General features: G+C 34.2%; 1 protein-coding gene, 2 long non-coding RNA genes and 1 pseudogene across 7 annotated transcripts; 3 read left to right on the forward strand and 1 right to left on the reverse strand.

Annotated features, from left to right (window-relative positions):
- Window positions 1–23132: 23132 nt before the first annotated feature.
- On the reverse strand, window positions 23133–806708 carry FSTL5 (follistatin like 5). 4 transcript variants are annotated; one of them, XM_055276292.2, is made up of 16 exons: window positions 806253–806707; window positions 754303–754444; window positions 678935–678965; window positions 558668–558916; window positions 418197–418393; window positions 398196–398316; window positions 295219–295385; window positions 223618–223738; window positions 179101–179262; window positions 174753–174887; window positions 148963–148989; window positions 138259–138377; window positions 119172–119321; window positions 96679–96786; window positions 92787–92911; window positions 23133–25670 (listed from the first exon to the last, which is right to left on the reverse strand). In XM_055276292.2, the coding sequence occupies exons 2-16, from the start codon at window positions 754426–754428 to the stop codon at window positions 24968–24970; spliced, it is 2541 nt and encodes an 846-aa protein (XP_055132267.1). In that variant the 5' UTR covers window positions 754429–754444; window positions 806253–806707; the 3' UTR covers window positions 23133–24967. The 4 variants fall into 4 exon arrangements, with proteins under 4 accessions (XP_055132267.1, XP_055132266.1, XP_055132269.1 ...); XM_055276291.2 differs by having other exon boundaries at window positions 678935–678968; window positions 806253–806706; XM_055276294.2 differs by lacking the exon at window positions 148963–148989 and having other exon boundaries at window positions 806253–806708.
- Window positions 189496–256769, forward strand: LOC134736514 (uncharacterized). The gene is made up of 4 exons (XR_010120588.1): window positions 189496–189558; window positions 208735–208905; window positions 252154–252223; window positions 252924–256769. It is a non-coding gene; the product is annotated as an uncharacterized lncRNA (long non-coding RNA).
- Window positions 806709–954954: 148246 nt separating the features above from the next.
- Window positions 954955–960521, forward strand: LOC129480169 (bifunctional methylenetetrahydrofolate dehydrogenase/cyclohydrolase, mitochondrial-like; annotated as a pseudogene).
- Window positions 960522–1094126: 133605 nt separating this feature from the next.
- LOC129480341 (uncharacterized) lies at window positions 1094127–1098002 on the forward strand. Of its 2 annotated transcripts, none has more exons than XR_008656999.2 (3): window positions 1094127–1094234; window positions 1097377–1097446; window positions 1097864–1098002. It is a non-coding gene; the product is annotated as an uncharacterized lncRNA (long non-coding RNA). The 2 variants fall into 2 exon arrangements; XR_008656998.1 differs by lacking the exon at window positions 1094127–1094234 and adding an exon at window positions 1094273–1094406.
- The last annotated feature ends 55431 nt before the right edge of the window (window positions 1098003–1153433 follow it).

Here is a 1153433-nt window from a genome sequence, read left to right on the forward strand (position 1 = left end):
TTTATTTGTAGTTGCCATTCAAGAATTCTATTATTTGTATTGAGATGAGGAAGCCCAAGCCAGAATCTCATCTTGACTTTCTATTTTCCTTGAGCCATTTCCTAATCCATTTGCAATATTAGCCAGGATACTGGTAAGAAACAAATATTTCTTAGTATAATTTGAAAAAAAAATTGCACCATTTAACAAAGTGTGGGCAGGGTTTAAAACAGCTTGAAGAGATGGACAGTTCTCTAGCTGTAGCAACATTAGGGCGCTGTCACTAATACTGGGCCTATAGGAGGAAGGCAAGGTGCATTTACTGGAATTTAAGAGACAGCTGAATGGAGAAGCCTTTCTGGCTTAAGTTATGTACTTTGATGGAGTTATTGAACCATGTCACAGCACTGCAGTAGACAGGGAGCCAGGGAAATAATGCTGACTTGACTTTCTTTCTGCCTTCGCTATCGTATTCTGGTTCCTCACAGTGGATACCAGAGGGCTGAGCGCTCACTGATGTATTCCATGTGGGTCATCTCTGAAGGGCACAGCATCTGGGAAGATAAGGAGTGATGGGTGCCAAGAGCAGGTATTCACCTACACTTTCTTAGAATTTTTGAATCTTTCCTCTGCCCTTTTTATCACATTATTTCATGTACTCTTTACATGTAAACAATTGGCTCTATTGAGTGCTAACCTTCTTGTTTAAATGCATTTGAGACATCACCAAGTACAGTCTTGGGACCTGTTTTCATAGAGTTATTTGATATTCTTCAGTAATGAGTCTCATCCAGTGCCAAGCAGCTGGCTAATAATTATCTTTCAAAAAGGGAATAAATGACAAGTACAATCACTGTGTCCAAAAATTATGGATACTGCAGAGAAACTTCTGAAAGTTTTTCCAGAGGCTTCTGTCTCTGTGTAACTCTTTATGGTTGACACTTAAAATGTCACAGAACAAATACGAATTTTTATTAATATCTTCAGAACATCCTTTTTATATGTTACTTGACACATAAGTCCTCAAATTATATCCAGTTTAAGCACATAATTTTACCAAAGTCCAAATAATTTTATTTCTTGATAAAAATGAGGACAGATTTTAAAATAACCTTTTTTTCTTTTATCTTTAATAGTCTATCTTAGTAGGTCATGTGTCTTCTCAAATTGAAAAATCATTTCTCTTTGTACCTTAAGTCATCAATACAATTTGTCAGAGTACAGGTGGTGACTGCCATGATCTTTCCTGACAGAGTACTCCTCTTCATGCAGTATTATCATTAAATCACTATCATTATCATTAATGATAATGATTATTACCATTGAAGTAGAATTCACCTATTGCTAGAATGGCATACTAAGGTATTTTGCTTTTTTTCCCAAATAAATGTAAACTTTCTAATTACCTTTTGTAGTAGAGTGGAAAAGCAAGCATTAGCAGGATTAATGACAGTATATTCTACTCCTCTGGTTTGCTGAACTTCTACTTCTCTCATGATTAAAAGCATGGACTCTGGAACCAGACATTGTAGATTCAAAATCCAGCTTCACCTCTTATTAGCTGTGTGACTTTGGCCAAATTCTTTAATCTCTCTGTGCTTTATTTTTTTTTAATCAGTAAAGTGAGCTTTAATAGTATGTACTTCATAGGGTTTTTGTGAGCATAAAAAGTTAAAACATGTAATAGGGAGCCTGGAAACATAAAAGAATAAGTGTTTGCTATTATTCTTATACCCAAAACTTTGGTATATACTATTCCTTTAATTGGAAGTCATATTTCCTGAGATCAATCTGAAAGTCAATACAGTTTAAGATTTTCCATTGCTTTTAGCTTAGGTAAAAAGGATTGGGGTGCCTATTAATCTTACCACTTAAACCTGAGAGAGGGGCAAGCACCCTATACATCAGCGAGATTTTAGCATTTAGCCGTAATTTCCACATGACTGTATTATAATCATCGCCATGCCACTCAGAACAGATATCATGCTAAACATTTGTAACTTTCCCGTGATTATCTTTGACCTTTAACTACTACAGCCCTACATCTGTCAAATGTTACAACAAGTGCCTTGTCTCACAATTTAGAAATAATGGCATAAACCACAGAACCAGAAGTTTCATCCATGGTATTTGTGCAAACTATGTTGTCTCAATCTTTTCCGGAGAAGTTACCAGTAACCAGGGGAATGCAATAATTCTTTCTTTTATAAATTGTAATGTAATCTAATGAGCCAGACCTGTAAGAGATGAGTGTAATTGTCATACTCCACTGGGAATCCTACTTCTCATGATATATCTTAATATCTGAATCAAAGGAGATCATCAGTCCAACCAAGCATTGCATTCTTCTTCACCACCTCCATTCCTTTTATCACCCTGGAATTTTTCTACTGAGATTCGCCCTAAATGGTCTATAGTTTCCATAGCAATTCATCTAAACTATACATACATAAGTTAGTGCACTCAAGATATGTGACAGAGACAATCATTATTCTTCATAAGAAATGGTGGTACTTGGTCTTGTAAAAATAAGGAATGTTGAGAATTATTAAATATAATGTTGGGCCAGGCATGGTGGCTCATCCTGTGATCCCAGTACTTTGAGAGGTTGAGGCAGGAGGATCCCTGAGGCCAGGAGTTTCAGACCAGCTTGGTCAACATAATGAGAGACCCTGTCTTTACAAAATAGAAAAAAAAAAAAAAAGAAGAAATCGTGGTACAAAGTTCTAAAACTTAAAAATTCTCATCTCCTTGAGGAAGTAATAACATGAGAATTACATCAGATCTCCAGGATGCTCAACTAAACCATCCAGACTCAGCCATATATTTATCAAATTATTTTGTAATGACATGTTTGTGCTGTGATTTCTAAAAATTCAGTAAAAGATGGAAAGTCATATTAGTGCGTAATGATTTTAATGAACTATGACTATGACATTTGCATTTAGAAGACATTCAGTGACTCTAAGTTGAATTGACAGTGGTATGACAATCTTGATAAAGAGATTATTAGTGACTGGAAAAAAGTGCCAAGGCTAGCTTTGTGAAATGTCATGCCTTCTCTATGTTTTTAACTTAGCAGCAGTACATTTGTGTGTATATGTGTCTCCCTTCTTCTATCCCTTTCCTTGTGGAGCCCTGTGCATTGGTTGACCGAAGAAGGGTGACAGAATCACCTGGTAAGGGGTAAATAACAAAGCACAGAAAGTAGAAATGGGAATTGGCTGAAGCACAGCTTTTGAAACCACCATGAATACAATGGGGGTGGGGCAGGGAGTCAAAGTGAAAGAGTTAAGAGACAAGAATAACAGAAGTTTCTCTTCCTGTCTCCTTGCCTCTCTCCCACTAGAAAGCAAGCTCTGTTAAGGGAGATCTTTTGTTCCCATACAAGCAGCCATATGGATTTTGTTCCTATACAACCAGCACCTAGAGCAGAGCCTAACAATAGCTACTTAGTAAATATTTCACAAGTGAAAGAACAAAAGAACAAAAGTAGCACAGAAAAAGCAGAATTTGAAGATTAGAGTATCGATGTAGCTAAGTAAATTGAGAATTCTTCTGCTAGAATTGTCCGGTTGCTAATACAGGCAATGTCCATCATTCCTATAGTAAATATGTATTAATTTGGGGAAAGCTTCACTCTATAAGGCACAATAAAATCACACTCATATAATACCTTCTTATCAACTTCCCAAACTAACAGTGCTGCAAAACACAAATGTAAATGATTGAAGTGATAAAGTTAAAACATCATCAAACAACATTGTAAAAATATTTGTTTAATTTGGTTGTTTATTCCTTGCTGGATGAGTAACTTCTTATGGACAGCAGTATCTCATTCATCTTTGTTCCCTGGTAGTTGGCATTATCTGATTCAGAGTAGCCATGCATTTATTAATTTAATTGAACTGAATCCCAAGAAACATTCTCAGCAAAACATACATCCTGGAAGATCAAATAAGGCCTCTCCTAATCTGTGAAAACAAAGGAAGACAGCGTTGTTACATTGTTAAATCTTCTGTAAAACAGGAAACATTAGGAAATTCTTCCTCTGGTTTTAAAGAACAGTTGCACTGACACCAATTTGATTTTTTTAATGTTTTGCTTTATATAATCCCATCACTTGAGGCTTACACTGCAAATCTGTCTTGTCAGACAACTGTTGCCACCCACTGCCTGTCAGCTTCTCAGAGGATGGTGGCTTTGTCAGGGAAAAAGCATTTATACCTCTGATGATTCAATCAATTGATTTAGGAAAGCACCACTTCTAAAAGAGCACAGCTTCCAGACAATAAGAAAACCTTGTACTCCAGTCCCTTGGGCTACAATTTGATTTGTGTTGAAAAGTGTTATCAGTATGATCCAACTGAGACTGGGGAGACTAGTACATTAGGCAACACAGCAGACATACATATTTTAAACAAAACAGTAACAGTGGGAGGTAAGATAATATATAGAAACATGGGATCTTAAAGTGTTCTAATATATTTCAACAATAAGTAAATAATTCTGAGGGGATTATGGTCTAATCAGCTTTACGCAGATAAGTAGTGGTAAGAATAAGACTGTGAATTAGAAGTCATATGTCCTATGTGTTAGATTAAAAGAATAGTTTCCTCTAAATTAAAGGCTTTCAAACTAGAACCTTGAGAAGTCTGGTGCTGTTCAGTATGGTAGACACTAGTGTCATGTAATTGAGACTAAATTTTAAATTAATTAAATAAAATTTTAAATTCCATTCCTCAGTCACCTTAACCACATTTCAAATTTCCAATAACCATACTAGATGTTGGCTAAATACAGGATAGGGAAGGCATAAAACTTTCCCATCAGTGCCGAAGGCAATTTTGAGCATCACAACTCTAAGATTTTGTTTGCCAGTGACTGCCGCTTTCGATTTCACACTCATCTCAAAGTATTAAGTAATTCTGCACGTTCCTTGAACCTCATGTATTTGATTTCCACATAGAATTTCACATAAAAATGATTTTAAAATAATGTAATATCACAGCAACTGTTTGACTTTGTTTCTTTTTCTTCCCAGATGTTCCCATAATCCTGCTTATAAATGATCTATTCTGCATTAGTTGATTATTTATGGTATGTTGTTACATTGGTTTTCTAGGGCAGCTATAACAAAATAACACAAACTGAGTAGTTTAAAACAACAGAAATACAGTCTCAAAGTTCTGGAGGATGGAAATCTGAAAGGAAGGTGTTAACAGGGCCATGCTGCCTCTGAAACCTGTAGGGGGATAATTTATTCTATGCCTGCTCCTAGTTTCCAGTAGTTCTCAGCAATCCTTGGCATTCTTCGGCTGGTAGCTGTAACACTTTAATCGCACCGCCGCCTCCCTTATCATATGGTCTTCTTTTCTCTTTTGTCTGTACCTCTTCATCTCTTGTTTATAAGGACACTAGTCATATTGGATTAAGGGCCCACCCCACTAGTATGACCTCAACTTAACGAACCATACCTTCTTCAATGACCCTATTTTCAAATAAGATGACATTCTGAGGTACTGGGGATTAGAACTTTACATACCTTTTTGAGAGGACAAAATTCAACCCACAAGAGTTACTTACAAAATTTCTTATAGACTTTTATATATATATATATATATATGGGCGTGTGTACACGTATGTGTGTGTATATGAAAATATAATAAATATACATATATATATTTCCACATAGTGAAACACATCCAGAGTTAAATCACAAAATAAGAATCTGTAGAACTTGATCATAAAACAGATTTGCCATAATTAGCAAGTGTATTATTTATCCATATTACTCATAAAAACTGACATTAGTTCGGGCGCTGTAGCTCATACCTGTAATCCCAGCACTTTAGGAGGCCGAGGTGGGCAGATCACTTGAGGTCAGGATTTTGAGACCAGCCTGGCCAACACGGTGAAATATTGTCTCTACTAAAAATACAGAAATTAACCAGATGTGGTGGCTGGCACCTTTAATCCCAGCTACTCGGGAGGCTGAGGTAGGAGAATCTCTTGAACCCAGGAGGCAGAGGTGGCAGTGAGCCGAGATCGCGCCACTGCACTCCAGTCTGGGCAACAGAGCCAGGCTCAGTCTCAAAACAAACAAACAAACAAAACCTGACGTGAATATAAATATAGTACTCTGTTTCCATATCAATACAAATGTTAAAAATATTTTAAAATAAATATAGACTCAGGGAATTATAAAACATATGTGGTAATGACCTGTGTACTCTTCACCCAACCTCCATCAATGTTAACATCTTGCATAGATAGCACAATATCAAAACCCAGAAATTACTAGAAATTCAAAATATAGAGTTTATTCAGATTTCAGCAGTTATCCATGAGCTCGTGTGTATGTGTGTTGCATGCTCATGGAGCTCTGTGCAATTTTATTATATGTGCTCTCCATTAATCAGGATACTTAATGGTACTGCCACAGGACTTCCATATGCTTCTTCCTTTATAGACACGTCCTCTCCACCCTGCCCCCAACCCAGCAACCACCATTCTGTCCCTGTCTCTGTAGTTCTGTGACTTAACAAATGTTATATAAACAGATTCATGCAATATGTATCACTTTGTAATTGGCTTTCTTCATTCATCTTAATTTTCCTGAAGTTCATCCAAGTTGTGTGTGTCAATAGTTTGTTCCTTTCTATTGCTGAGGAGGATTCCATGATTTGGATGTTCCACTGTTTGTATAACCATTCACCCATTGATGAACATTTTAAGAGTGTCCTGTTTTTGGCAATTATGAATAAGGCTGCTATGAACATTTATGTATAAGTGACTGTATGTAAAAAACTTTCAGGCTGGGCGCAGTGGCTCACACCTGTATTCTCAGCACTTTGGGAGGCTGAGGCAGGCCGATCACGAGGTCAGAAGTTCAAGACCAGCCTGGCCAACATAGTGAAACCCTGACTCTACTAAAAATACAAAAAATTTAGCCGGGCATGGTAGCGTGTGCCTGTAGTGCCAGCTACTCGGGAGGCTGAGGCAGGAGAATTGCTTGAACCCGGGAGGCGGAGGTTGCAGTGAGCCGAGATCGCGCCATTACACACCAACCTAGGCAACAGTGTGAGATGCAGTCTCAAAAAACAAACAAACAAAGAAACAAACAAACAAAAACTTTCAGTTCTCTGGGATATTTGCCAACAGTGCAATTCCTGGGTCATATGTTAAGACTATTTTTAGTCTTAAGAGAAACTGTCAAACTCTTTTCTGAAGTTGCTGTACCGTTTTACATCCAAACTAATAATGTTTTGAGTCACCTAGTTTTGACACATTGTTGACAGCATTTGTGGTGTTACCACCATCTTTAAATTTAGTTATTCTGATAGGTGTGAGGTGTGTACTGATATCTTATTGTGCTTTTAATGTATTTTTCTTTTTCTTTTTTTTTTTTTTTTGAGACGGGGTTTTGCTCTGTCACCCAGGCTGGAGTGCAGGGTCGCAATCAGGGCTTACTATGGCCTTGAACTCTTGGGTTCAAGCAATCCAGTTGCCTCAGCCTCCCATGTCACTGGGAGTACATGCATGTGTAACCATGCCCAGCTAACTTTTTAAAAATTATTGCTTGTAGAAACAGTGTCTTACTATGCTGCCCAAACTGGTCTTGAACTCCTGGGCTCGAGATCCTCCTGCTTTGTCTCTTCATGTATTTTGCTTATTTTCTAATTGTATTGAGTGATTTATTAATATTGAATTTTAAGAGCTTTTTACGACTTCTACATGAGTCCTTTGTCAGATGTGGGATTCGAAAATATTTTCTCCTAGTCTATAATTTGTATTTTCATCTTAGGGTCTTTTACTGAGCAAAATGATTTACTTTAATAGGTTTAATTTATCAAATTTCTGTTTACAGATCATACTTTTGGTGCTAAGTCTAAGAAACCTCTACCTTGTCCCAGGCCCTAAATATTTTTCCTATCTTTTTAGAAGTTTTATATTTAATACATTATTCATTTTGAGTTAGTTTTTATAAGGTGTCAGATTTGGATTCAGGTTTATTTTTTGCCAATAATTGTAGAATTGCTTCAACACCAATTTTTGAAAATACTATCCCCCTAAATTGAGTTGTTTTTTTTACCCTCTGTCAACAAATAATTCTAGTTCTCTGTTCTGTTTCATTGATCTATGTGGTTATTCTTCCAGCACTACTACACTGGTTTGATTACTCTGGCTCCAAAATAAGCCATCATATTGTGTAGAATAGTTCCTCCCCCTTTATTCTTTTAGTTTTCGAGTGTTTTGTCTATCCTAGAGAATTTCTATAGAAATTTTAGAGTAGGTTTGTCTGTGCCTACAAAAATCTTGCTGAGATTTAAGAATTGCATTAAGCTCACAAACCGATGTAAGAATTGATATCTTTACTATGTTTTGCCTTCCAGTCAGTCAACACAGTATGCTTCTCCAAGTATTTAGGGATTCTTTGATTTCTTTCTTAAATATTGTGCGATTTTCATCACAGAGATCCTGTATATATTTTCAGTTAAATTTATACCTAATATTTAATCTTCTTTGGAACACTTATAAATGGTTTGCATTTGAAATTTATTTGCACTTTTACATAAGAATGTATTTGATTTATGTGTGTTGATCTTGTATCTCATGACCATATTGAATTAACTTATTAGTTCTAGAAACTTTCTTTGTAGATTCCTTGGAAGTGTTTAATAGAACATCATGACATCTGCAAATAGGAAGAGTTTTATTCTGTTTCAATCTGTATGCCTTTCATTTATTTTTCTTACCTAATTGCTTTCTATACATCTTCCAATAATATGTTGACTGATGGTAAGGGCAGACATCCTTGCTTTCTTCACTGTTTTAGAGATAAGGCATTTAGCCTTTTACCAACTGTATGATGTTAGGTATAGAATTTTGTAGATTCTCTTTATTAAATTGTGTTCAGAGCCTGTACTGAGAGTTATGAGAAATTTTGTCCATTTTTGTCTATGTAAGTTAATATGATTATTTGCACAATGACTCTTGACTGACTTTTACACTCTGAACCTGCCATACCTATGGAATAAAGTCCACTAAATCATGGTGTATTATTCCTTGTGTACATTGCTGGGTTGAAAAGGCAAAAAATAACTAACTAAATAAATAAAATAAAAAGTTGAGATTTAAATTCATGCCAGATTTTGTTCTGAATGTTTTCATTGTTGCTTCATTTTGTTTTTCTTTGCCTTTGATTTTGGCCCAAGTATAATTCTGATTTCTCATAAAATGGGGCCAGTGGAAGGCATTATGCATTACTGCATAGTGAAAGACATTATGTGAAATTGTTGTTAACCCTTTGATTATTTGGTAAAATTCTCCATTGAAAACATTTTGGCCTGGAGATTGGAGATGGCTTTTACAGGATTTTTTAAATTATGAATTCATTTTTTTTCTTTTTAAAAACATGTATTTTAGGTTCAGGGGTACACGTGCAGGTTTGTTATATAGGAAAACTTATATCATGCAAGAGCTTGTTGTACAGATTATTTTGTCACCCAGGTACTAAGCCTAGTACCTAATAGTTATTGTTTCTACTTCTCTTTCCTTCCACCCTCCACCCTTAAGTAGGACCCAGTGTCTGTTGTTCACTTCTTTGTATTCGTGAGTTCTCATCATTTAGCTCCCTCTTATAAGTGAGAACATGTGGTATTTGGTTTTCGGTTCCGGTGTTAGTTTACTAAGAATGATGGTGAATATCCCTGATACACATCAATGCACAAATCCTGAGTAAGGCCAGGGGTGGTGGCCTGTAATCCTAGCACTTTGGAGGCCAAGGCGGGCAGAACATGAGGTCAGGAGTTCGAGACCATCCTGGCCAACATGGTGAAACCCTGTCTCTACTAAAAATACAAAAGTTAGCTGGGCCTGGTGGTACGTGCCTGTAATCTCAGCTACTCGGGATGCTGAGGTGGGATAATCGCTTGAACCTGGGAGGCGGAGGTTGCAATGAGCTGAGATCCCTCCACTATACTCCAGCCTGGGTGACAGAGCGAGACTCCATTAATAAAAAAATCCTCAGTAAAATGCTGGCAAACTGGATTCAGCAGCACATCGAAAAGCTTATCCACCATGGTCAAGTCAGCTTCATCCCCGAGATGCAAGGCTGGTTATACAAAAATTTTTTAAAAAATTAGCGGGGCATGGTGGTGCATGCCTTTGGTCCCAGCTACTCAAGAGGCTGAGCTGGGAGGATTTCTTGAGTCCAGGAAGCAGGAAGTGAAGGCTGCAGTTAGCTGTGATTGGGCCACTGCACTCAGCATGGATGACACAGTGAGACTCTGTCTTAAAAAATAAAAATGAAAATACAAAATAAATTTAAATATTGATGTGTTCAAATATTGATGTGTACAGTTTAATGTATTTTCATTTTTCTACCTAATTACCTTGGCTAGAACATTCATTACAATGTTGAATAGAAGTGGCAAATGTGAACATTCTTGTGTTATTCCTGATCTTAGGTTTCAAGCACGAAATAATTCACTACTAAATATTATGTTAGCCATGAGTTATTCATACATGCTGTTTATCGTATTGAAGAATTCAAATATTTTTGTCATGAAGGGTTAATTTTCAATTATGAGCTGTTATCAGTTCTTTATCCAAATACAGCTTACACAACTTATTTTTTCTATTGTATATTACACCTCTTTATATTATAGAACTAAAAATAAAATTGAAAACATATTATATGTGAAATTGCTTTTTGAATGTGAGAAAGGAGAATGCATATATATTTATACTGTCTTTTATAATTGCAGAATAACCATTACCAGCCTTTTTAAAAATATACATTCAAATTACTCTCTGAGGTCCCATACTTTTAGACTAAAGAGCCTTTAGAATTTATTTTCTGTCAAGCCTGAAATCAATACATTCTGTTTTGTTTCTCTGAGAATATCTTCTTTTGCTTTCCTTTAAAAAGAGTTTTGCTGGATATAAAATTATGAGTTAATAGTTATTTTCTTTCAGTATGTGATTCCACTGCCTTATGGACTGCACTGTATATGATCATGCATCCACTGTTAATGTTGTTGCTGTATGTATAACTAACAATCATTTCTCTCTTGCTGTTAGGATGATTTTCTCTTTATCATTCGATTTTAACATTTTTACCATGACATGTCTTGGTGTGGATATCTTGGCATTTATTTTATTTTTATTGAGCTTCTTGCCTGTATATGTTAATATTTTCTATAAGATTTGTGAAATTTTCTGCTGTTATATCTTAAAATCTTCTGTCTTCTCTTTCTGTATTCCCTTTATACAGTTTGGTGTGCTTAATGATGTTCTACATTTATATTAGGCTCTGTTCTTAGGCCTTTATTCTCTTCTGTCTTGTCTTTACATCAAATAATCACTATGCATCAATTTTCAAGTTCATGGATTCTATCTTCTGTCAATGTTAATCTACTGTTGAGCCTCTCTAATGAATTTTTTGTTCCAGTTTCTATATTTTTCAACTTAACAATCTTCACAATTTCACTTTTTTCCTTTTTAATTTCCATCTCTTTATTCATATTCTCCTTTGATAAGACATTGTCATTATACCTTCCTTTATTTCATTAAGCATTTTTTCCTTTAGTTTCCTGAACATATTTATAATGACTGCTTTGAAGTCCTTTCTGTTCAATGCAACAGCTGAGCTCTCTCACAAGCTGTTCTGCTGTTTGCTTTTTTTTGCATTTCCAATGTATTTATTTATTTTGTTAAAAGTAGTATGTGTTAGATAACTTAGTTTGGAAAATCTGAATACCCCTAAATAGAGCTTATTGTTGCTGGCTTGTTTACTTGTTTAGTGATTTAGCTAGATTATTGTAGTGAAATATAATCCTCCCATACCGTTAAGCCTTTAATGTCACTACTTACTTGGTGTGGCCTTTAGTATTTTTATAATCATTATAAAATGAGATTGGTTCTAGCAGGGCTCTCTTTGGCTATTTGTTTGTATGAATTCTCTGTTAAGTTGTCTCTCTGTGTCGCCGTAGCATCCAGTTGTTACACTCCACTGACAGTTTACTGAATTTGCTATTATTTTTAACAATGCCTTGGAGTACAAATTACTCCACAGTCTGGTCAAATTAAATGCTTGCCCCTCTGCAAGTATAGTGTTTGATGCCTATGTTTGTGGTTTATTGTGACACCAGGAGGGCTCTTCCTAACTGTCTCTTTCCCTGATTCTCTCTGGTAAACTAGTTAGCTTACAACTTACCTTGTTGCTGTCATGGAGCTGTTAGCCTTTACTTAATTGCTTACAATCAAAATCTTCATATTTTTCAGGAATGCCATTAGGCTTGAATTTCCTCATACTTTGTTTCAAACACTCTGTTCTTTTGAGGCTAATTTTGCAGATCTCTGCTCTTATATTCTGCTTGTCCTCCTGGGAAAAATACCTGGCTACTGTTCTGGAAGTAAAGGTGGGGAAAGTGATCCACTTTTCTCTGGGTGACACTCATGTTTGAAGAGCAGGACACTGAACTTGGATTGTAGACACTGGTATTCTTGAATTTCCTCTCCTTTCATTAACCTCTAGCTTTCAAGTAAGCTATAGCATGGCTAATCAAGGTCTCAGTATTTTCTCTTTGTCTTGAATCACATAAATGCTCTGCTCTTCAAGTGGGCTGCTATGAACTTGGAGTTTTATGGTTCAACATATCAGGTACTACTGGTTTCATGACATACAATTTAAGTAAAATAGTAAGTTTGTCCAAAATGGCCAAGCATTTAGTCTCTACTTGCACCCAGTAGCAAAGAAGAAGGTACATTTTATTTAAATAAATCTTTCTGGCAGAAGATGATGTGAATATACTCCAAAGCACAGAAGAACTTGCTAGAAGCTCTTCCAGTAGCACTAGGAGTATTTGTTTAATAGTGTAGTAGCTGGGCACCTGATATTGTCAGTTGGACCTTTTTATCAATCAAATTACTACCTCATTCTATTAAAAATGAAATATTCTGTTAACAATGCTTATTTTAAAATTTTGTAACAGTATGCTCTGAACTTTAAATTTCCTTACCTTAATTTCTATAAGTGACCTTCCTTCATACTTTACTCACTTCTCCCACACTCTTCTGTTTTATGTATAATTCTCCTAGACTTTGACTAATAAACTTAGCTATACTTGATTCTTACAAATTAAAAGAATAGATAAAAATAACAGGTTTATAAACAAAAATCTTAGGAGGATTTTAAAATAATAAATGTTTTAAAGAGCAAAAGTTCAATTAAGAAACTTTCTGAGATAATTAAAAAAATTCTAAGTGACATACATCAGAACTAAAACCGTAATAAATACATTTATTTTTCCATTATAATTGTCTTTAAAGCAGTATGATTTTTGTGGTTGATGATTCTCAGTCCAAATAACTATAACTAATAATATTAGCAAAAATAGAAAATTGGCCAATAATGGATGGTGAGATTAGATAGAATTGGATAATGCAATGTACAATTTATGCATAATACATTAGAGTAAGATAATTCAAAGATAAAGATGTCATGTCAGATAGTGTGGGAAGCAGAAATTCATCAAACAATTAAAAACAGTTTCAATAAAATTGTAGTTATTTTCAGCATTGAATAGTATACTTCTTATTTGATGAATTAATCTCAAGACAGAAATATGAATTATCATCCTATATTGCTGTAGGTTATCATAAATACAAAATTCTTTTTTCATATAAGCATGCTTCTTGTGTTACTAATATGTAAAGAACATGCTGCCTCTATAAATAACTAAAAGACTATGTATATTAATTTAGAGTTTAATAATATATGAAAGAGATTAATTTTTAACATAACAAACATCATGTTTACATAAGCAATTACATTTACATTGAAATGACAAATATTTAAAAAAGACATTATCTATTCAAATATTCATTATGTGTCTATTAGCTCTAATACATTAGAGAATTAGGGAATATTAAATAGAAAACACCTGCCTGAATGTTTCTACTTTTAATTATCACAGTTTAATAACATTCAAGGCATGCAATTTGCCACGATTTGAGAATCTCAAAAAGTTAAACATAGAGGACAAAAAAAAAGAGGGCAAGAGTTGAAAAAATAGTAATTCAATCATCTCTCATATATTTAGTGACTGCCTAATGTGTACCTCCTACATACAGAGCCTTGTTCTAGATGTGGTATAAATGAAACAGACAAACATCCCTTCTTATTAAATTGCATTATTTGTATGTGTTGAATGGGGTGATGTAGGTAATAAACAAAATTAAACCTATAACATGTTAAGTGTCTATAAAATATGGAAATGAATAAGCAGCACGGTTGAATAGGCACATTTTGGATATTGTGGAAGGTGATTTCCAATTTTGCATAAGGTAATAGGAACTCTCACTGGGAAGCAGACACTTGAAGAAGGTAAACAGACCATTCATGAGGATATCTGGGGAATGTGTATTTGCACTGGAAGAAACAGCAAATGTAAAAGCCCAAGTCAGGAGTATGTATGTTCCTTTAAGAGAAGAGAAGGGAAGTTATATGACTGCAAAGAAATGAGTGAGGGAGAAAGGTGCAAGAAAGGTGATCAGGTGTTTGGAGAGCTAACGGGATGCTACACTATATAGTTCCATGTAGAGTTTTTCGTTTTGTTTTGTTTTGAGATGGAGTCCTGCTCTGTCGCCCATGCTGGAGTGCAGTGGTGAGATCTCGACCCACTACAACCACCGCTTCCTGGGTTCAAGCGATTATCCTGCCTCAGCCTCTGTAGTAGCTGGGATTACAGGCGCCTGCAACCAAGCCCAGCTGTTTTTTTTTTCAATTTTAATTTTAATTTTTTTATTTTTAGTAGAGACAGGATTTCACCACGTTGGTCAGGCTGGTCTCGTGATCCACTCCTGGCCTCAGGTGATCCCCTCCTGGCCTCAGGTGATCCGCCCACCTCGGACTGCCAAAGTGTTGGGATTACAGGCGTGAGCCACCACGCCCAGCCTAGACAATGTTAAGAGGGTTTTATAACCAGAGAAGTAGGCCCAGAAAAATGGAGACTCCCCATCTCCTACCTTGTCCTACTCGTAAAACTAGAGCGTCACTTCAAGAGTAGAGGGGAATGATCTTCACTACCAGCTCAAGAGCTGTGGCCAAGATATTTTGCAGATAATAATAACAGAGGGGGAAGTAAGTCATAAGAAAAGAAAAATCAAGAGATTATTTTTATAAAAACACTGAGTTAACTCAGATTATTCTTATAACAACTTTTATTTGAAACAGAAGGTGAAGAAATTCAAGCCTACGATGATCTCTTTAAAACGGTAGATATTTTGGTGGTAGTCAAGTGAAAAGAAGCTGGTAGCTCTATGTGGGCAAGAAGTTTAATCTTAGGGCAGCTAATTTGCCAGAGATGAGCAGAAAAAGAGACAGCGAAATAAAGCAAGGTCAGAACAAATCTGTAAGGCAGAGACCAAAACGATATCTGCAAAGGAGTCTGAATTTAACTGGAGCATACTGTGGAAAAACTAGTTTCCCAGATAATAATAACATCTGGGATAACAGTAAAATTCTTGAAACCAATAACAAATTCAGTCAGCAATTAGTGGAGACAAACAGGTGGGTGTAATGTGAAAGAGGCAGACAGGTTAACAGAAAGATCAGGCAAACTAATAGTCAAAGAAAGTCCTTCTAAAAATAATGTCATCCCAGGATTATTATACACATGCCCAGTGCTGTACTTATTGAGGTGTGATATCAAGGTTTCACAAGGTGTGGGATTTATATTTCACTACAGTAGTCCAGCTAAGTCACTAAACAAATAAACAGGGATGCAATAGTAACAAAAGGAATAGGAAGAGACAATATTCAGAGTTGCCACAATGTCTTATCGAAAATGACCTGATTTTAACAAAAAATATGATATATGCAAAGAAACAAAAAAATGTGTCCCATAGAAGGTAAAAAAATCATGCACCCCAAATGACCTATTAGAGGGTCCAGTTGTTACATTTAATAGGCAAAGGCTTCAAAGAAACCATTATAAAAGTGTTCAAAGAATTAATTGAAATTGTTTAAAGACTAAAGGAAGATGAAAGGCCAATGACTTATCAAAAATATAATATCTGTAAAAAAGGTTGAATTGATATAAAGAAACAAATATAATTCTGGGTTTTAAAGTCATAATAAAAAAGAAGAAATTTTTCCTGGAGTTGTTCAACAGAAGATTTGAACTGCTAGAAGACAGAATCAATGCCCTTGAAGGTAGCTGGATAAAAAATCTAAAATCCAAAAGAAATAATTATTTTAAAAATGCAATAAGCTTCAGAGAAATGTGGGATACTGCTAATTATACTACCATACATATAACTAATTACCATAGAAGAGGAAGAAATGAAAGGGAAAGGAACAAAAAATGTATTAAAAATTATAATGGCTGACCACTGCCCAAACTTAATAAAAAATAATATTCTAAACATTGAAAATGCTCAATGATCCCCAGTTACATAAACTAGAAGAGATCAAAACCCAGACATGTCATAGTAAAAATATTAAAAGACAAAAACAAATAGACTTTTTTTTTTTTTTTTTGAGATAGGATCTCATTCGGTTGCCCAGGCTGGAGTGCAGTGGCACAATCTTGGCTCACTGGCAACCTCCACCTCTCAGGCTCAAGCAATTCTCCTACCTCAGCTTCCAAGTACAAGTAGCTGGGATTACAGGCACTTGTCACCTGGCTATTTTTTTTTATTTGTAATAGAGACAGGGTTTCTCTATGTTGGCCAGGCTGGTCTCCAACTCCTGACTTCAAATGATCCACCCGCCTTGGCCTCCCAAAGTGCTGGGTTTGCAGGCGTGAGGTACCACGCCCTGTCAAATAGACAATTTTGAAAGTAGCAAGATATTCACACGTCACATTTATGGGAATCTCCGTAAGAATTCTAGCATATTATCATCAAAAACAATGAAGTCTAATAGGTAATGGGATGACATATTCTAATTGGTAAAACAAAAAAATTCAATCAAAAATCTAATGTCTGGAAAATTCATCTTTTATAAATGAAGGTGAAATGAAGACCTTACCAGAAAAACAAAAATTGAGACAATTTCTCGGTAGCAAATCTACCTTATAAGAATGCTAAACAAATTTCTTTAGTGACCATAGGAAAAATGTGAATACACACACACATGCACACACACACACACAGGTGCACACAAAGTACCAACAATGATAATTATGCAATTAAGAAGACATTATAAATGCTTATATCTTCTCTTTTTCTCTTTTAACTGAAATAAAATAATTTGTTTTAAAATGTGTATTTTATTGCAGACCTACCACAAAATTATATATTTGACAATGAAAGCAAATGGAGGTCCCTGTATTGCAATGAGAAAAAGCATTAAATCCACAGAAACCTATAAAGACAAAGAGAAATAGTAAATAAGAACATTTTTGTAACAATAAATATATGTACTTCTCCTTTTTTCTCTTATTTTTAAAAAACAAAACATTATATGAAGTAATAATTAGGATTAGGCATTTTTTGAATATAACAAAAATAGCACAAAATAAGGAAACAGTAGTGAAAGTTACATAGGACTGACAATTCTGTATCTCCCTAGAATTTAGTTAGTATAAATCTGAAGTTCATTCTAATCAGTTAAGATTTATATGGTAAACCCCAGAGCAACAACTACAAAAACAATTTTTAAAAAGTGAAAATATCATTAAAAGAATTGAAATATTACCCCAGGAAATATTCACTAATTCCAAAGAAAGCAGTAAATGAGGGATAGAGAAACAGGATACACATGAGACCTATAAAAAATAGCATAGAAGATTTAAATCCAACTATAGCAATAATACATTTAATGTGAATAGGGTAAACAATCCAATCAAAATACAGATATAGTCTGATGAGAGTATAGAGAGATCCAAATATATGGTGTTTAAAGGAGACAAATTTCAGATTGAAAATTCAAATAGATAATAAAGGAAGGAAAAAATTATGCAAAAAGCTTCTGTAAGAAAGCTGGAGTAGCTCTGGTAATGTCAGACAAATTAGACTTAATAAAAAAAAAGTGTTACTAAAGTGTATCTCTTTAAAAGTTAAGTGCTGTACATTTTCACAGTGAAATGGTTCACTGCCCCTCCCGCAGCAGTGAGAGTCTTACTCTCGTTTGGCAGCAATATATTGACGTGTGTTTTCCTGATGAAGAGTGGAGTATTTGCCATCACCTCCTCAGAGGAAACAGGTTTTGCTTTTACTCCTCCTAGAAGCAATGGAACCTTGCCTGTTCCCTGGGGGTGAGACAGATGACTGCCCCTACATTAGCTACCTAACATTTTTGCTTCTCAGGATAGAAGATTAAGGGCAAGGGGACAAGACCCATCTCCCCAAAGCAGCTGATCCCCACTTGCACACCACACCACCAACGAAGCTAGCCATTTCTGGTCTCCCACCCTGCCTTTTCTGAGCACACGGTGAAGATCTGTGGAAAACATTTTGTGAGTATAAACTCTTCTTGTGTCTGAGGCCCCTAGTCTTTCCAAACTGATAAGCTAGCCTAGATAGGACCTTGAAGAAGTTTTTAAAATGTTGGCTGATTTTATTTTACATACAATTATGTAGGCCACTTCTTTCTCCTGTGCTATGCCAACGGTGAAATTATTCCTTGTCCCTCATTGGAAATTAGTTTACTTGGTGAACTTCTAACCCCAGCTGTCTATGAGGCTCAAGTAATAATATGATTTTGTGGATTTTCCAGCTTTTTCTGCTACAGTGTGTGTGTATGGGGGAGGGGATGGCTTTCTTTGCAGCTTTGTTCTTTCTAAGCAATGTGAGGATTTTCATATTATTTTTGCGGAATAGTGTTAGCACTTTCGTTATTTAGAGAATCTGCAGATTGTACAGATCTCAGTTTGGTTCCATCTTGAAAGGGCTATTTGTGAATATTTTTTACATATACATGCTTATATATTTGTTCACATATGTATTACTTGTTAAGTAATTGGAATTTTTCTGTTTATTCTAATGAATTGAGACTGATTTCTACAGTTTCCCTTTATTGAATTTGTGTTTGTAATTGATTTAAAATATATTTTAGTACTTGTGAAATATATCAGGGAAGCGATTTTAATGCATATACATGTGTATGTATGTGTATATTTATTTATTAGAGCTTAGTATTACATTATTGAGAGTTTGTATATAAGTAAACATCCTAATTTACTTGATCTTATAGCGTCTCCAGAGTGAAGGTCCACTGACTTTGTGTTTCTTTGATTTCTCCTTACATCTTGGTAGTCTGTATTTTTATCTATTTGGATGCTATGAGAGATGTGAGATTCTGTGATCCATAGGCATATTCGGCAAATATACACAGGAATCCTATATTATAATAATTTTTATGTAACTCACTATCATGGTTCTAGATTTAATAGACATTCCAAAATACTAATGGGATATGTTTGAATATTCAAACTTCATCCTCCAATGTCCCTGGATGTATTTTCACTTTTGTATGCTCAAATTAAAACACACACACACACACACACACGCACACTCAATGAGGTATTTACTTGCTTTAAAGTGGAAAACTGCATGGCATATAGCAGATTTGCACCGAAGTGGATGAATTAAAAATGATATTTCTATCAGCAAGCAACTTTTAAAAATGCTATAAAATTAACATGCTGTGTGTTAGTAACTTATCAAAATATTCACTCTTGCTCAACTTAATTATCCTACAGAATAATAATTGTTTGAAGATAATGTTTATTAATAAAGAGAAAATGATAAATTATACTTTATAAGGTCAAATGTTGATTTTTTGGCTAGTCTTTGTTAATAGTTCTGAAAGGACAGAAACTGAAGAGCAGAAGTAGTTTAAAAGCAGGTGGATGAGCAGAGTCATACCAGAGTATGTCAATATTTAACCTTTTTTTTTTTTTCTTTTGAGAGTCTCGCTCTGTCACTAGGCTGGAGTGCAGTGGCACAATCTCTGCTCACTGCAACCTCCGCCTTCCAGGTTCAAACGATTCTCCTGCCTCAGCTTCCCGAGTAGCTGGGATTACAGGCATGCACCACCGTGACCAGCTAATTTTTGTATTTTTAGTAGAGACGGAGGTGTTACCATGTTGGGCAGGATGGTCTTGATCTGTTGACCTCGTGATCTGCCTGCCTCGGCCTCCCAAAGTGCTGGAAATATAGGCGTGAGCCACTGCGCCCGGCCATATTTAACCATTTTTAAAGAGCTGTATTTTCTCACCTATCTGCCTTGATTATCATGAGATATTTTATTTGGACTATGTAACTTTGAACAAGTTTATGGGTCCAGGTGTAAAATAACACTGTTAGTTTTAATAGAAATACAAAAAGTATCTTGAATAATGAATATTTGAATAATTATTGAATATTTGAATAACTGAGTAATTGTCCACTTAAATAATGTGGACATTTTTCCAATTGAAATATCAATATTCTTTTGACACTGAGGTGATTTTAATTCTTCTTCTAAAAAGGAGGAAAACGTGTATTTAGAGACAGTCTTTCAATAAATTTACAAAACATCAAAACAGAATATGTTTGGTATTTTGGTGTGTTCTTTGTCAATTTCAGCCAAACTTAATTACAGCCCTGAAAACAAGTCCCAAAATAGAGAATTTTATTATTGGTAAACTCTAGTATAAAAGAACAACTGTTAAAACTTTTCCACTTCACCAACTGTAGCTGTAAATTACTGTAAAATAGCTGTGCAGTATCCACTAAATACCACAGAGACAGGTTCATTTTGCTGCTGAATTTTGCTGAAAAGCTAAGTGCTTTTCCATTTACTAACAGGACTATGCAATTTACAAAGGCAAACAAACAAAAAGCTATGCTCATATGGTGAAGATTTAGTCTTCTAGAAAGATGGGAAAATTTACCATGACTTAAGACAGCAGATGAGAATTTCTATAGCATGAATTTCAGAATACATTTCTGCCTCTGAAGTTTCTCAGAAGTAAACGATATTAGACTGTGATTGAAAGAAAAGTAAACATAGATATTTGGCAGGTGCTGCCTTTGTTCTCTTTGCTCATTCATAAAAGAACATGCTAAATGTAGCAAGTGAAACTAGAAGGGACCCTTAAGAGTTCTTAAAATTGCAACATTGGGTTGTACATTTTTATTTCATTTTATTGGTTTCCATAAATAGTGAAAACATCATACAAAGATGTTTTCCTGAATATCAATATGGTTCTTAATTTTTTCTGTCTTCAAATATTTACACAATATAATAATTTGTCTGATAGTATCAAACATATTGTTTTATCATGTAAATATCTTGATTAGTAAAATTCAACTGAATTAATTTATTTCATAAAATAAAATTCTGTGAATACCTTTTGAGTGGGAATCAGATCACAAATATTTTACGTGCTTCAACTTTACATGGATATAATTAGCCAGAAGGTAGAATGACCCCTAAAAATTACATTATTTGCTATATATTATGACACTTCCCTGGGAGTATATCCATTGCCTTATATTTCCATTTAGTTTGTTCCTTATCCAGATCTTCATTCTGTCGCCCCAATTTAGTTCTCCTTTAAGGCTTTCATATTTCTATCAATGGTGTCATATTTTAGTCTTATCATTTGTGTCCCTTTTATGATCCATATTTATTCAGTTGCCACTTCAGGTATGGTTCCTTAACAAGTCTTATTTTTTAAAATATGCTTTCAATTTAATTGTCGTGCATTAAAGGTCATAAACTCACCTTTTTTCAAAAGTTATCTAAGTAATTCCATTTCCCCCAATTTCCCTATTCTTCAGTTAAATTTTCATTCCACTAAAAAGATCATAAATTTTAAAAATACTGTTTTCACTATCATTTCTCTTTTTGGAAGTTTGTTATTCAGTATCTACAGAAGCAGTGAAAGATTATAGTTAGGTCTCTATTGCCTAAATTAATTCCAAGTTTTTAAACTAGTTTCAATTTTTACCTCTCTCCCTTAAAAACTGTTTATGACCTACTTTCTTGTCTTACCTATATCAACAATTTTAAATTAAATCATTTACTTCTTTCTTTCAGTTTTGCTCAGTGACCTCCCCATATGGTATTTCCATACTTGCTTTCATACCTTTACTCATTCCATGCCTGTCATTGCCATAATTTCATTTTTTTTTTTTTTTTTTGTCTGTTAACAATCTACTCTTTGGGGCCAGGTGCAGTGGCTCATGCCTGCAATCCCAGCACTTTGGGAGGCCGAGGCTGTTGGATCACGAGGTCAAGAGACCGAGACTATCCTGGCCAACATGGTGAAACCCTGTCTCTACGAAAAATTCAAAAATTAGGCATGGTGGCAAGCGCCTATAATCCTAGCTACTCGGGAGGCTGGGGCAGGAGAATCACTTGAACCCGGGAGGTGGAGGTTGCAGTGAGCCGAGATTGCGCCACTGCACTCCAGCCTGTCAACAGAGCGAGACTCTGTCTCAAAAAAAAAGAAAAAACAAAAACAAACGAACAAAAAAAATCTACTCTTTGGGGTTATAGCTTCTTTTTAAAGCAGTTTACTCATCATTTTACCCTAGTTTTTCTTCACTTTCACTTTTTACACACACATTATTGCTAATATGAGTATTTACAGTACACTTCAATCACGGTGTGCATAAGATCATACTGATTCCCTGTATGCTATTTCTTACTCAACCTTTTACCCTGTCTTTGAAGAAATATCTACTTCAGATATAATTGTAACATAAATATTCATCTGATTTTTTAAAGCTCACAAATATCAGTATTTTAACAATCCGAATGTTTTTAAAAAGTGACTCAATAGTTGTATGATTAAGGCTATAAGGTCATGGAAAGAACAGCCTACTCTTTTGAGTATAATTTTGATATTCCAGTCGTATATTTTCATTGAATACACAAGAAAAGAAGGGATTCTATAGAAATAGACATCATGTAAAGAATATATGCCTTGCTGTAAACATTGAATAATCAAAGGATATCCAATTTAGATTTTATATTAAAAGACAAACTAACTTCTCTTTCCTTGATTGATCTCAGTTTACTTTACCTTCACCTGATCTCATCACTTTCAGAATAATGCAGAGCACCACACTATATATGAAGCATTGGGAGAAAGTTTTTAAAAACGGTATGCATAGTAAATCATTGACTGAACTCTCAAGGGTTAAAATGTAAGAGGTTTATTCTCCTTTTATCAAGCAACGTCTACAGACAGAGCATCCACATGGTGTAAGCTACAAAAGAAGGATGTATGCGACAGACTTACATGAAATCATTAAGTCACAGACACTTTATATGGTTCATGTTCACAAGGAAGAAAATTGCTAAAAAGTAAAGCAGATTCAATAAGTAGAAACATAAGCTGATTTTTGTTGCTTATTAAATCTACCTCGCATAATGTTTCTGCTAAGAAGAAATCTACTGTATCACACAGCTCAGGATGCTATATACACATATTACACACTATAAAATTTCAGGTTTCTAAGCAGTTTTACACAATTTAAACTTGAGTAAAATTTGTATATTTAAAAAAGACCTTATTGGATTACCTTAAGTAAATGGAGGTCATTTCAACAGCCCATTAACATTTTTTTGCAACAATAAAAACAAAAATAAGTACAAAGATTTTCAAAACATGTAAGCTATTACTTTAAGCCTGGATAATTATCTGCTTATTTTAATAAACCAGCTCTCTAATTTTAATCTACTTCTGCTGGCCTTCTCGTTTCCTCTTAAAACAAAACAGAAGCAACAATTTTTACTTCTCTACAGTGTCTCAAGTAGGAGGATTAGTTAGGTTTCAAACTACAGCACATAGTGAGAAGGTGCTTGTAGGATTACAAGGAGATGAACAAAAGAAATCATTTGGGGAAATTTTTTAGAATAAAGGTTTTTGATACGTTATATTTAAATAGCAAAAACAATGGAGAACTACATTTTTACTTACCACTGTCAGGCTACCCCTTTATTCCCAACTTATATTACTAATTCTTCTAAGCCACTAATACCGCATCAATTCTCTTGCCAGTTTTCTTTTCCTAGGTGTTAATTTCCCTATATATGGTTTACTCTAGCAGACAAAAGTAATGTTTCTTTTTTAGAACCAAAAGTTCCTGAAGATGAGACATTGGACTATATGAAAAGAAACAATCTATTAATAAATAATCTATTCTGCTAGTAATAAACATCTGTAGGCAGTTGACATCCCAGACAAACTTGCATTAAAAATATAATGCACTCTAGTGATTGAAAGCAAAATGAGTAGATTGCAAATATTTTGACTGTAATTATTTTTCCTCCCTTCCTCCCCACTTTCTATAGCATGCTGCAGATTATACAGTAAATGTCAAGTAGAGTTTGACACCTGTATACAACCTAAGGCCAACTTATGCCTTCAACTGATAGTTCATTGAGGGTTAAACAAAAGACTGAAGGCAGGATTTGGTTCAAGAGATGTTTTTTAACAAGAGATTTATAGTTATGAGGGCATTTAGTATGCAGGTTTTAGTCTTCCTTTTCCTCCTGTGACATTCCCTTCAAGGCACAAAATATTATAAACAGTGGACAGGACCGAATATTTTGAATTAAGAATTTTAAGATTCCACAACATCTTTTATTTCTTGTTTAATCATACCAAAATGACAGAGAAAAAAATAAACTACCCTCAAAATGAAATAATGCTTTATGTCATCTGAAATTCCCTGCAGTTTTGGTTTTTTAAATGATTTAAATCCTACTTTATTGTTTAAAGCATAATTTACACATATGATTCTTGTGACTGATGTGATTTCTCATTAAATATTGTGCTGAGTATTTCTAATTAACCAATATAATTAGTTGTGTATGTCTTAGTCAAAAACAATTTATTTTATTTGGGCCAACCAAGTAAATTTTGTTTGACTAGGATATAAACTTGAAAAGTTAAGTTGTAAATTTAAACAATGGATTAAGTGCAATGTATTGTAAAACGCTTCATTCAGTAATTGTATCATAGGGTTTTTAGGCATCTCCAACCCAAATGACTGTATTTCCTTTCTCAACTTCAGTGATCTCACAGTTTAATTTATTGAGTCGTCCATCTAGGATGAAGAGAGAGTCCTTGGAAGGTGTCATCAGGTATTGACCAAACAAGCCACTGTCCTGGATTTGCCTGTTTTTCCGGTTCCAAGGCCATTCTTCTGCCTTGAGTGGTTCCTTGAGACTCTTTATCATCTTGACCTTCCCAGAAGAGAGCTCCACAAAGAGCACATCAGTTTGTGTGCTTGAACTACCGTAGATGTTATATTGGTGGGCTTCAGTAAAGGATGGTTGAAATGCCAGATCAGATATGTGCAGATTTGTGTGAATATCAAAAGCCTCCTGTATTTCTCCTCTGATGGTAATGTACTGAACCCTTACAAGACCTTTCACATCATTAATGCTGACAAGGTAGTGGCCATCTGGAGAGACATATGGAGTGCCCGTCACATCACTATTGAACCCAATGGCTGAGTCAGTTACACCGTCCACCATGACCTGTGGGGAAACTGCTCCGGTGCTGTCAGGTTTGCAGCCAATGAAGTAGTAGCCTCCCAAGTGTGTATATGCCAATGACTGAGGAACACATTTATAGTCCTTCAAGTTAATTGTCTTGATGTATGACATGGTTTCAAGATCAATTTTTTGTAGTGCAGCTTCATCTTTATGAAGAATAAATCCAAACCTGAAAAAAATGAAAATCAGAGTTTAACAGGAATCAATGGAGTTTTTAGCCATAAGAAAAAAAACTAGATACAGGTGGAAAGGTCCATCACAAGCCCAGGCTCTAATTGTCAGGAGAGGCAGCAATTTGTGTTACAATTGTCTAGAAATAATCTGTAGATTGTGCCACTCTCCTTCTTTCTCTAGGTCATTCTTTCATTACATCCAAATCATCATAACTCATGCTGTAGAAACAAAAATAATTAAAAGCATACATCTAGTTAATTGCAGCAACAAATTTTGCTTTTAACATAGTGGAAAGAAGAAGTATACATTATTCTGTAAGTTTCTAGACCATGTGATATTAAATAAGCTTGGTTAACTATTGTCAAACCCAGCAACGGTAAAAGGCTTGAATATATATCGGTTTCACTCATTTCATTTACTTCTTATATTGTTTTTTGGACATTAAATAAATCTGACATTCATCATTATTTAGATAAATTTAAGTATAACATTTTTCAACCTTTGATGTTTATATTGCTATTTTTAATGATACGCCTGCATTTTATTTGTTATCCTATACTGAATAATGAAGAACTTTATTTTTATATTAAAGCCAATTAAACAATTTTTGTTTGTTTTGTTGACCTTAAATTAGTTCAGAGCTTTTCGAAGCATATTTGCTAAATATTGCTTGAGAATTATCAGAGATACCTGTGGCGAGTATAAATATATTTTTAAACTCACCTAGAACACAAGCAACTTTCTAGCAAAAATAAGTTAAGAAAGATACAATGAGATAGAAACTATTAAACAAAATTATATCCAAAGTAGTTATTGGCCAATAGAATTGTAAAGGACTTTTATTTATGTTTGCATTAACAATATTGATTGTCACCTTCTAATAGTTCTAAAAGCTCATAATAAAAATAAGAGAAATATTTTTCCATTCACTGTGTTCATAATACAATGAAATTACTTTATTATGAGTATTAAGATAAAGCAAAACAAAAACTCTAAAGAGAGCCAATTATGTTATCATCACCTGTGTAATTATCTTTATGCTAATTATCACAAATAATTATCACACGTAGTTTTATTTATGTAAAAAAAATGACCATTTCCACACATAGTACAAAATATGGTGCAATCAGAGTAATATCTCTTTAAAATTTTAAATGTAAGCATTTAGCAAGCTCAAAAATATAAATAAACTTACATATTAAATATCATAGAAAAATAAAATATTCTCAAAATCAGTCCTGTTTTGCAATTGCAGAAGAAAGGGGGTGCCTACACACAGATGTTTTATGAAAATAGACATAAAATTGTAATTGCTTCCATTCTTCTTACATTAAATATAGTTGACAAACCATATTATAATTTTAGCTATATTTAAAATTTATGAGACTATTTGCTGTCATTGGAGAGAGTACAAATTCTTCTATATGAATGAAAATTCGCAATGTATAGCTACTCCTTTATAAAGCTTTCTTAAATATTTGTTCAACAACTACTAAATGCAAGACACTGGGAATATATTGCAGATCAACATAACTCTCCCTGTCTCCAATGAGTCTAGACATTTTGAGTGATAAAAAAGTGAAACAGGGCTAGTGAATAAAGCTTGATTATAGCATTCTGCTATACTATTACCTAATTTTGTAACTATTTCTTGTTCCATGTATTTGAAATGGCATAAAGCAATATATTTGAAAATAATATTTTCAGTGTATTTCTGAATGATGCCCACCACTTGTAGCTTATTTGCTGTTTATCTTTTCTGTGTCCTTAATAAATGTGTTTGTGTCCTTTCAGTAAACCCAGCTCATACCATACCCATTCAGGATAAATTTCAGTCTTGATTATGATGGTATGAAGAAACATTCATACTGTTGATAATTACTTATAAATATTTTCATTAAAATATTAATGCCTTGTGTATAAACATAGTGTAGTTTTAAAATCCTATCTGAATCATAAGGAATAAAAAAGCTTCAAACTGTCAACTGAGTCCCATATTTCTGTGTCTCTGCATCAAAAAATCATAAACATCATAAGTATCACTATGTAATCTCAGATTTGTCTGAAAAAATAATTAACTCCATTTACTATAAACATATAATTTTTTCTACTAATGGACAACCATTAAGGATGTATAGGTGTGTAAATATATTGGTATTATTTGCAAAATTATGAATTATGTTGAAAAATATCTTTCTGTTATAAATTGTACATGAGCTCAGAGGAAAAGCAGTACTAGGCTCACTGAATAAAAGCAATAAGCCAATCAAGCTTTGGCATTTCAGCTCTCCTCTTAACCTTGAGTCTTCTAGTCCCTTTGGGCTAGATTTTCAAATGCTAATGAGGAAGAATGAGACGAGCTCTCTTTACTCCTGAACAATTTTAACTTTGATACTACCGAATGTACTCAAGTTTTCTGTGATACAATCTAGCTACTTTTGGAAGTAATTAAAAATTTAAAAAAAGATGGTCCAGTTAAAAATGCAGAAGATCTTTGTGGGGTGATAAAATTACATCTATTTTGGCATCTGCACCGTATGCTCCTTTAGGGCTGGAGATGTAGCTACATAAGCAGATGCATGAGAATGCCTGCAATTTTTCACCACTGATTTATTGATTAGGAAGTGGTGTCTCTAATTCAAAATTTCCCCAGTACAGATTGATATTCAGAAGTCTCCCACTGTTCATTAGTCTCTGATTAATATTTACGAGGCTCTCAACTTTCGTGCCTGCTTAGTATAATAAAATCCTGCACAGTATTAGGCCTAACATAGTTTGTCTAGTATTTGTCAGAATGTGTACAGAAAGTTGCAGACTGAGAAATAAGAATTAAAATTGACTCTCAAAATTACTGCTTTTTTTAGGAAATTAATGCCAATAGAAAAGCGTGGGCCCTCAGCATAGCATGGTATGGATTGTCAAATTTCGTGAAAAGAGTTATAGTTATTTCTTTTTCCAAATCATTTTCTCTTTCTGAATGTCTAATCAATGTAGTTTATTATAAAGTTCATAAAAAGGCTCAACTTTAATTACTGCTTTCATGATTTAAGCTAAGATCCTGAAATGATACATTTGAAGAGACTTGTTTTGGATAAAGTTAGGGCTTTCATTCCAAGCTAACTTATTTTCATGATCCAGATTTTCAAAATAATAGACCTTACGTAAATGTGACCTTATGTAAAGTCCTTGACTTCCACGAGTTCCAATTCCTTCATCAGCAGGAAGAGGATAAAAGTACTACCTTGCTCTGAGGATGACAGTAAATGTATGTATACTACCAGGCATGCAGTAGATTCTCAATAAATAGAAATTGCCAGTCCTTTACACCGTGAGTAGCATTATTTTCCAATTATTAATCACATAAAACATTTTCTGTGGGATAACAGATTATTATAACCCAAGGATGAGAAAAACAACACAAACTTATTATCAATTTTTCTGTGCAGGTAATATTCTCACAATGTTAAAAATAAATAGTGTTACCCAAGTGTGTCTATAATTTTCCATTAATGTGTATTAGAGAGATCACATTGACAATAAAAATACATGTTTTTATTCTTGCTCTCACTTGTACCAACAGTGTCTATGTCCAGTCCACATATTGGTTTATCACCAAATATCTCACATTGTTAAAAATAAAGACAGCCTAGCTCACTCTACCTCCACCTTCACTAGAGGCACTGCTTCAGTACTTACTGAGAACATGGAGCAGTAGGCTATGGCATACTAGGTGAACCTGAGCTCTGCACAGATGATGGGATTTAAAATAGATCCTCGGCTTACCCAAGAATTTTTGCTAAAAGTCACAGAAAATTTTGTGGCTTACTTTAGGACCTGGATATCAAAGGACGTGGAGAGGCTGCAGTCAGCGTTTATGTCACAGCAATTCAGGAGACTTGTAAGAGAAGTTATTTGGCCGAGGAAGGAAGAGAACAGTATTTAGGGATGCATGGTTGAAAACCACAAAGCCTGATAGAGTCAGTGCTTGAAGGTCTCCATATCCCCCAAAGCCAGGCAGCAATTCTTGCAATTGAGTAATGGATGATTTCCCATGTCCTTTACTCAATCCCTGGTCACACAGTCTCATAAAACAAGGTTCCAGGCATTGTCACCTGAGCACTTGCCATGTTACAATGCTCCTATTCTCTTTTCAAATTAGTCGCCTGAGATGCTACTGAAGAAATCTCATGATTGCAAGCAACTCCCTGTGTAAATTTGTCATGGTCACCACCAAGAGCAATGTCCCCATATGGTCCCAGATACATTAAAGCTCGTAAGTAAAGAACACTGTAAGATTTGCAGAATAACAATTATTCTATCTCCTGGCTTAACATAGCACTGGCTGTCTCCAGAGTCCTTAGAACTTCTCATCTCAACAGTTCTTCTTACTACCGACTTTCAATGTTTAACCACTGAGGCTCAATCTCCATACAAATAGCTGGGAAAGGACCAAATGCTTCCTCCCCATTCCTACATGATCTTCTTCCTCAAACCCCATCATCTACACCGCCTCAGATTTCAAAACAAGGCTTCGCACGTGCATTAATTGTTGCAAATGAAAAGTAGTGAGGAGTGATTGGGTGTGTTTGAGGAATGGGTTACCCAAACACTCTATCCTGTTATAAAAACCAACTGTGCTGCAATTCACATCTAAAACAAAAGCATTTTGAAAGCTGTTCCGATGTCCCAATTATTAAAGTCATACTCTTCGAAAAAAAATTCCAGAACCACAGAATTTGAACAGCCATAGGAATTTGTATTATGGGAATTTTACTTGTGAAGACTTAAATCCAAAACACATGATTAAGTGGTTAGTGTTTTATAAATAAGTGTGGGTCATATTATTAATATCTAGCTTTTCTAATTGGATTATACATGTCATGTTTTCTAACTGAAAGGTAAGAAATGCTGAACATATAAGATGCTACAATCATATTTCTTCCCCTACACATAATTAATAAGTAAACCCACTCAAAATATGCTGTTTCAATGACATCTTCCATTATGTTATAGCTGACACAGTATTTTCATGGACATAAACCATAAATCTGACATGAGCTATCATTCATTTATGAATAAATGAACATAAGGGAATTTATATTTAGTTTTTTCTATTATCCCACACCAACCCTTGTAAGAAAAGATTGAATGCCCTTCCTACTCAAGTACCAGAGGATTCAGTTTTTATCTGAACATCATCACATAAATAGTTCAGTAAAACATACCTGTTTATAAAGGGTGGTCACATTCATGTTTGTGAGAGGGGAAGCAGAGAGAACTAGAATTGCCACATTTAGTAAAGATTTATTACAAGAGCAAGGACAGTTTCTGAATGGTCCTAATGCTTAGATGTGTTTCAGAAATGATAGCACTTTGAAGTTTTCTGTTTCCAAAGCATAGGTTAAAAGATAAAATAAACCACAGGCTGTTCTCCCACCTGAATAAGTACATTATAGAAATTCTAAATTAAACATTTTAGCTATATTACTTCTTCCCTAAATTTCACTTTTAGACTTTTTTCCTTAAAAAACTAGAATGTGCTTCTGAACATAGAAGTCCTTATTTTCTTTCAGTATTCTATTTATTCTGATATGCAGGGAGTCTAATTGTTCTAGGCAAAATCAAAACCTAAATCCATAATTTAATTTTAGTACATTCAAAGTGTCCAATTGCTTAACAGGATTAGTATTGCAGTATAAAGGTCTATTACTTCTAGTGAGTGATTGGGACATATGGCAAAATCAGATTTTTAAATTTTAATTTATTTTTTTTGAGACAGGGTTTCACTCTGTTGCCCAGGCTGGAGTTCAGTGGCCTGATCTTAGGTAACTGCAGCCTCTGACTCCTGGGCTCAAGGGAATCCCTGCCTCAGACTCCTGAGTAGCTGGGACTACAGGTATATACCACATGCCTTGCTAGTTTTCATATTTTTTGTAGAGGTGGGTCTTGCTGTGTTGCCAAGGCTAGCCTTGAACTCCTGGATTCAAAGGATCCTCCCACCTTGGCCTCCCAGTGTGCTGAGATTATAGAAATAAACCACTGTACCCAGCTAAAATCTATGTACATCATATATATTGTAGATTGTATTTCAAATATTAAAGCCCTCTAACTCTTTTTCAGGAGATTAAGAGCTTAGGACACAAAACTGACAACTATGTCTTAAGGTGGCATTTTATAAAATTGGTTGTTCTTCCTAATTTGGGATTGAAAAAATAACCTGAAGATCTGAAAAGAGTAGCTTCCCTAAAGTCACTCATTTTTTAGATTAATGTGCGTTTTATGCAGGAGTTGATAAATGGGTCAGAGGTGGCATAAAAGAAACAGAGTAAGCAATTAGAAGAGCAAGAAAATGTTGATGAAGTACAGAGGTAGAAATAGAAAAGTAAGATGAAACAAAGGGAAAAGCAAGGCCGGGCGCAGTGGCTCACACCTGTAATCCCAGCACATTGGGATGCTGAGGTGGATGGATCACTTGAGGCCAGGCATTCAAAACCAGCCTGGCCAACATGGCAAAAACCTGTCTCTACTAAAAATACAAAAATTAGCCAGGTATGGTGGTGTGCACCTGTAGTCCCAGCTACTTGGGAGGCTGCAGTGGGAGAATTACTTGAACCCAGGAGGCAGAGGTTGCAGTGAGTGAAGATCAAGCCACTGCACTCCAGCCTGGGCAAAAGAGTGAGAATCTGTCTCAAAAAAAGAAAAGGAAAAGCAGTTTTAAAATCTTAATTAATCAAAAAATATTACCAACGTGTTCATTTTATACATGCAAGAGAGAAATAGTAACTGAAAAAAAATTTTATGAAGAAACAGGTTTTGCATGAGTTGGATTCTAAATACCATATGACCAAATTCAATAGTTATTCACAATCTACTATGTATGTACACTGTGAAAAACACTATGAAGGAAATGGAGAGAAAATAAATGGTCTTTATCCTTAAGGTAAACTACAGTCAGGCAGAAGGGTGCTTATATTCCTATGCCCTGACTTTCGAAGGGTGTTTCCGGAACCTCTTCAAAGATGGGAGAAGGGATGGATGTAGCTACATCCGGGCTTCAGCTAGTAAATTACATTTTTGTTATGTTAGGCTTTCATTTGAAGAGAGAGTTTATATTGGTCTAGATGCCAGAAGGAAAGGGCAAATTCTAATTGGAATAGATCAAGAGGGGCACAATAAAGTGACTATTTTCAGAGAAGTGTCAACTGACCACAAGGGATAATGCAGTAATATGAGGAGAGTAACAATGAAGCTGTTACCACTGCTGGTCCCGGAAGAAAGGAGCTATTTGCAAATGTGTGCTTCCTGAGGAGCTGTGAATTCTGATCTGAGGAAACCACTGCTCTCCTATAAATGAGCAGACAAGGAGCCGATGGTGGGGGCTAGTACTCTGGTCCCATTCCTTGCAATCTCCAGTCAGGCCTCTCATTTTCCAAACCAACAAGAAACCATATTAGCGAGAGTTTTGGGATGGAGGGCAAGGTGCAGAGGAGTGGCAAGTGTACCTGGGGATGGAAATGCAAAACAGCAGTCCCAGAGTTCCTTAGCCAAAGAATGTGAAAAACTCAAGTCTAGTGAATGTATAGAGCTACATGGAGTGAGGACGTGACATGTATATTTAATTTCTAATAGGGTTCATTTGACAGCTGATAAAGAAAAATTGTATCAACTTTGCAAGTGGGGAACATAAATTGTTCTAACTTTTGTTTTTACCTGAAATGAATATTTAGGTAACATTTTCTTACTTCTGGTAAAATTTTAGAAAATACTTCTTAACATTTAATTATAGGTAAAGTACCCTTTTTTTTTTTTTTTGAGACAGAGTCTCACTCTGTCGCCCAGGCTGGAGTGCAGTGGCGCAATCTCTGCTCACTGCAACCTCCACCTTCTGGGTTCAAGTGATTCTCCTGCCTCAGCCTCCCAAGTAGCTGAGATCACAGACGCGTGCCACCGTGCCCAGCTAATTTTTTGCATTTTTAATAGAGATGGGGTTTCACCATGTTAGCCAGGATGGTCTGTATCCCCTGGCCTGGTGATTTGCATGCCTCAGCCTCCCAAAGTGCAGGGATTACATGCGTGAGCCACCACACCTGGCCAATACACGTAATTTTAATAACCATGTAGTAAAGGTTACACACATGATCAATACTAGTTAATGTATTATTATTTTCCAATTACCCTTTACAATTTCTCCAGACACATTAAAACTGCATGAGTAATTATTGCTTACCAGACCGTGTAATATACATAAAATAGATTGTAATATATGTTTAGAAATTTAGCTGGATTTGCTATTTTTAAAAAAGTTTATATTTTGGTTTGCCTGTTTTGGGGTATGTGCAAATTAGGGAAAATAAAGTCAAAGTTGTGTTTTGCTTTTAGGGTCTTCAAATTGTCTCTAAATAAACATTTGGAAGCATTTTAGCCTTTGACTCCTATGTTTTCCTTGAGCTATTCAATTAATGGTTGCATTTATTTAACTATTATTGATTTAAGAAGAAATAGCCTTTTTGTAGATACCAAATTTTAAATCAAAGACAAGAGATGAATCCTGAAGGGATTTAAATAGCAAACAGATTCTAGAAGCAGGTATTCTAAAAACCTGACAGTGAACAAATTCTCCAGGTCAAGGCCTATCATCGAAATTATATTTCAGAACTAAAAATACAATACTAACCAATATAACAATAAAAGATGAAGATATTTAGCAGATTAGAAATTGCAAACATAGGGGCAAAGAAGATATAATAGAATATAGGTAACACTAGAAAATTAACTGTAAACCTACTGTTAAACTAAATAATTTGAAATGTCAAGGGGCACAAAATAATATAAAATTAATATATTTTATACATACTAACAAAAACTAATCAAGAGAGAGAATTGGAAAAATGACTGATTAATATTAGCAACTAAAAAGGTAAAATATCTATGAACACACAGAAGCAGAAATAAATTTTTCTTTCTATTGCAATTAAAAATGACTGAAATAAATAGAAATCTATCACATTCCTTTAAAATATGCTAAAACTCAATCTATAAATTTAATATACTCTTTCAAAATATTAACATTTTATAATTAGATTGGCTGATTCTAAAATCTAAAATTAAAATGCTAATGCTGTTTAACTTGGTAAACTGACTGTAAATTTTATGGAAACCCTACCATAAAAGACAGCCGATAGGTTTTGAGAAAAAAAACTGTGGGAGATTTTTTCTCCTGTATATTTATATGTATTATACAGGTGCTAGAAGGAAATCAGTGAAGAATTTATTTATTAAGAAAGAGAAAGACCAATGAAATAAATAGACTGTTCAGAAATATACTACATGTATATGGGCTGCAAGTGGAAAGTAATGGACTATTCATAAAATCAGGACAAATACAAAGCTACCTCAAGAGAGAGACAAACAGTTGAACTAATACCTTAAATACTAGATTGTTGTAATAATGGCCTCCAATTAATCCTACCTGCCAGTATCAATGCCCTTGGGTAGTCCTCTCCCACACTGACCCTAGACTTGGCCATGTGACTTGTTTATGCCCACGGGACATCAGCAAACAGGAGGAAGCAGAGACTTGACTAGTTAGGGCTTTCCCTCTTAGAGTACTGCAGTCACTTTCTGAAGAATGTTGTATAGGATCATTGATCATAAAAAAAAAAAAACACTGAGAGAGAAGCCCACCCACCCCAGATATCCTAGCTGAGCTCAGCCATCAACCAATCCAAAAGTGACCAAAGTTACATGAACGCACACGATTGATTAAGTAAAATATGGCAGGCCACACTATAGATTTCTGTGGATGATTATAAAGCAGTAGACTAAATATAAACAGAGCAACAAGAATATTTCTTTAAAATGTAGGATTGAAAGAAAATAAGTAAGACACAGCTGGGTGCAGTGGCTCATGCCTGCAATCCCAGCACTTTGGGAAGCCGAGGAACTCAGATGACCTGAGGTCAGGAGTTCAAGACCAGCCTAGCCAACATGGTGAAACTCCATCTCTACTAAAAATACAAAAAAAAAAAAAAAAAAAAAAATTAGCTGGACGTGGTGGCATGTGCCTGTAATCCCAGCTACTCAGGAAGCAGAGGCAGGAGAATGGCTTGAACCTGGGAGGCAGAGGTTGCAGTGAGCTGAGATCACACCACTGCACTCCAGCCTGGGTGACAGAACAAGACTCTGTCTTAAAAAAAAAAAAAAAAAAAAGAAAAGAAGTAAGATGCAATATGGGATATAGGCCATATTATCATTTATATAAATTAAAACTGTAAAAAAAAAAACACAGCAAACACAAACAAGCCAAAAAGCTATACCTATTTGATAAGAAAAACACAAAGCAAAGGATACTTTAAACATGAGAGTTGTTGACTACACAGTTTGGAGAAGGAAAATTAAAGTGTGGAATAGAAATAAAGACAATTGATAAACTAATAAAAGAAGGATCTTGTCCATATAAATAATTGTGGTATTCTGGGAACTAGGGAGTATAATGAATTAATTCAACTCTCTTTACTCTCTTCTACCCCAAATCAAAAGATCAGTTACTTATCTTGAGGATGGGAGTAGCACTTTACAAGTGTAGAAACTGTGCAGGTGAAAGGCAGGGGATAAAAGGGAGATTTTTCAAAATACGTAACTTCTGTTGTATGCCTTTAACAATGTGAATATCTTACCCATTCAACAAATTTTGTTCTAGGTCAAAAACACAAAGAAAACTATTCGATGATATTTTCCTAAATACAATATAAATTTCCTGATTTTATATAGTCCTTGTACATGTATATATACATGCACATAAAAACCTCTACATACATGCACATACATGCACATACATACTACACTCCATTGTTATAAATTTAAACACTGTAGTGGTGTTTTAACAAGACAGAAAATATTGGTGGAATAGAATAAAGATTTTAGAAGCAAACATACCATATGTATAAAATTAATAATAGAATAAAGGTAGCATTTTATATCAGTAGGGAAATATAGGCTATATATTATAGTGGGTTGAGCTAAACACTGTATAATCTAGAGTATTGAGGCAATTTAATATTAAAACACATGTATATATATTTTTTAACATAAAATGATATCTATATAGATGAAAAAATTGAAGTGAAGAATAAAATTATATACAGTATTTGACGATTGGTATTAATAGTATTATAATGCTATTAGAAACAACATACATATTGAAGAAGAGACTTTTTAAAGCAAGATGAAAGTCATATAAGTTAAAAGCATAAAGCTTGACAAAGGTGACTATATTAAAAATAAACAATGGTTAAGGTAATCTAACAAATGAGAGAAAATATGACAGAAAAGATCAATATTCTGACTATAAAATGAATTATTAATAGTCAAAACAAGAAACTGAAAAGGAAATGCAACAAATGGCTATTACTCATATAAGGGAGGAATTAATGACCTATAAACATCAGAAGATTCACAAGCTTCTAAATAATCAGATGAATGTAAATTAAATTCCTCAAAAGATATCTGTATTTCACCATTTAATTGGCAACAACAATAAAGTGTGTTAAGATCTGAGACTGCTAAGGATGTCAACAAATATAATCTCTCATATAGTACTGGTAGAAACGTAATTGTTTTAGGTTTTCTGGATAACGATTTGGCATTCTTTCATAAAAGTTAAGTTGTGACTCTGCTTTAATAAAGCAATAATGTCCCTCAGTATTTCCCCTTAATAAATGCTCATAAATGGCCACAAAGTAGCACGCACAAGGATATTTATGGCAGCACTGGTTGCAACAAGAAAATGTAGAAATATTCAAATGTAAAACAATGGAGAAATGCTTAAACTATGAACCTTCCACCAAATGAAATTCCACGCTGCAGTTGTAAAAATGATAGTGTATTAGTACTGACACAGAGATATCTCCAAAATTATTCATTTTAAGTGGAATATATTCCAGATATAAAAAATACTGCATATTTTAATGCTCTTTTATGTAATTGCTTCAGTAAATAATCTGAGAGATTACTCAACAACCTGCTGCATCGTCCTAAAGAGAAACAGCTACGAGCCCTTATAAAAGGAGACTTTACTTATTACCATATATACTTCTGCATTGTTTGGATATTGCTTCTATGCATCAAAATATATAAAGAAAATCCTCAACTTTTCAACTTCATTATGTTTTAACTAAATGAAATTGTATCAGTTAGTCTCATTTTAATTTCACAAATTAGAAGTACATAATTTTAAAGACTGCTCAATGGAATTGGCACTTTCTTATATTCCTAATGGCAGTGTAACTTGCATGTACAAAATAATTAGTAATTAGCATGAAGAGTCTTCCACATATGTCTGCCCCTTGTGATACTAACTCACTTCTGGTCAACTATTCTGAGGAAATAACAATAAATATGAATAAAGCTTTATGCATGAATACATTTTAACATTGTTATGTTGTAGGAAACATTTTAAGCAATTTAAAAGCCCAGACATAAATGAATATTTATGTAAATGACAAATGATATAGCCACTTGGTGCAATAGAATACACATGTTAAAAAATGTTTATAAAACACTAATTTAAGATTCAATAAATTATATAAACATAGCACAATATTGTATGAATGGTATAATTAAGCCGTTAAAAATAAAATAAGCAAAGTCTGTGAATGGACTGAAGAGATACATGCTCAGAGGTTAACTGTGGTTATGGAAAACTGCATTAAACTTGTTTTGTTATGTTTTACAGCAGACCCCTGAACAACATAGGGGATAGTGGCACTGATGTCATGAATGGTCAAAAACCTGCTCATAACTTTTCACTCCCCAGAAATGTAATTACTAAGAGCCTACTGCTGACCTGAAGCCTTACCGTAACACAAACAATTAACACATATTTTGTATGTTATATAAACTGTATAATTTATTCTTACAATAAAGTAAGCTAGAGGAAAGAAAATGTTATTTAGAAAATCATAATGAAGAAAAAATACACTTACAGTACTGTACTATATTTTTCATTGCCATGAGTTTGCATCATCTGTTTACAAGATGAATACTCTGTCTAACATGGCAGGCAACCACATCTGTAGACCTCCATCTACGGTACATATCAAGCAAACCAACTTTTTCTTTTAATATCATGACTTAATTCTGATCCTTGGGAGCATTTCCACATCACTTAGTGGTACTTTGTTTGTGTCTAATAATGTTATTCAAAGTTTATGGCATTGCATCGAACATGGTCAAAAATACTTGAGCACCGTGAGTGATCACTTTCTACGGTGATACAAAATTTACTGGAGAGACGAACTGCTCACGTGGAGTGGAGATAATTGCGTTTTATGAGGATACCTGCAACACTTTAGCTCACTACAAGAGCAATAGGAGGTAGCTATTAAGTAGTACAGTATGTACTACAGTTAATTTAATGCAGTTATAATTTAATATTGGTTTGTATACATTTCTCTGGACTGTGAATGGCACTATGTACAGTATGTAAGCGATTGTGTGAATAAGTTTGGATAAATGTTAACCTCTTATAATAGATTTGTTTATATTTAATAATAGTAAATAATAAAATAGACTAGTATCTAAATATATGCTTCATAATATACACAACTTTTATTTCATTTCTTCATACTTCTAGACTACACGGTTGTTCTCAGAATATTTTCAAATTGTCCAAATCTCCAAAATAAACGTCAATATATTTATGAAAAAAATCAGTGAACCCATGGAGTTCAAACCTATATTATTCAGGTCAACTGCATTTTGTCTTGTTTAGTTTACATTTGCAGTCTTTGTTCAGTGGATATAAATTACTTTTGTACTGAGAAAAAATATATAGATAGGTACATAAACAGATGAGTAGATAGAAATATAAAAATATATATGAGTTCTAGATAAAATTTCAGATAGTTCTCATAAGAATTGCTTATCATCATTTTAATCTTAAATATACATTTCTAAGAATCCAGATATATGTACAGACTGTACTTGATGCTTCAGTAAAAAGATTCATCCATATGAAGACCCATCTTCAAGGAAGTACAGGACCAAGATAGACATGATGAATCATTTAAAAAACACCAGGATATGTTTAGATATAAAACTTAATAAAAATATTTGTAAATAAAAAGATTCCTTATAGTATAAATGAATCAATGAGGTAATGATAGAACTATAAGTAAATAGTATAAGAAAGGGCATAGTTACTAAATATTACATACAGAACCATTGACAGTGTTATAATCTATTGTATAATATCATAAAAAAATTTTTGTAGTACAATGACACTAAATGTTTGCCAGGATAAAATGCTTGCAGCTATTATTTTAGTAAATAGAAGTATACATGAGAAAATAATTCTATGGTAAAATTGGAATAAATTATTTCTCCTCTTAGGACATTATGTTATTATGTTAACCAGAGATAATTTTTTATACTTCCCTAAACTGTCCTGTCTTTGAAAATCTGTTTTGAATTCCAACCCAGCATTAACTAATTATTTTTCACAACTTCTGTACTCAGAACGACACCTTTGATAATTGTCTTGACTCTCATTTTCAACAATATTTGATGATTTCCATGTTGAATTTTATCATGTGCAATTTAGTGACTGAACTTTAGAATTTAACATTGAATGTGGTTTTATTGCAAAGTTATGAAAAGGTATAGTTATTTTAGAGATTGAAGTAAGCATACAAAATACAAAGGTGAGGACAAACCGGGTTGAAGTAGTTGAATTTTATAGCTACTTTGATTCTTCTTGAAAACTTAATCTTACTAAATTTAGTAGCCTTTCTCTGATGACTACTTTTTAAATTAACACAGTGATGCTATACAGAAACATGTTGAGAAATTTTATGAGGAAGAAAGTAGAAATAGAAAAGCCAAAGTATGTTGATGATACTTATATTGTAAGTCTACCTCAATACTGTAATTTCATTGGTTTGGTTTTTGTGTGTATAATGGTGATTATGCTAAATCCAAGAATACTCAGAGAATAAATTAGTTTTAAGAATCTCAGTGTTTTAAATCATAACATTTCTACAAATGGAAAAGCACATATACCTAGTTGTTTATTTTTTATTTATTTATTTGAGAGGGAGTCTTGCTCTATCACCCAGGATGGACTGCAGTGGCCCGATCTCGGCTCACTGCAAGCTCCGCCTCCCGGGTTCACGCTATTCTCCTGTTTCAGCCTCCGTAGTAGCTGGGACTACAGGCGACTGCCAACACGCCCGGCTAATTTTTTTTGTATTTTTTAGTAGAGACGGGGTTTCACCGTGTTAGCCAGGATGGTCTCCATCTCCTGACCTCGTGATCCGCCCACCTCGGCCTCCCAAAGTGCTGGGATTACAGGCATGAGCCATAGCGCCCGGCCTATACCTAGACTGTTTATAATAGCAAACTGAAAATTGGTTGCAGTTCACTTGGATGGAAATTATATTGCTGTTACATGTTTAAAATATGTAATTAATGCTAATTAAACAATAATGAAAGATTTTTCTTATTTTGCTAATTGATTTTAAATTTCTTATAATTATTAGATTTGATCTTTTCATTTAGCCAAAGGATTTGTAAAGTGCTTTTCATATCTCTATATGACCATCAGTCAATTAAATGTAGATGAAAAGCACAAAGGAACTGTTACCAGAAGGATCTAGCTAGAGGGATCTAGCTAACACTTTTGATGGAAGCCTGGCAGAAAAGAAAATGAAACACAAACGCACACACTTCAGATGCATCATTTGCAACATAAAGCAATCATTTAATAAATTATGTGTAAAACATTTTTAGAGTTATTTCAAATAAAAATGAATGTTAATTATTACTAATAATCTGAATTAATAATAATATAAATTATTCATCACTTTAGACTAATTCCTCCCTTGAATGATCTACATAGCTGAGCTCTACTGGATAATACTCAAAATATTAGGAGCTGAGCAGTGCATTTTTGAAACAATGCCCCATTGTTTTTTTTTCAGAATATATTTGTAGCATCTATAGATTATGTAACTCCTTTTGCTTTGAGTGATGGGATGCAGTAAGGTTTGTTTCTGTAAGGAAATTACTCAGGTTCTCTTTGCTTATATTCTCAATCTAGTGTTCTTCCTTGTGTTGGCTATACATACACTACACACTCCCCGTGCACTGTTAGGTCCTTGGACTTGGTCTGATCTGCTATCACTTTTCTAGCAATTGCACCACCTTTTATAGAGCCTTGAAGATGTAGATTAAAATCCCACCTATGCCATCTACTATGCAATCATAGGCAAGTGATTTAGCTCTTCTTTGAACCCCACTTGTTTTTCTGATAACATCAAAATAGTAATTAGTTACTTCCCAGAACTATTTATTTTTTTTTGAAACGGAGTTTTGCTCTGTTGCCCAGGCTGTAGTGCAGTGGTGCGATCTCAGCTCACCGCAACCTCTGCCTCCCGGGTTCACGCCATTCTCCTGCCTCAGCCTCCTGAGTAGCTGGGACTACAGGCACCTGCCACCACGCCCGGCTAATTTTTTTTTTTTTTGTATTTTTAGTAGAGACGGGGTTTCACCGTGTTAGCCAGGATGGTCTCAATCTTCTGACCTCGTGATTCGCCTGCCTCGGCCTCCCAAAGTGCTGGGATTACAGGCGTGAGCCACTGCGCCCGGCCCCCAGAACTATTAATATGGTTACTAACAGTCAAAATATTGACTCAAAGCTTTAAATACTTGAACACCATAAAAATCACTACCATTTTTCTTAATTCTTCCTACAGGATTTCCTGATTTACAAACTTCTTAGGCACTAGAATTTCTTGCTGCCTTCACAAGACTAATGCTGTTTTCTTTGTGTGTGTTTGTTTTCTAATGAAAAAACAAGAGGAACATTTTAAAAAATTAAAAAGTCTGAAAAGACTTTTAAAAATTTAAAGAACTACCAATTAATCTAGTAGATATGACCTACTTTATCACTATGGAAATATATCCAAAGGAGGCTAGTTTCTTGCATTTCCTTCCTACAGTGTTCACCAGAATTTTTTCTGCTTTTATTCTATTGTTGATCTGTGTTTGAGAATAGAATTTATTCTACCTTTTGTTCTCTTATAAGAAAAATAATTCAGGTCTTGTAATAGAAAATTGCACATATGTCTTCTCCAGCAAGAGGGATATGTATAACCTATATAGGAGCCAAAGAATTTTTCAATGGTCTAGTTATTGGAAAAATCATATGCCAAAAATATGGTTAAAGCAAAAGCACATCACTACTCATTCCATTTTTAAAAAATCTACAGATTTCACTAAATGACACCAGCAAAAACAATCCGGTAGTGAACGTCAAGGGTCTATCTCTGCACACAAATGGAACAAAGACTGCCAGAGTCAATTTTGTTGGAATCTGGGAAAATAGTCAAAGGTTGACAGCAAAGAAGCCTATACTGAGTCAAGAAAAAGGCTAATTAAGCACGTAAAGTGAACTCTGTGCCATTTCAATTTAGCCTAGCCTTGCCTCATCCCGTTTCCTGAGTGCTAGCAGTCTTGAAAATAGAAGCCCACATTCCCAGCATGGTTACCTGATTTCAGAGTTCGCAGAGTGGAACTTGTTCCCAAGTGATTGTGTTTGTGCATTTTTACTAGTCTTGAAGTTCCCTGAAGTAATAATGCAAGGTACTTGCCTCTGTTTTGCTCATCAAAATAGAACTCTCTTAATGAGGATAAACAGCTAAGCAGAGGGTGTTACTGAAAAAATATCAAGAGGCAAATGAAAAAGCGATTGAAGCCTTGGTCAATTGATTACAAGTGGGCCAATCAGTAGACACATTGGAAGCCCTGACAAAAAATTCTCAGGAGAGGATTATTTTGAAAAATGAAAGCTTTGAGAATTCTTAATGTATAGTGGGGATCCCAGATAAACGAGGCAGGACACATGTTCAATGAGACCTAGAAGATCCTAAGCTTTTATCTCCCAATATCCTGTAGACTCATGTAAACAGGAAGTAAAGGCTAAGGAAGTGTTCTAAGTTTTCCACTAACAGTTGAAAGAATGCCTCAACATAGGGCCAATCCTGTGTTGGCCAGCAGAGCAGATGACTTTTTTGTTTTATTTATTTGTTGGCTTTCAGGCATTTAGAAAATCTTTGTTAAACCACAAGCTGGTCAAAAGCTAAAGAAACTAAGATTTAAGTGACAGTATGTAACAATAAAAAAAAATTTACAAAAGTGTTTGAGAAAAGTGACTAAAAAACAAAAAAAACCCAAACAACAATGATAACTCACAGAAAATAACAATAAACTTTAAGAAGGGGAAAATTATTTCTAGTGTTTCTACATTATATATTAAATATGTTGAGTTTAAAACAAAAAGTTATGCAATATATAAAAAAAAAACTAGGAAAGTCTGGACCACACCCAGGAAAAAAAAGAAATTAACAAAAACTTTCTGAGGAAGAACAAACATTGGAATTACAAGACAAAAACTGACTCAGCTTTTTAAAAATTTGCTCATAGCTGGGGGCAGTGGCTCATGCCTGTAATCCCAGAACTTTAGGAGGCCAAGGTGGGTAGATCACCTGTGGTCAGGAGTTCAAGACCAACCTGACCGACATGGGGAAACCCTGTCTCTACTAAAAATACAAAAAAATTAGCTAGGTGTGGTGGCGAGCACCTGTAATCCCAACTACTTGGGAGGCTGTGGCAGGAGAATTGCTTGAACCTGGGAGGCAGAAGTTGCAATGAGCCGAGATCATGCCACTGCACTCCGGCCTGGACAACAAGAGTGAAACTTTGTCTCAAAAAAAAAAGAGAAAATATTGCTCATAGAGCTAAAGAAAAATACGGATCAAAGAACAACAACAACAACAACAAAAAGCTAAAGGAAACTAGGAGAATGATATATAAACAAATAAAAATTAACAAAGAATTATAAATATAAAAATGAGTAAAACAAAAATTCTGGAGGTGAAAATTATAATTGGAATGAAATATTTACTGAAAGGTTTCAGTAGCAGATATGAGCAGGCAGAAGAAATAATCAGCAAATTTGCAGAGGTAAATGAAATTACTCTGAAGACCAGGAAGAAGAAAAATAAATGGATCCTAAAAGACCTATGAAACACTAACAAGTGTACTAAAATACCAGTTACGCAGTTTTCCAAAAAGAGAGGAGAGATCACAGAAAATGTATTTGAAGAAATAATGGCCAACACTTTCCAAATTTACTAACGTACATGAATCTATTCATCTAAGAACTTTAAACATTCCAAGAAGAATAAATGCAAAGAGAGCCACATGATAACATTTTATAACCAAACTGTTAAAGACAAAGAATCACCAAAGCACCACAAAAGAAGTGACTCATCATGAACAAAGGATCCTAAATAAGATTAACAACACATTTATCATCAAAGGCCAGAGATCAATGGGATGATAGTTTCAAAGTGCTGAAAGAAAAGATCTGTCAACCAAGAATTCCATATCTCACAAAACCAACCTTCAAAAATTAAGGTGAAATCAAGACATTCTCAGATTTTAAAAATCTGAGAGAATTCACATTACTAGACTTACCAGATAAGAAATTCTTAAAGCTGTCCTGAAGACTGAAGTGAAAAGACACTAGATAGAATTTGGACAAAATCCTATAAAAACAGAAACTCCCAAACTTATATAATTCATGTAAAGCAATAAGAATATTTAAAAACACATGTAAATCTAATTACATGGGTAAAAAATGAAGTCAATGTTACTGTGTTTTAGTTTTATTATGTTGTGTTTTGCTTTCATTTGCCTCAAAGTACTTTCAAACTTCCTTTTGATTTTTTCTTTGACTCATTTTTTACTGAGTGTATTAATTTCTACTTATTTGTGAATCGTCCAGCTTTCCTTCTGTTAGTGATTTCTATTTTCATTCCATTGTTTATGAAGAAGATACTTTGTGTAATTACAATCTGTTAAAATTTATCGAGACTTGCACTATAGTGTAATAAGTGTTCTATCCTGGAGAATGTTCCATATTTTCTTGAGAAAAATGTATATTCTGCTGTTTTGGGGATGAAATTTTCTAAATTTGTCTGTTAGGTCTGGTTAGTTTATAGTGTCATTCAAGTCTCCTATTTCTTTATTAAAAAACAGTCTGGAGTTTTGATCTATTATCAAAAACAAGAGTATTGAAGTCTCTATTCCTGCTGAACTGTCTATTTCACCTTTCAATGCTGTCAATATTTGCTTCACATATTTTAGTACCCTTTAACAGTTTTGACTTAAAATGTGTTTTGTCTGGTATTAGCACAGCCATACCATCTCTTTTGTGGTTACTATTTGCATGGAATATCTTTTTCCGTCTTTTCCTTCTCAACCTATTTATGTCTTTACATCTAATGTCAGTCTCCTATACGTAGAATAGGGTGGATAGTGTGTTTAATTTTAATCCATTTTGTGCATACCTGCGTTTTTTAAGGTTCCAGAACAAGTACATAACTGCCTATTACAGTGTTCAATTCGTTTATATTCATTGTTTTTTATACGTCTAATGCCATTTTTGTTTCTCCTTTCACCTCCAGTACTGTCTTTTTTGTAGTAAATTCCTGGAATTGGGGCAAAGGGGAATGGGAAGTAATTGCTAATCTGATGCAGGTTCTCCTTTGGAGGTAAGCAAAGCATTTTGAAACTAGACAGAGATGATGGTTGTCTAATACTGTGAATGTATTATTGTTACGAATTGTACACTTTAAAATTTTTGATTTCGGATTTCAGGCTTAGCAACAATGCCCTCCAGAAAGAATCTCCTTGAAGAAGGAGGCCACATGATGGTCTAGCAGATACACTATATTATTTAGCAAGATGGCCAAGTAGATGCATACAGGAAGTGCTGCTCCCACAAAAAGAGAGATTTCAACTACATCAACATAATTTGAACAGATCTTTAAAGAGAGAACACTGAATGAAGATGGGGAAGAGATGCAATTGCCGATCCTGAAGAGGTAGGAAGCTAGAAACCTAGCATGAGATGCCTGAACACTATGGCTAGTTCCCCTCCCCAACACTGCCTGGAAAAGGGGTGAGTGAAGGAAATGGAGGATTGCCTACTCTCACTGTGGACCTCTGGAATCCTAGCTGCAGGGAACCCACACCCCCACAGACCTATGAGCTGGCAAGGGGATCTCCCTGGAGATTAGATGGGGAGACAGTTGAAGCAGGCATAGAGCCAGGAACATTTTGGCGTAGGTCAGCTCTAGCAGAGCCTGTCCATAAGTGGTCAACTGCCAGGGCTGACCATCTATCTCGGAGAGGCTCTGGCCCCAGCTAACCTCCAGGGAGAAAGTAGGGCCTGCTTCCCCATGGGACTGGGACACATCTAACCCACAGGCCCAACTACCCTCCAGCCCTCCCTGGGTCCTGGCTGCCTCATAGGAACATGCATATAGTGCAGCCTCCACTGCCCAGCCTGAGTGCTTTGCTCCACCTGAATGTGTTCCATCAGCTTGGGAAACCTTCAGATTTCACAACACACGAAGAACCCAGTCCCAAGCAACCAGGGGGGGTAACCATGAGGAGGTCCTAGTGCCACAGAGCTGTGGCCTGTGGCTCAGAAGGGCCTCACTCAGAGCTCTGCTTGACACTTGAATGAAAGAAGAGCGCACACTCTCAGAAAACTGAGAGGACTGAGTCACACAGGTTTGTGGGCCGGTGTGGGACCTAACTGTCCCTCCCTCCACAGGGTTGTTTGGTAACAGTTTGGCATTGGAGGTAGCTTTCCCAAGGCCCATGAACAGACCTGGTGAGAAGGTCACCTCTCTTCTCCTCACACCACAGAACACAACTTCAAATGCAAAGACATACAAAGGAACCATGTGACTGAGTAAGAACCTATCTACTGCCCATTGCTCTCAATCAGCACTTATTGGATCACAGCCTAAACTTCAACACCAAAAATCACTTTACTAATTCCCCCTCCTGCAAAACGAAGAACAAGAATTCTACAATCAATGAAGACCCAATACAGACCTTTAGTCCTCTGAAAACTTTCAGAAATGATGTCAAAAGATGATACTCAATTTAAACCACAATTAAAGAAATACCAGCCCCCCAAATGAGAAACAATAAGCTCAAGAATGCTGGCAATTCACAGTCATAGTATCCCCTTATCTCCAAATGAGCTCACTAGCTCCCTAGCAATAATTCTGACCTATTCTGAATTGCCTAAAATGACATATATGGAATTCAGAATACAGATGGCAAGAATGCTCATTGAGATCAAGGAGAAAGTTAAAACTCTGTCCAAGGTAGCCAATCAATACAGTAAAATAACTCAAGAGTTAAAAGAGAAAATTTCTCTTCTAAGAAGTACCCAAACTGAGCTTCTTGAGCTAAAAAATTCACTACAAGAATTGTATAATACAATCAGAAGTATTAGCAGCAGAAGTTGAGGAAAGAATCTCAGACCGTGAAGACCAGTTTGTCAAATCAACTTGGTCAGATAAAAATAAAAAAGAATTAACAAAGATGAACAAAACCTCTGAGAAATATGGGATTATGTGAAAAGGCCATATCCATGACACATCAGCATTCTTGAGAGAATAGGAGAAAGAATAAATAACTTATATTTGAGGATATAGTTCATGAAAATTTCCCTAATCTCACTAGAGAGGTCAACATGCAAACCTAAGGAATACAGAGAATCCTAAACAGATACTACACAAGATGACTATTTTCAACGCACATAGCCATGAGATTCACCAAGGTCAATGCAAAAGAAAAAACTCTTAAAGGCAGCTAGAGAGAAAGGCCAGGAGACCTACAGAGAGAACTTTATCAGGCTAGCAGCAGACCACACAGCAGAAACCTTATAAGCTAGAAGAGACTGGGGCCTGTTTTCAGTGTTCTTAAAGAAAAGAAATTTCAATCAAGAATTTCATATCCTGCCAATCTAAGCTTCTTAAATGGAGGAGAAATAAAACCTTTCCCTGACAGCAAATGCTGAGGGAATTTTTTTTTTTTTTTGAGATGGAGTTCTTGCTCTGTCACTAGGTGGAGTCCAGTGGCATGATCTTGGCCCACTACAAACTCTGCCTCCCACATCACCTCATGATCCACCCACCTTGGCCTCCCAAAGTGCTGGGATTACAGGGGTGAGCCACCGCACGCAGCCAGGAATATGTTTAACTAGAAACCATATGATCAGCTCAACAGAGGCAGAGGAAGCTTTCAATAAGATCTAACATCCCTTCATGATTAAAAACCCTCAACAGACTAGGCATCAAAGGAACATACCTAGAAATAACAAGTGCCATTTATGACAAAGCATAGCCAATATCATACTGAATGGGCAAAAGCTCAAACCATCCCCTTTGAGAAGTGGAACAAGACAAGAATGCCCACTCTCAGCACTGGCATTTAACATAGTACTAGAAGTCCTAGCCAGAGCAATCAGGCAAGAGAAAGAAAAGAAAGGAATAAAAGGCATCCAAATAGGAAAATAATTCAAACTAACTCTCTTCACTGATGATGTGATTCTACAGATAGAAAATTCTAATATCTCTGCTAAAAGGCTCCTAGAATTGATAAACAGCTTTATTAAGGTTTCATGTTACAAAATCAATGTACAAAAATCAGTAGCATTTCCATACACTAACAACATCCAGGCTGAGAGTGAAATCAAGAGCACAGTTTCACTTACAATAGCCAAAAGGAAAATGAAATCTAGTAATACAGCTACACAAGGAGGGTGAAAGACCTCTACAAAGAGAACTAGAAAACACTGCTGAAAGAAATCAGAGATGGCACAAATTAATAGAAATACATTACATGCTCGTGGATGGGAAGAATCAATGTCATAAAAATGGACTTACTACCCAAAGCAATTTACAAATGCAATGCTATTCCAATCAAACTACCAGTATCAGTCTTCACAGAATTAGAAATAAACTAATCTAAAATTCATATAGAACCAAAAAGAGCCCAAAGAGCCAAAGCAATCTCAAGCAAAAGACCAAAGCTGGAGGCATCACACTACCTGACTTCACACTGGGAACTGAACAATGAGAACACTTGGACACAGGGCGGGGAACATCACACACCAGGGCCTGTCGTGGGGTAGGGGATGGGGGAGGGATAGCATTAGGAGAAATATCTAATGTAAATGATGAGTTAATGGGTGCAGCAAACCAACATGGCACATGTATACATATGTAACAAACCTGCAGGTTGTGCACATGTACCCTAGAACTTTATAATTTAAAACAAAAGAAAAACACAGTAGACAAAATAGTTTGGTACTGGCACTAAAACAGACACATAGATCAATGGAAGACAACAGACTATTCAGAAATAAACCCACACTCCTACAACCACCTGATCTTCAACAAGGCCAAGAAAACAAAAAAGCAACGTGGAAAGGACTTGCTATTCAATATACAGTGCTGGGATAACTGCTAGCCATCTGCAGAAGATTGAAGCTGGATCCCTAACTTTCACCATATGCAAAAATTAATTCAAAATGGATCGAAGATTTAAATGTAAGGCCTCAAATTATAAAAATCCTGGACAACAACCTAGGAAATACTCTTCTCAACATTGGCCTTGACAAAGAATTTTTGGCTAAGTCCCCAAAGGCAATTGCGATAAAAACAAAAACAAACAACTGGGACCATTTTAAACTAAAGAGCTTCTGTAGAGCAAAATAAACTATCAACAGAATAAATAGAAAACCTACAGAATGGGAGAAGATCACTCAACCTATGCATTTGACAAAGGCCTAATATTCAGAATCTATAGGAAACTTAAACAAATCGACAGGACAAAAAACATTAAAAAATGGGCAAAGGACATGAATAGACACTATTCAAAAAAAAAAAAAAAAAAAAGACACACAAGTGGCCAAGAAGCATATGAAAAAAATGTGCAGCATCGTTAATCATCACAGAAATGCAAATCAAATCCATAATGAGATATCATCTACCAGTCAGAATGGCTATTATTAAAAAGCCAAGAAACAACAGATGCCGGCAACGTTGTGGAGAAAAAGGCATGCTTATACGCTTTTTATGGGAATGTAAATTAGTCCAGCCACTGTGGAAAGCAGTATGGCAATTTCTCAAAAGACTTAAAACAGAGCTACCATTTTATCCAGCAATCCCATTACTGAGCATATACTCAAAAGAAAACAAATCAGTCATACCAAAAAGACATGAACTCATATGTTTATTACGGTGCTATTTATAATAGCTAAGACTTGAAAGCTACCCAGGTGTTCATCAATGACAGATTGGATAAAGTAAACGTGGTAAATACGAACCATGGAATACTATGCAGACATAAAATACAATGAAATCATGTCCTTTGCAGCAACATAGATGTAGCTGGAGGCCATAATCCTAAACAAATTAATCCAGAAACAGAAAACCAAATACTGCATGTTCTCATCTGTAAGTGGTAACTAAGCATTTCACGTGGACATAAATACAGGAGCAATAGGCACTGATGAACACTAAAGGGTGGAGGGCAGGAGAGTGGGTTAGAAAAACTACCTACTGGGTACCATGCTAGCTACAGGTGACAGGATCCCACTCTCCAAACCTCAGTATTACTCAATATTCCCATGTAAAATATCTGCTGCAGATATACCCCTTGTATCTAAAATAAAACGTTGAAATAAAAATAAATAAAATGTTTAATTTTGTTAGGTGAATTTCACTTCAATATAAAAAATTAAAGTAAATAATTTAATTTTAAATATTAATTAATGATTGAGCTAAAACTAATTCACAGCAAAAACAAGTAGAAATCAACGTTCAATTCTAACTCAAGATAACACTGATGATGTAGAATCCTGTCTCTGTCTTGTGGCACATTTGAATAGTAGTTTTACCACATCTTCAATCCACCCTTAATTTTAATTAATAGATTAAAAAACCATCATCCGTAGAAGACCATAATAGTCATTAGGAGCAGAAAAAAAACGAGACAAAATATTATTCATACAATTTAGATCATTCACCTGAAATAAGTTAAAATAAATTAAAATGTGTGCCATCAGAGATCCTCTGAGTCTACCAGCGTCAGAAGGTCATGTCTCTAGAATCTTTGGCGTAATTTTAGGATTGAATTCAAAGGGGCTATTTATTTAGCATTAGAATATCAGTCTGGTGTCGTGAATCTTTTTATCCTTAACAATTTACATAGGAAAATCAATGTAGGTCCAACCTAGATGAATGTATTTATCATTTAAGCCCATTAAAAAGGTTAAAAAATTACAGGTAGAGAATCAACAAAAGCGAGAAAGGATTCAGAAAAACATAAAAGATGAGAATAACAACAACAAACCAGCAATCCCAAAAGCAAATTAACTGGCAGTTCATTTCCTTCTGCATTTGGAAAAAAAATTAACAGACTTATTTTCTTTTTTAAAACAATGATATGAATTCTAAAGTCAAAAGAGAATATTCTGATTCAGGTTTCTAATGATTCTTTGTATGGTGAAAACACATGTTCTGGAGTTAGGTCTGGCTTTGAGTCCTGGTCTCCTATGTCTTAGTTTGTGACGTATTGAATAAGTGACTTTATCTGAACTTTAGTGCTTTTCTTTGTTTCTTTCTTAATAGTGTTTCTTTGATCCTTTCTACTAACGCATAACCAGTGAAAACTGGGGAAAGATATGTTTGAAATCTGATATATTGTAGGTGCTTAGTAAATTATAGCTATTATCATTAAGAGGAATGGTATGATGTCAAGAAAATACATTAAAATTACAAAAATACAAATATCACTCACCAGCTTATTCTTTTCAAAACTTTAAATCATTTCACTGAGAAAATAAGATAAATAAATATATTTAAGAGTTACAATATACAATGCTGCCTCTCCCTCCCCCCACTTGGGCCAGCATTGTTTGTCTCTTCACTTTCTTTTTTCTTTCTCTTTTTTTTGAGATGGAGCTTCGCTCTGTCGCCAAGGCTGGAGTGCAATGGTGCAATCTCGGCTCACTGCAACCTCCGCCTCCTGGGTTCAAGCGATTCTCTTGCCTCAGCTTCCTGAGTGGCTTGGGTTACAGGCACCCACCATCATGCCTGGATAATTTCTGTAGATTTGTAAAGATGGTGTTTCACCATGTTGGCTAGGCTGGTCTCGAACTCCTAATCCCAGGTGATCCACCTGCGTCAACCTTCCAAAGTGCTGAGATTTCAGGCGTGAGTCACCATGCTCGGCCGTCTCTTCACTTTTGAGCCTCACTTAGCTGCTTTGGCTTTAAAATAATTTCTCACCTTTTATCTACTCAAAAAGAAATATGTTGTATTATAGGGGATATATATATATATATATAGAGAGAGAGAGAGAGAGAGAAAGAGAGAGAGAGAAAACATATATATAGGGGAGATATATATATGTATGATATATATACACATATATATCATATATATGATATACACACATATGTATATCATATATATATAAACATAGCTGAAATGTAAGGTGACATTACTGCAAATTAGTATGAAATAATACATATAAATCATTTTATGGATGGCATGATTACAAGAGGGAGTAGTGCACTCAGGTTACATTAACAGGAAGAGTTATTGGTTGTTGTGCAAAATTAGCTAGAGTTAAAGCAAACAAACAAAAACAGTCAAATATCTATTTCATATGCTACTTCAGAATTAGGCTACACATATATATATCATACATATAGAGGACATATATATATAGCGTTTCAAAGCACCAGCTGTTATTTGACATTGTTCTTTAATTTATGTCTACAACGGGTAAGTGAGTGATGATAGCCTGCGCAGATCATTTCTTTATTCACAGCATTCAGATTTTTTAAAATGCCATATGGAGAAATATTTCAGCATAGTCAATATATAAGACAATGTTTACTCTAATTCCACATCTTTATTCATTGATGAGCTTTTTGAGGCCAATTCATCAACCTATATAGATGGAATGGCAAGTGTTTTCCCTAAAGAACAATGATCTATTGCAACACATAATTTTATCAGTATTATCCCAAGTGAAAAATTAAAAAGCTCCATGTGATAGAAGGGTCACCAAATGCTGTTCTTTTTCTCTGATGAGTATGAAAGGTTAAATGTATTGTCAGATTGCCATGGCTCATCAGAATAAACAATTTAGACAATTGACAGAGCCAATGACCTTTCATTCAACTTCTTTAATTTATTTGTGCCATTAACAACTTTAAAATAGTCATAATATATCTTTCACGAGCTTTTTCTGTTTGTTGTGTTTATATCTATGCAAGATTTTCTTTCCCTATTATTTGGCTATTTTATTTTAAATATGAATAAAATCATTACTTGCTCTGTTATCATGAGAGCTTCAGATACGTACAATATATTAATCCACCAGCACATTTTTCTGAATTAATTTCTGTAAGTTTTAAAAATACTCTGCATGAGCCAGGCATGGTGGCTCATGCCTGTGATCCCAGCACTTTGGGAGGCCCAGGCGGGCGGATCACAAGGTCAAGAGATGGATACCATCCTGGCTAACATGGTGAAACCCCATCTCTACTAAAAATAACAAAAAATTAGCCGGGTGTGGTGGCGGGCGCCTGTAGTCCCAGCTACTCAGGAGGCTGAGGCAGGAGAATGGCATGAACCCGGGAGGCGGAGCTTGCAGTGAGCCAAGATCGTGCCACCACACTCCAGCCTGGGTGACAGAGCGAGACTCCCTCTCAAAAAAAAAAAAAAGAAAGATTCTTCATGAAACCATTACCCATTATTGGTGCAATTTCTACTCTGCATAAATAAATTGACCATATTCCAAAAGAACCTCATCTCTACCTATCTCTTTTCTATTAATCTTTGTGTATAGCTCACATTTAATACAATGTTTATTATTAAAAGTGTCTTGGGTTTTTATTTAGAAGACTGGTGATATTTATATTAATTTGTCTATGGTAAAACTGGGTTTATGTCATTAGTTTATATGTTATTTAGTTTAAAGTCACATATGCAGTATGCTATGCTAAAATCTCTGCATTCAACAGCCTCTTTTTATGTTGCTTATTTAACAAGCAGAAATAACGCTATTTTATACTTCAACAGTAGCCTAATTCTGAAGTAGCATATGAAATAGATATTTAACTGTTTTTGTTTGTTTGCTTTAACTCTAGCTAATTTTGCACAACAACCAATAACTCTTCCTGTTAATGCAACCTGAGTGCACTACTCCCTCTTGTAATCATGCCATCCATAAAATGATTTATATGTATTATTTCATACTAATTTGCAGTAATGTCACCTTACATTTCAGCTAAGTTTATAAAGTTGCTATCTTATTTAATATGTTTTATTATTTCTTGGCATTTACAATTTCTCTTTTCATAGTGTCCTCTTTAAAAACCAGCCTAAATACTAGAAATAGGTCATTGAATGTGAAATGTCATTATGCTTGAGGAATTTACAGTTGATTAAGAATTAAGATTTGGGCCCGGGGGCCAGGTAACCTGCCTTCAAATCCTACAAAATACTAAATATGTATCCCTCAGGGATCTAGTTTCCTCATCTGTAAGATAAGAATATAAATAACATTTACTCATGGGGGTCTTATGCAAATGAAATTAGTTAAATCACATAACACAAATAAAACAGCATCTTGCACATACTTCCACATTTGTTTGTTAAATAAACACTTAAAAGGGATGCTAATGGATACGTAAATCACTTTAGCACCATGTACTTGGTGTTAGGATTAGTCATGAAGTTCCATTGGAAAATGAACAATTTACACAGACTGACGGAGATTATGAAAGTCTTTCTGGAGGAAATTAAGTACAGCAGGTCCTTCAATAAGGTTGTTTAGTTCAACATCGTTTCATTATAAAATTGATGAGAAAAAAAATCAATTCCCAGCCGGGACTACTATGTGAAGCTTACAAGTGCTCCCATTGTCTGGGTGGGTTTAGCTCAGTTCATCTATTTTCCTCCTGCAGCCCAGTGATGCATACATTAGGTTCACTGGTGTGTTTACACGGCGCCAGTTTGAGTGTGAGTGTGGGTGAATGTGTATGAGTGTGCCCTGCCATGGGATGGCATCCTGTCCATGGCTGGTTCCTCCCTTGCACTCCAAGCTGCCAGGATAATCTCTGTCCACCATGACCCTGAACTTGAATTAGTGGGTTAGAAAATAAATAAATGAATGAATATAAATTACTGACAAACAAAAATTTGTAAACAGATGATAATCATACAAATGCACGACAATAAATGATACAGTACAAAAGCACTCAGAGAGCCCACCATATTTGTTACTGCTTGTTTTTGACTGCAAGGTGGGAAGTGGTGCTCCTTATAATTTTTGCTCTGCAAATATTTATTTCTTGATTTAAACCACCACCATTATGACAGTGATCACTCACTAATTCACCAAAAGTTTGATAAATAGTTATATTGCTCTTTTCTATTAATCTTTATGTATAGCTCACATTTAATACAAAATATTTATTATTAAAAGTGTCTTGGGTTTTTATTTAGAAGACTGGTGATGTTCACATTACTTTGTCTATGGTAAAACTGGGTTTACATCATTAGTTTATATGTTATTTAGTTTAAAGTCACAATTTCCAAGAACCTACTCATGATGGTAAGGACTCATTATTGAAAAATATTAGTCAGATAAAGACAGGACAAAACCCATCCAAATGTTGGGAACAAAATAGGCAATATGGTCTGTAATATCAAATACAAGTTCCCTTACATTATACAAGTGAAATGTGTGTAGCAAAGATGTATTTCATTCTTGTTTTTAAGCTCCTTGAAATATAAGTCTTCGGCTAGCCCATCTGCAGTACTTGTAGTCTCTAACACAGAGCTTTAATATTAGAGTCATTCATCATCTCATGCATTATTCCTAAAACAGCTTCCTAAACATCTTAAACACACTTCTCAATCACATTTCAATCTATTTCATGTAGAGCTTCCAGGATAACCTATAATACACACATAATCCCTCAAAAGAAGGACAGACTGAAGAACTTCAGTTGTTGTTTTTTACCAAAGGCATTGAAGTCATCATCTCTCTTCTGGCACTAGTCATATTTTTTCATAGTTTATGTCCTCTTTATTATTTGCCCAGCCTTTGTAATCATTTAAGTCATTTTTCTTCTGTCTAAATCATACATATTTGCCAAATAGTTGCAACAAACATGATTTTCCTAACAATTACATATGTATTTTTGCATAGCATTTTAAAAATAAGGACATTAAAAAAATGTAGTGGGATAAGCAGGCAAAGCACCAGCTAAAACAGAAAGAAAAAAGGAAGAAAATACTCCTAAGGAAAAGAGAGAAGTTTCTGAATACTGTTTCTGACTACCATGTCCTTAAGGAATCTCTGTCCTGAGGTCTTGTCCTTAGATTTTGACTTCCACGTTACCTTACAGTTTGCCAACCCCCCTTGTTCTGAGAATCTAATCTCCACAATCAGTAATGACACTTTCCTAATGAAAATTAGATTATATCACATCTCTGGTCAAAACTTCTAATGGCATTCACCTCACTCAGAATAAATTGCAACTGGCCCTGTCTCTCCAAACTCATCTCCTAACTTTAAAGATGAGATTCATAGGTTCAGGAATCACGGGGTGGAAATAGGAGTGGCCCCAGTCACTATTATACCAGTGACCCATTAGCAGAATTTCCTATTTCTGCAACTTTATGTTCTGCTGGCCTAGAGGTCTTCATTGAAGAGGGAGGAATGTTTCCACCGGAAGACACAACAATCATTCAGCTGAAGAGGAAGTTAAAACTCTCACGAGGCCAGTTTGAGTTCCTCATGCCTCTGAATCAACAGGCAAAGAAGAGAGTTATGGTGCTGGCTGGGGTGATTGAGTTTGATCACCAACAGGAAACTGCTACTCTGCAATGGAGGTAAGAAAGAGTATGTCTGGAACAAAGAGGGCCTCTTGGGGCATCTCTTAGTATTACAGTAGCCTATGATTAAGGTCAACAGAAAACTACAATTTATTCCCGATAGGACTACTAACGATACAGACTCTCCAGGAATCAAAGTTTGGGTAACCCCACCAGGTAAAGAACCACAACCAGCTAAGGTGCTTACTGAAGGAAAAGGGGATACAGAATGAGTAGTGGTAGAAGGTAGTTATAAATACTAGCTACGGCCATGTGACTAGTTACAACAACCAGGACTAGCAATTGTCATAAGTATCTCCCCCTTAGTTTGTTAAGAAAATGTATGTGTATGTAAGGTGTGCATGTGTGTGAGTGTGTGTGTGTATGTTAAGCAAATATCTTTAAATATCTTTTGATTTAAAGAGAGGGTTGTTTTCTTTCCTCTCTTATTTCCTTATCATGCAACATAAGATATATTGACTTTATTATAATATTAAGTATTTAAGTGTTGTCAATTTTATATCACAGTATTTGAGTTAAGGAATATCAAGGGGAAGAGTAAAAGCCAATACCTGATAATAAATCTCTTCATATAGTCATATATTCGATACCATATATATGCTGTATATGCAATATTTTATATATATATGGCATATATATTTTCATGTATTGAGTATATCAATACCATTCATATTGAATATATTCAATACCATATATATGCCTTATACATAATATTATATAGATGGCATATGTATTTCATGTATTGAATATATGAATATTGAATATATAAATATGTGAAGAGATTTATTATATCTATTATATAGGCCATAACATATATATTATGTGTATGGTATTACATATAAATAAATATATACATATATATATGGTATTGGTTCTGTTTCTCTAGAGAAACAAGATTAATATAGTTGGCATTACCTAATTTCATATTTCATTCTCTATTAATATCTATAAATTTCTATTGTAAAGGATTATTACAGAAAGTGTATATGTTATAAAGAAAGTACTCAGTAGAGGCTGGGCACAGTGGCTCACACCTGTAATCCCAGCACTTTGGGAGGCTGAGGCAGGCGGATCATGAGGTCAGGAGATCCAGACCATCCTGGCTAACACGGTGAAACACCATCTCTACTAAAAATACAAAAACATTAGCCAGGCATGGTGGCATGTGCCTGTAGTCCCAGCTACTCGGGAGGCTGAGACAAGAGAATGTTGTGAACCGGGGAGGTGGAGCTTGCAGTGAGCCAAGATCCTGCCACTGCACTCCAGCCTGGGCAACAGAGCAAGACTCCGTCTCGCAAAAAAAAAAAAAAAAAAGAAAGTACTCAGTAGCTAGCCTAGCACAAAATAATGTGCGTGTATCAAGGACATTATCTCTTCTTCTAAGGTAAGGTTACTACATTTTCACATTTTCAGTTCTACACAAGATAGTTGTATCAGGTGAGTTGGAACTTTGTTATTGCCTTTATTTGGAGATTAGGATTTAAGGAGATGTGCATGGGTTCCAAGTTCAAAAAGAGTGGACCTGTGATGGTTAATTTTATGTGTTGACTTGACTGGAACACAGGATCCCCAGATAGCGGATTGAATATTATTTCTGGGTATGTCTGTGAGAGTGTTTGTGAAAGATTCACATTTGAATTGGTGGACTGGATGAGGCAGATGGCTCTCCCTAATGTGGGTGGGCATCGTCCAATCTGTTGAGGGCTTGAATAGAACAAAAAGGAGGAGGGAGCTTAAATTTGCTTTCAGCCTGACTGCATGAGCTGGGGTATTGGTTTTCTACTGCCGTAAATGCTCTTGATTCTCAAATCTTTAGAAAATGGCTGGAACGTACACCATCAGCTTTCTAGCTCACAGGCTTTCAAACTATACCATCAACTTCTCTCAGTCTCCAGCTTGCAGACAGCAGATTGTGGGACTTTTCAGCCTTCATAATTGCATAAGCCAATACCTTATAATAAATCTCTTTATATATTCATATATTCAATACCTTATATGTGCTATGTATATTATATATGGCATATATATTTTCATGTATTGAATATACAATATATGAAGAGATTTATTATGTATATTATATAGGTCATAATATATATATGGTATTGTATATATGGTATTGGTTCTGTTTCTTTAGAGAAGCCAGACTAATATAGTTGGCATTACATAATTTCCATATTTCATTTTTTATTAATATCTATAAATTTCTGTTGTAAAGGATTGTTTAGAACACTGTAAATGTTATAAATTAAGTACACAGTAGATTGCCTAGCACAAAATAATGTGGGTGTCTGTGTGTTAAAAAAATGTCTTTCGATGTGAAGAGCGTCTACTATTACTGCTATTGATATTTTAATGAGAGTCATTATATTTCTGAACAGAAAAACAGTTTTTTCTCTTGAGCTAGTGAGAATCTTTTTAAAAGTCCAGAACCAATTTTCTTATTTTGATTACCTTTGAATATCTCGGAAACTAGGAAGTTTTGGAATGATCATAGAGAAGGTGATGATGGTGCCAAGAGATCTAAAAGCATGGAAGTGCTAGCATATCTCAGAGACCCTGAGCATCTATGCTGGACCTTAGGGCTGTCTGTATTGCTAACACTTGGTTTCTTCTAGCAGACTGTGTGCAGCAACAACAAAAACAGCAAGTGCTTTAAGCATTCCCTGCAGGACACCTAAATACTACTCTTCAAAGTACCCTAGGGAGTTTGCTTTATTTTTCTGAGATAAATCATACCTCAATGCATCACATTTCTTCCTTAGGAAGAGAATACAAAAGAAGTCAGCGTTGCTCTGGAATGGGCCTATGGACTGAAAACACATTACAGCATAGTACAACCCGATCACAGCTTCACTTATCTATTTGGAATTGCACTTATTACCTAGTATCTGTTAAAGCTGTTTATGGAGACCACAAGAAAGAAATAATTTTTATGCTTTTTTTAGTTTGCTATAAATTCAGAAACAATTTTGCTTGAACAGCTGATCTGTGAATTAATAATGAGAGACTATAACTTTTTTTCACTACACTATGTCAAGTACTTCCTTTATGTTTAAAAATTGATGAGACTTAAAACTCCCATTTCTTTACAGGAAACAGATTTCAAAAGCATATGGGACAATCACCGTTTCCCTCATATGGAAAGTTCTTTCCAAGTTCATGACTTGACTAGTAAAAATAAATAAATAAAAAGTTAGTGTTGAGTTTAGTATAAAATATTATGATCCTTCTTTAAAGGTTTCCTGGAAATAGTCTTCTAAAATATCCTGTGAAGAGTAATTTTTAGTAAAACACATTGTGATTTATCTCAGAAATGCTGGCTATCAAAAGTAACAACTGACTGAGTCTTTAATGAGAAAAATCTTCTCAATTGCTTTCATTGACTATATGTGTTTGAATTTTAGATGTTTTAAAATTTTTCTTTATGTTTTTTGAAATGGGATAATTCTCTGATAATTCTCTTATGCATTTCAGTTTTCTTCATATCTTTTTTTTGGCATGATAGCTCACTATTTTTCTTTTCTTAAAGTTAATTATGGACTTTGTTTAGGCCTACTATATTTTTCATTCAGTATTAACTTGAATTTCCGGAGACTGAGATATTAGTGAAACAAAGCACTGTGCATTTCATCATTGAGATAATTGGATAGATATAGACCACAATGAAAATACCTTCTTCCAGGGTGATGTATTAGTCCTGCAAATGAAATAACAGCAGTTCATCCAAAGCCAACTTGAAAGTGGCTTGAGGCAGTGGACAAGGCTTGATCTTTCCTAATATTTTTATTTTATTTTATTTTATTTATTTTATTTTATTTTTTGAGACGGAGTCTCACTCTGTCGCCCAGGCTGGAGTGCAGTGGCACAATCTGGGCTCACTGCAAGCTCTGCCTCCTGGGTTCAAGCTACTCTCCTGCCTCAGCCTCCCAAGTAGTTGGGACTACAGGTGCCCGCCACCACACCCAGCATTTTTAATTTTTTTTATTTTTAGTAGAGATGGGGTTTCACTGTGTTGGCCAGGATGGTCTCGATCTCCTGGCCTCGTGATCTGCCTGCCTCGGCCTCCCAAAGTGCTGAGATTACAGGCCTGAGCCACCACGCCTGGCACTTTCCTAGTATTTTATATTGCTTATCATCACATTGCTATACACACATATATGTATATTCCATATATATATCCCATATATGTATATCTCATATATATACATCCCATATGTATATCCCATATATACATCTCATATATATATCCCATATACATATCCCATATATATATATCCCATATATATATCCCATATATATACCACATATATATCCCATATATATATATCCCACATATATATCCCATATATATATCCCACATATATATATCCCATATATATATCATATATATACCATATATATATCCCATATATATATCCCATATATATATCCCATACATATATCCCATATATATATCCCATATATATATCCCATACATATATCCCATATATATCCCATATATATATCCCATATATGTATCCCATATATATATCCCATATATATATCCTGTATATATATCCCGTATATATATCCCATATATTTATATCCCATATACATATATCCCATATATTTATCCCATATACATATATCCCATATATATATCCCATATACATATATCCCATATATATCCCATATACATATATCCCATACATATATCCCATTTATATATCCCATATATATATCCCATATATATCCCATATATATATATCCTATATATATATCCCATATATATATCCCATATATATATATCCTATATATATATCCCATATATATATCCCATATATATATATCCCATATATATATCCCATATATAGATATCCCACATATATATCCCATATATAGATATCCCATATATATATCCCATATACATATATCCCATACATATATCCCATATATATATCCCATTTATATATCCCATATATATATCCCATATATATATCCCATATATATATATCCCACATATATATCCCATATATATATATCCCATATATATATCCCATATATAGATATCCCACATATATATCCCATATATATATCCCATATACAGATATCCCATATAGATATCCCATATATATATATCCCATATATATATCCCATATATATCTCTCTCTCTATCCAGAAAATCTACCATCTTGATTTAATGTCCAAGTTTTCCATATTTAGATATTAGCCATACCTAGGTATGTTAGATGCCAGATCCAAAGAATATGGGTATGTCTGTCTCTGGCAGAATGTCAACAGAACAGGTTTATAGAGCCTAGGATTTATTTATACTTAAGGGTACACTTGGCAGTATGGTGAATAGAGCTATATTTTAGATATAGTAGATTTTTGAATGATTCATGTATCACATTTTCATAGCTATTTTTTGCCCAAGAAATTCCTATTCTGAAGAATTGTTGCCTCCTTTACGAGAATGATTAACAGTTAGTAGTTCTTGTGCACTACCACAAGTCATTAGAGAGAAGAATAGCACAGAAAGCTGGATGTTCTGGTCTGAGGCAATCTTAAGACCCTGGAGTTTGCTTTGGAGCTGGAGTGACTTTGGAGATGATCTGGTTCAATCCCCTCACTTTACAGATGAAAACCTTGAAACCCAGTGAGATTAAAGGATATACCTGAAATCACACAGCTCACTTATTGAAGAGCTTGGATTAGATCCTATGCTCCCAAATTCTGTTCTCTCTCTTTTTCTCTATCAGGAGTGAGGCAACCACTTCTCTCTCAGGAGTGAGGGTAGAGCTTAAAGGTGCTGTAAGGATTTTTTTTTTTAATTTTAAATTGGTACATAGAAAAAAAGGACAGATTATTTGGGAGTTTATCAAAGGTTTTAAACTTCAAAAAGCATTGGAAAAAATGCTTAATGAAAAAAATGAACATCTTCTAGTTGATATCTCAATCCATACTACTTGCTTAATATTATTTATACTGTGTAATTCATAAACATTTTTGTATCTGCATATTATTCATTATATATAATGATTAAATTTTTGAATTAATTATATGTAGCTATTCTATTCAAATAAAACTTATTTAACAATAATTGTTTGCTAGTTATTGCACTGTGTGAACAGTTGAACAAATTCTAATACCTAACCTCTAGAATCTCAATATCTAAACAAGTGCAAAGATAAACAGTATGATAAATGCTTCAATAGCTGTAATCATAGTAAGTCTTGAGAATATAAGAAAGAGTCAGGGTAATATACATGCCGCTAGGCAATGGTACAGGAGAAATCTGGAAAGATTCTCAGAACTAACAGACATGATTCAGTGTGAATTTTAAACAAAAGACAGAGCTTGTAAGCAGATAGCAGATAGGAAGATGAGTGTTTTGGTACAGAAATTATTCAGAGTCCACTTCTGCCACTTGCCCCTCCTCCTCTCAAAGCTCGAGGGAATAAATCATCTAATAGAAGACAATTTTTTTTTTTTTTTGAGATGGTGTCTCACTCTGTTGCCCAGGCTCGAGTGCAGTGGCACAATCTGGCTGACTGCAACCTCTGCCTCTCGGGTTCAAGTGATTCTCCTGCCTCAGCCTCCCGAGTAACTGTGAAGAAAAGTAAAACAACCTTACTTTGTCTGATCTCTTGCTATGAGTGACTTTAAAATAATTTTACGTAATATTTATTTGTTTACCTAATGGTCTCTAGCCACACTTAAAAAGTTTGCCAACTATCTCAGAGAAAACAACAAAATATGGTTTTCTAAAATACACATATTTTTTACCAAAGATCATTTAAATATAAATTATATCAACACTATGACAACAGATTTTAATGGTCTAAAACAATTGTTGAGCTTAAAATGTAAATAATATATTATCTAATATAGAAAACCAAATGTTACTAATATGCAGATATTAGAAGTGTACAAAATAGAATTTAGCTAGAGTTAGAGAACTTCTACATTAGACACTAATGTTTCATAATAGAAGTTAACTTTACAGTTTCATCCAGATGTTAATAAATTTCCTTAGAAAAGGCTCTCCCTTTTTATTCTTACTTTTAATTTAGTATAATTAAATTTATTTTATTAAACTTTTGCTGAATTTTAACTTCTGTAGCAGCCATATTATATGCTATGTCAGCCATGGGAATGAACTCAACAGAACTTCTCCTCTGGGGAGCTTAATTTGACAAGGGTCCCATACCTTTGCTTTGAAACCTATAGCTGCATTTGTGAAATGACCTTGTTTTTCACAAGCTGCTCTGAGCCAGTGGCTGAATCTAGCGCTGATACTAAAGCAGAGATGATGTGAGGATTCACTGCATAAGGATTTTGGTTCTGGAGCTTCCAACAGCATTGCTAAGTATTCCTTAGACTCTATGTCAGTCTAAGATGCCTTCATCCAAACTAACTTCCTTTGTTACCATCTTTTTCACTCAGGGTCAGACCAGCACCATGGTCAGACAAATTCCTGAGAATTCTTCAGCTCCCTCTCCATTTTTTTCTCAAAAAGGTGTGCCCCTAAATAAACTGCTTGAAATCAGCTTGGTGTCTGCTTCTTAATGGACTCAGAATAAAACACACATATATAAATGATACGTAAAGACAATGTCTGATAACAATTAGCCATATTATTATGAATGTGACAAATGGTACACAGAAACAACAAATTATTATTATTATTATTATTACTTTTTTTTTTGAGACGGAGTCTCGCTCTGTCGCCCAGGCTGGAGTGCAGTGGCGCAATCTTGGCTCACTGCAAGCTCCGCCTCCCCGGTTCACGCCATTCTCCTGCCTCAGCCTCTCCGAGTAGCTGGGACTACAGGCGCCCGCCACCACGCCCGGCTAATTTTTTGTATTTTTTTTAGTAGAGACGGGGTTTCACCGTGGTCTCGATCTCCTGACCTCGTGATCCGCCCGCCTCGGCCTCCCAAAGTGCTGGGATTACAACAAATTATTTTTAATCAAGAAGTTGAGGAGGCAGAGCGAGGTGGCTGAATAGAAGCCTTCACCAGTTGTCTTCCCTACAGGAACACCAAACTGAACAACTATCAATACAAAATACCACCCTTATAAAAGTCAAAAATCAGATGAGTAATCACTCTACCTATTTTTAACTTCTTATCACTAAAAGAGGCACTGAAGAGGATAGGAAAGACAGTCTGGAAATCCAAGGCAGCTCCTCCCTTATCCCATAGCAGCAGCCACATGGCACAGAGAAAGAATCAGTGTTCTTGGGAAAGGAGAGTGCAGTGGTTTTAGGACTTTGCAATGGAACTCAGTGCTGCTCTGTCAGAGCAGAAAGCAACATCAAGCAGAACTCACATGCTACCTATGGAGGGAGCATCGAACCCAGTATTTCATCCATTCCAGGGGTCAGAACTTGAGTTTCCACAAATCTCACCCCCATGGGCTAAAGGGCTCTGGGGTCCTAAATAAATTGAAAGGCAGTCTAGGTCACAAGGACTGCAATTCTTGGGCAAGTCTGGGTGCTGCGTTGGGCTCAGAGCCAGCAGAATAGGGTGGCTGGTGACCTAGTGAGACACTGGCCTAGGCGGCCTAGGGAGTGGTTGCACCACCCCTCCCTCAACCCCAGGCAGTGCAGCTTGCAGCTTCCGGACAGACTCCTTCCCTCTAATTAAGGCGAGGAGAAAGAAAATTAAAAAGGACTTTGTCTTGTAACTTGGATACCAGCTCAGCCAGAGTAGGATAGGGCAATAGGCAGAGCTCTCAGGCCCCCATTCCAGGCCCTAGTTCCTGGATGACATTTCTAGACACACCCTGGGCCAGAAGGGAAACCACTGCTTTAAATGGAAGAACCCAGTCTGGGCAAGACTCATCACCTGCTGACTAAAGAGCCATTGAGTCCTGAATAATCAGGAGTGATACCCGCACAGTACTCACCATGGGCTCAGAGTGACACTCACAGATGTGCTGGCTTCAAGTGTGACCAAGCACATTCCCAGCTGTGGTGCCCAAAGGGAGAGACTCCTTATGCTTGAGAAAAGGAGAGGAAAAAGTAAACAGGACTTAGTTTTGCTGCTTGGGGACCAGCTCCGCCACAGTGGAGCAGAGCACCAAGCAGGCTCTTGAGGTTTGGATTCTAGGTTTTGGCCCTTGGATGACATTTAGGACCTACCCTGGGCCAGGGAGGAGCCCACTGCTGTGAAGTAAGAGTCCCAGGCCTAGCAGCACTTACCACAAGCTTACTGAAGCGCTCTTGGGATTGAGTGTAGCCAGGCAGTGCTCACTGCAGGCCTGGGGCAGTGGGGACCACAGGGAGAACAGTGAAAATGGGAGGGAAGACTGGAAAGGGCTTTGTGTGTGTGTGTGGCTTGGGTGGCAGCTTAGTCGCAGTAGAATAGGGCACCAAGCAGATTCCTAAAGTTTTCCACTCTAGACCCCGGCTCTCAGATGATATCTCTGGACCTGCCCAGGGCTGGGGGAAACTCACTGCCCTGAAGGAAGGATATAAGCCTTGTTGGCTTTCCCACCTGCTGATTGTAGAGCCCAAGGGCCTTGAGCAAACATAGGTGCTAACTAGGCAGTGCTTACCACAGGCCTTGGGCAAGATCCACTAATGTGCTGGCTTCAGCTCTAACCTAGCCTGTCTCAGTGGTGTTGGCCACAGGGGTGTTTGTATCACCCCTCCCCTCGCTCCATTGAGTTCAGCACAGAAAGACTTTGTTTGGAAGAATGTAAGGAAGAAAGAAAGAGTCTCTGCCTGGTAATCAGACAATTCTTCAGGACCTTATCTAAGACCATCAAGGCAGTAACTTTCTGAGTCTGCAGGAGCCACAGTGTTACTGAGCTTAGAGTTCTCTCTAATGCAGATATGGCTGCAGAGAACAAAAACTTAGATTACAACACAGCAGTCCCTTTTAACATCTGGAAAGCCTTCCCAAGAAGGATAGTACGAAGATCCCAGACTGTAAAAACTACAACATATAAAACTCTTTAATGGCCAGACACTGCATTGAATGTTCAATGCCCAGAACATCGGCAAGCATCAATACCACACAGGAAAAAAATGTTCTAATCCAACAAACTAAATAAGTCACCTGGGACCACTCCTGAAGAGACAGAGATGTGACCTTTCAGACACATCATTCAAAATAGCTCTTTTGAGGAAACTGAGTGAAACTCAGGATATCACAGAGAAGGAATTCAGAATCCTATCAGGTAAATTTAACAAAGAGATTGAAATAATTAAAATAAGTCAAGCAGGAATTCTGGAGCTTAAAAATGCAAATGACATACTGAAGAAGGCATCAAAGTCTCTTAATAGCAGAAGTCACCAAGCAGAAGAAAGAATTAGTGAGCTTGAAGACAGGCTATTTGAAAATACACAGAGGAGCAAAAAGAAAAAAAAAATGTAAAGAATGAAGCATATCTACGAGATCTAGAAAATATCCTCAAAGGGCAAATCTAAGAGTTATTGGCATTAAAGAGTAGGTAGAGAGAGAGATACAGTTAGAAAGTTTATTCAAAGCCATCATAACAGAGAACTTTCCAAATCTAGAAAGAGATATCCACATTCAAGTCAAAAAGGTTGTAGAACACCAAGCAGATTTAACCCAAATAAGACTATCTCTAGACATTTAATAATCCAACTCCTGGCCAGGTGTGGTGGCTCATGCCTGTAATCCCAGCACTTTGGGAGGCCGAAGCAAGTGGATCACGAGGTCAGGAGATCGAGACCATCCTGGCTAACATGCTGAAACCCCGTCTCTACTAAAAATATAAAAAATTAGCTGGGCATGGTAGTGGGCACCTGTAGTCCCTGCTATTTGGGAAGCTGAGGCAGGAGAATGGCGTGAACCTGGGAGGTGGAGCTTGCAGTGAACCAAGATCGGGCTCCTGCATTCCAGCCTGAGTGACAGAGCGAGACTCCATCAGAAAAAAAAAAAAAAAAAAAAAAAAAAAAAAAAAAAAAAAAATCCAACTCCCAAAGGAAAAGGATAAATAAAAGATTCTAAAATGAGCAAGAGAAAAGAAACAAATAATGTACAATGGAGCTCCAATACAGTGACAGCAGACTTTTCAGTGGAAACCTTATAGGCTAAGTGAGAGTGGCATGACATATTTAATAGTGCTAAAGAAAAAAAATGCTTTATCCTAGAATAGTATATGTAGTAGAAATACCCTTCAAACATGGAGAAATAGAATTTCCCAGATAATAAAAAGCTGAAGGATTTAATCAACATCAGACCTGCCCTACAAAAAATGTTAAAGATAGTTATCTGATCTGAAATAGAAGGATGTTAATAAGAAATCATCTGAAGGAACAAGCTATACTGTAATAGTAAGTACACAGAGAAACACAAAATTTGGTAACAGAGTAATTGTCGTGTATAAACTACTCATATCTTGATTAGAAAGACTAAAAAATGAACCTATCAAAATAATAAGCACAACAACTTTTCAAGACATAGTACAATGAGATGTAAATAGAAAAAACAAAAAGTTTTTTAAAAAAGGAAAGCAAAGTTAAAATGTAAGGCTTTACTAGCTTTCTCTATGATTGTTAGTTTGATTATTTATGTAGTCAGTATTAAATAGCTATCAGTTTAAAATAATGAGTTAAAAGATATTATTTGTAAGCCTCATGGTAACCTCAAATAAAAAAAATACAACAGATAAACAGAAAGTAAAAATCAAGAAATGAAAACATACTACTAGAAAAAAATCACCTTCACTTAAAAGAAGACAGAAAGGGAGAAAGAAGAAAGAGAAGACCACAAAATAACCAGAAAACAACAATAAAATGGCAGAAGTAAGTTCTTGTCAACAGTAACGTTGAATGTAAATGGACTAAACTCTTCAATCAAAAGACATAAGGTGGTTGAATGGATAAAGAAAACAAGAGTCAACAATCTATTACCTACAACAGACACATTTCACCTATAAAAACACACATAGACTGAAAATAAAGGGATGAAAAAAGATATTTTATGCCAATGGAAACCAATAAAAGAACAGCAGTAGCTAAACTTATGACAGATAGAATAGATTTCAAAACAAAAACTATAAAAGACAAAGAAGATTATTATATAATAATAAAGGGGGTAATTCAGCAAGAGCATTTAATAATTGTAAATATATATGTATCCAATAGTTAAGCACCCAGATATATAAAGCAAATATTATTAGATCTAAAAAGAGAAATAGACCCTAATAATAGCTGGAGACTTCAACACTGTGCTTTCAGCATTGGACAGATCATCCAGACAGAAAGTCAACAAAAATACACTGGCCTTATCTGTAATATAGGCCAAACCACCGTATAAATATTTATAGAACATTTTATCCAATGGCTTCAGAATACACATTTTTCTCCTCAGCACATGGATCATTCTTAAGGAGAGACTATATGTTAAGTCACAAATGAGTCTTAAAACGTTAAAAAAACTGATATAATATCAAACATCTTCTCTGACCACAATGGAATAAAATTCAAAATATAGAGAGACTATATGTTAAGTCACAAAGGAGTCTTAAAACGTTAAAAAAACTGATATTATATCAAACATCTTCTATGACCACAATCGAATAAAATTCAAAATCAATAACAAGAGGAATTCTGAAAACTAAATAAACACATAAAAATTGAACAATATAGCGAGTCAATGAAGAAATTAAGAATGAAATTAAAAACATTTTTGGATCAAATGATAATGAAAACACAACATACTCAAATCCACAATGTGAACCGTACTAAGAGGGAAGTATATAGTTATAAGCGCCTATATCAAAAAAGGTAGCAAAACTTCAAATAAACTAATGATGCATCTTAAAGAACTAGAAAAGCAGGAACAAACTTAATCCAAAATTAGTAGAATAGAAATAACAAAGATCAGAGCAGAAATAAATTGAAACAAAAAATAGAAAAGATCAATGAAATGACAATTTTTTTTTTTGAAATATAAATAAAAGTAACAAATCTTTAGCCAGACTAGGGAAAAAAAAGATAAGACTCAAATAAATATTATCAGAGATTTATAAAACAGCAGACATTAGAATTGATGGCACAGAAATCCAAAGGATCACTGGGGGCTACTGTGAGCAACTATATGCCAATATACTAGAAAACTTAAAAGAAACGGATACATTCCTGGATACTTACAATCTACCAAGATTGAACAATGAATAAATTCAAACCTGAATATACTAATAACAAGCAATAAGACCAAAGCTGTAATAAATAGTCTTTGAGCAAAGAAAAGCCCAGGACCCAATGGCTTCACTGTTAAATTTTACCAAACATTGAAAGAAGTAATACCAACCGTACTCAAACTTTTCCAATCAATAGATGAGAAAATAATTCTAAACTCATTCTATAAGGCCGGCATCATCCTGTTACCAAAACCAGACAAAGAAACATTAAAAAAAAAACTATAGGCGAATATCCCTGATGAACATTGATGTAAAAATCCTCAATGAAATATGAGCAAACTAAGTTCAGTAATAAATTTAAAAGGTATTTAACATGACCAAGTGTGATTTATCCCAGAAATATGTAAGTCAATCAGTGTGATACATCATGTCAGTGGAATGAAGGACAAAAATTATATGATCATGTAATTGATGCTGAAAAAGTTTTTGATAAAATTCAATATCCCTTTATGATAAAAACCTTCAAAAAACTGGTTTTAGAGGGAACATACTTCAACATAATAAAAGCCACATACAACAGACCCACAGCTAGCATCATACTGAGTGGGGAAACACTTAAATAAAGCCTTTCCTCTAAGAGCTGAAACACAACAGGAATGCCCACTTTCACCACTGTTATTCAATACAGTACTAGATTTTCTAGCTAAAGCAATCAAACAAGAGAAAGAAATAAAGGACATTCAAATTACAAAGGAAAAAGTCAAATTATCCTTGTATGCAGATGATATAATCTTATATTTGGTAAACCTAAAGATTCCACAGCAAACTATTAGAACTGATAAACAAATTCAGTAAAGTTGCAGGATAAAAAAGTCAACATACAAAATCAGTAGCATTTTTATGTGCCAACAGCAAACAATCTGAAAAAGAAATCAAGAAAATTATCCCATATATAATAGCTACAAATAAAATTAAATATCTAGGAATTAATGAAAGAAATGAAAGATCTCAACAATGAAAACTGTAAAGCACTGATGAAAGAAATTGAAGAGGGCAGAAAAAATAAAAAGATAGTCCATGTTCATGGATTGAGAGAATCAATAGTTTTTAAATCTCCAAACTACCTAAAGCAATCTACAAATTCAGTGCAATCACTATTAAAATACCAATGACATTCTTCTCAGAAATAGAAAAAAAAAAAAACCCTAAAATGTATATGGAACCACAAATATCCCAGAATAGCCAAAGCAATCCTGAGCAAAGAGAACAAAACTGGAGGAGTCACATTAACTGGCTTCAAATTATACTACAGAGCTGTAGTAACCAAAACAGCATGGTACTGGCATAAAACAGACACATAGACCAATGGAACAGAATAGAGAATCCAGAAACAAATCCATACACATATATATAGTAAAGTCATTTTCAACAAAGGTGCCAAGAACATACATTCAGGAAATAACAGTTTCTTCAATAAATGGTGCTTGGAAAACTGGATATCCATATGCAGAAGAATAAAATTAGACCCCCATCTCTTGCCATACACAAAAATCAAATCAAAATGGATTAGAGGCTTAAATGTGAGACCTCAAAATATAAAACTACTACAATAAAACATTGAGGAAACTCAATGGGGTTGAGTTTGGACTAGGCAAATTGGACTAGGCAAAGATTTTTTGTATCTGATAAGCACAGGCAACCAAAGGAAAAATGAACAAATGGGATCACATCAAATTAAAAAGCTTCTGCACAGTAAAGGAAACAATCAACAAAGTGAAGAGACAATGTATTGAATGGGAGAAATATTTGCAAACCACCCATCTGACAAGCGGTTAATAACTAGGACATATAAGAAGCTCAAAAAACTCCATAAGAAAAAAAAAATCTAATAATCCAGTTAAAACTAACTGGGCAAAAGATGTGAATATGCATTTCTCAAAAGAAGACATACAAATGGCAAGTAGGAGTATAACAGGTGCTAACAATGATCATCAGAGAAACGCAAATCAACACTGCAATGAGATATCATCTCGCTCCAGTTAAAATGGCTTTTATTCAAAAGACAGGCAATAACTAATGCTGATAAGTATGGGAAGAAAAGGGAACCCTTGTAGACAGGTAGTGGCAATGCCAATTTGAAAATCCACTGTGGGGAATAGTTTGGAAGTCCCTCAAGAAAACTAAAAGTAGAGTTACCATATTATCCAGAAATCCCATTGCTAGGTATATAACCCCCCTAAAAGGAAATCAGTATTTTGAAGAGATACCTACACTCCTATGTTTTTTGCAACACTGTTCACAATAACCAAGATTTGGAAGCAAGCTAAGTGCTCATCACCAGACAAATGGTTAAAGAAAATGTACATATACACAATGAAGTACTAATCAGTTATAAAAAAATGAGATATTGTGATTTGCAATAACATGGTTGTAACTGGAGGTCATTACGTTAAGTGAAATAAGACAGGCACAGAAAGACAAACATCACATGTTCTCATTTATTTGTGGGAGCTAAAATTTCAAACAATTAAACTAATGCAGATAGAGACTAGAATAATGGTTAACAGAGGCTGAAAAGTGTAACTGGGGAGGGGAAGAAGGATAAGTGGGGATGGTTAGTGGATACACAAATATAGTTAGAATGAATAAAATCTAGTATTTGATAGCACAACAGGGTGACTACAGTCAACAATCATTTCTTGCACATTTAAAGTAACTAAAAGAGTATAACTGGATTGTTTGTAACACAAAAAAGGACAAATGCTTGAGGTGATGGATACCTCATTTACCCTGATGTGATTATTATGCAGTGTATGAATGCATCTCCTGTAATCCATATATATGTATATATTATATACGTAATTACATATATAAAAACATATTCACAAAAATTTAAAATATTTTTGTAAAAAGAGTTGAGTCTTCTTAGTAAGCAATCAAAACCAGATGGTCCCTTGGCAACTCTCAAAAACACTAGTCAGATTTGTCAATAAATGTAGCACTTATAATTCTACCACAAAGAAACAACTGGACTGCCCCCCAAAGAACCAAAACTTTTTTTAAAGTTTATTTTATTTTATTATAAAGTAAGTACACCATGCTTTTTCATTTAAACCAGCCTTTATACGTGTTATTTTCTCTACCTGTAAGTTTCCTCACATTTCTTGCCTTGATTTGCTGACAATCTATTACTGTGCAAATTTTTGTGGTTGTCATAGAGTAAAAATTTTCCAAGAGAACCAAGCAAAAGATACTTATTCTTTTAAAGGAGGCCAAATATTTAAGAGATTGCTGTGTGGTCACCAATTCAGGCAGGGGACACAGCAGAATACTTCCAGTTGGAGGGGTGATTTTACTAGCCCTCAAGTCCCCGTAAAAGCACCCAACTACTCATGGTAGCCTTTAAATAGGATAAAAATCTAAACACATTTTTCTTCCTCCCCTTCTCAGGAGATTTACATACTTTACTAGTTTCTTCTAACTTTTAGGGAGGTTTTGGCTGTTGCTTGCTTGCTTGCCTGCGCAATGTGTGAAAACCGTAATCATTCCCGAGTATTTATTGGTGAATTAATGTTCAATTTTCTTGGCAAACCATCCCTTGACATTTTCATGTGCCAAGTTTTACTTTCTTCCATTTATCCAACATCCATTTTGTGCATCATTGCTTCGGCTGCATTTCTTCTGACTTCTCCAGAATAGGGTCACCTTCACTTCAGTATCAAGTGTCATTGACACATGTATTATAACACAACATAAGGTATCAAACTCTGTTTATGTATTAAGCCATTTTAATAGTGAGGGACAGTATTCATTAAAATGTAGGTATTTGTAATATCTGTATCAAAACCCTTCATCTATGCCTATGTCCCATCTATGCCTGCAGATGGTCAGATTGAGCCTGTCACAACTTTGGAACATCTATGTCATTCAGAATAATTATGATTATCAGCTCTTGCTTGCAACAGAGAAAACAAAAGAAAAATTTTAGTAGTTTTAAGATTGCAGGGGAAAGTTTTCAAAGAAGTTAGCAAGTAACTTCTACTGAGTATATTCAATAATTCCTTCACTTAACATTCTGAATTTGTACCATATACCAGGCAATAAACTATGTATTGGGAATAACAATATAATGATTGTAATTTTGTTATTAAGGGATTTATTCTCATAATGAAGACATATGTCAACAAGTGTTTGAAAAAATGAGTTCTGCTATTATAAAAACTTGCATATAATTACATTAAAATAGAAATTGGAGGCATTGGAATAGGTTCAACAGAGGAGGCAAGGCTAGGAGAAGAGACATTGAAGCATTAAGAGAGCCTGGCATGGTAGAGGCACTGTGAGCAGTTTGGTGGAAGGAGAGATCACTGTGAGTTTGACAGTAGGAGGTAACAGCTAACGAGGGTGGGAAAAAAGAAAGAAAATAAAACAACGGGCAGGGCGTGGTGGCTCACGTCTGTAATCCCAGCACTTTGGGAGGCTGAGGCCGGTGAATCACGAGGTCAGGAGATCGAGACCATCCTGGCTAACGCGGTGAAACCCCGTCTCTACGGAAAAATACAAAAAATTAGCCGGGCGTGGTGGTGGGCACCTGTAGTCCCAGCTACTCGGGAGGCTGAGGCAGGAGAATGGCGTGAAACTGGGAGGCAGAGCTTGCAGTGAGCAGAGATGGCGCCACTGCACTCCAGCCTGGTGACAGAACGAGACTCCGTCTCAAAAAAAAACAACAACAACAACAACAACAAAAAAACGAGGTCAGGAAAGGTCTTAATCCCATGAAAGTATCTTGTTATTTCTTTTAAAGAGAATGGACACTTTATCATATTTGAAGCAATGACTTAATTACAAATGCAATATGAGCAATAAGGCAATTCAACAAATTAAAATGTACATGTTGGTGTTGGTGATAGAATTGTCAGCATTTGGGAATTTTCTGAATGTGAGAAGTGAGATGGTGGATAGGTTTTCCACATGGAAGCAGAAGTCACTTTGGTAGCTTGGCATAGAGAAAAAGGAAGTTCCTGAAGTCGTCAAGAGGATTTCCTTAAAAGGGGTGGCTTGGATGCTGTGAGATAACAAGAAGTAAGAAGACTCAGGAGTGATACAATTGAGACGGAAGACTTACTCCTTTGAAGAGGATGCTTTTGTCTTTTTCTCATGTTGGTGGAGGATTAATGGTCTATAAATGACAGTGTAGGCAAAGATGGGCAAGGCAAACAATTCCTCCCCTCATTCCCGCACAAGTCAAAGCTGTTTAGAAAAGACTACCAAGCATATGTGCAAAAAGAAGCCTTCGATAAGAAGAATGAATTTCATTAAAGGCAGGAAGGGTGAAGAAATATACTGGGAAAAGGCTATGGTTGTAAAGAAATTTAAATAGCTGTCTATAAAAGTGAGATAATGTTGAGCCATCTGAAGTGATTCTCTGCCTATGAGCCCATCTGGCCATTTGAGGTTTTCCTATTTATCTGTAAGTGGGCCAAAGCCTATTCTTACTATTTTTTTCTTTTATGTGTTTCATGTACTAGAGAGAAAATAAAAACTGCTACTTAGAAATAAGTGAGCAGCTCATTGTACTAGATGCACTCATAGTGAAAACGAATATCCCACTCAACAAAAGTATTTTATCTAAAATATGTTGCCTTTTAATTTTCCCTTTTATCTCTTGCTGATGATTTAAAAAGCTGCCCAATTAGCTTCTCATACAGCTACAGAATTCTGTTTTTACAATTTCTCATGATAAAAGTATTTATAAAATTCTAAAGAACACCTGAAATTATTTTCAGTTCTACAACTCATAAAACTAAATGAACAAAATATAATTGAATTGAACTAAAGTATATCAATACTGTACAAGGATTCAAAATTAAAATTAAATTGATGAATCAAATGTAATGAAGTAACTATGACATTGCAAATGATTAATTTTTTTACAAACTACTATATATGAAGTAACATTTTGAAAGAGATAAGCAATATAATCTGATATAATAGATTAGAAATGAAAATATATTTTATAGTTATTATTTTCCCTTATAGTAAAAATGTAAGTATAGGTTATATCCCTTCTAAAGTCTATGCTGGTATTATATGAAAGTGAGTACAAATATTGATGATTATAGCTTTTTTTTTTTAACACATTGACAACTGTAAGGGACATTCTTAGATGATACTGAAAATAATGAATGAGCGTGCTTATTTTCTCCTGGAAATAATATAAGCATTGAAAATATCAGAACATAGTAACTACTTAATTATTATGAAACACATAATCAATATAATTTTATTCAGTTGGTGTCTTGTAAAATGACATAATATTAATTGCACATTAATAACAGACAGATCTCAAAAGCCTGTCCATTATTTCAGAAATATATCTTACCAAATAATAGTTTCAACATGCCTCCACAGAACAAACAAACAAATGGTGGCTATGTAAACGAAGGGAAGGCAAATTTTAAGTGCTGGTGAGTGTGTATGTTTGGTGTTTGTGGATGAGTGAGTTGGAGGCATGTAGTACCCACAGCAGAGCAAAGTGCCTTAAAAGACTTACATGTAGCACTCCAACCAGACTACGGTTTGTTTCTCAGCTCCGCAATTCAATAACCATGTATTCTTGTGTGAACCATTTTAATTTATCTGAGTCTGTTTTCTAATTCATAAAATAGACTGCTATGATTAATATGGTTGTTATGATTAAAAACGGGCTAAAATATGCAAAGAATAAGCATCATCATCATTACAAACACAGATAAAACACTTAATTATGACTAGTTATTTGTGAAGTGATATTAAAAGTATCTGACCATTGATAGGTAACAAGCATCAAGAATTAGAATCTTTGACAATTTGGTATACATTTGCTTAAGATGAGCCGTGATTATTTAATACACACACACACACACACCACACGCACACGTGTGCCTTTCTACAAATATATGTATATACAGAGTGATTTGAAATCAACTGATACTTTCAGATTTTTTTATGCAAAATTAAGTTATATAGACATCAAGTTACAGAGGTACATTTTTGTGCATCTAAGAATTATTTCAGGTAGTTCCCCAAGTGAATGGACAAAGTGAGTGGGGTCTGAGTTAAGCATTTTCTCATCCCTTGGTCAGGCACATTTTCTATAAGTAATTGAGAATAGAGTATTGCCATATCTAGAAGTTGCAGGGTCTGACAGAAGCAGATAATGCCAAACAATACAACATCTGATAATATTACTAGAGTCACAGAGAAGAATAAGGTGACTTTACAGGTCACCTCACAATGAAATGCTACTATTTATTTTTCCCTTTTGAGCAGAAAAAAGAATAACCTTAATCCTCTACAAAAGGCACTAAAAGTGAACATATCATCATTAAACATGTAAGAGATTCACCAACATACAGGGCTTAGTTTCATTAATTTTTGTACAGAACATAATGAGACCAATATCACATATCTGGACTTGATGGAGTATTTTTTCCTCCTACACCACTGTGTCCAAACTTTTGGCTTCCCTGGGCCACAATGGAAGAAGCAGCATTGTCCGGGGGCACACATAAAATACACTAACACTAATGACAGCTGATGAGCCAAAAAAGAAAAAAAAAAAGGTCTGTGCATAATTTTTGTGATATCTACCAAAACAGATAAGCAAAAAAGTCCCGCATTCAAAGGGTTAGACACCTACAGAACGTCTCTGACAACTCCATTTTCCAGAAGAATGTGGTTCTGTCTTACTCTCCTCATGCTTTCCTGACTTTCCTAATGAACACCTACTATGATTCTGACTTGGTCGTTCTGTTGGTAGTACTGACCTGCTTCTGGATTTGCTAGATAATCACACATCTCAATGACTTCTTATTTTAGATATTCTTGTTTTTACTACATTTTCCTTTTGGCCTTGAGGAAATAAAGGTCTCCATCACAGGTATGATTTCAACCCCCGATGCTGTTTTTCCTCAAAGTGCTGAGATAAATTACATTATAGGATTGATGTTTACATTTTAGACCAGTGGCACCCATTGAGCATGATAGAAATCATTGTGAAGTCCATTACTAATTTATTTTGCATGCATATTGATATTCCTATTAAATTGCCTAATAAATTTTGAGTGTCTAAACATTTACCTACCTGATACTTATAAGGTAATAAGCATACAAGTTTATTATTTGGTTACTGACATTCAGAAAAAATCCTCCAGCATTCCATTTAATAGTCATTTTATTTAGAAACCTTCCATAGCATCTTTGTTACAGGATGTTTTTTCTCTAAATATTTCTGGTAAGATATAAGGCACTCAGTGGCACTAAGGCACATCCCAGGAGTAGTGTGAAGCATCAGTGCTCATGATCGACAAACAAACAAAAACTATCCTACATTTTGAATCTCTTCCACGTTTTGTTTGCTGAAGACTGTGATTTGCTTTCTCTACAACACCAATATTAAAACTCCAAATTAAACTGAATGGACAAGACTTCCTGAGCCTTATAAATTACTTAATAAGCATATTTAATGTCAACTGGAGATGATATTGCCCTTCATTGTTACAATTTAATAAAATTCAGTTTACAAAAAAGCATTATAATTTGTGCAGAAATATCAGCTATGAGGTGGTTGAGATTCCAACTTACAAACTTCACCAATTAACAAATATTTCTGTAAACAGGTTAAAGCTAAATAAAAACTGAGAAGACTAATGAAACATTTCCTTCAATATACATGGCTTTGAACCGGGGAAAATTTCACTGAGTTAAGTCTCTAGGGCATCTTCAGAATTGTGTGAAAGACAAATTTTGAACAAGCAATTTAGGAGATTTAAAATAGAATCTACTTGAGGAAAAAATAGGTTCTCTAAACCCTAGAAGAATTTTATTACTCCCAGGGTTCAAGGTTTTTTGAATCATAAGTTTCCGTCAAATCCTAAGTGAAATAAAATGTTTCCCTTTGAGGAAAGTCCTAGTAAACTTTCTCTTCTTGGTAGCACTGTTACAATAAAACAGTGAATCCCCTGAGCCGACTACGGCCAGTTAAGCCATGGACGCAACCTTGACCTTTTGCAAACATAAGCACAACTTAATGAGGGCTATTCGCTAACACAAGTGAAACTTAACTTGAGCTAGTTCTTGCAAATGCTTTCTTATATTAAAGAAAAGTGAAACTTCAGCTTAACCAACTAATTTATAGTTACTAACTAATTTATAGTTATACAACTAGGGACTTTCAATGGAATAGACCAAAAAGGTAACTAAATAATTGTAACCAATCAAGTATTTGCTTTGCTTTGCTTCCAGTTCACTGTATAAAAGGTTTTTTTGTTTTTGATTCCCTCAGCAGAGGCCAAAAACCACCTTCAGTTTGGTGCCTCCTAATTCATCGTTTGCTCAAATACACTCTTTAAAGATTTCATTGTGCCTTAGTTTACCTTTTAAAAGCATTTATAGAAAATGTGAATTTGTATGTGCCATAGAGACGGATGCCCAGATTAAGTAAGCCAGTGGCCCCATCAATAACTGTTACAATTTAAAAGACACTGAAAAAACTTCTAAAACTGCAATCTTAGTTAGTTACTTTTGAGGTAACTCAAGTGCCACAAATATCTTCAAAATGAACTACCATCATATGATGTTATTCAGGTGGCTGATAACTGGCAATTCTCTGTGTCCACAACACCTAACGTCATGGCGAAGTTTTCAGTAAGATAAAAATTAGGACTTGGCTCAGTGTAAGTTTTTCTTTTATGAAGAATTACCATACTAGCCAGACATTCAGAGAAACTTTCCTAAGTGCATTATTTTTCAATGAAAATTCACTGAGGGCTAATTATTATAACCACTATAGGAAAAATACTATGACGAGAATTCATCATCCCAAGGGAAGAGGAAAATAGCATTTGTAATCACTCATTGTGTGCCAGGAACTGTACAAGAGGATGCAATCAAACCAAACAAGTGTAATGTGGATAATATGCATGCTTTAGAAATATGAAAAACTAATCTTAGACTCTTTCTCTTGTAAATAATAGGAAATCCATTCCAAACTCCTTAAAGCCAGATGGAATTTGGGGCTCACCGGTGGACATTCTGGAGTTAGGACTAGCTAAATCATAGCTGAATTTTGGTCTACAGTAATGTAATCATAACTTATTTTTTTCTTAATCTGGAGGAAAAAATAATGGCTCCTGCATTTTCAATGTTAGCTTCAAAGTCAGGCTTCATGTGCTGTGAAAATAGCTATTCAGCTCTAGATTGCCATCTTTTGAGGATTTAGGGCAGTAAACACAAAAAGCAAGTCTCTTTCCAAAAGTCCCAATAAAAGTCTCACTGCAACATACGGTCTCTGAATAGAGTACGTGCCCATGGCTGAACTACACATTGTGTCCAGAGAGAACTCAAGGGCAAATTTGCCTAGGATTATGTCAAGCGCTCTCCTTCTTCATCTGATAAGTGAAAAAACTTATGCAAAAGACACAGACCTGCAAAGAGGGAGGGTGAATCCTTAGCATACTGATTTTTTTAAAGCTTATTCCACAGTTTAATTTACTTGGAATCACACTGTAGTAAGTGGCAGAACATGAATTTGGATCTATGTCCTTATTACTCCAAAGTATGAGTTTAAGAAAAATATTTTATTTTTAAACTTTTATTAAACTGTAATAATATTTATATAGCACTGTAGCAAAATTAGACAAAATCTGTATGTCATTTCCCATTGGAGCCTGGAATTGTGTCTGGTTTTTGAAAAGTTAGTATTTAATGCAATCTTATTGAATAAATGAAGTGTATTTACAACTGACATAAGGTTGAATGCCTTCAACACAAAGTAAATTCTGAGGGCGGTGCTGTCTTAAATTACTAGAGGAGCAGGAAAAGTTGCATGAATTAAGAGTGATATTGAGTTTGGCTAGGAGATTGATAACAATTAAGAGGATCTAAATCAGAATTGGAAAGGGCACTGTAGACAAAATGAGTAATTATGTGAAAGCAGGAAAGTATAGGGGCTACTCAGGTTCTTCTTGGCTGGACCATATGATGTGTGCATATCAACATTAGGATATAAGGCTGCTGGAGGAGGGAGCTTCAATGTAGTTTGGACATGATCTATAAGCAACAAGAAAAAAATCTTTTATTTTTAAACTTTCAAAAAACTATAATATAATTTATATAGCACTGTAGCAAAATAAGACAAAAATCTGAGTTTTTTTTCTTTCCTTTGGAGTATTATATCATTCTAGATATAACATAGAAAGAGGAATCTAGTGGTTCTCTGTTTGGTGAACAGAGTAGAGAACTGTATGGAGAAAATGATAAATATGGAAAACAGGAAAGAGTAAATTGTGTTTAGAAGTTGAGAGGCAAGGGGCCTCACCTTAGGGCTGTGTCTGTGAGACTGGGGAGGAACAGATTAATGAACAGACTTTATGAAGTTAGACATGAGCAGACAGCAAAAATTACTGCAGGGTCTGCAGGGACTACTGACACACTATATTTTTTTCTCTCTCCCTTCTGAAATCATTTATCTTTGGAAGGGGAAAATCAAACTGATCTAAGAGATATTAAATACTGCGTTGAAGGTCTCAAAGGAGGTGGAAATCTAGTTTCCAGCCTAGGTCTGTGTGGTCTCAAATTCTCACTTCTGCTTGTATCTCATACAAATGAAAAATAACGAAAATTCAAAATGCCAAGAGAACCTCAATTAGGGAAATTTCAGCAAATTTTATGAACAGTGTCTTTAAGGTAGACGTTGAAGGATTTATTAATATTGGGGAGAGGATAAAGAAACAAAGTTTTCTGCAAGTAAATACAGATAGGCACAAAAATGTGGTGTAGATCTGTTATGAGGAGTTGAGTTTTGTTGTAGTAATAGCACGTAAATGGGAGAAAAGGGAGTGTTGCAAAGGTTGGCTTGGGATAACTTGTAGAGTACATCAGTCATTAGGTTTTACCCCAACAATGAGGAAATAACTTGAATTCTAGAATGTATTGAGTGGTAAGTCTAAATTTGGACTGAATTGAGTTTATAGCTGGTTCCAATACATACGAAATGATTCACCATTTGTAGAATAGGAATAAAAATTTATGTTGCTGCTAGTTTTAAATGAGACAGAGCATAAAAATTGCTTAGCTGAGTATCTGGTGTAGAGTAAGTACTCAATGTTTGTTAATCACTATTAACATATATAATAACCTTAGCAATAAGTACAAAATCTACAATTGAGCAATACAACCTGAAAGCATGGAAGTGGTATGGTAAACTTGAACTTGACTTATAAATTCAGACTTTAAAATCTATATTAAAGTAAGGAAATTAGAGAGAAACACTTTAAATGATTATTGTGCACAGGGCAAAAGGAAAGTTAGAGATTATTACTGAAACTCTATGTTGGACCATACGAATAAATGGTAGTATAGTGCCTCTACCTTTAGTCAGTTTCTCATATTTCTAGTTCACTTTTCTTTAAAATTGTCATTCATTTCTTACTACAATTCATATTCTTGACTTATAAAATCACTGTTTACCATAATAAAAAAGTGAATCTCTTTGAATTATTTACATTATAGACTTAAAATAAAAAATGAATTTTTTAATCTTTTACTTGCATATAGTTAGAAAAATTGTTTCCCCAATGAATTTGAAATTTTAACAATGAATTTATTAATAAGAACAAATATTGTTTATTCTCCTTCTATAAACCAAATATTATGATAGTCCAAAAACTGTTTTCAAGTATTTAAAAATATTAAAATATGTTAAAACAGATAATTTCACATTTATCTGTTAAAATTGATCTGTTAGTGGTAGAAACATCAAAAGGATTATCAACACATCATTTTCATCCATGACAGATGACAATTTAGATATAATACAGTTTCTCCACATATCTACTAATTTGCTGGATTTCCCTGTTATGGTTCATTTTAAAAGCTCAATATCATCCTTTACATGTACTTCATTTTTGTTTGAACCATATCTGAAAGAACTCTAAAACCTGACATTTTACTGCATTATTTCTTGTTCAAAAGGAAAAGCAAGAAATAAAACATCGTACCAGAAAAAGTAAATGTGAAAAAGTAATCATACCTGAATTAAATAAAATAAAAATTTAATTTAATTTAAATGAAAAGAGGAATGTGATTGTCTGAATATTATCTGTTTGACTCAAAATAACCGGTAATTTCTTTATTGTACGTGGATAGCTACATTATAGATATATCAAGAGATTTACAACTCAACTAAAATGCTACAAAATATTAACTCAGTTGGATTCACAATGAATATTTTTTACAGCATCTGATCATTGTGAAGATACAGCATATCAGTGCCAATACTGATGCCCACCCAAAACTGCCTGCACAGCCACCACCACTAATTTTACATTTAAATTAATCTTGCTTTTATGGCCAAACAAAATAAAAAAGTGATGTGTATATAAAATAAGCATTTAGCCACATTCTGAGAAAATTTCCAAAATGTTTTACCATTATTTGAGGCATATATTCTCAAAGACAAAGTTATTTATTTAATGGTATTGCTTTGTTAAGCCACAGTAGAATGCTTTAAGAGTTTCTGTTAAGTTATATACTCCTGTATTTGAAGTTTTATCATTTTAATAACAGTTGCATCAAGAAAAATTTCATAAATTCATAAAATGCTATAATAAAATATATAATGTGCCTTTCTTTTGACAGAAAAATAATATATCCACTTAATGATACAAAGAATTAAAAACGTCAATGTACATTATCTTTTTCTTCACCAAAATTTTATGAGAACCAGCTAATGCTATATATGATTGATTCAAAATATTGCAGTCTACTATATTAAATATATGTATTAATAGGCCATGCAATGCACACTTTCAATTCATGGAGGAAAATGCTTAAATTCTCACAATGAGCTCTGCCCCTCTCTTGTGGTGTATTCATTACGTCGTATCTTAACTTCTGACATATTTCTTTATGCATTTTAATTCATATTTGGGAGTGTTTTTACTAACAAGCAAACAGAGTAATCTCTGCAACCACATAATTGACTTGTTTAGGGTAAAGTAAGTGTGATTTACCATTATCAGCAAGCCGAAAATCATATGTAAGAAATAAAAAAAAAAGTACCTATATATGCATATACATTCTCTTATATTTGTATACCATAGCTGTCTCTTAAGAGAATACTGGATCCTGTGAGATGGACAACCCTGTTTTACTGAACACTTTGATGAGTTAGCATAAGGACCTCTGAGAGAAGAAGCAAGAGCTATTTTACTTTGCATAATAAAACTCAAGAGTCAAATCTGCAATGTGGAGTGTTTCTAAATTATGTGTTATTAGTGCTCCATTGATTTCTTCAGTAAAAATTTGTGGTAGAATATGTCTGTTTAGGGTCTTTATTAAATTCTAGAGCTTAGAGTCTACCAATAATACCTGTAAAAACTCTTCCTTTTTAAAATAGTTACATATACACATATTAAAAATAACTTGTTCTTTAAATCCAATCTCATTCACCCATACATCAAAAACATTACATAGCAAATGTGGGCTAGCAACATGACTAATAAAACATTCTGTGAAAAGAGGTACAGGTCTATTTTGTTCATCCACTTTGGACACAAGACTCCTTTCTTAACAAGTGTCAGAACAGAGCATAGTTAACACAGAACAAAGACCAAGAAGGGAAGCAGACAGGGTTCTCTAACTCAAGAACATAAAGGTAACACAATGAATAGCACTCTGTTTTTTCTATCTAAGCATTTTACACTCAATGTATGTCCTGTATTAATATGCTAAAGAGGATTGAAAGTATTGCTTAAAATAAAAGCCAATCAGGCAACCACAATGAAAAAAAAAGAGTGGCATTATAGATCAAAGCTTGACAGGTATAATGTGTTTACTTCATTAGAAATAAGATTAAGAAAATTATCCAGTGTTTATGGAGATGAAGCTCTGCACCCACGTAAGAATGCTGGCTGGTTTGCTAAAAATGGTTTTCACATGTATACACATAGGTATATATAAAAGTATATGCACATACTTTGTTTGACAAACAATTTATGAATATCTTCTGTTTTCAGATAGTGAAGTAGTTCTGGGGATCTAAGGATCCCATGAGATAATAGGTTCTGAAAATATAGAGTTTGTGTTTGTTTGGAGTGGAGAGGGGGAGTAAAAAAGGTAAGAGAAACTGTGGAAAGGGAAGGTCACAGTTTCAGAACTTATGCATATTTCAATATTCACTTTTTGAAAGAGTGTAGACAGAGTTGGCTCCTGGGATATTTGGAATTCTTTGTTAGTTTATTTCTCTTTGTGGGAGGAATTAGCATGTGAGGATGAAAGGAGTTAAAAATACACCTCATTGAATTGTGACTTCTGTGAGATTTTCATCTACAAAACATTTTTTGAAACAATTTTAATTGCAGTTCATCATCCCAAGATTTTACTTTTCTCTAAATGCCATGGAACAACAGGTATTTTCAATTTCTGCTGTGCTAGGATTTCAATGTAACCACAGCATTTTAGTGCTAAAATTGTGTCTCCATACACCTGGCCTGTCCATGAATCAAGTCATAAGATGAGTTGTCTTGATATATGGTTAGCCATATATATAATTTTTGCTTTAACAGATTTGATAAAATATGGGGGAGAATGATATACTTTAACTTTCACTTTCACAGAATGTTTATTTTTCCCTTGGAGGAGCTTTAAGGAAACATATATCAAACTCAACCCCTTCTTAATCATTTCCTTGCTGTAATTCATGCCAAAATGAGTGCTATAGACCACTCTCCAGACTGTCGGAGCGGTGTCTGATACTTATTCTCTCATCTTACTTCATCTGTGTAGCAGAGCCATAGCCATTGGCTGTGCAGGGATTACTACTGATCAGAAAGAAGATAAATCCTTAGCCCCTTACTACCCCCATTTGGCTCCAAGTACTCTTACACTCTTAGCACTTATTTCACTGTTGAGGATCCCAAAGGAGTGCCTTCCAGCTACCCTTGTCCTTTCCAGTCCATTCAAATTGAAGAGTAACACTGAGGTTCACTTCATTGAATTCCTGATTTACCCTATGATATTCAAGTCCAAACCAATATCATCTTAGGGTGTGGTGCTGGGGAGGGGAGGCATGTTATAAAGAAACTTTTTGAACACTAGTTGTTTGTTTACTTGTTTCATTTAGCAGGTCAGGTCGTGCCAAATGAAGCAAGCTAACAGAGGAGGAAAAAGTTGTGGGAACTGGCATTTTCAGGATTTTATATAAATGCCTGTTGCTTAAAGTCTCCCTGTCAGTGTGATTTACAAATATCTCTATTCATCTTATTGCTTATCATGTAATCACTGACTGAAATAAATACACCTGCATGCACACATACACACATATCCTTCCAAGTACAAACATTCATTTTAAGACACTACATAATCAACCAATCAACCCCTAGACAAAAATGGCAATAACAAGTATATCAATTTCCTAACTGCTGCATTTTCCTCTCAAGAAATTAGAGCAATTTTAAGATTGATTTCTATAAAAATATAACCCAAAAAATGAGAAAAGTGGTTTGAAATTCCAAAGAATATAATCAAATGGTAGTTTGGGTTGGGGGGGATAGTTTCAAGAGTAGGTAAGCCTTTCAATACATCTCAAATAACATCACCCAAGTTTATGCCTTCTCTTATTACTCACAGGACTAGTCCTGGAGTGGATATATAAATCATAAGTCATCTCCTTGAATTTACTCTAAGTGCCCTGTGTGCCAATTGACATCAGCATGTTTCAGCTAGATTGGATTAAATCTGTTTGTACTTGAACTCTAACTGGGAGAGATAGGAGAAGAAATGGGAAAGGAATGATTTGCAGGTGCTACAAAGTGCAGGTTATAATACATCTTTTTTTTTCATCAAATGGCACTTGTTTTAAATTGTATCAAAGGTATTATTTTAGTCAGTGAGAACTTTAAAGGATTTCTACTTATAACACCAAATAACCCAAATGTTAGCTGTTCCCTTGCAATCTAAGTGAAGATATCTTGCTGTTAGTTATTCTCTTGCCAACACATCTTATTTGTGTGATGTCAAAAGCTCTAGGAAAGACTTCTGGTAATTCTTGCATTTGTGGTAGATTACACTTTCTGGCCTTCCTGGTATCCTGCACTCAGATTTCTCACATTTCCCTGCTCTGCACCACGTTGGTCTCCATGTAGTTCTCACTTTCATCCCCCTTCTGCTCCAAACAAATAATTCTCAGGAAGGATTAATGAAGATTTTTTGAGGGAGGTTTCATGGAAAACTTCCATGGAAATTACTCATTGCCTAATGTCTGCTACCTTCTTAGCTTCTCCTCTTCTTTTCTTGATTCTCCTTACCTTTCTAGAATCTTCACATATAAAAGAAAATATAACATGTAACTGCCAGACCTATTGATCTTAATTTATTATGCAAATTCTAGTTGCACCTGCACAGCAAGCTACAATGTTCATACATAAGAAATTGATATTTAAATTTTTCTCTCTTCAGAATGGCAGCAAAAATAAAACAATTGATTATGTAAATCCTCATGCTTTATGAGAATTACTTGTTTTGAAGTTTAACACAAGCATTTTGAAAACTGTTTCACCAAATCTCCTATGCATTAGCCATGTAAATTTTAAAAAGTTAACAATAGTAGAATTACAATATTATTCAAATATTCAAGTGTATCTATTTACATGTAATGATACTGTAATTTCAATTTAATATGACAACTGAGTTGTATAACTTATTTTTTTGGATACAAATTACACATAGAATAATGAAATGTTGCTTTATATTTGTTTATAATTGATTTTAGAAGGTAATGTATTATCATTTCAAATTTTATTAGACATAATTGACTATTATGAGAATTACATTCATCTTCATTTTTTTTTTTTTTGAGACGGAGTCTCACTCTGTTGCCCAGGCTAGAGTGCAGTGGCAGGATCTTGGCTTACTGCAAGCTCCACCCTCCTGGGTTCATGGCATTCTCCTGCCTCTGCCTCCTGAGTAGCTGGGACTACCTACAGGCGCCCGCCACCACGCCCGGCTAATTTTTTTGTATTTTCAGTAGATACGAGGTTTCACTGTGTTAGCCAGGATGGTCTCGATCTCCTGACCTCGTGATCTGCCCACCTTGGCCTCCCAAAGTGCTGGGATTACAGGCATGAGCCACTGGGCCCGGCCCATTCATCTTCATTTTTAAAAACCACTTTTAATTTTACCTATCTGTATATTTTTATTTATAAAAATAAAAATCTAAATTGAAATTCATCCTATAACAAATTTATATTTCTTATGTCATTCCAAAATATACTCCTTTTGCACTACATAATCTCTTCAACTTTAAAACTATGGTTTCCATAATTTATTAATTTCTTGCTTAAGTTTAAATTTTTTAAAGAAAAATTTTTACTAACTTCAAGTCTGAGAATATGTCTTAAATGGTATTCTTAAATTCTTCAGTCATGATTTACTTTATGACATTGCATGCTTATCTGATATGCTTAAAGACTAAAGAAGCTGGAAAATTACAGGGACAGAACAGAAAAACTGGAGGAAAAATGAGACGAAGCCAGGCAGGCAAAAGTACAGACTTTTAGGAAAATTGTAAATAATGAACGGGGAGCCAGTCTCCCAGTGGGGATTACGAAGTCTGGACAACAACTAGTGAGCAACTGAATACTCAAACATTATTTTATTCTAGTCCTTAAGATGAAATGAAGTAAGTTGGTTAAGGTCACCAGAATCAATGGTGAATGGTGCTGCTGGGATATTCAGGCTTAGATCTGTCTGACAGCAGATGTAAATTCTTATTACTGTAGTTACTGTTTCCACAAATTTGTGTACTCTGAACACAGCATTTGCTTAATGGTGATAATGTGTTGGAGGCTGAGAAATCCATATATAGGAAACACAGTTCTTCCCTCAGTACCAGATAGTCTGGTTTAGGAAATAGTGTAGCACTTTCTTCCTTCTTTACTTCCATTCCTATGAGAAACATAAATTAAGTGTCCATGGTTTTTAGGCACTAAGAATAAAAAAGCCTGACACTTGTCAAGAAGCTTTTCAGACACTGAAGACATAAATTATTTGAAATAAGTGTACCAGCATGAGAGAAAAGCAGATTAATGTGATGTAGAGTCAGAGAAAGAAAACTAATATTAATTCAACACATGTTTCAGACCCTCTGCCTGGCATGGAAACATCTACTGAGCCCAACAGTTAGAAAGCAGTGTCAAATTCTGAAAAACACAATTCATAACGATTCAATCTCAGCAGCACATATTTAACTACATGCTGAATTTGCTTAGAAATATACTATACGGGCTGGGTACAGTGACTCACACCTGTCATCCCAGCACTTTGGGAGGCCAAGGTGGGTGGATCACCTGAGGTCAGGAGTTCAAGACCAGCCTGACCAAGATGGTGAAACTCCATCTCTACTAAAAATACAAAAATTAGCTGGATATGGTGGAGGGCGCCTGTAATCCCAGCTACTATGGAGGCTGAGACAGGAGAATTGCTTGAACCCGGGAGGGAGAGATTGCTGTGAGCTGAGATCCTGCCAATGCACTCCAGCCTGGGTGACAGAGGGAGACTCTGTCTCAAAAAAAAAAAAGAAAAAGAAAAAGAAATATACTATATGAAATTCATAGGAGAAAAGACCATATTCATCGCTCAGGTGTTCCTGATGTGGAATAAATCCTCATTATGTTAAAACTACCTTACGTAGTTAACAGTTTATTTTTGGAAACGCATGTTAATTTTCACTTCTCGCATTCACTGTAGTAAAATGAGTAATTACTTCGAACTGCACCAAGAAATTTGATGATCATTCATGTTCATTAAAATGGGATTCTACATGCAGGTAGAATTGCTATAATTTAATTTTTATTCTTACTAAATTACTCAAAATTAAATACATATAAATAAAGTAGTGACAAAATACCCATGCATTTCACTGCATATTCCTCAAAGGAATATAAAGATGCTTAAAAATATCCTCAATTATACTTTCCACTCTTTTTCATAATATATAGAACTAAAATAAATATGTGCCTTATAGTTCTTCACAATATTTAGATGTTTTTCGAATTAATATTAGCTCCAACTCCAGCTCTGAGGTAATCATTTAGAACCCAAAGAGATGCTATGGTCTGACAACATATAAATTATATCTACAAACACAGAATTACAAATAGCACTTACTGCATGCCACCAAAGTCTATCCTCTTGACCGCGGTAGGTATTTTAACATAATGATAACTTTACATATTATAGGGTGAAGACACTCCCAACTATACACAATTATACCTAGTAGTGTCATACACACTAAAATTTTTCTCAAAGAAATTGTATTAACAGTACATTTTTAAAAAATAAGCAAGGTTGATAATAGCATATTAAATACAGTAATAGGGAATAGGCAAGTGAGATAAAAACAAAGGTTATGTATCTAATTATTGGTTATTAATACTTTGTCAATAACTTGAAAACTACAAAAGAATATTTATTAGTCATAACACCCAATGCCAATTAAATTAAATTTTATCCTCATCAAATATGTATACAAACTTCATATATTTTTCAGATAGCATCTTAAGTGGTACCATTTCAGTTCAACTCTGATTTTTAAGTCCCTGAGTATTACAATCAGAACCTAAAAAACTGTTAATTTTATCAGATATTCTGTAGTTTCAATAATTTGTTTTCCACAAAAATGTGTAATAATAATAATAATTACTATTATTATTTCTTGACAGGGTCTGGCTCTGTTGCTGAGGTTGGAGCACAAATTGTGACCTCAGCGCACTGCAGTCTCCACCTCTCAGGATCGAGCAATCCTCCAGCCTCACCCTCATGAGCAGCTGGGGATACAGACATGCACCACCATGTCAGCTAATTTTTGTAATTTTAATAGAGACAGGGCTTTGCCATGTTGCCCAGGCTGGTTTCAAACTCCTGTACTCAAGCTACACCCCCGCCTTAGCCTTCCACAATGCTGGGATTACAGGGGAGAGCCACCATGCCCGGCCTGCACCTTATGTTATTTAATCCCTTTTTTACTGAGCACATAATAGGCATTCTGAAAATAATGGCTAATTGATTGACAAATACATCAAACTTTGAAAATACACTTGGCTTTGCAAGGAATAGTTTATTCTATCTTTGACTATGAGTTATAATTCTGATTTATTAATCCCCCTTTTTATTTTTGCAAAGTTGAATTATGCAGTCTTTCGTAATTCTCACAACTGCAATTTTTAGATGATATAATTTTTAACTTAAATAAGGAAACAAATAGGCACAATAATCCAATAATGGCTCATATAACATAGCTGGAGCAGTTCCCACACATCAGAATTCACTTGAGTAAAAGGACAAAATGTTTGTTTCAGATTCATTTTTAACATTGCTAAGCAAATATTTTTAAATTGTTTCAATAGATTTTAAAGATACATAATACTAAATATCATGATATGCCAACATTCTCCTCATTTTAGCATTTAAACCTCTTCTATAAAGCTTTGCAGTATTATAACCAGAAGTTAATGCTACTTTTTCGCCTCTTGTAAATACATCAAGAGATAAAACACACTAATATCTTTTCTCAAAGTGCAGACCTCAAACATTTCATTTCAACTTCTTGTATTTCCTAATACAATTTTATATTAATTACAATATGATCAAAAAATGATGAGAGTGAACAAAATATTTATATTGAATATATTTCTATGACTGTGGCTGCTTCTCCATACCAAGTTTCAGTTAACATTCTCTCCATTTGAGAAGTGATTTTATCTTTTAAATTATTTATCTTTGGGGGAAATGCCAGCATTTTGTAAGAGCCCGGTAAGAAAAATCTTAATGACAATTTGCAAAAACATCGTTAAAGTGATTTTTAAAAATAAAACTGTATTTTCACAAATTCACACCTCTGCTAGGCATAAAGAGAAACATTTTATGGGAAATTCATCACTAATGTTGATAAAGTTTCAGTAAGCCGATATGACAAAGCTAAAGCAAGTGCAATTGTACATGTGTATTTGTTTTATATCAAAGTTTCTTTATGATTTCACATGGCTTTCTATTATAACAGGAGAGAAATCTTTAAAAAGTTGATCACTCAACTTAGCACTTACCTCATATGGGTGATAATGAGTGTTGTGGTGGGAATGAAAAAATCATCCACTCTGTCAAATTGCTTTCCCACTGGTTGGGTGTGGATCGTGTGGTGAGGCACATTCCCACTGGCCAGGGTAATTACCTAAAGAGAACACACCTTGGTTAGACCTCAACAATGCAGTCACTTCATAGTATAAGCTTTAATTTTATTTAGAGATGAAATAAATGTTTCTGGTAGTTGTTCGCATAGACTTTATGCCATCCTCAAAATTAATATATTATTACTACTGACTAAGTTAAAGTGATTCTCCCTCAAGACTAAAACTTCTCCTTTGGTTTTTATGACAAGATTTTATTTTATCATTTTTACTTTTAGAGTTAGTTTGTTTTTCCTAAAGGGTAATTTTTCTTCATTTAAATGAATATACTTTCATTGAGTTCCATCGCAATCCCTCCTGGCTGGGGCCCACTTCCTGAACTATAGCAAAATGGAAGGCCTCTATTTCAAGTTATTTCCTGGGAATATTTTCTTCTCTAATTATTGTGCATTTGATAAGACATTAATTATATTCCAATTGTGAAATTTGTGGATTACAGACTCATTATAATTTTTAAAGCAGTATTTTGACATTTTTTGTAAGACACATATGACTTTTAAAAGTAAAATAAATAAATTATGATAAATCTTTGAGAATCCACGTGAGGACACTAATTGGAAAATATTGTCATATATCTAAAATTATGACACCTAGTCTCTATTAATTATAAATATCTCAGAAAATACATATTTTGCTTTCGTATTTGACAAAGATGTATGGATAAAATTATAATAAAAATTAAAACACAAAGAAAAAGATAAGTAGAATTTTCTGATCCTTGAGAACACGCTTCAGCATCGATTTCTCTTCCAGCCTAATCTTTTAACATGATGGCATGGGAAACACTACAGCCACAATGAGGGCTTGCCCATGTTTTTGGTTTTGTGAATTCAGTTTCTCCAAAGGAAGCATATCTTAACTTCCACTTCCTTTGTGAATGTTTCCTGATAATCTTTTGGGAGACAATTATCCATGAATATGTTGACATTTTTGCAGAGTCAGGTCTTTCATAGCAAAGAGCATTGGCAAACTTGGTTTAAGTCTAATGGCATAGCAAAAATGCCTTGGAGACTAGTGATAGTGTCTTGCTCATGAGAGATTTAGAGAATTATCTCCTTTGAACCATTTACTGACATTCAAGGGAATTGATCTACTCTTCTTCCAGGGGAAGATTTTCATACATTCTGGAGTAATGATGATTATCTCTTCAGACAGAGGATAGGCTGATATGCTAGCAGCCTAAGAAAACGTAGAGACTTATAATTCTAGGGTCCCACTTCTTTCATGCAACTGTGCTGAACATTCAGGGTAGCATTAGGCTCTCCATGTGACCCAAAGTTGATTAGGGCTGGGGCATAAACACTAACATGATCCATGAGTGAGAAATGGCTTATTCTCTGATCCAGAGATCTTGTGTTTCCTATCATATTGTTTGCCAATCAATGAATCAATCAATCTACCTATCTATCTAATCAAGCTTATATCTATATTCATATAACATGCACACATATAAACCTTATGTAAATAAATCTTCTTGTGTATACCTTTTTAAAGCATACTTCTCAATTCCTACACTTTATTTTATATTTTCAGTTGTGACATTTACCTTCCACTCCCACCTGGCAAATATTTTTATAATTTACCATATTCTATCAGCACAAAATATGTTTTATTAGGCATCCAGAGAAAAATAAAGAACCCATTTTTAGATGGTTGAATAATGTGTGGGAACAATACCTCCAGAAGGCTTTTTTCTGTGTACAATGTCAAAAGAATTTGTCTAAACTATTTTGTGGCAGAATTGCAACACTGGGAAAGTTGTTAATCTATCCAAGTAGCATGAATCAAAGGGGAGAGGAAGGGATCAATTCTGAAGAAAATTGTATAATAAAAATATATGCAGCTTTAGTTTTCTAAAAGAAAGACATGAAAAAATTAAACTTTTATGTTATACTAATCTTAAAGCTAATAGTGTATTAAAATAATTTATAAGAATATTTTCTAAAAAATCATATATATTGACCTGTTTTATTTGTCTTGCAAAGAGTATACTTAAATACAAAATCTCAATTAACAAGCACCTATTACCATATTGTGACAGATGATTCTAAAAGTTGCCCACTGTGAAGATTGTGTTTTTTCAATCAAGAGATTGGCTCTATCACTCCATCCTCTTGAATGTGGGCAGGCAATGTGACTTGCTTTGATGAATATGATGTAGCAAAATTGGCTTTATATGCATTTTGAAGCCCATACCTCAGCTGGTCTTGTAGCTTCCACTTTTGTAAACTAAAACCATTATGCTGTGAAGATGCAGTGTGAGCGTCACATGCAGGGGACACAAGGCACCCAGCTGAGCACTACCACCATGCGATAGACATGAGGGTGAGGCCATTCTGAACCTTCCACCTCTAGCCAAGTTATCAGGTAACTGGAGCCCATGAGTGCTCCCAGATCACATCAGCAGAGCTGCCCAGGTAGCCAACTCACAGAATTGTGAGTCATCCTTTAATTTTAAGACCTCACATTCTGAGAGTGGATTGATTTGCAAAATAAATAACTAAAATACTATAATATTTTTTCAATGTTTCAAATGACACATATTTCTAGTGAATATAAAATGATCCATCATTATGCTAGCTATATTAAAATATTCTATTTACATTAAACTGTCATTTGTAAGTTAAATATTGCAATACTGAAAATAACTCAGAAACATTAAAAGTCTTGGTAGTGACAACTGATTAAAATACAATTATTTCATTTAAAAGAATTTATTGGCTGGGCGCGGTGGCTCACGCCTGTAATCCCAGCACTTTGGGAGGCCGAGGCAGGCGGATCACGAGGTCAGGAGATTGAGACCATCCTGGCTAACACAGTGAAACCCCGTCTCTACTAAAAATACAAAAATTAGCCGGGCATGGTGGCGGGCTCCTGTAGTCCCAGCTACTCAGGAGGCTGAGTCAGGAGAATGGCGTGAACCCGGGAGGCGGAGCTTGCAGTGAGCCGAGATTGCTTCACTGCACTCCAGCCTGGGCGACAGAGCAAGACTCCGTCTCTAAAAATAAATAAATAAATAAATAAATAAAATAAAATAAAAGAATTTATTTTAAAATGTCCAAAAGTTAATAATTTGGGGTCTTGTTATGTGAGGGATATTCAAGGCAGTAGCAAAATCGCAAAGCATTTTGAAAAATACTGTAATATAAAGCACATTTCCAGGGCCAAAAACTCCTTCCCATTCCCTTTCTGTTTCTGCTTAAACTTATAAAAGTCTAAGGACTGCTCCAAAGGGTCATGACCAAAATGCAGATTTTTTTTTCTGTATCTGTGAAGTTCTCACATAAACAACTTCAAGGCAGAGGCAAAAGCCATAAGAATAACACCATTCTTCCTTTAGAAATAAGCCTCTCCCAGATAACAGAATATTATCTGATTAGAGAAAAATGGAGATGGCCTTGAAGCTTTTGCTGTCGAATTCTCTTTGTCTCTATTTATTGTACATGCCTTACCAAAATTGTTGAAAAGTAAATTATGACTTTCTTTTCCTCCTAATGGCATCAGCTTTGTCACTATAGGTTATTCTTTTCGCATATAAATATAACCTTTAATACATATTACCTACGATTTTTCCCAGTCCAAAAGTACATGAGTGCCAACATTTTTTGCCCTTTTCTGTGCCTATCTAGCTATGATTAAAGCTGTAGTCCTCAGACGGAAAAATATCATTGTTAAATCATCACAAATATCCAATAAAATGTTGAAAGCTTTTAAGATTGTTATTTTCTCTAATATACTGAGATGTACTTACCTGTAGTGTTGGTGATGTCTTCTCCAAGGTACCCCAGCTTAGCACCCAGACCTGATCATGTGATTTGTCATAGTGTAATTTAACTGGGACAGGGTCTGTGCTCACTGCCTACAATAAAGAAGAATTGAAAAAAATGTTTTAGACTAAACTATTAGTTTAAAGCTAGGCCAGAAATTATGAAGATTCTAATTTAGATGTGAGATTAAAAATTTAATTTGCCAAATATATAATTTCCTAAGCCCTTATTTGATATTTGAAAATATCATTCTTTATTCATACACATTCATATACATTAATAAAGTGTTATCTTTCTAATTTTTTATCATATACAATTATGATCACAATTATCATATACATGATAAACATTTTGTTTATCATTTGAACAACTGTACACAGCTTTCAGTTCATTCATTACCTATGCACATTGTGAGGTGGGGAGAAGCTATTTAGAAACTCAAGATATAAAAGATTAATATACTCATTTTAATTAAGTGTTGAATACAGGTGGGAACTATGTTTATACCATTAGATTTATTTTATCCTAATTCTGGTTACGAGATTTTACTATCTGTAATGTTAAAATTCCAACAATCTGATATATGGCTGTAATTCTAACGAATGATCAGCTAATTAAGTTTCCTTAATGAGAAATTCAAAACCACAGGAGAAAAAACAAAAGAATTCTTTTTTTTATGCACCATGCTTGGTATGAAAACGTGTTTTTCTGCTAATATTTATAATATTTAGCATTTATTTAAAACAACATTCTCAGAAAACAAATTGATGCCAGGAAGTTATTTCACTCACCTTAATTTTATGCTATTCATATTACATGCTAACACCATTTAAAATTAATTTCCAGGAGTAGGTACTTATATATTTTCTAACTATGTAACATAAAACAAATTGTATCCAGTAAAGCAAACTTTATCCAATAGTGAAAGCATTCCCAAAGCTCTATTAAATATCCTTAGAGAATTTTCATTTTTTAAATTTTTTCTTTTTATTGCTATTATTATTATTATTATTATACTTTAAGTTCTAGGGTACATGTGCACAACGTGCGGGTTTGTTACATATGTATATATGCGCCATGTTGGTGTGCTGCACCCATTAACTCATCATTTACATTAGGTATATCTCCTAATGCTATCCCTCCCCCCTTCCCCCACCTCACGACAGGCCCAGGTGTGTGATATTCCCCACCCTGTGTCCAAGTGTTCTCATTGTTCAATTCCCACCTATGAGTGAGGGATGAAGCTAGAAACCATCATCCTTAGAGAATTTTCTAAGTACTTATCCATAATGCAATATTCTTCTCAGCGCATTAGTAACAGGCAAACTATAGTTGTGGTTGGAAATATGGAAATGCGTATTTTAAATTAAATGTTAACAATTAAGTCTCACTAAGGCATCTCTTTTCTAAAATAATGCCCTTCATTTTGCCTATTTAAAATTCTCAGTATTCTTGGGTTACTGGAATAATTATTAGATTTCGGAGGAAACTCAAACATTTTTTATATTAGTGTCTTTACCCCTTTTTTCCTCGCTAAGAGAGTCAGTATACTGTTTTGGGATCAGATGGGCAGCAATATCCTCAGGGAAGGTAGCTCACTTGGCAAGCACCACAGATCCAAGGAAATGACTGATTCTATTTCCTTTTGACTGATACTGAGTTTCCCAGCCTCTTCAGAGGCGAAGAGTGGTCACATTGCATATTCTAGTTTCTGTATTGTAAAGATTAATATGATGCATGATTCTGAGAATAATACTCCGTTCCATCAACAGAGATAACAGAAGGCTTCCTTCCACCACACGTTCTCTTATTTCCCACTTTCAATGCTGTCCTATGAGGATATTAAGCCTCTAGTTTCCAAAGTCATTTTGAGGCCATGAAGCTATTAGGTTAAGAGGAAAAGGCCGGCGCGGTGGCTCACGCATGTAATCCCAGCACTTCAGGAGGCTGAGGAGGGCGGATCAGGAGGTCAGGAGGTCGAGACCACGGTGAAACCCCGTCTCTACTAAAAATACAAAAAAAAAAAAAAAAAAAAAATTAGCCAGGAGCTGTGGTGGGCGCCTGTAGTCCCAGCTACTCGGGAGCTGAGGCAGGAGAATGGCGTGAACCTGGGAGGCGGAGCTTGCAGTGAGCCGAGATCACGCCACTGCACTCCAGCCTGGGCGACAGAGCAAGACTCCGTCTCAAAAAAAAAAAAAAAAAAAAAAGAGGAAAACCCAATACTTTGAGGGTGCAGAGGAGAAAAATAAAAGGAAACTGAATTCTTTATAACCTTGAGTTGCGACACAAACATAGAACAACTATTCCCAGACTTGATGTTATTTAGGTAATTAGCTTTATTGCTTAAGAAACAGTTAATCTGGATTCTGTTAATTGTGTTAGAATGTCAGATGTTTCATTTAAATTTTTTCATGTACTAATCAATAATTTCAGTGCATATATAGCCCTAAAAAGTCATCATTAATCAATACACTAATGACAAAGCCATAAGATTCCTTTGATTTTTCATATTTTTCCCTTTCTATATTAATCTGTGTGTGAATGTAATAGCCTATTCTGCATGCAGCTTTAAACGGAATAATCTTTAGATCTTTAAAATGTTAAAGATAAGATAGCTCAACACAAATGACAAAAGCAACAGTAAAAAAAAAATCTCATTGTTATTTAATTGTAAGACTATATCAAAGGTCTGTAAGTAACTGCAAGGATCTGGGAACAATTTGAATGAAAATTTCCAGTTTGCCAGCTCTCACAAATTGCTTTTCTTTTAACCAGGCCTTTCATAAGTATTATCTTAAGACATTCTACAAACCATAGGTTAGGCTAACACCCACATTTAATGGGATAAGGAAACTGAGAATCAGTCTTGTTGGTGGTCGTCCAGCCAATAACAAGGACACCTGGGATCTGATAGTCTGTGTTCCTTTCCAATATGGGAACCTCTCTGCATATGAAAGACACTCCCTCTTAGTTGATTGTTTATTCCTGGGAATGTGTGCATATGTTGCTGTCTTATTTATGCCTCATGTATAAAAAACATTGCTTTGGGTCTTTTTCCTCTATTGGAGGTTAACAAGAAACCCCAGGGGCTCAAATATGTGTCGTCATCTCTGCAAGTAATACAATCCTAATGGAGAATCACTGAAAGTCAGTATAGATCATGTTTATGAGCATTTATTCTGAAGCCAATTTCAAACTTTAACTCTTTCACTTACATTAAAATAATAATGACAACAACAATAATAATAGTACCTTGGGAAGTTACTAAATTTTTCTGTGGCTCAGGATTTTTCTACAATAAAATGGAGACTGTAATAATACCTACTTCAAAGGGTTATTGTGAGTATTAGGTGAGATAGTAAGGTACTCAGGGTGTGCCTGGTGAATATTAGGTACCATGGAAATACCACTCATACTACTACTACTACCATTAGAAACAGTAATTGAGCTAGATGTTTTAGTGACTCTTAGCATCATAATGTTTCAAGGTTAGATGTGCAATATCTTTATATAGTAAGTGAAAGAACTGAGACCTAGAAGAGAAAATAAACCCGTTTGTGTCCTTGAAGAATTTACAGACTAGAGAGTGAAAAGAGCACTTAAAATAACTTGATGTGTGTCACAAAAAAAAATAAATAAAAATAAAAAAATAAGGACCATGCACTACAAAAGCTCAGAGGAAGAAGTACAATGCAGGATAAAATATAAGGAAAAGAGGTAAGGCTTTCATTGGGCCTTAAAGAATGAATATTTTCATGACTGGGAAGATAATATTTTTAAAAGTTAACTTATGGAAATATTTTACAGGAAGTGTCAGAAGGCAGTTCATGATGAACTGCCTTCAAATAAATTAGGATATACGTATTTGGAGGAAAAAAATATTAGCCAATTTTCAAAATAACTTTGGACTTTGAAAAATGTCTGCTCAACGATTTCCAAAAGTTTTGAACATTTTGTTTCAGTATTTCAAAAGTTTTGCACTAAATTCAGTTATTTTGCTGTCTGGTTATAAAAGTTCACCAGAACTGAAAATGATATGCAGATCAAAATAAAAAAGTAATATAACATACTTTATTTGGAAAAATTGTAATTTTTAAGAAAATTTATTTATAAGTTTTGAAGTATAAAATAACACATTTTATATAGGAAACATTTATATGATTTTCATCAACAGAATCATATATTAATGATAAAAATATTTCCAAATGACTATCTTCAGGATAATACTTCCATGACCCAATTTTCAGTCAGAAAAGCAGGTATGTTACTATTAATACCATCAGCTTTGGCAAGGGAATAAATAATGCGCCGGATTTTACAAAATACCTGCTCGTATGCTCTTGAAGTTGACTTTAAAGAATCAGTAAATTTAGACCAGTTGGTTTTTATAGAACAGAAGGGCAATATTTTTGACACTTACAAAATTTTGTTTTTGCCACAAGACAACTTCTGAACTTCTTTGTCACAAGAGTTGAAATAGTTCTCCACATGTTACACAAAGGATTGCAAAGATTCTGTCATCCTTGACTGCTGTCTTCCTCCCATACTTCACATCCTCAGGAAATGCAATTGAATCTACCTTCTAAATGATGATCCCTTTGCAATATCTCTACTATCCCCATGAACACAGTCACCATTATCATTATCACGTGGTGCTGACTTCTTACCTTATACTCATCAGTCTTTCTCATAAATTTGTCTGAGTGATTTTTTTTTTCATTCTTTAAGCATCAGACAAGTCATGACAGTAATCAGCTCCAAACTCTCAGTTTTTGGAAGAGACAAATTGTGTGTTGGATTTTACAAAATACCTGCTAGGATACTCTTGAAATTTACAGGCCCTTCTAATTTCTTTTAGAGTGACAGCTGAAAGTCATTATAATGACCACCTGGCCTTACCTGAACTGACGCCTGGCCAGTCTTCTCTAGCCTTGTCACCGACTACACTTTCCTTGATGTCTCTGATACAGAATCTCCTGGCCTCCTTTGCTGTTCATCCAACATGTCAGCCATGCTTCTGCCTTTTGGAGGGTCTTTCCTTGAAAAGTTCTTCCCTAGAATCCCAATGCCTGCTTCCTCAACATCTTTGCTCATAATTCGCTTTCTCAGCATGGCCAGCTTTATCACTCTATTTAATAATCAAACCCTCCTTCCCTGTGTGCATACCTCTTCTCCTCAGCTTTCCCAAGCTCTCCTGTCCTTGCTCCGCAGTTTTACATTTTCCAAAAGCACTTACCACCTTACATACGGCATAATTTGTATTTTAGTATGTTTATTTCTTATTGTCTGACTCCATCTAATAGATTCTATGCTCCCAAAAATTAAGCTTTTTGTGTTTGTTTAGGTCAATGATATAAACCATGCACTTAGAATAATACTTAGTGAAATAGTATTCTCAATTTAAAATTAATAAACTTCTAAGTCTACTTAATTGTAAAAAGTAAGTGGCAAAATTTTGTAGCATGGCAACTAATTATTATTATTAAGATCATGATCATTATTATTTTCTTAAAAAATTTCTCCTCTGATGTTGAAATTGAGATTATTATTTTATTTAACAAAAATAATTGTACTCCTGCACTCGGCTTATACAACCTGGCTCTTTTAATGAGGTGTTTTACAGATACCTTATTTGTACGAGACACAAATTTTAAAAACTTAATTTCATAACAATCTTTTTGTTGAAGTATGCACTACTGTTATTCCTTTTATACGGATAAAAATAAACAGAAGACTAAGAGTACCATTGTTGATCCCTTCATATTGTAAAATTCCCACTTTATTCTCAAGACACTAGAGTTCACTCTATGTTACCTGACCATCCAACATACAGATAAATTCAGGCCTTCAATATTGGTCTTTATAGTAGCTTTTTATTAAATAAAATAAGATTTTTTTTAAGATTAAAAAATTGTGAACAGATATCATAGGATTTTCTTCCTGTAACTAGTCACCTGTAAGTTCTCTGGGTTTCACATGCTCCACTTTGGAGACCACTGGTGTGCACATTTTTTGTTTATGCAGTCACCATTCATTTAATTTAGGAAGAATGACATGAAGTAAATGCATTATTCAGGAATATGCAATTACAAAAAAGCATTAGTTATGTGCTCATATTTTATTTCAAAATTAACCATGATGCTCATTTATTGCTTACTGTAACTTACATAAAAAAAATAAAGATGGGATCTTCCTAGTTCCCCAGGCTGGCCTCCAACTTCTGGTCACAAGCAATCCTCCCACCTCAGTTTCCCAAGTAGCTACAGACAAGTGCCACCACAACCAGCAGTATAATTTACACTTGACTACTCAAATTTATTTTGCTAGAAAAGTTGTTTTCAAACTGTCTTGAGAAGTCTATGGGAATGAGACTTACTTGTAGCTGGCAATTCGAACCCCCATCATAATAGAACAAAGAGGATCAGTTTGCATCTATTGAATGATTCTGTAAGATTTTATTTAAGTGATAGCTTCCAATTATATATTGGAAATTTCTCTCCTACATAATAATCACTAAAAGAAATGTTTTTCACACAGTAGCCTTTGCTTAGCCTGGTGATATTGAGATTACTAATTTACAATCCCTCTTCTGCAGTTTTATTGAATTACTAAACACTTTCCAAAAATGTTTCGAATAATAATTTTTAAAATTTTACTCAATAAATAGTAGTGATTTATATATTGAAGTTCTAGAATCTACATTTCTTAGTTTCTCATACAAGTACTGTTTTCAGTGTTATATTGTCATGATGAATGAACTTTTTACCTTATTGCTTTGTATGTTAACATAAAATATATAGTGAAATAATAAAAAAGTTGTTTGTTGTAGCTTTATACACATATTGATAAAAGCAATTTTTGTTTATCACTTTTAAAACATTGTTGAAAGATTCTCAATTTACTTACATTGTGAGATTTTTTATTTCTTTTGTTGCTATCTAAATTTAATTCCCTCACAATCCCAACATACATAGTATTAAAAAATTCATCAGTGCTTGTTGAGTGGGTGCATATACAGCAAAGTTAAAACACATGATACCCTAGTCATGGACCAGTTGTATCAACTTCTAAATATGAAATACTGATAATAGCACCAAAGATACACAGAACTTGCGTTTTGGTCTTGACATGAAGGAACAGTGAAGCACAGCTTGTTTATCAGTCTGACAAGGAAAGTACCAGCTGGCTAATTAAGTGAACCTAATTTAAAATAATGATGCAGTTCTCAAGATAATACGCTAATGGCTGAAGGAGACTGCTGATGATACTTAAGAATACTCCCGAGGTGTTACAATAAACCCCTTCTGCATCCAAGCAGAACTTGATGGTACTCCATAGACCACAAAATGAGGTCAGTTGTTTACTAGCTAATCTTTTATACTACACAACATCACCTGTATGACATTCTTACAAAAACTTTGATGGTGAGAAAAGCAATAATTGAAACAATTTGACATTTAAAGCAACATCAAGTTTATAGATTCCATTAAAAAAAGTGACGCTTACTTTTTAGCTGCAGATAAAAATGATATTGATGTATTCGCTGAAAACAAATACACCAATGTTCTCCTAATGCTAATAATTTATTATAGTTTTAAAAATCTTATATTGTCATAAAATATTTCTCATTTTAATAATAATATGTAATATTCAGTTTAAATTTTAAAGAATGTTTAGGTCCAAAATACACATTTAATACCAGTCCACACAATCAAATACATGCAAAAATCAGAAATATCATTTCATGGATGAGGATATCATGAAATACTAGGGGATCAGTTGGACTGGACTGAAAAAGAAAACTTCAAAGTTTCAATTTCAATAAGTGTAACATTATTTTCTTTACCGTTATCTTTTTCAAGAAGGCATTTTGATTTTTGGACTTCACTGCTTCACTTCTATATCCATACTATGTATAATGTGTACCATTTTTTATAATGTTTGGGAAATAATTAACTAAATTTTGATTACAATTAGTATTCTTAGTTGCCTCTGTATAATATACTCAGATTAGAAAAAAATAGGTAAATAAAAGCACATCATACAGTAAGGAAGTAAAACATCATTTGGATACAAAAAAGTCTAACTGTGAATCTGGGCTCAGTTGACAAAAGTGGTCAAATTTTGAATCGATGCTTTACTTTTTACAAAATTAACTTTGTATTTTTCAGTTCACTATAAATGTAAATGTGTGATGTCTTTATACACTTAGGTTACTAGGATGATTAATTTATAAAACAGAAGGCAATATCTTTGTCGGTAAAACTGACCATTTTACATGTTGTTTCAAATTAGAAAAAACCTCAAGAGAATTTAAAATTCTAAAAGATGAATTATTTTCAAGTATAAAAATGGAGTCATTAGCATATTCATAATTCAACTTTAAGCATGTACTCTGAGGACTAAAATTCACATACTCGTAAGGTAATGTTAAGACAAATATAAGGATGTGTTATTACACCCAGCAGGTAGGAGAGTTATGGAACTCATTATCTACAGAGGCGCACAGGCTGAAATTATACATGGCTGCAAAAAAGAGAGCTTAGGTAAATTCAAAAATAGCAAAATTTACATTTTTTAAAAGATAAATGTATGTATTTTGGTAGCATATATATAAAACTTGAGGTAGATATCTACAGTCAACAACATGCCTCAAAAAGTAGTTTCCCTCTCAGAAAGAATACTACATAGATGTACCCAGTATGGAAATTTTCATTCCATATACTCAGGTGATCACTAAATTTCTATAGAATAGTTTGTCCACAATAGCCCACATAATTGCAGTTGTTATTTCACTCTCCTTCTCTCTAGCAAGGTATTTAATAGCTCTCATAATTGAAAACACTTTTTTATAATTGACAGGTACTAATCAACCCCATCATACACCTCTCCAGAGATGAGTGAGTGACCCCCACTACATACTACTGCCTCTGTGTTTTGCTCCAAGGATTAAGTGCCTACATTTTTTTTTTTTTTACAATAGGAACATATTTGATATGCTGCTTTTGGATCTGTTCTCCTGATGGAGGGCAGCTATATAAAGTGAGGCAATAAGGCTGATAAAGGACGGCATGGAACAGAATGTCTCAAGAGAAGATTAGGATTTGTCTTTGATAGTAGAATATCTGAGAACATACAGTGACTATTAGAAAAACCTGAATTATAGCAGCAGGTCTACACTGGCTTTTTAGATTGCTGCCAGCAAGCATATTCCTCAGGATAGTTGAGAATGTACTGTTATTCCTAGAGCATGTGGAGAGAAAAAATGGGAAATCAACTGCTAAGTTAATGAAGATACACATTTTTAGATTAACAAGATAATTGTTTTTTGTTTCAGTATTCCTAAGTCAGTTCATTTGGTCAGTCATAAAATCATTTTTTCTTGATTTCTTCTTGTGTGTCATTAACTTATATTTTCTCTTTAATTTGGCCTCTCATACTCTTTTTAAATTTTACTAGCATGATTTTAACTTAATATTTTCTTAGTTGATTTTATTATCTGTAAGAGTGTGTGTATATCTCTTCTTTCATTCAATTCTGATAGTATTAATTATGACTTTTGTTCTTGTTCTTTGCCAAAATTCCCAGATTTATCTATTTCATTAGTATTTTTTTCATTTTTTAAAACTTTGGTAGATAAATTTAACATGAAGTTTACCATCTTAACCATTTTAAGTGTACTGAAATATGTTCATAATTCTGTGTAATCATCATCCTTATGAATCTCCATAATTCTTTTTACCTTGTAAAATGGAAACATTATAGTCATTAAACAATAATTCCTCAATTCTGCCTCTTCCTAGCCCTGGAAACTACTACTCTACTTTCAGTGTCCATTATTTTCACTACTCTAATTACCTCATGTAAATGGAATCACACAGTTTTTGTCTTATTATGACTGACTTATTTCACTTAGCATAATGTCCTCAGATTACACTCATGTTGTAGCATCTTTCAGAATTTCTTTCTCTTGTAAGGCTGTACAATATTCCATTGCATGTATAAGGCACATTTTATCTATTCATCTGTCAACAGACACTTGAGTTACTTCCACATGATAATTCTATTTTTAACTTTTTAAATAACCACTAAACTGTCTTTCAAAGCAGCTCCACCATTTTATATTCCCAACAATAATGCACAAGGGTTTCAATCTCTCCAATCCCTTGCCAAAACTTATTTTTTGTTTGATAGTAGCCATCCTAATGGGTATGAGGTGACATCTCATTGCAGTTTTGACTTACATTTCCCTAATGATTACTGATATTGGTCATCTTTTTATATGCATATTGGCTATGCATATAAAAATGCATATAAAAAAGCCTCCCGAGTGGCTGTGACTACAGGCACCTACCACCATGCCTGGCTACTTTTTTTGTTTATGTTTAGCAGAGACAGAGGTTCACCGTGTTAGCCAGGATGGTCTCCATCTCCTGACTCTGTGATCCGCCCGCCTCAGCCTCCCAAAGTGCTGGGATTACATTTGCCCACTTTTGAATCCAGTTTTAGTTATTTTTGTGGTTGAGTTTTAGGAGTTCTCTATATACATTGGATAGTAATTCCTTAACAGATATATGATTTGCATATATCTTCTGCTATTCTGTGGGTTGTCCTTTTGCTTTTCACTCTGTTCATATTATCTTTGAATGAATAATTTTTAAAAAACTTTATTAAGTCCAATTTATGCAATTTTTCTTTGGTTGCTTGTGCCTTTGTTGTCACATCTTAGACATCCTTGCCAAATCCAATATCATAAAGCTTTTGCTCTCTCTTCTAACAGTTTAAATTTTGCACCCAAAATTTAGGTCTTTCATTAATTTTGTGTTTGTTTTTATTTATGGTGTTATGTAAAGTTCCAACTTCATTCTTTTGCATGTGGACATCCAGTTTTCCCAGCATCACTTGTAGAGAGACTGCCATTGCCCCACTGAATGGTCTTGGCACTCTTATGAAAAACATTTGACTATGTATGTTTATTTATGAACTTTCTATTCCATTCCATTATTCTGTATGCCTGTCTTTATGCTAGTACTACACAATTCTGATTATTGTAGCCTTTGCATTAACTTTTGACATAAGAAAATGAGAGTACTCCAGCTTTGTTCTTCTTTTTCAAGATTATGTTTGCTATTTAGGGTCCCTTAAGATTCCATATGAATTTTAGGATGGGCTTCTCTATTTCCGAAAAAAAAAAAAAGTCTTAGGATTTTGATAAGAATTTCACTGAATCTCTAGATTGCTTTGAGTAGTACTGACATCTAAACAATATTGAGTCTTTCAATTCATGAACATGTGATGTTTTCCCATTTATATACCTCCTTTAATTTCTTTCAGCAATATTTTGTAATTTCCCTTGTATGCCTTTCACCTTCTTTATTAATCTCTATGTATTTTATTATTTATTATGCTATTGTGTCTGGAATTGGTGGGTTCTTGGTCTCACTGACTTCAAGAATTAAGCCGCGGACCCTTAGCAGGACACAAAGGTTCTCCAAGTCCCGACCAGAGTAGCTAGATACAGTGTCAATTGGTGCATTCACAAACCCTGAGACACAGGGTGCTGATTGGTGGGTTTACAAACCTTGACCTAGATACAGAGTGCCGATTGGTGTATTTACAATCCCTTAGCTAGCCATAAAGGTTCTCCAGGTCCCCACCAGACTCAGAAGCCCAGCTGGCTTCACTCAGTGGATCCTGCACTGGGGCTGCTGGTGGAGCTGCCTGCCAGTCCTGCGCCGTGCACTCGCACTTCTCAACCCTTGGGTGGTCAATGGGACTGGGCACCGTGGAGCAGGGGGAGGCGCTCGTCGGGGAGGCTCGGGCTGTACAGGGGCCCACGGCGGGCAGCGGACGCTCAGGCATGGCGGGCTGCAGGCCCCGCGAGGGAGGCAGCTAAGGCCCCGCGAGAAGTCGAGCACAGCAGCTGCTGCCCCAGGTGCTAAGCCCCTCGTTGCCCGGGGCTGGCGGAGCCGGCTGGCCGCTCCGAGTGTGGGGCCTGCCGAGCCCACACCCACCTGGAACTCGCGCTGGCCCGCAAGCTCCGCGCACAGCCCTGGTTCCCGCCCGCGCCTCTCTCTCCACACCTCCCCGCAAGCTGAGGGAGCCGGCTCCGGCCTTGGCTTCCACAGTGCAGCAGCGGGCTGAAGGGCTCCTCAAGCACGGCCAGAGTGGGGGCCAAGGCCGAGGAGGTGCCGAGAGCGAGCGAGGGCCATAAGAGCTGCCAGCATGCTGTCACCTCTCACTATGACAAGTTGAACTGTTTCTATAATTCTATTTGCAATTTGTTTATTATTAGTGTATAGAAATGCAACAGATTTATGCATGTTCCTTTCTATCCTGATACTTTATTCAATTCATTCATTAGTTCTAATAGTGTTTTTGTGTAATTTTTAGAGTTTTCTACATGTAAGATCATGCCATCTGCAAATAATTTTGCTTATTCCTTTTTAACTTGGAAGGCTTTTATTCATCTTTCTAGCCTAATTGTTCTGGCTAGAGGCCCAATACGATGTTAAGTAGCAGTGGCAAAAGTGGGCATCCTTGTCTTTTTCCTGAACTTAGAGGAGAAGCTCAGTCTTTCATCACTGAGTTTTTCCCACATGGGTTTTATATGTTGCAATAGTTTCTTCCCATTCCTCATTTTTTGAGTATTTTTATTATGAAAGAGTGTTAAATTTTATCACATGCTTTTTTGCATCAATTAAGAATGTCATTTAATTTTTCTCTTTCATTTTGTTAAGGTTGTTTATTACAATGATCTATTTTTATATGTTGAATCATCGTTGCATTCCAGTAATAAATCCTACTTGGTCAGGGGTATGATGTAGTTATGTGCTGCTGAACTTGGTTCGCTAATATTTAGTTGTGTATTTTTACATCAGTGTTCATAAGGCATCTTGAGCTGTGGATGTGTTTTCTTGTAGTGTTTGTCTGGCTTTAGTATCACGGCAATGCTTGCTTCATAGAATGGGTTAAGCAGAATTTAATTCTCTTCAATATTTTTCATAAGGTTTGAGAAATATGGGTGTTATTTCTGTTTGAATGTTTGGTAAAATTCGGCAGTGACATCATCAGGTTTAGTGTTATTCATTGAGCTATTTTTGATTACTGATTCAATTTTCTTAAAATTTGTAAGTATATTTATTTTTTCTATTTTATTATAATTTAGTCTTGCTGCATTTTGTGTTTCCATAAATTTGTCCATTTTATGTAGGTTATCTAATTTGACAACATACAATTTAATTGTTCATGGTACTCTCTTATAATCCTTTGCATTATCTATAGCATTGGTATAATAGTAATGGCCCCACATTCATTTTTGATTTTATTAATTAAAATCTCTTTTTCTTATCCCATCTAGCTAATAGCTTGTCAATTTTCTTGATCTTTTTTTTTTCTTTTTTTTGAGACGGAGTCTTGCTCTGTTGCCCAGGCTGGAGTGTGCAGTGGTGTGATCTTGGCTCACTGCCAGCTCTGACTCCCGGGTTCATGCCATTCCCCTGCCTCAGCCTCCCGAGTAGCTGGGACTACAGGTGCCCACCACCACGCCAGGCTAATTTTTTTGTATTTTTAATAGAGACAGGGTTTCACCGTGTTAGCCAGGATGGTCTCGATCTCCTGACCTTGCAATCTGCCCGTGTTGGCCTCCCAAAGTGCTGGGATTACAGGTGTGAGCCACTGCACCAGGCCATTTTCTTGATATTTTTAAAGAACTAACTTTTGGTTTCAATAGTATTCTCTATTCTCTATTTTATCTTTTTTCTAATTTTTATCAGTTCCTTCTTTCTGCTAGCTCTGACTTTTGTTCTTTTTCTTTTTCTTTCAGTTTTTTAAGTTGTAAAGATAGGTTGTTGATTTGAGATATTTCTTGATTTTTTTAAATGTAAGTATTTATCATTCTAAATTCCACTCCCCCCGCATCCTTCAGCACTGGTTTTGCTATGTCCCATAAGTTTTGTTCTGTTGTACTTTTATTTTCATTTGCCTCTAAGTATTTTCTAATTTTCCTCGTGATTTTTTTGATTGATTGTTTAAGGTTGTTTTAGTTTCCACAATTTAAAAAAAATTCCAATTTTACTTCTACTATGGATTTCTACTTCCACACCATTATGCTTACATAATTTTTATTATAGTTAATTTATTTTATTTTTTTGAGATGGAGTCTCACTCTCACCAGGCTGGAGTGCAGTGGCATGATCTCGGCTCACTGCAACCTCCGCCTCCCGGGTTCAAGCAACTTTCCTGCCTCAGCCTCCCGAGTAGCTGGGATTACAGGAGTGTACCAACACGCCTGGCTAATTTTTGTATTTTTAGTAGAGACAAGGTTTCACCATGTTGGCCAGGATCGTCTCGATCTCTTGATCTAGTGATCCACCTGCCTTGGCCTCCCAAAGTGCTGGGATTATAGCCATGAGCCACCGTGCCTGGCCGTGTCTAACTTTTAAAATCTATTGAGACTTAATTTCTGGCCTAACATATCATTTATCCTGGAAAATGTTCCATGAGCTCTTGAAAGAAAAAAATATATATGCTATTGTCATTGGATAGGGTATTCTGTATTTGTCTGTTAAATCTGTTGTTTTTTTGTGATAAGTCCTCTACTCCCTTTATTATCTTCTGTCTGGTATTTCTATCAATTACTGACAGTGAGGAATTGATGCTTTCAATTATCATTGTAGAACTCTCTATTTCTCAATTCTGTCAGCTTTTGTTTCATATGCTTTGATGATTTAGTATTAACTATGTGCATGTTTATAATTTTTAAATCTACTTGCTGTATTGCTGTATTGATTTTTTTATTAATAAATTATCTCCCTCTTTGTCTCCTGTAATTTTTTTTCCTGGGACAGAGTCCTATTCTGTCTCCCAGGCTGGAGTGCAGTGGCACAACCAAAGCTCAGTGCTGCTTTGACTTCCAGGCTCAAGTGATGCTCCCACATCACTCAGCTTCCCAAGTATGTGGGACTACAGGTGTGTGCCACCACACCCAGCAAATTAAAAAATATGTATATAGAGAGACACCATCTCACTATGTTGTCCAGGTAGGTCTTGAACTCCTGGGGCCACACACTGCCCCTGTCCTGGCCTCTCAAAGTGCTGGTAGTAGAAGTGTGAGCCACCACACCAGGCCCTTGTGACTTTTTAAGTCTATGGAGACATATATTAGTATAGTTACCTCTCCCTTTTGGTTACTCAGTGCATGGACTATCTTTTTCAATCCCTGATCTTTCAAACTTTTAGTGTGATTATACCTAAAGTGAGCCTCTTGTAGACAGTATATAGTTTGATCCTGTTTTTAATCCATTCTGTCGATCTCTGTCTTTTGATTGAATAATGTAAGCCATTTATATTTAAAGTACTTAGTGATAAGAAGGCACTTCCTTTTGTTATTTTGCTATATGTCTTCTGTATGCCTTACAGATTTCCCCTGTCATTCCCTGCATTATTGTCTTCATTCATGTTTAGTTATTTTTTTGTAATGAAATGTTTAAATTTCTCATTTTCTTTTGTCTATATTCTGCAGCTATTTTCTTTGTGGTTAGCAAGGGGATTACACTTAATATCCTAAAGTTATAGCAGTTCTATAATAGCTAAACTTCAATAACATACAAAACTCTGCTCCTTTAACAGCTCCATTCTGATCTCTTTCAGTGGTTTATGTCACAAATTACATTTTTGTACACCATGTGCCAAAAAAATAAATAATTCTTTCAAATGCATTATTTTCTTAAATTACGTAGAAAACAAAAAGGATTTTTGCAAATCAAAGTTACAATAATAATAACTTTTAGACTAATAATATTTATGCATTACTCTCATATGAGGCAAGAAACAAAAAGTGAAGTTACCAAATTTTATTATAATCATATTAGATTTTGTGATTGTCCATGTATTTGCTTTTATAAAGATCTTTATTTCTTCATATGACTTCAAATTATTGTGTAGTGGTTTTTTTTTCTTTTTTTGAGATGGACGGAGACTCGCTCTCCCACTCAGGCTGGAGTGCAGTGGCACGATCTCGGCTCACTGCGACCTCTGCCTCCCAGGTTCAAGTGATTCTCCTGCCTCAGCCACCTAAGTAGCTGGGACTACAGGTGCCCGCCACCACGCCTGGCTAATTGTTTGTATTTTTGGTAGAGATGGGGTTTCACCATGTTGGCCAGGATGGCCTCAATCTCCTGACCTCATGATCCACCCACCTCAGCCTCCCAAAGTGCTGGGATTACAGGCATGAGTCACCATGCCCGGCCTGTGTAGTGTTTTGGTTTATTCATATGTTTGTTTCATTTACTTTGCTGGGCTACCTTGAACATTTCTTACAGGACAAGTCTAATTATAGCAAGAAAACTCAACTATTGTGTATCTGGGAATGTCTTAATTTCTACTTCACTTTTGAAGGAAAATTTTTGTGGGATATAGGATCCTTGATTGACTTTTTTTTTTTTTTGTCTTGTAGTACTCCGAATGTATGGATCCACTACCTTCTGGCCTCCATAGTTTCTAGTGATAAATCTGATAGCAATCTTATTGAGGATACACAATATGTGTAGAGTTGTTTCCCTCTTGCTGCTTTCATAATTCTTTCTTTGGCTTTGGCTTTTGAAAGTATAATTCCAATGTGTCTTGATGTTGGTCACTTTTGTTTATCTTACTTGGACTTTGTTGATCTTCATGGATGTTTATATTCATGTTTTTCTTCAAATTTGGAAAGTTTTTAGCCATTATTTCTCCAAATACTCTGTTGGCCATTTCTCTCTCTCTTCTCCTTCTGGGACTGTCACAGTGCATATGTTGGTACACTTGACTGAGTCTCACAGGTCCGTTAGACTTGGTTCACTCCTCTTCAGTTGTTTTTCTTTCTAGTCCTCAGACTCAATAATTCAATTGTCCTATCTTCAAGTTAGTTATTTTTCTGTCTGCTGAAATCTGCTTTGGAATACCTCTGGTACATTTTTCATTTCAATTATTGTACTTTTCATCCTTCAAATTTTTAAATATTTCTTATTCTTTTCTAATATTTCCATTTTGTTTTTACATTATTTCCTCAACTCTTTTTCATCTTTAGTACTTTGAGCACCTTTAAGATAGTTGTTTTAATGTTTTTATCTAGTAAATTTGCCTCAGGTCTTGTTCAGGAATACATTCTGTTGATTCTGTTTTCCTTTTCTTTTTATTTTTTTGAGAAGGAGTCTCGCTCTCTTTCCCAGGCTGGAGTGCAGTGGTGTAGTCTCTGTTCACGGCAAGCTCCTCCTCCTGGGTTCACGCCATTCTCCTATCTCAGCCTCCCAAGTAGATAGGACTACAGTTGCCTGCCACCACGCCCAGCAAATTTTTTTATTTTTTTTTGTATTTTTAGTAGAGACGGGGTTCCACCATGTTAGCCAGGATGGTCTTGATCTCCTGACCTCGTGATCTGCCCGCCTCGGCCTCCCAAAGTGCTGAGATTACAGGCAAGTCTGTTTTCTTTAAATGACCATACTTTATCCTGTTTCTTTGTACACTTTGTGACTTTTTTTTTTTGAAAACTAAGCATTCAAATCTAATAATTGTGATAATTCTAGAGATCAGATTCTTCCCCTTCCTCATGTTTGCTGTTTTTTTTTTTTTTTTTTTTTTTTTTTTTGAGACAGAGTTTTGTTCTTGTTGCCCAGGCTGGAGTGCAATGGTGTGATATCGGCTCACCGCAGCCTCCACCTCCTGAGTTCAAGTGATTCTCCTGCCTGAGCCTCCCGAGTAGCCGGGATTACAGGCATGCACCACCACTCCTGGCTAATTTTGTATTTTTAGTAGAGACAGGGTTTCTCCATGTTGGTTAGGTTGGTCTCGAACTCCCGACCTCAGGTGACCCACCCACCTTGGCCTCCCAAAGTGTTAGGATTACAGGTGTGAGCCATATATACATGCCCAGCCACTGCTGTTTTTTTAATTGCAATTTTTGCTTTTGTTTATTATTGTAGGTTATCTCTGTTCCAAAGTTCAGCCTAATGCAAACTTAAAGTCTTCTAAGGTATTTTTCTGAGCCTTTCTCTGGGCACCAACTGGTCACTTTCTAATTTTTCTCCTATATTCACTTGTTTTTGAATAAACTAGTATTTAATATCTGGTTCTAAAATGAAGAACTAGAGAAAAATGAAAGAGGAGTATAAACAGACTCTAGGCCTTTAGATGTCCTAGAAGTCACTTTTGCCAAAGGAAGAGGAGCTTGCAACAATGGGCAAGGTGTGGCAACAATGGGCAAGGTGTGACAGCAATGTTCACCCACCTCTGTCTGTAGCTCTGAAATCAGAAGTGTCAATCAACAATCAAAGAACAGATACCCCAAATGTAAAGGACAGCACCTTTTTGCTTACCCTGGCTCCTGCATTCTGCATGCAAGCTTCTCCTGTTTTTGTTGTTTTTGATAGTTAATATTTTAATAGGTCATATGTTTATCAATTCCCTTGCTCACTATCGCATCAAATTTACAGCTAATTTTCCTGATTCCTGAAGTAAACAATTTGTTTCCATGTTGTTTCCATTTACATTGGTGATAAAGTATATGTTTTGTGTGTCTGACACAATAAACAAATCATGCCCTAGTTTTATAATTATTTTTTAAATTTCCACTTAGTCTTTTTGTAATATTTTACTTTATTTTGGTATTCATCATTTCTACTGAGAAATTTGCTGCCATCTCATAGTAATTTATCTGCCTTTTTAAGATCTTCCTCTTTGAAGTGACACAGCCAAAAGGCAAAAGGAAGATCTTAAAAAGGCAGATAAATTACTGCCTTTTTATAGTTTTTTTTTTTTCCATTTGAGTTTCAGTGTTGTCCTAAATCTGAGGGTTTACATAAGTGATTCTATATTGTTTTATATTATATAAATTATTAATTATTATAGTTTATTACACTTTATGCAATTATTATTCATTTTGACCAAAATATTAACTTCTCCCTTTTCTTTCCATTATCTACTTTAGGAAATATTATTGCACATGTTAGTCCTGACTTTATATCTTAATTTCTGATTTATATTTTCCTTCTCTTTTCCTAAATACACTGCATTATTTGATTGACTGCATTATTTGTAATTCAGGTCTATCTCTGAACTTATTGAATTATCCTCCTCTTTTAAACTATTGTTTAACATATATGTATCAATTTTAATTTTAATAATTCACTTTTAATTTTTAGAAGATATATTTTGGCTTTTTCAATTTTAGGAATTTATTAAAGAAATACAGGGTTAGTATAAAACTTGAAAGTAAAATAATAACAAAATGATCATCAATGTAAAATACAGAAAAAGTCTCAATAGTGTAAACATTTTGCCTCTCTCTAATTTCATCAGTAGATTAAATGTAATATTAGTTAAAAACTTAGCAGGAATGTATAGAAATTCACCACTGATAGTCACATATGCTGTTTTTGGAAGTTAAATATAATATAATCATTTGGAAAATGATGCACCTTGGATAGCTTCATATGCATACACACACATAAACTCACATGTAATATTTGGTCTCACATTTCAACTCATATATGTATATACCAAAAGAATTGCATATTTTGCACACAAAAATAAAGTGTACAAAATTGTAGCAAGTAGTATTATTCACCATAGTACAAATTTAAATACACCTTAAATGTCTGTTAGCAGTAGAATGTATAAATACAATTCTGATACTCAAATATAGTAAATTATAATTATTTATGATAGTTCCTCTATAAATCATCACTAACACCAAAGTACTGAATACTGATTTCATGAAGGAAGTGAAAAGTTATGATCTGTTGAGCTTTTGTTCATATTATTTTAATAAACCAATCAATACATCACCTTGCTTTATGTATGTATATGTTTAAAGACACCTTATTTAATATACATTGTTAACTGATGAAGATGGAACTCATGGCCAACAGCATTACAACTCATGCCTTAACAAAACTTACTGTTAGGTGAATCACAACCTTCTTGTACTTGGGAACTCTAGACAGCACTTCAACACTATGTGTGGAGGCCATTTTAAACAGCAAAATTGTCAAAAGCACCAATTTTTTTTAAAGGTGTTAAATTGAGCATGGAAAGAATATTCATTTATAGTATGAAAGTTAAAACAAGAAGGCAGAATATCTTCTTGTTCAAATACAGAGAGGCATGTGTATATTTAGTAATAAAAAAGTTTTCACATCTAGGTATGCCCACAAATGACCATAAAATGCCATGGTTATAAATAAATTTAAGCAAGTAGGTAACTACAAATACAGAATCCACAATGAGAATCAACTGTAATCAGTTTCTCCACAGCAATAAAAGAAAGAATTACCCTAGCAACAGCTACAAACAAAATGATCTTGCAATCATAATGTAAAGCACAAATAGCCAGATTCAGATCGTGAATATCATATATATCCATTTATGCTCAAAATCAGCCAATAGTTACATGCGGTAATAGAAATCTACATAATAATTTCCTTCAAATAGGTAGTATCTAGAAGGAGTAATATAAATAATTATTATTATAATAACATGGTCATAAGGAGAACACATTTGGACTGTGCCCCAATTTATCAACCTATAAAAATGTGTTTAGATACTAAGTTGAAAAATCTCCACAATCATGATTGTATCATATTATTATCTGCTTTAGCATTTTGTGAAGTCTTTTAAGTTCCCTTAGTATTTCATAGTAATAATAAGCATTTTGAAAAATAATACAGTTTATGTAATTATTACTATATCACTTGAACATTTTATTATTAATATTTTCTATTAATTTTAAATGTTTCACCATTATTTGAAGGTGAAATTATATGAATAATAAGTGATGTTAGCTCTTTCCACTTTTGAACATCACTTAGATAATTTATATTCAGTGAGTATAGTTCTCTAGTTTGAAAACTCAATTTAAAAATCAGCCTGGTTATTTCTAAAATATATTTCCAATTTTAATCCACCAGCAAGGAGTTTTGATAATTGCAAACTGAATGCTTGTAATTTGTGTTGGCCTATGTTGAAGTTGAAATAAAAAGCCAATCTAGTCAAAATCCAACAGTCTCAAAAACCAGAAACAAAAGAAGTGAAATATACAGCAAAATTTTTTCTCACAATAAATACCAGACCATTAGATTGTATATTCATAATAAATGTGTAACCTCAGGGCCTTAGGGTTTTCTGTTAGAATAACTATTCATCCTTTTACTCATGGTTGTACTGCTCATTCTCATATTAGAAATTGAACCATTAGGCCAGTTATTCACTGTCAGTTTATAAATCTGGAAGTGCCAGCTCTTCATTGAAATATTTTTCATGTTTGTATTTGTGAAATAAGAAACACAAAATAAGCATTTGTTAAATAAATACAGAATATATGGATGAAATGCTACATGGGCGAGTGAATGGATCGATGGATCGATGGACGGATGGATGGATGGATGGTTGGATGGATGGATGGATGAATGGATTCATGTGAAGTTGTTAATGACTTTTAGAATGTGTAGTCCTACTTTGAACATGTTAACACTTTTTGTAGTGCTAGACAGAAATCAAAATTAGAGGGTTAATTTCAAACCAATATTGACTGAAAACATTCTCTGTAAATGAAAAGAATGTTTTGGGTCCAGTTTCCCTAGAAATTTTGATTGGAAACAGGCATATAGCACTTCCACATGCCAGGGTCTACTATAAATGCTTTACATGCATTATTCATCTAATTCTTAAAATAACTTTGTAAGATACATATATTTATTATTCCCATTTGACAGATTATACATATCTCATAAAGTTAGTTAACTTAATTTCCTCTGAGCTGAGAAGGAAAAGATAAAAATAATTAAGGGACTAGACTGTAAAGTCAGACTGACTGGACACCAACCCTGCACTTCACCTTGGTTGTTGTGCAACTGATTTCAGGTACAGCATGGGCTGCAACAGTCAGTGGCTCAAACTTGAGTATGAATTCAGAGAATTGTGAAAGCATGACCATGACAATGTTTATTAGAGATTGCTTTCTCTTTCTCTAACCTACTTACATATTATTTATTGTACTACTACCAAGCAAATTCTACTAGGTTACTATCATCTAATGAAGCCTACAATTGTCTTCGTCTTTGTTAAGAATAGAATAAGGAGGCCTCAATTCCGGTTCTGTAATGATAAGCAGGAATGTCTTAATTGGCCTTTGCCTGCTCTGACTGTGCCTTCCTTGCTCTAGACAGAATAAGCAGCTGGGAGGGAGATTTGTGTGGAGCTAGGCAGGTTAATATTACGAAGTGTTCATGGATCTAATTTTTGAAAACAAAAAAAATAAATTATCTCCTGAATTCATTAGGCTTAAGGAACAGAATGAGAGAAGAGTTTGCAGAAAATACATAAATTTTCTAGTTATCCAGGTAAGGAAACACATTATCAGTGACAAGATACCTGGTAAAGATTACTACAATGCTATAAATATTTTTTAAAGATTTACTTTTTCAAAAGTAGTAATTATTCATACCTGAACAACTTTTTGGGACTGCACATCAACAATAAGGACTCTGTCCAAAGTTGGCTGTGCAACATAAATGAACTTGTCTTTGACATTAACAGCTGATGCCCACACACACCTCTGAACTTCATCTCCCTCAGCCTTGGGACAGACTTCATCCTGTAATTTAGGAAAGAGAAAACGAAATTTATATCTTAAATTATAACACATGCCTGACAATATCATGGGTAAAATTAATGTTTCATACTTTACTACTTTCAGCATCAAATGTTAAATATATATATAAAGTTTAATTAATAGACCATATTTCAGTTCATTAAATGTATATAGAAAGCAATGTAAATGAGATTTCTTTAAAATAAATTTTATGTTCTTAGTTACTTATTTTTCTAGTAAAATGCAGTTCTTTCATTTTTTTTGCTACTTGGTTATAACTCAGCAACTTCAAGAAGTCCAACATCTTTCCCCAAATTTTCCCAGTCTCAAGTTTCTTTAACAGAATTAATGTCACACTAAAGTATATTCCGAGTTTTACACAACATTGGTGGCTGTCCTCATGGCAAATTCATAGTTTTGTTAAGAGTCATATAATCTTCTGGAAAAGATTGCAGCATTCTTTAATTTGTAGTAAATCAGAGGCTTAGATAAATAATAATAAGGTAGTTATTCACAGTAGTTATTTTATTTTTCAATCAAGGTCAAATTGTATAAAATCTTTCAATATTCCCAAAGCTTCTTATTCTGCTTCCTTACCCTAGAACTGCCTTCTGGTTGAAGATTGCATACTTTGTGTTAGATGACCATAAATGAGGCCAAAAAAGCCCCTCTATTTCCTCTTTTTCTTCATATTGTCAAAAAATGATCGTGGAGGAGATACACAAGCCCTTGTGATTTATCCTGGGAGTCACAGCATAAGTAAAAGCATATGAAATGTTTTCAGGTTTTCTTTTATTCACTGTTCTATTACAGTTAGAAAAACCACTAATAAGAGAGACTGGTTAAAATGTACATAAAATGTATGTGCAGGCAGGGCATGGTGGCTCACACCTGTAATCCCAGCACTTTGGGAGGCTGAGGCGGGCGGATCACGAGGTCAGGATATCGATCCTGGCTAACACGGTGAAACCCCATCTCTACTAAAAATACAAAAAAATTAGTTGGGTGTGGTGGTGGGTGCCTGTAGTCTCAGTAACTTGGGAGGCCGAGGCAGGAGAATGGCGTGAACCCAGGAGGCAGATCTTGCAGTGAGCCAAGATCGCGCCACTGCACTCCAGCCTGGGTGAAGAGCAAGACTCCATCTCAAAAAAAAAAAAAAAAAAAGTGCAGTAAAAAAGAGTTATTTACATAATAATAATGTAATGATAAACAATTATTCCAGTATTTCATTTGATTTTTTGTCTGACAATTAACGTCTAATTTCATTTATTTGTATACTACAGTTGTTATCTCTAAGCTAATTTAGAAGAACATTATTTTTTCTAATTTATATAAAACCATTAGTTTTTCAGCAGAGATACCATTCATATGTATTTAATAATCATAAGACAAAAATCAACCACACTTTCATTATCAGTATCACTAAGCGTTTATTTTTAAAGATAATACTGATGGCAGATATACCACATTTGACATTGAGTAACCACACTGAACAACTAAAAATGTAACCTTTCTCAGGCTGCATAACCATTATAGGTGGTTTTCCTTTTTGCATAAAATTTGGAAATTAATGTAAATACCAAAGCACTTTGCAATGAGACATCCAGTGTGTGGCCTGCTGTTTATGTTCTCCAAATGTCAGATCTAATTCAGGAAGGCTCTGGAGTGTCCATTAATTTTTAAGATCTGGTTCAGTATTGCATGGTTTAGAAACATAAAACAATAGTGTTCTCTTCTAAACAGCACAGATTGTTCTAAGCTTCTAAGGCATAAGCGGAAAGACTGAAAATAAAGCACACGTATGGTGTTTCAGGTAGTCCTGGAATTATGAAATTAATTCTATGTACCATGGCCATTACAGGTGACTACTCGGGAGGTCAACCTGAGTAAAGTCCTTGGCACTCTTAAGGAGGTAGCCCAAAGGCAGAAGTCTGTCTTCACTACATGCTTAGAATGCAGTATTACACTTTCATTCACCAATTCCTACTGACACACTGTTTTCTAAGTCAACCTTTTCTTCAGAAATATACTGAATGTCAAGGACAAGAATCTATTTTGCGAGAAACAAACACTAGATAAAATATGTTACTTGAGAGGCATGAAGAAGTGGGAAAAAAGTGGGAACTAAGGTTGGTGAAAGGCTCTGAATACAGGGAAATTGTTTACAAATTCTTCGCCATTGTGTAAAACCTGCCAAAGTAATGAAAAGTGTGAGTGACCTGACACATAACTGTCAGCCAAACAACTGCTGAAACACGAAAGATTTCCATCCCTTTGTTTGCTACAGAACTATTCAACAGTAAAATAAACTGCTCTGCTGGGAATTATTTTCTATTTGGATGCTGTCCCTATAAGACATCCTTGACCAGACTTACAATCATTTATACAAAGCCATTAAAAGTTTACTGACAGTCATCCTGGATTTTCTTTGCTTTGCTTTATGCTATTATTTCTGATTATATTATATTATTTCTCACTTTACAATAGCACTCTTTTATTTTCTCAGATTAATATTTATTTCTATGGAAGAAAAATAGTAGAGGAATGTTTTTAAACATGAATTAGAGATTTAATGGGACAAAAAGGAGACACAGAATCCAGAGATGAAAAATAAGATTAAGATAATACATACTGATGAGGAAAGCTGCCAGGGATTATATCAAACAGTATTATTAAATCACTTTTACAGAAGTGTATACTAACATTTAGAGTGAATAGAATTAATAAGATATTAAACTAACGGAGATGAGAGTCCGGGAAAAGACCATTCTAATTTATAATTAGAATTTATTTCTTTTGGATCTTTTCCATATTTAATCACATATTTCCTACATATGTATTATACTTTCCCAAAATGTTAAGGAGCACAAGTTATATCACTACTGATGGTATAAATTTTAATTAGCAATTTAAATAATGTTACCAATATCTGATTTGCTAAGCCAAAGTAAATCAAACAAAATCATATATACACTTGTCTTCTACTAGGATGTTGCCATTTTTATTTATTAGACTAATTACCTATTAAAAATACTTTGCCCTAAAATCTTTAAATTCCAATCTTTCCTTCATTCTTCTTCCTATTCTCCTTCTCAGGTCATCCTGCATCATTCCTAAAGACAAATATTTCTCACAAACGCGTCTATTTCCCTTGCTTTCACCTCAATAAGTTGCTGTCAGAACTACCTCCTCTCATCCTTCTATCTAATCTTAAAAGATGTGTCCATTACTCCTTACTTTCAGAAAGATCTGCCCTAAATTTCTCTTATAATTTTAACTGTTCAAGTATTCAAACATTCACATTGCCCCATAAATTTAAGAAATACTTCATAAAACAGCTTCAATTGAATTAATATTTCCATTTCAATCATCCATCTAATTATCTTTAGACTTTTGAGCAAGCTTTCTGGAACATTACTTCCATTTTCCAACCTTTCGCTCTAAACTAACCATGCTTCACACTGGCTTTCATGACATCATCCCTTTTAAAAGATATATTTTCAAAGTCACCAGTGGCCTCAGAATTTCCAATTATTATCCTTTATTCCTCATTGGAAAGCATTTATTGAGAGCTTACTATGTGAAGAATATTGTGCAAAGCTATTTGAAAATTAAAAACATGAATAGGAGAGAATGCTCGCTTTCAAGTTGCCTGTAATTTCTCCCACATTTAGCTGTTTCAGACACTTGATTTGTCATAAAAGGTTCTTTCATTCTTGCAAGGCAGAGATTGGCAAATAATGGTCCCCCAGGCCAAATTTGGCCCACTGCCTAATTTGATATGATCCAGAAACTAGGAATGTTTTCTTTATCTTTTAATGGTTGAAAAAAAATAAGAAAAAAGAGTACAATTTCATGACAAGCAAACATTATATGAGATTCAAATTTACAGAAATGACGGTGTATTGTAACTCAACTACACCTATTCATTTAAATATTATGGCATCTTTCATGTTATAGTGACAGACATATGTCCTGAAAAGTCTAAGGTATTTACTTACTATCTGGCCATTTGCAGAAAAAAAAAGTTGCTGATCCCATTTTAGTATACATTCTGATCTTAGTTATCATTTTTATCCTATTATTTAAATTCTTTCTGCCTGTGGCAGCTCCTTTATCTTCAGTTCCCTAGATATAGCTTCAGAAAAGCCAAGGCTCAGACTTTAGTTTTCTGCTGTAATTCCTTTACATTAAATTCCTCTGAAAACTCATCCATTCTAATTGCCTAATTACTATCACGGTCAGGTAACAACCAGACACTAATCTATGGCTTTGTCATTCACCAGGCTTTTCTCCGCTGTCACCTTCTAGGAAAATTGTTGAACAGGCAGTTTCAAAGAGAGAGATAATATAGAACAAAAAAGTATACTATCTTAAAGGAGGCATTAAAGTTGATCCAAAACTTAATGAAATAAATAAACCAAAGAAAGAATGAAATACTTGCATACGTGAACACGAAGAAAGTGATTTGTACTACAAAAGTTTTAGAAAACTGAGTAGTTCTATAAAATAGGAGACTATTGAATAGTAACATAACAAAGTAAAATTCACAATAAAAATATTCCAAACATATTGAACATACGTATAGTTTATATGTCAAATATCTTGTCTTTTAGAAAAAAAAAGTATGGACTTTGGAAGATACGAAACTAAAGCACTGAAAGAGCCATTAATTAAATGCTAATGAGGCCGGCAGCAGCAGCTCACGCCTGTAATCACAGCACTTTGGGAGGCCAAGGCAGGCGGATCACTTGAGTTCAGGAGTTCAAGACCAGCCTAGCCAACATGGTGAAACCCCATCTCTACCAAAAATGGAAATACAAAAATTAGCTGGGCATGGTGGTGCACGCCTGTAATCCCAGGCACTCAGGAGGCTGAGGCAGGAGAATGGCTTGAACCCAGGAGGCAGAGGTTGCAGTGAGCCGAGATCGCAGCACCGCACTCCAGCCTCGGCGACAGAATAAGACTCCATCTCAAAAAAAAAAAAAAAAAAAAAGTAAATATCTGATTCTCTGCATAATTTGGATTACCAATGCATTCTGTAATTTATGTGAATAAAAACAAACTGTCGCTGGTATTATGAAGAACGCAGAAATACAAATGTGATAAATAAGGTGGCCTAACATGTATACATCCAACTTGGGTTCCAAATTAGGGAGCCTTGGAGATCCACCCATGTTTGTTATGTAGACACTGCTAGACAAGTACTGAAAGAAAACAGATGTTGAGACAAAGGAGGCGAGAGAGGGTTTGGTGTCTTAATATGTCATTAAATAAAGGCATTTAAGTCTGAAAACTTGTGGAAACACCGCAGGCCTGGGTCTCTCACTGATCTAGTTAGTAGTTATGAAAAATAAACATATTTTAGTAGTTTTGCATTGTTTTACTTTTATGCTTCTCTACCAATCACGTTCCTAATACAGGCAGAGAGTCCCTACCCACTTGTTGTAACTGAAAATTGAATTGGGATGTTCTCTGGGTTGCCAATGTGTGTAAATTAACCACTCTCTCTGCTCCTTCCTGCCACAAACAATGTATAAGATTGCATCATAGGAAATAGAAAGAGCCGTCAACACAATCTTCTGTTTTCTACAGAGTTTCTTTTAATTACTCTTTCCTAGTGCCCCCTCTTTTGTAAAAAAAATAATTAATACATTTTGGTGTGAATTTTAATTAATTAATTACAAATGTATAACTTTTATATCCATTGTTCATCAACAAATGTCCTGTCCATTAGCTAGAGCACTCTACTTAATATTTCATGAAAAGCAAAGATTTTCCACAGCTATTGAAAAGCACCCTAAAATACTTTGTCAAATTATTTTCAATCTATATTTGGCAGCCAGATTTCCAACACCTACATAATTCATTCCTAACTTTGAGGTGTTTCACTGATTTTTTTCTTGTCTGAATTTTCACAGAATTTTTATTTTGTGACATATAATTTGGCAATGAATCATATATTTCCAATTAAAATGTTAGCCTTTGCTATTCCTGTATTTCTACATTTCCCAAACATAATGCTGAAGGTACAATATTTGCTTAGTAAATACGTGTTTAAATATCACTTATAATAGCCAAAAAGAAAAAATAGTCAAGAAGTGGTGTATGTTACTCAATCACGATGTTAAACACTATGCAATGTCATGCAGAATCATTGAGAAACTGAATTCTAGAGTAGTACTAATCAAAATGTGGTCTGTAAACTGCTGCCAGTTGGCATACAATTTGCTACCAAGCTGAGGATTGCATAGAAATTGAAAATAACCATTTAGAACCTTTTATAGCAATTTGACATTGCCATAATATCCCTGTATGTGATCAGTAGACCTATCTACTTTAACAGTATTTAAACCAGTTTGGGTATTGTCAAATTTGCCTGGAGGATTTCATGTAGTGAAAACTACCTACTGGTTTTACAAGAGAAAAACAGAATGAGCAAAAATCAGTGATTTTTTTTTCTCCCACAGAGTTTAAGAAGCACTGATTTCATGCTTTTTTATTCTAGCGCTCTCTCTCTTTCAGTATTTCTTTAAGTATATATTTTTAACTGAAGCTGTCACAATCTGAGTCTATTGCTGGAAATTTTAAAAGTGAATAATAAAATACTTGGAGAAATAATGTTCAGTTTATCAAATGCAAGGAATATAAATAATTATTCTGAATGAGGATTTATTCAGTTTGTCATAAATCAAGGCAAATACAACACAGTTACTTTTGTACTGAATTAGAATATTCAGGTTTAGATTCCTAAGATATATTTACAGTCACGTAGAAATATTTATCTCTATACACACATGATCAAGGTTGAACTATTCGTGAATACGCTAGATAAAAAGTTCCTTTCAATATTGCTTTGCAATATTGGAAAAAATCTTACAAAAATACATTAAACGATTTGTTAGCATTGAATAGCCTCCTAATTTGACCATTTTTTAAAGCACTGAGGATAAAATACTTTCATAATTTTTAATTGAGATTACTGCTTATAACCAAAGCAATACTTTTTTTCTAAAATGAGATATATTAAATTTATCCCATTCAATTTCCAATTTCGTTTATAAATATCATAAGTAGTCTTTCTCATATTAGTCAGAGCATAGGTAGTCATGGTAACTTGGGGGCTCTATTTGCCTAATTTGTGCTACATTGACACACCATTATGTAGCATGATTTTGCTTTAGGATATCAAAGGTCCAAAGGCTACATTACAGAAATTTTTATTCTTTCTTTTAATACATTATGTCTTTCAGCAATACAATAAAAACAAAGCTGATGACACTATGCTATCAAAAGCTGAGCATTGTTTTCTCTTTATAGATAGTATATTAGAGAGGTTAAGAAAAACAGGCTTTGAGGACAAAGAGATCTCAATGTAGTGTCCAAGGGTGCACTTATACTATCTGTGCAAGTAGACCTGTTGAGGCTTGTTAACTCATTGGTAAATTGGGTATAATAATATTACCTATCACATGGAGTTATTGTGAGAAGTAAATAAAATCATATTTGAAAAGATCAAGTGATCAATAAAAGTTACCACTTATTTTCATCTAGGAAATTATCGATGTGCTACATTTAACAAAAACTGTAACAGTCTACATGTTTTTGATGCAAACTTTTTTTAAAATTCTACCAAATGTTTTGGAAGGAAGTTTGCTGTGCATGTTCAAGAGATTCAGAGAGCTACTTTAAATGTGGCATGATTATTGCATATAGGGCAAGGAGAATTTTATTCTCTCTATCTGGCGTTTGGCAGTTCCGTGACTGAGCAAATCACTTGATCTTTCTCATTTCTTTACCTGAAAATCGAGAGGATTAAATCAGAAGTTTCTCAATTTTTTTCACAAAAAAATTATTTGAATTATTTCAACTCTGCTTAAATGTAAAATGTTATAGTGGTTTATAAAAATATTGAATTAGATAAGAAAAGCTGGTTTAAAAAGACACAACTGTAGGGTGTTAAATTTCAAACGCTTACCAAATATAAAAACCAAATTCTAGATGCTTCTTGAGTGCAGGACTAGACGATTGCTTTTCTGGCTTTTATAGTTACTGTAAAGGAGCTGAAATCCTAGCTAGGGGGAAGGTCCAGGGGCCATTAGACACTGAGAACAGGAGAGACACCCAACTTAATGTCTGTTGGGAAAGGCATACATTTGAATAGTAGGGAAAGCAAATTAAATATCAAGAAAAGATCTAGAGTTAGGTCCAAAAAATAGAAAATAGAGCTTGACAAAAAGGTGTTGGAATTGAAAGCCAATATTAAAGCATTAAAGAAATAGGACAACTACTATATGGATATCAGTAATTGCAAACTGTATGAACAATGAGGGTTTATGGATGAAACTAATTTAAACCCAGTATGGATAAGTTGGAATCAAAGAATTAGATGTGTTTAAACTTTCCTCAATATGATGAATATTAGAGTTGTATAGGAGCAGTGATATTCTTTCTTTAACTTGTGGCACACAGCACAATTAGTAGGTTGGTTAGTGAGGGAAAAAAATTAAAACTAAAGAAAATAATTACCACATAACACATGAAGTTAACTGACCCCCAACTGTTGATTAATAAATTCTTATCATTGAAAAATCAATAAAATATTTGTTTTAAATGCCAAAAGTACATATCTTTCTGTACAATTTTTCTGATAATAGATATTCAGCCTTTTTATTAAACTTTGAAAAGAGGGAGTTTGGGATACTTTGTTAATGCAGCTTTTAAAACATGGCCACAGGAATTAAAATGCAGAATTTTTTTTGTACTTCAGTGTCCTATCTTGTAGAATTCATTTTCGCAGCCTGATTTTTCATTTAGTGGGTATTTTTTATTTCAAAATCTGCATTATATTTGGTTTATTCATATAAGTAGAAAACAGAGACGTGAATTCTGTTGAAATAAAAATTCTAGTTTTTAAAAGACATTTTATATGAATTCTAGTTGGATTTAATTCACTCCGATCCTCTGAATTTCTAATATTATTGTGGAATAAATTTCATTATTCCTTGTCATTACAAATCCATAAAAAAATCGAAAACAAACTTTTAAGGAAAAGCATCGTACAGTTTGAAGATGGAACATCCGATATAATACAAGTTCTCCTTTCTCCCCCTTAGGTGTTTCTTTCTCCTTTTAGTAATGACACATGAGTTCTGATAACACATGTTGTACAATTTCTATTTTTGGGAACCTTAGTTGAAGAGTGAGACAGGTTTTATTAATTACTTTTCTAGATATGCATATTTAGGCTTTCCTTGTGATTATCTCACTCTGTCTACTAACTAAAAAATGTTGACATGGAAGGATAAATCAGGTGGATTTTGCGACTGCTGGATTATCCACATTTGATTCAGTACAGTATATCACTTAGGAATTAAACTTTTTTTTTTCCTCTGACACATTATCTCACAATACAGATGGTGTTTAGTTCTTCCATCTTTCCATACTGTCTAGCACAGAAGTGCCTTATATGGAACAAAGGGTTAATAGGTTTGCAAGACTACTATTGACTGAAAAAATTACTCTGAAATGCAATCAATTTATCTTTAAAAACTATAAATGTTTTACAGAGATAATTATATGTGTTTAATTTTTAAGCATTACTGTAATTCACACATAAATTTGTTCTACATAAGAATGACTACAAAGAGCTTTGCATTTGATTTCTTACAGTTATGTGGTAAAATAATATTGGACAAAGAATTGTTATACATGTATACTATTGCTATGTTTTATCAATTAAAGGAAAAGCATAAAAACGATTTGTTTTTTAAAAAGCATCTTTTTAAATCTCTAGAAATAACTGTTACTTAAAGACTTTGGCTCTGTACCTACCTTCATTTTATATGAAAACAGAAATAAAAGCCACGTTATCTTTGTCCATTACATTTATAATTATATATTTATTATCATATTTTATAAAATATTACATTTTATCTGAGCTCTTTTTTTTACTGAAAATTTAAATAGGGTTCCAGGCCACATTATCCATTTTAGGAAAATTTTTCAGAGTAAGAACTTGAAAACAATATTGAGAATTCACAAAACCTGAGCTGGTGATTTAGTTCAAGGTCAATCCTTAGAAATATATACAGATTATATAATCAGTATGCTATTATTTAATTCTATCTTTTAATTTTTCAAGTAAGTTCAAAAGGCTATTGTGAAATTATATTAGCTACTGTTTAGTGAAAGATCACAGATTACAGAGTTAAGTTTTGAATGTAAATGATACTAGATATATAGATTTTTAAACATGTAATCTCATTCTCCTTTGCTCCTATCATAAGGAGTTAATTTTTCACTTTAAAATAGAGATGGGATAGAACTGATCGGTTCTTTTTCAGGATGGAAGCAGTAAAACTTAGGAGCGAGCCAACAGGCTGGGCATGGTGGCTCATGCCTGTAATCCCAGCACTTTGGGAAACTGAGGTGGGCAAATCACCTGAGGTCAGGAGTTCAAGATCTGCCTGGTCAACATGGTGAAACTCCGTCTCTACTAAAAATACAGAAATTAACTGGGCATGGTGGGATGCACTTGTAATTACAATGCACTGTAATTACAGCTACTGTGGAGGCTGAGGCAGGAGACTGGCTTGAACCCGGGAGGCAGAGGTTGCAGTGAGTCGAGAACATGCCACTGCACTCCAGCCTGGACAACAGAGCGAGACTCTGTCTCAAAATAAAAAGAAAAAAAAAGAGAGAGAGAGAACCAACAAATAGATCCCATTCCCCATTCCGGCAGAAACACTTTGGTAGAGTTTTCAGGCAATATAGTTATGCTGCCAGTAGTTGCACCCTTCAAATGTGTTTTAAGTTACATTTTCTTTAAAGCTGTACAAATGAGATTTATAATAGGATTACACAATATGCAGTCACATGCCAATTTCATCTCGCTTTTACCCTTCTATATCTTTAAGACAGCCTAGTTTCCTGATCTTTTGAAAAATATTTAAATTAGGAGAAATTCAGGAGTATTATTTCCTTTTTTTTTGTCCTCAGTGTACATCTGTCTGTAAGAGCAACCATTACACTTGAGTGTGCTTAAAATTTATGTATCTGTTATGTTATTATTTTCTCTCCCCTGCCTATCACAATGCTTGACACAAAGCAAATTCCAAATATGGATAAACAAGTAAACAAACCTCAGTGCATGAGTGATAATTTGGAAGTCAATATTAAATGGGTCAAATTTAGATCTCATCTGTAAAGTACTGTAGAGGTACTATGAAATGTTTATTTTAAAATATAGCCAGAAACATAAATGTTATGTATATCTATTATTAACTTCTAGTATAACTTTCTGTTAACATGTATATATGCATATATATGTAATATGTATTTACATGAAAATAGCAGCTGCTTTAATTCTGCTGTTTTCTAAAATTAAAAAATAGATAGCATAGCTCATGGTACAACTATGTTGTTGTTTGGCAAGTTCTAGATGAAATATTGACTCTGCCATTAATTTGCCAAACAACCCATCATATGTCCTCTAAAATTGGATCAACAACATTTTGAAAATAAGTGACTAACACAGAAAAAACGAGTTATATGGGCAATAAGTTGGCAGCTTAAGTACTTAAAATATGAATGATAATTTTGAAGTTTAAGCTATTTTCATTGTAATTCTTATTATATAATTCTTTCTTAATTTCCATGTAGACAACATGGTATATAAAATAATTATATAGTACATGGAGAAACGTAAATATATTTTTAAATACTGAAGAGTTAATTTTTAATATTTACCAATACAAACATTTAGTAAAATAAAATTGAAACACAATTTCCTGTAGTATGTTCTCCTTCCCTCACCACCTCTAAACTGGTATTTGTGACTTTTTTAAAATATGAAAAAAAAAAAAATTTTAAAGAAATGGATGTCTTCACTGTTAAATTGAAATTGTGACAACTGTTCTTGAAATATCAAAAGTAAACAATGAGAAATGAAGCCAGTGTTCAGAAACTTACAGTTAAATGAAAAGTTTTAGAAATGTTGAGAAAAATAAAAGATAAAGATTTAATCATTAAAATTGTAAATCTAATCCATGAGTATGCAAAATAATTATATATATTTCAATATATTTAGAAAGAAAAAGTTATTAGAATTGTATAAGCAAAATTATTCTCTCATAGAAGAACACCAACAGATATTTAATATTGATAATTCAAGAAATATCATCACTACCCTTTTTTAGTGATTAAATGTAGCAATTAATTGTATGAGCTGGAACTAGACATAGGGGGACATGAAGGAATAATCTATATTTTATAATAAAATCTTTTGTTTTATATTTGCCATGAAAATATATTATCTTGAAAAAATAGGTACTTTTCTGTGTTAAAATAAATCTTAGATGAAAAGACTAAGTATTCTTTAAGACACATCTAATATGATAGATTTGTGTGATTTTGTAAATCTCAAGTAAAAGGTTTTGATGTTTAAATATATTTGTATCAATCTTTTTTCCATCAAAATCTTCGATTTTACCTTTAAGAAATTTCTATTGAAAAATCTAAATAATCTTAAACACGTTTATTTGTAAAGTGTGCGGAATGCACTTTTACATGTGTATAAGTGAGTCCTTATTAGTCATATAAAAATGTTGTCAATGGATTGTCTGAGACACACAACATTCTGATCGCATTCATCCAAATACCTTGGCTACTTGTTATCGATAATCTCTTGAAAGGACTTCATATGCTGCTTGGCCCACTTAATAATGCTGTAAAACTCCATTACATTTATAAGCTTTTCACTGTTGTTACCCCCAATTTTAGGCTTACATATAAAGCTTAACAGAAACACAAAGCGAGAATTATAAAACAGTGTGATTACTAAGGAAGCTTTTTTTTTTTTTTTTTTTTTGAGACGGAGTCTCGCTCTGTCGCCCAGGCTGGAGTGCAGTGGCGCCATCTCGGCTCACTGCAAGCTCTGCCTCCCGGGAGGCAGAACTAAGGAAGCTTTATAAGACTTCTTTACATCTACGATGTCAAGCACCGATTTCTTAAATTCATTTCTTTTTAAATCTACAGAATAATCTTCTAAGGAATAGTTAGAAGTAGTTTACATTCCTCTCTTCAGGAAGCTCTTTGCAGGATATCATTGTAACCACAAAGGGACTAAAGCTCACATTTTTATCACTGTATAACTCTCTGTAAGTTAAGCCATGTTTGAAAAGAGACACCCTGAGAAAAAAAATAAGTGGGGAAACATTTTGATTCCCTTTCTGAAAGACAGTGGTGTTGTATTCAAAAGGTTACTCACTGGCTTCACGGGGAAATGAATTGTTTGCATCAGGTAGAGAGGCTGGTATTTCAAATGACTATTTTTGAGGACCAGGTTTGCAGAAGTACAACTGGACTAGAACCAGAACAAGGGAACTGATGAACACCCTGAAGGCTGCTTTGTTTGAGATAAAGGGCAACAACAGCAGAGAAAGAAATGTGGACCATTGAGTTTCCCAATTTCTAATCTCAGTTTCAATTTCTTGAAACGTAAGTATTCTGGACATTACAAACAACCTGTTCCTAAGCAAGAATTCTTTTCTAACAGACTGGTAACAGTAGTTTATAAAGGTAAAATAATTTTGGTTTGTGGAAACGCCAAACCTGGATAACAGACATTTTAGAGGAGACTTACATCAGACAGACTCCCTGTATAAAGTATAATGAGTTCAGTTATACAGTTCAGTATCATTTAAGTTAGCATTAAAACCAGGAATAGGCTGGCTGGCTGAGGTGTCTCATGGCTATAATCCTAGAGCTTCAGAGGTTAAGTCAGGAGAATCTCTTGAGCCCAGGAATTAGAGACAAGCCTGGGCAACCTTGCGAGGCCCCGTCTCTACAAATAATTGAAAAAAATCAATCAGATTCAGTGGCATGCACTTGTAATTTCAGCTACCCACAAGGCTAAGGTAGAAGGATCACTTGAGCCCAGGAACTCGAGACTGCAGTGAGCTATGAATGCATCACTGCACTCCAACCTGGGCGAAAGAGTGAGATCCTGTTTCAAGAAAACAAAACAACAACAACAACAACAACAACAGATCAATAATAGATCTTTCAGGTTCCACAGTATAAGACATGTGCATAAGACACATGGTTTTCTTTAAAGTTATTTTAGGACCCATTAAATAATAAGTAATACTATGGCATATGTGAAGAGCAGCAGCTAGATCTGTAACAAGCAAAGAAGGTGACTGAATGAAAAAGTATCAAAAGTATCAAAAAGAATAAAAGAGTGATAGATAAGGATGGAACAGTAGTAGAAAACCAGAAGAGTAACAAAGTTGGTAATATTGGGAAAGCTTGTTTTTGAGCCTGTAATTTTAAACATTTTTCCAAACTCCTTTTCAGTTTGACTTCTGAATCCATAAGTCTGAAATAGAATTCTATTTGCTTGAAGTTCACACACAAGATGAAACCACGTGTACAACTAGGATAAATATAGAAATAATCGTATCTAGTAAAGCTACATAACAAGATGGAATAAAAGATGAAAAATAGCTAAAAGTTTGTTGTATATATCCTCACCAACTCACTATCAAAAGCTGAAACTTAATGTAATCTGACATTGCACCAAAATTGAGTTTTTATTTACAGCAAGCAAATTCCATTTTCTGAGAGATTTGATTCTATACTCTAAATATATCAGGTCTTATCTAAACTTTATTGATCAATAAGTTATATTGGGAAGTACACTGCTACTCTCTCTTAATGTCAACCATGAATTTGAAAAATATTATATTCATATTTAATCCCTTTTCAGGGGAAAAATGATTCCAAAAGACTCATTTCCACCACTGGTACTCAAGAAATCTGCCTTCTAAAATGAAACACATTAGCGTTTTTTCTGTACTAAAAACTCATATACAGTGCATTTACACAGGAACTTTTCACTGTGTGATCCTGAATTAATAGATCCATGAGGTTAGAGTTACTCTGAAACAATTCAATGATAAAGTACTCTATGAAACATTTTTCACAAACACATTCAGAGAAGAATATTGTTTCATGGCAATTGTAAATTAAGGAGAAATGTTAAGGTGGAGAGAGAAGCAGATGTATACATTTTTAAACTTAGAGAATGCATAAAACAATGAATAGCTAAGGCTCAAAGCAATGGAATTTTTGTTAAATTCATTTAACAAATGTTTCTTGGCCTGTCATATGTAAGACATTGTACCGAGCATGTTGAGAATACAAACACTAATCAAACTTAACCCTTGACTACAAGAGATAGGAAGATGTGATGGTTGATTTATATGTCAGCATGGCTAGCCTATGGTGCCCAGTTGTTTGGTCAAACACTCATCTAGATTTTGCTGTGAAGATGCTTGTGAGGTGATTAGCATTTATAATTAGTTGACTTTAAGTAAACAGATTACCCTCCATAATGCTTATGGGCCTCCTCTAATCAGCTGAAAGGAATTAAGAGCAAAGACTAAGGTTTTTTCAAAAAGAAGGAATTCTACCTTAAGACTTCAACATAGAAATCCTGCTTGAGTTTCCAGCCTGCTCTATGAATTTAAGATTCAAGACTACGACTTCAACTCCTGTGTAAGTTTCCAGACTGATGGCCTCACCAGTAGATTTTGGACTTAAGACTGCAACATCAACTCTTACCTGAATTTCCTGCTGTCTGGCAAACCCTAGCCATTTTGGACTTGACATATCCCACTTGCAGTTGTGTGAGCCAATTACTTAAAATAAAACTCTCTATATAGGAGATAGATAGAGAAAAAGATAGAGATAGAGATAGAGATAGATCAAAAGAAAGAAATAGAGGGAAACGTAGCGATAGAGGTAGTGGTAGCAGTAGAGGTACAGACAGATAGAGATAGAAGTGGAGAGCTTATTGATTCCGTTTTTCTGGATAAATATTTTCTGATTGCATAATATTCAACAAATTTCTCATGAAATTACTTTGTAATTAGAAATATATTCTTAAGAGAATGTAGCACCAAATAGCTTCCACCCCTGAATTGCCATCTATTTTGTTTTTAAATGTAGAAAATATTACCTTCATGTAAAAATTATTTAGTTCAACACTTATTCTCAAAGCATAACATGATCAATGCACTTCTCATTCTATTGCTGTATACTTGTATGTACATGACAGTATTTGTGTATATATATTCCAATTATTTAAGCTTATTTTTTTACATTAAGGAATGAAAAATGACAGAGTAATATAAAATGAGTTTAATTTACTCTAGCCTTTTTTCATATATATGGCATATAATAATTACATAAGAAATATCTTTCTTTTATGTCATGAGTGTTTCTCCATATGTTCTGTATTTAAAAATCATAAGCAGAAATTGGTTATAACAATTCCCTTTTTAAATATTATTCTTGGTTCTTTACAAAATGTTGGTCGCCTTAAATTTTGAGCTGTATTTTAATTTCAACATCCAATGCAGTAAAAATGTCATAAATATTTTCAAAACCAAAATACTATTTGATAGTTTTCTCCTTTCTTAAAAATGCAAACATGCTTTTCTTTTTAATCCTTTCATTACTCTTCCCTAAGAGTATAGAAACCTTTATAAACATTTTAATGTAGTATAGGAATGCAAACTTTCTATCCTTGCATGTATTTTTATGTTGAAGTATATGTTTCTAGAATAACTTCATATTCTATAACATTTATCTCACATGCAATATGACTGTAGATTTCCAGGGGCTGTGATTTAAAAATCTGATATAGCAGATTAGTTATTAGTAACTAGTTATCTCTGCTTTGTCACTGTTGGTGTATGTTTGTGGATAAGGGTTCATTGTTTGAAGAAAATAAGTTAAAGTTGTCATCACTGATATTTGGTTTCTATTTCCTCTTTAATATTTAATTTCCTATCAGAAAATTATACACAGTTTGTATATATAATTTTTCTCTATTAATATATTATGTATATTTATTTCTCTATGTATGCATACATAAACATATATGTATACATATAGAGCTGTATACATCACATTGCTTTGTCCTACATCTCTGTCTCTATGTATGTATATATACATATACATATATATGTATACATAGATAAATATACATATTTAATTGGATACATAGAGAAATAATATGTGTATGCATAGAGAAATAAATATACACAATTCTACATTGTTTTTCTTTAGTTGTTTTAGGAGGACATCTGAGTATTATAAAGCTTTAAAGAGAGAGAAATGCAGGTAAATAATGCTCAGATCCTTGTTGCCCTGACATGTTGCAAAACTGTCACATCAAATTTTCGCTTGTTTTTTAACTTGAGATTCCAAGTGATTAAATTAACTCACCCAGAGCTGTCAAGAAATGTTCTGGGAAAGCATGCTCTTTAAGACTTGAGTCACATAGTAATGAAGCATTTACTGATACCCTGAAATAGCACACATGTGGTGCAGGAAGAATATTCTTTGTCTCTAAATTTGCAAATCAAATTCCTGAAGTGATAGTTTTGTGATGAAGAGTATGGATTTCACAGCCTATCTTATTAGTATTAGTAATTGAAGTTTCAAATTCTGTGATATAGCCAAGAAATGTGTGTCATTAGCTGCAAAACTGCTAGTCCTGTAGAAATCAGAGAGAAACTCTCTTACAAAATTATTTTGCTCTGATTTAAATAATAATATTTATATTGAACACCACACTACCTATATCTGCATATTCGTCCATATTTCTTATTCAGAATATTTTTGTAAAAATTTGAGTGTGGCCTAAATTATTTCTTTTATCAGCAATAATTTGTTTTTATTCATGTGCTTACGTATTACACACATATATGCACATAAACACAACTTATTCAAAGACTCACTTAATAATGATAATGTAAGATTATAAAAGAATATAGGGCGGGGTGAAGTGGCTCTTGCCTCCAATCCCAGAACTTTGGGAGGCCGAGGAGGGTGGATCACGAGGTCAGGAGTTCGAGATCAGCCTGGCCAATATGGTGAAACCACGTCTCTATGAAAAATACAGAAATTAGCCGGGCTTGGAGGCACATGCCTGTAGTCCCAGCTACTTGGGAGGCTGAGGCAGGAGAATTGCTTGAACCCAGGAGGCGGAGGTTGCAGTGAGCCGAGATTGCACCATTGCACTCCAGTCTGGGTGACAGAGCAAGACTTTGTCTTAAAATAAAATAAAATAAAATAAAATAAAATAAAATAAAATAAAATTCCATGTGCAATTTAAGATTTTTTGCATGTATAATTAAGTTATAACTTAACCAAAATGGTAAGAATTCTACTTAATAATTTAGCCTATGGCTGAAATATTTTTAAATAAAAGGACATTATATTTCTTTGTCCTACATAATATCCAGGAGGAAACTGACCTATATTATCTCCTCTCATAATGTTTTTCCTTCTTTTCATTCTAGGGCATAGATTTAAGGTATAAATTATTGTCTCCATGTATTAGTATATGACAGCAACACTGCCTACTGGTAGGCTGAAATCAAGATTTGAAAAAAATTTGATATTTTCCCTCATTTATCTGAATTGTCCATTCCAATGAGACCTCATGAAGAATGAGATGAAGAATAAAAACGGTTTTACATTTATAAAGCACCTAATATACACCAGCTTCCCACCAGATTATTTACAGGATATTTTATTTTCTTTTCTTAAATATTACCTACAAATACAGGAGGTATTCTAAATTGGAGAGCAGGCAAAGCTATTGCAGGTCGTGTTCATCCCTGGTATTTCACTTTTCTTACCTTCATTTTAATTACAAGCAAATTCTTAGGAATACATAATATATTATTTTCCTCCTCAGATATAAAACCTAAAAAGAATAACACCGAATATCATGGGTTTCATAATTTTCTTCCAACACGAGTCTCATATATGTATAGGTTTTGTTATATTTCCAAAATGTAATTCTACTTAACAAAATTTCTGCATGAAACGTCAAAGGAACTTTTTAGATACTTGCCTGAAATCCAAGGAGCTTTTCACTAGGCTTAATGTGCCTCTGAAATTCACATTCTATGGGTTGTATCACTTTGATTCCATCTTCATAAAAAACATAGAACATGTTCCCAATTCCCAGACCTTAGGAATAAAAACACATTTAAATGTTCACAATATAATTATCATAAACCTTTACAACCAAAATTCAGTGCCTCTCATATCTTTAGCAGGAGACCAATTTTCGAAGTTGTGTAATGTTAATAAAGCAAACCATATGGGACCCTTACTGTATACTCACACCACTTTGTGATATTATGCAGACATTACACTTCTTTCTTCCTGAGCTGCAATTTAGTGGTTTCTTTAATATAATTAAATAAATGTTTCATAGTTTAAAACAATTATAAATAGGGATATAAACTCTTGATACATAGATTATGTTGGATACCTTCCCCACTTAATGTACATGTTGATTAAGGAGTAAAAGTACTTTCTGAAGAATCAAATTTATTTTCCTACTTTTATTAGAGTTCACTAGGAAAAATTTAATTTCTTTGCAGGAGTTTGGTTTATATAAAGATTTTTAGGAAGAAAAAGACCAAATGCCCTAGATTTTGTAGAATATAAATTTTCTTAAACTAATTTTTGTCAAAATAATTCTAAATAGAGGTCTTACATATTAGTTTTAATATTGGCAATTTGGGAGGTCTATTTCTATACTTTAAAACAAATTAAGGTCTTTGAAAAATCTTAATTTAATGTTCAAATTATACTTTTCTTTTTCACACCACAGATCTGGATGTGTGGTATCTCAGAAATTCATCTCCCCCACTTTCTAAATCCATGTGTAAATGGGTGCAGGAGGCTAGTTTGAAACCTGTGTAGGTTAACCAAAGCCTGAGCTTTGGAACTTCCACATACTCATGAGCACCTGTTCTCTTTGTTTCCTCTGCTTCTCCCCTGTTCCAATGTGGCCAGCCCTGAGCTCTTGCAATCTTTCCTTTTCTGGTCCTCGCCTATATAGCTCTTTTGACCTGTTGTATTGGTTTACACAGTCAAATTTATTCAATATAATATAATTATATTATATTATATTATATTATATTATATTATATATCTTACATAATTCAGTGACAACATTCTCTCTTTAAAAGATAGCAATAATATTAAAATCTTGATGGGAAAATCAAACCATTGTTGCTTACAATGTTTACATTCTAAAAACATCTGTAAAGAGAAAGATGATTTATTTAAATCAAAAATAATTTTCTAAGCATTATTAATTTTTTTCAATTGTGATCTCCTGCAAGGTTTAGCCTGGGCTTTCCATCTATTGAGAATCACAAAAACAGTTTGTTGGTTTGCAAAAAATACGTGTTTATTGAACTTAAGTCATATTTAATCTTACATCTTATACGTTTCTAGGGAATAAAAAGTCAACAACTTTTCCCATATAACTATGTATCCATATATTCCTAAGATTTAGATAAAAATGCATACAAACTAAACTATTACTTCATTCATGTTTATATATAGTGTGCATACAATTTTTCTTTTAGCACATGAAATTATTTATAATAATACATATCTACTTTAAATGACTCCAGGTTGTTTGATACATCTTATTATTTTATAAATAATTCTCAGTACTTCTATTTTAATAGATGTAATCTTTAATAGTTAATTATCCATTATAATTCCAGAGAGCAATATATAAAGATGGAATATTCCTGAACAGTAGCAGAAGTGGCAAGAACTAAACTCAAGTCACGTTTTTTATAAAATAAAATTTAGTAGTTGTCAGCTATTATTTATAATCATAGTTGTGTTTAAAGGAATATAAGCATTACATGCACAAAAGAGAAAGCCGAAACAAAGCACATATTTATGCAAAAGCTTTTTGATTTGTATCAGCAAAGCCTCCATGTAAACATCAACATATCAATAACTATCAATTTAACATTATTGGTTTCTGAATACTGTTGTTGAAACTTATGAACATAACAAAGCCGTATGTGGTGTCTGATTTTCATTTGTGTCTGTTACATACTATATTTGATTTTTATTACTAAGCTCTTAACATTTTTCAGTGAATATGACTACCCTTCTTTAACTTCGCCAAAATACTGTTCAACGATTATGAATTTGAATGTGTTTGGGCCTGACAACTACTTTAAGTCCAGATTGTTGGTCATGTTTCTTGAAATATTTCCTTCCCTTACCACTATGTATACTATTCTACACAGAAAAGAGTCAGTGAGATTCCACTATGATTTGTTGCACTGGTGGAAGTTGTGAGCTATATTTTCCACTAAATACCACTTAATCCATTCAAATCACTCTTTCAAGTTCTAGAGCCTATTTTCTTGCTCTTTTTTTTTTTTTTTTTGAGAAGGAGTCTCGCTCTGTTGCCCAGGCTGGAGGGCAGTGGCACGATCTCGGCTCACTGCAAGCTCTGTCCCCTGGGTTCGTGCCATTCTCCTGCCTCAGCCTCCCGAGTAGCTGGGACTACAGGCGCCTGCCACCACGCCCGACCAATTTTTTGTATTTTTGGTAGATACGGGGTTTCACTGTGTTAGCCAGGATGGTCTCGATCTCCTGACCTCGTGATCTGCCCGCTTCGGCCTCCCAAAGTGCTGGGATTACAGGCCTGAGCCACTGCGCCTGGCCTTTTCTTGCTTTTTAAAATATGAATTACACATGAACATTTTTACAAAGCATAAACTACTTTCCAGGTTGCAAGTTACTGAAGAAATACAGATATTATTAGTCAAGATTTAGTTTTTTTGACTCTTTTCAGTGAGACTATAACTTCTTAGTGCTTATGAAACAGTAATGCCAACAAATTACTAAATACAACTAGATTAATTAAAATAGCAATTATAAAATAAATGCCTATATATTGGTAACTCAGCTTATGAAATAAAACTTGTCCACTACCTTTAATGCTGTCTGTGAGTCCCCCTCATTGATAAGACTAGATATTTTGCCATTTACATTTTTGCAAGGCATTATTTTCTTCCTCAAAAGTTTTAATTAGAATTTTTGCAGCAGAATTTATGATCTGAACATATGACCTGATGTGTTTCTCTTTCAATTTGCTGCTTTGATATTGTGCACATATAAATTTATTAAGATTATCCTCAGCAAAGAGGAATATAAACGACCTGATGAGGGAGATGTTGGAAACTGAAGACACAAGGCACATTTTCATTTGGGATATTCATTAGCTTTATGTGTAAAAAGAAAATAATATATTTGTATAGATTTTTACTAACTACTAAATTTATATATATTATATTTTTTGACAAGTGTAGGGATAAGAAAATATGACAAAGAGGGATGATAAATTCGATTCTCCGCATTCAGACAGATCAGAGGCAAATAATAGCTATAGCACTTACTCTTTCACTGTGAGAATGTTAGACAGTGTGATAATTTCCCCATATTGAATTAAAAGATAATAATTATACTACGTCATGCAGCTGTTGTAAGATTTCAATTAGGTAGAGAATGTAAAATATTTAGCAGAGTAACTTGCACACAGCAAGATTTCAAAGAAATGGTAACTTATTTATTTATTTATTTTTTTGCAGATTTCTATTCCTTATAACACTACTGAAAAAAGCAAATAGTGACATGGTGTATAACCAGAATTTGATAACTATTCTCATTTCTCCTCAAACCCATGCTGTGGAATATAGTGCTAAATTTTAATTTTCTATGATATAAAATATTAAGTTCTGTTTTCCCAGAATCCTTGAGCCAGCTAAAAGATCAACTTTATTTTCTAGTAAAGCATTTCTTAAATTTGGCATATATGCATGTGTGATACACATGTGTGTGCATAGATATAATTATGTATGATTTCAACCAATGCCATTTATAATGCAAACAAATATTCTATTACATTATAACATTTGCCCTACTAATTAGTGTGTGAAGTTAATAATGAAGATTTCCATTCAGTGTTTTTCAGTACACCTTTGGAAGTTAAGGAGATTGTATACTTACTCAAAAGGACTGGTTTTAGATAATATCACTCTGGCCAATATACATAGTGGTCAGATGGTAACCACTTCCTGGATTAACAGGGCCTAAAAAAGAGCTTGACACACTCACTGCCAAAAACCTTTCTAGCAAGAATGAAAGGATAAACAAGTCTTGTTCTAGTTGAACATAATATAAAGACTTTATTGAGGTGCAATGGTATGATTTTGGGCCAAGCCCAAACTGTTTTCCTAATACTACTAAGATGTCATTCACATTTTTTCTTTTATTATTATTATTTTTAATGTAGGGTTTAGTTTTCAACAGGCTGCATGATGTAGAATGTTATGTGAGATATACAACAATTCAATGCAGAAGCAGATGTAAGAATCCAGCATCTTCTATTAAGCCTGAAAGTTAAAGGATTTGCAAAATGTAAACAATGTTTTACCTTCTATCTGTTTGAAAACATAGCTTTAAAAAGATAATATGCTATTTATGGCTCCATGTAATGGGTTTATTAGGGCTATTTTAACAAGTTAATAAATGCATATTTTAAAAATTTTGATTTCCATTTCTAATACTAAATATTAATAGATAGAGATACCCCTCTCCCCCACCAAACACAAAGTTCTTTAAGTTCTCAATATTTAAGTTTGTAAAGGGGTCCTGAGTCTCAAAAAGTTTGAGTAGTGGTGATCATTACTTCTCCCTTCATGAATGCATTGTGGTGAAGTATATTACAAACATTATTGACTTCAGTGAAAGATTCTACACTACTCTAGACACGGTAAAGATCGGGAACATGTGCAGATTGTTGTTTTTTTTTTTTTCCTTTTTCAAGCTCTGGTGAAGGCAGGCACAAGCGCTTAGTCTTTTTTGGGTTGATTGTTAATCTAACAGAGTATAGTGACTCTAGAAGTTATCCATAATTTGTTTGTTCCTTGAGAGCTTTCTTTCTGCTTTTTCTTTCTATACACAGAAAAGACATAAGCAAGAATTACTCCTGCAGTCGTAATTACAAGACAGAAATATTTCCCAGAGGATTTTCTAATCAATAGTGTACCCTTAAATACATGAAATGGACTGAGAAAAAAATGGATATAATGCACATTCTTATCTCAATCCTTTGGGAATGGGAACCACTCAAGAACAGTAGTGTATTGTGAAATATAGTTATACTACTTATTATATACAGTGGATATATACTATGTAATTTACACTAGCAATACAATTTGATTAATTTCTGATTATTGGATGCATGTTTATGTGCATCATAAAAAAGATTTTGTGATGTTTTTCTTCCTCTGACTTAATTGTCGTTAGTTTTGCATTCATATTATAGTCCATGAGAAGTAATAAGTGTATGATATAGTGATTTGGTAGCCAATCAAAGGTGTTTCAATAAATGATGGTGTTATACAAAATCCTTTGTTTGTTAATATTATCCTTTCTACTTTCAAGTGACCCTAAAGGTATGCATATTTTTGAAATATAGAAGAAATCTCCCATCTTTAGATAAAGAATAATATAGGCAAGAATAAATTGTCTGCATTGCATTTCTCACTGAATAACTCAACACGGATAGATTTTTGGTTCATGAATGTTCTCATTCACTATATCCTGACTTTGGAGATAAAACTGTCGCTGTACACAGAGCAAAATCATACCATTGCACCTCAATAAAGTCTTTATATTACATTCAACTAGAACAAGACTTGCTTGTCCTTTCATTCTTGCTAGAAAGTTTTTTGGGAGTGAGTGTGTCAAGCTCTTTTTTGGGCCCTGTTAATCCAAGAAATGGGTACCATCTGACCACTATGTATATTGGCCAGAGTGATATTATCTAAAACCAGTCGTTTTGAGTAAGTATACAATCTCCTTAACTTCCAAAGGTGTACTGAAAAACACCTAATGGAAATCTTCATTATTAACTTCACACACTAATTAGCAGGGCAAATGTTATAATGTAGTAGAATATTTGTTTGCATTATAAATGGCATTGGTTGAAATCATACATAATTATATCTATGCACACACATGTGTATCACACATGCATATATATAATTTAAGCCAATGTCATTATATACTTGTATGTACATGTGCACATGTATAGATATCGCTACAAATGGATATCTCTTGCAAGATCACATTTTTGATTAAAAAATTGTAAAATGATTTAAAAAGCTTAGATTGACGTAAGTTTTTAGCAGACCTGTTAGTGAACTGGCCAGTAGAAATAACAACAGATTGATTGTGATTTAATTTAATTGCATCATGTACTAGCCATTAGAAAGCAGTCTTCCCCTCCCGCCAATGCTATGACTAAATCTCATGTATTCAGAAGACTTATTCTGTGAAAAGTCTTTTTCTTTTTATTTATTTTATATTATTACTTTTATAGGCCCTGTTATTTCAGGACAGGATATTGCTCTGTCACTCGGTTTGGACAGTGGTGTGGGTGGCATAGAGGGCAGTGGAGTGATCACTGCAGCCTTGCGCTCCAGAGCTCAGGCGATCCTCCCACCCCAGTCTTCTGAGTAGCTGGGATTACAGGCATGAGCCATCACGCCTGGTTAATTTTTTTTTTTAATTTTTTGTAGAGACAGGTTTTTACTATGTTTCCTAGGCTGTTCTCAAACTCCTGGCCTCAAGCAATCCTCCCTCTTCGGCCCCCAAATTGCTAGGATTAAAGGTATCAGCCACCACATCCTGACCTTTTTCATTTTAAATATTATTTCAGTATTATTTTAAGGTAGTAATTAATTTATTTTTTTTTTTTGTTTCCATAGGTTTTTTGGGAACAGGTGGTATTTGGTTACGAGTAAGTTCCTTAGTGGCGATTTGTAAGATTTTGGTGAACCCATCTCCCGAGCAGTATACACTAAACCCAGTTTGTAGTCTTTTATTTTTTTCTGTAAAAAAATAGTTATACCAGAGGTTTTTGAACCACACTTAGTAGCTGTATATTCTTCTGTATTTCCCAACCTCCCTGGCAGTGTACATTTTTTGTGGATAATGAAATTTTAAATAATTTTAGGCTGAAGAAGCTAAGCTGGGCTGTTTTTAAATCTGTTTTCCCCCAACTGGATGACATTGGAAACCTTGTATTACAGATTATGAAATCATGAAGTGTAATGTAGTATTAACTTTGTTGTATAATTTCACTACATTTCTATTTGTATTTTTTTTGGTTTGGTGTTAGTTAGCCCAACTAAATAGTGATTTATTTTAAATGTTTCTATAACATATTTTTGTGTGAATAGATACATAAATATTTAGAAAGAATAAAAAAGGTAATTTTCCTGAATATGAAACTTTTTTCTGCTTTTAAATTATTCAAATATCATATGAAGCTGGTGTTTCCCAAAGTATGTTATACTGATCCTGGAGATATTCATCAAAATAATTCATGTGCTAACAAATTTTAAAAATCCCATGTTATGTACTGACTCATCCTAAATCTCTCCTTGGAAATTAAAACTAGCATATGTAAAATTTATATAAATCCTTCAGTGAATCAAACAATTTAAATTAGTATAATTCATTGCCTATATAATCCAAAACATATATTATAAACTTTGACCTCATAACATCATCTAATTGCCTACAAAATAAACATTAGAAAATACTTTATTAAATTATATTTAATTATAAATATCATAAATATACTGAAAATGAAAACCAATCATACTGAATATTTTAATGTGTATGTAAAAATATATTAATGCATGTATATTTAAATGTATTATATCTATTATTTAATATATAGTAAAACTACTTTTCAGTATGAATGGTTCAGGCTTGAACCTTCTAGATTAAAAGTTTCTTTAGAGCAGATATTAGATCTTATTCATCTATGAATTTCCAATGTTTTCAATGTGTTTTAATAGGCTCTTTAAAATATTTGTCAACAAATAAGTGAGATATTTCCTCTATTAATATTGTCATTTTATACTCCTGTAAAATATAAAGATGAGTAGAAAAGCTGAAAGTGGAGCCCAGAGAAGTAGAGGACATTGCATTCCAAGTTTATATATTGATGAGATTGGTAAGATAATACATATTAAATTCAGTTAAATTTATTTAGATTATAAACTCTTCACTAGATTGTGATGCTCATGTTTTAAAAAATGATTTTATAATTATTAATATAAAAATAACATAGGTTTAATATTTATAGGTGAGTTAAATGGCATTATGAGAGAAATTATCATTTCAACTCTTTCCATTATTGGCCTTAAATGACCTACATTCTAAGGTTTTATAATTGGTTCTCTCTGAGATAAATTTTTCTTGGCTATGGTAAAGAGGTAAATATATAAATATAAAACACTGCTAGAATGAAAATAAAAGGGTATCTCAGAAATATGTAGCTCATATTTGTTTTATTCTAAATTGTAAAAATGGAGAGACAATTTCCTTAGAAAGTTTAGTTACCTATAATTTTAATTATTTGTATGAAATACTTATACCCAATGATGGGGTTCAGTGATTCCTCAAGCCGGTCTATTTTCTCTGGTCACGATTATTACTATTAGTACATGCAATCATTTTTATTGCAATGCCTTGCCAATAATTGTGGCATTATGAAAATAACTTACAGATGTCTAAGAATCAAAATCAAATGTGCTGTCTTTAATCTATTTTTAAAATGTTTCCTATTACAAGAAACAACAAGTACTCTTATGATAACTGTATGTAGAAAAAAAGACTCTAATAATTTACCCAAAGACACACACTTGTTTTATGTGACTTAAAGTACCTGTAAAATGTACCATATATCTATTTTTGTCAAGCACATTTTATGTGTCAAATGAAATCGTGACGCATAAGAACATTATTCTTGATGGAGAACAATTACTGAGGGTATAAATTTCCAAAAACTAACAGAATACATTTTTAAATAGAAAATAATCTGGTTTTATATAATGAATTTCATGATGATTTTAATTAATCTGATAGCTTCTATTCTATACTTTTGAGGGTAGCCTGGAGTATTGTAATTATTATGTATTTAAAAATTACTACAAACTAATAATGTTCATGGTGGTTACCAAAGTTAATATATAAGAAAGAGTTGTTCCACATACTTTAAGTTGATTTACATAGCACAGATTTGTGAGGTGAGTGCCAACTCTATTTCAAATATTGTATTGGAAGCATCTGGCTTAGCAAGGTAAAATAACTCATCCAAATTTTCCCAGCAATTAACCATCAGAGCCAGATCTGTAGTACTTGGTTCAGACTCGTTAAGTGTTATTCCTTCCATTACAATGATAAAATAAAATCAATTTTTTCAAATGCTCAGAGAAATCTTGCCCAAAGAGAAGACAATGTAACGAAATGTTGTTTAATAGATATTATCACACTTGCAATCCCATTACTTTGGGAGGCTGAGGCAGGCAGATCACCTGAGATCAGGAGTTCGTGACCAGCCTGGCCAACATGGCGAAACCCTGTCTCTACTAAAAATACAAAAATTAGCCGAGCGTGGTGGCCCACTCCTGTAACCACAGCTAATTGGGAGGCTAAGGCAGGAGAATTGCTTGAACCCGGGAGGCGGAGGTTGCAGTGCGCCGAGATCGCACCTTTGAACTCCAGCCTCGGCAACAAAAGTGAAACTCCATCTCAAATAAACAAATATATAAATAAGTAAGTCCTGATATGTCAAGGCTACTTTCATTAATGAGTCAATTATGTACATTTAAAGGTGAAATATTTGAAATGGAATAAAAATAGAGGGTATAGTTATACCAGAACTTCTTTAATAAACCCAGGTTTTAATGGAGCTCATACAAAAGATTTAAGGAGCAACGGGATCTAAGAGAGAGAGAAAAAAAAAAATAAGTGGACTGCTTCATCCTTGAGCGCAGAACTGAGATGGTTAAATTCCAGAATTACTTGAGGCTTTGAGACTGGCTTTCACAGGGTACAGTGACTTGGGTTCCTACAGGAAGCTATAAACAGGGAAGAGAAATTTTGTCTAAGGTGGGTTGTGAAGACAATTTTTGGCCATTGCTCACCAGGAGTGTAATGATGGCTTTTAGACATTTTTCTCTTAAGAATTTCATTTAACCACAATTGATGGACTATTTCAGTACCTGGGCAAACTCATTCTTCCCAGCCTTTGTGACTAAATGAGGAAAACCAGTAACAATTGCAATAATATATGAAAATGGATACTGTTTATTGAGTGCTGTTAATAACTAAAGAACTGAAAACAACCCTACTGAGTATTAGCAACTACTATACTCCTTTTTGAGATAAGAAGATCGTGCAGGGTAACTTGCCCTATTGTTTGTTTGTAAACTTGAGGACTACATTTGAATCCAGGCCCTTCAAGTATGTAACTCAGATTTTAATATAATTTATTATATACCCTTGATAAGGCACAGTTTTTATAAATATTCTTACTCTGCATTAATCAGAGTTTATTATGTAAATTATGTTGAACTGAGATTGCTTTTATTTCTTTGGTGTAATTTTATACTCTTAAAGTATTTCAATATATCACAATGACATTTTCTGGCTATGTATCAATATTTAATCAAGCTGATGAGAAGTGATAAATATGTGTAATGGTAGCAGGCTTACACAAAAATATTGAAATACCATCAATTAAAATATTGAATCAAAATGAAAAAGAAGGTAATTAATGATACAAAAGATAATCAACAAATCTAATAATAATCAAGCAAAATTGTCACAACATAAAAATAATTCAACTTAGTACCTTCTTCTCTCCATAATATGTTAGCTACTGCAGCATGTTGAAAGAAAAAGAAGAAAAAGAAAAATGAGTAAAGAGAGCTTTTGCTATATGGTAATATAAATATTATTAAAGATGTCAAATATCTGTGATAGAATGTGTATATAAACGTAGTGAAATCAATTCAGTGAGCTACTTTAAATTAACAAAACAATAGCATGTTGGAATTAGCTAATAATGCTTTGTACATTTTTTGATATAGCCAATTCTTATTTGGAATACAGATTTTGTTATTAAACAAAGAACATTTTACTCTGCATTGAAAAGAATAGGAAGTTTAAGTTAATTTAATTGAAATGTATTTTTAGAGCAAGCATTAGTAGTTAAAACTATTAGGTTGACAGTTTAAGTTACTAATAGAAAAAGTTATATTCTTAAATTTTGCAATCATCACAATATATAATATTTTTACATAATATGAAATATTCCTGAACAAGAAGAGTGCTTGTAAATCCGAGATCTTGAACAACAAATTGGCCTATTTTGAAGGAGTATATGTTTTTACTGTTTTAAAACAGACAGAAAATAGATCTAAGTATACTTTGCTTCTTTTAGTACATACTGAATTGTTCTTGAGCCACAGGTTTTAAAAATATTATATAGCGAGTTAATCAGTAAAGAGCTAATATATTAAGATAGAAATTAAGAAAAAAATCCAGTTGAAACTATTCTGAAGGAAATGCCTGCCTCTTTAATAATTCAAAGTTACAATAACACTGTATGTTCATAAAGCAAAATCATAAAAGTGTAACTAATAGAAAATCTCATACACAGCAGTTACTTCCAGTATTTTGACCATATTAAAACTTAATGACTTTTTTTTTTCAACTGAACCCACATGTGTATGTTTTAGAGCCAAGAATGAAGTCTAGCACTTCTCACTATGGCTTAAGGCCCAAGTCATGCAGTTTTCAGCATCTGCTATATTTCTTTAAAAAATTAATTATTAATGGTAAACATTTGCAATTTTTAGTTTTTTAATTCCTTAGTGACGTTTATTCAAACATAAATACATGATACATGCATTCCTGTAGTACATTTTGTGCTGCCGTTCTTATGCCTGCAGTGCACTTTGAACAAATACAAAAAAAGTATAACTTTCAATTATGAGATGAATAAGTTCTGAACATGTAATGTACAATGTGGGTGGTGATGGATGTGTTAATGATTGTGATAATCATTACATAATATATACATCATCTTTTTATCTTAAACATATTCAATCTTTGTCAACTAAATATGTTATAAAATGATAAGACAAATCTTATTCTCAAGGAGAGGTTATAGACATAGGAGGAAAGAGAACCTTGAAAACAAATTAAATACAAACATGTAATAAATGAGAGGAAAGAAGCAAATTTCAAATTCAGCAAATGTGGACAAGACAGAATGATCATCTATGAGAAGAGGTTGGGTACTGGAGGGATAGCTTCATTGAGATGGTGCTGAACAAGAAATGTAATATTACCAAAACTTAGAAGAGTGCTGTGTGGTGTAGGGGGCTAGGGAGGTTATTCCACACATGAGGAAAAAAGAAAATATGTTCAAGGTATACCAACTGGAAGCATCAGAACATACTGAAAGAATGTGTCAAGTAATTTGGTATATTCGGCGGGTAAGACTTGTTTAAAAAAATAAAGCTGCAGAACTTATTCATGATAAAATCAAGTAAGTCTGCACACACAATGCAAAAGAAGTGGATATTTCGTAGTTTTAAGAAAGGTTGAACTATGATTAGACTTATAATTCTTTCTCTGGCCTATAAAAAAATCACAAAGCATGTGTATCCTTATATCTCCACCCACTCACTTGGTGAGTACCAATTGAGTACCTAGCATGTGTTAGATGTATTCAGCACTCACATACACAGGTTAGAACAGGCAATCTCTGTGCCCATAGAGCCTATATTCTAATTGGGGCGACAAAAAGTAATCAAATGATGACAGAAAAAAATTCAAAGTTACGAATTTAGTGTATTATAGAAGAGAAAAACATAGTAATGTGAATGCATTTGTTGGGTGGATTAGACATTGTTAAACAGGGAGAACTTCTCTGATTATGATCAAGGTAAAGTCTGAGAAATGAGTAAGAATAAATGAAGTGAAGGGTGTGATTCAATTTCCAGATAGAAAAAAAGCATGTGAAAAATTCTAGTGGCATATCAAAACACCGTTATTTTAAAGGAGTAAGGACATTAGAACTAAGGACAGAGACATTTTTAAGATTGGCAGTCATTTAGGAATAAATACCAAAAAATACAGACTTTGTAATACTAATGTCAGATAAGATAAAATTCAAGGCACTACATACTGAATTTAAAATTATATAAGATAAAACATAGTATTAAAATAGGAGACAGAAACTGTTAAGTTTGGATGTAAAATAAATAAATCCACAATCTCGGTCTGTTTCTTTAACATCTCACTCTCAATATTTGAAAAATGAAGAAAAATAAAGACAAAGTTTTAACAATACAATTATCAAGATTGAATTACTGTGTTTATAATGATTGTTTTACTACACCAACAGAAAGCATTTTCCAATTTTATTGACAGATCTTCAAGGGTGGCCACAAAGTAAACCACAAAACAAAAAGCCTCGCTCTACTCTGTAAGTCTGTTCCAATAAGCAGAGATTGTTTCTGCATTTTCAGACAAGTAAACATGCAAATATACAAATCTTCACACCCCAAAATTCATCAATAAATTGAATATTTTTAAAAACCAAATATAACCACAATTTATATAAAACGTATCAAAAAAAATTAACCATGTGGGCCCAAAGAGTTTTAGACAAACGATAATGCACGGACTGAACTGAAGCACTACTGAACCAAACAAGACAGAAAGAGAGGGAGAGGAGAGAGAGAGAGAGAGAGAGACAGAGGAAGAGGAGGAGGAGGAGACAGAGGGCCTTTTGATGGGTGGAGGGGAGTAGGGAGAGGATCAGGAAAAATAACTAATGGGTACTTGGCTTAATACCAGGGTGATTCCTCAAAGACCTAAAAAAAAAGAAATACCATTTGACACAGCAATCCCATTACTGGGTATATACCCAAATGTATATAAATGTGTATAAATCATTCCATTATAAAGACACATGCACACATATATTCACTGCAGCACTATTCACAATAGCAAAGATAAGGAATCAACCTAAATGCCCATCAATGGTAGATTGGGTAAAGAAAATGTGGAATATATACACCATGGAATATTATGCAGCCATTAAAAATAATGGGATCATGTCCTTTGCAGGAACTTGAAAGGAGATAGAGGCCATTATCTTTAGCAAACTAATGCAGGAACAGAAAAAGAAATACCACATGTTCTCACTTATAAGTGGGAGCTAAATGGTGAGAACACATGGAAACATAAGAGAACACACTGAGGCCTGTTGGAGTGTGGTGGATAGGAGGAGGGAGAATATCAAGAAAAATAAGTAATGGGCACTAGGTTAGTACTTGCATAATGAAGTAATCTGTACCCTCATGACACACATTTACCTGTGTAACAAATCTCAACATGTACCCTGAACTTAAAATTTTAACAAAAAGAAATTAATTAAATACATGATATTAGTTTGTCAGTTAAGGACCGTCAATATAATTTAACCAAACAAAAATGCAATCAGATAAAATACATAGCATATTACTAGGTATAATATAAATTATCTTAGTAAACTAATAAACTAGGAATAGAGGGTTATTTAAATTAATAAAAAACTAACATATACCAGAATAATAAATAAGTGACCATCAACGGATGATTGGATAAATAAAGTATTACACACACACACACGCACACACACACATACACAGACACACACACCATGGAATACTACTCAGCCATAAAAAGAAATGAAATCTTGTCTTTTGCAGTAACATGGACGGAACCATAGGCCAGTATCCTAAATGAAATAACCCAGAAACAGAAATTTAAATATTGAATGTTCTCACTTACAAGTGAGAGCTAGAAAATGGGTACACATGGACATAAAAAAGAAATAATAGACATTAGTGGGAGGGTTGGAAGTGGGTGAGGAATGAAAAATGACATATAGGGTTCAATGTTTACTATTCAGGTGATGGTTACACTAAAAGCCTAGACTTCACCACTAGGCAATAGATCCATGTAACAAAACTGCACTTGTACTCCCTAAATCTATAAAAGTGAATTCTTTAAATAGATAAATTAATAAATGGAGAATCAAAATACTGAATTGTGATTGCTATTTAAAATTAATTTTTGATAGGTTGATCAATTCATTAATCTAAGAAACAAATATAAATTGCATAAATAGCATAAATAGAAGACAATCAAAATTTGAAAGTAAAATCAGTCACAAAATATTAAAGTAAAAGTACAAATTAAGTTATAAGATCAATTATTTAGCAAGCTACAAGATAAATATCCAATTTCTATATTTTTCTTCTGTAAGAATAAGATGCAAAATAAAATTTTGTTTGCAATAGCTTCAAAGCATAATACATTGATGGTTTACTAGAATATAGAAAAGTGTAGCAAATTAAATGTAACAGCCACTAAAAATAAACTAGATGGGAATATAAACTATTCCTAGATGAAGGTAATGAATACTATGTAGAGAAAATGTATTGCACAGTTACTTAACTTAAAAATTACATATATTGTTATTATCTGTTTAAAACATATTCGATTTTATATACAAAGTTAGAATGTATATTAAATTTAAAAAACCCTCAAATTTAATTGCCCTTGTATAATAATACATTATCTTTTTGTTTGCTTCTTTGTTTGTTTGGGGGTTGTTTTCGTTGTCTGTTGCCCAGGCTGGAGTGGAATGGTGAGATCTCAGCTCACTGCAACCTCCATGTACTGCGTTCAAGAGAGTCTCCTGCCTCAGCCTCCCGAGGAGCTGGGATTACAGGCTCCCACCACCATACCCAGCTATTTTTTTGTTGTTGTTATATTTTTAGTAGAGACGGGGTTTCACCATGTTGCTCAGGCTGGTCTCGAACTCCTGACCTCAGGTGATCCACCCACCTTGGCCTCCCAGAGTGCTGGGATTACAAGCATATAGTGCATTTTTTCATGTCTTTTCACTATTTTTCTGATTTTCATATAAATGCTTACATAATGGAAATGTGTCTGATAAAATATATAAATATGTAATATATAAATATAATTTTGCATTCCTTTTATTCATTTGTTATAACATGCCTAATCCAGTCTTTATACATGGTTTCAAATACAGTTTCATCATATGAATTTCTGCCCTTTAAAAATATTATGATTTACTTCTTTATTAATTCTAACCTAGTACCAATATCAGAGGCTAGCATAAGTAATATAAGCTCAAAAAATATCATTGACCTTTATCAGTCATACAGGTGTGTGTATGCGTGTGTGTGTGTGTGTGTGTGTGTGTATGTGATTACTGTGATGACCATCCCACTAAGTAGTTATTTCCAGTAGTGTATGTTCCTGCAAGAGGTATGAGAGCCTTTAAAACATTTGATATATGCCAGGTTGATTTCCAAAAGATTGTTGCCAGCACCACCAGCAATCTGTGAAATTATTCATTTCAAACACTTCAGGTGAACTATTATTGTATGCATGTGTGTGTGTGCATGACTGTGTGAACAAGCTTACTAAATGTGAATATATATATAATATATATAAATTAAAAACATAATGTATTATATATTATATTCTCATATATATATATATTAGTTTGGTTACCAGTGATATTGAATATATTTGGAAATATTTGGAGAAAACTTTTACCTTCTGCTTATGTCCTCAGCTCGTTATTTCTATTAGGGTATTGCCATATATATATTTTACATTTTTAACAGCTGCTTATATATTGGAATGGCTTTGTCTCACCACATTAATTTATCCTTCAGGCAATATAAACAGCTACATATAAGAAATTCAGGCTTAAATATGCCACTACTGAGATATATATATGTGTGTGAATTTATTATACGTAAATATATATATTTTTTACATATTTTTATCAATGTCCTTAGTATGTGTGTGTATATATACACACACTAAGTATAAATGTATAGTGACTTTATATGTAATTTATTATATATTTACATATATACAAATATATTTACATATAATACATTATATATTTTTTTCATATAATAAATTATATACTTTATATAATAAATTATATATACACACACTAAGTATATATGTATAGCGAATTTATTATGTTTTTACATATATATATATATATATATACACACACACATACACAGACACACACACACACACACACAATTTTTTTTCCTCAACGTCCTTAGTACACCACATAGGGGCTTCCATGATATGTCCCTGTCATCCTCAACTCACATTCCAACCATCAAGACTTTTTGAATCTCTTTATTTTAAGGGATATCCTTCCCAGAAATCTCCACCTAGCTTTCTCTCCAGTAAGACCCACGCTCTGTCGCCCAGGCTGGAGTGCAGTGGTGTGATCTCTGCTCAATGCAACCTCCACCTTCCAAGTTCAAGCGATTCTTGTGCCTCAGCCTCCTGAGTAGCTGGGATTACAGGTGTGCACCACCACACCTGGCTAATTTTTATATTTTTCATAGAGATAGGGTTTCACTGTGTTGGCCAGATTGGTCTCGAACTCTTGATCTCAGGTAATCTGCCTGCCTCAGCTTCCCAAAATGTTGGTATTACAGGCATGAGCCACCGTGCCTGGTCAACCCAGCTTAGTTTTTAAACTATAGTTAGTCTGTCTGGAGCCAAGACTTTGGACAAAATAACTTTTCCTTTCACACGTGGAGCCCTGTGAAACAACTAATGTACTCAATATACAATACAAATTATCTGCTTTGATATCTTTTATTCATAATTGAACAATAAAACCCTCAAAGTTATAAACCACTTAATTTAACATGTATTCACTACATAACTGAAATGTAAAGTTTTTTTCAAAGATAATATACACCTTATAATGAAAATGTGCTCAGTGGAATAGATGCCTGACAGGAGTGACTGAAACCTTTATTAGTGCTTTTTAGTAAATTGCCTTATTTCCTATGTTAGGATCTTACACTTATTTTCAGAGTGATAGATCTCATATTAAATATGCTACCTCTATAAAGAAACGTATGTGGAGAGTTGAATCATGTTATATAAGCAACAGCAATAAGGTAGTTACCTACATAACATCATTCTGTACTATTGCAGAGCTACTTTTCTTGGCTATTCATGTGTAAATTGCCTGAATTTTATATTGAATAATTTTTTTTGTTCGTCCTTCTCCTTGTCTGAAAGTTTCAGGTTTTCACCATTGCAAATCATTTTTTCATAAAGTGAATTTATATAATGATGACATTTAAATTAGAAGTCTTATTGACTGCTTTCTTTTTGGATTTAAGAAACTGACTTAACTTCAGCAGGTAAATAAAAAAGGGCAACCTTAAAATAAAAAATGTGGATAAAGTGTAATCTGTAAAAACGTATGGTTAGTTCTATGGTAGTTGAAATTTCTTTGAATATACATATGGAGAATGAACTAAGACACTTAACCTATGCTATTTTTAGGCTAGAAACAACATTTGATATGTCAAGTACATTGCTGGCCATATGCCAAATTTAAAGCCACTTTCAAATGAACCTGTCATTCTTTGGAAATTAATTGAAGATTGTTTCCTCCTGTGACCACACAGGGTTTTAACCTAATGTCTAACATAAGCTGATTAGGCTGCAGTGCCCAGCTTACATTAGGGCATGTAATACAGAAATTAGCCAGAAAACTGTGACCTTAATTTTGAAAAAGTGATGAGATGGGATAATCAGATTCTTTTGGGAGGTAACTGGAATCAAGAAATGACACTTGAAAAGCAGAGATCAGAGAGAACAGGAGCTTTAAGAATGCATAGCAAAAGGCACGATAGGGTGGTATAGTCAGGACTATGATAACTTGTGACTTAAGAAGGTATGTCATGGAAGAAGAGTCCACGCGACCCAGGAGACAGGCAAGAAAAGTCAGAAGTTGTCTAACTATGTAATGCAGATTTCTGGGTTCTGAATGTGGATGCATCTCTGACTGCTTCACACTGCCAGTTTAAAGTTCACCTTAGTTTTCAAATAATCTATTACTTAATCAAACAATATAAGTCTACTCCTGACAATCAAATTAGTCTCATTGAATCCACGACAAGGTAAGAATTGTTGCTAAGTCAAAAGATTAAAGCCACCGCAAAAATAAAAAAAAATAAAAACAACATCCATCTTTCCTTCAAACCAAGTAAACAAAGTATGCAGTGGTTATGTCATAGTGTGTAACAAATTGTCTCAAACTTAGTGGCTTAAAACAATAAACATTTATGGTCTTTGCGAATGTAGCTTGGCTGGGAGGGTTCTTGCTCAGGGTATTTCATAAGGTTACATTCATCTGAAGGCTTGTCCTGTGCTGGAAGATCCACTTCTTAAGGGGCTCATTTATATGGCTGGCAATTTGGTTCTGCTTGTTAGCAGGAGGCCTCAGTTTTTTTATTCCCTGGACTTCTGCCCAAGGCTGCCTAAGTGTCCTCACATTGTGTCAATGGGTTTCTCCCAGAATGTGTGATCCAAAAAATCAAGGCAGAGGCCATAATGCCCTTTATGACCTGGCATTGGATGACACTCACCTTCACCTCCACCCTGCTTTATGTGTGATAGAGACATTTACTGTTTCAATGTGGGAAGAGATTGCAAGGGTGTGTATTGCAGGAGATGACGGTAACTAGTTAATCTTGGACACCATAGTCTTAGAGTGGCGTGGTGGCTCACGCGTGTAGTCCCAGCACTTTGGGAGGCCGAGGCGAACAGATCACGAGGTCAGGAGATTGAGACCATCCTGGCTAACCTGGTGAAACCCCATCTCTACTAAAAATACAAAAAATTAGCCAGGCGTGGTGGTGGGCACCTGTAGTCCCAGCTACTCGGGAGGCTGAGGCAGGAGAATGGCCTGAACCCAGGAGGTGGAGCTTGCAGTGAGCCGAGATCGCTCCACTGCACTCCAGCCTGGGTGACAGAGCGAGACTCCATCTCAAAACAAAAACAAAAACAAAAACAAAACCCGAAATTTCTAATAAGAAAACATAAAAACTTTTCTAGCTAACATCCACCTAGCCAGATTGGCAACACGTAAGCTTCTAATTGTATATACATACTAAGCCCACCACTGTCAGAAAGTGACTTGATTTTGACAATTCTTCACACAAATGAGTGTGATTTTTTTACATAATAAATGATAAACAATGACATAATAAAATAATTGTGAGTAATTAGCTACAGATAAATAGGGAAGAAACATTGCCTTCTGATCACTCACACTGTATCATTTTAAGTATGTGGCAAGCAAAGTTACTTCTTCTTTTGGTTTAACTTCCCCATTTAGAAAATTTACCATACGGAGAAGACAAAAATAAAATGATTATAATATATATTAAGTGCCTCGCACATAATCAGTTGTTCAATAGATGTTGGTTTTGCAGCCATATATATCCTAGGTGGAACTCAAGATGATCATACACATAAAGTTAAATTAACAGAAAAGTATCCAAAATAAAACATTGCAAAAAAAGTATACCTTAACCTTTAGTTAGGGCTGTATGAGAACTCTCCTTATCATTGCAGAGAACAGAATCATTAGAGAAGTAGAAGACTACTTAGATATTAATTAGCATATGTTCAAGAAAAAAAGATGGTAAAGCTTTAAAGCTTTCTTTAAAGTTGCTGTAATATACCACAACATTTTTTAAAGGGCATTATTTCTAATAATTGTATTCCTACTACATATTCTGAGCTCCTCACTGTTTAATATTTATTTAAGTGTATTTGAAATATATAATATATATAAGGTTAATATATAAATATAATTGTATTTATAATATAAAATAAAATAGCCCATATTTGAAGGAAATTGACTACTTTAAAACAATATTTATTATCAGGATAAAAATTGCTAGATATTTTGTGAGGGAAATTATAAATTATAACAAAAAACATCAAAGACATCGTATATGCTGCTGTATATAGGCATTCTGGGTAAATACATAGTTTATAATTCAACTAAATTGTCTTATCTTTAAAGACATACAGGAGCAAAGATATCCTATACTCTACCATACCAACTAATTAGATGTGGTTGGAACAAAGTAAAAACTAACCCTAGAACTGAAGTTTTCTTTAAAACTATCTAAGTAGTCTTCTACTTCTCTAATGATTCTGTTCTCTGCAATGATAAGGAGAGTTCTCATACAGCCCTAACTAAAGGTTAAGGTATATTTTTTTTGCAATGTTTTATTTTGGATACTTTTCTATTAATTTAACTTTATGTGTATGATCATCTTGAGTTCCGCCTAGGATACATATGGCTGCAAAACCAACATCTATTGAACAACTGATTATGTGCCAGGCACTTAATATATATTATAATCATTTAAAGTACTTTAAATATATCTTAGTTCTTGAACAGGTTTGTGATAGAGCACCCAGAAATCTGAGTTATGCAGTAAGAATTTTGATATCAAAAATTGAAGAATTACAAAACAATAATTTCTTTCATAAACAAAGTTTAAGCATGGCAGAATTTAGGATCTTGAATTAAAATGTATCCTGGTGGTCCCAAGAAGATGGATTAATTGTAGAATTAATTTGCTATTTTATTTATTTGTTAAGTCATCCTGTTGAATTGGAATATTTGGCACTGGCCAACTCATCTTTAGCCTGGGGTGTCTCTGAATCTTTTATCCTTGGATATTTTTTCCTTCTCTGTGATTTAATTTTGAATGTAGCACTTACTCAAAAAACATTAATCTCCTTGCTTTACTTGCATTAATAGGAGGGATGGCAGCTTCTGCTTAAAATGACATAATAAGCTCTAGATGTTTTCATCCCAACTCTTCAGTGTTACCACTTACAGTATCTGTTCTCCTAAAACATTTGATGGATAGGCTTCTAGTTAGTATAATTTACCTATCTTGCTAGATGAATTAAGTGAAACTCATGGTGATTTGAATATTACAAATCAGTTCAATATATTTAAAGAGAGAGGAAAATATTGAAATTATAAAAATGTCTCAAGTCGTCCACAGTGGTTTTTATTCCTGTAATTACTCACATGCATCTTACATTAATATTAATACATTAAATCATCTGGTCGTAATGCTCCCTGATTTTAAATCTCTATTCTGTGAGAAGCGTTAAGTCTTCTTTATATGTTTAAGTGCCTGTAAATCAGTTTGAGAACCACAATTTTTCTCCTTAGTTTAGAAGGAAAAATTAAAGCATAGAAAAGGAGCATTAATATCTAAGCCTGGTTAAAGAAAAACAGGTGGCCGGGCGCAGTGGCTCACGCCTGTAATGCCGGCAGTTTGAGAAGCCGAGGCGGGCAGATCACAAGGTCAGGAGATCAAGACCATCCTGGCTAACATGGTGAAACTCTGTCTCTACTAAAAATACAAAAAAATTAGCCAGGCTTGGTGGCGGGTGCCTGTAGTCCCAGCTACTTGGGAGGCTGAGGCAGGAGAATGGCGTGAACCTGGAAGGCGGAGGTTGCAGTGAGCTGAGATCGCGCCACTGCACTCCAGCCTGGGTGACAGAGCAAGACTCCATTCCAAAAAAAAAAAAAAAAAAAAAAAGAAAAGAAAAACAGGTTATGAATTTGGAGTTACTACCCACATTATTTTATCACTTCTTGTCTTCTTTCTTTGAAACATTATTGCTCCTACTAGGGGCTGTCTCACTAACTCAAATTGTTACAATGGAGAAACACATGCTGGAATATGACAAATATGCCTGTTCTCCCCTAGTCCTACATTCTCTCTCTCTCCCCTTCGTTTCAGTCCCCACCCCCATACAAGAAGGTTACTATATTAATAAGACAGAGCTATGCCAGCTGTTCTTCCTTCCATTGTCAACACTGAAACAAGGGCAGAACAAACAATAGATAGCAGCTGCAGTTATTGGCACAGAGAAAAAGAGAATGGGGTCAAAGATGCTCAGCAGAGAAGTGACAGAGATAGCAAGAAAATTAGGCCAAGTAGCAGCAGTGTAGCCAACTGTGGCTGTGGTAAGAATGAACGTAGGCACTGAAATGTGACAGCATTTCCAGCTGACACCTTCTGATATCACATAGACTCCACACACATGTAAACTTTAATTACTGCTCACTCTTGAAAATAAAATGTGGTCAAGCAAGACTTTGAGAATAGGATATAGAAAGGCTTTTCCTCCTATATTATATAATGTTGATAAAATACATAAATATTTACTAATAAAATATACATTTTACTAATAAAAATATATTTTGCGTATATATAACTAATAAAATATATATTACATACATATATAATTTTTTTACTAACATTTCCTGAAAATTTATCTTTCCCACACTTACCCTACAAGACAGTCAGCAAAGAAAAATTATCAGATTTTTATAAAATTATAGATATTATGTTCTTGGAGAATCTTTTTCAAACTGGAGGATGAAATGTTTCATGTGAATTTGACATTGTAAAATAATACCTAGATACAAGAATAAACAGTCAAATAGTAGATTGCCATACTGCTAATAAAAGTATAAGTGATTCCTAAAATATTTGAGGTTTAAAATATTTTAACATTAAATATAAATAAAAAATATCTCATTTATTATGTTTTATAAAAGAGTCCTATATCTAGAATATTGTGCTATTATTTTTGCCCATTTGAATAACTTTTATCCACTATTTAATACACTTGAGAAAATTTTAAAGCTAATAATCATCAACCTGGAATAATAACAATAATGATAACTAGAAGAAACATTTATGGAGCCCTCATTATGTGCTAGACATTGCCAAGTATTTTAGAACACTGGATCCACTAAAATTTCACTTTTATAAACGTCTCTAATGGAGTTAATTTCTATAATAGCTTAATATACAAAAGCAAAATAAAGCAAGCATGTGTTAAAAAATATAAGAGAGTAATCAAATAGGGTATAGTAAGATAATAATGTTCTATAAGTAAATTGACAAGCAGAACATCTACTTCTTTTAAGTACTACACAAAGTATTTTCAGGTTAGGCTCTGTAGCCAAAATTGTCTTTCTGGCCAAACCTGTACCAATCTTATGTATATATAGGCAGGAAGGAAATGATGTTCTGTGAACCACAAAGGCATGAAAAATGGACAGCAGATTGTCGTCTGTCTATTATAATAAGTTATTTCCAGTGTCAGTTTTGCTCCAATTTAATGCTTATAATTTAATAGGCATAAGAGGCCTAAGGCATAATTTAGTCTTTATTTTGATATAATTATATACTATGAAAAATAAGATTTTGTGAATGCACTGGTTTTATTCCTGGAAGTTCACATAGGCTGATAAGCCAAGTAACACTATCTTTTAGGAAATTCTATTATGCGAAATAATATTCAATAGATGGATAAAGGAAGATAATTGAAAACCTATATTAACTGAGTTCCAGCAGCATGGTGTAATGAATTTCCACAATACATATTTCCCCTTAAGATTAAATAGTAAACTACAAGACAATTTGTCTTATAAACTTGGCTGGGAATTGGAATTTGAATTAAACCTACCTTGGTAATAAATAAAATACTCAAATGCCTACTATATGTAAAAAATAAAATCCAGCATAAAATGATTATTGTGGTGTCTCCAGGATAAAAACTAAATAATGAATATGTAGAAAATAACTTTTACCTTTGAAGGGTAAACCAAAAATAAAATTCTAAGGTCCTCAATCATCTGAATAGACTTCCTCCTCAGCCAGGACTCTTAAAGTTTAACCTGAGAGGCTGTTTCAGGCCATGATGGGAAGTGGGGATGGAACATGCCTCATTATACCTCTCTGGCATTAATGTCAACACAGACTTTAAGTCTGGTAAGAAACATTTTACATCCTATTATTTCTGAAGCTTGCTAGCTTCAGAATAGAAACAGTCCTTTCTATTTACCCCAAGTCTTCAGACAAACTCAACCAGAAAATGTTTAAATTTACCTATATATCCTGGAAGCCCACCCCCATCACCACAAGTTTGAATTGTCCTGCTTTTCTGGACCAAATCAATGTATTTCTTGAATGTGTTTGATTGATGTCTCATGCCTCCCTAGAAGGTAAAAAACCAAGCTGTATCCTGGCCACTCAGGGCACATCTTCTCATGACCTCCTGAGGGCTGTGTCACAGCCATGGTCACTTATATTTAGATTAGAATAAATATCTACAAATAGAGTTTGACTCTTTTCATTGACAGAAGAAATATAACTTGTCTTTTCTAATTTGTCTTTTTTTCATGCATACACTTCAATGTCTTTCTTAATCAGATTCTATGTCACAATACATTCTTGTCTAGTATAGTAAATATTTTTTATGATGATATATTACACAAAGTTAACCAGACCTAGCAGGTATTAATATTCCCCGGCCCGGGCATGGTGGCTCACGCCTGTAATCCCAGCACTTTGGGAGGCCGAGACGGGCGGATCACAAGGTCAGGAGATCGAGACCATCCTGGCTAACATGGTGAAACCCCATCTCTACTAAAAATACAAAAATTAGCCGGAGGTGGTGGCAGATGCCTGTAATACCAGCTACTCGGTAGGCTGAGGCAGGGAGAGGCAGGCTGAGGCAGGTTCAGCCTCTTGAACCTGGGAGAGGGAGGTTGCAGTAAGCTGAGATCGTGCCACTGCACTCTAGCCTGGGCAACAGAACGAGACTCCGTCTCAAAAAAAAAAAAAAAAAAAAATGACCTGGATCTTTCCTAGGTTTGATATTCTCTTAAATCTCCAGCTATGAAAGTGTCACTACAACCATCAAAGATCAGCTCTATGTTCATTACCTCAATAGAGACTACTTGTTCCTGTGTCTGCAGTCTCATCACGCTTCGCTTATGTGCATATTAACAGCAATTATTTTATTCCTATATATTATTGTTACCCTTCATTCCTACCTGCACTCAACTTTCTTTCTGAAAGAAGGACTTCAAGACTTTCTAAAATTAGAGAATTGATATATTCAGTGTTGACCACATGCTAGCAACATGTTTCTTTGTTCTTCAAGAAACACTTAAAAGGTGAAAGCATGAATGAACAAACCCATTGTTCTCTGCAGAACTTTTCTTCTCCTAACAATAAAAGTTCTATGTAAATGTCTTTTTTCTAATGTACAGTTAAGAAATAGTTAAGTTAGGGGTAATACTCCTTTGGTGTTCACATACTTTGTACGGTAACTAGCTTCACACACATTTGAATTACAGAAGTCAAATTATAGCCATTTCAAAGTGTATGCATGAAATTAAATCAGTTTGGTTCAATACAAACATTCAATTCAAATACGAAAAAATTAAAAAAATATTCCATCCATGGGAGGTTCTTCCTAAACAGTTTCTGGATGTATGGGAATTCAATGTGACTCTAATGGCTGGCCCTCAAGGCATAGGAAAAATTAACTCTAACAGATAATGCCAAAATGCTTTCCAAAGGGCAGTAAAACGAACACTACTGCTGGTAATGTATGACAATTCCTATTTTTTCATATCTCACCAAGTCTTGGTAATATGCAACTTTCTAACTTTTGGTATTATAGTGGATGTGAAATAGCATTCTCTATTATTTTAGGTATTTCTCTACTATTTAAAGGTATGTTTTCTTTATAATTAATGAGAATTAGCATCTTTACATAATTCATAGTGATACTTCATTTTTCCTTGTCTTTGAAATGCCTTCTTAAACCTATAGGCTAGTTTTGCGGGGGTTGACTTTATTTATTTATGATAATGAGTTTCTGTCAATTATTTGTGTTGACAATAACTTTAGGCAAATTTTTAGGATTACAACTTCTTAATCTTAATCATACAGGGTCCTCTGGTGTTTTATTCTGCTTTGTGAAACATAACTCTGAAATTACATTTTGACATTAATATTAGTATAATTATAATTTGTATGATAATGGCTGAACTATGTATATTATACACACACAGAATCCTTACTTTATAGCAAGAAATTATATTTATAAACACATTTTGACTTATTAAGGCATATTTGAGATAAAAGTAGAAATATTTTATTCATTAATAATCTGATTCTATTAAAATTACACTATTGTAGAATATTTCCAAAGGATGTATTATTCTTTATACCAGAGTTGAGTATGACCATATGTATTAAACAGACAGTACATCAATTTAGGGGAAAGATATTCAAATGGGCATACCATTTTACTGCATGAGATAGAAAAGTATCTTTTAATAAATTTCATATTTAACAACATTTCATGTTTAACAAATATAAAATGCACATATAGTTGGGATATAAAGCAAAAAAGGAGGAAGAACAATAATCAAACTGTCTGATTTACTCTATCTGACTTATTCAGACACAGTCAGCCTTTACCAGAAATCAGGTATTTGGGTAAACAGAGGACAATAGGAAACACAGTTGTATGATCTGGGCTGTTGGCACACAGTTAATACAAATATATGGCATAAATTAGACTTCACAAAACTTTGAGAAAACACCCCACTTCAGCCCCTTACCCCAGAGTTTGGGCATTTCAAAGATATATTTGTTTTGCTAACTCTTTGCACATTTATGCCATTATCTGACCGAATTCCTGCAACAGAGAACACTAAGAGAATCATAAAGTGATGATAATTCTACTTTTGTTAAACTTAAGAACACAGTTATTTGGTAAAGGATTAACTATATTTGAAGCCTTAGGAATTATAAAACCTCGAAGAGAGTCCTAACATTTTCTCCTAAACACAAGCAATACGACGTTAGTATGTACATATTTTTAAGTTCAATAGAGATTGTATACTCAGCACTGTCACTATATGTAAGTGTATTCAGTCCACATGCCTAAAGTCATATAAATAAAATTTCATCATCATTGTCAACTTATCCTAAAATAAATTAGTCACATTGGCATTGTGTAATATGAGATAGGAGGTCCATTGAAGGTATATAATGCCTTGCAGAGAAAATTTAGGCAATAGATCAAAATAAGAAAGCATTACTTCTTATTTTGTTGTGTAGACAATAAAGATGCCCAGTAGTTTATGGTTGCTGAAAACCTGTCAATTTTAGTGACATTCAGATCACATAGTATCTTGTTAGATAATAAAGGTCTGCTTTTGTGCAAAAAGTGGCAACGTGTTAGAAACAGATCTATTTAATGATATTGAAGAGTATTATTTTAAAAATATAGTCTTCAGATACAGAAGTCACAAGACAGGTATTTTCAGTATGTTCTGGGTCAAAAGATGAAAAGACTTATAGAACAAGTTACCTCACAGGGTGTGACAATGACATTGGCCAAATTGAGAAGCATGAATATTGGAATTTATTATGAATAATGAAAGCTTATAAAATAATAAATGCTTATCAAGCATGGCTAACTTCGACATGACTCTTCATCTTAAGACATTTTATTTCATAATAACTTTATTGCTATATAAATGTTATATCAAATATTAAACAAGTAATTTGGGGCTTTTCAAAAAGAAATACAAACTGTTAATTTCTGCTTTAAGTTATAATTAGTATATATCCTCTATTGAATTATATTTAATAAAATATATGAAAATTAATATTTTTTATTCATTGCTTTATTTTTTCCATAAATATTTGTTTTTATTTGGTTCTATTTGACTCTAGCTCTTAGCTCATCACTATCAGGATAAAATCCTACCCGCTGTGATGTCTGCACTTTATGAATTTTCGCTGTACGTTATTATTCTATCTATCTCACAGTTACTGAGTGTAAAAACAAAGCAATTATTAATCTGATTACTGCTGCACCTAATATCGGTTGAGTCTAGAAATAATTACTAATTGATGACTTTTGCATTTGGCTTCATTTATAGCTCTTTATAGACTATATTATTCAACTGTTTATATTGTCTTCCTAGCCTCTGTAGAGATTAATAAGATCCTACATAAGTGATCTCATTAAATCTATGTAACCTGCCTTTTGAGGTAAGTATTTCCTCATTCTATAGAAATAGAAAGTAAATGAAGACTAAAGAGGTTAATTAATTTGTTTATGTTATCAGAATCTATTCTATTTCTAAAGTTTATGATAGTCATATTCATACTATCTTTATAGGTAAAAAGACCATGTTTTAATCTATGTTAAGACCCTTTCTTCTACTTCTAAAATAGGAAGATACCTCATAACTATTCATATGTTTTTCAATTTTTTTTTCAAGATAGTTGGAAACAAATGGCTGGATTTTACAATATTGCTAAATCTTAGTATTAGCAATTATGCTTATTTCATTTTAATAATAATTATTAACTTACATAAATAGTATATGTTTATATTTTATTTATTCAAATAATCTTGTAGACTTTAACCATTTGAAATGTGTTTTTAAAAAATCTTCAAATTGTTTTATTTTATCATAAATTATGAACCATCAAAATATTAATTTTTTGACATACAGCCAATTAATGTTAATTTATTGGAGCTAATTCTAAAGTAAGAATTATTGTAATAAGGTAATATTTCCAACTGCTTGTGACAATAATTTAAAAATGGTGTATCTAGCCTTATAGTATATGTATTATATTTAGACTATAAAATTCTATTATAATATATTTAGACATACTCTGATACTCTCAAATAGCTGGATTAATCATATTCCTTACTAAAATCATAGCAAGATGTGAGTCAATCTGTTCTTAGCACTTAATGCAGCCTGTAGCTTAAAAGCTTCCTATAGAAGCTTATGTTCACATCACTTTTTATTTAACTTCATATTGAGGATGAATCTTTATTACCTGGGAATTGACTTCCCTTGGGAATGAAAATGTGTCAAGTGCTTATGCTATGTACAAGACGTTTTCAAATAAATAATGTGTTACCTCTATCTAAATCCCTTCACATAATTTATATCTTCTCCTACTCCCTGTTGTGAGCAACCACACAATCCCCTATGGTCCACTTCTACTGTTCTTTGCATTTAAATCCTCCCTGTATATCACTCTATTAAATCTTAGTTATGAAAACCTAACTCTAATGTAACTGTAGAGTATATTATTTTGAAGCACAATTTTTTTGTAGTTCAATTTCTCACATGAGAAAACTTCCAGTGATATTTGTTGACAAAGTTAGACACTGTAAATCAAAGTTTCCCACTTCAAAGATTAGGGTAGAAGCAAAACACAAACTCCTTGGCCATATGATGCTTTGCATGAATTGTTCTCTCAATAGTATCATATTTCTGGCAAATGTAGTGTAGGAAAAAATGTGATTGTTACTACTATGAGCTCTATTATGTAGAAAATAGCTGGATGATTACTCCAAAGCTGTATCCAGACAAAGTAAGTCTTTGTTGTGTTACTTACACCCAAAGTTACAAATCTTTCCCCATGTTTATTGCTGTCTACATGGGATTCAATACCTCTCTTCTCTGCATCTTTCAAAAACAGAAGAAAAGTGCATTACAGAATAATTCTCAAATATATAATAGAAGTATAAATTGACTCAATGTAAAGGGAGACTGAAGTGTAGCTTCTTTGATTGTGACAAAAGTGAACTCTAGAAAAAGATTTTGAAACTTATTTAAAGTATCTTAATATATACACTAAATAATAAAATGTATATTCAATCAGTGGAGTCCATTTTTTAAATGTTAAGAGAGATAATATTTAATATTTGAATGCATAAAAATGGATGCCCCTACATACTCATATCTGCCTATAGCTATGCTATCAATATTTACATGCATTATTATAAAACTCTGATTTCTAGCAATTATTGGGTTTTCTAGGCTTTTGAGAAATAGATTTTTGTCAATGTTTCTGGCAATAAGAAGTTATTTTTAGAAAACAAATGTGAGTCAGAGGAAGGGCTGCTTTATGTCTTGCGCTCTGACAAGTGCTTTATATGTAATATCGAAACAGAAATCTCTCGATGTATTAGTATTTATTTCATATTAAAGATAAGAAAACTAAAGCCCAGAGAGGTCATGTAGTACCCCCACATCAGAGAGGTGTTGGGTGATTCCAACCCACATTTTGCAAAATTTATACTCTTCTGTTACAACAATTTGCTTTTTCATTTAAAAATTATATCCTATCACTACTGAAAACAATTCCTGAAATTATTTTTGGTAGATTTATACAAGTCAATAATTTCCTAATATGTGCAAATAAGAAAAGTATATTTATTACTAATGGGTCTTTGATTGGTTCTTTTGGCATTTTTGAAAATATCTTTCCAGACACAAAATAATAGCGGGGGACTTCAACCCTCCACTGACAACATTAGAAAGACCATTGCAGCAGAAAACTGAAAAAGAAATTATGGACTTAAAATTGACAGCTGACCAATGGGACCTAATACATAGCTACAGAATACTCCACCAAATCACCACAGAATATACATTCTTCTCTTTTGCTCATGGATTGCCCACATGCTTTGCCATAACACAAGTATTAATAAATGCAAAAAAATCAAAATAATATCAAGCACTCTCTCAAACCACATTGCAAAGAAAATAGAAATCAATACCAAGAAGATCTCTCAAAACAACAGAAATACAGAGAAATTTAAAAACTTGCTTCTGAACAACTCTTGAGTGAACAATAAAATTAACGCAGAAATAAAAAAAATCTTTGAAATTAATGAAAATAGAGACACAATTTAAAATCTTTGGGATGCTGCTTAAGCAGTGTTAAGAGAAAAGTTCATAGTGGTAAATACCTGCATCAAGAGGTTAGAAAGACCTCAAGTTAGCAATCCAACATCAGAAATAGAACTAGGAAAAAAAAAAAAAAGCAATCCAATTCCAAACCTAATAGAAGAAAATAACTAGAATGAGAGAAGAACTGAACAAAATTGAGAACTAAAAGTCCTTACAAAAGATTAATGAAAGCAAGAGTTTGTTTTTTAAAAGAATAAAAAAGATTGACCACTAGCTAGGTTAATGAAGGAAAAAAAAAGAGAAGATCCAAGTGAGTGCAATCAGAAATGACAGAGACGACATTACAAATGATCCCTCAGAAATGCAAAAGATCCGCAGAGACTATTATGAACACCTCTATGCACACGAATTAGAAAATCAAGATGAAATGTATAAATTCCTGGAAACACATAACCCTTTAAGATTCAACAAGAAGGAAAGTGAAAACCTGACTAGAGCAGTAAGTTTGGACATTGAATAAGTAAGTAATACAAAATGTACCGAACAAAAAGAGCCCCGGACCAGAAGAATGAACAGCCAAATTCTACCAGACATACAAAAAAGCACTGATACCAATCCTACTGAAACTATTCAAAAAAATTGAGGAGGAGGGTTTCTCTCTAACTTATTCTATGTAGCCACCATCATCCTGATACCAAAATCTCACACAGACACAACAACAACAACAAAAAAGAAAACTTCAGGATAATATCCCTGATGAACACAAATCCAAAAATCCTCAATAAAGTACTAGAAAATTGAATCCAGTAGAACACCAAAAAGTTAATTCATCATGATCAAGTGTGCTTTATTCCTGGATTCAAGGGTGGTTCAACATATGCAAATCAACAAATGTAATTCACCACATAAACATAATTAAAAACAAAGACCATATAATCTCTCAATAGATGCAGAAAAAGCCTTTGATAAAATCCAATATTCATTCATGGTAAAACCTCAACAGAGTAGGCATCAAAGGAACATACCTTAAAATAATAAGAACCACCTTCTGACAAACCCACAGCCAACATCATACTGAATGGGCACAAGCTGGAAGCATTTCTCTTGAGAACTGGAACAAGAAAGGAATGCCCACTCTCACTACTCCTATTCGACATAGTACTGGAAGTCCTACCCAGAGCAACCAGGCAATAGAAAGAATTAAAGACATCTAAATAGGAAAAGAAGAAGTCAAAGTATCTCTCTTTGCTGGGAATATGATCCTACATATAAAAAACCCTACTAATGCTGCAAAAAGCTTCATGAAACTGACAAATTCAGTAAAGTTTCAGGATACAAAATCAATGTACAAAAACTAGCAACATTTCTATATACCAATACCACTGTAGTTGAGAACCAAATTGAAAACACAATTCCGTTTATAATAGCTAAAAATATATGTAATACATAGGAATTTATTTAACCAATGATGTGAAAGATCTCTACAAGGATAACTACAAAACACTGCTGAAAGAAATCAGAGATGACACAAATGAATGGAAAAGTATTTCATGCTCATGTACTGTAAGAATCAATATTGTTAAAATGGCCATAGTATCCAAAGCAATTTACAGATTAAAAGATGTCCCTACCAAAATACCAATGTCATATCTCACAGTATTAGAAAAATCTATCCTCAAATTCATTTGGAACCAAAAGAGAGTATGAGTAGCCAAAGCAATCCTAAGCAAAAAGAACAAATCCATAGGCATCATACTATACTTCATACTATTCTACAGGGAGACAGTAACCAAAACAGCATGGCACTGGTATAAAAACAGACACATAGAGCAATGGAACGAAACAGATACCTCAGAAATAAACTCATACGCTTACAACCATCTTATCTTTGACAAAATAGACAAAAAAAGCAACAGGGAAAGGACTATCTATTCAATAAATGGTCCTGGGATAACTGGCTAGCCACATGCAGAAGAATGAAACTATACCACTACCTCTTACCATACATACAAATTAACTCAAGGTAGGTTGAAGATTTCAGTGTAAGACCTTAAATTATAAAAATCCTAAAACTAAACGTGGGAAATACCCTTCTCGACATTGGTTTTGGCAGAGAATTTATGGCTAAGTCCCCAAAAGCAATCGCAACAGAATAATAATTGACATGAGTGCCTGATTAAACCAAAGAGCTTCTGTACAGCAAAAGAAATTACTAACAAAGCAAACAGACAGCCTACAGAATGGGAGAAAATATATGTAAACTACGCAAGCAGTTAAGTCTAATATCCAGAATCTACAAGGATCTTAAATCAACAAGCAAAAATCAAATAATCCAATTTAAAAATGGGCAAAGCATAAGAACAGACACTTATCGAAAGAAGCCATACAGTCAGCAAACATATGAAAAATGCTCCACGTCACCACTCTGATTTGCATCAGAAAAATGGAAATCAAAACTGCTGTGAGATATCATCGCACACCACTCAGAATGGCTATTACTAAAAAGTCAAAAAACAGTAGATGCTGGCAAGGCTATGGAGAAAAGCGAATGCCTATTATCCTGTTGGTGGGAGGGCAAACTTGTTTAGCCACTGTGGTTAGCAGTTTGGAGATTTCTCAAAGAACTTAAAACAGACATACTATTTGACCCAGCAATCCCATTACTGGGTTTAGATTCAAAATAAAATATATCATTCTACGGAAAAGACACATGCACTTGCATGTTTGTTGCAGCACTATTCACAGTAGTAAAGACATGGAATCAATCTAGGTGCCTATCAATGGTGGGCTGGTTAAAGAAAATGTGGTACATATACATCATGGAATACTACACGGCCATAAAGAAGAATGAAATCATAGTCTTTGAAACAAAATGAATGGAGCTGGAGGCCATTATCCTAAGTGAATTAATGCAAGAACAGAAAACCAAATACCACATGTTCTCACTTATAAGTAGGAGCTAAACATTGAATACACATAGACATAAAGATGGGAAAAACAGACACTGGGGACTACTAAAGGAGCGAAGTATGAAAGGAGGCATGGGCTGAAAGACAATCTACTGGCTACTATGCTCACTACCTGGATGATGTGATCACTTGTACCCCAAACCCCAGCATCAAGCAATATACCCATGTAACACACCTGCACATGCACTCTTCATAATAAAATTTGAAATTATTGAAAAAGTAAAAATAATAAATAAAGAAAATATCTAGCATTCCAAAATACAAATGTGCCGTGTATATCTAATATTGGTCTTTTCCCATGAAATTACTAGAAAAGAACCTAGATCCACAATCCTTAAGATGGGGGTTACAAAAGGTGGTAATTTTCACTAATATGAAATCCACCTGATTTTGGTTTCCTTTTGTTATGCAGAATTCTGTTAACTATTAGGAGGCATCCCAAGGGAAACTGTCTTCTATCAAGTAGACATTATTACGTTTTCTGTTTATACTTTTCCGTAGTTGCTAATATTCTACTCGGTTTACTTATTTAGTATTGTCCTGATTTTAATTACATGCATTATTATTTTTTAAATGGGCACTTTTACTTCAACAAGATTAAACATTGTTGAAAATTTAATCCTGTTAAATCTTCTCCTAAAATTTTCCTAGAATTCACACACTAAAAGGATGTATGATTTGTTGACTAAGGGAGCTTTGGCTAGGTGTTTTACTGTTGTAACTAGGGAAATACATGAAAAAGTACATGACAAACATTAAAATAAAGTAAGAATATGGAGTTGATATTAAAATCTGTTTCACAAACATCATCATAAGGACAAAGAAAACAAACATTTTTAATTACTTGTCACTTCAAATTAATTTTTAACAGAAAGTGAATTACAAGTTAGTATTGGCTATACCACATAAAAGGAGTAGAGTAAAGGAATTATGGTGGACCTCATGCAGGCCATTAAATCCAGCTTTTTTTCTCTTTTTTCTACCTAAAGACTTTCCTTTTTAAATATTTCTTTGTAATGATGGTTGTTCTAACCAGACAAAATGAAGATAATGATGTATTAGTAGTTGGGACCTGGGTAAGGTCCTTCTTTCTCAATGGATCCGCTCACATCAATATGCACCAAGTGACTTAAGAAGGAATAGGAAGAATCCTGGCTGGGTCAATGCTTTAACCTTGTTCAAACACCGCATTCAGAAAAATGGGCCTGTTAAGTTGGAGGGTCCAATAATATCAGACTCTTGCAAAACATATATTAATAACAGCGTAACAAGTCAGATTGAAGAGCAGAGAACAAGGGGAGCAGTCATTTCAAGAACATCCAGACCCTATCCCAAAACAGCCATACTGTGGCATGTGTGGACCAAGGGAAGAAAACGGCTGTTTGTTTGCTTGCAAAGAATGCACTTGATAAATGCTATAATAGCAGTTTGAGTTCCAAACAATTCAGCTATCATAAAAAGCAATCCATCCTCAGCATCCCCACCCTATCTCTATCCCTTTTGCCAAGTAATGAAACAAAATAAAAGAGAACAAGACATTTTGGGTATAACACCAGGAGACAATCAGACAACATGGACCATGACGGAAAAGGATTTTTAGCACTAAACCAAGAACGGCAACAGTGTAGTTTTTGTGTCAGGGGCAGTGAGTGCCTTAGAGTGGCAGTTACCACTGAACCTTCTGTAGAGAAGGATGCTGTACAGGTCTTAATCCAGTGACTGCAATGTAACTGACAGGAAAACAAATATAGTAATTTATTCTACCTAGAAGATACACGATGGATACATTTGGGGGCCTTGAATTCCCCACATTTAATTGAGGAGAGGGATTTTGCAAGAGATATAAATTCCTCCAAGAGCAAATGGGAAGACAGGACCTGAAACACCATATGTACACTTGCAAAAAAATAAAATCTAGTGTTGTAATGAAAATTTCACAACTTTTTTTCATCTTTAAATCTGCTTTTAGTATTTCAAGATTTCTATCCTTCCTACATATAAAATCTATTTGTTATAATGCATTGTGCAATTCACAGTTTTCTGGTGCCTTTACTTTTAAAAAAAAGCTGTAAAAATGTATGTTGAATATGGTGTGTGTGTGCTGTGGGGTGGTTCAATACATACGGGTTTTTCTAGCAGAGTCTTCCACAAAAAGAGAAGAGATGTCTTCATCCACTCCTGCTTCATTCTTTGCGATACAAGTGTATGCTCCAGTATCTTCATAGCGCACATTGCTTATGTGAACCTCACTGCCATTTGCTGAAAAAAGAAGGGAAATGCAACTTGTAAACTACAATTTCAGTTTTGGAACAGTGCTTTCTGATTACTCAGTCAAACAGTTCTCTTGGCTTGTCCTAATTAAACTGTGTCTCTTCCTACTTTCATACTTTGAAGGCATGCCAAATTATTCCAGAAGCATTCAAGTGTTCATAAACTGTGCTGTCATTCTATAAGAGAGCCCAAGACCCTATATCAAATGCATATTTTACGTTTTGTGTCATTTCCTATATTCTACATTGTATATGAGGTATTTCATATTGATAAGTATAATTTCATTTATATATTTACTTATAATATTCAGAACGTACATTCCCCTAAGCTTTTTTCAGAAATCTAATAATAGCAATATGATTAGTTTGCAGGAAAATATATATGAAAGACGTTTTCATAGAGTAATTAATTGAGCTAAATCATGCAGGTATACTATTGCCATTCATCAAACATTATTATTATTATTGTGAGATAGAGTCTCACTCTGTCACCCACGCTGGAGTACAGTGGCGCGATCTCAGCTCACTGCAACCTCTACCTCTCAGGTTCAAGCAATTCTCCTGCCTCAGCTTCCCGAGTAGCTGGGACTACAGGCCCACGCTGCCACCTCTGGCTAATTTTTTGTATCTTTAGTAGAGATGGGGTTTCACCATGCTTGCCAGGCTGGTCTCAAACTCCTGACCTCAGGTTATCTGCCTGCCTTGGCCTACCAAAGGGCTGGCATTACAGGTGTGAGCCACCGCACCCGGCAGTTGAGTGTTTGTTATAGTCATTTGTTTAAGTTTCTCTTTCTTTTCTTTTCTTTTTCTTTGTTTTTCTTTCTTTTTCTTTCTGTGTGTTTGTGTGTGTGCATGCCTGTGCGTGTGCTGTGTGTGTGTTTGTGTACATATTTGTGTCTGTGTGTTCCATGTTGTTCAGTTACAAGAACCACACATGCAGTAGAATGGGACATGACTATCTGTGACAGGTAGAAGGCAACGTAATCAGTGTGGTTTGGGAAAACAAGGGTAGAAAACCAATAAGAAAACAGCTTGATTGCCATCGCTAGGAGCCAGTAGCTCTCAAGGGATGTGAGATATGGAGAGGCAGTGGATGTGGATGTTGGAGAGACATAATCATTTGAATAACTTGAACTTGTTTCTTTATTTGCAAATGCTTACTACACACCCTCATTCCCTGCATCATGCATTGAGAATCACTACTCCAAAAAAGGGGTTGACAGGTTTTTATTTTGTTGCAACAGGCCAGGTGTAAATAATTTAGGTTTTGCGGGCCACACAATTTCTGTGGCAACTACTCACCTCTGCCATAGCAGCATTAAAGCAGCCAGGCAATATGTTTTGAAAAATGAGTGTAACTCTATTCTAAACACAAACCAACAATAACGAAAAAAAAAAAGCAAAAACAAAAACAAAAAAACCCCACCTTTATTTAAAAAAACAGACAGATATCTAGATATGGTCTGTGGGTCTTAGTTTATAGGAACCTGCTCTAAAGATAGGTAGTAAACAATGTATTTACATTTGCTTCACCTTGTTTTATATAAGATATGGCCTCCTCCAAAATCATATCTTTTTTTTTTTTTTTTCAGGATCCACACACATAACAGCCTAAATTCTCTGGGTTTTGTTTTGAAATACCAAATAAATTTCTTCCTTCTTTAAATGCTGTCTCCCAATATTTTTACATGTTCTCCTAACCTATATGATCCATTGTCTTTCCTTCTCTTCCTATGTAATCTAGCATTCTTAGACGTTACCACTCTATTGCCAGAACTACCAATGCCTTTATCTATTTAGCATCCTGACACATCTGCTTTCCTAACCTCTAGAACTAGAATAAGCTAACCCATCTCTGTATCTGGTGTCCCTGCACCTAGTTCTTTGAGTAAGTTATGAGACTATTGCATAAGCGAGTTTATAATTTTCAGATTCACAGTTTTCAATTCCTAGGACATTCAAAACTACTTGCTATTCATTTCACTTGACCTTTCCAGTTAGATGCCTTTCATATCCGCCTCTACTTTTACCTCAAATCTTTATATACTTTGTTTGATGTTTCCCATCATAATACGAACTTCACTCTCAGCAAGTGATCTTGCTCTTTCAATCCTGTGGTAAATAGAAGTGATCAGGAAGCAACCTCAAAACTTTCTGTTCCTAGTTTCACCTCGATTTACTTCTCACAGGAAATTTTCTGTTTCTTTCAAAGGCAAATCTCCCCTTATTTCTTATTGATTTCTATGACTCTTCCTGCAGCCTTCATCCTTCTCATTTCTCCCTGCTGATACTTTCTCAGATTGATGAATTATCCAAGAAATATCTCCATCATTTCTAAGCCTCCCCACCAGGAGCTACTACTACCTTCTATTTTTTTTTCCTTTCAGAATCTGGTCAAAAGAGATTTTCATATTTCTTGTCTCCTTTTCGTTTCTAAACACCCTGAAAACTGATTGTTACTGATACTGTTTTTCTAAATGTCGCAAGAACATGCTCATCACCTGAAGTAAGCACTTATCAATGCCTTTTATTGACCTTTCTATGCATTTGCCATTGTTGAACTCTTTATTTTTAACTTTCTCTTCTTCCATACTATCACCTAGTCTCCTGTCTCTTGATGAATTTTAGTCTCTTTCTATTATTTTCTTCACTTGCCTGTTAATAAAATATTTGTGCTTTCTTGGGATTTTACTCTCTCTAATTCACATATTATCCCAGCCATTGCCATAGATATTAAATTACTGTCTGGACTTGGACTTCACACATAAACACTAAACAAGCACCTCATGAATAAGGAGATAATTAAGCAGTTATTAAGCCACATGGAGTTTTATACCCTTATGTGCGTAGAATTATCTCTTCTCTCCTTTTATTTTTTGTCATATTCTCTTAAAACTTCAACTATTTTTCCCTGTTGTAAAAATTTACAGTAATTTCTTTGCAAGCACCTCCTCTTTTTAAATGTTGAATCTGGAGTGTAACAACTTCAAAAATTTGTTGTCGTGTATATTCCTGAAAGCAAAATTTCGATATACTTTTATAATATGGTCTATTGCTATTAAATGGGCAAGAGACAAAGTCAGAAGCTATTTAGACTTTTATTCATTTCATTTCTGTTAATAAGTCTTCTCCTCTCAGATTATAGACCTCTTGAGGTAATCACTAGATATGTGTGCAAATGTGTCTGACCTATGTATGCACATTAGTGATTTCTAGGATTAAAGTTTTTAAAGTTTAAGGACACTTTCACAGACATGTCTCTATTGACTTGTAAGAATAAGTAGAAGTTTTAAAAAGTTTTATTTAAAAATGTACAATGATTATATATATCCACTGTTAAAGTGGAATAATAATAGAACTCTATGTAATAAAGTGACAACATATGTTCATGTTTAATAGTATAAAGAAAATTAAAGTCATAAAATAAGAACTATAATGCCCATGAAGAAGACACTCCCGTAAAATGAGTGTTGTGTGTTACCCCTAACAATGAAAAAAAGGTTTGTGGTTTATTTTTAATGCTAGCATAATTAATATATTATATGCAACTGCTTTTGGACTATTTAAATTATTTGACCTTACAAATCTTGCCTGGTTTTGTTTATTTTCCACATATTTGGGATTATTATTATCTAATATATAGTAATTTATTCATGTCTATGCATTAGAATATTAGAATATGTACAATATTTTATATATTAGAATGTAATGCAAACGTTAAAAAATGTAAATGGAAAACATTTAGTAACTTTTTGATATTTTTCTCCCTTCATTTACAAAATATGCTAAAAAATCCACTAAAAATTCTGTATTGAAATCCTCCATAATACATATTCAAGGTATTATTTAAACATTTAAAAAGTAACTTCAGAAATGAATTTGTATAAAAGAATCTAATTATTCTGCTCAGCATAACTGCTATAATTCACAGGACAAGTATTTTAAAGATACATAATTTAATATTTTACTTATCACCAAAATAATGACATAATTAATCATTATGACAAGACTATTATTAAAAACATTAAAATGTTAAAAGAATCTTTCCCATATAATTCCTTAGATATAAGCTTTTTTTCATATTCATGACATTCTGTTGCCACCAACACTCATTTTTCTTTTATTTTCCAAATAACATTATAAATTTTAGTATAAATTATCAGCATGGTCATTTAAGATAAAAAAATGCAAGTAAAAAGCACCTTGAAGCGTGAGTTGTTTGGACAGCTTTGGTGTAATATCAATTCCATTCTTCAACCAGCCAAGCTGAGGCTGTGGTATGCCCTCTGCATGGCACCTAAGACTGGCAGTTACCCCAGGCTCTCTAGCCTGACTCTCTGGATACACCCGGATGACTGGAGGAACTAAAGGAAAAAATGAAAGAGAAAGTGAATTAGTGATTCACATTTTCTATTTAATTTTCCAAAAGAAACAAAAATTGCAATAAGATAAATAATAAATTATATATTTTAATGATGCTATACATTTCTACAGATTGTAGTTTCCAAATAGCATTATCCACTGAAATGTACCAGTGTTACCTGTATAAAAACTATTCTGGGATTTTGCTAGGGAAAACATAAGATGAGCCTGGAATATCTGGTTTCAGAAATTAAAGAAGTCCTCAAAGAATGATGAGGCATACCAAAAACATACAGAAACCAGTTAAAAGAGACTCTGATTTGCTAAATATGGGACAATTTGAGCACTGAAATAATTAGTAATTACAAGGGAATATAAGGATTTAAATAAAACTATGAATTCAGTTATATAAATAAATGAATGAGTATATGATGGAAGGAAAATACAATCTTTTTATTATAGCCTGTTAGAAAATTAATAATTCTATTTACAACAGTATCAAAAAATAAAATATTTAGAAATAAAGTTCACCAAAGAGATGCAAAACTTTCATACTAAATACTATGAAATTTTGTTGAAAGAATTTAAAGAAGACCTAAATAAATCTGAAGACACCTTGTATTCCTGGATTGAAAGAATTGATTGGTAACATGGTACAAACTGGTAAAGGCTATTGGTAAGGTGATCATACTCCCAAGTTGACAAAGACAAGTAAAAGAAAAACAAAGGTACAGTGTAATCCTTATCAAAGTTCTAACTGCAATTTTTGAGAAATTAAAAAACTTATCCTCAGATAAATGTGAAATTACAGGAGACCCCCAAGTGGTGAAAAAAAATCTTGAAAAAGTACAAAGTTGGAGGGCTCATACCTGCTTATTTCAAAACATACAATGAAGCTACAGTAATCAAAGCAATGCAATCCTGACACAAAGATGGAGCAGACTTGAGAGTGCAGAAATAAACCTACATTTATGGTCATTTTTTTTTTCAATCATTCTGCGACAATTGGAAAACCACATGCAAGAAAATAAGCCTGAACTCCTACCTCATACCATAAACAAAATTGAATTCAAAATAAATCAAAGACTTAAATGTAGGAGTTAAAACAATAAACTATCAGAAGAAAACATGAGTAAATGTTTCTGATCTAGAAATGGACAATGGTTTCTTCTAGATATGACCCCAAAGCACAAGCAACAACAAAAACAAAATACATATGTTAGATTTTGTAGTGCATCAAATGACACTATAAAAAAGTATAAATACAACTCACAAAATAGGAAAAGATATTTGAAAATTCTGATAGTATCCAGAATATATAAAGAACTGTTACAAATCAGCAGCTAAAAAGCCAACAATGCAATTAAAATTTGGGACAAAAAAACGGAATAATCATTTATCTACTGAAGATGTATAAATGGCTAATGAAGCACATGAAAAGATTAAAAAATTAAAAAAAATCAAAAAGAGGGAAATGCAAATCAAAACCACTACATGATACCACTTCACACCCTCTAGAATGGCTATTTAAACAGATAAACAAAAATCAGAAAATCACATGTTGTTGATTGAGTACATGGAGAAACTGGAACTCTTGCGCATTGCTGGTGGGAATATAAAATGATGCAGCCATGCAATATGTGGGGGAAAATACTAATGCATTCTACAACATGAATATTGGAGGTATTATGGTAAGTTAGAGGAATCTGACACAAATGTTTACACATTATATTAATCCATTTATAAAACGTTCACAATGGGCAAATCCATGGCGACAGAAAGCAGATTGGTTGTTGCTAGGGACTGAGGAAAGGGAGGAATGAGAAATGACTGCTTAATGGATATGAGGTTTATTTGAGGGTGACAAAAATGTTCTAGGCTTAGATAGTGGTGATGGTTACACAACATTGTAAATATGTTATGAGCTGCTGTGTGGTACATTTTGACACAGTTAAATGGCATGTGGATTTTACCTGAATAAAAAAGAAAGGAAAGGCAAAGGAGGCTAATGAAGCACTCTAGACTAAAAAAGGTGAGTTATAAGAAATAAATAAAACATGCAAATCAAGATTGGGTCCTGGACTCAGAAAAATAAGTTATAAAGTATGTTACTAAGAGAATTGACAAAATTTAAATATGGTCCCTGTATTAGATATTGAGATACTACTAATGTTACATTTCCTGATTTGATAATTGCACTTTGATTAGGTAAAATAATTTTCTTTATAAAAGTCACTCACTGAATTAACTAGTGATGAATACAATCTCAGAATTTTTTCAATTTTATATATATATTTAATCATTGATATTAAAATAAGATGTCTTAAATACAACATTGGGCATAATTATAGAAAGACTCAATAATTAAAAGTGAGATGTGGATTAATTGATAACTTTCTGTTTCTAGTAATGTTGAAAAAATGATAGATTGATTCTGATTATCTTCCTGACTAGAACTTAAAATCCTGGAAAAGTTTACAGAAAGCATTTTCAGAAATCATAAGTAACTTAGGGATATAATGAGGAATGGCAGAATCAGTACAGAAGAAACTTTAAGGCTCATGGAAGTGAGCTACAGCTGTTTCTCCCTCAAGAATAGTTCTCAAACCAGGTGAAGATTCTGAAGTCAGAGTTGATTACTAATCAAAGGTATTTTCTGTCTCTCTCTGCCATGTATGTACACATATGCATGTGTGTGCACACGTAATTTAAAAAATAATAAGACAACTTGAGAGGTTTTGTATTTTTTTCTTTTAGCCATTAATTCAGTGTGTATTTCTTTAAGATCTGGCGCTGTTGCTACATTGAATCAAATATAGTAATTTATCTCTTCTACCTTACCAGACTCCAAAACTTCTGGGAAGCCAGGATTATGTACTTATTTTTGGTTTACAAATACATGCCAATATCAGAGAATCAGCTGATTCTGGTAGGCAGCCTCAACTAAAGTAAATGGGCTTAGTATTGTGGTCCCACAATAATTGTGGCTGGAGATTCTGGCATAGTAACTCTTTCTCTGTACTGGGTTACTAGTTGTGTTGCATTTAAGTGGCCACAAAATGTCCAAAGATTTATTGCAGAATCTCTGGTACCCCCCAGTGCCTGACAGTCATAGATGGAATACCTCTCTTAAAGAACCTATTATCTTTATAATTAAAATAATTTCGAAAATGGTTTATGAAATCAAATTTGCTGAATGCAACAAAATATCTCAAGGCTTTCCTCAAGAAAATACAAACTTAACCAATGAAAATAAAAACAACAGTCAAGTTTTAAAAAGCCACAAAATTCTGGTAACTGGAGTTATTACTCGTCTATGCTTCCTGTGTTTAAAGAGTTGATAGCTAAACTTAAAAATTTAGGAAGCTATAAAACATAATGTTGTAATTAAAATAAATCAACTAGAAATGCTATAATATTTTTAAATGACAAAAATTGAAATTATAAACTCAATCTTTGTATTTAACTCCAGATTAGATACAGCTGAAGAAGAAAAGAGATAATAGAAAGTTAAGTCAGAAAAAAATCATAACCACAATAAAGCACAGAGGTATAAAATATAGAAAATACAGATGAGAGAGTAAATGAATATAGAATAGATTAAGAATACTATAAATATACATATACTATATATATGTATATATATAAAACTGAAGTAAGAGAGCAATATTTGAAGAGATAACCATTGTGATATTCTCAGTTCTGTGTAAGACATCAAATCAGTGATTCTGAAAGCCTAAATATGATGAACTTTCTTAAAAAAGGTGATACATAGACATTACAGTAAAACTATAGAATACCAAAGAAAAAAAGACAAATCATAAAAAGCAACCCCAAGAAACAAAATGGCATACCAAGAAAGTCAGAATGAGAGCTAAATTCTTACAGAAATGGTAAAAACTAAAGAGAACAAATTATAGACAGCTTATGCCAACACGTAACTTTAAATAAAATGAACAGATTTCTGGAAACGCAAGCATCTAGCAGAACCTACACAAAAAGTAGTACAAAATCTATAAAGTCTTATAACATTTAAATACATTTAATTTATTTAAAAACTTTAAATCAAAGAAAACTTTAGAACTTTTCCAAAATAAAGTAAAAAATAACACCAATTTTATACAAGCTTTTCTAGAAAATAAAATGGGGCTGGAGGCATCTCTTTGGTAGTGTTAAAATATCTCTATCAGTGTTGACACTCCTGTCTTCAAAAGGTAGAGACTAATTATTCTCACTTTACACATGGGACCTGTGGGCTGGATTTAATGATGTGCTGTTAATGAACAGAGCTGTGGCAAAGTAATGGTGCATAATATCCAGCATTAGGTCATAAAAGGTATTGCAATATTTTCATTGTTCTCTTGCTCTTGCAGAATTCAGCTGCCATGTCATAAGATACTCAATCAGTCTTATGGGGATGCCTATATGCCAAGGGGGCAGATGCCCCATGACAACAGCCAGCAAAAAACTAAGGCCTCCTACCAATAGCCATGTGAGTGGGTAATCTTGGCAATAGCTATGCCAGCCCCAATCAAGCTTTCAGATGACTACAGCTCCGACCAATATATTGATTGAAATCTCAGAAAAGAGAAAATCTCAGAAAAGAGATTGTGCCAGGATCACCTAGCTAAGCTGTTCTCAAATTATTTGATTATTTCATTTCTCTGTTTATTATTGCATATCTCGATTTTCCTATTATCTCAAAGAGCATAAATGTTTCTTGTTTTAGGCCACTAATATTTTAGATAATTTATTATGCAGCATAGATAACTAATAAAATCCCTAGCTTCTTTTTATGAAGTCAGCATAAACTTAATACCAAAATGTGACAAGGCATTAGAAGAAAGAATAATTAGTGGTCAGTGTCACTCATGAAAATAGATGAAAAATTCCCATATAAAATATTATCAAACAAAATTTATCAGAATACTAAAATGGTAATATACCATATATATTGAGTTAATTATAGACATTCAAAAAATCACTGAATGTAATTCATCATATTAACAGTTTAAAGAAGTAAAATTGTATGATATTTTCCAAAACTGCAGAAAAGTCATTTACCTTTAGAAAACAAAAAAAAGAAAATATTTTCTTTAGTATGATAAGGGTTATCTTAAGCACTTGTAGATAACATAGAGTAAATTAAAATACAAAAGATTCTTTAGATGAACTGTGATAATAAGTGAATTTGGTATGTTTGCATGATACAAGTTTGCATATTTGTAAATACCAGTAACAAAATATTTCAAATATTTTAAGATTAATAAAGCAACAAATATATTTATCTATACATATATTTAACATGTGCTCAAACCCTTTGTGAAACATTCTGAAACATTATTTAAAATGTTATTGATAAAAATGAAATAAGACTAAAATCAATGGAGTAATAAACCATGTTGATGGTACATTTAGTTATTATTGCCTCTAGTTACAATTATATTAATTTTAGCCATCAAATCTTTTTTCATTTGCATGCCCATTCCACAAAATTGGTAAAACCCTCTTTGTAGAAACAATCTAAATACGGTACCACTTACCAAAATGCTCACTTTTGTTCATTTAATTAGTCATATATTGATTACTTAATATCTGTGATAAACCGTAAACTGTTAGGTTGACACAGATGGGCAACATGTTTTGTACTCTCAAAGTATGTGCTTTTCAATAATGAAAACCAGGAAACAATAATTGTAACAGAACACTTTATGTCCTGTAATAGAGTTGAAAGAGGTGTGGTACCTACAGAAAAATGGGAGTTATCAACACAAAGTTCTTTAAAGGAAAATGACCTGAATTTTGAAGTGTTTCAGCATATGAACAATGCTGAATTTTTTTGTATTTTTCCAATGAGTGTATACTTCTTGAAATTGAGTTATGTCATAGGTAGTTAGATATATGTCACATGCAATTGTATGGACAATTATCCAGTTTACCACCGAAAATGCTGTGAGAGAAATCCTGCATTCATTCAGTAAATATACATGTATCAATTATCTACAAGTGCCAGGCATTCCAAGAACATTATAATTGCCATTATAATGTACTAAGCTTTGTGGGAAATGATTCAGGAATTACGCAATGATGGACTATTAATTGTATAATTTTCAAGTGATCATGCTATGTAAATTTTTGAGGTTAGATGAGAATTTGACTATATTAGAACAAATGATATAGACATTTTAATTCCAATATCAAAAAGCATACTGTCCTTTCCAAGAAAAATTAACATGCTATCTTTAATATAAATATTAAATCTATTCACACTGAAAGCAAATAGTTCTGGACAGCTGAATTTTCTTAATTGTAGAGAGTGGTACATTTCCATACTTACTATTGAGAATCATATTGTTTTTATGAAAGTGTTTCTCAAGTGAATTCTAGATCTCAGATTTGGAAAATTCCCTGAAAAGGAAAATGTGTTTATTTGTTGTCATTTAGACATTCTGACTGAGACAAATGATGATTTTGGGTCTTCATTTTGCTACTTAATAGTGCTGTGATCTTGAGTTCGTTTTCAAACATTTTTGAGTCTTTGTTTTCTTATATGTAAGAACCTTAAAATCAAAAGAATTATAAAAATAAAGAGTTGTATATTGCAAAGCAATATATATTGTAAAACAATGTATATCATAGAGCAATATATAATATGATGTATGTGATTAATAATAGGCTCTTTGAGAGAAGAGGTTTTGCCTTATTTAATCATTAAATTCCCTGCTGTAGCTGAGTGACTGGTGTAATTAAGACCATGTGGAAGAGTTCCACAGGATGTATGTTGCAGGCTTATCACACTAATTCTTATCTCACATTTACAATTTAGCATTTGCTACTTAAAATGGCCATGAGAGTGTATGTAACATACGTTGTACTTAATAAGAATATGACTTGGTAAATAAACAAGAGGACTCCAGTTCTCTGTCAAAGAAGTTTCTGCAGGAGATATCAAAAGACAAGAACAGGAAATAAAAGTTTTGTTCACCTGGACCATTTGCTCTCTGGTTAATGCATGTATTTTGAACTACCTGATATCCTTTTCTTTCAGCCATCAGAATGCCAATAAAAAACTTTAAGGTCCAAAACCAATCTGAGACTCTATTTGGTGATTAAAATACGTGCAAAGTTAATTTCACCACTCTTATTTTTTAGTGTCTGGAGGATCCATTGTATATATAAATTTCATTGACTATTGAATAAGTGTCAATCCTCCAGATTTACTAAAACTATAAAAGTAATGCAAACCAAGACTAGTTAAAGCCACCACGTCAGGACTACAGCCAACCACCCTACTGGCCTGTTACTTCCCTTTCCCAGCTATACTCTGGGAATATTAAACTAGCTTCATATTAACTACACAGAGCAAAATGAGGCAGGGGAGGGTGTCTTCAGAAAGGCCCAGTAACCCTTAGTGTCCATAGTTGAGACTGTATCCTGTACATCGCCTTTAATATTTTTAGAAGCAGAAAAATAATAGACTTTCAAAGCTCTAAGTACAAAAAGAAATCTGCTGCACCCTTCCTGCCATTCCTCATTCAAAAGTATTACAACATACACAAGCTTGCACAGTGACAAGGAGTAAAACCAAGTTCTGATTTTATTCTTTTCCTTGAGGACTACTTAAATGAATTTTTTTGAAATACTAAATAGACTTTCAAAAATGATTCTCCTAGTATATCTCCTGCTTTCCTGGTGACATAAAGCAGATGTTTAGGCTCTCCTGATGTATCTAGAACAGAGTAGTTATTGCAGCATTTTATTTTATTGAAGGTTAAAACAAATAACTTTTTAAAGAGATATGTTAATGTACTTATGGCAAACCCACATCACTGTAAGGGGTGGAGTAAAAACACTCTTTAAAATATTTAGACTAATATGACTAATCTCTAATCTCTTAACAACTAGAGTTAGGAGATGAGCTTTTTAAAAAAGACATACAGGGAATCAGAATAGATATTAATAACAACTCTCAATAAATATTTAATAAGACAAAGTTTATCTTGCCACAGGATTTGGAAGGATCAATTCTTCTTGCAACAGTCTTTGGAGTAGCAAAAAATTGAGAGAGCCTAAATCTGAGAATTAGTTTGGAAGGAAGCACATCAATCACCTCAATAAGAGCAATAGATGACACATTATTCATACTGGAAAATATACATATTATATGGGCCACTTATATTGTCACTGATACTCCCCAAAGGAAACCTTTTTAGATGAGATGTTCAATTTCCTCCTGCATTCCAAGCTACTTCTACTTTATTGATGTACTTATGAAGGGACAGAAAGAAAACTAGTGAATAATAATTTTGGTCACATGAAATGTTAATTCTCATATAGTTTATATACATGAAAAAATAATACTTTCATGTAATTGGCATGTGTCTCACTTAGTTTATTAGTGATTTTCTGAAAAGTGTCTCTTAACTCACATAGAATTGAAGGATAAGTGATTGTCATAACAACTATTTAACCTCAGTGACAAGCTACACATTTAAAAGTAGCTTACTTTTCCCAGGATACATATTATGAAATATAAATGAGGATTGATGGCAGCCTGAATTAAAAAGTCAATAATCCTCCAGAGAACATTTCAAACCATTTGTTACAGTCATTTTTAGTTAGGAAGTGCAGTCTATAAACTTGTCTTTTTCTTTCTATTGGCAACACATGAAAAAAAGAAACTGATAAAGACTACCAAAGTATTGTCACATTGGATTTAGGATCCAATTTGCATGGACTACCATGAAAAGCTTTAAATAGGCTCCTAATATTTTATGAAAAAGGTGATATTTAAAGATAAGCTTGTATACACTAAATAATTCCATATGATATTTGATGTCTTGCTAATATAGCTCAGGAAATGCCTTCAACTTAAATAGTTTAAACTAATTGGGTTACTTTATATAATAATATCCAATACAATCATATAATATAAACATCAAATAATATAATATTATGTATAAATACAGAAACATCATAAAAAGTTGACATTACATTTTACAATTTATTCTACAAAAATGTAATCAAATAAACTTCTATTACCTAAAATAGAAGGAGATACAAAAGGATGTAAATATATATATTTTATTTAAAAATTAGGTAAAGTATAAAATTTGATTTGTTTATTTTTGAGTTTTAAGATAATAATATATAGCTATTCACTGAGCAACTCCTGAGCACAGTACATTGTGCTGGCAACTTTCTCCATCACTCACTTGCTCTCTTTTCTATATTACACATCCAATGAGTGATAGGTTCAAGTTGAAATTAGCCGAGTGCAGCATCGAAAAAAGAATACATTCTTAGCTTAAATTGTCTCATATGGTCCTAATAATATATGTCTTTATAAAAGTATCTACTGGAATTTGACTACTTGGCATCCACATTAAATTATGAATTAGATTGTTAGCTATAACATATAAGGCATATTAGAGATCCTGGAAAAAATTGTATTTTAAAAGTAAAGGTCAAATAAATTAGTGCATTTATAGTATTTCAGAGCAGTATTAATAATGCATCTCAAATATATGTAACTTTTCAAGGAAACTGAACTATTGCTCAGTTTAAAAATGACATCACCATTTAAATAAATCAAACTAATAAAATTTTATTTAGTTCATCTGATGGTTCATAAAGCATCAAATGTAAATAATCAGATACTATATACACATGACCAATTGCTCTAAGAATACGTAAGACTGGTACAGTTTAATGTTACACAAATTTAGAAATGAAGGTGAGGTTCTGATACTTAAAAAAATAGAAATGAAAAATGGAGGAAACTAAATAAAATAAAGTGTATTTACATTTACACAGGTTTTTCTTTCTGGAAACTCTGGTGTTTATATGGAATCCTTCTAAACATTTATCATCCGAAAACCATGATGTGTTTTATGATGATAGTAGGAAAAAAAAAAGGAAGGGTAGATAGATATATTTCTCAAAGGCCCATAGCAACTTAACTGCATTAGACTAGACCAGTACTTCTCTCTACAATAGGAAGGATCTAATAGAATTCATTTAATGTAATGATGCTTCTAATCCAATATTAGAAAGATTCTAATGTGAAAAAAAAATCTCTGTAAGGCTAAGTCTTACTTTTTTCTCATTCTTCATACTTTCATACACTGATCTTTCTTTAGAAGTTTCTGCATTATTGCCGCAGACTATGGAGACAGCATAACCTGGCTGCTTTAGAAGCCTGAATTTAGTCAAGAGGCAGAGATCACTGACCCAATACAGTGACTTCATTCTAACTGAAAGCAAAAATGAATTTAAGGTGAATCGTCAGGTCACTGGTAAGTAAACAACTAAGCACTGATTATTTTTTCCTTTTTCTTGATGCTATTATCTTGTATTCTTTTGAAGAATTCTATCATGGCTCTTCCACAAATTATCCACACAGCTGCAACTGTTAGAAAAGGTTCTAAGAAAGCTTGAGAGTAAGAATATAAATGTCTCTGAAGTAGTGCTGACTCACAGCGGCAGCTGGATTGTTCTGTTTGTATTATGACTTCCTTTGTCATTAAAGCAACTTTCCTATGAAAAATTACAGACTCGGTTTAATAAATATTTTAAATGCTACTGAGCTTGTCCAATACCTTTTGTCTCTGACATTATTAAAGCCATCAATTTCTCTTTAACTTTGTCCCAAAGCAGTCTTTTTATATTCATGACTTTCACACTGCCTCTTGTCAATATTACAGAACTCTCTGATCACATTACTGCAGTCTTCATGAAAGTGTAGAGGATGCAACAAATGTTGGAGGCAAAATATAAATGAAGAGCAACATTCTTAGGGTCATAAACTTCGGTGAATTTTTTTTATTGGGTCTTCCTATTTATCATACGACATTGTAAGAAATTACAATGCTTTAACCTATTTTGAAAGAGACAGTTCATCCGAGTTTAATCAACTTAGATGTAGTCTATTAATCTTTAAAGTTAGTGGCCTTTTTAATCCTCAATTTCAAAGTCTCAAAAGTCACCATTTTAAGAAATGCTCTCTGAAACACAAAAGAAAATATAACAAAAGTGTTTAAGATGATAATACATAAGATGTTGTTTCTCTAAACCTAAAGAAAAGAAAGAATAAATGAGAAAAAAACATAGCCTGGCACATGCTGGAGGCTGGTTTCTTTTTGACAGATTTTATTTAATTTTATTTAATGTATATCTAATTTAGAGATCAGGAGTTCTCAAAGTGATTATTTGAGGCAGGAGTTGTGTAGCTGATACGTTACAGTAACCTCCTCCTAAGCAGAAAATTTGAATGCATCTCTAATACTTTCTGCTATGCTGTAAGGGATAAAATATCCCATTTCTGAGTCTTGATTTCTCCATCTGTAAAATTTGAAACTCTTCTGAGGATTAAATGGATTACAGGAAACACTCTCTGGTAAATTCCCAGCCCATTGCTAGGCACGAGTCAGCAAGCAAAGGTTTTTGTCCACTCACATTCACGTTTTGTTGTTTTTGAAAATATGAGGGGTTTTTTTGCTGGCTACACAGAGAATGTCTAAGACTTTTAATAAGAGGAACAGAAAATGTGTTTAATTTCACTTGTCAATACCAACTGATTAGTAGAAATGAACTTCTTAGAGATGGGAATTGAACCTGCCTAAGCCCATGAACTGGTTCAACACGCAAGAAAACTATAATTGATCAGCAATGTCTGTCAAGACTAGAGGGAGGGAAGTGGAAGCATGACGTATTCCAAACTGGGTTAATGTTCCAGATGTAAATGTAAACCCTATCTAAATACAATGTAGGAATAGATTTATTCAAAGCTGTATCTAAACATATTTTAAACAGATCGAACACCTTCTCAGCTCTTTTTTACTCACATTTGCACCTCAATAGTGTGTGTGTATATATATATACACCCTGTAAATAGGCAATTTTTGCAACTAGAAGGTAATGAAAGCATTGCATTAGGACTTAAACATAAAGAAAACATTTGTCTTTCAATATTATATTAAAATGTGTTGCAAAATATATATTATTCTGGGAGCTTTTGTTTATAACTTTTCTTACAGCTAGTTCTCTAGCTAGCCTTATCTTCTACCACCATTTGTGTAAGAAACAGAAGAATTTTAACAACATGTAAGACTATAAAATATAATATGCCTTGCATCAGACAGGATTACTCAAGAGGAAGATTTTGATTATAAGCTATAACTGACTAGCTATGTGATTTTGGGATACTCACTCCAAATCTATGAGTGCTTGTTTATTCATTTGTAAAATGAACATAATGAGGAAAGAAGAAGAGAACACTTTAAAATATAAAACACTATGCAGATAGAAATCAATTCATGACAATATTGTTGAAGATCTTTTCAACAGAGTAGATGATAAAAATTACTAATATTAGATAATTTTGCTCAGGAAGTTTTATTGCAAACTAATATATGTAAAAAGGCAAAAAAAAACCCACTAAGATTTAGCGGGTTATAGTCATCCATATTTATACAAACTTAGTTCGTATTTCTCTGTAAGAGATTATATATATATATGTGTATATATATATATGTGTGTATATATATATATATATATTATCCTGGATTAAGTTCATTTTATCAAAATGAAGTAATTTCTTTAGAAACTACCTAATTTGTCTTAGAACAATTTTTATATAAACTGATAAACTGAGAGTTATAAATATAGTTTCCTAATTTCAGAATGAGCTTCTTAATGGGAATTGTAAATGAACTCTACTTGTATTTGGAAGTTCTCATGTAATACTGAGCTACAAAATTAATTTGATAAAGTCATGTGGATAATTAATTTTTGAAAAAGCACTCTTAAATAAAGCAATAGTACCCTTTTTTGAGTATCATCACTTTATACTTTAACCAACAACTTTCAAAAGAAATCTCTAAATTACAAAACTACAAATAAAAGAGCAGCCTTAAAAATTATGTATAAATCATAAGCCTAAAACTTACTAAACAAAGATAAAATATTTCTGCACCTTCTTTACACAATTTGTTATGTAATTTTTTCTCATTTTTTATTAGTAAGTATGCTAGAATTTTTAATCTTCAGTCTTCAAATCTATAAAAAATTTCATGACAAACATACTAAACTGTCTAACTCCAAATACAGAAGAGTTATGCTGTTATTTTACACTTAGTAAAATTAAAAATGTTTAGAATATTCCCTAACTTGACAGGCATTAGCATAGATAATTTTGGGAGAATAAATTGCTACAAAATTTTAGCATAGCAATATAGCATTATCTACCCATTTTTAAATTCATGTGATTTTTAAAGTAATGATTCTTCTTTGATTAAGCTAATCTAAAGAAATTAAAGCACCAGTATGTAAGTACAAGGATGATTATGTACACACTTGCATATAAGAGTAACTTGTGAAATCTGAGTGATCAATATTAAAATTGATGATCAGATTATATCATACTATCATACTGTGAAATTTTATTAAACAAAAAATGAGCTAAGTTACATATATTGCATATATTGCCCAAAAATAAATCTAAGATATCTTAAATGAGAAAAATCCTGAGTAACTTATAGAGAATAAGCCCATATTTGAGAAACTAACGCGTGCATATGTGTTATATGTGCGCATATAAGTTATATAGACTGAACCTTAAGGTTCAGTCATGCGTCGCTTAAAGATGGTGATGTTTTTTGAGAATGTGTCCTTAGGAGATAAGCCCATATGTTCCTCTGCAAATAAACAAACTCTTTTACATACATACCATAGAATACTATACAGTAATAAAAGCTATGAACTGTGGATATTTGCAACAATGCAGATGGATATCCAGATAATTATGCTGAGTGAAAAACGTTTTATAAAACAATCCCAGAAGGATATACAGTGTATGACTCCATTTATATAATATTCTTGAAATAATAAACTATCAAAAGGAAGAACAGATTAGTGGTTGTCAGCAGTTAATGAGTTGGTGGGAGTAGGAGAGAGCTCAATGTGGCTCCAAAAGGGTGTCACTAGGGCCTTTGTGGTGATGAAACTCTTCTGCAACTTGACTGTTATCAATGTCAATATGTCGATCTAATGTGCTACAGTTTTACAGGATCTTTCTGCACTGTTACTTAAAATTACATAAGAATTTACAGTTATCTCAAAATTAAAAAGTGTAATTAAATATTTTTGGTCTACTTTAAAGAAACATAATTTATATCAGTAGTAAAGAGAAGTCCACACTGAGTAGCTCAAAGAAAAATGCCACCCCACTGGAACTCTCAAAATGTTACTCTAACTTTCTCACTCAATCCTCTGCTCCTGGTCCCTAGATATTCTCTGCGTCCACACAGCTCTGGTTCCCTCTGATTGTATTTAATATAGTTCACTGCTTTTCCACACTATTAGTGGAAAAGTGGCTGCTGGCACCAACAATTCATAGAGGTCATCTCTCAATATGCCACCTTCTAGTTAAAAATAGCATGCTTCCTATAAGTTTATTTGAAAGCAATGAAGTCACTATCTAGCCCAATTAGAAAACTGGTAGCCCTCTGTGACTTTTCACTCTAACTCATTAGTAACTCTCCCAACCAACCCCAATCCAGTTATTTATGGCAACATATTTATTATCAATTTATCTCAGTTTTTCACCTTTTTCTTCCTTCAGTTTAGGCCTTCACTATTTCTAGCCTCTGTGCAAAACCTGTGAACTGCTCTTCTTCTCAACAGCCCTGCACAAATCCATTCTTCATTCTTCATACTGCTGACAAACTTATTTTAAAATTGAATGTATGATGTTGCAACTAATCTAATTAAAATCCTTTACTGCATTCCCCATTTTTCAGATTAATATGCAAACTACTCAACCTAAAATATCCTTCATTACCTGGTCTGTATTAGCCTCTCAAGATTTACATATGGTGAATCTCTTCGTAAAAACCTGCATTGATGTTTCTAATCTATATCCTCTCCTTTTTTCTCTTCTTAATTAGACTCCACTTTCTAATAACTCTTAACTTTCTGATGACTCCTAAAATAACTCCTGTTTCCTTCTATTTCCTTCCATCCTCCTCCCTGTTCTTTCTTCTCCTTTGCTTTCTCCTTCTATTTCTTCTCTCTTTCCTTTTCTTCTTTTTTCTTACTTTCCTTCATTGTCCTTTATCTCTTTATTCATCCTCTACTCTTTCCACTTTTTAAATGTACATTTTAGTTTTAAAATTGTCACTTCTAATTTCATTATTTTTGAACAGACAATGCATTCACATGGTTGAAAAGCTAAAACATACAAAAAGTACACTGTGAAAAGTCTCCCTTTCATTTCTATCTTCCTGTTTTCTACTTCTCTCTCTTCCTATAAGCAAATTAACAACTGTTAATGGTTTCTCATGCATTTGGAAGGAGATTTTATGTATAAACTTATAAATACAATTATGCATAATAAATATATAATATGCATGTATAATGTAGTCATGCCTTACTTAATGAAGGTGATACGTTCTGAGAAATGTATTGGTAGGTGATGTCGTCACCATGGGAAGCTCATACTGTACTTACACAAACCTAGATGCTATAGCATATTTACACACCTAAGCTATATGGTATAGCCTATTGCTCCCAGGCTACAAACCTGTACAGTATCTTACTGTACTGAATACTGTAGGCCAAGCTTGTCCAATCTGCAGCCTCCAGGCCACATGTGACCCAAGACAGCTTTCAATGCAGCCCAACACAAATTTGTAAACTTTCTTAAAACATTATGAGGTTTTTTGTGTGATTTTTTTTTCTTTTAGCTCATCAGCCATCATTAGTGTTAATGTAGTTTACATGTAGCCCAAGACAATTCTTCTTCCATCGTGGCCCAAGGAAGCCAAAAGATTGGACACCCCTGCTGTAGGCAATTGTAACAGGATGGTATTTATATACCTAAACATTTAAAAGGTGAAGTAAAATTAAGATCTAATATAAAAGATGGCACTCCTGTATAGCGCACTTACCATGAATGAAGCTTATCGGATTAGATGTTGCTGAGTCAATGAGTATGTGGTGAGTGAATATAGAGGCCTAAGACATTATTATACACCACTGTACACTATAAACACTGAACACTCAGGCTATATTAGATTTATAAAAAAATTTTCTGGGCTCACGCTTGTAATCCCAGCACTTTGGGAGGCCGAGGTGGGCGGATCACGAGGTCAGGATATCGAGACCACGGTGAAACTCCGTCTCTACTAAAAATACAAAAAAAATTAGCCGGGCGTGGTGGCGGGCGCCTGTAGTCCAGCTACTCGGAGAGGCTGAGGCAGGAGAACGGCGTGAACCCGGGAGGCGGAGCTTGCAGTGAGCCGAGATTGAGCCACTGCACTCCAGCCTAGGCGACAGAGCAAGACTCCATCTCAAAAAAAAAAAAATTTTCTTTCTTCAATAATAAATTATCCTTAGCTTACTGTAACTTCGTTACTTTTTAAACTTTTTAATTTTTTCAACTTTTTGACTCTGTAATAACACTTAGCTTCAAATATACATTGTACAACTGTACGAATTTTTTATATTTTTATTTTATAAGATTTTTTCTGTTTATAGAATTTTTTAATTTTAATTTTTCCCTTTTAAACATTTTTGTTAAAAATTAAGACACAAACCCACACATTAGTCGAGCCCTACACAGGGTCAGGGAACCTGTGTAGGTCCTGTCTTTATCTATATCACTGTCTTCCGCCTCCACATCTTGTCTCACTGGAAGGTCTTTCAGGGGCAATAACACACATGGAGTTGTCATCTCCTGTGACAACAATGCCTTCTTCTAGAATACCTACTGAACGACCTGCCTAAGGCTGTTTCACCGTTAACATTTTTTTAATTAATAGAAGAAGTACACTCTAAAATGACACTAAAATGTGTAGTAAACATATAAGCCAGTAACATAGTCATTTATTATTATTATTATCAAGTATTATGTAGTATACATAATTGTATATGCTATACATTTGTATTACTGGTAGCACAGTAGAATTTTTACAGCAGCATCAACACAGATGTGAGTAATGCATTGTATTGTGACATTACAATAGCTATGACATCCCTAGGGAACAGGAATATTTCAGCTCCATTATAAACATATAAGACCACTATCTTACATGTGGTTCATCATTGACAGAAATGTTGTTATGCAGTACATGACTGTATTTTAGATGATAGATAGATAGATAGATAGATAGATAGATAGATAGATAGATGATAGACAGATAGATATTTGTTACAGGAATTTGACCTTACAGAATTCAACTGCAGGAGCTGGAAAAAGTATCTCTGTGAGACTCTTATCTTCCTGTCTGATTTTGGAGCTTGAAGTTCACAGAACTGGCAGTCAAAATGGGAAGATAAATGGAAAGTGAGAGAATAGGTAAATCCACAGAAAGAGAGAGTAGATTTGTGATTTCCAGGAACTGCATGGTTTGAGATGAATGCCCAGTGGCTGTTAATTGGCTCAGCGTTATTTTTTGGGTTGGTGAAAATGTTATCGAGTTAAGAGAGTGGTGAGGATTGTAAAACTCTGAGGATATTCCAAAAAACACTAAATTGTGCACTTTAACAGGGAATTTAATGGGGTAAAAATTGTAGCTCAAAAAACTGAACAATAATAACAAGGCAAAAAAAAAAGGAAGAAAAGTGTATACAGTATGTTTTCATTAGTGTGAAGAAAAAGCAAAAAATCATAGTAGCTTGTATATGTCTCAACTTGGCTAGGCTGAACTATATTCCCCAGAATTATTTTTCTTCTACATTTCCAGTTAGGGTGGGTCATATTTAATTTTGTTCAAAGATTGGAGGGCAGAAGAAAAATTAAAGCCACTTTGAGTGCTGGGGCACAGTCACTATGTAACCTGGTAACCCACACATATTGTTGCAAAGGTAAGGCATGTGTTGTAGGTGTGGAACAATAGTCTGCAATTGTTCCACTTGCCCTCAGCTTGGCCAATTCCTGGGCATGGCATGCACTGGTTCTGTCCAATGGGAGCCAGAATGTCGGGACACCCACCTTACTGAGAGTGGAGGCGATGAGAATGGACTTGGGTACTAAGCCAATCTCATGGACTCCAGTTCATGCTCATGGGTTTGCAATTTATCTTGCTCTTCCCCACTGGACGTTCATTTTCCCTCCTCTAATTCTTTCAGTTTTGTTCTATTGATCTATGTCTATGCTGTGTCAGTATCACACCACTATCATTACTGTCACTTTGTAGGAAGTTTTGAAATTGGGAAGTGTGAGTTCCCCACGTTTGTTCTTCACATGCAGGATGATTTTGACGATTCCAGATCCTTTGAATTTCCTCATAAATTTTAGGATTAGCCTGTCAATTTCTGACAGCTGCGATTTTCATAGAAACTGCACTGAATCTGCCCATCGATTTGGGGAGTATTGCCATCTTAATAAAATTAAGTATTGAAATTTATCAACATAGTATGTTTTTTCATTGATTTAGGTCTTCTATAATTTATTTCTATAATTCTTCTATAATTTATAATTTGTATGGCTTTCAGTATAGAAGTCTTCTGCTTATTTGGTTAAGTTTACTCTTAATTACCTATTTTTTGATACTAATATAAATGGATTTTTTTCTTAATATTGTTTTTGGATTGGTCATTGCTAGTGTATGCAAATCTATTTGATTTTTTTAACCTTGTTTATTGTGGCAAAATACCCATAATATAAAATGTACCCTGTTACTGCTTTTAAGTATACAGTGCATTGGTATTAAACACATTCATAATGTGCAACCACCACTATCACCCATCTCCATAACTCTTGCTATTGAAATTCCATAACTACTACACAATAACTACTTTTTGCCTCTATGATTTTAGACTCCTGAAAGTACCTCATATACATAGAATTATACAATATTTATCATTTTGTAGTTGGCTTATTTCACTTAGCATAATGTCCTCCAGGTTCATACATGTTGTAGCATATTGCATAATGGTCTTCCTTTTTAAGTCTGAAGCATGTAACAACAACATGAGCCCTAGATTAGCAGCAATATGTGTGGGCTACAAGGTCACATGGTGGCTGTGTCCCCACATTCAAAAGTGGCTTTTGATTTCTTTCTGCCCTCCAAACCATGAACAATATTACATATGACTCACCCTAACTGGAAACATATTTTATGGACATACCACATTTTACTTCTCCGTTTATTATCAACAAACACTTGGGTTGCTTCCATATTTTAGCTATTGTAAATAATACTCTTATGAATATGTGTGTAGACATATTACTTTGAGATCTTTTTTTGAAAACTTCTGGCTATATATCCAGAAGTGGAACTGCTTTATCGTATGGCAATTCTATTGCTATTTTTTTTTAGAAATGAACATACTGTTTTCTACAGAAGTGCTAATATTTTACATTCTCACTTAGAGTGAATAAGGGCTCCAAATTCTCCACATTCTGACCATTTGTTATTTTCCCAGGCTTTGTTTGTTTGATAGTGGTCATTGTACTTCAAAGTTGGCTCTAATTCATGTCAGCCTCCATTTCTGTGCCTCACTATTTAGGCTGTGCTTCTTTATCATTATTTCTGCTTTTGTCAATCTTACTGCTTCCTCCATGGTACCTATTAATGCTGTGGCATATACGTCCCTGCAACAAATAATCTAATCACACCGTAGAAGTCAATGGATATTACCACTGCTCTCTACTCCTATCTTTTCTGTAGTCTTATTTCTCCCCAACAATTTGGCCAGAAAGTGCACAGATTGTTCTTGTCAGTTATACTAAGGCAAATTTGGAAAAGTTATGGTATGATTTATAATTATTGGGAATAACATTACTATAATCTAAATTGGTTAGAAGTGCCAACCTGTTTTGAAAGTTTTCTAAGTAGTAGCGCATTACTATATGCAATTAAGCCAAAATGAAAAGAAAAAACAACACAAAAATTGTCATAGTAGGGTGCTAAAAAGAAGATATGCAAATGCTTATGCGTTAAAAATTATCTGCATATTATAATAAAAGGAACAAAAATAAAAATATGTCCCTCATCCACCACAGTGATATTTATTGTCTAGACATTTTATAGACATTTGATATTAATTTTCTTCAGAGTGAAAAATATATTTGTATTCAAATTTACATTACTCAGATAAATCGCAGCCAGCCTAATTAATTCTACAACAATACTTGATGTATATTATCAGAACCATCACATTATAAATTATATGTGTATATATGCATGTATATATATATATGTACACATGCATGTGCACACACAAACATTTTTAACACAGTTCCAGTATATGACCTGATCCTATAATAACATAATAATAATCATAACAATAAGGAATCATTAGCTTTGGAATTGTATTCCTATACATATGAAAGTGTTAAGTTTTCTTAAGGAGAAACTGCAGTTTTTAGTTTTATCAATAGATGGCACTACTATTTACCATATCTTTTGCTAAAATATAACAATATTTGCTGAAATATATTAATTGATAACCAATATAATTTATTTAATTAACTCATAATTAATTTATTAATTTTTATTCCTAAAAATTTACTTTCAATAAACAATTTACTATTTCCTTGACATAGTAATGTATCACCTGTAAATATTCACTTTTGAAATGACACTTATAATCTTTAATCTTTTATTAATACATGATAATTACTGTTAAATGCATTTTTATTACTTATAAACTTTTAGATACTTCCTAAGACATATTATTATTATTATTTAATGCCGTCTAACTCAGAGTAGCATTTGTAGGGGAGATGCCTATTGCGGGTGTCAAGAATGGTGTTATCACTAGGTGTTCTGCTTGCATATTATTTGTTTTTATTCTAAAAATTCACTGGCGTTAAATCAAAAAATGAGCTGGAGGAAACTTCCAATTCAATAGCATAAATTATCTATAATAGTGACAGAACACTGATAGTCACAAATGATATATTTTTCTATTGATAATATTTTATAAAAATATGATGCACAAAATTATATGTATTTTGTTATAAAATACACTCCCAAATCGCTATCACAGAAGCCACAGAACAGGGAACCTTCTACTTATCCTCTGGCAAAGTTTACTTAAAACGATTTGTGTTAGCTGAAAATGTGGGGCCGAAAGCAAAGAATTCATAAGTGCCTCTCAGACCTCTTTATTAACAGCAAACTAATCAAAACCCTCCAATCTATACAGATTTCTGGGATTCATTTGACATATCTTGTGTCATCATCATTATATTTATTATAATTAGCCATAAGAACATCTTTTTGCATTTGATTAATATGAAATTTTTGACTGGCATTAAATTCTTAGAAGTAGGTTTGCTTAGTAAATGTCAAGTAAATGGAAATCCACATAAACTTACTGTAATCTCAATAAATATATTGAAATAAATACATATATATGTTTTTGAGGGAAAAAATGCTAGTTGCATTAACACATTTTTCTCTGTGATCCTCATATATAATTATTTATCTTACATGAGTGGCAGTCTTGATTATTAAAAGAAAATTTAAGCAGGCCAGAAATGAAATCTTGGTGCCTTTTCAAGCTGTTTTCCTTTTGCAATATGCACACAGCTTGCTGTTTGCCCGCCACTTAAATTTCAAAAATCCCATGTGGGTCAGAATAATATCTTCGCTATGGCATGAAAACACTTAATTGTTAACCTATTCTAAGATTAGCCTGAGTGCTGATTTCCTTCTTGTGAGGGTAATATAACTTGAGACATAAATGCAATGGTTTCATGTAGAATGGCCAAATTCCACCTATCCACAAACCATTTAATTAATCATTTCAGTATATATATTTTTTAAATTCCAGTTTAATAAACAAAGTAGATCATTAAAAATTTGTTTACTGTCTACTATTCACAAAATCAAACCTATGAAATAAAACAAAAATTTCTGAGATATGGCTATTATTCATTGGAAATCTAATTATTAAGACTACATATACATTAAAAACCTGATAAAGGTGACATGATTATCAAATTAATTACTACTAATGGAAAAGTATCTAGTAATGCAAGATGTCTGAGGTGGAATAGATTCCTGTGAACTGCAATGTTCATTGGTATCTTGAGGTAAAACATGGAACATAAATTGGGCCTTCAAAAATGACCTGACTTAGGCCAGAGAAAGTGAAACACACATGCCAATACTTGTTCCCTGATAACTTTAAGAACTAGTGTGCTATAATAGCAAATGAAATAATTAATGTAGCACATAGACAACTTACAAAATGGGAGAAAGTATTCACAAACTAGACAACTAACGGAAGACTAATATTCAGAATTTACAAGAAACTCAAACCAATTGGCTAGAAAAAAAAATCATCCATTAAAAAGTGGACAAATGACACAAACAGACATTTTTTTAAAAGACATACAAATGGCCAACAAACATACATTTTAAAATGTTCATCATCAGGGAAATGGGAATTAAGACCACAATGAGACACTAACCCCAGTCAAAATGGCCATTATTAAAAAGTCCCCCCCCCCAAAAAAAAAAAAAACAGTAGATGTTGGCACAAATGCAGTGAAAAGTGAACACTTATACACTGTTGGTAAGAATGTACATTAGTACAACCTCTATGGAAAACTGTGGCGATTTCTCAAAGAACTAAATGTAGATCTGTCATTCAACCCAGCGATCCTACTCCTAGATATATACCCAAAGAAAAACAGGTCATCGTATAAAAAAGACATCCGCACACATATGTTCATCATAAGACAATTCACAATTGCAAAGATATGGAACCAATCTAAGTGTCCATCAACCAATGACGAGATAAAGAAAATATCATAATATATATAAAATAATATATATTATATATAATACATTAATATGATATTATATATTATATATAATTATATATTATATTTTCTTTATCTCGTCATTGGTTGATGGACACTTAGATTGGTTCCATATCTTTGCAATTGTGAATTGTGTTATATATATATATATATAAATATACACATACACACCGTGGAATGCTCCTCAGCGATTAAAAAAAAACACATAATAATGTCTTTTGCAGCAATTTGGATGAAACTGTAAGCAGTTATCCTAAGTGAAGTAACTCAGAAATGGAAAACAAATACCACATGTTTTTACTTATAAGTGGAAGCTAAGCATAGCATTCTATGGCGTATATGTACCGCATTTTCTTTATCCAATACACAGTTGATGGGCAGCTAGATTGATTCCACGTCTTTACTATTGTGAATAGTGCTGTAATGAACTTCGGGCTGCATATATCGTTTGATAGAACAATTTATTTTCTCTTGGGTGTATACCCAGTAATGGAATCTCTGGACTGAATGGTAGTTCAGGTTTTAGTTCTTTGAGAAATCGCCAAACTGTTCTCCACAGTGGCTGTACTAATTGACATTCCCACCAGCAGTGTGTAAGTATTCCTGTCTCTGCAGCCTTGCCAGCATCTGTTGTTTTTAGACTTTTTAACAAAGGCCATTCTAACTAGTGTGAGATGGTATCTCATTGTGGTTCTGATTTGCATTTCTCTGATGATTAGTGATGACGAACATATTTTCGTATCTCATGGAGGGAAGGAGGGAGTAGCAAAAATCAAGGAAATGAATTACAATAATTACTCATAAGTATAAGAAAGCATTAAAAGGTATTAATCTGGAGAACTCATAAAAGCCTAGGTATAGCATGTGGAAATGTATTCAATATATTCCCAGCGCACCTGAGGCAGAAAATTATTTTCTGAATTACTATTACATAAGATGATCTGTTTTACTGTTAATTTATAAAACATTCTTCCCATTTGGTCAAGTTTAAAAATGACACAGATGTCAATGAATGAAATCAGATTTACTATATATTACATGACACAATAAAGTATGCTAAATAACATAAAGATTAATTAGATAATTCCAGTCATAACTTGTGATCACTGCCTGAATCATCTGAAGCTATTGTTTTGAGCTTTAGAAATGTCATTGTACTATTTTAAATAGAACTACAATTTAAACATAATATGGAAGAAATAATCATAAATTATACATAATAAAGATCTGAGAAAGCATCTAGCAGAAAAGCAACACAGAGAAAGAGATTAAATTCATTAATTTAAATAAAGTAAAATTTATTTTTAAAACATATGGATTAACAAGTACACATGCAAATTGCAAAAGGTGCTTAAAATCTAATTAAGCTATCTTGAGAGTGTCCTCATGTTAAATCTTTAAGCTCAAATAAGCCTCATTATCACATTAACCTTCTTTCCACTCTCTTGTTATACAAGTGTCATTACATTAATTAGTCATTATACCGTTTTTTTAAGTGCTGGCCACCTCATGAGCGTTTTGTAACATTACCTAGTACTTGTATACACAGAAGTAATCTATGATATATCACTCCTAGTCCAGTAAACCACACCATGCTAATTTAAATATCTATGTGTAGATATAACCAGATTATAATTTTATGAAGAAAACAACTTTGTAATATCAAAAACAAGATGCAGTACATTCAATTACCTATGTAAAAGAATTCTAGCTGAATGAATTTAAGTCTAAGTCAATCATAGGTGAATACAAAATAATAGTATCTGAGAATGAGTCACCTGAGATTTGCTCCTACAAACAAGAGAATCTATACATGTCTTTGATTCACGTAGAGGACTGTTTTTCCCTTCAACCCTTACAAATGATGTTCTGTTTTATTGCTAACTTAATTTCTAAAACGATCTTCCCATTTGGTCAAAGTAGGAAGAGGAAAGAATCATCGGCTTGGTGTGTTTTTAGAAAGATTGAGCACATGGAACTCATCCTTTCTCACGTGTTGGATCTGCCTGAAAAGAGGATGCGTTCTATTCTGCTCTCTTGGTAATACAAGATCAGCAGTGTTGGCTCTGTCTCCGTGTGCTGAAGTCTAGGGTTGCCCAGCAATGCCCATGACTTGGTAAATTTTGGAGTCCATATTTGCCATATATCTCAACCACCTTCTCTAGGCAGCTTTGCCCACAATGCAGGTAATATTTTGTCCTTTATGTCAATCAGTATTGCATCTTTCTCTTAATTGGTGCTGAAGACAAGGAACAGGAGGAAGAAGAGAGTGGTGTTCTTTACCATCTCCTACATGTGCAACATCTGATGCTTTGAGAACTCTCTAGAATCTTACAAAGAATAAAGCGCAGTTGACACAGTAACACCAGGAGGAATCAAAGCTTTTGAAATGGCTTCAGCGGGTAACTTAGCCCTGATGGTATATGCCTTAGAGCTGATCTTTTTGATTGTAGGGAAGTTAGCTTTTATATGCTGCAGCCTCCGCAGGTAGCTTTGGGTCTTAAGCTTTATTAAATATGGCATAATTTAGTGTTATCCTATTGGGTAACTTTTCCCCATAAATGAATAGCTGTGTTTAGGCAGGCAGAGTTATGTCTAACAAATACACACATTAGGAAGCAGGTCACCCTATGTAGGAGCTGTCATTATTCAGCTTTGAATTGCACAGATCAAGTTTGGTCTGGTTTAAAAATCAAGGCTAAGGCAGAGATAATTATTTTATGTATCAGTAAATGGCTTTTGCTATGTTTCTTAACTAGGTCTGTAAGCAGTTTTGTTGTTGTTTACCTAATGCATAGGCAGCTAATTTCCATTAGTAATACAAAGCACAAATATAGGTTATTACTCTAAATTATTAATAGCAGCTATAGTTAAGCAGTACTAAACTGACTAACAAAATTACATGTACTGTCTTTACTTATATAGAAGGAATCTTGCAGGGTTAACTTTCTATAAAGAGAGGCTTGTTCAAAGGTAGCAAGTACCCTAGTTCTGTCATTTATCTATTTTCTTATCATGGCATTCTACAATGTGTCTTCACCCAAAGAAAGACTATATATTGTATTATATTTCATTACACTCTCAACCTCCTGGGCTCAAGCCTCCTTAGTATCTGGGACTACAGAAACATACGTGTGCATTACCATGCCTGGATAATTTTTGGTAGAGATGAGATTTCACTATGTTACTTAGGCTGGTATCAAACTAGCCTCAATGTTCCCTCCTCGGCCTCCCAAAGTGCTAGGATTACAAGCATGAGCAATTAATGAACAAATACAATGTAAAAAGCCATGGCTGCCATAAACATTTCTTGGTATCCAAGATCTGGGCCCAAGGATTACCTGTTTCAAATACCAGAATTACATCATGGAAGTTGTGAAGGCCACCATTAAGCCAAGGAATGTCTCAAACCATTACACCAAGAAAAAAGCGTCTTATTTTAGAGAAATCAATTTCAACGGTGGGGTAGAAAAACAACTCAAAGGAGGTGTTGCCAATTTGAAGCCTAAGACAGCAATTACATTTCTGTTCCTCCACTGTCTCTGTCTCTGAGAATTGGGTTTGCTCAAGATACCAAGTAGCAACTGAAGTGATTTGAAAACATACACCTTTGATTTTCCATCACAACATAAATAGTAGAAAATGAAAGGAAAATGCAGAAAGAAAGACTGATTACGCTGCATGAAGTTTATTTAAGAGGACATCTTGGAGGACATAGCAGCCAGATATGAAAAGGAAAATGAGATCTTTAAGTCCAACACACAAACACACACACACACACACACACACACACCACAGAGTGGCTCCAAGGACTAAACTATTTTAAGGACAGTATCCTTAGACAATGAGGAAACGTTTTAGTTGTCTAGTGAATAAACCTTAGCTGGGGCCTAGCAATCTAACAACAGAAGAACGTGAAAAACCTCAGGGAGTAGAAAGAATGGATACGTCAAAGCTTTCCAGAACCAGGAGCTAATGAGAATTATCTATTCATCTACTCATGTGCATTTAGAAATGCTGCCTCTTTAATATATACCCTTGTTTTTTTGTAACAATACAGTGGAATGTATCCTTATTTCAAAGACATTAATACAGGAAGAAAAATAGTGTGTAAAGAGTATGTTAGGCTATGTGCAGTTTTGTAGAAGGTGAAAAAACTGTGCTGTGGAAAAGACTGGGCAGGACAGTGAGTGAGTGAAGAGCTGGGTGGGGGCATAGTTAAAATTTTAAATAGTGTAGTCTGGGTAAGCTTCATTGAAAACGTGACATTTAAGCAGAGTTGAAAGAGTTTGAAACTGAGACTTATGGAGATCTGGCGAAGCATCTTCTGGGCAGGGGAAATAGCCAAGTGTAAATGCTCGTTATGTACAAGGTCCAAAAGGAAGTGTACATTGAATGCAGCTGGATTATACTTTCTTTTCTGAAAAGGAAAGAGAAATAGGGTAGGAAGATACCACAAAAACTAAGAAATCAGAACATTTACGGTTATTTAGGGGATTCAAAGTCTGGCTTTTAATCTGAGAGACATTGGGAGCCAATAGGATTTTAAGTAGAGGAGGGATGTGACTTGACTTCATAAGCATGAAGTTGCGGACACATAAAAATAAAAATAAATAAGAAAAATTCCTAATAGTTCAGAGATCTTTATCAAGTGTTTACAAACATCGTGGATAAAATTGTGTAAGAAAGACAAAGAACACTAAAATTCTCATGGCATCTCTGAATGTATTTCAAAGTAGCAGTTATTGCAGGTGAGCCTGCAGCTATGCTCTGGACCTAAAGGCATATGACCAGGAAATCTACGGAGTTAAGACTCAAAGGGAGCCCGGTGTGGTGATTCATGCCTGTAATTCCAGCACGTTGGGAGGCTGAGGCGGACGGATCACGAGGTCAAGAGATTGAGACCATCCTGGCCAACATGGTGCAACACTGTCTCTACTAAAAATACAAAAATCAGCCAGGCGTGGTGGTGGGCGCCTGTAGTCCCAGCTACTACTCGGGAGGCTGAGGCAGGAGAATCGCTTGAGGCGGAGGTTTCAGTGAGCCGAAATCGCGCCACTGCACTCTAGCCTGTGCGACAGAGCAAGACACCGTTTCAAAAAAAATAGACTCTAAGGGGAGACACAGCCAAGACGAAACATAGTAAAAAGAATCTGGGGAAGAAAGTAATGGATTATGTCAAGGCACAGGTTAGATGTTGCTCTAATGGGAGAAAAGCCCCTAGGTGGGATCTGCCAAATCACTAAGGAAAAGGTGGAAAATATTTGAATAGTGGATGGTTTTGGCAGACAGAGATCATATTTTCATATCTCTCACTGTGACAAACCCCACAGAAAAATATAGAGGAGAATACACGAGAACAAAAATGTTTGGGCCAGAAAGGAGAGAGAAATAAAAAGGAAGGAAGACAAATTTCTAGCAGACCGCCCTCCCAAAGGAAAAAAAAGAAAAAAGTCCACATCAAAAAGAAGGCTAAACTGTTACAAAGTGACTGAATTCTCACAAAACAAAGAATGGAACAATTAAGAAAAATAGAGCATTAGAAGGAGAGGGAAAATGTAACAAAAAACTGAATACTGTGCAAGATTGAGAACATTTATGAATAGAGGAAATAATACATTATCGACCTCTTCGTGAGGTATATGTCAGCAGGATCCCCTGGAGGATACAGTCTTCAGAAACATTAATCTCAATTTTAGATTCAGAGTCAGCTAAAGAATATATGGCAACTGAAGCAATGTGGAGCCTTGGTGAGATCTCTGTGGAGTGCATTTCGTAAACACAGGTAATTCTGTTGTGGTGCTGGGTCCAAAATTGCCTGTTCCCAAGAGGCATCATGAGTATGTTTTATGTTTTCTCAGAGAAGTGACTCTGTGCATAATTTTTCCTTCCTCCAAAAGGCTTCTGAGCATTGTGATCTTGTGACAAAATCAGGCTAGAGACACAATAAGCATATCTCCTCTTCTTTTTTAAATACACAACTAGCTCTCTTGCAGTAGAATGCACTGACTATGGGCCAGCCATGGTGGCTCGCACCTGTAATCCCAGCACTTTGTGAGGACGAGGCAGGTGGATCACCCGGGGTCAGGAGTTCAAGACCATCAAGACCAGCCTGGCCAATATGGTGAAACCTCGCCTCTACTAAAAATACAAAAATTATCCAGGCATGTTGGCAGACACCTGTAATCCCAGCTACTTGGGAGGCTGAGGCAGGAGAACCGTTTGAACCTGGGAGTTGGAGGTTGCAGTGAGCCTGAGATTGTGCCACTGCACTCCAGCCTGGGTGATAGAGTGAGACTCCATCTCAAAAAAAAAAAAAAAAAAAGAAAGAAAAAAAAGAAAAAAAAAAGAAAAGAGAGAGCGAGAAAAAGAAAAAGAAGAAGAATGCACTGATTATGACCCCTGACAAATAGGCAAAAGTGCTGTTGGCTGCCACAAGGCCTTCCTTATAAAACCTCGCACACCTTCCTTCACATGTTCTGGTGTCTTCCAAACAGATACAGAAGACTCACTGTAGGGCTCCAAGGCTTTAGGGAAGTGAGGCTAAAATGATTTGTGGTGGGAATCTTTTTCCCTCTAATTTTTATAGTTACCAGAAAATAAGATTACATACATAGATATCATAGCAATATAAATTTTCTAGAAAATTTTTAAAGCTTATAACTTCTATACTTTATCTCATGTACAGGTAACAAGTAGTGCACAGACTGGAGCAAGAACATGGAATAGCATTGTCTTATGTGATACTGTGACCTCAAGAGAGAAGATGTCTGCATCACTGGGTGACTGAATGAAACAGAACTCTACCAACCCACAATCAGACTGTAAGAGAAGTGAGAAATAAACTTGACAAATAAAGGTAGGATATGGTTTAAACTGCTACAATAAAGTAAGAAAAAACATAGAGCATCAAAAAGACATAAATCCTGATATTTAATCAAAAAGTGATACAGTGGCTTGATGGTGTGGTTCTGGGGTAAGCTATTATAACAAAGAGACCCTTAGAAGGGTGGCCTAAACAAGATGTAAGTAAACCAGCCCTTATAGACGGTCAAAGGACAGTTTAGTAATTAGATCTTATTGCATAACTTAGTGTATTTGTTTCCTAATGCTGCCTTAAGAAATATCACAAATTTGGTCAGGCGTGGTGGCCCACGCCTGTAATCCCAGCATTTTGGGAAGCTGAGTCAAGCGAATTGCTTGAGTCAAAGAGTTTCAGGCCAGCCTGGTGAACATGGCAAAAACCCATCTCTACTAAAAATACAAAAATTAGCCAAGTGTGCTAGCACATGCCTGTAGTCCCTGCTACCTGGGAGACTGAGGTGGGAGGATTGCTTGAGCTCAGAAGGTGGAGCTTGCAGTGAGCCTTGATTTCACAACTGTCCTTGATTCCAGCCTAGGTGACAGACTAAAACCCTGTCAAAAAAAAAAGAGAGAAAGAGAGAAAAGAAAATAAAGCCAGGCACGGTGGCTCACACCTGTAATCCCAGCACTTTGGGAGGCCAAGGAGGGTGGATCACCTGAGGTCGGGAGTTCACGACCAGCCTGACCAACATGGAGAAACCCTGTCTCTATTAAAAGTACAAAATCAGCCAGGCATGGTGTCGCATGCCTGTAATCCCAGCTACTCCAGGGGAGGAAGCAGGAGAATCACTTGAACCTGGGAGGAGGAGATTGCAGTGAGCCGAGATCGTGCCATTGCACTCCAGCCTGGGCAACAAGAGCAAAACTCCATCTCAAAAAAAAAAGAAAGAAATAAAGAAAGAAAATGAAAAAAGACACATAGAAAAGAAGAAAAGGAAAGAAAGAAAACAAAAGGAAAAAAAGAAAAGACAGAAAAGAAAGGAATAAAAGACCACAAATTTAGTGGCTTAAGGCAACACAGACTTATTCTCTTACATTCTGGAGGCCAGAAGACCAAAATCAGTTTCACTGAACTAAAGTCAAGGTGTGAGTAGAGTCAGTTGGGTTTGGAGAGTCCAAGGGATAATCCATGTTCATGCATTTTCTGGCTTCTTGAAGATGTCTGCATTTATTGGCTGATGACTCATTCATCAAGTCACTCCAACCTTTTGCTCTGTTATCACATATCCTGCTTCCTTCTTTTACCTTCTTGCCTTCATCTGATGAGGACCCTTATAATTATATCTAGCACCAACCTGGATAACTTTCCTATCTCAAGATCCTTAAATGATATACATGTGCAAGCCCCCCCTTTGCCATATAAGGTAATATTCACATATTCCAGAAATTAGGATGTGGATATCTTTTGGAGAGACTATTCACCTGACCACACCCAGGCACCTTCTATCTTTTTCTTCTAATACAAAACATGACTTTCCTTTTTATTTTTTTTTAAATTTATTTCTTTTTAATTTTACTTTAAGTTCTGGGATACATGTGCAGGACATGCAGGTTTGTTACATAGGTATACACGTGCAAGCGTGGTTTGCTGCACCTATCAACCTGTAATCTAGATTTTAAGCTGCATATGCATTAGGTATTTGTCCTAATGGTCTCCCTCCCCTTGCCCCCAAGCCCTGACAGGTCCCAGTGTGTAATATTCCCCTCCCTGTGTCCATGTGTTCTCATTATTCAACTCCCAGTTATGAGTGAGAATATACGGTGTTTGGTTTTCTGTTCCTGTGTTAGTTTGCTAAGAATGATGGCTTCCAGCATCATCCATGTCCCTGCAAAAGACATGAACTCATCCTTTTATACGGCTGCATAGTATTCCATGGTGTGTATGTGCCACGTTTTTCATTGATGGGCATTTGGGTTGGTTGAAGTCTTTGCTATTGTAAATAGTGCTCCAATAAACAGACATGTGCATGTGCCTTTATAGTAAAATGATTTATAATCCTTTTGGTACATGCAGTAATGGGATCACTGGGTCAAATGGTATTTCCAGTTCTCGATCTTTGAGGAATTGCCACACTGTCTTCCACAATGGTTGAACAACTAATTTACACTCCTACCAACATGTAAAAGCATTTCTATTTCTCCACAGCCTTGCCAGCATCTGTTGTTTCCTGACTTTTTAATAATTGCCATTCTGACTGGCATGAGATGGTGTCTTGTTGTGGTTTTGATTTGTATTTCTCTAATGACCAGTGATGATGAGCTTTTTTCAAAAGTTTTTTGGCCACATAAATGCTTTGTTTTGTGAAGTGTCTGTTAATATACTTTGCCCACTTTTTGATGGGGTTGTTTTTTTTCTTGTAAATTTTTTTAAATTCCTTGTAGATTCTGGGTATGAGACTTTTGTCAGGTAAGAAGATTGCAAAAATGTTCTCCCATTCTGTAGGTTGGCTGTTCACTTTGATGAGTTTATTTTGCTGTACAGAAACTCTTCAGTTTAATTAGACCCCTATGTCAATTTTGGCTTTTTTTGCAATTACTTTTGGTGTTTTAGTTATGAAGTCTTTGCCCATGCCTATGTCTTGAATGGTATTGTCCAGGTTTTCTTTTTTTTCTTTTTTTTTTTTTTTTTTGTGAGACCGAGTCTCACTCTGTTGCCCAGGCTGGAGTGCAGTGGTGCATCTTGGTTCACTGAAACCTCTGCCCCCCCGGATTCAAACGAATCTCCTGCCTCAGCCTCCCGAGTGGCTGGGATTACAGGCACCTGCCACTGCGCCTGGCTAATTTTTGTATTTTTAGTAGAGACAGGGTTTCACCATCTTGGCCAGGCTGGTCATGAACTCCTGACCTTGTGATCAACCCACCTTGGTCTCCCGAAGTGCTGGGATTACGGGCGTGAGCCACTGCGCCCGGCTGCCTAGGTTTTCTTCCAGTGTTTTTATGGTTTTGGATTTCACATTTAAATCTTTAATCCATCTTGAGTTAATCAGGCAAGCGAAATAAATAAAGGTATTCAAATAGGAAGAAAGGAAGTCATATTGTCTCTGTTTGGAGATGACATGATTGTATATTTTGAAAACCCCATTGACTCAGCCCCAAAACTCCTTAAGCTGATAAGAAACTTCAACAAAGTCTCAGAATACAAAATCAATGTGCAAAAATCACAACCATTCCTATATACCAACAACAGACAAATAGAGAGCCAAATCATGAGTGAAATCCCATTCACCATTGCTACAAAGAGAATAAAATACCTAGGAATACAACATACAAGGGACGTGAAGGACCTCTTCAAGGAGAACTACAAACCACTCCTCAAGGAAATGAGGACACAAACAAATGGAAAAACATTCCATGCTCATAGATAGGAAGAATCAATATCATGAAAATGGCCATACTGCCCAAAGTAATTGATAGATTCAATGCTATTCCCGTCAAGTTACCATTGACTTTCTTCACAGAATTAGAAAAAAATACTTTAAATTTCATATGGAACCACAAAAGAGCCCATATAGCCAAGACAATCTTAAGCAAAAAGAACAAAGCTGGAGCCATCACGCTATCTGACTTCAAACTACACTACAAGGCTACAGTAACCAAAACAGCATGGTGCTGGTACCAAAAACAAATATATAGACCAATGGAACAGAACAGAGACCTCAGAAATAACACCACACATCTACAACCATCTGATCTTCGACAAATCTGACAAAAACAAGCAATCGGGAAATGATTCCCTATTTAATAAATGGTGCTGGGAAAACTGGCTAGCCATATGCAGAAAATAGAAAATGGATCCCTTTCTTAACACATTAGACTCTCCTTTTTCAAATTTAAAATAGCTCCTCCAACTATCATCATCACACTCATTTTTCAACAAACAAAAAGAGAAATAGATGACATATATCTTTTTTATTATCACAATTGAGATATGAAAAACAATAGTTACCTTCTCAATCCATTGGCCAAAAATTTGTCATAGAAAAAAGTTTCAAGGAGGACTGAGGAAGGTAATCTTTAGGTAGGTGTCCATAGGCTGGCTAATATTGAGCTTCAATTACTGAGGAAAACTATCAAAATTATGTGGTAAACCACAAATAGTCTTTTCTCCATACATAGTGACAAAATTAACATTTTTATGAGAAGTTATGATCCAGTCATATAAGTTCTTTAAATTTGCGCAATTGTTATAGGAAATATATATCTTAGGACAGCCAAAAATAATGCTTCTTTTTAGAACAGGGATTCATTCTCCTTTCTTGTTCTAGTGAGTATTTGCTATGGTTTTTTGGCAGAATTATGTACCAGACTCAGAGAACAAAATAGGTATTACTCAAAATTTCTAAATTTATTGTATGTAGAGCTGATGCTGTCAATATTAGTCATGTGTACTAACTTTCAGAACTTTTTACAAATGAGGGTCTTAAGAAAACTTTCCTCTAACCCATACAACTTCAAGGCCTTTAAGAAAAATGACATGATAGAGAAGGTTATGGTGGAAAACTTATAACTTAAAACTTGTAAGCCATCTGCCGTAGATAAACAGAACAAATATGAAATGAGTGTTATGAAACATTGGAAAACCAGCAGCAAAGGATGGCAATCCTTGAAAGAAGAGAAGAAAAAAGACAAAAAAAATAAAAAAGATGAGTTGTATAATTGTATTGGCTTTCTTCTTGGGGCATCCATTGACATTGATGCAGAAAGAGAGAACTGAAGGGTCTCACTGAACTAAGGATAAGAGAAGGTGGAATTCACAAAAAGTTGCCAGCTGGAATTTGTAGAGAAGAACAGCATAAAGTAGAGAACTCTGCAGAGATAGCTATGGGAATCTAAATACAGATCTGCTGAGGCTTTGGCTTAATGCGAAGGATGAAACTATTCAAAATCAGGGAAAATTTTATGACTAAGGAAACAACTACTATCAGGGAGCTTACACTTAAAATCTACAAGAGCTTACACGAAGATAGGTATCATATGAGTTAGATTAACCAGAGTGGAGAGACTTAACTGAATAAAGCAGATGGGGGAGACTTCATAAAACATCCCCTACCGCATATCAGAAGGACAGTGAAATAAATCCCACTGTAAAGGCTACTCTAGACAGACACAAATATAGTTTTTTTTTTCTTTTTTAAAGTCTCAAAAAGATTAAATTGATGCCTAAACAAAACTCAACGCTTTGGCAAATCTATCCTCTCAACAATGTTCAGCATTCAATAAAAAATTAACAGATGTGAGAAGGAGTGGAAAATATGACTCATGCAGGAAAAATGTCGGTGAATAGGAAGAGACAATAAATTTCAGACATGATAAAATTTGCAAGCAGGGACTTTAAGTAGCCACTATAAATAGGTTTAAAGATTTAAAGGAAAACACAAATACAATGAAAGAATAAGTAAAAATTATTTTTTAAATAGAATTTATGTCATTGAAAAATATAATATCTAAAATAAATTTAGGAAAAAGAACTCTGGTAGAGAATAACAGCTGATTAGACATACAGATAAAAGAAAAAAAAATGTGACCTTAAAGTCAGAGCATAAAAACTATTGAAAGTAAAATACAATAAGTACAAATGTTGAAGAGACATAGAGAAAAAAATGAACATAACTCAGTGATTTATGGGAAAATATCAAGCAGACACACATACCTATATTTTGAGTCCAAATGGATGGAGAAAACAGAAATCTATTTGAAAAAAATAATGGCCAAATGTTTATTCAAAGGTTTTAAAAATATATATCCCAAAGTCCAAGTAGCTGAGTTATCTCTAGCAGAAAAAAATCCAAGTAAAGAAAAGCTAACCAAGGCTTACCATATATAAATTGCTGATACCCAATGATAAAGAGAAACTCTTAAAAGCAGTCAGATAAATGAAAAAACAAAGTCTAGAAATACTAGAAATATAGCAGATGTCCTGTTAGAAACCATGCAAGTGCAAGCCAGAAGACAATAGAACATCTATAAATTGTTGAAAGAAAAAAACAAAGACTGTCTACTTAGAATCTAATATCCAACAGAAATATTATTTAATTTGAGAAAAGTAAAAATACCTTCACACAAACAATGGCCAAGAAAATGTATCAGGGGCAGACTTGAACTTCAGATTATTAAAGCATGTTTATTAGGGTAAATGAAAATTCAGAAATTCAGTTTTACATGAAAGAATGAGGAGGATCAGAAATGCAAATGTTTTGTTCTCTTGCCTAATTTTAAAAACTTCTTTGAAAGATATTTAACTTTTAAAGCAAAAATGGAACAATATACTGTGTGTTTTATAACATACGTAGAAGTTAAATGCTTGATAATATTATTACAAAGGATGAAAATGGCAGAGACCAAGGCGTGCTGTTTTAAGGTTCTTTATACATGAAGTGGTAAAACACTATTTAAAAATACATGACAATATGTTAAGTTTCATATTGTATGTGTGGCTTATAGAAATATTTAACAAAATTTTTTAAAAAGATATAACTAATAAGTCAGTAGTAGAGATAAAATGGAATTCTAAATGTTATGGAATACACCAGAAGTCAGTATAAAAAGAAAGAATGAATGAGGCTGGGCACGGTGGCTCACACTCGTAATCCCAGCACTTTGGGAAGCCGAAGTGGGCAGATCACCTGAGGTCAGGAGTTTGAGACCAACCTGGCCAACATGGTGAAACCCCCTCTCCATTAAAATACAAAAATTAGCTGGGCATTGTGGCAGGCACCTGTGATCGCAGCTACTTGGGAGGCTGAAACAGGAGAATTGCTTGAACCTGAGAGGCAGAGATTGCAGTGAGCCAAGATTGTGCCACTGCACTCCAGCCTGAGTGATGGCGCAAGACTGTTTCAAAAAAGAAAAGAAAAGAAAAGAAAAGAAAGAAGGAAGGAAGGAAGGAAGGAAGGAAGAAAGAAAGAAGGAAAAAAAGAAAGAGAGAAAGAAAGAGAAAGAAAGAAAGAAAGAAAGAAAGAAAGAAAGAAAGAAAGAAAGGAAGAAAGGAAGAAAGAAAGAAAGAAAGAAAGAAAGAAAGAAAGAAAGAAAGAAAGAAAGAAAGAAAGAAAGAAAGAAAGAAAAAACATGGATGTGATCATTTGAAATGAATTGCAAAACTCAGTGAGAATAAGCCCAGGATACAAATGTTTAAGTTACCCCAAAGTCATACATTTTCAAGGACTTCTTTCCCTCAAAGTGGCCATAATAAAGAATCAGGGAAAAACTTGGTTCTTTGGACTTTGCATGTAGTTTAAACTTTTGGACTTTCTTTGGACTTTAAATTATAAGGGCAGAAGAATTTAATTTTGGATATTAATTACTTTGGACTAATTTTTTGGAACTTTAATCTCTTCAGTTTTATTTCTCTCTGGGAATTTAATAATTAGAACATTTGTATATTAATTTTTGAACATGTCTATATTCTTGCTATTCAATAATTGAAGTATCTTGACGTCATGATTTAATCACAGAGCCTCTGAAGAACTCTATTGAACAGTGTAACTGAACATAATTTAACATGAGAAACAGCATATAGAGGGAATTTTGAGGCTTTTAAGTTAATGAATTAATGTACTGTTTTATTATAGTTCAAAGTCTTCTGTAAACAAACATAGTGCCCACTAGTAGTTCTTAGAGGAAGCTACAATAGAGCAGCCATTTTTATTAAGTTAAGAACTTTAAATTTATTTAAAATATGAATATCTCCAAAAGCAGCTCTGAGAAAAGACCCTAGGTTCAACAAGTTTTGATTTGAGAAGTGATCCCAGGAGGCACAGTGTGAAAATGGGAAAAGTTAGACAATGGAAAGGAAAACTACAATAAAAGGTAGGAGAAGAAGGGGGACGCATTCATGAGATTCATAACTATGGAAAAAAAGGACTGGATTCTAGTGTGGACCCCTTGAACAATTTGAATGCCTCTCAGGAGCTTCCCATTGAGTGAGTGGGTAGCTGTGCTTCTTAACCACTGATCTGTGTCCCTTATTGGTTAATGATGATTCCCAAGGACATCAACTCCCTGGCAAATTAGGGCTGCCTTGAGTGTAGTTGATAAAGATTCTTGTGCAGTTAGGTTGGGGCAAAAGTAATTGCAGTTTTGCCATTAAAAGTAAGTGCAAAAAAAAGCAATTATTTTTCACTAACCTAACTAATAAGTAAAATCTTCAGGAACAGTGGCAGAGAGACAAGCTTTCGCAGTAAGTAGCTATCAAGGGATATTCACCATAGACGAGGAGGCCTGTGTGGGCTATGGTGCAAGACATGATTACGGTCTGCTGTGGGGCCTCATGAGGCAAAAGCCTGAAATGATACATGGCCAATATCACCCCCCAAGCAAGAGCCAATCTCCTAGATGACAATCAACTGAAAGTTTTAAATCAAAATTAAAAGAATAAAGAGCTGAAGAATATGAAGAAGGGAAACATATTCCCACCTGTCATCTTTTTAGGAGAGAAACTGTAGTTCTCAAAGTTTATCTTCAGAGTTACCAGGAAGGTTTGTTAGAACACACGTTGTTCTATGCCCTACTTAGAGCTTCTGATTTGTAGCCACAGATGAGACCTGACAATTTGCCTTTAAAACATGTTGCTGTTGCTCCTTGTGCATGAACCACAGTTTGACAATCACTGAGCTAGGGTAACCCTCTAGCTTCTCACTCTCTCATTTATTAACTCACAGTGGGAGGGGAGGAGAGGGTGAAGGAGATCTCTTCCTGCTTTGTAGATCTCACTGTCTCACTTTCTACATCTCTCTGCAGTCTGGCCAAGTTTAGCTAGGAAGGTTTACCACACCCAGTGCAGAGATTCCAGTGTTCCCTATGACCAAATGAGGAAGCTGAATTATATGATGCAAGAAAGAAAGCTATTGTTGTCCCAGACTTAAGATGGGTTTTCTAAATAATAGCTTTGTCAGTAATGAAGGTCATGCTTTGTATCTGTATGTCTGGCTCTTGTGTCTTTCTTACAGATGTTTCCAAACTTTGAAGGACAAAAATTGGGGTGTTCTATGTAGACATCTTGTAAAACCAACAAACAACAACCATTTTATGCAGAAGTTTTCTCATTTCAATAGAAAACACATCCGCACAATATTATGTATGAGGGCTTAAATAATTTGAATGGGAGAGAAGTAACAGTGTACGTATAGTTTTACTGTGAATATGGACAAGCTTTCTGCCCAGAAGGGAGTGTAAACAATGATGACTTTTAAAAATTTCAAACATTCTGTATCATAAGCTTAAGATCTAAAGACGATTTGCTTTATGTAAAAAGAGAAAGAAAAGCGTGAAATGAAATCCACTGGTAGAGTCAAGCTACTTTGATTTATATATAATATTTCTTCAGACAATGGCACAGAAGCACTTTCATATATCAACAATCTAATTTTGCATTGTTTGAAAAGGAACAGGGCTATAGATAGACTTTTATTTGGCTTACGCTCTAGGATATTTAAATAGACTTTGAACTTCAAAAAGACTCTTTTACAAATTCCAATAACTTGTGGTATTTTCTGGGCTTGTTATGGTAATCAATGACATATTTTGTTTTTATTACGAATTGACAAATTGTTAAGATAAGTATTTTAAATTCTGAAAGCCTGATTTTCTAAAGGTCTTTTTAACCTTTTCTAAAAGTGAATGAAAAATATAAGATGAGTTAAACCAGTTTTAGAGATTTGTTGAATTCCATAAATGTGCTATTTGGTAGATAATTTGCATTTTCTTGCATTTTTGTTGTATTTTTATCCAGTATTATTCCTGTTTCCAACAACAACTACTGTTTGTTGTTGTTGACTTACAACACTTGAGTAATCCCAAGTTTGTTATACTTCTTGACATAAAAAACATGCATTTAAAGTTCTTATGCCAAATACAAAACACCATAAAACCAAAGGAGAGGAACACACCAAAAAAGAGACAGTACCAATTTTAGGGCTGTGGTTTTTTAACTGATCCCACCATTTCTAGATATGTTATTATAAAGTGTCATTATTCTATTTTTTGTTTGGCAAAATATTTTGATATATCAGAAACTTTGTAAATAAGGTGGCTAGTTACCTACTCGATATTTATTTTCCCCTTTCTTCTAGTTAACATAATCTTTATATTGCTGTGGGTGGCAATACATCACAGTCAGAGAAATATATTGTTCCATGTCTTTGCATTAATGGAGGATCAGTGGAAGTTATCACTGGTGCTTTCATTAAAACTTTTTTAAAAAGTTCTGTCTCAGCCAGGTGCAGTGGCTCATGCCTGTAATCCCAGCACTTTGGGAGGCGGAAGCGGGTGAATCACGTGGTCAGGAGTTCAAGACTAGCCTGGTTAAGATGGTGAAACCTGTCTCTACTAAAAATAAAAAATAAAAATAAATTAAAAAATAGCCAGGCATGGTAGCGGGCACCTATAATCCCAGCTATTGGGGAGGCTGAGGCAGAGAACTGCTTGAACCCCGGGGGGTGGAGGTTGCAGGGAGCCAAGATGGCACCACTGCACTCCAGCCTGGGCAACAGAGAAAGACTCCATCTAAAAAATAACTAAATAAATAAAAATTATTTCTCATGTGTCAGGTGTCATTTTCCCCTTCCCCCCTCTTCCTGTTTCCCTGTTGAAAGGTCTACAGAATTTCCACAGCCATTTTGAAGTCACAGGATGAGACTGAGGGTGGAACCTGTGTGCTAATCATAATAGAGGAAGCTTACGATATTGATGACATTATAGATCTGCCATCCCCAAACTGCCCTATCTTGTCTTATTTTACGTGTTAGAAGAATACACTTGTATCTCCTTTGAGCCCCTGTCCTTTTGGGTCTATGTTATAGCAGTTAAAAGTTAATCCCTCACTGTTAAATATAAAATGAACTTTGAAACACACTTTTTGCCTTCCCATGTTGATATAAATGCAGCAGAACAAATTTTTGACCAATGACAGTTGAATTTGATAAATCAGTGTTATTTTATACCTTATTTCTCCTTGTGGTTAAGACTAGAACTGGCAAATTAGATTAGGACATTTGGGCTGCTTAAAACCCTAGCAAACCTTAGTGGTCCACACAGTCCTTTATATAGACTTGACCTAACTAGAAACATTTTTTTAGAAACTGAAATTGCCAGGTGCTTTGAGAAAATGCTTTGAGGTATTGCATATCTTCCTCTCTAGTACCGCATTCTAGTAATATTTGATCCTTGGGAACACCAGTCAATTTTCATGTCACATTTATCATGTCCTTTCTTGTGTCCTTATCTCACACTTAGTCTGTAGTCTACTGTAATCACTTCCTTGTAAACTTATTTAACTTCTTCTTTCCTAAATATTCCCCCACTTACTCACCTGACAAACAAAACACTCGCTAAATCAGAATCTTTTTTTCTCTCATGGCCACTTTACAGTCAACCACAACAGAAAGAAAACATACTTCATGAATACTCCAAGCTCTCCCCAACATACCAACTACATATTATTATTTCAATCACCCTCCTGCATTGCAAGACAATTATTCAACATGTCTTCCCCTCCTCAAACCACTAAAGCCATTACAAACTCTTCACTTTCAACCAGTGGTATTATTCATTTCCCTGAAGAAACTTTAGGTGATGCAAAAAGGACATCATCATGCTCCTACACTGTGAATCTTTTCCCAAACAGTCTGTCTTTCTCCCTGTTTCAACAGAGGAACTATTCATCTTCCAAAGATCAGTCTGTCCTTCTGTGAATTAGATCACATCAATTTTAAATTTAATTGATTTGTTACTATAATTATCCTTTTGGTCTTATAAACTATCTGCTTTTAATCTTTACTAGATTATTCCCATCAGCATAAAAGATGATCATATCTATAACTTTTATAAAATTCACTCCCTTGAATGCAGGCGCTTTGCAGCTATTGCAAAGTTCTCTCTTTACTTTCAGCAAATGTTCTCCTTTAAAAGAGTTAATGATAGAAGTGTTCTTGATTTTTTCACTTTCTTTCTCTCTTGAATTGACTATAATCATAGTTTTATCACCAATACTTGGCAAAAGCCGGTCTTGGAAAGGTTATTAATTGCACACAAGTACCGAAATCTAGTGCTTAAATTATACTCCTCATCTTGTTTGCCTTCTCAGCAATGATAATATCATTGGTTTTCTCTCCAAACCCCATCCCTTTCTGAAAATCTTTATACCAAGAAAGTCAGAGCAATTTAAATGTTATGGGACGTAATGGAAAGAAACTGGTTTTGCTCTCTGTGAGATATTGGTTCAGGGACCCTTGTACCTCAAAAAGGAAAAGCATTGGAGTTCAGCACAAGCAATCACTGCTAATATTGAATTCCCCTTGATTAATTCATAATGCCAAGTCTGATGGGGAGCACTCTGTTTCTGAGACCTCATTATTTCTTTATGTCCATATTCCATCTTTAGAAAAACCCGAGATCAGAGAGTAAGCAATTCATTCACGGGAGGGTATGAAACAGGGAAGCTGCCTTTCACCAGTGCTGCTCAATGCAACCTTGCAACACAAAGCACGCAGTTTGGCTCAAAGTCTCCGTCGTGGGTTTCCCAGCTGGAGCATGGCAAATGAATAAGTTACGTAAGAAACCTACATCAGACATGAATGAAGAGCAGCAGCTCCTGAAGAGCAGCCGTTTAGAATAGTTGACACACTTTACCACGTATCACAATTTCCTGAGAAGCTTTTCAAAATGCAAATTTCAAGTCAGACTTCCTGACAGTGCTGGTGAAGTCCAGGGTTCTGCACCTGTGATCTTTTCTTTTATGTGATTCTGATGCAGGTGGGGAACATGCACCATACACTCTAAAAACTACTAAGAACTCTTACATGGAAGATCTAGGACTGGGAGTGAGGATAAGAGATAAAAGACAGAATTAATTGCTAGCCAAAAATGAAATTGGAGACTCTCTCTCCCTGATGCTAAAAAAAAAAAAAAAAAAAAGGCAGGGCATTAATCTTGTTGAACAGGCAAACAGTCAGTAAGCAATTACCACAAAATAGAAGGTGAGGACCAGACGTGCAAGAACAATTTCCTCATGGATGCAGCATTTACATAGAGGGAGGAGCATCCTCAGCACAGACTTGTCCTACTCTCTCAAGACTGTGTATCAGCAGGTACAATTACTTTTTATATGAAAGTCCATCTCCAAACATCTGAGGCCACTGGAAACACCATGAATCAACTTTGCATCTTGCCTGCTTTCTTCTCTGGTTTCATTGAAAGTTGGGTTCAAAGACTTGATTATGTCTAGATACAAACTGTATTTTCACCAGAAACCAAGAACTAGATCTGCTCCCCTGGAGTGTCAACAATAGTCAAATCAGATTACCCAATATTTTCAAACTTTTTGGCACATTTTATTAATTGATTGCCAGTACACATACTTCTCATCACAGGGTCCTCCTTCTCAGTCTTCTCCACTTGTTAACTTTAGATCCAAGGCTCAATCCTCTGACTTCATATCCATTTATACTTATTTCTAAAGTGACCTAATTAAGCTCAGATTTATGACTTTCAATGCAACTTAAACATATTGATATTATCTGAACATACAACTTTGGGCTTTCATGTTCCTCAATTGAATACTTGAAATTTTCATCAATAATATAATTATATTTAAGTTAAAATACTAAAATTTCATCTTACCCAATCCCAAAATGTGTTCCTTCTTCAAAGTAGTAAATGGCACACCCATAGAGTAGACCTGTTTCCTTCAAATTCCTTAGCATCATTTTTTAACTCTCTCTCACACTCACATGCTATTCGTCCGTGATACTGACAGAAGTACTTTTAAAATATATTCCAAATGTGACCACTTCTTTATAACTCCACCATTAAGACTATATTTTAAGCTACCACTATCTCTTACTTGGACACTAAAATAGTCTTTAAACTATTTATTTATTTTAAAACAAATCAGAATGTGCTACTGTATATACTAAACACTTCGATAGCTTCCCCTTACACTTAGAATGGAAATCCAAATATTTACCTAAGTCCACAGGGCTGCATGTGATCTGCCCCAAGGCGACCTCTGCAAGCTCATTATCTGCCACTCTCCTCTAAATTCATGCCCATCACACTAGCCTTCTTGCTGTTCCTACAGAAAGCCATAAAAGTTTCTGCCTCCTTTTTATAAATCGTAGAGTATATTAACATATATATTACAATAAATTATGGAAATGAAATATTTACTAATAAGTCATATGTGCAATCCTGTATTAATGCTAGTAAATAACTAAAATTTGAATTAAATCAGGAAAAAAGAAAAGCTCTGATTGTAGGCGTGATATCAGCCCACCTGGTCAACATTCATAGATAGACATTAAATTAACCATCAAGAGTATAAAACTTGCCATACATGAATAACAGTAGTCTATATCATTAAAACAATCAATTAAATAGATGATCTGCTTAAAATTTTTGTTTCTAAAATTTATGCTTGCCTAATTGTTAATATTCTAAACTAAAAAATAATGTAAATGTCTTGTGTTCTAATTTTCCAATTAAAATGAGTTACTCTAATACTTTATAACAAAAATAGTACTAATTTATAGTGCTTATTCACTTGGAAATTTTGTGTGATTTTTTTTACTTAAAAAACTTTTACATTATCAGTTGAGCCTCAAAACTTGAAATATTATTAGTACCTTGTATAAACTCAAAAAATTGAAGGCCTCCCTTCCTAGCAAACTGTGGTGTTCTTTGAATAGTTAGGGTAACAAAAATCACTTCTTACCGTTCACTTGGAAGATGTGAGTCTGATAGACTTGTTCATAGCCATCTGCATAGCAGGTGTAATTGCCCATGTGAGTTGTGGTAACCTTAGTAATATACAAGGACCCATCATCTCCAAAGTCCTATTAAAAATAAAATGAAACAGGTATTTGCATTTTGAATTAATTGTAACAATTTCAATTTTTAAAAGGTGTATTCAGGTACAAAACAAATAGACTCAAATATTGTCTTAAAATTATCAAAATGAGCATTGTTGGATGTATAAGCATAAAGGATCTGTAATTATAATTTTCTAACAATATGTTTTGTTTAAAAAGCATCATCTCACTCATAAACATAGCTTTTGAATATTTATTTGAAATGCATGTTTAATATATAAAGTAACTTAATTTCCACATACGTGTTCTAATTTAGTTCCCATTTTTAAGATTAGAACAGGCCAGGCACGGTGGCTCACGCCTGTAATCCCAGCACTTTGAGAGGCCAAGGCATGTGGATCACTTGATGTCAGGAGTTCAAGACCAGCCTGGCCAACACGGTGAAGTCATGTCTCTACTAAAAATACGTAAATTAGCTGTGTGTGGGGGCACACACCTGTAGTCCCAGTTACTCGGGAGGCTGAGGCAGGAAAATTGCTTGAACCTGGGAGGCAGGGGTTGCAGTGACTTGAGAATGTGCCACTGCACTCCAGCCTGGGCGACAGAGTGAGACTCTGTCTCTAAATAAATAAATAATTACAAATTAAAAAATAAAAAAAGATTAGCACAGCTATAATGTGTTTTCTTCTTATTTATGGCTAAAACAAATAACTGCATTCTTCACACTGGTAGTTATCTACTACTTGTATATTATTTAATTATATATTTACCAATAAAAATAATTATTAAAGCAGTGTGATCTCAGTGATAACATTTATAGCCATAACATAGAATAGCATTTATTTTCCAAGCCCAGATACCATCAACACATTTGAATAAAATAACCATACCACTTCAAAATAGTGGAGATAAATGCATAACCATTTTGAAAAAAAAGAAAGGGAAAAAAAACTTGCACCATTAAAATCAAATCCATGAAGCACCTCCAGAACAGCAAAGACCAGAAAATTTTCTCTTCTATTATGGTAATGAAAATTCTGGCAAAAATTGCCAAAATCAATTTTTTTCAGAATTCTGGAAATAAAGAAAGGTTCACAATAGCCCACAGAGTATTTATTCGAAAAGTTGCTGACTCTTAGTAAGAATGGCAAAATTTATGTGGCATTTTAACTTTACTTCCTCAATACCTCTCCACAGCTTCATGGTGGCCTTGAACCAGCCTCCTTAAAACTATGCCAGCTATGAAAATCATCATCCTAGAAGACACTGGAAGGGAAAGAGCAGGTCTGAAGATCCTCTAAGACCTTATCCTGAGAGAATTGTACCCGTTGGATAGATTAGCAGCTCCTCGAAAACGTACATTTTCATGACTTCTTTTTATTTGAGCTTTCCGCAACACTTAAAGCTCACTCTGTGTAAAGAGCCCTATCCCTAATGACTTTTTTTTTCTTTTTTTTTTCAGACAGGGTTCCCAGGCTCTGGAGTGCAGTGGCATGATCTTGGCTCACTGCAATCTCTGCCTCCCAGGTTCAATCAATTCTCCTGCCTCAGCCACCTGAGTAGCTGGGACCACAGGAGCGCTCCATCACACACGGTTAATTGCTGGGTTTTGTTTGTTTGTTTGTGTTTTGAGATGGAGTTTCACTCTTGTTGCCCAAGCTGGAGTGCAATGGCACAATCTCATCTCACTGCAACCTCTGCTTCCCGGGTTCCAGCGATTCTCCTGCCTCAGCCTCCTGAGTAGCTGGGATTACAGGTGCTACAGGCTTGTGCCACCAAATCCAGCCAATTTTTTTGTATTTTTAGTAGAAACAGGGTTTTACCATGTTAGCCAGGCTGGTCTCGAACTTCTGACCTCAGGTGATCAGGCCGCCTCAGCCTCCCTCCCAAAGTGCTGAGATTACAGGCGTGAGCCATTGTGCCTAGATAATTTTTGTATTTTTAGCAGACACAGGTTTTCACTATGTTGGCCGGGCTGGTTTCAAACTCCTGGCCTCAGGTGACCCTCCTGCCTCAGCCACCCGAAGTGCTGGGATTATAGTAATCAGCCACCACACCTGCCCCCTAAAGTCTTTATTGAAAGGAAAAAACAGCAGTTGTTTAACATTACAACTTTCTGCAACAGAGATACTAGTTGTAGATAACAATAGTTTGACTAAAAAACATTACAAGATAAACCTGAGGAATGGGCTCTCCGTAGAGAAGTTTGAAGAGTTCCACATATTCCTAGGAGTCTAGAAGGCCACACAAATGTGCAGGACTGTGTGCATGCTCAGTAGAGATGTGTGAATCCCTATTCTCTCATCTCTAGCTGCATATAAGACTCTACACAAGCAGAAATTGAAGGCTAAGACAGAGTTGTGAACTATATAGGAACACTCATACTGTAACACAAAACAGAGATAGAAAACCTCAACAAAGCCTGGGAGACTTACTGATGCAAGTCATTTAATTAAATCCCTGTTCAATCATTAGCTCACCACTAAGAGTGAATCCCAACAGCCATGTACAACATACCAAAGAAAAATAGGTAAATTCAACTTCATAAAAATTAAAATCTTTTGCTGCTCAAAAGACATCAAGAAAGTAAAGAGATACCCTACAGAAGAGAGGAAATATCTGAAGAAAATTTATCTGATAAAGATCTTCTATTCAGAATATATAAAGAGTAATTACAATTCAACAATCAAAAAGCAAATAGGCTGGGCATGGTAGCTCACACCTGTAATCCCAACACTTTGGGGGCCAAGGTGGGCAGATCATCTGAGGTCAAGAGTTCGAGACCAGCCCGGCCAACATGCGGAAACCCCGTCTCTACTAAAAATACAAAAATTAGCTGGGCATGGTAGCACATGCCTGTAATCCCAGCTACTCAGCAGGCTGAGGCATGAGAATTGCTTGAACCCTAGAGGTGGAGGTTGCAGTGAGCCGAAATTGTGCCACTGCACTCCAGCCTGGGTGACAGAGTGAGACTCCATCTCAAAACAAAACAAAACAAATAGTCTGATTAAAGTAATGGGTAGAGGATTCAAACGAACATTTCTCAAAAGATTTACAAATGAACAATAAGCACATAAAAGCACATTCAGCATTACTAGTCACTAAGGATATGCAAATAAAAACCTCAGTGAGATACTACTTCATATGCTCTACATTGGTTAAAATAAAAAAGAGACAATTGCAAGTGTTGGAGAGGATGTGGAAAATTTGGAACCTTCACACATTGCTAGTGAGATTAAATGGTGCCTCTGCTTTGGATAACAGTTTGGCCACTCCTCAAAAAGCTAAACTAAGTTACTTAGGACTAGCAATTCATTCTTATGTACATACCCCAAAGAACTGAAAACATGTCTAATACAAACTGTATGCAAATGTGCATAGCTATATACTATTGTATGCAAATGTATGCAAATGTGCATAGCTATATTTATTACTCATAAAAGGCAAAAAGTGAAAACAACCCAAATGTCTATCAATGGATGAATGGATAAATAAAATGTAGTATATATATACAATGGAGTATTATTTGACAATAAAAAGGAATAAAGTACCGATATATACTGCAACATGAATAAAACTTTCTTTTCAGCCTTAGGGCCTTTGCATAAATCTTGAAATTAATATGCTAAGTGAAAGAAGCCAGACACAAAAAGCCACAAATTATACGAGTCTAATTATATGACATGTCCAGAATGACCATATCCATAGACATAGAAGACAGATTTGTGGTAACCAGGGACTGAGGGGATGGGGGAGTGGGAAATAACTGCTAATAAGTCTGAAGTCCTTTTTGGAGGGATGAAAATATTCTAAACTTCGACAGCCATGATGGCTGCACAATTTTGCTAATATACTAGAAAGCATTGAGTTGCACACTTTGAATGGGTTAATTTTATGGTTTGTGGTGAATATCCGAGTAAAGCTGTTGTTAAAATCCATATGCAATACTTAAATACAAAAAAAATGCCATAATAAAACTATATATATTCTTCGTTAATGAAATCTTCACTGAGTATGAAAAAAGTTAGAAATTAGAAATCAGAAAAGAAAGAATAATTGACATATTTATATGAAGAAGAAACACTCTTGCATTCCATACCATTGCAATCAGTAACAGAAAGCTAACTAACCACAGATTATCAAGACAAAACTCAATGCATTTAATCTTTATTTATAGAGCAATTATCTGTACGCCAGACACTACTGTAAACACTTCACAAAAATGGATACGTTTCATCTGTATATTAAACCTAAAAAACAAGATCTATTAATATTCTCTCACTTTTATTTATTTATTTATTTATTTATTTATTTATTTTTATTATGTATATCTACTTTTATTATACTTTAGGGTTTTAGGGTTTTTTATTTTTTATTATTATACTTTAGGTTTTAGGGTACATGTGCACAATGTGCAGGTTTGTTACATATGTATCCATGTGCCATGTTGTTTTGCTGCACCCATTAACTCGTCATTTAGCATTAGGTATATCTCCTAATGCTGGCCCTCCCCCCTCCCCCCACCCCACAACAGTGAGAGTGCATGTGCCATAGAAGAAATGCTGGGTAGATCCACTGAAGTTTGAGTCAAAAGAAAACATTGTAAAACATGTCAACCCCTGTATTTCTTCCTTTTCTCAGCTACAGAGAATGAGGATATGAGGTGCTGGTACAGAAAATTCTTTTTATTACCATTATTATTATTATCATTATTATACTTTAAGTTCTGGGGTACATATGCAGAATGTACAGATTTGTTACAAAGGTATACACGTGCCATGGCGGTTTGCTGCACCCATCAACTCGTCATCTATATTAGGTATTTCTCCTAATGCTATCCCTCCCCTAGCCCCCTACCCCCTGACAGACCCCAATGTGTGATGTTCCCCGCCCTGTGTCCATGTATTCTATTGTTCAACTCCCACTTATGAGTGAGAACATGCAGTGTTTAGTTTTCTGTTCTTGTGTTAGTTTGCTGAGAATGATGGTTTCCAGCTTCATCCATGTCCCTGCAAAGGACATGAACTCATCCTTTTTTATGGCTGCATAGTATTCCATGGTGTATATGTGCCACATTTTCTTTATCCAGTCTATCATTGATGGGCATTTGGGTTGGTTCCAAGCCTTTGCTATTGTGAATACTGCTGCAATAAACATACGTGAGCATGTGTGTTTATGGTAGAATGATTTATAATCCTTTGGGTACAACCCAGTAATGGGATTGCTGGGTCAAATGGTATTTCTGGTTCTAGATCCTTGAGGAATTGTCACACTGTCTTCCACAATGGTTGAACTAATTTACACTCCCACCAACAGTGTAAAAGCATTCCTATTTCTCCATATCCTCTCCAGCTTTTTAAGTTGTAATTGGCAAATTTTGCATATACTTTACTATAAATAGTCTTAAAGATTTTTTCCCATATATTTCCTCTGAGAATTTACCTTCTAAGAGTTTTTTGTTCATTGCCTCTTCCCAATTTTAATTTTGGGTTTAGAATTTTTCATGTTTATTTCTAAATTTTTAAAGTGTTGCTCAGTTTTTAATTTTATATACAATATTTATCAATAAAAACCAAGCATTTATCTTCACTTCATTTTTGAAAAATGTAAATAATTGTGTCAGCATCTTTTGGTAAAGAAACTGTTTTCCCTCTGAATTGTGATTTTTAAAAAATATTTATATCTTTAAAATATGATAGTATCCACTGACTTACCAATGTTCACATAATAGTACTCCAAAAGCGTATCTTATAATATTTCTGGCTTTACCTATATTTACGCTAGGTGAATTTCTGTTAAAAATAGCTTCCCTCAAACTGATATCCAGTACGGATTTATTGAAAACAAGAACATGATTATGGAGCTATTGAATCTGACCTTGAAAATGATAAAAATCTTCTGACAGAGAAAAAAAGATCAGAGAAGAGAAGAGAGAAAGAGATAAATGGGGGAAGAGGAGAAGGAGGAGGAGGAGTCAAGGAAGAAGGGATGAGGAGAGGGGAGGGAGAAGGGGAGGAAAGGGAGGGAAGGGGAAACGTACTGTACACTCTGGCTGTCATATGGTTTAACTGAACATTTCCTTAATAACTCTCAATAAAATAGAAATCCTCAATATCATTATATAAGATCAATCATACCACATTTCTACAGCTCCCAGAGGAAACTGTCATGGTGCCACTCTCACTGATTTAATGAGAGAAAGCCTTATGAGCTACACAATAGGAGAGGATTTGGAGCTTGAACCTCCACAAAAAGTAACTATTGATACAAACTCCATAATATAACTTCAGCCTTCACCACAGGCTACCGTTAAAAACAGGGCTCATACAGACAGAACACTGTTAAGGAATTGAAATGCTAAATAAAAAGACAAAAGGCTGTACCCCACGTGAACAGTAAGCAGATATTTGACATGTTGTAGAGTATAATGGGGGGAAAGCCAAACTTTTGTAGAAATTAGTTGATAAAGATTAGAGTTAAGAGTATTTTTAGAAAGATTTTGAGCAAAAAGTAATTACCGATGGCCAGAAAAATAACAGCAAGATATCTAGTCTGCATAGCATAGATATAAACACAGGGCAAGAACGGGTAAAACTCATTACAACCAGAAAATATCATGGAGATCAGATCACAACAAAGAATTCTTTCACTGGACAAGAATAATTAAAAACAATAGTGAAAATTCTGAATATATGTGAATGGCATTTGTGATTGTTTATATTCAAATATGCAAAACTGTATATTCGTATTTTAATGTATGTTTTCAGATAATTCTTTTAAAATTTCTTTAAAACCTGAAATAAACCTTTTCCATATGTTCTATGTAGCTACCTAGAGAATATAGTCTTTCCCTTTCTAGTATAATCAAGATTCCTTCACCCGATGATGTAAAAATTGTCCAAGACTACAACTTTTAAAGTGTTTTATTGAAATATGTGTTATTCCGTAACACCAAATCTCTTTTAGTTAGAATGCCCTTCTTTCTAAATTACCATATCTAAATTACCATTACCATTTCTAAGGTATATTTGTTGGTTCATGTTTTTATCTCTTTCCTCTAAATGGAATTAAAATATTCCAGCCAAAATTTTCTTTAATAAACAATTTTATAAACACCTTTTCAGGCAGCTTTTTGAATGAGCTAGACTTTAACTAATATCCTCTTATCATTTTGAACAAAGCATAGATGTTTTCAATATATTTAAAATAAAACAGCATATTTCAGTATATTTAAAATAAATAATAAATGTTTATTGAGCATGTAAATATGTCAAGTGCTATGCTGAACAATTTAAATGAAACATGAAATTTTATCATTTAAACAACTTTGTAAAAAAGGTCCCATCATTAATCCCATTTTGCAGATAAGAAAACTAAAATATACCAATGTTGAGTAACTTGGTTGAGGTCACCAAACAAGGTGAGGGGTCTCAGATTAGCATCCAAATAGACTGCAGAATTCAGCTGTTCTTGTTATATAATTCTTAACATATTCTCTTTTTTTTAGGGTTCTCCATTAATCTTAACCAAGCCTCAAAATTATGTTTTGAGTTTTGTTATATGTATAAAGACATATCAAACCTACTCTTTACCTTCATCCTGATACAGCATTTCTGATCTTTTATTTTCTCAGCAGTTTTCTAATCTTAAATAGATCAAAACAAATGTATGATGTTGAGGCTCAGCCATGGTTGAGAGTTATGGCCCTAGAACAGACACTCTGAATTCGGGGACAAAATCTTGCACTTATTCTGAACCCCTGTTACACCTTTATAATCTTACTGCCAATGGACACTCCATAAATATTTCCTCAGAGATTAAATCTTTATGAGCCTCTACACCATTACAGAGTTGCCTTAAGGCATTGATGTCTGGAAAGAGTTGATAGGAAAAAACCACAAAATCATTTATTTTGTTGAGTTGATTGCTTATATATTTTTCAAGGTAGTGCAAATGGGAACTTTGGAAAAAAGAACATCTGTAGCACATATGTAAAACTGCGAAAATTTTTCTGGCAACTACCAATTGATTATAATCAATTATGTAAGAGTAACAAAACATTTAACAACCTATAGATGATGAGCACTGATTAATCAGAATGTACAAGGCAGTAAAAACCAGGTATTGATTATATCAGCACATAACAGCTGAATTTCTGGCCTATATTTAACCACAGGTTTTTAACCATATTGTTTAGATTGCTTCAATATACAAGATGTTTCATCTGTTATAAAGTAGTAAATTTTAGCCGGTGGAGCCAAGATGGCCGAATAGGAACAGCTCCGGTCTCCAGCTCCCAGCCTGAGTGACACAGAAGACGGGTGATTTCTGCATTTCTGCTTGAGGTACCAGTTTCATCTCACTAGGGAGTGCCAAACAGTGGGTGCAGGACAGTCGGTGAAGCGCACTGTGCGCGAGCCGAAGCAGGGCCAGGCATTGCCTCACTCGGGAAGTGCAAGGGGTCAGGGAGTTCCCTTTCCTAGTCAAAGAAAGGGGTAACAGACGGCACCTGGAATATCGGGTCAGTCCCAGCCCAATACTGCCCTTTCCAACTGGCCTGGAAAACGGCACACTAGGAGACTGTGTCCCGCACCTGGCTCGGAGGGTCCTATGCCCACGGAGTCTCACTGATTGCTAGCACAGCAGTCTGAGATCAAGCTGCAAGGTGGCAGCGAGGCTGGGGGAGGGGCGCCTGCCCTTGCCCAGGCTTGCTTAGGTAAACAAAGCAGCCAGGAAGCTCGAACTGGGTGGAGCCCTCCACAGCTCAAGGAGCCCTGCCTGCCTCTGTAGGCTCCACCTCTGGGGGCAGGGCACAGACAAACAAAAAGTCAGCAGGAACCTCCTCAGAATTAAATGTCCCTGTCTGACTGACAGCTTTGAAGAGAGTAGTGGTTCTCCCAGCACGCAGCTGGAGATCTGAGAACAGACAGACTGCCTCCTAAAGTGGGTCCCTCACCCCTGAGCAGCCTAACTGGGAGGCACCCCCCCAGTAGGGACAGACTGACACCTCACTCGGCCGGGTACTCCTCTAAGACAAAACTTCCAGAGGAACTATCAGACAGCTGAATTTGTGGTCTCACGAAAATCCGCTGTTCTGCAGCCACCGCTGCTGATACCCAGCCAAACAGGGTCTAGAGTGGACCTCTAGTAAACCCCAACAGACCTGCAGCTGAGGGTCCTGTCTGGTAGAAGGAAAACTAACAAACAGAAAGGACATCCACACCAAAAACCCATCTGTACATCACCATCATCAAAGACCAAAAGTAGATAAAACCACAAAGATGGGGAAAAAACAGAGCAGAAAAGCTGGAAACGCTAAAAAGCAGAGCACCTCTCCTCCTCCAAAGGAATGCAGTTCCTCACCAGCAACGGAACAAAGCTGGATGGAGGATGACTTTGATGAGTTGAGAGAAGAAGGCGTCAGACGATCAAACTACTCTGAGATACGGGAGGAAATTCAAAACAATAGCAAAGAAGTTAAAAACTTTGAAAAAAAATTAGAAGAATGGATAACCAGAATAACCAATGGAGAGAAGGGCTTAAAGGATCTGATGGAGCTGAAAGCCAAGTTTCGAGAACTACGCGAAGATTGCAGAAGCCTCAGTAGCAGATGCGATCAACTGGAAGAAAGGGTATCGCTGATGGAAGACGAAATGAATGAAATGAAGCGAGAAGGGAAGTCTAGAGAAAAAAGAATAAAAAGAAATGAAGAAAGCCTCCAAGAAATTTGGGACTATGTGAAAAGACCAAACCTACGTCTGATTGGTGTACCTGAAAATGACGGGGAGAATGGAACCAAGTTGGAAAACACTCTGCAAGATATTATCCAGGAGAACTTCCCCAATCTAGCAAGGCAGGCCAACATTCAGATTCAGGAAATACAGAGAATGCCACAAAGATACTCCTTGAGAAGAGCAACTCCAAGACACATAATTATCAGATTCACCAAAGTTGAAATGAAGGAAAAAATGTTAAGGGCAGCCAGAGAGAAAGGTCGGGTTACTCACAAAGGGAAGCCCATCAGACTAACAGCTGATCTCTCGGCAGAAACTCTATAAGCCAGAAGAGAGTGGGGGCCGATATTCAACATTCTTAAAGAAAAGAATTTTCAACCCAGAATTTCATATCCAGCCAAATTAAGCTTCATAAGTGAAGGAGAAATAAAATACTTTACAGACAAGCAAACGCTGAGTGATTTTGTCACCACCAGGCCTGCCCTAAAAGAGCTCCTGAAGGAAGCACTAAACATCGAAAGGAACAACCGGTACCAGCCACTGCAAAAACATGCCAAATTGTAAAGACCATCGAGGCTAGGAAGAAACTGCATCAACTAACGAGCAAAATAACCAACTAACATCATAATGACAGGATCAGATTCACACATAACAATATTCACGTTAAATGTAAATGGGCTAAATGCTCCAATTAAAAGACACAGACTGGCAAACTGGATAAGGAGTCAGGACCCATCAGTGTGCTGTATTCAGGAAACCCATCTCACGTGCAGAGACACACATAGACTCAAAATAAAGGGATGGAGGAAGATCTATCAAGCAAATGGAAAATAAAAAAAGGCAGGGGTTGCAATCCTAGTCTCTGATAAAATAGCCTTTAAACCAACAAAGATCAAAAGAGACAAAGAAGGCCATTACATAATGGTAAAGGGATCAATTCAACAAGAAGAGCTAACTATCCTAAATATATATGCACCCAACACAGGAGCACCCAGATTCATAAAGCAAGTTCTGAGTGACCTACAAAGGGACTTAAACTCCCACACAATAATAATGGGAGATTTTAACACCCCACTGTCAACACTAGACAGATCAACGAGACAGAAAGTTAACAAGGATATCCAGGAATCGAACTCAGCTCTACACAAAGTGGACCTAATAGACATCTACAGAACTCTCCACCTCAAATCAACAGAATATACATTTTTTTCAGCACCACACCACACCTATTCCAAAATTGACCACATAGTTGGAAGTAAAGCTCTCCTCAGCAAATGTAAAAGAACAGAAATTATAACAAACTGTCTCTCAGACCACAGTGCAATCAAACTAGAACTCAGGATTAAGAAACTCCCTCAAAACCGCTCAACTACATGGAAACTGAACAACCTGCTCCTGAATGACTATTGGGTACATCATGAAATGAAGGCAGAAATAAAGATGTTCTTTGAAACCAACGAGAACAAAGACACAACATACCAGAATCTCTGGGACACATTCAAAGCAGTGTGTAGAGGGAAATTTATAGCACTAAATGCCCACAAGAGAAAGCAGGAAAGATCCAAAATTGACACCCTAACATCACAATTAAAAGAACTAGAAAAGCAAGAGCAAACACACTCAAAAGCTAGCAGAAGGCTAGAAATAACCAAAATCAGAGCAGAACTGAAGGAAATAGAGACACAAAAAACCCTTCAAAAAATTAATGAATCCAGGAGCTGGTTTTTTGAAAAGATCAACAAAATTGATAGACCACTAGCAAGACTAATAAAGAAGAAAAGAGAGAAGAATCAAATAGATGCAATAAAAAATGAAAAAGGGGATATCACCACCGATCCCATAGAAATACAATCTACCATCAGAGAATACTACAAACACCTCTACGCAAATAAACTAGAAAATCTAGAAGAAATGGATAAATTCCTTGACAAATACACCCTCCCAAGACTAAATCAGGAAGAAGTTGAATCTCTGAATAGACCAATAACAGGTTCTGAAATTGTGGCAATAATCAATAGCTTACCAACCAAAAAGAGTCCAGGACCTGATGGATTCACAGCCGAATTCTACCAGAGGTACAAGGAAGAACTGGTACCATTCCTTCTGAAACTATTCCAATCGATAGAAAAAGAGGGAATCCTCCCTAACACATTTTATGAAGCCAGCATCGTCCTGATACCAAAGCCTGGCAGAGACATAACCAAAAAAGAGAATTTCAGACCAATATCCTTGATGAACATTGATGCAAAAATCCTCAATAAAATACTGGCAAACCGAATCCAGCAGCACATCCAAAAGCTTATCCACCATGATCAAGTGGGCTTCATCCCTGGGATGCAAGGCTGGTTCAACATATGCAAATCAATAAATGTAATCCAGCATATAAACAGAACCAAAGACAAAAACCACATGATTATCTCAATAGATGCAGAAAAGGCCTTTGACAAAATTCAACAACCCTTCATGCTAAAAACTCTCAATAAATTAGGTATTGATGGGACGTATCTCAAAATAATAAGAGCTATCTACGACAAACCCACAGCCAATATCATACTGAATGGGCAAAAACTGGAAGCATTCCCTCTGAAAACTGGCACAAGACAGGGATGTCCTCTCTCACCACTCCTATTCAACATAGTGCTGGAAGTTCTGGCCAGAGCAATCAGGCAGGAGAAGGAAATAAAGGGTATTCAATTAGGAAGAGAGGAAGTCAAATTGTCCCTGTTTGCAGATGACATGATTGTATATCTAGAAAACCCCATTGTCTCAGCCCAAAATCTCCTTAAGCTGATTAGCAACTTCAGCAAAGTTTCAGGATACAAAATCAATGTACAAAAATCACAAGCATTCTTGTACACCAATCACAGACAAACAGAGAGCCAACTCATGAGTGAACTCCCATTCACAATTGCTTCAAAGAGAATAAAATACCTGGGAATCCAACTTACAAGGGATGTAAAGGACCTCTTCAAGGGGAACTACAAACCACTGCTCAATGAAATAAAAGAGGATACAAACAAATGGAAGAACATTCCATGCTCATGGGTAGGAAGAATCAATGTCGTGAAAATGGCCATACTGCCTAAGGTAATTTATAGATTCAATACCATCCCCATCAAGCTACCAATGACTTTCTTCACAGAATTGGAAAAAACTACTTTAAAGTTCATATGGAACCAAAAAAGAGCCCGCATCGCCAAGTCAATCCTAAGCCAAAAGAACAAAGCTGGAGGCATCACCCTACCTGACTTCAAACTATACTACAAGGCTACAGTAACCAAAACAGCATGGTACTAGTACCACAACAGAGACATAGATCAATGGAACAGAACAGAGCCCTCAGAAATGATGCCGCATATCTACAACTATCTGATCTTTGACAAACCTGACAAAAACAAGCAATGGGGAAAGGATTCCCTATTTAATAAATGGTGCTGGGAAAACTGGCTAGCCATATGTAGAAAGCTGAAACTGGATCCCTTCCTTACACCTTATACAAAAATTAATTCAAGAAGGCTTAAAGACTTAAATGTTAGACCTAAAACCATTAAAATCCTACAAGAAAACCTAGGCAATACCATTCAGGACATAGGCGTGGGCAAGGACTTCATGTCTAAAACACCAAAAGCAACGGCAACAAAAGCCAAAATTGACAACTGGGATCTAATTAAACTAAAGAGCTTCTGCACAGCAAAAGAAACTACCATCAGAGTGAACAGGCAACCTACAGAATGGGAGAAAATTTTTGCAACCTACTCATCTGACAAAGGGCTAATATCCAGAATCTACAATGAACTCAAACATATTTACAAGAAAAAAACAAACAACCCCATCAAAAAGTGGGCAAAGGACATGAACAGACACTTCTCAAAAGAAGACATTTATGCAGCCAAAAAACACATGCAAAAATGCTCATCATCACTGGCCATCAGAGAAATGCAAATCAAAACCACAGTGAGATACCATCTCACACCAGTTAGAATGGCCATCATTCAAAAGTCAGGAAACAACAGGTGCTGGAGAGGATGTGGAGAAATAGGAACACTTTTACACTGTTGGTGGGACTGTAAACTAGTTCAACCATTGTGGAAGTCAGTGTGGCGATTCCTCAGTGATCTAGAACTAGAAATACCATTTGACCCAGCCATCCCATTGTTGGGTATATACCCAAAGGACTATAAATCATGCTGCTATAAAGACACATGCACACGTATGTTTATTGCGGCACTATTCACAATAGCAAAGAGTTGGAACCAACCCAAATGTCCAACAACGATAGACTGGATTAAGAAAATGTGGCACATATACACCATGGAATACTATGCAGCCATAAAAAAGGATGAGTTCATATCCTTTGTAGGGACATGGATGAAACTGGAAAACATCATTCTCAGTAAACTATCACAAGGACAAAAAAACAAACACCACATGTTCTCACTCATAAGTGGGAATTGAACAATGAGAACTCATGGACACAGGAAGGGGAACATCACACTCTGGGGACTGTTGTGGGGTTGGGGGAGGGGGGAGGGACAGCATTAGGAGATATACCTAATGCTGGATGACGAGTTAATGGGTGCAGGAAATCAACTTGGCACATGGATACATACGTAACAAACCTGCACATTGTGCACATGTACCCTAAAACCTAAAGTATAATTAAAAAAAAAAAAAAAGAAAGAAAAACCTAAATCCACAGGAAAACAAGAATGTTGGTAACAGCATCATTCACAATAGCCAGAGAGTGGAAACCATTTAAATGTCCATCAGCTAATGAATGGATAAACAAAATGTGGTGTTTCCTTACAATGAAATATTATTTGGCAATAAAAAAAGAAATATACATGTTACAACAACAACAACAACAAAAAAATAAAGTAGTAAATTTTAAATGTTAGCCCACTTTCTTTTTCATATTATGTTCCTCCTAAATTGTATGGTACCAATATTATTTGCACTTTAAATACAGTTTTCTGTATAAAATATGTTTTGATATACACTGACATTAAAGTAACTTATTTTCAAATTCTGAGTTTTCCAGTATATGCATTTACTTTGCAATACTGTAAAAGCTATTTTCCTAGCTTTTTATGTATACAAATATATTTTCATAAAATAACAATAAAATAAATTTAAGCAAACTTCTACATATTGAGATTGACTAAAGCAATATTATCTCACAGTAGACAAGATTTTCTAGAAACGATGGATTTTTCTCGGTAGCCTATTTACTGACATACTTAATATAGAATCAGTAAATAACACTGTGAAAATAATAAATTAAATAATATGTTTAATTTGGTAAATACATCATTTTAAAAACTGCTTTCCCTAAAGTAAATCGTTTTATGAATCAATTTAAAATTGATTTAAATATGCAATAGAAAAGAAATGTCAACTAACATGGATTGAAACTATGGTTTAAAATTATTAAGCAAACAAAAATAAAACAGCTGCATTCTCTGGTACAAAAGCAAAAACAAAATGATGAGAACTTTGTGTAAAAATATTATTAGATAATAAATGTAAAATAATTAAATTAATTATATTTTATTAAACTTTAGAAAATAATCCTGCAAAAAGGTTCTAATATCTTCAAATTAATTAATATGTTCTCTTCTTGACCACACTTCTCAGAATTCCTTATTGTTAGTGTAATAATTTAGGAATAACTACATCTCAGAATAATCAGGGAAAAGGGGAACATTAATGAAAATCCCTACAAGTTCTAAATGGTTGTTGAGGTTCACGAAGTTTTATAAATGTGGTTTGGAATACAATGTAATTCGTTAAAAGTAAAAGGGTCTTAGAAATATGGAAGTTTCCACAGTCACTCTTGAAAAAGTTTTGAATGGAGTAAAATGAACTGCAGGTATTTCTCCTGTTAGAATAAAAAGAAGACATATCCTTTGCCCACTTTTTGGTGGGGTAGTTTGTTTTTTTCTTGTAAATTTGTTTGAGTTCTTTGTAGATTCTGGATATTAGCCCTTTGTCAGATGAGTAGGTTGCAAAAATTTTCTCCCATTCTGTAGGTTGCCTGTTCACTCTGACGGTAGTTTCTTTTGCTGTGCAGAAGCTGTTTAGTTTAATTAGATCCCATTTGTCAATTTTGGCTTTTGTTGCCATTGCTTTTGGTGTTTTAGACATGAAGTCCTTGCCCATGCCTATGTCCTGAATGGTATTGCCTAGGTTTTCTTGTAGGGTTTTTATGGTTTTAGGTCTAACATTTAAGTCTTTAATCCATCTTAAATTAATCTTTGTATTAGGTGTAAGGAAGGGATCCAGTTTCACCTTTCTACATATGGCTAGCCAGTTTTCCCCAGAACCATTTGTTAAATAGGGAATCCTTTCCCCATATCTTGTTTTTGTCAGGTTTGTCAAAGATCAGATAGTTGTAAGCTGGAAACCATCATTCTCGGCAAACTATCGCAAGGACAAAAAACTAAACACCGCATGTTCTCACTCATAGGTGGGAACTGAACAATGACAACACTTGGACACAGGAAGGGGAACATCACACACCGGGGCCTGTTGTGGGGTGGGAGGAGTGGGGAGGGATAGCATTAGGAGATATACCTAATATAAATGACGAGTTAATGGGTGCAGCACACCAACATGGCACATGTATACATATGTAACAAACCTGCACATTGTGCCCATGTACCCTAGAACTTAAAATATAATAAAAATATATATAGAGAAAATAATAAATAAATAAATACAAAGAAAAAGAATAAAAAGAAGACAAGCAGAAGAAGCCTATGGCCGTTGCCTGAGTAGATACTTGTACAATATGTAGACCCAATGCAATAGGTTATGGAGTGTTTATAGGTTATGAAAAGCTACACAAAAGGGGTAAGAGGTGTCTCTCAAATTCTAGTGTGGAGAAGGTAAAGGAAAGTAGATTAGGCAAAATGAGAATAGTAGCATTTGTAACAACAGCTATAAGAGATCACAAAAAGATCACAAATACAACATACAACATGAAGAATATTCATTGAGGACATGATAACAGTTTATTGAAAGGGGGTATTAAAGAGTATCTTACTCAGTGGAAAAACATGAATAGAACTCAATATTTTAAAGGTATCAATTATTCCTAAATTAATCCAAAATCTCAACACAATTTAAATTAATAAAAATCAACTAGTTGGCTGGGCACAATAGCTCATGGCTGTAATCCCAGCACTTTAGGAGGTCGAGGCAGGTAGACCAACTGAGGTCAGGAGTTTGAGACCAGCCTGGCCAACATGGCAGAACTCCATCTCTACTAAAAATACAAAAATTAGCTGGGTGTGGTGGCGTGCACCTGTAATCGCAGCTACTTGGGAGGCTGAGACAGGAGAATAGCTTGAACCCAGAAGGCAGAGGTTGCAGTGAGCCAAAATTGCTCCACTACACTCCAGCCTCAGTGACAGAGTGAGATGCTGTCTCAAAACAAACAAACAAACCAAAAAAACCCCACATTTTTGAGGAAATTGAAAGTGATTTAGATTTGTAAGACAGTGTAATAGAGCATGAAAAGCCAAGACAATCCTGAAATAGAGAAAACAAAGATGATTTCCCTCTACCATATATCAAGACTCATCTACAAGATTAAAACTAAGATGAAGTGGTGTATTAAGATAAAGTGTCTCTGGAAACAACCAATATTCTCAGCTCTCCCTTCTTTCTCTGTCCCAAGAAATAGATAAATGACAAGTATATATATGATAGATAGCCATGTCACATTTATGATATATGACAGACATGGCATGGCAAATTAGTAGAGAAAGATTGGTCTATTAAGTATACAGGGCTGAAGCAACCAGGTAAGTTTAGCCATATAGAAAATTCTAAACTGGACTTCTACCTCACAGAATACACAAAAATCAAGAGCAAAGGAAACAGTACATATATGTAAAGACAGAACTTTAAATATTTTCGTATAAAATGTAAGAAAATATCTTTATAATCTCACATATTTGGATATTGGATGACATTTTAAATTGAGAGACAAAATGAAGAAACATTTTAAAAGTAATTTACAAATTAAACTATGTCAAAATTAAGAATTCTTATTTGTAAAAATACATTATCAAAACAATGAAACTACAAGCCATAATTGGACAAAGCAACTCATTATCTGTAACTGATAAAGGGGAAAACAAAAGACTAACAATTCAATAGAAAAATGGAGATGTGAAAAGTCATGTCCTGAAAATGAAATCAGAAATATCACTTATGTTTGTAAAAAGATGTTCAATATCACTACTAATCATTAAAATTAAATTTACTGCAACAACGAAGACACCATTTAAACATCTGTTAGATTTACAAAACTAAAATGCCTAATCCCCAGTGCTGACTGACATGCAGAGCAATGAAAAGTCTCATAAACTCAGTGAAATTGTAAATTGGCAAAACCAATCTGTAAAATATAAACTCAAATATGAGCATATTCTACAACTCAGAGATATGCGTGTACACACATAAATTTGCTATAGTAATGTTTATAGCATCATTTTTAATAATAAAAATCTGGAAATAACACCAAGTACAACAGATTAATCACACAACACAATCATGGTGAATAACAAAAACACTGCTTTTATAAAACCACTATTCCAAGTGTTTTAAATACATACAGAAAACCACTATTCCAAGTGTTTTAAATACATACAGAAAACCACTATTCCAAGTGTTTTAAATATATGCAGAGTCAGATTTGCCATGAAGCTAATAACATCCAGGTTTATTAAGAGCTCCTCATTTGGACAAGCCCTTTCCAAAGATCTGATAGCAGCTTTGCAATGTGTGTGTATGGCCATATATTTCTGTAAAATTTGCAAATATACTTAAGATTTGCTGTAATTTATTTTCTCTTTGGAAATAAATATCCATTTACATAGCTAACTGTTATTTATAATTTGTATTCTTTCTCCAAAATGTAGGTGACATTGTGCACATGTACTCCAGAACTTAAAGTATAATAATATAAAAATAAAATAAAAATAAAATTCAAGATGACCCATATAACCTTGAATCATTCCTATCTATATTATTTACAAATTGACAATGCCATATTTTACACATAAAGAAACAAATTTCAGAAAGTTTAAGTAACTTCCCTATGAAGGTTATTAAGTTCACAGTACAAAATTCAAAACTAGGTCACCTAGCTCTACATTTCAGGCTCTGAAATTCCATATTTACATAGCTACAGACATCAACATGAATGAATCCCCAAGCACAATGTCAATAAACACACACACACACACACACATAGACACACAGACACAAACACTATGCCTCCATTTATGTAGCATCCAAAAACAGTCAAAAATAAGCTGTATGTCTTAGGGATGTATACATTTATGGTAAAAATATGAAGAGCAGCAAAAAAAGGGTTAACATATAATTCACAGTAGGAGTCATGCACAGGAGAAGAAGGAGAGCGTAATGAAGAGAAGCCTACAGGAGGCTTCAGATTCATTGGTAAGGGCATATTTTCTAAATGGTTACAAAGTCTAGATGTATCTTTTTTTTTTTTAATTGTAAGTGACCTACATAAACCACCGGGTTTGTATAATACTGAAATGCAATAAAAACTGAGTTAGTAAAAAAATCAAAGTAAGCTTTACATAAGTATCTCAAAGTAAATAGCTTCCCCTATGTATATGCAGAATATCCCAGTTTCTTGTTTCCTAAATCAACTCGGATTGTACTTCTTAAAAATTGATGCAAAAAAATCTCATTTAGATTTTAAACTATATTAGTCATGTTTTGAAAGCGAATACAATTTTATTTTGGTTTCATCCAAAATATTCATAATCGAATGGCCCAAAAAACCTAAAATCCTGATAACTCTTGTATCATTAGTAAAGGAATACACATTCCAGACTTCTGGCCTTATCTTAGGATATAAATGGAAAGAGTTTCTATCCAAACAATGAGATGAAGCTAAATAATCTACACAATAATTTCTTTCTGGAATCCATCTGAGTGCTAACTTTGCAGATCAACTGACTATCCTCAAATCCCAGGAACCCTGGGGCCTCTAGAAAGAGACAAGACACTGGCAATTATTCACCTACACTAGGGCATTGGAAGAAAACAAGGCACCATACAAGTAGGTACAAAAAAAAATCAACTAATTTTTAAAAAATAGCTTAAAAGCTGAACTTGCACAAGTTGTGAGAGTATAAAACCCTGGGAGCACAGACATAGAGAACAGTCACTTTTGCAGCCTCTTCTTAATGGACTTCACAATTTGCTCTTCAGAAAGACTGGGGGCAGGAGAGGCATTCCTCATGATACAGGCCTGGTGTTGAGTAACAGCTGATGCTGAGGTGAGAAACAAAAGAAAACAAAACAAAAAAACAATTCTTACCTGCATCCTTTCCCCTAGTGACATAAAGTCTCAAATTGCTGGAAAAAAAAATAGGCAGCCAATCCTGTCCCTTTCAAAACACAGGTGAAAACCCACTGAGTTTTTAAAAAAGAGAAAGACCCTGCTTGTTCCAGAAAATTTAAAAAACCCTTACCAATGTGAACAAGGTAGGAACACTGAGAAAATTCTGTTCAACAGGCTTAGAGGCATATAACTACCTAAGGTTGATACTGAGTGAAAAAATGTATAATACCCCCTTGTCCCACACCACCCATTCTTGCAAAGAACCAACAAACAAGCAACAGCAAACAACCCGTGGTAGAGGGACAAGAGCATGAAAAACAACTTCTCACGGGTGCAGGCTCACAGGGAACACTTAAAACTGAGGATAGACCAGGCACAATCAAGAATTTTATCAATTAATACAGCTCCCACCACAAGCACAAAGTAACACTAAAGGAATATGTACATTGTAATCATAGTGGCTAACAAAACCAAAACAAGCTTAACTTCTCAATAAAGATCTCCCAGAAAAAGAGGTATGCCTACTTCCAGGCATAAACACTTTAAACTTTGTCCCCACTACCTTGCACAGAATATGTACATTTCAACTAAAAATTATGAGACACACAAAATAGTAAGAAAAAATCATAGGCTGTTAAGAGACAAAACCATCAATGGAACTAATCTCAAATATAATCCTATTGTTGAAAAAATTAGAAAGTGGATTTAAAATAACTAAGATTAATATGTTAATATTTCCAGTGGAAAGACCTGAAGAAATCCATGAATGGATGAGTAATGTTAGCAGAGAAATGGAAAAAGCAAAAAAGTGTTGACGGACATGCTATAAATAAATAAGACACACACAGAAAAAAACGAAAACAAAAAGCGTGTGCGTGTGCATGCACACAAACACAGAAAGAGAGAGTGAAAGAGAGAGAGAGAGAGGGAGAGAGAGGATTAATGCATTAATGCCCTTGGAAGACTTATCAGTAGTCCTTACACATTGAAGAAAAGACTCAGTGAACCTGAATATAGGTGAATGGACATTATTGAAACTGAAACACAAAGGGCAAATTAGTAGGAAAAAAATAGAACAGGGTATCCAAAAGAAATCAGTCAATATCAGTCTAAAATATGTACAATGGGAATCACCAGAAGAGGGAAAATAGAGATTAGAATATTTGAGATTAGAGATTAGAAATTCTTAAATTCTTAAAAAATAATTAATATTTTAAAAAGCCAGAAATGTATTTATACTACAGGGGACCAAAGATAAAGAGAAATGTTTGATTTCCAGAAAAAAGACACACATTACACACAGAAGGGCAAATGTAAAAATTATGACAGGCTTCTTATCAGAAGTTTTGGAAGTCATAAGACAATAAAAACTGACATCTTTAAACTGCTGGGGTATGGATGAAGCAGGGGGTGGGGAGAATTAAGGAACTGTCAGCCCAGAATGTCATATACAGCAAAAGTACCTTTGTAGTATGAGAGAAAATCAAATTTTGTTCAGCCGAAAACTGAGAATTCATTAACAGCAAATCTGCATTGTAAGAAATCCTACAGGAAACTCTTCAGGAAGAAGGAATGTAATACCAGAAAGAAAGTTGGATGTGTACAAATAAATAATGATTTCACTTTTTGGTATATTTATAATTTACTATATTAAACAAAAAAGGTAGTTGTGTACCTATATCAATGTGAAAGTAAAATGCGTAACAACAACAGGAAAAAAGATGAGAGGAAGTATTTGAGGGTACAGAGCTCTAAGGAGCTGACATGTCACTTCATGTGCAACAGTATATGAAAATAAATAGTAATTATACACACACACATTGGTGTACCTTGGAGTTATTGCAGGTGCAGTTTCAGACCATTGCAATCAAGTGAATATGGCAATAAAGAGACCCACACAACTTTTTTTTTTGGTTTCCCAGTGCATATAAAAAGTTACGTTTGCACTATATTATAGTTTATTAAGTGTGCAATAGCATTACGTTTAAAAATAAGGATGGAGTCCCAATAGGATAGGATTGGTAGTGGCTTTATAACAAGAGGAAGAGTTCTCTCTTTCTGTATTTTTCTCTACTTGCAAGCAGCAAGGAAAAGCCATGTGCAAACACAAAGAAAACATGGCTTTCTGCCATCCAGAAAAAGAACCCTCCCCAGAATCTTGATATGATGGCACCCTAATCTGAGATTTCCAGCCTACAGAACTGAGAGAAAATAAAGTTCTGTTATTAAAGCCACCAAGTCTGTGTTAGTTTGTTATGCAGCTCAAGCTAAGATAATACATTTGTTTTTTAAAATATTTTTCAGTGTAGGGAAGAATGAGAGAATTGCACTTAAATTGGGTAATATACACAACATGGATGACAGCGGAGAATCCAGAATCATATTCAAGAGATAGAACGTCTCCGAGACAATAACCAAAGTGTCAACGTACCTGAAACATAACCAAAGTGTCAACATACCTGAAAAGGTGTCAACATACCTGAAAAATATTGCTTCTAATTTAGAAGAAGCAACGATATGCCCCAAAGATTAAGAAAAATCAGGATGTGGGGCAACAATGTCAGTTCCCCAGTACAATGCATTCTTTACCTGGCTAAGGGAAATTGGATCACTCGGTCATCTACAGCCTTTGTAAAAACTAATCAATCAATTAATTAATTGTACAGAAATAGATCAATAACAAATAAATTCAATTTTAAAAATAATCAGATTCTGATGTCATTAAACCTTCAAATCATAAAACTAACCAACTCTTGATATTTGTGCTCCAATAATTTAATTTCTCATTATTTTCTCTATAGTATTTGCTTCTTACTTTCAATGTTCATTTTGATAATCATCTTTTCAACATGTTATTGGGTTGATTTTAATACTCAGTTCTCTTAATAGATATTTTAAGGGTCATGGAATAAATTATAAGTACATTATTATGCAAAAAACTACTCTTAGCACTGTTATCATGGATCATCAGTTTTGAATCAGAAGAACTCTGGGGTCCTGAATAAAGCAAGCACATTATTAAGGAACCAATCAATCAGAAGATAAAAACCACACAGTAACTTGAACATAAACATTTCAAATAAAAATAAATTATTAACTATAACAGAGAGTTGGAATGATGGAAAATTATCTACTAAAGAGTGAAGGACACTCTAAAAAATATAAAAATAACAGATATACAGCAAACCACCACCCCTTGGAATGACATAGTACTCCCAAGGAACAGGCTCTTCTCTAGCACTATTGAGATCTAGACTTCTTTGATGAGAGTGGGCATATCTATGACTCACTGGGTAGTAGAGAAAGTCACTGGGGTTACAAAACCACCCAAGGTGGTACAGGAGGACATTTTTAACGGGAGATGCCCTGTTGGAAACCCTTCAATGAGAAGCCACTCATCGTGTTATTGGGTAAATCTGCCCATGGGGACTGCTGTGAGCTGCTTCTTATCAAGCACTGTTGGAGTCTAGGGACTGCCTAGGTTTCATGTTCTGCTGGAGCCTGAGCATTGAGGAAGTTGCTCACAGTGTGGGAGCCTGCCTAAAAGAACACAGCAGAACCAGAAAGAGAAACTCCTTTCCTCATCCATGGTTAAATAGGTGAAATATTTACAGAATCTATGCTTACATATTATTGTATAGGAGTTATTTCAAGGTGATTTAGAGGATAGAGGCAATGCATTATAACCAGTACCTAAATTTTCAATATATGGCAGGGAAAATGCCAAGCTAAGAAAACAAATGGTCAGCTATGTGGTTTACTGCAGGCCACATGTTTTGCTCTGTACTCATTTTATATCTTACTGACCCACCAATAAGAAGGGGACAGAAAAGGGATTAGCATACAGACAATAAATTCAGAAGTATGCCAGAGCTGGTTACAGGAGTGTTTTCGATTTGTGAAAATGTATTTATTCACATGACTGTATTATTTTTATACTTAAATAAAAACTTGTAAAGTACAACATGCCATAGCATATAGCCTTCCACAGTATCCATGAACTGAGCCATGTTGATACACTTATTTCTTTATAGTGTAATTGACTATTTAATTGCAATGATTTAATTACATATAATTTTATTTATAGGCCCTAAAGATATGTAGATCTTAAATACATGTTTGTTAAAAAAAAATTGAAGAGCATATCTATTGTGGAAGTTAACACTTGCAAGCTTTCAAAATACTTTTTTTTTCCAAAAAACATCTTAGAGTTTCTCAGTTTGCCTGTAAATGAACACAATTGCCATAATAACTGCTATGAGGAAACTGCCTCCAAGATTATTAATTATTTTATGGTAAAAACAAATAACCTCTATTTCATTACTAAGTTCTTGTCCTTGCATGAAAGTTACTCGTTGGAGATCCAACTCTTCCCCAAATGACTGAAAATTGAAATGTGTTCACCCTTCAGTGGAGAATCATTTCCTGTCTTCGAAGACAAGTCTTTTCAACAGCGTTGTGAACAAATGAATTACCTTTTGTGGTAGACTGATTTCATTGATGGTCTTAATTGCTTTTCTAAACCATGTCATTTGTTCTGTAACTTTCTGGTCTTTTTTTTTGACTATGTGCTGCACTGTGTTAATTTGTCTGGCTAAAGAGGTATTAGCAAATTTAATGCAAGCAGAGACTTGGAAAAAGAAAAGTGTCCATTTCTCCTTGTTCTATTGTTGCATGACATGGCCTGCTCTCTCTTGGATGATTGCCATCAACATGAAAATCAATTCAGACTAGCTTACTGGAAGATGAGACACCACGTGGAGTACAGTGAAGGTATCTCGGCTGAGGTCATCCAAGACTAGCTGGCTCACAGATTACCCATCAGTTTAGGAATGAGTAAATGAGTAAACCCGGCCAAGATCAGTGAAGTTCAATCCAGATCAGCAGAACCTCTAAGCTGACCCCCAAATTTTCCAGAAGTAATGATTATCTGTGATTTTTTTTTTTTTTGGATAGAGTCTCACTCTGTTGCCAGGCTGGAGTGCAGTGGCGCGATCCCGGCTCACTGCAACCTCCGCCTGCCGGTTTAGGTGATTCCCCTGCTTCAGCCTCCCGAGTAGCTGGGACTACAGGCATGATTTTTTTTTTGTATTTTAGTACAGACGGGGTTTCACCATGTTGGCCAGGATGGTCTCAGTCCCCTGACCTCGTGATCAGCCCGCCTCAGCCTCCCAAAGGGCTGGGATTTCAGGCATGAGTCACCGCGCCGGGCCCGATTATCTGTGATTTTAAGTCACTAAATTTTGAAGTAATGTGTCATGTATGTAGCAAAAACTAGCGTACATTTTTTTACCTTGAGCTGAGTTTTCTTTCTCACTTGATCACTTTTTAAAAGTTAATTTTGTATTAAATTTTGTTTTGTTTTCTTGAGAAATAATGTTCAGAGCAATTCACAGGAGTCATTGCATTGGAAAATTGAATTAAGAACAGATTCTGAGATGGTCAATTGGATTTCTGAATATCTGGAGACCATTTTTCTTCATACCAGCAATGGGAGACTGTGAATCTAAATTGCATTACAAGCAAAATACAGAATATGATGTACCATAAACTCTTAGGATTATATGGGAAGAGATAAAAATTTAAATTTAAAACTTTATAAATGTTGAGTCCACCAAATGACATAATTGGTTAAAAAATAAGAGTTAAGGAAGTACTACTAGTTATTCAATCTCCTCATTAGGAGAGGTAGCAAGGGTTAAATGAAATGATTTGAAGATTATTCAGAAATGTTTTACAACAAAAAAAGGTGATAACTCAATAATGTATACATACTGACAGTTGGTTTCACAAACTGCGCTGACCCACAAGTTATTAGTAATATAATGAGTCTGAAGACTGTCAATTAGGTAATAATGATAAACAGCTGCAAAAAACTACTGTCCATGTTCTCCATTATTATGAAAATGTAGAGAAAAAAATCTTAAGACTTGATGATTAGTCCATAAACGTGTTATATATGAGGAATATATTGCTAAATTTTATAATTCTTTTTTTCTGTGTGCAGCTAGATGACACTGCTGTTGTTGACCCAGCTGCCTTTTTTAAGTCAAGAGAGAATTGGGAGTTTTGCTGTGCTAATTGCAACACATGACAGCTGAAATATATATACTATAAAACCATGACTTCTTTTCATATTTATGTTATCTGCCTGTTTCTGAGATAAAAATAGCTAAAAGTTTAAAAAATGTAGAGTATTAAAAACTTTCTCTAAGACAATTTGCTTTTTGTCAGAAAACGTTTATTGAGCACCTGTTCTTTACTGGTCACTAATAAAGACTGCATGGCTGTATTTTCAGATATCCTATGGGAACGGATAATTTTCTTTTAACTAATCACAGACAGAAAGATAGAATTGGTTTCGAGAACCTGAATAAAGCCAGCTGGTTCTTGTGCCGCTTCTGATCTTAAATCAGTCAACTCACCAGTTCAATCTATGCTTATGTCAAACAAAAGTTATCTATAGTATTCACTGGATGCAGAATATTTGTCATCGTTAAATGTTTATTTTCCTATTCTTTCTTTATGTTTCCTTAAGCTATAGTGGATGAAATTCTATAACCACATGTGCATAATGTTTTTTCCATCAATACTGTGCTTCTTAAAGAAGTGTTGTTGTTGCTTTTGTTACCTTTATAACAATTTAAATGCAAGTACTTAAGTTATCAAGTATTTGAAAATAAATACTTGGATCTGAAACTCAGCTTTGATACTGACTTATTTTAAGAAATTGGAGAAATTTGTTCTCTTTTTCTAAGCTTCAAGTTCCAAATATGCCCAATGGGAATTAAAACATCTGCTCACTCTACCTCACAAGTAGATATCAGGAGCAAATTAAATGATATTTTGGAAAATGCTTTGTAAATTACAATAAAATGTGAAGCAGAAGACTCTTAATCGTAAGGAATATATAACTTGTATATCAGCACATCTAATTTTACATATATTAAAAATTTTTAAATGGGAATAAATTTTTAAAGTAACAAGGGGTACCATTTTATAATTGCTTCTAACAGTTCACCTCAGTACCAATGATCAACATGTTTTCTTTAATGTGACTGGTAAATTTAAGATGTTCTGGAGTTCTTTTATAAGTGAAAGTTGATATTCTTGCTTGCACATGAAAGAACTATTTCTTTAATTGTCTTTTTTTGGGAGAAATAGGCTCAGAAACCTTCTTTGTTAAGAAAAATGTGTAAAAAGAGTAATTGCAAATAAGTTATATTTCATAATTCGGAAATTTTCTACATATTTCTAAAATTACAAAAAATGATAAAGAAAAATCATGACTATGAATCTTTAAAAAATAATATAATAGGTTTCTAGAGTAAATGCAGTATAATTTACAATAATGTAAATATCTATAAAAATATTTTACACCTCAGCTTAACATTTGAAGGAGAAAAGAGGATATATGGTGTAATAACAGAAATGTCATATAAGAGTTTTTAATTTCACATTAAAAAACATATCTGATGACTCCCTAGACTTCTCTCCTGCAAGTAGGCTCCACCCAAAGTGGTCTCTGTCAAATCTTTCAACTGGCCACAATCTTTTCCAAATTGGAGTTTTCATACCCGTTGCCTGGTATATACATTCCAGAATATCTTCTATGTCCTTGTGATATTACATTAAATCTCCTGTTGCATAACATAAATTAGGTCCCTTTTGTGTATTTTATCATATTAACCTATAATTTTATTCTATTTTTAATATAATAATATTAACTTTTACATTTTGTGTGATTATTTGTTCATTGTCTCGAAGGCCTTATACATGAAGGTAGATGCTGTTTAGTTCACTGTGTTATTCTCAGCATGCAGCACAATGCCTGGAACATACACAGTGTTCAATGGGCATTTGAATGAATTAATGAATACATTAATTATAATGTCTTATTGTTTTAGCTCACAGGGATTTATTTGGAAAAAGCATTCTAAAAACATTTAAAAATACATAATGCTGAAAACAAGCCTATTTTTATCTTTGACTAGATTTATTACTAAGTGATATATCAATAAGTTTTACAATTTAGATTTATCAGACTTCCTTGGATAACACCTCCATAGATGTGTGTGATTATTTGTATTATTATGTAATATTATGCTGTAGCATTCCAATTTCCAAACCAACAAATACATGTAAACACTTAAATTATTTATTTCATTGGATTATGTAGCAAAAATTTTATTTAGAGATGATTATCAAATTAAATTTGATTTTAATATCTCACACTGCTAATTTTCAGATTAAATCAGTTCAAATTGTCAAGAACTATGAATGTTCTAATTTTTTTTTTTTCTTTTAAGCTAATAATTTATCCTGACACAGTTTCATGAATACTGGAAGAAGACATGAGATTCATGGATCAGAGACAAGGTATAGCAAGCAGCATGAGCTTCATACTTGTATCATTATTTTTGTCCCCTAAGTCCCTTTAGGGCAACGCAAAGCAGCTCAGGTGAATGCTGCCGACAGTAAACAAACCTGTCCTCTGTTCCACAGGGAGATACTATTTCTGTTTTCAGAGACTGTTTGCTACACATATATTCTCGTAAATATGGTTCAGAACTAAAACTGTCACTGCTCTGCTCAAGAGACATGCAAAAACATGAGGGACTCAGGGAAATTTATCTCCTAATGTACTCTTCTGACATTAATGTAAATTTTGTAGTTTATACTTTGGAATAATCACTTTATTCATTTTATCTGAGTATTACGTGTATGTTTCAATTAAAAATTTTTAATTTCAATAGAGTAAATTTGAACCTGCTAAATACTGTACTACAGAAATTTTATACTGGATTATTGAAACTCTTCTTGCTACTAAAAAAAAGGATAACAATATGAGGTTTAAAAAATTGAATGTTGGCTTTACTTCTTTCAGATTATATTTCTACAATCATGTTGCACACATTTGTAAAGTGCCCTGTTGTATGTGTAAAAATTAAGAATCCTGTAAATCACAAGTCTTTATTATAGAATCTTTAAGCTAGCAACAGTGATAAAGATGACTTAGTCAAAAATGGCACACCATGTATAGCAATGAAAATCAATTATATCGCTTTTTCATTCCCAGCAGGTGTTGACAGCCTAAGAAGGAAACTGATTCTATCCCTTTGCTATAGCAAAGTTATAGCTTAACTTCGCTTTAAATTTGAGAAACCTGTGGTGATTGCATGACCAAGGCCAATATATAAAACCCAGGTTTCTAAGATCTAATGCAAGACTGAGCTGAACAAGAAAGTGGGGAGCATCATTTCAGCACAGGCAACACTTTCCTTCTCTTGTGGAAACCTAAATTAGAAATCAAATGAAGAGATGTTGAAATTGAAAACTAGGACTCTGCTGCAAATTTCTTTCTTCAAATGATAAAGGGAGCCTGCTGACACATTGATATGAAATTGTTAACATACTTAAATCGATTTCCTCTGTAATTTTTTTTTTTTATATTTTGGTTGTAGATGAAGTTTTTCTGTGGAGATTTTATGTGCTGTAATTTATATCTGGTAATTTCGGGTGCAGATACAACAAAAAATCGACTATGCTAGATCTAGATTCCCAAAGCTATTATATCTAATTTTCACAGACCCTTTTCTCACTCATTAGGCAAAATGGCCACCACAATTAAATTTAAGCTTATAGAAGATGGATATATAATTAATGGCAACATTACTCAATTCAGCATTCTTCATTTTATCAGAGAATAAACTGAGACACAGATGATCTGTATAATTTGCCCAAGGTCTCAGAGGAAGTGAGGACAAGAAAAGAAAAGATACACACATATATATATATGTAACTTCCTGAATCAGTAGATTATGTCATTTATTACATAAAGGACTCTTTTTACCTGCAATTTTACATTAATTTATCAAGAAAATCGAGATATTTTTATTTTCTTTTCATGTCTTCATTCATCTATTATGTACACACCTAACAAATATTAATTTATAAACTTCTACATGCACTCTTATAGTAAAGCCTTATCACTAAATAGCTAAAATTTAGCAATGTGTTATATGTTTTCATTTATGCATGAAGTTTTAACATCAATTCCTAAATATTTATATAATATATAATACCTATTTGGGAATAAACACTATTCAAGGCACTGTATATAGAAGTGAACCAACTAACCAATGAGTTGCCTCCATCAGGAAACATATTCCAGGGAGGAGCATCATACAGTGAACACATAGAAATGCTAATTTTGTAGTGTAACAATTATGGTAGGAAAAAATAGGGTAGGAATGTTACCTTAGATGCAATGGTGATAAAAGGTCTCTCTATCAGGAGGGAACTTTCTAACAGAAATATAAATGTTGAAAAGAAAACAGCCATGTGAGGAGTCAGAAAGCAAAGACCTCGGGAAGGCCCTCCAAACTCTAAGCCCCAAAAGGAGCAAATGAAAAGGTCAGAGCTGCTGTAGTTAAAACTGCAGATGTCATGTGCACTTAATTCAGGGCTGGATGAGTTCATCTGAGGAAGTGAAGAGGGGTAAGGCCAAAGCCTCCAAAACCCAGTGGTTGTTACTGGAGGATCTACTGGCAAAAGCCAGAGAGCAGAAATTATAGCAGCCATGTGTGGGAAGCCAAGAGAGAAAAGAGTTTCTTTACATTGTGTTCTTTATAATAATTAACAACTTATATTGCAGAATTTCAACTAATTGCAAAACAAGTGAAGAAAATAGTCATTCAAAGAACAAAGTTGAATTTTAACATTACTTTAGAATAAAGAGAAAGCAATAAGATAAAACATAGAGGAAACGAATTATGCATTAATGAATGGAAGTATTGTACTCATATGAATAAATAAAAATTTATTCCTACTAATGTAGTTTAATAGCAAAGTAATAAAATAACAAAGATTTATTTCAAACAGATTATCCATTGTTGTGTTGTTCACTCAAGGAAAATAAAGTTAGCGGCAGTTTAGAGGTCTAGAAAAGTCAGATTTCTGTGTTCTTGCATTTCAACACAACTATTCTGTGACAAGAATAAATTAATTTGGTGCTTCAAATCCACACTATTAAATTCAACTATTGTGCTCTGACATTCGTTAGCCTCCATTAACACGTTAAAATAGACTTGTTATATAATTTTCTAAATTATTTTAACAGAGACAAAAAGTCATGTAATTCACTTGGGGATGAGAAGTATTAAGGACCAAGTTCCTTCATTAGTGTATTACTTCAGTGAGGCCATGTGACGCTATAAAATGTCAGAAGAAATTTCTTTTGTGGACTGAGAAGCTGGTTAACATGAAGTTTAGGGATTGGTAGTTGTAGGGAACAGTATTGAAGTGGGATACACAATAGAAACAATTATGTGATTCTTGTCTCAGAATTACCTTCTAAAAATAGGGACCTCAGTGGTATCAATTATGTTACAAGATTGAATGATTTAATTTGCATAAAATACAAATGTGTCTGTGAATGTAAATGTAATATAATGGTATATTAGTGCTCTTTTTTTACTAGTTTAACAGTTGTATCTTAAGGTAGGTCGAATACTGGAATTCAAACAAGCTTGGAACTAAATTAGATAGTAACAGATCTTTTAGCCACCTCAGAGGGTGGCTAATATGTAATGAACCCCAAAGATAATCACAGCATTTCTTGGAATCTAGGACTAATACATGATAATTCACTAATGTGGCACCTCACATAATGCTTCCAACATTTAACAATGATAGCGGCTAGGCGCAGTGGTTCACGCCTGTAATCCCAGCAATTTGGGAGGCTGACGTGGGTGAATCACGAAGTCAAGAGATTGAGACCATCCTGGCCAACATGGTGAAACCTTGTCTCTACTAAAAATACAAAAATTAGCTGGGCATGGTGGCACATGCCTGTAGTCACAGCTCTCGGGAGGCTGATGCAGGAGAATTGCTTGAACACAGGAGGCGGAGGTTGCAGGGAGCCGAGATGGTGCCACTGCACTCCAGCCTGGCAACAGAGCGAGTCTCCATTTCAAAAAAAAAAAATAATAATAATTGTCTAATCATTTAATAAGTACTCAATAGTTGGTAAGGCTGATGATGGTTAGAGAAAGGCAGGAAGAGGGCGATTAGATAGTGTAGGATGGGAGTGCAGGACCAGGAGACAGGGAGACAGAAGAAAAAAATCTCCAATGACTTCTTCAAATATCATCCACCATAAGAAAATACTTCAGTGAACCCAAACAAAAAAGTCTCGTTTCATTTCAAATCTATTCACCTGATCTTTTAAGGACCACTTTCCCTCAGCATCTTTTAAATTATGAATTACACATTGTGTAAAATTTCTGTAACAAATTTGGTTTGTGACTGACTAAATTTATAATTATATGAAAGCAAAAAAAAGTACCTAAATCTAAAAGTCATGTTTGACATTTATTTTCTGCTAAACACTTTGAAACAAACTATGCAAAATGAATTTCTAATATGGTTTAATTATATACATCATTGATGAAATCATGTTATGTTTATTTTATTTTGAATCACTATATATTACATTTCCAAATACTTTTTACGTTTGAAGATATACAATTTCTGAGGGTTTAAATAACAAAAACAATAAGCTTAGAATAGATTATTTCTATTTAAAATACTTTCTTTTACAATTTATTTAATCTCCCTAAAGTAGGGGGTTCATAGTGCAGTTTTATCTTGGACAGTTCTAAACTCTTCTGTCATATTTTGAAACTCTTGTTTAATAATTATTGTATTTCAGAATTACAAAAAACAAACTGATATAATTGGTATGAATGCTAAAGCTTATGTTTCTGTATGAATTCAGATAAAATTTTCAATGTTGTTCTAGTATGAACCAAATACCTGATGTTTAACAATTGAATGATTCTGAGAAGATAAGTTGAGCTCCTTGAATCTGTTTCCTTATTTTCAAAATAAGATTAATAAAACTTCCTTCATTTTAAATAAATAACTTGCAGTCAGTAAATCTTCTAATATACTGCCTGTCACAAAACAGGCCTTCATTGGATCAGAAGTATGAAAAGTAGTTTAGCAGAGTGGCAAAAGAAGCAAGGATTCTGAAATCAGAACAACCTTAGAGAGAACTGGAATTCATATACATGTACTTACTGTATATGTCTCAAAAATTAATTGACTTCATTGATTATTAAGAGGAAAAATGCTTATGTTGCATGATACATGCACGTGAGGTCTCCAGTACATTGCAAGTAATCACTATAATTTACAATTTGCAATTACATAATTTACAATTATATTCCAACTATCTATGCTCATTAATATATTTTCTATCTATATCTTACAGCAACTTATTACTATATTCCAAACACTATACAAAGCATTGTAATTAAAATAATTTTATTCTCAAGGATTAAGTGTTCACAATTAAAAAATAATAAACAACTTTTTGAAAAGGAGAGTTTCAATTTAATATATGAACGCTTAATTATCTATTGCTATCTCTTATGGAACCTCAAATAGAAAAATTCATTGAGATGATAGATACTGTAATCAAGCAACAAAGATGAAGTGATCAGGCAGAACATGTAAAGAAATAAAAGCCTTTGGCTGGGCGCGGTGGCTCATGCCTGTAATCCCAGCACTTTGGGAGGCCAAAGCGGGCGGATCACGAGGTTAGGAGATCCAGACCATCCTGGCTAACATGGTGAAACCCAGTCTCTACTAAAAATACAAAAACTTAGCAGGGCGTGGTGGCGGGCACCTGTAGTCCCAGCTACTCGGGAGTGCAAGGCAGGAGAATGGCGTGAACCCAGGAGGCAGAGCTTGCAGTGGGCAGAGATTGCGCCACTGCACTCCAGCCTGGGCGACAGAGGGAGACTCTGTCTCAAAAAAAAAAAAAAAAAAGAGAGAGAGAGAAAAAGAAAAAGAAATATAGGCCTTCTAAATAAGTATGTAACTTCTTCCTCCAGATTTATGTACAACTCTACAAATACACACACATGCGTGTACACACACACACACACACACACACACAAACTGCATTTATCAAATGGTATAACTGTATCTAGGGTGAAAAAATTATAACTTTTTTCTCCTTAAATATTAAAATGTTTAAACATGAAAAAGATTTAAAGAGTTTTATTTCCCACAAAAACATGAATTGTTTGATTGTGGGCGTATCACCCTCTGCAGCATGGTATGAAATATGAAAGTTAAATGTTAAATGCTAAAATGACAATGAGATTGAATTCTTCTCACTAGATAAAATAAACATTAGAACTTATTCACAAGTATTCTTCATTATTCACAGGGTTGTTATATTTACACTATTATTATATTTCTGACACTATCAATATTTTCTATAAAATATAAAGCCCTAATAGGCTAATGTAACAATCTATTTTTAAAATGTAACACAATTCATTTTTCTTCTGCCAAAAGTTATTTTATTATGTCACACCCTTTAAAATTACTTGGATTCCACTTGCTACTCAGCAACACATTCTTTAATTTTTCCTAGCAAAATGATTTACAAAAGAGCAACACTTGCTCTTTCTTTTCTGAGTGTTTTTTTTTTTTTCTTTTTCTTTCTTTTTTTCTCTTTTTTTGAGATGGAGTTTTGCTCTTGTCACCCAGGCTGTAGTGCGATGGCACGATCTCCACTCACTGCAATCTCTGCCTCCTGGGTTCAAGCGATTCTCCTGCCTCAGCCTCCCGAGTAGCTGGGAATTCAGGCCCTCGCCAACACGCCCAGCTAATCTTTTTGTATTTTTAGAGATGGGGTTTCACCATGTTGGCCAGGCTGGTCTCAAACTCCTCACCTCAGGTGATCCACCCGCCTTGGCCTCCCAAGGTGCTGAGGAACGTGGAAACACCGGATTGGCTTAGTCTTCCAGCCTACATCTTTCTCTCGTTTTGGATGCTTCCTGCCTTTGAACACCAGACTCCAGGTTCTTCAGCTATTGGATTCTTGCACCTTTGGCTGCACTGTCAGCTTCTCTGCTTTTGAGGTTTTGGGACTCGGACTGGCTTCCTTGCTCCTCAGCTAGCAGACAGCCCATTATGGGACTTCACCTTGTGATTGTGTGAGTCAATACTTCTGAATAAACTCCCCTTTATATATGCATGAATCCTATTATCCCTGTCCCTCTAGAGAATCCTGACTAATACAGAAGGGAATAACACAGATTGCGGCCTATTGGGGGTGGGGGTGGGGTGGAGTGGGGTGAAGAGGACCAGGATAAATAGGTAGCATGCAGAGCTTAATACATCGATGACGAGTGGATAGGTGCAGCAAACCACCCTGACACATGTTTACCTATGTAACAAACCTGCACATCCTGCACAGGTACCCCGGAACTTAACATTAAATTACATTAAAAAAAAAAAAAGAAACCAGAGTAACTATAATATATAGTTCTTGTTGTTTAGTATCCAATTACAAATCAATCAGACACGCAAACAGGAAAATGTGTGCAAACTCAGGAGAAAAAGAACAAAATATCTGTCAATAAAAACTTAACTTTTGATGATTTAGCTATTGCAATAAGTACCAAAAGACTTTAAATAAAGTATTACAAATAGGTTCAAGGACTTAAAGGAAATATAGTCATAAAGAACAGATAGATGATTCAGCTGAAAAATAAATAATAAATAAATAAAATAAACTCACATTTATATAAATTCATATATACAAACTCATATATAGCTAGATAAATTCTGGAGCTTAAAAGTCAATTAGGGAACTTAAATATCCTTGGACGTATTTAGCGTGATTGGTGATGTCACAAAGATATGTCAGTAAACATCAAGGTAGATAAATAGAAATTATGCCACAAATAAATTATTCTTACAAAGAGAAAAAGTACTAAAGAAAAGTTAATGGGGTGCTGGAGACCAGAGGAAAAATATAAAGTGACAAAACTTATGCAGTTATAATACCAAAGGAGAAAAAGATAAAATAGAGATAGAAAAATCATTCTTGGTCCCAAGTTTTAAGGAAGACATCAACTTATAGACCCAAGAAGCTGAAGGAAATTGAAACTGGATAAACAGTAAGAAAATCATACCTAGGCACACCATAATCAAACTACTGAAATTAAAGGATGAGGAGAAAATATTTAAAACAGCCAGAAGGAAATAAAAACGACACATTGCATATAGTGAACAATAATGAGATTGACCACCACATTCCCATTAGGGAGAAACAAAAAAGACCCAAGAATGATGAAATGACATCTTTAAATCATGCATAGAAAGGAAAGAAAAACAGCAATTATAGAATTATATATCCAGTGAAAATATTTGTTGCAGATGAAGGTAAAATAAAGACATGTTTAGATAAAACAGAATTTACTGTCAGCTGGCCTGCACTTTAAGAAATGCTACCAGAGGCCAGGCGCAGTGGCTTACATCTGTAATCCCAGCACTGTGGGAGGCCAAGATGGGCAGGTCACCTGAGGTCAGGATTTCGAAACCAACCTGACCACTATGGAGAAACCTCATTTCTACTAAAAATGCAAAAAATTAGCCGGGCACGGTGGCGGGCGCCTGTAATCCCAGCTACTCGTGAAGCTGAGGTAGGAGAATCACTTGAACGCGGGGGGTGGAGGTTGAGATGAGCAGAGATCACGCCATTGCACTCCAGCCTAGGCAACAAGAGTGAAACTTCGTCTCAAAAAAAAAAAAAAAAAGTGCTAACAGAGTTCTTCAGGATGAAAGCAAATGGCACCAAGTGATAATTTAGATATACAGAAATGAATAAAGACACTCAAAATGGTAAATATGTAGGTAAATATAAATTATAAATATTAAAATGATGAATATAACAGAAAGATCTAATGATTTAAAATTACAAATATATGAAAACCTTTAATAATAGAGATTCAAGATATATGAAGCAAAAACTGACAGAACCTCAGGGAGAAATAGATTCATAACCATAATCAATAATTGGTATCACTCCTCCCTCTAGAATAACACAAGTAATAGAGGAAAAGAAAAAAGAAACACAGTAGGAATATAAAATATCAGAACGACACTCTCAACCAGTTTGACCAGTATACCCCAAAACTGGAGAAAACATACTCTTCCAAAGTCACATGGGACATTCACAAGGTGTACCATATGGAGGCCATAAAATAATTCCAGTGCATTAATGAAATTAAATCTTGCAAAGGGTATTTTCTGATCACTGAAGAATTCAATGAAAAGTTATTTCCAGAAAACTATCTGAAAAGTCTCTAAATATTAGGGATATGGGGATGCAAAGACTACACACACACACACACACACACACAAACACAAAATTTGCCCAAAGAAGAAATCAATTACAAGTGAAGTTAGAAAATATGTCAAACTAAATAATCACTGAAATATAAGATTTCAAAATATTTAAGCAGCAGCTAATACAGTACATACAAATTTAAAAGGTTACAGGAAAGCAAGAGAAATTTAACCTAAACTAGCTAAGATCTCCTCTCAACAAAGTTTTAGAACAAATCAGCAAGTTAAACCCATGATAAATAGAAGAAGAAATAACAATGACAATAGAAGAAACCAACAAAATAGAATAAAGACAGAAAAGTTAACAAAGCAAAATTTATTTACTTGAAAAGGTTGTTAAAATTGGTAACCTCCCCTAAGATTCATAAAGGAAACATTAAGACAATTGGAATTATCAATATCAAGCGAGGCGCAATGGCTCACACCTGTAATCCCAGCACTTTGGGAGGCCAAGGCAGGTGGATCACCTGAGGTCAGGAGTTAGAGAACAGCCTGACCAACATGGTGAGACCCTGTCTCTTCTAAAAAAAAAAAAAAAAAAAAAAAAAAAAAAAAAATAGCTGGCTGTGGTGGTGCATGTCAGTATTCCCAGCTACTCGGGAGGCTGAGTCAGGAGAATCCTTGAACCCAGGAGGTGGAGGTTTCAGTGAGCCAAGATCACACCACTGCACTCCAGCCTGGTGACAAGCACGAAGCTCCCTCTCAAAAAAATAAAATAAAATAAAATAAAAATACTAGTATTAGAATTGAGATAGGCGCGATTACTACATATGCTAAAAACATTAGAAGTTGATAATGAATTCATGGTATAAACACTCACATCAATACATTTGTAAACAGGAATTCAGAAAAATGGGCAAATTGTTTGAAAAGTTCAAGTTAAACCAATAAACATGAGATTAAATACAAAATCTTAACAGCCTTTTATCTCTTAAATAAATTGTATTTATTATCAAAATATTTCCCCACAAAAATTTCAGAGGTTTACACTGGTGAATCCTGGAAAGGTTAAGAAATTAATTCATACCAGTGTTACACAACTTTTTTTTGTAAAACAGAGGAAGAAGGGCCACCTCTGAACGTATGCTATGAAGCCAGTGAAACCTTGATATAAAAACATAACAAACACATTACTACAATAGAAAATTATTCTATTCTTCATGAATAACTCTCCTGAATACAGAAAAAAAGTCATTAATAAAATACTAACAATTGAAAGCACCAAAAGATGTAAGTAAATAAATATATTTATTTATTTATTTACATATTTTTAATATATATATATATATATAATGACCAAGTGGAGTTACCGTTCGGGTGGAAAGTTAGTTTAATCCTTGAAAATTGTACAATTTAACCTTCTAAGTTAAGAGAATGATTTAACTACACTAGCAGATGAAGGCAAACAATTCGATAATGGTGTTTCATTGATATAATCTGTTGTGTAATTCAATATATTATAAAAACAAAAAGCTGGCCAAAAAGTTTAGAAAATTTTTACTAAAGAATCAGTTCCAGGTATACTCCACATTACTTAAACCTGAGTATACATGTGTGTATTCAAGTAGTATAATTGGTACTCCCCACCCCTCACATTGTGATGCTTGACATTTCTGTGAAGGACATCAGAATAATCTGTAAATACAAAGCTGGGAAGAAACGTGAGGCTTTCTTATTTTTATCCAGGAAACCAAGGTTGCCTTGTATTATAAAAATAATCAACTACAGTGAAAGACAAGAAAAGTCATAAACTATCTCAATAACTGCTGAAAAAATTACAATTTTGATAGAAAAGAATCATTGATGATAACATTCTAGCACACCCGGAATAAAATAAACATCTTTTATCTGCCAACAAGTATATTCAAAACATCTAAAGTATACATCATACTTCAGGGACAAACTCTGAAAGCTTACTTTTGAGATATGTAAGAAAAGAAAAGTTTCCATTAACATCACTTTCATTCAATATTGTACTGGATTTTCCAGGTGGTACAATAAGTCAAGGAAAACAAACAAAAGTATGGAGACAGGCAAGAAACAACCATATTAGTATTGGCAGATGTTATCACTAGTTAAAAACACATGTTCACTGCAATTTTTATTTCAACATTTATGTTGAATTAGATTACATACATTATCCTATATTTTAATTTTTTTAAATGGAATATTTGTACTATAAAATATTTTATGATTATTGTCAATATTATTTATAATTTTCATATTGGTTAAACAATTTTCCTATTTGTTAGAATTTTATTATACAATGAAGTGATATATTTTCAATGGAGTCAGTCCCTATGTAATTTTTGATAACATTTTACTCTAGATTAATTTTAGGTTTAGATTTTATCAGTGATTTTTTTTCCTGTGACACATTGCTTATGAAAGAAAAAATTAAATTATGGTGTTGTATTTACTATCTAAAACTATTTCTGGCATGATATGATACTTCAAATCAGTGATAAATATCTATTTATTTCTACTTAAAAAGCCTACCACTTTTTCATTAAGTAGCATCCATACTTTACAGAAGAGTTGTGTGAAATATCTTGCATTTTTTATTCAAAATATTTTAATTTAACATACTTGAAATATTTGACGTAGTAAAACTTCCAGGACTTGCTTATAAATTTGATAATTTATTAATTCTTTTTAAAGAAATGTATATAGTTCTTAGCAGTTAAATTTGCAAGGCAAACTTTAGAACACCATATTAATGAATGTATGAAAGTAAAAATTTCCAATACTATTTATATACTGTTTTTCATAAGACAAAGACAATGGAGAAAAATGCTTCCACATAAGAAAAAAGATAGCTATAACCAATTAAGAAATTACATTTGAAGCAATTAGTAAAGAATAACAGCAGCCACTTTATTTATAGTCTGAATTTTGCTTGCCTACCAAATAGCAGTGTGGACCTCTACACTGTTCTGCCCTAACATTCCTTTATTATTACGATTTCTTATATCATAGAAATACATGCCAAATTTGAAAACCTAAGTGACTTCTGATTCCAAAGACCAAACAGGATGACCTTTTCTTGACATTTTAATTTTTCCCTTTATGTATGTAACCATAGATAATAATTTAATTTGATTTTAAGAATTAGAGTTTAGGATATCTTCTGAATAATAATTTAGGGAATAATTTGAGAACACACAAAATTATGTAAACTTAAAATTTGACAATTTCGATTAAATGCATATTTATCATTCATAATATAAATTTATTAAAAGTTCCTTTCTATTATAGAGCTACAGATTATAGGTGTATTTTTTTAATTATGATACTAAAATCTATCATACATCATTGTAAATTTATTATGTTTTTATGCTCCTTATATTAAAAACCTTAAAATACTCCATTTCAAAATAGAAAACCTTATACTGTTTGAGAAAAAAAATCTTATCTACCACTCTGCAATAAGTTAAGCATCTAGAATGAGGAAGAACGATACTATTCCAAGATTAAAATAAGTATTATATTTACTAATATATTTTTGCATTTTAGTGCATATATTTTTATCTTTATCAATCAGTATATGTTTTGTAGATACGGTTGAATTTGGACATATTTGCTGTATGCCAAACTTTAGTTCCAGATTCTATGCAGAAGTCCTACCGGAAGCAGCAGAGAAGCCAGTGTTACGGTGAACAGTATGTAAACCCTTTTTGGGGGACCATTTTGTCCAGCATCAACAGCAACTGAACTAGGTGTTGTATTAGGAAATACCAGTTTGCCATTCTAGGATTCTATAATGGTTAATAGCATACAGTATTTGTCACTAATGGGATAACAGAACAAAATATCTATCATATGGAACAATAGCACTCAAAAAGTTCCTTTTAATCACATGCAAATTTATAGTCAATAAGTTAACGATGTTTCTATAGGTACTAGTTTAATATCAGTATTTCACTGTACAAGCTTACTTTGCTTTATTATGCTTTACAGATATTACAATTTTTACAAACAAAAAGGTTCTGGTAACTCAGCCTTGAGCAAGTTTATAGGCACCATTTTTCCTACAGTATGTGTCACATTTTGGTAAGTCTCACAATATTTCAAACTTTTTTGTTATTATTATATTATGGTGATTGTGATCAGTTATCTTTGATGTTAATATTGTCATTGTTTTCGGTTGCCATGAACTACACGCCTAAAAGGTGGCAAACAATTGATAAAAATTGTGTGTGTGTGTTCTTAATTGATAAATGTGTGCTTCACTGACTGGCCAATACTTCATCTCTCTCACTATCCTCAGGCCTCCCTATTCCCTAAGACACAACAATTTTAAAACTAGGCCAACAATAGCCTTACAATCTAAGTGTTTAAGTGAAAGGAAGAGTCACACACCTCTCATTTTAAATCAAAAACTAGAAATGATGAAGGTAAGTGGGAGAGGCATGTTGAAAGGCGAAACAGGTCAAAAGCTAGGGTTCTTGTGCCCAACATCCAAGTTTTAAATGCAAAGGAAAAGTTCTTGAAGGAAATTAAAAGTGCAATTTCAATAAACACACCAAAAATAACAAGGCGAAACAGGTTTATTGATGATATAGAGAAAGTTTGAGTGGTCTGGATAGAAGATCAAACCACCCACAACATTCCCTTAAGACAAGACTAATCCAGAGAAAGGCTCTAAATGTCTTCAATTTTATGGAGGCTGAGACGTAAGAAAGCACAGAGAAAATTTGGAAGCTTTTCTTCTGTAAGAAAGAGGTTAGTTCATGCAGTTTAAGGAAAAAAGCCACCTCCATAATGTAAAAGTGCATGGTGACGCAAATGCTGATGTAGAAGCTGCAGCAAGTTATCCAGAAGAGCTAGCTAAGATCATTGATGAAGCTGGCTACACTACACAAAATATTTTTAATGTAGACAAAACAGTCGTATGTTGGACGAAAATATCATTTAGGACTTGTAGTTAGAGAGAAGACAATGTCTGTCTTTAAAGCTTTAAAAAACATGCCGATTCTCTTGTTAAGGGCTAATGCACTCAGTGACTTTGAATTGAAGCCAATGCTTATTTATCATTCTGAAAATCCTAAGGCCCTAAGAATTATTCTAAATCTACTCTGCCTGTGCTTCTTAAATGGAGCAACAGCCTGGATCATAGCACATCTGTTTAAAGCATGGCTTACTGAATATTTTAAGCCCACTATTGAGACATACTGCTCATAAAAAAAAAAAACAAAAAAGCAAAAAAAACTATTCCTTCCAAAATATTACTGCTCATTGACAATGCACCTAGTCATCCAGGAGCTCTGATGGGGATGTGCAAGGATATGAATCTTGCTTTTATGATTGTGATCACCACATTCATTCTGCAACACATGGATCAACAATAATTTTTCATTTCTAGTCTTATTATTTAAGAAACAAATTTTGTATGGCTACAGCTGCCACAGGAACATCTGGGCATGATAAATTGAAAATCTCTTGGAAAGGATTCACCATTCTTGATGCCGTTAAGAACATTCATGATTTATGCCAGGAGGTCAAATATTTATATTAACAGGAGTTTGGAAGAAGTTGAATCCAATCCTCATGGATGGCTTCAAAGGGTTCAAGACTTACAGATGTGAAGCAAATAGCAAAACTAGTATGAGAAGTGAAGCCTGAAGATGTGAATGAGTTGCTACAGTTGCACTATAAAAGTTGAACAGATTAATTGCTTTTTATGGATGAGCAAACAAAGATGTTTCCTGAGATGCAACCTACTGGGGAGGATGCACGAAAATTGTTTAAATGACAAAAAATGAGTTAGAAGATTATGTAAACTTAGTTGATAAAGGGTTTAAGATAATTGACTTCAATTGTGAAAGAAATTCTACTGTGTGTAAAATACTATGAAACAGTATCATATGCTGCAGAGAAATCTTTCAAAAAGAGTCGATTGCTGCAGCAAACTTCATTGTCGTCTTATTTTACGAAATTGCCACAGCCACCCCAATTTTCAGCTTCTACCACTCTGCTCAGTCAGCAGCCTTCAACACTGAGGCAAGAGCCTCCACTAGCAAAAAGAGTATGATTTATGAAGCTCAGATGATTGTCAGTCACTTTAGAAATAACATACTTTTAATTCAGGCATTTACATTTATATTTTATACATAATGCCATCATACTTAATACACTTAATAGAATACATTATAGTATAAATATAACTTTTATATGCACTGGGACACCAAAATAATTTGTGTGACTCTCTTTATTGCAATATTTGCTTTAATGTGATGGTCTATAACCAAACCTTTAAGATCTCCAAGGTATGCCTGAAAGTCCAGAAAATGTGTTTTTGTTAGATACCTTTTTACAAAAGTACAGAAGTTCAAAAATCTTAACGGTTTATTACAGAATATTAACTTCTAATAATTCACCATATATTTATACCCATTACTACATTGCATAAGTCAAAAGTAGTGTACAATCCGATAATTTTCCATATGATAATTTTGAATATCATGAAATATTTTTCTGGAATATTAAAGTGAAAGTTGACTAAAATAAAAGCATTTTAGTCTATATATTAAAAAATCATATAATTTTACATCTGATATAAAATTATTAAGAAGAATTTTGATTTATACTGTCACGGTCATACAGACATAGACTTTGAAATAATTTTATGATAGTAACATATGCCAATATAACTCATTTTTCGTTTAAATCCAATACACATAAAAGAATTAGCCATGAATGGAAACATTCCCACACAGACAAAATAGTACAATTTCGGAACCAAAAAATCTAGCTTTTAATTCTTGCTTTACCTCTTGCTTTCCTTTTTGTTAAATAAGTCCCTGAGCCTCAGTTTTCTCAGATACAAATGGGGAAAGATGCCCCTTTCCATACAACATTTGTATGATAATTAAATGAACAAATTAATATAGCACACATTCACACTGTGTCTGGCATGTGATAGGCACTCAAAAATGTTAATTCTCTTCCCCATAAGTTTCTAATATTTTTATACAGACTTAATTGAAAAATCTATAATCTCTATATTTTTACTTGTGTAGATTATTCTAGTTAATTATTCTAGTTAATTATTCTAGAATAATTCTAGAAAATTATTCTAAAAAGCAAGAAAAAATTGAAATTAAAGTTTCAGTGGGGTCCTGATTAGTCTAAAGGTCTTAGATGGATATGTTACACTCCAACCAGAAATATGACAGCCTTGATAAAAACTGCTTAAAGGAAACACACAAATTGCAGCTCCACTTTTAAAATTATGTCTAAAATTTAATATAAAAATTAATATATAAAACATAATATCGGAGTATAATTATTTTACTTTCTCAGATTAACCAAAGATGAATGATAGTCATATTACTTTTAATGTGCAGAGAGATGCCAAAAAGGACATCTGAGATCACTTTAGCCCGTTAAGTGTAACATTAAATCCCAGTGAAATTTAGGTTTGAATTTTACAATGCATCTCAATCTGAAACCTCCATTACTAATTGGTAATTTATTCCTTTTAACTTCCTATCAGGTTGGCCCTGCCAATCTTATTCCCTTGATCACAATTTTTCACTTGCTCATTTCTAACGTCAAGATTCAGACTACTAATGGACAGCCATGAAATTCTGCTGCCTGCTGTACTTTGAAAGTCACTGATCTCCAGGAATAATAAAGGTCTGTATATTTTATTAACTGGCTAGCATATTCAACTCTATAATATTTATTAACAACTTTCTATACATTTATAATTTTGGTATTTATTATAGGGTTATAATTTCTCAAAGAGCCTGAGATTTAGTGGAGGAGCTAAAGCAACACATCTATAGGTATGTGTTAGACAAAGTAGAAAGGAATGACATCAATTATTACTTAAAACTAAGTTTGCTTTGTCCCTGAAAAGCAGTGATTTTCATGGTACACACAGGCAGCAGAACCCTGTGGCTGTCCAACATAAGTCTCATCACAAGCTGTTTCTGCTTCCTTCATGTTTTGACTGACCTACTACTACATACCACTCTAACTCCAGCTCTGTTTTCTGTTCCAAGTTACAATGAACATTTCCAAACATAATTTTACTAGTAAGGAAGAGTAAAAACACAAGAGACAAAATGAAAATCAATGAAGTTATAGTAAATTAAATATATATTTTTTTTTTTGAGAAGGAGTTTTTCTCTTGTCACCCCGGCTGGAGTGTGATGGCGTGATCTCGGTTCACTGCAACCTCTGCCTCCTGGGTTCAAGCGATTCTCCTGTCTCAGCCTCCCTAGTAGCTGGGATTACAGGCGCCGGCCACCATACCTGGCTAAGTTTTTGCATTTTTTAGTACGGACAGAGTTTCACCATGTTGGCCAAGCTGGTCCTGAACTCCTGACCTCAGGTAATCCACCCGCCTCGGCCTCTGAAAATGCTGGGATTACAAGTGTGAGCCACCGCGCCTGGCCCATAAAATGTTTTTAATGAAAGAAGCATCTTGAAGGGAAGAAAATGGGATTTTTTTCTCCCCAAGCCATATCTATATATGTTTTTCGCCCAGTCAGTTCACACCAAAATTATTATCAGCCCAAAATTATTGGGCTCCTGGCCAAATACTCATGTGTGAACCTTTAGGCCTGACTGTGGGAAATTACAAAGGCTTTACCTGGCAGGTCTCAGAGGGGAAAACTATCCTTGAACGACAGAGTTGGTGCACAGCCAGTGCGAAGCCGTCTATGATGGGACTTGCAGTCAGAGGCTCAAGACCTCCTGGCCGGCCATTCTCTTATGCATACTTCATTCCTAGCCCAGGGGCCTATGGTGGAGTCTTTCCTCAGACACCGCAGCCGAGGCCTCTTAATGGGGGAATCGGGGAGAACTAGGAGACACTTTCCTCCGCTAGGTTTCAGTAGTTTTTCTTTCCTAGCCCTTACTCCTTCTTCCCCTCCCCTTCCCGCCCCTCCGCTCCAGGTCCATAAAACTGCGGGGCCTTTCTGGCCTTTCTGGTCAACTTCACTGTGCAGTGAGGTGACTCACCATGTTTGTGCTAATCCAGCTCACCCTTTAGTGGTGCTGTTTCATGTGGCAAAATGAACAGTGGGGTGAGTTACTGCCAGCTCTCATTTAGCCTCTGGCTCATATTTTCGTACTAAGTGATCACGGTCTTGACTGTTGCTTTCGTTTTGGTTTGTGTTTTCTATCAGCTACTATGGCACCTGGCAGTACAGCTCTCTCCAGGTCAGCTCAAGCCCTTGAAATTATGGGCTTTTATGAGCCTTTCTTGTTTGTGAAGCAGAGACAGCAATAATTTTCTCATTATAAGTATAACAAATGATATATGTGGATTTCCTAAGATAAAACTGGCACTGTAATTTCAAAACCACAATTGTAACTGGAAATTTGAAGGATCAGAAAAAGAGTTAATGACAGTGATTGGCTATATCAATAACTTTAAATATTGGTTAAGTATGTCTCCACAAAGATGAATAATAAATATTATGACTTCAAACTCAATTGCCTCAAAAGTCAACATATGTGTAGGAAAACTATATTACGATTCCAACAGAAAACCAATTAACAAAATTATTCTATTTCTACCAATGGTGCTATCATTCTTTAAGTCACATGGCCCCAAAATATTTACTTGTATTTTGTGCCTGCTTTTGTCCTCATCTGTTGACAGAACTTTGCTTTATATGAACTTGTCATAGAAACAAATTCTTTCTTATAACTTTTATCTGTTTTCTTAACAGGAATCTGACACAAATGCTCTTCTGCGTTTTTCCAATATTCTCATAATGTAATTGTTCAATAATAGATAATCAAGCAAAATATAAGCAAATTAATTCATTATATGCCATGTTAATTGATTCAATGTACCTGGCAATTTTTTGTATTGATTTAGGTTCAAGAAAATTTATTCTTCACTGGTGCCTTATACCAAGATCCACTACAGCAATGTAATTGTTGATTCTATGCCCTGAGAATAATATTTGCCCATTTCCACCTTCATAACAAAGTCCCTAAAATTAGAGTTTTCTCATATTCCTTTAGAATTATTCTACCTCTTCTTGTCTTTCAAGAATAAAGTTTGAATTTCTTCAATAAATTAAGAAAATGTGGCACATATACACCATGGAATACTATGCAGCCATAAAAAATGATGAGTTCATGTCCTTTGTAGGGACATGGATGAAACTGGAAAACATCATTCTCAGTAAACTATCGCAAGGACAAAAAACCAAACACCACATGTTCTCACTCACAGGTGGGAATTGAACAATGAGAACACATGGACACAGGAAGGGGAACATCACACTCCGGGGACAGTTGTGGGGTGGGGGGAGGGGGGAGGGACAGCATTAGGAGATAGACCTAATGCTAATGACGAGTTAATGGTTGCAGCACACCAACATGGCACATGGATACATATGTAACAAACCTGCACATTGTGCACATGTACCCTAAAACTTAAAAGTATAATAATAATAAAAAAAATGGTTTAGTCCCCAGTTCATAATCTGTTCTTCTATTAACAATTCATGTGGCCGGGAACGATCATGCCTGTAATCCTAGCATTTTGGGAGGCCAAGGCACATGGATCACCTGGGGTCACAAGTTCGAGAGCAGCCTGGCCAACATGGCAAAAACCCATTTCTACTAAAAATACAAAAATTAGCCAGGAATGGTGGCAGGCACCTGTAATTCCAGCTACTTAGGAGGGTGAGGCAAGAGAGTCACTTGAACCCAGGGGGCAGAGGTTGCAGTGAGCCTAGATCACACCATTTCACTCCAGACTAGGAGAGATAGACTCTGTCTCTAAATAAATAAATAAATAATTCAGATGTCACATAACACTAATTTGGCACTTGATGCTATATTATTAAATTCATTTGTATGACTAGTATTCAGGGTGCCATGGAACTTCTTTTGACACACAAATTACTACAAAATTTTGACTGGACAACACTAATAAGTGAAAAGGTTTAAACTACATTTTTATTATTTATTTAAGAAAAATAGTTTCAAATTTGCACAAGTACTTAAATGGAGTTGGTAATTAAGGACAGTTTACAAGAAATTCTAGTATATTATTTATGTGGGAACTCAGGTAAAGCATTTTCCTACCATTTCTCATTTAAAGTTCCTTCAGTTTAGAAGTACACTGAAGCTATATTTGGTTCATGTAAAATTTATCTTAGCATACAGAAAGATCAACTCCAAATTTAACAATTATTTTCAATTGAGTGACTTTTCCACTGCACAGAAGTAATTTTTTAAGAGAAAAATAGATTCAGCCAGGCACGGTGGCTCATACCTGTAATCCCAGCACTTTGGGACGCTGAGGCAGGCGAATCACGAGGTCAGGAGTTCGAGACCAGCCTGACCAACACGGTGAAACCCCGTCTCTACTAAAAATACAAAAAATTAGTTGGGTGTGGTGGCGGGCACCTCTAATCCCATCTACTTGGGAGGCTGAGGCAGGAGAATCTCTTGAACCCTGGTGGCAGAGGTTACAATGAGCAGAGATCACGCCACTGTGTTCCAGCCCTGGTGACAGACTGAGACTCTGCCCCAAAAATCAAAACAAAACAAAACAAAAAGAGAAAAATAGATTCAAGTTAACATGGGGGCAATAATACTTTTAGACATTGGTGTGTAGTTTTTCAAAGTCCTAAAAATATGTATCATTTAATGGCCAATAACATGGCTAAGTAAATAACCTGGCCACATACAACTTTCTGTAATTGCAATTATATTCTATTGACTATTCTACAATTATAGCTTGTGCATTTAACTCTGTGAATTTATGTCAAGAAAACACATATTCTCTAAAACTAATAGTCTGAGTTAAAAGAAAGAGTTTTTTATTGACTTCTGTGTTGTTTAGAAGGTGAGTATTACATATTCCTATGAAATATGTATTGGAGTTATATACACTATTTCTAATTTGCTTACAAGTTGATTTGTTAGTATTTTCATTAATAAAATATTCAAATAAAATAGGTTAAACTCTTAGAAAATAAACAAGGGAATTTAAACGAGGACCAAAGAAATGGAGTAAAAGTTCTTATGAGGGACAGAAAACCAAATCTTATTAAATTTTCACTAGCTACCTAGTATTATTCTAAAGATGTATGTTTCATTTAATATATCTTTTGTTCACAAATTTCTAAGGCAAGTGGCTAGAATGAATTTTGTTTTCCTTATAAGTAAGAAGGTTGTTATTTAGAGTGATTGTTTCTTTTGCCAACATCCTGTTACCTAGCAAATGATAGCACAATGTTTCTAAAATAGGTATTTCATAGGTGCATATCTCTTTTAGGCCTGGGATCACCTTGAAGTCTCTAAATTTATTAAAATAGCAAAAATATTTAGCATCCCTCAAAACTGTTCCCAATACTTAATTTTATTACTAAATTATATAGCTTCCCCCCCACTTTTTTTTTGTTTTTGTTTTTCCTGTGTCTTTAATGCTTTTTATTATTATTATTATTATTAATTATCATTATTATTATCATTATCATTATTATTATACTTTACATTTTAGGGTACATGTGCACAACAAGACCGAGTCGCACTCTGTCCTCTGTCACCAGCTTGGAGTGCGGTGGCGCGATCTCGGCTCACGGCAACCTCTGCCTCCCGGGTTCAAGTGATTCTCCTGCTTCAGCCTCCCGAGTAGCTGAGACTACAGGCACACACCACCACCCCCAGCTAATTTTTGTATTTTTAGTAGAGACAGGGTTTCACCATGTTGGCCAGGATGGTCTCGATCTCTTGACCTCGTGATCTGCCTGCCTTGGCCTCCCAAAGTGCTGGGATTACAGATGTGAGCCACCGTGCCCAGCCTAGCTTCCCCTTTTATTCAGTTAAATTACAGGAAGCATAAAGTATATCTTTCTAAAATATCATGCTAGAGTGTTTAGTAACTATATGTATGGAGCTGAAAACATTGTTGAAATTAAATTTTAAAACAGTAAAAACACAAACGCAAAGCAAATATTAAATGAGCATGAGACAACAGTTTATTTAATTCATTAATCAGAACACTAGCAAGATAATAAAGCTAGTTCAAAGTCTTTCTGAGGAGCAGAGATGTATGTAATTTGAAAAAGATATGCTAAAATAAGTTTGTTATGTTAAACACAAAGCTGGTTAAGGTCCTACAGGGCAATGTAACAATTATTTTGGAGTTACCTTTCTATAGAATAGGATCATTTAAATCTCTGTTGGACAACGTATACACAAATCAACATTCTTATTCACAGAATCTGTTCCCTAATCAAAAGTTAATGTCCAAACAAAGCTATATCCCTGGACAATTAAATAATTTCTGGATGGGAATGTTAGACCATGCTCCAATATGACTTTGAAAGCTTTGTCACCCATTTGTTCATTTCCAAGTGGTGATGTTTTCTTAGTAACATTTGCAGGTGAACAGGAGAGATAATAATACAAAACCTTCAAGTATCAAGACCTCCTTTCCTAAAGAAAGGGAGAGACATTATTTAGAGTTGTTGACTTTAAGGCATTAGCCAAAAGACAGCCCTCTATTTGCTCTAACCTAAGCTATAAATCAATCATCCAGCAACCTCACTATTGAATTTGTATCCAAAGGAAGTGAAATCAGTATCTTGACAAGATATCTGCACCCTCAATGTTTATTACAGCATTAGTCACAATAGCCAAGGTATGGAAACCAACAAAATATCCATCAACCGACAAATGGATAAAGAAAATATAGTATAAATATTAAATGATAGGTTATCCAATCTTAAAAAACAGGAACACCTCCTGTTTGTGACAATATACATGAACCTGGAAGACATTATGCTAAGAGAAATTATTCAGATACAAAAAGACAAGTATGCCATGATTTTACGTATATGTGGAATGTAAAAAAGCTGAACCAATAATGAGAGAGAGTAGAATGGTGGTTGTCAGGAACTGGGGATGAGAAAAATGGGAAGACATTGTTCAAAGGGTATAAAGTTTCTATTACACAGGATGATTGAATTATTGAGATCCAATGAACAGATTGGTGACTATAGGTAATGTTTTATTGTATACTTGAAATTGTTAAGAGAATATGCTAATTATCATCATCACACACACAAAATGGTAACTCTGTGAGGTAATGGATATGTTAATTAGCTTGATTGTGATAATTCTTTCACAATACATATGTGTATCAAAATATCACATTGTATGTCATAAATGTATACTACAATTTTTATTTGTCAATTATACCTCAATAAAGCTGAAAAAAAAATCTTGTCATTGAAACTATGTTTGTCTCAGTTTGTTTTTCTCCTAAAAATCGTATCTACCGGCCAGGTGCAGCGGCTCACCCCTGTAATTCCAGAAATTTGGGAGGCCGAGGCGGGCGGATCACAAGGTCAGGAGTTCAAGACCAGCCTGGCCAAGATGTTGAAACCCTATCTCTATTAAAAATACAAAACAAATTATCCAGGCATGGTGGCAGGCGCCTGTAATCCCAGCTACTCAGGAGGCTGAGGCAGAGAGTTGCTTTAACCTGGGAGGCGTAGGTTGCAGTGAGCCGAGATGGCATCACTGCACTCCAGCCTGGGCGATAGAGTGATACTCTGTCTCAAAACAAACAAACAAACAAAATTTTATCTACCTGCTACACAAAATGTCAATCCACTGAAAATTAGCTTCATTTTTGTTGTTGGAGTTGTTTCTTGTTATAAATTTAACAGAAAATCCATCTAGCAAATCTAACATCATATAATACAAAATATTTCCCACACCATAAACTTATACATATCTGTTGACTCTTTGTAAATACTCATTGATAAAGTTGTTTAAAACATCTATTCAAGTTAACTCATTGGAATTAACTACAGCATGGTAGAATAGAAATAAGTAAAAGAGGGATGGCTATCTTTCTTATGAACAACTAATGATTCATTATGTTTAGACAAAAGTTGTAACAAAATCATATTGCATTTTCTCCATTGAAAGAAATGTTATGCATCATGAAAATATCAGTACAAAGATGCTTGAATATTGGCTATAATTTGAGAACATTTACTAGATATATCCACTGTAAATACAATTCATATTCAAGAGTGAAAAGCAGTAATTTGTAAACAGTTGCCAACAAACATGTTTCTAATACAACTTTGATTTCACATACCTCTGCATCAACAAATTCCTTAACTGGGAAAAACAATCCTTTTTTCTGTTAATTGTGTTTTTGTTCCCTTGTGTAATTTTAGTAGCATATGTAGTTAGGGAGAAAAGATATGATAGTATCCAATGTCTTCCAAAAGTCTGGTAATTGACAGCAAAAAAAAACCACAAAAAAACAAAATCCTTGAAGGAAAGGTAAAATTGGATGTCATTATATAACTTATTTTTTCTTCTGATTAATCACTTCTAATAGTTTTAAATTTCTGTCTCAAAGCATTAAAACACTCAGAATTATCCTGTTAATGGTGTATATGGATACTATTAAAGAACACAAAAATCTATGAAACTGTTTCTTTGTCAAACCATACCCAAAGGAGCAACATAAGGCAAATAAGAATCAAATATAACTGTTAGTAATTAGGTGTCTTTCTATATTAAATATTATCCATAATCTCTTGCCCTTTTGATCGTGTAAGAAGATTTTGACTTTTTGAATTCTGGCAGTTGTTAAGCAATTAAACCACTATAATTTTCCTCTTAGTCCTGAAAAAAAAAAAAAATTTGGAGCAGATACATCTCTTCCAATCTAGATACTATTAAAAATGTGAGGTAGAAAGCTAACTGTAATTAAAGGGTAATGAAAAGTCTATTGTGAGATGGTTATTATGAACTTGATGGGATTGGCAAGATCACTTTGCATAAGCTACCTATCCTTCCCATGGTGCTTGCTGTTCTGTGCTATGGAACCGAAAAATTGCTTAAAACGTTATAGGTATATTATTTAAATAAATAATTACATTTTCATCTAAATATATGACCCAAGTGTCTAGAGGAAGATAAGCTATAAAAACATAAATTATTATTGCAATTATACAGTTAAAAATCAATTTAAATGGATTTTGAGAAGACAGTGGAGTACAAAGCACCAGGAACCTGTCTCTACACCTAGACAATAATTGCACTGGCAGCCTCTGTCTGATGTAACTGTTTTTAAATTCTAGAGTCTATAGAAGGCTTGGAAAGCAATTCGAGATGAATTTCAGTCAATTTCAGCTATTATTGTCATAGCAGCCACCCATTCCCTGGCAGGCAGCTGAACATTTCTACTAGCAGCAGCGTGCACACAGCTTGCAGGAGCCATGGCTGGGAAAGGGGATCCTGTCATTGAAATATTGGGGATTTGTACTCTGATTGGTGCTTCTGATCCCACAGGTTCAGATGAAGAAGTAGATGGCCACTGTTCCCTCCATGTTGCAAGCTCCTCCTTCCTCAGCTAAAGTGACTTGCAGAGAATTTAAAGGGTCAGTGCCCTTTCCCTCCCTGCTTCCTTCATTTTCTTCTTTTTTACCTTTTTGGAACAAGACTTTAAAGAATTTTCAAAGGAAATTTACATACAGAGAAAACTAGAAAGTGACTGGATGTGCCTAGGAGAATGCACAAGCTCAGAAAAATTCTTAGAAAATCTTAAATTTATATTTCAGACAGATATTTGGCACACAGATAGCCTACAACAATAAATAAATCTAAAACAATAAATACATCAAAAAGAAGAAAATTCTGGGGAAGAAAGAGAATCTGATTTTGAGTTACAGTATTAGATTTAACTATCTAGTTTCCTATAAAAATTTAACATGTATATGAAGAAATGGGAAAGCCTGGTTCATTCAAAGGAAAAGAGTAAATCAACAGAAACTGTCCCTGAAGAAGACCTGATATAAGATCTATTCAACAAAGATTTTAGACAGTTGCTTTCTAGTTTCTCAAAGAACTAAGAAAGATGTGAAGAACGTGAAGAAAACCATGTATAAACAAACATCCATAAAGAATTAGGAAGCCTAAATAGAAACCAGAAAAAAATTCTGGAGCTGAATATACAGCAACTAAAATGAAAAGTTCACTAGTGGGATTCAAATGCAGATTTTAACAGGAAGAAAAAAGAATCAGTGAACTTGAACCTAAGATAGTAGTAAATCATGAAGCCTCAGGAACACAAAGAAACATGATTGAACAAAATTGAACCAAGTCTACGTGATTTGCAGAATACCATCAAGAGTTCCAACATATGCATTGTGGGTTCTCCAGAAGGAGAAGAAGAAGCAGAGAAAATATTTGAAAAAATAATGGCTGAAAACTCTCCCAATCTAATAAAAGACATGAATCTGAACATGCAAGATTCTCCACAAACTCCAAGTAAGATGAGCTCAAAGAGACACATACCTAGACACATTACAATCAAACCTTTAAGAGCCAAAGAAAGAGAGAATTTTGAAAACAGCAAGAGAGCAGCAATGAATCACATACAAGAGATCCTTAGTATAATTGTTTTCAGCGATTTTTATCAGGAACATTGGAGGCCAGAAGGTGGTAGGCTAATATATTCAAAGTGCTAAAAGAAATAAGCTGCCAACCAGTAATCCCATATCTGGCTTAGCTCCTTCAAACTAAGAGAGAATTAAGGCATTCTCACATAAACAAAATCTGTGGGAATTTGACACCTGTTCACCTGCCCTGCTAGAAATACCTAAGGGAGCTCTGCAGGGTGAAAAAAGGTTACTAGACAGTAACTGAAAGCTATATAAAGAAATAAGAATCTCAATAAAGGTAAATGCAAGGACATTCTACATGATAAAAGCTAAATTATCATAACTTTGGTTTGTAACTCCACATTTCGTTTTCCATACATCTTACCGAGACTACTTCATGTGAACTAAATATGAGTTTATATTTTGGGGTACGGAATGTAAAAAGATGTAATTTTATGACATCAACAACCAAAAGTGTAGGTGGAGCTGTTAAAGGAGCAGAATTTTGTATGTTATTGAAGTTGGTAGATATCCAAATTAGAGGGGTTTTTTTGTTTTGTGTGTGTGTGTGTGTGTGAGTGTGTGTGTGTGTGTGTGAGAGTGTGTGTGTGTGTGTGTGTGTTTTGAGACGGAGTCTCACTCTGTTGCTAGCCTGGAATGCAGTGGTGCGATCTCCGCTGACTGTAACCTCCGCCTCCCAGGTTCAAGCGGTTCTCCTACCTCAGCCTCCCAAGTAGCTGGGAATACAGTTATATGCCCCCACGCCCAGTTAATTTTTGTAATTTTAGTAGAGACGTGGCTTCACCGTGTTAGCCAGGATGGTCTCGATCTCCTGACCTCGTGATCTGCCCGCCTTGGTCTCCCAAAGTGCTGGGATTACAGGCATAAGCCACTGCGCCTGGCCCAAATTAGAGACTTTTAAGTTGAGGATGTTAAATGGAATTCCTACGGTATCAACAAGGAAATACTATTGTATATATATATAAGAAAATGAAAAAATAATTTAAACTTTTCACTACAAAATATCAACTACCCACAAAAAAGATAGTAATGCAAGAAATGACACACAAAAAAGCTCTAAGGCATATAGAAAACAAATAGCAAAATGAAAGAAATATAGTTTCTCCTTACCGGTATTTTTTTTCAACTTTACAAAGATATAGTTAAAAATAAAAAAATTTATATATTTAAGAGATGCAGCTTGATGATTTGACATACGTATACATTGTGAAATATTGCCACAATCAAGTTAACTAACATATCCATTACCTCACATGGCTACTATTTTTTTTTGTGTGTGTAGTGAGATCACATAAAGCCTCTTAAATTTTGTGAAGACACTCTTAGCAAATTTTAAGTATACAATACAATATTGTTAACTGTAAGAATATTGTTCTGGCAATATACAAAAATGATTTCCAGAACTTATCTTGCATAAGTAAAATTTTGTACCCCTTTACTATGTAAGTATTACTTTAAATGGAAATGAATTAAATTTCCAATCAAAAGACAAATATTGGCAAAAGTACAAAATCATGATAACTATATGCCTTCTATAAGAGACTCACTTTAGAAAGACACAAATACATTGAAATGAAAATATGAAAGAAGATATGCTAATAGTAACCAAAATACAGCAAGATGGATATACTAATGTCAGACAAAACAGACATTAAATTTATAAAGGTTATGATATCTAAGGAAGAAAATTATATTTTAGTAAAAGTTTCAATACAATAAGGAGATATAATTAAACACTCACATTTTGATAAGACAGGGATGAATCTTGAGGATATCATGCTAAGTGAAATAAGTACCCAAAGAGAAATACTGTATAATTTTACTCATATGAACTACTCAGAGTATGCAAAATTAGACAGAAAGCAGCATGGTGGTTGACAGGAGTGGAGAGGAAGATAGAATGGGGCATTCGTGTTTCATGGATATAAAGCTTCAGTTTTACAAGATGGAAAGAATTATGGAGATGAATTCTGGAGATGGTTGTGTAACATTATGAATGTATTTAACAACACTGTCCTCTATAGTTAAAATGATGACGTGGTAGATTTTATGCTATGTGTATTCAACCACAATTTAAAAATTGGAAAAAATCAATTTAAACCTCATCTTGTGTATGGGTATAAACATGTTGGTTTATATAAGTCTTGTTTTGCTAAATACATGAGTTAATATTTTTTTAAATGGCAATTTACAATGTTTGAAAAGCATTAAGTATTCATTAAGTGCTATTATTGTGTTATAAGTTTTAAATATAAATGTACAGTTCAATACTCAGATGCAAAAATGAGTTTATTTCTCATATTCAAGCCCATTCTTGTGCCATTATCTTAGCTTATTCTTAGACATAAGAAGGGACTTTGAACTTCACTGAATGTACCTTTCTCTCTCAAGTCTGTGGTTCCCTTTACCGGAAACACTCTTTCACCTGGCTGTCACCTAAACTGAAAGACCAGTGTGTTCTTAGAAGTGTCCTATGGCCTTCAGCATTTATATTTGACTTCCCTTTCTGATTATTTCATAGTGTATATGTTTCTGAAATTATTTTATATTGCATTATTAAATGTAACGGAGTTTTTTTTTTCGCTTTTCAGTCAGTAAGATTTTAAAGACTGGAATATTATCTCTTACAGTTGTATCTTTAGTATTTAGCTGAATGTCCAGAAAAACATAGCAGTTAAATCAATATTTGTTAAATGCATGAAGATTAAACAATGATCATGTATGTACTTCCCCTCATCTTTTTCTTGCCTACTCTATTGCATATGATGGGAGATTAAATTGAAAGTGTAGTAAAAAATCAATACGCTTAATGAAAACTGTTATTAAAGAAATTGAATCTAGAAATTTTTGAGCTGTGCTAGGTTTAAACGATTGATTGCCAGTAAACATCAGTTGATTGATAATTCTGCATGTGGCTACTGTAAGAAAATAAAATCTTCAGCAAAATTTTAAATAAGATAGTCCACAAAAATTCAACAATGCATAATTGCAAATACAGGAACCACCATTACGTGACTTGTTATTTGCACATTTAAAAAATATTGAGTACCTACTATGTGTCAGTACAGTGCAAACATCATAACACAAAGTTGAATTGGTAAAGGTCCTTTGCATAGAGTTTGTAGTCCAGAGAAGAAAAATGAGAACAGTAATAGTTTTATTCTAATGCAACAAGTACTCTAGTTTTTAGATGAAGAACTTTAAAAAGAAAAAGAGCAAGTTCAGGCACAAGAGGCGTTTGTTTACTTTTGAAGGACACACTGGATTTAGGTAGATAAAAATGACAAGAGAAGGTTTTTCAGTAGAGAAGGAGAGAAGAATGTATTCAAGAACAGTAGTAATGGCTGGGCACGGTGGCTCAAGCCTGTAATCCCAGCACTTTGGGAGGCCAAGGAGGGCAGATCAGATGAGGTCAGGAGTTCAAGGCCAGCCTGGCCAATGTGGTGAAACTCTATCTCTACTAAAAATACAAAATTAGCTGAGTGTGGTGGCCCATGTCTGTAATCCTAGCTACTCTGGAGGCTGAGGCAGGAGAATCGCTTGAACTCGGGAGGTGGAAGTTGTAGCGAGCCGAGGCTGTACCATTGCACTCCGGCCAGGGCAACAAGAATGAAACTCTGTCACAAAAAAAAATAAATAAATAAAAAATAAAAAGAAAAAAAGAACAGTAGTAATAAAACAATGGAATCAGAGAACAGCTTGTGTTATGGAGAACTTGTAGTAAAGTGTGAACATGGGAGAATAGTAGGAAGAATTAATAGAGAAATAAGTTTTCTAGAATAAGCTAAAGACTTTATTTTTTTCTCAGAAAGTTAGAAGAAGCCATTAAGGGATTTTAAAGGGAAAGTGAAATGGTCCCATGTAAATTTTATGAAGACCTCTCTGGTTATAATATGAAGTGCAGGTTGAAAGTGAAGGAGCAGTCTCAATGGGCAAGGATAAAGTTTGAAGGTGAGAAATGACAGTCCTTAAACTAAGGCAGCTACAGTGGAAATAAGAGGACATAATGAATTTGAGATAAATGAAAAAGTTAAATTCACAAGGTTTTGTGACAGATTAGATTTGAGGAAAAAATGAGGGTTAAAACTTAGCCAGACTTGGTTTTCTAGCTATACCTACGTTAACTAAGAAACACTGCAAGTACATAGGTTTTAAGATAAAAATGTTTCTAGTAATTTTGCATATTCAAATAAAAAAATTTGAGACTCAAAAGGCAAATTGCAAGTAGAAAAACTTAACTTTGGAATTTCTCAGGGTAAACATACCAGTTGCAGCCATGAGCTTAGAAAGATAATGCCAAAAAAAAATTAAAAACACATGCTTTATACATTTAAAAATAAATATGAATAGATGTTTAGCCATTATTTAAAGAAAGTCATGGTAAAATTATGTTTCTATGTTAATATTCCTTATGAACATGTAAATAATATTTAAAAAATAATTTTAGAAACTAAACTTAAAATTACCAGTTACACAGGCTTCTTTGTAAATATTTCTGCCACTCACTTACACGTGGACATTGTATTTTTATGTATTGTTATCTTCACCAATAAGTTCCAAAATAATATGAATAAGACATTTAAAAATACATTTTAAATTACTGATTTTAAGACTTGTTTGTGAAGTGAATTGCAATATGCAGTACTCTAATAAATCAGCAGTAAAAAGTTATTTAGAAAGAATATTCATTTTAAAACAGTGCACTGTTTGACAATACTTATGATTACATGCCATGTCTCTAATTTAATAATTACTATTGAACCTACATGACCTGTGTTAATTTTTTGTATTTAGGAAGAAAATTAATGCACATTGCATGTTTTATATTTGTGAAAGAAATCCAACTTCCTCAGCTATGCCAATGCTCCCTGCTTTATTTGGCTTAGAAGCTTTTGAATCATAAATATTCTGATTCCACTTGGATTTTAAGAGCCACAATGTCCTCAGGCCTATATTAAAAATGAATCAGTGATAAAAATTATGTGGTGAATGATGTATTCTATTAAAAATATTAAATTTCTAAGTTTTTAGAAGTGGAATAAGAAGTGCATTATTAATAGTCTGGAGAAGAAAAAAGTCAATAGCTGTATTTTTAAATATCTGAGTTTGATGGTATCCTCTAATGCACACTATATTAAAAAATAACACTTTAGCTTTCTAAAATGTTAAAAAACAGTTTTGCAGATTAAATTATTTTTATCAACGATATAAAATTTGGGTTCTGTTAGCAATGAATAGCCTAAAGGGCAAAAACCCTTTCTCATATATATATATATAAAATACAGATATAAAATATATCGTATATAATGTATATCATATATAATATATATCATGTATAATATATATCTCATATATTATATATATTTTTTCTAGCACTCTATAATATATATCTCATATACTATATATATTTATGCATGTGTATACACTTTGTACTTTTAAGTAGAAAAGTTTTATTTTCTCACTGCTTTAAATATTAAAAATTCAGCAGTTTAGTTAGAAGCCTCAACTATTAAAATCTCTCATTCTCTGAAATCTAGACATGATTTGAGTATATTACTTATACTTTTGAAGTATAGTACATATTCTGAAACCTTTTTTATAAGATATAATATTCTCTATTAAGAATGTAATGATATCTAAAATCCAGACATATTATGAAAATTGTATTATGTTTTGATATATTTTCTCCCATTGCTAATTTTGCTAGCTAGGCACTGCAGAAAATCTTTTTACAAACAAACAAATAATATGGCAAGCTGCCACACCTGCAATTGAATTCTGGTTGAATTAAAATCATAATTTCAGTTGTTTATTATCTGTCTGTGTTTTTCTTTTCAAAAGAATACTTTCCTTTAAATAGAGATCAACTGTATATGCTATGAGCCACTCCACGTAAGTTGCAGAAAGAGAATTACCATACAAATGATGATCTTTTAATCAGGTTAGTATTGTTTTTATTATTACTATTTTTATTTATTTTTGCAATTGAGTTGTATAAGTTCTTTATTTTAATAGTAACCTTTTATTAGATATAGAGTTTGCAAATATTTTCTCTACTTCCATACGTTGCCTTTCCACTTTATTGATTGTTTCCTTTGTTATGCAGAAACTATTTAGTTTGATGTATTCCCATTTACCTATTTTTGCTTTTGTTGCCTGTGCTTTTGGTGTCATATTCAAGAAATCACTGCCAAGACCAATGCCATGAGGCTTTTCCACTATGTTTTCATTTAGGAATTTTACAGTGACAGGTCTTTATTTAGTATTTATTTCATTTTGAGTTGACTTTTGTATAAGGTGTAAGACAAAAGTCCAACCTGATTCTTTTGCATGTGAATATCCAGTCCTCTCAACAAGATTTGTTGAAGAGATGATACTTTCTCCACTGTGTATTTTTGGTACCGTTCTAGAAGATCAATTGAACATCTATGCACAGACCCTGTATATTGTTCCATAGGTCAATATATCTGTCTTTATGCTGGTGCCATGCTGTTTTAATTAATGTAGCTTAGTAGTAAGTTTTGAAATAAGGAAATGAAATACTTTAGTTTTGTTTCTTCTTTTTCAGTGTTACTTTGGCTATTCAGGGTTCTTGTGGTTCCATATAAATTTCAGGATTGTTGTTTTTATTTCTGTAAAAAATATGCCAAGATTTTGGTAAGGATTAAACTGGTTCTGTACATTGCTTTGGATAATGTGGATTAATTTCTTTTTAGATAATTGATAATGAATAGATTCGCTCAAATCAGCAACTGATATATGTTGATTTGGTATCTTTCAACTAGACTGAATTCATTTGTTACTTCTAATTTGTTGGGGGATGTGATGCGGGTGTAGTTTTTAGGGTTTTCTACACATATGATCATGTCTTCTGCAAACACACATATTTTACTTTTTCCTTTACAATTTGGATGCCTTTTAATTCTTTTACTTGCCTGATTGATCTGGCTAAGACTTCCAGTACTATGTGGAATAGAAATGTTGAGAGTTGCATTCTTACCCTGTTCCTACTCATAGAAAAATAGCTTTACTTTTCAATACTCAGTATGATGTTAGGGGTGGGATTTTTATATGTGACTTCATTGTGTTAATTCCCTCTATACCTAGTTTTTTGAGAGTTTTTATGGTGAAAGAGCATTGCATTCTGTCAAGTGCCTTTTCTGTATGTCAACAACAGCCACAAACACACACACACAAAAACAATTAAAAAGGAGTAAAATAATTGAATAGACATTTCTCTAAAAAAGACATACAAATGTCCAACAGGTTTATGAAAAAATGTTCAACATCACTAATCATCAGCAGAACTCAAGTCCCAGGCACAGTGCGATATCACCTCACATGTTAGAATGGATATCTATCTGCCTATCTATCTGTCTATCTATCTATCTATCTATCTATCTATCTATCTATCTATCTATCATCTATCTATCTATCTATAGATAGATAACACTTGTTATCATGTGCGTGTGTGTGTGTGCATGTATGTGTGTTTTCAAGGATATGCACACTGTTGGGAATGTAAAATTGTGTGTCCACTATAGAAAACAGTATGGTGGTTCCACAAAAAATTAAAAGTGGAACTACAATGTGATCCAACAATCCCACTTCCAGCATATCTAAAATAATTGAAATCATTATCTCAAAGAGATACCTGCACACACATGTTATTGTAGCATTATTCACCATAGTCAACAAAGGAGATAACATAAATGTCCATCAACAGATGAATGGATATATATATATATATATATAAAATATATTATATATAATAAAATAATTCAGTCTGAAAAAATAAGAGAATATCTTGCCATAATTGACAATATAGATGAACATAGAGGATATAATGCTGAGGGTAATCAGCCAGTTATAGAATATAAATTCCATTTATACGAGAAATCTAAAAAAATTAAAGTCATAGAAAGAGAGTAGAATGGTGGTTTCCAGGGGCTGCGGGAAGGGAAAACGGGGAGTTGTTCTTAACGGGTATAAGGTTTCAGTGATACAAGATAAATAAGTTTTAGAGATCTGCTATAAAACATCATGCTGATAGTTGACATATTGTATTGTGCACTTCAAAATGTGTTAATGATACAGGAGTGATGGGAAGGGAAAAGCATGGTCCCTTTAAATGATGCGGAAAGGGGGAAGGGAAGCGCTGGGTAGAGGAAGGTATGGTCCCTGGCTAGGGCTCCACTCCTATGGACCTAGATGAGGACAGGCATTTTTGTTTTCCTGCCCGAATGTAGTATTTCCCAAAACCACCTGGCCTGCTACGCCGCCATCCTGTACCTATAAAAACCCCCTAGATTCCAGCAGGCAGACACACAGGCAGCTGGACGCAGAGAGGAACACACTGACAGGTACCAGCATGCTAGCAGCCACCGACTGGCAGAAGGACACAGAGTTTGGCTGAGGCAATTGGAGGAGAGCCCGGGCCGCCAAATGACCGACTCCAGGGGAAAACCATCTCCCTTCTGGCTCCCCCATCTGCTGAGAGCTGCTTCCACTCAATAAAACCTTGCACTCATTCTCCAAGCCCATGTGTGAGCCTATTCTTCCAGTACACCAAGGCAAGAATCTCAGGATACAGAAAGCTCTCTGTCCTTGCAACAAGGTAAAGGGTCTAATTGAGCTGGTTAACACAAGCCGCCTATAGACTGCAAAATGAAAGAGCAAAACTAAAAGAGCATCCTGTAACACATGCCTACTGGGGATTCAGCTGTAAGCATTCACCCCTAGACACTGCCAGGGGATTGGAGCCCCACAGCCTGCCCATCTGTATGCTCCCGTAGAGGTTTGAGCAGTGGGGCATGAAGAAGTGAGCCACAGCCCCGTCGCACACCCTGTTAAGTGGACAAGGGAACTTCTCCCGTTTCATGAGAGGACAGAAATTATGTTAAGTATTCTTATCTCAATTTTTAAAAAAGAAAGAAGAAGTGAATCGGGGAGACAAATATCTCTTCAGCACTTCTTTCATGAATTTACTGATTCTCATGGTTCTAAAAATGGCAACTAGTACACAATAACTTTCTATAAGACAGGAATAAATCCAAGATTTGTCAGGTCTACTGTTTACACAATTTGGGTTTGGTCCTCTTTAAGAAAAATAATGCAAAACTATGAATACAAAATTGCTAGTGCCCCTCCTGTGACATGTACAATCTATGCACTGAAGGGCCCTAAATCTAGGTTCTATTAGCAATATTAAAAAGCTGCCTGTCTTATGGTATTAGAGACATGATTTCTTGGAAAGTGAGGGTCTAAATTCACACATGCCACATCTTTTTCAGTTACTAATTGGCCCCTTAATGTGTACATAACAGTACATTTTATGGACAAAAACTAAGAAGAACATGTTCTTTGGGCAATGGTTCAGATCTTCTATAACTTATGGAAAATTTCAATAAGCACAGAGAAATCAACAGGTGCAGGCTGGTGAGCACAGGTAAAATATAGCTACTAGTGTCAGATATGCAAATAACAAAATTTCTAATGCAAACTATATTGACCTGTTAACAGCAGACAACTACGCAACTGAACACCTGAACCAGATGTTCAGATTACTAGAGGCAAAAATTTGGTCTAATTCAAACCCTTAAAACCTATATAATGAGAAAGATAATTCAGGATCTTGTAATTTACGTGTGGACCCAGCATTTCAATTTTAAATTAGTATGCCTGCAAATTTCCTTTTCTCAAACTGTTTATGAAACTGATGTTTATACTTCTTTTTAAGACGGTTGAGGTTCTTATGAAACCTGTTTTATTTTTCTTCCTTGACAGCAGAATTAAACTCAATCCTTACAAAAAGAAATGTTCAGCATAAAAACACATCAATCTGAATGTCAATAAACAAATAAATAAAGCATAATTAAGAAAAGGCCTATAAAAGCAAAACAAACAACAAACAAACTGAAGGCTGCTTCAGTTTACCAAAGGTATAAAAATGATATGCAGAGTTAGTTAAATTTGAAATACAATAGATAATCATATCTAATCAATTCAGCAAAACAATAAAAAAGAAATTTTATACTCTCTTAGATGACCTTATATAGAGTAGTAAACATTGCTTGTTGTCACCAAATAGTCATTCTTCTGTTCTTCCTTTGTAACAGAATGCTGAGTAGTGTGCCTAGCTAAATGATTATATTTACTAGCCTCCCTGCTATGATTTTTGTAGTTATTGCATGCCAGAGATCTATAAATGGTTGTGGGATATCCAGGAAGACTCTTTACAAGAGCAGCAATAAGTGTCGTTTATCTTTCACCTGCTTTATACTGCTATGGAACTGGAATACAGATTTATGGAATATAGTTTGATGGCTGGAGCTCCAGCAGCCTGCTTGAACCCTGAGATTACCTTGTGGATGGAAGCCATGGTCTTGGAATGCTAGAGAAAAAGATAAGCGATTGAGATCCACGTGCTTTATGGAGCAAAAATAATGAAAGCTGTATACAGTATATTTTATTAAATAGTAAAGTCTTAGAACTTTTACTTATTTTCCCCCAATCTATTCTACTCTGTGCTGGAAGCTAATAGTAACACAGTTTAGATAGATGGAGAGAAGAAAATACTAAGTGGAACAATGAGAAAACAATAGAAATGTACAAACATAATAGATAAAATTCACATGGTATCTTCACAGTTCAAACATTTGATCCCAGTAGTATAAGCCACATTATCATTTGTAGGAAAGTCACTTAAAATACACAGTATTCAAACCATTGAGTTTCATGTAAATAAAGTGCCAAACTTACCAAATATAGCATTAGAAAAATTCAATTAATGTTGAATTTCAGATCAACAAAGTGATTTTTGTAAAAGTGTATAATACAATAAAAATATTTATAGTATATCTGAAATTCAAATTTACCTGGGAGTTCTGTATTTTGTCTAGCAACCCTACCTGTAAAGTGGTTGAGTTATAATAATATAAATTACACAATGCTTTCTTCAAAGAAATAATATTTTGGGGAGCTTTACATTTGGTATCAAACATGATCAACAATGCCATATTGAATAGAATAAATGACATATATTTCATTGAACAAACGGTATACCACTGAATTTTATGACAACCTCCTTACTACAAATGAAGAAAATAAAGTTTAAATTTATTTTATAAATCCATTGTAGGCATGTAGCTAAGAAGTGGCAAAACTAATATTGAAATCTAGTTTAATATGACATAATTTGACTTAGGTGTTGAATTTAGACTGGACTATATATAAGTTACTTAACGGTGAGCAACTCTAGATATTATAAATATAATGTGGACAATAATGTCTAAAATGTTTAGACCTAGTTTCTCTCAAGTAAAAACAAACAAAGCAAAACCAATTCTGCTATGCAACTCCTTCCTGACAACTTTCTCGGTCACGTTAACACATCCAAAACAGTTCCACATTTCAACTTCTCTTTTTCTTTCACCCCTGACTGCCAATCCTGACAACCAATTCTATTTTATTTCCTCTCCAGGTTTCTCTCAATACTCTATATTTGTCTTTATGCCCGCCTCAGCTTGCTTAATTCAGTTTCCTTTACCAAAGGAACTCACAAACCAAGAACCAAATCAAAATAAGGCATTTAGCTTTTTCAGAAATGTGGGCATACAGAGGATCCAGGACACAGATACAGGCAGATTCATCCAGCTGAGTGAATATAATGGCAGATTTTTTGAACAGGGATTAATAAAAGATTCCTAATCAAGAGAAAAGATAGCATGATTCCTAAACCTTCCTTGAAATGAAAAAAAAAAAAGAAATTCTTCCATTTCTCCATTTACAGTGGCTATTATAACTAGATAAAATTTGGTTCCAGCGTTTCCTGTGAATTCCCAATCTTTCTTGGTACTATATGTAACCTAATAGTAAATTCCTATTTTTTTAGGTAGGTTCAGGGTATATGTACTCCTTGAAACATATATAAGGAGGAAGAGAAGAAAGGGGAAGGGAGGGGAAGAAAGGGAAAGAAAGAGAAGAGAAAATGCAGATGTCGTTTCATAGAAAACTTGCAATGTGCCTCATACGGTGTTAACAGGTTTAAAGGGTTTTTTCTCATTAATTCTCACCAAAAAATATAAGTTAATGTTACTGTTATCTTCATTTTACAGATAAGGTGCTGAGGCAGAGAGGGTTTAAATAATTTTCTTGATATCACATCGTTCCTATGTGACTGAAGATTAACTGGAATCCAGACAGTTTGAATCCACAGCCCATGTTGCAAACCAATGTCATAATGGCTCCTGTAGTTTGGTGGTATGCTTTTACTCATTTGATGCAAAATATAAAACAGACAAGACGAAAATCTTCAAACATCAATTGAATATCAATTAGTCCCACACATAATAGCACAGTATAGCAAATCTAGCTGTAACATATAAGGGTTAGAATTATTTGGGACGTATTTTCCAAAGAGCACCAGAAAACTGGATTACCTCACTTGCACACAGTGGTTAAACTCCTGCTCTTGAGGCGATCGGGCTACGTAAAAATCCCAGCACTTGATACCACTTAGTTCAGTGACCTTGGGTAAACAGTTAAGTATCTCTTTTATTATCAGTTTTCAGTGGGTCATGCCTGTAAACCCAGAGCTTTGAGGCCAAAGCAGGAGGATCACTTGAGGCTAGGATTCCGAGACCAGCCTGGCCAGCCCAGAAACCCCGTCTCTACAAAAAATTTAAAAAATAGTTAGGTGCAGTGGCTCACATCTGTAGTCCTAGCTACTTGGGAGGTTGAGGTGGGAGGATCACTTGAGCCCAGGAGTTCAAGGCTACAGTGAGCTGTGATTCTACCACTGCACACCAGCCTGGACAACGAGCCAGACTATCTATAGGACAAACAAACAAGCAAACAAAAATTCACTCACGTAAATGGGCATAAGATTCTCTGCTTCATAGAGTTGTTGTTCTTAGGGCTAGTGAGATAATGAGGTAATGAGATCATGAGGTAATACTAACCCATCATATTAAAGAAATAAAATTATATATGCAATGCATGAAAAGAGTACATGTATACACACGGGATTTCTTCTGCACTCAAGAATTAAATAAAAATATATTTTAATTAAATACAGCGAATATAAAAATGAGGGGATATAAGAAATGAAGGGCAGTTATGTTTTTAAAATACAGCTATATTATTTTAATTGTTTGCAATTAAAATGTATTTATGTGTTGTCTAGGTGACTATACATTTAATCCTACCTAATATACATATTCAAAAGTCAGAGAGGATATTGCAAATTGTCACTGCTTTCCTTTGACATGAAAGGCACTTATTAATTTAACTTTATATAATTTGATGGGAATTAAATTCATTTTTGTAAAAATAGATAATGTACTTATAGGGTATATACACTGACTCACATATGACCTTTTTGAAAGTCTTTCAACACATCAGAAATCCATATCTAACAATGAAAAACTCATCTTATGCAAATAGAATTATAGATATTTCTTAATGCAATTAAACCCCAAAATGAATTAGACAACATTCTTAGTGGCAAACAACAGAACCCATTCCAGGTAGTTTTAAGCAGGCAAGAAATTTAATAAAGACTATTAGGAAGCTTGTAGAACATTCAAGAGAGCAGAGTATCACGCTTGGGGTCTAAAATGCCAGCAAAGATGCCCAAGGCACATACTGAAATAGGCCTATTGGAGACCCCATTGTAGCTGAACACTGAAAAACTCCAGAGCTTTTGTCACCGTTGTCCTTGAAAATAGTGTCCTCTGTCACAGGAAGAATGGTGGAGAGAATAAATTTTGTAGAACACCTGCATTTTCCTGTTCTTATTCATGAAATGGAATCTTGTTCATTGGTTTCTGTGTTACAGCCTTATTTACATATCTGCTCCCTAACTACAAGGAGGGCTAAACAAATAAGATTTTTTATTTCCAACTTAGCCAGCAAAAATAATAGGGTAAGAACTGCCAAAACATTGAAGGGCTATTCAAAAGGTGTTGGGTAACCAGAAAACACATCAGACATCCATTAGACAGTGCTGAAAAATGAATAAATAAATACATATATGTTGTTTATTTACACAGTGAAGTCCTTATTAGCAAATTTTAAGCATAAATAAGTATCAAATGAAAGACAGTTTAACTGATATTTTACATTTGTCACATTACTAGTTATATTGATAAATGCATCAAAATGTATTTTCATAATTTGACTGTTGAAACTATAGTACTTAAACAAAAACACCAAGAATATATTGGAAATTTGAATAAATATTCCTCTTTGAAAGATATCTTTGCACGCTGCTGTTTTAATTTTGAGAAGCTGATAGTTCTATGTACACTATAGATTAGGAATGTTTGTTCAGCTTAACTAAATATGGCTCAAAATGAAACTGAAACCTTCTAAATACTGAAAACATTTTTAAAATTCTCAAAATATATCTGTTCTATAAAGTTTATACAAAATAACTTTATCCAATAAAATGTATTTGTGCAAGAACTTATCTAATATTTATGTATATTTTAGAGATCTGACATATCCAGTGATCATTTTTCCAAAAATTTTGAATTTCTGAAACAGAGTGAAGTATTAGGATGGAAACAAAAGAATTTCTCAGATCCATGTACAAGAATGTGTCCACTTTTGCAAGTTGTCCAGAGAATATCAATCATAGCATATACTTTCAAATTATTCTTGAAATAATTTAAATGAGTTTAAAATTATGGTTTTCAGACCACAGCACCCTCAAATACACTGGGCCTATTAAAAACAATAGTGGCTTAAGAGTATGGATGGCAGTAAAAAAAAGAAAAGATAAAGTGTAGAAATGACAACCCACAAAGCAAATCCACAATGATGCTGTCAAGGGCTTTGTCTCTCAAAGTATCTTAAATGCACCTGAGATATGTGCTCAATGTTCTTGGCATCTTAGAGAATTAAGTATTATTCTCCAGATAGTCTTTAAGAAAAGTTTCCACATATATGCAAACTTAGAAAAGCTCCATCAAAATAAAAAATGATAAAAATTGAAGAAACTCTGTGTTTTTTATTTATTCTAGGACATTAAACAAAAACGTTAGGAAAATGTAACCAATAGGAGTTTGGGCTTGCATCTCAGGCCTGTGTTTTAGGGGTTCTCTATGAAGTGGCCAAGAATAAGAGGAAAGGTGATGGCTTTCTTGAATGAGGATAAAAAATATGAAAGAGAACACAAAACTTCAAAATCACTAAAGCAAGGGATTGCCCCACCTCATTTCCACAGATACCCCATAAGCACACAATTTTTACTTTTATCTTGTAGGATAATGTTCACTTTTTGATGCTCACTCTAAACAGATGGCATGGAAGGAACAGGTGATTGTCCTTGAGTTTGTTTCTGTTTTGGTTGCACTTTTGAAGCTGTACTTTCTTGAATTAAGTTTAAATTCTGAATTTCTAAAAATGAACCTGAGTAGAAAAACATGTTCTTTCATGCTAGGAAAATATTTTTTTGCTTTGATTAATATTTCTTGTTTCGAATACACTATGACATGTTGAAAGCAGAAAGTGACTTTATTGTCTTTTGATTTTTCACAAGCTATAGGCTGCTTCTCAACCATGAGAGCATTAAATAGATATATTGATAATTATAGATATTCTGACAGTCAGATTTTGACATGCAAATATTATTTTCAGAGATGATTAACTAAGAGTAGTAGAGTACAAAGGCTTCTGAGAGCTTTTTTTCTTTCTTGACCGACTCATTTATTGAGAAGCTATCCAGCTCTTACTCAATAATAGCATAGAAGACTTCATGGGAGTTGGTATAGTCCCTATTGGCCCAGTGAACACACGACCCCAGATTGACCAATCAGAGTATTACATTCCTGTACTTACTGTAATTATTTCAGTGAAAGCCACGTGATGCCAGTCATACAAATCTGTGATCTTTCTAGAATGTGTTTCATAGGTATTGGAACATTATTAGTAAGTAACCATGTGAAGTATTAGTTTTTAAAATCCTTTCTTATTGAAAATTAATATATGCACATGTTAGAAATGCAAAAAGTTAAAAAGAATATCTATTAGAAGTAAGTCTAATTCTATCCTGATCCTATCCTTATCCTTAGAACCAACACTGTGAATTATTTCATACAGTTTTAGAAATTTTCTATAAATTAACAGCATATATTTTTAGATGCATAGAAGTGTTCTGTAAGATAATAGGATATTTTAACATAAACACATATAAATATTATATTTTCATGTTAGCACATATAAATCCCCCTCACTCATTTCTAATGGCTATAGATTCCTATTACATACAAACAAACATACACACATCCATACAATCACATTTCCTATTGATGGCATTTTAATTTTTCCTTTTACAAAATTGTGAAGGTGAACAATTTCATACATATGTACTTGAACACACATACAGGTATATTAATAGGAATAAATCCCATATGTGGATTTATAGAATAAAAATATTTACATATTAAAACTTAATAGATATTTCCTGTAAAGATTTTGTACCAATTTATTTTCTCACCAATACATTGCCACAAAACCATTTTACTATACCAATACAAATGATTTGGATAATTCCAAAGGACCTATAGTGCACCTCTCATCCAGTAGATTAGATATAGCAATGTTCCAATAATTCTCTTTTACTCTACATCCAATATTCATTAAGCTCCCCTGACATCACGAAGTCTAGAGTATATCACATGAAATATATACATTATAAAGCAACTCTATTTATGTACTCACATTGATGTCTTCCAAATCTAAATTATTTAGAATAATATTGTTCCTTTTCCAGATAATGGGAGGTCTCAGGGTTCCTTGAATGGCACAGCTCAGAACAGCACTTTGTCCCACAGTTGCTGCAGTGATGCTTAGTTTCTGATCTTCTGGCAGACTCAACTGGATCACTTCTGTAAAGACGAAGTGTCATTAATGTTGATGAGCATGTAGTTTTGTAAGGTTAATAGTATAAAGTTTCTGAATACTAGTAATTAAGGTTTTTAATTTGAATAAAAGGGAAAAAAGCTTATGATGAAACGAAAAAAGAGAAAATTGTTTCCAATAAAAGGTCAGAATGACATTTCAATTTAATTGATTGGCAAGCATCTTCATGAGGCACAGAACTATTAAGCATGAAATGAATATCAGAAGTAGAGTTATAATAAGCCTGGCAGATTGCACCCAAAAGAGAGATAAATTATTTAACTGCCAAATCGACATGTAGTGTGTCATCGTCATTGAATAAAAATGATGCTGTTTATTCACTGATAGATTTATATTGTAGGTTAGGTGAGATCACTGCTGGCTGCAGTAGACAGTAAAATGCATCTTTTTGCTGGGAAACCTATTGACTCTGAAGGCGTAAGATTTGTTTGGGAAGTTGAAGAAGTAAAAATCTGAAGTTCACTGACCAAACAGCAATTAAGTAAAATTCCATCAGCTGTCTTTACCAGGTCGCATTGGTATTGCTAGTTATTTCATGATTCTTAAAGGTAAATATCATATTTTAACTAACCAGTGTGCACATTTCTGCTGATAATTTCTGCCAAAGTACACATTTCTGTCTGTTGCTGGACAACATTATTTGAAATCTGGATCCGGCTGTCCTTTTTGGTTTTCAGATAATCCTTACCAATTAGGAGAATTATCAACTGTATCATTGTCAATTTTCATGAGAGATGACTAAGATAATGTCTGCCAATTCTGCATCCATGTAAAAACTGCCCTTTTGTTTCCTGCTGACATTCACAGACATGAAGTTTTCTACATTATGATTTGAGTCTTGTATTTTGACTTTGCTCACAGTCTTGACCACGTTAGGAATACCACAAATGAAACACCACAAATTCTGACTTAAATGTCAATATAGAGGAGTGAAATAATTGTCCTTTGTTCCCTTGTTAAAGTTGTGATATTTGTCACTGGGATTGAGTGAGGAAAGTGGTGTCCTAACTTGTAATAAATATGATCATGTGCAATGGCTGCACTCTTCTTGAGAAAGCCCCTCCCTCCCTCTCAGCATTCTACCACTTTGTCTCTATTTCTTAATCCTGTCTTCCCCTTGAGATGCTAAACAAGTGAGTTTTATAGAACAAAAATATCCAGTAAAGAGTTATTTGGTTTTTGGTATCATCACAAATTGCAATGCCAAACATGGCATATGTGTTTGGATTAAGGTCTGGATTAAACATATAATCCACCACCCGCTCAACACACACACGTTAAATGTTGAGTGATCTGTGGTGTTTTCACCACTGGCTGACACTAATTATCTGACAAAATGAAACAGAAATATACTCACACTCCTATTCTGTTATATAGCATCTAATCTCTAAACCTAAAGTCACTCTTATTTAAGTTATCATTGTTTTGTGTTGTCAAAGTGAACAGGAATGCTCTTGAAATTGGAAAAGCCTAGTAGAGAAAGCCTCAGCCCAAACTCATTGTTTGGTTTGTTACATCACCCAAAATAGAGACAATAACCCGACAGAAATGGATAACAAACATCTTGTCCATTTCTTTGTGTGAAGAGTCTAACCTTGAATCAGATTTATCCATATTCCCATTTATTTCAATGTTTCCTGAATAATAAGAACATAGGGAAGGCCAGGTACGGTGGCTCACGCCTGTAATTTCAGCATCTTGGGAGGCAGAGGCAGGCGGACCACTTGAAGTGAGGAGTTCGAGCCTGGCCAACATGATGAAACCCCGTCTCTACTAAAAATAGAAAAAAAAGCCAGGCATTGTGGCTCATGCCTGTAGTCCCAGCTACTTGGGAGGCTGAGGCAGGAGAATCTCTTGAACCCAGGAGGCAGAGGTTGCAGTGAGCCAAGGTCATGCCACTGTACTCCAGCCTGTGCGTCACAGTGAGAATTCGTCTCAAAAAAAAAGGGAATATTTTCAGTCTGTTTTAGATTAATATATATATTCTGTCATATACATATGACATGTCTCTGTTATATATCACATATGTGTACACATATAAAACCTCACATACACACACAGAAACATAAACACACACATACACTCAAAAGGAGACATATATATACATAAATAAGTTTAAAATTTTTCAATTAATTCGAAACACTAAAAGTTGAAATCTGCAGATACAGTGTTTATGTCTTCGTTTAATGTTACAAAATTACAGAAAGTGAGAACATTATAAAAGTAATGGCATCATGTACAGTATCATGTAAGAATTATTAATAATTTCCCATTTACATTCCTGAATTTCAGCTTCTGGTTCCTCATTAAATTACAGAGGAGATAATGGGACATCTGGTTCTAAAAACAGCATGTAAACATTGGCTATTCTGCCACTTAGAAATACAATTGCTACTAAGTTACCCTGGAATCTCTTCACTAACCCTTCCGCATCTGTTATTAGGTCCCAGGCCATTTGAATTAGTTGTGCTTTTTATAGTTATACATTACAATGGTAATTAGATAATATAATCATCTTAGAACAAATGCTGAGATTTGGCATAACATTATGTGGGCAATCTTTCTAAAATGTATTTTTTTAGAAGATGTGTAATTAGAATAAAGAATTACTATTCACTAGGAATATTAACATGCACAGAAAAACTTACTTTTTAATTTTATGCCTACATTTTAAAATAACTTCAAATATATTTCTTGGTAATACTTATTATTAAATAACTATATATTTGATAATTTCTTAGATTTGTTTTCTGCATATTTCATGCTGTATGTTTCAGCTCTTCCCTACTATGTTGTATAGAAAAAATACACCAAGACAATTATGTTCACTGGTTACATCTCAAAATCAAATGGCCTTTTCCTGAAATAAATTTAGCAGCACAATTTATTTTAGCTACAGAATTGCCATGCCCATCTTTATTTGTCTTGTGATAGTTATTAAGAAGCACAGATTAGCACAGATTTAATATTGCGAGTTAAAAATGTTAAACATTTTTATTCTTAAATTATATCAAGGATGTTTCAATGTTGAGTGAAATGCTTATAAAATGCCAAAATTATAAGTTTTGTAGATACATGATCATTATTTCTAGAAATGCATTAATATGTAAAACAACAGCTATGAATCAAGCTGTAATCCAATTTAAAAATGATTTTTATATCTCTTATTGTAAATTGCCTCTGAGTGTGTGTGTACATTTTAGTGACTACAGTTGCTACTTCAAAAACAAGGATTTTGAAACAAAATTTGAAAACAATCTTTTATTAACTATGGTTAATTCATGTTTTCTTGGATATACATTAATAATGACTTGTTTCATTTTATAGCATTCTATATGCAAACAGCTTATGCTAGTTATGTACAGAAACTATCTTTGCAACAAATAGCACCAATCATTTTATACCCCTCTGCATCCTTTCTGCTCTAATAACCTCAACATGTATCATGTGTCCAGAGTCACCTGGTGCCCTAGCAAAAGGTAAAAACATATAGGCTAAGTATAACATATGGTACTGAGTGTTTTGACACACTTCAGCATTTCTTTCATCTATAAACTCTGCCTCCTCTTGGAAGCCCTCTCAAGTATTTAAGGCAAAATTTTAATGATTTTTTTTCTGCTCTCACATTATGAAGACTATTACTACCTTTTTAATTCAGCTTTTGTTTTTGATTACTTAGGGAAGTTAAGAGGCAAGTAAAATACTTTCACACTGTGAATCCTTCTCTATGCTTTCTCATTTTTACAACTTGGCTTAGAGAAAAACTAAGAGCTTGCTTTAAAGGAATGAAATATTTGAAGTGTCTGCTAGAAGAATCTGAAGCCAAAGACACAAGTATAGTTTAGCACAACTTGCAGCATGATTAGTGGGTATTTATGAGGCATTGATTTCAATAGCAACTAGGTCCTACCAGTAATAATATAAATTTGGGTAAAAATATGTCATATTTTTTAAGTTTTATTTTAAGTTCAGGGATACATGTATGGGTTTGCTACATAGGTCAGTGTGTGTCATGGGGATTTGTTGTACAGATTATTTCATTACCTAGGTATTAAGCCAAGTACTCATTAGTTATTTTTCCTGAACCTCTCCTTCCTCCCATCCTCCATGCTCTAATAGGCCCCAGTGTGTGTTGTTCCCATCTATGTGTCCATGTATTCTCATCATTTAGCTCCCACTTATAAGTGAGAATATGTGGTATTTGGTTTTCTGTTCCTGCATTAATTCACTAAGGATTATGGTCTCCAGCTCCATTCATGTCCTGGCAAAGAACATGATCTTGTTCTTTTTTTATGGCTTCATAGTATCCCATACTGTATATGTACCACATTTTCTTTATCCAGTGTATCATTAATGGGGATTTAGGCTGATTCCATGTCTTTGGTATTATGAATAGTGCTGCAATGAACTTCAATTCGTGTGCATGTGTCTTTGTAATAGGATAATTAATATTGTATTGTAATAGGATAATTAATATTGTAATGGGATTGCTGGGTCAGTGAGAGTGTAAATTAGTTGAACCATTGTGGAAGACAGTATGGCAATTCCTCAAAGACGTAATATTATGTGATTTTAACACATATAGAAAAAAATGAAATATTATGAATATTTGTGAAACACTAGTTTAAAAAGGATGATTTTAGGAATCTTGACTAAAGATATCTTTTAAAATCGTAAGAAGAGCAAGCTTTCCATAACCAAGATTCTGCTTTTCTAAATATCGACATCTTTGATTTCCCTAACTATAGACTTAGGTTAAATATTTCACTAAATCTGTTTAAACACTAGACTCAAAATCTTATTATCCTCATCATGCCTATAATTTCTATTATAGGAATGAAGCCTAGAATAAATTTTGTCAGTAATGTTTCCTAATAACGGGTACTTTACCTCTCTCTATGTCAGTAAAGAAATTGCTAATTAAATGCAGATAGTAATACAATATTAAGCTAGAAATAGATCAAAAAAGAAAATCACTTAGAAACTGTAAATGGAATAAATTAGTTATTCTCATAATAAGATAACCACAATTACTTAATAACAAGGTTTTTAACAACAAGGAAATTCTGATGGCATATTTTGTCAGGAAATAGGTGATTTCAAAATAAATGGTAATGCTTACATAATTTAGACACGCCAAGATATTCACACATTTATTATGATGAAATGCTTAGAATCTTCGAGACTAAATGTCTACCTGTTAAATATTATATGCTTTTATTATAATTGGTCTTATAAAATTAAAACAAAACAAAATTTAAAAGATCTAGAAACTTCGTTTTGGTAACAACAGACTGGATAAATTAGACTAATACATTCACAGAAGTTACACCACAGCAAACAAACACATAAACAGCATGAACTAAATACAAATAATTTATTCTTAAAAGCATTAGAGAAATATCAGAATAGTGAGGAACTGCTCAGTCTATATTCTGAAGAGAACTGTAACTCAGAGATGAGATTACACCTGGAATTGCACATTCTGTTGAGGATTTTTTTCATTTTGAAGAGATAACAGCAATACTTAGATGTTCTTATGTGGCTTATTGTCTTCCAGGCATAACGGATAGGGAAAATAGTGGAGAGTGTCCATCTCTGTGCTAAGACTTTAAGGTGCCACCATCTGAAACTGAATATATGGACTGCAGCATGCTGTTACCTAGACGTCTTACACAAATTCTCTCTAGAGTAAGTTAATATCATTATAGTCATCCAATCCTTGTTATAAACAATTTTGTATTTACAATACCCAGAAAACTATAACTATAATATGGCCCACCAAAAGAGAAGACAGCATGATGAGAAGGAGCAGAAACAACACATAACACTAAAAATAATCCAATAAGATTGTAAGATGTATTATGTCTATGAAAATAAAATTCCAGGTTAGAAATTTTTACCATAAAAAATAGAACTATAAACATTACAAGTTTGTGAAAAATCAAGTAGAAATTATAAAAGTAAAAGCTATCCTATCTGAAATTAATAATTAAATGTATGTACTTAAGGTCAGATTAGACACAGCAAAAAAGAGAAATAGTAAGCTAGAAAAGAGATTAAATGAAACTTTACTGAATAAAAAGCAAAAACCAGATAAGGTTAATGAAACCAGGGTTCTTTTGAATCCCAGAATGAGAAAGTAGAAAAAAATGGAGGAGAAGTAATATTTGAACAAATAGCAGCTGACAGTTTTCCATAAATGTAAAAGATACCAATCAATAGATGGAAGAAGCACATCAAATTTCAAGCAAAGCGAACAAAATACTAGGCTAATTCACACTGAGTCACTGTATTCGTCCATTTTCACGCTGATGATAAAGACATACCTGAGACTGGGAAGAAAAAGAGGCTTAACTGGACTTACAGTTCCACAGATTCTGAGGCTGGGGAGGCCTCAGAAACATGGCAGGAGGTGAAGGGCACTTCTTACATGGCAGCGGAAGGAGAAAAATGAGGAAGAAGCAAAGCGGCCGCTCCTGGTAAACCCATTAGATCTCTTGAGACTTACTCACTATCAAGAGAATAGCACAGGAAAGATCGGCCCCCATGATTCAGTTACCTTCCCCTGGGTCCCTCCTACAACACATGAGAATTCTGGGAAATAGAATTCAAGATGAGATTTGGGTAGGGACACAGCCAAATCATATCATTCCTCCTCTGGACCCTCCAAATCTCATGTCCTCACATTTCAAAACCAATCATGCCTTCCCAACAGTCCCCCAAAGTCTTATTTCAGTATTAACCCAAAAGTCCACAGTCCAAAGTCTCATCTGAGACAAGGCAAGTCCCTTTCTCCTATGAGCCTTTAAAATCAAAACAAGCTAGTTACTTCCTAGATACAATGTGGACGCAGGTATTGGGTAAATGGAGCCATTCCAAATGGGAGATACTGGCCAAAACAAAGGAGTTACATGGCCCATACAAGTCCAAAATCCAGGGGGGCAGTCACATTTTAAAGCTCCAAAATGATCTCCTTTGACTCCAGGTCTCACTTCCAGGTCATCTGATGCAAGAACCCATGGTCTGGTCAGCTCAGCCCCTGTGGCTTTGCAGGGTACAGCCTCCCTCCCAGCTGCTTTCACAGGCTGGCATTGAATGTCTGTGGCTTTTCTAGGTGCATGTTGCAAGCTGTCAGTGGAGCTACCATTCTGAGGTCTGGAGGACAGTGACTCTCCTCCTACAGCTTCACTAGGCAGTGGCCCAGTAGGGACTCTGTGTGGGGGCTCCAACCCCACATTTTTCCTTCCACACTGCCCTAGCAGAAGTTCTCCATGAGGGCCCTGCCCCTGCAGCAAACTTATGCCTGGGCATCCGGGCATTTCCACGCAGCCTTTAAAATCTAGGCAGAGGTTCCCCAATCCCAATTCCTGACTTCTGTGCACCCGCAGGCTCAACACCATGTGGAAACTGCCAAGGCTTGTGGCTTCCACTCTCTGAATCCACAGCCCAAGCTGTACATTGGCCCCTTTCAGCCATGGCTGGAGGGGGTGAGACGCAGGGCATCAAGTCCCTAGGCTGCTCAAAGCACAGAGTCCCAGGGCTTGGCCCAGGAAACCACATGTTCCTCCTGGGCCTCTGGCCCTGTTACGGGAGGGGCTGCGGTGAAGGTCTCTGGCATGGCCTGGAGACATTTTCCCAATTGTCTTGGGGAAAAACATCATGCTCCTTGCTACTTATGCAAATTTCTGCAGCTGGCTTGAATTTCTCCCAAGAAAATGTATTTTTCTTTTCTATCTCATAGTCAGGCTGCAAATTTTCCAAACTGTATGCTCTGTTTCCCTTTTAAAATGGAATATTTTAATAGCACCCAAATCACCTTTTGAAGGTTTTGCTGCTTAGAAATTTCTTCTGCCAGATTGTCTAAATCATCTCTCCCAAGTTCAAAGTTTCACAAATCTCTAGGGCAGGGTCAAAATGCTGCCAGTCTCTTTGCTAAAACATAACAAGAGTCACCTTTTTTCCAGTTCCCAACAAGTTCCTCATCTCCATCTGAGACCACCTCAGCCTGGATATTATTGTTCATATCACCATCAGCATTTTTGTCAAAGCCATTCAACAAGTCTCTAGGAGGTTCCGAACTTTCTCACATTTTCCTGTCTTTTTCTGAGCCCTCCAAACTGTTCTAACGTCTGCCTGATACCCAGTGCCAGTCACTTCCACATTTTCAGGTATCTTTTCAGCAATGCCCCATTCTACTGGTACCAATTTACCTTATTAGTTAGTTTACATGCTGCTGATAAAGACGGAACTAAGACTGGGAATAAAAAGAAGTTTAATTGGACTTATAATTCCACATGTCTGGGGAGGTCTCAGAATCATTGTGGGAGGTGAAAGGCACTTCTTACATGGCAGCGCAAGAGAAAAAGAGGAAGAAGCAAAAGCGGAAACTCCTGATAAACCCATCAGATCTCATGAGACTTACTCATTATCACAAGAATAACAGGGGTAAGACTGGCCCCCACGATTCAATTACCTCCCCCTGGGTCCCTCCCACAACACATGGGAATTCTGGGAGATACAATTAAAGTTGAGATTTAGGTGCAGACACAGCTAAACCATGTCAGTCACTTAACAATGAAATTAAAGGAAATTAGGAACACTCAATTTACCAATGTAACAAACCTGCACACGTACCCCTGAACCTGAACCTAAAGTAAAAGTTTTTTTTTTTTTTTTTTTAAAGACTATCAAAGACAGAGAGAAATCTTTTCTGTTGTTGTTTTGCTCTGAGACAGTCTCACTCCTTCGCCCAGGCTGGAGTGCAGTGGCATGACCTCCGCTCACTGCAAGCTCCGCCTCCCAGGTTCACGCCATTCTCTTCCCTCAGCCTCCGGAGTAGCTGGGACTACAGGCGCCCACTACCACGCCTGGCTAATTTTTTGTATTTTTAGTAAAGATGGGGTTTCACCGTGTTAGCCAGGATGGTCTCAATCTCCTGACCTTGTGATCCGCCCGCCTCGGCCTTCCAAAGTGCTGGGATTACAGGCGTGAACCACTGCACCCGGCCCAGAGAGAAATCTTGAAATTTTGTGAATTAAAAGATACAGCCTGCCTATATGGTAAGGAGAGTTAGACACATAACTGATTTCATCAGCAAAAGTAGAAACAAGAAAGCAGTAGGATGATATATTGGAAATTATGCAACAAAATAAAAACTGATCTTAGAATTTTATAGAAATATACAAATATTATAATAAAATTAACATATTTACAAAAAATAGAAGAATGAACATGCATGTCTAGGAAACTTGCCTTAAAGTAAATTCTAAATATGTTTTTCAGACAGAAGAAAAATGATTCTAGATGAACACTCATAGATGCAAGGAGTGGACAGCAAAAAAATAAAATAAAAAAGAAGATGAAGAAGAAGAAAAAGCATTTAAACATGAATGTTAAAGTTGAACAGTAAACTTTGATAGTTCAAGAAAGCCAGATAATATAAAATAATATTTCCATAACATTGGGTAGAGAAAGATTTTGTTAACAAGACACAAAAGAATTCACCATAAAGAAAGTGACTTATAACTTTGACTACATTATAATTTAAAATATCTATTCCTCAAAAGATATTATTAAAAGACCAAAAACACAAGCCACCAAGTGGAAGATAATTGCCACCCACAAAACTGACAAAAATCTTATATTTCAAATAAATTATTCTACACATCACTAAGAAAAATTTAAACAACTCATTAACAAAACAATCAAGAAATCAATAAAAGACTTGAAAAAGTGCTTTATGAATTAGTCTATATGGCTAAGAAAAACCTGAAAATTGCTGAACTATCTATGCAATTAGGAAGATGAAAATTTAAGCCTAAACCCTTCAGATTGGCTTGAATTTAAAAGTCTAATGAGAATAACTGTTGAGAAAAATACAAAGCAACATAAATTCTTATATACCATGAACAAGAGCGTAAATGTATACATAAACTTGCTCCTGTAGTAAAGGAAGCCTCATCTAGCAAACTTTTCTGGCCGACCCATTTCCAAGGACCAAGTTAGCCATATCCCGTGCAGAAGCTTAGAGTTATGACATAGAAAAGGCAGAGAGTTTAGCTGTTATAAAGAGATAACAGAAGTAAGAACACATAATTTTTTAAGACACCTTTAATATACAGGACAGAGAAGAAAAGAGAAGACCCTTATATGGGGAGAGAACAGTATGATAACAAATAGGATAAAAGAATCTGGAGTTTATTCTAAGGAAAAGGGGCCAGTAGAAAGAAAAGTTCTGAATATAAAATTGAGAATATAATTATTTCTGCCAAAAGTTCTGAAAGTAATTAGGAGAACTTATAATCACAAATATAAATAAAAGCAAAGCATTTAGCTACTAGGGCAAAATGGTAGTTTCTTCCTATGCTATTAGTGAGATTGAGAAATTATAGAAATATATGAATAAAAGACTTTTCAATGAAAGCTTTTCTGTAAAACAACGCAGAAAAAATTCTTGTGCAGAATTCAAATTTTGTTTTTTATTCTCATATTCTTTTTCTATAATAAGGACAGTACAATACTACAGACAAAACTATATTTTGATATTAATTCAAGCAGTGTTACATATTGACAATAGTGAATCTCATTTTCTTTTTTAATTCATGACTTTGACATTCTTTTAGTGGTCTTATAAATGTACAATTATCTTTCAAGGGTTCTGTTAACTTTCATTTAATTTCTCTCCTTCAAATGAATTATATAAAGTTGAATTTTAAACTAAAATAATAAAGGTTGAGTCTATTTATTCAGTGATATGTGTGACATACACAACTTGGAAAACAATTCTTTTTTATGCAGAATAGTTTCCATGTGAAGCCTGACCTAACAAAAACTGTACTAACAGAAAGAATTGGGTGGCCACTCAAAGTAGTCAAGTTAATTTTAACTTTATGACTTTGAAAAATTCAAGGATGCAGATAACAGAATGACTTTAACATTCTAAGTACATTCTAAGTACATTGTAGGTAACATTATAAGGTTGGAATAGTAAGGTATTGACATTGCAAGATTTGTTATATTAAGTTTAAAATCTCATTACAAGTGAGTTACTCCTTGTAGGACATAGGTAAAAGAAAATAATTGTGAGTATTAACTGAATACATATCATTTACTAAGCATTTTTCAAAGTATTTGATTCATTTAATTTTCCTACCTGCCCTGTGAAGTACATACTGATTCTGATTTTTATTTTTATTTTTCTACCTGTTTATTTCTCTCATGTGAGGAAGAGATAATTAAAGCTTTATTAGCCATCTTGTGATCATGAATGGGAACATTCTCAACACATTAGAGATGAAAAATGCAAAGATGGAGGGACTTCAAGTCCTTCATTATAATAGGTGAGAAAGGAGAAAACAATCATTTTAAAAAGATTCAGGCATTGAATACATATATTAACAAAGATGAAAGATTTGGAAACCAATCATCTAATCTTTCACTTTAGAAAATTAAATAAAAAGAGGAAATTAAATCCAAAGTATGCAGGGTAAAAGAAAGAATGAAAATTAGAACATGAAAAAAATAAAATTGAAAACGAAAAATCAATACAGAAAATCAATGAAAACAAAAGTTGGTTATTTGAAAGATAAAACCAATAAGCCTCAAACCAGAGTAACTCAGAAAAAAGAAACTAGGCAAAATTACCAACATCAGAAATAAAATACAGTATTATTACAGATCCCATAGACATTTAAAGGATAATAAAAGTTACACAAAAAATTCTGTGCCCACAAATTTGATAACCTAGATTAAACAGACCAATTCTTTGTAAATTACAATCTGCTAAAACTCATTTAAGTAGAAACAGGCAATCTGAATAGGTTTATACCTATGAAAGAAATCACATTACTTATTAATCACCTTCCCAAGCAGAACGTAACAGGCCCAGATGGATTCACTGATGAATTCTACCACACATTTAAGGGAGAAATTGTATCAGTCCTCTACAATCTCTTTCACAAGACAGCAGAAGAAATACTTTCTAACTCATTCTCTGAGACCATTATTACCCTAATACCAAAACCAGACAATAGCATTACAAGAAAAGAAAGCTGCATAAAAATATCTCTTCTAGGCATAGATGCAAAAATTCTCAACAAAATATTAGCTAATAGAATCCAACAACATACAAAAATGATTATACACTATGAGACATTGATGTTTGTCTCAGGTATGCAAGAATGGGTCAACATTTAAAAATCAATTAAACGTACTCATCACATCAACAAGCTAAAGAGGAAAACAAAACATGTACAAGATTTATATAAAAAATTTTAAAGCTTGGATGAATTTATTAAAGAAGTAAATAAAGAGGCTGAGTGCAGTGGCTCACGCCTGTAATCCCAGCACTTTGGGAGGCTGAGGTGGGTGGATCACCTGAGGTCAGGAGTTCGAGACCAGCCTGACCAACATGGTGAAACCCCGTCTCTACTAAAAATACAAAAGTTAGCCGGGTGTGGTGGTGCGCGCCTGTAATCCCAGCTACTCAGGAGGCTGAGGCAGAAGAATTGCTTGAATCTGGGAGGCGGAGGTTTCAGTGAGCTGAGATTATGCCACGGCACTCCAGCCTAGGTGACAGAGCGAGACTCTGTCTCAAAAAAAAAAAAAAAGAAAAAAGAAACAAATGAAGAGACAATCCATGCTCATGAAAACAAAAACTAAGTATTATCAAGATGTCAGTTTTTCTCCGCTTCATCTATAAATTTAATGCAATCCCAGTCAAAATTCCAGCAAGTCTTTTTGTGGATATCAACAAACGAATCCTGAGGTGTCTAGAGAGGCGAAAGATCAAGATGAACCAATGTTGAAGGAGAAAAACAGTAGTAGAAGACTGATACTACCTGACTTCAAGAGTTGCTATAAAGCTACAATAATCAAGACAGTGTGTCACTGGTGAAAGAATAGACAAATAGATTAATGGAGCAGAACAGAGAGGACAGAAATAGACCCAAATAAATGTAGTGAACTGATCTCTGACAAAGAGAAATGACAATGCAAGGTAGAAAAGTAAAATTTTAAACAAATTGTTCTGAAACAAATGGACGTTCACATTTAAAAAAAAAATGACACTAGACAAAAGCCCTACACATTCAGAGAAACTAACTAAAACTACATCACAGACTTAAATATGAAACAAAAAACTATAAAAATCCTAGATGATAACTGGAGAAAACTAAATGACCTTAGGTTTGGTGATGACCATATTTTACATACACAAAATAATATTGGTTTATTTTTCATAGATACAATACATAGATACAATAACAAGAGGAAAACCAAGACCATTTATAAACCTTAGGTAAGATAAATCATAAGGTGTTTATACTTTGGTTATATTATTACATGTAAATTAAGTGTCCTTAAGGTTGTATATAAATATATGTACACAAGAAAAAAAGACATCAAACATAATGATGAGCACTCTTTTACTTACAAAAATATCAACTAAATGTTAAAAAAGTCAGGTATTTTTTCCTGTATGATTTATTGGTGTAAATACTATGTTTGATTTGAAAAAAAAAGACATTATATTCTAAATTTGTGAAATATTGAATGCATGAAATACAGAATTAACTTACCATCTTTAATACATTTTTAAAGTTTTGGTATTTTCACCTACTAATGAAATTCAATGTGGTAGATTGGGAAGAGAAATTGCGTATACATATGAAGGAAGGTATCTAATCAGAAGAGTTCACAGTGAATTTTCATTTGTCAGTCAGGATAAAGCAATCAGTTAATCAATACCCATTACCTATATGTTAACAAATGTGTTCAGTGCCATGTTGAAAAGCTATTACAGATATAAGAGAAGAATATTAACCTGTGTGCATTTCTTCAACTTATCTCAAGGAAACTCCAGGACATTAATGTTGGAGTCAATCAAATGACACATTATTTGCTCTGTCTTTAATGAACTGAACATTTTTCATGATGTTTTAGATTACAGTCAGTCAGAGCTAAATTAATGAACTAATCTCTCCCTGTGGTGTAATAGAATTTGGGCCTTATAGACTAAAAAGACTTTAATATTGTTTGCCTAATTAAAACAATTCAGCTAAAAGAGATTGCTATTTGCCTAATAACACACTGCTACTACCGATAAAACTGAAACTAGGATCCAGAGAATTTGCCTTCACTATGAAGTTTTACAGTGAGTGTCCCTTTAGCAGGTTACAGCAAACAGATGTAAAATATAGGGAACTGAACACTGGCTGTTCATTTTGGCAATTCTTCACAGGGTCCAAAGACTGGGCCTTAGCTATGCAAATCTAGAAACAAATTTAACAATTCATCCAGAATTAATTAGGCTACTGGGGATTAACTCAGCTAATCAAAATCACAGGATACCTTTGTTTATAATGGAATATCAATTTATTCATTTACAATGGGAAAAGCATCAGGTTTGGTAACGAATGTCAGCTGTGAGCCTGGGAATCTTCTTTCTAATGCACAGGTCAAAAGCTTCACAAGATAGATGAACAGAAAATTACAAAAAAGAGAGTCGGCTATTCTCAAGGCAGTCAAGCTCTAATCAGTTAATGAATTGCCCTTTTCAAGTCTAAAGACATTTCTGCCTAGAGAGCCTTTCTTTTCTTGTCACTTTCAAGTTTATTGACAAATTCTTAGCTCCTTTTTCTGCATTGTGCGTATCATCGTATGTGTGCAACTAGAGCACTAACTCAGGTAGATTGTAGAAGAGTTAAGTGTATTAGAACCTTCTTTACATCAGTAAATGTTCCCATGGACCTAGGCTTGACAAACTATGCCCGTGGACCAAATCTGTTCTGCCACCTGTTTTTGAAAATAAAGTTGTATTGGAACACAGCCATACCCACTTCTTACTGTATTGCCTCTGTTGCTGTCTATAACTGCGTTCAGCTCTATATATGCGGAGCTGAGCAGTTGCTGCTAAGACCTATGGTATGCAATGCCTAAAATATTTACTCTCTGAGTTTTTACGAAAAGTTGCCTATTCATTGAAACATTACTTTGCTGCTTTTACATTCCTTAGACACATGCAAGTTTTAAACATATGATCTGCTTATTTCTGCTCATTCTCTTGGTTCAGAACATTAAACCTAAGATAATTACATAGAGAGTGCATGAAAATCGCTCTCATTTAGACATGAGTGAGTTCATAAACTACTCCACCACTTAAAAAAAAAAAAATCTTTGAGCCTTCTGCAAATAATGACACAGGATGAATTTCTACAACTATAACAGTTGCTATACCCAGAATCCAAAACAACATGTAAAAGTAAGTCCTGTTTGTCTCATCTAAGTGGAATTTCTAGTCCGTGACAGTAGCCTCCTACCAGGTCTGACTTCCTAAATCTGGCATGTAGAAGAATTATCATTCCTTCTCTCTTCTTAACATCCAATCAAAATATGAATTCCCAGGGCACATTCTCAGCCAGAAGGAAAGCAATCTGATTATCCCATGTAAATCATTCACAGTACTAATCTGTGAACAAGTTTGATTCTCCAAGAGAGTATTTACATTTTAATAGGGAACATTTTAATTCAAATAGATCTTTAACCAGTAAACTGCTTACACAGAAATGCTTTTGAGAAGGAAACCTACCAAGTAATTATTGTCAACTCTTTGCCACTACTTTCTCTCCAAGAAATCAGAGGGACCTAGATCTGACCAAGACTGCCTAATGTCTCCCTCTGCCTGACTCAACTTCAGAGAGGTTTGCTCCTCTGACCTCCCAGAGTATTTAGTTTATAAAATTCGTAATTATAAAAACTTTCTGTGCCCCTTTAACATATAAATCTTCACCCAGCCTCTTGACAGTTTACGACCCAAGAATATCTTTCTCGAAGTGCTGGGAGTCAGCAAAGAAAACAACGCCCCATCTCAGCCTCTGTGAGAGCACAGGAGCCTAACTTCAGTAAGTGCCAGTTAACAAACACAATTAGAAATGAGCTTTTTGCTTTTGTTTTTTTGCAGGAAGAATGGCCAAATTTTGCGTTTCTCCAACATTCATTTAATTCATGCTTAAGAAAGAGTTTACAAAGTATTAATGAGACGACCAGTAACATTTACTTATGATTTATAATTCTAGAGATACGTAGAATTGAAGAAAAATACAAATTATCCTCTCTTTATTTTCACCTGTCCCAAAGTAAAAAGCCATAAACATAAAATTTTCTCTCGATTTTATCTAAGAAATTAAAAAAACCCAAAAAGCTAAAAAAAGAAAAAGTAAGGTGTTGATTGATTTAATGTAATTTTTTAATTAAAAACTGAACATTTCTTAAGCCTACAATTGTTGCCATACAGTGATCATTTTATATCACTTATAAGGCCAGGAATGCATCTTTTCTACAAATGAATAGACTTTTAATTACTCTAAATATGTACTTCTCTTACCATCATCTAGACATAATTTTTAAAAAATATCACTGCCTTGAAACTGCAGGTCTTTAAAAATCCTATGTAATACAGTACAGTTGGAAGATTTCCATGAAATTAAATGCTATACAAATGCCTGAGAACTCAGGTTTTGGGCAATTTATCTTTATCATTAAAACAAGGAAGACATGTGAACAATTATACAGTTAACTCAGTGGGAAAAATGCTCTGTACGTTTATTGCTAAAAATAATGTACTGATTTAAATTACATGGATTGAAAATATATTTATATAAATTATAATGCACATGATTCTGCCTGTACCTATTTCAGATTTTCTATGGGACATTTGATTATTTAGAAGAGGAGTTCAGTACAATAAATTTGGGCATCGCCATTTTGTGGCTTTTTTTTACATGTAAAAGTTTTCAAACTTTTATGTTAATTCAATAGCTGTAGTAAGTTACTCAATTTTGTAAGTATTTTACTATGGTAATCTATCCTGCTCATTTGAAGTAATTTTGTGAACTGTATTTATTAGAAAAATTAAATACCTTTCTTCCTTAAATAAGCTACTGAGAGAAATCCAAAATGATTTTAGTAATCCTTGAGTAACAAAAATCTAAACTAATTATAGCATCTTGTAAAAAACAAATCAAACAGTTATTTTCGGTTAAGTAGGCAAAAGAATGAGTACAACTCACATGCAGATCCATTCTAGCCTCTGACAGTATATTAATTTCTTTTTGTAATAAATAAATGTTAACAAAGTATAGTTCTAGTGTCAAATGTCACTATTTGTATATTTAAGCCTGAGTTTGTAGTATTAATTTTGTGATATGAAGTACATAATTTATTTTACCAGACAGAATTTGTTTACATTTTTAAATGATTATTTTTAAGGATACATTTTTATATTCATATTAAATTATTAGTAATACAAATGCTTAAAATTTGTTTTAAATGTTACAGTGCATGTAGAATTGACAGGATATTTCAATATAAATTCATAAAATGTCAATAAAAAAGCCTTCAAAACTTTGTAATCTGTCTCGTTTAAAATTAAGGCCATTTTAAGACACAGTCAAACACTGTATTACGTATAAAATTGTTAATAAGAGTGACTTTATTTGGGCTAGGTACTATTCACTATACCATTAAAGGAAACAGAGGGGTTACTGCAAAATAAAAACAATACAGATTTTCACTATTAATAGAGGTGTTTTTAAAAACATTTTGATAATATACTTAAAAAAGTATTTTAGTAAGAAGCTTTAAAAGCACAGATATATAGATGTATAAACATATTAAAAGCACAAATATATACACATATATGTGTAAGAAGCTAAAATTTAATGTTTTAAAGCATTTACATTGTAATGAAAAGAAAATATTTGCCAAGAAAGCCTAAGTGGGAAAGAATAGAAATGAGGGGGAAAAAAAGGGAAGATTTGATACAGCAGATTCAATGCAAGTTATGTACAGAAAAAAAGACAGGAAAATGTCTTGTGGAGAATCACATCACCCATTGGTTTCTTTTCCCCATTGCTGCCCTGGTCTTTGATGTAAAACATACTAAAAATAATACATTGTCTGCATCACTTTTATATTTACATCCCTTCTTGGCAGAAAAGAAGAAAAACACTCCAAGACTCAACAGTCAGAACTGCAAAGTCTATCAACATATTTTGGATGTTCTGCAGTCCCACTGAGGCATGACACTGCAGTCATATGGCTATGTCACACTGCAAAGTGTCTCCCTCATGGGCTTGTTTGATTGGGACATTGCACATTTAAGAGGTACATAGTGACTATGCTAGGAGTTAAGGTCTGTAACTTAACATTTTATCAGGAAAAATGTAACAAAGGCTGTCAATGTGCAGTAGGCACAAAGAGAAATGAAGAAGATGCTTTTCAGTCAAGACATACCCTACTCTGTTTAGCAGAGAGTTGCATCTAAATTCTGTACCCGGAAGAACTCTCCTGGGCTTTCATGTGCAGTGTTGCCACACTTCTGGGGCTCCACTGGGGACGGAGACCCTCTCTTCCACACAGAGGTCTTATGGATCAGTATCTGAGATTGGCTTTATAATCTGAATTGACTCAGTTGAGATATCAGTTACAAAACTAATAGCATACCAATAGACATAAAGGCAAAAAACAAGAATATAGATAAAGCAGGATACTTCATAAGCATTTCAATTCACCAGATGGGTATGACTCTAATAGGAATCCTTTGAATCACGTCAATAAAAACTAAAAAACATAACAATGATCAGTGATTATTTAACTACTCATTCTCATTAAGAAATATCACACAAAATTATGTGAGAACATATTTCACTAGTGTTATTCTTTCTATAAAAATGATAAATACATGTCCTTTGTAGGGACATGGATGAAACTGGAAAACATCATTCTCAGTAAAGTATCGCAAGGACAAAAAACCAAACACCGCACGTTCTCACTCATAGGTGGGAATTGAACAATGAGAACACATGGACACAGGAAGGGGAACATCACACTCCGGGGACTGTTGTGGGGTGGGAGGAGGGGGGAGGGACAGCATTAGGAGATATACCTAATGCTAAATGACGAGTTAATGGGTGCAGCAAACATGGCACATGGATACACATATGTAACAAACCTACACATTGTGCACATGTACCCTAAAACCTAAAGTATAATAATAAAAAATTAAAAAAAGGAATATTATTCAGCCTTAAAAAAAAGATAAATACATACATTTGTTATTTTATCTTTGAATTTGGGCTATAAAAAGTGTAACATCATATTTTCTACTAATAAATGTATATCAGCTTATATTCTATTTATTTTCAAAGTCATAATACAAATGAACACACCTAACACAATATTTATCTAAAATTGCTTAATTATCAATTTAATATTATATAACTCAGATATTAAGTTCACCATTTTGTTAATATAAAAACCTAAGAACATACTGAGTTCAGAGAAATTATCTTTATATAATTCATTTTTTTATTTATCAAAATTCTCATTTAGTAGTTTTAAAAAACAGAGAATTACTGTATTATCATGAAATCATAAATTTGGATGCCTTAATTTCCTCAGGAGTTCAAATTTTAAAACTCTAGTTAGACAAGAAACTATATTTTTCTCCTGAAGGCATGCTTTATAATTAGATTTTAATACATTACTAAGAAATACTTCTGTAATGTGCTTTAAAGGAAAATTTTTATTTTACTTAAACCTGGAACCATAATATAATTTATGCTAATGAATGCTATCTGATAGAAATTTTCTAAAAATTGTTAATGTATGTCTTATATGCATAATAAAAGTCATATTTTTGTAGAAAAAGAAATATTACAAAAGATGTACTAGATTTTAACTGCATGAATTATTATTATAAATGAGATATTACCTTGCAATGTGGCATATTACCCAATATAAACTAATTTGTATGATAGAATTGTAGGAAACTAATCACATCAGATAAGTGCAAGCTGGCTTCTAGTATAATTCTGAATTTGTATTCTATCACTTGCTAGCTACAGAATGTTAGTTTCATCATCTGGAAAGTAAAGGTAATGGTAATAGCTGTATCATAGAAACCTTGATTAAGTAACATAAAATGTTTAGTAGGTATTCCACAAATGAAAGTTATGAATATGATTAAACTACTGAACATTACCAATCCAAGTAATTCCAGTCTTATGGTATGATATCTTATTTGCTTAAAACAAACTTAAATGCCCATCAATGATAGACTGGATAGAGAAAACGTGGCACATACACACCATGAAATACTATGCAGTCATCAAAAAGGATGAGTTCATGTTCTTTGCAGGGACATGGATGAAGCCAGAAGCCATCATTCTCAGCAAACTGACGAAAGAACAGAAAATCAAACACCACATGTTCTCACTCATAAGTGAGAGTTGAACAATGAGAACACATGGACACAGGGAGGGGAACATCACACACCAGGGCCTGTTGGGAGGTGAGGGGCTAGGGGAGGGATAGCATTAGGAGAAATACCTAATGTGGATGATGGGTTGATGGGTGCAGTAAACCACCATGGCACGTGTATACCTATGTAACAGACCTGCACGTTCTGCATATGTATCCCAGAACTTAAAGTATAATAAATTTTTAAAAAATAATAAAATAAATAAATAAATAAGTCTCCTAAAAAAACAAACTTACAGTTATTCACTTCACTATTTGGAAAATACATACACATACGCACACACACATACACACAGAGTAATACACAAAAATAATTGCTTTCCTTGAGATCAATGTAGTTTTTAAGGTTATTTTCAGGTTTTCCAAGAATATCAATAACCATACATCAATGCATTCACCTTTTATTCCACATATTAATTTCAACATTAAACATTTAAAATACTTTTTAATATTTAAACTATATTAAGTTAGCCATATTTTAAAACATTTAAAATAAACTGTTTAAAATAACAATATATTTTTAGTGAATGAATCTATATGTACAATTCCCCTTTCTTCATGTACAATGCAATTTTATAAATGTTAAAACATCCCTTAAATTAAAATAAACGATTGACCCCAATTTAGGGAATTTATATGTAACTGACATTGCATTTTGATCATAAAATTACAAAATGCTCTTTTGAAACTACAGAATTTTTTTTTTTGAGAAATATTTGGTCATTTATAGCATTTAATTTGCATATATTTCCAAATAAAGAAAGAATACAATGAGACAGAAAGAGTGCCCGAGAGAGAGAGAGAGAGAGAGAGAGGGTATGAGTCAGAGAGAGGCAGATAGAAACAAAGAGAAAGAAGTTAGAAGAGTAAAACAAAACAAGAATAAATAAAGCATGGCATCTCAGGGAAAAATGCATAATCTAAGACTGAAATCAATAGGTACTGCTTTATAATATGTTGTTTTTATTCCTTTTTAATGGCCATAATTTAATTAACAAGTATTGAGTGTCTGCCTGTTTGTGTGTATCACACATTTGGAAATCTTACTCCTTCTCTTCATCATCGTATTAGTAGTATTGGAAAATCACAGCACACACAAAAAATTAACTACAAAGTTTCAAGGATATCAATACTAAACTCTGGCCCATGTTGCTTCTGTGTGAGAACTGAAAGCGTGTTCCCCTTCTCTAAAGAGCTAACATTACAATTTGCACTTTAGTTTTCTCAACACTAAGAAGACTGCAATTAAAATGTACTCTTTAGGAATTTTCAGGTATATAATCTATTGTTATTAACTACAATTATGTTGTAAAATAAATAGATCAAACTTATCTCACTAACTAAAATTGTGTATTTTTTGACCAACACCTCTCCAGTCTCACCACAAAAAATGTGAATTAATGCATATATCTATTAGCTTCATTTTGCCATTCCACACTGTATACATAGTCTAAATATGCCACACACCGTAGATATATATATATATATTTTATTTGTCAATTATAACATATGAATTAATTAAAAATATTAACCCCTCAAAAGAAAACTGCAATGGAATGATGAAAAAATAATAAACCAAAACTTCATTTTTCATAAGCTGGTTGGTAAATATAAATATCTGTGATGAATGCAATAATATACATATAAATATGTATATTCTATGATATATTTTTATGTAGCATATATGATACTTATATAATATATAAATGTACAAACACATATGTGTGTATGTATATATATACAGCCCACACACTTGGAAATAAACCCCAGTGATCAGGCTCACAGAGTCCACACTTATAGAAAACAATTAAATTAATTAAAGGTGTGCTTTTTCCCTCATCAGGAAAAACAGAATAGTGTCAAAATTTTTTTTGACACTTTTGCTTGAGAAATGAGACAAAAGAAGAGTGAAATAATCTTTTTGGTTTTTAAGGCCCACATTCTTTCAAGTTTTGTTTTCAGCATTACTACTGCTGTTGATAACAGAACCTACACAAATAAATTACTGAAAATATAGAAAGAGAATATTACAATTAAAAGAGTCAAGTTGGATTTCAGATGGAGCTCTATCATCACTTTTGATCGACAGAAAGAAGAGCATGCATTTATCGCAGCTGCAGATATATTTTCAAAATAAACTGCAAACTCAGTGAAAGTGGAAAAAGTTTCAGCATGATGAAAAGTGAGAAATGGGAAAGCAGCAATACAGGATGAGATTTAATTTAGATAAATGTAGGGCAATACACAGAAGGAATGCCAAAAGAAAGAAACAAGTTGAAGAGTATTGTTAAGAGAACATCATTTGGTGATTTACTGTAGATTATTTTGGGAGAGAATTTTGATACCTGAGAATGAAGTAAATGCTAAATAAAACATTAGTTCTAGCACATGAAGGGGTATTAATATATTTTTATCTATATACCTAGGGTCCATTTTTATCAAACGACAATATCATTAAAAACAAACAATAGTAATTATAATAGCAAAAATGTATTAAACACTACGTATGTGCTAGATGTATTAAATTTTTTATCTTAGTATTGAACACTTTAGTAAATATTGAAGCAAGTAGTCTTATTATCCCTATTTTATTGATGGAGAATTAGATTTTAAAGATCTTAAGTAATTTTTCAAGGTTGTATAATTATAAAGGGGATCATGGATGATGCAAAATTGGAAAACTTATAGGGTAAAACTTAAAGAAAAAATATAAAATAAATATTGCAAAAGCATTGGAAATTAATACATAGGAATAAATAGTTTCATTGAAACATAATGTTCACAAGTGACAATGATAGCTAACATGCATTGAGTATCTACTATAAGCTACATACTATTTTTTCATGCTTTGCAGGTTTTGACTTATTTAATAATCAAAAATGATATGAATTAAGATTATTATTCTACTTTAATATTAGGGAATCTGAAGCAGGAAAAAAAAGTACGTAACTTACCTAAGGTCACATAACTATTAAGTGGTAAAGCTGGGATTCAAATTCCACACTTGCCACTCCAGCCGTATGAATATGTGCTAGTTATTCCTACACTATGTTGGCTCTTGTATTGGAAAAAAGGAAGAAATATGGCAGAATACAAGTATAGAAATAATACAAAAATAGAATTATTGAAAATATGTGCTTGGTACACAGTATAATTGTTAATAGGCATTTATTGAATACATAGAAAATAACTTATGTGAATTAGGTAAAATTTGAGATAGACATCTCATTGAGAAACTAAAACTAATAGCCAGTATGATCTCTTTCTTCATTCAGTTGACAATATTAATTGATCACCTACTATGTGCTAGGTACTCTTCTGACATGTGTAATCAATTTTTGAAACAATGAAGCGTCATGCCCTCACAGAGCTTATATGCCAAAAAGTACAAAACAATATTAAACTGAGTCTCGAACATTTGCACCTTTATTCTTAATTGTATTCTTCCACTTATTTTTAAATCAAAACATAATTTCATGATGTAAAGTCAAAGCCATTATTATGCCAAAGATAATTAAAAGATGCAATTTTATCTTTAAAGACGTTTGTTTACATAATTATTTGTTTATAGAAGAAAATCATATGCTAAAAATGAATATAACCCAAGCCTCAGTTTAAGTACCTAGTGCTTTTAAATTGAAATTAATTTGACTTAACAGGATACAAAGGGCTATGTCATATATTTTGCTTGTTACATTGCATCCTGAGCTCTGAATCTACTTACTGAGATCAGTGTTGGGTTCACCTAATCATCTTGTCTCAATCTAAGCTATTCTTTTTTGCTTCCCTTATGCATTTCCTCACTCCTACAACCTTTCCATCTCCCTATTCAGCTTTAGGTCCACTAATGTTAGATTGACTTATTATTTAATATGTTTAATAAAGGGTTATCCCAAAGCACTTGAGATAAAGTGACAACAACTTTAACTTTTCTCTTTTTTGTTCGTTTGTTTTTGTCTTTCTCCCACTGCTAGCTTTCTTTGGAAGAACAAGGATGTGGTATACACATTCATTTCCCGAATGATATGATTTATGCCACCTTTCTTAAGAGATTAGAGTTTGCTCTTATGTTGTGTTTTTTTTTTTTAATTTCTATTACATAAGGAATAATTTAGGGAAATAATTATAGTAAAATATATTTTTTCATATGCCCTTCTAAATTTTCCCTGTGAGAAAATATCTGGAAAACATTTTGTCAAGTAACAAATTTATGAAAGATTAAGTAAACATTTCAGAACACACAATAACAGTAGCATTATGGAGGCTTAAAAATATATGGCACATTAAAAGACTGAAACTAGCAAGATTTAAATGAATTCCATGTTTTCTATTCTTTACTGTTTGTAGGTTCCTTTTTGGCATTAAAGGAAAACATAATAAATCATTCAGTTCAGTGAAGTGTAACACTGCAAATGGTAATGATGTGAAGATGCAGTCTAGAAATCAAACTGAATTACAGAGTCAAAGCAAAAGTTTCATTACATGAGAGAGTAGCTATGGAAATCAATTAATGAAGCAGATAAATTTAATCCTGGGTCATGTGAATTCAGAAAAATAGCCTCTGAGTGTGCATGTGAGTGTGTGATTTGAATATAATCTTATAATACAGAAATTATTAAACTAAATATGTTTAAATACTGTGACTGAAAACAGACATCTTAGATCACCATTGGTTTTTGTTTTGCTTTGTTTTCTCTGTTATAAAAGGGAAATCAAAACAAAAAACTACATCACTGAAAAATTGAGAAATATAAAATCTAATTAGGAAACAAGTTAGCAGGCATAACTAGCATTGTGTCAATTTTTTTCTAGCTATTTTTTAACAGGATGGATGTTTGTAGGTCTCAAATATGTTTGTGATTATTTTCCATGATTGTAATTAGGGGTATACTAAACATATATATGGCATTGACACTGACGAATAAGAGGCAGTACAAGGGATACTCCAAGGTCTGCCCATGTCAGTTTCCTAATAGCCCTGGCAATAACCAGGATTTACATAAACTTTGAAATCCTATTCATAATCATCATTAAAAAATATCTGTAACATATTGTAAGGAATATATATAGTTTATTTAAATATTTATCTTTAAGAGTAATAAATATAATCCAATAGGGTATATGCTTATATTTTCCCCTCATATTATCTCACCTAAATTTAATTTAATAAAATAGATAAATTGAAAGGTTAAATTTTAGAATATTTTAAGACTTCGTATATGTTGTCAAGTTGCTTTACAAAAGAAAAATCATTGTGGGAAGGTGTTATGTTTAGTCGTGTATCACTTAATGACAGCAATACTTTCTTAGAAATGCAACATTAGGTAATTTCATCTTTGTGTGAACATCACAGAGTATACAACCTAGATGGTACAGACTACTATACACCTACAGTATAGTTACACAAACCTAGATGGTACAGACTACTATACACCTACAGTAGATGGTATAGTCAATTGCTACTAAGCTACAAACCAGTATAGCATGTTACAGTAATGAGTAGCATTGTGGGCAATTGTAACACAATGGACAGCATTTGTGTATCTAAATATTTCTAAACACAGAAAAGGTGTGATACAAATATGGCTTAAAATATTAAAAAATGGTTCACTTGTATGGGAAAATTACCACGAAAGGAGCTTGCCCGACAGAAAGTTGCTCTGGGTAAGTCAGTAAGTGAGTGGTGAGTGTATGTGAAGGCCTAGGACATTCCTGTATGCTACCATAGATTTTATAACCACCGTACACTTAGGTTACACAAAGTTAATTAAAACTTTCTTTCTTCGACAATAAATTAGCCCTATCTCACTGTAACTTTTTACTTTGTGAACTTTTAAATTTTTTAAAACTTTTTGCCTCTTTTGTAATAACACAACTTAAAAGACAAACACATTGTACAGCCACACAACCATATCTTCTTTCTTTATGTCTTTAACCTATAAGCATTTTTCTAATTTTAAAATGTTTTATTATTATTTTTAAAATTCAGAAAACTTTTTGTTAAAAAAGAAGAAACAAACACACACATTAGCCTTGGTCTACATAGGAACAGGAACATTATCACCATCTTCCCACCTTCCATGTTCACATCTTGTCCCACTGGAAGCTCTTCAAGGGCAAAAACCGGTATAGAGCTGTCATCTCCTATGAGAACAATGCCTTCTTTGACCTAAAAGACCTGGATGAGGCTGTTTTACATTAACTTTTCTTTTTCTTTTTTTTTTGTTTTTGTTTTTTGAGATGGAGTATCACTTTGTTGCCCAGGCTGGGGTGCAATGGCATGATCTCAGCTCACTGCAACCTCCTCCTCCCAGGTTCAAGTGATTCTTCTGCTTTAGCTTCCCAAGTAGCTAGGATTACAGGCATATGCCACCACGCCTGGCTAATTTTTGTATTTTAAGTAGAGATGGGGATTCACCATATTGGCCAGGCTGTTCTCAAACTCCTGACCTCGTGATCCACCCACCTCCGCCTCCCAGTGTGCTGGGATTACAGGTGTGAGCCACCGTGCCCGGCCAACTTTTCTTTTTTAATAAGCAGAAGAAGTACACTCTAAAATAAAAATGAAAAGTATAGTAAATACACAAATCAGTAATATAGTTATTTATTATCTTTATCAAGGGTTATGTACTGTACATAACTATATGTGCTATATTTTTCTATGATGGTCAGCACAGTAGATTTATTTACATCAATGTCACCACAAACATATGAGTAATGTGTTGTGATGCACAACAAGGGTCTAGAAATTTTTTGGCTCCATGGTAATCTTAAGGAACCACCTGTGTCCATGCAGTCCATCATTTACCAAAACACTGTTATGTGGTGCATGATTGGATATTAACATATATAAAATACATAATACATAATATATCATTATATATGTGATTTTGGAGTTGGTATTATTTATTTTTCCCTAGGAAGGACAGTATTAATCAAATTTATTACTTTTTTCACATTAGCATTTTAATAATTTTATAAATTACTGTATATAACTTTTATAATACTTGAGAAAAAAACAGAACTATATTTAAAAATCCTCTATGTAAAAGTCCACAACCCTCTACCAAAATATTTTGATATATATGTATAATAATTATATGAAAGAATCTAAATTTTGCTAAATGTATGTGCGTGAGTATAAATCATTGTATCATTACATGCATGCATATAATATAAAACTTACATGAATAAAATTTTATCTACAGGTTAGTAACTTTTTAAAATTAATTATATTTTTTCCATAGGTTATTGGGGAACAGGTGGTGTTTGGTTACATGAGTAAGTTCTTTAGCGGTGATTTGCGAGATTTTTGTGCAGCCATCACACAAGCAGAGTACACTGCACCCAATTTGTGGTCTTTTATCCCTCACCTCCTTCCCAGCCTTTCCCCCTGAGTCCCTGAAGTCCACTGTGTCTTTCTTATGCCTTTGCATCCTCATAGCTTAGCTCCCACTTATGAGTGAAAACATACGATGTTTGGCTTTTCATTCCGGAGTTACTCCACTTGCAATAATAGTCTCCAATCTCATCCAGGTTGCTGTGAATGCCATTAATTCATTCCTTACTGTGGCTGAGTAGTATACATGTACACATGGTATACAGTAGTATTGCATGGTATACTACAATTTCTTTATCCACTCATTGATTGATGGGCATTTAGGTTGGTTCCATGTTTTTGCAATTGCCAATTGTTCTGCTATAAACATGTGTGTGCAAGTATCTTTTTGTATAATGACTTCTTTTGATCTGGGTAGATACCCAGTAGTGGGATTTCTGGATCAAATGGTAGTTCTACTTTTATATCTTTAAGGAATTTCCACACTGTTTTCCTTAGTGATTGTACTAATTTACATTCCCACCAGCAGTTTAGAAGTATTCCGTGTTCACTACATTCACGCCAGCATCTGTTATTTTTTGATTACGGTCAGGTCATTCTTGCCGGAGTTAGGTTGAATAGCATTGTGGTTTTAATTTGCATTTGCCTGATCATTAGTGATGTTGAGCATTTTTTCATGTTTGTTGTCCATTTGCATAACTTCTTTTGAGAACCCCTATTCATGTCCTTAGCCCACTTTTTGATGTGATTATTTTTTTGTGTTGATTTGTTTGAGTTCCTTGTAGATTCTGGATATTAGTCCTTTGTCGGATGCATAGTTTGCAAAGATTTTCTCCCACTCTGTGGGTTGTCTGTTTACTCTGTTGACTGTTCCTTTTGCCTTGCAAAAGCTCTTTAGTATAATTAGGTCCCAGCAATTATATTTGTTTTTATTGCATTTGCTTGGTCATGAAATCCTTGCCTAAGCCAATGTCTAGCAGGGTTTTTCCAATGTTATCTTGTAGAATTTTTATAGTTTCAGGTCTTAGAATTTAAGTCCTTGATCCACCTTGAGTTGATTTTTGTATAAGGTGAGAGATGAAGATCCAGTTTCATTCTCCTACATGTGGCTGGACAATTATCCCAGCACTATTTGTTGAATAGGTCTTTTTCCTTTTTTATTTTTTTGTTTGCTTTGTCAAAGATCAGTTGGCTGTAAGTATTTGGGTTGATTACTGGGTTATTTATTCTGTTCCATTGGTCTTTATGCCTATTTTTATACCAGTAACATGCTGTTTTGATGACTATGGCCTAACAGTAAAGTCTGAAATCAGGTAATGTGGTGTCTCCAGATATGTTCTTTTTGTTTAGTCTTGCTTTGTTTATGCCAGCACTTTTTTGGTTCCATATGAATGTTAGGATTGTTTTTTCTAGTTCTGTGAAGAATGATGGTGGTATTTTGATGTGAATTGCATTGAATTTGTAGATTGCTATTGGCAGTATGGTCATTTTCACAATATTGATTCTACCCATCCATGAGCATGGGATGTGTTTTGATTTGTTTGTGTCATCCGTGATTTCTTTCAGTGGTGTTCTGTAGTTTTCCTTGTAGATGTCTTTCACTTTCTTGGTTAGGTATATTCCTGAGTGTTTTATTTATTTTATTTTTTATTTTATGCAGCTATTGTAAAAGGTGTTGAGTTCTTGTTTTGATTCTCAGCTTGGTCGCTATTGGTATATAGAAGAGATACCGATTAGCGTACATTAATTTTGTATCCGGACACTTGGCTGAATTCTTTTGTTGGTTCTAGAAGCATTTGGAGGAGCCTTTAGAGTTTTCTAGGTAAACAATCATATCATTAGCAAACAATGACTGTTTGACTTCCTCTTTACCAATTTGGATCCCTTTTATTTCTTTCTCTTATCTGATTGCTTTGCCTTGGAATTCTAGTACTATGTTGAAGAGGAGTGGTGAGAGTGGGCATCCTTGTGTTGTTCCAGTACTCAGAATGCTTTCAACCTTTCCCCATTTGGCTGTGGGTTTGTCATAGTTGGCTTTTATTACATTGAGGTGTGTCCCTTGTATGCCCATTTTGCTGACAGTTTTAATCATAAAGAAATGCTAGATTTTGTCAAATGGTTTTTCTGCAGCTATTGAGATGGTCATGTAATTTTTGTTTTTAATCTGTTTATGTGTTTTATCACATTTATTGACTTGTGTATGTGAAACCGTCCCTGTATCCCTGGTATGAAACCCACTTGATCATGATGGATTAACTTTTTGATATGTTTTTGGATTTGGTTAGCTATATTTTGTTAAAAATTTTAGCATCTATGTTCATCAGGGATATTGGGCCGTAGTTTTCTTTTTTGGTTGTCTTCTCCTGGTTTTGGTATTAGGGTGATATTGGCTTCATAGAATGATTTAGAAGGGGTTCCCTCTTTCTTCTTTGACATATATTTGTATCATTGTCAATAGTTCTTTGTCCTCTTTTGATAACTGCATTGTATTACCTTCTGTAGAGGCGAAATATTTATAATTTATTTAGTCAGTATCATATTTTTGGTATTTTTCTCATTTCCATCTCTATTAGATTTTATTCTACCTAAATTGTAACTTATGTGCAATAGGCACACTTTTAAAATAAAATTATTTTTTAGATTAAATTCCTAAAAATAGAATATGTGAAACAAATTTTGTGTCAAATTTAATAATTTAATTTATATTTGAAATGTGACCTGTTAAAACGAATTTAAAATTTTAATTTAACAAACTGGACAATGATCCTATGTTTCTCTGGCTCCTGCCAACATTGTGTATTATCATGAAACAACAAACACACCACACACACACACACACACACACATTTTGTCAATTAAATAAGTGAAAAATTGTGCCTCATTGTTTTAAATTGCATTTTCATTACTATTTAAAATAAAAGATTTGAAACAAACTAAATATACAATGATATAATAATGGTTAAATAATTTATGTTACATTCATGATGATTTAAGAACAATGTCTAGTGACATTTATTTATGTGCCCTAAAAGTCAGAAATAATTTTGTGATTCATTTATACTATGCAGCCATATTTAATAAAATGCAATTCACTTAACATATGTGTTTCAGGATACAGTCCATTGGCGCTCTTCTCATATAAGGCCCATCTTTATAATATTTCTTTAATTACTTTATTCTCCTGTTCAATATTTTTATTATTTATATGCATATATTTTCATACCTTTATTTTTTAATTGACAAAAAATGTATCTTTTTAAATTTATTATGTTTTTTGCATAACAAACTACCTTAAAACTTGTGACTTATGGAGACAGATATATCCACTCATGAATGTCTAGGTCAGTATTTCAGCCTCACTTCAACTAGACAATTATTTCACTTTAAACTTTTTCACTTTGTAGCATTTTGTTGGTAAATACACTAGGCTGGAAGGTCTGGGAAAGCCTCACTCACATCTTAATGCGGGCCCATGTGTCACCTCAGTGCTCTTCCAATGAGCCATTCTCTCTACCTTGGGCCTCCTCACAACAGAGTGATCTTTCAGTATTTGGACCTCTTACACCTTGCTTATTGTGCAAGAAGAATATCAACAGAGGGAAAATGTTATGGTTAGAATGTGTTCCCCAAAACTCACATGTTGGAAACCTAATCCACAGTGCAACAGTGCTGGAAGGTGGGGCCTAATGGGAGGTGGCTCAGTCATGAGGGCAGAGACCTCATGAATGAATTAATGCTGGTATAAAAAGGCTTACGGAAGTGAGTTCCTTCTTTTCTGCTCTTCTGCCACATGTAGACACAGTAAAATGCCATAAGGAGAGACTGGCACCTTGATCTTTTGCAGCGTCCTAAACTGTGAGAAATAAATTACTGTTCTTTATAAATCACCCAATCTGTGACTTTTGTTTTTGTTTTGCTTTGTTTTAAGAGACAGAGTCTCCCTCTGTCACTCAGGGTGGAATGCGGAGGAGTGATCACTGCTCACTGCAACCTATAGCTCCTGTGCTCAAGTGATCCTGCCACCTCAGCCTCTGTGGTAGCTGGGACCACAGGTGAGCGCCACCACACCCAGCTAATATATTTAATTTTTATAGAGATGGAATCTTGCCTTGTTGCCCAGGCTTGTCTCAGGCTCCTGTCTTCAAGTGATCCTCCTGCCTTGGCCTTTCAAAGTGCTGGTATTACAGGCATGAGCCACCTTGCCTCCTGGCCCAGTCCGTGATACTCTGTTATAACAGCACAAAATAGATGAAAACAAAACTGCAGTTCTCTAAAGGCTTGGCATTAGTAGCTATACAGAATCATTTCTACCACATTTTGTGGGTCAGAGCCAGTCACAGAGCCAGCCCTTATTCAATGGAAAAAGAAATACACTACACCTCTGGAAAGGAAGGTTGGCAAAGAGATTAGGGCCATTTATATTTCACCATATCTTTAAAAAGTGTGTTATGGTTTCTCATTTATAGAAATATTAATACATGCTTACAATTCCACAGAATTTTAAATTTCCTATTATAGTTACTATGTTTTCATGGATAAGTTAATAGAAAATATTTAATTATATTCTTTATATAATGAATGGCATCTTTCATTATGTTTTCTAATGTTTATTGCCAGAATCAGGACTACTACTGCTTGTTTATTCCCCTTGAAACCAACAGCCTTCTCAATTATAATCCTTTTTAATTGGAATTTTAGGTTTTCAAAATATGCAATTACATCATTTGCAAATAATAATTGACTTTTTCTGCCCTTGTTTCTTACTGATTTTATTAGCCCTATTATGGTTAGTTAATTTCAAAACAAACAAATTACTTGAAGTCATGAATTACTTCATTTCATGCAGCACTAAGTTTTGTTGGGAAGCATTTATGTTGCTATACACAGCTGTACATATTCTGCTTATACAACATCCTTTTTGGTATTTTGTAAGTGAAGACTATGGAAAGAGGGAGGTACTATTTTATGTAGGAAAAAGAAATGTTTGCTTAAGAAAGCCCTCTTCACTTTCCTGGGATAGAAGGACAGATTATTCTTTTTCCATGTTTAATAAACTCTATACAGAACAAACTCTATTAGAGAAAGCATTTTTTTCTTTATAAGGAGATGACTTTTGCTCAGTTCTATAGAAAGGGCTTTTAGTTTCTATTGCTGCATAATCCAGGACAGTAGGCAATAGTCATATGTGATCATTGAGCACTTGAAATGTGGTTGGTTTGAATTGTGATGTGCTGTGAGCATATAATAAATACTTAACTTTATAGACAATATAAAAAGATTATTTAAATTATTATACTAATCATATACTAAGTAATTTTTGATATGTGGGATTCGTAAAATGCATTTTAAATTTAATCTCACACATTCTGTTTTACCTTTTTAATATGGCTATTAGAAAATCAAAAATTACACTTGTGGATTTCAGTATAGTTTTATTTGACAGCACTATTTTAGAGGACCTTTTTTTACTGAGATTAAATTCAGATAACATACAATTTATGACCTTAACGTATACAACTTAGTGCATTAAGTATATTCACAATGCTGTGAAACCACCACCTTACTCTGGTTTCAAAAATTCTGTATAACTTTAGAAGAACACCTTGTATCCATTAAGCAACTACTTGCTATTTTCCAATTCCCTCATCAACTGACAACTACTAATCAGCTTTATGTCACTATCGATTTACCTATTATGGATATTCCATATAAAAGAAATCATCCAATATATGACCTTTTTGTCTTTGTTGTTTCACTTGTCATACTTTCAAGATTCATCCAAGTTGTAATAGGTATTCGTATTTCATTTGTTTTCATGTCTGGATAATATTTCACTCTGCGTTTATACCACAATTCCTTTTTCCATTTATTGATGGGTGGAAATTTGGGTTACATCCAGATTTTGGCTGGAACATACATAAACAAGTATTTACTTGAGTTCCTGTTTTTAATTCTTTGGAGTAGAAGCCAAATGCTGGGGCATATGGTAAATCTATGTTTAACAAACTACCAAACTTCTTTCTACCCTACCAACAGCAGGAGGGTTCCAATTTTCTACCTCCTTGTCTGTACCTGTTATGTTCTGTTTTCTTCTTGTATTTAACTTGTTAGATAATATTTTATTTTATTTTTATTGAGGTAAAATATACATATAAAATTGACCATCTTGTGAAGTTGTGCATTATTTTGGTTTTGAATTGAACTTTAATAGCAAATAATGCTCAGCATATTTTTATATGCTTGTTGACTATTTGCATGTCTTCTTTAGGTAAATTTCTATTCAACTATTCAAGTCACTTGCCCATGTTTTCATTGAATTGGTTGTCTTTCTGTTGTTGAGCTGCAAGAATTCTTTGTATATTCTAGACACAAAACTCTTATCAGACATATGATTTCTAAATATTTTCCCTTTCTGCAGGTTGTCTTAATAACATTGGATCATTAAAGGATTTTTAGGTTTTTATAACTTTTATTTTAAGTTCAGGGGTACAAGTGCAGGTTTGTTACATAAGTAAAGTTGTGTCATTGGGGGTTGTCGTACAGATTATTTCATTGCCCTCGTGTTTAACCTAGTACCCATTAGTTATTTTGCCTGACCATCTCCCTCTTCTCACCCTCCACCCTATGAAGAGCCCCAGTGTGTGTTATTACTTCTATGTTTCCATGTATTCTAATTATTAGCTCCCACTTATAAATGAGAACATGGAGTATTTGGTTTTCTGTTCCTGCATCAGTTTGCTAAGAATAGTGGCCTCTAGCTACATCCATGTCCCTGCAAACACATGATTTCATTCTTTTATATGGCTGCATAGTATTCCGTGGTGTTTATGTACCACATTTTCTTTACCCAGTCTATCAAATTCCAATTTATCTATTTTTTTCTTTTATCGTTCATGCTTTTTATGTAAAATCATATAATACATTGTGAAATTTAAGGTCAGGAATATTTTCCCCTATGTTTTCTTATAAAAATTCTATAGATTTAACTTTATTATTCAGTTCATTCACTCACTTTGAGTCAAATTTTGAATAGGTAGGGTATTCAACTTCATTCTTCCACATGTGCCTATCCAGTTGTCCCAGAAATATTTATTGAGACCATTATTTCTCTTATTGAATACTCTTGGCTCACATGTTCAAAATCAATTGGCCATAGATATTTCAGTTCATTCTAAACTTTTAATTCTATTGCATTGTTCTACATGCCTATCTTTCTACCTGTGCCACACTCGATTGTTATATTTTTTCAGTTTTGAAATTGAAGCATGTGAATCTTCCCAATTTGTTTTTCTTTTCAACATTCTTTTGGTTATTGGTGGAATGTTGACATTCCATATGAATTTGAATAATTTTCTAGAAAAAAGGGCATTGAGATTTTGATAGGAATTCCACTTAATCTGCAGATTAGTTTGGGCACTATTGCCATCTTAACAATATTGAAGTCTTCCAATTTATAAACAGCGGATGTCGTTTCCATTTACTTACATCTTTAATTTCTTTTGGCAGTGTTTTTTAGTTCTAAGCATACAAGTCTTTTAGCTCCTTGTATAAAACTATTTCCTAGATATTTTATTCTTTTAGATACTATCATAAATGGAATTCTCTTTATTTCCTTTGAGGACTGCTCACTGGTGATGTATAGAAGCACCACTAATTTTTGTGTGTTGATCTTTTGTCCTGCATCTATGCTGATTTTTTTAGTATCTCTAGCAGTTGTGTGTGTGTGTGTGTGAGTGTGCATTCTTTAGACTATATATATGTACACATATATGTATATACACAATATGTATACTCAAAGTAAATATATACGTACATACAAAAATACATATATATAATCAAATCACTAAAAATTAGAGAAATAGTTATTTCCTTTTGTATGTTTTTTTTTCTTGACTAACTGTTTTCATGTATGACTTGCAGTATAATGTTGACTAGCAGTTGCAAAAGTGGGCATAATTGTCTCTTTTCCGACGTTAGGAGAAAAGCTTTCAATCATTTACAATTGAGTATGATGTTAACTGTGGGGTTTTCATAAATATTCTTTATCACATTAAAGAAGCTATCATTCATTCTTATTTTGCTGGGTATTTTTCTCATAAAAGTGTGTTGAATTTTATCAAATGCTTTTTCCACGTCTACTGAGATATGGAGATCGTGTGTGTGTGTGTGTGTGTGTGTGTGTGTATTTTCCCTTAATTCTACTAGTGTAATGTATGACATTGATTTATTCTTTTACTTGTATTGCCTTTTATGGGTTAAATTATCTCCCGTCAAAATTCATAGGTTTGGGCCCTAACCCTTAGTGCCTTTACAAAAGGTGTTTTTACAAAAGTAAGTTAAAATTAAGTTATTAGAATGTGCCCTAATCTAATCTGATTGGTGTCCTTATAAAAGAGGATACTAGGACACACAAAAAGATACCCTGGGTGGATGTTTCCAGGGGGACAACCCTATGAGGAGGTATCAAGAGGGCAGTCACCTGTATGTGAAGTACAGGGACCTCAGGGGAAATCAACACTGTTTGTTTCTTTTTATTATTTATTTATTTATTTATTTATTTTTGTGACAGAGTCTTGCTCTGTCTCCAGGGTAGAGTGCAGTGGTGCTATCTCGGCTCACTGCAACCTCCAACTCCCTAGTTCAAGTGATTCTCCTGCCTCAGCCTTACAAGTAGCTAGGATTACAGACATGCACCACCACACCTGGCTAATTTTTGTATTTTTGGTAGAGAAGGGGTTTCACCATGTTGGCCAGGAAGGTCTCGATCTCCTGACCTCGTGATCTGCCTGCCTTGTCCTCCCAAAGTGCTGGGATTACAGGTGTGAGCCACTACGCCCAGCCACTTGTATCTTAATATTAGACATCTGGCCTCCAGAATTGTGACACAATTTTTGTTTATTTTTTTTTATCATCCAGTGTATAGTATTTTGTCATGGCAGCTCTAACAAACCTTGACCACCTCTGGATTCATGTAATAAATCTCACTTGTTCATGGTGTACAAACATGCTGTTGAATTTGGTTAGCTACCATTTTCTTAAAGATTTCCGTGCCTACATTCATAAGGAATATTAAATTGTAGTTGTCTTTTCTTTTGATATCTTTATCTGGCTTTTTTTATCAGAATAATTCTAGTCTTATAGAAAATATTATGATGTGTTTCCTCTTATATTTTTGTAAGATTTTGAGTAGTTTTGGTGATAATTTTTCTTGTAAGATTGGGGAGAATTTTTCTTTTAAAGTTTGGGAGAATCCAACAATGAAAGCATCTGGTGTTGGCATTTCTTTGTTGGTAGATTTATGATAACTGACACAATATATTTTCTTGTTACAGACCTATTACAATTTTGTTTCCTCTTGAGTCAGTTTTAGTAATTTGTGTGTTTCTAGAAATTTGTTCATTTCATCTAGATCGTCTATTTTGTTGATAAACAAATGTTGATAGTATTTTCTTGTAAATCTTCTTTGTTTTTTTTTTTTTTTTGGTGAGACAGCGTCTCACCCTTTCGCCCAGGCCAGAGTGCAGTGTCGCGATCTCAGCTCACTGCAAGCTCCGCCTGCCGGGTTCACGCCATTCTCCTGCCTCAGTCTCTGGAGTAGCTGGGACTACAGGCGCCCGCCACCATGCCTGGCTACTTTTCTGTATTTTTAGTAGAGACGGGGTTTCACCGTGTTAGCCAGGATGGTCTCCTGACCTCGTGATCCGCCCGCCTCGGGCTCTCAAAGTGTTGGGATTACAGGCGTGAGCCACTGTGCCCAGCCTTCTTGTAATTATTTTAATCTGTGTAAAGGTTTGGTGGTAATATCTCCATTTTTATTTATTTTAGTTATTTGCTTCTTTCTTTTTCTTCTTAATCTAACTAAAAGTTTATCAGATTTATTAATCTTTACAAAGAATCAACTTTTACGTTTATCTGTTCTCTCTATTGCTTTGCTGTTCTCTATTTCATTTATCTGTTCTCTAATCTTAATTATTCTCTTGCTTCTTTTCCACTTGCTTAAGGTGTAAAGTTAAGTAATTGAGAATTTTCTTTTTAAATGTAGGTATTTAGAACTATACAGAGAAAGAAATAATGTTTTCTGCCCCTTTATCTTTTCTTCTCTTTCTGCAATTCCTATAAATCTTACTTTAATATATCTGATGGTAGGTGCCTTAGGCTTGGTTATTTTCTGTTTCCCAGTGAATGTTGTATTTTTTTTCTGCCTGCTCAAATCTGCTATTAAAGCACTCATAAATTTTTCTTTTCAGGCATTGTATTTTGAACTATAGAATTTGTTTTTTTTTATAATTTCTGTTTGTTATTGATATTCTCTACTTATTCTTACATCATACACTGCTTTTCATTATTTATATATCCATAATTTTCTTAAGCTCTTTGAAAATATTTATTCATGGTTACCTTTAGAATAGTTAAGAATGTTAAAGTCTTCATCTAATAAATTCAATACCTAGGCTTTCTCAAAGATGATTTTTGTTATTTTTTTTCCCGTGAATGGGCATTAATTTTATGTTTCTTTTATGTTTTACAGTTTTTTAAACAACAGAACATCTTTAATTTTGCAATGTGGTATCTCTGGAAATCAGATTTTTGTCTTTTCCCAGGGATTGCTGGTGTTACTGTTAATGGGTGCAGTTGTTCATTTGCTTAGTGTTTGTTTTCTAAATGCTTTTTTTTTTTTTTTTGCAAAAAGGTGTAGTATTCCTTGTCACATGTAATCACTGAAGTCTTTATTCAATTATCACTCCAGTCAGTGGGTGAACCTGACAAAGATTTTCCTAAATGCATGGCTCCTATTAAAAAATAGAAAAGAAATGTGTTTTCTCCCTTTAAATTCTTTTCTTAAATTTAATCATCTATTTTTATTTTTATTTTTATTTTATTTTTCTTTTTTTTGTATTTCCGTAGGCTATCGGGGAATAGATGGTGTTTGGTTACATGAGTAAGTTCTTTAGTGGTCATCTGTGAGATTTTGATGCGCCCATCACCCAAGCAGCATACACTACACCGTATTTGTTGTCTTTTATCCCACACTCCCTTCCCAGCCTTTCCCCCGAGTCTCAGAAGTCCATTGTGTCATTCTTATGCCTTTGCATCCTCATAGCTTAGCTCCCACTTATGAATAAGAACATACAATGTTTGTTTTTCTATTCCTGAGTTACTTCACTTAGAATAATAGTCTTCAATCTCATCCAGGTCGCTGTGAATGCCATTAATTCATTCATTTTTATGGCTGAGTAGTATTCCATGGTGTATGTGTATATATATATATCTCACATATAGACATATATATATATCTCACAGTTTCTTTATCCACTTGTTGATTGATGGGCATTTGGGTTGGTTCCATGTTTTTGCAACTGCAAATTGTGCTGCTATAAATATGCATGTGCAAGTATCTTTTTCGTATAATGACTTTGCCAACATCCCTTGTTTTTTGATTTTTTTATTATGGCCATTCTTGCAGGAGTTAGGTGGTATTGCAAGGTAGTTTTGATTTATTTGCATTTCCCTGATCATTAGTGATGTTCAACATTTTTTCATATGTTTGTTGGCCATTTGCAGGTCTTCTTCTGAGAATTGTCTCTTCACGTCCTTAGCCCACTTTTCGATGGGTTTTTTTTCTTGTTGATTTGTTTGAGTTCCTTATAGATTCTGAATATTAGAGTCCTTTGTTAGATGTATATATTGAGAAGATTTTTTCCCATCCTGTGAGTTGTCTGTTTACTCTGCCAACTGTTCCTTTTGCCATGCAAAAACTCTTTGGTTTAATTAAGTCCCAGCAATTTATCTTTGTTTTATTGTATTTGCTTTTGGATTCTTCGTCATGAAAATGTTGCCTGAGCCAATGTCTAGAAGGGTTTTTCCAATGTTATCTTGTAGAATTTTTATAGTTTCAGGTCTTAGGTTTAAGTCATTAATTCATCTTGAGTTGATTTTTGTATAAGGTGAATGACGAGGATCCAGTTTCATTCTCCTACATGTGGCCTGCCAATTAACTCAACACCATTTGTTGAATAGGGTGTAGTTTCCTCACTTTATATTTTTGTTTGCTTTATTGAAGATCAGTTGGCTGTAAGTATTTGGGTTCATTACTGGGTTCTCTATTCTGTTCCATCGGTCTTTATGACTATTTTTATAACAGTAACCTGTTGTTTTGGTGACTATGGCCTTATAGTATAGTTTGAAATCAGGTAATGTGGTGTCTCCATATTTGTTCTTTTTGTTTAGTCTTGCTTTGTTTATGCAGGTGCTTTTCGGTTCCATATGAATTTTAGGATTGTTTTTTCCAATTCTGTGAAGAATGATGGGGTATTTTGATGGGAATTGCATTAATTTGTAGATTGCTATTGACAGTATGGTCATTTTCACAATATTGATTCTACCCATCCATGTGCATGGAATGTGATTCCATTTGTTTGTGTCACCTATGATTTCTCTCAGCAGTGTTTTGTAATTTCCCTTGTAGAGGTCTTTCTCTTCCTTGGTTAGGTATATTCCTAAGTATTTTATATTTTTTGCAGCTATTGTAAAAGGGGGTTGAGCTCTTGATTTGATTCTCAGCTTGGTTGCTGTTGGTGTATAGAAGCACTACTGATTTGTGTACATTAATTTTGTATCCTGAAACATTGCTGAATTCTTTTATTAATTGTAGGAGTTTTCTGGAGGAGTCTTTAGGGTTTTTAGGTAAATGATCCTCTCATCAGCAAACAACAACAGTTTGACTTTTTATTTAACGATTAGGATGCCCTTTGTTTCTTTCTCTTGTCTGATTTTTCTGGCTAGGACTTCCAGTACTATGTTGAAGAGGAGTGGTGAGAGTGGATATCCTAAATTCTTTCTTACAAATGCTGCCTAGGAAGCCATTAAGTCAGCCTCTGCAAGAGCAAACAAACATCCCTGTCAACACACAACTCAGATCTCCATAACACAAAGTGCTGTTGCACACCTTGGCACCTGTGCGTCACACCAGGAATATGCAATGCCATCCTCAAGGTTGCCTGCCATGGGACTGAGGAATGGGGATGGGAACTGCTATAGGAAACACCAAAATTCCTCAAATTTACCAGACGTTTTTTGTCAAGCCCTGTCCTGATCTCTACAATTGTTTGACTAGACTCTGGAGTTGTGAGATAGATGATTCTGACAATTCTTGTCAGCTCAACATCTGTTTCAGGGGAAAAAATATTTCCTGGAGATTTGTACTTCACCATCTTCTGTGACATTTTAGTGGGCATTTATTTTTCCAAACTTATTTATTTATTTTTAAATTGACAAACACAATTGTATATATTTATTGTGTGCAACATAAAGTTTTGAAGTATATATGCATTGTGGAATAACATATCAAAGAGATGTCTGCATTCCCATGTTTATTGTAGCACTAATCACAATAGGTAAGTTATAGAATCCACGTAAGTGCCTGCCAATGGATGAATTAATAAAGAAATTGTGGTATCAATACAATGGAATACTATACATCCATAAAAAGAATGAAATCCTGTCATTCACTGTAATGTATATGAACTTAGAGGGCATCATGTTAAGTAAAATAAGCCAGACTCAGAAAGACAAATACCACATGTTCTCACTCATATGTGGATGTCAAAAAAGTTGATCTCTTCTGATGAAACAAATCTCTAGAGCCTATTTAGAGTTCCCTTGGTTTGAAGTTTATTATTGCCCCCCCAACCCCTGCTGCCACAATTTATCAAGAATGAGGACACTGTCCATTCAGTTACAAAATATAGGAAGGTGTGTGTGTGTGTGTGTGTGTGTTGTGTGTTATGGAGTGATTGTGTTCTCCCAAAATTCATATGTTGAAATCCCAACCCCCAGTGTGATGGCATTAGGAGATGAGGCCTTTGGTAAGTGATTAGGTCGTAAGGACAGAGCCCTCATGAATGAGATTAGTGCCCTTATAAAAGACACCCTGGAGAGCTCCCTCATCCCTTCTGCCTTCTGCCATGTGAGGACACAGCAAGAAGACGGCCATTTGTGAAACAAGTGGGCCCTCACCAGACACTGAATCTGCTGGCACCTCAATCTAGGACTTCCATCCTCCGGAAATGTGAGAAATAAATGTTTGTTGTTTAAGCCAAAAACAAACAAACAAACAAAAAGTTGATCTCACAGAAATTCAGAGCAGAATGGTGATTATTAGAGACTGAAGTGGCTGGCAGGTGGGTTGGGGAGATGTTGGTTAAATGATGCAAAATTACAGTTAGATACGAGGAATAAGTTCAAGAGAGCTATTACATAGACTTGTGACTGTAGTCAATGATGAGGTATTGTATTCTTGAAAAATGCTGAGTGGGTTGATGTGACGGGGCTGTTTTGAAATTAGTGTGGAGAAACAACAGCTGATAGCTAAACCTAAAAATTGAAATTCACAGCATTAATGAAAGTTTTGGAGAAGGTGGAGGGTAAGAGAGAGTGAATCCAAAGAAGAGGAGAAGGCCAGGTGCAGTGGCTCACGCCTGTAATGCCAGCAGTTTGGGAAGCCGAGGCAGGTGATCACCTGATGTCAGGAATTCAAGACCAGCGTGGCCAACATGGTGAAACCTGTCTCTACTAAAAATACAAAAACAAACAAACAAACGAACAAATAAAACTTAGCAGGGCCTGGTGGTATGTGCCTGTAATTCCAGCTACTCAGGAGGCTGAGGCAGGAGAATTGCTTGAACCCGGGAGTTGGAGGTTGCAGTGAGCTGAGATCATGCCACTGCACTCCAGCCTGGGCGACAGAGTAAGACTCTCAAAACAAAACAAAATAGGAGAAATAATTTGATGAATAATTTAATTAATTACCAGCAATAAAAATGTGAAAAGCATGAGGCATAGAAAAATGGAAGGGAAACATAATTTCAATTCCTGGGCCTGCAATTAACCAGCTGGGTGACTTCGACTTATCATTTAATATTTGAAAACGTTGTTTCCTTATTTTTAGAATAAGAGAATTATGATTTCTATGATTCTTTTTACCTCTAAAATTTTGAAATTTATGGTCATAAAACCAAAAGTATTATTTTTAAAAACTTTTCATATTAAATCATGCCTTTTTGTAAACCTATGATGTATACATAAAAAAATTTCATGCAAATGGCTATAGAAATATTTTCACTATCAATTATATAATATTCAACATTTGCTGAATATTGAACATGTGTTATTTTTCACTAGTCACATGGGTTCATAGTCTTTTCAGCCCAAAGACAAGACAAAATCAGCCTGTGTTCAGATTCCAGCGACTTCCATTCCTTATATTTTCTAGAGACCACTGTGTTTAAGAAGTAGCAGCCTGTACAATACCTTGGAAATTGTATGAATTGCAGGCTATTTTCAGGAATAGCTTTTCATTATTTCATAGAAAATTAAACTATAAGACACACATTAATTTTCATTTAAGAATTACAATGAGAATGTAATTTTTGCCATTTTCTAATTGGGCATAAAATACAAATTTTTATATGTTAGGACAATATTAGTTTTGCATTATTCACCCCAGACTACGTATCCTGAGAGCATTGCCATGGTGTTACCACATATTGTTTTTGTGGGACTTGGGGCCTGTATCTGATGCCAGAGTTGATGGGGGCAAAGAATGATTTAGAACCTAGAACAGGAAATGAAACAGCAACCAAGATCCTCTATTACTCTTTTTTATGTTCCATGTTGTTTTTAAAATGTCAAAATCTACCAACATTCACAATGCTTAGTAGAATCATTACCGCTGGATTTCTGTTATCTGTTTAAGTGTTCCAGTTCTTAAATTATTTTTCTTGTTTCCAACAGCAGAGTCATTATCTTTATGGCACTTTATGGAATTTTTCATAAACATTGACAACATAGTTCTTGTTGCGTGGAGCAAAAAGTATTAATAGCTCATGAGTACCCATTGCTTACCATATGCTTACTATTTTAATATGTATAAAAATCAATATATCTAATGCTTAAAATGATGCTGACAAGGTGGTCTATACTTATACTCATTCTACCATAAAGCAACTATGGCACAGAGAGGTAAAGTATCTTGCCTAGAGTCACACACATCTAATATATGCTGAAGCCATAATTTAATTCCAGGTAGTCCAATTCCTGAGTCTGTGCTCATCATCACTATGCTATAATTCCTCTCTTCCTATAAATGATAATAATAACATAAAATGAAGTGTTAAAAAAGAATTATATGCCTACTTGTCAAATATCTTCGTTTTTCTGGGGGGAGAATGAGAGTATTTTTTCTTTTTTCTTTTTTTAACTTTAAAAAAAACTGTTATCGATTTATTTATTTTGAGATAGGGTTATGAAACTGGCTAATTTTTGTATATTTGGTAGAGATGAGGTTTTGCTATGTTTGCCCAGGGTGGTCTCGAATTCCTAGGTTCAAGCAATCCACCCGCCTGGGCCTCCCAAAGTGCTGGGATTACAGGCATGAGCCACTGTGCCTGGGCCGAGAGTAAAATTTTCTTATCTGCAGCAGAAACTAAGACAATCTACTAAGAATTTGGAATGATTAACTCAAAAAATTATACTGAATTTCTGTAGAGAAAAATAATATACATTCATTTTAATTGGTACATTTATATGTCTGTATTTTTATAATGCATATAGCATTTACAAATTACAAAATCATTAAGACAGAAAGATTTTTACTCAAAATATGTTTCAATTACATATTTTCATAACAATAATGTAGTTTGGAGCTTCTTATTTTTCTTCAAATTCTGCCTCACGGTTTTCCAAAAAATGATGCTAAAATTCTAAACTAATGAGTCTAAACTAATAATAACTATGGAGGCATATTCTTCATATCTGAAATTAAAACTGAATTAAGCTTTTATTCTTTTTGTCTCTTTAGAATAGAAATTAAAACTGAATTAAGCTTTTATTCTTTTTGTCTGTTTTGAATATAATTTTAAAGCAATCATCATTTAAACCCACACAAAACATCCTTCAGTCTACAGCCTATGTTTCACATTTAATGAGTGTTTCATCCTATGCCTATGCATAATTTGATGCATTTTGATGCATTCAAGTATCAAGAAAGAAAAAATAATAGTGTGTACTTTAAGGGATAATATTTGTTCTCAATGGCTTCACTTTCATTCATGTGGGTGACAAAGATACTTGATACTCACTGAAATTAATATTTTGCATTCTCTAAAATGTTATTCTCACTTAGAAAAAAATAGTAGATATAGGTTAAAACATCTTCCCAAAGTAACTTTCACAAGTAAAACTAAGGAGGCTGTTTTTCCCTAAAAAGAAACAGAACTATCTTAATATCTGGTTATAAGAATTGAAAAGAAACCAGTTAATTACATTTTTATAATCTAGTATAAAGTCAGAACAAGTTTTAGATAAAATGAAGTGTGACTTTTATGACCAATTTATTAAATAATATCTGTATTTATGTAGTGACCATTCATCCTGACCAATGGTAATGTTCTAAGCAAATGCTCCTTATTATTCAAAATATGTTAAAGATTTTGTCAAAAGTACATGTAGTTAGAGGACTACTGATTTGACTTACATATTTGTTAAGTGGTTTATTCAGATGTTACATTCAAACTAGGTTTGATTGTGTATTCAAAAACAAAAGGTCATGAGACAGTTCAAAAATGGTTTTACTTATGTTTTGATTCTAGATATAGTCCGTTGCAATGGTGTGTTATTAGATTTATATTGTTCCATGTATTACCTACATACAAATACGTTAATTTACTTCATTACAATGATATACTTTTTATAAAATTATGTGGTTTATTCATATTATATCTTATTATGTACTTATTTAGTACACATTTAAGCCCATTTCAAAGGGATATATATATGTTCTGACATGGGCACCATTAATGGGACCTTAAAAATCTAACCATAGCATTCTCCTACTTAAAACTATTAAGGTTTTTTTCTTGATTTACAACATGAAATACAAGCTACTTTATGTTATTGAAATTGATTGTTTAGTGAAACTCAAGTTGTAAGTAAAACCACATTAAAATTTAAAAAATCTTTTAAATCAAATGAAAGTTAAGGTCTGCATGAAGATGATGAGAAGGGTCAATGGAACATTGCATTTTGATGACGACGTTTTAAAATTATTACCAGGTCAATTTAGTTCATTTGAAATCTATTTGAAGATATGTCTTATAACTCTGATTTCTCTGCCTTAAGCATAGCTATGGAGACTTTTAGGAGGTTTCCATAGATAATGGCACATTAATAGCCATTTATCTATTAGCAGCCATACAGTCATCCTCCAAAAGGGGGTGCCATACTAGGGTATCACTTTAGAGTAAACGCAGAATGTTTTTACCACCTGCCCTTCATCAGACTGTGATTATTGTGATAAAAACAGATATGGCTAACTCCAAAGCTAACAAATACACACTTTTCCCCCAGGTTGCCACAGCTATAGAATGCTTTTATAAGCGTCTACCTTCTATTGAGTGATTTCTCGTGTCATAGCACTCATATCCCCAGATGCACTTTAGTGTTCTGGTTTTCCTTAAAAGATTATTGACTTCACTCATTGCTGAGCCTCCCTTCCTTTATGACAGCAACTAGTACAAAGCTGAGCTCCACTTCCCCTCTCCCCACTCAAAAAACAACTGATAGTGAGTGCTATGGATTGAATTGTGTCCCCTACAAAATTTATATGTTAAGGTCCTAATCCCCACTACCCATGAATGAGGCTGTATTTGGACAAAGGCTTTGAAAGAGGGTAATTAAGTTGAAATGAGACATTGGGGTGGGCTCTAATCCATCTAGTTGATATCCTTGTAAGAGGAGGAGATTATGACATAACAAAAGACAACAGAGACATGCACACGTAAAGAAAAGACTGTTTGACGACGCAGAGAGAGAGGGCCATCTACAAGCAAAGGAGAGAGGCCTCAGGAGAAACCAAACCTACTGACACCTTGATCTTGGACTTCTAGCTTCCAGAGCTGTGAGAAAAATACATATCTCTTATTTTAACCATGCAGTCTGTGGCATTTTGTTACAACAGCACTAGCAAACTTGCAATACTTGATCCCTGCCTCTCCCAAGCCTGTTCCCAGAATCTTTCAACCTAAGTCCCAACTTCATCACTCATGCCTCTCTCCCTTTAACTTAGATGCTACGTAGTTCTCCTTCTATGTTCTTCCTTGTTGCACTAAGTTAATAAACTTAAATTTGTTTGACCCAAGATTTGTTCCTGGTGGTCGTTAAGTGATGAGCTTTCTCATCCAATTCCTGAGATTCAAAATTACCCTTGAACTCAGGTAAATCCTCTTGAAGCAAAAAACTTACACTCTCTCTCCCTTTCCATTGATGTAGTTTTGTTCCCTCCGTATGTGTAGACCTTTACAATAACAGCGTTTCTATGAATTGCCTTATGGGACAATGACTCACTCTGGCAATTACTCTGTTTTCCAACCATGAAATTGATTCTGAAAATCTCAGACCCAATGTTGCTGAACAACATATAGGAGAAGTGATACACAACTTTTAATATTTCATTAAAGAGTCTATAGCATAGACAGTCATAAAATTTCTTAATTTTTCAGTTACCTGCTATAATATTGGGACTTATGATATATACCGTAATCTAGCTCTACCTTTATTCCATTTATATTTCATCTTTTTCTTTGAACATGGAAATGTAGTATTAGCTTTGTACATTAAAAACACAAATAAAGTGTCATAGAAAATAAACTTTGTTTTATCCAACATATAATTTTTAAGCATATTCAACCATAAAGACCCCTTCTCTACATATTACTTATTAACAACCTCTTGTGAAATAAAAATAAATCTTGGGTCCCCCAAACCACTAAGCTAAAGGGAAAAGTCAGCCTGAGAACTGCTAGGGCCAACCTGTCTCCCATTCTATTCAAAGTCACCCCTCTGCTCACTGAGATAAATATATATCTAATTGCCTTCTTTGGAGAGGCTAATCAGAAACTCACAAAAAGGCCAACATTTGTCTCTTATCTTCCTATGACCCAGAAGCCCCCTCCCTGCTTCGAGTCTTCCTGCCCTTGTTTCGAGTTGTCCCGCCTTTCCAGATAGAACCAATGTTCATCTTGCATATGTTGGTTGATGTCTCATGTCTCCTTAAAATGTGTAAAAGCAAACTGTGCTCCAACCACCTTGGGCACATATCCGCAGGACCTCCTGAGGCTGTATCACAGGTTTGTGTTCACAACCTTGAAAATGCACTTTCTAAATTAACTGAGACCTGTCTCAGATGTTCAAGGTTCTCACTCTTAAAACACACTATGAGAATGTTAAATTCTTAGAGGAATTAATTACTAGTTCTTGTCAAAGTTTGATCACAAACTTGCAACAAGGGACCACCTTCCAAGAAAGGTCAATTTTTTTCTGGTAAAGAATTTTTCATAATTCTTTATCACTGGCAAAGTAGCACACACGAAAAATAGCACCTAGTTAAGAGTATTAAGCTCATTACAGATTGATGGTTACCTAAGCAGTTTAAAGATTAAGTCCATCAGTCAATTGCTTCACTCTATTTTCAGAAATGCTACCTACTTCCTAGAAGGGACTGTTAATACTGAGACAACAGAGGTCCACTCCACATTATCTTTCTCAGGTTTGAGACCATCTTCTTTCTCATTATGAGCTACTACAGGTGCATTCCTCTGTGTTTTGCTCACATTATTCCCTCTGGCACTTTTCTTCTCTGCCTTACTCGTTTTTATTCCTAAAATTCAGATACGATTTATTTTTCAAACCCTGACATCTGTTACTTAAAAAAGCCTCCTGTGGATTCCAAATTGGGTATATACATCTGTATTCTTTAATAGCATTATATTTATGTCTCTATTTATAATAATTAAAATATTGTGTTTTGTTCTAAAATTATATTATTTTGAAATAATTTTCCAAATAGTTTATATACTCCTCAAATACAAGAATAACATCTTATTCATATTTGCAATACTATGTTTATAAATGTACATATACATTTATGTATTTATATTTATATTGGCAACTACATCAACACAAAGTAGTCTATTTTAAGTAGACATTAAATAAACGTTAAAATGGACTAAACCTGTTATGACAACTGATTAGAGAAGACGACATATTTATTTTAGTGAGGAGATTTGGGAAATATTTTTCCTAAAAAAAAAATGTCAACAAAAGCTAACAGTAGCATTGATTTTTGAATTTAAAAGAAATGAGAAGTCTCTTAGGAAATCAGAGGAAAAATACGTCCTTAGTGCTTTCTAAGAAATATCTGTGTTTTAAAGTGGCCTCAGTTCAAATTGGAAAGGAGAATAAGCACAATATTAGAAAACCATTAAGGAAATTTCTTTTTTTCTTTTTTGCTTAAATACAAAGGATCTTGGTCTGAATTCCGGGTCAACTGCCTACTGTCTGCGCTACTCTGTACTTTGTGATTTGATCAAATTCTCCTTTTTTAATTTCAGTTTGCTCACCTAAAAATTATTAAGATAAGACCTGGTTCACCAATCTTCCCTACAGAGTTATTGTGAATGCCAAAAGTTAAAAGGTACAGAAAAGACTTCATCATTATAAAATATTTTAAAATAGTTACTATAATGATAATTTTATTGTAATATAGGTAAACTTGGGAGGATCACTTGAGCCCGGGAAGGTCAAGACTGCATGCCAATGCACTCCAGCCTAGGTGACAAAGTGAGATCTTATCTCCAAAAGAAAAATACATATGTGTATATATATATATATATATATATGTGTGTGTGTGTGTATATATATATATGTGTGTGTGTATGTATATATATGTGTATATATGTATATATATGTGTATATATATGTGTGTATATATATATGTGTATATATATATACACACACACACCATACACACACACACACACACAGACTATACCTTTTTACTTTTTAATAGTAAGTTTATGGAGGTATCTAGCATACACCACTGACTTTATGCCAGTAAAGTTGAGTTTAATTTGCATTCAAACAAGGAAACAATGAAGAACAAGTAAAAAATACATATCTCATGTCACTGGTGCCTTTTGAGACTTAACTGCATTATCTATCAAATCATTTGGCAAATATGTTAGTGTTAGGACTTATCTATTAGCTTGTAGTAAGTAGGAGGAAGCCACTGTCTGTATGCTTTAAATAGGAAAGCAGTTGATAATAATTTCCTTTTATAGGTAGAAAGGAGGGAAATGTCATGATTTTTAAGTCATTTATTATTTAACAAATTATTTAACTTTAGATGTAGAAATAATTTATCCTCAATATTTTAATTCTTATTGAGAATAGATTTTATATACAAAAATGTTATTGAATTATCCACTCTTACAGAATTAATAAGTGCTAGAAAGAAGACTGGAAACTAAATGTCCAATTGCCTATCGAATGCTTTTTTCATTAGGATAACTCTTAACAATCCGGAAAGCAAAATTAGTGAAAGCTGTTACAGGGTATGTGTTAATACTGAGGTGTCGTCTTCTTTTATTCTTCCTTTAAATGTATGTCATTTGAATATTTTTGTAGATCAAAAGCAGTTTATAAATATTTATTATTTTCTAACAAAACTGATTTTCAGAGTTAAATAAGAAAATGTACACAGCGACCTTTTAGGAGATCACAGTTATCACTACTTAAAAGAGAAATCTGAATGAACTAGATTGTTGAAATTGATTAGTTAATATCATATTTCAGAGTAATCCAGTTCTAGATTCTAAATTATGCTCTCAAAAGTAGTCTTTGTTGTTTGGGATCATTTCATTAACAACATAACCCAACTAATAGGACAATATTTCATTGAAAAGTGCCATGAAATAACAGAAAAATATTTACATATGTAGAACTATTTGCTAGCTCTTCTTAAATTACCATTACTTTTATTCAGACTGTAGTTAGTGTTACAATATAATTCATTTTACTGTGTACCTGTTGTAATGCACTTATTTCAGAAAAAAAATCTAAACCAAACATAAATTTTTTCTATAAACTAATGTTTTCAGAGAAAAACATCTTTCTAGAAATACAAATTGTTTATAATTTGTATAAACAATTGCATTAAGAGTTACATGGTAACATTCACTTTTAAAACAAAATATTTAATTTTCACGGATCAGGAGAACATTGTTTGAAATGAAATTTAAATATAGTTTCTTGGACAAATTCCTATTATAGAAACAAGACATGCACTATTGAGAAACTATGTTGATACAATTAATACCTATTTTGTTATTTAAAAAATGTAAAAATTAGCATGATGCTTTTATTAGAAAACAAATATGTTGAAAAGAGAAAGTATGATAAAACTTTGAACTCATACGTCATTTATTATGCTACAAATGTCTTTATGCCATAAAATTTGTTATGGCATAAAGACGGAGGATGCACTGTATATAATACTTCTATATAAATTAACAAAGCTTACTAATGAAAATGAAGGCATTTAACATGTCTATTCTAACATTTTTCTTCTAATTTTTACCACAAAATCTTGCTATTTTAGTATTATTCTGCCAAATGTATTGATATACGCAAATACTTAATTTGCTAGGACGTTTGCCTCTTATTTTGTAATTTAATTTTTGTTACATAATGGTAAACAATCATAACTAATCATCTTTTAATGGTGATACACAATATAGGATATATAATGAATAGAGAAGACAACAAAACTAACAGAATTTGGTCTCTGGATAATGTGTTCATTTCATTCATATTTAGGATTTAAATCTGATAATATTAAAACAGACAAACCAACCAAAAAAGGAGCAAAGCATTAGAAATTAACAGATACTCATTTTCCCCCACAAAATACCTTCCACATTTTATAAAGGCATTGCTTATCAGTTAATAGAAAACGAATGACTGCCCGCAAAGTTACAGATTGTAGAACATTCTAGTGAGTGCATGTATTACAATATGGAATTTTATATGCAATGTGGAAAACTGGATGTTTCCTTACTCTACTAAAATTTAGGCACAGAAGGTACCCAGTGGCCTGTCCCTAAATAAGAGGCAAATAAAACATTGTAAATCTTGTCTCCTTGTAGGATGTCCAAGAACTCTTCTCTATTATTCTTTTTTCACCTTCGTTTGTTTCAGGCTGAAAACCACAGATCTCTTTACTTTTAAGCTTTTATAAAATAAATTATTCCGCTCCCCTGTCTCACTTCTTTACTTACATTTTACCTAAAATGAGAGGCACTTATAGTTTACATTTTTACACTCAATATTTTCTAAGATAACATCAGTATATTTTCTGTAATGCATAGCTATACTTTAATCAAATACTTTAATAAATAAAAAAATCAAAAATAAAAATCCACAAAAACTTGAACAAGTGTGAAACCTGCACTGTGAGTCAGGGGAAAACAGTTCTATTTTTAGATGTTCCCCTTAAAGCATGTTTAGTGCCTTCAGTCTTTACTTACGCTAAATTAAAGTCGTTTATATAAATTATTTAAAAAATTTTCCAAATTAAAAAAAAATACTTTCATTTTATCTTTCCCTCCTTTCCATGACTGCGACTTTGTTGCATGATGTTTTTACCCACTTCTAGTGAATATACATTGTTTTAGTAATTGGAGCTACAAAGATGAATTATGTATTAGAAAACAATGGTTTATCTTACTGTTTGCCTGCCAGGCACAAATGTGATGCCAGTTCTAGATCTATGAAAATATATGTTTGGGGTATTTATTCTAAAAACATTTTTCATATGAGGCATTTACAAAACAGTCCAATAATATACAAAATATTTGGGAAATGTCAAATAAAATGTCACTAATTTGATACTTTTCTGCTTTAGTGTTTTATATCATAACTGTTATAATACCATTTAAATTTATGCAAAATCTAATAGGTACCGATTGTTTAAAATCTAAAGTAACACAAAAGTTGTGATTATTTTGCCTCTAACATAGCTTGAATAATTTTAGTGGTCCTAAATGGACCTAATATAGCGGACTTATATTAGTGGTGCTATTTTTATTACATAGCTGGAACAGTTTTAGTGGACTGGAGGCAACTTTTATTTTGTAAATAAAAAATATTTTCCAAAAGTTGGATTCATAATTTCAAAGTTTTAGTGGACTGGAGGCAACTTTTATTTTGTAAATAAAAAACTATTTTCCAAAAGTTTGATTCACAATTTCAAAGGCATAAATGAATATAAATTTGGAGAATTGTATTGGATATATTCTATTTCTAATATAATCTTATTGATTTATAAAATGAATTATTAAAGCTATATAAGCTTTCATTTGTTTAAAGGTCTTCTCATGGAGTATTCATTCAGAAGAGGTAAAAAGTCAAGTGAGAAATACAATAAATTCCCAAATAGATATGATTGAAATGATGATTATCTTGAATAAGAAGTTTAAAAGTTGGCTGGCGCAGTGGCTCACAACTATAATCTCAGCATTTTGGGAGGCCGAGGCAGGATGATTGCTTAAATGCAGGAGTTCAAGACTACCTTGGGAAACACAGTGACACCTCATCTCTACAAAAACAAAAAATTAGCTAGTCGTGGTGGCACACACCCATGGTCCCAGCTACTCAGGAGAGTGAAGTGGGAGGATCACTTGAGCCCAGGAGGTTGAGGCTTCAGTGAGCCATGATCACATCAGTGCACTCCAGCATGAACATAGCAAGACCCTGATTAAAAAAATGAATTAAATAAAAAAATTAAAAAGTTTAAAAATTGGTATTTTATTGATTTACTTTTTTGAACCTCTAGAGTGGAACAAAAATAAAAAAGAATATTAATATTTAAATGGGAATTTTGGTGGCAGTAATAGCAAAGACCATTTTAGTATTCCATGTTTGAAAAACTTACATTTTTCTGGTGGTAGTTGTTTTTTGAGACAGGATCTCCCTCTGTCACCCAGGGTGGAGTGTAGTGGCATGATCATGGCTCATTGAGGCCTTTACTTCCTGGAGTCAAGAAATCCTTCCACCTCAGCCTCCCCAGTAGCTGGGACCACAGAAATATACCACCATGCCCAGCTAATTTTTACATTTTTGAAGAGACAGTGCTCCACTATGTTGCCCAGGCTAGTCTCAAACTCCTGGGCTTAAGCCATCTGCCTTTCTTGGCCTTGGAAAGTGCTGGGATTACAGGTATGAGCTACTGCACCTGGCCAAACACAGACTTTTGATAGTCTAAATAATATGCTTTTTAGAATATTACAAGTAAAAGATGATTAGTTAGGTTAAGAACATCAGCATATCAGTTTTGATTCTATAGCGGAATTAACTCAAAATGGCATACAAAAATAGGAAGAATTGCTTTTTATAAGGCAGGTCAGGACGAGATCTGGTTTGGCTTTAGATTTTGCATGTTCAAATGTTCTAAACCATGGTATTTAATCTGAGTTCTTCCTTTTAATGGCTTCCTTTTTTGTTGTATTATCTGCATTATCTGGCATCATTAAGCAGTGTCAGCCTAGAACTAGGCAGTGTCAGCCATTCCAGGTTAATAGTATTCTTCGTGTTAGAAGACACAGCATCAAAGGAACACTTGCCTTTCTTCCAACTGTGCAAAAGAAAAAAATATCCCATTGTTCCTCCGGCTTTTATTGAGTCATATTCCCATCATTGTGGAGGAAGAATGCAATGCTTCTATCTTACTGGAATTTAGTTATAAATCTGAAGCATAATCTGATTAATTAATATGTATATGATAAGCCTTAGAACAATCAACAACTATCAAAATATGGCTTCGGAACACAAGTGGATTAAATTACAACTCTACAACATAAGGGATTTTGAGAAATTCACGAATATGTATAAATTAGCACAGTCCTAAATAATGCATTCGAGAAGAAATCAAAAAACATTTCTAGAAAACAATTGCAGATGAATGAAAACAAAAACACAGCATATCAAACTTATAAGATGTAGATAAGCAGTGCTTAGAGAGAAATTTATATTTGTAAATGCCTATGAAATACATATTATATAGTAATATTTTTAATTAATAACCTAATCTTCTGCCTAAAGGTCCTGGGGAGCAAGGGGACAGACACAAGGAAATTAGAATGAAGAGGATATAAATAATACAGCTGTGAAAAAAATAGAAAAAATTCAGAAAACCAAAACTGTTTTTTTTTTGTTGTTGTTTGTTTTTTTTTGTTTTTTTTTTTGAGACGGAGTCTCGCTCTGTCGCCCAGGCTGGAGTGCAGTGGCACGATCTCGGCTCACTGCAAGCTCCACCTCCTGGGTTCACGCCATTCTCCTGCCTCAACCTCTCCAAGTAGCTGGGACTACAGGCGCCCGCCACCACGCCCGGCTAATTTTTTTTGTATTTTTAGTAGAGACGGGGTTTTACCGTGGTCTCGATCTCCTGACCTCGTGATCCGCCCGCCTCGGCCTCCCAAAGTGCTGGGATTACAAGCGTGAGCCATCGCGCCCAGCCACCGAAAATGTTTTAATAAGATCAATACAGTTTATAAATTTTGGTTTGGACTTACCAAGAAAAAAAGAGAAAAGGCTCAAGCTACTAACAGAAGGAAGTGACACCACTATCAACTTTAAAGAAAACAAAAAGAATTGCTGGAGAGTACTATGAACAACTGTATGCCAATAAATTAGATAAATAAGTGAAATAGACAATTACTTAGAAATACTTGAACTATAGAAACTGATCAATTAAGAAACAAAAAACTCAATGGATACATCAAAAGTAAAGGGATTAAATTAGTAATATAAAAACTCCATACAATGAAAAGCCAGGATCAGATGTTTTTACTAAAAATTTCTACCAAACATTTTTAAGAATTAACACCAATTCTTTAGAAGCTATTTTTAACTCATTCTATAAAGTCCGTATTACCCTGATACCAAAACTATGCAAAGATAACACAAGAAAAAAAAAATTTAACAACAGTATCCCTTACGAATATTAATATAAAAATCCTCAACAAAATACAAACAAACTGAAATCAGAAATACATAAAGATGATTATATGTTATGAAAAAGTGGGATTCATCCCATGAATCTGAGGTTGGGTCAACATCTTAAAAGCAATTAGTATATAGTGTATCGTATCATATCAATAAAATGAAAAATAAAAGTACACGACTATCTCTGTAGATGCCAAATAAGCATCTGTCATAATCCAAAACCTTTGTGATAAATATAATCAACAACTAGGAATAGAGGGGAATTTCCTAAACCCGACAAAGGTCATCTATGAACAACCAACAGCTAGCAGCATGCTTACTTTGAAAGGCTGAGTGCATTCCTCCAAAGATCGAGAATAAGAAAAAACGTGTTTGTTACTACCTCTCTTCCATATTATACCAAAGGTTGAGTTGGATGGGGAGTGACTGTCAATGCATAAGGCATTTCCTTTTTGGGGGTAGAAGTGTTCTAAAATTGGCTGTAGGAATGGATGCACAACCCTAAATATACTAAAAATCATTGAATTTGTACACTTTATATGGGTGAATTCAATTTTATGTAAATTAAATATTAATAAAAGTGTTTAAAAATAATAAATAATAAAAAGAATAAATAACATAGAGATAAGACCCGCTATTATGTAGAAAAAAATTAATGCTAGTAAACATTGTTAAATTCACCTAGGTCAAATTTGACCATTGGATTAACCCTCCCAGTAGTGACTCTGTTAAAAGCAAGTACCAGTTTCACAAAATAAGGAAGGTCTTATCTACAGAAGTAAATCAAGACTAAGGGGGTTTGAATGACACAATCAGGTAATCAATGCAAAGTAGTTGCCTATATTGATATTTAAACACTTGGAAAATGTTGTTTTCAAATGATACACAATTGCTGAGATGGTTTTGATGTTTTCTCCTTCAACATTGGAGGTGGGCCTAGCATGAGGGATTTGGCTCACGGGGGCAGGTCCCTTATGAATGGCTTGGTGCTGTCCTCACATTAGAGAGTATGTTCTTACTCCATGAGTTCACTGGAGATCTCATTGCTTAAAGGAGCTTGACCCCTCACCTCTCTCTCTCGTTCCCTTTCTCGCATGCGCTACGCTGTTTCCTCCTTCGCCTTCCACCATGATTGTAAGCTTTCTAAGCCCTCACCAGAAGACTAGCATAGATGCTGGTGTCACGCTTATTATACGGCCTGCAGAACTGTGAGCCAAATAAACCTCCTTTCTTTATAAATTAACCAGTCTCAGGTATTCCTTTATAGCAACACAAACAGACTAACACAGTTGCCATGTCCAGATAAAGTGTTCAGAGGTATAGGGCATAGTTAATTAATCCAGGTACAGGTAGTAAATCCGAGCTCTTCCTAAATAACTTTGTGATTTAAATGAATGTCTCCTTTCTAGTCTTGCTACAAAAAGAATTGTCAATAATAACAGTTAATAGCATGACAGACAAACAAAATACTAAAACATATTTTACACATATACATGCTGTTAATAATTTTGCCTAGAAATGTGCTGGGTACTGCGTAAACAATGGAGGTGTCTAGAAGAGTGTTTCCCAGTCCATGCTCAGTGGAGGCAGCTGTAAGTTACAAGGAGTTTCCTGGTTAAGTAGTATAGGAAAAAGTTGGGTAACACAAGGTCCAATGTGTTTTCGTACTGTGTGATTTTACTTTGAAAAGCTAATGTTCACCATAACTTTCTAAGACGGTAATGTTGTACAACATAAAATCATAAAATTGTCTTTCACAGAACATACTTTAACTATTTTCAGGGTGCAAAAACAGTACATGCCCTACAGAAGGAATGAAAAAAATATTACCTGAAATCACACAATAATGACAAAAAAGTTATTATCCATTCAAAATCACACACACACATCCCTACAGGTAACTCTACATATATTTAGGGTTTTGTATTAGTTACATTATTCTCTATATGGTGTTTTATAATTAATTGTTTTTCTTAACATTACAAAATAGGCATATTTTTCTGTGACCATATTTTCATTTTTTGTAGCCTTATAGGTTTCTGTAATATATTTTAACTACTGGCTTGTTTTACATTTTTCCACTTAGACTTTTAATTGCTTATTAAAGTGTTTGCATTCTAATTCTTTGACATCTATTGACACATTGTTCCTCAAAAATATGCCCTTTACACTCTCAATTAATATCTTTACCCATAACTGTGTGAAACCTGTGCTTCCACTTTTTAAAACCTATTATATTTGTAGATATTTGAAACAATCTCATTGTTTTAAATTTTCTTTCACTGTTTACTAGTAAGCTAATAGCTTTTTCTGTTTGTTGGTCACTCATATTCTTATTTTTTGAATTGTTTCCTTTCTCAAAACACTCTTTGTGAAGAGCTGTTTCAGGAGCCTTCCATCTGGCTAGATGACTCAGAGGACATGCAGAAACTCATTAAAATTTGTAGAATGATCTGAGGTCACTTCATGACACGCTTTCTCACACAAGGAGAATGTAAATCAAAACCTGAAATTCATATTCCATTTACTCAGAACCAGTATGCACATCAGAGTATTGTATTATGAGTTTTGTGTGTTTCAGTTAAAAGTGAACTCCATTTTACTTAATTCTGCTTCTATTTTCTACTTAATATTCAGACATAAAACATTCCAGAAATAATATACACAGTGAGAGCTATTGTGAGTAATAGAAAAATAATTTTAAAAATGGGTTTCAAATCTTCTAATCCTTTAACAAATCTAATCCATTAGCCTCTCTCATAATGAATGTTCACTCTGTAAGCTGGATTTGCTGTGCTGCTAACTGGATCCTTGCTTCCTACTTTCAGTCTGACATTGTCATCCGCTTAGATTTATGGTTATCCCAATGTCACCTTTACATACTAACCAATCTCTTCTAGAAAGAAGCAAACAGAAAAATACCAGTTTATTTTAAAGTATTTTCTTTACATACAAGCCATAGTTTTTGCACAGAAAGAAATAAACTTTACTTTGCACTAGTTTGATTATAGAAGCAAAGAGGCGCAGCTTGTTTTTAGTAGATTGAGATTTTTTTCATAAAAGCCTGGGGTTATCTTCTCTATCCAATACGTACGAGGTATAAAAAGTAAGCATTTCAGTATCAATCTTAATATACATATTTTCTTTCAAAGTTTGAAGTTAATTTAATAAATAGTAACTTTTGAAGTTTTACTCAATTTAGAGCAGGACTATTTTATATAAAACAAACCATGTAAAATATTTGAACAACTAATAATTTTTGATTATTTAAAATAATAATAGGAGCTACATTATGAATCAAGCCAAAATTGCTATGATGAGAAACACATGTTTTAAAGAGGAGGGTGGTGAGGGAAAACAAGGAAAAAAATACTGAAAAACCACTACTTGTGAAGCATTTACCATATATGTAAGTTTTACACTCCATTTGAACATAGAAACCAAAGTGCAGAAAATATATTAAGGTGAACCATGCAATACGGTTGATGTATGCCCATATATTTCATATACAAAAAAAGGCAACTTCACATAGTTCAGAAATCAAAGCAGATTTGTCTACTGCCCAAATATTTGATAATAGTGTATCATTCTCTCTTTAATAACATACTCTATTTGGCTTCTTAAATGACAAACCCTGTCGTTTTGTTTCCAGTCTCTGTGGTCATTTAGCCTATATCCTTTGCTGTGTGCTTTTCATCTTCCTGACTTTTAGATAGTGGAGAGAAGCAGCACTCACATCTGAGAATAAGCATGTGAGCTCTCCACCCTCCACGATCTCCTGTTCCATGGTTTATCACCCGTAAAGGAATTACAAGTTTCGAACTTTTAATTCCAAAGCCAATTCGTCTTCTAAACCCCTAACTCCTACAACCAAGTTCCATCTCAACAGCTCCACTTAGATGCTGATAGGCATCTGAACATAATAGATAGAAAACTTGCTCCTTCCTTAGCCTCCCATGATGTACAGAAGCTATGTTCATTCAAGTGTTTAGAGCAAAATTCTAAGTCATCCTTGATTTTCCTTTCTTACTTATTCTACATCCAATCAAAAGATATGTTTTGCCTTTGAAATAAAAATCTGAATAATCTCTCTAGCCTGGAGTAGTGCCGAAAACCAGCATTTGCTTGGCCACTGCCAATCTTGCTCTCTCCCTATTCCATGGCCTGCATTCTTCATATTACAGCCAAATAAATTCCACAATAAAAAGTAAATAATCGGCTCATTACACTCAGCATCAAATCGAAAATCCTTGCAATAGTCTTACATAACATTATGCCTTGGCCACCTCTCTGACAAAATTCCCCCACCACCCTCCTTGGTGCGCGGGTCTCCATCACCATGCAGATTTTTGAATACAGGAAATAGACCCTACCATAGGGATTTCATACTTGTTCTTCTCTTTATCTGATAATGCTGTCTCCTCCTCAACATCCTAGATGTGTGCATGGCTTCTTTCACAGCATTCAACTCTCTTATTTGTCTCCACCTCCGACAGGCCTTTCCCAATTCCCCTATATAAAATAGCACTTCCAGCCAGGCGCAGTGGCTCACACCCAAATCAAAGCACTTTGGGAGGCCAAAGTGGGCTGATCACTTGAGGTCAGGAGTTTGAGAACAGCCTGGCCAGCATGGCAAAACCCTGTCTCTACCAAAAATACAAAAGTGAGCCAGGTTTGGTGGTGTGTGCCTGTAGTCTCAGCTACTAGGAAGGCTAAGGCAGGAGAATCGCTTGAACCCAGGAGGCAGAGGTTGCAGTGATCCAAGATCACGCCACTGCACTCCAGCCTGGGCAACAGAGCGAGACCCTGTCTCAAAAAATAAATAAATAAAATTAAATAAAATAAAAAATAAAATAGCACCTTCCATCACTCTCAAATGCCTTACTTTATCTCTCTTCATATTATTTCCACATGAGATTTTACGTGATTGTTTCTTTCACTCTCTCCACCGTCCAGTAGAATGTGAGACTTTATGTATTTCATTGACTCTTTTATCCTCAGTGCCAAGTATAAACCTGGACAGTGACTAAGGTATATTTGTTCACAACATGAATGAATGAGATGATTGCTGAAGTCTAGAAAGGAGATAACGTTAATTTTATCCAGGTCAGGGCAGTGGGGATAGAGAGAAGTGATTAGATAAAAATATCTGTGTAGTAGATTCAATATAGACTTAAAAATGGCTTGAAAATTTTTATGGTTAGAAAAGAGAAAAACTCCTAGGTTAGATATACAAATATTGTTGGTTTTTATCTGGGATTTCAATTCATATTTGAGGGAGACAGACTTTCCCTTTGTTTTAGATAATTGTTTTTGGTAGGTGGTGATTCTTGGTTAAGACACAAATGTACTGACATGACAAGACCCAAATGCCCTTAATTCAAACTGAAAAGATAAACGGTCTTTTTATTAAGGGAAATTGGTAAATCTACAGGTATGCAGATTCTATTTTCTTTAGAGATTTTATTTCCTGAGCAAATATTTAGACTGGGTGAAATACTTAGACTGTGGAGCTCCCACATCTGAGTAGATCAATAGGAAAGGTCATCTCTTTTTCATTAGGTGAAACTACAGCTGGGTTCAGTGTCAGTAGCAAGTCTATGTTAATTTAGAGTTTCCAGTGGCAGTGGGCTTTAGCAACTCTGGGGGATGCCACAGTAGGTAGGGCCTGGAAGTCAACTGCCATAACATTAAAAATCATATCCCTTGCATAAATAAAGACATTTTTGTCATCCTCACATCCAAACTCCAGTAGGGTCAAACAGACAAGACTGACCTCTTGAGAGGGCTGAATCTTTGGAGTCTGAACTGTGCAAAAGAGTCCACTTGATGGAAGGATACATTTCTTGTGATCAGCTAGATGTGGGTTAAGTAAGCTTTTATGTAAAAAAATCATTTCATTTTTTGATAAAGATGTAATTGTAAGAAAAATTTGGTTTTTGTATAAAGATTATTTAATCAATGACATAATATTTACATGTTTAAAGATACATCATGTTTTCCTATACAATAGTTTATAGTTATTAAAATCACATATTTGATAATGCAACACAACTAGGTCCTGGAAATATTCATTCTGTAATATGTGCAGTTACTTATTGTATGTTATGGAGTCAAAAAGAAAAAGTAATTTATGTTTATCATCTAATATTTGAAAAGACTGCATCTTGTGTCTATAAAATTCAACTGGTATACTTTTATAATAATGTTCATGTTTTATTTGTAAATAATATAAATTTTGAAAATTCTCACTACCATTTTAAAGTACTTTTCTTTACATATAGTTGATTTGACTAGTTTATAACTCAATAACTGAAAAGAGAAATTAGAAATGATCTTCACTATACTCTCAGTTTATTATCAGTAATGTTTGAAGCCTAAGAGATAGCTTTATATACGAAGTAAAGAATTAATTTTGCTTGATGATTTTTACTAATTTATGAACAGCATTGTTGGGCAATTTGGAAGAATTATTAGCATTTTTATATTATTCATTAAATTGTTTTATATTAATTTTTACTTTAGATCATGGAGTGTGTAGAGATGGAGAATATGATAATACATTTTTTTTTTTTTTTTGAGACAGAGTCTCACTCTGTCACCCAGCCTGGAGTGCAATGACGAGATCTCAGCTCACTGCAACCTCCGCCTCCCAGGTTCAAGCAATTCTCCTGCCTCAGCCTCCCAAGTAGCTGTGACTACAGGCATGTGCCACCATGCCTGGCTACTTTTTTGTATTTTTAGTAGAGACGGGGTTTCACCATGTTAGCCAGGATGGTCTCCATCTCCTGACCTCATGGCCCACCCACCTCAGCCTCCCAAAGTGCTGGGATTACAGGTGTGAGCCACCATGTCCTGCCTGAAATACACATTTTAATATAAACTATGGAGCTTCACTAAAGTATAAGTTTTACTATATATATATATATCTATAAGCCAAAACACGGTAATGCATTAACACCACAGCAACTATACTGAACAAACCAAAAATGTCAAGGGGGATCTGAATCATTGTATACTTATTCTATTTTAACTAACACAGATATTTACTTGATAAATTAAAATTCACAATTTTTGCTTTAAATGGGAAGAAGAAGCCAAAACTCTTCAAAATTCTTTGGAAACCACTAGAAACCCATTGGTAACAGTTGGGATATATTGATAGAAATAATTAACGTACAAACTTTCATCTGTAGTTTCATCTAACAAAATTCTGAAATTTTAAATCATTAAAACCTGAGTTAATTTACACAAATGCATGAGATGAGTCCAATTTCATTCATTTGCATGCAGATATCCCGTTTTCTCAACATTTATTGATGACAACATCCTTTCTTCCTTGTGTATTCTTGGCAGCCTTGTTGAAGTTAACCACAACTTTATGGTTTTATTTCTGAGATCTCTATTTTATTTAATTGGTCTATATGCTTGGGTTTATTCCAAGACCATACTGTTTTGATTACTGTAGCTTTGAAATGGACTTTAAATTAGGACTTACGATACCTCCAGCTTTGCTCTTGATTAAAGTTGCTTTGGCTGTTTAGGAACTTTTTAGAATTATGTTTTCTATTTCTGTAAAAAATGCCATTAGAATTTTGATAGAAATTTCATTCAATCTGTAAGATCACTTTGGGTATATTGCTATTTTAACAATATTGATTCTTCCAATCCATGAACATAAGATTCCTTTCCATTTACGTGTGTCCACTTTGATATCTTTCATCAGTATTTTATGGTTTTTGGTGTACAAGTCCTTCACCTCCTTGGTTAATTTTTTTTTATGCCATTGTAAAGGGGATCGTTTTAGTTCCTTTTCACATAGTTTGTTGTCAGTGTATTATAATGCAAACTATTTTTGTATGTTGATTTTGTTGCCTGTAACTTTACTAAATTTATTTAGTAATTCTAACAATGTTTTTGGGACTCTTTAGAACTTTATCTTACACAATACACAAAAATCAACTCAAAATGGATTCAAAGACTTAAACATAAGACTTGAAACTTTAAAACTCCTAGAAGAAAACATAGGAAAAAACCTTATTGACATTGGCCTTGGCAAAACTTTATTGGCTATTACACCAAAACCATAGGCAACAAAGCAACAATAGACAAGTGGAATTGCATAAAACTAAAAAGCTCTCCTCAGCAAGGGAAAGAATCAACAATAGAAAAAGGCAACCTAAATAATGGAATAAAATATTTGCAAACCCATAGTTGATAAAATGTTAATATCCAAAATATATAATGAAGCCCTACAACACAATAGCAAAAAAAATCCAATTAAAGACATACAAATAGCCTACAGATATATGAATAAAATGCTGTGGTCACTAATCATCAGGGAAATGCAAATCAAAACTACAATGAGATATCACCTTATACCTGTTATGATAGCATTATATTTTTTAAAAAGATAATGAGTGTTGGCAAGGATATGGAGAACAGGAAACATTTGTACACTATTGATGGGAATGTAAATCAGTGTAGTCACTAGGAAAAAGCATGGAGATCAGACAAAAAATTAAAAATAGCTCTACTATATGATCTAGCAATCCCACTTCTCAGTATATATCCAAAGGAATTGAAATCAGGATCTTGGAAAGATATCTATACTCCTATGTTCATTATGGTATTATTCACTATAGCCAAGACATGGAGACAACATAAATGTCCATCATTTATAGATGAGTAAATAAATAGGGTATATTCTTATAATGGAATATTATTCAGCCCTAATATATAAATAAATCCCACCATTTGCCACAAAATGGATGATCCCAGAGGCCATTATGCTACATTAAATATGCTAGACACACAAGGGCAAATACTACATAATTCCACTTATAAGACAAACCCAAAGTAGTCAAACTCATAGAAGCCGAAAGTAGAATAGTGATTGCCAGGGGTTGTGGGGAGGAAGAAACAGGGAGGTATTGGTCAAAGGGTACAGCATTTAAGTTGTACAAGATGAGTAAGTCCTGGAGATGTACTGTAGAGCATAGCACCCGTAGTTACCAACGCTACACTGTATACTTAAAATTTTTCTAAGAAGGTAGATCTTATGTTAAGTGTTCCTATCACAAAAGGTTTTAAAAATACTTAAATAAATACAAATATATAAATAAAAAGTCCTGGAAAAAAATTTTGGAATTGATTAATATATTAATAAAATTGGTTATGGTGAGGGTTACACACATATATACTTATCTCCAAACTCATGAAGTTGTGTATATTACATACATACAGTTTTTTGAATGTCAATCATACATGAAAAAGGGGTTTCAAAAATGCCAGACTGCTCAGATTGAGGCAGAAAGTAGGGGCCCAAACCCCACAAGCCAGGCTCCCCCACTTCCTATGTCAGCTTCTTCATTCTTTCCTTGTAATGCGAGGCATCCAGGGATCAAATTTTGAAAACCTTGACCTCATGGGCTAGGATATAAGTCACACTGCGTCAGAAAAATGAAGTGAGAGAAAAAATTAAAGGCACCGTCCCATATAGGCAAGCTTTTCTTTGGAATCAAACTACTTAACTTATTAGAAATTCTTCAAATGCTTCCTTTGGTAAAGATTATACAAGAAATTAGTGAGTGAATTTTAAAACAGTTTGCAAAGGGATAGTTTAAAGAAGCATAACCAGGTATCATTGTAGTGGTGAGCCAGAGGTCAAAGTAATTGAAATTGTAAAATGACACAAAGGATATCTAGTGAATTAAATTATAATTGGGAAGTGATAACATCTTCTTATACATAATATGAATGCAAATACAAATGGAAAAAAAAGACTTTGAAGATGTCGTTTCCTTTCATTTCTCTCTGGAATGATATGCCTACCTTCTATATCCTTGCCTTAAGGATTATGTGTGTGTCTGGGATTAGTTCCCAGAAATGTTAATATTACTTTATTTTCATCCTCTCAATGATGTGAAAACACAGCTGGGGAATTAAATGCAAATGTAAACATTTTCCTCAGCAAAATTCTTTCTACTCTTGTAAAAAACCTCTTGCATCTATTAGTTTTAATGTTGAATACTATTCAAAATTTGTCATTAAGTTTTAATTAATTCACAACATGGATCTGATTCAAAATAAAGAGTTAGGTCATCTAAGTCTTTTCAGAATGATTATTTTCAAGTTCTCTTTGTCTATCATATTACTGAATTTCAAATATTTTTTTCTCCTACTTTACAGATAAATCTCATTTGATGTTCAGCTCACATTTCCTATATCTTCTTTCAGTTCACTTATTTTAGGTGATTTACCCTACCTGTGAGTTTCTAGCACCTTTGAATATTCTGATGTATGTAAATTGCAATGATGTATTTCCTTATAATGGCACTGCTGATCTATCTATATGCATAACTAACCCTGTGGCACTTAACTAGCTATTTCCTTAATCTAGACAATTTCCATTTGAATCATTCTCACAGCTTTTATTCCCTTAAATACATTGAATTATATTCTTAGCCAAACTATTTTTAAATGGCATATCTCACAGGGCATGATTGATTACCTTTTAAAACTAAATATGCTAAATGTCACTAGAAGGTTCATGGAGGCATGCTAATACTTTTGGGCCACTAAGAATGCCACTGAGACTTCTGGGCCTTGAGTAACTATTGTTGAAATATGTCTTTATTAAAAGTACTCAGTAAAAGCAATATGTGGCTTTTTATAATGTCACCCTTACATTTATAGGGGACCAGCTACATTTCTTTCTGGAGGATATACAATTTTAAAAGAGCAGAAATCGGCAAGGCCAAGTCATCTAAGGGGCCAGCCAGAAAGTACATTTCTGAAATAAGAATGCATCTTTATAATTAATGTACACATTTAAGGAATTTTTTTGCCTGCTGAAATGCTACTTGTAAGGAAATGAGGGAATGTATGGATATCTATAAAGAGTTTTAGCTAAAAGTCAGGCTTTATGAATTGATTTGATTAGACGCTTTCTCCATCCACTAAAATATTTGTAAAGGTAAAATTATTTAAATCAAAACTTACACTAATAAGAAATTTGTTGTGAGAGTAGGGAGGAATTTTTCACTAACTACAAATGTATTACCCTTGATTAAAAAAATTTAAAAAAAATCAGTGGACAACTTAGGCTTTTTAAAAAATGACTATTGTTTCCTCTCCGACTTTCTGTCCTCAAGGACATCAACAATCTGCACTGAACAGAATATTAGGCAGGGCACAACGTTTTTAGGGCAACCTGAATATTTAGACTTTATTTCCATTTGCTCCCCATTCATATTTCTATATCCCTTTATGAAAGGTACATTAAAATGCATTAAATAAGAATTTGGAGAGAGGAATATTAAATGTGCATTGTATCCTGGGAGATGGAATGGCTTCAGAACTAGAACAATGCCAGCAAACTGAGAAGTATGCTTAAAGCTGTGAAGATCAGTGTATACACCAACTGATTTGAAAATGGAAACTAACACGATCCAGTGTCATTGCATAGGACTGATATCTACACAGATGTTTTCATTAAGAAGAGTAAATTGAAGAACGAAACCTAAAAGAAAACAAACCAACACCAGATTTGAGAAAAGGTATTTAATAAGTGGGAAAAGATACCCAAGAAGAAACATATATCTGAAAATAATTCTACACAAACAATTTGCTGTTTGGGATAGTCAATCAAATTTAAATTAATATTAAAACTATTAAATGTTGAAAGCCATAAGGAGCATAAAGTCTTTTTGAAAGAATAAAAAGGTAAAATGACAGTACAACCAGATGAGATTAAAATGAATAAGGTCTTAGAAAGAAAGGATCACAGAAAAAGCTAAATCGTATTAGTAGATTAAAAACTGTATGCAAGGCATACGAATAGATTTGATAACACAAAAATCAAATAAATAATGTTGAGGAAAAATTACAAAAATGTTTCTGAATATTTACAAAAACTAAAAGAAAATGCAAATGAAGAGAGGTGCTACATAATGCTAACAGGTCTTAAATATTACTCCTGCTCCTGAACCAACGCCAGAATAATAAAATTAGCATTGTTAGCAATTAATGCAATTATTAATAGCAAAAAAGATCTCCTGGAACTAACAGGCCAATGTACATAGATCAAGAAAATGCATCATGTTCTAGTCAAAATAAGTGGAAAAGTGACTAAAAAGACATATAAACGAAACATTCACTCATATATGTACAAGTATGTATACAAAATAGTTGTACATGTATATGAAGGAATATATAATATGAAGAAATAAAATTATGAACCATTCTAAAGACTTCTTCTGGACTGCTTTGAAGGATGTACATACTGTGCCTGTGATGTATGATTTTATATCTTCACATTTCTTTGATTGCCTTAGTTTGTATGTCTGAATGCAATAGAAAGACAATCACACATATACAATTATTCAGTAAAGATATCAATCACATGTCCTAGCTATAAAACCTTTTTAAAGATATACCCTTGCTAAATGGCATAAATCAAAATTAAATGCTTAGTCATTTGGGCAAAGGAATATTGAGCATTTTTTAAGTGAGGAAGAAACATAAGATTTAATATAAAACATCTAAACAATATACTCAATGCAAAAATCAAGATATAAACCCATATACTTCATATGCTCATAATTCATAACTGCTCGTGGTGTGTTTAGAATAACCCTGAAAATTGGCCAGGTGCAGTGGCTCATGCCTGTAATCTCAGCACTTTGGGAGTCCAAGGGGTGAGTGGATAACAAAGTTAAGAGATCGAGGCCAGCCTGGCCAACATGGTGAAACCTTGTCTCTACTAAAAATACAAAAATTAGCTGGGCGTGGTGGCACGTGCCTGTAGTCCCAAGCTACTCAGGAGGCTGAGGCAGGAGAATCACTTGAACCGGGGAGGCGGAGGCTGCGGTGAGCCGAGATCACACCACTGCGCTCCAGCCTGTCCGTCTCAAAAAAAAAAAAAAAAAAAAAAAAAAAACAAAAAACTCTGAAAATTTACTTAAGTGGCTTGGAAGTGGATGCCTCCAGGAAAGTGAATTATGATTTGAGAAAAAGGGATAAGGGCAAAACTCTTCAATACCATTCACTGTACAAATTCTTCAGTATTATTGATTTTGTACAATGTGCATATTGTTGTTTTTAAAAATAAATGAAAATCAAGTTTGAGAATATTATAATAACTTGACTGTCTTTAAATACTGTCAATTTTTAAAAATAGTTAAATCCAAATATAGAATTTAAAACATTTACTATATTAAAAGTTACTTGCAAGGGAAAATTGAATAGATAAATAAAATATTATGAAATATATAAAAACATATATAGTTAACATAAACATATTTTTGAAAAAATATATTTTCTTCATAAGCTTCAGTGACAGCAATCATTTTTAGTATTGTCATTCAGTGCATTTGTAAAAAGACAAGTCATCATTTTTGTCTAAAAATCATAAAAGAGTCAATTCTTTAATCCTAGGCATCATCTGGATATTCAAGGAGAAAGACCACCTCAATTATAGAAATAATGATAATGCTTGCTGAGTGCACTAGGCAAAGGCCTAAAAATCCTATATATTAGTTCATTTATTTTCCATTACAATATTATGAGGTAGGAGGTATTATTAGATTGGTGCAAAAGTAATTGCGGTTTTTGCCATTACTTTCAACGACAAAAGGTTTTTGCTATTACTTTTAATGATGAAAGGTTTTTGCCACTACTTTTAATGCCAAAAACCACAGTTACTTTTTCATCAACCTAATATAAAAGTCCCCATATCACAGCTAAGGAAAGAGGAACGCTAATTGGTTAAGGAACTTAACCTATGGTAAAAAAGCTGGTAAGGAGCAGAATTAAAATGTAAACACAAGCTATCTGGTTCCACAGTGCACTAAGCTATCCTGCTTCTACAATGAATTCAAAACATAAAACCATATTATAACATGAAACGTGTTCATGTGAGGATCTTTCGAAAAAAATTAGGATGCAACTCTTTTTTGTTCTTTTTTCTTTCTTTTTTTTTTTTTTTTTTTTTTGAGATGGAATCTCACTCTGTTACCCAGGCTGGAGTGCAGTGGCAAGATCTCAGCTCACTGCTACCTCCGCCTCCCAGGTTCAAGCAATTCTCTTGTGTCAGCCTCCTGAGTAGCTGGGACTACAGGAGCATGCAACCATGCCCAGCTAATTTTTGCATTTTTAGTAGAGATGGGGTTTCACTATATTGGTCAGGCTGGTCTGGAACTCCTGACCTCCAGTGATCCTCCTGCCTTGGCCTCCCAAAGTGCTGGGATTACAGGCATACGTCGCCGCGCCTGGACAGGATGCAACTCTCAATACTGTAAACCTAGTTCTGAAAAAAGATCACATGTGCATTATGCACACAAAATTAACTGGAAGAAAATATTTACAGGGGTTTTAACTGTATTTGCATCACATAGGACTATTACGTAAAACACCATTTTGTTACAAAGACTAAAACGTATAGTAATCCCTTTCACTATAAGAAATGTTAAAAGTACATTATTTGAAAATAAATAATTAGCAACAACTTCACTAACTGTATACATATATATATTTCCTCTGAAATCGGATAACCTCATAATTTTTCAGATTAAGGTAGAGTACTGATTAAGGGATTCTAACCTATCAAGAGTCACTCAATGCTCTAGCAAGATATTCCAAAGAGCAAAAAAAACAAAAATGTAATTTACATTGTCTACTGATAAAGAAAAGCTTTAAAATATAATAAAAAAGTATAATTTCTAAAATTGCATGTGCAAATATTAGTTTAAAACTTTCAGAAAAATGAGGCATTTTAAAGAGATATTCTGATGGTCAGCAGCAGCATCTGCTGATGATGACGTTGAACTGGGAAAGAAATATATTTCTTTTGTGCTGCATCAAATGTGAAAATTGCAATGGCTGAACATTTACCCAGGTGAAGAATCCTGTTGTTGCTTGACTTTATACACATTTTTTGACAACTGACTTCCTTATTTTTATCACTAGACTAAGTTCTTTGTGATAATAGTTGCCTTTCATTATTCTTTGTCTGAATATATTCTAAAATGATTTGAATTGTTGTTAGTCCTTCACAAGTAGGGAGCCAAAATGAGAGAGCAAGGACATTATGTGTTAATCTACTCCTAATTTAGATTCAACAATAATCAGATATATTTCTATATTCCCAGGCTGACAGATATGATTCTGCTTCAGTAGTTTTAAAAGGGAGGCAAATAATTGAATAGAGTGAAGCTGGTCAATTTGCCAAACACCATTTCACCTTAGTCATTTTACTGAATATCCAACCTGCAAAATTGCTGAAGAGGCTTCTCTAAGTTTTCATGTATTCCCTGACCAGTTCTAATCCCTGACCCTAACCCTGCATTTTTGCATGGAATTTGGTGCCATTTTTTCCTAATATAAGCTATATATTCTACTGTATTGAAAACATAGGCCTTTGTACAATTACACCGCTATCATTGCCCACTTCTGAATGAAATGCCTCTATTTGCCCTTAAAGCAGCAGTAGGAAAGTGGCAACAAATAAAAAGTGTAAATATAAGAGAAGACTTTGTGGAAAGGTGAATTCTTAGTTTTGCACTAACTGGAACTAGAGAAAGGAGAGGAAATGGTGTTCAAGAGTGGCTTTCTTAAAACCATGGATTCAAACAAAACATGGAGGATGCAATGAGCCAAGGTCGCACCATTGCACTCCAGCCCTGGCGACAGGGCTAGACTCTGTCTCAAACAAACAAACAAACAAACAAAACATGGAAAGGTCCAAATGTGTTGAATCAACACATATTTATGAGGATGGAAAATGTCATAAATAAGAAAGAAAAACAAAGTGATGCTCCAAAGGTATGCGGAATTCAGATGATAAGAAGTCTGAGCTTGATTCCCAGAGTCACAGGGATCCATGGAGAGATTTATAAAGAGTAGTAACTTAACAGTTTTGAAGTTTAAAAATATATCCGGGTTAACAACTTAAAGAACAGAAATTAAGTTGAGAATTCCTGACACAGAAATATTAACATGGGGTGTTTTTAATGATAAAGACAAAAACACTCAAAATCTAGCCAGCTGGTAAAAATGTAGATGGAAACGGGGGCATTTGGAGTGACATTTAGCTAAGTAGAATTTTACTGTTGATAACCAATTGTAAAAGGTAAGGAGAAAAAGATACTAAGGGCTGTGCAAAGATTTGGGCCTGGAAAATTGTTGCTTACCTAATAAAGGAACTAAGGAAACAATGACAGCATTGAGTGATGATGATAATGTTGATTTATTTTGAGCTAAAATGTTTATAGGACCATTCGAGGGAACATACATGAGAATTCATCTAATCATATATATAAACATATTTATATGATGACAAAGAAGATAATCAATATTCAACCCTAATACTGAATACATAATATAGTAATATATACCAGGCAAAAGTTATTTCCTAGGAAAACTATATAATAAAATTAAAATTTTAGGAGTAATTAAGATGTGACAATGTAATAAAGACTTGAGGAACCTCTCTGTGAGTGAGTGGAATATGAGGGGTATGCGATGGTACATCATGTCCTTTCAGATCTCCCAATGAAAACTTTCAAATTAATAGGTATTATTTTAGAAGTCTTCTTTCACATTGTGAGATGATGAAAGATGCTGCTACCACCTGCAGTTAACGTTGCCACTGCTACAACTTATTAATGGCTGCCATATGTAGCTACCCTATCACTAATCTGAGAATGGCCTCAAAAGCCCTGGAAATCCATCACGAAAGCAGAGTGCACCCATGATTACTTTTTGGAAGCACTGCCAGAGAGACCAACTTTTCCTGAGGCCAGCTGAGCCTGACTCTTACCTCTTGGCTCTCAACTCAAAGGGCAGCATATGTATTCACTTGTTATTTCCTGTGGTTTTACTTTCAGTAACACTGAGCCCTTGCCGCCTCCCCTACAATTCAAGATATCTTTTTAGAGAGTGTGGCCAGAATAACAAATGATTTTTTAAATTTATGTTTAAGAAAGTTTTAGAGCATAATCTAGCCCACAACCTTCATTATTAGAACCCCCTCAATAATTCCCATAAAATCAATGTCATACTGTCTTCTTCCCATCAATTTTTCTGTGAGTTTGGAAGTGTGTAGGACCAAGATGCATACGTAGATGAGAACATTTCATGATGCTAATCATGTCCAGTTTTAAGCTTTATGGGTTTTTAAACACACACTTCTGAATGACTCTGCCCTCATACCTGACCTTTCTAGTCCAGCAGTCTTAAAAAAGATGGTGATTACCACTTCATCATGTTCAGTGATATATGATTTCTGTCTCCTTTTTATTCTTTTCAGTGGTTAAAGATTTGGAAGGATGAACAAAAGTAGATATTTTAAGCAAAAACGATTCTGAATTATGAAAATCTCTTGAAAAATATGAAAGACACTACCTCCCTCAGCTTTGAAATAAAGCAAGCAAAATTTGACCCCTCGGTGTACAACCATTGACTTCCACAGGTGTTTACGACAAAGGTGGGCAATAACAGTCAGTTACGATTAAAGCTGAACTCAATTCAGGTACAGGAAGATGGCAAAGATGGAGGGGTATTGTATGTTCTTCTGTACTTCACAGAGGATTCAAAGAGAAAAATTGCAGCTGGACTCCATCAGTATACTACATGCCAGGCAATGCTGATCACTACTTCCATCTATGTGTAAATATAAAGTTTTAGTAATTTATTATTATAAACATACTAGCATATATGCGTATTTTTCATGAAAGCATAGGTGATGTCAGCCTAGAATTTTCTAAATAGCATTTATTGGAAGTTTGTATGTGTGTGTGTTTTATTAATTTTTTAAAGATGAATGCTTTTATTTTATGACAGCATTATTCATGTCTAAGTTTCTGAGTTTTGTGGCTTCAACTCTTCTCTGTGTGTATTTAAGCTTGTTTGCACAGTATATGACAGAAGAGCTTTGAATAAAATTAATTTTCCTTTGAGGATTGGTGAGCATCTATTATCTTGGAAACTCTGGTAATAAAATATAGTGTCGAAGAAATTACAAATATGAGTTGTTTTCAGCCACTGTTCAGTTATATAGTACTCTTCTGAACCCATTTACAACAAATATGAAATAGGAAGTATTATTATTTAATCGAAAAATATGTTATATAAGAAGGTATTTCTTATTTTGTTTTTAATTTTATTTAACATAGAATTATTTATTTAAAATTATTTTTAATTTTATTTGTTTACTATATACTTTAATGCTGCATAAAAATGCATTGAACATATCAAGATTTTCCTGCAATGGTATCTATAGTAAATGGCCTCTACTCTTCATATGAAAAGCTAGTACAGAACATTTGCTGCTGTTACAATCTATGTTCAACTGTTGACTTTTCACTTCCCTTTTTAGCCAGATTCTCACAGACTTAGTCCTTTCTCTGAAATGATACAGTGTCCATTACCCAGAATGCAGGGTCTACTGACCATATAGCTTGATTCAACGCTAATCTACATGTCCTTGCTTGCAGCTGAATATTTAAAGCATAGAGATTTTAAAGTAGTTTAGATTTACAGATGAACATTGAAACACCAAGTATCTCATGCATGCTAAGTGGAAATTGTTAATAAAAACACGAATATTCTTTTATCAATAGTGTAAATTGAGAATTCATTGGGATGTATCTATCCCCAAAACAAACAAAAACAGATTGGTCGTGCCCATGCAAAGTCAGTAAATATAAATCTATAAATTAATATTTAAGATTATGTATTTTTTATTATAGATCTTTAAAACACTTATAGTTACCAGTCACTATCAAATGAGGTTTTCTGTTTATTTTTAATCAATATATCTATTTTGCACCTTTAAGTTGCAAAAGTGATGTAGGCTAAACTGCATATATTTAAATGCATGAGTTGATGAATCTTGGTGTGTATACATATCCACGAAATGTCACACACTCAAGATGATGAATCTGTCACAGCAAAGCTTTTTGTGCTCCTAGGTATCCTTTCCTTGCACTATTTTTCCCCAATCTCACACCCTCCCAGACAAACACTGATATGGCTTGGCTCTGTGTCTCCACCTAAATCTCATATTGAATTGTAATCCCCATGTGTTGGGCGAGGGGCCTAATGGGAGGGGATTGGACCATGGGGGCAGATTTCCCCCTAGCTGTTCTCGTGATAGTGGGTGAGTTCTCACAAGATCTGATGGTTTAGAAATGTTTGGCAACTCCCCCTTCACTCTCTCTCCTGCTCTGCCATGGTAAGATGTACTAGCTTCCCTTCACCTTTACTATGATTGTAAGTTTCCTGAGGCCTCCTAGCTATGCTTCCTGTACAGCCTGCAGAACCATAAGTCAATTAAAACCTCTTTTCTTCATAAATGACCCAGTCTCAGGTAGTTCTATATAGCACTATGAGAATAGACTAATGAAAACACTGACTCTTTCTCGATTCTATAGATTACTTTGCATTTTTAAAGAATTTTTATTAATAGAATCTAGTATGTGCTAATTTTTGTCTGGCCTCTTTTACTCAGTGTAATAATTTTGATTAATCCATTTTGTTGTGTGCATTGGTAGTTGATTTCTTTTTATTGCCAAGTGGCATTTTGTTGTAAAGATATACCACAATTTGTTTATCCATTTAATAGCTGGGGAACATTTGAGCTATTTCCAGTTTTTGACTAAAGCAAATAAAACTGCTATAAACATATGTTTTGTGTGACATTTACTTTCATTTTTCATCTTCATTTTTCTTGCATTATCCTAGGAGTGGATTGGCTGTGTCATGGGGCAGTTCTATACTGAACTTTTGAGAAACTACCTGTTTTCCAAAGCAGTTATTCCATTTTACACCCTTCAGCAGTGCATAATAATTTCAGTTGCTTCATATCTTTGCCAACCAAAGGTATAGCCAATATGTAATTTAGTAGGATTGTATAGCTCATTGTGGTTTTAATTTTCAATTATTTAATACATATGGGTGTTGAGAAATTTGTCATATGCACATTTTTTATGAATAGCTTATTTATAAAAATTTTAATTTTTTTGCTCATTTCTAAAATTAAGTGTTTTTGTTCCCCTGTTGTTGGGTGGAAGAATTCTTTATTCTTTTTTAAATAAAGTATTTTGTTGGATATATGGTTTTAAAAAATGTGTTCTCATTCTATGGGGGACATTTTCACTTTCATAATGACGCTTTTCAATAAACAAGTTTTAATTTTGATAAAATATATTTGAATAATTTTTGTTGTCTATAGTAATTTTTATATACAATTAAGAAAGGTTAGCCAAAACAAGGCATGCAAAATTGTATTCTATGCTTTCTTTGAAAAGTTTGATTGTTTTAGTTCTTAAATTTAGTTTTATAATTTCCTTCAAGTTACTTTTAGTTTATGATGTGAAGTAAGGATTAAAAGGTGTTTGTTTATTTTGTCTATGCATATTCATTTGTTCTAGTATCTTTTGTTGAAAAGATTGCTCCTTCCTCATTACATGGCCTTCACACTTTTGTCAAAATCAACTGACCTTATTTGTTTTTTTAATGACTCTTTAGTCTCTTCTATTATTCTATATGTCTATCATCGTGTACATACCACTGTTTTTATTACTGTAGTTTTATAATATTTTAAAATTAGATATTAATTCTTCAGTTTTTCTTTTCTTTTTTTTTAGATAGCTTTGGTTATTTTATATACTCTTTATTTCCATGTAATTTTATAGTCAGGGCATTGATTTTTGCTGAAAAGCCTCCTGGTGTTTTATTTAAAATTGTGTCTATCCATAGATTAATTTTTGTAGAATTGATATCTTAATAATATTGAGTCTTCTGTTTCCTTAACATGATTTACTTCTCCATTTATTTCTTCTTTAATTTCTGTCTTGAAAATTGGCCTTTGTATTGCACTGGTTTTACCCATCATTGGTCAGATTTATCCTAATATAGTTTATATTTTTGTTGCTATTGTAAACATTTTTTGTGCTCTTGTTTGTAATTTTTAAAATTTTAATTTCCAGTTGTTTGTTGACAGTTTATAAAAATCAATTGATGTTTGTATTGACATTATATTCTGTGCTCCTGCAGAACTGATAAGTCCTAGTAGCTTTTTATTTTTCTTTTCTTTTGTAGATTTGTTGGGATAAGAGTGTGATTTTCAAATAAAAACATTTTTGCTTAATTTCATATCTGTATGCTTTTCATGTCCTTTTTTATTGCCTTATTATTGCACTATCAAAGCTCTTGTACTGTAGAAATTTTTGTAGTGTTGAATACATGGGTGAGACCAGATGCTTACTTCTCAGTCATAGAAAGAAAGTATCGAGTTTGTCAATTTCAAGTATATTGATTGCTAAAGTCTTTCATTGATGTCTTCTAATAAGTTAAGAAGTTTCCTCCTTTTTTAAGTTTGCTGACATTTTATATCAGTAATGGATATTGATATATTAAAATTATTTTTATATTTATTGCTTTAGTACAATTATAAAATATTTTACTGTATTTGCTTACTTTTATAATCAAAACTCATTAAAATATTTGATTATATTTTCTTGTATATAAACTTGGTACATCTTTTTGAAATGTAGGGAGTTGTAGGAGTTATCTAGACTAAACCATATATTTAGAGAGTAGGATTGTGATTTCCAGTTTGTTTAAATGACTGTCTTAAGGTCACTCAAAGTTAAAAAGTAGATATACGAATTTTTTTCTTTCTTCATTTCCTCTCTTCATTAAAATACATGAATAATATTTTTGAATTACATATTTAATCTGTTTACTAAGCTACACTTCATATTCAATGAGAAAGTGTGAGAAGATCTTTGAGAAGTAAATAATGCTAATACAAAAGCATTTTAATAGGTGGGAAATAATTTTTATTTTAAACACACTGCACATGAGTACTTTCATAAATGTTAATTTTGTGAGTATTAATGGGATTTTAAATAAAAAATAAGTAAAATTTAGATGCCAAAAATGTAACTCCAAGTACTTAAAGTTCCTTTACAAATGGAAATAAAATGTTTTCAAAGCAGTTCTAGCTTATATAATTTACAATTGAGACAGGTAAAATATACACCACATTGAAGCAATATTGTAGTATCAAAGTAAAGGATGAGCTTAGTGTCCAGACAGCTGTAATCAAGTTTCACTGGCTGACACTAATGCCTTCCGAAGCCTTGGACAACATGTCTCTTATCTCTGGGCCTTAATTTTTTGAAAATATTTTAATAGAGATGTCAATGTAAGTGATGTTTTGGTTCAAAATTTTTGTAATCTCTGGTTAGACAGCTTAAGAATATACATTAATGTGTACCTCAAATCAATGTGGTTGTTTTATTACCCATTAGCTAAATTCCTTTTGATTCTTTGAGTCTAAATGGGACAAAATAAACAAAAAATAAAAACAAAACAAAAAAACTTCAATGAACTGTGTTTCCCCTGCTGTCATACCAAAGCAATCAACACAGGAGACATTTGTGACCAGTATCTAGGGGCTTTTCCCCATGCACCAAGAGAGCAAGCAACTCTGTGAACCCCAGCCAGGTATCCTCCAACTCAATTCATTTCCGACAGTTCCTACCTGGAGACAGTGGCAGAGCTCACAGGGTGAAGGCTCGTTCCCCAAGACTGGCCCCCCACTTTCCAGTGCCAATCATAAGCTCCACGTTGTTTTACCTGGGCTTCTAACCTACGGGCTATAAATCACGGTTCCCATAACCTTCTTCTAGGATTCAATTAATTTGCTAGAACAGCTCACATAACTCAGGGAAAAACTTATTTAATGCTTATCAGTTTATTATAGAGGATATTACAAAGATGCAGGTGAAGAGATGCATAGGGTGAGGCATGGGGAAGGCACGAGAAGCTTCTATGCCTTCCCAAGCTCACCATTCCCCAGAAACATTCAGTGTCTGACTATCCATGAGCTCCCTAAACCCTGTGTCTTTGAGATTTTATGGATACTTCATTACTGAGGCATGATTAATTAAACATTGACCATTGGTGATCAACTTGAGCTTTAGCCCCTCTTCTCCTCCCCAGAGGCTTTTGACTGACAGGTAGTCTATCAAATTAAACCTAGATAAATGAAGTTAAACACATAATTTTAAAAAACCAGGAGGTTATCCTGTTTTCCATTATCATCTGATTCTTCTGAGATCAGTTAGCTAAGATCTAATTGGATCACTTAATGCCAGACACGTTTTAATTAAGAAAATTTTACATTTTATTCAGAATTTATCATTCATGTAGTATAAATACTTTCATTTGTTATTAATGCATATATCATTTCCATAAAAAAATCAGAGGATATTTTTAAACTACTGGTTTATGAACACTTAAGAGATTGTAGTTTGTTTGTGCTTACCTTTAACTAAACGTACAGACTCCCCAGGATACTTTGTAATGAAGTGAGATTTACACGGTAATGTATATTGATTCTTATAAAGAGTGCAGGTTATAAATCTTACTTTTTTCCCTAAAACTATTTTATTTTTGAATAGAATGGATTAATCAAAACAACTTTATGAAAAAAAGAGAGAAAGAAAAGGTAAGAGAAAAAAGAGAAGAGAAGAAAATCAGTGTAAAGTGAGAGATAAACTGTTTATGGGCTGATTTATTTCATGTTCAGGAATCATAGAGGTCAAATTTCTACAATTGTTAAAGTAGGGTTCTCTCAGTAAGCTCATTAGATGAGTATGTGTGACTTTATGAAATTTAACATATTTTAAAGTTTAAAAACGAATCCTATCCCCATATTTGTAACTGCACATTTGATTACAGAATGTTATTTTCTTACAATTACCAAAATTAATGTTTAACGCTATATGACTCTTTAGAAGATAGTTTACTGTGTCATCTAGCTCATTTTTTATCATCATTTTGTATTAATAAAAACACATATTATTAAGTTTTCTTGCTTAAGAAAATGTAGTGTATTATTACATAAATTTACTCTAAATTTGAATTTGGAGTAATAAAATGAAGCTCTCAAAACAGCTATTTAATGAAGTGAACCTACCACTTAAGAAGCAGTTTTGGCTATATTAATGCCATCTAATATATTTTGCGCTACATAAAATACAAATATTTTATTGTCTTTCTAAACCCTGTAAATGACATTTTAGTATTGGATAATCAAATGTAACTGAAAAAGTGACTTCATATTGCCCTCCAGGAGAAAACTGAATTATGATCATGCAAATGAATTTTCCATTTTTCTCTGGTATGTAGCTTGGGAACTGTCATTATGAGAGCTCCTTTAATATTTCTAGAGAGCCAGGTGAAGAGGCTGCATAATCTGAAGAAGGATAATAAGAAAATCTGTCCTGCAGATTAGAGGCAGTAAAAAACAGATTCCTCTGTATGGGGTTAAATTGTACTTGCAGAAGATGTCTGTGGATATGTGATCCTGTATGTCTATCTAGGGTGTGTGGGTGTGTGTTAAATTAAACTACTACTCCTAGAAATTGTAAATAATAAAGAATCATATCTGTACCTCAAATTAGTGAGCAATACTCTAAGTAACTTGGATTTGCAATGTCCATATATACCCGGGATGATATTTGAAATGTAGATTGCCACATGTTGAGTGAGGATTAATAAAATGGATCTCAGAAGAATAAGGAAACTTCCCAGAGAGACATCAGTTAGAAAACAGGAAGAGCAAGGAAGGGTAGAGACCAGGGAAAGCCATGAAAGAATCTACTCCGGGTACTTTAACTTCGGTTAAGGAGAAATGTCGAATTTAAAGTTCAGATTTTTGCTTTTTCTATTCCAGTGTATAGTTCTCTTTAGTAAACCTAATGCTTTATCAATATATGACATGTCCATAAAGCAGTGTGGTTTAGCTTTATGGAAAATGAGGAAAATGGAGAGGAAAGGGAAATAAAACCTGGCCCACAGTCAATCATTGTTGTCCTGTACTGAGGAATATACATGCAATTGTAATGATGAGCTGAAAAGGAAATTTGATACTATAAAATCGAGCAGAAATAGTAGGAAGGATCACGTAATGTGGGGAAGAAGATCACATAGTTGATCTAAAGATCAACTATCTTCTTTAGATCAACTATGCTACTTTATAACTTTATTCTGCAACAATAACGTGCATTTCAAAATATATATTAATCTTAATTCACTACTTTTAGTGCCCATTTATCACCAGTTGAGCACAAGTATGAAGTAGCTCTCATGCATTATTTTTGACATATTTCATATTAAATTAAAAGAGTGAAAGGAAAATCAACAGTCAAACACAATGTAACTTCACAAATAAGCAAAACCTATGTATGTAAATCATTTCCAAACTGAGAAACACCATTAACCTTCAGTTCCTTATGTGGGATAACTTCCACTGTTGACCCCCATTTATTGTGTAGATTTTAGAGTAAAGAAAAAAAGGTTAGGGGAGCAGTTTTCAGACCTTTCAGAATCAACTACTTTATAATAAGATTTATAACTTAAATTTTTTAAATGGTCAAATATGTATTTCAATGTAACCATTCTTACTCATTTTGAGAATCAAAAATTTAAGACCAACACTTTTCAGAGTTTTAGGGCTTTTGAAGATAGAATGAGCAGGATGATCATATAAATTAAGACCATGAATAAAAATGGGGATGTTCATCTGTTACTGTTTTTTCCAAGTGATTATATGTACATCTTAAAGAGGATGACTATTGCCTGATAGTAATTATGTTATACATTTTCTCATCTTGCACTGAGTAGAAATGTATATTCTTTTATGATTAATAAACTACATTTTCTGGGCAACACTTAATTTTCTTCACAGTGTCAATTTTACGTAAAGAAAATAAAATGGAGATGGCTCATTAAACAAAGTTCTTGTGCTCAGAAGTAGCCATTAACCTATAAATAATCTTAACAATGCATCATCTTATGGTGCTGGCTTAAGAAGCCTAGAAAGCCTTTACAATATATATGATTTAGCTCAATAATTGTAAAATAATAGCTCATCCTATAATTAGTAATAATTTTCTCAGTGACAAAATAAAAAGGTCAAGAATGGTTATAGAGCAAGGATGTTCAATCACTCTTCCAGATAAAACATTCAAAAAAGCAATTGAAAAAATGTACTATATAAATAAGAGTAAAATAAAAATCAGAAAAGCTGGATTGAAAATGACACAGATACCAGGATAATTAATATAATAAACTGTGATCAAACTGTAGCTTGAATTATGTCAAAGCTTTTCAAATTAAATAAAGATAAAAAGGAGACACCTAGCTGAAAGGTAACCACATTAATTGGTGTTGATTAAACTCAAATAATAATGCTTCACATACTTGGAAAATTGCATGAGAAATCAAAACTGTTTGGCTTAACAAAATATTAAACTACAAAATAAACCTTTGCTTATTCACATATTTTTTATAATCCTTAAAAGCATTTTCATTGTTTCTTCTGGCTATTATCACATATTTACATATTTTGGTTAAATCACTTGCACAATTTCTTAATTAAACTGATTGCAATCAAGCTCTTTTTTAAGTGCTTTATTATTTCTAAAATTTACAAAGAAAAATATTCTTGTCCAATTTTTTATAAGACAGTAGTTGTAAAGGAAAACTCCAATTGTTTCATCTTATTTTTGTACACATAATTCCTGTTTCAGCTATTAAAAATATGTTTGATGTGACTACTTGTGTTATGTGTTTAACGTATTCCTCCCCAAATTCATATGTTGAAATTCTCATCCCTAGTATTTTAGAATGTGACCTTATTTAGAACAGTGTTGTTGCAGAAGTAATTAGTTAAGAGGAAGTCATTAAGGTGGGCCTAAATTCAATATGAATGATTTCCTTATAAAAAGGGGAAATTTGGACACAGAAACTTGCCACACATATCAGGAGAATGCCATGTGGACATGAAGATGGCAACCTACAAGCCAAGGAGAGATGCCTGGAACAGATCCTTCACTCATGCCTCAGAAGGAACCCACCTTTATTTTGAATTTCTAGCCTCTGGGATTATGAGATAACAAATTTCTGTTGTTTAAGCCACCCAATCTGCGATACATTGTTATGGTACAACTCTAGCAAATTAATACAATTTGCTTATATCTCTTTATCAGTAAAATGTTCCACAAATTTAGAACATTTGTAGAACTGCACATTTTCTACACACTGAATCAAATATTTGGACAAAGCTGTCTTACATGGGGATTAGTCGTCTACAGCAGAGGGCAAAAACTGGGGACTCCTTGGTGCCCAGTGTGACTCTAGGAACACACATGGATGAGAACCCAAAGACAAAGGTAAATACCCTAGTAAGATGTCCAGTGAAATGTGAAAGGAGGGGAGGAATGGCAGTAGAACGAAATATGTAAAAGTTATCTCTGTTTCGTGGTATCTATCAAGTTTAAAACATGAGTAGCTAGATGAATACACTTGTTTTTAAAATTGGGCATAATTGGACTCCACAGAAGTAAAAAAAAAAAAACTGTTAAGATAATATCTGGTTTCTTTTGTAGACTATTCTAAAACTTAAAGCATCCTTATATTTAAGTTCAAAATGTAATTTGAGGATAAATAATCCCAGATAGTAATTAATGTGTTCAAAATAGGATAGTATCTATTTATTTATTTATTTATTGAGACGGAGTTTTGCTCTTGTCGCCCAGGCTGGAGCGCAATGGCGCAATCTCAGCTCACTGCAACCTCCGTCTCCCGGGTTCAAGCGATTTTCCTGCCTCAGCCTCCCAAACAGCTGAGATTACAGACTTGTGCCACCACACCCGGCTAATTTTTATATATTAGTAGAGACGGGGTTTCACCATGTTGGCCAAGCTGGTCTTGAACTCCTGACCTGAAGTGATTTGCCCACCTTGGCCTCCCAAAGTGCTGGGATTACAGGTATGAGCCACCAGGCCCGGCCTAAAATAGTATAGTATCGCTCTTAGTATTTGATTGATAATATTCTAATTGTTTATGGAGGTTTAAGAAGAATTTTTATATACTATCTAATTTGAGTAGTATATTTTTATGAGATAAGTATATCTGACTCTATTTCAACCCCCATGTTGTAAAAGAAAAAAACAAAGCAAGTCCAAACAAAAATATGATTCTTCAAGAACTAAACCCTTCAAAGAAAGAATAGTGAGAAGCATAGTTGAGACAAAAATGCATCTCTTGCTTTGAACTTCCATGTTATTTATGCTACATCACATTGTACTGACACATGGTCAAGCTATGTCTGTGTAATAATTTTCATAGATATTGAACACACATTAAGTTTTACACTTATAAATTTGACATATTTTGGAATTCAGTGATTGATTATTGTTTCATTCATAAAATAAGTATTTGGATCATATTATGTACTCAAATAATGTATGTCTTAGTCTGTTGGGCTGCGGTAACAACACACCATAAATGGGGAAGCTTATAAACAACAGAAATTTATTTCCCAAAGCTCTGGAGGCTGCAAATTCCAAGATCAAGTTTCCGACATATTCAACAACTAGCGAGGGCCCACTTCCTGGTTCACAGATGCTCCTTCTCAATGTCTTCTCACACGACAGCGGCAAAGCAGCTCCCTGGGACTTCCTTAATGAGGGCACTAATCCCATTCATGAGGGTTCTGCTACATGATCTAATCACCTTCCAAAAGACCTGTCTCCTATTGTCATCACACTGATAATCAAGTTTCAACATATGAATCTGGTGGAAACAAACACATTCAGACCATAGCAGTGTGGTAGGAAGAATAATGACCCCCACCAAAATATGTCCACAGAATCTTTGTAAACGGCAGTTACAGGGCAAAGGTGAATTAAACTTACCAGTTAGAATTAAGACAGCTAATTAACTGACCTTCAGATGGAGAGATTATTCTGGATTATTTAGGTGGGTCAAATGTAATCATAAGTGTCCTTACAAGTGAAAGAGGGCAGCAGAAGGAAGAGAACTGGAAAGACAGTGGTTTTAGGAAGACTTGGCACAATGTTACTGGTTTTAAAGGTAGAGGGTTGAGCCAAGTAATTCTGTGGCCTCTAGAAGCTGAACACAGCCCTGGTACTGACTCCTTGATTTTTTACCTAATCTCTGACCTAAAGGCCTCTAAGTTAATAACTTAGTGTTGTTTTAAGCTAAGGTAGAAATTTATTATGGGAGCAACTGAGAGTGAATACAGATTGCATTCCAGATCTAAGGAATCCTCCAACCTAATGAAGAATGCAGCAAAATACACAGGAAATTACAAAAGACTGTGGTAAGTGTTGGAGTGGAGAAGTATTTTTTTTTTTTTTTGAGTATTTTTTTTTTTTCTGTCACCCAGGCTGGAATGCAGTGGCACGATCTTGGCTCACTGCAACCTTCGCCTCCCGGGTTTAAGCAATTCTCCTGCCTCAGCGTCCTGAGTAGCTGGGACTACAGGCACACACTGCCATGCCAGGCTAATTTTTTGTATTTTAGTGGAGACGGGATTTCACCGCGTTGCTCAAGAAGTATGATTTTTTAATAAGAATATCTAGAGAAGTCCATTAAATGCAGCCTAGAGACTGGAAAGGACATGAAATCAGAAGGAAGAATGTGTCTTATGGTAAGTGTGAGTTAGTGTTATGACTTAAGGTGAGTAAACTGCTGGTACAAAGATCAAAAAGCAAGAAGGAATGTGGCATTTTTGGATAATACTTTGGTATAGCAAGCTTGTAGTTTGTGAGTAAAAAAAAAGAAAAAACAATGCAAACAAAACAACGGAGGAAATAAACTACTAGTTATTTGAGACACAAACTGGTTAAGGAGGGTCCATTTGATATCCTGAGGGGACTGAAGGACCATTAAAGTGATTTCAGGTTGAGCTTTGCATTTTAGGAAGGATATGCTTGCTGCCCTGTAAAGGGACTGGATTAAGAGTCAACAACAATGAATGCAGCAGGATCATGTACAAAGCTGCATTATTATCTAGAAATGATGCTGGGCTGAACTATGAAGACTCATATTGAGGACACAGAGAGGGACCAGTTTTTAAATTGTTTAGGGGAAAGATTCAAGATGTACTTTTCATTCTTCCAGAAATGAAGGCAAGGGAGAAAATTTTTAAAAACATTATTATTGCTGTAGCAACTGGGTATAAAAAGGGTAATGTAATGCTCTCAGTTAGAAAAACAGAAATATGAGTAGCCTTTGACATGTGGCAAACAGTGAGTTTAGGTTTGAACAAATGGCAGTGAAGCGCCAGAAGAGAATCCACGTGAGAGTGTCCAGTGGGCCAAGGATGGGTTGAAGAGACTAGTGGATGAGTATGATAAGCTTCACAACTTTTCAACATGAAAAATTATGCAGTTGCATCTGCCATCATATTTTAGTGGAAACTTATTTCAAATATCCAAAAATATCCTAATAGTGTTTTTGCAGAAATATAAAAAATAAAAATAAAAGCTGATGGCCATCTTCTTTGGTAGATGACCAAAAAGTACATTCAAAGAATATATTGTATCTTTAAATATATAAAATGAAGATATTCATATATCTTCGAAAAAAAAAATCTATCCAACTACCTTGCCAATTTTTATATTAATCTGTTATGTAGATGATTTGCAGTTTCCTACCATTCCTTGGGTGGTCTTTTCACTCTGTTGATAGTGTTCTTTGAGGCATGAAAGTTCTAAATTTTGATGAAGTCTAATGTATCTATATTTTATTTTGTTACCTGTATTTTTGTTGTTATAGCCCATAAAACATTACCAAAGCCAATGTTATGAAGAGTTCCTCCTATGTTTTCTTCTGACTTTTATAGATTCAGCTCTTACTTTTTGGTCATTGATCTATTTTTAAGGGTTTTGTTTTTGGTTTTGGAGGCAAATGGATATTCGGTTTTCCCAGCACTAGTTGTTGAAAAGACTGTTATTTCTCCATTGAATGGTTTTGGGACTCTTGTTGAAAATTGTTAGACAATGTATAGGAAGGTTTATTTCTAGAATCTCTTTTATCTTCTATTCCATTCCATTGGTCTACATATGTTTTAGTGCCAGTACCATACTGTTTTGATTTTAGTGGCTTTGTATTAAGCTTTAAAATAAGAAAGAATGAGATCCCCTCCACCTTTGTTTTTCTTTTATCAAGATTGTTTTGGCTATGTAGGACTCCATGAGATTCCATATGAACTTTAGTTTTTTTTCTATTTCTAAAAAAACACTATTAGGATATTGATAGGGATTGCATTTAATCTGTAGATTACATTGAATAGTATTGTCATTTTAACAATATTAAGTCTTGCAGATATATTTTAAATCTGCCACATTTGCAGCTTCTTTCTCCATAAAATGCTTACAAATAAAAAATTGGCATGGATCAGAAATGCTTACAAATTTAAAAATAATATAAATATACTTTGGTTATAAAATTATGTATTCACAGATCATTTTAAGCTGAGAGATGAGTATAATAAGCTTCACAAGTTTTCAACAGGAAGAATTATGCAGTTGCATCTGCAATCGTGTTTTAGCTGAAACCTATTTTAAACAAAATGTAGCAGAATTTTTAGATTCAAATATGCTTGCACTCTTCCTTCTAGTAGAATTCAATATGTGAGTTTACTTGCTAGATTGCTGACAAGTTCAGAAACATTTAATCAGTTATGCTCAACCAGTTGCAAATTCTAACACTATTACAAGAACATGAACAACAGAAGGTGTTTTTTTTTTAAATCATCCTGTTTTTTTCAAAGATAGATCCTTTGTGCACACTACAGGCAAGAACACTGAACGTATGTATGGTCAGGGATGCATAAGGAATGAGCACATCACTATGACGACTTTTTTGGACAGTAACATTCTCTGAGGCTCCCGACCAGCTAACTTAAGAAATCTATCTGCACCACAAATGTATGAATATGATATAATTATTCTTTCAACACTTATACATGGATTTCAGGGCCCAGTGAACTGGTAAAGCCAAAGCTGAGATGAGTTGTACCATCCCACATTGTTATAATGTTGAATTATATTTTCTATGACTTACTATAAGATGGCTTAGCACCAATAGTGGTATATATCTTTCCCTAATTTTATGTCTATACATTTACGAAGGTGTGGTAAATGAGAAAGGCAAGTCTTACACCTAATTCTACCATATATAAATATTCATATAATACCACCTGGAAGCAGAAGCAGTTTCTGTTGGGGATGTGACAAGGAATTCATCCACTGCTAACTATCTAAAGTCTCTAATAGTCACTAAAAGGAACTTAATGGCTCTTAATGACCAAACTGGCATAGATCAGTTCTCAACACCCTGAAATCATGTCTCAGCTAAAGTCAGAGGGAAAGTCTGATAAAATTTTTTTTTTTTTGGTTCAAACTAACACTTTTAGAATTATATTATCATGCAAATGTGAAGACACTTTCCTAACTGATATTTTATTTCTGTGGTGACACTTACATAATATAGAACCAAATTTTAATGCTTTCAGGTATTAGTAGTTTTTCAGTGGCTGTCTATGCATTGAAAAATGGTAAAAGGCCGTGGAATGCAAATTATAAAATGAGTTTTAAGGATAGGAAATCTCAGATCAATTTATTCTGCTTTATTGGATCCAGAAGAAAAACAGTAGTTTCCAGAGGAAAAAAAAAAAGAAATACTTTCCTAAAAAAAGCAAAATAAATAAATAAATAAAATAAAACAACAACAAAAAAAAAAACACAGTGATAATATAGCCTGGCTTTGGAGAAACAATCTTGATTGAAGCTGGTAAGTCCCACTATCTCCACAAACTATAAAAAATGCCCTTAAATACTCTAATATTTCAGCAAGTAATAACTTGATGAGTTCAGTTTGAAATCAACATTTAAAAATATTCATACACCCCAAAGGATTAGAAAACATAGATGAAAGAGGCAGTGTGATCTCATATAAAAATCTTTTACTAGCATTATTTTGTACATCTGTAACTATATAGAAAAATGTGCTACTTTCTTAGATATAAATACCAGAAACATAGTGCTAAAACAAAATCTTTTTCTAACATCATATTAGGATAAATTTGTTTAATAAGGAATGATAACAACAGTGCAATATATAGGCAGTGGTGTATATAGCATTTTCACCTGTTGTTTAAACATATTTAAAAGATGTTAAAATATTTAATTAAACAGTTTTAGTTGAGTGTAAAATGTCTACAAAGAGCAGGGAAAGGACCTACATTTTTGATGGGGCTCCACAAAAATTATATTCTTTCTAAATGAAATGTGTCAAACTATAAGTAAAAAAGAAAAACTCACTCATCGTAGCAATAAGATAAATTCCTGATCTCAGAAGTGTTACTATTTTATATATCCTAGCAAAGATGTAATCATAAAAACATGTTGAGCTGTCACCTATGTCATTTTCAGAATGCTAATATAGGTAGTTCTTATGAAATATCATTATAATAAAATGAATTATGGTCAATGGAAATATGAGTTGTACATACACCATTAAACATGACTACAGGCTCGAATATTTAGTTTGCTCAACTAACTTTGATATTCTTTTAATCTAAGTTTTTCATCAGTAAAATAAAATGTTAAATTTTAAATTTAAAACTTTAGACAAGTTCAATTTTTTTATCCTCGAGTAGCTCAGAAAGTTTTTAACAAATTCATCAGAAATTATTTTATTTACCAAAATCTATCCCATCACATATATAAATTATTTTTTTGCTACAATACATTGTTAAATAAAATTCTGGAGATAGTGTGAATTTTTTTTTTTAATTTGAGATTTGAAGTTGTCACCAATTTATTTAGGTGCCTCCTCAAAGGTCACAACAAATTTGTTGACAGGATTATTACTAACTTTGAATTTATTTTGGATTGCACAATGTAAATATTCTAAGAATCTTTTCTAGAAATTGTTAGCCTTATCCATCACCAATTTTGTTGGCTCTTTTCTCCTAATATTCCTTAAATCCATAACTTCTGATTTACCCAATTGCCCTTGTTCAAGCCCTCAAAACTTATCACTTAGAGAATTGCAGCCTGAGTTAGTAGTGCCCTGGTGAATGTTTACAAGCCAGCTCTCTAAGCTGTGGTGGTAATGGGTTGGGGTAAGGGGCTTGACTGTAGCATTTGACAATATCTGTGCTATAAAGGTTCCCACCATGGGCCAGTTTCAAGTTACCAATGTGACATCAACATGATAGCACAGTTCTTGAAAATGAAATCATTGACCCCAAAATACCACTGATTGCACTATCTACATTTCTTTCTGCTTCTCATCTTATGTCTTAAGGCATTTTGCACTCAGTTTCATAAATGATCTCTCAAATGTAAATGACAATCCCTGTATCACTGTTGGTGTCTTGCCTATACCTACATGAATTATCCAATTTCTCATTATCGTGTTCACTAAGTTTCAAACTCTAACCCCTTCCTCCTAAGCCTCTTTATTCACTAATTTCTAGTTTGCACTTTTGTCTCCCTCAGTCCCCCAAATGCTTGCAACTTCCCACACTTTTGGCTTTGCTGATGGGCTCCCCATAGCAGAAAAGCACCTGCCCTCCTGGATTTTGTCCCCAAGGACTCTTATTCAGGGGCATATGTAATTCAAAAGTTATCTCCGCTTAGAATTCATCCCTGTGGGTGGTCCTCTTCCATTGCCCCTTGAGATACTATATTGTAGTTGCCTTTTACTGTTTAATTTCCTAAATAACAGAAAAGATTTCTTATCCATTTTTGTATTTGTAGTAACTAGCCTTAATAATGTCATGTAATAAGAACATAACAAATGTTGATTGTTGACTATGAAATTAAATGACTTGAAATATTAATCTAAATGGGTAAAATTACATAAGCGGATCATTGCACAGCTGATAAATTTTAAACTACAAAATACTTACATAAAATATACCACATTTATTCTTCTTTGTCTGGCTTTCTTCTCTCTTCAATCACTCTTCTCTCTGTCTCTCCCCACCTTTCCAACATACTTTGTGTATTTTTTATTTGAACAGTTTCCTTCTTTTGGAGTAGACAAGTTCAATATGCCATATACTATAGTGTCTGATTTACTTGTTTATTCAATAAAGTGTTATTATCACTAATGTTAATTAAGCAACACGGAAAAGAAAGAGGGTAATCTTGCAATGTTCTGTAGACGGTATCTACAAAAGTGCATATCCTCTCAATGTGATTTGTAATCTGCAACTTCTGTAAAGCTTTAAACATCATAGATGTTTTCTGTTTGTCCCATATGGTCAGGGGCAACAACTAGGATCTGTTAACTTTACTTGAATGATTAGTAACAAGTTTACTGCAGTTTCCTTCCTTGTTATAGCAACAGTTTCCACTAGGAAGAACACATTTTACAATGAGTGCATTGCAGATGATATACAGCACTCAGGCCCTAACAAAATCTTCACTCAGGCAGTACACAGCACTTAGTGTACACACTTTGTTTCTGTATTTGTTGATGTTTATTTAACTTCAATCTATTTTTAATTGTCACCTAAGGATATAACAAATATATATTGGAAATTTAACATAAATATACTTTTTATCATATAAAAATTATTTCCAAATTTACTAAGGATGATAGCAATGGTAGATGGTGCTAAAAATTTACTCACCCAATAACACTACACGGACAGAGGTAGATTATAAATTAAAAAGAGAACGTATAATATAATATCCTTAAGAAATTCAACTTTGTTATTAACAAAATCAAATAAAACAATCAAAACATTTGATGAGTACTAATGAGTAGTATCAGGCATACATGCATAAATAGCTAATAATCATCAAACTAATTACTTGTATAAAAGCATAAAGATGGACATGCATTAACAATTTATTCTGTTCCTTGTAAAAATGTTAAAAACAAATTTGTTACTGTTTTTGAAATACCTATAAAAGAAATTGCCACAAAAAGTATCATGCGCTGAATTACTATGAGATGTTAAAGTATTTTGCACATACCTTTTTAAACATAAATATGTACATATGCACATATATTTATTTTTACTGTGATGACCCTGAAAAAGTCTTTTAGCATTTTTCAAACCTTTAAATAATTATTATGTTCCATGTCTCATAGTAATTTCCCTAGAGTTCTCAGAGGTAACAATATTCTAGAGCTATTTGTAAAACTTCAAAACGTGGAATGTAAAACATTATTCCATGTGGTATATAAGGTTGTACAGGCTCCCTAAAGCTGTTTCACTGTTCATTGCTGGACTGAAATAATGCAGAGGGGAAACACGTTTTTTTTTTTTTTCTCAGACTGAACAGTATCTCACATCAAAAGACTTACATGATTGGTGAATTTCTTTTAAGGAAGGGAAAGACATGAGTCATTAGTTACTAAAATAAGATTATTTTAAAAATTAGAAAAGCTATTTTTAAGGTACTAACTATGGACAGAAGATATATGATTTAAATGACCATCAATAAGGGCATTTGAAAAACACCTATACATGGTGGCATTAAATATATTTTATAGAACTCGGCCAAGGACATGAAAAATGTTTCTCAAAAGAAGACATACAAGTGGCAAAAAAATAAATACATGAAAAAATGTTCAACATCACTAAGCATCAGATAAATGCAAATTAAAACCACAATAAAATACCATCTTACACCAGTCAGAATGGCTATTACTAAAAAGTCAAAAAACAGCCGGGCGCGGCGGCTCACACTTGTAATCCCAGCACTTTGGGAGGCCGAGGCGGGTGGATCACGAGGTCAGGAGATCAAGAACACGGTGAAACCCCGTCTCTACTAAAAATACAAAAAATTAGCCGGGCGTGGTGGCGGGCGCCAGTAGTCCCAGCTACTCCAGAGGCTGACGCAGGAGAATGGCGTGAACCCGGGAGGCGGAGCTTGCAGTGAGCCAAGATGGCACCATTTCACTCCAGCCTGGGAGACAGAGTGAGACTCTCTCAAACAAAAAAAAAAAAAAAAAAAAGATAATAGGCTCTGGGGACTCCAAAAAAGGGAGGGTGTGAGGGAATATAATTTCAAATTACTTATTTGGTAAAATCTTCCCTTTGAGTAATGGGTACATTAGAAGCCCAGTCCCCACCATAACAGCATATACCCATGTGACAAACATCTCTGAATCCAAAAAAAAAATACGATAAATACATTTGATGTAACTCTTTCTAAAGTAAATATTCTATTTATGTTGAGAATATATACAAGTATGTTTGTCCCTTAGATGAAATTACATTCATTTTAGTATATTTTTTCTGAATTTCTGAAAAATAAATATTAATACAAAGTTCACACCATGTTATTTACGTACAAATGGAATTTGCACTTAAGTTCATATTTAAAATAATTGGGATAAAATTTTAGATAGAGAAGTTGTTATCATCTGACACTCTAATGTTACACTGTCCAAGAGGGTAGCCAGTAATTAACTACATGTGGCTATTGAACATTTAGCTTATCCAATTGAGATATGCTGTACTGTAATAATGTAAAATATACACCAGGTTCCAAAGACTTGGTAAGAAAAAGAATGAATAATATACACTTAATGCTCATATTGATATGATAATATTTTGGACGTGTTTAAATAAAATGTTATTAAAATCAATTTTGCCCGATTTTTCTTTTTTTAACGTGACTGCTAGAAAATTTCAAATTATTAGGATGGCCAGCATTTTTTGTTTGTATTATGTTTCAATAGACATCGCTTCTCTAAGTATAAAAGTGATAGTTTGGGTATGATAATAGAGTATTACCTTCATAATTTTAAAAATTATGATTTTCAAACAATGGCAGCCATTAAAAGATGATATTCATTTGCATTTTAAAAAATTAGTGTATGGTCTCACTTATATGTGGAATCTAAAAAGATCTGATAAACATAATCCTTAGGCAAATCCTACCTAAGATTACTATACTGTAATCTGTGGAAAGAAATTTTAGGTTAGATGTGCTAAGTTGTGACTGACAATATATGGTACAGTGTGGAAAATAAGAATGATTGGTCAATTCTCATTTTATTGTACTGCAATTACACTTAGAGTCAGAAAAGACCTTACTCTATTAATATTTGTATGACAAAAAAAGCAAATACTTTAAGAAATAAATACGATGAATGTTTCACTTGAACTGTCTAATTGTGTCTGCTTTTAGGATTATAAATCATTATGTTAGCAAGCAAAATGTACCAGTTAGAGATCAGAGTGTGAAGAATGCCAGATACTGTAGGTAAAAAAAAGAACCCTAAAGGCACAATAGTGGCATCCCATTAAGGTAATCTTAAAAATGGGAGATTAAAGGACAAAATGAAGGACGGGGTTATTTTACCATGGGAAAAACCTAAGACTTAAAAAAAAAATACAATTTAAATTGGTATTGCTTCTCTTTCTCTCTTTCCATTACAGTTGGTGTATAAAAATAATTTACTATGTTTAGGAGCAAAAAACTGTCCTTTTGGAATACATGTCTATAGGCTGGCTCTCAGCAATCATTTTGGAAAATCCTTTCCCTAAGAACCTGTATAGCAACAGCAACACAGACTAGAAAGCAAGGAAATGGTGCTGAGTGGTATTTCCCAAAATAGCCAGGGGATAGCTATGAACTCTAACATAAAATGTTTTATAATCAGCCCTGGCACAGGGACTCACACTTGTAATACCAGCACTTTGGGAGACTCACTTGAAGGTAAGAGTTTGAGACCAGGCTGGGCAACATAGCAAAGTCCCATCTCTACAAAAAAAATAAATAAATAAATTAGCCAAATGAGGTGGCATACTCTTGTAGTCTTAACTACTTGGGAGGCTGAAATGGGAGGATTGCTTGAGACCAGGAGCTCAAGGCTGCAGTGAGCTATGATAGTGTCACTGCACTCCAGCCAGGGTAACAGAGGGAGAACTTGTCTCAAAAAAAAAAAAAAGAAAAAAAAAGGATGATCATACAAACTAAAATGCACATTATTAATTTTGTAATGCTAGTATGTAATAGAAGAATTATTCTCCAAATATGTCAGGTAATTAAGTTGCTGCAAGGTTTCATATTAGAATGATCTGTATATACGGGGTTATTTTATAGTAGCTATAACATTATCTAACACAATGATTCCCAAATCAAGGTAAACCTTAGAATTATCAATGTCTTTGTGTTTGAATGCAAGGTTTAGTCTTTCAGAGATAATTCATGAGCTCTAGGCCAGAGGTGAATTCAGTTGCCCTGGTAAACTTTGTTGTTTTATTTTTAAATAGCAGAGATACAAAATAGTGACACATTATGATGTATAAATCAGTACATTTGAACAAAGTAAGGACGCCTTTGAAACCACTATAGATGTTAAACATAGAAAGATGATAGATGGATAGATAATAGATGATAGATAGATAGATAGATGATAGATAGATAGATAGATAGATAGGTAGATAGATAGAACATTTCCAGCACCATAGATGACCTGATGTTTCCATCCCATTCCTTTTCCTTTCTCACAAAGGCTACCATCATTCTAAAACCATAGAGGAGTTTTAGCTGTTTTGTATTTTATCTAAATATATTCATACTTGATGGATGCTTGTATGTTCTGCTTCTTTATCCAGCATTATTGTTTTTCAGTTTTCTTACATCCAACCACTCAACCATCAGCACTTTTGCTTCTGCCCTTACATCTATATTGAAAGTCTCATGACCAGAGTTACTAGTAAGTTCCTTTCTGCCAAACCTAGTGGCCAAGAAGAATTCACTTTTTTTTCCCTTGGATTCAGCTTTGAAAAATGTTCATCAATTCTTCCTTAGTAAAATGTCATGGTGGTGCCCTGCTTTGGGCACCACCTGTTAAAATGCATTTCAGTTTTAATTCTGGTATGGACTTAATTGTGTCTCCTCCAACTTCATATGTTAATGCCCTAACCCTCAGTGTGACTATATTTGGAGATAGGGCCTAAAATAACGTTAAGGTTTAATGAGGTCTTTAGGGTGGGTCCTAATCTGATAGGATTTTTTGTCCTTACAAAATGAGACACCAGAGAGCGTTCTCTCTCTTTGGTGACAGTGCAGCAAGAAGGCGGGCATTTGTTTACAGGCCAGGAAGACAGCCGTCACCAGACACTGCATTGGCTGGTACCTTGATGTTAGACTTCCCCATCTCAAGAACTATGAGAAATAAATTTCTATTGTTTACGCCACCTGTCTACCATATTTTGTTATGATATCCACTAAGATGGTTCTCAAGTCCTCCACTTTTGCTCATTCTTTCTCTCTTTACGTGCTCATCTTGAATGACCCAACCTCCTGACAGATCTTCAGTTTCTACCTGTATATTCCCTATCTTTACTTCTGGCTGAGGTCACCTACTTGAACCACAATATTCTCCAAACAGAAGTTTGTGTATTTTTTAAAAATATACCAACATTTCCAAAATTTAACTCAATGTCTTTCCCTAAACTTGCATCTCTTCCTGTGACCCCTGCTTTAATAAACAGAAACACCATTCACCTCAGTAGGCAAGCTAGAAATTTGGGCATTATCCTTGACTCAAGTCCTCTCCCTGTCATGTATATCTAATCGCTCACCAATTCAAGTTAATTCTGTTTATAAGTTATTTCACAGATATGGCCACATTCCTGCATTTTTACTGTTGCTTCTTTGGTTCTGGCCCCATCATCACTTTTAGCCTATATTAGTGCAACATTCTTAATTTTGTTCACTAAACTCTGCTATTTTTCTCAAACAAAGCTTTTTATATACTAATGATCTAATATCTATGAATGCTAATGTAATATTCATTTTTATTGTTCTAATTATTAGAAGCTTTCAATAAGTAATATTTTAGTGTAGCAGTTCTGCTTCCCCTGGAAAATGAGTTTTATTTCCCTCATAATGTCATTATCAAATCGATACTGCATTAAGAACTGTTTCAGCCAGGCGCGGTGGCTCACGCCTGTAATCCCAGCACTTTGGGAGGCTGAGGCAGGCAGATCACGAGGTCGGGAGATCGAGACCATCCTGGCTATCACGGTGAAACCCCATCTCTACTAAAAATGCAAAAAATTAGCCGGGCGTGGTGGGCGCCTGTAGTCCCAGCTACTCGGAAGGCTGAGGCAGGAGAATGGCGTGAACCCGGGAGGCAGAAGTTGCAGCGAGCCGAGATCGCGCCACTGCACTCCAGCCTGGGCGACAGAGCAAGACTCCGTCTCAATAAAATAAAAAAAAAAAAAAAGAACTGTTTCATATAGGGTGATGATATTTTGAATATAAACATTAATAATTAGGTGATTTTAAATTTTTTTAATATTTTAGAATTTTAGAATCATAGTTACCTCTTTTAAAGAATAGAACTATTACACAATTAGTGTTAATATGATGTTCACAGTTGATGTGTTTTACTGACAAAAACTTAATTATTTTTATGCCTGCTAGAAACATACCTTCTTTTGGATATTTGTACACACAAAGATCATGTTGAATTAATAGAAATTTTTAATAGTATAATATTAGAAGTTGAACACACAAAAATGCATACACATCTTAAAGTACATATATATGTATATGGTTTTGGGAGCTACAACTTCAGAACAGTTTAATAACACTTCAAAAATCTATTACATTTACCAGAACGTCTCATACAGTTTTAAAAGTTCATACTTCTTATAAAATTTCACACAATTTTAAGGTTTAGTACTACAGTCAAAGTAATTTATTATTTAACTCAGGAAATGAAGTACATAGGAAGCAGTTTCAGAACAAAAATTCTTTCTCTGGGTAGTCAATTATACCATTCTTGGTTATCTAGAAACTCTAAATGAAGTAACTCATTTCTAAAATCAATAAGCATATAACATCACTTCATCATTTCAACTGAGTTTCATAACCTAAGCAAATAAAGACATTTATTTGAGCATCACTTCTGAAGTTAAATGCCTCAATTAGTGTATGGTCATCTTGTCTGATGGCAAATCATTTATATTTACTGACAGATTTAAATCAGAAGTATAGCATTCCATGCAAATCATACTTAATGTTATAATTTGATTAAATTTGAATTGGAAGACACTGAAATATTTAGCACTTGGTATAGAATAATAGCACTATTAACTCATTTTTAATTCTACAACAAACTTTTGCCCTGGAAAATGAACACACTTTACTGAGTATACTCATGACAACAAAATCCAGGGTGAAGGATATACACCACCTTACCACAGAATTTGATATTTCCTCTCTATATTCAAAAGTATGTCACTAAACTTACTATTTATTGGATCCTATTAAATAGCTTTCCAAGTCTGTTAATCAAACAAGGCATGATATGAAGTACCTGAAGCACACAATAAGGATTTATTTTAAATACGTTAGTAAAAATCAAATTATTAACAATACTAAAAATGATGAAGAAAAATTAAATAATTGACCAATACCTATGGTAAAATATTAAAATAATTTATCTAATCCACAAAGAAAAAAGATATTTTTGAAAAACACCTTATATCTTCTGTAATAACACTGCAATAATATAAGGACACTTGATAATGTGCTATTTTTTTACCATTAACTTTTTCCTGTTTGCAGATTACCCTTTACTATCTTCCATTTTATACCATGGCAGAGAGTAAGAACCTGGAACTCAAGAAATCTGTCTACCTTTGTATCGACCAGAAAACAATTAATGAATCATGATAGGTTTCTAACTTCTTCTGCCTTGGTTTATGCCTCTGGATATTCACTTAAGGCTTTTCTAGCTTTCTGAGCTTCTTTTTATAAAGTATGTGGAGGAATGCATCCTGGATGTGGAAAAATGTTTCCTTTTTAGTCTTAATACATCTGTCCTTTTGATCACTGTCTGTCTGAGATTATACATTCCTAGGGGAAAGGAAACCTACCTTTGGAAGTAGCTTTGACTATCACAACACCCTATACACAAAGGTACATAATACATGATTTTTTAATAGATTCCTTTTCCCATTAGTGCTATACATTTTTTATTCATTATACCTTAGTATTTTACAACTTTCTAAAATCATGTCATTATACAAAGCCTGTCACTAAACTTCACAAAACCCAAGTGGATTTAATTATCAGGTAATTTTATGGAGGCAGATAAAGAAATCGATGTGTTTATAATTCTCATTAAAGTATAAATATCTTCTCACTAATGCAGATACAATCCACACAGGTCAGTTCTGTATCTCTGAGGGATCATTATATAGTTTGATGCCTAGTTTAAATAAGGGTGAAGCACTGAAAATGTAATACCTAAAAGAAGTTTGCTTGGTGACACCAAAAAGAATATTAAAATATTTCCTGTAATTGCAGCATTACCTAGAAAAAACATTATTTCCACTAAATGATGTTGTGAACAACATTTTATCAATGTTATGGAATAGTTTTGATTATCTAAAAAGAAAAGATAATCTCATGATTGCTGATTGCCAAGCAATTTCATTACCCAACTAACATCTCTTTATGACTATTAAAAATGTAAACCTTTTGTATTATACATAAATTTGACCTAATGGCAGAATCGTTACTATAGTCACTAAATTCATTGTATTTACTACAAACAAGTTCCATAAAATTTTTAACATATTACTTTCTAATAGCTAATGAAACTCACATATATTGCCTTCTATCCAAATTCAATATTCCCTAGTACTTTTATATGTAATCAGTTTTACTATATCTTTATTAAAACCTTTTATTGATTATTTAGATTTCTGACTTGCAAAATGTTATTTATAAGGACGATGCACTGATGTACCTTGTTTTCTTTAGCAACATCAAATTACATCCCAAAACGCAGTACTATTTTTCCCCTTGGCAGGTGCAAGCAGTAGTACTTTAGGCAAAATTATTTTTACTGATAGGGCCAGGGATTGCTTTTCAGTGTCTTTGCTGGCTATCATAAAAGTAACGTATTACTCATTTATGTATTTCTATTGTTTCTCTTTCACTATTGCACCACCACCAATAACTCTATTTTGAATAAATATCTTACACAAACATATCCATTTAACACTCTTGTTGATGCTGGGTAAACTATATACTATTGAAATTATTTGCAAGCGAGAAATGTAAATCAAAACCACAATGAGATACCATCTCACACCAGTTAGAATGGTGATCATTAAAAAGTCAGGAAACAACACGTGCTGGAGAGGATGTGGAGAAATAGGAACACTTTTACACTGCTGGTGGGACTGTAAACTAGTTCAACCATTGTGGAAGTCAGTGTGGCGATTCCTCAGGGATCTAGAACTAGAAATACCATTTGACCCAGCCATCCCATTACTGGGTATATACCCAAAGGACTATAAATCATGCTGCTATAAAGACACATGCACACGTATGTTTGTTGCGGCACTATTCACAATAGCAAAGACTTGGAACCAACCCAAATGTCCAACAACGATAGACTGGATTAAGAAAATGTGGCACATATACACCATGAAATACTATGCAGCCATAAAAAATGATGAGTTCATGTCCTTTGTAGGGACATGGATGAAACTGGAAATCATCATTCTCAGTAAACTATCACAAGGACAAAAAACCAAACACCCCATGTTCTCACTCATAGGTGGGAATTGAACAATGAGAACTCATGGACACAGGAAGGGGAACATCACACTCCGGGGACTGTTGTGGGTTGGGGGGAGGAGGGAGGGACAGCATTAGGAGATATACCTAATGCTAAATGACGAGTTAATGGATGCAGCAAACCAACACGGCACATGGATACATATGTAACAAACCTTCACATTGTGCACATGTACCCTAAAACCTAAAGTATAATAATAAAAAAAAAAGAAATTATTTGCAAGCATGGCTGTAGAATTTGCCTACTTTTATTAGTCAAGTCTATGTATCTTTCTGTTGAGAGATTGAGGTAGTGGTTAGGAGATTAGACTGCTTATTTATTAAAACTATTTAGTAAAATACCCAAAATAATTTCTACATTTTCATAAAATTTCAGGTTGCAACAGATAATGCAGTTGGGCCAGGTTTTCCTAAATGCCCTGATATGTCAAGTATCTGACTGTTTATTTATGTTATTCTTTCTGTCCACTACCCTTTGCTCATCTCCAAAAGTTTAAATTCACTTGTCCTTAAGATTAATTTAGTTATTTAATTTCCACCACCTTCATAAGGTATCCCTGATTTCCAAAACTAAATATCGTATTTTCAACTTACTTAATATTTTGTAGGCTTTGTAAATAACACCTATTCCCTTCTATCTTATATGATAGCATCATTCATACAGACATATGCACACACACACACACACACACACACACTCATTATTATATGTAAACATAAGTTTTTCCCTGACAAACCACATTTTCTCCCTGTTACCCTGCCACCATGAGCACACAAAAGAATACCCACCACAGCAGGAAGCATAGGGAAAAACACATAGACTTCATAATTAGGTCAACATGAGTTTGATTAGAAACTCAGCCACCTATTTGTTAATTTCTGTGTATTTCACCTCCTTCATATAAAGTGGAATAATAATGCGGTGTTCTTTTTAGTCTTTTATTTTTTTGGAGAGAGAGTCTCACTCTGTTGTTCAGGCTGGAGCGCAATTGTGTGATCTTGGCTCACTTCAACCTTTGCCTTCTGGGTTCAAGCGATTCTCCTGCCTCAGCCTCCTAAGTAGCTGGGATTACAGGTGCCCGCCACCACGCCCGGCTAAATTTTGTATTTTTAGTAGAGATGGGGTTTCTCCATGTTGGCCAGGCTGGTCTCAAACTCCTGACCTTAGGTGATCTGCCCGCCTCAGCCTCCCAAAGTGCAGGGCTTACAGGCATGAGCCACCGCGCCCTGCCAATGATGCTTTCATTTTACCATTTTTGAAAAGTACCTAACCTAACAACACCCTTCTAAAGAACTAACAGTTTACTGGATCATCCTGTATTGTATTCTGTGTAGTAACTTAGAGTGAAAATACAACTTAATCATATCCAAAGAGCATATTTTTATCGTGATTTAAAAATTTATAAGCTACAACTATTTTTCATATATGATTTTGCTTAAATTATCACATAAAATATAATACAGTGTTTTAATAAAAATTATTATGCAGTAAGAAAATTATCTTTATTTATGTGAATTTTTAAGAAGAAAAATACATTTAAATAACTTCTCCAACATCAGACAGCTGATAAATGGCTAAAAGTCAGGGGCACAATTCAAAAAAGACCTTTTTACACAAGTACATATTCTACTTCCTATCTTTTCTGAAAAAAAAAATAGAAATTTTGGTTTCAAGTTCTGAATTAAACTGAATCCTGTTTAATTTTCCTTCTTTGGTGATTTTCTAATACCAACTAGTAAATTTACCTTGTCTTTCTTTCTTTTATGCATAGCTCCTAAATTCTTGTTTTCTGTTTATTGTTTCTTAGTCCTTTCTCTTTCAATTATTTTACTATTATTATTATTATTATTATTGTGATGGAGTCTTGCTCTGTCCCAGGCTGGAGTGCAATGGTGCCATCTTGGCTCACTGCAACCTCCGCCCCTGGGTTCAAGTGATTCTCCTGCCTCAGCCTCTTGAGTAGCTGGGATTACAGGTATGCGGCACCACACCCAGCAAATTTTTCTATTTTTAGTAGAGACAGGTTTCACCATGTTAGCCAGGCTGGTCTTGAACTCCTGACCTCAGGTGATCCACCCACCTCAGCCCCCCAAAGTGCTGGGATTACAGGCGTAAGTCACCCATTAGTGGCCTCTTTGAATTATTTTTAAAGAATAACCTGATAAGTAATTTTGGTTAATCAAGTCATCTTTATGACCCTGTTCTAAAAAACACATTTAGTCACTCTGAAGACACACTTTGGCAATTCAAACATGTATCAATTTTTCCAAAGTACCTTAATAAAAATATAACTCTTCATTCTAATGCCAATCATTGTCCTTCAAATACATGCAAACTACATCTGTTAATCCATTTTGGTTTCCCAATGAAGTTAAAATACTTGACTGTGTAAATAATTGTTTTCGATACATGGTGACAACTGGTCAAAAGCTCCTCCTGCTTAAAATAACCTTGAAAGCAGCATTGAGGAACTAATGTCTTAAACTATAATCAGTGAGAATTGATGATATTCATGGTTATCAAATATTTCTAACTATTCATTTCAGAACTACTAAATCCCTTAGCTTTTTCGTATGTTTCAATACAACTTGAAAATTAAATTCACTAAATTATATAACTTTTCTTAAGAAACAGCTTGTACTATGCGAGCAAGCAAATAGACCATATTGTGTAAAGCAACAGGAAAAAGAACAAAGGGAAATTGGAGAATGAATCTTGTACTCACGGAATGCTCTATAAAATTCTTCAAGAGCCAGGTGCTTGTCAGCATTAAAATCATCGTATTTCAATAGATCATACAAAGTACAATCAAAGAGATCCTTGCCAAGTTCTTCCTGTTTTATCACCTAACAAGAAAATTATAACCATGCCTTTAGATTTGTGTCTTAAAATTTCTATAATATAACTTATTATATGTAATAATCACATAATAGATCATTTCATGCCTGCAGCAGGGCAAAGAACTCAATTTTGGAAAAATCCAGGTTTTTAGTTACTGAACAATCATTTTTAACCTTTTCAAAGATATAAAGTTATGATGTTAAGATAGGTAATTACAATTTTGTTCAAACGTTCTAATATAAAAGTTTCACAGTGGAACTCAACAAATCTGAACATTTAAAGAACATTTTGTACTTCATGCATTTTCTTTGCTCCATTTATACCGACTCAAGGAAATACTTCTGCATGAAAATTGCCTCCTGTGTCTCGGTGACCTATGTCAAAATAAAACAGTGGTCTTTCCCAACAAAAATAGTGAGACAGTTTGTCCCAACTTTCTTCCTCATATGATTTGTAAAATAATGAAGTTAGGTTATTTTTTCTCCTCTGCCTAAACTCCTCCCCAGCTGGAAGTTAAGTCATTTGGGATTGTGCATGAATTCCCTTGGTCACAAAAGAGCTATTAAGAAAATGACTGTTTCCAGGAGCTAGATAGAATTAATGCACCGATTGATGATGAAAATCTATCCAAGCGTGAGTGAAGAAAATCATCAAACTTCTTTTCTAGTCTGTGCTCTAATCTATGGACTGCGGCTGCAGCTTTTTGGTACTTTACTGATTTTGACTATTTCTTGTCATATAACAGAGCTTCCCAAGATTTTTCAGACATTTCTATTGTGGTAGCTGCATAGCTGTGTCCATGGTTTTTCATACTCTTTCACATACAAAGGCAGGGATTTATATTGCTTGAAGCCGTGCATCACAGTGGTTTGTTTGTTTGTTTGTTTGTTTTAAAGGTGGTGCAGTATAATCAGAAAACAAAGGCTTCAAAATCAGGTGGCTCTGGGTTCGGGACCTGCCAATGCCATTTAATACCTCAATAATTTCTGGCAAATCATTTACACTTTCCTCAATTGGAAGATGAATGTCAAGATTTACACACACACACACACACCCACACACACACAGAGTCAGGTGTAAGACATAACATACAGCATACACACAAAAGTGATCATTTAACATTAAAAATAGTAATTTTTACATAATGCATTGCTTCTTTAAATAATTCACTGCAGACTTCCAGACATCGGCTTGTGCATGTTATGGTTGCACATTCACAATGAATTATCGTTTCTTTTGGTGGAGCAGAATGTCTTGGACTTTCTTTAGTACAGCAAAGGCAGATTGGTGATGCTACTTTCTAAAGATCCTCAGATGCTTTTGAGCTATTTTTTCACCTTTTTTGGAACACTCCTGTGTTGAACGTTTCATGATGTCTGAGTGTAGATAGGCAGAGCAGATAACTCTGAAAATGGAGCTCAGCATCTGGGTCACTGGAGCCTCCAGCACCCTCTCTAGCCAGCTAAGCAGTGATATGTAATGTTAGCTCATGCAGTGCTAAATAGAACTTTTGCAACTCAGTGAGTTCTTTTTGTGTATGTACCAGTGTTAAAATTATATTGGTTAAGCTGATTGTTTGTTACCTTGAGGAAGAAAAAAGGCAAAATCTTATCTGGTTTAACTGACCCATATAAATAGAAATTGTAGATGGCAAGCCCTAAATTTTTGCACAGTCCAGCTGGATGGATTAACAAAACTACCTAACGCTGAAGCCATCTCTTCTATAAGCCTAATAAAAATATATATATTACCAGTTTTCTATTTAGAAAGCAACAGAGCTCTCAGTCATTCTCCATTTGCTATTGGTTAGATCATAGAAAATGACTTGACTTTTCCTGGGGCTGGGAGAAAGGAGTGTGCGCGATTCTACCACTCTATGCACTAAATATGTACAAGGTTAGCATTGTGGGAATATTTAGGATGCAGTGACACCAGGCTTTGTTCAGACATTTTAATGACTTTTAGTCTCTCACTTATTTTTAAGTAGAGATGAGCACAAAGATGGGGGCAAAGCTTTTGTCATTTTCTGTCTCATGTTTATTTCTGTTTTAATATTTTACAAACTTAATGTATTAGACCAAGATATTGGACTTCTCACTTTATACTTATCACTGGCTCTTGCATAAGACTAGTTTGATCTTGATTTGATCTTGGCCTTGACTTGGTCATGATGATACAACTTAAGCTGGGCAGCCCATTTTAATGCGTGTGACCTTGAGAAGCCAGTCCTGGCTAATAAACTTTTTATTTTTTAAGCCCTTATCATCTATACTGAAGCGTATCCATACATAGGACAAAGTAGATTCATTTTCTTATTCTAAATATTTCAAATATGTGTCTGCTCTTTTATCTCATTTAAGTGGTCAATGAAATACCCCACTTAAAACATGATTTTTAGTAATTATTTCTCTCCTTCATGTGTCCTGAGGGGAAGCTTTGTCACTTTCTGGTGTTTACTAATGAGGGAGGTACTTTCCTACGACTTTTCTTTTCTGTTTTTTCACATCTTTATTGAGGTATGATTGATATAAAAATGGCACATATTTAATGTATAATATTTTATGTGTTTATAGGACATTTCAATCAGCATTGAAAAATTGGTTTAGGTACCGAGAATTTTTGTTTGTTTGTTTTTGTTTGTTTGTTTGTTTTGAGACAGAGTCTTGCTCTGCCGCCCAAGCTAAAGTGCAGTGGCGCATCTCGGCTCACTGCAACCTCCGCCTCCCAGATACCCAGAATGTTTATAGCTTTACAGTCATGAGTATTTGATGGTCAAAAAGAAAGTAAGAAAAACTATACAAGTAGACTTCCTTCCTCAGTAACCACTCCTTGTCACAGGGGATCCAAACTTGTAGGGCTCTGATAGTTCCTTGCACTTCTTTCACTTAGTGTTTTACACTGATTCCAAAAACTCACTGTAGACTTCTCAAAAGGCACATGTTAGTTCTTAACTAGCAATTCATGACACTGCCCGATTCACTAAATATATTTGAATACATCGTATTCAAATATGTTGTGATGATACTTCATTATCTCATGCTATTTGTTATCTCACACCATTTTACCTCTTATAAAATGATATAAGAGGTAATAAGTGGTATAAGAGATAACAAGATACCATCTTATGATCTTGACTGGTCAAAAAGACCAATCATATTTTCACTTGTGACCTCTGATAAAATGGTGAGGATGTTTCTCAAGCCTATAAAAGTTGGTAAACTCCTTAAGGAGTTTGATAGCCTTAAGGCTATCAAAATAAAATATTTTACACTTCTTTTTTCACTGATCAGAGGTCAAGTTATATGAATCTTGGACCCTCCAATGGTTTGATTCAGTGTGAAAAAATAGAAGTATTAGCAGAATGGATGGCATCAGGGGAGTTCAGACACACAGCATGGAATAGGGAGTACATTTCAAACTTCAACGTAATAGAATTGTCAAAGTTGCACAAGGACTGTAACAAATCAGGAATGACTCACTGTCTTGGTACTGTATTCTCTTTTGTTCCAAAATAAACAATAAAAAAACTTGACCGTCCTCAAAATGAAGTATTGTCTTTACTGTTTTTAATCTTCTCCTTCACTCACTAACTCAATCATCTATTCAACAAATCCTTTTAGACTGCCTACTATGTGTCAGGCATTGTCCAAAACTCTGAAAACACAGCCGACAACAAGATAGACAAAAATCTTTCCCATATGAAACTCATATTCTGGTGAAGGGAGAGCAAAGAAATATAGTAGTAAATATATATATATATATATATATATACTTTGCCATAGAATGAAAAGTGATATAAAAATAAAAGTGAGAAGAAAAATGGAATGTGCCAGAAGTGGATGTAAAGTTACTGTCTCCCTAGTATAAAGAGGTATGGGTATTAGATTTCTGGGATTAGGGGATGATTTGGAAGTACAAGATTGTATGCTGACTTTCATGGAAGATATACAAGACATGGGATTGATTTTGATAATGTGAAGGCAAGCCATGACTATGAAGCTATGGGTGTAGGGGAGAGAAGGACAGAAAAGTAGGATCTTCTTGTTCTATGTCCACTTATTTACTCTCTTTGGTGGAGACAGGCAAGAAATAGCAATTGTGAACTCATAGAGTAATGTACCATTCATATGTTTAAGTTATTTGAGTTCTTCTCTATCCTTTGCAAAAATATTTTTCCCAAACTAATCATGATCATGTTGAAGTCATGCTCAGTGCCCAGTGCTCCTCTAATTAAAAGAAAGCCCATTTGAGTCTTATTCAAGTTGAGGAGAGGAAGATATATTGTTTCTTTACTTGGCAAACATGTACATTACTTCAAAGACTAAAGGTAAGAAAATAAGTGTACCCCTTTGGTAAGAAGAATGTACATTTCCAGGTATTAGATGTATGCTTCTCCCATACAGTCAATATAAGTTGGTTCTTGGGCTACTTGGTCTGAACAGCTTCTTGTCTCCCCCCTTTCTTCCTTTCTTCTTTTTCCTTTCTTCCCTCTCTCTTTCCTTTCCCTTATTTTCAACCAATATGTGTCCAAAACTATACTAAGTGCTGGAGGTGAGTTAATAAGAATGTCACAGTCCCTGCTCTCATGGAGTTTTTATTCTAGAGACGATGACTGGAAACGGCAATCTAATTATTAAGTGAGATAATTACATATTATCAGTAGTACTCTAAAAAATAGATCATGTGAAAGGACAGAGTTAATAACTAATATTGCACATTTTATGTGTTTAATTATATATAACAAATGCTATCCTACAAGAGGTGTATTTTTGTTGTTGTTGTTTTTGAGAGGGAATTTCACTCTTGTTGTCCAGGCTGGAATGCAGTGGCATGATCTCGGCTCACTGCAACCTTTGCCCCCTGGGTTCAAGCAATTCTCCTGCCTCAGCCACCTGGGTAGCTGGGACTACAGGCGCCCGCCACCACGCCCAGCTAATTTTTGTATTTTTAGTAGAGACGGGGTTTCACCATGTTGGGCAGGCTGTTCTTGAACTCCTGACTTCAGGTGGTCCACCTGCCTCAGCTTCCCAAAGTGCTGGGATTACAGGTGTGAGTCACTGCATCCGGCCTGGAGATGTATTTTTAAAAAGATTGAATGGAAATGATTACATTTTCTTTTAGGTTTTCTAAAGTGCCTAATATAACATTTTTTAAAAATCAATATGGTGAACTTTAATTCTTTTGAAAGACCAGTTGAAGAGAGATCATTATTTTTATTAAACCACTGGTGGAAAGAAAAGTATTTTATTTTTAAGGTATCCTACATGACTCACAAGGATTTTCTGAACATGAATATCAAGTTTTTAAATGCATCTTGACCATCTAAAGTAAAGATACTACAAATAGTATGTTTAATATTTTAAAGCCTAAATGTTAATACTATAGTTATCTTGTGTGTGTTATGAACAGTACTTAAAAAATAACTGAAACTAGTTACTAACATGTCCAGGTACAATTGAAAGCACTAATTTTGTAATTGTAGCTTTGAGCTGGGCATATAACAACAGTTACAGGCTTTATCTTTCTCTGTTAAGTGATCATTGTTGCTCTTATTATTCTCAAATCTTTAGCTAATGGCAGGGAAATTGCCAACACTACTAAGATCCAACCACTGGCATTGACAATGTCATTCTAAGTCAAACACCTGGTTTCTGCTGCCTTATTTTGTATTACTGATGGAATTATGGGCATTTAAATGCATGAAATAGCTGTCCATTCTGCTCTAAGGGATGATCTGGACAAATATCGTTGAGCTTTACACTCTGTGATGTTAAATAGGATTAATTACCATGGCATTCCCTGGAAATTCTCACTTAATCTCACTCTTCTATCCATACAAGTGCTTATTTACTTGTATTTACTTTGTCCTACTGAAACAGCATTTTATCTGTGAGATAAAATGGCTATTATAAATCTCATAGCAAATAAATATGTTGACTAAATCAGAACCTTTTTACAAATACTTATAACTGTGAAAGACTTTATGAACTCAATGTAAAGATTAACTGTTCATTTCTCCATGTAACGTTTCTAATGATTTTTAAAGAAAAATACCTAATTTGTACAAATGCTGCAAAAACCTATTGGCAGTCCCATCTTGTAAGCTTGAAAATATACACTCTTATTCATGCTCACTTTTAATTTAATTCTGTAAGTATATTCACATATGGCAGTAATTGAGCAAATGGCATTTTAAGTCAAATATGTATAACATAATAATCTAAATCCTGTGAATAAGTAGTTCTTTTCATTACTTTAATAAAGAATTGACATATGTGTATATAAGGGAAGTATTTTATTCTAATATGCTTTTTTTTTTTTTTTTTTAGACAGAGTCTTGCTCTGTCACCCAGGCTAGAGTACTGTGGCACAATCTCGGCTCACTGCAGCCTTGCCTCCTGGGTTCAAGCGATTCTCCTGCCTCAGCCTCCCCAGTCGCTGGGATTACAGGTGGCCGGCACCATGCCCAGCTAATTTTTGTATTTTTAGTAGAGACGAGGTTTCACCATCTTGGCCAGGACGGTCCCGAACTCCTGATGTCGTGATCCACCCACCTCCGCCTCCCAACGTGAGATAGCAGGCGTGAGCCACCGCGCCAGCTCCTAATATGCATTTTTAAGGTAAATCAGTTTATTAAGATGACAGAATCTAAGTGGACAAAAACCTAAATCAATATACTCAATACAGCTGCTTTTATCTAAATTCAGAATCACAAGGGACTGACTTTGCTCACTTAAATTCTATGAGTGTTATTTTATCAAATGGGGAAAGGGCTAAGAAGCAGATTTTTCATGTTGTTAGCACCATTTTACTTCAAGTCCTCTGTTTGCTGCTGACAAACTGAGGCCGCCATTCTACAAAGTGAAGCCTCCGGTGCCTCCCCTCATCTGACACTGTGAACCAAATATGCAGGACCACAATGCCAGAAATAGTTGCCTATGCTCCTCTAAGGAACACTCTGGACAAATGCGTTTGTATTTCATACCGTGGTTTATTTCTGTGACCCAGTGAAATCGATGGTTCCCCATATTGCTCTGCACAGTTTCCAATTTGGCCCCAAACCCATGCTTCTCCAACCTAAACCCATCATTGTGTCCTCGGGAAATCCTGCTCAATCAGAAAACTCCCCTTTTTCCTCAATTATTTATACAAATATATTCTTCACCATACTGACTTTAGAAAAATCTGGCTTCCCCTTAAAATTATTCGTTCAGTAGTTTTAGTGAATTTAATCAGAGGCTAATTTTTCTCATATCTGTTTCAGTGTAAGAAAGGTGTAGATAACTGCTGTATAGGCACTCCTGGATTATCTGTGTTTCCCAAGCAAGTCATTTTCCAGATAGATAATTAGAAATATACAGATATAAAAGATAGATGGATATATAGATACAGATAGATAGATGATAGATGATAGAAAGATAGATAGATAGATAGATATAGATAGATAGATAGATGATAGATAGATAGTTAGATCTCACTCCATTGAATCTCAGGCCATTTGGTTACATGACTCTCCTGTCCTCCCCCTAAAGTTTAGCTCCTGTTTCTCAGTATTTCTGCCTACCCATAGTCTTTCAATATTCCCAGTGACTTAAATAACAATGTGAATAAACCACCCAGAAGAGCTCTACGCTCCTTTTCATAAGAAATTATCACTAACCTTCTTTCTTGCAGTGACTTTTTTTCTACATGTCGGCCTGTCAGAAAGAATATGCCCATAACTTAGGTTATCTCATTCGGAATTTTGCTTTCAAGAATTGCACACCCAGGTCTGTTTTAGTCATAATGAATGTTCTAAAAACCACAAATGTGTTGTGTGGCTGAGTGGCTCAAGACAGTAGACGTACTTACAATACTTATGGGAGAGACTAAGATGCCTTGGTCAAGTTTGTGACGTTCTTTCAAGAAAGAAATTTCTTTACACATTTGTTGAGGCTTTTCAGGGATTTATTCTCTGAGACATATATCATAAAATTAAGTCAATTTAGACCGTAGCTTTTCAATCACAATTTTCACTTAAGCAAGCTTTATTGAAACTCAGATTTTACAACAGCCCCAAAGAGAATGCTGAATTCTTACTGTTGGAGAAGATAGTTTAAGAGAAGGAATACAAAGATCTAGATAACAAAGATGAACCTCAGACACCTGTTTATATTTTAAAGGGAAAAGCTAAGGTAGAGATTTCACACCTTATGCAAATGGAATAGCAAGTACTTTTGGTTCTTCTTTTAGTACCAGAATCAGTTTCTGGCAGATGAAATACGACGATTCAGAGTTCCACATCCTCATTCTGAATAGGATTCAGACAATATAGCACAGATTTATTCAACAATAACAAAAAAGAGAGCCACTCAGAATTAAAGAATCAAATTATCATCTATGCATTTTCAATAAAGAGAAAATAAGCAATGAAAAACAAAGACACACCAACAAAAAAAAAAATCTGTGTGTGTAAAACTTTAACTTTTTCAGATGGTAATTAAGGCACATATATGAGAGAGAACAGTTCTGTGCTATTCCTGCAAGAAACACATTTGATAAGTACCCCATCCTATCTTATCATGTAAGTCTGTATTTTTTGGAGAGGTAGAAATCCTCAAGAGAGGGCTAAAAGTGGGTGCGATACATACTTGAGGAAATAGAAAAATATGAGGATTTTATCTGGCTCTGAAGATGTAAAATATATGGCACAAGACAGAGACCAGGAATTGCCACTAGCCTCTAGAACTGCAGATATCTGTGCCCCTGAGGGAAGTCTATGATAGATATTGCTTTTAATCTTGATATTGTTATCAACTCTACCTTCCTTAAAAATGAATGGCAACTTACAGAATATATACCTTGCCATTCGTTTTCAAGGAAGGTAGATGTTGGTAACTGTGAAATGTGATATATTGGTTATACAAATTTAGGAGGAGGATCTAAAATACAATCACATTGTTTTGCATAATAAGGAATTTAGAGCCCCAGGAAAAGCACAGAAATTCCAGTTGAAAGACAGACTTATCCATTATATCTAGGGTGTAAGGAATGCAAGGCTCTCATATTCCATACAGAATACAAGGAAATAAAACATAAAGGAAGTACTCAATCTAAACTGTATTTCAATGTGTGATTTGTGTAATATGTAATGTAAACCCACCCTCTATCTCTCTTATACATTTTCAATCAAATATTCGTACCATTTTGCAAATGGATTTTTTTTTCAGTGCTCAAAGGGATGTACAAAAGAAACAACAGTGCCTACATCATAAGAGTGGAAAAACTTTAAACAACCTAATAAAGCATCTTAAAGAACTTAATGAATCTCAAAGAAAAGTAAAAGCCAACCAAACCCAAAGTCAATAGAATTAAAAAAATAAAAATTAGAACAGAAATAAATGAAATTGAAGACAGAAAACGATACAAAAGATAAGCAAAATGAAAAGTTGGTCTTTTAAAAAGATAAATAAAATTGACAAATAGCCAGATTAAGGTAAAAGGAAAGAAAACCAAAATAAATAAAATCAGAGATGAAAAACTAGACATTAAAACTGATACTACAGAAATTCAAAGGATCATTAGATGCTCCTATGAGTAACTATATGCCAATAAATTGGAAAACCTAGAAGAAATGGATAACTTTCTAGACACATATAACCTACCAGTATTGAACCAGGAAGAAATCCAATATCTGAACAGGCTAATAACAAGTAATGAGATTGAAGCTGTAATAAAAATTCCTCCAGCAAAAATAAGACTGGGACCCAAGCTTCTCTGCTGGATTTTACTAAACATTTAAAGAACTAATACTAATCTTACTCAAACTATTCTGAAAATTAGAGGAGGAAGAAAAACTTTCAAACTCATTCCATGAGACCAGTATTACCCTAATTCCAAAACCAGAAAATGGTATATCAAAAAAGGAAAACTATAGACCAATATTCCTGATAAACACTGATGCAAAAATCCTCAGTGAAATACTGGCACACTGAATTCAACAATAACTTCAAAAGATCATTCATCATGATCAAGTGGGATTTATCCCAGTGATGGAAAAATGGTTCAACTTACTCAAATAAAGCAATGTGATACATTATATCAACAGAAAGAAGAGCAAAAAACATATAATCATGTCAATTTGATGCTGAAAAAGCATTTGATAATATTCAACACCCTTCATGATAAAAAGCTTAAAAAAACTGGGGATAGAAGAAATATACAACAAATCCACAGTTAGCATCATACTGAATGGAGAAAAACTGAAAGCCTTTCCTCTAAGATCTAGAATATGACAAGGATGCTCACTTTCAACACTGCTTTTCAAAATAGTTCTGGAAGTCCTAGCTAGAGCAATCAGAAAAGAGAAAGAAATAAAATTTGGAAAGAAAGAAGTCAAATTACCGTTGTTTGCAGGTGATATAATCTTATATTTGAAAAAAAAAACTAAAGACTCCACCCAAAAAAACTATTCACAATAGCCAAGATTTGGAAGCAACATAAGTGTTTATCAACAGATGAATGGATAAAGAAAATGTGGCCTGTATACATGATGGAGTAGCATTCAGCCATAAAAAAAGAATGAAATCCTGTCATTTGCAACAACATGGATGGAACTGGAGATCATTATGTTACATGAAATAAGCCAGGCACAGAAAGACAAACTTCATATATTCTTACTTATTTGTGGGAGCTACAAATGGAAACAACTGAACTTACAGCGATAGAGCATAGAATGATGATTACCAGAGGCTGGGAAGGATAGTGGGTGTAGGTTGGTGGGAAGTGGAGATGGTCAATGTGTAATGAATAAGATATAGTATTTTATAGCACAACAGAGTGACTATAGACAATGCTAATATTGTACATTTTCCACAACTAGAAGAGTTTAATTGAATTGTTTGTAGCAAAAAGGATAGATGCTTGAGGTGATGGATACCCCATTTTCCATGATGTGATTACTGTATATTGCATCCCTATATCAAAGTGTCTCACGTAACCCTTATGTATATATACCTACTATGTACCCACAAAAATTAAAAATTAATAAATAAAAAGAAGCGACAGAATCTTGATTATAGTCGTGCATATCTGAGGACTTACAGATGTTTAAGTGTTTAAATTGCAAAACATAATTAATGAAAATGTATTGTTTCTTTCATCACATATGTATGTCCTCTTGTTCAAGACAATGTTTTCATTATTTTTAAAACTTAATTTTATGGGCAAGAATAAAAACTGCATGAATTTAAGTATATAACACTTCAATATATGTAGACATATTGTAATGTAATATTTATTAGCATCTTAAAACACAATATATAATATTTATTTTAAGTTCAGTTCAATTTAACATTTCATCTATAAAGGCATAGACACTATGTTATCTGGGGGGATACAGCCCAATATTACAGTGGTCGCAGAATGTCAATGTTTAGTTGTCTCTAGGAGAGAATTCTTAGGATTAGGAACACTCATGCTAGTTATATGAGATGGGTAGATAAGCTCCTTAAATGAGATGAGCAAAACGAATATCATGCTATCGTTTATTTTTCTAATTTCTTGAAATAAGAAAAAGTATTCCTCTTCTATGGCAGGACAATTATCTTATTATAAAAATCAATGTTAAAGTTTTTACTAGCATAAAGTTGTGCACATAGATTTCTGGGTTATAATGGCTGCTTACAGTATTTGTTTTGTTCTTTTGCACTATCCAACTGTAAGCATTACAAAATATTTATCAATCACTCATCCACTATTTCAAGAATATGCCTTCCCTTTATCTCTATTATAATCTACATATTCACAAATGATATGAAAGTATAACTAACAAGTACATCATGCTTTCTATGTGCTAGCAATGTTTCCAATAAGCTTTCATGTTCTAAATAATAACAGTGTCACATGAAATTTACGTACTGGGTACTATTATCATTGCCAGTTTATATATAGAGAAACTAAGACACAGAAGCTTTAAGTAAATAGCCATCCTACTTGAAAAGTAGTAGAGATGTGATTTGAACCCAGACTTTATAATGAAAGTTCTTAACCACTATGCTATGATCATCACAAAGATAACTTTTTAAAAAATCCTAGGATTTCATCAGTTTAGGGCCACTACTCCTTTGCTACTTGAAACATTATCTTTTGGTCTTGAAAATGAAATGTATATTCCATCTTAATCTTTGTTGATGTCTCTTCTTCAGTGATAACCTGTTTTAACTCTTCCATATGTTTGATTGATAATAAGTGTTTTAAAATCAATATTGTCAACTTCATAAAACACAGTTCTAGTAAAAGTTTAAAATTTCACCTGGGCACTGTGGCTTACGCCTGTGATCCTAGCACTTTGCGAGTTTAAAATTTCACTTTGATATACATTTGCATTTTATGTTAGATATTCTCCAAACACAAAAATAGGTCTCAGACTGAAAGACTAACTGTGCAACTATGGACAATTCTGTTAAGTTAGAATGATGAAGAGGTGGATTGAATGAGATCTATTTCTATAACTGGTCAGTTCATTTTAGCAGACCTTTTTGCTATGACAACCTGCTAGCTGAGATTCTAAAGAGCCTACCTCTTTTATCTACTGATTTTTTATGTCTTTTTTTTCTCAAATAGACAGGCCTCTAGGTTCTAATTTACTTGAAAATCTTGAAGAGAAACTCAAGAATATATCTTCATTATGTGAACTAACTATAGAATGTGTGCAGCCAGCTTTCCTGCTGCATTTATAAAACCCAGGGACAGATTATATTCTTTAACTTTTACTTATGACTGGCTGTAACTTAGAGTTATATATTACATTCTTTGCTAAGAATAGTTTGTAAATTATTAACAGACACTGTTAAGATCCTTTCTCTTTTTATTCTAATTTAAATTATTTTTAAATTCAATATTAAAGGGTATGCAAAATGATAAAGAGGAAGTCAAACTGTCACTGTTTGCTGATAATATGACTGTATACCTACAAAACTCTTAATGACTCATCCAAAAAGCTCCTAGAACTGATAAATGAATTCGGCAAAATTTCAGGATACAAAATTAATGTACACAAATCAGTAGCTCTACTATACACCACCAGCAAACAAGCTGAGAATCAAATCAAGAACTCAACGCCTTTTACGATAGCTACAAAAAATAAAATACTTAGGAATATACCTAACCAAGGAGGTGAAAGACCTCTACAAGGAAAACTACAAATCACTACTGAAAAACATCATAGAAGACAAAAGCAAATGGAAACACATCTCATGCTCATGGATAGGTAATATCAATTTTGTGAAAATGACCATACTTCCAAAAAGCAATCTATAAATCCAATGCAATTCCCATTAAAATACCTCCATCATTCCTCACAGAACTGGAAAAAACAATCCAAAAATTCATATGGAACCAAAAAAGAGCCTGCATAGCCAAAGCAAGGCTAAGCAAAAAGAACAAATCTGGAGGAATCACACTACCTGATCTCATACTATACTATAAGGCCATAGTCACAAAACCAGCATTTTATACTAGCATGGTACTGGTATAAAAATAGGCACAAAGACCAATGAAACAGAATAGAGAACTCAGAAATAAAGCCAAATACTTACAGCCAATGATCTTTGACAAAGCAAACAAAAACATAAAGTGAGGGAAGCACACTCTATTCAACAGACGGTGCTGGGATAATTGGCAAGCCACATGGAGAAGAATAAAACTGGATCCTCATGTCGCACCCATACAGAAATCAACTCAAGGTGGATCAAGGACATAAATCAAAGTCCCGTAACCATAAAAATTCTAGAAGATAACATCAGAAAAACTCTTCTAGACATTGGCTTAGGCAAAGACTTCATGACAAAGAACCCAAAAGCAAATGCAAGGAAAACAAAGATAAATAGATGAGACTTAATTAAACTAAAAAAAGCCCCTGTACAGCAAAAGAAACAATCAGTAGAGTAAACAGACAACCCACAGAGTAGGAGAAAATCTTTGCAATCTATATATCTGACAAATGACTAATATCCAGAATCTGCAAGGAACTCAAACAAGTCAGCCAGAAAAAAACAAAAAATTTTATCAAAAAGTGGGCTAAGGACATTAATAGACAATTCTCAGACGAAGATATACAAATGGCCAACAAACATGAAAAAATGCTCAGCATCACTAATGGTCAGGGAAATGCAAATCAAAACGACCATGTGATACCACCTTACTCCTGCAAAAATGGCCATAATCTAAACATTAAAAAAAAAGTTGATGTGGGTGTGGTGAAAGGGAATACTTGTGCACCGCTGGTGGGAAATGTAAACTAGTACAACCACAATGGAAAATGGTGTGGAGATTCCTTAAAGAACTAAAAATAGAACTACCATCTGATCTAGCAATCCCACTACTGGGTATCTACCAAGAAGAAAAAAAGTCATTATATGAAAAATATACTTGCACTCATATGTTTATAGTAGCACAATTGTCAATTGCAAAACTATGGAATAAGCCCAAACGTCCATCAATCAATGAGTGGGTAAAGAAATTGTGATATGGCCGGGTGTGGTGGCTCACTCATGTAATCCCAGCACTTTGGGAGGCTGAGACAGGCAGATCACGAGGTCAGGAGATCGAGACCATCCTGGCTAACATGGTGAAACCCCATCTGTACTAAAAATACAAAAAAATTAGCCAGGCGTGGTGGTGGGTGCCTGTAGTCCCAGCTACTTGGGAGGCTGAGGCAGGAGAATGGCGTGAACCCAGGAGGCGGAGCTTTCAGTGAGCCAAGATCGTGCCACTGCACTCCAGCCTGGGCAACAGAGTGAGACTCCGTCTCAAAAAAAAAAAAAAGAAAAAGAAATTGTGATATATATACACACACACACATATGTATTACATATATATATATATATATATATATATAAATTGTGATATATATTACTCAGCCATAAAAAGGAATAAAATAACGGTATTCATAGAGACCTGGATGGAATTGGAGGCCATTATTCTAACTGAAGTAACTCCTCACAAATGGAAAACCAAACATTATGTGTTCTCACTCATAAGTGGGGAGCTAGGTTATGAGGATGCAAAGGCATACGAATGATACAATGGACTTTGGAGACTCAGGGGTAAGGGTGGGGGGTGTCAAGAGATAAAAAAAACCACACATTGGGTTCAGTGTACACTACTTGCGTGATGGGTGCACCAAAATCTCAAAAATCACCACTAAATAACATACTCATGTAACCAAACACCATCTGGTCCCACAAAACCTATTGAAATAAAAAATGCAATATTAAATTATGATATATGTTTCCAAGTTTGTAAATAAAGTATGTATTAATGTTTATAATATCTAACACATGGTTTTTTTAAAGCACCTGCAACATAAAAACACACCAGTCAAAAAATATTTCTGCTATAAATATCCGAAAAGTTTTTATGTGTTTCACAAGGTGTCTATTAAAGCCTTCTGCTCTTTCCATAATTCTTACTGATGGATGAGATACTGACATTTCTCTTATATACTGCTATAAGAATAAGTGATTTGTGTGGTGTGGGATAGATGCAGAAGAATGTCACTAAAAGTCCTATGAACCTTGAAAGAAAAATAAAGGAATACTATGAGCACCTTTATGCCACAAATTTAATATTCTAGATAAAATGGATCAATTTATTGAAAGACACATTTTTTCCAAAATTCATATAAGAAGAAACAGATAATCAGAATAGACTTATGTCTCTTAAAGAAATTGAATCACTGGTTAATAACTTTCCAAAACCGAAAGCACCAGGCACAGATGGGATTATAGGTGAATTTTATCAAACATTTATGAAATATTTAGTATCAATTTTCTACAATCTCTTTCAGAAGATACAAGCAGAGGGAATACTTCCTAACTTATTCTATAAAGCCACCATTACACTAATTTCAAAAACAGACAAAAAGATTACAAGAGCAGTAAACTTCAGACCAACATCTCTCATCAACATAGATGCAAAAATTCTCACTAAATATTAGCAAATTGAATCTAACAATGTATAAAAATAATTTTACACCATGAGCAAGTGGTATTTCTCCTGAGTTGCAAGGTTGTTTCAGCATTTAAAAATCAATTAGTGAACCCATCAGATCAACAGCCTAAAGTAGAAAAATCCCATGATCATATCAACGAATGCTGAATAAACTCTTGACAAAATTCAACAACCAATCATGACAAAAACTCTCAGTAAACTGGGAGTAGAAGGGAATTTCCTCATTTTGATAAAGAATATGTATATCTACAAAAAACCTTTAGCTAACCTCATAATTAATAGTGAGAAGCTTGAAACTTTTACAAAAATCAGGAATATGACAAGGGTAACCCCCTAACCACTCCTCTTCAACATTGTACTAAAGTCTTGGCTAATGTCGTAAGATGAAGCAAGAAAAGAAAAGGAAGACAGATTATCAAGGAAGAACTAAAATTGCTTTGCTCACAAATGATATGATTGTCTACGTAGAACATATAAATTAACTGACAAAAATCCTTCTGGAGCTAATATGCAATTATAGCATGTTTGCAGTATAAAATGTTAATATACAAAGTCAATTGCTTTTCTGTGTACCATAAATGAACGTGGAATTTGAAATTAAAATCACAATACCATTAACATTAGTACCCCCCAAAATGTGATAGGAATACACCTAATAACACATGTATATTATCTACATGAGGAAAACTACAAAACTGTGATGGATGCAATCAAAGAACTAAACAATTGGAGAGAAATTCCATGTTCATGGATAGGTAGGCTAAATATTGTCATGATGTCAGTTCTTCACAACTTTACAGATTCAATGCAACTTCAATTAAAATCTCAGCAAGTTATTTTGTGGATCTCAACATACTGATAATAAAGTTTATATGGAGGCACAAAAGAAACAGAATGGCCAATACAATATTAAAGAAAAACATAGTTGAAGGATGAACACTCCCTGACTTTAAGACTTACTATAAGGCTACAGTAATCAAGACCCTTTCCTACTGGTGAAATAATAAACAAACAGATGAATAGGACAAAATAGGAAGCCTAGAAATAGAAATAGAACCCCATGAACTCAGTCAACTGATCTTTGACAAAAGCACAAAGGCAATAAAATAAAGCAAAGACAGTTATTTTGACAAATGGTGATGGAACAATTGGATATTCACATGTAAAAATAAATAAATATAGACATACACCTTGAATCCTTCACAAAAAATAATTTAAAATGCATCATGGGTCTAATTTCAAAATGCAAAACTATAAAACTCCTAGAATATAACGTAAGAGAAAACCTAGGTTACTTTGTGTGTGGCAATAACTTTTTAGAGAAAATAGCAAGTGCACGAACTTGATAACATGAACATAATTGATAAGCTGGACTTCATTTACATTTTAATAACCTTCTGCTGCATAAAAGATAATATCAAACGAACAAGAAGAGAAGTTACAGACTGGGAGAAAATATTTGCAAAGCCACGTCTAATAAAGGACTATATCTGGAATATACAGAGAACTTTTAAAGTGTAATAATAATAATAACCCAATTAATAAATAAGTCAAGGACCTTAACAGATACCTCATCAAAGAAGATACATAGATGGAAAATAAGCATATGAAAAGATGTTCTACATCATCTCATCAGGTAAATGAGAATTAAAACAGCAATGAGATATCATTACACATCTAATAGAATGGCCGAAATCCAGAACACTGACAACATCAATGCTGATGAGGATGTGGAGTAACAGGAACTCTCTCATCCACTGCTGGTGGGAGTGCAAAATGGTATTTCCACATCAGAAGACATTTTGGTGGTTTCCTCCCAAGCTAAACATACTCTTACCATATGACTAAATAGTCATGGTCCTTGGTATTTATCCCAAGGAGTTAAAAGCTTATCTCTACACAAAAATCTGCATATGGACATTTACAAAAACCTTACTCATAATTGCCAAAACTTAGAAGTAATCCGGATGGCCCTCTGTAGGTGAATGGGATGTATGCAGAAGGAAGTCAGTAAACGTAACCTTCCCAGACTGTTACTTTCATCTACTTCTTGGTTGGCGAAAACATAAATGAGATGATGGCGATATTTTCTGCTCTCACAACAACATAACTTTCACATGAATTGAAAGGACACTTTTCAGACATAATGCAAGTCAAATTAGAGATAGCTGAGGAAACAAAACCAAGCTTTGTAGTTGAATTGAGTCTCCCAAAGGGTTTTTAAAGTCCTTAGCCCCAGTACCTCAGAATTTGATCTTATTTGGAAATTGAATCGTTGCGGACGTAACTAGATAATTTAAGATGAGGTCCTAATGGATTAGGGTGAACCCTTAATCCAATGATACTGATGTTCTTATAAAAAGAGGCAAGACTAGGTAAAGATAAACACACAGGGGGGACAACATGTGACTATAGAAGCAGATTGGTGTGATTTTCCTGCAACACCACAAATGCAAGGGAAGGCTTAGGGCCACCTGAAGCTGAAAGAAGCAAGAAAGGACCCTTCTCTCACCCCCACCTCCAAGTTCAGAGGAAGCATGGCCCTGTCAACACCACAATTCTGAACTTCCAACTTCCAGGATTGAGAGAATAAATTTCTGTTGTTTTAGCCACACAGTTTGTGGTATTTTCTTATGGGAGCCCTAGGAATCTAATACAAACTTGAACATGGCAGAAGCTTGAAACATGTATGAGTAAAGTGCTGTTCACTGCCATTCTCCAGTGACTAGTCATCTTTCCTTTGGATTTAGATGTCCAAATCCAGACCAGATCGACTTGATCTGATGTCTTTTTTAAAATCCAATCGGTGGCTATAGTGGTGCAGATATGTTAATAAAAACTAAAATAACAAAAACAACAAAATAATTGATAAAAATTAAAAGTATAAAAAGTAAAAAAAACCCTCAAAATAACAATATATATGTTAGGTACACATAGATGAAAGTGCTTAAATTAGAAATTTATTTTAATTTAATTAACTAGTTATTCTTATTACTATAAAGTATAAATTTTATTCTTAAAAAATAAATCATGAGGTGTATGACATCATAGATATCCTAATAAAAATATCTTCCAATTTTACTCTGAATTCCTTAAATTCCAATGCCTAGGATTTGGTAACTACAAAATAAATGTGAGGCTGCATTAGAAAAGATAATAAAAATGATGTGAATTTTAATTAGTTTGAATGATGATACCTATAATCAATTTGCTTACAATGTTACTTTGAGATAAAGTTTTTAAATTAAGTTACACTATTGCAAAGCTTAGAAATACTTGTTTATGTTGGTGTGCTGCACCCATTAACTGCTCATTTACATTAGGTATGTCTCCTAATGCTATCCCTCCCCACTCCCCCCACCCCACAACAGGCCCCGGTGTGTGATGTTCCCCTTCCTGTGTCCAAGTGTTCTCATTGTTCAATTCCCACCTATGAGTGAGAACATGTGGTGTTTGGTTTTTTATCCTTGTGATAGTTTGCTGAGAATGATGGTTTCCAGCTTCATCCATGTCCCTACAAAGGACATGAACTCATTACTTTTTATGGCTGCTTAGTATTCCATGGTGTATATGTATTGCACGATCTCCAGAATACATTAGGAAAGAGGTTATAAATTCTACAAGACCTTGTAATTCCTTTAGGTATTTAAGATATAGATATCTATCAGAAGTAGATATCTGTTTTTAAACTGTCAAACACCATATAAATGTTACTTCAAATTAATATTGCTGATGATGTAGTCAAATTTGCTACAAAAATGCTGTTATTCATATATTTTTCAATAATATGGATCAAATATACATTTTTTCATCATAGAGTAAATTCAGAAAATGTAAATATATTGTGCATGCTATATTTCAGTAAGTTTGTTAATATAGTCACTAATCATACCTGAGTTAGTTCATTAATATCTACAAGTCCATTACTGTCTGTATCAAAATATTTAAACATTTGATCCACCAATAGCTTCTTCCGAGATATGTCGTCGCCATTAGGATTTTCATTTTCTTGCATAATATATTTTTGATTTTGTAAATCTAATAGCATATTTTTCATCTTGCTGTATTCAGTAGTCTTGCACTTATCTCCTGTAACAAAAGAACTAGTTATTTTCAAAGCAATATTATTGAAAAGAAATAGTTTATCTAATTAATGTTTAGAAGCTATTTTATGAATAACATACTATGTACATAATTTTTACTTTTCTAGTGTTGTGTGATTTACAACTTGTACAAGAAAAATGAAATGGGCTATTTCCACAGTAGGATAGAAAACTTTTATCTCTATCAAATCTGATAACGATATATTTCTATGTGGTTTATGAGGAAGGCATAGATGCTATGACAGACATAGAAAAACATGATAGCTCCAGCTGGAAATTTATTTCAACGTTCAAATTTATTGTCTTAGTTTTTATCCTTACTCTATATTCTGTATTGATAGTTTTATAGGTGCAGAAAATGAGGTACAAGGAGGTGAAATCAATTGCTGAAGGCAAAGGATTAGATTGTGCTGGATTTTGTATATAAATATATAATTTATATACATATATTATATATTTAATGATATATAATTATTAAATATATTGATAAGTAATTAATAACATTAATATTTATTAATTATTAATATACAATATATTATACATAATATGATATGTATACTAATATAATAATCTATAATAATATAAAATCATATATAAATATATATATTTCAGTACAAAATCCAGCACAATCTAATCCTTTGCTTTCAGCAATTGATTTCACCTCCTTGTACCTCGTTTTCTGCACCTATAAAGCTATCAATACAGAAATATAGAGTAAGGATAAAAACTAAGACTATATATATGATTCCAAAAAATGATACCACATTTTAAATCTGAAATGTGCTTTAGACATTTGGATTTGCACTGATGACATTTACACATATATATTTACATTTATATTATTATTTAAAAAAATTTTTAGTTGTTACAAATAAATAATGTTACAAATACATTATGTACATAAATATGTACTTAATGGCTGTACATATTTATGGGTTACATATGGTATTTTGAGACAAGCATACAATGTGCAATGATTAAAATCAGGGTAATTGGGATATGAATCACCTCAAACATTTATGATTTCTTTAGGTTAGCGTCTTTCCAAACCCAATTTTTAATTATTTTGAAATATGCAGTAAATTATTGTTAACTACAATTCGCCTGTTTTGTTACCAAACATTAGATCTTATTCCTTCTAACTGTATTATGTACCCAACCAACTAACCCATCTTTATTCTCCTGCCATCACCCCCGCCACTATCTTTCCCAACCTCTGGTAACCATCACTTTACTCTACAGCCATGACTTCAATTATTTTTTTCAGCTTCCACATATGAGTGAAAACATGTGATATTTGTCTTTCTATGCCTGGTTTATTTCACTTAACATAATATCCACCAGTTCCAGCATGTTGTTGCAAATATCAGAATTTCATTCATTTTTATGACTGAATAATATTTCATTGTGTGTATATACCACATTTTCCTTATCCATTTATCGGGTGATGAACACTTAGGTTGATTCCATATCTTGACTGTTGTGACTAGTGTTGTGATAAACATGAGTGCAGATATCTCTTTGATATTCTAATCTCCTATCTTTTGGCTATATATCCAGCAGTGGGATTGCCTGTACACTGCTGGTGGGAATGTAAATTAGTACAAACACTATGAAGAACAGTATGAAGCATCTCAAAAAACTAAAAATAAATGTATTTTCTTAATTTTGACTTCTTAATAACACTAAGATCATACTAGTATTCTTCTAATAGTGTTTTCTTACTGTTCTGATATTCATTCATCTCTTTTTTTAGGGCCCCTGGTATATAATGTGATATATATTTGCACTTTTTAAGTATTAAGTTTGCCTCTCCACAGCTAAATCATAAGCTTACTGCAGCAAGACCACATTACAGATATTTAGTACCTGCCATGTAATAACCAGCACAATACTGGGAACATCACAGTTCGTGAAAATAATTTCTTGGATTACTGTCTCTCAAAAGTAAATAACGGCCAGGTGCAGTGACTCAGGTCTGTAATCCCAGCACTTTGGGAGGCTGAGGTGGGGGAATCACCTGAGGTCAGGAGTTCGAGGCCAGCCTGGCCAACCTGGTGAAACCCCGTGTTTACTAAAAATAAAAAAATTGGCCGGGCGTGGTGGCACGTGCCTCTAATCCCAGCTACTCAGGAGGCTGAGGCAGGAGAATCACTGCAACCCCGGAGGTGGAGGTTGCAGTCAGCCAAGATTGCACCACTGCACTGCAGCCTGGATGACAGAGTGAGACTCTATCAAAAAAAAAAAAAAAAAAAAAGAAAAAATTCTCTAATATTTTCACATAATTATTTTATGTGAAGGAAAATAATTTTATTTACAATGGCCTCATGATGAGGTCCTTATAAATGGCATATTGAAATGGCATGTATATTGCTTATAGCAAATGTGATATGAAATATATTATACAAAAATGCAGTGCATAAATAATTTGAAAATTAAATAATAGGTTTTATATTAGTTGAGATTTTTTATAACATATTTTTAGGAAAAAAATCCTCACTTTATGATAAATTTTGACAATTAGGCTTAAGAGCATCTACAATTTTAAAAGAAAATGTGTAAAGATATTTAAATATGTGTCTGAGAAGCATGGGGCTGCAAAACAATATTTGAATCTCATTCTCTTTTGAGACAAAATGGAAAACAATCTCTTCCAAAGAGATGATAGACTGTCTTTATTTTTCAAAGACAGTGAAATTACTATTGTTCAGCACTTTGGTTTTCAGCAATCCTGTCAACAAGTTCTTTTTCACAACAAAATGTAAACTTTGTGCTGCAGATTAAGTCAATTTTGTATCATTCTGTTCTCACTGAAGAATAATAATGAGAATATGTTTTCATAACAGCGAGAAACTCATTGACAAACCAGAGAAGTCATCAAATCCGTAGCCATTGCTAGCAATTTTGGTATCGGGGAAAGCAGCACAAAGGGAGCCTTCAAATAGCAAATGTGTGTTTATCTGTGTGCACAGGTGTGCTTCAGGAAGGAGAGAAATGTGTGATGAAAAAAATACTGAAAAGGATTATACACCATTCCAATAGCCTTTCCTTGGATTTCTGTACATGACCCTGGGTCTGTATTGCCTTCATTTCTATCAAATGCCAGTGGATGCCATATGGAATTGGGGGCTGACCTTAGACCAATGGCAGTGAGGAGATCTGAATGTTGGCGAGAGATGGAGGGGAAATAGGAGTTAAACACTGAAAACCTTTAACTAATATTTAAAACTGGGGAGAGGGATAGAGTTTGGGTTGCCCACTCTAATTTTGATCTAATATAATCAGTGCGATCATCATAACACTCTCATTAATGCTTTCATTCCCCAAATTGTTGTAAATTTCTTCTCCAGTCCGGAAATTGGGGTAGTTGCTGGAAATCCAAATAAAATAACCATAAAAACATTGCAGTTAAGGCATTCATATTCTATAAATATGTACGATATGTATGCAATTATATAAATTTTTGTGAATTTATTAGTTTAAAAATTTCTGTCATATAGAATTTTTAGTTATAAATATGTGTATGTTATTAATAGATAACATGTAAAGAAGGCTTCCCATGTGTCAGAAACTTTACATATATTAAACCATTTTATACATATTGAATCTTCCCAACCACCCAAAAAGACAATCAATATGATTACTACCATTTTGCAGATGAGGAACTAAGGCACAGAGATGTGAAATAACTTGTTCAAGGTTACAGAACTAGGAAGGGCAGAATTATTTTTACATATGTGCGGTATCTCCCTTTTATCCACTAACTTTATTTCTCTCATTTTCTGAACTGAGTTTTTCTTTTTAACTATTTTATTTAATAGTTAAAATTAAATATTTCATGAATTCTGTAATTTGTCCAAGGATTATTTGTAAAGTTATATATATATATATATATAATAAACCCTAAGCAATATCACTGTTTATATCACAGAAAGTGAAAGAACACACACACACATACATACACAAATGTAGTATCTAAGAGGTAACAGGTAAACTATTAGAATGTATTGAACAGAAAGCCAAAGGGAGAGAACTTTTCAAGAAACAGAGTGTGATGAAATGTAAAACATTTGAGAGTAAAAGTAAGGTAAACAAAATATGTCCATTGGAGTCCTTCAACTGGAGGTAATTAGTAACTTTAAAGAAAAATGCTAGTGACTAAATGGTGCAAATTTTACATTGCAATTGGTTGTATAGGGTAATACGTATTTAATATTTATTTCTAATTTAAATATTAAATACGTATTACCCTTTTAATAATTATCACTAGGAAAGAAAAACAACTAGCACGGTTAATACAGAAGAAGAGACATTTAGAAATTGTGCCCCCTCCCCAAGTCCAAAAATAGCACCAAGCAGGAAGGAAATAAGTATTTGTTTGCTATATGGTTACTTTGATAGAATCAGTTTCTCAAGTTAATTGGCAGGCAGTGTGAGATTGGCATAGCTAAAGAAAAGAAACAATTTCCTGGATTCACTTCCTGCTCTGGGAGACGAGTGCGAAATCTCCTCTGCTGTTCCTGTTCTAGACACAAAGAATATACTAGTGAACATGAAAAAAATCCTTATTTACTGGTAACTGTACATTATCTTCCTTCCCATGGATGCAGTGTCACTAGGGCTGTGCTGACCTTTGACTCAGAGTCATTCTAAGGGCAGGGAAAATCCATTTGGCCTTGTGGGGCCTGCAAGGATGCAGAATCACTGACATCCAAATGCCTGCATCTGTATAGCTGGCAGTGCCTCTCCAAGTCACACAGAACTGAGGACAATGACACCTTACACATCTGAAAGTACAGCCATCAGTTTTGAGTACATGATAAGTGCTAAAAATTATAGATTATATTAATTATACTTGGTATAATATGTTTTTGTAAAGGCTGCAATTTGTTCTTATCTCTTTGAAATTACACTTTTATCCTTTCTTCCTATCCTCCAGTAAAAAGTACCAGTTCCCTTCAACACAAAAGATTCAATCAAAAGCATAAAGGAAACCATGTTTTATCTTTTTGACATTTATTGTTAGAATTTGATTAGTTTGATTCCAATATAAGCTGAAATCTTAGAAACTCAAAGAATAAAAATGTTTTTATTTAGAATAAATTCTATTTATATATTATAATGTATGTAAAAACTGTTTTTCCTCAAACTATTCTATAATTGCTAATAAAACACAAATATTTTAGACAAATATTGTGTATTTAAAGCATAAAAAAGATGTCAAAACTTCAGTTGATGTATTTAGTATGCATGTATGAATCAAATTCAATGTAGAAAGCTATCATATTTATATTAATTATAAGTAGTGAAACTATGTATATGAAGGAACCAAAATTATCTTCGTTAAAGATAGCCTGAACATAATTTAAGAAAAAACAAAAAAACTTTTAACCTAAACTGTAATATCTACCTAAATTGCAAAAAGATTAAAAGTGTCAATCGTATTGTGTTTTCTGAACTTTACTTAAGTGTACTACAGGTATATATAATAATGTAAGCTTACTATATTTCAGGTACTAGTCTAGTTCTAGAGATTCACTAGTGTAAATACACTTACACACACCACAATTAGAACATAGTACATTTAAAGAGCCATGATTATCATAAACACAGGGGCATTTTTTAAAAGACTTTGGTTTTTAGTGTTTTAGGCTTACAGAAAATTGAGCAGAAATTATAGAGTTCCCATATACCCTTTTCCCCCAACACATGCAGATCTTCCCCAACTATCAACATCCCACATCATAGTTACAATCGATGAACAAATATTGAATACCATTATCACCCCAGATCCATAGTTCAACTTATCCTACTTTAGGTACATTAAAGTTCTTGATGTTGTACATTCTATGGGTTCTGACAATCGTATAACGACATTTATCTACCATTATACTATCATTTACAGAATAGTTTTACTGCCCTAAAAATCCTCTGTGCTCCATCTATTCATGACTCCTTCTCCTGTAACCCTTGGCAACCACTGATTTTTTCTATGCTTTCCATAGTTTTATCTTTTCTAGAATGTCATATAGTTGGAATCATACAGTATGTAGATTTTTTTCAAATTGGCTTCTTCCACTTAGTAATATGAATGTATGTTTCCAGCATGTCTTTTCATGACTTGATAGCTCACTTCTCTTTAGAACTGAATAATATTCCATTGTATGGATGTACCACAGTTTATCCATTCACCTGTTGAAGGGCAACTTGGCTGCTTCTAAGTTTTGGCAATTGTGGATAAAGCTGCTATAAACATCCGTGTGAAGGTTTCTGTGTATGGATTTAAGTTTTCAACTCATTTGAATAAACATCAAAAAGCATGATTGCTGCATGATATGGTAAGAATATATTTAGTTTTGTAAGAAGCTGTCAAAGTCTCTTCCAAAGTGGCCATACCATTTTGTATTCCAGCAAGCAATGGGTGAAACTTGCTATTGCTCCACATCCTTGCCAGGATTTGGTGTTGTCAGTGTTTTGGGTTTTCATCAGTCTAATAAGTGTGCAGTGGTAGTTCCTTGTGTTTTAGAGGGGATTATTTTAGTTCATAAGTGATTATATTTTACAAGACCTTAGTTCCTTTATCCTACCCTCGCTTTCTACACACAGAAAATTTGAATTGGCTTAATTTATTATTGCCCTAAGCATTGTTGAATAGTTAAATAAAAAGTGAGTGAAAACATAATTAAATTGATTGACATGCTTACTGATTAATTTTGGGAATTAATCTTACTGGAAATAAAAGGGAAGTATTGTGAGTTAAAAATTCATTCCCCAAACACTTTGCTACTTAGGATATAACTTGTCAATTATATGCCACATTGTAATTGGCAACTGTCTCCCAATCTATCTAAGCAGTAGTAAAAAACTAGTTCGATATTCTAGTTCAGCAAATGTGATTATGTATTAGAATTTCAATAAAGATGTTCTAGTATCCAGGTAACTTTGCTCTTTTAACCCTGAGAGAATGTTAATTAAAATATTTCTGAGGGTTGCAATTATATTCATCAAATACAACACACTTGGATCATATATGCAGCTTAGCTATTACTTCCTTTCTTCATCCCCTCCCACCACTGTCACAAACACAAAAGCAAATCATAAAGATGCAGAGAACATTAGCAGAAAACACAACAAAATAAAACAAAGCACGATACAATGGTGAAATTGATAATCTGGAATGTGTAGCAACCTAAATAAAAAACGCAAATTTATTTTACCCCCCAAAAATTTAACATATTTAACACAATTTAACATATTAGCTATCATAGCTGGTCAAATACATTATTTTAATGTTTAGTGAATTTAACAGTCTTTTAAATCATTATCCTTAGAGTAAAACTCAGGAAAATATAATACACTTCATATGAAAAGACCTGCCTTTTATAGAATATATGAGAGCTAATGCTCTTAAGCAGTTTGTAAATTAAGTGATTTCCCTAATTAATTATTTTTTTCTGGGTAACCTATCTATAAATAATTTGCACATAACATGCGAGGTCTTCCGTCTTCTCACAATACTACAATTGCTGGTAAAATGTAAGTGCATTATGTCTTTCCTTCTTTCTTTCTTTCTTTTCTTTCTTTCTTTCTTTCTTTCTTTCTTTCTTTCTTTCTTTCTTCTTTCAGTGCATTATGTCTTCTTTCTTTCAGTGCATTATGTCTGCTTGCTTTCTTATCTTTCTTTTCTTTCCTTGCTTTTCTTTCTCTTTCTTTTCTTTCTTTCTTTCCCTTTCTTTTTCTTTCTTTCTTCCTTTCTTCCTTCCTTCCTTCCTTCCTTCCTTCCTTCCTTCCTTCCTTCCTTTTCTTTCTTTCTTTCTTTCTTTCTTTCTTTCTTTCTTTCTTTCTTTCTTTCTTTCTTTTTCTTTCTTTCTTTCTTTCTTTCCTTCTTTCTTTCTCTCTCTCTCTCTCTCTCTCTCTCTCTTTCTTTCTTTCTTTCTTTCTTTCTTTCTTTCTTTCTTTCTTTCTTTCTTTCTTTCTTTCTTTCTTTCTTTCTTTCTCTTTCTTGACAGATTCTCACTGTTGTCATCCAGGCTGGAGGGCAGTGGCATAGTGGCATGATCTTGGCTCACTGCAACCTCTGCCCCTTCGGTTCAAGGGACTCTTATGCCTCAGCCTCCGGAGTAGCTGGGATTACAGGTGTGTACCACCATGCCTGGCTAATTATTATTATTATTATTATTATTTTTTGAGATGATGTCTCACTCTGTCGCCCAGGCTGCAGTGCAGTAGCATGATCTTGGCTCACTGCAGCCTCCATCTCCCAGATTCTAGCTATTCTCCTGCCTCAGCCTCTAAGGTAGCTGGGATTACAGGCATGTGCCACCATGCCAGGCTAATTTTTGTCTTTTTAGTATAGATGGCGTTTTGCCATGTTGGCCAGGCTGGTCTCAAACTCCTGGCCTCAAGTGATCCTCCCCACTCGGCCTCCCAAAGTGCTTGGATTACAGGTGTTAGCCACCATGCCTTGCTAATTATGTCTTATATATTATGCTACATAGGCCTTAACAGTTTTGATTGTAGCAGCCTGTGCTTTATAGACATTGTTAATTTTGATTTGTAATTCTGTGAATTTATATGACCTTTGGGAGTAAAAATATATGAAATACATATTTTTATTTTTTTATAAATTTGACCTTTTTGAAAAAAATTACCAGATTACAAAAAAGTAAATCTATGACTGCATCAAATATAGTCAAAAGATGCATGTGATTCTGTTAAGAACAAGTCTCTTAGTGCTCTTTAACACTAAATATCTTCTTCACTAATTTGTCACATCATTCAAATATGTGACTGCCAATGAGAAAGTTATTATTACTATTCATGTTATAGAAGATATGCTATCCACGGGCCGGGCGCGATGGCTCACACCTGTAATCCCAGCACTTTGGGAGGCTGAGGCGGGTGGATCACGAGGTCAGGAGATCAAGACCATCCTGGCTAACATGGTGAAACCTCATCTCTACTAAAAATACAAAAAATTAGCCTGGCATGGTGGCAGGCACCTGTAGTCCCAGCTACTCAGGAAGCTGAGGCAGGAGAATAGCATGAACACGGGAGGCGGAGCTTGCAGTGAGCTGAGATCGCACCACTGCACTCCAGCCTGGGTAACAGAGAAAGACTCCGTCTCAAAAAAAAAAAAAAAAAAAAAAAAAAAACAAAAAAAAAGAAGATATGCTATCCACATCTATGAAATCATAGGCATATAACAAATTTTTAACCCAATACTTACACAGTAATCATATTGCTGGCACTGTTGTAGGTGTTTTACAGATTTTAACTCATTTAATCTTTATAATGACACTAAGAAGTAAATGTCGTTTGCCATAGCATATCTTTGAAAACACAATAGACCTAATAATAGACTCAATATTCGACTGTACGTGAAGATCTGAGGAACTTTTCATCATAGAATGGTAAGCACATATCTCAAAAATAAATTCAAATGTTTCTCATGAGGTACAGAAGCTACAAGGTGCATCCATTTGTCTTGTGTGAAGGTACAGCTTTACTGTTATTTTTTCTGCAAATTTACGTGAAATTCTATCCAGGATTCAGTCTCAGGAGGACAGCTGCCTACATGTAATCTGATATGCATCTTCAATAATAAATCATATTTCCTCTATTGTCTACACTGGAACAGAAAGAACCTTTGGTTGATAAGGTTTTTTAATTTCTCCAAAAATTATTACAGCAACTAAATAATAATGAAAGGGATGACTCAAGACTGTCTGAATCTCATGGTATTCATCTAACAATATAACTTATAGCTTCAAAAGTTGTAAATCAAATGATGATACAATTACAAGGCAAGTTTGAGAAACGACAGTCATAGAGAAAAACTGCAATGCAGCTATATGAGAAATGTATATCAAGCAGCCATAAGGCATAATGCCTTGGTTTAGACTAAACCCAGAAATATACTTTTATAGGAATATAGTAATCTTCCTTAAGTATGAAGTTTAATGCTGACCTTACATATAGTTAAAGATTGAGGTTCAGGTTAATTTTTTTCTAAAGCATATTCCCAAGCTCTGGGACTTTTGGCCAGTTTGGTGTCAAAAGTCCCTGTTTATGAACATAATTATATATTTTTTTCTTGTCAATGAATGTATCTGTTAAGAGTTTACATATGCCTTGCCTCAATATCTCAGTCACGTTTTGTCTCATTTATCACAAGAAAAATGCAAAAGTGGTAATGAAATACAGGATTTCTTCTACAGTTTATACATCTATATTCCTTATACATTCATTCTCTTTGACCAAACAAGAGATAATACATTTATGAATGTTTATTGACCTCTGACCTTGTCTTTATTCTATCAGATTTAACACCAAAACAATTATTTCCAAAATACATCTAATTTATTCTATATAATTGTAAATATTAAAATACTAGTGTATATTAAACATAATATCAACATTCATAGCATCCTCATTATTTTATGTTAGATGCTTTTATGTAGGCTCAATCGTTGTAGTGGATTAATATATAAAACAATTCACAGCATGTTACACTGGGAAGAAATATCTTGTATGTAAGTGGGCAAAGTTGCCTTATTAGACATTATACCAACTCAATAATAACATAAAATGAGTAATCTGAATAGATGTAACCTGCAGAAAGCCATGTCCCTTGGTTATCACAACTATTTGTTAACTGCGATTACTTCTTTTAAGCACAGTCAACCTTTGAGAGACATTGTTCTGTAAGAGTCCTATGAGAGTTCTTATTTCAATCAGTCATAGCCCGGATGCTAGGCTTAATTCTTCCTAATCATCCCCAAACTGACCAAATAAATACAAGTAATTCTATAAATCTGTGTCCCTCCAGAAAAGAGGATTACTCAGTGTTCTCAAGTAAGACTTGGTTCTGGTATATAGTTAAATTGTCAAGAGAAGATTTCTTCAGCTAGATATGTATCTACCATTCTCTACTATATGATGATTCTTTGCAATATTTCCAAATAATGTAACTTCTATTTTCCCATGAAATTTCAAACACCTCCTATACAAATACTATGTATTAAGAACCTCTGGTATGTATAACCTATCTGCCAATGTCCATCACTTTTTTTCTAGATTATAAATGCCAACATTAATTTCTCAGTATTACACATTGCATATTTGACATATTTTATTCACACACTTGCAAGATAAACAAATAAATGTTTAATTGTGCACTTTCTTATGAATATGCATCATGTTTTAACAATAGCTTATTATGACCTTGACCAAAGATATTAAGGAAGTAGAAAAGGTAGAGGTGAATAATAGGAGATAGAGTAAATAGATACTTGACATTTTCTACTTTAAGTGACTGTGATGCCATCAATAGAATTTCAGTTTCTAATGTTGTTATTCAATATATCTTCAGTGGATAAATGTAACAAAAATGACAAATTAATTTATAAATGAGATGTTTAAGGTAACTGTGGAATATCCTGGTAGAGGCCTTGATAAGAGAACAGAAAATATAATTTGGTAGCTTTGAAGCTCTGTAGTTTAGAAGAAAGGAAGTGCTTGATGAATTGGATTTGTGAGTGATTGGTGAGTGCTTGACAGTTGAGGCCATGATTGTAAATGAGATTGATAAAAGAGAACATTTGTAAAGTGTGAAGTGAAGGTCATTATGGTTGAATTATGACCATGCACATTTTATAAGGAGTAATATTCCACAGACTATTTAAAAAGAGGCTGCTAAAACATTGATTAGTTTGGTGGAAGAAGAAATGAAGATGGTTTAGTCATTCAACTTTAGATGCTAAAGTCTACTTCTTGATAAGGGAAAATATCATATAACTTTTGCAAATTAGATGGAAAAATATGATGAAAAAGAGATGTTGCTCTTCTTTGAAATAAAAAAGTTTTCTGTAAAATCTAGCTGACATTTTGATTTTTACCATATGCAAGGATGTGTGTTTGAGTGTCTGTGTGTGCATACATACATAGAACAAAATCTGTGGTTATGTTAATAATAGTAGCAACAGTTCATGTAGAGATATATTCCTTTGATATGGTATTGACATGTTCAGAAATAGTTTAAAAGCTACATTAACAAAGATAGGGTTCAAGATAACTTGTACTATGAATAGTTGCTTTTTCATTAGTTTGCCTATTCTCAAGTCACTTTTGTTGCAACTGAAAAGCATACAACTTATGAGTATATTTAAGAAAAAGAATTCATTTAAAATGTGTGAAATTTCTAATGTCAGTAGGGAGGTGTAAAATTTCTAATTTTCACCTTGTGCATAAACAGCAGAGGATAATTACTTAAGTATTTGCCCTTTTCATGTATGTTGTCACAGGAAAACGAATTGCAGAACCTCTTTTTAAAGTTTTATTGGTTTTTAATTACACGGAATAATTGTACATCTTTATGGGTATGTTTCAATACATATATACATTGTGTAATGATCAAATTAGGGTAATTAGTATATCCATCACTTTAAAAACATGTCATTTCTTTATGATGTGAACATTCAAAATCCTTTCTTCTTGCTATTTTGAAGTATATTATACATTATTGCTGACTATGTTCACCTTATTGTGCAATAGAACACCAGAATTTATTCCTTCTATCTGTAACTTATACCCATTAACCAATCTTCCCATCTCCCTCCCTTCCAAGCCTGGTGTTCTCCAGCCTCTGATAGCTATTGCACTATTCTACTCTCTACTTCTATGAGCTCAACTTTTAAAGGATAATGTAAGTGGGAACATGCAGTATTTTGTCTTCTGTGACAAAGCCTTTGTTAGTAATTCAGTTTCACAGGTGAGTTGAAGAATTATTTAATAAAAACACTTTGAAACAACACCCATGCAGGGCATCACAGCTCATGCCTATAAACCCAGCACTTTGGGAGGTAGAGGCAGGAGGATCTCTTGAGACCAAGAGTTCAAGACCAACCTGGGCAATAATGTGAGACCCCGCCCCTGTCTCTCCAAAAATAAAATTTTAAAAAATTAGCTGAATGTGGTGATGTGTACCTGTAGTCTTAGCTACTCAAGAGGCTGAGGTGGGAGGATCGCTTGAGCCCAGAAGTTTGAGGTTACAGTGAGCCACAATTGTGCTACTGCACTCCAGCCTGAGTGACAGTTCAAGACCCTGTCTCTAAAAGAAACAAAAATAAAAACAAAAACAAAACAATTCCTGGATTTCAAAAGTTTCTGAGGAAACAGAAAAACTAAGATTTTCCCTTCACATATACACCAGAATTGTTTCTTATTTCATTTACTGATTTAGTTACCTGTTTATGAACAGTGGAAACAAAAATATCTTCTCTTTGAAGATGACAGATTAATATTCATATACCTATTTTTTATATATTTGTATCTATACACTAATACAAAAATATATAGTTTAGTAATATTTTATTTTCTTAAATTACTTTTTTCTTCTTAGACTCTAATTAAAATAAAATATGGTAGCTTATGATTGTCATTTTGTGTTAGTTGAACGTTATTTAGATCATATACTGATTCTTAGTATTCGGTAAATAAGTTTGGAGCAAGCAAAGGGACGACTAGCTGTTGCCAATAAAAAAAATTCATTATAGCATGGCTTTCTGGGTTTTTCCATTCTAGCCTTTTGTTGCCTTTGAGGTATTTTATTACCCTATAAATTTCAAATAACAGATAGAAATAAAAAAAATTATTGTCTATAGATGTGCGAACGAATTCTGATGGGAAGAAATTCAATTGACTTTTCTCTCCCTCACTCCGTGAAAAAGCCAGGTTCATATCTATTTGGAAGTTCATTACCACAATTATTTTTTCCACATACATTTGTGGCTCTTTGCCTTCTTTGAGCTGATTATAACATCCGCCTCATTGCTTTATAAATAATGAGTTAATTTAATATTTAACGTGTGTTCATTTGTATCCATATGATAGTCACGATTCTTTACCACTTAAAAATTATTCTTTACCACTCTAAATACATCATTCTTTTGTTTAAGAAAAGAACAAAGACCTAATAGAGAGTCAAACTGCTCTTATTATATGATATATAAGTAAATGTACAGAAGTGAATTCACAAAGGTCAATCTGAATATACTTTCAATAAGTTCAGCAAAGTATGTAAAATGAAAAGGTAATCCAGATAGAAAGCATATAAAGACAATTCTGTTGTAATTTTTCCATTCTTTATTGCTACACAAAATCAGCTTCAAAAAAGTGCAGCTCAGTAACTGAATTAATTTTCACCTTTCTAAACATGTATATTTATACTGCCAGTTTACATTAAATAGGATGTTATTATTTTTATTATTGCAACATCCTCTCAAGGAGAAAATACTGTCACTTTGTGTTATGATGGAGAAATAATAAGTAGGAATTTTTATAAGGCCATAGAGTAAACAAAAATATCAGGATCTGGCTTCTGTTATTTCCTGAAGACACAATGTTTTGATTGTTTAGATTCGAAATATCTTTTTCAAATTGCCATGCACTTCTAACATGGTAGTTAAGACCTTACAGCATCTTACTGTGAATTAAGAAAGGTGTCCACCCGAGTCCACACAACATGGGTACAAAGCTATGAGAGCAAGTACAGCCTTTGAGGAAAGAAGAAAGCATTGCTACCCTCCAGTGAATACAAACCTACCCTAGGGTGTCTAGCTTGTCAAATGCAGGGCAGCCTGGACTGCAGCCTCACTTATGTGCTGCCTTGTCCAGGTGTCTTTGCACAGTGTATACAGTGTTACAGTAACTCTCCTTCATCATTTTCATACTGGGAAGAAAGCTTTTTATCATGAATTCTAATGAGGGGATTTTTCATGAGGATGCATCTAATATTTTATACTGTCATATATATTACTGTACCATAGTGCTGCATAACTAATGTAAAGAGGTCAGCTAATAACATTTAAAAAGTAATGAAAATATTGTGAACATCCTGCTTTAAAACAGTTATTAAAGAAAAAAATTGCTAGACAAGTAAACCAGAGACACAGTTTAAATGGAAATGGTGTCAGATGTAGTCAATATCATGCCCACTTATGAAGGTGCTCTTTTTATATTTCACTTTTCTCTTATTCATAGAATGCATTTTGTACTAACATTCTAAAGACAGGAGCACCTGATCCCATGGACTAATTCTTGCTACTATCTGATCATGGCACCCTAAAAAATTGACAGTATTTGGGCTCATACTCAGTATGTGGCTCATGACCATGTCCCTAGCATGAGTCCATCTTTTTGAAAGTTTGCCAGATCTAGAGACAAAACAGTAAGATACATGAGGCATGATCTGCATTTCTATCATATTTTAATGACCCTTCAAATCATCCTTAAATGATCTTTCCCAGACTTGGTCCCAGAGAAGCAAAGAAAAATTTAACACTTAATTATGTATAAAGATGGCAAGCATTTGAGAAGTCCAAAGAATTAGGGAGATAGGAAAATTGTACCATAGAAGAAAAAAAATGGGAAGTGAAAAATGAAGGGAGGGTGATGGAGAGAAAAGAAAGTGAGCAAAAGAGATCAGTTACACACTAAGGAATAAACTTGTTTCACAAAATACTTGTTTTTCTCCCTTTGTTTATTAGACATGTTGGTAAAGAACAATTTGAGACAATTAGTAATTTCAAGTATCTTAAATTACAGATTGAAACAAAATTAATCTATAGCCGGTTTTGGCAAAGACTTTTTGTAAAGGATCACAGGGTAAATATTTTAGGCTTTCTGGCCCATATAATCTTTGTTACCACTACTCAGATGTGCTGTTGTAGGGCAAAAACAGCTATCAGCCATACATAAACCAATGGGCATGGCTGTGTTCCAATAATATGTTATTTACAATAGCACGCTGTGGGTCACAGTCTTTGGACCTCAGATTTATATAGTAATGGTAGGACAGTGGTGGGTATCAGTATAAAATTCATTAACATTATTCCTGGGTTATTCTTTGGTGGGAGCAGTCTGATCTGATTTGCTGACATGTTAAGTACAGTTTCTGAGAATGAGTGAAAATCATGTAGCTATAGATACATTCAATGCTGAATTCCAAGACAGCATTGCTTTCATTATTATCTTGATTGAAAGGATTCTTTTGATGGCAGCAACAGCCCATCTGGAGCAGCAGCTGCAAAGACATTTGCTGCAGTGGAGAAGGTGAGGCCAGGGCTGCGTGCTCTGCAGAGCCAGTGGGAACTGGGAACAGGCAGGAACCAGGGCCCTTCCAAGATGGCTGGTTGGATGCCCCGCACTGCCAGGCGCAGCTACAGCCACCGAGCTGCAGCTGTGGACCCAGGCATCCCTGCACCCTTGGTGGCCCAAGAAGTTCCTCCATCCCCCGCAGGCTTGGAAATGCCAGGTCCTGCTGCCTGGGCTCTCCCAACTCCTGGTGTCTGCTCTGGTTTTGGAGCAATGTTGAGGCTGAGCCCAGGCACTGTCATAACGCAGCTGGGTGTGTGTGTTTCCAAGGCAGTGCTTTGGACAACAACGAGCAGGGGAAGAGGCTGGGAGGGATGGGGGGGTTGAGAGCAACTTGGCATGGGACTGTGGGTGCCCCTCAGCATGAATAGTCTGGGTGCATGGACACCATGGACGGCAGGTTGATGATGGCAAAAGGCAGGCTTCTGGGTGGAAAGAGGGAGGTCTCTGGTGAAACCCCACCTTCAACCCAGGAATGGCCTGAAGCCTGGGGACTGGGCTGCCAGTCTCACGGACCAGAATGAGAACTTATGGTGCTTTTTCCTGGTCTGTCCATGGCTGCCAATGGACAAATCAGCATACACTTTCTCCCCTGTGAAGCCCATAAAAACCCCAGACTCAGCCAAATGTGAGAAGATGAAGGGAGGCTGGCCTAAATATAGAAGCTACCCACTGTGGGTCTCCTCTCCCCTGAGGGCCACAGGCTCCATGGGATGTCCTGCTTGTGAATAGCAGCTACCTACTCCTGTTCTCATCCCCTGAGAATTCTGCTGCTGCTCAATGAAACTCCTCTCTGCCTTGCTTACCCTCCAGTTGTCCACGTATCTTATTCTTCCTGGATGCAGGACAAGAATTTGGGACCCACCAAATGGAGGGACTTAAAAGAGCTGTAACACAAACAGGGCTGAAACATCCCCTCCCCCACTTGCCACATTGCTGGTGACAAGAAGGAGAGAAGAGCTGTGGCCCTTCATGGAGCCCAGACCTAGGGGCTCCCCAAGCCAGGGCTGTGACACTCTCTTTGGATTTCTGCAGTTCCTGTCATCTCCAAGCTTCTGGGCACTATGGCATTTCCCTCATCCAGATGCAGTTGCCCTCAGTGGAGGCCGTGTGCAGTACATCTGGTCCAGATGCAGCCTTGCATGGAGCCGGCAACTGGACCAGCGCCTAGAGCTGCCTGCCCTGCTGAAGCAGCCAATGTGCCTGACTGTGCTCAGTGGCCAGACCCTGTGTTCCTTCACCCACACACCCCTCACCACTCCACGCCTGGCTCACCCTTGGTAGGTATGGGATGCAAGCTGGTAGTGTGCCAGGCCTAGTGGGCAGAACAAGCCTAGCAAGCCCGAGCAAACCATGGCAACAGAGGTTTCCAGCTGGAGAAGTAATGCTCTAATGATCCTGTAACACTTTAAATTTTTTCATATAAATGCATTTCAAATATACTGTGAGAAATTAATATTTTATGTAAATTCAGGATATATTAGTGTCAGAACAAAGGAGGGCTGATGTAACACCGATATCCTGCGAAAGTCACTGATTTTTCTCTAATGTAATGAAAGAATGGATTGGAATTTTTTTCTTTTATTGAAATAACATTTTGTCAAGGTTGCTTTTGGAGGAACCATGTTGTTGTTGTTTTTTTTTTCTGAGATGGAGTCTCACTCTGTTGCCCAGGCTAGAGTGCTGTGGTGCTATCTCAGCTCACTGCAACCTCCACCTCCTGGGTTCAAGCAATTCTCCTGCCTCAGCTCCCAGAGTAGCTGGGACTACAGGTGCATGCCACTGTGCCTGGCTAATTTTTGTATTTTTAGTAGAGACAGGGTTTCACCATGTTGGCCAAGCTGGTCTCCAACTCCTGACCACAGGTGACCCTCCTGCCTTGGCTTCCCAAAGTGCTGGGATTATAGGTGTGAGCCACTGTGCCTGGCCGAGAAACCATTTATAATATGGATATAATACGGATATTACATTACTTAGTATATATAAGAAAGGCCTATCAGTTACCTAGTGAGAGTGGTCAGGAAAGTAAGACAAACAGGTTAATTCAGACCACAAAGAGTATTTGGGGCACAGCTTGAAGTTGCTTTAAAGGCATACTGAATGAGAAAATAGGTCTCTCAGAAGCAGTGGTTCTTAGCCTGTGTTTCACATTATAGTCACCTGAGGAGCTTTGAAACAAGTGATGCCTGGGCTGCATTCCCAGCAATGCTGATTTAATTAATCTGTGGGTGGGGCCTGGGCATCAGTATTTTTTCAAAGCATTCTACATGATTTATATGTACAGTCAAGATGGAGACCCACTTTTTCAGAGTTTAAATATGTTGATTCAGGTCATTTCCCTATAAGAGGAAAAGCTGAGACTTGACATTAGTTCAGGTGTTAAATCTAGACCACAATTTCCTAGTTGCTTCTTCACTCACATTGGCCTAGTAGATTATGTAGCAAAACATTCCTTGAGCATTTAGGGCTTATTGTTTGTGCATATTAAGGTAATTATAAATTTGAGTTAAATTAGAGGAGCTAAAGAAAAATATGCTTTTATCAATGAATTGCCTCACAGGTATCATTCACTTTTAATGCCCTGTATACATATAGGGACAAACTAGTCAGTGTCTTCCTCCATTTGGGCTCAGAGGGCAATGCTTTGTTTTTCCCTTTAACATCCTTTTCCTAAATCACATTTTATCTCTCTCTCTCTGTCTTTACCTTTTAAGTTTTAGAACGTGTGCTCCCCTTCTTTTAAACCATGTCATGTTAATGGTAAGACCCATTTATGATTCATTTATATATTATCTGCAGTTTCTTGAATTGGATTTTGCACTCAAGTTTTAATACATAGTCACAAATTAAATACCAAGATAAAAAACCATTACAACTTTCTCTAATCTCTCATCATATATCATCTATTTATATTATTATACTCACATAAACATAGTAACTAGCTTATTGAAGAAACTATACCTATGTCTGTATCTACCTATCAATCATCTATGTATATAACCATGAATATATATTTTATTTACATATATATACACAATATAGTTGTATTTTTAGTGCTTATCTGAGTGCCAGGCACCTATTTTCTTCTTAAATATTTATTGAATACCTTAATATCTAGTTTTAAAAGAGAAGAATACAAATGACTAAAGGAGTGCAGAAAAATGAGCATTTCAATTATTACTATGGTGTCAGATTTAGAAAATAAAAATGGAAGACATTTTAAAATTTCATATAAACAATGAATTATTTTTTAGTATAAAGTTTTCACAAAATTACATTGTATTTCATCTGACAATTCTTGTTTTATCTCCCCTAAATTGTCTAAATTTATTTAAAATGGCACTAAATTATCTGTATTCCAAAGGGCTAAGTAATTGGAAGACCAGAAAGAATACCAAGAAAACAGACACCAACAGGCTGAGCACTTCATGAGAGGAACGCCCAGAAGAACCCCACTGTTTTCTTGAGCTGAATGAAATAAAATGAGATTTTATTTCCTGTCAGTGGACCAGTTCCTTCCTTCCTTTTGAAAAAATGATTGTATATATTTAATGTGTACAACATGATGTTTTGATATACACATAGTGAAATTGGTACTACAGCCAAGCAAATAAACAACCCATCATCCCACACAAATAGGAGTTTATTTTTGTGTATGATGTAAGATAAGGGCCTATCATTCTTTTGCATGAGGAAATTCGGTTTACCCAGCCCTATTTATTGAAGAGATTATTCTTTCTCCTTTGTGTCATGTTGGTACTCTTGCCAAAAATTATTTGACCATATGTATTTGAATTTATTTCTAAGCTCTCTATTCTGTTCAGTTGGTCTATGTATCTGGTTCTATGCCAGTACCATATTGTTTTGATTACTAAAGCTTTATACTATAGTTTGAAATTAGGAAGTGTAATGCCTCCAGCTTCGTTTTTCTTTCTCATCATTGATTTGGCTTTTGGGGGTCTTTTTTGGCTCCATAAAAATTTTAGAAATCTTTGGGTTGTAAACCCTCTTTGAAAACCTATATAACCACAGCAAAAAATACCATATCAGATTTTTTTTCATTCGAAAATTAATTTTGTCTCATAGGTCATTTTCTTGAGGAAATAGTTTAAAATGTGTAGCCTTCTACCTTATTTTAACACCAAACTCAACAATGTTTTGTTTAAAGTACTATTCAAGTTTGGATTTAATTATAAGTAGAATATGCTGTAGAACTCTATGTACTTCCATAAAATGATAAAACATATATTTTCTAAATCGCCTTTTAACTTAGTCGAAAGTTTCCCTCACCTGAACTCCTTGATCAGCACAAATTCTAGTTCTCAAACAGAAAGATGAATAATTTTATTGAAGAATGGAAGGAATCCCAAGATTCCTTAGGAAGTGTTCTCAGTTGGTTGGCTATAGTTTGAGGTCTAAATGTGAAAGAAGGTGTGTATAATATGAAGGATATTGTGTAAGGTGAGAAAACATGATGAATATATTGCTATCATGTAAATTGTGTTATCTTAATCCTACATAAACAGATTTTTAACATCTGAGCTTCTCTGTCTTGTAATTGATGAAATTAGTCCATTTATATTCATTTTGATTATTGAAATCTTTGGAATTATTTTTACTTGTGTACTTTTGTTTGCTGTTGTCTTTTTTATGTTCTTTTTCCAGAAAGAGATTTTTTGTTTTTCATTTATTTTAAAAATTCATCATTTTTCTATTAACCAGTTTGAAATGTATGTGCTCTTTTTTGCTTACTTTAATGCATACCTTGAATATTATACATATTTATTATAGAAATACATGTTATTCTTTTGTTGCTTTAAGGAATTTATTTAAAATCCTACTCATTAATAGCCAAGTATTTTATGAAATTATTATTTTACTCTCATTTTTCAAAGTCATAAGGTGAGGAAGTAAATCCTTAATTTCAGTTGATGGTCTTCTATCTTGCTTTCTTAATATCTATTGTATTTCTTCTCCATCCATACTGCTACTACATAAGTTAACTCAGGACTCTTTTATACCTCATCTGATTCAAACTTTACTTTTTGAATTGGGAAACTCTTAACTCCTTTTGTTTTCCATCTTGCCAACTTCAATCTAATTCCTATATTATTGTTAATTCATCTTTAGAATAATATTTCTTTTCCATTTTAAACCTTTGAATGGGTCATTATGCCTTTCTATATTAAGTCTGAACATAAACACAGGATGTAATACTGCCTATCTCTTTATTTCTAATGTATTTATTTCAGATGCTTTGAGATTTCTGAGGGTTGACTTTGTTTACTGGCTATTTTAGCAAAGATGTTCTGCTATCTATTCAGCAGGATAATGATACAGAAAGAATATTGAAGATTCATATTAAGCATGTTTTTCTCAATTGGGTTAAATGCCCATACACATAATACAATGACAATAAATTAGGAACTCTAACATTCTGAAAACCACTTATTGATATTCAGTACAGCATTTAATCTTTCTAGTTTGTTATATTAGTTTTGTTTTAATCACTTAAAACACTACTCTTTACTACACTTGTAGTCTTAGCCATTCTTGCAGAAAAATGACAAGTATTCTCCAAAATTAGTAATTGAAATATATATGCAAACGATTTATTCTGATGATTATATTTCAATTATAATGTACATGAACCACTATTAAAAAATGGATTTAAAAACAAAAGTGGATTCTGTAAGCTATTTTACAAGTCCTCTGTTTATTAGAGGATTCAAATATATTTCTAGTAAGAATGAGACATCATTTTTCTCATAAATAGCAGTCTATTTGATGCTTCATTAATATGATATTTTTGAAAGTTTTCTATTAGAAATATTTCAATTATAAAGCTGCCAGGAATATTATAACTGAATTAAAATATATGAAGGAAATGCAAAATATCTTTAGCCAAAATTTTAATTTCACTTTGGCCCATGAATGTTATGTCCATCACATCTTATCAGTTAATAAACCCACCAAGCAAAACATTTACATCATGGAAAGTGTAATGCTCTCATCAAACTAAAAGTTAGACCTCATTTATCCCTTGCTGCGTTTGAGTTATTTCTCTGAGTGTCTTCAATATATTAACCTATATAATACTAAAATGACTTAATGGAATAGTTCTATTCTTATTTCTATATTTCAGATGAAAAAAATCATGGCATACAGGTTAAGTAATTTAATCATTGGTTGATAGATTTAAGAAATGGTAGAGCTAGAATTTGAATTTAGGTAGTTTGGCTAAGAAATCTATGCTACTTTCTAGCTTGCCAAGGGAGAGTGAACAATATTAATCATTGTAACTTACAAATTCTATTACAGCCTCCTGCTCCATAAAAACATACTTTCTAGTCTATAAAATACAGAAACATAACTAAAAAATGTAGGAAGAATACACACTTGACTTAATATGGAAAGTTTATCAACCCCTATCTTTATAGACTTTTTGTTAGTTTAGGATTTTTCTGCAGGGTGAAAAAATAAAGAAATGCTCATTGTAATACCTTTTTTCTAAAGTATTTAGTATTCATGGGAAAACAGCAATTGAGAGTATCTTCAAAATCTACAATATTGGTCTACATCTGTGGTTCTCATGTTACAGTTAAAATGCAAATTCTTAGCCCCAGTCAAGACTTAATCAGTCACAAACTCCTGGTATTTGGTCCAACAAACTGATTTAACAAGCTCTTCAGGTGAACACTCAAATTTGAAAACAACTGATTTTCACTTCCAACATTATAATCTGGTGATAGGACCCATTTGGAAATCTAAAAAAAAATTAACTCTTTTAAAGATGAGCCAAGCCTAATTTTTAGCATTTCATGCCAAATGCAAAGTGTTTTGTTTTAATAAAGAAAAAAAAAACCTAAAACATTAGAAATTCTAAACTGGGTGAAATGGAAAGAAAAGTGGAAGGTGAGGGGGAATTTAGACAAATTTGAGGCCCAGGGGAAATTATGAGGGGCTAAGAAGTCGTTACAGTAAAGCCCTACTGAAAGATCAAAAGGTAAACCCTAGATTAGGTTTGATATTAAGATACTTATTATTAAATGATTGCTCACAGTTACTGAAAAGCAAGGTGCCTAGATTTAGAAACTAACTGTAATACATACTAGTAGTGAAAGTGTGGAGGAGTCATTTGATCTTTCCATGACTTGGTGTTTTAATACAGTGATATTAAAACCTGGTTCATGCATTTTTGAAATGATTAAATTATACGTGAAGAGCTTTCGGCAGTTTATAGCACATAGCTAGTTTGCCCCCTCCCTGCCCCCAAGTGTTAGATTCTCCTTTTAATGTAAACATAGCACACCACCATAGTGATGAGTGAGTTATGAGAGATCCAACAAAATATTAATATTTTACTTACAACTGTTTTGAGTTTAATATTAAGTGGTGTCAATTCAGTTTGAAGATAATCCCTTTATGTTCTGATGTTTGCAAAGGAAAAAATACATGAAAACAATAAAAGATTTTTGCCTGAACTGTTTTGATGCTAGAAGCAAAGAGATTTTTGACTCAAATTACTTTACTTTTTATCTCTATTTTTCACTTGACATCTTATTCACCTAGTCTATATTTTAATGTATTATATGACTTGCCTGACTCCAAAAAAGAAATGGGAAAGCAAGATCTAATGTATACAAGAAAATAACAACAGCCAATTAAAATTAATATTCAAGCAGAGCATTCATATATTTATTCCTCATTACCATTTTATAAGACAATGGCTACATTTTCTTTCACGAAGGGGTAAAAACTATGACAATAGGTTGTTGAGTAAGTAACCGAAGATAAGTTCGTGAACGCTGGAGTTGGGTTATGAAATCAAGCAGTTAAACTAGAGTCTGTGTATTTAACCATAGGGCTGTGATTCAAGCCACTTGAAATAAGGATGTTTACAAACAAATATTGATTCATAGCCATAACAGCAATTCAAATATTGACATAACATGCGGGGCATCTGTTCAAATTTAGATTACCACATCACACAGATGTAGTACAGAATGTCATAGATGCTAAGATCACATTTAGCTAACTGATTATTCAAATCGTGTTGTCCTCTCTTAAGGCACTAATTTTACATTTTCTTTTTAACACTGTGGTAAGACTCCTTTCTCATCTTCGTCCTGACTGTTTAGTTCTAAGTTTAATTTCCATATGTAGTCTCTGAGGATCTGAAAACAGGTGATCTCTTATTTTTCCATAAGTGGTTAGAAAGAACCTAAGTTACAAAACCGTGCCTTTAATGATTAATTTCACATAATGGGATAAATATAGTCACACAAAACCCATTCAAACCGGAGAGAAGCATGTCTAGAAAAGACCAAGAGAAAAATTTTGATATGACAAGTTAATACCTCCTTTAGAATATAAGAACTACAACAACCGTCACTGTCAGCAGCTTTCCCCACATGGCCTGGCCAATTTTCACCTTTCAATATTTATGTCAAAAGACATTTCAGAGTCTTCATATAGTCTAAATTTAATTTTTTAAAGAATCTTTAAAAAGAGAAAATCTTCCTCAAGCTGGCAGATGGAAATGAATATACAAAGACATCCTTTTGTTCTCAATTGAGACAGAACTGCCCTGATTTCTTTACCTCTTAAGTGAAGTTAACTTTTAATTTAGATTTTGTTAGGTTGCAGTTTTCATAAATTACCCCTTCTATGACTGAAACAGTAATTGGAAATGTAGAAATTTCATTTCTATTAAGGTTGAGTGATGTTTTAATTCAGAAAGTACGAGGAAACTTGTTACCTTAAAAAAAGTGAACTAAAAACTGTGTAAGTCGTTATAATAGAGTGTTCTTCAGGAAGTATAAATATCTTTAATATAAACAAATATTTTTATGAATTCTTATAAGAACCCACACAATCCCTTACAATAAAATTGGTGAATATTATGAAATATATTTTGGTCATATTTTAAGTAGTTGACAAGTTTATCATAGTCTATGTGGCTAGATTAACATCCGTTTCTTTCAATGGGAGTTTGGAAGTACTAGGAACCATTACAAAATAATGATAAATGATAGTGAATATGTTTCACTAAACAGCTTAGAGGTTAGTATTAGATGGTGAAAAGTGCTACACTTGTCATATTATGAAGATAAAAAAATTAATAAAACAGCATTTTGCAATCTCAGTCTTAAAAAATACTGTTGCAAACATCTTCATGTTTGCATTTTTGTTGTTCATGCATTTATTGTAAAGGGGCAAGTAGTTCTGGGAGGACAAGAATAGTACAAAACTGCATATTTCCTGTATGAACTATATTATTTCTTCTCTTTAATCTTTTCGTGGCTAGTATCTAGCATAATTGGCAAACAGTAGGGGTTGTATTTAGGCTTATTTATTCATTCAATGCATATTTATTTTGTAGAAGAACGAATGGGGCCTGACAAAGTCGTTCTCAGCTTAATGCCTTCATGTGGTCTGGGATTTTCTTTAAAGAAAAACCTCCTTAGAGAAATATGAGAAAGAATCATCTTGGCAATTTCAAGAGAGCCTTCTATTTTATCATTCTGTGTTCCTAATGAGAAAGCAAAACCCTGTTTTTCAGAAGTTCTATGTCTTACATTTAAAATCTCTTATCTCTTATGTAGCCCTAAACATACTATTAACACTCAGAATTTTCAAGATGACTGATACATTCTTGTAAAACTGTAGGTGAATATTTTATTTTATTTCTGTATTATATATAAATATTTATAAACATCTTATCTAGCTAATACATATAATAATAATAATAATAATAAAGCTTTTCGAGAAAATTGTCTCTACATAGTAGGCATTCTATCAAGTTTCTGGAACACCTGATGAGTTGTGATTGAAACGTATGAAAGACAAATTAAAAAGAGATTCCAGTTGTGTCTCTGTTATTACTATGCTTCCTTTCTCTTAGCAAATAAACTGCAGAATATGGAATTATTTGAAAATGTCTTTCTCCTGGTCTTCACAGTATTTAAGAATAGAATCTAACTTTATGATGATACTCAAGCCATGACAGTGGATAGAATTATTCGGTCATTGACAAGTCTCACGTCTTTGTATTCTTTTAAAAATAGTTAAGTAATGTGCTATTCTGTTCATGAAAAGAAGCCTATTTTGATCTCTTTTACTATTTTCTCCATTGAAAAACAATGGATTATCTGAATTTTCCTTCACATGTACCTGAAGATGAAACCACATCATACTTATGTTGCTTCAGTTATGTCTAAAATAGGTGCAGTCATTGGTCATGGAATGAAAGAAAATTAACTATCTCCTGTAATAGTTAGTTCTGGAACTTTGATTATAACCACTGTAAGCATTTGTCTAACCAGTCAATATAAAGGTAATATATATGGAGGTGTATGTGTGTGCATGTATATTTGTCTGAATCTAACACAGTGAGTGCCCTTATAATTATCCAATCCAGAGGACACTGGCAAATGATGAGACAAGCAACGCACTCAGGGAAAGTGATGTAGAACTCTGTTCTACTCACATGTACATTCATCTAGTTAAGGAAAGAAGGATAATACACATTACTATAGGAACAGCCTTCCTAAGTCTGTATATTTCATCCTTCCCAATCCCATAGCATTAATTGTATTTAGTATTAGGTTAATACCTAGGATGCTTTTCTGCATTTTGAATACAATTTAATGGTTGGCAGGTGTTATGTCTCGGAATATCTTCAATTTATTTATCATTGCTGATAAAATAAGAGACAAAGAATATTTACGCTGCTATTGAACAGAGGAGCTCCATTTATATGTGGATGACAAGATTGAAAAAAATTATTCTGTTGCATCAATGACAGCATTTGCCATGCTGTAGAATAAAAGAATGTCTCCTGAAACTTTGCACTGGAAGATAGTTGAGCTGGATATATTTCATGCAATCACTTGAAAATAATTTCCAAAACAGCAACCTACTGTCTTTGAAAAGTAATTTTCTCTAAGTATTATGACAAGAAACTACAGAAATAATTCAGATATAAAACACACATATTGAGCTTTTGGGGATTCTGGTATTTAGTGTTCTTGGTTTAAAAATTTAAGAGTGAATTAATTTGCTGCTGTGTTAAAAAACAAACAAACAAACAAAAAACCACTACATGATTTCTGCATAAGGCCAAAACTTACTTAAACTTTTATTCTGTTTCTATGCGTGGTACTAACTCAGTGGGTATCACTGGCTTTGTGATTTATCAGTTGGGTAAAATTCATTCTCTAGCATAATAGGTTCAGGTTCACGCTACGACTATATCTAAAAGATTCTGTATTTAAAAATTGGCATTTAAGCATTTACAAGTTCTTGTAGACAAATAATATACAATCTATATTGTCTTTAATATCTATAAATCTACAAAACTTTGAAGATAATCTGTACTGACTCAGCATAATTGTCAAATTTCAAAGTTTCCCATTTTGAAATATTAAAAATACTCATAGTGATAAGTATCACTTTTACTACATCAAGTAAGTTTGCACAAACAGATGTTTTTCTATATGTAAAGATAGTGACCAAAAATTTATGTAAAAATTGTAATAACTAGATGTTTATTAGTTTCCAATTGCTGCCCTACAAATTATTGCTAGCTTGGTCTAAGACAATTCAACTGTATTATCTGATTACCCAAAATACTCATAATGATAAATATCACTTTTACTATACTAAGTAAGTTTGTGTAGATGTTTTTCTATATGTAAAGATATTGACCAAAAATTTATGTAAAAATTGTAATAACTAGATGTTTACTAGTTTCCAATTACTGCCCTACAAATTATTGCTAACTTGATCTTAGACAACTCAACTCTATTATCTGATAGTTTCTCGAGATCAGAAGTCTGGTGCACTGTGTCACAGCCAGGGCCTCTGCTTTGAGCTTCACAAAGTTAAAATAAAGCTATATGCTGAGATGCATTTTTCTTTTTCTAGAGGTTTTAAGGTTAAATCTTCTAAGCTCATTCAGGTTGTTAGCCAAATTCAGTCTTTGAGATTGTGGACCGAAGTCCCTTTGTTTTGCTCTCAAGTCTCTTTTTGTTGCTCTCAGCTGGGGACCACCCTTAGCTGCTCTGTGGTTCTTACACGTGGCACATCTCAGAAGCAGCATCTGCACATCAAATCCTCCTCATCCTTCAAATATTTGTGATTTTTCCCTTCTGTCACATCTCTCTGATTTCAACAAGAGTAAGCTCTGTTTTTAAGAGCTCTTGTGATTAGATTAATGCCACTCAGATAATACAGGGTAATCACTCTATCTTAAGGTCCCTACCTATAACTCTACCTTCAATGCATGTTTGCCATGTAATATAATGTATTAACAGATGCCAAGAATTGTGATAAGGACATCCTTGGGAGTGAGAGACAGGTTCTGCCTACCACAGATGTGTTCTGAGTTATTTTCATATCTTATTTTTCTTAATATTTAGTTATTTCAATTCCATTTTACTTTCAAATTCCAGTTAAACACTGATGTTCCTTGAAAAAATTGTGTGCCAAATATGTTAAACAATTTCCTATATGATCAAATATGTTCTGTGCTACCATTGTTTTTTCAAAGTTAAAAAAACTATCATACTTTCCCTATTTATTATATAATTATTAAAATATGGATGAATTTATATTATCTTTTAAATTAAAATTAATAGAAATTTAATAAGGACAGTTTTGAGGAGAGGTGCCTAATGAAAATTTTAAAAATCAAATTCAACTTCTTGAGATAAAAAGATTAATTATGTATTCAGTTAACTACAAGATGAGACTGGGGAAGAGAATGTAGGTAATTATGAAGGGACTCTTAAGACCCTTAAAATATTTTGAACATTATCTAAATTGCAATTGTTGTGGATGATATAGTTGGCCAATAAGACCCTTAAGATCTGAAACAATAATTTGTCAGCCCCCTGGAAATGCTGTTACTGAGTTTTCGGTTAACTATCCTTTTAAGAATTATCTGTTGCCAAAGACAGATAGGTCATCCCAGAATACATGCTCTTTTAAGGCAACCTGCATTTAACGACTAGTGAATACAGCATAGAAAAATAAAGTCCTATGCCCTGTGCCTCAAAACTGGACAATTCTGTAGGACCATCCCATTTCAGCAGCTCACCATTGTTTCACCTAACATCTTTGACTCACCCTTCAATACCTTCCAATGTCAATAGCTACTTTCTTTATACCGAGGGCATTCCTGATATAATTTTTGCATGAGTTCTTTCTTTATACCAAGGGTATTCCTGATATAATTTTCACATGAGTTTGCAAGAAAACTTTGCAAGAAACAATAACTAAGAAATAAATAGTAATACTTCAAGATATTCTAAAGAAAAATGTGTTCTGATTAGATTTATTTGCTGAGAAAATTATTCCAAGAAAGTAAGATTATAAAATCAGATGCAGTTAGAAAACCCCTGGAGCATTTCAGGTAAGAGAAATGTTTGTCACAGAGAGGAGAATGGCTATGGTAATAGATTAAAAGAGACGCATCTTAGAGATATGTATCATGTAAATGTTGCAGAGTTTGGTAACTGCATTGATATAGAGAAACAAGACAAGAATGACATCCAGATTCCTTCCTCAGACAATTGAGAGAATGATAGAACAATGGGGCAACCTTGTAGCAGCACACGATGAATTCAAGCTTGGCTTTGTTGTGTTTGGGGCATCAGGACAAGTATTTTCACAATACCATTAGAGGCAGTACATGTCACTGAACTAAAAAAATTGATGAAAGAATTATCACCATAACATATGGAAACTTTAAGATCTATTGACCTGGAGGTGCTCAGAGGGAGGCTTTGGAGACAATTCCTACCATTTGCAGTATACATTTATTACTGTAGTCCTCTCTTATCTAGGATTTCACTTTCCATGGTTTTGGTTACCCATGTTAAACCCTTGTCCAAAAATATTACATACAATGAGATATTCTCAGAGAGAGACAGATTACATTCACATAACTTTTTTATAGTATATTGTTATAATTCTATCTTATTTTAGTTATTGTTAATCTCTCACCATACCTAATTATAAATTAAACTTTGTCATAGGTATGTTCATATAGGGAAAAACAGTACACATAGAGTTTCTGGCATCCACTGGGGGTCTTGGAACATATGCCCCAAAGGTAAGAAAGGACTACCTTTCTACACGCACAGCAATGTTGTAGCACTTTATGCACATTAATTAACTTACTCTTAAAAAAAGGAGATAGGTTAAATTATTAAACAATATTTTATAAATGACAAAACTGAGTCAAAGAGAAGTTGAGAGAGTTCTTTGAGTTAGACAGTAAGTTATGGTAGCACCTGGATAAACACCCTTCCCATTAAGTTATATAGAATCTTTCTGCAGAGTGTGTTGGAGTGTGTCCATTTCTCTCACCAATATACCATTGTTGGGCATATAGTGCCTCAAGCACTCTAAGAAGGATCAAGAGGGATTGGAGGAAAAATGAGATGCATGTTAAATGAAAATTCATGGGATGAGTGTAAAAGAAAAGTATCCAACAATGAAGGGCAAATATTATGAGTATAAGTAGAAAAAGGCTGAAAATGGCTGTCAGATATAGCAATAAGCAAGTCACTATTGACAATAAAAATGCCTCAGAGTAGTCTAACTAAAGCTAAATTCAAGTTAGCCCTGAGTTAGATAGTCAGTAGAAACACAAGATAGTGGCTATAAAATCAGGAAATAAATTATGCTTCTTGCAACATAGAAGAGAAAAAAGAAATCAAGTAATATGGCTTTCACAGAATGAATTGTTAAGAAATTAAAATATTGTGGACAGAATAATAATAATAGAGATAGAAAGATAGATAAAATCAGTGTATGACTGCAAAGTAAAAGGTAAAGAGAGTTTGACAGGCAAAACAGAGTTAGGTTCATGAAAGTTCTCATACGTACATACACATATAGATTAGATAAATAGATAGATAGATAGATAGATAGATAGATAGATAGATAGATAGATAGATAGATGAAAACCACAGTAGACCTATTAGCATGTTTGGTTATTAATGGGAAGAAAAATGGAAGAAGTTAAAGTTAATGAATGAATACAGTAATGAGTAAAGTATATAAACAACCAGAAAGGGGTGTGAGCTAGAGGAATATCTTTTATTACAATAAGAGGTACCCTAAAAAAAAATGGGTCTGGATACAGGTTGGTCATTTCTTCAGAGACATAAAGTTGATTAATTTGAATGATAAATCAAGGCCATCTACTAAGACTATTTGAAGAACACATGAAAATACACACACACACACACACACACACACACACAGACATACACACACATATATATATATTTGTAGAGCTATAGAGATGGGGTCTCACTATGTTGCCCAGCCTGGCCTCAAACTCCTCAGCTCAAGCAATCCTTCCACCTCAACCTCTCAAACTCCTGGGATTATAAGCATGAGCCATGGTTCCTAGCCCAGGAGATCATTTTAAATAGTCATTGTGAAGTATGGGAGATGGAGTTGACCTGGAAAATGTAGAATCATTGCTGGACAGAATTGAGATTCAAGTTGTGGCTGAAATTATGATTTTTTTTTGCAGTATTTGTAATACTGTGCATGAAGAGTTTAGCAAATATTTTCTATAAATTTTAGACAGTAAATATTTTAGGCTTGATGGGTCATAGGTCTCTGTAGCAAGTACCCAACTGTTACTTTAACATGATAGCAGCCATGGACAATACATAAATGAATGAAAAAACGAACATGGCTATGTTTCAAAAATGTTTATTTAGGAATACAAATGATTGATTGGATTTCGCCCATAAGCCAAAGTTTACAGATACTGGACTGCAAGAATGTATATTCATTTGGTTGCAATAAAGAAGACAGATACGTGTATTGTCCCTGGGTTGAATTTCCCAGTGAGTGGACAGGTTGGGTAAGAAGACATGGTGGTTGAAAATACAGGAAAAATAGTGCTTGAAGTCCTAAACCATTTTGGATAAACTATCCTGGCAATGATAGGTAGTTAAGTCAGGACGCTAATGAACAGAGAGAAATTAGAGAAATCAAAAGGCAAAGAGCATGAATAACATTTGTGGTATGGTAGTTACTGAGTAGAAGAAAAGGAAGAAAAAATAACTGTCTGAAATGTAATATACCGAGACAAGGTTACAGCAATTTTTAACAAATGTAAGGATAAAATATTTTGGGGGCAATGTAGAAAAAAAGAAACCAAGTGATATAGCTTTTAGAGAAAAGATTGTGAGAAAATTAAAATATTGTTGGCAGAAAATAATAATAGGATACATAGATGATTGAGTGATAGATGGCCAATGTATGATTGCAAAGTAAAAATAATTAGACAGGGATTTCTAAAAAAAAAAATCAAACATAGAATTACCGTAAGATCCAGCAACTCCAATTCTAGGCATACATTGCCCTCCAAAAAAACATGAAAGCAAGAACTGTACAGAATCCCTGTACAGATATGTGTACACTCATGTTCATAGCATTATTCACAAATGCCAAAACAGGAAAATAACCCGTGTCCATTAATGGATTAATAAACAAAAAGTTTGACTTTACCTATATCATAAACAAAAATTAACTTAAAATGAATTAAAGATGTAAACATAAGAGCTAAAACTGTAAAACTCTTACAAGAAAACATAGGAGAAAACCTGCATGACATTGGACTTGGCAATTATTTCTTGCATATGACACCAAAAACAGGCAAAAAAAAAAAAAAAAAAAAACAGATAAAATGAAACTCATCAAAATTGAAAACTGTTCATCAAAAGATACAATCAATAGAGTGAAAACATAATGTACAGAATGGGAGAAAATATTTGCAAATCATTTCTCTGATGAGGGGTTAATATCCAAAATATATATGGATGTCTTACAACTCAAGAACAAAAACAAAATTAAATCACCTGATTTAAAAAGTGAGCAAAAGCCTTGAATAGACATTTCCCTAGAAAAGACACATAAATGGCCAGCAAGCTTATAAAAAGGTATTCAACAAATTAATCATTAAAGAAATGCTAATCAAGACTGGACACGGTGGCTCACGCCTGTAATCTCAGCACTTAGGGAGGCCAAGGCGGGCAGATCACGAGGTCAGGAGATCGAGACCATCCTGGCTAACACAGTGAAATCCCATCTCTACTAAAAATACAAAAAAATTAGCCAGGCGTGGTGGCAGGTGCCTGTAGTCCCAGCTACTCGGGAGGCTGAGGCAGGAGAATGGCATGAACCTGGGAGGCGGAGCTTGCAGTGAGCCATGATCACGCCACTTCACTCCAGCCTGGGCAACAGAGCGAGACTCTGTCTCAAAAAAAAAAAAAAAATACAAATCCAAAATACAATGAGCTGTAACATCACACCCATTAGAATTCTATGAGGATGACCACTATTTTTCAAGGGGAGTGAAATAATAAGTGTTGTCTAGGATGTGAAGAAATTGGAATCCTTGGAGTCATTGTACACGCCTATTAGAATGTAAAATGATGAAGCTGCTATGGAAAACACTATGGTGGTTTCTCTAAAAATTAAAAACAGAACTACCATTTGATCCAGCAATTTCACTTCCACTCATACAGTATTTCCAAGAAAATTGAAAGTAGGTTTCAAAGAGATAGTTGTACACTCACAGTTATAGTAGCATTATTCACAACAGCCAGAGGATGAAAGCAATCAATGGAAGTGGGTCGATGGATAAACAAAATGTGGTATATGCATACAATGGTATATTATTCAGCCTTAGATAGAAGAACATTCTGACATATGCTACAGCGTGGAAGAATCTTGATGACACTATTCCAAGTGAAATAACCATTCACAAAAGAATAAATACTGTATGATTACAATTATATAAGCTACCAAGAATAGTTCACATTCATAAAGACAAAGTACAATGGTTGCAGCTAGGATAGGTGGGGGGAAGAAAATGATAAATTAATATTTAATAGGTATAGAGTTTCAGTTGAGTAAGATGAAAAAGTTCTGAAGATGCGGCCTGATGATAGTCACACAACAATGTAAAGGTACTTATACCACAGAATATTTTGATCATTGAGTAATAGGCTCTGGAGTCAGGATATCAATGTTTGAATAAAAATTTCATTGCTTACAAATTGGTGAGCCTAGATAAATTAAATAGTCTCATTAAGACAGGAACAATTTTAGATGTTAATTATAATGATGGTTATATGAACCTGTAGTTGTGATGAAATGTCATCACAAGTATATTAAAAACATTAAAAATATGAGTAGTTGCAAAAAAAGACTCAGTTACCGCATTTTAAAGTAAGAACAATATGAAAACTTAAATCATGACAGTATTGTTAGATATAATGAGATAATATCTATGAAGTATATAGCCTAAGTTGTGGCACACAGAAAATCATCATCAAAATTTAATGATTAGTGTAATATTACGAATATTTCAAGTTTTAAGGTCAGTGATGAGTAAGATTATAATAAATACTAACATAATTAGAGAACGCAAAAGGGGAAAAATGAATGTTATAAAAGATGGCCACAATAATGTGTATATTCACTTTAAGCAGCCGAGAAGGCTGTAGAAATGTTTAACAGGAAATTAAGAATTAACGACCACCTTGTGAGAGAAAGTTCCTGACAAGAGACATTAATTTGGTAATTGGTGCAGTAAAATGTTTTCATTTCCTACAAAGCTAGGCTATGCAGCTGGAAGAAACAGATTATGACTTTAACTCAACTCTGCTACCAATGTGACCTTGGGCATGTTACTTAAAGTCTCAGTGAGAAAGACAACACTTACTTCATAGCTTTGTTCTGAAGTTTGTTTATATAATTAACTATAATAATGTTAATCATTAAATAATTGATAGAATTTGTATAAACTCAACATATAGAAGATACCCAGGCATTGTAGCTGTAACAAAAATAGTCATTATTATTAAAGTCAGGTGACATAGATATTACACCTAAGCATCCAATAATAAAAGCACCCACAGCAACAAACAAAAGAGTAACACCACCAATAAGATCTATTGTTTTTAAGGCAAGGAGCACTCACAAAGTAACTATATGTCAGCCTTGCCTTAAATGTTTCACATGAATTTCCTCCTTTAATCTTCCCAAAACTTCTGGGAGATCCCTCTGCTCCCAGCCCCCTACCATTATTACAGATAGTGACTATATAAATAGAAAACATAAATAAATACAAATATAAACAAACTGACCAAATTAAGAGATGAGAAATGTGGCATTACATTGGAGAACACCTTTTTGTTGATTGAAAGGAAAAGTGAGAGGAGCAAAAAACAAAACAAAACAAAAAAATCAAGGAAGAAACAATCAGAGTGCCAAAGAAGGAATGGAGAAGTACAATTTTATGGAAGCCAAAGCAAGAGAGAGTTAAAAATATACAAATCATATGACTTTTCTTTGCTGGATAATCAAATTATAAGATTATTTTATAATGATATTTTAAAACATTTTCCTTTCATGTAGATGCCAAGCATTTGAATTATTGAGTGACTTGTACCTTGTGACAGCACTTTAATGGACTTGCTACACACATCAAAATTGAATCTAAGTTTCCCTCACTCACCTTTCACTGAAAAAAGCTAGAGTTAATCTTAAAACGACTCTACTGAGTAGGGAGTGAGTGGATTTTGCACAGCGTACAATATGTCTGAAAGCATAGAAATGAAATCACAAGTGAATAGTTTACCCAAAAGCCTACTTGTTGATTATATCAACAGCGTTTCAAAAAAATAAAAAATGTGTAATTGATCATGGCTAAATCAATCAAACCATTAAAAACACAATACTGTACTGAGATGCTATTCTTCTGTGTGAAATCAGAAAATTTTATGCACAATAATCATCTAAATATTTAATATTATATTCAGTGTGCTTTAGCATCAAATATTTATCTTAGGAATTAAATACACACTAGAATTTATCTCAAATAAGCAGCCATTTCCAATTGGATCTCAGGTCTGCATGACTGAATACGCATAGAATATTCCGAGGATCGCTATTCCCAAAATGACTTTTACCACTACTCAAAAAATATTTCTAACCAATGGGTTAAGTGTTGAAGTAATATTTGACAATAATGGCTGGGAAATATGTGAATATAATATAAATATTAATGAGAGATATTTTTCTCCCAGAATCCTAGAACCTCTGTTTTTATATTAAAGTACATAAAATGGCAATGTAGCTGAAAATTCAATAGAGGTTATAGACATTGGTCCCCGAATTGCATTTTAGGCAACATTAGTTCTATAAAATATTAACAGATGTTTCATTTAAAAAATAGTTTGTGGGACAAATGTATTGGAAATACTGAAGCAAACATTCTTAGAGATATTTAGGCCTTTTAAGAAAGCACTGTGAATTTTCAAGAGAGAATCACATAGTTGAAGCCTTTCCCATTTTATGCACAGGATCACAGTTCCTGTGCAAGTACAGTAGTCCCCTGTGCATATACTGCAGAGAAGTGGCTGAGAAATGAACTCTGGAGCCACACTGACTGGGGAGAAATCCCATCTCTGCCATTGTCCAGCTGTGCGACTTTGTACAAATTGCTCAACCTCTCTGTGTCTCAATAGCCCATCTGTAGTTAAGAAAAAAAACACACACACAAAAAAATGAAACAAACAAAACTACCGCATGTGGTTCTAATTAAGACTAAAAAATAGTATTTTGAGGCTTTAAAGTAGTATTTGGCACATAGGAAGTCCCCATCAATTGTTGGCTGTTGTCACTGACTCCTCAGATAATCTCTCCTGAGCAGGCTTCCAAAGGTAAATGCCAGTTTAGGATATTTCATCACTATCCTAGTCTACATTTTCAACAATGTTAGCTCAGTGTTTGTTATTCCTTATGCCGCCCATTCTGAGACCTTGATTAGGTATTTATTGACTGACAGTGGAGGTAAATCTTTAAGGTATAAGGGAACAATTTTATCCAAACAAGATACTAAATCCCACCAAAAAAAAAAAAAGATTATGTTTTAGAAGAATAAGAGCCAGTAAGAAATCTCTTCTCAGATCACTGATAACATGTACATAAATCATGGAGATTCTGGCAGTTAAGGGAATGGGAACATGAGACTATGAAAGATCCCTTTTTTTTTTTTTTTTTTTTTTTTGAGACAGAGTTTTTCTCTGTTGCCCAGGCTGGATTGCAGTGACGCAGTCTCGGCTAACTGCAACCTCTGTCTCCTAGGTTCAAGTGATTCTCCTCCCTCAGCCTCCCAAGCAGCTGGGACTACCAGCGCGTGCTACCACACGCAGCAATTTTTGTTTTGTATTTTTAGTACAGACGAGGTTTCACCGTGTTAGCCAGGATGGTCTCTATCTTCTGACCTCGTGATTTGCCTGCCTTGGCCTCCCAAAGTGCTGGGATTACTAGTGTGAGCCACTGCGCCTGGCTGAAAGATTCTTTAGGATCACATAGGCCAACTCTATTGCCACATTTAATCAACATACTAACCTGGTAATAATTTAAAAACGTAACAACAAAAAAAATTTGGGGGGGGACAGCATGTTGTAGTGGAAAGATAATGTAGAATTCTGAATTAGCCACTTAATTATGAAGTGATCATGGAAAAGCTGTTTAATTTCTTTGAATTCTAACTTGCAATTTCAGGCTGTTGTGAGAATGCTACTTGACATTTCTCATTTACACACAGTCAGCATTCTGTGGGCTGTGTACTGGTGTGTTGTATGGCCATAGGCTTACTTTTCAAAAACAGAGGATCTCTAGAAATTGACTTCTTTGCCTTAGTTATTTTATCTAAATGACCTCCTTGAAAATTACTGCTAGCAGAGTACAGAGAAGGTAGCATATTCTTAATTATGTTTATTTCATTATTCTATATGATAAACTGGGAATTAAAGAACATGTTCTTGGCAAAATTCTCTAACTCCAACAAAAACTGGAAATGAAAAGAAAAATGAAGTACAAAGTATATTTTATAACAGTTCTGTGTCTCTTTCAAATTTTATTTAAATAGAAAAGGGAAATTTTATTTTATAAACATAATCAATAAGGAAATGTGTTTCTGTGTAATGAAGAGTTAATACAGGAATTCAAAGATGAAAAACAAATCAGCAAGTGAATCAGTAAGGAAAAAGAAGAGAGGAAAAGAGAAAATGCAAATGCCATTAAAAAATGAAAGTGTGAGAGAGAAAGAGAGTAAAAAGTTAGGAGAAGAGAAAGATGGAAGACATAAATATGCAGGAAGATGAACAGAAAGAAGAAGGGGAAGAAATTACACAGAGAAAGATAAGAAAATGAAAGTAGAGAGAAAATTAGCAAGTACATAAAACATCAGGACATTTGCTGCTCTATGAAAGTCTGATTAAACAATTAATCCTGAAGCCTTGGGTCTCAGGTCAAGTTAGTATAAATAAATTTCTTCAACTAAATTACAGCCAAGATTATTCTCCTACAATTCATGGAACAATACAGGGAAGGGCTCAAACTGCCCTGAAAAGGAAGTTCTTGAGCTCAGTTTGCCCTGAAAAGGAAGTTCTTGAGCTCAGTTCTTGATACATTATTGTGTTCATTAACATTTCAATGTTTGAACTGATTACATTCGCATTATTTATTTTAAATGTATATAAGATGCTAGTTAACCTCAGCTTCAGGTTTTATTTCTACAAAACAACTGGAAACTTAGATAAAACCTCACAATGAACTTTAGGCTGTGATGGACTCCTGTGCAATAGAAACATTTACATTATATAATGGAATTTTTGGTACATATGGCATTGGTTTTCTAAAGCTAAAATGCTTCAATCTCTGGATTAAAATGTTGAAACATTTCCCACCTTAATAGCTTTTGTCTTCTTATATTTAGCATAATATCTCATACCCTGCTGCCAAAAAAATGTGTAGGTTTGAGCCAAATATATACTCTATACTTTATCCATTTCATAAGACAGGCCTTTATTAATTCTCCATGATGAGATAGTATGTTCTTAACACTGTAGGATGTCTCAATGCAAAAAGAAGATATAGCCCTGATTTTGGTGGGTTTGTAATATATATAACTAGCATCTAAGTGCATAGATGCAAACTATACACCTATAGGATCATACAATTCTGATTGAATTTTATTTTTAAAATTTAAAGACTGCTGTTGCAGATACTCATTGCCATCATGCAATATGTTAAAAAAGCATCTTAAAAATTATTTGTCTGAAGAAGTTTTAGACTATATCTAATAGCTTATATTTTAAAAATCTTTATATTAAAATTCAAGGTTAACAAGTCCGTATCATTTCTAAGCTCTTAAATATATTTTTTTAAATTTAAATTCAAATGTGTTATTGTATAGAATTTATTAAATGATCACACATATTATGGTATTATAAATACTGGATACCATAAATAGAATAGTATAAACAGCATATTGTTCAAAATATTATGTGATAAATAATAATTTCAGCTGATATTTATTTTCAAATATCTGGAAAACAGTGTGTTGCCTCTTTTCATTGATGAGATACATCCTCTTGGAGAGAGAGAGACAATATTGAATTAGGAAACTATTTGTATCCTAAAAATGAAAATAGCCATTTCAATGATACATTATTTTATGTATAGCAAAATATTTGTCTAGAGTTTTCACTCGGCAAATACAGACAGCCTTAATTTTCTTTTCACTTTAAAAATTTTGTAATCCTGGTAACTTGATTTTGCAAAAGATAGATATATTTATCACCTATTTTCATCCTAATTTAAGTGACCCTTTTATTCAGCTACCCACATAAGTTAAGTCAGTAGTTATACAATCAGTATTACTAAAAAATAATTTCCTGACCAGGAGTCATTTTATAGTTTACACATTACTAAAAGGTAGATAAAGTATATTCAGCAAATAATTTAGCATAATCCTTGGTAATATATTTTCTATATGTATAATAGTTTAAAAATATTACTAAATTTCATTATTTATTGACTTTGCTACAATTATTTCATATGCTATTGAAGGACAGTTTGTTAAATGCATTAATTTGAATAAGAATAAGTAAGTCAAATGAAAGTCTTCTCTCCCTCTGCCTCACCAAAATTTAAAAATAAAAAAAAAAGTGTCTTGAAAGCAGATGCTTTACCTGAAGCAGCGGCTTATACGGAACACACAGTTAACTACACAGAGCATTAGAAAATTGGCGTCAGTCCTGTGGGCTAGATTAATGTGAATTATTTTATATATGAATATACATGAATCCACTGGAGTGCAGAGCTAAATCAGGCAGATGAACTTTCAGGGTGGGCTCTGACTCTGGACCCTGGCAAATAAACTGAGGTAATACCATACCATGAGGCTGTCACTCACTTCTACACAGGTGCAGATATTAGTTAATGTGCAGGTGAAGATGGGTACTTATTTGAAATGTTTCATATTTGGGTTTTATAGAATGTTTAATTTTATTAAGTACTATGTAGTTAATTACATATTTATTTCTTCATTGGGTGAAAAACAAGTTTAAATATGTCACTGATGTTAATGTTTAAAATTTAATTTTCAGTTTTACATCTTCGTGTATAAAAATTCATGTGGCTGTTGAAGTAGTCATCTGGTATTCCCTACCACACAATGTAACATTTATACATAATCATATAGAGACTTCTTTAAAACTTATTTTGTGACTTATAAATTTGCTAGTACAACCTAAAATTGATATCATTCGCCTTACTTGGTTCCACTTTACAAAGGGGTAAAAGCTTGAGGAACTCTTTCTGAGAAATTAAATGTGAATAAGACATAAAAAATTTTCGGCCCAAACTAAAAGACATCAGATGAAAATACAATTTTAGAAATTAAAAAGGCAAACAAAGTGAAAATGAATCACCCTTTCCAAACAGGACAGAGAGAGATAAAGCCTGGGACAAGAGTCAAAGGGCAGTAACCGGTCTCCAGATTTAAAGGGACCCTAAACTATTCCTTGAGCTACAGTTATGAAAGGCTGATGAAAAGGGAGAATTGCTAGCAACAATATTGTCCAATGTTATTTGTGATTTCTTATATTTCATGTAATTAATCTGTGTCTATCTCCCTACTTTTCTTCCCCTCAGAGGGCCTTTTAGAGTGCTGAACACTCTAAATACCTTTTGACTGACTTTTCATAGAGTTGAACAAAAAAAAAATTTCAATTATCAAGCATATTGCAGGATCAAGTAAGCAAATTGACATATCACATATATACTAACAATGATCAAGTTTAAAGCTTCTAAACTATCCAGGATGATGCTATAACTTTGTGGCTATCCAAATATGATTAGTCATTTAAGAAGACAGGCCAAAATTATAATGATATTTTATTAGTGGAGAACTCATGGCTGAAACATGAGTGTGTCATTGTTATAACCAAGAGTTCACAAGTCAAACACATGCAACAAGTTGAATAATTAAGTCAAAGGCCTAGATCATAACAAGGAAGGTAAGATACATTCAGGGTCAATGATGAAGTTGGAAAACGTGGAAGATGAAGTACAAAACCGAGAACAAATTTGGAATCCAAAAGCTAATTAGAAAAGTCAGTCCTTAAGCTGTTCTTTCAAAAGTTTCAATATACTGGTGGAGAGGCAGCACAAAGTTAAAATGTGTTGTTCAGTTACAGAAAAATAAATTAATGGCTCCTCAGGGTAAATAAAAAAGAAAAATCACTCTGTATTCCCATGGTTTGTATTCTCACTTTTGCCAAACTACCCTCAGCAATTCTTAGCAGTTTTATTTTTTCTTGAGTATTTAATACTATGTTTACAGCACAATTTTCCAGTTTTACAGAGATTTCAATTTTGATAGTCATATAGTATGCCTGAGAATTTATTTTGAAGTCATGTATGTGTGCATGTGCCTGTGTGCACACATATGTGTGTTTATTTTCGGATTAAAATATGTGGGATCATAAGCATTCTTTAGTTATTGCAATCTCTCAAACAATTGGATCTTAATTTGTATTGTAAATCTTAGAGTAATATTGATATAGAAGTGCTGGGAAGGGAAGAGCGTGGTCCCTTTAAATGACACTGAAGTGGGGACGGAAAGGGAAGTGCTGGGTAGAGGAGGGCGTAGTCCCTGGTTAGGGGTCCACCCCCATGGACTTAAGTGAGGACAGGCATGTCTTGCCCAAATGTAGCATTTCCCTAGACCACCCAGGCCTGCCATGCCCCCATCCTGTGCCTATAGAAACCTGAAACCCTAGCAAGGCAGAGACAGAGGCATCTGGATGTCGAGAGGAGCACATCAGCGGAGGAACACACAGGCAGCTGGACATCAAGAAGAATGCCACGACAGGCACCAGCACACCGGCAGGCCACCCGACTAGTAGAAGCAGAAGATATGGAGTTTGGCTAGGACAGTCAGAGGAGAGCCCAGGCCACTGAGCAGCCCGACTCCAGAGGAAAACCATCTTCCTTCCGGCTCCCCCACCTGCTGAGAGCTACTTCCACTCAATAAAACCTTGCACTCATTCTCCAAGCCCACATGTGATCCGATTCTTTCCAGACATCAAGGCAAGAACCCGGGGATACAGAAAGTCCTCTGTCCTTGAGACAAGGTAGAGGGTCTAATTCAGCTGGCCAACACAAGCCACTTATAGACCGTCCGGGGACCGTTGGGGGGTGGGGAGAGGGGGGAGGGATAGCATTAGGAGATGTACCTAATGCTAAATGACGAGTTAATGGGTGCAGCACACCAATGTGGCACATGTATACATATGTAACAAACCTGCACATTGTGCACATGTACCCTAAAACTTAAAGTATAATAATAATAAATAATAAAATAAAATAAAAAAAACTAAAAGAGCACCCTGTAACACATGCCCAGTGGGGCTTCGGGAGCTGTGAACATCCACTTCTAGACATCACCAAGGGTTGGGAGCCCCACAGCCTACCTGTCTACATGCTCGCCTAGAGGTTTGAGCAGTGGGGCACTGAAGAAGCGAACCACACCCGCATTGCACGCACTGCGAGGGGGACAAGGGAGCTTTTCCCGTTTCAATAATAATTTTGATTACTATTCAAGGAACGATTCCTTTTCTTTTAAGAGGCTTCTATAACTTAATGTATTTTGAACTATTGGGAAACTTCCATACTGAAAAAAACTTCTCCTCCGTAATTATAACAACCTTCACAGTATGATTTCTGTATCTACAGATAGGTGCCTTTTAAAAGTGCTTTTGCATTCATTATATGTTTCTGAATGTATTTGATTTACTAGATAAATTGTGATGTGACTTTTTTAAATGCTGCAATTTTATTTTCCTTTTAAAACCGTCTTAAGTAATAACTTAAGCCTCACTCTCTTGAGGCTTAATAAATGCTTAATTTCTGATAGTAAGTAAAAGAAAATTCATAAGCTGAAATAAAATGATTAAAAGTAGTGCTATTTAAACATTCTAAATATTCATGCCTATGGCATATATGCATTAATTTGCTTAATGTAATAAAATATACTATTAACCTTACTTTTCTACTATTTTAATATATGAAGTTATATGTTTATCTAATAATAACAACTAAGTTGAAAATATTTTTGGTGAAATAAATTTGTTTGTTTTTCATGATCAGAACTTAAAGTCTTTAACTTTTCAGTATTCATGGAAAGCTAAAAATGTCTACTGAAAATAAGCAATAGTTTTCTTTGTAAAATAACTGACTCAGCAAACAAAAGCCAGTTTGTTCACTGAGTTGGTTCTTCCTATTTTGTACAGTAATAGTCAAAACACTTCCCTGAGATTTTATGTCATGTAACTTACATAAATAAAGCAAAGAGCTTAGCATTCTTAAAATTATTCTTCAGTTTCCAGTTTTCATCCTCTGTCTCTCCGTGGATTTAAAACATTACCAAAATGCAGTGTCTGCATTTTGAAACAGACATAGAGTGTGGCCGTTTTCACAGAAATGCATCAATCCAATATACTATAACTAATTTTCAAGCTATTGCATCATATGGTTCTTTAGTTTAATGAAGAAAATTTCAGGCTAGAAAAAAAATCCACCTCAAAATTCATGAATGAAACCTAACATCAGCTTGATTATTTTAAAATAATCTTTGCAAGCTCCTTTGAAATTTAAGCATAAATAGCATATTCTAATAAAACTGGCGTAAAAAATATATGATTAACTCATCTTTAGTAATAGTAATTCCAAGGAAAATTTTGTTCACATCTTCGGCATCAAGTATTTTTATTCAAAATATTATGCCTGTATCAAAAACTGTTATTTGGGGTTTGCCACAACATAATGGGAAAAAGTAAAAAAAAAAAAATAAGTTTTTTTTAACTTGTTCAGTAATTTTCTCTAAAATATATTGAAGACTCTTTTTAGTTTCTTTAAACTTTTACTTTATTATGCAAAGTTTTTAAGTGGAAAACATTTGTCCAATGATGTCTTCCAAAATTTGTTTGCAATATAACAGAAGTGTAACCCATTCACAAAAATTCACCAGAATTTTATTTTTGCATTGTCTACTATTTCAAGAAATAGTAATTGATAGAAATATTTTCTAATTGAAATAAAAATAAGCTCGAATGTATTATTGGAAGATAAAGATTACAGGAAGTCATGTATTCCATGTTTTCCACTTATATTCAAGTTAAATACAAATGGAAACAATGAGGGGAGAAAAATGTAAGAATTCAAAAATACCATTAAGAACTTCCAGGGAATTCCTGAATTCAAATAGGCATATATTAAGGATTAATTCCAATATAGAGACACTCCAATATTACATGTATGTGAACATACACATATATACACATATACTAATTTTAATTGAAAAATATGTCATTGAAACATATAATGAATGGCTGCTCACAAAATCCATTTCTTTTTCTTCCTAGATCAATATGAATGTGTATTTGTCAATGTTTCTTATAGTAGGGTATGGTCAAATCACAGATATTTAGCACATGGAAAATGAGCAGTAGTGATGCGTGAAAACTGAAGGCCTGGACCATGAGAGCCTTCCAGAGGTGATTCTCAATGCTCATTTCCTTCACAGACTTGGCATAGAAGAGCAGGGGAGACTTTAAAGTCATAATTGAGAACAAAGGAGCCAGAAGATGGAAGAAATCTGAGTCCCTGTATTACTATTTGAGAACCACCAGCTCTACAGAAATATGTCTTGGTTTTTATATGAGCATTAAAAAGATATCAATGATAATTTGAGCCATAAATATGATTTTGTATGTTTGTTACAACACTGAGCATTCTTTAATTAATACAATAATATTTCAAAAATTCTTAATCAGATCTCAAAGATTGGTTGTCCAAAAAAAAAAAAAAAGACCAAACTCTTTACAAATAAAAAATGTATATATTTGTACATTTTTAAAAATAGTATTTAATTAAAAACAAGTTTTCTTTGTTTGTTTGTTTGTTTGTTTTGACACAGAATCTCATTCTGTCACCCAGGCTAGAGTGCAGTGGCACAATCATGGCTCATTACATCCTTGAACTCCTTAGCTCAGGTGATCCTCCCACCTTAGGCTCCCGAGTAGCTGGGACTACAGGCACACTGCACCACGTCTGGCTAATTTTTGTATTTTTTTGTAGACAAGGGGTTTCACCATGTGACCCAGACTGGTCTTGAACTACTGGGATCAAGCAATCTTTCTATCTTGACCTCCCAAATTGCTGAGATGACCAGTGTGAACCACTGCACATGGTCAAAAACAGGTTTTCTTGAAGGACAATGACAACTTACATGGAGAAGATTCCATACTAAGTTCTTATTTGATAAAAAAAGTTCTTTTTTTTTTTAATTTCCATAGGTTTTTGAGGGACACATGGTGTTTTGTTACATGAATAAATTCTTTAGTGAGATTTTGGTGCACCCATCACCCAAGCAGTATACGCTGTAACTAATTTGTAGTCTTTTATCCCTCACCCTCCTCCCACACTTGCCCCCAAATCCGCAAAGTCCATTGTATCATTCTTATGCCTTTGCATCCTCATAGCTTAGTTCTCACTTATGAGTGAGAACATATGATATTTGGTTTTTATTCCTGAGTTACTACTATTAGAATAATGGTCTCCAATTCCATCGAGGTCACTTCGAATGCCATTATTTCATTTTTTTCATGGCTGAGTGGTATTCCACGGTGTGTGTGTGTGTGTATATATATGAATACCACAATTTCTTTACCCACTTGTTGATTGATGGACATTTGGGTTGGTTTCATATTTTTGCAATTGCAAACTGTGCTGCTATAAACATGCGAGTGCAACTATCTTTTCATGTAATGACTTTTTTCTTCTGGGTAGGTACCCAGCAGTGGGATTGCTGGATCAAATGGTAGTTCTGCTTTCAGTTATCTAAGGAATCTCCACACTGTTTTTCATAGTGGTTGTACTAGTTTACATTCCCACCAGCAATGTAAAAGTGTTCCTTTTTCACCACATCCCTGCCAACATCTACTATTTTTTTTTTTCATTATGGCCACTCTTGCAGGAGTAAGGTGGTATTGCATTATGGTTTTGATTTGCATTTTCCTGATCATTAGCGATGTTGAGCATTTTTTCATGACACAGGATCCTTAGGGGTGTCTGTTTTCGAGCCAGAAATCTCTGTGGATGGTGGTGCCTTTGCCTGAGTTTTGCACGGCATGTTGGGCTTGTTCCGCCCACTCAGCCTGGTAGGCTGCACTTGGCTCGAACTACCAGCTCAGATCCCATGCCTGCCAAGGGTGAGCCAGGCGCAGAGTGACGAGAGGTGTGTGAGTGAGCATGGGGTCTGGCCACTGTGCACAGCCAGGTGTGCTGGCTGCAGCAGGGCAGGCAGCTCCAGGCACTGGTACAGGCGCTGGCTAAATGTGAGGCTGCAGCTAGACCAAGTGTACTGCAAACAGCTTCCACTGTGGGCACCAGAGAATGCAGTGCCTCCTAAAATCTTAGAGATACCATGAACTGCAGAGCCGGAAAGTGGGTGACATAGCCGTGGCCCAGCCCTAGGTCTGGGCTCCCCAGAGGGCCATAGCTCTTCTCTCCTTCTCTTCTCTCATTGTCACCCACAGTGTGGTGAGCAGGGGTTGGGGGGGGCATGTTTCAGCCCTGTTTGTATTACTGCTCTTTCAGGCCCACATTCAGCAGGTCCTGAGTTCTTGTCTCATGTCCAGGAAGAATGATGTATATGGACAGCTGGAGGGTGAATAAGGCAGAGAGGTTTCACCGAATGACAGAACAGCTCTCAGGAGTCCCAAAGTGGTTAGCTCCTTTCTGCAGGCAGGTTGTCTTAATGAGTGTCCAGCTCTCAGCTGAAAGGAGACCTGTAGTGGGTAGCTCCTTACCACAGGCAGGCTATCCTGATGAGTGTCCAGCTCTCAGCAGAGAAGAGAACTGCTGCAGGTAGCTCCTTTCTGCAACTGGTTGTCCTGACGTCTGTCTGAGTCTGGGGTTTTTACGGTCTCAGAAGGGAGGAAGTGCATGCTGACTGACCCATGGCTGGCCATTGGCAGGCCTGAAAAAAGGCACCATAAGTTCTCACACTGGGTCACTGACTCCATCCAGAAATGGCAGCCCAGCCCCCAGGCTTTAGGCTGTCCCTCGCTTGAAGGTACGGTTTCACCAGGGACCCACCCATTTTCACCCAAGAGCTTGTCGGCTTCCTGACAACATCAACATGCCATCCACAGAGCCCAAACTGTTAATGCCAAGGGGCGTCTGCAGGCTCTTGCCAAGTTGCCCTCAGAGCCCACTGGCCTCCCTCCCTCAGCTCGTCAATGCCAAAAGTTTCAGAGGGGACTGAGAGAGCTGTGAGGCTGGCATGTCAGCATAGCCCCGAGTTCATGTACACTCAACCAGGTTGCAACAACATCCAGACTTAGCTGCAACTTTGCTCCACACCAGAGCAGGTGCCGGCAACGGGGAGACACCAGATCTTGGGAGCAGGGACTTCTGAGTCTGCAGGGGAAGGGGCTTCACAGGCCTGCAAGAGTGCAGGGATGCCCAAGTCTGGATCCATGGCTGGGTGGCTGCAACTGTGCCCAGGATCATGGGGTTTCCGCCCTGCAAACTTGGTAAGAGCAGGGCTCCCACCGGCATTGCAGAGCATGAAACTCCAGCCATGACTCCACTGCTGCAGCTGGTGCCTTCGCATCAGCTGCTCCAGATGGGCCACCGCTGCCATCAATATGTTTGTTGGCCATTTGTAGATCTTATTGTGAGAATCCACGTCCTTAGCCCACTTTTTCATGGGATTGTTTGTGTTTTCTTTCTAATTTGTTTTAATTCCTTGTAGATTCTGGATACTAGTCCTTCGTCAGATATATAGATTGCAAAGATTTTTTCCCACTCTATGGGTTGTCTATTTACTCTGCTGATTGTTTCTTTTGCTGGGCAGACGGTTTTTACTTTAATTAAGTCCCATCTATTTATCTTTGTTTTGTTGCATTAGCTTTTGGGTTCTTGGTCATGAAGTCTTTGCCTAAGCCAATGTCTAGAAGGGTTTTTCTGATGTTGTTGCATAGAATTTTTATGGTTTCAGGTTTTACATGTAAGTTCTGGATCCATCTTGAGTTGATTTTTGTATAAGGTGAGAGATGAGGATCCAGTTTCATTCTTCTACATGTAGCTTGCCAATGATCCCAGCACCATTTGTTGAATAGGGTTTCCTTTCCCCACTTTATGCTTTTGTTTGCTTCGTTGAAGGTCAGTTAGCTATAAGTAGTTGGCTTTATTTTTAGGTTCTGTATTCTGTTCCATTGGCCTATTTGCCTATTTTTATAGCAGTATCATATGGTTTTGGTGACTATGGCCTCATAATATAGTTTGAAGTCAGATAATATGATGCCTTCAGGTTTGTTCTTTTTGCTTTGTCTTGCTTTGGCTAGGTGGGGTCTTTTTTGGTTTCATATAAATTTTAGGACTGTTTGGTTATTTTCACGATATTGATTCTACCCATACATGAGCATGGGAGATGTTTCTATTTGTTTGTGTCATCTATGATTTCTTTCAGCAGTATTTTGTAGTTTTCTTTTTAGAGGCTTTTAACCTCCTTGGTTAGGTATATTCCTAATTATTTTGTGATTTTTGCAGCTATTGTAAAAGGGGTTGAGTTCTTGATTTGATTCTCAGCTTGGTCACCATTGGTGTATAGCAGAGCTACTGATTTGTGCACATTAATTTTGTATCCTGAAACTTCGCTGAATTCATTTATCAGTCCTAGGAGCTTTTTGCATGAGTCTTTAGGGTTTTCTAGGTATACTATTTGGATGCCCTTTATTTCTTTCTCTTGTCTGATTGCTCTGGCTAGGACTTCCAGTACTATGTTTAATAGAACTGCGGAGAGTGGGCATTCTTGTCTGGTTCAAATTTTCAGAAGGAATGCTTTCAACTTTTCTCCATTCAGTATAATGTTGGCTGTGGGTTTGTCATAGATGGCTTTTATTACATTAAAGTATGTCCCTTCTATGCCAATTTTGCTAAGGGTTTTAATCATAAAGGGAAGCTGGATTTTGTTAAACGCTTTTTCTGCATCCATTGAGATAAACATGTGATTTTTGCTCTTAATTCTGGTGTATCACATTTATTGACTTGTGTACGTGAAACCATCCCTGCATCCCTGGTATGAACCGACTTGATCATGGTGGATTATCTTTTTGATATTCTCCTGGATTTGGCTACCTAGCACATTGTTAAGGATTTTTGCATCTATATTCATCAGGCATATTGGTCTATAGCTTTCTTTTTGTGTTATGTCCTTTCCTGGTTTTGGTATTAGGGTGATACTGATTTCATAGAATGATTTAGGAAGGATTCCCTCTTTTTATATCTTGTGGGATAGTGTCAATACGATTGGTACCAATTCTTCTTTGAGTGTCTGATAGAATTCAGCTGTGAATCCGTCTGGTCCTGGACTCTTTTTGGTTGGCATTTTTTATTACCATTTTAATCTTGCTGATTGTTATTGGTCTGTTCAGAGTTTCTATATCTTCCTGGTTTAATCTAGGAGGGTTGTATATTTCCAGGAATTTATCTATCTCTTCTAGGTTTTCCAGTTTATTCTCATAAAGGTGTTCTTAGTAGCCTTGAATGATACTTTGTATTCTGTGGTATCTGTTTTAATATCCCTTGTTTCATTTCTATTTGAGCTTATTTGGATCTTCTCTCTTCTTTACCTGGTTAATCTCACTAATGGTCTGTCAATTTTATTTATCTTTTAAAAGAACCAGCTTTTTGTTTCATTTTTCTTTTGTATTTTTTTATTTCATTTAGTTCTGCTTTGATATTCATTATTTCTTTTCTTCTGCTGGGTTTGTCTTTGGTTTGTTTTTATTTCTCTAGTTCCTTGAGGTGTGGCTTTAGATTGTCTATTTGTGCTGTTTCAGACTTTTTGATGTATGCATTTAAAGCTGTGAACTTTTGTCTTAGCACCACCTTTGCTATATCCCAGAGGTTTTGATAGGCTGTGTCACTATTATTGTTCAATTCAAAGAATTTTTTAATTTTCATCTTGATTTCATTATTGACACAACTATCATTCAGGAGCGGGTTATTTAATTTCCATATATTTGGATTGTTTTGAGGGTTCTTTTTGGGGTTGATTTCCAATTTTATTCTCCTGTGGTCTGAGAGAGTAATATAATTTCAATTTTCTTAAATTTTTTGAGTCTTATTTTGTGACCTATCATATGGTCTCTCTTGGAGAAAGTCCCATGTGTTGATGAATAGAATGTATATTCTGCAGTTGTTTGGTAGAATGTTCTATAAATATCTGTTAAGTCCATTTATTCTAGGGTATAGTTTAAATCCATTTTTTTTTGTTGTTGTTGTTGTTGACCTTCTGTCTTGATGACCTGTTTAGTGCTGTCAGTGAAGTACTGAAGCCCCCCACTAATACTGTGTTGCCATCTATCTCATTTCTTATGTCTAGCAGTAGTTGTTTTATAAATTTGGGAGTTCCAATGTTTAGGTGCATACATATTTAGCATTGTCATTTTGTTGTTGTTGTTGGACAAGTCCTTTTATCATTATATAATGTCTTTCTTTGTCTTTTTTACGGCTGTAGCTTTGAGGTTTGTTTAGTCTGATATAAGAATAGCTACTCTTGCTCACTTTTGGTGTCCATTTGCATAGAATATCTTTTTACACCACTTAACCTTAAGTTTATGTGAGTCCTTATGTGTCAGGTGAGTCTCAAAGACAGTAGGTACTTGGTTGGTAAATTCTTATCCATGCTGCCATTCTTTGTCTTTTAAGTAGATCATTTAGGTCATTTATATTCAACGTTGAGATGTGAGGTACTATTCTATTCATCATTCTGTTTCCTGAATAACATTTTTAAAAATTTATTTATTGTGTTTTTGTTTTATAGGTCCTGTTAGATTTATGCTTTAAGGATGTTCTATTTTGGTATATTTAAAGGATTTGTTTCAAGATTTAGAGCTCCTTTTAGCAGTTCTTGTAGTGCTGGGTGGACTATGTCAGAGGGAAGATCTGGGATTCAAGGGCTGCTCTTAAGATTCTTTTGTCCCACAGGGTGCTCCCTTGATGTGGTGTTCTCCCCCATTCCCTAGGAATGTGGCTTCCTGAGAGCTGGACTATAGTGATTATTTCTCTTCTGGATCTAGCTACCCAGCTACCAGGCTCGGGGGTGGTTCTAGGGGGTGCCTGCACAGTTCTGTGATGTGAACCGTCTTCAGGTCTCTCAGCCATGGATAACAGCATCTGCTCTGGTGGAGGTGGCAGGGGAGTGAAGTAAATTCTGTGAGGGTCCTTAGCTGTAGTTTTGTTTATTGCACTAGTTTTGTGCTGGTTGGCCTCCTGCCAGGAGATGGCAACTTCAAGAGTGCATCAGCTGTGGTAGCATAGGGAGGATCAGGCGGTGAGTGGGGGCTTAGAGCTCCCAAGAGAACATGCTTTTAGTCTTCGACTACCAGGGCTGGTAGAGAAAGACCATCGGGTTCTGGAAGGGTTAGGTGTGTCTGAGCTCAGACTCTCCTTGGGTGGGGCTTGCTGTGGCTGCTGTGGAAGATGGGGGCGTGGTTCTCAGACCAATGGAGTTGTGTTCCCAGGGGGATTTTGGCTGCTTCTGCTGTGCTATGCATATTGCTAGGAAAGTGGGGGAAAGTTGGCAGTTACAGGCCTCATCCAGCTCCCACGCAGCCCAAAAGGCTGGTCTCACTCCCATCATTCTCCCCACAACAGCACAGAGTTTGTTTCTGGGCATGCTGAGAACTTGCCCCATGCTACCGGCCTTCCAGCTGTGAAGCAAGCAGGGTTTTCAGATTTCGCACCCCCCTGCCTGCCGCAGCTTCTGAGCTATGTCTACACTCTGGATTCACACCCTCCCCTGAGTTCTGTCCAGGAATCTTTGAGTTCAATCGAAATTGTTACAAAGTTTAGCTGAAAGTTTCCTTTTTCCTGTGGACTTTTCCCAGTTCCTCTGGTAGCCCTCCCCAAGGACCTCTGTGAGATAAAGTCAGAAATGGCTTCCCTGGGGACTGAGAGAGCCCACAGGGGCGCTTCCCGTTGGGTCTTCTATCACTATATTTTGCTTGGCTCTCTAAAATTGTCTCAGCTCCTGGTAAGGTCAAATACTTTTTCCATGATCTGGACCTTCAGGTTCCGCAGTGAGGGTGTGTGTTTGGGGGTGGACAATCCCGCTTTCACTTTCCCTCTTTGAGCATTCACAGTTTTGGGGCTGTCTCCTGGGGCCTGCAAGAGCAATCCACTTCCTTCAAAGAGTCTGTGGATTCTCTCAGCCTTCCTGGTGTGTTCCTGCAGTTCCTGGAGTAAAAGTTCTACATGTATGTGTTTCCACATGTTGCTCTATCTGTCCCAGTGGGAGCTGCAATTTAGTCCTGCCTTCCATCCGCCATTTTCCTCTCTCAGTAGTCTGATAAGTTCTTTTGGATCATATTAAGATTCATATTTTTTAAAGTGTTATACTTGGGAAAAGCTATTATTTAATTATAGGAAAATGTCATTGATGTTTTAGAACAGTATCTGAAAATTTTAGAATCTGTGAATTCTTCTACTAGATTATATTATTTTCCTCTGGGGATTGAGTCATATATCATTAACTTAGGCTAAGATTTAGTGATATTTAATAAATAATGGATGGTCTAAACACTTTAATTGAATAAATGTATGTACTTTGTCTCTCAATTTAACAGTTATAATATTTATTACATATTATTAGTACAACACATGCTTATTAGTTTTACAGTGTTTTATAAATGCAACCTGCATACAAAGAAAGAACAGAGAGATAGAGGTAAATATTTTGATTTGCTCTGCTATAGACAGGTATAAAACCACTAAAGAAGTTTTTTTCCAAGGCTGTGGTAGTAGAGCAAAACATGGAGTTTTGTCTTTGACCAAGTCTCAGATTAAGAATTAAGTTATTCAAGGAATTAACTTTTAAGACTGGGGGCTTTATATGTGTCAGTGGTGGTGAATTTAGGTGATACTTGATAAATGTAATTTTTCCAAAAAGGAAAAATTGGACAAAGTTAAAAGGGCTTCAGTCACACTTTATATATATATATATATATATATATATATATATATATATATATATATATACACACATACACACACACATATATGTACACAGACACACTGTATATATATTAAATATAGTCTATGTTATATAAATACATTCATCTGAGTGTATATTTAAATATATGATCTGGTATTCGATAGGAAAAGCTCTTAAAGTTTTAAGTAGCAAAAACAGAAAAATATTAAACTATTTCCTTTTATGGGTAAAAGCTAAAAGAAAATGAAGTAATTTTTTTTCAAGATTGTCAGTGAATAGAAGGAGTTCTGCTTTAACAATAGCAAATCAAAAAATAAACCACTGGAAAACCAGATTTTTAAACTAAAAATCTATACATATCATATAACTAATGTATATAATTACCTATAATAGTACGCAATTCAAATTTATAACCATTTCACTTCAAAATTGTCTTAAGTATTTCTTAGGAATGAAAAATAATTTCCAGTTTTGCTTTGAGCCGTCAAATAGCAAACACTTTGTAAATGAGAAGGAAACAAGAATCTATTTGGCTACTATGCCAAGAGGGACTCTAACAGCAGGTGATTACAATAAAAACCACCTTGTTATATAGTTAACATCTGTGCTTTCTAAATGGTAAAGTAAATGAACATAATGGATATAGTTTTGGATTCACATTTTGCCACCTGCCTTTACACAAGCATACACAGAATGTCTTCAAATCACAGAGCCAAAATCTCAGACACATCCTGCCAATTTTCCTTAAATGACTGTATGCATCAATGACAAGGAACAAACACATTTTGAAATTTTGTTTGCAAGGAAAGAGCAACCCTTAAGTTTATAACAAGGAAAGACTAGAACCAGAACCATTTTTTGAGATGTATATACTAGAATGCAAAGATCCAATAGAATCTCAGAATCAACTTACTGTTTTTAAAATAAATGATTAAAGAAACAAAAAAAATATGGACTTCCTGGCTGATGTAATAACATTCAAAGGGATTTTTGTTAGGTAAATATATTTGATATTGTGCAAACAAAACGTTTTATAGTTACTTAAGGTCTTCACTTATGGTATACAAAACAATTGGCCAATCACTATCAGATACATTTTTTTCTTTGCACTACTGGAACACCTGGCATGTTTTAAAGAGGGTACATTTCAACAGTCAATGAACAGTCTGCCAACTAATTCCAGAGATTTTGCTTCCTGTTATGATGTAATTTCCAAGTTCTTATGTGGATAGTAAGGATTAATAGTAAACATACTTATAATTGGATTTTTTAATGAGTGCTTATTTTTCTTTTTTTAACATTTAAGTTGATCAAATTTGCATTGCCTTGCTTAAAGATTTTGATTAAAAATGAAATTATGTTTGCAGGCATACTTTTTATTGAATTTTTTATGAGTAAGAAAAATACTAGTTTCTCTGTTCATTTATGTTGTGGCCTAGGAAAGATACTTAGCATGTTCGGACTTCAGATTCTCTGTCTACCGTAAGTATTACTACTATTGCAAACTGAACATGCTTTTCTCTGTTTAACAGAACGTACAATTAAATGAAAAATGTCCCTTGATGAAATGCTTGTGAAAGTTATTCTATTGCCTCTCAACAAAGAGACATCATGAACCCCAGAATATTAAACATGTCAAAGAATTTTGCAGCAAAACAAAAAATATAAAAAAAGATAAGTAAACCAGCATTTCTTCAAATTGTTTGATCAGAGTATACTAAAAAAAAAATTGGGGTTGGAGGGTGGTAGAGTTAGAACGTATTGCCATCTCCCTGACTCCACAGGATTCTGCATTGTTATTTTAATAGTGGTATTAAATGATGTGTGGGTCCCTATTAGTGATATTTAGCTATGATACTTAGAATACTTGAAAATTGCAACTCAAATGTTCTCCTGGAAGCTTAAATGAAACTTTCATGTCCTCACATTAAAAAAATATTTTTGTATTCAAGATTTTTGGTAAATGAGTAAATCATAGCTACTCTTGCAGTGAGAGTGGGGGAAACTGGTAACTATGCGAAACGATGGCTATGTTAATTCTTCCACTATAGTAACCATTTTATCATGTATATATATTTTATAACATCATGTTGTATACCTTAAATATATGCAATAAATTTTATTTAAAACAATTTTTAACTCTTTTTAGTCATTCTAAAAATCCAATTAATAGATATAATGTAAAATTTTCTTTGGATATTTAAATTTTAATTTTTTTCTCATATGAAACATACCTCTAATTATGGATCTGATAGGACAAGCAAGCACCATTTGCCTGGCTGTTAAATTGACATTTTCATCACCTGAATGCATTTTTGTGGCATTTTTGAGGAGGCAGTAATACAAAACTTAGAAATAAAATTGAAAGCTTTAAATATCCAAGGTTACTTGCTGTTTTGTTACAGAAAAAGCATATAAAATATAAAAACATATCATGCTAATCAATTTTAATTCCCAGTTTCAAAGTGTTACATTATATGTATTTGAAATTAAATACATTTCAATTTCTTGCTATCGAAATTAAATAGAATCTTTATTCTAATATATTTTTCCACAAGACTTCAGTTTTAAAAAGTAAGAACTTTTAGGAACACCTCTAAAATAATGTCACTCATTAAATAACTTCTGTTGTATTTGTAATATATCATATTTCTGAACAGCATAATAATATATAACAGCATATATATACATATATATGCCATTCTGAAAAATTTAAAGACTTTTAATTTTTAAATTTCATTCTTAGGATTTTAGAGAAAATTTGCTGAAAACTGTATTTCACAAGATCAATGAAAATAATAACGTGGCTTTTTAACCTTATTAAGTGATTCAGATACTAATAAGAGACATCGACCAGTTAAAACCATGAATTCACTGAACAGATTCTTGCTATGTGCTAGGGACAGGTAATACAGAAATGAGGGATGCTTAAAAGAAAGTTATGGAAAATTCTTACCTATAAACAAACCACTTTCCCACAGCATGGTAAATGTTATGATAGTTTTATGTGTGCTGTACATTTACAAGACTTAAGGACCCTTCAAATGAACAATGACTAATGAAGCTCCCAGGGAAAGGACAGGTGAAGAATTCACAGATGATATGAAATCTGAACCAAATGAATGAGCTGTACAATAGGACCAGTGCAGTGATATTTTTTGGGAGGTGAGACGATCCTTCCGGATAGCAAGAACTGCAAGAAATCGTGGAGTTCATTATAAGTAAGAAATATTCCTGCACCAGCACACAGTGCAGCATCCCCCAGGGAGAGGCTGCTAAAGGGGCCCAGTGGTGATGAGCTGGTCATGGAGGCTTTGCATGCTCTTTTAAGGAGTTTGGAGTGCATTAGGGAAGCTATTTTAAGGAAGGCTATTATAAATCCAAATTTGGATATTACAAAGAATACTCTGGAAACAATGTTAAGGATAGGTTGTTGAAGAGCAAAATTAAAGATATTGCGAAATTTTGGATTAAAAATCAATTTTTTAAATATTAAAAATAGAGAAGGAATGGAGATGCAAAAAAGGAGATATATGAAGAGATATTTAAGAGGGCAGAAAATAATTTTTTTTTAATCTGGACTATTTCCTTATTTTATGATTTGAATAATTGAGTGGATGTTGACTTTATTCTTTGAGATAGGAGCAAAAAGAGGAAGAATAGTTTTGTGAAATGGTAATGAGTTAGGCCTGGGTGTATTGAGTTTGAGACATCTATGTGCCATCCAATTGAAGGCACTAAATATGTAGTTGGACCTATGAATCTAAAAGCTCAGAACAGGTTTTTAATTGAAGAGTTTGTTAAAATGTAGTGATAGTTGAAGCCATAGAGAAAAGTATTTATATTGAAAATAGGGTTTAAAAAGGGTGGAAAATTCTTTAGAACATCAACAGAAGTGATGTTGAGGTCATCAAAAGAGAGAGTATATTTTAGAAAAGAGCACTAAGTGTGAGATTTGAAAGATGCTTTCTTAAAAACAATTAAAGAGAAAGAAGAGTCCATGAAATTGACTAACAAGAAAGAGGAGTCCATGAAATTGACTAACAAGTGTTAGAAATTTAGAGAAAACCTATCAACAATTTAAAGATATATGAAAGCATGAAAATCTCAAATACTATAAAAGTTAAATGAAATAAATTCTGAAAATATGCCTATTATATTTGGTAAATAAATAGGATGCCATTGAAATTAGGGGAAAGTGTCTCAGTGAATTTTTCTGAAGAGAGGGCATTCCACTAGTTTGAGGTGAAAAAACAGCAAGAAATTTAAAATAATGAAATTAAACAAGGCCTTTCAACTAGGTAAAACACTTTAAAATCATTAATAAAATAAAAGTAATATACTACTTAATCTATGAGATGTCTTCTATCATAGCATGTTCATGATTCATGAAAAAGGAAATCCAATTACAGAACAAACCTTAATATTTGATATACTTAAATAAAAACAAAATGCTTTATAAAGGTTAGCTTTTGCTAAGGCTTGGAATAAATTCAAAAATAAAATTTATGGCCTATGAAGTGGATGCATCTTCTCTATTATGCATTTAATACCCTTTACTCATAAAAGGAATGCTGACTCACTTGAAATTTTGAATACCTCTATTTATAAAATATATATACTTGACTTTCAGGATCAATAATACAAATGTTAGTAAATCATTAAGGAAATCATGTAATGATCACCGTTTGACTAAATGGGTTTCCATGCTTAAAGAGCTGACTTTACTGTATTATTTTACGGTTCTATGTATTTCTTCTATTTTGACAAGTAAAAGTGGATTCAACAAGATATAACCAGAATTTTCACACACATATGAATAAATAATAGTGATAGATAATTATTGATGCAAAAAATAAAAATAAAACTAAAGCAAAATGAGACAGCAAACAGAAACACTAAAATAATACTGACACACTGGTGTTAAAAAATAAGGGCAAAGGTTAAGAAATTGTATATGTTTCGGTGTTGTACCTCTTTACCTTTATGTATTAAAAGTTAATGTTTTCTGTTAATGTTTAACATATTAAAATGTTTTCTGTTGCCCAGACTGGAGCGCAGAGGCGTGATCTCAGATCACTGCAACCTCCGCCTCCCGGGTTCACGCCATTCTCTTGCCTCAGTAACTCTCCCAAGTAACTGGGACTACAGGCACCCGCCACCACGCCCCGCTAATTCTTTTTGTATTTTTAATAGAGACGGGATTTCACTGTGTTAGCCAGGATGGTCTCGATCTCCTGACCTTGTGATCTGCCTGCCTCAGCCTCCCAAAGTGCTGGGATTACAGGCGTAAGCCACCGTGCCCGGCCTGGAATGTTTTCTTATTCCTAAATTTTATCCATATAAGAAAAGAGTATCAAAGGTTGACATGTATCAACATTATGATCCTTCTTTGAAACTAGTGTTACCTATATCAAATATTAGGTGCCAAAATATAAATATATATAGGGAGAGAGAGAGAGAGAGACAGTCTGACCAAATTAAACATTTTAAGAATGCTATATGTAACACACTTATATCTAAGAGCACATGGAATACTCATCAAAATAAACCATGTTGAGCTGTAAAACAAATCTCAATCAATTTAAAAGCCAGAAATCATAGCAAGTATTTACTCTGAACGCAATGGAATTATAGTGGAAAATATTAAACATAAAATATATAGAAAGACTTAAATAATTATAAATTAAACACTTTTTAATATAAAACACAGGTCAAAAAAGCAAAATGAGAAATCTTCAAACCAAATTATAAGGGAGATAAAACAAAATTTGTAGGATGCAGCTAAAGCAGTGATTATAGGAGGAAATTGGATATTTAAATATTTATACGAGAATAAGTGAGAGATTTAATGTAAATGATATAATTTTATTTTCCAATGCTAGAAATAAAAATGAAAAAAGAATGGATATAATAAGGATAAAAGCAAACATCAAAAAATAGACAAAATGCAGTATAATTTAAAAGTCAAAAGTTATTTGAAAACATTAATACAATGATCTATTCTGTTACGGGATGAATGAAAGAGAGAAAGAGACCACAACTTAATAATATTTAGTAATTAAATGAAAGAAGACACTCTACAGACTGTATAGACATTTCAGATAAGGTATTATTATGAACCACTTTTTTTGCCAAAGATCTAATTTCTAATTCTTTAAAATGGGAAACAACCCAATGTCTACAAATGTGTGAATGAATAAGCAAATTGTGGTATAATCATACAATATACTAATGCTCAACAATAAAAGGGAGTAAAACCTACGGAAGCACTCAAAACATATGTGAATCTCACAAACATACGTGAATCTCACAGACTATATATTAAATAAAATAATTCTGACAAAAACTGTGTATATACTGTTGGTTCAATTTATGTGAAATTCCAGTACAGAAAAACATAATCTATTTTAAGTGGTCAACATTTAAAAAGTGATGGTATTTTTGGCTGAGAAAGGAGGCTTCACTAAAAAAGGAAATGAAAGACTTTTCTGGAGTGATAGTCATACTCTATATCTTGATTGGAGTGGTGATTACATAGTGTATGCATTTGCTAAAATTCAAAGGACTAAACACTTAAACCTAGTGAATGTGTCATTGTTATTTAAGTTCATAAAGAGTAAAAGAAATTTTTAAAGGAAAACATAAGTGTGAATGAGTTTGCTTCAGGAGAGCATGTAGAAAGAAAAGCATTGAGCAAAGGCTGGAATTTTGAGTGACAGATAGACTGTTAAAAATGTTTTAGAGAACAAAATATACTTAACAGGAAAAGTATGACGTTACAAAAGCCAGGAGATTATAGATTTTTAATACTGTTGATAATGTTGGTAGTTATGATTGTTCACCAGTGTTACCTGTTATTTGTAGAAGCCTTGTTAGGGAATGAGTGAAGAGTGTCACCGTGTTTGGCAGATACGGCTGATCTAAAGGAAAGTGATTCCATGTACTCTCAGGAGCACAAGTCAAATAACACAACATTGAGGTGTGACTGGGAAATAAAGAGTGACAAGGGTGAAGATAAAAGTGGAATTTATGTTTTCAAATGACTTCATTAAAATGGGAAGAAGAGAGAAACTTTAAAAAGAAACTCAGACTTGAGAAAAATTTAGAAGAAATTGGATTCGATGCTTTATCTACATATCTAAAACAACCTTTATACTCTGTTTAGAGGGTTATATTATAATGCGTATTTCTCAATGCATAATATAATTTTATTTGCATAAAAACTGAAAAGCATGAATATCAAGATTTTCATTCTCAAGACTAATCCTCAGGTAGTAGTCCCAAACTCTGTTGATATCTACAGACGTGAACAGTAATAAAAGTGAGAACTGTTTGGGCAACCCTCAAATTTAATTTTAGCTGCTCTATCTCTTCCGGGATATTTCTCCTCAACTAATCTCACTCTCGCCTAATCTGTGATATCTGATAAACCAAATGTTGTAAATTTCTTTCATTGTATTCCTAAAATTACTGCACAGGATAAACTGGGCAATTGATGTGTTTATCCCCCAAGTTGGGGCCTTTTCCAGATCTTTTATTAACTTGTATGAATGAAATGACTTGGAGAAGCTGCCTTTTTGTTTGATTTCTGGTAGAGTTCAGCATGCAAGGAAATAAGCAAGAAATCAAAGGAGGAGGCAGAGTGAGACGGGGTAAATAATAGAGAGAGATACAGATAGAATATGAATTAGATAGAGATAGCGCTATTCCTCCCCCAACACCTGGAAGCATTACTGAATGTTGGCTGCATCCCTTGAACTAACATCACATTTTCTGTCAAGGGTGCTCTTCTCATGTCTCTGTTTCTCAGTGTTCTTATAACAGCTGCTTTCTTTAGCTTTTTCAGGCCGAAAATTGAGAATGGAACCTTAGTGTTAGTAGGCTCTGTTCACACTTCTATAAACAGTTCCTTATTTAAACTCTCATGAAATTGCTCAAAGTGCATGCACCATTTATTTTTCCTGCCAGAATCTGATTGATTCACCTCTTTCATTGATTAAAAATATTCTAAATGAAATAGAAAAGGAAAACCATATGTTATTGTTGCAATTTCTTAGCCATGTCTCATAAAAAGTATTGTACAAAATATATTAATACATATTTGTAGAGCCACAGGAAATACAGTAGAATGTATGCACCTTCATCTGATTATATTAAAATAACTCTTCAGTCTCATTAGGTAGGTGCAAAATGTGCTTTAAGGCTCCTTATATTTGGAATCAAAATCCCATAGATGGACATGTGGGATGCTATTCATTTATTTGACAAATATTTATTGAGTAGCTTTCTAGGAGATAAAAATATATTGTTAAACAGAACAGACAAAGCCACTGCTCTCACAGAGCTTATATTTAGGCAAACGAAGACAGGCAACAAATAGATAAAAATAAATATATAAAAATCGTTGGTAGTATTAAGTGTCTAATTAGGCAGTATTAATTGCTGATCCTAATTCTTTAAAGAAGTTATTTTAGGAGTAGAAAGGTGGCCCATGTAGTAGTTGCATGGTGAATCAGAGCATAATTAATATTTTATTGTTTATTCCACTAGTTGGCTCTTTAACAACTGGTTTTGATGTTGATGAGGCTTTGGCATCCTCTCTATGGGCCTTAAGATCGGCTCCCAGCTGGGCTGCCAGTCTGTTCAGATTTGAGTGTGTGTTGGCATTGAAGGATGTGAGGCTGTCTTTACAGTGAGCTTCAGGGAAAACACTAGTGGAGCTTCTGCAGGGTATTGGCTGAAGGACTCCAACAGAGCGAGGACACCTTGTGATATCAATATAAATAGCTGCAAATTGACAGCTGGTATCGCATAATCAAAAACAGGTGGCTAAATTTGAACTGAAATGTGATGGTGATTATTGTATTTTGAAGGTACAGTCTGTGAACCTTTCTGTGTGTAATTAAGAAGGCTGTTTGCAATATAAATGCTATAGGCTCATTCCAGCCGATATCTATGATTGTACCAAGTTGGCCCCCATGCTTGCTTATATAATTTCAAACATCTGTTCTTCTATACAGTTCATTTTTACAGTTATAGCAAACTAACTATGAGACTAAGAGTGATCTTCTAAAAATGAACACCAGTATAATCATTCTTTCAGATTATTTTTCAAATTACAAATCATCCAATAACAAAGCACAAAACTTTTACCTAAAATAAAATTGGTATCTCTTTATATGTGATAAATATGCTACTGAATATTACACCACTTAATAATTACCATGCATTTTATTTCAAGTCTATCATCTGTTTTAAGTATAACTCTAAACTTACCCCTAATTAATGTCACTAAATTGAATGATTATATGTTACTGTAATAATTTCCTATGTCCCAAAATATTTAAAAAATGGTCTATTTATCTTCTCTATCAAAATATCATCCTGTCAAAAAGAAACAATATGCAATCTGCTATTATTGATTTTTGGCAAATATAAGTGGCTTCTTAATATTATATCATATTTCTGTAAGCAATAAGTAGTCATTTTATTTATTCTAATACTTTGCTCTGAAGTTCAAGTATTATTAGTATAAAACATCGACATATTTTATAAGACATGACAATCCTTTGCCATCTTCATCATGAATTATCCAAAAGAATTACTGGTGCTCTAAGGTAATAAATAATTTTTATTACCTTAAGGAAATGAGAAAAATTAGAATACCTATTTGCTAACTTGATTGTGTTTGCCCCACTATATTTTTTAACATTTGTAAATTATTTCATGTGATTTAGTATTTCTTTCTTAAATTGTTAAGCTATTGCAATATAAGACCTGTTCTTTATTGTTTGCTGAGCAGTATCATTTTTACAGAGACTTTATTTACACATTTTGTGAATACAGGATTGAATAACCATCATATTATTCATATAAATTGTTATGCTACTTATTCTCCTTGTCACAGGTTCTAAAAAGTTAGGTGATAGCATGATGCCTCCAGCTTTGTTCTTTTTGCTTAGGATTGTCTTGGCTATATGGGCTCTTTTTTAGTTCCATATGAAATTTAAAGTAGTTTTTCTAATTCTTTGAAGAAAGACAATGGTAGCTTGATGGGGATAGCACTGAATCTATAAATTACTTCGGGCAGTATGGCCATTTTCACAGTATTGATTCCTCCTATCCATGAGCTGGGAATGTTTTTCCATTTGTGTCCTCTTATTTCCTTGAGCAGTAGTTTGTAGTTCTCCTTGAAGAAGTCCTTCATATCCCTTGTAAGTTGTATTCCTAGGTATTTTATTCTCTTTGTAGCAATTGTGAATGGGAGTTCAAACTACACTACAAGGCTACAGTAACCAAAACAGCATGGTACTGGTACCCAAACAGATATATAGACCAATGGAACAGAAAAAGTGTCCTCAGAAATACTGCCACACATCTACAACTATCTGATCTTTGACAAACCTAACAAAAACAAGAAATGGGGAAAGGATTCCCTATTTAATAAATGGTGTTGGGAAAACTGGCTAGCCATATGCAGAAAACTGAAACTGGGCCCCCTCCTTACACCTTTTACAAAAATTAACTCAAGATGGGTTAAAGACTTAAATGTAAGTCCTAAAACCATAAAAAAAAACCCTAGAAGAAAACCTAGGCAGTACCATTCAGTACATAGGCACTGGCAAAGACTTCATGACTAAAACACCAAAAGCAATTACGACAAAAGCCAAAATTGACAAATGGAATCTAATTAAACTAAAGAGCTTCTGCATAGCAAAAGCAACTATCATCAGAGTGAACAGGCAACCTATAGAATGGGAGAAAATTTTTGCAATCTATCCATCTGACAAAGGGCTAATATCCAGAATCTACAAGGAACTTAAACAAATTTACAAGAAAAAAGCAACCCCATCAAAAAGTGGGCAAAGGATATGAACAGACACTTCTCAAAAGAAGACATATATGCAGCCAATAAACATACGAAAAAAGCTCATCATCACTGGTCATTAGACAAATGCAAATCAAAATGTCATACCATCTCATGCCAGTTAGAATGGCAATCATTAAAAAGTCAGGAAACAACAGATGCTGGAGAAGATGTGGAGAAATAAGAATGCTTTTACATTGTTGGTGGGAATGTAAATTAGTTCAACCATTGTGGAAGACCATGTGGCGATTCCTCAAGGATCTAGAACCAGAAATACCATTTGATCCAGCAATCCCATTACTGGGTATATACCCAAAGGTTTATAAATCATTCTACTATAAAGACACATGCACACATATGTTTATTGCAGCACTGTTCACAAAAGCAAAGAACCAACTTGGAACCAACCCAAATGCCAATCAATGATAAACTAGATAAACAAAATGTGGTACATATACACCATGGAATACCATGCAACCATAAAAAAGGATGAGTTCATGTCCTTTTGCAGGGACATGGATGAAGCTGGAAACCATCATTCTCAGCAAACTAACACAGGAACAGAAAAGCAAACACTGCATGTTCTCGCTCTTAAGTGGGAGTTGAGCAAAAGAGAACACATGGACACAGGGAGGGGAACATCACACACTGGGGCCTGTTGGGGGCTTGGGGAAGGATAGCATTAGGAGAAATACCTAATGTAGATGACGGGTTCTTGGGTGCAGCAAACAACCATGGCATGTGTAAACCTATGTAACAAACCTGCAGGTTCTGCACATGTATCCCAGAACTTACAGTATAATAATAATTTTAAAAAACTACACCAAAAATAATAAAAATAAAAATAACAAAGAGTAAAAAAGTTAGGTGATAATAGTGTACTTGGGAAGTTATTGCTTGATTTGGTATTAAAAATAATTAAAAAGAAATAGAACAGAAAACAACAATGTTCTATGAATTCCACTATACTACACTATTTCTTTCTTTCCTGAGTTGAAGTGTCCAGATCTTCAAATTGCATACCCAAGAAACTTTTAAAATGTACTTTAGTATTACTGGCCATTAGATTAATGCACTCTTCTCAGTTTTGATAACTGATTGCTAAATATCTTAAAAACCAAATAAAACATTGTTGTTTTTTCGTTTGAGTTTTGTTTTAACTAGTACTGTTGCTTCTCTCTACTTATGTTGTCTCTCCTGTTGCAGAAATATAACAGGCTCTTAAAACAGGTATGGATATTGTTTTTCAGGCTTCAGAGTACTTGGGAGCTGCCTTCAGAACCAGTTTACAATCACACTGGAAAATCCATCTCACTGTTTAATAAACAATTGGATTTCTTACTGCAAGTGATATTATCAAGGTTGATTACTCATTTTATTCACTAGACATGAAAGAGTTCCGCCTTCAAAGGCAGCATATTTATAACCTCTGAATACATTGGAAACTTTTGCCTAAGAATACAAATGTAATAAAGAAGCTCAAGACATGTTTTCAGAAATGCCAACATCTTTAGATTTTCATTTGATATTTGATATTAGTTTATAATGTAACTTATTACTTAATTGCTTCACAAATTTGACATGTTATTCTTAGCTGGTATCTTTAAGTGTTTTATCTGATGTCAAGAATTGTGAATTGTGGGCCAGGCGCACATCTGTAATCCCAGCACAGAGATTACAGCACATCTGTAATTACAGCACATCTGTAATCCCTTGGCCAGGGAGGCCAAGGCAGGCGGGTCCCTAGAGGTCAGGAGTTCGAGACCAGCCTGGCCAACATGGTGAAACCCCATCGCTACTAAAAATACAAAAATTAGCTGGGCATGGTGGCAGGTGCCTGTAATCCCAGCTACACAGGAGGCTGAGGCAGGAGAGTTGCTTGAACTCGGGAGGCAGAGGTTGCAGTGAGCTGAGATGATGCCACTGTACTCCAGCCTGGGCAACAGAGCAACACTCCGTCTCAAAAAAAAAAAAAAAAAAAAATTGTGAATTGTGTATTTGTGTGTGTGTGTTTGTGTGTGTGCGTGCATGCACAAGTATGCATGCTTGTACTGAACCAAAGGATGAGACATTTCTGGTTTATAATGTTATTATTGTTTGGGTAATCTTTAAATTATTTGCTATAATGAAGTGAAATAAGAATGCAAATATGTGTATTTGTATACATATTTGCATTCTCAAAGTGTCTTCTTTGTTCAAACTTATGTAATTTTGCCATATATTAAAATTCTATAATCATATAATCAACAATTTAGTACTTAGATTTGTGTTACAAATTCTTCTCATTAATAAAATAATTGACAATATATTAATGACTTAATAACTCTTGAACGTATTTTTTAGAGTTACTAGTTAAGATAACTTCTTAAGGCATTTATACAGTTTTACAGGTACCTAAATGTTAGGAATGACTATTTAAAATGCTATCTGTTTACATGAGAAAATACTATATGAATAGTAACTTACTCCATAAATTTTTATGAAGAGAATGCACATTCATTAACCAATCACAATCCACTCCACTAATGATTTTATTCTCATTGTTTCATTTTTTTTCTTAAAACCACAATATCAAGTAATTTTTATGTCATTGACATTTTACAGATAAGAAAATTGAGGCACTGGGAGTTTGTGCATTTATCTAGGTCGAAAGGTTTGTCAAAGTTGAATGGAGGATTAGAACCAACATATTATCCGCTACAGGACCATTACCACTTCTCTATGCAACCATGCAGTCTTGTATTACTGAGTTAGGCATTTACTGTGATTTTTTTGTAGCTGATTAGAAAAAAATAAATATTTTTGATAAATATGCATATGCATGCAACTATGTAATTTGAATATAATTCAAAACACATATTTAACCCTTAAGTCTAGAGCACATGTGATGTTCTAATAATCTATATTTGACTTTGCTGTTATTTCAAGTTAAGTGTTTGGAGTTACATGATAGTATTATAGAATTGTCCCTTAAAATGATAGTATTTAAAACTGAGAAAAATAAATAATATTTAATGTCAGAATAGTTATATTACTTTTATTTGCATTCAAGTTACATGTTAAATGTATTAATATAATTTTTAGAAAACATCAATATCAGGGTAAAATAAACCCAAATGTCCCATGCAAAGTTTGATCCAAAGTTTTATAAAGGATCATTACAGAAAGAAAAAGATAAATAGGTTATTCTTATAATTACACTAAATAACTTTTGTTGAGTGTTTTCAATATAAAAGCATTATCTAAGCATTTTAATGAATAAAATGCAATAATTTTATTAGAGAGAAACCATTACTATCCCTATTTTACAGATGAGAAAGCATACATGGGTTGGTTAAGTAATTTTCTCAAGGTCACATATATATAAAAGTGGAAGAGCTGAGATTTAATGCCAGTTAACAAGGCTCCGGAGCTGGCTCTCCGAAGCACAATTTACTGAATCTTTAGAGCGAAGGCACCTTTAGAATCACTTGTAGTTGTTTTTTCAAAGGGCAAGTTTCCAGTTTTTTGTTTCTGTTTTTGTCTTTTTTCTCCCTTTCTTTGAGTGGAGTTCTAGTAAACAATAAAATAACTTCCAAGTTTATTTCAGCATTTGTAAGTATAATCTTAACATTTTAATTTCAACATAATATTAAAATCACTCCCTAGTTAAAAAAATCCAAGACAATGCCAGGTGTCACTGCTGAAATCCGAGGACTTTGGGAGGCCGGGGCGGGAAGATCACCTGAGGTCAGGAGTTTGAGACCAACCCAGACAACATGGTGAGACCAGTCTCTACTAAAAATACAAAAATTATCTGGGTGTGGTGGTGTGTGCCTGTAATCACAGCTACTTAGGAGACTAAGGAAGGATAATCTCTTGAACCCGGGAGGCAGAGGTTGCAAGGAGCCGACATCGTGACACTGCACTCCAGCCCGGGCGACAAGAACAAGACTCCGTCTCAAAAAAAAAAAAAAAAAAAAATCCAAGACATATCAAGCAGCACATGAATTTTTTTCGTGATGTCTTCTTTTAAGAAAAGGTAATTGTCTGCAGTATTGCAAACATATAGTAATTTCAGAATACTAAAATGACTTACTGTTTATCAGAAATGTATGATTTTCCACAAATAATCCATAAAAATGATCTCAGACATAATTAGGCTTTTCATAAATATAATAGCTACAGTGAAAGGATCATCAGGCTTATAACTTTCAGGAGGCTGATTTCTTGATTATTTTAGCTTTGATTTAGGAGAGAGATGGTTACTATTTTTGAAATTATATTCTCACTATTTAAGTCTTTTATCACTCTTCTAAACTAATAGTCTCCTAAATTCATTTTTTGTCATGAGAATTACCAAAAAGAAGTAATGTTCTATAATGTTTTTTAAAAGATGTTGAAAAACAGTGCTTAAAGAATTCTTAATATTTAATATGATAACATGTATTGTAAAGTTTCAGGAAATTAATATATTATGCTGCATATTTGCATATTCTATGTAGCATTATTTTTTCATGGATTAATCAGGAAAGCACAATATTTTTTTGCAATGCGAATAATTAGAAAAGCCCTAGCTACACTTTTACAATGTGTTGGTTCACTTTTACAATGTGTTGGTTCAAACTCTACTCCATATCATCGTCATTTGGGGAGTCAACCTGTTGTCGCTGCCTCTACTTGGAAATGTTCTGATCCTCATGAAAGAGGGAAAAGAGTCTTGACAAACCATAAACTGGTTCTTAATCAGTTTAAAAGGGATGCACATCTCACTTTTGCTTGCATTCAGTTCACCAAAGTAAGTCATAAGGCACTCTGCGTTCATTAGGGTGGGGAAACAGCCATCTACACTTGAAGGGTCTTACAAGTCATGTGGTAAAAACTGCCATAAGTGAGGCAGGGGTGAATATGGCTGCCTTGGGTTAGTAATGAGAAAATGGGAAAAGTATTATGATCTATCAAGGTCTCTATAAAGGGATTAGTGCCAATCATTTACTTTACTGAACATAGTAGTTGCTACATAAATATTTTTAAATGAATTTTAAATAAAGTAAAATTACTTCAAAATTAAATACATTTTCTTGGGCAGATCTTTAAAAAGAGTGCCCACTCACTTTTAAATCTGAAACTAAGAAGAAACCAGAATATTTCTTCAGAAAGAAGCACCAATAACCACCAATGGCATGGTTGTGTTTTTTGGTTTTCTGCCTCCTTGCACATCATATGGTATCAGTTGGTATAAGGTCTGGTCTATTTGAGTCCTTATCAATACACTGAATGTTTAGCTAGCCATAACAACAGCATGGAAGCTAATCACACTGGTTAAAACTATCAGAAAAAAAAAGCCTCTAAAGCTTTGGCATATCTTCGATGTTAGCAGTATCTGCTACTACACTACATACGGTTATTAATGGCTCAAAACTACTTTAAATGTTTCATCATTGCCCTTGACCTACACACACACACACACACACACACACACAGAATTCTCAAATTCTATTGGATATTTTCCCTGTCTTTTTTGTTCATCTTCTTTGCTTAAAAATGAATGGCAATATTTAATGACTCGACGTGTGAATAGATTAGATAACCTCTTTTACATAAATGATAGGAGTAAAAATGTTCCAAGTAGAGACTGAGTATGAGACAAACAAATACTATCCACTAATAATGAAAAATATGAAGTCCTAATGTCTTTAGTGATACTGTCAATCTACTTACATTTAACTTATATAACCTATAAACTTCTAGGGCTTTTCTTGTTTAATGATTATGAAATTGGTATTGCTGTTTTCTTTGATATCACCATTGCTGTCACAGATAATCCCTAGGCAAAATCAGGTCTTCCAGGTCTTAACATGACAAAATCAAGGAAATCCATTTATGTCTTAATAAATAAGTACTTTTTTGTTCCATTAAAATGGAATTGCTTGATATTATCAAGATCCCAAAGGAAATGTTAATTTTGCATGAAAGATGGTACAGTATTTATACCCTTTGAGGCCTGGGGAAAATATGTATAATAGAAATTAAGGCTGTAATTATCATTATTTTGAAGCATGTAATCTCTTAGTTTTAGCAAACACAGAGTTAAAAAGTAGCCTATAACTTAGGGAAAGGATGCTATGGTTTAGAGGGATTTTATCCAGAAAATGGTAGAAGTTACTATTTATACGGAATAATAACCGTGGGTTTTTAGAATCAACACTGTTGAATGAAAGTTGTAATGTCGAAACGGAAGGAAACTAAAATTCATTGATTGTATTACTGTGTACTGTCATGGATTTTTAAAACATTCAGCCATTTAATTATTGGAGTGGCCATTCAGCATGATAAGACAAGGTACTGAAAATTGTTTTTTAGCATACTTGAACTGTCTCATGCAAAAATACGTGTGTGCTTGTGCATGTGCAGGTGTGCGTATGCTGGGTGAAGGCAAAGAGGGTGAGTTAGCAATATTCTTCCCAGTGGAGAAGAATCATGTTTCTGGCCCAGACACATTTGCAAGGTTGTGGGGCATCTGGCAACTATCACCAGATAACAAAAAGGAATTGTTGTCTAAGCCTGATGGGAGCTGATTGTGCATCCTATAAAGTGACTTTTCTCTCCATTAACCTGCAGATCTTCAAGGATTAAGTTATAAAAGAAAAAATATTTTTGTTTGGAATCAACAATTACACGGAATCAACCCAAATGCCCATCAATGATAGACTAGATAAAGAAAATGTAGTACATATACACCATGGAATACTATGCAGCCATGAAAAGGAATGAGATAATGTCTTTTGCAGGGACATGGATGGAGCTGAGGTCTGTCGGGGTAGGTGGGAGAAGGGAGAATATCTGGAAGAACAGCCAATGGGCTTAATACTAAGGTAATGGGTTGATCTGTGCAACAAACCACCATGGCATCTATCTACTAATGTAAAAGTAGACAAAGATGACTGTAGGCAAATAAGGTCAGAAACAAGGATACAAATTTTGAGGTTTGATTTAAGTTTCCCCATATCTCTAAAGATAAACAATGATTTAAGCAAAATCTGGTCTTCTCTAGTAATTATTATTCCTATTAATTACACATGACAAAGTTTAGGACACTTAAATCCTTTGGCCATGATAATTAGCTAATGCCTAATCAGAGCCAAGATTTGGAAGTTGATTATCCTGACACCATCGTTCTCTTTTAATTGAAATATATAAAGATAGAAGCTACTTTCTCGGAAAATTTTTACAACATAAATCTAAATGTGGGTTTTTTTCAGAGTTTGTGTTGTCATTATAGTGCCACTACTAGAATAATCTGTTTAGTTGTTTATTCTCAGTTGTGTCTGGTTAACTACCTGATGACACAAACACAGGTGCACATAATCATACACCTGATTTTGGAAACCATTTCAGGTATCTTTCGTAATGATAAACTGCCAAAATGAAACAAAAAGTGTGTGTCTATATACACTAAATATATGCACATACGTATATACATACATTTAATATATATGCATGAAATATGTGTATATATAATTTATAACATTGTTATATTTTGCCACATCTGAAATAGTTTAATTCTGGATGTTGGTTTAAACACTATTAGAATATTTTGTTGTTAACAGGAAATTTTATGATAACTCTGAAAATAAATGTTAGAGTCATAGATATTTCCTCGATTATTCAGAGAATATATTTTTCTTTGCATAATATATTACTTATAACTTTGGCTTCTCTTAAAGTTATGTAAGTTAAGAATAATTTCAGTTTATTCTACAACCATCTTAAATGTTAAAGTAAAATACAATAAAGGAAAACCCAATTGATCTCATCCCTACACACACACACACACACACACACACACAAGTAAACACATTTTATCACATTTAATTTAATTGCATTTTGATTTAATTAGTAATTATCTTCATGATAGTTTGGTTACTTTTGTAAGTCATAACATTATCAGAAAATGCATTGTAAATTAGTTTATTTATGCCATCTTCCAGAAGACTATTGTTTTAGGATCACCACAGTTCATCTTGTTAAATGAGGTCAGTGACACTGACCCTCACCCTTTCGAAGTACTAATTGAATACACTCTTTCAACATAGGTAGATATAAAATATATATATACTTATTTGAAATCATACATTTAAGTTCTAAAGGAAAATGACTGCCAACTATTAAAGGACCTAAAATAGCATATTTAAAGATAATGGAATTTACTGAAAAACTAACAAATAAATAACAAAAATACAAAAAGTAAACAAACCATTGCATGCATCCTACTCTTTAGAATAAACAAGGTGAAATTAAGAATTTCTTGCCTTAATCAAAACCACATTGAGATACCATCTCACACCAGTCAGAATGGTAATTATTAAAAAGTATAGAAACAACTGATGCTGGTGAAGTGGTGAAGACTAAGGAATGGTTTTACACTGTTGGTGGGAGTGTAAATTAGTTCAACCATTGTGGAAGACAGTGTGGTGATTCCTCAAATATCTAAAGACAGAAATACCATTTGACACAGCAATCCCATTACTGCACATATACTCAAAAGAATATAAATCACTCTATTATAAAGATAAGTGAATGTGTATGTTTATTACAGCACTATTCACAATAGTAAAGACATGTAATCAATCCGAATGGCCATCAATGATAGACTAGATAAAGAAAATGTCATACATATACACCATGGAATACTATGCAGCCATAAAAAGGAATGAGATCATGTCCTTTGCAGGGACATGGATGGAGCTGGGGTCTGTCGGGGTGCATGGGAGGAGGGAGAGCATCAGGAAGAATAGCTAATGGATACCGGGCTTAATACCAAGGTGATGGGCTGATCTGTGCAGTAAACCACCATGGCACACATTTACCTATGTAAAAAACCTGCACATCCTGCACATGTACCCCTGAATTTCAAATAAAAGTTGAAGGGAAAAAAAGAATTTCTTGCCTTGTTCTTCTCTCACATTTTTCATTTATGTATTATTTTATAATTTACTTGAGCAAAAATGGTTTCCTAATAGCCTCCCTTAAGAATTACATAGAAATACTTCAGTCTTATTTTGTTGAGCTTATCTGTTTTCTAAAAATAATATCAGTATAATATAATTCTCCAACAGGAAGTTTGTAATGAAAGCTGTAATCATGTAGAGCATGTAGATTAATAAATGTTAAGTGACTTGTTTGTTGTTGTTGTTGTTGTTTTGAGATGAAGTCTCGCTCTGTTGCCCAGGCTGGCATGCAGTGGCACGATCTCGGCTCACTTGCAACCTCTGCTTCCTGGGTTCAAGCGATTCTTGTGCCTCAGCCTCCTGAGTAGCTAGGATTACAGGCACCCGCCACCACACCCATCTAATTTTTGTATTTTTAGTAGGGACAGGGTTTCATCATGTTGGCCAGGCTTGTCTCAAACTCCTGACCTCAGGTGATACACCTGCCTCGGCCTCCCAAGTGGCTTTTTTTTTTTAAATGAACATTTCACTTTTAAACAGGAAAGTGTTAAACTTTCCTAAAAGTTAATCATTTATTTGTTGCTTTTTGTTTGGATATATGTTTGCTTCTGCTAGCATTTTCACACTATAATAGTTTGATATTATTGGCATAACCAAGAGAAAAACGTTAACCTTTCTTGGGTAGGTATTTACTCCTCTTTATCCTCATCAGAAAAAATACAGCACAACTGATTTCAGATGTTCTTATTCATTAAACATGGTTTACCTAAGTTCTGACAGAAAACAGACTGGGGAGACATTAGCATTCCAGAATTAGATAAGACTATCTAGAGTCTACCACTCACTTGTTATGCAAAATTAGATAAGTTATGGCTTTTAGACTCACTTTGCTTACCAATACAACAAAGATGATAATCTCTGTTTCATACGCTCAGGTTCAGGTTTGAATAAAAGAATTCATCTACCACCATAGTAAATAATAAAAGCTATCATAACAGCATCTATTTATATATGTAGATCATAACCTATATATATTGCTTTGTAGTAATAACTTTAAAGGCAAGTTTACTCTGGAACTCAAAGCTGGAGGAGTATAGGACTGGCCAGGAGGAACACAGAAAATTTTCTACTGGAATCTTAGGCAGGACTTCTGGTGATGAGTTGATCGGGTACATTTTTCACTGAAGAAAGAAAAAAGATGACTGACATTCACTTCCCAACTGAGAACCATTGCTCAATAAAGTATATTCTGTCCTTAGAAACGGCTTCTGCCATGCAATGGGTCCTCCAGGAGGTAAACTGAGCACTTGGCATAGAGGCTGCTTACACAGGAAAGAATAATATCAATTATCTCAATGAGTATTGTGAACTACTGTGAAGTCCCTACATGATAATGCCCCTTGATAGAGGTTTTGATGTTAAGCATTCACATTCATTGGAACAATTACATATATCTTCACCAGCCTAAGAGAACAAAAGATACGTTATGACATACTGGGTGATGGGGTTTTGATTATCCATAGGGATTACTGCTGTTAATCCAACAACAACAACAAAATAATTTTGTAGATTTTTAGTCAGAGAGTGTGACACAAATAAGAAATGTCAGGAATAAATAAGGTAGGTTAAACTACTGTGCAAAATAGTAGCTGGCTTCATGAAAACTGAGGAGTCATGAGAAATGTACAAAATATATAATAAGGGATGAACTCTATAAACTATAATATACAAAATTCAGTATGTGCTATATTATATATATATATACCTTTACTTTTTAAGGTTAAACTTATACTTACCATATAGACATTCATATAAATATATTACCCAAATTCAAAAGATTTTAATAATGTTAAAAAATTATTTTTTCCTAAATGTAAACCTAATCATAATTAGCATGTGTACAACAATGTTGGTTAAGTCAATCTTCACATTTCTTTTGAGAAATATGGTTGAGAGGTTTTTTTTTTTTTTGCTTTCTAGCCTTGTTACTATTAAGTTCCACAGTTTGGAAACAAAGATTGAGAATATTCTCAGAAATGTGGCTCCAGATGGTAATATTAAACAGAAGAGAGTCTGGTTAAGCTCTAATTGTGGTATTAGGGGTAAATTAATTATATTACAATAAATATAAAAATTAAGATTAGCAAAGTTTTATGCTCTGGGCTGTGTAAAGATAGGGCAATACTGCCATAAGGTGTCCTTGGAGAGCTTTCTATCTGGTACATTCAGAGCTACTCTGTATTCCCTTGAAATTTCACAAGAGAAGAAAATTATATATTCAGGTCCATAGGAATACATGGAAACAAAACAAACTTCTCCTTTGAGCATAAAACAGACACAATTTATTTCAATATAATGTCAGTGTTCTTGTTTGCAGTCAGAATACTAAATAATAATTTGTTATAGAATTTATCATTAAATTGAAAATTCAGATAAAGATAGAAATTTGCTATTAAGTATTCATTATATCAATGCCAAAAATATAGGAAGTGCAGGAAATAGATAAGGACCATATTTGGTCCTAGGACTATACTTGAAATTTACAGAAAAGGTAAGAAAATCCACCTTCTCTGAATCTTGTATAATTGTAGGCTTTTTTCCTCTTCATATGGTAATTAAGTCATTTTATATGGAGTGTAATACAGTGCTATTAGAGAAACAAATCATGTTGCACTAAAGTTAATTTTATAACATTTAGCTTTCTCACTTCGGCTGGTAAAATACCATACCTCAAAATTAAATGCAATTCCAGTTACTGGACATTTTTTCCAACCTGTATTACAAAAGTATATACTATTTGGGCTGAGGTGGAAAAAATGGTTCAAAGAGAGGGAGGAAAAATCACTGAAGAAACATCATCTAAATTTGAAAAAGCAGTAAGGAAAAGGAATAAAACCAAGATATTTAAAACTTTGCCCTTTAGCTGCATTTCTTTTATTTTTAAGGGTTTATATGCATCAAGCCATACAGGAGCTTATAGTCTTATAGGGATAAAATATAAACCATAATTAGCAATATATCAATAATACCAAGTACTAATTACTAATGGAAGCAAGAATGTAATCTTTTGAAGTTGAGGAAACAGTGATCTTAGTTCAATTTTGAAAATTAGACAATTCTTGTGTACCCAAAGCAATATAAATTTTTCTTGAAAGATCACTTGGGCTTAATTTGTTGATATTGAACATAGAAGAAACAGCATGAGAAAAGGCATAGAGGTGGGCAGATGTGTTTGTATAAAAGGGTAGAAAATATCACAAACAAGTAGTTTATAGTTTTCTATGATATTTTTCAAGGGAAATATTAATGATTTAATTATAAAATTAAATAAATAATGATTTCTAAGAGCATCTGCATAGCATCAAAATGTGGTCATATTTAAAAAGCCATTTTGAAGCAACACTATGGTTTACTTATATGCAACCATCAAACATTTATTGGGCATATTTTGCTAGGTACTCTTCTCAACCTACAGATACAAAAGTGAAAAAAGCCAAATGCCTGTCTCTCTTTATAGAATTTATATTTTAACAGAGAAGAAAATGTATTTCTATTTACATCTGTGACTCATTTATTTGCAAACTTATGTGTGTGTGTGTGTGTATATATATATATAAATATGTATGTATGTATACGTATATGGCAAGCAAGTAAACAAATAATGTAAATACATATAGTAATAAACATCATAAGGAATTCAAACCAAGAAGTCAGACAGTAGATCCGGGTAGAGGGTAAAGAGGAAATCATGGATGAGTTGAGAAAGCTGAATGATTAAAGAAATGAGAATTGCAAAGGCATGGGGCAAGAGGGTTAGGCAGCGTATTCAAGGCTATGAAGCCAGATTGTGGTTAGCATGCTGAAGGGAAGAAAAAACAGGCTAGTTTGAGTAATGCAGAGTACATGTGGAATAATGAGATGAGAGGCAAGATAGATACAGAAGCCAGACCTATAGTCTTGGTTGATTATTGTATGAAGCTTGGAATTTACTCTAAGAGCAACTGGAAAGCCATACATTCGGATATTCAAAGGTGGCAGGGGCATTTGGCTTGCCTTTTGACAACGTCATTGTGATGGTAAAGTTGGAAGCAGAAGGTGTTAAAAGACACTGCTACAGTAAAGGTGAGAGGTGGAAGTGACTTGGACTAGGTGATCATGGTGAAAATGCTGAGAATTGATCAGATTCTCAAATCAGATATATATTTTAAAGGTGTTGACTACAGTATCTGCCGACAGATTGCATGTGAAATAGGAGGGAAAGAAAAGAGAAATCAGTATTTTCTGTGATTTGGTCTGAGTAACCAAGTGAAAGTGTATTTAAATCCATTTGGAATAATTTTTTCTAACACCAAAGTACAGTTCTTGGGGATCAATTATTTGTCGTATTCTTAACTGCTACATTATACTTATCTGGCTGGAATGCTACCCCTTCCAGCTCATCACTCAGTCTTTCCAATGGAGCTAACTGCTACTCATTCTTCATTACTCATTATAAACACATCTTTCCATCAAATATATCTCTGCAAGCCTACATGAGTAGGTTTTAACAAATTTATCTCTATTTTAATTATTTAATATTAAGTTTATTAATTTAATTATTGCATCCCCACTATGAAAACTCCAGAAGGGCAAAGATTATGTCTGTTTTATTCACAGATAATTCGCACTACTAGGATCTGGAAGACTATGGAAAGAGTAAATTTTTATTGAGTAGCTAATTCTTTTTTTCTTCCTTGTCTCTTTTTTCCCCAGTCCTTAATTTGGGGGGTTATATAATCTTCTTTCATCACTTTATGCTTTTCCCTATTTTGGTTAACTACTAGTCAGTTAACTGTTGAGGGGAAGAGGCTTTTAGCCTAACTTTTGGCAAACTACCAAATTCAAAGTTGTTCTGGGCAACAATTTAAGTTCCCTACTGTTAAAATCTGAATGTCAATGTCTCCCACCCTAAATTCATAGGTTGAAATCCTAACCATAAAAGTGATAGTATTAGGAGGTGGGGCCTTTGGGAAGTGATTAGGTCATGAGACAAGAACCCTCACGGACAGGATGAGGGCCCTTATATTAATAAAAGAGGCCTCAGAGAGATCCCTATCCCCTTCTACCATGTGAGGATAAAATGGGAAGTTGGCAGTCTGGAACCCAGAATAGAGCCCTCATCAGAACTGGACCATGTTGGCAACTGATCTTGAGCTTTTCAACCTCCAGAACTGTGAGAAATACATTTCTGCTGTTTATAAGCCACCCAGGCTATGGTATTTTGTTATAGAAGCCTGAATAGATTAAGACATCCACCTTGAAGGTCCTTGACTTACTTGTATCATTAAATTCATGAAAGGTATACTTAGAGAGCTCTTTCTATACCTAGGCACTATGATAGACACTGATGATAACATAGTGAGCAAAAGTAGGCATGATCTCTCCATTATGCAAATCAAAATCCAATGAAAGAGACAGATATCAATCCTACAATCCCATAAAATACACTTATCTTCAGTCTAATTTAGCTAACCTCTTCTAAATATACTATTTTGAACTTCTCCGCCTTTGAAATGGTAATTCTAATTCTTTTTCTCAGACAACAAATCTGACTCTTGCTCCATTCTCATTATATTAGCTCTGCACTGTGAATAAAGAGACTCCAGTACATGAACATGTCTTTTACTTCTAGATATGTGTCTTGCTTCTGCCTTTACTCCTTCCTGTCTCTTTCCTTGGCATTCCATGGAGCCTCTCTCTTGCTTAGAGCTTTATCTCCCTTAACAATTCCTTTCAGTCACAAACTTTTGTTAAACCCCATTCTGTAACACATTTATGTATCTTGCATTCTCTGTGCCTGTGGGAATAGTTCAATATTGCCGGGAAAAAAAAATCTCATATAAGTTTTAATCAGTGGCTTTGCAATTTATGGTTTCACATCTTCACTGGGAAAACGTCTCAGCAGACTTCTTATGTGGTCCTGGTCAGGTCTCTCTCCCATTTCCATTTTCTCCAGGCAGCTCTCTTAGTACTGTTTCCTAGTTCCTTAGTAGATGATAGTGCTACCGCTTTTAAAAACATTTATTCTATCAAAAATGAAACCCTTGGCTTAGTACTGTGGTGCCTGGAAAGTTACCTATAGTCATAAACTTCCCTACTTATTTAATTTCTATCTTAGAGGAATAGATGGGAACTTCTACTCTGTCTCACATCCTATCACCCTCCTGTGGTTTAAACCAATGCTATTTTACAAACCTTTCTCAGCACTTAATCTTTTCTGTTAGGTTCATTATACATTTCACCACCAGGTTAGCCTTAGAAAACCACATTTTATTGGGTTATACCCACTTCCAAAGACTTCCAAACATTTCTTTCAGCCTTTAGTGTATTTTCCAATTTCTTCATTTGGTTACTAAAAGCTCTCTGAAACATAATTCAATGGTACTAGCTGTTACTTTAAAATATGAACTACTTTATAGATTATTTTTCCCAACATTATGCATCTTTCATTATTTTAAAAAAATTGTACTTGTGCAATTTCCAAAATTTTGGAAAATGAATTCAAACTGGTCAGCTATGTAAAAGGTATAGCACTAACTGCTGGAAAAAAATAATGAATAAAGCAGGCCTGTTCCTTACCATCACTACATCCCTACTGCCTTTATTTCTATCTTAGAGGAATAGAAGGGAGGTATAACAACCCATGTGAGATAGCAGAGGCTTGAATACCACGGATTAAGTGCTATTATGTTCATGTGCTGGAGTGTGTTGGAAGGAAGTGGGACTCAGAGCGAAGTGTTAAGGTGGGGTTTCAAGGAAGGCTTTGAAGATCAGATAACAATTAAATTAAGGACTACAAAATGAAATGAATGTATTAAATGGAAAAGGACATGGTAGGGAGAAAACAACAATGTATGCAATGCTTTTCTCAGAAGTAAAAGAGAGCATGGAATTTAAAATCTTGTTTGGCTGAAATGTAGGGCTCATGATGAAGATGGGTCAGAGATTAAGTTGAATTGGTAATAATGTTATCATATGCCATATTAAGGAGGTTGGGTGTTATAACAAAAGCGTGGAAAGCTTTGAAGAATTCAAACGTAATAGGTCAGGCTTAAACTTTTCATATCAATCTGCTTCCAGGGTAGAGAAAGTTTCCAGTGGCTTAAAACTGAAAGCAAGTTGCTGAATTAGGAGCAATCTACCTACACATGATGATAACACACATCTAGGTATAGACACTGGAGCGCTACAATTGTCTATCCTATGGATATATAAAAATTAACCCTTTAGCTAGTTTTTTACATTTATATTCTATTTGGTGATTCTCTGAGAAGGGAGTAAAGCCTTTATTTTTTATAGACCATCTCATAACACTATACTTACATGGTCCACATTGCAAGAAATGCTGAACCAAGTGTTGATTAGTTATGGGTAAATGCCTAGGTGTACCCTGTAATACAAGTACTCACCTCATAGCCCAAGAAATCTTACAAGGATGTTGGACAAGTATTACTTCTCTCCCTCTCTCTCTCTTCACCTCTCTCTCTCTCTGTCCCTCTTTCTCTCTCTCTCACACACACACATGCACACACATACAAAATGCACAGCATATATTTCACAAAAAGATAATACATTTACAAGAAAATACGTTGTGTTTCTTTACAAGAAAACATGTTAAAACATAATTTACATATCTTTATTCAGTGAATTGTGTGCTACATATTGTAAATATTTGTATTGATATTATCCTACTAGAGGGTATTATATCCTTTTTTCTTGTCATAAATCCTACATGCAGCCAATCGTGATGGCTCATGTCTGTAATCCCAGCACTTTGGGAGGCTGAGACAGGCGGATCACCTGAGGTCAGGAGTTTGAGACCAGCCTGGCCAACATGATGAAACCCCATCTCTACTAAAAATACAAAAAATAGCTGGCCATGGTGGTAAGTGCCTGCAATCCCAGCTACTCGGGAGGCTGAGGCAGGGGTATCGTTTGAACCTGGGAGGCAGAGATTGCAGTGAGCCAAAATAAATCCACTGTACTCCAGCCTGGGAGTGAGACTCCATCTTCAAAAAAAGAAAGAAAGAAGGAAGGAAGGAAGGAAGGAAGGAAGGAAGGAAGGAAGGAAGGAAGGAAGGAATCCTAAATTGAGTAATATCACTCAAATTACAGGAATTATTCTGATATTGATCCTCATTCAAATATGGCACAAAAATCCAGCAGGCCAATTTTGGGTAAAATAAAAAATCCAGGTAGCATTATATTTTTTGATAGGTAGAGGCTGACTCCCTTTTAGACTCTTGCTAGAGGAGCAGCTAAAGAATTTACTGGGCAAGATTCAACTTATTTCAAGCAATCTTTGGAAGTCGCTTTTTCACTTTAATTCTCTGATGATAAATGTGGTATAATAATAGTTGACAGCAAGATGGAAAGAAAATATATAAATACATAGAATAAACTACTCACAGACAATCTGATCAATGCATGTGTCTGTGGCTAAGAAATCATTTTTCCCTTGATGCAAATTTAGTTCATTCCATCTCACTGAAAAGTAATGTAATATCATTACTCTTTCCTCACCTTGTAAAACTGACACAGCATACTCAAGAGACTTCAGTTTCCCTCTTTGGGAGAAACTGTAATACTGAGATCAAATTAACCCTAAATGGGAATGAATTCTTTATGCAAATACTTGCAATTTAATAAACTGTAGAAAAACATTTTTATAACTCTATATTTATAGATAAAGTGTCTTTGATAATCTTTTAACAAATTTTTTTACTAACTTGTGGTACTCCACCATTGATTTTTAGTTGTTAAAATAAGATGTAATAAGCACCAACATAAATGATTATTGTATTTATGAGTAAATATGAAACATAGACTGTGAGCCTATAATTAGTCAGCAATTAATGGTTTTCCTATAGTAAAATATACAAGATTGAGCTGCTTTTATAATTTCAATTTTAAAGCAGTAATAACATCACTACCAAAATCAGGCAGGCAAAATCTTGATATTGGAGATGATGCCGTATTCAGTGTAGGCTGGAATGATCTACAAGAAGTCACCATAAAAGAGAAAGAAGGCTGGGCGCAGTGCCTCACGCCTATAATCCTAGCACTTTGGGAGGCTGAGGTGGGGGGATAACCAGGTCAAGAGATACAGACCATCCCAGCCAACATGGTGAAACCCTGTCTCTACTAAAAATACAAAATTAGCTGGGTGTGGTGGTACACACCTGTAGTCCCAGCTACTCGGTAGGCTGAGGCAGGATAATCACTTGAACCCAGGAGGTGGAGGCTGCAGTGAGCCAAGACCCAGCCACTGCACTCCAGCCTGATGACCGAGCGAGACTCCGTGTCAAAAAAAAAAAGAGAAAGAAATGATAAAGACCCTGGAAATCCTCAACAGTTGTCCCTTCTCTCTTTTCTGAAAGAAGGTGAAGAATTTACAAATGTACTTTTGTTATAATGCAAACTATCTGAAAAATATAAGCTGTAAATGTATGGGTGAGTAAAAAATATATGCATTGCTAGTTCTCCATTAAGTATAAAAAAAATTCTCCTCATCAAGTATCAGTGATAACATTGCAGTCTGATTTGATCAAATTGGCTACAAATAATATAAAATGATACTTAAATATATGGAAAGGCCATTTTTTGGCAGAAATTTCTACTCATCAGTAACGAAATAGTCTTTCATTTTACTATCAGTTATAACATTTAAGCATTCATATTTCAATGAACAAATGCATTCTAATTATAGCTATCTTTGTTACAGGTATAAAGGAAGAACAATAAGAGTGTAGTGTTAGGAAACTGATGGTTGTGCTTAGGGATAGGCAAATGATCTCGTTAGATGTAAACAGTGTATAATCATGATGAACAAGGTAGGTTTAATTAAGAAGACAGAAGACCTTGGGTTGCCAACTACTTTTTACTATATACAGTAAAATATTCATTTTGTTTAGTTTCAGGCAGGGAGATTTTATCATCAAAGATGTGCAGGAGGGTGAATGCTTTTATTCAGGTCTTGGGGAAAGTCAACACAAAAAGGGAAATAAAGCAGCAGGAGAATCAGTTTATTTCAATAGTTACAACAACAGAAATAGAGAACATTGTGAGGCATGATGGTAGCAGAATTGACAGACTGGATATGATGTGTACAAAGAAAAGAAAATATCTGCATCATAAACTCAACCTGTGTAAATAGCATAAAAGAGTTTGCCTTTTCCAATTCGTGGTTTCCACAAGAAGTGACTTTCCTCACCCTCCCTCACTTGTATTGGTTCCGCACTTAATAGTTATTTATCTTGTTTGAAAATTTGCAAAGTATAATTTGATAACCTTACCACAATTCTACCTAACTTTCCCTTGATGGCTGCAGACCTGCCACAAGTGAGCCAACAGCCATTTCTCCAGGAGCCTTGTTTCTTCTAGAGAAGGGCTTCAGCACTGCTGAGAGGGGTCTGGCCACTTCTGGAGTCAGAGTTTTTGAGGCTGATAGGCTAACAAATTTAGAGCCATGTATTCCAACCTTGATTTTATCAGTGAAAAAAAATGGTGCTTGTTTGTTCTTGTCGTTGTCTATTGTTTTCGTTGACATTTGTTATAACTCAAGGTGTTCTATTTAGTTGGAAGCCCCAAAAACCTTCAAGAGTAGTGTCAACTTTTGCTTCTTCTTCAGACCTGTGGATTAGTTTGGTATTGGACACATTATTTTAAACTTACCCTTCAGAAACAGATTACATCAAGCTCCATCCTGAAATACTTTGTAATCCCAGGAGTTATACTAGCATCCTGAGAGGAGCCACAAAAGGATGTTATGAAGGAAGTAACATAACACATTTCAGGTTCATTGTCACAGCAATGTGTAGTGGTGGCCAAGTTTATAATTTATTCACTGGCTTTGGAGTCAGGTGGATCAGGGCTGGAATCGTATCCCTGATTCTTAAAAGCTGTATGGTTAGAGACAATGTATCTAAGTCGTGTGAAGCTCAGTTTATAAATCTGTACAATGGGGATATTATGACTAACCTCACCGGTTGTTGTGAGGATTAAATAACATAAAAATAAATGTAGCACTTATTCTAGAGCTGGGAAAATAGATTAAATTAAAGGCAGTTTTAATTAATGTGAGGAGCCAAGCTAAACGTAGTGGGAAAGTTGGGAAGCTGGTGCAATATTAGAGTGAAATTATTTTAAAAGCATTAATGAGGGTGGGTGTGGTGGCTCATGCCTATAATCCCAGCACTTTGGGAGACCGAGGTGGACGGATCACGAGGTCAAGAGATTGAGACCATCCTGGCCAACGTGATGAAACCCCATCTCTAGTAAAAAGACAAAAAAATTAGCTAGGCATGGTGGTGCGCACCTGTAGTCCCAGCTACTCTGGAGGCTGAGGCAGGAGAATCACTTGAACCCAGGAGGCAGAGGTTGCAGTGATCCGAGATTGTGTCACTGCCCTCCGGGCTGGTGACAGAGCGAGACTTTGTCTCAAAAAAAAAAAAAAAAAAAAGCATTAATGGTAGTGAATAATGAGTGCAATTTTGATTGTATTATGTTTATAATGTTGGTGAACTATCTTGGAATAGATACCTAGCTATGGGACATAGTGTAAGAAATGTTGTAATAATCAGAGATACACAGAGTTACATAGAAAAGCAGAGTGATAAAACAAAACCTGTGCATTTATATAAATGGACCAAAGGATAGAGCACAACATGAAAACAGGGTCAGTTTTTATTTTTTCCCCTGGAGGGTACTTGTATGTATCAAGTGAAAAGAGAAGAGACACTAATAAAATACACAATGCTCAGAAGACAACCACAAAATCGCAGAAAACAGTCAGAGATTATCAAGAGATAAAAAGCGACTAAGAGTTTTAAGTACTTCCACAGAGAAATAATTGTAAAAACTATGGGGAAAAGTCTACATATCCCTTATCCAGTTTAAAATTAACTGTTGCAAAGATCATTATTCAATGTATGTCAGTTGCAGAATAATTTGAAGCAAATCATAGGTTAAAGAATATCACCATGAAGTACATATAAAATAAAAACATACAATCAGTGATGTGCATGAAAGCACATACTATTTCTTCTCACTTATTAATCTTATATTCTAACCACAGTATAATTTTGAAAGCTCCTACTTATAATACACTGGGATGTCAGAAAAATCATGATAAGACATAGAAGCAGTGAAATATTACCTTGTTACTATAACGTTACAATATCTAGATTTGCTTTCTTTACAAGATATTTCCATAACCTTTCAAAAGTCTTAAAAGCCTTCTGCCTTGATTTTAATTACAGTGAAAAAAAATAGGCTGGTTTGACCTATCAGGCTACATATTCTCCTTAGATTGCTATATCATACTGAAATTCACTATCTCTAGAATAGCAATAAAAAACTTTAATTTTCTTTGCTGCTATTGCTTGAAACATGTGGGAAGTGCAAACAGGAATTATTTTACAAGAATATTTAGTGGACTTTTCTTTCCAGCTGCTGCATATCTTTTTCCTAGCCAGCTATGTCAAAGAAATTATCCTACACAAAATGTACAGGTCACAGAAAATACTGTAGTTAGAAAAGAGGGAGCAGAACTGCTCACTGGTGTAAATTCTTTTAAGTATTCTAAGTGCTTCCAGAAATTCTTCCTGGCTACTGGAGTAAGGATTTACTTCTAGCTCACATCTTACCTGGAAGGTATTTTAGGAGTTGTTATTAGTTTATCTCCAGAATGATGGTTCCCTTTTAAAAATTACACTCCAGACTCAACATTGTCCATACAATATTCCCCAAGATTTAGGCAGTTTTTATGAAATTACTTTCTGGAACTTTACCAGAAATATTCATTTATTTTTATGAAACCCAATAATTTTTTTTGTCTCTTCAGAAAAACTCTTTCTTCTCTTGGTTTCTGTGACACATCTCTTTCCTAATTTTCCTTTGTTCTCTCTCCAGACCTAGATGTCTGTAGAACTTGTATGCCTGCTGAGACATTTCACAGGTCTTTTGATTTGATGCTTCATTAGGTGTTAAATTTTTCATTTGGATATTTCATAGTGTTCTAAGCTGTAGTGTGTGTGTGTGTGTGTGTGTGTGTGTGGTTTCAATCTTCACTCAATTCTCCAAAACTCTTGCCTCAGGTTTTTACTACAGTATCAACTCAAGATAGGGACTGAATCTTTTCAATATTTTAGCCCTCACATATTACCTGAATACTGAGTGAATTATTCAGTGTAGCCTTAACAACAATTATAATTTTTATAAAATTATACTTTATTCTGATTAAATTTACCTATCAAATTAAAATATAAAATATATGTATTACATACACATTTTTCTGCGTATTAAACTTTTTTCTGTAGCTTTCTAAAATATAATTGTTATTTTCTGCCCTATAAGACTAATGAGAGATGAACCCATTTGGAAGTACATACCCTTGAGGAAATAAAGAAATAAATGATGATTTTTATCATTTATTAATTTGTATGCAGCAATTAAGTGGTAACTTTTTTACTCTATCCTTAAGTTTTTCCACAAGAGAAAAGCAGGAAAGACAGCATCAAGTGTAATTTGTAATTGGTTAGTAAAATGACTTCACTTTCTCACATACTTGCCTATGGAAATATTTAGGTTTATTGTTAATTCAAAGATAAAGGAAAATAGAATGATATATTAGAAGCCTCAGTTCAAATTCCAACTCCCTGCTTCATCTATTGAGGGCTTTTATCAAAGGGGTTCAGTTTCATACATATACATTTTATATTCATACACATATGTATTGCAGGTTACACAATATTATTATATTTGCATGTTTACCTACCATCTTGAAATTGTTTTTTAACTAAAATTACTTCTCTAAATAAACTATATACTCTCTTAGTTAATGCCTTAAGTAGTACAAGGTATTAATATATTTATCAGTATCTCAAATTACTAATTACTAATCAATTTAATAAACACTTTCTGCATGATGGAAGTTGATATTTGAGACAAGGCATAAATAGACAATATAAAGACAAAGAAATGCAAATATTTTAAATGTGTATGAATATTATGGTTAACTTTAGACCTAATAAAATACATCAAAATTATATGAAGGTTACATATATAATTATTTGCATATTATATGGGCAATGAAAAATAATTGTGTTAATGTTTGACAAGATCCAAGTAAACTAGCATACTTAAACATTACTTGTGTAAAAATAATCTAGTAATGTCCATTATGGAAGAAAGAAAGAAACACCTAAGGGGGCATTAAATATTCATAAACTTTGATTCCATAAACAAACTAACAAGACCTTATTCTTACCAAATAATAAAATATAGAGAAAAAAATCACATTCTAAGAGGGTCATTTCAGTCATCTATTTCAAACTTCATTTCAGTCATTTCAGTCATCATTTCAGACATCTAAGATGGTCATCAATCATCTATAATAAAAAATTATAGATGATTGATTATTGAGTAATTAGGGTTTAACTCAATTAGGTCAATTTAATAGAATATTATGGAGACATTCAGTTATGTCTGTGCATAAAGAACATAGGTGAACACATAAAAAATTAAAAATGAGAGAAACATGATACAAATGTATCTACACTATGCTCTCAACCACATTATAGATAAAAGCTGCATCAGAAACATAAAGATAACCAATTAGGAATTTAATTAAATATGTAAATGTTTGAGGAATAGCAATAGCATAATTTTAACTAAAACAGAATTTTTTTAAAATTTGGGAAATAAATAAACATAGCTTTGAAATGAAATAGAAATAGTTGTTGAATTTAGTCTACCATTTCTTCATTCTATTCATCATCTACAATCCCTTCACTCTCTTGAGCCTTTCTTCGTTGTATTTTTTTCCTGGCTTTCCATTTATCAATATTGTACTAATCAAATGGCCAAGACAAAAATACAGTTGTCACCTTCCCTTTTACCGTTTCAAATCAGCTAATATCTCTTTTAGATCTCATTTTCTGAATCTCTCTGGAACTTGAGTTTCCCTTTCAAGCTGTTGTTTTAGTTTAGGTGTGCGTCTTTCACCCAGCCTTGCCCGAATGACCTCATCTCTCTGTCTCAAGTAATCTCCTCCCACTTTGTCAATTTGATCTCCACAATATTGTCAGAGTTATCTTTCTCACAAATTTGTACTACTATTAATTTTTCTGGCCACAGTTTTTCAATGGCTACTTATCATCGACTGTATATACAGCCATTAGCATAAGTGGTTGTAGCTTCTGTCACTTCCAGCCACTTTATCCACAATAACACTTAAACCATTGTAGTTTATTAATGTTACATTATCTCACAGCTTTGTTTATTTGTAAAAGTTAGACTACTTATTTGATGTGCCCTCCTTAGATATGTTCCAGGCCATTCTTATTCCTCCAGTCTCATAAACTATCATTTCCTTTAACCATCTTCTTTATGCCTCTTGGGCATATTTAGAAAGCCGTATCCTTACATACTAAGTCATCTAATGCAGCAATATTGTTACTGTGAAGAGATAACAAAAGGTCAGGCTCCGTGGCTCACACCAGTAATCCCAGCAATTTGGGAGACCGAGACAGGCAGATCACCTGAGGTCAGGAGTCCGAGACCAACCTGGCCAACATGGTGAAACCTTGTCTCAACAAAAATACAAAAATTAGCCAAGTGTGGTGGCGGGCACCTGTAGTCCCAGCTACTTGGGAGGCTGAGGCAGGAGAATGGCTTGAACCCAGGAGGTGGAGGTTGCAGTGAGCCAAGATTGTCACTGCACTCAGCCTGGGCAACAGAGCAAGCCTCCGTCTCAAAAAAAAAAAAAAAAAAGATAAAAAATGCATATCTCAGGGAACATCTATAAGAAAAAATGTAGTGATGTATGCAAATTCTTTTAAACATAAGATACTCAGTGGGTGATAATAACTATTAAGGAGGGAAAGTATAATAAAGCTGTTAGAATATTAGCTTCACATTCAGGCAGATCCAGATTACTAGTTGTGCGACCACAAATAAGGTTCTTAATCTATATGAGATCCTTTAGCAGCAAAATGAGAATAATACCACTGTTGTTGACCTGTTGTTGACATTATGGTTGACTCCCACCACCCATTCCACCTTCCCCAGCTCTAGGTAGAGATTATGCTAATTTCAGTGGTTTTCAAGCAAAGGTGAGTTTTGCCCTCTAGAGAAAATTCAGCTATGTCTGAAGACCTTCCTGACTGTCAAAATTGTGAGTGTTACTAGCATCTAATAGGTAGAGGTCACTGTCGGATGCACATTCCACAGTGCATAGGAAAGCCCTCCAGAACAAAGAATTATCTGGCTGAAATATCAATTGTGTCAATGTTGAGAAACCTTGGCCTAATAACAAACCATGAAAGTCCCAGGCACTGTGCCAGTGTTAATACATTAGCATATGGCATTCTCCTACAGATAGGTATTTGTCCAGGGTGTATGTGTCTTACATTGATATAATTGGACTTAAATGCAGAAATCATATTCAAGATTAAAATCTCTCTCTCCTTGTCTTCACCACTCTTCTCCCACCTTCAATCTCTTTACCTCTCCTTTCCTCCTCCTATCTCACTTTCCCCATTTTCTACTCTCCCACTGAAACTGGAGAAAAAAGACTGCAGCTCTGATTAATATCAATAGTCATCTTAAGACTGCAAGGTAAATCTGTTGTAATAGAGACAACAGAGAAAATGATAGAATGAGTGTTGGAATTTGATTACTGTGTTGGCTTCTTTGTGAGCTATCTCCCTTGCTAGACTACAAACCCCATAAGATAGAACATGTTATAATTTGTTCACCACGTGGTGCACAAATTATAAGTGATGTAGAAACGATAAATAATTGTTCTTCTGGTTTGCTTTGTGTCTGTCTTTTCACAAGAGTAAGTTACTTAAGAATTTTCCTTTTTTCATCACAAAGATTAAATATTATTTGTTCAATCATACACACACACACACACACACACACACACAGAGAGAGCGAGAGGAGAAAGAGACAATAAAAAAAGACAAAACGAGTATCATGGTATAGTGGAAGTTCAAAATATCTGAATAATACCCTAATTTAACCTTGGCTTCTAATCTTGACCCTGTCTATTTTATATCACATCATAGTGTCGTCCATGAATGCAGGATTTTTTTTCTATTTGGCAGTGTTTTCCAAGTTCCAGAATAAGGAAAGTCTGGCATATACTTAGCACTCAATAAATTCTTAATGACACTCAATAAATTCTTAATGAATGAGTAAATATCAGTTACCTTTTCGGAGCTACAATTGTTAATAATACTTACTTATACAACTTAAGGTTGTATTAGGATTCAATTAAATAAAGTAAGCTAAGTATTGGATGCATTACAAATATTCAATACATATTAATTTATTTTCTTTCTTTTTTTTCCCAAATAATTTTCTGCTAGGAAACATCTCAGACAGCTGGATACTAATCAAGTGTACTAAATGGGTCAAATTCTCTGCACAATGAAAACAATTCCAAGAGGAATGACAGGTGGGGAAGAGAATAAAGCTTGTTGAGGCAAAAAGATTCCTCAATATATGTAGATACATCTAAATCAGTAATTTTATTTATATCTTTAAAAATATAGCCACTTCTTTGAAAACCACAGGCCCAGCAAACACATGCTACTTTCATAATATTTTTTTTCCAGGTCAAGAACAATTGAATATGTATTATATGAATATCTGATCAGTCTATTAAAGAAGTAATGCACAATTGTTTAATTCATAAAACCAAATACTTTATGACTCTATTTCAGTTTATTTGTTTTATACAGAATTTGTATAACATGCTTTACTAGCACTGATTACTGAAGTTAATATAGTTTTACCTTACATAGTTAATATAGAACATAACATAGATATTAGCCAATCAGTCTGTACATATTTGCACTTAGTAAAAAACTGTTCCATAGACTTATTTACATACTTAAAATTTTCAAGATTAGAGATAGTTTTTGAGTCTGTTTTGTAGATAAATTATTAATTTGTGGAAATTTCAGTATTTCACATTTTTATATGTCACATATTTTATCAGAATAATTGTTGCAACCAAAATTGTTAATTTCTCTGAATTTTCAAAAAGCAACCCGGCAAACCAAATAGGTACCTAGTTTCGTTTTATGGATAACATAAACCTACATATATTACCTCACACAATATTCATGATATTTCACAATATATTATGAGGTACATAGGAATTAATGTTCTTCATTTTCAAGGAAAGAAACCAGCTATTTAATGTTGAACAAATGCTTGTTTGATGAAAGACTTATTTGACCATCTGCAGACAGATTATTTCTTTTCCAAACTGATTTATTTGTTAATATAATGAGCATATGTGTATTGAAGCTATGAGTAAGCAACAGATTTGAATCACAGCTCCTGCATCTGTTAACTGTGTGACTTTGGGCAGGGAATAAATTTTACCACACCTCAAGGTAGATAATTACAGTGTCTATCTCACAAGGTGCTTGCATGAAATCTATCACTGTATTCTTGGAAATCACAGAAACACATTTGACACATCATAAATGCACAGTCATGAAAGTTATTATTATTAATTCAAAAACATAATAAAATAATTTTTTTTTTTTTTTTTTTTTTTTAGACAGGGTCTTGCTGTGTCACCCAGGCCTGAGTGCAGTGGTGTGATCTCGGCTCAGTCTGCTCAGTAGCTGGGACTACAGGCACACACCACCACATCCAGCTAGGCTTTGTATTTTTTTTTTTTTTTTTTTAGAGACAAGGATTCATCATGTTGTCCAGGCTGGTCTCCAACTCCTGGTCTGTACCTGCCTTGGCATCCCAAAAGTACTGGGATTATATGCATGAACCATTGTGCCCAGCCTAAAGTTAACTTTTCAACTGCTAAACTGATTTTGTTTGTAAATTTCACAATTACATGTTTTGTTTTTACCAGAATATATTGCTTAGTTGAAAAATAAAATGTATTGAGTTTTAGAAGTGTCTTTCACACCCTAATGCAGTGGCTTTAAAAATGCCTAATGGTCTTCTAGAGACCTTCAAAAATTTTCACATTTCTGGACTCCTTTCCAAAAGTTTTTGATTCAGGAAGTACTGGCCAAGGCTATATTAATACTATTCAACTTCCTGGTTCATTCATAACTCAGCAAATACGATGGAACATTTACTGCGTGTCAGGAACTATTTTTGGCACTTACGATAAGAATGGCGATTGAGAAAGACAAAACGTATTGAGTATCAAGAGTGACAGACAAAGACTAGTTCAGACTGAAGTTAGGTGAGAGATAAAGGGCTGAGACCAGCTTAGTAGCCATTAAACAGAGAGAATATATAGATGTCTGCTACTGTTTGCATGTAAAGTTTTATAAAAGAATTGAAGTTTGAGAGAAACTGAGGAACAAAAAGTATAAGGATTATGTTTTTTATTTGACAAACAATAATTGTATATATATGTATGAATTTTGATGATTCTGTTTTATTGACTGAAAGGAAACACTGAAGATGGGATAGATTGGAATGAGAGGGAAAAAAAGGACTCTATTTTGAACACACTGTGCTTGAGACGTGTTAGAAATACATATAGGAATGTTAAAGACAAAAATATTCTGGAACTATAGAAAAAAGTTGGGGCTAGAGACAAAATGTGTGCTTCACCAGAGTATTTTTGCAGGTTTCTAAATTTTTCTGAGAGTCTAATTGTTAAGAGGCAAAAGATAGCCACACTCATCCTTAGAAGCAAGGAGTGTAGCCTATTTAACCTTGGGTCAGGTGCCCTGCCCTGGCCCAATCAGCTGGGGCCCTAGACCCTACACACCTAATATGGCCTCTTTGGGAAAAGGATAGAATAGTTGCTTGGTGCATTTATAAATGTCTGTAAGCAGATTCCACAATGATGAATAACAGTAGTAAACATTATGCAGAAAACTCCAAAGAACCTACTATCATTATGTCTTTTAAGGTTAACAGTCAAAAAGAAAAGAAATAGACATACAAGAGCGACATATAAAATTATCAACTCAAATATAAAATTATTGTAATAATTTTGTTACAATAATAAAATTATTTCCTTAGTTCCTTCCTTCCTTCCTGCCTGCCTGCCTTCCTTCTTTCCTTCCTTCCTTTCTTCCTTCTTGCCTTCCTTCCTTCCACCCTCCCTCCATCCCATACTCTTTCCTTCCCTTCCTCTCTTCCTCCATTTTTCCCTAACAGATATTTAAATATATATATATATATACTGTATAATCTAGTTGCCATATGTCCACTACTTATTTTAAACAACAGAATTTTAAAACATTTCCTATATTTTGAAGCACCTCAATGCCTGCATTATCAATTATTTTTAATTCATTTGCTTCTATTTATACTTTCTCGCACAAAAATATACTAGATATGTTTTAATTTTGCATTTTTAACTTTATGGAAAAGAAATCATACCACACAATATTTTTGTTGTTCACCACTTTTTTGCTCATTCATGTATTGAATGTGGCTATAGTGCATTCATTTTCACTTCAGTATAGAGTTTTAGTTGTGTGACCATATTGTAGATTGTCTTTTGTGTTGTGAAATTACATTTGGATTCTTTCTAGATTGTTGTTGCTATGATATGCAATTTTAGAATAAGCATTCTTGCATATTTCTCTTAGTATATGGAAGGTATTATTCTCTACTGTATGCTTTGATATGGTACTGTTGTGTTATTGAGCACGAATATATTTAAATATATTAGATGATACAAATATGTTCTAAAGGTGTTGTTTAATATAGTCTCCTAACAGCAGTGAATATAATTTATCATTAATCTATATTGTCTCAAACTTTTGCTATTTTTAATGTTATAGAGAATTGAATGCTTTGTCTATATGCAACATTACTCTTTGTAATAGCAGTATATGTATTGCAGGGAAATATAAATTATAGATTTTATTGACACCTAATAATGCATTCTCAGTCGCCCAGCTAAACTAATTTACCAACAATAAATTTACTTTTTTTGTATAAATTTTTGGAATACAAGTGCAATTTCGTTACATGCACAGATTGCATAGTGGCAAAGCCAGAACTTTTAGGGTATCCAACAGCTGGAAATTTTACATTGTACCTTTCAAGTAAATTTACCATTTAAAAGAGAATTCTGCCAGGTACAAGTTCTAATTTGACATTCTCAGCTCTCTTAAGGCTTTTTTACAATTAGGTTTACTTTTACTCTTGAGACATTAGTCTACGTATTAATAATAATTGCTGTTCTGTTTCAGTTAATATGTTTTATATTTCTGTCTGCTTTAGAACTTTTATATTATTTTCACAATCATGTATTTTGGGGTGGATCTCATTTATTAATTCTTTTGGAGGATATTGTACTATTGGAATCTGATAATTCTTGCTTTTCCTAAATTCTGGAAAAAAATTAGCCATTTTATTTCTGAATATTATATCTCCCTCGTGCTCTCCACAGCTTACTTCCAGAATATATTTTAGAATTTTTTTTTTTTTTTACTTTCTTACTCTATTTTTCTTCTTTCAGAATCTTTGACGATTTCCATCTCTTTGTCTGTGCTACATTCAGGGTAGTACCTTGGGGTATATGTTTGAGTTGATGAATCTTCTTTTCAGCTGCGTTTAACCTGCCATTTAACCTTTTCATTAACTTTTTTGTAATTTTAATTGTAGTATGCATCCCATAAATCATGTAAACAAATTAATGTATTTGAGGCATAAATTCCCAGGCATGAATTCATAATTGGTGAAGCTAACTCATGAACATATTCATTATTCAAGCCAGAAAGTGTTGAATATTTGTCTATTACTTTTATATTATTTTCTTGCTATGAGTGATATATATATATACACACACATATATTACACACACACGCCATCTATAAATTCTAGAGTTTCTATTTAATTTAAAACTGCTTATTTCTACAGACTTTTGTTCTTTCATCACATTTTTAAAAACCTTTTAAATATATGAAAAGTACACATTGATGATATTGTATATCTGCAGATATTACTTTTCCCCTTGTTTTGTTTGATCCCGTTCAGGTTCTCTTGTTTTAGTATTTGGAATACATTTTTTTTATTTGGAGGCAGGGAACCTAAGGCTGTTTCAGGCCAACTTCCTAGAACTAAATTGAAAGGAAAACTCTAACTTTCCACGCCTAAGTAACAAAAGGGCCAGAGGCTACTCCCTTTGACTTTTTATGCAGGGCAGATAGGAAATTGGCTGTCCCCAACAAATCAGACCGATTGCAGGTACAGTCTTCCTTTGCAAATTTGTAACTTCACCCTAGCCTCTGGTTGGTTGCTTTTTGCTACCTATCAGATGCTTGCACAGGAGTGTGACCTTTGTGACTTCACTTCAGCTTCTGGTTGGCTGCTTTCTGCAACCAATCAGACTGATTGCGGGCTACACTTCAGTTTCATGAGGTGAACGTGAAGCAGCCAATGGGAAACCTCTAGGGAGTATTTGAACCCAAGAAGATTCTGTATCCGGGCCCTTAAGCCGCTGGTCAGGTCCACTCCCACACTGTGGAGTGTACTTTTCGTTTTCAATAAATCCCTGCTTTCATTCTTCTGTTGCTTCATTCTTTCTTTGCTTTGCTGGATGTTTTGACCAATTCTTAACGGTATGACCCTTGATTTTATCTAGCTTTCCTTTTTACATGACCTTTTCCCCTAACTTCATTGGCTCAATGTCACCAGGCTTTGGCCAATACTAGGGGCATCAGATATTTTTTTACAATTTTGAATTCTCACTATTACTTTGCTTTTGGTTGATGCTTTTTTTATGCAATCTGATTGATCTACAAAAGTGGTTTGGGTTTTAGGTGGCATTAGGTTTTTATCTGGACTATTGTTTCTCACCAACTACAGCATACAGCCACAAATGAAAGTCATTCTTTCTAAGCCTTAGAAATTTTTCAACCCATGCATATTTTCTCATTTCTAGTATAACAACACTCGTAAAGCTGTAAAGATATAAAATTCGTTATACTTTTGTTGCAAATTAAACATGTTGATAAAAAACATATTTATTGGACATAAATCCAAGCAAAAATATCCTTCTCATTCCTTGAGTGCTATACTAAAATGTGAAAAGTGGATTACAATTTATTAAATGAATTTTCAAAAATGCCCCTAATGACATTTTTTAGGAAACCTTTATTGCTCTATTTTGAGTATTTTGTAGAATATGCATACACCATTCAAATGAATGTTTGACTGTATTTTCTACATTATAATCAAGAGGAAACATTAAATTATGTTTTATCAATGAAGAAACATTAAGTAAAGAAGAAAATTTCAAGTGATTATTAGATTAGCACTTTATACCTTTGTAACATACTTAAATATGTTGGGCCAATGGCACTTTTGGACAGCTATTCATCTTAAAATAACTCCTCACAAAAAGTTGTTTTTTTACAATGCAGTTTTAAAATTTGCTTTTAAAGATGGCTAATAAAACCTTCATATTACAGTAACTTGTGTTTTAAAAAACAAGAGTATTGGCTACACGTGGTGGCTTATGCCTATAGTGCCAGATACTTGGGAGGCTGAAATGGAAGAACAGCTGGAGCCCAGGGATTCAAGGCTGCAGTGAGCTATGATCACACCACTGCACTCCAGCCTGGGTGAAAAAGAAAGGTTCTGTCTCTTTTAAAAAAGAGAAAAATATACAGGCTTTATTTTATTTAATTTTTTAATAGTAGCTTCATTATTTCCTATTATATATTACTACAGAAAGTGCACAATGTTGCTATAAACAAGAATCATATGTAATATTGTATTTATATTGTATTAAAAATTACTGTGATAGGCCGGGCGCTGTGGCTCACGCCTGTAATCCCAGCACTTTGGGAGGCCGAGGCAGGCAGATCACGAGGTCAGGAGATCGAGATCATCCTGGCTAATACAGTGAAACCTCGTCTCTACTAAAAATAGAAAAAATTAGCCAGGCGTGGTGGTGGGTGCCTGTAGTCCCAGCTACTCGGGAGGCTGAGGCAGGAGAATGGCGTGAACCTGGGAGGCAGAGGTTGCAGTGAGCCGAGATCGCGCCACTGCACTGCAGCCTGGGCGACAGAGCGAGACTCTTTATATTTTTAGTAGAGAAGGGGTTTCACCGTGTTAGCCAGGATGGTCTCGATCTCCTGACCTCATGATCTGCCTGCCTCGGCCTCCCAAAGTGCTGAGATTACAGGCGTGAGCCACTGCACCCAGCACCAGTATTCTGTTTTTTAGGTGCATATATTTATATTAAAAATCTTTTTTTTACTTATATAGATTTACAAATGTATTTATGTGTGTCTTAAAGCACAAATTAAAGTACAGCAAAAAGTTTGAATCTCACATAAAAAATTTTCTGCTCTTGAAAGAAAATAAACAGAGATATATTCAAAATACGGAGCTAAGTAACATCTGGAATATTACTTAGATATTATTTGAATATTATTCATTTAAATGAGAAGTGTTATATTTCCTAAATTGCCTTTTAAAATTATGAGTCACAGTTTATTTGTACTTCCGTAATCACAAATAATATTATAAGTTATTTCCTCTCTTCTCTTTTCTACTTGGATTGCAATTATGAGAATAATAATGAATATGCATATGTATTATGGTTTGACGATTTGAAATGCTCAAATCCAAGAACTTTGCAAATATTGTTGGGAATTATTTTTACTTTAATAGTCTATGTAATTTCATCAATTCTTTATTTGCTAGTTCATATAATACCACAGATCAGATGATTATAGGACCTATTGATTTTGATAAACAGATAATAACCTAAACTGTATAAAGGAAACCATCTTCTTTGTTTATTTACATTTCATATCCTAAAAGATATATTTTTAAATATAATAAGAAAAAATACAACGTTAGAATTGTGAAATTTAAGAGTAAGAAAAAATAAGGGTAATAAGGTCTGATTATGAATTGTAAAATAAAATAGAATATCCCTAGTAGCCAACACCAAAAGTGAAACACCAGGTTTACTATATATTAATGTTCCTGAAAAGATCACCTTTTAATGAAATTAAATGCCCATTTCTATGGTTATTATATTTAAATATAATTAATGATAAAGATAGCAAATTCTAGAAATTTTCTGTCTATATAAAATCACAACTAATTTTTCCATCCATTGTTTAATATGAATGTTATCATTCCAAGCTTACATATGATGCTACTGGGCTCAGAAATTTCTATATTCTGGTGATTCTCAATTTTTGTCTGCAATTATGACCTGTCTCCTAAATGTAAAATTTACATATTTTATTTCTCACTCAAAATCTCCACTTAACTATTTAATACTCACTCCCAAAAGTAAACTATGTCTTTCTCCCTCTCCTGAGTTTTCTCATTTTCTTACTTAGGTGAATAAATGGCCAGTTTCTGAGATCTGGAACCTTGGTGATATTACCAACATCTCTCTGTCTCATCTGTTGCCTCATTAGACCTGTAGCAAATCCTGTTGGATTTACTTTCAAATTATATCCATAACCCAAGAATTTCTTCACACCTCCATTGCTATAAAATTGCTTTAAACAAGCCCCATCTCTCACCTAGTGTCTACACCAACCCCTGTAATAGCTTCCTACCTGGGCCATTTCACTCATTTTCCTCAATCCGCAAATTATTCATGACACAGGAGCCAAACAATTGTTTTAAAGCCTAAATTTCTTCAGGATGCTTTCCCAGGCAAAGCATTAGGATACTTCCCCAGGCAAAGCATTCCAGTGACTTTCTTTCACGTAAAGAAATAAAATCTAGACTTCATACCAAAGTATGTAAATTTCCGCAAGAGCCTGTCTCTGTCAGTTCTGGAACATCATCTCCATTCAGTCTCTCCTTCCTCACTCTTGTCCCACACAGACACATAGTTATTCTCCAAATACATCCAATATGCCACCACCTCGGAACATTTTCAAGCTCTCTGCCTTATGTCTTGAACTTTATTTTCCTGTATGTGACTTGACTAGCATCCCTCACTTCAGTCTGCTCCAGTGTCATCTTATGTGAAGGACCGTCTGAGAACTACAAACATTTTCTTCTTCCTCCAACCCTAGGACACTTCCCTATCACTTCCCCTGGCTTACACTTACCACTATCCAGCATATTTTATAGTTATCTATAATATTTCCTTAAATCTATTCTCTCTCAGTAGATTGATAGCTCCATGGGAGCAACAGAATTTTTTCTCTCACCTGATTCTCTGATGTTAATCTCTTAAATGTTAATTTGAACAACTATTTAAAGGTGAGTTGTTAATCATGCCAGTGGGCATCTTTCTCAAGATGCTTAGTCACATCAGCCAAGACCCTTTTTTGAGATATTCCATGTTTTCCATACATTCACATTTTCCATTATTAAGTCCTAGATATATTTGGCTGGGTGTGGGGGAGAAAAAGGAGGCACTGGAGTGGTGGTAATGGTAAAGGTAAATTTTACTGCATGCAAATTTTAAATATTTAATCCTTGGGTGTTCCATGATATAGTAATTTGTGACATTCTGATGAATGAAACTTCATAAAATTTGATTTTGAAATAAAATGATTTAGCTTTTAAATCATTTTAATATTTTGATGTTAATATTAATGTTTAATATTTTAATAAATCTAACATTATTCCATTTACCACATTCATTAAACAGAAACCATAATTATTAAATATAACAGAACTTGGAGTTCTGTCTACATAATATTTGTAATTTATAAAAAAACAAACTGTCATATATCGTTGAACTGGAAACTGGTACAGACACCCTGGAAAACAGTTTGGCAGTTCCTTAATAAATTAAACTTACTATGACCTTAACATATACTTTCTTGACCTAGCATAAACATTCCAAGACATTCACCTTGGACAAATAAAAATTTATGTCCACACAAAACCATGTACATGAATGTTTATAGCTGTTTTACTCCTAATTGACAAAATAGAGAAGCAGCTTAACTGTCCTTCAACGAAAGAATGGATAAACTGTACAACATTCACACAGTGAAATACCACTCAACAATGCAAAGAAACAAATTATTGGTAGACACACACTGTAAGTTAATTTTAAATGCATTATGCTTAGTGAAAGAAGCCACTTTCAAATGGCCCCATACTGTAGGATTCTATGCATATGACTTCTGGAGAAGGCAAAACTATAGGGACAGCAATTAGATCAGTAGTTGCCATGAGGTAGGAATAAAGAGATGTGACCATAAAGCCTCAGCAAAGGAAATTTTTTTGAGTGAGGGAACTGCTCTGTATCCTAAATATGATGGTTGTTACACAAATCTATATATATATAAGAAAGCACAATAGAGCTGTACACCGGAAGGGTGATAAAGGTAAATTTTACTGTATATAAATGTAAAAAAATCATCTCTAGGTATTACATGATATAATAATTTGTGATATTTTGATTAATAAAACTTTATTCCAAGAAATTTGATTTGTGAAAGCAAATTATTTTGGTTAAATTTTTTCATATTTTTAATATTAATATATTTAATATTTTAATAAATCTAGTTGATCATTTGATAATTGTATTTCAATTCAACATTTTATTCTTTGAAGACACACACACTTTTTTCCTTTTTCTTTTTTGCAGTGGATTTAAATTAGATACTAGAGTTGCATCAATGAACTTCAGGACTTAAGGAAGCAAGGGTATTTGGGAAATATTCCTTAGAGTTTTAAGAACATGCCTAACTAATTACCTCTGTCACCAAGTAATACAATAAAAAACAAATGGAAATAAAATAGCCATACAAACAACTATCCCTTATTCATATTTAAATTCTAGAAATCACGGTTTAAACTAACGCTGATTTTTCTTTCTTGAGATTTCAACTCTAGCACGTTTCTTGCTGATTGTTATTTTTCTTCTAACGGTCAGCATTGTCCTGATGCTCTACAAACTCCAGTGAAGAAAGTGCATTCTACTAATAACAAGAAGGACTTAGGTCAGTGCACTTTTGTTTTGTTTTGCTTTTATGGAAAAACAAACACACACACACACACACACACACACACACTCGCACACACAAACAAATCTACTTTCCCTAACACAGGCTTATTTGAAGTCTTCTGGCTCCATTCCAGTCTCAAGAGGAGTTACATGTGCAGCATAATACTTTGTGATCATTTACAATTTGGGCCTTAAAAGACTTTTTTCTCTATTTGAATTGTTTCTCTTGCCTGATTCCCTGATTCTCTTTCTTAAATGTTAATTAGGATTAACCTACAAAGATATTTATTAACCATGTCAGCAGGCATTCAGTGGATTTTATAAAATGACCTGAAACTGTAATTTGAGGTTAGTTCCAAAGAGGTCAGACTGTTTCCTTCTGATTACTTAAGATTTCTATTTGATGAGGCAGTTTAAGACAAAAATATACAATAACTTTGCAAATGATCAAAACATTCTTTTAGTATTTGATTAAATAATACTCAATCTAATATATTAAAGCCCTTCTTTTTTATTTTCTCTTTCTTCCTAGCCTCTGGTCAACTCTTTTCCAGATTCTGCGAGCACTACAGTGTAACATTTTTTTTCTTCTCTAAGACCTAAGCCAGCAGTAATGGACTTTAAGCTGATCACCCGTCTAATCTTAAATTGTTTCTCTTTAATTCAGGATTTTCTCAAATCATTGCTGACCTACTTGAAAACCACAAATCCTCAATTAATTCCCGACACAGAGGATTATTGGGAAACTTCATCTGTTGTACCACAGCAAAATTGTAACACTTGGAAAACTGAAACATTCAAACAGCTTTTGCCACCTCTCTTAACTGAAAGATTTTCTGTTCTTATCTGTTTGTTATTTTACACATGGTTATTCTAATGGTATTATTTTTGAATCCAGAATAAACATTTAGGAACAATGTATTATCCATAAATTCAAAATAACCATGACAAGTTCTTTATTAAGGAAAAATAAAAACTTCAAAGGATGACTAAGAATAATACATCTAGAGTATGTTCCATTTAAGTGGATTTTAAAAACTAACAATAAAAATGATTTTTGAAACATATTTTAACTGCATTTTTTTCTTTTACACCACATTTCCATTTCTATTTACAGTGGAATAATTATTTTACAGAACTCGAGTCATCTTTCCAGCTGGGAAAGAGCCACAGGCCCCTTACATAGTAGAGCAAGCAGCATTAACAGTAGCATTCTCTGGTGATATATGTAGGAAGATAATCGCTAAATGATTCATTGAAATATATGAATATTTTGGATTTATTTTACCCCAAAAAAGACATTTCTCCAACATGTTCATATATTATCTCATTGGGATCAATAGTGAATTCTTGATTTTCAGTGATCATTGCTGAAAAATGTATATCTCACCTAATTCTGTGTTGAGTTAGTTAAAGATATGTTTAGCATGTTTGGAAACCATATAGTATTCTGGGAAGTGTGATTTTGTTTTCCTTCATAACCCAGAAGATAAAAGTCTGAAAATAGGAGATAAAAAATAAACTCTAAAACAGCCTAAGTGTACACACCTGTAATACGGTAATCTCTAATCCATAAACTCTTCAACTCCTGCTGAGACTGTCAGGAAGGGTTTGTTTTGATCTGAGCAGAGTGAAGAACATTCGGCTGAACAAGCCCTATTCACTCAAAAACATTCTTTAACAAAACATTCTCTACGTGCCTAACTTATCAATAATGTATGTTGTTATAATAACGATATATAAATTATGTCTTTTATTCATCACATTTCTCAATGTCACATTAACTCTGTCATTATTGTCAATCTTATATTAGTCTCATGCAGTTCTTTACTAAGTAATTTAAAATTCAAATATAATGAAATCTCCCCTGATATGTACTCCAATAAGTAGGGAAAGCAAAATGAGCCCTCTGGGATAATAAAAGTGTTTCAATATGGTTAATCTCAGATTTAATAATCCTGGGCTATGTTACCATTTTATTTAAATAAAATTTTATCGGGTACCTATTTCTAATAACTAAAGTAAACTGACATAAAAATTAATGTGTAGGTTAAACAAAGTGCCAGTAAGTAAAGGAAAATATAAAGCTCCCTGAAATCAGAGACCAGAGCTTCACACGTCTGAGATTCTCCCTTAATTCATCTAATGATGTTACCGGCAGAGCAGAAGACTCAAAAGTTGACAGTTTTCTGACAGGCAAGGATACATTATTCTATATTCTTTACAAAAAGTCATTTCCTCAACTCTTTGAATATTTTCTGTGAGATTTGTTTAATGCATTTAAAAGAAAATTTTACATATTTGAGAATGTATTCAATATGTTTTTTTCTGTGAAGTTATACTTAGGGGTCAGAATTTTATACATTCTTTTGAATTCATGATTTTTAAATCTTTTTAGTTGTTCTTTTAATTTAATTTTTTTTTGAGATGGAGTCTTGCTCTGTTGCCCAGGCTGGAGTCAGTGGCACGATCTCAGCTCACTGCAACCTCAGCCTCCCGGATTCAAGTGATTCTCCTGCCTAGCATCCCGAGTAGCTGGGACTACAGGGATGCACCACCACACCTGGCTAATTTTTTGTATTTTTAGTAGAGATATTGGCCAGACTGGTCTCGAACTCCTGACCTCGTGATCTGCCTGTCTCGGCATTTTTCAAACTTGTGTTTCCCATTTAAATTAAAAACCTCAGGAGTGCTCACTACATTACTGCTTATCAATTTCATATCCTGCACTATACAAATGTAAGGAATTAATAGATCTATGACAACAGAATACTGCAAGTATTAAAAGGATAACAAAGGTCTTCCTCCCTATCTCTCATTAGGTTTCTAAGCACTATTTTTTAAAGAGAAGTAGTATGTTATGAAAACTACTCACACAAAAAAATCTGCAAAATAAAAATGAAAAGATACAGACTTTCTGTAGTTATTTACAAAGTTTCAGGTAGAAATTGAAACTAAAATTTGGGTTTATATTTCCTTTTGTTTTTTAAATTACCTTTATGCTTGAGAGCTGCTGTGCTAAACAAAACAGACAGTTGATGTGAATCTATAGAGCTTTAATTTATAACTAATAATTTAATATGATGGCAGTTACATTTGTCAAAGATAGTGATAAAGACAGAGAGGTCTTTAGCTCAGTTACATGAATAGGAGACTATCCAGCTTTTTAAAAATCTGAAACTGATGTTCGTCTTGCTTTGAGATCTCATAGACCAAACTCAATTTCTGCAATTGAAAATTGAGAAATATCAGGAAAATTTAGATGAATTATTCTGGTGGTAGTCATTGCTCTTCATCTCAATTTTAGATATTTGAATAGTTCCTATTATTGATAGAAAACCACCAGAGAGAAGGGTTTAAATCACCATTAGGGCGACATTTCTTGGTGGACAGCTAATCCCCAAAATGATCAACATAAAAAGATAGATATTATCAAAAGTTATTTGGTGTTAGAACTTGAAGGGTGTAGAGTAATCTAAAAGCAACATATTTAAATACACACAAAATAACTCTTTGCAAAATTTGCCACTTACATTGTCCTGTGCCAGAAATTTTAAAAGTTAAATAAACACAAAATCGTATTTGATTCATATTTACATAAACTGGAGTATGAGTAAAAGTAATCAAGTGAAGGGAAGATACTGAGACATTGCTTTCCTCAATGCATTCTTGACGGTATACTCTGTTTTGGAAATCTAACTTTGCATTTTAAATTCTAAGAATGAATGCGTGTATACAAAGAAGTATGTACATACAATGGCAAAAAAAAGCCTTACTATATTCATGTTTCTTAAATTAATTAATTGATTTATTTATTTATTTTGAGACAGGGCTGAGCCAGTTGCCCAGGCTGGAGTGCAGTGGTATAATCTTGGCTCACTACAGCCTCAACCTCCCAGACTCAGGTAACTCTCCCACCTCAGCCTCCTGAGTAGCTGAGACTACAGACATGTGCCACCAGGCCCAGCTAATTTTTTGTATTTTTTTAGTAGAGACAGGGTTTCATCATGTTGCCCATGATGGTCTGGAAGTCCTGTATTCAAGCAGTCCACCTGCCTCAGCCTCCCAAAGTGCTGGGATTACAGGCGAGAGCCACTGTGAGCAGACCCTGCACAGTGATTTCATTTTTCTTTGCTTCTTTCCTTGTTTTAGGGTTTGAATGTGTGGTTTGGGAGACAGTATTGTGTGTGTATGTTTTTTTCCTTTGGCAGAAATCCTTAGATTTGGGTTGGTTAGATAGACAACTGGCAAAACTGTGTTAGAGGAATGACATGAAGAGTTACTGAAAGGAATTAAAAATAATGTAATTGATGTAGACTTAACTGACAGCAGACTTAACTAGATCTTATTTTTCTTTACTTTAATCAACAAATCAACAATTATTTGTTAAAAAAAAAAAAAAAAGAAGGAAAACACATTGCATACCACATCTTGAGCCAGACACTACTGAAGCAATCAGCAATACTATTGAATTCCTCCCTACGCAGAGATTACTATCTGATTTGGGAGAGAGACAAGCAAATACAACACAATTTGAAATTGTCCTAAGGAACAGCTTCCTGTGTCATTACAATTCACAGAAAAATCAGTTAACTCAAACCTGGGAGGTCAGTGAAGCCTTTCTCAAAGTGTGGACATTTCAAGTGAAATGAATAGCAGTTGCATAGGAGAAGCTGCTAGTAGACAGAAAGCAAATTGCAGTATGTGTGGAATTTAGAATAAACTTTTACGTAACATCATTCTCTAAAAGGTGATATAAACTAGAGTCTTCTTCAGTGAACTACTGTAATTTTCAGAAGCTAGATGACCAGCACTCTCCATACAAATTCATATTCATGAGGAGTTGATGGAAAGAGCTCTACATTAGAAGAAATGTACTTGATTTCAATAAATAAAAGGCAGTAGATAAACATCTGCCATATTTCTTCAATCATATTTGGATACAAAAGGAGTCAGTACTTTCAAAGTGTTGAATAGACCACAGAGTAGACAACAGCAAAGCATTTCATTTCCATATCATCATTACCTTTATCTGTATTAGAAAGTCAACATTACTAACTCATTTATCAGAAAGCTTAGTATATTCTGAAAGGTCCACCAGGTTTATAATATATTCTAGTGTTGTATTCCTAATACAGAAAAACAAATAGCACACTCACTTTAGAAAATGCACATGCTAAATACGATATTGAAATACATCACAAATATTTCTATAGCAATTCAAGAATCCCTGCAACGTCAACACAATTCTGACATAAGCGATCCTCTACAAAATGATTGTAAACCTTGATTAAAAACTTTACTGTTTAAATATATTTTAAAGCTTGTTCAACTTAAGCTTTAAAATAGCTACATTTATGACTGTTAACATTTTATTGCTTTGGTAGTTCCCAAAAAATGCAATATTTAATGGTTCTGAAGAAAGTCTGTGTAACAAATTCTCAAATCTCAAATCACATAATAGCATTAGAAGGGAAGACCAATAGGATTTTAAACTAAATTAATGTTACATGTTTTCAAGGGTATCAGCCAGTGACTTAAGCATAAATAAATTAAATTAAACATTGAGACCTCTGCCCAGAAAAGAACAAAAAATAACAATAGCAGACACAATGACAAAAAAAATGTTGCTATATCCACTACTCTTAAGTTTGTTTCATCAAAATTCAGTCATATCTCCAGGAACACTTAGAAAGCAAAATAATTCTCTATTGTTTCTGAATCTCTGTTTTGTATTATCTCTGTCTATCTATCTATCATCTATCTATCTATCTATCATCTACCTATCATCTATAATCTATGAGTCTATCTGTCTTTCTATCTACTATCATCTCTCATATTTGTACCACTGAGTCTCTATACTTTCTAAATTTTCAATGTTTCTTGGACATTTTATCTTTTGCTACAATATCCTTAATGGTACCTTTAGCATCTTTTAATTTTTCTTAAATTCATCTCTCTTCATATTTTTTAGGATGTATTCCCGTGATTTTTCTACCTTAAATATGTAAGTATAATTCATAGATAAGCAATACCTTTTGTTGATCAAATATTTTCTCTTATTCAACCGCCAGTCTTACAATTTAATTCATTTTCTCCTTAAGACTAGTCTTCTTAAGTCTAAGGAACTACAGTTAATCCTCCATAGGAAAATGCTCACACCTAATATAATTCATTCATTTTACAGTAAGGACACTGAAGTCTGGAAAGAATAACACCTTGCCAAGCAAATCAGGATTCATCTAGTCCCCATGTGCAATATCATTCAAGTTTATTTTCTCTTTATCCTTTTTTCTCTCATTAATGCATTCATTTCACCAAAGTGCAACTGGAAGTTGTCAGTTTCCCCCATGCTGTTCTCATGTTAGTGAGTCAGTTCTCATGAGATCTGATGGTTTTATAAAGGGAAAATCCCTTCATAAAACCAGTCTTGGGTATGTTTTTACAGCAGTGTGAAAAGAGACTAATACATTTCCCAAACTCATTTATTTTCCTCCTGTGCACAAAACTAGACTGCATTTCCCAGCCTCCCTTGAAGTTAGGTATACCATGTGACTGAGTTTTGGCCGGTGAAAATTGATAGAGTAATGTGTGCCACTTCCAGCTTGGTTCATAAAAGCCTTGTAGGAGTGATCTTCATTCCCCTTGCCCATCCACTTGGTGAATGGAGAAGACCCATAGTTCTCAATATGAAGCAGAGGCCCAAGACCAAGGAAGCCTGGGTTTCTGACTACAACATAGAGCCCACCCAAACCTGGAAAACACATGCTGGATTGCAAGAAATAGCATTTTAGATATGTTACATCACGACTGAGTTAGGAATTGTTTGTTACAGCAAGTAGCATGCTTGACTAATAAACTTGCATTGGTATTACGCATATGTTATTTTGCAATTGTACCCTTGGTATTTTCAAGAGAGGGTTTTATCAGAAATTTCACTGACATTTTCATTAATGCAAATGCTATCTTTATTCAAACATAATGAATATTCTAGTGGTAATGGTCGATAAGAACTTGAAATTATATTTAATATATATTAGATTTCATTAATCAACTTTTATACTTTAGGAAGTCATGATTTGATTCTGTCTCTTCCTCACTTAATTACTTTAACCAAATAATAATACCCAAAATATCATGACAGTGACTAACTTCAATTATTAAATTTAAAATAAATATTAATTTTAAAACTCTGATTCATATTTTCTTTATTAAAGAATTAATTCAGGATTTCTTCATAAGTCATCTATCTACACAACATATTATATTTTTATTTTTTAAGCATTTCACAAAACATGGCAGGAGGATGGACATTCTTGTGTTATAAATTATTACTTGGATATCTGATATTAGGTGTGTTAGGAATTAGGAATTCATTTGTTGACATAACATACAAAATATACAAGTTACTTTATGTGTATAACTGAGAAAAATGAATTATTTTTAAAATGTATTATTTTTTCATCCACAATTAGAATAGCAGTCTAAATATCCTAGAGGCAGCCAAGCTTTGAGTAGCAATTTATGATCATCCACAAAATAGAGAAGGCCTGAATATTCTGCTTTAAACAATATTTAGTTTTGTTTAATGATAGAAGATCCTATTTTATTATAATACTATGGGATTCTTGGATATGGTTTGATTGGCGAGAAGTGCAGGGTAATGGAAATCCATGTTTATCCTCGAACAGCTTATAAATGCATAAAATAGGTCGGGTGTGGTGGCTCACACCTGTAATCCCAGAACTTTTGGAGGCTGTGGTTGGGCGAATCACCTGAGGTCAGGAGTTCGAGAGCAGCCTGGCCAACATGGTGAAATCCCATCTCTACTAAAAACACAAAAATTTGCTAGGTATGGCAGTGCATGTCTGTAATCCTAGCTACTCAGGAGGCTGAGGCAGGAGAATCACTTGAACCCAGGATGTGGAGGTTGCAGTGAGCCGAGATCGTGCCATTGTACTCCAGCCTGAGCAACAAGAGTGAAACTCTGTCGAATAAATAAATAAATAAATAAATAAATAAATAAATAAATAGCATGAGTTATTATAACTTTATTGGAAATGTAAGTAAATTTACTTGCATGTAAATAAACTGCTTCTTCTCCAGTTTCTGATGTGCATGACTGTAGTCCAGCTAATTGAAACATGATAGAAACTTGTGAATTAAATGGCCAAAGAATACAGGCCATCTTTATCCACTTTCCTACAAAAATTTTTCTCTAATGAACATTCTGTGTTTTATACTGCTTTTCTCCTAAAACCGTATAATTTATTTACAAGGATACAAAAGTTGAGTTATTTCCATTTTAATTAATGTTATAATATTTTGAAATATGGTATCATAATTTTGAAAAACACTAGAAGATTAGAAAAATCAATGCCAATAATGCAGACATTGGGAGGAGATTCCATCTGTCTGATATGGTTCTGAATCATGTAAGATTTACAAAATTAGTACATCTTTATTTTTATTCTTCTTTTCTATCTGTGTCAGTGAATGTAAATGAGTCAGTCTATATAGCATCTTTAAAATCAGTTTCAATAAACTGCAATAGATATAACAGAAAGGAAGTTCATATGCCATAATTTGCTTGGTTGGCACCTAATGGGTACACATGATTAAATGTTGGGTTGATGGTACATTGAATTTTAGATGCAGGGTGATGTCAAATTATCCATGTTAAATTAGCACAAATCCAATTTTGGATGGACAATAGTGCAACTGCCTTTTTCCTCTGTTAATTATAGTGTAAAAGAAAACAACTTAAAGATAATGTATCTCTTCTCGGGCGCGGTGGCTCACGCCTGTAATCCCAACACTTTGGGAGGCCAAGGTGGGCACATCATGAGGTCAGGAGTTTAAGACCAGCCTGGCCAACATGGTGAAACCTGTCTCTACTAAAAATACAAAAATTAGCCAGGCATGGTGGTGTGTGCCTATAACCCCAGCTACTCAGGAGGCTGAGGCAGGAGAATCGTTTGAACCCAGGTGGCAGAGGTTACAGTGAGCCGAGATTGTGCCATTGCACTCCAGCCTGGGCAACAGAGCAAGAGTCTGTCTTAAAAAAAAAAGAAAAAAAAAACAGTGTCTATTCTCTTATCTCTAGTGTTATTTTGTGTAAAATGGGGGAAAATGTGGAAATACTTTGGAACCAGTAAAAATATTCATAAAATTCAGTTAATGAAAACCATAAGAAAATCAAAGTTATAAAAAAGTGTTACTATTCACCTTCTGTGTCCATTTGTCTCTTTCTCCCCATATGCCTCTTTTGATTGAACGTTAAAATTATATGCTGTCTCTAACTCAAAGGCAACTAGTTTTAAATAAAGGCATTGATATTACTGAGTTCATAAAAAAATTAGCTGGTTCTGCCTGATTTCTTTTCCCTAGAACCCTATGTTCTTGTCAGTCAAAAATTCTATAGTTCTCTAATTCTTTTAATCAATTTGACCTTTTATATTCATTAACTATCGTCATGTTATTATTTGTATTTCCAGTTGTCAACTATGTATCTTGCTGCTTCTGAAGTATTTATTTTTTTCTTATGTTTTCCTATTTTGATCCTAATTTGTCACATTTGGTTAAAAACCTCCTGTTTTAACTCATTCATTGTTTCTTCATGTCATTCCTGAGGAAATTTACTCCTTATTTCAGAATTTTATTTCCATACTTTTGCTATTGTTCTTTTTCATACCCAGAATAGGATCAAAAGAAGGCTCTGTCCTTTGTTCTCCTTTAAGACAAATGTTACTCTATTTGCAGGAATATTTGGACAATCAGAAAGACAATTTAGTTGGTAAAAAACATAGTCTGGTAGAATAAACAAAGATAGTTTACCCATCTGGTTTCAAATATATATTTAACTAGTTACTAGCTGATGTTCTTGTCTAATTTAAATAAAATAACGTCTCATAAGTAAAATGTGCATATTAATACCTAGTCTATTACAATGTTTTGAATTTCTGGCTAAATCACATTTACTAGTGTAAAGTTAGGAATCAGTAAGTGACAAATGTAATATTATTTACTTTAGAGAAAATTTTGAAATAAATATTTCATCTTTATACCAGTTATAATTATGATTGAATTAGCAGCGGATTAAGATTGCATAGTACACTCATGTCACATAATTTATCCAGCTTGGAATCTCATCATGTCCACATTTTAAAGCAAAACTTTAGGTAATGTTAGAGAAAAGCGAATGAGATGGCCTGGACTATTACAGATCTTATAATGCTTATCAATAAGAAAACAGAGATATGACTCTTTTATTGTTCTGTGGACATCCTACTCATTTTCTTCACAACTATTGAGGCTTATATTAGTCTTTCTCTTCAAAATAAGTTTTTGCCATCATGGAAGTCCGTATGAATGACTAGCTTTGACAGTTCTGATTCAATTTTTTTTTTTTTTACTTTCTTATATACAGAAAGTTTTATTTCCAATTAATATTAGCTATTCATGTTTATGCATGCATCTAGAATTATGTTTTCCTGATGTACTTATTTCAAACATTTTATAATCCAGTATTCTCTGATATAAATCATTGTGATCTCATTTCAATAATATCATCCTTTGAACAACTATCAGCTTCAACCTCCATACGACAATCAATAACTTACTTTTTTCTACTAACTTTTCAACTTAAGCCTGCTTTAATTGGCTTCCCTTCTTAGTGACAGTCCCATATAATCTAAATGCTTATTTTGTTATTTAAGGTTAAATTGTTTTAGGGATTAAAATAATCTAAGATGAAGTCATTTTTACCAAATACACTATATTTCTATTAGTTGTAGTTTCAATAAAACAGAGAAAAAGTTAGTTAATTTTATATTTTATAATTCTTCTCAGTTCACACTCACTACTATAGGAACACCATCAAAGTCCTTTGCAAAAGACATTTTGATCCCAACTTTCTCTAAATGTGTAAACCTTGTAGAATTCTATAGGTTCAAATATATGTTGACCGTATCTCTGTAAATATTCTTCGCAGGTTTTCAAACTTGAAGAATCAACTCCCAAACTAACTCAAAGTACTCCATAAAAATTCAGTAATTTCCACATCACAGTTTAATCTGATTTATTAACTTTTACAAATGTAAAATATCATTAATTTTATATATAGGAAATTAAAATACCTCTGAATATCATTATTTTAATTAGTAGTTTAAAAATATAGCAAGTGAATGTTTTTCAGGTTGTCTTTTGAAAGAAATTTCAGAAATTGAATATTTTACACATTAGTCAATGCTTTCCTTAACTTTTAATTACAACTATTATTCAAATAATTACATGCACATTTCAAAAATATTTGCCATAATTTTGTATTTTCTTAGTTTGTATGTCCATATCTTTTTCTTGCAATAAAGGAAAACTGCTACTTTTAGAATGATACAAGTGAGTGTTTTCCCACCAGAGCTAAAATTTCTGTTTTAACACTTAGTCATACAGTAAAAAAGATGGATGCATTTCCTGTGCAGCCATTTACCATCTGGTTAAGCAAATATACTTAAAGATACTTCTGCTTTTGTGATCAAGTGACAACAGATCTAAGAGCAGACAGAGCTTGGACTCTAAAATGATGATTGTACAGCTGTAGTTGGCATCATTAGGGACCAATAAAAACTTTATGTTCCATTTGGATGGCAAGGACCTTTATCAAAGAGAAGCTCAAATGGCTAAATAACAAAGAAATAATCCATTTAGCAGTTGTTTTAAATTTAAGACAGATAATGGAACTTCAAAGTCATAATTAGCTTTTAACACTAGAAAGATTGTTTTCAAGTTCTATATTCCATTCTAATATTTTAAACTTGTCATCTTACCATAATTTTTTGATTGTGGTTTTGCTTCATTTTTCTAATGTTCTCATCAATATAAACTAATGCCATCACATTATACTTAACAGCTAAACCACTGGCATTATCAGAATGCTTCATACTATTTCCAATCAAACAGAACAATAGAAAAAACTCACTAAATGTCATTTGCCTAGGAAAAATGAACAGACATACTTTTTTGTTTTCTCATCAGGTAATTCAAAATGGTTTTTGAACATTGGATATTTATTGCAGTCTCTGTTAATAGGGCAATTCCTAAATAGCTACATAAGGTCTATTAAAACAGAACAAATGAGCATAGCACATTGCTAACTGATTTGCAGTATCAGCAGCAATCCCTTAAAAATCACCCTTAAGAATTTTCAGTTCTCTAAATTGACATCAGCAGTTTTTATTAACTGACTTTTTCTTTCCTTTCCCTAAAGATTCAATAATCCTGGTGCCTAAATATTTTCATTGCATTTCAGACTGGCAGGTAAAACCAAATTTTTACTCCTGCAACTTTATTGTAAGGATTTCCGAAGGAATGCCTGAAGACCTGGAATTTTGCCCATTGTAGAAACATAGATATGGTTTTTATCCAATTTCTATAGGTTGTTTTATAAAATGTTCGAAGTTAGGGGCTAGTATACAGTTCTCATTTTAGAATTTTAAATGTAATGAGTATTATCAATTTATCTAATTTAACATTATGTCCATAGATGAGGAAATATAAGTCTTAGATGAGTGTTTGGATGAAGTCATACAGTAAGAGGTGGAGCACAGGTTAATGTCAGGCCTCTTTGACTCCAGAGTTTCATTTCCTTTCTATTACGTGATAATGGTATTAGTCCTGGCATGAAAAAAGCAAGGACAAAATTTGCAAATTCAATACTATGTAATTTTAGTTCATGCTCACATAACCTACAGGATCACCACCAATGTCCATCTCTGTGTTGTATTTGAAAACCTAAGAGCAAAACAAACAAAAAAACCTCTGTTGGTCATTTCTATGGGTTGACCTGTCAAAAAATATACAGATGTTTCTTTCTATATATATATTTTTTTTTCTTTTTTCTTTTGAGATAGAGTCTCACTCTTGTTGCCCAGGCTGGAATACAGTGGTGCAATCTTGGCTCACTGCAACTTCCACCTCCCAGGTCCAAGCAATTCTGCTTCAGCCTCTCCAATAGCTGGGAATACAGGCATGTGCTGCCATGCCTGGGAAGTTTTTGTATTTTTAGTAGCGATGAGAGTTCTCCATGTTGGCCAGGCTGACCTCAAGTGAATCACCAGCCTTGGTCTCCCAAAGTGCTGGGATTACAGGCATGAGCCGCCATGCCCGGCCCAATCAAAATGTTTTTATGGACACACATATACACATGTTATGTTTGATGTATATTTATACCAGATCCCTTATTGTACATGAAGTTTCTATAAGACAGGAAATTATTTTCTTCAAGAATGTGCACATTACTTAGTAAAGCTCTCTCAGCTATATCATACTTGTCAAAAGCAAATCAATGCTTTGAAAAATCAATCATTATAATAGCTAACATACACATGCTACTTACTATGTTGCAGGTACTGCACTTTGGGAGTTACATTCTTTAGAACATTCAATCAACACAACAACCTTGTGAGGTAACTATTATTGTTATTCATTTTCTAGATAAGAAAATTCAGAACTGAATGTTTAGATAACTTGCCCAAAGTCTCACAGCTAATAAGTAGCTGGAACACAATAACCAGATTTAAACTTACTCTAGTGCCCCTTGTTTTCACCACTAAACTACACTGCTTTTAATTATTATATTTCCAAATAATATGAGAAATGCCCTTTCTTCTGTATAAAGAAAAAATAATGTATATTTACAGTTCTTTCTACCTTACAGAAAACATTAATTTAAAAATGCAAATGTCCTTTTTTTTAATCAAAACGACTTTTGAAATCATATTTAGGATTCACATTTAACTGATGTGCTCAATTACATTGCAAGACTTGTCACGCTGTTAGTAAATAATAGGAACAGATACTGAGGCCAGTGTTCTGATTTGAAGCCCAGAACTATTTCAATAGGAGAAAAATGAAGCTGACTGTGTACTCAGATTTTTTGGAGTTAGGTTCAGAGTTTTTGGAATTGTCTGCTATGACTCTATCCACAACAGTTGTAGCTTTGATGCTATGAATGATATGTCATGGCAGAAATAGCGTGGCAGGCAGTGGAAAATAAAATAATAATGTCAATGATTATAATTTATTTCAGAGTGCACTTAACTCTGCCAACCACTGTGATAAAAAACATTTATACATGTGGCATCTCCTCCTCACAAAAAACTATTAGGATTGTTTTTTGCATATCACAAAGTATTTTTGCATGTGTTAGTGAGTGACTAGAGGACCACTGGTTTCTAGGTGGCAGTGGTGGGATTCAAAATCAGTATTCAGGATTCCAGAGCTTACACTTTCTGTTTCACCACAGACAAAAATATAGGGGGGCATATCTACTGCTTTACTTCTATATTATTTTCAATTCGAAATCTGATGATATTGGGCTTTACCAAAGTCACAGGACAAAAGAGTAAGTTTCCTCTTCCACCAACGTGATCATGGAAATAGATGTTTGCTATATGGAATCAGTATATGTCTAGGTAGTTAATCTATCAAATATCAGTTTAGCCTTCATACTTTTGATATGTTGTCATTATTCCTGAATTCCATAATGTTTCTAAACTCTCAAAACAACTGCCAATAACTACATAAACATTTATTGTATCTTCATTGTTTTGCTATCTGAAATATTTCATTCCTTAATTAATGGTAAAAATGATGGATTGCATGTTAAATGAAACACATGAAATAGTTGTGCTACACATGAATATGGTTAAATGTTAGCAATTTCTTATGCTTTGAACTAATAGTCATATTTATAGAAATGATCATGCTATTCTTGCTTATCAGGTCATACTTTCCTTAATTTACCTACATCAACGTATTAATACTTTAGATGAAAATTTTAAATTTAATGCTAGAGAGATGCCCCCACTTCCACATACACACACACCCCTACACCTACATTAGATAGTATTAAAGTAGCTTAATGGAACTGAGAAAAGTTCATGTCTTCAATTTTGTTTTATATACTATTCCTCCATAAATAACAATGATTATAATATATAAAATGCAGTATACATCTAAAAGTGCTACAGCTGTGGAAGCTGATAACATAAGAAATCTTTTATATCTTAAACCTATGAAGAACTATTATATTTTTCTAATAAGCTAATCAGACATCTACATAATTACATAAGAAAAAATTATTTTACAAATTCAAAAGATGGTGTTTCTATTCCCTTAAGACCTTATGGAAAATACATCATTTTATTTTGTACACTTATATCCTACATTTTTAATTCCCTTTTGAAAGCATAGATAAATAAATCTATCTTATATAGTGTAAAGTGCAGAGTTTTCTTTCCTTAGGTGACTAAAGATACCATTGGCATATATAATAAACAAAGCTTTTGTTTGTTTGTTTGTTTTATGAGATGAAGTCTTGCTCTGTCACCCAGGCTGGAATGCAGTGGCACAATCTTGGCTCACTGCAACCTCTGCCTCCTGGGCGGAGAATCAAGTGATTCTCCTGTCTCAGCCTCCCAAGTAGTTGGGATTACAGGTGCCTGCCACACAAAATAAAAAATATATAATAATATTAGATATCTTTAAGAAGAAGAAACCTAATATACAAAATTAAACTAGATCATACTGTTCATGAAATAAAAAATATTATTGAGAAAATAAATTATATATTTTATTCAATTTAATTTACATATTTATAATAGGTAATTGGAGGAATACTAAGAGATTTATATATTCTAATGGTACGTATATTTTCGAAAGTAATTCATCACTATTTTTATATCTATCTTTTAGGTCACTAAAATTCCTGAGTTCTCTGTGATATGATACCTACAACTTGTTATATTTCACAAAAGGGGAGTTTTTGTTTGATAAAATTTAATTCCTAGAATATGTTTATAGTAAAATACGGGCAGATAACTCGGGAGACTGAGGCAGGAGAATTGCTTGAACCTGAGAGGCGGAGGTTGCAGTGAGCCAAGATCGTGCCATTGCACTCCAGCATGGGCAACAAGAGCGAAACTCCGTCTCAAAAAAAAAAAAAAAAAAAAAAATATATATATATATATATATATATATGCAGATAATTCAGAGAGTTTCATTTACACACAAAATCCCAGTTTCCCCTATTATTAACATCTTGAATTAATGTGGCAAATTTGTTACAAGTAATGAGCTGATAATGGTACATTATTAACTAAAGTCTGTAGTTTATGTTAAGGTCCATTCTTTGTGTTGTACATTTAGTTTTGCGGATTTTTGTAAATGTATAATGTTATATATATATCATCACAGTATCATACAGAGTAGTTTCAGGTCCCTAACACTACTCTATGTTTCAGCTGTTCATTCATCCCCTTACCTAAAACCTTGAGACCCAGTGATCTCCTTACTGTCTCAATACTTTTGCCTTTTCTAAAATGTCATATAATTGGAATCAGTCTATAGCCTTTTCAGAATGGCTTATTTCACTTACCAATATGAATGTAAGGTCTCTCCATGTCTATTTGTGAATTGACAGCTCATTTTTTATTGTATTTATTTATATTTATATATATTTTATGAATATATTAATATAAACATATAAACATAAGGTTGTATGAATATATTAATATAAACATAAACATAAGGTTAAATATATTCAATATGCCTTAGGTATATTGATGTGTATATTATAATTATATTTTAAAATATTAATTTATCACAGAGTATATTTATATTTTATTTTAACATTCATATTGTACATGTATGTATTTATAATAAGAATATATCAGTTTACCCATTCACCTATGGAAAAATACCTTTGTCGCATTCAATTTAGGATAATTTTGAATAAAACTGCTATAAACACTTGAGTGCAGGTTTTTTGCTTTGTGCACATAAATTTTCAACTCAGTTGTGTGAAAACTGGAAGGAAAAATGATATGGTAAGATTATGCTTAGCTTCATAGGAAAGTGCCAAACTGTTGTGTCCTCACCAGCATTTAGTATTGTCCATTTATTATTATTATTTTAGCCACTCTACTAGGTGTGTTTTGGTATCTAATTGTTATTTATATATTTGCAATTTCCTAATGAAAAATTTTCAGTCTCTTTCGGACATATATTTGGCATCTGTATTATATTCTTTTTTTTTTTCTTTTTTTTTTTGAGACAGAGTCTCGCTCTGTCGCTCAGGCTGGAGTGCAGTGGCGTGATCTCAGCTCACTGCAAGCTCCGCCTCCCGGGTTCACGTCATTCTCCTGCCTCAGCCTCCTGAGTAGCTGGGACTGACTACAGGTGCCCGCCACCATGCCCAGCTAATTTTTTTGTATTTTTAGTAGTGGCGGGGTTTCACCGTGTTAGCCAGGATGGTCTTGATCTCTCCTGAACTAGTGATCCGCCCGCCTTGGCCTCCCAAAGTGCTGGGATTACAAGCCTGAGCCACCGCACCCAGCCTGGCATCTGTATATATTCTTTGGTGAGATGCTCATCACCCCTCTGTCTCCATCTCCTTCCTATAGGTAAGGGCACTACAGTTTTCTTTTGGGAAGATGCTTCTCCCTCATACCATATCCTCTGGAATAGAGTAACTCCATCATCAATATTTGAAGGAGATCTGGGATGGGGCCGTGGGGTCAATAGGCAAAGGAATAGGAATGGATATGCTACCCAGCTGTGTCAACCATAGGATTCTAATCAGAATTTGTGTGAAAAAGAAGTTTTTCCACTAGACAGAGACATGGGAAAAAGTAAGGCACAGGGTGCTGTGGTTACATGAGAAAAATATCATCCCGATGGTAGAGCTGATGCAGAGGAGAAAAGAAGGAAAGAAGGAGAAATGTGGATAAAGGACACATTCATAGGATATTATACAGGCCCCAGTGCCCAGCTGTATTCTAACCTTGTCATTTTAATTATAGGTACCAGTAGCTATCCTACTTTTTGTTTAATTCAATCTATTGGACTTCATGTCACCTACGATCTCAGTCTGCTGACTAATACATTTACACACAAGTGTCATCAAAAGGCCTACAGTTCTTCTGCCAGTCTTAGTGAACTGCCAGGGAGCTGCTCTATGCCTATTCATTCAATAGTATATTGAGCTAGTGCTTATTTACTGAGTATCTACTATGTGTCAGATATTGTTCTAGGATTTGAAAATATAGCAATGAAAAATAAAATAATGGCCCTGATCCCCTGAAATGTCATTCTGGGGAGGGGGGAGACAAAGACAGACAATATATGTTGACAAGTAAGTAAACCAAAGACAAAGTCAACTCCTTCTAGTATAGCCAGACATTTGTGAAGAAAACACCAAAGCAAACTACACCTAACAGGTTGTATTTAGTGAACATGTAACCAGCAGTATCTCTGAAGTTCTGAGCCCATTACTGGAAAACTGAGGGTGTAGAGTGAACTTAGAAAATCTTAGCTTTGGCTGAGCGTGGTGGCTCACTCCTGTAATACCAGCAAAATGGGAGGCCAAGGCGGATGGATCACCTGAGGTCAGGAGTTCCAGAACAGCCTGGGCAACATGGAGAAAACCGCCTCTACTAAAAATACAAAAATTAGCCAGGTGTGGTGGCACGCACCTGTAGTCCCAGCTACACAGAAGGCTGAGGCAGAAGAATGACTTGAACCTGGAAGGCAGTGGTTGCAGTGAGCCCAAGATCGTGCCATTGCACTCCAGCCTGCATGACAGAGCGAGGCTCCGTCTCAAAAAGAAAAGAGAAGAAAACCTTAGCTTTACACAGTAGCTAAACAAGCATGTAATGTTGGAGACAAAAGACACCACCAGAGCAGAAAAACTAATACAGTGAATGAAGCATAAAGAGCAACAGGAACAACCAAGGAAGTGGTTACTAACCCAGGTTCTCAGCAAGAACAGAAACTTGTTAATAAGAATGGCAGACATGGGAGGCAGAGGTGGGTGGATCACCTGAGATCAAGAGTTCGAGACTAGCCTGACCAATATGGTGAAAGACTGTCTCTACTAAAAACACAAAAGTTAGCCGGGCGTGGTGGCAGGCTCCTGTAATCCCAGCTACTCAGGAGACTGAGGCAGGAGAATCGCTTGAACCCGGGAGGCGGAGGTTGCAGTAAGTCCAGATTGAGCCATTGCACTCCAGCCTGGGTGACAGAGCGAGACTCCATCTCCAAAAAAAAAAAGAAGAAGAAAGAAAGAAAGAAAAGAAAAAAATAAAAAAGAATGGCAGACCTAAAGTCATTGCCAAGGTGCGTGAATATACCTCAAAACATGAGAAGATTAAAACACATCAGAATAGTAGAAGTGTGGTACTTGTTTGGTCATATTTGGTTAGAAAACACTTACCAACTCTTATTACAAGATTATTACTCTGATTACCAAGATTATTACAATAGTTAAACATGTTTAATGATGTGTTTGTAAATATCAGTACTGTTTAACTTTTTTCTTCTTATTTTTTATTTACACTATCCACCTGGAGATGCTATTTAACTCAAGTAAACTCAGTCATTTATTTGTAATCTGTGGCTGTTTTTCTAAACCACTTTTATTGTCATATTTTAAGATATTTTAATAGACTTTTCAACTTTTGTTTATCCACTCATTCATCACATATTTACTGAGCTGCCACTGCAATTCTAGATGCTGAGCTATAACAAAAATGACCTTGCCCTGTCTGAATTTACATTTTAATGGGAAATCCAAACCAAAAAAAAAAAAAACAAAAAAAAAACAGAACACCTAAATTACTAGTAACATTTTTTATAAGAATTTTGAAAGAACATATAGAAAAATATTTCAAGTACGGTAGCCTGTGAAGAGGAGACATTTGAGTCCAGAGTGAAGTGAGAACATGGACCATCTGCAGACAGCACACAGGGCCTCAGGTAGGAGCGAGGTTGTTTTAGTACTGACATAAAGGAAGATGAGCTGATTCCTATCATGCAGATATAGAGAGCAGATAGGGGGAGTGATAAGACAGTGATGTAAGATACAGATTTGGCCAGATCATATGAAACCTTCCAAGCTGTGATTAACAAAATGAATTTCTCTTTGGGTATTGAAATTTACTTTTGGTGTTTTGAGAAGGAGAGTTAGATAATCACATATCTCTTTTATAAATGGTATTCAAATCCTTGAAATGTTTGTGTGGTTAGAAAAAAACAAGGGTAAGACTGGGTTTAGGCCGGGCACGGTGGCTCACGCCTGTAATCCTAGCACTTTGGGAGGCCGAGACAGGGCAGATTGCCTGAGCTCAGGAGTTTGAGACCAGTCTTGGCAACATGGTGAAACCCCATCTCTACTAAAATACAAAAAATTAGCCGAGCATGGTGGCGTGCACCTGTAGTCCCAGCTACTCAGGCGGCTGAGGTAGGAGAACTGCTTGAACCTGGGAGGCAGAGGTTGCAGTGAGCCGAGATCGCACCCTTGCACTCCAGCCTGGGTGACAGAGCGAGTCTCCATCTCCACAAAATAAAAAAATAAATAATACAAAAAAATGGGTTTATAAAAATTAAAGCCAAATAAAGATTAGCATACATGTGGAACATTTTAGTTTTCTTCTATTTCTTTAGTTTCTTCACCTAGATATCCTTTGTTACATGTATTCTGATATTTCATTGTTCTTGGTTCCTTAAAATACTTACCAACATTATATTATAAATTATTTATAATGGTACTTTGCCTAGTTTTGGATTACTTTAATGAAGACTGTACCTACCCAAAAGGCAGTTTGTAAAATCAGGTCAATATGTAAATTTATATTATATCTAATCTATAAAATAAGCATATATTTATATTAATTCACTGAGTTGAAAATAGAGAATCCCACTGACATGATTTTAAGTAGTAATAAGCCTTATCCAAAGTATCTTTCTTTTTCTGCTATAGTAGTAAGGAGAGGTGTTTAGTTTTGTAAAATACATAATGTTTAAAATCATCAGGAAAGGGCATATGCACACATTTAATAATAAAAGAAATAGGGCTAACCTTGAATAAATCAGTGATTCTACTTTTTAAAAATTCTTCATTGAATGTGTGTCTTTTTAAAGTGAGAATGAATAGATTAAAACATAATACTTTTCTTTTTAAAAACAGCTCACGCCTGTAATCCCAGCACTTTGGGAGGCCGAGGCGGGAGGATCATGAGTTCAGGAGATCAAGACCATCCTGGCTAACACGGCGAAACCCTGTCTCTACTAAAAATACAAAAAATTAGCCAGGCGTGGTGGTAGGCGCCTGTAATCCCAGCTACTTGGGAAGCTGAGGCAGGAGAATAGAGTGAACCCGGGAGGCAGAGCTTGCAGTGAGACGAGATTGCGCCACTGCACTCCAGCCTGGGCGACAGCAAGACTCCATCTCAAAATAATAACAATAATACTAATTTCCAAAATAAAAACTTTTGTGGGTATACTTAACTCTTGCCTACCCTCATATCTACTATCTTACGTTGTTAACTTACCCACCAATATTAAGATTTTCATAACTGCTTTTAGATGTTTGAATGGTAAGGTCTAATTAATCGGCACAGTAAGGCTACTCATACTAGAGACAGAGTTGAAGGTAGACTATATTAAACATCTTTTCAAGACTTTTGAAATGGTATCCCTTTAATAGGTGCTATCCTTACAGGATGTCAAAATCTAAGCTTTAACATTATTTTTTCATGTCATCCATTCTTTTTTTTTTTTAGCTAGGTTATTAAGTCCTTTATAAATCAGTCTCATTTTATGTGCCAACTCTTTTAGCACATTTTAAAAGACACTATCGATGTGACTGTCCCTGAGTGTTCTATTAAAATATAATCTTCATTTCCTTCTGGCACAAAGAAATACTTTAAAAGTCTTCTTTCTTTAGTCACTATCAAAAACTATTACTCTTCTCTCCCATGAAAATAAAAAAAAAATAAAAAACACTTTTTTCATTGATTTCTTCAATTATTATTGCGTAAAACCACTTCTTGATTTTCTTCTCTACCTCTGCTCTAATTTAAATATAGTTTAATAAAATATCATTATTATAATTATATTGTAATTTTGATAAAAAGTGTTTTTTAAAACTATTATAGTCTCACAACATAAATTTTATGTTTAAAACCCTAGGCTTTGTTAAAAAATTCTTAACCAAAGCCAGACAAGTCAACTATGGGAGCTCCATCAGATTTTCCCCCAAATCAGACATTGATAGGTTTTTTAATTGAGGCCCATGGAGCATTTTTTGGTATTTAGTTATAGACAGTAAGCCACTTGGAGGGATATTATATGAATTTTCCAAAGTACATTTAGTGTTTTTTTTTCTCTAAAAGCATAAGATGCCTAGATCAATTATAACTGAAAGGCAAAGATTCAATGTCCTTGGCCACCCTTACTCTGTTCCTCTGAGGCCCCTGCTAATTTTTCAAGTCTTCAGTCCTTGTTTCCATTATATAACTGTAGCAGAAAATGAAACCTAAACTTACAAAAGTGACATAAACTACACTACTAGAAAAACTCAAGCCTATCTAGTGAGAAAAAAAAATTAGTAAGAAGAAAAATTTCCTTGAATATCCTAAAATATATTATAATAGCCATACATGGAGGAAAATCTTTTATTATTTTTCCCTATGGAATCAAATTCTAAAATTTTAAAGAATAGTTTTTCTTAGAATTCTCAGTTTTAATAACAGAGATTCACAAGCAAAAAACAAAAAAAAATAACATGGATTCTAGCACTTACTTTTAAGCTCACAGGACTTGGCCCTTAAATATAAGTCTTAGCAGGAAATTGCAGGTGCAAAACATGAATGTGATGATTTTGTATCTTGAAACAGCTAAGGACTCAAGAGGATCATTTCTTAAAATGGCCCCTAATTTCACTTATTCTACTATTTTAGGAGTTTGTAATTAGAAATGGAATGTTCTATTATCTCAAAATGCAACCCAATATTGATTAGTGCTAAGAACTAATATATAAATTATCCAATTAATGTATTTGTCTCAGAATAAGAATATGTACTATTAAAATTTATTCCAAATTGTTTATGAAAACCACACTGGTAGTGTACAATTTCTGAAAATTCTTTATGTATTTTTTAAGACACATTCAGCAGGAAGCCAGATTATAAAAGATATTCATATTTTTAGAAAACAAAAACAGAAAAAAAATCACAATAACCCCCCAAAATATGTACACATCTTTACTTAGTAAAGAAAAAAATATTAAAATTAATAATGATTTGAGAATTAACACCAATATAAATGTGCCTTCTTATTTAATTTGTTATTTAATATTAAAATCATTGATTCCTCAGCCAGTCAAATATGAAGATATATTAGTGTAACATGAATGCCAGGCTTTTAAAAAAGTAATTGGTCTTTTGTTATAATATTTGAGAAAATGAAAATAATATTACTATTAAGTTTCACGTAAATCTATGTATATGGATGTGTATATTTTTAAATGTATATTTATGAATTACCTAAATCATGCCTAATATCATGAATTTATTATTATCCACCTATCATATAAATGAGTAGTTGGAGACATTATGCTTTAACAAGCCTAATATCATGAATTTATCATTGTACAACTATCATATAAACGGGCAGTTGGAACATACTATGCTTTAACAAACCTAAAATATAAAAACACACTTTATATGAAAGTAAATTAAGAAAAATTATCACTTTGTTAAATAATTTTATTTTATAGATGTTCTTTCACATTATAGCTTCTTTAAAATTAAAAAAAGATTTAATTTATATACAATTTCATAGACAATGTTGGACAGTATTGTCTTTGCTTAAACATAGACTATATCTGCAAGGCACTTCATATGTTATAGTTGGTGCTTAGTTAGAAGGAACTGAACTTCTGTGCTTACCTAGAGATGTCATTACCACACTGCAGATATTCTGTGTTCAAGGAAGAGTTCCTTGAATGGCCCCTTTAAAAAATATCACTATAAAGCAGATGACGAGCCACTTTTTATTTTGGAAAACGATTATGACCAGATTTTGTGGATATGTGCTTATTTATTCATTTATTTGCTTAGAAAAAAAAATTCAAGAAACAAAATACTGGTTTTTTTCTGTTGATGTAAAGACTCTGGGGACTCACAAGTAGGTAAGAATGAAGAGCATAACCTTTGCTACTGATGTTCAAGGCTAAGGAAACTCTGCGAATTATATCAGTGGGGACCTCACTGAGACTGCTTGACAGAAGACACTGAACCTTCCAAGTGCAACTAAGCGGAAGAGAGGACAAATTTGTGAGAACAATTTCTTTTGACCAGTATGGGGCTTCTGATTCAGTATGCGGCTGAGCCTGGAAGCTTCTCTGGTCCCCACCTTGAAACAGCAATGTTTTAATCTATGATTTTGACATACAAATTCTGAAGTTAATGTCCAATATGTTTCAATCTGTGGTAGTTCTCAGAATCAAAACTTCTAAACTGCCAAGTGACTATAAAAGACATAAATTTTAGCATAGAAGTGTGGAAAAGAGACTTGAGTGCCCTGAAGAAAAGACATATCTAAGTCTCCCAGGAAAATTATAAGAAACCAGTTGGAATCAAATCTTCACTGATAGCAGGAATAATAACCATACTTTCTTTCTTTAGTACTAGTTATCGGCGGTTAAAGTAAAGAAATTCACCAGTCTCCAGAGGTAGGAACAATGGCACCATTGGAATGACCAGAACAACAAGATTCAGGGCAAGTAGTTTGGTGAAAAGATATGGTTTTGAAATAGTTAGAGGCTCGCTAAAATTGTTCCAGTTGCTCTAATTTGATTGGAAATGAGGTTGGAAAATGGCTGCTTTTTATGCGCTTAACAGTTGAGTCTTGAATTTGTCTTTAAAAAAAGGAGTCAGTAGATTTGGCTATAAATGGCATCCCTGCCCAGCCTCTTCAAAAAACCACTCTGTAAGGATGTACTTCTGTCAGGGTTTGCTTTTAAGTCTCAAAGACGGATGAAATGGTTCCTCTTTGGTGAGGGGGGAACTGAAGTGAGGGAGGGATTTGCCTATGAATAACAAAGGCAAGTATCTGGAAGAAAATTTTATAAATATTTATGATGACCTGGAGTCAAATACAGCAAATATTGCTTATATGATAATGTCTAGATGTCTAGATAAGATTTGTATTTCTTTCTTCATTTATTTATTTTTTGTTTCTGTTGCTGAAATAATTAGAATTACATGGGAAGGGAATGACATACTCTTTATTTTATAAATTTATAGATATATTTAAATGGAATTTGCTTCCATGCCTGCTGCTTCCAGTAGATGTAGACACAGCAGTAACAAATTTATACTGAGGTTGGTATGAATACTTACTATGGAATTAATGAACAAAGCTGTTGCTGTGTGATACACTAGTTATTTTTGAGCTACAGAGATTGTGCCAATGTGTCGTGTAAATGTTTCCACTTGTTAAAATCTTTAAAGGCCAAAACATGTGCTATGTTACTCAGGCATATTTTTCCCTAGGATTTTAAAGTAATTTTGACATAAATTTAATTAAATCCCCAAATCCCACTCTAATGTTTTACAGACTGTCATCACAGCTAAATGCCATAGTTATTATTCGAAATATGGAAAACACACTCTATACAAACTTACATGCTCTTTTATGTTTCACTAAAAGTGCAATTGATATGGGTCTATATGCCTTTTTCAAGTAAAAGTTAAGCAAGAATCAGTTCTACGGCCTTATACAGGGAATTAACACACACGATTTTATTTTGAAAATATGTAAATATGAAGATATGCAAAAGACATTATGGGTTTTGATGGGGCATAAAAACTCCACCTCAAGGCTACAGCTGTATGGTTAATATTCTGCCTTTGGGAGTAGATACATGCACAATGACCAGACAGATATGATGCAAATGAGAAGTTCCAAAAGTTTTTCTCCGTATATTATTCACTGTAGTCAAAATCTGCTTTTCACCAGACATGGTTTTCTAAATTATTAAATGTGTGCATAAACTTCTGCATACATGGGTGCTGATACTATCACTTACTATCTGAAAGTCAGGGTGAATGAACAGCATCTCTCTAGGTTTTCAGAGTAAACTTAGGTTGATGATGAGGACTTTTTATGGAGCACTGCCTACTTATTAAAACAATATGCAGTATCTTTCAAAGCTGCAGGAGGTTAGCGTGCAAGACAAAAGGTGTAATTAGTTCTCCACACATTCCTTTTGAGTTCTAACATCTATGCTGTTGTTTTCTTAACTACCTCATTTGCTGCTATATATGGTTCTCATGGATCACCACTCCATCTTTTAATTTGCACCTCATATTCAGTAATAATAAACTGGCAAGAGAAAAAATTGGATGTCCATGAATAATGATTAGATATAATATGGCACATATATACTGTGAGAAACATGTTTCATTTACAAAAGGCAGATAGGTTTGTTTTGACATAGAATGATTTCAATGTCCCTGAATATGAGGGACTGACGTTAATCTAACCTAAAAGAATGAGAGTCTCCTGCAATGGAAAAAAATATATATCATTGGCCATGAATTGATTTATCTCACCACTCACCTCTACCAATTTGGGAAAACTAAGACTGTGTTCTATTTCCATCTTTACAGAGAACCTTAAGAATAGATCTGCCACCTGATTAGGTTCCAATACATGATTATCATGTATTAACTAAAAAAAAATCATATTTGTTCATACATATCTGTCCATGACACACATACGAACATATTTTATCTTTCTAGATATATTACATGAATTACTACCTAAAATCTTTTTGACAAGCATGTAGCACTTTGAGCATTTATAAAATTAATCAATTTATAAAATTAAGATATAAATTGTTTTCAATTAATTATACTGATGCTCAATTAAATTATTTCAATGTTCATCTATGTTTCTCAATTTTTTAAATAGCACTTTCTTTTATTTTCAGGAAAAAATTCATTAAAAATATAAAGTAAACACCAACGACCCTACAAATATCATATTGACTAAGTCAATCTATATTCCATGATTGGAAGCCTGATAGATTAAAGCACACACAAAATTAAAATATGCATAGCTTAGAAAAATTAAGTCAAAAATGTTTTAGCTACCCAAAACTTTATACACTTTGTTTAACTCAAAGCAGTTTCACTTGCCAAAGTTTAACCACAGCACTATGGCTAGTCTCAGTAATGTTTACTTATAGCTTACCTACAGGATTAGTAATAAAGTGATATAGTATTAGATATGTTTCAAGGTAACTGTCCATCCATAACATGTTTTGAAGAGTTGTCAATCTCCTTTTTTTGTCATAAATAAACAGATTTTGTATCATTTGTCCTATGCCTACTTTAGTGACCGCTCATTGACCGGAAATGGAAAACTCATTGAAATTCAACAACAGGCCTATATGCTTCCCAAATGCCCAGGAAAGGTGTGTCCTGGCTTACCAGCCTAAGCAGAGTGCATTACTAATGCTTTAACTAAGAGGCACAGATGTAAACTGAATGCCAGCATTAAGAAGTTATCTCAAAAATATGTCATAAAATTTCCAGGATGTAGAGTTGGCTGGGGAGTCCATTTTGGTCCATACACAAGCTGAGGCTGAAGATCCCCACCAGGAGCTTTCTGGATACTAGAGTCTCTACAATAAAGCAGACATAACATAATAATACTGCCCCTATGAGAGATGAAAAATAGGCCTTTGGATCATTTCTTTAATTAGATTTTCTTCCTGGAAAAATAAAACTCCTGGTTAAAACTAATTCTTCAATTACTCAGTGCATTAATCTAAGCAGCTAACTCTATTTGGAGACAAGAACACCACCATGGAAGTCTATTGTCACTTTAAATTTGAGAACAGCAATATCATACTCCCTCAGCACTACTAGAATTCCTACACTACACCAGCAGTCTTTTCTTCTTCTCTGTTATCTCATGTTTTTTTCTCTCCTAAAATTTCCCAAACCTTCTCTGTTGCTTGCAACTGATGCTTCATTTCTTATTTCACTGAGAAAAATATAAGCAATCTGATGAGAATAACACATTTATACCATAAAATATACTTAGCTACCTGCATCCAATCTTGTTTTTCCTTTCTTTATGTTTAATGAAGGAAGAAGCCATGCTCTCATCTAAAGCTAAATCTGCCACTTGTGTATTGGGTCTCATCCTCTCTACCACATCCAGAAGCTCTACTCCTGCACTTGCCCTGTTCCTCTTGCCAGATAATTTTTCCTTCTGTGTTTCCTTATTCCCATCCACCTCTCCCTCCTGACAATTACACACATATATTGAATACTGAATACTGAATATTGAATATATGTGTGTTGTTATCAGGAGGAAGAGGTGAATGGGAATAACTTTTTTAGAATAAAAAATCTCTAATGAGCTTGGTATCTCATTTCCTCAGTTCTTATTTTCTGTTTTACCAAAAGTTAACCATAGCCTTAAACTTTCCAAATCAATGTTCATTTCTCAAATCCTCATCATACTTGATTTCAGCAGCGATTAATTCAGCCCAATCTTCTGTCCTCCTTATGACTTTTTTCCTTGGCTTGGTTCTCCTTCTGTAACACTTTTGGCTATGCATTTGTCTCCTGTGCTTGCTTCTGCTCTTCTTCATGACCTCCGAAGGTTGAAATACACCAGAGTTCGATCCTCAACTCTTCATTCTTCTCAATCTGCACTCATTCTTCACTTCATCTTAACTATACGGTCCTTTGGCATTTTCTCTTTATTGTCATACTTATAGCTCATAAATATATGCCTTCCTGATCCAAACTGTATTGATTTCTACATGAATATCCAAATGCACAAATGACACTTTCTTTTGCTTGTCTAAAAAACCAATATATACCATATACCTGTATATATACTCTCCTTGCATACATTAACAAGGAGACTCCAGTGTTTTGCATTTCAGTGAATAGCTCCCCAATCTTCCGTTTGCTTAGCTAGTTTCTTTAATTACCATGAACTCCATACTCAATCTGTGGCAAATTAGGTCAGATAGTCTGAGACCATTTTATCAGTGGCACTCCCGTCATCTTAATTGAAATTATCATCATCTCTATATCTCTTTTGGACAACTACAAAAAGGCCCAAATCAACCTTCCCTCTTCCAGCTTGCTTCTTCATACTAATGAATTCTAATATAATCTAAACATATAAATAATTTATGTCCAGCCTGGGCAGATTTTTTCCACTTAACTGGACTACAAGTGAAAACATTTTATTTATTTTTCTATAAATCTGCCACAATTCTTAATGTATTATTCTGAATTCAAATATAAATTATGAATTGACTGCTATGTTTTGATCTTTTTCATGATCTGTCACCTGATAGCAACTAAGTTGTTATCCTCATACTTTAAATGTTACTTACAGATGTATTTCCACACTTTTGCCTGTGAACTTCAAATCACAGTAATTGGGAAAGAATCTTTGGAAATAAGTATCAGCTGTTTGAATCGACCATGACCACTTTATATATTACATCTCTGTGTAAAATTATTATGGATTTTTGAAAGTCATTATTATTTTATGTTAGAAATAAGCAAAGTGAAAATTTCCATTCAGTATCTCCACCCTTACCACAAAGCTTTATGCTAGAACAATCTGTAATTGTCTTTTCTCTTCAAATTATTATTCTATATATGTATAATTCTGAGGAAATTTGGAGCCAAACATCTTATTCAGGGTACATATTCAAATTATAATCTGATTCTGGTTCAATATTGTTTCTACATATTGAAGACTTTATTTCCTCTTGGTCTGGAGAGTATTCAGGAAATTTGGCAATCATTTGTGTGCTCTTTAGGTATGGCAAAGAGCAAAAAGCATTGAAAAAAATGTGATTACAACGCATGTTCAGATTTCAGGGGGGCTTTTGGAAAGATATTATACAAACTACTAGAAATTCACATATTGACTAAAGGCACTTACAGAAACAAGTTCTTAAAGTGATTGTCACATAAAGAAAGACATGACAGGTGGAGCTTCTGCTGTAACACATAGCAGTCAATAGACGAATGCTTTATCGAAACCAGAGGGCTGATAAATAATTTCTAGCTAGATGATATGATGTTTTAAACTAAAACAATTAGCATATTACTGCATTAAATTAATTTAAAAAAAATTGATTTGAAGGCTTTTTTAAACTTTGCTTTACCTGTGTGAAAAGAGCAATATTGCTAATTATTTGTGCTTTTTTCATCATTTCGGAAAGTGCACAATTTCCTTTATTTAATGTAATTCCATCCAAACACTTTTTTCACATAACTATCTGGATGATAAGATACAAAGCTTTCCACTTTTCTCATTTGGTTTTAAAATTTTTATCAATAATAAGTTTTCCTATGCTCTCTGAAATATCTGTGGGTGCTCTTCAGAAAGAATTTCAGAAGTGAAATATAAATCAGACTAATAGAAAACAATTTTCAACTGCATTTTCTAGAACATTTTATCCTCAATTACATATTCTGAATGTAATCAATGAAAAGGTTTTTTTATCACTGTGTTTTTGCACAGAAATATAGAAGAAAAATCAATTATATTGAAAAAATAGTTGTAAAAAGCATTGTTTGCTTTTCAATATTTTGTAAGTTATAGAAATATTGCATTCAGCATTTGACAAGAGGATACTGAGAAAATGAATATGGTAAGTGAAATGTCTATGGGAGGTGATATGGTTTGGCTGTGTCCCCACCCAAATCTCAACTTGAATTGCATCTCCCAGAATTCCCACATGTTGTTGGAGGGACCCAGCAGGAGGTAACTGAATCATGGGGGCTAGTCTTTCCTGTGCTATTCTCATGATAGTGAATACGTCTCACAAGATCTGATGGGTTTATCAGGGGTTACACTTTTGCTTCTTCCTCATTTTTCTCTTACCGCTGCCATGTAAGAAGTGCCTTTCACCTCCTGCCGTGATTCTGAGGCCTCCCCATCCATGTGGAACTGTAAGTCCAACTAAACCTCTTTTTCTTCCCAGTCTCAGGTATGTCTTCATCAACAGTGTGAAAATGAACTAATACAGTAAATTGGTACCAGTAGAGTAGTGCATGGCTGAAAAGATACCCAAAAATGTGGAAATGACTTTGGAACTGGGTAAGAGGCAGAGGTTGGAACAGTTTGGAGGGCTCGGAAGAAGACAGGAAAATGTGGGAAAGTTTGGAACCTCCTAGAGACTTCTTGAATGGCTTGGACAAAAATGCTGATAATGATATGAACAATAAGATCCAGACTGAGGTGGTCTCAGATGCAAATAAGAAAATTCTTGGGAGTTGAAGCAAAGGTGACTCTTTTTATGTTTTAGCAAAGAGACCGGTGGCACTTTGCCCCTGCCCCAGAAATTTGTGGAACTCTGAACTTGAAAGATATGATATAGGGTATCTGGTGGAAAAAATTTCTAAGCAACAAAGCATTCAAGAGCTGACTTGGGTGCCATAAAAAGCATTCCATTTTAAAAGGGAAACAGAGCATAAAAGTCCAGAAAATTTTCAGCCTGACAATGCAGTAGAAAAGAAAAATGCATTTTTGAGGAGAAATTCAAACTGGCTACAGAAATTTGCATAACAAGCAAGGAGCCTAATGTTAATCTCCAAGACCATGGGGAAAATGTCTCCAGGCCATGCCAGAGACCTTCATGGAGGCCCCTCCCATCACAGGCCTGGAGGCCCAGGAAGAAAAAGTGGTTTGATGGGCTGGGTCCAGGGTCACTATGTTGTGTGCAGCCTAGGGACGTGGTGCCCTGTGTCCTAGTCACTCCAGCCATGGCTGAAAGGGGCCAAGATATAGCTTGGGCTGTGGCTTCAGAAGGTAGAAGCCCCAAGCCCTGGCAGCTTACATATGGTATTGAGCCTGCATGTGCATAGAAGTCAAGAATTGAGGTTTGGGAACCTCCACCTAGATTTCAGAAGATGTATGGAAATGCCTGGATGCCCAAGCAAAAGTTTGCTGCAGGGGCGGAGCCCTCATGGAGAACTTCTGCTAGTGCAGTGTGGAAGGAAACTGTGGGGTCAGAGCCCCGACACAGAGTCCCTACTGGGATACTACCCAGTGGAGCTGTGAGAAGAGGGCCACTGTCTTCCAGACCCTCAGATGGTAGATCCACTGACAGCTTGCACTGTGCACCTGGAAAAGCCACAGATACTCAATGCCAGCCATGAAAGCAGCCAGGAGGGAGTCTGTACCCTGCAAAGCCACAGTGGCAGAGCTACCCAAGACCATGGGAACCAGCGTGACCTGGATGTGAGACTGGGAGTCAAAGGAGATCATTTTGGATATTTAAAATTTGACTGCCCTGCTGGATTTTGGACTTGCTTGGGCCCTGTAACCCCTTGGTTTTGGCCAATTTCTCTCAATTGGAATGGCTGTATTTACCCCAATACCTGTACCCGCATTGTATCTAGGAAGTAACCAGCTTGCTTTTGATTTTACAGGCTCATAGGCAGAAGGGATTTCCCTTGTTTCAGATGAGAGTTTGGAATGTGGACTTTTGGATTAATGCCAAAATTAGTTAAAACTTCAGGGGACTGTTGGGAAGTCATGATTGGTTTTGAAAATGTGAGAACATGAGATTTAGAGGGTCCGGGGTGGAATTATATGGTTTAGCTGCGTCCCCACCCAAATCTCAATTTGAATTGTATCTCCCAGACTTCCACGTGCTATGGGAGAGACAAAGTAGAAGAAAAAATATTTCAACTGACGAAATGTTCTTCTTTTTCTATGTTATTTTGACTATTGTGCCCATGACTAGAAGTGGACTATCCATACATCTATCAAAAAACACAAAATAAAATAGTAAGCTCAAACACATATTTCACACCTTGAAACTAAGAAAAAAGAAATAGCATGAAAATGTATAAAAACAAGATAAGACTAAGTATTTGAATGTTAAAGTTAATTCTTATATATACATCACAGGGGAAAATTTGACAGAAATTAAATGCAATAACAAACTCACTTCATAATCACTAAAATATTTTTTGGGGGAGAAATGTAGTGGGGTGGTAAAATAATATTAAGTTATAGATCTAATAGATATTCTATTTGTCATAAAAGATAAACAAAATTAACCTGCAATAAATCATCAGTAAGTAAGATGACAATGAGTTAAAGTTTTACAAATGTCAACCAATAACAAATATATGTCCAAACTCATTATAGTTATTTTTTCTTTAAATATAATTATCTAAAATCAGAAAATTGACCACCACCAACTAGCCTATTATAATCTTGTAAACTCCTTTCTATGTTAATTTTACCAGATACAAGACTATAACCCAATATAAACTCAAAAGAAAATATGTATGACTTCACAGACTCGTCTGAAAATTTATTATAATCAATTGTGTACATTTACTAAAGTTCTAGTCTTAAACCCAATAATAATTTCTTATTGTGTTCTTCTGTTGGCCAAGAATTACATTAAATGCATGATTTAATCTTCACCAAAACCATAGCTGGCAGATTGTTTCTAAATGATGTCAAGTATTCATATAGAAATCACTATTAAAAGTACAATGTCTTAAGAAACACAGGCAAGTGAGATATTACAATATTGTAGCCTTAGGCAGACATATTTGGAACAAACATGCGCTAAATGGGAAGCCTCTGCCCTTGGTTCCTGTCCCAGTTCAGGTTAACTTCCTGTGAGAATGTTGACGGGCCATTTTTAAAACTGTAGGTTTGTTGCCTTCACTATAGTATATTGGCTTTTTAGAATGATTAATTAATAATTTAACATTTGTGAAAGTGTTTTGAAATAAATAATACTCAATTTGTTATTATTATTATCACTAGTTCTGCTGGCATTCTCTGTATCTCTTCCCCCCATCATCTCCCTCCCCCTCTCCCTACCTGTCTCTCTTCTCTTCCTCTCCATTTGTCTCCTTTCTCCCACCTTCCCACTCTCTGGTAACATTTATTGAACAGTCCTAATGTCTAATATCCCAAAATCCCAAAATGAGTGATAAGTCTGCCTAAGTATTAATCACCTTTTTAGATTTTATTATATTTTATTATACATATATAAAACATCTATCATATGTCTACTATGTATTCATAAATGGCAGGTAAACATATAAAATATGTAAGCTTTCACATCACCGAATTAAAAAATGTTAACATAGATGTACCAAACATAAGGGATTAATAAAATTGCTTTTGATGTTCTGAGTACTAAGTGAATTCAAAGGAACTGGAAACACTGTGTGCCAGTATTCTGGCCTCGAAAAAGTTTATCTACATTTCTTATTGTCCAAATTATGTATTTCACCATCAACACGCAGTTTCAATTGGCTAATACTGACAACAAAAACAAAACAGAACAAACAAACAAAACTCTGGATATCATTTTTCAATGTATATAGATTTATTCAGGCTGCTGTTTTTGTTTAAATAGTATAAAAGGCTGTATTAACATAAAACAGAAGCTTTACAAAGGTGCCCTTATTTAAAAAATACATGTGGATTAGCACATGACATTTACTAATATATTTTAAGATATATCTGGCAGCCACCTTTTTAGCCTAAATTCTACAAACTCCTTCTTAAAAAAAAAAGAAAGAAAGAAGAAAAGAAAAAAGTCAGGTAAAATAACTAATTTAAATATGTAATACAAAAGTCTGTTCAGATTATGCCTCAAAAATGGAAACAATGTCCGATCTCATGCTAATAGTGCACAGATCGCTGTGACAACCATATTTCTCAAGTTGTTATTGTTTGTGATGCACATTTGAGTGCACAGAACATTTGCCTTTATGGCAGCTGTTCTCTGAGTTATTCTCAGCACAGTAAATAGCAGAAGGGTTTCTGTTCAATTGACTCTCATAAAAGGTTTAAATCCCTGTTCATTTTGGCATAGGTTCTATCTTGAGTTTCTTACTCTAGTTTACATCTGCACTTTGAGCAGTATAGATGTTTTGTATGAGGGAACGACCTGATGCCCGGGTGAAAGGAAATTGTACTTGCTTTAAGGGATGTTGTGAATTGCTGCAGTTAGAAAGCCCTTTGTGAGAGAAATGACTTTAAGGCAGAACTGTCTCATCACAAAAATGAACAGCTAGGCATTTTATAAAAATAGAATGTTTTATGTTACGTTGAGCATCATCACAAAGTATCTGATGCCAGTAAACAAATACTACAATATTCTATATCCGATTATAGCCTTTTATTTCATAATCAAATAAATGCGAACAGGAATAAATTAGAAAAATATTATATTCATAGGTATATTGTTTATTTTATCTATAGTTCTACAAATCATAAATCACTAAAAAAATTATTGGTAAATTTATGTGTATATTTAAAAGTCGATAACAATAAAATATGCTAAGATTACCACAGAGGCATTTCAATATGTAACACAAGTAATAGAAAGAAGATATACAGATATAGGTATATAAAAAATATTTTATATAGAAATGTAGATGATTTAACATGGATTTTAACTTTAAAACAATGCATCAATACACCTGATTCTACAAATATAAATTATTTTAATAGGTTTTTCTTTTTTTCTTTTGAGACAGAGTCTTGCTCTGCCACCCAGGCCAGAGTGCAGTGATGTGATCTCCGCCTCCTGGGTTCAACCAATTATCTGCCTCAGCCTCCCAAGTACCTGGGATAACAGGCGTCTGCCACCACACCTGACTAATTTTTTTGTATTTGTTTTAGTAGAGACGGGGTTTCACCAAGTTGGCCAGGCTGGTCTTGAACTCCTGGCCTCGTGATCCACCCGCCTCGGCCTCCCAAAGTCCTGGGATTGCAGGCATGAGCCACTGCGCCCAGCCTTTAATAAGTTTAAACATAAATGCCAAATATAAATCTGATATAAACAAACAGGACTTACCTTAAAGTGCAAATCAGTAAGGAATAATGCAAATCTTGCTTTCTTTAAAAACTTTGACGTATTTCCCAATATTTTTCCAGGACTTTTTAATTAAAATTTTCTTCGTGAGATGCATTTGTCAGAAATAATACAGACATATCCCATATATCTTTACCTAGTTTCTCTTAAAGATAATATTTTGTATTATTATAGCACAATATCCTAACCAGGATATTGACTTTAATACTATCCCTGGGTCTTACTAAGATTTCCTGTTTTATTTCCACCATTTGCATATATATTTAGTTCTACTTAATTTTACCACATATGTAAGTCTCTGTATTCATCAAGATAGTCAAGAAGATACAGAATAGTAAAGATCTGCTACTAATTTTTAAAATAAATTTTAAATAATAATCTTTTAAAGCAGGGGTTAACAAACTTTTCTGAAAATATCTACGTAAGAAGATGTTTAGCATTAGAGGCCATAAAATTTCTATTGCAAGTACTCAACTCTCCTTTCCCAATGTGTGTAGCTGTGTTTCAATAAAACATTATGGAAAAATACAGATTGTGACCTGGATTTGGCCAATAGTTTTTTTAACTCCCATTCTAAGGTTTTCACAATCACCTTTTAAAAATCTAAAAGTAGCAAATATATTTTCCATTTTTTTATTTAACTTTTCATTTTCATTTTTTCTTTAAAAAATCCCTAAGTGAATATAAGGTTTTGAAGTTCTTTAACCTAATATTTCAATTTGCTTCTTCCATTGGGCCACTATAGCAAGTAATATAACTTGCTGAAACTCCACAAAAAATATAATTCACAATTATAAAATTAATTTTAGCTATCAGAATAATATCAGGCCTCAGCTTTACAGAATCTTCTTTTACAATCAAAACTTGGCCCAATGCACACTAATAAGACAGGCAATTTATTGTTTTGGTTTATATTATTTACTCCCTTCTGATGAAATAAAGTCATTTTATGAGTTAGTTGTATTTTAGGCAAAACACCAAGTTAAGTACATAAGCAAACAAAAGACCCATAATTTCTGAGACCTGGAAAATACGCTAACCTTTGGTAAATAACCCAGACAGTATAAATGAAATTTTAACACTACACATGATGAGAAAGTATTTTTAAGTAACAATAGATCTAATAAATATGTGTAGTATAAGCTCGAAGAACAAAAGTTCTTCAAACCATTATTTTATACGTTTACTTTATAATAAAATCAATCTATTGTTCATGCATCCTACCCTGACATTGAATGGTATTATTCCTAAGCATACAGGTACAAAACAGAACATTAAATACACCAAACTATTTTCTCACAATATTTATTTATATTTATTTATTTGTTTTTTTGAGACGGAGTCTCGTTCTGTTGCCTAGGCTGGAGTGCAGTGGTGCGATCTCGGCTCACTGCAACCTCCACCTCCTGGGTTCAAGAGATTCTCCCACCTCAGCCTCCTGAGTTGGTGGGATACAGGCGCCCGCCATCATGCCCGGCTAATTTTTGTATTTTTGTAGAGATGGAGTTTCATCATATTGGCCAGGCTGGTTTTGAACTCCTGACCTCAGGTGATCCGCCCACCTCGGCCTCCGAAAGTGCTGGGATTACCAGCGTGAGCCACCATGCCAGGCCCCCACATGATATTTAATATTATGTGTTTCTATATGGATGTCAGGTGAACAAACCCTCAATTTGAGAACATGATGCTAAGTTAAAATATTTTAATAGTTACATATTATACATTATGTACATAATTTCATAGTGTCAAGTATCAGTGCAATAGTATAATTTCTACCATACCATCTTGTGTCAAAATGACAGAAAAAAAATTCCCTAACATTTTAAGAATATTAAGTATTTGTAAAATAGATTTGATAGAAAAGGGAACTAAACTGAACTTGAAATCTAAGTATCTGTTATCCTTTTGGTAAAAGAAGGGAATTTACTGTCATAAAATACTCTGCACATGTATGTAAGAGGCACACAGTACACTATGGTAAGTAAATTATCCTAGTTTTACTTCAAATGTGTTAAAGGATTTCTAGCAGCAACAATAACAGAGCATTGCATCTTGCATCATCTGAAAAGCTCTACATGTCATTTTTAAATCACGTTGGAAATAATATTGTGTTAGAGACAGTTTGAAAAAGGATAATTTTTAATTATTCAATTTACCTTAATAGGTGGATGAGTGGCATGTAATAAAATTATTTTTCAGCCATAAATTTAAGCTAGGAGTAAAAATATTAAACAGGTTTTTAAGTGTAAATACATTTCAGAAATATTCTGAGAAACTGGGACTTGGCACTGACCAAAGATTAGAAATCAGATTAATTATTGATGGAAGTTCTACACATTTAACTCTAGAATTTCAGACTGAGTCATGACTATAAACAAGAAAATATTTCCAACAGCATGAACAAGTAAACAACAAATAAATGTATAAAAACTGAATGACGTTAAAACTGTTCAATGATTTATTTATATGGCATGTAAAAATATTGTATTGAATTACAAATTCAGTACTTTTCCATAAACCAATGATTTTTAAATGCATGAAAGTGAATACCAGTACCTTAAAAAAATTTTAACTATGGTTATCTCTGATTCACTAATGAGATTTAGCATGAGTTCTTCTAGTTATTTCAGTGGGCAACTACTGGTTCCTTATAATTTGAATTACATGGTGCAAACTGAACCATGTAAAAACCATCGTTTTTAATCAGGAAGGAATGAAATGTTATCACAGCATGGCTTGGCACTCACTAGTCCCTCAATTCCACTCCAGGTGCTTTTTACTGGGTGAATTTGGCCTGTAGACTGAATTGGCCACCCTGTGTCCCTAAGATAATCCATGATTGAGAAGCCATATGGTACAATGCTGAAAGCTATATTAAATTTTGAGTCATATTTTGGCCAGCTTTATTCTCATAACTGAATATCAGAATTGTTTACATGTAAATTTCCACACACTGCTACTTAGTGGAGTACTTATGATATTTTGTTTTTCTTTTCCTTTTTAGACCCTTGCTGATATAAAATTGCTGGAGTTTAAAGGCACTAGTTGAGAAAGAAAAGAAATAGAGTGGGGTGACACTTAAGGTTCACCCTTCATTTACCTTTAAAGAAGCAGTCTTCATTGTGAACAATGGTAATCTTTTGTTTTTTCAGGCAAGCAGCTCTGTGCACTTCACAGTGGTTTTCATAGAATTCTCCATCAGATCCACACACAGGTTTGTAGTGACGTTTGCAAAGGTCCATACAGGCACATTCCGCTTGCCCTGTCTCTCTGTTGGTAACACAGTGTCTTCCCAAACCACAGTACTTATTTTCACAAGATCCAAAAGGGCCATCCTGAATCATAAATCCTGAAGAATTAAAAAAAATTGAAAATCATTTGGTTCATTTGTCCAAATAACATATATATTTCAGAGTATCAAGTGGAAAACAAGTGTTCTAAGAAAAGTACAGTATAGTGTATTCAGGGCTCAATTTTCAGTGGTGGAGATGCTTATATAAATAACTGTACATGAACTTTCACAAAATGCTTTCAGTATTCTTCCCTTCTTCCTCTCCTCTACTTGAGCTCTCTTCTCCCTCCCCAGAGGAGTGTAGTGCTTAATGACAAGGTCTGTAAAGCTAAACTGCCTGAGACCAAATCCTGGCTTGACCATTTACTAGCTTTATGTTTTGGATAAATTCCTTCCTTGTGCCAAGTTGTCCCATCTGTAATATGGGAATAATAGTATGGACCATCTCTAGAGTTGTTCAAACTATTACATGTGATAATCCACAGAAAGCACATCCTTGGCACATGAGAGATGTTTCATAAATGTTAGCTTTTACAGTAACAGAATTGTAGATAGGAGAAAGTAATGTATGCATACAAGGCAGAAAATGTAAGGAGACAGGAGTGGAAAATAACCATCTCTTGAAAACTTTTTGATATATGATCCTTTCTTGTTTTGACCTTTGCCACCTGACAATCACTGATGCATATCACGACTAAATCAACAAATCATGAAGAATTATATTTTCTTGTTACTTATTTAGTCTAATAAACTCAATTTGCATCAGAAAAGTTTAACTGAATCCACCAGTCTTGTACTAAGGCTGAAATTAGCAATTTCAATTCCTTATGCTTTTCTAGGCAGATTTAGCTTTGAGAATTTTAGAAAATGAAAAATGGCAGTAAGTTGAATATACATATGCACATACATACACATAGATATGTATACACATATGTACACACACGTGTATATATATTTAGCATCAATGACACTTATGTATTGCAAAAAAGAAAGTAAATATTTGAAAGGTTACAAGCATAAGTTACAGTAATTTTTTGAGTAGTTAGTATATATTAATATTCTCAGCTGTTTGTTTAAACCATCTCTACATAACAGCATCATAATAAGAACATGGATTCTGATCCAGAGTTTAAATCCCTAGTTGCAAGCTTTCGGGCCCTAAGTGGCTACCTAACACATCTGTAACTCACATGTAACTCAGTTTCCTCATCTGTAAAATAGGGATCACAACAGTGTATCCTCGTAGTTTTATCAAGATTAAAGGGTTGCAATTGGCACATATAAGACTTCTTGTGTTATTTATTATTAACAGCTCTTCAAAAATTGGTTTTCAAAAGGACATATGTGAATGAAAATGTATTTAAGTAATCAATTTTGTTCTTTTTTAAAAAAAGCTCATACATTAATTTTATTTTCATATTTATGCATGAATTCTCAAACGGAATTTAAATTAGCAAAATTAAAATTCCACAAAAAGATCAACACTACCAATGGCATATTTTTTAAAAACTAATTTATATTTCTGATAGCAGTGAAAATTAGAACAAATCTACATGTAAAAAATTTCAAACTCTTTGACTCTTTGATAAAATATTATGATTATTGATGAAGCATTCCATGAAATTTAAAACAAATAGGTGGAAAAATAATTTATTGAAAAGATATTTCTGATGTATCTCCAATGTTATTTTAAATATTGATAACTCACTGAAATATTTTAATACCTGAGTGATGAAATAATCTGTATAATAAACTCTCATGACACATGTTTACTTATGTAACAAACCTGTACATGTACCCCTGAAATTAAAATTTAAAAAACTTAGTAAAAAATCAATTTTGGAAAATTTATGTAATGCAGTAGTTCTTGAATTTTGGCATGCTTACAATCGCCCAGAGAAGTTGTTAATATACAAATTTTTTCTCCATCTCACCCCAGAGTTTCTGATTCAGTGGATCTTGAGTCTAATCCAAGACTTATATTTTTAACAAGCTCCCAGGTGATGGTGATATTTCTGCTTCCAGGATCAAACTTCAGGGCACTGACGTAATCCTAACTTATAATTAAAATATATAATACTAAGAGAAAGGCTAGGTGAATAATTTTAAAATGCTCTTAAGTGGAAAAAGATGAGAAGTTAATGCTATCATCAAAACATTATAAAATAATGCAATTATTTGGAAGATACTAGGAAAAGAAATTTTAAAATGAACATAGTTGACTAGCAAGGTTGATATGGTACTGGGCAAGTTTTGCTATTTTTACATGATTGCTTTTTAATGTTCAATATGGTAAATTAAATAAGCAGGAGTCCATCAGCTTGAAGCTGTCTCTGTATTTTGAGTTCCTAACTAAGAAACTGTACCCTAACTTATTAGTATGTAAACAAGCCAAAACTGATTTTAGGAATATATTGTTATAACAAATAACCAGGTTTCAGCCAATTACAGGAAACCAATTTATCAGATCAGTTTCAAAAAGGCAAATGCTTCTTCCAACCATGCCCAAATAACATAGATGCCTAGTGGTAGCCAAGCAGGTCATTTATTTACTTTGCTTCTATGTTTGGCCTATAATAGCTCATTGCTAGATGGAGCTTTCTGAATCTCTTTTGGTCCTGAGTGCTGCCAGACTCCTGAATTGTTCTTTGTGCAGATAAACTCTGTTAAATTTAATTTATCTAAACTTTTTAAAAAAATTAATGTGCTAAAAGAAAGTACAAAATTATATCAATTATTACTATAAAATAAAGTAGAAAAATACTTTAATGTAAAGTATAAAAATACTGATTTCAAAACAGAAAAATATTTCCCCATCCTTATGCCAGTATTTAATTAAGCAAATTGTTAATTCAATGTTCTATATGCGGCTGCCATTATAATAGAGAAATTTGACTCACATATTTATATTTCGTATAATTTTATGTCTTATGTTTTTTCCATCAAATAATGAGTTAAGATTTTTCAAGAGAGTGTTTTGTTTATTTTAGTATTGAAGAATGAGCTAATGTTTTAAGAGTCTGATCATTTTACATTTTAGTCACAAATTGAGGTAGCTTTATGAATCAGTGCAATTTTCCAATTTTTAGGGGAATGCTCTACTATAACATGTCATATCTAGTATATAGAGGTTGGTCACAATATTTCCCATATTTTCTCTTAAATCCTTTCTCTTAAAGCCTGTACTCTAGTTCAGAGATTTGTATTAGGATATTTTCCATTTTGTAGAAGTTAATGAACTATTTTACACTAGCTAGAAGCTGTGTGTTGCATGTAGCTGCTACAATTAAACGAAATTTAATTAATTCATATGCAATCCAAAGAAAGCTCATATTATGTAAATGAATAGCTAGAACATACCCTTTCTGACAGTAATTATCCATGACTAATGCCGAACTTAAGTTTCAGCTGAGATTAGATCAATTTAATCTGATCAACGTGTCAAACATTTCTTCTAAGTACATTCAGTCAGATAACACACTAAATGATTTTTAATCAAGAACTTTTATCCTGGTAGCTTATAGCTTTATCAAATAGCATTTGCTCCTAAAAAAAGGATTATATATTTAACAAATTCATATTTTATAATTTTATTCCTTCAGAATATTAGAAAAATTCCACAAATTTAAAAAGAGATAAAAATATTAAAAGATTAAACATACCAAGCAATAAAGCAAAATAATTCCCTATTATTCTAAGATGGCATTTTCAGATACTCAGTAATAAATAAAATTATCTTAAAATATATATTTATATTTATATTATTGTCTATATGTATATCTAATATATCAGCTGATACTTATAGAGTGTATCTAAATTGAAATAAACTTTAATTTTAATAAAATACAATTATTTTTATGAGCAAGGTGGTATGTTGGTTGGTATAGGATACATAAAAAGAACAATCATTGACACTTGACTCTTCAAGTGGCTTACAAAGAGCATAAGATAGGACTTGAACATGTTTAAGTAGAGAGGCTAAGATTTAGGGGGACATTTAAGGGCACAAAGGAGATTGAGATAATGTAAGACCTCACAAGCAATGTACCATGTAATACAAATAACTGAGGTTGTGTTTAAAGAATGAGTTAAGAGTCTAATGGCTGATAAAAGGATATACAGGACATGGAATAGAGACAGAAGCAGGATTTAAAACAATAATAAAAGAGGCAGGGAAGAACCAGATTTTGAAGTTAGCTGCCTTTAACTATTATTGTGGAATATTAATATATTGTTGTATTTAAAGCATCAAGTTATTTGAGGTGTTCATTATCTCATAAAACTGTTTCATGTTAAAGTACAAAATGTAAGTATTACGTTCACAATTAACGGTTAAAAAGAACAACAGATTTTGGTCATAGAACAGAATTTGAGTCTTTGCTTTTCCGTTGCACTCTGGTGTGACCTCAACCAGGCTGCAATCCCTTTGGGCCTTATTGGGTTCTGGTTGTAAAATGAGAGGTAACCAGCAATTTATCTTTGGATTTGCTCTCATCCAAAAAATCCTTTAATGTAATAATGCTCAGCAAAATGCAGTTCTAATGAAAGCTAATGTATAGTGAGTATATTTAGTAAGTTTTCTCTATAATATCTATTATTTATAGTTCATCTGCCTTGAACAATCATATACTTCTTACTTTAAATCATATTTACATACTCTAGAAATAGCCTCAGCTATACAAAATGCAAAAGAATTTTGACTTCGACTTTCTAAATTACTTTTCTAAGACTTTGATTTACTTTTTGTTTCACATGCTAATATGGTGCAAGAGTAATTGTGGTTTTTGCCATTATTTTCAATAGGTTTTTACAATTTGGGTTTTAAAATCAGAATCCTCTATTTGTATTTTGACTACAAGTATGATTTTTAGGCAAGTTACTTAAAATCACTAAGCTTCAGTTTTCTCATTTAACTAGAACATAGTAGGAACTCAGTAACTGTTACTTCCACGAATATATAAAATGAAGATAATAATAATTACAGTAATAATAATATCATGTGTTTGTTAAGAATATTAAGTCAAATAATGCACTGAAAATTCCTGGCGTAGAGTATCTGCTTAACAAATGTATTCATTACTATTATTAAGAATTATCATTTATTACAGATTTGGTACATAGAACATATTGACTTAGAATCATTGAATTAAATATATAACTGCCCTCTACAGCTCTTGTTATTATTATAAGCATTGGAAATGCATTTAGGGGAGTGTTGCAGCATATGTGTTCTCAAAACATACTCTTAAAATTTTCACGGACATTCACTGTATAAGAATTTATTTCAGCTGCAAAAAGTAAAAAAGGAAGAAGGAAAATTCAAAATTACATTACACAATTAAATATTTTGATTTAGAATTAAGTATAATATTTTGGTGATGTTTTGCTTCCCACAAATGGAAAAATTGTGAAACTGTCTATTACATAAAAAATACAATTTCCTGTTGCACACTGTAAATTCTAACAAAATGCATTCGAACCTCACAAACTTCATGGCAAAGGGCAGTTCAAGTAAATACTGGAATGCCCACAGAAGATTGAGCACAGTATAATCTTTTCATGACCTGTAATAATTGGGATGTGTGTTTCCTGCTGCTACTTTGCAAAGTCGGTCAAAAAAGGCTGCCTGACTAAACGTTTGCCCAGTGTGCCACTATTGAACGACAATCCTTTTGAATGGTCACATAATCTGTAGTTCAGTGAGTTTGAACCCTTCTTTTCTCCCTTATTTTAGACAATCCATTGGTTCTGCAAGCTTCTTCATGTAATTCTGCAACAGAAGACGGTTTTTTTTTTTTTTTTTTACAAGAGACCAGTATGAAAATAATAAGTAGAAAAAAGCCAGAGATCCAGGTAATTTGCATCCATCCAAATTGTAGTTTCTGTTTCATGTTAATGAATGTTTGCTAGGAGATATAATTTTTGATGTGTCATTTCAAGAAGTTAAGTGATTTGAGATCAGTACCTAATATGGCAACAGTTATTTCTTATTTGATGTTCTCAACTGAAGTGTGATAATTCTGAAAGCAGAACAGAGTGTGATACAATCTCAACACTCTTTCCAACCTCAATGTGTAAACTTGATAACAAATTCCACAAAGGTTTTTCTAATTATTAATTTTTTCCTTTCTACGTTCTCTCTAAAGCGGTGATTTCTCTTATTATCTTAATATCTCCATCCCATTGAAAAATTACAGTAATACTTATCATTATATACTTTGGCTAAAAGCAAAAGGACTTATTTAGATGATAAGTTGGTTAGAAGCCAAAGAAATTTCACTGTTTCCCTTAGAACTACTTTAACATTATAAATAGATTGGTAGATACAGAGACAGAAAGACACGTAGACCATATGTGAATTTATGATATTTAAGGTCTTCTTTTAGATAACTAAGACTTGTGAATATTAGAAACAAAATATTTGTTCTGAAGTGTTTTAATTCAGTAAATTATTTGAGTGACATTCAGAAAAAATTGTTTTTGCTAAATAGCTGCCACTGTCCTCTATAAACCATGTTGATCTAGACCATAAATAAGAAAATAAATCAATTAACATAAATAAAAATAGTATTTTATTTTATATAAATCTATGCAATGAGGGAAAAGGCATATGCTAAATCATCTGGGAGACTTAAAATATTTCAGGCTTTGGAATAAACCCAACACTTAAAAAATATCTTATTTCTTATTAAAATTTAAAATAGCAGATAGATATCCTCAAATGAGAAAGGCATTTTATGCAATGATTTAAAAAATTAAACAGCATATTAAAAATTTTTAAGTGAAGGTCAAGCATTGTAATAGAAGGGTAGATTTGTCCAGCCAAACTTCAGACTATAATGTTGATTGTTAAAGTCAGTCCAGCAATATGGTTAATATATTTTTTTAATGAAGATATAGTAATTTCTGTTATAATTATAAAAATAAACGGCTTCTAGAAAATGAATATTATATTTTTTTATTTTAACTTTAAAATCAACGCTAGTAAATTATCATTTTACAGTATACTTAATTTTTTCCTTTATTAGAGTAAAATTGAAGCCAAATAGTCTACTAATTCAAAAAGTAAATATTAGTCATTAAAACTATTATTTTTATGAAGAATTAGATTTTCCAAATATATTAAGCATTAAAATGCAAAAATGCATTTAATTTCTTCAGAAGAAATGTATTTTTTCTTTATGATAAAGTGTAATACATTGATATTTACTTTTTTAAATTAAGAGACTGTTTTTTAGAGCAATATAATGTTCACAGCCAAACTGAATGGAAAGTACAGAGTTCCCATATATTCCCTTCCCACATAAACACACAACCCTCCCCACCATTAACACCATTAACACACTAGTACCTAGTGTGGTACATCGTTAATATCCACGAATCGATTTTTCCAGATCATTATGAGCTCAAGTCAATCCCTCCATCTTTTACCCTGAACCCTCGGCAATCGCTGATATATTTAATGGCTCTATAATAATAGTTTTGCCTTCTCTAGAATATTATAAAGTTGGAATTATACAATATGTAGGCTTTTATCATGGACTTATTTCATTTAATGATATGGATTTAAGATTCCTCCTTGTCTATGTTTGGCTTCATAGCTCATTTCTCTTAACTGCTGGAAAATATCCCATTGTATGGATTACCATGGTTTATTTATCCATTCACCTACTGAAGGGCATCTTAGTTGCTTCTCAGGTTTGGCATTGTAAATAAAGTGAGTTGCTATAAATATTTACGTACTGGTGTTTGTGTAAGACATAGAGTTTCTGTTCATTTGGGTAAATATCAAAATGTACGATTGTTACTATAGATTGGATGGCAAGGTCATATTTAGTTTTATAAGAAACTGCCAAACTATCTTCCAAAGTGACTGTTCCATTTGGCATTCCCACCAGCAATGAATGAGAGTTTTTTGTTGCTCTATATCCTCATCAGTAGTTAGTGTCTGCAATGTTTTGGATTTTTACCATTCAATTAGGTAGTTGTGGTATCTTGAAGTTTTAGTTTGCAATTCCATAATCATAACATAAGATTGATTGAGTGTATTTTCATATGTTTGTTTACCACTTGCAAATCATCTTCAGTGAGATGTTGATTTTAGTATTTACCCATTTTTATTGCGAAGGTTTAAGAATTTGTATATTTTGTGTACCAGTCTGTTATCAGACGTGTCTTTGCAAATATTTTCTCCCAATCTGTAGCATGTCTTCTCAATCTCGTGACAGTGATTTTTGCAGAGAAATTTTTAATTATAATTAAGTCCAACTCATCAATTTTTCCTTTCACTTATTATCCTTTGTTATTGTAACTAAAATGTCTTCACCAAACTCAGCTTCCTAGATGTCCTCCAAAAAGATCATCTAGGAGTTTTACAAATTTACAAGAAAAAAACAAACAACCCCATCAAAAAGTGGGCAGAGGACATGAACAGACACTTCTCAAAAGAAGACATTTATGCAGCCAAAAAACACATGAAGAAATGCTCCTCATCACTGGCCATCAGAGAAATGCAAATCAAAACCACAGTGAGATACCATCTCACACCAGTTAGAATGGCCATCATTAAAAAATCAGGAAACAACAGGTGCTGGAGAGGATGTGGAGAAATAGGAGCACTTTTACACTGTTGGTGGGACTGTAAACTAGTTCAACCATTGTGGAAGTCAGTGTGGCGATTCCTCAGGGATCTAGAACTAGAAATACCATTTGACCCAGCCATCCCATTACTGGGTATATATCCAAAGGACTATAAATCAGGCTGCTATAAAGACACATGCACACGTATGTTTACTGCGGCACTATTCACAATAGCAAAGAGTTGGAACCAACCCAAATGTCCAACAACGATAGACTGGATTAAGAAAATGTGGCACATATACACCATGGAATACTATGCAGCCATAAAAAATGATGAGTTCGTGTCCTTTGTAGGGACATGGATGAAACTGGAAAACATCATTCTCAGTAAACTATCGCAAGGACAAAAAACCAAACACCGCATGTTCTCACTCATAGGTGGGAATTGAACAATGAGAACTCATGGACACAGGAAGGGGAACATCACGCTCCGGGGACTGTTGTGGGGTGGGGGGAGGGGGGAGGGACAGCATTAGGAGATACACCTAATGCTAAATGACGAGTTAATGGGTGCAGGAAATCAACATGGCACATGGATACATATGTAACAAACCTGCACATTGTGCACATGTACCCTAAAACCCTAAAGTATAAAAAAAAAAAAAAAAAAAAAGATCATCTAGGAGTTTTATAGTTGTGCATATTGCATTTAAATTTGCGATTCAAGCTGAATTTTTTTTTAATCACATAAGGTCTGTGACTAGATTTGTCTTCCTTCCTTCCTTCCTTCCTTCCTTCCTTCCTTCCTTCCTTCCTCCTTCCCTCCCTCTCTTGCTCTCTCTCTCTTTCCTTTCTTTCTCTTTTTTAAATATGGATATCCAGTGCTTCAGCACCATTTGTTGACAAGAATATCCTTTCTTCATTTAATTAGCTTTGCTTTTTTTGTCAGAGATCAGTTAACTCTAATGGTGTGGGTGTGTTTCTGGGCTCTCTACTCTGTTCCATCACTCTTTTTTTGTCTTTCCTTTCTCCAGCACCATACTGTCCTGACTACTGCAGCTTTAAAGTGCATATTGAAGTCAGATAGCTCAATATGCCTGACTGTCTTCTTCTTCAATATTCTGTCAAATCATCTAAATCTTTTGCTCTGCCATATAAACTTTAGAATCAGTTTGTCTATATCTAAAAAGTAAGCTGGGATTTTCAATGGAGTAATATTTATTTTTATGAATTTTTTTGTAGAATGTACATAACTGGAAGTGACCTTAAATGTTTTCAGTGAACGTAATTACTGGAACAATACACTCAATCACAATCTCAAATACCACTCTAGCAGATGTAGGTAGGCACGTGTGTGTGTGTGTGTGTGTGTGTGTGTGTGTATACATAGTTTAAACTTGGAAATTATAGCTTAGAAAAAAATCTAGTGCAAAAGCCCAATACATAAAATAATCAAAAGTGTCACCATTCTGATTAAAGCAGGGGTGAGAGTGAGTCCTAGGTATGGCTTCCCTCAGTCTCTCTGACATCAAGTAAGGAAAAAGTGAAAAATTCAGGATTTCTACAGAGCACTGGACTAAATGATGTCTCATTTTTCCCTCAAATTTATAATTTTTGATGTGTGGCTGGTTATTTTTACTCCACATTTTCTTCATACCTAATGCATTAGAAACAATGTCAGATTTTTTTAAGAGCCATATTTATAATAGTTGCCTTAACATCAGTTTTGGGGAAAGTTCCTTTAAATTCCTGAGTTTTTCTGGCCTTGAGTCATAATCAGTGATGTAGTGATTAGTGCGTAACAAAAGGCACTGTTTCTAGCATTCTCTGGTTTCTGTGTTGTAAAATACTCCCACAGTGTCTGATTTGAAGCTACAAACAAGACATCACATCTGAATTTAAGAAGAGATGTGGGCAGCCAGCTCTTATAAACCAGTATAAACCAGCAAAACTAAATTCTTAGCTTTGGCATAAATCTAAACAGAGTCAATGATTAACAATGTTTTCTTCCCAAAACCTCTCTATGGTTGAATTAAAATACTGATTAGTTCATTAATTTCCTCAACAAACTGTTGCATTAGAAATAAAAGAGAACCTTATTTTCTAAGAATCAACTTATTACCATATATGAAGCACTATTCTTCCATGAGAAAGTTTAAAAATATTACATCAGTCATTTTTAAAGCTTTATTTTTTCTCTTTTGAGGACTTACACCAATGTTAGTAGCGTTTTCTAATAGCAAAACACAAGAAGTAAATACGGTGTCTTCAGGTTCAGAACACAGGGTTCACCACTGATACAATTCTGGTTGCTAGTCACATGATCACTCAAATTCCTTGGATAGTTAAAAAAAAATTAGGATGCAAAGCACTCTATCTATGCTCGTAAACTCATTTGCTTCAACTTTCTTCCATTCTGCTCCAACAGATGTGTTTTAAATCCATTTCATAACTAATTTCTCCAAAAACTTTGTTTATCCCTTGAATTATTTCATTTCCCCTAGCTTAGGTGTTTGGAAAATTGCAAGCCTTTTCAGATTTCCAAGCGCTTATATTTCTTTCCTGAAGCAAAAGACACAGAGTCAATCTGCTGCGTGAATTAGCCAAAGGCTAAGGGGGAAATAATAAATACTACCTCAAAAGGATTACACCACCATGATAAAAGAAGGGAACTTAACTCTGTCTAGTAGGGGTACCAGAAAGCATTCTAAAGAAGAAAAGTCTGGCACTACATAGAAATTAGGGATGTGGACAATAGATGCATAAAAGGATATTTTAAGCAAAGGTATGAATATATGAGGAGGTTGATCTAATGCTGCCAAAGGGGAGAGATTATGATTTTGATTGTTAGAAGATGTTAGAGAATTAGGGAGAAGATGATTATAGACAGCCTTGCACAATATGTTTGGATGTATCATTGGGACAGTAGAAGCTGATCTTTAATAGCGTTAAGGAGTCTGTGGAGGAGAGAAAAGAAAAAAACAGGAGTCAGGAAGCCACTACCTTGGTCTAGGTGAATATAGTGTGAGTCAAACAAGAACAGCTATAAGAAATAAATTTATGGAGCAATATAGTATGAGCTGGAAAGAGAAGAGAAAAAGAGGGTAGTTTTGAACAAAAGGAAAGGAGTTAAGAGTGATTATAAATAAAGACAATTTTTGTAAGCAGCATTATGAGAAGTGGAGGAAATTCTTGAGCAGTAGACTCAATATTCTTGTACAGTAATAACAATGTGATAATATTATTGCTTAATGAGCATTTTATGTGGTCTACATTTATTATTTAATTTAATAATACACCAATATGAAAATTTTATTTTCACATTTTCAAATGAATAAACTGGTGGTCACAAATTTTAAGTTTTTGGACTGCAAAGAAAGTGGGTGCCAGATTTGAGCCTTAAAGTCAGACAGGTCTGACTGATTAAAAGTGCATGTTTTCAGTCGCAATGTTGTATACTTTCTTTGCAGTAGGTGGTAAGTTTCTCTCTCCTGTGGAAGACAAGTCATTTGTTAAGAGCAACAACATTCTAAAATAGTCATTTTTAGTATAAAGAAGATAAATAATGGGCTATGGACTAAGATGCCATCACTCCCAATGGTATAGTCCAAACATATTCAATTGTACCGGTGTGCCAAGTTACAATGCTATTTTTCAGCAAAACTCAGTCATTTCAAGTATGATGGTAGAGAAGTAAGGTTATGGGACTATTTAGAGTAATGGTTCTAATTGTCAGGTGTAGTGGCAGTATTTGAATGGATAAAAAGCAGAAGCAATTAAGAAAAAATGTATTGCAGACTGGATACAAAAAATAGTGTTCAAGGCCGGGCGCGGTGGCTCACGCTTGTAATCCCAGCACTTTGGGAGGCCGAGGCGGGCGGATCATGAGGTCAGGAGATCGAGACCATGGTGAAACCCCGTCTCTACTAAAAAATAGAAAAAATTAGCCGGGCGTGGTGGCGGGCGCCTGTAGTCCCAGCTACTCGGAGAGGCTGAGGCAGGAGAATGGCGTGAACCCGGGAGGGGGAGCTTGCAGTGAGCCGAGATTGCGCCACTGCACTCCAGCCTGGGCGACAGAGCGAGACTCCGTCTCAAAAAAAAAAAAAAAAAAAAAAAAAAAAAAAATAGTGTTCAAGTTGGGTAAACAAAGCATAGTTTTTCAAATTCTTGCCTGTCAATTTGCTTTAGTATATTAATGTCACTTACAGTAAAATAATAAAGTCCAACATATTCTTTTGAACTGAAGCAACGATCTGTTGTGATGGTTCTCTAGTATATGAAAATAGGAAATTCTTCTCTCCACCCATAACAAGAGACTATTTTTAAATCTAAAATTGCCAAGATCTTTAGTTTTTTTGTTAGATACTGTTTATCATCTTTTTATTCATAAGCTTTGATACTTACCTGCCTTCCTCATATGTCTGAAAATTAAGCTCCACATTGCATATATATAAGTTAATGGTCTTAAAACTAATTATCCTAACAATAACAATGGCTATCCTATAAAAATATGTATATATAAATATATACACACACATATATATATGTAAATATATGTATATTTGTATTTTAAATCCCATGTAGCCCATGGACCACTGTGATTTTTCCATCTTTGTGTCTTATTGATTTATTTATATCCTATAGCTCTATAACTTTTGTTTTTGAACTATACCGCTTGGCTTATTATTTCATACTTTTCTGATGAGCCAATATGATTTTTCAAGTTATTCTATATTTATGTCTTTTGCATATTTGAAATCTTCACTCATTCATAAAATAAAATTAACATTTTTAAACTCATTGCTTATCCAAAGGAAAAGTTTCCCAGTTATTTTTAAATATTATTTTATTAATGTTATTGGTTAGCTGAAATTCCTAGGCTTCTAAATGTTTGATTGTTCTTCCCATCACTAGCTTTTGGTCACATTCAAGCTATTGATAAATTCTCTACAAGTTATAAAATAAAACAAAACTAAACAATACAATACATCAAGAAATTATCTTTTCATAAACATTTTAGTTTGCATATGATAATCTTCTCTACACTTGCTTTTATATCTTGTGTAAATTGCTTAGATAATAACATTGCTATTTTACTGTCCATTTTACGTTGTTGGCTGACACGCATGACGGGTTAGGTGTATATTTAGAGGAAAGCGTGACATGGTCTGGCACCTCACTCTCCCTTCCCTGCCAATGTATTGGACATTGCTGGTCTTTGCCGGTTTTCTCTGGTTATGCCTTTCAGACAGCAGAGCCACAGGATCCCACTGGATTGCTATTTCATGGTGTGTCAGCCTTGGTGACTGTCCTTGTTTCTTTCCTCTGCCCACCTTCTCCTTTCTGGCTCATGTTGAGGTTGTGTTATAAAAGTCTCTACAGAAAAATAATCACCTAAGCACTGAAAAGGATACTAAGATACGTGTCATGTGCTTAGGCCCTGAAGAGTCTTATATTTTAGTAATGATATGAGATAGTTAAAACACAAATATTTCATAAGTTTAAAAAGTTGTCACAGGATACAGAATTATATAAATTTTTGTAGGAGAAAAACATCTACTTTGCAAGAAAAAATTAAAGCTTCCTAATAGAACTCAGATTTGATCATGGATTTTTTTTAATGATTAGGATTTTCAAGATGGAAATTGGTTAGAAAAGAAGAGCACAGAAATACAGAAAACCAATAATCTTTGTCCCCTAAACCTCAACTTGTCTATCATTTTTATATTACTGTTACAAGTGGTTTCAGAGTGATAATTCCCTAAATCAATAAGCCAATCTGTACAGTTATCCCAACAAAGGAAACCTAGTAAAACTTACTATGTCTCTTTTTAGCTGATTTTTAAATTATTATTTACCATATATGTTTGCTTACACTGAAAACAGCACTGAAACCACTTTTTCTGTTGGCTCCTTAAGTGGTAGCACTGAAGTAGGAAGAGTTAAGAAAACATATCTCCCAAACAAGTCTGTCTTCTAATACGAATAACTACCATTTTTCTATAGTGACCTAAGCATTTTACCTCATTTGATCTTTGTAACAATCTTAAATGCTACTTGTTTCTTGTTTTACAAATAAAGAAGAAACTAGCTCCAAATAGTTACTTATCATGTCCTAGCTTAAGCATAGTAAGTGATGGAGCCAGGCTTCAAACTTATGCTTTCTTGAACTATTAACCATCACATTATTCTGCCTGTACTTTGCTCCTATCAATGTTTATAGTTCTGGCAAACAATATGGAAGACATTTATTATAGACAATTGGAAATATAAAACTTGAGCACAGTAGAAAATCAGGGGATCTTAATTTGACTTCGCTGTATATAAAAAATCATAGGTGAAGACATGAGTTAATATGATAGAAGAAAAGAAAGCATTTATAGAAAGAAGGTTGGGAAGTACAGCAACTGGACTTTCGAATAGTTTATCAAGAAAAATTGGACTGCCCTCAGTCACGAAATAACTCATATGTAACTTTTTAAAAACCTCATATGATCAGTAGTGTTTAGAAGCACTGGATCTGACCTTCTTTTGCCTGAGTTTGAAACCTGTTTCCATCAGTAACTAGCTGTGTAATCTTAGCATTTTGTGGTTTCTTTTTCTTTCTTTTTGTTTTAATTTTCTCATCTGTAAAATGGAGATATTAATAGAACTGATTTCATAGATATAAATCAATGTATGCAAATCTCTTAAAATAGTGTCTGCCAGACATTATGACTGCTATGTTAGACATTATGACAGACTATAAAATAGTGTCTGTCAGCACCTTAATGTCTGCTATTATTAACATCAATATCATGCTCCTGTTATTGTCATTTTATTTCATTCTAAGAAACTACCAAAGAAGTAGGCAATCTGCAAAGAAGTTATAATCCAAAGTTTGTGTGCTATTTAATAATTATTGAAACAATACTTAAAATGATAAATTCTCAGGTTAGCCCACAAACTCTACTTAAACCTAGATGGTTCAATTATGGTGCATATTGATGATAATAATGTAACTTTAACAAAACATGACCAGCAATTTACTTTTAAATCTCATAACTATATTTCATATATTTTAGGCAATTTCCTGTGCTTACTGTAAACTTGTATAGTAATGGAAATTAGAACTGCTCCAGTTCCTAGTTAATGATTCTATTTAGCACAAGAGCTCTTGTGTTGCAGGGCAGTTGTAAGGGGTCAGTAAAGAGAAGGATGAGATTCCAAGGCAGTAGGGAGAGAAACCTTTGGACACTAGTAATTCCTATCATTTTTGCTTTCAAGAGGATATTTATTACCAACTTATTCTCTGTGTTAGGTACACAACATCAATGATGCAGAATCTTTGCCTTTCCTCAACAATGAGTGTCCAAAAAGGTCAAACACCTGTGATGTCTTTCAGAAAAGACAGATTTATACTGATTCAGCTCCATCTTCTTACTGATTACTATCCTCATAGATCTTAGGAAGTTAGTGTTAACTGAAATCAATTCCATCAGAAAAAATTTGATTGACATTTAGTGCTACCTAGACAAAGATCTCTTTAAACACCAGACAGAGGTAATGAAAAGTTGGACATCTTGGCAGGACTGTTCATGGAACTCTACTAGAGAATATGAAGATTTTTTTAAAGCTGGTGGATATCAAATTTTTTCTCCTCCTTTGCACATGTCTCCATTGCTTCTGAGAGTCTTTTTTGTTCTTTATCATGGTCCTCATATTCAACTTTGATCCATTCTGCCCAAATAAACAGATTTTCTTCCCTGGCCTCTCTATAGTTTCAGTGGTAGGAGGAATCTACATATCCTTCACAAATCGTTTTATGAGAAATGCATAGAATTAGGAAGCATAGAGTTGAAGACCTTCTCCTATTCCTTTTATTAAAAACAAAAACAAGCCAGGTGAGGTGGCCCATGCCTGTAATCCCAGCACTTTGGGAGGCCGAGGCAGGAGTATCACCTGAGGTCAAGAGTTTGAGACCAGCCTGGCCAACATGGTGAAACCCTGTCTCTACTACAAATACAAAAATTATCTGGGCCTGTCTCATGCATGTAATCCCAGCTACTCAAAAGGCTGAGGCATGAGATTCACTTGAACCTGGGAGGCAGAGATTGCAATGAGCTGAGATCAACTATTTTACCCAATACAGAGCTTCCTTCAATGGAATAGAGATTAGTTTGTTAATAGCTGTGAATTTAGGGAATTGTAGGTATTAAGAAAGCAATGAAAGTTCTTTTGCATATATCTACACATATACATAATTTACATAATCTAAGTGTGTGTATGTATATGTATATGCTACTATACATATGTTTTCCTCTTAAGTGAACTCCTAATTTACTATGGTATATTGAAGATATAAACATTATTTTGCTTATCTTCTTAAACCCTTTCAGACAACTAAAAATACTTTAAAATAGATCTGCAAGGATGAAGAGAACTGGAGGAAACAAACAAAATATTGGAATCTTGTAAGAATATAGATAGGTGGGAACTGATTAATGGCACTAAGCAAGCTGAATCCCAACTTTGTGGTTGGTAAAGCTGCAAACCTTATTTGTACACAGTTTCCTCAGATAAATTAGCAATACCAAGTACCTCAGGAAATGAAAATGACAGCGATTACTAAAATATGGAGGCCTGTTGAAAATTATGTGCAAAGTCAATAAATTGCCAGATCCCCTCTCTTATGCAACCCTGGTAGAAACCTGCAGGTTTATTCTTTCAGGACACAGCTAAACCATATGGAATCTGGAGAGTACTGGAAGCTGAATGCCATAAAAAGCAGCCCTCTACCTCAGTGCATTCCACCCCAGCCTGTGGCTGGAATGTTGAAAGCCATAATCTTAGCCATCAGGCAGATTATTCAGATTCTTCTTTGAAGAACTTTTTATGTAAAATTGGGAGTTCCCTAAAAATGATTCACCCAGGTCACTCACAGGAAAGGTGATGGTTAAAAAACCTTACTCAGTGCTCAGAAATTCTAAGTCAGATTTTCAATGTCCTTTTCTTAACCAAGAACAAAAAGCCAGCATTAACTGGGCATGTGAGTAAACCCTCTAACATGAAAGATAAGACCAAAATAAACAAACAGATTAAAACAATGTGAAATGAGTCAATGCAGTTAAAAAATACTGTAAAAACACAACAGAACAAAACCTGTAATTTATATCCTCAGAGAAATGAGATAATACCAATATATGAAATTAAAACAAAAGGAAACTTTATAAAAATCAATGATATAACAGATAGGAGAAAAAAATGTAAAACAACATAGACATCACTTCCAGAATTCCAAAGTCCAAATAATAGAAGGTCCAGATGGAGAGGGAAGGAAAACAGATGGTAGGAAATAATTAATAAAATTATTAAAATATTTCCCAGAACTGAAGGACATGAATTGCCAACTTGAGAGAGTTCACCCAGTGCCCAGTAAAATGAATTAGAATAGACACATACCATGACACACTGTAACATTTAAAAATATTGAAGACAAAAACAATTTGCTACAAGCCTCCAGAAAGAAAAATAAAATGCTCTATCATACAAAATGGATTAGGAATTAAATTTGATTCTGACTTCTCAGCAGCAACAGGGAAGTCTAGAAGGCCATAAAGCAGTATACAATTCTAAGGGAAAGAAATCTGTGCTGATTATGGCCCTAACCTTGCTCTCCTTTTCATGCCCTGATTCTGAGTCAGCTACCAATACGTTTTTCTCCCCAAAGATGTATTTCTGCTTTAGCATGCTCCTCAGCACTGGAGGTAAGCAATGGCAAACTTAGAAGCCAAAGATCAGCATCTCTCCTTCTCCTCATATACATGTGCTGTACTTTTTGGTGTCTGGTCCACAATTCAGCCCTGCCAGTTGCCCTGCTTATTGAACTATTCCTGAACTGTCAGATATTCTAATGAGGTTTTCCTCTGACATCATCTCACCTTTCTACCAACATGTCCAGTTTCTTTGTCTAACTACCATTCATCATATGGGTCTCATCTTACATGACTTCTCATTTAAGAGACCTTCCTTTACACTTTTCCTTTATACTCTTCCTTACATCACTTTAATATTAAAGTGGATCCCTTTCACCACCACTATTCATCAAAATCAATGTACTTTTGTAGAACTCTGTGTTTTCTCTGCATAACACCTAAAAAATTGTGATTAGAGAGCTACTAGTTTAAATATTTGTTTACTATTGATACTCAATAAATCTGTGTTCCAAGAGAGCCAAAGGTCCACCTTTTTGTTCAAAAACTGTATCATCAGTAACTAGCAGAGTCTCTGGTGATCTTGATAAGGGCATAAGTAAATGCTTCATACATTAATTTATTTATTTTATGCAAAAACAATAAAAAATGTATTATCAAATTTCACTAAAATTTAAAATATTTTACAGTTTTATAGATGTATGCCATTTAAAAGTTATATATAAACATATAGGTAGATATGGATATCCAGCAAAAATGATTCTTTTAAAATACGATAGATTGGGTAGAGAATTGTTTCTATGAGAAATATTACGTAAAAAATATGTCATAAGAAACACTGGTGTACACCTTCATCTTTTTTGTATGATGGTTAATTAAAATAGATACAATTGGGAGGTTGGAATAGTAAAATTTCCAATGCTGAAAAATAATAAACTGGTCAAATAATGTACAGTTTATAAAATTTGGCGTCCTAAAGAAATATTGGAATGTATATTACATATAGAAATAATTGCCTTTGATTTCTACTTTGTCAGAGCACTTGGTTATAAGATCCTTTTAATAATTTATTAGCTGTATTCTTATGAATAAGCATTACCTTTATTTTAAACTTTTCTGTATAGGGAACTGGTTATCCTTAACTTATCCTTAAACTTAAGTATTTTTTTTAATTGGTGACATAAGGCACGGAACAGGTTTCCAGCATCTAATGTTAATTAGCTTATTAATCAATAATTTAAAAATCGTATTTGTTGCTTTAGTCCTCAGTTAAAAGGGCAATTAGCATAAAAATATATTTAGAGGAAAATGTAGTCTCAGAGAAAGAATGACATTGAGTATAGTATATCACTTTTCTAGTTTTAACTAACACCATTAGTTACATTATCCAAGAAATGCAAAGGATGTTAATAAAATAATTTAATTACCATATTGTACTACATGCCACTATTTTCTATATTGGCAAGCAAATTATAAAAACATTCAATAATAAGGAAGATTCATTTAAAAAATAAGTTTCTCTGATTTTCTTAGAATAATTTTAAAATCTCTCCATGTATTAAATTGGAACAGTGAGCAAAAATTATAATGATTAAAAGGCATATTTTTGCTTATATTATGGTACTTATGACTTGAAATCATATTGAAATATTTGTAAACATAAGAGCTTTCTTTTACTCTCTGTATATTACATTCTTTAGAATATTTTTCTTTATTTAAGTCCCAAATAATTAAAATCAGATTTATTTCTGTTTTAAGGTTATCTAAGCAGTGGTTTTAGTGTTTTCTTCTTGATAACCTGTAGCTGATTCTCATGCACTTTGCAATCAGGCTCATTAAGCTGGCTGACACATTTCATAACTCCGGCTTGAAAATGATCAAATAATGAGAAGGACTATAGAGGAGGAATTGATTTTTGTTACAAAAGGGAAAAGTATAGCAATTCTTATTACCAGTTCAGACAGTTTAGTTTCATTTGACAGGAAATAAGGTGTCATTCTGAATTACTGAACAAGCACTAACATGAGGATAACAGTGAATCAAAAATGTTTATTTTAAAGCTATGTCTGGCATCATGCTACCTGACTTCAAACTATACTACAAGGCTACAGTAACCAAAACAGCATGGTACTGGTACCACAACAGAGATATAGATCAATGGAACAGAACAGAGCCCTCAGAAATAACGCCACATATCTACAACTATCTGATCTTTGACAAACCTGACAAAAACAAGCAATGGGGAAAGGATTCCCTATTTAATAAATGGTGCTGGGAAAACTGGCTAGCCATATGTAGAAAGCTGAAACTGGATCCCTTCCTTACACCTTATGCAAAAATTAATTCAAGATGGATTAAAGACTTACATGTTAGACCTAAAACCATAAAAATCCTACAAGAAAACCTAGGCATGGGCAAGGACTTCATGTCTAAAACACCAAAAGCAATGGCAACAAAAGCCAAAATTGACAAATGGGATCTAATTAAACTAAAGAGCTTCTGCACAGCAAAAGAAACTACCACCAGAGTGAACAGGCAACCTACAGAATGGGAGAAAATTTTTGCAACCTACTCATCTGACAAAGGGCTAATATCCAGAATCTACAATGAACTCAAACAAATTTACAAGAAAAAAACAATCAACCCCATCAAAAAGTAGGCGAAGGACATGAACAGACACTTCTCAAAAGAAGACATTTATGCAGCCAAAAAACACATGAAAAAATGCTCATCATCACTGGCCATCAGAGAAATGCAAATCAAAACTACAATGAGATACCATCTCACACCAGTTAGAATGGCCATCATTAAAAAGTCAGGAAACAACAGGTGCTGGAGAGGATGTGGGGAAATAGGAACACTTTTACACTGTTGATGGGACTATAAACTAGTTCAACCATTGTGGAAGTCAGTGTGGCGATTCCTCAGGGATCTAGAACTAGAAATACCATTTGACCCAGCCATCCCATTACTGGGTATATACCCAAAGGACTATAAATCATGCTGCTATAAAGACACATGCATACGTATGTTTATTGTGGCACTATTCACAATAGCAAAGAGTTGGAACCAACCCAAATGTCCAACAATGATAGACTGGATTAAGAAAATGTGGCACATATACACCATGGGATACTATGCAGCCATAAAAAATGATGAGTTCATGTCCTTTGTAGGGACATGGATGAAACTGGAAACCATCATTCTCAGTAAACTATCGCAAGGACAAAAAACCAAACACCGCATGTCCTCACTCATAGGTGGGAATTGAACAATGAGAACACATGGACGCAGGAAGGGGAACATCACACTCCAGGGACTGTTGTGGTGTGGGAGGAGGGGGAGGGATAGCATTAGGAGATATACCTAATGCTAAATGACGAGTTAATGGGTGCAGCACACCAACATGGCACATGTAACAAACCTGCACATTGTGCACATGTACCCTAAAACTTAAAGTATAGTAATAATAAAAACAAAACGAACAAACAAAAAAGAAATGTCCAAAATGTTATCAGTGATATTAGTAAAGGATGTAGCTCCATGAGCCTATCTTACCACGGAAACACCAAAAAGTCAAGCATAAACTGTCAGAATAATCTTTAGATAGCTCCAAAAAATAATCAAAACTGCTAACAAACTAAGAGAATGCTAAGTCAAGAAAAAAGGCAAATTAAAAATGGTACAGAAGTTTTGCAACATTTTTACTTACCTTAGCACTCCCCCTTTCCCAGCTCAGCAGTGGTGCTGAAGATATAAGCCCATGATTTCAGAAATTCTGGCTCTTACAATAGCTGAAAATTATTACCAGTTATTGTAAGAGCCAGGATTTCTAAAAAATTCTATCCTCTAATAAAGTTTTCAATAACTGAGAATTATTTTCAGGATTTTAAAAGCAGATTTTAGCAAGCAGAAAACATAATTAGAAAATTTGAAGGTAAGTCAATTGAAATTATCCAAGTTGTTGAGCAAAAATTTTAAAAAATTGACAAAAATGAACAAGTCTTATGAGATCTGTGGAATGCCATCAAAATACGCTATCTGCACAACGGCAGTCCCAGAAGAGGAGAGAGAAAAATAGAAGGAAAATATTTGAAAAATAATAAGCAAAATCTCCCCAAATTTGATAAAATACATTAATTTACATATCCAGTGAACTTTCTGAAGGACACAAAAACATCTGCACTGAGCCCAATTATAAAGAAACTTTTTACAAAGCAAGAATCTTGAAAACAGAGAGAAAAAACTTGCTCTATTTAAAAAAAAAAATTCAATACAAATAAGAGCTGATTTTTAAGCAGAAAACATGGAGGCCAGAGGTAGTTGGAAGATAAGTTTAATGTGCTGCTATAAAAATCATGTCCACAAATAATTCTGTATCAGATAAAACTACCTTTTGAAAGTGAAATTGGAAAGGAAACATTTTCAGATAAAGGCTGTGGGAGTTTGATGCTAGTAGACCTTCACTCCAAGAAGTGCTAATGGGAGATTTTGTGTCAGAAATCAAAGGACTCTAGACAATTACTCAAAGCAACATGAAAAAAACAAAAAAACAAAACAAAACAAAAAAACAAAAAACACTGGTAAAGGCAACTACATAGGTAAATACAAAACCAGTATTATTGGACTGAGAGTAGTAGTTCCTTTTTTTGTTTTTCATTATGTCTCAATGAAAAGCAAAACCCAATAATTTTAAATATATATTAATGTGCATCCAATATATAAAGATGTAATTTGTGAAAACAACATAAAGGGAGAGGAATGAAGCTGTACGAAAAAGTGTTTTAGTATATACTATTAAGGCTATGATGATACAAATTGAACTAAATTGTTATAAATGTAAGAGTTTAATTTTTAAAATTGGGGGAAGAACTATGAAAATATCTAAAAATATACATAAAAGGAAATGAGAACAAATGAAAACAGTATACTATAAACATTAATTGAACACAAAATAAGGCAATAATGGAGAAAACTGAAGAACAAAAATATATAAGATGTATGAAAAATGGAGAAGCATATCTTCCTTACCATTAATTACTTTAAATCTAAATGGATTAAAGTCTCATTCAAAAGGAAGGGATTGGCAGAATGGATAAAAATGGTGATTCAATTTTATATGCTGTCTACAAGTAGTTTGCCTTAGGTTGAAGTAAAAAATCAACTGAAAGTGAGAATATGAGAAAACATTCTCTGTAAGTAAGCAATAACCAAAAGAGAGGTGAGATGGTTATACGATTATTAGACAAAATACAATAAATCTGAAATTGTTACAAAAGACAAATAAGAACATTATATATTGGTAAAAAGGATGAATTCACCAAGAAGATATAATACTTACAAACACATATGCACCAAATCTCAGAGCCCTAAAGTGACGAAGGGACCTTGGCAGCATTGAAGACAGAAATTTGCAGTTCTAGTTGCAGACTTCAATAACTCACTTAGAATACTGGAATAAGCAACTATATAAAAAATAATTATGAAATAAAGAACTTTCCAAACACTGTAAACCTAATAGACCTAATAGACATGTAAGAAAAACTTCACCTCAAACAGTAGAGTATGCATTTTTCTCAAGTGCACAGAAAACATTTCCCAGGATATGTTAGGCCACAAGACAAATCTCAATACTTGTATTTTAAAATATTCAATTAAAAAATTAAAGGTTCAAGGTATCTTCCTCAGCCACAATGAAATAAAACAGAAATAAATAAGAGAAAAACCTGGACTATTCAGAAATGTAGGAATTTAACAACATATTCTTAAACAATCATGGCTCAAAGAAGAAATCAAAAGAGATTTTAAGAAATACTTAGAGACAAAGAAAATAAAAGCATAACATGCTGAATTTTATGAGATGAAGAGAGGGAAAACTAAGAACTCATAGCTGTAAATGCCTACATTAAAAAGAAAGAAGATCTCAAATCAATAACCTAACTATACATCTTAAGAAACTAGAAAAAGCAAAACAAAACCAAATCCAGTAGATGGAAAGAAATAATAAAGATTAGGACAGTAATAAATCAGAGAATAGAAAAAAAAATAGAGAAAATCAATTAAACCCAAGTTGGTTCCTTGGAAAGATCAACATAATTGACAAAAATTTAGCTTGACTCACTAAGGGAAAAATTAAACAGAAGAATCAAATTATTAAATTCAAAAGTTAAAGTGGGATCATTAGTATAATCTTACTGAAATAAAAAGGATTACTGAAATAATGGATAAAGAGACTAAATCAGTAATCAAAGACCTCCCAACCAAATATAGCCCAGGAGCTCATGATTGCTCCTGTTACATCTACCAATTATGAGGAAGAATTACTCAATTCTTAAACTATTCCAAAAATGGAAAAAAGGAGAATATGCCCTAACTCATACTATGAAGCCAAACCCTACAGACCAATATTCTTTATGAATATAGATGCAAAATCTTAATCCTTGTTCTTGATCTCAATGTTTTTACCTAAGACATTGGTGTCCATTTTTCACCATTTCTAGTAAACACTGCACTAAAAGACCTAGACAAAGCAATTGGGAGAGGGAAGGCATAAAAGGCACTTAAACTGGAAAGGAAGAAGTAAAACTGTCATTATTCACATATGACATGATCTTATATGTCAAAATGCTAAATAAACCATAAAAATCAATTAGTGTTAATAAGCCAATTCGGCAAAGCTGCAGAACACATTATCGACACTGAGAAGTCTATTGTATTTCTACAAATTAGTGATACATAATACAAAATGGAAATGGAATTAAGAAAACCATCCCATTTACAGTAGCATGGAAAAGAATAAAACATCTAGGAATAAATTTAAATGAGAAGGTACAAGTCTTGTACATCGAAAATTATAACACTGTATAAAAAAATCAAATTACCTATCAAAATGAAAGAAAATCCTATGCTCATGGATTTGAAGACTAAATACTAAGACTGCAATACTACCCCAAATTTTCATTATAGCTTTCTAATAGTAATATATTATTATATTTTGATAGTTTCAATGCTAAGAAGTTTGCTTACAAACAGTATACTTGTCATTAGTTTTAAGATCTTCTGGCTATTTTTGTAGTTTTAACATAATATGATTAATTATGAATTTGTTTCCATTTATTCTGCTCATGTTATTTTAATGATTACTCAAGTGACTGGTATTTAATTCTGATAAATTATTGACTCGTGTTTCAGAACGCCTATAAGTTTCTTGTTGGACTTTTACATCAGAACCACTGTATCTTTTTTCTTTTTTTTTTTAGATGGAGTCTTGCTGTTGCTCAGGCTGGAGTGCAGTGGTGCAATCTCAGCTCACTGCAAGCCCCGCCTCCAAGGTTCATGCCATTCTCCTGCCTCAGCCTCCCGAGTAGCTGGGACTACAGGCACCCACCACCACGCCTGGCTAATTTTTTGTATTTTTAGTAGAGACGGGGTTTCACCGTGTTAGCCAGGATGGCCTCGATCTCCTGACCTCGTGATCTGCCCGTCTCGGCCTCCCAAAGTGCTAGGATTACAGGCGTGAGCCACTGCGCTCGGCCCATAACCGCTGTATCTTTACCTGCTCTGTTAATATATTATTTTCTTTTCCATTAAGTTCTCAGACAAATTGTTGGCTTCCTTTTTCCACTGCCTTGAGTTGCTGGATAAAGTTTTCCTAGTTCTCTGTTGATAGGTAGAGCAGCAATTTAAGGCTCGTGTTTCTGCAGGGTTCTAACATAATTTCCAACCTTTTAATGTGTAAATTAATTACCCCTTTCTCTGCAATGCCAATGCTCAGCCTTCAAGTTCTATCTGGATACGAAACTCTGCTGAGTTATCTAGCTTCAGCTTGCATTTAATTATGAAATTGGATGTATTTATAGCTAGAAGTTGCTTGTTGATAACAACATATGCTACTATTTTGCAAGAAGATTCTAGCATTTAAATATAGTTATCATCTTACTGGTACATCCTAATGTGAACTCTCAATGGTCTTCTGTGTTGGCTCCGGATTCATGTTAACATATATTGCCAGTATAAAAAAAATCTATTTTACATTTATAATTAAAAATTAGAAAAACACTTAAAAGACTAAAACTTTACTTTTAAATTTATTTCATAAAGTGAAACATGGTTCACATTATAAAAATAATATAATGGTGAAGTGTAATTGAGTAACTGTTGGTTAATTAGAAAAGAATACAAGCAGACATAAACAATATACTATATACTTTAGCCAGGCAAGGTCAAATGATGTCAGACTATGCTATGATATTATTCATCATAGAGTTGTACAGAGAAACTGGATAGAAAATCACGTTATAAAAAGTTGCTATATATATATGTATATGTATATTTTAAACTCAATATCTTTATCATAGTAACATGTATCATACATACATTTAAAGTAATTGTTTGGTTTTAGCAAAACAACACCTCTTAAGGTAAGACAATGGTGTAATTTTTGATATTACTAGCTTTATAGTTTGGTTAGTATTTAATTTATAATTTTGTTTTTTATGTATTTAGAATAGTTATTCATATATGAAGTTTATAATTAACTACAGATTTGTATTAAAATACAATAATTTAGGTGAACATTTATAATATTCAAAGGCCCCTTAATAATTTTAATATGTAAAGTAATATTATATTTTATATTCATTTTGGGAAAATCTACCTAGAAAATTTTTAGGATTGCATAATCTCAGAAAATACATGACAGCAGAAGATTCATACAGTAAGTGTTTTATTATCTCAGGTAGTATACACTGGATGAATTAAAGGTAAAAGGTAAGCATCTCAGTCTACTTATAATAATTCTATGTAAGTGTTATTTGCACTGGCTATCAGCCACAAAAAAGGAAAACTTCTTCTTCCTCCTGCTCTCTTCTTCCACTGCCAGGACAAATACTATTTATACTAAATTTCAGGCTAATCATTTTTTTGTGTGTGAATTAAGCTCCACATGGATCTAATTGCAACTTGTAAAGTTGTTTTGTGAAAACATGTGTTATATGTTGCATGCTATAGTTGAGAACTCTATAAATAATTCAGGGATTGACTGCACATAAGGATTTGATATGTTATCGTAGATTTTCTCTAGATCCTTTTATTGAGCTAGCATGAAAGAATATGTAGGTTTACAATAAATGTGATCACATAAAATTAATTACTAGGCCAGGAGCAGTGGCTCACGCCTGTAATCCCAGCACTTTGGGAGGCCGAGGCAGTCAGATCACGAGGTCAGGTGTTCAAGACCAGCCTGGTCAATATGGTAAAACCCAGTCTCTACTAAAAATACAAAAATTAGCCGGGCGTGGTGGCATGCACTTGTAGTCCCAGCTACCGGGGAGGTTGAGACAGGAGAATTGCTTGAACCTGGAAGGTGGAGGTTGCAGTGAGCCAAGATGGCACCATTGCACTCCAGCCTGGGCAACAGAGCAAGATTCTGTCTCAAAAAATAAAGAAGGAAGGAATACATTCAATATGTTGTAGCAGAGTAAGGTAACTATACTTAAAAAATGTACTCAGGTGGTGCACACCTTAAATATCCAACTTGATCACTACACATTTATATGTAGGTGTAAAAATTTATCATGTACCCCATACATTTACACAAATAAAAAATGAGAATTCTTTAGAAAACTGTCTTATTATAATTATAATTTAAATTTTCCTAATGATCTTTTTCTGGTTCTGACCAACAGTATTGCACATTCATTTGCATAAAATAACATGGTATATATTTCCACAAAAAATAAAAAAGAAGTTTGTCTATGATTTCTTTATTGACTCACCACATATTTTTTCCTATACACTATAAAGTAAACCATATTTCAAATTTCTTTGTCAGAGTAGTTATAAGCCAGTCTCATATGTTCATTCATTAACATTTTAAAAAGTGATGATTCTAAATTGTACATTCTCCAGTCTTGTCTGGTGACTTGTGAACTTTGAGTCACAGTGATTAATTTTGTATCCATTAATTGCTGTCCTTCTCCCACCTACTTCTGTTATTATGGCTTCAGAAGACATAAAGCTTTAACAAAGTTACTCAGTTATGTTAAACAGTGAGCAAATCCTTATCATCTATAATGTATAACTATGTTTGCCATTATACTGAAAGTCATAAATTATTCTTATTCTTATTGTTTTGCCTTTGGGGGAAGGATGCCATCAAGGCAATGGTGCCTAGGGACCACAAAGTCATAATCCAGCCCTGATTGAAAACTTTTGTCTGTTTTGAACTTCATGTAAATGAAATCAATCACACAATATGTATTTTTTTGTGCCTGTCACCTTTCATTCAACATCATATGACTAGCAATCATTCATGTTGCTCTTTCATTTTTCATGGTGAGCATTATTCCATTGTATGACAACATCAATATCTGCTTACCCATTCTCCTGTTAACAATTACTTCAGTTGTTTACTGCATGAGGATAATATGAATAAAGCTGCTAGGAACATTCATGGACACATATTTTTGTGGAAGTATGTTCTCATTATTCTTGTGTAAACACTTCGAAGTGGAATTTCTGGGTCATAAGACAGTTAATTTTGTAATACACTGTCAAACTGAAACTTTTATTTAAAGTGGCTTATTATATTACACTCCCACATGTGAGTGCCACCTGTTAAATCTTAGACTTGCCATCTCTTTTGATTTTAGCCACTGTAGTGGATGTGGCATGGTATCTTACTGTTGTGTTAATTTTAATTTTCCCAATGAAAAATTATATTGAATACCTTTTAATGTAATAATTGATATTGAAATTTTCATTTTTCAAAGTTTTAGTTCAAGTCTTTTTTGTCCAGATTTATTGGGTCTGATATCATTTCATACTGAATTTTAGAAGTTTGTTATGTAGACATTTGGCAGATATACGTGGGGTGTGTGTGTATATGTGTGTGTGTGTGTGTGTGTGTGTGTGTATCTTATTCTGTTACTGCTTGTGGTTTGCCTATGCCTATTAAATTCCTCAAAAGAACCATCTGATGAGCAGAATTTTTATTTTTTAAAGTTCTTTTATTTTTTTATTGATGTTGCTTTTTGTGTGCTGTGTAAGATTTCTCTGCCTATTTCAAAATTGTGAAGCTAATTTTACATGCTTTTTCTAGAGGCTTTAAGATTCCACACTTTTTGTTTTAAGACTATGATACATCGTGAGTTAATTTTTATTCATGGAGTGAGTTGAAAGGTTGAAATTCTTTTTTCACCCTATCATCATCTTCCCCAGACATATGTGTTTTAAATACTTTCCTTTTCCCATGTGATTAATTGGTGCATTGGCCCAAAGTTATGAATGTGTAGCTTTATTTTCAGATTCCTCATACTGTTTCCCACATAAATATCTATTTTTTTATTACTGTAGCTTTGTTATAAGTTTTGGAGTCAGATAATATGAGGTTTAAGTCATTTTCTTTTATTTCTTCATTATATGTTTTTTCAGAATACTTTGGGCTAGTCTAGATCTGTTGAATTTCCACGTTTTTTAGAATCATATTGAAAGCTCTACCAAACAAAGTCTTCTAGAATTTTGACTGGAATTCAGTTAAATTTATAATCAATTTGTGACAAAAGGGCAACCTAACAATATTCAGTTTTCAAATCCATGATTTGGTGTGCCTTTCTATTTATTTAGGCTTTCCACAGAGAGATATTTTAACAGCTTTTCTCATACTTATATTTAGGTATTTGATGTTAAAGTCATTTTAAATGTTATTTTACCTTATTTTATTTTCTAATCTAATCAAGAAAGAAATAGAATGCTGAGTATGGTGGCTCACACCTGTAATCCCAGAGCTTTGGGAAGCCAAGGTGGCAGAATCGCTTGAGTCCAGGAGTTCAAGGCCAGCCTGGACAACATAGCAAGACCCTGTCTCTACAGAAAATTAAAAAAAAAAAAAAGCTGCTGGGTGTAGTTGTGTGCACTTATAGTCCCAGATACTTGACAAGCTGAAGCTGGAGGATTGCTTGAGCCTGGGAGTTTGAGGCTGCAGTGAAATGTGATCATATCAGTGCATGCCAGCATGAGCAACAGAACAAGATCCTGTACCTAAAGAAATGAAAAAAAAAATTGAAAAAGAGTGATGAATCCTGGCTCTGTACAGCTTTTTAAATTATTGTTATTTTAATAATACTTACAGTGCAAGTCAGATGGAGAGAAATTTTTTCAGCTCGTTTCCAATTTCTGACGGACATTTGCTACACTTTGAATTCTACATGAACAGATTTTTTTTCTTTTTTTTTTTGGAGACAGAGTCTCGCTTTGTCGCCCAGGCTGGAGTGCAGTCCAAGCCATTCTCCTGCCTCAGCCTCCCCAGTAACTGGGATTATAGGCACCCGCCACCACGCCCAGCTGATTTTTCTATTATTAGTAGAGATGGGGTTTCACCATGTTGTCCAGGTTGGTTTTGAACTCCTGACCTCAGGTGATCCGCCCCCCTTGGCCTCCCAAAGTGCTAGGATTACAGGTGTGAGCTACTGTGCCTGGCCTGATGAACGGATTTAATTATTGAATTTGTATTCATGCATAATGTATTTATTCTTGAAAAAATCTTATTCCATCATATTCTGACTTCCATTCTTTCTGACAAGAATTTAGTGATTTTTAAAATTATTTCCAGTATGCCCTGTGGCTATTTTCTCTCACAGCTTGTATTAATTTCCCATTGATGCTGTGACAAATTACCACAAATGCAATGGCTTAAAACAGCACACGTTTACTTTCCTACAGCTCTGGAGGTTAGAAGTCTGAAACGGTCACATTAGATTGAAATCAAGGCATTGGCAGGGCTGTGTTCCTTGTGGGAGGTTCTATGGGAGAATGTTTCCTTGCCTTTTTTCAGCTTCCACACGCTGCCTGCATTCCTTAGCATGTGGTTCTTTCTCTGCCTTCAAAGGCAGCAGCATAGCACCTTCAAATACTCTCTGTTCTTCCCCCGCTTTCATTTTCTCCTTCTTTGGCTGTCATTCTCTTGTCTCCCTCTTTTCCTTTTAAGGGCCTTTGTAATTACATGGGGCCCACTTGGATAATCCAGAAAAATCTCCCCATTTCCATATCCTTCACTTAATCACATCTGCAAAGTTCCTTCAGTCATGTAAGAATTCGGAGAGGAATATCTTTGGGGAGCTAGTATTAAGTCTACCACATGCTTTTAAAAAATCTTCTCTTTATCTTTGATTTTCTTTAGTTTTACTTTAACATACCTGAGTGTGGCTTTCTTTTTTATTTTCTATATAGGGTTTTCTGAACTTCTTGATTCAATGGTTTACTGCATTTTACCAGATTTTAAAAATCTTGGCAATTATGTCTTCAATTTTTTTCCTGGTCCAATCCCTTTCTTTCCTCCTTTTTGAACTTCAGTTTACATATGGTAGAACATTTCTTATTGTTCCACAGATTTCAAACGTATTGTTTATAGTAATTATTATAATGTATTTTTTCTATATGTTTGTTTGCACCATTTTTATTTATCAGTATTTAATTTCAGGGATTCTTTTCTCTCTTGTGTTCATGTTTCTGAAGAGTCCAAGCTAAAAGGGTTTTTTTAAAAAAAAAAAATAAACATTTACATTTGGATTTTTAACAAATAATTGGAATTCTCTGCTTTAATTCCTCATCTGCCCACTCAAGTTGTTTCATTTCTACTACATCTTTTAACATATTTATTACAGATATTTAAAATTCTCCATCTGGTAAATCTATTTCTACATTTGCTTCTACTAATTGTTTTGTCTCTTGATGATTAGTTACAGTTTATGATTCATTTGTATGTCTCAAAATTTTTAAAAATTAATGAGATAAATAATATCTCCAGTGATGGCACATTCATTTTTCTTTTGGGGCAATAATGTGAGTTTCTGAGTCAATACATCTGTTTTGGAATAGTTCTGAGCTGGACTACTGATTCAGTTAGAATGAATTCAGTGCTGATGAGGCACATTCTCTTCAGCAGGACCTGGGATCTTAGTACTAAGGATACTCAAGAATTTATTTTTGCTTTACAGCACAGCTGCCAACATTCTTTAGAATGTTTTAACGTGGGAGACTTAACTCTTATCTATTTTAATTCCTGAGGAATTCTATTTGCTGTCCACTCTTATTCCTCAATTGATGGCATTTAGGTGCTGTCTTTTTCTGTCCTGCTGTCCTGAGCAATTATACCTTTGAAGGACTGCAGTTCAAGATTCAATAAAAGCTTAAAAAGACTTGGGAAAATTCCTCTCGACCTTCCCATCCTGCCCCTATCCTTGGTGCTGCAGTGCTTTGTACTCTGGAAAGTACCAGGTGCCTCCAGGCATCTTTCCCAGTTCATCTGCTGTGGCACAGCCTGTAGCAGCCAGGCTTCCTATTTCCCAGGGATCAGGAAGTTTACCTCCCATGAGTTCTGCTCTCCCTTCAGTGTTCTGAAACCACAGCTTACTGAAGGCACAGAATGCCTCACTTTCGTTCCTCTCAAATATCCTGACCTGTTCTCAGCCTACGATGGGCTCTAAGTGCCTCAAGGAAGCTCTCTTTATCCTCTTCTACTCTGTCTTTTGGCCTGCTGGCTACAGCCCAGGTTATTCGGTGAAGAATTTGGAAAGAGTTGTCAGGTAGATACACATCTGCTTGGAGATGGGGGCCCTTCAGGATTCTAAACAATCATGCCAGAAAATACTTGGCATTATTATTGTTGTTGTTGTCATTATTATTATTACTACTTGATATGGTTTGGCTGTGTCCCCACCCAAATCTCATCTTGAATTGTAGCTCCCGTAATTCCCATGTGTTGAGGGAGGGACCCAGTGGGAGGTAATCGAGTCACGGCGCCAGTGTTTTCGGTGCTGTTCTCATGACAGCGAATAAGTCTCACCACATCTGATGGTTTTATAAAGGGGAGTTCCTCTGCACATGCTCTCTTGCCTGCTGCCATGTAAGATGTGCCTTTGCTCTTCCTTCATCTTCCACCATGATTGTGAGGCCTCCCCAGCCATGTGGAACTGTGAATCCATTAAACCTCTTTTTCTTTATAAATTACCCAGTCTTGGGTATGTCTTTATTAGCGTGTAATAACAGACTAATACACTACTACTATGACTACTGCTTCTATTTTAATTTTAACTCATTTCTCTTAACCCTATTCTCTGGTCAATTTCTCCTCCTTCAAGTATTCCACCAAGGTTAAAAGCAGTCAGAAATCTCTTCTCTACTAAAAAGGGTTTGTCTCTTTGAGGATTTTAGTTCATTAAGGTGTTTTACATCCCCAAACCTCTGCTGGATTTTCTTAACAATGATATAGTCACTTCCCTGTCTTTTTGTCATTATTAGAGTAAAAAGTACTATTATTTGCAACATTCTACATCTTAGAAGCAAAAGTATGTAATGCTTGATACTACATGTGTACTAACTAATCCTGAACTAAAGAGATAGCTTTGAAATTAACCTAGTTATTAATATTTAAATTATTTGAGTGATTACATATATTATACATAATTGTATAACTAAATTTTAAATGTCAAATATCACAATGTATTAAGATCTATTACTTTTGACTAAAAAGCTTTGTATGATACTTTGCTGCAAAATTGTTAAAATGTACTTTGAGATTTTAAAGTTACCTACTTTGTACCTATGAATTTCCATATATTATTATATCATTATATAAAAAAATTTTTGTATGACTGTCTTTGCACAATTCTCAAGTATATAGATAAAAATAGCTTCACATTTTATAAGAAAGATTTAGATGTACTATAAACAAATTCATTGATTCCTTAACTCACTTGAAATATTCTTCCAGGTATTGTGTCTTTACTCAGTGATGGTAATGAAAATATAAGTATCTAGATATAATATGATTAAAAATAATCTCTGAAAGAAGAAAGCTTTCCAGAAATATAACTCGACAAATAACTAAGGGAGTTTAATAGTTATAAGTGGTTAAATAATGGAACTTTCTTTTAATGTGACACCATATGTTTCATCAGCTTTGATCAGACTGTTAGGTGTTCTCTCCCTTTTTGATAGAAAAAACTTTTGACACTTGTCAGACACAATCAATAGCTCTATTTTTTACCTTATTGGAAAAATATGCCTCAAGGGAACTAGGGATGAAAAGTGAGAGAGAAGATAAAAATCAGGACAGGGGAAATAAAGAAGGTGGAATATGATGCAATGGTTTTCAGGTAATCATTATAGACTAATTTGAGTTCAGCAGAAAATAGTTTAACTCATCATATAATAGTAAGAAAAATAATACTGCATGATACCTTTAGCCAAAGCTTCAAAATATGTCTGAAACTTCTAGTTAAGCTTTAATTTAGGTATCAGATAGCTTGTTAAAAAGTGTAAGAAATCATGTCTTATTTGGATTCACAAAATTGTTATGTAGTGAAGGCACGCCACCTGGCTTTGAAAATAAACATGGTTAGTATTTTACCTTAATATTTAAATTCAATACATTAATTAAATGCATTATTTTATTTAACAAATAGGTAAAGGATGCCAAAACATGGTGCTAGACTGGAGAATACACTAACGATTAGGGTATTAATTGAGACCTTTTAATTTCTATCAGGCCAGGTAAGTGAAATCTCACCATTAATTGCTTCTGAAATTATCATTATGTAACTCAACTTTAGTCATTATAGTCATAACTTTAAGAAATATCATTTTATTCTTAAAAACATAAAATTTATCATTACAAACATTCAGAAGGTACAAAAATATGATGGGTGTGTAGAGAACTAAGCATACATTAAATTATATGATCATTTACCATTGGCTGAAGGCATGGTTCCTTATCTTCATGAAGACAAGATACAATTCTTAGAACTGTTTTAGACATTTATGTTCCTGAAGGCCCTGAAGATAGACGGCTGGATCAAAGGATTATTTTAGTTCTTTTTCTCCCCTTAACAGTTATCTCAGGCAATCTAAGTAGGTCCTTCAGAGCATATTTTTAAAATATGTCTGTTTGCTCTCTGTATTACAAGATTTGTATTCTGCAATATACTATACAAGTCTGTGAATTCAAGTCGCATACACAACTTCAAGAATAGTACTGTATGTTTGCTTAACTTTACAATTAGCCCATGTAAAACTTAGTAAGACTAGATAACTATAAAATATTATAAATATTATAAAACTTTTAAATGTATACCTTTAAATTTTAATTATATATTCCATTAAGTTGTAATGAGTTATGGTTAAATCACCTGGAAAAAAACACTATAAAATATAGGGCAACTTGCTTTATGGGCAAGATATTTGTTTCATGCATATAGAAGATACATAATAAAGATTGCTACTTTATAAGTTGTATGCAACCAAATATAAACTCATTTCACTGATTAGTCACACATTTCATAGAATTTGTATACTTCTTTTAAGTAGATAAACTATCTTTGCCTTGGTAAAGGCAAATAATCATTTTATATTATTTTAAATAAGATTACACAATTTTAGTTAGCCAAAGAATTAGCAAGCACATATTGTTTTCAATGAGAACAAATATTTTAAACCCAGAGGGAACAAAAAGCACAAAATAGCTTCAGTTTGTGTATCTCAGACCCTGCAATTATCCCACGGAGAATTTTCTTTTCAATGACTTTCAAATGTTTCTGTATAATTATAAGTTAGATAACTTGGTAAATTCTGGTAACAGCTTCCAAAAAATGCATTTAAATTTGAAATTGGTTTTGCCAAAGAGTAATTTATATCCATTGTGTAAAGACACAAATGCAAATGAAACAATTTTTGATTGGCTACACAACATAATATACTGAGATATTATATGCTAAATGGACCACAGAATCAGCATTCATTATTCAACAAAGTATTATGTGTTAGAGGATAATATTGCCAAATATTGCAATATATTACAAAATCCAGCTATTATTGTAGATAAACCCTAGAATAACATTTAAAACAAAAAGTGAAGATGTATCAAATTTTTTTAAAGGATTTGAATCACTAAGGGACAGATCCACAATATACATTAATAATTAGAGTGTCATCTCAAATTCTGAAAAGTGAAAAACAAGTGGCATTTTTCTTAATGTTAGCAAATAACTTTTTCAAATGAGAGTAAAGATATTCACACCCTATGAATCAAAATACATATAAAGCTATTAAAATTTTTTTAAGAGGCTATTTCAAAATTTCCGCAAAAAATCATGGACAAAAATGCCTCCAGTATTTTGCTATGTATAATTAGCACAGATAATTTTATGAACTAGTTGGAAATTAGTGCCTGCAGACTTTTATTTCTCTTCATCCCTTCAGACCACCCATTGCATATTGGGATATACCTGTAAAGTATGTGTGCATGTGTATGTTTGTAAAATATATCTTTACATTCTAAGTATGTACGTTTGTATGTATGCATTTACATGTGTATATGTCCATCTATCACCTATCTGTCTATCATCTATCATCATGCTATACTTGGTTTCACATTCTAGTAAGGCAAGTTTGTCTTTTGTTCTTTCCTTCTTTTATCACATTTTTATTCACCTATACCAAACACATTGCATGCATCTGTCAGAACCAAAATCACTAAACACAGAACATTAAAATGTGTTTCAAATGTCTTTAGCAAATTAAAAATAAATAATCACATAATAAACTAAATTGAAGATGGTCATAAAAAATTCAGATAATGTGAAAAATAATGTGGAATTTAAGGCCAGATACTAAATGGGAAAACAAGCAAAATTCAATGATAAAAGTTGTAATATACAATAAAGTAATAATGACAACATGTTTCTGCATTGAAAAACACAATAAAATGCATGAGGGAAATTTACTGAGAAATGCAAACATTTAAAACAATAAATTGTACTCGCAGATTTTACTCTTATAATTGTACTCGCAGATTTTACTCTTATAAGACTTTTGTGCCATGTTGATATAAAAATGACTTGTTATATAATTTATGAGAAAAATTATGAAATGTATAATTTTCTATAGGTAATATTTATTTCTATACTTGTATAGATAGAGACAGAGTAACTGAGGGAAAAACAATGTCCCCTACAGATAATGGACATCCTTCTTTTCCCTTTAAGGAACAGTAACAAAAATAGATTATGTACCTAAACACAGAGGAAATCTCAGTGAAGCCAGAGAATAGTACTCTTCCATACCACATTCTTTGACCTTAAGGTAACAAAAAAGCAAATAAATAACAAAAGAATAACTCCAAAGTGTATAATGTGAACAAACAAAAATGTTTTAAGTAAATCTTGTGCTAAATAAAAATAAAAACTAAAATAAGAATGTTTGAGAAATCAGTCCAAAGCAGTATCAATATATCCAATACTTATAGATGCAGAAACTCAACAGAAGAAAAAACATTTATCATCTTCTCATATGTTTTGACACTAAGCAGAACTCTTGAAATATATTAACCTTAGCATTTAGCATAACAAATCAAAAACTAAGCAACAAAATGTATCAAAAGGTAATAGCAGTATGATACATGACTAGCAGCCTAGTTAAAAAGTATTGTCCTGTTCTTTGCAAACAGAGCCTTCCTTTGGAATGTGCAAGTGAGTCTAGCCTAGTATATTCAGCATCTGTAACCCTTGCAGTTTCAGTGACCATGTGACATGGGTTTGATTAATAATAACTAATGTAAAAATAAGACAATTAGAAGTTTTAACCAATAAAATAGAAGAGAACATTTTTTCAAGGAGAGAGGTGGTTTTTTTTTTTTTTTTAATTTTTGCTTTTTTGACACCTGTTCTTTACCCTTCTAAATTCTTGGAACACTAAGACATGCCTAAACATGCAATAGTTCTGAGACTGTAAGAATGAGAATCACATGCTACTGATGGCAGAGAAAGAAATTAAGGGCAAGGATATTGATTGTCATAGTGAAGCTGTTGTACCAGTTACCCAATTTGCTTGTTATGATGAAAAAAATCAAATTAAAAACCTAATTTTTCTTTAAACCTGTGCAGGATTTCTACTACAAGTTGCCAATTAAATACAGTAGAACTAAGGAAGGGATAAGTGCTGAAATAGCAATAAATGAATTTCAAAAGTAAACAGAATTATTACAACCAAGTTTAGTTCTTTAGAAATGTAAGTAGATTGCCCAATTAAGAAATAAGAATAAATAAAAGAAAATATATACAAATAAGTTACAGAAAAATGCATGTATGACACATAAAATGGCTTTAACCTATTATATAAAAATACTAAAAAGCAAATTTTGTAAAGGTATGAAAGTCTTATCCAAAGCCCCACAATTAAAAAGAGCAATACTGATTTGACTACAAATAGTTTTGTTATTTCTGTACTTCAAAAATTGTAGAAACAGAAAATATTTGCAACACACTAAAGACACAAAAGATTAGTATCTATTAGGTTGGTAAAGGCAAAAACCACAATACTTTGGCACTGACCTAAAACATTATATAAATGATTTCTACAAACAAATGACAGCATATAACTTGGGGAAAGTGATGCAAATATCTCTGGAAAAATACTCGACAGAGGAAGAGATACGGGTTAATGTAAAAAAAGCTGAAACTCTCTATTAAAGATATATACAAAATAATGCAAACTGATGTTTCACCTAACAGGTTGGCTAAAACTTCAAAAGTTTTAACAGTAACTGTTGAACAAAATATATTTATTTAAAATATCTCAGATATTGATAATGCACATTTAAGTTGGTATTATTTAATACAGTGATGTGGTACTACCTTGCAAAATTTTAAATACATAAAATTTATAAGCATACTTTTAAAAAAAAGCTATTGAAAGAAAAAATAGTTCAGCTACATTAGCATAGCATAGGCTATTTATTGCAGTATGGTTTTTAATACTGAAAACTATGGAAAAGTGAGTAGTTAGGTAAAATATGCAGATGCTAACAAAAATAAATTAATTTTTATATACCAATGTGCAAAGATATAAAGATCCTTGGGCTATAAAATGATGCTATTTCTTTAAAACCCTGAAAATACATGGTGGTGATTTAATGGTTAGATAGAGTGATTTTTTTTCAATGTTTAGTTATTTGGGCAAATATAATTTATATCTTCTACATAAAAGTATGTATCAATTCAAAGTTATAGCACCATAATTTTTGAATTAATTTAAATTAAATATTACACTCCTGCACAAAGTTTTATTATTCTCTCATTTTATAAGTCACAGTTATAATAATTATACCCTGTCAGTCACAAAATAAGTAGGTAATATGTTTTGTTCATTCTTTTCTTTGCTTCTCTCTTTGGAAGTGGGGTGTTGTCTTTCATCTGTTATTTTCTGTAGCTAATAGAATGTTAGAAATCAGGATAGAAGAAGAAACTTTAAAAATTCTTATTCTCCTGCTACTCTTGCTTCTTAATAAATGGAAATACGCCCACAACATCTTGCTGAAGTGGGGAGGCAGACATGCAGAAAGAGCCAGAGCCATCCTAGACCAGCCAAAACGAGTGCTTCTCCATTAAATATTGTATTTAAGATAAACATTATGCAGAATCCTCATTCTTCTTTTTTTAATTTTATTAGCTTTATTTGGGCATAATTGACATACCTAACTACACATACTTAAAGTATACAATTTAAAGCTTTTGCAGCCTTTTAAAAATGGTAAAGTTACAATTTAAAGCATAGTTGTTGAGATCCATATACAGCTAGCTTGATTTTTCTTGCTTTGGGGGATTGTTGAGTTTCATGAACACGTTGATTTATAGTTTTTTCAAATTTAAAAAATAATTTTTGCTGGCAACCTCAACTTCAATTTCCAAGGTTCCTATTACATATATATTAGCTGCCTGAAGTTGTCCCACAACTCACTGATACTATTTTCTTCACTATCTTTATCCTTGCTTTATTTTAGATAGTTTCTATTAGCATGTCTTCAATGTTACCAATTTTTTCTTCTACAGTGTCTGATCTGCTGTTTATTCTTCCACTTTATCTATCCTATCAGATGTTGTGGTTTTCAGTGGCAGAAGTTCATTTGCGGTTTTAGTTATATCTTCTATATTTCTAATCAATACATTAAATTCTTTGTGTAGTTTCTTAAACATGTAAAATAAGTTATAATATTTCTTTAATGTCCATATCTACTAATTCTATCATTGCTGTCATGCCTATGTTCATTGTAACTACTGATATTTCTTCATATTTTGCGGTATACTTTCCTGATTCTTTCCATGTCTGCAGAATTTTGATTTGATAGAATGAATTGAAAATTTTACTTTCTTAGGTATTCCATATTGGTGTACTTCTATAAATATTATTGAGGGCATTTTCTGGAATGAAATTAAGTTGCATAGACACAATTTGGTCTCTTTGTGTATTACTTTTTGAGTTTTATTAATGGGAACAAGAACAATATTAAATTTGGCCCACTAATAGGGCAAGACTCTTTTGGGTACTCTCTCCAATCTTTTGCTTCTTGAATTATGAAGTCTTCTATGCTGGATGCTGGAAAAAGCATTCCTAACCTTATGTGAGCTCCAGGGACTGTTCTCACTGATCTTTTTTTCTCCCACCACTGATAATTTTCTCACATGTTTATACTGTGCAATGCAATGGAGGGGTTGACAGTAGATCAAATCCTGCAGAGGAAAAGATTGCTAACTTTGAAGCCATTGAAGACTCAGCTGAAGACTTGAGAAGTAATTTCTGTAGATGGTCTAGTATTTTTTGCTGTGTAGTACTTTACTTTCCACTATTTTGTCCTTTGAACTGTAGCCTTAGCCTTCCTAGATTCTCAGTTCTATCTCTTCAATTCAGGGAGACTGTTGTGCTCTTTCTGGGATTCTTTTTCCTATGTTATAGTCTGAAATTTCCTCGTCAATGACCTGGGGCAAGCATAGGTCCCATATTGCTGATTGCATGTTTCTCAGGGATCACTGTCCATTGTTCCTTGAAACCTAATGTCTTAAACTATGTTTTATTTATTTATTTATTTTTATTATTATTATACTTTAAGTTTTAGGGTACATGTGCACAATGTGCAGGTTTGTTACATATGTATCCATGTGCCATGTTGGTGTGCTGCACCCATTAACTCGTCATTTAGCATTAGGTATATCTCCTAACGTTGTCCCTCCCCCCTCCCCCCACCCCACAACAGGCCCCGGAGTGTGATGTTCCCCTTCCTGTGTCCACGTGTTCTCATTGTTCAATTCCCACCTATGAGTGAGAACATGCGGTGTTTGGTTTTTTGTCCTTGCGATAGTTTACTGAGAATTATGGTTTCCAGTTTCAGCCATGTCCCTACAAAGGACATGAACTCATCATTTTTTATGGCTGCATAGTATTCCATGGTGTATATGTGCCACATTTTCTCAATCCAGTCTATCGTTGTTGGACATTTGGGTTGGTTCCAAGTCTTTGCTATTGTGAATAGTGCCCCAATAAACATATGTGTGCATGTGTCTTTATAGCAGCATGATTTACAGTCCTTTGGGTATAAACCCAGTAATGGGATGGCTGGGTCAAATGGTATTTCTAGTTCTAGATCCCTGAGGAATCACCACACTGATTTCCACAATTGTTGATCTAGTTTACAGTCCCACCAACAGTGTAGAAGTGTTCCTATTTCTCCACATCCTCTCCAGCACCTGTTGTTTCCTGATTTTTTAATGATGGCCATTCTAACTGGTGTGAGATGGTATCTCATTGTGGTTTTGATTTGCATTTCTCTGATGGCCAGTGATCATGAGCATTTTTTCATGTGTTTTTTGGCTGCATAAATGTCTTCTTTTGAGAAGTGTCTGTTCATGTCCTTTGCCCACTTTTTGATGGGGTTGTTTTTTTCTCGTAAATTTGAGTTCATTGTAGGTTCTGGATATTAGCCTTTGTCAGATGAGTAGGTTGCGAAAATATTCTCCCATTTTGTAGGTTGCCTGTTCACTCTGATGGTAGTTTCTTTTGCTGTGCAGAAGCTCTTTAGTTTAATTAGATCCCATTTGTCAATTTTGGCTTTTGTTGCCATTGCTTTTGGTGTTTTAGACATGAAGTCCTTGCCCATGCCTATGTCCTGAATGGTATTGCCTAGGGTTTCTTCTAGGGTTTTTATGGTTTTAGGTCTAACATGTAAGTCTTTAATCCATCTTGAATTAATTTTTGCATAAGGTGTAAGGAAGGGATCCAGTTTCAGCTTTCTACATATGGCTAGCCAGTTTTCCCAGCACCATTTATTAAATAGGGAATCCTTTTCCCATTGCTTGTTTTTGTCAGGTTTGTCAAAGATCAGATAGTTGTAGATATGCAGCATTATTTCTGAGGGCTCTATTCTGATCCATTGATCTATGTCTCTGTTGTGGTACCAGTACCATGCTGTTTTGGTTACTGTAGCCTTGTAGTATAGTTTGAAGTCAGGTAGCGTGGTGCCTCCAGCTTTCTTCTTTTGGCTTAGGATTGACTTGGCGATGTGGGCTCTTTTGGTTCCATATGAACTTTAAAGTAGTTTTTTCCAATTCTGTGAAGGAAGTCATTGGTAGCTTGATGGGGATGGCATTGAATCTATAAATTACCTTGGTTTTCTAGATATACAATCATGTCATCTGCAAACAGGGACAATTTGACTTCCTCTTTTCCTAATTGAATACCCTTTATTTCCTTCTCCTGCCTGATTGCCCTGGACAGAATTTCCAGCACTATGTTGAATAGGAGTGGTGAGAGAGGGCATCCCTGTCTTGTGTCAGTTTTCAAAGGGAATGCTTCCAGTTTTTGCCCATTCAGTATGATATTGGCTGTGGGTTTGTCATAGATAGCTCTTATGATTTTGAGATACGTCCCATCAATACCTGATTTATTGAGAGCTTTTAGCATGAAGGGTTGTTGAATTTTGTCAAAGGCCTTTTCTGCATCTATTGAGATAATCATGTGGTTTTTGTCTTTGGTTCTGTTTATACGCTGGATTACATATATTGATTTGGGTATGTTGAACCAGCCTTGCATCCCAGGGATGAAGCCCACTTGATCATGGTGGATAAGCTTTTAGATGTGCTGCTGGATTTGGTTTGCCAGTATTTTATTGAGGATTTTTACATCAATTTTCATCAAGGATATTGGTCTGAAATTCTCTTTTTTGGTTGTGTCTCTGCCAGGCTTTGGTATCAGGATGATGCTGGCCCGATAAAATGTGTTAGGGAGGATTCCCTCTTTTTCTATCGATTGGAATAGTTTCAGAAGGAATGGTACCAGTTCCTCCTTGTACCTCTAGTAGAATTCGGCTGTGAATCCATCAGGTCCTGGACTCTTTTTGGTTGGTAAGCTATTGATTATTGCCACAATTTCAGAGCCTGTTATTGGTCTATTCAGAGATTCAACTTCTTCCTGGTTTAGTCTTGGGAGGATGTATTTGTCAAGGAATTTATCCATTTCTTCTAGATTTTCTAGTTTATTTGCGTAGAGGTGTTTGTAGTATTCTCTGATGGTAGATTGTATTTCTATGGGATCGGTGGTGATATCCCCTTTGTCATTTTTTATTGCATCTATTTGATTCTTCTCTCTTTTCTTCTCTATTAGTCTTGCTAGCGGTCTATCCATTTTGTTGATCTTTTCAAAAAACCATCTCCTGGATTCATTCATTTTTTGAAGGGTTTTTTCTGTCTCTATTTCCTTCAGTTCTGCTCTGATCTTAGTTATTTCTTGCCTTCTGCTAGCTTTTGAATGTGTTTGCTCTTGCTTTTCTAGTTCTTTTAATTGTGATGTTAGGGTGTCAATTTTGGATCTTTCCTGCTTTCTCTTGTGGGCAGTTAGTGCTATAAATTTCCCTCTACATACCGCTTTGAATGTGTCCCACAGATTCTGGTGTGTTGTGTCTTTGTTCTCATTGGTTTCAAAGAACATCTTTATTTCTGCCTTCATTTTGTTATGTACCCAGTAGTCATTCAGGAGCAGGTTGTTCAGTTTCCATGTAGTTGAGCAGTTTTGAGTGAGTTTCTTGATCCTGAGTTCTAGTTTGATTGCACTGTGGTCTGAGAGACAGTTTGTTATAATTTCTGTTCTTTTACATTTGCTGAGGAGAACTTTACTTCCAACTATGCGGTCAATTTTGGAATAGGTGTGGTGTGTTGCTGAAAACAATGTATATTGTGTTGATTTGGGGTGGATAGTTCTGTAGATGTCTATTAGGTCCGCTTGGTGCAGAGCTGAGTTCAATTCCTGGGTATCCTTGTTAACTTTCTGTCTCATTGATCTATCGAATGTTGACAGTGGGGTGTTAAAATCTCCTATTATTATTGTGTGGGAGTTTAAGTCTCTTTGTAGGTCACTCAGGACTTGCTTTATGAATCTGGGTGCTCCTGTGTTGGGTGCATATATATTTAGGATAGTTAGCTCTTCTTGTTGAATTGATCCCTTTACCATTATATAATGGCCTTGTCTCTTTTGATCTTTGTTGGTTTAAAGTCTATTTTATCAGAGACTAGGTTTGTAACCCCTGCCTTTTTTTGTTTTCCATTTGCTTGGTAGATCTTCCTCCATCCCTTTATTTTGAGTCTATGTGTGTCTCTGCACGTGAGATGGGTTTCCTGAATACAGCACACTGATGGGTCTTGACTCCTTATCCAATTTGCCAGTCTGTGTCTTTTAATTGGAGCATTTAGCCCATTTATATTTAAGGTTAATATTGTTATGTGTGAATTTGATCCTGTCATTATGATGTTAGTTGGTTATGTTGCCCATTAGTTGATGCAGTTTCTTCCTAGCCTCGATGGTCTTTACAATTTGGCATGTTTTTGCAGTGGCTGGTACTGGTTGTTCCTTTCCATGTTTAGTGCTTCCTTCAGGAGCTCTTTTAGGGCAGGCCTGGTGGTGACAAAATCACTCAGCATTTGCTTGTCTGTAAAGTACTTTATTTCTCCTTCACTTATGAAGCTTAGTTTGGCTGGATGTGAGATTCTGGGTTGAAAATTCTTTTCTTTAAGAATGTTGAATATCGGCCCCCACTCTCTTCTGGCTTGTAGTTTCTGCCGAGAGATTAGCTGTTAGTCTGATGGGCTTCCCTTTGTGGGTAACCCAACCTTTCTCTCTGGCCACCCTTAACATTTTTTCCTTCATTTCAACTTTGGTGAATCCGACAATTATGTGTCTTGGAGTTGCTCTTCTCGAGGAGTATCTTTGTGGCGTTCTCCATATTTCTTGAAGCTGAATGTTGGCCTGCCTTGCTAGATTGGGGAAGTTCTCCTGGATAATATCTTGCAGAGTGTTTTCCAACTTGGTTCCATCCTCCCCATCACTTTCAGGTACACCAATCAGACGTAGGTTTGGTCTTTTCACATAGTCCCATATTTCTTGGAGGCTTTGTTCGTTTTTTTTTATTCTTTTTTCTCTAAACTTCTCGCTGCATTTCATTCATTTCATCTTCCATCGCTGATACCCTTTCTTCCAACTGATCGCATTGGCTACCGAGGCTTCTGCAATCTTCACGTAGTTCTCAAAACTTGGCTTTCAGCTCCATCAGCTCCTTTAAGCCCTTCTCTGCATTGGTTATCTTAGTTATACATTCATCTATTTTTTTTTTCAAAGTTTTTAACTTCTTTGCCATTGGTTTGAATTTCCTCCCGTAGCTCAGAGTAGCTTGATTGTCTGAAGCCTTCTTCCCTCAACTCGTCAAAGTCATTCTCCATCCAGCTTTGTTCCATTGCTGGTGAGGAACTGCACTCCTTTGAAGGAGAGGTGCTCTGCTTTTTAGAATTTCCAGTTTTTCTCCTCTGTTTTTTCCCCATCTTTGTGGTTTTATCTACTTTTGGTCTTTGATGATGGTGAGGTACAGCTGGGTTTTTGGTGTGGGTGCCCTTTCTGTTTGTTAGTTTTCCTTCTACCAGACAGGACCCTCAGCTGCAAGTCTGTTGGAGTTTGCTAGAGGTCCACTCCAGACCCTGTTTGGCTGGGTGTCAGCAGCGGTGGCTGTAGAACAGCAGATTTTCGTGGACCACAAATTCAGCTGTCTGGTTGTTCCTCTGGAAGTTTTGTCTCAGAGGAGTACCTGGCCGAGTGAGGTGTCAGTCTGTCCCTACTGGGGGGTGCCTCCCAGTTAGGCTGCTTGGGGGGTCAAGGACCCACTTTAGGAGGCAGTCTGCCCGTTCTCAGATCTCCAGCCACATGCTGGGAGAACCACTACTCCCTTCAAAGCTGTCAGACAGGGACATTTAAGACTGCAGAGGTTCCTGCTGTCTTTTTGTTTGTCTGTGCCCCGCCCCCAGAGGTGGAGCCTTCAGAGGCAGGCAGGCCTCCTTGAGCTGTGGTGGGCTCCACCCAGCTTGAGCTTCCTGGCTGCTTTGTTTACCTAAGCAAGGCTGGGGAATGGTGGGCGCCCCTCCCCCAGCCTGGCTGCCACCTTGCAGTTTGATCTCAGACTGCTGTGCTAGCAATCAGCGAGACTCCGTGGGCATAGGACCCTCCAAGCCAGGTGCGGGACACAATCTCCTGGTGTGCCGTTTTCCAAGCCCATTGGAAACACACAGTATTAGGGTGGGAGTGACCCGATTTTCCAGGTGCCGTCTGTTACCCCTTTCTTTGACTAGGAAAGGGAACTCCCTGACCCCTTGTGCTTCCCGAGCGAGGCAATGCCTCGCCCTGCTTTGGCTCGCGCGTGGTGTGCTGCACCCACTGTCCTGCACCCACTGTTTGGCACTCCCTAGTGAGATGAACCCAGTACCTCAGATGGAAATGCAGAAATCACCAGTCTTCTGCGTCACTCATGCTGGGAGCTGTAGACAGGAGCTGTTCCTATTCGGCCATCTTGCCTCCACCCCCCAAACTATGTTTTAAGTACTTTATCCTGATATTTTAGTTGTTTCGGTTAGGAGAAAGAATATATTCCATGTTTAATAGAGTTTGACATATTCTTATTATAAAACCATTATTACATAAAAGGTGACAAGAACATTTATTTTGTTATGATGAGCAAAATTTTATAACTTTCAAAGACATATATTTATTTTATTGATTTAAGATACATATTTCCCATGTCTTAACATAGGTGTAACATGCTAATTTTAGGATGTTATTTTTTATTTTATAGTACCAAAATAAAGTCTTACAGCTAACATCACTCTACATTCAGTGTAATTTGTTACCTCAGATAGTTACATGTGCTTTAAGTAAATAGTTTCTAATGAATTAATGCATAATGACTACATTTTCATGTTAAAACTGTAGAGCTCTTACATAACAGAAGTTCTAATAGCAGCTAATTGAGATATGGTAATGATAGCAGGACATTTAGTCATGCTTTTAAATTAATATATTTTAATAATATAAGCAATTTTAATGAATTTAATTTTTAATGAATATAAGCAATTTTACATGAATGAAAAGTAACGTAACGTATGTGTGGGAAGTATTATATATTTAGACTAGAGATTTTTCTTGGTATACAGATTTTTTTAGACATTGTTGTGTTAATAATGTTTCTGCCCTCTAGAGTTCTGTGCTTTACAATTTATTGGGTGAGAATTGGACATCTGAGAAAGCTAATTCAGAGGTGTGCTATTGAATTAGCCTTTAACACAAACAGTAATTTACTAAGTGGTGTCTTGGTTGCCTAGAAGAATGAACTATGCTTCAAATTTACGTTCTGGGAACAGTTTGCACAGAAGACCAATTCTGGCTTCTCCTGTTCCTATCAAGACATAGCAAGTATTTCAAAGTATTTTCAGACCTCAAACTAAAATCATGCTGAAACACCAATTCGAGCAAAATAAGGTAGATACATGCTTATTATCTATACAATGTTATTAAATAAAAATAAGTTCAGAACTTAACTGTTTAATTAGCTTGTTTGCTTTTTCAATATTTATTTCTATGCTGAAAATCAATAAACAGATTAAGAAAACCAGAATTTTAATATAATTCTTTTTTGTTTGTTTGTTTTTTGAGACGGAGTTTCGCTCTTGTTGCCCAGGCTGGAGTACAATGGTGCAATCTCGACTCACTGCAACCTCCACCTCCCAGGTTCAAGAGAGTCTCTTGCCTCAGCCTTCCAAGTAGCTAGGATTATAGGCATGTGGCGCCATGCCTGGCTAGTTTTTTTTTTTTTAATATTTTTGGTAGAGATGAGGTTTCACCATGTTGGTCAGGCTGGTCTCGAACTCCTGACCTCAGATGATCCGCCTGCCTCAGCCTCCCAAAGTGCTGAGTGCTGGGATTACACGTGTGAGCCACCGCACCTGGCCATTTTAATATGATTGTAACCAATGAAATTATATGTATAAATCTTACCAAATGAAAGAGTACTAAGATGTGTCTAGTTGATATGCAATATGTTTGCTCGTTATGTAGAAACATTTATATTATATAACTGGCTAAAAACAACTTATGTTAAATTTGATATATTTCATTATAGTTTTATAATAATTTATTTCAAATCTCTTAACTATAGTTTTGATTTACTTATGTCAATACTTACTATTTATTTCATAACAGAAGTGAAAACTCCTTTTAAACTGTTTTCCACCAATACAAATCTGATAGCATTAAAACAGTAAGGAGACCCAAAGAAGATACTTTAAAATAATAACTACCTCAAAAGGATCAGATAGAAATGGGAAAAATAAATTAACAAGTCAGGATTTAGAAGAGTCAAGAGCCATAACGAAAATAAATCAGGAAATGCAATGAGTTCCTTGTAAGTGAATATGAAAACTTTAAAACTTAAATTCTGATCCTAAATATATATCTCATTAAATATAACTATTTAAGAATTTTAATTTATACTATTTTAATTACATATGCTTTAAATTTGTTTTATTTAGATATTTATTCTCAAAAGAAGAGCAAATCTGAGAATAGATAACTTCAATTATATCTTTCTTTCTTTTTAAAGAGATGAGGGCTTCTCTGTCACCCGTACTGGAGTGCAATGACACTGTCTCTGCACCCTTGAACTACGGGGCTCAACTTATCCTCTCACCCCAGTCTCCCTAGTAGATGGGACTACAGGTGTGCCCACTGCACCTTGCTGAGTTTTGTTTGTTTTTGTAGAGATGATGTCTCCTTACGTTGCCCAGGCTGGTCTCCAACTTCTGGTCTCTACTGATCCTCCCACCTCTGGCGCTTGCGTTGCTGGGATTGCAGGCAAGGGCCCCCATGCCCAGTTTATCTTAAAATTTTAAATATCACTGCATTATGACTAACTGAACTGGTATACTTGGTCCCAAAGAAGTAATGAGTAATCAAATAATGTTATATACATCACATTACTCTAGAAAGAAAAAATATATATACATATACATATATATGCATAGATATATAAATAATTGAGCTCTGAAGAGCATCCTTTCTTTATATTAAACATCGCTTCATAATAAACTGGAATTCTTTAAAATTAGACATTCTCCATTTAATCCAAAAACTTACTGTTAGCAATAGACTTCTCCATAGAAAAAAGGAATAATATCAATTTCTCTGAAGTTGAAAATTTGGTGTTAGTTAGCTTTTTAAAAATTATAAATCCTAGTTAATGCCTGAATAATCATTTAAATGTTCTAACTTCTACCAACTTGAGTTAATTTGAATTGTATCATTGTCCTTATATGTATTACATGACCTAAAGCTATGATAACAAAAAATTAGAAAGAAGATATTGAAATTATGAAATGTGTTTTATTGACTCAAATGGATAAATCTATGTAAATTTAAGCAGATTAGTTATCTATCAATTATTTTGACATACGCAAATATATTATGTGTTGACCATGTTATTATAGATAGATTAATATCACATAATGTTGAATAATTATAATTTGTTAAAAATAATTTTTATTTCATAAAAATTGACTCCCAAGCACTTGCAGAAATATTAAATATGAGTACAATCTAATAAAGTATTAAGTATTTTTCTACTCTATTTTCACATTTAATAACTATGCCTAGTATTATTTAACACATTAGTTTTAAGAAAGGTCCAGATTTACATTTTGACTATTTATATAAACATTAGTAAGATTGTCAGTGTTATAAGAGTATCATTCTGGTTATCTTTTCAATTATTTTGTCTCAGAAACTTGCATAGCTCTCAATGTATAATTATTTTGATACGAATTGGAAAATCATCTCTGCTACTTTAGCCAAGATGGTTCTTGTTGTGACATCTACAAATCACTTTTCTTCTATCGTAACCATCTGGAACCCTCTAATTTATACCTTCCTATGAACTTGAGCAATAATACTTCCTCAGAGTATTTTTTTGTAGTTGCTGCTAATATATCTGTGATTCTTTTTTTTTAATTCCTCGGAGTATTAATGAGCCCACATTGCTCATTTGAAAATTGAATTATAGGCACTGTATGATAGCATCTTCTATTACTATCTTTAGTGTTGATCTGTCATTTAATTTTCATAAGTTGATGCCCTGTCTTTTAAGTTCCTTTAGGGCAGGCACCATGAATTAAGTATAATTTTGCCATTGAGAAAGCTTATTAACTTAGCTCTTAATACTCTTTAAGCCACTAGATAATTACTAATTGAAGTTTCAGGCATGTTCATAGAAGTAAAGAACTTTTATTTCTGAAGACACTGTAAGGACTAATTTAAATACATTCATTTTGTAGATGCGGAAAATTCATATAAAATTTTTATATGCTAGATTCATGATTTTCAGAGCAGAATCCATGCTTCCTTTCTTCCAACCAGCCCTCTAAGCACAGGCTTTGGGGTCAGAACTAACTTCGTATTCCAGCTATGCCACTTGCTAGCTGTATTTTGTTTAGCTCAAATTTACCAGTAATATAGAAAGTATACAATAGTTCACAGATTTGATATACATTTAAATAAACTATTTAGTTAAATACTATGCAAAACACCTGGCAAAATAAGAATACCATGGATAATAGTTATTGCTTTTTTTTCACTTTCTTGTAATTTGATTCAAAATATCTATGAAATAAGTTCTTTGTTCTAGCAAGTTTATGTAGACTTGTTCTTAAGACACAAAAATGTTCTTTATTAAAATAATACATTTTTAAATCCCTCATATGTTGTATATAGTTACAAGATGAGTATTTTTAAGAAGTTGGTTTTGAAGTTTTAAAAATATAAATCAAAGCAATTAAAACATTCTTAGCTAGTTTCTTCAATTGCAAGGTTATCTATTGTGCATAATGGTTGCTGCAACTGAAATACTACAGTAACCTTGGTTCCTGTATCACAGATAATGTGATTTTCCTCTAATATATCCCAGATTTCAAGAGACTCAAGACTGTGCCTGAACACTCATATAAACAAAGAAAATCATAACAAAAAATATGGGATTTCTTTAACCTGTATGCTTCTATGTACTCTTCACTTTTAATAACTCTGATCTTTTCTGAGTGATTGATGCAATTCAGTTCAAAGAGTTATTAAATATTTCTCTTTTACAAAAGTTTGCCCAACTAGTATTGCTTGCAACATAATGTACATAATTATAATTACCAATTAATGGCCTTGGATAAGTATAAATATGACACTATGCTGTGCCAAACAAATTAAGAAGGCATCTTTCCTGCTCATGCTTGATACATGTGTAACTGTAAAATACACTGAGAAGTGACCTGAGTAATTTCTGAATCTATGAATATACTTCAGAAACTGATTGTAACAGTGATCTTATAAGAGTACTTACATTTAGGAATATATCTCCATGAATTCTGAGGTTATATACAGAATTGAATTACTGGAACAAAGGATTTCAGATAATATAATAAAAAGTAATTTTGAATAATACCTTTTTTTCCCTAGATTTATTCAGGCTTTATGAATGCTAAATGCTAGCTATTCATACTTGTGATGATTTGAGCCTCTACTGAATTCTGATGTGACCCTGAAATATGATGGATAATAAATAAAGACACTAAATTGAGGTGGCTTTTATTGTAATATTAAGAATGTCTCTGAGAGTATGTTCTGGATTGGCAGTCATCTGCCTGAGGTGGAAAATTTTCGCTCAGATTTAACCTCTAGCAGAAAATGACATCTGCACACTTCAGCTCGCTGATACTGGTTTTAGATTATTTAATTAACAATCAATTTGTCAAATTATCTATTAGACTCCACAGAGCGGTGCAGCAGCTCCTTAAACATGGTTTACAAATTACCATGTAGAATCTTAAAAATTTTCCTTTCAAAATCACATAGTACAATGAGGCTACATTATGTTGAAGAATAGAGAGTTTTAGCAGAAATACTAGGGATTAGTTGTTTATTATATACCTCAGAAAATCTCAAGCTTTTTTAATACAGCTGAGTGGGAGATTTAATATCAAAAGTTAACTATTTTAAAGACCACAGCTTTTCTTTTCCTGTTACCATAGGAAATCAACTATCAGATTTTTGGTCGGTTTATGCTGTTCTTTCATGAAAATGGGTCATATTTAATTTATAATGTTTGCTTCATTCTCAGTCTATAAATATTAATAGTTTCCTGTGTTTGCCTTCTAGGACACAGCATGATAGTAATAGAAATTTATGAAACATGATTTTTGGCTTCTATATGTAACCGTTACATTTTGGAATAAAACATTTCCTAATTTTACAACACACATGGTCACAATTCCTTATTTTCTTTTTCCTGAGCTTCTTGAAAAGTATAATAATTTCTTTATGACACATTAGACTCTCCTTAATTGTTGGTTTATCATTCCATTACTTTATTTTATTCTAGAGCAAGATAATGCTTACCTAGTTATCAAGAAAGCATCTAGAGTTGATATAAAACTATTAAGATTTCCCTAAAGCATCATTACAGCTAAAAGGGAACTGATAATTCGTAAGCATACATTAATTGTTTTCAACATTTTTCCTAAAGCATATATTTATTCATGTGAATATTAAAGTTTTATTATGCCTTTATATCTAGATAGCCTTTATATCTCCAATGTTTGACCTAAACTTCCTTTCAATATCCATGACCTGTTTTAAAATTATTTTCAAAATCTCCAGCACATGACCACTCTCTGGACACTTTTACTCCAAATTCATAGGACTAGAGAATGTTTATACCCCTTCTACATCTTATGGACATGTATCATCATCCAGCAACCCCACTTTGGAAGAAGCCCAAGACAGGCTCAAAGAGTTTTGGTGTCTTCACCTTGGAGAACTAAGTGGAATTTTTGTCTGGACTAGAGAAAGGGTGACAACTGATCTGTGTCTCCTATCTTTTACTTTTGATGTAATTATTTATTCATTTAAGTATTTATTGTTAGTAAACTATGTGGTGGCAGAGAGTTTCCAGGAAGAGCTGATAGAATTTGACTTAACACATGGGTTTTCATGCCTAGTAGAAATGAACCTAGAAGGACTGTGACCTACAAATCTACAGTGGAAGCTATCATATTTTGGTTTATTTTCTTCCTGTTATCCTTAGACAGGATATTTAAATGTATAAAAAAGTGATAAATCACAACTTGTTTACTGCTGGGCATAGGGCTCACTGGGCCATTGTTCATGCTGTGCTGGGCTGAGGCACTTAATGGGTGAGAAGACGGCAGGGGTTGTCATTTTCTGCTAGTGTCCCATTGTAAGTGTTTTAGAAATTCAACCTAGATTCCTTGGAAGTTTTCTCTTTTCACCATTTATCAGTAGAGTATGGGTAATCTGTCACGGTTTATAAAGTTCCTACATACTTAGCTTATAAACTTAAGGACCATTGACTACCCAGGTAAAATAGATTAGATGATATTTAAAATAGCTGGGACTTAGTACATCATAGTATGCATGAATATGTGTATAAATTTCTAATTTTGTGTGAGAATATGTGAGTTTGTTTATATATACAAGTTTCTTATTGCCACAAAAACAACTTGGCTGCAATGAAGTCGTATGGTAAGAAACACAGAGTTATAGTAAGAAAACAATGTATTTTGTTTAATTCATTGTTAGTTTCTTACTAAGGCGAGAGCAAGTACGAGAGGTTGTGGAACCTAAATTTCAGTTCATGCTGAAGTTTGGCTTGGGACTCTACAATTGCAGACCACCCATCCTGATTTTCTTGATTTCTAGCTGTCTATTTTCAGTTTCACTAAATTCCTACTTAGTACAGCTAACTATTAAAAAAACACTAAACGCATTACTCAGGAAATCTTCTGTGAGACATTTTCATGGACACTTAAGGAAATTTCTATTAAAAAGCCTATTATTGGCTGAATTGCATCCCTCAAATGTGAAGTACACAAAACCCCAGGATTGAGAACGTGATTGTATTTGGAGATAGGGTCTTTACAGAGATGATAAAGTTAATTTGAGGTCTAGAATAGATGCTAATCCTATATGATTGGTGTTCTTATGAGAAGATATTTGAACACAATAATGTACATAAGAAATAATGTACACATCATCCTGATGTGAAGATGCAGAGAGAACATGGCCATCTGTTAGGCAAGGAGAGGTCTGAAACAGACCCTTCTCTCGCTGTCCTCAGAAGGAACCAGCCCTGCTGACACGTCCGTCTTGGACTTCAAACATCCAGAACTGTGAGAAAACAAATTTCTGTTGTTTAAGTCACCCCAGCTGTGGTATTTTGTTATGGTAGCCCTAGCAAAAAAACATGGAGACACTTCCTTAATCTTGCCCTCATGATTCTACTTGGGTGTATCTATTCCATCTTTCTAAAATCATGCTTTAGTTAACTCGAATTAAGACCAACTTCGCTTTAAATACAAAAAAAAAAAAAAACTCAATCTTTTACAGTGAACATATTTTACGCGAGATAGACTTAGTCACAACTTAGACATAACAAGTCTGGTAAACCTCTCACCATAAAGTTAACTAATTAAATGATTTGGGATTTATGTTTCACAAAAAAAAAACTATCTCATAAAAATAAAATTTTACAACGTTACTCAGATATCACAATTAGATGAAAATTTTAATTTTAGTTTAGTTTAGCTGAGATAGTCACCTTGTTACATCATCTTAAAATTGTCCAGGTTGAAGGCACAGCTGGTGAAGGGTTTGACATATCTCTGTCGAGTATTGTTGAGAAACTCCACGTTACAAAATTTTCTTTGACTCATCTGTAAGGTTTATTGAGCAAGAAACAAGAAAATCGTCTACCTTCCTAAACCCGCAAAAGAACCAATATTTTACTCAACAAAAAACAGATGACAAAAGAAAACCATAAAAATAGAAAAAAAAGAAGAAAAAATAAAAAAAAGGAAATAATGAAAATTAAAAAATAATAATAAGCAAAACAAAACAACACTTTATGAAGAGGAAAGTTTTAAAAAGGATAGTGCCTAGATTTAAGGAAAAGAGAAAAATATTCAATAATATGAAATAACTTTGTAAGTTGTTGATTTCTTAAATGATGTAAAGATAACCTAAAACCTATCTTTTGTATTATATTGAAAGTATTCTGAAAATTAGGTGCCAACAAAAACATTCTCTGAAACTATTAATTTGGAGTGATAGTTTCTGTAGAATAAATTGGCTTTTCTTTCTAAAGTCATTTATCATTGATATTACTAGGTTTAAAGAGCCTTTTGTATTATTTATTTAAAATAAAAGTTCACATTTTTTATGTTTTCAAGCTAATAAAAGTGATTAAAAATGCTGACTGAGGAATCTCAAATATCATATTTAAAGAAATGTCTCAATATAACTTACAAACACATCTTGAAAGTGATAATATTTTGTGTTGAAAATAAACTAGATAATTTCCCCCAAGAGTTTGCCTTTAACATCTTCTGTGCTTAAAGATATTTCAAAAAGAAACTAAATATTTGTGTATTTTCTTTTTTTAAAATTTGTTTATTTTAAATATATTATAGTTTTTGAGAACAAGAGCTTCGGTGTATTTCTGACTTCGTTAAATACTCTGGTCCTTCACTTATTAACTTTGCAACTATTGGTAATCAGTTTATTTGCCACACATCAATTTCCTCATCTGTAAAATGTATTGTTCTGAATGTGAAATACAAGCAAATTTGTTCTGAAAGATATAATACAAGCAAAATTCAGTGTTTGGCAGAAGAATGTTAGAAAAAAATATTGGTTGAAAGAGAAATATGTCGTCATTATTAGTTAAGTGGATAAAATTAAATACACATAGACAATATAAATTCAATGTCTTTAAAAAAAGTCATCCTTATCTTCGTGATAAGTATGTCTATAAAAGAGATAAAAACACACAGAGTTGAAAAGCAGTAGATTTATAAATCAAATAACTGCATTACTTTTATATGCAGTGCAGCACATTCTTATATGGAGAAATATAAAATGTTATTTTTCTCATAGAAGAAAAATAGGACAGAACTCCACCATTTAATATTTAAACTAGACATTTGGAAGAAGATATTTTAAAAATTTGGTAACCTGGAGTTTAGAAGGGATCCCAGAGATGTTCTAAAACAACCATTCCTTTGATATATTTTAATCTCCTAAACAGTATCCTAGCCAAGCAATCATTCCATGTATGTTTGACCACCTGTTGTGACAAGCAATACCACATATTGCCAGCCAAGATTGTCTCAAGCATCTTGATTATTCAAAGCTAATATTTGGTTTATATTGAGCCAAATATGGTCACTTTAACCTCAACTTATTCATCCTTTTGGACATTAAAAGACAGAAAAATACCTCTTGTCATAAAAGACCTTAAAAAGCAAAGATAATTATTATGCCTGCTACTACCACCCAAGACACACACATACACACACACACACACACATAAACATGCACACACACACACACACACACGCACAAGGCCTTGTCTCTATTCAAAGAAATTTCCAAGGGCCATGAACTTATGACCTGGCCATGAAAGTTTTTACTGCATCGACTGGATTCCACTATACAGGTTGGAGGGGCTTTATTTTTTGGAATTATATACCCTATGTAGATGTGAAAAAGAAAAACGCACTCCATATTTAGTTTTGGTAGAGAGTACAGTTATTAGTTGATTGATCTCTTCTGTCATATGATCTACTAAGTATAGACAAGTACGTTTAATTCATACTGTCTCCGTTACTTTACTATTTCCTTTCCCTACATCTCTCAAGTTATTTTATCCACCCAAGTGTTGAAAATAACATATTTTATCTGGTTTATCTGATTTTCAGCATTTTCGGGAAATGAAAAGTGAAAATTAAGACAATATAGGCGAGAGCAGTGATCTGTCTATAGAACCATGTAAAAGAATTAGATGTGCAAAAATAAATAGCAGAATTTGTTAGAAAAGATAGAGAGATCAAAATACCAATTTAGGTATTTGGTTTTGGAAAAAAAATCAAGTTATCACATTTCCACCTGCCTGGGAAGTTAGTTCCAAAGAAAAAAAATACAGTGATACAAAATATATCTCAAAATACTAAAACAAAAATGAACTCATCCTGTATTCCACTGGATATGAAATGCAACCAGTTGTATAATCCACACTTATTTCCTGTGCAAATGAGAACGATCAAACCTGTTAATATAGATGTATTGTGGTATGCTGCAGGGAAACAGAAGAAACAGAAGTTAGGATGAATAAGAACCTTTTTTTGGAGGAACCAATTTGGGACCCCAATCTTTAAAAAAAATGAATTTAAAAAGGTGAATAAGAAATGAGGGATGATAATAATATAGGCAGAGGAAATGAGGATTTGAGAAGATAAAAAATATGGTGTATGTTTGAAAAATGCAGTTACTTTAGTATTACTGTAGTGTGGGATTCGATGCAGAGGGTGAAAGTGTATGAGCTAAAGAGGTTGGTGAGGACCAGACCCTTGTGTTCTGGGCTTAAAAAATTGAACTGGATTTGATGGGGAGTCACTAAGTTTCTCATTAAGGAAAATTATGTAATGTTTTGATTGATTTAAGAACACTTATAATAATGTAGAAGGTGTCTTTCAGGAAGAAAGAGTGAAATTAAAGCCTTGTTTCCACTACTAAAATAGTCCAGATGAAGGTAATGAGGACCTAAGGTAAGATTATTGAAGTAGGAATGAAAAGGTAGAGACAGATTTTAAAACGCTAAAGATTTAAAATCACAGGACTTATTCTACATTTAGCAAGTTTATCTTGATATATTAGTAATAATATTTTCCAGGACTATAAGGGACCCATTGCAATATGGAAACACTTTGATTCTGAATATCAGTAAGAGTTCAGGTCTAGGATGAAAAGAGTTATGGGGAGGAATACAGATTTGTGAACTATATGTAATGCTTTGAAATGCAATACTGAAAAGTGTCATTAGGGCATACTACATCTTATTGAATAATAAAAATTTTAAAAAGCCTTACTTCCCTTAAAATTATATTACAAATTTCAAGAATCTGGTGTCCAGATTGAACTAAGAGAAAAAAAGTAAAATGTTGCCTTATGGAGAAGGCATCTGTGCAGTGGAAAACAGAGATTTCCCATTCTGCACAAAAACTCTCTGAGGTTAGAATATTACACGGAAAGTTTTCTAAAAGGTATAAAAATGTAATCCTTGTTCAAGAAAAAGGCCATTAAAAACAGAAGATTAGAAATAAAATCCCCATGGGAAAGTACACACGTGTTCAGAATATAGTCTCTGAACTGCAAAAAAAAATTTTCAATAGATGATTGAAAATTAATTTGTATTCTAAGCAATTGTAACAGTATCAGTTATATTTTAACAATGAATTCCAAGTGAATTATGCAGAAATTAGAGTTCATACCTGGTATGTTTTCTACTTCATTTGTGCACTCTCTTTATGTGATATAACTACATAAAAGGAGACTGGGATCATAATTAAGAAATTACTTTTTCATCTGGGAATATAAATTATTTTATTAGGAAACAATAATGATTTCCTACTTAATGTAGATGTCAGTTACTGCCATATCATAATATTATATAGTAAATATTCAATTCTTATTTTTGTATATTTCATTCATATAAAATGACAGATTTAAGATTTCATGAGATCAATGGAGGAGAGTTCTCAGACTTTTTATAGCAGATTGTCAGTCATCTCTGATAACGTGTTATCACACTGAACCCTATAAAACTGCCCTTTTCATTATGTCACAAACATTGATATATTAGAATTTTTATATGGTTCTACTTTAAAATATCAGAAATTTACGTTACAAATCCCATATTAAAGTATTCCCGGAAGATGTTTTAAAAATTCAAACACATTTCATTTAATCCTAGACTAATATAAAATTAATTGCTTATATTCACATCTATTAATTATATTCACGTTTCCTCTCTCCAACAATCCCAGAGAATACATCCTCATACTTGAAGTTCTCCCCTCTGAAGAAGTAGATCTATTACAAGGCATTACTACTAGGAGGTAACCAGGAACATGAAATATGAATTGTAATTACCTAAACATTCCTGGGGAAAATATTTAAATACGTAATATGGGTTAATTATTTAAAAACTATAAATTTCCTGAGCTTAAATGTCAGCACACAAGGACATCAGTCATGGTCTATCAACTGACATAATGCCACAGACACTAGTTATAGACTATGTGGACATATTAATTTCAACATATCCCCCAAATCCAAACAAACAATAATATAAATAAATATTGATTTTATGTTAGTAAATACTAACATCTTTTCTCTAGTTGATTGTAGGGTATCGAAATTATTCTCTTATTCTTACCTTATCCAGTCTGTTTCCCAGTTGATGATGCTTTCTAATTATCTCAAATGTCCACCAATTTCCTACCACCAATAACCATACCAAGTCAAAGTTACTGTGGTGTGCAGACACTAAGATGGTCTTTAATGATTGCTACCTGCTGGTATTCACTCACTTGTATAATTCCTTCTGGCCATTGCTCCACTTCTCTGATTAACTTTGGGAAGAAACTGTGATGTGATGTGCGATGTGCTTCCTTTTTTTTTTTTTGAGCGAGTTTCGCTCTTGTCGCCCAGGCTGGAGTGCAGTGGTGGGATCTGGGCTCAATGCAACCTCCGCTTCCCCATTCAAGCGATTCTCCTGCCTCAGCCTCATGAATAGCTGGGATTACAGGTGTTTGCCACCACGCCCAGCTAATTTTTTGTATTTTTTGTGATGGTCAGGCTGGTCTCGAACTCCTGACCTCTGGTGATCCACCTGCCTCAGCCTCCTAAAGTGCTGGGATTACAGGCGTGGGCCATCACACCACCCCGACATGATTCTTTAATAATGCAATTTAGAAAAGATAATAAGACACCATAACATTCTGTCATCTGTCTTCTAGCAGACTTTGTCTTGCTTGCTTTGCTGGAGCAAGCTCCCATGTTGTGAGCTGTTGCATGGAGTGACCCATGTGGCAAGGAACTGAGGATGCCTTTGGCCAACAGCCAGCAAGGAACCAAGGCCCCTAGTGGAACAGGCCCCAGAGCCCTCAGGAAACTGAATTCTGTCAATAACCAACTGAGCCGGTAAGTGGATTCTTCTTCCCCAGTTACAGTTTCCGATAAAACCCCAGCCATGATTAACACCTTGGATGTGAGAGATCCAAAGCAAAGAGCCCAGTTAAACTTTGCCACATCTTTTGATTCACAGACACTGTTACGTATAAATGTGTTTTAAGTATCTAAGTTTGTGGTAATTTATTACCAGAAATAGGAAATAGAGTGCCATCACTTTCACATGGACTACTACTGTTTTAATAGCATCTCCTCTGACAACCATCTAAAGCATTCACCACAATTTACACAGTTGTTTATAAAAAATGCAAATAATCATATCGCTGCCTCTATTTTTCAACCGCATATACTGCTTAAAATATTTCCTTGAATGCTTCTCATTGATTCTCAGGAATTGATATTTTCTTACTATGACCTAAAACTCTTAACTCTCCAGTCTCCCATCATTCTCCTTAGGGAGTGTTTTTCTTCAGATTCCCTTATTACTTATGAAATCACCATTTGGTGATGAAATCAGTGTTTGGTGAAGTGTTTCATGTTTTTTTGTATTACTTAGTGAAAGGTATAGCATGACAGTTTTAATTGCACAGATTTAACCCAACAAAGAAAGGTGACATGGGTATATTTAAATAGCATCAAATTAAGCTGTGAGTTCTGTAAATATTGCTGAGCTCTATGATAGCTCCATTCTGTTAAATATTTTGATCACAAGTGTAAGAGAAACTAAAAGTAATACACATTTCAGTTGCAGAAAGCACAACATTAAGGGTAGTTATTATATGGAATAATTAAGTATTTCAAATGATTGGACAATTGAAATCAACAAAACCGTGCTTCAGTTTCTTCATTAGCAGTGAATAATTCTTCACTAGCAATAGAAACAATGCTAAATAACTGTATTTATGTATAATGCCATAAGATTATAAGAAAGATTAAGTGAGTTAAAGCATGAAAAACAGTTTTATGCCTGTTACAGAGTGTTTTTTTAAATGTTCAAAATGTAATTCAGTCTCATGAGAAATCCTCCCACTTGCGGTGATGTTAGGAAAGTTACATCACTGAAGAGACAGTCAATTCTGATGACAAGAGAGTGGAAAAATCTTAATTGTGTGTGCTGTAATGAGACCCAGCTTCTACTATTGAACAATCAAATAAAGGCAGGGGCCAAGTCAGAGTCACTTAAAAGATTACCTCTGAGCGGGCCGGGCGCGGTGGCTCAAGCCTGTAATCCCAGCACTTTGGGAGGCCGAGGCGGGTGGATCACGAGGTCAGGAGATCGAGACCATCCTGGCTAACACGGTGAAACCCCATCTCTACTAAAAATACAAAAAAAAAATTAGCCCGGCATGGTGGCAGATGCCTGTAGTCCCAGCTACTCGGGAGGCTGAGGCAGGAGAATCGCCTGAACCCGGGAGGCGGAGCTTGCAGTGAGCCGGGATCGCGTCACTGCACTCCAACCTGGGTGACAGAGTGAGACTCTGCCTCAAAAAAAAAAAAAAAAAAAAAAAAAAAAAACACTTCCCTCCAAGCATTTCATCTCCACTCACGTTTCATCTCAAGTGGGAAACTTAAGAGCGTAAGCCTGCTCTCCTTTGGCAGAAAGACAGTAGATTACAGAGATGGGGAATTAGTGCTGCTACATCTGGTTTTCTTCACTACATCAAATCATGAAGATCTCTCTTTGATGATCCTTGTATTGAGAGTGATTAATTCAAGATATGCATAAGGGCTGGTAAAGGAAAATTAAGATATATTTTCGGCCGGGCGCGGTGGCTCACGCTTGTAATCCCAGCACTTTGGGAGGCCGAGGCGGGCGGACCACGAGGTCAGAAGATCGAGACCACGGTGAAACCCCGTCTCTATTAAAAATACAAAAAAATTAGCCGGGCGTGGTGGCGGGCGCCTGTAGTCCCAGCTACTCGGAGAGGCTGAGGCAGGAGAATGGCGTGAACCCGGGAGGCGGAGCTTGCAGTGAGCCGAGGTCACGCCACTGCGCTCCAGCCTGGGTGACAGAGCGAGACTCCGTCTCAAAAAAAAAAAAAAAAAAAAAAAAAAGATATATTTTCTCCCAATTAATCTTCATCAAAATTTCTCAGTGTGGGACCCAGGCATTAGTTGTTTTTAAATATTTATCAGGTGATTTTAAGGTGCAGTTGTTTTTTTTTGTTTGTTTTTGTTTGTTGTTGTTGGTGGTGGTGGTGGTGGTGAGACGGAGTCTCGCTCTGTCGCCCAGGCTGGAGTGCAGTGGCGCGATCTCGGCTCACTGCAAGCTCCGCCTCCCGGGTTCACGACATTCTCCTGCCTCAGCCTCCTGAGTAGCTGGGACTACAAGCGTCCACCACCATGCCCAGATAATTTTTTGTATTTTTAGTAGAGAGGGGGTTTCACCCTGTTAGCCAGGATGGTCTCGATCTCCTGACGTCGTGATCCGCTCGCCTTGGCCTCCCAAAGTGCTGGGATTACAGGCATGAGTCATTGCACCCGGCCAGGTGCAGTTAGGTTTTATAAGTCTAGGAGCCCAGCCAATCCCACAGGACCTATGGAAAAGAAAAGTATTCTATATAAACGAGAATTACAAATTCTCTCAAGACTAAGTTTCTGTGATTGAAACTTTGTTGATATCAAGAAAACCAATTTTCTTTGGAACTGTACGGCATCTTTTCTATTTTCCATGGTGACTATAATGGCTATCTTCATTTTATCCATTCAGATAAGGACAGTTATAAAGTAATGGGAAGAAAAATCACTGATATTGTACAAATATTTCATGACATGTTATTGTTAAAAACTGAGAAGAAATTACATTCCTTGAGAAGAAATTACAATCCCTGAGAAGAAATGGCACATGATAGATCAAAATTTTATAACTGCTGCAAGTTTGTAACTGCAAATGTCATCTACCATGGCTACAAACTTTATAAAGAAAAAAATGAATATATGTGACACTTTGGAACTCTACATTCAAAATTCATTTAAATGGTTAATTTTATGTTATGTATACTTTACCACAATTTAAAAATAATAAATTATTGGCCGGACACGGTGGCTCACGCCTTTTAATCCCAGCACTTTGGGAGGCCAGGCAGGCAGATCATGAGGTTAGGAGATCGAGACCATCCTGGCTAACAGGATGAAACCCCGTCTCTACTAAAAAATAGAAAAAATTAGCCGGGCGTGGTGGCGGACGCCGGTAGTCCCAGCTATTCAGGAGACTGAGGCAGGAGAATGGCATGAACCTGGGAGGCAGAGCTTGCAGTGAGCCGAGATGGCGCCACTGCACTCCAGCCTGGGCGACAGAGTGAGACTCCGTGTCAAAAAATAATAATAATAGTAATAATAATAATCAATTATTTTTTAAAAAATTTGGCTAAAAATAATTTGTTTTATCAAGTTATTTTGAGCCCATCATGGGATTGGCAACAAGAAATTGGAATTCAAATCCAATTATAAGTGAACCCACTATCCCTTTATAATCAGCCACAATTCACCAAAGCAGAAGTGGACTGACCAAAAGGTTCCATTGATGCAATATTCTATATTAATCTATATGTCAATCCAGGGACTGGTAATTCACAATGCTTATGCAGCTGTTTATATTACGACAAGAAATTACCATATAAAATCTGCAATTTATCTTAATGCTGTCATAGCGATGCAAAATCCATTTCTTACTCATGTCATTGTACTGATAATATCAAAATGATACTAATAGTATTGGCCTTTCCACCTTCATTTAAATTGTAAACATCCAGACACAACTCACTATGCCTGTAGAGTACAGTTTGTATATAACAGCCAAAGTAATGGCTTATAAGAGTTTCTATTATTTATACACAAATCATCATAATTTTCTAGACCTAACATTATTTATGTCCCATTTAAATAAAGTACAATATGAAATATCCAAATGTATATTTACACGTATATGTGCTTTATGTATCTTGTGAACTAATTGATTATAAGGTATTGATGTTTTCTAAAATGTTAAAATAACTTCAATTGGAAAAACAAAACAAAACAAAACAAAAAACCCTTTTACCGGTCACTTAAGGTTATTCAGACATAACTTTTTTTTGTTGTTTAAATATTTACATTAAACTGATTAATATACGTTATTTTTATGAAAAATATGTCACTCATGCTGTTTTATTAATTATTTTACAACATAAGAATAGTTTTAAATTTTACCACATTTTATCAATGTATTTGAAAATAAGCTGCAGATGTCATGAACCTTACCCTTAAATATTTCAGCATTTATCTTCTAAGAATAATGATGGTCTTCCACATACAGTATTATTATAACATTATAGAAAATTCATATTGATTTAACAATACACTTTAAATTTCACCATTATGGCTCCTTAGTTTCTGTAGTATAATCCCTTTGTCTTTCAGTACGTGTTTTGGAGATTATAAAGCTACTTGTCTTATAGAATTTTCTAAAGTCTAGATTTGCCTATTGTTCTCTTATAATTAAATTTAAAGTTAATTATTTTTGGGCAAGATTACTATAGAAGTGATATTACTGTCTCATATCAGGGGACATATAATATCAGGTTTTTAATCACTGATTATTCTAAGTTTTATCACTTAATTTAAACAGTAACTACAAGATTTATTCATGGAATAAACACATTATTTTTCTCTCTGAACCAAATACCTCATCCATAGGGTGTAATTTAGATGTGAATATCCTAATGTCCAAATCATTATCAGACTGTTATACAGATTAGATCAAGCTAACGCATTAAATCATGAGAGAAGTATTTATCCCTGCTTCTTGAATCTGGTCTTGGCTATGTGGCTTACTTTGGTCTATGGGATGTCAGAGGCTTCAAATGTCCTAGCCCATATTGGCTTATTCTTTTGAACTCTTTCCTTTCGCCATAAGAATAATATGACTTGATGTGATATACACTGGTTCAAGAAGAATGAGAAACATGTGGCATAGATTTGAACACAATTTGCAGCCTGGAGTAAATCACAATCTCAGTTTACCCACAGATATATGAGAGAAAAATAAATGTGCTTTGTATATGCCACAACATAAGAATGTATAAGACTGGATATAAAATATACTGATATTTACTTGATTCAGTTATTATCGTGTGGTTTGCAAACTAATGATTTTCTGATATTGTCCTCTTTCCATTTATTAGCTTGTCTTAAAAACAAAATCTTCCTCCCCCCTTTCCTTTCTGTCTCTCTCTCTCTCTCTGTCTTCTCTCCCTCTTTCATTTCCTCATTTTTATGAGGATACTTGAGTTTATTCAATATCTTACAGTATATTTCCATCATTATTCTCTTTGAAATGTAAATAATATCAAATTGTACAAAGGGGTACCCATAACACTGGTTATTATGTTCCCTTGGCATGATGTTATTTTTCTCTCAGTATTTATTTATTTTCTATGATAACAACATATCTATTGCTGCCCAAATCTGGAATCAACCATTCTTTCAATTATGTCTGATATATTTTGGTGGGGATTGGTACTTAAAAACCAAGGTATATGTTCTATGCATGTTCAATTCCATAATGAGTGACTGCTTCTTGGTCTTATTGGGGGACAGACTGGACAGATTTAAGGAATATATATAATGATTTAATACAGATGCCTCCAATGCAGATTCAACATTATGTATCTTCTTCTGTCTAAAGACCTAAAATTGTCAAATCATTTCCCACCAAAAAATTAAAAAAATAAAAATACAAAATGGAAGGAAAGAAAAAGAGAAATAGGGAAAGATAGAAAGAAAAAAGAAGGAAAGAAAGAAAAAGAAAAAGAAAGAGGAAGGAGAGAGAAAGAGAGGAGGAGAAGAGAGAGAAAGGAAGGAAGGAGAAAGACATGGAAAAAAGAAAGAAAAAGAAAGAAAAAAGGAAAGAAAGAAGAAAGAAAGAGAAAGAAAAAGAGAGAGAGGAGGAGACAGAGAAGGAGAGAGATAAGGAGAGAGAGAAAAAGGAAATGAAAGGAAAGAAGAAAGGAAGAAAGAAGAAAGAGAGAAAGAGGAGAGAAAAAGAAAAAGAGAAAGAAAGAAAGGAAAGAAAAAGAAAGAAAGAAAAAGAAAGAGAACGAAAGAAGAGAGAGAGGAAGGAAGGAAGGAAGGAAGGAAGGAAGGAAGGAAGGAAGGAAGGAAGGAAAGAAGATAGTTTACAGAACTGAATAAATTATCAAGAGATGGAAGGACTTGAAAAGTAAAATTGAGAAAGAAGTAGCAGCTGCTTAAGACCAAAGAACAAATGGCAAGGTCTATCAATGATACCCTGGCACATGTTCTTTTGTTTCCCTTATGCATAAACACAGCAGTTTGCTTTTTTTCCTTCCCAGTTGTCTCTCTTTCCTTATTGCAATTCTCTCTCTACATTTTCATATTCTCTTTCTTCCTTGTTTTATTCATATAATCCTCAATTTAGTCTTTTACCTCTCATTTGTAATCTATATCATATAGAAATTAAGGGAAAGTGAGTAATATTTTTACCTTCTAACTTGATCTAAAAATTCATCTACAAGAGAGACCAGTCTCTTCTCCTAAACATAGGGAAACATAAATAAATGTAACTCAGTTGTACTTACTTCAAGTAACTTTTTTTTTTTTTTTTTTTTTTGAGACAGAGTCTCACTCTGTCACCCAGGCTATAGTGCAATGGCGCGATCTCGGCACACTGCAACCTCCATCTCCTGGGTTCAAGCGATTTTCCTGCCTCAGCCTCTTAAGTAGCTGGGGTCACGCCCGGCTAATTTTTGTATTTTTAGTAGAGATGGGGTTTCACATGTTGGCCAGGCTGGTCTTGAACTCCTGACCTCAGATGATCTGCCCGCCTTGGCCTCCCAAAGTGCTGGGATTACAGGCCTGAGCCACTGCGCCCAGCTGCTCTTCAAGTAATTTTTGCAAAACAGCGTATATGTAACCTTCATTGTCTGCCAAATGCAAAAGAACACTTCATAGTTCTAAGATACCTATTGCTGAAAAGTCAGTATAGGAAAAGATTTGATGAGACGAACAACTAAATTTCATGTGCTCCTTCCTTGCTGAAACACAGGTACAAAATCCTAGCTTTCTTAATTAAAATTCACTAGCATGCATAGCACACGGTCTCTACCAGAAGTTAGATCCATTAAAAGATAATGAAAATGCTTTGCTATTATAATGATAATCATGTATTTTATACTAACTTTCCAATAAGAAAGCAGAGTAATGAAAAGACTTCCAGGGATTATCTAGCAAAGCTCTGTGTTTTTTGATATGCTGCAACCAGAAATGTAAAATTTTCACCATTTCATGACCTTAATTCTGGAGGTGTTGGTAACTGGTGTAAAATACCACTTGTACTTTTGAAATTGACATGTATATTGACCATATTTCTCCCATATTTTCCTCTTTTACCCTAGTGATAAGGGCATTATACTTTCTTGTGTTTCCATAATGACATATGATTATATTCTCAACACACAGCACATCGCTAGTTCAGATACTTTGCAAATGTAGGTACTTTTTAAATGTACTTTGAAATGTAAGTTTGGATTTTGCCTTTTTGGTTCTTGGACTTTGTCTTCAATTTAATATTTTAGCGTTTAAGCACATTTCTTCCATTTTAGTATTTATTCCAGCATATGTATTGTAAATATTGACATTAAAACTCCTAAAATTAGTAAACTACCATTACATGTTTAAACTGTACATTTATACAATAATGGTTAACATAATTGATTTTTATAAAAATAACTTTAGTTACCTCAAATTAATCCAAGTTCTCTTCTGTTAGGAATAGATAATATTTTGGGAAAAGTTTATTAAAAAATTCTCAAAAAATCTACTTCATTAATTCTCATTTCGCCTTGATTCACAGAATCTTAGAGCCCAATTTGTTATGCTTCTGGCTCTAGTGGGTCCTAAAGACCAAATTTGAGCTACAGCAACTTACTTGAGGGTTAGGCTATGATTTTCAAGTATGACCCATGGCTTCATAAATAACAACAGAAATAGCAACTTGTTGAGACCTGGTTTGTGTTATGACGGTCTGTGTTAGGAGGTCAGCTTGTGAGAATGAGCTGCACAAGAGATACTCCCCACTGATTATTTGGGGTCAAGACTTGTTTCGAGGAACTGCTGTGGACCCTCCTCTTGCCAACAGTATTCATAGGAAATTGAAACCAAACTTGTAAAAATGTCTGTTGTAAGGATAAAGAGGCACTTAGCAATTAGAAAATAGAATGGTTCTCTATGTATAAGTGACATTTTTCTTAAACATATAGTTACAGGTAAGGGAAACAAAGTTATGTTTAGAAACATAAATATTTTCCCACTCTTGTGTTTTTGATGAATTCTATTAATTTCTTCGTATATTCCTGGCCACACTTGTGTTACATATTTCCTTGTTCGGGGTAAACAAAAAACGATCTAATACATATAAAAGAATTTCTCTCTTAAGTAGTTTTGAATACATGAATAATATTTGAATATTTGACTTAACATATGTACATTGAAGTATGGTGTTCATGTATATGCACAGCAATTATGTCCTTTTGACTATGGTTTATTTTAATAATAAATTAAGAAAAGTTACAAAAGAAACTACCAGTGTTTTGACTCATTGATTTACTAAAAATATTCATGGACTCCTTGTTAGGTCTATGTATTATTCTTTTGAACTTAAGATTTTGATAATGCCTACAATGTCTTAGTTATATCACGACACTTGATACAATTGAACTTAATTACCATCAAAATATACTATGCATTTCCTAGGTTTTGGAAACTTCTACAATATTATCATATTCAAATCCAACCCACATACTATACTTTGGTATTTAAATCTTCAAAAAAATGAAGTTATCATTAGAGCAAGTGATGTTAATCAGAGAAATCGAGGAAAGTTCCAGTTTTTGTATGCATTGCACTGACAAACCAGGAGAAAAAACACCGTCGAGAAGGTTTTTACAGCATGAAGAAATAGGAACTCCTAAGGAAACCATGTCATTCACATCAATTATAAGTGGTACATTAGAAAGTGATAGAATAATTTTCTGCCAAGTCAGGGGTGTGTCTGTGTGAAATGTTTCCTTTCCATCTTTTATGACTTCCACTCAAGCAGGTAGCAAGCTGTGCCTATTTGTTCCAATGGACTTTTGAGGCAGCCAAGAGAGCAAAATTTGCATGTAATATTCTTCCCTTCCTGGCTTTTGTTTACAAAGGTAAACCAGTCAAGTTATGTAGTTAATTTAGACTCCTCTAAGGACAAAAGCAGAAATACAGACTGCTGGCAGACAGCAAGAACAACTTGTATTTCCTGCTAACCCAATGTAATGGTTACTTTGAAGTATAAATTAGAGGAATAATTTTTTAAAGCTTACGTCTGTGGTTTCAGATTTATACTTGCAATTTTATCATTAATATGAAATACATGTCTTCCCTTAAGAGAGTTTTAAAGATCATGCATTTCATGAAAATGACAAAGGAAGGATTAAAATAAAGCCCAGGACACTCATTTATACATCAAAAAATTAGAGACATATCTTATGAATATATGTTTTTCAATATGTCTCTCACCAAAACAATCTTAGGGCATGCAAATAAAACTTCTTAAAACCAAATAGCACAAAATTATGTGATTCATATTAAATTAAACTCTCATGATTTTGGGTCCTATAAACATGATATTATACTTCTTGGTTTCCAATGTTGAATTTCTATGTTGAATTTTTAGATCCTGAAAAATATTCCATGTCTGCTCATAGGATTTCATGAAATACACAATATCGGTAAAAAACTTTCCTGAAAAAAAATTTTATACAAAATTGCTCTCTTCTATTATTTTTTACTTTTATTGAAGACAATATCTAAGTCCTAAATCTTTTAAATACTTAATCTGATAAACATATTTCTCCTAACACTTTGTTAAAATATTACAAAATACAATATTCTAATGGTCGCAAAGTGGCTTTAACTTTCATTTTATATTTCATGTCATGCTATTTGAAATATGGGTTTCTCTATACTTTTTTATTTCTATTGTCAAAATTACTAAGAATTTTTTTCTAACAGAGTAATGTGTAAAGTGAAATCAATTAGAAATTGATTAGCTTTCAAGTTTATCTGCTATAGATCTTTGCTGTTTTTGCTATAAGTTTTTCTGCAGTAGCTTTAAGTTTATTTTTGTACATATGTTATATATATGTTGTATTCATGTTAAAAAATACTTTATCAGCACCTACTGCATGAATGTTATACATGTATTTATTTTATTCTCCCAAATGGTGCAAGTAAATCTCGATAAGAAGGTATAAAAAATATATTAGAAATAACTCCATTCACTTTAAGATCAGGTTTCTATAACGCTGTTTCATTATTTTTTTGAAACTTAGATTCCACTTTCTTGCCCAGGCTAGTCTCTCTAACTCCTGGGCTCAAGCAATCTTTCCCCCTTAGCCTCCCCATTAGAGTTCCATTATTTTTAATTCACTTTAGCTTACAAATCATCAGTCACTTCCAAAAGATTACAATGATGTTAACAATAATGTGTGCTTATTTTAGTATCTAAAATTAAGGTAAAAATATTTGTACTGATTTTACTAGTATAGCAGTGGTACAAATTTGGCTATATATCAGAATGACCAGGATAGTTTTTTAAAATTCAGATTCCTTGGCCCTAGTCAGAACCACTAAATCAAAATCTCTAGAAATGGGCTTTAGAATATCTTTGTCTTATGTCTTGCTCTCTCTTGAACATATTATCTGAATACCTTTTTTTTTTTTTTTTTTGGAGACATATTCTCATTCTGTTGCCCAGGCTGGAGTGCAGTGGCATGATCATGGCTCACTGCAACCTCTGCCTCCTGGGTTCAGGCAATTTTCATGCTCCAGCCTCTGGAGTAGCTGAGATTACAGGCGTGTGCCACTATGCCCGGCTAATTTTCATATTTGTAGTGAAGGTGGGGTTTCACATCTCTAAGTAATTCTTATATTTACCCAAGATTACTTGCAAGCCAAAATGCCATCAGGGTTGATTTGGTTGTTTTATATCTCATTATAAAATAAAAAGAAGGTAAGATTCTTCAGTCTCACTATTGAGGACATTAACATTCTTCATGAAACTTCATAAAAAACTCTATTAAAATATGTTAGTTATATCATATTGTTATATGTTACATCACATAGTTGTATATGAAGTAGAATTCGTTTTTTTGAAAAGTTTATATTATTCATAAGACAAATTTGTGATTTACCCAATTATTCCATCTATTAATATTACATGGTTTCACCACAAATCTTGACATAAAGAAATCTGTTTTTGAACAAGATAAATTTCTTAAAAATACAATGTCTGCAAGTTTCACTAAAATAAGGACAAGCTCAATGCATACAGCGGAATTTAATTTTGAATTTGCCTATTTAAATATCCATGCACTTATATGCATACTTATACTTTAATATAGTTTGTATATATATTTATACTTTAAATATCCATATACTTATATGTAAACACATAATACTAGTTTTTGATGACACATTATACTTTCCTTTTTTTAAATTAAATAATATTAAAATTACAGAAGGGAAAGTTGAACATTTACATACACATATATTTATCATTACTCAAATACCTACATTCCACATATATCTAATAATCTGAATAGTATATATTTATTCATATGAAACAGACATTGTTTTGATTGCATTCCTTGAAATGTGGAGTCCTCTGTGGAACTACTTTTCCTGACTACCTGGCATAATGATGTGTAACTGTCACAATTTATTTAATCTGCACTTTTTATAAAGCTTTTATACACTATAAAAAAATTCCATGTAGACATACATGGAATGAGGCATTTTCCATGGGAAATGTGACTATATTCCTCCTATGTTCCCACAGACCCTTATACCTAAAGTAATTAAATCACATTGTTATATCTGCATACCTCATTCTCTTAGAATGTAATGGTTTTGAGGGTAGGGAAAGGGACACTTGACAACTGACAATTGTAATTTCAGTATTCACTGAAGAACATGGTATATAGTAAATAATACATATTTCTTTAAAAAATAAAATATAGGCCAGGCACGGTGGCTCATGCTTGTAATCCCAGCACTTTGGGAGGACGAGGCAGGCAGATCATTTGAGATCAGGAGTTCGAGACCTGCCTGACCAACATGGTGAAACCCTGTCTCTACTAAAAATATAAAATAAATAGCTGAGCCTGGTGGCACGTGCCTGTAATCCCATTTACTCAGGAGGCAGAGGCAGAAGAATCGCTTGAACCCTGGGGCCAGAGGTTGCAGTGAGCCGAGATTGTGCCACTGTACTGTAGCCTGGACTACAAAGCAAAACTGTGTCTCAAAAAATAAATAATAAAATAGAGGAATAAGTATATGGATTAAATGCATTTTGAAAGAGAGATTTTATAATTAGTTCAAATATATGCACATTGTTATTTAAATATTAGTTTCTAGAATAGGATAACTGAATGGAGAGTGGAGGCCAATTTTTTCACCTTGTGAATTAACAGCTTTCTGAAAAGCAGGGGGCAGGAGGTGTTAGAGTCAGATAAGCTAGGAGAGCGGGTGGCACAGATCACCATGTTTGACGTTGATGGCTCTAGTCCTTGCTATTAGGAATTCCTGCTCGGATAACTGCTGAAGACAAGGATTAGGCTTAATTAGCACTTGAGGTTTAGGGAAAACTACCACAGATTGATCACAAACCTTGAAAACTAAATCCTAAAAGTATGATGTTCAAAACTAGAAGTTGTGAAATTGCCCACTGTGGAAGGAGAGGCCTATTGGTCAGATTCATACTTTTCTCACTGTACTCTGAACCAAAGCCATACTTTCCCCTAAATCTATAGTAGCTCCAAGACAGTCACACATTCCCTGCATTTCCCCTTCCTGTACAGGTCTAATCCTTTCTTGACCTCTAGTTGTCTTATCAAACCTAATCCACTTACTTTCATGGGGAGGATATCACATTTTAAAAGAATCCTGCTCCCTTTCTATTTTGTTACTTAAGATGCCTTACTTTCTTATGGCTTATAGAGTTTTGTTCTGTTGGTGGATGTTTTTATTTGTTTGTTTTCAGCACAAACACTTCTATAACCCAAACAAATGTATCTCTTTTAGTGGGCTTTCAAAAATAGTTAACAAGGAAGTGAGGGAAGATATTTTAGAATGGCGGGGAAGGAGAAAAGACTCTTCAACTACAACTACAAGCATGGGCTCATAACAACTCCTAATTAACAGCTCACTTTACATATATATATATATATATATAAAATAAATTTAAAACAAATGCTACTTTATTGAAATATATATATATAATGAAAGTATATATACTTTATTGAAATATATATAAATATATAATAAAATATATAATGAAATATAATGTATATAATGAAAGTATATATATACTTTATTGAAATATATATATACATAAAAAATGAAATCCAGTGACCTTACCAAACTAAAAGTGGAAGCCAGAATCATGAGGAATATTCTTTACCAAATGACACTAACAAATGCTAACTTGCAGCTGAAGTTTCTCAATGCAGGAATGCAGGACAACAGCATGCCTGAGCACACCTTCAACTAAAATGTCACTGGAGTTAGAGATCTGCCATCTTATTTGACTTCAAGAGACCACTAAGACAGTGTCTACCAAATAATAAAACTTAGGTTTTATCTTAGTCCAACTTCTTTATTTTACAGACTTAGAAAGTGAGTCTCAGAGAGGTAAAGAAACTTACTTTATGTCAGCTTAAAATTTCTAACTGAAAATACAAAAAAAATACAAATTTTATTGTGAGAGAATAAATGATTGGACTAAAAAATCACTAAAAAAAAACAGAGAAAAGTAATGGGAGAGGAAAGATATCTCTAATACTAGATAAACTATATAGCATTTTCTTTGATTTTGCAAAATTGGCAAGGTAAATGGGATTTAGAAGAAGTGCAGGAGTTTTTTTGTCCCATCGTATTAAGCAAGATTTATTTGTTTTCATAGCCTGGAAATCACAAAACATGCGGGTTCAAATGGGAAAATCACAGACAGGCAAGGTGATGAAAGCGTCTTCGTTTGTATGTAAGGTAACAGAATAACTGAAAACAGAAAATGGGTCATTAAATAAAAGTTGATACGGGAAAGACAACTACAGCAAAGGAGAATACATATAAAAGAATTACAGTATTAGTCAATACTTCTCAAAGAGATGCTAAAAGTTTAAAGAGAAGACATTTCTGTACAAAGCAAAGATAGGAAGTTGTTAATCATTTAAAAACTTCCACATTAAACAAATTTCAACTGAAGCTAGTTGGATGTGATTAAAATATCAGAAACCCCCAGGGAAGATAAAATCCTTGAATGCATACACTTCAGAGATTAAATAAATCAGAAATATGATAAAAATTGAAAATGTATTTACACATATAATCCAATGTTTTATGAGCAAAGAAGTTACTTCTCACATATTTTAATTTTTCCCTTTTCTGGTGATTTATTTTAAATTAAGAAATATAAGATGCTAAGTCAGTCTAATTTAAAGTTTCAGTAGAACTAATTCTAATAATGAAATAACCCCTTACAGCAAGTCTTTGAATCATTAGAGGATTTTCAGATAATTTCTTGTGAATGCAAACAAGATAATCATAGAAGTGCATATATCAAGTAGCCCTTTCTTCAAACACCAGTGGTCATGCATATTCAACAGAATGCAAATATTGACTTTTCTGATAGCAAGTGGGGCAGATTGAAAAAGTGTCTGATGGGAAACAGTAATCATTTTGTGGAATGTGACAATGACCTTCATGCCCCCTATGCCAAGGATGTATTCTACTTAAATCTTTGATTCTGCTAACCTTTAAACAGTTTCCACAACTTGAGAAATAAAATAGACATCTGGAAAAGGGCAGTCTCTGCCAGTACAATAAAAGCTTGGAAGAAATAAACAGGCCTTGTGTCTCATGATGTTTCTCAGGAGATCCAAAGCAAGAAAGCCTCAGGTTGCAATTGACTTCTCAAAAAGACAAACTAGCACATGAAAAACTTCCTCCCTCTGAGTAAGCTGAGAGAATAGGAAAGGTCAGCCCATTGTATGCCCAGTAATCAATATGCTTTGGAAATATAACACCAAATTTAGATTTAATTATTTAATATTTTAAAAATGAAAATATCTTAGTACTTTCAATCAAGATATCAAAAAATATTACAGCATGTTTTATATTTGATGAATGTAGACATATCATGCTTCAAATACTAGAAAAAGCATAGCTATGGAATCAAACCTAAATAAAAAGATGACTATCAATTGAATTTTATGCATGCATCCTAATAAAAACAAATGCGACTTTATTGAAATATCAAATGTACTAGGTCAAGTGAAAGAAGCCAGTTCAGTCTCAAAATGTTACATACTACGTGAGTCCACTCGTATGATACTCAGCAAAATTATAGGGACAGAGAATGATGAGTGGCTGCCAGAGGTTGCACTGGGAAGCTTTGACCAAAAAGGACAGGAATTAGGGAATATTTTTCAGTGATGGATCTTTAGTAACCTTCTTGTAGTGGTGATTACAGGATACTAAATAGGTCTTAAAACTCACAGAACTATATACAAAAATATGAAATTGAATTCGTGTGTGCATGTGTATAGATCAATATAAATATCTGTTTACACTTCTCTTTATTAGGTTGGTGGTGGTGGTTGCATGTGTGAATACATTGTCCAAACTCCTAGGACATTTACAATTTAAGTATACCTCAATAAAGTTGTATTTTGACTTGTGTTAAATAAATTTACATGCATAGGAAATAACTTTGTAAAATCTATTTCTAGCATTTTAAATTAAATGTAAATTTAAACACTCAACAAGATCAAATTGAGGTACTACACAGTTAGTGAATTCTATCTAAACTAGTGGTGCTAGGTTTTTGAATAGCCCACTCTGTTTTAGAAAATTAGACTATACAACCAATATTAAAGCAGTTTCTATGTGATTTCCCTCATATCACAATGAGACAATCAAATTCACTGGAAAAATATATTAGACTCTAACAAAATGCCTTCTTTATCTAAACACCCTTGAAACAAAAGCTACTCAATTTTGATAGCTTTTTAAAAGTAGTTTGTTGCCTCTTCAAATAAAGTGACAAATTTTATAATCTTATAAAAAGTTAAAAGAGATTTAAAGCATTTTTAAATATGAATAAATTATTAAAGAATACTACCTTTTAGATAATATGTCTAATGATAAAATTATGGTAATACATAACTGAAAATATAAAATATATCAATTATTCTCTTATAAACTTAACGTTAACTTATATGCACATAAATTATGTTACCATTATATAAATTTATTTTCATTGAAAGGCATTAAGAAGATACAAGCAGCTTTGCAATTAGATATGAAAATTTATAGTTTGATAAGAACAGAGACTCTACAGTATAAGGATATTTGGCATTTATCTTAAGGTGTAATCTTGGTGGTTTTGGGGTAAACATTTTCAGCTTAATTCTCTATGAAGCATAATAACTTAGCTAGAAATAGATTGAAACAGCTCGCTCCTGAACTCTTTCTATTAAATGAAATATGTGAGCTACAACACGCACAATTTTAAATTGAATTGTGGAGACCTAATCATGACTCTCTCTAGTTAGGTGTTGGGTGTGCATGTCCAAACTTGCTGTCTCCACTCACCTGAAGATTAAAACACAGCAGCTACTAGCAGGATGTTAGCAATGGAGTCCCAGAAGTAAGCAAATAGTAATAGACTTGGATTTAAAAAAATTCTCTAGATATGAACCAAATCCCAACACTAATTTCCTAACACTTATTATACTACCATTGATTCACCAAATATCATCGACATAAAAATGAAAGGACTATTAAGATAGTCAAACTCGAAATACCATGTTTTAATTTCATATAACTTTGCATTTCATTTTAATGTAAATTAATTCACATAACTCATTGGTTTGTCTAGCACCTACTGAATAATTGGTGTCATTTCATACAATGCACACAATTTTATATCTGAAATGACTGAACTTGAAAGCAAAAATAACTGAGCTTCTAGAGTTAGGAAATAATCAAAATCATAAAGTTGTTTGGTCATTGCAGCATCAATTATTTTCTAGTCTTTTTCTTCCTTTCACTCAGTTAGGTCAATACTATTGCTGGAAGTGATTTGGAAGAACTTAACTCATGTAGTCTATCTAACATTTTAAGATGTAAATACAAGTCAAGCCTCCATATTATTAACTCATTTGAAAATGTGCATTAAAGATCTATTATGTGCCAAAAAATATTCTAGGGACAGGGTGTAAAACTCATGAGTTACAACTGCATGTATTGACTTATACAGGGATTCCTTTCAATCAAAGACAGATCAAGAATACTGTATTGGTGGGATGCAAAGCCCATGTATGCAGACGGCCAGTTTTTCATACATGCAATTTCCACAGGGCCAACTGTGGGACTTGAGTATGCGTGGATTTTGGTACATGCAGGGGTCCCAGAGCCAATCCCCTGCAAATGCGGAGGGATGATTGCCTATAGTTTGTTAGAAGTTGATAAGGCTATGATGAAGAAAAAAGCAGGGGTAGAGGATAGGAAGTCCTAGGAGAATGAGAGATTTCCATTTTAAATAGTTGGGTAGACCTTACAAAGAAGATGGCCTTTCAGAATGGATATGAAGGATATAAGAGAATAAACCATGCTGACAACTGGGCAAAGAGACTTTCAGGCAGAAGGAGCCTCAAGTGCAAAAATCCCAGGAAGAGGCCATCTGCGGTGTTCCTGTTCAAGAAGCATCAAGGAGGCGGTGTGGCAGGAAAAAAGTGAATGAAAAGAAAGTGGTACTGATTGAGGTCAGAGAGATTAAAAGGCAGGAACATATCCTGCAGAATCTTGCCAGTGATTTTAACATCTTCAAATTTCATGCAAGATAAAGTAGGAGTCATGAAAGAGAGTGGTTTGACCAGAGGAGTGACTTTATCTGAACGGCTCTGGCTGCTGGGTAGAGAAGAGTCTCCAGGGAGAAAAGTGCAGGAACAAGGAAACTACATGGGATATTCTTCTAGGCAGAGGTAAAAGCAGCATGAACTAAAGCAGTAGAAGCAGCAACTGTGGGACAACCTAGAGCTTTGAATATATTTTGAAGGTAGAGACTAAGATTTTCTGGAAATGTGATGAGTGAAAGAGAGGAGTCAAAGCTGATTGCAAGAATTAACTGAGCAAAGAGAAGGAAGGAGTAACCATTAATTGAGAAGGGAAAGACAGCGGGAGGAGCAAGTTTTCTGTTTTTGGAAGGTGTGAGAGGTCTTTAGATATGCAAGTAGTGGAAGCAGGGCACGGTGGCTCATGCCTGTAATCCCAGCACTTTGGAAAGCCAAGGCAGGCGGATCACCTGAGGTCAGGAGTTTGAGACCAGCCTAATCAACATGGTGAAACCCCATTTCTACTAAGAATACAAAAAATTAGCTGGGTGTGGTGGTGCGCGCCTGCAATCCCAGCTACTCAGGAGCCTGAGGCACGAGAATCGCTTGAACCCGGGAGTTAGAGGTTGCAGCGAGCTGAGACCTCCCTGCCATTGAACTTCAGCCTGGGCAACAAGAGCGAAACTCCATCTCAAAAAAAAAAGAAAAGATATGCAAGTAGTGATATGTTTCAATAGGTTGCACAAGGGGGAGGGGTGTGGAGGGACATGTTGTTTCCTTTTGTTTTATTAACACATGATGCCTTATTTGATATTGAATGGTCACTCCATGGCTCTGAATATCAAATGTAAACAAGGATTTTTAAAAATATATTTATTTGTCAATACTTATTTATCTTTTTAATAATTCAGGGATATGGTTATATACAAATCAAAAACATCACAATACTGTCATGTAACTAAACTCATTTTCAAAGGCTATTCATAGATCGTGCTCCATTTTAAAAATGACAAGGCTTATAAATTAGAATTGTAATTGAATAATGACAAGACTAACTAAGAAAGAAAAAGGTAAAATATTTGCAATATGTATGAGAAATATAATAAGGGCGTATAACCATTGAAAAATTAGAATTTAATAGTTTAGTGGAAATTCATGTCCTTTTGGAAGGTATGATTTTTACTTTTGTATGATTTTTAACTATAATATAAATTACTCAACAGTAAATGGAAAACAATATATTTTTAATGGATATGTGATAATTGTACATATTTATAGGGTACATGTTATATTTTGATATATGCGTATAACATACTTTTGTGCTTTGGGTGTATATTGAAATCAAAAGTTTTAAAACTAAATGTAGGACTTATCCCTTGTTACAGGCTCACAAAGAAAGACTTTTAAAAACCTTGATTTTGAATTAAAGATACGTTTCTAGCATGCTTGTTGTGTAGATTTGGGGGAGAGGGAAGTGAAGGTTAATATAATGAAAGTAACATCAATGTTATTTTTATTTGATTTTTAGTTTTTGTCAATGTGTTTGTGTCTGTGTGTAAAAATAGTTGTCTAATGTGGAATATATGATTGACTAAAAACATTGACAATTTTCACAGAAACATTTCAATTTGTTTCTTTAACTTTTATCTTGAGCTTGAGGGTACACGTGGAGGTTTGTTACATAGATAAACGTGTCATGGGGGTTTGTTGTACAGATTTTTTCATCACCCAGGTATTAAGCCTAGTACCTAATAGTTATCTTTTCTGCTCCTCTCCCTCCTCCTCGTTTTCAACCTCATGTAGACCACAGTGTCTGTTGTTCCTTTCTTTGTGTGAATGAGTTTTCATCATTTAGCGACCACTTATAAGTGAGAACATGTGGTATTTGGTTTTCTGTTCCTATGTTAGTTTGCTAATGATAATGGCCTCCAACTCCATCCATGTTCCTGCAAAAGACATGGTCTCATTTTCTATGGCTGCATAGTATTCCATGGTGTATATGTACCACATTTTATTTAACTAATCTGTCATTGATGGGCATTTAGGTTGATTCCATGTCTTTGCTATCATGAATAGTGCTGCAATAAACCTTCATGCATGTGTAGTAGAATGATTTATATTCCTCTGGGTATGCACCCCATATTGGGATTGCTGGGTTGAATGGCAGTTCTGCTGTTAGCTTTTTGAGAAATCGCCATACTGCTTTCCACATGGTTGAACTAATTTACGCTCCCACCAACAATGTATAAGTGTTCCTTTTTCTCCACATCCTTGCCAGCATCTGTTATTTTTTGACTTTTTAATAATAGCCATTCTGACTGATATGAGATGACATCTCACTGTGGTTTTGTTTGCATTTCTCTAACAATCAGTGATATTGAGCTTTTGTTCATATGCTTGTTAGCAGCAAGTGTGTCTTCTTTTGAAAAGTGTCTGTTATGTGCTTTTCCTACTTTTTAATGAGGTGTTTTGTTTTTTTCTTCCAAATGTGTTTAAGTTCATTCTACAAGCTGGATATTAGACCTTTGTCAGATGCATAGTTTGCAAAAGTTTTTCTCCCATTCTGTAGGTTGTCTATTTTATTCTCTTGATAGTTTCTTTTGCTTTGCAGAAGCTCTTAAGTTTATTAGATCCCATTTGTCAATTTTTGCTTTTGTTGCGATTGCTTTTGGTGTCTTTGTCATTTGAAATATTTGTCCATTCCCATGTCCAGGATTGTATTGCCTAGGTTGTCTTCCAGGGTTTTTATAGTTTTAGGTTTTACATTAAGTCTTTAATCTGTCTTGAGTTGATTTTTGCATATGGTGTAAGGAAGGGTCCAGCTCCAATCTTCTGCATATGGCTAGCCAGATTTCAGGTTATTAATAGAGGTTTACTCTGATAGAATGCAAGTTTATGGAGGGGAATGAAATACTTATTTTGTAGTTAAAAAATGATAATACTGATATAATAATGGTGTTCTTATGCCATATATTAGGCAAATTGTATTAGATTTTTACATCCATAGCATTAGTTAGTTAGAACTACGCTATTGGATAATCTGAAATTATACCTTTTTACAAATAAGAAAACTGGGAAGTGCAGTAACTTGCCAAACTTTGCATAGTGAAGATGCAATGGAATCAGAATTCCAAACCAGACAGTCTGATGTAAGAGCCTGTGCTTGGCTTGATATTAATATGTCAAATCTCTATGTATTACCTATATCCTTTGGGTGACTGACCTTCTCTGAAGAAATGCCCTTTAGGTACACAAACGAAAAATTTTGATTGTTCTTATCGGCCTTAAGCAGATGGACCAGGGTTATTCATTTGTCAGTACCTAGGAATGCAATAATTAGCACTCAGCATCAGTGCTTTCCTAGGATAGGTACAGTATCACATCAGAAGCATATATTAGGATATGGGTCACTCAGTTGTTAATTAATAAATAATTAATTTCTGTTCTCCAAACATGCCCCTGAATAAATTAACATTTCCCTAAAGTATCTATTAACATGTAATGAGTTTTTTTTTTTTAATGATTGGATTTATATTCTCTTCAATGTCTAATGAAAACACACTGCTTCTCTGAGTTAACTAAGAGAACCCTCAGGGGGCCTACACACTCTTCAGATCACCCATTGGAAACTTAAATCTTGTTACTCTCCTGAAAGTACCATCAGTGTCCTAAAAAGGCCATACTCTTAAACAGCCATCACCTAAAAGGATACAAAGCACTTTATTAGCAACATAAAAGAACAATGGAGTTAATGCAGTTACAGAACTATTTACTAAGGCCCAGACAAATCAGAGAGGTAAAGCCTGGTTCCTAGGAAAAGATAGCTTTTGTTAATGGATTCAATCTGGAGAATAATTGTATGAATTAGCTATTACAATCTCCATTCTACAACAAGAACTGAAATTCAAAGACATTAAGTAAATTGCCCAAAGTAATCTATTCTGCACATGGCAAAGCCCCATTTTAACCATAAGCTATCTGACTCCAGTGGGTGGCTGCAGGCACCTAAAACAAAGGTTGCTCACCAGTGAAATACTCTGCTCTGGCAGAACTTGCTTTTCTTTCTGGATTCTTCTAAGCAACACTTAACAAATATCCAGGCACTTGTGAGTCATCTACATCTCTTCCTTTCCTCTCATAACCAAATGTTCAACATCAATTCTAACTCCTTCACCTATCCCAAACCTCCCCCACCACTCAAACTTCATTGTCATTGCTATAATTTTAGGCATCCATATTTCTCACAAGATCCCCTTGCCTGTCTTGTCTCCTTCATTCAATCCATGCTCTATATTGCAGCCAATGCATTCTTTCTGAAATATAAAACTGATCATATTTAACATCATTCAACAGCCTTTGCCTACAGCCTAATACTTTTCCTGCCTTCAGTTGTGTCACGTTTTGCACCACCTGGTGTGCACTTTTCCCATTTTGGAACCCTTGGCCCAGTGGACTGTTTGATAAGTCTCCCAACTTTATTTGTTTCCAACAGTTATTGCTCTATGTAACTGTATTTTTGCATGTCTTGAATATTTGGTTACAAATAAGGAATCCATCTGTACTTTAAGTATAATATCTATTGCTAATTAGAAAATATTTTTAAAGCTGCAAAATTCATTCTCTTGGGATAGATGTTATGACAGGGAAATCTTTTTTTATAGTTGAAAATATGTACTGCATTTTAGTGGGCAATTATATTTGAAGCGTGAAATCACCACTCCAATGAAATTTATGTGAATATAGTCAAAATATATGCTAATTAGATCTTCCATAGAATGAGTCAGACAGATGTATATTGTTTTTATTTTATTGTTTTATAATATTTTATTTAACTTTTTATTATTACATTGGTGAGGAGCAAATGAAGTAGCTAAATTACATGTTTAGCAACATTTTGAACTAATAAGTTCCTCAAAAGTTAGACAAATAAACACATCTAGACACATAATTTTCATCACAGAACTTAATTAAACACAATTTAATTTTTCTTATAGAAATTTTATGTTTTAGCAGATTTTTCTTTATTTTTTTTCCAATATATCTTAAGATGTATAGCAAAATGGGCATAATTGACAAAAGAATGACTTACATCAAGAATTGAGGAGGAAACATGGGATGCACACATAACTAACATCACTCCTTAAAGAACCTAAGTAATTTACGCATAATGCTTGACTATCTTCTCCATATGTACCAGTACTATCTAAAATAAATTTACTCTATATATGCACCTTACAGTGCACATTCCTTTCAATTGAATACAAATCAAATATACCTTACTACAAATGACAAGTTACAAATGACAAGTTTTAAGTCTTTATATGAAATATGCATGTGCATAAGTGTGTACATGTTATCTTTTTTTTTTTTTTTTTTTGAGATGGGGTCTTGCTCTGTTGCCCAGGCTGGAGTGCAGTGGCGTGATCTCTGCTCACTGCAAGCTCTGCCTCCCGGGTGCACGCCGTTCTCCTACCTCAGCCTCCCGAGTAGCTGGGACTACAGGCGCCCGCCACCACGCCCGGCTAATTTTTCATATTTTTAGTAGAGACGGGGCTTCACTGTGTTAGCCAGGAGGGTCTCGATCTCCTGACCTCGTGATCCACCCACCTCGGCCTCTCCAAAGTGCTGGGATTACAGGCGTGAGCCACTGCGCCCGGCCAAGTGTGTACATGTTATCTATATGAATATATAGAGGTGTGTGAATGTGAGGATGGATTATAATGTCTGTACCAGCTTCTGACAGTCAAGACTAAAGCCACAATGGCCTCAGATGCCACCAGTTAAGAGAATACAATAAATAGAGTTGTATGCCTGTAACAATACTTCATCTAAAGCTACACGGAGGAAAAGATTCTGTCTACTCTTTGCTTTAGAATTTCCACAAGGTTCTATCTATGCATCTTAGTGACCAGGAATGCCTTAAGGTCTCCCTCAGCTTGACTAAACTTTAAACAGTTTTTTCACCTGATTGTATACCCGCTGACTTTCTTTCTTTCTTTTTTTATTGTAAATACCGTCTCTTCTTCTTTGAGTTGTAATCCCACCTCAAGGAGCTGGGAACTATCCCTTTTAAATACAACCATCAAAAAAGATAGTACCCCTATCTCTCAGTCTCTGTGGGAAGGTAAGAGCCTACCTTCAAAAAACAGCAATTAACAAACACTGGGACCTGATAATATTGACCAATCTCCTCCTTTAGGAAGACTCTCCTATAATTTTTCTTTAACTGATCTCAGCATTTAAAATCTTTCACCTTTGTTTCAGCTTGACTTGAGTTCAGTCTCTCTCTTATTTCAATATTCATCACTCCTATTCCAACAATATTGAATGAAGTCTTCCTTGACATTTTTAACAAGTGTCTAGTACAATTTTTCTTTTACAATAGGTATTCAACATACATAGCTGAAAGAGAATTTGATTGAATTGCTTTGGGTTCAATAATCAATCAATTCAATTAAGATATTCACCATGCAAATAGAAACTTAGTTAGGTCATTGATGTCTCCTGCTATACAAGAGGAATTGCATAGACAGATTTGATCATCTATTTGCCTTTGCATGGTGAAGCAATTAAACACACACACAACATACACACACACACACACACACACACACACACAAACACACACGAGTCAGGTTGGAATTTGGTATCTTATTGCTACAAAGTCGGTTTTGTCAGTCTCAAGATCTCTGTTTCAATGTAATGCTGGTTAGTTGTGCCTAAACTCCAAAGGGAGGAGGGTCTAATAAGGCTTGTCTAACCTCCCCACTTTCCAGTCATGCTCTAAACTAGTTTTTCAGGTTTCTAAGGGAAACTAGGCCGAGGGCCAAGGGTAGGATCCATTCAGTCAGATGAGGAGCATAGAATTTTATTTTTAGTTTAAAAAATACATTAATTTATTTTATTTCCACATTGAAAGAAATATGAAATTAGCTATTTAAGAGAAATATTATATGCTACTATAAAAATATATTATAGATATTCTCTAATTATGTGGATAAATGCTGTGACATGTGAACTAAAAGTTATAAAGTATCTGGTCTACTTAAAATACTGATAGAAAATAAACAACAATATCCTGAAATTAAAGTTAAACTTTAAATTAGTATTGTAATTTGTAAATTGTAATTTGTAAATTTGTATTATAAATTCAAACTGGAATATTACTTCAAACCAATAATATACATTTATATTGATAAGAAAAATTCATATTAATTGATCTTGAAATATCCTTTCGTGTATAGTAAATCTCTTTTTAATTAACTATGTATATATAATAAACACTTCATGGTGTCACTAACATATTTGTACTCATCAGCAAATACAATGTCTAAAAAAGTCTTCTGGAAAATCGCAATACCTTATATATATGTAAATGATCATTTAAATAAGATAGTTTGATGTGGCTAAATTGTCACCATGATAGCCAAAAAATTTCATTTATACTTCAATTATCTCTTAATTTTAGAAATGAAAAATTCAAGTACAATCCATACATTTTATAAATTGAATACACTACATGAAATCATGATACATAATGCACACTCCCCACCATGCTTCCTTGGACAATTCACATGAAAACCATCAAAGTCATCTCTAGTCTCTTCAAAAGTTAGAAAAGACTTCAGAGGTCAAATTCACCTCCGATTTCCCAAGTAAAACACAAGTAGATTTTTAAACACAAGTAAAAGTTTTTGGTGAATTGTACAAGTATCATAAGGTCAGCCTGTACTAAATGATTGAAGATTGAAATTGATTTTGATGGCCTAATCTGATATATTGGATTTGAGGTTATTTTGCTTAAGGGCTATCAGGAGAAAAGATGTCAAGAGGTTTGGCTTCTGGCAAAATCAGCCAAAAACTCTGTGCTTACACTCATGCCTGCTAGGCACAAAGACACAGGTGTCCATAAGGTTGAATAGTCTATGCTCTAAAATTGCAGGTTGAATATTTTTCTTTTTTATTAAACCACTTACACTCTTTAAAAATTGAAAATGCTAGACTTCCTACATATATACATTTATTTAAACTTCTAAGAAATATAATGGGCCAGGTGTGGTGGCTCACACCTGTAATCCCAGCACTTTGGGAGGCCGAGGTGGGCGGATTGCCTGAGGTCAGGAGTTCGAGACCAGTCTGGCCAACATGATGAAACCCCATCTCTACTAAAAATACAAAAAAAAACAAAATTAGCCGGGCGTGGTGGCAGGCACCTGTAATCCCAGCTACTTGGGAAGCTGAGGCAGGGGAATCACTTGAACCAGGGAGGCGGAGGTTGAAGTGAGCCGAGATTGCCCCACGACACTCCAGCCTGGGCGACAGAGCGAGACTCAGTCTAAAAAAAAAAAAAAAAAAAAAACAACAACAACAAAATATATATATATATAATGATAAAAGTAACTTTAAAAGGTTAAAACTCAGATAATTGTGCAAAATCACCTCTGTACAATGACCTTTAAACTAAAGGGAGGATTGAGAAGTTGTATTACTAAAAGAAATGCTAGTATCTTCTGCAACAAGGTCATAATTATAAACTATCTTACATGGATTGGGGAAGTAGACTTAAAATAAGAATTACAGCCCTTGGCACAAAATAAGGAAGCACCAAATGGGAGAGAGAAGAAGGGATGTAGGGAAAGAGGGAGGGAAGGAATGCTTGGAAAATCTGCCAAGGTATTAAAACTGTAAGTGTTGGAAATGGATTACTAAAAGTAGCATCTAATTACGTATATGAAATGGAATTTGATATCTCACTGATCCAGATCTCTTAAAAACTATGCATCTTAAACTAAGTGGACCAGCACAAACAGTTTTTAATTCGGTTTCAAAAAAACAAGCACAATGACAACAAGAAGCCCTGTAGTTTTTGTCATTTTGATACCATTTAGTTTCATAATCACAAATAAGAATTAGCAGCTACCAGCTATGTGCCAGTAACTGAATATTGTCTTTTATCTCTTTATCACATTCCGTTTTTATGACATTCTCATAAGGTAATTGATATTATTTCCTGTTGTAGAGATAGAGAAACATCATTTATGTATATCTATCTGTCTATCTATCCTCATATCTATCTATCTATCTATCTATCTATCTATCTATCTATCTATCTAGAGAATAAAATTGAGGAGATATTTAGCAACTAGTAAAAACTGTGAAAAGGAAGTATCATTGAATAGTAGTTAGTCACAAAGTCATGAATTTGAATAACAATCACTTTCTGGCCATTAGATGTTAGACAAATAACATTGTTTCTATGAGATCTAGTTCTCCTCATTGTACATGAAGGGTCTGATAGTGAGCAGATTTATATGTTGTGGGTTGTCAGTTGGATAATATACATAAAGTGCCTTCTGCTACGGATACATGCATTGTGTGTGTGTGTGTGTCTGTGTAAGAGTGTATATACATGTGTAACATTCAACTATTGATGGTATACATGTTTAGTACACTAACAAATGATAATGTTATTACTAAGTGTTAGTGACACTCTTCAAGCCCAGGATTTTGTTTATGCCAAAGTCAGTGCTCTCACCATATTAGGGCCAAAGTCACAAGCTTCTCATTCTCTTACTGCTTTGACACAGAGTACAAAAATGATTTTTTCTCCTTTTTCTTTAAAATTCTCTTTGTAATCAGGGATTTCATTTCAGGCATCATGATGGTTCAAAGAGTTATACAGAGAAAACCTAGTCCTAAATGATATAAGGTTGCAAGGTAGGATTGAACCTGTCTACTTTTATTTTTTTAAGTATCATTATTTTGTTTGGTTAGTTGAGTTAAAAGTTTAGCATTTTACACAGGAATATTGTACCTAATTGATTATATAAAAAACCTTCAAATTTGACCTACTATATAAATATGGACTCTACAATAAACTGAAAGAGATTTATATTTTATAATTTCATATACAACCTTTGTAACTAATGCGAGTATATGCTTTGTTTCATAGCTACGATTAGCACACTAACACAAAAATACTCAGTTTCCAAAAAAATTCAGAGAAAGGGATTTACTTTAAAATCTGTAAATGTCTTCCCCTAAATCCAGCTGTAAATCTTATGATTAACTTCCATTTATATTTCAGGTCTCTGATTAACCTTGCTTTTTCTAAGCTCCCTCTGAACCAAATCTAATCACCGCACTGGGGCTCCATAGGATAGGAGCTCCTCTTAGGCTGTCCATATTATCTTGTCTTATCCTATTATTTGTTTACAGTCCTTAGTTTTAGTTTAACTGTGCGATTATATATATCTTGTTGGCAGTCCTAATGACCAAACAATTGGCTAACAATGCAAAACTGAATGTATTACTAGTTTGCTTCAGGCTATGTTTCATGGTAGTCACATAGGGGAATACTAGTTTCTAGTTCTCTACTTACAAAGAGATTCCAGTAGAGTCAGATAAAACAATAGCTCCAATCTACTACATAGACCCAAATATATTTATTTTTGTGAAACTTTTTTCCTATTATATTAAACAGCCTCTCTTCTATGTTACTGCATTTTTTAGCTACATTGGTAATCAAATACCACATTTATTATTATTGTTTGTTTTCATGTGTGACTCTGATTTTGCTTCCATAGACCTTGGGTTATTAGAAATTAGCAGAGGTGGCCAGGTGCGGTGGCTCACGCCTGTAATCCCGGCACTTTGGGTGGCCGAGGCTGGCGGATCACAAGGTCAAGAGATAGAGACCATCCAGATTGGCTAACACAGTGAAACCCCCGCTTTACTAAAAATGCAAAAAATTAGCCAGGCGTGGTGGTGGGCGCCGGTAGTCCCAGCTACTCAGGAGGCTGAGGCAGGAGAATGGTATGAACCCGGGAGGCGGAGCTTGCAGTGAGCCAAGATTGCACCACAGCACTGCAGCCTGGGCGACAGAGAAAGACTCTGTCTCAAAAAAAAAAAAAAAAAAAAAAAAAAAAGAAAGTAGCAGAGGCCACTTATTATTTTATTTATCTCAACTTAATTCATACCTATCATAGTTTCTGACTAGAATAATAATGCATTACCCTTACATTTCCATTACATTTTTTGTGTGCCAGATGCTATTCTATGCACTTTGCTCATTCCATTACCCAGTGGTGCTATGAGGTTAGTTGTGTCATTCCCATTGAAGAAATGGGTAACCAAGTCATAGCAACAAAAGCAATTCATAATGTATCCTAGACTCCTGGCTTTCAAGCTGGGACTCTCAATCATTATATTTTGGTATCTCAACAGAGTTTGTAATAATAAATAAATGCTTAAATAAATAATGGACGATAGAACAGAAAGGAAGAAATAAAATAAGAAATGAAGGAAAGAAAGAACACAGCAAGGCAGCCAGGCAGAAAGGAAGGTAGAGAGGAAACGTTAGTGTTTTACTCACAATGAATGACATGATAAAAATAGAAAAAAAACAGTATAATTATCATCCATAGGAATGGCCAATTTAGTGTAATTTTTATGTGTAAATATATATTGTAAATATGTATGTATATATAATAGGTGGCATAAATGTAATATCTTTAAGGACAAAAATAATAAACTATTGAATGCAATGATATATGTGCAAGTGATGTATTTTATTCACTTAACATTTTATGTGAATACAGGGCTCTTTCCCATATTGCTTCATTTTTAACTTCCTCACAAATAATATAGATATAGGTAGTTTGTGCATGATTGTGCTCATCTGGCAAATGAGGATAATCCTGAGTAGATGAAGGGAGTCTTCCAAAAGCATCTGGGTAGCAGAATCAAGACTACTAGCATTAGACCTAATAAGTCAGAAAAATGTTGTTTTCATCATTTTCTACCACTTAATAGCTTCATAATATGGCAAGTTAACCAACCTCTCCATATTGTGTTCTTTTCTTTATAGAAATGAGTATTTCTATTGTTTTCTAAACTCTAGATCCAGGTATTAAATTTCCCTATTCATATGGATATCATGCAGCACAACTTCAAACACCCCAAACTGTACTTGTGCTCTTCTCTTTAAACATTTTCCTCCTTTTGTGTGGCCAGTGTAGAAATGTCCTCCAAAATTGTCTAGTCAAAAGTATAATAGCTATTCTTAACTACTTTCTTTCACTTATTATAACCAATCCATTACTAACTCCCATTGGCTCTGCTTCCAAAATTCAAATCTGGCCACTGCAACTTACTATTATAGCTGCTGCCACAACTCAAGCATAATCATCTGTGCTTACTTCTTGGACCTCATACCAACCTCCACTTCACTCAAAATGATCCAATCACATGCGTCTTCTTTTCATCTTTTGAACACATTAAGTTCATCCTGCCTCAGAGTTTTTGCTCTTGCCATTATAACTGGCCACACCTCCTTCTACATGCTTATCATTTAGAACTACTCAAATATTATCATGTCAAGTAGGTACCATCAGACCACATTCCTTAGATTACCACCCATCTTTGCTTTCTTTCCCAGACTTTTTTTTAAATAAAATTATTTTTATTTTCTGTGCTGAATACATTACTACTTGAAGTAAACTTGTTTATTTGGGTATTTAGTTATTGATTTCAGTTTCATTACACTATAAAATAACCTCTATAAAAGTAGTAATGATCACTATGTAACTAACTTCAGTGCCTACAACGGTGCCTGGCACACAGTGGACATTGGTAAATATTTACTGATTTCCATACCAACCTCCCAACTGGTCCCCATGATTTTGTTCCTGCCCCTTCCAATTCACACACTAAGGGAAGTTTTTCAAACCACGCTCCACACTCCATTGAAATGTCAGTTATGTGTTTTGTATTATCCTTATAAAATTTGTAAACTCCTTAAAATAGCCTGCCAGATGCTGTGTCTGGCTCTCTAAGATAATGTAATGTATCCCTGCTAGAAATCTCTGCTCTAGCTGCCTTGGCCTATTTCTCTCGCTCCATTGTGTCCCATTTTTCCTTCCTCTGTGTTTTCACCTGTGTTGTTCTCTCGCCTAAAAAATTATTCCCAGCTCCCAGCTCTGGTTCCTGTAGGCAATCGTTTGCTCATTATTTAAGACACAACTTGAAATACAAATTTCACTTGGAAGCATTTCGTTCTCTGACTAGATTATGCCCCTAGGTTTAATGTTCCCATAGCACCCTCTGCTTACATGTTTATTTTCTCTCTTTCTTGCTAAACTATACTTTCAATGAGTTATGTCCTCTCTACTCTGGTGTCTTTGGTAGCCCCCCACCTATATTATTGCATTATTTTATGCATTATTGAATAGACGGTGGTAAAGAAAACCATGTGGTTGAATAAGAATGCCAGAGAATGTGAGTTAAATGGGAAAACCAGTGAGATGGGAATGGGATCCCAAGAAAATTCAGAGTTGGAGAGAAATGTAAAACCACTGAAAGAGATCAAGGGGAAGGGGAGAAAACAAAGGTATTAGGGGAAGAGAATACTGCAAGTCCCATGCTCCTTTCTCTTTTGTTTCCTTTATTCCATCTGTTTTGGTAAATTAAGGTACAATTGATATTGGTGATGTGTCAAGCAGAATTCTGACCCCTTTCTATACGCCATTCCATTTCATCCTCAGTATGGGCACTGTGGGATAAGCACTCTTTGCAACTTGATGAAGGCATAAACAGACTCAGTAACTTTCCAAGGGAATAACTCTAGTAAGTGGCTGATTAACACAGAAATCCACTTTCTAACTCCTTTGTTTACTGCCTCTTCTGCTACCACATATTTACAAAATTCTAATTCCACCAGTTGTGCTGTTTTCATGTTTTGGTCTCAAATTGTGTGTATGCACACACATTATACTACCTCCCTTCTCCTCTCACCCTATAATTAACTAGTGACAGCTATACACACATCTTAAATGTTATCAACTTTCATTGCATAAATCAAATGATAACATAGGCTTTTATTTTTAAATATTATAAATAAGAAATACGAAAGATAATGAGATGCTTGAGTGTCTCGATATGAAAGCAAAAATTTAATTTGCTTATGCTTTATACTTGTTTGGGTAGATTCTTACCCTTTTATTACACATTCAACTTTATTGTTAATCACATTTATATCTTTAGTAAGTGTATAAAAGGACTTTCCCTGTTTAATTCTAAACCTAGTGACCTAGATCATTTGTGAATTCAAGAGAAAATGAGTAAAACTAGAGCTTTTAAAAATAATCACCTTCCTTTCACTTTGAAAATTGAACTGGTAAATATGTATGTCTTGTGATACTAGGGAAATGATAAATAAATGAGTGATATTGAAAATATAGGCAATACATGTGTTCTGTGTTTCTTGTAAAGAAATTTTATATGTTGTTATACAGGTAAAACAAATTTGTTATTAATGAAAACTTTCCTACATTTCTACATTGGAATTAGTACTCAATAATTAGCATTATTATCCAGTTAGTAACAAGAAAAAATTCAATTTTTCTACATCTCTGGTATTACTCATTGCTCTAAATAGCTAAATATTTAATTAAGCAACACAATTTCTTTTATTTTGCCTTATTTGCATTGTTTTCCAAGTAGTATCTCCTGCTTTGACAATGATCAGTTACAATGGACTCTATTCAACATCACAAAGAAAATATAAACCAGTTCCAAATTTACTAATTTTGTGGTAGATATTTTCAAATAATGAATATTTGCAAAAACAATGAAATAGTCACATGGTTTTGGACAGGAATTGCTCAAGTCATTAAATTGGTAGATCAGAAAATATTATTTTGTTAAGTTAAAAAATAGATGCATAAGCCATCTGCTAACATTCCATGTTAGTCCTTGAGATATTGTGACTTTCTGATAATCAAAATCTTACTAGATGGTTGGGCCCTAAGAGATTTCAGAAGGTGCTTCTATTAATCTGTGACTTATTGCCAGATCCACAATTACCAGGAATTTATCAGTGGTTCATAAAATATAAGTTGTTATAAAGAAAATTTTAAAAAGATGGTTGTTTAATTTAAAATACCATAAAGCAAATTGCTGTCCTAGAGGAGTGCTATGTTAAGCAAGCCCAAATGTAGACAATTCATGCTTCATATTAAATATTTTTAAAGAATGACCTAAAGTTATTTATGCTAAAGGAGATCAAAGTCCAGCATTTATTTAGGTAGATGTCGAGTTATAATTAACATTCTATGTTGAGTTACTAACATAAAGGAGCTATAAGTAATTACAGGTTGTATAAGCATAACAGAAAAATATTTTAAAATCAAGTAAATGTATTTTTCAACTAAAAATGTAATAGAGAAAAGTATGATAAAAATATGTATAAACAGCAGCTTTTTACATACTTGGATTTTAGAGAAAATATTAGGCCTAATACATTTTATGTCATTTGGTAAATTTCGTATTGTGTTTACATATCTTTCATTATGTTAACTTTGCAGCACCCAGAACACAATATTTCATCATATCCAACTTATTAAAAAAAAGCGTAGTAGAAATAGTAGTGTCAGAAGATTAGCAAATTTGATGTGACTCTCTGCCGTGTAATAGGCAAATGCTGCACAACCATACAATGGGTAAATGTATTATGGCACATTCATACAATGCAGTGCTGTCTGGCAAAACATAAAGAACAAACTACAGCTCAAAGTAACATGTGCATAAATATTATGAAATGATGAGCTGAGCATGAAACAATCTATATTACATTATTCATATATATACAGTGAAAACTGGTCAAACTAAACTAGTTGTCAGAAGTCATGATAGTAGTTAACTTTTGAAGTTTCCAGTGATGGGGAGAATGGATAATATTAGTAAGTATAAGAGGAACTTTGGACAGTGTGGAAATTTCTATTTATTGATATGGATATATCAAAATATGTACTTATAATTTGTTATGTAAAATATACTATGACAAAGTATTTGTTTTTAAAGGAATAATGAAACTTGTGTATGAATGGAAAGTTGCTGTACGTATATTGCTAGACGTGAAATTTAAACCGTTTGCCCAGATTAATGTAATGACTATGAATGAGAGAACAAGTCTTGCCAACAAGTCTTCATCTTGATCTTTAAAAAACTTAAACATAATGTACAAAATAAAGAAAATACAGGTGTTCTACATAGTTATAATAATAGTCCAATGTAAGCCAAAGAACCATAGACTTAGGCATAGTAGAAGATGTTAGAAGCTAATGTTAAGATCTACTACTATACTTGTTTCCAAAAGCACTTCTTCATACTTCAGATTGCTTAGGCCCATCTAATGTTGATAAGAAATACTGCTATTTAATAAAGGATGTTTATTTGATTAAGGAGGATGCAATAGGGAAATCACCTTATTTTAATTTTTAATCTGGAGATGGTCTATAACTCATGCACCATTCTCCTGAGGCAGCTGACAAAATCTGATTTAATTTTCTTTTTCTGTAGAAACAATGACATAATCACTGAGCTCATATTATTCAGGAATAAATAATTAGTTATTACCTAGAGTTTTTATCTGTGTTATAGGAAGTAGACACCATTATCAAAAACACAATGAACTAGATAAAAAACTGCTGGGCTCTGATCTCCTTTAGCATAAATGACTTTAGGTCATTCTTTTTAAATATTTAATATGAAGGATGATTGCCTAAACTTGGCCTTGATTTACATAGTACTCCTCCAGGATAGCAATTTGCTTTATGGTATTTTAAATTAAATAGGCTTAGTTACTCAAGAAGCTATTAAAATGTAAGAATGTTTCTCTTCTTACTATTTAGCTTACATACAGATACTTAATTGTGTAGACAAATTAAGTTGAAAATTAAAAATAAATAAAACAGAAAAAGAAATTAAAAAATTAACTTTTGATTGACATAAGTTCCTAACGTCCTATAAAAAGTGTCCAATAATTACATACGTTTAAACTACCAGTTAGTAATAGTTGTGTTTCCTTTTAGCAAAGCCTTCTTAGAAATGCCATTTTTTCAACAATAATCAGAACCGACAGCCTTGTCCACCTTTTAGGATAAAGTGGCATGCAGCCTTGTTAATCTGACCCATTGAAATAAATGGAAAATGTACTAGTGCCCCAGTATAATTGTTAGCAGCAGCATTTTAGCAGGTGTTAATTTGCACTTCATTGTAATATCTCTTCTCAACTTTGATATAAATGTTAACAAGAGTTGGCACTATTAACAGCAAGCTAGGATCTGGGGCAGGGGCAAAGGAGTGGTCTTACAGAGAATCAGAACATGACCTTAATTGTTAATGAAACATGGCAGTTCCATGAAAAGGCAAAAGCACAAAATGAATACAATAATTGTTTCAGTAGGAACCTGCATAATGCAAAAGGCTACAATCATAAAATATGCCACCCCAAAAAGCACTCCTTGGATTCATATTTCAAGGTTATATGAGCTCTGATTGCCCTTTAAATTACCAGCGGACAATATAAGAGAAAATAATACATCTTAATATATAATTAATAACACTTAAAGGCATTAACTCATAGACTCGAAGCTAATAGGTGGCATAAAATGAAAATAATAAAACTGCTATACAAATAAAATACAGATTATTATTTTTCATTCCTACATTATTCTATGAATGCATAAAGATTTCAACATTTAGTATTTTGTGTTTCTTCCTACGTACATTATGTAAATAATCTTTCAACTCAATAAACTTCCAATCAATTTTCTACAAATTACGTGTAGTAGCACCAAGCTATAAAGATGAAATACAGCATGCAATTGTTGCTGTTTGGTCGTGGCATGCAATTTGAACTAAAGTCTCTTGGTTTATTTTTTGTTTGCTTTTGTTTTGTTTGTTTTGTAAAAAAAAAAAAAATAGAACCTATTAATCTTTACAGAATTTCCTTATCCCCTTGTACACACTATGAACATAAGTAGAGATTCTGAATGATTTCTTGATGCTTTGTTTCTACTTGTAGGTTAACTTGCTTTTTATAGAGTTCAACATACTGAACTTAGGAGTTCAGGAGACAACACTATTTCAAAATAACAAGGTTGTATCAGGCAATATATTACAAACTATTTTCTTTCCATTTTCTAGTGCATTGGTATACCTACGAAATTAGAAATTTCTTAAAGCACTCTGAGATGATAATATTTTAAAAATGCAGAGAAAATAAAAATAAAAAGCATGCTCACTTAAGAAAATTATTAAAAAGTAATTCAGAGATAGATTTGATTCTTAAAGATCACAGAGAAGTTAAATATTAATAGGACATATTGTCCTAAATAATAATTTAATAATCATGCTAAAAAGAAAAAAACGATCGAGGAACATGTAAGAAATAATTCACACACCATGTAGTTCACTCTTTTACAGTGTACAGTGACTTTCACAGGATTGCACAACCATCACCACAATCTGATTTTCGAACATTTTCATAATCCCAAAAGCAACCCTACACCCATTAGCAGTCTCTCTCTTCCACCTCATATCACCACTCCCAGGCCTAGTAACCACTGTTATATTTTCTGTATTTACAGATTTGTCTATTCTGGTCATTTCATATAAACAAAACCATAGAAAATGTGGCCTCTTGCTTTTGGCTTCTTTCACTTTGTACATTTCAATGGTTCATCTGTGTTGTAACCTGTGTCAGTACCTCATTTTTTATTACTGAATATTATACCATTGCATTAATATGCCATATATGCTTAACTATTCACCAGTTGAAAAACATTTTCATTGTTTTCATTTTTTTCTTATTACAAATGCTGTTATGAACATTTATGTACAATTTTTTGTGGGGGTCTATGTTTTTATTTCTCATATATATATAAAAGTTGAATTGCTGGGCTATATGGTAATTCTGTGTTAAGGATCGTTAGTTTTTGAAGAATTCTGTGTATCAAAATAAAATCCAGGAACATCAGAACAGTTTACAGATGCCCCACGAAGGCAGAACACATCTGATTTTTTTATTTGCCTCTAATTGTTAGGAGAAGTGTGCATGGCAGTGAAACTAGAGTGCAAGGATGCCTGGAAGGATAGGGGTTTGGAGTTAGGGGAACACTTAAATATCCAGTGGCATTTTTCTGCTGAGTCATTGCTCCTTTTATCATCAAACTATTAAAATTTCCATTCCCAGGCTCATATTGAGTTATATGCCAAAAGATATTACTTGAATTCTTGGAAATCAAGTTGGCCCCCACTCCCAAGATCAGACTTCCCAAAGCAAAAACCAGAGCATATGGTTTAACATATGGGCTAACAGTAACAAAAATCATATTTTTCTTAAAATTGGAAGACATACTTTTCCTGTGTTTCCTGACTCTTCTCTGTCCAGCCCTCTCAAGGAACCTGTGCTCATTATTTTACTTTTTTTTTTTTTTTTTTTTAAACAGAATTTTGCTCTTGTCGCCCAGGATGGAATGCAGTGGTACGATTTTGGCTCACTGAAAACTCTGCCTCCCAGGTTCAAGTGACTCTCCTGCCTCAGTCTCCCAAGTAGCTGGAATTACAGGAGACTGCCACCATGCCCAGCTAATTATTTTTGTATTTTTCGTAGAGACGGGGTTTCACCATGTCGGCCAGGCTGGTCTTGAACTCCTGACAGCAGGTGATCTGCCTGCCTCGGCCTCCCAAAGTGCTGGGATTATAGGTGTTAGCCACCGCGCCCAGCCATCAGTTTACTCTGTTAACCCTTAAACTTGGTTTCAGTTGTTTCATTTGTTTTCAAGTGCCACATCAGATCTCATTCATTTGAAAGTCCTCCTAAAACCTGCTATTTATTATTCTTCTCTAGAGTCTTGTTTATTCTGTCATTACATTTCTCTCTGTGTGTGTTTTTGACTTATCTAGCAATTCACAAGCTTCTAGAGGGCAGGTGATGTATTTTATAATTGTATATTCTTATTATACCTAGGCGAGTACTTTGCACTTGACTTGATGTTCAGTAAGTGCGTACAGCTCTAAATCTCCATGTGATGCACTATGTTCCAAGGGTAATATCCAGGAATATACTGTCTAGTTTATATCTGAAAATGAAACACAACTTTTGCAAATCCTTTGTGTGTGTATCCCTACAGGGCAACAGACAGAGATGAGACACAAAGTCAAATGTCACCTTTCAGGTGAGGACAAGGAAAAAAATATAGCTTATTTTGAGGAACATGCTACCACAGAAATCTTGATACTTTTTCAGCAGTAAAAATGCTGAATTTTAAAAATCATTATTCCAACAGTTCAGGTTATTAGAATTTTATTCTTTTGCATTGATATAACCTTAGATATCTGAAGAGAATATGTAAATTATTCAAGTAAACATGGATTATTACTGAACAGAAAATTACAGTGAAAATGAAATAATATAACCCAAATCTCAATTCAACCGTATTTCAAAACATTCCTAGTATTTCTTCAATTAATAAAATCTATGGAAAAATTTTAAGTAAAAGTAAATAATCCTAAGCATATGAATTTTAATTCCACCCTGCCAAATGATTCTCGGTAGAAAAATATCCCCCTTTGCCAATACTTGAAATTCTCATAGAAAGCTTTAATTTATTTTATAGCTTTTAGTTAAATTATGTAAGGAAGAAATTTAGACATATGAAATACATGTTGAGAGAAAATCAAATATCTGAGTGCTTAATAATATAATATTGAAGGAGCATTCGAAATTTTTTTTGCAAAATTATGTTTTTTACCCCTTCCTCTATATGACATTATATTTAATTAGAATTTTTGAAACTTACAGCATTATGAAATTTACTTATTAAAATACAACTTCTCAGCCGGGCGTCGTGGCTCACTCCTGTAGTTCTCGCACTTTGGGAGGCCGAGGTGGGCAGATCACACGAGGTCAGGAGTTCAAGACCAGTCTGCACAATATGGTGAAACCCCGTCTCCATTGAAAATACAAAAATTAGCCAGGCGTGGTGGCATGCACCTGTAATCCCAACTACTTGGGAGGCTGAGGCAGGAGAATTGCTTGAACCCAGGAGGTAAAGGTTGTAATGAGCCGAGATCTTGTACTGCACATTCCAGCCTGGGTGACAGAGCAAGACTCCGTCTTAAAAAAAAAAAAAAAAAACCTTTTTCAGTATACCTTCACAAATGTCAATTACAATTAACTCATTTCTCAAGATCACTTCAATATTCAGTCCATTCACCCAGGTCTTTGGGAATTACAGTGTTGAAGATCAGGAAGTGGAGATTAGATGGAGGAACCTTCTTCCTCTCCTGATGTTTCCTTCTACATGGAGGAACAACATTAGTGTAACATATAACGCTCCTGGTTTCTTTTTGTTTCCTTACAGAAATTTTTTGAGGAATGTTACGTAGCAAAATAAAATCCAGGAACACTAGAATAGTTTATAGATGATACTGGGAAGGCAGAGCACATTCTTTCTAAAGGAAAAAGCAGGAGTTCTCTGAGAGTAGAATTTGGGCAGGAAAAATAGAAGCTAGGCTTATTTTCCATAGGTCCATTGTTGTTGTTCTAAGATTATTCTTCTCTGCCTTGATGACTTAGGTTTTACAGGTTGGGATCATGGCACATGGCTTGACTTCAGGCATTAGTAAGAAATACTAGTAACGCAGTCTTTTTGTTTGTTTTTTAAGGGTTTAGATTAAATTATGTGAATAAATTTGAGGCTGTCAACAGCCTAAATCAAACATGTATGGTGACTTTTTTTTTTACTTCTGTTGGTAATGGTGACATTTGAAAAACTTATCCATAGGCATTAAAAAAAAATGCCTACAAACTTTAAGCCTTAAGCAAAACTGCATTGAGCTTGATAAAGGTGCTGAACATCCTGGATTTAAGCAAACTAAGAGCCTCATGGATCTCAGAAGCCAAAATGCACTGTATATGGGCAGCCAATGCCACATCACTCGCAGAGCCTTCACGGACGAGGAAAGGGGCAGGCCTGGAAGTCTGGGGTGTGCTGGCTCTCCATTGCAGTCTGTGGCAGCTCGACTTGCTCCACCCTGCATCCGTGGAGGCAAGTGGGAGGCTCACTACCAGTGAGCTGCAGAGGCTGGAGTCATCAAGTTTATCTGAATCAAGAATTCATTTGTATGGAAAAGGGCATTTTCATATATACCTACCACTTAGATTTTAAAGAACAGAACAGTTATTTGCTATTTGCAGTGTGCTTTTCAGCCTTGTCTACAAGGAATGACTTTTATACTGCAAGGCAGCTGGAGTCCAAGCATGCTACATAATACTACTGAGGTTCTGGTTTAAAATTTATTATTGTCAAGCTTAAATCTGATGTTTCAAATTCCACTTTGCATTCAGGGCTAAAAAGGAAATGGTGAAAGAACTTAGCCTGTATTCAGAGATTTGAAAAATAATAAATTAATTTAGATGATGATGTTATAGTTAGTTGGCTATTCAAGAATTTCCTGTGCCTTGAGAGAATATGTTAGATAAATCTGTGGAACTGAGACCATAAAAGAAAGCATAACAAAAAAGAGATATGACAGAAAGGCAGATGGGCTGATGGTAGACTGAGTCCATGCTGTGATTCTCCTGGGTGAGATTATCCACATCAAGAAAGTGAAGGTGAACATGATTTGTTTGAATGGATGTATTTGATAGGCTCATAACATATTGACTCTAAAATCTTTTTTTTAAAGTCTAGATAAAAATATAAGATGGTTAAAGGAAGCAAGGCATTTAGATCCAGAAAATAGCTATCTTTTTATATAGAAGAGAAGAGACTAACTTTATAAACAGGTTACTAAAAGTAGGAAAATAAGATAAGTTCTTTTCCATTACTGCATTAAAAAGAGCAGCTAGAAATGCTAATCAAAGTTGAAAAATTCAAAATCTGAGGAGAGATAGTGGCTTGAAGAACCCATGGCAGATCGATTGCCCTCACTATGTTCCTAGTGCAAACTTTCAGAAGCATCAATGGCTCGATAAATTTAGAAATCTTAGAGTGATTTTACAATCAAACATGGGATAAAACTTTCCCACAGAGGTAGAACTTACAGATATGAACAAGTGCACCACAATAAGGCAGTATAATGAGCTACTCTGGCAAGGGGCTATAAATGTTAGTCCACTGAAGGAAGGGAGGCTGGGTCACAACATTAGTGTAGCAGAAACACAAAACTCAAGAAAAAAGGGAAGTGTGATGGATTTAGTTTCGTTTATCATTCCAGATCTGCTTACTTGGTTTGATTCCTGACTGTCTGACTCAAATCACAGCTTAGCTGTTCCTTCAGTTGTGGAGCCAAATCAAAAAGTTTCCATCGTTTTCAAAATAGTTTCTGGAATATGCGCTTCTTCTCTGATATTCATGGGTATGCCCCAGTAATGTGTCATGCCACACCACACGCTGCCCACTAAAGCATAGCTATAACTTAGCCTGAACCCAGACACAACCTTGCAGTGTAATGGGATATGGGGGGTGATGGATAATTTCAGATTAATTCTTCTCCCTTCCTTATGATGGATGAACTATTCGCTGACCAAGTAGCTTCATACAGTTTTGTTAAAAATGTCCTGTGAAAACAAATAACTAACTAGTCATAAACTGTGAGGGCCAGGTTGGTAAAGCACTGCCTCTATGGCTCTTCAACATTCTCCTCCTTTCTACTTTTTTCTTTACTCTTCAATCTCCGTGTTTGTACTTGCCATAAAATAGCACGTAAGCTTTCCCAAAGTCTCTGGTTTTAAGGAAACTTCAGTTGAGACAGGAGCTTAAAAGGAGTTTCATATGCTGGATGAGAAGACAAACTATACAAATTAAGACTTGGCAAGGATGTTTTTACTCTACTTTCTTCAATTTCAAAAAAGTGGTCATGTTTTACTAGCCATTCTCTGAGAAAGGAGGGAATGTTCATTAGATACTACTTTTCTCACAGATACAGTAAATACCCTGCCATAATTAACCTCTTGTTGGGAGTCTTCTGATTGACTTACTCTCAAAGTTCATGAATCTGGGCAACTGGCATCCACCTACGGGCATCCTAAAGTGTCTGAAATAAAGTATATTCTCATTCTGTAGCCTTATTTGCTCAGATAGCACTGAGTTTCTGTTATGGTTTTGGCCAAAACTAAATTCTGGGTTCTAAAAGCATATTTTGGAGTGGAATAACTTTGTCTAGGTTTTGGAAATAAGCTTCTTTTCAGAACTTGCTTGATAAAAATAGACTGTGATAATCTTTGGACTCTCTAAAAAAGAGGTACACAAAATTTGGTATTGAAGTAATTCAAATTGTAAGGTTGTAAGAGAATCACATCAACCCTACGGAAAACAGCTGGCAGGGCTGCCGCTGCTGAAGGAAGCAACATTACAACCAGGCTCTGACATTCCCTAGGGCTCATTCTGAGCAGGATAAGAAATGGAGAAAATTTGATTTTCTTTAAAGGAGCATGATAATGGATTTTTTTTTTTTTTTTTTAGTTTTAATTCCTTTGGACTTTAGTGTCTCTAGATTTTAACTTACATAGGGATTTAGTCTTCTTATTAAATTTCTCTAATGGCTTCCCCAGGCTTCAAATAAGAATGAGTTTTCTAATTATATTTGGAGTATCTCCATGTTCCTGGCATTTTTGAGCATCTTTATAATGTTATACTACATCAGTATAGAACTTTGGATGAATTACAGTTCACAACATGACTGGACATAATTTGGGAAGTCAAAGAGAATTAGAATAGATTGTCAAATTTGGAGGCAGTAGTCTTAGAGTTAAAGCTATTTTTTTTCTAATCTATTTCAGCATCTTTCAGAGACAGATATCTACACTAACCATCAGGATATCTGTAGTCTTGACGAAACAGGATTTGTAAATTTACGAAGTCCTACAACTGTCCTGATAAATTCCAAGGAGGTTGATCACGCTGAAGATTAAACATAGGCCTAATAATTTAGTTAAATGGTTTAAAAGTAAAGTTTTAAAAAATATGGATAAAGGTGGTAGACATTCCCTCTGCACTTATTCTCTACAATTTTCCCTTAGAGTCAGTCTTTGCAAGTACCCCTGTGGTTACTCCGTGCAGGTTTGTCCTGCTGTAATTATGATCATTGGACCTGTGGTGTGCAGACCACATAACAGATGGGCTGAATGCTATCATCATGTAGATTATCAGCCAGCATGTTCTCAGAATAAGCAGAGAAAAGCCAAATTATTTACAACATCTCTACCTAAGTTGTTTTTGTTTTTTCAGATAAATTATTTGACTAATACAAGCCCTAAAATAAAACTAAATGCATTGTTCTCTGATAAACTGATTCTTGATATTTCTATTACATCACACTAAAATTATTATAAATGTTATCTGGTACCTATGAGATGACCATATAAGGAGGCAGATGTGTTAATTTTACAACAGAAAGTACTATGTTTCAGTACTGGGTTTCTATTGCCATTTTGAAGAGTAGTTTAAAGCAGGCTAATTTTCAAACAACAATGCAGAATATTCAACTGGAAGGCATATCATTTTCTGGCTTTCATGTTGTTCGTTTATTTTCATACTTCAAGCAGACCACTAAGCATATTAAAATCAGAGAAGAATGGGATCAGCAGAACTTTAAAGTATGTTTGACAGTGAGACAACAAAATGGATTGCACTTTCTCCTATTATATAAAGTTTTGATAACAAGTTCATCACACTCAAGATTTTCAAAATGTAATTTTATCTCATGTAAGCCATGGTTCTTCCAGAGCCCCTTATTTAAACTTCCCTAAATGCAAATTTTCCTACTCCTTTTACCTTTCTTAGATCATATTGTCCAACTCATTATACCTTCTAATACATTGCTGCCCAGGATTATACTGTGGGTTCCTGTCTTGAGCCCCTTGCTTTGCTAGAACCCCTCCATTCCAACTTTGTCTGTTCCTCTCCTTGCAAGGCAAGCACTTCCTGGGGCTAAGTCCAGTTCTGTCAGTTGCCCTCCTCTGGGTCTTGCTCAATGTAATCAGACCCCAGAATTCCCTAACAATAGCCCTGTGCCTGCTTCCAGGTCCTACACAGGCCCCTTCTCAGATAATGCTTGTTTTTAATTTTCCTAGGGGGTAAATGGTAGAAAGGGCATGCGGTTAGGAGCAAGAGAAGAGAAGTAGGGCAAACCAAGCTGTGTGGGCAGGTGGAGTGCTTTATTTGTACTGTTGGTTCAGGCCTCACCACTTTTAGAGTTGGGTCTGGTTAAAAATGTATTAAGCAAGATTATGTAAGTTAGCATACTTCACCCAAACAGCATAAGTTTTACAGTGTCAGAACATTGTTTTCCATTAAATTGTCAATAACCCTCCTGATACCTAATACTGTAGTTAATTGGTGATAATACTTTGAATTTGTGAATAATTATTTCCTTATTTTGCAGCATATTGTGTAAGAGTAACGATTTAATAATTGTCAGATGCTTACCAGTAATATTAGTTTAGATTCTTTCTTCCTTCACCATTGTTGGCAGTAAAGCCTACTTGTCATAACTTTTTTGTCTGCCTACATAATATTTGTGTTTTGTGTCCAATAGCTTTACATTTCTTTAATTAAAAAAAAATCAGTGCCATCTGCTAACTCAGTATTTTTTCTCACGTTCCAGAAAACTTGAGAAAACACTGTGCCCTAAATAAGACCCAAGTCAGTTCCTGCTCTTCTGGGACTCCACAGTTAATAGTTCTATGTTAAAGGAGTTACATAATTTTCTATCTTGCATTTCAATCTAGACAGATCTGTCTTCTTCACTCACTATCTCCATCAATTACATGCTGAATACATTTTAATTACAAACTTTGGAAACAATATTAGAAGTCTAAATTGTCCATATATTATTTATAGTATCACTGCAGTAACTAATCCACTGATAACTAAATATATTATCCTAATAAAATACTTAATGTCATGTTGCAGGATCTGTAGCCCTTTGATAATACTATTCATGTTATTTGGGACTATACATTTGACTTTGTCAGTCACCTATAAAGATTTTTTCTCCCTATATCTGAAATTTGGTTGTTTGTTTGATATGGCACACATTTTTTCCTCAATTGAGAGAAATGAAATTTGGGTAATACATGTGTAATTCCTAAAGCTGCTTAAGAAATAAAAATAATTTGCACTAATCACGATATATGTATGCTACCTATTAAAACTCTAGCTAATCATAACATATGATCTAGATACCAACTCATTTTTCAATTCATTATGAAAACGTGTACTTCCAGATTTGCAACCTCAATTCTTGAAATGTTATAGATGACAATAAATGTAAAAAGTTAACATTAGTCTATGCTACATTATTTTTCTGGATTATACCTTATAAAAATGACTGAAAGAGAATATGTTTCCTATTATTTATACATAGAACATGGTGGAATGTAATTAATTTTGATTAAAAATGTATCACATTTCTACTTAGAAATATCCTATATAATTCATGGTGGATTACATTAAATACTTTCATATGATTGTATAATGGCATTTTGTACCTAAACACATCTTACTCCTTCACTCAGCACCTACTCACAAATACATTCTCAATATCTTTTATGAAGCAGACACTTGTCAGAGCGTTTATAAAGATACAAAAGTGGATTTCTTGGTTTTAGCCATTAAATAAACTGGTTCTCTCTCTCTCTCTCTTTCTCTCTCTCTCTCTTTCTCTGTGTGTGTGTGTGTGTGTGTGTGTATGTATGTATTATGATATGCTTTTCAAAAGATGGAAAGTGAATTAATTTTATATATTTACATATGGAAGTATATATAAATATATATGCATTTATTTTTATAATATTTTATTTTTAAAAAACTTTAGAGACATTGTTGTGAATTTAATATTAATATATACATATAGATTTATATATATAAGATAGATATTCACAAACTGCAATTTGATTTAGACTTAACGAGCATCTATTGAGTACCTACAAGATTCCAAGTAACATGCTAAATAATGTCACATATATTATTACATTCATTATCTTATTTGAGGTTCACAAAAAAATTTCCAAAAATATCTTCAAATTATAAATGAGAAAGTTTATAGCAAATGAAAAAATACATGATTATCCATTTGAATAAATGGCACTGCACTTTCATTCCTTGATTAACCAGGGTCATGGGACACAGGCCCCATGGATAAATTTATGCTATGGACAAAATTTAAATACTTAAGTTGTTGAACAAAAGGGATTCAAGGTAAGTCTGTTTGGTGAAAGTTAAATTCAGTATTAAAAAAATAGATTATTAGGTTTAATGCTACAAATGATATCCATGCTGAAAGGTATTCATCTCCTTGCTACATATACCTGTCTGCTACCATCTATGGGAACTCACAGTTATTACTGATTCCCTAATAGTTATTTAACGAGTCCCTCTGTCTTAGTTCACATATTAAGGCACTCAGTAAATTATAATAGTATTTAAGTTAGCAATTATTAACTATGAAATTAAAACTGCTTCAAATACTTCTGTAGATAATCATAGTTAACCCTCACCATAGCCTCAATAGATGGGGATTATTGTTTGACTCTCAATTAGAGAAGAGAAAATGGAGTCTTACACTAATTAGGTATCTTGCCTATAGTCACATGGCTAGCCAATGTCAAAGCCAAGTTTTAAGGTAGGCCATTTGACTGTTCATCACACGGCAGAATTATCTGACTCTATTTTACCAGGCAGATGAAAATTAAGTTACTTCTTATTTAACTAAAAGAAAAAAAACAGAAAAAAGTTACTTATTATTTAATTAAAAGAAAAAACAGAAAACAACAAAAACAAGCAAAGATAAAAATATTTCAAATATTTATGATTTTTCAGCAAATATCATGTGCCTTGGGTTGAGTGAGCCAAATAATTATTGCATCATTAGTCACCTCATGAAAGGTCCTTTCATGTTTTAATTTTACTTTTTAAATTTTTTAAATTGCTATAAAAGTGAGTAAAATTAATATTTTGTTTGTTTAAATCAAATAGCTTGTATTTTAGAAATTTTATTTTTATTGCTTTATTTTATTGCTTGTATTTTAGAAAATTTTTTGCTTGTATTGCTTGTATTTTATTTTTTTGCTTTTTTTATTGCTTGTATTGCTTGTATTTTAGAAAATTTTTATTGCTTGTATTTTAGAAAAAGTTTAAGTCTGTCTCCCATTTTATATTGTTCAAGCTGTTTATATTTTTATTTGCTGTGATGAATACATTTTTCAATTGAATCCTGGCATCTAAATTATTAACCTATTTATTCAAATGTTGAGAAGACAGAACTTCCCATCTTGCAATGGATACGGTATAGTCTATATTGGCTATTACTAGGCAACTGCAAATAAGCATTTTTTTACATATAGGTCTATCCCAAAATAGAAAGATTTAACTGTATTTCATTGAAATAGGATTCATAGGGATAATTTCAAGAATGACAATCTCAAGTAAAAGCACTATAATTAATTACATTTAGCTTCAAGCGTTTATTAACAGCACAATCTTGGCCAAGTATTTCATCTCCAAGACTCATTTGCCTTATATGTAAACTTATCCCTCCTTCCCAAAGATATTTTTCAAGATTTAATAAGCTGAAGAAATAAACAATAGGCTTATGAAACATGGTAAGAGATTTATAAATATTAGCTCTCCTTTAAATCCTTTATAACACACACAACAAAAACATAAATACACACACAAATAAATCATAACCAATGGAATACTACCCAGCCTTAGTATGAAAGAATGAAATCATGTCTTCTACAGCAACATGGATGGAATGGGAGTCCATTATCTCAAGGGAAACAACTTAGAAACAGAAAGTCAAATGCAGCATGTTCTCACTTAAAGTGGGAGCTAAATAATGGACATAGAGTGTGAAATAATAGACATTGGAGATTTTGAAAGGTAGGAGTTTGCTGGGTATGAGATAAGAAGTTATGGCTGGGCACGATGGCTCACACCTGTAATCCCAGCACTTTGGGAGGCCGAGGCAGGTGGATCACGAGGTCATGAGTTCGAGATCAGCCTGGCCAATATGGTGAAACCCCCTGTTTCTCCTAAAAAACACAAAAATTAGCTGGTGTGGCGGCGGGCGCCTGTAATCCCAGCTACTTGGGAAGCTGAGGCAGGAGAATTGTTGGAACCTGGGAGGCAGAGATTGCAGTGGGCCGAGATTGCACCACTGCACTCCAGCCTGGGTGACAGAGCAAGACTCTGTCTCAGGGGAAAAAAAAAAAAAGTTACTTAATGGGTACAATGTAGATTATTTGGACTATTGGGTAATGGTTACACCAAAAGCCCAGATTTCATCACTATGCAATATATTCATCTAACAAAACAGCACTTCTACCTTTTATATTTAAACAAGTAATTTAAAAACCACATCCATAACTTCATATTATAATTGTATTAATTACATATTATTTACATAATATATTAAACATGATATATCATATAATTTATAATATTGCATTTCATATATTAATATTTTAACACTGTATATAATTTACATATATTCTCCATACCAAGAGTTTTAAAGAAACTTAAAACACAATTTATTAAAAATTATAATAGATAATAATGTTTTACCCTGTCCATGAAAGGATAGCAATTTGTATGGCAAATTAGAAAGATTGCCATATAAAGAAAAAAATAAAACGTAATGGTACCTCCTAGGGTAAACCATAAGTTAGGCTCCTTTGTGTTCTAAGTCATCCTATTAAAGTCATTGCTGCTTCATATCTCTGAGAGAATAAAATGTTTATGAACCCCAAATAAGGACAACAGGTGACATAGAGCCCTTTCCCTTTATGAATTCATGCAAATTACATCTTGACAATTATGACTTAATCCCCATGATTCTAAACCACTGGAAAGAGTTTTAGGCACAAGATTAAGAGGCAGATGGAACTGGAGGTCATATCTTAAATGAAACAAGCCAAGCAAAGAAAGTCAAATATCACATATTCTCACTCCTAAGTAGGGGCTAAAAAATGTGTACACATGAATGTAGAGAACGGAATGATTGACAGGTAATGAAGACTCAAAAGGGTTAGAAGATGGGAGCCGGAGGATGATGAGAAATTAGTTAATGGGCACAATTTACATGATTTGAGTGATGGGTACCCTAAAAGCCCCAACTTGGCCACTATGAAATCTGTGCCTGTAACAAAACTACATGTGTATCCCATACATTTGTACAATTTTTTTTTTTAAAGAGACCTCTCACGGTCTCAGGATTTACAGGAAAAGCTACCTGATCTTTTTAGGTGATTTTAGTTGCTTTCTGGAAAACATGGACTACTGTGTGGTATGGTAAGATTTCCGAGGACCTGCAATCTAAGACTCAGGAAGAAATGATTTTTTAATTTTGTTCAGTAGTGTATCTCCAGTGCTGAAAACAATGGCATGTAGTTGATGTTCAACACATAAGTCTGAAAAAGTGACTGTATGAAGCATTACTACATCTAAGTTAAAAACTTCTTACTTAGAGTTATGTCTGCAAGCTAGATTGCACCCTCTGGTTTTTATATGTGCCTAAACCATACACATGTTTTCTCTACCCTTTGGGCTTAACATCTTGTACCTCCTGGTTGTCATTGCCTGCATCAATCTTGCAGATGAGTTTGCTTCCCAGAATCTTCCCGAAAGAACAAATTATCAGTCTTATCAATCTCTGATCATACCTTGGTACTTTACATTTCCATACCAGATCCCTAGTTGTTCTTAGTTCTAGAATGAACTGACACATTGATCAAAGATCTTTGTCCCAGACTATAGAATCTGCAGTACTTAATTTAAGTAAAAGAGATTTATTAAGGGATATAGAAAATAGCTGATAGGATTGAAGAAAAGGTTTGTGTAGTGAGCTGTTAGAAACAGCTTTTAAAGGTCCATCATAAAACTGGGACATCAAAGGATTTGCTGCCTCTGTATTATCGGAATTAGCCATAGAGGAAGACTTTTCCCCTACCTTCTGGCTTCGGGCTTCAGAGCCACACTGCCTTTGCCATTATCTGTGAAAGGAAAATGGGTATCCCACAAAAATGGGCTGGCATTTCAGTAAGTCATTCCATAAAAGGCCCTGCTTGCACGAATCTGATAGGAGAAACATCAAGCAAATCTAGAAGGCTAACTGCAAAGGGATCTGGGAAATGTAGCTTTTGATTTGCTAGGCCCTGTACAAAAGTCTATAAAAAGGAAAGCATGCCATTTTGTGTTTGAAATGGTTTTTAAATGAACCATTTCACAGAATCCACCACAGAGCATATGCAAACTTTATTTTAAAAAGGATATTCACTAACACTTCTGAAGCAATACTGGAAGTTTTTCACAAATATACTTCCATATGTAAAAATATTCTGAATTCACATATACCAAAATGGTAACAATTGTCATTTTTAGATGATACATAGATGATCAATATTTACCTTCTTGTGAATATATGCAATTCTTCTGAGGGTTTTATAAAATAACACAGAAATTGGAAAGCACTTGGAGAGGACCTGACAGATATTTTGTCTTTACTTTTTATTTCCCTGGCACCTAACACTGTTTCTAATATTTAAATTAATATATATTTGTTTAAGTAACCTTCATTATCTGATGCAGCTGAGCTTATCATTATCTTTTCTTTTTCTGAATTCTTCTGGCAAGCTAACACTACCACAAAATTTTGGGCACACAGCAGTTGTTTCTAAATGTAGCAGTAGTTAACTACAATCAATAGTTTAAGTAATTAAGTTTGTTTCTTGTTTTTTTAAGAATTTCAGATAAATTCCTTTATTTATTTATCATTTATTTATTTTAGAGACAGGGTCGCATTCTATTACCCAGGCTAGAATGCAGTGGCATGATCATAGTTACTGCAGCCTTTAACTCAAGGGATCCTCCAATCTCAGCCTCTGGAGGGATTAAATTACACACCTGCCACCATGCTAGGCTATTTTTTTTTTTTTTTTTTTTTTTTTTTTTTTTGTAGAGGCAGGGTCTCACTATGCTTTTCAGGCTGGTGTTGAACTCCTGACCTCAAACAATCCTCCAGCCTCCCAAAACAACTGGGATTATAAGCATGAGCCACTGCAACTTGGCCCTAAATTTAAATATATGCCATTATTATAACATCAAATTCATACTCTGAGAGAATAATGCTTTATTTCCCCCCAAATAAGGAAAATGTCTTTTATATATATTTATGGTCAAAGTACTGTCTACTGTATTTTTTTTCATTATGGTACTCCATGCATCATGGTAAAAACAAGATAAGAATAGTGTTAGTCTAAAAATAAATATGACAGGACAACTAGAGGATACTTAATATCAGTAGCTCAGGTATCTTCAAGTTTGGAAAACATGTGAATTGCAACTTATAACTTTGTAAAATAATGATTCGACATAGAAGTCAACACTTCTTGAACTCTAATTTTAACATTATATGAAATTGAGGCTTTTTGATAAATATGTTTCTACCATGGATATACTTAAAACATGATTTTTTGCATTTTACTCAAAAGGGTTATATAGTTAACTTCATTTAATACTTCAAACAGCACTTTGTGGCATATTATATTTATATTACAGGTTAGAAAGGGAGATTAAGAAATCTTAAGTGGGGGATAAATAATTGAGTCTAGTGTTCAGAGTCTAAATTCTGGGATAAAGGATTATGTAAAAATTTTTCAATAGCACAGAGCACATTTGAGCAGAATTTCCACTCATTTCAAGTGTCCTGTGGATAATGATTCCATGCACCAATAATTTAAGAAACAATAACATAAATTTTAGTAGAATGATATTATTACTTATTATCTAAGTAATTCAAAAAAGTTATTACCCATATAATGAGCTGCAACTGTGAAATATATCTTGTAATTATTTAAAAGGGCTATTATTTGTTTTTTGGCATAATAGATCAAACTCTAGTGTATCATATTTAAACAACAAAAAACCCATCTATCTACTTAGTATCATAGAAGTCATTGAGTATAATACCACTTACAGAATTGCAAACCTTTTTATATGAAATTTTTACATTAATAATACTAAAAATATTTCAAATAACATAAAAATACTTAAAATGCACTTACCTAAATGCTAAGTTCTTAGACAAGAAGGATATTCTAAAAAATCCAAGCAAATATACTCTTTAATAAAGCCAAATTTCATGTTTATAGTGTCTGGACAGACAAAGCAAAAAAAAAAAAAAAAAGGAAATGTGATAGAATGTATAATTTTTATTGGCAAATAAAACGGGGATTTTTGTAAGAAAAAAATGCAATATTCATATGAACATTTCAAGAGCTGCTCTTTCATAAAGGCCAGCCATTCTAGGTAAGTGAAGTTATTCCTTTAAGCTAAAGAAATGAAGCCATCAAACACATTTTGGTTAATATTACTTGATATTTCTTCAAACATTACATTCAATTATTTCAGGAGACAGCTTACTTATTTTCTATTTTTTTGTTTTTGTTTTTGTTTTTGTTTTTGTTTTTTTGAGACGGAGTTTTCCTCTTGTCGCCCAAGCTGGAGTGCAGTGGCGCGATCTCGGCCACTGCAACCTACTTCTCCTGGGTTCAAGCGATTCTACTGTCTCAGCCTCCTGAGTAGCTGGAATTACAGGCGCCCACCACCATGCTTAGTTAATTTTTGTATTTTTAGTAGAGACGGAGTTTCACCATGCTGGCCAGGCTGTTTGGAAACTCCTGACCTCAAGTGATCCACCTGCCTTGGCTTCCCAAAGTGCTGGGATTATAGGCGTGAGCTTATATGTATTTTTTTCAAAACTTCCACTAGAAAGCATTTAGCTCTCTGTTAAGTCTAGAATCAAGAAATCTTGTTTTGGTGATTGAAAGAAAGAACAATATTGAGATGTTAGTGTGTAAGTTAAGACAATATTGGTTTATGCAAATAAAAGCCTACTTAAGCGTCTGAATACCATTCATTTTACATCCAACGCAGATTTCAACAAATTCATTATTTATTATTAATAGAAAAAAACCTAAATCAACTTATTCTGTGTTGTTTCCCCCAACATCGCTAATGTGTTGATATCTTTTTAATAGCACTGTCTTCTGGTGGGCAAAATGAGCTGCAAAATAAATCACCCTGAAACCCAGACAAATGATCCATTGGATAAGAAAATTTATTGGTGGTAACCTTTTGAAAACTAGAGGATATACGCAAAATGGGGAGAGAAAGATTATGTGTTTGGCATAACATGAATTGAGCCCTTCTTAGAATGAATAAGAAACTGACCAGTTACTTTTTGAAAACTCTTCTGGTTGATGAAAATGGGATTATTAGATAGAGAAGGATGTTCTTCTCCCTGCTTCCTGTGGCAGAAGGACATCCATCAAGATCATTTTAAATTGTAACAACTTATTTCAATGAGTCTTTTAAAGGATGGAGACTAAATACTACCCTTATACCTAGAAAAAGTTATTACTTACATTGAGATCTATACTACTTGAAAGCAACTTAAAGAGGTATTTGATAGCATCATTTAGATTATTTATAGTGAATAGGTTAAAATTTACTTAATTTTCTTTTATAGAATTGGTTATTGTTTTATAGAATTATTAATTTTGAACAACTGCTAATTATTCATGGTTTTATAGAATTGTTTATTGGAACTGAAATTATAATTTTGAATGTTTGTCAAAGTACCAATTATTATCTTATGTATGTAATGGCTTTCAGAATTTGTACTCAATTTTACTATTTTTACTTCAAAAACTTGCATTATCACAAAAACATAAATCTCACTCACATAAAGACATGACATATTTTTTAAATAGTAAAGATCATAAATGGAACAGATGTCAGCTAATGAAATCAGACAATCTTTCAATGAGCTCATTAGAATTGAGAATTACATTTTTAATTGATTTATTAGTCAACAATTTGCATTTGTATCGTTAAGTATAAAGTTAAGTGTTTTGAAATATTTTAGATTCTCTTATTGGTAATTAAAGAGTTGCCAGTTAATCACCTACTATCGAGTTATGCATATGTGACACTGATATTTTGCTGTGAGGTAAGCAATACTTACTCATGAGAATGCATTCTGCCCACATTTAATTTTGAAAATTGATTTTTAATAAAATAAATCCGAGAAAATAGAATTGTTCTCATATAATGCAATTGCTATGACATAAAAATTATAGTATAAACCATTTGTTGTCCTCTCACATTCTTTTACAACACTTAATTATTTTTTAAGAATTATTATTACAAGTCTACCATAAATAAACTTGTCTGATGTTTATTCAGCACTACTGCTTGCTAAAAACAACCAAGAAAATAAATCATGAATCTCTTGATTGATATTTTCAAGGAGTAAGTTTTCTTGTCTTCTAGGTACTTGAGGATTATAAGTATTGACTATAATAGACAAAAATACTTAATTTTCATAAATCTTACAAACAACGATTAACTTCAAAAATAACTTTTTGGACTAAAAATTAACAAACATAACATTCATAATAATGCATGTATTGGCCAGGTGCAGTGGCTAATGCTTGTAATCCCAGCACTTTGGGAAGGTGAGGAAAGCAGATCACCGGAGGTCAGGAGTTCGAGACCATCCTGGCCAACATGGCAAAACCCCGTCTCTACTAAAAATACAAAAATTAGCCAGGGGTGCTGGCATGGCATTTGTAATCCCAGCTACTCAGGAGACTCAGGCAAGAGAATCGCTTGAACCCAGGAGGCAGAGGTTGCAGTGAGCCGAGATCTTGCCACTGCACTCTAGCGCGGGCAACAGAGTGAGACTTTGTCTAAATAAATAAAGCATGTATTGCAGTTCACTAAAAATATAGTGACTATGCATTTCATGAAATTGTAATAAACTCCATTTCAGGTATTACTTATGCTACTGGCTATACTGTATTTTGTAAATATAAAGACATGCAATAATTTGGAAAGTCTCATATAGGGCTAAAATACATGAATTGCCATCTTTCAGTTTTACAAGACATTTTAATCAGTCAATGTAATATAGCTAATGGCTTTCAGTACTAAGAAACTGAAGGCCCATTTCTATCTATTCACCATTTCTGACTGGCTACCTGACCTTGAAGTAGTGAACCAACCTCAGAAACTGTGAGATTAATCTACTAGAAAGAGCTCTGAATATTCAGGCATTCTAGATTTGGAGTGCACTATTTCTATTCTCACAGCAACACCCCTCTGACTTGATTGATATAAATACATGTCCCTGGATACATTAGGCGATTTTCAGTGCTCTGAGGTGCCAATATATAATAAAGAAAATAAAGAAGAATCTGAACACATGGTTGCATAAAAATAAACATAAACATAGTGTATATGTACATGAGAGAGAAAGAGAGAGAGAGAGAGAGTGTAGACTGCAGGCGCCATAATACATTTATTGTCCCAAATGCACACTTTTAATTTCATTAGATATAGCCTTAACATAATATTTTCCTATGGTTACATATATATAAGAACATTTGCTTTATAGGAAGAACAACTGTGTGGCTTCCCCTTTTCATGTACACCAATATATATGACATAATACTTGTCTCATTGAGCTTATAGAGGATTATAGAGTTTTGAATGATAAATGTTTATAATACCATTGTTTAATGTCCTTGTAAAATCATAAGCCTTAGAATATCTTATATGTAAAGGACTTTTAATACGATGGATATGTTGTGCTAATTTTTACCAAAAAAGATAAATCATATCAAGGAGGTTGAGTCACTTCTCAAAGATAAGTAATTAGTAAACAACCTGGCAAAAGTCCTAGATACTTTCTTAGAACACTATCGTGACGTGTTTATCATCATTGATTTTTTTTCTTAAAGTTATGAAGCACTGAACAGTATTTATGTAAATTTACAAGAGAGTCAATATTTGTAACCACATGATTAAAGGAAACTAACACATAAATAATAAAATTCATATCTATAAAATTTATGATAACAAAAAGTATCACTAATAACAGTATGCTAAATGTACCTAACGTACAATTGGTAATTTGTTAAATAAAACATGATCTATTTTAGGAAAGAACAAAAATGGCAATATTGATCTAAATTATTTCCTTTTTTTTTTTTTTTTTTTAAGAGACAGATTCTTGCTCTGTCACCCAGGCTGGAGTGCAGGGGCATGATCTCAGCTCACTGCAACCTCCTTCTGGCTTCAAGCTATTCTCCTGTGCTAGCCTCCTGATTACAGGCATGCGCTACCATACCTGGCTGATTTTTTATTTATTTATTTATTTATTTTAGTAGAGATTGGATTTCACCATGTTGGCCAGGGTGGTCTTCTGGTCTTGAACTCCTGACCTCAAGTGATCCAACCGCCTTGGTCTCCCAAACTGCTGAGATTACAGGTGTGAACCACCATGCCTGGTCTGAATTACATACTTTGGATATGATTTCTCAAAATGCTGGCATGTATGAATGTTAAGTCTTATTTAATAATATGTATTTGAAGATTAAAATGAGATGATATATGTAGAAAACTCAATACAATGTCTGAAACCTAACAGATATTTACAAAAATATAAGTATTAAAATACATTATATGGAAGTGGTCATTAGGAAAATAACTTTAGAGCTCAGTGTCTCTTAATTGCAGAGTCTTAACCAAAATATAACTGGAAATGAAAAAAACATACTTTATTTTTTATCACTTCTGAATGCATAAAGGCAAGAGTGTCCACTTGAAAAAACAGGAGGAGAAAATTTTGCAATAAAAGCAACTAAACTTTTTCGGTTGATGGACAGTCCAACATCCTTTTATTTACAGAGCAAGGGTAAGGCTGATACTGAGGAGCATGCAAGAGTGCAATACTACAGGTACTTTCCACAAAGGATAGTATCATTATGGTTGTCATAAATATTTTAAATTATTTCAAAAATTAAAAACTTTATTAAGTTGACAGACTCTGCAAGTTATTTGTAAACCAATAATTACTGAAATCTCAAACTCTACTACCATTTTCTCTGAGAACTCTAGAGAGCTGCTCTCAAATATAAGTGAATAAAGAAATCATAAATTTAAATACTTCTGTAAAAAATATTAGGGGTGAACTAATTGTGTTTCTTATTTTAGATATGTTCCTCAAAGGAAAACATTGTCTAATAATAGTTATAAAATTCTCAATGCATTTTAAGCACTTAATGTACAATATTTTAACATGTTTTATCTGTTGTGTTACTGAAGAACACTTTACTAAATATGGCTGCCTGGTAGTTGACCCTTACTTTCAAATCTGTAGGACTATCTCATTTTTCTGTTATAATCTTCAGTGTAATTTTATGGAAGGTTATCTTTAACAAATGTTTTATGTGTTAATAAAAGTTCAGGGCACTGGTATCATTACGTTGGGGTTGCTGTCGTTAGCAGAAATAGGCACAGAATGCAGAAAATAAGACTTCTAGACATACTCCTGACAATGTAATAAATGTGTTTGAATAAATGAAGTTAACAAATAGCCAGGAACTTCAAAGAATTACTAGCTGATAATTGATTACTAATATCAAATGAGGACATAGCTCACATTTCAATAATTAGTAATCAGTGAATATAAAATATTTGATTTTCAGAATTTTTGTCATCTGCCAATGAGTAAGCTATAGCTTTCATGGTTCAAAATGGGTTTTTAATCTTTTAATATTAACATCTGAAAACATTTTAAGGAGGTCATTCCTAATTTCTAGTAAAATAACATTTCAAGATGATTCCCATAAATAGTCAAGAAAAATGTAGTGCTTTTCTAAGTAGAGATAAGCAACAAGTCCTCAGGTAAACATGTATCTCTAATTTACTTAAAAGCCAGGAGTCTAGGGCCAGGCGCCGTGGCTCACGCCTGTAATCCCAGCACTTTAGGAGGCCGAGGAGGGAGGATTACGAGGTCAAGAGATCGAGACCATCCTGGCCAACATGGTAAAAGTCTGTCTCTACTAAAAATACAAAAAAATTAGCTGGTCGTGGTGGCAGGTGCCTGTAATCCCAGCTACTTGGGAGGTTGAAGCAGGAGAATCGCTTGAACCCAGGAGGCAGAGGTTGCAGTGAGACGAGATAGCACCACTGCACTCCAGCCTGGGCAACAGAACGAGATTCCGTCTCAAAAAAAAAAAAAAAAGTTAGAAGTCTAAAAGCCACAATGTGTGTGAAAGTTCTGAACTATGTGCTACCTAATAATAGTGAAAGGAGTGACAAGCATCTTCTTGAAATTGTTATTGCATTATAAAAGAAAACATATTCCTAGATAGCAGTTGGAAAAACATAATTTCTACTACTTCAGATGATATGATTTATATACCCCAAGGCAATAAAGTATCAAGTAGAAAGCTACACTACACTTATTTTTACTATAACAGAATACAAATATGATTTAAGATAAACCTGAAACCCTGGAGAAGAACCTTCATGAGAAGGAAGATGCATACTCAGTATGCTTAAAATGCATATATCATTTAAATGCACATCATACAGCACATCTTGAAGTAAAAATTCCCCTTTTCAACACAATAGTATAAAACTTGGAGTTAATATGAGTGCTTTGAGGATAAATAAGTGTAATAATTTCACATATAAAATAACAAGCAATACTTCAGTTTGCTGAAAATGCACACAAATGGTTTGGGAATCCCTGGAAGAACAGTCTTACATAATTCATTTGAACAAAATATATCTAGCAAAATCATTTAAAAACACAAATGCATGTTTTTTATTCTTCAGCAATATAGACACACAGATGACCCAACATGGAAAAAAATATATTGTAAAAGTCAGTCAGTTGTGGAGAAATGTGCAGAGAGGATTTTATTTGGACTTGTTATAAATAAGCAAGATTGTATCGACAATCTAGAGAGCCTCTGAAGTGTAACTACCCTTTCAGCATTTCAGAAGACCATGTAAGCTTAATAACTACTTCATATTTATTTCTTAATTTTTTTAGAACATTGAAAAAAGTAAAAACAGGACACTTATCTTTCTATTCAAAAAGGAGGGGAAAAAAACTGGACAATTGTGCTTCACTCCATAGACAGGCTTGGGGCTGGGATGCCTTTGGGAAGGGAAAGGTGAGCAAGGAAGCCCAAAATGTAGACTAAGAAGAGCCAACACGTGAATGGAGACGCCAGAGGGATCAACCAAAGAGAAGTTTGTGATATGCTGTCATTATGATCAGCAGAAGCACAAGTTAATGGAAGCCTTTTATTGAAGGATGACAATCTACACAGAGTAATTTATTATCTCAATGAGTAAACTTCAAAATTTAAGAATATGACTATAGAGAAAAGAGTCTTCTAACATTAGAATAATGTGGCCTATGCCATACTAGGAGCTATCTCCAACTTTTAATGCATAAATATGTTCTAGCCTTTTTGTAGAAAATTAACTAGATGGTAGTGACTAAATAGTTGGGTCTCCATGAGACACATTTTGAGGAAGTCCATTTGCCAATACACAGAAGTGACACAACACCAACTCGTAGGGACAATGGTTGGTGGAGGAGTTCAACCACCACAGTATAGGGAAAAAACAACAACAACAACAAAGTTGATGTTTTCAAGAGCACAGTATGAAGATGGAAAACATCAACAGAGAATACCCTTTGGCCCTGGAGAATCCTCAAAGGGTGCAAAATGGCTGTAAAATCACAGCGAATATTTTTAATTATCATTATTTTCTCATTTTTGACTGTTTATTCAAAGAGCATCACATCTCCTTTTTCTTTCTTTTAGGAATTTATATAATTGTTATCTTAAAGCAATCACTTCTTACCTTTGACTCTTGAACTTTCTTGATTTTTTTCCTGCTGGAAATAAAACAGAAAATAGGTCAAAATATGTGATCAACTGTTTCATATAAAGTTTCACTATAGAAAGATCAAAATGATTTTTATATGTATTCCCAGGAACATGATTCTCACCTTTAAAAAATATTTACATATAATTTTTTTTTGAGAGAGCATTTTGCCCTGTTGCCCAGGCTGGAGTGCAATGGCATGAACATGGTTCACAGCAGCCTCAACCTCTCAGACTCAAGTGATCCTTCCGCCTCAGCCTCTCAAGTAGCTGGAACTACAGGCACACAACATTATGCCAGGCTAATATCTTTTTTATTTTTTCTAGAGACGAGGCTTTTTTATTTTGCCCAGGTTGGTCTTGAACTCCTGGGCTCAAGCAATCCTCCTGCTTCGGCCTCTCAAAGTGCTAAGATTAGAGGAGTGAGCCCCCATCCCCACCTTATGTAAAATATTTTATTGGAGTAGTAATAACTCTTGGTGGGCATATAATTCTCTAAGAAATCACTAAATTGTATGAATATGGATTTATAAATAAATAAACCAATGGTTAATGAATAATAAATAATCATGCTTCTCAAATGCCTTAGGCCATTCCATTTAATTCTAACAGATATTAAATAATGCCTTCGGAATTTGCTTTCAATGGCTCTACATTAATCATAAATTGTTGGTGAAGGAATAAGTTTAGGCACAAACATAAGGGAGAATTTTACTAAGAAAACACAAAAGACTTTTCAACTGTCTTTGCTTTAGTTTAACTTAGAATTGGACCCCATCTAACTTTTTTAAGGCTAAAGTTGACAACAATTCTATGATTTATTCAAAGGCTGCTCCAGTCAGACTTGTCTTTCAGTTTGACATTCTCCTTATTAGTTACCAGGCAACCCCAAAAGAATTAGCTTGCTTTCAAGTTTTAAAGTGGATATTGTGCACTAACTTCTCAATTAATATGCAAGCACAGTTTACTCTGTCTGAAAGTTTCAGGGTCTCACACTGAAAATAACTTTGAAATATGTTCCTAAGAAAAAAATGACAATGACATATAAACTAAACTGCAGAATTGTATGAATGCCAATATATTTTGGCAAAAGAGTAGGAAAATGTAAAGAACTGATTTTGCTGCAAAAATTAATCCACGATTTAGAATTTGAGAATAAAATGCATAATGACAAATGTGTATTTATTGAATCGGCTAACCTAATGATATAATTCTGTTAGACTTTAAAACTTGGTGTTCTAATTCTCTCATCCGAACTCGCCCAATCTCTGTGTTTGAATTCTGTTCTGCTCTTTATTAATTGTTTAATTTAGAGTATCTGTTGGTCACTTAAACTAAAATTTAAATGTACATTACTTGTATTAAAAATACATTAGTTTTTCATAATTCTATAACTAGTAGGGTTAAGTTTTCTGAAAGGACATTTGTTAATGAGAATCTCTTTCTCCCTCCCTCTCCTCTATTAACATTCATTCATTCGTTCAGTCAGTCTTTTATTCATTCATTATTTCACCAAATACGTATGGATCACTTTTTATGTGCCAGACACTATTCCCAGTGATGAGACTATACGGGATGAACAAAATAGAAAAAAATTGTGTCCTCATGGAGCAGGCTTTACAAATCAGAAAAGATATGCTACAGAAGGTGACAGTGTTGGAGTGCAGTCACTGAAATTATACATATAGCCACAGGGATAAACTGATTTTTGAATAAAATTCTGAATGAGGTGAGCATGATCCAAGCATATATATATGTGAAAAAACATGTCCTAGGGGAAAAAAAAAATTTCAAATGTCCTGAGTTACACACAAGAGTTTTAGCATTGTCAAAAATATTAAGGAGATTGAAGGAAGGAAATTTAGTAGGAAATACAATCTGGGCGGTAATAGGAGCCAGACAGACTAGCACTTGGGACATTTAGTAGGACTTTGGTTTTTACTCTGACATAGCTGAGAAAACATATACATTTCTTCTCAGGGGGTAATATTATCTGGATTACATTTAAATAGAATCATTTTGGCTGTCTATTGAGAATGGGTTGAAAGGGCAAGGGCAAAGTCAGGGAGGCCATTAAAGAAGGTATTGCAGTAATTCAGGTGGGCTGTGACAAAAACATAGAACCATGTGGTAGCAGTGTATTTAGAATATCTACTTAGAGCAAGGTTTGCTGATAGATTAAAAGTTTTGCTGTGAAAGAGTCAACAAGGATGACTCCAAGGGTCTGAGCTGCTAGAAGGATAGAAATATGTACTTATTCCTTCTTCACCTGTCTTGCAGCACTGCCACATTCTCTTGAGATTTTCTTCTAGTTCCCTGGCCACCCCTATTGAGTCTCCTTTACTGCTTCCTCTTTTCCTAAGCACTAGTGCCCTAGGCATTAAAGTCTTATCTTTCTTCCATATAGCTCATTCTTTTAGCAATCTTTTCTAATCTCCTAGCCTTAAGTCTCCTTCTATTGCTAAGGATTTATATATCTAAACCAACCTCATCATTGAACTTCAGACTCACATATTCACTGTCTTTTGACATCCCTACTTGGATTTCTAATAACATGGCCTACCTGTAATGTTTCAAACTGAATTTCTGACCTTCCCTTACTTCCTTGACCATCTTTTTCATCTTAGTTACAGGTAACTCCATTCTTCTAGTTGTGCATACCCCTAGTGTCACCCTGTGTTACTCTGCCTCTTAAGAGATAATAAACCTCAAATTTTCACTAGTATGATTTTTAAACATGTTGACTTTGAAATTACTTTGACTATAATTCCAAGGATTCAAAGTAGGTAGATAAAACTCATAGGACGTATTTCAACCAGATACATAAAGTTTGAAGCCACTAGCATATGCATAAATTATCACTCTATAAATTAGAACATAGAGTAGAGCTCACTGATCTATAACTGAGTATTGCAAAACATATAAGAAAAATATAAAGTTTAATTAACCAACAAAAGAGGATGGAAGCATAAAAAAATTATAGGAGAAAAATCAAAAGATCAAGGTATTATGAAATCCCAAGGAACATATTATTTGGAAGGAAATTTTCAATAGCATAGAATTATTCTGAGAGGTCAAGTACAATTATGTCTAAGAAAATGCCCATTCATTATACTGACATAGACAGAATCACTGACTTTGGATAAAACGCTTTTTGGTGCTCATATGAGATTAAAAGTCCAATTCAAATTATCTAAGGAAGGAGAAGAGGGTGATGGAGATATGTACGAAGTGGGGAAAATTACATGATGGAAACATGACTAGGAATAAAAAGCCTGTTATGGTGTGTAGCTGGAAACTAAAGTCCATAGAGGTATTATGTTTGTTGTTTATTGGCTTTTTGCTTTATTTTGTTTAGTTTTATAATATTACATTATTATTTATATCACTGAGATTTGAGAATATATAAATGTTGGAAGATACATAGTAGAAATTGAGAGGATTGTGATAAAAAGAAGAGATAGCATGACTGATTGTATAAGGTTATTGACAGGGTGGGTGTCATAGAATATAACTGGGGGCAAAATTTAGATAGAAAGAAGACCAGTCTCTGTAATAGAACAGGTGGGGACAGGAAGCCTTAGTCATAGATGCAGGAGGTGTCTAGGTTTGATATGACGAATTAAACATATTCAATCTCTGATGATGTATTCTCTTTATGTAATAGAAGGAAAGGTGGTTGGCTAACTGTGGAAGTTGAGTGTTTTGTCTGAAGTTTGAGAAGATAGAGAAGATTTTAAGTGCATGGCTTTTTGCAAGAGTAGGTGAGAAGAATCACACATACAGCTTGGTATGATTGAGCCAATCCTAGTTGAGCTCTGTCGTCATAAATTTGCAACAATCTTAGGCTTAGTTTACCTATAGTTGAATAGGCTTTTTATTGTTCTTATATTTCATTGTATTTGTTTTCTAAAATCAAGTTCTCTATCCATACAGTTTTATATATATAATTATAAATTACCAATGCAAATGTGCCTAAATATTCTATAAACAAGAAATATTTAAGAAGCACGAATTTGGAGAAGGGAAACTAGTAATTAATTAGTGGACTGGAAAGAATGACAATAGATTTGCAAAGTGAGAGGAAACTTAAGGGTAAACTCCTGCATTACTGTCAAAGTTGTATAAAACTCTTTCACTAGAGACTGATTTAGGATTTGCAAATAATAACTGTTCCAATTTGCTTTTATTACTTTAATGTTACATTATTCACAATGGCAATATAGATTTATCACAATTTTATTTTACAAACTATAACTTCATGTTCAAAATATTTACTTTAAATGAGAAAACATTACAAAGAAAATTGTGATTATTTAATTATGTGAGAACTCATGAGTGATCAGAAACTTTTGTTATTCTGTCCACATGATTCATTTGAAAAACATACTTACATTAGGAAGACTTAGGTCTTGTCCATAATAGCAGAATGTTTATATTTCTAGGTATAACTTAATTTTAATATTCTTTCAAAAGATTTTCAAATAAAGTGAACTTGACTTAAAATAAGAAATATGTTTGGTTATGTGTCGAAGCTAAATAATAGCAAACTATACATGTTTTACATTGTACTATTCTATTTCTTGGAAGAATTCCAAAGTGCTGTATATTAATTACATCAGCATACTTCATGAAATCCAGTCCAGTAATGTAAGATGGCTAAAAGCTCTAGCAGACAGTATGATAAAGATTAGCAAAGACAATCTGGGAAGAAGTATGGCTTTACAAAAAATACAAGAGTCAACAATATGGTATCTTAAATATTTTTAAACAGAAATAAAGTAAATGTAACGTAACTAAACCAATGTAAAATTCAGTCAAATTGGGATACAGAGTAGTTGTACAAATGAGCCATAAGTGGTTCTAAAGCATCTAAACAAACTGGAGTTTAGCAAATAACACCAAAGTACCATGTTGCTAGTCTTTTAACTGGGCTGAATGTGACCACACTAGGAGATATTAAGGATATTTCTTATCCAGTATCTGGATTTATGACATAATGATTATTAACATTTGATGATGGCTATGTTATAACATGAAAATGGATTTCTCCTGATGAAACACTAAAAATTTCTGGCTACAATATCTTCAAACATAATTTACCTATTCCTTCCTTCTCACTGAGAAGCAAATGCTCTCTGGAAAGTGAAGAAATTACCTAAATGCCAAATGCTAAGTGCATCATCTCCATAGTAACAGCATTGAGGTAGTAAACATTAGACTATCAATGAATTGTCCTCCCTTTCCATACTATAAGCTTAAACTATTTTTAAGGGAGAGACATAAAGTTCACACAGATAATACCCACAAATACTCTAATATATATACATATGATGTTACATGAATGAGACTAGTCATGTGCTTTCTGGTCAATACCAAGAATACTATAGACTTCCTTTCACATGGAGAGACATAAGAGTGAAGCACATGCAGATAGAACTGAGTTGGTCCCCTAAAGAGTTAAACTGATGCTCTCTGACTCTGAGAGAGTATACATAGTCCTTTTCACTATACATAAAAATAACTTGTTTATATAAAAAAAGAAGTAGAAGATATCAAGTGGATATACGGCAAGGTTCTTTCCCCTTTTAATATGGGAGTAATGAGGAAAAAAATCTAGTTTGCTATTGTTTTTCCTTATCCCCATGTGACTTGTTTGCATTCAGTCATTAATAAAAAACATATAGTAAGACTATGTTATTCTAGATAATTAACAGAATTAACATGACTATTTTTAAAAACAAGTCAAAATTAAAAGGAAAATCCCTGTGAAAGTTTCTTCTGTCTCATTGCAGCAATATTGGAAAGTTATTTTCTTTTCAAGAAATTTCCTGTTATGCAAACATAGCATTTCCTTTAGTTGAATAGGTGGCATAAGTTGAGAAACTATAAAGTCCAGGAGAAAAAATGCACTACTTATTTATGATTTTTCTTTGACTAATTTGTGCAATAAAGCACATTCAAGCTGTGTTTAGCTTGGCTAAATGCTGAAAATAAGTTAATTTCTCTCATGGGATTTGAGAAAACTCAAATGTATAGGAGACTTTCACTGGTATATCGAATAAAGCCCAAAATAATTCAATAAACATAAAATTTACAAATTAGCAAAAGATAGAAATAAATTCTGCAGTAGTCAAAAGTGATGTGTTCTAGCTAAAGTAATCTTTCTATCAATCCATATTATCCATAGTTCTTCCTACAGTAAACTGATGATATAATTCACCAAAGTGTCCTTATGTATATATACTTCAGTGCTCGGTTGTGAGTAGGTGATTTTAAACTTATGAATAATAGTCAATAGATCCTAACACTGAAAATAGTCAATGGATAAAAATAAAGTATATAAAAATATAAATTTTGTGGGAAATATACATAGAGGTAAATCTTACTAATTTTAGCAGGCTGCCTAGTTGAATTTCCTTCTCAGAACTCTTCCCTTCTCTCTGATTGTAATTATTACTTCCCAGGCAAATGCTACCAATTAAAAATGGTTTTAAAAGTGATAATTTGCATGAATACTCATATTCATAATTTGCATGAATACTCATATTCATCATATATTTGTTCTCATGTGCTATAAAGGAGAAGTATAAAATACTAGGGTGTTTTAAAATATATTAGACCCACTAAATAATGTGGATTGGAAATTCATGGAAGTTGAGAATAGGAGAATGTCTCAGTAGATCCAGTTTCCAATAATCTCACAACAAATTTATTCTGTGCTATTCTTCTGACACATGAATACTCATGAACATGTGAGCTTCCCTCCCCAAAGCCACATACATACACACATATAGGCGCACACACACATGCAAACACTTTATCAAAAACATCTATTTTGGTGGTGGCAATTAAATTATAAAAATGCCTGGAAAATAGCAGGGAGACTGTGGGCATAGAAAAAAAAATGCCTGAAAAATAGAGATATTGTCACTCATAATCCACTATATCAAGTGTACTCAAACTTGCAGTCATACATATATTATCAGTAAACTATAAAGCTAAATTTTCAGTTCTACTTTGTTTAATCAAAATCTTATCATCTTTTATTTAAAATGCTTTTTCTTAGAATTTGAGTCATGTCCCTGATCCAGTCTTACCTCCTCAACAAGGGCTTCACTGAATATTCTATCTAAATCAGCACCCCCATTATTATTTATCTTAACTTTTTTTTCATTTTTCACAAAAGTCACTACTTCTAAGAATAATATATGTTTGTCCCTTGTCTGTTTCTCCAACTGGATTGTATCTTCCATGAAGAAAGCTATTCTGCAGTCTCAACTGACATATCCTTAATGTCTTAGCCCCTGCAAGAGTGGACACTTTTCCAACAGAGTCTTCAAATTCCAGAACTCAATAGTCAGGTGGAGGGATAGGCAGAGACACACACAGATACATGCCATAAAATGTGATATTCAATAGTGGAATTATGTATCAAATCTAGGTAGTACAGTCCAGAGAGGAATGTAGTCTTTCTTAACTTGGGCAGCCGAAGGTGAGCTGTGAGAAGGTGGGGAACTGAAGAATTTACAGAGAAAGATGAGATTGTAAAAAAAAAAAAAAAAAAACAAAAAAGGAGTTTATCTCCACAGCAAAGTGTAAAAGCGCATTCTATCTAGAGGACATAGCATAGACAAAGTTATAGATTCAAAAGACTGCATGATAAGACTGCAAAACAGCAATTAGTGTTGCAGTAGTGCAGAGTTCGAATGGTTAAGTTACTAAATAAGGTTGGGCAAGTAGTATGTTTCAATGATTCATGGAGAAATGAAAGTAATTTTCTTATGCTGGTAAGAAATGTCATTAGATTTATTAGTAGCCTAATGAATATATATTTAAACACAACCTGGAAAAGTTATAGAGTGTCAGTCAACAGTCAACCAACTTCTCCTTTGGTTTAATATTTTGATGTGAAGTTATTCATTCCAATGCTAAAATTGTAGTTGATTCTTATTGTATATTTTGTATATGATTTTGTATATATTGTATATATTGTATTTGCTGTGTTTATGTAATTTTCAGTAAGAAAATCTAGAGAGAACTTGTGACTGGGTTGAGATACTCTCAGTATTGCCTCAAATTATAAAGACCATAAACAAGATATCAATGACGTGCACTTGACACAAAAAAATCAAACTAGGACAGAATTTACCACCAGAATTAAAAAAAATTGTATTGTTATTTTATTGCATACATATTCTGATGTTACATATTACATTTAGAAGTTATATGAAGCAGGCCTGGCATGGTGGCTCATGCCTGTAATCCCAGCACTTTGGGAGGCTGAGGAGGATGCATCACCTGAAGTCAGGAATTTGAGACCAGCCTGACCAACATGGAGAAACCCCATCTCTACTAAAAATACAAAATTAGCCTGGTATGGTGGCGCATGCCTGTAATCCCAGCTACTCTGGAGGCTGAGCCAGGAGAATCACTTGAACCCAGGACACGGCAGTTGTGGTGAGCCGAGATCACGCCATTGCACTCCAGCCTGGGCAACAAGAGAAAAACTCTGTCTCAAAAAAAAAAAAAAAAAAAGATGTTATATGAAGCACATTCATGTGTGTCTAAATTGAAAATAACGGGAAAATATATTTCCCATTACGGGAAATATTACTAATGGTTTAGAAGTAGTTGTAAACATCAGAAAGTTTGTTGTTGTTGTTGTTGTTGTTGCTTTTCACCAAGATCATGTATGTTCAAATCCAATGGATATGACATATACACTCAATCAAAACATGTGGTGTCAAATACAGTCTTTAAGAATTTTCCCAGTGTCACAATGGACATCTTTGGTTCATGGGCTCATGAAAGACATAAACACACTGACTTTTACACAGTGAGAAGCACGGACTGGGTTAAGGAATTACGGTCATTTAGGGCAGAAAATATAGCATGGATAAGGGATGGATCAGGTAGTGAGATATGTTAGAAAATAACACAAAGTCTCATATTAAGCATAACAGATAATTGAAATAGTGAAAAGGGAAATTATATAATATACTTTTAAAAAAACCTATCCATGGTACCCACACATATAGGCACTCCTCTCCATAATAAATTAGAAACATTTATTTCTCAATGTATATTAATTTGAGGATTTGAAAAATACTATGGAAAAGAAAATGTTCTTTTATCTAATGTGTGATATAAGATTTTAAAAGTTAGATACATCCTTCTTACAGCATCATTGTTTTGTACTACTAAGCTTTGAGATGAACTATGGGGAAAATCTAAAATTAATATACAACCATACCTCAAACATATTGCAGGTTCAGTTCCAGACCACTGCCGTGAAGTAAATATTGCAATAAAGTGAGTCACCTGAATTTTGCGGTTTCCCAGTGCATGTTATATTTATACTATACTGTAGTCTATTAAGTGTGTAGGAGCATTATGTGTAAAAATCAATGTGCATACTTTAATCAAAAGTACTTTATTGCTAAAAAATGCTAATGATCATATCAGCCTTCAGTGAGTCACAAGTTTTTGCTGTTGGAAGGTCTTGCTTCAGTGTTGATAGCTGTCAACCGATCAGAGTGGTGGTTGTTGAAGGTTAGGGTGGATGTGGCAATTTCTTAAAATTAAAAAAAAAATAACATTTGCTGCATTGATTAATTCTTTCTTTCATGAAAGATTTTTCTGTAGCATGTAATGCATTTCATGGATTTCATCTACAGTAGAACTTCTTTCAAAATTAGAGTCAGTTCTCTCAAAGCCTGCCACTGCTTTATCAACTAAGTTTATGTAATATTCTAAACCCTTTGTTGTCATTTCAACAACGTTGACAGCATCTTCACAAGGAGTAGATTCCATTTCAAGAAACCACTTTCTTTGCTCATTCATAAGAAGCAACTCTTTATCTATTCAAATTCTATGGTGATTGTGGCAATTTAGTCACATTTTCAGCTTCACTTCTAATTCTAGTTCTTTTGCTATTTCCACAACATCTGCAGTTACTTCCTTCATTGAAGGGTGGAATCATGGGAAGTAATCTATGAGGCTGGAATCACCTTCTCCAAAACTCCTGTTAAAGTTGATATTTTTACCTCCTTCCATGAATCATGAATGTTCTTAATGAGATCTGGAACGGTGAATCCTTTCCAGACGGTTTTTAATTTACTTTGCCCGGATCCAGATCCATCAGAGGAATCACTGTCTATGACAGCTAAAGTTTTACAAAATACATTTCTTAAATAATAAGAATTGAATGTCAAAATTATTCCTTGCTTCATGTGCTACAGAATGAATGTTTTGTTAGCAGGCATGAAAGCACATTAGTCTCCTTGTAAATCTGTATCAGCACTTAAGGGATGACCGGGTACATTGTGAAAGAAGAGTAATATTTTAAAAGGAACCTTTTTTTCTGAGCAATCATTCTCAGTAATGAGCTTAAAATATTCAGTAAACCATGCGGTAAACAGGTGTGCTATCATACAGGCTTTCTTCTTTCATTTATAGAGCACAGAGTGATTTAGCATAATTCTTAAGGACCTCAGGGTTTTCAGAATGGTAACTGAGCATTTGTTTCAACTTAAATGCTGCTTCCCCAGCAGCATTAGCCCCTAACAAGAGAGTGAACCTGTCCTTTCAAGGTTTGAAGTCAGATATTGACTTCTTTCTCGCTAAGAAAGTGGTGAATGGCATATTTGTTTTCACAGGAGGTTGTTTCATCCACATTAAAATCTCTTGTTCAGTGTAGCCACCTTCATTAACTATCTCAGGTTTTCTTAATAACTTTCTGCAATTTCTGCATCAGCACTTGGTGCTTCGCCTGGCACTCTTATGTTATAGAGACAGCTTCTTTCCTTAAGCCACGTGAACCAACGTCTGCTAGCTTCCAACTTTTCTTCCGCAGCTTTCTCACCTCTCTCAACCTTCACAGAATTGAAAAGTGAGAATTCTGCTCCAAATTATGCTTTGGCTTGGGGGGGAGATTGTGCTTGTTTTGATTTTTTAGCCAGACCATTGAAACTTTCTACATATCAGAAATAAAGCTGTTTCACTTTCTCATTATTCATACATTCACTAACGTAGCACTTTTAATTTCCTTCGAGAACGTTTCCTTTGTACTCACAACTTGGCTAAATATTTGGTGCAAGAGGCTTAGCTTTCAGCCTGCCTCGGCTTTTGTTGTAACTTTCTCAGTAAGCTTAATCATTTCTAGCCTTTGATTTAAAGTGAGAGACATGCAATTCTTCCTTTCATTTGAACACTTAGAGGCCATTGTAGGGTTATTAATTGGCCTAATTTCAGTATTATTGCATCTCAGGGAATAGGGAGGCCTGAGGAGAGGGAGACAGATATGGTAACAGCCGGTCTGGTGGAGCAGTCAGAACACACACATTTACGGATTAATTTCAATATATTATAAAGGTGCAGTTCATGGTGCTCCAAAACAGTAACAATGGTAACATCAAGCTCTCTTCCTGATTTGATCATCACAATTTCATGCTTCTATCAAAATATCACATGTACCCTATAAATATATACAAATATTATGTACCTGTAATAATTAAAAATTTTTAAAAAGATCGCTGATCACAGATCACTACAACAGATACAATAATCATGAAAAAGTTCAAAATATTGTGGGAATTATCAAAATGTGACACAGTGATATAAAATAAGCACATGCTGTTTTTAAAAAATGACACCGACAGACTTGCTTAACACCGGGCTACCACGAACCTTCCATTTGTAAAAAATGCAGTATTTGCAAAGTGCAATCAGATAAGGTACAGTATAAAGAGGTGTGCTTGTTGCTAATAGGCCACTTTTCCAGTTATTAACTGAAATGGAAATAAAACAAATAATTTTTTAAACGACTGGACAATTTTTGTTAGTATTCTTAAGCAACATTCCCTAGTGAAAGAATTAACTTGGAAACATTTAAAGGGTGTACCTATTTAATTTTACAGTATTTTATGAGTTTTTTAAGAGGATAATGAGGAAGACAGCATTTTTCATATGTATGAGATACATTCTAACGAACTCATTTTTAGATATCCTATCTATCTCATTTTTTTCCGAAGAAATTTGAAATATCATTGGAATGCATTAAGTTTCTTATTATAATCTTGCCATTTTAGTAGGCTATTGACACACTAAATAACCACTCACTATTGGAATACGGGTTTTTTTATTTGGAATGTACATGTCTGGCACTGTGCTATTAAATAGGGGTTAACTATAAATAACATAGATGTCTGACCTCTGAAGTCCATATTCTATCTGGAAAGACAAATAGCTATTACTTACAACACAATGTTAAAGAATTTATAGGGTGATGTGGAAACAAGGATGTGAGGAGCAGCTGCATTTGCTGAGTTATGGGGCAAAGGGAGAGTCTCCAAGTGAAACTGTTACTTGAGCTAAGAATTAAAGGATGGCAAAGTAATTTACTGGGGGAAAAGAGCATTAAGCTGCACAAAGGCAGAGAGTTGTAAACTCTTTAATCTTTTGGGAGAAACTGTGAACAGTTAAGCATAACCAACTGCATACTTCTTTGGACATGAGGATTATATAAAAATACATTCAAGAAAGTTTTCTCCTAGTTCCAGGAGAAAATTTATGCCTGGCTAAATAGTACAGCTGAAGCTAGTTGGTAAAAAGCCACATAAATTAAACAAACATGCCAATTATTATAATATTATTTTCAGTGTATTTTTAGAGTGATAAATAATGATGATTTTTAAAAACATAACTTACTAATGAAAAGATTTGTAATTAATGGAATTATAAATCATGAATTAATGCTTTGATTATGAAAATTAGTGAATTTGTATGATTTAAAATGTAGACATGTACACATATGTAAGAATTCCTTCTATAATATTTTTATCCCTTAATAGGTTTGGGTTTCTAATTTATTAAGTCTGCAAATAGCCCATAAGTAAGAGTTGTCATAGGAATCTAATTATTTGGTTTGTGAAATCCCAGTGACTGAGAGTAGAGTATGCCTTATCTAGTAATGTAAATTTTAGACAGACAACAAATAAGATTTATTATTGAACATATGCTTTGTACAAAAATAACGGTAGTCTGTGATATAGAAAATATAAAGTCTTATTTCCAGATACCCCCAGGTAAGCCCAAACTAACACAAGACACTCTGGGCAAAGGCAACTAAGCTTCTTCATAAGGAGATAAACACGAAGTAGGTCAATAGCACGGAGTCTCAGTATAGACACACAACATGTGCTCACCCTGGGAGACACAGAATTGGTTGTAGATCTATGAAAATAGTGTTGGGACTAGTTTTATTAGGTGGGAAATAATAAAAATAATAATGATAAGACGAAAACACATATCATTCTTAATATGTAGCATGCAATTTTTAAGTTCTTTACCTATATCTCCTTTAAGGTGCCCAAAAATCATGGTCTAGTTTTCCCTGCTTTCACCTTCACAACTGGAGGGTTCATGGAGCTCTCCAGGGGATGACGATTGTGCTATGCACAGCAGCATTTCTAAGCAAGTGTGAGTTCATGTGAGTAGAGCCAAACACGAGCCAAATTTCCATTAAAAACTATGAGTTCCGCAAGGTGCGATGGCTCATGCCTGTAATCCCAACACTTTGGGAGCCTGAGGCGGGAGGATCACCTAAGGTCAGGAGTTTGAAACCAGCCTGGCCAACATGGTGAAGCCCCATCTCTACTAAAAGCACAAAAATTAGCCAGAGGTGGTAGTGGGGGCCTGTAATCCCAGCTTTTTGGGAGGCTGAGGCAGAAGAATTGCTTGAACCTGGGAGGTGGAGGTTGCAGTGAGCTGAGATCGCACCACTGCACTCCAGCCCAGGCAACAAGAGAGAAACTCCGTCTCAAAAACAAAAACAAAAGCAAACAACAACAACAAAAAACTATGAATTCGCCATATAGTATGTCCTTAAAATAAGTAAAAGAATATTTGACAGGATTTTCATTCCTGTTTTGGCAGGTACATAGTAAAGGTTATCATATAAATCAGCCTAATTTTAACTAAAAGTTGAGTGAGCCTGGAGCATTATGTTTACAATTGTTCAAGTTAAAGCCTATTCCCAGCCAGGCGCAGTGGCTCACGCCTGTAATACCAGCAGTTTAGGAGGCTGAAGCAGGACTATCACTTGGGGTCAGGAGATTGAGACCAGTCTGGACATGGTGAAAACCTATCTCTACTAAAAATACAAAAATTAGCTGCATGTGGTGGCACATGCTTGTATTCTCAGCTGCTAGGGAGGCTGAGGCAGGAGAATTGCTTGAACCTGGGAGGCGGAGGTTGCAGTGAGCGGCAATGGTGCCACTGCACTCTAGCCTCCAGCCTGGGCGACAAAGCAAGACTCAGTATCAAAAAAAGAAACAAACAAACAAAAAAACACCTATTCCCTTGAAAAACATACACTCTGCTCTAAGGACTAAAACATATGCAAGATTTAGAAAAAAGAAAACCTTAGAATAATTTAAATTGGTAACACTCAAGAACATGTTATAAACAAAGATATAATTATGGTGGTAAATCAGTCATCTAAGATCTTCACTATTATCAATATTATTTTCTTCCTCTTTAGGAAAATGTTGACTTACTGCACATGTACATTTAATACTATTATACACACACACACACGAATGAGCAAATATGATTGAATTTATAAGTATATTATTATTCCAGAGCTTTTGTTGATTTCAAGTAAAATAAAGTCATCAAGAAAGTGGATGCATAGATGCCAATAATAATAATAAATGATGGAAAGTGTTGGAGCTGTTGGCTTATGGTAATATTGTAAATTAGATATTCTGAAGAAGATATCCTCTTGGAGTTATGGGGTTCCAAATTAAAAGAGGTAGCTGAAAATTGAAGCAGTCAGCTGATACTGAAACTGCAGACATTTTTCACTCAGTATATCCTATAAGGTGAAGGTAGACAAAGGGTCTTAGGACAGTGCAAATTGAAGTTTTGGAACTGAGATATTGGCATAATGCTAAAACTCTTGAAGTGGTATATTTGGATCATATGGTAATTCCTTGAAAATCTACAAATTTATATCTCTGGGGAATATATATACATATATATTAATGAGGTTAATAAATCAATAAAGAGAATATAGACATGGGTTTCCACGCAAGTAAAGGGATTATCATAAATTCAGTGATAAACCTGTGGGGAGATAAAAGATCTTTACAAGTAGTGTAGGTAGCCAGTGGGAAGTGGTTGAACACCAGAGTGAGAGAAAGCTTTGAAGATTTGCTTTTGACTCAACTTCTACCTAACTCTAAATGCTTTATCAATGGATGCTCTTTACATCAGGAATGTAACACACATGTTTGCAAAAGAAAGCCCACTATTAGCAAGATAATTTTAGTGTAACGCAAATCCCTAGCTGGAGTGAACTGACTGATTACATATACTTGCTCACGTATTCTTCCACCTACTCTATTTCAAAATAACAAAAGCGTATGGATTACAAACTAAAAGCATTACGTCTTCACAATATTGTTTGTTTGAAAGAATTCAAAGGTAAACTTCTCAGTTGGAGAGTTGCATCATGTGGGAGATCAGAGGTGGTTCTTGGGTGCCTTTGGGTCTCGACCCTGTAGTCTCTTCTCTTCCTTTCTCTTGAATTAAGTTAGGATTAACAGGGAACACTGGTTGACTATCTGCCATGCCGCTAAAAAGGAAGAATAGCTAATCTTTCTGTGAAACTTGACCTTGCAGATGAAAATAACTAGACCAATCAGAAGTATAATTTCCATACAAGAGAAATCAAAGGCAACATGAACAACTTAAAGCATCTAAAACAATTATAATTTTAAAATAAGCATGATGACTATACTTCAGAAAAGAGTTTAGCAAAATGAAATAAGAACAAGAAAGACTAAAGAAAACCCAAGTGAAAATATCAGGCATGAGAAAACGATAGTTGACATAATGAATACGAGATAGGAGTTAAATAGCAGGATAAATGAAGCTGAATTATTAGTAAAGAAGAAGATTGAATTAAGGCAAATAATTCTGGAAAGAAAGAACATATATTAAAAAAGTTAAGTGATACAGGTTTTTAAGTAGCAGATCCATTAACAGTTCATGAGAATTCCAGAAAAATAGAAACATAAAAACAGAAAGTAGAAAAGAGTTAAATAAGTTGTAAAATAAATTTTCCACAAGTGAATACACAATCTAGAATTGAAAGATTTTTTAAAATGGCAATTAGGGTAGAAGAATAAATTCACAAATACTTGCATAGAACAAAATTTAAAGAGACTAATTACAAATATATATGTATATTTAATTCTGGAAAAAATAATACTCATAAAGGAAAAATAATTTTATTGACATCAGATTCTCAATAGCAAAATGCTTATAATGACAATTGAATATTTTAAAATTAGTAATTAAATGTTACAACATTTAGAGGTCATTTTATAATATAAATATTCTTAGGAATAAAAGGAACAAAAATAGCTTCAATATTATGGATTGTCAATAATTCAGGATAGTTCTGAAGTATTTCTATTTAAATAATTTAATAACAATTTAATAAATTAAATAACTTAGTATTTAATCATTACATAACCATTTTTCCTTTCCACCTTGAAAATCACTCTTGGAAAAAAAGACTTTATTAAAAAAAAAACTCCAGGAGAATTTGACAATAAAATAATTTTACGACTTCAGATATATTTTACTTAAATAGAAAGCATAAAAACAAAAAAGAGAGACAGAGAGAGAAACTAGTTCCATAAGAAGGGAACTGGAAAGACATGTTTGGGGTTGGGGGAGTAGAAAACAAAGGAATTTGAATTTTATCTAAAACTTTGTCCTTTGATGGGAAGATATAAATGTTAATGAAGTTAACAAATTAATAAAGAGAAAAACTGTAGATTAACTAGAAGAAATTAGGTCTATAAAATGAAAGCAGAAAATAGGAAAAATAAGAGCACAGTAAAAATATACATGGTAGAGGAGAGAAATAAAACCTAATGTAACAGTAATAATAATCATTGTAAATGTCTTAAATTTACCATTTAAACCTCTTCTATGTGTCAAAAATATGGTCTAGTAATGTGTTGTCTTCAAGAAACACTTAAAACAAAAGGACAAAAATGTATGTGTTTAGGGGAGAGGGTGTGTATGTGTATTTGGTTCAAATAAGAAACAAAATAAATTTGGTGTAGCAATACTAAAATCTCAGATAAAATGTTGATTAAAAATATTGTAGAGAATTAGGGGGGAATATATCTGTAACAGGTATCATAGAACAGGAAGTTATAAGTATCATCATCATATAATCATCTAATAAGAGATTTAACACTGAATTAATATATAAGTTAATTATATAAATTAAATTGATTAATGGAGAGATAGGTAGATAAACAAATAGATCAACAAATGGTGTTGTAATCTAAGATATCTCACAAAAAACAAAAACTTCAACAGAAGAATCACATGAGATATAAATAATATGAAAAGGAAGCAGCTCAAACTATTTGAAATATAAAAAAACATATAGAAAACCCTACTAGACATATAAAGAATAACCAGAAAAATAGCATTCTTTTAAACATACATTAACAAAAAATGAGTCCACTAGGCCATAAAGAGAGATTCATAAAAAACCTTTGGAGAAATTATACATATAATTTTATCAGATATCATTCAGTAATATTAGAATAAATATCAATAGGCTGCTGAGAGTAGTACACTATAAATAGAAACTAAATAATATTACTCAATAACCCTAAAAGAAAATCATAATGTGATTATGAAATATTTAGACTGAACCAAAGAAAAGCACCACATGATGAAATTCATGGAGTGCTAAAAAAACAGTATTTGTGGGAAACTTATAGCTTTAATTATCACGAAACAAGAAAGGTTATAGAATAGAAACTATTCATCTGGCGTAAGAGGTTGCAAGATAGTAACAACATTAGCAAAGAAAAACAAGAAGGAAATAGTGAAGAAAAAGAAATAAAAAATATAAACAAAATTTGAATTAGAATTTGTTGTCATTAACATTAATAAAATCTCGTAGCCAAACCTTTCACAAGTCTGAATTAAAAAAATAAAAGTAGAATTTTAAAATAAACAAAATGTAGAATGAATATAACTGGAAATACAAACAACAGAGACTTGATGTAAAGAGTAGTTATTACATTCTAGTAAGTCTAGTCTAGTAATTCTACATGTAAAATGATACATTTCTGAAAAAACACAAAATGCCAAAATAGGACAAGAAGAAAAATAAAACTTACATTAGTGAGTAAAATTTGAAATAAAACAAACAACAACAAAAAATCAACGATAACAAAAAAAATGCCTTAAATGGCTACCTTTGAAGGCTTTTGTAGATGATTTCAGAAAATAAACGGTTTCTATACTATAACATATAGTCAGAAAGTCAGAAGATAAATGGTTTCTATATCATATTTCAAGAAAATATAAAATAGCAAAATATATGCTGCTGTTTGTGTGAGACTAGAGCATTTGAGTAGGAATAATCCCCTGCAACCCATTATTATGGAAGCTTAGAAATTCTTGTAAGTTCCATAAGGGATCCAGAGAGAGGATGACCATCAGAGTTTTCTGTGGCAATTCATGTAGTCATTGATTTGTAACAATGGAGAATTCAACAATTAGAAGCACAAATCAAACGACACAGAAAGATCTCCAAGAATACAGTGCTGAGTGAAAAATTAAGCAAATGCATGTGAAAAAACCATGATATTATATGAATTAACAGCATAAAAGCACACACTTTTTTGTGGTGAGTACACTTAAAATCTACTCTCTTAGTTTTCAAGTAAACAACATATTGTTTCTAACTGTAGTCATTGTGTTGTATAACAGATCTCTTGAATTTATTCACCCTAATTGTTGTTAAAAGGCACACACACAGAACAAGAAAATATGTTTTATAATAAACTAATGAAAATAAGTCATGAAACAAATTGATATAGTTGACAACGGGAAAAAGAGTTACATAGGGAACTGTGATAAAAAGTAATAAGTAGATGGGTGGAATGGTTGATAAATAGTTACAAATAAAGTAAAAAATTAATTTTGAAAGGCTAATTACAGGCACTTGTCTGTGTCTGGGATTCAAACAGGATATATATATATAGAGAGAGATACACATTTATAAAATTGTTTAAAAATAACTTTTTGGCCAATGGAAACAACATGGGAATGTATATTTTCAACTTGTGCTCTAGGTAAAGGAAAAATACTTTCCTGAGTATTTTCTGAGTGTGTTTCAGAGTATCTGTAACCACAGTATGTCCTCTTAAGGATTGCAGTACAAATTTATACTGCTGATATAGTCGTAAAAACTCAAGAAATAAGTTAAAATGGTCTTTTTTTTAGTAGCGCCTGAAGGTCCTTTACATAAGCAGAGAAGCGCTTCATCTTTGAGAATCTGTCCTAGACTCATGCCTCACAAAATTCTCAAAGAGAAATAGACAAAACACATTTTCAGAGTCAAATGTATAAAACATGTGTGCATAACAAGTTAGTAGAATGAATGGCAATGGACTCAACAACAGACTATGCTCTCCCAAATTTCAAACATTGAAATTCCTGAATATAGAATATAAATTGACAAGATGAAAAATGTTTAAGGAGATACAGAGAATTACTAACACATGTAAGGTATAAGATCCTTTTATATGAATGATTAGGATACTTTGAAAATAATTTTTAAATTCATTTTAAAAGATATATTCTAGAAAAATATATATAACATCAAATCCAACTTTAGAAGACATAGATTATCAAAATAACTTTACCTTTATTTTTTAAAAGTGAACATTCTTATAAAATTCTGTCCAAAAATTCAAAAATACCTAAGATATACCCAAGATAATTCAATAAATCATTGAAAAAATAGTTCCTGTTCTATGTAATTTTTTTCCAGAGGAAAAAAACAAGAAGGGCAAATTTTCCTCATCTGATTTGATGAATCTAGTATTTAGTATTAAGGTAATAAAACCCAAGGTAAAATATTATGGATCAATTTACTTATAAAATAGATGCAAAATTGATAAAATATTTAGCAAAATGAATGCACTGATATACACATTTCAGCACAATATGCATATACACCTACATCAATCTTAGGTTAACTGTAAGTATTCAGGATGCATTTATATTAGAAAAATTTAGTATTACTATTCACCATGTAAAAAAGAAATTGATCATATTAATATATGCCCAAATATGCACAAGTAAATATCTACTCACTGAAAAATATGAATAAATTAGCAAACTAGTAACACTCTATTGAGAACATTTGTCAACCAGTGAATAGAATCCTGCAGAAAACACTTCACTTTGTGATGAAGCATTAGATGCATTCCACTTAAAATCAAGAATCTGGCCATGATATTCACAATCCATATTTCCATTAAACAACTCGCTGGCAATTTCAAACATTACAATGATAATTAATAAATAAATTGTATAAGGACAGAGAAAAAATGAATGACATTACCACTATTTGATAAAGTATATACTTGTTAATATAGAAAACAGAGTTAAACTTTAAACTTTAAATGTAAGAGCAAGTAAAAAAATGAAAACAAGAGGGTTAATTCTCCCTGTTGAAAATAAGGGAACAGATTTCCCATCACTCTCTTTTCTTAGAGCATTTACTTTAAAGAAATTTGTAATCATAAGTTCTTTTTGTGGCTTTTTGAAGTGTGTACAACTCTTTTTAAAAGCTAAATAAGCCATTTGCCAGCTTGAAGACAAAAGAGTATCTTTTTCAAGGACCTGGGTAACATGTGTCTGAAATTTAATGGTCAGGGCAGAGAGTGTACCTGTATCCCAGTTTCTTTGGGAGAGGAGGAGCTTGTAACTTCATTACAAGTTGCAAAACTACCTTTTGTCATAAAGACATAAGAAATTAATTTTTCCTTTTAATAAAGCAAATTAGTTAACACAGGTAGTCACCAACTGAATTGTGGATTAACTCTGTGACTAATGGTGCTGTCAAATCCAATTACTTGATAACTAGTTATTGTTTTTGTGGACAGCATGTGTGAGATGGGCTGTATTTGCTTGGTTATAGAAAAGGTTAAATTTTATTTCTGCTTTTTCATGTCTTAGTGGATTGCCTATGATGTGCATCAAATTGTTGTTTAATGCTTATTTAATAATAAAACCACTTCTTTTTCATCTACTTTGTATAGAGTTTTGCCTGGTTGTGAGATTTAAAAATAAATATATTTCCTTAACAATTCTCATAATTAGTACTATAATTCAAAGAGCAATTTGATCAAGATACACAAATAAATTACATGCTTATATACAAAGTATATATTTAATACAACTCTAAATATAATGCCACATATAATAGTAATACTATATACAGGAATACATTTAGCAAATTATCTGTAATATCTCTGTGAAAATATTCTTTATGGAAAGTATAATAAATGGTAAGGAAAGACATTTAAAAATGTCTATTGACCCATATATATAAATAGACAGATGATGGATAGAGGATGACAGATAGATAGATAGACAAATTGTAAGGCAATCAATATATTAAGCATCTTAATTCTCCTTAAATCCACCTGTTTTTCAAACAGAATGTTAATTTTTTCACTGAAACATTTGGAAGCATGATGACTGAGAACTGATAAAACAATTTTGAAGAAAAAAAGGTGGAGAGATTTACTTCACTATGTATCAAAACTTCTTATAGATTTTACTACTATGAATAGGCAGATAGACAGATTGCTAAAATGGAGACACAAGAAATACAATATGGCATATGCAAGTTACAAATGTGGCACTGTAAGTCACCAGGGAAGGATAAATTATATAATAAATGGCACTTGAACTTTTATATATTCATACAGATAAAAATAAAATAGGCTTCTGCATCATACAATACAGAATAATAATTATATTTAGGTCAAAGATCCAAATATAAAAAATAAAACTATTCAATTTTTTGAAAGATAATATATGCTTCTATATGAGCAAAGAGTAAGAAATAATTTAGTAAACAAATACTAAAAATGAAACCATGTAGAAATATTGATAGTTACCAAATTTAAAAATATGTGTGAATTAATGATGTGAAAGACAAGCATACATTGGAAAAAAAACATTTGCAATGAATGTCACTATAAAGCTTTAATTCTCAGAATATATAAAGCACTAAAAATCAATTTAGAAACAAAGAATCCAATGGTAACAAAATTGGGTTACATATATGAATAGGTCCAAGAAAGAAACTAGAATCAGTTGATGATTTTCATCAGATAGTGAGTAATATTTTTGTTGGAGAAAATCAGTAACCCATTTCTAGAGTAATCTGTAAGCACTAATTATATTTTAGCATGCAGGTATTCTTGGAGATAGCAAATCCACTTTTGAGGGTGTGTCCTAGGGTAATTTCTGCACACTTGAAAAAATGTATAAGAATGTTCCTAGCAGCATTGTATGAACATTCTGTCCTTTATATGATGAATGTGGTATATTTGTAAATGGGATATTATAGAGGAAATACATGAATTAAAGCTATTGGAATCAATATGCATAAATACATTCCAATTATATAACATTTTATATCATGCAAAATCACTATTTATTGTTTATCAGCATTTGCATACATATCAAACATACAAAGAATATAATAGGAATCCTTAACAAAAATTTTTTTAAAAGCTTTATTTTTAAACAGCCGTCTAGTAAGGAATATAACTGGGGAGAGGTAGAGACTTAAACAACATTGTCAACATTTTATTTCTTACTTTTCTATTGGATTCACAAAGCTTTATTAAATTATTTATACATATTATTGCATATCTGAAATGTTTTATAGTAAATGGAAGGAAAAGGAAGTATATACAAATGCCAAATTGCAACCTTAAACTAATAAAAATACTATTATTTAACTTCAGACATCTGTTGTGAATTTCATTATCACAGAGGAGAATGTGTTGCTACATGGAGACATTTGATTTTGTGTGTCTTCACAGGAGTGTGATTGAAACTGCTGTTTCACATAGAAAGGCCTGCGTGCAGCAGGTTGCAAACAGGTCCTGAGGGGATGGCACATCCCAGCTGGAGTGTGTGGCCCATCTGCCCGATTAGCACCGTGGCTGAAAGGAGCTGACAAGCAGCTTCTATTTTTATCTAATCTTAAAATTCCAGGAACCTCATTTCACTAAATCATAGCTTCCAGGAACCTCATTTCACTAAATCATAGCTTTCGAGTAGGATTGTAAAAGCTTTCCCTCTGCTCATTCCTTTTTAATGTAGGTTTCCCTCAAGAGCTCTACTCATGGAAGGCTCTATTCTGATAAACTCTCCATCTCCCCTGCCATTACAACATTGAAATGAAAATCCCCTGAGCTAAAAGTAAAACAAAACAGTGTCTAAGGATAACTTAGCAATTACTCACACTGCTAAAGGTATTTTAACAGATTTAAGAATTAATATTTCCTGTTTTTATATAGTTTTTGCATTGGGCATAATGCAGTACAATATGCAAAGATTAGTATATTTACAATTGCTTTCACTACTTTTCTTAGAGACAATAAAAATGCACCTGTGAATTTATTAAGCATTCTTATCATTGCTCTTTAAAAGTTAGTTTTAATTTTACTACATATTTAATGTATGTTTATATCTGAAAGACATATTTCGGCCGGGTATGGTGGCTAACGCCTGTAATCCCAGCACTTTGCGAGGCCGAGATGAGCGGATGGCTTAAAGTCAGGAGTTCGAGACCAGCCTGGCCACCATGGTGAAACCCCATCTGTATTAAAAATACAAAAATTGGTCGGGTGTGGTGGCACACGCCTGTAGTCCCAGCTATTTGGGAGGCTGAGGCAGGAGAACCGCTTGAATCTGGGAGACGGAGGTTGCAGTGAGCCGAGATCACATCATTGCACTCCAGCCTGGGTGAGAGAGTGAGACTCCATCTCAAAACAATAATAATAATTATTATTATTATATAATTATATTATTATTATTATTATTATTCTCGGGTACTGGACAATGGCAAGATGGCATGCCACACACATATTCTGAAGGATAGTGTAATACGTTAAAAGGAAATGTTAGTATCTAATTACACGTGTGTGAGCATATTTAATGATTCCATTTATAATTATGGGCTAGTAAGATATATGTACATGGTTATGAGGGTGAGTGTGGGTAACGAAATGCTTGAAGATGAATATGATATTAGAGGAGGAATCCAAATGATCTGTACTTTGACATTAGTGACGAGGAAGCAATTTCCAAGAGTTAGGGACAAGGCTAGAATGGGAATAGAAGGTTTCAACTAGAAACCGCTGTATTCTGGCCAATATAGGAAAGCAAGGATATCAAATGATAAGAAATAGATTAGCCTGTAATGTTAGTTTTTTTAAACAGAGAATAATTCTGATCAATGTTACACTTTCAACTAATCAATTCCTCTTTTTTTTTTTTTTTTTTTTTTTGAGACAGGGTCTCGCTCTGTCCCCCAGGCTAGAGTGCAGTGGCATGATCTCAGCTCACTGCAACCTCCACCTCCCAGGTTCAAGCAATTCTCCTGCCTTAGCCGACCGAGTAGCTGGGATTACAGGCACGCACCACCACACTTGGCTAATATTTGTATATTTTTAGTAGAGATGGGGTTTCACCATGTTGGCCAGGCTGGTTTTGAACTTCTGACCTCAAGTGATATGTCTGCCTCAGCCTTCCAAAGTGTTAGGATTACAGGCGTGAACCATTGTGCCTGGCAGCAACTGATCTCTTCAATTAGAAATTTTTATGGTTGACATGCAATTAAAATAGAGTTAGATTTCAAAATTATAACAAGGAGGATATAGTACTTGTTCTGAATCAAAGTTGAACTGTATTAAAATTATTCACACAATTAGGAAAAAAATCAATGAACTAAAATAAAGACTTTCAATTATATAATTCATTATTGCAGCTAAAACAATGGCATAATTGTATTGAAAATGTGAATTCACTAATTCTTTACCCTTGGACTAGTGTAATTCAATTAATTTCAAATTTTAGAAAAGAAATACCATTTCAAAATAATGGAAGAAACTTTAATAAATAAGGCAGAAATCCGACAACATTTAAAATGATTAATAGTTAAAGGGCCACAGGCATATATTTTAAACAATAATACAAATTTCTAAAAGTCTGAGTATGTATAAAAATAAGTTTGAGAAAACCTAAAATTATGTGATATTTCTATTCCAACAAGTGTTAAGTGGCTGATATTTTTGATACAATACAAGAGAAAAACACAGCAATCATGTACTAATTTCTCATACCTTTTGATAGTCAAAAATTTTCAGTTCTTGAAACTGAAATAATAGCCATAGGACATCATGCATGGTAGAAAGCATACATTCTTAAGTGTTAATATTGTGGTTATGTTAAAGCACTCAAATTTTAAACTTATTTTAGAGTCAAATAAAAATTAGATTGCAGTGGAAGTTAGGTCTGAGGCTCTAAATTACACCATTCTATTGGGAATTGAGAAGAAAATTGAAATAAATATAATATCTATTTGTGTTTATTTATCATAACTATGTAATATCATCAGTATTTTCAAGCATGATATGAAAGCCACATTCCACTTCATTCCTTTCAGAATACGGTAATATCACAGTAGTCTGCTAAGCCAGTGCACAATCACAAAGGTCAGGAAAAGTCCAAAGGCACAATGGAATAGAAATGTTAATAATAGTCTATAAATAGCATAATCTATAACTCATACAAATGAGAAACAGTTATGTTTATAAGCATGAAGGAGATAGGGCAGGATCATGCTCAAAATTTAAGTGGACTCTGTGGGAAAAGATGGACTGCAAAGAGATCAAGGTTATGAGATCAGAAACTGACACACAGATGTCTGACTTTTGGATAAAGGTCATAGGTCTGGAAAAAATCTTTCGGAATTTCTCAAATGTTAGTGTGTATAAGAATCACCAGGGAACTTGTTAAACTGCTGTTGGATTCTACTTGAAGAGAAACGAATTGATTCAATATGTTCTGTCTGAAATATCTTAAAAATAAACACGTCATGGGAGTCCTTTCTTACAATTGATCTCAAAATTATATAGAAAATAAGGAATCAAAAACACACATCACAATTGAAGTTTATAATCAGTTGGTTTGTGTTTATTTGAGGGTAAATTAGTTCCATCTTTTCAGTTCTGCCATTTCTCTTATCTCTACACCTCTATCTTCCATAATCTGATATAGTAACTCTCTTAAAAATTATAGTTGAGATATATTATTGTGAAATTTTAGAAATAACAGCAGTCTCAGGTTTATACTCAAATCAGTGACTCACTGGGTGAAACTAAAGCCAACATAGCATAATAGAGCTTCTATAAATCACAGTATTTCCTTCGAGTTGTGAAATGGTGATTCTATTTCTCTAATATAATTTTAGAGCATTTTGCTTAGTTTATATGATTAGAATAAAGTTAGTTTAATAATGTATGAGTCTAAGCTTCAAAATTAAAAATTAAATCTTTTTAAAAACTATTATTTACTTCAGTTTTCATATTCTAATATTGTTCCTATATAGTATATTCTACATATTACATTCTGATACCAGTTACTTTTGTTCTTTTTTGATCTAGCTTTCCTCTTACTACACTGTTGAACTTCTCTGGATTGTTATTTGATTTTTATTATTTTCAGAAACTTTTATTATTTCACTTTTATTGCTTGGTTTTGTAATTTATGAGATACTCTACCAAGTGATATATCATGCATCCTGTTTAAAACCTTTGACATAATTTTTGAGAAAAATTTATTTAAAAATATTTTCAACATATTGCACCACACTTTGACATCATGAAAAAAACCAAAGGTTCTTCTGTTGACAACAGTCTTAATATAGGAAAATTTCTGAAAGAGATATTCTTCCTTCAATATAACCAAATTCAATTTCTTAAAATCAAAATTATGAATCAGATACCAGAAAGACAAAGCATTTGATGCTGTTTAGGATTGATTTAATTATTATAATTAATTATTTAATAATATTTTAAATCTCTTTCTCATATTTCCAGTTGAAATTAAAGAGTAAGATAAAATAAAATTTACTTAAAGAATGTCAAAAATATATATATGTATATACACACACCTTTTTGCTCACTCTAAGAAATACTTTCAAGTTTTTTCATTATGTTTTATAAAAAAAAACCCAGAATAATAAGTCATATGAATCTCAAAGACATTGCAAAGAGCCTTGAAATCAAATTTCTATATAAACAAAATATTGTGTTTTTTGAAATATATCCAGTGTTTTATAAATAATATTCATGGTTTCTTGCCGTAGGTTCAAATAATTCATTTATTTATTATTTGTATTATATGCTACCATTTTAAATTGTGCTCTTTTCCTTTGTCCTTCAAGATATTTTCTGAATACCTTATCCCAATATCCTGTTCACTTCTTCAATCTATTGTGACATCTTAACATTATTTAATCAATTCATACGTCCCTAGCCCTTCTGGGTTTAGCCTTTTAATTACTGCGTGTTTATTATTATTTGTTGTTATTGTCTCGTTTCATTAGATTTTTCCTCTTCCCGCTTTTTTTCTCATCTGTGAAATTCTAAACTATTTTTGAAGTACTTGTTTTCCATCTGTTTTTATTCAAAAATATACATAGTTTTAAATAACAAAGCCATTTTCCAATGAAGTTTTTATAAACTTCTCTTATACAAGAGAAATGTGCATATTCATTTTCCACATACAAAACAGTGATTCGATTTCAATTTCAAAAGGCCTATTTTAATTACTTCCTAAGTTTTACTGATAGCTTTTATTGATCAATATGCTGTATCAACTAAAATTCTTTGTACTGAAATGAAAGATCATGGTAAAATCCATTCTTTCAAATCTTATATTGTATAGTGAAAATTCCTAAATTCATGTGATTATTTCTAAAAGAAAAACAGCATACATTATTATATATGAGAATATGCTATCTTAAATTTGACCTGGACAGTTAAATCATTGATTTGTTTTTCATGAATTCCTGTTGATTTATTATTGTTTGATCAAAGCTACCTTAGAAAGTCAATTTTTGTGCTTCCCTAAAACATACAACAAACTCCTTATTTTGAGCGATCTGAATTATGACAATAATGCTTCTTGAGGTCATTTTCCTTGAAATAATAATGGTCTCCATCTCCTAATACTTTTCTAGCAAGATGTTCTTGCTACTTATAAAGCAAATTTTTACAGGTAAGCTCTCCTTGAAAGTGTTTCATTCTCTCCTGTAGTAATTCTATCAGAGACTCGTGTAAATTTTCTAAATCCATCTTTTATTTGGTATAGATGGTTAAAAAAATAGCCAAACATATGAAGAAATACACTTTACTCCTGTTTCTTCTCTTGGCCATAAGTTGCCTTAATTATATTTTTTTCCTATCTTCTCTCTGTTAATTATTTAGCTGTTTCTCATTTGGTGTATTCATCTACCTTCTCTTGGTCTCCCCGATTAAATTTCTTCAACAGTTTCTACTATGCTTATATGCATTTCTGCTCATCCTCAAAACCATTTGTTACCTTATTAGAATAGTGTTAATATTTACTGATAAGAATTTTTACCAAAAATAACCTTTGGTACCTGCATGATATTTTGCTAATTGCATCTGTGGCTACTTGCTAGAAGGGATGTGAAATTTTTTATAAAAATGATACATGCAATGATTCATTTTATGCATCAGCTTGACTGGGCCATGGAGTACCCAAATATTTGGTCAAACATTTTCTGTGTGTCTGTGAGAACAGGTAGACTGAATAAAGCAGATAGTTCTCTCTAACATAGATGGACCTCATCCAAATAATTGAAGACATGAATGGAAGAAAAAAGCTAAAAAGTAGTTACTTTTGCCTTACTATTTGAATGAGGATATTGATCTTTTCCTGCCTTCAAACTCGTACTGAAACATTGGCTTATCTCGGGTCTTGAACCTGCCAACTTTCAGACTGGAACTACAGACCAGCAATTCTGGTTTTCAGCTTGCCAACAACAGATCTTAAGGAATCTCAGCCTTTATAATTGTGTGAGCCAATTTCATACATATACAAGTATCTATGGATACACCATCCATGCCGTACCTTAGATCCCAAGAACTTGTTCATCATATAACTGAAATTACGTACTCTTTGACCAACACTTCCAATTTCCTTCACCTCCCACCTCCTGAAAACCACCATTCTACTCTGTTATTATAGTAATCAAAATAGTATGGAATAAAATGGCATAAAAAAACAGAGCTGTAGGCTAAATAAACACAATAGAGATCCCAGAAATAAGCCCATGCATATATTGCCAACTAATCTTTGGGAAGAGTGCCATGAATACATGATTGGGAAAGGAACATCTCTTCAATAAATGATGATGAAAAAATTGAATATCCACATGCAAAAGAATGAAATTAGGCCCATGTCTTACACTATATACAAAAATTAACTTGACATGGAATAACGACTTACATGTAAGATCTGAAACTATAAAACTGGAAAAATAAAAGCTTAGAAAAAATCTCTTTGACATTAATCTTGGCAATGGTTTTTTTACGGTATCATAAAAAATCTTCTGCACAGCAAAGGAAACAACGACATTCAAATTCAACCTATATAATGGGTGAAAATATGTATAAACCATATATCTGACAGTTAACAACCGAAATGTATACATAACTCACAAAACTCAATAGCAAAAAAGAACCCCAAAAACCTAAATAAATATGGGAAAATGACCTGAATAGACATGTTTTCCAATAAAAACATACAAATAGCCAATAGATATATGAAAAGGTACTCAACATCACTAATCATCAGATAAATACAATTCAAAACCAAAATGAGATATCACCTAGTACATGCGAGCATGGCTATTACAAAAAAGTCAAGAGGTAACACATTTACAAGGGTATGGAGAAAAGGATGTAAAGAAAAGCTATACACTGTTGATGTGAATGTAAGTTGGTATAGCCATTATAGGAAACGATGTGAAGATTCCTCAATAAATTAAAAACAGAACTACCATACAATCCAGCAACTCTACTTCTGGGTACATAGCTAAAATAAATGAAACCAATATCTAAAAGAGATATCTTCAACTCTATGTTCATTGTAGCATTATTCACAACAGCCAAAGTATAAAAATAACCCAAAATTGATTATGTTATCATTATGAAATGACTGTCTTTATCCTTTGTAATATGCTTTACCCTGAAATTAGCTTTGTCTGATAGTGACATCACTAATCCAACTTTTAAAAAAATTAGGGTTACCATCTTATATCTTTTCCATGCTTTAACTTTTCTTGTATTTGAATATGTATACATAAAGTACATTTTTATAGGCAGCATATTATTCTTGGATTCTTATAAAATCACAAAATCTCTGCCTTTTAATTACAAGATTTAGAACATTTATATTAATGTGATTATGAACATATTTATTTTGAATGTAGTAACCTGCTATCTTTTTGCATTTGTGTTTTCTGTTATTTGATTCCTTTCCACTCTTTTTATCCATGAATTTATTGAATATATTTTTGCATGCTTATTTGTCATCTGTTTACTTTCTCTGGTTACTATCTATTAAGAATTTTGCCTATTTTTAATTGGGTTCCTCCTCCTCCTCCTCTTCTTCTTTCTTCCTCCACTACTACTACCACTTCTTCTTCTTTTTCCTTTTTTTTTCAGTTTTTCACCTTTTTACTTTTTTTTTTAAATTTTACTTTAAGTTCTGGGATACATGTGCAGAACTAGCATGTTTGCTACATAAGTATACATGTGCCATGGTGGTTTGCTGCACCTATCAATCCATGATCTAGCTTTCACGCCCCACATGCATTAGGTATTTGTCCTAATGCTCTCCCTCCCCTTGCCCCCCACCCCCCAACAGGCCACGATGTGTGATATTTCCCTCCCTGTGTCCATGTGTTCTCAGTGTTCAACTCCCACATAAGAGTGAGAACATGTGGTGTTTGGTTTTCTTTTCCTGTGTTACTCTGCTAAGAATGATGGCTTCCTGTTTCATCCATGTCCCTGCAAAGGACATGAACTAATTCTATTTTATGGCTGCAGAGTATTCCATGGTGTATATGTGCCACATTTTCTTTGTCCAGTCTATCATTGATGGGCATTTGGGTTGGTTCCAAGTCTTTGCTATTGTAAATCGTGCTCCAATAAACATACACGTGCATGTGTCTTTATAGTAGAATGAATTATAATCCTTTGGTTATATACCCAGTAATGGGATTGCTGGGGCAAATGGTATTTCTAGTTCTAGATCCTTGAGGAATCACCACACTGTCTTCCACAATGGTTGAACTAATTCCTTTTTTTGTTTGTTTGTTTGTTTGTTTGTGACAAGATCTTGTTCTGTCACCCAGGCTGGAGTACACTGTTGTGATCATGGCTCACTGCAGCCTCCACCTTTCTGCCCTGAAGACTCAAGCTATCCTTTCATCTCACCCGCCCAAATAGCTGGGCCTATAGGTGACTACAAGGCCACGCCCCCCACACCCAACAAATTTTTGTATTCTTTTGTAGAGAGGGTTGCACCATGTTGCTCAGGCTGGTCTCAGAGTCCTGGGCTCAACTGATCTGTCTGCGTTGGCCTCCCAAAGTGCTGGGATTACAGGCATGAGCCACCACACTTGGCCTATTCTTTGTTTTCTTATTGTTGAGTTTTAAAAGATGGGCATTTGGGTTGATTCCATGTTATTGCTATTGTGAATAATGCTGCAATAAACACATGCATGCATGTATCTTTATAATAGAGTGATTTATATTCCTTTGGGTATATACCCAGTAATAGGATTGCTGGGTCAACTCTCAATCAACTCAGTATTTAAGGAAAATACGTCAAAATAGTAAGAGCCATTTATGACAAACCCACAGCCAGTATCACACTGAATGGCAAAAGCTGGAAGCATTCCCCTTAAAAACCAGCACAAGACAAAGATGACCTCTCTTACCACTTCTATTCAACATAATATCGGAAGTTCTGGCCAGGGCAATCAGGCAAAAGAAAGAAATAAAGGGTATTCAAATAGGAAGAGAGGAAGTCAAATTGCTTCTGTTCACAGATGACATGATCCCATATCTAGAAAACCCCATCGTCTTAGCCCAAAAGCATTTAAGCTGATAAGTGACTTCAGCAAAGTCTCAAGATAAAAAAATCAATGTGGGGAAATTGCAAGCATTCCTATACACCAACAACAGACAAGCAGAGAGCCGAATCATGAATGAACTCCCATTCACAATTCCCAAAAGAGAATAAAATACCTGAGAATACAGTTAACAAGGGAAGTGAAGGATTTCTTCAAGGAGAACTATGAACCAGAGCTCAAGGAAATAATAAAAAAGGACACAAACAAATGGAAAAACATTCCATGCTCATGAATAAGAAGAATCAATATCATGAAAATGACCATACTGCTCAAAGTAGTTTATAGATTCAATGCTATTCCCATTAAACTACCATTGACGTTCTCCACAGAATTAGAAAAACTATTTTAAATTTTATGTGGAACCAAAAGAGAGCCCATATAGCCAAGGTAATCCTAAGCAAAAAGAACAAAGCTGGGGACACTATGGTACCAGACTTCAAACTATACTACAAGCTACAGGAACCAAAACAGCACGGTACTGGTACAAAAACAGACACATAGACCAATGGAACAGAAATAAGATCACACATCTACAACCATCTGATCTTCGACAAACCTAACAAAAGCAATCAATGGGGGAATGGCTTCCTATTTAATAAATGTTGCTGTGAGAACTGGCTAGCCATATGCAGAAAATTGAAACTGGACCCCTTTCTTACATTATATACAAAAATTAACTCAAGATGGATTAAAGACTTAAATGTAAAATCAAAAACTATAAAAATCCAGATGAAAACCTAGGCAATACCTTTCAGGACATAGGCACAGGCAAAGATATCATGATAAAACCACCGAAAGCAATTGCAACAAAAGCAAAAATTGGCGAATGGGATTTAATTAAACTAAAGAGCTTATGCACAGCAAAAGAAACCCTCATCAGGGCAACCTACAGAGTGGGAGAAAATTTTTGCAAACTATCCATCGGACAAAGGTCTAATACCCAGAATCTAAAAGGAACTTAATTAAATTTACAGGAAAACAAACAACCCCATTAAAAAGTGGGCAGAAGTCATGAACATACCCTTTTCAAAAGAAGACATTTATGTGACCAACAAGCATTTGAAAAAAAGCTCAACATCACTGATCATCAGAGAAATGGAAATCAAAACCACAATGAGATATCATCTCACACCAGTCAGAATGGTGATTATTAAAAGGTCAAGAAACAACGGATGCTGGTGATGCTGTGGAATACTAGGAGTGCTTTTACACTGTTGGTGAGAATGTAAATTAGTTTAACCATTGTGGAAGACAGTGTGGTAATTCCTCAAAGACCTAGAATCATTAGTCTTTTGATTTTCTATAACACATCTAAACTGAACTGTATTCATTAAAGCATCATCCCTTGATATTCTATTTTTAAATTTCCTTTTAATTATTTTTAAATTGGCATAATTGTACATATTTATTGAGTATACACTGATAGTTTAATATATGTATACAACATGTAATAACCAAACCAAGGTAATTAGCATATCTTTCCCTTTAAACATTTATTATTTCTTTGTATTATTAACATTAAAATCTTCTCTTCTGGGTATTTTAAAATATACAATAAGTTATTGTTAACTATAGTCAACCCACAGTTTTGAAGAACACTGGAACTTATTCCTCCTATTTAGCTGTAATTTTTGTTTTGTTAACTAACCTCTCTTTATCCACCCCTTCCCCTGACCTTTTCCAGCCTCTAATAACCACAATTCTGCTATTTCCATGAGCTCAACATTTTAAGCTCCTGTACGTGAGTTAAAGCAAGTGGTATTTATCTTTCTGTGTCTGACCCATTTCACTTACTCCAACGTCCTCCACGCTCAACCATGTTGTCACAAATGACAAGATTTCACTCATGTTTGTGGCTAAATAGTATTCCAATATGCATATATGTCACATTTTCATTATCCATTCATCTGGATCAACTTCCGTTGACTATACCTTAGCTTTTGTCGATGGTGCTGTAATAAACATGGGAATGCAGATATCTCTTTTGATATACTAATTTTTTTTCTTTGATTGATAGGGGATTGATGAATCATATCATATTCCTATACTAATTTTTAAAGGAGACTCCATAATATTTTCCATAATGGCTGTACTAGCTTACATTTCCAATGACTGAGTTTCTTTTCGGCACATCCTTACCAGCATTTCTTATTTTTGGTCTTTTTTATAATAGCCATTCCGTCTTGGGTGAGGTAATATCTCATGTGGTTTTGGTTTGCATTTTCCTGATGATAAGTGACATTGGGAATTCGTATGTTTCCTTTTAAGAAATAACTATGCAGATCCTTTGTCCACTTTTTAATGGGATTTTTGTTTGTTTGTTTGTTTGTTTCTGCTTGCTGCTGCATTGAGTTCCTTGGATTTTTTGGATATTAATTTGTTATTAGATAAACCCTTTGCAAGTGTTTTCTCCTATTTACATGTTATCTCCTTAATCAATTCATAGTTTCTGTGTAAAAGCTTTTTAGTTTGATATAATATCTTTTGTCTATTTCTGCCTGTTCATCTGAAGTCTTACTCATAAAATCTTCACACAGACCAATGTCCTGAAGAATTTTCTCTATGTTTTCTTCTACAAGTTACATAGTTTTGAGCTTTACATGTAAGTGTTTAATTTGTTTTGAGTTGATTTTTGTATATTGTGGGATATAGGAGTCTAGTTTTATTCTTTGACCTATATATGTCCAGTTTTCCTAGGACCATTTACTGAAGAGGCTGTTCTTTCTCCAGTGTATATTCTTGGCATCTTTGTGGAAAATCAGCTGCCTGAAAGTACAAATAAAAGGGAATCTCTGAAAGATTAATATTAGATTCTCAGCAGAAACCTTACAGGCCAAAAAAGAATGGGATAATGTATTCATGTTCTGAAAGAAAAAGAAAAGAACCTGCTAGCCAAGAATTCTATACCCATCAAGGCTATCCATTAGAAATAAAAAATAAACAAAGTCTTTCTCAGGCATGCAAACCTGAGGAAATTCAACATCCCTAGACTAACCCTACAAAAAATTTTAAGTGAGTTTTACATCTAGAAGAAAAAGGATAATATGTACTGTCATGAAAACATACAAAAATATAATACTCACTAATAGAGCTGTTACACAAATGAGAAAGAGAAAGGAATCGAATCCGATAACTATAGAAATCCACCAACCCACAAAAATAAATTAAAAGAGAGAAACAAAGGCTGTATGAAAAAACCAGAAAACAATTAACAGAATGAAACATGTAGCTCTTCAACTATCAATAAAAATTTTGAATTCAAATAGTTTAAATTCCTCCAATTAAAAAATGTAGACTTGCTGAATTAATAAAATTGAAATAAAATACAAGATCCAACTGTATGCTGCCTGTAAGAAATTCTTTTCCCAAAAAGACACTCATAGACTAAAAGTAAAGAGAGTAAAAAAGACATACCATGCAAATGAAAATCAAAAGCAAGCAGGAGTAGCTATATTCATATCACATAAAATAGGCTTTAAGTAAAAAAATACAAATGGAGCAAAAAAGTATTATACAATAATATAGGAATCAATTCAGCAAGAGTATATAACAATTTCAAATATATATGCACTCAATACCAAAACACCCAGATATATAAAACAAATGTTATTAGAGCTAAAGGAAGCAATAGACTCCAGTACAATAAGAGTTTAGGACTTCAACACTCTACATTCAGCATTTGGCAGGTCATCTAGACAGATAATCAGCATAGAAACCTTGAACTTAACTGTACTATAGACCATACAGACCTCACAGACATTTAGAAAACATTTCATCCAACAGCTGATGAATACACATTCTTCTCATCAGCACATGGAATATTCTCCAGTATAGATCATATGTTAGGCCACAACAGAAGTTTCAATGCATTTTAAAAGATCAAAATTGTATCAAGCAACTTCAGACCACAATGGAATAAAACTAGAAATCAATAATAAAAAATCTGAAAACTGTACAATACATACAGAAATACATGAAAATTAAACAACGTGCTCCTTAATGATGAATGGGTCAGTGAAGAAATAGGAAAATAAAAAATTCCTTAATATTAGATTTTTAACACAAACGTTAGGTGCTAATTGGCATCAGTTATGATAAAATGGTATCATTGCTTATATATTAGATGTGTCATTGAGATATAACATAAATATCTACAGTAAGTGATCAGTGAAAGTTTGATGCAAAGGGATACTAATAGATAATATGCAGGAGTTTTAAATCAAATGGCAGGCATACATAATTATCTGTTATCCATTGATAAATGTCAGTTTAATTGACATTAGTTCAATGTACAAAATAATACACAGTTAATAAACGAACATCTAATGAGAGTTCACAATTTTCCTTCACATCTGCAAAGCCAAAGTGTGTTTATTTACTAAAGTATATCTTTCCTTTCCACCACCAACACATGGAACAAAGATAAAATTATATCAAGGGAATTCACATTTTGTTATTCTTCCAAACTATAAAGGTGAAATGAAATATAAAACAAAGTAATTTTAAAGGAAGATAACAAGGTTCTGAAATCTATTAGGAATACTATAAGGGAAAACATATCAACAAATGAATTCACAAGTAATTATCTACTACTTTAATGAATACATATACTACATTAATTTGTTTCTAAGTATGAGAATAGTTATTTGAACAAAGTTTTATAGTTAGATAACAAATACAGGCACCCCTCAGTGAAAACATTATTAACAAATAGTTTCATTCTAATACAATAGCAAACACTTAAAATCTAAGATATATTTAATTATAGCCTACTTAGTATTTTAAAATTTAAAATGTGTGATGGTTAATTTTATGTGTCTAACTGACTGGGTCACATGGTGCCAAAATATTTAGTTAAAGATCAGTCTGGGTAGTGTTTCTGTAAGGATGTATTTGAATGAAATTGACATATAAATCGGTAGACCAAGTAAAGCAGATTACTCTCCCTAATGGGGGTGGACCTCAAGCAAACACTAAATCCTCAATAGAACAAAAAAGGCTGATGTTCCCCTGAGTGAGAGAATTTCTCCTGCCTAACTGCCTTTCAACTAGGAAATTGACTATTGCCTTTGACCCTGAACTGAGGCACTGACTCTTCTTGGGTCTCAAGCAAGCCAGCCTTCAGAATAAACCTACACCATCAGCAACCCTGGGTGTCCAGTTTGGTGATTCATCTTATCGCACTTGGGATGGTTGGCCTCTAATCTGCATGAGCCAATTATTATAATAAATATTTTTATATATCTACATATGTATATAGACACATATATACATACATATTAACATCCCATTATCTTATTATATCTGTTTCACTGTAGAACTATATGTTTTTAATACTATCATGTGTATGTGTGTGTGTGTTTGCATATTTTTATGGGTATGAACTCAATATAATACTATTTTGATTTAAAAAATAACCACTTTTAAATTGACCAGTTTAGGAAACATCTGTTTCTTATTGATATGTGTCTTACAATAAATTATCTGATTGATAAATTGCATACACCACAGTTAAGTTTTTTAAATAAAGTTGAACACATATCAATAAGAAACAGGTATCATAAAATATCACATATTTTGTGATATACCTTTAATCTTTGCAAAAAACAGGAAAACTTTACATCAAGAAATGTCTCAAGAAGCAGAAAATTGTAGGCTCTAAGCAGCTATATTTTGAAAATATGCTTCTGACTAAAAAGAACATAGATAATGTTTAAGTATAACAGCAAGTATAAAAAATATCTATTGTACAGTGATTATAGTTCATTTCAGTGAGCTAATTTTTGTCAGGGTAATATTTAATTTGTAGGGAAATTAATAGTTCTAAATCAGAATGTCTACTTATTCTGGTATAATTGCATATAAAATTGCATATTCTTATAGTACTCTTCCTTTTCAGAAATAAGGTAGCATTGATAAGAAAATGTTTGTATTGTTCACAAGTGATTCCCACAGCAATACAGATGCTGTCATTAACATCCTCAGGCTAATACATTTTAAAAGTAAATTAAATATGGTGCATTTTATACTTTTCAGCTTGGCAATGAGGAAGTAATACATGTAAAAACAGAAATTTTTTCCTTGTATTTTCACATCTCTCAGTTGTTCCACGGTTCATGAAAACTCTTATTCTACTATAAAAAGAAATTAAATTAGTTCAGCACAATTAGCCCTTCGCAAAGTCAGCTGGATTATACATAGCCACTTTCCAATTTTAGGTTATTTTGAATTATGCTTTTAGTGACCTAGTAATTCCCAAGACAGAAGTATTTTGCTCACCACTTAGTAACTTATAGATTTATCATTTCCCCTTTTCTGAAAGAAAGTCTTAAAATTTTTACTGTTAGCTACATTTATTATTTTTGTATAATCATGGATATGCATTTTTATTTGAATATTTATTATTGTTTAAATTATGACATTCTTAGTAATGTTTGCCAGGTTTTTATTTTTTTTTGAGTCTTTTGTTTCTTCTGAAATTTATCAGTTTTAAACTTATAACTTTGATCAAAGGATTTTTTCACTGAAGACTATGTTTCAAAATGGGATACCAGTGGTACTATGTATCAAAGATTTAATAATCATCTTGAATTGACATTAATAAGTCATTATCAAACTTATTAACATATTAAATTTCAAGAATATAACAGACTTAATTGTTCCGCCTACTGCCTACTATGCACTCACTGTGGAAGTGTTCCACCATCATATGAACTTTGTGTAATCAAGTCTCAGATTTTTCTTTTTCTATTACTTCAATGTACAAATAAAAATTATACATATTTAGGATATACAATATGATGTTTTGATATATGTATACACTGTGGGATGGTTGAATCAAGCTAATTAACATATGCATTACCTCACATACAGATGCTCCTTACCTTACGATGAGGTTATATACTGATAAATATATGCTGAAAATATCATAATTGAAAATGTATTTAATACCGAACACTTAGCCTACTAAACATCACAGCTTAGCCTAGCCCACCTTAGATGTGCTAAGAACACTGTCATTAGCCTACAACTGGTCCAAATCATCTAACACAAAGCCCATTTTATAATAAAGTGTTAAATATCTCATGTCATTTATTGAATACTGTTTTTTACTGAAAGTAAAAAACATAACTTATAACCACAACCCCAAGCCCACAAGGGTAGTTTGAAACATGCGGTATCTGTGCCATAGGAAAACCCAGGGGAAGTTATTAATATACAATTGGCCAACTGGATATACTGCTGAAGCCCCATGTAGACTCGAAGCCAGAGCTTTCCCTAGGATGTGTCCCATCGATGGCATCTCTCAACCTCCTGATTTCTCAACCCCTTGTCCATTCTGTTGTTTGGATAGACAGAGGGTAAAATTCACGTTTCCAAAACTTCCTTTTCCTCAAGGGTTTGGATGTGAGCTGGGTTTCTCCAATTAGATGAATTTGCATAAGATTTAGAGTCACTGAGACAGAGGCCATCTTCCTGATGCTACTGCTGTCAGAAAACTATGTAGTAACAATGAGTGTTAGAGATAGTTGTGGCTTGAATTAGCATTCCAGTGTCCAGGTGTCAGCTCCATGAGGATCTGAGGCAGGGGTAAAGACAGACGCTATGTTCCAGTGTCTGGTCATCATGTTCATGAGTATGAGAGTCAGCTGCGATGGAGTACCAATAGCTTCCTGATGTTAAGGGGAGGATCTGAGGATTTACACTACTTGCACACTAGAAAATTAGCCTGCACAGTTTCATGGATACTGATAGAGGACACCAGTCTCTTGGATGATAGGCAAATGACTTTATTACTAACAGTGGAGCAGAAAGCTTAATTTTCTCATTTGAGATAATGTCCCATTATCACACCAAGGCAGTGAAGAGACACCCATATAGATGCTGCACACTTTCCTTAGGGACAGCCACAAGTGGTGATCAGTTAAAAACTGAGTTACAAAAGCTGTCAAAATTGTGTCAGTTGAGTCATTCTGGAAAGATCATCCCAGCTTCAGAACTCCCTGTGGGGGTGGCTGGAATCTCTGTTTCAACTGCATTGTAACTTAATTCCTTCCTCTGCATACTCCTGCTTCTCTCATTATATAAAAGTGATTTCCTCAGAGTATTCCCAATTAGACATCTGAATCCAAATCTCTTTCTCAGCTTCTGTTTCTGGGAAACCAATTTAAGGCATATACTATAGATGGAAGAAAATAGAAACGATTCTTGGAATCTCAAGCACAAATGCTTGAATACTGGTATCCAATGCTTATAAAATCTTTGAGGTGGCTAAAGGAGTAAAAGTCTGAGGCCACAACTGAACTACCAGTTCAGAACCATCATATCACTATAGCTATGGCTAAAATTTCAGAGTCTGTTGTTGGGACACAGTTCTCCAAGTGTCTCTGATGTTTCTGCACATTTTTGTGAGCAAAACATTAATTGCCTTCTTTTCTCCAAACTGTCTTGTCAAGAATCTTTGTATAGTGCACAGTTGTGGAAGATAAAGATATTATTTACATCTGGGGTAGAGTGCAGGTTTGTTTGATTTTCTGTATAATAAAGATACTGTGCATTACATTTATTTAGGTAAAGCTTCAATGGGTTTGCTGCAGCTTATTTCAAAATTTGATTTGGGATTTCTAAGCTCTGGGTAATTCAGCTGTGAGACAAACCCACAATTATTCAATGAAATATCATTACATAGATTATCATCTGAGGTTATTTGGGATAATGTGCCGGTGAAGGCAAGACTTTGGTGGATAAAGTGGATGCTGGGATCCAACATTGTGATGAGAAAGAATACAAATATGAGGGTGGTGCAATGGCTGCTTCAATCGGCACTGTAACACAGAAAATTATAGGCTAAGGGCTTCAGATGCTCAGGTGAGAGGCCCAAACAGGTTCTATAACAGCCCTAAAATTATGTCTTGTATTCTACAGACACAGGGCTGATGTATCAAAAAAATCACTTGTACAATTGAACCATATAGGTTACTGAAATTGAATATAAATTAAACTTATTGGTATTTCTCTTAAAGATGAGTTAGTGTACCACTTGGGGAAAAATGAGCTCTGAATATTAGAATGGATCTAATTGGATACCTTGAGATATAGCATACAGAACCTCCATTGCCAGTAGAATCAGCTGCATATACAAGTGTCTTAATCCATTTTGTGCTGTTAAAAACTGAATACCTGTCACTAGGTAATTTATAACAAAATATATCTGTTGGCTTATGGTTCTGAAGGCAAAGAAGTCCAATATCAAGGGACTGGCAGCTTTCAAGGGCCTTCTTGCTGTGGTCTTCCCTGGCAGAAAAGCACGAGAGGCCAAGAGAGTGAGGGAGAGGAAAAGAAAGAGGGAGCCCAACAGGTCCTGTTACAATGAGCCCACTCCTACTCCCAGGATGCTGGTATTAATCCATTCACGAGGGTGGTGCGCCCATTATCCAAATGCCTCCTCAGAAAACTGTATTGTGTATCACGTTTCCAATACATAAACTTTGGGGACCACATTCAAACCATAGTAATATGTCTAATCAAACTAACTACTTCTGTGTTGCTTAAAGACACTGTAATAACCTCACTTAATGTAGCTATCTTCCAATCATATGCTGATATTTGTTCTGCCCCATTCTTACTCCTCAGTCTCAGATCCAGCATGGCCTGTGGGGAAAATACAAATCCTGACTAAGGAGGAGGTAGCTAACACACCAAAATACTTGGAAGATTTTGATAATTTGTATCATTAAAACCCAGAAGAACATATGTGGTGATAATTAAAAAAATAACTAGAGAGGAAGAAAAATAACTTTAGATTAGACCATAGTTATCAATATAGGTGTAATTATGAGCATTCTGGATTTATAAGGCTAGTTTCAGAATTCTTTCACTTGATTTATTAACCAAAATAAAACTCAAAAGTGTCCTAAATTAATATTGAGAGTTCTAAACTTTCTTAATATATTGCAATATATTAAACAAACCACTCAAGTTGATAGTCAAGTTAGAATAGATTCACCTTTAGCTACATACTCAAGGTCTTTAATAATGTCCTTTGAAATACTAGACTGTAAAATCTTTATAAAGGCATTGGTGAGTTGATCACCAGTATCCCTGAAAACTATGGTGGTTATGTTAACAGCATGAATTAACTCTAAATGTTTGATTTAGCACCTGTATATAGCTGGACCAGCCAATTCCTAGGGCAAGTTGATTACATGGGTCACATTCCATCATGCAGTTGGTAGAAATTTTCCACATTGGAATAGACAGTAATCTGGATGCGGATATACCTTTCCTGTCAGCAACATTTCTGAAGCTGTCTCCTTTTTGGGATTTACCAAGTGCCTCATGTACTGCTATACATACCATAAAATATTGCTTCTGGAACAAATAACTCATTTTTAGGTAAGATAAGTGGTTTATATGACAACGAAATTCACTGGTCTTACCATGAATCCCAATACCTAGAAGTGGCTGACTTTACAAATAAGTGTAATGGTTTAATTTATTTAGTATTCAGTTATGTTGCCATTTGGAAGGAAATAATTGCTTGTAAGTTCATGGTACAAGATGAGATAGATATTATAAATTGGTAACCAATACATGATGCTGTTCTCCCGTCTCCCAGAGTGCCAGGAAACAGAGAGAAGTGGTAGAAGTGGTGGAAGTATTTTTCATTACTACATTAATAAACTATTCTCAAATTCTGTTCACTTTTCCTTCAGCTTCAAGTTTTGTTACTTTAGTATCCAAAGGAGGAATGCTCCCACTTAAGGATCAAAGAAACTTTTCATTGACCTGGATGTTTAAATAGCCATTTGACAATTTTACACCTTTAAGCAATTGAAAGAAGTAAATAAGGAAACTGACTATGAGTGTCAAGGGAACCAAGTCACAGGCACAAAACATCTGTCTGAAACTGAAGAGATTCTCTGGACTAACTCATGATATTTTCACATGTGTTGGTAAATATTGATGGAAGGTTAGAGAAACTTAATATAAGCAAAATCACTAAACTCTCAGGACAAATTTCAGGAAAGAAATTTGGGCATGCTCTACTGCAGAAAACATCAGTAACAACAATAAGAAAACTCCAATGGTTGAGGTATTGTCTAACATGTAATGGTTAGTGGAGGAAGGGTGTTTTATGATCCAGATGAGAGTTATGAATTATGGAGACCACCTGGATTTCCACTTTTCTCTACACTATACCTGTTGCAAATATCAACCATTTGAAAAATATCAATCTACTTTTCTCCTGTGGGTTTACATAAGATGTGTAGGTGGTGGTTAGCTTTCTAATTTAGTTTTCAGGTTAGAGCATATCAGGTAGAATTTATATAATAAAATTAGTGCAATGAATATCCTCTCAAGACGCATCCCGTAAGTAATATAGCTCAGCATGTCTACATGTCTATTTCTGGGCATATCATTATGGAAACATGACTTCTGGAGATAGGGCAGAGAAGGGAAGAGGAAAGTATGGAAGGTTTTAGCTGTATCTCTTTCTTTTTCATGTTTTACAAAAAGAAAGACATGGGAAAATGTTAATATCTATAAAATGGTTATGAGCATGTGGGTTTCTATTAGATTTTTCTGTATTTTTTATGTGTTAAAAGTTTTAAAAACTCAATAACAAATACATAAGGATGGATTTTTATATATTGTCCTTAAACTCGCATATGTGAATATTTGATTATGGTAAAAATCCCTTGAATTTGATAAAATATGACACAATTCTTCAGGGTAGGATCAGAGCAACTTCAAAGTACCTTAGTTTCCAAAGTGAAAAAAGTCATATAATGAGAATAGGAGAAGGATTTAGGAAAGCTCAATTCACTCAAGAAAAATAAAATAGAAAAAAAAACTACATAATTAGAATATTCAATCACATCAAACTGGAAAGAGCTTTTGGGATAATAAAGTGGAATTTGGATTCAAGATAATGCTAGAATGTGGGATGAGGAGCAAGAAACTATTGTTTCTTGTATATATATATGAATATAGTATACACTTTAGGAAAACAATAATGAAGGGATTATAGCAAGCCAAAGCTGATGTTAGTTGGCAGAAAAGGCAATTGTGTATTTGCCTGAAGGTACTACAAATTTTTCCAAAATAATATGATACCTACTTCAATCAAGAAAAGTGTATCTGCCTCCCCAGAATGATATTTTTTGTGCTACTTCACGTGAGCCTTTAACTACTCTGCCTGGTCTATCACATACTGAGCAACGTCTCTTGAAACAACATAGTACTGAGATTATTGTATGTTTGATGGATGCCTAGTGCCTCTTTCAATATAATTTATTTCAATCAGCTTTGGAAATAATTTCACTTATATTTTTATAACATTTACTTTTCTATGACAAATTGTGTAAGGATTTATTCTGGCTTAATGTATTTAATGTGTGCCCTAACACTGATATGAATAATTAAGCCTCATGCTGCAGGGCGTAAGCTGATTGCTAGAGGGTTTTGAGGAGGTGTGTTCCTTCTGTGCACAAAACTGTGTAATGACAAATTAAAACCCACACAGAGAAAGAAAGAATGAATCTGATGTCCATTACTCAGTAGGTACTTACATAAAAACTTCTCTGGAAATTTCTAAGTGAGAGGTTAGTCCTAGATATACTTGTAAAGTTTTATAAACTGTGCCATTTATAAATGTACCATAGATTGGTATCTTCCTTAAAATTAGTTATAAAGCAATCCATTTTTAAAGCTTCACTATTTCCTTGTACGATGTATTTCTAATTTCATTATCTTGTCTCTAAAATGTTGCTTTTCAGTTTGAGTATCAATATTTTGAAACTGAATCTGGACAAAAGCCCCCATACCCTCAAATTTGCTCATGTGTTCTTTTTCTTATTGAAGTTATTGATGCGAGTTTGAGAAACAAACTATGCAGTAGATTAAATACATGTGCTTCTAAAGCACAATTTCATAACAGACAAATCCTAAATAAATGGACTGAAAGGATCCTAGTGTATTTAAATTGCTAAAGTTTAAAATTATTGCTGTGAACTAAGCATTAATAAGCTGTGTTGGTTTAAAAAGTATTATTCTATGCAAATTATTCTCTAAGGATTTATTTTTTCCAAAAATAATAATTGAAATTTCCAAGTTTGAAATAGACCATTCAGTTAACTAAGCAGAAAAGTTTATTTTAGGGCATATTTTTATCCACACCCTCTAAATAAACTCTAGGAAGTATTCTAATTATTTAATGATGAATATTTAATCACTCTTCATGTAATACCAATCTCTCAAAAACTAGCAATATGGAGATTTATACAAAATCAGAGTTTTCCAGAGTCAGTAGCACCAAAATGCTCTTAACAAGCGGTCCTCATTAGAGTTGATCAGAACTGACACAATATAATGGATTACAGTGAAACTAGGAGTTCAAGGGGCACTAGCGGAGGGCCCTTTGCTAATGAAGCAGATCAAAGACAAAAATTTCGTCAGAATGATTTAATTCTCATTTATTTCTGGCCTGGCATTTGGTTACTCAAAGGCCAATTTGCAAAGTGATTCTGTTAGTGAGCAAAGCCCTGATAAATTAAACAATATATATATAAAATAATAAGCACAGTCAAACTTTTGTCTTCACCCTCCAAAGGCCAAATAGACATAGGTAAGAAAGAAAGAGTTCATGCTTTTACCATTGGAATCAAGCCATAGAAAAATGGTTAGTGTATTCCTTTATTTCCAAAGACGGCATTGCAAAAAGTATTCCAGTTACTATTTAACAGCACCATAGAGTTAATATAATAATTTGGCAAACAAGAGCTCATCTATAATATGACACCCTGTCCATAGATATTGTGAAATAAAGAATATATATAATATGAAAATAGAACCAGAAAGAAAATTAGAAAACTGCTTCTCTCTCTCTCTCTCTCACACACACACACACACACCTTCTTAAGCTGACAAAATTTATAAGAATATTTACTTCAATGATTTCTAAACAGAGCTCAGTAACCAAAAATCAGCCCTTAATCCTAATAAAACATCTTAAACAAGTGACCAATGGATTCTTCAAAAACATATAGAACACATAGGATTTTAAATGTGCATTGATTCCAACGTTTAAAAATTAAGGTATTTCATACCAATATGAAAATGTTGGCTTCTCTTTTAAAAATAGAATTATTTTAAGACCATTGGCATTATCTGATTTTTAGGATTTAGACAGATAACACTCAGCTGTGGAGCCATCTGATTCTTGTGCCTTTATCAGTGTTGATCTCTAATCTCCTTTCTAATCCCTTTTATAGTAGTTGGAGAATAACATTCCCACTTTCATTTGGTTTGATTTTGAGAGTTTGCATTTTTCTAGGAAATTACTCATTGAGTCTAAATTTTCAAATTGCTGCAATTGAATTGCTATAAGAATTGCTTATGATTATTTTCCTCTTTGCTGGTATTTCCTGTTATTGTTCACGTATGTTATTGTTTAGGCTTAAAAGAAGATTATATATTTTATTGGTAATTTAACAAAAGAGTTTTGGGATTTATTTACCTGTTCAATTAATGTTTATTGTCTGCTTTTACTTTATTAGTTCCTTATTCCTGATTTTATTTGATTTATTCTTTGTTCAATTTGAGGATAAACAAATTCTTATTTTTTTTTTCAAATCATTTGATGATGAAGATATTTAAGGGTATGTCTCTTTCTCTATGTTTTCTAGTTTCTCACAGCATTCACTAGGCCCAATTCATTTGTTTATGTCACTTACTTGATTCTTAAAGTTATTGCATTTATGACCTCTAAATATCAACACATCAACCTGTGGAAACTCTCAGGTCACAGTATATTTATTATAAACATATACATCTTCTGAAGTCAGAATCATATTAAATTTAACCCACAGATACTTAAGCAAGGACATAAAACTTTTTCTTTTCTCTTTTTTTTTTTTTTGGAGACAAGGTATAAAATAAATACTCTCACCTGTTCAATCTCAAGTGGCATCCAAACACATTCAGAAACTAATCACGGAAGAAATGCTTCCATACATACTGTAAAGTAAATCAATATCAAATACAAATTTGAATGGTAATTTTGAAGCCACGTCGTACTGAGATTTTATAAGCTTGCTAAATGAATGATATCAGCAAAACCAGCTGCCAGTATTTAGCGCTTACTCAATGGCAAGTGCTTTGAAAGACATTTGTTTGGAAAATAGTTTATAACAAGAATATTCATGCCAGAGACAATATACTATTTTATCCATTGTTACACTTTGAACAAAATGGCTCAAAACGATCATTTACAATATTGATTTAACATAGTTTTATTGGAAACATGAAGAAAACATACAAGTACTAACGCTTTGTGATTGTTTTGTATTTAATGGCTAAGAAAATGTAATGAAAGTATTCACAAGGTTAAATTCATAAAAACTAACGAATGATCGTTACCACATGCTATGCTCTAATTCTCACAGGGATGAATGATATGTACATGGCTTTATTAAAGTATGAAAAAATTAGATAGTTCAACTTTAGGGTGTAAAATACTGACTCTCTTTAAGAATATAGAGTTTAGGGTTAGATAAATATATGTTTTCATTCAAAAAGTTTTTGCAAAATTACACAGCTTTATTAAAAGAAAATGAAATAATTTAGAAAAATCACTTCTTTTGGAAGAGATCTCCCTGGAAAACAAGATTTTCAAATGAAAATATATAATTTTTCAATAGGAAAATCCATGTCACTAGCTGGTTACAAAATCTAGGGACTTTTAATATACTTGCAAGGAATAATTTCAAATATTATCAAAACATCAATTTATAATAGCAGAACATGTAAAACTTAAAGAAATCAACCTAACAAAATAGGCAGGATCAATATTAGGAGAGCTATGAAACATTACTGAAAAACATAAAGAAAACATTAATTGAAAGACATTTTACTTTTTTAAGGGAAAAATTAAATTCATTATTATGAGATGATTCTTCTTAATGTAAAATTGACTGGTATGACTGCCAATGAATATTTGATGTAAGATCAAGTTAATTAATAATTTTAATGCAATGCAACAATAAATCATTCTATAATTTAGACATTATCTCAATGTGTATTTGTGGGAAAAAAAGAATATCAAATAGGCAGAATGAATTTAGAGAACATAATTAACAGGGATGATATATGCCCATTCGAATATTAAAATATATCATAAAATTATAAAAAATAAAATTGTAGCCCTTATGCTAGAATGAACAGATGCATCAGTGGTGTAAATTATAAATTATAGAACCAGAGTTTTGCAGAGCTGATTGTTAGCTGATATAAACACAAAATAATCCTGATTGGTCAATGTCTATACTATACTTATTGTTAAATATTCAGAGTATCATCACCTGAAGTCAGGTTTATATTGCAATTTAATTTATGATTAAATAGGATTTAAAAGGTTGAAAAAAAAATCACAACTCATTTATAAATAACATTTGAAAACCAGTCAATCATTTGGAAAAAAGAAATAAAGATTCATGACCCAAATATCAGTATAAAAATACAATAACAAAATGTATTACAAACTTCTGCACATGTATGTTTATTGTGGCACTATTCACAATAGTAAAGATTTGAAACCAACCCAAATGCCCATCAATGATAGACTGGATAAAGAAAATATGGCACATATATACCATGGAGTACTATGCAGCCATAAAAAAGAATTAGTTCATGTCTTTTGCAGGGACATGGATGAAACAGGAAGCCATCATTCTTAGCAGAGTAACACAAGAACAGGTAACCAAACACCACATGTTCTCACTCATAAGTGAGAGTTGAACAATGAGAACACATGGACACAGGGAGGGGAACATCACACACCGGCACCTGTCAGGGGGCAGGTGGCTAGGGGAGGGATCGCATTAGGAGAAATACCTAATGTAGATGATGTGTTGATGGGTGAAGCAAACCACCATGGCAGGTGTATACCTATGTAACAAACCTGCACATTCTGCATATGTACCCCAGAACTTAAAGTATAATAGAATGCATATTTAAACTTTTAAATGTAAAGGTAAATTACTAAACCATATCACTTCTAGGATAAATATTCTAGAATGGAATTTTGTACTTAGCACATTGCCAGTATAGGGAGGGGAAAAAAATATATACTAAATAACAGCTGTTACAAGCTGTTTAAAAAATTGGGAAACTTTCCCATAAAAATAAGACAAAATATTTTTAAAGACATAAAATAATTTATTCTGTCCCAGCAAATATTTTACATTTTCATCCTGAATATTCTGTTTACTAAAATCTTTTGAGGCTATTGAATAGACTGGTACAAATTTTCTAGTAACTAGGACTAAAATGTTAATATGTTCAATATATTATCAAGTACTGTTATATACTTATAAAAGATAATATTCCCACAGTGAAAAATCACAAAGAAAATTCAATTATCCAACAAATATGAATTCTTTAAATCACTAAAAAAGTACTTAACAATCAGGAGATTTTTTTTCAATTTCAGTATAAGAAAGTTTGAGTGAAATAAATTTTAATTATAATAATTTTTCAAAAAAATCAAATATATAATATTTATCAGTTGCTTACAATTATCCAGTATTTCAAATATATCTGTGTATATACGTGTGTGTATATAAATATTTATATACACACACAAATATGTATGGAGACATCTCCAGCATCCAATACGTATCTGGTGCACACATATCTAATCCATTAGCCAGGTGTTAAATCACCAGTTTCATTAACAAGAAATGTTATTGAGACGGATGTGAAAAATAAAGATAATGACACTTGACAAAGTATGGACTGGGACACCCAGAATTTATTTCCTCATCATGGTAGCCCTGCCATTGAATAGCTCTGTCACTTGCATGGTGGTTCACTATACCTACAAGGATTCAGTCTCTTGGATACTAAAATACAGAGCTTTGGATCTGATACCTTTGAGTTATCCAACTATTATGCTATGTGATTTTATTCTAAACCAATTTCACAATTTAATTTACATCACAAACTGTCACAGTTACATTAAGTAGGGACTCCTGAGCAAGGTAAAACAAATGTAAATATAGTCAGTGTTTTAAAAATGTACAGCACATGAAGCAGGTAGTCTCTGAAGTTGAATTTGTTGGTAGCCACAGGGCATTGTCAGTGTGGAAGCTAGATCTAATATTTAATATTCTTTTCCCTCTCTTCCTTAATATTTTATGTATTTAATGTGTTTTTTAATCAGCCATTATCAGAATGCATTCTTGAAGTATCTAATTTCTCCAGGCACCAGGCTAAATCCAAAATTTCTGTAACCTAGATTAGAAAAAATACACTCTCTGAATGTCTTTATTTATGTAATTTCCACCCCACATATTATTGCCATTGCATTTATATTCTCTCTCATGCTCATTCCCCCCTCCTCCTTTCTCCCTCTTTCTTTCTTTCTTTATTTCATTCTCTTCCTTCCTCCTTTATTTTTGCTATTCTTTCTCAAACTTCAATTTTAATAATAAATTTATTTTCTCAAATATGTCTTGACCTCTAGTATGCCATGGCAACATTAACAATATATAGGACATTTATAAAACCTTCAGTTCTGGCATAATGAATATGTGATGCGCTACCATTACTTTTTAATCATCAAGGCTTACATCTCTGTGGGATGCACTGGAAAATTGATGCCATCTAAAATGTTTTTCCTTTTTTTATTACTCTTTTAATGCCGAATTTATAGTTTATTTCAAATGTACTTTGCCAGGGGAATTTATTTTTCCTCTTCTGGTTTCTCCATGTCTTTCATACTCTTTATTGATCTGAGAGCTATAGATTTGTATATTTTTAAAAAGAGCTTAAAACTTCATTTCTAGATACTCAACAAACTTCTATTGAACTTCTATTTAGGAAAATAATAACAAAATCTTAGATTTAGAAAGAAGTTAATGCTTCAATAATGTTCAATAGTTAAGGAAAATGAAATCAAGTATATCTGATAGTTTGGTTAAATCCAAGTGTGTAAATAATATTTTACAATTACATATGATCTTGTGAATATCAATATGACTAATTGAATATTTAAAAGAGATAACCTTCATCTGAAGATAAACATTTTCTTTTATTTATAGCCATAAATCTTAATTTACTGATGAGTCAAATTTGAGAAAATCTATAAAGAAATACAAGCATTCTTATAAAATGCAGCTATTGAGATGCCAGAACTCTTCTCTAGATTTTCAGTGTTTTTCACCAACACAACCACCTTATCTCTGCCAAAAGGAAATAAACCAAACTTTAATTATTTTTGAATACGCGAATGAAAAAAAGTAATTCAAATTCCACCCAAATGAAACACTGCAATTTATTTGAGTGGGGCTTACACAGGTTATTTCAATTAATGAAAGTTAGTTTGAGCAAAGAAATGTTTAAGTATTTATGGGTTTATACTTTTCTGCATCAAACTATAAAGCACAGGAAACTTAATTTTGGTTACGAAGTGTTATACAAATATTCTCAATTCGTATAATGACAGAGAGAATAAAGAGGAAAGAGGAGAAAATGTACAGGGGTGAATATATCTTATACTTAAAAATGATTTTCAAAAATACAGTGTATTTAACAGAAAAAGAAAGAGAAGTACCAATAGAGGTTCTCTAACACTCTTATTACAAAGTTAATTAATCTTCTAACCCTCTGCCCTCACTTATTGTAGAAATCATGAGAGTCACTGGAATTCTGGGGAATTTCTGTAATAAGCACAAGTTAAATATTCCATTATCATTTGGCTTTATAGATAGTTGTTGACATACTCTAACTAAGGCTTTCGGAGTTACTATGGACCTTCCCACCACAGTGCTGCTTTGGAGGTGACAAAATATCATTGCACAGTTCAAACCCACAATCCCAGAGCTCACATTACCTATGAATCAATTGTGTACTTGACAGAATCACTATTTAAATATATGAATCAATGAGATACATTCAGTTGAGGTTACAGCCATTTCAAGTACAAAAAATAAATTGCTTTGTCATAGTTGTTATAGTCATTCTTGGATTATGGATTATGATAGATTTTATCACTGTAATGATCAGTTTCTTTATTGTGAATGGATTAGGGAAATATTCAAAAAATAATACTTGGTTTTTAAAAAGCCTTCAAGACATGAGTAGCACTTTTAGTTAACTTCTGGATTATTTTTTTCTTCCACTCCCATTTTTTGTGAATTGCCCAAATTACGATATTTAAATAAAATTTGTGCCATTACAAGCAAGTTAAAATTTAGCAATAAGATTCTAATCACAAGATATATCAAATGTGGCAAATTGTGAATTATTAATAATATATAATTTTTTTAATCTAGATTTTTTGGTGCCTAATAGAATATTAGGTTACCTGTGTGCCTCACTCATCTTTTTTATAAAGAAATGTATAGAATTATAACTCAAGTATTCAATTTTCAAGATTTTTGAAGTTGCTTAGAAAATTATAAATTTTCTTTCAAATGTCATTTTGTATCTATATATATCTAAATATTTCTCAAAAAAGAGCCATTGACTTAGGATCAGAAAAATGACGCATAACTGCCACTTTTTTACTTCATCCTCAGTAAGTTACTCGAAGTAATTTACTATAAGCTGACTATTTTCCATGCATATTTGAGAGTATTCAGTCGAAATAGAAACAATCATCTCATAGACTAGATGATTTTTAACACTCAAAATACATAACTGTAAGTTAGCTAATTAAGAGAGAATGAAGAATTATGATTTAGACACTTAGATATTTATTAGAAACAGATTTAATTTTGTAGGAAAAAAGTAACTACTTGTTATGTTAAAATCTTTAAGTAAGGAAAACTGAAACATTTTGTCTTATGCTTTCTCCAGTAAGGCAGTAGTTCTCAAATGTTTAGGTGATTCTCAGATTTACTTAGAATTACTAAGAAGACTGATTTTAATAGGTATAAGTGGGGTGTCACAACATGTATTTCCAACAACTTCCCAAGTGCTACGGTCTGAATGTATCCCTGCAAATGCATATGTAGGACACTTGATCCCCAATGCATCAGTGTTGGGAGGTGGGAGCTAAGAAAGATGATTAGGCCGTGAGAGCTCTGCCCTCATGAATAGATCAATGTTATCACAGGAGCAGTATCACTATTATGAGACTGTGTTTCTTATTAAGGGAATAGTTGCTTATCTCTTTCCCTCTCTTTCTCTCTCTCACCCTCTCATGCTCTCTTGCCTTCCATGGGATGATGCAGCAAGAAGGCGCTTGCTAGTTGCTGGCACCTTAATAGTGTACTTCCCAGTATCTAGAAATGTGAGAAATTTGTTTCAAGTTACTTAGTCTCTGCTAATCTGTTATAGCAAAACACTAAGACACCAAGGGATGCTGATGGAGTTTTTTCCAGGACCACATTTTCTGAACCACTGCCTTAAGAAATTGAGTTTGTAGGCTGAGTGCGGTGGCTCACGCCTGTAATCTCAGCACTTTGGGATGCCGAGGCGGGTGGATCTCTTGAGGTCAGGAGTTCGAGACTAGCCTGGCCAACATGGTGAAACCCCATCTCTACTAAAAATACAAAATAGCCAGATGTGGTGGTGTGCACCTGTAATCCCAGCTACACAGGAGGGTAAGGCAGGAGAATCACTTGAACCCCAGAGGTGGAGGTTGCAGTGAGCTGAGATTAAGCCACTGAACTCCAGCCTGGGCAACAGAGCAAGACTCTGTCTCAAAAAAAAGAAAAGAAAAAAAAAGAAATTGGGTTAATTGGGTTTGTAGTATCGTTGCTATACTTAAAAATCAAGTTAAACTTCTGCCTACAGAACAGTACAATTTGAACTCCAGATTACTGTGCAAAATGGCTAGTCTTTCCAAAGTATTATTAACCAATGCTCGATAAAAATTTGCTTCTTTATAAAATTACATTTCATTAAAAATCAGCAAAAGTTATTAAGTTAAAGTTACTTAATAAGTTTGTGGATATATATTTTATTTTTATTATTATATATTTTTTTCCATCTGATCTTCAATAAAGCTGGCAAAAACAAGCAATGGGGAAAGACTCTCTTTTCAGTGAATGGTGCTGGGATAACTGGCTAGCCATCCGCAAATTATTAAAGCTGGAGCCCTTCCTTACACCATATACAAAAATCAACTCAAGATGGATTAAATACTTAAATGTAAAACCTATGAAAACCTTAGGAGATAACCTAGGCAATAACATCCTGCACATAGGAAGAGGCAAAAATTTCATGACTGATACCAAAAGCAATCAGAACAAAAGCAAAAATTAACAAGTGGGATCCAATTAAAATGGGGTTGTTTTTCTGCACAGCAAAAGAGACTGTCAGCAGAGTAAATAGACAACCTACAAAATGGGAGGAAACTTCTGCAAACTATGCATCTGACAAAGTTCTGATATATAGCATCTATAAGGAACTTAAATTTACAAAAGAAAAACAACCCCATTAAAAAGCAGGAAAAGGACATTAATAGACATTTCTCAAAAAAAGACATGGATGCACCCAACAAGTATCTGAAATAAAAGCTCAAAATCACTAAGCATTAGAGGAATGTCCATCAAAACCACAATGAAGGCCGGGCGCGGTGACTCATGTCTGTAATCCCATTACTTTTGGAGGTTGAGCCAGGTGGATCACTTGAGGCCAGGAGTTCGAGACTAGCCTGGCCAACAGCGTGAAATCCCATCTCTGCTAAAAATATAAAAATTAGCTGGGCATGGTGGTGCACACCTATAATCCCAACTACTCGGGTGGCTGAGGCACAGATCCCTTGAACCTGGGAGGTGGAGTTTCCAGTGAGTCGAGATTGAGCCACTGCGCTCCAACAAGAGCAACAGAGCCAGAAACACACACACACACGCACACAAAGTACCATCTCACACCAGTATTAAAAACATTTACCAACATCTTTACATTCCTTTTTCTTAAGACCTTTCCATAGATTCCTTGTCAATCGTAGATTAAGATCTAAAAGTTGTACTCTTGTTTACAGAGCCCTCCATCACCTTTCTGCTCCTCATGTTTTTAAACTGAGTCACCGCCTCTGCCTTCTTCTTCTATATGTTAAATACTTTTAATCATTGACGATATTGAAGTGATTATCCAGTTTGTGAATGTAAGTCTTGTCTTCCACTTAGAATACATTTACTCCTTCTTCTTAGTAACTCCAAAATTATTTCTTTCAGGTTCAGCTAAATTGTCACTTCAGCCACCCTGCCCCCTAAGACCAGATTGAGGACCATCCTACACACTCCATTGCACTCTGCAATTACCTCAAGATTCTTGCTTGATAGCTTATCCATTTTCCTAATTACTATATATTGTTGAAATCTCTGCACTACTACACACTTAAATAAATGATATTAGTATTGGGAGATTTTAAATATCTAAACCTCGGATAAGCATCTCACTTCATAATCTTCAACTACTATCAGTTGTGACTTAAACTAATCTATTCTCTCTTAGGAGTATACCCAACTTAATCTGAACAAGTGTCTGGAGTTTTGGGGTGGGGGGGTTACTTCAAGTTTTCATTAAAAATTTCCAACCCTCCTTCCCCAGTTAACCTGGCAAACAGTTATGCTAATGAAACATGATCCAAACATTCTCTCTGGAAGTTCTGTTCTTATTAGTTATTGGAGTTCATCCTCCAAGGCTTCATTTGTGGCCTGATGAGTTTTAAGTTTGTTTGTCCTCTGCTAATGTAAGTACATATTGCTGTCACCCCTGTCTCATGCACCACAAGTTGATTCTCTCTCTAATCAATGTTGTTGCACTGTTATTTTCTTTGGTCTTCCAACAACGGCATCCATAAAAAAAATTATAATCAACACAAAGTTCTCATCAAAGTGGATTTCCTTTTATATGGAACTACTTTTATTAGTTATATTTATATATAGAGAGAAATTATATCTATTCCTCTATAAGGTAATCTATAGAATATATGTATATTTTATATTATATTTTAGACTATATATGTATATTTATATGTAGATTACCTTATAGAATATATATAATTTCTATATAGAGAAATACAGAATTCTATATTACATATAAAATTTGTATTATTTCCAAATTTAAAACACTTAAACACAAATCAATATTTTCATCACTTTTTAATATTCAATCCTAAGGTACATTAATACAATGGTTGTCTATTCTGACAGCTCTTTAGAATAATCTAGGAACTTTTATAAATATCCATGCTGAATTCCAGTTTTAGAAGTGCTTATATAATTTTTTATTGAAATGTACCAGGTATCTGCATGTTTATATGTTTCCAGGTGATGCTAACGTCTAGCCAAGATTGATAATCACTGTGTTAGAAGCCCTTAGAGTCATTTTACACCTGGAATTCCTTCCTTGAAATATTCTTAAATCATTAAAAAGAAACAAGTTTGAAAGAAAATATTTTTCTACAAGTTTACATAATGTTTAACTATGAGGATACTAAATATAAGTTTTCTGTTGGGAGCCAGTAGTATTTGTTATTATTTATAACTGGTAAGAGATAAATTTCCCAACAGATGATCATTTTGCTGCTAGAAATTATTTCACCTGACTTACATTCTTCAGAATAGCAATAACACAACACTGAAAGTAACTCATTTTGAGATCCATTTCCTAAAGTTTGATAAGTAGAAGAAGTAAGCTACATTAGCTTTATCTAGAAACTCAAAAATTCTAACAGCTGGCACATAATTCAAAAGATAGCTGAGGCCGGGCACAGTGGCTCATGCCTGTAATCCCAGCACTTGGGGTGTCTGAGGCAGGTGGATTACCAGGTCAGGAGTTCGAGATCAGCCTGACCAACATGGTGAAACCCCATCTCCACTAAAAATGCAAAAATTAGCCAGTCATGGTGGTGCGCACCTGTTATCCCAGCTACTCAGGAGGCTGAGGCAGGAGAATCACTTGTACCTGGGAGGCAGAGGTTGCAGTGAGCCAAGATCACGCCACTGCACTCCAGCCTGGGTGACAGAGCAAGACTCTGTCTCAAAAAAAAAAAAAAAAAAAAAAGATAGCTGAGGCTATGTCTTCCAGTAGTATAGGGGCTTATACCTTATAAGCATAGGTAATTGAAATAAACTCCTAGATTCAGCAAATGTCTGCAATTAATAATGATGAAATTACAAGAAAAGTACAGGACCAAGCGAATATCAAATGTCATTAAACACTGAGATAAACTAGAATGGCAAATGAGAAGCGTGGTGATAGCATAAGGCTTCGGTGTTCCAATAGATACAAAGAAAAACCACTGAAGTATAGCAGTGCTCATTTTTTGTGTGTTTTGCTTTCTTTATTTCTTAAATGCTACACTAATCTCAAATTTGCGGAATTTTTCACCTCTGGAAAATTTTAACTAACTTAAGCAATACCAGATAACAGGTCAAATGTTTGTTGGGAAATCCCAACACTTCTCTGAGATGAAGTTACTATGTTTTCCAGTGGCATAATCTCTACCAGAAGGAATGAATGTTTCCACAGTAAAATATCATTTTATCAATTATCAGAAAATATTGCAAAAACACAGTATTGGAGCCAATCCTGCTGGGATTAAGGAGATAACAGCTGGTTCACATTCCGTCTTTAAAAAAATATACAAATATGAAATGCCATACCCAAGAGACTATTTTTATATAAAATAATTAGATGTTAGGAACTTTGGTGTGTATATTTTTATACAAAAGCTATAAAAAGTTTAAACTGATAATCACTATGTTTCCTCATATATCAAAAGAGGGGAATGTCTTTAAGAAAAGTTTAAACCAAAAATTTCTGTGATTTGTTTATCATTTTAGGCAAATTCACAATTGAATGACTCTTGTTCTAGATTAGATATTGCATACTAATTTGCATTTTATAAACAATTCAAAAAAGAACTTTATAGGAAATTTTAGAGAGTCAGTATTAGTATTTTTTCACTTGGATTATAAGCATTCAGTCATGAATCATTCTGTGTCTTGTTCAAAATTTGGTCGCAGCAGCAATAATATATCATCTGTTCAATCTCATCTTTTCTAGGTAGACAAAATAAAGCTAAAATTAAAATAATTATTAAGAACCATTTTGATATATTTTGTAAAAACAAATATGCTGGCACAAACACTTTGTTAAACTCTCAAGAATTATCTGCTAAAGGCCGGGCACGGTAACTCATGCCTGTAACTCCAGCATTTTGGGAGGCCAAGGCAGGCAGATCACAAGGTCAAGAGATCGAGACCATCCTGGCTAACACGGTGAACCCTGTCTCTACTAAAAATACAAAAAATTAGCTGGGCGTGGTGGCAGGTGCCTGTAATCTCAGCTACTTGGGAGGCTGAGGCAGGAGAATCGCTTGAACCTGGGAGGCAGAGGTTGCAGCAAGCTAAAGCTAAACATGTCAGCTTTGACCTAAATTTTATGACAAAAAATTATATTCCAAGAGAAATGAGTACAAAATACCCAACAGAAGGTATACACGAGAATGTCATAATAGTGCCAAACCAGAAACAACCCAAATTTCCATCAATAGTAGAGTGGATAATAAATTGCATAATGAATTTTGTATAATGGGCCACTGCAGAGTAATAAATACAACAGGCTTCTGCAACATTCAGACATAGTATTAAGCAAAAAATAAAATAAAAATAAAACAAACAGACATGAAAGAATACCTACTGTAGGATTCTATTTATTCTATTTATATAAATTTCAAAGGCAAAACTAATTCATAGTGAAATATACAAAAGAGTAGTTGCTGTCAGAAGATGGTATTTCAACAGTATATAGTAATTAGTCAGAAGTGGCAAGATTAAACTTCTGAATTACAGGAGATATTTTGTGTCATAATCTGAGTGGTAGCACTGTAAGTATATACAAATCTAAATATGGATTGAAGTATACAATGAAGCACTTTATATTGCTTCAATTTTGCCTCAGAGGAAGGAGCAGGAAATAAATAAATTCAATTAAAACTTAAAAATTGATATGTTTTAACATTTTTCTTTAGTCATACAGTCTGGGTACTGATGGCAATATTTTAAAAAATGGCATTTCATATACATGGCCAGCACGTGATTTAAATTCTCTACTACAATTCTTTAAAAAAGCCAGCATCAACATTCTCTTACTAGAAAAAATTATTTTAAAATACAGATTAAAAACAAAAGCAAAAATGAGTTTATTATACTTCATTATGTATAACTATAAAATTACATTGAATAAGATCTTTAACATTGTGGGTTTCAAGAGAGGCCAAGTCTGCTGACATGCATAGCAACAGTTAATTCTAAAGCCTAGAGCAGATTTTCCCAAATTGTGTTTCCCAGAATATAAGAAGGTGTTCAAAAATGTATATAGTCCATTTAGTTGGGAAATTCTAGGTTAAGCAAAGTTTATAATGTTTCTCAGACTTTAATATGCTCTTGTGCATTGTGGATTTCCACAGAAGCATAATATGCAGTTTTCTCCAAATGACTTAGTCATTAGAATCCTTTTTCAGTAGAACATTTCACAGAAATAACGTTCTCTGGAGCAATGAATGTCGACTCCTGGGAGGTGAATAAGGGATTTTATTGTATCAATCAAAAGAAAAATTAATGAAATTTTGAGGAACAGTTTTTCAAAGAGAGGAACACTGAGCACAAAAATGGGTTTTTAACTGTAGCACATAAACCAATTTTATTTATGTTCTTAAAGAGGGTGTTTTTCATTATAACGATGGACTTAATGGCTGAAATTTCATGGGGAGAATTAAATGATATTGTACTTACTTTTGAAGGATACATAGTTATTTAGAACATCAAGTTTTGAAAAAATGTTTATATAGGAGCTGAAATTCTAATAGAATTGATAGAAATATGCTTGCGGTAGAAATGTGTGTACTTAAAATACACATGTATGTTACATGTGTAAGTACAACAATCGAGCATTTCAAACAAATACATTAGAAAAATATATCTTTAATGTGTGGAATCTCTATCTACCCTTTGTTAGAAGACCAGAGTTTTATTTCCAAGTCTACTACTATCTGATTGTAGCAACCCAGACACATGCATACAATGACTTAAATTTTTCATTAGTAAAATGAAGATATTACCCCTTGTGGTCAGATAAGCTACATTTCAACTTTAACTTTCAGTGATGCTTTTGTAGTAATTTTATAAATTAATGCAATAATGCTTCCAAATATTTAATTTGCTATCCTGAAAAAAATTTCTGAATTATCCTCAATTTTTAAATATATATTTCTTTGTTGCAAGTGTTCATCCTTCAAAGACCTCATTTATGGAACTAGCTAAAAACCATTTGAAATCAAAATTCACAAATCACTAGGTTGTTGCAGCAGAATCTTAAGACCAATCATCCAATAATTTAACTTTTCTTAAGCAATGAAAACACTCTCTTCCAACAAAATTTATGAGTCACAATATATAAATATAAATAATATATTTATTACTTATATATTATAATAGATATATAATCAGAAATGCTTTAAGTGAAATGGGAGTAGGCAATCAAAAGGGCTTGCCGCTCAACCTTTGGTTTGTCTTGCATTTTGCTGTATCATTTCTTGGCCATACCCAAGTAATCTTAAAGCTCAACATAAAACAGAATGAAAACTAAAAATCTGGTGCAGTGACTCCTAGATGCCTACATACCCTTTCCCTTAGTATCTCTACAACTCGACTAATGTGTGTTCTCCATTCAAAGGAAAGAAATGATTCTCGTGGACAAGTAATGTAGCTTTAATTTTTTTCAAAATAATATTGCTTAAGTATGAACAAGTTTACTATAGGTTATAAAAGGTATTCACATATATCTCCTATATAACTATAAATCAAAAATAAAGTTATAAGATTAATACAAAAAATTTTTAAAGTTAACAATATTCAATTGATGAAATGAAAGTGATACAATGAGTGATACATGATTGAATCTATATTAACAGTTGCCACCCATCATACTAAGAGAAATGTAGAACTCAGTAGGATTGATTATCCTTTGTTGTTTTATTCTTTAAGATGAAATAGCAGTTTGTTTTTAAGACTTGTTAAAGTCTAAAATACAAGATGATAAAGCAAGAGATACTTTCTCATTACAACAGTTGAATCTTTTTTTACAATTGCTTTTCCTAGATATTTAATTTACTCTTTTCAATGTTATTTCTGTCATTTCTAGTTTGTGTATATTTAATCTTCTCAGAGAAATGTGTTATAGGCATAATATATCAGGGAAATACTGTTTTAAATCTTAAATTGGGTGTAACTGATTATCCTTAGTGTCTGATAAATTGACTGCAATAGAGGAGAGGAATTTCTATTTTTTTTTAGCAATGAAATGTTAGCAAAATAAATATGGCGTGTATATATATATTTGTGTGTATATGTAATATTTAAGTGTATTTCAATAAAATATACAATTATTTTAATCATATGTAACTTGTAGCAAGTTATAACTTTCAATTATTTTATTATTAAATGTTTAAAATCTCTGCCCAAGTATGGACCTTTTATTGTCATAATCAACACCATTTTCTTTAAAATTATATTAAACTGGAAAACAGTAGCTTTAATTAGCTATAAATGATATAAGTATTCCTATAAAATAATTATATACACTTTGTGGTGTCAATAAAATGTAAAGCGCTTCAACAACTTAAAAATAAAAAAAAAGCAATTTACAACAATGGCAAAAGATTTGAGCAGACACTTCACAAAAGAAACTTCATAAAAAGTCAGAATGCAAAAGAAAAAAGCTCAAAGTCACTAGTTAACAAGAAAATTAAATTAAAACTACAATGGATAACACTACACACTCTCCAGAATGTCTGAAATTAAAAAGACCAAAACAGCAAATACTGTCAAAAATGTGGACCACTTGGAAATTTCATACACTGCTGTTGGGAATGTAAAATTGTACATCTATAGAAAAAGTTCTGGTAGTTTCTAATTTTTAAAAATGCCTGCACTATGAGCCGGCAATCCACTCCTAGTAGTGACCCAAGGGAAACAGAAATAATCACAAAAATATTGCATAAGGATGTCCATAGCAGCTTTATTTATAAGAATCCCAATCTGGTTTCCATCATAGTAAAAGGAACTGAAGATAAAAATAACCAAAAAACAAAAAGCATCGTTATCTACACTGGGTAGTATTCCTCTAACTAGATATATAAAAAGGAATTCACTACTGATAATCAAAATAGCATAGATGAATCTCAATATTATTCTGAGTGAAAAACGTATTACATAAATCTGCTATATGGTACGATCCCATTTACATCAAAATCTTAAAACAGATAAAACTATATCATGGTTAAAAAAAAAAATCAGAACGTTGGTTGCCCTAGAAGAAATGGAAGCAGAGATTGACAGAGAAAAGGCCTGGGAGAAATGTTGGAGGGGATGATGACATTCTATATCCTCATGCATCTATACATTGATGTATTTTGCAAAAATATACACTTTTGCTCAAGACTCAGAGAATATGCATGTAATATCTGGGTTGTCCATTGTATGAAAAGTGATTGGGATGCAATGAGTTAATGCAAATGATTCAATGAAATCCCAGTCAAAACCCCAGAAAGTTATTTTGTGGATATCAATAAACTGATTCTTAGGTTAGACAAGCAAAACCCCCAGAATAGTCAACTCAATATTGAAAGAAAAGAACAAGGTCAGAGGACTAGCAATACTAAATTTCAAGACTTACTATTATATAAAGTCATAGTAAATAAGACTGGCTGGTATTGATGAAAGAACACACGAACTTATCAATAGAACATAATCAGAGTCCAAAAATAAAATCACATAACCAACCTATCTTGGAAAAAGTTGCAAAAGCAATACAATCGAGCAAAGATAGTATTTTCAACAAATGTTTCTGGAACAACTGCACATCTACATGCAAAAACAGCAACAAAAAGAATCCACACACAGACTTTAAATCCTTCACAAAAAGTAACTCAAAAAGGATCATAGAACTAAATGCAAAACACAAAACTATAAAACTTAAAGATGATAAAATAGAAGATCTTTTTCTTCTTTTTCTCTTTTTATATTAGGACACGATTGTATAAATTTTTAGGTACATGTGATAGTTTGATACATGCATACAACACTTAATAATCAAATCAGGATAACTGGGATAGTCATCACCTCAAACATGTATCATTTCTTTGTGTAGTAGCATTCTAAATATTTTCTTTCAGCTATTTTGAAACACACAATAAGTTATTGTTAACTATAGCACACTAAGTGTCTACATAAATCCAAAGGATTTAAGAAAAGGAAAATAATTGAAATATTAAAATGTATAAAATGTCCAATTATTGCATAAAACTACTGTTTCAAGCAGAATCAAATTTGAAATTCTAAGCATTAATTTAAATGAATTATTTATAGTTTATATTGTTAAAAAAGAATACAAATACTTTTCAATAAAAATGTTATGCCTGTCATGGCAAGAATGTATTAACAATAAATTTATGATCCACAAAAATATAAGATAATATAGGAGCAAATCTAGATAACCTTTGGTATGGTAATGACCTTTTTAATACAACAACAAAGGCACAGTCCATGAAAGAAATAATTGATAAGCTGGACTTCATTAAAATTAAAAATCTCTGCTATAGAAATAAACACTGTCAAAAGAATGAGAAGACAAACTACAGTCTGAGAAAAAATATTTACAAAAGATATATCTGATAAAGGACTGTTATCCAAAATATACAATGAACATGAAAAACACAACAAAAAGAAAACTGACAACCCAATTATAAAATGGGCAAGAGAGCTGAACAGACACTATCATCAAAGATACACAATTGACAAAATACATTTTCTGTTTTCATAGATATTAAACATCATATGTCATGAGGGAATTGCAAATTAAAACTACAGCATCCACTATTTGGACAGCCAGAATGCAAAATATTGACAACACCAAATGCTGGTGAGGATAGTGGAGCAATAGGAACTCTCATTCATCACTAGTGGGAAAGAAAAATTGTACAGCCACTGTAGAATACAGTTTGGCAGTTTCTTACAAAACTAAACATATGTTGACCATGTGATCCAGCGATCATGCTCCTTGGTATTTACCCGAAACAGCTGAAAACGTATGTCCACAGAAAAATCTGCATGGGGATGTTTATAGCAGCTTTATTCATAATTGCCAAAATTTGGAAGCAACCAAGATGTCCTTCAGTAGTGAATGTAAAAACAAACTGTGGTACATTCAGAAAATGAAGTATTAGTCAGCACTAAAAATCAATGAGCTATTGCACTATGAAAATACATAGAGGAAACTTCAATGCATATTACTAAATGAAAGAAGACAATCTCAGAAGGGTGCACACTGTATGATTCCAACTATATGATGTTTGGTGAAAATGAAAGATGAAGAGGCAAAGCAGAGGTATTTAGGGCAATGAAACTATTTTGTATGATACTATAGTGGTGGATACATGTCATTATACATTTATCAAAACCCCTAGAATATACAACACAAAGAATGAGCCTATTACAAACTATGGACTTTGGGTGATTATAATGTATATTCAATGTAGATTCATTGACTATAAATGTACCACTCCGATACAGGATGTTAATAAAGGGAGGGCTGTGCATGTGTGGGGGAGGGGGTATAGAGTGACTCTGTACTCTGCTCAGTTTAGCTGTGAACCTAAAATTCTCTAAAAATAATGTTTGTTTTAGAAAAAAGCAGTGAGAAAGAGAAAAGAGGCCCTTAAGAGAAAACAAACCACACTGCTGGCATTTCTAGTAACATACGAGAGCACGATTTTGACAGCCTGTTGGAAATACATATTTATTGTTGGGTGTTTCTACTTACTGATTGTATAATGAGTGACAGACCCACCTTTGAAAGGGGCCATGGTTTTAATCCACACAGGTGATAAACACACAATCGCCTTCAGACAGCCAGGTGGCTAGTTCAACGTCTTAGACTAAGCATGCTTTTCTTGTACCTATTCCGGCAAACATACATTATCACCTGCATTTATTTTCATGGAGGCTGCCTCCTATAAAGCAAACTTTGCATTGGCTCTCCCTGAAGAACTATCCCTCTGTTGCACATCTAAATAAGGTTTTAAAGTATGTTTTCAGTAAATTCATTGGAGATGTTTGCTTCAGCAGCAGTCAGGGCAAGTCAAGCTGTGTATTTAAGAACTTGATTTGAACTGTTTTATTCAGTACTTCATGTATAGTAGGTACTTAATAAATATTTGCTGAAATAATGAGTGAATGTGCATTTTTCATTGTTAAAAGCTGAACTTAAAGAAAAGCGTTAATTTGAGGAGAGAGCTTTAAAGGAAAACAACTGTTCTGGAAGACAGAAAAGCTGGGTTCTATTCTCAGCTGAAAAGTATCTGGCTGTGTCATCATCCACTTAAAAATCTCTACCTCTCAGGCTCTCGGTTTTGCCATCTGTATTAGATTAAAAAAATGGAAGAATATTTCTACTATTTTATAAAACTCAGTTCATACGCGAAGGAACTAAGGCAAGAAATAATGGAATAAGTAATACTGGTTACAAATAAAACCCTTCCAGTTGCAGCTTGTATACTGTAGGGTTTTTAATCTCTTAAACATGCTGAATGTCAAGCTCATAAACCAGAATATTTCTTTTCATTTGTAACACAGAGCTTTGCTAATTGAAGTCACAATGGAATTTTTAATAATAAAACATGCAGAAAATAACTTGTAATTAATTCACAAATTGAAGTAGTGACAGTGAATGCCAACATGCCAATGGATCAATATCAATGATTAGAAAACATATCTTTAGTCATTCACCTATTTTTAACTCATAACCCTTTTTCCTACATATACATATTTGGAGTATCCACATAGAGGCCTCTTGAAAACAACCACACCTATATTTTATTTTTTGAATAGGTAGAAGCACAAAGTGCTTAATTAATGCAGATTTGGGTGTGTTGATTGTTTTTCTTTAGCTAATCATGATCTAGCACTGCTGTTTCCACAGAAATTGTGAGAAAAGACAAAGAGATCTAATGGTAAAAAGACTTTGGAAGTCCAACAGAAAAAAAAAAAAAATAAACAGTAGCCTGCTTAACTCACCAATGTCCTAATATTCTGATGCTTCTTTATCTGTAAAAGGATCAGTGGCTTCCTGGAAACAAGGCTAAATCCATGTAGTTTTTCAACTATTGAAACAATTATATATATAAATATGCATCAGCATTCTATTTACATCTATTCAACACAAATAAGACAAAGTAGGCAAATAAAGTCAAATGTGTATAGTATATTAAAGCCAAGCTTGTCAGGAGTCCAGATCACTCCAATTACGTGCCAGCCTTTGGCACATATGATGTTTTCTACCACCCAAATATACATTTTCAAGTGACCTGAAACACAGTACTTTCTCTTACACCACTCCCTCTATCTATATTATATATATTTATATATATAAAATAGATATATATTTCATACATTATATTATATATATATAAAATAGATACATATTTCATATATTATATTATATATAATATATAACATATTTTATATTATATATATAATATATAACATATTTTATATATATACAAATATGTGTAACATATTTGTATATATATACAAATATGTGTAACATATTTTATATATATCAAATATGTGTAACATATTTTATATATATATACAAATATGTGTAACATATTTGTATATATATTTATATATGGAGTGATCTGGACTCCTGACAAGCTTGGCTTTAATATACTATACACATTTGACTTTATTTGCCTACTTTGTCTTATTTGTGTTGAATAGATGTAAATAGAATGCTGATGCAACCCTTTTTTAGCATTTCAAAACTTCAAACTTGCAAAGGAAAGCGGCTCTATTTTGTCAAATTATGGTTACTTTTAAAGCTTTAAGAAAAATATTTTAACATAGGGTCATAAAGGTGTAAAAGAGCAACTGTTTTTGCATACCACCTACAGATCTATAATAATAATATTGTTTTGGGAACTCATTGTCAAAGATCAAAAGACCATTTTCTGTAGTAGGTCTTTATCTTGAGAATTTTAGAAGTCAGATCTATCCCTTTATTTTCTTGCTTCAGTTAAGCAAAGCAATTCAGTCCAGTGAATGCCAGTTTTCTCTAGAATAGGAAATAAAGTTGTTTTGAAGGAATAAACATGCAAACAACACATTCAAAGGTCAACAAAACTTTGTATTTTCTTAAAACTCTTAAAAGGACAAAACTAGGTGAAAGGCAGAATAAAGCTATAAACAAATACCTGGTTTTCAGATTAACTCTTTGCACACAGCATTTAGCTTTGGCCTTAAGCAAATGTATTAAGTGACAATTGTGACCTCCAGTATGTAATACATGGTACTCTCAATGTGTATTGGTAGCCAGTTCTCCATGGGTCTCTAGTGTTTCTGCACATCTTGTGAGCAGAGACAGTAACCTCCATTTGTTCTGTACCATCTCTCTGTTCAAGGATGCTTATATAGCAAAGTCTTGGAACATACAGAAAATGTCTCTCTCTGAAGCAAAAGGCTATTGTATTCATAAGCTTGTAAGATGGAAATTGTATCTCCATTTGGAACAAAGGAAATGACCACCTACTGTCCCCTATTGAGAGACAGCACTAGCTGGATTTCCTAGGCAGACTAAGAATCCCTAAGCATAGCTGGGAAGGTGACAGCATCCACCTTTAAACACGGGGCTTGCAACTTAGCTCAAACCCGACCAATCAGAGAGCTCACTAAAATGCTAATTAGGCAAAAACAGGAGGTAAAGAAATAGCCAATCATCTATTGCCTGAGAGCACAGCGGGAGAGACAAGGATGGGGATATAAACCCAGGCATTAGAGCTGGCAAGGGCAACCCCCTTTGGGTCCCCTCCCCTTGTATGGGAGCTCTGTTTTCACTCTATTAACAACTGCACTCTTCTGATCCGTGTTTGTTATGACTCCAGCTGAGCTTTCACTCGCCGTCCACCACTGCTGTTTGCCACCATCACAGACCCACCACTGACTTCCATCCCTCCGGATCCAGCAGGGTGTCTGCTGTGCTCCTGATCAGCGAGGCGCCTATTGCCACTCCCAATCAGGCTAAAGGCTTGCCATTGTTCCTGCACGGCCAAGTGCCTGGGTTCGTCCTAATCGAGCTGAACACTAGTCACTGGGTTCCACGGTTCTCTTCCGTGACCAATGGCTTCCAACAGAGCTATAACACTCACCACATGGCCCAAGATTCCATTCCTTGGAATCCGTGAGGCCAAGAACCCCAGGTCAGAGAACACGAGGCTTGCCACCACCTTGGAAGCAGCCTGCTACCATCTTGGAAGCGGCCCGCCACCATCTTGGGAGCTCTGTGAGCAAGGAGCCACCCCCCCACCCTCGTAACACTATAATAAAGAGAATGTTTTTCTCTGGAGCAAAGAACAAACAGGCTCATACAACAGACCTAGTGTTCTTCAACTCACAGGTCTTCTCGTGTAACATACTCTATGGTGTGCACTAGTGTAACCTGCATTGCCCTGTGGAAACTGGGCTTAACAAAACTAGCCCAAATGATGACACTCTGGCTACCACTACTACTGTGAAGAATGAACTGTCCTTTGTCCTTGACCCAGGAGTCTTTTGTTTTCTATCACTACTCATGAAACTATGTGTGACAGGCTATCTTAAGAGCTTGCAAAGAGGATAAAATCTGACATTTCACAATTCTTGATATTATTCAGAGTCACTCACTGAAGTGAAGCTTGCTTAAATGTTTCCCTGCCTGACTAGAGCTTGGAAGGTAAAAAGAGGACAGAGGACCTCAGGAAAAAAACAGTACTACCCCTTGTCAACAGAATCATCATTATAATACAGAGTTCCTTTCAGGCAATTAGCATGATAATTTTAACAATAAAAAAGCATCTAGCCTATGGGTAATCCAGGTAGAGAGCATTTCTAATAAAATGAGTTGCTTTTAATATTTTCTCCCCTCCCCAGATTTATTGAGGTAAAACTGACAGAAAATTGTATATATTTAAAATGTACAACTTGATGTTTCATGTGCATTCTGAAATGATCATTACCATCAATTAACATATCCATTACCTCACATATTTACCATTTATTTTCTTTCTGTGTGCTTGTGTGGTGAGAACACTTAAGATCTACCCTATTAACAAATTTCGAGTATACAATAGTGTTAATTATAGCCTCCATACTGTACATTAGTTACCAAAACTTATTCATCTTGCATAACTGAAACTTTTACAAACATCTTCGTGATTTGATTTTTGCCCAGGCCTCTTAAATGACTAAGAAAGCATTTTTGCTAAAACTCAAATATTTTTTAGATTCATTTTTCCCATTTATAAAATATACAGAACTATTACATGCACTTGGATCTTATTAACCTAGGACTCTGATTTTTTAATTATTCTTCAATAGTTCTTGCACAATCACAAAAACAGGGGTAAGATGGTGTCAGTTAATAATGAGATACAATTTATTAGAAAAAAATAAAAAATTTTTCAAACATAATTTATTTTATTAGAAAAAATTATGAGATTTATCAACAATATTCAGCCTTTTTGGCATATACAGAATAAACATATCAATATATTAATTGGTATAATCCTTACTATTTAGTTAATTAATTCTTTAACTAATATTCTTTTAACTCCTCTCACCGTGGACATATTTGCTCTCAGATGGTGGTCCGAATTGCTTCCTGACCTCTGCAAAATATATTAACATTTTAAAGGACCTTTCTTGAATATGCTGCCAGCAATCGCATATTTCAGAAGGGATAGCAAATTTCTTCCTCAGTCAGGAAATAATGCTCCTGGGTCTGCCTGAAGGTTCACAGCCTCTAAGCAGTCAAAGTTTTGATGTTTTCTTTAATGTTTGTCTCTTTCCCTAGAGTTCTCTACTGCCACTCTTCACCAATCCACATCTATCACTCTTTAATATTGAAAGTTGAAAAAATCACATCCCACAAAGGAATTCTTTGAATTATACTGTACTATCAAAAATAGCAACCGTCTTAGGAATTATTAAATCATGTACCCCCTTTGCCCCATTTGCTCAGTAACTACCCTTACAGATAAACATTTTGATTTAGTAAGTAAGAGAACCATAAGTCAATTTAGATTTGCAGAGGTAGCGCTGCACTACAAAGTTGGACATAGTAGTATCTGGTTAAATGGAGATAAAAGCATTTTAAGGACTTTAAGTGGTCCCACTAGGTATACTCAAAGAATATTCTTGTCTGTCCTCATAAGATCTTCCCTCAAGCCTGACTTTGATTATAATCATCAGCAAACAATGTAGCAGTGTGATCAGCACTGTAGTTAAGAAAAAAGGTTGTAAGCTATGTAACTGACCCCAAAAGGATTTACCAGCAACCAATTAGATACATGTTAATATGCTCAACTATTAATACATACATATTACATCATTATAAATATAGCCAGGGGTTAAATTGGGATAGAAAATTACAACCAAGCAAGTAGTGAGAAGAAAGGGATAATGGAGAAAATGAGAATAAGAAAAGGCCAAGAGTAGAAATGAAACAGGGAGCCAAAATGGTAATGAAAAAGGATCACAGGGTTTGTAATTAGGTAATGTGGGTTTAAGTTCTAGTTCTGTCTTGATTGCAGATAAAGCTAAGGTTTTAATGAAATAACCAACAACTCCCAAATCTCAATGATGTACAAAATGAAGTGATTTAAAACCATTCAGTTCTTATTCCACCACAATCTCTAATTGTCAGGACATTTTACTCATCATAGTTATTTAGGCAGTTTGGAATACTTAAGCAGCCCCCACCTTGAACAGATGCTGTTTGCAATGCTTCAGAAAAAAGAGAGTTCTAGAAGATTTTACAATTGTGATCCAATGTGAATTATGATATAATTCAGCCCAGATGCATTGCATGGCACTTCTGCTCCCAACTCATTGGCCAGAACTAGACACATGGTCCTATCCAAGCACAAAAATGCCAAGACATGTAAGCCTATGTTACTATCACATGAATGTGGGGAGAACAGGAAATACATTGCATACAGGCCAAATTACTACAAAAGTACTCATTCTGTAACCTCTATTAAGTTATTTAGATTGTGTATCTCCAAATACTGCTGTCTGGCTTTCCAGCTGTGACGTTAATTAGTAAGTATCTATGAACTCCAATTTCCCCATTTACAAATTAGCAATAAAATCACTTATGCCATGAGAATATTCATATAATTAAGTAACCTAATGTATGGAATTATAGCTAACAGAGTACCTGCTATACAGTCAATGCCCAGTGACATGTTAAGTCAAGTTCTTCATGGCTGTTCTGAGTACACTAATTCTAAAGACGGCTCAAAATTTGTGAGTGTCCAAGGAACTTTCTCACAAATGCACAAGACTGTAAATAGTTACTACACTGTGCTCACACACAGATTTTGGGTCACAGACCTGCAATTAGGATAGTTAAGTATTGCTTCCTAGTGAGTCTTCATGGGGAGGTTGGCCTAAATGAGGACTGCAACAACCATCAGGAGAAGACATTCATTTCAGAAATGGACATGGGGATTCTATGGTTGTGCTTGTGGAGGAACAAGAGAAACAAACTGAAAGAACATAAGATATTTCTCCTGAGGTCAGTGTCATTTTGCTTTATTATCATCATCGTCTTTATTTATTTTCTGGCCTTTTCTTCCCTATGTCTGCCCTACCTTTGCTTTTACCTGCCTTTAAGGACCTCATTAGTTCTGTCATTCTCTCTCGTCCTTGGGAAAGTTACTTTACCTCTCTGGGTTTTAATAATGTCATGTGAATAAATAGGAATAATATTCCCTACATCCCAGGATTATTATATAAATTACAACAATTAGTGTATATGAAACCACCTGGCATGATATGAGTATGCAATATTTAAGTTAAAATGGTAAATAAAATCCACTTTTGGAATTTGGATTTGGTCATTGTATTTTACAAATCTAGAGAGTGAATGAATTCCTACATACGATGTTCCATACATGCTTGTTGAGTAAACACATGGGATAAAACATATGATTGGCTTCCTCTCTTATCTGTAGATTATAAGTAAGATTTCTATAATTAGCATGATAGATAGTTGTGTCATTCATTTTTATCTCAAGATACCGACAAATTTTCAATTACATTTATGTTTACATATAGTTATAAATGATATGCCTGCATATTTTTATATTTGTATCTACAACATTTCAATGTAATCTGACAAACAGGTTTCATATTTTCCTTTTTGATTCCAAAATTGGATTCATTATATGACTGGCACACAAATATTTGGTAAAAATGAGCTCTATATATTTGTTCAGATTCAAAGTACTCACATTCTTCTAGGAAAAATGTAAAATGTGACTTACCAGACCTGAAGATCTATTTTGTGTATTATTTATTTTATACTTTTCTAGTCAATAATATTTAACATTAGCAAAATCTAATCCAAATGGATTTTGCATTGTTTGTCTTAAAAATACAAATATTTACATTTTTGCAATTGAAATAAATCATATAGGTTAAAAATAATGAATAAGAGAAAATTAATTTATGTGATGCTATTAATTTATTTTTAAAATTTGAAGTATTGTGCTGTTGACTTTATTTTGATAAATAAAAAAAATTTTACTTATTTTAATTAATAACTAATTATATAAATAGAAATATATATGTATATATGATAAATGTTATCTTGTTTTCAGTCATATTATAGTCATCTGATAAAGTCATTCATTCTCCATTATTTATTGAATGTGTACCATGTGCCCAATACTATCCTTGATCTGGAGCAAGATGAAAAGTAGTTAACATCCTAATGAAAGAAAACATTCAACAAACTAAAAAATAAGTATATGTCTTGCCAAATGGTGTCGAGTTTTGTGGATGAAAGCAAATCAAAGAAATTGATAGGGAATGTTTTTGGCTTTCCATTTTCAATCATTGTTTGGTAAGGTCTCACCAAGAATGTGATGTATGGGCCCAATGGGTTCATAACGGGAATCAGTGGGAAAAGGAAGGCCAGAAATTTCTGGGATCCTAATCTTGACTGACACAAACAGAAATAAAAGCTCTAATACAATCTTCAAGGTGTCAGAGAAAAGAAGGTAATTCCTGAGGGCTGAATATGAGGGTTGACAATGAGTACAAAGTATAAGATGGGGTTTTTACAGGGACTTGTACAACCCAGGATTCCTAGTCATTTCTGTCAAACATACACTTTCTCACACAAACACACACACACACACATTCACCAAATCTCATCTCTGCTCAAAGTTGTTTGAAAGTTAGATATGACCAGGCATTCTCTGTCTCTGCTTTTAAAATCAACAGTCATATATTATTTCTAACTATTTAGCCATAAAGACATGCAGATATATAAAAGATGAGAAGGTGACTTACATGATTTTTGGTAGGTATTAGTGCTTCTCAAACAACTTTAACTCAGTGTGTTATTTCTTTAAAGCTTTATTAAACCTCAACACATAAGTTTTTCTTTAGCATCCAAACTTAATTTAAAAAAGTTTGTTTATAAAGGTATATACTAACACGTGAAAACTGGTGGTATGATATTTAGCAAGGGAACAATCAGAAAAGCATCATCATGCATTCTACCTGTCATTTTTCTGCCATTGATTTAATTAAACAGTGTCTCTTATGTTCATGGCACCAGAAATAAAAGGATGTGAAAGAAAAGCATAATTCCTCATTTCAAGACACATAACTTAGGGCAGACAAACAGCACAGAATAAATATTCAATGGGTACATAACAATATGTACCAAATTGCTGTATTAATAATGTGTTCTCAGAATATTAAGAGTTATTATTTCTAAACTTCAGCTGGGGATAAAACTGATTACTAGTCCACGAGGCAGGAGAAAGCATGATAATTGAAAAGTGGTAGGTCAAGGGCAATTCTCCAATTGCATATGTCAAGACTAGAAACTTTAAAAACTTACTTATTTTCGCATGTAACTGAATTTTTACAATGATTTTGACATTAAAGTATATTTTTACTTACTTCCTTTTTTGTTGGCTATTGAATCTATCCTTCATATTATCCCAATTAATATATTTAATAAATGTGTGCATTTAGAAAATTCCTTCACCTTTCTATGACTTAATTTATTGTCTATAAAATGAAAATAGTTACTTCTTCATAAGATTGTTTTGAAGATTAAATCAGATAATACATTGAAGAGCTTAGCTTAATGTCTGGTGCACAAAAGTCCCAGTCAAGACTGGCTATTTTATCAAAATATTTGATACTTACAAAATAATTTCAGCAAAAATATATGCAGCGTAAATGCATATATTAATTCCAAGGGAAAAAAAATATCTATTTGTTTATTTCAAAAGTCTTTCTTAGAGACAAGTTGAATAAGAAATTTTACAAATATATAAAGTTTTCTCCCATAATTAGTATGTTATTTTTGATGTTTTTCCTACTTTCTTAAAACTCAAAAATGTATTATAAAATTTTATGTGATTTAATAAAAAGTTGAGAATATTATTTTCAGTATCACGGACTGCTATTAAAATAAAACATTAGCTTAATTTATTATAAGTATTTAATGTTTATAATTTATTATATGCCTAAATATCAGTTTTTATTTTATACTTCAAAACATTTAACATAAAAAGTGGAGTATTTGCCCAACATTAGAAAACCCCATATTGTGAAAATTTCTAATAATTTCTATGGAAACAAATCCTTTGCTAACCTATATATCTGCTGATGGTGTAGATAATTTTTTGTTTATCTTATAACAAAGCTAAGCATAGGACATAACACTTATTTAGTTTAAAATCTTCTAAAATCACAATTAATATGGGAGTAATATAAATTATCTGGTAGATTGGGTTTCATATTTACTTCTTTATAAATTTATTAGTATTACTGTATGTAAATTCTAATAATTATGTTTTTAATGGGTTATCTCTATTCTTTGTCAAGAAGTAGTTCTCGAAATTGTATATTTCCAAATTTACTGCTATCTCATGTATTAAAATGTGCGTTTTAAAAATAATATGGAAACTACTGAAAGCATATTCTGAAATAAGTGCCCCTAAGTGAATAATAAACCAGAAAACTAATAGCTTAGTTTATAATTGGCAGGCACTATGAACAGATTCAGAATATTGACTGTACCTTATGTCGCAATCTCATTAGAGGCTGATAGGATTTAAGGCCATATCCTCCTTCTTTGGTTGGCCTTCCTTCCGACTCCAGAAAAATGAATCCAAGAACCAAGACAACTGACCAGCACTTAAACATCCTTATTGCTTTTCACCTGTCAAAATTAAAATTGCAAGGAATCAGAGAAAATGAATTATATATTGAAAAACATGTATCATGAAATATTTAATATAACATATAAATCTCCATTAATCTAGTCAAAACTTGCTGGTAGTTGCCAAGGGAAATGAGAAGTAAGTATCTCCAAATACAGATTATTCCTTTGATCATAACAAATACTTTTTTTCATTCAGATGGCTATATAAAATATGAAATGAGAAGAAATATAGGGACTGATAAAAATGTGGTAAGAAAAGAGTTAATAAAAAAGGTTGAAAGAAAAGGGGAAAATAGAGAAAATATTGCATTATACTTAATTTTCTAATTATCTGTACAGAATACAATTATTAATATATAAATATTGAACTTCTCTTTAAGTATGTTTGATGAACAAATCTTAATAGACTTGTTATTTTAATTCACTGGTAAATATTGATGAGAAGTTAATAAGATAGTCTATGATAGGTAGTACTTAATAAATTAACTGAGTACAACAGAAGTTATGCAGGTGGATTATATTTAGTTATTAAGGTACTTTTTCAGTATTTAAAAAGCATTTCCTAGAAAATTGCTTTATAAGCACTTTAAAAGTTTTATGTCTACTTCAGCCTTTCTATGTTTTTGGATATAAATAAGTTGTAAAATGGCATAAACTCATTATTGTATAAATACTAAGTCCTTTTCAAACATACAAATCTAAGCTTTGAGCTCAAGTATATCCTGCTTTATCACTTTCGCCAACACACCTCCTTCCCTACTGTGACAGAGAGGAGCTTTTTCTTCTGTCAAAGCCAATCTGTTACGTCTGATTTCTTGAGAAACTTAATCAATTGATTAACATTGCTCTATGCTGTATTTTGGGTTTGTTTTAGCAACAGGGTCTCACTTTGTTATGCAGGCTGGAGTGCAATGGCACCATAAATGACCCTCGTGTCTCAGCCTCCCCAGTAGGTAGAATGGCAAGCGTGTGCCAACAGGCCGAGTTAATGTTTTATTTTTACTTTTCAGAGACAGGGTCTCACTATCTTGTCCAGGCTAGTCTTGAACTCCTGGTATCAAGTGCTTCTCCTGCTGTGGCCTCCCAAAGCACTGGGGTGACAGGCATGAGCCACTGAGTCTGGTTCTTGACTGAATTTTAAACACCCTTTCTCAATTATTTTCTTCCATCTTTAGACAGGCAGAAATGGCCTGTGTTTTAAGGTAACTTCTCTCCTCTACTTTCTCAATTTCTGGAATAGTTATATATATATCATTCCATTTTCTTACCCTAGTTCACTCAGTCACGCTTCTGACCTCATCAGGCCATTAAACTGACTTTTTAGCTTTCTCAAAGCTAACCAGCACAATCACACACACACACACACACACACACACACACCCCAGTGGGCATTCCTAATCCATTCTTACAAGACATATGCTGGCCATTCCATTGTTGTTGTTGTTGTTTTGTGGAAGAAACTGTCACTTTCTTTGGTGTTTATAAGACTTCTCTCTCCTGTTTCTGTAGATTTTGTGATAAATCCTCAGTCCTTTAGTAGGTTCAGCCTACTGCTTTATTTTGCCATTAAATATTGTGGTTTATCAAATCTCATTGCTAGCCACCTGTATTCCTGCTTCATTCATTCAGCCCAGGTTATCTCAACATCATCTATGATCTTAATTATATATATATTGCTTCACATCCAACCTCTAGATTGGTATGGCTTGCTTACTTAACAGTTCCACCTTCATGTTTCAAAAACAGCCCTTCATAGTATGCACATCCTCACATAACACCACACTTTTCCAGATTTTCATTCATCTGTGTACTTAAACCAGAAACCAAGGAAACATCTTTGATATCTCTTGTTTACCCTTTAAACTCATCACTAAATTCTACCTTCTAAATACGTTCCCAAACTTTGCTTCCCCTCCAAATTGATGGTCCCCACTCTATTGCAAGCTGTCAAGACACTTCTCACCTAAACTGTCCCAACCACATCCTTGCTAGTCTTCCACATTTCTATATATGCATCTTAAGTCAACTCTCCACACGAGAGCCTGAGTGATCATGTTATTGCCCTCATTAATAATTTAGCATATTTTCATGTACTTTTAAGATAAAAACCAAAATCCCTGACCTAGCTGACAAGTTCCCAGTGTCTGGGTTCTATGTGTTTCTCTCTCCCTCTGGATATCACCTCCTGTGACACTAAACTTCATTCAGTTTTTTGAACTTATTTTGACTGTCTCTGCTATAAGACTTTTGTAAGGTATTTTCTCCACTTGAAATATGGCCCTTTCCCCCTGCCCCATTTATCACTCAAAAACTTTCACACATCAGACATTTCTCTCAAGAATACCTTCCATGAGTTACTTGTTTTAGTTACTCATTCCCATAGATGAGTTTTCCTTCATTTCAGGGATGTAATTATAAATCATAACCATGATTATTTGAAAAATGTTGGTCTTCTCCATTAGATTATATCTTTTTTCTCCTCCAAACTTTGTTAATGCAGGAAATTGTTTGCTTTTATTTTTGTTTTCTTCAGCATTACATCACCTGGGCCTAGCAAATAGCCTGGCACCTATTGAACAATAAATGAATGCATAAATGTCATTCTGTATTCAAGGATAAAATAAAGATCATGTTTCCTTACATTATCAGTCTGATAATGTTGAATGCAATTCCTATTTCTACTGATGCTACAAAGCTTCTGAAAACTAACCTGAGCAAACTAAATATTTTCATTTGCAACCCATCCCCCCCCCTTTTTTTTGTCATTTTAATGTATAGCCTAATCCTTTTCTCAGAGGTAAATATTTGTTTATAAGACATCTGGATGGAAGATATTAAATCCAAGATAGAGCCAAAAATAAAGCAAAAAGGACCAGCTCAAGTTAAGAGATATTTTCCACAAGGTTCTGAATACATCTGCTGCTTCTGTTGTCCACCAGGAGAGTCAAGAAAGAGGCATGAAAACAACTTCCTTCCATCCTGACTCTGGGTACAAGTGAGGTCAGAAATTTCTTTAACGTGCTCAGTTTTTTCTTTCTCTGCCCTCCCTCTCATTTTCTCTCTCTCTTCTTCCCTCTCCTCTTTCTCTTTGTGTGTGGACGCACACACACACACACACACACACACACACATTCTATATGACTACAAACATTTCATGCATTATAAAATATAGAGCAACTTAACAATTAATTTTAATAAGTTACTAAAAATCTTTTAAAGCTTCTGTTAGATCCCATGCATTCAGACTTAGATCAACATTATCCTGAAATATTTTATCTACCCAAAGGCAGTAAGCTAGAAATATCTGCCTTACATTTCACTAAAAGTCAATAAAAATAAGTCAGTGTGTAAATCTTCAATGCCGTATAGGCAACCTATTTGTGCTATTTTCATCTACATCTCTTATATGATTAACCATAATTAATTGTTTTCATTGATAGTCCTAAGATTTCTAAGTCCCAAATCTCTCAGTAATACAAAGTTACACAAAAATAAATATACATATATACTTTACCTCAGCAAAATTTATGACATGGCTGGATTGATTTACTGGTATCACAAATAAAACTAAACAGAACTAATATTAAAAGTCAGATAGTCAGAAGTCAGTTTTCCTTAGGAAAACTCTGATTTCTGTTACACATAGGCATTTGAGCTCAGCAGTGTAGAGGTAATAGCCAAAAAAGACCAGAGAAAGAACAAAACCTAGTTTCTGCGCTCCTCTTTTGTAAATAACTACCCTGTAATTTTTTTCTTCATTGAAATATCACTAAGAAAAACAATTGAATCCAATTATATAGTTATCAAACAGTAGCCTAAATAAAAAAAAAATGGCTCTTCTCAATGTATGCTCAGAGAATCATGATCATCTTCTTATTCCTCTTTAGATACAAAAACCGAAGATATCATTATTATATCTTTAAAAGTTCACTCATCCACAGGAAGTGTTCTGGAAATTGTTTGTAAATCAGCAGTAATCGATCCCATGATAAGCAGTGTCGTAATCTCACTTTCTCAGTATAGTAACCTCTGACAACCTGTTAGGTTTTCAGAATTAATTGGCAGTTTGTTGACAGCTCACTGAGAACACTGAAAAGCACGTGACTAAAACAAACCAGCTGGAACAGATGGTGCAATAATGATCCTGTGACTTTTCCTTGTAACCCCCATGTTCATAGGAAAGCATCAGAAAACAACCTCATTATTAACTTGAAGAAAATAAAATGGATGTGTATCTAAAAAGTAACTGCCTAACTTCAGATCTAACAAAGTGAGACTTTAAAATGGTGAGGGGGTGGGCAGAGATCTCCCCTCTTCAAAAGATAATATGTTTCTTTGAATCAAGCCATTTTTATTTTCTCCACATGGCAAAACATGCCATGCTGCTTGCCGGGGATAGGATTTATACGTTATTTAGTAGATTCAAATTTGAGGGATTTTGATATGTTTACATATTCTCCAGAATGTCACTTCTAATCACTTGGGAAAACTAAGACCACTGAAGCATTGCCTTAAGAATAAAATGCAGCATTTGAGATGGAGAAGAAAACCGTCGTAGCATGCCTTTGAATGAAAAGAGTGTCAAGATGACGCAAAATCTCCAACATTATCAATCGTTGCAGAGAGGTTAAGTATCCTCACCTGCCTCTCACTCTGTTGTGAGTGGGCCATTTCAGGTTCTTCATGGCACAAAAGACTTTGAGAGCAAGTTCAAAGTAAGAGTATGCAAAGAAGTTTATTGCAAAGGAGCAGTGCACTGTGAGACGCAGAGCAGGCTGCTCAAAGGGTGAGGCTGCAGCTAGTGCCTTAAGAGGAATTTCTTTTATGGGAGCTGTATGTGAATATTCATAAAATACTAGTGAAGTAATGTGTGCCAAGGCCGACCTCTAATTGGCTCATGCGCTCTGTATCTACATGCTCTAACACACTTCTCGTGTACCATTAGCATATAAAATCTCCACGTAGGTGTGGGCTTTTTACTACTAAAATGAGGAAAGGGTTACGATAAGTTAAATCTTGAGCTTAGCTGTGCATGCAAGACCCCAGAGAAGTCCCTGCCCCCTGCCACCCAACTCCCACCCCCAGGCAGGAATTTGTAGCTAATAGCTTCTTGGGCTTTTGGTGCTAATTGGCTGGAGGTTGGGGAGGCTAAATCAGGAATAAGGGGCTTTTGTTCTCTTTCCCAGGCGGTGCTAGATATCGGGAACCTGTAGTCTTCTGGGGGTCTGCTGGTATCCTGTAGGACCGCTTACCTTGTAAAAGAGTTAGAGGCTGATGCAGGAAGGTGCAAGGGAAAAGAGCCCGCGAGGCTTCACACAAGGGAGACATCGGTATGGCCTCCTAGCCTTTCTTACCCTGCCACAACTCCATAATGGAAAACTCCTCACCCTGTCCTAGAAAAGTTCTATGGGTCTTTCCAGAGTAAGTCCAACCCAATTCTTTGTTGAGACCTTCCCTGACAACATTACCCAGGCTTTCTGTTCTCTGCTGCAATTTTTCTGTATCTTCCTTATATGACTTCACCTCGCACTGTGGCTATTGCTTTTAGAAAAGCTATCACTCTTACAAAGATGTAGAAGAAAGTAGTTAAGATGTACTAAACCAGTAACCACAGTCTAGCAAGTTTCTTACATTCCACAGACTTCTTGCTTTATTATGCAGCAGCAAAGAGCTGTAAATGCTCACTGGTGCCTTTTTTCTTTTCTGGTATCCTAGAATTCTGTGAGACAGGAAAACTGACTTCTAGACTGCCTTGGGTCTTACTGTTTAACCTAAGCGAAACCGATTACCCTGGTGGGCCCCAGCTGTCAGAGGGGATTTACGAGCCAATATAGTGTAGCACCTGTACCAGATTATTCCATCTGAGTAGGTTTATCAAGCTGGAGAAGAGAAAGGGGGAAGAACAGGTTTGAGATAGTAAATGGCATTTTCTTTTTGGAGATGCCTTTTGGTAGTCCAAATGGAGATATTAGCTAAGCATTGGGATATAGGAACCCGGAGTTTAGTAAAGAGATATGGGCTAGAGATACCTGTTTGGGGTTCTTAACATTTATAAATCACCCAATCTAGGTGTGAGATAGGAGAAGGATGTGATTAGAGAGGAGAAGAGGTCCAAAGACTGCTGTCAGGCAGGTTTAGTTGAAACACATTATATATTTCTAGAAAATAAGCATACTGAAATGGTAAATTTGGAAAAATAATAGATGAAAATTTTATTCAAATGGAATGACTGGAAGCCACAGCTCTCCTCATCATCTGAATTGCTACATGGCTATTGGCTTGTTTATTCTCTGTATCCAACCACAAAGTTAACTCAGTAAAGACAGAACTATGTTAATCATTTCTGTAAATTAAAGTGGTACTTGGCCCACAGTATAATCTCAATAAATATTTTTGGGTAAATAAAATAATGAATAAATTGATAAGAATTAATTTGAAATAGTAGATATAAATTAAGTGATTTTTATTATTCTTTATGGAATTGAAAATATTTGTTTGAATTGACTGAAATGAGTCGAAAAATTAAGTTGCAGTTTTCACAAAAAGCCTTTTCTTTTACACTTGGATCAAAACTAGGCTTTCAATGGGATGTTCTTTTGGAAAAAACTTCCCTTGTCAAGGACAGAAAAACTTTTTATTCCTTATCTTAACCAGAATTGGAAGGACCAGAGGGCTTCTCTAATATCCATCAGGCAAGTTTGTTTGTTGTAGCAGTTATTTTCACCTATTGAGACACTTTAACTTCACACCTACTACTGTGAACTCTGTGGCTGAATTCTAATTTAATATTTTTCTAAGGAAAAAGCATTCTCCAAAGAGTCTAGTTTTTTTGTTGTTGTTTTCTGTTTTTTTGGTTTGTTTGTTGTTTTTTTTTTTTTTTTTGACGGAGTCTCGCTCTCGCCCAGGCTGGAGTGCAGTGGCGCTATCTCGGCTCACTACAAGCTCCGCCTCCCGGGTTCACGCCACTCTTCTGCCTCAGCCTCCTGAGTAGCTGGGACTACAGGCGCCCGCCACCACGCCAGGCTAATTTTTTGTATTTTTTAGTAGAGACAGCGTTTCGCCGTATTAGCCAGGATAGTCTCGATCTCCTGACCTCGTGATCTGCCACCTTCGTCCTCCCAAAGTTCTGGGATTACAGGCGTGAGAAGAGTCCAGTTTTATAAGAGCAATGGATTCCGTCTTTCAGAGAAGTGGATTTTCTCCATTCAACAGCACATTCTCCTCATCAGAGCATTGGCTGCCACCCTGTCATTGTACCAGCTGCAAATACTTTTTCTAACTAGCACCATTTACAACAAACAAGGAATTACTGCCTTTCATGTTGTATATCCATAAAGAAGAGCAAGAAAGGAAAAACAGATCCTATACATCCTACTAGATATAGTAGGGTAGTACCAGATGGTATTTAATTCTCCAAAAATATTTTCAATAGGTATTATTGCCTATAACTACCATAAAGAAAAATAAAAGCTTATAGAGATGAAATGTCCAAGTTTAAAAAGTTAGCAGCAAGGCTGACTATAATAAAATCTGATTCATTATTGTTATTTAATACTACTTTTAAGACACACATACAAGGTGAGAGAAACTCCTGAGGCCAGAAATTCAAGTTAAAGACCAGACTGGGCAATATAGCAAGACTCCCTCTCTAAAAAATACATTAAAATTAGCCAGAAATGTAGGTGTGCACCTATAGTCCTGGCTCTCTACTTGGGAGACTTAGGTGGGTGGATTGTGTGAGCCCAGAAGTTTGAGGCTGCAGTGAGCCATGATCATACCATTGCACTCCAGCCAGGGCAAGAGTGAGATCCTCTCTCTTAAAAAAAAAAAAAAGGTGCACACAATGATTCAGATAAAAAGATACTTCCTGTACAAGAACTATCTTCACAGAAAAGAAAAACAGCTAATTATTCATACTGAATACTTCCGGAAAAGGGAACATTTCGCTTACATTTGCTTTAGATCAAGGTAAGTGACGATACACGTTAAACAAATGCTGTAATAATGAATGCAAATAGCTATGTGACTGCTATGTCCAGAATGTCTGTGAAAGGCCTTCCAAATCTATATGAAAACACTAGCAAACATGGTAATTTTTTCAGTTCTTTTTTACAGAGGATTTTATGCTTTAAATTGGGACAATAATTGTCCCCATTTATGGGGTACATTTTTAATGTATAGGCATAATATTAATATCAATGTAGAATGATTAGATCAGGGTAAGTTGCATATCCATAACCTTAAACATTCATTTCCTTGTGTTGAGAACATTCAATAACTTCCTTCTAGCTGTTTGAAACTACATAATATATTACTGTTAACTGTAATCATCTTACAGTGCTATACTACACTAGAACTTATTCCTCCCATCTGGCTCTAATTTTATATGCTTTACTAAATCTCTCCCTATCCCCCTTCATCCCTACCCTTCCCAGGCTCTAGTATCCTCCATCTTTAGTTTTAAATTATTTGTCTTATTGGTCTACACTGTGAAAATATCCAACATTTTTCAATGCAGTGCTCCATGTTGAAAGATAACAACATACTCAGTACACTTTTTTTCTTAACATGTGGGATAAGAATAGAATTTTAAGTCATAAATAAAAAGAATTATGACCATTAATTTAATTTTAGCCTTTCAAAAAAGGAGAAACCTTTTCTTCAGTGACATGTCAGTCATTAATTAGGAGGAACAAACTTTCCAAATTGTAATCAATTATACCTTTCAATCACCAGCTTAATTTGAGGTTAAATGTAGATAAAATAATTGCATTGTTATTTTAGAGATACTGAGATGTAAAATGTATAGGAATTTGAGCTTGCATTAGGAGAAAGTATTCACTCTTAGTTCCATTATTTTGTTTCAAATAGAAATGTTTATACTCTGCTTTAAACAAATGGGACTTATGAAAGCCCCACATTATTAGAAGCATGTTATGTGGTAAATATTTGTTGTCCAAAACCATCCACGCCTTGAAAAACTATATTGTAGTTATATTAACTCCTTTGGTACACAAAAACACATTTTAAAGCAAAATGTTTAAGAACAACATAATACAACATAGAACACAAGAGAACAGAACTGAAAACCATACTAAAGACCTAGTCCAACCCCTTCTTTTAATATTTGAAGTAAATGAGAACCAGTGAAATTAATTTGAAATAGTAGGTATACATTAAGTGATTTTTATTATTCTTTATGTAATTGAAAATATTTGAATTGACCGTGAAGTGAGTCAAAAAATTAAGTTGTAGTTATCACAAAAAGTGAAGTTAACAGTATGCTCATGATAAAAAGTGGTTCTAGAATACAGCTGTCCTTATTCCTAGCGTAGTATTTTTAAAAATACTACAGCATACCTGACTATAACCTCTTCACTATGGAAAGAAAAAACACACATGTACAAGTGCTTAGTGTCTAAGAAATTTTTTAACAGCTATGTCTCTGTGAAGCATAGTAAAACTGATTTTACTACTCACTAGAATTTCTAAAGTCAACTGAAAGGACATCATAGTAACCATCTTTATAGAATCATTTATTTGAGTAGAAGTTTTGGAGTTTTTGGTTCATACATTTGGTTTCTCACAATGATGTTCACTGAGAGTATGGTTAAATATAGTTATGGTTCTAGTTATATATAGAGATGGTTATAGTTATGGTTGTATATAAATATATATAACTTTGAATTTGTATATAAATATACATTTAGTTATTGATATATAGATATATAAACATATAGATGTTTATAATTATAGCTATACAGAGATGGTTATATATAGTATAACATATATACTTTAAAGCATTTTTGACAACTTTGAAACAGAATAAACCTTTAATAAAACTTAGCCAAGGAAATTTCTTTAAGTTGCATAATATTAGAGTAGGCTGGGACTTCAAATCTTATATACTAGTATCTCAAATTTAGGTCCAAAAAAGCAATACAACATATAGTGACTCATTTTTTACCTCTCAAAACAAGTCCCTGGACTTCATTGTAATATATTCATGATTCAATAGTGAAAAGGTGCATTACATATAGACTGAATTGAAACTAATTCTACATGTCCATTTTTAAACTAAAAAAAAATTGTCTGCCTTCAGAACTGTGGATTATGTATGTTGGTATACACACAGAATGGACCATCAGTCTCCCACCTTGCTGAAAGCTGAGGTCTGTATCATGGTATAAAAAGACTGGTTAAAATGATGTCCCAATATCGCCAAAATAATGTGATATATCTCAGTATGCTGCACTTAGCTACTTCTCTACTGTGTATCAGCTTTGCTTATATATGACAGTATCTAAAAAAAAGTGACTTCAGTACTGACCCTTGAACAAGACTGTTGTGAACTGCACGGTTCCATTTATACACAAATTTTCTTCCACCTCTGCTATCCTTGAGAAAGCAAAACCAACCTCTCTTCTTCTCCTTCCTCCTCAGCCTACTCAACATAAAGATGATGAAGATGAAGACCTTTATAATGACTGACTTCCACTTAATGAATAGTAAATATATTTTTCTTCCTTATGGTTTTCTTAACATTTCTTTTCTCCAGTTTATTTTAAGAATATAACATATATTAATACAACATACAAAGTACATGCTAATTGACTGTTTATGTTATAGGTAAGGCTTCTGGTCAGTAGTAGGTTATTAATAGTTAAGTTGGGGGGAGTCAAAAATTATATTTGAATTTTACACTGTGCATGGGGTTGGCACCCTATCCCTTGTGTCATTCAAGGGCTAACTTTATTTCTCAAAACTGTGCCAATTCAGAAAAAGTACTTTTAATACTCAGCAGCAACATACTATAGTAGAAAGAACAATAGGTTAAAAGTCAAAAGACATCATTCTGCTTGTGGCTGGGCTCATAAACTGATTTTCTTAACACTTGCATTAACATTCTCAACCCACTGTTCCCCGCTTCTACCACTAACTAATCCACTTAAATTGTTTGCTTGGAGGTCACTACTGTACTTGATCTTTCCTCCCTTTAGCTTCAAACACAAACATTCTCATGATTTCATTTCATTTCCTAGCCATGGTTTTGTAGTTTCTTTTTCCACCTTCCTTTACTCACCTGCTCTCTTAAAACTACACGTTTGTTATGTTAAATTTCTGAAAACAGAAATAGACGGATAATGTTGAATTTTTGTTTTTTTTTTAAGATTTATTTTCAATACTATCTTCAATAAAAATTTAAGGAACAACATCTGTATGTCATAGTAATATAAGCTGAAAGTTAAGAAAACATATTTTATTATTTCTCAAAGTAGGTCGCAACTGGATGTTATCATGCAAATTAAAACTTTTTCTCCTAAACACTCTTTATGTACTTTATTGCACATTTCATATGTGTGTGGCATGAAAAGCCTATTGCCCTACTTTGTACGTAAGCTACACCTAAGTTTGCGTAGTGTAATGTGGAAAAGTGATGTTTTAAAAGTTTGAAAATAATAATATATTATATGACCTTGAAGATCTTTCCCTGGTTCAAGAGAAGGGAAAATTATTATAGGCTCTGTCTTCTGAATTCATTGCCTTCTACCTTGATGAGCACTTAAAATGTAAATTAAGGAAGAATACAGCTCTTAGGACTGACTTTGCTTAAAATCCCAGAAGTACTATGTTACAGATTTTATTTGCTATTAAAAAAAATCATTGCAATTTTGTCAATGTCAGACAGATTTTAAATTCAACCCATTCCATACCAAGGTCTCCAGCAGCCCGTGTTCTTCAAATCTGGAACTACATTTATTGTACAAGAAAAAAAAATCTGTCACAGTTTAACAATGAAGTGCTGCACAGGGAACAACTTAATTTCCTCTGTATTTAAAACTGAAATGCCATGGGGAAAACTTGCCCATTCATTGGGGTCAGCTAAGTTTCAGAGGAATTCTGGTTCATTCTCAGAATACTGTGGAGAGTCTGAGAATAGTCCACAGTTAGTAGAAGTAATTGAGACCCAAGATATTTTCCGGAGAGATCCCAGAAAGAGAGATGTGGCCATCCTGGTGTGCAGGGGAAAGAGGGAAGATAGGTTAATGCTCACTTGCACTATAAAGATTCTCACAAAGTTTCTCAGAATTAAAATCTCCATGTTTTCTTAGAAAATATGGAAAGTGGAGAGTAAACTATCCTTGTAGATGAACGTTTGCTCACTCAACTGAAGACTTGAGGACATTCCTAGTGGTTTAAACCAAAACAGACAAGAAGAGCTGAAACCCTGCAAGAAAACTCTCAAGCTACTGGAACTATTTCATCTGGTTATGTGGCCAGTCATAGCCAGTAGTCAGAACCCAAGTCATGAGCATTAACACTGCAGAAATCGAGTTTGTTTTCAGCAAGAGACATATAACTTAAATTTTATTTTGGACCAGTGTCTCAAGTTTGAAAAAGAGGCAACAGGTAAAATATTTTTTTTTAACTAAATCGTATCAGATTTTGAAAGAAAAAAAACTGAAGAAAGGTGAAAGGAAAGCAGTAACATAGTGTTTTATAATATAACAATAAAAAGTGCATATTGGATATATAACGTATTCCAGGCAGTTACACCATGAGCTTTCAAATTCTTCATAATCTGTCAACACAAAATACACTAATCTAGGTAGAGTACTCAGATGAGTTCAGAAAATATATCCATAACAACGCTTAAAATTATATGTCTTATGTCTTTTGAAATAAATGCTTTTAACAGATAATAAAGACAATACATTGGTATTAGTATGATATCTGAGAATCTTACACAAGTGAACTTTTGAAATGACGCCTCCAATTAAATTTAGAGATAGCTATTACATTGAATTTAAGAAACACAGAATTAGAATTTATATGCAACTCCATCAAGATCCTGTTTCTAGACTGATGGTAGGTATAAAAAATTTAGTAGCATCATCCAACCCATTTATGGCCTGCTTCAGAACCCTTGTAATTCTGTAAACTCCACAGTAAGCCTGACCACCAGTAATTTTTAGCAACTTTCTTTCTCCATTCTCTCCTCTTCTCTAGGTAATGAATATAAAATTCCCAATATAACTGGTTGGGCCCAGATTGATAGTGAAGTGTACTTCCCTTCCTCTGTTCTTAAAGGACTAGAACCGGAAAGCATAATGGCTTCTTCTGGGCAGAGGATGAGATAAATGTCTCTTTAATGAGATAATCTATTGCAAAATGAGCCCTTGAACAGCCAGAGAGCAGCCAAAATAATACTGAACGCTGGCTGGAGACTTCATTAAAACATACTCAAAAGCTTCTTTTATGTCACTCCTTTTTTTTTTTTTTTTTTTTTTTTTTTTTTTTTTTGAGACAGAGTCTCGCTCTGTCGCCCAGGCTGGAGTGCAGTGGTGCAATCCCAGCTCACTGCAACCTCGGCCCTCCAGGTTCACGACATTCTCCTGCCTCAGCCTCCAGAGTAGCTGGGACTACAGGCGCCCGCCACCACGTCCAGCTAATTTTGTTTTTTGTATTTTTAGTAGAGACGGGTTTTCACCGTGCTAGCCAGGAAGGTCTCGATCTCCTGACCTCGTGATCCGCCTGCCTTGGCCTCCCAAAGTGCTGGGATTACAGGCGTGAGCCACCACACCTGGCCTTCACTACTTTTCTTTAAAAAGCAAGCTGTAAGTTTGATTCAGCCCACTGTCCTACAGCAAACACAAAAATAGCTAAGGCCAACCCTTGAGGAGTAAAATTACATATAAAGCAAGTAAGGACGCTAGCCCAGGGGACACAGCTTTCTATCAACTTTGGTTTCTGAACATTTTATCTTATAAAAATGAAATTTTAATTATATTTTTAATTTTTACTTTATACAACTTTTAATTATAATGCATCAATTCACTGACTTATTTAATGGTTTATGATAAAGCTGTCATGTTTGAGAAAAACTACCTTTGCAGTTTAAAAAATGTTATTGAATATTTGTAACTAAATTTTTTCATTTGAATTTTTAATTGATCTGATATTAATTTTGAGGCACAGTATAATGACAAGATTTTATTTTATTCTTGTAGAAAGTAAACTATGGTTTTTGAAAAGTTTATTTGATTTATAATTCTCTTTTGGTTAGATGTGGGATTTACCTGTATCTGTGGTTATGTTTTTAATTCTTTGTTTCCATTAAATTATCTATTCTTATGCAGATATCACAGCTTTTAACTAATAGAGTTTGATAATAATTCTTGATATTCAGTAAGAAAATCCTTGGTTCTTTTCTCTTCCATATTCACTTTAGAATGAAGGCATACAGGTCTTCATCAGACATTGTAATTCATATTTGATTTGCATTTATTTTTAATCCTTTGCGTAATTTACTTTAGGTGTTTATTATTTAAGCAGTGTATAAAGTTTTATTACTATAACAAAAATTTATCTTTAAGAGATAAATTTAATATATTTACATTTATTAAGATTGCTAATATATTTGAACATATTTCTACAAGTACTTTTGTGCCTGTGTGAGTGTGTTTCCTGTTGTATATCTTTGATTCTTTTGTTTTCTTACATACTTTATATTGGATTGTTAACATTTTCAGTATATCTCCTTTTTTCTCTTTGTAGAGGCCTACAAAGTCTAAAATATTCAATGTATCTTTCTTTTGAAGAAGACAAAATGTTAAGCTTTAAAAATGTTTTACAAACATATGAAATTAATAAGAATAATAATTCTACCTTTAAAATACAAGAAATCAATTTGTATTACAATTAAAGTCAATAGTTACTTAACTGCTGTGCTTGCCATTTTTCCTTGTATTCCATACATTTCTAATAGGTTACTTTTATGCTGAAATAAACCTTTCTATAGTTTTTTGATGTGGGCCAATAAAAGGCAACATGTCCCGTTCTTTGTATCTTAAAATTTTTGACTAGCCCTTAATATTAAAATTATTAATTGAAATAATAACTTTATTAAAATCTTAGCTATGTAAATAATTCTAGAACTTTCTCCCAACACTTTCAAATGTCTTGTGGCATTTACAACATGATGAGATGTCTCCTGTTAATCTAATTATCATTCTTTTGTAGGCGATGTGTCTTTTATTTGGTAGTTTTTAACACCCTTTTTATTAAACTTACTTTTTCTCTTCAGCGTTTAGCATATTATTTCGATGAAATTTCCAGTAGTATTTACAATTCATCATTTTTTCCTTTTATAATCTAATGTGTATAATCTACCGTGTAGCCTCTCCATTAACTTTTACTTAAACGTCTATAGATTATTTTGTCAAGATTTTACATCATTTTGTCTTTTAAAAGTAAAAACTTATATTTAACTTATTCTGATTTCATTTTGTAATTTCTTGTGATTTTTGGGCATTATGCATTTTTAAAAATTCAGGCTTTTACAAAATTTTATTTCCTCTGGAATATAATCTTATGCACTTATGTATTTACTTGGTGGTTGTGGGTGTGCATGTGTGCCTGACAGAGGGTACGTGTTTGTCTGTGTTTTTAAGTCTACCTCCCATGCTGATACTGGTGACTTTTGTCTTACACCATCTGACTATGCTGACAGCATTGCAGATTCAGTCACCAGCCTAGTGGTCAGCTTGCCTGATTGTCATGTATTTTTTAGGCATCCACCTCTCTCAACACACAGCTTTATCTAAGCCGCACCACTGACCAGCCTTTTACCCCACCTCAAATCAATACTATCCCAGTCCCTGGATTGAGGGACTGGTTTGATTTTGGCAGCTTCCAAGAACTTGTAATGGAAAGTTTTCTTTACCATTTTCCCCAAAGAGCTAAATCTCCAGGCTGCCTTTCCTACTTCGTTGGAAACCCCTGACTTTTGCCAGTTACACCTCGTACACCCCCGCAAAGCTATGCCTTTTTCATTTCCCCTTTTATATTTTATTACTGTTTTATATTTTATGCTTTGTAATAGCCTCAAAGTCTAAGTAAGGTAACCAGTATGTTTTGTTCTGTTTTAAAATTGCTGATGTACCTGAGGCATGCTCACACTGTAATTCATCTATATCTATTAGACCTGCAAGGATGAATCAAATATTAACTATTTATTGCGTAGAGCCCAAAAATAAAAGTCATTCAAGCATTTTTTTAAGTTTCACAGAAGTACCATTTGTAAGGTATTTAATGACAACATATATCTTGCAACCTTTGTTTCTTTGAAGTTACTTAGATGATAGGATTTTCATAAACTTTTCTTATGATAAAAGTGAAGTAGGTAATTTTTTATGTGCATTCATGAGTTTTGTTACATGCAAATTTGAACTGAAAATACTAATATATATACAGTGTAAGGATAGAACTGAGACATTACTATGAAAATCTGGAAGACAGAAAAGAAAAAAATGCCAATCTGAATGGGATCTTTTATAAACAAGGGTTGACATGTGATTATTTTATATATGCACTAACAGAAACCCTTGGGTGAATAAAATTGATGATAACATTGGAAGACCATTAATTGATGGGATACAGAGCCTATAAATCATATTATTCACTAAGGGAATTATTATTAAAGACATTTCTTTTTAAAAGAAATCCCACCAGTTGAACGGATTTTCAAAAACTATGGTGTAAATAATTAATATGCTAAACTTAATTTGGTGTCAACATAAATCCAATTCATGAAACATGTAAAACTAGATTTTTACATGTATTTGAAAGACACCTTAGAATTTATAGAGTCCAAAGACCTTTCTCACAGATAAATAAAAACAATCAGCATGATGAACTAAACTCTGATTGTACGTAACTAATTACTTCTAGTAATATGTCTGTAGTATTTTTACATATTTGTAGAGCAATATGTCTAGATATAAAGTTTTCTAAAGCCCAGAGTCTTTTCAAGTTTTCACCAGAAGTTTTGCTGTGGTCTGAATGTTTCTGTCTCACGCAAATTCATACTTTGAAATCCTAACAACCAAGGTGATAATATTAGGAGGTGGGTTTGGGATGAGATGATTAGGTCCTGAGAGCAGAGCTCTCAGAATGGGAACAGTACCCTTATGAAAAAGGGTGAAGAGTGATCCCTTGCCCCTTCCACCATGTGAGTACATAGAGAGAAGGCACCTTCTTTGAACCACAAAGAAGGCCCTCACCAGACAACAGATCTGCATTAATATTAGGCTTCACAACCTCCAGAAACAAATTCTTGACATTTATAAACTTCCCAGCTTATGATATTTTGTTATACCAGCTTAAATGGACTGAGACAGATTCTAATAGAATAACTCCACCTGATTATTCCAATATCATAGAAGATGTAGAAGAAAGATTAAGAAAATAGAAAAAAGCTGTTGGTATTTTCTTTTTCCCGATCTTCCTATGTATTTCACTATTTAGTATGCATATATCTACAATGATGTTTGCAAATTAAATATTTTTCTTAAAATGACTCTCATTGTAAAAGACTTTATATAAAAAATATTGGTCACATATTGGCAGTATGTTATCCCAAGTTAATTTCAGCTATAATACCTTACTGTTTGAGACTTTTTTTTTTTTTTTTTTGAGACGAAGTTTCGCTCTTGTTGCCCAGGCTGGAGCGCAGTGGCGCGATCTGGGCTCACTGCAACCTCCAGCTCCCAGGTTCAAGCGATTCTCCTGTTCTCCTGCCTCAGCCTCCCAAGTAGCTGGGATTACAGGTGCCCACCACCACGCCCAGCTAATTTTTGTATATTTAGTAGAGACGGGGTTTCACCATGTTGACCAGGCTGGTCTTGAACTCCTGACCTCAGGTGATCCACCCACCTCGGCCTTCCAAAGTGATGGGATTACAGGTGTGAACGACCACGCCCAGCCAAGACTTTCTATTTTTATGATTAATTAACTCATTAGTTTTGTTCAAATCCACACCTTACCTAAAGTGTAATCCTTCAAATATTATGATAACCTACTGCATATCATTTGCATTTTAAGCTTTAAAACAATATCTCCCAGAAAACTCAACTGGAATTTAATATCTCCAAACAAATCTCTGCAAATTGTCATATTCTTTACAAAAAGATAAAGTGAGAAAAAACTTTGATAATATACTTCATGTTACATAGGAAGTTCTTAAGTAAAGCACATTAATCAACAAACACATACTAATCAAAAATATCAAGAGAACATTGTTTACAATCTGCCCCAGAGAAGGGACTTAAGCCTTGCTGTGTAATGGTGAAACTTTCCAAAATAGTCACCAAAATATATCATGGCAGTATTAGTAAGAGAAGGCATCTCACAGCTCCAACGTTGAAAACAAAACAAAATGAAAAAATAATCCTCTCAAATTTGTCTTACACAATAATTCAATGTAAATTAAACAATTTTGTTCTATTTTATGCAGTTGTTAAATTTAAATAAGTAATCAAAACAGATTTCCAAATTGTATAGCTTTAGAGATAGTAGTCAAAAATATCTATAATATGAAGGAAGGATAGGAAAGATTTAATCAACCAGAGGCATCATTTCTTTTAGATTTACTCATCACAAGACTTCAAATGTGCCCTTTTTAAAGAAGCAACATGCTAGCACTTTAAATATATCCTAGGAAGACAACACAGTGAGATTACAAATATAAAGCAATAGAATTCTAAAGAGCCTAGAGGGATAAAGTCCACACAGATATTGAGCATTTTTCATTTTCTGAAATCACCCTGCCATTTTAAGCAACGAAGTGAAGGTCTTGTAAAATGATTGTAGTCTGCCATCCCTGAGCGCTTGATGAAGTTTAGGTAAACAATCATGTGTCTGAAAGTGGAAAAAGTTTCTTTTTGTTTTCACTGTCTATGTGGGTTCATTCTTAGGAGGGAGGAATATTCCTAAACCCATAGGTTTAGTAATACAGTGTTAAATGTTTCATTATAACGATACATTTAACCCTTATCATGTGCATAATAAAGAGGTTCATGAGTTTGAAAATTGCATATAGTCTTTTAAAACAAGCTCAATCAAACAAGAATGTTGTGTTTCCTATGCAGGTGATTAGAAAGGCGTCAGAACTAAATATCCATGCCCTATGTGAACAAAAGCTTATTATCCTTACAACCATATTTTTTCAAATGACTATTAGTCTATATTAAATATGAAAAACTTCAAGTACAAGTGATTTTTTTATTCCTAGTTTTTTGTGTTTATACAAGCTGCATTAGGGCAAAGAAAACTAGAAAAATCTTTTCCAGATATGTCAAGCCCCACAGAGTAAAAACAATATAATAATGACAATAGCAAACATTTTCTGAGTGATTACCTTATTTGGGGCTCTATATTACATAGCTTATATGAATAATTCAACTTAAACTTATAACAGCAACGAAAAAAGCTGAGGCTTAGGAATGTGCAGTGATTTGCCCAAGATGAACACACTGACAAAAGATTTGGATCAGTGTTATTCATGATGACCAAAAATCAAGAGATTCTAATTAATTACAATTCACAATGGAATAGGTACTGGCTATATAGTTTTTAAATGTTAACTTTATCAATATTTCTATAATATAGGTATTAAATATGGCCAATAACACATTGAACATATTAGATATGTGAATAATATTAAATGAAAATAAAAATTACTTTTAATCACATTATTTTAGAGAGTCACATTTTCTGGCCCAAATACTTATAGCCTATGTAAACATGTCATTTGAATTAGAACACAACCTAAATTATGCTCATTGCAAATGTGGTGGTCCAATGGGTTTATAGATCATTGCTCTGTAAGCTGTAATATCCCTTTGGAAGACTTAAGAATATATTTAAAGCAAAAATACTTTACTAAAACAGTCACCGTTAAATTGAATAGAATTAGAATCTCAGATATTATCTGAGTAATTTGAGTGCCCATAGGACATGATTGATTTCTCCTTGGAGGATATCTTGTCACTTATGGGCCACTAATAAAGCCCTATACACATTTTATATTAAATGAATGAATGTATTTGTTGATACTCACATGGTGACAAACTATGGATTGTGGGTATAAAAATATCAAAGTTGCTTATATAAAAAACAAATTTTAAAATGTGTGGACCTGTTGTCCACTTAGGAACAAGTTCATTGATCATTTCTAAAATTGGCCATCTGGTGGCTTCATTTCAAATTGCATTCACGTTCCAAAAGATATACTTTGGATCTCTGGAGGATGTGGCTAAACGATTCAACTCTATTTACAGAGATTATAGTAATCAAATGGCACAATGATATAAAATTACCCCATGCAATTGGAGCGTACCTACTGCAGCAGGGGCTTCTCACTGAGAAGATTCCCTGGGCTGGAAAGACAAGTAGCACGAGAATGAGTCAGAAGCTTCAGCCACAAAGTGAGAGCCCACTGGTGTCTGAAATGACGCTGCTCGATGCTAGTTTCCACCTCACTGACTTCCCTAGCGTGCCTTCTCTTTTTCTGCAGTATAGACCAGCAGACCTTTTACCATACTTACAGTTATCAGATTTTGGTGGGCAAGAAAATTATGGGTAGAGAGTGTTTGATAAAAGTTCCTAGGCCAGACCAAAGATACTCTAATTCTAGGGATCTTAGATGAGATCCAAGAATCTACAATTTAAACAGGGATCACAGGTGATTGCAATATAGGTGGAGCAAGCCTCATACTTGTGAAACACTGCTCTATCATATCTGCTATACTCAGGTGAATAATAGATTAACCTCAAAGCGTTTGAATTAAAACTTCTAAACCAAAGTCTAGCAGATTATCTGTGGGTGACTATGCAGCATTCTTAGAACATTAAGAAATAAACAGTGTGATTTTAAGTTTAGGTTTTCTTCTCTACTTAAACAGGAGCAGGTAGAGTTGTTACCTATATAAGTACCCTCATTTATAGGGTTGGGGCCAGAAAACAATTGTAGGCACTACAGTGCTCCATCAGAGGCAAAATATTGCACACTTGAGAATTTAAAAAATCCATTCTTTCTAAACTGAGATGCAATTGTCAGTGGCATTAAAAATGTGAGCTGTAACACTCACCACGAAGGTCTGCAGCTTCACTCCTGAGCCAGCGTGACCACGAACCCACCAGAAGGAAGAAACTCCGAACACATCCGAATATCAGAACGAACAAACTCCGGACACGCCGCCTTTAAGAACTGTAACACTCGGCCGGGCGCGGTGGCTCACGCGTGTAGTCCCAGCACTTTGGGAGGCCGAGGCAGGCAGATCACGAGGTCAGGAGATTGAGACCATCCTGGCTAACACGGTGAAACCCCGTCTCTACTAAAAATACAAAAAAAAACAAAAAAGAGCCGGGCGAGGTGGCGGGCGCCTGTAGTCCCAGCTACTTGAGAGGCTGAGGCAGGAGAATGGCGTGAACCCCGGGGGGCGGAGCCTGTAGTGAGCCGAGATCGCGCCACTGCACTCCAGCCTGGGCGACGGCGAGACTCTGTCTCAAAAAAAGAAAAAAAAAAAAAAGAACTGTAACACTCACCGCGAGAGTCCGCGACTTCGTTCTTGAAGTCAGTGAGACCAAGAACTCACCAATTCTGGACACAAAAATACCTACATTTCACATTGTTCCTCAGAGTTTGGCAATAGGACATCTATGCCTATTGCATAGATGTGCAAACTATCTATGCTTCTTGAAATAATCTTCAGAGCACGAAGAAGAAGCTGCACTCAAAACAATTGCAGATAATTTGAATTTCTCTTTGAATTTTTACCATCTGCTCTCCAGGTGAAGCTACCTCCATTTTATCTTCTAGAGGAAGAGGTTGGCTCCCAGATTGTCAGCCTGGAAACTATAAACTCTCACATGGTATTAGGTGATTATAACTAATTTTTAGAAGTCTGACCTTTGTTAATTATTAGAAATTTCAAAGTTTAGCAGAAAAAGTGGTAGTAATGTAATTTTTTCTTTTTTTTTTTTTGAGACGGAGTCTCGCCCTGTCGCCCAGGCTGGAGTGCTGTGGCGCAATCTCGCCTCACTGCAAGCTCCGCCTCCTGGGTTCCCGCCGTTCTCCTACCTCACTCAGCCTCCTGAGTAGCTGGGACTACAGGCGCCCACCGCCATGCCCGGCTAATATTTTTGTATTTTTTTAGTAGAGACGGGGTTTCACCATGTTAGCCAGGATGGTTCTAATATTGTTCAGAAGGTTGTAGTGTTGAACGCAATCAATTATTTTCATATGCATTTAAACTTCTAACAGTATCCTGAGTCTAAATGGCATTGAAAGTGAGGGAAGAACAAAGAGTCTAGTCTGCAGTAAATGATTGCACGAGTGAGGCTGAAGTCGGTGAGTACCTTCTCCACAGTCACACAGACAGTATGTTACAAGGTCACCCTAAAACTCAGCTCTTTTGGTTCCTACTCATGTTTTTACAGCACACCAAGTAGGAGAGGCAGTCATTGTTAATTGGTGGCTTTAACTTTCAATGCTTTCTTTCTCTTCTCAAGTAAGTCGTGTTTTTCATTTTGTTTTGTTTTTGTTTAGTTTTGGCATTCTATGTAAGATTTTTGTTTAATATAAATACTGGTAACATTCAGACTCCCTAAAATATAGCCCTTATTGTACATGAGGTGAGTGTTTCAGCTGGTGCCAGTCATATGGTAGACTCTTGATATATATTTAATAAGTGAATGAATGAAAGTCTACCATAAAATGACAAAACTTCCTAAATGTGTTATTGTTGGAGCCATAAAATTATGCTTCATTTCTTCTGTTTCTGTTTTTAAAGAACATTAAGAAAGCAGCTTTATAATGATAAAGTATAGAGATCTTAGCATACATTTAGAGAAATTCAACTTCCTTTCTTCTCAGTAAGGATTCTCTCTTAACCTGGATAGCCAATTCCAACCAGTTGTTCTCTGAGATTCTCTGACGACCTTGCCTCTCGACAACTAGAGTCATGATACTCCCATTGGAAGGGCAATTAATCTTAGCACTGAAGGACTTGTGATCTGGCCCCAACTTTGTGCCTCACTGGGTAAATCACTGAAATTGTTTTGGTGTTTGTCTGTCAACTTTAAAACATGGATGATCGCCATGGTTTCTTAGAGCTCTAATTTCTAGTTGATACTTCCCATGATTCTTCCTTTTTACTATATCCAGTTTATTTTCTTTCACCTCCATCTCTGGCTATTGCATTGTAAAATGTTGAGGAATAAGAATCATCCTGGATATTTTAAGCACGGTGGTATCTCAGGCCATGGAGGCTTAGTGGAAGTGACCTGGGGGAGAATAATTTTTGTCAGAGGGACCTAGAGGTGTACTGAGTAACTCAAAGTAATCAGTTTTAAAATATGTGATTTCACTGCCCCTGCGGTCTTATATATTAGAAGCTGCATATTAATGTATAATTGGTTGATGAGCTTCAGGCTAGCAATTACACATTATTTTCTGTTAAATGACATGGGAGACCACCTGAGAATATTTCAAAAATATTTTCATTTGTTCATGAAATATATCTGGAAAACAAAACAAAACAACTTAATAACTCATTGGTTTCCAAGGTATATTTTTTAAACACTACAATACCATTGGAAGAAAAATTAACAATTTAACCCTTTCTCATTTAGCTCATGGAGATTGTAATTTCACAGTCCCATTCACTTGCTAGAGGGAAGAGAGAACAACAAAGGTATTATCTTACGTAGTTCTCAGAGGAGTTGTTTTAATAGAATGGAATCATGGCTGCTGATCTCATTTTCCCATAAATGCTCACAACTCAATCTCATGCAATGGCTGTGTTTACCACCACTGATGTTTATAATCAGTGTTAACACAGGAAACTTATACAGTCAGCCAGGCAGTCCTTTTCTTCTCTTGTTAACTAGGGTTGTTATTACTGTTTCCTCAATTTCCTAGAGGATTCATGAACATAATCATGTCAGCTGCTAAACTGGTGGGAATTGAAGCTATTCTACGTTTTGAAAGCATTTGCATGTGCTAACTTGGAAACTACATAAATCAGTGCTTTGATTACTACTTTTTAAAAACTACCAGCTCTTAGTTTGGTAGATGTCAATTGTCAGCATAGCACAAGTGGAGTTTCTGCAGTTATCCACTTAATTAGCTCATTATGGAGCTAATCAGAACAATGAGGTCCTCAAAGTGGGTTTACTCAAGTATTCTCATTGTTATTATTTGTTTGAATACTCTTGTTAAACTCATTATGTTTATCAAACTATTAGTCTATGATGTTATACCTCAATTTTATTTATACTTAAAACACAATAATTTATTTCAATAAAGTGGTTTTTCTTTTTTCTTGTGTTAATATAATACATTATATATTTTTCTTTTTATACAAAAGGTATACCTTCATTGTAGGCATTTATAAAATACATGTGAGAAAAATACAGATAAGAAAAACTATAATAACTTGCAATCTCACAGCCTAGAGGCAATGAAAGCTCATAGTTTGGTATATTTACGTCTTTTCTTCATACATATAACCTAAAATAAAAATGCCTTACCATTCAATCAATTTCAATATGGCTTATTCCACCTCTGCTCCATAAAAAGTTATCTCCCTGGGTCCTTTTTAGCCTCATTGTTGTTAAGGTTAATGAATGCCCCCTCTTAATACTTTCTCATCTGCCTTGGCTTTTCCCAAATATTTGAGTATAACGTATTTTAAGCTCCATGAGGTCAGAGATTGTAACTGTATTGTTTATCTTTGTAGTCTAGCACCAGTGTAGTACCTGGAAGATAAAATGGCTTTCTAGATATTTTGTTGAATAAATGATCAAGCCTTTAATCTTAAAACAATGTCTGAATTTTATTTCATGGCACTAAAATGTTTGGATTTTTTACCACTTCTCAGAAGGATATTCAAAAATCTCTTTCATTTTTCTTTTGTTCTCTGTACACATTTTATGCTAATGAGTTTCTGTTTTAGATCTTCATCTTTCACATTCTATCTGGCTTTCCATGTACTCTTGTGACTCTGGTTGCCATATATATTATCTTTCCTAAATCAAAATCTTTTACAGATCTTCTCTCTCCAGATTCAGAAATGTGACTGAGTACTGTAGTTTTCCACTGTAATACACCCATATCTCAGAAACATGTCTTAAGTGAAAAAATACACTCTCTCCCACACCCCAAAAATTCCCCCAGCAAGAAATAAATAAAAATTGATAAAATTTTCTACATAATGAAAATTTTTAATATGTGCCAAAACATCTCAACGTGCATATTTAACATCTTGCCGTGAGATCTTTAGGAATAGTCATACCGAAGTGGGCAAGACTGTAAGGGATGATGAGAACCCGGTTATCAGAGGAAAAGGAGATGAATTGAAGATCAGTCTGAAGGATTCACAGGGTCATAATAAATACTTTAGAGGTAAATGCACAAGAAAACCAAACTACTTACTGAGAGTGTGTCAAATTTCGATTTTACATCTTTAGAGTGGGGGGAGTTGTAGATATAAAGGTTCCTGTAAAATTAATTGGAATAGAGATGGGGACTTGGTTGGAGTATTAACCAAGAAACCTAGACAGAACTCTACAACAGTGGATCAATGAGCCCAAAACCTTAGAAAAAGGCTGTAAATCCATGCCAAAAATCCAGCTTGTAGATATAGCCATTCATATACCAAAAGGAAGTAATTCAATTTAAAGTATTATTGCAAAATTATACATCTCTTACCCATAACTATATTATCCAAAGTGTATTCTGCAGAACACTAGTGATGTATTAGTTGCATATTTATATAGAAAGAAAACAGACTTAGATGGTTAAATAAGGTTTGGAAATGCTGAGATTAAAAAAAAAATCCTGAAACATTTCTCAGAGACTTTAGTATGATAATATGTTTTGGAAACACCAAAAGGAAGCTGTAGTATGTAGAATTTCTTAAACATATTTAACAAAAATTTCTATTTTTTAAAAGAAGAACATTTTAAGAGATAAATAGACCTGTGATTAAACTTTGAAATAGACTGTTATAAATATATGCAGGCAATCCAGTTACATATAATGGGTATTAAGCAAAACAAAACTGAAAAAAATGAACCATACTAAACAAGAGAGAATAAGTGTTTAAAATATACTTTAACTTTTTCTCAGCTATTTTCCTACCTTGGCTATAAATCAATAGTCATCATCATAATTCTCTGAGCAAGAAATAAACAAAAACTGATAAATATTTTCCACAAAATAAATACTTTTAATATGTACCAAAATATCTCAACATGCACATTTAATAGTTTATTAATGTCATATCTCTATCAGCCATTTCCTAGGTCACATCTTAGCAAAGTCTACATATTAAAAGTCTAAAGACTGCCTAGTCATCCAGTATGCCAGGACCTGGGGGATTATTTACAGAGATTATAGTTAGAAGGTAATGTTTGCTTTAGGAACAAGGAATTTCAGCTACACATGAACAAAGTGGCTAGAGGCCACATACCACACACACACACACATATATACCAAAATCTGTCTTAACATTTGGAACCACATCTGAAATTTGTCCCCTCACTACAGGATTTCTTTATAAGAGACTGTGTTCTTTGCCTTTTTTGCCTGAATGACTAGTTCAGTTTGTCACAACAAATGCTCATTAACTGATGGATTGAATAAGTTGTCCTTCTTTGGCAGTAGACATCTGCATTATTTACAAATTTACAAAAAAGTAAAAGTTGGAACAAATAGCATTTGGGAAAGGTTTATCCTGTCTACCAACATGTTCACAACTTACAGAAAAACAATGCTTTTGTTTTCCAGAGGTGTTGCTAATTATAACTGTATGATACTATTATATTTCTATCGAAAAGCAATATAATAGCTAGCATATCATAAACTAATACATTCGTTAACAAAGTAAGGTCAATTAACCTAAGCTTTTAGAGAGGATAAAAAGTACATTTAGGGGTAATGGAAGTGTGAAACACGTCAGTGACTATAGTCTCCTGGCAAGCTAGGGGACTCCTGTGTTCCAAGGGGTGCTCAGAGAGCTGGTGGGAAAGTGGGGTATGAGAAAGAGAAGCAAAAGATAAGAGCTGCAGCAAGCTTTAAAAAATTTTGCTTAAGTCACTAATAGCTGAAAAGCAACATTATGAAAGCAGAAATAAGAACGTAAAATATATATACATGTAATATTACTTATATTTATATCTACAGAAGCCTTTTTGCTCTTCAATGTACTAAGTACTATGTGAAGTTCAATAATCCACCTCTATTCTGAATTTGAAGCAGTTTTGGAGAAATTATGGTGTGATGGAGAAAACTCTTCAGAGTTACAGAACTTCTATTAGGTAATTAGCAGAATTAATTAATTTGATTGGTAGTTATTGTAATTTACCACATTTACAGATTAAAGTACAGTGAATCTGATACTAGAGCACATCTCAGTGCATGCAGATACTACCCATTTAATAAAATTAAAGTCAATGTATGATAAACAGTCTTAGCAAACTAAGAATAGAAGGAAAATGCTTAATTTTTAAAAAGACATCTATTTTTCTTAATGTAAAACGAAAAAATATCAAGACTCTCATACTTACTGACATAAATTTTAATAAGACTAGCAGCAAAGGAAAATGCTTGATATTACCCATACTGTTTAGGATTGTACTGAAGGCCTAATCAGTGCAGTTAAAAAAATAATAAAATAAAATATGTAATAACTGGAAAGTTGAGACAAAATCCTGTTTATATTTAATAAAGTGCTTGTTTACAAAGAAAATCCCAAATGTATTTTTGTTATTAGAATAAGTAAGGTTTGATGAAACAAAAGAAAGAGAAATCTGACATGCAACACAAAATCTAAAATCTTTAGACTACCACATTCCATCAGAAAACGTATTTGATGTATTTTCAATTGGCAGAGTGCCAATAAAAATACTTAGAAGCCCTTTATGTAAGAACTTAAATATTTTATTGAAAACATTAAATAATACTTAAATAAATGGAGACATTTGGAAATAACTCTCTATAATAAATTTATCAATATTCCTCAAACTGAGTTATAGAATTAGTGCAATTCCAATTAAAATCCTAATAGGTTTCTTTTTTCCCCATAACTTTTCAGTTACTTGCTTTTTAAATTTTAGATTCCAGGGTACATGTGCAGGTTTATTACATGAATATATTGTGTAATGGTGAGGTCTGGGTTTCTAGTGTGCCCATCAGAAAAAGAATGAACGTTGCACCCAGGTGACAATTTTTAATGCTCCCCTCCCTTCCAACTCCTGGAAACCAGTTTGGAGTCCCCAGTATCTATTATCTCTATCTTTATGGCCACATATACCTTAATGGAGTTCTTTGTAGAATTTGATAGGCAGATTTTAATTGCAAAGACAACTGGAAGGACCAAGAACATCTGAGAAATTCCTGAAGAAGGAATAGGGAGAGGATTTTTCAAACCATATTTCAAGAAATATCATGAGAGTATACACACACACACACACACACACATAAACACACACACATACACGTACACATATACACCACATTAGGCAAAAGTTAGAGGCAGCATACATAAAATTTTATCTTTTTCCTGAGCAGACTTTGCACATAAATGTCAGAAGATGAATTATGTGATTGACAAATTGTGCAAGGAATGTTGAATAGCTATATGAAAAAAATTAATTTCTCTCTGACACAAGGTATAAAATCTAGTCTTCATCTATTAACTATGAAAAGCCATACTATGAAACTTTTAAAACTTAATGCAGCAAAATTTCCTTATAATGTATGTAAGGAGGGAATTCTCAAACAAGGAACAAAAGTCACACATCATAAAAGATTGATTGCAAATTATATTGTGACAAAAATAAGAATGTCACTACATCAAAGGATGCCATGAAGAGAATAAAAAGACATGGTATAACTGGAAAATCTTTGTTTTATCTTTGTCATCAGCAAAGAATTTGTATCAACAGCATGAGATCAAAAAGCTTCATGAAGAAACGGACAACAGACGTAAGTAGGAATTTTGTAAAAAAGAAAATGGTAAAAGAAACTCATTGATATCTAAAAATATGTTCACTTTCACCATTTTTAGGTAAATGCCAATAAATATTAGGAATATATTGTTAAACTGTAACCAGTTGGCAGTTTTTTTCAAAAAGCATGATAATATCAAGTACTAGTGAGAATAGGAAGCAACCAAAAAACTACATAATGCTGATGAGAATGTAAATAGGCACAATCACTTTAAAATGCTATTTACCACATCTAGTAAGGTTGAACGTTCACCTACTTTGCAATTCTACTCCAGTGGGAATACCCTAGAGAAATTCTCACATGCGTTCAAGGAAATAGATGCACAAATATTTATAGTAACGTTGTTTTTAATAGTAAATTGCCAGTAACAACCCAAGAGCCCATCACTAATTTAGTGGATAAGGAAACTGTGATTTGTTTTTAACTATGGAATCTTTACAACAGTGAAAACTAATGTATGAAAGCTACAGGAGTCATCATAAGGAAAGAATCCAGTGAGGTCAGAGAGTTAACAGGGGTGAGGACCAGTTTGAGCAAGTCATTGTGGCTCATTTTAATAACATTGGCTTTTACTCTAAATAAAACAGGAAGACATTGGAGGATCTGACACATGAGTGAAATTGCCTGACTTAGGTTTCGTAAGATCATTCAGACTGATGTATTGATAATACATTAAGGATAGAGATAGAAAGCAAGGAGATTAGTCTTAAGAGTAACGTAATCGATGTAGAAATAGCACTGACTTGTTCAAAGGTAACAGCAGTGGAGGTGATAAAACAATGTCCAGGTTTGACATGTTTTCTAATGTTAACCTTAAAGAATTGCTGAAGAATCTGATATGAGGAGTAGAAGAAAGAAAGGAGGTTAATATGACCCCAAGATGTTAACATAAGTATTTATATAGTTTCGATATTTGTCCTCTTCAAATCTGAGATTGAAATTTGATCCCTAATGTTGGAGGTAGGGCCTGGTGGGAGGTGTTTGGGTCATGGGGGTAGATCTCTTAAGAATGGCCATTCAAATTGGAAGTCAATGGGAGTAATGAGTGAATTCTAGCTAATTAGTTTACTCAATAGTTGGTTACTTAAGACTGTGGCACTTCCCTCCCTTCTCTCTTTTGATCCCTCTTTTGCTATGTGATACATCTGCTCTGTCTTTGTCTTCTGCCATGATTGTAAGCGTCCTTAGATAATTCCCAGAAGCAGATGCTAGCACCATGCTTCTTGTACAGCCTGTAGAACCGTGAGCCAAATAAACCTTATTTCTTCCTATTATCCAGGCTTGGGTATTCTTTTAGAGCAATGCAAATGAACTAAGACAAGTATTTAGAAAAGCAGAGAATTCTGCAGGACAAGCATGTTTTTGGTGGCGGTGGCGGGAAGAGGAGAAGATAACCAGTTCAGATTGTGATACTTAAGTTTGAGGGGCTTCATAGATATTCAAATGTATATGTAGAGAAAGCAGTTCCGTATACAAGTATGGAAGTGCAGAGAGAGGTCAAGCCCCAAATAGCAGGTATTGAAAGTCATGAATGGGAGTATCGAGGAAGTGTACACAGGTAGAAAGAAGAGCTTGAGAGTATTCCACCATTGAGAGCAGTGGTTCTCCACCAAAGGTAATTTTGTCCTGAATATTTGGTTGTTCCAATGGGAAATGAAGGTGCTATTGTATCTAATGGGTAGAGGTCAGAAATTCTGCCTAACATCCTACAATGTGTAGGGCAACCCCCACAATAAATAATTACCCACCCAGAATCTCAGTGGTGCCAAATTTAGGAAACCTTGTTAAGAAACCTGGCTTTGGAGTTGGGGCAAAGATCTTGCAAAGAAAACTGAGTTGATGTGGCCTGAAGGTCAGGAGGAAGTGAGAGTGTGGTGTCCTGAAAGGCAAGTAAAGGAAATGTTTGAAGGATGGGAATATTATCTCGGCTATGGCAAATCATCTAATAGTTCAAGCATTATTGAGAGCTAACAATTGATCCCAAGGTATTTAATAATATGTAAATTATTGCTGACCTTGATGGAAATAGAATTAAAGAAATGGTCTAGTAGATTTGAGAAAGAATATATATAGAGAAATTTGAGACAGTGGATAGAGACAGCTCATCAATGAATTTTGGCATAAAGTAGAGAAACAGAATGACAGATGAAGAATAATTGTGATCAAGAGAGTTTTGCTGGTTTGTTGAATTTAAAGACAGTGACAATAGCACCATTCTTTCATGCTAATAAAAATGATCCAGGACAGTGATACAAATTGATAAGGAAGAAAGAGAATGGGGGACCCTTGGAGCAATGCCTTTGAGTAGCTAAGAGAAGATGTAATATAGTTATTGATATACTCCAATTTTTATGAAAGGTAAAAGATGAAAGAACAAGCATTTTCAGTCATAAACATGCATACCTGCATGAATTTTATTTTGACTGTCAATTATTAGCTATGTGACTTTAGTCAAATTATTTAGTCTTTCTACTTCAGCTTTCATCTGTGTAATCCTTCCTTCATATGAAGCTGTTTTAACAATTAAATGAGATTTTGTATGCATAGTACCTAATACATTGCTTTGACACACACTAGGCTCTCAAGTAATGACAACTGTTACTATCATTATTATTTAATGATAAAATCAACTACTTCGTTCTTGGGATATTTCTGATTGTCATCATCATTTAAAGCTTTAAATGTTACGTCTGTAGTTGTGTAGCAATATCTTAAGGGAGATACTTCCTGCTAAAAAATGCTGATATCTGATTATAGGTAACATTAGAAAAATTAACTCAAACAATACCTCTACTTTTTTTCATAATTAGCCATCTGTAATTTTTATTCACTTAGGTCATTTTGTTTCCTGGACAGATATTAAATTACAATGATAAAAACTAACTTGTAAAGATTATTGACTTTACCTTGATTTATATTTAGGCATTGGGATATGTGTTCTAAATTTAAATAAATTCCATTTGATTTAATTCAATTTTATTTTATTTTAATATTTAATTATGGATGTATGCTATCACTTAAAAGTGTTTCTTATATAATTTAAAGCTGAGAGCAAATGATTGTTTTGCAAAACCAAAAGCAATCCTTCATACGTTTACAGGTGAACACCATTGTTAATGCTCCATGCTAACTGCATACAAAATTAACATCATTATCAATTTAAATGTCCAAAGCATATTATTTTCTGTTTTTCTCTTTTTACTGCAATATTAATTGCCTTCCATAATTGTTATAAGTTGAATATTTTAGGGCATCTGGATCTTTAAATCATTACCAACTGTTTAAAACACTAAGGCTTAGAATCCTAAATCCTAAAAGCTAAGGGTACATTGTATCTGACTTTACACACACACACAGACACACACACACACACACACACCAGGAAAAAAGGTTACATTGCATCTGACTTTAAACACACACACACACACACTCACACACACACCAGGAAAAAAAAATACCTTTGCAGAGTTTCCAAGCAGAACTATCTCAAGCTTTTTGTTTTTTTCCCTTCAAGATTATATAACAGAAGTACAAACATTATTATTCTCATGATAATGCATATTTTAGAGTCAAAATTATTTACTGAAAAAGCTCAAGACATTGAACCTCCCAGGGTGATGGCCCAATTAAAGAGCTTCCATAATTATGTCTAAAACAAAACCTGCTGGCAGAGCTTAAAGCTTTAGTTATAGCACAGCAAATGCAGTGAAGAACAGGGACGAGCCTTCATTGGCCTCAGTGGAGAAAAGAACTTGCCTAGAGACTGGTCTGCGGGAGATAAACAAAACATATTCTAATGTGATCCAAAGTTAGTGAACTTTCAAGCATGCACGCAAGGAACAAAATTCAAATGCACACATCAGTGATTTATATAGCTATAACTTAATTATTTGGGAGGAATTTCCATTTGTGTTATATGTTCTATTATCGATGTAACTCAATTGGATTGCCTTCTTACATTTGCATTTTAATGCACTAAGAGGATTTAATTTGAACTCTTCTCCTACTATTCCAAATGGAAATTTGTTTCTAAGTTACTATTTGAGCTTCATTCCATTCACTACAATCAAACATGTCAGAGTATGCTATGGTGCATGCAATCACTCAGATACAGAGTGTGTGATTAGTATGGAATCAAACTGAACTTAGTATTTTAAACAACCTTGTCAGCTCTGCATGATGACACCAAATACAAAAGCAGTGCTTCTTGGTGATGAGGTTGTAAACATCAAGAACATCATGGTTCTTTTGAAAAATTGATTAGACAAATATAATGATCCATAAAAAAGTGAATACACACTGCAGTAAGATACCAATACAGAAAAGCAAAGAAAATTAGGTGAAATATGGTGTATGCATATAATTATAATGTGGTTCATTAAATTTTTTTAATCTGTTTTTTGTTTGGAATTTTCTTATGTAAATTTTTATAAAAACATATGCTGTCTAATGTAAAACTACTTTTAAATGGTAAACATTCACACAAAATTATTCCTGTAGGTGGTAAATTAAGAAGTGAGACTCCCCCCTAAATTTTAAAAAATAAGTTTCTATATTATACAATAGCATGCTGAATACACACATACTCATTACCAGTGCACACACACATACACAAATGTAAATCTCTATAGGCATGCATATTTACCTTTACCTATAAAGATAGCCATAAACATATAAAATATGAGAATTTATTTTTTAAGTAGTGAAAAGGAAATATCTAAATTATCTCAACATGATGAGCTTTAAGAAATAAGAATCAAAATATATATCTAAAAACACACAAAGCGTAAGCGAGATGTTACTGATAGGTATGATAGAAATACAATTCTATTTTCAAAATATCTATAAAATGCAAGTTTAAAGCAGTTTCCATACAATATTTATAGTCATAATTGTCTATTTTATACGACAAGCAATTCCCAAATCTCAGGGAGCTAAAAGTGTATTTCTCACTTTCCCTACATATGCACTGAAGTTTGGCAAGGAAAAGTCTTTTCATGAAGTTATTAAAAACAAACTGATGAAGAGTAGCCTATCTCATGACAGCCCTATCTCAACATGGACATGAGGATTTGCCATAATAAGGGAAAAAAATGGAGAATCATGCATCAGCTCTTAAATACTCCCAGATGGAGATAATGCTGTCTTTTCTATTATTTTACTGAACAAACAAGTCACATGGCCATACCTAACATAGGAAGAATTAGAAAGGATAATATTTCCATATGCTCAGATAGTTTAGAGAATCAAAAACATTGGTGAGTATTAATAATTTCTACCAAACTTTAGGAAGTTTAATGTGGTAAAGCTTAGAGTGTCCTGATGTGTATGATGATTCTCCAAGGCCAGTGGAGAGACTATTTTGAATTTCCTAAACTTTTTTTTAAAAAGTGATTTGTTTAAGTGGGAATGTTTTTCACTTAATCTCTGTGACCAGATCATGAAATAGTAGTTTATGCAATACTTCTACTTAGGAGGAGATAAACAGAATAAAACTATTTCACAGTTTCATAATAATAGTTAAGATTTTGATTTTTTTATAACTGAAAGATTCCTGTTTTGATAATTTCTTATTTATATGCATGATAATAAGGAAATAATAGTGATTTTTTTGGAACCTATAGCTTAACCAATTAAGCATCCAATGTTGTTTTCTTTCTAACACTTGAATGGAGATATCTATGTAAATATAACGTCCATATCTGTGTATTTATATATCTATCTATGAATCTATGCATCTATCTGTCTATCCATCTGAAGAATATTTCCCTTGTAACTGAAACATCCATGTCACTTTGTTGTGAATCTATTCCAACAGAAGGATCAAAAATAGAATTTCCTTTCTAGAGTAAATTCCTTAATACCATACTGACTTATCACTATATCTATAGCTAAAAGAACCTTTTTATAACATATTTTTATGTTTCACTCATTTTTTAAATTTTATAATAGCTTTAGATTTATAGAAAAGTTGCAAAGATGGTACATATACTATATATCAGTTATCATATACCCAACACCTAGTATTCCCTATTGTTAACATCTCATGTTAGTATGGTACATTTGTCACAACTAATAAACCAATGCCAATACCTTATTATTAACTGAGGCACACCTTATTCTGAGTTTCTGTGTTTTTTACCTAATATCCCTTCCCTTCCCTTCCCTTCCCTTCCCTCCCCTCCCCTCCCCTACCCTCCCCTCCCCTCCCCTACCCTACCCTCCCTTCGCTTCCCCTCCCTTCCTTCCTTCCTTCTCTTCCCTTTCCTTCCTTCCTTCCTTCCTTCCTTCCTTCCTTCCTTCCTTCCTTCCTTCCTTCCTTCCTTTCCTCTCTCTCTCTCTCTCTTTCTTTTCTTTGTGTGTGTGTGTATGAGACAGAGTCTTCCTCTGTTGCCCAGGTGTGCAGTGTGGGATCTTGGCTCACTGCAGTCTCCACCTCCCAGGTTCCAGTGATTCTCCTGCCTCAGCCTCCCAAGTAGCTAGGACTACAGGCGCACGCCACCACGCCCGGGCTAATTTTTATATTTTAATAGAGATGAGGTTTCACCATGTTGGCCAGGCTGGTCTCGAACTCCTGACCTCAAGTGATCTGCCCCCCTCGGCCTCCCAAAGCACTGAGATTACAAGTGTGAGCCACCGCGCCTGGCCCTAACATCCTTTTCTTTCTGAAGATCCCATTCAGGACATAACATGAAATTTAGTTACCCTGTTTCTGTAGGCTCTTCTTAACTATGATTTCACTTGTTTTCTTATTTTTATTTCCTTCAAAATTTTATAAATATTCTTATCTGGGAATTAGTTTCTAAGTTTAGCTCCTATTTCTCTTTAGTTAACATTCCCTAACTTAACATAAAAATACTGCTTTTCAAAACATGTCGAACAAGTTCAACATCAAGAAGCATTTCACAAGAAGCTGTCTTCACAACAGGCAAAAGGTAGATTTTAAATCTACAAGTGTTCTTTCATGCTTGATTTTTTAAAGTATGGCCAATAGCAAAAGCAGTAAGATTTATTTGTAGTACAGAATTATACAATCGCTCTATTGCTATAATACAGAATAAAGTGATAAATCCTCATAAAAGTCACATTTTTGTGTACTCTGTAAGTTACAGTTCTCCTTGAGATCAGTTTACTGTCTTTTCTTTGAAGTGGCTTTCCAGAAACAGTTTTTATTGTTTGCATTGTTTCCTTAGTTTTTCTACTTCTTCTTCATTTGTATCTATAAAATTAATGTTTGGGCCAGGAGCGGTGGCTCACGCCTGTAATCCCAGTGCTTTGGGTGGCGGAGGTGGGCGGATCACGAGGTCAGGAGTTCGAAACCAGACATTGGTGAAACCACATCTCTACTACAGCTACAAAAAATTAGCTGGGTGTGGTGGCAGGTGCCTGTAATCCCAGCTACTTGGGAGGGTGAGGCAGGAGAATCACTTGAACCCAGGAGACAGAGGTTGCAGTGAACTGAGATTGCACCATTGCACTCCAGCCTGGGCAACAAGAGCGAAACTCTGCCTCCAAAAAAACAATTAATGTTTGAAATATGAAGATTACTCAGGCAAATAAAAGACATTTATACCTAGCCAACCAACCCACCTTTACTTAAGCCACAATCTGAGTTACCTTGAATCTGGCAGATCACTATTCAATATTTAGTGAAATTTGATATCTCCAACTAATAAATAAATACATTAATATTGAAGCTATTTGAACCTTCCCATGTTAGGTGAGTTGGTGAATAAATTAGACGATTCCAAGCTAGCTGACCAAATCTTCCCTCTGAATATCTCAACTAGTCTGTCATTGAAAAATTGCTAAACACAATCCAAAATACACAGAAAAAAATGCACTATTTGTGTTTTTTAGTGTGATAATTATTGTGTCACCCTAAATTCCTTTTGTGTCTTGAATTTGGACCTTTAATGCATTTTCAATCATTATATCTAATATATTTGTGATTCCAGTGGGTCCTCAAATTTTAATATATCAACATAATGCTTTATTGAAAATGTACTTATCTGCACATTAATAGGTCTAAAAACACCTATTAATTTAATTAAAAGTTTTAAAGATGATGTATATATACATTTATGCATTATAAAAATAGGTTTTCAAAATAAACATGACTAGTGTGTTCACTGTCAATAATAAATTATCATCTTTGTAGTTCATATCCCCAAAAAGATTATTGTGTTAATCTTACACATGTAACATTATTTTATATTGCCTTCTAAATATGATATGGAATGTTCCAAAGTGCACGTGATTTATTACTGTACTTTGTATTTTCTGAGTCAGGCATTATTAACCTGCATTTCAATAAGAAGTGATCAATCCAACCATTTTTCAATGAATGCAGCATCTATAATTCTAAATGAATTTTAAGTGCTATAGTCATTTCAGTGGGTAAACTCTTCAGAAACACCAGACTTAGTAGGCAGCCTGAAAGGACTATATGTAAAACAAGCCAAGCAATCAATCAAACAAAACAGTGTGAGATTACTCTAGCCAAACTTGTTTGAGGAAAAATACTGCAAGGTCAAAACCAAAATCTTTTGTATGTGTGTGTCATTTACCATGTGATCATGGCTCTGTGGCCCACAGAGTTCTAATATTCAAAAATTGTTTTGAAAACACTCCCAAAAACTAAGTGTCTGAATGTTATCTGTTTAGAATTATCAACAAATCTGGAAGTGTTGAGTAATTGAAATGAAACCCATACAAAAGATTCTTCCCACTAGAAGTCAATGTATGCTGGGTGCGGTGGCTCGTGCCTGTAATCCCAGCACTTTGATGGCTCAAGCCTGTAATCCAGGCTGAGTCAGGAGTTCGAGACCAGCCTGGGCAACATAGAGAGACTGTACCCCACCCACCAACCATCTCTCTAAAATATAAAAATATTTTTAAAAAAATTTAGCCAGGGGTGGTGGCTCATAAGCTAGAGTTCAAGAACAGCATGGGCAACACAGAGAGACCCCCATCTCTACAAAGAAATCTAAATTTAAAAAAAAAATAGCTCTTTGTGCTGTTGCATCTCTGTGGTTCCAGCTACTTGAAGGGCTAATGTGCATCATCCCCCCCAAGGATCGCTAGAGCCCAGTAGGTGGAGGCTGCAGTGAGCTGTGATCATGCCACTGCACTCCTGCCTGGATGACAGAGCAAGACCCTGTCTCTCAAAAAATGAAAAATAAAAAAAGTCAATGTAGTTTCAATTTGTCTATATATTTGTATCTGTGTGTATATGTATATATGTGTGTGTGTATATATATATACACACACACACACACACACACACAACACGCTTCTGAAAAATATTTTTGTTCGTGGTAGAAATGCTACCTTATGATTTTACGTAATTTGTAACTCAGTTTCAATACTATGTTCAGTTTGACATCTGTTACTAAGATAAAACATGTGGAGTATGCCTGAAATAGAAGTTTCACTATTCCGCCATTTAGTGGTAAGACTTGAATGAAAAACAGATATATAACCACATTAATAAAATTCGTTTTATTTTTCCTCCAAATTAAGGAAATTTTTAATTAGTGGTGCTTTTGGTTTTTGCTAACAGTTTAGAACTTCCTAAAGAATACTGGCTAATCAGGATTATATCAGAATAATATATTTTGTTTGGAATTTGGAATCCTAGATATTCAAGAGATAAGTTATTTTGAATAAATATTTACATACTTGAGAAGGCCAAGTGCTTCCTAGAAAGACATACTGGGCCTAATGTTTTTAGACATGGAAGAAAAATCAGTTTACATGGAAAATATAACAGTAAAGCCACAGAGTTCTTAATATAAGACAGAGATCATCGGGGCCTTTTGAGCCAGAGAGAAATGTGTGCTTCCTTTCTGAGGCAGTATGGGCCGTAACCTCCCAGAAACCTTGGTGTCAGCTCGGTTCTACCTTAAATGCTCTTCTAAAGTTTTATCAAAATAAATTAATAGTGTCTAGAAATGTGTCTGAGGTATAATAATTGTTCAATAAACAATTATTATTATTCTATGGCATCTATTTTCATTGATTCTGTACAATCAAATTAGGATTCTTTTAAGTTAATGTTCAAAGACAAAGAAATGTTACAACAGAAGAATTACTACCAGAAAAAAACATTAAAACATCACATTCACTAATAAGCAAACGTAAATAAAAATCCAGAGTGCATTTTCACTCTTAACAAAATCATGGCACCCAACACTGTGGTTAAATAATATCTCAACCATTACTAGTCTGAATGTATTGATGTAATCATCATAGAAAATAATATGACAATACCTATTCCTATTACTTAAAAGTGATCATGTGATTTTACCAAGTAATTCAACTTCTGGGGAAATGTTATAATAATAAAAGCATAATTGAATTTCAAATATACGTTTCAAAAGTTTGTAGATCACTAGACATTTACATAAAAACTGCATACCAAATAGTAGCAAATTTTAACTAAAATTTGGCCTGAATGTAATCTCAATAAATCACACGTGCTGTGGTTAAATTTAAATTTCATATAGGAAAAATCAACTAATTACAAAAATGCCATTATAGAGAAATCAATTAATTTAGTATGAAATCAGGAATGAATAACACTATCACATGAAGCTATGTTAAATTATTATTATTATTAGTTTTCTTTCTTTTTCCAAAATGCTCCAATGGAGGTATTCAACTGAATCATTAGGGCATATATGATACTCTTTCTCTCTGATAAAAAGAAAAAAGAAAAAAAATTAATTGGAAAAAGTTTTTAAATTAGCAGGTTTTATATTTTGAGCAGGATGTTTAAAAATCATGTAGCAACATCCCAATCAAAAATAACTTGAGATAGTTTTATTTTCAAATATGTAAGGTATATAAATATGGGACATGGTCCTTGGTATGAAGTTGCTAACTCAAAACATACTGTGTGTTTAACAGTCTCTGAAGACTGATATTCTCTAACTTTGTCCCAGTTTTAAATATTTGAAAAGTTCTGAAATAGAACAAAAAATGATGTTTAAATCCATTGTAGTTGAGTTAACAGCAAAATTTTAGGATATGACCTACCATATTCTAATGACTATCACAGATTAATTTAAGCCTGCTGGTGCTTTACAGAAGTCTCTTGTATACTCGGCATCTTGTCACATTCTATTTTCTGGATCAAGAGCCCAGTGTTAAGATCTAAAAACTGGGGCAGTAAAAGCCTGAGTGTCACACAGCAGGGTTTCCATAGTGTCCTAACCATTTATAAATCAAATCCATTCAAGGCTAATAATAAATAGGACACAACAATTTCAAGACAAACAGTGTGGCTTCTTCAAATATTTAAACAATTCCGAATTTTGCAACTTCAAAAAGTTATTTTGCATTTAAAAATACCTTTATTTGCTCTACCTGAAGACTATTTTTGAGGAAAAACAAAGTGGCACTAGAAGGCCAGAATCAGAATATTCTTAATGCCTTCTTGAGCTCCCTCTACTGATTTTTAGACAGTTTTTAACTTAACCGAGGTGTTCAGCAAAACATGTATAATTAACTAGAAGTCCAGTAGAGTAGCATCCGGAGCAGTTTTCACAGCTGGGCACACACTCCGACTACAGACATTATCAATTAAGTTGTACTATTTGTGCACAGACAGGGAAACAAACAGAATGAAAGCCCTTCGACTTTCTCAGGCCTCAGGACATGTAGAGAAACAGGGCACTGGCTAAAAGAAAATAAACAGTTGCAGAGGGTATTAATTTGAAATCGTTGTTGTCATGAATTGTAAATAAGTAGACTTTAAATGCAAAGCATTTTCTAGAAACTTTCTCTTCAGTTTTTAATGATTTTTACTCCAATTAATTATAGCTTTATGAGAAATCTCACCAAGGAAATAATTCAGGAAAATCTTTGGCACAATTCAGGCACTTCTTTCAAGTCTTATTTTCTTTGTAAGCGCACTAACTCTTGATATTCTGCCAAAGGATTGAGATATTGTGCATTTAATTTTTGCATTTATTTTCTAAAGGTATAGATGTATTTTTATTACTATATTTTCTTTTGCTTTTTTTCCTACATAGTCCCATGATGTCACACTATTTGAATAAACAATGCAATTTCATAATAACAAACAATCACTGTAGTTTCTCAAGCATGTGCACAAACCCAAAAAGCATTGTAAGCATTTCTCTTTCCCTAATAATGCCATAGTGTCTGGGATAATGAATCGTTGACATAAATACCAGCTCACTCAATCATTGCCTTAAAGGAACATACATTTTAGAGAACTTAAATTTTCTATGAAAAAATGTGAAGTTCTGAACAAACTGCACAATGCTAAAAGTGTCTATATTTATACTCAGAAATTAGCTTTAAGTCCCAGAATTTAGTTGCAACATGCTCTGTGTAGTATGTTTAAAAGTGGAAGGAAAAAAAAATAACCGAATTAACGTATTTCAAATACATTGTAGTGCCAAACAAAAATGAAAGCTAATTTTCATTAACAAGAAAGCCACAAAAAATAATTACTTTTTTCATGATATGTGCCTTCTGGTTTTTGCCAACAATTTGTCATTTAAAACTGAATAGAATTTTACAAATTGAAGTTCATTCAAGAGGATTTTAAGGTATTATATCCCATCAATACTTGATAATCATAAACTTCTATTTTGTGAGTAGATGTTCACTATTCAACATTCTTCCACCCTAAACATATTGACTTCTTACTGGATGATAAGCTCTTTCTTAAAGTCCCTGGAGCTTACTAATATCATGTTTTCTTGGTTATAATTATGGATAAAAACATTCACCCTTTTTAGAATGATAAGGAATCTTAACTTTAATCAGAAATTACTTAATGTGTTCCTCAGAATGGCATGAAGATGGAACCTATGATAACTCCAATCTTAGGTAGCACTCTTATCCCTTAGTAATGCTTTACCTGTTTTACTTTTTACCTGAACACTTATCAATGCCAGATATTATATTATACTTTGGCCTTATTAGTTTGCTTATTGTCTATCTTGCCACAGAGAGGGTAGGGCAGGTACTCTGTCTCTGTCATTGCTACTCATCCCCAGCACCTGAAAGGGTACCTGAAACAGCAGTTATTTAATATATTTATTGAATTTATTTATTTATCTTAAAATAACTATATATATGTGAGTGTGTATATATGTGTGTGTGTGTGTATATAAATATATATATATATATATATATATATTTTAGATGGACTTTCACTCTTGTTGTCCAGGCTGGAGTGTAATAGCATGATCTCGGCTCACCACAACCTCCACCCCCTGGGTTCAAGTGATTCTCCTGTATGATCCTCCCTCCTGAGTAGCTGGGATTACAGGTGCCTGCCACCATGCCCAGCTAATTTTTTGTATTTTTAGTAGAGATGGGGTTTCACTATGTTGGCCAGGCTGGTCTTGAACTCCTGATCTCGGGTGATCCACCCGCTTCAGCCTCCCAAAGTGCTGGGATTACAGGCTCGAGCCACTGCACCCAGCCAAAATAGCTATAATCTTAATAATATTTTTAAAGGATTATTTATAAAAGAATGAAGAATTGAATTTATCTATTAGTTATCTTTATTTAGCTTTTGTCAAAATAAAATTGTTTTAATTGTATATAAAAGATATAAGTGCAATGGCTTTTTTCTGTGTAATTAATGTTAGTAAAAATCATTGCCCAATAATTTACTAATCTTTAGACTACATAAACAAAAAAAAATTATCCATAGCACATAAATCTTTTGTTGAAGATCTTTTGAACATGACATTTTTTCAAGTGTTGAAGTTTTTCTTTTAAAGTAAATCTAAAGTATATTTCTTGCACTTTTCCTAAATAGCAAGTGTAAAATGTCATGTTCACCTTCTATGTAATTACCATGTTATCTGTAAAAGAGCATAAATATAATGTTAAATACAAGTTTCTGATTTGCATGAAAATAGTCCATGTTGCATGCAATAAGGTCATAATAAAATATCCTTTGTGTGGTTCTCAGTCAGAGACCAAAGTTAAAAATAGGAAAACACAGCAGATGACCAAACTCTAATATCAAAAAACATTAACCAAATCCATCATCATAAATCTATTATAGTCTGAAATGTACAAAGCATTATGTAATAAATGCAAGCATAAAAAGAGAATGAAATCCAATAAGGATCAATTAATTTATATATATATGAAGTAATTGTAAACTATGCAGGCTTTTTTTTACACACAGAAGTTTCTGGGCTTCTTCCTATAAAAGAATTAATTAGGAAGAACAGCCTACGACACATTAACAAATCCAAAAGCCACTCCAGACTGTCTACTACACAGTTTAGGTGATAAATTTAGGGTTAGAAAGAAGAGCCCAGTGGCATTCAAGCAATAAAGACTAAGGTTTAAGTAAAACTTCAACCAGGTACAGTAGGCAGAACACTACCTGAATCCCAGTGACACACACTCTTGTATAATCACCTCACCTTGTGTGTAGGCAGGACATATAACTTGCTTTTGACCAATAGACCATGGCAAAGGTAATGTGCTATTGCTCTTGTGGTCACATTTTATGGCAAAAAGGAAGGGATTTAAAGATGTAATTAAATGTATATCAAAAGAGAGATTACCCTAGATGGGCCTGACTGGATGAGCGAGCCTTTAAAAGCGGGGTTAGAGGTCAGAAACAGAAGCAGTTAGATTAATTCTTCTGCCGGCCTTGAAGAGGCAAGTTTCCATGAGTTCTGAGCCACAAAGAAACAAATCCAGCCAACTGTTAGGTGATCTTGGAGAATCTCAAGCCTCAAACAAAAACCCAGGGCTGGCAGAAACCTTGACGGTGAGGTCCTGAGCAGAGGAGCCAGCTCACCTGTACCCAGACTCATAGTTCATGGAAATTGGGAGATAATAAATGTTTATGTGGCTAGGTCTGTGATAATTTGTATGTCACAACAGAAAACATACATATGTTTTAAAAACATGAACATTTTGATGAGATCCAGAGTGACATTGACATGACATTTACTGCAACAAAAACTGTAACAACTCTGAAAACCACATGGGAGCACAATATGCTCTTAAACTATAAGAACATTTGACTGAATGCAGAAAAGTGGGACTTAAACAGGGATTCTTGAAAGTACAACAGTCCAGACAGGACATTGTGTTTATACAGAGGTAAGGAACTATGTGATGGTTTAGATTTTAACTTATCTTTGTTTTGCATGCATGCATTTCACATATCAGAAAATGGAAAAGCAGGTTGACTACTTGCAGGGTGTAGAACCAATTAGAAGAATCTTTAAAGCAGCAGAGAGTGTCAACTTAATGTAAAAATTAGAGATCTAATGGTGATTTCTGAACACAGTGGCATTTTAAAGCATATTTTAGTCAAGAGAAATCCAGAGAAGATATGAAATCTGTAACAGCAGGACATAAAGAGTAGGATCTGATCATGCAGTTGACTTCAGACAAAACTTGGTCTGTGTCTCAGCTCTGTGGGCAATACCTTAAGACTTGGTTTCAGAAGACATACAAACATGGAAAAATGCTCCACATCACAAATCATCAGAAACGTGCAAGTCAAACCACAATAAGTCACCATCTTGCACCAGTCAGAATGGTTATGATTAAAAAGTCAAAAAACAACAGATACTGGTGAGGCTGCAGACAAAAAGGAAGTCTTATATGTTATTGGTGGGAATATAGATTACTTCAGCCACTGAAGAAAGCAGTTTGGAGATTTCTCAAAGAATTTAAAACTGAAATACCATTTGACCCAATAATGCAATTACTGGGTAGATAGCCACAAGAAAATTAATCATTCTACAAAAAAAAAAAAATACATGCACTTGCACGCTCATTGCAGCACCATTCACTATAGCAAAGACATGGATTCAGCCTAGGTGTTTATCAATGGTAGATTGGATGAAGAAAATGTGGTACACATACACTATGTAATACTACACAGCCATAAAAAAGAGTAAGATCATGTCCTGTGCAGCAATGTGGTTGCAGCTGGAGACCATTATCCTAAGCAAATTAACACGGGAACAGAAAACCAAGTATCCCATGTTCTCAGTTATAAGTGGGAGCTAAATATTGTATACACATGGACATAAGGATGACAATAACAAACACTGGAGTCTACAGGAGTGGAGAGGTGGGAGGGAGGCAAAGGCTGAAAAACCAATTATTGGGTATTATGCTCAGTACCTGGGTGTTGGGATCACTCATACCCCAAACCTCAGCATCAGGGAATATATCCAGGTAACAAGCATGCACATATATCCCCTGAATCTAAAATAACAGTTGAAAATAATTTAACTTTTTTTAAAAAAAAAGATGGTTTCCCTATATCTACATTGTAAAGTGTTATGCATATAAAATGAAACTGTGTTTATAAATGCTTAAGACTATGCACGGGATATTATGAATCGTCAGAAATTTTGTCTCATTATTATTACAGCAGGAAGAAACAAGAATAAGGAGACTAGTGTAAAGAATGTCAAAATAATTCTGTCTCAGTTTGGACAGTCTGGGTCAAGGTAAAAATGATAAGAGAAAAATAGAGAATTGGGAATCAGACAAAGCTACATGATAAAGTGAGGGATGTAAAACTTGCGTACCTGATGCATATTGTATAGGAAGAACAATGTAATTTTTAAATATTTATGAATTTTTAGACCAAAGTAAATTGAAGGAGAATTTGTCATCAACTGACTGCCAGAAAAAAATAGAATAGGGGATCATGTTAGGGATGAGATCATGAGTTCATGGGGTTTGTGCTGTCACCGTGAAATCAGAGTTAAAATGTCTAGCAGACCTTTGTAAATACATTAATGGACTTCAAATCTAGGTCAGAGCCACAGATTTGGAGGATATCTGTGAAGAGATGATAATTGTAGCTGCTGGAGTGAATGGACTTCCTAGGGCTCCACAGAGAATGAGGAACAATGAGTTACACGAATGGTATACACAATCTCGTAAAAATTTCAAGATTAAAAACATTTATGCCAGACTTCATGTCAAAAGTGAAACACTGGTTATTGTTAACCAATATGTAAAATATAAAATAAAAGGCCCTATACGCTTTCCACTTTGAAGTTAAACATTCTTAAGAAAATCAAACTTTTCTATCTCCTTTGGGATCCACTTAATAAAGATGACCAAAAACTTGTATAATGGGGATTCAGTAGGGAGTCTGGTGCAACTTTCTGGCACACCTGGGAGCTGTGTTATAATAACTGCTAACAGCAGTCACCTCTTCTCTTTCTCAGTCACCCTAAATGCGATATGAAAACAAAGAGCAACAGCTAGTGGCGAATATTTCCCTTTACATCAAATACAATTAGATAGAAACAATAGAATAAAGTATTTAATGTTTCCAAAGCCTTCAAGAGCCTGCCGTAGATTACCTCCTTGGTATTGTGTCTCAAAACTAGTCATTTGTTTTGATTATTTTATTTAATCTTGATTTAATCTCGCAGACTGTTCAAAACTTTAGTAGCTAACTAATCTGAAGGATTACGTGTGAGTAGCAGTTGATACCACAAATGCGGATTGCTTGAAATGGTCTAAATTTCACGAAGTATTTGAATTTCATCTCCAGTAGGACTTTCAAGGGAAAAAGAAAAACAACTTGAACTCCTAGGAAACATTATCTACTCTATTCTATTGTTTCCTATGCTGTTTGAGGCACCAAGGGACATTGGCTGCTGCTAATATTTTGAATTTTCTATGAGGTCAATTAATGTAGCATCTTTATAACATTAAATACAGAGGGAAAACCCCTTAAGGTCTTTGGTATTATGCATTCTAAAGTGTGTATACTAAAGAATATATGGTATAAAATAATTTCAATGACTTAATAATTAAGGAATAGTCTTGGGGAAATAATAAGAGACATTTACATATAGTAAAGAGATTATCATAGTAAAAATGCTTAGTTTTGAAAATGACATAGCTAGTTGGACTTTTGACCTAAATAGAGGTACTAGACATGTAAACTTGGTTTGCTTCCCTAATTCACCTATTACTAGTTGTGTGACCATAGGATATAGTAGTATGGAGATTTGATGTGAGTTTCTGCTTTCTTATATTAATATGAATAATTAAGAATTGAATAATATCAGTCTTTACAAAGCCATGCAAATGTTACATTACTTAATATGGGTTTATGGCCTGATATCAATAAAATATATATGAATACCTATTAATACTTTGAATAGTATCTATGTCTATCTTATTCCTTTTCCCAGATGAAAAAGCAAATTCAGGATCAGAAACCAAATGATATCAATAGGTACTCCATTATGAAGCAACAGATGGCTTTACTAGTGCCAACTCACTGGTTCTTTTTCTTTAGAAATATGAAGAGCCAGATTCCATAATCCTAAGTGAGGCAGCTCAGAGACTGATTGACAGTAGAGTCACGGCAATTGCTGGGGCTTTGAGAAAAAGGACATGTATCTACAGAGGGCAGGTAGGCATTTGTGTTTTCATGTAAGGACATTTACTTTTAGGGTTTTGGAATTTTAAAAATAATAATAACTCAAGAGATAATAAAACAATATCTAGTGGTCCAACTACAAAAGGTAAATTATTTCCATTTCATCATCATCTTTGGGGAATATAGTTCAGGTGTGTATGTTTTAATTGCTACCGTGTGTATGTCTTAATTGCTACCTTGGTGCTATATTCACAGAGAAAATACATCAGTAAAGTAAGTTTCTCTATTACAATATATATTTAAATACAACTCAATGAAGAAGTATTTTTAAATCTTCTGCTTTGGAATTGTTACTTGTGCAATGAACTAGTTATGAGTTGAAATAATATTCTATGTATTGACACACAAATGAACTCACTAAGCAACCACTTTGCTTTAGAGATTTATAAAATTTGATACCAAAAGCCACATTAAATTAATATTAATTACTTGATTTTAAACCAAGAAAGTTCAGAGTGAAGCTGTTCTCTTATTTCACTACATTTATATGTGAAAACATTAATACATAAGGAATAAAAATATGTTATGTGCAGGGATATCCAGGCTCTGTTCTACAGAGGTGCATGGCTTATTATCTGAAGATCTGTAGGAAGTAAACTTGATGTTTTACTTTTATAGACTGTAATTTCCAAATCCTTTATCAGAAGTCACATTTTTTCATAATTAATGTGGTGCTATAACCTCTTCATTATGCATACATCTATTTTGTTTTTTATTCCGGCAAATATTCATTTTCAATTATTCCTTGTCTTGCCAATCAGCATGAGAGGTTCTAAATGTCATTTTAATGCCAAAAAACTGGTATGTGCACAAGCATTCTAGCCGAAATAAAAAATAACAATAATTAGAAGACAAATTTGCCACTAAAAGTTATATATTGTATTACAGCTTATTATCTAAATTATTTTGTACTAGCTAGCATGTCTTTAACTTGCATGTTCTAGGTCATCCCCTTGCATGTTTATTGTAGAGTAGAATTTACATATATATGTGTATATACATATATGTGTAAATATATATGTACACACATACATTCGTACACATGTACACTCATTCTAATTGTCTCAATTACTTATACTATTATTTAATTCATCCTCTTTCAGAAAAACCATTGGAACTCTGAGTTTATCAAAACATGGTCCCATCCATTATAATAATATCAATTTGTCAGTACTAAGGTGATTTAAAATACAGAGGGACCAATTGCTTTACTGTATGGTTACCAATTTAATGGGAAAATTAGGATATTTACACAAACAATTCTACAGCTAACCTTAAGTAGGCTATACCCAAAAGACTTTGGAAGTGTTGAAGCAGAAGGTGATTAACTCTGTTTGGTAAAGGATAATTGGTCACTTGACTCTTAGAGCGATTCTAACAACAGGAAGTATTTTTTCTAGTTTATTAGTTCACAAGAGTCTTTTGAGCTTCATAATATATTAAGTAGTAAAAATACGAGAGATACTATGTCAATTTTGGGCAAATATGAAGAACTAATAGATGTCATTCCAGGCCTTTGGGTCTCATTGGTAAATGAGCTTTAAATATTATTTTTTAAATGGTCATTATTCAAAGAAAACTATCAATAAATTATTAGGCAAATAACTTCTTAAATATCATTTTAAGAGGTATTTTTATTTTTTTCAAACTTTTTAGAGTATTTCAGATTTATTATGGCATGTATTTCTCTATCGTCCATGTTAGTAACTAGAAACCAAAACAAAAAAAAAAGAAAGAAAGCAGTATACAGCCTTGATAATAAAAATTCCAAATTGATTCACCCTTATCTTAAATCTCACAAAACATAAACAGGAATGCATTTTATTTGTAAGGAGAAATTATCTATAAATTTCATTTTGGACTCAATTTTTAGTTTGATCGATAACCCTTAAGAGGTTGAGAAACAATTTAAAAAGACAAATTGAGCATGTCGTGTAATATAGAATTAAATTATTTTAATAATTTTCTGTAGACTTTATGAAGTTCATCACTTTTCTGAAAACAGTGCTGCATATATTTGCAGTGTGTCTGTAATGAAATGAGTTAATGTCTTAACAAGCCATCCAGTGTTGTGTTACTGAATAATCGTTTACATTTTACATGAATTCATTATAACTCCAAAATATGGTCATTTCTTTGTGGATCAAAGACTTAATAAGGGGCCACCACATTTGAATATCTTTCATAAGTGTCTTCAAAGTTGGCAATTTTATTAGTTTCAGTGGAAATGTTATTCTGCCTTTAAATAGTGTCCTTATATGCTAAATTTGGGCTTATGATGGGAATCTAATTTTACCTTATTTCAGGACTAAGATACAAAAGCTAAAAGTGTAGAAAAATCAGAAAAAAATGCAGCTAATGTTTTACCTTTGCAATCTCATTGAGTCAACCTTTGGTTATTATTGCCAGTAGCATAGTTTGACTTCAGTGTTTAAATATGTTATTGTTAGATGAAACACTAAATTTCATCTTAAAGAATTCCAGATATTGGTAGTTCAAGGTAAATGTTTATACTTGAATAAAGATATACATCTTGGAAAACTTTGTGCACACGGAAGTCAATGACACACTCAGGTACATTTTGAGTAAATATAATGTATATGTATAGTATGCCTTTCAAATGAGTTATAAAATTAAGATATATATTAATGTTTCAAGATAATAAATAAAATTGAAAATAAAATAAGCCATAATTTTGTTAGAAATTTCGCAGCCTAAATATTTATAGCAATATGATTAGTTTTAACAATAACGTTTCAAAATTTGTAGTGGAAAGAATGATTCTCTGTGTATTTAAAGGAGATTATGTTGTATAAACTTCCTAGCTCAGTGTTTTATATATTCTTTTTTGCCCCTCTACCCAATCCAGGCTTTCAAAATTTGCATGAAAATTTAATTTAAGATCACATGACTGACATGAATCCTACAAAGAATATCTGTTTAGGGTAAAACATGTAAACAACTTCAAAAGATTTACATTTGACCTTTAGTATTTGCAACAATATGCATTTCTTGTAGCAATCACTCTCATGTAGGGCTGTGTAGTAAATACAATGAAAAATCTCTACTTAGAATATTTAGTTTAAATCATAAAATTCTAAAGCTAAACTTCATCCTAGTAACTCTAATGCAACTAGAGTAGAAATTTTATGATATTTTAAAATATACAAATATTTAAACCTAACTTAGTGTATGCCTGCTGAAAAGCATAGCTCTATTCAGTTGAATAATACTTATTAAGTATGAAACAGCTTTATATTTAACTCATTCCTATTAATATTGGACGTCTACTTGCAACATAAACTCTCTCTCTCTCTGCAATGTAAAGGAAATATGCCCCACCGCCGTGCTTTTCCAGGCATCATTTATACTTAATCTAATGTTACTAAATGACATAAATGAGAGACCACAATTCCATTTATCAGGCAAACCATCACACCTGTCAAAGTCGTGAATAGTAATACGAAATACAAAAAGCACAGGATAACTTCTATCATTTAATAATTGCTCACTATGAGAAGTACTGTTCAGTCGTTTTCCACACTGAATTCTTTCTCTGTACACACTCAGAACACACTGCCAATTGACAAAAGGAACATAGCTTCAAAAGAAAATCTTCTAAGTAAAGAAAAGCTCTCTGTTAAGCATGCAAGAGGTTAAACATTGCTGAAATAGTGAGACATTTTCTCAGCCCACGCTTCCCGGTTCCATTCAATTACCAACAGCACAAGCGACTATAATACAAGCGAATACTGTATTATTAAATCAGAGCTTCCCATTTACATCCACCTCTAACCTGAGGGGGTGGCAAGGGGATGACATTTGCTAGTCAACAGCAGAACAAACAGCCCCCAACTTGGAAATACACATGACCTTGGGGTGTGGAATGCTCAGAGACTGAGTTTCACAAGTTTTATTTGGATCTACTGCATAACAACACATCTAAATGGACCCAGCATGATGTAAATGTTTCTATACCTACCTCCTCCCTTCCAAAAAATGTTAAGAGAGCTCTGCACTTTGAAATCTATGCTTTGGATATAGGAAATAATATTGATGATTAACCAGAGACTAGTCCATTCAAATAATTATTTGATTATATTTGTTGTAAACAACTTGTTGGTTGATTTATTTAATATCATTTGCTAATATATTTGGGGGGTTTCCTGGAATGGTTCCTATCCTTTGAACCCTGCTGAAAGTATTGCTCTAAAATATTTATATTTACAAAGCAAGATATAACATACTGACATTAACTTCACAAAAAGCAAAGCTCTCAACTTCCCCTCTAGAATTTAGTGCATAATCACTAACAGATGATCCTGTAATAATAATAATAGTAATTATTAAAATATTTTTGCAATCATTGCCAAAAGTCCAGTTTCAAATTATAAAAATAAGCATAACTTGTTTTTAAATTTTTGTATGGCAGTCCGTATTTCTCCCCCACTTGTAATCATTTATAACAATATTATTTTTCTTACCTTATTTTAACAGTCACAAAAGTCCCCCAGAAAGATTCCTAAACGCTGTGGAAATATAAATCACAATTAAAAAAAAAAAAACTCTAAAAAGATCGTCTTAGCTGGGAAAAAAAAAAAAATAGTTTGGTCTAAAACTATAGAAATCTCCAAAGTCACGCCTGAATGAGCGCCCAGGTGGCAAACAGAGGACTCTCTCCCACGTCCGATACCACACTCCTTTGTCAAGTTGATATGGGTCCTGTTGGTGAAGCGGGTCCCACAGGGCACAGAGGGTGCAAGAGGGCGTTGCCTCCAGGTGCTGGAGCAACTGGTCCGCTCCCGTCTCAGGTTCAGCACCGACAGCACAGTGGACAGTACCAGCTCCTCTCACCTCCAGTTTGTCTCAGTCACTGAACCAGGCTGATTCTCGCTCCTCCTCCCTACAGGAGCTGCTGCCACTCAACCCGGGGGTGCCCCGCCCCCACGATCTGACGTAACTATTTTGCATATCAACTCGCTGAGAGGTGAGGGGCCTCCCCCTTGACTGGGCTTCTGCTAGAGTCAGCTGCGGCAATCGAGGCGACAAAATTCAGGCTTAACGTCAGCATGGGCATCCTTGGACTTCAAGATGTATTCTCAACCAGTCCAGTAGAAACTAAACGCTTTGGCGGTGCTGGAGCCTTTGCCTTCGCTGGGACTGCCGTTTCTATGCACTCTAAGATCGCTGCGGGCACAGCTCTGGAAGGAAGACGGGGCGGAGAGAGGGGGCAGTGGAGCATGGAGAGGACCGAGTGGGAGGCGGGTGGGGAGGAGACGGAGAAATAGAATGAATCTGTTCAACCATTCTTGAAAACATCTCTGATCCTTTTGATCTTCCTGGCCAAACTTTGCTGCCTCTCCCTGCCATTCGGTTATTTGAACGGATCCGTATTTGGTGTTCCTACTCCCTTCCCTCGGTTCACGGAGCCGCTGGAGGGAGTCGCTGCTGCAGAAACTTGCCTGGAAGAAAAAAAAAAATCTTGAGCACTGAGAGAAAACGTGAAAGCTTGCAGGGCTAACCATCATTTCTAAACAGAATCTTAAAAAAAAAAATACGAGTGCTCCATAGTATGTATTTTACTTTATATGCATTCCTATAAAACCTACAGAACCTTCCTTATTCATTCTCATGATTTAAATGTATCCTCAAACTGTATAGACTTGGAGATTCCAGAGGGAAAAAAAATTTAATAATAAAAAGTGAAAGTTCTCAGCTTCAACTTCCACTGCCAAAATTCTGAAGGTTATGCAATATTTATTATGTCTACTATATCAATTGTTCTATGAAAGATGGGGTATGCTGGAAGCATTACATAGCCTTTAGCAATTCTCTCAGTATTTGTGATATTTCTTGTCCCAGTGAAGCTCTAGCGGCCTTGAAGGCAAGAGAGAGGGGGCCTGTCATGCCAAATTCCACAGACTGCTTAAACTTGTAAACAAACACTTTCAGTGAACTGAAGCAATCATCCAGAAGGGTGATTATTCACATTCCATGCACATGTCCCACCTACAGCTATCATGACTTACTTGGACAGAGAAGTGGGTATCTAAAACTAAGCTTAAATTTTCTTAAGTTGGATAAAGCATGTTTAATAAAAAAGGTTGTTTATTCAAATAATGTCGTAGCATTTCACACATTGCTTTCCATCAGAATGCATACATACTGATATGTGTCATCATATGCCAGGAGTCTGATATCATCTAGCACTGGATCCACTCACAAGCATTTTTCAGGGACTCTAATCAAATGAATACACTTGTTTATTTCCCCATCAGGAAAAATAATACATTTTATTTTCTCTAATATTAAGAAGTTATTTGAGGAAGTCTATTTACTTTGTGGGCCCATACCCCCAAACTTCTTCTTTCTAGTTACTTAAAAAAGAAAAAATAACAGGAAAAAACTATGGTGTTTTTGCTTGAGGGAAGAAACTTTTTTTTTTTTTCTGATTCACACCACACAAACCTTTCTCTATGGCTTTATTCCAGAAATTGCCCGTTTCTTTTCTGAACGTACAATCCCCGGTACTATTTCTCCAACACACCTTGACTATAAGTTTTGCATTTCGGGTAATCTGCAATGTTTTTGTTTTCTCAGACAACTACTGATTTTATGTTTATAAGTGTCAAGTGCCATGACTTTTTGCACAGATATACCCATACATGCCTATATTATGAGTTCTTCAATTCCCAAAGTCATTTTAATAAAGGTGGCAGACACCATGATATGTCAGGAAAGATGATCTGTGGGGGCAGATGGGTGTTGCACAATTACAATTACAATGGAGCCAACTGTATAACTTGAACTTAGGCTGGCTATGGCGCACGTGATATGCTTCTTTTGGAAACATCGCATAGCACACTTTGGTCTGCTTCATGCCAATGTGCCGAAATGTCAGAGAAATCTTGATAGTTCACTTTAGCAATATAGAGAGTACATGATATATGCGTAAAAAATTCCACCAAGACTTATGTTGTTTGTATAATGGACACTATTTTTCAGTTTACTCCAGTGTTCATAATGTTTTGGACTATGAATTCAATTAAAGCAGTCATAATATTATTGAAAAGCCTGAGGGAATAAAACTGGAAAACAAACCTTCCTTTCGAAGATGGAAAGGAAAGCCAAATCATTTTCTCATTTTTTCACGGTCTTTAAAAAGAGAGAGAGAAGAGAGAGAGAGAAGAAAGAAAGAAAGAAAGAAAGAAAGAAAGAAAGAAAGAAAGAAAGAAAGAAAGAGAAAGAAAGAAAGAAAGGAAAATGAAAAGAAAAGAGCTATTTTGGCAAGCATGAACAAAGATGAATACATGCAGAAAAGCATTGAGAATATTCTCCTAGCAGATTCTTGGTTTTGTACTGTCCTAAATGGCAATGTGATGTGGCTGAGGGCAAGTTATTTAAACCTTTTCATCACACTCATCATTTGTAAAATATGTAGGTTATCCTGTTATCTCCAAAACTCATTACATGCTTGTCATTCTGTAATTTTATATTAGACTTCAAAACTTCAGAAATTTTTATATTAGAATTCAAAATTTTATGTTAGAATTTAAACCTTAAGAACTTTTCCCTAAGTGAAATAAATTGGCATCTGGTTACTAAGCCTGTGAAAAGAGTATCTTCATGTAATTAGGTTGGGAGGTGTGGAGAGGCTAAGATCAACTATGAGGCTAAGAGAGGTCAAAAAAATAAATTTTATCCACCCAGGCTGAAACTAAAAAAAGGCAAAATAGGCCTGTTAAAGCATTCATTTATTATATAAGCATATTGCAATAATCTCTCATATAGTCACAAATGTAATTACTGTTCAGGATATTTGAAGTAATTGTAAAGCAACAATAAAATTTAAGGCATGCGGAAGAGGTTAGATGGATTTTTAGTTGCAAACTGGCACTGGAAAGATGACTAAAAATTAAGCAAATGTGCTTAAGGAAAATTTATTTAAAGCTGGATGACCGGCCGGGCGCAGTGGCTCACGCTTGTAATCCCAGCACTTTGGGAGGCCGAGGCGGGCGGATCACGAGGTCAGGAGATCGAGACCACGGTGAAACCCCGTCTCTACTAAAAAATACAAAAAATTAGCCGGGCGTGGTGGCGGGCGCCTGTAGTCCCAGCTACTCGGAGAGGCTGAGGCAGGAGAATGGCGTGAACCCGGGACGCAGAGCTTGCAGTGAGCCGAGATTGCGCCACTGCACTCCAGCCTGGGCGAAAGAGCAAGACTCCGTCTCAAAAAAAAAAAAAAAAAAAAAAAAAAAAAAAAAAAAAAGCTGGATGACCAACATCTACCGAAGGATTTTAATTTAGGTAATTTACATGAACATATTGGAATGTAATACACAGAAATTATAAAGCACATTGTAATGTTGTCTTGCGACTGTGGATATTTTGGGGCTTCTGTAGTATCATCAAATTTTACAAGCTCCTTTTCAAATTATAATTATTTTAATATATTTGTAGTACATTAGAATTATAAATACTCTAATGGTAATAACAGTGTATGTTTTGTTAATATTTCTTTTTGAATCAATTATAAGAAGGTTTGCTAGTAATTGAGAACATGCTTATTTTGAAAAGCAAAGATGCACTTTTTTCTAGGTAATTTTCATGCTTACTTTTTGGGTATCAAAATAAAGCAGGGCCAGAAAAAAAACTGATAGCTATAAATAACCTTTTTTTAAATAAAAGGGAGTGAAATGATTCGACATAAGCATTAACGTGATTAAGATGGAGATCCCAACATCCCTGAAATGTGAGCTTATACATGATTGTGCTTTCTCCTGATAATGCATATGTACATAAAGTTTTTTAAAGAGTAGATGCTGCATTTAATTGTGGCTAAAAACTAATTTATGCTCTTTCTTTTTAACCTTTTTATAGTGATTCCATATATATATATAAAATAACACATATATATATATAAAAACACATATATATACACAGTGTTTCTTTACTTCCATTACTTTCTTACTTTCCTACTTTCTATCTCTTGCTCCCTTGGGCCCTTTTGTGCTCTCCACATATGTTTTATTTCATTTTAATGTTCTATTTAAAATGTCTATTAGGTGTATGTCTACTGTGGTAAAGGACATTTAAATATAGTATTTTGTTATTGAAAGAAATGTTGATACAATACATTTATATTAAATTTCTTAGCCAATTCCAAACTGTGACCTTAAACAAATTTATATGTGTGCGTGTGTGTGTGTGTATGTGTGTATGTAGGTAGGCTATACTAAAGTGAATTTTCAAATATGTTTTCTTAAAATTATGGAAATAAAATTTAAGATATATGAATTAAAAACTCACTGCTAATAAATAAAGCTGCAAATTAAAGAACACTATTTCATTATGCACACACACATATTTGATCTAAGCAGCAATTACAATTTTCATGAGATTATATCAGTTTAATTTTAAATCTCAATTAGTTTCATTGGGATTATTTGAAATCTCAATATATGTTAAAATTGCGATTGTGTTGTTTTTCATTTTCTCCATTATATATCATAGCATAGGCATTTTGGTGGCTTTGGATAAGATTGTTAAATTTAATCAAGACTACTGTGAAAGGTCTTTTCTTGCTAGTATTTACATTAACACACAGAAAGATACACTAAGAGAGACAATTTTTATCATTTGTAATTATAAATCCTCCATCAAAATGGCACATTTCATAAAGGAGTGGCGGACTTTTTCAGAAATACTTGGCTAAAAGTTGACTATAACTTTTTGCTATTCTACCTCTCAAATTATCAGATTAATGCACATATAAACTTTAATTGTCACTGTGTAAACAGGCTTCTCAAATTCTACAAGAACCTGGACAAATGTATAGTATGAATAAAAGTTATAGGTTTAAGAAATTGTTTGATAGCAATATTTATTGAGGTAATATTAATTGGAGAAAGATAGAACATGGTTTAATAAATGCTGCTTAACTGGAAAGCTGAAACCTACCACATTTAATACAGAAACCTAGGTTTGGCCTTAAAAGATTTGCTCATTGTCATCAATAATTTGGGGTCAAAATGAATTCAGAATTATAGTAACCGGCCATTTAAAGAACCACTGCATAATCAAAGGATGTACCATGAATGCTGAGGGTGCAAAGACAAATAAACCTATTTTATTCTCTATGATAAATATAGATTCTTAATGTTATAAGTTTCATCTTCTCAATTGAAGAGAATTAAAACCCGCTCTTTATATAGCCACATCGTGGGGAATGAACATTAACATACAGATTTAGCAGACTCAGGTTTGTGTTAACTATTCTAGTTTTTATGCATTTTCATATTTTTTTTATTTAGTTGTCAACTTCACAGACACACTCATCCTGCTTTCCAAATAATACTACTATGAGTTTCCTCCTAAAGCTGTATTTTGCCATTCTGCTTTGGCTTGGTAAAAATGTTTGCTTTTCCCACACTAGTAAACAATGGGAATTAACTTTCAATAACAGCGAGCATCTATCAACGTGCCCATGCACAGAGTTTTCGAGCTCATATGAATGGATTCAAAAAATATTGCTCTGTAAAAGTATAGATTGAAATGATGAATTGATTTAAAAATTTAATAAGTATAATTAAATAAGAATTAAAAATTGTTATAGAGCTATATATATTCACAATTTGAGATATCCTCCTTAGGGATGTTAAATGTGGACATAAACCTATAAGTAAATCATTTGTTCCTTGGCTTAAGAAAAAGCATCTGAATGTAATTTCTTATAAACTAAACTTGGCAAGATAAGAATATAGTTTTATTTTGCTAGATTTATATAACAAACATATTTAAGTAACCTTTATTTTCTATGAATTAACTTCAATGTTAAAAAAATCTAGAAGTAGTAACCATAATTAAAATATCATCCATTAATAAGCCTTTAAGTACCCTCTACTAATAGCAATATTGTAGAAAAAAGATTGAAATTCTAGTAAAAGCAGGAAACCCTAAAATTATCAGCTAATTCAAGAAATACTTTACAACACAATCTGATCTGCTTCTGTGATTAAATTAACCCTAGAATTACATTTATGTACCACAGTAATAAATAATATTGTTGGCTGCATTTATAAAATTAGAAATAATCAATTATGTGAATCAGATATATTGTTACCTTCATTGTATTAATAGATTTTCAAATCAATTCACTGAGTTTTCCTTTCTTTTTTCTATTACTTTAATAGAATAGAAATTAGTACTTCGTGAGGCAGTTTAAAGTTCAGTAATATTAAGAGTCTTTGGAATCTAAAACTATGGTGCTATTTCTTAACTGAGCTATAAAAAAAAGCATGAGACTTGCTGATGCTCAGACAGACAACTTACATTCTTAGAGTTCTTGTGTTTAAGAGAGCTCTTAGGGCATCTATTGGCCTATGTTGGTATTGCATATGAGAATTTCAGTTCTCACAACTTGAGTTATATTTGCCCACAATGATTAAAATACATGCTGCTGATGAATAAATTTATGTTGGAAATCTGTAATATCTATTGTTGAATTTAAAGTATTAAGCAAATGCATAAAACACATATGGTATGGGAGTTGGTCTTACAAGCATTTCGGTATCAGCTATTTCAACATTTAAAAAATGTATGTTAATTATTTTTTAGAATCTAGTATGTCACTGTTCATATTAGTTGCCGTCACCATTTTACTTACACTTCTGAATTTCTGTTTTGTTTTGTTTTGTTTTTTTGAAACGGAGTCTCGCTCTGTCGCCCAGGCTGGAGTGCAGTGGCGCGATCTTGGCTCACTGGAAGCTCCGCCTCCCGGGTTCACGCCATTCTCCTGCCTCAACCTCCCAAGTAGCTGGGACTACAGGCGCCTGCCACCATACCTGGCCAAATTTTTTTTTATTTTTAACAGAGACAGGGTTTCACCATGTTAGCCAGGATGGTCTCGATCTCCTGACCTCGTGATCCGCCCGTCTTGGCCTCCCAAAGTGCTGGGATTACAGGCATGAGCCACTGGACCCGGCCACACTTCTGTTTATAGGAGAGACAAAATAATTGTTCTTTCACCTTTCAAAAGAACTACACACAGTAACATGTTTTACATTATAACCTTTACAGCAGAATGTAAAAAGGACATAGAGAATATAACTTTAAGTCTTGAGTTCAGAAATATCATAATGTGTAAGGAAACATAATGTTACTGATGAAAATAATCTGCATATTTGTCCAGACAGAGAAGTAATTTTTCCCCAAGTATCACAAGTACTTGCTAGGAAAAAAAAAAAAAAAAAAAAAAAAAAAAAAGCACAGCTATGAGAAGGGACGGAGAAAAATCTGAAATTTAAATTCTTGCATCTGTACGTGAAAAATATACAAATATTGTAGGCATGTAATAATACGTAAATTAATAACTCTATAAGTAAAATTCTATTATAAGATAAGTAAGTTATAAATGAAAAGCATTAGAAATATAGAGAAAGTATAGCAGGTCAAAATTAGTAAAATCTCAGGTCCGAAGTGATACGTCCTCAAAGTAAAGTAAAGAAAAGAGTTTGGCAAAGTGAGAAATTATTACCGATTTTCCCTTATGCTTTTTAACCTTTCCTATACAGAAAGTCCTTCTAAACCATATGACCCAAAGTAATTGTTCCAGTTTTTGAACCCAAGAATAGCACTAAAACTGTTTGGGAGGAAGTGTGGTAAGGGACCCAACAGAAATGTTTGTTACTTTTCTTGAAGTCTCACTTTTAAAATGTTGATTGCTGTTGTTTGTTGATATTCTGTAGAAATTATTTGAACTTAAATAGGCAAACACTGTTGAAAAAGAAACATGAAAACAATTCTATGTAGTAGATTAGCATTTCACAATATACTTCTTTTGTATTCATCATGGCCGCTTACCACATCATGGCCCCTCTACTCCCGTGCACATATTTGAATCATGCTCTGTGGTCTCCAGTGGTTGAGTAAGTCATGTGTCCACTTCCGTACAAAGAATTGTGAGTGGAAGTGACACAAGTCACTTTTGGGTTGAGAATTTAGCTGTTGATGCAAGATCCTGCAACTCCTTTCTCTCTGTCAAAGTAACTGGCAACAATTGAAATAGTGACGGCTTAGACAGAATGGGCTCCTGAAGGACAACTATGAACCAAGAGTCTTTTGCTGACCCATCATGAACACAAAGCATGAGCAAGAAATAAATCTTGATTGTGTTAGGTCATGGAGATTTGAAATTTGTTTTAGGCCATTGAGATTTGAAGTTGGTTGGTGTGTTGCCACAGCATAAATAGATTAAAGACATTGATATGTTTCAGCAACTGAACTAATTTTGAAATAGTTTTGTATGCACTAATCCTTCACCAACACCTTAGTTTTACATTTTCTGAGTTCTCTAGCTTCTTACATGATAGATCTCACTGATCTCCTAAGATAAAGTCTTACTTATTCTATACGTTTCATATTTAGCTGGAATCAGATAAAATGAATCTCATCTTTTAACTACCCTCTTTCCTCCTGTGCATGTTTGAATCACATTCTGTGGTCTCCAATGGTTGAGTGGAGCTATGTGCCCACTTCTGTACAAAGAATTAGGAGTGGAAGTGACACAAGTCACTTTGGAGCTGAAAATTTAGTTGTTGGTGCTAGATCCCTCTGTATTGTGCCGTACCATCTTAGCTTTTGTGTCATTCTGGCCCAAATGCATTACTCTAAAACTAATTATGTGAATTTCACTCTATACTTTTAGTAATGGCTCTCTACCCTTCAGTTATCTGAATTTCATTTCCACCTACCCACATTTGCCCAGAATAGGAACCGACTTAGTTCTTTTCAAGTATGCCTTCAATCATCTATTCAACAAATAGAAATCAGGTGCCTACTGTGACAGAGATATACTGGGAATTAAGAGTTTCTAGAGTGAATAATAGATAGCACCATAAATAAGACCCAACCAAACCATTACAATACAATGTAATAAGTATTCAATTAATGTGATATGCCTAAAATCATCCCAGTCTGATAAGCCTTAAGGTTGTTTCTACCAGGGACAAAAGTTTTCCCTTTAAAAGTCATTCTGAAGCACTGATGAAAACTATTTATGGATATTGCTCCTAGATATCAAATGCCTGACTACAGATTTTAGGGTATTGCCTGTGCCTATTTTCAGACTCCATCCTCCATCCACTAGATTGAGCAACAGCTAGTTAAATGCATATTATGCTATTCTATCTACCTAAAAACAACCGAATTACCTACTATTTTGAATATTGTGATTATTCAGATGACTGAATTTCAGCAATTAGCCTCCATTGCTTTTCTTCAAAAATTTTTATTTCCATAGATTATTGGAGAACAGGTGGTGTTTGGTTACATGAGTAAGTTCTTTCGCGGTGATATGTGAAATTTTGGTGCACCCATCACTCAAGCAGTATACACTGCCCCCTATTTGTAGTCTTTTATTCCTTACCCCCTTCCCACCATTTCCCCCTGAATCCCCAAAGTCCATTGTGTCATTCTTAAGCCTTTGCATCCTCTTAGCTTAGCTCCTACTTATGAGTGAGAACATACGATGTTTGGTTTTCCATTCCTGAGTTACTTCACTTAGAAACACACACACACACATATATATATATGATGAAATACTATATATATATATATACACACACACACATACAGCAGTGTCTTTATTCACTAGTTGATTGTTAGGCATTTGTGTTGGTTGCACATTTTTGCAATTGTGAATTGTGCTGCTATAAACATACATGTGCAAGCATCTTTTGGTTATAATGACTTATTTTCCTCAGACTTTCCCATGGATGACACCATAACATTTAGCTCTCTGAAGTGGCTTTTCCTGACTAACAATACACCATGCCACAAATTCTTAACCATTATGTTCGTACTGCTTCTTCAGCTAATGATACATGCATGTCTGAAATTATATGTGGTTGATGCAAAAGTAATTGCGGTTTTTGCCATTACTTTCAAAGGCAAAAACTGCAATTACTTTTGCACCAACTTAATATTATTTATTCATTCGTCAATATCATGTCTTCTCTCACCCAAATCTTACGTCATTGAGTGTAAGGCCCAACTTCTTCACACCTGTATTCTGAATACTTAGAGAACTGTCCATAATATAAGTGATCAATATATATTTAATGAATAAATACATTAATGAACTTGGCAATGCATTAATTTACTATTCCTTTTAGCCTTTTAAGATTCTATTCATTTTTTAAAGAGTATATTGAATGCTATTTCTCTCACAGAACTTTATCTATCTGCAAACTGATTGTGACACTTTCTTTTAACCACTGTAGAATTATATCATTATGTTAATTCTGATTTTAAATATTTTTTCAATTCCTCTGTCTAATAACTAGATAGTGATAACTTCAGAGAAACAGCTAAAATTTATGAGCTTGATATCCATAATGTAATATGAATTTCTGGCTCACAGTAAATACATAATCTAGAAGCATGTATATTTACTTATTTATGTCTTTGCTCTCTATCTACTTATTTATGTTTGTTGTCTATCTCAGAATGAGAGTTTGGACTTATTTTTTTTTCAACCCTATATCCTCATCTCCTACTCAGGAACTGGCAAGTAGGAGAAACCTAATAAATAACTGCTGAAAGAAAGAATATCTAAATATTGTTTCACTAAATATAACATTCCTTAAAATAGTCTTAAAACTTGTCAGTGAGAATCTTAGTATTATCATCTGTTAAATTTATTTTAAGCTTGCTATATCTTCACTAGTCATTTAAATGTCTATTTTATCAAGCAATGTCTTAACATTACTAGAATTTTCATTATGCCTAATTTTATCTAAAAATAGTTAATTTAATATTTTATAAATATTTACGAAAATATATATGTCAAGTTCTAGGTATAGTGTGGATAGAAAATTTGTTATCTGAGAGTAAGCAATGTACATTCTGATTTATATGTTTCAACTTTCTAACAGTGACTTAGGTGTCTCAGCTTATCCTGTAAAGCACTTTGTAGATTCTTAGTCTATACTTATCGTTCCTAAATGTAGAAGAGAGATGTAAACAAGGGTAACTTAGGGATAGGTTGGTGCAAAAGTAATTGTGGTTTTTGCCTAATATTTCTACCTAGTATTTTACCTAAGTAAACCAGTGGCAAATAGGATAAATATTTTGTATTATAGGATTTAAATACTATTTCACTAATTCATAAGTACAAATTCCACTTATTTCACCTAAAAATAGAGATTAAAGTAATATAATTATTGTAGAAAAAGATTTTGGGACAAATGTAATATAGGTGGGATACATTAAAAACAATCATATCTAAATTATCCTCAATGGTGCATAGCAATTATGAGTAACAATACAGTGTTACTAAATTGTTCTAAAACCTTAGCCCAAAGAGTTTTATAGCATCACTTATTTTACAGAATGCTGCTTAAATTACTGAAAATAGTTCTATGAGGACATTTTATACTGAATAAATAAAAGTGTTTTGTTAGCCAGTGAAATATAAGAAAGAAATTAAAAGTTATAAACAAAGAGAAATAACACATTTTAAAATGCATCTTGAAGATTAATGTGTTCTATTGGCTGTATTTACTATTCGAGCATAAAATATCAAGACTAACTAGTAAAGAAAATTTATGAAAAACATTAAAATAATCAGATGCCTTAGACTTACAACAATTCAGTACACACATAATGCAATTTTTGTTTGGTTATTTAAGTATTTTTACTTCAAATTAAGCCCTGCTACTGGCACACTGTTTTATGCTGACTCTGATCAAGTGACAAGGTTCACTTAGCTACACAATAGATGTCCCAGAATAATCGCAGGCGACTTCACAAAGCTGCTTCCTCAGTTTCACTTCACAGATAACCTGCCTTATTACCTATCTTCATCTTCAATTAATGGTTGCAGTTCCCTTGTTTCATTATCATTTTAAAATTTAATCAATCCTAATTAAACCAGAGCTGAAGATTCTCAACATACTCCACCCCATCTATTACAGAAGTTCATATTTTTTCCTACAAATGTTCATTGCATTTGCTCCAACTTAACACTTTCATAAAATTCTTTGACAAAGATTGATTACTGGATAGTAACTCAACTTTAACTGTGTTTCAAGTCCATTTTTCTAAATATAAAAAGAAGACATTGCCAATGGATTTCCTTCTAAATTAAATGTGTGTATCTTCCTGATATATATACATATAAATTAGATGAACTAATATAGTCATATAAGTGAAGCTGAATAAGCAAATTGTAGATTTTAGTGGAAGAGGTTGATATGAAATGTATAGAAGAAATTTCATCATGTATTTATCACTTTAATCATTAAAGAAATGTGTATCGAGAATCTCCTTTGGGTTGGACGTTTTAATAGTTACTGGGAATACAGTAGACAAAGGTAAAAGCAAGTGATGGCTAGAATGTGGAGAAACTGGAACCCTTGTGCACTGTTGGCGGAAATGTAAAATGGTGCAGCTGCTATGGAAAACACTATGGAGATTCCTCAAAAAATTAAAAATAGAATTACCGTGTGATCCAGCAATTCTATTTTAAAGTATATACTAAAAAGAATTGAAAGCAGATCTCAAAGAAATAATTGCATACTCATGTTTATTACAGCACTATTCACAATAGCCTAGAGGTGGAAGTAAACCCAATCTCCATCAACGGATGAATCAATTTTTAAAAAGTAGCATGTACGGCTGGGCGCGGTGGCTCACGCTTGTAATCCCAGCACTTTGGGAGGCCGAGGCGGGCGGATCACAAGGTCAGGAGATCGAGACCACGGTGAAACCCCGTCTCTACTAAAAATACAAAAAATTAGCCGGGCGTGGTGGCGGGCGCCTGTAGTCCCAGCTACTCGGAGAGGCTGAGGCAGGAGAATGGCGTGAACCCGGGAGGCGGAGCTTGCAGTGAGCCGAGATTGCGCCACTGCACTCCAGCCTGGGCGACAGAGCGAGACTCCGTCTCAAAAAAAAAAAAAAAGTAGCATGTACATACAATGGATTATTCAGCCTTTAAAATAAAGAAAATCCTGTCGAACATTACAGCATGGATGAACTGTGAGGACATTCATTATACTAAGTGAAATTCGTTATACTAAGTTAAATAAGCCACTCACAGACATAGACTGTATGATTCCATTTATATGAGGTATCTAAACTATTTAAACTCAGAGAAACAGAAGGTAGAATGATGGTTGCCAATGGCTGGGGGAAGGGAAAATGGAGAGTTGCTATTCAATGAGTACAGTTTCAGATTTTCAAGATGGAAAAGTTCTAAAGATCTGTTGCACAACAATGTACATAGAGTTAAGACTACTGTATCGCAAATTAAAATGATTCAAATAGTAATTTTTGTGTAGTTTTCTTTAACCTATAATTTTAAAGAGGTTCATTCTCAAGTTTATCCCCATCTTAGAGATGCAAACTGATATTTTAAAGTATAGTAACTAGGAAGCGGCAAAACTGGGATTCACATCCGCCTATCACAATCTAACAACCTTGATTTTTCCACCTTCCATACTGGTAACTTCAATCTTTTTTCTCCAAGAAAAAAGTCCAGGTTTATAGGTACCTGTATTGTAGCAGAAACTTTTCTAGATGGCAAATATATGCTTATTAGTGATGAATCACCTGCACATAGATTTGAGGATCACAAGTAATTGTCAACCTCGTAAGTGGAAGAAGCTGATAACATTGGTATGTTCTCTGCTCTGGCGAAGACTGATTCCTAAATACAGGCAAATAGATGTAAGATTTTGATGGATCTGTGTATGAGGACTTAAGAACAATAGAAGCAACTATAAGATTAAAGCAACTCCTAATTTAAATTATTGGGCAATAAAAAGTCATGTATCCAAAGTTTAGCATCATCTTCCTCATATCAGACTCTGTTTTGTCAATTTAACATTTATTCTTTTCATTAAATTTTTCTCAATCTAACATACAATTTCTCTGATTCTCCAACTTACCTATTTTCATTTCTTCTCCCTTCCTTTTGCTCCATAAAGTTATATTTTTCTTTTTCTCCAAGATTGTAACTTTCTCTGTCTCTCCTGATTCAACCATGACTTTGATGGACTCCTGACCTTCATTTTAGCATCCCTCTATTGCTCACACAACCTTGTGATCTGGAGATTTCCTCCTCTGCATTCACACATGCTCATTCTCCTGTTTCCCTGAGCATGACATTGAAAAAAACAAGCAGAGGAAATGGCAAAATAATGATGATTCTTAGGCCTCCTCTAAGAATTAGGACATTCTTCTTCTTATTGCAAATATTTAGGCTGTAGACACCCTTCCTTTTTCATAATGCCAAAAGCCGATGTGTAGCATCAACATTTTTTTGGCAAAACAGAGTCTGAAGCTAAACCCCTCTTTCTTCTTTTTATTACTCCTAAGTGTACACCTATAATGCAAGTATTTATTTTTAAGATATTGAATGTCTTAGAAGAACAACATCATATAAAATGTATTATCATATATTTAATCCCCAAGAAATCTTATTACCAAAAAATGGAAAAGAGTATGCATTGGGGTGCTAGCTTGTTAAATTTCTTTTTTTTTTTTTTTTTTGCATTAGGATGATTTTTACTTCAACTTCTACTCCACACACATTTCTGTCAGTATAAGTCACCTCTTCTACTCTCTGATAAAGTTCTCCTGTTTTTAACCTAACTGGAACAATTTCTTACCCTTGGCATTGCCCTCCTTCTCATATTTGTCAGACTACTGCAGTGTTAATATTGAATTATACAACTGTTAGCATATGTTTTATGTTTGCTAAATGACTGATTCTCTGTTTAATGTATTTTGCAAGGAATGTCTTAATAATGAGAAAGGTGATAAGAATTATAAAACTGATATTACATGGATGCTTCCCATTAGTCCATGAGTGTATGGTTATGCAAAAATAACTGAAGAATGGAATTTATTTAATATAAATATCTTTAAGACATAAGAATTTTTAGTAGTGTGGCTAAAACCACAATTTTTTGTCTACTCCTGCATTGCATAAATTTTGTTTTGGGAATTCATAAAATTTGGCTAAGCAATTTGGAATTTAAACCAAGGGAAATTATTTTATATCTGGACTTCTGTAAAATGTCATGATCTGTGTTCTAAATTCATATTGCACATAAGAAGTAAATAATTTAGCATTTAAAGTCCTAGATTTAAAAATAGATATTTCTTATATTCAAAAATGTTTGAAGAGGAAGAAAGTCATGTGAACATGAACTGAAACGTAGGATGCTTTGTCTGCAAGGTAACAAATGCTAGGGATTGCTGGAAAATCATCAGAAGCATGGCCCAGATTCTCCCTCACAGCCTCAGAAGAAACCTACCCTGCCAACACCTTGATCTCAGACTTCTAGCCCTAGAACTCGAACACAACACATGTTCGTTGTTTAAGACACCCAATGTACCTTCTTTTGTTATGACAGCCCTAGCAAACTAAGACAAACAATGTAGGAAAAGCACAAGAGACACTGCTGCCTGGATTCCCAGCACCTGTTAACACATAGATCTCAAGGGTCAGAGGGATGAGGAAAAGTTACTGGTCCCTACAGAAAAGAAAGACTGTAGGGAGGTGACACTTTACTTAGAGGGATGCAGCCGGTCCAGGAAATCGCTTAAGCCGAATGGGGGAAAATACCTTAAGTTGGCTTTGCCAGTTCCCATTTACAGATATCTTTACAGATGTCTTTTCTGATGACATCTGTAATTCACCTACTTGATGAATTCAACTGAAAAGCCAGTGATATTATCCTCTCATGTTTCAGTCCCGGGAGACACAGAGTGGAGTGGAGATGGCTAGAGATGCATCTGGAGGGGCAGAAAAAAATATTCACCACACTCTCAGTAGCCTTTAAAGTATTTATTTATTTATTAACTGATTACTAAATTTCTATCATAGAGGTTTATTTAAAGTTGGAGTAATCTGAATTAAAAGATACTTTTTAAAAAAATCTTTGGAGTCTAGTCAAATTCTATTTCTCTAAGAAGGATTTCCACAAAATATTTTTATCTAAAAGGAAAGTAAGCATAGAAGGTGGGCAAAATGCTGGAAAGTGACAATCATTGCTTATAACTTTCATTATATGGAATGTTGGTTGTATGGGAAAATATGATAGACACCATAATAATTAATGTTTAAAAAACTATCATATTGCTTTTGCTAGGGTGAGGTGTTGTTATACAGGATAATATACACAAACAGGAAAGCATGATCAATTGTGAAAAATTTGGAAAAGATGGGTTTTTATGTTAACAGTTTTTAAAATCAACTATACACATAAGTGACCTACATAGCTAGAAATTCTTCAGACAAATGTATATTGGCATCTTAGTGTTCGAAGTGGAATAATTTCCCAAAAAGCATTAAGTCACAGAACCCATAATAATTGAAGCAGCTTTCTCAAAAAAAAAAAAAAAAAATCCAGGCCAAGAACGCAATCACAACACTTTCCACACGTTAGTGGCGTTGTGACATTCTCGGTCATTCAGGATTCAAACCGTGCAATCAGCGCAAATTCTTCGATCTTCCTAATAAAACGTTTTTAACATCCAAGCTCTTTTTATTACATATCTGTAACATTGCTCTGATCAGCTTGTCAAATATATATTTCTTTCCTTTCCATTGTCCCTGTCCTAGTGTAGATTTTCAGTACATTTCCTGGGACGATTGAAGTAGACACTTAATTGGTTTCTCTGCTTCAGGTCTTTCTTATCTTCATTCCTTTCTACACATTTCTTCCAGATTAATCTTTCTAAAGGATTGCCCACATCATGTCATTATCCACTAAACAGCCTGTCATGGTTTTCCATTGCTCCAGTGACCATATAATTTGTCATCCAAACTGGAAGACATTTGAGAGTGAAAGAGGCATGATTAATAATCACTCTCAGTCAACAGGTGTAAACCAGGATTCTCCTGGCTTCTATCCATTCCTGCAGACCTTCTTTGATTTCTTCCAAAATTTTTATTAATCCTATTCAGACAAACTGAATCACTATATATCTTGACTACTCACTTCAGTTTTTCCATTATTTAGTTGTGGATTCATAGCTTTCAGATTTCTTGAGGATAAAATTAGATAATATAAATACATGGAACACATTGGGCACTCAAGGTTTCTGACCATCTTATTTAATCAATGTCACTAAAATATATGCAGAATATCCACTCTTAACATAGAACACTGGCAATAAATATCAGGTTGGTAGTTTTACATCTGTTGACATTGTTAAACACTAATTAATCAAAATGTTTCTTATAGTTTTTTGGATAAGTCTCTGCAAAAAAATTTTATTATTTACTTTTCCCCTCTAGCAATGATAAATATAAATTTGGATTGATAAAGCAGTAACATTTGGGTTAATGCACACATAATCCCATTATAAACCATTCTGATTTGTTTGTTATATTTTGGAACGAACACACACACACACACACACACGCGTAAGGTAAAACTAATTTTTCATTTAAATTGTTATATCATGTTTTCTGTAACAATTTAGAATTTTAGTTTTTTGAACGATTACTGTATAATTTGAAATGACATTTGATGTCCCCTTCATTGAACAATTCAGGAATGTTAAATTATATTTCGATTAGGATGTAAAAAGTAAGCTCTGCCTTCAAGAATGTCTCAGGCATATGTCGGAAGGATATTCTTCTATATAAACTGTAAGCAATTGATTATTTCATGAATAAATATATGTAAAATGGTCTTTAATGAGAAAAATTTGATCACTTTGAGTCAGTGTATTATGAATGTGGCCTATATTAGGATATCATTCTCCATAGGTTCAAATAAAATTAACAAGAATCTGTTTCCTGTATTATGATTTATCAAATTAAATTTCGTGATACTAGTGATGAGTTTTTTCATGTTTGTTTCTTCCTTTAAATATTTAATCTAGCAGAATAAACTTTACTTCTAGCATCTTATTTTCAGTATTTTAATTTTTGCCATATGATGTACATATTACCAGAGCATTAATCCCCAATGATATTACATTCTATATATTTTCAACAAAGAGATTTTTATGGATTTTGTTATGTTTCATTAATTATTTAAATTCTTTTATTTTTGTGGTTCAACTGCAATTATTCAATATTTTTAATTTAGTAGGAGTTATTATTATTAATTCCATGATGGATATTCTCCCTCAAATATACATTCAGAATTATAAATAAGATATATTTTGTATATATTGTTTAAAATAATGCTAATTTTTATAATTCACTCACAGTGTGCTTTGCTTCCCAAAGAAAAGTGTAATCAGTTATAAATTCTTATCAAATGTTATATTGATACTTTTAAAATCTAAAATGTTCTTAACCATGTATAGTTGAACGATTTGAATACTGCACACAGTAATTTTGGAATACTATTAATTTGTTTAGAATTTTCTTTTACTGGCTAAGTAACCTTAACCTACTTCTGTCTGCAGTATCACAAGTTTTTATTAGTGATGCCTTAAATATTGGTTAGATCCTTGTAATCTTATTTTTAAAAAGTCTAAAATCTCTTGGGTCAAACTGTGTACTTGAAACCTCACCTTCACTAAGTCATAGTCTAATTTAGTACAAAAAACTATATTAGTGTAATACAAATATTTACTTCTTGGAAATTTATTAGTTAGAATTATATATGAGAATTCTGTACTTACATATTTTCTTTCTTTTTGAGACGGAGTCGTCTCGCTCTGTCGCCCAGGCAACAGTGCAGTGGCAGGATCTCTGCTCACTGCAAGCTCCACCTCCCAGGTTCACGCCATTCCCCTGCCTCAGCTTCCCGAGTAGCTGGGACTACATGCTCATGCCACCATGCCCGGCTAAATTTTTGTATTTTTAAGAGAGACGGGGTTTCACCATGTTAGCCAGGATGGTCTCGATTTCCTGACCTCATGATCTGCCCACGTCGGCTTCCCAAAGTGCTGGGATTACAGGCATGAGCCACCACGCCCGGCCAAATCTTTTCAGACTAAGAATTATTGACACTTATACTTTCTGAACCAGAATTTTATCAACATTACAATAAATGTGTACATAATAATGTAGTTTCTGGCCAAAACATAAATGTGAAGTTTCGTTCTAAAAATTTATTTTAATTAAACTGTAGAATTCCAGATTTAGTAGGTGCCTTAAAGATGCTTTGTTGAAGAAGTTTTCCTACTACATCCTTGAGGTATGGCCATCCAAACTTCTACTTAAACAGCCAAGGAGCAAGGTCACACAAGGTAGTTTAATGTTGGATAATTCTCAATGTAATTATTAAAGTAACAAGAAAAAGTAACTGAAATGACTTGGAGCTCAAAAGTAACACCTGGCTTGACTATTTAGAATGTCAAAGAATATGGGCATATACTGATTTCACTTACTTATAAAATAATAAAAAGACATATTTAACTTTATTCTCAATTTTTATACATTAGACAGCATTCATCACACAAAACATACATAGATCATTGAATCATAACTCAGGATGTTAAGGATTATACACGACACATGTTGTTTACCTGAAAAGAAAATAAGATCTTTAAATGGGCCACAACATTGAAGAAAAATTAGTGTTCTTTTTGCTTTCAGTATGTCCATTCTATTACTGATTTGATTAATATATGTTGATTTTTCATTCAAGTGTGAAGAATTATTGATATTTCAACTCATTTTTATGTCTATTGTGTGAGATTTAATTAATTTTGATGATCTCATGGTGTTTTATTGAAATGTATAGAAATCCTTGTGATTTATCTAGCAAGGTGATTATTAAAAGTTTTGACTTGTGAAGGCAATGACCTTTGTCTGCACTTTGCTGATGTTAACATTCTTATTTTGAGCTAATGTTTACTTACAGCAGAAATGTGTCACGTTAGGTATACATTGGTGTGTGCATGGAATCACACTTTCAAGCCTGTCACACTTGAGAGTAGTACTGAGTAGGAAGGTCACACCTTGCGTTTAAACATTAGCTTTATGTTAATTCAAAATTTTCTTAGAGCTGTTATGACTGTCCTTAGTATCTAATATTCAGAGCCCAAATTATGACATTTTTCTTTGTGTTAAGAACAAATATACCCAGAAAAATTGATAAATCATTTATTAGACACACATTAAACAAAGTCATTTCATTTTCTAAGCATTGTGCTAAGAAGGTATAATTTTTCCCTCAGTCAAAGGAAAGAACAAAGAATAACAATAATGCAATATTTTAATAAAATAATAAAGGTTTACAATTAAACCTAAAACGAACTAATGCTTTTTTGGTGGTCAATGGTATATTCTAATTACACAGATGAAGAAATTGAGGTCAGATAACCTTTAATTTGTTCAAGGTCAGTCAGTGTGGAGCTGAGATTTGAGCCCATGGACTATGGCTCCATGTACTATGCTACTTACAGTTAACCAGACGGCAAAGACAATGTTATGACAGATAAGAAATTTCATGTTCATGGGTAATGAAAAAAATCTCATTTATATATGGTAGTAAATTTAACCTAAATTAATTTAAACTCAAATAAACGCAAATTTTAAATGATTTTTTGACCCATAAAGTTAATAGGAAACTGTACTTCTTCAAATCTGAGTCTATGTGTGTTTGTGTATACATATATACATATGTATATATGTGTGCAAATACACACACACATATGAAAACTTGAGGCAAATTAAATTTAGCAAAGTTAATTTGATCAAAGAACTACTCATGAGTCAGACAGCACTCAAAACCAGAAAAGGTTCAGAGAGCTCCACCTAGCAAGGTGAGAAGTTAACCTGTATAGGGTGAACACAGAAGCAAAGTAGAGAAATCATCAGATTGGCTATAGCTAAGCATTTGTTTTATTTGGGTATGGTTTGATTAACTGGCTGCCTATGATTGGATGAATCTTGGCTGTTTGTGATTGTGTGAAGCCCATATATTCATTATAAAAAATATATATACTCCTAAGTAAGGTTTCAGCAGCCTGAGACTAAGAGCCTCCTGTCTATTTACACACACACACACACACACACACACACACACACGTTTCCTCTACATAATCTGGAAATGAGAAGCATGTGGACTATATTCTTCCAGATATTATTGCCATTAAAATCTGAATTGCCAAAAATGAAAATATTATCCTGAGGTGTATATATTTTAAATTTAATCACTCATTACTCTGTGCTTAATGATCATTTTTTTTTTCTTTATTTCTAATTAGGTTGAATGTACTGGTTACACTTTATCAAACAACTCATGTGTTTTAAGGAATAAGTTATTTCTTCTTCTGCACCTTTTATGTTGTAGTTATATACATATATATGTGTGTATATATATATATATGTCAAATCACATGTTCTTTAATTTTTCTATTAGCAATGTTGGAACACTCTAAGAATATAAGGTAAATAGTATTAATGTGCTATCCTCTTGAAAACAATGTTATTAAAATTGCATGACATAGGCAAGTTCAAAGCAATGATTTTTAAAGGTATAAAATCATATATTAAATGAAAAGTTTTAGCTTGGTAGAATTTTACTGTTTTGAAATCCATTAATAGTTTTCTTCAAAAGGTTATCAATAAGTGTATTAAAGCAGTCAAAATTATCAAATTAATTATTCATAATTAGTATGTCTGTTCCTGCTTATTTTTGATTGTGATTTTAAAATATATATATATATATTTTTTTCCTTTTGGTATGGGGAATCAAATAAACTTTTTTCCAGGCCTCTATTTAATGAATTTTAATTCAATTTAATTTTCATGTGAAGTGTGCTCTTTTAATTTTGATGAGCTAAGTTATGTATCTACATTCAAGAAAGTGCTACTTTGGGTTTAAAAAAGAATAAAACAAAATTATTTGTTCCATTTTCATGTGATTCCTTGTGGTTTCTAAATAAACACCATAACCTATAAAGTTATAAATGCTGATTACCTTACAGCAAGTGAATGAATCTAAAAGCTAAACGTATTTTCTGTTTCTCTAGAAGTTAATCACTCAGCTGAGCTTATTCATTTGTTTAGTCACTCAAATAAATATTGACAACTTGTTGTGTGACAGGCAGAGAAAAACAGAAAGAGTTATAAGAATTATTATTTTTGACAGAGTAATGAGGGAAGATGTCTTGAATATTAAACATTTCAGTAGACACCTGAAAGTTGTGAATGAGAAAGCCACATGATTTCTTGAGGGCAAGGGTTCCATGCAGAAAGAATGGTGAGTGCAGAGGGTCTGAGGAACAGTCTGCTTAGTAAGTTTCAGAAACAGAAGAGGCTGGTATGATGGGAGTATAGGAAATGAGTATAGTGAAGGAGACAAAAACTGAGATGCACTGGGAAGTGGGAGGATGGGAGATGAAGCAGAAACACTCAAGACAAAAACCATGTTTTTTAAATTTTACTTTAAGTTCTGGGGTACCAGTGCAGAACGTACAGGTTTGTTACATAGGTATCCATGTGCCATGGTGGTTTGCTGCACCTACGAACCTGTCATCTAGGTTTTACGCCCCACATGCATTAGGTATTTGTGCTAATGCTCTCCCTTTTTTACCATGTGAGAAAATTCCCTTAGGCCTGGTATTGAAGTGCATATCAATGAGATCATAAAACATTTAATCCTTTTTGCCTGCCTTCTTTTTATCACCATCTTTGTGAGATTAGCCCATGTTGATTACTGTTTTTATAATTCATTCTTTGTTGTTGATTGGTAAGTATTCCATTGCAGGATTATTATCTTAATTTGTTTTCCATTCTTCTGTTCATTACCTTTGCATATTGTTTCCCCTCTGAAAGTTATCATGAATAAAGCTGATATAAATATTATTCTTCAAGTTGGTTTGTTGACATATATTTTTATTTTTTCTTGACTTATATTTGTATTAGTTTTCTAGGGTTCAATGTGACAATATAATCACAATGAAGTAACGGTTTTTGCAACCTATGCTGATGATCTTGACCTCTTTGACATCTTTAGGTGTACTCAGGCATATTGAAGTGCACTAGAGTTTTATCTGCATTTCCTCTTTGACTAAATTATAATTTTGTTTTTTCTTCATTTGGATCATGTATCGCTGGAAGTTAAGTAGTCTCTGTTCAAAATGAGCAGGATATTTCTAACAACATGATATTTGTTTCCTTGATGAGTCATGCACAAATCATAAATTGGTCAAATCAGCCTTTCATTGCTTCAAACTTATTTTCATTTATTCCAAGGAGTTAGCAATTTCTCTAGCTATAGTGGCATTACATGGTTTGTAATAGAAAATGTTTTGTCCACACGTAAATGACAAAATATAACATAGCTTTGAGTATTTTTGTGTCTTTTTTTTTTTTTTTTTTTTTTTTGAGACTGAGTCTAACTGTGTCGCCCAGGCTGGAGTGCAGTGGCATGATCTCGGCTCACTGCAACCTCTGCCTCCCAGGTTTATGCCATTCTCCTGCCTCAGCCTCCTGAGTAGCTGGGACTACAGGCGCCCGCCACCATGCCCGGCTAATTTTTTGTATTTTTTAGTAGAGACGGGGTTTCACCAGGTTAGCCAGGATGGTCTCGATCTCCTGACCTCGTGATCCGCCCGCCTCAGCCTCCCAGAGTGCTGGGATTACAGACATGAGCCACTGCACCCAGCCTTCTGTGTCTTTTTTCTCAGATCCCTTAGGCCATTGTGTTTTTCCTTTACAAAAACATGAAATTGTAACATTTCTCAAATAACAAATATTTGTTTTACTGTATTAAATGTCTATCATCACTACTTTTTCCAAACCATTTTGTGTACAAGCTAACTTCTCTGTCAATGTCAAATCCTAGTATATTCTTTTTTATAAGGTATATTAAGTGACAATTAAGCTCACTATGCATGGTTCCAAAAGCATCACTTAGATAAAGATAATATTAACAGCTCTGGACATGATGTATACACAAGCATTTGCAATTGCATTATGACTGCTGTTTGGCTGACTGATTAGAAAAGTCTATTATTATAATATACAATCAGATTTTTATCTACTGTTTCACAGCATACACATTCAAAAATATTTTAATAAAGTTCTAGCTAAGTCCTCCAAAATACTGCTGAAAAGATTAATGAAAACTGTTATTAGTATCTTTTTCTTGAATGTAATGGAAATGAATTCAGGGTTATAATATTTAATATGACGTTTCTTGTTATTTGGAGTAATGGGCTTTATTATATAGAACTGGTTTTCTGAATTGATAGTTTTGTTTTTATTTTTATTAAATTGTAACATGTATTTACTATAAACTGTTACATAATTCAGTAAGGTATGTCCACTGCGTCCCTTCTACTTATAATTTATCAGAGACATTTTATTTCCTTTTTAAAGATCTGATGTTTTGCTATTAATTTCTACATCTCTATATAGGTTTATATTGTTATTTGTTGAATTTCTTTCTGTTTTAGTTTTTTAAAATTTTACCTTTTCCTTTGGACATTTAAGATTTAGCTTACTATTCCTCACCGTATAACCTAAAGAGATACACACACACGAGTTTCTATGCTTTCAATATATTTTAATTATAGTATTGATTAGATTAAAATTCAGTGATTAAATGCTCTTGAGGTAAGGTAGGATTTCAAAGACATAACCCCTTGGAGAAGGGGTTTATACATCTGAAAAGGGAGCACCAATCATGGTCCTTCTGAAAGATATTGGAACCCTAGTTCTTGGCATTCTAAATGAAGCTGGATGCTGGGTAAAATGATGATGCTGGAGTGATGCTAACAGGGATACAAAACAAAAAATATTAGAAAGGAAGGTACTTCTCCATTGCTCCTGCCTTGCAGTCTCCTTTGTGCCTCCATTTACAAAAACAGTTGGAACTACCCTGCTCCACCCATTTTCCACCAGAATAAGATGCAGGCAACTCATCCCATAGGGCCACTGGTTCACTCTCACAGGCCTTGGAGGCTGTAATTTCTCCCAGACATGAAAGGTGCTGGAAAGCTGTGATTCCAGGAAAATGCTCTAAACAGGTGGCTTCTAAACCCTGACTGCCTAGCCCCAGTAGTGTATGTATAACCTGCTGACAAAGTTCCTCTTCTCTAAGAAGGTAGAACAAAAGGGTTAATTTCTGCAAATTCATTGAGTGTACAATGGCATTTCTTGGCAATTGCACATCTTTTGTGTTATAATTAAAAAGTAAAAAAAATGCATTATTGTATTGACTTTCGGCTTGCTTATTTTCTCTATAAATATTATTTGCGATCTCGTATTGTTTTTAACCCAAACCCCAATCCATAACACATGGTTTTCACGTGCTTGATTCTACTATATTTAAAATGAAACACTGTCTTTATTGAACAATATTTCAATAAATTATTTTCTACTTGTTATCATTCATCATTTTTTGTTAGCCATGCTAACAGGTACTACATTATATATCACTATGGTTTTAATTTGCATTTCTCTGATGTTTAGAGATGTTGAACATTTTGTCATATATTGGCCATTTGCATGTCTTCACTTTGAAATGTCTATTCAGGTCCTTTGCCTATTTTTAATGAGGTTATTTGTTTTCCTATTATTGAGTAGTTTGAGTTCTCTGCATATTTTGGGTTTTGACCCCTTATCCAATGTATAATTTATGAATATTTTCTCTCAATCTGTGGGCTATCTCCTTACACCATTAATTGTTTTCTTTGCTGTGAAAAAATCTTTTAGTTGGATGCAATTCCATTTGTCTATTTTTGCTTAGGTTGCCTGTGCCTTTGGGATCATAATCAAGGGATCACTGCCCAGACCAATGCCATGGAACTTTCCTCCTATGTTTTCTTCTTGTCATTTTATAGGTTTATATTTTATGTTTAAATATTTAATCCATTCTCAGTTGATTCTCGTAAAGGGGTGAGATAAGGGCTTATTATCATTGTTCTGTATGTGGATATCCAGTTTTCCCAACACTATTTTTTGAAGAGACTTTCCTTTTCTCATTGCGTGTTCTTTGCACTTTTGTCAAACATCACTTGACCATAGCATGTGAGTTTACTTCTGTGTTCTTACTATTTTATTCTATTGCTTGATGCATCTGTTTTTATGCCAGTACCATGATGTTTTGATTACTATAGCTCTGTAATATATTTTGAAATCTGATAGTGTGAATCTTCCAGCTTTGTTCTATTTGGTCATAATCGTTTTGGCTATTCAAGAACTTTTGTGGTTCCATAAAAATTTTAGGATAGTTTTTATATTTCTTTAAAAAATGACATTGGAAATTTGATAGGGAGTGCATTGAATCTATAGATCATCTTGGGTAGTAGGAACATTTTAACAATATTAATCCTTTCAGTCCATGAAAATAGGATACCTTTGTATTGACTTGTCTTCTTTAATGTCTATCAGCAAGGTTTTACAGATTTCAGTATATAGATTTTTTACCTCTTTGGTTAAATTTTCTCCCAAGTATTTTATTTATTTTAATGATATTTTAAATCGGATTGTTTTCCTATTGCTTTTTATGATAGTTTGTTGTTAATGTGTAGTAATGATACTTATTTCTGTAAGTTGATTTTGTATCTGGCAACTTTACTGAATTCATTAATTCAAACAGTTTTTGATGGTGTTTTCAGCATTTTATACACATCAGATCGTGTTGTCACTTCTCTTTCTTTCCTAATTGAATGCCTTGAATTTCTTTTTTTTTTTCCTAATTGCTCTGTCTACAACTTATAGTAGTATGTTGAACAGATATGGTAAGAGTGGGCATCCTTGTCTTTTTCCTGATCTTAGAGGAAAAGCCTTTTAACTTTTCATTATTGAGTATAAAGTTAGCTAGGGGCCTGTCATATCTGCTGTTTATTGTGGTTAGGAGCATTATTTTATACATAATTTGTTGAGAGTTTTTATCATAAAAGGATGCTGGATTTTGTTAAATGCTTTTCCTATGCCTACTGAGATGATCATACGGTTTTGACCTTCCTTATTTTAATATGGTGAATCACGTTTATTGATTTGTGACTGTCAGACTTCTATTACAGAGATAAATCTCAATTATGTTGAATAACCCTTTGAATGTTCTGTTGAATATGGTTTGATATTATTTTGTGTGGATTTTCACATATATAGTTATCAGTAATATTAACCTGTAGTTTTATGTTCTTATACTGCTTTTGTCTGGCTTTGGCATCAGGCTAATGCTGGACTCATAAAATCTGTTTGAAATTATTTTCTCATCTTCAATCTTTTGGAAGAGTTTGAGAAGAATGAATATTCGTTCTTTTTAAAATATTTTATTGAATTCTGTCTTGAAGCCATGTGGCCTTGGGCTTTTCTTTGATGAGAGATCTAAATTACTGATTTAATCTCTTTACTATTGATCTATTCAGATTTCCAATATCTTCGTGATTCAGTCTTGGTGCATTATATGCTTTCAATAATTTTATCCATTTCTTTAAGATTGTTCAATTTGTTGTCAAATAATTGTTGACAGTATTCTATTTTTTTTAATTTCTGTGTTACCAGCTGTAATTTTTCCTCCTTTACTTCTGATTGTATTTTTGAAGTCTACTCTCATTTTTTCCTTAATTAATCTAGTAAGGGTTTAACAATTTTTTTTGTTTTTGAGAGACAGTCTCACTTTGTCACCCAGGCTGGAGTGCAATGGTATGATCTCAGCTCACTGCAGCCTCTGCCTCTCTGGTTCAGGCGATTCTCCTGCCTCAGCCTCCCAAGTAGCTGGGACTACAGGCACACGCCACCACATCCAGCTAATTTTTGTATTTTTAGTAGAGACAGGGTTTCACCATGTTAGTCAGGCTGGTCTCAAACTCCTGACATCAAGTGATCTGCCTGACTTGACCTCCCAAATTGCTGGGATTACAGGCGTGAGAATTTTTTTTAGATTTTTCAAAAAGCCAACTCTTAGTTTTGTTGATCTTTTCTATTGTTTTCCAATCATTATTTTATTTATTTGTGCTCTGATTTGTATTTTCTTCCTTCTGCTAACTTTGGGCTTAGTTTGTTCTTCCCTTTTTAATTCCATGACCTCTAGTATTTGGTTGTTTACTTGAGGTATCTTCATTTTTATCATAGGCATTTAATGTTATGAATTTCCCTCTTAGAACTGCTTATTTGATTCACATAAATTTGTGTATACTATGTTTCCATATTAATTAGCTCAAGATAAATATTTTTTAAATTTTCCTTTTAATTTCTTCTTTGACCTAATAGTTGTTAAGGTGCATATTGTTTCACTTCCACATATTTGTTAACATTCCATAATTTTTCTTGTTATTGACTTCTAGTTCATTATTATTATAGTCAGAAAAGATACTTGATATTATTACCATCTTCTTTAACTTATTAAGACTTGTTTTCTGGCCTAACATATGATCCATCTTATAGAATATTCCACATGCACTTGAGGAGAATGTGTATTTTGTTGCTGTTGGATGGAAAATTGAAAAAATACAAGTAATAAAATGTTGTAAATTGTGATATCAAGTCATAAAATGTGGGAAGAGAATGAGTAAAAATGTAAATTTTGTGTATGTGATCAAAATTAATTTGTTATCAATTTATACTATCCTGTTATAAGTCTAAGATGTTTTATGTAATTCTCAAGCTAATCAACAAATAAAAGCCCATAGAAAACACAAAAAAGATAAAAAGATACAAAACTTACCACTACAGAAAATCATTATACTATGAAGAATGAAGGCAAGAGAGTAACAATGGATCTACAAAACAATCAGAAAACAATTAATAAAATGGCACTAGTAAGTACTTATCTATCAATAATTTATTTGAATATAAGTAAGTTCTCCAATAAAAATGCATAGTGGCTGAATGAATTATTTTTTCTAAAGACCCAACTATAGGCTTTCTATAAGAGATTCACTTTACCAAAGGACACTCATAGAATGAGAGTAAGTGGATGGAAAATAATATTCCATGCAAATAAAAACCAAAATAAAATAGGGGTAACTATGTATTTCAGACAAAATGGAGTTTAGATTAAAAACTTAAGGTGAGCCAGGCGCGCTGGCTCACGCCTGTTAATCCCAGCACTTTGGAAGTCCAAGGGTGGTGGATCACCCGAGGTCAGGAGTTCAAGGCCAACCTGACCAACATGGTGAAACTCCATGTCTACTAAAAATATAAAAATTAGACGGGCGTGGTGGTAGGCACCTGTAATCCCAGCTACTCAGGAGGCTGAGACATGAGAATAGCTTGAACCTGGGAGGCAGAGGTTGCAGTGACCTGAGATCGTGCCACTGCACTGCAGCCTGGGTGACAGAGCAAGACTCCATCTCAAAAAACAAACAAAAACCCTTAAGGTCATCATAATGATAAAGTGGTCAATTCATCCAAAGGATTTAACAATTGTAAATATATATGAATGCAACATCAGAACACAAAAATATATAATGCAAACATTAAGAAATCCGAAGTGAGAGACAGACTGTAACACAATAATTTTAGGGAAATTTAATACCCTACTTTCAGCAAGAGATAGATCATCCAGACAGAAAATCAATAAGGATTTCAAACCACTACAATTGGACTTGAACTATACTTTAGACCAAATGGACCCAACACCCATGTGCAGAACATTTCATGCAACAGCAGCAGATTACACATTTTTGTCAAGTCATTTAAAAACAAGAATTTTAATTTTTAGGAGTCAAAACCATATTATTTGTAATAATATTTCACTGATAGGAATCATAGTAATCTTTTTACATCAAAAGTCAAGTAAACAAAAGACATAATATTGATTATATTGAGCCTTTGAAATCACTATTCTAAGCTCTACAGGCACACAACTTCACATGTTTAAAGCTATCTCACCAAGGCTTATAGATATATTATTTATTAATCCCTATTAGAAAATGTTCATCAAAAATAACATTTTTATTGTATCTCATATACTTTTCTGTTGTAAAAATTACAGGCAGAACTTTCTTTAAATGATTCTGATCTGCAGGAATTTTAGTTACCATGGTTTGTTTAAATAATACTAGTTCCTAACAAGATAATTCAATCTTCATTTATTGTGGTCTATTTACTGTGAGTAAGAAACTAAAGTGCAAAATTTTCTGCTAGCTCCTCAGTACACAATCACCAAGCAAATAATAGATGTATATAATGATCTGTGACCAGTTGAGTCACTTTTTTTCAAGGTCTGAGACTGTTCTCTGTGCATCTGTTATTCAGTTCTCAGACAGCAAAGCATTTAGTTGGGTTGTCTCCTACCCACCCGATGAAAAGCCCGTGTAACATTTTCCAAAATGAATAATAAAAAAGGGAATTGGCCAATAGAGTGAAAGTGCAGCAAAACAATAAAAAATGATAATACTGGCATCTTTGTCATGAAATCTTTGCCCATGCCTATGTCCTGAATGGTATTGCCTAGGTTGTCTTCTAGGGTTTTTATAGCTTTCAGTTTTACATTTGAGTCTTTAATTCATCTTAAGTTAATTTTTGTATATGGTGTAAGGAAGGGGTCCAGTTTCACTCTTCTGCATATGGCTATCGAGTTATCACAGCACCATTAATTGAACAGGGAATCCTTTTCCCATTGCTTTTGTCAGGTTTGTCAAAGGTCAGATAGTTGTAGGTGGGTGGTCTTATTTCTGGGTTCTCTATTCTGTTCCATTGGTCTGTGTATCTGTTGTTATACCAGTATCATGCCGTTTTGGTTACTGTAGCCCTGTAGTATAGTTTAAAGTTGGGTACTGTGGTGTCTTCATCTTTGTTCTTTTTGCTTAGGATTGCCTTTGCTACTGGCTCTTTTTGGGTTCCATATGAATTGCAATAGCAACAAAAGCAAAAACTTGACAAATGGAATCTAATTAAATTAAAGAGCTCTGCATCCAGCATCTATAAGGAACTTAAACGAATTTACAAGAAAACAAACCACCCCATTAAAAAGTAGGAAAAAGATATGAACAAACATGTTCTCCCTTTTTGTTATCTCCACAGATTTTTGGAGATCAGGTGGTGTTTGGTCATGTGAGTAAGTCCTTCAGTGGTGACTTGTAAAATTATGGTGCACCCATCACCCAAGCATTATACACTGTACCCAGTTTGTAGTCTTTTACCCCTCATCCCCTCCCACCCTTTTCCCCAAGTCTCCAAAGTCCATTGTGTCATTCTTATGCCTTTGCATCCTCACAGCTTAGCTCCCACTTATGAGTGTGAACATATGATGTTTGGTTTTCCATTCCTGAGTTACTTAGAATAATGATCTCTGATTCCATCCAAGTTGCTGTGAATACCATTATTCTACTCCTTTTATGGCTAAGTAGTATACATATCTCACAATTTCTTTATCCACTCATTGACTGATGGGCATTTGGACTGGTTCCATATTGTTATAATTGCAAATGGTGCTGCTATAAACATTTATGTGCAAGTATCTTTTTTGTATAATGACTTCTTTTCCTCTGGGTAGACACCCAGAGGTTGGATTGCTGGATCAAATGGTAGTTCTACTTTTAGTTCTTTGAGGAATTTCCACACTATTTTCCATAGTGGTTGGACTAGTCTACATTCCCACCAGCAGCGTAAAAATGTTCCCTCTCCATCGCATCCCCACCAACATCTATTAGTTTTTGATTTTATGATTATGGCCATTCTTGCAGGAGTAAGGTGGTATGGCATTGTGGTTTTGATTTGTATTTCCCTGATCATTAGTGATGTTGATCAATTTTTCATTTGTTCGTTGGCCATTTATATATCCTGTTTTGAGAATTGTCTATTCATATCCTTAGCCCATTTTTTAATGGGATTGTTTGTTTTTTTCTTACTAATTTATTTGAGTTCTTTGTAGATTCTGAATATTAGTCCTCTGTCAGATGTATAGCTTGTGAAGATTTCTTCTGACTCTGTGGATTATTGAACAGACACTTTTCAAAAGAAGACATACATGCAGCCAAAAATCATATGAAAAAAAGCTCAACATCATTGATTACTACAGAAATGCAAATCAAAACCATGATGATATACCATCTCACACTAGTCAGGGTGGCTATTACTAAAAAGTCAAAAAATAACAGATGCTGGCAAGATTATGGAAAAAAAAGAACACTAATACACAGCTGTTGGGAATGTAAATTAGTTCAGCCCTTGTGTAAGACAGTGTGGTGATTCCTCAAAGACCTAAAGACAGAAACACAATTCAACCCAGCAATCTCATACTGAGTATATACCAAAAGGTATATAAATCATTCTAGTATGAAGACAAATGCACACAAATGTTCATTGCAGCATTATTCACAATAGCAAGAACATAAAATCAACCTAAACACCTGTCAATGACAGACTGGATAAAGAAAATGTGGTACCTATATACCATGGAATACTATGCAACCATAAAAAAGAATGAGATCACATCCTATAAAAGGAGCTGGAGGCCATTGTCGTTAACAAACTGCTATAGGAACAGAAACCCAAATACTGCATGTTTTCACTTATAAGTGAGAGCTAAATGATGGAAATACATGGATATATAGAGGAGAACAATACACAGTGGGGCCTGTGGTAGGATAAAGGATGAGAGGAGAAAAAAATCAGGAAAAATAACTAATGAGTACTAGGCTTAATACCTGGGTGATGAAACAGTCTGTACAACAAACCCCCATGACACAAGTGTACCTATGTAACAAACCTACACATGTACCTTTGAACCTAAAATAACAGTTAAAAAAATTGGAAGAGTGATAATAGTGGTAGTGATATTTGAATCAAACCTAAATGGAGTTACAAAAGATAAACACCTGGGTGTGGCGATGTTGGCAGTGCCACTTTTCAAGAAAATCTAGATATGCAGCCAGAGGAACTTAGTCAAGGTGATCATGTTGACATTATGAGGAAAGCGATGGTGATGAAAATGATGAGTATGTCCCAGAGGAAGTGACACTGGCAAAAGCTTCACATTAAGGGAACTCCAGAAGATATTTCACCATTTTGAAAGCACAAAAGATAAAGTGTTGAAAACTGATAAAAAGTTAGGCATATGAAGGATACTTGCTTCATGGTGCATTTTGCAATGAAAAGAAGGCAAATACTGTTGATGCTATACTTTATAAGTATTTTACAAAAAAGCTTTAATTCTCAATGTTTGTAATATTTTAAAGAATATTAAATAATTTTTTTTATTTTTATTTAATTTATCATTAGTGAAAATAAGAATTTTGAAGATTTTGATTCATTAAAGAGTCATATTTTGTCCCATTGTTTATTTAGATTCCTTTGTATGGGTTTAATTTGATGGTCACTTTCACAGTCCATTACTACTGTGCAAAATGGAGATTGCCTGTAATGAACATATCTTACATATTAATGTATTTTTTGAAAATTGCATTTATTTGAAAAACAAATCCGAGTTTTTAAAGAAATCTATAAAAAGTGGGCTAGACTCTAAAAGTCTGTTTTTGCCCATATAGCACCTGTATGATATATGTACAATATAAAATCTATGCTATTTCGCCTTAGTAAAACCAACAATGAAGTGAGTTTCAGGAATGCTTGAAATAAAAATGTTTATTTTTAGTATTATTTAGCAACATAAAATAAAACACAGGTTTTAGTAGTTTATATAAGGATCCTCGGCTGGGCACGGTGGCTCAAGACTGTAATCCCAGCACTTTGGGAGGCCGAGGCGGGTGGATCACGAGGTCAGGAGTTGGAGACCACCCTGGACAACATGGTGAAACACTGACTCTACTAAAAATAGAAAAATAAGCTGGGCATGGTGGTGGGAGCCTGTAATCCCAGCTACTCGGGAGGCTGAGGCAGGAGAATCTCTTGAACCCAGGAGGTGGAGGTTGCAGTGAGCTGAGATGGCATCACAGCACTCTAGCCTGGGTGACAGAGGAAGACTCCATCTCAGAAAAAAAAAAAAAAGAAGAATCCTCATGTGCATGTAAATTGTCAAAGAAATGCATCAGAATGGCCTTTTCATATCTAAGTATTTCATACTAAGTTTCAAAACAAATTTTCTGTATTTCAAGGAAACATTAAAGGTTGCTCACTTCTTGAGTGAATGTGTTTGAAACACTCATACCAAACACATAAAATGTTGAGATCAGTGGCCTGATCAGAGCTGAATGTTAGGAACATAGGTAAGGGATACATGCACAAAACCCATTGTAGGGTGATGGTGAGTATTTTTTTTTTTTTGAGATGGAGTTTTCCTCTTGTTGCCCATCCTAGAGTACAATGGCATGATCTTGGCTCACCGCAACCTCCCCCTCCCGAGTTCAAGCGATTCTCCTGCCTCAGCCTCCCGAGTATCTGGGATTACAGGCATGCACTACCACGCCTGGCTAATTTTGTATTTTTAGTAGAGGCTGAGTTTCTCCATGTTGATCAAGCTACTCTCGAACTCCCAACCTCAGGTGATCCGCTCACCTTGGCCTCCCAAAATGCTGGGATTATAGGTGTGAGCCACCGCACCCGGCCAGGGTGAGTATTTTTTAAACTACATCTTATTTTTTGTGATTTATTTTTTCTGTATGCAATATTTTGCTATTTAATTCTCTTAGTTCTCTGAGCATGGGAACTTTATCTCATTCATATTTTATCCCTAGCACCTAGGCCAGTGCTTGTCTTCTAACTACTTAACCATAAAAAAACATGGTGGATAATAATGTTTCTCTGGGTTTTGTTTTGTTTTGTTTTTGTTTTTGTTTTTGTTTTTGGATATTTTATAAACCTTTTTGGAACCTTTCAATATATCATGATTGGTTTCCCATTATTTAATTTTCCAAAAATAATTATGAATGACGGCAAATTATTTTAAAGCTTTTGACATATATTACTTATTTGCTTTCCAAAAAAGAGATGACAGTGTACACGGACCAGTATTATTTAAGAGTATCATCGCTGGTTTCTCTGCATTCTTATCAACATAACAACTTAAAATTTTCTTCCACTTGTGTAGGTAAAAACTGGTGTTTTTGTGCTATAATTTTCATTCCTTTGTTTACTAATAAGACTGAACATTATTTATGCTTATGGCTACTTATAGTTTTTACTTTTCGTGAGTTCATGAGTTATCTTGACATAAATGTATAATTTGGGATATAGTTTTTTGATAGGTTCTTAATAAATATCATGGAAATACATGAAAAAGAATAAATTTAGAAAATTGACCTAACAGATAAAGGAAAAAATAGTTGAAATATGAAAAGGACTGAAATAGGTGAAAGTATTTTCCAACCTTGAAGTGTATGATGTGTTCAAGTATTCCAAATGAATTCACTGTGAAATATATGAGCGTTACTGGCCCTGGATAAAACGAAAAAGGTAGTTTGGGAAATGATTTGTATTTGTTTTTGTTTTTGTTTTTGTTTTTTGAGACAGAGTCTTGCTCTGTCACCCAGTTTGGGGTGCAATGGCATGATCTGGGCAGTATTACTGCCTCCCAGGTTCAAGTGATTCTCCTACCTCAGTCTCCAGAGTAGCTGGGGCTACAGGCATGCGCCAACATGCCTGGCTAGGTTTTGTATATTTTGTAGAGACGGGGTCTCACCATATTGGCCAGGCTGGTCTTGAACTCCTGATGTCAGGTGATCTGCCTGCTTTGGCCTCCCAAAGTGATGGGATTACAGGCATGAGCCTGTAACCATGCCAGGCGTGGGAACTGATTTTGAATGGCCATATATTGGATGCTATATATTAATTCACTGATAAAGCGTAACCATTTAGTTTGCTTCCCCTTTGAATAGAAGAGTGTTAAAAGAGGCTTTGTTATTCTGAAGCTTATATAATTTTTTATGTTGTAAATTTGAAATTAAATTCAAGTTAAATGAAATTGTGCTTGACATTTCAAGCCTATCAGAACACAATGAGAACAAACATGAAATGTAGATTTATCCTCTAAGTGTAAATTGAGCTGTGATTTGGTCAAATTGCCAGAGAGGCAATATTATCCAGTGACAAGAGTACAGTTTTACACCATTTAAAGATTTTTAAAAAATCCTTGTTTTACCTTCTATGACCAAATCCATGGGGGTTTCTCCCCACCACCAAGCAGTGCGTGCCAGCTGGTTGTCCTCCTATTCAATGCTGGCACTGTCGACCTGGAGATAGCATCAGATCTCACAGGTTGGGGACTCAGTCCCCAGGACTGACTCCCACCCCACCCACAACCCAGTCTCAAATCAAGGCTTCTGGAACTTCTGACCAACTGGCATCAGGTTGAAGTTCCCACAACCCCCTCTTTGGGTTCGATTAATTTGCTGGAGCAGCTCACAGAGCCCAGGGAAACACTTACTTACGTTTACCGGCTTATTGTAAAGGATACTGTGAAGGATACAGATGAAGAGATGTGTAGGGCAAAATATGGGGGAAAGGGTAGGGAGCTTCCTTGCCCTCCCTGGGTTCTCTCCACTCCAGGAGCAATCTGGAAGCTCTTCAAACCTAGTTTGTTTGGGTTTTTCTTTCTTTCACTGCAATTTCTGCCTCCTGGGTTCAAGGGGTTCTCCTGCCTCAGGCTCCCGAATAGCTGGGATTACAGACATGTGCCACCACCCCTAGCTAATTTTTGTAATTTTAGTAGAGATGGGATTTCGCCATGTTGGCCAGGCTGATCTCAAACTCCTGACCTCAGGTGAGCTGCCTGTCTCGGCCTCCCAAAGTGCTAGGATTACAGGCGTGATCCACTGCGCCCGGCCTCATTTGGGTTTTTTGGAAGCTTCATGACATTAGCATTCCTTACTTCCACCCCGTGGAGCATAAGGTGGGACTCTCTCTGGGAAGGGTCTTAAGACTTACAACCATAAAGGTGGAGAAAGATTATTAAAGTCCTGCCTTGGGTCAGATGAAAGGATGGCAGGAGAGAGATTCTGTTTCCTGAAGCCTGCTCCTGAGGCCTAACACATCCAACATGATAACAAAATACTGTAAAGGGATATGGGAGTTATGAACTAGGAACCCTGGATGAAAATCAATACATATCATAACACCACTGTCTGTAACCCAGACTGTGTCAAAGGTACCTTCCAACTATTATATTCCATTCCACAGTAAAGAAGTTAACCAATGTTTAACCTACACTGAATACATACTTGAAAGATTTTGGAAAACTGATTCTTGTTTTTACTTTTGATTATAAATAGGGCTTTGCTTTATCTCCCAAATGGAGAAATAAACTTGTTTCCAAACCATATTCCAAACACCACGTAGAGTACATTGTTCAGCTAAAATGTATTAGCGCTGTTTATTTGAGTATTTGTATTTTAATGTTGAATTGTTTAAACTTCCTTTGTTGGAATGTGTGATTTTCCTATTTCTCTAAACGTCAACAAAATTATGTATGCATCCTGGAAATGCTGCAGAGACCGAATTAAATGGCATAGCATCTGCATTTTAACAAGACAATCATATCAAATTAGGCAAATTATATTCTTAAAAGTCTGGTTGTTAAAATACAATCTAATATGATTTATAATATTTTTAGTTTCAAAAAATGTCCACCAAGTTTTTCTACTTTCATTAATATAGATGATTAATCTGAAGGAAATGCTGAAAACCTTATCAAAAAACCATCATGTACTAATGTGTCTTTTCCAAAATGGCTTTGCATTCTTTTTATTCATCCCATCTCCATGGTCACTACACTAATGCATGCCTTCATTACCTCCCATTTGCATTATTGTGGTAGACCACAAGAAGTAGGACTCCATCTGCTATTTTTGCCCTCCGATACAACTGCATATGACAGCTACACTGGAGTTTCTTAAGCATTATTTTTCATATACTGTGAAAAATTTTTGGTGGCTTTGACTTAAATGTTTATTTTTTAACATGCATAAATTACATCACCTTCCTCCTGTGCAATTTCTACCAGCTCACTAATTTTCTCTTCCTGTTTATCTAGTCTGTTGGGTTTCCAATTTCAAGTAATTATTTTCATTCCTACTACAATTTAATATAGTTCAATTTGGTTATTTTTAAAATTCTCTTGTCATTTTTGATATCTATTTCCTCCTTCATAATACTTTTCATACTATCTTTCCAGTCTTTAAACATATTAAATATACATATACATTTTAAGGTATATTCTACTTGTGTATCGGCTTTCATTAAAGAATGTTCATTTCCAAGTCCATCTGTGAGTTTTGCTTCATTTTGTCTTGTTTGGTGTGATCTCTATACATTTATCTGTAATAACTCTTTCAGACTTATTTTTCTTAAATACTTGGTTGTACCATAAACTTTGGATAATGTCAACTTGAGACTATTTTAAATTTCTGCCTTGTTATTTCTCTGTTAGTAGGAGAGTGGCCATGAAATAAGAAATCTTTTTTTTCCTTTTTTCTATGTTTTGTTTTTTCTTTGTTTTGTTTTGTTTTGTTTCGTTTCGTTTCGTTTTTCCATCCACCCCAAAACAAAAGAGAGACAGGCAAGTGTCACCATCTTCCTATGCACTGTGGAAAATAATCTAGTGTTCTTATTTCAGGTGTAGACCTTTATTAATTATATAATATCTGATCTGTTCTCTGTTTTGAAGGTTTACCTGGCTATTTTGTGCCTTTTAAGTAAAACCTCATTAAAGCATGGCTTTAGGCCACCTGGAGACAGCAACAAATACCCATGGCAAATGGCAGTTTCCTCCCTAGATTTGTTTTGACTCCTTTCCAGCCACCACAGATTTCCATTATTTTACCAATGGCTTAGCCATGTCATTTAGCTTAATGATTTTTTTTTAGGTTTACATTTTGAATGAATTAACTTTAGACTTACAGAAGACTGGGAAAATCACGCAGAATTTTCATATACCCTTTACTGACCAACCCCTAGCATTCACATCTAAAGTAACTGTAGTACAACGATCAGAACCCAGGAATTAAAATGATGCTAATTTCCCAACAAAAGCATGATTTAAATTTCACCATTTTTTCACTGTTTTTTTTTTTTTTTTCTGTTGTAGGATTCTCTCAGGATCCCACATTCCTTATAGACTACCTCTTGCAGTCCACAGCATCCCCCAGTCTTTTCTTGTCTTTCATACTTCAAAGCTTTTGTTCAGGTAATGGACAGTCCTTGATTTGGGTTTATCTGACACTTTCTCATGATTCATTGAAGGTTATGCATTTTTATAGGAATGCCATGAAAGTATGTTGTACCACCTCTGTGCATCATATGTGGAGGGTTAAGGTGTCAGTACCTGTTGTTACTAGTGATGTTGAGAGGTCACAGCGTACTGGCAGCCCTCGCAGCCCTCGCTTGCTCTCGGTGCCTCCTAGGCCTGGGCGCCCACTCTGGCCACGCTTGAGGAGCCCTTCAGCCCGCCGCTGCACTGTGGGAGCCCCTTTCTGGGCTGGCCAAGGCCGGGCCAGGTCCCTCAGCTTGCGGGGAGGTGTGGAGGAAGAGGCATGGGCGGGAACCGGGGCTGCCCACGGCGCTTGCGGGCCAGCTAGAGTTCCGGGTGGGCGTGGCTTGGCGGGCCCCACCCTGGGAGCGGCCAGCCGGCCCTGCGGGCCCGGGACAGTAAGGGGCTTAGCACCCGGGCCAGCAGCTGCTGAGGGTGTGCAGGGTCCCCCAGCAGTGCTGGCCCACCGGTGCTGCACTCTACTTCTGGCCGGGCCTCAGCTGCCCCCCCTCCCCCGCGGGGCAGGGCTCGGGACCTGCAGCCTGCCATGCCTGAGTCTCCTACCCCGCCGCCCCCCAAGGGATCTTGGAAATCACTACTCCACTCACTGTTTCTACACTGCCTGATCTCACTTAGCCTAATATCCTCCAAGTTTATCCATGTTATCACATATGGCAGAATTGTTTATACTACATTTTCTTTATTCATTCATCTGTCAGACGTTTAGGTTGCTCCTGTATCTTGTCAACTGTGAAATCGATTCTTGGACATGACACCAAAAGCACAGCTAATAAATGCAAAATTAGAAAATGGGACTACATCAAACTAAATAGCTTCTGCACAGCAACAGAAATAATCAACAGGTTTTCTGTGGTCCACAGGCAAACTATGGAATGGTAGAAAATATTTACAAACAATATATTTGATAAAGGGTTTATATCCAAAATATACAAGGAAGTCCTATAAGTCAATAGCATAAAAATCCAAATAACTGATTAATGGGCAAAGGACTTGAGTAGACATTTCTGTAAAAGGCATACCAATGGCCAATAGGTACATGAAAAAATGCTCAGCATCACTAATTATGGGAAAAGCAAATTAAATCTACAAGTGAGATACTGCCTCACATCTTTTAATTTGCATAATCTAAAAAGATAAGTTTTAGCAAGGCTGTGGAGAAATTGGAACCTTTATACATTGCTGGTGAGAATGTAAAATGGTGCATTTGCTATGGAAAACAGTATTTTTTAAAAAAAATTAAAAATAGAATTACCATATGATCAAACAATTTCACACTTGGTTTTATATCAAAAAAATAGAAATCAGGATCTTGAAGAATTATATGTAGTCCCATGTTTATTGCAGAATTATTCACAATATCCAAGCCGTGGAAACCACCTAACTGTTCATGGACATGTTTTCTTCATATCCTTTTTTTTTGTTGTTATATGGAGAGTAATAGATTATAGATTTTTCTTATGATCTGCTCTTTTTCACTTAACAATGTATCGTGTATCCTAGGAATCAGTGGATATCAGTTCACAGAAATCTTCCTCTTTCTGTTTTACAGCAGCTTAACACACCATTGTGTAAAAGTTGCATAGTTTACACAACCATTTTCCTATGAATGGGCACTTAGAATGTTTCCCATATTTTGCAATTCCAAACAGTATGCCAAAGAATAATCATGTTCATCTTCATTTTTGTAATTTTCAAGGCATATCTTCAATATATATTGCCAGAAGTGGGATTAATAGGTCAAAGGTAAATAAATAAAATGTCACTGAACATTACTAAAGTATTCTGTATATGGTGTTTCTTTCCAGATAATAAGTAAGCCACTGGAGACAAATAAACGTTTAATGTAATTCTTTAAAAAATAATACCATTTCTGTTTGGAGAATTCTTCTAAACAGCTTTCAGGACAAACTTCTCAAGTATGATAATAATAATTTTTCAACACAGAATCCTGTCTATCAAAAGCATCAACCAAACAGTGATGCAGCTATTTTTATAGATGCAACAGATATCATAAAATAGATTTGTTCTTTTGATTGTGAACTAAGCAAATTCTACTCTAAAAAATAACGTGGAAACAAATGTTTTTTAGTTATTTTAAATCTAAGTGTGATTCTCATAGTTTTATGCCTTGTTAAAACCATGAAGAGTTAAAAACGTGATGACCTCAATGTTTGGCAAGATTTTTTTTTTATTTGACTCTATTTCTTTGTAGAATAGTGAAGCTATTCATCTTTTTTTCTGAAATTTGTCATTGAAAATATTTCCACTAAACTGTCCAGATGAAAAAGTCTAAGGAACAAGATTTTCAGTATTCTCACTACATATTTACTCTAGTATTTCTACTTCTCAACCCCAATTTGTGACCATATTCTCAATTACAATGAATGATATGAAGATTCAAAAACTGTAGAATTAATATACATTAGTAGGACCTGAAGTTGACAATTTTAAAGGGGTTGTAAAAGAGAATCAATTCTCCTAAATTAGATCAAGCCTCTAGACTTGCAAAATCATACTGTAGTATTCTTAAAAAGAAGTTGCAAGTGATATTTATCATTTAATGCATGTTTGTTATTTTGAGGCAATATGGAGTGGTAGAAGAAAAATTATGACAGGCAAATATAATACAACTTCTTAAAAAGGACATGAGAACAATTGACATTGTTATAAATGTAAGGATTTCAAAATCGAGTTGAAAGTTTATAATTACTTCTGTGAGAATCAAAAAAAATGTTGCTGTTTTGGGAAAGAAAAATGACTGTTGAGTGATTATTAGTTTCTAGCAAATATTACAAATATATTTTTAAATGAATAAAAAAACATGGTTACATGTTTTGGGGGTTTTGTTTGTTTTCTTAGTTAGCATGCTTTTATTAGCCCTATTAAAAATAGATATGTAATTTTTATAAATGAGGTTTATGCCACAACAGTTATAGATTTATATGATCAGTGTATTGTTAAACTGATGAATATAGGGTTAAAATGACAAAGTGTATCAAATGTTATTTAGAGAATTACTTTTTAAAATGCATACAGAAAATATTCTGAAAAGAGTTGCTTGGTCCTACAAAAGAAGTATAGGAATATCTCAATATCAATGCTTGCTTATTTTTCTGATTCATTATGAAGTATCATGTCATTTCAGCTTTAATCTTTTTTGAAGAGAGAAATACATGATTTAGTAATAATAGAAACTTAGATACCTCATGTCTTAGTCCATTTTGTGTTGCTATAATAGAATACCTGTGGCTGGGTAATTTACAAAGAAAAGAGGTTTAGAAACCTACAGAGTATTCTAAATACTTTGAGTATTTAGCTTAGCATTGTACAGGCTGGGAAGTTCAAGATCATGGCCCTAGCTTCAGCAAGGGCTTTCATGCTGCTTCATAACATGGTGGAGAATGTCAAAGGGGAAGCAGACACATGCGAAGGGCAAACCCTGAGGAGTATCCTCACTTTACAACAATCCACTCTCATGGGAACTAATCCTTTCCTGTAAGAATGAATCCAGTCTCACCAGAGCAAGAACTCACTCACTGTTGTGAGAACAGCATCAAGCCATTTTTGTGAGATCTGCTCTTATGACCAAAATACCTCCCACTTGGCCTATAACCCCAACACCACCATATTGGAAATCAAGTTTCAAAGTGAGTTTTGATGGAGACAAATTCAAACCATAGCACCTCACTTTCAATAATGGATAGAACAACTGGACAGAAATGTAACAAGGAAATAGAAAACATGGGGAACTTTATAAAAAAACTAGATTTAACAGAAATCTATGGAATAATTAACCTAGAAGCAGCAGACTAGAAATTGTTCCCAAATACACATGAAATACAAATTGTTCCCAAATACACATGAAACATTCTCAGAGAAAGACTAGATTGTTAGGCATTTAAAAAGCCATATTAAATGGAAAGTGTTAAATCACAGAAAGGTTATTTTCTGACCATAATCGAATTAAATTAAAATCAGTAATAGAAGTAAATTTTGGAAACTTAAAATCTATGAAAATGATATGACACTCCTATTTAATCAATAGATTTTTAAAAAATTACAAAGGATATTATGAAATACTTTTTTATGAGTGAAAAATACAACATGATATACCTATAGGCTGCAGTTACGGCAGGGGTTATAAAGGAATTTACAGCTGTAACAACCAACCTTAAGAAACTAGAAAAGGAAGAGTACACTAAACTCAAAACAAGAAGAATGAAGAGAGTAAGTTAAAAAATGAAACAGAGCAAAGAAAAATAATAAAGACAATTGACAAAACTCAAAGTTTGTTTTTTGAACCGAAAAAAATAGCCAACTTTTAGCTGGACTAACCAAGAAAAGAAAGAAGACTTAAATTATTAAAATCAAGAATGAAAGAGAGGACATCACTGTTGACTTTACTGAAATTAAAGGGATTATAAATAAGATAAGGCTATAAACAATTGTATGCCAGTATAGTAAATAACCTAGACAAACAAAACAAATTCCTAGAAAGACACAGTCCAAAACTGACTCAAGAAGAGATAAAGAATCTGAATGCAACTGCAAGCAAAGAGAGTGCACTAATTAAAAAAATAAAACTTCTCACAAATAAAAGTTCAGGCACAGATGACTTCACTGGTGATTTCTCCCAAATGTTTAAAGACTAATATAAATCCTTAACAAACTCATGCACAAAAACAGAGAAATACAACAGAAGGGAATACTTTCCAACTCGTTCCATGATGCCAATTTCACCTGAATCATTACACTGGACAAAGACTTCACAAGAAATACAAACAACATCTAAAAACAAGTAGACAATATAAATATAGACACAAGCATCCACAACCAAATACTAATGAACTGGATTGCATAATATAAAAGGATTATAAAAAAGGATTATATAACATGAGCCAGAAGGATTTATCCCAGTAATGCAACAGGTTTAATGTATAAAAGTTCAATCAAGGTAATACATCATACGAATAGAACAAAAGGCAAACACAACATGGTCATCTCAATAGAGTCAGAAACAATCATTTGGCAAAATTCAACACCCTTTTTATGATAGAAACATTCAGTAAACTAGGAATGTAAGGGAGCTTTTTCAACTTGATAATTGTAATCTATAAAATGATAACATCTTACTTAATATGAAAGATTGAACGCATTACTATTAAAGTAAGGAATCATACAATGATATCTCCTTTCGTCATTTCTATTCAATGTTGTCCTGGTGGTGACAATATTGTCCTGGAGACATGAGCCACCACACCCAGCCCTGGATTATTTAAAGAACACTGGCAACACAACAATGAAAAGACAAACCAATTCAAACATGGGCAAAAGGTTTAAATAGACTTTCCTCCAAAGTAGCTATACAAGTAATCTTTAAGCACATGAAAAGATGCTCAATATATTTAGTCATTAGTGAAATGTAAATCAAAACTTCAAGGAGGTACCACTTCACATCCACTAGGATGAATTTAGTAGGCAACAAGTGCTGTTGCTGCTGTGGAAAAATTTGAATCCTCATGCATGGCTGATGGAAATGTCAAGTGCACAACCGCTTTGGAAAATACATTGTCAGTTACTCAAAAAGCTAAATATAGCATTGCCATATGACCCAGCAATTCTGCCTCTAAGAACGTAACCAAGAGAGTTGAAAACGTATGCCCAGGAAAACATTTGACGCAATTGTTCAAATCAGCATATTTATTATTTATAGTAACTGAAAAGTGGAATAAGCCAAATGTTTGTAACTTATGAATGGTTAAACAAAATATGATATATCCATATGATAGAATAATATTTGACAATAAAAATAAATTAAGGACTAATACATTCTACAATGAGGAAGAACCTGGAAAACGTTATAAGTGAAAGAAACCAGCCATGTACAACACATATTGTGCAATTATATGGTAAATCTAGAATAGGCAAATTTATAGAGACAAAATAGATTAGTGGTTGCCAGCAGTTGGGAGAGGGAAAAAATGGAGAGAGACTGCTTTTATGTACAAGGTTTCTTTTTGGAGTAAAGAAAATGTCTAAAATTAGATGGTGATGATGGTTGCACAGCTCTGTGAATTGTATACTTTAAAGAGTGTGTTTTCTAATATATAAATGGTATCTCAATATAAGTTGTTAGAAAAAAAGAAGTTATAATCAAATAACTGCTGACCCTGGGAAATGAAGAGGATTTGGAAAATGAAACCTATCTTAACTGCTTATGTGAATACATTTTTCAAAGAGAGGAAAAAATAAAAAGATGAATTTACTCATTTTGATCAGGAAGAAATTTGAATCATAGTGATCCATATAAGACAGTGATTGAACTTTTCTTTCTTTGCTTTTTGATGCCCCTTTCTGTTTTATTTAAAGCTGTTTACACTAGGATTTTGTTCCAGCTAATGAGTATTTTGCTCATATTGATCTTTCTGAGATGGTATTTTATTTGACATATTAAAGGCCTTATTTCAGCTCCTCATGCTCCCAGGGTTGTTGTAATGAAAGCTTGGAAGCCAGGGCATCTTTTATCTGTCTCTTTTTTGCCCCCTTTCTTTGATATAATGTGAATTAGGCTTCTTAGCGAATTACCTGTATACATTCTTAGGCTACAAATTTTGGCATGTTCAAATTTATCGAAGATTTAAAAATGAGGTTGTTGAATTTTAAAAATGCACACATTCAGTTTTAAAAACACAGACACAGTAAGTCTGAAGGAATTAAATCAGTGCGTAAAAGTGCATGAGCAGTCATTTAAGTCTTGTGATTACATTTTTAAAATGTTGAAGTATTTACAAATTTAATGGCCAGGCGCAGTGGCTCATGCCTGTAATCCTAGCACTTTGGGAGGTCAAGGTGGGCGGATCATGAGGTCAGGAGTTCGAGACCAGCCTGACTAATATAGTGAAACCGAGTGTCTACTAAATATACAAATATTAGACAGGCATGGTGGCACACACCTGTAATCGCAGCTACTCTGCAGGCTGAGGCAGAAGAATCGCTTGAACCTGGGAGGCGGAGGTTGCAGTGAGCCAAGATTGTGCCGCTGCACTCCAGCCTGGGTGACAGAGCAATACTCTGTCTCAAAAAAAAAAAAAAGAAAAGAAATTTAATATACTGTAATAGGTGATGCAGTGCTTGAATGGAGATATCTTCTTCAGTTAAAAGCAGGAAAGTTAATGTTTGGAATCTACTTGATAGTATAAAATTCATATCAAAATTCATATCAGGGAATAAATAAATTCATGTGCATCAATGATTGCCAAGTTTTAATCCTTTTTATGCACTTAATATGATTAATGCTTCTATTTGCCTTTGATGAATATACATGATCCTCAAAATATTTGCTCTGTAGGAAGCTTAAAACACTTCTCTCCACAAGCAGGGATCATCTCTGCCTATCTGTTCCCCCTCTCTACTATTCCAAACAAGATATCATTTGTTTATTCATTCCCTCATGTAATAATACTTCACATATGTTGCTGCAATGGTTTCTAATCTTTTCTGGATCATCATTGCTCTTGAAAAAAATAATGGAACTTTCAGATATTCCTCCAAAAATAGAAAGTTTTTGCATTCATGTACACATGTCTAAGCCCATATAGAGGTACCCGGGTGCCTCCGTTTGTGCCTTATGTAGACCTAGGTTAAGAACTCTGACCTATTAACCTGGCAAACTTCTCCCCCTTTCTTTTTGCTCATATCTAATATTTAATAAACCAATAAAGTAAATTCTACCTCCAAATTCTCTTAAGTCCTCCCATTTCACTGCTGTTGAAATCATGTCTACATTGTCTCATAACTTCTTATTATCCTGACTTCTTATAACCTCCTGATTTTCTTGCCTCCTATCTCATTCTTTTCTCTTCCAGTCATTTTACATTTTGCTACCAATTTAAAGTTTCAATGTGCATACCAGACAATATCACTGCACTTACAACCTCCAATGGCTGGTCATTGTTACATCTACTAAGTAAAGACCAAAAACATATCAAGATTTTTTTTAGTCTCCAGATGCATATTAATCTCCAGAATTTCACTTCTACAAAGTTCATATTGAGGTCCTTAAGTCATTTTGCATGTATGATGTCCTCTACCTAAAAGATCTTTCCCCGATTTCAGATTATAATTTTTTAACACCTTTCAAAAACAAGTTCAAACATCGCTTCTCTTAAATGTCTCTTCCTCATTTTCCGCAGGTTGCTTCTTTGCCCTCACTCTCTTCTCCTCTCAAAAAAGACAAGTCACTTGCCCTTGTGTGTTTATAAAGAAATGGAAGGATTTGCATCTGCCAATTCAATTACTTATTTACAGTCTGTTTTCATCATTGAAGAATAAATTCTTCAAGAACAATGATCATGTGTATTTTTATCTTTGTTTCATCCTCTATGCCTATCATAGTTCCTGTATAGGGCAGTTATAAAATACTAAATTAAATGAAGAATAAATATTCACAATACTCTGCTGACACTACATGGAGTTAGTGCAGACTTCATACGGGCACAGTCCTTAATAAGATTCTCCTCACTTCAGACAAACTGCAAGCTCCAGAGATTTTTAAATACCTGCACTCCTGACCAACTGGCTACAAATCCAGGGTTCTCACTACCCCACAGATTCAGTAATTAACAAGAGCAAGTCACAGAATTCAGAAAACTGCTGTATTTTTTATTACACTTTTACTGTAAAGGATACAAATTAGAACGACTTGAAAGAAGAGACCTATGGCATGAGATCTAAGAGAGCCCCAAACACGGAGCTTTTGTGTCCTCTCCTCATGGAATCAGGATGCATTGCTCTGCTGGTACATCAATGCCTTCATCACCCAGACAAGTCAGGGGAGCTTCACTTTCCATTGTGTTTCTTGGCTTTTGTTTTTTTTTTTTTTGGTGTAGGCTTGATTGATGAAATAATTGACCAAGCCCTCATTTCCTCTCCAAATGTCAAGCTCGTATCATCTTGCTCAAAGCTCCAACCCACTAATCATACACTTTGTCTTTCCAGCATAGCTAGCCCCCATCCTGAAACTACTGAGGGGCCCCTGACTCATTGTAGTAGCGTAAACTGAATCATATTTCTAGGCATCCACTATCAATAACAAAGTCACTCTTATTACTGGAGAAATGCAAAAAATTTAGAAGCTCCATTCTAGGGATGCTGAAAAAGGGAAGACAAATGTTTTATTTTATAATATAAAAATATGGATATTTAAAATGCTAGATTTATTGTCACAGTAAATATTATTATGATTATTAAATTGAGAATTTTGTATGTTAACACTTCCAAACCTAAAGGATAGCAGCCTCGATTTATTTCTACTGTCTTAAGTCAGGATTTTTATGGGGTAAATTTCCTTTGTCATACCTCCACAGATACTGCAGTATTTTCCATTCTAAATTTTCAGAGATGTCTCCAAAATAATTCTATAAAACTATAAAAAACTAAATTATAGCATAATTTATAACAACCTACTAAAACTTGTATTTACTTTGGGCTTTTTGACACTGTAATTTCAAAATTAATATAATCCTGATAAAGGCCTATCATTGTTCAAATGATCACAGACATGGGCAGTAATTAGTAATTAGTAGGAAATTAACAATCTTAGCCTCCTGAAATTTACAATTGTGATTAAGTCTCAGAGAAAAAAAGTCCTACTCACTATTTTCTTTTAACACATCTTTATTAAACACCTACTTTGTGCTTAGCACTGTTCTAAGCATTAAGTTCATCAACAAGCAAGACAGAAAAAAATCACTGCCTTCACAAAAATTAGCATACAGTACAATTGAGCAGGCAATAAACAGAGGAAATATATAAAATACACAGCAATCCAGATTCTGTAGTGTTCTCAAGAAAAAAATATGGCAAAAAAGTGAGATAGAGAATATATTTAGGGTGGGATTTGCAATGTTAAAACAATGTAAAAATGAAAGCAGCCCAAAGAACGTGACCTTTGAGAGGATCTGAAGATGGAGAATAAGTGAATCTATTCATGTATCTTAAAGAAAATCATTCTAGGCAGAAGAGGATCAAGTGTAAAGTACCTGGATGAAATGTACCTGGTTGTTGAAAAACAAAAAGTGAAACAAAACACAGAGAAACAAGTGTGTACAGAAAACAGTGAGTAAAGTAGTATGAATAAATAAGGTCGGAGAGGTGTAATAAAATTTAATGGGGACTTGTAGTTCACTGGAATAATTCTTTCTTTCTTTCTTTCTTTCTTTCTTTCTTTTTTTTTTCCCTAAAATGAGTAGATGGTACATCCATGAGCTCTGAGAAGGTGAAAATGAGTCCTACTGGTAATCAGTCTGTGTTTACTTATCACAACATCAACAAAGTTTCTGAAAGGACACAGCCAAGGCTACCTCACAGCTACAACATAACTAATAGCTTTCCTTATTTGTGACTGCTGCTCCTTTAAAGCCTCACATTGTTCTTGCCTTCTGAACAATTATACCAAGCTGCCTAATTGCTAACTGCCCTGCTTACTAACAACATATCTCCAAAACAGACTTTTGTTTTTCTAATTCTTCTTTAGAATCTTATAATAAGGTCCTCCCTTTAAGTCCTGTCTTATTGAGATTCCCTAGGTTTCCTCTGATGTGAACTTTCCCTTGCTGCAACAAACTAGATAAACTCAATACTGACTAAAAATGTGTTACTGGTGGGATTAGGCAGTACTGAATAGAGAAGTTATATTATAATTTACATTTAACAGGATAATCCAGGCTATTGTGCTAAGAGTTGACTGTAGTAATACAGGCAGAAGAAGGCAAACCAATTAGAAAACTAATGCAATAATTCAGAGGAAAGATAATATGGCTTTGACTATAGTGCTAGTGCCAAAGGGTTGGGAAGTGGTTGGAAAGCAGATAGATCTAAAGGCAGGGCTGTCAGCCTTTCCTAATGGATTGCGTATGAACATACAGAAAGAAGAGTCAAAGATGAGTCCAAAGAGTGGGCCTAAACTGCTAGAAGGACAATATAGTATGTGAGTATAGAATTCAAAAGAAAGTTTGAGCTGGAGAGGTACATTTATGAATTCTCCTAGTATAGATGGTATTTAAAGCCATGAGACTGTCAGATGTCAATGAGCCAGTGACTGTATTTTTCTTGTATCAATATTTTCCAACTTCATTTGCTGTGATTTTATAGCTGTAGTTAGATTGTATCTGTATACTATAGATGTTATGGTCTCTGTAAGAGATATCTTACTGAGAATATCTAGAATTGTACTAATGTCATTATATAACTTTTACATGTCCAAAGTATTAGTTTAGAATTTTTAAAAAGTCAACAACACAAAGTTCAATTTCAGAATAATTGTCACTTATTTTTCTCTTAGTATTTAACTGCATGAATTATTGTGACATTAACTGTTCAGCCATCTATTGCTAGGACTATAATTTAAAAAGTCTAGGATAGAAGAAAAATAAATTTAGTTTTTAAATCGATATTTTAATCTAATGTTTTGTTAACAAAATAATCAACCACTTTTAAATGGTTGTTTTATGGCATAATAATATGATATAATTTTATCACTCCTAACTGCAGATATCTGTCACACTATATTGATATTGACTGTGGTGAAAATAATCTTTTTTGTTAGTTTTTCACTTTTTAATACAATTAGGTCCCATTTGTACTCATACATTGCATATAATTTTGACAAAAGTGAATTGGAACCTAGTAGAAATTTGAATGCCAGTAATTTACCCTTGATACAAGTACTGACTATCTTTATTATGTTCTTGATAGTCACATATGCCCAACGTGCCTGATGATTTTTTCTGGTCATTTACCTAAATAGTTTTATACTAATTTAAGGTTAAATGAAGTTTTTTGAAAAATGATGTTTCTGTAACTTGCAAAAATATTGATGTATCAAATTTTAAGATAAAAAACCAAATTGATATCTAAGGATCTGTTTGGCTGATAGTTTTCCATGGTTATGGGACTTACATACAGATCTAATCATTATATAAATCTTTTAGAATGTAATTAAACTTCAAATTAATCATATGAAGAATATAATTATTATTCACGATATTTCTTGCGTATAGTAAGGACTATTGCCATTTCTTATTTTACTCAAACCTCTTAATAATACAGGATACATAGCTATTTTTATTCAATTATTTAAAATAAAAAAAAAACTAAGTCTCATGAAATGTAAGCAATTTGTTTAAGGTCAATCTACTCGTAAATGGCCATAACCAAGATTAATCAAATTCAGCTCAATCAGAAGTTAATTTCCTTTACTTTTCTTGTTGGGGTCTGTTTTAACTTTAAAAGATTAGGTAAATTGCAAATGGCTATATTCATAACCCCAGTAGGCCTATTATGAATTTTTTAAAATGTATTTTAAGAAAATTAAGAGTGACTTCACTGATTCAGTCAGGAGGCATATACTGAGTGACTACCCCAGTTAGTTAGATGTTGCTAATATCAAATAACATAAGTCATTGTCCTTCGTCTTAAAAGTACAATCCAAAAGGGAGAAACCTAGTAACTCAGCAATACAAAATGCAATGCATACAACTACGCATAAAATTTGACTTTGGAATCAGGAAATGAACAACTATGTTAAACACCAAAGAAGTAGGAAGATTTAGAAAATGCATGAGTCTATTAAATGTTCAGAAATAAATGGAAAATGGAAAATAGAAAATAGAACGAAATGGAAATTACATTCAGAAGGATAGCATGCATGAAGACATATTAGATGCATTAGGTGGAAGCTCCCATTTGGGCATCTACAAGTAGTTGGCAAGGGCTGTAGCATGGATGACTCCGAGGAAGAGTGGACCACGAGCCTCAAGATATAGACATGGACCGGATGCTAAGCAAGGGGGTATAAATATTTTCTATGTAATTAAGTGTTGAAGAGTGAGAATACTCTATATTTTCAAACTACAGTTTGTAAAAAGCTGACTCGAAAGCAAATCCTATGTGTTGGGAGCAGAATCCTCAATGATTTATTGAAATGCTTCTCACTAAATTGTTCTGAAACTCTTGCCTATTATTTCCAAACACTTTTATGAAGTAGTATGTATACTGGTGAAAGAAGAGTCATCCCAGTAAGATATATTTGGGTTGTTGGGGTTGCCCCAACTATGGATAAGATTTTGATTAATGATTAGATCCATATTCAAAATTAGTACTAGTCCCTTTGTAGGTTTTGATAAAATTTCAGGAACAATAATTTGAAAATGAAACACATTATTAGGTTTTTTTTCAGTTGCTTTCTACATTATCTGTTTCTGGGAAGCCATGCTATAGGTTATATACATTTATAGATGTGGCTAGAGGGATAGGGAATGTCATATGTGATTTTTTTATAGAAAATCATATTATATTAAAATTAGAGGATTCTTTGAAGTACATCTAAGCAAATAAACTTTTAAATGAAGAAACAGAAAAGAGATAAAGGGGAGCGTTCAAGATCGCAAGGAATTTTATGAAAACTCTAGGTCTGGGACACATATCTTCTCAGCTAAAGAGAAATGGTTTTATGTTTCTTCCTACAGTTTGGTTTGATTCCTCAGTATCATACCCTAGATGTTGTTTTTCAGGAAATGAGTAGGATTTCAAAAGCGTAATTTGTCAAAGATGGCCACTGATGAGGAATAACGTTATGTTACTGAAGGCAACAAATGTCATGGTGTGTCATGTGTGAAGGCAACAAATGTCAGGTGCCTAGATTGTTATTATACTTGGTTTCAAAGTAGTCTTGAAAGATAGATTAAAGATATAAAACGGTACAATATCTAATTGTTGCTCCTCTCAACTTTAGGGCTATGCTAACAGTTTAGGAGGAGAGATCTTTGTACACATAGAGCTATTCTTTAATTAAATTTGCTAGTGTAATCTCAGAAGGTTCTGAGTTGGTTTAGTTTGTACAAAATGTTGACTGGTAATCTAAACAAATGGGATATGTAAAATTTGCCTGGAGACATCACAAATTGGTTTGCTTTTCTCAAGATAGATGGCATTTCGTTTTCAGTTGTAAAAAACTTCAGAAATATAATTGTATAAAAATGGTAACATAAATATTAAATCCCTATTGGAGCCCTAAAATTTTTGAAAAATAATGTGGATAAGTCCTACTTAGTAAAGTATTTGCAACATTATTTCTTACCCTGCCAAAGATAAGTTCAAAATAATACTAAATAAGCATCTTATAGGAACTGTTAAAAAGTATATTTTGCCTTCAAAAAAAAAGGGATCATTTTATTATGGCAGTCATTCTAACTTACTGACAATAAGTGTGGCCAGAGTTTCTTTTTTCTGTAAAAAATTCTTTTTTTCTGTAAAAATACAAAACCTTTGTATATGAATTTAATACTTGTTTTAAGATAATTTTTGTTAAAATATTAAAGTCTGTACAAGTGTATTAAATGGCTTCACTGAGGGGGCATGGGGAAAAGGTACTAACCTAAGTAACTTCAAATATGATTGAAGTCAGTACTCTAGTTGATTCATGGCTTTTCTATTAGATATTGGTTAACAATTCTGAAACAATGATACATATATACTGAAATTGAACTACCAAGTAAGTGGATGGTGAAGAGTGGGAGCTAGGTCTCTCACTGTTAGGTTGGGAGATTACAGAAAAACAAGGGGAGGTGGCTAAAATGATATATTTGGTTATGGATATAAATTCATGTTTAGCTTAATATAGATTCCAATATTTACATAAATCACATTTATAGGTATGTGTATACACAGGTTAGTACACACACATATATTTTGTTGCTATGTCATCTGAGAGGGCCCAAAAGCAATGACACTTCATAGTGATGAGCATACTTAGCTACAAGAATTGGTTTCTAATACTATTCTTAAGTAATAGGAATGAAGGCTTCTTAGGAAATCGTTGATTTTAGGACTAAGGAAGGAAATACATGATGAACCTGCACCACCTTGTACTGCTAGAAGGTATGAGCGTTCTCAGAAATACCCACAATTGAGTCCGTATTGATACAAATAATGATTAAATAAGTATAAGGGAGAAGAGATAAATGTCCCATGTGGAAGAAGTACATATAAATTTCACATAGATATTCTGCTCTCAAGGAGGGAGAGCAGAACTCTATGCTCCTTAAATGAAGCTTGTGTATATGACTTTCTTCCAAAGTTTTTACAGGGGAAAAAAGTAACTTTACAGTGTTGAAACTTTGCAGACACTACACAGACAGACGATCAAAGTCAATGACAACAGTGAACATCGTTTTGATAGCATGGACCTTTGATATGATGCAATGAAAATGGCAACTTATCTCCGAGGGCTTCCTCCCCAAAACCTGTAACTGCAGTCTAATCATGAGAAATACATCAGAGAAATCCTAATTGATGGTATTCTATAAACTATCTTACCAGTATTCTTCAAGATGGCCAAAATAATAAAAAATAATGAAAGTCTGAGAACGTGTTAGAGTTAGAGCAGCTCAAGGAAACATGACCATCAAATATTATTTAATATTATGGATGGGACCCTGGAACAATAAAAATATATTAGAGGAAGGCTGAGGAAATCATATATACATATGATTATATATGTAACTATGTATAGTTACATGATTGTTAATTAAAGCCCATATTTAATATTTAATATATGGGCTTTAATAGTTAATAAAACCCATATTTAATATTTAATACATGGGCTTTAAATGATATTTAATATTTGGGGTTTAATTAATATATCATGTAACAACTATATATATATTTGGGATATTGGTTATCAATTGTGAAACCATTATACATGTATACTGAATTTGAACTACCAAGTAAGTTGATGGGGGATAGTGGCAGCTATATATAGTAACTATATATACATGTATATAGTTACATGATATATTAATTAATATATCATAATACATTTATTAAAGCCCATATTTAATATATATAACTATATACATGTATATTGAGTTACATATTTAAATTAATAATATTTAATTAACATTAACATATGGCTTTTAATCATATATATGCATCATACGTACAATTACACATGTAACGTAACAATTAAAATGATGCTGCTGGAAGTCAAGGAAAGCCAAGGATTGCCAGCAACCTTCAGAAGCTAGAAGAGGCAAGGAAGGATTCTTCCCTAGAATCTTCTGTAGAGGCATGGCCGTGCCTGGATTTCAGAATTCTAGATTCCAGAACTGTAAAATAAAATAAATTTCTGTGGTTTTAAACCACTCAGTTTGTTGTGCTTTGTTATGGCAACCCTAGAAAGTTAGTATAGATTTTTTTCCTACTCCTAAGCCAGCCGTGTGCTTTACATGTCTTTTATTCTGGCCCCCTGCTTGAAATGTCATTGTTCACATTCTCTATGTCATAGCTCAACTATTAACCCTGGCCGAATTTCCATGATTCTCTTAGGTGGTATTATTTGCTCATACATGCCTTTCTTTGAAAACATATGTAATCATTTATGAAAACAACTGAAAAATATTAAGTTGTTTACACATTTCACTGCTAAATTATCTTATCAAGAAAATATTCTTATGACAACTGTGCAATAAGTTCTAGTAAATGACAGAATGAATGTCATTTCCCAATTCTCATGTGTTTTCATTATTTGAACTTACCACATAAACAGACTTGTAGTATTTTGAAATTAATAGTCATGGTATAATTTTTAAAACATTCATTTTAACATATGTTCAAAGGTTTGTATGCTAATTATATGAAATAGTATAATCTGTAATTTAATACTTAAGTAGGAAAATATCTTGATTTTAATATTTACAGCATTAGCTATATCTATCTCATTAAAATTAATGGTTCTTGAATAGTGAAATCTTGAATATTTTTCTCATTGTAAACATGAATTGACATATGTTTGCATAAATAATATCAAACTTCTTATTCAAATTGTCAAGAGAAGTAAAAAGCTTTCCAATCTAAATAGGATACATTAACATACAACTGTAAACAGATGTTAAGAGAGGCCACGGAAAGATAATTGCAGTTGTTACCAATCTAAAAATATTTTCTTTCCTAATTAAAGGAGGAATAAATGATTCCATGAAAGAATTACCCAAAGTATTAACAGTGCAAATGCCTAACTGAAATTATTTACAAGTATGCTTTTTTCCATATCACATTAAACAATTATCACAAGTTTAGACAGAGTCTAAATATATCTATAAAAAAACTCACAAACAAAAGGAAAAATATCATTTGCTATTGATATTAAAGAGGAAAATCAAGAGAGGAGTAAATTACATAACAAATTTAAGTTATCTCCTGTTTCTAATCAAAATAATAAGAAGAAAACGGATGAAACAAATGCAACAGGGAAACAATTTGTCTAATGTTTTATCAACAAGAATAGAAAGTGATACAAGGACATTCTTGAGATAATCAAGTGAATGTCAGATATGGAAGGAGTATTGTTAGTCTCACTGCTGTGATATACAATTGATTGTTCAGGACTCTGCAGGGAATTGCTCAGCATGGAAAGAATACAAATTAGCTCTCCCTGTAGTTCAGACATGTGCGAGTCCCTCTCTCACATGAAGGAGCAAGCTGAGAATTTGGAGATATCTTTAGGTTTGTTGTTTTATTCTATGCCCAATAAAGCAAAGAAGGGAACAATCTCCAACACCTGGAGTAGTGTATTAAATGGTATCAGTGGGTGATGGTTAGATAATAAATTAGAATGAGAAGAGGGATGCTGGTAAACAGTGCATAATAGGGATATGAATCACCAGAATTTTAGGAAAATAAACCCTAATTGGAAGAAAACGCAGAACTCTAATGTGAGTTTGATGTTTACAGATCCAGTTGTTTTCCCTCTAGTCTAAAAGTAAGATATATGAGTAAAAGACCAATAAAAAATAATTGGCACTCTCCTGTGTGGCTGTTCTTTTCATTCGAGTAAACTACAAATAGAAAAAAAAAAAAATCAGGGAAAATATGCCACAAGGTGATTCCATTGGTACAATAAAGACAATGCTGTGACAAAACTTGTAATGAAAGGCAATTTGGACTGTTGGACTCTGATGATCTAGTGAAGGAGCTGGGGTTTGTGAAAGTCATTAATAGCTTTCTGCACACACTTGGGGAAAGTTTTGTTTCTCTCAAAGGCATTCATAATATTAGACAAACCAAGGGAAATTCTTTTTTAAAAATCTGCATATTTTTTTTACTCTTGTATACATATTCCTTCTATATATGACATAAAGTAGTAGCAGAAAAAATACTTGGATTAAACCAGGATTTGAATACGAATTCTATTAATAAATGGCTATGGCCCTAGTCAATTCTTCTAATTTTGTCAAACACAATGTGTTTATTTATAAATCAAGGGTGATACGACCCTGCCTCATACCTGCATTAGCTTAAATGAAGAGTATTTGTAAACGACAGTATCATGCTTGGTTTTTTACTTGCCCTCAAAAATATCAGATTCCTTTGTGGCTACACCTAAACCACGGGGATGCACGTGGTCACCTGTGGGCAATAGATCACTCAAAATTTGGTATGCTTTATTACATTCAAAGATCACTACATAACACAGTAGGTGGAAAAGAAAAAATATGTATATATAAAGGAAAAATATGTATATATAAATATATATGAAAGAAAAAAGTGTGTGTGTGTTTATGTATATATCTTTTTTTTTATAGATATATTTTTTAGATGGAGTCTTGCTCTTTCACCCAGGCTGGAGTGCAGTTGTGCAATCTCAGCTCAATGCAACCTCGGCCTCCTGGGTTTAAGCCATTCTCCTGCCTCAGCTTCCTGAGTAGCTGGGATTACAAGCGTGCACCACCATGCCTGGCTAAATTTTGTATTTTTAGTAGAGATGGGGTTTCGCCATGTTGGGCAGGCTGGTCTTGAACTCCAGACCTCAGGTGATCCACCCGCCTCAGCCTCCCAAATTGCTAGGATTACAGGAGTGGGCCACCACACCTGGCTATATGTATATCTCTAGAAAGAAGGCTACCAAGAGACCAGACCAAAATCCCTGAGGCTAGTACCTACTTATCATGAACTGAGGAAAGCAATAATGTAAGTGGGTAAGCTAGCATGCTTCGGTGGTGAATAAGACCACTGATTTGGAGGCCGAGAAATCTGGGATTAATATCTTTGGCACTTAAGAACTTTGCAATCGGCTGGGCGTGGTGGCTCACGCCTGTAACCCCAGCATTTTGGGAGGCCGAGGCGGGAGGATCATGAGGTCAGGAGATCGAGACCATCCTGGCTAACACAGTGAAACCCCGTCTCTACTAAAAATACAAAAAATTAGCCAGGCGTGGTGGTGGTTGCCTATAGTCCCAGCTACTCAGGAGGCTGAGGCAGGAGAATGGCTTGAACCCGGGAGGCAGAGGTTGCAGTGAGCCAAGATCGTGCCACTGCACTCCAGCCTGGGCAACAGAGCGAGGCTCCATCTCAAAAAAAAAAAAAAGAACTTTGCAGTCTTGGGTGTGTTAATCATTCTTCTAGTGACACAGCTTTCTCATCAAATGTGGATATTACTAGTACCAATCTCAGAATCAATGAAATAATTAAATGTGGAAAAGGTTAACTTAAATAGTGAAAATGATAATAATATCTACCTCATACTTGTCTTAGTATATTTCCTGTCAAGTTGTAAATGTTCTATAATGATAATTATGCTGTTATTGCTATCTAGTAATATGGATTTGAATTCAGAGAGGGTATTTATATTTATTAATGATATTCACTCCATGTGAACCCAGTAATAAAATACGTTTATACCTCCCAAATAACATATATTTAAATATAACACCCAGCTTGTATTAGAGCCTGGCCTAGTATGCTGTGCTTCTTAATTTAGACCTAGAGCATCCTTATGTGAATTTGAATTTTCTTCTTAAAGTCTGGGGAGTGGGAGGGATTGGGAAGTATTTTTGTGAGCTTCCTTTATCTCAAGTCATAAAATGACGCCAAGTTGCATTCACCATGATGCCATTTAAGTCTTGAGTTTTCTTTGCAAGAAATTATATATATTGTGTGTGTGTGTGTTCAGCCTTTATTTTTGTGTCAGTTTTATAATTGTTTTTCTTAGAACGTGTTCATTGTATTTATATTGCTCAAATTTATTTCATAATGTTGGTTTTAGAACTATTTTATTAACATTGCAATAAACGTAGGTTCTAAATTAGTGCTAACATTTTAAATACCAATATTGTTTATGTATTAGTTTATGTATAACTACTTTGTACATTTCTTGATTTGTTTCTATAGATATATCAGTTTTATTAGTCTCAAAACCATTTTTTGATTTAATAACTGGTATGTTTCTTTATTAATTTCTGCTATTTTCTTTATTATTTCATGTTTCACACTTTAATTTGCTATTTTTCTTCTAAATTCTAAAGAAGAAAGCTTACTACATTGATTTTCAGCCTTGCTTTCTATTACATGCATTTAAAGAGATTATCTTTCCATTAAGTATTATTCAGCTGCAGCAGCCAAGTTTTGAAATGAAACACTTTTATTAACATTTACTTCAAAGTATTATTTAACACCCATTGTGATGTGTTCATTGACCCATCGGAGTATATTACTTAGTTACTAAGCATTGAATATTTTCTAGCTATCTTTTTGTCACAGCCTTCCAGTTTAATTCTATTGCAGTCAAAGATGTATCCATATGCTTTATATCCTTTGAAATTTGTGGAGTAAATAAACTTGGAAGAATAAAATTCCTTGGAAACAATTAGCTTGAATCTGATTTCTCAACCAAAGAAAACAAAGTATAACATTTTTAAAATGCTGAAAGAAGGATCATCTCAGAACTCTAGTTCCAATGAAAATATCCTTGAGACAAACAAAAGCAGAAAATTCGTCAGCAATACACCCACACTAAAGTAAATTCTAGAAGGAGTACTTGAAGTAGCAGAAAATCCTATGCCTCACAGACTGCCTGATGCATTCTATGTTGCAGGTTTTCCAAATATTTCTTGTTGTGCCCGTGTCTATCCTATGGAAGGATAGGACTTGGGGCTTCTTAATATTTTGGGTAACACCCTTTTCTAGTTTTGTCAAAGGATTGTGAACAAAAATAATGTATGTCACTTTCTGAACAGAGCATTTATTTGATATCTAATAACACCCTATATGGCATTTTATAACATTTTTTAGAAGCTATTAAAATAAATGAAATGGTGGAGGATCAATCAGCTTGAATTTGAATGATTTGTGTGAGGACAACTTTCTATGATGATGTTTTCTTAAAAATAGGTTTTATTTTGTTTTTAATTGACACATAATTGTATATGTTTATAAGGTACAATGTGATGTTTTGATACATATATAAATTGTGTAATAATCAAATCAGGGTAGTATCTTTGACAATTCTGTGTATTTCCCTGAAAGTGCTGATTTGTTCTTATGTCAATAAAGTAAGGAATAAAATCAGTAATGTTATGTTTTCTGTTTCTTTAATTAAAAATCAAAATTTTCACTTAATATTATATTCCTCAGTCCCATCCATGTTGCTGCAAATGAAGGAATTTCACTCTTTATGGTTGAATAACATGCCATTGTGCATATATATATCACATTTTCTTGATTCATTCATCTGTTAATGGACACTTAGGTTGATTTCATATCTTGACTGCTGTGGGGAGTGCAGTAATAAACAAGAAAATACACATATCTCTTCAATATAATGCTTTTTTTCTTTTGGATACATACCCAGAATTAGGATGTTTGAATTATATAGTAGTTCTATTTTTAGTTTTTTGATGAACCTCCATGCTGTTCTCCATAATGTCTGTACTAATTTACATTCCCCCTTAAAGTGTTTCAGGGTTCGCCTTTCTCCTTACCCGTGCCAGCATTTGTCATTGCCTGTTTTTTGGATACAAGTTATTTTAACTGAGATAAGCTGGGTACAGAAGGACAAATACTGTATCTTCTTATTCATATGTGGTAGCTAAACAAAATGAAGTCATGAATATAGAGAGTAGAATGGTGCTTACCAGAGGCTGGAAAGGGTACTGGGGAGGAGGTTATAAACAGGGCATGATTAATGGATACAGAAATACAATTAGATAGACTAAATAAGATCTAGTATTTAATAGCACAATATAGTAACTATAGTTAATATAATTAATATTGTCATATATTTACATATAAATATATGATATAAATAATATATCCTATATTTTTAAATAACAGAAAGAGTGGAATTAGAATGTTCCTAACACAAAGAAATGATAAATGCTTGAGGTGATGGATGCCCCAATTATTCTGATTTTATCATTATACATTGTATGCTTCTATCAAAATGTCACATATATCCCATCAATATGTGCAACTATTATGTATCTGTAATCACTAGAAATAAAAAATTTAAAAATAATTTTTCACTGGTGCATACATCATACATTTTTTCTCTGAAATGTTTAAATAACCACTTCCTTTCTTTGGCTGATCCTTAGAGAATGGATCTCGTGGGATGTGACGTTGAAGGCATTTTCCAAATGTTTGCTCAATGATTGACATTTCAGATTTAATGTTTACATAGGGAATTAATCAATCATAGGTTGTCACTTTGGAAGATGATGAGACCAGGACATTGAAGAAAGGCTTTTTCCTTTTTTTTTTTTTTTTTTTCTGAGACGGAGTCTTGCTCTGTCTCCCAGGCTGAAATGCAGTGGTGTGATCTCGGCTCACTGTAAGCTCCACCTCCAGGGGTTCACACCATTCTCCTGCCTCAGCCTCCCGAGTAGCTGGAATTACAGGCGCCCACCACCACACATGGCTAATTTTTTGTATTTTTAGTAGAGACCGGTTTTCACCTTGTTAGCCAAGATGGTCTCGATCTCCTGACCTCGTGTTTGTGTTTACATGTCTGATACCTCTGCCTTGTTATTGCTTTGGACGTAAGAAACAAACTAATCTTTATTCCTCATCTCTACTTTCTATTGCTGACAACAGTTACACTTTGTCCCAACAACTGAAACCCCTCTAGCTATTTTAAACAGAAAGGCAGTTGCTGCAACAATTTTATAAAGTATTGGAAAGACTAGATGAGTGAGAATCACATGGCCACTGTTGAAGCTATTGATCTAAGGATAAGAAAACCAGGATCAGGAAGCTGCAACTGAATCCATGATATTGCCTTACACATCCATGAGGCTGTTGACTGAAATAGAGAGACACCTAGGTCCTCACAGGCTTGGCTTTTCTTGTTAAATAAAGAAAAAAAGCACTAGTAAGTTGACATTGGCTTCTCTTTTATCTAGTAAACCTTTTAAGTTCCTATAATCGATAAAACTTAATTTGCATCTAGAACATCTACCAAGAGATTCTTGGAAATATAGTTTTCAGCTTTGCCATTACTGCAAAATAGCAAGGCATACAAGGCACGCAGGAGGTATAAATGGATGTTAAGAACTAAGCAACCCTATCTAACATGATCAAAATGTCTCAATTTTAATTTAATGGAAAATGCTTTCCCTTTCACAAATCCTATTGAAGGAAGTCTAACAGCAAAATGTTAGTATTTTTCTCCATTTTAGAGGGAAAAACATACTTAGAATGATTTATTTTTTTTTTTTTTTGGTTTTTTTTTTGGAGACGGAGTCTCACTCTGTCACCCAGGCTGGAGTGCAGTGGCGCAATCTCGGCTCACTGCAAGCTCCGCCTCCCGGGTTCATGCCATTCTCCTGCCTCAGCCTCTCCGAGTAGCTGGGACTATGGGACTACAGGCGCCCGCCACCACGCCCGGCTAATTTTTTGTAATTTTAGTAGAGACGGGGTTTCACCGTGGTCTCGATCTCCTGACCTCGTGATCCGCCCGCCTCGGCCTCCCAAAGTGGTGGGATTACAAGCGTGAGCCACCATGCCCGGTCTCTTTATTTTGTTAATCACTAATAAAGACATTGGCAACAATCTTGCCTTGGGTTCACACTGGACTTTGGTCTAATCGTCAGGTACATTCTAGCTATATCCCTGTTGCAATATCATTGACTATGTACTCCTTTCAGGTCAGGAGCTTGTAATTAATCTTACATTTTGATGTATACACAGCACTGTAGCACTGTTACAATCTTCATGCAAGCAACCAATGACTGAGAGTCTAAATATAATTGAGACAATTCAATCTTTTTTACTTTCATTATATGCCCCTGTTATTTATGTAGAATTGATTTTTTCTGATAATCTAATGGACTTTCTTTGTCAACTCTAAGGAGAGGATCTATGTGATTCATTGCCTTACTTTACTGTTTTTCTATCAAATCCGGTTTGCTGGTTTTGCAGCAATTGTTTGCATGGTTCTGTGAATTGATAGCTAAAGGTATGGAAAGATAGAGCATTTCATTGGGAGGACAGATCGGTTCAACATGCCTGATGATGATAGACCACTCCTAAGAGCTTACAGTGTTAACTAGACTCTTGATATATTTATATATTCAGAAAATATTTCTACATTTCAATTTTTCAATAATTAGTTTTGACCCAGGTAGGAAGTTCATAAACAGAAAGGATTCACTCTTGGGATCATGGGTCGCATCAGTGGACAGTGACATAGGTCTACCTGAAATTCCCCATATTGTAATCTACCAAAATCTTGAATCACAAATCTGTGCTTTTCACCTTCTTCATTAATTATGAGAAGGAAACTGGGATGAGAAGACAACTGTTAATTTACTTCACTAATTTATAAATTTCTGCATACTTTTTGTTTAATCATATATCATGAGCATATTTCCCATATGTGTTATATAACAATATTAGAAAGGGAACAAATACAAAAATAATATTACTTCTCTAACTTGCACTATACAAGATCATGCAAAGAATATTATTTGGACCACTTCATTTTATTTGCTGTATTTCTTTTATGTATTCCTTGTCACATTAAGTTTCTTCTTGGCTTTCTATCTTACACTAATGATACATGACAGGGAAGGTGGTAATGGGAGTGTGGCAATGACTGTGAATGCTCACATCAACCTGAGCAAAAAGTAACGTGAAGTGACTGACATAGGACAGTAATGAGGATGGTAACATTTAATGCTACGTTCTAGCCTTGTTAAAAGAAATATATATTGTATCACACTTAGCTTATTATAATTTTTGTCATAAAAAAGATTCACTGAACAGTAGTGCCTAAAAACAAACTTTAAAATATTACTGCACACTGTCCAATCTCCAAGTTTAAAATAAACTAGCTGATTGATCTGCAAATAATTCTATTCATTCAGACAACTGAGAGTTTCCTGGACATATAATTTCTTTTTTTTTTTTTTTCTTTTTTTTTTTATTATACTTTAGGGTTTTAGGGTACATGTGCACAATGTGCAGGTTTGTTACATATGTATCCATGTGCCATGTTGATTTCCTGCACCCATTAACTCGTCATTTAGCATTAGGTGTATCTCCTAATGCTGTCCCTCCCCCCTCCCCCCACCCCACAACAGTCCCCGGAGCGTGATGTTCCCCTTCCTGTGTCCATGAGTTCTCATTGTTCAATTCCCACCTATGAGTGAGAACATGCGGTGTTTGGTTTTTTGTCCTTGCGATAGTTTACTGAGAATGATGTTTTCCAGTTTCATCCATGTCCCTACAAAGGACATGAACTCATCATTTTTTATGGCTGCATAGTATTCCATGGTGTACATGTGCCACATTTTCTTAATCCAGTCTATCGTTGTTGGACATTTGGGTTGGTTCCAACTCTTTGCTATTGTGAATAGTGCCGCAATAAACATACGTGTGCATGTGTCTTTATAGCAGCATGATTTATAGTCCTTTGGGTATATACCCAGTAATGGGATGGCTGGGTCAAACGGTATTTCTAGTTCTAGATCCCTGAGGATCTAATTTCAACTTAAATATTTTGTTTAAGAAATGTTCATGATTTTTAAAAATTAAATTTGTTTGAAATTACTTGAAGTTTAGTTTTTCACCTGATTTTCTGAATTTATTTTAAAATATGTAATGCTAGATAATTTTTCAACGGCCACATGTATGTTGTGTTATTGTATTCTTCATATTTTTCTATTTTTATGTTTGACAGATGTCGATCTTTGATATTTAGGGAAAAAATGATACATTTTATTCATTCACTCACTCAAAATATAAGAGTGAATAATGGCTTAGTACATGCCTTTGAAGAATGTGCTAGCAAGGCTATAGAGATGATTTTAACATGTATCCTGTCCTGAAGGGGTTTACAGTTCAGGAAATAACTTACAGCTATAAATAGTATGGTTTAAATAAGTTTCATGCATAAAATATTTTTGCAAATTGTATAGATAACCAACCTCTTATAAAAAATATCTTCCCATGGGTTAGGTAATTTTTAATATTTGACTGTATTCCTTAGGTATATTTCAAAACTATTATAAGTTTAATTCAAATATGCCATAAGTATAAAGTAGAAAATATAAAAATATAAACTAATAAAAGAGTGATGGTTTTCTACCTTAGCATGCCATATTTTTTTCTTAAGCAAATCAATTTGCTTTCTACTCATTTTCACACAATCTCAGGACCAGACATCATTTTCTCTTTACGTTTCAAACAAATGAATTGCAGTTTATTATAATAATGTTTTGCATCCTAACTCCAAAAATGACTTGCCAAGTATAAGGAAGTATGAAAAGCAATATGTTCCTCTGAAATAGAAGTTCATTTTTCCTCAAATCTATTCTTCCTATACCCCTCAATGTAGGGATGGCATGGTGTGCCACCCTTATAACCTCTCAGTACCTAGGTCTTCCTTCTTGCAATTCTTGAGACTGTTGGCTTTTGATGACTCACATTCTAGTCATTCTCTAGAAATTTATCTTTGTGAAGCAGACCTGCCTCATCAAAGATTATACTTCTCTCTGTGGGAAGTCAAAATGCATCACTATTACAAAGGTTAAAAGACTTGCCCTGATTCAGAAAATCTCTGGAGAGTCAGTCCAGCTCCAGAACTCCCTGTGGAATTGGCTGGTTTGTGTTGTGAAAGGCTTCCAGACACACTTTTTACTCTGAACAGTCCTTTTCCTCTCATTTTTATGTGAGTTTTATTCGTTATAGAACTCTCTTCCACACAAATTACTGTTTCATAAATTTGGAAACATAATTTTCTTGGAAACAATTTTAAACACTTGGTATCAAAACAGGTCCTAAGAAGGCCTCTAAAATGGGATCTGTAGCTGTGTCATCCACCACGCGTGCAGCAAGCAAGATCCCTTTACTGGTGGGAGGTGTGTGCTGATGGCATGCTGTACTCTTGACACAATAAACCATATACTTGTAGTGGTATACAGGATGCCATAAGGAGGAAGTTTCCTAAGAAGTACAATATCTCATGTCTTTCAGGGGATTGAGGGAAATAGCAATTATGATGACTATGAAATTAAATGGCTTTTAGTGGGTGTTAGTGATGCACTGGAGAAGGACGATTAAATGCTTAGGGTAATTAAATATTAATTTAATATGAGTGAAAACAGAAGATGTCTTAAGTGCTTAAGTGATATATAAGGAGATTCTTATACATTGCCTTGCAGGGTTAAAGACAAGAACTGTGGATTAAGCCCAAGATTTAATTATTAGGGTAGCATTTTACCAGAGAAATTTTAATTCTGCAGCCAGTCTGTTACATCAAGGCTGAGCTCCTGTTTGATAAGGCATAGGGCTCTAAACTTGCACGAGGACATATGCACTTCAACTCTTGAATACTTAGACTATCCTAAACATTCTGGATCTACATAAGTAGACTACCCATTCTCATTACAGGTTAGTGGATCCCCTTATGTGAGAAAATGAATTGTAAGAAAATATGTGATCTCCCCCTCAGTATCTGCCCTTATCTCCTATTCCTGGCTGCCAGACCAATAAAGGCAGCTTACAATTTAACCCGGTCACAGAAGTATTGACTCTGTTAAGAGACAAATGGCTCTATGCAAAAGACCTGTATGACCTAGCCAATGTAGGAACGGGAGCCAGGGAAACATAAATACAACTGAATTTTTAGGATATTGGATTGAAGAAAAATGCACCCATGATCCAATTACCTCCACCTGGTCCTGCCCTTGACAAATGAGGATTACAATTCAAGATGAGATTTTGGGTGGAGTCACAGCCAAACCTTAACTACACCACATTTATAAAGCAATGGGGGAATGTGTTAGTGAGAGGGACAAATATATCATTAAGAAACTCAATGATGGTTGTTCTATGTAGATGATAGGAAATGCTATAAAACTGGTTATATCATAACAATAGGAATGATAGCACCCTGAAATAATAGCGGCCAGGGAACAGGGTGTAGGTATTAAAAACAATGTGGGCCTGTGCATAGCCTGTGTTCCCACACAGCAACATTACTCTAACTACAGTCACTGTTGAATATCAAGTCTACCAGCAAGAAGATTCAACACTGGGTAGTCGCTAGAGCACCACACCTTGAGAAGTTCCACCTTCCTCTTTGTAACAAGTACTGACATTGATTCTTTTACACCATGATAGGGCCAACATTTTGTCTTGACTGGAATCAATATATATGGCAGAAATGAGTTTCCTTTTCCTGCCTGTATGTCCTTCAATAATATTATCTGAGCATTAAGGGATGTATAAAACACTGTAAAGGTTAAATTGATAGCCTAAACTTGAAACAAAATACTCACTCTACAACAAAGGAGGGGAGTGAGTATAAGACAATAAAATCTGGCAATTGTATCACATTCTGCACCACTGCATCATAACTTGCCAGCCTGATAGGGAATAAATGTGGATCCAAGGAACCAGTCTGCAGATGATATAATCCTTTAGTGATGGGATTCTTATCCTTTAAGATGTGGTATGCATCCTAATTTAATCATAATTACCTAGTGTTTTGTCTCCAATAAATAGAATACGTAGATCTGGAAGTAGAAGTAGTCACAATTACCATCACTCCAGTAACCCATCTTGGCGACATGTGCTTTCTACTCCTACACACTTACTCTCTCTATGTCTAAAAATCATGGTTTCCAGAGGGGAGTCACTTTACTTATACCTGGTGATACAGAAATATCATATTGAATGTTAAGCTGTGACTACTACCTTTTCACTCCAGGATTCTTGTGCCAAGAGGTCAGTGTGTAACAAGAGGAGTCACCAAATTTTCTGGGGAAATTGACTCTTATCATCATGAGATGAGAGGGCTGCGGTAACCCAGGCAACAGGAAAGAAGGCACTTGGCAGCCAGCTGATGTCTTGAACAGTCTTTGCCTTCTTCTTTACCTTCACTCCCAACCCTCTCTTTCTTGGGCTGGGTAATTACTTCCTATGATTATAGACTCACTCAAGGTGATGACTTCTACAGGAAGCCTTTCATGATAATTCATGCTGCATCAATTGCCCTGTTCTCTGGCTATTTTCTCTTAGCAAGTGTCCTGTTATATTGAAATGGCCTGTCAGTGTTTATATCTTTCTCACCAATACCAGGAATTAGAGCTATTCATCTGTTTCCCCTCTTCCCTCCTCAAGTTTAGCATGATCGTGGGCATAAAATAGATGTCAATGTAGTTTAGATAGAAATAGCCCAATTTTGACTCAAGTGACATAAAATACTCGTGAACTGAAGTTACACAAGACCCGATAAAAAATATTTTTCCCATTGTTTTCCTGCATCATACTTGTCAATCTGGATTTCTTAAATTAATAAATACATCCACTCCAAGAAAACCTGTACCCTTAGTATCTTTGAATTTTTTCACTTTTTCTTAGGTGTTACAAAGATTTGTATTTGTGAGAATTTTTCTGAGCTATTGATCTTGGACTCAGGGGAGGAAAACAAGTGCTAAGACGTTGAGCTGGAATTATGAGTTGCTCACAAAGAGAAAAAAATAAAATAGAAAAGAAAGAAAACCTTCTGCAACAGATATCTGTAAGTAAAGGTGAAAGTTTTTCAGATGGTTAACCTTCTCTCTGATTAGACTCCTGGTTGTTATGGTGATGAAAAGGTGCTAAATCCTTTGAGGTTTATAAATTAAAATAACAGGATAAGTTATTTTCGAATTTAAGTAAAAATCTTAAAAAGATATACTTTATAGTGAAGCTAGGGAAGTTAAAGAACTCCTACTAGCTAAGGAAGAGGTCCCAATATAAAAATAGATGTTGTTCAAGTAATACTAGGGTGTTATTAAGGTATAAAATTAAGAGCATATTATGAAGTATTAAAGGGCCAGAAAATTCAGGAATCCCTAAACCTAAGTTGGTCCAATTACCTCCCAACCCAATGTTGTTCCCAAATGAATAAACTACAGAAAAGCAGAAAAGGTGGTAGTTTGTTAGTTTTGGATCCAGCACCAAACCTCAATACCAAAACACCAAAACAGATAGCCCATGTATATCATTTAGTCAGCTCTCCTTTGTGCATCCATAACCCACCACCACCACCACGCAATTTTGTCTATAAAGTATTACAATTTGCAATGCAAAATATGCAATGTGATAAGAACAGCGTATTGTTAAAATTTTAGTACAATTTACCATGTTATTTCCAATAAAAATTTCTTTTTTAACATTATTACAGTCAAATTATTTGGTCCCATTTATTTAAAGGCACAGAACACATAACTATTCCATTTAAAATGCTAGATTATGTTTTTATATGCCACCACCAATATATAAATTCATATAATAGAAATTAACACTTTAGTGGCATGAAAATGTACATGCTCTAATAGTCGGCAAAAAAAGTCAAGCAACAACAATAGCACAATTTGTCCTTGATGCCTACCACTGAGTAGGCTGAAGCTGCACACTGTAGACTTTAGACCTTCTCAGGTCACAGCAGAAATTCTGTGTCCATGTCTTGATGCTGAGAATGAGAATAAAATATGTATATATTGAGAAATCACCCTGGTCTACCACGTGAGTAGTGCTGGTACTCACAATTTTGCTCATACAGAAACAAGACAGTGAAAGGAACCAATTTCATTAACACTGAAAGTCTAACCCCGTTTAAAGTTTTAATACTCTAATGTTTAGCCTGACAGAATGTCCTTTAATCAATCCACGATAAACCCTCTTTTTTTGTGTATGCAGGAGCAATATGGCAAGAGACATAAAATATCCCTTTTCTCTAGGTACAATTATTGAGTCCTCAATATTTGTTAGCTAAGTGGAACAAATATACTATTAATAGGTCCTCCAACTCTATTAAGAAAAACAGGCACATATATAATTATAAAAGACAGCACATTACAGCAGGTGGTTGGTAGAAATAACATAAAAACAATGCTAGGTTTTCTATTCCAGTTCAATATTGTTGTGTAACTTGTGATGTGGACACATACTAATACCTCAGGAACTGTGTCTACTGAAGGTAATAATAATGACCTTAAGATCAAAATTAGATTTTCAGCTGATGATGCTCTTCTAGCAATTTCCACCCTGAAAATTTTATTTGGACAGTGGTCACTTGTCGGAAGTCTGAAGTACTTTATTTGCCAACTGTCAAAATCCGATTGTCCGTCGCAGCACTCATCTCCAAAGACCATTTATTTAGTGACCTTGACCGATTTTAAGCTTGTTGAGTACATCACTCATTGGCATTGGAGGTGGAAATCAAGAAGATGAATGGTAGGCAGGAACTTACTGAAGCTGATAGGAATCATTTATCCTACCAGCATGATAGAATAATCACATCCTGATAGGACATATGAGATTCTGGAAGATGATTTTAAGGACAAAGTCCAGGAAGATTTACAATTTTCAAACTCAGAGATGTTTTCAAACTTGTATGTATTTTCTCTATATAGTTAATGTTCCCTCTTTGGAAATATATAACATTCCTTTGTGTCCAATGATGTTAGGGCATAGAGTATTACACAAAAGGTAACTAACTATAATATGAGGTATTGAATATTATAAGCAATAATGTTTTTCCAAGATAAGGTATGTGGGGTATAGGGTCTCTTTCTTCATATTTCCGTGTTTTCACTAGTATTTTATACTAAAAGTTTATACTATTTTTGTTTTATTTCATGTTTTCTTCATTAAAAACGTTTGCTATTTTGTCTATAAATTATTACAATTCTCATTGCAAAATGTGCAATGTCACAAGAACAGCGTATTGGTAAAATTTTAGGTAGTACAATTTACCATGTTGTTTCCAAAAATTTTCTTTTTTAACATTCTTACAGTCAAATTATTTGATCTCATTTATTTAAAGGTACAGAACACATAACTATTTCATTTAAAATAATTATGTTTTTATATACCAAAGGGCAAATGAATATTTTGAGAAATAGGTAAACATTTAGTATTAAGGTATAATTAAGTCAGCAGAAATAATCATTTAAAAGGTTAAATATTAGAATTGTTTTACACATTATTTCACGAATCAGCATTATTTGTGGGTGAGGGAGGCTCATGAATGCTTTCTATAACTTTTCTTGTGAGAGCTTTGTTTTCCAATCTCACGTTCCTTATTGGTATCAGTTATTTTATGCCACTGTAAATTGCGTAATATGGCATCATCACCCTTTAGAAAACATCCTTACTTAAATTTCTATTTTTTTGAACAGACAATTTATAGTATACAATCAGAAAGCATTTTTTGGTCTTCTACTCTAACTTTCAATGCAGCAAGTTCTTCCTCTTTCCTTGGATGAAGTCTCATACCTTCTCTGGTCACATTTGTTTAATACATAGTGGTCTGTAACTGCTTAAGACAAAGAAATGGAACTGATTTATCACTTAGAGTTCAGCTGCACTTATTATTCAAGAATTTTCAACCTTATACAATGCTGTAGCTACTCCTTACCCAACTGGAGCTTGCTTCAGGTAAGAAAAATCTACAAGACTGCTTTGGTCAGTTTAGTTTCCCTGCTGTCTCGCTTCCATCCCTCTTCCCTCATTTGATTTCTCATGATCTCTGACCATTCTGGGATGGAGAAAGGGAGAAAGGACAGGTAAGAGGAATAGGGAAGTTCTTAACCAGTTATTTCCCATACTGAATGGTTATTTGGTTATTCTTTGATCTGACAGAATAGTAAAGCTGACACTTCCCCTCAAGGCGCTTATTCCTGGATAACATCAGCCAGGTTTTCATCTGGCTTCCTGCCCTTTTTCAGTTATTGCTCATTTGGTAATTCACTTTACCGAGAAATTATGTTAAAGTCCTATGGTCAGTCCAGGTGATACTCTTGGGTACAATTTCAAGTAATGTCAGCCAGCCTTTCACTCATGAGAGACTATATCTTGTTGCTGTTTTAAAAATACCCAAATTCCTGCCAGGGATAAACTCTGGAAGTGCAGGCTTCCCAATACATGCAAATCTCCTTTGAACATGCTGAGAGAAGTAGACTTTGGTTTTAAGATTTTCTTGATTGAGGTCTGTGCTGTTTAATATTATGTGTCAACTCAGCTAGGTGACCCAGATGTTTCATAAACCATCAGTCTAGACATTGCTTTTTAAATAAGAGGAACACTTAAATTAGTGGGCTTTGAAGAAAGCATTACCTTTCATAATGTGGGGTGCCTCATCCAATCAGTTGAAGGCCTAAAGAGAGTGAAAATTAGTTCAACCTTTGTGGAAGGCAGTGTGGCGATTCCTCAAGGATCTAGAACCAGAAATACCCCAGCAATCCCATTACTGGGTATGTACACAAAGGATTATAAATTATTCTACTATAAATACACATACACACGTATGTTTACTGCAGCACTATTTACAATAGCAAAGACAGAACCAACTCAAATGCCCATCAATGATAGACTGGATAAAGAAAATGTGGCACATATACACCATGAAATACTATGCAGCATAAAAAAGAATGAGTTCATGTCCTTTGCAGGGACATGGATGAAGCTGGAATCCATCATCCTAGCAAGCTAACACAGAAACAGAAAACCAAACACCACATGTTCTCACTCGTAAGTGAGAGTTGAACAGTGACAACACATGCACACAAGTAGTGGAACATCACACACCAGGGCCTGTCGGGGGATGGGGGGCAAGGGGAGAGAGAGCATTAGGACAAATACCTAATGCATGAGGGGCTTAAAATCTAGATGACCGGTTGATAGGTGCAGCAAACCACCATGGCACATGTATAACCACGTAACAAAACTGCACGTTCTGCACATGTATCAGAACTTAAAGTACTTAGAACTTAAAGTAAAATGTATCAGAACTTAAAGTACACAGAACTTAAAGTAAAATAAAAATAACGAAAATAATAAAATAAAATAAAGAGAAAAATACTGAGGTCAGAGTTCCTCTGAAGAAAGCATTCTGCCTCCAACCTACCTTGGAAATCGAGCTGAAGCATCAATTCTCCCAAGTCTCCAGGCTACAGGCCTGCTCTATAGTCTTTCTTTCTTTCTCTGTTGGTTCTATTTCTCTGGTGAGTTTTGATGAGAACTTCATGAGATTCACATTACATTCGCCAAAAGTCCCAGTAAATCCTTCTCTTTAACTTGAAGGCCCAGAAGAAGCAGTTCTAATTTCTCCCTATTGAAGGAAACTCTTCTAGGCGTAAGTTTCTTCAGAGAAGCTCTCTTCACAAATCTTTCTCTTGATACATATACATCCTCTTTGTGCTTGTGCTAAATAACATGTTTTCAGGTGCCTGTTTTGTAACTTCTCCGGGGTTTTCTCTCTCACTTCATATTTGGTTGTATTTTGCACTGACTGAATAAATGTTTCATGGTGGTTCTTCAATCGGAGCCTGAAATTTCTGCTGCATTTGCATTTCATTATCTTAATTTTAAAAATCATATAATTTGTACTTAAGTACCTGTAAAGACACAGAACTTATAGTTTTATTTTTTCACTGATTTTAATTTTGTTTATCTCAGCTGAAAGGTTATTTGATTTACAATGTATGCTAGTTAATCATTCTTATATTGGCAACAACTTATTTAAAGGCTATGTGATTAAAGGGGCTTACCGGTAAAGATGTCACATCAATTCAATGTGAAGCTCTCAGTATCACTCATGTTTGTCAGCCTCAACTCACAAGTAAAGCTATATATCTTGTCCACCCACCCATATTTTAGGCTGCCCATTGAAATGTGTGAGCTATTCTTAGCAAAAATAAATAAATAAAATAGTTTTCTGTTTCTTAGGCAGATAAGTGGAGGCAAACTGACTTATGCTGCAATATATGAACCAAGCAGTGATGTGTTGAAGTTATACAGGTCATGAGAACAGATAGTCAATTTTTCAGAAATTTTGCAAGCTGGTTGTTAAATATAGCAGTTATTAAAATTGATGATAGCTATGCTAATTATCCTATTTTAATTACTATATATTATATGTATCAAAACATCACTACTCCATGAATACGCACAATTATTATTTCTCAATTTAAAAATATTTTTAAAAAATTTAGTAGAAATAATTTTAAAATTATAACTAAATAAGTGATGTTAAATGCAAAAACTAAATACTCAAAATACATCACTTCCTTTTTAATGTAACATTTCACTACATCACTGGGAGGCTCTTGAGGTCATTTAAGTCCATTATTATCTGTAAAGTGAAGTGCTATATAATGGAGAACTGCTTTACATTTCTTAACTTCTCATTTAGTGGCTTAAAATTTGTTATAATAGGAGTATTTACACCATGTAAAGCACTAAAAATAGGTTCTTTTGTAGGAGTGAGCATTATTTTTAATTTACTAGCACATCGCTTCCCTTTTTTGTCTTCTATACCTTGCTTATAATTATCTTTAATTTCAAGGTGAAATCAGATTCTATATTCTGTGTAAACCAATTGACATAGGGTCAGGTTTGATGCCGTATTGGTTTCTTAGTTAACTGCAGCCTAGGATACATTCAGAGCAGCCTTCTGTAAACTTTCTTCTGACATATCTTTGATATATCATAGGCAAGAGCACATGAATTACATAGTCTCTTAGACTCACAGCCCTTATAAATCACCACTTCAGTTATCTGCCATTGAGGTGCCAGAATCACTTGAACTCTTCTCATTAGTATACCTTGTTTTCACTCAACATACAGATATTAATGTAATTAATTCAGCATGGAGTATGAGATATTTTACAAGGTATTATAATTTTGCATCCATTCAGCAACTGGAAAGCTCGTACAGTACTGTGGTTGAATGTAGCCTGTTTTGTACAGTACTGTGGTTGAATGCAGCCTAGGTTTAGATGGAAAATTAAGGATATGTAATAATTATCTTAAAAAACTACAAAATGATCAGTTATTCTATTAATAATAAACAGATAACATTTCTAATCCAGATACAACTCAAATTTAGTTTTACTTTAAAATAGGACTCATCTTCAAATCCTGAGGATTTAGAAACCTTTATACAGAAATTTATTTAACATCATATGCATTTGTATTAAAATTTAGTTTTGATAAAATAGGTAGTGTAAATATATAAAGATTTTTAATTATATTCAAATTAAATTGTTGGTGTACTTTAATTTTATTTGTTTAAAAAAAATCAATTCAAGACTAGGACAGACTGTACATATTTGCTAAGGTAAGACAAATACGGATTTTAATCCTAGCTTCAATCCTTGCTCTCTTTGTGAATTTAGGCAACTTGCCAAGTTGCATAACTTCTCTAACTAACCCCTTATCTAAAAAGCGGCATATTTTACATCTTAGAGTTGGTGTGATAATTCGAAGAAATTACACAAGTAAATACATAACTCTGTCATTTAGTAAGCAAAAGCTCAGTTATCATTTTAATATGCTAAATTTGAGGTATAATTATAGTCCAGAGGGAAAACAAAATACAATTTTAGAAGGAAGCAGTTTAAATAGAATTAAAATTGCTCATGGTAGTGTAAGTTTAAAACATACGTTGGATATGTTATATGCACTGATCCTTGCTTTCGCGCTTGCAAAGACATGAAGGTACACACAAACTTTCCAGAGCATATGCAGCATATCTTAAGATAATCAGTTTCCAGATTCTGGACTTTAAATCTGCCTTTCAAAGTTGCCTGGCTGATAATATGCCCATCCCACTATTTGTGTTTTCTTTGCTCTCCCACTTTTTACAATAGGTATTCCCCTACTTTTCAGAAGAGGTTTGTCTTTTAGCCATCCAGAAGCTTGCTCAAATGCATTATGCAGGTCAAAAGTTCCAGTCACAGGCCGGATGCTGTGGCTCACACCTGTGGTCCCAGCACTTTGCAAGGCCAAGGCGGGCGGATCACAGGGTCAGGAGATCGAGAACATCCTGGCTAACACGGTGAAACCCCGTCTGTATTAAAAATACAAAAAAAAAAAAAAAAATTAGCCAGGCGTGGTGGCCGGCTACTGGGGAGGCTGAGGCAGGAGAACGGCACGAGCCCAGGGGGGCGGAGCTTGCGGTGAGCCCAGATGGCACCGCTACACTCCAGTCTGGGCGACAGAGTGAGACTCCGTCTCAAAAAAGTAAAATAAATAAAATAAAATAAAATAGGCTGGGCGCGGTGGCTCACGCTTGTAATCCCAACACTTTGGGAGGCCGAGGCGGGCGGATCACGAGGTCAGGAGATCGAGACCATGGTGAAACCCCGTCTCTACTAAAAATACAAAAAATTAGCCGGGCGTGGTGGCGGGCGCCTGTAGTCCCAGCTACTTGGAGAGGCTGAGGCAGGAGAATGGCGTGAACCCGGGAGGCGGAGCTTGCAGTGAGCCGAGATTGTGCCACTGCACTCCAGCCTGGGCGACACAGCGAGACTCCGTCTCAAAAAAAAAAAAAATAAATAAATAAATAAAATAAAACAAAACATAAAATAAAATAAAATAATTCCAGTCACAAATACAAAACCAAAAGCCAACTCAGGGCAAAAGAGTACTTGAGGTTTTAGAAAGCATTTGTGCTGGGTATGTGACCTACTTCATTCAATGTAGTTACGTAAGATGAGGCATACATTAGAAATGTAATCCAGAAATGAGATGATTGTTTAAGGGGAAGCCTATTAGCAAGATTATTTGGATTGAAAAGGAGTTCAGATTATATTTTTCAAGACAGAAAGTAAGTCTGATTTGGCTGATTTGTTTGACAATAAGCACTGGCTTTGCCAATTAAATCACACTGTGACATTATCTATAAGGTGAATAAGATACATTTGCAGCTTCACAACTTAAAGGAAAATATATTCAATGCATATATATGACACAACGTATGCTAGAAAAAACGTTGCAACTATTTAAACTTATGATGAAAAATAGTAGATGTCAATTTAAAAATGTGTGACAGGCATTATTATAGATTTACAAAATTATTTTAAGTTGTCAGTAGAAAAATATTCAAAGAACAATATCATAACACCTAGACACTTAAATATTGGATGAAAACTAATAGTTTGGTGTTTAATGTAACTGTACATACACATAATATTTTATTATTCATCTCAGATAAGAATTTATATAGTCATGAGTATTATCATTATGTACCTGTAATAGTCATAATTTTCTATGACTTTTCAGGAAATTAGTTAAAAATACCAATACCATATCTGTAAAATTGGTATGGTAACATTTATTTACTGACAAGAGATCCTCTGACAGTTATTGTTTTTTTTTTTTGTTTTGTTTTAAGTCATTTTGAACTTTATCGGACAGAAATAATTCCAGCTTCTGGGATTCAGAAATGAGATTTATGTTTTGTTTTGTTAAGTGCTGCTCCATTTATCTCACGTTCCAGGGGAATACCAGGCTACAAGTCTCCTGAATATGTTCGGGATCAGGTCGGTTGAAATCAAAAACAAAACAAAACAAAACCCTCCGGATGGTCTCCCCACACTGGGAGATTGGTGTAATATCTCCCTGTGAAGGCCTCACTGACAAAAGAGTGGACCCCAGCACTATTGCTTAGAGCGATTCTGATTGGTTAATATTTTTATTGTGGAGTCTTGACCAGAGAACAAAACGGAAATGGTGCCCCTAATTCAGTAAAGATATACTATAAAAAATTCTGATGTTGCAGTAAGTAACCAGGCAGACATGAGCAAGGCAAGAGAGGGCCTCTCACCCACCAAGAATGTCAGGCAACAATTAGGGGATGGTCAGGTGATTGTTAAACTGCCTCTCCAAAATAATTATTGGTCACAGTTGGCACCAGGGAAAGGCAGTCTCCCAATAGATAGAAACACCTCATGATGGTGATCAGCTGTAAGATCTCAGGAATTGGGCGACTAGGCTCAGGCATGCATACTCTGAGGCAAAATGGCAGAGTTTAACTTGTATATGACATTCCTCTAGGAACACTCAACTGGTAAGAGAAGAATGGCCTCCAGTGAGCATGCGCACAACTTCAGTAAACACACTGTGAACGCAGCTCCCCACCACCCCCAAGTGCTGGCAGACCAATGTGCTTGCAGACAGTCCACCCCAGGGAAGAATCTGGGAGAAGGGAGGCAACCCCCACGAAAGGGGGTTACATGCCAACATATAAAACCCCAAGTCAAAGGTCAAATAGCGTGCTTGATCTCTCAAGGCGCCCACTTAACCCTCTTCCAAGTGTATTTCACTTCCTTTGGTTCCTGCTCTCAAGCTTTTTACTAACCTTTCACTCCTGCTCTAAAACTTGCCTCCATTTCCCACTCTGCTTTATGGCCCTCAGTCAAAGAAGGCAAGAATTGAGAAGGCAAGTATTGAGGTTGCTGCAGACCTCTATGGACTCAACGACACTAAAGCAATGGGGTCATTTACTGTAAATGTAAAGGTCAGAAAGGCAGAAGGGGAGAAAAAATGATGTATACATAGTAGATGTAGAAAGAATCAAGTACATAAACCTGGTAAACAGATCTGGAGTCTAGAGAAATAAATGTTGGTTTCACGTTGATAGAACTACTGAAAGGCTTTTAAGAGAAAACAGGGTGATTTTAGATGACATTGGTATGAATTTGTTTACTACCATTACTTTTATAATTTACTTGTTCAACCATGTCTTAATAAAACACAACTAGTGTTATGAAATAATATCACTGATATCGTACCCACTCTAAATATTGAGAATAGATGATGACAAATCATCAAATTATTGCATTGCTATCAGAGGGTGGAGATCTCAATACAAAACTAGAAAAATTGTACAATTTAAATGAGCTTTTTTTCTAGCAATCTCCTTACAAAAAAACATTGAAGTGGAGTTTTCTAATGACATTTTAGGGGTTATGCTTTTTGTATACGTTTTAAAAAAAAGAGTGAATTAGTTTGATATAAAATACAAACCACACTTATTTCAACATAATGAAAATAAAGACAGAAAGTGGGATTTAAAAATGAGTTTTTTCCTAACAGTTTTCAATATATGTTTACCACTTGGGGAAAGTAGGCAAAACATATACAGTATGGTTGAGAAATAGGGAAAATAAACAATCTATTGAATTAAATGTTAAAGTTTTTTTTAAAAAAATATACTTTAAGTTCTGTGATACATGTGTAGAACGTGCAGGTTTGTTACTTAGGTATACACATGCCATGGTGGTTTGCTGCACCCATCAACCCATCATCTACATTAGGTATTTCCCCTAATGCTATCCCTCCCCTAGCCCCCCACCCCCTGACAGGCCCTGGTGTGTGATGTTCCCCTCCCTGTGTCCATGTGTTCTGATTGTTCAACTCCCACTTTTGAGTGAGAACATGCAGTGTTAGGTTTTCTGTTTCTGTGTGAGCTTGCTGAGGATGATGGATTCCAGCTTCATCCATGTCCCTGCAAAGGACACAAACTCATCCTTTTTCGTGGCTGCATAGTATTTCATGCTGTATATATGCCACATTTTCTTTATGAAGTTTATCATTGATGGGCATTTGAGTTGGTTCCAAGTCTTTGCTATTGTGAATAGTGCTGCAATAAACATACATGTGCATGTGTCTTTACAGTAGAATATAATCCTTTGGGTATATACCCATTAATGAGATTGCTGGGTCAAATGGTATTTCTGGTTCTAGATCCTTAAGGAATCTCCACACTATCTTCCACAATGTTTGGACTAATTTACACTCCCACTAACAGCGTAAAAGCATTCCTATTTCTCCACATCCTTTCCAGCTTCTGTTGTTTCCTGACTTTTTAATGTTTGCCATTCTAACTGGCATGAGATGATGTCTCACAGCAGTTTTGATTTTCATTTCTCTAATGACCAGTGATAGTGAGCTTTTTTTCATATGTTTGTTGGCCACATAAATGTCTTCTTTTGAGAAGTGTCTGTTCATATCCTTTGCCTACTTTTTGATGGGGTTGTTTGTTTTTTTCTTGTAAATTTGTTTAAGCTCCTTGTAGATTCTGGATATTAGCCTTTTGTCAGATGAATACAATGCAAAAATTTTCTCCCATTCTGTAGGTTGCCTGTTCACTCTAATGATAGTTTATTTTGCTGTGCAGAAGCTCTTTAGTTTAATTAGATCCCAGTTGTCAACTTTGGCTTTCGTTACCATTGCTTTTGGTGTTTTAGTCATGAAGACTTTACCCATGCCTGTGTCCTGCTTTGCCTAGGTTTTCTTCTAGGGTTTTTATGGTTTTAGGTCTTGTGCTTAAGTCTTTATTACATGCATCTTTGGGTTTCTTTTACAAAGAAATTTTCAGGATCACTATAAAACCCACTTTCTTAATTATCTGTACAGACACATTGACTAAGCTTGAAATTAGGAAATTATATTTACTATTCTTTTAAGTTCGGTTTTTGTTAGTGTGAGGAAGAAAGGGCACACCTCCCCATTTGTATCTCTATCTATTTGATCTTTGCAATAGCAGATGCAATCAGATTTATAAAATGAAACACTGGAGAAAAAAATTCAGTGAAATGTATGTATTAGACACTGTTAAAATAAAAGTTAAAGGTTACTTACCCAAAGTCTTTAAAAACTAATCCTGAAGGTCTGACTCTGACAGATATGTACTCATATAAAATAAACAGAACATAACTGACAGTTAAGTAGATCTTAAATACCTTTTAATGACTCTAAATATGCACAAAGTCGTCAGGTCTAAAAATTGCCTTTGACCTTGAGAATGATTAATCCTACTTTGTTTTCAAATCACAAGCAATTATACTCCAAAGAATAATTTCAAGGTTGTATATTTTTTTGCTGCTACCTGTATATTTTGCTTAATTCATAGTTCTAAGAAAAATAATATTCAGTTTCAGAACTTGGAAATAAAGCAGAAACATTTACACTACCTATGTTTCTATGAATACCAATGCGTTTATAAACATTTAGCTATTCTTAAAATTTAGAAACGAAATGTCAGTGATTTAGTGAACTATTTTATTCTGCAATTCGTGAGGCACTAGAAACATTTATTGGAATAAGCAGGAACATAGGGAGGAAAGAGAGATACCAGTAAAACATTCTTATATACCATTAGTCAAGCTTTACAACAGAAAACTTCATAAAAATTTTTAAAGTTGCTATTTCATTCTGGGTGACTTCATAGCAATAGGCTTCACTCAATTTTATAATGCTTCCCAGAAAATGTCTTTACTTAGATTGAATGCTATGGATTTCTTTTGCGGATATTCATTTAATGTTCCATTTAAGACATAAACAGAATGAAGTCTGCCCTGGGATATCACACTTGGGATTTGTGAGCATTTTCTTTGATTTTATCTTTTGAAGTGCAGTAACTCTAAGTTGTATTGTACTAGGTTGTCATTTTAGGAGAGATGTTTTGTGGTAGATTTTGATATTATACAACTATAAGACCTTTTGTTGTTAAATAATAGATAACACAAAACTCCCGCTTTTATCATACTACATTTTTCTCTTATTAATAGCTTATTTTAAAATGTAATGGAGAGTCCTACGTCAGAATCATGAAAAATTACCGATGAGTAACAATTTGTTAAAATATATCTTGTTACCATTCTAGTGGAAATCTACTCTGAGAGCATGTAGGATATACTGGTTTTGTTCTTGAAGTAGAAAGAAATAATTCAAATAAAAACAGATATGAGAAAAATTATTACATAATATATTGGATGATTCATTAGTCTTTAAATAATAATGCAGTCCTTTATTGAGCTATAATCTGACTTTTACAGAAATGTGCCCCTTTTTATGTCATTAAAGAGGAATTTAAATTGCAGCAATACTATTAAGGGGGATATACTTATTATCTATTTTATTGTGTTTTATGATGTACATGAAGACATTGAGGTATATCAGTCATTGTAATAATGAGTAGATACTGTGCTGTGTAGAATTTTAATGCATAAATGGCATTTACATTGGTTATTTATCTTTCATCTTAAAAAGTGTGCCTATAGCAGTTATCAAAGGCTAATGCTGTATCTCGTCTATACAGACACAGGGAAGGCATTGGCAGGTTAATAGGACAAATCAGAACTCTTATTTTTAATTTTTTTTTTGAGATGGAGTCTCACTCTGTTGCCCAGGCTGGGCTGGAGTGCAGTGATGCAATCTCGGCTCACTGCAACATCTGCCTCCCGGGTCAAGCGGTTCTTCTGCCTCAGCCTCCCAAGTAGCTGAGACTACAGGTGCCCACCACCATGGCCGGCTAATTTTTTTGTATTTTTAGTAGAGATGGGATTTCACCGTGTTGGCCAGGCTGGTCTCAAACACCTGACTTGAAATGATCCACCTGCCTCAGCCTCCCAAGACAAATCAGAACTCTTATACTAACTTCTCTCTACCTTACTCATGAAGGTTTAGAGGATTAGAGATGCTGCTGCTATATTTGTGACAAATCAAGAAAGATAACTCCTACTCATGCATATTCACTCCACAGTATAACTACTTTGGTTCAAAATCTCACTTTGATTTTAATAGCTAACAGTTTTTGGGCAAGTTACTTGGTATTGCAGTCTCTCTGTTTCTGCCTCTTTAAAAAGTGAATAATAAAAACTAAACAGTGGAATCATTATGAAGATTAAAGTGTTAATATGCATAGGAACCACTTAGAAAGGGCCTAGTACATGCTATATGTTGCATAGGAGATTATCATTATTATCATCAATATTGGCTGTAGTAATAAGCAGGAGAATCGTTGTAGAAAGCCCCAGAATTTCCATGTGCTGATTCTGCATATACTTGATTCTTTACTGTTTACTCCATCAAAATTATTCCAAGTCAGCCAGACTAAGATAATTTCTGCAACATGCAGCGGGTCTTGTCAGAGCTCCTTTCCTCCCGTGGTGCCTCTTTGAGTCCAGTTACTCATTGCCATATTGTTCCCTCTTGCTGTTCTGTCCCACTCCATATGCCAATGGCAATTCTTAGGAGAAGCCTTAAATGTAAGTGATCCAAAGCACAAAACGCATTTACCTAAGTTGTTATGAGGAAAGAAGGACACAAGTAAAATAAGAGTGTAGCCTAACATATGGCCTAATGGTGAGTATAAAGAAACATAAAACCTGACTTGCTTTATAAGGAAGCACTTTACAAGTGTCCTGAGAAAGAGATGGCAGGGGCTATAGGAACTTAGAGGAAAGCAAGCCTACTTTTTGTGCTCTTCTCAGGCAGAAAAAAATATATATTGAAAAATAGGTAATAGAAAAAACACAAGTAAAAGGGAACTTCATGTAAGGGCAATAGTTTTTATGAGGGAGAACAGCATATAAAGAGGCTAATATGTAGATTGCTTTATACGGAACAGTGTTGTCATTGGAAATTATGGATTTGTTTATTTATCCACTTATATAGCATTGACCACACACCAGGCACTTTGGTAAGCACTTTCCAATTTTAGACGAATATATTCCTTAACAATAAACATGAGAAGGCTGGTGTGATAATGTTAATGTCAGATAAAATAGACTTCGAGACAAGACATATTGAGACTAAAAAGAGGGGTCAGGCGGTGGCTTACGCCTGTAATCCAAGCACTTTGGGAGGCTGAGGTGGGTGGATCATTAGGTCAGGAGATTGAGACCATCCTGGCTAACACAGTGAAACCCTGTCTCTACTAAAAAATACAAAAAAATTAGCCAGGTGTGGTAGCATGTGCCTGTAGTCCCAGCTACTTGGGAGGCTGAGGCAAGAGAATCTCTTGAACCCTGGAAGTGGAGGTTGCAGTGAACCAAGATGGTGCCACTGCACTCCAGGCTGGGCAACAGAGCCAAACTTCGTCTCAAAAAAAAAAAAAAAAAGAGGAAAATTTTATAACATTAAAATGTAGTCATTGGGCAGAGATAATCCTTAATACAAAAGTCAATAATAACAGAAAATCTAAATAAATGGAGACTTGTATCTGTAAGACTTAAAGATTGAAATAAGTAAATCCACAATTACAATTTCAGATTTTTAACACCCTTCTCTCATTAATTGATAGACCGAGTAGAAAAAAAATCAGTAGAGATGTAGACATTGAACAACATTAACTACTGAAATGTAATCCAATTAATATTTATGGAAAATGACATGCAATAATTACAGAATATACATGTTTTTCAAGTGCACTCTGAGCAATCCTTAAGATACACCATGTAGTAAGCTATTTAATAACCCTCCATAAATTTTATAAGATTGAAATCTTACAAGGCATATTCTCTGAGCAGAACAGAATTAATTAAAAATCAATCACAATAAAATATCTTTAAAAATCCCCACAAGTATTTGGAAATTAACCACATACTTTTCTATAAATAAAATGTCAAAGGAGAATGTCACAAGGAAAAATAGAAATTATTTCAAAGTGGACAGATATTTAAACAAAAACACCAAAATTTATAGAATGTAGTAAGGCAGAGCTTAAAGGAAAGTGTTTAGTTTTAAATGTAATTCTTATATTAGAAAAAATGTAAAAGACTAAAATTATCTAAGTCTCAACTTTAAGATTCTGAAAAAAAGAAGAATGAATTAAACTGAGAGAAATTAGAAGGATGAAAATGAAGATAAGGGTTGAAATCGATGAAACATAAAACTGAAAAACAAAGAAAAAATTAATAAAGCAAAAAGATGATTCTTTAAAAAGATGAATAAAACCCATATACTCCTAAAAAAAGGCTACTGAAGAAAAATATAATAAAATCACTTTCTAATATTAAGAATGAAAGAAGAAATCTTTCTAGAGACACTGTATATGACACAAGAATAAGAAGAGAACCTTAAGGACAATCTTATGCCAATATATTTAACAACTTAGATGAAATATGCAATTTCTGTGAAAACCAAAATTATAAAAATGAACACAAGAAGTGACTGAAATTGATATGCTTTATAAAATAAATTCAATTTATAAATTAAAAGAAGCAAGCAAGCAAATAAAAACAAAAGAAAAAGAAAGATTCATCTTGAAGAAAATTTCAGGCCCAAGTGGCTTCATTGGTGGTATTTTAACTATTTATGGAAAAATTAATACTAATTCTACACAAAATCTCTGAAAAATAGAGGAGGAGGGAAAAATTTCAAGCTTATTTTAAGAAGCTAATGTAACACCAGTGTGAACCTGACCAGGACACCAGAGAAAACAAATTATAGGCCAAGATTTTTTATAAACAAGGAGGCAAAAATCCTTAATTACATAGCAAAACAAAATTCAGCAATATATAAAAATGGATATATATCATGACCAAGTACAGTCTACTTTGGAGTTAAAGTTTGTTTTAAAATTGAAAAACACTGTAATTTATCACATTAACCATTATAAGAGAAAATTCAAGTGATCTTTTCAATAGCTGCAGAAAATGCAATCTTTGCTACCCATTCAAGGTGAAACTGTACATCCTCAATCTGATAAAGAGCATCATTTAAAGGAAAAAACACAAAAACTAATGCCAACACCTTACTTAATTATAAAATACAGAGTACTTTCAGAATGCTTTCTCCCCTGTAAGGGGAAAAAGACAAAGATGTCTGTTACCACCATTTCCATGCCACATTAAACTGAAATTCAACCAATAGAATATGGTAAAAATAAGCATATTAAAAACACAGACAAAGAAAGATTTTGACTGTCTTCATTCACAGATAATGAGTATATATAAAACTCCTCCTGAAAAAATTAAGAAAAATTTACTTGAACTAATAAGTTGTTTGTTTGTTTGTTTAGACACAAGGTCTTGTTCTGTCATCCAAGCTAGGGTGCAATAGTGCAATCACAGCTTTCTGTAATCTCAAACTCTTGGGCTCAAGCAGTCCTCCTGCACTGGCCTCCCAAAGTTGTATTATTACAGGCATGAGCCACCATGCCTGGCCTGATAAGTTCATTTATCTGGGTAGCAGCACATAAGATCAATATACGAGCATAATAAAAATAAGAAAACAACAACAATAATAATTGGATATCTATTTAAAAAGCAACAATTGAAATTTAATTTAAAATACTACTATTTGCTATAATACTATTTATACCGTATTATATAGTTATAATACACTTTACCATAGAATTAAAACATAATTATAAATAAGTATATCAAAATATGTTAGATTCAAAAATTGAAAACTACGGATCGTTGAACACTACTCAGAGACATCAAAGAAAATCTAAATAAGTTAAGAAATATTCCATTTTCTTGAAAAAGACTATGAATCATCATTAAGAGTTCAGCTTTCCTCAAATTGATGCATAGATTCAATGTAATAACAATCCTATCTCTACAGTTTTGTTTTATTTTTGTAAAAGTTAACAAGCTGACTCTAAATTTTTTTGTAATTTTAATTTTTATTCCAATACTATTGGGGATGTTTGGTTGCATGGAAAAGTTCTTTAGTGGTGATTTCTGAGATTTTTGTGCACCCATCATCTGAATAGTGTATACTGCACCCAGTGTGTAGTCTTGTAGTCCTTACCCCCCTTTCAGGCTTCCCCCAAGTCCCCAAGGTCTATTGTATCATTCTTATGCCTTTGCATCCTCATAGCTTAGCTCTCTTTGTGAGTGAGAACGATGTTTGATTTTTCATTCCTCAGTTACTTCAATTTATGAAGAGATAAAAACACCTAACATATTCATAAAGGAGTAACAAATTTGAACTTACCATGAATCTACAGTCAATAAAACAGTGCATTATTGGCATAAACAGGCATAGATCAATGGAACAAAACAGAATGTCTAAAATAGCCTTACACATTCAAAGCCAAGATTTTTTGTCAAAGGTTAAGATGTCATTCAACAACAACTACAAAGTGGAAATCAAAGAAACAAAAAAACTGTTGGAGAAGTTGAATAAAAATATGTAAAACATGTACCTTAACTTCTGCTTCATGCTGTATACCAAGTTTATTCAAGATGGATCATCATGCTAAACACAAAACTGGAACTATAAAAATTATAGTAGAAAACCTAAGAAAATATTTTTCAACTTTGGTGTAGGCAAGATATTTTAGAGTGAACATAAAAAGCACTAATCATAAAATATAAATTTAAAAAATTTATATTTATAAATTCATTCTAATTAAAAACTCCTCGCCATCAAAAGTTACTACATAAAAACGGGCATGCCATTTATGGGATAAATTATTTGTAATTTGGAATTTACAAAACACTACTGTGATGTATAATGTATTGTGACGTATAATGTCTTTAATCATCAGGCAAATGACTGCTAAAACATAATTGCACGGGCACTCCCATTGGTGTGTCTAATATTGAAAAGACTGAGGACAAATGTTGGTAAACATGTGGAGAACTTCAATTCTGATACAATGTAGGTGGGAATATAAAATGGTTCCATAACTCTTAACAACTGTTGGGCAGATTCTTATATAGTAAAACACAAACGCACACTTACTCTGTACCCCAGCAATTAGACTCGCAGGTTTTTACTCAAGAGAAATGAAAATATATGTCCACAAAATGTTTATAGCAGCTTTATTTTTAAGAGCCCCAATCTGAAAACAACCCAAATGTTTCTCGACAGAAGAAGAGATAAACAAATTTAAGCATATTCATACAATAAATACAACACAACAATCAAAATAAATGGAATTCTGATAAATGAAACCACACGGATCAATCTCAAAAATATGCTGAATGAAAGAAGCTAGCCTAAAGATAAATATTGTATGATTTTTAAGAATAAGAACAGGTAAAGGTTTTCTATAGAAATCAGAATAATGATTGTGATGGTTAATACTGAGTGTCAACTTGATTGGATTGAAAGATGCAAAGTATTGATCTTGGGTGTGTCTGTGAGGGTGTTGCCAAAGGAGATTAACATTTGAGTCAGTGGGCCGAGAAAGGCAGACCCACCCTTAATCTGGGTAGAACCAATCAAATCAGCTACCAGCAAGGCTAGAATATAAGCAGGCAGAAAAATCTGAAAAGTGAGACTGGCCTAGCCTCCCAGCCTACATCTTTCTCCTGTGCTAAGCTAAATAAATATATTCCATTAGTTCTGTCCCTCTAGAGAATCCTGATTTATACAGTGATTATCTGTGGAAGATAGAAATTGACTAGAAGGAAGTAAAAGAGAACTTTCTGAGTTGACAGATATGTTGCACATCTTGAAATGTTGTTTATCCATGAGTCCAAGCTCATTGAATTGTTCACTCACTATGTATAAACTATATATAAATTATAACTCAAAAAAGAGAATGGGGGGCAGGGACAGGTTAGATACTAGCCTGTAAAAAAAAAATGCTAGGAATTCTGTCAAACTAGATCCCCCTGGTTGGCACAAGCTATGCCATTATACGAATTTAATTAATTGTGTCCTACCCCATGGATAAATCATAATTAGCACCCTTTCCCAAGTTGTTAGATAAAGGTACCCCCGTTGCACAGACTAATTAGCAAAAGTCAATCTCAGATGACCGCCCTAAGCTGCACTTTTACCCACTCCACTTTAGGCAGACGCTTTTGTGCAGAGCATAATCTGTCAGATTTTTACACTACTGTCTTGGACCAAGGTCAACGTCACAAAGCAATGAGTTCACGTCTCATTAGAGATAATTTTAGAGTCAAGATTGACACAAATAGTATTAATTAGTCTAACAATATTGTGGAGGAGGTTAGAAACTAAAGCGGACTGGAATAAGGGAGATAAGTTGGGGACTAAACTAGGGTGCTGGCATTGGGAACGAACAAGGGGATGCATACATGTTATGAAAAGTTACCAAAATTTGCAACCTAATCCCACAGGGGACGGGGGGGAGCCTAGGTTCAGCATTTGCATGTTGGGCAAGTTAAGGCTTACTCTAAGACACTCAAGGATGGTAGCATTTCTATGCCTTTATTCCATGCTCAAGCATCATAGGGAATCTGCTTCCTTTTATCAGGATGAGCATTTCTTCTCCATATGATGTTATTTGTGAGTTGGGAAATAAAGATGAATGAATACAGCAGGTTTCTGTTTCACAGTGTATTAATCCTCCAACGAAGTTAACATTCAATTGTTCTTCAAATAAATGCTGTTATATAATAGAGGTTTCCAGAAAATTATCTTAGGAACACAGATAAATAGCTAGTTAACACAGCTACCAGGAGACAATCATTGACGTCAATCTTAATATATTAGAGGAAATTCTTCAGTGACTAATACATTATAGACAAAAAGATCAATATGTATAAATATCATATATCTGCAAGTAATTATGAGAACAGGAAATGATTGAGTTGAACCACGATGCGTAGAATATACATTAGGAATAGATAGAAGAGGTTTGGGAAATGTAGATTGAAGCAAAGTTGAAGGAATAATGCCTCAAATGGCAGGTTAAATGATTAAATCTTTTTCCTGTATATTGGATTTTTGACAGCTGCTTATCCTTGAGCTGAATTTTAGCTACAGACACTCATTGACTTACCAAAGGTGTCCAACAATTTTTGAATTTATTGCAAATATTTGAGCATTGGAAATTATTTCAAAAAAATCAGAATGTCAATCTTAATCTTGAAAAATCAGAAAGTCTAGTAACACTGTTTTCTCATAATATTTCAGCAGGAGCTGTATGATGTTCACTCTGTAAGGTAAAGTGCGCACTCCTCACTCTCTATTACATGGATCTTATCACTCATTTGTGTTACTAGCCTGGCACTTACTGGCATTTGTGTCAGTTTTCCCTGCTGTACATGATAGGGTGTTAAGTTGGTTAATAAACACATTGTTCAGTAAGGCAGAGACATTGGAAGTAAGGTGGATTGGTGGCAATAGAGTGAATGCAATATTATAGTTAAGATCCAACTCAGGTTTGTGACATAGCAATGAAAATGTGAACAGAATGAAGCAAATGGAGTGCAAAGACATATATGATAAAGAATAAATAGGATATTGTGCCTGCTGTGTAAAAAAAGATTGCCCAGTAAAGACTATTTCAGAGGTATCTTGAGTATCAGAGACAACTATGACCAAGTTAAAGCTATGTTTAGATATGTCCTTACATGTTCATTAGCCATTCTACCACTAAATATAAACTATGTCTTAACAACCCAAGAACAAAGGACTAGATGACAGAGAAGTACTTTCCAAAAAGGAGAAAATAAATATGAGTTACATCATGAAGAAGAAATAAAGGTATTACAGAGATAAAAGGTGTCAATTTCTTCACGACCAACAACCTACTTCTTGGTCACTCCACTAGGGTGCAAACATTGGAAATGGTGATTTTGGAAATAGAGAAAAAACATATTGAGAATACAGTTCTGCTTTCTGACTCATAGAGAGAAATGATTGCAAAGCCTCTCCAAGAGTGTTGGTGTTGGCTGTGCTAATAATCTCTATGTGTCAGGTAAGCATAAGCATAAGACTGATTAAAGTTCTAAATAGTCTGTGTATGATGTGCAGAGGATCTGGAGTTCCAGATTGCCTTTCAGATGTCCTGAATGCCTGTAGACTTGTAAATGGCTGGGCACACTGGGGCTAAGAAAGAGACAATGTCTCTTCTCGTGGGCGTTAACACAGCAATCTAAAACCAGATGGAAACAGTTGTACCTTAGCACCTTAGCAGCTAACAATTCAGAGAGATAATCAGAGATAAGACACTTGTCAAAAGATAATAGTACAAAATCCTGCACAATCAGAATGGATGTCTCTCTCTCTCTCTCTCTCCTTTGCTACCAGAATAAATACTTCATATACTCACCTTCCATTTAGGGAAGGGGAGAGAAGAGGGAAGAAGAAGAAAATAATCTGTGGAGAAAAAGGAAACTGATATTTGAAAGATATTTAGCTACTTAAATAAGTCCATCTGAGATCATAAAAGACTAAGAAAATATTAATATCTACAGTTAATTAAAAAACAACACATTTGCATATTTATTTGTGTTTTTCCTACAGTTACAATTATAATAGGGGATTGTGAGGGTGATATATGAGAAAAATAAGATTAGGTTTAGAAAATAAACAAGCTGTAATTTTTTTGCACAGTTTTCATGTGAAATCTACATTTATAATCCCATAGGGCAAATGGGTTGATATTAATGCTGCATATTTACTGAATGCTTCCTATGTCCTGGAAACTGCCTAAGTGCATTATATTAATTAATTTACTCCTCATAGGGGGAAGAAATCCACAAGCTTTGAAGTCGATCTTGTCATTATCACTGTTTGTGGATAACAAAATTGAAGCAAAAAGGAAATAAGTAACTTGTCCACACAGATAGCTATTGAGTGGCAAAACAGCAAAGCTAAGGTTTGAATTTGAACAGCTTGAGTGCCTACTTTCCTGTTCAATCTGTTACTTCATTCCTCTAGACAGTGAACATAATAGGAATATCACATTATAAGGCAAAAAAAATAAATCTGGTTTTAACTTCTTGGGTTTTAATTAATTCCTTTATGTACAAATGGGAATGTGGAATATGGATTTCCAAAATGTTTCACTCATTAGAATACAAATGTGGCTGCAGCAATGAAGAAAAATATAGGCAGGCAAAAAGTTTCTCTTCCTTGCCCTGTGTAGGCTGGCAATCCTATAATAGGGGTATCAGATTGAGCAAGAAGGTGTTGATGAATAGTGAACAACAACATTGATGTTAAGCAGCGATATTTTTCTACTTTTGGAGCTTAGATAAATGAATGGTGTCCCCTTAAAAACACGTTAATGAACAGTATAATTTCACAAGAAGACATTTATTTAACCATTAAAAAATATGGTATAGTTTATAGTAATACATATTGTTTTCTATTCCAATAAAATAGTATTAAAAATAGGAATTATACAATGTTAGTACTAGAATAGATTTCAAAGACCACCTAGTCCAATTTTATCATTCATTTTAAGTGTAGGCCTTAGAAATGCAAAATATAAACCTATTTCAGAATCCTCAGAGGGAATTTCGCCAAGTAATTAAAAACTAAACAAGGAACTACAAAGACATCCAGATGAAACAAGGAAAATTTGTCCCTGCTTAGAGATTTACAGTGTACGCAGGAAGAGAATAATTTGTTTTTCAGGAATATGAGATGAGAAGCCAATATTTATTGCCTTATCCTTTAAGGCAGAATAATGATATGAAAAACTTACTAGTTAACAAGCATTCTTAACTCACGCAAACCAGAATAATCTCAGAAATCCAAGACAGAAATTGAAGAGTGCATAAGTCTGAAAATTTGTGTTCCTCTGTGTGTGTGTGTGTGTGTGTGTGTGTGTGTGTGTTTGAAAAGTTGAAAAGACGTAAATAGCCATTCAAGACTTACAATAATAGAGACCAGAATCTCTCCTGTGGACTACAGTAAAAATACTTGGAAGAGAACTTTAGGAAAAAATGATCAAAAATTATACTAATTTATTTATTTTTTACTCTGAGGTTCACTGTAATTCAGAATCATTCTACTTTCTGAACAGCTAATTTCAGTTAAGTCCCAGTTTTTGTGTTTGCAGATAGACATGTGTGGTTGGAAAAAGAGGAGACAGAAAGGATGAGAAGATGACAGAGGAGCTTCCTCCCTAACCACATTAACCCCGCCTTAAATCATTATAGTCTCAAGTTTATCTAATTTTATGTTTATGATTTTTGTATAATAATTAACACAAAGGTTTCATAAACTTAAAAATTAAGAAAAATATTACTATCTAATTTTTACAGCTGTCCTCCCCTACTTTTTTTAATAACAAAATCTGTCTTACATTTCAAGTAACAGCATCTTGAAAAAAAGATAACCCTCCACCACACACCATCACCACAAACACACACCATATTTTTTTACCACTCAGGGACATCTGAAGATCTCTGATTTCTTGTTTTTGGAAATGCAAAAATATATTTTTCCTTGTATTTATCATTCTTTGCCCTTGAAATTAATATTAGCTTTCAGTTTGAAAAGTCTTTTAAAAAGTACGATGATTTTTTTTTTCTTTTCATAGCAATCTGTGGTTAGGTAATTACTTCTTAGGGTAAGTATCTACAAAAATATATGAGAAATTTAATTTCATGTGCAGTTTGGACCATTATTAAGTGGGAATATCATTATTAAATATTATTAAACCAAATCCATTTCTTTCCTCAAATCTTATGTAATATAATCAGATTTATATCTGATTTAATATTATAATATAACATAAAATATTAGACATAAATATATAATCTATATAACAATAAACATATGATAGAAATTTATTGTCAGAGAAAGATAAGAGGTTTTTATCAATATCATTTTCTGTAACATTTGTTTATATTACTATATTTTATATATAATATAAATAGTGGTAGAAAATTACACTTACATAAAATATGCAAATATATATTCTATATAAAATATAGAATATGTAATAGTATAATCATAATAGTAATGTATCTTAAAGTGTTGGATATCCCAATTACCCTGATTTGATCATTACACATTGCATGTGTCTATCAAAATAGCACATGTACTCCATAAATATGTACAACTATTGTCTATCCATAATAATTAAAAATTTTTTTAAAGAAATAAACAAATTTTGTCTGCTTATTTCATGCCAGGCATTATGCCTCAGAGCTTTAAATACATTATTTTAAAAAAATACTTATAATATCACCATAAGGTAGGTTTTTCTTATTTCTCTTCTACCTGTCAACTAAAACAGAAAATTTAAGAAATTCACTCAGCTAGTTGCTGTGTCTCCTACTATCCTACAAAACTCTCTAAGATAATGGTTGTCTCAGTCTCTTCACATCACCTCAACAGATTTTTAAAGAACCCAGAATTTTCAGAGTGAGACAGTAATCTCACTCACAAATTCACATTCTCAGAGTGAAACAGTAATTAAGATTCTTATTTTAATTAGAAAATAGCCAATGTCTATTACAATAAAGTAATACGTATCTAAATATCACCACTACATATATTATCATTTTGTGAAAGTTATAGCCTCCCAGTTTCAGAAATGGACATTACTGTAATAGCTCATGAATAGGAAATGTTTGGAAAGTGAAAGGGTTATGAACAACAATGAAAAGAGGAGCGTAGACTTTATGTAATGTTCTATTTGTACATGAAATGTTTTTAGCTAAAGGAGCTAATTAATTGAGTAATAGTGAAATGAAACAGCTTTTTACAAGCAAGTTTTAAAACCAATAGTAAATGACAACAATTAGATTCTTGATAAACAAAGGTGTTATTTACAAAACCTAATTTTTATGCCACCTGTAGTATTCAATTAATGCATAAAAATGAGAAAATATATAGCGCTAATTAATTATGTTCATATAGATCTAATGTGTAATTCACAGAAATATATTCTAAACAATGGTATCTGTTATAGAAAGCTGCATGTATCTTCCAGGCTTTTAAAAATAGGATTTAAAAGTTTATGTTATAGTTTTTCAATTTTCTAACAGAAAAGTTTTCATTATTACTAAGAGACTTGTAAAGTAAAGCATGTTTACAAGACATGAAGGAAACAAATTTCTATAATTATTGCCTAGAGCAAAGAATCCTGTAATCTATTGGAATAGAAGAATAACACTAAACAACTACACTCTGTAGTACAAATTTTTTCTAAAATAAAATATGTATTAAAGTAATATTGACAAAAAAGCTCTTGTCCTTCTATGACATCTTATTCTAGAGTTAATGTTGTATTGTTCCTACAGTTACTAAATATGGTACAGAAATGACAGTTAGGGAAGTTTAGTTTTGCTTATTTCATACTTTTTCCTCCACTTCTTCAAACCTTTCTTTTTTCTTATTGAATCATTATTCATTACAGAAACTTCCACAGAAATAATTAAAATTATAAATATAAACAGGATGACATTCAGATTAGCCTACATCTTCAGGCAAAGAAAATTTAAAAATGGTCTATCTTAGGGATTTTCCAGAAAAAAGAAATGGACTGACAGATAGAAAATGATTACCATAACATATAGATAGATTTACTGATGAATAACTAGATATAGCAACCAATGAATCAATGGCAAGTTAATCAACACCCCACTCTTAACTCTGGAATATACACTCTGCTCATTGTATTGAAGAGAGAAGATAATGATTGCAGTGAAAAGACCCATTTGGGAAGGAAAAAATCAAATGGAAGCATCATGAATGCAGGATGTGGGCAAACTCATGCTGTGCCTGCCACCAGAAAGTTTGCTGAGGGTGATCAGTCCCTGGCGCTGGGCTCCTTGAGGTTATCTACTGAGACCTCTAGAGCCTATTGTTAGACGAATGCAGTCTTGCAAGCCTACTCTGGACCCAGCAGCTGATTTCTTCTTCCACTCCCTCTTCTAGCTATCTCTTTTACCAATAGATACAAAGGGCTGTGGGAAGTCTGGGCCCTTGTCCACTAGAGGCAAGGTGCCCCTGACCCCTTCTTCCAAATACACTCTTTTGTCTTTGTCTTTATTCCCATGTTCACCCCCCCTTTGTTCAGTCCACCAGGGATCGAGGACGGTAACAAGTGGCGCCCCAGAACAGGGACTCCAAGGATGTCAACATCCTACAAAAGGGGCAAGCGTTTTAGTTTCTTATTGCTGCCATAATATGTTACCATGAATTTAGTGATTAAAGAAGACACAAATGTACTCTCTTACAGTTCTGGAGGTTGCATGTCCAAAATGGGTTTCAATGGACAACAATCAAGATATTGTATTCCCAATTAGGGATGCTATGGGGGATAATTGATTCCTTACCTTTTTCAGCTTCTGAGGCTGCCCCCATTTCTTTGTTTTCTCCCCCTTCTACCCTCAAAGGCAGCAAGGAATGGTTTGTTTACATCTAATCACTCTGACACTCACCCTTCTGCCACCCTCCTTAAAGTACTTTTGTGATTACCTTGGCCTACTTGGATAATCCAGAATAATCTCCTTATTTTAAGGTCAGCTAATTAGCAAACTTAATTTGATGCCCTGAATTTCCCCCTGCATGTACTTAACACATTCACAGTTTCCTAGGATTAGAATATGGACATCTTTGGGCTGTTGGTGGTTAATTATTTGGGGATTGCTCTTAAATATAATGACTAATTGGCAATTTTATATTGGCCCATCTGTATCTAAATGTACCCTGTAGCAAGATGAATATTTTGTGTAAAGTCTCAGACGCCTGCATTAAAAAGAAAAGGCAAGAAAGAAACTATTTAGTTCTGATATTGTCCATTACATTCCTTTCCTTGCATATCTCAGATCCCCTTGTGCCCCCAAAATATGTTTATTCTATTCTATCACTGATCTGTCAGTATCCAGTAATAATTTATCAGCAATCCTATGACAAAAAGAACAAAGCCAGAGGCATCACATTACCTGATGTCAAACTATACTACAAAGCTACAGTAACCAAAACAGCATGGTACTGGTACAAAAATAGACATATAGACCAATGGAACAGAATAGAGAACCCAGAAATAAAACTCCACACTTAAAGCCATCTAAACTTCAAAAAACTCAACAAAATAAGCAATAAAGAAGGGACTTCTTATTCCATAAATTGTTCTGGGATGTCCGGCTAATCATATGCAGAAGAATAAAACTGAAACTTTACTGTTCACAATGTACAGATAACTCAAGATGAATTAAAGATTTAAATTTAAGACCTCAAACCATAAAAATCCTAGAAGAAAACCTGGGAAATAGTATTCTGGACATCAATGTTAGAATTTATGCCTATGGTCTCAAAAGCAATTGTAACAAAACCAAAAACTGACAAGTAGGATATAATTAAACTAACGAGCTTCTGCACAGGAAAATAAACTATCAAGAGAGTAAACAAATGACCTACAGAATGGGAGAAAATATTTACAAACCATGCATCCAAAAAACGTTTAATATGCAGAATCTATAAGGAACATAAACAATTAAACAAGTAAAAAAAATTAAAAATGGGCAAAAAACATGAACAGACACTTCTCAAAAAAAGACATGCAAGCAGCCAGCAAACATGAAAAAAAGGCTCAACATCACTAATTACAGAGAAAGGCAAATCAAAATCACAATGAGATATCATCTCATATCAGTCGTAATGGCTATTGTTAAAAAGTCAAAAAACAATGGATGCTGGCAAGGCTGCAGAGAAAAGAGAACACTTAGACAATTTTGGTGAGAATGCAAATTAGTTCAGTCCAAAACAGTTGGAGATATCTCAAAGAACCTAAAACAGAAGTACCAATTGACCTAGAAATCCTATTCTTGGGTATTTATCCAAAAGAAAATAAATCATTCTACTGAAAAGACATACGCACCTGCATATTCACTGCAGCATTATTCACAGTAGCAAAGACATGGAATCAACGTAATTGCCCATCAACGATGAATTAGATAAAGAAAATGTGGTACATATACACCATAGAGCACTATGCAGCCATAAGAAATTACAAAATCATGCCCTATTCAGCAACATGGATGCAGCTGGAGTCCATTATTCTAAGTGAATTGATGCAGGAACAGAAAGCTAAATACTGCAAATTCTCACTTATAAATGACAGCTAAATATTGTGTACTTGTGAACATAAAGATGGCAATAATAGGCACTGGAGACTACTGGGGGTGAGGAAAGGAGGGGCCAAGGGTTGAAAACTAATTGTTGGACACTATGCTCAAGGCCTGGGTGCTGGGATGATTCATACCCCAAACCTCAGCATCGTGCAATATACCCAGGTAACAAACATGCACCAGTACATTCTGAATCTAAAATAAAAGTTGAAAAAGAAAAAAGAAGACTTACAAAAGAAAAATTAGAGACAAAGGGTACAGGTACAGACACCATTGATCTAGTTGTTTCCAGAAACCAGCATTTATAAACATTCTCCCTTCTCTACAACACATTTTAGATTTCCACTCACACCACTACTTTTTCTAGTATAGATTGGTCTTCTCATGTAAGTAACCCAGAATTCTATCCCTGAGGAATTTGGCCTGTGGCTATTGTTTGCTTGTCAGGATGTGGCTGCTGCATTTGCCTGTTAATGATTATTCTTGAACACAAAACACCAGGAGGCATGTACTTAGTGAATGCCCTGAATTTTAGAGTTAAGTCTTCTGCTCCCATTATGAGTTCACTACCTATTTCCTTATGAAACTCACATTTGGTTTTTCCTGCCTCTACAGTGACAGGTTTCAATCCTTACTGGTCCACAGGCATAAAAACTGCAAAATCATCAGATGGTAATCCTAGCTTTAGATTTGGTGGAAACTTTACTGCCAACCAATGGTGCACCAAGGTGAAGGATGTAGAGTGCTCTTGTTTATTTCTGGGTTCAAGCAATAAGAGGGTTCATTGTATAGAATTAAAAAACAATAATAAACTATCTACATTTAGTCTACTTTTATTATCAAAATGTGCCAGCATTTCTAAGCAATGTCAGTAATAAAATACTCTTTTCTTTTGGAATGAAAGCTTCTACCACTCTCCCCCAACATTCTACACCATCCTTCTACAACCACTGCTGTTGCAGGGTTGAAGTTTCTGTACCCCAGCTCCTAATCCCCCCTCCAAGATCCAGAACACATAATTCAATAAACTTGATTCTAGTACAAATTGTCTAAGTGGGTTATTGAGATTAATGTTTAAGAGAGCCACACAAAATTCTACCTTTTAATATTTTTTCTGGACAAGTATATTTTAGTTGGTGGAGTCATAGCACCATATACTAGACATTGTCTCTCTCTCTCTCCCTCTCGCTATATATATATATATATACACACACACACACATATACGTATATATACATGTATATATGTATATATGTATATATGTATACATGTATATATGTATATATGTGTATATATGCGTGTATATATACATATATATGTGTATGTATATAAACGTGTGTATATATGTGTATATATACACACATATATACATATATACACACATATATACATATATGTATATATATGTGTGTATATATACACACATATACACACTATATATATACACATGTATATATACATACACATATATATATGTATACACACACACCTTCTCAATCATGCAAAGTGTCACCCCCAGGCTTGTACATCAGCTGCCTGCCTCTTTAAGTGTCCATTAGAATGTTTTTCAGGCTTTCATCTTCCAGATGAAGCAAACTATAGTCTACTTAAATGAAAAAATAATTTTTGTACATTGATTTTATATTCTTAACCTTTGCCGAAGTTGTTTCTCAGTTCCAGCTGCCTTTTGGTGAAATCCTTAGGGTTTCCTATATATAAAATTATATTGTATGTAAAGAGAGATTGTTTGACTTCTTTTATTCCTATTTGTTTACTTTTTATTTCTTTTCCTTCCCTGGCTAGCACTTCCAGTACTACATTGAATAGAAGTGGTGAGGGTGAGCATACTTGTCTTGTTCCAGTTCTCAAGGAGAATGTTTTCAGATTTTGCCTGTTGAGTATGATGTTGGCTATGGGTTTGTCATAGAAGGTTTTTATTATTCTGAGGTATGCTCCTTCAATGCCTAGTTTATTGATTTTTTTTATCATGAAGAGTTGTTGGATTTTATTGAAAGCTTTTTCTTTATATATTGTGATGATCATATGGTTTTGTTATTAATTCTATTTATGTGATGAATCACATTTATTGATCTGTGTATGTTGAATAAACCTTGCATCCCAGGAATAAAGCTTACTTAATTATAGTAAATTATCTTTTTGATGTATTATGGGATTTTGTTTGCTAGTATTTTGCTGATGATCTTTGTATGTGCTCATAAAGAATATTGGCCTATAGTCTTCTTTCTTTATTGTATCATTGCCAGGTTTTGTATCAGGGTGGTACAGGTTCCTTACAACAAGATAGGGAGGAGTCCCTCCTTGATTTTTGGAATAGTTTCAGTAGAATTGGTACCAGCTCTTCATTGTACATCTTATAGAATTTGGCTGTGAACTAGTCTGGTCTAGGGCCCTCTTTGGTTGTTGGGTTTTCTATTACTGTTTCAGTTTTTGAACTTGATATTGGTCTGTTCAGTTTCACTTTATTCCTTATTCAATCCTGGAAGATCGTATGTTTCCAGGAATTTACTCAATTCTTCTAGATTGTCTAGTTTGTGTAGTTCATAGTTATTTCTGAGGACCTTTTGTATGTCTGTGAAATTGGTTGTAATGTCATCTTTGTCATTTCTGATTATGCTTATTTGGATTTTCTCTCTTTGTTTTCTTTGTTAATTTATTGATCTTGTTTATCTTTCTATACACCAATAACATTCAAGCTGAGAATAAAATCAAGAATGCAATCCCATTCACAATAGTTACAAAAATAAAATATTAGAAATATATCTAACCAAGGATGTGAAAGATCTTTAAAAGAGAAATATGAAACACTGCTGAAAGAAATAAGACATGACACAAACAAATGAAAAAACATATTTCCTGCTCATGGACTGGAAAAATCAATATCATTAAAAGGTCCGTAATGCCCAATCTACAGATTTAGTGCAATCCCTATCAAAATACCAATGTAATTTTTCACAGAATTAGAACAAACTTTTCTAAAATGGAGAAAATATTCACAAACCATGCATCCAAAAAAGGTCTAATATCTAGAAATTATAAGGAACCTAAACAATTAAACAAGAAAAAACAAATAACCCCATTCATAAATGGGAAAAAACATGAACAAACAATTCTCGTTAAAAAGTCCGTGGATGAAGCTGGAAGCCATTATCCTCAGCAAGCTAACACGAAAACAGAAAACCAAACAAGGCATGTTCTCTTTTTTTTTTTGAGACAGAGTCTTGCTCTGTAGCCCAGGCTGGAGTGCAGTGGCACAATCTCGGCTCACTGAAAGCTCCACCTCCCGGGTTCACACCATTCTCCCGCCTCAGCCTCCGGAGTAGCTGGGACTACAGGCGCCCACCACCACGCTGGGCTAATTTTTTTTGTATTTTTAGTAGAGATGAAGTTTACACCGTGTTAGCCAGGATGGTCTCGATCTCCTGACCTCGTGATCCGCTCGTCTCGGCCTCCTAAAGTGCTGGGATTACAGGCGTGAGCCACCATGCCCGGCCGGCATGTTCTCACTTATAAGCAGAAGCTGAACAATGAGAACACATACACACAGGCAGGGGAACAACACATACTGGAGCCTGTCGGGGGAGAATGGGGGCAGGGGAGAGAGCATCAGGAAAAATAGCCAATGCATGACAAGTTTAATACCTAGGTGACTGGCTGATAGGTGCAGCAAACCACCATGGCACACATTTACCTATGTAATAAATCTGCGCATCCTGCACATGTACCCTAGAACTTAAATTAAATTTAAAAAGTCATACAAGTAGCCAGTAAACATATAAGAAAAATGCTCAGCATTTCTAATTATCAGAGAGAGGTAAATCAAAACCACAATGAGATGTCATCTCACACCAGTCAGAATGGCTGTTATAAAAAGGAAAAAAACAACAGGTGCTGGCGAGTGTGTGGAGAAAAGGGAATGACCAGACACTGTTGGTGGAAATGTAAATTAGTTCAGTCACTGTGGAAAGCAGTTTGAAGATTTCTCAAAGAACCTAAAACAGAACTATCATTCAGTGCAGCAATCCCATTTCTGGGTATATATGCAAAAGAAAATAAATTTTTCTGCCAAAAAGACATGTGCACTTGCATATTCATTGCAGAAAGCTTTACAATAGCAAAGATATGGAATAAATGTAGGCACCCATCACTGGAGGACTGGATAAAGAAAATGTGGTACATATACACCGTGGACCACTATGCAGCCATAAAAAAAATAATGAAATAATCCATCAACATGGATGCATCTGGAGGCCATTATCCTAAGTGAACTGACACAGGAATAGAAAACCAAATGCGGCATGTTCTCACTTATAATTGGGAGCTAAACACTGGGTACTCATGAACGTAAAGATGGAAATAATAGAAACTGGGAACTGCTAGTGGGGTTGTGGGCCAGCAATGATACCATTGAAAAACTATTGAGTACTATACTCAGTACCTTGGTGATGGGATCAATCATACCCCAAACCTCAGCATCATGCAATATACCCAGGTAACCATCCTGCACATGTACCCACTGAATCTAAAAGTTGAAATTATATACATATACATATACATACACATATACATATATATAGAAATCCAGATGACAGAAGCCAATTGTCACATTTCCTCTGTCTCATTTCCTTTATTCAAAGTGTTTTTATGTAACATTTTATGTCATTAAATAAGACGCTCTAAGAGTTTCATAGAATGCTAAAGCCAGATAAAAAGGAAAAGCTAAATCTAGAATATCCCAGTAAAGATGAAACCCTGCCTTCTCCATGATAGACAAGGTATAGTAAAATTAACTTCACACCAAGAGCTGATTGGTCTCCTAAGAAATGGTACCACATCAAAGACTCAGAAGTAGATTCTGGTCCTGACAGAAGGTGATGGATTTGCTGTGGCTCTCTAGCATGAAAACTGACTTAGCTACTGTCACAGCTGAAAAAGCAATGCCTCATGGACTCTGATAAGTGACGCAGGAGTTTACTATATTTGTGCTAATTTCTATGGGTCCATCCTCAAAACTCCTCCCAGACCTCTTTGCTTTTGGTTTCCTGACAATCTAATAAGGCAACATCCCCTTAAACAGTGGTTAACAGATATACTTCTTCTAGACTACTCCTGACTCCCTGTAAAGATGATGACCAACTGTGTAGCTGAAAGATTTGGAGAAGTTTTCCCTCACACTTAGCCTTTTGGGGCCAAACACTTAGCCTTTTGGGGCCAAACACTGAGTGAAAGGTGTAAAGGAACAGCAATCCATTTTCAGTTCACTTTGGTATATTGAGAACCAACCTCAGGCTTCTCCTTTTCTGGTTGTAGGAAATTCTACAAAGGCAACAGTTACTACCAGAATAGAGGCATTTGTTCAATAGGGATAGGCATCATGGGATCTGGGCTTCTTATTTCTGAAGCTTAATTATGTCTTTGAACCTGCTTGATTTCTGCTCTGAATACACCAATTCCATTTTGCAAGAAATTGATGCTATTTGTACTCTATTTTATGAAATGGTGTGTCTTACAATATGCAGCTCACGATGGCCAACTCTGGTACATAGTCAAATGACCTGTGAAGGTCAGAGTCTCTACTATGGCCAAATATTAGGTTGCTGAGAAAGTAATTGCAGTTATTGCCATTCCACTTGGCCTTTTTTATTGTGATAGGTTTTAGTTCACAGGTCAGGGAGCTCATGTAAGGAATCTGTTGTTAAGTATAAATATTTCTATTATAAAATCAGGGTCTGGAGAAATAATTACCAGGTGTTTCAGTAAACCTATAGGCTCTATGGTGAGATAGATGTGTGTATTGACTCTATTCCCTGGATTTTATAGGGAAGGGGCATTGTGTTTTGTCCCTCAGTTAACATTGTCAAGGCATATTCTGCATCTAATAATCCATGAAAGTTCTGAATATTTTCCTTTTCCCGTATTTTCCTACTCTTAAAAATAGGCTTATCTCCCTTTGAAGGATAGTTTAGAAGAATAGTGATTATATATACTTGTTGTGACATTTTTGTGTGAATATTTCCTCAAAAGTACCTGGGTTCCATTTCAATCAGTGGACTCTAGGCTGAAAAATGGTTTAAGTCTGGAAAACGTTTGATAAATTGTGATTTTTTATTATGATGTTTAAACATCAGCCTTCACTCTTCATTCACTTTCTTCACATTCATTCACCTGTCATCTTTTACGGTTGTTTATGTCAAGCAATGACTTCATTGAATTCTCATCTATTTTGCCACTAGAAGAGACAACATAGTCTCTTAGCTTGTGTCAGTAACGCCTATAGTTAAAGTCTGCATGATTGTCATTCTGGTCTTGCTGCTGATTATTTTATTAAGTTCATCTTACACCTAGTGAGCTTATATACTGACCCCTAAATTCTGCTTTCCCAGAATCCTAATACCTTTGTAGACATTAGGTAGACACATTTCAGGCTGTATATCTTACCATCAGTCTTTGCCCTAGAGGACAGCCCCCACTAAGTTCCTCAGATATATCAATACCTCCTTTGCTAGTGCATTTCTTGTCTTGTTGTGAAGGAGTGCCTTCTGGGTCATCTTGAACATCATTCTCAGCCACTGGGTTCTCTAGTCTTACATAACAAATTCACTCCACATGCACACACCTCAAATGCATTTGAACCCCTAATTATCCACCTATTTTGTTCTGGCAGCTCCAACTCATTTACTGTAAACCATTATGTTTCCCAAAGTTCAAATAGTTATTCCAGATACATATTCCAGATACTTCAGGCCTTGCCAATAAGTTAAATTTTGAGTCATGGGAGAGTGGCCCCATATTGATAAACTTTCTCTCTTCCAGTCTTACATTATTCCTTCCCTGGTCTAGTCCCATTAAGATTCTTACCCAGGCATTATCTTGCAGTTCCTGTCTATACCTATCAACCACACTCCTTAGCTCTTTGTTAAATGTTTTCTCTTCTTATAACTGGAACAGCACTTTAGGGCCTGATGATGCTGAAGCTTCATTCTTCATTAATGAAGAAATAAGGAAGGCAGTGGAAAATCTTGAAGAGGATAAATATAATCGTGCAAGGCATCTTTCTCAGATGAAAACTTTGCATAGTCTTCAGGCAATGAGAGGCTTCCTCTAGCAAGGGGGAAAGAGCTATTTCTGCTAATTCAGAAGATTCAGGGAATTTGTGACTTCGAGATTCTCAAGCACTTCCCACAAAATACCAAATTCTAGGTCTCTGAGTTCTCCTTTTTTCTACGAGATGTTAGCATGAAAATCTTGCCAGAGATTTGACTTTAGCTTCCTTTATAATTCCACAACTTTCACTATTAAATTCTGGGCCAGATTTCCATCATAGTCTCCCACCTGCCTCCAGGAGATGAGCATCAGTTTAAACAGTGCAATCATGGTCTTTTAGCTTTCACAGTGCATCCTGGATTGATAGTTTGCTGACTGCAGACTGTTACTTTCTTCCTTTGAAGTTTAAAAACCTGGCCATTAACAACTGTCAAACAATTTCTCAATGCTTATAATTACCAGTCCCCCATAACTGTCAAGTTCTCAATCTACTGCATAAAATGATGCATCCTCTTCTGTATTTAATCTTCTCCTCAAGCAAAAGTCTTAATAAATGGTGATGCTTATGTATATTAGGGATTATCATCACCCCAGTTATAAAAGGCAATGGGTTCTTTATTATCATTTGATCAGTAAGTAATCTAGTTCTACAATTTCTTTGTAAGAGTCTAGCTTCTAAAGGCACTTCTCTTCCTAAGTGTCTTGGGCAAATCCTTCAATCCCAATAAAGGGAAAAAAGAGAAAGATCTTAAACAATTATCTGAAAACACTGAGTACATGAATAAGTGCAACTGAGGCTCAGTCCTACTTGTACTCTATGAAAGACAGCAAATTACACCTCAGAGTTGTGTGTCTAAATCATGAGGAGGCTGGGATATATTCCTCTTCTAGGCACAATAATTCCCCCCACAGCCAATCCCAGAAAAGCTCAAGTCGTAACCCTATAATCTGTGAATATTTTAAGTTACACGAAAAAGAATTAAAATTGCAGATGAATTTAAATCACATTACTTTAAATTAGGAAGATCATTTTGGATTATGCAGATGTGTCCAGTGTAATCAATTACCAGGATTCTTAGAAGTAGTAGAGGCAGGCAGAAGAGGACAGTCAGGTCAGAGTTATGAGATGTAAGAAGGACATAATCCACTCTTGCTAGATTTGAAGATGAGGCACAGAGGACATAAGCTGAGGAATGTAGGCAACCCACAGAAGCTGGAAAGGCAAAGAAATAGATTATCCACATAGTCTCCAGAAAGGGCATAATACTGCCAGCACATTGATTTTAGCACAGTTAGACTGTGTCAGGCTTCTGACCTGCATAAGTGTAAAATAATATATTTGTATTGTTTAAGTCACTACATTTGAAGTATTTTGATATAGAAACAATAGGAAAATAATACAATCCCCAATACTTACGTTCTTCTCTGCACGATGACTGTACTGATTTCTGCAGCCACAGAAAGCTCTCACGCAGAGTTTCAGGTCCTTCCAGAAAAAAAGCTTATCATAGATAGGGTGACAACAGTATCTGCTATAATATGAATGCCTGTAATTATTTTTATGAGGTAACATTATTTTGTAATAACAGTTAAAATGGTTAAACAGGAGGAAATAATGAAAAAGGCAAACTCATTAGTTTTTATTTTGACTGTTACATAATAATTGTGCATATATCTATGGAGTACATATTATATTTTTATATAGGCATAAAATGTATAATGATCAAACCTTTGTTATTTAGCATATCTATCACCTCGAACATTTATTATTGCTTTGTGTTGGGAATATTTTGAATCTTCTTTTCTAGCTATTTTGAAATATACAATATGTTTTAAACTATAGTCACCCTACTGTGATATTGAACGCTAGAACTTATTCCTTCTAACTGTATGTTTTAATCTAACATTAGATTAATGTGTAATCTAACTATAAGGTTTAATTTAACACCAACCAATCTCTCTTCAGCCCTTTCCCCTGAGTCTTTGGTAACCATCATTCTACTCTTCATCTTCATAGGATCAAATATTTTTAGCTCCCATATGTGAGTGAGAACATGTGGCAAATTCATTCTTATCTGCAGATGATATATTTGTGTACCTGAAAATCTAAAGAAAAAGAAATTTAATTGTTTCAGCTCATTATGAGGTGATTAAGAGAAATAATTGGGCACAAAAATGGGACCTGGAAATAAGTAACAAATAACAGCCTCTTCAAATTAAAAATGGATGGACATTCCTGTGTTAGTTTTCTACTGCTGCATAACAAATTAACACAAACTTTATGGCTAATGATGACACCCACTTATTAGTTCACACTTCTGTTTGTTAGTCCGGCATAACATGGCTGGCTTCCCTGCTCAGACTAAAATCAAGGGGTCAGCTGTCTCCATTCTCATTTAAAGCTCAGGATCCTTGTGCAAGCTTATTCCTGTTATTGGCAGAGTTCAATTCCTTGCAGTTGCCTTATAAAAGTCCCTCTGCTCCTGCTGGCTTTTGGCCAGAAACCACTTTCAGTTCCTCATCATTACCTGATGAGCCATTTCATCTTGAAACCAGCAACACGGTGCCAAATCCTGATACTTCAAATGTCTGACTTCCCCTTTTGTGACAGCTAGAGAAAACTCCCTGCTTTTCAAGGGCTCATCTGATCAGTCAGGTCTTCTCTCCTAGGTTAATCTCTCTTTTGCCATATAATGTAATAAAATCATGATGGTAACGACTCATCATATTCACATGCTCCACACAGGAGGTGAGAAGGGATTATACAAAGTAGAAGGTAATTGTGATCATCTTAGAATGCTGCTTAACACAATGCTTATTTACAAGAAGAAATGTTAAAATTTCTAAGAATAACTTTAAAACATTTGTAATAGCATTATAAAGAGTCTTTAACATGCTACTGTGTAGAACAGAAAGAATATTTTTAAGAGGAGAAAAGTCTACCCTTCTGTTGGAAAAAAAAATACAGACTCATAAAATAAATGTGTAAAATCCTTTTAAAATTACTACTCAGTGTTAAGATTGATTAGCGTTAAGAAACATTAAGAGATTCCAATAAAAACACCTATACTCTTTCTGCCTCAGAGCCCATAGAGTCTCATAGGCTTTGCTGTGGAAACACGCCTGTTCCCGCACCTCCCATCTTAGCTAAGGGAATGTGAACATTGACTGTTTAAGACCAATCACTGCTCTCCAGAGAAATGGCGGAGTGGGAAGACACCACCGAGTCATATGGACAGCTTTCCAAAGGCATTTTTGGGAGTGACTTCACCAACGTTAAGTCAGAAAAACTAAGAAAAGTAGGCTAAAGGATGTGAAATTTTTGAAAAATAGCCCTGGTTATGAAGAAATGCTTCATGGACATAAACTAGAAGTCTGCATCAGGACTTAGCCAGGCTAACAGAGAGTTTCAGATTTCGTCACGTATGGTTGCCCTTTGGAAACGTTTTTATTGAATAAAATATAAATCTCCTTAACATCTTATTGAGAGAAGTTAGAAGAAAAGCAACATTGTAATCTTGCTGTTAAAGGCATTGCTAATTAAAAGCATCTTTTTTAGTAGGTAACTTTGAGAAAAAAATAATTTCTAACCTTAAAATGAGCAGTTGGTTTATGCTTCGCAGTCATTGGACATTATCACTGCTCAGTTTCTCATTTTGCTGTGATTTCTAAAACCTACAGGCAAATCTGTGGTCCATTTTATATACTGAATTTATATTATGCATTTGTTACTGTCCTGATTGATGCCCCACTTTTTAAAACACCTCCTCTTCTTTGTATGATTGTCTTATGTTAGCTGTATCTTTAAATATTTTATGATCAACCTTATAGGGGAATGCAAGATGCAAGAACAAAGTTAAAGTATAGGCTGTCAGAAATATAAGATGTTCTATTGAATTTGGACTAATTTTAGGGGATATTTTAATATTCTATCACTCTGGGTCACATGCATCTCACCTTCCATTGTAGCTCAGAAGGCTAGACTATTACTCAAGGGCTCTGTGTCTAACCCAAGATTATTGAACTGAATGAGCAATAATGATAGATTTTTCTCATCGCTCTAGACATTCTAAAAGTCTGACAATATGTTTTTTCTACAATAATTTCACAAAAGACAAAGGCTAAAATAATAAAAAATCCAGGGCCTTCAAATTTATTTCCAAACTAACATTATTTACTTTTCACAGATCCAGCATTTTGTGAAATATATAAAAAGATGCCTTCAATTCAGTAATGAATACATAGGTACATACATACACACATGCATATATCCATTTGTATTTGGGTCCGATGTGTGTGTGCATATATATATATATATATATATATGAAATTTCAATTAGAATGTTTTTGTAAGCATCATAAAATCAGGTATGTAAGTGGCAGAATTTAAAGTACTTCAATGCAAATTATACCAATCTCATCTTATTTTAGATGATAGAGCATATTACTACTATTCATCAAATAGTAATAGTTAACTGAGATGCAATCACACATCTTCACATTAAGTTAGCTGTCAAAATACCTATGGCTGCATTTATACAATTTGCAAGTGTAAAGAGAAAGCATATGAAAACGCGTTGCACAACACAGTTGTAGAATACGTGCTGTGCTTGTTTTTGCTATGTAACATTCGGGTTCTTAGCAATAAAACTAAAATATATGAAGCTTATTACTATTATGTTTTGTTCCAAAACATAAATAACATGCTGTATTGTAATTACTAGAGATTGGGAGAAGGAGGACAATGATCAAGATAAAGCAATAATAGATGAAATGTTGCCTCTATTTTAAAAAACTTTGCTTATTTATTCCATTGCATGAATAAGCAAAAACAGAAAAAAATTAAGAAGGTGAAATGCAGAGGATTTAGATTTATAACAGAGTGAATAATGGTAAGATTTTTATACAGAACTAATTCAATCTTTAGAATTAATTTACTTAGATCCTGCGTTACTGTGTCTCAACCATTTTCTAAATTGCAGCTTCCAAAAATTGAAATAAATGCAAAGGCACACAGTAGTAAAATAAGTGAGAAAGAGAATGCCTTCATAAGGTACTGTGTAAGCATTGTAAAATGAGGTATTTCTTGTTAAATATAACGAACTTTAATGAATTATTTCATTGTATGCAAATTCAAGTTTCTTTTCATAATCTAAGTGTATACAAATGATTATTTTGTATGAACTACAATTTATGATTATTTAATTACTTAAACTTTCTCAGTTCATTGTCTCCTTGACAGTGTCTAATGAAATTTCTTATTTAAACCATTTCATTATGGTATTTTGTTTGTTTCATTATTATAGAGAAACTCCTCAAAATAGTGGCTATACTTTTGACCATGTTTGAGGAAGGGGATATAATTTAATTGAAAAGAGATTTAACCTAGTGACCTAGAAAATTATATTAATAAAGCTGTTCTCAAATCCAGTTTATTGTAATTTATATATATGTATTTATATAAATAAGAATGTAATAATAAAGCTTGTTCAATTAAAAGACATGAAGTTATAGACTTTTTGAGCCAGAAGAAACCTTAGACATTATGAAATGATGATTGCTTTCTTTTCTGGAAGTACTCTCTAAGTCATAGTGTGTTTTAAAGTGATATTTTTTAACAGAATACACCAAACTTCATAAAATTAGAAATATGCCGTCTCTCTTTCTTTCTAATTCCTGTACACACACACTACACACACACACACACACACACACACAGTGCTTGTTAAAATTCTTTGATGCCAGCTGGTCATTTGCCTCCTTCTTCTCCAGGTAGAATAAAAACAAGTCCAGCTCCTTGACCTCCCCAGTAAAGTGACACTGATGCTGTCTTCACATAAAATCAGCGATTTATAGACTATAATCACATTGCCAAGTTGTTTTATTAACTTTTCTTTCTCTATGGATATTAGTGTCCTTAAATTTTTCTACACTAAGTAAAACATGACCTCTAATTTCTACTTTATTTTATTTATTTAATTTATTCATTTTTGAGATGGAGTCTCGCTCTGTCACCCAGGTTGGCGTGCAGTGGCGCGATCTCAGCTTATCACAACCTCTGCCTCCCGGGTTCAACCGATTCTCCTGCCACAGTCTCCTGAGTAGCTGATTTCTACTTTATTAATAGAATGCTTTTACAAAACGGCCTTCCTATGTGTATAGAAACTGTTGTATGTAATGTTCTCTAATTGTGTTGCTATTATGTGCAGAACAGCCCTCACTACTGCAGCATTAAATTGCATTATGAGATAATTCATAAATTTAAAAAAATCATTGAAAATTCTACAAACATGATATCTGGCAACATATATTCTCTGAGTTTAAATATAATAGAATGTGAGTTACAAATTTAAAAAGTCACTTTGTTAATGTTATACAAATTGTTTGGTAACTTAGTATATATTATAATGAATGTTTGGCCTTTCTCATGAAATTTTTGTGGCAAGACTGGGTTCTATTTTAAGATCCCAGTTTCTATCATGCCCAGCTTGGAACGTAGTCTTTGGATCACTCTGTGTTCTACTTAGACTAGATAGTGTGAGACATGTGGAGGAAATGAAGGGGCAAAGCCATGGTTACAGTACAGATTATCTAAAATCTTTGAAACCTCCAGCTTAAATCTTTCCTACATCTAACTATAATAAAACAACTTCTCCTTCATGGTATTTGAGTTCCATTTTTAAAAATCCCTTATTTTAGCCTAGGGAAGATCCAAGAAGCAGGAAGTGAAAAGAAAGTAAAACTCAGGTTGGCAAATTAAGTTTTATTATTGTAAAATATTCATAACTTACAGTGTAACACTTTATCCATTTTAAGTATACAGTTCATTGATATGCAGTACATTCTCAATGGTGTGCAATCATTACCACTATACATGTCCAGAAATTTTTCATCATTGCACACTAACACTCTGTACCCATGAAACAATAACTCCTCATACTGCCTCCCTCTAGCCACTGGTAACCACTGTTCTCTCTGTCTCTATGAATTTCACTATTCTAGGTACCTCATATAAATGGAATCACATAATATCTTTTTGTGTATTGTTTATTTCACTTATCACAATGTCCTCAAGTTTTATCTGTGTTGTAGCATGTATTAGAAATGTATTGCTTCCTAAGGCTGAATAATAATCAATTGTAGGTACATATCATATTTTGTATATCTTTTTATTTGGGAATAGACATTTGGATTGTTTCCACCTTATGGTTATTGTGCATAATGCTACTCTGTACATTGTTGTACAAATATCTGTTTTAGTCCTTATTTTCAATTCTTTTGTCTATATGCCCAGAAGTAGAATTGCTGAATAATATGGTAATTCTGTGTTTATGTTTTTAAGGAACCACTTTTTTTAACAATAGAAGCTTGCTTATTTTATTTAATATTATGAATTCTGATTGAAATGCTTAAAATGCTGTCGTACAATTGAGTTTCCTAAAAATTATTATATACAGTGCCAGCACATTAACATTATGTGGCCAATATGTATCTTTATAAAACTGAATTGAGTTTTTACTGCACTGGCCTAATACAGGCATATGTACTGTGTATTAATATACCTAAAATGTAGAGTTGAAGAAGGGCATGCCTTGATAGAGTGAAGTTTGTATTTGGGTCAAATTTATAGATTGCATTGGAAGAAGATGATTGGTAAAAGTAAGCAAGAATCAAGTAGCTATTTTGAAGAACAGCCACATATCATATAGACAAGACCCAAAGACAAAGGACATTGAAATTTTATGTAAATCATGCTTCATATTTAACACTGATAACCTGAAGGAAACCCATTCTGTTTATCTAGCTGACTTGATGTGTGATTACTTTTACCACTCAGAGCAGTCTCCTCACACTTCACAGATTTTATTATGCTCCAGATTTTCCAGCAAATAAGCATATAATAAATGGAAAGCCTCTGTCCAAAATAATAAAAATGGCTAAAACACACTCTTGATTTCTCTTTGTATTGAAAGCTGTAAAAGTCATTTCACGATTTTTTCACAAGTATATTTAAATATTGTTTAATTTATTGCCTTATATTTGCATGTTTTATGTAAATCCTACACAAAACCATATGTAATAGTAATTTGGTAGTACCTGAAAATAATGTCTTTTCATTTTTAAGATAAAACACTGAACATGAAAACATATAATTTTTAGTTTGTATCCTGCAAGTTTTCATCCAAAAAATTGTGTTATATAAGTCTTGCTTAGATTGCTTATAAATCGTTTTATTTATACAGATTAATTAGGGCCCTTACTTGCATTCATACATTTGAAAATATATATACTAAATATAAATGCTGTTAGTTATGTTTATTAGTTAAAATATATTAATAAACAGTTTCTATAATTTTGTTGGTCCAAGTATGTTGCCAGTACTGTATTTATTGCTCATCAGTTCTTTTCTTTTTCTGTATATGTTCAACACACTTGATGTATTAAATAATGTGTGGATATGTATCAATGATTCAGTGACATTGCTGAATTTAGTATTATCATGAGTAAGCAAAACCTCTACAGATAACCGTCATTCCTTTTGTGGCTATTAACTGACACTCTGAAGAATACAGAATATTGTTTAAATTAAGAAGACATCAAATACAAGAAACAAAATAAAGCAAACAAGCAACTTCAAATATGTATATTAAAGAAAAATTATAAACCTTACATTGAAATTCACTAGAAATGACACGTAACTTCTGAGATCTCTTGACCTCTGGGAGATCTTTCTTTCTCATGAAAAAAAATTTATTCTTTCTCCATAAGAAAAATCTTGAAAAATAGAATACGTAAATAAAAGTTGAGCCAATGGTTACTGATCTAGTTTGGCTCTGTGTCCCCACCCAAATCTCATGTTGAATTGTAAGCCCCACGTGTTGCAGGAGGGGCCTGGCAGAAGGGCAACTGTATCGTGGGGGCAGACTTCCCCCTTGCTCTTTTTGTGGTAGAGTTCTCAGGAGATCTGGTTGTTTAAAAGTGTGTAGCACTTTCCTCTTCACTCTCTCTCTCTCTATCTCCTGCCACCATGTGAAAATGTGCTTGCTTCCCCTTTTCCATTCTGCTGTGATTTTAAGTTTCCTGAGGCTACCCAGCCGTGCTTTCTATATAGCCTGCAGAACTGCTAGTCAATTAAACCTCTTTTCTTTATAAATTGCCCAGTCTCAGGTAGTTCTTTATAGCAATGTGAGAACAAACTAATTTCAAATTATTAACCATCATAAGCTCTGTTTTATTATTTTTATATAAGATATTAGGTACTAAAGCATATCTTTGAACAATAGCATGTGTCAAGTAATAATTTAATAGTTTTCTATGAATCGTAGCATATATCATACGGAAACTCTGATCACCAAGAAAATGTGTCTCAGCATGAAGTAAATATAATTGCAAACAAAATAAATAAAGATGTAAAAGTAAAGTGTAAAGTGTACCTTGTTATTTCTGTTGTGCTTATTGAAATGAAAGAACTTTGAGAATATCCATTATTCTTTTCAATGCACTATGGGAACCTGAAGCCTCTGGGCTAGAAATCATTGGAATTAGAGTTATGTGCTCACATAAGCATATTCAGACATGTAATTGCTTTTAAATAATTCTCCAATCTATTGCACCTATTATAGGATGCATATAAAAAACTATATATATATATATATATATTAGATGGAGTCTTGTGCTGTCACCCAGGCTTGAGTGCAGTGGCATAATCTCGGCTCACTGCAAGCTCCACCTCCTGGGTTCAAGCGATTCTCCTGCCTCAGCCTTCCAAGTAGCTGGGAGAACAGGTGCCTGCCACCACGCCCAGCTAATATTTTGTATTTTTAGTAGAGACGGGGTTTCACCGTCTTAGCCAGGATGGTCTCGATCTCCTGACCTTGCGATCTGCCCGCCTCGGCCTCCCAAAGTGTTGGGATTACAGGCGTGAGCCACCATGCCTGGCCAACAAAATATATTTTTAAAGATAAAGAATAAAACTGGAACTATGTCCACGATAAAAAGTGTAGATGTTCATATTCTTTTTTTTTTCTGAATCCATTGCTAATGTTTGCATTCTTGAGGGCTACAAGAATTTCACTTTAATTGCTCCCATCGCCATTCTTTGCAACATCATTTTTTTCTCTTTTTATTAAAAAGAATTTTATTAAAGTATAATAGACATACAATAAAATTTACTCATTTAAGTATACTATTCAACAATTATTAGTAAATTTACAGAGTTGTACAATCATCAGAGCAATCTAGTTGGAAAGCATTTCCATTACATAAAAGAGCTTTTTGCTGACCATTTGTAGACAATCCTTCTCACTGGCAACCCTAGGAAAACACTAATCTTTACTCTTTCTGCCTCTAGCAGCAGATGTTTCATGTAAATAGAATCATAGAATATATGATCTCTTGAATCTGGCTTCTATTAGCATTATATTTTGGAATTCATCCATGGTTTATTATATATCAGTAGTTTATTCCTTCTTATGCTCAATAGTGTTCCATTGTATTCCATTTTATTAGTTTTCTAGGGCTGCCATAAAAATGTACAAAAACTTGGTGGCTTAAGAAAACAGAACTTTATTCTCCACAGTTTCTGAAAGCTAGATGTTTGAAATCTAAGCATCAGTAGAGCCACACTCTCTTTGATGGTCCAAGGGCAAAATCCTTCCTCACTCCTTCCTAGTTTTTTCTAGCTCCTGTTAATCCTTGGGCGTTTCTTGGCTTGCAAAGGCATCATTCCAATCACTGTCTCCATCATCATATGGTATTCTTCCTGTTTGTCTCTGTGTCTCTTGTGTTTGCTCTTCTTATGAAGAGACCAGTCATTAGATTAGGGCCTACTTTAATCGAGTGTGACTTCATTTTAAGTAATTGCATATGCAAAGACCCAATTTCCAAAGGAAATCACATTCTAAGGTTCCAAATGAACATGGATTTTTTGAGGAGATATTATTCAACCCAGTACATACATTTTGTTTATGCATTCACCAGTTGACGTACAAGTGGATTATTTCCAGCTTTTGGCTATTATCAACAATGTGGCTGTAAATATTTACATGTATGTGGCTGTGCAGACTATATTTTCTTTTCCCTTGAGCAAATACCTAAGAGTGAGATCACAAGGTGGTATGATAAACATATTTTACTTTTTATAAAACTGTCAAATACTTTCCCAAAATGGCTGCACCATGTTGCATTCCTAAGAACTGGATGAGTTCCAGCTTTTCCCCCTCTTCACCACACCTGTTATTGCTTGTCCTCTTTATTACTGCCATTTGAGTGGTATGATTTTCCTTATAATGGGCATTTCCCTAATGAATAATAATGTTGAACATCTTTTTAAGTGTTTATCAAACATACATATGTTTTCTGTGGCAAAATTCCTGTTCAAATATTTGGTTAATTTTTAATTGTATTATTAATCTTTTCACTATTAATATCCAGATATACTTATTTTCTCAGATATATAACTTGCAAATATTTCTCCCAGTTATGGCTTGTATTTTTATTTCCTTATTGGTGGTCTTTCAAGCACAAAAGTTATTTGTTTTTTTTAAAGGCCCAAGCGCATTTTATTAATAAAAACTAACAATGCCAAGTTAAACAAGTCAGACAATTAAAGTCTCTTCATATTCCATAAAATATTACAGAAAAGTTTATTTGTGTGTCAATAAAAATACTATCATTTTAGAACAGGCAGCTAATAGCAACAGTGCAGCTAAAGGGTTTTGTGAATAAATTTTAAAAGAGGTAGACTACTGCCTCGTCTTAAATTCCTTTTTTTTTTTATTAAAAAAAACCTATTAAAAATGTTTGACAAATTTTGAGTTAAAAATTATTAAAACATTCTCTGTATTTAATTTCAATTTTATAGTGGATTACAGGAAGATGCTTATGAAACAAATACAAGTTTCAAGTACATGTCTTTAAATTATAGATTTACAGGTATGTAAACAACTATATAATAAAAGGTTTCCAAAAGCTGTCTGTAAGAAATCAGGCAAATTTTACCACAAGCAATAAACCATTCCAAGCCATCCAGACAGTCTCCATAGCTGCACCAGTGTGGCAATAAGCTTTAACCAAACCAAACGAAAATGAACAAAACAAAAGTGCTTTGCAATTTGTTGCTGCAAAATAGGGAAAGAAAAGAGTGTATAAATCTGATGGAATCACAACAGTCAATATAATTTAAGGGAAAATAAAGTCAATAGGGTTGATGTTGTTTATTGTTTAGAAAGTCGAATTCTGGCCAGGCACGGTGGCTCACACCTGTAATCCCAGCACTTTGGGAAGCCAAAATGGGCGAATCACGAAGTTAGGAGTTCGAGGCCAGCCCAACTAACATGGTGAAACCCCGTCTCTACTAAAAATACAAAAAAATTAGCTGGGTGTGGTGGTGGGTGCCTGTAATCCCAGCTACTCAGGAGGCTGATGCAGGAGAATTGCTTGAGGCCGGGAGGCGGAGGTTGCAGTGAGCTGTGAACATACCACTGCACTCCAGCCCTGGCAACAAAGTGAGACTCTTGTTTCAAAAGAAAGAAAAGAAAAGAAAAAAGAAAGAATGAATGAAAGAAAGTCAAATTGTGTTGTTTTCTTGGGGCTCTGGACACCGTACCAATGAAGAAATGGAAAACTCCACAGTGTCGCTATATGCCAGCTGGGGTGCCAACCAAACTCACGGCAAATAAACGGCATCCAGTGCTCACCATCCACACCACAACAGGAGGGCGTTTTATTTTAATGAATGTGGATGAAATACAATTTCTTCAGCAAACTCGGAGAAAACTTTTCAAAAATGAACTCAGCACTTAAAGAAAAATAGAAAATGAAAACACAAAATCCTAAGAAGTAAATAAATGCTCTGCATCAGCACACCGGTATCAAAAGTTGTTAATATGTAATACAGTCAGGTGTATTCTTTAAAAACTAGATCATGCTCTAGCATTTCAGATTCAGAAATTCTAATATTTATAATAATCTGTGAAAAAAGTATTGTTTACTACTTTGTACAAATGATAGAGAACCTTACTCATATTTTTAAAAACTACCATATAATATTGTGTGATGAAAGAACGTTAATACTTAGCTAGTTTGTATCTAGCTACACATTTTGCATATTTTCATTTTTTATTTAGCCTTTGGACATTATGCTTTTGGGACAGTTTTCCAGACCCCACAGATTTGTGCGTAATTTTTGTGTGTGTGGTTGTGTGTGTGTGTGTATGTGTGTATTCACCTGCATTATAGATAAATACCTCAGGTATTAAAGGTTACAGTTTTACTTAAAGATGTATATGTGTGTCTACATATATGTAGGTATTGTGTGAGAGTGTGTGTGTGTATGTGTGTGTTTGGGTAATTCATTCACCAACTCTGTAAACATTATTGAGCACCTACCGTGAGACAGATGCTATGCCTGGTACTGGAGATTCACCAGTAAACAAAATAGATAATCTTATTTATGGAATGTAAATTCTAATCTGAAAAACGTGGAATGAGGGATTAAGATGGCAGAGAGGAAGCAGGACTAGCTTGCAGCTCTCGCTTGGATGGACAGAGCAGTGTGTGGAGACTCACATCATGCATCTTTGCTCCAAGAACTACCACAGGAACATACCAGGAAAGCCAAGAGAATCCACAGACCCTTCGAAGGAACTGGATCACCACTGCAGGCTTCCTGAGATGCCAAAAAACTGTGAGTTTTCTTGCTTTCTCAACAGAGAGGCTCGTGGTCTGGAGCCAGTTCTCAGCCCTGGTCACTGGCTCCTGGAAATAGACTCAGTGCTGTTGGGAGGGCATGGTGGGAGTGAGTTTGGCTGTTAGGACTGTGGGCTGCCTGGAAGCAGTGTGAGGCCTATGATTGCCAGCTTTCCCCCACTTCCCTGGCCACCTGTATAACTCAGCAGAGACAGCCATAATCCTCCTGGGAATATAACTCCATTGGACTGGGAACAACACCTCCATAGCAGTTGCAGAAAGCCCTGCCCAAGGAGAGGCTGAGCTCAGACACACCTATCCCTGCCCTCATCTGGTGGTCTTTCTCTACCTGCTCTGGTAGCTGAAGACAAAGGCCATAATCTCTTAGGAAATCTATGGCCTTGCTCACTGCCTTAGAAACCTGAATACTTAACCAAGTATTCCTAGGGCAAGTTTGCATCCTGCCTATAGGACCACAGCTTATATGTTCTTGAAAACACTACCTCCTGATTGGAGGCCAACCAACACAAAACAAGTACACTGAACAAACACACAACTGAGGACCCTCACAGAGTGCCTTTCATTCTTCTGCTTCCTCCACCAGAGAAGATGCTGGTATCCACAGCTGCAAGATCACAAGATAGATCACATCGCAGGACTCTTTGCAGACACTCCCCAGTACCAGCCAGGAGTCCAGCAGCTCTGCTGGGTGGCTAGACTCAGAAGAGCAAAAACAGTCATACAGTTTGGCTCTCGGGAAGCTCCATTTCTAGGGGAAGCAGGAAAGCACCACATCAAGGGAGCACCCCATGGGATGAAAGAACCTGAACAGCAGCCCTTGAATTCCAGCTCTTCCCTCTGACCTAGTCTACCCAAATGAGAAGGAACCAGAAAAACAATTCTAGGGATGTGAGAAAACAAGGTTCTTTAACAACCCCAAAATATCATACCAGCTCACCAGCAATGGATGCAAGCCAAGATAAAAAGCTCTGAATTACCAGAAAAAGAATTCAGAAGGTCGATTATTAAGCTAATCAAGGAGGCACCAGAGAAATATGAAGAAATTCCATTAAATTCCATTCCATTCCAACTTAAAGGAATCAAAAACATGATACAGGATATGAAAGGAAAATTCTTCAGTGAAATAGATAGCATAAATAAAAAAATCACTTCTGAAAATGAAGGACACACTTAGAGAAATGCAAAATGCACTGAAAAGTCTCAGCAATAGAATTGAACAAGCAGAAGAGAAAACTTCAGAGCTCAAAGACAAGGTTTTTGAATTAACCCAATGTGTCAAAGACAGGGGAAGAAATAGATTTAAAAAAATGAACAAAGCCTCCAAGAAGTTTGGGACTAACAAATGTCCAAATCTAAGAATAATTTGTGTTCCCAAGCAAGAAGAGAAATCTAAAAGTTTGGAAGATGTATTCAAGGAAATAACTGAAGGAGACTTTCCAGCCCTTGCTAGACATCTAGACAACCAAATAAAAGAAGTTCAAAGAACACCTGAGAAATTCATTGCAAGAACATCATCACTTAGGCACATAGTCATCAGGTTATCTAAAGTCAAGATGAAGGAAAGAATCTTAAGAACTGTGAGGCAAAAGCATCAGATAACCTATAAAGGAAAACCTATCAAATTAAGTGCAGATTTCTCAGCAGAAACTCTACAAGCTAGAAGGGATCAGGGTCCTATTTTTAGCTTCCTTAAACAAAACAATTATCAGCCAAGAGTTTTGTATCCAGTGAAACTAAGCTTCATAAGTGAAAAAAAGAGTCTTTTCCAGACAAACAAATGCTGAGATAAATTGTCACTACCCATCAGCACCACAAGAACTGCTAAAAGAGCTCTAAATCTTGAAACAAATCCTCAAAATATACCAAAAATAGAACTTCTTTAAAGCATAAATGTCACAGGACCTATATAACAATAACACAAATATAAAACAAGGTATTCAGGCATACAATAGCATAACGAATAGAATCCTACCTCACATCTCAATGCTAACATTGAATGCAAATGTCCTAAATGCTCCACTTAAATGATATAGAACGGCAGGATGGATAAGAATTCTCCAACCAAGTTTCTGCTGTCTTCAAGATACTCACTTAACACCTAAGGACTCACATAAACTTAAGGTAAATGGGTGGAAAAAGATATTCCCTGCAAATAGACACCAAAAGTGAACATGAGTAGCTATTCTTATATCAGACAAAACAAACTTTAAAGCAAAAGCTGTTAAAAAGAAGACAAAGAGGTACATTATATAATAGTAAAAGGACTAGTTCAACAGCAAAATATCACAATTCAGAATATAGATGTACCTAACACTGGAGCCCCAAATTTATAAAACAATTACTACTAGACCTAAGAAATGAGAGAGATGGCAACACAATAGTAGTGGGGGACTTTAATACTTCACTGACAGCACTAAACAGGTCATCAAGACAGAAAGCCAACAAAGAAACAATGAACTTAAACTACATCCTACAACAAATGGACTTAACAGATATTTACAGAACATTCTGTCCAACAACTGCAGAATATACCTTCTATTTATCAGCACATGGAACATTCTCTAAGATAGACCATATGATAGGCCACAAAATCAGTCTCAGTAAATTTAAGTAAATTGAAATGATATTAAGTACTCTCTCAGACCACAGTGGAAAACAATTGGAAATCAAGTCCAGAAGGAACCCTCAAAACCATGCAAATATATGGAAACTAAATAACTGCTCCTATGATCATTGGGTAAACAATGAAATCAAGATGAAAGTTTAAAAATTCTTTGAACTGAACAATAATAGCGAAACAACCTACTGAAACCCCTGGGATAGAGCAAAAGCAGTACTAAGAGGAAACTTCATAGCAATAAATGCCTACATCAAAAAGTCTGAAAGAGCACGAATAGAAATGTAAGGCCAAATTTCATGGAACTGGAAAAACAAGAACAATCCAAACCCAAACCCAGCAGAAGAAAAGAAATAATGAAGATCAGAGCAGAACTAAATGGAATTGAAACAAAAAAATACAAAAGATAAATAAAACAAAAAGCTAGTACTTTGAAAAGACAAATAAAATTGATGGACCATTAGTGAGATTAACCGAGAAAAGAGAGAAGATCCAAATAAGCTTAGTTAGAAACAAATGGGAGATATTACAACTGATACCACAATGATACAAAAGATTATTCAAGGCTTCTATGAACATCTTTATGGACATAAACTTGAAAACACAGAGGAGATGGATAAATTTCTGGAAATACACAACCCTCTTAGTTTAAACCAGGAAAATATAGAAACTCTGAACAGACCAGTACCAAGCAGTGAGACTAAAACGGTAATAAAAAAATACCAAAAAAAAGTGCAAAACCAGGCAGATTTCCTGAATTCTGTCTGACATTCAAAGAAGAATTGGTACCAATCCTATTGACACCATTCCAGAAGACAGAAAAAGAGAGAATTCTTCCTACATCATTCTATGAAGCCAGTATCACTCTAATATGAAAACCAGGGAAGGACATAACAAAAAAGAAAACTACAGACCAATATCCCTGATGAACATAGATGCAAAAATCCTCAACAAAATACTAGTAAAGCAAATCCAATAGCATATCAAAAAGACAATCAACCATGATCAAGTGGGTTTCATATCAGGGATGCAGGGATGGTTAAACATACACAAGTCAATAAATGTGATACACCACATAAACATAACTAAAAACAAAAATCACATGATCATCTCAAAAGACACAGAAAAAGCATTTGGCAAAATCCAGCATTCCTTTATGATTAAAACTCTCAGCAAAATCAGCATAGAAGGGACATACCTTAAGATAATAAAAGCTATCTATGACAAACATACAGCCAACATTATACTGAATAGGGAAAAGTTGAAAGCATTCCCCCTGAGAGGGGAACAAGACAAGGAATGACTTTTATCACTTCTATTCAACATATTAATAATACTGGAAGTCCTAGCCAGAGAAATTAGACAAGAGAAATAAATAAAGGGCATCTACATTGGTAAAGAGAAAGTCAAACTGTTGCTGTTTGCTGATGATATTATTGTACACCAAGAAAACCCTAAAGACTCAATCAAAAAGCTGCCAGAAATGGTAAATGAATTCCGCAGTTTTAGGACACAAAATTAATGTACACAAATCAGTAGCTCTGTTTTACACCAACAGCTACCAAACTGAGAATCAAATAAAGAACACAACCCCTTTTTAAATAGCTGCAAAAAAATGAAATAAAATACTTAGGAATATACCTAGCCATGGATATGAAAGGCCTCTACAAGGAAAACTACTAAACACTGCTGAAAGAAATCATAGACAACATGAAAAAATGGAGACAAATCCTATGCTCATGGATGGGTAGATTCAATATTGTTAAAATGACCACACTGCCAAAAGCAATATACAAATTTAATGCAATTCCAATCAAAATATCACCATCATTCTTCACAGAACTAGAAACAAAAATCCTAAAATTAATATGGAACCAAAAAAAGAACCCACATAGCCAAAGCAAGACTAAGCAAAAAGAACAAATCTGGAGACATCACATTACCCAACTTCAAACTATACTATAAGGCCATAGTCACCAAAATAGGATGGTACTGGTATAAGAAATAGGCACATAGGCCAATGGAACAGAATAAATAACCCAGAACTAAAGCCAAATACTTATAGCCAACTGATATTTGACAAAGCAAACAAAAACATAAAGTGGGGAAAGGATACCCTATTCAAGAAATGGTTCTGTGATAATTGGCAAGCCACATGTAGAAGAATGTAATGGGATCCTCGTCTCTTACCTTATACAACAATCAACTCAAGATGGATCAAGGACTTAAATCTAAGGCCTGAAACCATAAAGATTATGGAAGATAGCATTGGAAAAACCCTTCTAGACATTGGCTTAGGCAAAAACATCATGACCAAGAACCCAAAAGCAAATGCAACAAAAACAATGATAAATAGATGGGACTTAATTAAACTAAAAAGCTTCTGCATAGCAAAAGAAATAATCAGCAGAGTTAACAGACAACCCAGAGGGTGGGAGAAAATCTTCACAACCTGTACATCTGAAAAAGAACTGATATCCAGAATCTACAAAAAACTCAAACAAATCAGCAAAAAATAAACAATCTCATCAAAGAGTGGTCTAAGGACAGGAATAGACAATTCTCAAAAGAAGATGTGCAAATGGCCAACAAGCTTATGGAAAAATGCCCAACATCACTAATTGTCAGGGAAATACAAATCAAAACCACAATGTGATAACATTTCATGTCTGCAAGAAAGGCCATAATCAAAAAATCAAAAAGTAATAGATGTTGGTGGGAATACAGTGAACAGGGAACACTTCTACACTGCTGGTGGGAATGTAAACTAGTACAACCACTATGGAAAGCAGTGTGGAGATTCCTTAAAGAACTAAAAGTAGATCCACGGTTTGATCCAACAATCCCACTACTAGATATCTACCCAGAGGAAAAGAAGTCATTATATGAAAAAGAAACTTGCAAATGCATGTTTATAGTAGGACAATTTGGAATTGCAAAAATATGGAATCAGCTCAAATGTCCATCAATGAGTAAAGAAAATGTGATATATATATGTGTGTGTGAAAATGTGATATATATCATATATTTTATATATATCACATCATATATGTATGTGTATATACATGTGTATATATGTGTATGTGTATACACATATACTGTGTTTAGTTAGGAAAAATAGATCGTTAAATGGATTTCACCTACTTATGTACATGTTTTTATTATTATTACATATATACACATATATGTATATGTGTGTATATGTGTATACAGGTATATTTGTATATGCGTGTATATATATATATACACATATACACATATATGTATATGTGTGTGTGTATATGTACACACACACACCATAGAATACGACTCAACCATTAAAAGGAATGAAAAAATGGCATTCTCAGCAACCTGGATGGAATTGGAGGCTATTATTCTAAGTGAAGTAACTCAGGAAAGGAAAGCCAAACATTATATGTTCTCACTTATATGTGAGAGTTAAGCTATGAGGATGCAAAAGTATAAGAATGATACATTGAACTTTGGGGACTGGGGGAAAGGGTGGGGGTGGTGAGGGATAAAAGACTGCATTGGATACAGTGTGCACTTCTTGGGTGATGAGTGCACCAAAATCTCAGAAATCACCACTGAGGAACTTATTCATGTAATCAAACACCACTTGTTCCCCAAAAACCTACTGAAATACAAAAATAATTTTTTAAAAATGTGAAATCAGTGATGATTACAGTACAAAGAAGAAAAATGGTGCAGTGTAACGTTAATGGGAGTAGTGGGAAAGGACAGAATATTGGATATGGATTGAGAGATGCTTGGTAATACAGATGAAGTAATTTGTGAAAATCTTCTGTAATGATTGGACGTTTTAGCAAAGATGTGAATGATGTGAATAGCAACTTATGTAAAGAAAAATCTGAAGAAAGAGTATTCTAAACAGAGGAAATAGCAGGTTAAGGTCATGAGATGGTAAAAATGTAACGTATTTGAAAAGAAGGAAGAAAGGCAGTGTGCCTGGAGAAATACAGATAAAAAGGAAAGTGACAGATGATTAGAGTCAAGAAATTAACAGGAGTTAGTAAATGTAAAACTTTGAATGCAATGATATAATTCTTACACTTTCACCTCAGGGTGATAGGAGTCATTTGAAAAGATACAGCATTTTAGTGATCTGATTCAAAAAATAAGTATTTGATCATAACAGGGAATTCAGATCCATATACCTTTGCAGCTGTGCTATCTAATGTGGTAGTCTCAAACCACATGTGGCTATTAAATACTTGAAATTATGCTGCTCTGAATTGAGATATTCTGTAAGTGTTAAAAACACAGTGGATTTGAAGACTTAGCAATGTCTGATACCTGATACATGGATGCCTGTCTATAAATAGTTGTTTAGTAAATGCATTAATCATTTTTCTAGATTTAATTACTGCCCACAGATGAATACATACCTATCCAGCATGATATGTGCAAGATTTACCCAATAATATTTCTTTCTTGCCTCAATTACACTTGGTCTGACCCACCTGGTAGTCCCATGCCATCTGATATGGAGAAAGTGGGAGAAAATTATTTTCTAGGGGGTGACTATTAGTTTAAGAAGTATGAAAGACAATAAAATTTCCAAACTTTGACTGTCAAACTAATAAGTGAAGAAAATAAAACAAATCACCCAAGAGCAATTTCTGACTAAGAGTTAAGGTATTTAGCTCTAGCAAGGAGTATGAATGCATTAATTTGAAAATAAAAACAATTCAATTTAATACGACAGGAACTGAAATAAATGTGGAAATGCTTTTCTCTAAAAACACAATTATGACTTATCCGTGGATTTTTAACTATTCATCTTTTCCACATCACTCATGATATTGACAACGTGTTTTAAAAGGAGAGAAGGATGTTTTCCAGAGAAAAGTATCTAAAAAGAGGTCTATGATATTTAACTCTATATATTTAAGATAATGGAGCTCACAATGACTTGAAAGTTTTGACATACCCTGGTTAAACTTAAGTAAAGTTTTCTTAGCTCAACTTAATAAGGCTCTCATTTTATATACTAGGGAATTTTTCTAACTCCTCTTCTCAATGCCTATGACTTTAATCATAATTATTTCCAAATCAGAGAAAATACACAAAACAAACTCACAAAATACCAGAGCAATTCAAGCTGACTCCCACAGTTCCCTCAGAACTGTCAAAAATATATTCTTAAAGACCAATTGTTTTCCCCCTTCCTCCTATTTGCACCTCTACCAATCTTGGATATGTTTACAATTGCCCTTATTTATCTCTCATTTACCATTTATCTCTCTGCCTTACCTGCAATAATCATCAAAAAAAAAAATCCTGTCCGGGCCCGGTGGTTCACGCCTGTAATCCCAGCACTTTGGGAGGCTGAGGCAGGTGGCTCTCGAGGTCAGGAGTTCGAGACCAGCCTGGCCAACATGGTGAAACCCCATTTGTACTAATTAGTAGAAACATACACACACACACACACACAAATTAGCTGAGCATGGTGTCACGTGCCTGTAATCCCAGCTACTCGGGAGGCCGAGGCAGGAGAATTGCTTGAACCCTGGAGGCAGATGTTGCAGTGAGCCCAGATCGCGCCACTGCACTCCAGCCTGGATGACAGAGCAAGACTCCATCTCAAAACAAAAAACAAAAAACCACCTTAGTGTGTTACCAAAAACAGGTAATTGTTAGCAATTATTTAAATTAATATTTGTGAGTGATTCATCCCTACACTAACCTGTTTCATTTTCATCACATCTATCTATACCTTTTTATCCTGGAGAAGAAAACATTGAAGACTGTTAAAAAAAAAGTGATTTTTTTCTAGGTCATTAATCTAATAAGTGTATATATTTTCAGAGATTCATTAAATGTATAAGTGGTCAATTTAGTTAATGGTGTAGTGGAATTGGAAAAGTCTTAGAAACTCTCAAAAACTATTTCAACTCAAAAGACATTCCCATATTTACCACTAATTCTCTATTTACTATTTGACTGATATTTGCTGTTGACATTCTCTAGGTCATACAAGGTGATTCTCTAGTATACTCATGAACAAGTGCTCTATCTGTCTAATGAAATACATGATTCGATTTTGTTTGATCAGGTTACTTTAGTATTATTTTTTAAATCATTCTTAAAGAACTCACCTTGATATTATAGATGGCATTTCAGAGGTGTACTTTATAAATTAAAGACGAAGAATAATAGCTATTATTAAGACCAGATCTAAGTGAAAATTAGTTCTATGTAAAAGATTATTGAATGATTGAACTTTTTAATGTTTTAATTAAAAAACAATATTTACAGTATATGGCATAATATTGTTAATGATTCACTGCTCTAACAAATGTTTCAGACAAATATTAATATCGATGCACATGAAGTGACAATTTCTAAAACATACATAAAGTAGAAAATGAGAGGATAGGTTTAAAATAAAACACAGTAATGGAAATAGGGAGCCCTTTTAGGAGACTTGACTATTATAGAATAAGTTTAGAGTTGTGTGTGAAAAATGTCATAGAATCAGGTGTATAACATAAAGATGTCAGATTACATTGGATGATTTCTTGAGGACAGTTAGGATTTTGTTACTCCAGAATAGCAAACAATTTATCTACTTCAGTACATAAAATAACATGTAACAGAGTGATAAATATTTTTGGTCTGAGTAAACTAATATAAAAAACTAGAAATATAAGGCTGCCTATAAGAATAGAATCAGCTGTAAGTAAGGACAACTAGAAAGCAAGGCACTTGCACATAAATTTGTAAATCAGATGTTGTGCTATTAAATGTCAATCTGTTCTGCTTATGGCAGTACTATAAATAAATAACTGTATTAACAGTCTGTTTTCCTTTAACATGAGATATGAAAGGGATAAATATTCAAACTATATCAAGAACTAAGACTGGCTGTTAATCAATTAAGATAAAGTTCTCATGTAAGATAAAATTGAACTGTGTTTTTTTTAATCACACAATTGTCATAATACTCTATTGTCTTTATCTGCCATTCTAGGTCAGAAAATTCTTGCCATCAGATTGTTGTTCTGTAAGATCTTGTTCTATAAGATCCCACTGCTCTTTCTGTATAACTGCTTCTGCTGTATTACTTTGAGTTTCTTTGTCCTTGTAACCAATTACATTACTAGTTAATAATAGTCCAATTTCCTGTTACAAGCTAAATATTCTTTACATTGAATGTTCCTTTTCCAAATTATAGTCAACCACCTCTCTTTCTAGGTTCTGAATCTATAAATTCAACTATGTGTCAAAAGTATTCAGAAAAAATGTGGATAGTTGTATATATACTAAACATGGACAAACTTTATTTCTCTTGCCATTATTTCCTAAACAATATAGTGTAACAACTATTTACATAGCACATACATTGTATTAGGTAGTATAAGTAATGTAGAAGTGATTTAAAATATATAGGAGAATGTGCATAGATTATATGCGAATACTACACTATTTTATATAAGGCACTGAGGATCCATGGATTTTGGTATTCATGAGGTGTCCTAGAACCAATCCCCTGTGAATACCATGGAAAGACTATACCGTGATTTGTTTCCTGAATTTGTTTCCTGGACACATACTGTTACACAAATGGACCTTCTTTATTACCAATGAAATCAATAAAGTCCAGACTCACAATTTTAGAACAACAAATTTTATTCCACTATGAGTTGTTGGATTGCTACTCAAGAGTTCTTTCAAATACTACCTTAGAAATAACTGCAAAAATGTTTATCTATGTTGCATCAAATTACGTTATTACCATCTTCCTAAACTATATTTGCATAGAAATAATATATTTATTATGGAAGCTACATCCATTTAAAATGAAAAGTGTTAGGAATTTTATTTTTGTTTACTACTATAAAACCACCACCACACAAGATGTAGAACATGTCCTGTGCCCCTAAAAAATCCCTTATTTCTCATTACAAACCACCCTCCTTCTAGCCTGAGTCGTAAGCAACTGCTTGTCCTTCTGTCACTATAGATCACATCACATTTTCTAGAAATTTATATGCATCTGGCTTCTTTCAGTCAGTGTAATGGTTTTGACATTCATCCCTATTGTGCTTGTTTCAGAGCTTTTCTATGTCCCTTGGGTAAGTAGCTAGGTGTAGAATTGCTAGCTTATACAGTAGGTGTTTATTTAATATTTTAAGAAATTGCCTAAACATTTTTTAAAACAGTGAATAGTTTACATTCCTACCATCAATGTGTAGAGTTCCAGTTGCTCCATATCTACATCAAATATTTGCCTTGTCAGTCTCTTTAAATTTTCACCAAAAAAATAGATCTGACCAGATATTTCAACAAAGTCCTTGAAAGACAAGTGATATTCAACACCATTACTTAGGAAAAGCAAATGTAACTACATAGAGACACTACTACCAAATGTTTACCAATAAATTGCTTTAGCATCTGTGTTGAAAATTAGCTGACTATATATGAGTGGGTCTATTCTGGAGTCTGTACATTTTTCAACAACCTGTAGTCTATTCTTTTGTCAATTCCACAGTCTTAATCAAGAGCAGCAAACTATGGCCCATAAGCAAATTGGGTCTGCTGCCAATTTTTGTAAATAAGGTTGTATCAGAAAATAAGCTTATTTGTTTATGCATTTGTCCGTGTTGCTTTCCTGCTACAATGACAGAGTGGAGTAACTGTGAAGAGTACAGATGACATGCAAAATCTAAAGTATTTATTATATGCTTCCTTTCAGAAAACGTCTGTGAACCTAGAGCTTTGATTACTGTAACTTTCTATCTTAAACTCATATGTAGTGTTTTTTTCTCCAACTTCGTTCTTCTATTCTAAATTCACTTTCTTGATTTTAAGTTGTAAGTTTATGTGTTTCCATATCAATTTTCAAATTTACCTATCACTTTTTAAAAAGTGTGTTTTATTCTGATTGGGATTGTTAAGAAAAGATTCTGAGGTTTTTGGAGGAAAAAGGAAGAGATATATTTTCTATAAAAAAAAAATCTGCAGATTGAAGAGGGCGAGGACAAGTGAAAGTGTGCTCTCCAAAAAACAAAGAGTCTGGCCTAAATAGAGAAAGTTTCTGCCACTGTTCTTAATCAGGTCTGTTTATGCAAATAAAAGATTCAAATTAGTCACAGTAGTTGAGCTCTGATTGGGTGGTTTCCAAGTCCCAAACCAGAAGTCGCTGTCAGATGTTTCTTTCAAACAACTTGCTATGGGGAGTGGGGATTTCTTGCTGGTTTATCTTAGCTTTGGTTACAAGAACTGTTCTGGCCCAGGAGCATAAAGCAGAAAGTTTGTCCAGAGCTGCCTTTCTGAGAACAAAGGTCATGCAACTGCTCAACTGCTCTTGTCTCAACACACCACCCCCACGTCCACTTGGTTCTGTTCCATAAATTTCAGTGGCTTCACCAATGACAGGTAGTCCATCTCATCTGGAGTGCTTTAGGTCTTATTACAGTTTCATTTCGTAAGATTATATATATAATATGTATATATAACCAGTCATGTTCATTAGTCATTCCTGAAGATAATAATTTTCCTCTGAAATTATTTATAATTAATTCAGTGTCAAGAAGTTTAACCTTTTTTCTCATAGTGTATTTATGGTAGCAAGAAGTTATCTTAGACATTCTTTATTCAAATTTGCCTATTTCATTTTATTTATTTATATTTATTATTTTATTTATATTTATTATTTATATATATATATATATATATATATATATATATATTTTTTTTTTTTTTTTTTTTTGAGACGGAATCTGGCTCTGTAGCCCAGGCTGGAGTTCAGTGGCGCCATCTCGGCTCACTGAAAGCTCCGCCTCCCGGGTTCACACCATTCTCCTATCTCAGCCTCCCAAGTAGCTGGGACTACAGGTGCCCGCCGTCACGCCTGGCTTTTTTGCATTTTTAGTAGAGACGGGGTTTCACCGTGTTCACCAGGATGGTCTCAATCACCTGACCTCATGATCTGCCCACCTCTGCCTCCCAAAGTGCTGGGATTACAGGCGTGAGCCACCGTGCCCAGCCTCCATCTTATTTATTTTTTTAAAAACATCAAATGTTTTTCCCCTCTCTTTTGGCCTACATAGTTTCTTCAGGTAACTCAGAGATCAATAGAATCATTGCTTCTTTATATTTAACATGTATTGTTTTCTCCAATTGATTTCAAGAGTTGTTGGTTTTTTAGTAGTTTAACCTTATGTGCTTGGGGTGTGTGTGTGTGTTCCTAATTATTTCAGTTTAGACTTGAGATTCTTGAAGCTGTAAGTCTGTTTTTGTTCATATATTGGAATATCATCAATTGCTTATAGAAACATTTAATTTGTTCAATTCTCTCATTTTTCTTTTTTGGTCCTTCAATGGCCTATTTACAGATAAATGAATGAATAAAACAATCAAAACCTACAGGAGACAAAATATTCACAGGTTCCAGGGGCTCCAACGATTTTATTAATTTTTCTCCCTTGTTTTTAGATTGGATGATATTATCACAAATAATCTATGTTCAAACTTACTGAAACTTTTGTCTGACGTATGTTTCTCCCATTACACTCTGGCTCTAAATATTTTATTTCAGAAATTTCATTTTTCCATTTAAAATTTTCCATTTTAAAATATTTTAAATTGTTTCTATTTCTTTGATAATATTTTTCAATATTTAATTCATTTTCCTTGATGACAAATACTAGGATCTCCTTTAAATTCCTCATCTGGATAACATCAACATAGGTTATTTTGAAGTCTGTTGATTTATTTCTTTTCCTTGATAATGATTCTACTTACCTGGCTTTTCTTATATTGGGTAATTTGGTATTATATCCTCAACTTTGTGAATGTTGCATTGTGGGTATTCTGAATTGTTTTATGTTTTTCTGAAGGAAGTTGATGTTTTTGTCTAGCGAAATCTACAGTAGAGCAAAAATCCTGCCATACCTTTGGTAAGTAGGAACTCAGATCTCAAATCAGACTTTCTGTTTACCCTACACATGCATACAATCTGAGTAAACTTCTTCCTTGGTGCTTTCTCCTTTCCAAGGTTTCTTGATAGTTTTAGTGACCTTGGTTCTCCAGGCTCCTTTCTCTGGTTCTTCCAGCCAGAAATACAGCTTGATTCTATTGTTATTTTGGCTACCCAGTCACCGGTGTCCTAAAACGGGAAACATATTCACGTGATTCATTTTATTTAAGGTTTAACTCTTCTCCAGAATCTGTGTTTATTCCCTCTTCAGAGCCCTCAAGTAGTTTTATTTTACATTTTGTCCAGAGTTTATAATTTGTATCATCATCCAAAACGATTGTAACATTTTAAATATCAGAATAATACACTATTATTTTAGACAGGAATAGAGTTTCAGTTTAAAATAAGTAATAAGTGATCACTGATTTCTTAAAAATCAATAAAGGACATTGACTTCAAAATTAATATTCTTATGTAATGATAGAAACCTAATGAATGCTGGCAATAACAAAATATTACATACGGACTGCCCATCTTGATATACCTCTTGAAATCATATGGAAACAAGGTAAGTCTGCCTCTTGTATGTTTATTGTTCATTCAAAAGTCAAATAGATTACCAAGATCCTTCAGAACATTATATTATCCTAGATTTTTAAGTCTAAATTGTATTATCCTTGAGATGTCAAAAGTTACTCCTTAAAAATCCTTGAGATTTATTATTTAGTACACATTAGATTATACAAATGTATTTAATTGAGGATCACTTATAAATTAAACTTGAATCTATCTTTGAGACTCTCAACTTCATATCAGAAAAATGTCTTAGTAAGTAAAATAATTAGCAAAATATCTAATATACATCAAATGGTATAAAATACATACATTTTCACTTCAATACTTTTTTTGAAAGCCCATAATAATATGAAACTGCCTCATTTACTGTATCCTTTTTAGAGAGCTACCCTTAAGATTTTTTCTTGATAATGTTTCTAGAAAGTATACTCATTTCCATAGCCTTCCATATTTTATTATTGCTCTGAAATATATAATATTTGTTAAATACCAAGCTCAGTTCAACATCTCGCAGTGGTAATACGAAACTCTCTCTCTCTTCCTGATTCCTTACTGTAATTTAATATCCTTATTGTCTTGCTTCCTTGCACCTGTTGGTAATTTCCAAACATTCAGATGTCAGGTGGTTGGGTTTCCTAGCTGGGAGGGCTTTTCATCTTACTGTAGGTAGTTTTTCGCCCATTACTAGGTGTGCTTCTTTTTATGAGCAGGATAATGATATTCATTGGAAAGTGTCTGCTAGAGAACTAGGGTGAACATTGCAGCAAATCTGCATCACAATGCACTGCCCTTCTTTTACTACTGTGAGATAGAAGTAGAGCTTTGAGGACATTTATTATGACCTTTGCTGCGTAGTTCATGTAGAAAATTGGTTTGGGATCTGATTATCAAGGAGAATATCTCACAAGAATATTAATCAAGTAATAGCATACAAAACTTGTAGCGTGCATTTAAAAAATTCCTTCTCAACTCCCCATCTTCTTTCCCTCTTCTTTTTTAAACAAAATATTTCCCTTTTGAAAATTAAATAGAAATAGATCAGATACAAAATGATAACTTTTACAGAACCATATAAGCACATATGGTTCTATGCTGATATAAAAAGAGATAAAGCAGTGATTTTAGGAAGAAACAATATGAGAGAAAAGAGAAAATCACTTTATTACATTCTGACCTGGCACAATATAATAATCATCATTTTGTAGGTCATTTAAGAGTCCACACGCCCAATTTCAGGACCGCAGTCATTAATTTTGTGGATATATGGCATGTAGGTAGCTGTGAACATGTTCCAAGCCAATAACAGTCCAAGAATTTTTTTCAGGCAAAATATTTACCAGTGAACACATATTTGTCGATTCCAGGTAATTAATTGGAGCCAAAAATTCGATGGTGGATACAACAGATAGAGTCCCAGGCCACAGGAAATTTAAAGCCACATATAATAAACAGAGTTGTTTAAAAATGCCAAGTTTAAATTGCAAACTGTGATGAGAGCTATGAAGAAAAACCATAGGAAACTATGAAGCCATGTGACTAGAGCACCTGCTTCAGTCCTAAGCTTAATGAAGGCCCATTTGAGGATGTTACACTTGAGCTGTGAACTGAAGGCCAGGTAAAATTACCAAACGGAAAAATTATAGATTACAGCCATGGAAGTAAAGAATATATTTGTAAAGACTTGAAGTTGCACTGGTCACAGTATTCTTGAGAAATTTCTAAGAGGTTTTTGTAAATTAAAAAATAAAAAGGAGAGCACATGGAAAATAAACCCAAATTGGCCACCTGATACAGAATTCTGAATAAAGATAAAGGTTTGCATTTTTATTATGTAAGTCATGAGAAAGCTTTGAGAGTTAAAAGAAGAAAATTGACATGCTCAGATTCACATTTTCATTTGATCTCTATGGCTTGAGTGTAATGATGGTATTGGTTAAAACAGATAATGATACATTTAGTAACCTAACTAGTTAGGAGGTTACATAAAGATATGTTTCGTAACCTCTTAAACTAGGTAGGAGGTTATTAGCATTAAGAGGAGATCTGCCTTGATGATACTTTGAACTAGCACAGTGGTGCTGTAAGGAGAGCGAAGTTGATTAATTTCAGAGATATTAATAAATGTGATAGAGTGGACATGATGTGGGCAGCTCATTTTATAAGCAGACCATCATCAAGATTATAAGGTTTCTAGCTTGAAAAACAGTTGACGAAGCAAACCTTCACTGAGGTGAGAAGCACCCTCTCAGTGTTCCTGATTCATTGGTACAGTTTTGGCTATGGTGAAGCCATAGAATTTGGGTAGAATCATTGAGATATTCTAGAGATAAGTTAATGGAGCCATTGGCTATATAGGTATTGTATTCAGAAGAGGTATCTGGGGTGGAGTTATAAATACAAAAGTCATTCATGTGTAGGTGGTAAATGAAGTCGTGACTATAAATAAAATCTTCTACAACACCCTGTCTCAATTTCTAAAATAAGCCAAACCTTGAGAGGAATTTAAAGAAAGGAACCAGTGAAGAGCAATGAGTCCTGTAATATATAACAAATACCATTATTTTCTTACAACTATCTGCAGGGCCCTGAAGAAGTTGATGCTAGGAACTAAAACTTAGTTACAATTCTTCCCTTCAAAACATTGTAGTCCAGTAATTTACAGTACATACATATGTAATTACACATGAATTGAGGCTGATAGAAACACTTCGCATTACATTTTGCATTTGCCATTTTACCTGTATCCATCACACTTAAGAGAAGTTATAGGTGAGCTTTTGTGCTGTCAGAAATATCCGCACACCTAGGTCACTATGTAGGTTTGCAAATGATAAAAATCCAAAATTAATGCTTTAGGTGAATGCAACTGTATTCGACTTCAAACAAGTTAGATGTCTCACAAGATATAAGTCACAAATAACAACATGTAATTATAAATATGGGTCTCTGCCTGACCACAGACCTGATTAGGCTAAATATCACTTTATCACATTATCAGAAAATCAGTGGAAGCCTGAAATTGTTCTAACTTTGATGGGAATAGATAAAATGTATAGAAATATGTAAACTCAGTCTTAGAAGATTTATATAACTCTGATCTGTATACAGTTTACTGTATTGCAACAGGATATACACTTCCCTGTACTTTGGGTTTAATGTATTAATTAAAAACAACACAAAAATGTTTGGAACCTACCCTCATCGTTGTTACCAATATCAGCAATAATGAAATATTACTTGGGGACCAATTTTAAGTTACAATAGAAACAAACCAGAATTAAACTATTGCATTTAAATCATGGGGGAAAAGCCACACTTTATAAAAAAATATATCAATCACCAAGTATTTCTTTAGGTGTGTGCACAACACTGTGAGAAGAGCAAACCAAAAATGACATTCTTGGGAATACTGTAGGCAAGATTTTAATCAGTCTAGCTTCTTCCTCGGGGAAAAGTAAAATATACAACTAAGTGTATCTCATATCACAAAATAAAACTCCCTAGAAAGTGAAGAATCATGTTTTCCCAGAGTCACAGATAAATAAATAAATGGATAGATAGATGGAATGCTGATGTTACTAGCCCCAGTAGAGTAGTCTAAAGGATATTTGAGTTGAAGTGCTGAATTTCTGTTATGACTTGTTATATTCAGTAGGCTGTGAAACTGGAGTATGAGTACAAGTAGATTTAAATGCATCCTGATAATTGATAAAAACAATTTCTCCATGTTGCACAAAACTTTCATTATGTTAATATTCCCTTTTGGATTAAAAACGGCTAACAGTGGCTCATGCCTGTCATCCCAGAACTTGGGGAGGCTGAGGCGGGCAGATTGCTTAAGTCTAAAGTTCCAGACCAGTCTGGGCAATATAGCAAAACTCTGTTTCTACTGAAAATAGAAAAATTAGCCGGATGTTGTGGCATGTGTCTGTAATCTTAGCTACTGGAAGGCTGAGGTTGGAGAATCACCTGAACCTGGGAGATCAAGGCCACAGTATGCTGAGATCATGCCACTGCACTCCAGCTAATATCCTTTTATAAAAATGAGAATAAAATTCCATGACAAATGAATAAATCAATGTTATAGACTTAAATCCTCTGATCATTCCTTCTGTTATCCAAAACACTCTAATAATTCCCACTATATATAATTGACAGTTATAAAATCTAATCCTTATTTTCAAAATTAATACAAACTGACAGATTATCTGAGTCAAAATTTTTAAATAGGTCAGTAATATGCCACAAAAAATCAAGAAAAAAGTATAATTTGATAAATTTTATAAATACTTAAAAGTATTTAAATAACTACAGGACTAAAGTTACACAAGTATTTCCATGCTAAGAACATAAAGAATTTAAAACTATTTTTAACTATAAGGTATATTTGCTATAAATATTTGACTTGATTACAAGAAAAAAAAACAGTCGTCATGCCAGGCAAATGTTTCATACTTGTCAAATTTCCAAATGTTTGTTATAAAAAACATGATTGTCTTTTTTTTTATATTATACAAAGAGTCAGATACAAAGGCATTTGTTTTATTAATCTAGACTTGCTTTACCATACTGGTATTTTCTCAAATATAGGCAAATACTTTAAAATCAATACTCTGCTCCTGAAAACAAATGTACTGTAAAAAATACAAACCAGATGTTATTTATCGTATTTTAAGTGGAGGAAATTATAATGTGTTATATTTTAACCCCAAAGCCTCAAATAATTTACTAGAGTAAGTAAAACACAGAACATATAAATATAAAATCTATCATGCTAGTATGAAAAACGCTTTCACAAATAAGCATTTTCTGTTCATTAACCATTTGGTACAATTGCTTTTAAGGCAGTAACACTGTGATACTTCTCTGAGAGCCAGCAATGTCAGAATATAAACAAGTAAATTATATAAATGATTACAATTATATAAATTAAATAATTATATAAATTAAATAATTATGGCAGTCAGAATTAGTCAATGAAAGAAGAAATATGAAGCATAGCTAAAGTGTGAGAAAGACAAGTTAGTGCATTTTAGGACTTTAATGGAATACATTTTAGGACTTTAATCAGAATCAGATGCATTCTCTATGGTTATTGTTACAGCTTTACACATACTACCTTTTTAGGTTATAAAACATTTGGAGAAGGAGCATTACTTTACAGATGAGGAAACTGAGGCAAGGAGAGGTAATGAGTCTTCTGCATGTGAAAGTTTCTCTGATCTTAAATGTGAGGTTTGTTGTGGATGAGATATTGAAAGCACTAAAAGAATAGTGGAATATGTTTAGAGTTTATGATTCCAGAAACAGAAATGTAGGAAACAATTAAGGTCCAGAGTAGAATTTTTGAGGTATGTAATAGAGTGAATTAGATGTAAAAATTACTGCTATTGAAAAAATATCAATGGACGCTATCCTAGTGTTTTTGATGAGTTGTCCTGTATATTTTGAAATTTATGTTATTATGGTAGAAGTTGGTTTTAAAAGGAAAGTGATTAACTGGAAACCTAAATATCAAATTAATATTGGAGATCAAAAAATGTAGAATGTGAAGTAGTAAATCATGTAGGATAGTGATCATGAGGTTGGGCTCTGAAGGCAGATCTCCTAGATTCAAATATTAAATTTATCATTTACTCATTTTATCACCTACTCTATAGCTCAGAATTTTTATTATTATAATGAACACGATAGTAATTATTTCCTAGGATTAAGTGACTCAGTATGTGCAATGTACTTAATTTCACCTAGGTTCGTATTAGGGACTGAATATATTATTATTAATAATAATAGTGCTACGTTGTCAGGGTTGGATGGGTTCCAAGCAGAGGGTTTTAATAGGAAGTTGTAAAAGTAGTGATTAGGAAGAACGTTAAAAAGGAAAAATGAATGAAAATTTTTCTTGTGGCTCTAAATCAAGATATGTTAAAATGAATAAAATTTTCTGCTAGAGCGAGCTGGCAGGCAAGTGAACTCATTAGGAGAGATCCAGGTATCAGCTAGGAATGTATCCAAACACTTCAGAAACGATTAAAAATATATGGCAAACACTATTTTAGATGGTAGGAAATCTAAAGAAGTTAAATTCCAGAGATCAAAAATAAAAAACCTGCTAAAATTATAGAGGTGAATCCTTGACAATATTTTAACTGGCTCTTGGGGATTGTGTGGAAAATGTAATGGCCACGCAGGTATGGAAGACAATGCTTTGGAACCACTTGAACCAAAGCTAGGATCCTCAACAGCTACTGGGTAAGTGAAAGAGGGAATATGAATTAAACCTGCTTACAAAAAAAAAAAAAAAAAAAAGGAAGTGGAATTAAAGCAAGTCTATCTTGACCTGAGATCTTAGTGAGAAAAAAAAAAAAAAGTCTCAGTAAGAATTCAAAATCACAGAGCCTATCATCAAATGGGTTTTGGATTACAAATTATATCATCTATGTCATCAATCAAATAAAAAGCTAGAAAATTAACATTAAAATGTAGTAAGAAACCAGTTAATCCCTAGATCACTTGGTAGAAGCAAGCAAACATCTCTACTGGATCTCACAGGATTTCCACAGATTAAAGCAACAAAATATAATATCACAGTTCTGAATTACAAAATGAACAATAAAACATACCACCATGAAAGGGAGTCAGAGTAAACATGAAGTAGCTGAATTGTAAATGTCAAAGTCCAGAAAATAAAAATATTGGCTATAAATGAAAAAGATAAATATGCAAAATAATTGTTAAACATTAGTAATATATAAAACATGATAAAGTAAAATACCATATAAAGTGATAGATATTAAAAAGACGTATAATCTGTACCTATAAAACATATAATCATTGAAATTCAAAAAATGAATGCAAGGATTAAGCACCTGTTTAGATATAACTGATGATATAATTAAGGAAATTAGTTTTAATTATTCCTATAATTAGAAAATAGATATAAAAGCTTTTTTTTTCAAAATAGAAAACAAAGGAATTAAGAACTGGAAAAATTTAAGAGAGCTTTAAACAAAAGTTATATGAAATGAAACAAGTAGAAAATTTAGGGGAAAAAAAGATCAAAATGTGTAGGGAAGGAAATATTCAAGAGAAAACTGGCATGTGTCACCAGATACTAGGAACCTTTATAAATTCCAAATATGATAAAGAAAAAAAATCACATCTAAATAAATTGAAATGAAACTGCTAAACACCCAAAAGAAATAAAATATTTAAAATAAAATTAGAGGCACACAAATAATTGCTATTATACAGTGTAGAAAACTTTTAAAGAGAAAATATTAAAGCTAGAGTTGAGTAGATAAAGTTTTTCAAAGTTCTGAGCAAATTTGGCAAATTGGAATTTTGAATTGGCCAAAGTATCATTCAGCTACAAGAAATGGACTGAAGACATGCTTGGACAAATAGTATTTTTGTTCAAATAACTTCTAAAGAATGTTCTAGAAGAAGAAAACTGAACACAGATAATATGTAAGATAATAATAATGACTAAATTACTCAAAAAAATTGGAATTCAATACTTGAAAACCCTAACATTTGAATGGCAATGAGTGATATCATTTAAATGATTCTAAGGTATATATGTTACTCAGATGGAAGAAAAAAATTGTGATTAACTTTTAAGTATAGAAATCTTATATATATTTTAAGTTGTAAAATCTAAGAAAAAGATAATGAATATGTTCCAGAAAGGTAAATCAGGTAAACAGAAAGCACAAAAGAAATCTAAGTATAACAAGAGACAAACTATATTAGAAATGGTCTAAATGTCTATCTTAATGATCAAAATTATTACAATTGAATAAATTAAAAAAGAGAGAGAAATAGCAATGCATTTTACTAGGTGCACTCAGTCAATATAAAGAAGATTGGTCAGGCACGGTGGCTCATGCCTGTAATCCCAGCACTTTGGGAGGCCGAGGTGGGTGGATCACGAGGTCAGGAGATCGAGACTATCCTGGCCAACATGGTGAAAACCCGTCTCTACTAGAAATACAAAAATTAGCTGAGTGTGGTGGCAGGCGTCTTTAGTCCCAGCTACTCAGGAGGCTGAGGCGGGAGAATTGTTTGAACTTGGGAGTCAGAGGTTGCAGTGAGCCGAGATCATGCCACTGCACTCCAGCCTGGGCAACACAGTGAGACTCCATCTCAAAAAACAAACAAACAAACAAAAAAACATAAAAAGAATAAAGATTTAGCTGGGGAACAAACAAAATCCAAAAATAAGCATGAATTGACACATTAGGCAAAAATAGATTTAAAGAAAAGTGAACTTTTTAGGTATATCAAGCTTTACATGATAATTATATTGTTAACTAATATTTGTGTTTCAAAACAGGTAAAGTAACAAAGGAAAGAATACCGCTAAAAATCAAATTCCCCTTCATAATGAAAGGTATTAGTACACTGCTCTCTTTAAGTGATAGATCAAATAAGCAAAAATATAAATTAAATTTAGACATTTTTAAAAACAAAAATTAAACAAACTTGATCTCCCAAAAGTCAAATATAAAAATTTAAATCACAAAATTAGAAAATACACAAGCTTTTCAAGCACATGCAACTTTAGTCAATACTATGTACTAGGACTCAAATATATTAAAACTAGAGTTTTTAGACTGAGATTTTTGTTACAATTATGCCTTTAAATTAGAATTTGAGGACAAAAATACGACAAGTGAAAAGAAAATTCTATAACTGAGACTTTTGAAAACATCTAAATATTTTGTGAGTCAAAGTAGTAACAAAGATGTAGCTTATAAAATAATCAGAAGTGAATGACATTTAGAATATGAAATGTCAAAACATTTGTAAGATTAGTAAAGTGTTTGGTACAGAAAGTAAAATACATAGTGCTCAGCCGGGCGTTGTGGCTCAAGCCTGTAATCCCAGCACTTTGGGAGGCTGAGGTGGGCAGATCACGAGGTCAGGAGATCGAGACCATCCTGGCTAACACGATGAAATCCCGTCTCTACTAAAAATACAAAAAAATATTAGCCAGGCATGGTGGCTGGCGCCTGTAGTCCCAGCTACTAGGGAGGCTGAGGCAGGAGAATGGCGTGAACCCAGGAGGCAGAGCTTGCAGTGAGCCGAGATTGTGCCACTGCACTCCAGCCTGGGCAACAGAGCAAGTCTCCATCTCAAAAAAAAAAAAATATGTTTAATGAACTAAGCTAAGCATACAGCTTAATCAATTTGTAAAACACTAATGTGATAAATTCAAATAAATAAAATACATAAAAATATATTTTTGAGAATATGAATTAGTAAATCCTAAGATCTAGATAGAATACAGAATATCAACAAAGGCAAAAGACGTTTCATGGAAACAAATGAAAAAAATAAGCTTTGTAAGTCATTAATCAAGAAAAAACATAAAAGCAGGAAAAGCATAAATAGAAATTAAGAAAGGTGCCATTACTGTAAAACCATGGTGAGTAGAAATATGACTAGGGTTCAAGATAAACTTATTGCCCAGTCATAAAATCATTCAGTCTAGTAGATAATTTTCTTTAAAAATAATTCGTAAAACTGTGAAAGTTCTTTATCAAACTGACAAAGGAAGAAATAGGACACAAAATAGCATTTGCCTGTTGGTTTCTCCAATTTTGGAAGGAATCATTTGCCCTGTGACCCTACCTGTCAAACAGAAGAAGAGTTGTTGATTTTTCAGTTTGTTCAAATTTTTGTTTGCTGTTAGGATACTATGGTGATTTCTAGCTTTTTACATGTAAGGCTAGAACAAAAATTGTTATTATAACAATTATTTCAGAATAGGTAAAATTTGAAAATGACCTATATGTTCATCAAAACAAGAATAAATAAAAGAGATATTTATACAGTAAAAAACAATTAATTTGATTGAACTCTCCTTAACATACATGTGGGAAAGATCTCAAACTTATAAGTAGAGTATGACATACTTTGTTTATATCTCAAAAGCATTCAAAACAATATTCCATATTACATAGTTCATATTCATGGGAATCCTAAGTGTAAAATGTGTATAATTATGATAAAAACTAAATGTTTGTGATGTCCTTTGCGAGAGAGAAAGAAAAATTCAGAAAACTTCAACTAATAATTGTAATATTTTAACATTACTTGGTTGGTAAATATGCAGGTATTCACTATATTATTATCTACACCTTTTACTTTACATAATTTCTTAATAAAATAAAAAAGTTGTATAAATCCTCTACAAATTGCTCTTTAATAAAATTAATTATTAAATAATTTTAGTACATATTTACTGTTTCACTTGTAAATAGAAAAGGAATAGATTTGTATTAGAAAATACAGAGTTGCAACAAACAGACGATATACATGTCAGAAAACTAGAAAAAGGAGGAAACTAATGTCTTTGCCTTTAGGAACTGACAAAAGATTACAAGGTAAGAAACCTAGGTAGAGATGTTTAGTTTCAAACATCCTAGGTTCACTATAGACTACTAGGTATCAGAAGTGAGTACTGGATCTGGACAATATCTAGGATAATTTTTCTGGCTACTGATTTTCTTGTTTAGAGTAGTGATGGGAGAGAGCATGTGAATTACAGAACACATCTAAAATGTCACATTTTAAAATATGAGTTGTCAATGAGTGAGACTGACAAACATAGAAGGTATATGGGGTACACACATTGTGAGTATTATGGCCTCAATAGGACATCTCTTAGTAGGTGAATTGAAGAGTCATAAGATCATTTTCCCATTTATCACTGAGTTTTTGATTTTTAGAAGTTAGGATTTTTTTCCCCAAGCCCATTATTTTGCACTAAAAATTCGATAAATTTCGGAATCAATTTTATATTTCCTTGATGACAATTTATCATTTAACCATTTTCTAGTCCTAGTCGTCTTGCTATGTTTTAAGACTATACTTTTACTGTCTCAGATTTTTATGTACATATAAATAGAAAGCACGTAAGGTATACTATTAAATAAAATTTACTTACTACCTGAACAAGCACAGACTATCTAATTCTGAAAGTATTTTTTGTTTGTTTGCTTCTATTATAGTTTCAGGAGGTACTTGTACAAGGTTTCTTACATGAGTATATTGCATACTGTTGGGGATTTGGCTTCAAGTGTACCTATCACCCAAATACTGAACATGGTACTCAACAGGTAATTTTTCAGCCATCCCATTCCCATCCTTCCCTCTTTTGGAATGCTTAACATCTATTATTTCTGTCTTTATGTCCACGTGTACTCATTGTTAATTCCCCACATATGAGAATGTGCAGTATTTGACTTTCTGTTTCATTTGTTGATCCTTTATATCATTTTTTGTTTTAACTTTGTTTAGTTATGCTCTGATCTTTGTTATTTTTTGCTTCTAAATTTGGGTATTGTTTGCTTTTCTAGTTTGTTGAGGTGTGACACAACATTGTTAATTTGAGTTCTTTCTTTCATTTTGATGTAGGTATTTAGTGCTATAAACTTTACTCTTAGTGCTGCTTTTGTTGAATCTCAGAAATTTTAGTATGTTGTGTCTCTATTTTCATTCATTTAATTTTTTTTAATTTCTGCTTTAATTTTATTTTTTAACAAAAAGTCATTCAGGAGCAAGTTGTTTAGTTTCCGTGTACCTGTGTTGTTTTGACAGTTAATCTCGCTGTTGATTTCTAATTTATCCCACTGTGGTCCAAGAAGATACTGCATGATTAAGTTTTTTTCTTAAATTTCTTAAAACTTGCTTTGTGGCCAAACATATGGTCAATTTTTGAGAATGTTCCATGCACAGATGAGAAAAATGTATTTGCTTCAGTTTGGAAGTATAATGTTCTTTAAACATCTATTAGGTCCATTTGTTTTATAGCACACTTTAATTCCAGGCTTTCTTTGTTGATTTTGTGCCTCAATGACCTGTTTAGTGTTGTCAGTGGTGTGCTTAAATCTCCTACTCTTACATTCCTATCAACTTGTTTTCATAGGTCTAGTAGTATTTGGTGTATAAATCCGGGTGCTCTGGTGTTGGGTTCATACACATTTAGAATAGTTAAATCTTCATATTGTATTAAACACTTTATCATTACATAATGGTCCTTTTTTTTTTTTTACTGTTGTTGGTTTAAAGTCTGTTTTATCTTATAAAAGAATAGCTACTTCTGCTCACTTTTGTTTTCCTTTTGCATGATATATCTTTATTCATCCCTTTGAATCTGTAAGTTTTTTTAGCCACTAGATAGGTCTCTTATAGGCAACAGATCATTAGGTCTTGTTTTTAAATCCAATTTGGCACTCTATATTTACTACATTGAGCATTTAGACCATTAAATTCAAGACTTGTAATGATATTTGAGGTTTTGTTACTTTGATAGTTTGGCTAGCTAGTTGCCTTGGAGTCTCAGTGATGTTATCACTTCATAGGATCTGTTAATTTTGTACTTGTGTATTCTTTTGTGATAGCAAGCATTACCCTTTTGTTTCTATGTTTAGAACTCCTTTGAGTATTTCTTGTATGGATGGGTCTAGTCATGACAACTTCCATTAGCATTGGTTTGTCTGGGGAAAACTTTACTTATCTTCAGTTATGAAGCTTAGTTTGGCAGGATATAAAATTCTTATCTGGCATTTTTGTTTTCTTTAAGGAAGCTAAACATAAGCCCTCAAACTCTTCTGGTTTGTGATACTTCTGAAAAGTCCACTGTTAGTCTGATGGAAATCTTTTTATAGATGAATTGATTCTTCTCTCTACCTTCTTTTAAGACTTCTTGTTTCATGTAGACCTTGGATAGTGTATTAGGTTGTTTTCATTCTTCTAACAAAGACATATCTGAGACTGGGCAATTTACAAAAGAAAGAGGTTTATTGGACTTACAGTTTCACATGGCTGGGGAGGCCTCACAATCATGGCAGAAGGAAAGGAGGATCAAGTCACATCTTACATGGATGGTAGCTGGCAAAGAGAGAGAGCTTGTGCAGGGAAACCCTTATATTACCATCAGACCTCATAAGACTTATTCATATGAAAACAGCAGGGGAAAGACCTGCCCCCATGACTCAGTTGCCTCCCACCAGGACCCTCCTACAACATGTGGAAATTCAAGATGAGATTTAGATGGGGACACAGCCAAACCATATCAGATAGTCTGATGACTATTATCCTTGGTAATGTTCATATTACATGGTATCTCTCAGGTTTTTTCTGAATTTCTTATATCTGATGTTTACATCTTTAGCAAGATCAGGAAACTTCATCCATTACACTCTTACATATGTTCTGAGAATGTCTTACATTTTCTTATCCCCAAGAAATGCCTATAAATCATAGGTTTATTTATTTTATATAATTCCATATTTCTTGAAGGCATTGTTTGCTGTTTAAAATTCTTTTTTCTTTATTATTTTCCTGACTAGGTTAATTTAAGAGATCAGTCTTAAAGCTCAAAAATTCTTTCTCCTGCTCAGTCTGGTCTGTCATTAAAGCTTTCAACTGTACCTTGAAATTTCTCAAGTGAATTCTTCATTTCCAAAAGTTCTGTTTGTTTGTTTGTTTTTAAGATATCTCTCCCTCTTCATTTCCTGAATTGCTTTTGTGGTTTCTTCATGTGGATTTTGAAACTTCTCCTGAACCCTACTGATCTTTCTTACAATTCACACTCTGAATTCCTTATCTGTTATTTCTGAATTTCCTTTTTGATTAAAGTTCATTATTAGAGAGCTATTGTGGTCCTTTAGTTGGGTTACGGCTTTCAGATTTTTCATGGTGCTAAAAATTCTTACACTGGTTCTTTTTATCTGGCTTACACTTCTTGTTGGTGAATTTACATTCATGTGGTTGGTTTTGTTCCTCCCTTCTTATTTTATTTTATTTCAACCCTCCATGAAGTTGTGACCGTAGAGTAGAGTATATTGGTTAGAGTCTTTTGACTTTGCTTCTATAGCCCCATGCATGTCTGTTGGCCAGTTTTATGTTGGGTTGTGCTATTCAGCCTACAAACTAGTAGGTGGTGCTTGTGGGTAACAGCCAGCTATAGAAAAAGCAGATTAATATATAGTGGATCTTTGTTAGTCATGAGGTGCTCTCTGTTGTTTCAGATAATAGGCTGGACAGTAGAATGACTGGTGCCCTGAGCTTCATTTTCAGTGATGGGGTTGTGGGGATGGTTTTGCGGAGCTGGGCCACCTGGTTTGCATATGAATACCCAAATGATGAGCACAGCCACCAACCCTGACAGGGCAGCTGGGAAAGCTACTGAAAAAATGTGCTAAGGTCTCCGTGGAGGTTGAGGTGGCACCAGCTCCACATCCTAGATTGTCAGGAACATGATCTGTTTTCATAACACACCCTTATCCCAGGGCTCTTGGCTCTTGGTTCAGATGCACACTGTTGTCTACTTCCAGGCTACAGTGTAGATGAGAGCCATAGGAAATGACTGCCCTGAGGCACTCTGCAGAAACGATTTGGGGACAAGGACCTCTTCACTCAGCCCTGTACAGGCATATTTGTGACTTTCTGTTCTCCAGTGAAGTAACACTGCTACTTTATATAAAGAAGGGAAGAAGCTCTACCTTTTGGCATGTGCAGGTGGGTGTCAGGTGTGGTGATTTCAGCTGATTGGATTGGCCCATCCTCAGGCCCCAAGGGACTGACCAGGTGCAACCAACCTTGGACTGAGCTCAGTAATACTCCAATTCTCAGGCCCCTAGATGGCCAACTAAACAGCATGTGCAAGTCCTGAAGGGATTAGACAAATATCAGTTTAGTGGACTTGTTCTCAGGGCCCCAGAATTCAGGTACTGGCTTGATAGGTAGGGTTGGGCTATTCCTCAAGACACCAGCAGAACTCTCAGGCAGGGGTAGGCAGAATGCTCAGCTGGTGGCAGAATGGCAGAACGCTCAGGTGATTACAGGCCTATGTGGGCTGAGCTCTCAGAAGTGCTTTGTGCCACAGCTGAAATGGTCAGGTAGGAGCAAGGTGGCTGCATTATAGGGCTTTCATTGGGAAATCCAGGGTCACCTCAACTGGAACTATGGAGTCTGGAAGCTGCAAGGTAAATGGATTACTCACACTCACTCCCCCACACATAAGTAGCAATGCACTGTGCTGTTAGGGCTACACTTAGGTACCTGGCCTACCAACTCCCTCCTTGGCCCAGGGTTGGCAGGGACAATAGAAGCAGTGGCAGCAGGTACCGTGGGAGCCTAAGGGCATATCACCAACCTCTGGGAGCAGGGCTCTCAGAATAATGTTGGCCCACAGCACTACTTCTCACATGTGGCAAGGGGGCTATGCTGGGTATCTGATGCTGAAGTGGGCAGACAATGTTTAGTGAGGAACAGGGGAGGCAGAACATTGTGTGGTATGTAGTCTGCCTACTCTTCCATACCATGGCTGCAGTATCTGTTTGTGTGGCACATGAAAATGTCCGGCTTCCTTGCTCCACCCCTGGCAGGGTGGTAGCAGCTGGCATCAGGCTGCTCAGGAATCAGATTACTGTGGGATTCAACAAGGGCTCTAGCAGTGCCTCTGAATAGTCTCCAAGCAGCTATCTGTTGGTCTGGAGGCCTGTGAGGTCCAAGGGTTCTACTCTGTGTCTAGGATTGTAAATGTCCATGGAGGAAGTGTGGAATCCCAGAGGTCTCTCCCTCACTCACCCCTTCTCCACATTAGGAAGCCTCTCCCAGCTCCATGCTGATCCCAGCCCAGCAGGCTACTGGGCTTCACTTTCCTCTGCTTTCCATGTTCTTGTCATTTCTCCAATTGATTCCAGTGTACTTTTTAAGATGATCTCCTTGAAGTGCTAATATTTACTTGCTGTTTCGATTCATTTCCAGGAGAAAGGTGCCCATTAACTGCTTCTAGTCAGTTTCTAGTCAGAAACGAAAGTGTTTTTTATAGCAGATCAAATTTATAGCAAAAAATATATTTTTATTACGAATAAAATTGATAGGTAATAATCAGAATTTCAAACAAAATAACCCTACTTTACAGCAAACAATATTAGAACCCAGCACTCCCAGATCATTCTGTCATACATCATTTCCTAAAAGAAACAATAAAAATAAAAGATCACTCCTGGGCACACAAAACACATCTAATTGAAAAGTTCTTATGAAATATTTAAACCCAAATACATAGTACACTACACCAGTTGTACATGCTCAGATATAACATAAACGCTCTCTAATAATGAAACTTAAAGTTTAGCCCTTGAGAGATCATTTATTTTATAGTTTTTTTAGAATAGAAATTCACTTAGATATGGTATTTCTAATAAATGGCAGTAATACATTTGAAATTACATGTTTTAATTTCTCCACATTAAATTATAAGTTAATGTCCTTATATAAAGGTACAAATACTTTCTGTAATTAACATATTTAATAACTTAAAACTTCATTTTAATTGCCTGATTTATAGTTATTTCTACAAATCTTGGCTTGCTGGAAATGGATGGTTAAATTTTTACTGCAAAACCTGAAATTAGTGTCTCATAAACTGATTTCACAAATTTAAAATATTATAAAAACCTTTAGGATTCATAAAATTATTAATTATATACATTAATATTTTTCAAAACAATTGCTCATTTTAAAGTATATGTTACTTAAAAAATTGAGAGAGTTTAGGCTAAAAAATTTACTAAATGATGTAGGATTGGAAGCAGGGGTCAAAAATGAGAAAATGTTTTACCAATAATAATGAAAAATAATGCTTATAATTTAAAATTAACAGAACACCTGGACAACTTTAAAGATAAATATATAGCAAAAGTGAGTTTTTAAAATATATTTATTATTTAGAGAGTCAGCATAGTACAATTGTTAAGGAATCAGGACCTTACATATTCTGACAATTCACTCATCGATATACTGACTGTTAAATGTGAGTAATAATATTTACTTCATAGGGTTTTTACATGTATTAAAAAAGTCAATGGTTGGAAAGCACTAAATGGTTTTTAGCAAATAGTGCATACTTAAGTTAATGTCAGATGTAATACACAGTGTGTTGTTCTGATTTGGTAAATGAAGTCATGTCTTTAAAATAATACCCCTTCCTATAAAGGTACCCCTTTATAGGGTACAAGGAAGCTCTTTTTTGATGCTTAAACAGTTCTGCATTTTTATTGTGGTGGTGGCCACACAAATCTTGAGTGATAAAATTGTATAAAACTACACACACACACACACACACAATTGAGTGTATATAAAAACTGTTAAAATGTGGATAATGTCTACAGATTGTATCAATGTCCATTTCTTTGTTTTGATATTGCACTATAGTTGTGTGATTTTATCATTGGGGAAAGTTGGGTGAATAGTATACATTACCTCTCTATACTAATTTTGTAAACCTCTGTGAGTCTATATTTGTCTTAGTCCACTTTTTGTTGCTACAACAGACTGCCATAGGCTGGATAACCTCTAAAGGTTAGAGGTATACTTGGCTCGTGGTTCTAAAAACTGGGAAGTCCAAGATTGGGCAGTCACATCTAGTGAGGGCCTTCTTGCTGTGTTATCTCATGGCAGAAAGATGGAAAGACAAGTGAGCACATGCAAAAGAGAGAGACACCAGGAACTCACTCTTGCTATAGCTAACCTGCTCTTGCAATGACAGCATTAATCTAATCATAAGGACTTGGCCGTAATATACCAATTACCTCCCATTAGTCCCCACCACCCAATATTGTTGTGCTGGAGATTGAGTTTCCAACACATGAACTTTGGGGGAACTCACTCAAATCACTGAAATAATGTTTTCAAAATAATAAATTAAAAACAGAGTCTAGAAAAGTCACAAACAGAATTCCAGTTTTCTGTATCATTCATTATATTTGATACCTTATAAGAATAAGCCAGATTGGCTACTTAATTTTGAGAGCCCAGTGAAAAATGAAACTTCAGAGGCCCTTGTACAAAACAATTAATATTTTAAGGATAGCAACAGCAAGCACTTAACCAAGCGTAGGACCATTCCAAAGGTAGAGTTGTGTGAAATTGACTACACAGGTTGCATGACTGTAAAGCAACCCCTGGCAGCATTTTGTTAAATAAGAAAACCCAAAAGTTCATCTGGATATGTGGACAAAATGAAAATATCTGAGATCATCAGAAACTTACCAGGGGATCTAGCTAAATCTGAGAACAAGTGTTTATCCAGAAGATAAAGACAGACATTAAGTGCAGAAAACCTCCTTTGTGCTATATAAATTACAATGTTTTGTAAACATTCACCAAAGTGGCTTTGGCAACAGTGTCACTAATGCTCCATTTTATCTACAAGGACTATATTGAAAGATAAGGGACATGGTAATTGCAGTCCCATTGAAAAATTTAAATACCTTAAATTAGAGCAGATTTAGATAATATTTGGTAACTTTTAAAACAAGTAATAATAATGAAATAAAGCCTCTTTTATGTAGTTTTCCAAGGGCTTTTTCCTCACTTTGCTTTTTGCATCTTGAAAGAAACCAACGTTGGATGTCTCTAATCATGCATTCATACACTTGTCACTTTTCTTGTCATCAAATTATCTTATAAAGCTTACTCAGTAATCTGCTATGATGATCAAAGTTAATTGTTAACAAATCATACATATTTTAAATATATATCAAAAACTTCTAGATATACAAAGCCTAATCAGAATCTATTTAATAATGGAACATACATGCAAACCAACGATATGTGTGGATATATTTTTAAATATCAATATTAGTGAAGGAAGGCTGTGAAACAATGTGAGAATGAGTAACTCCAACTCAAACCTTTTTTTCCCTTTCCTGAGCAGTAATGAATTTCAAATTCATTTCAGAAACACTATTTTTAACGATACAAACTTTACATCACCATACAGGATCTAATGAAATGTCACAAAGCATAAAAATGGCTATACAATCACTTAACTAATTTACACTGTGAAATTCACTACAAAGGTAGCTTACTGTGAACATTAAGAGATACTTAGTTCCAAAAACATCAGAAAAGTCTTGTGTTAATTCAAGTTCAAGAACCACATTTTAACAGACTGGAGTATGTAAAAGTTAACATCTATAAGCCTACGTATTAAATATGTAAGGAATACAGAATATATTGATCAACATTTCGAGGTTATTACTTTTTAGCCAAAATTGTAAATATTTTTATTAAATTATATAAATGACTTTATTAGTTTATAACAAAATACTTTATAATGTTATTTTATATCAAGTTATGATTTACAACATTTGTTAATATTACTTCCTTTTAACATAACCTTCTCTAGCTTCTTTGCCGATCATTTTAGCGCTGGCTTAAAACCTGGGTGATGAACTACTATGTATGACAAATCACCACCTTACATACATGTTTACCTCGGTAACAAACCATCACATGTACCCCCAAATCTAAAATAAAAGTTTAAGAAAAGAAACTTGTTCACAGAAAAATGTTGTGAGCTATTTAAATTGTAAAAATAATGACAGGATATGTTTATAATTTTATACGTGTGTGTGTGTGTATAAATTGAGTGTTTCTGACAGTGGCATTTTTATCAATGTCATTTAGGGGAAAACGGATATACAACTGGGTTTTTTAAAAGTACAGACAATAGTTTTCCAGCAACTGCTCTAATGTCTGCCTCCTCCACCACTCTAGTGCTCAGGTGGTGCAGAGCTGTCACCTCCGCCATCTTCCCTTCCACCTCACAGGAATTCACAAGTTGGCCTAACACGCAGAACACGTGTTTGGAAGCAAAGACTAAGACTTGGAACGCTGGCTTCTCCCAGAAGCCGATGCCTTAACATTACTATATCATTTTTATCTGAATGTGCAGCTACCATTTTCTCTAAGTGTATTGCTTTCAAAGGAAACGTTTTATTAAGTGCAAGTTAAGTCCTCTCTGAGTATTTATATATACAGTATATATACATATGTAAGGAGATATATGTATAGCTCCTTATGGATATGTGTAAATATATCTATTGTATATCAAGGATGATTATGTGTAAATATATTTATTATGCATCAAGGATGTGTGTATATGTGTATGTTTGCATAAACCCAAGAGAAGTGCGGGGAACATCACACACCAGGGCCTGTCGTGGGGTGCGGGGAGGGGGGAGGGATAGCATTAGGAGATATACCTAATGTAAATGACGAGTTAACGGGTGCAGCACACCAACATGGCACATGTATACATAGGTAACAAACGTGCACGTTGTGCACATGTATCCTAGAACTTAAAGTATAATAATAATAATAAAAGAAAGCTGTTGTCATTTCTTAAAGGAAAATGGCTCAGCCAATCAAGCAGGAAGTGCAGCGGGTGGAAGAGTGGGTGGCTTCTGGGAACAAAGGGCCACACCTGAGCCTGGTTCTGGTCGATAATAATCCTGCAAGCCATTCCTGTGTCCTCAACAAAACCAGGACAGCTGAAGATGTAAAAATTGACGTTGAGACAGTTGTAAAATCAGCTTCAATTTCAGAGAAGCTATTGTTGAATTTAATCAATAAACTGAAGAATGATGATAATGTAGATGGCCTCCTTGTTCAGGGGCCTATTGCAGATCACATCAATGAGAGAAAGACGTGTAATACTGTTTCTTCAGACAGGGATGTCGATTGCTTTCATGTACTTAATGTTGGGCGAATGTGTTCTCACCAGTATTCCATGCTACCAGGTCCCCCATAGGGTATGTGGGAAATGATGAACCAGCCCTAGAGAAGAATGTAATTGCAGCTGGGAAATAAAAAAATGTTGTGATGCTCGTTTTAATGTTATTAAACACAGATGGGGTGCATGAAAGTCCTGGAGGTGATGCCACTGTTACAATATCTCGTCAGTACTCTCCCACAGAGCAGTTGAAGAAAAATATAATTCTTGCAGATATTGTATTATCTGCCTCAGGCATTCCAAATCTGGTCACAGCAGATATCAAGGGAGGAGAAGCAATCATTGACATGAGAATACATAGAGTTCAAGATCCCATAATTGCTAAACCCAAGTTGGTTGGAGATGTGGATTTTGAAGGGATCACGAAAAAGCTGATTACATCATTCCAGTTCCTTGGGGTGTTCATCCCAGGACAGTCGTGATGTTAATGAAGAATATGATTATTACTGCCAAAACATTGCTGAGGCCTGGAGAGCAGTAAGTGCTGAAGTCTAAAGAGCTTGTAGTAGCTACTCATTAACTATTGTGTCTTCTATGTCATGAACAGCACTCCAAGCCAGTTCAAGAAGCAAAGCAGGTCAGCAGTATTTTTTGTTTCTTTTATACTGAAATAGATTAAAATGATGCTTTGTATTCATTGAAACCTTAAGTGCTTGGGTGTTTGCACACATAACTCTGCAATACCTCACCAGGGAACATTCTAGGATCATGCAGGGTTATGCGATCTAGTCAAGAGCAGCCATTGACCTAGTTAGTAACATGGGAGTCACTGTCACATTGAGAATGGATGCTTAACTTTGTCAAGACACTTCAGTTAAAAACTGGCCTTTTCTAGGACTGCATTTCTCAAGTGCTATTCCAATAAGAGCTAATACTCATTCCAGTTTCCAAACCTTGTTGGTTCAACTGCTCAAACCGAAAGAAAAATGTTTCTGGAGAAAATTAGGGAAAAGGTGTAAAGAAAAAAAAAATGGTAGTAACTGAGTGGAAAAAACATTACTCATATATATATATATATATGAGTATATATATACGAGTATATATATATGAGTATATATATACGAGTATATATATATGAGTATATATATACGAGTATATATATATGAGTATATATATACGAGTATATATATATGAGTATATATATACGAGTATATATATATGAGTATATATATACGAGTATATATATATGAGTATATATATACGAGTATATATATATGAGTATATATATATATGAGTATATATGAGTATATATATATATATGAGTATATATATGAGTATATATATATATATGAGTATATATATGAGTATATATATATGAGTATATATATATGAGTATATATATATATATGAGTATATATATATATGAGTATATATATATCCAGATTTATCCAAGTAGAACCAAATTGGCTAGGGAAAAAGCAAAATGCATTAAACCACACATTCAAGTTGAAAAAATGTGGATAATTTTCCTAAGCTGTCTTTTTGTGGCTTAGTCATTGGGGAAACGTTTAGAGTTGTTTTATTTGCTATTAGTCCTCATTTTAGGTATGTTACCCTTAAGTGTGCGGTCTCCCCATTTCAGTTTTCTAGGATTAAAAGTCTTGTTTCATAAATTATTCATATTTATTATCCTATTTGGCTTTTGCTATATATTTAAACTTTGTTGTTAAATTTTTGTATTGTTAGGGGGTATTTGTATAGCTTCTTTGAAATTTCTTGAAACCTAGTTCTGAAAAACAAACTCAGCTTGATAATCATTTGGGCAACTTGTATAAGTCTGCAACTTATTTTTCCACCAAAGAGTTGTCAGCACCTGTCTGTTTTTCAGTGATGTACCCCACTGATTTTCCCGAAAGACTTTTAAGAGCTGGAACTAATATTGAATTTTTTTCCAACATTCTGAGTAGAGGGTTTTTTAAAATGTTTTAATAACACACACACACACACACACACACACACACACAAATAAAGTGCAGACAATACTTTAAATAAACAATAAATAAAAGTACTATAAATACATATTGTATAAATCTTTGCCTGTTAATGAATATATAAATTAATTGCCATTATTTTCACCAATATAGCTTTCCTTTTAGAAATATACCATGATTAATTTAGTAAGTCTCCTATTGAAAGACATTTAAGTTGCTTCTGGTTTTTCGCTGATATAAGTTATTCCAATATATCCTTTTAACAACACCTTTACACACTTGTCCATTTTTAACTTGAGATAAATTGCTGGAAACAAATTACTAGAATGAAAGACATGAACTTTGAAAGCTTTTGACAATAAATGAGGCTAAAGGTAGTTTATACTTCTGCACCATAATCTATGATAGTGTGTTACATTATTTATAACAGAAATTTTGCAGGCAAAACTGTTTTTTCTTTGCTTAATTTTGTTTACAAATGTGGACAAATATATCTACAAGTGTGGTCAAATATATTACATGTGTTTATTTGCCTTTTGCATGTTTTTTTTCTAATCCAATTCCTATGTCATTTCCCTCTTATCCCACATAAAATTTTATATTGATTTATAAAATCTCCTTATTTGTTAAGGATATTAAGTAATGCTTTACCTGTGATACTGACTGTGATGCAGTTGCTTTATTCAGTTTTTGTTGTTTTTGTTTCTTTCTTGCATTTTGGTTAGAGTGGCTTTTGTTGTCACATTTACTGTTTTTTCTATGCAGATTTTTATTTTTCATGTCTTGCTAAAAAAAATTATATGGTAGTAATAGTGATAAAAATACATTAAACTTTATTGTATTAATTATGGAGTTCCATTTTAAATTACACAAATAGCCTTGTTTTAACTTTGATTCGTATCAAATTCATTTTGGTTAAATTTTGAAGTAAAGCACATAACCTTTAGATGCAATGCCTAATGAGTGCCCTAATCTCACTTTTGAATATCTAATTTTTTTTCTATTAATGTTGGACTTTTTTGGTTGTTAGATTTTGATTTCTGTTTCTTTGATTTCAGTTTTTTCCCAGGGCCAATAGCAGTCTTAGTAATATAGCCTTTTAATATATTTTAATATCTGTTAGGAGAGGCTCCCTTTCACTTCACTGCTCATACACAATAAACTGAGCTAGTTTTATCCATTTATTTTTCAAAGACACATGGGCAGAATGAACCTCTTCATGCTTAGCATATCTTGTGAGAAGGGAAAATATCAGATATTAGGAAATGCTTTTTTCCAAAGCAATTTTAAAATCTCATCCTTATGAAACTGAATATTACAACAACATACATTTTTTCCAACGTAATTTCTAATTTAAATACACTTTTCACCAATAAAATGGACTGTTTTAGAGATAAAAATAGAAATCTAATGTTCATGTGAAAACTAATGTTAAGATTGTAGACTTTACAACAAATAGTTGAGGTGAATGGAGCGGTAAAAAAGTTAATTGTAGAAAAACAACATTTAGAAAAATGCTCTGAACTCTAACCACATGCGACAATAAATCATCCCAAGTAACTCAGACTCTAATTATAAAAGCCTCAGTGGTAAACTTAGCCAAGTATATAGAATTAATTTGTATAATTTTTATCTGACTTCAGATATATCACCTGGAAATTAGATTGCATCTGTTGAGACATTTATTTCCTCTAAGGAAAAATTTAAAAATTTCGCAGTCAAAAATTACTATTTAAGATAAATTATCAGCTGAGGAGTCAAAGGTCTAGAAAATTTAAGTGACTTTCTCAAGGGCACAAAAATATGAGTGCTCAACAGGAAGCAGAAACCAATCTAAATCTAGGTGCAATTTCTATTGCACTTTGCAGGGCCTTTCTACTTGATCTTTTATATTACTTTTTTTTTCCCACCAGTTTTACTGCAACCACGCGGAGAATAACGATTTTTTTCTCTCCAAGATAATTCAGATATAGTTGGGCAAAGAAGGGAGAATCATGTATGATTAAATGCCTCAGGTACAGTGATAGTGCCATTATAATTGGTAGCTAGATATTAAAACATTTCCAAGTGAAAAATAGAACCTTGGGGACATAGAAGGCCAATCTTAAAGAAGGCTGATGAATTCTCTTGAGGAATATATTAAGAAGACATCCCACCACATTCATATATCAACACTTTGAATTCCTTTAAAATATATTTTCAATATGCTTAAAGTGATCAAGTTTCATCACTTATAATTTCAACCATAGAAAAATAATAAAATAAAATGAAGTATATATGTTTTTAAGAATGCCATACAGGTTATTAAATTGTGTTTTGAAAAAATATTTAATGGTACAGGGGAATATTTTAGATAAAAACCTTAAGTGAAATAATTTTACATTGTATGATCTTATTTTTAAAATAGTTTTATATTAATGTGAATGTGTATATGTATATATTTGAAAATATGTGTTTAGATATGGATATAACTAGAAACTTATTGGAGAAAATTAGCCATGTTAATTTGTAGATATTTTATGGTTGAGACCCTTTTAAAATACTTTCTGAAGTCTATAATTAATACGTATTTTCCATTCATGAGAAAAATAATATTGAAAACATATTTCCCCACTTGTGGGGAATATGCAGGACTAGAATAATACCTTGATAATCTTTATATTTGAACTGTTTTAAAGTTTATGAACTGTTTCATATATGCTATATATTCTATAATTGAAAAAAATCATTACTTTCAAAATTGCACTGGAATTGTTTGAGATAAATCAGTAAGCTTTAGTCAATGAATTAAAAATAATAAGAACAATAAAATTAATTGATATTGGGAAAACTAGATATGAATTGAGAGATGAATAAACCACATAGTTCAAGCACTAGAAAAGTAAAATTTGTTCTCTTATTGTATAAAAATTTTGCAAAATTGTTTCAGTTTTAACTGCCTGAAATTGTAGAAAACATGTTGTTTGTTTGTTTTTAAAACATGGGAGATTTGGTGAATGCAAAAGCATGATAATGTGTAATAATCATCATCATCATCATCACCATGATCAGCAGACCTTGAATCAATTAATACTTCAATAGAGAGATGCAATGTAAGTTAGAAAAGCCAGTGCTTTCACAAACTTCAGAGAAGTTGGATTCATATCCATGTATATTGATATAGAACGTAATTCTCCTAAGGAAAATAATTACTTCCTTATTGCATCAATCTCATGCGATTTTGGAGATAACTAAATGAGGCAATGCTATAAATTGCTTATCAGAGTGCTTAACAAATAAGTATTCAGTTCAGTACATTAGGCTATCTTTAATGCTATCATCATTATTATTTTCCCTGTGTATGGATGATCTTTGTAGTCTTTGCTCAAACCATAATAATTTTATTTATTTCACTGTTCATAGGAAACTTACAGAAGAAGTGTAAGACAGTTTATATCAAAATACACCTTATATATCCCAAGTGATTTTGTTTCTTAAATATTTTCTATGTGTTTTACTCTTTTATTCAATAATACATTTAAACTTAAGAAAAATCTAATACAGAAACAGAGAAAATGTATATTCCTCTTGGCCACAAGCTGAGTATTCCCTGACACAAGCAAGTTGAAATGATCTTAGGGATTTGAAATCTTTTTAAGAACTTGAATTAAAATAAATAATGTTTATTATTTATTTATTTAATGTCCATTTACATTTCTTACCACAAAAATCTCCTAATTTCCAAGCCCCTATACGTCAATATTGACACCTCCTAAACTAATTAACTCTTGTTTATATGGTCATGAAACTATAACCAGTTATACCCCTGAAATCTCTGCCATAGCATTCAATATATCCAGTATATATAAAAAATTCCTTCTGCCTTGTGGTTATCTTAAATATTTCCACAAATTCTTTGATGCTGCCTATCAATAAGTGAGCTTTACTTCTTCCCCTTCAGTGTGGACTGGACTCAATGACCTATTTTTTTTTTTAATTTTATTATCATTATACTTTAAGTTTTAGGGTACATGTGCACAATGTGCAGGTTTGTTACATATGTATATATGTGCCATGTTGATGTGCTGCACCCATTAACTCGTCAATGACTTATTTTTAATGAATAAATATGGTTGAAGTCATAGAGTATCACTTCCAAAACTAAGTCATGAAAGGGACTGTGGTGTCCACGTTTATTTCTCTCAGATCACTCACTTTGTGGGAAGCCAGCTGTCTGGTCATGAGATCAACCAGGCAGACCTATGGAGAGTCCTATATGGCTGGAAAGAAACTAAGGTTTCCTGCCAAGTACCGTTGAGTACTTGGAAGATAATCCTCCAGTCCTAGTCTACCCTTCAGATGACTGCAGCCCTGATCAACAGCTTAGCTGTAGCTAGATGTGAGACTCTGAGCCAAAATTACTCAGGTAAGCTTCTTCTAAATTGTTGGCCTACAGAAATCTTACATAATTCATGTATTTTTTTTTAACTTTTATTTTAAGTTCAGGGGTACAAGTATAGGTTTGTTACATAGGTAAACTTGTGTCATGGGGGTTTGTTTTATAGATTATTTCCTGACCCAGGTGTTAAACCCAGTACCCATTAGTTGTTTTTCCTGATCCTCTCCGTCCTTTCAACTTGCAGTCTCTGGTAAGGCCCAACATGAGTTCTTTCATTCCATGTGCCCATGTGTTCTTATCATTTAGCTCCCACATATAAGTGAGAACATGCAGTAGTTTTCTATTCCTGTTAGTTTGCTAAGGATAATGTTGTGACTCTCCATCCATGTCCCTGCAAAGGACATGATCTCACTCTTTTTTTATGGCTGCGTAGTATTCTGTGGTGTATACGTATACCTTTTCTTTATCCAGTCTATCATTGATGGCCATTTAGGTTGATTCTATGTCCTTGCTATCATGAATAGTACTGCAGTGAACATAAGCGTGCGTGTGTCTTTATAGTAGAATGATTTATATTCCTTTGGGTATATACCCAGTAACGGGATTGCTGAGTTCACTGGTATTTTTGTCTTTAGGTCTTTGAGGAGTCACCACATTGTCTTCCACAATGGTTGAACTAATTTACACTCCCCAGCAACACTGTATAAGCATTCTTTTATCTCCAAAACCTCACCAACATCTGTGGTTTTTTTATTTTTTAATAGTAGCCTTCCTGACTTGCGTGAGATAGTATCTAATTGTAGTTTTCATTTGCATTTCTCTAATGATCAGTAATATTGAGCTTTTTCTCATACGATTGTTGGCCACATATATGTCAACTTTTGAAAAGAGTCTGTTCATGTTCTTTGCCCACTTTCTAATGGGGTTGCTTTTTATTGTAGATTTGTTTAATAATTTGTTTTATAGATGCTGGATATTAGGCCTTTCTCAGATGCATAATTAGCAAATATTTTCTCCCATTCTGTAGTTTGTCTGTTCACTCTGATGATAGTTTCATTTGCTGTGCAGAAGCTCTTTCATTTAATTAGACTCTATTTGCCAATTTTGGCTTTCGTTGTAATTGATTTTTGGCATTTTTTTCATAAAATCTTTGCCCATGCCTATGTTCTGAATGGTATTGCCTAGGTTGTCTTCCAAGGTTTTTATAGTTTTGGGTTTTACATTTAAGTCTTTAATCCACCTTGAGTTAATTTTTGTATAAGGAAGGGGTTCGGTTTCAGTCTTCGGCATATGGCTAGCCAGTTATCCCAGCACCATTTATTGAATAGGGAGTCTTTTCCCACTGCTTGTTTTTGTCAGCTTTGTCGAAGATCAGATAGATGTAGGTGTGTGGCCTTATTTCTGGGTTATCTATTCTGTTCTATTGGTTTATTTGTCTATTTTTGTACCAGTATCCTGATTTTTTGGTTACTGTAGCCATGTAGTATAGTAGCTACCATACTACATGAAGTCTGGTAGCATGATGCCTCCAGCTTTGTTCTTTTTGCTTAGAAAAATTTTAGATAAAATGGCCTTGGCCATTCGGGCTCTTTTTTGTTCCATATGAATTTTAGAGTAGTTTTCTCTAGTTCTGTGAAGAATGTCAATGATAGTTTAAGAGGAATAGCATTGAATCTATAAATTGCTTTGAGCAGTATGGCCATTTTAATGATATTGATTCTTCTATCCATGAGTATTGAATGTTTTTCCATTTGTTTTTGTCATTTCTGATATCTTGCAGCAGCGGTTTGTAGTCTCCTTATAGAGATCTTTCACCTCCCTATTTAGCTTTCTTCCTAGGTACTTTATTCTTTTTACAGCAGTTGTGAATGGGAGTTCATTTGTGATTTCGCTCTCAACTTGCCAATATGCAAAAATCATGTTTTCTATTTTAAGTCACTATGTTTTAAGGCACTTGTTTACAAAGCTTTAGATAATAGCTATTTTTATCCTGGGAGTGGGTGTTAGGGTAGCAAAACACAAACCTAAACAAAGAAATCCAAATCCTGCAATATTGGAGTGGATTTAGAAATCAAAAAGAGTTTGAAGAAAGTATATGTGAGAGCACCAAGATCCTTGAAGAAGGTGAAAATTTTATAAGCTTTGAGAATACCACAGATGAGGGCTTAAAGAAAGTATGAAAAATCTTACTGGAAACTGTAGGAAATGGGATTTTTAAAATATAGTTAAGAATGTTTGGCAACATTGTCACCTATGGTAAGGTGGAAAGCAGAAAACGAACTTATCTGAGTGATCTAGCTAAAAATATTTCTTAGCAAGGTGTTAAAATGTCACTCTATTTTGTCTTAATGCTTATAAAGCATGATCAAAGAGAGATCAAGAAGGATAGGAACCAAAGAGATACTCACACCAGGTATATACCCACACGTATAATTACTTTAATTTTTGGCAAATGTGTCCTGGTTAGTCAACAGATAATGGGATGACTTTTGTAAGAATGGTTCTGAAATATGAGGGTGTTAATATGAAAAATAATAGCACTGTACCCATACATTATATTACTTTAAAAAATTAACATGAATTCATAGATCTAAATGTTAGACCTGCAAGTATTAAAAAAAAGAATACTCTTGCAGTTTTTGGTTAGGCAAAAAGGTGTTAGGATGCAAAACATATGAATCACAGAAGATAAACTTAATAAACTGGACTTTATCAAATTTAACTTATATCAAAATTCAAATTTAAAAATTTCATGAAAATGTATACCTAAAATAAGTCAGTTCTACTATATTGAATTATACCACAATAAACCTAACCTAATAAAAATAATTAAATTCCATGAGAAGAATCTTTTCAATGTTGTTATTGATTTCTAGTTTTATTACATTCTGATTGGAGACTATTGTTTATAAAAATTCCATCTTGTTAAATTTATTTGCCTTCTTGCTGCATTTTAATATATAGTACATTTCATGTATGTTTCATTTGCTCTTGAAAAGGAATATTCTTTATTATCAGAATGTAATATTTGATATTTCTCTATATTATCTACCTTATTGCTATTGATTATATGTTCTATATGCTTGCTTACTTATTTGTCCTCTTCAGCTATTTTCACACAAACTTGCAAAGAGTGATAAATTTTCTTAGTTTTTTTTTTCTATGTATCTTTCTGTGTCCTCTAGGTTCTACAGTATAAGGATGATTTGTATGTTACTTAGTAGGAAGCTATCTATGTCTAATATGTTTTGATTGTTAATTGTACCATTTTGCATCATAAACTTTATTGTCTAACGTATTGAGTCCTGAAGGCTTCCTTGTTTGATGAAAGATTTTAAACTGGCCTGCTTAGTAGTATTTCCATTTGCCTGATAGCTTGTTGCTCCTCTTTCTCTCTTTCTCCTTTCCTCTTACTTTCCTTGCTTTCCTCTCTCTCATTTCTGAATCACTTTTTTTTTAGATAGATGTTTCTCATGTGTCTTAGTTCTGGATGCTATAACAAATTACCATAGACTGGGTGGTTTAACAACAGTCATTTATTTTTTACAATCTGGGCGGCTAGAAGTGCAAGATCTAGGTGCCAGCACGGTGCATGGTTGGGTTCTGATGAGGGGTCTCTTCCAAATTGCGGGCAGTGACTTTTAGTATCCTCGGATGGTGAAAAGAAGACAAGAGAGTCTTCTGAGGTCCTTGTTATTTTCTACATACTATGCATGTTATTTTATATTTATTGCGTGTGTGTGTGTGTGTGTGTGTGTGTGTGTGTTAGACAAAGAGATACAGGTGGGTTTTTCTTTAGGTTGTATATCTTTTTCGCTATTTTTTGATATTTATTTTAGAAGCAATGAAAAGTTTCATTGTTTTTAGCAGTTACTTTCTTATTAACATCTTTATAATATCCTTATTTTTTCCTTTCAATTAGTTTGTTTTCAGCTTTAAAACATGATTTAACTCTTATCTATTCACTAATTTCCTTTTTGTTCTCTGTAGCTAAGCTTTTACTTACTCATTGACCGACTTATTTGACATTCAATAAGTTTTTCCATTTTCCCACTTAATATTTTCCTTCTGTTCTCACTTTTTGACATAGTAAATGGCATTTTTATTTTGCTTTTTTCCATCCTTGTCACAGCTTTGCTTTTCTCTTTATTTATTTATTTCAAACACAGGGTCTCACTCTGTTGCCCAGGCTCAAATGCAGTCTGCCTCAGCATCTCAAATCACTTGAATGGCAGCTAGGCTCCGAGGCTTTTGTCTTAGGATAAAATTACTGGCAATCCTTTGTCTAGTACTTACCTAATTACTTCTTAGATGAAATTCATCCTCTAGTACATTGCTGAAGGAAATTCCATGCTTACATCACTGAAAGTGTTTTCGAATGTATAGAATTTTGTCTACAGCTTCTTACTGCCTAGCTATAATATCATGGATTCGAACTTCCTTTCCTGGTGTTTCTTGAACGATGCTCCACTGTTTTTGTTGTCATTGTTGTTTTGTTTCTCATTACTTTTCAGATGCCTAATTCCAACAAGTGTTATCTTTTTTCCTTGGTAAGCAGCTTATGTTTTTGTTTTGGTTTGGTTTGGTTTTGCACAGGGGCTTCTTAGATATTTTTTAATATCTTTAAGTTCTGAAGAATTTCTAGAATACGTCACAGAGTTGACTGTTCTATGTCAATTTATCTGGGTATACATTCCTCCTGTTCAGTTAGTCATTTTGGGACTTTTATTCCCAGAGTTGTTTTTTTCTTTTTCTTCTTCTTGCCATTATCAACAGAAAAAAGCCCTTTAATTAACAAAAAGACAAGTCTATAACTATTTACCCACATATCCTGAAGCTATGGAAAATAAAGAAAAGTTGAGCAATGACTGACCAGACTGTGAATTCTTTTCAAGAATGGTCAGTAATTTCATTGCCATGTCAAAAGACCCAAGAGCATATGATCGACTGTATTTTTATTGATAGTTATGAAATTCTCAGGACGAAAGACTTGGCACTAACTCCCAGTATGAGCTTCATTAACATTTGTGAATTGTATAAAATACCCTAGATAAATGCTTTTCAGAAGCAGCCTCCCTACAAACTGTATTAAAGATTTTGTCTTTTTTCCACAATGGTTTTTGCAATTCGTCCCTGACCGTGAAGACGGAAGTTCTGTTTCGGTTTGTAGAGCTCATTGCTTTCTCCCAAGTTTAGTCAATCTGGACAGACGGCTGGCAATGTGGATGGAAAAGCACTCCTACATGCAAAGATTTTAAGGGATTTGTAGGTGTAGGACAGGTCAAGGGTTAGCAACAATTATCATCTCTTATGGTAGACTATTTAGTAGTTGTGAACAAAGAATTACTTCAATTTTGCATTTTTCCAAATTTTCCAGATAATTTTTGTGCATTCTAATGTCTAAACTAAGGTATTTTAGCAACTGATATCTGAAGGCAAGTTGTTCCTCAATTGTTTAACTCATTTCATAAGGACTGTGTGAAATCCTTTTTGACCATGTTAGTATTGACATATAATACTTGATGTATTCTTGGGGTGCATCAAGTTCTCGTTGCAAGGCTATCATACACTATCTTTGTAAATTCTAATTGTGCCATTAGAAAAAGTATGGGTTTTGTGAATAGACAGATCTGGCTTTGAATGCACAGTATGGCTCACTGTGTTATTTAGAACAAGTTATGTATTCTCTATGATAAGTACTCTTCAATTTAAAATTGACTTAAAATAGTCACAGTTCAGTTTTGAGGTCTATATACAATGGTTTTACGTATTTCATTGGTGGAAACTGAATAAAGCATACACAGAATTCTGTTGTACTTTAAACTTCTTACAACTGTATGTGAATCTACAATTTTCTTAGTAAAAATTTCAATTAAAATGTATATATTTGGTCTTTTTTTTTTAGACAGAATCTCTATCGCCTGGGCTGGAGTGCAGTGGCATGATATTGGCTCACTGAAGCCTCTGCTTACCAGGTTCAAGCAATTCTCCTGCCTCAACCTTGCTAGTAGCTGAGATTACAGGCTTATGCCACTATGCTCAGCTAATTGTTTTTTGTATTTTTAGTAGAGACAGAGATTCATCATGTTGGCCAGAGTGGTCTTGAACTCTTGGCCTCAAGTGATCCACCTGCCTGGGCCTCCTAAGTTGCTGGGATTACAGTAGTAAGCCACCATGCCTAGCCTATATATTGTCTTAATGTATCAAAAATATTCAGTGAAATGCTGATTCTTTCTCCAAAAATCAACACCTATTCATTAAAGCCCAGATGTGTTCATTTTTTTTTTTACAGTTACCCAAGAAAAACACTTTTTAATAAACAAGGAAAATATAGGACCACATGTTATCTTAATTTTAAAGACAGTGTGTATATGTGTACATATATAGTCACTTTGAGCACTCAACTTGGAAATTCTCCTGTTAAAATTTTACAGCTGCACAAATTTTGATAAAAATGAGCTACAATAAAAGTAAATGCATGAATGGTTTCTGCTACAATCTATTTTAGCAATGGCAAAAATTACTAAGAAATCTGCAACTATCTCTATTAAACCACATTCTTGTCTAGGCTGTAGTTTAGAAAAAGGCTTTTAAAAGACTGGGCTTACCCTGGATTAAGTGGTAAGAATGGTGATTTATTGTTTTTTTACTCAGAGTAAGTTATGTAATCATGATAATTTTCCTATGTAGTTTGGTCACTGCCTAATCCTCCACTTGTTTCTGTGAGTTACCTAATAGCCACTAATAAATCCTTACTGGGGCCAGGCATGATGGCTCAAGCCTGTAATCCCAGCACTTTGGTAGGCCAAGGAGGGCAAATCACCTGAGGTCAGCAGTTCGAGACCAGGCCGGCCAACATGGTGAAACCCCATCTCTACCAAAAATTACAAAAATTAGTTGGGCATGTTGGCAGGGATTTCTTAGCTGAGCTACTCAGGAGGCTGAGGCAGGAGGATTGTTTAGATCCAGGAGACACAAGTTGCAGTGAGCCAAGATTGTACCACTGCACTTCAGCCTAGGCAACAGACACTCCATCTCAAACAAACAAACAAACAAAAAACATAAAATAAATAAATAAATCTTTACTGGGTCTCATACATAGCCTGAGTGCTGGCCTGGTTGCTTTATTTGGAAACATACATAGAAAAAATAACCTCAGTATACATATGCCAGAACTGGAGAGCCTCTTTAGCTTCTTTCATTTTTTTTTCATCTTTTTTCATTTATTTTCCTACAGGTTCAGGGTCAGTATAGCCAACAGGGCCAAATTTAAAATAGTCCATTCCTATAGTTTGCTGAATTTAAAAACTGTGTCCCCAGAGTGTACGTTTTTCTAATTAGTAAATTAAAAACAATGAATTTTACACGTTTAGATCAGCTTCTCATAAATTTTCCTTTTAGAAGGGTGTAGTATTACTTTCACTAAGTAAAAGTTCCCTTTGCTCCTCAAGTTAAGGCATCCGATATGGGGAAACTGATTGTGTTTCTGACTAATGATGGGAGTTAATAGTTAGAATCTTAATTGGCTTCCACGATTTTAACGAAAACATCTTGCTCCATCTAGCTTATTCATTATTTTAATTCACAAGAGTTTCAGAATTCAAGAAAAGACGCATGCTATTTATTTGATACCTCTCAAAATGCTCAAACGCATATCAAATAACCCCAAGTATTTTATAGTCCATATGGACAATATATATGAAGGATATATTTTTGTATGTATTCTGAGAGTGTTATTATACATCAGGACATATTTGTGGATAAAGTAGTCAGTAAAATAAACCTTGAATTCTTAAGTGGTCTGGTATTAATTTGTTTGGTTGACCTGAACTTGAGCTTCATTGTGGCCTCTGGTAAAATTGGAACTTGGATGCTAAAAATGAATTTGTATTACATAAGTGAATTAATTAAAGAAGTTAAAAATATTAGAGGAACTGTATCCTGTATCGTTATATTTTATTCAACCATAGCCTACCATGTCCCCTGAGTGTTTTCATGAACTACCACTTGAAGGATCCTATTGGTGAGGCAAGTAGCAATATGACAAAACATACTTTTACTGGTTGTTATGTGTAGCCTGAGGATGTAGATAGAAGATTAGACCACTGAACCCCTGTTTCCTGAGTTCAACGAAGTTGGTAAGATTCTTAGGTAGCAAAGGCAAAACATGACAGTTGTCTGTCAGAGGCAATGTAGAATGGAAAATGGCAATAAAAATTGTCTAATTATAAAACCTTTTAAGAGAGTGTTGATGGGATCCATAGGACATTTACTACTAGATTTTTAAATCATAGGCCTGGATACCCGACTAAGGCTATGATGGTAAATAGTTAGAGCCCCTCTGTTAGAAACAAAGTTCCGGCCGGGCGCGGTGGCTCACGCTTGTAGTCCCAGCACTTTGGGAGGCCGAGGCAGGCGGATCACGAGGTCAGGAGATCGAGACCACAGTGAAACCCCGTCTCTACTAAAAATACAAAAAAATTAGCCGGGCGTGGTGGCGGGCGCCTGTAGTCCCAGCTACTCGGAGAGGCTGAGGCAGGAGAATGGCGTGAACCCGGGAGGCGGAGCTTGCAGTGAGCCGAGATTGTGCCACTGCACTCCAGCCTGGGTGACAGAGCGAGACTCCGTCTCAAAAAAAAAAAAAAAAAAAAAAAAAAAAAAAAAAAAAAAAAGAAACAAAGTTCCGAGTTGTAAAGAAAAACAGCACTTAAATAAACGATTTCTCAGCAAAGCAAATTTAATTTTGTGCAGAAGGGTGCTTCTCATAGGGCTGGCTGCCATGAAGGCACCCTGAATAAAGGAGAGTACAAGCTTTTATTTTCTTTTAATATTTATTTATTTATTTGAGGGAGTTTCGCTCTTTTTGCAAAGGCTGGAGTGCAATGATGCGATCTTGGTTCACTGCAACCTCCGCCTCCTGTGTTCAAGCGATTCTCCTGCCTCAGCCTCTTGAGTAGCTGGGATTACAGGAATGCACCACCATGCATGACTAATTTTGTATTTTTAGTAGAGACAGGGTTTCTTCATGTTGGTCAGGCTGGTCTTGAACTCCCGACCTCAGGTGGTCCACTTGCCTTGGTCTCCCAAAGTGCTGGAATTACTAAAGGCGTGAGCCACCGCGCCCAGCCTGAAGCTTCTATTTTTACCGCGACTTTTGACCCGGTGTCCTTTTCTCATTGGCTGGGGTTGGACTGCACAATCTAAAGCAGACTCAATTGGCTAAACATTTAAACTTTTTTAGATAAGGTGGGCACGTAATGGGAGAGAGGGGAGAGGAGGAAGGGGTCATCTACAGAGGACTAGAGAGCCAGTCTATTTTCAAATAAGGAAAGGAATGTGAGTTGGGTCTGTGGCATGTCTGGGCATGTAGTAAAATCAGAAGAAAAGGAGAAGAAAGGTGGAGGGCAGGGGGGCGGGTACTTGGAATTAGAGAATAAGAAGTTGATCAGGCTGTTTGAAGAGAACCCTTGCCATATCTCACACCCTCTCTTTGCCATTTGTGAACCACAAACACTGTTCTTTGAGGGAATTGGAGCCTGCATACTTCTGAGAAGGATCCTGCTATCAAGTTTAATGTATAAATATTGGTATGCTAGTAAGTGGATTTTTAGCGTGAATCTGCCTCTTGATCAATACATTGGGACCCCAAATTCATACAATGGTTAATTTTCAACTGAGCATGTAGTTGGAATAGATATTTACAAAAATGTAAAATTCATTCGTTGGTTCCATGATCCTTGGCATAAAGAAACTTTTGGTATAAAGAGCCAAGAATATGTGCTTAGAAATTATCTTCCATATCAAACAAGTAAGCAGGCATACTGCCCTACCCTGGGGCAATCATAGTGTTAGAATCACATCCAAGATTTAAAAGTTTTAGAGTGGTTATGCCTATAATACCATCATTTAATCTACCTATTTGTATTCTGAAAGAGATTGATAGGTCTTAAAAGATAAAAGTGGATTATCATAAACTTAATAAAGTGGTATTTCAGATAGCAAATTTGTCAAGTATCAGTACTCTTGCATACCGTAATTCAGTCTAGATAGACACTCACTGTCATAATTCCATAGGACTTCAGAATGTGTCACTACAGAGAGGATACTATAAAAACATAGCTGGGCTTTCACAATAACATATTTGATTATTAAACAGAAGTGGTAAAGGATTACTTTTACATGGGTCCTAAGGGAACACTTAAATTGCATATATTCCCAGTGTGTCTATTCCTACCTCACCACTACACTTCTCATTTCACTAGAAGAAATTACTTTAGATCTGTTGACTGAAAATGAGTAAAATTGGTGATGGTTTACAGGCAGCTCTACACATGGTTGTCAGCAACCAGAAAGGATAACCCCCAGTTCAGTGGTGGCCTGAAGGAAAGTGAAGAAAGGTAAATTCCTGTGGGAAATTTAGTTCCATTTCATGGTCTACTTTGTTTGGAAATTGTAAGCACCTAAATTATTTTAAATACTAAGCTTCACTCCCATTGGGGCTTTTCATAAAAATATGGATGTGACCATTTCATCAAAATTTGTTAATGGAAATAATGCTAAATATAGTTAATTTATATATTGAGTTGATGTTATACAGTGGATTGGAGGCAATTAAATGCATAGCTTTATTTACTTTTTATGATTCCAGCAGCTATTTTAATCTTGGAATTCACTGAAAAAAAAATTAACCATTATGTTTAATTTTAACAATTTTATTGAAGGTGTATGTGAGTATACTGTTACTTTAAAACTTTTACCTTTATCTGCATAATTAAAATAATTTATAATAGAAAAAGATTAAATATTACTTATATCTCAGCTATGTTTTCAAATATTTGACATTATAGCAGGAAGTACAATATAAACAAGAGCTAGATTATGACAGTTAATAAAGGTACAACTTTACCTGATAGAAATATTGTAGTTTTATAAGATTACCAGAGAACAATTGTTCTTGAAAAGGTGACCCACCATAGAAAAAGAAGTGCGTCAATCCATTACTCAGTTTTAGTATCATTCTCTCTTGTTCAATATAGAAAAACATTTTTGGAATGTTAGACCAAAGAACATTCTTTCAATTCTCAATATGAAAAAAGAATTATTTGTTCTTATTAAACTTGGGTTGTTAAGACAGAATTATTCATAGTGCATTATTATAAGGCACCTCAGGGGCATTTCCAACATACAAGCAACAGAATAAACTTATTTTGCCTGCTTCTGGCTTCTGTGTTATGTTCCCATAGAAGCAAATAAAAAGCTTTCAAATCACTTGTTTTTCAGAATTCATTCAGCCCATTTTCATAAATCACATATAAATAAGAAGCCAGATACCTTTAAACTCATGAAGAAAAATCCTTCCATAGGTTTATATAGGGCCTAGAAGGAAGGCAATCTATTTGTGCCCTAAGTGAACAATTGTTTTATTCCTTTCATATAACTCTGCCCTTACACTCATGGTGTGCAGTAAGCTCTGGAAGTAAACACAGGTTTCAATCACTCGCACATATACTAATAGTCTCATATTCAAGTGCTACATTTGGTCAAGACATAACCACAATTCAAGCAGAGAATAAAGAAAATCTCTGAGAGATGATACTATTGTCTAGTTGTTAAGTGAGCAAGCCTTGGAGCTAGAATTTCTGAGGTTCATTCTCTCCCCACTGCCAACCAGCTTCTTTAGCTCAGGCAAGTTATTTATCCTCCCAGGCTTAATCTTCTCTTCTGTAAAGTAGGAAAAATAATAGCCCCTACCTCAAAAGGTTTTGGTGAGGATTCAGTGGGTTAATGTATATTAGGAAGTTGAGACAGAGATCAATACATATTAGAAGTCTGTTTGGTTTTCTATTAAATTCTGCAGAATGAGATTTAAAAGAAGAAACCAAGCTATCATTTTAAAAATCAGTATGTGTTTCAGCATGCTATCTGAAGACCCTGATGTAAATATGTTATAATAATAAATTTATACTCTTATGAGATTTTCTGCAAAAAATTAAGATTTTAAGTCCTTATGGTGTTATGAGAATGCTTAGTTTAAAATGTTGCTGAATTATTCATGATAATTGAAATTGTTGATGCTTTGTTAAAATAAGAATGCATACTAGTTTTACAGTAATCAGTGGTTTTTGTTATTTATTAATTAACACTTATAAAATGACAAAACTTTGGCCTCATTGAGTCAATAAACCAAAACAAGGAAAATTAAATGATAGACTTATTGCAGGTTTTATCATCCTCAAGGTTGTGCCATAATTGCCAAAATATTACTGTGTAGATGAGAATGATTTCACATAGGCCTGCTTTTAATGACCTGGATATACTCTTTGTTGAGAATTCTATTGGTTTTGTAGATGTCTGATTATACTCATTTTATATGCATATACATGTATATATACATTTATATTTATATATAAACAGTCGCTTATTGCTTAAGGTTGAGGATATGGTTTGAGAAATGCATCTAGGTGACTTCATCATTGTACAAACATCACAGAGTGTATTTACACAAACCTAGATGGCAGAGCCTACTACACACCTGTGCCTATATGGTATAGCCTATTGCTCCTAGGCTACAAACCTGTACAGTAGATTACTGTATTTAACACTGTAGGAAATTGGAACACAATGCTAAACATTTGTTTATCTAAGCATAAAAATGTACAGTAAGAGTATGGTATTATAATCTTAAGGGACTACTGTCATTTATGCAGCCCATCCTTGACCAAACATCATTATGTGGTGCATGACTGTATATACAAAGGCGACATTTGTCATATACATATCTTTCCCAAGTGTACATGTTTATTTAGTTTTGTGTATAGAAAGAGGGCAGCGTAATATCAGTGGGAGGGAAGAAGGTTAATAAAGAACTCATGCTTGCCAATGATCATTGATAAACAATATTCTTGAGTGGATAACCTTAAATACATTCTTACCTTCTCAACTACCATTGTGTGAAGTCTATTAGCACTCACAATGTCAATGCTGCTATACTTGGGGACACTTTGGAGGTGTTAGCATTCTGTAATAGCTGACTTCTAAGAACAATGATCAAAGTAGGCTATACGTTGTTTTACGGATAATTTAGAGATATCAGCTTGTGGAGAGAAAACTATTCTTGAGTCTAACTTATTCAAGTGGGGAAATAATTGGAGGATGGCTTTGAGGACTAACAGGGCTCACTGTGAATTGTGACTGGACTAGAATTCTATCTGTCTTCTATACACTCCCATTGGAATTTATGAGAAGAGTAGCTTTTATTAGTCCCTTGATATAATAATTAATTTAGAAGTATAATCTAATTAATTTTTATTTTCTATTTGTCCTATTTTATTGGCCAAGAAAAAAAGGCTTTATATGTAAAATATAGTATATAGTGGCATGTTATCTTGTTTGTTCCTTTAATGAGAAAAATTGCAGTGTTTTATCAGTAAGTATATTTCTGAAAGGTTTCTAGTAGATATCACTTTCAGTAAGATTGTATCTGTCTATTCTAAAAGTGCTACACTGCTGGATAATTTTACAAACATTATTTCACTTACTTGTTACAGCAATCTGCATAATTACCCCTAATTTCCAGATGAAAAAAATGAGACTCAGAAAGATTTGATGAACATCAAGATTATGGAACTATTAGTGGGGTTTGAAATCAAACCAAGCGGCAAGAAGTTCGTGAACTTTTTCTATAATACAAAACTTCTTACTCCATTTTTCTATTTGCTATTGTCATTCATCATTAGAAGTTTAGATCTGCCCATGGTGCTGCATGTACTTTCGTCCCTTGCTTCTTACTGCTTCTAGCTTTCAATAGTATTTACCCATCAGTTATCTATGTATCTAGAGATAGACACTGCCATGACAAAGTTTTTATGTAAATCCTGCTCATGTCTTCCCAGGGCCTTTGAAAACTCCCCCACCCCCACCTGTATTAGTCTGTTCTCAGGTTGCTGATAAAGACATACCCCAGACTGGGTAATTTATAAAGAAAAAGAGGTTTAATGGATTCACAGTTCCATGTGGCTGGGGAGGCCTCACAATCATGGTGGAAGGCGAAAGGCACGTCTTACATGGTGGCAGACAAAAGAGAATGAGAACCAAAGTGAAAGGCATTTCCCCTTATAAAACTGAGACTTATTCACTACCATAAGAACAGTATGGAAGAGGCCACCCTTGTGATTCCATTATCTCCCACTGGCTCCTTCCCACTACATGTGGGAATTATGGGAGCTACAATTCAAGACGAAATTTGGGTGGGGACACAGCCAAACCATATCACCACCCAACAGAAACAATACTCAGGAGTAGCATCCCAGAGTTGTAAAGTATACACATGCTTAGCTTCCCTAAATATTGTCAAAGGTTCCTTTTCTTCACAGTCTTGTCATCGGTAGGTTGTATCCACATTACTTTGATATATTAACTTACACTTTGGTCTGATAACTTAGAAAGTTTGCAGGGCTATTGGGATTATAACTTTTGTAAACTTCCTGTTCATCTCTTTGCCAGTTTTACTATTGCAATATGTTTCTTTCCATTGTTCATTAACTAGGAAGTGTCAAAATTTATACCATTAATCTTTTGTTAGTTTTAGATATTTAGAAATATCCTTCAATGGTTATTTATTTATCTGTAAACTTTGGTTATGACTGTTTATAAAGATACAGTTTTTATTTGTGTGTGTGTAGTCAAATCTGCCTTTTTATTATCTTGTTTGTGCTTTATAGGTCTCATTTAAGAAGTTTCTCCCTTGTTGACAAAAAAAAAATTCTTCCCTCTTGTTTTCTGTCATCTTATGCTTATTATTTCTTGCATCTTTGTGGCATTAATACATGTCAAGTGCAACATTATTTGGAATAAATTGGTAACATAGCTGTACTCTTCTCTGTAGAGAGTTGCTATTTTTCTCAACAGTACTTTCTATGTGGCACATTCTTTCCCTATTTGTTATAAACCATTTTCTATTATCTGTCTCTCACACACAACATACATTTTTGTGCCTTCTATTTCATTATCTTAGTCAAATTTTTTGTTCTTGCACCAGTACTAAACTGTGCAAGTACTATGGTTTCTTAGTACTTTCAGTATCTGTCAGTGAAATTACCCTAAGCCGCTTTATGAAAGTTCTTTCTTTCAAGAAAGAAACTGCTATATTAAGGTGCATTGGCAAGACTGCAGCACCTGCATCAGAATACTTTCACATCCAAGTTAGCATAAGATTGTCAAATGTCTCAGGATACCCAGCTGGAAAACATACTTTCTATGCATTATTCTGGAGAAAGTAAAAAGGTTGGCTATAAAATGTAGCTATCCGTCCTGTACATGGTATGCTTTTCCATTTACTTAAATCTATTTTTTGTTACTTTTTTATAATCTTAATTTTCTCTATAACAATGCTAGCTCTTTATTTTGGTTCCGAAGTATTTTAATTTTTGATGTTAATATGAGTAATATTTGTTTTTTATAACATTTATGAGTTGACTTTTTGCTGCTATAGCAAAATGCTATTGATGGCCATAAGCTGGTGTTTCACCTAGGGACATTCATGAACTTTCTCATCTTATTATTCTCTCGAGTTCTCTTCTTAGATTATTATATTGAGTTTTAAAACTTTTTTTTTGTTATCCTCATGATTCTTATGCATTTTTGTTATAGCTTTATCTTTCCTCTTCAATAATCCGTTAAACATTAGAGGGAATAGTAAAATTTCACTGACAATGTACTAAATTAAATATATTAATAAAAATGTTCCCAAAGTCTTTCCATTATGTATATTATTTGCTGTATCTATCAGTAATGTACATTTCACAAAATTATATACCACATATTCCTAGTATTCATAAATTAAATAGTAGTTTTTTATTTCATTGTATTTAACAAGTTAATGAAATTAGTTGAACAGTTTTCCACTTTTTATTTTTCCCCCATGGTTACTTAAACTCTTATTGAGATACTCTTTACTTGTTCATTATAAATTTGATAAAGTTCACTTCTAACGTCATGTACAAGAAATAAAATAGCTTCAAAATATTAAAGCAAGAATAAACATTAAATTGAGCTTGTTACTACTTTTCTTAAAAGACATGTAAAGAACACAATAAATAAACCAAAATAAATAAATGAATAATCCAGGTATAAAACTTTAAGCAATAGGTATATAGAGAACTATATATATATATCAGGCCAGGCACGGTGGCTCACGCCTGTAATCCCAGCACTTTGGGAGGCCGAGGCGGGCGGATCATGAGGTCAGGAGATCGAGACCATTCTGGCTAACATGGTGAAACCCCATCTCTACTAAAAATACAAAAATTAGCCAGGCGTAGTGACGGGCGCCTGTAGTCCCAGCTACTCGGGAGGCTGAGACAGGAGAATGGCTTGAACTCAGGAGGCGGAGCTTGCAGTGGGCTGAGATCATGCCTCTGCACTCCAGCCTGGGCAACAGAGCAAGACCCCATCACACACAAAAAAAGAGAACTATATATGTATTATGTATATATAGTTCCCTCTCTACATATATATAGTTCTGCTAAGATATATATATCTAAGCAGAAAATGCACATTTGCATTAAGTTCCAATGAAAATTTTAATGTTTACCACAAAATAATCTACAAAACAAGTCTTATTTTTCTCAAAGAATCAACAACATACAGCATATGCCCTTTATTTACAATGTAATAAATATAGACGTTAACAAGTTTTTAAAATATTGCAAAGAATATAACATTTCTGCAAACTAAATAAAATACAATTTACTATTTGGTTAAAAAAGCAAATTATAAGGGAAATTAAAAATACAGCTAAATGGCAATGAAAACATGAGCTGTCAAAATCTGCATTAAAAAAAGTACATAGAATTTTGTAGCTTAGACATGTAAGAAAACAAATTAGAGAAATAAAATAATAAACTAGCAACCATTTAAGATGAAAAAAAGAATGGAGAAAGCTAAAACAAGGAATAAAATAATGAAAATTATAAATATTAATGATATAAAAACCAACAATATGTAAATAAGACTTACAGAATCAACAGCAGCTCTTTCTAAAAGATTAATGAGAAGGGTAAACTTCTAGTGTTGTTGACAGAGAATAAGGAAGGGGAAAATATGTGAATGAAAGAACTAAACATTTACTAACAATAAATGTTCAAAATAATAATTACAAAACAGTATAAATGTCTACATGCTAATTAGTTTTGTAATATAAAGAAAATGGAAGAATTTTTAGAAAAAATATAATATGCTAAAACAGCATGAAGAAAATTAGGAAACTTGAATAGGCAGATGTACACTAAGGAATATAAAATTAAATAAAAGACCCCTCTTTATTTTCTTCAAACTAATTTGATACATGCAACTCATGGTAGACAGAATAATGGCCCCCCAGAGATGTCCAAGTCTGAAATACCAGAACCTGTGAATTTGTTACTTTATATTGCAAAAGAGCATTGTTTAATAATCAGCTGACCTTCAGGTATGGGATTATCCTCCATCATCCAGTGGATCCAGTGAAATAAAATGGGCCTATGAAAGTGGAAGAGGAAGAATAGGACTTAATTAGAGAGAAACAACAATGAAAGAAAAGGCAGAAAAGGTTCTAAATTTAACAGGGACTTGACCCACCATTGCTAGCTTTGAAGCTGGAGAAACATCATGAGTCAGGGACTGTCAGTAGCCTCTAGAACTGACAGGCAGCCAGGAAACAGGGAACACAGTCCCACAACTGCAAGAAACTGCTATCTGCCAGCAATCCAAACGAACAAAGCTCCCCTAGAGCCTCCACAGAAGAAAGTAGCCCAGCCGAAACCGTGAAGTTAGCCTCGTAGTAACTCTGCTGGATTTCTGAACTACAAAATTCTAAGATAATAAGTTTGTATTGTTTCATTAAGTTTATAATAATATTTTACAGCAGCAATAACAAACTAATATATGATTTGAACTTCTTTCAGCCTTTATTTCCTGCCTTTCCTTAAAAGTCTTGTGCTCCAGCTATATAACGTACTGGCAGTCTTACAGGTGCCTCAGAGATCACACACTTTTAAGACTCAATACATTTTTCAAATTTCTTTCTTTTTTCTTTTAATTAGAGATACCTTCTCCTTCTCTTCCTAATGAGTCCTACTTAATTGTCAAAACAGGATAAAAAAGGCTCTTCTCTCTGAAGACTTCTCTCTTTTCTCTAGAACTTTACTGAATGCTCTTTAGTAAACATACTTAGGTTGATTTCCAGAAGACAAGGACTGTATTTTACCATCTTTATATTTCTGGCCCAGCATCACATAGAGAAAGAAATAACAAGTACTTGTTTTGTGAATGAATGGCACGTTGGCAGGAAATCCCCTGATTTGATAAATTTAAAAAGTCAACCAGCATACAAAACAGGAAATAAATTTAGGATACTTTGAAACTGAAAGAAATATAGAAATAAAGCTTTTGAAATTGTGTATAACTATCCAACACTGAAAAAAAGAAGGAACAGATAATCCTTCAATGTGCATTTCCCCCCCTAGAAATTGTCTTTTTGTTGATCCATGCTTCAGTCAATTCACTTTGACTAATAACCTACTACATCAATAGTGACATATCACTAAACTCTGGTGCACATTTTGGGCCAGAGGAAACGTCTTTGAAATTATTTCCAGGATTGCCTGACTGCCTCCATGTCCTCATCTTTTAAGTATGTTATTTTTGGTGTCTGCACAAATGTTATCTTCTTACAAAGGAAAATTCTCAAGGGTAAACATCAGGTCTTTACTTGATTTACCTCACAATACTTCTTTCTTTATAACATATAGCAGAGTATTCTGCACCTTATATACATTCAAATGTTCTAAATCTTTTTTAAAAATTAGGAAATGAAATAAACATGATTTCACTCCTCACTAGATTTTCTATTATTAGCCAACTAGGTCAATCTGCCTCTCTCCGTGCAGTGCACCTGTGTACACGGGCCAGCAACCATTGTTCAGGACTCAGAGCACTCCAGATGGCTTTCCAATTGTGAACCTGCAACCAGAAGAGTAGGCTTGGGCTTATCTCTCAGTCGCACTTGAATCTGGGCTGCTGAGATATTCAAATGACTGAGTGTTGCACACCACCACCTTGATATATATCATGCACTTTATTTTTAATAATCCTATACTAATTTTTGAGAGTAATATTTTGGTTGGTAAACAGATGAATTAATATTAAGTTGAAAATTATCTAAATTTTTTCCTCCAAGTAATTTTTTCCTGATCTTAAAGATTTAAATGTATTCAATACATCACTGAAGAATAAACTGACAAATAAGAAATCCATTTTAATTTGTCAAATACGCAAAAATGAAATGAAAACAAAGTATTATTGATTTCAAGTGAAACTGCTCATCCGTCTTAAACAATCTATCACATTAAAAAATTATATTGTATAACTTTTCATGACCAGATCAAGCTTAAAATTTAGTACAACAGCACAGCACTGATTAATCTTTGGTTTTTTCCAAATTGTCTCAAAGTGTAGAGCCCAAACAATACCTCAATTTGTATAACATACGAATAGTTATTTTAAGTCTTTATGATAATATGAAAAGCAATATTATAAGACTCATTCCACATGTTTAGTTGCTGTTGTTATTCATCTTTTGGAAATGGGAAAATTGAGGCTTACAGAGGTTAATTTTCTGACTACTAGTATGCTATGTAGTTAGCATCTCTATTTTAGAGATTTAAGAACATTGTACTGAAAAAACTAAGTTCCCCTAAGGTCATACAGATGGTAAATGGCTGAGGAAGAATTTGAAAGGAAATTCGTTTCTTGCTCTATTTAGTAGTGTTACCAAACCAAATCTGCCACTTTCTGCATACACGTTCAAAATGATAGCATCCAGAAACATTCATCTCAGATCTTCAGCACCCTCATAGCAAAACATACAGTCATGTTAATGATGCTTTGATGCTTAATGAAATCTCCTTGATATTATTAAAACAAATTTCTCCCTGAATAGATTACACGGCCAATCTACTAACCCCAGCCACTCTGTGCTGAAACATATTATTTACTTTTGTGTATTTGTCATGTCACCAGTATTATATGAGATTAAAATTAAAATGTTAATTTTTATTTGTGCAAAACACTGTGTAGCTTTCAAAATTTAACATTTTTATATAATTTCTTATTGAATCCATACAGCAACCATGTACAAAACCTCATGAGATGAGACAAAAATATTTTGTTGCATTTATTAATTAAATAAAATAAATTGAGAGAAGATAGACAATATGCACAATTACAACAGCTAAGAAGTGGCAGAATGGCAATTATATCTAGTCTTCTATGTGTGGTTCTCCTGGTTGTGTTTCACCACATTCTCCTGACCACATGCTCCTCACGCATCTCAATTGACTCCTCCTTAGTTTACAGCTGCACAAAATGCACTAAACATGCTCTTAAACAGATGATTGAGCTCTGTCAGGTATTTCACATTGTCTCCTTCTCAAATTTTTAACTTTCCTTTTTATGTAGAACATCGTATTATATGATAGAAAGAATAAGACATTTTCAAAATCTTTTTGTCATCAACCATTCCATACTCATTACAAAATAAATATTTGGTAAAACATGCTTAAATTTTGATGGGAAAAATCTCTTCTATGAAGTAATAATGGCAAGTGTGGATACTGCTGGTATAGCTTCCATTTATTGTAAATTATTTTCAACTATAATATTAAATATGGAAGCACACTATTTTATTCATTTCATAGTAGCATTAAAAGTGAAATTGCTAAGGAAAATGGCATGTAATTATCATATCCTAACTTGTGGTCTGATAGACTTCTTGTCTCGCTATCACTTAATCTATTAATCTTACTTTCAGAATTATCAACATTTTCAGCCTTGAATTTAAGTACACTGAAAGTCTTATCTTCAAAAGAAAAGCATGTGATTTAAACTTAGTGTGATGCCATTTGACTTTTATATTGATACTCATATTACACCACATTTGTAAGGACTGGGAAAAATATTGTGTGTGTTGACTGGCTACTGTTTTATTAAATTTCACTCATTTAAAATGTCGAAAGTAAAAGAAGTAGTTAATCTAAAGCATGAAGTTAAATTCAAAAACCTGATGAGATGTGATGTGATATTATTTAGAAAAAAAGGTTTATTATATAAATCTATAAAACTTTTCTGCCATGATTTTAGAAGCTTTATTTTAAAATGTATAATGCTTTAATTTTATTAATTCTAGGGTGATACATTTAAAGAAGACACAATATCTTGTTCTAATAATAAAAAAGCATATCCTTTTAACTTAAAAGTTTTCTTTTCCCCAGCCTCTATAATGAAGTCTCCAAGAAAATATGGAGGCCCATGTAGATTGACTACATGTTCTTTGCCATTTGGATCAGCCATTTAATGACGGAAACGTGTTCTGAGAAATGCATACTTAGGTGATTTCATCACTGTTCATACATCATAGAGTGCACTTACACAAACCTAGATGATGATGCCTACTATATACCCAGGAGAAATGTCATAGCCTATTGCTTCGAGACTACAAACCTGTATAGCAGGTTATACTGTACTGAATACTGCAGACAATTGAAACACAACGGTATTTGCATATGTAAACACATCTAAACGTAGAAAAGTTACAGTAAAAATATGGTATAAAAGATTAAACATGGTACACCTGTATACAAAACTTACCATGAATGGAGCTTGTGGGACTGGAAGTTGCTCAGGATGTCAGTCAGTGAGTGGTGAACGAATGTGAAGGCTTTGGGCATTACTGTTCACTACTGCACAATTTATATACACTCTACATGTAGGCTACACTAAATTTATAAAGCAATATTTGTCTTCAATAATACGTTAACTTTAGCTTACTCTAACTTTTTGACTTTACAAATTTTTATTTTTTTAAACTTTTCGACTCCTCTCTAATAACACATAGCCTAAAACAAAAACACACTGAACAGCTTTACAAAAGGATTTTATTTCTTTATATCCTCATTCTATAAGCTTTTTCTATTTAATTTTTTTTTGCTTTTTAAACTTTTTGTTATAAATGAAGACACAAACACACACATTAACCTAGGCCTATAGAGCATCAGTATTATCAATATCACTGTCTTTCACCTCCACGTCTAGTCGTATTGGAAAGTTTTTATAGGCAAGGCATGCATGTAGCTGTCATCTCTTATTATAACAATGCCTTCTTCTGGAATACCTCTTGAAGGAACTGCCTGAGGTTGTTATATGATTAACTGTTTTTGTAAGTAGTAGGAGTAGACCCTGAAATAAAAATTTGAAAGTATAGTACAGTAAATACATAAACCAGTAACACAGTCATTCATTATCAAGTATTATGTACTGTACATAATTGTATGTGTTACTCTTTTATGGAACTAGCAGCCCAGTAGGTTTGTTTACACCAGCATCACCACAAACATGTGAGTAATGTGTTGCGCTAATATGTCACTAGCTGATAGGAATTTTTCAGTTCCATTATAATCTTCCGGGATCACCATCTTACATGTAGGTCACCATTGACTGAAACATCATTCTATTGCCCATGACTGTATCTGTTCTTCTGGTCCTTGTTATGCTTGCCCAAGGTCTAAGCATGTATTTGATTCTCAAGTTTCTCATTAAATGTAATTCAAGATTGAAGATTAAAATGTTATGGGATGTTCATTGGGTTGTAGCATTTAAAAATTTTTGTTGTGGTTTGTTTCTCATATATTTTTTTTTTTCTTTTTGAGACAGTGTCTCCCACTATCACCCAAACTGGAGTGCAGTGGCATCATCACAGATCACTGTAGCCTCCACCTTCCTGCTCAAGTGATCCTCCAGCCTCAGCCTCCTGAGTAGCTGGGACTACAGGCACATGGCATCATGCCTGGCTTATATATATATATCTGAGATGAAGTCTCACTGTGTTGTCCAAGCTAATCTCAAACTCCTGAGCTCAAGTAATCCTCCTGCCTCAGCCAACCAAAGTGCTGTCATTACAGATGTGGGCCACCACACTTGGTCCTGATATACTTTTAAAAGAAATATTTGATCTATACATAATACAAGGTAGAGTAACAAAGCCCCAGGTACCTACATCCAAGTTTACTAAACATTTCTCATATTTGATCAAAACTCCTTCACGAAAAAATTTACTGACATAGTTGAAGTCCTGTGTAATAATTCATGACAAACTTATTCTTGCTAATTTTTATTTCCATTAACAAGTACTTCCCAGAAGATGGTGCATTTTTTTCTATTTATGTATTTTATAATTATATTACATATGCGTGGGCTCACAAAGAGAATATGTCACTGTTAGTGTGCTTTCAAAGTTTACATATATTGTATCTGTGATACTATGTTACAATTTGCTCCTTTAAAAGCATTGTTTCAGATTTATCCATTTGTTATACATAGCACTAATTCATTCTTTCCCACTTTTCTGTATATTCAATCATACAAAATGTATGCTCAGAACTAACATACTCCTTTATCACTTTGCTTAGAAATTTCCTCGGCTAAATAGTCAATTTCACTGTTCTACCTTTCAGAAAAGCTCCAAAGCCACTTGTGCATTTTTAGGTATTTGTTACAGCGGCACTCCATTTCTCAGTACCAAATGCTGTTTAGTCAGCTCAAACTGCCACAACAAAATACCATAGACTGGGTGACTTAAACAAGATACATTTATTTCCTCACAGGCTGGAAGGTTCTGGCAAGAGCTGTCTTCCTGGCTTGTAGACAATGGCCTTCTCACTGTGTCCTCATTTGACAGACACACAGAGAGAGAGAGAGAGAGAGAGAGAGAGCACCCTCAAGCTCTACTGATGTCTTTTATGAGAGTAGGATTCTCAGCTAAATATAATTATCTCCTATTGAGATAATTATTCTCCATCTCCAAATACCATCACATTAGGGGTTAGGTCTTCAATATATGAATTTTGGTGTGAGACAATTCGGTCCATAGCACTGAAAACTGAGTAATGAAAAATAATTAGACGTTTTGGGAGTTGTTGTATATTTTCTGTGTATCTACACTAATTTTGGAAGACCAAAACACTACCTTGGTGTACTTGTCAGAAAAAGGGAAGATGACATTTAAGAGATCAATTGAGTTTTAGTTAAGATTTCTCTCCCTTGTACCGCTTGATCTATCCTGTGATTATCAGTTATGAAATGCTCAATAGAAATAGACATACACATTAACTGTCTGGATTCTTATATCTGTGCCTCGATGTATAGCATGAGGATTAATATTGTAGCAAAAAACAAAAGGAAACCATAAGATCTTCCTTAATCTACCAAAATAGTAAATCTTAGCACTTGCATTTCTGGGAAACAATGTAGAGATTGGTGCTACTATGAAAACTTAAAAGAAGCAGGTGATAGTGATTCCTACCACATTCACACTTAACATAGCTTTTTGAACAATGAAAAAGAGAGATGTATCTTGCATAATGAGAGTGAATTATTGTAAACTTAAAGAGGTGATGACTTCAATCGCAGTTGTTGTGCCACACAGAGTTTTCATTGCTGGAACAAATAAATACATTATTTTGCACATATATACAACTGCTAAATAGAAAAACATTTTTTCCTATAGCTGTAAGTAAAGGTCATGAGACAATTTTCTTTCAGCCGATGTGGTCAGCAATACACCTTCACTATTCTGTCTCAGGGTTGTGTCAACAGCCCAGGCCATTGACGCAATTTAGTCATAAGAATAAATATTATATCTCTGTTCTAGAAGATATCAAATTTCTTCATTAAATTAATGATATGCTTATTCATCTGGTAAGCAGAAAGTAGCAACTACATAGATATATTGGTAAGACATGTGGATGTCAGAAGGTATAAAATAAATCCCACAAAACTCAATGGTTTGTCACTGGGTGAAATTTCCAGTTGTCCAGTGGTCTAGGGCAGGGTTTGGCAAACAATTTTTAAAGAGATAGGTAGTAAACATTTTAATTTGTATCGTACATCTCTATCACAACTACTCAACAGTGTCATTGCAACATGAAATAGGCACAGTCAACACGTAAACAAATACATGTGGCTGTTTTGCAGTAAAACTTTATCTATAAAATAGGCAGTGAAGTGGGTTTGGCCCACAGGCTATAGTTTACCGAGACTTGGTATAGGGCATGTTGTCATATCCTTTCTAAATTAAAGGAAAAGTTGCTAAATCTTGTCCTTCCTACATCTAAGAAAGAAGTACAAGGACATATGGCCTCTTTGCAATTTTGGGGGCCAAGCCTCGACTTATTTGGGCAAATTTCCATAACCATTTTGTTGAGCAATCTGAGAAGCTACTTTTGAGTAGGCACACAGTAAGAGAGTTTTGCTTTGGTTCCACACTGCCATGAAAGCTGCTTGGCCACTTGGACCATGTGACCCAGTAGATTCAATGCTGCCTAAAGTTTACACAGCAAATAAGAATGCCGTGGAGGCTTTAGAATACACTGTAGTGAATCACAGCTCAGCACAACTTCTTAAGGTTTTGGAATAAGGCGATTCTATCTTCTGCAGTTAACTCTTCGCCTTTTGAAAAGGCTTAACACCTTGGCAGAGACTGAAGACATGGCCAGGTGACAACAGACCACTATGCAACCTGAGTTGGCCATCATTAATTGAGTGATATCTTACCTACCAAGCCATAAATCTGGACATACATCATAGCATACCATTATTAAATGGATGTAGATATATGAGAATGGCATCAAGTACGTCCTAAATAAATGTGTTTCATGACCAAGTGACACAGAGGAGATTCAACAGGTAAGAGATGCCTCCTAGACCAAAAAAAATCATATATTTGATTCTGATATTGGTGGTAGCGATTATGATATTTTGTGATAATTTACTACAACAGAATGAGATCATGTCCTTTGCAGGGACATGGATTCAGTTGGAAGCCATTATCATTAGCAAACTAATGTGGGAACAGGAAACTAAGTAACTCATGGTCTCACTTATAAGTGGGAGCTAAATGATGAGAACACATGGACACATAGAGGGGAACAACACACACTGGGGCCTATCGGAGGATGGAGGGTTGGAGAAGGGAAAGGATCAGGAAAGATAATGAATGGGTACTAGGCTTAATATCTGGATGATGAAATAATCAGTACAATAAATACCCATGACACAAGTTTATGTATGCAACAAACCTGCATATGTACCCCTGAACTTAAATAAAAGTTAAAAAAAAGAATTGAATGACTAAGTTCACATGATATTTTATAGTACATATATAGTAGGTGGTAGAGTTGGAATTTCAAACAGTTTTGTCTCACTTGAGATCTTTTATTATTATCATTGTACCAAAACTATATCTGTGCTAAGTTTAGAGGTCATTGTTATCACACTCTCATAACTTATGTTTTATGCTTTATTTCAAAGATTATTTTGAGATTTGTATTTAGTTGTAAAACATATTGAGAATTAACTGAGCTATATTGCTCACTATCAATTTATTATTATTATTTTCTTTGCAGTGACCCCGCCAATCTTAAAGTGTAAATTTCAATCCAACTCTCAGCCACCTAGGATGTGTGTGTGTGTCTACACATATATATATAATTGATTTATATGCCTGCTTTTTAAAATAATAATTAAGACATGTATGGTAAAATTTCTGAGTCATTAAACATCTGAGTCTGTATTTACATTCTATGAGAACTATTTAGTTATACAAAATTCTCTGACTCAAATTTATTTCCCTTAAAAGTCTGTTATGATTTTGATAACATAGAAAGACTTCTCTAATTTTATTATATGTCTATTTAGCAGCTGTTCTTTTGAGAGCTTAGTGATTATATAATTTGTTATTTATTATTAATTTTGAAAGTTTTCTTCATAGGACAGTTCTGATTGCATCCACCTTTCCATTTATTTTTTCTGTAACATGCTGACCTTCTTTTGCTATTTACCCCATTTTCTTTTTAGCACTATTAATATACATTTCCCATTTACATTTCTATTGTTTATTCAAATCTTCTGTTTGTAACCATGCTATCATTTTATCTTTACATCTAATCTTGAGCTTTCACTATCCTTATAATTTGCTGCTTTTATTTAAAACAAAGATTAAGTCATTTTCTTTTTGATTCCTACTGTTGATCATTTCCAGAACTACGTTTGTCTCATTGAGTCCATTGTGCCTTCAGAATGACTCGCCGATCCCATTTCTGCAGCATTTTTTCCTGTAAACCACATGCTTGGAGGCAATCTACCCAGAATCAGTGTTTCAACTGAAAGGGAATGTGGACTTTCCTTGGCTTCATTACCTATCTGCTTGAGTGATGTTTTAATTCACTTCTTAAAGTTTGATCTATACAATTCTCAGTACAATTCTCATTAACCAGTCACCATTTATCAAGCACTGCCTGATTTTACTGACATTCCTGGGATCTTTGCATCTTCACAATATTTGGATCTCTGTCAGAGAGAAGTGATAGATTTTATGTGGATTTTAAAACGCCGAGTTTTATGGATATTTATGTTTTTTCTTCTCTTTAAAGCTTGCTTCCAACATTTCAGTTAGGTGGAAGGAATGTGGAATATCAAATGGAAAGCACTGTGCCCTTGATACTCCTTGCTCTTGTTTATTGCACTATTGGTTTGTGAAGTTTGATCTTCACAAATTTCTTAATATAGCACAGCTGACGTGATTATATTTACTTCAGATGCAACACCTATGAATTAAGGAGATGTTTTGTGCTTTTCTGATTGATTACACGCAAGATTTGAGAGCCTAGAAACAGAGTATGTATGAAGTGAATGTGGGGATGTGGATAGAAAATATCTTTACCTCCTTTATTTCCTTTCAGGTGTGTGGTGTTTCATATGTCTTTATCAAGATAGAAACTAACATTTAATCTTTACTGACATCTCATGAGATTTATCGGCACTGAAATTACTCTTAGATCCTGACAAAGATGCATGACCAATATAATTGCCAAGTTTCAGTCATGATCTGATTTGAGTTTTCAGCAGCGTTTGTCACAGTGAGTTAACCACTTACCTCTAGAGCTTTTTTTTTCCAAGCTAAGATTCCAGACATCTGTTTTTCAGTTTTTCTGCCTTATTTGTTGTTCCTTCTCAGTGTGTTTTGCTGGTTTACCCTCATATTCATGACTTCTTAATTTTGAATTTCACCAGGATTAGTTCACATGCCATTCCTCTTCTCTCTGTACCTTAAATCTTAATGTGATTTTGTCCTGTCTAATGACTTTAATAGTATCCATACACTTACAACTCCCTGTATATAGCTCTAGTCCTATTTTCTATCCTAAATTCTTTATATATATGTGTATATATATGTTTCATATATGTACACACATACATATTTTCTACCCTAAACTCTTTACATTATATATGTTGCATATATACACACACATACATATTTTCTACGCTGAACTCTTACTTTTATATATATATATGTTACATATATATACACACACACATACATTTCTACACAAAAGCTTTAAATAACATTGCATTGAATACTTTTAACTTTATTTTGCTTCAGCATCCATTTTGAGTGCAGGTTTAGCTTTCTCACCACTGCCTTTAATAGGATCATTCAGGCATTTGTCCACAAATTTAAAGTGACTCATACTTTATTTCACAGCATATGCTGAGAGTGGCCTCTTCTCTCTCTCTCTGAGAAGCAAGGCCCTATGAACTCCTCATTTGTGGCCTCCAGAAACACTATGCACCCTCCATGGTCTGTATGTACTAAAAACTCTTAAATGTTCACACTATGGTGGTGTCATTGAAGTCTTGTCCCCAGTTTGACTCCAGCTGGTGAGGCCACCATGAGGGCACCCAGGCAGGTGGATGCCTCGCTGGTGCTTCCTTCAGCTTCTAGTGGCTGCTGAAGGAAGTAGCTACCAGCTAAGTTGAAAAGACTTGACGAGTTTAATTCAAAAGAGACATCTGGTAGTTATTTCCAATGTAAAATAATTTTGTCCTGATTTTTTTCATGGAGTTGCTCTATTTGAATGAAGCCAATTGCATATTTTGGTTCATCCTTATCCCTTTTTATAAAGTCACACCACCATCAGATAAGTTAACAAACATTGACAGTTTTACCTTCAAGATATATCCAGAATTTAAAGAAAATGTGACAGTATACACAATAGAATGCTATTCAGCCATAAAAAAATGCAATGCTGTCATTCATAGCAACATGGATGAGCCTGAAGGAGATTATGTTACAGAAAGACAAATACCATATGTTCTCACTTATATGCAGAAGCTAAAAATGCTGATCCTATAGAGAAGTAGAGAATAGAATAGTGGTTACTAGAGACTAGGAAAGGTAGTGGGGAGAAATAGGGAGAAACTGGTTAAAGAATACAAAACTACAGGTAAGTAGGAGGTATTAGTTCAAGCATTATATAGCACTGTAGGGTAACTATAGTTAACAATAATTTATTATAAATTATCAAGTAGCTAGAAGGGAGAATTTTGAATGTTTCTGTTACGAGAACTGATAAATATTTGAGTTAATGGATATGTTAATTACTCTGATTTGATCACTATGCATTGTATGTATCAAACATTACTATGTATCCTATAATATGTATAATTATTATATCTCAATTAAAAATAAATTAATAAGAAAAAATACATTCAGAATCAACAATTTTCATTATCTTTAACATTATTACTCTATGCCAAGCCTTTCACTTGAATTAATGTAATAACTTCCTAACTAGTCATCCTTATCCTCATGGAAATAATTCTCCATCCAGTAGCATGAATGTTTTATTTTTTTAATGTAAGCCATAATATATCCCTTCTCTGACAAAACTCTCCAATTGTTTTCCATCTCATTCAGTATATTATAATGTATATATCTGATTTTTAACAGTCTATTAGTACCAATATTTTACCACTCCAAGTGAAGTGTGGAAACCTGATCTCCATTTAGGTGCCTACATTTTATCAAATTTTAAATATCGCTGGACTGAGGATCACATGATCTAATTTTTATTTCAGTCATTAAATATTATTTCTAAATAATATATTTATTTTTTATTTTATTTATTTTTTCTTTGAGACAGGGTCTTGTTCTGTCACCGAGGTTGGAGTGCAGTGGTGCAATCTCAACTCACTGTAACCTCTGCCTCCTGGGCTCAAACAATCCTCTGGCCTCAGCCTCCCAAGTAGCATAGACCACAGGCACATGCCACCATGCCTGGCTAATTTTTGTTTTCTTTGTAGAGAAGGGGTTTCACTGTGTTGCCCAGGCTGGTCTTGAACTCCTGGGCTCAAGCGATCCTTCTTCCTTGGCCTCATAAGATGTTGGGATTATAGGTGTGAGCCACTGCACCTGGCCAATATATTTACACACTTGTACATAAACTCAGGATTACATTATGTAAATACTCATGTAAAAACTCATAAGGAAAAGAATAGTGTATTGTATGTATCCATATTTCTGCTCTTTCAATTGTTCATTCTTTCTTCCTGATGCTCCAAGATTTATTCTTTTATAATTTCATTTCTGTTTGAAGAACTTCCTTTAGTCAATTTTTAAGAGTAGTTTCATTAATTACAAAATTATCTTAATTTTCCTTTGTGTGTGAATGTTCTTTACTTTTCATTCCTTAAAGATAATCTCGCCAGATATAAAATTCATGGTTGACAAATCTTTTATTTTGACACTTAAAAAATGTATCATACCACTTTCTTCTGACCTCCAAAGTTTTAGATGAGAAATCAGATTTCATTTGAATTGGTGTTTCCCTGCAGGTAATTTGTCATTTCTCCTCAATTGCTTGCAAGATTTTATTTTTTATCTTTAGTTTTCAAAAATGTAATTATGATGTATTTTGGCATGGACTTTGGGGGCTTATCCTGTTTGTTGCATAAGTGATGAAGATGTTATTGTCTAGGGAACTACTAATTTGATATGGTAGCACAATTGGTTTGATAGGAAAAGGTAAATGAAAATGGTAGTAGAAAGATCAAAAAGGGTCTTCAAGAGGCAATTTAATATATTAAAACCATAACAAACTTTATATGAATAAAATAGTTCAACACAGAGCAAGGGGCACTTCAAAATTACTGGCTAAAAGAGAAATGTGAAAAGGAAGGTCTAAACAAAAGAAATAGATGGCATGGACAGATTTTTCTCTCCTATAATAAACAAGTTGGTTAGTGATCCTCCCTGGTTCTTGGGAAGAAAGCCTCTAAATCTTTGGGGTTTTAAAATTATTAGTACTGTCTTTGTTAGTCATAATGTGACCTTACAGTTTATGCTAATAAAATGACTCCTGGTGGGCCCGTAGGTAGTTTATGCTAATAAGACTCAGGATTGGGGCTGACCATGTCAGAAAGACCAACCAAATGATTAGACAGCTGGGGCTTTCAGACATGAAATTATCAGTCTGACCTCCTGGGAGTGAAGAAGGCTGCAGACTGAGTTAAATCTTGTGGCCAATAACTCAATCAATCATGTCTACATGATGAAACCCCAACAAAATCTCTGGACACTGAAACTTGGGTGAGCTTTGCTGGAAATAATATTTTGTGGGTATTGGCACATGTCACCTTTCTGGCACATTGATGCGCAAGAAAGGTGACAGGTTCTTGAAGACATATAAGTTTCACATTTGGGACCCTCCTAGACCTCTCCCTCTCTGCCTCTTCTTTTGACTTATTCTAATTTGTAACCTTTTGTTATAATGAAACTGCATTCATAAGTATAATATTTTCAGTGACCTCTGTGAGTCTTTCTAGCAAATAATTAAACTAAAACTGGTAGTGGGAGCCCTGAAATTTGTAGCCAGAAGATCAGAAGCGTGAGTACCCCAGAATCCCTGAGCATGAAGCTATTGTCTGAAGTGACAGCAGTCTTGAAGAAGCAAGTGCCCTTAACTTGTGAAGTTTGGCCTAACTCCAAGTAGGCAGCATCCAAAGTCATTGCATTTCTAAAAGTGCTTTGGTTGATGCTATTTTTGTCAATGCTATTAAAATAAATCCTGAGGTTATTTTTTTCCATACAATCTGCAAGTCCAGAAGGATCTTTTAGTAATTAGATTTTTAAAATTTATTTTACATTATAGTGTGGTGCTTTTTATATTTTTAAGGAAATGTATATGACTTTAAAATGCTGATTGTCAATAGAACAATCAATGAATAAATTGCATTTGTTGCATTGTTGCAATTATTATATTTTGTAATTTATATAACATGCTATTTTTCTGTGTTCAAGTAAGCCAGGGTTTTTAATGGTGGCAAATGGACAATAGACAAAGCAGTCTTCATTTGATTTTCAAGACTCGTTTATGTAAAATAAATTGCATTATAAGACATATGAGCTGTTGATTTCATTTTTATCTATTTATTTTGCATGATATTTTATATTATATCCTTTTTTAAAATCAATATGGTATATTTTGGAAGAGGACATTTCAGTCCAGTACCCTTATCATCAGAATTTGGAAGTAAGAGAATGTTCTAAAACTTATTCTTGCTGCAAACTAATAGTAATTGGGGTTAGAGGAATCCAATGATTGATTCAAAGTAGAATTTGAACTTTGCTATGATCTGCTAAGACCAAAAGCTTTTTGCATTAAAAGCACAATCATAGGGAAGCATTGCTTTCCAGAAATGCCAAGACTTATGTCACAGCATAATTTCTAATGGATTTGTGGCTGAGAACTATAGAAAATAAGTAGATGATAAATAAAGCACATTCAGTCCTCCAAATTTGTGGACTCCACATCTGTGGATTCAACCAACTTCAGATTAAAATATTTGAGGAAAAAAAAAAGGATGATTGCATCTGTACTGAACAAATATAGACATTTTTTCTTGTCAATATTTCCTAAACATTATAGTATAACAACTATTTACATAACAATTACATTGTATTAGGTCTTATAAGTCATCTTGAGAATCTAGAGTTGATTTAAAGTATACTAGAGGATGTGCTAGGTAATGTGTAAATACTCTGCCATTTTATACAAGGGCATCCTCCATTTTATGTCAGAACATCTGTGAATTTTGGTATTCATGGGGGGTCCTGGAACCAATCCCACATGGATACCGAGGAATGACTATGAAAAAAATAAACACAGGAAAAACAATATTTGCCTAAAACTGTGCAAGACGGGGCACAAGGAGTTCTGCATGTGTATCTCTCTAAGTCTAAGAGAAGTATCACCAAAAAGAGCCATGCATTGTTCTGTACTTTACCAGTGGTTAGTGAAGCAGCTTTGGAACCACTACTAATTCCAGGCATTTCTGGGAGCGTAAAAAAGAAGCAATGGCTGCAGAGAGGCCAGAGTATTCAGGGGAGCAGTGGCATCACCTGTTAAGAGTCCACACTTCCTACAGGAGCATAGTAGTGCCTGACAATGCGGGGGAATGCTGAGAAGGATGGAAATACTTCAAAGGGGCCCACTTTGGCCAGATAGAACACCGTAGTGCCTGCTGAAGATGGTGAAACTACCAAGGAACTGGAACAATATCACCAAGCAGAATGAACACCCTTATAAAAGACAAATGGGACAGATCCTGGGGCCTCCAAAAAATTTTTGAGCAAGAATAATAAAAGAATATTTGGGCAAAAATAGATATGATTCCAAAGGCCTCCATGATAAGGTGTAAGTAAATGCCCATGGTTTTGTGATAAAATTGCTAATGAAACTGCAGGCAGTTGAGATCTGGGCAAATTCAGGGTATGTGTAGGTAACTTTTTTTAAATAATATTTTTTGCAACTAGATAATAAAATTATAATTGTAAAAGAATGGATGACTTGTTGTCAAAATATATTTTGGTAGTCCAATAGCTATCTGAATTGCTGTTATTGCTGACTCATTAATGCTGAAATAAATTTTAAAAAGCATAACTGGAAGTATTTTAAAAGTTACATTATGGAGATGAAGCAAAAACATAGCCATTATTTTAAAATTTTAACATTGCCCAGGAAAAGTGATGAATAATTTATATGGAATAAATCCAACAATTTTCAGTAATGTATATAAAGCACTATTTTATAGTGCCTCTTCTTCAGAAGTAATATATTTTCTTTGCTCGTTCAAAAACAGATGTTTTTGAGATATAATACTGAAGACTGTTGTCAAGTAACTTGTCTTTGATATACGTAGTCTTCAGGTTGTGAATGAATTGTGTACCAGGAGTTCTTGGTTAGTCAATTTATTAAATTTAAAGTCTGAAATGCATGCTCCTGTAGAATCAATGTTATAAGAAATATCCAGGTCCTCAGTGCAGACCAATCACTTCTGCCTGATTTTCACAATCTCTGAGAGGAGTTAACAACTAATTGTTGGTAGCAGAAGAGTGGTAAGATTAAGGAGAGAAAAAAAATGAGACTAAACAGCATCATATTACTTTCTTTTATTAACTCCATGGGCCACCATATTGATAATTGCCTATGAGATATCACGTTCCTTTATTCTTTAGATTTAATATCCTTATTCTAGCCTCTCACATCCTCTAAAACCCGGAACCACTTGAGCCCTGTTTCAAGTTTCAGAGACCTGTGGTTACAATACTCTGAAAACCTACCTTACTACTTCCTGATAAGTGTGGAGGAAACAAAGGGAGAAAAATTCTCAATCTTGCTTTCAAAGTTTAAGTGAAGTGTAGAAGTAAGAGTATATATTTATATCTGCCATTCCAAGATGGAACTTAGTATTTAGTAGGCAATGTATTTATTCAACAAAAGTGTATTGAAGAAACTTTTGTTGAATAAATATGGAATATTTTGTTGAATAAATGTGGAAAGTGCTGGCAATACAATGTTGAACCTAGCCTTTAAGCACACAGAACTGAGAGGTAAACAATCATACAAAAATAAAATAAAATAAAATAAATAAAGCCACAGAGCTACGGTAGCATGAGTGGGCACTGCAGAGAAGGCTTGCTTGTGTGTTTGACAATCGACTGAGACCTGTACATAAATAGAAGGTAATTACAAGTGGAGAGTGGGGGAAAGCATTGTAAATAGAAGAGCTATCAGAGTGAAAAATTATAGAGAGCACCAGGTGCTGAAAGCATGAAAGACTAAGCACTGTGTAGAGCCCATGGAATGATTTGAGTGTGAATGAATGTGGTAGGAGGGGAGGAAGACTGACATAATTGCATTTACATTTCAAAAATGGCATCGGGCTACTAATGAGTGGATGCAGATAAGAATGGGGACAGAAACGCAGGGTATTGAGGAGATGATGGTAGCTTGGATTAGGATGATGGTGTGAGGGATTGAGGTGGGTGAATTCTAGAGGTTTTAAGAGATTTATGATTAAATCTTGCAATGGATCAAATAAAGGTATTGAGAAAGAAAGCTGTACCAACTCAGTATCAAATCTAAAACCTCCATGAACAGGCTGTGACAACTGCATAGACACGTTTACATATGTAAGAGAAAGCAGAGAACCCTCTTGAATTTTTTATGACTTACGTGTGACATAGACCTGATCCATATGACACCATTTGCCAAAGAGAAAAGCAAAGACTTTTCTGAAAATGAGAACCAGAGTGTTAGCCAATTATTCACAAACCACAGGGTGCAGAATATACAGCCAAAGTCTGGGAAAATGAAGGAAGACAGTTGAAATACCAGGAAATGTCCTACAATACAGGGCAAACTAAGGTCAAGAATGTAGAAAGACACTGCTAAACTAGCCATTGTCAAGTATGCTTAGTGTCCCCAACTGTGACTCAGATATAATTAATCTGGAAGTATGTAGCACCCAGTTTCTATATCCTGGTGGATCATCTTTATGTGTTTCTCAACTCCATTATGCTTTGAAGTATTAAAATAGAAACTTCAATATCTCAAACTGAGATAATTTGCTGCTTATTTACTTTAGAAAATGAATGTAATTATCTTGAGAAATGTTTGTAATTAAATACAGAGGTGGAGAAGTGAATCAAATAAATAGAATTAGTACTCAATAAATTTAAAAATAATTTGTGTGGATTAAAATGTGTGTGGTGTTTTTAAAAATATAACATTAGGAAATCTCATAACTAAGTCTAATACATTTATTTTGAAATTCATAACTGATACTCTTGGAATTTAAATCTATAATATTGGAGAAAATATGTTTGGGTTTAAAATAGTACTGTCATGTAAAAGAGAATGAAGGGTTCACTCTATTTCATTCTTTATCATATTTTCAAGAATTTGATATTTCTGCCTATGATTGTTAAGCTTCTAAGCATCCTCCAGCAGTCTCACAAGTCCTCAAGCAAGAAGGCACAGAATTTTGAGGTGGAAAGCAAGCACTATTCATAGGAACTCTCTGAAGCTTTAGTTGAATCAAGAACAGACAGGAAATATAGTCCAGGTAACAGGCCCAAGTTGTGACAATGCCTTGCTGTGTTAGGCCATTCTTGCACTGCTATAAAGAAATAGCCAAGGCTGGATAATTTATAAAGAAAAGATGCTTAATTGTCTCAGGGTTCTGCAGCCTGCGCAGGAAGCATAGCATTATCTGCCCCTGGGGAGGCCTCAGGAAGCTTAAATGATGGCAGAAGATGAAGCAAGAACAGGGACATCTCATGGTGAAAGCAGGAGCAAGATGAGGGTAGGGAGAGGTGCCACACACTTTACAATGACCAGATCTCACAAGAACTCACTATCACAAAGACAGTGCCAAGCCATGAGGCACCTGACACCATGATCCAAACACCTCCCACGAGGCCCCACACCCAGCACTGGGGACTACAGTTCATCATGAGATCTGAGTGGCATCAAATATCCAAACTATACCACTTGCCCAACTCAGTTTTACTGCTTTCCCACATTAAGTGGGGTTTCTTGAGAAACCCCAAATGAACAGCTACTTGCTACTAGGATCTTTGAAAATTCTACTGTGTCAACTGGTGGAATAATTTCACTCTCAGAACCAAGATATTGGTCCAATTGAACTAAACGTTGTGGCTGGAAACAACAAATTTCTCCAAAGTATCTTTGAGAATAATAACAAGATAAGCCAATTTTACTTTCACCCTTTGGTTCATGGACTCATATTCTCTTATTTTTAAAATTGCTTTCTTTTTTTCTAATTTTATATTCAGGGGGTATACATGCAGGTTTGTTACACAAGAATATAATGGGATGCTAAGGTTTGGGCTTCTAATAACCCTGTTGCCCAATAGTAAGCATAATGCCCTCCTTCTCCTTTTGCAATCTACTGCGTCTATTGTTCTCATTTTATATTCCTGCATACTCAATTTTCAGCTCCTACTTACAAGTGAGAACATGCAATACTTGTTTTTCTTTTCCTGCATTAATTTACTTAGAATAATGGTCTCCAGCTGCATCCACATTGCTGCAAAGGACATGATCTCATTCTTTCCTATGGCTGCATGGTATTCCATAGTGTATAATTACATTTTCTTTATCCAATCCACAGCTGATGGGCACCTGGGTTGAGTCCATGTCTTTGCTGTTGTGACTAGTTCTGTGATAGACATGTGAGTGCATGTGTCTTTTTGGTAGAATGAGTTATTTTCCTTTGGGTATATACTCAGTAATGGGACTGCTGGATCAAATGATAGCTCTATTTTCAGTTCTTTGAGAAATCTCATGGACTCATATTCTACATTTTTGGGACATAGCATCTTGTAATGGCTATTAGTTCAATGTATGTGTGTCAACTCCTACAGGGAGTTATCCCAGTGTTGTTATATTTACATGTCTAAGAGGCCACTCCAGTATTCACTAAGGCCTGTAACTTCTGAGTAACATGGTATATAATAGGGCGAATTTATCTCTAATGTGGGTTCAACACTGGTTTCTGCTGATGACAAGTCAGACATTCAATAGCTGAGTTAATATGGGACACGAAGACCTGCTTCCTTTGAACCCACTAGCAGAGATCCATCCATAAATACATCTTTCAGAATTTCTTGAGTTTTTTCTTCTACCCTTGCACCTTCCAAGACTGTAATTATCTTTCCAAGCCATTTGTGGCTACCCCGACGTCCTTATACACCATTGCATTAACAACTTTTTCCTCCACTCAAAGTGAATGCTCAAGGGTATGGCTCCAAATTAGCTGATGAAAATATTTCTATTTACTGCTATTTTTCAGGACCGCCTGTAATTCAGATTGGAATGTATCAGAATTCTATTTTTTGTTCAAACCAACCTATCTAGCTAATTTGTTCTTTATTTAGATCTAAGATTCTCCCTTTACATTAGCTAGTCATAAGGATCAATCTTTAACCTAACCATTTGAGTTTCTTTTGAGGGAAAACTGGGCTAATATTTATTTTAAACTCTTGTTGTGGCATTGAAGCGTTCTTTATCAAGGGACCTGAAGTCCTTTTCAATCAATGAGCTCTAGGTCTGAGAATCAATTAGGTCTGGAAACTGTCTGAGACAATATGAGTTAGCATTACAGCAGCTGACCTCAGTATTTTGCTCACTAACTCCGACTTTTTGGTTTTATAAATCAACTGACGTCTTCATGAGTTGCCTACTGTGGGTTCCCACTGTATCCTAGGAACACTATGGTTTATTAACCATTTATCTAGATCCTTGCAGGTGAGTAAACCCAGTTTTGCTGATTTTTCAGAATGGCATCCTCCCACTAACTCTAGTAGGCCCATTTCTGCAGCAGTCCTGGCCTCTATAGTTGTATAAGTGGCCCAACGGTAGACTTAAAATTATTTTAAAAATTGTTCATATTATACTTTGTCCCCTTCCTCAACATACATGAACTTTTAGAAGGAAGACAAGTGTCCAATATGGTTGTTTGTCATCTGGCCATAGAACATATAACCTTACCTGAGAGCCTTCTTGATGCCCTTCATAACCAGTTGCTGTAGCACAACCACAGATTTCAGTGCAGAGGTGTCCTCAACTATAGTTTCTGAGCAAAATGAAGTCAAAGCATATACTGAAAGACATATGACATTGGAATTGTCTAAAATTTCTCAATATATTGCTTGGAAATTAAAATAGAAACCCCCCTCTGTCAAAATTTTAATGGCCTTGAATATTTTAAATTTTAAACAATGACTGCAACTTCTACTGGACTTTGGTAAGTTCAAAAATTGAACATCAGGTTCAATTTAGTTAGTTTTTCCCAATATACTCAATTATAAATTGAGCAGTTTATGGCCTCTATCCCATCCTTGGAGCACATACAAAATTATTTCATTACTAAATTGAAATAATATATCTATGATCGATTACAAGATCTCCACAAAAGGAAGCAAGAACCCTGATTAGACAATCTTCTGCCTAGTGAAGAGATTCCAATTGCTGTTTTTGAATCACTCCATGCATACACTGGAAAACTGGTTGTGGTGTTAACTGGTCTCAAACTCTTGAGAGCTATATGATTGCCAACATAGTCCTCTAGTTATATAGTGATATAATTGTGGCTGAGAATCAGCAGAAAGTAAGGATACCTTATCTGCTGTCACAATTGTCAACAATCAGAATAAAGTATAGGATATATGTTATATGTTGGGAGTGGAGAAAACAGGCAAACAAAAGGAATTGCACAACAGAAAGTAATAATTTTCTACATACTAAGATGTAGACAAAGTGATGGTAGATTAAGTCCTTAAAATGGCCTATTAAAAAACAACAACAAAGTGATGGGAGAGTTCTAGAGAACATGGAAATACCTTGGTTGGTAAATTGGGAACCATGAGGCAGAAAGTATTTCTTCTGACACAAGTTAGCTATAAATTATGTTTGTAAAAATCAGACAGGCAAACATCTTAGCGGCCAATAACAATAAAAGCTCATTTCTCACTGGTACTACATTCTCATCTTTAGTACTGTGAGCATAAGAGGAACCAAATCCTCCCAGTTATCTTCTCTTGGGGGCCCATGCCAATATCATCTCTCTTTCTAGAGCACTGCAGTCTATAAGAGCATAGAGAAGGAGAGAATGCCCAACTTCTTCCAGGAACTGATTGTTACATTTCATTGGCCAAAGACAGTAATATGATCAAGCCTGGTTCCAGCAGGGGAAGGGAAATAAAAACCTTCCTTAGAGAAGGGAAGTAGGTTTTATAAACAGCATACCACCTACTACAGTGGATATTGGAACACATTTGCTTGTTGCCATCAGGCCCAGAATGACAGGCTCCCTTGAGTATAAGAGTTGTGGTAGTTGCTGTGGCAAATTACTGTAAAATACAGTTGGTCAAATCACACTTTTAGAAATATATAGATTTTTTAATTTTTTTGCACATCAGAGGTACAGTGATGTGGAAGTGAGTAAATGAACAGTATTGAACCTCTCTCCTTGAGCTCAGGATTTGTTGCATCCTGAGAGGAATGGATAACCTTCTAAATTTGAGTCAACATTTCTTCTAATATGAGATACAGGAGAAGCAACAATAGTCCTGTCAGTATATTGCATCATAAACAAAGATGTTATTTTTCATCTGTAACTTCAGAAAAAAAGGGACATCTGTTTCTGTATCTATAGTGAAGGATTAGACAAGTAAATGCAAAAAAATGCATATTCGATAATCTATCTAAAAATTAGGAAATATTATTGAAGATAAAAAATAGGAGGATCATGAAAATGGCAATTTATAAACAAATTACCCCTACAGCTAACTTCATGAACTTGGAATTCTGAGCTGACAGTCAGAGGATCATCTTATTAGTAATTTATGGAAATAATTCAATATACATTTTTTTCAGCATCTAATTTCCTTAATCGTAGGCAGACTGTAGGAAAAACGAGGTCCTCTTCTTTATAAAACTAATTGTTCAACAGTTTTTCTCATTTATACCTACCCATAGAAGGGCATTAAGTTCCCAGTACATTCAAAAATTGCCAATCATTTCACCAAAAGCCAGCAAAAACTGACGTTATGTCCATCAGTAATGGGGTAAGGGGATAAAGCATGATGAAAACAAATGCTATGGAGCTTGAGCTATTGTGAAGCAAGCCCCTGGGGTGCCAACTCCTCTAGTAACTTTTGTCTTAGAACAAGAATTCTCATTCTTCTGTGCTTAAGATACTGATATGCCAGTTTCTTTGTGGAAAAGACCCCAAATGACCTTTGACTGATACCAAAAACAGAAAATTAGAAATTACTGGACAGCTAAAATTGGCAGATTCTGATAAAATTGCTAGATGTGGAAATAACTGGCAAAATGACAAGTAGAGTCAGTTTGATATGACTGATAAGTTGATAATTATTTTCATATGAACAGAGAAATGAGGTTCCATTCAAGAGCTGAAGTAAAAGTAGTTATGTTTTAGATAAGAATGTTCTTGTTTATAAACCCTCCAGCATCTGACCTGATTTGGTTTCTGGGTGAAAGATCTATATCAGGAACAGATTTTTGCAAACCTAAGCCAGTAGTCTTCAATGATATGGTCAAAGCAAAAGGAGACTCAGAAGTTGTATGAGTTATAATTTAAACTATCATACAACGATAGAAAAATTTTGGGTTCTTTCAGGCTCAATGTTTCGGCATCTTATTGCACCCAGAATGTCCTTGCACAACGTAAATACCAGTCCTGTCATGGAATGATGGTTGGATTTTGAGCCACAAAAATAGGCAAGATCATACCCTGGACAATAAAGCAGAAATATATTTATTGGAAAATAGTGATTATTTGGTGTAAACTGCTCTTTTGTTTTTATAATCAATTTTTCAGTCCAAGGAAATATGTGATTACAGTCACGGACTTTATCAAAAACATGGCAATATTGCTTACAAAGGTCATTCTTTAACAATATGAAAAAGCATCACGCCTCCCCATTTCAGTACTCAATATAAATCCTCAAGAAAATGGGTATTTTAGCTTGCAACAAAGCTAAATATATTTTAAAATATTTATGCAAAACTTATGTGACATACATTTCACTTTTCCATAGATACTATACTATGTTCTTCTGTATGTCATTATTCTTCCAAACATCCAAATCATGTATTAATCACAATATATTGCAACATCAAATGCTATATCCAATTTTTTTTCTAAAGAAGAGGTTGGTGGAGAGAAGTGATATGTCAGAAATAACTATTCAGTAACTATTTCTGGAGCTATTTATTTATATATGTTCCAGATGCTGTTCTTGGAGCTTGATATAATTAGTGAGAAAACCAAAAAAAGCATTCCTTCCCTTGTGGTGATAGAGGAATACTTGTGTTTGTGTACGTTGTTCTATAGGCAAATATGGAATATATGTGTACAAGGACATCTGTATGTGTTTGTACATAAACAAACTGAATATACAAACATCAGTAAGATGTTTTCATGATGTAATACAATTCAGACTAAAAAAGAGAGAAAATAAATATTGTATTTTTGATGAAAGAATATTGAACTAAATAAAAGTCTTTTTTCACATTGTAATTAAACTGACAAGTCAGTCACAGATGTGATTTTCACAGAAAGATGTAAAATATTACTGTAGGGAATACAATTCTAATTTATATTTAATCATTCTTGTCCTCTTTGTTTGTATTAAGGAGTATCCTGCTGTTTTACATTTTCTGTGTTATGTATGAAATATTAGCAAAGCAATGGAATTCAGGTAGGCATTGTGTTTTTAATTTAAAATAGTGATGAGATCAGAAATAATAACAATAAAAAACAGTATATTAGCTGGAACTGCCTTCAGCAAAAGCATTTTTTTTCTTTAAACAGATGATGAACAGACCATCTTTAATAGATAAAAGATACGGAAAGATAAAGAACTCCATGGAGAAAATACTCACTACTGTTTCTGTTCCCTTTACTTGTTATGTGACGTAAAACTACCTGGAGTATCAGATACATCTCATACATAATTTAAAGCAATTTCCTGAAGGATGTATAAGGCAAATGCTCTCTCCAATCCTCCCCCTTATAAAATGTTAAATGGATTCTCCTTGTATGGATTTGATTATTTATTTTTTCTTCTTTTGGGGGCATGGGAGAGGTGGGCGTATACACAGGACAGCTCAGAATAATTCGAGCCAAGATATAAACCTATTTATAGATGATATTAAAGAAGTACCCTAGCAATGAACTAGGGATCACTTGCATCAATGGTGTCAACTTGAATGTGTGGTTTTGGAGAAAAGAACTTCACTAGGGAATTTAATACAATGAAGTACAGAACAACATTGCTATAGATAAGAAAAACTTTCCAGGATGATAATGTCACGAAACAGATTAGCATTATAGCAACATGAAGCAATGTATATTTTTAAATAATAGAAGACTTGACAAAACAAAATTATTTGAAAATCAGAATTAGAAACTCTGAAGTGATTTAAATAAAAAGAAAACATTATTTCAGAAATGAAGACCAAACTAAAAGAAAAATAAATATTAATAGGCATACATGTGTCTTAAGAGAAGTAGAAGTAAAAAGGAAAAAGAAATGAGGACAAAATTTGACTAGACAAAAGAATAGGATATTAATATCAATATGATTAAATATTAATATGATCAGTATGATTAAAATTAAAATCCATAGGATAAAATAAATAAGGATAAAAATCTATATCCATAGAATACATGCCAAGTTTAGAAGTTCAGCAAAAATGATAAAACACATATATAATGAGTCTCTAAAGAACAAAACAAAATGAAGTCAGTAAAAACAGTTGCTAAAAGGATTTGAAAATTCATTTTGAAATATCTTCTGAGATTATTGACTCAGAACAACTAACACCAAGATAAATTCAACGATAATTATTAGATTTTAAAGGGGAGGTGGAGAGAGAGAAGAAGAGAGAAACGTTACTTAAATATTCAGTAAAAAATCAAATCACTTATGAGAGGAAAAACAAAACAGCAACGAATAATACGAGATTAAATATTTCAAGAATAATGCATTATGCTGGAATAGATATAATATTTTATATTAAATAGATTTTAATGTGGTTAATATTACCAAATAGCTACTAATTTAACTTTGTGTCAGGTAGGAACCTAAATCGTAAGCTATACAAAATTATCTATAAGAAATGAATCTATAAGAAATTAGCTATCAGAAACGAAAATGTGAACCAAGCATTTTATTAGGCCAAACTGACTTTCAAAGCATGTAAGCTTCAGACCATTTGGGAGCAATATCTAGTAGAGATTAGAGAAACAATTCACCCTGTTGGACACTGACAAAAAAAAAAAAAAAAAAAAAAAAACTTACTGTGAGCAGTCAATATAAATTCGCACTTAGTGCCAAAACTAAACGAGGGCTATAAAAGAGAAGAACTGTCATGTAAAGATAAGGCTCTGATAAGTAGATAATACAACTACTTAAAACAGGGTGAAATGGGAAGTGTGTATGAAAAAAATGCTTCATTTCTTTTTTGTAATCATAATAGTAGTAGTAAATATAATGTTGAATGAGAATAGTGTACTTAAAAAGTAGGTTTAAGCCAGTGAATAATTATGTGAAATTTCAATTCTATTATCCATGTGTCCTTGAAAATGAGACTCTTTGGTGTACAGAAAAAGATGTAGAAGTATCTGGGGCAGGAGATTCCGGTCTGAGCCTCTTGTCAGACCACACAGCAAGAAAACTATCAAAAATGATGATTGTATCAAAACGTATCTGAAGCCAATGTGAAGAGGCCTGCTAAAAGTTTGGGAACAAATTACATGTCTCTATCTTATAACTCTTCAGCTTGAGCTTAAGCAGTCAAGGAGTAAAATGTTGGAAAATTAAGTTATGGTAGCCAGCCTACAAGCTCTGTTATAGTTGGTCAGGAAAGATACAGAACACAAACATTAATAAAGAATCACATTTTAGAAAAATATTTTTGTTTTATAATACAATTTAGAGAAGCTAACAGATTTCTTCTCAATATCATCTTCTTCTTGTATGACCAAGAGGGATATAAAAAATAGCCATCAATAGATCAGAGACTCAAAACCATCAGGAAGGAAACAAACTGTAATTGTCAGGTAGTGCCACACAGGGGCTGACTGGCTCAGTGTCACACAAAGCTAAAATCTTAGAAGACAAAAGGCTGGAGAAATTAATTCATTTATATCAAGTAATACATAATTTTGCAAGCCAAGTATTCTGCCCAAGACACTGTGATAATCATTTGAAATATATTACCTCTAACCTAACAATCAATCCTGTAACATAAATAGTATCCTTCTAACGCTACACCCAAGGGAGGAAACCAAGAGTCAGAGAGTCGAAATAATTTACCCAAAGCAGAGACAGCTGCCTCTGAGGTCTACATGTATTTCACTATAAAATATAATATACCAAATATCGTTAACTTGAATGAAACCATTTAATTTATTAAGAGTTGATAAAGATATCCTGTTTTTTTTTATTTTTTAGTATAAGTTATAACTTGCTAACCTTTCCCCTTTTTGGGTATTTAAATGATATTTTTTCTTAATATTTTATATTGAACGGATTTTATTGTGGTTAATATTACCAAATAGTTACTAGTTTAACTTTGCGTCAGCTAGGAACCTAATTTGTAACCTACATGAAATTCTCTCTCTCTGGAAGTAAAACGGTAAGAACGTTATCAGTGGATTGTAACTATGCCTTTCAAACTTGTCTGAAGACAAACTTGTCTTCCAAGTGCGATTATTCTTACCAGCAACCCCTTCCTGCTCCTTCCTTACCCCTCCTTCCCATATGTAGAAGACAATCTCCTCTTCTCAAGGTGCATCTCTGCCCATCCAAAAGTATCAAGATCTGCCGCCTGAATGGTTTAAATATTCATCTTATAGTTAACAGACGTATGTTATTCACCTTTACTTAGCATGGTGCCTGGTACATAAAAGGTGATCAATAGGTGCTTATGGAAGGAAGGGAGGAAGGAAGGGAGGAAGGGAGGGAGGAAGAAAGGAAGGAAGGAAGGAAGGAAGGAAGGAAGGAAGGAAGGAAGGAAGGGAGGGAGGGAGGGAGGGAGGGAGGGAGGGAGGGAGGGAGGGAGGAAGGGAGGGAGGAAGGGAGGGAAGAACGGACAACAGAAGATTCTCATACACAACATAGAAGTCAACAATCTTTTTGAAAGATCATTCTTCTGACTGAAAAGTATGAGTGGTGAAATGTGGTAGTATGACTGAATGCAGAGCTGGCTAATATATGTCACATACCTTTAGTGTGCATGAGAAGTGGGTAATTGTGGGTGAATTCCTTTTCCTTTGTAGCGAGATTCCTCAAGGAAAGGTCTTAGTTAAGATTCTATGTTGTCATTGTGTTGATGAGAGTTATTGTGATTATTTTATGTTTCTCTCAGTTTACTATATCCTCCTTGTCAATTCTGATGAAGAAAAAAAGAGATTTTTAGAAACAAATTCCTGTGGAAGTTGAGCAATTACTTTTTTTTTTTTTTTTTGCCTTTTTTGGCAGGGGAAGGAGAGAAAATGTTAGTTTAAGGCATTTCAGTTTGATGGCAATTTACTAATTGTAGAAATTACTCTTTTTATTTTTAATAAATTCTAAAACCAATATCTGTGAAACCAGTGGTATCATTATTTTCTCCTTACTCCAAATTGGCCATGGACCGCAGAAATAAAGAGGACCTCCTATGTACCGATTCCTAAGAGGTATAAATAAACCACAACCACCAAACAAGGAAAACAAAAAGAAATTATCTCACTCTGATTATAGAAGAAAGGTTTTTAAAAAATGAATTTAGTTCATTCACATAACTGCTAGAACAACTAGAAATTTAAGTTTGGGACTACACAAACAAAAACAATACATCCAAATTTGCACCATGATTAGTCATGCGCAGCAGACATGGTTTGCCACTGGTAAGAGGATGTTAAATATTGTAGGCATGGTCAGTTCTAGGCTACAGGACACCAGTGCTATAGCTGATGCCCAAGAAACTACTCTTGAGACAGAGTACCTTCAGTCACAGCATGTGTGCTTGATCAGATTCCCACTTTAATTCTGGGGTCCATGTAGTTCAATGACACAGCGTGGGTCATGTGCTTGTGTCTTTGCTACAAAAGACGGTGGAAAAGTAAGTTCTGTTGTTTCAACTTCTCCAGTAGTGGGTATACCTTGCTATCCAGCAGGACTTACATGATGAGGGGAGCCCAAAATGCCAAAAAAGATTCAGGTACTTTGCCACCAAAACAAGAAATAATCACCACCATAGCCACGGTTTCCACACAGTAAATAACAATGACCTTCCTAATACTTGTACATTTTTTTCTTTAATTAGTTTATTTTGAGTAACTATAACTAAATTGGTTTAAAAATAATTTGTTAGTTCCTTGCTTTTATCATGTGTTTGTAGAAAGATATACTTTGTAACCAAATAAAATATTTCTTCCTTTCAATCATTAGAATATTTTCTTTCTTCCTTCCTTTCTTTCTCTCTCTCTCTTTCTTCCTTTCTCTTTTTCTTTCTCTCTTTCTTTCTCTCTCTCTCTTTCTCTCTTTCTCTCTTTCTTTCTCTTTCTTTCTTTCTTTCTTTCTTTCTTTCTTTCTTTCTTTCTTTCTTTCTTTCTTTCTTTCTTTCTTTCTTTCTTTTTTGTTTGCTGTAGGGCCAGAGTATTTAACTGCAAAGGAATGTTAATCTCACAAATACAGTATGAGTAGCAGGAAACTGAGTGCTCTTTCCCCTCATAAACTCTTGGAGATTAATTCTATGTCTGGTGTAGAATGTCCTTGTCTTTTCATATCTTGCAAAGCAATTTCAAGTAGAAGGGGCCACTGTGCTAATGAGATTATTTTGTATTTATAAGAAATAGCAAGTGACGAGTTACAATTGCCTTAGATATAATGCACATCTTATTCAACTTAATTTATGAAAATAAAACTACTTCATATTTATGAAGCACCTTTGATCTAGAGAGATCAAAATGTTTTAAGGCTTTCATTTCATGAACTTTTATAACACTCTTTAAGTTAGACAGGTAGTAATTATAACTTTTTCATCTAACAGTAGAAGAGTATGAAATATAGAAAAGGTAAGTATAAAAGCTTGTTTTAACCCTCAATAAATATCAGCTTAGGGTGAGGGTAGAGGCAAGATTATGTCACTGCCATTGGCCTTTCTCTAATTGAAATGATTTTGAAGAGGGATATTTCCTCACATTAACAAATAAAATAAAATCCAGAGATACGTCTTGAACTTCTATAAGCTAATTTTCGATAATATGATACTGATGCGTAGCTGATGCAAAATAACTCCTTGCTGGGTGTATAATTTAATGAATAGATAAATATTAAGGAGAAAACCATTTTCTAGTAGTGGGGCATACTTAAATCATGAGAAATATAATTGCTGAGAATAAAATCACCTTCTTCTTTAAAAATATAAGAGCTAAAACAGGAATGCACATTATCTTCTGGCATTCTGATTTAGAAGTGGTTGAAGCTGAGGTACCAAACTCAAATGTCTGGATGAAGTAGGAGGTTTTTTTTCTACATTTTTATATTATACTTTAAGTTCTGGGATACATGTGCAGAACGTGCAGGTTTGTTACACAGGTATACATGTGCCATGATAGTTTGTTGTACCCATCAACCCGCCACCTACGTTAGGTATTTCTTCTAATGCTATTTAATCCGTGTTTGAAATACCAATTAACACAGCAGCCACAGCCTGTGACATGAAAAAGCAAAACAACAATTTAGTTACTGCTTTTTATTAATGTAAGACAAATAACTGGTGAAACAGAAATTTTCATGGACTACAAGTTTGTCATTTTCTTCTGCAGGGTTCAGTCCATTGCCATACGGATACTAAAATGCCACCAAATGATGTATATGATTATTGCAGCAATTCTGTGTTCATGTTCTTTCTGTTACAGAAAGAACATCTAATTTTATTTGTCCCATGCTACAAAACTATATTTTCTCCTACACATACGGACTCTAAAAATATTTTCTAAAATAAATTTTTGAAAGCCCAACACATGAATAAGGGATAAGGTTTACTATAATCATTGTCTTATGATGTAATTGCAATGTGTAATTTTAAATGGTTCTGAATAGCTTGCTTTGCTTTATAGTGCTACAGTATATCAAGATGCATCTCTATTCTTGAAAACAAATTCAACTTATTTATTGTCGTTATGAGAATAACAGCTCTTCTCATAGGGCACTTTTAGCTGATATGTACTTGGATATGAAATAGAACTAATGACTTCAGGCTAATACAGACCCAAATTAAAAAAATAATTATAGCACTGGTAAACCTTTTTCAAAGAGGCATTTTGGATTTAATAGAGGCATGTTGCATTTCATCTAACATTAGTTCCGCTTTCTATGCCATGGCTCAGGTGCCATCAAATAGGAAGATGGCCAACGGGCAGACAGAAAGAGAGAAGGAGGGAGGAGGAATGGACAAATCATAAAATGGATAATTAACCCTTGAATTAATCCAAAATTGACAGCTGTGAATAAATGATAGTGCCTTGTTACAGTCAGAGACACTAAACACTTCAAGAGTTCAATAAATAATTTAGGTGCTTTTTTGCATAATGTTTCAGTAATAACTATTCAAGCACGCTGCAGGTGGTATTTGATGTAAGTAAAATATTCATATCTACTCAGGTGTGACTTAATAATTGCACATACTTTAACACTGTAATTAGGAAAGAAGCAATTCAGCTTCTACACTTAAAAGATTCTAATTCTGCTACCAGACACAGTATGTATCTCTGATTTTCTCACTTTGAGAGAACTTTTTCACTTATTTAAACTGTAGTATTGGCATTCTTCCCACTAGAAAGTCAAAGGGAAATTCATAAAGAATGTAATTTACTTTAATCAAAATTGCACAAAGACAGAAAATGAGAAAAAAAGAGAATGAATGAAAATGTGACATTGTGCTCATACATTTTAAATGCCAATGGTATTAAAATAATACATTATAATCATTGTATATTCTATTACATGTGTTTTTGGATGCAGAATACAGTGGTTTACGAAGAATTTTCAAGCTAAGGAATTATTTCTATTTAATTTTTTACATCACGTAAGTTGAGGAAGTTAAGGGACAAGAGCTTCTTACCTCCTTATATCCACCTTCCAAGTGACTCAGCTGTAGTACATTAGTAACATGGAAAAAGACTGAATTTTAAAACAAAATAGGATTAAATTTAATTTAATTGATGCATTATATAGGATCGATTATAGAAAATGAATAGGCACATTTTAGGGTAATGATTGGGGGATACTGATGGAGTATGCTATTCTCACTCCAGGCTCTTCTTTCAGATTTTTAGAGATGTACCTTTTAGAGAACTCTCAAAATTAACCAGGCCAGTCAAAAGCCAAATAATTCGTTTCTAAGTTCGAACAAAACAACCAGGCCGGGCACGGTGGCTCGTGCCTGTAATCCTAGCACTTTGGGAGGCCGATGCAGGCAGATCACGAGGTCAGGAGATTGAGACCATCCTGGGCTAACGTGGTGAAACCTCGTCTCTACTAAAAAAAAAAAAAAAAAAAAAAAAAAAAAATTAGCCGGGCATGGTGGTGGGTGCCTATAATCCCAGCTACTTGGGAGGCTGAGGCAGGAGAATGGCGTGAACCCAGGAGGCGGAGGTTGCAGTGAGCCGAGATCGCACCACTGCACTCCAGCCTGGGCGACAGAGCAAGACTCCATCTAAAAACAAACAAAAAAACGAACAAAACAAACAAACAAAGTTATATATAATTAAAATGAAATATAAATTGCAGAATGTTTTTGCTTCACCTCTTTCATGACTTCAACCCCCCACCCCCAACTAAACAAAACAAAGCAAACAAACAAACAAAAAGAATGGCAAGTTCTCACGGACAGGGAGACTAACAACACTTTAACATTAAGAGGAATAGGAAAGCAAGCATCCATGAACTATTGGGTTGTTAGGGGAGGCAATATATGCTCCCAGCTTGTCCTGATTCTCACGTAGCATGTAGGAGAATGTAGAAGAACAGCTGACTTCATGAGGAGAATGTAATAATAATTTATTTTGTTATTTTATATTATTTTATTTTATTCTTACAAGTTATTGTTACAGTTTGATGGAATGCAACATATGATGTATGAGACACATCTATCTGAAAACATTAAAAAGGAGAAATAGACATTTGTCCACTACTGATCAATAGATCAAAGAATAGTATTATAAGGAGGTGAGATATCAGGTTCCTGATTCCCCTATCAGGTATGAAGGAAAAGAATGAGCTCCTCTAACTTGCTTTTTTTTTTTTTTGAGACAGAGTTTCACTCTTGTTGCCCAGGCCGGAGTGCAATGGTACAATCTTGGCTCACCACAACCCTCTGCCTCCCGAGTTCAAGTGATTCTCCTGCCTCAGCCTGCCAAGTAGCTGGGATTATAGGCACGCGCTGCCACGCCCGGCTAATTTTGTATTTTTAGTAGAGATGGGGTTTCTCCATGTTGGTCAGACTGGTCTTGAACTCCTGACCTCGGATGATCTGCCCACCTCGGCCTCCCAAAGTGCTGGGATAACAGGCTTGAGCCACTGTGCCCGGCTGCTCTTCTAACTTTCTATTTGGAACTGTAGGTGGAAACTGCTGCCCGTGGCCCACAAAAACCAAGATGTGGTATTGACAGCCACCTAGAAATGTGAGGTGATGTGGATGGGGTAGGGCCTCCATGATCCCAGTGGTGGTGATGCAGAAAGGGAACAGAGGACAATCCCAATGTCATCTGCTTTGACTTCAGCAGTATTTGGATGCACAACTGATATTAACAAATTTTAACTAGGCCCAGAAATCATAACATAACAAAATGGACACTAACTGCATAGGTCTTGCCCTTAGTTACCTTACATCCAGTTGTCTTATGAAATAAGAATAAAGAGAAAAATTCTCTGAGATTGAACATTTGCCCAGAAGAGACTGAGTTGGCCTAAAGTGGAAATAATTATGGACAGGAAGAAAAATTTACTTGTTAAGATTAACCTTTGTTCTATTCAGCCCTTGTTCTATTCTTTTTCCACTGCTCTTGAGAATAAATAACACTGCAAAACAGTGCATTACAGTGAATAAAATAATGGGCTCGGGGGCTTCCGACTGCACATGGAAGATTAACTATGTATATTTATCCTATTTATCCTTTGCCTCCCCAAACCTTCATGCAACAGCAAAATAGAATTTAAAAGGTATAAAATTACAAGTTCAGATAAAATAGGAGAGGTAAATAAAAGACATTAGTTGTATTTCAGAAGATAAAAAGAAGATGGGGCTCGGTGTGGTGGCTCAGGCCTCTAATCCCAGCACTTTGGGAGGCCAAGGCAGGAAAATCACTGGAGCCCAAGAGTTCAAGACCAGCCTGGGCAACATGGCAAGACTGTCTCTACAAAAAATATTTTTTTAAAAATTAGCCAGGTGTGGTAGTGGGTGCATGCCTGTGGTCCCAGTCACTTTTGAGGCTGAAGCAAGAAGATCCCTTGAGCCCAGGAGTTGGAGGTTGCAGTGAGCTATGATCACACTACTGACACCACTGTGCCACTGCACTCCAGCACTCCAGCCCAAGAGCCAGAGCAAGACCCCGTCAAAAAAAAAAAAAAAAAAAAAAAAAAAAAAAAAAGATGAAGGGTAATAAAAAGATAGGGGAGAACAAAGATAAAAGAGATTTTAAAGAAAATAATCAGATGAGACTCATTAATTGCAAATATCAGGCCCAGGCATTGTAGGAGTTTGGGCTGAAGTGTCACATATTCAGGCATAAGATTAGTAGTTCATTCTTTGCAGAAACTGAACAATACTTGCTTCTCTCTCATCTACATCAGCCATGGCAGAAGGAAGGAGTAAGTTACGCAGTGGAAAACGGAGATTGGAGGCTTCCTCCTTCCAACTCACAGAATATTTCTAGCCAAGTATTGGCTCCTAGGGGAGGATGGAAAATTAGTCTTCAGCAAAGATGAGAAGCACCGCAAAAGCTCTTTGGATATTAGCAAAGAAACGTTCTTTCAAAAATAGCCAGCTCTTTAACTCAGCAACTTTTCATCAAAATCCATCTATTTGCCTTGCCTCAGTGATGCAGCTTCCACTGAGCTTTTTTGATTTTTCGCACTTCTTAATGTGAATCTAAGGGTCACCATACATTTGTAGAACACCTCTATTACTATAGAAACTGTGGGGTTGGGTGGGGGAGATAAGAGAATAAAAAGAAACAATGCAGGAAACAGGAGGTAAACTCAAATAAAAGCTATAACAATTGAATTTCCTGAAAAGAATTTGGCACTCATAAAATAATAGGAAAGTAATAAGGAAACCAATCTGAGATCAGGAAATAACTACTATTAGAAATGAAAAATAGAATCGTTAAAATAAAGCAATCAGTGAAATGTTTAAAGACAAAAATCAAGAAAACCTCCAAAAAAAAACTAAGAGATGAAGCAAAAATAGTTCAGAGAGCAAAATAAAAATCAAAGAACATCAATATAAGAATTCCATTAATAGAATAGCAGAAGTTCTAGAAAGTGTAGACAGAGAGAGTTAGAAAGAAGACATTATCAACGAAATAAAAGAAGGTACCTGTGTCAAGTTCATTAGGATGAAAGAAGTCTTTCTTGGTATTCCATGCGGGAAGATTTTCAATACAGAGAATTTGAGATGTGCACGACCCTTGAAAGGGATGAACACACAAAGGTAGGTGGAGGAAAGTGGTCTAGAAGGAGGTGGTACTCAGGAGCTCTCCAGGTACCCACTTTGAGTTTCTGGAATCTCCTGACCACCAACAACTTTTGCTATCCACTGCTCAAAGCTGGAAATTTCCGGAGAATATCTGGCACCTGAAAGGTTTTAACGAGTCTCTGTTGAGTCTCAGCTATGAAAGTAAGTCATCTTCAGAAACTTTTCCAGGCAATAAAGTCGAGTCCTGAGGGAGGTGGATTATTACTGCTGTTTTCTGTGCCTTGCAATCCTGAATGAGGTTCATCTCAAGAGGACCAACTACCAAATGTGTGAATGCAACTGTCCTTGGAATACTGCTCACTGATAATTTCTAACTGACAGCCACTTGGGGAAGGGGATTTTGGTAAATGGATTCCAGGCTTTTCTTCTGCAAAACAGAGCAGACCGTAAAAGGTGGTTGAGATGACACTACTTTGACTATAGAAAATCCAGCACAGAATTATCCAGAACTGAAGCACTTCCTTCTCCAGTTTCAAAGTGTCCAAGGATTTTTTCAGCACCACAAATGAAAAAGGCCCACACCAAACCATATCAATCATACCAAAAGAAGATATTGGAACTTCAAAATAAAAAGAAGATACAAAAAGCTTCTAAAGAGGGAGAAAGAAACACATATTAAAACAATAACAACATAAGAAAAAATCAGAATGATATTGGATTTCTTAAAGGCAGCAATACATGATGAAGGATAAGGAAGCACTGCCTTTAAAATTCTGGAATAAAATGAATTTTACCTAGAATGATACACTCAATCAAGATGTCAACCAAGAGGAAAATTAAATTTGAGATACTGTCAGTTAGCAAGTACTCAGAAAAACTGTAAGCTTTTTACTCTATTAATTTCCCAGTAGTCCCTTGGGAAATACTCTTGAAAAATGAAGAACTCAGAAAAATAGAAAAAATATATGATATTTAAGAAGCAACATATACATCGTAGGAGAGTTTGAGGATACTTGTGTAACAGTGCTTGGGACAAAACAGTCCAGATTGGAGCAGAAAGATAGAAAGATGAAGTATTGAGGGAAGGATATTTCTGGGGAAGTGGGAATACACAATTAATAAATCAAGAAAAATAAGTTTAGACACACAGATTACAAAATAAGTGAAAGATTTTAAAAGTTTAACAAGTTTAAAATAGAAGAAATCATTCATAGTATATCACTCTTTGTGGGAATGTAAATTAGTACAGACACTACAAAAATGGTATGGAAATTTCTCAGAAAAATCAAAATAGAACTACTATACTATCCAGCAATTCTACTACTGGGTATTTAGCCAAAGAAAAAGAAATCAGTATATCAAAGTGGTATTTGCACCACCATGTTAATCACAGCACTATTCACAATGGCTAAGCTATGGAATCAACCTAAGTGTTCATCAACGGATGAATGTACAAAGAAAATGTGTTATATAATTTCCATTCTGTTTACACAATGGAATACTATTCAGCATATAAAAGAATGAAATTCTGTCATTCACAGCAACCTGGATGTACCTGAAGGACTTTGTATTAAGTGAAATAAGCCAAGCACAGAAAGACAAACATTGCATGTTCTCACTCACAAATGTGAGCAAAAAAAGTGGATCCTATGTGGAGGTAGAGAGTAGAATCATAGACACCTGAGGCTAGAAAGGGGGTATGTGTGCTGGGGGATGTTGGGAGAGGGAATAAAGAGATATTGATTAATGGGAATAAACACACAGTTAAATGGAAGAAATAAATTCTAATGTTCAATACCAGAGTAGATTGAATACAGTTAACAACAAAGTCTTCTGTATTTCAAAGTAGCTAAAAGAGAAACTTGAAATGTTCCCAACTCATAGAAATGACAAATACTCGAGGTGATGAACACCCAAAGTACTCTGACTTGATCATTACTTAGTCTGTGCATGTAACAACATATTACATGAATTCTATAAATCTGTACAAATATTATGCATCAATGAAAATTTTAAAAATCATTCACATATATTATTTAATCTACAATGAATAATGTATATTTCTAACAATGCTAACACTTTACACTTAATAGAATTATCTAGATAGAGGTTACCTTTATTGGGAAGATGGGTGAAGGGAAGTGGCAAGATGAGTTAAAAGAACTGAATTCTCATGAATCCCCACACATCATGTAATAATATGTAATGTGTTACATATGTCATGTAGTACACGTAATCCTAACATACCATAGCAGTGAGTAAAAGTAGATAAGGTCTAAAATGTACAAATCAAGAAATAGCAACATAAACATAATATTTTTCATTGGGATATAGTAAAGCATAATGTTCTTCATTGGAACATATTTAAAAAAAACACACAAAGAAAGAAAGAAAAAATCAGCTAAGAGATAAAATCTATTGCCTTAATATGAAGTGAGCTATAAAGATGTCATGTTATCATGAGAAGAGACATGAGGAGAAAAGTTCAGCCTATGTTTTCTCTCTCTCTCTCTCTCTCACACACACACACACACACACAAAGCAGCTATATATTCTAATTTGAGCAACTTGACTGTATTATCTAACCATTCCAACTGAGTTTCTGAAGATGTCAGCTACGGAGCAAAGCAGAGATAATCAAATCAAATAATTCTGATTAGAAATTGAGAATGCAGAATCATTTACTCAGCAAAAAGCAACATGCTCAAATTAAATATGTATACCTTACATACTGATAAATACATATGTTATATATTAATAAAGATACTATAGAATTATATTACATTGGTGTAAAAGTAATTGCAGTTTTTTGCCATTGAAAGTAAGTGTATATATATATATATATATATATATATATATATATGAAGGGTTGTAAAGATTAGATTTAAAGTAATTAAGCAATTTTTTATTACCTGGAAAAGTAATAAATATATATATATATATATATATATATATAAAGACTTGTACAAATTAAGTTTCCTAATATTGCTTACTTTTCATTTGATCATACTTTTACAGGTCTGTGAGAATCAAAAGCCATCAATTATATAATTGACTGCTAAGCATTTCTATAAAATAATAATAGTAATAATAATAGCTATAGCCAATTTTGTTATTTAATACTCAAAAATACTCCAAAATATAAAGAAAACATTATTCTCATTTTTACAGGTGAGGAAACTAAGGCACAGAATTTAAGAGACTTGCCCATGGTCTCATAAATAGTAAGTAAGCAGTGGAGCCAAGATTCAAATCTTGGGAGTCTAGATGAAGAAGTGACAATCCAATACACTATGCACTGTGCCTTGAACTCAGTATTAATCTGAACATCTCTTCTCTGAAAAGTCTTTCCTCTATGTTCTTTACCTGCACAGTCCTGCAAGACAACGGTGCTGACTGATTTCAGACTCATTCTCTCTTTCCTCTTTGCTCTTCCAGATACTGACAATCTTCAGCTTGTCCTCATTCTCATTGCCTTTGCATCATCTTTCACCTTCACTTCTGAGCCACCTCATACTCATTCCTTATCTCTCCACTTCCGACCCAGCCTCTTTGCTGACACTAGAATTAACCCCTTCATGTGACTTCATTTCTCACTTTGTCTTTGCTTTTAATATTATTATTATTATTATTATTATTATTATTATTATTTTGAGATGATGTCTCGCCCTGTCGCCCAACCTGGAGTGCAGTGATGCAACCTTGACTCATTGAAACCTCTGCCTCACAAGTTCAAAGCGATTCTCCTGCCTCAGCCTCCCAAGTAGCTGGGATTACAGGCACGTGCCACCACTCCTGGCTAATTTTTATATTTTTAGTAGAGACGGGGTCTCACCATGTTGGCCAAGCTGGTCTCAAACTCCTGACCTCAGGTGATCCACCTGCCTTGGCCTCCTGAAATGCTGGTATTACAGGCGTGAGCCACCACACCCGGCCGGATTTCAGTGTCTTTATGTTGTAGTTTACTGGTTCCCTTGCTTAGAAATCCATTCTTCCACTTGTGCTATGGAAATTCCACCCCTCCTTCGAAGGCCAGGTAAAATATTGCTATTTTTTCTTTGAAGCTCTCTTTAAACGCTTAATGATAATTAATTTTCTTTTAAATTTGTTTCCCGTGTGTGTGTGTGTGTTATAAAGTCACACTATGATTTATTAGTTTATATAGTAAAGTTTAATATTAGTAAAGTTAGGAAAACTTTACTTTGTCCTCTAGCTCATTTTATAGTTAGTTTTATGTGCAGCTTGAAAAGGTGTTCAACAAATCTTCTGGGGCAGGAAGCATAGTTGACTTACAAGTACTGCCGTGAGCCCTCTGTACCAGCTCTAAGTTCTTGCTGAAGCCATATTTCCCCCAGATTGTTAACAGCCAGTGACTGAGTACACAGGCCAATTCCTCCGAGAGGAGGGATTTGTTTAATGAACAGCTTTGGGCTGGCAAAAGTCTGTAACTGTTCTTCCTTGATCCTTCTTCCTTCCCTCTCAACTTCACAGGGAGGTCAGATGTGCATTTGCTTTCTTCTCTGGATCTCTCTCCACTTTCCTGCCTAAGCGTTTCCTCCAAATGATCTTTTTCAGGTCTAATTCTGTTATGTCATCTGCTTCTTGGAGGACTCAAATAGTACACTGTTATCTGAGAAAAATGTTTTTTATTTACATTTTTGTTCCCCAGGACAAATTATGATAGTTTGCCTTTAAGGAGCACTTGACAAATCAATCATGGTCTCTTACAAAACTTGAGTACAGGGTAATTATGATCGAAATTTACATTTATTTAGGTATTTTTGGGATATGTCACAGACCATTTGTACTGTAACAACAAAACACCTGAGACTGGGTATTTTTTGTAAGAGATAGGATTTTGCTCTGTCATCCAGGCTGGAGTGCAGTGGTGCCATCATGACTCACTGTAACCTTGACCTCCTGGGCTTAGGTGATCCTTCCACTTCAGGTTTCCACTTCATTGTCCCCCAGCTGGGACAATAAGCACATGCCACTATGCCTGACTAATGTTTTAACTTTTTGTAGAGATAGGGTCTTACTATGTTACCTAGGGTGGTCTCGACCTCCTGGGCTCAAGTGATCCTTTCACTTTGGCCTTCCGAGATTCTGGGATTATAGGTGTGAGGCACCATGCTTGGACTTGGGTAAATTTTAAAGAACAGGAATGTATTTCTCACAGTTCTGGAGAAATTTGGACTTTGGAAAGTCCAAATTCAAGGCACTGGTAAATTCAGAGTCTGGTGAGGGATCTTGTGTCTCCTTCTGAGAAGGTGCCTTGTTGCCGCATCCCCCAGAGAGGACAAACACTGTGCACTCACATGGCAGGAGGGACAGAAGGGCATGGGGGCACTACCTTCAACATCAAGCTCTTTTATAAGTCTGTTCATCCCACTCAAGAAGGTGGAACCCACATGACCTAATCACTGCCAAAAGGCCACACTTCTTAATCCTGTTGCATTGGGGATTCAGTTTCAACATGAGTTTTGGACAGGATATCCTCATTCAAACAATACCATGAACCAAAGTATTTTAGTCTTCTCTTAAAAGTATTTGTTTTGTGTTTGTGTGAAAAGACAATCATCATAAACATAAGTAATTATCTAATGCTCTTAAGTTATTGTTTCCAGGGAGTAGCATTCTTTCTGATGTAAAGAAAAGAAGATCTAATTTAAAACGGCTCTTTCAAAATTATTAAATAAATGCATTAACTCACACACCTGAAAAATCTAGAGGTGTCATTAGACATAGCTGGATTCAGAAGCTCAAAAATTTCATCTAGGCCTAGTCTTCAAGTTTTCATATGTAAATTCTATTTTCTTATCAGTTCTGATATTTCCTCTGGTCTTTGGTGTGTTTTTACACATATCGTGGACATGCATCACCAGCAGATCTGGGCTAACATCCTTTCTTCTGAACAACTATCAGGGGCAGGAAGCAAAGGGGAGTCATAGGGTTGGGGAGATAGAGAGATAGAGAGGGAGAAAAATTAAAAAACAGAGATCAGGCAAATCTTAGCATGGCTAAGGATTAGTTCTGATTGAGCCAACTTGGGTTACCCACTAAATGTGCACACCAGCAGCTGTGACTGGGGGAATTAAACGTTCTGTGTTTCTGGGTCTGATTTTTATGCCATCTGAATATGTCAGTTAGTTGAATTTCTTAAGGAATACATAGACCATATGTCAGAAAAATCAAACAAATAAAAATTAGCAAAAAATAGGTGTACCAGATTTTTCAATTTTGGTGGTAACAGCATAAAAAACATTTAATAAAAATAAAATATATGTGAAATTGTAGTGCTTATATTCATTACTATAGAGATCTTACACATTATATGATTAAAATATTATACTGAAATAATTTCATGTAAAGAATGTATTTCCACCACATTACATAACATACATTATGTTACTTGAGTGAATATGTATATATGAAGAATTAATGATACTGTTATAGACATAGAAAAGTTATTTTATTCACACTAGAATAGTTTAGATACACATACCTAATAACACCCAACTGAAATAGGGATCATCCTAATCTTTATGATATACCAACATCTTGTAATTTAAAAAGAAGAGAATAATAATGTGGAATTTCCATATTGTCCCAACAAAGCTTCAAAAAAATGTATGGGTGGACACATAAATCAACAATTTATTGCTAAATATACCTAATGTCATCCATGTAGCTAAACAGCAAGTTTCGAAAGGTCAGCAGTATGTTGCTGGCTTTCATCAGTGCCTTAGGTCGGCTACAGACTTTCCTCCGACCCATGGAGCTTAGGGCTTCACTGAACATCTACCTGTTATTGATTCCACTGTTATTGATTCCACTCATCTACTTGCTCTTCCAAGAAACCTTAAGCGTTCATAGTTTAGTGTGTTCTCCTTCTTCTGTGCTCATAGCCTTATTTTTCTATGGCTTTCCTTGTATCTTAATTTAAAAAATTAAAATTCTGAGTGGTATAGGTCAAAAGTAGCTTGAGAATTTAGTCAGCTGACACGTTATTATGATTTGGCATAAAATTAATATTATAAATCAATACAAGATAGACTTTTGTTTTGATGCCTGCCAAATCTCTGGCTATGAAGGCTGATCATTCAGCCACAGTTGTTCTTGTTCTTCAGAGCCAAAAATAAATCCTACTTTGCAGGACCAAAATGAACCTTCTGATCCTACTCTAATCAACTACCATTGTCCTGGATTCTCCAGAGTGCCATCAGAATTTGGAGGAAAGGACAAAAAGCATACTGGTGGGTCATCTACTTTGCTTTGAAAGAATGAAGTAAACCCCGGGGGGAATTGTGTATTTAATTTTCATTCTCCCTCTCAACAAAGAAAGAAGCAAATAAAGGGAGAAAAGAGAAAATAAAAAAGAAAGAAAAAAAGAGAGAAAGAAAGGGAAAATGAAGGAAGGAAGAAGAGGGAAAGAGAGGAAAGGAAAAAAGGAAGGAGGAAACAATTGTGCTGTCATCAGGAGATCAGTTAGCTTTGGGATGCATGTTTTTATAATTCCTTTGAGTAAGAAATTTTTCCTTTGGAAAAATACTCAGTGTAATAAAGATAATGACTTTTAGGACCATTATTTCAAATGCTGAAGAAAAGAGCAAGCAACACACAAAAAAGCAAATGAAAATTCCCCAAAATTTAATTACTTATACTGAGATAGAGTTAGCATTAGAGTTTTTGCAAAAGTATAAAGTTCATGTTGAAAACATTGTTGCCTAAATTAAAGTATGTACAAGTTTCAACAGTCAAAGAAGAAAAAAACAGTTCTTATATCCAGGAAAATTATTTTTTAAAATTACAATCTGTTTATTAGAAAAAATGTATGGTAGATGAGTGCACAAGATATGAGACAGGCCTTGGCATCATTCATAATGAGTTAAAATCATTATCAATGCGTAAATGCCATGGTTTATTAGTATGAAATTTTTGAGTAATTGAGAAGAGCATTTCATACAGAAAGGTATATTTTGCATTTTGGCTACTTTAGATTTTTAAAATAATTATTGATATTTTTGTAATCCTTCCTTAATTTTTAAATTAATTTATAAATTTAATGTTAGAGTAGCATGTTTTACATGTAAATATTGAGAAAGTCTTGGATGCATGTTTAGTTTTATTTTAAAGGATAATTAAGTATTGTGAGAGAGTAAAAACTAATCTGGGACTTAGAGTGAAAAATATCAACTTGGGCCTGCAAACATAAAATCAAGCATGGCATTAATCAGACTGTGATTATGAACAAAGATGAAGTCAGCTGCTAAATTAACAGGAAAGTTCTCCTCCCAAGTTATGCTACAGTTTTAAAATGTCATAGCAACCCTTATCTTTGAGTCACTTATACTGCCCTCACACTGACATATCCAGTTACAATTCATTGATCATGACTTTTGAGCACAAATCAGAAATATCCTACTGCTAAACTGCCCTCACCTAACGACAACAATCAATCCAGAACTGTTTTTTCATCTTGCCTCAGAAAAAGTAACTATTCCAGTGTGAATTCCCACCTCCATGTCCTACTTGGAGTCATTCAACTCAAGTTCACGTTTTGCAAAAAACTCCCTAGCTCATCTTTCTGAGAGGCATCCTCCAGTTACTTCGGAGTTACCTGCCTTGTTACAGAAAACTAATAAACCTCACTTAGTTGAACAACTAGTTTAATCCTTGGCTCTCTTTAACTCTTTCACACCAACAATTCACAACTCGATTAATTTGCTGTATTCTATTTGCTTTATAAGTACTTTAAGTTGACTAATAGGTAAGCCTATTAAAAAAGTCTTATAAAACTAATAAGTCTATGCTCATGATTTAGGCCTCTTAAATGTTTATAATGACCGTTTACATCATTTTTAGAATTACTATATAAAATTACATTTTAAATCAATTTCTCAACTAAGCATTTTAAATTGGAATCATAACATTAATCTCTTATTCTTTTTAGGTGGATTATTTTTAAATATTGCAAATACTTTTAGAAAAACATAGTATTCTGTAACACAATTATCACTACTATTGATTTGTTTATTCATTTTTCTGTTTAAATATAGTTTTTTGTGCTAAAATATGCAACAAAGAAATTACTGTGTTATAAGAAGAATAATTTTGAGTGAATGAAAGCAGTCAGATGATATGTTTGTGGTTATTGTTGAAAGCAACTTTCCTCCACTTCTTTATTAATGTATATCAAACATAAAGATAATTGTGTGGATCCTAAGTACACAGCTGAATGAATTCTCACAAAGTCCATGTGCCCATATAACCAGCACACAGAACAAGAAATAGTATCATCAGCAAAGTGGAAGATGCTGTATAAACTTCCCAGTCAATATTCTTCAGAAGAAACAATTATATTGACTACTGTTATCATAGTTTTTTTTTTCTGGTTTTGAACTTAAACAGAATCATGGGAGTATGAGGTTACCCTGTCAGCTTAGGTTTCCTATTGATCGCAATATTTGCTTAAGTTGCAAAAGTATATGATAGCCTTCAATACTGATTGGACCCACTGAGCCCTGTTTGCAGATGTAATAACAGGAATTTCATAACCTTGAAGCTTTTGGTCAGCTTTGCTCTCAAATTTCACATAAGTCATATCACTATTAAATGCTTTTCTACTAAGGGAAGCATGCAATTCTGCTGATTAGATTGTAAATAAATTTTCATGTGGCATCAGTTGGACTTGCATTTTAAAATTCCTTTTAATATATTTAAGTATCTTCTAATTGGATTTTCTGTAGTTCTTGAAACTTTATCAATCCTGTGACCATAGTTCTATTATTAGTCTACTGAGTTTCTTAGGCAAGTTTTCTTCTCTAACCTTCAATTTCTCTGTAAAAACAGTTAAAAATAGTACAATAGGGTTGCTGTTTGATTAATATTGAAAAAGCTAAATTACATAAGCACTTATTACAGTGCCTAGCCTACCACATACACTCAGCAAATAGTTTTGTTATTGAGAATGGTATCCTTCATTCCCTCATTAAAGCATTAAGAATTTTTTGTATTTTTGGTAGAGACGGGATTTCACCATGTTGGTCAGGCTGGTTTCAATGTCCTGACGTCAGGTGATCCACCTGGCCCAGCTACTCAGGAGCTGAGGCAGGAGAATCGCTTGAATCTGGGAGGTGGAAGTTGCAGTGAGCTGAGATCGTGCCATTGCACTCCAGCCTGGCAATGCAAGGCTCTGACAGTGCGAGAAAAAAAAAAATTAAGAATTTATTATTGAATTAAAAGATAATTATGCATTCCCAAATGTAATCTTAATTATCTTATTTTTTCTAATAGCTTTAATTAAAACTGCCTAAGCAAGTATATATAATTTACATATGTCCTGATATTTTGCTGACATAGAGACTAAATAAAGTTGTAACTTATTCAACTGTTAAGGGAAAATTACACAGAAAGTAGAGATAATTTTTGTATGTATTACTTAACTAACTAGCATTGTGCAAACATTGTGCTTTGTTTAAAGCTCTTTATACAAAGCTACAGCCCAAAGTAAAAAGGTTTGTAGTTTTGAATATATTTATTTGAGTCATAAAAAAGATTAAATGCAAAAAAATGAGCAAATCACTTACTAAAATCAATTATAAACAGAAAATAAATGAAAATTATGCACCTAACAGTGAAGCAACTAAATATATAAAGCAAATATTAAAGAATGAGAAGGAAGAGACAGATTGCAATACAACAATAGTAGGGGACTTTGATTTACCACTTTTGATAATGGACAGATTATCCAGACAAAAATTAATAGGGAAACATTAGACTAGAAGAATACTTTAGATCAAATGTGACTCACAGACATAAACAGAACACTCATTCCAACAGCAAAAGACTACACATTCTTCTCAAGAGCAGACAAAAAAAAAGTTTCCAGGAAAGATCACGTTAGGACAGAAGACAAGTCTTAAGAAATTTAATAAGATTAACTTCATATCAAGTAAATGGTGTTGAGAAAACTGGATATCAATATAAAAGGAATAAAGTTGGACTTTTATCTCATACATATACTCAAAAATTTTAAAAAATCAACTCAAAATATATTAAAGACTTAATTAAACATTAGACTTCAAGCTATAAGAATACTAGAAGGAAACAAGGGAAAAAATACATGAAATTGGTCTGAGCAATGATTTTTTAGGTTTGACCCCAAAAGTGCAGGCAATAAAAGCAAAAATAGACAAATGAGATTACAACAAAATCAGAAATTTCTACACAACAAAGGAAACAATAAACTCCATCAATTGTTGAAGAGACAACCTACTGAGTGGAAGAAAATATTTGCAAGCTATATATCTGATAAGAGATTAATATCCAAAATGTATAAGAAACTCAAACTACTCTATAGAAATAAACAAATAATCTGATTTAGAAATGGAGATGCTCTTATACTTAGAAAATGCTAAACACTCTTCTGAAAAACACTTATGTTTGATAAATTAATTTAGTAAACTTTCAGGATATAAAATCAACCTGCAAAAATCAGTGGTATTTCTATACTCCAATAACAAGCTAAGTTTATAACCAAATTAAGAAGGCAATTCCGTTTACAATAGCTAAAAAGAAATTATATGTAACTAAGAAGATGAAAAATCTCTACTAGGAAAACTGCAAAATGCTGATGGAAGAAATCGTACATGACAAATAAATGAACAAACATCCCATGCTCACGGATTAAGAGAATTAATATCATTAAAATAACCAGACTGCCCAAAGAAATCTACAGATTCAATGCAATCTTTATTAAAATACCAACATCATTTTTCACAGAATTAGAAAAAACAATTCTAAAATTCATATGGAACCAAAAAGGGGCCCAAATAGCCAAAGCTATTCTAAGCAAAAGAACAAAGCTGGAGGCATCATATTACCTGACCTCAAATTATACCACAAAGCAATAGTAACCAAAACAGCATGATACTGGCAAAAAAGAAGCAAAGTTGAATAGAACAGAATAAAGAACCCAGAGAAAAAAAGCTGATTATCTACAACCGTTCTTTGAAAAAGTCAACAAGAACATACACTGGGGCAAGGCCACGCTTTTGAATACAGGGTGCTGGGAAAATTTAATTGCCATATACAGAAGAATAACACTGGACTCCTATCTCTCACCGCAGACAAATATTAACTCAAGATGGATAAGAGTTAGATGTAAGACCTGAAACTATAAAAATACTAGAAGAAAATCTTCTGGACATTGGTCTAGGCAAAGAATTTATAGCTAAAACCTCAAAAGCACAAGTGCAAACAAAAATAGACAAGTGAGGCTTAATTAAACTAAAAGGCTTCTGCACAGCAAAAGACATAATTAACAGAGTGAACAGGCAACCTACAGAAAGGGAGAAAATACGTGCAAACTATGCGTCCAACAGAAAACTGACATCCAGAATTTACAAGCAACTCCAACAATTCAAGAGCAACAACAACAAAAATTCAATAACTGCATTAAAAAGCAAGCAAAGGATATAAATAGACATATTTCAAAAGAAGACATACAAATGGCTAAGTATTTGTAAAAATGCTCCAGATCACTAATCATCAGAGAAACGCAAATTAAAACCACAATGAGATAATATCATACACCAGTCCGAATACCTATCATTAAGAACACAACAAAATAACAGATATTGGTAAGGATCTGGGGAAAATGGAATGCTTATACACTGTTGGTGGAAAATAAATTAGAAAACCTCTATAAAAAACAATTTAAAAATTTCTCAAAGAACTAAAAATAGAACTAGCATCCAACCCAACAATCCTGCCCCTGGGTATCTACCCAAAGGCTAATAAATCTTTATATCAAAAAGATACCTACACTGGTATGTTTATCGCAGCACTATTCACAATAGCAAAGATACGGAATTAACCTGAGTGTCCATTAATGGATGATTAGATAAAGAAAATATGAATACTAGTCAACAATAAAAAAGAATGAAATAATGTCTTTTGCAGCAACATGGACGGAACTGAAGGCCATTATCTTCAGTGAAATTACGCAGAATCAGAAAGTCAAATACAGCATATTGTCACTTATAAGTGGTAGCCAAGTAATGTGTACACATGAACATAAGGTGTGGAATAATAATTGTTAGAGATTCAGAATGGTGGATGGGTGGGAGGAAGGTGAGGGATGAGAAATTACTTAATGGGTACAATGTATGCTGTTTGGGTGATTGTTACACTAAAAGCCCAGACTTCACCACTGCAGAATATATCTATGTAACAAAACTGTACTTGTACCCCTAAAATTTATACAAATAAATAAATATTTCTAAAATGGGCAAGAAATGAATAGATATTTCTCAAAAGAAGACATAGAAATGGCTAATATACATACAAAATGCTCAACATTGCTATTCTTTGGGGAGAGGCAAATTAAAAGCAGAATGAGATATCACTTCACACCTATTAGAATGACTATTATCAAGAAAATAAAAAAAGAGGATGTAAAAAAAAGGGAACCTTTGTATACTGCTGGTCAAAATGAAAATTAGGACAGCCATTATTGAAAACAATATGGAATTTCCTCCAAAAATTAAAATAGAATTACTGTAAGATCTAGCAATTCAGTTTCTGGGTATTTTACCAAAAGATTTGAAATCAGTACGTCAAAGAGATACCTGCACTCCCATGTTAATTGCAGCACTGTTCACAATAGCCAAGTTATGAAATCAACCAAAGTGTCCATCAATGAATACTTAAACCTAAGACCTGAAACTATAAACGTTCTAGAAGATAACATTGGAAAAACCATTCTAGACATTGGCTTAGGCAAGGATTTCATGATCAAGAACCCAAAAGTAAATGCAATAAAAACAAACTAATTAAACTAAAGAGCTTTTGCATGGTAAAAGAAACAGCAGAGTAAACAGGCAACCTCTTGAGTGGAAAAAAATCTTCACAATCTATACATCTGACAAAGGACTAATATCCAGAATCTACAACAAACTCAAACAAATCAGTTTAAAAAAACACAAATAATCCCATCAAAAAGTGGGCTAAGGACATGAATAGACAATTGTCAAAAGAAAACATACAAATGGACAACAAACATATGAAAAAATGGTCAACATCAGTAATGATCAGGGAAATGCAAATCAAAACCACAATCTGATACCACTTCACTCCTGCCAGAATGGCCATAATCAAAAAATCCAAAAACAGTAGATATTGGTGTGGATGTGGTAAACAGGGAACACTTCTACACTATTGGTGGGAATGTAAACTGGTACAGTCACTAAGGACAACAGTGTGGAGATTCCTTAAAGAACTAAAAGTAGAAATACCATTTGATCCAGCAATCCCACTATTGGGTACCTACTCCGAAGAAAATCAGTCATTCAAAAAAGATACTTGCACACCTGTGTTTACAGCAGCACAATTTACAACTGTAAAATCGTGGAACCAACCCAAGTGCCCATTAATCAATGAGTGGATAAAGAAACTGGTATATATACATATATATATGATGGAATACTACAGAGCCCTAAAAACAAACAAATTAACAGCATTTACAGTGACCTGGATGAGACTGGAGACGATCATTTTAACTGAACTAACCCAGGAATGGAAAACCAAACATCATATGTTCTCACTGATATGTGGGAGCTAAGCTATGAGGACACAAAGGCATAAGAAAGACACAACGGACTTTGGGGACTTGCGGGGGAAGATTGGGAGGGGGGCAAGGGATAAAAGACTCCAAATATGGTGCAGTGTATACTGCTCGGGTGATGGGTGCACTAAAATCTCACAAATTGGCTGGGCATGGTGGCTCACTCCTGTAATCCCAGCACTTTGGGAGGCTGAGGTGGGCAGATCACCTGAGGTCAGGAGTTCGAGACCAGCCTGGCCAACATGGTGAAACCCCGTCTCTACTAAAAATACAAAAATTAGCCAGGCGTGGTGGTGGGTGCCTGTAATCCCAGCTACTCAGGAGGCTGAGGTGGGAGAATCGCTGAACCTGGGAAGCCAAGGTTGCAGTGAGCCGAGATGGCGCCACTACACTCCAGCCTGGGCAACAGAGTGAGACTCTGTCTCAAAAAAATAAATAACTAAAAATAAAACCGCACAAATAGCCACAAAAGAACTTACTCATGTAACCAAATAGCACCTGTACCATGATAACCAAAGGAAAAATAAAATAAAATAGTGAATGAACTTTAAAATAGATGTATAATTTTGAGTATCTGATTTAAGTCCTCTTTGTTACATTGAGTTTTCTGTTTAGGAGCAAATAGGCAAGATAAACATATCCCTGTGAAACAGTGTGACTATTATCCTCCATCAAGGTCCACTCCTAGTCCTGTGGTTCTTTGGACAATCTCTAAATTACATACTCATAGAAATATTCAAAATATTTCTGAGATGCTCTTCATGGAAAGCATTCAATTCCTCATTAAATAATTATTAATATTCATTAATAATTATTAACTAATATTTAATTAATAATGTTAATTAAATAAATAATAAAATATATTTGGGATGTCTCAAAATATGTGCATTAGTCTGTGTTCTCCAGAGAAAAATAACATTTATATATAAATATATATGTGTATACACATATATATCTATATATGAGAGAAAAATATTTGTTATAAGGTATTAGAATACACTATAATCTGTAATGCAGGCTGTCCCAAGATGCACAGTTATGAAGCTGGAGATGTAAGAGAACAGATGGTATAGTTCCAGTCCAAGTTCAAAGGACTGAGAACCAGCATAGCTGGTGTGTGTTCCAGTGCCACCCACATTGAGAAAGGTAATGTGCTTTATTTAGCATACTGATAACAGTATACAGTGTTAATCTCATCCAGAAACACCCTAACGGACATACTCAGAATAATCTTTAACCAAATATCTGGACCTCCCATGGCCCAGTCAAATTGACACATAAAGTTATCCCTCACAATAGATGTGTTTTTGTTTCCTCTAAAATTCCTATCACTTAAATTTTTTGTTTGTATACATAATATATGCCCTAAAATGTTTGTGGCATACTGTAACAGACAGATTATGCTAAACAAAAGTTAAGTCTTTCCCCAAAATTAATAATATTTGTGTTTCTTAAAATTAGACCTAAGAGATTAAGCAGGTTTGAATTGAACATTAAGAGCCCTGCTCTTATAAACAAAAGTTAAGTCTTTCCCAAAAAGTAATATTTATTTTTTTAAAATTAGACCTAAGAGATTAAACAGGCTGAATTTAAGAGCCCTGCTCTTATAAAAATATCCAGCCTTAATGTAAAAGCACAGTACCTCTTATAAGGCATGAATGGTTCCTCTCTAAGGGTAGTGTGGATATTCTATAATTTTGCTTGCCTCCTAGATGTTTGGTCTTGTAATAGATCAAATGAAACCTTCCCATACTTATTTTTGTTTGATATTTTGGTAACTGATGAAGTGTATTTAATATAATAAAGCTGGATATTGCTAATCTTCTCATCTCAAGGAATTTAAAATATAATAAAAAGATAATTTGGGGAAACAAATATTAATTATCTTTATAAGGAAATATATAATAAATCCTTCCTTAAAAATCTGTAGAATTTGGCCGGGCAAGGTGGCTCACGCCTGTAATCCCAGCACTTTGGGAGGCCGAAGCGGGCGGGTCACGAGGTCAGGTGATTGAAACCATCCTGGTTAACACAGTGAAACCCCATCTCTACTAAAAATACAAAAAATTAGCCTGGCGTGGTGGCGGGCACCTGTAGTTCCAGCTACTTGGGAGGCTGAGGCAGGAGAATGTTGTGAACTCAGGAAGCAGAGCTTGCAGTAAGCCGAGACTGCACTACTGCACTCCAGCCTGGGTGACAGAGCAAGACTCCATCTCAAAAAAAAAAAAACAGAAATAAATGAATAAATAAATAAATAAATAAATATCTGTAGATGTTTTTCTTGGAAACTGACAGTTTTGTGGGTTTTTTTTTAACAAATAAATCCTTTATCCATATTGGCAATTAATTAATCCAAATTTATTAAAAACTGTTTTACTTTGGTAGATCTTTAGAATATGTCCTAAGCTTCCCTTTCAAATGTGCTTTAAAGAAAGAGAGGCTTTTAGGCAGTAACATAAAGGTTTATATCAAAGTGATATGAAACAAGGATGATTTAAATTTACAAAAGGAAACGTGGTATACCAGAAAAGGATTTATTTGTTCACTAAATAATTTTTTTCAATTATATATCTAATAATATTATTATTCCTTTTATTTGTGCTTTCTTTGGCAACTGAAGTGAGAGCCTCTTTCTAATTAGGCATAAATCAGACTTCATTGGCTCAACTCCACAGACTGCAAACCTGAAATCATGACTTGGTCATGATTTTCAGCCAAAGGTGTTGGTGTCAGTGTGGATTTATATTGAGGTCTTCAAGAGAACTACTAAATTTTCTAGAAGATATAATATCCCAATAGTGCAAGAGTCAGGGAAGATTAGAAATATGGCATCAGGGTTTTTACAGATGGTGTGGTCTTTACAGGAAGTTGCATTCCTGATAGACTCAAAGCTCACAGTGACCTTTGGCAAGAGATATAATTAGGCCTCAAGTCACAACTATCACTTCAGTCATCATTTGTACAGTGATGACTGCAGAATGCATTATGTAAGTCTTAATTAAGTAACATGTAGAGTTTTAAAACTTGGTGCTTCTAACTTTTTAAGTGGGAGATGATTTTCTCATAATTATATTTAAGTCAGTCTTAAAAGTAACTGTAAGTTAGTGATGGGCTTTAGAAGAATTCTGTTGAGTTTTAATTTTTAACATTGGTGTTACTCAAATGTTCATTTTATACTCTTCCTCATTCATCTCCTCCATTGTTTTCCAAAACTATTTCAGAAGGAGAAACCGCATCTAAAAAGATAAGATGAATATAAAATACTTTACTTTTACCTCTGACACTGGTAGCTCTCAGCCAAGAAAAGATTCGTAGAATTTCAGACTTTTATATCACTTTTCTACTGGACTTCAGTTAAACTCAGGGTGACAGAGGTTACTGATTATTCAAGAGGAGTGAGTGTATGTACTAGCCAGTGGGGCCACAACCTCTACAACGTTAGATCAGCATTAATGAGTACTGTTTACAGATTTACAGACAATTTATATATTGAGAAAGAGGGAGAAGAGCATGTCTAAAATGACTACAAAATTGAATAAGCATCATGAACAAATAATATTACTTTCAGATAACATTGAATAAGCAATTATATGATAAAGAATATCATAAAATTTTTAATAAACTAATAATTTAAAAATTATACAGGCATCTATGCTGAAATAATAAGAAATATTAGCATGGAAGTGGTGTTCTCAAAAATATAGTAAAAGTTAACTGATTCTTTTTCAAAAATACTTTATGATATGCTAGATTTTCTCAATTTTATTCTAAGGTCTAAAATATAGATCAGAGTGCTTAGCAGCCCATGGTGATGCTGTTTTTCCCTCTCTTTTGATGTTTTTGATGTCTTTTCATGTGGCACTATGAGACATTGAAGGCAAAAAATAACATGAATTTAAAATTGTTTTAAATAGTATTGATCTCTGAGTGAATTGCTTGATATCAAATTATATGTCTTACTTTCAAAAATTATTTTTTCTTCTCTATGAAACATTAGCCTGACTTTTCCTTCCCTGGAATCTATTTTGAATTTAATTGGAATGCAAATCAGTTGGTTTTCTAAGTTCTAGTGAAAATTTAAGTCCCAGTACTCAGCTGCTCTCTTTCTTTGTCTGTACTTAACCTCCTCTTCTGTGTTTTGAACACTTCTATGCTTGATTTCTAACTCTACATGTGTGACCCCAAATCCTGCCCCTTCCTCCTCTGCTTCTACTCTTCCAAATATTTTCTAGACAAGAGTGTCCCACAGCATTCAAACTCATTCTGGGCTAAATCGAACTTCTAATGCGGAATGCAGAATCCAGGTTATCACACTAGGGCTGTCTGCTAAATCCATCCCACTGCCTGCTTTTCGGTGGCCTGTGGGCTAACAGTTTTTCTGTGTGTTTTTAACTGGCTGAGAGGAAAAAAATCAACAGAGGAATAGTATTTCATGGTATATTCATGAAAATTATGAACAATTAAATTTTAGTGTGCATAAACAAAAGTTTAATTGAGAAATCTACATGCTAAGTTATCAGCTGATTTAATGCTATAAAGGTAGAGAACTATGCCCACGGAAACCTAAATATCTGCTATCTGGCCCTTTACAACAGGTGTTTGAGGACACCTGACATCATTGAATACAAGGTACATGAAGGCAAGGATTTCTTTGCCTTATTTATTATTGTCTCCCAGTACCATGGAGTGGGGGCATTGTACCTGTTGACACTAAAAAAGATTTGTTCAAAGAAAAACACAGACACAACAAGTCTTGTTTTCTCTCTAATCTCAATTTTATATTCTTAATCTAAACAGTATTCTAAATTATGGAAACTTTCTCTTGTTAAACTTCAAGGCTTATTAGTTTTATCTCTGCATTTTGTCTCACAGTTTTCCCTTCAGCCTTCCATTTCCATTGCCCTTGCTGTAGCCAGACCTTCATTACACCACACCAATAACGTAGTCACTAAACACCACTGCAGCCGTTTGCTATTGCCATCAGTCTGCCCTTCATTCTGCTGCTCTCTGATGTTCTTGTGCTAATTATTGCACAACTCACTGCACTCAGAAAGCACAAGAAAATATAAAACAAGGGGAAAAGCCAGCAGGGAGAAGAAAAGGGTACAGAGATAGAGCTCTGCTAGTCTCTGAGCCCTGGCTGAGTGCTGCTCATTGTCTGTGTTCTTCATAAAGGTATGCATGGTAAACACTCTAAGCCCTATTTTTCAGCTGGTAAAAACTTGTCCAGAAAAATTGCTGTTTGCAAAACACTGTATATCATATAAACAGGTGTTTTTACAATTTATAACTAATCCTTGCTAAAGCTTTTGCTTATTTTTAGTTTCTCAAAAGGTAGAAATTAATGGGGACACACTCCTTATATGTGAACTACACCAATTACTGGAAGAATAACTGGCATCAGTGTGCAGAGCAATGACTGTCAGGGGACACCGAGTTAGCAACAACCCAGAGGGACATTGAGTCATGACCTCTGGGAGGAATGGATTGGAATATGTGTTGTGTAACACGAAGACATTCAAATCAAATGTTACACCACTGCCAGCCAAGGTCTGCCACTGCATATTCAAGGACAGGACAAGTGGAAGGAAGGAAAACATGATTACACAGCCATAGGGAACCTGGAGAAAAGGTTAAAGCATTTGCCAAATGTATAAAATACCCTGTAATTCCAACAAACAAAAATGCCAAACTAATGGAAAAAGCAAACAGATGCTTTCAAATAATTATGACAATCTCTCCCTTACTTTTTATGTTCCAAATCATGTTATATACTGTTCAAGTTCTAATACATATGATTACTGTCTATTAAATTACAGTTTGTTTGGTCATTTGGACAACTTCCTTAACATCTCTATACACCTTTCAACATCTATAAAATGCTGGTGTTTAATTGACTGTTTTATAAGACAGCTCCCAGTTTTTAATTCAATGATTTTGTGGGTTTTGAAGTTCTGATGTTAATGACTACTTTGATAAGAAAACAACTGTTATGGATGCGATAATGTTGGAATTCTGCATGTGAGTGTATGTGTGAGTAAAAATAGCAAATAGATTATGGTACATATATATTATATTTAACATATAACTTATTTTATCAGCTACATACACTATAATAGCATGCAATCTGTCAATCTAACTATTCTGTCAAATTCCTTCATAGTCCATTTTTCTTCTCAAATGACCAATACTAGCAGCATTATAAGTTAATTCCTTCTGCCCACAAGATTACAGTTTAGTATATTGTAGTTGCTTTAATCCATTTAGGCTGCTTTTAAAAAATCATAAACTAGGTAACTAATAAATGACAGAAAATCTTTGTGTCACAGTTCTGGAGACTGGGAAGTCCAAGGGCAAGGCACTAGCACATTCAATGTCTGGTGAGGGCTCACTTTCTGTTTCACAGGTCGCACCTTCAAACTGTTCTCACATGGTGGAAGGGGAAAGACAGCTCTCTGGGGTCTGCTTAATAAGGAAACTAATCTTACTTATGAGGGTTCCACCCTCCTAAGGGCCCTACCTCCTGATACTGTCACATTAGTGATTACATTTCAACATATAAATTTTGGAGGTACACAAACTTTCAGACTATAGCAGTAGTCTAACCTCAGCAGATTTAATAGACACATGTAATAAAATTACTTTGTTTTTATAACATGAACAACTTTGTTTCTCCTAAGTATCCTTACTTATGCTCCTAAACAAAGTAATTATAGATAAGATTACAAATATATAATATAATCTCCTCAATATCCTGAGGGGTAAACATTTGACTGAAATACAAGATGCTTTATCTATTCTTTTGCGGTTTGGGGAGAGTCTCTTGCCTGAGTTCATGTCTAGTTTGATTCTGATGAGGTTAGAAAAGTGCTAGATTATTTCTTTGTGAGACAGTTTTTAGAATAAACCCTAAAATTAATGTAACTATTCTTACCTTAGAAAGGAGGAAGCATTTTTAAAGTCAATTCTATGACTAGAAAAAGTATAAAAGATAAAAAGCCAGCAAACATCAAATATAAACATAAAGTTATGTACAGTATTTTGATTAATAAGAAATTCTGGTTTACATTGAAAGCAGCACTTTTTTTAAAAGCTACATTCTATAAACTGTTTAATAACTATGCACAGATCAAAAATGGTAAATGCGTTAATGAATTATTTACCTCTCTGTATCTAAATGCCACCTCTTAAGAGGTAAGCACTTTTGAATTAGGTTATGTCAACTTTTTACCCTTCAGAAGTAAATGCTTTAAAACAAAAAATTTAATGAGATGTTTTATGAGGCCTATTTAGTTTATTAATGGATTCTGTTTTTGTGTGTGAGCTGGACATTTGCAGTTTGGTCTAAGAGGCAGACATAATAAAAAATTTCAAATCAGCGTTGTAGGTGCTGTAATAAGCCCAGTTCTCTAAAGGCACAATGAGGCACACCAGAACCAGCTGAAAGAAAAGTTGGTTTGCTATTTGTTGTTTGTCTGTTTTTCAGATTCTAATTTATTCCTAAAGATAGAGTGTTGTCTGAAGCTATCTTGTTTAACTAAGCATTCTCACCAGTGAGGCTGTGTGAACAGAAGGTGGGTATCAGAATAACTGGCACATTTTTCATTCTGCAAACAACTGGCCTCTTCACAACTTCTAATCCATTCAATCCTAACTCACTTCAGGGATATGCACTTTGCCAAAATCTTTCTGTGTGTTTTTAATAGGATCGCCCCTAGCTGAAAATCGTTGCCCTACACTTGAAACACAGAAAGAAAATGCCTTGGACTTGAAGGATAGAAAATTATTTGCTGTTTATGCTCTAAGGCATAAAGCAAATAGTATGCATCCATTTATCCTTTCTTTTAATACACTATGTGCTAGAAACTATGCTCTGGCCTCATTTTGTGCTGTCTTACACAGCACTTACCTAGAAGGGGAAAAGCTAATTATTTGCCTACCTCTCTCCTCAAGTTATCTTTGTTGGTGTCACTTTTATCCAACATTTGCACACTTTCTGTTCAAGTTGTGCTTATTTACCTAGTACACTCACAAGTTTAAGAAAAGATAAACAAACATTCAATAGTGAGATTAAACCTATCATCATACGGTACTCACAAGACCCCCACTCCTGGCTGTGGATGCAGCGACAAAGAGGCAAAGAGGCTGGCTGAAGCCATATGGCAATCTGCAGAATGTTCCTATAGCTTCTGTGCATACCACCCACTGTCCATACTCAGGAAGCCAACTGATCTCAACTCCACAACCACCTTGGCTCTCTGGGAGATCGTGAGTGACAGCCCTCAAGAATATGGAGATTTCACATTCTGTGCACGTCCCCACCGTCAATTATTTAGTGAGATCATTTGCCATCCAAACAACAACAACAACAACAAAAAATCACTTTTCTTTTCCACCAATACGGAAAAACTTCAGGTTCTCATATTAAACTCACCATTCCTGCTCAAAGGACAAAGGTTGGAAATTCTTGTTTTGTGTACACAGGGTATTTGTTAAGGGTGAGGTGCATATACATTTGCATTATGACCTGGTTTTACCAGTTAAGACACTAACAACCCTGCCCAGAGTTTAATGCAAACTTTCCTTGTTAGGAACTCATTTGTTGTCAGTTAAGATAAAATATCTCTTAGAACCTGTGGAAAAGAAAAGTAGATTCTCAATTATTGGGACCATATTAAATAATTCTGCTAATTAATGGCAGTTTCCTAAAGCGTTAATTGCATTACAATAAACATGTTCATGTACTACTGTTACTAGAAAGATCCCTGCCTCAAGAACAAGAGAAATATATTAGATCATATTGCTATGCAATTTTTCTTGCTGATGGGGCCATTTTTCAGGCACAGTACTCATACAGAACAGCAGCATAATGGGAGGAGAGAACAGATGCTAAAATTTAGTCAGACATAAATCTCTTTCACTTTATCTTCTTTACAATACAGAGATGACAAGAAGAAAAACAAATAGCTAAGAGAATAAACATAAATGATGGGTGTTTCAAGGGAATTTAATACCCCAATATTGACATCATATATATGTTACAAGATTGACACCTGGAAAAATAAATGGTGTTTAGTGTAGTAAGATGACAATAATTAAATATGTGGCATTTTTTTTCCTCCAAATATCAACATGTAGCACAGGAATAAAATGATACTTTTCTATTTCTGTTAACCTCTTCAGACATGCAATTATTCAAGTTCCTGTCTAGATATTCACTCATGTAATTGATGCATTGGAAAATCTTTCATTCAGTGTATCAGTTAGAATTTATCATACACTTCATACTGGACTATTAGATCACAAGATCAAAGGTCCTAAGATATGACCTTGCTTTCTGCATGAACCCTTGTTTCAATATTCTATTCTACACTGATCTTTCTCTCCTCTGAATTCTGATTAAAATTAAAATCATTAATCATACAACTGAGCCCAAAGTAATTCCTATTTTATTTGGACGTAGCTTTCCCTCTCCAACAACCTTTAACTTCCCATGCTATTGGAAGCAGGTATTCGTTTCAAACCATTTTTTAGTTTGATACTCCCTTAATATCTAAAACAATGGAGAATGCATGTCAACGTTACTGGATCTTTAAGGTGTCATTTCACCAGCCAGAAACCTCTGTGGCCAGTGGCACCTTTGCCTGAATTTTGCTCTGGATCACTGGGCTCATTCCACCCACTCAGCCTGGCAGGCTGCACTCGGCTCCCACTATTGGCCCAGATCGACAACTGCCAACGGTGAGCCAGGAGCAGAGTGGCAAGGGGTGTGTGAGCAAACATGGGGTCCAGCCACTGCATGCAGCCAGGCATGCCAGCTGCAGTGCGGTGGCACCTTCAGGCCACAGCATGGGGCGATGGCAAGGGGTGCCAGCTGCCTGTGAGGCTGTGGCTGGATCAGGTAATAAGCAGCCTCTATGGCTGCCCCTGGGAAACGCAGTGGCGTCCGGAGTCTTGGAGATGCCAAGAACTGCAGAGCCCTACAGATGGTGTCACAGCCACGACTTGGGGAGCTCCTAGGTCTGGGCTGCTTGAAGGGCTACAGCTCTTCTCCACTTCTCTCTTCTCTCCTTCTTATCACCTGCAACATGGCAAGCAAGGGGCCTGCTTCAGCCCTGTTTGTGTTACAGCTGTTTTAGCCTCGCCATTTGGTGGGTCCCGAGTTATTGTCTTGCGTCCAGGAAGAATGAGGTATGCAGATAAGTGGAGGGTGGGCAAGACGAAGAGGAGATTTATTGAGCCGTAGAACCGCTCAGAGGAGACGCACAGTGGGTAGCTCCTCTCCATGACCAGGGTGTCCTGATGAGGCAAAAAGGGTAGCTCCTGTCTGCTTGTCCCCGGCTCCCACCAGCTCCGTGGAGCATGGCACCACCTGGGCCCAGCTCCACCTCAGGGCCCCTCTCCATTTGCTCTTCCGTGCCCAACCGAGCTGCTCTCTCTTCTGTGGGAACTCGCCCCAGCCCCACTGTAGCAGCTCCCAGAGTAGCAGGCGCTGGGGACTGCCCCCCTCCTCTCTGCATTTTCCTCGCAACAGTGGGCGAGATGCAGGTGACACAGCTGTCGGGGTCGACACCACGAGTCCTGGCTGCGCCTTCTGCCAGGTGCTTGTGGGTTCGAAGACAGGGAGGTTGAGGCCGTGGCTGAGGCTCTGGGCCTAGAAGCAGGTCTTGCCCAGCCGTGCTAAGGTTGGGGTAGCGCAGTTGGCTGTCTTGGAGAAACAGGGCACAGGCGTCCCACCAGCGCCCCTGCCGCTATGGCGGCCACTCCTGCCATGATCGCCTGTGCCTCCCTGAAGCAGCCAGCATGATGCTACCATCAACAACATTATTTTCTTTTAAAAATAACTTCATTCCATTTATGAAAATAATACTTGCTTATTCTGAATTTAGAAAAAAAAACTCTCCCAATAGAAAAGCTTACAAAAAGTAAAGTAAAAACTGCCTTAAACTCGACTACACAAACCAATGTTAATACCATAGTAAACAACTTCTTAATCCAATTGGGCTCTCTGCCCCTCATGTATCTGTTTATATTTTTACATAAACAGGATAAAATGATGTTTATACAATTAATGCTTATTGGATATTGGTCACATCTGGAACTTTTTTCTCTCTTTTTTTTTTTTGATACAGAGTCTCACTCTGTCACCCAAGCTGGAGTGCAGTGGCACAATCTCAGGTCTGCGACCTCTGCTTCCCGGGTTCAAGCGACTCTCTTGCCTTGGCCTCCTGAAGAGCTCCGATTATAGGAACACGCCAACAAACCCGGCTACTTTTTGTATTTTTAGTGGGGGGGGGGGGGATTTGATATGTTGGCCAGGTTGTTCTCAAACTCCTGGGCTCAAATGATCCTCCCACCTTGGCCTCTCAAAGTGCTGGGATTACAGACATGAGCCAACACGCCTGGCCACACCTGCTTAATTATTTCAGTATTGGCTCTCTCGCTGTCTGTTTCTCTCTCTGTCTCTGTCTCTCTCTCTCTCTCTCTCTCTCTATACATATATATATATAACACACACATACATACATATATACACACATACACACATACACACATATTTATATTTACAAGGGATGTGCATATATATACATAAATACACACATATATATTTATACCCCTTATTCATAGATCAATGTGATTAAAAATAGGTCCTGTATCTAGAGATTCAGAGTTTCAGTTTTGCAAGAAGAAAAGAGTTCTGGAGATGGATGATGGTGATCTTTGTACAACGATGTAAATACATTTAATGCTACTGAACTGTACACTTAGAATGATTACGTGGTATATTTTACATCATATGTACTTTATCACAATTAAAGACAAACAATACATAATGAGTTTAGGCATTTCTATTCAGGGGTATCTAAAAGCCTGGTCTCTCTCACACAGCTCTATAATACCTGGCTTTGAAGAAAGACTGTATCAGGCTCCGAATGAGTTTAAGTTATGTGTATCTCAGTATCTCCAATGTGTTAAGAATTTTGAACATCATTTTGTTTGACTGAGGAAACACGATTAAATATGGCTATTAGTACAGACAGGCCACACAATTGTTCTACTAACAATTTTTTGACTTTACCATGGTGTGAAAGCCACATGCATTCAGTAGAAAACCTACTATGATGTTAGATAGGTTAGGTGTATTACATGCATTATAACTTATTTTTAATTTATAATCAGTTTATCAAAGTGTAACCTCATCATAAATAGAGCATCTGTATCTGTATATAATGTCTATAATTATTTTTGGAAAAAGCCAGTCAAATTGGTTGTAAATTTTCTAATTTTTTCTTCCCTGGAAAATTTCTAAAAAGGCTATGATATAATAGCTAGATTCCTTTTCATTTTGAAGGGCATAAATCCAAAATTTTCATTTCTGTATATCATGACCCCTTGGAAAGTCTCCATTTTCTCCCCTCCCCTCCCATCCCCTCCCATACCCTCCCCTCCTATCCTCTACCCTCCCCTCCCCTCTCCTCTCCTCCCTTCTATTTCCCTCTCTTTCTTCCAAATAGCCTTAACATGATTTGTTGTTTTTCCTGGACATGCTTGGCCAGGAATAGCAGTTGGCTTCTGAATTGCCAGTTACAATAGTTACATGCCCTTGAGTAGTCTGAAATTAATGAGAGTATATTTTAATATGATTTTTTAAGCAGAAAATAATACAATAATAACAACAAAACAAAACAAAAAACAACCTGATTTTTGCTTAAGAATTCAGGGACACTCATTTCATCAAGGAACTGAAAATTCAAGTTCAGTTTAATAAGGGCATTGGCTCATTTCTTCAGCACTCCAGTTTTTTCTCATTTGCCAATTTCATCATTTGGTTGTATTTCCCAGGCGTGTACTAAAAGACAGCGGTAGTAGCAGACTTCATCAACATCAACCACATTATGTAGAAGGAGACTGTCTATATGCCTAAATTTTTAGACAACATCCTGAACTTCATCCTGAAATGATCATCACTGCTTTGTAAATGCCATGAGCTTAACAACTTAGCCCTGCATTAACTGCAGCAATCACGGTGGCCATCTGAATAATCTTACAATGGTTATCTTTGACCAGTTTAGACTTACTCCTGTAGCTGTGTATGAAGTCAGCGGCTGTTAATAGGGAAGCAGTGAAATCTTATTAGTAGATAGCCATTGAGGCCATTACAGATGATTCCATGTCACAGTATTTGTGGTGTGACACAGAGTGTGATACCAGAGAAGTGATGGAAAAAATGAGTCTAAGAATGGAATCAGAATTACAATATATGTGGCCAAAAATAAGATACAGCAGCAGATTCGATTTAACAGGGAGCAACCTAGGGACCAGCCCAAAGCATCTATCTCTAAGGTGATTAGGTGATTGCTCAAACTTCACTGAAGGCCCACTCTTGTATTTATTTTATTTTATTTTATTTTATTATTTTATTTTTTTGAGATGGAGTCTCACTCTGTCACTCAGGCTGGAGTGCAGTAGCACGATCTCGGCTCACTGCAAGCTCCACCTCCCAGGTTCACACCATTCTCCTGCCTCAACCTCCTGAGTAGCTGGGATTACAGTTACCTGCCACCACGTCCAACTAATTTTTTTGTATTTTTAGTAGAGACGGGGTTTCACCATGTTAACCAGGATGGTCTCGATCTCCTGAACTTGTGATCCACCCGCCTCGGCCTCCCAAAGTGCTGGGATTACAGGCATGAGTCACTGCACCCGGCCTGAAGGCCCACTCTTTGACAGCACAGAGAAGAGCATTATACGTGGGAGTCACTGTATTCATTCATTCATTCAGGCAGCAAATATTTATGGAGTTCCCACTATGATCCAGTCCCTAGTGATAAAACAGCAAATAAAACAAGCTCCCTGCCTTTGGCACATACACAAGAAAACACAAAATAAGAGAGGAAGAACAAAAGTGGCTGTCAGGAATGTGCCTTGTTATATTTTACATGGGACGGTTTGGTATGGCTTTACTAAGAAAAATATATTTGCACAAAAAACATGATGAAAGCACTCAAAACAAAGTGAATATCAGATACAAAAACACTATAGTGGGAGCTTGCTGAACATTCCAAAAAATTTGCAAGGTCACACTGAGAGAAGATTGGGTAAGGGAAAAAACAGTAGCAAACCATGCCATAGAGGTAGCATGGCCAGAACTCATAGTGTTTTCTAGGCTGTAGCAAAGCCTTTGGCTTTTACTTTTTGGGTGACATGGTCAACCTTTGGAGGGTTTCCAACAAGAAGAGCAATGTCATCTGATTTATGTATAATTTTTTTTTTTACAGATGGGTTGAGAATATATTATAGGAAGCAAAGAAATAAGGTAGAAACTTGTGTAAGTAATCTAGGTGAAAGACGAAGATAGGGTGGACAAGGGTGGTAACCATGAAGGTAATAAAGAAAAAGTTGGATTTTGCATATTTGTGATAGAATAGACAGAATTTGCTATTGGATTTGGATATGAAATATGAGAGCAAAAATGGTATGAAGGAAAACTCCAAGTGTGGCCTGAGCAACTAAAAGATCACGTTCAGTTTGGGATATGTCAAGTTTGTCATAAGTGTTAGATATACGCATGAAAATATTAATTAGTCAGTTGGATAAACACATTTGTGGAACTCAAAATAATCAGATAGAGGTTGTGAAGGCATAGACATGTCATTGGTGTATATTGCTGTTATTTTGAATGACGGTACCAAGTGCATAATTGTAGGAGGAACAAAAAAGGTAACGAGAGTCCTGAGCCTGAGACCCTTTAACTTGCACAGCTGTGGGAGATGAAAAGCAATTGGCAGAGGAGGAGTAGTAGTGTATGGGGAAGACTGAAACATAAATATAATGAAAATAATGTCTCAATAAGGAGAGGTCATCCATTTCAAATACTACTGATGGTTCAACTAGGGCGAGAATTGGGACGAATCAATGGATTTAGCCATGTAGAAATCATTGTAGACTTTGATAAAAGTGCTTCATTAGAGTAGTGGTAGTGGTAAAAACCTAGCTGGGATGGGTTTCAAGTGAGAATTATAAGCAAATTTGGTAATATTAAGTATGGATAATACATACACGTATTTTTACAGTAAAAAGAAGAAGATGTGAGGCCAATATAAAATTGTGTTTGTTTTTACATGACATATAATAGGATATTTGTTTGCTGATACAATGGTAAAGGATTAATATAGAGAGAAAAAGAGAGAGGGAGAGAAAAGAGGAGGGGGGAGTATTAAATATTGCTGAAACAATGTCCTTCTATACTTGGGTGACAAGAGGAATGTGTTGTAGAAAGCAAGGAAACAGCATGCTTTTGGCTAGAAGCTCGTGGGATTCATCCATCAGTGTGCTTTTAATTTAAGAAATATGCAGTCGTTCACATTAAATGTTAGAATATAAAGATAACCTCCATCACAGAGTTTTTAATTTATAATTTAATACATTCGATATAAATACATTTCATATTGTAATTTATTCAATACAAATGGTAAAATGCCTGAGTGTAAGAAGCTATTTTTGAGGGGATAAAATTAAATATGAGTGACATATACAATACTGAAAGAATAAAACATAAAATGATTAATTAATAAAAACAAATCCAACAGGATTTGAACAAAGCTAAATAGACTGTTAAATGTTCAATCAAAAAAGGAAACTGACATTATTTTATTCATGTGGGAGACTCCTCATGAATAACGGAAAATATTTTGTATATTAGGCATAAAAAATGGTACATATAAAAGCTATTGAACTTAAGCTAGTTCCCATTTGGTCCTTTGACCTACTTGAAAGAAAATATAGGCATTAGCTTTGCCACATATTCTTGAATACCAAGGCTCAGCAAAATAAAATACACTAAAAAGCCCTTTAATTACCCACGGCTACTGTCATCAATTACTTACTTGGCATGTAGCTACAATACCTGCCTACAAAGTAGAATAAAATACATAAAAAATACAATATAGTTTGTTTATAATACAATTCCAATAGACAGAATTTAGAGTGGACTTAGAATAAGATAATGGTGACCATAGTAACAGTACAAGTTTAAAATATAAAAGACGTAGATTTGAATTCAGATTCTACCCCTTACTAGTTATGTGGTCTTATACAATGTCCTTTAACAAGCTTTTAGAATCTTTTGCTTCTTTTTTTTTTTTTTTTTTTTTTTGAGACGGAGTCTCGCTCTGTCGCCCAGGCTGGAGTGCAGTGGCGCAATCTCGGCTCACTGCAAGCTCCGCCTCCCGGGTTCACACCATTCTCCTGCCTCAGCCTCTCCAAGTAGCTGGGACTACAGGCACCCACCACCACGCCCGGCTAATTTTTTTGTATTTTTAGTAGAGACGGGGTTTCACCGTGGTCTCGATCTCCTGACCTCGTGATCCGCCCGCCTCGGCCTCCCAAAGTGCTGGGATTACAAGCGTGAGCCACCGCGCCCGGCCTGCTTCTTTAACTTTAAAAGGGAGATGAAACTACCTCACAGATTGGTTGTAAAAATTAAATAGGATGGAATGATGGACTAAGTACAAGCACTAGTATATACTAAGAAATACATCGATAGCTATGTGATGGACAAGGGTTGGAGCTATTACTCTGAGTACTTAGCAATAGATCCATTATTACCCTCCATACATAGTGGAAAAGCTGGAGCATAGCTTTTAAATTTTGTTCCAACTCGAAAAGTACATGAACCTACTACATTAGCAAGTACTTCTTGAAGAAACATGGCCAATTTTCCCTATAACTCCTAATAGACAGTAAATCCCACAAATCTAATGTAGTGTTTGAATACTGTGAATGTTTTTTTAAAGATGTTCTTTATTCAAGATAGAAAATTATATACTAAATAACATGACAGTCAAAGGACCACATTAAGTTTATAAATTAACTTAAAAGGACAAATTCACAAAGGAAACAATACAGACTATGTTTTCATTCCAGCAAAGGATTATATGTATAAACAAGGCCTACATTTATTAGACATCAGGAAAAAAAAAACCTTTGACTGTTTTATAATAAAGAGAACAAGGATTTATTGGTATTTCACACAGAAATAATCAGTTTAGAGACAGTTCTCAAAATTAAAAAAAAAAGACATGAAATATCCCTAAGTAAACTTTACTAAGCTAATCCTTAAAACCAGTAAAAATTGGTTGAAAAGTCTTTTAACAATTTGAATCCTTATTCTAAATAAATTACTATAACTTACTATAATTTTTCTTGTCATTACAAATTAAAATAAAGTACGGTTTTTCATTTGAGAATCTTGAATTCTCAAGATTATTATTTTTCTTAAATTTCTAATGACATAAGAAAAAATATAGGGGAGAAATCAAGGAATTAATATTAATTGAGTTCCTAATTTATAATCCTCATTATTAATAGAATTATAAATTTCATTTTAAGAATTAAGGAATTGGACCTGGAGTGGCTAAGCCATTGTTGCTGAGTAAACATGTGACCTGCCCAGCGTCATCTCCTGATGTGTATGGCTCTAGATTTTGTGCTGCTTCTGTTGCACCAGCTACTTCTCAATAGTAAAAGTAACAATGAATGTCGGCAACCTCTAGCACTGCATAAAGCAGTTGTTAATATTCCATGGAGGTGATCAGGGACTAGTTTAAGAATTTAGTTAACTCTTTGTATAGGAAAATGCACAAAAACCTGCGATTTTGCATAAGATGTCATGAAGCTCTTAATGCTCTGAAATGCATGATAGGTCAGCTTTAAGGATTGTGTTACAAGTCTGATTTTCTTTACTCTTTTCAACAACCCTGTGAGGAAGGAGCAGGCTATTGTGCTTATCTACCAATGAGGAAACTGAGGCAAAATATTAAGTGATTGGCTTACCTTCACACACTAGAAACTTGTTGAGCCAGGACCTTAACACAAGTACTATGACTACACATCCTTTGCTCTTTCATGCACATCAGGTTATCTGGCATGCATGAAATTAATTTATTAGTACCTATCTTTTACTGTAAGAAAATTATCAGGATCATTTTTTCCAAGATTTTCTAGAAAGAATTATCTTCAAAGGCCTTTTTTGTTCTTTCATTACATATTTCTGCCTGGATGGTGAAATGTTTTCTAAATGAGCCAATTGTCTGCAGCTAGCTAAATGGGCAGTAGCCATCCAAATGTAGACAGAGCAATGCACACACTCCATCTTCATCCTACAAGAGCAAAATTGCATGGGCTATGAAGTGTTAAATGTTGCAGTAAAATGAAAAAGAAAGTGATGAAAAGAAAAGGAGTGACAAGTTTTCAGCAAAACATTTATTATTTTCAGAAGAATGATTTCAGGGGTATAGAAATATTTCATCAACTAAGTTGACTATATTTCATTTAAATAAAATATTTAGTTTCTAATACAAAGTAACTATTGTGTCAATCACACCCCAGTAGGTGTAATAGGGAAGAATATCGGGAAAATTTGAATGTGTACAAAAATTGGACAAGAAAAATTAGTGATCAAGCAATATTTGCAAAAAATATATAATTGATATTACCATAAGTAAAATAGTGCAGTTTTACTTTGATTCCATGAAAATATCACTACAATTTAATGGTGGTATTGTGGAGAGACAAATTATCTAAATAAGCAAGAAAAAAATACACTTACAAGAAAATTCAAATTATTAATATTTTAAAGTACTGAAGTGCTAAAGATACTATTTGCAAGAGTTTTAATGGAATTCAGAATGCCAGTTCTTGTTGACATATCTCAAATTATCCAATTATCTCTATCATTTCTGCCAACTCAGAGGTCCAAGTTACTATCGTCTTTGGCCCAGACTAGGCAATATCATCCTAATTAGTCTCCTGGCCTCCAACTTCAGCATCCTTCAATTTATACTGCAGTCAATTATCTTTTCAAAATGCAAATATAATCAGATCAGTTCTTTCTGAAACCCTAAACTGGTTTCCAATTACTCTTGAAGAAAAAGACCAAAATCTTCAACAAGGCCTATCAGGCTCTGCAGCCGACCTCTATCTCCCCATTCTCATCTCAGACACACCCTGTTCATTCTCTAGCTAGAATTGCCTTTTTCAAGGGCCTAAGATGTCACTTGCCTTCCCATTCCAGGACAGATGAAGAGTCTGTGCTCTTTGCTTGGCACACTGTTTCATGACTTCCCTCCAGCCACTATACATAGTTAACAATTAGGGGGCCAGGCGTGGTGGCTCACTCCTGCAATCCTAGCACTTTTGGAAGCCAAGGCAGGCAGATCACTTGAGCTCAGGAGTTCAAGACTAGCCTGGCCAACATAGTGAAACCTCGTCTCTACTAAAAGACAAACAAACTTTAGCCAGTGTGGTGGCACGCTTGTAATCCTAACTATTCAGGAGGCTGAGGCAGGAGAATTGCTTGACTCCTCTGAGACGCAGAGGTTGCAGTGAGCAGAGATTGCACCACTGCACTCCAGCCTGGGAGACAGAGCAAGACTCCATCTAAAAAAAGAAACAAACAAAAAACCAACACCCCACAAGACAATTATTGATCCTTCAGATCTCACAAGAAACGTAATCCTCCTAGGGACGTTTTCTTTTCACCCCAGAATAACCACTTTCCTGTTATTCCTGTTGTTACATGCTACTACTATAGATTCATATTCTTCTCCACCATGCTCTTATGGATTCATGCTCTTCTCCACAAAGCATGCATCTCAGTTTGTAATTTTACATTCACTTGAAGATTATTTTACTAATGCCTGTCTCCCATCTCTTCACCAAATTAAAAGCCTTCTAAGATCCTAACACCTGTGATTACTACATCTATTTTTGTTCACCATTATATGCACACCTTGAATCATAATATTGGGCAGATTGCAGGCATTCAGTAGACGTTTGTTTGAAAAATGACAGAAAATTTTAACAAAAAATGATACAAAATACAAAATATCATCAATTATATTTTTGTTTTTTAAATGTGGGTTTATATTTATATAAAAGTCTCCATATTCTTACTCTATTGCTATTATATTCCAAGAAATGTGTGAAATATTTTTCCAATATCTCTCATAAACAGATGCCACTACCAGCCTGGGATTCCTGAATGCAGAGACTGTGTCACAAAGATTCCCCTTTGTAGGGAAAAGAAAGAGAGATCAGACTGTTATTTTGTCTATGTAGAAAAGGAAGACATAAGAAACTCCATTTTGATCTGTACCGTAAACAATTGTTTTGCCCTGAGATGCTGTTAATCTGTAACTTTAGCCCCAACCTTGAGCTCACAGAAACATGTGTTGTATGGAATCAAGGTTTAAGGGATCTAGGGCTGTGCAAGATGTGCCTTGCTAGCAAAATGTTTACAGGCAGTATGCTTGGTAAAAGTCATCGCCATTCTCCATTCTCGATAAACCAGGGGCACAATGCACTGCAGAAAGCCGCAGGGACTCTGCCCTGGAAAGCCGGGTATTGTCCAAGGTTTCTCCCCATGTGATAGCCTGAGATATGGCCTCGTGGGATGGGAAAGACCTGACCATCCCCCAGCCCGACACCCGTGAAGGGTCTGTGCTGCGGATGATTAGTAAAAGAGGAAGGCCTCTTGCACTTGAGATAGAGGAAGGTCTCTTTCTCCTGCCTGCCCCTGGGAACTGAATGTCTCGGTATAAAATCCGATTGCACATTTGTTCTATTCTGAGATAGGAGAAAAACCGCCCTGTGGTGGGAGGCGAGACATATTGGCAGCAATGCTGCTCTGTTACTCTACTCCACTGAGATGTTTGGGTGGAGAGAAGCATAAATCTGGCCTACGTGCACATCCAACATAGTAGCTTCCCTTGAACTTATTTGTGACACAGATTCCTTTGCTCACATGTTTTCTTGCTGACCTTCTCCCCACTATCACCCTGCTCTCCTACTGCATTCCTCTTGCTGAGACAGTGAAAATAGTAATCAATAAATACTGAGGGAACTCAGAGACCGGTGCCGGTGCAGGTCCTCCGTATATTGAGCGCCGGTCTCCTAGGCCCACTGTTCTTTCTCTATACTTTGTCTCTGTGTCTTATTTCTTTTCTCAGTCTCTCGTCCCACCTGATGAGATACACCCACAGGTGTGGAGGGGAAGGCCACCCCTTCACCCTTATCACAGGCAAAGTCAACAGAGCATTCAGCTTTTGCTTTGTACCTCTTCAGGAATGAAATTGAGTGAGACGCTTCCTCTGGTCATTAAATCCAATGCCCATTTCCTAAAGAAACTGCTGATGCTAAACTCAGGATGCCATTTATCCTCGTTTTCAAAAGTCAGCCCTCAAAATTCAGAGCCCCTGGTATCCTTTGTATCTTGTTCCCAAGTGTCTTGGCATGTTCTTGAGCCCAGTCTATCCCAACCACTTTTATTCTCTCAACTCTACTCTCCACAGTTGTGCCTCTCCATCATCTATCAACTCCATTATGTCACAGAATTTTTTCTTTACATCTATTTATTAACTGAAGACTGGCTCCATTCTAAAAATAATATCTTCTCTCCAGGACTTTCAGGCTCCCCACTTACGCTTATTCAAACAGTATGATATACTAAGCCATAGATTTTTCCTCCACTCTACTGGGGTTTTAAACCAAATACACTTAATAAATCCTTCACCTTGAGAACCTGAATGAGGTAATCTATGTACAGTTTTTAGCACAGTTCCTAGAACATAGGATTAGCAATCAAACATTGTGGAATAATACTATTATTCCAGACCATTAGTACCTCTCCCTTGTTGTTATCAATGTAAAAATGAAAGATAAAACCTGATCCATTAAGGTCCATGTAATTTGGATATATTATACTGTTTCTTCTCTCTTTGCTTTCAGCCACAGGTGTTGTGGTCATTACCTCATTTACTGAACACTTAGCATATGCCTCTGTCTACCTCCTACCTTTAATCCTGCTATTTTGCTAAATGACTTCGATATCCCATTGGTTAATCCATCCCAATAATTTAGCTTGTCATTTCATTGATGTATTCACCTTTAGGATTTATTCTTCCACAAATTATACTTCATTCCTGTTTTCACGCAGGAATTCACTCCTGGCATTTATCAGAGAATTAATATTTTACCAATCTCTCAGTCAATGAATTTAAAAAATGGGAAAATATATTGTAATCTCTTGAAAAGATTAAAACTTATTAGTCAACCTAGAGATATTTCTCTTTGAAGATATTCAAGGACATAAAGTCAAAAGCAAATGTAGGAAACACTAACACATGGAATCCAGCTTTAACATTTTTGGGAACCAGGATAAAAGCATGTAGGGGAGAAATGATCATCATCAAATCATCATCAGTCTAGTTTGTAGCTGTTGTTGTGTTATAATTGTGTTGTGTTATAATTGTGCTTCATGGCAGTGTCTACTGCTAAAAGTGAGTCATCTCTGCAAAGAAAATACATATTAATGGACTTCTGGCTGCTTCTTATGATGTAGAAAGCAGAAAGAACATCATATCAATCCCAACAATAAGAAAAAATGAGCAATCTAAAAATCATAACACAGTTAATTCATCTGAGACCTGAGTTTGCAGCTTACTAAAATTCTACCAGAACATTCCTGATACACTCATTAATGACATCTACTGTATATACATCAACAAATGCCTTTATTGAACTTCTTTAAAATCATGTTTTGAGACAGTTTCCTCTTGGCATCATGATAGTAAACTCTTCTTTTAGTCCTTTCATCTCTTCTGACACTTGTTCTCAATTCCCATACAGAACCATCCTCCTTTACTCATGCCACTAAATATTAGATTTTGTCAAGGTTTATACCAGGGTCTCTTCCCTTCTCATTATACACATTCTCCTTAATCTATTTTGTTTTTCTCCTAAGTGACTTCTAATCTCTCTAGTCCTTCATTTAATAGTACCATACTATATGTTAAATTCCTACTTGACATGTCCTCATAGTGATCTCAACTTTAATATGTGCAAAATCAAACACCCTCTATCAATCTTCTGAACTTCTTGCAAAACTTGCCCTTCTTTAATTGTCACCACCATCTGTTCAGTTGTGAATTCTAGAAATGCAAGATTTTTTCTTAATCATGTAAACTATATCATATTTAGTGATTTTTCACCTTTGAAATATATCTAAATTCACTCTTTGCACTATAGTTTATACCACACCACTTAATCTTGATTGAACACTATAATACTTTAAGATCAAATTTGTCCTTCTCCTAAGCACCTAGTATTCATGATATTATCAGACACTCCAGAATACATATACTGTACATTGAAAATAGGCATTAAAAACTCAGGAGTAGAAAACAGGATTAAGAGGTCCCTCATAGTAACAACCCAATTCAATTTATAGCAGTATCCTTTAAAGAGGTAAGATAATCGTTTCAATTTGAAACAATGTAAGTCAGAAATTTCTAATTAAGTAACAGGCTTAGGAAAGGATGAGGAAACTAACTTTTAACAATATAAATTGGAACACATTTGCTATAGTATAAAATTAATATTCTTCACCAGATTTCCACTTACGTCACATCTTGTTTCCCTCTCCCTTTTTAAAGTTGGTGTATAATTTACAGTCAAGAAAATGAATTAGTCTTAAGTATATAGCTCAATAATTTTTGTTGAATGTAGACATTAATCAAAATATAGAAGAATTCCAACATCCCAGAAATTTCTGTGTGCCCTTTCCCGTTGATTATACCGCCCCCAGGTGCAACTACAACTCTGATTTCAATCATCGTCATTTGGTTTTTCCTTTTCTAGAGTTTATATAAATGGAATCATACAGTATGTACTTTTTTGTATCTGACTTCTTTGCTCAATATAGTATTTATTGCTCAGTAGTATATCAACATATGAATACCCACATCATGTTTATTTATTCATCCAAGAAAATAAATTCTATTGCCTCAAATCTTATGGCTATTAAGAATAATTCTTATGTATTTGTTTTCTTAAAAGCCTTTCTAAGGATGTACTTTTGCATTACTCATTTTATTGCTTGGTCAAAGGTCAGATTATTTTTAACTTTACACAAAGCTTGTAAAAAGTTTTCCAAGGTAGTTTCACTATTTCACGTGCTCATGAACATTATGTCAAAGTTCCAATCTCTTCATCTCCTTAGCATCTCTTACTATTGTCTTCCTTTCATTTAGGCATTGTTATGTGTTGTAGTGATATTACTTATCATCTTTAGTGATGTACCTTCTTTTAAATTCAACTTTTATTTTAGATACAGGGGTACATGTGCAGGTTTGTTACTTGGGATATTTCATGATGCTGAGGTTTGGGGTACAGATCCAATCATCCAGGCAGTGAGTATAGTACCTGATAGGTAGTTTTTCAACCCTCAGCTCCCTCTCTCACTTTCCACTCTAGTCATCTGCAAAGTCTATTCCTGTATTTATGTCCATGTGTGTTCAGTATATTGCTCCCACTTATAAGGGAGAATATGCAGTATTTGGTTTTCTGTTTCTTTGTTATATGTTTAGGATTATGGCCTCCAGTTGCAACCATGTGGCTGCAAAGGACATGATTTCATTTTTTTTATGGCTACATAGAATTCCATAGTGTATATTTACCACATTTTCTTTATCCAGTCCACAGTTGATGGGCACTTTGGTTGATTCCATCTCTTTGCTACTGTGAAGAGCACAGTGATGAACAAACAAGTGCATGTGTTTTTTTGGGAGAATGATTTATTTTTCTTTGAGTATATACTGAGTAACACAACTGCTGAATCAAATGGTAGCTCTGTTTTAAGTTCTTTGAGGAATCTCCAGACTGTTTCCCACAGTGGCTGGACTAATTTATATTCCCACCAACAATGTGTAAGCATTTCCTTTTCTCTGCAGCTTCATCAGCATCTGTTGTTTTTGACGTTTTTAATAATAGCCATCCTGTCTGGTGTGAGATAGTATCTCATTGTAGTTTTGATTTGCATGTCTCTGATGACTGGTGGTGCTGAGCATTATTTCTTATGTTTCTTGGTTACTTGCTTATTTTCTTTTGAAAAGTGTTTGTTCATGTCCTTTGCCCATTTTTAATGGGGTTGTTTTTTGCTTGTTTACTTGTATAAGTTCCTTATAGATTCTGGATATTAGACATTTATTGGATGCATAGTTTGTAAACATCTCCTATTCTGTAAGTTGTCTGTTTTTTCTGTTGCTAGTTTCTTTCGTTGTGCAGAAGGTCTTTAGTTTAACTAGGTTCCACTTTTCTATTTTTCATTTTGTTGCAATTGCTTTTAGGGACTTAGCCAAAAATTCTTTGCCAAAGCTGATGTCAAGAAGAGTATTTCTGGCCAGGTGCAGTGGCTCATGCCTGTAATCCCAGCACTTTGGGAGACAGAGATGGATGGATCACCTGAGGTCAGGAGTTCAAGACCATCCTGACCAACACTGAGAAATGCAATCTCTACTAAAAATGCAAAAATTAGCTGGGCATGCTGGCATGTACCTGTAATCCCAGCTACTAGGGAGGCTGAGGCAAGAGAATCACTTGAACCCAGGAGGTGGAGGTGGCAGTGAGCCAAGATTGCACCACTGTGCTCCACTCTGGGCAACAAGAGTGAAACTCCTTCTCAAAAAAAAAAAAAAAAATATATATATATATATACACACACACATATATATGTGTATATATACACACACACATATATATGTGTATATATACACACACACATATGTGTATATATATATACACATGTATATATGTGTATATATACACACACATATATACATAGCATCTGTACAATTTTTATAATTTGAGATCTTACGTTTAAATATTTAATCCACCTTGAGTTATTTTTTGTTTATGTTGAAAGGTAAGGATCCAGCCTCAATCTGTATATGGCTAGCCAGTTATCCCAGCACCATTTATTGAATAGGGAGTATTCAATAAATTTAATTAAGAAAATTCAGTTCCTTTCCCCATTGCTTGCTTTTGCCAGCCATATTAAATATCAGATGGTTGTAAGTATGCAGCTTTATTTCTGAGTTTTCTATTCTGTTTCACTGTGTATCTGTTTTTCTACCAACAGTATGTTGTTTTGGTTACTATAGCCTTAAGCATAGTTTAAAGTCAGGTAGTATTATGTCTCTGGCTTTGTTCTTTTTTGCTTAGAATTGCTTTGGCTATTGAGGCTCCTTTTTGGTTCCATATGAATTTTAGAATAGTATTTTACAGTGAAGAATTTTACAGTGTGAAGAGTGGCATTGGTAGTTTGATAGGAATAGCATTGAATCTGTAAATTCAGATTCAGTTCAGGCCATTTTTATGATACTGATTCTTCCAATTCATGAGCATGAACTGTTTTTCCATTTATTTGTGTCATCTCTGATTTCTTTTAGCAGTGTTTTGTAGTTCTTCTTGTAGAGATCTTTCATTTACTTGGTTAGCTGGACTCCTAGGTATTTCATTTTCTTTGTGGCTATTGTATATAGGATTCTTTATTTCACTGTCAGCCTTGATGTTGTCGGTGTGTGGAAAGCCACTGATCATTGTACTTTGATTTTGTATCCTGAAACTGTACTAAAGTTGTTTTTCAGTTCTAGGAGTCTTTTGGTAGAGTCTTTAGGATTTTCTAGGTATACAATCATATCATCAATGAAAAGAGATAGTTCGGCTTCCTCATTTCCTATTTGGATGCCTTTTACTTCTTTCCCTTGCCTGATTTCTTTGGCTAGGACATCCAGTACAATATTGAATAGAAGTGATGAAAGTGGTCATCCTTGTCTTGTTCCAGTTCTCAGGGGGAATGGTTTCAGCTTTTGCCCATAGAGTGATATTAGCTGTAGGATTGTTTTAGATGGCTCTTATTATCTTGAGGTATGTTCCTTCAATGCCTAGTTTTATGTGTCTTTTGACATTTTTTGTATTTTGAAACTTCAGTTAATTGTTCTTGTATTGTTGAACAATAGACACATAAAAAGCTTTTAATAGAATTTAACATTCCTTCACGAAAAGAAATAACCCTCAACAGTGTAGGCATCAAAGGAACATATCTAATAAGAGCCATTTATGACAAAGCCACAGTCAACATCATACTGAATGAGCAAAAGCCCACTCTTCCCACTCCTACTCAACATAGTACCAGAAGACCTGGCCAAAGCAAGCAGGCAAGATAAAAAAATGAAAGGCATACAAACAGGAAAAGAAGTCAAACTATCTTTGTTGACAATATAATTCTGTACCTAGAAACCCTAAAGATTCCCACCAAAAGGAGGACTACAAAATGCTGCTGAAAGAAATCAGACATAACACAAATAAATGAAAACACATTCCAAACTCATGGATATGTAGAATCAATATTACAGAAAGCAATTTAAAGATTCAGCATTATTCCTATCAAACCACCAATGTCATTTGTCACATATTAGAAAATATTTTCTAAATTATGAATACGTATACTTTAACAATTTTCAAATATCTACTCTTTGTCTTGTAAGAAACTTTGCTTAACACAAGTTAACATAGATGATACATCATATTTTTTGCTTTCTCCTAAAAACTTTAAAATTTTAACTTTCACATTTAGATCTATGATCCATTTAGTGTTCATCTTTTTATTTATTTATTTTTGTTTTAGCTTGCATTAGGGAGTTAGGGATTGATTTTCTTTTGTTGTTTTTTGTTTGTTTGTTTCCCCCTCCCTTTGGTTAATGAGTTGTTGCAAGCTGTATTAGTCCATTTTCACACTGCTGAGAAAGACATACCTGCAACTGGGCAATTTACAAAAGAAAGAATTTTAATGGGCATATAGTTCCACATGGCTAGGGAGGCCTCACAATTATGGTGGAAAGCAAGGAGGATCAAGTCATGTCTTACATGAATGGCAGCAGGCAAAGAGAGAGCTTGTGCAAGGAAACTCCCATTTTTAAAACCAGCAGGTCTCACGAGACTTACTCATTATCACAAGAACAGCATGGGAAAGATCTGCCCCCATGATTCAATTACCTCCCACCAATCCCCTCCCACAACACATGGGAATTCAAGATGAGATTTTGGTGGGGACACAGCCAAATCATATCACAAGCTGTGTATTAATTTTTTCCCCATTTCATTAAATTTGTAGCCTGGTTTAAAATGAATTGAAAGTGTACATATAGGTCTATTATTTCTGTACACCTTATTTTGTTTCACTGAAATATTTTTTACTATAAGCCAATATAACTCTCTCGTGATTATTTTAACTTTATAATAATTCTTTCAATATGGTAGTGAATATCCTTTAATGTTACTTTAATTTTAATGTTACCTTACTACTTGAATATTTTTCTTTTTTTGCATCTTTCTTTCTCTCTCTCTCTTTTGAGATAGTCTTGCTCTGTTGCCTAGGCTAGAGTGCAGTTCTGCAATCAACTTCCAGGCTCAAGTGATCCAGCCATCTAAGCCTCCCAAGTAGCTGGGCCTGCAAGTGCACACCACCACACTGACTAATTGTTTAATCTTTGCAGAGACAGGGTCTCCGTATGCTGGCCAGGATATGCTCACGCAATTCTCCTACCACAGCCTCCCAAAGCACTGGGAATATAGGTATGAACCACTTAAGAATTCTTATGCCCTTATATGTTTTGGATTCAGCTTGTCAAATTCTACTAAAATAAAAACACATAGGAATTTCATCTGGGATTGAATTAAACCTATAGATGAATTTGAAGAGGACTGATAGCAATACTGTTTCTTACTACATAAATGAAGATACTTTATAGTTTTATGTCCTCTCTTGCAGTAAATTATTAAAGTCACTGTTAGAGAAACAAAATGGTGGTGGTATCTAATAAGGTAAATATGTACACAACTAATGACCTCACAGATACTCTCCTAGGAATGTAACATAAATGTATAATATTCTCCCCAAAGTTATGTCCTAGAAATTTCTTTGTTGCATTATCTGTAATAGCTACAAAGGTGAACACCCTAATTATTTCAAACATAAAATGCACATTTATCTTGTGGAATATTCTTTAAATGGAATATTATATAATTATATAATGATTTAATAATGAGCTACTGCTCCATTTAAGAGCATCGCTAAATCCTTCAAACCTAATATTAAGTGAAAGAGATCAATCATAAAGCGTTCATATTATACAACACAATTTTTAAAATTCAAAAAGAAGCAAAAAAAATTATCCTTGATCTTAGAAGTCAAGATAATGCTACCTGTTGGAAGGATGGTAATCTTGAGGAGACATGGATGTTTCAGGTGTTGATAATATTTTACTTTTGGATTTGGGGAGTGGTTAAAAGAATGGGTTAAATTTGTGATAATCTGTCACTGTCTCCACTTTGGAAAAAAGAAAAGAAATAGTATTTATATTTTTTTACTCTCAAGCTCTCCCGTTATCTTCTCCCTAGCAACTTTGTGAGTAATTCTTAAGAAGAATAATCGTCAAATTTTTCTGCACACAATTCCTCAATATAAATAATTTACGTGTATACATCCTAAATGTACTATTAAAGTGAATATTATGTATAATATAAAACATACTAAAGAAGTAGAAATATTTTTATTTATTTTCTTTTACTTTAATTTCTGGGATACATGTGCAGAACATGCAGGTTTGTTACGTAAGTATACATGTGCCATTGTGTATTTTAAAAAACTGTCCATTGTGGACACTTACTCAGTCTTCCTGGAGTAGGGCATTGCTCCCATCAGATGTGGCTCTACAGTCCGACACTTCCCTAGCCCATCCTATCTTTGTGCTCATGTAAGCCCTCATTTTCTTCAACACATAAAGTATTTTGAAAACCAGAAAAGTTTTTCCCACAGGTTTATGATACTTGGATTTTCTTTCCTTTGTGGAAATGAGATTTGATATCATCTGTATGAGGAGTTCTTAGAATATAATAGGCTGTATAAGATTATTTACAAAGAAGGAATCATTCGAGTTTTTAGATTATTGCTGTTTTCCATCTCTTCTTTATATTTCTTTTTAAAAACTCATGTATATTTTATACAGTTGTTTATTTATTTTCTTTCCCTATGCACAGAATGAACTCAACCTCAAATTTATTCCTCTCTCTGTTTTCCACTTTCTCATATTCAGGATTATCTTCCTTTGATATTACTGTACTGTTTTTTCTCTTTTATATACAAAATTTCTATCTCTTTCTAAATCTATTATTCTTATTTTGGCACTGGTGCTAACACTTCTAATTTTATTCTTTTATTTCTCTCATCTTTCCTTGTCATTCTTGAAATTCATTTTCTCTTTATTGGGTCCTGATTAATCTGCTAACGAATCTTCAATTACGCATAATTTTATTTCTAACAATTATAATTTCCCTACACTTGTCCAGATCTGGAACATAGCAGAGATGCTGTTTTCCTAGAAGTTCAAATTATCCATGAAAATCTCTTGTCGCACACACACACATTGCATCAAGCTGTGCTGGCAATATGACCATTTTCAATTCACCTCTGGGCATTATCCCAGTCTTCCACCCTGAGTTACTAGGACCCACAACCTATCAAATATCTTTCTTCTTGGCAATTCCATAATATTAAATTTTCATACTATGGAGTATATCATCCTAACCATTGTAGGTTATTTTAACAGGTTTAATAATATGGATAATTGCTTATGGTTTTATTTGTCATTGATATACTTCTTGATGAAGTTTATGACATTTACTTTCATGTCTTAATAGAACTTCTCCATTGTATACTCAAATATCAGTTATCACATGTGCATGCACACACACACAGACACGACTAGGAATTGTGCTCTTGTTTTTTGTTATCATTGCTACCCATGTTCAGGTTGTTGCAACCTATACCCACAGCCTGGTCACTATCTTAATAATGTATGCTAACTCTCTTCTACCTTTTTGAATTTATATGATTATTCAGGCAGTAATTCAACTCTGAAATATTTGTTATATGGTTCACTCAATTTCTGCTTATGATTCAGATATGATTTTTTATTATTTTCTGGAAGTTTATGACTTTAATAAATGTAACTCCAGTTACTTTCTTTTTCATTTCTCTCTAATGTATTTTCATCTCTCATTTCATATCCTTCCCACCTTGAAATCCCACTAAAGTTGTATTTTTCCCATTTACTGCTACTTTCTTCTTTTCCTGACCTAGAGAATAAAATTAAACAGCTTCTACATAATTATCTCATGCTTTGTTTTTAATAATCAGTCCCAGCTATAAACTTGTTCTATTTTTATTTTACGTCCTTTGTTATTTTTCTTTCTCCCTGATATCTCTTCTGCTGAATGAGCCTCTTCTTTTATTGTTTATACCAATAATCCTGGAATATATTCTCTTTTTCACTCACGTGTCTACCTATGTTATTTCTATATTTTCAGTGTTATGTATACATAGTACATGCATCACTCTTTTGAAGTCAATGAAAGCAGAATCCTTCTTCTATAAGTTAAAATTGCCCTGACTTTAATATATTATTGAGTCCTTCAATTGTGCTCTTTAACAAAATGAGATAATGCCACTTTCACAAGGTTTTGACAGGATGTGAGGATTAAATATGTTAACATATATGAAGTGTTTGGCACTGTATATGACTTATTTTTACACTAAAATTTTGCCATCAAAGATTAAACAATTTAACATTTTTAAAAGGTAGGATTAGTATAAAATTATCAACATAATTTTACATTTGGTTTTTAAATGTATTTTACAATTATTTATTTTTTTATTACACTTTAAATTTTAGGGTACATGTGCACAACGTGCAGGTTAGTTAATTATTATTAAAATAATATGTGTACATGATATTTAACAATTCAAATGTTCAAAAGGGTGGTCTGTGAAAAGTAAAAGCAGGTGTTTATTTCCATTTTTTTTCCCTTCATGAGGGCAATAACTCTTATCAGTTTCTGTTGTTTCCCATCAGAGATGTTCTACGTGTACACAAGCATATGTATTCATATTGTCTCATGTAACTGGCTAGACACATGGTATTATATGCTATAGGCTATATATTTATGTAACATATTTTTACATAGATATATATGGTATATATATGTTAATGTATTTAATAACTCTGCTCTTTGGAATGCAGGTGCAAATATTTCCAAATAATCCTATAGATTCATCTTGCTAACTTACATTTAGAAGGTGATTCTTGGGTCAAGATGTAGTCTTAAGGTCTATTAACACTTTCATATGCACATTTTTGAAATAGTTTTAAGAAATAAATGCAACATTTATAAATATTAGTCAATAAATAATAAATATGCTAAGACTAAAAGAATAAGATATTCTGCACAAAGCATCATAAACAGTCATAATGCTTTTTAGTTTTACAGAAAATGCCAGAAAGTTATAATGAAGGAACACACACATACACACATACACTTAGATAAATAAGCACCACATAAAAAGCTTAGAAGTAATAGATTTTAGAAACTGACATTAGTTCAATCCACTTTTCACTAGTGTTATCAAATATATGCAAACTGCTTGTTAAATCACTTTTTGTAGTAGTAAATCTGGCAATTATTTAGATATTCAAATACAGGAACATATATAAATAAAACCTCGTATATTCATGTTATACATACTATATAACCATTACAATAATGAAGTGGATCTTACATACTGAGAAAAATAGGTAAAATAAAGGGATACCAAGAAAAATAGGTAACACTTTTTGAGAAAGAAATTCAAGATAGAAAGAGAAAGAGAAAATGTACATTTGTATACACAGATGTTTCAATGTGTTTATAGAAAAAAATTGCAGATGCCATAACATACAAACTATTAACATTTGCTGGGTGGCTATAAGGGAAGTTATTTGAGTACAGTGAGAAGTGGGCTTGGGAGTATGGGTCACTATAAACTTTATGTGCTACTTATAATTTTTATAAGCATTACAACTTCTATAAAAACAATGTATTTTGAGTTTTTCCTCATACCATTTCATATGCTTTTCTCAAGGCATTGGATATCATTTTTTAAATGGCACATCATTAAATTTCCACTACTTTCTCAAACAATTTTCACTTTTATCCTCACTCTTCATACATTCCTCATTTCTTATCATGATGAAGTACACAATCTGAGCTGATAATTACCTCATATTTATTGAGAAAATAGACACTGTTAGATAGATATGTTTCAGCCTTCCTGAGACTAATTCTATAAACATATCAGTGCTTTTATTTTTTGTTCTTTACTATTTCTGTGTGAGAGGCATTCCTTACCTTTTTAATAATCATTTTTTCTATATGGAGACTGAATTCCCATTTTCTTTATCAAGAATTTACAATTCCATTATCCTTTTTGATCCTTTATCAATAATCTATTCTTCTTGAAGACAGTGTATTTTGGCATAGAAAAATACAATATAATTGCACTTCTTTACAAACAGAAAAAAAGAAGTCTCCCTGATGTCCAATAATATTACTAGAACATACGTCGATTTTCACTGTTCAGAATCAGTTCTCCTGGATAAATACTATGCTTTTAGCTATTATCTCTAGTTTTCTTACTCCTCTCACACAGACTATTTTCACTCTTTTAGTGCCTTTGAATGGATGTTATGCCAATTCTTTCTGCTATGCATATTTGTAAGAATTGGATTTTGTTGACTAACTATTCTTAAGGGTCTCTGTTTGAAGTGGAATTGAGCCAGATTAGTCTTCATGCTAAGGGTTGCTCTCTCCAAGTCTAGGCCATCCCTTCTGTTTTACTCTTTCATATTCTTTCATTAATACTTGCAATATCTGAGAGGTCATATCTCTTATGCTTCTATGAACTTACCAGGTTTAAGAAGTTCTACTGCCAACTATGAGTTCCTGCCATTTCTTCAAGGGGCAATGACCCTCAAGTGGCACTGCCCTGCCTTACAAAGTAACACATTGTCTCTTAGAAAATGTTTTTTCACTTGTTTGTTTGCTGGCGTTTCCTCTGTTCTTTTCCTCTGAGGTACCCTAAGCACTTTTTGCACCTGCTCTCTTCCCCCTAATCACAGAAATTTCCACTCAACGTGATTTCTTCTTATAGAAGACAGTTTCAAAGAACTGACAACATTAGAACCCTCTGCAATGTCTGTGATATTTGATATTTTACTCCAGTTTTTTGTGGGACTTGCTGCATAATCTGATTTTCTGAATTTATTTAGCAACACATAAATAAGTTATAATGTGAGGTTTCCTCAGACTCCCATTTTTTTCTAAAAACTACATCTCTATATATACACCTATTATATATATATACACACACCTATATCTGTATCTATATATATACCTATATATATAGGTATATCTACATCTGTATCTATATATATACCTATATATAGATACAGATATAGATATACATATAGATATACATAGTTGTTTTGATGTCCTTGGGTTGTTTGCAGGGAAAAAAATTGGGAGAAATCAGAGCTAGTTGGCCACTGTTTTCAGTGGTAATGCATACCCTAAAACTTAAAGTACAATAATAAAAAAAACATTGAACACAATCTTGCATGAGAACAGCCCAGCACTTATAAAACTTTGGAAAAGACTGTTTTGTTTTGTTTTGTTGTTGTTTCACCTAGAGAACGACCCAAGGCTAAGAAATTTCTGTTTTTTTTAACTTTTTGAAAAATTATTTTAAGAATGTACTTTTTCTTCCTGTTTTGCCTTTACAGTTAGTGTCCCATTTTCTGAAGGGTCTTAGTTCCACCCCCTCTCTTTTGATAGGTCCAGGTAATGAGCCCTGTCACTGCTGTCCGTGAAACCCAAATCTCCTGGATATAGGGTCTAACAAGTGCCTCCAGGACAATGAAAATTGTAATATTGGCAAACTCCTATGTGTTTCAACTTTGCCTTTTTTTTTTGACCCTTAATTATATCCCTACTTTTGTGTAAGTTTGTGTATTTATTAGAGAAATGTCAAAGCTGTTGTTTGAGCTTTGTATACTATTTTGTAGCCATGTGTTGATATAATTCTCCATATTACCTAAATGAAAATCTCCATATCCTTTGCAGCCTATTTTAATCTGAACTGTTCAATCTCAGCCACTGGAAATGTGACATTGTACTTTCACAATTATTAATGATTTCCATTATGTTAAATCAAATACTTAAACTTAAGATGGCCTCCATCCTCTTAATTGCAACTCTCTTTTTGCTAGGCGGTAGGGAGTAGGGAGAGAGCTTTATGATTTTTCTAATACACTCATGGCCAATCCTCAGTTTCATATTAAAAATCTTCTTTAACCTATAACTTTTAGAGCTAAGAGATAAATCACATCATTTTCCCCTTTTATTTTGTCTTTGTATACTGTTTCTAGTGGTAATCACTCATTTTCCACAATTAAAAATAACTTATTTTAATCTACGTATTTGTTATATTTTCTAAAATTCTCAGAAATAATATATATTTTGTGTAGGACAGTATAATTTTTATAATTTTTAAATATTTAATAAATGCCATTTTTATATTCTACCTCTAATTTTATGTCTTTCCTTTAAGAATCTATAAAATACATTGCTTCTTTTATTTTCTGCAAATTTTATTATGTGTTTGCTATTTTCTGCAAAAATAAGCCAATATGGCAGTTGTTTTACCTTAAATATAAGAAAATGTATGACCAAGTCTATTGGCTCAGTGTTTTGCTCTGTTCCACCTTGGTCTTTACTGAAAGTATCTATATATTTCCCTATAGTCATTCCGTGTTTCATTTACGCATGTAAGAGCAAACATAACCTAATCTCTGAGCAGCCTTAGATGCGTTCAGAATTGGAAAGGAAAACTTTTAACTAAATAGGTAAACACCATACAGGTGCTCCTCCACTTACAATGGAGTTATGTCTTGATAAAACCATCTTAAGTTGAAAATGTATTTAATGCACCTAATCTATATTCCAGCTTAGCCTAGCCTAGCTTGAACATGCTCAGAACACTGACATCAGCCTACAATTGGGCAGAATAATCTAAAACAAAGCCTATTTTATAATAAAGTGTTGAATATGTAATGTAATGTATTGAATACTGTACTAAAAGTGAAAAACAGAATCACTGTATGCCTACTTGAAGTATCATTTCTACTGAATACTTAACACTTTCCCAGCATTGTTAAGTTGAAAAATGTAAGTTGAACCATCATAAGTCAGGGAATATCTGTCCTATTTAAAGTATGTTTTGATTGTTCTTTCCCATGCTATTCTGCTTATTAAATATCTTGAAACTTACCCTGAAGGATAAATTAACCTTATAACAGATAACAGGTTCTTTAAAGGCTATGTGTGCCCAACGAAATAAAATTAAATCATTTGCTTGAGTGCAAGTGGATTGTAGTTAACATAACGTACTTAGCTTAGGTAATTGCTGTGATACAGTGATCTGACACTTCCCAAAATTCAGCAATCATATAACTATCTAAATAGGAGAAACTCAAATGTGTCACATTTTTAAGGTCTGGTATTTATTTACACACAATTTATTGTCAGGGCCCTTATACCAGATTCAGTTTATCTTATGAAAAAGAAGTACATAAAAGTCTTCTCAGGAGTTATATAAACATTGGAAAAGACAAATTAAAAAGGCAATAGTGTGCTCAATATTTAGCTTCCACTTGTAAGTGAGACCATGTGGTATTTGGCTGTTTCTGCATTAGCTCACTTAAAATAATGGCCTCCATCTCCATCCATGTTGCTGCAAAGGACATGATTTCATTATTTTTTTTTGGCTGCATAGTATTCCATGGTGTATATGTACCACATTTTCTTCATTTATTTCCCCATTGATGGGCACCTAGATTTGATTCCATGTCTTTGCTATTATGAACAGTGCAACAACAATCATACCAGCGTATGTCTGTTTTTGGTATAATGATCTATTTTCCTTTGGGTATATAATCAGCAATGGGATTGCTGAGTCAAATGGTAGCTCTTTTAAGTTCATTGCGAAATCTCGGTGCTTTCCACAGTAGCTGGATGAATTTACATTTTCACCAAAAGTGTATAAATGTTCCCTTTCCTCTAATGCCTTGCCATCATCTGTTTTTTTTTTTAACTTTTTAATAGTAGCCATTCAGACTTGTGTAAGCTGATATCTCATTGTGGTTTTGACTTACATTTCTCTGATATGGTGAGCATTATTTCATGTGTTTGTTGGCTTCTTGTATGTCTTCTTTTGAGAAGTGTCTGTTCAGGTCTTTTGCTCATTTTTAATGGGGTTGTTTTTTGCTTGTTTATTTGTTTAAGATTCCTATAGATTCTGGATGTATTAATGTGTTCTCACACTGCTCTAAAGAACAACATGAGACTGGGTAAATTATGAAGAAATTGACTCATAGTTCTGCAAGCCATACAGGAAGCATGGCTAGGAGACCTTAGGAAACTTACAAGCATGGTGGAAGGCAAAGAGGAAACAAGTATGCCTGACCATGGCAGAACAGGAGAGAGAGAAAAAAGGGAGAAGAGTCACATACTTTTAAATCATCAGATCTCATGAGAGCTCACTTGATGAGAACAGCAAGGAGGAAATCCATCCCATTATCCAATCACCTCCTACTAGGTCCCTCCTCCAATTTGACATGAGATTTGGGTAGGGACACAAATTCAAACTATATTAATGAATATTAGGAGTTTGTAGAATGCGTAGTTTGTGAACAACCTCTTCCATTCTGTAGGTTGCCTGTTTATTCTGTCAATAATAATAGTCTGTTTATTTTTTGCTGTGCAGAAGCTCTTTAAGTTTAATTAGATTCCACTTGTCTATTTTTGTTTTTATTGAAATTGCTTTGGGGATAGCCAAAAATTCTTTGCCAAGGCCAATATTGAGAAGAGTATTTACTAGGTTGTCATTTAGGATTTTTAATGGTTGAGGTCTTACATTAAATCTTTCATCCATCTTAAGTTAATTTTTGTATATCGCAAAAGATAAGTGTCCCGTTTCATTTGTCTGCATATGTCTAACCAGTTATCCCAGCACCATTTATTTGAATAGGGAGTCTTTTTCCCACTGCTTGTTTTTGTTGGCCTTGTTGAAGATCAGATGGTTGTAAGTCTGCAACTTTATTTCTGAGTTTTCTATTCTGTTGCATTGATCCATGTGTCTGTACCATGCTGTTTTGGTTACAGCCTTAAAGTATAGTTTGAAGTCAGGTAGTGTGATACTTCTGATTTTGTTCTTTTTCTTAGGATTGCTTTAGCTATTTGGGCTCTTCTTTGCCGCCATATGAATTTTTAAATAGTTTGTTCTAGTTTAGTGAAGAATAATGTTGGTACTTTGATAGAAATAGCATTGAATCTATAAATTGCTTTTGGCAGTAAGACCATTTTTTAACATATTGATTCTTCCAATCCATGAGCCTTGAATATTTTTCCATTTATTTGTGTCATCTCTGATTTCACTCAGCAGAGTTTTGTAGTTATACTTACAGAGATCTTTTACCTTCTTGTTTAGCTGTGTTCCTAGGTGTTTCGTTTTATTTGTGGGTCCTGAATGTGGGATTATGTTCTTGATTTGACTCTCAGACTTGACATTGTTGATGTGTAAAAACGCTACTGATTTTTGTACATTGCTGTTGTACTCTGAAACCTTACTAAAATCATACTTCTGGTAGCCTTTTGGCAGAATTTTTAGGGTTTTCTAGATATAGAATCATAGTGTTAGGAAAAAGAGATAGTTTGACATTTTATTTTCCTATCTATATGCCTTTTATTTCTTTCTTTTGCCTGATTGCTCTTGCTAGTACTTACAGTACTATGTTGAACAAGAGTGGTGACAGTGGGCATCCTTGTCTTGTTCCAGTTCTCAAAGGGAATGCTTCCAGCTTTTGCCTGTTCAGTATGATGTTGGCTGTGGGTTTGTCATATACTGCTCTTATTATTTTGAGGCATGTTCCCTTGATGTCTACTCTTTTAAGGGTTTTTATCATGCATGGATATTGGATTTTATCAAAAGCTTTTTCTGTGGCTATTGAGATGATTATGTGGTTTATGCTTTTGATTCTCTGTATGTGGTGGATCACATTTATTGATTTGTGTATGTTGAAGCAGGCTTGCATCCCTAGAATAAAGCCCACTTGGCTGTGGTGTTATTAACTTTTTGATGGGCTGCTGGATTCAGTTTGCTAGCATTATTATGTTGAGGATTTTTACATCTACGTTCATCAGGGGCACTAGCCGCCTGAAGTTTCCTTTCTTCATTATGTCTTTGCCAGATTTTGGTATTAGGCTGATGTTGGCTTCACAGAATGAGTTAGGGAGGAGTCCCTCTACCTCATTGTTTTAGAATAGTTTCAGTAAGATTGATGTCTAGTAGAATTTAGCTCTTTATTCATCTGGTCCAGAGTTTTTTTCAGTTGGTAGGTTTTGTGTTGCTGATTCAATTTCAGAGCTCCATATTGGTCTATTCAGGGTTTCAATCTCTTTTTGATTCAATCTTGAGAGACTGTGTGTTTCCAGGAATGTATTAATTTCCTCTAGATTTTCCAATTTGTGTGCATAGAGTTTTCACAGTACTATCTGAGGGTCTTTTGTATTTCTATGGGATCAGTTGTAATGTCATCTTTGTCATTTCTGATTGTACTTATTTGAATATTCTCTCTCTTTTTCTTTGTTAAACTAGCTAGAAGTCAATCAATCTTGTTTATATTTTCAGAGAACAAATGCTTCGATTCATTGATCTTTTTATGGATTTTTGCATCACGATTTCATTTAGTTCTTCTTTCATTTTATTTATTTATTTTCTTCTGCTGACTTTGGGGTTGGTTGGTTCTTTTTATTTCCTAGTTCTTTTAGGTGCAAAGTTAGATTGTGAAATTGAGATTTTTTCAAACTTTTTGATGATAGTGTTTATGGCTATAAACTCTTAACACTGCTTTAACTGTATCCCAGAGATTTTTGTATTTCGTGTCCCTATTTTTATTAATTTCAAGGAATTTTTTGAATTTCTGCCTTCATTTTGATATTCACACAGGAGTCATTCAGGAACAAGGTGTTTAATTTCAACGTATTTATGTAGTTCCAAGAAATCTTCTTGATATAGATTTCTATTTTTATTGCACCGTGGTCCAAGTGTGTTTTGGGTATGATTTCCATTTGTTTGAATTCATTGAGACTTGCCTTATGATTGAGCATGTGGTTGATCTTAGAAAATGCTCCATTTGCAGATGAGAAGAATGTACATTCTGTAATTCTGGGGTAGAGTGTTCTATAGGTATCTATTTTGTCCAACTGGCCAAATGTTAAGTTTAAATCTAGAGTTTCTCCATTAATTTTCTGCCTTGATGATCTGTCTAATGCTGTCAGTGGCATGTTGAAATCTCCCATTATTATTGTTTGATTGTCTAAGTCTTTTCACAAGCCAAGAAGAACTTGTTTTACAAATCTGAGTGCTCCAATATTGGATGCATATATATGTAGTATAGTTAGGTCTTCTTGTTGGATTGTGCCATTCATCATTATGTAATGATCCTCTTTGTCTTTCTTAATTTTTATTGGGTTAAAATCTGTTTTGTATGTTATAACAGCACAATCTTATTTTCTATAACTCAACTTGATTTCTCATTATGAGTCTATTCTTTTTTTTTTCTTCTGAGGCTGCTTTTATTATTAAAACTTATCAATCAACCAACCAACAAATAAAAAGCAGTGTATTAGCCTGTTTTCACACTGCTAATAAAGACATACCCGAGACTGGGAAGAAAAAGAGGTTTAATTGGACCCACAGTTGCACATGGCTGGACTTGAATTGTATCTCCCAGAGTCTATTCTTAAGAACAAAAAGTAAAATAGTCAACATTTACTAGATTTAAACATGCTTGTTCATTTGCCACCATTATGGTATCTTTTCAAATTTCAACTCTTCAGCAGTGGTGCTGGAAGTAGAAAGAGTGGTCCTTTATTTTTATTTTTATACATTTATCTTTCTGGTCAAATTATTTTCTAATGCTTTCATCCTATTCAGACACAGTATCTTTACCTTTGTAATTTCGTACATGGTCTTGTAATGTGAAGAAATATATTAATATTATGGAAAATTTTTCTTTTCCAAGACCACTGTTCTTAATCCTAGACATGCCCAATCCCTTATGATAGCAAAACCTAGAAAAGGCATGTCTACTGCACTTGTTCTTTCTGTTAAGTGTGTCATACACTTGCAAGAAGCTAACAGGACTTAACCATCTTTGATATATTGGAAGAGATAAGGGAAGAATGGGACAGAAATTAGATTGCTTAATTGAGGGTATCATTTGAACTCCAAAGCCCTCCTTCTCCTCCTAAGCTTGCAGAACATGTGATGAACATTCTCTGCACCTAACAGCAAAAGCTCTGTCCTTTGATGTAAGTACTAACAATGATGTAAATATGTTAAGAGGAATGGAGGAGAGGAGAAAACAAATAGTATAAAATTGCCAAATCCTTAAAAAATGTGCATAAACATGTTAGAGATACGGGAGAAAGTAACAGAATAAACAAGGGGGCTAAGAAATTTTGCATGAGGGAAGTAGGATTTGGAGTTAGGTGTGAGAAAAAAATAAGATATATAAGAAATTAATAAAATTTAATGGAAAACAAGCCCAAGTAGCCCAATTTTTAAATGAGAAAAAAACACTTTTTTCAAAGAAGATATACAAATAGCCAATGGGTATATGAAAAGATGCTCAACATCACTGATCACTGGGGACACGCAAATCAAAATCTCAAGGAGATAGCACCTCATACATGTTAAGCTGGCTATTATCAAAAAGCCAAAGAAGTGTTCTTGAGGCTTGGATGTGGCCAGGACGTTGAGAAAAGATAAATTTTAAATGCTGCTGGTGGTATTGTAAATTAATCTAGCCATTATTAAAAGAAAACAAACCAGAATAGAGGTTTCTGAAAAATTTAAAAATAGAACTACCACATGATCTAGATTCCACTTGTGGGTATAAATCCAAAGGAAACAAAATCACTATTTCAAAGAGATAACTGCATTTCCATGTTCATTGCAGCATTACTCATTTTAGTGAATTTTCTAGAAAGAGATAATATAGACATTTGATCAATCTGGCTTTTTGAACAGCCGTAACTCTTTAAACATTTCTTTAGCCATCTCCATTTTACCTTTCATCTCTTCCCCTCCATCATTGAGATTTTAGATAACTTATGAATAAGAATATATTGACACTTGAGATGACTTACAAATAAGCATGCTTATTTATTCTTATATCTCTATTATGACATGCTTTTAATGACTTAACATGGAACTGCATGCTCTAACATCAATTAAAGCAATCATTCAGAAAAAATTGTATAAACAATAACAAGTGAAATATTTTAGAATAAAATAATTTTGTTTTGGAAAAAATAAAAGTTTAGAAAAAAATTTGTATGTAGTTTCAACTTTTACTCAAGGTTATAATTCAAGTGGTACTATATTTCATATTCTTATAAAGTACAACCCAGAGGCTTGCTAATTATTTCTATCTATACCACAGAAGTTCTGATTTGGACTGCCTAGTTCTTTTTGATGTTTTAAGCAAGTGTATTTTACATCCAGATTTATGAATTCTGTAGGAAAATAAGAAACTCTAAAAATTCTGGGCCGGGCGCGGTGGCTCACGCTTGTAATCCCAGCACTTTGGGAGGCCGAGGCGGGCAGATCACGAGGTCAGGAGATCGAGACCACAGTGAAACCCCGTCTCTACTAAAAATACAAAAAATTAGCCGGGCGTGGTGGCGGGCGCCTGTAGTCCCAGCTACTCGGAGAGGCTGAGGCAGGAGAATGGCGTGAACCCGGGAGGCGGAGCTTGCAGTGAGCCGAGATTGCGCCACTGCACTCCAGCCTGGGCGACAGAGCGAGACTCCGTCTCAAAAAAAAAAAAAAAAAAAAAAAAATTCTGGACCGGTATTTCCCCTTCAATATTTGTCACAATAAATTGGAGTTGATTAGTGGTAATCTACATCTTGTTGCCAATGTTCCCACCTAATCTATTTTTCAATACAATGTTCAAAAGAGTGGCACTTAATTTTATTTTATACCTGGTTTCTATGGTCATTTTAATTTAATATAGGTATATGTATAGAGATATATAAATGTCATATATATATTTTAAAAAGAAAAATATTGGCATGGTAGTGCGGAATTCATACAAACGTTTCTTTGGAAACATTTTGGCATTCTAACTTTTTATCCATCATCTTAAATTAAGAATTGGGCTGCTATTAAACGATGGGCTCTATGCAGCCCCACAACCTGATCACATAGGCCAACCTGATCCATATAGTTGGAAACACCATTGATCGTTCTTTTGTTGAGCAGTATGGATAGGTTCACATGCATACCCTCTCACACAGCGTAGCTAATATTAACATATATAAAAAGCCCTACCAACAGTATACCTACAGTATAAAAAGTATAAAAAGCCCTACCAACTCATTAGCTTCAGGTAATCTAGTTTCAGGGAGATAATTACAAAGGTAGATTACCACAATAGTGATAACATAAGCAGTAGAAATATAAGATTTCATTTTAGATATCTATGTGTACAAGGTAAAGACTTGCAAAAGAAAATGAATTTTGCTGTCAGAGGTTTTCCTTTCTCTTTTTCTTTTTTTCTTCCTACTGTAAGTGAAAATGACATTAGGTCTTCTAAATCAGAACACATATAACCTTTGTTTTGTTTGTTTCTCTTTTTTCTTTAGAATATTTCATCTCAAAATTAATTTGTCAATTTTAAAGCAACTAAATGTTCCTATATAATGCTGCATTCTTTCTTACAATAAACAATTTAAAGTTAATTGATCTTTTAAAAAATCTAATTTAGGCACAATCTCTTGGAATTACTAGGAGATATAATAAATAGAAATATAAATAAGAATTTGTCTTTTTGAATTTGTAGTTTTTTTTGTAGACTTATAATCTAATTTCTTTTTTCTTTTTTTAGAGATGAGGTCTCTCTGTGTTGCCCTGGATGATTTCAACCTTCTGGGCTCAAGCAACATTCCCAAACAGCTGAAACTAAAAGTTCTAATTTCTTTTTGATGGCAATATTGCCTTCTGTACTTATCTCTCCTCCATTTCAATCCTCACTATCAGCTCTACTTTTAGAAATGCAAACAGCTTTACAGCAACTAATATAAAGCTAGGTACTCAGTGGACACTCCATAATATTTGTTGATGATTATAAATTTGTCTTGACCAGATTGCTCAGATAATTGCTTTAAATCTCCTGTGGCAGTCGAGTTACACTGTGTGAAATTTGGCATGTCAATTAGAAACATTCTCAGATTTGCATATAGGCAGATGATGCTTTCATCAAATTAATTTAGGTCCTTCTATAAAAGACCATAACAATATTTTGAGATCCAAAATGAATCCAGTACTAAGGACTAAAGTATTTCAATATATCTTTAGTGATCCTAACTATGCCATAAGCCCTTATTATGTTACATCTGCATCTGCAGTACTTTAGATATTTTAATATTTGAGAATATTAAATCAATAAATTTATGATTCCATCTGTCAGGTCTACAAGGCCTAAAATAACCTTCTAACTTCTACCAGCTATGTTATCAAAAATAGACTACCAAAGTTGGTCTATATTAATGAGATAAGTGAGTACAAAGTGTAAAGTCATACACAATTCAGTTTTCCTTCAGTGAATTTTGTTCATTCTTTAAACATATACATTATATATTTATTTACTCTAAGATATTCCATATCTTCTGGGGATTTTTGTAGCAAATAATATGATCTGTGACATTAGGGTTTCTTATTCCTCCTAGAGACACGTTTACAATCTCTGTTCTGTTTTCCTTTTTTTGAAAACCCAAAGAGGATATTCAAGAAGGTGTAATTGCACTTTTAAAAAGCCAAGGAAACAACTGGGTATAAAAGTAATAAAATAAACATTTAAAAAACATGACTATGTCCAGACTCTCCTGATTTCACTTGCTCTTTTATTATTGTCAAACTGTCAAATATGGGATAATTTTACAAACCTTTATTAATGCTCATAGAGTGCCGTTAATTGAAATCTTTTTTTCTTTTTCCCTAAGAATCCTTCAGGTGTCTCCACTACCTGAGTCAAGAAATTATAAGTAATTTCATGAGTTTTATTTTTCTTCTTTATTGGTTTTCTGTCGGTAAATGAAGGACTGGAGGAAGGCCACCTCTGAGATATACTTTTCCTGAGAGAACAAACCTTCTCTAGAGGTCAAATTAATTCTGTTATCAAAGCAGACCAGCCACTGAGCAGGAATATCTGTACACTGAAACCTCACAGATTCTGAGAGGGCCATTTCAGAAGTCTAGTCACACTGAAATCTTTCCTCATTCTGTCCTGAATGCAAAGGAGTACAGACCAGATCTGCATTATCCACTGCAGTGCACTCAGAGAGCCAGAATGTGCTGCTTCTGAACGAACTCATGTTTCTGCAGTACTGCATGCATTGTAAATACCAAAACATATTTGAGTATGCAAACTACCATAGAATTTGTCTGTTTATATAGCTAGCATTAATAGATACCATGAGTACATTTCCCCAAAAAAACTCCTCACATACAGATGTATCTATATATGTATGTGTATATATATATATGTATATGAAATATATATATTTCAATCTGTATTGCCTGTGTCAAAAATTTGAAAACTTTTATCTGGAAACTGGGGAAAAATATTTTCTTTATCTGACATTGCCTTTATTTGAAAGTTCCTTGTTTTTAAAATATTTTTATTCTTCACTCTTTTTCTGATCTCTCCCTTTAAAACAAAATTACTAATCTTTGTAGAATTGCAATAATGTTTAGTTTTACTGAAAAGTATTAAAACAAAATCATATTAGCTGTATTTTAATCTTATATCATTGCAAACATCAGACTACTTTGATCTGTTTTTATTTCTATCATTCTGGTTAAGAGGGATGTGTTCTAAGTTTCTTGCAATTTTCTTACGAACATTCAAGAAATTTCTTTCGTTTGCTCTGCATTTCTCTGTTAGATGCTGATTCAATTACCTGTGTCATCCTACAGTTGTTTTTAGTTTTTGTTCATCGTTGATATAAAATCTAACAATGACATAATTCTATTTCTTTTGTAATGTCCTAAAGGAAGTACTGGTCACAGCCCTACAGTCTCTTAAAAATATTAAGAGTAAATTAAAATAAAGTGAAATGATACATTCATTTTATTTTACCTGTTGGTTCTTTCTGAAGCTATCACTCATAAGATATTTAATTCATGTTCATTATATGCAGCAGTTAAAGGTGATGGACTCTGGAAATGAACAAATTAGGAGTAGAGATTGCCCCCAAAACACATGGACATACTTTATTTATAAAATTAAATGACTTATGTCTATTTTATGCACTAGGTTCACAGAGTGAAGAGACGTGGGATCTGCCACTAACTGGATTTGTGTTTCCAGATCTTAGTATCCTCTCTAAAATGAGAGAATTGACTCTAGCATAAAGTCTATTTGCACAAGTTTGTGTTTTCTATTCCTGTTATCAATATTATCCATCCACATTCTCCTTGATACTTACCTACATGGAATTTATAAAACTCATCAAAATAATTCTTAAAGTAAGAATACCAATACATTGTTACAGTGCATATGTTCTAATGTATTTCTTGTACTAAATTACTTCTATGATTGACAGCAAAATGCTCTGTCACCAAATGCTGTCAATTCTCCCTCAAACATGTCTCTCAAATTTAGCCTTTCCTCTAAACCAACTGTCACTGCCTAGGTCTGGGTCGTCATCATTTCTCCCTTGGACTATTACAATAATAGCTTCATAACTCTCTTAACTGACACCCCGTTCCTCCTTCACTCTAGCTCATCCCCCATATAACTGTCACAGTTATCTTTCTAAAAGTAAAATGGTCCATGCCACCTAGCTGCTGAAGAACTTTATTATATACAATATAAACTTCAAATTCTATACGTTAGCACAGTCTTCCCTTAACCTATTTGCCCATTCTCATCTTATATTCACACCTTTCCCTCTCAACTCCCAACTTAATTGCTTGTAGTGAAGTAACCTTTGAATTTTCTTGATGTTCTATCTCTTTTGGCAACCCACTGCCTTACTTGTGCCTGTATATGGTAGACAATAACTACTGTTTGATTGAACAAATAAATACATTAACATGCTGTTGTTTTCACTTGGTGTATGTATCCTATAACAGAGTATGTATTACACCGTTTTCTCTCTCAATTTTCCCCAGCAAAGGAGGTTATTTTCTGTGCTTTCACAATATTTATACATTGTCTTCAATGGTACTGTTTAGCATATATTGTTATTTATCTGGTTATGTTCAAATCAGAAATTACTATGGCAGATAGAATATTTTATTAATACTTCTTATTTTCAGCACTTGCTCCCAAGAGCATAGGAAGAACTCAATAAATGTGGCTGAATCAGTAAATATATATAAATACTATAATACTTTATCACATTATAACTCATAGAGTAGTTTCCTATTTATGAGAAAATATCAGAAATGACTATTTCAAATATGGAATTAAAATATTTAATTTAAGGACCTTATTCTATAATGACTAATCTATTATAAAGGACAGATAGAGTCAGTGCCTGCATGATATGAGAAAAAATAAATGCATGTAAATGTCTGTAAGAAACTTGTATTAAAGTAGGTCAAAACTGATTATTCTGATAATTACAGCATCGAAGTTTTCCCAGTGTTAACATTTAAGATTATTTAAATAAATTTAAAATATATTTATAAAAATGTGTATTTACTTAATAAGCTTAAAAATTATAAAATTTTGACATTAGACCATTATTTTAAATAGAATAAAGGTAGGATATATTTTTCTAGACAAGATTTAAAATTAAAGTAGCAGCCACATCCAACATGAAATTTATCAAAATGGAATTATTTAAAAAATTATTCAAGTTCATGGTTTTGAAGATATCTTGTGTTTTAACAAAAGTTTTAGTAACTAATTCTTAATTTTACTATCTACGGCCATTTAAAAGAAATTTACCATGGTACCTTAATAGGTCACGAGTTCCTTTATAACTTATGTTTAAATTATTCTTTAATTCAGAAAGAAAAGTCTTTTTGAAATTATGAGTTTTACCCAAAAGAAAAAAAGGACATTTCACTAACACTGTTTATATTAATAGTTCCTTAATTTCTGCTTCTTGTGATCATGAAATCATACAAATGTCAGAAATCGTATTTTACAGAGTATTTTATATAATGAGTTTTATTACTTAAAAAGTCAACAAATCTTAACCTTTTAAAAAATATCCTGATATGATTTGTGGATTAAGTTTTTGTTAAAGATTACTATATATTTGGCTTTAAAGTCAAATTATTCATGCGTAGAAAACTGAATGAGTCTAATAGTAGCAGCACTTTTTTAATGATTTGGGGTGTGTATGGTTTTGTTCTGCACGTATTGTTACCAAGTTCAATAAGTGTTAATAAAAATGAAAAAGAAAAATTATAGTTAATAATCTTCTGCTCACTGAATGTAATAAGCCTTTGGTGAGGGCTATGCTACATGCTGTGAGGATGACCCTCAAGTAGCTTTCAGCACAGAAAGTGAATGAAAAATAAACGTAATGCAGAGACATCAAACCACGTTTTAATAAGGATTCAAATGAGAGATTATATCTAATTGGAGAGAAAGAAAGAGTTTCAGAATTAGGGGGCAAAGAAAGACCTACAAGGATAAAAAGATTTCTTGAAATAAATGTGAAGAAAGAGATCATGTTAAATATAAGCAGGATTAATGAGAACACGGAATGCAAATGTCTTCTTAAAATGCCTACACTCATATAGTTTACCTACGCAGTCACTAAAGGGAAAAATTTTAAAAATCAGTGTTTTCAGTAACACTGGGTACACGCAAAGGGTATGTTCAGTTATCTAATCAAAGCTATATCAAAAATGACCATAGACATAAGACAGGACTTCAGTTTCTTTCATTGCCTGTAAGAAAGTGAATAAGAGACATCTTCATTTATTGGTTTAGTTTGATAATGAAGTCCTTACATTTGGAATTCCTGTTGATGCTTGAATTTCTCACACTACATTAGTACCCCCTTATTCACAAAGAATATATTCCAAGATGGGGATGCCTAAAACTGTGGATACTACAAAACCCTGTATACACTATACACACATACACGTAAGTTTAATTTATAAATTATACACAATAATATACTAACACCAGTAACTAATAAAATTGAACAATTATAAAAATATAATAAAAGTTACTTAAAATGTATATATTGTTTGTTTTTGAAATTTTTTGTTTAATATTTTAGGACCACAGTTGACCTATGTAAGTGAAACCATTAATAAGGAGAGAACTGCTGTTAAGTATTTGATAAGCAATCTGTTCCTTGCAGCAATTAGGTTGGATGGCATTGTGTTGCAATTTACTCATCTTTTATGGTATTGACTTCCTTTTCAAAACCAATATTGGAGGTATTATTGGAGATGTTATTCACTCTATTTTTGGGAAAGGAGAGGACTTCTTGGTAAAGAAGACAAAGGAAGTCAAGGTAACAAGGCAGGAGGAATGGAGAAATCATTTTAGTTCCTTTTCCACTTTGCCTCTAAAAACTCTGGATAGAAGAAAAATGTGAGAAAGCAAGTAATAAATATTAATAATAATAATAGGTGTCAGCAATTAGTTATGTGTCATCTCTCTCTCCCTCCCGTATGTTAGAAAAATAAGGAAAAATTCTCTAATAGACACAACAGTTCAATTAAGACATGGATGGCTTTGAGAGCTATGGAGGTTTAATTCTCTGAAATATGCAGACAGAGGCTCAATAACCACATGGTAAGGATGATATGGGAGGAAGTCAAGCATTAGTTAGGTGGGCTTCATGTGTATGAACTGGCCGGTCTCAGAAGACCCCAACCTCAGAAAGGTCGTCTGATTAGTTTCATGCTTTGCAGCCACTGCCTTGAATTTTTAGGACAAGAAACCTCACTTTCATTTACAGGGGAGCATAGAAATTCTGCAGCCCAGTGCTGAGTATCAGACCACTAATACAACTAGTAGACACTTAAACATCCTTTTGAGGCTGAATTCCTTTGCTACTCGGTGTTTATTTGGCAATCTAGAGTGAGAAACAACCTTTGAATAATAATTTTAAATGAGATCTTATAGGGATTAGCAGCAAGAAATATGAAAAGATAATTAAATCAATCTGTGCTTATCCAATTAATTATATTAACTAAATAGAGGAGCGTGACTTGGGCAAATAGGATAGTTCTAAATTCTTACATTAAAGACATAAATGAGATTGTTGTGGAGGAAACTAGGCAGAATAGCCAATTACTGCTATGTCATCAGTACAAATTGAAACAGCCAAACAGGCAATTAATGATTCTAATTGTAATAACAATACAGCACATTATGGCATAGGTGAAGCAATTACTTGTGCAAATGTTGGAGGCAAGGTAGGCTGTTAGCCATATACATGGCCCACCTGAAACAGTTAATGGTATTAGCTGTTGCTTTTTTATCTTATCAAAATTGGAGCTTTTAATCTACTGCTATTGGAACTTTTAATCTACTGCTAAATCAAATGTTTCAAAAATCTCATTCATGTATAATAAGGTTTCTTAAAAATTCAGTAAAATAAGTTATATTTTTCACTTGTTTTTCTCACATATCTTCAGCACAAATCTAAAGATCTCTGAAAGAGAAAACACTGACATAAATATTGTCTCGATCTTTCTCCTTAGATGTCTCAAATATTCTCCACTGTGACTGTGAGGAGTTTATTTCCCCCCACCCTTCTAAAATCCCCATTTGTAATACAGTGAAATCTGGAAAGCCCATATGGCTCAATGCAATTTTCTCATAGAAGACTCCTGCTAATAACAATTTCTATCGAGTCCCTTGGTGAAATGCAAAGCTCCTTTATCATCAGAGGTTTAGAAACATGAATCAAAAGACGGGAGCCAAGCCATTTAAGGACTAAGGAAGATTCTACACAAATACCTTGATTTTCAGCTTTGAATTTAAGCTTTTAGTTTAAATGAAGTTGCAGGTCACATTTATAGCTCAAATAAAAATAATTGAATACTTATTTGTATTTGAGATGTTACGTCTCATTAAATATGTGAAGATTAAAAAAACTCGGCTTTAAGGAAAGTGTTAATATAGTCAACACATTTTTTTTAAATGAGTAATTGTGAAATTGACTTATTGTGTTTGGGTTCTACAGAGAAACAGAACTAACAGGATCTATGTGTATGTGTGTGTGTGTATGTGTGTGTGTGTGTGTGTGTGTGTGTGAAGGGATTGATTCAGGTAATGATTGTGGAAGCTTTGTAAGGCCAAAATCTCCCTTGAAGGCAACAGGGTAGGCTGCAGGCTGGAGACCCAGGGAAGAGTCAGAGTTCAAGTCCAAAGGCAGTCTGATGGCAGAAGTCCTTCTTTCTCAGGGGAGGTCAATCTTTTTCTATTAAGGCCTTAAATTGATTGGCTAAGGCGTACCCTCCTTATGGAAGCTAAACTGCTTTACTGAAAGTTCGACAGTTTAAATACTAATCTCATCCAAAAAAATACCTTAACAGAAACATCCAGAGTAATGTTTGATCAAACATCTGGGCACTGTGGCCCAGCTAAGTTGATACACAAAATTAACTATCATACTTTCTTAGAGTTGTGGCTGGCACAAGTATTTAAATGGAATTAATATATATATATACATATATATATATTCAAAATAAGTCACAACATGCATAACAATATACATATAGCAGCAGCTAAATTTCTGCATAATTTACCTTCTTAGAGAACTAGATGGAGAAAATCAACAGTAATTTCTCAACTCAAAAAACCCTTTATATTAAAGAAAAAAGTCATGTGACTGCTCCAATTCCTTTCGTTAAATTTTCTCTGAAGAAAAAAACTGATTGTTCAGATTCTGCTTTTTCGTGCCTCGAAGTTAGTGCTTTTATTTCAAGAATAAGTGGGCTCATTTAACCAAGGAAAGAGAATGCAGAATTGAAGAAGAAAAAAATAAATAAACACATATCTCATTATACCAGAAAAAGAACAAATTATGTATCATTTAATAGAACACAGCCTGTAAAAAGTAACATTAAAGAATATTTAATGGTACACGTAATTGAACAAATATCATGCAAAATAACTTGAGTCCCAATTGATGAGCGTTGAATAAAATATTGTCTTCATCTAATGGTAAGAAATATTCTTCTCGTTAAATAGCCTAAGGAAAACATCAATGACTGCGCCTGGATTATGGAAGTGCAGTGGCCTGTATATGAGGGCCTGAGTCTTGACTCCCAATGGATAAATGCATGCAGGCTGTCTCCAGTAATTTAAATTTTTGAAAGAAACAGAAATATTATCCCCAAATACCTCGCTTAATTACCATTAAGACAGGAAAGGAGCCGTTAAATTTTGCTTCAAATACAAAATCATTTGATGTATGTTTTCTCAATCTAAACATATCTTAATTTAGGAGAATTACCTGATCACTAATAAAAAATAAAAATTCTAAGAAGAGTGTTATGGGGAGTAAAGTGAAGGTGATTTGAATAACATTTTAGAATGCTTGTGCTAAGTGTATCTAAAAACACTAAAGTTTGCAATTTGAAAGCTCTGTGTTGCTGGCAGTAGAACTAGGTCTGCAGATAGAGATTAAAACAAAAAATGTTTCCCTATTAGAAAAGAGTCTTTGATCAAATAATACAATAATCGGTTTACTAAAGCTAAGGAAATATTTCTAGATGCATCTCTATTTAAATTTCATGCAGCATAAACCATGTCCAACTGTTTTTCTCTTTAATCTAAGAAGATACGTTCCAAATCAAAATGTTGACCTGCATAAGTAAATTCATTCTAGATTTATGCTGAAGCTTGGATTTATGCTGAAGCTTGGATTTACCCATTTTGTCATATGAAAGACAAAACCTGAAGCGTGGAGAATTACACAAGAAAATGCTTAACTGTTCAGGGTCTAAGATGTGTTATTGGAAGGTGCTATTTGAGCTCTTGATTTTACTATGCTTAACTAGTTGGGAGCTGGCAGTTTACTTCACCACTTTGGGTTACTGCTTCTAATTTCTTATAAAGTTAAGGCCTTGTATAAATCATCTCCAAAGTTCTGTAATTTATAAAAGATGACAAAAATCATGAAAGATTTTTGAGGTTCAAAATGCATTTTAATTCTAAGGAAGAGGGGTGTCAAGAAACTAAAATCATTCACGTTTGCCCAGAAGTTTTGTTCTCGAGTAATTTGTGTCGAAAGAAAAGATTTATAAATATATGCACACCAATGTACTTTTACCAAAAGTGCTGTAATGTTTCATTTCTGAGAGGGACACAGGATGATGAAACAATTTGTTACTCTTTATAGCTTTTATATTAAAATAAAAATTATCAAAAAATGGTCTACATATAGATCAGGCATTTGATATGAAACTGTAAAATATGATTAAAGAGACAAATTCTGTTATGTGACATACAACTTGAATTTCTCTTTAAACATCAAACTCAGTGTTTCTGTTTACTGAAGGAAAGCCCTGAAGTTCCTCAATCAAAGTAAAACATGTAAATCAAAGTGCATGGTTTATTTTGAAGAGTTTTTGCTTGGATCTGAAAACCATCCTGCTGCTTTTTTTAATGAGAAGAGAATTGTGTGTTTTTTTCGAAATGGAGGATTTAACTCTACAGGGTTCCCTGTAGAAAATGATGTATTTTATGAACTCTGTATAATTCCATGTATGTGCTTGGCTGGAATAGGTTTAATTTCTATTATTGCTGTGTAGGAGGTAGGACTTGAAGAGTGAGAAATGAAGCAGAAGGCAGTTTATTGTGAAATTGATGCTTAGTAGTGATCCAGAGTGTAGCATGTGTGAGAATCAGTGACTTACTGACCCATAATATATTTATTGGCAGACCTTCATGCTACTTGCACAAGGAGAGAAGATGGTGATCTTACTCTATAGTAGAAGAAAATAACATTAAAGGCAAAAAAATGCCTAATTGGAATTTGGAATTCTTTGAGAATTATGTGTATATAACATTAGAAAAAGAAACATATACACACACATATACACACAAATGAATTTTGACTATCATTGCATAAATTATTTTAATTTTAGATATTTTTCTCATTTATATGCAAGGAATATGCAAGATTCCTTTTACACGTTATCCAAAAATGATACTTTTATTTATTTGTTTACTTTTTTAAAATATGATTTACACGTAATTGAATTCATAGATTTTAGGCTGTAAAGTTTGATGAATTTTGACAAATGCATATATGTATGTAACCAATACCCAAATTACTATAAAGACTGTCATTATTATCACCTCAAATTCTCTTTTGCTCTTTTCTAATTAATAATCCCCCTTGCCTAGGAAACTACTGTTCTAATTTCTATTACTGTAGCTTAGTTTTTACCTGTTCTACAACTTCATATAAATACAAACCTGGACATTGCAAAAGACACATTAAAAATATGTTTATTTCTGTTAACATCTTCATAAAGTGTTAAGTTTTTTTCCACCAAACAAATTATCAATAGTCTTGAACTTGCAGACTCTGCTTTGTTGAGTCTATTTCATTTGTGTCATTAATTTTTTCAGTCTTTTATTCTCAAAGAGTAGCCTTTGAAGACAAAGCCCAAGCTCTGTACCAATCCCCTCTAATTTAGTAGATGGGAAAACACTGTGTCTTCTCCATTGAGCAGCAGCTGAAACATCAGCTCTTCTCTTTCAACATTCTGTTTTCTCCTGCCCCTGGATTCCTGGAATTCTCATCCACACATGAATACTTCATTGCTCAGCTAAGATTTGAGGTGAGGTTATACACAGATTTTGGATTCCCATTCTATTTCTTCCTCCTTTTCAGATCTCTCTCAATTTCCAAATTGAGGACTATTGGTCCCAAACTTTTGAATCCTTCACACGGTATGATTATGGCTTTCTGCTTAAGTTCTATTTTCCCCACATGTGGACTGAGATGTGCCCTTAGGAGAAAATTATGTCGTTGCATAAATGACACAGTTTGCACTGCTCCTTTAGCAGATAAATTCATTTAGATTTCTCTTGCTGTTGTTCACTTCCTAGTGCCTTCGAATAGTTCTTTTAGAAAACTGCCCAGAGTTTATAATGATATACTTTTGAAGAATTACATCTAAAAAACTATTCTACTCATCTAGATCCAAAACTCAGGTTCTTTCCTAATTTGAAATATTTATTGCTTAGAAGTACTGTGCTAACACATCTTGTACCAAAGCCCCTATCTCATGCATTTGACTAGTCATATATATATAGATATATAATTTTGAAATGTAAAACATTTTCGAAAGAAAAAAAGGTTACTGAGAGAAAATACAAGCAAATAATTTATATTGGATTTCATGAACTATCCTGATGAGACATTTATAGGATAAGGATTTGACAGATAATAGGGGATGGAGATTAGTTTTCAAATGTACATGCAAAGGCCTATGCAGTGGAAAAATCTTATTTCAAATAAGAAACTGTGGCCTGGACAACATGGCAAAACCCCTTCTCTACAAAACATACAAAAATTAGCTGGGCGCGATGGCTTGTACCTGTAATCCCAGTTACTCTGGAGGCTGAGGCAAGAGGCTCCCTTGAGCCCAGGAGGCAGACGCTGCAGTAAGCTGAGATAATGCCACTGCACTCCAGACTGAGTGAGAGACAGAGACCTTTAAAAAAAAAAAAAAGAAAAGAGAAAGAAAACTAGGCCAGTGTGACTCGACTTGACTACAGTGAACAACAACAACAAAAATGACAAAAAAAAAATAGGCAGGGACTCACCACTTAGGATTTTGCACTAATGGTTGTAAAAATATAATTGTATACCAAATACAGTGGAAGCCTACTGAAAGTTTTAATTAAGGGACTGACATACCAACTGCAGTTGAGAGTCACATGCTTTTGTAAAATGTGGCAAATCATTGGATTATTTCAAGTGCAATTGAGAAAAGATTACAGGGAAACATGGAACTGGTAGAGAAGAAATTAACAGACTCAGATGCACTTTTTTCAAAGAACAGTGAAAAAAACGTGTTTTTAATTTTTAAAATGTTATTTTATTATTTAAAATCAATAGTAGCTCATAATATATTTGCAAAAAAAATTCTGTTCAAGCACTTATTACATTTTTTTCTGATTTTTACATATATATATATATAATTTTTTTTTTTTTTAGATGGAGTCTTGCTCTGTCGCCAGGCTGGAGTGCAGTGGCACAATCTTGGCTCACTGCAACCTCCGACTCCCTGGTTCAAGCAATTTTCCTGCCTCAGCCTCCTGAGTAGCTGGGATTACAGGCACGCACCACAATGCCCAACTAATTTTTGTATTTTTAGTAGATACAGGGTTTTTCCATGTTGGCCAGGATGGTCTTGATCTCCTGACTTCATGATCCACACACCTTGGCCTCCCAAAGTGCTAGGATTACAGGTGTGAGCCACCACACCAGGCCTCACAAATATATTTTAATTTATTAATTAAAATGACATATGACGCATTATTTCTTAAAAATTTACAGCTATCAGAATAATCTTAGAGGTCATCTAGTCTAATTTTCACTCCAAATTATAATCCCCATATACATTTTTTCTACTAGTTCTCATTGATTTTATTTTTAAAAAAATCTGGCCCATTGTATTAAAATGAGTCTATTTAAATCCGGAGAATTTCAGCTCCCTGAAATTTCTGACTTTTAATAATATAAAATCTGCCTTTTAACTTTTACTTCAACTTACTTAATTAACAAACTGCCAGTGACTAATTCTTGCTTCACATTAACGAAACATCTAAACTCCTAAATTATTAGTATATGTTTGAACAAGGTTTAGTATTCTCTTAATGTTTTTATATTCTGTTAACACGGCAACCTAGTATGGTATTCTAAATTTCTAAGCATTCTGTCACTTCTCCCTTTGCTTTGATCCTTCTTTTGATAACTTCATACAAAGTAATATCCACTTCACTCACCTGCTTCTTAGATAATTTCAGACTCTATCTAGATACTATCACTTTAGTAACATTATTAGATGACTTTACATTTCATGTTAGTATCTGTTGTGTTTAAACAGCAACATCTTTTTGTTTGTGTTTTCTGTCATGTTCTTTTTTTATTTCAATCTTAACCCAAGTGATTTTTCACTTAAATTCTTCCTTAAAATTATCTATTTCTATATATGACTATCAAGAAATATCATATTATGCCAATACCTAGTTTATTATATATGTTGATTTTGTATACCCCTATCAATGTTAATTACAATAGAGAATTCTTCAGCACTATATATGATTTAGCCATGCTTGTCAGTATTTTTTTCTTAGAATATACTTGACTCTCTATTGTTGCAGGTTAAAGCCATTTCACTTTTGCATTCTTAAATATAAATGAAGGAAAACTAGTTCCTTAAAACTTTAAGATTATAATTTGTTTTTATTTATTTATTTATTTTGAGACAGAGTCTCATTCTGTTGTCCAGGCTGGAGTGAAGTGGCATGATCTCAGCTCATTGCAACCTCCACTTCCTGGTTTCAAGTGATTCTCCTGCCTCAGTCTCACAAATAGCTGGGATTACAGGCAAGTGCCACCACGCCTGGCTAATTTTTGTATTTTTAGTAGAGATAGGTTTCTGCCATGTTGGCCAGGCTAGTCTGGAACTCCTGAACTCAGATGATTCGCCTTCCTCGGCCTCCCAAAGTGCTGGGATTACAGGCTTGAGCCACTGAGCCCGGTCTAAGATTATAATTTGTGCTATTAATTTATTGAAACTAATTTTCTTTTTCAAAGTAGTTAAATCACTTTCTAAATTGTTCAAATGTTTCCTCATTAGCCCTATTTTCTTTACAAACATGTATATGTATGTTCATGTAATATGTATGTATATGTAATATGTGGCATTTAAAAAGCAGGCACATAGCTCAGTTATTATGGTGGTTCCATGTCTATTTTTGTGTCATCTTTGATGTTTAGAGTGACTATATGACCTGATATGGACAATGAAATGTGTGGAGTAATGAAGTGCATCGTTTCTGGGTGAATGATTTAATAGCCAGTGTATTAGTCAATGTGTTCCCATCCACCACCTACAGCTAATATGGAAACTTGTACTGACATGGAGCCCTTAATGTTTAACTGTTTTTCACTGAACAAAAAATCATTTCCTTTATATTAAAGAAATTATTTACATAATTTAAAAATAAGTATGAATAAAATTTATGTAACAGAATATGGACTATTAGCACTTTTTAAAACACAATTATCAGAATGGAAGTTTGGATATGGCATTTTATGGTATTTGATAAGTGTTTTTTGGCTCTAATTGGAGTATTAAATACTAACACTGTATTAATAATTGCACTTTCGGGTCATCACGATACTACAAGAGTTTTATAGATATTGCTACTAGCCTTACCGAAATCCATTTTCTCTTTTGCCTTATTATAAAAACCTTCATATTTATAGAGTAGAAGCATAGCCAACTAAAGTATTCAGGAAACCAAGGTCCTAGAAAGCTGGCTACTTAACATTTTTGGATAATCATTTTTGTTATAATTTAGTAAATAATATTCATTTTACACTGAATAACACTCATTTATGAAAGTTTCTTAGGTGTTTCCTCACTGTATTTTTTCACATGTAATATGTAGCCATGACATGCCATCCTGAGAACAAAACACAGTCATACTTAACAACAGGAAGACATTCTGAGAATCATGTCAGCTAATTTTGTCTTGTGTGAACGTTATAGAGTATACTTACACCTGAATGGTACAATCTCCTACACACCTAGGCTACAAGGTACAGCCTATTGATCCCAGGCTACAATCCTGGACAGAATGTTATTGTACTGAATGCTGCAGGCAACTGGAACACAATGGTAAGTACTTGTGTATTTAAACATAGAAAAGGCACAGTAAAAATACAGCATAAAACAAAAAATGGTGCACCTTTTTTTATGGTATGCGACACTTACCATGAACAGAGCTTGCAGGATAGAACTTGTTCCAGGTGAGTCAGTGAGTGAGTGGTGAGTGAATGGGAAGTCCTAGGATGAGACTGTACACTAACTATAGACTTTATCAACACTGTACACTTAGGCTACACTAAATTTCTTTAAAAAGTTTCTTTTTTCACTAATAAATTAATCTTTGCTACTATAATATTTTTACTTTATAAGCATTTTAATTTTTAATGTTTTTTGCTCCTTTGTACTAACACTTAGCTTAAAAGACAAACACATTGCACAGCTGTGCAAAACTGTTTTCTTTCCTTATACCTTTATTCTATAAGCTTTCTTCTATTTTAAATTTTTTTAACTTTTTTGTCAAGAAGTAAAATACAAACACACCCATTAGCCTAGGCCTGTGCAGGGTCAGGATCCTCAATAGCACTGTCATCCACTGCCACCTCTTGTCACACTGGAAGGTTCAATTGCCCGCTTCAGGGGCAATAACATGTACGGACTTGTCATCGCTTATGACAACAATATCTCCCTCTGGAACCTCTTGAAGGACTTGCTTGAGGCTGTTCTACAGTTAACTTTCTGAAAAACTAAGTACAAGGAGTACACTCAAAAATAATGGTAAAACATATGGTAAATACATAAACCAATAACATAATTGTTTATCATCATGATTAAGTATTATGTACTGTACCTAGTTGTATTTGCTCTACTTGTATGTGACTGGCAGCACAGTAGGTTTGTTCATATCAGCTTCATCACAAGCCAGTGAGTAATGTGTCATGCTATGATCTAACAATGGCTACAACACCACAAAGCAATAGGGATTTTTCAGCTCCAATTTAATGTTATAGGACCACCATCGTATATACAAGAAGTCGGTGATTGATGTGTCATCGTGCAGCTCATGACTGTGTAAGAAAAGGTTTCTGGGTAGGACTTTTGGACAAGCTATTTAAAAGAGGTCAGGCTCAGCTGCCTTTTCTGCTTGCCTCCTCCACTTTGCTCTTCATCATTTGGCCTTTTTCTGGCTTCCCACCTGGAGGACAGATGGGATAAGCAGAAGAGGAGCAGCTAGATAACAACTGTGAGGAAAAAAAAAATCGTACGCTAAAAATGGCAGAGAAGGATGGAGACACCACCCCTGAAGGATTTTCCTTGCAATTATTATTATATGAGAAAAATAATTGCTTATGTAGTTCAATTAACAAAATTGTTGAATATCTGTTACATGAAGCTAAAAGCAATGACTGACTTACTAACTATTCTCTGAATAGTTTGGGAGAAAATTAACACTTTTAATCTATTAAATATACAATATATCTTAAAAATAAATTGCTAACATTAATAAAACAAGAACAAACCTATGCTTTCCACCTTTCCACCTCTCCACTCCCCTTTTCATTTTTCACCCTTTGCAAACAAAAGTTTAATCATAGGAAGTAGTTCCAGTTTAGAACAAAGTCCAAGATTCCATAAAAACACAAACAATATTTTAACAGATATTGAATAATTTAAATTTATCAATATGATACAAAGTTTCTAGCTAGAATGCACAGTGATAATAATTATGCTGTTGAACGAAAACCGGATTGTGATACTGATTCTCAGTTTGATTAATATATAATATTAGGCAAGTTATTTTATGTCCCTAAACCTCTGTTTCTTCATCTGTCAAATGTTAATACAATATTTGTTTATTTTAAGCTTTTATTTTAAGTTCAGGAGTACACATTCAGGTTTGTTATATAGGTAACTTGTGTTATGCGAGGGGTTTGTTGTACAGCTTAGTTCATCACCCACTCACGTATTAAGTGTAGTACCAATTAGTTACTACTTCCTTATCTCTCGCTCTTTCTACCCTCCACCCTCTGATAGATGCCAGTGTGTATGTGTGTATCTATATGGTTTCATGTATCTATATGGTCTCATCATTTAGCACCCACTTATAAGTGAGAACACGTAGCATTTGCTGTTCTGTCCCTGCATTAGTTTGCAAAGGATAATGACTTCCAGCTTCATCCATGTTCCTGCAAAGGACATGATCTGATTCTTGTTTATGGCTGCATAGTATTCCATGGTGTATATGTATGTACCACATTTTCTTTATTCTGTCTACAATTATTGGGGCATTTAGGTTGATTCCATGTCTTTGCTATTGTGAATAGTCCGGCAATGAACATTCATCTGCATGTGTCTTTATGATAGAATGATTTATATTCCTCTGGGTATATACGTAGTAGTAGAATTGCTAGGTTAAATGCTATTTCCATTTTTAGGTCTTTGAGGAATTGCCACACTGTTTTCCACAAGGGTTGAACAAGCTTACACTCCTGGCAACAGTGTATAAGCATTCCTTTTACTCCACAACCTCACCAGCATCCGTTATTTTTTGATTTTTTATTAACAGTCATTCTGACAGGTGTGAGATGGTATCACATTGTGGTTTTGATTTGCATTTCTCTAATGATCAGTGATGCTGAGCTTTTTTTCACGATTGTTGGCCGCATGTATGTCTTCTTTTGAAAAGTGTCTATTCATGTCCTTTGCCCACTTTTTAATGAGGTTTTTTGCTTTTTTCTTGCTAATACAGTATTTATGTCAGAAAGTTATTATAATGATGACCATAACTCCATAATACATGCTCAGTAACTGATGTATGTTTAATATTTTTTTCTCATGTGTCTTGAGGTATAGGTATTGTTAAAGAGAGAATCTTTGCTGTAGAATTGAGCTTCATCCTGGGCATAGAGGATTAATTTGATATTTGTGTAATTTACTCATTTTAGGGAGTTGATAATTCTTCAGAAACAAAGATTATTATTTTCCAGTGGAGGATATTAAAACTTATTTTTATTGTGACTGTGTTTTATTTGAGTCCAATGCTACAAAACAGTGGTACAAAGACATGGAGTATGTTTTCCTTAACTCTAAAGTCTAGAGTAGATATCAACATATGAATTTAGGGGAGGGAAAGACAAACTAAATATTTAGTCTATAAAAGTAGGATTCTTTACATGTATTAGGAACTGCTCTCTGTGCACACTGAAATGAGATTTAAAATGTGGAAAGAAAGCAGAAATTGCCTTTATTTTTAGATACCTGCTACCTGCAATATTGTGCAGATACAGGGAGTTTCTACCATGTCACTGAAGTGTCCAGTCTCTCGCTTAATCGATGTTTAGAGGCTATTTTATTGACAGCTGCAATCGTTTCATATTGTTGAATCAAAAATTCAGTGGTGAATTTTTAAACTTGGAAGTTCCTGTGGTAGCTTTCTGATACCTTCTTAGTGGTGCCCCAGGTGTTCCCCTCTCTGCTGGGTCAGTTTTAAAAGATTCTGGGAACCCTTCTGGGGAGACCAAAGAAGACCATACTACAAGAACTCTCTCTCTCTCTCTCTCTCTCTCTCTGACAAATTACAATGAATTCTTAAACACCAAATTACATGAGTTAATTTTTTTGTGGTTGAAATATGTAGAGTGGTTTGGTTATCGCTATTGAACCGTCATGAAGAGTACCTGCAAACCAGAAAGATATTTCAAATTCAGTTTATTTATTTTTTTAAATGTTAAGGTCTTTCTTCTTCTCCATTTTCTCTGCCCCTTCTGTTTCTAATTACTACTCCTTCAACTTCATAGTCTGCTTTAAAAATATTGTTATAACTATTTTTACATTCGTTGACACTTTAAAAAAGTTTTGCATCTCTGTCCCTACACTCCTAATTGTCACATAATGACTTTACCTGTAAAAATGACTTCATCTCTAACAAACAAACTTATCTTCACTCTAAAGTGACCCTGTCCAACATGTCCAGACACTTAGCAGGTGAAGATCGTCATGAATTTACTGGAAGTAAATTAGAAATCCAGGAAGCCTTTCATATTAAATATTGTCCTTGGTGATGAGAAGAGCCGGTTTGTATCCATGAATAATAAACAATGTTCCCTCTGACATTCTATTCTCAAAAGTTTTAAAAATGTTCCATTCAAGAAATCAGGATTTTTCTTACATATTTATGCTTACGTGCTCATTTCACTTTTGTTGGTGATGGCAGGTGTTGATCAAAAGGAAGAAAGGAAAGAAGAAAGAAAGGAATGATCAAGAAAAGAACAGAAAAAAATCTAGTGAGTAGAAAGATGGAAAAGGGTATTTTCAATTACAGAAAGAGAAATATTGAATGTGGTATAAGAATAACAAAACTGAACATGAAGAGGAGATATAGATATAGATATAGATATAGATATCTATTAGCACCCAAGATGCATCTCTCCACTGCCACCTTGTATTTGTAAAATTCCTCTTCCAAATTTTACACAGAGTAAGTCTATGCAACCAGCAGATTAAGCAGAAGTTATGCTGTGTGATTTACAAGTTAGGTTATAAACACTGAGCACGGATTGTCATTGGGCTCTTGCTTGCTTATGCTGTCATTCTCTTTCTCTTTCTTTCATCCCTCACTCTGGGTGAGGTCAGCATCCGTGTGGTGTGTATAGCCTATAAGGAGGGCCACCTAGCTGGGAACTGAAGCCTCTTTCTATCAGCTACAGGAATGGGTTTGAAAAGAGATTGCCCAGTCTCTTCAGATGACTGCAGCCACGACCGACAACTTGATGCAACTTCATGAGAGATGCTGAGCCACAACCACCCAGCTAAGTCATGTTCACATTCCTAACCCTCAGAAACTGGTAAAATAAGAAACGTTTAAATGTTTGTTGTTGTAAGCTCTGAAGTTTTGAAGTAATTTGTTACACAGCAATCGAGAGATAATACATGAATATATAAACAGATATATTGATGTGTAGGTATACATGTGTATATACATTTACAATTAACTTTGATGAATGTTGCTGACTAAAGTTAGATATAACAATTTAAAGTCAACATTGTTTTCAGTGCATTATTGGAATAGCTTGGCAAAGTCCTTAAAGTAACTCAAAATATAAACTCCTTCTGCCATCTATTGGTGACTTGAATAACTTCCCAGATTATTTTGTAGTTTTATTCTAAGCTCTTGAATATTAGCTGTTTAATATTGACAAAAACTTTTTATCATTCCTATTATTTCACTAGATAACCACTTATCCTAGAGAAAACATGTTTATTTTAATATAAAAAGTTTTTAAGAATCTTCTTTTCTTGCTACGTTATTTCTAAGCTTAAAGTGTCCTTTAATAAAATATTTATTATGCTTTTCAAATTTTATTTTAAAAAATTTCTAAATTCTTAGTAAGAGCAAAACTTACTTTCAGCATGGTTTTAGTGTAAAGTGCATTGTATTTTTTCACCTCATAGGCTCCCCATGATATTCCCTGCTTCAACTGTCTTAACTGAGCAAAAGAAACAGGAGACAATTAGCAACGCTCACACAACATTTTATGCAAAATTATTTTCTTTTAGAACAACTAATCTGGTGCCATCTTATAAATGTTTACATTCCACAGTTTCAAATTACTGTAGGTGTTTGTTTTTTCCCCATACTTTATCTCCTATATTACTTTTATTCTGTACATTATAACATTCAAAGTAATTTCAGAGTGTTAAATAATGATGACAATGAATGCCTCAAAAAGAAGACAGCAAGATATATTAGCACAATAGAAATATATCAAATAGAAGGATAAACAGATTGATTGATATAGATCTCATTTGCAAAGATTAGAATAAAAACTCTAAAAGCAGTAGTAAGTCCAACTCAGACAAACCAAATTTATTCTTTTGTTATACTGGTTTCTCCTGACTATAAGTTGTCCTGTCCCAGTGGGCCAGTCATTATAGATAATTGGTTAGTGTGTTATTTCCATGCTGAGTAGAATAGTTATGTTACTAAAAGCATTTTTTTTCCATAGGCAGTATATTGACACTTGCATAATTTAAGAAAAAAAAAGAATCTCATCAAACACCTGGTATTCATTAGTACTTTTTATCCACCTGGTATTCATTAGTACTTTTTATCCATGTATTTCCTGCTTAAAATTTTGATCACTTACTCCCTTCTATGTAGATGACACAAACAAAGCTCTCTTAAGTGAGAATTTATTTTCATAAGCCAAGCATACAGCGCAACACAGCACATTCATTTTCCTACTGTTTCCCTTTAATATTGAAGATGAGATAGAGTTAGTGAGGTATTTATGAAAGAGTTGATTGAAAAGAAATTTATGAGAACACAACTGACATTATCTCATTTTTGACTTACCTATTCTGACATCTTATGGGAACTTGTGACTGAACCTATCAAGAAGAAATTAACGAGGACTCAGGGGGTAATTTCTTAATGTACAATTAGTGAGGAGTTTTCTTTTATGGCTCCTTTACAAGTAGGATAATACAGAAAATCATCTACAAAGGAAACTCTATTCTCCTGTTTATAATTAATTTTGACGTTGTTAGCCAATGTTTTCTTGCAACCATACTGACCTTACAAATTTGCGTATGAAAACCATGAAGAAAATATTTTTAAAGGGTTTATTCTAAAGTCATTAGTAGCTGAATGACACAATATTTTATAAAATTGTTCATGTTAAATCGAGATGTAAAGATAAATTACTGGGGGTGGAGCCAAGATGGCCGAATAGGAACAGCTCCAGTCTACAGCTCCCAGCGTGAGCGACGCAGAACACGGGTGATTTCTGCATTTCCATCTGAGGGACCGGGTTCATCTCACTAGGGAGTGCCAACAGTGGGTGCAGGACAGTTGGTTTAGCGCACCGTGCGAGAGCCGAGCCAAAGCAGGGCGAGGCATTGTCTCACTTGGGAAGCGCAAGTGGTCAGGGAATTCCCGTTCCTAGTCAAAGAAAGGGGTGACAGACGGCACCTGGAAAATCGGGTCACTCCCATCCTAATACTGTGCTTTTCCAATGGGCTTGGAAAACGGCACACCAGGAGATTGTGTCCCGCACCTGGCTCAGAGGGTCCTATGCCCACAGAGTCTCACTGATGGCTAGCACAGCAGTCTGAGATCAAACTGCAAAGCAGCAGCCAGGCTGGGGGAGGGGCGCCCGCCATTGCCCAGGCTTGCTTAGGTAAACAAAGCAGCCAGGAAGCTCGAACTGGGTGGAGCCCACCACAGCTCAAGGAGGCCTGCCTGCCTCTGTAGGCTCCACCTCTGGGGGCAGGGCACAGACAAACAAAAAGTCAGCAGTAATCTCTGCAGACTTAAATGTCCCTGTCTGACAGCTTTGAAGAGAGTAGCTGTTCTCCCAGCATGCAGCTGGAGATCTGAGAATGGGCAGACTGCTTTCTAAAGTGGGTCCCTGACCCCCAGCAGCCTAACTGGGAGGCACCCCCCAGTAGCGACAGACTGACACCTCACTCGGCGGGGTACTCCTCTGAGACAAAACTTGCAGAGGAATGATCAGACAGCTGAATTTGCAGTTCACGAAAATCCACTGTGTTCTGCAGCTACTGCTGCTGACATCCAGGCAAACAGCGTCTGGAGTGGACCTCTAGCAAACTCCAAGAGACCTGCAGCTGAGGGTCCTGTCTGGTAGAAGGAAAACTAACAAACAGAAAGGACACCCACACCAAAAACCCATCTGCACATCACCATCATCAAAGACCAAAAGTAGAAGAAAACTACAAAGATGGGGAGAAAACAGAGCAGAAAAACTGGAAACTCTAAAAAGCAGAGCGCCTCTCCTCCTCCAAAGGAACGCAGTTCCTCACCAGCAACAGAACAAGCTGGACAGAGAATGACTTTGACGAGTTGAGAGAAGATGGCTTCAGACGATCAAACTACTCCGAGCTACAGGAGGAAATGCAAACCAATGGCAAAGAAGTTAAAAACTTTGAAAAAAAATTAGACAAATGTATAACTAAAATGACCAATGCAGAGAAGTGCTTAAAGGAGCTGATGGAGCTGAAAGCCAAGTTTCAAAAACTACGTGAAGACTACAGAAGCCTCAGTAGCCGATGCAATCAACTGGAAGAAAGGGTATCAGTGATGGAAGATGAAATGAATGAAATGAAATGAGAAGGGAATTTTAGAGAAAAAAGAATAAAAAGAAACAAACAAAGCCTCCAAGAAATATGGGACTATGTGAAAAGACCGAACCTACATCTGATTGGTATACCTGAAAGTGATGGGGAGAAGGGAACCAAGTTGGAAAACACTCTGCAACATATTATCCAGGAGAACTTCCCCAATCTAGCAAGACAGGCCAACATTCAGATTCAGGAAATACAGAGAACACCACAAAGATACTCCTCGAGAAGAGCAACCTCAAGACACATAATTGTCAGATTCACCAAAGTTGAAATGAAGGAAAAAATGTTGAGAGCAGCCAGAGAGAAAGGTCAGGTTACCCACAAAGGGAAGCCCATCAGACTAACAGCTGATCTCTCGGCAGAACCTCTACAAGCCAGAAGAGAGTGGAGGCCGATATTCAACATTCTTAAAGAAAAGAATTTTCAACCCAGAATTTCATATCCAGCCAAACTAAGCTTCATAAGTGAAGGAGAAATAAAATACTTTACAGACAAGCAAATGCTGAGTGATTTTGTCCCCACCAGGCCTGCCCTAAAAGAGCTCCTGAAAGAAGCACTAAACATGGAAAGGAACAACCAGTACCAGCCACTGCAAAAACATGCCAAATTGTAGAGACCATCAAGGCTAGGAAGAAACTGCATCAACCAACGAGCAAAATAACCAGCTAACATCATAATGACAGGATCAAATCCACACATAACAATATTAACTCTAAATGTAAACGGGCTAAATGCTCCAATTAAAAGACACAGACTGGCAAACTGGATAAGGAGTGAAGACCCATCAGTGCGCTCTATTCAGGAAACCCATCTCATGTGCAGAGACACACATAGACTCAAAATAAAGGGATGGAGGAAGATCTACCAAGCAAATGGAAAACAAAGGCAGGGGTTGCAATCCTAGTCTCTGATAAAATAGACTTTAAACCAACAAAGATCAAAAGAGGCAAAGAAGGCCATTACATAATGGTAAAGGGATCAATTCATTAAGAAGAGCTAACTATCCTAAATATATATGCACCCAATGCAGGAGTACCCAGATTCATAAAGCAAGTCCTGAGTGACCTACAAAGAGACTTAGCCTCCCACACAATAATAATGGGAGATTTTAACACCCCACTGTCAACATTAGACAGATCAACAAGACAGAAAGTTAACAAGGATACCCAGGAATTGAACTCAGCTCTGCACCAAGCGGACCTAATAGACATCTACAGAACTCTCCACCCCAAATCAACAGAATATACATTCTTTTCAGCACCACACCACACCTATTCCAAAATTGACCACATAGTTGGAAGTAAAGCTCTCCTCAGCAAATGTAAAAGAACAGAAATTATAACAAACTGTCTCTCAGACCACAGGGCTTCATCCCTGGGATGCAAGGCTGGTTCAACATATGCAAATCAATAAATGTAATCCAGCATATAAACAGAACCAAAGACAAAAACCACATGATTATCTCAATAGATGCAGAAAAGGCCTTTGACAAAATTCAACAACGCTTCATAAAAACTCTCAATAAATTAGGTATTGATGGGATGTATCTCAAAATAATAAGAGCTATCTATGACAAACCCACAGCCGATATCATACTGAATGGGCAAAAACTGGAAGCCTTCCCTTTGAAAACTGGCACAAGACAGGGATGCCCTCTCTCACCACTCCTATTCAACACAGTGTTGGAAGTTCTGGCCAGGGCAATCAAGCAGGAGAAGGAAATAAAGGGTATTCAATTAGGAAAAGAGGAAGTCAAATTGTCCCTGTTTGCAGATGACATGATTGTATATCTAGAAAACCCCATTGTCTCAGCCCAAAATCTCCTTAAGCTGATAAGCAACTTCAGCAAAGTCTCAGGATACAAAATCAATGTGCAAAAATCACAAGCATTTTTTTATTTATTTATTTATTATTATTATACTTTAAGTTTTAGGGTACATGTGCACAATGTGCAGGTTTGTTACATATGTATCCATGTGCCATGTTGGTGTGCTGCACCCATTAACTCGTCATTTAGTACTCCTCCTACTTATAGGCACTATTCACAATAGCAAAGAGTTGGAACCAACCCAAATGTCCAACAACGATAGACTGGATTAAGAAAATGTGGCACATATACACCATGGAATACTATGCAGCCATAAAAAGCGATGAGTTCATGTCCTTTGTAGGGACATGGATGAAACTGGAAATCATCATTCTCAGTAAACTATCGCAAGGACAAAAAAACAAACACTGCATGTTCTCACTCATAGGTGGGAATTGAACAATGAGAACACATGGAGACAGGAAGGGGAACATCACACTCCGGGGACTGTTGTGGGGTGGGGTGAAGGGGGAGGGACAGCATTAGGAGATATACCTAATGCTAAATGATGAGTTAATGGGTGCGGCACACCAACATGGCACATGGATGCATATGTAACAAACCTGCACATTGTGCACATGTACCCTAAAACTTAAAGTATAATAATAAAAAATAAATAAATAAAAATAAAAAAGATAAATTACTACAGTATATATTTCATTGAAAATTGTATACAGTAAATTTACATAAACAGAAATTAATAGTTGTTATACCTGTATATTTTGTCATACTCCTTATGTAGTTGTTCAAATTTACTAACTACCTTGGTACCTGTGATGCATATAGCATTAAATATTTACAAACAATATTTTAGTTTACTGAATTGTTCATTATTATTGTGTTGTATTGACTAATATGTATTTAGAATTTTTTAAAATTATAGGAATTACTGTTGATTGTGGAAGCCACAACTTTAATCTAATCCATATAAGTGTTTTCAAAGCTAATGCATCAATGTTTTGAATACATGGCCCAGTAATTGCTTAGTACATGATGAGTCTGTTGAACTTCATATATTCTTCAAAAAAACAGAATTTGGTGTGCTATAGAAACAGACTCAGTCAAAATAAGGAGATTGAGAGGGTCTTTGAAGCTATATCCACACATGAGGGAATGAAATACTGCCTGTGATCTTAAAATGATAGCAAAAAGGAAAAGACATGCGAAATGAAAGAAAAAAGAAGACAACTAAAAAACACTCATATTTAGAAAGAGGCAATGAAAAAAGATATTCCCAAAATATATCGGTATATCCTATAGCATTTTGTGAATCCTAGAGGGTAAGGATTTGTTAGGTGAGTAAAAGGACCAAATAATGTCCTTGGAATCGGCTTAGGAACTGAGTTCTTTGGAAATGGGCCAAGTTTCTTGGCACCTGCTTGTTCATTCTATTCTTCATTTGTTCATTCAGTAATCAGGTATTTAGCACCTTCTGTATTCTGAAAACTGTTTTAGGCATTGAGTATTTTTCAGCAAACAAAATGAGACAAACACCTGCCTTCACTGAGCTTTCAGTTTATCCTGGTGTCTTTGATGCTGCAAGAGTTTCACTTATCAGGTATGATTAAATGTTTACACTAAGAAAAGTAATGAAGAAGAATTTCCGCAAGAGTGTAAGAGTAGAGACGCTATCATCACAACAATCTACTCCTGACTGGTACTTGAAGATTCACTTCCAAATTGGTTAGTTACATTAATTGCAATACTTTGTTTTATTATTTTGGAATTTCTGATAATGCAGCTCCTTTGGTAAACTGCTTATCAATTCAGTTTGGGGTCTCTCTTGGTGTAAGTCATCTTCAATCAGACTGCTCCCCAAATCACCAAATCGGATACATTTTTCTGGGTTTCTGTTGCCCATTATTTTTCTCCTGGTAAAAGCATTAATCTCAGCACAGAAGAGTAATGGCATTCAGTATTGGAGATATAACTTTCCTTATATAATCTTAAAAAGTTACTTTGTCCATGGCTCTACATAAGAACTCCAACCTCAAAGTGGAGGAATTTTCACATTGGGGAAATAGAGAGAGATCCATTGCAGACATTTTGAAAAGACCTAGCGGTATATGTTCCCCTGTTGTCCAAGCCTACTCCTATGTCCCCATTTTCCTTGCCTAAGGACAAGGCCAGAAAGAGGCCAGCAAATTCGCTATTCTTTAATTTATAATTTTTTAGTTGAGATTAGAACTGTATCCCCTGAAACTAGACGTATAGGTAAACATCTCTACAGTGAAATGACTGAGACCTCCTCTTATTGCAAAGTAATACCAAATGATATGGATTGAATGTTTATGTCCCTCCAAAATTTATATGTTGAAGCCTAACCCCTAATGCAATGGTGTTTGGAGATGGGAGCTTTGAGAAGTGATTAGGTCACAGCCCTAATGAATGGGATTAGTGCCTTTTGAAGAAGAGATACAGAGAGCTTGCTTCATGAATGGGATCAGTACATTTAAAAGAAGAGACATGGAGCTTACTTCCTACCTGTAACTTCTTCCCTCCTCCCTATAAAATCTAAGATAAAACCTCCTTGCTGAGATACTGTGATTTTTTAATTTGATGGGCTCTCCCTATTGCAATAGGCTCTATGAAATAAATTTCATTACCTAGTTGATTTTTGTATTTGAAAAGATACTTAAACAGAGCTTTATTAGCCTATAGAAGCTGTGGATCCTAGTTAAAATAATCTTTTAGTGCTAAATGTATTGTACACCAATAACCACATTTTTCCTTGTGGAACTCCAAGAATGATGAGGTACACCTGACCCAATGAGATGATCTGCAACTTGTATCCAGGCAGAACTATATGTTTAAAGTTAGTTCTTATAGCTGGAAAAAAACAGTTATACTTCCAAGACTTCTGATTAGGCTTATATTTAAATATTATCACCCACTATTGTGTCCCCTTTAGAGTGTTACCAATCTCTCTATTGGATATCCTAGTTGTGATGTTTTCCTACTACATTACTCAGATAAACTTTCTTTGTTAAAGAACTCTTGTCTGTCTGAATTTTGCTTTAATCCACAACTACCATTGGCATATATCAATTTAGTAGTTGAATCCCATTCCTAGGCAGTATCTAGTGGGAAAACTGACAATAGAGAAGCAATTCTTTATTTTTAAAAGCTGCACAAACAATTCACCTCTCTGGCCATTAGCAACCTGAGACTAAACACAGAAAATGCAGAAAATGATTTAAGCAAGAGAGATACAGAATTGTGTCTTTTGTCCTAATAGCTCTGAGCTTGGTGACCCAGAAACAGGATGTCTCTGTTTTCTGTTTTATCACAAGGCAAAAAGAAATAAACAACATACATGTTTACATTTGGTTGTCATCAAGTCTCTACAAAGACCCTCCTCTCCTCTGTGTTAGTCTGTTCTAGGTTCTGACAGACAATAGGAAAGGCGTTATAGCTGCTTTATACCTACAAAGAATACATATCTTCCCATCCCACACATTCTGCCTCCAGGTCTAAGTGCACATTTTCTTTGAGGATCTGCTTCTTTTAATCACACTTCTTAGAGAGGTGACTATGAGGGTTACAGGGTAAAATAAAAGATAAAATAAAAGTACATTCTACATAGGAATAGTGTCTGGCACGAGATACTTTCCCAGAAAATGTTAGTTCTGTACACACACACACACACACACAGACTTTTTGTTTCCTAACTTTGCATTCGAAAGCAAAATAACATGTTTCCTATCATTAGCTTTACCTTCTTTATCTATGCTTTTAAATGTTCCATGTGGCATCTGTTTTCCTCTACTTATGTCCTCAAAATATAAAAGGTCATTTAATACTAATAAATTATATCTAGAGAGTAAAAGTAAAGACATTTGCTTTGGGTTACTAGCTCATGTTTATCCAAGTCACATTCAGATGCAGTCCCTTCTGCAAGTCATTGACATATTTAGATAAATGGGATAACACATTTCAATGAATATGGGAAAAGCCAATTCACCAGAGGCAAGAGTGAAGTATTACGGGGAAATTCATTTCCCTTGCCTTTTGCCCTTCATTAACAAAAATGAATGAGGAACTGAGATCATTAAAGAGCTGGTTGAAAATCAAAGAGCAAAATAACAGTGTTACCAATAAAGAAAGTCTTAAGCATAATAACAGGATAAATAATGTAATACTCAATAGACCTGTTTCTGCTAATCCCCATTAAAGCACGAATCTTAGCACTGAGAATTCTAGCAAGATATTTGGCAGGACAAGTACTGATGGAGATTTTAGTTAAAATTTCGTTTGAGTTCAGATTTATATCTGTCTTATATCTTAAAGAAATGCTAGGAAACTACAGTAAAATATGTATTCTTTCTCAGGGAGTAGACTCCAGAGAAAGGGCTTATCAGAATACTTCACAATAATACCACTCCATCTTAAATAATATAATCCTGTAAAAGCAATACATAGGGAGAAGGGACTAGTGAATATAATACACTTTGTTTATTCAAGTCACAAGAGAATAACTTGTTTTTGTCACTTGGTTGAGATCTTTCCTGGTAAATTGCAAATCCCTCACTCTGTAATATTCTTTACAGGTCTACAAGAAAGGAAAAAAGAATTGAAAGCTTCAGTATTGTCCCTAAACCACAAAGCCTACTGAATTCCTCCTAGTAGCTTCAAGTCACTGTAATAGAAATTGCGTGACAGGTTTTAGACAGGTCTATAAATTAAATTAATGAGCAAATTTTAGCATACTTTTTAAGCATAATAAGACCTTACAAGATTGTGTTAATTGCTAAATAATCATCATATTCTGCACATGTTGTGTATTTTCTATTCTTCAAGTATGACTAGCCAATGTTTCTGTTCAAGTTCCCTAGTATTAATAAATAGGTCTATAGAGTATGGAAATAAAGATAATCTTTAAAAAAGAAACAAGTAGCAATGCATAATAGAGGAAATCAGTTATTTTGGTAAGTTACTCTCCTAATGCTTATGTGTTATTGAGTAGTTTAATAAAACAGCAAGTAAACATGCATACAATAATCAGTGACTGAACAAAGTATGAAAAATTAAATGAAGTCAAAATAGTTTTTTTAAATAAGATTATTTGATGAAAAACAATTTTAAAAAGAGTATATTATCTACATATAGTACAGAAAATGAAGGACCTAAAATCCATGCACTTAGCAAATTTTTTCTATCACTTTTCAGGGAAAAGAATGAGAAATAGGCAGTTGAATAATTAGAGGCTGAGCACTCCGTAATGCGGGAGGGAGAGTCCATCAATCTCTTTGAAAACCTGGGCATAATTATTATCTCTTCAACTACCACATCCTTCTCATTGATACATGTCCTTTCACGTCATCTACTTAGAGTGATTAGAATTCCTAAGCAACACGATGCTAGAATTGATGGTTTCTAATTTGTTCAAAGAGTCTTTGCTGAACACCTACTATAGGACAGGCAGTGATGACATAAAAAGTAATCAAAATTAATCCATGTTATTTCAAGTGATTTCTTTAAAATTTAATTTTACGATTTATCGGACCACTATTCCTATATTTAAAGCTTTAATTAATTTTCATAATTATTAAACATAAAGTGTATAACTGGAGTTCTGTACCTAGTAAGTACAAGTAAGTTTATACCAGATTGGCTTTTTCCACACATACAAACTAAAAATGGACAAAATAAAAAATACCCAAAGCAAATAAAAAATGAACACATGCTGGCAAAATGTGGAAGGAAAATGACCCTTGGTAGAAAAAAAAAATGCATGAGTTAACTTTCCTATATGTTTTCACCTTCAGCTTCAGAATGGGCTGGAGTTGGCATTGTGTCTACAGAAAGCCCAGATTATTTTTGACTTGAAGAAATACAGGACCTTTTTTTTTTTTTTTTTTTGAGACGGAGTCTCGCTCTGTGGCCCAGGCTGGAGTGCAGTGGCGCAATCTCGGCTCACAGGAAGCTCTTCCTCCGGGGTTCACACCACTCTCCTGCCTCAGCCTCCCGAGTAGCTGGGACTACAGGCGCCCACCACCACGCCCAGCTAATTTTTTGTATTTTTAGTAGAAACGGGGTTTCACCGTGTTGGCCAGGATGGTCTCTATCTCCTGACCTCGTGATCCGCCCACCTCGACCTCCCAAAGTGCTGGGATTACAGGCGTGAACCACCGTGCCTGGCCGGAAATACAGGGCATATTTAGGGAAAACCACAGCCACTGGAAAATGTGATAGATTGGGTGGGGAGGGGAATTCTACCAAGCAGAGAGCAAGGATAAGTGCCCCCAAATTTGCTAATAAACCCTGTCATTTTTTCCTTTTGACTCCAAAATCACACTTAACAGCCCAGGTAAAATTTAAAAACAAAAACAAAAACTCTAGATCTGAGGTGCCATCCTCAAAATGCCAGAGTTATTTATAGAAATATAAAAAAATCTATAGTCCTCACAAAATAATACTCACAGTGTTCAGGATACAAACCAACATTGCTTAATAAATAAAGAAATATAAAAAGTGCCACATTCTAAAAAGAAAAGATAATAAAGGGGAAACCAATCTGAGATCATGTAAACAGCAGACTCTGATATTAAAATAGCTGTTATAATGATCTTCAATGAGGTAAAAAATTTCTAGCAATAAATGAAACTATAGAAAATCTTAGCAGGGAAACATAAACTACCAAAAATAGAAACCCTAATATTAACAAAAAATGTATGTTAATTAAAATGATGGAATAACTTGAGAGTATAATAGTGATAAAAGAGGAAAATCAATAAACTTGGAAGTGATAGTAAATATACCTCTGAATGGATTGTTATGTTTCCATTTTCATGCTCTTCAAAATATATTATAATTTCTCTTGTGTTTTGGTTTTGATTTATGGATTATTTTAAAAGGTGTTATTTAATTTCAAAACATTGGAGATTTTCCAGATCTCTTTATGTTATTGATTTTTAATTTAGAGAACATACTTTATATAATTTTAAATCCCCCCTAATTTCATGTGTGTTAATTTTATTGCCTAAATGTGGTCAATTTTGGCAAATGTCTCTGTGGACTGAAAAAAACAAAAAAAGTATTCTATTACTGGTCAGAGGGTCCTATAGTTTTTGATTAGGTGTGTTTGTTTGATAGTGTTGTTGAAGGTTCCTATATACTTTCTTTTTTTCTTATCCACTTGTGTTAACAATTACACATGTAATTGGGTAAAGAGTGCTGAAATACCTAATTACAAATATGGAGATATCTGTTTCTCATTTTGATAAAAAAAAGTTGAAATATCCAATTGTAATTATGAAGATATCTATTTCTCATTTCAGTTTTATTAGTTTTTTTCACATTTTAAAGCTTCAATACCTGCATATATAAGCTTGTTATGTTGTTATGTTTCTTTGATTAATTGATCACTTTATTATTATGAACCATGTTTCTTAATCCCAGTATTTCTTGTATTGATGTCAATTTTATTTAGTGTTTGTATAATCACTCCAGCTCTCTTTTGATTAGAGTTTGGTTAGTATGTGCATGTATATCTTTTACTATTCTTTCACTACTAGTCTATGTATATAGGTATATTTAAAGAGGGTTTTATGTTGAAAGCAATAGAGGTTCTTAAATTTTTATTTAATATTATAATCTCTTGTTTTTTGTTGAGGCATTTAGACCATTTACATTTGCTATAATTAAGAAGAAAGCTGAATGCAGTGGTTCACACCTGCAATCCCAGTACTTTTTGGAGGCTGTGGCAGGAGGATTTCTTGAGGCCAGGTTTTCAAGACCAGCCTGGGCAACAGAGAAAGACCCTGTCTCTACAAAAAATTTAAAAATTAGCTGAATTTGGTGGTGTGTGCCTGGGGTCTTAGCTACTCAGGAGGCTAAGATGGGAGGATTGCTTGAGCCCAGGAGTTTGAGGCTGCATTGATCTATGATCATACCCCTGCACTCCAGATTGGGTGACAGAGAAAGAAGAAAGTAGTGTTTAAGTCTACTCTCTAGCTGTTTGTGTTTCATTTGTTCCATTTGCCCTTTCCTCTTTTTTTTTTCCCTATTCCTTAGCATTAGTTTGGGTTAATTGAGTTTGACTGTGATCCAATTTTATTAATTACCTTATTACCTTTTATTTTTCACTCTTTTTATTTTTAGTGATGAACTGGGGTTTAAAATATGCATCTTTAATAATCATAGTCTTTATTCAAATAATATGATAGCATTTTACCTCACAATAAAATTTCATTATCTACCTCTTTTACTTTATAATATTGTTGTCATTCATTTTCCCCCTATATATGCTGTAAATCAGACAAGGCATCATTATTATTTTTATGTTAAAGAGCTCATTTTCACAAGATGAAAAAGCAAGACATGAATTTATTTTCTACATATCCACGTATTTGCCCACATATTCATAATTTTCAGCACTTATATGTGTAGGTGTGAATTTCCATTTGGTATTATTTCCTCCCACCTTTCCAGTGTTTCTTAACATTTTTCATAATGCATTCCTGTTTTTAATGAGTTATCTCGGCTTTGGTTTAAACTAAAAAAAAAGCTGTTATTTATACTTAATTATTTCAATACTTTTTTTTTCTTTGGACAAAAATATCTACCACTGGAGAAATTCTTGGCACTCTCTCAGCATGCCAGGGACTGTGTTTACTCCGCTCAACACCAGTGAGGTCTTCAGCGTTGGTCCGCCAGTGAGTGATGACTTCATAGTCCTATGCTTAGCGTCTGCCTCCCTGGTCTACACCTGGTAACAAAATAAGGTTAGGTTTACTGCAAGCAGTGCACTCACTTTGTGAGCACTCTCAGAAGGCGGTGTCGTGGGGTGGGTAACAGTAAAAGCAGAGTCTCAACCGGAGACTTTTTTGTGTCTGGTCCCATTGCGAGACTCCAGAACACAAAATGCCCCACAGATTTAGTGTCGCCTTGAAGCAATGGAGCTGGCATAATGACTCCATGTCAGTTACTTCTTGGCTGAGGTTGGAGGGTAGGTGACAATGTGAGTGATGTGGGTGATAAGAATAGCCTCCAGGAAGACGGAGTCCCTGTTTGGTTGAAGAAAATTCTCCAGAGAATAGGTCAACCGTGGATGAGTGTGGCTGCTGTATAAAAACCTATGTACAACTTTTCAGGCCCTACTATATGTAATTAAAAAGGATTTATGTGGCAAGCCTCATGGGGAAAAATCCCCCTCCCAGCACCAGCCTTGGTACACAGCCAATGCATCACACTCTCTGAGTCAGGGACTCAGGCCCCTCTGGCTGGTTATGCACTCACATATACATGCACTCTTAGTACAGAGGCCTTCAACCCTTGGTCTCTTTAAATGGTCCTTCGCCAAGATCTTCAAACACTTTTGCTGAGGCTGCTTTATCTGGGAAAGTAGAAAGAGACTTTGCAGACATTTTTCCCCACTCTGCCTCAATACTCAGTGCATTTTTCACTAGTAGATATTTTGTGTACATCTCCCCCACGTCTAAGGTCCTTAAAAATTCAAGAGCCTCTGGTTCAGGGCTCCCTCAATAAAGATATGAAATTGCACATCTGCCCTGACCTCTGTACCATGAACATTTTCAAGGAGAAAAATGAAACAGAAGACAACACTTTCTCCAGTTTAGACTCTTGCTTATTCCATTGCAGTAACTGATTAAAGGTTTTACTGTCACTTCCATTTTTGGCTTGTTGCTTGAACTGGGTGTTCTGCCACCTAGAAGCTCAGTTCCCTCATCAGCTCAGCTGAGCAGCTGACAGTGGGTAGGGCCACCAGCAGCTGGAGGGGATCTGAGTGTGATACTTGGAGCATCTACTATAACCACTTTCTGTTGTTTTTATTCACTCTAGTTTACTCTTCATATCTTGAACATTAATTTCTTCATTTTTAACTGACATACAATAATTTTGTATGAGGTATAATGTGATCTATGTATACATTGCAGAAAGATTCAGTCAAGCTAATTAATGTATTCATCACCTTGCCAACTTTTTTTTTGCAGTGGGAACATTAAAAACCTATTCTAGCAATTTTGTAATTGCAATATATTATTATTAATGTGGTCACTATGCAGCACAAGAGATCACTAAAGTATATTCCTCCAGTCTAACTAAAACTTTGCATGCTTTGATCAATATATTTCCTTTCCCCATCCCTCCTTATCCCCCAGCCTTTGGGAACCATCTTTTTACTCTCTGTTTCTGTGAGACAAACTTTTTCAAATTCCACAGATGTTTGTGAGATCATAAAATATTTATCTTTCTGTGCCTGGCTTATTTCACTTGCCATAATGGTCCTCCAGGTATATCCATGTTGTCACAAATGACAGGGTTTTTTTAATTTTTAAGGCTGTATAGTATTCCCTTGTGTATATATACCACATTTTCATGATCCGTTCATTTGTTGATGGTCATGGTGATGTTTCTGTTTTTGTTTGTTTGTTTGTTTGTTCTTGGCTACTGTGAAAAATGCGAGAATGAATATGGAAATGCAGATACCTATTTGTGGTACTGATTTCATTTTCTTTGGATATATACACAGTAGCAGGATTGCTGGATCATATGGTAATTCTACTTTTACTTTTATGTAGAACCTCCATACAACTTTTCATAATGGCTATCCAAATTTATATTCCCACCAACAGTGTGCAAGAGTTCCCATTCTCACCAAAATTGGTTATCATTTTTCTTTCTGATTATAGCCATTCTAACAGGAGTAAATTATGTCTCATTGTGGTTTTAATTTAATTTTCCTAATGTTTAGTGATGTTGAGCACTTTTTAATTATTTATTTATTTATTTTTGTTATTATTATACTTTAAGTTCTGGGATACATATGTAGAACATGCAGGTTTATTGCATATGTATGCATGTGCCGTGGTGGTTTGCTGCACCCATCAACACTTCATCTACATTAGGTATTTCTACTAATGCTATTTCTCCCCTTGTCCCCACCCCCTGACAAGCCCCAGTGTGTGATGGTCCCCTCCCTGGGCCCATATATTCTCACTGTTCAGACCCCACTTATGAGTGAGAACATCCAGTGTTTGGTTTTCTGTTCCTGTGTTAGTTTGCTGAGAATGATGCTTTCCAGCTTCATCTATGTCCCTGCAAAGGACATAAACTCATTCTTTTTTATGGCTGCATAGTATTCCATAGAGTATATGTGCCACATTTTCTTTATCCAGTCTAACCTTGATGGGCATTTGGGTTGGTTCCAAGTTTTTGCTATTGTAAATAGTGCTGCAATAAACATATGTGTGGATGTGTCTTTATACTAGAATGATTTATAATCCTTTGGGTATATACCTATTCATGGGATTCCTGGGTCAAATGGTATTTCTGGTTCTAGATTCTTGAGGAATCGCCACACTGTCTTCCACAATGGTTGAACTAATTTACACTCCCACCAACAGTATAAAGAATTCCTATTTCTCCACATCCTCTCCAGCATCTGTTGTTTCCTGAATTTTTAATGATCGCCATTTATCTGGCATGAAATGGTATCTCATTGTGGTTTTGATTTGCATTTCTCTAATGAACAATGATGAGCTTTTTTTCATATGCTTCTTGGCCGCATAAATGTCTTCTTTTGAAAAGTGTCTATTCATATCCTTTGCCCACTATTTGATGGGTTTTCTTTTCTTGTAAATTTAAGTTCTTTGTAGATTCTGGATATTAGCAATTTGTCAGATGGATCTATTGCAAAAATTTTCCCTCATTCTGTAGGTTGGCTGTTTACTCTGACGATAGTTTATTTTGCTGTGCAGAAACTCTTTAGTTTAATTAGATCTCATTTGTCAATTTTAGCTTTTATTACAATTGCTTTTGGTGTTTTAGTCATGAAGTCTTTGCCCATGCCTATGTCCTGAATGGTGTTGCTTGGTTTTCTTCTAGGCTTTTTATGGTTTTATGTCTTATCTTTAAATCTTCAATCCATCTGGAGTTAATTTTTGTATAAGGTGTAAGGAAGGGGTCCAGTTTCAGTTTTCTGCATATGGCTAGCCAGTTTTCCCAACACCATTTATTAAATAGGGAATCCTTTACCCATTGCTTGTTTCTGTCAGGTTTGTCAAAGATTAGACGGTTGTAGATGTATGGTGTTATTTCTGAGGCCTCTGTTCTGTTCCATTGGTCTATATATCTGTTTTGGTACCAGTACTATGCTGTTTTTGTTACTGCTTCCTTGTAGTATAGTTTGAGGTCAGGTAGCATGATGCCTCCAGCTTTGTTCTTTTTGCTTAGGATTGTCTTGGACACACGGGCTCTTTTTTTGGTTCCATATGAAATTTAAAGTAGTTTCTTTTAATTCTGTGAAAAAGGCAATGGTAGCTTGATGGAAATATCATTGAATCTATAAAATACTTTGGGCAGTATGACCACTTTCACAATATTGATTCTTCCTATCCATGACCATGGAACATTCTTCAATTTGTTTGTGTCCTCTCTTATTTCCTTGAGCAGTGGTTTGCAGTTCTCCTTAAAGAGGTCCTTCACATCCCTTGTAAGTTGTATTCCTAGGTATTTTATTCCCTTTGTAGCTATTGTGAATGGGAGTTTGATCAGGATTTGGCTCTCTATTATTGGTGTATAGGAATGCTTGTGATTTTTGCACATCAATTTTGTATCCTGAGACTTTGTTGAAGTTCCTTATCAGCTTAAGGAGTTTTCGGGCTGAGACAATGGGGTTTTCTAAATATACAATCATATCATCTGCAAACAGAGACAATTTGATTTCCTCTCTTCCTATTTGAATTCCCTTTGTTTCTTTCTCTTGCCTGATTGCCCTGGCCAGAACTTCCAATACTATGTTGAATAGGAGTGGTGAGATAGGGCATCCTTGTCTTGTGCGGGTTTTCAAAGGGTATGCTTCCAGCTTTTGCCCATTCAGTATGATATTGGCTGTGAGTCTGTCATAAATAGCTCTTATTATTTTGAGATATGTTCCATCAATACCTAGCTTACTGAGTGTTTTTAGCATGAAGGGGTGTTGAATTTTATTGAAGGTCTTTTCTTCATCTATTGAGATAATCATGTGGGTTTTGTCATTAGCTCTGTTTATGTGATGGATTACATTTATTGATTTGCATATCCTGAACCAGCCTTGCAGCCCAGGGATGAAGCCGACTTGATTGTGGTGGATTAGCTTTTTAACATGCTGCTGGATTTGGTTTGCCAGTATTTTATTGAGGATTTTTGCATCAATGTTCATCAGGGATATTGGCCTGAAATTTTCTTTTTTTGTTGTGTCTCTGCCAGGCTTTGGTATCAGGATGGTGCTGGCCTCATAAAATGAGTTAGTTAGGAGTCTCTCTTTTTCTATTCTTTCGAATAGTTCCAGAAGGAATGGTACCAGCTCCTCTTTGTACTTCTGGTAGAATTCAGCTGTGAATCCATCTGGTCCTGGGAGGATTTTACTTTAGGGATACTATTCTTCTATTTCATTCCGTTTATCTAATTTTATAATACCCTTTTTTTGAAATTCAAGAGGAATACTTTTATATCTCATACTTTTACAGAAACAAGTTTATATTCTTTTAGCAGGCAGGTTTGTTAGAATAACTTTTTGAGCTTCATAATCATAGAGATTCCTCTTTGATTATTTACATAGAGTGTTAAAAAATATGGCTACTTTTGGCTTTGTCTCCCTGCTCACAACTACAATATGAACTTCTTTTCTCTGAACTCCTATTATTCTTGTACTGCTCAATATGACTTCTATTGCCCACTCTTTTTACTCAGTAGTAGTGTTGCCTAGGGAGAGAATGTTATTGGTCTCTTATGAGAGGTCATGTGATGAAGGTATCTCAAGACTCTTCAGAATGTCATCAGTAGCTCATATTTCCCTGTGAATTTTTGTGTGCAAACTCTTCCCAGTTTCAGCTGCTATTAACAACTTGCCTTTCCACCGATTCCAGTGAATGTTTGTTGGCTATTTTGTAGTTTTCCTATTTTTCAGATTCCCTGTCTCTTTCCTCAGCTTTCTTCCAAATGGATTCTCATGCTATGCAAATCTGGTAGCTCTCAGAAGTTTGTCTTCACTTTTTGATTTTCTGGGGAAATGTTATCACTTATCTTTTTTGTAGATGTCATGGAGTATTAGTTTCACTACCCTAGTTACTCTGTCAGCTTTTATGGGGAACTTGGAGTAATTTAAAAATATTGCATTTTTTCTCATTGTTTTCTTGTATCTTTTTTAAGCCCTGAGAGTAAAACAAAATACACTGAGGGCGTTAATAGGCCAATGTTCGTAGCTTAATTTTCCAAAATTAAAAGTAAATATCCATGGACAGCAAAAGTGAAAATAAACATACATGGCTATATCAAACTAAAAAGCTTCTTTACAGCAAAGGAACAATCAAAAGAGTGAAGACATAAACTATGGAATGGCAAAAACTGTTTGCAAACCATACATCTAATAAGGGGTTAATATCCAAATAATGTAAGGAACTCAAACAACTCAATAACAAGAAAACAAATAACAACGATTCGTCAAAGTAGAAGAAAAGACATTTTCCCAAAGAAGAAATACAGATGGCCAACAGGCATAGAAAAATTTGCTCAACATCACTAGTCATCAGGAAAATGCAAATTAAAATCAGGAGATATCACCTTACTCCTGTTAGAATAGCTATTACCAAAAAGATAATTGATAACAAGTGTTGGTGAGAATGTAGAGAAGAAGGAACTCTTGCACACTGTCAATGGGAATGAAAATTAGGACAACCATTATGAAAAACTGTATGAAAGTTCCTCAGAAAACTAAACATAGAACTACCATGTGAGTTGGCAATTCCACTACCAGTTTTATATCCAAAGGAAATGAAATCAGTACCTCAAAAATGTATCTGTATTCTCATGTTCATTTCAGCTTCACTTTACAGTAGTTAAGGTATTGAATCAACATAAGTGTCCATCAACAGATGAATGCATAAAGACAAAGTAGTACATATACACAATTAAACACTGTTCACCCATAAGAAAAAGAAAATCCTGCCATCTGCAATGACATACCTGGTGGACATTATGCTAAGTGAAATAAGCCAGGCACAGAAAGATAAACACTTTATGATCTCCCTTGTATGTGGAATCTAAACAATCAAACTCATAGAAGCAGACGGTGGAATAGTGGTCACAGAAGCTGCGGTATGTTGGCAATGGGGAGATGATAGTCAAAAGGTACAAAATTTCAGGTACTTAGAAGGAGTCAGTTCAAGAGATCTATTGTACAACAAGGTGACTATGGTTAATAACAACGAATTGTATTCTTGGAAATTGCTAAGGAGTATAATTTAAGTGTTCTTACAAAGGTTAATAGGAATGTGTGGCAATCTATATGTTAATTAGCTCAATTTAGTCATTCCAAAATGTGTACATTTTCAAAACATCATATGCACTCTCTTTATATATGTATACACACACACAATATTTGTCAACTTAAAAATACATGAATAAATTTTAGAAAAAGATTTTAGAAAAAAATTTAAATTTTCTAATTTTAGAAAAAAGGGGGGGGGAATTTCATAAGTTCCAAATTTCATAATTTCAAATATAAGAATCTAATATAAGATAAAAGTGGTATCACACATCAAAGTGGAAAAGATGTACAATTCAATAAGAAGGCTACTGGGCTGCCATCTGAAAAATAAAATAAAATTGGATTAAAATGTTAATATTTACCACTGGAATCTATGGATATAATAGGTACATATACTTCAAAAAATTGTGCATATATATATATATATATGCCTCAGACATCTGCACATTGCTTAGTTTATTGCACTCATCTGAAAAAGGCAGACATTCTCTACTCTAATTCCAAATCCAATTTCTGTCCATGCAACCAGTGTTTGAGAACAATACATTTATTTTTGTTTCTCAAATGCACCCCAATCTCTCTTATCTTCAGGTCTTGTCATGTGTTGCTTCCTCTGTCTGAAGTATCATAATATCCCCCTTTGCTAAGATTCTCCTATAAAATACAGGATGCCCAGTTCAATTCAGACAAATAATAAAATATTTTTAGTATAAAAATACCAACAAAATGGCTCACGCCAGTAATCCCAGCACTTTGGTAGGCCGAGGCGGGCGGTTCATGAGGTCAGGAGATAGAGACCATACTGGCTAACACGGTGAAACTCCGTCTCTACTAAAAATAAAAAAAAAAAAATTAGCTGGGTGTGGTGGCAGGCGCCTGTAGTCCCAGCTACTGGGGACGCTGAGGCAGGAAAATGGCATGAACCCGGAAGGCAGAGCTTGCAGTGAGCCCAGATTGCACCACTGCACCCTAGATTGCGCCACTGCACTCCAGATTGCGCCACTGCACTCCAGGCAAGAGTGAGACTCCATCTCAAAAATAAATAAATAAATATATAAAAATAAATAATAAAAACCAATAAAATATTTTGGATAAACTGATTCTTACATTTTTTTTCCCTGAAATTCAAATTTAACTGAGCAACCTGCATTGCCATTGCTATATTTGGCAGCCTTTCTCTTTTCCTTATCCCTGAAACTGGCTTTAAAACCCAGCTTACAACTCACTCACTCTCAAAGAGGTCTCGCTTATGTATAACTTAAAGTCCTAATGTATACCAAAAACACAGCAGGACAGATTTACTGAATAAACCTGAATATGTTTATATAGATTTTTTTTCCATAAAAACACCCAAGATTTTGAATATACAGCCATAAATTTGATAAGGAATAATGCAGTGTCTCATATAACATCTTATAAAATAGCTTTAATTTTAAACAGTTTTTTAAAATAACCACATTTACTCTTTAATTAAGGTAGAAACATAATGTTTGTTATGTTCTGTACCAGAGCTGAACACAGTCAAATCTAAAGGCAATTTTCCTTGGTAAGACAATTATTACTTTTCACCAACTGACATATTTTAATATATGTATTCCTGATGTCTTACAAGTTATGTTTTCACAAGTATTTATTCTCATTCATAAGCAGAAAATGGCCATGAACTCTGTAAGACATTGTCTATTAGCTAATGCAATGAGAACAGAGTAGCACCACAAATATCAACATTGGCAAGATATTACTATTCTATAATTCTCTTAATCACTGATGTTTAGTTTGTTTACATTTTAATTGAATAATATTTTTCTATCATAGCAGAAAATGTTAAAGGTGCAACTATTTCTTTAAAAGTAAGGCCTAGCCAGTTTTCCCTGAAGCTTGATTTTTTTAATAAGCTTATTTTCCCTAATGCACACTATACCATCAACATATTTACACACAGATAAAAGAAAATGTAGGCTGGGCCTGGTGGCTTACACTTGTAATCCTAGCACTTTGGGAGGCCAAGGCTGGCAGATCGCTTGAAATTGGGAGTTTGAGACCTGGCTGGCTGACATGGTGAAACCCATCACTACTAAAAATACAAAAATTAGTTGGGCATGGTGGCGCACACTTGTAATCCCAGCTACTTGGGAGGTTGAGGCCCTAGAATCTCTGAAACCCAGGAGGGCAGAGGTTGCAGTGAGCCGAGATGGCGCCACTGCACTCCAGCCTGGGTGACAGACCAAGGCTGCCTCTCAAAAAAAAAAAAAAAAAAAAAGAAAGAAAGAGAGAGAGAGAGAGAGAGACTTATATTAAGACAAAAAAAAAACAAAAAACAAAAAAAACAAAACTAAGCAAAATCCAAGTCATTTAAATGTTGATTTTTATTTTTTATTTTTATTTTTTGTTTTTTGAGATGGAGTCTCACTCTGTTGCCCAGGCTGGAGTTCAGTGGCACAATTTTGGCTCACTGCAACCTCTGCCTCCTGGGTTCAAGCGATTCTCCTGCCTCAGCCTCCCGGGTAGCTGGGACTTGGCGCATGCCACCATGCTCGGCTAATTTTTTGTATTTTTAGTAGAGACGGGGTTTCACCGTATTAGCCAGGATGGTCTCAGTCTCCTGACCTCGTGATCCACCCTCCTCAGACTCCCACAGTGTTGGTATTACAGGTGTGAGCCACCGCGCCCGGCCCGCAAGTTCGTTTTTAATTCTGCTTTCCAAACACTTTTTCCGAAAGAGAAAAGCTATGAGCTGAGTAATGTTACAAAAAGTTGTTACATGATGTTGGCTGTGAAATAAAGTATCTTGATTGTATCCAAATAACAATGATAAGTTTAGGAGGAAAAAAAACCAGCAAAATAAATTCTGCTAAAATGTTTCTGAGTTTGATTTTCCACCTACTGTTGAATAAAGATTATTATTATTTTTTTAGTTCGCAGTTTTGGGGGAAGATTGCTCTAATGCTCAAAAGGAATTCCAGAATAAGATATATAACTACTCATTCTTCCATGGGATAAATTATACTGTCAAATGACGAAGAAATCACCACTCAATATTTGAAAGAAAAAAAAATGTTGTGCTTATTGCTTACTATAGCAAAGAGAGCTATGCTGGTCAGGTATAGCCTCTCTAAAAGGAGCAAGCTGCTGGATGTATACCAGAATTTTTGGAAGCTTAAAAGTCAGGGATTGGTGACCTTTCAGTGGTTTAAGTAGGTTGACATTCGCTGCCAAAATGTGATTATTCCAACAAAATTGTTCTCAATTGGTGGACACTCAGAATTGTGTTTATCGTAGTGAGTTCATATAAATTGCCTGGCTTTCTGAAATGAAAGCTGTTAATCATTGGTTTTCCAGCAAAAAAAAAAAAAAAAAAAAAAATAGTCATCAATCAATTGGATGGGTTAAAATCCAATTCAAGTGATTACTTGATAAATGCACCATAGCCTTTTTTAAGAGTCTGTTTTATTATTAATAATAATAATTACTATTCTCAGTATCCCCTTTGGTTTTCATGTAGCCAAAGCTGCAGGAGAGACTATCAGGGACTGTCCATATCTTCACTACTATTCTTGAAATGACATTTCATTTACTGATATATAATTTTCAAGTTGAGTATGAATCAGTGTGATTGCATAATGGTTTTGCCTTTGAATCACTTTTTGGGTCACTTGTTAAGACAATGTCTATCTAGAAAGCATTTACAACTTTGGACAACAAGTATGAAAGAATTCTAAGGAAAACAAGCCTAACTACAAGCATTATAAGGAGAGAAGACAAGACATTTTGGAACAATGACCTAAGACTTTCCTTGCCTAGCAGAGAAAGTAAGTCCCCAAGATGTGCTGTCTTATCTAGCCAGGTTTTCTTTTTCTGTTAGCTTAAATATAGATTATTTTCATATTTCCTGTTCACATGAATTATCAGCAATGGCACAGACTCTCTTTCAGAGGCAAAAAAAAATTTAAAAAAACCCAAGACTAATCCACTGTTTATAACTACTTAAGAGGCTTAAATTGGTTTATGCTGTTTCTAGAACTTGGGCTGTATCATTTACTATGTGAGCCAAAGTAATGGATGGACAAGTTATAGATGACCACTTCAAATCCTCCAACACTTACGGAATTATTATCCTTAGAAGTTTGTTTCACTCAGTGATACCCATACATTTAGACAGGGTGATAGCCTTTCAGACCCTTAGTAATGAGACATTATCTACTTAGGGTAGTGGAAAGTCATTCACTTAGAATAGTCCTGATAGTCACATAAAATAATTCGCCATGGGTCTGAGTCATCATTGAGTCATTGAAAAGCTTTATTTTTTTTATTATTTTTATTTTGTTAGATGGAGTCTCGCTTTGTCACCAGGCTCGAGTGCAGTGGTGCGATTTCGGCTCACTGCAACCTCTGCCTCCTGGGTTCAAAGGATTCTTCTGCCTCAATTTCCCGAGTACCTGGGACTACAAGCATGTGCCACCATGTTGGGCTAATTTTTGTATCTTTAGTAGAGACGGGATTTCACCATATTGTCCAGGTTGGTCTCTAACTCCTGATCTCGTGATCCGCCCACCTCAGCCTCCCAAAGTGCTGGAATTACAGGCCTGAGCCACTGTGCCCGGCAGAAAAGCTTTATTTCTATACAGGAGAGAGACCACATAAAGTAGGCAGGAGGTGTAATTATCTTTGGTGCAGTTGCCGGTGTGCTGTCTCTGGGCCTTGCCATGACAGTGGTGATCACATCTGCCTTCATTTATGTATCATTTACCAAGATTATCATTATTGGTAATGTTAGGGTAACTTTCTATCAATTTATAGGAGTAACTTGGGATTTAAGATGGCTCATTCTTTGGGGGAATCTAGTTACAATTACAGAAACAGCATCTACTTAATACTTGTTGGCAGATTGATTATTTAAGGTTGCTTTGTTTCACCTTATTGACTAAAATTTTGTAAACCAAGTTCTCTAAAAAAAAAAAAATGGGAGTTTATCAGTCTAGACTCAATCAGGAGACAGAATCACACAATATTTACACAGGGGAAGTTTAATGTAAATAATTAAATAGCTGAGCATGGTGGCTCATGCCTGTAATCCCAGCACTTTGGGAGGCTGAGACAGGCAAATCACTTGAGGTCAGGAGTTTGAGACTAGCCTGGCCAACATGGTGAAACCCTGTTTCTACTAAAAATACAAAAATTACCCGGGCATGGTGGCAGGCACCTGTAATCCTAGCTACTCGGGAAGCTGAGGCTGGAGAATAACTTGAACTCAGGAGGTGGAGGTTGCACTGAGCTGAGATCATGCCATTGCACTCAAGCCTGGGCAACACAGTAAGACTAAGCCTCAAAAATAAATAATAATTATTATAAACCATGGAAAAGGAGAGTAAATTAAAAGATAGGCAGATGTGGTATAAAATACCCTAGGGGTAATGGAGAGCACCCATAGAAGGACAAACAGAGAAAAGTAGACCTTCACCAGGATTGGGGCCAGATCTTATTGGGGATGTAGTTGCAGCCCACAAGAAGGGTAATTTCCTGAGGCTGCGTCAGAGCTGTTTCACAGTCACCTTGCAAGCTGGAATCACTCTCTAGCATCTAGGTGAACAAAGAGAATAGTGAGCAGAGGATCAGAGCTATGCAGTGAGAGGTGTGGAATGCACAGTCACAGCAAGATGGTCATTGTAATGAGGCCAGGGAAGCAACATCACAAAGGGACGGTGCACTCTGTGTTCCAATGCCACACATGACATACCACTCATGGACCATGCAGCAGGACCGAGAAAAACAAAACAAAGGAATTGTTTCAAAAATTTTCATGGACAAATACTCATATTGTCCATCAAAATGTTTGCATTTATTTGATATGCTTTACTGTATTATTATTGTATTGATACCATAAAGCATATCAAATATTTTTCGAATGTCTGTGTTTGTATTTTATAAAGAAAAATATTCCTGTCCAATCATAAAAGCATTCTTCAGTATTTTCTTCCAATATCTTTGTAGTCTAGATTTTCACATGTATTTCTTTAATCTATCCACAGGTATCCTTTTGTTGAGTAAATAAATACCTAATTCAATTTCATCTTTTTTCCCATGCAGATCATTCATTAAAGCAGAAATAACATTTACTTTTCCCATCGATAAGTAATGCTACACATGCCATGTATTAAGTGGCAAATTTATGGATGTATTCTGTACCTGAGTTATTTGCAGTGTTCCATTCATCTATTTTTTATTCCTGTACAAATAACTCCCTGTGCATTCACCACACTGTCTAAATTACTGTCATTTTCATATGTCTTGATATTTGATTCAGCAAGTTCTTACTTTGTTCTCTATAATTATCTCTTACTATTCTAGACAATTAGTTTTTTTCATACATATTTTTAATCTAGGTCTATGAAAATCTTTAGAAATATTGATTAGAAATTAAATTTTGAAATATATTAAAGAGAGTACTGATATATCAGTGTTAGTGAGTTTTTGAATTACAGTTATACCTTTCCATTTAATTATATTTCTTTTCCTAACATTCATTAAAATTTTATAATTTTTCCTAAAAAAAATTATAAAAAGTTTTTCTGAAAAAATTATTAAAAGTTTTCACAATTTGTTAGAGTGCTGCTTAGATGTCAAGTTTTTGGTTGCTTTTAAGATTCTATTTTGGTAAAATTTACACATGCTCTTCTTTGCTGGTATAAATAAATACAATAATTCTGTAAACATTGATCATAAATCCAAAAACTTGTGGTACCCTTTTTAGTGGTAGAATGTTTTTCTGTATGTTTCCACTATGATAACCACAATAATCATGCAAACTTTTGTTATTATTAAAGTTTTTGGAAACTTTTTCATTTTTTACCTATTTGAAAATGTTTAACTTTTGGTGATTAGCCAATTTCATAATAAATGAGTTTCTAATATAGCATGTTTTATATTAACTTAAGGCCTCTATTGTCTGTCAGCTAAATTATCCCTTCCTTATCTGCTCTGTGATAATGGACCGTAAGCATTTCCTCTCTACAGTGAGCCTGATGTTTTATTTTGTCAGTTGAGGGTGCACGAGGAACATTACAGGCAAAAGAGGACTTTCTTTTGTAGTACCATATAAATTTTATATACTTTTTACTATTTCTGTAAAAAATGACTTTAAATTTTTGATAGGAATTACATTAAATATGTATGGCACTTTGGGTTGTATGGACATTTTAGCAAAATTAACTCTTCCAATCCATAAACTTTAGCTACTTTTCCACTTACTTGTGTCTTCCTCAATGTCTTTCATCAGTGTTTCATAGTTTTCAGTGTGCAGATCTTTCAATTCCTTGGTTAAATTTATTTTCAAATATTTTATTGATTTGGATGCTGTTCTAAATGTGATAATTTTCCTGATTTTCTTTTCAGCTAATCCATTGTTAGTGTTTAGGAATGTTACTAATTTATTATGTTGATTTAGTATTCTGAAACTTTATGGAATCCATTTATTAATTTTAAAATTTGTGTGTTTTTGTGTGTGTAGTGTTGAGGACAGTTACTCTGCATTATTCACAAAAGTCAACTCTAAATGAATCAAAGACTTAAATTGGAGACCTGGAACTACAAAACTTCTAGAGGAAAACACAGAGGAAATCTCCTTGACTTGTTCTTCACAGTAATTTTTGCGTATGACACCAAAAACACAGGCAACTAAAAATAAATAAATAAACAAGGAGAAGTACATCAAACTAAAAAGCTTTTATATAGCAAAGGTAATTTGGTTTGGCTATGTCCCCACCCAAATCTCATCTTGAATTATAGTTCCCATAATCCCCACATGCCATGGGAGGGACCCAATGGGAAGTAAATAAATCATGGGGGCTGTTACCCTCGTGCTGGTCTTGTAATAGTAAGTTCTCTAGAGATTTGATGGTTTTATAAGGGGTGTTCCCCCTTTTGCTTGGCACTTCTCTTTGATGCCAACATGTGAAGAAAGATATGTTTGCTTCCCCTTCTGCCATAATTGTAAGTTTCCTGGGGCCCCACCAGCCAGGTGGAACTGTGAGTCTATTAAACCTCTTTCCTTTATAAATTACCCAGTCTCATGCATGTCTTTATTAGCAGCATGAGAATGAACTAATACAGTAAACTGGTACTGCAGAGAGCGGGGTGCTGCATAAAAATACCCAAAAGTGTGGAAGCAACTTTGGAACTGGGTAACAGGCAGAGGTTGGAACAGTTTGGAGGTCTCAGAAGAAGATAGGAAAATGTGCAAAAGTATGGAACTTCCTGGACAGTTGGAGGGCTCAAAAGACAGGAAGATGTAAGAAAGATTGGAACTTCCTAGAGATTTGTTGAATGGCTTTGACCAAAATGGTAATAGGTGATATGGGCAATAAGGTCCAGGCTGATGTAGTCTCAGTGGAGCTGAGGAACTTGTTGGGAACTTGAGTAAAGGTGACTCTAGCTATAAGTCTTTAGCAGAGAGACTATTAGCTTTTTGTCCCTGCCCTAGAGATCTGTGGAACTTTAAATTTGAGAGAGATGATTTATGGTACCTAGTGGTAGAAATTTCTAAGCAGCAAAACTTTCAAGAGGAAACAGGGAATAAAAGTTTGAAAAATTTGCAGCCTGATGATACAATAGAAAAGAAAGACCCATTTTCTGGGGAGAAATTTCAGCCTCCTGCAAAAATTGGCCTATGTAACAAGGAGTCAAATGCTAATCACCAAGACAACGGGGAAAATGTCTCCAGGGTATGTCAGAGACCTTCATGGCAGCCACTCCCATCACAGGCCTGGAGGCCTAGGAGGGAATAATGGTTTCATGTGCCCAGCCCAAGGCCCCCCTGCTCTTTGCAACCTTGGGACATGGTGCCCTGCATTCCAGCTGCTTCAGCTCCCATCTATGACTAAAAAGAGTCAGCATACAGCTCAGGGTATTGATTCAGAGGCTGCAATCCCTCAGCCTTGGCAGCTAACTCATGGTGTTGGGTCTGTGGGTGCACAGAAGTCAAGAATGAAGGTTTGGGAACCTCTACCTAGATTGCAGAAGATGTACGGAAACACCTGGATGTCCAGGCAGAAGTTTGCTGCAGGGGCTGGCCTTCATGGAGAATCTCTGCTATGGCAGTGTAGAAGGAAAACCTGGGGTTGGAACCCTCAAATAGAGTCCCTACTAGGGTACTGCCTAATGGAGCTGTGAGAAGAGGGCCACCATTAACCAGACCCCAGAATGGTAGATCTACCAAGAGCTTGCACCGTGTGCCTGGAAAAGCCACAAACATTCAACTCCAGCCCTTGAAAGCAGCCAGGAGAGTGGCTGTAGCCTTCAAAGCCAAAAGGGTGGAGCTGCTCAAAGCTGTGGGAATCCACCTCTTGCATCAGCGTGATCTGGATGTGAGACATGAAGACAAAGAAGATCATGTGGGAACTTTGAGGTTTAATTACTGCCTTAGTGGATTTTGAAGTTGCATGGTCCCTATAGCCCCTTTGTTTTGGCCAATTTCTCCCATTTGGAGTGGATGTATTTGCCCAATTCCTTTACCCCTATTGTATCTAGGAAGTAACTAACTTGCTTTTGATTTTGGAGGCTCATAGGCAGAAGGGACTTGAATTGTCTGAGATGAAACCTTGGACTTGGACTTTTGGGTTAGTGCTGGAATGAGTTGAGACTTTGGGCAACTGTTGGAAAGGGATAATTATGTTTTACAATGTAAGTACATGAGATTTGAGGGAGGTCAAGTGTGGAATAGTATGGTTTGGCTGTGTCCCCACCCAAATCTCATCTTGAATTGTAGGTCCCATAATCCCCACATGTCGTGGGGACCTGGTGGGAGGTAATGTAATCATAGGGGTGGTTACCCTCATGCTGTTCTCATGACAGTGAGTAGGTTCTCAGGAGATCTGATTGTTTTATAAGGGGTTTTTACCCCTTTTACTTGGCACTTCTCCTTGCTGCTGCCATGTAAAGAAGGATATGGTTGCTTCCCCTTCCTCCATGATTGTAAGTTTCCTGAGGCCTCCCCAGCCATGCAGAACTATGAGTCCATTAAACCTCTTTCCTTTGTAAATCACCCAGTCTTGGGTATGTCTTTATTAGCAGCATGAAAACTGATTAATACATAAGGAAACAATCAAGAAAATGAAAAGGTTACCTATAGACTGGGAGAAAATATTTACAAACTGTATGTCTATTAAGGGGCTGACATTTAAAATGTATAAGGAACTCACACAACTCAATAGCAAGAAAGCAAATATACAAACAAAATCCTAATTAAAGAATAGATAAAATGAAGAAGCATTTTTACAATGAAAGCAGACAAATGGCCAATCAGTATATGAAATGGTGTTCAACATCACTAATCATTGGAAAAATGCAAATTAAAACCACAATGAGATATCACCTCACACTTGTGAGAATGGCTATTATCAAAAAGATGATTATCAAGAAAGTAACAATCACTGACGAGGATTAGAGAAAAACAATTCATTGTACATTGTTGGTAGGAATGTAAATTGGTAAAGCAATTACATGAAATAATGTTATGGTGGTTCCTCAAAAAATTAAAAATAGAATTACCATATGATCCAGCATTCTCATTTCTGGATATGGATCCAAAGGAAAGAAAATTAATACCTTGAAGAGATATCTGCACTGTGACGTTCATTGCAGCTTTGGTCACAACAGTAAAAATATGGAAACAATCCAAGTGCCTACGAATGGATTAACAGATAAGGAAATCATATCTAAAATACATATAAAGAAATCATATTAATATAATTTGGCTGTCTCTCCACCCAAATTTCATCTTAAATTGTAGCTCCCATAATTCCCACATATCATGAGAAGGACCCAGTGGGAGGTAATTGAATTATGGGGGCGGGTCTTTCCCATGCTGTTCTCATGATAGTGAATAAGTCTCATGAAATCTGATTGTTTTATAAGGGGGACTTCCCCTGCACGTGCCCTGTGGCCTGCTGCCAGGTAAGATGCTCCTCATTCACCTTCAGCCATAATTGTAAGGCCTCCCTAGCCATGTGGAACTGTGAGTCGATTAAACCTCTTTCCTTATAAATTACCCAGTCTCATATATATCTTTATTAGCAGCATTGAGAGCTGACTAATACAGTTAATTGGTAACAGGAGTAGGGTGCTGCTGTAAAGATACCTGAGAATGTGTGAGCGACTTTGAAGCTGCGTAACAGACAGAGGTTAAAATTGTTCAGAGGGCTCAGAACAAGGTAGGAAAATGTGGAGAAGTTTGGAACTTCCTAGAGACTTGGAGGGTTCAAAAGACAGATGTGGGAATGTTTGGAGCTTCCTAGAGACTTGCTGAATGGCTTTGACCAAAATGCTGATAGTGATATTGACAATAAAATTCAAGCTGAGGTGGTCTCAGATGGGGTTGAGGAACTTGTTGGGAACTAGAGTAAAGGTCACTTTTGCTATGTAAAGATGCTGGCAGAATTTTGCTCCTGGCCTAGAGATCTGTGGAACTATGAACTTAAGAGAGATGATTTGGGGTATCTGGTGGAATAAATTTCTAAGTGGCAAAGCATTTGAGAGGTGATAGATCATAAAAGTTTGGAAAATTTGCATCCTGACAATACAGTAAAAAAGAAAAAAAAAACATTTTTTAGGAAGAAATTCAAGCCTGTTGCCAAAATTTGCATAAGTAATGAGGAGTCAAATGCTAATCACCAAGGTAACAGGGAAAACGTTTCCAGGGTATGTCAGAGACCTTTGTGGCAGCCCCTTCCATCACATGCCTTAAGGCCTAAGAGGGAAAAATGGTTTCATGGGCTCAGCCCAGGGCCCCCCTGCATTATGCAGCCTCCAAACATGGTGCCCTGCATCCCAGCCTGCTTCAGCTCCCAGCCATGAATAAAAGGGGCCAACATACAGCTCAGGCTATTGATTCAGAGGGTGCAAGCCCCAAGCTTTGGTGGGTTATGTGTGGTGTTGGGCCTTTGGGTGCACAGAAGTCAAGAATGGAGGTTTGGGAACCTCCACCTAGATTTCAGAGTATATATGGAAACACTTGGATGTCCAGGCAGAAGTTTGCTGCAGGGGTGGGGCCTTCATGGAGAACCTCTGCTACGGCACTATAGAAGGGAAATGTGGGTGGAAGCCCCCAAACAGATTCCCAACTGGGGCACTGCCTAGTGGAGCTATGAGAGGAGGTCACCAACCTCTAGACTCCAGAATGGTAGATCCATTGATAGCTTGAGCCATCAGCCTGGAAAAGCCACAGACACTCAACACTAGCCCACAAAAGCAGCCAGGAGGGGAGTGACACCCTGCAAAGCCACAGGGGTGGAGCTTCTCAAGGCCATGGGAGTCTATCTCTTGCATCAGTGTGACCTGGATGTGAGAAATGGAGTCAAAGGAAATCATGTTGGAACTTTAAGGTTTAATGACTGCCTTAATGGATTTTGAAGTTGCATGGGCCCTGTAGCCCCTTTGTTTTGGCCAATTTCTCCCATACGAAATGGCTGTATTTACCCAATGTCTGTTCTCCCACTGGATCTAGGAAGTAACTTACTTGTTTTTTGTTTTGTTTTGTTTTGTTTTTTACAGGCTCATAGGTGGAAGAAACTTGCCTTGTCTCAGACAAAACTTTGGACTTGGACTTCTGAGTTAATTTAGAATGAGTTAAGACTTTGGGGGACTGTTGGGAAGGCATTATTGTTTTTCTGAAATGTGAGGACATAAAATTTGAGAGGGGCCAGGGTTGAACGATATGATTTGGCTGTGTTCTCACCCAAATCTCATGTTGAATTGTAGCTCCCATAATACCTACATATTGTGAGAGGGACCTGGTTGGAGGTAATTTAATCATGGGGGCAGGTCTTTCAGTGCTGATCTTACGATAGTGAATAAGTCTTATGAGATATGGTGGTGTTGTAAGGGAGAGTTGCCTTGCATATACCCTCTTGCCTGTTTCCATGTAAGATGCTTGGCCGGGCGCGGTGGCTCACACCTGTAATCCCAGCACTTTGGGAGGCTGAGGTGGGTGGATCAGGAGGTCAGGAGATTGATAGCATCCTGGCTAACATGGTGAAACCCAATCTCTATTAAAAATACAAAAAAAAAAAAATTACCCAGACGTGGTGGTGGGCACCTTTAGTCCCGGCTACTTGGGAGGCTGAGGCAGGAGAATGGCATGAACCTGGGAGGTAGAGCTTGCAGTGAGCAGAGATCGCACCACTGCACTCCAGCATGGGTGACAGAGCAAGACTCCATCTCAAAACAAAACAAAACAAACAAAAAAAGATGCTCCTCATTCACCTTCAGCCATCATTGTGAGGCTTCCCCAGCCATGTGGAACTGTGAGTCAATTAAACCTCTTTCCTTTATAAATTACCCAGTCTTGTGTATGCATATATTAGCAACAAGAGAACAGACTAATACATATATATAAATGTATAAAGAAATAATACATATATAATATACATATTATATATTGTATATTATATATTGGCATTACATATTATATACTATATAGCATATATATTATATATAAAATATGTGTGTATTGTATATGTGTATATACACATATAATAGAATATTATTTAGCCTTTACAAAGAAGGAGATCCTGCCATTTTTGACAACCTGGATGATCCGGGAAGACATTGTGCTAGATGAAATAAACCAGAAATGGAAGGAAAACTACTTCCTGATCTCATTTACATGTAGACTCTATAAAAGTTGGACTCACAGAGCAGAGTAAAAGGGTGGTTAGCAGGGGATGGGAGGAAAAGGAAATGGGGCAGTGTTTGTCAAGGGTACAAGGTTGCAGTTATGTAGGACAAATAAGTCTAGATATGTAAGGTGCAGCGTGATGACTGCAATTAATAATACTGTATTGCATATTGAAATTTGCTAAGGAGTAGATTTTAGTTGCTCTCACCACACACACACACGTGCGCGCACACACACACACATACACGGTAACTGTGTGAGGAGATGGATATGTTAATGTGCTTGACTGTAGTAATCATTTCTTTATAAAATAATATTTAATAAGAAAAATCTCCATTCAAATTGTCTTTCTTTTTTTTAGAGATGATGTTTTGTTACCCAGGCTGGAGTGCCATGGTGTGATCTCAGCTCACTGCCACCTCGAATTCCAGGGCTCAAGTGATCCTCCCACCTCAGCTTCCTGAGTAGCTGGGACTACAGGTGTGAGCCACTACACCTGGCTAATTTTTAGATTTTTTATAGAAATGGGATTTCACCATCTTGCCCAGGCTGGTCTCAAACTCCTGGCCTCAAATGATCCTCTTGCCTCAGCCTCTCAGAGTGCTGGGATTACAGGCATGAGCCACCATGCCTGGCCAGTAATCATTTCACTATGTACACGTATATCAACATATCATGTTACACAGCTCATATATATACAGTTTTTATTATTTTAATGTTTAAAAACCATAATATAAGCATATTATTTTAAAGTAAGTTAACATAGTATAATTCACCTAAAATCAACAGGGCTTCATTAGTAAGACAAGAAAGAATATTTATTAATAACACTGGTTAACTAAATAGCAACTATTTCTGCTAAAAGTAGGGAGTCAATCTTGTTTTTTATTTGTTGAACCATTCAATATGACAATTTATATGTTTTCCTCGGCTCCAAGACACTTGAAATAATTATTTCTTTAAGTTTTTTTACTCCATTTTGTCTTTTGCCATTTTCTGGGATTTTAGTAAGAAAATATTAACCTTTCTGAATTAATCTTCCATTTTCTTACATGTTCTCAAAATAGGATCTTCTCATAGGTAAATAGGATACATCAAGTGATGGGCCTTAATTTGGGTGCACAGACAAGAAATTAGAAGGTCGTCACTATGCATGCTCTGTAATGCAAAATACAGGGGGCTTTATTTTGGGTCATCAAAACCTGCACTACAATTTATAGTTCTGCCCCCAAAGGGGTTTCATTTTAAAAATAGAACATACGTTTAAAATGCTTGACTACATGTTGCCCTGCATTTTTAGAGCTAGGGAGGAGTTCCGGGCTGGTTTTCCTATCAATGACTCCTTAACTAATTATCCTCTGTCCTGCCTCGCTCTGCATAGCTCTATGACTACACTGTCTCCTGTGTCCTCAGAGAGGCTGCCCTCCTCGCCCCGACCCCCCAGGCTCTTCCCACGTGAGAAGGCTGTGCACTCGCAGCATTGTTTCTTCTCTTCACAAAACTTCCATCCACTGCTCATGACCCAAGTTCCTCTGTAATACCCTTACATTGGTGAGCCCTTATCTTGATCTTTCTTATCAGTAACTGTTTTTTTTAATTGAAAATTTGTTAAAATTCTGGAAAGGGTAATAAATGGGTGTGCTTATATTTCATAATGAGCTGCAAGTACATATTAATTTCACATCTTCTCGATACTGTTATGCCCACTTGGCTTAGTATCATGGGTGGTCATGTAATGAGTTTTTACAATCAGTATTATTCATTTAGAAATTAGGTTGGAATATTTAATAAAAATATGTTGACCACTTCAATATTTTTGTATAAAGGCAGTGTTCACATTGCATGGTAGTACAGAACCATAAAAGTAGTCATGCAAGTTTAAAATGTACAAGGCTATTTTAATCATCGTTGGGAAAATGTACATCAGGTTTGCTTTCACTGAGTTCCTCTGGTTGCATATCTGAAGTCTTGTCATTGAGACAATGTGAACATTTCCAAGTTAAGCTATTTCTTCTACAAGTCAATTTATGCTTCATTTGGACTTCATTTCATTAATCATTTTTTGTTTCTTTGCTGCACTTTTACTTTTGTTGGCTGATTCTCTCTTTCAATTATCCATTTTAGTAAAATATCTCATGCATTTATCACTGGAAAACTATGAGAACTAAGAGGGAGCATCTTCTTGGTTAAAGCTATAGCTCACTCTTGTGAATGAGAAAAGGAGTGTCAATGATCCGTTTATTTAAAAAGTATGTTCTTTTCACTTTTCTGCTCTCAATCATTTACAAAAAGCCTAGAGAAACTGAATTTATTAACAAATGACAAAGTAGCATGCCCTCTCTCCATATATATATGTTCGTGTGTATGTTTTAGTACAATATATATTTGAGAATCGTTATTTGTACTCAAATGTATTTTTTAGGATTGTAATCTAATATTTAATTTTAAAATACCTGCTTTTCTAAATTTTCCTTCATAATTAACCCCCCAAAAATTGTATGGGGTGCAGCTGTTGGATAAAACTGTTTGTGTTATTTCTGCATGTAACCACATGATGGCAGCAAAGGATAAGAGCACAGGCATACAGCCATTGCGCAATAAAAAGCCAAAGACACAGGTATAGAATAAGTAACACAATTGCGGAACAGTCCCAACGTAGAAAACTAATTTATATTATATAAGCCCTCAAAAACATTCAGCTTGTTATTAAAATGTAAAAGTCTTGCTATTTCTAATTCTAATGGGTGAATCATGTAGCCACCAGTGGTTATTTTGTTGACTCTATTTAATCACCTTCTTAACCATACGTTTGGATTGTAGTTTCCCATTCTTAGTTATCTAACTCATTGTAGTCATGAATACAAAGACCATATGTATACATATATGTACACACACACACACACACACACACACGGCTTACGAATTTTGTCTTCCTATGTGTGCGGCCTTCACTTTTAAAACACATCTTATTTCTTTCCATAAGTTGTACACTCACATTTGTGACCTAGATGCCAGAATCTGTGGCTACTGCAAATAAGGTCAGGAACTTTAAGAGCTCCTGCCCGCTGTCAATATCACAGCTGCCCAACACCATGAAGTTAGTGGCAGAAATGGAGGGCTGGAATCCAGCCACGGCAAACATGCACACATGAGAAGGTCCACCCTTCAATCAGGGATAAAAATGGCCTCCAGTGACTTTCTGCCTTCAAAAACTTGAAAGACTATATTAAACTATGGGATTTAAATTCATTCAGACTATAATGACAAGCGAGACATGGCCATGTAATTTTATCATTCCAAACCCTAAAAAGGGATGGGGACAGGAATGGCAGAAATTGATTCTCATTGTCAAGAACAAGAATCCACAATTCCCTTTAAGGATATTCTCAATATCCTTAAACCTTTTCTACTAATTATTAAAACCCATGATTTGGTTATTGCAAAAAATATCATGATAACTTTCAGTTTTTGGTGATTAAGAATAAAGCTTCTTTTAGGAAGTCATTTCCACTCGTGACTTTTTAATACTATAAAAATATCTAAGCAAGTAAGCAAATATGTATGCAAGTATTTTGCGCTACTGTTTATAATAGTAAAGTACTGAAAAATTCCAAAAATTTGTCAATTCAGAATTGGTTAAATAAACTCATGGTACAGCTATGAGTACATGACACAGCTATTCTTCATTCAAAAGAATGAAAAATTGTATATATTGCCAATGAAAGATGGTTAAAATATATTAAATGAACAATAAAGCTAATATAATACATTATGATTATAATTTGTGTGAAAAATTCAGTATATATACATATTAAAATAATCTGAAAGAACAACAAAAAATAAAGCTTCTGGTAAATCAAACTATATAATTAACAAACTTCACAGAAGGTAAGTTTGAATTACATCCTCAATGTGGACTGTCAGTAAGAATAAAATGTGCTATATACGTGTTTGTGACTATACCATAATTTGTTCATAAAATTCAATATATTTTCCTCATAAAATTCAAAGCAATGTCCTTTCCTACATTACTTTATATATTAAAGGATGCTCATTTTTCTACCTCAGTAATGTTAAATTCCCTTGAAAATAGAAATTTGAATATGCAGTTTATAAATTAATATACTGTGAAAATGATTAGAAGTGGCTAAGCAATTTTAACCTAGTATTAGCAGGATGTGAAGTAAATCGGATAGATCAGGGGAACTGGTTCTTTAAAACCACATATTGGCATCATTTTTAAAAAGGTGATGCCTCATTAAACCTAGTCCCAGTGCCAACAGGACAGCAAACATTTGTTTATTTTGAGACTCTTAGAGTCCTTGGTGAAAATCAGTATTATCAAATTTGATAGAATTATATTTAGAATTCATTAGAAATGCTTTGAGTAGCCCTTTATCCACTAGAGGCAGTATAATACAATCTTGGGTTTGTATTATACTTGAGCTCTCTGGGTCAAATACCAACTCCACCTCAAGGTCTATGGGACTGTCAACATATCGCTTCTGTACACCTCAGTTTACGCCTATGTTACAGATTCTTCCAGACATAAATCTTAAAAAACAGTACAGTTTGTACATACAATAAACACGTGTGACCCTCATTTTAAAAATATATGTATAGTATCCTAGGCACCTAGGCACCAATCAGTACTTATCAATCAAGCCATTCTAGTCATAGTGTGAATTTGTGGGTCATAGTGTGAATTTGTGGGTCATAGTGTGAATTTGTGGGGCATGATTATTTTACTGAAGCTATAACACAAATAAGTATATTTCAGAGTTTACAATCATAGTCACCTTAATTTGTAGACGTGGGGATGTTTTGAATTAATGTTGTGTTCAGTGCTAGACATTAGGGGTTTGTGTATGTTCATGATGAAATATAAACCTAAGAGTAAATATAATAAATTTGGGGCACAAATTTTAATCCTTCAAATCATAGTATTAAAATCCTTCCAATTATAGTATAACTGTTTATAGCTAGATGTTTTTCATCTTTTTACTCAAATTATATTTACTGAACTAATTCTCCTTGGAGGGTGTGCAGGAGTTGAGTGCTAAGGGAAGTGCAGGAATAATTAAAGTATAGTTATTTATATTCAAGCATGAACTCTAGTAAAGTGACTATGAAGTCCCCCTCTCAATGTCAGTAGTCTTTGCATGGTGCACTATCTGTTTATGTACTTGGGGTCAAAAATCATCCAGGTAAGAGGCCAAGCACAAAGCCTCTGATATGGTAGCTTAGCAGATGACTGGGAGATATTTCAAAAAAACCTCTGTTGTTTAAATTGCTATAAAAATAATTTTTAAGTCATGGCCCAATAATACAAAATGCTTTCATAATGAATGAAAAATGAAGTGCCTAATGAATTTTTTAAAATTAGGCTTAATGTTACCTTTCTTTAAATTTCTCAAAGTAAAATAAAAACAGGAAAAAAAAATTTCCTCCCTCCCACCCCTCCAGGGGCTGGCGGAGTACGAGGGGGTTGGGAGGGCGAGCGTGGAGAGGTGCAATGCGCAGGGCCCATTTGGCAGCAAGAAATCAAGATCCAGTTCACAATGGCTTATCCAATGAAAAGGGAAATCACTGGATTCTCCTAACTCAAAAGTCAAAGCTGTCTGGCTTTAAGCACAACTAGACCCAATTATCCAAATATTAAAATATGTATCAAATCTACACCTTTTCAACTTTGGACATCGTTTTCCCCTAAGGCTTTCTTTTAAGATTTTCCCCAGTGTTACATTTTGCTTTGTCTCCATGAATGTAAATATATTTTTAGTTTCTCATCCTGGTTTTCCTGGGTTAGGCTTGAATCATCCCCTCTCTGTGAACCAACTCCTGTAATCCTAAGTATCCTCGCTGGATCACATAACTAGGTTTAGAATTAGGAGGTGAAACCAAAGCCACCTAAATCACACTGCCTGAAAGTGAGAAATAGTTGGTTCTTCACATGAAAATAAGCACTTGCACTCCCCAGTAGAAGGGGAAAGCATTGTCGATCTGGTAAAAAGAAGTGTGGATAAGAGGCGATTCTCAAATCGGAAATCTAATTTATATATTTGCCCAAGCATGAGGGAAGGGAGAGAGGATTACAATCTCCTGCATATGTATGATTTTATATTTTGACCATGTGGTTAGACAATCATCTGCTACGAATGATTCTTAAATAATGACAACGCGAACATAATTGTCATCATTATGCCACATCATATCCACAGGCCTTGGAACAGAGAAGAGTTATTGGCTATATTTGAAAGAATAATGCTTAGATTGTCTACCCAAGGTATTACATTTATAAATGATTTGTATTTTACACCATGATGTGGAAGGCGAGTAGAAAACTTAACACTATAACTGAACATTTAAGGAGTAGAGAGTTATGTTCCTCTTCCTTGAGGGCAGAGTATCTACTTAAGTTATTTGAAATTCTTCTGCATGGGAGAATCACCTATTCTCTTCATTTATTTATTTATTCAATCATTTATTTATGTAAGTATTGGCTCATGAATATTTTATATTTAGATGTATAATCCAGTACTACTTTATTTTTATATTTTTGCTCAAATTGTCCCAGCTTTGGACATTAGAGGCTCTTTTAATTGCATCCTGTGTCACTTTGACATACTCTCATCATTGTGTGTATATGTGTGTGTATGTGCGTGTGTGTGCGTGTGTGTCTGTGCATGTGTGTTTGTGTGCTTTGGGCACCTAACTATCTTTTGATGCTACAAGGTGTTCCAGTGAAGGAGTAAAATTATTGGAGAATGGTATGAAAAACCAAGATCTGGACACTAGGTGTGCTCATTGCTACTGGGGTGTCATTGTTTCCAGAGATGCTCAATTAATAGAGCAGGAAATACAGATATATACTATCCTATGACTACATATATATAGTAAATATTTCTACATATGGCCATTGTATCTATATTAAACGAAATATGAGGTCATTTTGATGTCTTCAACTCTAATCCTTCATCAGAAATCATATGACTATCAGTATGTGAATCTCTTTCTGGTCCATCTAGTTTGTTCCACAGATCTGTTTATTCTATGTCAATAACACATTGCCTTGTTTACTGTCTCTCTATAAAAAGTCTTTATATCAGGCATTAAAAATGTTCCAACTGTGCTCTTCTTCTTGATTGTGTTGGTTATTCTAAGGCTTTTGTCTTTCCATGAAAAATTTAGAATCAGTTTGTCAATATCTACCAAATACCTTCCTTGGATTTTGATTAGAATTTTCTTGAATCTATAGATCAATTGGGACAAACTGACATCTTAACAATATCGAGTCTTCCAATTTGTGACCACAAAATATCTTTTCACTTATTTAGAGCTTCTTTTTTTCTTTCATTACATTTCTGTAGTTTTCCACTTACCAACATTATATATTTTCTTAGATTTATGGTGAAGTATTTCATATTTTAGTGATATTGCTAATCTTATATTATTTAAATTTTAAATTTCACTTGCTTATTGCTGGTATACAGAAAAGCAACTGACTTTTGAATAGTAATTGTGCATCGTTTCATCTTGCGATACTTGCTTATTAGTTTTCCATATATAATGTTGAAGACAGCAGTTACAGGATTTGCTGATGGATTGATTGTTTTAAGACAAATAAAATTCAAAGCTTTTGACTTGGATAAATCAGGTTGTGCTTATTATAATGGAAAAGAAAACCAGAATGGGAGGCTTAGGAAGTATAATTTCAGAAATCCAATATTGAGATACCAAATATTCAAGTGGAAATGTCAAGAAGCCTGGAGTTTATGAAAGAAATCTGGTTTAGAGACAGACATTTGTATTGATTGGCATGTGTGTATACATATATATATTTTGAAAAAGTATACACATTCTATATATATGTATATATAGTATAGTATATACATATAAATTATATCCCCATAGTTTAATATATATGTGCTATATTACATACACAGAAAGAGTACTATACTATATATAGTAGTACTATACTGTATATATATATGTGTATATATAGTGTATATATATATAAGTATATATGGTATATATATAAGTATATATAGTGTATATATATAAAAGTATATATATAGTGTGTATATATATATATAAGTATATATATGTATGTATACAGAGACTGAATGAGAAAACTTAAGTAATAAGATAAGGTAGAAAACACCTATGTCATGGATTGAGGCCTGAAATGCGTAAAAGTTTAAACGACTAGAAGAGGAGCAGAAATCATCAGAGAAGCTGAGAAGGAGTTTCCAAATATGCAGATCCAGAATTAAAAGAGAGAAGGACTCTAAAATCAAGTGAAAAGAGGGCTTCAATAAAAGGCAGTGACCAACTACATCTAATACAGCTGATAAGACACTTATGCTCAGAGAAATGAGCATTGAATTTGGCAACACTGGTTACCTTAACAAGAGCTATTTTACTGGAGCAATGGGGTGGAGGGGGAAGACTGAAGAACCTTCAAGAAAAAGATTAAAAGGTGCAGAAAGGATGCAGTTTGCATTGACAACTCATCAAGAAAAAATTGTTATAAAGAGAAGCAGAGACATGTAGGGTAGATGCATTGTGCCTAAAGAAGGATGATATTTTGACATATGTACATTGATGGAAATGATCTAGTGATTTGATGACACAGTGGGGTGGGGGTAGGGGGGAGGGATAGCATTAGGAGATATACCTAATGTAAATGACGAGATAATGGGTGCAACACACCAACATGGCACATGTATACATATGTAACAAACCCGCACGTTGTGCACATGTACCCTAGAACTTAAAGTATAATAAAAAATTACATATATATATAAAAAGAAAAAGAGAAGACACTTAAGATCATTTTTGCAAAACTGAGAAGGAATTGGATGGTACACGACTAAGGGTGATTTGCAATGAGGGGAACATCACATAAGCTATATAATAGCAAAAATGGTAAACCATATAGGTAGAGGCTCAGTACAGTAGGTAGAGATTCTTTATGGTCTATGTGAATAATAAATATCAAAGATAAATTTAGATTATTTCTTACACATAGCTGTCATATCATTACCCCCTAAAAACATAAAAGGAAATCTAAATTCTATTTTATGCTGACAATGGAATTACACAACAGTGCCTCTGCTTTCTTGCATGTGTGACTTCATGACTACATTGTATTATCTAAACATTTAGAAATAAGCCACCAATAAGGATATACAGTTGCCATCAGGTCATAGTTAAACATATTTGATTTAAAAAATAGCTCTAAAAGAACATATATGCATTTGTGTACATACACTAGTAGAGAAAGGGAACTGTCCTCCGCTAATAAAATATTAAACATATTCACCCTCACAGTGGTCACGAAAATGAGAATAAAAAATATAAAAATGAATTGATGAGCAAAAGTTAATTAACAAATTCAAGGTTTATTAAATGGTTATTTAATACCACTGGCTTTTTAAAAATTCTAGTTAGTAATAAATATCCAAAGTGTTAGATATAATTTTAATTAAAGTAGTAGGATGCAAATTAGTGCAAAGCATTTTGTCAAGTTTGTTAATAGCTGAGATAGAATTTCAATGAATTGTGAGCTATTATTATTTATAGACGACAGGATGAGTGACTATTTTTGTTTCACTTTCTGACTTTTTCAGGTTTTTATAAATGAACATATTTTAATGATCAATAAATTCATTAAATAAACATGAATACCTGAGGAATTTTCATCATTACAATGGTAAAATAATATAAATCAGAATCTGAATTTTCAGTGATAAGAGAATGATCATGATGGTTTGAACACTCCATGGTCTGTAGTATACCATAACAATTATTTAACAAGAGGGAAATACTCAAAGTATAATTCTAAGAAATGAAAGTATACACCCTACATATATTTCTATTTACCCATCCATGTCTATTTGTATTGAAGAGAGAGAGAAAGCAAGAAAAAGTTGGGGAATTGTGCTTAATGAAGACAGTGGCCCTCTCTTGCACTCTCTGTAGGCTTACAGCCTAAGTCAATATCTGGCACAAAGTAGATGACCAATAATTATATGTGGAAAGAATGCATGCATGTGAGATTGATACATCGAGGCTCAAAGTAATATACTAAAATATTATACATACCAAGGTTGACTTTAGGTAGTACAATTATAGGAGTTTTTTTAATGTTAAAATTGTTTACATATCTGTATTATTGAATGTTCCTATAATAAAAATGCATTTATTACCCTAATCTAACATACCTCAAAGAGAGTATCAAACACATCAAAGTAACCGTAGGCATGTTTTTAAAAAATGGATTGAAAAAGACTTTCATTCTTACCAAAAAATATTGTAATTTTTTGGAAATCACAGAGAAATGGCTGCTTTGATTAAAATTAAACTTAAAATATCTCTAGTTATGTAGCAACTTTTTGTACAATGCAACTATACAAATATCTGCTGATGGTTAATTATTGTTAGAGTTGAAATTAGTATTCCAGCGACCAACTCTTTAGAGAAACCTTAGTGTAAAAGAAAAGAAGCACCAGATGTTCAGATGGCTGCAATTTTGTCCTCAGCAAAGGTTATAATCAGGTTCATAATATAAGGCTCAATGAAGAAGCAGCATAATATAGAAGTACATTGAACAAAAACTCATAAAAACGAACTCAAAATTAGTCTCCATCACTTAATAATTATGAGTTTGATTCATCCTTTACTGTTGCAAGCTTCAATTCCTTCAACTATATAATAGAGATCGTAATAACTGGCTTACTTGCTCATTTCAAACATAGTTTAGTTTATTTGTCAGGTTTCAAAGAATCTCTCTTGTGCATTTTTTTCCGCAAATTAGTCTCTTATTTTTCCTCCCCTCCCTGTCAAATATATGCCTTCAAAACTATTTTTTTCAAAAAAAAACAAATATTAATCATGTTGGAGCAAGTGACCAACTTTTATTGACATAATGGCCATGGGACAATTATTTTGGGAAATGTTTTTATAAATTGTTTTACTTAAAATACAGATTTCATGGCATTTGGTTCAACAGCACCAAGTAAAAATGTGATTTTCTTCACATTGTTTACATAATTCTACTTTAAAGCTGCTGGATCTAAAAATAGTGCAAGATTATAGATCTTGCTATTTCCACATGTCCAGAGTAGGAGGCTCCTGTAGGCTGTAGAATCTGCAGTTTCTGAGTCAGCCACCCCTTCAGCCAAAGTTTCCTCTGGATGTTAGGCAAAGTGCCCACATTTCTCAAAGAGACTTCCAAACTATTTCCCCAGGTCACTTCTGTAAACTATCTTTCCTGCGGATTCTCCATCATCCCATCATTACAGAAAAGCCTGAACTTTCTTGAGTTCACCTGTATCCCTCTTCGTCTTCCCTTCTATTGGCCCTTTGTAACTATATCACTAAAATCAGTAAATTTCTTATATTCTTATCTTCTCCGAAGGATTTTCTCTCCTTCCTGACTGTAACTGAAACCAGATTACTCACTGAGAGTTTTGGTTTGCTTTCATGTCAATTGTTTTTTTTTGCCGCTCTCTTGCTGCAAGCCTATAAATTGGCAAGTACACACATATAACCTTGGTTCCTTTAAGACTAATATTTCTTCACCTTCTTTGAAAAATTACTGTTCTAATTTTTGAAAAGAAACCCCATCTCCTATACCAAATTCTTTTCAGCTCTTAGTCCTATGTGTCTTCCCATTTATATATGAATTCCTCAGAAGTATTTTCCATATATACTCATGCCTTTTCCCTGCTACCTGCATTACACACCAATATGACTGTCACCAATATCACTTGCTACAATACTTCTTCATGAGGCTGCAAAGGCTCATATCTCTATACGCCCAACTGATATATTAAATTCGTCTATGTACTTGATTACTCAGAGGCATTAAATACCAATAACTATGCTCAACTTCTTAAAATTCTCCAGTCCTGGGCTGGGTGCAGTGGCTCATGCCTGTAATCCCAGCACTTTGGGAGGCCAAGGCGGGCGGATCACCTGAGGTTGGGAGTTCGAGACCAGCCTGAGCAACATGGAGAAGCCCCTTCTCTACTAAAAATACAAAATTAGCCGGGCGTGGTGGTGCATGCCTGTAATCCCAGCTACTAGAGAAGCTTAGGCAGGAGAATCACTTGAACCTGGGAGGCAGAGGTTTCAATGAGCCGAGATTGCACCATTGCACTCCAACCTGAGCAACAAGAGCGAAACTCCGTCTCAAAAAACAAACAAACAAACAAACAAGCAACAACAACAAAAAAATTCCCCAGTCGCTTATTTGTCAATGTCCCCACAGTCTCCTGATTTTCCTACCACATCCTTTGTCTCCTATTTTGCTTGCCAGCTAGTTTCTCTACATTGATTATGTGTTCAATTTATTCATGACCCAGCAGAGATTTCTCCTTTTCTCTTCTATGCACTCTTCCCCTAGGATCTCATTTGTGTCCATGACTGTAATTCTCCACAGAAGATTCTCAAATATATATTTCTGCTCCATGAATAATAATGTCTTCCACTTTTGGAAGATAAGATCGGGTAATACATGAAAGACTAAGAGATAGAGGCAGGTTATTGGAGAAGGGGTCTCTGAGAAGCTCACATTTGAGTTGAAACTGGGACCATGGAAAAGGCTGTGATAAGTGAGGATTATGAGAAGTGGCCTTCAACACAGAGGGCGTCAGCTGCCAATCATCATAGAGGATGCAGAGTGAGATTAGAAGGATAAGCAGAGATCAAACGTCATAGGGCTTTGAAAGCCACTGAAAGAGTTTTGAATGTCTACATGTGACGGGAAGACATTGGAGAACATTAACCAGGAGAGAGACAAGATTTGACTTAGGCCTTAATCAATTTGGCTGCTGTGCGGAATAGGTGGATAAGTTCAAGAGGGAATGCAGAAGGTCAGTTCACAGGCTTACACAGAGCTCAGGTTAAGCCATAATGGTGGCATGAGCAAGGGGTGTAATGAAGGAAAAGATGAGAGCTTATCATTTTCTTTTATATATATATATATATACATGATACCATTATATATATATATTTTATACATATATCAGAGAGTTCATAAATCTTTGTTGAATTAGATATAGTATATGGGTTGCCAGGAGGAAAAGAAACTCAGGAATGTTTTCTATAGTTTTGCCTTTAAAAAAAGAGAAGATTTTTGTGCTCCATAATAGAATGGGAAAGGTTTTTGAGGTGTGAACAGGGGAGGCAAACCAGTAGTTTTATTCTTTCCTATATTATATTGAAAGGCTATAATATATCTGAATGAATAAGTCATCAAAGTAGTTGGATATGTGAGTCTGAAGCTCAGGGATAATGCCTAGGTTGAGATAATGTTAGATACTATTATATAATAACCAATATGATGGTAATATTTTAATCCAATGGCAAAATGTGATCACATAGGAGAACTGAAGTAAAAAGAAAGTAGAAGAGGTGGAGGATAGAACCCAAGGGTTTGCCAGTGTTTAGAGTCCTTACAAAGCAGTGAGGAGACAAGGAAGAGAAGCTAGTGAGGTATAAGTAAAATCTAATGCACTAGAGGTTTTGGAAGCACAGGATAGAAATTGTATTCAAGGAGGCTGCGGTAAACTGTGTTGAACGTTATTGAAGTTTATTAGATTAAGACAGATATCCGACTATTGGCATATACACCACTGCCAACTTTGGTTAGAACTCCCGTTAAGCATGAAAGCCAAATTAAAACCGGTTGAGGAAAAATCTGGAAATACGGAAAGAGAGACACCAATAGACAAAGACAATTTTTTTCTAGGAGTTTTAGTCTTATGGGAAGGAAAGAAATATATGAGGAGTAGCTGAAAAAAAATCTGAGCTCAAATGAGATTATTTTAAAGATATTTATGTTAAAATATGTTTGTGTGTTGATTAGAGTACTTCAAAAGAGATAAGACAAATTTTGTGCAGAAGACAGAATGCAAGGTAGTAGTCTTAGGAATGTGATAGTAAGCAAAATCTAATTCAAAATTAAATTGGCCCTAGAGAGAGAGGAGAAATATTTCATTGTCATGTAAATCCCTACAAGGACTATCTTATTCCAGATGCAGGTAGGTTGGCGGAGTTGGTGGTAGAAGGATGATTTTTTTTTTCACTGATCTTACTTACTTTTTAGTGAAATGTGAAAAAGGCAACACTTCAAATTGAGAAATGTGGAGAATTTTAGGAAACTTGAGGAAAGAGGATATGGTGTAAAAAAGCCATTTTAGGAAAAGAGAAAATGAATTTACCAAGAAAGTAAAGTACTCTATATTTGCTGAGTATTCATTTTTAAGTTTTGTTCATGAAGTTTAAATGAGCCCAGTGAACCCGGTTGTGTGGTGTGTTTCTGTCAGTGCTCAGCTGCTTCAGTTGAGTTATAATGTAGATAGGTAGTTGGGTTTGGCCAAAGGACTGACAGGTGTGAATAGCAGAAGGAAAAAAGAATAGAAAATTTTCCATGATATTATTATAGTGCTGGACCATGAAATCTCAGTTGGGTGACAAATATGAAGCCATAAAACGGATAATAGATTATGAATTACAGTGAAAAAATGTTAAGTTCACTGAATTGGAGGTCTTAATGAGGTCAAATAATTTTGGAGTGGGATCACAAGAATAGGGAGAGATAATAAATTGCAAGGGTTGGGGTCAAGGTCATGGTAAGGTCTAGGGTGTGCACATCTGAGCACACAGCTGTGGTGGCTTTTCTTCTGTGGTGATAGGCAGCAAAGAAGGCAGGGAGCAGTGCTGTATCATCAGCACAGCAAAAGCATCAAAGCCAGCCTTATTGCTTTCACTCTTTTCCTCCAACATTTAACCCTAATCCTCACGTGAAGAATGAGTGTTGGGCAGGCAAACCAGAATATGCTCACACCCTCAGCTTAAAACTCTTCAGTGTCTCTCATTGTTCTTGGATAAAGAGCACAGTTCTTAAAATGGCCTCTAACACTATGTACTGACAGGCCTCGGCTGAGCTATCTTGCCGCCTCATCTAAACCTAGTGCCCCTTCCTGATTTTGCTCAAGGCCTCGGGGCCTTCTTTCTGTTCCTCGAATGTGTGCTGTGCTTTCTGCCTGTGCTCTAGTGTTCCCACTCCTCAGTGAATCAGCTCTCCTGACCCCCTCAGGTGTCAGCTTGGTCAGCAATTCCTTGGAAAAGCTTTCCCTGACCTTCTGAACTACCACAGACCTGATCCTCATGCCTCCAGAGTTCAGAAATGCAAACTAAAAAATAAAGATCGTGTCCCACACTTCACAAATGTAAAATATAAAAAATGTACCAGTTTAGTGAGGTTATGGGAAAATATGCCCTGTGTTCTTTCCATTTCTTCTTCCACAAAGGTCTTTCCATTTCCTCTTCCTCATTATAGCTGTTATACATTGCTGATTAAAGCACATGTGAGCTATAATGTGGGTTTTATACACCATTAAATTTAAAAAAAGGATATAAAGCACATATACACTATGAAACAAATTTTGTAATAATACAATACTAATAAAAGCATAATTCTTGTATATATTGCTGGAAAGTGAATAAATATATACCTAAAAGAGTAAGAACCAGTATTATAACTACATGTTTCAGTCAGTGGTAATATAACATATACTCAGAACATACGCACTTTAATACTATGCTATATTAACGCAATACAATTCATTCTTAGAATAATTTCAGAATTCACCAAAATGCTTAAAGATCTCTGTAGATTATGTTTGGATAGAGAAACTTCAAATTAGTTTCTGGAAAATGAATTTTATGTGTCGAGTAGAATTAGAGAACATACTCTCACTAAAAGCCTAGACCTATGTTCTGGAAATTTCCGTTGACTATAACTAATGCAGCCACTTACTCTAATGCTATGTTTAGTTGTACGCCACCACTCAGTTGTTTCTATCTGGCATATCATGTGTGCTTACCCTCTCAGAGCTGGGCTATTCCAGGAAATTGCCTGTCAGACGTCTGAACATCTACTGTTCTGGGGGTAATCTGGCTTTTTCCTATATTATTAGGTGAATTAGGCAAAGAGATTTGTGCCTTAAGAAAAAAACTCAATCAGATTTAAAAAAAAAATAAAAGCATTCTTTTCTATGAAAACAGAATAGATGGATAGAATTAAACTCTAATTATAGACATTGTCATAAAAAAGAAACATGCAAAATTAGAAAACTAGAATAAATGAGCATTTTGTGTTTTAATTTTTACCTAGAAGAAGAATTTAAAAAGTATACTTATTTTTAAATGAGAAAAAAAAAAACACTAATAAAAGTCAGGAAAAGGAAAAAACAAACATACCTGACTTTTTTCATTGTGTTCTATTTTAGATCCTAAGCACAAGTTATTTACCTTTTTAGACTTGGGTGTGGATATTAAAGAGAAGCGGCCGTAATATATGAGACAGCTCTTGGGATTTATCATCAATCACCTTGGGGTCATATTCTGATCAATCGTGTAATCTCAGATAAATTATGTCCCACGTCTAAATTTTTGTTTTCCATACATATAAGATGGAGATAATGAACATTGTTGCCCTATATGCTTCCTAGGGTTGAGTCTATGATAAAATGTGGTAATGTATGTAGCAATTCTTTATAAATTACTAGGCAAATAATAATTATATTATCATTGTGCTAATTCTGAGTTTGGAACGGGATCCTCCAATTCTCTGCAAATACTGATGCCATAAAAATTTATGAAGATCATTAAGCCTTATTCACTGCTTTGTGGAAAAGGAGATTGAAAGAACACAGGACATACTATACTAGTGGACATTTCTTTAGAATTGTCCTTGATGGCAATTTTGATTCCAAGTGGCTACTTCACCACTGTGCTATGAATACAAGAACTGAAGCCCACACAATGAAGCCCAAGCCTTTGAGGTGAATCTTATCTTGTTAGAGTGAGGTGGAAAAAGAATGATATTAAAAGTGTATTTCTAAAAGACAGGACATGTGAGATCTTTAATGTCAATCTCTTATGGGAAGTATCACATTTTTATTCTGTATAAAGAATTGTGTTTTCATTATATCTCCCCATGTTAAAATATAGAGAAATCTGTTCAACAAGTGTGGAAATTCAATGAATCTATTAGCCGTCACCTTTAGCTGTGGACTTTGGCCATGTTTGGCTATTTGCCACATTAGTGAAGGAATCTTACAGGGAATAGCTTTAGTAGGACTGTGAGGAAAGACTTAGGAATAGTTTCAGGAATAAAGCTCTTGGGTTGGTCAAGAAGTATCTAAACTTAAGGATCTAGGATGCAGGTCTTTATTTACTACAGATAGAATAACAGAAAAGAATAATCAAAATAAAAACGTTAAAAATAGTAGAGAGAAGAAACAATGAGCAGTGTATATCTGTCCCCTAAGAAAATGCCAAATTCAAATCATCCTCTGGAGTTAAGTTGCCCTTTTCTTCTATCCTGTTTCCCACGTGAATGAAATAGACACAGAGTTTCATTTTAAGTGGGAGAGTACATTTGCGGTATCTCAGTGGGTTATAAATGAGCTTCATATAAAGGTAGTAAAATGTATTATTAACCCCCAAAGATATAATTGCCTTGTACATAAGGCAGTGATGATAGCATAGAAATGAAAATATTCAAAAACTCTCATTTCATGCTCAGGTGATGCAAGTAACCATGGTAACATTTCCTGACAGCCTTAATTTAAATAGCAGATTCCAAAGAAAAAATTCCAAATGGACTCCAGAAAGGAAATGGAATATTCAAGGTCCACATAAATCTAATTTAAATAGGTGCTTTACACAAAAATGGAAAGTCTTTAAGTTATAATGTCTTTAGCTTTGTGTTCAACTTTGATAATGATTTCTTTTCTTTTGAATGTATTTATTCACAATGATACTTAGGTAGCAATCAAAAGCTTTCTATTGCTTTCCTGGCCACTACAATCTATGGAATGATGCTATGCCAATGTCACAGAGAACAATACATTAAAAATAGAAGCAGCATCCAAATTCACAAGAGTTTTGATATGAGAATTTTGAGCAAACCAAATAGCTAGTTAACACAGCCATTGCTTTCCAATTCCCTATGTCCACAAAGAGATACACTTTGGAGCTATACATTTACAAGAAGGACATTTCTACAAATATATACATATTACTTCTATGTAGAAGTTTGGCTCCAAATTCTTATAGGTTCTCTCACCCTATTGAGCTGGACTCATGCATCATGCATAAGCTCATTCTGACTTTCTAGAAACAGATTAGATTTGAGCCACACATAAACCTGTTCCTCCATGTTTTCTTACTCCTTTCTGTTTCTGTTCCTACTTGTCTTTCTAAGGCGGAGAGCACATTCTTAGCTGAATCTTATTATGGTTCCAAAATAGCAAAAGCACAATCGAAAAGGAGAGAGAATTTTCCAGGCACATTTAATTTTAATCTTTTTTGTTTCAGACTTTCAACCACTACTGGTGACCACATCCTATCACTGATGAGTATATGTCTATTACAATGTTGTATATTATATCAGTGTTCTTTTTTCTGGAAGAGAGAAGCGGCAAAAAGCATCCTTGGAATTCTCTTGACAGTGATGATACATTACTAAATATATGGATGATTGCACCTTGTGAACTAATATTTGCAATGAGGTTTTATTTTAATTCATTGTATAGATTAATAGCATCTTTCAGTCAGGGACTATGCATATTTTTAAAAAAATAAATATGAAAAATGTGACACTATCCTATGTTTCTAAAGCATAACATGAGTATTTGTTAAAAAAAAATGGGTGGGAAATAAATGTCAGGTTTGATGAAGTTCTTCAGAATCTCTCAGGCCTGTACTTGATGAATCAAGAGTGAAGAAAAAAGAAATTCTGAAATGTCTTCTTCCTTACCTCACACACATTGGCCAAAACTTCCTGATATCAGTTCAAGCAGCAAATCTGAGCAGGGGTGTCAATGACTCAACTACTTTCAGAACTTAATAGAAATGACCTTGCGTAGGCAACTCGTCTAACTCTTTGAGGAAAACTGATCAAATTAAGTTCATTTCACTTAATTTCAATGAGTATTTGGCATTCTCTTGCTTTAATCAATCCCATGATTCAAAAGAAGCTATCAAAACCACTGTGATTTATTTTCAAATTTCTCAAAATTTGAAAGTCTGCATTCAAACCTTCACAGCAATGCTTTATAAATAAAACAGCAAAAAATTTAAACATGAATATTTCACACAACTGGGCCTATGTTATTATCACAGCACTATATTCAAATATTCAAAGCCCATTATGGACATATATTATGAGCCTGTAGAATCATTTTTGTATTTTTTTCTGTGTGGCTTATGTATTTTTTATAGTACAGTGATATCTAAGTGTATTATCATTCTGTAAAACTCTTTTACATGATTACACATTTTCAAGGTAACTCAAAAAAATTCCTAAAACACTGATGTGTCATGGAACCTTGTGGGTATTTTAACACCAAAGAAATATCATTCATTCTACTCTACAAAAGGTGTGGTCTCTAATCCATGTTAATTTAGTTTAAAAAAAATCTGACGTATGTATATTACATTTTCTTTTGTGTCAAATACAAATTCTTAGAACGTGTTTTAGTTCACATCTATTATGTATGAAAGTGCAAGAAGTCCTGGAATTTTCTGAGAATAGGGCATCCAGAATTTGAGACATTTGCAAATTTGTACTAGAAGTATAATTACAAGCCTTCTATTTTTGTCAGTGTTTTGACATTTCTAGTGGTTATCTTGCTATGTGCCGCATGTGTAATAAAGGGTTCTTTTTCGCCTTTTTTTTCAGTTAGGCTATCATAGCTAAAAAATTTAAATAAGAGTGTTAGTAGGGATTTTACTTAGATACCCAAGTTATTCCAAGAAATAGGCCACTTGATGATGATAGCCCAACTATCACTCAGATGATGTTACAGGACTGCAACTTGAGTGTATTATTGTCTAGATGAATAATGCTTGCTCAAGATTCAAATTGAACAGTAGAAAAGACACAAGAAAAGGTTAAATTTTAGTTTAAGTGGTCATTTTTAATGCTGGTGACTATCACTCCACAATTTTCCAAACTTTCATTATTTGCACCAAAATTACAAAGCTGTGATTGGTAAACACAGATTAGTTAAGAAAATATGTGTAATATTTGAGAATAAAATCCTTATACTGATGTAAACACCAAATTCTATAAATGGTAGGTCCTGTCACAGGTTTACTTCCCCAAAAGGAAATGGAGCTGGCTTAGCCTTCTTGGAGGCAATTTCCAAATTTCACCCGACACACTCTAATCCCTGTACCCTGACTGATTTTATAGGAATTCCGATGTTTAATTCTGTTTATGGGCTTATGTGGCCTATGTACAGTTATTTTAAAATGCAAAATGAAGGACATACTTTCTGAAAGAAAATAAAAATTAATGACTGCTTGAGGTTGGCCAGGCCCTACCACAGTCCAACTCATCCACATAGTGACATTGGGAAAAAAATAGAAAAAAAAAAGTCCCTTAAGAGTAAAATGTAGGCCAGTAGGCCCAGAGGAAGGCTGGTGGGGGCAGGATTAGCTTTCTAGGGATGTTGCATGTTCTTTCTGTGGTAGATAGACCTTGCATAATCTCAGACTGTCTCTGTAGGCAATTTGGGGTTTGTAACAGCCATCTCCCAGACTAAGATCTCTCAGTTATGGGGGAAAAGGGGAACTTCTTTAATCTCCTCAGGGATTGTACTAGATGCTTAAGCTAGGAAAGGACAGCGTGCACGGATGTGTGAAAACAGACATACCAGATTAGGGTATATAGGATGGAAATGGAAATGGTGTAGGCTACTAGAAAAAAAAAAGCAAAACAGAAGGTAAGTGGGTTTTCATTGTTGACCTCAACAAGGGACTCACTGGAGAAGAAAGAGGGAAAAGCATTCCCTGCTGAGAACAGAACTGATGGCAACAGCTGCACATGAAGGACCAGGTAGTCAAGTATGTAGATCTATAAGGAGAAACAAGAAGTGTGATCACTGCTTCACTTGGAACCCAGGAGGCCATATGGGATTACAGTGGAAAATGGGATGTACCAAAGGCCCCAGATTTTGAAGTAAAGGGTTTGGCACAAGTTCCATTGATATAGCTGATGCAGAAGAATAGAAAACAATATATTTTTATTGTTTTATTATTTTTATAGTTCTATAATGTTAGGAAATGATAATCTAATAAATAACATTTACACTGTAATTCCTGCTACTATGGTGAGCATGCATGTATTGGTTTGGAATCAGTTTATTCCTGATACATCGATTGAACAGTAAGAAAACACACAGGAAAAAGTTTAAATTTCAGTTTAAGTGGTCATTTTTCATATAA

The sequence above is a fragment of the Symphalangus syndactylus genome, chromosome 4 (assembly GCF_028878055.3).
Source record: "Symphalangus syndactylus isolate Jambi chromosome 4, NHGRI_mSymSyn1-v2.1_pri, whole genome shotgun sequence".
Lineage (NCBI taxonomy): Eukaryota > Metazoa > Chordata > Mammalia > Primates > Hylobatidae > Symphalangus > Symphalangus syndactylus.

Bases quoted from the DNA above. Each gene is read 5' to 3' on its own strand.
- FSTL5 (XM_055276291.2), bottom strand. From the start codon at position 754,428: ATGTTTAAGTGCTGGTCAGTTGTCTTGGTTCTTGGATTCATTTTTCTG. The intron at 558,917-678,934 runs GTAAGAAGTGAT...TTAATTCTTCAG, and splicing joins AGAAAGTTCAAGAGTCAAAG to GATTTATGATTCAGGATGGC. The intron at 418,394-558,667 runs GTAAATGAAGGG...CTTTTGTTACAG, and splicing joins TGAAGACTGCTTCTTTAAAG to GAGATAAGTGCAAGACTACT.